This window comes from Schistocerca americana, chromosome 3 (genome assembly GCF_021461395.2).
Source record: "Schistocerca americana isolate TAMUIC-IGC-003095 chromosome 3, iqSchAmer2.1, whole genome shotgun sequence".
NCBI classification, from domain to species: domain Eukaryota; kingdom Metazoa; phylum Arthropoda; class Insecta; order Orthoptera; family Acrididae; genus Schistocerca; species Schistocerca americana.
The window spans coordinates 722,569,656-723,723,088 of NC_060121.1; the positions used below are offsets into that span (position 1 = coordinate 722,569,656).

The 1,153,433-nt window shown below is 43.2% G+C and overlaps 1 protein-coding gene, 1 long non-coding RNA gene and 1 pseudogene across 2 annotated transcripts in view; 2 read left to right on the forward strand and 1 right to left on the reverse strand.

The window, feature by feature from the left end:
* Positions 1–30,288: 30,288 nt before the first annotated feature.
* LOC124605608 lies at positions 30,289–586,884 on the forward strand. Its single transcript, XR_006978664.1, has 3 exons — positions 30,289–30,397; positions 195,733–195,879; positions 586,803–586,884. It is a non-coding gene; the product is annotated as an uncharacterized LOC124605608 (long non-coding RNA).
* LOC124607688 lies at positions 280,872–280,989 on the reverse strand (annotated as a pseudogene).
* A 328,263-nt stretch (positions 586,885–915,147) lies between the features above and the next one.
* LOC124606343 (calmodulin-binding transcription activator 1) overlaps positions 915,148–1,153,433 on the forward strand; it is a 943,657-nt gene continuing 705,371 nt past the window's right edge. The window contains exons 1-2 of the mRNA XM_047138326.1: positions 915,148–915,166; positions 915,267–915,500. Of these exons, the coding sequence (XP_046994282.1) occupies positions 915,148–915,166; positions 915,267–915,500 (253 nt within the window). The remainder of the gene's footprint in view (positions 915,167–915,266; positions 915,501–1,153,433) is intronic.

Here is a 1,153,433-nt window from a genome sequence, read left to right on the forward strand (position 1 = left end):
AAGTTAGATGAAAGAGGTATCACCGACTCTCGAATGTAGGCTCGTATCAACTGTGGAAGACCACTATGACCTCGCCTATCTCTTACGCCAGGTCGTAAGAGAAGAGATACGGCATTTTGTGGTAGCCAGAACTGTCAGACCGCGTAAGCAAGAGACAGCAGTCATTCCACACTTCAGAGGATAATAGAGAATGTTGAAGCAGATGTGTACCGATCTATATCACCAATCTCCGCCGCCAGCCGAACGCACCAGTGAGAATGGACTCACCTAACTGGGATTTATGCTATAGCCGTCAAACGACAACCTAACATTCGAGCAATGCAGGTACATCTAGTTCCAAGCCCCACAGAAGAAAATATATTTGGAGAAAAAACGACAACACCACACGCCGGTATGTGAGCTTCCTGGACGTGTTGCACGCTACTGTAGAAAAAGGAAATATGTTTTCCTCGGCAAACTGCGTGGCCACACGTCACCCATTATAACAGTGCTGTTCACTCCAGTCAACTGCAGACGATTAAAGTCGACCTGTGCGACAAAGCTCGTTGACGTACCCTACACAAGCCGTCTTCTAAGTGGGGGGTGCGCCCCCCTTGTGGAGTGCAAAGAGTAATAGAGGGGGGGGGGGGGGGGGGTGCCGGCTTTCATTGAAATACATTGATGAGCCAAAGCATTATGACCACCTGCTTAATAGCTTCTTTGTCCATCTTTGGAACGAAATACAGTACATCACTGATTCTGCATGTCACGAATCCGACAGTTTGTTGGTAGGTTTGTACAGGTATGCAGAAACAGATGTCTACGCACAGATCATGTAACTGGCGTAAATAACGGACCGCAGATTTCCGTACGCGCTGATAGCATCCGCTACTGACCCAGATGAGTTCCATAGGCTTTAATCAGACGAAATTGGTCGCCGAGGCAGCAACGTGAGTTCACTACAACGCTCCTCAAACCACTGTAGCACCATTCTGAGAATTATGGTGCTGAAAGTACACTGTCAGGGAAGACATCAAAGGGATGTAAGTGGTTCGCAGCTGTCAACGTGTCTCTGAATAATACCACGGGACCCATGCAAGTGCAGAGCATAATACTGCTCCCATCAGCCTACGTCCGCGGCGCACTGCACGTTTCGAGCCGCTGTTCACATCGATGACGGCGTTTTTGGAAAAGACCATTGACCTAGTGCAGCAAAATGTGATTCACCCGAAGAGCCGACAGGTTTCTATTGATCGACGGTCGTATCCTGACGGTCTCATGCTGATGTCGTTGGCTCACCATGTGGTGGTCTGCCACAGAGCTCCACGTTCAACAAGGTACGATGAATGGTGTGCTCTGAAACACTTGTGCGTGCACCAGCATTGTGCTCTTTTGGCAGTGATGCCACAGATCACTATCTATTCTACTTTACAGAGCACACAAGTCTCCGAAAAGTCGTGGACGTCGAACCATTTCGCGCCTAGTGATTGTTTCACTGTCCTACCTCTTTCCGTAGATGCTCACGACAGTAGCACATGGACATTCGACCAGCTTTGTCATTTTATAAATACTCTGTCACAAACTTTGCTTAGTAACAATATTTCCTATGACAAAGTCGCTTATCTCAATGGGTTTCCCCATTTGCAGCCCATATCTTCGCTGGGTGATCCTCCATCTGTCTCTGCTGCTCCTACATACTTTTCATAGCGCATCACGTGCCCACGTCACCAGGCGGCATCCAATCTTGCAGTGGGCAGTGGTCATAAAGTTTTGGCTTATCGGTGTATTTATATTTCATATTATCTAAGAAAAAGATTTCCGGTGAACAAATATTGCTAGTGTCAGACACCCATTTCCATGAGCCAAGTTAGGAAGCTTGGCATCGTTAATTTTCTGTCTTATATCACAAGAAGCAGGAGCGCTGAGAAAAGTCGCGAATAATACAGTGTGTGCCAAAAAGAATCATCCGATTTGGCACGTCTATATTTTTGAAACTACTACTATACAGGGTGTTACAAAAAGGTACGGCCAAACTTTCAGGAAACATTCCTCACACACAAAGAAAGAAAATATGTTATGTGGACATGTGTCCGGAAGCGCTTACTTTCCATGTTAGAGCTCATTTTATTACTTCTCATCAAATCACATTAATCATGGAATGTAAACACACAGCAACAGAACGTACCAGCGTGACTTCAAACACTTTGTTACAGGAAATGTTCAAAATGTCCTCCGTTAGCGAGGATACATGCATCCACCCTCCGTCGCATGGAATCCCTGATGCGCTGATGCAGCCCTGGAGAATGGCGTATTGTATCACAGCCGTCCACAATACGAGCACGAAGAGTCTCTACATTTGGTACCGGGGTTGCGTAGACAAGAGCTTTCAAATGCCCCCATAAATGAAAGTCAAGAGGGTTGAGGTCAGGAGAGCGTGGAGGCCATGGAATTGGTCCGCCTCTACCAATCCATCGGTCACCGAATCTGTTGTTGAGAAGTGTACGAACACTTTGACTGAAGTGTGCAGGAGCTCCATCGTGCATGAACCACATGTCGTGTCGTACTTGTAAAGGCACATATTCTAGCAGCACAGGTAGAGTATCCCGTATGAAATCATGATAACGTGCTTCATTGAGCGTAGGTGGAAGAAACTAAAATGAGCTCTAACATGGAAATTAAGCGTTTCCGGACACATGTCCACATAACATCTTTTCTTTATTTGTGTGTGAGGAATGTTTCCTGAAAGTTTGGCCGTACATTTTTGTAACACCATATATATATATAACGAATTTTGGTTTTTGACTATCGGGAAACTCAAAAAGTTTTTTTCATACTTTCTCATAAGTATTCAATATGGCCCCCTTGAGATCATGGCATATGTCAATGCGCTATTCAAATTGTTCCAACACTGCAGCGAGCATGTCTTGAGTTCCAGCTTCCACAGCTGCTGTTATCCGATGTCTCAGTTCATTCATTGTTCTTGGTAATTGATGCACATAAACGGAGTCTTTTTTTAAACCCCCACAAGAAATAATCACATACAGTCAGGTCCGGTGACCTTGGGGGCCAATAATGTAAGGCTGAATCATTTGGTGCAGTGCGACCGATCCATCGTTCAGTAATTCTTTGATTTAAAAATTCCCGGACTTCCTCATGCCAGTCTTGTTGCGCCCCATCCTCTTGGTAAATGAAGTCGTTCAAATCAGTCTCCAACTGTGGGGAAAAAAGTTCTCAAGCATATCAAGATACCTGCTTCCTGTAACAGTGTTCTCGGCAAAGAAAAATGGACTATACACCTTTTCCCATGAAACTGCTCAAAACACATTAAATTTTGGAGAGTCCCTGTCTTGTTGTGCAACTTCATCTGGTTGTTCCGTATTCCATATTCTCACATTATGACGGTTCACCTTTCCATTTAAATGGAATGTTGCCTGGTCACTAAACACTAAGAGTGGAAGAAAACCGACCTCCCCCATCTTGCCAAGAACAAAAAAAATGTGTGTGAAATCTTATGGGACTTAACTGCTAAGGTCATCAGTCCCTATTGCCAAGAACGAAATTACGGAATTTCACGCATTGTTGTTTGTCACCTTCACGAAGAGCTTGCAGTAGCTGAATTTTGTATGTTTTCATTGGTAAACGTCGACGCAACACACGCCAGACTGACATCGGAGGCATGTTGAGCTGTCGAGCTGCATGGTGAACACATTTCTGCGGACTTGTGAAACGGTGGCGGATAAGTTCGGCGTCTGTGTCTAACACTTGGAGATGGCCCGGCGATTTGCCTTTACACTAACAACCTGTTTCTCGGAATTGTTCATGCCATCGTTTAATGCTCTGCGCTGCAGGAGGATCTACACCATACATAGCACGAAAGTATGTTGATCAGTTATTACTGATCTACAGAGCGCAAAACGTAGAACACAAAAAGCTTTCTGTTGTCCCGACACTATTTTTACTAGAACTGAAGAGAACGCATACTGCTGCTACCTAGTGGCAACCATCTAAAGCTCGAGAGTTTGCTCTTCCCAACAGTACGTTGTTCACACACAAGTCTCAAATATCACAATAGTTAAGATTATTTTTAAATTGCGTGATTCTTTTTGATACACCCTGTATTACATAGCACTGCCCCTGTCACTGATCACACGCTGGGTTAGTTACTTGCCGAAGATTTGACAACCACTGATGACAATGAGTCGCTTGACAACGTGGCCGCAACTTTCTTGCAACTTTTATTACAAGAATATATTGTTATTCACAGCCATTTTGATTATCCACCCGATTTTAAACAGGTTTCCGGAGTCAGCTCAAAGGCAGTGAGATAGCTAGAAGTTGAATTCTAGTGGGTGTTGAGTGGACGTAGTTAACCAAATTTAAAACCAAGCGATGCAAGCTCCGCCCTTCCCATTCATTCGCAGTGGAGACAAGAGATCCCATGGAAGTGATTTACCGAGTCTCTCTTCTCCTTAGAAACTGCGTCTTCCTATAACGAAAAGATTAGAAACTAATCAAGGCACATTGGTTATTGGCATCTGCCTCTGTTCCTACCAGCGACGTTAGTTCTAAATGCAAAAGCAAAGTGCATAAATACAAGGTTGATTATCTGATATCAGGCTTTACCAGCATTCTTTTGAATAATTTTTTTTCAAGATTTTTAGGTAATGGTAGCTTGAAGCCTATAAAACTAAAGAGACACCTGCAAACAAAACGTCCAGACTATGCACATAAACCCACCGAATTTTTTAAGCGTCAAGCGCAACAACTAAAAGGAAATGTCATATTCCTCAAAAAACAGGTATCAGTTTATAAGAAAGCCCTCAGAGCATCGCTAGAGATATCCTACTTAACTGTAAAATGCAAATCACCACATTTTATTGGCGAGACATTACTCCTCTAGCAACCGTCAAAATGTGCAAAGCTATGCAAGGAGAAAGGTTTGACAAGAGTCTGAAGTCGATATCACTTTCATATACTATCGTGTCACATTGCTGCAGTAGTCATTGTCATGAAAAATAATTTGCTGCCACGTCTTCGTGAGCTCAAAATTCGCTGTGCAACTTAATGACAGTACTGATATCGGAAATCTTTCACAGGTTCTTATATCTGTACGCTACTGTCATGAAAATGAAATGCACGGGGTCTCCTCTCTGCATGGGAAGACTACAGGCGAAGGTGTTTTTCATTGTGATCTCCTTTTTTGTTGACAACAATCTGTCATGGACAAACTGTGTTGATGAACTCGTATGTACCGATGGGGTGGCAGCATTTACTGGAACTTGACAGGGATTCATGACAAGAATATGTGCTGTTTCGCATTTTGTAAACTTCACACGTTGAATAATACATACGGAGGCATTGGCTTCTAAAGTGATAGAATCGGAAGTCAAGGAAGTGCTGAATGATGGAGTCAGAGTCGTAAACATTGCAACAGCACGACCTTTAAAGAGTACGCTATTTTCAGTTCTCTGCTTGAAGATAGGTTCAGCTCATGACTTTTTTCTATTGCACTTTGTAGTACGCTGACTGCCTCGTTGCGTTGTGGAGTTGAAGATTAAACTTCGTCTTTTCTAACTGAACAGCAGTCCCACACTTGCGCCTCAGTTTCTGGATGAAAAATATCTTCTGTTATTCTGCTACATGACCGACGTTTTATTTAAACAGAACGATCTTAACATATCACTGCAAGGCCGAAATCGTAGCATCATCATTCTAAGCACGAAACTCTTGTGTTTAAGAGAAAACTTGGGCAGATGGAGAAGGATAACAGCGAGGTGTCTTCTTGTCTGAATGATTTGGTGAAGGAAAATGAGTTGGTCATTGGTAAAAATAATAGAATTGGCGTAGCACATCTCGAAAACCTTCGTCAACAGTTAGAAAATAAATTTCCAAAACCTTCATCTGAACATGACTGGATCCACGATCTGCTCGGTACAATCATAACAGATCACTTCACAACAATAGAACAGGAGGATTTAATAGAACTCTCAAGTGACATATCACGTCGAAACGAATTTAAATCGAACTCTCTTTAGAATTCTTGGGTCCAGACTCGAAACGACTATCTCAATTTAACAAAAAGGGCAGCAAGTGTGTAATTACCCGTCGCATCAACTTACTGGTATGAGTCAGCATTTTCCGCAGTGACATTAACCAAGCAGTAAGGGGCTCTGCGAGTTGCTGTTCAAATATCTTCATATGAAAAAGCATACTAAATGTGCAAATGTGAAAAAGTTCCCGAATTCTGAACAGTGTCCATTTTTACTCTTGTTTATCTCCTTGTTTGGATAATCAGTTTGAATATAACAGTTTTTAAATTGGCGTTTACTACGACTATGATGTCACAAGAATAACATAATATATATTACATTTGTATAATGCATTATGCTGATGTGAACTTATTCGTATCTTAACGGTCTGTCTCTCATGTGTCCAATTGTCAAGGCGTTTGCACTGAACACAGAAGAATTTTTTGAAACAATCAGCAACCAGCAGCACACAAGACATGCTGATTAGCTCCAGTTCTGGCATGATGTCTGTACTTGTCGTTTGACTTCCCTATGCCATTTTTGTACAGGTACTATAAGCCACATGACCACAGCATATGTTGCATGCATCTTATCTCTGACACTTGCAAACAATGTGACAGTTATAACCTTCTGAAGAAAGGCACCAGGTGCCTGAAACCAGTTAAGGAAATAAAATTTCTTTTTTGTGCAACTGGTTGTCGATTATTTCAATAAATACAACTACAGTTGCTGAAGACGGATGAAATACTAAAGAAGAATTTAACAGGCCTGTTTGCTGGAAAAAGAAATCTCACAGCTTTCTGCACCGAGAATGGAAACACATTATAATGGAGGAGTGTATGACTGCAGACATGACTGCGAAAAATAACGGCAGTGCGACGGAATGGCAAGAAGACGCACTGCGTGACTGGCCCCACCAACAACCATATGCTGGTATCGTATACCCTAGTTAAAATATCTATCCAGCCTCCCAGCACGCAGTTAGCATTTGCTAATGCAGTAAGTATTCATAAACCTACAGTTATTTTTATTGTGTTTGTATGAAGCAACAATGGCTCTAACCTGACTGTGCATCGAGTTGTCACGTGCTCGGCCGTATCACGACCACGAATGCAATTTTACAACGTTTGCTCTACTTTGAGCCTCAACAACTGATACAGCAACGGTAATGCTCTACGCAGAACTGGAATTCACCTGAATGGACAACGTGATGCCACTTGTGATGGACAAAAACGAGAAAAAATGCGTCATGTAACAGAGGTGTCGCAAGACCTTGTGTACCGAGATATATTAGGTCAAATACATAAGAAAACTTTTGATGTAGACTGATTTCTTTGATGGTTGGCTTCTGCGAGTATAGTAACTCAACATGTTTACAATAAGCTACGATATCAGTGGGATGATGAGGCCCTGACCACAATTTTGATATCAAATTGATGCGCAAATTAATTAAATTCGTCAATTAATGAGCCCCACCACACACTCCCACCCCAGGTGTTTTCAACAGCTGGCATGTGGTTCCTCACTCCCTCTGCCTCCCCCACCTAACTTACTGCCAGGAATTTCGAATTTTGGCAGGAATTTCAAAACAATGGTGGGAATTTCAAAATGCTGGGAATTTCTTTGACCCAGAGCTGTGCTGATCTCCCACCCAACCCTCCACCTGGAAATTGATGGGAGATTCAAAATGGTGGCGGCCTTTCTGGGATCTGAACCCCAGTCCTTCTGAACAGAAAGCCCAATACACCCCATCATACCGCCCCGCCCCCCCCCCCCCCCCCCCCCTCCCATCACATGGAAACTGTGTAGATGCAGGAGAGAAAGGTTAGGTTAGCGTACTTTATTTATTTAGGTTGGGAAAATTAAGTAAAGATCGGACCTAATCAGGTAATTAATCATAAAGATTGGTCTTAATTATACATCAATATGCACAGCACTACAAAGCAGCACCTAAAATCGCAATAAGCCTAAAAAATTGACGATGTCAAACGACTGGTGTTACACTGCTGGGGAAAAAATCACATAGCACTCGAAACCAATGGCAGACATACTCAAACTCTTCATAGAATGATCCCTTCACCTACAAGCTGGCAGGAAAAATACTGGAGTGGAAGGTACGATCTTTATTTTTGGCGCCAATTGTGTTCATATTATGAGATAGTGGTGTTGGACAGAGAGGACTTTAATAAGAGTATTACCTGGAAACATACAGCTGAGAACTGTGTCTATCGCTGTTTGGCGTCAGAGTTCGCTACAGACGCCTCCTGCTCCATAGCTCGACAGTCATCCTGGAGGCCCATGTAATCGAAATTCAGGAATGCCAATACATGCTACCACAACTGATGGAAATTCTTCGCTGTTCTAATTAAACATTGGAATTTTCGTGAAAGGAAGCAGCACTCATAAATAATGTGTCATAATGTAACACATGTACTAGGAATTGGGGAAACACGTCATCCCAAAAGATTGCACCAGGAGAGAGAGGCAGCTGCTGCACCTGAGTTCTCCTCCATTTACAGTCAACAAAGAACCAACTTAGAGCCACTCATACCTTCCCTCATCTCTCCCTCTGCCTGCCTCTCCCCACCATAGGTAGGGACACAGGCCAGTTCTGTCTCGTCGCTGATGGTCAACAAAGAGACCCTTTTGGTGGTAGTGATATATTGTTTGCGGTCTGCGCAACTCAGACACAGATGGACGCCTCCTGCAATCTGTTAAACGTATTTTTCGGAAAGACTGGAATAACAACGAAATTCTGGAGAACTCTCCAGATCGCTTTTCTCAATGGACAGACACTACCACTTCAGCATGCGTGCATGCATCCAACAGACAGCGCCTTCGACCAGTGGCCGGGTGGTCCAGGCAGTTGGTCAGCAGTTGTTTGGTTTTATACGAGGATATTTGCATGTATTATACACCAGCCTGCTAAAAAATCCTAGGAATTCCAATGATCTACATGCACGCATTTTAGATACGACGATCACGAAGTCCAGCCATTGTGGCCGAAAGGTTCTAGGCGCTTCAGTCCGGAACGACGCTGCTGCTTTGGTCGAAGGTTCGAATGCTGCCTCGGGCATGGATGTGTGTGATGTCCTTAGGTTAAATGGCTCTGAGCACTATGGGACTTAACATCTGAGGTCATAAGTCCCCTAGAACTTAGAACTACTTAAGCCTAACCAACCTAAGAACATCACACACATCCATGCCCGAGGCAGGATTCGAAACTGCGACCGTAGCAGTCGCGCGGTTCCGGACTGAAGCGCCTAGAACAGCTCGGCCACATCGGCCGGCGAGGATTGCTCTCAAAGATACTAAATGACTGTGTAGATGCTGATCTGTATAGGTATTTCATATGTCTGAAATGAATGTAATGCCCTCGTGCAGGTCAATTTGTAATTTGAACACGCATTATGTTCTCAAACTATACTGTTTTTGCTAATAAAACTAACAGAAAGAGACTGTATCTATTCTCATAGAATCATGGCTGGTTTTATTATTACCATTATGATTGCATGTTTAAAAATACGTGCTACTATAAGTCAAGTGTTTTTTCGTACTTCATAACCTCTAATTCGAAGCGCAAGTCGCCGAAGTGGCCTCAAATCGAAATATTTTAATTATAAAGTAGATACCACTTCAATTATACGAGGGCTATCCACAAAGTACATTACGTTTCGGAATTAAAAATAAACAAAATATTGGAAAAAAATTTTATTATATAAAGATGAAAGCCACACTTAAATACTAATTTTCTACATAGTTGCCATTTAAATTAAGGCACTTATCGTAGCGATGGACGAGCTTGGGAATTCCTTCGTCGTAAAATTCGGCCGCCTGCGCCTTCAACCACGTGGTTACCTCTTCTTTTGGGACAGAAAAGGTGTGATTTTTGTGGATTTCCTGGAAAGAGGCACTACAATAAACTCTCAAAGGTATTGCCAAACTCTGCACAACCTCAGAAGAGCAATACAAAACAAGCGCAGGGGAAAGTTGGGCTCCAAGATCTTGCTGATTCACGACAACGCCCGGGCCCACACGGCCAATGCCACTCGTGAAGTTCTCGAATCTTTTAAGTGGGAGTTGTTTCCTCATCCTACAGTCCCGACCTGGCACCGAGCGACTTCCACTTATTCCCAGAAATGAAGAAGTGGTTGGCTATGCAGCGTTTTGATGACGACGCACAGCTTCAAGAAGAGGTAACCACGTGGTTGAAGGCGCAGGCGGCCGAATTTTACGACGAAGGAATTTCCAAGCTCGTCCATCGCTACGATAAGTGCCTTAATTTAAATGGCAACTATGTAGAAAAGTAGTATTTAAGTGTGACTTTCATCTGTATATAATAAAAAAACTTCCAATACTTTATTTATTTTTAATTCCAAAACGTAATGTACTTTGCGGATAGCCCTCGTAGCTTGTTGTGGAAATTAGAAATGATAATGTTTTTGCCAACATATTGTAATTTGACATGTCTGAAATGTTTGTAATACACATGTGTGTGACAGTTTATTTACATCTCATCTCAACTGGAAGATGAACTAGTGAAATACTGCCTTGCAATCGAAGAGCGATTTTATGCTTTTAAATGTAAGGACATACGAAGCATGGCCTTACAGTTAGCTGTCAGGAATAGGCTCAAGAATCCCTTCAATTCAGAAAAGGCTTCAGCAGGAAAGAAACAGCTCCGAGCTTTCCTTAAGAGACATCCCATTTTATCAATGAGAATTCTCAGGTTCTTTTAGCAGCAAGAGTGAAAGCTTTCACTCCAGAAAATGTGGGGAGATTTTTTGATATTTACGAATCTGTGCTATCTTAAGTGAACCATAACCTGCATCGAGTCTTCAATGTTGACGAAACTGGGGTGACGTCTGTGCAGCACAAACACAGCAAGGTTATTGCTATGAAATAGAAGAGACAAGTTGCTGCCTTGACTTCAGCAGTGAAGCAGGAATTGATGGACGGTGCACCTGCAGGATCAATATCAGCTTGTCATCCAAGTGGCTGGATACAAACTCACATTTTTACTCAGTGGTTTGATCATTTTGTGAGTCATGTAAAGCCATTTTCAAATGACCCTGTCATTTTGATTCTTGATGGGCATTATTCCCACACAAAGAATCTCCATGTGTTAGATAAAGCACGTGAAAACAATGTTCATATTGTATGTTTGCCACCTCACTCAACGCATAAAATGCAGCCACTTGACGTTGGATTTATGGGGACTTTAAAAACCTGCTATGCCCAAGAGAGAGAAACGTGGTTAACAAGTAACCCAGGTCATGTTATAACCCCATTATTAATAGCCAGGTTATTTGGGGCAGCTTACAACCGAGCAGGAACAATGGAAGTATCTGTGAATGCCTTCAGAAAAACAGGTCTCATCCCACGCAACAGAAACAGCTTTACGGAAGATGAATTTTCAATTCATCGCCATGCTGGCGCCCTTCAAGAAAGAGATGCCAAAAACGAAAATGAAACTACTGATGGCGATGGTCAAGCTGTCAGCCCGGCAGACACCAGACCTCTCCCACACATCGCAAAACCACCTGGAGATAGTCAAGTAGGTCAAACATCGCGTTCGTGCTCTGTTGCGTTACTACCTCCAACTCCTTATGCGAAGCAATTCCAAGAATCTAAACAGAAGAAATCAGAGACTGAAGCTAAGAAAGCAGCCAGAAAGTTATTTGGGGAGAAGAGTGGAAAATCTTCAAATCGTAGACCTAAAGCAGAAGAATCGTCTAGTGACTCGGCATCTGATCTCCATCTTGAGGACAGTGGGGATTCAGACAGCAGTGATGACGATGACGCAGCGTGTCTGTTCTCTACTGGGCGCTTTTCTGAAGACAAACACCAGGAGACATGTGCTCAGTGCACGTAATGTTATCGCTGGGCTCATGAAGATTGCGGTGTCACAGAAGACAATTTTATTTGCCACGGATGTCGTAAATATAAACCTAAGTAGTGTGAAATGAGTGAAGGATAACAGAAATGAATGAACATGTAAAAATTGTATATTCATATGCCATTATTCTGTAATAAAATAATTAAAGCAATATATTATTAGTTTCATATTAGGAAACCCCTGATCTCATTTCTACGAAATGCCTTGTTTGTGAAGATTTAATTACTACTCTGAAACATGGTTTATTATTGCAAATACGATAATTGTATGATAAAATTAAATAATGCAAGATATTATTACCATCATAAAAAATACAATTGCACTTACTTTTAGGTCCTTTAAATGGGGTTACAGAAGTGTGTCTCATATTAGGCACCTTCCCTCTACTGAATGCTTTCTCAGAAACAAGTAGTTCATGAGCCTACTCGAAGCGTAAATGGTTGCGAAAGCATACTTGACCTCTTAGCAACAAATAATCCTTGACAAATAGGGAGTACCATGACGAATACAGGGATTAGCGACCACAAGGCAGTTGCTGCTAGGTTGAATACCGTAACACCCACAACCATCAAAAAGAAATGCAAAGTACATCTATTTAAAAAGGCTGATAAAAATGATCTTAACGCCTTTTAAGAGACAGTCTCAATTCCTTCCGATCTGATTACGTAAACGTAGAAAAGATGTGGAATGATTTCAAAGAGATAGAATCGGCAGCAATTGAGAGATATACACAACATAAATTAATAAGTGATGGTACTGATCCCCCATGGTACACAAAACGGGAGAGATTGCTGTTGCAGAAGCAGCGAAAAAAGCATGCCAAATTTAAAAGAATGCAAAATCTCCAAGACTGGTAAAGTTTTGCAGAAGTTCGAAATATAGCGCGTACTTCAATGCAAGATGCTTTTAATAATTTCCTCAACGAAATTCTGTGTCGAAATCTGGCAGAAAATTCAAATAGATTCTGGTCATACATAAAACACATCAGTGGCAACACTCAATCAGTACCTTCAATGCGCGATAACAACGGTGAAGTCACTGATAACAGTGCCACTAAAGCAGAGTTACTAAACACGATTTTCCGAAACTCCTTCACCAAAGAGGACGAACTAAATATTCTCGAATTCCAATCAAGAACAATTGCGAAGATGAGAAACATAGAGAAGTAGATATCCTCGGTGTAACAAAGCAGCTTAAATCACTTAACAAAGCCAAGGCCTCCGGTTCAGATGGTATACTAGTCAGGTTCCTCTCAGAGTATGCTGATACAATAGCTCCTTATTTAGCTATTATATACAACCGCTCGCTCACAGAAAGTTCCGTACCTAAAGACTGGAAAGTTGCTCAAGTCACACCAAAACCCGAAAAGGGAAATAGGAGTAATCCGCTGACTTACAGGCCCATATCACTAACTTCGATTTGCAGTAGGTTTCTGGAACATATACTGTATTCGAACATTATGAAGTACCTCGAAGAAAACGATTTACTGACACATAGTCAGCACGGATGTAGAAAATATCGTTCTTGTGGAACACAACTAGCTCTTTATACTCATAAAGTAATGAGTGCTATCGACAGGTGATGCCAAATTGACTCCATATTTTTTAGATTTCCAGAAGGCTTTCGACACCGTTCTTCACAAGCGTCTTCTAACCAAACTGTGTGCCTGTGGAATATCGCCCCAGTTGTACGACTGGATTCGTGATTTCCTGTGAGAAAGGTCACAGTTCATAGTAATAGATGGAAAGTCATCGAGTAAAACAGAAGTAATATCCGACGTTCCCCAAGGAAGTGTTATCGGCCCTCTATTGTTCCTCATCTATATTAACGACATAGGAGACAAAATGAGTAGCCCTCTTATTACTTGCAGATGATGCTGTCATTTAACATCTTGTAAAGCCATTCGATGACCAAAATGAATTGCAAAATGATTTAGCTAAGATATCTGTGTTGTGCGAAAAGTGACAATTGACCCTGAATAAAGAAAAGTATGAAGTTATTCACATGAGTATTAAAAGAAAACTGCTAAATTTCGATGACGCGGTAAGTCACTCAAATCTGAAGGCTGTAAATTCAACTAAATACTTACGGATTGCAAATACAAATAAGCTAAATTGGAACTATCACATAGATAATGTTGTGGGTAGAGAAAACCAACGACTGCGATTCAGTGGCAGAACACTTAGAAGGTGCAACAGATCTAGTAAAAAGACTGCTTACACTACACTTGTCTACCCTACTCTGAAGTATTGCTGTGCGGTGTGGAATCCGTATCAGGTGGTACTGACGGATGATATTGCAAAAGTTCGAAGGAGGGTGGCTTGTTTTGTATTATCGCGAAATAGGGGAGGTAGTGCCACATGCATGATACATGAATTGGAGTGGCAATCATTATAACAAAGCCGTTTTTCGTTGCGACGGGATTTTCCCATGAAATTTCAATCACCAGTTTTCTCCTCAGATTGCGAAAATATTCTGTTGGCCCCCAACTACATAGGGAGAAATGATCATCACGATGAAATAAGAGAAATCAGGGCTCGCACAGAAAAATTTAAGTGCTTGTTTTTCCCGCGCGCCGTTCGAGAGTGCTGCTAGGCACTCAGTTGTGAATAGCACAGTAATCACGTAGTTGTAGATGTAGATGACGGTCTTCCCTTTCGCTAATGCCACATGGCCGTCCGGAGTCCGGTCTTTTTGCGACCGTACATCCCCGTGACCACCGCTGAAAGCTACCACGTATAGCGCCTACATTCCTGCCAAGTCTTTCTGCAGTGTTACGGCTCCTCGTAGCTCTATTACGCGACCTCGCTCAAACTCCGTGAGGTGTTGATAATGGCGTCTTTGTCGCCTTATTGGCATTTTTCACTAACGTCAACTCACCACGCCAAGTCGCAAAGGTAACTAACGCTCACGATCTTTACAGCGTCTATTTAACGCAAACCTGATTCGCATCCTCATAGTGGCGCTATTAGCTATGAAAATGGCAGGGTGTGCTCCCGAGAAATATGGGCGGTTGTCGACGCCGTCACCCGGCTCAGTCTCCTTATGTTATTTGAACAATGCATACGCCCGGAGAAACTAAGGTCTCACATTGAATAGGCATCATTTTTCAGATGTAGAAACGAGCCTATCTAATTTCGTTTACGTCGCACAACTTCTTCTTGGTGTTCCGATTTTTTTCCGTCATCTTATGTTTTGCCCAGACATCATATCTATTGCTAATTAATATGAAAATTGTATTATAATAGTACAGAAATTTACGAGTGATACAGGAGCATCCAGCTTGTCTGAAAAGAGAAACGATGAACTCTGCTTAAGTACGTGACATAGATGCTACTGAATGCTCACTGCATCGGAGTTGGTCGCTAGGAAGACAACTGACGGCCGTTACGTGCAATCGAGCGTTGCTGAAAAGCACAAGTAATGCTGTTCCCCCTGGTTATTTGTAGTTCGCACTCAAGATCAGATTTTTTTCAGAAGGACACTTGAGTTTTGATATTGGTAGTGGTCGGCAGAGCATGGTAATCTAACTGGTAAAAGAGAAAAATTTTCCTTGGAGTTTGGCTGGGTATATCTTGCTGTATTCACTAACTGAGTTGCCAAAAACCTAGTTTAGGAAATAATGGACGAAACATTTACCTATAACATAGTAACTTTCAATGCAGTTAATAGAACACTATGTTGAGAAAGAAGTACTTCTCGTTAGCTGATCGCGAAGTACATTATATCTGGAGCGGGTTTGGAGACTCGTTTAAAGCAAAGTTATTACATCTGAAACCCTATTGATCGTTATCCGGAATTCGCAGCTAATCCATAGGCGGCATCTTGTCTAAACAGAACGATGAATGTTTTTCGTTATTGCTGCATTAGTTTGTTATTCTGAGTGTTAAAAGTGACTCAGAAGTTCTTGCACGCTGAAATGGATGCTACCATTAATGTCTCCCGCCTAGGTCGAATTATTGGAGAACGTTTGTTACGTTGAACCCTTCATGGAAAACTTCTTTCTTCGGTTACTCGATTTGCCAGTGGATAGGATTAAACTACAGGAAGCAAGGAACAGCAATATTTACTACTTAAAGAACCAGCTGCTTCGAGTATTCATCACTTTTTGTAACCAATTATTTGGGACAATCACGACTTGTGAGATGCCAGTCCTGGTGTTGACGAGTATCTGCCTCAGTGTTTAAGGAACAGGTAAAAGTGGCGGTGTAAACTAGTTTTTGTTTATTTTTGTTTTTAGGAAAAGCCAAGAAAATTTTATGGTGTGCCATACTGTGGTGCTCGAACACAGCAAATACACTCCTGGAAATGGAAAAAAGAACACATTGACACCGGTGTGTCAGACACACCATACTTGCTCCGGACACTGCGAGAGGGCTGTACCAGCAATGATCACACGCACGGCACAGCGGACACACCAGGAACCGCGGTGTTGGCCGTCGAATGGTGCTAGCTGCGCAGCATTTGTACACCGCCGCCGTCAGTGTCAGCCAGTTTGCCGTGGCATACGGAGCTCCATCGCAGTCTTTAACACTGGTAGCATGCCGCGACAGCGTGGACGTGAACCGTATGTGCAGTTGACGGACTTTGAGCGAGGGCATATAGTGGGCATGCGGGAGGCCGGGTGGACGTACCGCCGAATTGCTCAACACGTGGGGCGTGAGGTCTCCACAGTACATCGATGTTGTCGCCAGTGGTCGGCGGAAGCTGCACGTGCCCGTCGACCTGGGACTGGAGCACAGCGACGCACGGATGCACGCCAAGACCGTAGGATCCTACGCAGTGCCGTAGGGGACCGCACCGCCACTTCCCAGCAAATTAGGGACACTGTTGCTCCTGGGGTATCAGCGAGGACCATTCGCAACCGTCTCCATGAAGCTGGGCTACGGTCCCGCACACCGTTAGGCCGTCTTCTGCTCACGCCCCAACATCGTGCAGCCCGCCTCCAGTGGTGTCGCGACAGGCGTGAATGGAGGGACGAATGGAGACGTGACGTCTTCAGCGATGAGAGTCGCTTCGGCCATGGTGCCAATGATGGTCGTATTCGTGTTTGGCGCCGTGCAGGTGAGCGCCACAATCAGGACTGCATACGACCGAGACACACAGGGCCAACACCCGGCATCATGGTGTGGGGAGCGATCTCCTACACTGGCCATACACCACTGGTGATCGTCGAGGGGACACTGAATAGTGCACGGTACATACAAACCGTCATCGAACCCATCGTTCTACCATTCCTAGACCGGCAAGGGAACTTGCTGTTCCAACAGGACAATGCACGTCCGCATGTATCCCGTGCCACCCAACGTGCTCTAGAAGGTGTAAGTCAACTACCCTGGCCAGCAAGATCTCCGGATCTGTCCCCCATTGAGCATGTTTGGGACTGGATGAAGCGTCGTCTCACGCGGTCTGCACGTCCAGCACGAACGCTGGTCCAACTGAGGCGCCAGGTGGAAATGGCATGGCAAGCCGTTCCACAGGACTACATCCAGCATCTCTACGATCGTCTCCATGGGAGAATAGCAGCCTGCATTGCTGCGAAAGGTGGATATACACTGTACTAGTGCCGAAATTGTGCATGCTCTGTTGCCTGTGTATATGTGCCTGTGGTTCTGTCAGTGTGATCATGTGATGTATCTGACCCCAGGAATGTGTCAATAAAGTTTCCCCTTCCTGGGACAATGAATTCACGGTGTTCTTATTTCAATTTCCAGGAGTGTATATGCGCGACAGAAAGCAGCATAAATCACTATTTCGCTATTTATCTTAAAAGTGGATTTGCTATTAGGCAATAACATTACGTGCCCCTCGTTGCCATCTGTTAAAAACTTGGTTTCGACATCTTGAACTGTTCACAAAATACAGGGTGAGTAAAGAAGGACTTTACAACTTTGGGTTGATACAGAAATTTGTTGAATTAACACAGAATCTGTAGATGTGTCATTTTGTAGTAAACAACCTCAAGTTTCACATAAAAACATCAAGTGTCATTTTGGATCGATGTGATGTGGCATTTGTGATGTGGTTAACATTCCACCGGTAACCAATTTCTTCCCACAGGCGTTGCAGCAAATCGAGTGTAACTATTGCAAAAGCAGCGTAAATTCAATTTGTTTGTAGGGGAGAAACATACACATGCTCTTTAATGAATATCCAGTGAAATAAATCCAATGGTGACAACTCTGTAGTTCGAGGTGGCCATGCGATTGGCCCTTCACGTCCAGCTTGTTAGTGATAGTGTTGACCATTCAATTTCTATCAGGTGCCTCCCCAATACCTGAAATGAACCTACGTTAGCTTAAAAGCACCTATAGAAGAGAAAAGCTTTATAATAAAGGAATAAAAATAAATGTTAGTGCATGATGGCGTAAGGGTTCTTATACATCAATCGTAAATAACTACAGCAGTACCGCTAGGAAAAAAACTTCGTAACAAATAATTAAGGATAAGTAAAATATGAACTGCCCGTCACAAACTAAAGTCTTTTGAACCCAAACGTGGCGTTTACACGTGGAAAGATGAACGGATTCCTTCCCCCACCACTCCTCCTTCGGTGCTGGTAGTAATATCATTCCATTTCTCTTCTTTGTGATCTGTGCCTCTAAATTAAATTTATTCTGCTTTATGTATAACCTGTTGAAACCTTAACGTCCCTGGTGCGGTATCACAGGCCGCTAATGTTTATTTGTTACTCTGTTGCTAATGAGTAGGGCTGGGATAGGTGATTACAGCGTTGTCTAGTTGTTCTTTCCTGAAGCCGTCGTGGTTTCCTTTCTCAGTAGAAACTTCAGCGTGACGTAGGTCGATGCCCTCACTGCTTCTTTCGTGCTAGTAGTCTCTGAGACCGCACCTGGAACTTCGCGTTCTGAATTCTGTAGGCAGGTCTTCGTCTACTGTTCGTGTTACAGGCCCTCACTCGAGAGTACTGTTCTAAAATGGATTGAGAACAGATTAGGAAGTAATGATGGAGCAGATAGTGTCAACCAACTGTGGTTTGTGTCGCTAATGTAGGCCTACTAGCTATTAACCGCGGCTGCGCTCGCATATCACTATTTTTAATATGATTAATGATGGTGAGCAAGTAAGCTAGTAATGTATAAATGTCTCTACGTATACTGGTGTAAAGACGTATGTATAAAAATTGTGTAGTGCCGGTATGTAGGTACATAATGAATGTGTTTAGGTTATTTTGTTGAATGTCGGATCTAAAAGCATGCATTATATTTTCCAATTATATTTAAAAGATGTTTCAATTCATTACATTCGTACAGATGTACAATTTATAGGGGTTCTACTGGCTCACCTACTTCTGGATGTGAAATTTTGCCACCAGAGCATCACATACCAACCGTTTATTGCTTCCATTTCAATGCATTATAGTGCCTACGTTTTTTTATCCATCCCCCTAAGATGATTAATTTATGATTGTCATAAACAATTAATATATCATAATCAAATCAAGCCTCACCAAATGGCTACCACACTCCACAGGTAAAGATTCGACGGCTCTGTGTTTGTCGAACAGTCTTTAAATGACCGTCGTTGTGAGTTCAAGTGTCCCAAAAGCTATACGACATGCGTGACACTCAGCGTCTAAAATGCAACAGGTTTGTGACTGAAGTTAATATGTCTGGATTAAACACGAAGTGGACTGTATAAGCATTGTATTTATCGCGATGAATCGTATTATGTAGAATATATGTAGAAGGATGTAGGCTGCAGTACGTACTGGGAGATGAAGAAGCTTGCACAGGATAGAGTAGCATGGAGAGCTGCATCAAACCAGTCTCAGGACTGAAGACCACAACAACAACACGTGTAGCAATAAACGCATTTTCACAAATATATTAGTAATTAAATTCAAAAGTCAAAGAGTAAATAACTTTTTCAAAGAGTTATTATTGTTCCGTACTTCAGCCATAAACAAATAAATATGTTGTACTACACTCTTTCTACAGTAGCCTCTGTTCTTTCTCGGCATTCAAGCTATCTCAGTACCAAATTTTAGTCCTGACAAAGTAACTTTCGCATTTATAATATTAGTATGGATACATGGTGTGGTTGTTAGAAACATAATTATGCCATTTGCCACACACAACTTATTTTTATCTATAGACTTCACACAACAGTTATCGTTCCTGTTGTGCGCTGTTCAGTAAAAATAACAACGTTTGTGTTAAAGGCTAATATTTGTACATTCACCTGAATGTATCCAGTGATTAGTGGTATAATGTGAAAAGGCTTTCACACAGTGACGTGACTTATTTTCATTAGGCTACATTGCGAATCAAAAGAAAGTTTTGTTCAAGATGATCCACGCAGACGCAGATATAAATCAGGATAAACCTTCGGTATGTGAAGATGTACGTTCAACGTCACGGGGTAAACTAGACGTTGTGTGTGAGCTCTCTAATGAATTTGGAACTAATCCAGCACACTCTAGCTACCGCACATTAAGTTACTTAGTTGATTCAGACAATGCAAAATGGCCTACAACACAGATGATTTTGTTATGACAACCTTACTCAAAAGAGCCCCTCCGGAACAAATAACTGAATTTGCCAGTTGCCCTAAAGCTGATTCTAATCGACGCCTTACTTACAAAAATTACAGTAACAGTTCATGCAATGGTGACATTGTTCAGAGAAAATGGTTAGTTTATTTAAAAACTGCATATACTGTTTATTGTTTGTGCTGCAAACTCTTTTCCAATTTTAAAATATCACTCACTTCAGGTGGTTACAGTAACTGGCGGCACATTTCTGAGACATCAGGCCAGGTCCCAAGTGCACTTAGAATCGAACGAAGAGTGAGCGGATCTCTTCACAAGATTAAAATCTGGAGAAGCTATCGATGCAGGAATTCCGCAGATATTAAATGCGGAAACCTGGCACTGGAAGGGTGTAATCGAACGCCTTATAGCAATTATTCATTTATTGGCTAGACAGTGTCTTTCTTTAGAAGGAACTTCAGACGAACCGTTTGCTCACAACAATGGGATTTTTTTTAAGTTCGTCGAAATATTTAGAAAATTTGATTCAGCTCTAGGAGAATGTATAAAGAGGGTACTCGTGCTGAAAATAAGTGTCGTCATTATCAGGGGAAAAACATACAAAATGAAATAATTCACGTTCTCCAACAAAAAATTAAAAATAAAATATCGTCTTTAATGAAAGCTGTTGAATATTATAGTATAATTTCGCACTACATGCCATTTATTTCTGGTGTTCAGCAAATGACAATGATAACGCGTTTCATTAATGTGAATCCTACTGATGTTAATACTTGTGAAATAAATATTAGTGAACGTTTTCTTGGCTTTGTACCTGTAAGAGACACATCTGAATGGGGCTTACAGAGGTAGTTTTAAAACAGTTAAAGAAAATGAAAATAGCTTTGGAGGACGTGAGGGGGCAAGGCTATGAAGACAAGGATGTAGGACTGTCATGGCAGATTTTAGATAAAAATCCTAAACATTTTATGTTCCCTGCAGTAATCATTCCCTAAATGGAGTTGTGAAAGATGATGCAAAGGTATCAGAATATGCAGTTTCATTCTTTTGTTAAGTGACAAAAATTTGTGATTTCCGTTCTGCATCTACACGATGCTGGGAAATTTTGCACGACATTATATATCTACCCTAACGTTGAAGCTAAGTGAGTACAACAAGATGGGAAAGAAGGGTTGATGCAGTCGCTCCTCTTAAGTCTATGATGCGCTGGTTGAAATAAGCGAAGACGGAAATACGGTCAGAATGGTTACAGATAAAGGCCTATCGAACGCTATTGAATTACTGGAAAAGATAACAAGAGTATTTCACAAACTGCGGGAAGGACCTCAAATTCCCAGATTACCTACTACACTCTTTGAGGTTTCCCTAATTGTTGTGCTGCTATTCATGGGAAATGTATAAGGATACGTTGTCCTGAAAAAAGTGGTTCTCTTTTTTGGAAATGCAAAGGCTACTTCTCCATAGTACTTTTGGCATTGGTTAATGCGAACTCTAAATTCGTTGCGAAAGTCGTCGGTTCACATCGGAAGCGAAAAGAAAATGGCGTATTTAAAGATACAGGCTACTTTTTCCGGCTCAATATTATGTTAAAATCAACACCTATTTCTTTCAAGCACTGTTTCTAATGTATCTGTTTTACAGATTTTATGTTAATACCAGGTAATGCAGTACACTTTCTAAACAAATTAGAAGTATTTTGCATATTTTTTAACCTCCTTAGAGCTATTAAAAAATTACAAAGAAATTGATGCAATTTTTTGTTTCCAAAATGCTTCCTCAAGGAGACCAAATTTTTACCAGATATGCACGACATGATGGCTGAAGTACTACATCTATTTAATTCCACCTATAATGTATATTACAAGGATAAAAAATATCACATCTTACATTTTAATTTTTATAATTTTTCCCTCATAAAAATGTTATATTTTCTATAATTTAGTTGATTTTGCAATAAAGCTTAGGTCTATTAGATTAGTATGTTCTATTGCAAGGTATAGAAAAAATTAGAGTAATGCTTTATAAACTTTATGAAATACCTGTACCTGAATTCTGAAAAATACGACTTGTGGAAAACTGAAAATGAAGATATGGGTCAAATTAAAATGTGCCTTAGAACATTCCTGAAGCATAGTATTCATACTGCAGCATTTCTTCATCTTCAAGCTTCCTCTTGACAATCTTTTAGCAATTCTTGCTTTTTTGGTAACATGAAGAGCGAATCTTTCAGCTTCATTCACCCATTGTCTGTCACAAATATGCAAATTGATCTTCCGTATTAGAGCCACATTTTACCCCCAAATTTCTCAGGACTTGCACCCTTCCTATCACTCCATCATTGAAACATATCGCTGCATCTAGTACACCAATTTTTAATGTATTTAGTCCTACAAAAACATTATTGGATAACCTTTCCTATATGCAATGGTTGAAACTTTCATTTGTATTCTGAGAGTCCCTATCAAGTCATTTACTAAGCAAAACAGGCTCACTCAGTTCTCTAAAAATTGGTTTATTTCATTCATAACAGGCTCAGGAAGAGAATGCTTATGACGGTATATTTGATCACTTTCTTTTGCTTTTTGGTAACCACACGATGAATCTGCTCCTTTAGGGCAAAGTCTGTGCACAGGGTGGTCATCTGTGGACAAATTATGAAAGTAGGTAGCCCATACAGCTTTTCTCATTGCTGTAACATCATTCAGAGATGCAGTTCGCCTAATGGCCAGGCATAATAACTCTGAAGAAGGTCTATTTCAGTTTCTGTCAATCTGCCTCGGGCAGACAGAGATTTTCCATCAGATAGCAACTTTCCTTTCATTACTCTTCATAGCTTCCTCAATAAAGCCCCCATCATCTTCTGCACATGTCCACAACACTCCAGTATTGTTAAAAAAGTATCACCATAAACATTGAACTCATTAATTTTATTGAAAGCTTTAGAGTCCCCAACGCCTAGCTACTTTGTATATCTAACGTTATAAATGGGCACCGACCTCTGAAATATTTTTGGAGCTCCATAACACTCCATACCTCCACTGTAACCATCATAATTCTTAGAACACTGCTGTTCAATATGTCCTTCAGTGTTACGATGGCAGGTGTGGTAGTACTTAGATAAGCACTCAAAGCCAACAACATTTCCATTCTCCAGAGAATTAGCACTTACACCATTCAAGGAACGATGTCCTCTATGTTCCCATGTCCCATCAAGTGCAACAGCAATGTCCCTGGTTCCACTAATATTTACAGTTTCTTCTACTGTACGTTTCATAGATGCTTTAGACACAACCGTCAAGGCACCTAACAGTATTTTTATGTACTTGCTGAACCTATTTAGAGGAGGAGAAAGGTCCAGCAAACCACAAAACGTTTGAGCAGCGTTTTTTCCTTTTCCTATTGAACCCATTGCGTACTCTAACTTCCAATTCACATCATGTGAATTATGCCCAGTGTTCGAAGCCATTTTCGAGGTAGATTTATTGCAAGATTCATACAGAACAACTAATTTTGACACTAAACCCATCCTGCTAGTTTGTTGCTTAGTTATTTCTAGACAGCCTACACCATCACACTGTTTACATTTCGCCACTTCCTTTATCAAAGAAGATAAGATGCCCACATCAATAAAAACAATTCCACTACAAACAGCGTCATTGTTAACACAAAAATTTGAATCACCAGGAGGCGTGCCATGTGGGAGTTTGTTCCCTAACGAACTGATACATAGTTTACTTTCAACAGTATGCCTTGCTTTGTTTGTGAACTGGTTACCATGGAATTCCCTTTTATTGAATTTCTTGATGTGTGGCATAGTTCGTATTTATTGCACACTAAAGGATACGTACTTCCAGAAATATATGTAGCACTTGGGCAACAAACATTTAGCAACACGTGAACAAACTGCTTCAGTGAAACAAAAGTAAATATAGCAAACATAATCATTTACAGACACTAGAAACTTGCACTGTTACCAACATATACAATGTATCATACGTATAATAGCTGGAAACAGAAAGTTCACAGTTCTTTTCGATATATATATATATATATATATATATATATATATATATATATATATATATATATGTCATTTTTCATTTGAAACCCTATAATGTATGTATCAATGTAATCAGGAAAGACTGTAGAATTTAATAAAATCATTAAAAAATTCGATTTTTCCACCATTTATAAGTACCCTGTATCCTTAATAAGACAGCAATGGGGAAAATGATGATGAGCAGAGTCGTATCTCCAGCAGATGAAGAGCTTCCACTGACTGAAATCAAGATGGCGTTTGTTATAGTTGACGACGAGGAATTCCGCTTGCGAAAGCAAAGTAATAGGCAACGCGACTCAATAAGATAGTTCCTGTATTTACCTGAAAAATGGCTCTGAGCACTATGGGACTTACCATCTGAGGTCATCAGTCCCCTAGAACTTAGAACTACTTAAACCTAACTAACCTAAGGACATCACACACATCCATGTCCGAGGCAGGATTCGAACCTGCGACCGTAGCGGTCGCGCGGTTCCAGACTGAAGCGCCTAGAACCGCCTGTATTTACCTGACAGTCAGAGTAAGACGTTAGTGGGAACTGAGGAATGGATGCTAATTTCATTTACAGGGTGTACATAAAGTCCGGGTACACTGTCAATTATTTATTGCACAAGAACCAAACATTGTACAGATATCATACATCTGATATTTTGAAGAAAAACCCTGAAAGTTTTATTTTTTTCATGTATACCGCCACAGCGTAGTTTGGTAATTTGGCGATAGTCAGCGCTAGTCGCAAACAAGGCGAGTTCAGGTGCGGAGTGAGCTTTTTGCGTGCTAGAGATCGACAAAAACAAGTGTGCTACAGCTGTTCAATGGATGTTTAGAGCCAAGTACGGTAAGAAGCCACCAACAAGGAAGGCTATTTACCACTGGCACAACAAATACATTACGACGGGTTGCTTGTGCTCAGCAAAGATAAGCGGATGTCCCAGCATGAGTGATGTGAATGTGGAGCACCTACGAGAGACATTCATAAGGAGTCCAAAGAAATCGGTGCGTCGTGCATCACGGGAACTCGAAATGGCTCCAGTGACTCTCTGGAAAGTCCTACAATAGAAGTTGTCTACGAAACCATTCAAATTGGAGATAATGAAGAAGCTCAATGACGACGACAAAGACAAGCGTTTTGAGTTTTGTTCGAAGTTACAACAATTGAATGAGGATGGGGATGGCATTTTTGATCTCTTAATTTATAGCGACGAAGCCACTTTTCACACTAATGGGAAAGTGAACTGGCATAATTGTCGCATCTGGAGTACAAAGCATCTACACGAATGCACTGAATCTGAGCGTGACTCCCTCAATGTAAATATTTTTTGCGCCTTGTCACGTCGAAAACTGTATGGGCTTCTCTTCTTCGCCGAGAGCACAGTCACTGGATATTGCTACTTGGACATATTGCAGCAATGACTGATGCCTCAAATGCAATCGGACCCTCCGTCCATCTTTCAGTAGGATGGGGCTCCACACCGTTTTCAGCGTGAAGTTCGTGGGTACCTGAACACGGAGGTGCCGCATCGATGGATCGGTCGTGCTACAGAAGGGGACAGCTGTTTCATGAATTGGCCTCCCCAATCACCAGATCTCACTCCGTGTGACTTTTTTCTGTGGAGACACATTAAAGATCTGGTGTATGTACAGCCTCTACCACGTGATGTAGCAGAGCTCCGGGAGAGAATACGGGAAGCGACTGCCACAGTCGACGATGCCGTGCTGGGACGGGTATGCCAATAATTCGATTGCCTAGTTGACGTCAAAAAAACTTTCAGAGTTTCATTAACCCATACAAAAATTCAGATGCGGTGTAAATATCAATCTAGACAAAAGTTCAAATGCTGTGAGCATCACAGTTCGCGAAACATTGAAATCTCTGTGCAGACACTTGGTACCTATCTTCATGCCTCCACGATCTCTAGAATCTTTCCGGAAAAGTGTATATTATGATTGATAATCATTTGAAAGTGGAGATCAGTTCAAAAAGAGTTTCATTAAACAAAATTCTAGTCACTTAATTTTTTCTTGGAGTTCTACTGGTAACAGAAAATTGTGCATGCCTCAGTGTTTTTTTTATATAAAATATTATTTGGAAATGTGTGAATGTTTTACCAAACAATCACTGTACATTTAAAAATGCCCCAGATGTTCCTAAACAGGTCATACACACGAAAACAACATTTTTCACAGACGTCAGCAGCTTTGTTCAAAATATGCTAGTCATGTTTTATATGCTATGCACGAAATTAATTACAGTTATGTGTTCTTACATGTTTTTGCCTTAATTCCACATAAACAACTATATATGTTTTCTCCGTTGCCTAACATCTTTCAATTATGTACCTCAACACAACTTCTCACAATATCGATACAGGAGAGAGCTGCTAAACTGTATCATTTTCGATATTTTATTTATTACTGCCTAAACAATAAGCTACAAAATTGTTTGAACAGTGCCATCGTCAACTGCAAGATATTCTTGGTGTGTTATTTATAGACTGGAAATTCCGAGAAAAATAAACGTTACACTTGATTTTCTAAACTTCTGCAAGTGGTACAAATTAGGAAACTCAATGCACCAGTGGGAGCATAAATTGTACCATCCTCACAAACTATGTCCCTGAGCTTAAAGAAATGTATTAGTCTTAGTTTAAGAAAATGTTCCGTAACACTTCTTTGCAACACTATTTGCAGGCATTGCAGTATCGCTTTTTCCCTCCTTTCCTTACCCCTGCAGGAATCCACGTTTTACATTTCATGTATCTGATCATTTCTTACACTCGATCTTCCTCATACAACTTGCCATACCATTCCTCGGTTTTATTTTATCTTGTTTTATTCCTTACTGCTCCTCGGCTCACAGGCTCCTTGGCTAGCCCTTGGAAGTTTTGTTTGGAGCTTTCGTCATGTCCGCATTCACCAATATCTCACATTCACGCCTATAGCCCACTTTTTGCCTGCTATGACTTTTTGTGCACTGAAATAATGTTGCAATCCGTTTTTTTTTTGTGCAATGTCGAACGCAAGTTTTCTCACGTTCGATATCCTTAAACTGAACATCATCTCTTCAAATGTAAGGGTATGCTCTTCTAATTCGTTTTCAACTTCGTTGGAAAACACTTCACTGAGACCACAAATGTTTATATACCAGTTTGCATGTTCGTTTTTATTTTCAGCATGCCTCTTAATTGTTGGCTTTGTATGTGTGCGTTCATTTAATCCATGATCCCCTTTTAGACATACTGTTACAGCTAAATGTTATTCGGCAGTGTTCCACTTTCCATAACGCATTTCTGTTACCATAATTAAACACAAAATAATTATTTGATTAATAATTTAGGATAAACAACACGTTAGAAAATTTACATCATTTCTAAACATTGTATTGCACTAATAATGCTAAACACATATTTAAAGCTCACTATACGAGTAAGTTTCTCAAATTTAGCGGTGCAATATCGGAAACTTACAGCGTTAGACCTACATTATAGGCAACGTCGCCATTTCCTCTTTGTCAGTTTCCTGCAAGTGAGTCACGACAAATACCGATTCATGACTGTTTGAAAACTAAGGTTATTTCATGCATATTCATTCATAAATAAAAGACACGTAGCCACTTACCTTATAATAGCAGTTCTCTTCACCACAAACGCAAAACCTGAGATGAAAACTACAACAAAATCAACGCTGTCCTCTGATGATCTCTTCCTCAACATACAGAGCTCATAGCTCCCATTAAGCCTCCAAAAAACAAATAGTTCACGCTGACCTGGCGGTTAGCACAAGAGCTACGAAATTTATAGCAGTGTTACAAATTAGTACCCCGTGCAATATAGCCAGCTCTCCCCTATATATTTGCTTTACAGCTTTACGAAAGACGTATGTCTCAGTCACATTAGAGAGAAATAAGTGAATAGGTTTGCTTGCCTCACCCCAAAGAAAAATCGTTGGATGTAATTGCTTTTCCCCCTCTTCTCCCCTCCCACCACTGCTCCACACACACAAACATTCACTAAAAATAGCTGAAACGCTACTATGTGTCAGCGTCGATGATGCGAACTACGATTACCACTAATAGCAACTATTGTGTCGTGGTAGTTTCATAGGCCAAGGATACTTTCACTTTCCAGTCAAATGATAAAACTTCTTTCGATCAGGTTGTCAACCGTATGGTCCCTGGACCAAGAAAATTTATTTGTTCCTCGATCAGCCATCCAAAAAAACTATTCGCTTTCGATAAATGTTTTCTATATGGTCACTCATCAGTGAGACAGTTAATATCATGTAGCAATAAGTACCAATGAACTATGGACTCTCATCGAAACAGCCTGGGAAGTAATACCGCAGAAACATGCCAGCTATACCTTTCAGTGTCATGACGTTATTTCATCACGTTTAGCCTACACAAAATTCAAGACGAGCAAAACATTGGATTCATATTCGGATAAGTATAGGAAGATTGACATCCCGTCCGCCCACCCTAAAGGGGTCTTAAAACATTTCAGTAGCATCCTTGTCCATCTGAGTTAGTAGTCTGTAAAAATAGTTAAATTCTGACTCTCCTTCCTTTCGCAAATTAGAGATTTTGGGCAGTGACCTCGTTTGTAACGCAATCGTTTACTAGCATTACTAACTATCCACTACGAGGGAAAATTTCATTCCAGATCCCTCTCTTTCACTGCCATCCTGAAACGATTTCTTAATGGGAATGCATCATTTTTAGTTATAGTGTTCATAAATAATACTTATCGTGCCTAATTGAGCATCTTAATTTCAGGCGGATCGAAAATCTAATCACTTGTCTTTTGCAGTGTTCATAGCTTTACCTTCCGGTATTTGCTCTGGCGATAGCGCATGTCTATCCAGATATGCGTAAATTATTCCTTTAAAAAATTACAACAAAGTATGTAAAATGTGTGTAAGCTGTTGTAAACTATGTCGAAGCAGTACCTTTCACTGAAGCAAGTAGCGTATTTTTAAATAATAAAAGTAACATACCAGAAAGGTATAAAAAGATAAAAGTAAACTGGCGTCTGCCCATGCTGCAGGAGGAGTGAAGCTTTTGTTCGTCGAGGCACTGGAACGGAGAGAGTGGTTTGGCGTAGCGTTCCAGCTGCCTTTTTTCCCCAGGGAAAGATCCCCGGAACGGAATTCGATAACAGGCGGTGTGGGCCTGGGGCCGCCGTGGAGAGACTGGAACGTAGAAAAATCCGTGCTTCCACTTGGGACTGAACCCCTGACATCCAAGGCCGGACACTAGCACTCTACCCGCTAGGCCTCTATGGCCACTTCACCAAAAATGTGTCGTTTTATAAAATGAAATATTAGTTGGGGACACTTTTATCTACAACTGTCATATGACAAAACGGAGTTTGTGTTAGAATAAAGTTACAGGTGTGTTTCGCATGTACCCGAAAGAAATCTGCTGACATTCTTTACAATGTAAATTAATTAATTTGATGAACACCTGCTAAAGTCTTTAAACTTCTAAGATTTTTTCAACAATTTTCAGAGGAATTGTAAGTACGGTTTCATTTTTTTTTAAATAAATGGCAGACTGGTAGTGACCTCAAAACTATCAGGAATGATGCTCAATTTAAAGAACCCGCACGCCGTACCGAGAAAAGCGTCTGCTTGCGCATGCGCAGTGGACGAATGTTCGGTTTGTCAAGTCGAGAGCTTGCTAGCAAAGAATACGTGAAGTATTGTTTGTTAATGTTACTGGTCGCAATTGCTATGCACATTAGAAAACTTGTCTATCGAATGTTAGTTATATATTCTCTGTAAATAGTCTTTAACGGAGTGCAGAGGACAAGGATTGGTCTTCGAATGTCTCTTTGACAGTGCATTGTGGGAACTATTCCGGTGTATTCTGCAAGTATCTGTTGGTGCTACGATTTCATGGATTTAAAGAAATTTCGGTCAGTAAACAATCTGTTTCAATGACACCGTGGCAGTATTTTTACTCTGTTCGTTTGCACATTGTAGTAACCTGTGGCACTTTAAGTTTCTTACCATAGTGACGCTTTATAGTGAAACGTCATTGTTGTTCTGTAGCTGTGTTTGGTTACATCTCTGTAAATTTGTGTATTTTGGTTCATACCATCTGTTGATATCGCATGAAGGTGCTAGGTAATGGTATGTCCACTTTAATTATTCTTCAATTTGTTTGCTAGCGTCCGCGAAGACATGCTGTTTCGATGATCGAAACGCGATTCGATGTGGAGCAAGGTGTTATCTGCTGAAATACATATAACCTTGTCATATAATATAATTTTGTTAGTTATCAATTTCCGTAAATGTAATCACAAGAGAGTTCATTGTGTTAGTCGTTCATTCGTTAGTATGAAACAGCGCGTGTAAAATGCTACGATATTCCAGTATCAAGTGAGCATGCGTAACCGTCTCATAACTGTTCACATTGCAAACATACTCGAACCTTGTATGTGTGACAAAACGCTAATGTGTATCAAACGACATTTAATTACGTGTTCCATTAATGACTTTTTGTCATTGCAGTCTGAAAGTTTCAGCGTCTCGTTAGAATCTTTTTGTAGATAGCTGTGACCGCGCCTAGTAATTTTTTGGCAGAAGTAATTCAGTTATGAGCGAACTATAATAAAGGTTTCACGTAATCGTTTTATATGTTATCTGCTTCAGCTACTTCTATGCGCCAATGGCAGTTGCCCAAATTCATTTACGTGCAAAAGTATGAAATGAAAGTAAGCCACACTGTGGCTGTATGTTTGACAGTTTCTTGAGTGACATCTATTCCGAAATTTCGGCATACATATTTTTAATATTTTATGTGTGAGAATTCAAAATTCAGTAGTTTGACTTGCATGATAATCCAGTTTGAATTTGCATCTGCTTGGTGCTCTCCAGCACATGTTTGCAACATCTAAAGCTTCTTAATCAGAAAATAATTCATGTCCCTTCTGATGGTTTCCCAAAATGTTGTAAGGAATATCATCATCCAACGAAGTAGCCAGTTTCTGTTATTTTAATTCCAGTATTGGCCTGCGTAACAAGAAAAATTCTGAATGAGGTTAGAATACAGATTGCTGTTTTATAACACATGTAGGCTACATCAGAATTAATGATCATGTTAGAGATTGTGTTTTGGTGTTCTATGTTCCTGATGCTAAGAAATTTTCGGTAATTTGGAAAAGATATATTTGTGCAGGTGGTCTGTCTGCACTTCCCTAATCAATCCGTAATTAAAATCATATGCTACATACTTGCTTATCCTTAATGAGCTATGTTTGCAGGACATAGGTTTTCAGATTCCTGTTACACTTGCCATCAAATATATGATGCTCATAGATGGTAGGCCTTTATACTTCTGTCAGTAAAGTTATTAACTTACACATTTTTCCATAACATTTAAACCTAAGTATCGCCCAAGATCTAATCTAAAACTCCAGTTCTGTCTAACCTTGATAGAAAATTACTTTGGCAATGTTGAAAAGTTATCAGAATTTGCCTGTAAACAATGCAATAGATACATAGTTTAAGTTGTTGGCCAACTTTCAGTGCAGCTGTCAATAACATTTCATCATTTGTCTGACATCATATTGCTTTTAGCTGCATACTGTTTTACAAACAGAACTACTGTGAATCTGTCACCTTTTTTATTTGCATGCTTAAGTTTTCTCAGTACTGGCCATGCGTTTTAGTATCACTTTTGTTTACAAAAGTGAGAAAGTTGGTAGTTTTCTTTGCTGGAGATGCTATTCCATTTACTGTATGATTTTTTTTCTGTTTTTCTTCCATTGTCTTTGAGTTTTAAACATACCCTTAACATTTGTGACAGTATTAGCTACTGGCCTTCATATGTTCAGATACTGTTGTATTTCAGAAGCAACTTAAAAGTTCTGTCATGTTTATGAACACACAAACATTAGTTCGCATTATATGCAATTTACCATTGTTCAGGGATGCAGTGTACTTGTAGAGGATTTTGCCTTCCAAACTTTTTCTAATTAGTGTTCCACTTACGTTAGTCTAGCAAAATATTCGAGAGATGGTTTCTTTGTTTACACCACAATCATACTCCTTCCATTCATTATGATGTTGGGGTGGCAGAAAGATATTCGGATAAGATTTGGCAAGTCATTAATAATAAAGTCTTCTCAGGTTACTATTAATTTGTTGCTATCAAAAGTGTTTCTTAATTCTGTATCTGTCTCAACAACAGAGCTGGTAGAAGAAATGTACCACTTATTTCATGCATTTTAGAGGCATTCTATGTGACTTTCTACTACTTCAGTATGCCACGTTTGACATGTGGTAATTTGGAAGGCACACTGATTCATTAAATTGTGAAAAATAATTTTATAAATGAAGACTGTAGTGTGTGGTATTAGCAGCACTAGCTGGAAGTACATGTATCCCAAGTCAACTGAACCTAAAACTAGATTAAACTCAGCCCGAACAGGCCATGAAGGCCAAACTGTACCAGTCAACTGAACCTACCAATATTAAATGTTGACTTTGTCACATAACATAATGATAATATTGCGTGTCACAGCATATGTGCACAAATAGTGAGAAAACGGAACACTGATAATGTTTCAACTGTGTTTGATTTTGTAATATAGGTTGTGGTGACAAGGCTGATCAGTAACTAGGTCTGTAGTTTAGGTTAGGTTGAAAGGTGCCACTTTGGTTGTGAGTTAGTGAAGCAGTATTGATTGGATGCTTCAGTTAATCTCAGTATTTAGCAAGAGGAAAGGAGGAACAGAAAAAAAAACATTATTTTGTAAGTTAATGAAATGTATGGAACTATTATGTTGTACTGAGTTTTTCCCCGGTTCAATTAGATGAATGCGACAGTAGTTACTTCCTCTGTCACTGCTTAATGTGAGCTCTAACTAGTACCTTGTTCAGTATTGCTTTAGAAACCAAAAAAGCTAGAATCAACTGATTTGTTATTGAAAGCTCTGGGCATTACCATTCCAGTTATAAGTCTGTTGCCCTTCCCCTTTTTCTCCTCTGTTCAGATTTATTGAACAGTGGATTGTTTCGTAGGTGATGAAAAGAGAGGCAATTTTACTTTGATCTTTTTTGAGCAGTATTTGCATACATATAGAATTTTTTCAAGGGAAACGTCTGATTTTAGTATCAGCTTCATTTCAATCACAACAATTACAGGCTTGAATATAGGGCATTTTTAAGTGGAATATTTCATGCTTACATCTACCTAAAAACAAAAATTAAAAATCCTCTTACATACATAGATATTCAGCCTATAGTTAGCACAGATGAAGCAGTGGAATCCATAATACACAATCTTCAAGTGTGTCGGCAGATCAATGTAATGCTCTGTACACATTCGTTGCAAAGACAGAGTTGGTGTGCACTAAACTGACTGATGTATACACTTGCATATAATACATCATTTCTTTTAGAGGTTTTTTTTTTTTTTTTAGTTGTGTTGCTATTTTTTATGTGGAGAATTGATATTATGTACAATCCATTGTAACTTGTGGATGTCACAAACTTCCTTAGCTTTACTGCGTGGATTATGCAAGTTTACAAAATTATTGGTTGTGTTGACATTGTTGATGAACAGAATAAAACACACAATTACCTCTGTCAATTCTGTTGGCTATGTTTATAAATTCAGTTGAACAAACACTATTCAAATGGTGATTGCTGTTTACCATCTTAAATATTAACTGCTATTCTTTTTTCACTCTCTTAGATGGCTGTTAAATTTTTGGAATAACTTTGCAGTACTGGATAATATAGTAGGTGAACAGAGATTAGTAGTCTGTCATTTTAAGGGCTCTCTAACTCTTTCACCTAAAGTTCTATCAACTCCAGGTGTTACTTTTCCACTAAAATCAGTGAGAAAGATGGCACAGTGTTAAAGGTACCGCACGTCTTTTCGAGGTACTGAGGCACGAAGTGCCCACTAACCGACCAGATTTTTGTTGTATATCGTGTCTCAAAATTACTTCCAGTAACTGCTGGGATACCTCATTTGCAACATCATGGCTAGTTTTCATGCTTGTCCTGATTCATATAAGCTAGTGCTCTATTTCTAACTACTGCATTGTGCATTGTCAAAGGATGCGAAAATCTAATTTTTTATGTCTCCGCTCACTGCACTGAAAAATTCTCTCTCTCTCTCTCTCTCTCTCTCTCTCTCTCTCTCTCTCGCTCCCCCTCCCTCCCAGTGATTAGTGTTGTGTTCAAATTTGTTTCCATGTTTCATAGTTTTCAGTATTAAAACTGTTTCCCCTTTACATTTTGTGACTGGTTTTGCCTATGAACTGTGATGCCATTCTTCATAATTAAGAAGTGCACTTAACAGTGAAGTAATTTATCATGGTACAGCAACTTTTACTTCACTTACTAGTTTTGCCAATGTGGTATAGGTTAAATAAACAAAACATTTTGTGGAAACCTAGTATCTGCTTGTTGCCTTGTGCATTTTCTTCTACATGGAACTACTATACTTCCTATAAAAACAAACAATACATTCATGACCAGCATCAGGAACACACACATTTCAGTTGTGCGATTATCAGAATTAAGAAGTGTAAGCCTGTTTCACTTAAATCTTCTGGGCTGAGAACACATGTCAATGTGTAGATCTGTTTAATAATGTTTTGTCCCCATCTGTCGGACACAGCTTCAGAGATGAATCAGCAACTTCATCAAAAGATCAAGAGGTCTCAAATTTATAGGTGGTTTATAAGCTGTACAGTGTTCCCTACCATTTGTCACATTTTGCCAAATGTGTGATTATCTGTTCCCCAAGACATCATCCTTCATTGAAAGTAATCAATTCTTACTATTGGGTGCAAAATCAGGCCCTATATTTTAACTCCCAATTCTTTTCTTTTTCAATTATGGGATTGATTATAAATTGCTATTTCCTCTGTGTATGAGGTTATTGATCACACAGCATAAATTTTGCTCAAGCATGAAATTCAACGAATGATTGTTAAGGATACCAGGAAAATATTAAAGAATGCCTGAAAACTGCAAAAGATGTATGTCATCCACTGTTGACAGCTCGTATGTATTAAATTCTGTGTAGTTGTAGCCAAGTATATATTGGAACCACAAAAAGATATGTTAACAGTTAGCCAGTCAACAGTTAAGCATAAAAGCAACTTTGGTTTTAATAAACTGGCGAATTGGCTATAGCAAAATACCCTTTTTAAAGTATTGTAGAGAGGATCACTTATACGGAGATGCAATCGAAATTTGTAAACTTCATGATAATTTTAACAGCAAAGAAGAGGGAGCTAAAAAAATATGGATGCGAACTTTGGATCGATAGAATGATAGTTGATTATTTGCTATATGCATTTGCAAGGTTGACGAATTGCTAGGTTGAGTGTTTTCGTAATTCAGAAACGATTCCGGACCTTAATTATTATCAATTTTAAAAAAATCATCAAAATCATTTAACATTTCCTGAGTTACCTGAACCTCCTCGTACTGAAACATCGTGAAACTTCCATGAACATAAAGAGGGAACTCAGTGAAATTCATGGACTGACAGATAATTTGCATTCCTGTTATTAAATTGCTTGTAACATTTTAAGTTCGAGTGAGTAAAAAAAGTGACTATTGAAATAGCACTTACAATTTATTTTTTTAAAATTAGTTATTAAAATTCTAAAATTCTTATCAAACAAGATAGAATGTGTCGGGAAAATCTTTTCTACTTGGTACTTCACAGCTAGTAAGAATGTGTTAAAAGGGTATCTTACTGTACACCATGAGTTGCCTGTAAAGTATTTAACTGGGAGACTGGTATTCAAGCACAGAGCCTATTGTCGTTGTCATTGGCATACATTGTGAACATCCACTTATATTTTGACTTAAAAAAAGAGTTTATAAATAACATGCATGTCGTTTGACATGAGTGTACACAACATTTGCCATTGGTGATGGGCTATATGCTCAAATACTAGGCTTTACGATTAAATATATTACATGCAGCTCATGGTGTAGTAAGATGTCTTTCATCAAAGCATGTTGGATGTATTAAACATGATGGAGGTATTTATCACTCCCTTATAGTGGACAGGCTGTCAGCATCGGGAGCGTTGATGCCTCCATAAAAGAAATGGGTGCACAGGTAATGTGGTCTTAACATAGATCGCATCTCGATCCTTTTAAAAACTCTGTTACTTCAAGGAAATAAAGTTCTGATTGTATGTCCTCAATTTCCATATTGATGTTAAAGACAGTATTATCTACTGCTTGCTTACCGTATTTCAAGAATAATATCGTTGTTTCATTGTAAATATGATACGTTCGATCATTGCTCTGTGGAAGACAAAAGTGTTATGCATTAGGTATTGTGTAAGTAAAGTAAAACTGCCCAAAACTAAGAGGTTGGTTTGATCACCATAGTGTAGTATTTGGCATTGGTGTGTTCAGGCAGTATATCATTGCTGAACTCCAAATTATGAACGGACAGCCCTTGCTAATTGTTGGGAGAGCTGCAATTTAACATAGACTCCAAAGTACGTTGTAGTTTGGAATTTTTCCTCTGTGAAAGTCATTGTCAGAGGCGAAAGTAGTATTAAATGGTAGAATAGACTGAAATGAACAGGGATTGAACCACAAACCTTTGTACTTGTAGTCTGACGTCCTCATTTAGCCTCTGAACTGCAACATTATTTCATAAGCTGTAGCTGAAAATGTGTACATAGATGAATGTTGAACTGAATGGAGACAGAGAAACGCAGGTTTTGTTCTGTTTTTTGTTCCCTTTCCACATCATATCTTTGCTTTTGTTTGACCTGCACTCTAGTGCATTTGTAGCATATTAATGCAATTATTGTGACAGGGTAGCAACGAACGCACACAACAGTTACAGTTGTTGACCCATTACTAGATACCGTCAACAAATGACAGATTTAACTTCAATCACAACACCAACAGCTATCTTTATACTGTTAAAGCTTATTTAGTGTGAACCTTGGTGTTAATTGGAATTTGCATCCGCAAATCCAAATATTCTGACAAATAATAGGAGTAGAGGAAAATAAAGAACTTACTTGCTTTGTTTTTGAGAATGATTATTTCCTTGATAGATTAGAGTGTGGCAATTCTTCTGGAAAACCTGTAATTCTCAGGTAATTAAATTTTACCTGGAAATATCAGGGAAATCTCAGGATACTCATAAAATCACAGGGACTTCTACATTTTAAAACTAGCTCTGAAATCGAATTTTATTGAGTCTTATAAATCACAACTTTTAAAATACTTAATATTTCAAAGTGTGTTAATTGTATTAATATTATTATATATAAATTATCATTGTTTAAAAATTGCAGTTAAACTACTGCTGGTGGCTGATACATAGCTCAGCTGAGAAGAAAGGAAAGTCTTTATTCTGTATGCTGTCCACAGCCCCCACCCTGCTCACCATTAATTTCCATTAATTTATCAGAATGTCTTGACACCATCTTCACCCTCACGCCTGAAATCCTCAGGGATTTTGTGTTCTAGCTACCCTGTGTTAGCTTTACTTTCTCCCATTAAACTGAAATCAACCATTCACCTTCCCTACTACTGACCTTGCATGCTCGTTCCATTTCCTATTGTTTTGCAGCTTGACTCCTAGATATTTAATTGACATGACTGTCAAGCAGTGCACCACTAATACTGTATTCGAACATTAAAGGATTATTTTTCCTATTCATCTGCATTAGTTTAATTTTTTTTCTACATTAAGAGCAAGCTTTTGTTCCCCAAACCAAATAGAAATTCTGTCTAAATCGTCCTTTATCCTCAACTCCTGAAAGCCTCGCTCAGGCTGCCCAAGGGCTACTACTGCAGTGGATGACTGCTACCTACGGATTATGGCTTGGAGGAACCCTGACCGCAGTGCCACCATGTTGAATAATGCTTTTCTTGCAGCCACAGATTGTCGTGTTATGGCTCAAACTGTGCACAATAGGCTGCGTGAATGCGCAACTTCACTCCCGGTGTCCATGGCGAGGTCCATCTTTGCAAGCACGGCATCATGCAATGCAGTACAGATGAGCCGAACAACATGCTGAATGGGCCACTCAGGATTGGCATCACATTCTCTTCACTGATGAGTGTCACATATGCCTTCAACCAATCATCGGAGACATGTTTGGAGGCAACCCAGTCAGGCTGAATGCCTTAGACACACTGTCCAGCGAGTGCAGCAAGGTGAAGGTTCACTGCTGTTTTGGGGTGGCATTATGTGGGGCCAATGTACTCCACTAGTGGTCATGGAAGGTGCCATAACGGCTGTACGATACATGAATGCTTTCCTCTGACCAATAGTGCAACCATATCAGCAGCGCATTGGCAATGCATTTGTCTTCATGGATGACAATTTGTGCCCCTCTCGCGCACATCTTGTGAATGACCTCCTTCAGGATAACGACATCGCTTGACTAGTGGCCAGCATGTTCTCCAGGTATGAACCCTATTGAATATGTCTGTGATGGATTGAAAAAGGCTGTTTATGGACGACATGACCCACCAACCACTCTGAGGTATCTACGTCAAATCACCATTGAGGAGTGGGACAATCTGGACTAACATTGCCTTGATGAACTGTGGACAGTATGCCATGATGAATCCAGGCATGCATCAATGTAAGAGGACGTGCTACTGGATATTAGAGGTACTGGTGTGTACAGCAATCTGGACCACTACCTCTGAAGGTCTAGTTGTTTGGTGGTACAACATGAAGTGTGTGGTTTTCTTGAGCAATAAAATGGCCGGAAATGATTTTTATGATCTCCATTCCAATCTTCTGTACAGGTTCCAAAACTCTCGGATCCAAAGTGATGCAAAGCTTTTTTGTGTGTGTATTACTTAAGAAGTCTTTAAGTCACACACATATCCGAGAACCTATTCTGTATGCTCTGCAGTTGGGCATTGTGTCAGACGCTCTCCAAAAATCTAGGAATACACAGTCTGTCTGTCGCTCATCATCCATGGTTCACAGGATATTATGTGGTATTGGGTCTCAGTGACTTTCAGCTCCATCCCAGGGTGGTTTTTGCCAAGGCTATTCTACAGCTAACTATTCTGTCTGTCTGGAGTCAGCCAACCAGTCAACTTTTTCCCACATTAACACATTATTGCTGTCTTCTTCGACTTGCAAAAGGCTTATGACACCACATGCCATCAACACATCCTCTTTATCCTACATGAATGGGATCTCTGGAGCATGTCCCCAATTTGTCTGAAATCTTGTGGTTTCAAGTTGGAACTTCCTGCGTCCCCCCCCCCCCCCCTCCCCGCCCACCCACCAAATGTACAAGAGAAATGGCGTCCTGCAGGGCTGAGTATGGAGTGTCCCCCTTTTTCTAGTCGCTGTCAATGGTCTAGCTGTAGCTGTGGGGTCGACAATGTCACCTTTCTTGGATGCTGATGATTTGTGCATTTACTATTGCTCCTCCCTCTAGGATGCTGTATGAAAGGTGCAGTCCTGCACTCTCACCCAAGGCTTTTGGTTTTTGGCCACCAAGGCACGTTGTACTGTCATCCAAAACCCGAACTCTACCTCAGTGACCAGTTGTTCAGTACGGTGAAGTCTTACCACTTCCTGGGACTGGTCAACGAAGCCTTCTTGACGTGGGCAACTTAAGCATATGTGTTGGTGCTGATCCCATCTTAGTACTCTTCACTGCCTCTGTAACAAAAGTTGGGGTGCAGACCGCTTTACAGCTTTGTGGCTTTACAAAGCTCTGATATTGTCCTGTCTTGACAGTGGGAGTCTAGCATATGACCCAACATTGCCTTCAACCTTGAAGATTCTGGACTTGATACTCCTTTGTGGGGTCCAACTTGTGACAGATGCTTTTTGGACCAGTCCTGTGAACAGTCTACTCATGGAGGCTGGGGCCCCTCCACCACAGATCAGGTGCCAACAAATGCTGCTTAACTACATGATGCATATTTGTTGCTCCCATGAGCATCTGAACTATCACAGCACTTTTCCTGGTTGGGAGATCCACCTCCCACAACAGTGTCCCAGGACTAGATCATGATCACAGTTCACATACATTGTCTGAGCTCTGTGCTCAAACTTCCCCCACTTTCACCTCTTGTCAGGTAGCAATCATGTACGCTCCATGGGGTGTACCCCTTCCTTGGATCTGCCTTGACTTTTTCCTTTGGACCAAAGGGCCATTAACCCTGTAGTTTTTCACTGCCTGTTCCTGGCCATCCTTGGTGCATTTCTAGGTTAGGAAGTGGTATACACTAATGGCTCTGTGGTTGACGGATGAACCAGTGTTCCCTACACACATGCATGGTGCAGTGAACAGCACTCCCTGCCAAAAGGATACAGTGTATTCACTGCAGACTTGGAGGGCATTGATAAAGCCCTTAGTCACATTCGTTCTTGCACCATCAAAACAGCCTTTATTGGCAGGCTTCAGGCTACTGACCAGCGATACCCACAACACTCACTGGTCATATCTATTCAGGATCTCCTTTGACCTCTGTCAAACTGGATGGTCAGTCAATCTTTATCTGGACTCCAGGTCACTTTGGGATCCCAGGGAGTGAACCTGCTGACCCGTTGGTGAAGTTGGTTGCAAGGACACCGACTGGGGGGACCGAAAATGGACTTTCAGTTGACTCTGTGCAGTCAGTTGTTGGAGGCATGGAACATGGATTGGTGTATGTTGGTTTCTCTGAACAAACTGCGAGCAATAAAGGGGACCACGACGAAGTAACAGTCTTTCCTTTGTGCTTCTCACAGGGAATCTACCATTGTGTCAGCTTCACATTGACCACATGACAACATACTACAATGTTGGGATCCACCCCATTGTTGGTGTGGGGCCTGTCTGATGGTGACCCACATCCTGCTGGACTGATCTAATTTGGCCACCTAACAGCGAAATTTTAACTTACTGACACACTGCTTCTGGTGCTAGTGGCCAACACCAAAGTGGCTGATTTGGTTCTATGTTTTTACCTATGAAGTTGGTAGGGCACTTTGGCCTTGTCAGCTGCTTGAGGGATTGCAGAGAAATGCCCCATCTCCTGCTCCAATCCAGGGGACCCATGACCGACTTTGCTCGGTAGCTTGGCTCTTGATCTTCCCACCTCTTAAATTTTTCTTCTTCTTTTACGTCTTTCTCATTGTCATTGTTTTCCATCCTGGGGTTTTATCAACTTGTCTTCATTGCTGGTTTTCTTGCGGTAATGAAGGGTGAGGAAACATCAGTTTGATGCAGAATGGGGGTCTCTCATTGTGTAACGTGTCCTGGGGGGCTGCAGCTGCTTTCATCTCGCATACCTTCACTCTCTTATCCCTCTTTCAGATCTGCTTGCTTCTATCTCATGGTTTTGTTGATTGACGGTTACAGTTGGGCTCCTCAGGATTTGTCTTCTGTGTCCTTCTCTCTGATGACTCTTCTTGACTTGATGCATGTAAGTTTAAGGGACTGATGACTTTGTAGTTTGGCCCCTTTAACACCATGAATCCAATACAGTCAGCTAGCTACTTTGATTTGGGAGATTATGGGACCAAATCAGTACCATCCAAAAATATCCCACAGTAAAACCAGACTCTGTAGCACCCTCTGTAGCATCCTCAATATGAGGATAGTGAATTCGAGTTCTGGTCGTGGAAAAAGTTTTTGCTGCCAGTATTGTCCAGAAAGCAGTCAGTGGTGGTGTATAAATTGTCAGGATATCCTGGCTTAAATTCCAACCACTCCATTGTGTCTCATGGAAAGAAGGCATGTGGTACTGTTAATGATGATATGTCTGTTGAAAGGAGACGTTAAGCTTGGCAGCTTCATTTATGCTATTCAAGATTAGTGTGCTGTGTTTCTGAATCTGGTTTCACTGTTTTGTTTTTTCATTACCGTCAACAATGCGCTCATCGCACGCACTAAAATGCAGCACTCATGTTACGTAGAGCAGAGACGCCCAATATGTGGGAAAAGAGAAAGTCTTTCCAATTAATACAACAGAACCCCCAGTGGAAATTACAGCCAGATTCAGAAGTTGATTTACTGGTGTACATCTCTGTGACACCAGGGGAGAAACAATCGAAAATGGTTTTCATGTTTGCAATTTGTTGAGTGATATTATGATTAAATGATTGTGGAAAAGAACCTGCATCCATTCTCTAGTGGTGTGGAAGTAAGAAGGCAGATGTGTGATGCATTCTGCACAGATAGAGGTGAAGAATATTTAGTAGAGTCGCTGGAATGCTCTCCAAGTGTGTCTCACACCACACACTCCAACCCTTGTCTACCCTGGAATGCTCTCCATGTGTGTCCCACACAATACACTCAAGCCAGTTTCCTATCCTGGTAACTGGTAACACCGAGGTAAGTGCTACATCGGACCACTGTTTCTGCTTCTGACTGTCTCTTAAATTATCTGTGTGCTCAGAAGACTATAGCTGTCACTTTTTAACATAATACTTGTGATGTTTGCATTATGCAATCCATAAAGAACACAACAGTGGTTTAATGGCTTCAACGCACCTAAATTCACAATAAGACCATTGTTAAATGTTCTGTGGACACCCCATACTCCACACTATGGACAAGTCCAACAGAATGTTATTGGCTGGAGGGTTGTACTACACTGCGAGATGCCAGTTTGCATTGCCCCATCAACTGCCTTCTTGCATGCTCACCACTGCAGCAGCAGTTTACCATAGGTCACTGGAGTAATTAAGAGAACTAAACAGTTCGAAAAAAAATGCACGTCATTACCATTTTCAAGAAGGGTCATCAGACAAATGTGCATAATTATAAGTTTATAACAATTACTTCAGCTTCTTGTAGAATTTTGGAACACATTTTATGCTTATGTGTGAGAGCGATTCAGAACTTAATTAATATGCAAATGAAGCGATACAGAAAAATTACAACCATATCATTTTTTGACATAGTCCCTAAGGGTAATGCATGCATTACATCTCTTTGGAATGAATGAATACCTCATGAGGATAGTTCTTTTGTTTGTAAATGCAGCTACTCATGCACTGCAGTTTTCACCTCTTCATTGTTTGTGAAATGAATGCCTCTCAGCCCTTCTTTGAGCTTGTCTGAACAGGAGTCACAAGGGGAAAGGTCAAGTAAGGTGGGTTTTCAAGGCATTCATATTTTGTGTTGTTGTTACAGTTGAACAGGTAGAGTGGGAAAGAGCATTGTGACTTTGCAATAAAACAACTGCAGTCAGAAGTCCTCATTGTTACTGCTTATTGCAGTGTGAAGGTGATTTCGTAGCAGATTTGAATATGAATTACAGGTCACTGTTAATCCTCTTTCCATGTAACGCTCCAAAATTATCCCTTTCACATCCCAAAAGAGAGAGGATGACTTTTCCTGCCAGTGGTGGAGTGTGGAATTTTTTTGATTTCAGCAAAGACCTGGGGCATGATTTGTACCCCGATAGTTTCATTTCAGTTGCTGATGGCACAGCCAGTATTAATCTCCTGTAACTGTTCTGCCCAGGATCCCATCACCTTTGGGCTGGAACCAAGTTCCTCATGGACATTCATGGGACATTCTCTCAATTCAGCATCCAGTTGATACGCCACCCATCTCAAAGCATATAATGGACAATATGGTGTGCTGGAAAAACACTAGTTCTCAAAGTTGCCTGTTTCACAGATCACTGCTCCAGTGCAGTAAAAGTCCACCATGGGGTGGCCGTATTTGCACTGACACCGCTTCATTTTTGTGATGCGACAATAGGGTGCTGACTGTTGGCCATTTGACAAAGCACAAGGATAACTCCCACCAACTTCCAGGTTGATAGTACACCTGTTCAGGAATTTTATTGCACTTTTAAGGTTTTCATTTTACAACTCCACAAAGGTCCCATTCTTCAAGTTTTGATTATAGATGACTGACTATCAGAGCAGCAGCACCATTGGCATTGTTAGTGGCAAACCCAATCTACCATCGTTGAATCAGGCTAGTGGTAAGTACCTTGTAGACAACGTTCTTGTACAGGCAGGAATTTCCTCTTCATAAATCAGATGCTACAAATTGTTCCTCAACTATGCCTTACATGTCTAACACCATCCAGAAGATCTGAATTGACACCTTCTCTCTCCTATTTGAAATGTACAGCTTTCATTAAGGCAGCCTTGGTGTGGAATTTCATTATCTTACCATTTACCCCATCCAAGTGCTGATTACTTGTTCTGAATTATTTTATTACATAACATCTGTGGTGCATGCCATACCCACAAACTCCCGGGATCTTTCCCTGTGCCCAAAGGTCGTGATAGATCCCTTGGTTTTCTGTCAGTCGTTCCTCTCAGTACTTTGTGAGTACCCCAGTTCAGGTGTTATTTATATGGATGGCTCAAGAGTTGAAGGCCAAAAAGACTGTGTTTTTACATGCACCAGAAGCACCAAACAACACTCCTTACCTAATGGATGTTGCATCTTAACTGTGGTATTGGTGAAAACATGCGAGCACTTCACAGCATCTGATCCAATCACATGAGCCTTACCTAATCTGCAGTGACTCCGTAAGCAACCTAAACACTGTAATTCCCAGCACCCCATTTGTAATGGATATTCAGCATGTCCTCTTAGATCTCCGTTTCAATGCCAGAATAGTAATATTTCTTGATCCTCAGTTACATTCAGATCATGGGCAATGAATTCGTGGATTAGGTCACCAAGGAGGCAACCAGAGGGATGTTCTGAAAATGAAGATACTGCGATCTGACATGTGGATGGCATTATATAACCAACTCTTAGTGACAATGAACAGAGAACTGGTTGTCATGGCCACAACCAAAAGTTAGGAACTATAGAAGATTCTACAACTGTTACGGTCTTCTCTTCAACCATCTTGCCGTGAATCCACTATCGTCTGTTACCTCTCTGTTGGTCACAACAATCTTACCCATGGATACATCCTTCGAGAAGCTGCCCCCTTCCCATTGTAATGGTAACACTCCACTGATGGTTGCCCATATTTTGTTGGTGAGCTGCACTGTGGCTGCTACACTGCAAGCTTTGCAGCTGGCTGAATCACACTCTGAAAATCATTGTTGCTGAAGTCCAAGTGGCAAATCAGCTTTTAAATTTTATCAGTCAGTGGCTCGTATACTTTAATCTGAAGCCTTCCTTGTTATCGTCTTGTTGGTTCCTCAACAGGGTAGTTGATTGTATCCCACCACAGTCTTACACTGGGGGGGGGGGGGGGGGGGGGGGGAGCTGCCTCTGGTTTGGCCATTGAAATATCTTCTTCTCAGTTTTAAGGGCAAGAGGACAAGTACACAAACAGACAGTACAATGATTTGGTAATGCAAACATTGTTGCAGCTTATCTTGATGCATCAGCAGAGAGAGAGAGAGAGAGAGAGAGAGAGAGAGAGAGAGAGAGGGGGGGGGGGGGGCTACCTAACTGTGGTGGGCCCGTGACAACACGACAACACTAGATATGGGAGTGGTGCCGCACTGGCTTTTCCCCTCAGGGGGCCCATGACATTTTGATGAGTATGTGCATGGCAAGCACGAGAGCCTAAGCTATTATAGCATGTAGCTACGTCCGTGTACTGTCACTAACCTCCAGCTATCCTTACTTCTCACACTTAATTTCTCATCATGGCAGCCTTCCAGGTTTCCCCTAGATTCTGCTTTCCTTTCTTGACATATTCTCTCATTTATTTTACAAATATATCACCTTTTGACTGAATAAATTTTTGGGTCCCTTCTGAGTTTTACCTCCATTCTCAAAATTTTTTTCTGTTGTATAGGGAAGAATGCCATAAATAGCACTGTTTGCAGTGTTAAAGATAATTTGTGCACAATAACTGTGTAAACTCAGATATGTGCTTAAAAGCCAGTGTGATAGGCAATCGGACTTTGTTGTGTCATTATGTACCTTTTTGGTAGAGCCGCCTGACAACATAGGGATCATTTTGCAGATGTCTGAGCTGCTAGCTCCAAGCTCTTGCCAAGGAGTAGATTCTTGTCTTCCAGGGGCATCAGGGTTCCAGGCTAGGGCCGTCATGTCATTTGACCTTTGCTGTGGCTTAGTGGCACCAGGGGGAAGATCCCATGATCGGAGTGGGTGGCACTAGGACAGCTGGTTCGCACATGAAATATAACAAATTCAACCAGTACAATGGCCATTTTGACCTGGCTATCGTGTCCGATAGGTCTAGACATTTCAACGCAGCCAGTTACTATCCCACTACTTGCCCTATCCTGGCTACCCTGTAGGCAGAGGGACAACCCAGATGTTTGGGAGCGAAACAATTTATCTAATACCAGGTATGAACTCGAACAGATGGCGATACTTTTACTGTAAGAAAAACTCTATTTTTTGTGGAACACATTGATAAATTTGGAAAAGTTCAGTCATTGCTTTACACATGTGAATAACTAGTTGACATACTAATGACCATTGCCCCCACATAAAGCTGTGAATGTGGTCTGCAGAATTATCTTTCACAGAGCCCTTACATTCCAGATAGACAAGGAGCTGTGGACTAATCTTTTGAATGGCATTATGTATATTTTGTATGATGTGTACAAAAAGGTCTCTGTTGGGATCCATTACCCTGGAAACCCACTGATTAGAGGCATGACACCAGCCAGTGGCTGAAGGAGCCATAGTTTGTGGCTCTCAGGGCTACATGCTTTTCACCCATCTCCATGCCCTTCACATATAGGGCCTTACAAGAATCTCAGCCACCAAACGTTGCAAAGGAGGAGGAGGATCAGAATGCCAGTGACAGCGTGTGGCCCTGTGGTGTGACCAGTCCTGGCCCCTTCCTGCCTAACCTAGGTAACCATAAGATGATTATTCAGTGGAACTGTGACATGTCACTGATAACCATTCCCCAATGCTCTGTGGTTATTGGGCTTTCTGTTGGAACTGTGCTGACCCTGAGATGGCATCTGGTGGGATCAGTATGTTGGTTTGCACACGATCTTGTCAGTGAGTGGATTTCCCTTTGTATCACATTGGACACAGTAATGGCACAGTTGAAAATAACTCCTATGATCAGCATTTGTAACGTTCATTTACCCGCAGGTAGCTCACTTAATTGTATTGAGATGACCATCTTAATCCAACCACTCCTTCCCCTTCCCCGCTTTCTCCTACTTGCAGATTTAAATGCTCACCACCTCCTCTCAGGGAGTACCTCTTCATTGGTAGGAGACTTCTGATTGACCAGCTTCTTTACTGTCCATGATCTACCTCTCCTCAGTGGTGGTACTCCTGCCTGCTTCTTTGCCACTGAAAGGCACCTTTCCAGCTATCAACCTTATGATCTTTTTGCTCAGTATCATGTCTTCACTACATTGTTCACAACACGATAATCTTTGTGACAGTCACTACTTTCCAGTAATCCTTTCATTTTCTTACCACTGCCCAATAGATTGATGATCATATTGGGTTCTTCAAAGAGCCAACTGACAGTTGTATACCTCTGCACCACTGGAACTGCTTTTCCCCTTTGTACAGGTCCCCTCCATCGTCAGCCAGTGCCACGGCGGACCAATGACATTGCCATAGCTGTTGAGGATTGCTGAAGATTCTGCAAAGTTTCAAGTGACATTCTCCGTAGACAATCCTTTTAATTAACTTAGTGCTAAGCCTGAATATCTAATTAAAGCTAAAGGAATGTTGGGAGCACTACATCTCCTCCCTAGGAACACATGCCCCTTAGTCGCAGGCAGGGGCCAAGCTCCATAGTCTTTTGAGCTTCCAAGTACGCACTACTGTACTGGGTGCCTTTCTGCAGAGTCATCTTTGTACCAATGCATTGGTTCTTGCTGAACACCATGCTATCCACCCTGTGACATCATCTGCTTCTGTTTCTTATGTCCTCTTCTCCTTCACTACTCACCACACTGAGTTATGTAATGAAACTTTCTCTGATTGGGCGTTGATAACCTTGCTGTTGAGTGCCCACAAGCTCAAAACTGACTGGGATTTGCTTCAGGCTCTTGCTTTCTCTTACAATACTGCCCCGGTCCCTCATTCCATTCACAATCAGATGATCCAAAATATGAATGTTACTCAATGCCTCCATCTTGATCATATTTGGCTTGAAGGTGTCTTTCCTTCTCAGTGGCGAAATAGCATCGGCATACTAATCCTTAAGCTAGGTGAAAACCATATGTAGTTTATGGGAGGCACGATCCAGAATCAACGAAATTGTTATGGTGGAAACAGCAATCTGGCTGGCTTTTTCTAAACACCAACACCTCATTGCAGTTTTTTTACCTACGTAAGAAACCAGCTGGTACCATCAAATTTTATGTATCCTCATGATGGGTTTTGAGACTCCCCACTGACTTTTATGTATCAGTTTTTATCTCCCCAGTTTTCCAGGTTAGAGTTGATGCTAAAATCCGCTCTCCACGGGTATGAGAGAACAGCAGCCCACAGCGCTCTATGTTCAGTGTTACTCATCCTCATAGCCATCAATGGGAATAACCCCTGTCACTGTATGTCGATGACTTATTGCAATTGGTAATACTCCAACTCTGTAGCCGTGGCTAAACACTAACTCCAACTCACCATCCATTGGGCTCTGCTTGGACTCTTCCCTATGGTTTCCAGTTCTTTCCTGCAAAAATGCACATCATGCATTTCTGTCATGGTATGATAGACCATCCTGACCCTGAACTCCACTTGGATACCTAACACTTGGATGTTGTTGCACAGTCCCAATTTTGGCCTGCCTCTGTGCAAAAAGCTGACTTTTCAATTTCTACTGGATTCTGTTCCAATCTTGCTTAGACTATGGTTGGGCAGTGCTTGCAAGCTTTGCTGTTATTAGACCCAATCCATCGTCATGAAGTTTGACTGGCCACTTGTGCCTTCCAGACTGCTCCCCCAGACAGACTCCTTGCCAAAGCAGGATCTTCCGTCTTCAGTTCCAATAGTACCAACTGTTGCTCACTTACACTTTTTTTTCCTCCATACAAGGGGCACTGACTTGCTGACAACTGTCCTCCGGTGAGATTTTGGAATGTGCATTGCAGATCTCTGCCAGGTCCTTCACCTTCCCACCTTAGAATGTATTCCCCTTAGTTGATACCCAGGCCATGAATTAGGACCAATCTATTCCATAGTCCTAAAGCTTCAGTCACCTCAATGGTCTTTCAGCATTTGTTCCTTTCAGTTCTCAGAGAGCGTCATTTACACTGATGACACCAAAACCATGGAAAGGACATCTCCCACCAGCCAGTAACAACATTTGTTGCTGGGAGCATACTCTGTTTTTATGGAGGAGCTGAAGCCATTGAAAGAGCCAGACATCTTTTTTTTTAAACAAGCCTCCCTTGACTTTTTTAATATGCAGTGACTCAATGAGCAGTTCCCAGGCCATTGATCGATGTTACTTTTGTCATCGTGTGATTTCTGCCATTCATGACCTCCTCTCTCACTTAGTCAGACTGATTATCGGTTGTCTTTCTCTGGGTCCCTGGTCTTATGGGTATCCCAGGGAATGAATCGCCAGGTTTTGGCTAGAGAAGCAGTTGCTCAACCCTGCTCACTTTGACAGTCCCAAGTATGGATTTATGGGTGCGAATAAGACCTCTGCTGACCGAGGGATGGAACATCCTGCATTTTTAATGCAAATTTGAGTAAGTAATTCCTACCCATCACCTTTTACGCATTACAAAAAATGTAAATTCTTCTGTGGCATTGTAGTGACTTGGGGTGGGTGGGGCTGCTACAGAGTAGAGGTACTTATGTATTGATGTGGTGGTGCAGGCCAGTGGTGGCTCAGAAAACTTGGCCTGGGTGCTGACTGAAGTGCTGCAACACTTCAACACAACCCCTGCAAGTGTGGAGTGTTGGATGTGTGACATCCATGTTCAGCTTTGATGGCTCTGTTTGTTTAACCTGAGAGTTCATGCCCCAGTTAGCACTGTGCAGCCATGTGCGAGAAGTCCAGGGATGTGATCGTCTGCATGGATTCAAGTAGAGGCTCACTGCTACCGGAAGAGAAGCTACTAGCCACAGCCCAGGTAGGTGGTGGTCATACCATCAAAGGGGTTTATGCTGATTAATGGCAAGTTTGATATTCTGATACATTGCTTCCAGACACGTACAGATCGACACCTTGGTGGCCCAATGGTGTGAAAACACTCCTCAGTCCAGTTTGTAATTCCACTGCTTTTCTGCAACATCGCCAAGATCGCATGGCTTGTCCAGATCTCCTAGTGGTAGGTAAACAGGCTTGTTCATGAAATTGCATACTGGCATATCTGCATCTGCCTGCTCTCCTGCCATACTGCTGCAGTGGAGCTGCTTTTCTCACAGTGACCCCCAAAATTAGTGATGATCTTACATTCCTCCCCTCCCTGGGAAGACCCATACCATGGGTCTGAACCCTTAACTGGTCTGCTACAAAAGATTTCACATACATAGAAATGACATATGTGATTAACAGTTTCCCTTTTAACATTAAGCAGCTTGAACTACAAAGCTTAGAGACCCTGCATTTGCACTACAATTCGTAGTCCATCAGCTCATCCATCCTTCTAAATATTACTACATAAAACCTTTGCCCTTGTTTGTATTACCCACTAAGTGTTAATCCCTCTAAAACATTTAACAATTACTAACATCAATATGCACGTATCACTATATTTGTCTTGTTGTGCACATCATACTTTCCGGGTGACTTTTCCGAACTCTCTCCCTTTCCTAAACTTCACCAGCCCTTTTCCTTTACCGTTCTTCCTTCCACATGAACCCTAATGTCAGAAGAAGCAGTTTGCAAATTTAAACACCTTTTTGTGTGTAACCTTGCCAGTGCTTGGTGAGTAGATATTTTATCTATCCAATTATGTTAAATATATTATATCATTGGATAAGTTATCGAAAACTTTTGTGGTAGCATTGTGCACCAGTTTTTGTGCCAAAGACAGTCTTAATGTGGAATAATGAGTGTCATTTATTCTCCTGGTATTGTAATTATCCAAATCACTGTATTTTTGAACTGTGGTTAGTAATCTGCAATAACTTCATGAAGGAATAATGTAGCAATAATCAGAATGCCTAGTTCCTTCAACAGATGTCTGCAAGATGATTGTGAGTGAGTACCACGTTACTCGTACATCATTTTTTAGCCATTGAAACCTTTTCTTTCTTAAAGATGAGTTGCCTGTGATGAACATTATTCCATATGACTTTGTTGAGTGGAAATATGTGAAATATATTAACTGATTTCTGTCCCACAAGGTGTGCAATGATTTGAATTGTAGATGCGGCTGATCTGATTTGTTTTAGGATTTTGAAAACTTTTTTTTTTTCCCCACAGTAAATTTCATCTATATTAACACCTAAAAATTTTGAAGTTCACGCAGTAGTTGTTTTTTCTTCACCATAAGCTACACTTGTCATTCACATAGTACTTCAAGATGTGCAGAACTGAATATGTTGTATCTTTTTGAAATTGAGAGTGAGAATCTTTTCCAAAAAGCCACTCAATGATACTTTGAAGAACATTATTTAACATTTCTTCATTTACTGTATGTGGTTTGGATTGATTTCAATACTAGTGGCATCTGCAAAAAAAAAAAAAAAAGTGAGAAACAATAGTGCACCCAAGGTGGGGCCTTGGGAAATCCAGTAAGTGATTTACTCCCCTTCAGAAGAATACTGCCTGCTTACATTGGGTAAATTATTAAATACAATTTTCTGCATTCTTTTAGTTAGATATGACATAATTCATTGGTTGACAATACCATCAGTTCCATAAAATCTCAGTTTACCTGGAAGAATAACGTGAAGTGAAATGCGTTGGATATTTACAGAAAATAACAACTGGTGCTTTTTTGTGGTTTCATGCTTTTAAAATTTGGCATGTGAGGATGTAAATGGCATTATAGTTGAGCAACTCATCTACAATCTTTTGGGAAGGGATGGGTGTGAAATTGTGACATCCAGTTGCACAGGGCATTATGGTAATGCATGCAATGGCAAAAGTTGAAAATTCGTGACAGACGAGGACTCGAACCCTGATTTACCGCTTCTCATGAGCAGTTGCCTTAACCACCTCTGCCTTTCAGATGCAGTCTGGTGACTGACTCAAATTTCCAGCTGTTGCATTGCAACGTCCGTCGTCCACTAACCACCTACTCGCAAATTATTGATTCCCATAGAAGTTCGGACAATACTGCACTGAAACCAACAACATGGACCTATCACACTCTTACAGAACTCTCTCTCTCTCTCTCTCTCTCTCTCTCTCTCTCTCTCTCTCTCTCTCTCTCTCTGTGTGTGTGTGTGTGTGTGTGTGTGTGTGTGTGTGTGTGTGTGTGTGTGTGTTTTCTGTTGGATGTGTTCAACAACACACAAACACTCACATAAATAAGTTCATCTGAAAGACATACTCTGATTTACTAAGAATGTTATTGTTGATCAAGTGGGATAATATTCTGGAATACACCACCTTATGAAAAATTTTGGTTGGGTTGGTTTGGTTTGTGGGTTTGAAGGGACCAGACTACAAAGCCCATCGGTCAAAAATTTTGGAAAATGGCAGTAGTGAAATGGTCTGGTAGTGATTGACATATCTATCACCTTTCATATAGAGGGATTCTATAATTTCATATTTTAATCTCTCTGGAAAAGTACCCCAAGTTAGTGATGCATCACAAATTCCACAAAATACCCTGCATATTATATGGAACAAGTCTGTAGTACCACACCACACACCGGCAGGTGGCTTGCGGAGTGTGGATGTAGATGTACCCTGTTGGAAACACCATCAAATCCAGATGAGTTTTTATTGTTGAGAAAATTCATAGTTTTCTTAATTTTTAAAGCAGTTGGTAGGACAACCATATGGTAGAATGTTATGTGCATTGTGTTTTCAACATACTACTTTCATTTTTCTCTTGAACTGCTTGTCCCTATATTTTCTACTACATTTAACAAATGATTGTTCAACATACTTGCTACCTGTGACCGTTTACAGCCCTTCTGTTTAAATCAATAGCAATGTTACCATGTTCTGTGGCCTGTCTTTTGCTTCATTACATACCACATAGACTTGTTGGAATTACGTGCTTTCTGATATAATGCACATAAGTCGTGGTTTTTAATAACTTTTCTTAGTTATTTTGAGTAATTTTTCTATGTGCAATTACTGCAGGAGCTTTACTTTCTCGTGCCTACAGATACATTTCACATTTCCTTTCACAAGATACTTTAATACCTCTAGTGATCCATGGTTTTTTGCATGTTTGTTCAATGATCTCCCTGATAAGTTAATGAGGAAAGCTATTTTCGAATAATGATATGAATTTATCATGAAATATATTAAATACTATCTCAGCAGTTGGTTCATTATAAATTTCACATCAGGACATCTCTTGTAGTCTGTTTTTAAAATATTTGCCCTGGATTTGTTAATTATTCTGATTTTCAGTGAGAGTAACACAATCTGTAAGGTACTGTCTTATTTACCCTAACTAATTGTCCATCATGATCAAAGAGAGGGTTTACAGCTATTTTCTTGCTTAGAGCTTCATCAACACATTGTCAGTTAGGGTGGAAATCTGTATACAGTTACAGTTGAAAGTGAACTAAATTTCAGTATTCATAAGCCAACCTCAACAGCATTCACATGTTTCATTATTTGCAGACTTGTTTTTTAATATATGTTATTTTATTTATTTGTAGTTACTGTATATTTAGCCTGCCCAGATTAGGGCCTTTAAGGCCCTCTCTTCCATTTGACCAGGTACAACATATACCAAAGATATTACAAAACTTTCCCAATATAATAGTAGTAGTAGTAGTAGTAGTAGTAGTATATGGCATTTAGGGTGATATAGATGAGCTTAGCACATTTGAAACCATGTTTATTATTATCAGAAGTGGTTATTTTTTGAAGTTTAGAAGGAATTTAATTTCTCTGATATTTTGAGAAAAATTGTTCGAGGTCAGGTTCTTGATACAGAAAATGATTTAGAGAAGATAGGACTGCTATTTATTGGTAAAGAGAGAATTGTACTTTGTTCAGGTCAAGGATTTCTGCCGTTATGCTTAGGTAATAATGTAAGAGTTGAAGACAAATGAGAGGGAGTGCAGTGATTGAGAAGGGAATAGAGCAAACACAGAGTATGATAGTCTGTGCTTATTGGTACATAGCCATGAGAATTGTTCATAGCTGGCTTGACATGGTCGAATGTATCACATGCAAGCATTTTGTGGGGCTCTTCTGTTATTTAATTTCTCCCACAACAGTGTGTTTCAATTGTGACTAACCTAAAAAGGGTACATGTCTGACGTGAGTAACCACAGAGATCTTGCTTTGTTTCACTAGCTGCTGGTGACATCACTGTAGTATAAATCCAGTCATCACTTTAGTAGACCTAAGAAATTAACTGATCAACACAGGTGAACTCTAATATGTTGTCTACGAACTAGTTGTCAGATGTCCTCGTCATCTATTACAAAGAATTCCACTAACTTCAGCTAAAGTAATCAGTGATGCAAAAATCCATGAAGGTGCGGTAGAACTTGGTTTTCATGGTGTTGTCTTGTGGAGTGATACGTCACAGCTCACAATCTATCACTCAGACGGCAATGTGTGATCCTGTTGGACTCACGAAAAATAGCAGTTGATTGTCTTGTGTTGTTGTGCCAGTAAAATTCGGTGTAGTTATCGTCACAATTGTGGCTACTTTACTTGACTTGAGCTCGAACAGATAATATTGGTCTGTGTCAAAAATGAACCTAGATTTTTGTAGACATTAGCGAGCTACACACAGCTGCACGTTTTCTGTGTCAGCTTGGTAATGGACCTTTCTACAAAGCAAGTACCTTGGATCGTAGCTCGAGGAAAACTGGTCAGATTTGCTGGACTGCCCTGTTCACTATCTTGACCAGTCCGTCATTCAATATCTGCGGGATGACTAGCTTGATTTGTTAATAAACTTATCAAAACTTATGCTTCAACAAGAGTAGAAAAACACTGCACATTCCGTATACCAGAACTACCATCAAAATGAAACACTTAATACAAGCAAAAAGAACTTAATGCCTAGTCGCACGCCAAGTACTTTCTATCCCATGCTAATTTCACTTTATGTATGAGCTTTTACTTTCTTTATTCAGTCATTGTGACTCTCGTAGTGATTTGCGTTCTTAATTTACGTCATCCGTGGTGTTCTTAAAGTAAGAGATGATCCCTGAGCAGTTTATGCGGTTCTTCGGAAATACTCTGATCACACCTTCCCTGATCCGTGCGGCACGACCGTGCCTATCGACCTCTCGCCGACAGGTCGTTAACCTCGAATAGGAGGAAAATTACTCGTTAATGTGAGAAATAAGCAAAATATAATAGGCCGTGCTACACGCAAGGGTAATGGCCTGTATATCTGAAGAAAGGAAGGTCGACACTGAGGAGAGACGAAAGGAAAGTGACGACCAAACCCAATGAGATTCGCATTACGATTCTTTACTATCTCCAACTTAAGATTTTTAATCAATCTCTGTTCTTACGTCTCTAGTCTAGTGGCTGTATTTCTTCACACCTTGAGAGACATTCCAAACGATTGCATTTATCCTGTTTCAAAACGTGATACACATACTGCACGAGGTACAGACAGGTGGATGTAAATTTCATTTCCTTTTCCATTCACGTGGCCGGAAACGAGGACTGTGAGGAAACATGAAACCGTAACATACGGTATGCAAGGACGGTGATCCATGTTCTCCCATGTCATTTTACTGAAAACGAACTCTTGAACAAGAGGCAAGTGCTGTTCTTTCGGTGTTCGGAAAGTGAACAGCTGTGACCATTGCAGTGTCCTATATGGCGTAGGTGAAAAAAATGCAGGTGATACTTGAGAAACCGAATATTCAAGGACATACCGCTGAGAGACTTGCAGAAAAGTGAAAAACATTTTTAACCTATTGTTTTACTTTCAGGCGACCAAACTCATTCACAGGAGTACTCTATAAGTTTTTCTGCAACACGCAAGAGAGAGAGAGAGAGAGAGAGAGAGAGAGAGAATGAATGAATGAATATTGTCAGATGCATTGTCACACTTCCAAGAAAGACGCTCTATTACAGCCTCCATTTTAATCAGTTGTTGCAAATTTCGAGGATGTGTGGCAATTGAAAGGTGTGTATGATATGGCTGGTTTTAACGCTGTCCAGGGCCCGTATCATTGACGAGCTACGGAGCCCCTATAGAGTTGTACATATTTTTTAACATTATACATTACTTCCGTATAACATGGAAAGGCAACGTCAAATAAAATTGTTTTTCACTAATTTATGTACTAACAGGTACTTACAGCTTGATTTTTGAACCATTATCTGAGCAAACCGTTCAGTATTATTCAAGACACTAAAACTACTCATTAGAGTTAATTTATATTAGCTTCGTTCAAAAAGCAAGGAATAATAATTGTTTACGCATGAATCTTCTCATGATAAAAGGAAAAGAAATTATTGGATGTACGATGTCCACACCGAAACTCATCACGTAGCCGGGCGCCCTTATTCTTGTTTTCAATAAGTTTTAACCCTTGTTAAAGATTTTTCCCATCGCTCCATTACCAGCAAGCAGACCTGACGATTTCGCGATGACTTAAGCAAACTAACTGTCTCAAAACTAATTATAAATTATTACAAGTATGCGTCGCATTGTATCTTTTTGAAGTTTAGATATCTGCAAAGAAGAAAACTTCGGGACACATTGCATAGCTCTGTGCAACGCAGTAAAACGTCGCGATACACTGGTTGGGAGAGCTTAATCTACATTGTGCTTAAAGGTGAGAACTGTATAGCTAACACTGCAACATTCAGCGGCAGAGAATGAGAACACTAACGTATCTGTGTGGGCTAACCATTAAAAGTAAGCATGAAAACTGTACAGAAAGGCGTTAAAACGTAGTACACAAACAGTGTAAAGGCACTCTATACCCGACAAGGACATAGAATAGGATCATAAAAAGCGCTAAATGTAATAAGAGCCTCAACTTTATCCAGAGTGTTATTTTTCATCGAAATATCACGTTATAGACAGATGAAATGCATACAAACTAGGCAAAACAGGGCCTCCAATTTGTTCGCCGTATCCATTTGACCCAAAGGGTAATGGAGTGGGTACCAGAACCTTCATTTTGGCTTTCAAAGGGAATGTATTACCTGAAAAGGTAAAAATAATGACTTACTGCAGTTATGTAAAGCCATACTTCCCACTTCGAATGAGATTTTAGATAAAGTTTTATTTTTGACACAATCTCTTTCTTTTGTATCAAAAGAATAAAGAAAACTTCATCATAAGTCAGTCACTGGTCTCGTTAAACGGAATGTCGTTTTCCGAAAGGTTTTACTTGTTTGCATTTTAGACACATCTTGGCATGCCGCACCAATACCTCCTGATCAGAAACTATGGCTAGGCCCAATAGGAGAACGCTATGAATTTCCAACTGCCAGTATGTGCCAACAGCGAGGAGCCACATTCCCCTCGTTCTTTGAACTGTCTCGTCGAAAGGAAGAAAACCAGATACAGGAACGATGTTTTGTATTATGAGGTAAACAAAAACATGAATGCCTACATCAAATGTATATGACCATATGCTTTGGAAACATGTTAACTATCTCCCATCTGTAGCAAAGGTGAAGTCACATACTTTTTCGCCGGCCAGTGTGGCCGAGCGGTTCTAGGCGCTTCAGTCTGTAACCGCGCGACCGCTACGGTCACAGGTTCGAGTCCTGCCTCGGGGATGGATGTGTGTGATGTCCTTAGGTTAGTTAGGTTTAAGTAGTTCTAAGTTCTAGGGGGCTGATGACCTCCGATGTTAAGTCCCATAGTGCTCAGAGCCATTTGAACATACTTTTTCCTCAATGGCAGCTGCTGGCGGCTGCCTGAATTAAGCTGTATGAGAGAAGTGGTCTCAGAAACCCATTTCCCTCTGTCCCTGCTATTCTCACATCCGTGACCTCAGTTCCCCACCTATTCCCAGGCGAGAATCCTATTCATCCGCCATCCCCAGTGGAGAAGCACCTTCCGCAGAGACATGGGCTATGGGCTGCAAGAAAGCTTGTTCATTCTCCTCCCTGATACACAAGCAAATAGTCCTGAGAGTTAAAACTCCTCATAGAGAAAAAAGATAAAAAGAAGAAAGAGGACAATAAAAAAGTAAAATGTTGAACATGGCGGCTTTAACTGCATCACACCTCCGTCCCCTCATCCTTCTCTCCCCCCCCCCCCCCCCCTACTAACACCAACACCAGTGATAGTAAAATTATGCATGTTGGTGCCATTCGCCATTCCAACGCAATGGGTAACGCAGGCAAGGGCGAAACAAGAACCAATTTCTGGTCGTCTTCCCACAACCTCTGTGTAATCCTACAACTGTCTACCAGTGTACTGTAATGGTTTCACCACATAGCTGAGCTCGGATACATACTTTTCATGTATCCAGCAGTGTTTATAGCCCTTCAGGAAACTCAGTTCTTGCTCTCTGTAGTGCCTGCCTCCCTCCAGACAGAGGGCTGACAAATCAGGAGCTAGTTGGCCTGATTTTCGGCTAACTCCACCTTCTTTTCTCTTGGCGATTTAAATGGCCATAACCCATTTTGGGGTGGTAACTGAACATCTGATTGAGGTACTGTAATGGAGAAAGCGATATCAGACTTGTACTTACTTTTACTAAATATTAGCACAGCAATTCATGTTAGTGTGGTGCATGAAGAATATATAGCCATCAGTCTCTCAGTTTGTGGCCCCAGCGTGCCACATTCAAACCAGTGGAGGATACACAGTGGCCCCAGCGATAGTGATCATTACCCAGTTATTCTGACCCACACCATTACTTAACAAGCGTCCTAGAAGAGATGGATCCTCAAGTATGCTGATTGGCATAGTTTCAATGGTTTCCTGCCATCTGGCCCAACTCTGCAGGTGAATATCAACAAGTCAATAGGGGATACAGCTACTTCAAAGCTAAAAGCAGCAGAGTTGATGATTATCGTTTCTTCAGTGCTGTCTCATTGAAAACCAGTCCCAGCGTGAGCAACAGAAATTGTGAAGGCAATCTAAGATCTCAAGCAGGCACTCCACTAACATCAGTGTCACTTGTAAGTGGAAAAACTTATTGCCTTCAAAAATCTCCATACCTGTACCTGCTACATCATAAAACACCAGAAGAAAGAATGTTGGAAAAGGCATGTTGCTGCCCTAGCGACTCTTCTCTTTTTCACAAGTGTGAGCCAGTTTATATTGTATGTAGTTACCAGCCCACAACCAGTATTTCCAGTGTCATCTTAGACAACAGTATTCCTTCCCAAAATACTGTGTGGCCCACTATTGGATGCCAAGGAGGTATTGGGTTCTATGACAGAGACGAAAAAAACAAGATGCACATGTAGTATTTGATAAACTTCTTTTACTTAACTTGATTTGAAAATGCAAGTCCGAAGCAATTGCCAGTGCAAGTCCATGAGACAGGCCGAGTCAGACATCCACAAACTGAGTAACAATGCCTAGACTAGACAAACAGAGCTGAACTGACAGACAGACTAGAGTAGACTAGGACGAGACGTCAGTGCGATGTCCTTTAAAGAGGGCAGCACTGGCCTCACGGGCTGAGGAGAGAGTGCCTTAGAGCTGGTCACAGATTGACAGCGTGATCACATGATCGCTGCCGACTTCTAAATACCTTATTTCTTTTCCCCACCCACACCCACTCTCTCCCCCCCCCCCCCTCCCTCCCCCCTAGAACTCCCAACGTTATGTACAGGTACTGCTAGAAACGACGACAGGAATGGGGGGTGGGAGTTGTGGGTGGAGGTGCCACTGAGGAAGTAGGGATGGATGACAAGCTCCTCGTCGCACCAGGATATTTATTTTGCAAATGACAGAAAACATCGACTGAAACATCAGACATAGGGTGTGCATCCACACCCAGGAAAGAATGGTCCTGATCTTCCACACCTAGGGCCACTGGTGCTGTGGTGATAGTGATGGTACTGCATTGACATCAATTGGTTCCCCGTCCCTCACCAGAGGCATGGGATCCGGGAGAGTCGAAGGTGACTGAGACTGTGGGGTGGTCCAAGGCATTGACTGTAAATGAAAACCGCACGGCAGGCTCACACATCCTGCACAAACACAGCTGATATTGATGCCGCTTCCACAGCCCAATGGTACCCTGTACAGCTTATGAGTGGCCCAAGATTTTAGTGATTGCCTGGCTGAGAATGGTAGGATGAGAGCGAGCATTACAGATTCCCTGCATATGAGAAATGTGTAACTTGTTCATGTGTTGCTTGAAAGTCCTGACAGAGCACTTCACTTCACCATTGGGTTGAGGGTAGTACAGTGCAGTCGTTACATACTTTGATGCTGTTGGCGCCACAAAACTACTGAAATTCTGCTGGTTTGAACTGCAGTCCATTATCTCATACCAACACTTGTAATAAACATTCAGTGCAACAAAAAACTGAGATGAAGAATGTTGATGGTGTTAGCTGTTGTGTCTGAGTGCTCGGGCACCACAAACACAAACTTGCTAATAGTGTCTATCACAATTTGCCAAAATAAATTACAATGAGGGCTGCAAAGTCAATATGCAAACGTTGCCAAGGGGCAATGGGCTTTGACCAGTCAAACATGAGTGTCCGTGCCGACCATGTGCAATGGTATCAGGCGAGCTGCTTAGTACATACAACGCCCCAGTGGCTTTGGTGGAGAAGGTGAAGATTTTCCTTCTGAAGCAGATGTGGCACAACCAAATGGGACTGATAATGTTAGAGGATGACACCCTGGCGGACTGATAAATTGCGCCAAAGCGCATAATTATGTTGTATGACTAAATTGCTAATATGCGTAATTGAATGTAGCCAACCGTTGCAGAGGTACTGCTTAAGAGTCTTGAGACTGGGTTCTGCAGTCGTTGCCTGAGCAATCCGTTGGTGCTTGATGGGAAAACCATTAAGCGTTTCATTGTCCTGGACGTAAAGAACCTTCTGTGTTGTTTTAACACCGAATCAGTACCCCCTGGTAGGTGAGAAAGTGTCTGCATTCCAATGGATTAATCACTGGCCTGTACACAATTTCATACTGATAATTGGAGAGAGGCCAAAACCAACGCTGCAACTTTTAGGCTTTGCGCAGAGGAAGTGTCTTTGAAGAACTGAAAAAGGAGGTGAGAGGCTTGTGGTCCACCACAAAGTAGAACTTTTTGCCGTAAAAGTACTGGTAAAATTTGGTCACCCTATATCTAATAGCAAGAGCTTCCCTCTCAATCTACAAACAGTTGCATTATACTTTGTTGAAGAGTTTGGATGCGAAAGCAGTTGGCTTGTCCAATGATCCAACAATATGTGAAACAGCGCTAATTTCATAAGAGAATGCATCAACCGCCAGTTCATCTGGCTTAGTGGGATCAGAGTGTACCAAACATTGATTACTCAGTAAAGAATCTGTCAGTCTCTGAAAAACGGCTTGACATTCACTAGTCCACTCAAACAAAACATTCGGTCATCGAAGATGATGCAGTGGAGCTGCAATCTGTGCAGTGTATGTGATGTATCAGAGTAATAAGTGAGCCGCGCGGAATTAGCCGAGCGGTCTGGAGCGCTGCAGTCATGGACTGTGTGGCTGGTCCCGGCGGAGGTTCGAGTCCTCCCTCGGGCGTGTGTGTGTGTGTGTGTGTGTGTGTGTGTGTGTGTGTGTGTGTGTGTTTTTCCTTAGGATAATTTAGGTTAAGTAGTGTGTAAGCTTAGGGACAGATGACCTTAGCAGTTAAGTCCCATAAGATTTCACACACGTTACAGTAATAAGTGAATTTGATGAAGACATTCTGGAGTTCACTGATGTTCCGAGGAGCTAGGAAGTCCTGTAAGTATAAATGCAAAAGGTAGATACCCTGACTGATGATGATGATGTGTGTCAAATATTCAGTGTCAGTCTCACAGAAGATGCACATGGCTTCAGCCCAGCACCTGAGAGCACTTGAAACAATTTCATGAGATGGGAAAGATATTCGTTGGTAGTACAACAGAAACTATTTTCATCCAAATAGTTCAATCAAGAAGGAACTGGAGCAGTCAGCTATGATAAGCAGGGCTGAAAAATTGCAGGTGCGGATCCGGTGCCAAAGTGCAACTGCAAGAACTTAAATAATCCCAAGTGGTTGTTAATCACAAACCCCGTTGGGGCTCTACATTCAAGGCAAGCTGCAAAGAGCAGTATTGGAAAAGAAGCGATCTGCACCAAGTTTGTCTACGACTTCCTCAAACCATGGCGAAGGAAAACAGTTACTGTCTGTGGATTTACCATGACCTTGAAATCTGCACGTAAGCGTAATTTGCCAGAAGGTACATTGAGTTGCAAATATCCAGTACAGAATTGCGCATTGTCATTCGTGGTAATCAGAGCTTCAAAATTATTAGCTTTGCTTTGGCCATCGTGCACAGTTGTCACTAAATTCTCCACGAAGTTCAGCTACTCGTTCTGCAGGCACAGAGGGAGTTCACAGAGAGAACATTGTTTTGGATGTGCAAACCAAAAAGATCAAAAGAGTCCTTACCAAAAACATCTTCCGCACAAGCACAAAACTGGGAACAAAACTGTTTTTGTAGTGTTTTGAAATGTGACAGGTTGGTTGCAAATACCCAGTACAGAAATGTTATGTCCACTGTATTGGGTTGCCTACACAAATGAAAGAATTTATAATGTGCCGCCGCCGCACTAATTAGTTCAGCACAGTACTTGTCTAGTGCAGCATTTGGTAATTTGTAAGGAACGCTCAGGGCGGGTAATGGCAAAAAGTTTGGAGGTTAACCAGTACACTGACACTCCCAAAGTTTTCAGAAAATATGGTTGCCTGGCCCTACCTTCAGTGTAACGCGCCGTGTTGGATTGTGCATGGAACTCGAATCGTTTGTCTTGTTGAGAATTGTGCGTGAAACGGTGGTACGGAAATAGGCGCTGTTAGCTGTGGCAGTGCTGCGGGTATTGGGGCTATGCCACTTTGTTGGCTTGGGTAGCGGGCTCTGTAGTCTTTATTTCCATTAAATGTTGCATCTGCAATGCCTGAAATGAACAATCTAAGTTACTGACAGTTCTCAGAATAACACTAGAACAAAAGTAGAGAGCAACCAGCAAGCTATGCCAAAAGAAATTGCAAATTAAAGTCACTATAAATATCAGCCTCTGAAAAGCAAAAGAAAGAAGTCAGTTGTAGGGCGAATTTTCTGAAACGCACAAAAGCCGAAATAATTTGACGGGCAAGCACGGCTCATGTCCACAATTCTCCTAGTAATATACTCAATAAATTTCGTTGCCAGTTGTCTGTATGGCGATCGAGAAAATGCAGTTGAACAGCCATGAGAAACTGCTTTGTCGCCAGTTGTTTATATAGCGAGAAGTAGAAGCAAGTAACAACCATAGTTGTTCCTCCTCACCAGTTGTTTATTTGTTTTACTGTTTGATGCCAAGGAGTTAGTGGATTCTGTGATAGAGAGAGCAAAATAAGATGCATGGACAGCGTTTCATAAACTTCTTTTACTTAACTTACTTTCCAAGTCCAAAACAATATCCAATACAAGTCTATAAGATGGGCAGAGTCTGATATCCGCAGTAGTACAGAGGCTGAGTGACAATGCTTAAACTAGACGGCAAGAGCTGAACTGACAGACGGACTAAATTAGACTAGACTAGAAGTTGTTGCTGTGTCTTTAAGTCGGCTCCAGGGCTGGGGAGATTGTGTCCTGGAGCTGGCTGCAGATTGGCGGCGGAATCACATTTTCGCTGCCAACTTCTAAACGTGGACTAGCGTGGCGAAGTATCGATAGTGCACATTACCACAATAACTACTACTCAGCCTTCTGTCTACGGAAAAGACACGTGGAGGATAAGGACCAGTCCTTCATTACTCAACGTCTGGAACCATACAACTCTCCTTTCAGTGGATGGGAACACCTCAGCACCCTTCTGCTTGGCCATGACACGGCGCTGGAACGTGATGGAATTTACAGTCAATTGCCGCGCGGGATTAGCACAGTGGTCTAGGGCGCTGCAGTCATGGACTGTGCGGCTGGTCGGCGGAGATTCGAGTCCTCACTCGGGCATGGGTGTGTGTGTTTGCCCTTAGGGTAATTTAGGTTAAGTAGTGTGTAAGCTTAGGGACTGATGAGCTTAGCAGTTAAGTCCCATAAGATTTCACACACATTTGAACATTTTTCCACAGTCAATTGCTGCAACATCTAACCGTGGATTGCCGACACCACATACTTGCAACCTGTAATCGTGTGTGGTATAGGGGGGTTTATATCCCAGTCGAATGAAACCACGGTTGTGTGAAATAGCTGTAGACTGGTCATCCCCACGAATGTGTGTGTTAAGTTGCTTGAACGAAGGATGAACTGCCAGCATTATCGGTCTCCAGAGATGGGGGCCTTTTGCCAACAGCCAATGTGGATTTAGGGAAGGCCGATCCACAATGGACCACTTAATTCAACTGTAGTGTGGTGCAACAACAGCTTTTGCCAGTCGCCAATACCTCACTACTGTCTTTAACTTAATATAGTCCTATGACACGTCATGGCGCATCTCACTACAATGGAAGTTAAGAGGTCCCCTCTCGATATTCATCCAGGATTCTCTCTCTTTCTCTACAGTTGAGTCGTGTCCACATTGGGACATCCTATAGTACATGAGAATGGTGCCCCACAGAGGTCCATGTTGAGTGACCCTTTTTCTTTTATTAATAGGTGGATCTCTGGTTTCACCATTCCTGTATGTGGACGATTTCTATATTTATTACAGTTCTTCAACCACAAATGACGCTGCACGACAGCTGCAAGGTGCAATCAGAAAAGCATAATTCTGGGCACTCAGTCGTGGCTTACCAGTATACTGGTTAACTTGCAAAATTTTGCCATTACCCGCCCTGTGTCTTCCTTACAAATTACCAATTGCTGCACTAGACAAGTACTGGCTTCTAGTTTTCCGTTGTGAAGACACATTGTGTTATACGCTCCTGCCAACATAGAACTGTTCATGCACATCCAGAACTTTACTTTCACGATAAACATACCAACATACCACCGTGTCATGCATTTAATTCTCAACAAGACAAGTTCCACGCACAGTCCAACTAACACTTCACAGCGCGTTTCCCTGAAGGTAGGGACAGACAATCATATTTTCTGAAAACAGTGGGAGTGTCAGTGAACTGGTTGCTCTCTACTTTTTTTATAGTATTATTTTGTACTGATCATGGCCATTCCGTCCTAAGAACTGTCAGTAACTTAGATTGTCTATTTTAGGCATAGCAGATGCAACATTTAATGGAAATAATGACAAACAGCGCTCGCTGCCCCAGCCAACACAGTGGCGTCGCCCCAGCACCCGAAGTACTGCCACAGCTAGCAGCGCATTATAAATTCTTTCATTTGTGTAGGCAACCCAATCAGACACATAAGCAGTGAGTGATGGCAACCCTTTCTGTTTACAGTGGACATAACATTTCTGTACTGTACCTTCCTTCATACTTATAAAGTGATAGTACTGTTCTAATTGAATAAAGAGTGTCAGCAGCCGTTTTGACGTTACAGCTACTGGACTGGACTCAGTTCACCAGTGTGGGATCTGGCTTGTGATTAATGCCTTTCAGACGAGCTCTGCGGACAACCTTCTGGTAGAAAATGGGATTCCTCCTGTGTTGATGAGAGGTAACTACTAAATCATGCAATGCTTGCTTGCAGCTATGCTTAACTCCCAGATCAGCCATGGGAGCCCCCCTCCACTTACAATAGTTTGGGACGGGGAGGGCTCAGATGTGGTGGTATGGAGTATTTTTATACACTCCTGGAAATTGAAATAAGAACACCGTGAATTCATTGTCCCAGGAAGGGGAAACTTTATTGACACATTCCTGGGGTCAGATACATCACATGATCACACTGACAGAACCACAGGCACATAGACACAGGCAACAGAGCATGCACAATGTCAGCACTAGTACAGTGTATACACACCTTTCGCAGCAATGCAGGCTGCTATTCTCCCATGGAGACGATCGTAGAGATGCTGGATGTAGTCCTGTGGAACGGCTTGCCATGCCATTTCCACCTGGCGCCTCAGTTGGACCAGCGTTCGTGCTGGACGTGCAGACCGCGTGAGACGACGCTTCATCCAGTCCCAAACATGCTCAATGGGGGACAGATCCGGAGATCTTGCTGGCCAGGGTAGTTGACTTACACCTTCTAGAGCACGTTGGGTGGCACGGGATACATGCGGACGTGCATTGTCCTGTTGGAACAGCAAGTTCCCTTGCCGGTCTAGGAATGGTAGAACGATGGGTTCGATGACGGTTTGTATGTACCGTGCACTATTCAGTGTCCCCTCGACGATCACCAGTGGTGTATGGCCAGTGTAGGAGATCGCTCCCCACACCATGATGCCGGGTGTTGGCCCTGTGTGCCTCGGTCGTATGCAGTCCTGATTGTGGCGCTCACCTGCACGGCGCCAAACACGAATACGACCATCATTGGCACCAAGGCAGAAGCGACTCTCATCGCTGAAGACGACACGTCTCCATTCGTCCCTCCATTCACGCCTGTCGCGACACCACTGGAGGCAGGCTGCACGATGTTGGGGCGTGAGCGGAAGACGGCCTAACGGTGTGCGGGACCGTAGCCCAGCTTCATGGAGACGGTTGCGAATGGTCCTCGCCGATACCCCAGGAGCAACAGTGTCCCTAATTTGCTGGGAAGTGGCGGTGCGGTCCCCTACGGCACTGCGTAGGATCCTACGGTCTTGGCGTGCATCCGTGCGTCGCTGCGGTCCGGTCCCAGGTCGACGGGCACGTGCACCTTCCGCCGACCACTGGCGACAACATCGATGTACTGTGGAGACCTCACGCCCCACGTGTTGAGCAATTCGGCGGTACGTCCACCCGGCCTCCCGCATGCCCACTATACGCCCTCGCTCAAAGTCCGTCAACTGCACATACGGTTCACGTCCACGCTGTCGCGGCATGCTACCAGTGTTAAAGACTGCGATGGAGCTCCGTATGCCACGGCAAACTGGCTGACACTGACGGCGGCGGTGCACAAATGCTGCGCAGCTAGCGCCATTCGACGGCCAACACCGCGGTTCCTGGTGTGTCCGCTGTGCCGTGCGTGTGATCATTGCTTGTACAGCCCTCTCGCAGTGTCCGGAGCAAGTATGGTGGGTCTGACACACCGGTGTCAATGTGTTCTTTTTTCCATTTCCAGGAGTGTATTTTAGAAGACGAATGGCGATTTGTAAGTAGCCATAAAACAGTTCCAGTTCCAACCCGTTTAAAAATGTGCATAATACCAACTTTTAAATCACGTTCTTTAAGAAAAATAATTTGAGTACACTATATTTTTTCCAGCCTAAGAGGTAGGGGGTGGAGTGCGGCCTTGATAGCACCACATATTTGCCAGCAGGGGGATTCGTCTCGTACAGGGGCGACACAGGTCTGGTGTACCAGCAGCGGTTCATCTAGAGTCTCTTTGCTCTGATCTCCATATCTCTCCATTGAACCTTTTCAGTGCGTTGCCTCTGCAGATCCCTCCATTGTGTGTACTGCTGGACCTGACCATTGGACGAAAGGAAATGGTAGACCATTGTGTATTTCGTCGTTTTTTTATTTTTTTTTTCTCCTCAGTTCTTGGCGAGTTACCTGGTTGAACAGTCATCTGTACTGACTGCCTGAAAAGGTCGACAATCATATTAGCTATGCCTTGACATGTTCTGGTGGCTATGAGGAGCACTCATTTCCATGTGAATGCCATACACATACTCACGAAAATATTCTAATTTATAGTGACTCTAAAGAGCTTGCAGGCTGTAAGCCAGTGCTATCCTCAGAACCTGTTGCTTTTGACTCTACACGACATTCCTTCTTGCTTCCTCGATACTAGGAGCTCAGTTGTATTCCTCCATAACGCAAGTTACGTAGAGATTCTGAGAAACGATCATGTAGACTGATTAGCAAAGGAAACTACCGATATGGAAATCCCTGGAGACTTATGGTCGACACTATGTCTTCAGCGTATGGTGGCTTGGAGCAAGGAATGGCCCACTGTGGCCGCTACGAACAAGCGAAACCATAAAAACGCCGCCCTTCTTGGATGGAATCTACTGTCCTTTGCCGACTACGTATCAATCATGCCTAGCTGACTCGTGGTTGCATTTTCAGGCGAAAGGACCCATCCTTTTGTGATGCCCCTCTGTCGATGGCCCGTGTCCTATTAAGAGGGTCTCAACTTCGCTGCTTCACGGCGAACACTGTAACTTCTCTCTCTACTGCAACAACGTCGAAGTTACGGATCTGGTTTTACATTTTATTTGAGAGAGTGGTTTATATACACTCATTTAAAGTTGGTCAACATGGTCTCATGTCCTTTGCTACCATTTTGTGTCCTGCACTTCCAGGTAATGTTCTATAGTGAATGGTGGACTTCCAGGCCGGTGCAGGAATGGAACATCCCGCTGAAGGTCTCGACCCAGGGAAGAAGCAGCTATTTCTGACTGGCGCACCTCACCCACATCAGTGCATTTCACCTTTTTTTTTTTTTTTTTTTTTTTTTTTTTTTTTTTTTTTTTTTTTCAATGTTATTTTACCTTTTTTCTGGCGGACTGCCCGTCGTGCGGAAGTTACCCTCCTGCCGCGAACTAGATCCGGGAGTGGCGTGTGTTCTCTGGCTGCTTCAGATCAGCACACCTCTCCTGCGTCATTGCCGTTCCTTACCTTTTGGCGTTTTCTTTCCTACCCTCTGCATTTTACTGTAGGTCTCTCTCATATGTTGCTGCAAAGATCAAATAGGCAGTACATCTTTTTCTTATCCTGGAAACTTTAGGTTTATATTGTTAAAAGAAAAGTGGACTTATGACTAGCTTTCTCTTATTAACAGAAAAATGGACTGATGGCCTGGATTTTTAGTTCCTTTCAACCTCGATAAAATTCCTTTCTGCTGAGAAGATTCTGGCCCAGCGCAGCGGACGTATATTGCCGTAGTCGTTCGGCATTTCGAACACTTGGTGACATAAATGGATATTTCTGGTCGTTTTTATGACCACTTTCTTTTGTTACAATCAAAAAACAGTCGTAAGCTGCACAGTGCTGTTTATTAATTCGAGAATGACGCGTTTCGCCCGGATAGGGCATCATTAGGTTCACTGAAAATGTAAGGGGATGATGACATTGCAATAAATCCTGTGTGATCCTATCCTGGACTAATATAAAAGCAAAGTAAGCTTCAAAGCCGACCGAAGAAAATTATATAGAGAAATGTAATGTAGCTGACGTTTAAAATTTTGAAATTTTCTGCCAAAAAACACCTGTCAAGAAGGCATGATACTGCACTTCCGTTAGTGATCTCTTTTTCGTTGCTGTTGTTCGTAATGTAATTTTACAATGTAAGTGTGTGTGTGTCTAGAAATTAAATTGATATTTTTTGCTACGAAAATGTGTATCAGTTTCCTGTTTTCCAAATTCCTCCCATTTGTCGTATTCGAATTTCTGTTCATGCTGTTGTAGAAATAACAACAGAACTTCTGCTGCAGTTAAGTCATAAATCATCCTTAGATATCACGCCATTTACCTTCCAGTGGATTGGTTGGTTCAACCACATGTAGCCAAATACGATTAATATCAGGTTAATTTAAAACCTCTCAGCTCTTCCGAACTGCTAAGTCAAGCTGTAGCGCCCCATCAGCCGGTCGTGTGAGTCCCTTATGGTTACACGAACTTTCACATAAAACCGCAATCGCTTTCTTTGTTCAAAACTATAAATTGTCTGAAACTTCGTGTCAAAGTTAAGACTGTGAAACGCAATTGCGTTCGTCTTTTTGAGTGCTACAGTAGTAAGTAGCAGCATAAATTTTGTGGCATACTGCAAGAATAACCAATGTAAATACATTTTATTTATGGGAATGGAGCATTGAAATTTAGTAAAAAGTTTAACTTTTGTTAATACTGTTAACTTTATTCTGCAGTTCCACTTATGGCACTAATAAACATGATTATAAATGTTATTATTTTCACTATCTAAAAGTTATTTAGCACGATTCGTATAGTTTTTCTGACATTGGTTATTTTTGTAGCGAATTAGTGTCAGTAACTTTTAGCGTCTTTGCAGTTTAGCGGATACAATTAAATAAGGTACTTGTGTAACTAAAATTTGTGCATTTTCTACATTTCACTCTTATTATCACTGATTCTAGGTGGAACCATCAACTAAATTTTATCACCTTTTTCAACTTTTATTGCTCCTTTAGGAAGAAAATAAGTTATTTATAATAAGCTTAAATTAAACTAGCAGTGTTTAAGATAAAAATGAATTACGACCAATCATTATGTTTTGATCGGAATATAAGTGTTGCGTAACAACGTGTCACCAAAGAACTTTCTTCATCGACTAAACGATGTTGAAGCTTTGCATTAGAACTTATCGGAAATCCCTAAATAAGTACATATTCCGGGATAAGACAAAGTGTTCAGGCTTTTATATAGTGATGTCCAGGACATAACTTATAAACATCGGAAATTGCAACATCCATAGAATGCCTCGTACCTAAGTAAAGGTTTTGAAGTGTAAGATGAAGAAGCATCAGGATCTCTCGACAATATTTACCATTGTTTTGGCGGTTGGCGTGTTCGCTGGGAAGTATTTGAAGGAATTCAGTCTAAGGTTAACTTTCCACACCGCAAGTTCCTGATGCATACGACCACTAGTTGAATTGTCTTAGGACCTTCAGCAAACAGGGTTTAGGAACAGTGAGAGATCGTCTTCTGTAGTATTTTTTTAAGCATGTACCTCTAAAAGAGAGCTCTGCTGTTTTTCAGTCCAAATCCTGTAATCCATTGTGAATGCTTTAAAAAACCTTTCAATAATAGAACTTCGTTTCATAATTACGTCTGCAGAATTATTGGGTAAGTTCACAAACGTTTTCAAAGCCAAACACCTGTGATTCACTAGATCCACACAGAAATATAAAAATACTTCAAAACTTTTTGGCCTCTGTTTTGAAGCTTTCTCATTGGAGAAAGATAGTGTGTTCTTCATAATGAACTCTTTAGATTGGAAAATCTGCCTCCTCTTGAACAATACTTGTTAGCGGGCAAGTAACGGAGGAGCTTAGTAAACTGGAAGAACTTTACTAGTTGTGGTTCTAAAGAGTACGAGAAACATTTCATTGCAACTTGCAGATATGTGATGGAACAGACGTGCTTATCAAGTGCTAAATACTTTTAGGTTTTTAGGCCACAAAGACGGTATAAATAGCAGAAGCTGTAGTGAGGTATTAAATATTGCAAAAAACATGCTGTTCGATGCCGAGCAAACTTCCTTACCAGACGAGTGGAAGGTTGTGCAGTTCGAAAAAGAAGGCCAGCTTTAGATAACAATGGTATTGACAATTACTGGCAGCAGCTCATCTCAAAAAGAGACTCTTAATCCTTAGAATAAGTGTCCATTTGTTTCAAAACTTTTTAACATTGTCCCATGGAAATGCCAGCATAGAGATGAGACATTCCATTGCGAAGCACACAGTAGGAGAAGACAAACCAGTGATGACTGAAATATTCTTAAATAGTATAAAATTGTACTGCTTGTAAGAGAGAACGTAAATCGAATGAAAACTTGAATTGGAATAAAAGTAAACGGGGGAAAAAGCCAAAGGCAGCGTGGATTGGAGAGCAAAAGGTTAAGCAACATGAAAATTCTATTTATCATGAGACACCTGCTTTGAAAGAAAAGAAAAGAAAAAAATACACCAACTATCTAAGGAGGCGCGAAAAGAATTTCTCTGTCAAGCTTCTGCTAAATCGAAGAAAGCGGACTATGTTTGAGGATGAACAAATCATGAAAATAGAGAAAAGAGTGGAAGAAAGGGAGCTGGAAACCATTCAGAAAAATCTCGAGAAAATGAAATCTAATATGGTTACTTCATAATTTTTTTGCTACTAATCCTACGAAACAGTAATACAAAAATGTTTTATTGATCTTTTTCCAGTATTTGAGTGTAGAAAGTCATAAGTTGTAAAAATGGTATGTAGATTTTGTTTGTAAATTACGAGTAGCACTATCGAATTACCAGTGTTCCTGCATATATTAATAACTTTGAGTGAAGGTAGAAAATGGCCATACCCCGTCCAGAATAACAACAGAGAAATTTATTATGGTCATAACCGAGCATTTTGGTCGTAGATTCGCCTTTTAATAACTATTTAAAATATTTTGTCACTTTTTGTAAGTGTTGCCATGACTCCTCATATGTATCAGTTCGTAGTAGAGAAAGACGAAGCAGCTCTTTAAAATTCAAATAAAATGTAATTTTCAGGCTGTAACGTTTATCATCACTTTAGTCTTGTAAGTACTCAACGATGTCTCCTGTACGTCCTGTTAACAGATTCTGCTAAAATATTATACTCTGTGGACATGAAAAGGCATTTACAACTGTAGGTCGTTGACCTTTTGGGCAGATAATCATATATGCGTCGTGTGAGTGGGTTACATGTTATGCATTACCTGTGTTTAACATCTTGAACATCTCTTGTGGACTGAAGGAAAATGTATAATATACGTTCACAGATCAAGTACGCTTGTATTGCCACAATATTATCGTCAGCCAAGGAAATGACTCGCAGGTAGCTTTGCTTTCTATGAACTTAACATAGTCTAAGTAGTTCACTGATTTTTTTAAAGTTCTATTCCACTCGACTACATTTATAGGTGGTTTCCTAGGAATTAATGTGACCAAAGTGCCACCTCCGTAGTGTATCAATTTTGCAGTTGTAATAATTTTTTTCCGACAACTTCATGACTGGAGTCGGCCCCCATATGGATATGAGGGTATGACCAGAATCTAGGATCGTATGATCAATAACCTACAACTTTAGTGTTTTTCCTCGTGAAATATATTCATGATTACTGAGAAATTAATATTTCTTTTCTGGCCTCTGGAGGAGTCACTGAACATATTGACTTCAATGACTTCTTCGGGTAATGATGGCATGTGCTTGCGAATACAATAAGTTGTTTCATTTCCTCAACGGCCAGCAATAGTTTCACTGCACATATAACGCTGAGGGGGATTTGTTAATTGTTGGTTACAGACTACACAGTTATATTGATAGTCCACAGCGATGGTTTATAGAAAGGTATCAGGTATCACATTACATAAAAGGTGTGTTCGTAACCTCTTTCGCAAATCAAAGCATAGGAAATAGATGCATTGATCTTCCCTACTTTTCACTGTGCCTCTCTTCTGCCGCTCGTCCATAGATTCTGCTAAATTTAATTTAACTTTCCTTCTCTGTTTTAGCTTCTTCTTCCTTGTTATCAGTTATTTCTAGCCGAAGTTCATAGATGTTGTATTTCTCACCACGTATCGTTCTTGGCCGATTGATGGGAATCTAAAGTTTTCAAAAAATATTTTATGATCAATAGCTTACTCCTCTTGCTGTGAACACGGTTCGCCGGCCGCTGTGGCCGAGCGGTTCTAGGCGCTTCAGTGCGGATCAACGCGGCTGCTACGGTCGCAGGTTCGATTCCTGCCTCGGACTTGGATGTGCGTGATGTCCTTAGGTTAGTTAGGTTTTAAGTAGTTCTATGTCTAGGGGACTGATGACCTCAGATGATAAGTCCCGAAGTGCTTAGAGCCATTTGAACCATTTTGAATACGGTTCTTCACAATTTGTCTTCCATAATCTGTACATCGTAGATCAGAATTTAAGTATTTGTTTTCTGTGCGTGACCTTGAATAATGACTACAGTAAGAAGGAAAAATGGCTATGTCAACCATAATTCTTTGTTTTGCTTCTTTTCGGCATATGTTTTGTCTCCCATGTCATCATTTATGGTTTTCATTAGAAATGCCAAGATTACTTGTGTCAGTCTTTTCAACAGTGACTCGAATTTTTGTTAAGATCAAAGCGAGTGTGTTTAGGTACATTGCTAGCATACCTGGATTGTTTCCATGCTAGATTTTTGCCAGAAGTACTTTCTTGAAAAGTGACATCTGCTAGTACCAACAATATTCCTTTCCCCCAGGCAAACAGTTTTCTTGGGGATTTCCGGTACAGGTCATGCTGTTTGTTGATCCTGTGCCTCGTTGTATAGAGTGGCGTGGCAAAATGCATGCATCTAGCTTGCAACTTCAGGTGGAACACATGCAGTGTAATGGAGCATCGCCTACCGAACTGCGACGTAACTGACAAAGGAAACACTCCATCGCTGTCCCCTCCCCCTCCCTCCCTCAGATTAAGTGGTAAGATGGGCCAGTGGACAGCCCGTCAAAAGCTGAACAAAGATAAGACATGAAAACAAGAAGTTGTAATGAACAGTGAGAAAATAAGCAGAATAGAAAAAGAGGACGCTCCGAATCATAATTATGCAACATCGAGCTAAAGCTAAGGTGAAAAGCCATAGCGTCGTGGTTATGTGGTCGCGGTGTTGGACTGTAAAATGGGAGATCTGTGTTCAAATCTCCCTTGTGCCCCATTTTTTTTCCACAAAATTATGAACTGTCCATCCGGTCATTGACGTGTCTGTTCGCTATATTTAAATTTGTGTCTGTGCCGTGGTGTAACGCCCGTTTGCAAAATCGAGGTGTTAAGGAAGGGACCACCAGACGTACGTACCTCCTATTTGTTCTACACATGTACCACATTTTATGACTCTTGCGTCCCGTTTTGCAAGTTTTCTCTCTTGAATTCCTTTGTTGCGACATAGTTCACACCCATTTCTTTGTTTCCATTTCTGTGAGAGGTCATGCAGCATCTCACCTGCTCTCACTTTTTATCGTTTTACTTGCCACGGTAATAAACCTATTCTTACCACGTGACTCATATTCTATAATCAGTGTGTAGTATGACAATTGTCAAGACTACAAAAGGAGAACACACACGTTAATAATCGAACGGGAAGTTCATAATTTTATGATAAAAATATATTTGTATTATGAGGAAGTTTTGAAACACAGATCTCCCGCTTTCCAGTACAACACCGTGCCCACACAACCACGACGCCATGGCTATTCAGCTTCGCTCAACGTTGCTTGCGGCCGTACTCCCCTATGTAAACTGATAAAAATAATCCATCTGCATCTAAAAAAGCTAATAAGCCTGTGGACTGGAATTATAAAACGTTGCTTCAGATTTAGCAAGAGCTTAAAGTCCGGTTTGCTTTCCATAGGAACCTACAAAGACAAGGCAATAGATTCCATACTTTCTAATAGCAGATAGTTGTTTTCTTCCAGAGTTATTGACTTCGTGTTCATAAATATTCGGGCTGCAGTCGTTGTCATATTACCTTCAACGTACCTTCCATAATTCTTCGAATGATAGTGTTTCTTCAGAAAAAATAAAAGCAAAGCAGGGTACATATTCAACTGTTTAAACACCTGAAGGCTGATGATGGGAACCCACTATACGTCGTTCGCTGTCTGACGCAGTGCAAACTTCAAACAGTGAAGGAAGAATGAAAAAAAGACACACTTACATGCCGATACCCAATAACTTTCGAGAAAATGACCGTCAAAGTTTCAACGCCACTTCGTCAGGCCGCTTACTCATAGACATATGAGTCGGTTAGCGTAGTGTGTTGGAGTGTCATTTGGAATTTCTGCTTCTTGTGTCCGAATCCAATCTTATGTTTGTTTTTTCCTTATTTTTTTGTTTCATGGAAGTATGTAAAAATTCTAGTATTTCAATTTTTGCTTTGATTTTTACTTTTTACTGCAAGAGGAGCACCAGGGCATTCTCCTTGGCGGTACCTATCACAGAAACATTCAAAGCATAAAATTACGGATCAGCACGAGCAACGTGCTAAGGCATGTAAGGCGCAGTCACATTTTTTAGTGTGAATGTCATTAACAGGTTCGGTGTCCCCGTCCCGCCAAGCGTGGTAGCTCTGGGAACGGCACGTGCATATTCTGAGTATCGGCCATGTCTAGTTTGCAGTATGCTTTGTTTACTGTGTGCATCGGATTTGCTCGGTTCGTGCCTGGGCACTCTGCAGTGAACTTCAGATTTAGCTGTTGGTTTATCTTCCTGCTATTCCGTGGTGAAACTCGTGCAGGCAAGTGCATTTGTTTTCAGTTTATCGTTCGTTATCTGTAAAATAATTACTTTAAGAATAATCACACACAAATTTTATTTGTATAGAAATGTCTCAAAACAGACGTGGACGTAAGAGGAAATAATTTCCTGTTGAAGACATTGTGTGTGTAATTAGGCGGAAAATAATTATTTTATAGATAAAAAACGGTAAATTGAAAACAAATACACTTACCTGCTCAAATTTCACCACATAATGGTAGAAAGATAAACCAACAGCGAAATCGCAACCGACGTTCACTTCAGAGTGCCCGGGCACGGAATGACGCAAATCCGACCCACACAGTAATCAAAACACAAACTTGACGGCACCGATAGCCAGAACGCACTAGAAGTGGCGTCGGCCGCCGTTAGGGATTCCATCGGTCTGTTCAATTTCAGTAATTTCAGCCGTTTCTCAACACAACTGAGACTAAAACGAATATCACTCGTTTTTGCAACGGCGTGAGAATTAAACTGGGGCGATACTTTTTTGTCTTCCTTCTTACAGGAACGTTCGGAAACGGAGTTCAGTATTTCTAATTTTCATTCGCTGCTCTCAGTTTCAGCTCCAGTAATACAGAACTGTTTCTTGTCTTACATTATTCAATTTCCTTGTCGTTCTTGAGTAGACACTAACTTTGGTACCACTAACGCTTTTTACAAGTATGTTCTCAAGTCCACACAAAATGATTAATTCATTCAGGCACATTTTAAAATCAAATTCTTCAAATGGAGCAGTTTTTTTCAGAGTTTCTTTGCTAGCCAGGAACCTCAGTTCTGTGCAGTAAAAGCTGTGAAATTTTTCCATGGTGGTGTTTTCTAAATTTCTGTCAATTAGTTGCATATACCATAGGTGGAGCGAGTCAGTTTACAGGGTATGTAGACATCGTCACTGTTGTCATTAATAAACATAATTATTTTAGCCGTCATCGTGCAACTACACTTACAAGCTAGATTTTAATTTTTTTACGGGATTTCAGTTTTTAAATAAAAGTTCGTTAATGGAATAGAAGGACTTGTGCAGGAGAAATGATTTTAAGTTAGATTGAAAACTTTCTTTGTTACCTGTCAGACATTTTATGTTCTTGTGCAAATGATGAAAATTTTTTGTTGCTTTATATTGAAAAACTTTGAGCCATTTACAGCTTCATTCTGAGACTTCTAGGCAGATTAAAACTGGGTTCCGGAACGAGACTAGAACTCGGGACCTTTGCTTGTGCGGAAGTGCTCTGCTGACTGAACTACACAATCGCGACCCACGACCCGTCGTCATAGCGTTTCTTGCGCCATTACCTCATCTCCTATCTTCCAAATTTGAGAGATGGTATCTTGTGAAACTTGCAGAACTAGCACTCCTGGAACGAAAGATATTGTGGAGACGTGGCTAAGCCATGTTTCACAAGGCAGCTGGGGGATGTTTCCAGAATGGGGTACTGGCGGAAGTAAAGCTTTGAGGACAGGTCCTGAGTCGTGCTTCGGTAGCTAATTTGGTAAAGCACTTGCGCGCGAAGGACAGAGGTCCCGAGTTCGAGTCTCGGTCCGGCACACAGTTTTAATATGCCAGGAAGTTTCATATCGGCGCACACTCCGCTGCAGAGTGAAAATTCCGTTCCAGCTTTATAATAGGTAGCTATGGATGTCATCCTTTTCAAATTGTGTTGTGTTATTTGTGACGAATTTCATTAGCGAATATATACATATTGTGATGCTGCTTTTAAAATGCCTAACTCCTTGAAGAGGTGCCCACACGTCGACTGCGGGTGACCACCACATATTATTCTTACTGTTCGGTTTTGTGCAATCAATAATTTTTTTCTGCGTGATGAGTTGCATCAGAAAATTATTCCATAAAGCATTATTTATTATTATTCACATATGGGCCCAATAGGACCACGCGAAGTACAATCAGTCAACGTCACTTTTGATGGTTGACCTTCCTTTGTGTCCAAATTTGTTTCATCCTTTGAGAATGAAGTCACTTTCTTTCATCATATCGCTGTTTCAGTCCGTTTTCTAATTTCCCTCTGACCAACTTTCCAAATGGTTCAAATGGCTCTGAGCACTATGGGACTCAACTTCTGAGGTCATTAGTCCCCTAGAACTTAGAACTAGTTAAACCTAACTAACCTAAGGACGTCACAAACATCCATGCCCGAGGCAGGATTCGAACCTGCGACCGTAGCGGTCTTGCGGTTCCAGACTGCAGCGCCTTTAACCGCACGGCCACTTCGGCCGGCTCAACTTTCCAATCAAATATCTTTTGTCTGAATGTGTTTTTTTTTTTTTTACGAGGGTTGACTGGAAAGTAATGCCTCCACCTTCGTAACTCTTCAACAGTTGGCAGCATTGGTATGTAGCAGGTATTGGCTTGTTCCATTGCCTCTTCTCTACAGCTCCAGTTGGCGGGAAGCCTTAGCATTGAACGGTTGTGTTGTTGCAGTGTGAAGTATGGAACCCTGCGTAGACGGTCAGTCAATGTGATTTAAGCAACATGCAGTCATTGAATTATTGACAGCAGAAGGTGTCACCCCAAAGGAGATTCATCAGAGAATGAAAGCAGTTTATGGTGATTGTGTTGATGTGAGTCCTGTGCGTCGTTGGGCGAGTAAGTTTAGAAATGTTGAGGCGGGAACATCTGACACTTCTCGTGCCACCACAGCAGAACTTCAGAGACTGAATCTCACCACCGTACGGCATCCTCCATACAGTCCAGATTTAGCACCGGCTGATTTCCATCTGTTCCCGATAATGAAAGACGATCTGCGGTCATGTCACCATATATGTCTGTGTATTTTTCTATTTCCTTATTACTTCTTAGCCTATAAGTTTCTCCATCAGTAATTTTGGGACCTAATATTTTCCTAATAATCTTACTTTATTTTGAATTTTTTTCAATATCCCTTTTTGTATTAAAATTGAAGTTTCTCCTCCGTGAAGACATTAAAGTTTGATTATTACAGCGGCGTAATGCCTAAGTTTACTGAATTAGTTGCCATTTTTTGACAGCGAACCTCGTTTGCAGCTTTTTCCTGACCGTTTTCTTCTATGATTTCTCTCTGGTATTTAAATTGAGAAACCCTTTTTATTTTTCCATATTTCGTGTCCAAAAACTGGTGCTTGTTTGTTGCATGTTATATATTCAGTTGTTTCGAACGACATTTGTAGTCATACTTTTTCCGCAACTTCTTTAAGAATTTCAATTTGTTTTTGACTTACGGTAATATCCCTAGTTAAAATTTCCAGATCGTCTGCAAAGGCGAGGCAATCTTCTCTAATGTTACTTCTACCTAACTTGATTGATTGATTGATCCATATTTTGACTCGACTTTTGCGCTCGCCATTCTGTAATTACCCTTTCCAAAACACAGTTAAATAGTTATGGCAGTGTCCGTCCCCATGTTTAACACCAGTTTTTATATAAAACGGTTCAGAGAATTTCTCCCGTGGGTTTAACTGTAGAGCAAGTGGCGGTTAACGTTTCCTTGATCAGTCAGTGTTAGAGTTTTATTTCTAGCCCTTGTTCCTTTAAAATTTGGAAAAGAGATTCACGATCAGTTGAGTCGTAGGCCTTTTTAAAATCCACAGATGTACATACAATAGTGTTACTAAAAATCCTTCGGTGCCTAAGGATTAGTTCTAAATTAAGAATTTGATCCAAAGCCTGCTTGGTATTCACTAACTTTAAGTTTTAACTGTTCTTGTGCTCGATCAAGTAAACATTACGAAAGAATTTTGTATGTGACCGGAAGAAGAGTCATCGTTCTGTCCCCTTTTTTATGCACTGGATGAATCAGGGTAGTTTTCCAATCCTCATGTATTTTCTGAGTTTGCCAGATATGTCCTATTTGTTGAGTGATCTCTTTTATAGTGTTAGGGCCAGCTGATTTTAGTAGTTCTGCAATTGTACCGTCTTCTCCGGATGATTTATTCTTTTTAAATCTCTTAATTTGTCACCTACTTCGATTGCGACAGGTTCTTTAGCGTTAGGGTTGGTGTTATTAGTTTGCTGTGGTTGGAATTTATTCGCTGGTTGAGGAAAATTTGTTTTTCAAACTAGGTAGCAAGTACCTTACAATTTTTCTTGATGTTAAGAGCCAAACTGCCATATTAATTTTTGAAGCAGACTTTGTGGTTGGTAACCGGTTAGTTTCATTTTGAATGTTTGAAGTTTCTTGTATTGTTCTATTGGAAGTCTTTTTCGATTTCTAAAAGTTGGGTATTTTCGTAGTGTCTTTTAGTCTGTCGGATTAATTTAGATTTTTTTTTTCTTACAGTTGGAAAGGTGCTGTACGTATTTTCAGTTTTGTTACTATTCCAATTTCTGACTGCTTCATGCCTAGACGTAACTACTGCTTTACGATCCGCGTTCCACCGTGGGTGTTTTAGTTTCTTTCGAAGCGGAATTAAATGTATTGCTGTTTTGGTGAACTTCTCTCTTAGGCTTTGCCAATTGTTGGATTGTTTTTTGTCAAGTTCGCTTACTAGAGTTTGAGTTAGTTTAGCTGTTTCAATTTTTGGGATAATTTTTTTTGTTTTTTAAGAGTTTTTGAGGTTGAAGTTTTACATTTATTCGCGTTAAATGTCGAAATCAATGTTAGCTCCTTTTCTAACTTGGACATAAGGTTTCTTTGTAGTTCGGGTATGAAATTGCTACATGATGGTTTTGAAATTCCCCAATAAGTGTATTGGGTGGCCGCCAAGTTTTTTTTTTTTTTAAGGGTTCTTTTTAAAGGTGTTGACATGATTTTGAGGTTAAAATTTTTACATGACTTTGAGGTTAAAAGTTTTGCACGTTTCAACAAGTCTTTGGACATTTTGGTTTGTCCATTTACGCGCTGGATATTCACCCAACGTTTTCGTTCATTTTTCTCTTTGTGTAATGGAGCATTAAAATCACCCATTAAAATTTTAACATGGTTTGAAAGAATTTTCGAGATGATGCTTTCTAACGTTTTTAAAGCTTCTTTATCTTTCTCAGGTTCTATAGGGTTATCCTCATTGAATGGCATATGGGCAGTAATTAAAGTGTATGTTTTATTTGGGTATTTAAGAGAAATTATCATTAGTCTATTATTAATGAGTTTCACGTCCGTTATTAAATTTAAAATATTTTTTGAGACTGCAAAAGAGAATTCCATTGTACAATTAACTATTCTTTTTTCATTTTTACTTTTAAAAAGGCGATAATTGCCGAAATGCATGGTGTTATTGTCTGTCATTCGTGTTTCTTGAAGTGCCAAAATTTGAACCTTCTGTCCTGTTAATGATCTCCAAATTTATGAAGTTTACTTGGTTGCAAAAGTGTATGTTAAGTGTTGCAAAAAATGTATTTGTTTTGGCTTTAAGGCGGCCAGAGGACTCCGACTTCCTCTGTTGAATCACGTTGCATTAACCTGGCCGCCATAGAATCCGAAAGACCAGTTGCGCCCGTAAGACTGGCGGTGGCTTGACCTCTTGGGTTAATATTGTGATTATCAAAAAATGTTCAAATGTGTGTGAATTCCTAAAGGACCAAACTGCTGACGTTAGCGGCCTCTTGACTTACACACCACTTAAACTAACCTACGCTAAGGACAACACACACACACACACACACACACACACACACACACACACACACACACACACACACACTAGGGAGGACTCGAACCTCCGGCTGGAGGGGCCGCGCAATTCGTGACGTGGCGCCCTAAACCACGCGGCTTGTGATTATCAAAATTCTCCATGATGATTCTACCTGGAAGAAGGTGGGGTTGAGTAGATTCATTGAGTGAACCCAGAGTGTTAAGACTGGAAGGGCTAGTTCCAGAATATAAATTTCAGCCGCACCGCTGGTAAACAGACGCTGACCACTTTGCTGCTTGTTAAAAGATAGACGCAAAGTGGATTTGGTTATGTTTTGCGTTGACCCGGGATTTCTTATTCTGTATTCGCAGTTGCCCACCATATCTGATAGAATGTTCACTATCCCGCCACCTGTGATCCATCCAGTACCCTAGGCAAGGTCAGCTTCTTAGACTTTTAGTTACAAAGTCTTGATGCCATAAGGTGTTATTGAATGGAAAAACGCAAAACATGTCAGGAGGCTTATTCCTTTCTTTCCAAGACTAGCGTTTATACAAAGAACAAAAGTAACTGAACTTATAACTGACTACTGTTCATATGTTACATCAGTTGTTTATGTGTGTCTGTTTGTTGTACAGAATTGAACAAGTCTGGTCCATTTTTTTTTACGACACAAATATTGTCTGCAGAAAGTATCAATTCTGCTTGATGACTATCAAGTGGAAGGTAATTCACATATATAGTGTGTCCCAGGAGGAATTACACAGGTCTGCATAACAAAATTTTTTGTCACCTGCATGAGATATCTTTACTGAATTATATGTTTTAGGATGCGCTGATTTCAGAAGTGATGTCCATTTTTTTTATCACAAAGTATTATTGCAAATTCAAACACAAAAAACTGGTAAAAGCACTCGTTTATTCAAAATTATCAAACATAATATTTTTTTACAACCAATGTAACATTATTTTGAGACATATAGTAACAATATTATAGTTATTCATGGTTTTTATGAAACCTTTTCTTCTTTTCCTTGATACTTCGCCGAGTCCTTTCCCGATTTCCATTTTAAGTTTCCCGCTTAAGCATCCAACAGTAGACAGCAAGCATAGTGACATCCCATCTTCCTTGGTACTGTCTCTCGATATCACGGTCATCCTGGTGAAACCGTTCCCCCTGTTCTTCGCTGTAAGCTCCCAGGTTTTCAGGAAAACTTTCTATGTGGGAATGTGTTAAATGGACCTTCAAACTCATCTTGCAGCCCTGAGCTTCGTATGCTGCTAGCATCTGTTAAACAATGGTTTTGTAGTCAGGATCCTTAGTATATCCAAGAAACTTTCGCACTACATCCTTGAACGATACCCAAGCTTCTTTTTCCTTCTCATTCACACTTTCCACAAAGAGGGTACCGATTAAAAGTTTTCTTATGTCGGGACCAGTGAAAACTCCCTCTTTCAACTTTGCTTCTGCCAGCTTCGAGACTTTTGTACATAGATATTTAAAACAATCCACATCCTTTTGCAGCGATTTTACAAATTTTTTTTCATCAACCCAAATTTGATATGGAGAGGTGGCATCAAAACCTTTTCTGGTGGTACCAAAGCAGTACTGATAACATTTTTCTCTCCTGGTTTTAAAGTTTCTCGGGGCGGCCAATCACTTTTAGTCCAGTGCTGTTCTCTGGCTATACTATCTCACAAGCATAAGAAGCATGGGTATTCAGTATAGCCTGCCTGCTGACCCAAAAGCATCTTGAGTATTTTGAAGTCCCCACAAACCATCCATTGATGGCCCATAAATTTGATTTTTTCCAGGATAATGGCCAAATCGTTATAGTTTTTGTCCATATGCACAGAATGTCCCATCGGAAGCGATGCAAATTTATTCCCACCCGGCAATAATACTACTTTAAGACTAGTTTTGGGAATAGGCGCCATTCAGGTGGGTCATACTGCATATCAAAGCAATGCATGAGTCCTTTCACATCAATGCAAAAAACTAAATTTCCTTCTTTTGAGAAAAACTGGGTAAATTATTATTTTCGGTGTCTGTACCATGAAAATGAGGTGCCAAATGATAAAAGGTTTTTATTTTTTAATCTGGAATCTAACAGTTGGCTGCATCTTTTGAAAGGCCTAAATCTCGTACTAGATCATTGAGCTCACTTTGACAAAATTGTTGAGACCTTTCATCTTCGTCTGAAGAAAAATCTGAGCTTGATTCACCCTGAGGAGGTAACGTAACTTCGTCCTCGAACTCACTCAGGTATTCATCCAAACTGGAAGATGGCTGTGGGATAGGTATTTCAGAGCTATGCGGCACTGGACGTGTAGCTGTGTCAAGATTAGGATAACACACGCTTTTGTTTTTTGAACTGAATCCCTTTATGCCAGCTGAACAAAAGTAGCAATCAGTGGCATGGTTTTCCTGCTCACGCCATTTCATAGGAATTCCAAATCGAAATGCATTTTTCTTACCCTTAAAACACAAACGAAGATGTTCTTCACATCTTCTACACACCTTATGCGGGGCCCATGGTTTATCTTGATCACGAAGTTTTAATTTAAAGTAAGCAAAATAAACTTTCCTCACAAAATCACCTATGTTTCTCTGTTGACTTTTAATAGCATGTTCACCACAGATATAACAAAAACTGTTTGGAGAAATAACACAACCTCTTGTAGCCATGACTAGACAGAAACAACAGCACTTTTCACTTGAATAGCAATATGTCTACTGAAAGTTTCTCTTCATTACATGCGAGATAGAAATCGTCATTTGACTTGTCGCAACACGATAAAACTGAACAATAAGATGGTTTGAATTTGCTTCTGGCGCCCAGGAGTTCACGGTAAAACCTGCAAGTGGTAACAAAGAATAGTTAACATTGTAATTTTTTAAATTTAAGTGTATTTTATCAATTATAATTGATATAATTTTAATTATTATTAAAAAATCACATAGGTTTATTATTAATGAACATAAATACTGCAATATACATAAAAACCTATGTGATAGAATTTTTTGAATATTTTTCCTGTTTTTGGGAGGTCAGAATCTATAAGAAAATGTCAAAAAATCCTATGCAGTTTTTTAGTCGCAGACCTGTGCTATCAGTATTCAGGGATATGACAGGAATGTTCTTTCGAAGCAAAGAAGCCTAGTAAACAAGTGCTCAAAAATGAGCACTTCCTCAGTAGAAGAAACGTGTTTCATAGTACTGAAGATGAACAACTACGTATATTATTACGAAGACCATTATTTATCAAGTTAGTACAACTTTTCGTAATTCTGTTCGAAATTCAGTCAACACAGTGCGAGTTTTTGTTTTTTTTATTATCTATACATGAAACGTATAGGCGCAGTGGTTAGCACAGTGGACTGGCATTCGCGAGAACTACGGTTCAAACCCGGCCATCCTGATTAAGGTTTTCCTTTTTTCCCTAAATCGCTTCAGGCAGATGCCTGGATAGTTCCTTCTCCACCTTCCCTAATGCGATGGGACCGATGACCTCGCTGCTTGGTCCGCCCTCAAATAAGTCAGCCAGCCAAGAGCCATGAAACATATTCGCAGTTGCGATTATGGACAACTATCAACTGTATAATGGAATGACGACAATGAAAATTTGTGCCAGGCCGAGACTTGAACCTGAATTTCCCGCCTTACCATTAAGCTATCCGAGAACGCCTCGCGTCCAGACCCAAACTCCCGTATGTCAGCCGGCCGCGGTGGCCGAGTGGTTCTAGGCGCTACAGTCCGGAACCGCGCGACTGCTACGGTCGCAGGTTCGAATCCTGCCTCGGGCATGGATGTGTGTGATGTCCTTAGGTTAGTTAGGTTTAAGTAGTTCTAAGTTCTAGGAGACTGATGACCTCAGATGTTAAGTCCTATAGTGCTCAGAGCCATTTGAACCATTTCCCATATGTCGTCAGCCACATGTCTATAACCTCCACTCGTACATCGATTATGAATATTCGCATACAGATGAGACATTTCAGTTGAAAGTCGCTTGCTCGATGTCGGCCGATAAATTCGATATTGCAGTGCTTGTGTTGTTCAGAAGTGCGATGCAGTGTTCCATCACAGGCGTTAACTTATACAACATTTTCTTGCACCTTCTGAATGGCTATCACTCGTGCTACGTTCACATTGTGGGTAAAATTAATGACGTTAACAGTAAGTTGTCATGGCTTGACGCGAAGGTATTTTCCATGATCACATCTCGTGTTCACTCTTCGCACACGCACTGCGAGGTAACAACAGACGTTTGAATTGGGATGTGAATGCACCTCATCAAGATACCAAGTTAGTACCCATTTCGGCCGTGTAACCAGTTTACCTTGCCGATGGGGCTTTCAAAAAAATAAAATGATGGTGTGATGGTGTTTGGTGGCCCTCAACTACGTGCCCTATGACCCAGAGTTGCAATATTAAATGTTTTGGCTGGTTTCTTTGTCTAGGGGCTGGGATACATAGTTGCCACATTACTGTCCAAATACTGCCGTCTACAGTATACGATAAGAATACACACATTAATCGAATGGTTGAAGGTTTCTATCACTCGGAAATTCCGAATTATGAGTTAAATGAAAGTTGCAATTAAATAAAATCTGCAGGTACTATCTTAACGACTTTAAATGATGAGTACGATAGTAGAAGTACTTTTGAGAATGCGGTGTATTTCTGCAAAGCACTTATTGGTGTCGATGGTCCAGCAATTAAATAAAATATAAGTTGAATAACAGGGAAACAATAGATTCCTACTTTACGAAACTAGTTATGAACAAGAACATAGCTCGCGAGATATTCACTACTGAACGTATACTACGTCTTCACTGCAGAAGCCACGGAAATCACACAAGAGCACATGTCGGCACTCCGAAATATTTTTGTCCTCCGCGACCACGCGCAAACTGCTCCACAGTCCAAGTCTTTCTGCCGACTCTGCGTCCGTCGCGTCGTCGCGTCCAGCATTCCCCGTGTCCTCTGCCGTACTCCTCTGGCGCCGCCCTGTTCATAACCCCCTCGTGCCCTCTCCGGAAACGATGCTCCTCCCCGACCTCCATACATCTCTCTTAGTAACGTGCGTTGTGATTGGCTACAGCGCACCCTCCATGTTTCCAAACCAACGTACACTCACAAACATATTGAAACGCATAGGAAATTCTGGATTTTCATTTAAATGAGTTGAAATTAAATAAATATTCCTACGGCTGGACCATAAACACGCTCTAACACACGTTATTAAATACATAAACAAATCAAATAAACATATATCAAAAGAATAGAAACAAAAGGTAGGCCAGCAGCCTAATGTCTCAGCGCTTTCTACAACACAGCAAATAATTGACCAAATTCTTCATCCCCCCAGGGGGTCCACAACTCTTTCGTGGATACGTGCGTGGCGAGCACGGGGCCCCGAGCCATTGCAGCCTTCTTTCTCTCCCGGGCTGCATTTCCTTTCCCTTCCCCTCCTTTCCCCTCCATACCCCTTTCCCCTCGCCCTCTCCTCTCCCTCTATTGGTGTCCTTGCTTATGTTGGCCCCCGCTATCATCCTGGTTCTGTTGGTTTTACACTCTGGCTTTGTTGCGTAATCATCTCCTCCTTTTGGCATTCCTTGGTCCCCCTCTGGGGTTTGACCTCCATTCCAAAATTTCTCTCCCGTAGTGTGAGCCATTTGGGGAAGAGCACCTTACCTAGTGTCTCCGACGTGTGCCCTCCTAGTATATTCCACCTTTTCTTCTACGTCGTTGTCTGATGCTAGGGTGCATAGCCAGCACGGTAGCCAGCCCGTGTGGTGGGGTCGCTATGTACCCTTTTGGTTGAGCCCCCTGAACACACAGGGATCACACTTCTGATACCTGAGCTGTGACCTCCTCATGCATGCCTTGGAGTGGTTGCTCGTCCTCCTGGAGCATCGGAACTCCCGGCAATGGCCGCCGTGCCAGACGGCCCTTGCTGTGGCTGGGTGGCGCCCGTGAGGAGAGCCCCTGATCGGAGTGGGTGGTATCAGGGCGGACGCTATGCAGATGAAACGCATAAGGGTCCAAACCTCTGGCCGCTCTTCTGCGGCCGTCTCTCTGCGTGGTACTGATTCCTCAAGTGCTGCTTCTCTTGCCCCTTCGGCCTTCCCTTCCGTGGCTACCCCCTGGGAGGAGGGTCAGGCCCGTCGTCTAGGGGCAAAACCTTTCCCCCGTTATCTAGTTTGCACCAGGACTGATGGAGATACTTTCACCAGTGTCAAACCTTTATTCTTTGTGGAACACATTGAAGACAAGTTCGGCGAAGTGGACTCCCTGAGCAAGATGCGGTCGGGTTCATTACTGATAAAAACTGCTTCGGCTGCCCAATCTGCGGCCCTTCGTGCCTGTACCCATCTTGGCACAATTCCCGTGTCCATTACCCCTCACCAGTCTCTAAATATGGTACAAGGTGTGATTTTTCACAGAGACCTCATCCTTCAAACTGATGAGGAACTTCGGGACAATCTCGGACGGCGGGGTGTTCACTTTGTTCGGCGTGTTCAGAAGGGTCCTAAAGATAATCGTATTGATACTGGTGCCTTTATCCTGGCCTTTGAAGGGGATACCCTTCCTGAGAAAGTTAAGATTATGGTCTATCGCTGTGATGTGAAGCCGTACATCCCACCTCCTATGCGGTGTTTTAAGTGCTTGCGTTTTGGCCACATGTCTTCTCGCTGTACCCAGGACCCTCTCTGTGGTGACTGTGGACGTCCACTCCATGAGGGGAGTCCCTGTGTTCCCCCTCCTGTATGTGTAAATTGTCATGGTAGTCATTCTCCACGTTCAGCAGATTGCCCAGTCTATAAGAAAGAAAAAAAGATACAGGAGTATAAGTCTCTTGATCGTTTAAGCTACACAGAGGCCCGTAAGAAATATGCACGATTGCACCCTGTGTCCATGACATCTAGTTACGCCTTGGTTACATCTTCATCCCTTCCTCCCCCTTCCTTACCCCCCTCCCGGACCCCTCTCCTTCCCCCCTCCCCTGCGGCTCCCACACCTTCTCCTCTGGGCGCCGCTCCCCCTCCCCAGCCGGAGAAGTGTCCCACTCCTTCGGCGTCTGCCGGTCAAGGGCGCCTCTCCCGGGATGCCCCTTCCCGGCACCTTCCAGGTCAAAGGTCTGCTGCAGCGCGGCGACCGCGAGAGCCGCGGTCTATCGGCCCCCAGGTCGCCCGGTCTCTTTCTGTTCCTGATCTTGCTGCAGCTGGCTCCATTATGCCACACAGCCCTCCTCGATCTCAGCCTGAAAAGAAGAAGAAACATAAGTCCCGGGACAAAGAGCCTCTGGTGTCACCGGAGGTCCCTTCCCCGGCTTCACAACCGGATTCTGACCTGTCGTTTATGGATGTCGCCCCCTCCTTGTCGGTGACGGGTGGGGACCCGGCGGTATGACTGGATTTAGCGTGTTCAGCCCTCATTTAAACCATCGTTCTGTGGTTCTCCAATGGAATTGTAATGGCTACTATCGTCACCTTCCGGAATTGAAATCCCTTCTTTCGTCCTACTCAGCAGCTTGTGTGGTTCTCCAGGAATCTCATTTTACTGATGCTCACTCACCGACCCTCCGTGGGTTCCGTGTTTTCTGTCGAAATCGGGTCGGACCCTTGCGGGCTTCTGGTGGCGTTTGTACGTTGGTCCGTACAGACATTGCTAGCACGTGGATTCCTCTCCAAACTACATTGGAAGCAGTTGCTGTTAGGGTCCACTTAGACTCTGCAGTCACAGTATGCAATCTTTATCTCCCTCCTGACAGGACTCTTACACCTGCTGCCTTAACCACCCTTCTTCAGCAACTTCCTCCTCCCTTCCTCCTCCTTGGGGATTTTAATGCTCATCATCCTTTGTGGGGCAGTGCCTTTCCATCTAGACGAGGTCTTCTTATCGACCAATTTATTGCAGACCACGACCTGTGCCTTCTTAATGATGGCTCCCCTACTCATTTCAGTGCTGGTCATGGTACTTTTTCTGCCATTGATCTTTCTCTTTCTTCTCCCTCTCTCCTCCCTTCATTACACTGGTCGCCACACGACGACCTTTGTGATAGTGACCATTTCCCGTTGATTATCACGCTCCCTTCCCGCTCCCCGATGGAGAGGTTACCTCGTTGGTCTTTCCACCGCGCCGATTGGCCTCTATATACTGCACAGGTCGAGTTTTCTCCCTCTTTGTCGGGTTGTATTGATGACGTCCTACGTGACGTGTCTGACGCGATTGTTCGCGCTGCTAACCTTGCTGTCCCGCGCTCATCTGGACAATTTCGTTGTCGGCAAGTCCCGTGGTGGAGTACGGCCATTGCCATTGCCATCCGTGATCGCCGTCGAGCTTTGCAACAGTTTAAGAGGCACCCATCTGTAGCCAGCCTTTCTACCTTTAAGCGCCTTCGCGCTAAAGCCCGTTATTTAATCAAACAGAGCAAGCGGATATGTTGGGAACGATTCGTTTCTTCCCTTGGTTCCACTGTCCCTCTGTCACGGGTATGGGCTACACTTCGCTCTCTCCAAGGTTGCCATCGGCAGTCCACCCTCCCAGGCCTTCACCTCCCAGATGGCATTTGTACGGACCCATTAGTTCTCGCAGAACATCTTGCGACCCATTTTGCAGTGGCATCAGCGTCGGCCTCCTATCCAGCTGCTTTCCTTCATCAAAAACAGCAGGCTGAAGCTGTCACCTTATGTTTCACCACTTGTGAGTCAGAATCTTACAACGAACCTTTCACTGAATGGGAATTTCTTTCTGCTCTATCTGCTTCTCATGATACAGCTCCTGGCCCAGATTCCATTCATAACCAGCTGCTTCAACATCTCAGTGCTCCACAACGGCACCATCTTATTCGGGTGTTTAACCGTATCTGGCTCCAGGGTGACTTCCCTTCTCAGTGGAGGGATAGCATTGTGGTTCCTGTCCTTAAGCCTGGTCAGAACCCCCTATCTGTTGACAGCTATCGGCCAATTAGTTTGACCAATGTTGGTTGTAAGTTACTTGAACGGCTGGTAGCCCGTCGGCTCACTTGGGTCCTCGAATCTCGGGATCTATTGTCCCCTTACCAGTGTGGCTATCGAGAGGGACGATCTCCAATCGATCATTTGCTTCGCTTGGAATCCGCAGTTCGGCAGGCTTTTTCCCAGCGCCGCCATTTGGTTGCAGTGTTTTTTGACCTTCGCAAGGCCTATGACACGGCCTGGCGCCATCACATCTTACTAACCCTTCATCAGTGGGGTCTTCGGGGCCCACTCCCGATTTTTATCCGCCAGTTCCTGATCCATCGGTCATTCAGAGTTCGAGTTGGTACTGCTTTTAGTTCTCCACGGACCCAGGAGACGGGCATCCCACAGGGTTCTGTCTTGAGTGTCCTTCTTTTCCTCATTGCTATCGATGGACTTGTGGCCTCTGTCGGTCCCTTGGTCGCCCCTGCCCTGTATGTGGATGATTTCTGCATTTGGGTTAGTTCCTCCTCGATGCCATCTGCAGAACGGCAGCTCCAGGTGGCTATACGGCGTGCCTCTGCATGGACCCTCTCCCACGGGTTTCAATTCTCTCCTTTAAAATCGCGGGTGGTCCACTTCTGTCGCCGTACTACGGTCCACCCTAATCCAGAGCTCTATCTCGCTGCACAAAGATTGCCTGTGGTTCCACAGTTTCGTTTCCTAGGTCTTCTTTTCGACAACAAGCTCACTTGGCTGCCCCATATCAGACTCCTGAAGGTAGGATGTTTCCGTAAACTCAATGTCCTTCGCTTCCTTGCCCACTCCTCCTGGGGTGCGGACCGTTCCCTCCTCCTCCGTCTTTATCGTGCTCTAGTTCTGTCACGTTTGGACTATGGTTGTCAAGTTTATGGTTCAGCTGCTCCTTCCACGCTGCACGTGCTGGATCCAGTCCACCATCGTGGTATCCGTTTGGCCACCGGTGCCTTCCCTACTAGCCCTGTTGATAGTCTCCTGGTTGAAGCTGGGATCCCCCCCCCCCCCTTTCTGTTCGGCGGTCCCAGCTTCTGGTGTCTTATGCCCTTACTATCCGTTCTTCTTCCGCTCATCCTTCCTATTCTATCCTATTCCCAGACCATGGACGTCGCCCGCCTGACTCCCGCCCTCGGGCGGGTTTACCGGTTGGGCTGCGCCTTGCGTCTCTTACCCGTGATTTTCGGCTTCCTTCTTTGTCCTGTCTTCCTCGCTCCCTCCCCTCCACCCCTCCTTGGTTAGTTCCTCGGCCTCGAATTCGGATGGATCTCCGCCGCGGTCCGAAAGATTCCATCCCCCCGGTGGTGTTCCGTTCCTTTTTCCGCCAAATTTTATGGGAGTTTCGGGATGCTGTTGTTTTTTACACTGATGGCTCTAAATCTGCTGATCATGTTGGGTATGCCTTCACGTCCTTTGTTGGAACGGAAAATCATCTACTGCCACCCTCATGTGGGGTGTTTACTGCGGAATTGATGGCAATTTCCCGGGCCCTTACCTTTATTAAACAATCCCAACACAACCGCGTTTTGTTATGTACGGACTCGATGAGTGGCCTTCTTGCTATTGACCGGTGTTTTTCGCGCCATCCCTTGGTCTCTGCCATCCATGACCATCTCGCTGATCTTCACCGTGCTGCTTGTTCCATTGACTTCCTATGGGTCCCGGGCCATGTGGGTATCCCGGGTAATGAGCTCGCTGATCGTTTGGCTGGGGGAGCAGTTACTTACCCCCCGTTTTCTGTAACCCCTCCTGCAGCGGATTTACGGCTTCACATCAAATCCCACTTTGCACAGTCATGGGCCAATTCTTGGGAGGCTACTCCGCTGTCTAATAAACTTCGTGCCATTAAGGTGAATACAGGCCCATGGCGTTCTTCCTTTAGCCTCTCCCGCAAGGACTCGACCACACTGTGTCGTCTCCGCATTGGCCATACCAGGCTGACCCATGGTTTCCTTTTGCGTGATGAGCCACCCCCGCTATGTGGTTGTGGAGCCTTCCAGTCAGTGGCCCACATTTTGGTTGAATGCCCCCTTCTTTTGGCTCTGCGTGCTAAGTACAGACTCCCCCACACTTTACCTTTGATGTTGGCTGACGATTCCCGGATGGTCTCTCTGGTTCTAGGTTTCCTCCGGGAGAGTGGTTTTTATTCTCAGTTTTAAAGTTTTTAATCTCCCTCTGGTGTTGGGGCAGGGCGGTGAGTGTTTGGGTGTCTCCCACTGTAGGCAGTGTTCAGAGATTCCCGATTCACCTCCCTGACCGGAATCCTCTTTTCTTTCCCTTTTACTCTGTTTTTACCCCTCCTTTTTAAGGCTTGGTTAGTTTTTCTATTCCCATACGTACTTTCTGCATTATAGCAGTTGTACCTTTTAAGTCACAGGTGGTCTTGCCTATGCTGTTTCAGCATAGTGTTGGGTTCGTTCTCTTGCCAACTTCCCTCATTTGTTTTTACTAATGACAACGTGACTGCCCTTTTACGTTTCCCCTTTATCCGTTTTATTTTTTCTGACTGTACTGAGATGTCCCGTTAGCAGAATGGAGTCTATTTGAAACAAGGGACTGATGACCTTGCTGTTTGGTCCCTTTAACCTCAAACAACCAACCAACCAAATTCTTCATGAATAGTATATATCGGATATAAACAAAGACATAGATGAATAAATATATTTATAACCATGCTGATACCGTTTTTTCTTGTCACTGTGGAGTACTTACGGCCTGATGCGATCGATAGTAATTGGTCACTTTGACCTCCAATAACAAATGTACTATTAAAGTTACATGCCTGTAATTCATACCAATTAAGGTTTACACTAATAGCTTTCTAAAGATACGTAGATCGACGAAATCGGAGAAACCGTTTAGATTTTAAAAATTCGTTGCTTGGTGTTACTTGTATAATTTCCCGTCAGATACTAAACTTTAAACTAATAAGGATACTGACAATCTGATTAAACCATCAGAACCGTCGTGCAAATAATATTAATGTACATGTTTCTTTTTGAGGTATCATGATTCATCTGGCTACTATTGATTTCTATACGAACTGTGAAATGTCTGCTATTATGGTTTCACAAAGTCCGCCATCTTTGGCACTGCCGGCATAGACATCTCCTTCATCGACGCAGAGCACCGTCCTCGTCACAGCGTCAACATGTAATTCCCAGCCACGCGATCGGGCTGGACCCCTCTTGCTTCGGCCAACGTCCGGCACCACGTGGTCGGCCCGCGCCTGCCGAGCGGCCCGTGCGGCCACGCCAACTCCGGGGCGCCACAACTCGCCCGTTACCTCACACCGAGTAATAAATACACTTATTTGTTCATAATATAATGGGATGAGCTGCCAGGGTAGACGAATGCTCGACTTTGTGTTATCGGAGAATTTTGGAAAAGTTAATCTCACCCATACAGGAGACGGCGTATAGAATGGTAGTGCGATCCGTTCTTGAGTACTGTTAAGAGTGTTCGGGTTCCCCACTAGGTCGGATTAAATGAAGACATAGAAACAGTTCATAGGTGGGCTGCTGGATTTGTTACTGATAGGCTCGATCAACACACAACTATTGCGGAAATGCTTCGCGAACTCAAATGGGAATCCCTCGAGAGAAGACGATGCTCTTTCCGCAAGACAGTATTGCGTAGATTTAGAGAACCGGCGTTTGAAGCCGACTGCAGAGCTATTCTATTGCCGCCACCGTACATTTCACGTAAAGGCCGTGAAGATGTGAGAAATTAGGGGTCCTACAGAGGCTTTTAGGCAGTGGTTTTTCTCTCGCACTATCTGCAAGTGAAATAGGAGGGGAAATGACTAATAGTGGTACAAGGTGCCCTCCGCCATGCACCGCACGGTGACTTGCGGAGTATGTATGTAGAGGAAGCAAGACGTAATTTACACAAGTTCCTGAAGATGGCCTTGCACGCTCGAAACTACTTACTGACCGTTAAATTGTCCACTCGACGAAATTGTGACACGTTGCTGTGTTCATTCCGTCTTCATAATAGCCCCATAGTTTTCTAGCCGTTCGACGATAAAATAAATTTCCCCGTGTGGATACTTGGTTTATAGCCGACATGCCAGTATCTGGGTGGGCAAGTGTTTTCGCTCCGGCTGCGGCGTGCGCGGCTTTTGTGGGCGGCAGAGACAGCTGTTTCCCGGCGCTTCACGGGCTGGCAGCTGTCAGCGCCTTGTAGGCCGCTAGGAGCAATGCACCTCCCTCCACGGGCCGCCCACCACGGCCACGTGCTGTGTGGCCGCTGTCGGCGTAGCCCAGGTGGCCGGCGCTGTCTCCGATTCAGCCGCATCGCTTCACTCCACTCTTCACTCGGTCCGGCTGTGCTACGAGCCGTAGTAGAATTCGTCGTTCCCATTGTAAAGCAAGTAGCTATGACGTTCGATGTTTTCTGAATGTCAGTTGTGAAATCTATGAATATAACAGCGTTCTGGAAACTGTGCATTGAGCAACGAAGGAGAACTGTGGAAAGGGAATAAAAGTTCAGGAAAAAGAAATGAAGACTTAGATTTTTGCCAATGACATTGTAATCCTGTAAGAGACGACAAAGGACTTCGATTGAAAGGAATGGACAGTGTCTTGAAATGTTCTTATCAGATGAACATAAAAACAGCAAAGCTAGGGTAATTGAATGTAGTTGAATTAAATCAGGCGATGCCGAGGAAATTAGAGGAAATAAAACATTAAAATTAAGAGACGAGTTTTGCTATTTCAGTAGCAAAATGACTGATAACGGGCGGAGTAGTGAGGATATAAAATGCAGACTGGAATAGCAAGAAAAGCATTGTTAGAAAAGAAAAATTTGTTTGCACTGTATATAAATTTAAGTGTTGGATAATGGAACATCGACCGTAAACAGCTCAGACAAGAAACGAATAGAACTTTCGAAACGTAATGGTGCAGAACAGTGCCGAAGATCAGATGGCCAGATGGAATAACTAATGAAGAGGTACTGACACGAATTCTAGAGAAATGAAATTTATGGCACAACTTGGCTGAGAGAGAAGATCGTTTGAGGGACACTTCCTTAGGCATCAAGGAATCGTTAATTTGGTAATAGAAGGAAGTGTGTGGGGCAAAAATATCAGACAGTGGAGGGAAACCAAGGCTCGAATACACTAAAAAAAATTCAAATTGATGTAGGTTACAAAGTAACGCTGAGATAAAGAGGCTTGCTGGGATATACGTGCGAGCTTGGAGACATGAATCAAAAACAAAGCAAAATATAATCTCCAGGATTTCCGTCGAGAGAAAATCATGTCTGACTGACCTACTATGAAAGTGTAAGAATGTAGTTCCTGCATCTACAGGATTTATCCAACACTGTATAACCAGTGCGTGACGTGGTTGAAGTATGAAGCTTCTGGAAGCAAGTTCGAAACATGTCGTGGTACCATTAAGAAAATAGCAATTTTAAGTGACAGGCAAAAATGTTACGTATTGTCTATGAGGAAGAAAGTCGCGGGCATTCTCAAAACCATAGTACGCCGAAGGCTATCCAGAAAGTAGCGTCCGTTTTCATGTAGTATGGTAAATAGTGTGGAGAAAGGAAGAAGAACTGCCACACTGACTCAGCAGTACGTCAGAGTGCTTCTACTCGTGGCTACGATAGCGGGGAAGCAACTTAGCTTCTTGTTTGTGTGCAACAGTGGTGGTCAACCTTGTCCCTACCGCCTACTAGTGGGCATTCCAGCGTCCATGGTGGGCGGTAGGTAACAATGGTTTTGAAAATATTATCATTACGTTTTCAGAAAATTTTCACATGAAGTATTTGGTAAGAAATTATTATGTTCTTTAACTTGATGTAACCCTGTTTTATAAATTTTATAAAGTTACTTCCCTTCCTACACCATTACTGTGGAACCGGTCAGCACGTTTTAGTACTAGTAGAGGTGGAAACCCCCCACCCCTTACGAACCATACACCTTGGGGAGGGTAGTGTGCTTCAGCGATACAGATAGCCGTACCATAGGTGCAATCACAACGGAGGAGTATCTGTTGGGAGGCCAGCCAGATGTGTGGTTCCTGAAGAGAGCAGCAACCTTTTCAGTAGTTGCAGGGCCAACAGTCTGTACGATTGATTGATCTGGCCTTGTAATATCAACCAAAATGGCCTTCCTGCGCTGGCACTGTGAACGGATGAAAGCATGGGGAAACTTAAGCCATTGTTTTTCCCCGAGGGCACGAAGCCATACTGTATGGTTAAATGATGATGGAATCTTCTTCGGTAAAATATCCCAGAGGTAAAATAGTCCCCCATTCTGAACTCCGGGAGGGAACTACTCAGGAGGATGTTGTCAGAAGAAACAAAACTGGCGTTTTGTGGATCGGAGCGTGGAATGTCAGATTCCTTAATTGTGCAGGTAGGTTAGAAAATTTAAAACAGGAAAATGAATTGGATAAAGTTAGAGGTTGTGGGAATTAGCGAAGTTCGTTGGCAGGAGAAGCAGGATTTCTGGTAAGGGGAGTAGAGGGTTATAAATAGAAAATCAATTAGGTTTAACAATCTATAAGAAAATAGGAACGCGAGTAAGCTACTAAAGACAGCGTAGTGAACGCAGTATTATAGCCAAGATAGACACGCAGCCCACACCCACCACAGTAGTACAAGTTTATCTGCCAACTAGCTCGTCAGGTGATGAAAAGATGAAACATAAGTATTACGAGATAAAATAAATTATTCGAATAGTTAAAGGAGACGAAAATGTAACTGTGATGAGGGACTGGAATTCGATTGTTGGAAAATGAAGAGGCGGAAAAGTAGGTGGTGAACATGGACCCGGGGGGGGGGGGGGGGTGGTAAGGAATGAATGAAAAAGCCGCCTGGTAGAATTTTGCACAGAACATAACTTAACCATGACTAATACTTGGTTTAAAAATAATGAAAGAAGATTGTGTACGTGGAAGAGGCCTGGAGACACTGGATGGTTTCAGATAGATTATGTAATGGTAAGACAGAGATTTAGGATCCAGGTTTTAAATTTTAAGACATTTCCAGGGGCATACGTGGACTCTGATCTCAGTTTATTGGTTATGAACTGTAGATTAAAACAGGAAAATGCGAAAAGGTAGGAATTTAAGGACATGGGACCTGGATAAACTGAAAGAACCAGAGGTTGTAGAGTGACTCAGAGACGTCATTAGCGACCGGTTGACAAGATCAGGGGAAAGAAATATAGAAGAAAAATGGTTAGCGTTGAGAGATGAAACAGTGAAGGCAGCAGAGGATCAAGTAAGTAAAAAGACGAGGGCTAGTAGAAATCCTTCAGTAACAGAAGAGATATTGAATTTAATTGATGAAAGGAGAAAATATAAAAATGCAGTAAATAAAGCAAGCGTAAAGGAATACATACGTCTCAAAAATGAGATCGACAGGAAGTCCAAAATGGCTAAGGTGGGTTGGCTGGAGAACAAATGTAAGGATGTAGATGCATGTATCACTAGGAGTAAGATAGATACTGCCTACAGGAAAATTAAAGAGCCCTTTGGAGAAAAGAGAACCGCCTGTATAAATATCAAGAACTTAGATGGAAAACCAGTCCTAAGTAGAGAAGGGAAAGCAGAAAGATAGAAAGAGTATATAGAGGGCCTATACAAGGGCGATGCACTCGAGGGCAATTTATGGAAATGGAAGAGGAGATAGATGAAGATGAAATGAGAGATATGATACTGCGAGAAGAATTTGACAAAGCGCTGAAAGACCTTAGTCGAAACAAGGCCTCGAGAGTGGGCAACATTCCGTTAGACTTACTGATAGCCTTGGAAGAGCGTCATGACAAAACTCTTGCATCTAGTGAGCTAGATGTACAGGGCAGGCGAAATACCCTCAGACTTCAAGAAGAATGTAATAATTCCAATCCCAAAGAAAGCAGGTGCCGATAGTTATGAATTTTATCGAAATATCAGATTAATAAGTCATGGTTGCCAAATACTAACAGATTTCTTTATAGAAGAATGGAAAAACTGGTAGAAGCCGACGTCGAGGAAGACTAGTTTGAATTCAAGAGAAATGTAGGCACACGGGAGGCAGTACTGACCCTACTACTTCTCTTAGAAGATACTTTAAGGAAAGGCAAACCTACATTTATAGCATTTGTAGACTTAGAGAAAGCTTTTGACAATGTTGACTGGAATACTCCATTTGAAATTTTGAGGGTAGCAGTGGCAAAATACAGGGAACGGAAACTGTTTACAATTTATTCATAAATCAGACGGCAGTTGTAAGAGTCGATGAGCATGAAAGGGAGGCAGTGGTTGAGAAGGGAGTGAGACAGGGTTGTAGCCTATCCCCTACGTTATTCAATCTGTACATCGAGCAAGCGGTAAAGGAAACGAAAGAAAAATATAGAGTGGGACTTAAAGTTCAGGGAAAAGAAATACAGACTTTGAGCTTTGTCGATGATACAGATTCCAGGCTTCGAGTTTCATACAGGAGCTGTAAAACTGTATTCTTGGCCATAAGTCTCTACATTTCTCACACACTGTAAACAACTGGTGATGCGTTATATAGAAACTGACATGCACCATACACTGAGCTCTCATCATGGATAGTTAACTTCCTTCCTGAGAAGGAGTTGTAGGTATAAGTGGCAGTGCATTGCGAGTTACTTCATCGTGCTATAAAAAAAAAGTTGTTACAAATAAGCAGTACCAATTGTCTCAGTGACTCTTCAACTCGTGGTTAAACGAAGCATAGACAACAACTAAGTATCATTTCCCTTTCGTCAATTTAAAAGTAAAAGTGTTCGCAGAAGACTCTTTATCATCCTAAAGTATAGTTGGGCGCTGATGTTTGGGGTGGAGGTGGGGGGTACTAGCTAATATTTACAACTCAGGGATAACGATCTCAGAGAGATCGGGAGGCACTGTGCTAGGGGAATTCTCGCAGCGACCACATTAGTATACTGAGGTGACAAAAGTCACGGAGTAGCGACATGCACATATACAGACAGCTGTAGTATCGCATAAAAGGGCAGTGCATTAGCGGAGCCGTCGTTCGCACTCAGGTGATTCATGTCATAAGATTTCCGAAGAAATTACAGCCGCACGAGGGGAATTAACATATTTTGAACGCGGAATGGTAGTTAGAGCTAGACACACGGGACATCCCATTTCGGAAATCGTTAGGGAATTCAATATCCACGGTGTTAAGTGTGTGCCGAGAATACCAAATTTTAGGCATTACCTCTCACCACGGATAACGCAGTAGCCGCCTGCCTTCACTTAACTACCGAGAGGAACGGCGTTTGTGTAGTATTGTCAGTGCTAACAGATAAGCAGCACTACATGAAATAATCAATATGGGGGACGTATGACGAACGTATTCGTTAGGACAGTGCGGCGAAATTTGGCGTTAATGGGCTATGGCAGCAGACGACCGACGCGAGTATCTATGCTGTCAGTATGATGTCACCTGTATCTCCTGGGCTCGTGACCATATCGGTTGTTCACTAGACTACTGGAAAACCGTGACTGGTCAGATGAGTCCCGATTGCAGATGATAAATGGTGATGGATGGTAGGGTTCGAGTGTGGCGTCGAGCCCACGAAACCATGTACCCAAGTTGTCAACAAGGCACTGGGCAAGCTGGTGGCGGCTACGTAAAGGTGTGGGCTGTGTTTACATGGAATGGACTGGGTCTTCGTTACGTTCGGCCACGTGGAGACCATTTGCGGCCATTCGTGGACTTCTTCACCCCAAACAACGTTGGAGTTTTTATGGATGACAATTCGCTATTACACCGGGCCCCAATTGTTTGCGATTGGTTTGAAGAATATTACGGACAATCCGATCGAAAGATCTGGCCACCCAGATCGCCCAACATGAATCCCATCGAACATTTACTGGACATAATCGAGAGGCCAGTTCGTGCACAAAATCCTGCACCGCAACATTTTCGCAAGCATGGGCGGCTATAGAGGCAACATAGCTCAGTATGTCTGGATGTAATTTCCAGTCACTTGTTGAGGCAATGCCACGTCGAGTTGCTGCACTACGCTGGACAAAAGGAGGCCTGACACAATATTAAGAGGTATACCATGACTCTTATCACCCCAGTGTATGCCTGTTATATGCGATGCGGCTGTCGGCCACGGCGCTACCAGTGGATCGCCCGATGGCCACGCACCGACCTCTGGGAGACTTGGGCCGGCATGCCGGGGCCTTCAGAGTCGCATCGCGGGCGGCCGCGGCTCTCGGGGCTAATCGCGCCGGCGAGGCGAGCCGCGCCGTTTATTCCTGTGACGCGGTATTCCCAGACCGCACCACCCGGCTGGTCGGTCGCGCTCCGCGCCCTGATCGCCTATATATAGACCTCCGGCTTGGGTCCGGCTGCTGCCACAATGCGACAAACGCCACTAAGCTCAGGTGAGGGCGAGCACGCGGCCACTGTCCACGCCTCAGCAGTCCACCTTCCTAAAAGACCATAGCTTCACTCAGGCTACGAGCAAGACACTCTATTCTCGGTATCAAAAGACGTAGAAATCCAGCGAATCAAAGAGGTAACGTGTGGCCGATTTGACAGCAAAGTACAATATTTAGTAGGCACCTGTGTTCCGGAGCACACCGTTCACTGCACATTGCTAAACATTGGTTCCAGACGACCCCTGCCTGTTTCCATATGACACATCATCATCTTCAGTTGGATTCCAGTGAGCACGGGATCGTCGACACTGAATCGTGGATCAATGTAAACGATATGCCTGAAATGAAGTTCCTTATTACACCAGCTCAGCGATCATTTCCGTATACTCCGTCGTCATCGGGACGAACGGACACTCGAAACATGCATCGCAACACGGGCGCAGGCGGAGGAAGAGGAGCGATATATGTTACGGCAGACATTCACCTGGGCTTCCATGAGACCTGTGATGGTAATCGAAGGCACAACGACAGCTGGGGACGTTCTTGCGCACCTTCTACGTGCCTTTACGGTTGACGTCACTGATTCAGAAACGTACAGTGAATGGAGGGCAACCGGAAGATTCGTAAGAGCACAGATATGAGAGAGAGGCTTGAACACTTGTCGTGGACGACTGGACGACGAGAGTTCATCAGGGGTGTCTTAGCTAAGTGCGATAGGAAGATAGGAGAGAGAGTGGGAGAGAGAGAGAGAGAGAGAGAGAGAGAGAGAGAGAGAGCGTTCCTATCACACTTCGTTGGGGCACTCCTGATTATATAATACACGGACTATCATAGAGCAAACCTTGACCAACACGACTTCCAAAGTAAAGTTCTGTGGGGAACTATCAGAGCCCTTTGAAATTCGCACAGGTGTCCGACAAGGCAATGGTCTCTCACCTCTCCTTTTCAATCTAGTGTTAGATAAGGTAATAAAAGACTGGGAAATATCACAATAGGGGAGATAACCTTAGGAAACTTACAGATTAAATGCCTGGCTTTTGCTGCGATTTGGCGATTGTCACGAAAGGGATAAACGAAACAAAAGAAGCTATTGAAAACTACACGAAATCGTTTCCAAAACTGGACTACAGATCACTTACGAAAAAGACACAGTTTATGAGCACAAAGAAACTTTCATCTCTGAACACAAAGTACGGCATGAATTACAAAACGGCAAACTTCAAATACCTCGATGAAACACTACAAGTGAGAGGACATAACAGAGACTCAAACGAAGAAAGAAAAACTAAACTGGACAAGGCATACAAAGTAGTGTGGAATCATTACAACAAGAAGTCTATCTGACGAAAAGCCAAATTACGCCAATACAACACGGTGGTGCTCCCCGAAGCACTGTATGCAGCAGAGACCACACTAATCCTAGGACATACACGTATCAGACAACTAGAAAAAGTAGAACCGAAAATACCTCTACAATGCCATTCACGATAAGGACAAGGAATCATAGCAAAATAAATGAGCAGGAGAGTGTTTCAGCCTGAAACCCAGATGCAGGTGGTTATAAAAAATGAAGTGACACTATTTCAGAAACTTTACTGGTCTCATACAGATATGATTCTACGTATATAGATTGAAGCGGCGAGTGAAAATTTGTACCAAGGCCGCGAATCGAAACCGAGTCGAGGGAGGAGGCGTGCCTGAGTACTCCGTGCAGTTTGGCGAACTGCTGTGCCAAGGTGACTTAGTGGCTAGCGTACCTGCCTAGTAAGCAGAAGACCCGGATGCTATTCCAGGCATTGGTACAAATTTTTACTCTCCGCTTCAGTCTGTGTACATAAAATCGTATATGTATCTCTGAAATTGTGTCATTTCATTTGTCAGTTGGGAATCCGTGAAGAAAGGATGATGATCTATTCGCGAAACACTATGGAGAAAATGTAGAGAAGCGAAATTTGCGGCTGACTTTAGAAAGATTCTGCTGCCGGCAATATACGAGGGCGGTTCAGAAAGTAACCTCCGATTGGTCACAGTGCGGGTTGTGGGGGGAGTAGCGATGCCATCTGTGCGTTCACGCACTCAACAGGTCAGTCGGCATCAAGCCGTGGTCGAGTGAACGTCGTACCTGCGCTAGTTTAGTTTTTGTGGCAGTTTGAAATGTGTGCTGCAATAGGAAACCACGCCAAATGTGAAGTGCGTGCTGTCATAAGGTTTTTTACAGCCAAAGGATATTCTGCAGCAGCTATTCATCGTGAGCTTTGTGCCGTGTACGGACCAAGAGTTATGAGTGAAGGAGTTGTCCGTGAATGGGTACGTTTATTTAAAAGTGGACGAGAAAACGTTCATGATGAAGAGAGGAGTGGTAGACCATCATTGGTGACTGACGAACTCGTTCAGACAGTTGATGCAAAAGTTCGTGAAAATCGACGTTTCTCAATGTCGGAGTTGTCTACTGGTTTTCCACAGATTTCTAAGACTCTCTTGTACGAGATAGTGACAGCAAGATTGGGTTACCGTAAGTTCTGTGCACGATGGGTGCCCAAAATTCTTACCGACCACCACAAAACTTAAAGAATGGCCTCTGCATTAGACTTTCTGTCACGTTATGAGGACGAAGGAGAACCATTGTTAAACAGAATCGTGACCGGTGACGAAACCTGGATTAAGTACGTGAACCCTGAGACAAAAGAACAATCAAAGATGTGGGCACATTCAAATTCGCCTACCAAACCAAGAAAAGCCTCGCAAGATTTTTCTGCCAGAAAACTGATGGCAACGGTGTTTTGGGATGCCAAAGGGGTGTTGTTGGTTGAATTCATGGAACGTGGTACGACCATTAATCAAGACGTGTACTGTGAAACAATAAAAAAGTTACGACGGGCTATACAGAACAAACGCCGTGGTATGCTGACTTCCGGTATCGTTTTTTTGCACGATAACGCCCGTCCTCACTCTGCTCGCAGAACAACGGCCCTTCTTGAGTCCTTCAAGTGGGACGTTATCAACCATCCACCTTACAGCCCAGACCTGGCGCCAAGTGATTATCACCTCTTCATGCATTTGAAGAAACGGCTCGGGTGACAGCGGTTTGATGGCGACGAAGAGCTCAAAGATGCGGTCACAGGCTGGCTCCAGGCACAAGCGGGTGATTTTTATGCAGAAGGAATTTCAAAGCTTGTGAAGAGATACGATAAGTGCCTCAATCGCTATGGAGACTATGTAGAAAAATAGTGCAAAGACGTAGTTATAAGATGTATATATTAAAATATTTTTATTTAACTTAGTGTATTTTTTTAAATCAACCGGAGGTTACTTTCTGAACGGCCCTCGTACATATCGCACAAGGACTACGAAGACAAGATAGAGGACTCATATGGAGGCATATAGGCTGTCGTTTTTCCCTCCCTCCATTTGCTAGTGGAACGAGAAGAGGAATTACTACTAGTGGTGTACCGGTACAAAGTACCCTTCGCCATTTACCATATGGTTCCGGAGTACATAGTATGTAGATGTAGATGTCCTCCTAGATGACTATAGCCTGTTCCAGCAGGCCAGGTCTACTTGTCGCAAGGCCAGAATGATGCTGCTGTTAAGGCTAAGTAGTCTGTTCTCTGTTATTTGACAGTCGTATGGTACAAAATATGTGTGACCAGATTTGGGTTAAATTCAGTATCTCTTTGTTTCATTTTCCCATAGACATTGGTTTTCGTAATCTACAGGGTGTTTCCGTAACAGCGTGCAAAAATGTAACAGGACATAGAGAACGCTCCACTGAACAGTTTGAGCTAGGGAACCAGGGGTTGGAGAAGCCAGCTATATGGAAGTAAACTTGTCTGCCGCTTTCTCTAGCATTACTGTTTTCTAGCTTCTTTACTATTAACACGCGTACAAGTTTACACGTAATGTGCTGATTATTAACTTGTGCATTATTTCCTGCAAGGAAACAAGAAGAACGAGCTTGATTACCAGGAAGTCATGATGCAGGTTTTGCTTAATTCACTTGCTCATGAGGTGGCTCTGCTGTATCGTATTTACATAGTCCCTTGACAGGATATATTATGAATCAACGACAGGTCCATTCATTATTCAATGCTTTTCAGTGACGTACAGTACAATACGATGGACCAGTACCGGTATAGTATTCGTGGTCGCTAGATTGGAAGGGGACGTCCTATTCCATGGCCAAGTCAGGGTGCGTCGGAATCTTGTTCGCCGATATGACGTTTGCATTCAGTTGATGGCCGTCAGTTTCAGCACATTTTGTAAAATGCAGTACAAATGGTTTGCTCATTGTGCCAGTGATGACAATTGCAGTTAACTAATGTAAATAAAAAAGTACACAGTAATGTTGTTTTATTCCTATTATATCCTTAAGCTAGCTTCTCTGAACCAGGCTCTCTACCTCAAATTGTTCAGTGAAGCATTCTACATTTTTGCACGCTCTTACGGAAACACCCCGTATAGAATGTAGACGAGTAGTTGTGTGTGTGATGTAGACGAAGTTGCTAACGTTGCTGCAAGTCCAGGATACACCTAAGTTCTAGAACGTTGAAAACTTACGCATGTTACACAGCTGAGTCGGCAACAATTGTGATATTACAAAAAGCGGAGTGCAGTGTTATGGATGGCGAAGTATTTCGTCGTCCACAATTTCCCTCACGTTGTTACTCGTGGGTTTCCACAGCTCATGACAGATTAATGTACCATGGTTAACCCAGAAGGTCGTTATTTGCGATAGTACGCAAACAGTGGAACAGTGGAGTATATTCTGCCGTCGACATCGAATGTGGACTGATGCACTATGATTTGAACCGTGCAAAAGTGTACGGACATCTGGCTGAAAATGACTTAAAAGTTCGTGGCGTCCTTCATCGGTAATGCTCGAATTCAGTATGGTGTTGGCCCACCCTCAGCCTTGATGACATCTTCCACTCTCACAGGCATACGTTCAGTCAGGTGCTGGAAGGTTTCTTGCGGAATGGCAGCCCATTCTCGCGAAGTGATGCACTGAGGAGAGGTATCGATGTCGGTCGGTGAGGTCTGGCACGAAGTCGGCGTTCCAAAACATCACAAAGATGTTCTATAGGATTCAGGTCAGGACTCTGTGCAGGCTAGTCCATTACAGGGATGTTATTGTCGTGTAACCACTCCGCCACAGGCCGTGCATTATGAACACGTCCTCAATCGTGTTGAAAGATGCTGTCGCCATCCCCGAATTGCTCTTCAACAGTGGGAAGCAAGAAGATGCTTAAAACATCAAAGCAGGCCTGTGCTGTGATAGTGTCAAGCAAAATAACAAGTGGTGCAAGTCCCCTCCATGAAAAACGCGACGACATCACAACAACACCGCCTCCCAATTTCACTGTTGGCACTACACACGTTGATAGATGACGTTCACCGGGCATTCGCCATACCCACACCCTGACATCGGATCGCCACTTTGTGTACCGTGATTCGTCACTCCACACTACGTTTTTCCACTGATCAATCGTCCAATGTTTACGATCCTTACACCAAGCGAGGCGTCGTTTGGCATTTACCGGCGTGATGTGTGGTTTATGAGCAGCTGCTCGACCATGAAATCCAAGTTTTCTCATCTCCCACCTGTCATTGTACTTGCAGTGGATACTGACGCAATTTGGAATTCCTGTGAGATGGTCTGGATAGATATCTGCCTATTACACATTACGAGCCTCTTCAACTGTCGGCTGTGTCTGTCAGTCAACGGACGAGGTCGGACTGTACGCTTTTGTGCTGTTCGTGTCCCTTCACGTTTCCACTTCCTATCACATGGGAAATAGTGGCCTAGGGATGTTTAGGAGTATGGAAATCTCCCTTACAGACGTATGACACAAGTGACACCCAATCACCTGACCACGTTCGAAGTCCGTGAGTTCCGTGGAGCGTCCCATTCTGCTCTCTCACGATGTCTGATGACTACCGAGGTCACTGATACGGAGTACCTGGCATTAGGTGGCAGCATAATGCACCTCATATGAAAAACGTATGTTTTTGGGGGTGTCCGGATATTTTCGATCACGCAATGTATGTGCACCTCTCATTCGTTACTTACGATTTCAGTAGGTACAGGATCATAGTGATTGGACTATACAACGGTGTAAACAAGTCACGTTGCCAGATGAATCACAACGCATCTTAAAGTAGAAAGCTCCAGCACAGTCAGATTGTGGAAGACTGGGCCTCGCTGGGGCGTGTAATTTTTACGTAGGGTAAAGCTGAGGATTACTTAAGTATAATAACTAATCTCTTTGTAACTGATGGTCACCACCACCACATCGTCTATGCCAGAAGGCTGAAGAAATAGCTCTACGGTTGTTATAAGGAATATAAAGATGAAATCGATTTGATGTTGTGGCACGTAATTTCTCCAGATACTAACGTCATCAAACATCACTGGCATGTTATCGAGCGGCAACTCATGTCACCAGTCATCGTCTCCTTGTAGTCGTCGTTGTTGTTGCTATTATCGTCATCGTCAGTCCTTAGACAGGGTTGATGGGGAGCCCTCCATGCTAGTCTCTCCTGAGCAAGCCTTTTCATCTGTACATCAATCTGAGCCTGCTCTCTGTTTTCAAGTCTCCTTCTACAGTCTACAATTTCTAAAACAAACAAACAAACACAAACACACACACACACACACACACACACACACACACACACACACAGCGCAGCCCGTAGTCTAGTGGTTAGCATTGCTGCCCCTCGATCACAGAGTCATGGATTCGATTCCCGGCTGGGTCGTGGATTTTCTTCGCTCGGGGAATGGGTGTTTGTGTTGTCCTCATCATTTCATCATAATTCGGGCGATGACAGCCGCGTCGTTGAGCGCCACACGAACGAATAATCATCATCATCATCGTCCCTCATCATCATCCCTAAATAATCAAATTGACGGTCCTTGATGTCTTAGAATGTGTCCTATCCTCCGATTCCTTCTGTTAGAAAAGTCCTGCCACACGTTTATTTTTTCCCCCTGTTCGATTTTACACCTGCTCATTAGCTATCCATCTAATTTTCAACATTCTTCTGTAAAACCATATTTCAAAAGCTTGTATTTTCCTCTTATCTGAACTCTCACTTGTCCACGATTAACTGCCTCGAGGCTACACTCCTGATAAATACCTTCGAAGAAGACTTCCTAACACTTAAATTTATGCTAAATGGTGACAAATTTTTCTGTTTCAGATATGCTTTTGTTGCTTTTTGAAAAATTGCATTTTATATCTTCCTTTTAAGTACAGTGACTTTGAATTGCGTCTTTATATTCGTGATACCTTGTACCTCATATCATGTACGAAGGATTTGGTGAAACATGTGACAAGTTACAGACAATCTGTGTAGCACAAGTAGACCAACATGCTTTACCGTGGTCGCCAAGGATTACTGCTCCTTACGATAACGCGCGTCTCCATATCACAAACGTAGTGACGAAGAAGTTGTGTCAACTAAAGTGGGAGACACTCGAGTACCCGCTCTATAGTCCTGATCTCTCCCCATGCGGTTTATTACGCCATCTGTCTCTTCAGAAAGGCCGTGAAGTGTCGACGATTCCTGTCGAACAAGAATGTGCAGTAGGCAGTTAAGGACTTCTTCATGCAGCATGGCAGGGTGTTTTACCTAACGGGTATCTTCAACCTGCTGCATCGGTAGGATGATTGCCTCGTTGCTTACGGCGATTTTGCCTGGTTGGCATACCGATTCTTCACATACAGCCTACGAACAGACACTTTTTGATCGCCCCCTTATATCTATTTGTGAACCGTCCAATTGGTTTTCAGTGTGTTTCAAGGGGAATAGTAAATATTTTCGAAGGAGATATCAAATACTTGTTGGTTACAGAGTTATAGATGGCCATAGAGATGTTTCCATTTCGCGTGTTAGTACTCTAGTTGCTATGGGTTTATCTATCGATAGTCATTTTGCTTTTGATGTTACCTGAGTTTTACATAATTGAATTGTGCAATTGTGAGTATGATTTTATGGCCAGTTTTGTTTTATCGTTAAAGTACGCTGCACGTTTTTACAAATGCCGGGCATCCCGATGTGGTACTTGGGTACGGGTTCAAAAATGGCTCTGAGCACTATGGGACTCAACTTCTGAGGTCATTAGTCCCCTAGAACCTAAAACTAGTTAAACCTAAGTAATCTAAGGACATCACACACATCCATGCCCGAGGCAGGATTCGAACCTGCGACCGTAGCGGTCACGCGGTTCCAGACCGCAGTGCCTAGAACCGCACGGCCACTTCGGCCGGCTTGGGTACGGTTTTCGAAATGAAAACGCTGTTGCTGTTATTATATAGAATACCGAACAAGGGTGAGGAGTGTTCAGTAATGATTTCAGTTATTTGCTTGAGACTGGTGCAGTACGCGGCAGCCATACTTCATCTGAAGATGCAAATGAACATAGTGAGGATGAGGTGGAACAGATTACTCATTTCGTAGAACTTAGTCCTGGAACAAGCAAATTCAGAATTTCTGCGCATATTGGAATTCAACAAACAAGGATATTGTAGACATTAAGTATGTACCATTTCCAGAGGATTCAACACCTTTCAGAGGAGATTGAGATAGGCCACTGGAGTTTTGTCGTTGGCTAATTTCAAACTGCCGAGCTTCCGCATTGACACTGTTTACGATGAAGCCACTTCCACTCGTGACAGCGTCAAAAAATACTGGTAACTCGCATCGCTGGTTCGACAAAATCCACCTGCCTTCGTGATGGCAAATTTTCAAGAACGCTTTTCTGTAAATGTGTGGTCTGGAATGATAGATAACGTGTTGAGTTATAACATCGTCTTACAGGTCCCCGTTGTCGCCAGTGTCTTGAAAAAGAGCTTCCATCATTATTGGAAGTGGTTGTTTCGGATACAAGGATGCACATGTTCTTCCAGCATGACGAGGCTCCTCCACATTATAGTCAGCAGGTGACACATAATCTAAACCTAACATTCCTCGGAAGATGAATTGGTGGGAACTATCACATTTCTTGGTCACCAATGTCCCCGGACCTTAGAGAATTGTTTCTCTTAATTTCAAGTCTGTCAAGAAACAGGCGTAAGAAGATGCAGTGCGAAACTCAAGCAATCGGAATACACTGACGCGAAAAAAGTCATGTGATAGCAACAGGCACATATACAGATGACAGTAATATCGCGTACAGAAGACATAAAAGAGCAGTGCACTAGCAGAACTGTCATGTTCACTCAGGTGTAAACGCGGAATGTTGGTTAATCTAGCTGCATGGGACATAGTGTTTCGGAAATTGTTAGGTAATTCAATATTCCGAGATCCACAGTGTCAAGAGTGTGCCGAGAATACTAAATTTCGAGCAATGTCTCTCGCCAGTGACAACGCAGTGGCCAACGGCCTTTTGTTAATGACCGAGAGCATCGGAGTTTGCGTACAATTGTCAGTGATAACTGAGAAGCATCACTGCATGAAATAAAATCGAAAGTCTATGAGAGACATACAACGAACGTATCCTTTAGGACAGTGCGGCGAAATTTAGCGTTACTGGGTTAACAGTACGACGTCGCCTGCAGCGCGTCTCCTGGGCTCGTGACCATATTGGTTGAACCCTAAATGAGTAGAAACCGTGTTCGTGTCAGTGTCCTGGTCAGATGAGTCCCGATTTCAGTTGGTAAATGCTGGTGGTAGGGTTCGAGTGTGACGCAAACCCCAGGAAGCTGTGTACCCATGTTGTCAACAAGACATTGTGCAAGCTGATGGTGGTTCTGTAATGGTGTGATCTGTGTTTACATGGAATGGACTGGGTCCTCTAGTCCAACTGAACCAATCATGACTGTAAATGAGTTTGGAGACCAATTGCAGTCATTCATGGACTTCACGTTCGCAAACAACGATAGAATTTTTATGGATGACAATGCTCCACGTCCACCGGGCCAAAATTGTTCGCGTTTGGTTTAAAGAACATTGGCATAATTCTAGGGAATGATTTGACCAGCCAGGTCGCCCGATATGCATTCGGAAGGACGACGGTTCAATCCCGCGTCCGGCCATCTTGATTTAGGTTTTCCGTGATTTCCCTATATGACTTCAGGCAAATGCCGGGATGGTTCCTTTGAAAGGGCACGGCCGATTTCCTTCCCCATCCTTCCCTAACTCGAGCTTGTGCTCCGTCTCTAATGACCTCGTTGTCGATGGGACGTTAAACACTAATCTCCTCCTCCTCCTCCTCCTCCTCGCCCGATATGAATCCCATCAGACATTTACGGGACATAATCGAGAGGTCAGTTCGTGTACACAATCCTGCACTGGCAATAATTTCACAATTATGGAATGCTATAGGGCAGCCTGGCTCAGTATTTCTGGAGGTAACGTCCAGCGACTTGTTGAGCCCATGCCGCGTCGAGTTACTGCATTACGGCGGACAAAAGGAAGTCAGACACGATATTAGTTCCATGATTTTGTCACCTCATTGTACGTTTTCATTGCGTACATATGTGGGTAAAGTTATCTGCTGTCAATTTCTTCCTATTAACCTTCATCGGAAACTTCCCGATTGCATTATATTGCGTGACTTTACAGTATTAAGCACTGTTAGTTAAAATTTCGGTACGTGCATCCGAGTTCTGTATGAAATGTAAATGATTGAAATTACAGAATGATAGCACTTGCGTCATTTGAGCTAGCGCCGGCCGAAGTGGCCGTGCGGTTAAAGGCGCTGCAGTCTGGAACCGCAAGACCGCTACGGTCGCAGGTTCGAATCCTGCCTCGGGCATGGATGTTTGTGATGTCCTTAGGTTAGTTAGGTTTAACTAGTTCTAAGTTCTAGGGGACTAATGACCTCAGCAGTTGAGTCCCATAGTGCTCAGAGCCATTTGAACCATTTGAGCTAGCATAATGGTGACGATCGAGTTAGGCTGATAGACGCACTTTGAAAGTTGTACTTCTTTGCCTGCTGTGGTCCTACATGTTACCAGAGAGCGAACCATTTCTTTCCAATACCAGAAATATGTGTATGACATAGTTGTGGGGATGAAGTGTGGACAAGGTCTCCAACTTCATGATTGTAGTGTTACAATAAGAGCGCAAAATGTAAACTGAGCGCCACGTTGGTTGTTAACGATTCAGCAGGTCAATAATTGTCACCGTTCAATAGGAGACATAAAGGATAGTGGCAGTGTGTCCAGGGACCTCTCATCGTGCACAAGAAATGGATGTTTCGACACCCGTTGTTCACGGATTAAAATGGACAAGATGTTAATGTCGATGTTGTGGACAGGAATAATCTTGTTTCCCGATTTAGTTGATAGGCCCAATTGCCGCATTTGGCGCTCTAATAAATTCACAAATGATTGATGAGGAATAAAATCTGTTCCCACCATGTCACTGTGGTGTACAGTGTGGTCTGGAGAAGTCATTGGACCATTTTTCTTTGAAGACAAGGCAGGTAATGTATTAACGGTAAATAGTGAATGTTATTGCAGCTTGATAACCCAGTCCTTTGTGCCTCAACTGAAGATTCGTGGATTCCGCAGAACGGTCCTTATTGACATATCACGCGTGGAATATTGACGGTTTAGCGCGAATCTTTTCATGGTGGTTTTAGTGACCAGAAATGGCCGCCACGACCAGTGGACTTTATTCTGTGGGGGTTGTCTGATGTCTTAGGCCATCAGTAGGCCCACGACCATCGAACCCAGACCGAAGTTGAACGCTGTATCAACGAAATACCACGACACTTAAGTAAATTCGTTACTGAATATTTTGCTTGAGGAGGACGCGTGTAGTCCGCAGCTCGTGGTCGTGCGGTAGCGTTCTCGCTTCCCACGCCCGGGGTCCCTGTTTCGATTCCCGGAGGGTCAGGGATTTTCTGTGCCTCGTGATGACTTGGTGTTGTGTGATGTCCTTAGGTTAGTTAGGTTTAAGTAGTTCTAAGTTCTATGGGACTGATGACCATAGCTGTTAAGTCCCATAGTGCTCAGAGCCATTTGAACCATTTTTTTGAGGACGCGTGTACCAGAAAAGTCGTGGCAGCGTTTTACCGGATGTATTTTCAGTACGTAAGTCCCAAATGACTACATTACAAATTCATAAATATTACAATGCTTTGTTACAGAAACCATATTTTATTTGACATTCATATGTTCCGCCCTTATTGTAATACCTTTTGTTTCGACGTATCCTGTAACAGCATACAAGACACGTAATACAGCTAAGTAATGAGTGTGCAGAAGACGTGAATGATTAAAAATCTTAAAAGTGATAAAGACGAAATGGTCGTCATGCCTGTCGTTAGAACTGGGCGACAGACAACAATCCACGGGGCAACGAAGGTTCATACATCTTCTAGACCACGGTTTCCCAAACAGTGTTTTTCTCATTAAAAACAATACATTAATCTTGAAAATAAACAAGGCATTCCATCGAAGTACCAGGATTCTCAAAGTGTTCTGTAACACGACAATTTTGGGAACCCCTCTTCTGGACCAGTGATAGGTTTCATGGTGTACAGTACGCAGTAGGGGCGTTATAAACATTTTCATTGGGTGTTCGTAAAATTTTGTTTTACGGTATTTTGTAAGTGATTATTGTTGTATGTTTTAACTTCCTGTAACTCTGCTTTGTACATTTTATAGAGTAAAGTTACTTCTGTAGATTATAAATTACCTTTGCTATGTAACTGGTGGGCGGTCAGAAAATTTTAGTATTAACAGAGATAAAAAAAAGTGGTTGGTAGGTAAAACAAAATTGACTGTCTCAGTGTAGAAGGTTGTTGTTACAACGTGAGAGTATTACTGCAGCTGTTCAAGTGTCATCTTTCACTGTTCAACACCGTTGTATTTTCAGGAAGTGGTGCCGCACGGTTCTTATATATTTGAAAAATGTCATGTCATACTGGATCAGTGTGTAATTCCTGATTTTATCACCGGACGATAATGATTTTATATTTCGTCTAACACGGTGCTGTAAATGTTTTTATGAACTTGATGATAGTTAGATGACTGAAACTGGAGTGGAAGTGTAGTAGTTTGCCAGCACCTCAAGACGGTAATATGACATTTTTCAAACAGTCAGTTACATATAGGATTGTTTATGTCAGGGTACGTTTAACACTGAACCAAAGTTGCTCGTGAGTACAGAAAATAACTTGCCCTCCCACAACTTTTTACGATATGTTTGCTTCATAAACTAGGGGGGGAGGAGACAGCAGGATGCAATTGCGCCCTGTTGGAATCTGAGTACAAGTTAAGAACACTCATGCACTTCTACAAGCGATTTCCCGTGATCTCCTAAGCCACTCATTCAGTCAGTTGTAGCACTACGTACCTGACCGCAGTTCTTGTGGCGTTACACTTGTCGAAACTGATCAACTCTACTCAAAAATGACAGTTTGAGTCTTTCCCACTTCCTGTATAAATTCCTGCGGACGCAATGATTGTGTTCGTGAGAGTTCGATCGCGGCGTGTCGTCTGAGTACTTGGCAATGTTGAAGGTGGCTGGCAGCATCCGGCAGGCTTCTACAATGCTACTGTACGATAAAGTTGCTCCTGAAGACGCCGTCACAAGTATTCGTCCAAGGCAATGAACAGAGAAACTGCACCGATACTTTAGGCGGCAAACGGCTGGAGCCGAACGCGACAGCCGTTGGCCTCTTCCGCGCGCATCATCTAACTGCAACTGCTGATGTACGAACAAGAAGTAGTAGAACGAGACGGCGGCTTTTCGGAGATCGTCGTTGTGACTTGTCCTAAAAATACAGGCATCCTGCCAGCTGCTGAAAGAGGCAGTGGACAAGTTCCACACGCTGAGATATAGAAAGTATATGTCTTCTTACTTCAGAGTTTTCCTGACCTGTCTATGCACCGACAGAAGCAAGGGATGATTTTCTGTATCACGACGTCTTTGTGAAGGGGAAGGAGTCTTCAAAATTTTCAAGAAAGTCTGACAATTGTCGCCGTTTTGGAGAATTACGAAGTTCTTTTATGATGATGATATCATAGATCAGATTCGAACATTACTGTTTTACAGTGTGTAAAGAACCTGGCTACGACTGTGTCTTAACCCTCCGATTTTTCTTTGAGTGAAAATGTACATATAAAGTTACACAGACATCGAAATACAGTCAATATTAAAAGTGAATTAGTCCAGAGTGTTAGTTTTAGGAACGGGATCAGTATTACATTAGGAATAAAAATATGATGGAAATTAATACGGCCTTCTTTCTTTGTTGGTTTGACATCGCGCAAAAGCTCACGTTTGCATCTCGGCACGTGGAGGCTGGCGTCTGTTTCAGCGTCACAACTTCATCAGGAAGTGTAGTACACCTATGGAGGAGGAAGCTTACAAGACGCGCGTTCGAATGACGCATAAGTACTGTTCCTGACTTGGGACACTTGACAGGGTAGGGTTAACAGGAGAGAGAGAGAGAGAGAGAGAGAGAGAGAGAGAGAGAGAGACCCTCGTGTTTCGTCATGGATTCATTTAGTGAGTTAACCTGCCATCTCTCATCTCTCCTGATGCAGGCGAAAGACCCCCGATTTTCCACTTTTTCTTCCGTCTCGGTTATTCCATTATTTCTCGCAATTTTTAGGTAATTATCGGCAAACCTGATACATTGGCTTTGAAAACCGTCCATTTCATTTGTTTTGGCCAATGGTGGGAAGTACATCGCTCAGTAATAGTTTTTAATCGATGTATATATCGAGTGAAGTTGCTTAATATTGAATAATCGTTACAATTTTTAGAGTGAATGATTAAGAGTGTTATTTTGTTACCTGAATCCTGAAAGGCTTTATTTTTGTGTAAGCGGGTATTTCACATATATCCGTCACATTCTTACCATTTTGGTTCGGTTTTTTGATTCTCGTTACGGTAACGAGCTATAAAGCTGTTTTCTTGAAGCAATATTCGGAACAGTTTCCGTACATTTTCGGGTCTAGGAAAGGTCAGTCATTTGCAGTTTATACGCATTGCCGATGCGACATTAGTGGATGGTGGAAAAAACGTTGTTTCAAAGCACGCGGAAACAAAAAAGCACCGAGTAAATGTTTAGTGTGTAAATTACAACAAAAAACTGGACCGTATGTGTAACCCGGCCGCTGTAGGTAAGTGGTTGCACTTCCCATACTTAACGAATCAACATTTCGGGTAGTGCTAGTGTTTTCATTTGCGTTTTTATACCCCAATAAAAGCTTAGTGAAGCAAAAGGTGTTGTGTACGACTTCGTACACAATGATAAGAAGAGGTGGGCTACAGAGTGATGCGGCAGTTGTCATCGTAGGAAAGCTGAACAGGAACAGAGATGATTAGTGGCCTAGTAAAACAGCAAACAGAAGATTTACTTAACTTGTATTTCTCGTTACGAATGATGCAACAAGAAATAGTCCAGTTATCAATGCCACAAGGTAGAGGCTAGAACGAAGGTGTTGAAGTGAAATAGCTCAAAGCGCAAATTGGCTAAGCGGCTACCGCTGGTCGTCCTATAATGTGACGGCAGAGGGCGTCCGCTGGAGGCCTGGCCCAGTGGGCGTGCTCTATTGGGTCCGCCAGATCCCGCACGACCGGTATCGGCGTTGGACGGCAACTTGAAATTCCTTTACTAACTGTGATACGCCGATAGGGTGGTATCTATACGTGATACCACAATAGGGAAAGCTTTACATCAGTTGTCTCGAGGTTACACTGAAATTGAAATTCGTCATTCGTACCTGCCGATTTTTAGAACTGAATTTCGCTATTTTTGTTTTTCGGAAATTAACAGGTATGTGAGTGAGAGAGCCGTGGATAGATGCGCATCAAGGTCAAGTGGCAGACGCTCCAAGTGAGACGTTGTGCAGTACGGTTTGTATTGGCTGCGGCCCAACATTCACGAATGTTGGATCGGCGCGGCTGCTCTTCGGGAAAGGTGTAGCGCCTGCTGCTGCTGGTCCGGCCGGCCAGCCGTGTCCGACAGCGCGCGACCCGGCGCCCGCGCCACGCTGCCGGGGTCACGCAGCATCGATCCCCGCCGTACCCGTGTCCGGCACACGCACAGCCGTTCGCGCCTTCCGCCGGGCGCGCCTTTGAAGGCTACCTGCTGTCCGCCAACACCGGTCGTCCCACACACTAGTGCCTGGGGCCGCTTTTTCACGGCAAAAGCGACGTCGCTGGCTCCTACAGAGCGCCAACCGTGCCACATTGTAGCTGCAGCTAGTAAGGAAAGTGGCAGCGCTGGGTGGATGTTACACGTCGTTCGGATTCTCAGATTCCTGCATTCGTTGAAATTGGAATAATTATATTATAGTATTATATTATTATATTCTTCTTGAAATCTGAAGGTATTTTGCTTGTCTCATACATCTTGCACACCAGAAGGACGAGTTTTGTCATCGCTGGCTCTCCCAAGCCTATCAGTTGTTTTTACTGAATGTCGTCTACTGTAGCAGCCGATATCTAAGGTTTTCTACCAGGCCTTACCTTTTTAACTATTTGAGCCTCTGCTACCTTCACTATTTCATCTCTCAAACCTACCATCTCGTCTTCTGCTGTATTCTTTTCTAGCCAATCGCTGCGTAATGCTGCCACCGACCGAGGTAGCGCGGGGGTTAGCCGTCCAGTTTTAGGATCGCTTAAATCATTTTAGACAAATGCCGGGATGATTCCTTCGGAAGGGCACGTCCGATTTTCATCGGCATCCTTCACTAACCCCGCTTGTGCTCCGTCGCTGACGATCTCGTTGTCGATGGGACTTCAAACACGAATCTCCTCATGCTCCCTGGGATATTGGTAACGACCTTTCTTTCCTTCAGCTTAACCAGGTCCCCTCTCCTTAATTTCATACCTTTTTGCAATTTCTTCAGTTTTAATGTGCAGTTCATAATCGATAAATTGTAGTTAGGGTCCACATAAGCCCCTGGAAATGTCTTACAATTTTTAATCTGGTTTCGCAATCTCTGTTTTACCCTTATGTAATCAGTCCGAAACCTTCCTGTATCCCCAGGTGCCATCTACATACACAACCTTCTGTCATGATTTACCAGCCATGTGTTAGCGATAATTAAATTATGCCCCACGCAAAATTCTACCTGGCGGCTTCCTCTTCCATTCCTTCCCACCAGTCCATATTCACCTACTATTTTTCCTTCTCTTCCTTTACTGCTATCGAATTCCAATCCCTCATCACAATTAGATTTTCGTCTCCCTTAATTGTCTGAGTAATTTATTTTATCTGTCACACATTTCTTCAATCGCTTCATCATCTGTGGTGCTAGTAGGCATATAAACTTGTAGTACTGTGGTGGGTGTAGGGTTGGTGTCTATGTTGGTCGCAATAATGCATTCAATATGTTTACCCACATTCCTATTTTCTTATTCATTATTAAACCTACTCCTGCAGTACACCTGTTTGATTGTGTATTTATAACCTTGTATTCATGTGACCCAGAAGTCCTGTTCCTAGTGCCACTGAACTTCGTTAATTCCCATTATACCTAACTTTAACCTATACATTTCCCTTTTTATATTTTCTAACCTACCTAGCCCGTCAAGGAATCTTTACATTCCATGCTTCAACCAGTAGAACACCAGTTTTGTTTCTCCTGATTGCATCATTATCCTGAGTAGTCCTTGCCTGGAGATCTGAATGGCCAGACGATTTTATCTCAGGGTAGTATACCCAATACGATGCCATAATCATTTAACCATACAGTAGAGTTGCCTGCCCTTGGGAAAAAATAATGGCTGTCGTTTCCCCTTGCTTTCAGCTGTTCACTGTACCAGTGCAGCAAGGCCATTTTGGTTGATGTTAGAAGGCCAGTTTAGGCAGTCGTTCAGACTTTGACCCCTGCAACTATCGAAAAACTGCTGCCCCTCTTCAAGAACCAAACATTTGTCTGGCCTTTCAACAGATACTCCTACAGTATGGATATCTGTACCACAGAGATACGCAAGCCACCCTACCGATGGCATGGTTTGTGGTTCATGATTGTCTAACACTCTCAAAACAACCATGTATTCCATGAGTAGTGGCTGCAGTTTTAGCCAAACAGGCAACCAGCTCTTCTCCAGTGTGTATCAGTGTCTCATACACCAACCGCTTTATCTCCTCCCATAAAAAGAAATCCATAGGAGTGATGTCGGGAGAACATAATGACCAATCCGTCCACTAGCCCCACTGCGAGGGGTAAAAGTGAATGTGTATTTTCAGAGTAGTTCAGCTGAGCACACTTTCTCTCCAGGTGAAAACGGGACAACGCAGTCTGAGCACACTGTATCGTCTGTCAGTGTTACGTGAAGAGCAATTTCAAGCAGTAATATTTTTCGTCCAGGAGAAATGGCAGCACAGGACATTGCCTGCCAGATTGATGTAAGCCACATCGATGTAATTCACACATCAAACAGCAGTCGTGAGAACAGAAAATAGAAGATTTGTTTCATGATTATTTCCCTTGGTCAACGACTAGTGACCATTACCTATCAGTTACAGCTCATAGGTATCTTTAGAAGAGTGCAGAAGAATGTGAGCTACCTTTTTGGAGACAGTTACGATTAGGAGGACAGTCCTGGTCCAGGCAGTATGTAACCATCTCCACATGATAAATTGGGCCTCTAAACCTGCATCAGGAAGATATGCACAAACCCACAAGCAGATAAGTCCGGGGGACATCTTGAATGGAACCTAGATCAACTACAGTTGGGTTCTCTTTACAGAGTGCAGGATGTATCTGATGCCTGATGATTGATATAGAAGTGTGTCGTGTCACCAAGATATCATGCGTACGCCAGACTCACAGTTCCATGGATTGTTTAGGGGTTTTGGACTGTCATCACATATAGTGTCCATTGCCTCTCATCACTTGTCTGGGGTGGCTAGCATTGCTGCCTCTGGATCATGGGGTCCCGAGCTCGATTCCCAGCCGGGTTGGGGATTTTCTCTGCCCAGGGACTGGGTGTTTGTGTTGTCCTCATCATTTCATCGTCATCATCATCATTTTTGGCAGTGACTAGATTGGAATATGAAAAAAATGGAGTGTTTGAAAATTTTAACTTTGTATGGGAGCTGATGACCGAACAGTTGAGCGCCCCACAAACAAAACGTCTTCATCAACACTGTCTGGGGAATTTGAGTGCTTTGGAATATCGGGACAGGATTTTCCAACATATTTTCCATCTCCAAAGTCAAAACATCGTAGACAGATTTGTTTTTCAAGACGATAATGAACTTGCACATCACATGAATCTTGTGAACATCCAGGAACTGAATGGCGTGGTCTGCAGTGTCTTCTGTCATGAACCCGTGTCAGCATGCTTGGGACCAAATGAAGCTCACGATGACATCATCGATGAGTCATTGGATTCCGTCAGCTTTCCGCTTATCTGACTTGCCCTATGTATAAAATAGCTGGAAATTAAAAAAATTATGAAAAATTCAAATTTTGGAACGATTTTCCCTCACTCTTACGGAAGAAGGACAGTTAACCTAAATGTAAGCTGGCGGAAAATTTAAAGTCCAAGATGGCGCATTGTCATGCAGGTTGTCTTGTAATAATTGCGCAGGTTCTGTGATGTCAGAATTCAGGATGACCGATCTGGAATACTTTCAGTGGCTCCACGACGTCAGAATCCAAGTTGAGGAATACTGGCTCTATAGTGTCTGATACCCTGATACAAAGTAAGTTTGTGCAGGTCCAGGTCTATCTGCTGGACAAAGGGTGTCCTATTTAATGTGTTACCCGAAGCTACTATTCACTCAGAGTTGTATGGTCACAGCATACTGCTTTCAGCATATGTCATACAACTTCGTAAGCCTGCTTCTCCTCTAAGTTTAGATCTTTCCACTTTATATCTTTAACACCACACCGTCAGAAGGCAAGGGCTTTCTAGACAAGCTGTCATCTCTGGGAAGCAGTCTATATGCACCGGCCTAGTTGACGTAATATGCGGTCTCAGTTTGAGAGAAAACGACGCACTTCCATAACTGTACTACAGTTACATGATTCATGTGTCCTGACGAAGTTCGACTTCTTGAGCTGACAGCCCGCCGCTACCAACATTGGGACCTTACGTGAGTCTGCCAGCCAGTAGCAGTGTATGATATATCTTTACTCCATGTGCGCTACATAAAAGTTGCAGAGTATGCATTGTCGCATTTGTAAGGCTCGTATCTTAGCGGAAGCAGCGTGAAAGTCTGTAGCTTGGAATAACACGATAATTGAACATGTTTCTTCCTTCACAGTACACAACAGCCCGCCACTTCAAATCAGTTAGGAAGACATAAAATCATGTTTGGAAACAACAAATATAGTACCACAATCATTGAAAATTTGTACATACAAAAGTGTAAAGCCCCCCTCTCCAGGTAATGTCCTATGCTTGCTAGAACGAATATTGAACTGATAACATTGAATCTTGTGTTGAAATCAACTAATGTACTACACCAGGGGTCTCCAAACTACGGCCCGCGGGCCGAAACCGGCCCACGAGGACCGGCAAACCGGCCCGCGTTAGCTGGCCGGACATCCCCGGTATCCGGCCCGCCAAAAATTTGAGGTGGTACCTATACTGCCAATAATTGAGTTTCGAGGCCTATCGCGACCAACACACCGCGACATTGTCGGAGCTCTATATTTACAAAGCGGAAGGTCATGTTTAAACTTGTGGCTATCCACAGTAAACAGACAGACCATTCTCCGTGCGATAGTGAAAAAAAAAAAAGAACGATTAACAGAGTAGTTTGGCGAAAACATTTTAAGTAAAAAAATACTTTGCATTTTATTCTACTCACGAGTCTGGTGCAAGTGTTTCAAATGGACGCCACTTCGGCGACTAGCCTTAGTAATCAATCATTATGGAAGATGCTTCTTAAGCGAGGTTTCACTTTCTTTTGATTATGTTGTAAAATACACATAGCAAGTAAATCGTGTAAAATATTTTTATTTAAAGGCAATTTAAAGAAAACACAATACCTGGTGTACATAATGATATTGGATATTTTCGTTGTAACTGATGTATAAAAATAACTGTAATTAATTTATATCTTGAAAACCCACAGTGTTAGAGTATTCACGTAAAGAAATTTAACATCTTGGTGATAATTAGTGGTCGGCCGCGGTGGCCTCGCGGTTCTAGGCGCGCAGTCCGGAACCGTGCGACTGCTGCGGTCGCAGGTTCGAATCCTGCCTCGGGCATGGATATGTGTGCTGTCCTTAGGTTAGTTCGGTTTAAGTAGTTCTAATTTCTAGGGGACTGATGACCACAGCAGTTGAGTCCCATAGTGCTCAGAGCCATTTGAACCATTTGATAATTAGTGACTTTTATGTAGCTGTAACTTTCCTTTCATAATTACCTCCAGTTGTGGATCAAGTTTACTGGTAGAGATAATCATCAGTGACTTCAAATGCTCATCACTTAATTTTGATCTGTAAATACTTTTTGCGTGTTTCATTTTGGAGAGGAGGTACGTCCACCAATCAAAATTATGTAATTAAATAAAAATCGTAGTTAGTTTCAGTGCTAGCTATTCCCACAACCTTAGATTTTTGCGATTTCATCTTTCCTTTACCCTTACATTACGGTGATCATGGAGTGCTAGGGTGCTTTAATCCCACTAGGTAGATCTTGGCCCTTATGACTTCGTGGAGGAGTCAATGTGGCCCGCAGACTAAAAAGTTTGGAGACCCCTGTACTACACGATAGTCATTTGTGCACGTAAATAGAATTTCCGCATAAAATCAGTCTCCCCCTTACAGTTGAACACTTACATCGAAGAATCAAATGTAATTACCCACCCAGCAAATAACTCATCACAGCAACTATGTAACAGAACTTCACATTTAAGGGTTACATCTCACTGTATTTTACAGTGCATACTTAACATCAGACGTCTCCAAAGAATTTCTAAATGGCGACAGGTGACATACATTCATCAAGTCATTGCATTTCCTCGTCAATTTTATGATGAAATTAGCAAATAACATATCGAAATCAATGAAATTTCCACCTAAATAAAGAGTTAATCTTCTTTCCAGGTGTAGTCTTATGCTTTTAATACGAATATTGTACCGTCAACACTGAATTTTACGTTGAAAACTGTGAATATCCGCAGAATTATCAGGTTAAGGTTAACCTAGATTTTCTCAGTCATTCAATCAGAATGCGTAATAGCCCCAAAAGGTTGGAGCAGAAATTAGAGGAATAGTATCTACGGCATTCTGGATCTTGTGGACGAACAAAGCGAGATGAGTTTCACACACAATCAAAGATTATGGACTGCACGTGGTTATTGTGTCCCCAGAAAGGGTATAAGACGTGTTCCAAAATCGGACAGCCGGCTAGCGCTGGTAATATAGTCCTTGAGGTACGTGCATCAACTCGATGACAGCTCTTGAAAAACTGGGATGCCTGTTTAGTAGTGTTGGCCCACCTCATTTTGTACCCGATAGTGTTGCAGTTCTGTGTTACATGAATTGGACAAGCTTTTTACAGGTTAAAAGGTACTGAACTGTGAAGTTTTTGAATTGGTGGGATGTATGCACACAAGGTGAGAGTGCAGAACACACAGTGCAAACATGCTGATGATAATTTAACGCCACCCAAGAGTCCTTAGGACTATATGCTCATGTAAAATCATTGGTGGGTTTACTTTTCCTTGTAACTTAGAGAATTTCCGTGTCATATCAACCAACCCTACCTTTGCGTGTATATGCTGAAAAATCGAATGTAGTTACCCACTCAGAAAATGACAAATGACAGCAATCATGTAACTGAATTTCACATCTAAGGATTCGCACCTCATCACCCATCACACAGGCATCTCCATATGATGTGTAAATGGTACAGAAAACTGTTGGATGTAGATCGAATAATATGTGGCAGTAGAAATAGTATCCACTGAAGGTGTTCCCATTTTTGCTACAGATCGAAAAACAACAATTAGGAAACTGAGTTTTCCATTCACTTTTGACAAATAGTGGTGCTATTGATATAATGGCTTGTTAATGTTCTCAAAGAAATCTGATTCTTCCATCTGCCTCTTCTGTACTTAATCGTAATTGTTTGACATGTCTTAAGCAATTTCACGTGTTTAGCAGTACTATACTCTCAAGTACATGATTTTCACGTATTTTCCAGGTGATACACCTGTCAGTTCTCTCAGCACTTAAAACAATATGCGGCACTGACGTGAACACGAACAGAACACTAGATCACCATAATCTCTCCCTTCCTCCGTCCGTCCCCCTCTCTCTCCCTCCCTCCGTCCGGCCCCCTGTCCCTCCCTCCCTCCCTCCGTCCGTCCCCCTCTCCCTCCCTCCCTGCTTCCCACCGCTCCCTCCCTCTCTCCCCCTGTCTCTCTCTCTCTCCCTCCCTCTCCCAACCCTATCTGTCATGTGTCCCAAAGTCAGGAACAGTTCTTAAGTGTCTTTCAATGCATGTCTTGTAATCTTCTTCCTTCATAGGTGTACTGTCCTTCCCGATGAATCTCAGACTGGTATATCTTCTGTCATCCATCCAGTACAGGAACATGTGAAATAATAGTCTATACAGACATGTAGGTCGTTGTAGATCAGCTGGTATAATACCAGCAATTGCAGTAGTAGTAGTAGATGATTCAGTAGATGCAAACAGTGTCATGGCGAATTCAGTTTGGAATACTTTCTTAAATAACTATAGGATTCTCAGCCAGCTGTAATGCAGCAATCCTCACACTCTTTTGACGGATGACAGTATTGTTCTCTAACACTGATTCTCGCTGTACGTATGCCTTGGTGTGATGAAAATTTGATACTGATGTAGACAAAACTTTCAACTCCAACCATTCTTCCTATAAACAGAATGTGCTCTCGTGTCTGGGCTAGACTGCATCTTTAAGTGCTTCCTCACACAAACTTTAAGTGTTTTACATTGTACATAGGTTGCCTAACATTTCCCGCAGATTTCTACCCACCACTTACATATAGTGTCCAGGTTTACTAGCCATCAAGAATATATTGGAGAGGCATGCAGCACTATTTTCAGACGAGCTCCGTAATACACATACAGTTGTTTTCAGAGTATGCACTATATCTTTCACCTCTAGCACTAAGTCTGCATGCAGACGAACTCTCAGATTCAACACTCAGTACACCAGAGCAGGACGCTGGAACTGTTTCCAGACATTGAACTCCCACATGTCCAACAGCTGCACCACTCATCCAGTCTCAGCCAAGTCGTTCTGGAGTGCTGTTGTTCAGCTCTACTTATCAGATGACTGTCAATGGATTGAAGCATTCTGACATTGGTATGACACCTGACATAGCCCTAGAAGTTGTAGAAATAGAGAAAGTCTAACAGGGTACAAAGGCGCAGTTCAGTGATATGGAGTAGGGTCAAATGTGCAGCAAACAGAAATATATTGAGGAGTGCATGACACCCGAGTACAAACCATTCCCTTGAGATGCTAGTACCTTTGGCAGCAACAGCACATCCATAGTCAACATGTCTGAGGGTGATACGATGAAGTAACATCTGAAGACCCAGTGTCCAAGTGTCCTGAACCAGTGTGACATGCACAATGCAGGGTTGGTGTAGAAAAAAGAAAATGACAATGTTATTTCAGAAAGTACAAATATATATTAATAATGTTCCAAGGTTGTACCGAAAATATATATAATAATAAATAATATTTTTAAAGCTGTAATATGTTTTATTCTGTCATACACCTTTACCCTGAGACTTAACAGTCCAGCTGTTAGAGAGAGAGAGAGAGAGAGAGAGAGAGAGAGAGAGAGAGAGAGAGAGAATTGATAGTTCATAAATTTGCTGATGCTATACCACAAAACGTAGCACATTTATGTCCTTTACAGTCACATACTATTCAAATGACAATACATTTGACGCATTAGAACTAGCAACCATTACAGATTCCTTAAGTTTAATATTATACATATCCCTAGCAGTAATTAATACGTCCTTGTTCTGACATACAGTATCTATAAGAAATTTTTTTCATGGCATTTACACTGTATGACTTCTATGGCATTCATCCGGAAGAGGTGACAAAATTTTGTGACTGGTCTTCAATACACCAATGGAAGTGATTACGATCATGGGACTCCTGTTCCCATGGACCAACATATGTGGCACAATAGGCAAAACACTTAGCAGTTAGAGTGTGTGTGTGTGTGTGTGTGTGTGTGTGTGTGTGTGTGTGTGTGTGTGTGTGTGTGTGCGTGCGTGTGTGCGCGCGCGCATCCAACACAGGAGGTGTCATCATCTTGGACTTGGGAATATATTCTGTGTCTAATAATAATAATGATTATGATAATGATAATAATAATGTGTGGTTTGGAGAAGAAGAATAATGTGAGAGACAGTTTACACATTAATTGCTTGGGATTTTGCCTACCGTGCTGCACATATTGGTCCAAGGAAAAACTGATGCACATAACTAATGGTATACAACGCCAGTGTTAGTCAGCTGTCCAGTTTTAGAACACACATCATTCTAGGGACACAATAACAATATGGATTCCATAAACTTCGATTGTGTGTGGAACTCACCTCACTCGTATTATGTAACTAGATGGTTATGGCCTCTACTGGATATGGCAGTTCAGTTTTCGGTCCTAAAATGTGGTGTACAAATATAATACTGACCGCTACTCTCGTTGAAAGTATAACACTTTCCTGTCGTATGTATTTGCTGCATTGTGATGGATACAATTCGATTTGGAAATTAGTATAACCACGTTTCATTATCAAATTTTTTGCTATGTGGCTAATACATATAAGTTTGTGTGTGTGACTGCTCTGTAATGACTTGTTTGTTACTGCCGATTAAACAGCCATTGTCCATTCCACACAAGTTTTTTGTGGTGTATATTACAAGCATAGTAAACGAACTTTTTTTCCCTTTAGAGTCATTGCCTGCACGACGAATGATTTTTCCAATTTCCGGTTCGAACATATCTGTGGAATATAGGTTATTGTCAACTTGCATGACTTTTGACTCACTGTCATTTGGGTTAAAGTACAACTGTGCTTCCTGCCTTCTCATTTTTCCCATTATTTTAACTTGGGTCTTGTGGGCTTTGGCTGCAGTGCTGTCATAACTCCTACTGGCATTGGGAATCGGAGCTTCTGTACTCTACTTTGCATGTGCACTTCATATGTTATGACTCTAGCTTTTGCAGCACACCACTAATCAGGCTGCAGGGTCATAACGCAGTGATTTGCCTACATTGCAGAGGTCTCTTTCCATGCAACACCATGTGTCGCATGTTCGCTATCAGATCCAGCCTCCCATAGGTGGCAGGTCCACATAGACTGCTCCCAGAGATGGCAGCGTGTCTGGAGAGCCCTTTTCCTCCCGGAGGTGGTGCTAAAGGTATAAAGTGGGACTATCTAAACTTAGAGGAGAAGCAGGTGTTGGATGACATATGTGTTTAGAAGCAATATGGTGTGACCGTACACCTCTGAATGAATAGTGGCTTTGGGAAACACGTCAAGTAAGGCATCCTTTGTCCATTGGACAAGTTTGGACCTGCACAAACATCTTTTGTCTTAAAAAATCAGAAATAATAGTGCCAGTATTCCAGAACATGGATTGTGACACCATAGAGCCAGCGCCAGTATTCCATGTCATCCATCTCGGACATCATAAAGCATGTGACAGAATTACAGGTCAGCAAGTATGACAGTGAATCATCTTGGATTTTTGAATTTGTACATCTACATACATACTGCACAAGCCAACATACAGTGTTTGGCGAAGGTTACCCTCTATCACTACTAGTCACTTCCTTTCCTGTTCCACTCGCAAATGAAGCAGGAGATAAACTACTGTCTGCATGCCTCCATATGAGCGATAATTTCTCATACTCGTATCTTTTCTTCGTGATCCTTACGCGCAATGTATGTTGGCGGCAGTAGAACCGTTTGGCAGTCAGCTTCAAATGCCGATTCCTAAATTTTATCAATAGTTTCTCTCAAAAAGAAGGTCGCCTTTCCTTCAGGATTCCCATTTCAGTTGCTGAAGCATCTCCGTAACACTTGTTGTTCGACCCTACCAATATCAAATCTAACAGCCCGCCTCTGAATTGGTTCGATGTCTACCTTCAATCCGACATTGTATGGATCCCAAACACTTGAGCAGTACTCAAGAATTGGTCGCAACAGTGTCCTGGTCTCCTTTACAAGTGAACCACTCTATCCTAAAATTCTCCCAACTACCCAAAATCGACCATTCGCCTTCCCTACTACAGTTCTCACATGCTCTTCTGCATTATACTGCTTTGCAACGTTATGCCCAGATTTTAAACAACTAGACGATGTCCTGCAGGACACTAGTAATACTGTATCCGAACATTACAGGTTTGATCTTTGTACTAAACTGCATTAACTTACATTTTTCCACATTTAGGGCTTGCTGCTGTTCATCATACCAACTGGAAATTTTGTCTAAATCGTCTTCTACAGTCACTCAACTTCGACCTGTTACCATACACGACAGCATCTTCAGCCAAAACATCTTCTCATTAATCAATACATGGTCCCCACTGTTTGGTTTAACCTGCCAGCACTTTTCCAAATTTTTCAGAAGTGCGGAACTTGGAGGGAAGGTCGCTCAATGTGCTGTATGTTCCACTCCTTTGTGCCTTCCTTTCTATAAGGTAGTATGTCAGTTTGTTTGGGGGGGGGGGAGAGGGGACGGGAGATCGTCAAGTACCTGCACAGTGGTAGTCCCCTGACCATGTAGGAATACACAGTTGGTGCCTGAGCTGGAAACTCCCCATGTATTCCAAGGAAAGTTTGCCAATCATGACTGGGACATCAGAAATGGATTACTGGCCAAGTACCCATTGCTGAAGCTGGGTGGGGCCCATGGGGAAAGTCCCCATTCAGAGTGGGCCACACCATGGCAGATGACTTGCATATGAAGCAGATGTAGCTTTCTTCCACTGACGCCCATACGGCCGCAGCAGTCTCTTGAGAAGGAAAGAACTCGTTCAACACAGAGAGATATGACACCAAAATATTTCCTTCCCTAGCTGTGCTGTGGGAGGCACATAGAGTTAAGCGAAACACTCCCTCCAATACCTGGTTATCCAAGGTCTGATGATTCTTTTTCGACCTCAAATCCCTTATTGTTTGTAGAGAATATAGAGGAGAAATTAGGGGAAATTGCAGCCACCTCCAAAATGAAGAGTTAGTCGTTTTGATTAAAAAGCATCACCTGCTCAGTCACAGGCTTTGCCTGGTTGTGACAATGTGGCTGTCATTTCAGTGACCATTACTCCCCATAATAGCGTAAATATGGTCCTTTTGCAGTCTGATGAACTATGCTCCAACTTGGAGCGACAGCATATACACTTCATGTGTTGTGTCCATTGGGGGGGGGGGGGGCAAAAGAAAATGGGGTTGCTATCCAGGTCTTCATCTTGGCCTCTGAGGGCGTTTTGTTGCCTGTGAAAAGGTCAAGGCGATGGTATACCAAAGTGACATGTAACAGTATTTCCACCACTCATGCGGTGCTTCAAATGCATTAAATTCGAGCACAGCTTTGAGACGCAGTGCCAGCCCTTCTCTAAAGGATTGGGGCCAACCATTGCACATGAACTTTTCTTGTGCACCTCCCCCATCTGTGTCAACAGAGGGACCGATGGCCTTTGTAGTCTGATCCCTTTAACCCCCACAAACCAACCAACCAGTATACCGACAGCATGATTCTCCAGTGGAACTGACAGCTGTTATTTTCACCACCTGGCTAAACTATGAGGTCCCTTAAGCCCCCCTCCCCCACCATTTCCTGCATTGCCCTTCAACTTGATTTCCAACAATGCAGACCCCTACCCTTCGTGGCTACTGGGGACATTGAAGAATTGCGCTATGATAGGCTGTCGGGTGGAGTTTGCACATATGTTCTAGGCTCTGTATATAGCAAGCGTGCGCCTGTTGATACAACTTTGGAGGCCATGGCTGTTTGGGTAAGGGCATATTAGGAATTCATCGTTTGTAATGTTTATCTCCCTCCCGATCGTGAAGTGCCTCAGAAAGTATTGTCTGCATTGGTTTCTCAGCTCCCCTCACCTTTTCTAATCGTGGGCGACTTCAGTGTCCAGTCCATAACCCAGGAGACTTCAATGTCCATAACCCTTTGTAGAGTGGAACCACGATCAGCGGTCACAGTAAAAACATCGAAAACTTACGCAACAGCCCTCGACCTTTGTCTCTTGAATACTGGTGCCACCATAGTCTTCATTGTGGCAGATGGAACTTACTCGGCCATTGATCTTTCCATTTGCAGAATTGGTCTTCTCCCAACCATCCACTGGAGAGTACACGATGACTTGTGTGGTAGTGATCACTTCCCCATCTTTCTGTCCCTCCCTTAGTGTAACTTCCCTGGGCGCCCACATAGATGAGTTCTCAACAATGCAGACCGGGATGCTTTCACCTCCACTGTCATCCTTAGCTCTCTGCTACATGGAGGTATTGATCCGACTGTCCAGAGCACGATAGCAGCCATTCTGTCAGCAGCTGACTTAGCGATCCTGTATTCTTCATGATCCTCCTGTCGGAAGATAGTACCTTGGTGGACCTCTGGAATTGCCGAGGACATTATAGATCACAGGTGGGCTCTCGAATGCCTTTAGCAGCATCCAACCGTCTATGGAGCACGTCATTGCCTTTAAATGGTCCTGTGCCCGGGTTCGGCGCATAATAAAAGGAAGAATGCTTGGAACGGTAAGTCTCAACCATTGGACCACATACCCTTCCTCTGCAGGTTCCAGGTTTGTGGGAAGATCAGATGCCTCTATGGATACCAGCCCCCTGCAGATGTACATTCTATTTCCTTGAATGGTGCTGTATTCACTGACTCAGACGTTGTCGCCAAACATTTTACATTATGCTCAAGCCTCTGCTTCTGAGAACTGTCAGCCTGCCTTTCATGTCCTCAAACAGCAGATGGAGAGAATTCACTTATCCTTCACTACACACTATCTTGAGCCATATAATGCTCCATTTAGTAGGTTGGAATTCTTCAGCGCCCTAATCCTTTGCCCTGATACAGTCCCAAGGCCAGACCGCATCCACAACCAAATGCTCAAATACCTATTGGTGGATTGTCAGAGTCATCTCCTTACCATCTTCAACTGTAAACCGTGTAATTGCTCCCTAGAGATGGACAGCTATTGCCGAATTAATCTCAGGAGTGTTCTCTGTAAGTTGCTCAAATGCATGGCTATCAGACAGCTGTGTTTGCTCCATGAGTCTCGAGGCCTTCTGCCTTAGTCCCAGGGCGGTTTTCGCCAATGCTGATAATTTGGTTTGCCTAGAGTTTGCCATCCGGAAAGCTTTTTACTGTCGTCAATACCTTATTGCTGTATTCTTCGACCTGCAACAGGATTATGATATCACTCGGCAACACCACAACCTCGATACCTTACATGAGAGGGGTCTCCAGGGCCTGCTTCGGATTTTTGTTCAGAACTTCTTGTCACACTGTACTTTCCAGGTTCAGGTCGGTGCTCTCGACAGTAACCCCCATATGCAGGAGAGTGGGATCCCACAGAGCTCTACACTGAGTGTAGCGACCCCCCCCCCCCCCCCTTCTGTAGCGACCATCAGCTGTCTTAACAGCAGCTGTGGGGTCCTCAGTATCGCCCTCCTGATAGGCAAACGTTTTTAGCTTTTACTGTTGCTCCTTTATTGTGGGTTCTGATGAATGCCGAATGCAGGGCGCCATTCGAAAGGGGCGTTCATGGGCCCTCACCCGCGGCTTTGGGGCTACAGCCGCCAAGACACGCGTCATGTCGATGTCGTGTTGTTCATCCACAACAGCTTCAAACGTCTGATTACTTTACAAATTAATTAATGTGTTGAATATTAGGCGATAAGCCTCATAAGCAAGAGAAAGTTTAGAACACTTTAGAAATTATGTGCGGTTTTTTGTAGCAAGTTGTCCTTAAATACAGGAAGAATGTAATCTGGGTATATTAGCGGGAAGTGAGTTACACTGCCCCGAATCATACGCACAGTTTCTAATTGTAATACTTGCCTCATTGTGCTAAACCTTTAACATAAGATTATACTTCTTAATTAGTGTATTATGACAGCACTGTAACATTTAAATTTGGTCAGTAATAACGCGAAATATTGAAAAACAAATTTTTATTGCCCCCGGAAGCCGTTAAGTGGACAACAGGGACAGCTGTTTAATAACGTAGTGGTAAGATAAAAAGGGTCACACCAGTAGCAAGCCTGTGTATAAAGGCAGTGCTGTCAATCACACTTCAGTGAGCATTTGATAGTGATAGGGCATTATTTAGGCGAAAGATAGTGGGCTCTGAAACACTTGACGTGGCTGTATTGCGCAAAAATCAAAACAAATCGTATCACCGCGAGACTATACGTCCCAGGCGAATATCTTAATCGTTTCTTCAACAAAGTTAGTCCTTTTGCCTGCCCACTTCTCGTTCAATTAAGCCAGCGTTCCGTCGTGATATACCACACAAACGAAGGGACATTATTTCTCACAACAAAACAGTATTGGCTTATATCGTTTGCTGACAAGTGGAGGGCGATTGGCGGTTTGGTGCTATGTTCTTTGATTTCATAAAGCGCTTAATATAGTTTTGCACTATCGCTAGCAAACGAAGTACAAGCTGGATTCAAGACTGCCTTGCAAATGAAACTCTACTAGAGTAGGAGAAATGGTTAGAAACGAAAATAACTTCGAATGTTCTCCATGGAATGCCATAGGATCATTGCTGTTTAATGTGAATTCGAGTAATTTACTGAAACCGCTTGTGGACGATGATGTGTATACAAGGAAGTCACAGAAATCAGAAGCGACATGCAGGCAGACCTGCAGATGATCGGTGCCTGGTGCTGGGCTGGCAGGCGCTTGGTTACCGAGGGTCAGAGGAGGGCAGCCGCTCCCACCCCCTCCAAAAACCTTTGCTGTCCGATCTTGCATCCGACCCCGTCAGACCGACGTATCAGTTCAGTTTCAAGACAGCCAGAACACTAGTGGATATCGTCTTTTGCCGGCCTCTGTGGCCGAGCGGTTCTAGGCGCTACAGTCAGGAACCGCGCGGCCGCTACGGTCGCAGGTTCGAATCCTGCCTCGGGCATGGATGTGTGTGATGTCCTTAGGTTAGTTAGGTTTAAGTAGTTCTAAGTCTAGGGGACTGATGACCTCTGAAGTCAAGTCCCATAGGGCTCAGAGCCATTTGAACCATATCGTCTTTTGTCAGGCATTCCCAGAGCCATTGGTCGTAAAATCTCAAAACTATTTCCCGCACTCACCGTGAGGCTAGCATAAGTTGCTTGTTCTCTTCCCACCTCCCTTCGCCATCACCTCTTTGTCTCAGATTCTGGGTGCCCTCTAGGGTTCAAAATGGTTCAAATGGCGCTGAGCACTGTGGGACTGAATATCTGAGGTCATCAGTGCCCTAGAACTTAGAACTTCTTAAACCTAACTAACCTAAGGACATCACACACATCCATGCCCGAGGCAGGATTCGAACCTGCGACCGCAGCGGCCACGCGCTTCCAGACTGAAGCGCCTAGAACCGCACGGCCACAACGGCCGGCGCGCTCTAGAGGATTGGCAGTTAACACAACATAAACAGATATTACGTATCACCCGTAAATATGTGGATACATCTATTAGTGTTCCCGTACATGGCTGACATTCATAATAAAATTACTATGATGTACTACATCCATTTAGGGAATAGCTCTAAAAACGCTCCTTGAACTAATCTACATCATACTCCGCAAGCCACCTAATAGTGTGTGGCCGAGAGTACTTCTGGTAGCACTAACTGATCCCCGCTACACTGTTCTACTCGCGAACGGCGCATGGGAAGAATGACTGCCGGTAATCGCCTATATTGGCTCTAATTTCTCGAATTTTCTCGTCGTAGTCATTACAAAAGATGTATGTGGGAGGAAGTAATATATTGTCCGACTCTTCCTGGGAAGTGCTCTCTCGAAATTTCAATAGCACAACTCTCTGTGATGCACGACGCTTCTCTCGGTACGTCTATTGTGTAACGCTCTCGCGCTGACTCCTTTCCACTACTAAGCGACTCTAGTTGCTTTTCTACTCCGCGAACGATTACCTCAATACCAGCCATTTCGGCGTTAGTACTACGATTGAAAGCAGGGACCGTATTACGATCTTCTGCAGTAAATAATTTCGAGCAGTTAGTTCATGAGCCCTTGCGAATAGTAAACGGCTGTGAAAACACACTTGACCTCTTGGCAACAAAAACTCCTGAGTCAATAAGGAGCATCATAACGGATATAGGGGTTAGTGAACACAAGGTTGTCGTATCGAGACTGAATATTGTAACCACCAAATCCTCCAAAAATAAACGAAAAATATACCTATTCAGAATACAGATAAAAATTCACGTGATGCCTTCCTGAGAGACAATCTCCAATGTAAGTGTAGGCCACATGTGGCTTGAATTCAAAGAAATAGTATAGGCAGCAATTGAGAGATTTATACCAAATAACTTAACAAACGACAGAGCTCTTCCTCCTTGGTACACAAAACGGGTCAGAACACTGTTGCAGAAACAACGAAAAAAACATGCCAAATTTAAACAGACGCAAAATCTGATTTAAACAGACGCTAAATCTGCAAGATTGGCAATCTTTTACAGAAACTCGAAATTTAGCGTGGACTTCAATGAGAGATGCTTATAATAGTTTCCACAACGAAGCTTTGTCTCGAAACCTGGCAGAAAGAGATTCTGATCGTATGTGAAGTCTGCTAGCGGTAAGACACAATCAATGCCTTCTCTGCGCGATAGCAGTGGAGATACTATCGAAGACAGTGCTGCCAAAGCAGAGTTACTAAACACAGCCTTTCGAAATTCCTTCATCAAAGAAGTCGAAGTAAATATTTCAGAATTCGAATCGAGAACAGCTGGCAACATGAGTAACGTAGACGCATATATCCTCGGATTAGTGAAGCAGCGTAATTCACTTAATAAAAGCAAGTCTTCTGGTTCAGACTGTATACCAATTAGGTTCCTTTCAGAGTATGCTGATGCGTTAGCTCCATACTTAACAATCATATACAACCGTTCGCTCGACGAAATATCCGTACCCAAAGACTGGAAAGTTGCACAGGTCACACCAATATTCAAGAAAGGTAGTAGGAGTAATCCACTAAATTACAGACATGCAGCAGGATTTTGGAATATAAATTGTGTTCGGACATTATGAATTACCTCGACGAAAACGGTTTATTGACACGTAGTCAACGCGGATTTGGAAAAGATCGTTCTTGTGAAACACAACTACCTCTTTACTCGCACGAACTGTTGAGTGCTATTGACAAGGGATTTCAAATGGATTCCGTATTTCTCGATTTCCGGAGGGCTTTTGACAGTGTACCACACAAGCGACTTGTAGTGAAATTGCGTGCTTATGGAATATCGCCTCAGTTATGTGATTGGATTCGTGATTTCCTGCCAGAGAGGTCACGGTTCGTAGTAACTGACGGAAAGTCGTCGAGTAAAACAGAAGTGATTTGTGGCGTTCCGCAAGGTAGTGTTATAGGCCCTTATCTATATAAACGATTTGGGAGACAATCTGAGCAGCCGTCTTAGATTGTTTGCAGATGACGCTGTCATTTATCGACTGGTAAAGTCATCAGAAGATCAAAACAAATTGCAAAACGATTTATAAAAGGTATCCGTATGGTGCGAAAATCGGCAATTGACCCTAAATAACGAGAAGTGTGAGGTCATCCACATGAGTGCTAAAAGGAATCCGTTAAATTCGGTTACACGATAAATCAGTCAAATCTAAACTATATACCTAGGAATTACAATTACAAATAACTTAAATTGGAAGGAACACATAGAAAATATTGTGGGGAAGGCTAACCAAAGACTGCGTTTTATTGGCGGTGCATTTAAAAAATGTAACAGATTTACTAAGGAGACTGCCTACACTACGCTTGTCCGTCCTCTTTTAGAATAGAATACTGCTGCGCGGTGCGGGATCCTTACCAATAGGATTGACTGAGTAGGTCGAAAAAGTTCAAGGACGGGCAGCACGTTTTGTATTATCGCGAAATAGGGGAGTGTGTCACTGAAATGATACAGGATTTGGGATAGACGTCACAGAATCAAAGACGTTTTTCGTTGCAGAGGAATCTTCTCACGAAATTCCAATCACCAACTTTCTATTTTGAATGTGAAAATATATTGTTGACGCCGAGCTACATAGGGAGAAACGATCACCATGATAAAATAAGTGAAATCAGAGCTCGCACGGAAAGATACAGGTGTTCATTCCATCCGCGCTCTATACGAGATTGGAATAATATCTGTTATCTTCCATTTCGGTGCCAGTATGGTCTCTTGAGTGACTGAATAGGTGATTTCGATCCGATTACAGCCTTTTACGTAACACCAAAACCTCTTAGGATTTTTAGTCAGATCGGGTGACAATTTTTTTCTTTCAGAGTCACTAAATGCTTCTTCCTTAAGCTCATTTTCTCTTCGTTCATTTTTTGTTTGTCAGCTAGGTTTTGACTTTTCTTGAATTTTTACGAAGCAGTTTTGTAACACGGCTATTAACCCTTTCATGGATAAAATTCATTTTTTACAGATTTTTAAAATATTAAGGTGATGACAGTTTCTTTTCAGTCCCATGATTATATTTTCACCACCAAAATATTTTTTAAGTTCTCCATTTTTTCACAACAGGAAGTGGGACACACATGTCCCATGAACCAACGCAAGATACCTTTTCTGCTGACTAACTGATTTTGTAATTTTATTTTTTTAGCCATAAACAGGATTTTGCAGAGAATAAAATAACTATAAATTATACATGCATGTAATCTTTTTATTTGTGTAGAGCCAGTGTAAAAAATATTCATTACATTTCAGTTTTCATGATACATGATCAATACTTACAAAACTTTACATGCCATGAAACTTGGAAAAAGATGGTGTGGCACAAAGTGGTACACCACAAGCAGTGCAAACAACTTTTGTTCTCTTCTCTTTAGATTTTGTGCTGCAGAATCTGCATCGCTTCCTAGTGCCACTGTCTTTCGGTACATGTTTGCCTACGTTCACGAGCCGGACGTCATCTGGCACACTAGAGACTCTTTGCTGGGAAGAAAGTGGGCATTGATCCCCCCTTTTTCCTGGATGAATTCCCATTAATCAATTGTCTTGCTAATCTTTACAAATAATGTCTGCTGGGACACATGTGTGCCACTAACTTTATTTCGATTATAAGGTAGTACAGTCGCTGAGAAGTACATTCCACGCTGTATTTGTACTAAAAATGATTATTAAGTTAATAATAAGATGAATTACTTACTTCAGACATCGCTGGAAAGTGAGAAATGATGAAAACTGAAGAATGACACAAATAGGTGGCGTTGCAGCGGCCATATATACACGCCAGTCGACAAAAGTTGTCACCGCTTCTCTATTGCCTTTGCAGTGCAGTCCTGATTTTTTTCATAGGTTCAGTACAGTCGTCCATACATGACAGCACCGTGCAGAGCTGGGTAACATATATGCCGACACTCGAACTGGCGCTCAAAGTTAGTGGGACATATATGACCCATCAACCACGAAAGGGTTAAACCACCGTGGAGCTTTCCCACCCCCATTTTCCGTAAGATCTTGCTCGGAACATGTTTGTCTTAGGCATTTTGAATGATGCTTTTGGATTTTTTTCATTTGTGCTCCACATCTTCGTCCTCAGCACTGAATATCTGATTTTGACTACATAGTTACTCTGCAGTTTGTATACTGTCGGTCGTGCTAAACAAAAATGTCTTCCCACCTTTCTTAACATTCCTAGTAAAATACATAGTCATAATTGCAGTCCCATTAACACCCTCCTTTGCGTTCACTGATCCGATAAGTTCAGGTCTGTTTGTTACTAGGAGATCTAAGACGTTCGCTTCACTAATTTTGAAGTATTGATCTTCAGTGTGGGACCGTCGAAGATAAAAAATTCAAAGAAGAGCTGCACGCCCCGTCACATGTTTGTTTAGTTACGGTGAGAGCGTCACAGAGATGCTCACCCAACCCCAGAGGCAGACAATACATAAAGTGAGGTGACGGGAACCCCGCAGGGGACACCATTTTAAGCTTGGAAGAGTGAAGGTTTCAGGAGGATTGAAACGACATATTTCTTTCTCTGAGACACTTCTCGAGAAATGAGCATGGGTTTAAAATTACTAATTCGAGCATATGCCGTGGATTACACACTGTCTTTTTCTTGCACGCCTTTCATGACTGGAACAAGAACGGCATGGGAGTAGAGATTAGGAAGGGTTAAAATAACAATAGTAAGCGACGTACCAGCTGACACACAGCGTAGGGTAGCTTGCGAAATATAAAATGTATATGATGTTTCACCTGCCCCTACCGATGTCGTTTTATACAACCCACAATGTTATGTCTGCCCTTCAAAAACGACGCGCTAGATTTTTTATCGCTCGTTGTGGGCGAACTATTAGTCCTACAGAAAAAATGAACTGGAACTTTTCGTAGGAAATTTAATGTTGTTAAATTTTGTGCTGGGATACGTTTTCACTGTAGGCCATGGTTTCCGAATATTTTGGAGAAAAACATAAATGACCTTCATATACCTCTCCACCCCTACACTCATCCCTCACCAAACAGGATGCTGTCTCCTACCAGTGTAAAAAAGTTTCCCACTACGTGAGCTATTCTCAACATTCGACTATTTTTTGTCCCTATTGTTTGGGCTATTGCCCTACCAGCATAGTAGGCTATTTCGTTGACGTTATTAATTTGAATGTGACCGTGAGGGTAATGGAAGAAAAATGCGTTTTTGTAAACGCTACACTGAAACTAGTTACGTCGACAATTCCATCCAGACTTATACAGGGTGTTACAAAAAGGTACGGCCAAACTTTTAGGAAACATTCCTCACACACAAATAAAGAAAAGATGTTATGTGGACATGTGTCCGGAAACGCTTAATTTCCATGTTAGAGCTCTTTTTAGTTTCGTCAGTATGTACTGTACTTCCTCGATTCACCGCCATGATTTCATACAGGATACTCTACCTGTGCTGCTAGAACATGTGCCTTTACAAGTACGACACAACATGTGGTTCATGCACGATGGAGCCCCTGCACATTTCAGTCGAAGTGTTCGTACGCTTCTCAACAAGAGATTCGGTGACCGATAGATTGGTAGAGGCGGACCAATTCCATAGCCTCCACGCTCTCCTGACCTCAACCCTCTTGACTTTCATTTATGGGGGCATTTGAAAGCTCTTGTCTACGTAACCCCGGTACCAAATGTAGAGACTCTTCGTGTTCGTATTGTGGACGGCTGTGATACAATATGCCATTCTCCAGGGCTGCATCAGCGCATCAGGGATTCCATGCGACGGAGGGTGGATGCATGTATCCTCGCTAACGGAGGACATTTTGAACATTTCCTGTAACAAAGTGTTTGAAGTCACGCTGGTACGTTCTGTTGCTGTGTGTTTCCATTCCATGATTAATGTGATTTGAAGAGAAGTAATATAATGAGCTCTAACATGGAAAGTAAGCGTTTCCGGACACATGTCCACATAACATATTTTCTTTCTTTGTGTGTGAGGAATGTTTCCTAAAAGTTTGGCCGTAACTTTTTGTAACACCCCGTATATTATAAGCACAGTAGTTTCGTTATCAGAAGATCTGATGAATACAACGACGGAATTGTTCATTGTATGCTGTTACAATTCACAGACTTGTTACGTAAAATTTACACAGACACAGTAGACAAAAAAAGGTGGAATATGGGAAATAATTCGTACAATCACAAATTTTTGTGCGGTGGTAGGAGGGAGTTCCACGAATAACACAATAGAAATAGTGACCGGTGGGGTATGAATATGGGAGTAGGAGTGCGTATGAAGGTCTCTTTTGTCCGTTTTTCGTGAGCAATTCGAAAACTACGGCCTCTAGCGAAAACCTATCCCAGATCAAAATTTAACTGTATGAAATTTCCTTGAAAAAGGTCCTGTTCATTTTTTCTGTGGAACTAGTAGTTTGCGTGTAGTGAGGGAGAAAATATGAAAATCTGGCGCATGGTTTTTGAAGGGCAGAGTAATATTACGGATTGCAGAAAATGATGTCGGTAGGGGGAGCTGAATCACTACGCATGTGAGTACAGTTAAATCACATACAGCCGTACATACGGGAGAAGGAAAGATTATGGTTCATCCACCCGTACTTGGTGAGCTGCAAATGGAATACAAGTTCGGACCGAACAAGAAAGGGCTCATAAAATGGGAACCATCCGGACATTCTCCCTAAGAAATTTAGAGTAACTGGGGGAAACATTGTGCTGTGGGCGAACCGTCGAGGATTTCAAGTCTTTCGATTGTGATCCAGTGTGACAGCCTTTCGGTAGCGTGTGCTAGGAGAAAGAGACGATGCCACGACGAGACCTGTTGCATGTAGCATTGGTTCCTGCGGAGGCGCGGATGGCCGCTGACGATGACTACGGCGGGCCGTGGGCCCCAGTGTCTGGCCGCCTCGGCGGACGGAGGGAGCCGCAGGTCAGGTATGCAGCCGGCGGCGGCGCCGCGGCGGCAGATCGATGCGGCCCGGTCGGGGCGGGCGAGGCCCCAGCCATCCAGCCAGCCAGCCAAACCCAGCGCCGGCTGCCTGCTGGCTGCTGGCTGGCCCGGGACGAGCTGGCCGCGTGGCACAGGTCGCGGGTCGAGCCGGCCCCTCACGCGCTACCTGCAACTCGCTGTTGTGCCCTTCAGTCCGAAGACTGATCCCCGTGCTAGTCTAGCCTCTTATTTACTGGCAATAGTAGCGGCCGACTCATAAAGTGTTAGGGAAGTTCAATAAGTAACACAACACATTTCCTTTCTGAAAGCGGGTTGGTTTTATTCAGAATTCCAATACAGGGTGTCCACAATGAGACTCCAACATTTGAACTCATAAAATCTGAGAGGAAACACAATTTATTGACGAAAAAATACAGGGAAATCATACAGCAGCTCACAAAGTTTTCATACACTGGTGGACGGTTCAGTACACTTGAACATGGGCGCCTCGGGTGGCGCGAAGAATATCAAGTCTGTAATCGATTTCGTGCCATGTGTTGCGGAGCATCTGTTCTGTGACAAGAGTTGATGACAATTCTTATGCGCTGTTTCAAGTTATACAGGTCCTTTACTGGTGAAGCGTATACCCGGTCTTTCACATAACCCCACAAGAAAAAAATCCAGGGGGATTATATCAGGCGTACGTGGCGGCCAAGGAATTGGACCTCCACGGCCAATCTATCGTTGCGGGAATGTGTCATTGAAAAATTTTCGGACATCAAGGCTCCAATGGGGTGGTGCACCGTCTTGTTGAAACATCACATTTGGCTGCAGGTCTGTTTTCTGTGGCACGGCAAACCTAACAATGCGATTTATCATCAAACCACACCACACATTAACTTTCGGACTGTCGCGCATGTGTTCACTAGGTGCATGTGGATTTTCGGACCCCCAGATGCGCACATTGTGAAGATTGACAGCCCCTGACACGTGACAGGTTGCTTCGTCAGTAAACATCACGCGTCATAAAAATGTCTCGTCCGCGGCAAAGCGATCTAACATGACACATGCAAATTCTTCTCGCTTTGGTCGATCATCAGGCTTGATTTATTGCACAACCTGCACTTTATATGCGTACAGACGTAATCGCTGATGAAGCACTTTGTGCACTGTTGAACGTTTCATACAAAGTTCTCGCGCTGCCTGTCTCACTGACTTCTGTGGACTTTGTTCGAATGACCGCCGCACTTTTTCCACATGATGTTCGCTGATCCCAGGCTTACCACCACCACGCCCTTTCGCAACACTCCCAGTTGCCAAAAACTGATCACACCACTTCTTTATAGCCTTGAACGACGGGGGCGCTTTGTTGTAAACTCGACGAAAGTTTCTTTGCACTTGGGTCGCCCATTTTGTCTCTGCACACCGCCAGACTACTTGTGCAGGCTGCTTCATATCCTCCATTTTCCTAAAACAGTTGATTGCAGCTCCACTACGGCCACTTGGCGTATCAAAGCTGCACACCACGAACTTGTTGAGTTGCTCTGTTTGTCCCTTCAGGATTCACAGGTCCACCATCTGAAATGAGAAAGATATAGGATATTAAAATGTTGGAGTCTCATTGTGGACACCCTGTATATCATATTATTAAGTTCGTTTTCATTTTTTTTTCCGACGAACTCGCGTAAGTCATTTCTTCAATTTCCTGAGGGTAGCACGTTACATTTCAGAGTTGATCGTTGCACCATGAGGGAGGACATCAAACAGAATAACCCCTTCAGAATCCCAGAAGAGCGGCTGTGAGCGGGGCTTTGATTTTTTTTTCCCCCTCCTGAGTAGAGGTGGTATGGTGTCATTTCATGGATTGCCGTTTTGTTTCCGGTTAAAAGGGATGAACCCATGTTTTATCGGCTGTGACGATGTTCGACAAAAAATTGTCACGATCAGCCTCGTAACGCGCAAGCCATTCCGCGCATATGGTCATCCGTAGTTCTTTGTAGTCTTCTGCTAGCCGGCGAGGAACCCAGCGTGAACATACCTCTGAGTGCTCCAACTGGTGGACGAGTCTTTCAGCACTACCTACAGAGACGTGTTTAATTGTGATCCGTCCATCTCGTCCATTGAGAGTGTCCGCACGTTCCGACATGGCTGGAGTTCGCGGCTGTGTGCGGCCAAGCCGGCACGCACGAGATCATACAGGTTTGTGCGACCTTGTTGCGATGATGGCAGACGCCTCGCGCAATGAGTCACCATGCTTTTGTTCACTGCCAGGTCTACGTAGACATTCCGCAAGTGTCTATGATTATTTGCGATGCTCTCGTTTTCCGCCAAAAGAAATTCAGTGGTAGCTCTCTGCTTGGTACGCAACTCCCTTACAGACACTACTTTGAAGGCTACGTATAGTGGCGCCACCTATAGAAACTTTATGAAACTGTAGGGGCTGATGCGGGAATATTCCACGATGCCCCACAACAAATTCCACATTCTTTGAACCAAAATTGGCCGAGAAATAAAATTGTTGCATTACTTATTCAACGTCCCTCGTAGGTCAAACAACGTACTAAAATAGGCAAACAGATGGTGCAAAAACAATAAACAGCAGCCAACGAAAGGCAAACCATAAAGAAAACCTGTGGTCAAACTAGACAATACTTCCGTAACATGCAATAGAACGACACGAGACTTTGGCAGATACATTGAAGAGAGGCTAAAGTTTCATACCACATACGATTAGTTTCTGGCAAGGCCGAACGACTATTACTCAAACTAGCCAAGATAAACACTGAACAGTTTAGATTACGTCTTGTCACACCACTCACTAATCACTGCGCGCTCTTTGAGTCGACATTATATATGTATATGGGCACTCCGCCTGAGCATTGTTACTAACAGAACAGCCGTGAGACGAAGGCATAGGAGTGTATTGTTCAGACTGGGGCTTTCCAGGCCACATCGCTTTAACGTGTGTACGTGATCTTGAGAATCTACACGGCAGACTACACCATCGTGTATTGGGCCGCAGCGTATTGGTTGCAGATGGGAAGACAAGACATCTACCGTAACAAGGGAAGAAATAAGAGACAGACGCCAGTTGAAGAGGTGATGAGATAGCTGGCAGTGGGAACGGAATGGCAATGATGAGGGCCGGAGAGCTCATACCTTATTCCCCAACATCAGGGAACGATTAGTAGCGACAAATTATGACCACAAGCAGAGTCCTGGTCCACTTAACTGACTAGACATGATCTTTACCCATGCATTTACGCCGCATGCATCTTAGTGAAAGGCAAGAATGTACTTATTGGGAGAGAGGTTCCCCAGATCACATCGCAATACACTGCACACTTCTCACACAGCCAGACGACTAAAGCAGACATACGAGGACTTGCTCAACGCGATTAGAGACGAAACAGCGTGGAAAGAAATCGACAATACCAGACTCGATCTCAAAGTCCCTGCAGATTCAGTAAATAAAAGAGCGACAAAAGAGACCTGACGTGAGACCCAGGACATAACAAACAACGTGACAGAGGCAAATAGCGAAATTGACCAGAGCAAAAATACAGACGATGACGACAGCTTCCTTGACCAAATCATCTAGTACATAAGCCGTGGCAGGTTATTGTACCTACGGTCACGAAAACGTGTAGAGGAGATACAGACACATAGCTTAGTAACAAGGACCAACGGTGTCTTTTCGCTGTCCCCCCCCCACCCCCCCTCTCCCCCGCGCTCCCTCTTCCACGCCACTGCCCCTGCAGACCTTTGGTGCCGGGAATCTACAACTCATCTCTAATCATTCGAAGTATCTTTAAACTTACTTAAATTTCAAAAAAACTAGTTTCTTCTGTAGGAACCTCTTGTTTCCATCGCTTAATTCAAATTTTTCTTTGTAGCTCATTATTATTACAGATTACTTCGTAAGTTGGGCACCCACAGGTGTAAAAATCCATTTGAATATATAAATAACCGTAACAGCTGCCGTGAGAAGATTCATTCGTCTCGCGGTTGTGAAGTCATATCCTCGGGTGCCAAACAATTGATATTTCTAGCATGGAATCCGTCTCTCAGTAAAACGTAGATGTCGGCTATCCTCATGCTGACCATAGCGTAAAAACACAACCGTCAAAAAATTTCACAGTGGACTACATGCGAGTTGAAACACAAGCAGCGCTGAGTGGACGTGCGCGGAATTACCGAGTAGTCAGTACGTGGTGTGGACCGAACCGTTCCGCGCACTTTCTCTTACTGCTGTGTTGCATCTCGCATGTAATCCACTGTCAAGTTTTTTGACAGTTGCGTTTTTACGCTATGGGCAGCATGAAAATAGGGAACAACTATATGTTATTGACGGACGGCTTTCATGTCCAAAAAGGTCAGTTTTTTTTTACTCATGTGGGTGTGACTTTATAGTCACGAAACTATATGTGAACCAAGAGGAGATCAGAATCTTCTCAGTGCATCTGTTAAGGCTATTTATTTATTCAGATTATTGTTATTACTTAAATATTTCATTGTTGAAAACAAAATTTGCATGGAATAATAAGCAGTTTATAAAACGTACGACCTCTTTTCAAAATATTGGCCAACATATCCCTAAATATGCAATAAATGAAAAGAAATGAAGTGCTGTGAAAGCCTCTCCATCTTTCTGTAAGTAGACAAGTCAGTTTACAAAGGAGATTGCTTACAAAATCTTAGAATATTGCTCAGTTGTGCGAGACCTGTACCAAATATTTCTAACAGGAAATACTGAACCTATACAAAGATAATGTGAATAGAGCAGTAAAAATCCCTAATAATTGGTACAATAAGTACCGTGTGCCATGCACTTCAGTTATTTGCACAGTTTAAATGTATTTGTAGTACCTACAGTTATTTGAACCGCTCTACAGTGGAAGGGTTGTCATGCTAAAGGAAGCGCCAGTTTTGCATAAATTGTTTTTTCTGCTTCGTTCGTGGTAAGTGAACACGGCTTTTACATACTAAAAGGGATATCTCCAATGATGGCTGATAAAGGTGCTGCGAAGGCCAGTAGATAGTTTGAGAGAGGTAACTCCTACGACTTGTTCATACTAAATAGGGTAAGTGCAGAAAGTGTTACTCGAGTTGGCTGTACTGGAAGTTGTTGAGATTATCCACTTCCGCTTGCTCCTACCGTTTTGTAGCCTGTCTCTTGGGTGTCTTCATTGGCGGTACAATGGATAGTGAAGACAGCACAGGGGCTAACAGAAAACTCATAACTAAAGGAAAGCGTGAGCGTGGGTGAGAAACCATTTTTTTCCAGATGATATGACGAACACCACAGCAACAGCTCGCAATAAGCAACCATTGGAAGGAGGTCAGATGAAAGACAGTTACTTTATGAGTTTTCAGCAAGCAGCTGATATAATCATTAACGCAACTGACTCGTGCATTAAAACCATCGTGCCGGGGTAATTCAGATAAAAAAAAAAAAATTGATGGAACAGAGGAATGGGGAAAGGTGAGACGTTGAGAAAAGGGTGGCAAAGTGAAAATATCAGAACGATAACTTTCATTGAGATCACTGGTGCAAAAGCATTGTATTCAGATAAGGAAAGAGACCTCAAAAGTATTACGGAATACGCACCTGAGGTGCACAAACAGCTTTACTCACAATTGTGCCATTATTGAACAGTGAAATGATCAATAGAGGTAAAAATATGACAGAACATGTTTGGTGGACTTAGCCAGTTTAGCACTACAGTGCAAATTTATTTAGAAAAGCCACTGTTTGTTATGTTTGGATCTTGCCAAGTGATAACTTGCTTACCTAAAGTGAATGAGTGTGTGTTAATACGCAGTTACAGGAGTTACGTTCTTGTTATTTGAATGAAGTTGTTTGTGAATAACCTAGAAAGTATATTTTGTTACTTCACACACACACACACACACACACACACACACACACACACACACACACACGTTCCTCCATTACCAAGTGAACTATAGTACCTAATGTTATCCCCGCGGCACCGCCTGGTTTAATTCGAGCACATTCAGTTATCCTTGCTTTACTTTAGTTGATGTTCATTTACAACCTCTTTTCAAGACACGATCCTTTTCGTTAATATGATCTTCCAAATCTTTTGCTACGTGTAAAAGAATTACAATGCCATCGACAGACCTCAAAGTTGAGCTCTCACCGAGCTGTAATTTCTATCTCAGATTTCTCCTTGGCTTCCTTTACAGCTTCAATATATCGACTGAACAGCGTCAGCGATAGGCTACAAACCTGTCTTACTCTCTTGTCAACTACTGCTTCCCTTTCATGTGCTTTGGCTCGTTAACTGCAGTCTGGTTCCTGTAGCAGTTTAGATAACCTTTCTCTCCCGGTATTTTATGCCTCCTTCCTTTAGCATGTCAAAGAGTGTATTTCAGTTACAATGTCAAATGCTTTCTTTAAGTCTACAGTGTCGTAAACATAGGTTTTCCTTTCTTCAACCTGTCGTCTCGGAGGAGAAGTGGGATCGGTATTGTTCCACGTGTTCCAGCATTTCTGCGGAATGCAAACTGATCCTTCCCGAGGTCGGCGTCTACAAGGCTTTCCATTCTTCTATAAATAAATCTTGTCATTATTTTTCAACTATGACGTACTAATCTATGATACTGACACATCTCAGCACCTGTCATTTTTGAACTATAATTACTGCAATCCTATTAAAGTGTGACAGTATTTCGCTCGTCTCATACATCTTGCAGACCCAGGTGGAATAGTTTTGTAATAGCTGGCTGTCCCAAGGATCTCTGAATTGTGAGGGAATGTCGTCCACTTAAAGGACTTTGTTTCGACTTAGGTATGTTAGTGCTTTGTCAGACTCTTCCCGCAGTTTCGTATGTCTCATATCATTTTCATCTACCATCGTCTCTTGCGACAATACTTGTCAAATTAATTTCCTTTGTATAGTCCTTCTTTGTAATCAGTCTCAGCCTTCTAGCCTGCCTTTGTTTGCTTAGTACCTGCTTGCCCTTTTAGGCGTTGATATTCACACAATTTCTGTGTTTTCTCCAAAGGCTTCTTTAATGTTGTTGTAGGCGGCATCTATCCTTAATCTTAGTCATGCATGCTTCTATAGCTTTGCACCTCCTCTTGATCCCCTTTTTTAAAGACGTCTGGTTTTCCTTTTGCCTGCTTCACTTGCTGTATATTTACATTTGTCCTTTCGTCAGTTAAATTCAGTATCTCGTATGTTATCCGGTTTTCTGTTGGCCTTATGTAGTTTTGGAACTAACGACATTTCGATCGTACCGAAGATTTCAGTGATTGTTCAGATGTTTGTTTTTCAAATTTCCTGCACAATTTCAATAAGATATTACCGGTCACGGCCGCCAACGACCAGGTCACAAGGCGGGTGCGTTAGTTATTCCGACCGCTGTGTGTGTGTAATTGTGCCGGAAGACAACGTATTTTCAAAACAAACCTTCTCTCTTTGCCTACTTGGCCTACTACCACGTTCACTATACCATCTGTGAGCCTTTAGTTTTCTGTTGTACTCCTTTCCTCTGTTCCGGTGAATCGTTGCCTAATATAACTGTGAAACTCTGTACAATGTTTGGTTCTTTCAACATAAATGTTTCATCTCCTGAATTTCGTACGTGTCTGCATTTCTTCAGTATTAATCTACTGTTCACAACCAATAAATTATGGCCATAGTTCACATCTGCCGTAGTTGAAAATGTGGTTTCGGAAGCTCTGTGTTTCCATTCTGTAATCTGCTGAAACCTTCCGGTTTCTCCATGTGTGCAAGCCGTCTTTTGTAATTCTTGAACCAAGTTTCTGCAGTGATTAACTTGTATGCTGTGCAAAATTCTGCCAAGCGGGTTCCTTTTTCACTCCTTTCCCCCAGTCCACATTCTACTATGCATGGGCGTACCCAGTGAGGGGCAGGGGGGGAGGGGGCAGCTGCCCCCCCCCCCCTAGAAGATATTCGCAATTTTTCACTAGTTCATTGTTTTATTTAATAAGAAATGCTGCATGTTTTCTTGGATTGTACAAGTGCATTCTTGTATTTAAAATGTTTATTAAAAGCAGTTCTTCACTGGTTTACTGTTTTATTTAATAAGAAGTGCTGTATGTTGTCTTGAGTCCTTGTTTTCTGAGACTAGTATGACCTGCCCCCCCCCCCCCCCCCAGTTCAGATCCGGGGTACGCCCTTGCTTCTATGTTTTTCCTTCTCTTCCTTTTCCAACTACCGAATTACAGACCCCAATAAAAATTAAAAAAATTATGCCAACGATCTAAGTAGTTACATTTATCTGTTCGTAAAGTACCTTTTCATCACTGGCGGAGCTAGTAGGCAATAAACTTCTACAAGTTGGTGAATGTTGGCTTTGGCTTTGTATCTATCCTATGCAACAGCTAGAACCTGTGAATTAAAATAATAGCAGTTTGTATGTACCGATACGGTTAGATGAAAACAGCTGTGGAAATACGACTGTAAATCTAGGTTCATTGAATCCTAAAAGGATGACACACAGGACTGCACAGCATGTTGTCTGTAGGTCGTCTGTAGATCTTCAGATATCCATGGTGTCCCAATCCTTCAGAGTTCTTATACAGGCCTTAGAGGATTTCAACTTCGAAGTTTTAGATAATGCATCAATTATATGGGAATTGAGTAGCTGAGACAGTATGACGTCTTGAATAGGCAAACAGTGTGAGACAGTTGTTTGTAAACTGCTTGTATTTCGGAACAACACATGCCGCTTCACCGTAGTTGGTAATCCTGCTACTTCCTACAATCTTTCCACTCGCTATTACTTATCACTGACTTACAAATTTCGAGGCATACGTACTTTAGCAGTTGTATCCTTGGAACGTGTCTCCATTTATAGCGATCTGTTGAAAGGATGCCGAACTCCTGATGTTTCCGTGAACCATCAGTTAACTTGTTAATAAAGTTCATCGAGATCCTGCGTGACGCTTCCTCTGGCCTACCGTACATAGAGTTATTTATTCAACAGAATTATATTCATTGAAAGGAAATGATTGACCCGGTGGAAATAAATGAATTGAAATGCAGTGACGTGAAATGATACGACAGAAAACCATTTAGAAATGCTGAACTTTCATTGCAGTGAATATGTGTTGACAAACGAAAATTTGTGCCAGTCTTAAATTTGGTTAGTTATTTGCCACGACCTGTTAATTAAATTGCGAGTACAACATTTCCAGACAGTTTTCACAGATTTCAATATATTTAATTGCGTCTTTATTGATTTCATCCCGATTCACTTTACTAGTTCCATTTCTTTGAAATTAGCTCTGTTGTTAGTGAAACTTAAAACTGCAAGAATGTACAGCATTACCATGTCCATGCAAAACAGATAAAGAGGCTGAACCTTTTGTATGCTTAGAAAAGGAAATGTTAGGAGAGGGGGAAAAAAATTTAATCCCATCATTTCCTTTTCTGCTCGGCATCAAATGGGCTGAATCTGAAGCGGCGCTCGTAGAGCTGCACAGCGCCGGCTAGAGGGCGCTGTCGTCGGTGTCGGTGTCGTAGTGCCAACCATGTAGAGCGCACCTACGTTGTGGCATCGTAGCTGTCGATACCATAGAAACCTTTTAGCGACAGTAATCCTTTGTAATGACTTTGATTCGCTTGTTGTCTTGCGATAATCAGTGGGGAAATAACACATCTTGTTAGCGTACTGATCGTTCAGTGGCCACGGCAAGATGTGGACATTTAGCAAGAATAGTCAACAATTGATTGAGCTCATGCCAACATCTTGTTCGCGAAACATTATGACGATAGCACACGGTCTTTGTACAATCAGACATTTTTCAGTTCAAATAAAAACATGTGAATGGAACAGTGAAACACGGCGTCTCTCTCTCTCTCTCTCTCTCTCTCTCTCTCTCTCTCTCTCTCTCTCTCTCTCTCTCTCTCTCTGTGTGTGTGTGTGTGTGTGTGTGTGTGTGTGTGTGTGTGTGTGTGTGTGTGTGTGTGAACCAGGCAATACTTACTTTCAGCTCGTTTTCAGATATTAGCTTGAGACGTCGTCGTTACGGCGTCATTGGCCAAGTTATATTTTGAGTAATTAAAATTCAGCTGAAGGTCAGTTTTCTACAGGAGTAATAGCATCATAATAGAAATGGAAGTTTCTAACGGAGTGGTAGTATTTTTTTCGCGAAGCTAGTGTATAATTTGTTAATTGAACCGAGATGGGATAGGGATAAAAGGGCTAAAAGCATACGAAACCGAATTTTAACTATAAACGTGTTACAATAAAACTTGAATACAATGATGTTGTTAGGTATTTCAAGCGATTGCATTTGATTTTGGGAGTACAAATCAGAAATCAGGTTGTTTCAAAGCAATGGATTTTAAAAGTTATTGATATATTCTTATCACTATTTAGAATAATATTAATGAAAACTAGTTTTTTAAGTGAAATTAATTTTCTGAGTCGTATTTCGACGTCTTGCTTCTATTGAGACAGCTCAGTTATTTGAAGCTTGGTTAGTGAGATAAGCCCATCCAAACAATCTCCCACAAAACCTACTATCTCCCAGTGATCAAATAGAAGATGTTTCTGCCTTCCAGTAGATGTTTGCTGTGTTAGACATAATTTCCAAAACCGAACCAAAAGTAAGAAACTATAATCACGCGATGACAACTGATGAGAATAATAATAAGTAAATGACTGATATGAAAAAAAATCACAGATAAATTCAGTTAGTTTTATGTTGTAGCCGAAAGTGTTTGTTGTACATCAGAACCAGTTTTTATTACCTGCAAATTTGGGTTACGGTGAACAAAGAGCTTTTCGTCTGAAGCAGTCGATTAGGTGACATTTGAATGCTTACAGTAACTCTTTTGAATTATAGCACGGGTGGTACAATCGTTTCCGCGATTCCAAAGAAGTGGAATTGCAGGCACCTGACAAATAATAATATTGAAGAACTCGTTAGGTAGCACAAACATAAGGAAACCTTTACGCTGTTAGCCTGAATTTTGTAATAACCGTTGGAGATTATGTGTGTACATTTGAAAAAGAAAAAGAAAGTCAGTGATTAAATTGTTGTGTACAACCCGTCGAATGATGACATTCGTAGCCTCGCAATCTAGCTTCAGTCAAAAACATAATGAAGTGAGATTTCCCGGTAGTTACACACATGCGGGCGTCTGTCAGTGCAACTTGTGACAGGCGATTAAGTGTGCAGGCATTGGTCCAAAATAATTCTGTCGCGCATGTTGACACACTTGTTGAATCTTGCACGTCACGTCATTCAGTAAGTACGGCAGGTGTTAGCCAGCGCGCTGTGTCGGACGCTTGGTGACCTTCGCAGCGCCTCGAATATCGCGCAGGACGGTTTGCGGGCTTCCCGAACAGCGGCCGACACTAGGAGGTCGCCGCAACACCTGGCTTCAGCAGCTTCTCACGACACGAGGCCGATTCCTGCAACCGAACAGAGACTCAAGCAGAGATAAGTTGTGCACAGAAATTCACGTCCTTCTCAAGTGTAAAAGGTATAAGGCGCCAAAACTATACAGATGGTACATCTCGGTGTGCTTGACAAAAAAGTCTAATGGCATTTTCTTGTATCATGTACTTTTTTTTGTATTATTAAAACCTAATGTTCGTAGGATAGATAGTATACGCATTTCTGTTTACGTAGTCAACCGACAGTACACGGCGTACCGAGCTTATTGCCTACAATGACGGGCGGCCAGAGAACGGCAACGAGCCGACCAGAGGACTGAAATAATTAGACGTGTACAACGGCGTGGTGTGGTAATCAGGTGGTACCGAAAAAAGGAATGTAAACGGTTTTTGGGTTGTCAAGAATGTGTAATTCGCTGTACGTGAATTGAAAGCAACCAGTCTGTTTTTCAACAAGTCTATAACGAAGGTCGTAGTAGTAATGACAAGCTAATATCAAACACAATGTATTTCCATTAGTACAGATTCAATCTATCACCAAGTAGATAGTTGTGCATTAATTACAATCAACTGTTTCACCTTTTTACGGCAATGCCATAACGAATACTAAATTCACATTATTTTCCTTCTGTACAGCATCGCAACGAAAAGAAAACCCATTACTTCGTTTCCTCTTACACTAATCCTACAATAAATGTTCGAAATGACCACCATTCGCTTCTACACATGCTTCATTACGGCGAACCCAGTTTCGTCGCACTCGTTCACACACATGCACATTGGCCTTTATGGTATTGGCAGCATCTAAAATCTTCTGCGTCAATTCGTCCACATTATTTACTGGCTCAGCATAAACAGGTTCCTTCATATGGCCCCAAAAGTAAAAATCCAGTGGATTTAAATCAGGGCTGCGTGCTGACCATCGACGTGGACCCGAACGCCCGATCCATCGTCCTGGAAATAGACTATCCAAAAATCTGCGTACTCTGTGACCAATGTGGGGTGGAGCACCATCGTGGATGAACAACATGTTATGACGAATGCCTAACGGAATGTCTTCTAACAATGTTCGTAACAATGTTTCCTCTAGAAAAGTTCGGTAGTAGTTACCAGTCAAACGTGCAGGTAAAACATAGGGCCCAATAATGTAATTATCGAGCATACCCGCCCACACATTTACGGAAAATCGTCGCTGAAAATGTGTTGGCACTACGGTGGCGAGGATTGTATACACTCCACGTGTGCATGTTATGGAAATTAATTATTCCGTCGCGAGTGAAACACGCTTCATCTGTGACGAGTATTTTGTTGACTAAATCATGCTGCGCACTGTGTAACAAAAACCACTCTGAGAATTCACGTCGTGGAGGGAAATCTTGTTCTCCCAATGCTTGTACGCGTTGAATGTGGTAAGGCCCCATACGCTTCTCTTGCAAAGTGCGGTGAACGAAAGTTTGCGATACACCCACGTTGCGGGTGATGCTTCTAGTACTCTGAGAAGGATCCTCCTGGATGCGGTCCAGAATTCTTTCCTCAGCTTCCAATGTACGATCGGAGCCTTGTGGGCCTCTGCCTTCTGCGCGGGGCAGTAAAGAGCCAGTATCTCTCAATCTAAGGAAATTAAATACGTACTCGTCAGTTGTATTCTGTCATGATGTAACAAAAACGGAAAGCATTTCAGAACAGCAGATACGTTTCGCATACGGACGAAAATTTACAAAGGTGCAGATAACTACTATACTTTATTAAGATGTAAATGCATAATAATCGCATACAAGTAGAGAATTACAATGACACAAACCTTTGGTGCACAGCAGCAAGTGTCTTCCGTGCAGGAAGTCGTCGTTGTGGAAACCTTCCGGTACAGCTGCCCTCGCACCACCTTTTGCCTCGCCATAAATTAAATGCGTATCGCATAGTTCAGCTATAGTAACAGTTAACAGAGTTGCAATAACATCTGCACAGGTTACTCGCCTACTGTCGTCGCTCGGTGTATTACAATGACGCAGCCACTCAGGCCGCAGTTGCCTATGTGTTTACGATTTACGCTCGCGATGTCAATACGCGCAGCGGGCAATAACAGGAACCGATTGCTTACGTACGTGCACAGCCAAATATCTACTTCTCCAAAACCATTATCCTGAGACGAACTGTTTTTTTTCTGGGACAACCGAAGGAAATACGCAAACATGTTACTAGACTTTTTTGTCAAGCATTGCGAGATGTGCCATCTGTATCATTTTGGCGCCTTATACCGTTTACACCCTGTATTTCCGTGCAAAGTTTTTTATGCTGTTGTTGTTGTGGTCTTCAGTCCTGAGACTGGTTTGATGCAGCTCTCCATGCTACCCCATCCTGTGCAAGCTTCTTCATCTCCCAGTACTTACTGCAGCCTACATCCTTCTGAATCTGCTTAGTGTATTCATCTCTTGGTCTCCCTCTATGATTTTTGCCCTCCACGCTGCCCTCCAATGCTAAATTTGTGATCCCTTGATGCCTCAGAACATGTCCTACTAACCGGTCCCTTCTTTTTGTCAAGTTGTGCCACATACTCCTCTTCTCCCCAATTCTATTCAATACTTCATCATTAGTTATGTGATCTACCCATCTAATCTTCAGCATTCTTCTGTAGCACCACATTTCGAAAGCTTCTATTCTATTCTTGTCCAAACTATTTATCGTCCATGTTTCACTTCCATACATGGCTACACTCCATACAAATACTTTCAGAAACGACTTCCTGACACTTAAATCTATACTCGATGTTAACAAATTTCTCTTCTTCAGAAACGCTTTCCTTGCCATTGCCAGTCTACATTTTATATCTTCTCTACTTCGACCATCATCAGTTATTTTGCTCCCTAAATAGCAAAACTCCATTACTACTTTAAGTGTCTCATTTCCTAATCTGATTCCCTCACCATCACCCGGCTTAATTCGACTACATTCCATTATCCTCGTTTTGCTTTTGTTGATGTTCATCTTATATCCTCCTTTCAAGACACTGTCCATTCCGTTCAACTGCTCTTCCAAGTCATTTGCTGTCTCTGATAGAATTACGATGTCATCGGCGAGCCTCAAAGTTTTTACTTCTTCTCCGTGGATTTTAATACCTACTCCGAATCTTTCATTTGTTTCCCTTACTGCTTGCTCGATATACAGATTGAATAACATCGGGGATAGGCTACAACCCTGTCTCACTCCCTTCCCAACCACTGCTTCCCTTTCATGCCCCTCGACTCTTATAACTGCCATCTGTTTTCTGTACAAATTGTAAATAGCCTTTCGCTCCCTGTATTTTACCCCTGCCACCTTTAGAATTTGAAAGAGAGTATTCCAGTCAACATTGTCAAAAGCTTTCTCTAAGTCCACAAATGCTAGAAACGTAGGTTTGCCATTCCTTAATCTTTCTTCTAAGATAAGTCGTAAGGTCAGTATTGCCTCACGTGTTCCAATATTTCTACGGAATCCAAACTGATCTTATGCTTTTATTCTAGTCGACTGAAATCTAAAATTTAATGTTCTACTGTGATTACGTTACGCACCTTTCAGAGCGAGTCCGCAACTAATACATGACGTCCACCATTAGTTTAGTCATCCTCTCCATAGAATACACAGTAAAAAGTTTCTCCGGAGTTCGTTATGCATCGTATCTTGGAGCCCGTTACTGTTGAAACAGTGTTGGTTGAGTATCAGTTGCTATTTCTGCCTCCTCCAACATTCGGCAATGCTTTTTCATCGAATTTTGGGCAGTATTACAATCGTCCAGTAAAAAACAACCACAGGTAATGAGCTTTTCCAGGTTAGTATTATTTATGACTTTGGCAAATAATTAAGTTCATCGTATTCTTCTTCGTCTTTCTGTTTGTAACGTACCTTTTCTAGAAACGTTTCTAGTTTCTTAACGGCATGTATCCTATTCATAGTTTTTAGCACCACTATGCAAGTAAAGATTATAGTGCGTTGTCTTTCTATATCGCTTTTTGTAGTAGATTGGTACCGTGGATCACCTGAAACTCTCCACAGTAACGATAGTTACGCATGTCTGTTCCAACTGCGACAGGAAAATTTTCTGACATTGTTACGGTAGTTATTGCTTTACTTACTACTAAAGCTTGGACAGTGGCGAAAGTATGAATTAAATACTTAGAAGTCTTTGAAATGTGGTGATAAAGAAGAATGTTGAAGACCTGGTGGCTTGATCTATTAAAGAATGAAGACAAGGAACCAACGAGAATAAAATTAGTAATAAACAACATAATAAATCGGAGAGAGAGAATGGTCAGTTACATACTATGATAGGAGTCGTTGATCACTGTAAAGTGTAACTGAATGGGTGGGGAGCTAAAGAATATATATACAGGGTGTTACAAAAAGGTACGGTCAAACTTTCAGGAAACATTCCTCACACGCAAATAAAGAAAAGATGTTATGTGGACATGTGCCCGGAAACGCTTAATTTCCATGTTAGAGCTCAACGGAGCACGTTATCATGATTTCATACGGGATACTCTATCTGTGCTGGTAGAACATGTGCCTTTACAAGTACCACAGAACATGTGGTTCATGCACGATGGAGCTCCTGCACATTTCAGTCGAAGTGTTCGTACGCTTCTCAACAAGAGATTCGGTGACCGATGGATTGGTAGAGGCGGATCAATTCCATGGCCTCCACGCTCTCCTGACCTCAACCCTCTTGACTTTCATTTGTGGGGGCATTTGTCTACGCAACCTCCGTACCAAATGTAGAGACTCTTCGTGTTCGTATTGTGGACGGCTGTGATACGCCATTCTCCAGGGCTGCATCTGCGCATCAGGGATTCCATGCGACGGAGGGTGGATGCATGTATCCTCGCTAACGGAGGACATTTTGAACATTTCCTGTAACAAAGTGTTTGAAGTCACGCTGGTAAGTTCTGTTGCTGTGTGTTTCCATTCCATGATTAATGTGATTTGAAGAGAAGTAATACAATGAGCTCTATCATGGAAAGTAAGCGTTTCCGGACACATGTCCACATAACATATTTTCTTTCTTTGTGTGTGAGGAATGTTTCCTAAAAGTTTGGCCGTACCTTTTTGTAACACCCTATATATATATATAATATATATATAATTTTAGGTGCTGGCGTCTGTAAATGTGTGTATATACAGGGTAATTCCACCAGTATATTATAAACTTTCTGGGACGAACGAGAAGGGTAATTCTGTCAGTTGGACGTAATGTACCCCGGTCCGGAAATGACCGAGTCGAAAGTTACAAGCGAAAATCATTCTGATATCTTTGACAGTAGAATACGTATATCAGTACGGTCGTTGCTAAGATTGTAGGTAAGAAACTTCCAGAGGTGATAGTATGGACCAAAACAAGAAAAAATGGGCTCCAAGTTGCATACCTTAAGAGCTATGAGCACTTGTTTAATAGAGGAGATGTGTTTCACACTAGCGAAAATGAAAAGGTGCTCATAGCTCGTAAGGTGTCCTCATGTTTATTAGACATTTCTTCTTGCCCTGGGCATACTACCATCTCTGAACGTTGCGTACCCTAAATTCTTAGCAACAACAATACCGGTACATGTATTCAATTGTCAGAGGTACAGGGTGGGGCAAATAAAAGTGTCCCGGAGAACAGAGCTTGGAGACTAGAAAGAAACACAGCAGAGGAAAAGAAATTCCTTACTAACTTCACTGTATAGCAGATGTTGAAAGTGACCACCAGCCGTCTCTTGGCACTTTTGCGCCCTGGTCAGCAAGATGCTGAGGCGAAACGAAAGTGAACTGCTGGAATTGCTGCAGTCTCATCCGAAATGTTCTACTTCAGTTCTTGAAGACTTTGAGGGTTGTTGGGATACACCTTAGACTTGTGGCCTGACCACACAAAGTAATCAATCGCTCATTGATAGATCAGATGACCTGGCTGACCAGTTAGGGCGGCGACCAAGTTGACCTCTGCTAACAACTCTGCCAGACATGAAGATTCGGCGGGCAGTATGGGCAGTTTCTCCATCCTGCTGAAAGTAACTGTAGATTTCTTCCTCCTCCGTTAATGCTGCCACAAATGGTTTCAAACTGTTGGCAATGTAACGCGCCGAAGCCAGCGTCTGCTGAAAGAAAGTGGGACCAATAATGCTGCGTGCAGACACTGCACACCAAACCGCAACCATCTGAACAAGCAGTGGTGTTTCATGGAAGTTATGCGGATTCTCCGCTGCCCAGAACCTGTGATTCTATGACTTGACGTAGGCACTCATGTGAAACCAGGCTTCATCAGCCATAGAGAACAGATCCATGTTGAAGTAGTTCATTGTTATCTAAGTGAACAGCCGCTCACAAAAATGGAGGCGCCGAGCAGCTCTGCTGGTTTTAATGCATGAACAACAGACACTCGGTCCACGTGTATTCGATCGCATGATCGACGCAATATGCGGTCTCTTGCGAGAAGCGTTGGGTTGACTTGCTAGGACTCGGAAGCATTTTCTGGTGAATTGTAGCCACATTTTCTGGTGTGCGGTCACGTTTCGGAATGTTTTTTGACCTGGTCAAAACAAATCCTGTCTGACGCCATTTATTTTGGACTAAGTGTTGCATTGCACTCTTTGCTGGCAATTTGACAACATTAAAGTTATCAGCAAACAACTGACCACATCATTTCCACGCCGTTTTTGTCACGTAACTTTCCACAACGAACAGTCGCTGGTCCACTGTGACTACCACCATCCCCTTGGCACTGTTCCACGCACACTGACAGCGCGCTACGATATGAACCGTTGTTGATCACGTAGCGGGCATACACGTGGTGTGCGCGTCGCGGGGTGTGGGTATATGCATACATTCTCTTCCAATAGTATGCACTCGTACGGGCCACTTTTATGTGCCTCTGAATGTGTATCAGAATGTTTTTCGCTCTCAACTTTCGACTCTTTCTTTTCCGAACCTCGGACCCTTATCTCAGAGTGATGCGCTTATCCGTCTCCATCATCCTTGAAAGCTTGTAACGATAGCACGATATCACCCTGTATATACATACATTTACAGCCGCCGCCGCCGCCTGTAACTTAGACGCTCTGATATAACTTAACGCTCTGAGCGTCGTTGGATGACGTTACCGGACATGGTTTCCTATGTAGAACTTGATCTGATATGTCCCCTCTACAACCTCTAGAAGTGTGTAACATGAATTGTGAAACAACCTGTATATGAAGAGGATAACTGACAAGTTACAAGAATATAGAACAGGATAGATGACGTAAGCGAGACACACCTCCTACCCTCTGACATAGGTGTGCGTATTGTGGTTTATGTGTTGTAATGAGGGTGCTCCTACGCCCAAATCAATAACTGTTGTATCGTATAAAATCAGCGGCCTTTTGAAGGACTAGGCCTGAACTCCGTGCATTTGGTATGTAGTACACAGTCGGTTTTGTTTCGTATAAAATCAGCGGCCTTTTGAAGGACTAGGCCTGAACTCCGTGCATTTGGTGTGTAGTACACAGTCGGTTGCGGGCCAGATCCATTCACCCGAAAACGAGGACACAACTTTTCATCTTACATCGGGAGGAATGGAAAGAAATTCGGCAATTATTGTATCAGAACCATAGAAAGTCCGTTCTGGCATGCTCTCTACAGTGATTACACCATATTCCGCAAGCCACCTTATGACGCATAGCGGAGGTTACCTTGCATCACTACTAGTCATTTCCTTACCTGTTCCACTCTCGAATAGAGCGAGGGAAAAACGACTATCTATATGCCTCCGTACGAGCCCTGATTTCTCTTACCTTATTTTTGTGGTTGTTAAGCGAAATGTACGTTGGTGACAGAACATTCCGTAGTCAATTTCAAATGCCGGGTCTCTAAATTTTCTCAATGGTGTTTCGTGAAAAGAACGTCGTTTTCCCTCCAGCAATCCCCATTTGAGTTCACGAGGCATCCCGGTAACACTAGCGCGGTAATCGAACCTACTGGTAACAAATTAAGCAGCCCATCTTTAAACTGCTTCAATGTCTTCCTCCTTCCTTTTATCGGACGTGGTGGGGATCCCAAACACTCAAGTAGTACTCAATAATGGGTTGCTGTAATGTTCTAGAGGCTGTCTCCTTTACACGTGGACCACACTTTCCTAAAATTCTCGCAATAAAGTGAAGTTGACCATTCGTCTATCCTATTACTTCCCTTACGTGCTCGTTCCATTTCAAATCGTTTTGCAACGTTATGCCTAGATATTTAATCGATGTGACTGTCAAGCAGCGCATTACCAATGCTGTATTCGAACTTCAGGGGTTTACTTTTCCTACTTATCCGTTCTGGGTTACATTTTTCTTCATTTAGAGCTAGCTTCCATTCATCTCACAACTTGAAATTTTGTGTAAGTCATCTTGTATCCTCCTTCAGTCACTTAACGTTGACACCTTCCCGTACACCACAGCTTCATCAGCAAAAAGCCAGAGATAGCTGCTTACCCTCTCAGTGATATCATTTATGAATATAGAGAATAAGAGCCGTCAGAGCAGCTAGCTCTACTCGCACGAAGTAATGGCCGCTATCGACAGGGGATCTCAAGTTGATTCCGTATTTCTAGATTTCCGGAAAGCTTTTGACATCGTTCCTCACAAGCGACTTCTAATCAAGCTGCGGGCCTGTGGGGTATCGACTGAGTTGTGCGACTGGATTAATGATTTCCTGTCAGAAAGGTCGCAGTTCGTAGTAATAGACGGAAAATCATCGAGTAAAACTGAAGTTATATCAGGTGTTCCCCAGGGAAGCGTCCTGGGACCTCTGCTGTTCCTGATCTATATAAATGACCTGGGTGACAATCTGAGCTGTTCTCTTAGGTTGTTCGCAGATAATGCCGTAATTTACCGTCTAGTAAGGTCATCCGAAGACCAGTATGAGTTGCAAAGCGATTTAGAAATGATTGCTGTATGGTGTGGCAGGTGGCAGTTGACGCTAAATAACGAAAAGTGTGAGGTGATCCACATGAGTTCCAAAAGAAATCCGTTGGAATTCGATTACTCGATGAATAGTACAATTCTCAAGGCTGTCAATTGGCAGGACACTTAGAAGATGCAACAAGTCCACTAAAGAGACAACTTACACTACACTCGTTCGTCCTGTTAGAATATTGCTGCGCGGTGTGGGATCCTTACCAGGTGGGATTGACGGAGGACATCGAAAGGGTGCAAAAAAGGGCAGCTCGTTTTGTATTATCACGTAATAGGGGAGAGAGTGTGGCAGATATGATACGCGAGTTGGGATGGAAGTCATTAAAGCAAAGACGTTTTTCGTCGCGGCGAGATCTATTTACGAAATTTCAGTCACCATCTTTCTCTTCCGAATGCGAAAATATTTTGTTGAGCCCAACCTACATAGGTAGGAATGATCATCAAAATAAAATAAGAGAAATCAGAGCTCGAACAGAAAGGTTTAGGTGTTCGTTTTTCCCGCGCGCTGTTCGGGAGTGGAATGGTAGAGAGACAGTATGATTGTGGTTCGATGAACCCTCTGCCAAGCACTTAAATGTGAATTGCAGAGTAATCAAGTAGATGTAGATGTAGATCACACTTTCCTAGGACACTTCTGTAGATACCCTTGTCTCTGATGAACACTTGCGTATAGAACTGCGTACTGGCTTCTATTACTTGCGAAGTCTTCGAGTCACATATCTGGGAACCTATTCCGTATGCTTAACCTCCGTAGGCCAACGTGTCAAATGCTTTTCGGAAATCTAGTGATATGAAATTTGCCTATTGTCCTTCGCCTATAGTTCGCAAGATGTCATCCGAGGAAACGCCAAGCAGAGTTCCGCGCGAGGTGTGCTTTCTAAATCAGTGCTGGTTTGTGGACAGAAGCTTTTCGGTGTCAGCGGTATTTATTATATTCGAACTCAGAACGTGTTCGAGAATTCTGCAGCAAACCGATGTTGAGGATATTGATCTGAAACTATGCGGGTCCGTTCTTATATTCTTCTTGTATATAGGACTTAGCTGCGGATTGATATTTTGTTTTATTTTTTGGGCTCTCGGCGAGATTTTTTGCTAAGGTATGACAGTTTTAGTTGTTGTATCCATCTTCTTACACACACACACACACACACACACGCACACACACACACACACACACACACACACACACACACACACACACACACACACACACAGCCGGCCGGAGTGGCCGTGCGGTTCTGGGCGCTGCAGTCTGGAGCCGAGCGACCGCTCCGGTCGCAGGTTCCAATCCTGCCTCGGGCATGGATGTGTGTGATGTCCTTAGGTTAGTTAGGTTCAATTAGTTCTAAGTTCTAGGCGACTGATGATCTCAGAAGTTAAGTCGCATAGTGCTCAGAGCCAATTTGAACACACACGCACACACACACACACACACACACAAACACACAATCTCTGCCAACCATTCCCTGCCGCCATTTTCGCGTTCGTTTTGGGGCTGAGTTCATATTCCGAATTTTATTATTAAACCACGGTGGGTCTTACCCATCCTTATACCATTTGCTCGGCACATACTTCTCCAGAGGTTATTTACATTCCTTTTAAACTTTGCCCATAATTCATTTGCAGCCATCGTATTGGAGCTAATTGACGTCCGTTCATTGTCTAAGGGGGATACTAACAACTGCTTATCTGCTCTTTCTAGCAAAAATATTCTCCTAGCTTTCTTGGTGGATTTGTTTAATAACTTCAGAAAGCATAGTCGCTCTGATGTCATGATGACTAGTCCCTGTCTGTACTGTCACCGCCAATAAGGCCAGGCCTATTTGTAGCTACAAGGTCTAAAATACTTCTGTTGGGTGTGGACTGTCGAATTAGAGGCTGAAGACAGTTTCCGAAAAACGTGTTCGAAAGTACTCCTCAAAAAGACTGTCTGTGCGTACCATCTGAAATGAATCTACGCTCGGTACGGTAAAATCGCCTCCAAGTAACGTTGCGTGATCTGGGTGTATCCGCGCGTTGTATTGCATCACCATCGGCTTATCAGCTGATGTCACAAAAGCACTTCCGTCGTAACAACGTCAACATGAGGTAAAAGATGGGTAACTAAAGTAATAAACAAGAAAAAAATTAGGTAAAACATCCCCTAAATCCCAGGATTTATTTGAACTTCACAGTGCTTTGCTAGGCTTTATGCTGTTCGATGTACAATGTCTTTGTCTTCCGTCTATTTGAGAGCCTGCTACTAGCCGTTTGCTGGGAAACCTAACGTCTAACTTAAAATCCCAATCACATTGCAACTTTACTTCACCTGCACAAATGACTGAAAAAGGCTGAAGTCATGGTAAAGAAAGAGATCCCAGGACCCTACTGGGACTGAAACTTGGGCCTGTAAATTTTTACATCATCACAAAAGTTTATGTGGTTGCATCTTACTTTGTTCTGTGTAGTTTTACTATAAATTCGTTGTCACTGAATGTTGAAACTAAAACTATTTGGAAACAGCCGTACAGCTTTCTGGTAACCTTGTCCAGCCTTACACTATAACTTGTCATTTTCCTTAAGTTTCAAGAAATAAACCCGTACATAAGTGGGGATTGGCCCTTCAGTCACGACCAACTGTCACAGCTACTCAGCGTTGCTGGCACTGTGCGTCTGCCCTCATCAGCAAATAAACGCCCGTCAGAGCCAGAGATTTACATTACCGCCAGCTGTTTCCTGGTGCACGCGAAGTTAATAGCAGAGGCTACAGTTTGTAGTGGTTGTCACTATCTGAAACTCTTGTTTATTGACCTGAGAAACTCGGGCAATGTTTGTATGCTTCAGAAGGTGGTGGCTAAGATCTGGGTAACCGATGAATCAAGCACATTTATCATGGTTGTGTCTTTTCCTCTCTTATGACACGTTTGTAAGCTAAATTTATGAGTATTCATGTCGTTTGTACGTGAAATATTGCCTTACTTGAAACTGTTTATGTAAGAAGAAGAAGAAGAAGAAGAAAAGGAAGAAGGAGGACTCGGCAGATTTATCCCGGTACAGAGCATGTAAACATTCCTCGGCGCCCGAAGTGGCAGTGATGCAGTGGTAGCCAGCAGGAAGTTCCAAATTTGAATCCAAATGATGGAGATTATTTTCCTATTCTATGTACTTAAGGGGACAAGAAATAATGTACATTTTCAGCTTACCTGTTAACAACCAGCCGGCCGAAGTGGCCGTGCGGTTAAAGGCGCTGCAGTCTGGAACCGCAAGACCGCTACGGTCGCAGGTTCGAATCCTGCCTCGGGCATGGATGTTTGTGATGTCCTTAGGTTAGTTAGGTTTAACTAGTTCTAAGTTCTAGGGGACTAATGACCTCAGCAGTTGAGTCCCATAGTGCTCGGAGCCATTTGAACCATTTTTTTGTTAACAACTTCAGAACACAATTTATCCCTTAATACGGCTCTGCTGCACTTCGACGTGGTAAACACATTTAATATTTACCGGGTGTAGCGGTGTGAAATGAGCGTTTTTTTTGTGAAAATGAAACACTAATTTTGCATTAAAAAGTAAAAACATTTTATTCAAAATACTGACCATTGCTTTCTATACATTTTGACCACCTTTCTGGCAATTTGTGGACACCACGCCAATAGAAATGTTCGTCTTTTGAAGCAAACCAATCAGACGCCCAATTTTCGACTTCTTCGTAGGAATCGAAGTGTTCCTCAGCCAATGGATGTCCCATTGATGAAAACAAATGGTAGTCGGAAGGGGCCAAGTCTGGTGAATACGGCGGGTGGGGTAGCAGCTCCCAGCCAACTGCTTTGGCTCAAATGGTTCAAATGGCTCTGAGCACTATGGGACTCAACCGCTGAGGTCACTAGTCCCCTAGAACTTAGAACTAATTAAACCTATCTAACCTAAGGACATCACAAACATCCATGCCCGAGGCAGGATTCGAACCTGCGACCGTAGCGGTCTTGCGGTTCCAGACTGCAGCGCCTTCAACCGCACGGCCACTTCGGCCGTCCAAGTGTTTTGATTGTATCCTGAACCAGTTTTACTTTGTGTGCAGGTGCATTGTCGTGTAAGAAATTTACTTTGCCATGTCTTCTGGCCCATTCTGGTCTTTTTTCGATCAGTGCATAGTTCAAATTGATCATTTGTTGTCTGTAGCGATTAGTATTTACAGTTTCATTGGGTTTTAGAAGCTCATGATACACCACACCTTTCTGATCTCACCAAACACAGAGCATTGTCTTCTTGCCGAATCGATCTAGTTTTGCAGTCGATGTTGATGGTTGTCCCGGATTAATCCATGGTTTTTTCCCATTTAGGATTCTTAAAATAAATCCATTTTTCATCGCCATTAACAATTCGAGCCAAATTAATTTTCTTTCATGTCTTTGAAGCAAAATTTGACAAATTGTTTTTCGGTTTTCCATCTGTCTTTCATTCAATTCATGTGGCATCCATTTTCTACACTTTTGGATCTTTCCCATAGCTTTCAAACGGTCAGAAATTGTTTATTGTGCAACATTTAGCATTGCTGCCATTTGCTTCTGACTCAAAGTATCATCTTCATCCAATATTGCTTGCAATTCGGCGTCTTCGAACTTTTTTGATGGTCTTCCACGTTCTTCATTTCTTACATCAAAATCATTATTTCTGAACCGTTGAAACCATCTTTTGCATGTTGCTTCTGATAGAGCATGTTCACCATATGCCTCGACAAGCATTCGATGCGACTCTGCAGCACTTTTTTTCAAATGAAAACAAAAAATTAATGCTTTCGGCAAATCATCACTTTCTGGTATAAAATTCGACCGACATTGTTAACACGATGGAAATATATGATGTTTGTTCCATGACTTGATGTATACTAAATATCTTTGACAGATGTCATACCAACCAAACAAAAAAAATTAAGGCTCGTTCACAACAAATGTTCCCTTTCGACACATTTGTATCTTAACGCTCATTTCATACCGGTACACCTGGTATTCTTAATCCACTCATCGTCGTAGTAAACATTAATTTTATACTTACATTTAAAACATTTTTTTAAATGTTCTGCGATTTTTTTCAGCCCCTCAGACGCGGAAACCATCAGTCCTAGAGAAAAAAATGAACGGAACCTTATTTGTAGGAAAATCAACGTAATTTAATTTTGTACGGGGAAACATTTTCTCTACAGGCCCGATTTTCGAGTTTGAAACTTTTAAACATTTTTTCTTGTAAGACATATTCGTGTTTGCCAGATTCATGGGGACAGAGGGACGGATAACCAGCTAGTTGTGCCCCATCATATCACCACACCATACTCGTCACTGTCCATTCGCATTCCTTGCTGCTGGTTTAACTGTTGCATTATCCCATGTCATAACGCTTCTTAGTGTTACCTCTACGTATTTAAACAGTATGACGGCTTCTGTAAGTTAACCACTTATATTATTATTGGAGAGTTTCCGTTTTTGTGGACATTACTATGGATTTGTCCGCATTTGAAAGATGATTGCAATTCATTATTTTGATGGGGAATTTTTCCTTACAGTAGGTCATCCAACGATGACAATTTTCTGTAAACAACAGCAACATCAAATTTGGAAATTTGTGATAAGGTCTTATGGGACCAAACTGCTGAGGTCATCGGTTCCTAAGCTTACGGACTACTTAATCTAACTTAAACTAACTTACGCTAAGGAGGACACACACACACACACACACACACACACACACACACACACACACACACACACACACAGACAGACATGTCTGAGGGAGGACTCGATCCTCAGACGAGGGGAGCCGCGCGGACCGTGACAAGGTGCCCCAGACTGCGCGACCACCCCGCGCGGCAGCAACGTCAAGCGAACAATCTTAAAGTGCTGTTACGCATAGATTATAAATCTTTGATATATATTGAGAACATTCTTTGCCTTTCGCAAATCAATGAAGATACTCCGTATGATGGTATCTTGGCTGTCAGTGCATTAAAAACCAACTTCAAAATGTCGTGCGTGAATAAAGCTTAAGATAGTTATCATGTGTCCGTAAGGAATGAGCTTCGAATTGCCGGCCATCCATCCACCATTCCATTTCTGGAATGAAACCGTTGCCAATTTCTTTCCTTATCCTTTGACAGCTGACCTCATGTTTTCTCTTGAATGATCTCGAATCTGACGGGTCGTTAAAACACAACCTCCTCCTCGTCACATCTACTGTGTAGTTTAACATATAACATAACAGTCACTGATCGTGTGAATCCAACGGAAACCTTGTCCACTACCATAACGATGGTGCTGTCGGGCGCAGTGATTAAGTTGGTGGACTCACATTCGGGCGGCGCGAGGTTCAAATCCCGTTTCGCTCGACCAGATAGTTCCCCCAGGGGGTCCACAACTCTTTCGTGGATACGTGCGTGGCGAGCACGGGGCCCCGAGCCATTGCAGCCTTCTTTCTCTCCCGGGCTGCATTTCCTTTCCCTTCCCCTCCTTTCCCCTCCATACCCCTTTCCCCTCGCCCTCTCCTCTCCCTCTATTGGTGTCCTTGCTTATGTTGGCCCCCGCTATCCTCCTGGTTCTGTTGGTTTTACACTCTGGCTTTGTTGCGTAATCATCTCCTCCTTTTGGCATTCCTTGGTCCCCCTCTGGGGTTTGACCTCCATTCCAAAATTTCTCTTCCGTAGTGTGAGCCATTTGGGGAAGAGCACCTTACCTAGTGTCTCCGACGTGTGCCCTCCTAGTATATTCCACCTTCTCTTCTACGTCGTTGTCTGATGCTAGGGTGCATAGCCAGCACGGTAGCCAGCCCGTGTGGTGGGGTCGCTATGTACCCTTTTGGTTGAGCCCCCTGAACACACAGGGATCACACTTCTGATACCTGAGCTGTGACCTCCTCATGCATGCCTTGGAGTGGTTGCTCGTCATCCTGGAGCATCGGAACTCCCGGCAATGGCCGCCGTGCCAGACGGCCCTTGCTGTGGCTGGGTGGCGCCCGTGAGGAGAGCCCCTGATCGGAGTGGGTGGTATCAGGGCGGACACTATGCAGATGAAACGCATAAGGGTCCAAACCTCTGGCCGCTCTTCTGCGGCCGTCTCTCTGCGTGGTACTGATTCCTCAAGTGCTGCTTCTCTTGCCCCTTCGGCCTTCCCTTCCGTGGCTACTCCCTGGGAGGAGGGTCAGGCCCGTCGTCTAGGGGCAAAACCTTTCCCCCGTTATCTAGTTTGCACCAGGACTGATGGAGATACTTTCACCAGTGTCAAACCTTTATTCTTTGTGGAACACATTGAAGACAAGTTCGGCGAAGTGGACTCCCTGAGCAAGATGCGGTCGGGTTCATTACTGATAAAAACTGCTTCGGCTGCCCAATCTGCGGCCCTTCGTGCCTGTACCCATCTTGGCACAATTCCCGTGTCCATTACCCCTCACCAGTCTCTAAATATGGTACAAGGTGTGATTTTTCACAGAGACCTCATCCTTCAAACTGATGAGGAACTTCGAGACAATCTCGGACGGCGGGGTGTTCACTTTGTTCGGCGTGTTCAGAAGGGTCCTAAAGATAATCGTATTGATACTGGTGCCTTTATCCTGGCCTTTGAAGGGGATACCCTTCCTGAGAAAGTTAAGATTATGGTCTATCGCTGTGATGTGAAGCCGTACATCCCACCTCCTATGCGGTGTTTTAAGTGCTTGCGTTTTGGCCACATGTCTTCTCGCTGTACCCAGGACCCTCTCTGTGGTGACTGTGGACGTCCACTCCATGAGGGGAGTCCCTGTGTTCCCCCTCCTGTATGTGTAAATTGTCATGGTAGTCATTCTCCACGTTCAGCAGATTGCCCAGTCTATAAGAAAGAAAAAAAGATACAGGAGTATAAGTCTCTTGATCGTTTAAGCTACACAGAGGCCCGTAAGAAATATGCACGATTGCACCCTGTGTCCATGACATCTAGTTACGCCTTGGTTACATCTTCATCCCTTCCTCCCCCTTCCTTACCCCCCTCCCGGACCCCTCTCCTTCCCCCCTCCCCTGCGGCTCCCACACCTTCTCCTCTGGGCGCCGCTCCCCCTCCCCAGCCGGAGAAGTGTCCCACTCCTTCGGCGTCTGCCGGTCAAGGGCGCCTCTCCCGGGATGCCCCTTCCCGGCACCTTCCAGGTCAAAGGTCTGCTGCAGCGCGGCGACCGCGAGAGCCGCGGTCTATCGGCCCCCAGGTCGCCCGGTCTCTTTCTGTTCCTGATCTTGCTGCAGCTGGCTCCATTATGCCACACAGCCCTCCTCGATCTCAGCCTGAAAAGAAGAAGAAACATAAGTCCCGGGACAAAGAGCCTCTGGTGTCACCGGAGGTCCCTTCCCCGGCTTCACAACCGGATTCTGACCTGTCGTTTATGGATGTCGCCCCCTCCTTGTCGGTGACGGATGGGGACCCGGCGGTATGACTGGATTTACCGTGTTCAGCCCTCATTTAAACCATCGTTCTGTGGTTCTCCAATGGAATTGTAATGGCTACTATCGTCACCTTCCGGAATTGAAATCCCTTCTTTCGTCCTACTCAGCAGCTTGTGTGGTTCTCCAGGAATCTCATTTTACTGATGCTCACTCACCGACCCTCCGTTGGTTCCGTGTTTTCTGTCGAAATCGGGCCGGACCCTTGCGGGCTTCTGGTGGCGTTTGTACGTTGGTCCGTACAGACATTGCTAGCACGTGGATTCCTCTCCAAACTACATTGGAAGCAGTTGCTGTTAGGGTCCACTTAGACTCTGCAGTCACAGTATGCAATCTTTATCTCCCTCCTGACAGGACTTTTACACCTGCTGCCTTAACCACCCTTCTTCAGCAACTTCCTCCTCCCTTCCTCCTCCTTGGGGATTTTAATGCTCATCATCCTTTGTGGGGCAGTGCCTTTCCATCTAGACGAGGTCTTCTTATCGACCAATTTATTGCAGACCACGACCTGTGCCTTCTTAATGATGGCTCCCCTACTCATTTCAGTGCTGGTCATGGTACCTTTTCTGCCATTGATCTTTCTCTTTCTTCTCCCTCTCTCCTCCCTTCATTACACTGGTCGCCACACGACGACCTTTGTGATAGTGACCATTTCCCGTTGATTATCACGCTCCCTTCCCGCTCCCCGATGGAGAGGTTACCTCGTTGGTCTTTCCACCGCGCCGATTGGCCTCTATATACTGCACAGGTCGAGTTTTCTCCCTCTTTGTCGGGTTGTATTGATGACGTCCTACGTGACGTGTCTGACGCGATTGTTCGCGCTGCTAACCTTGCTGTCCCGCGCTCATCTGGACAATTTCGTCGTCGGCAAGTCCCGTGGTGGAGTACGGCCATTGCCATTGCCATCCGTGATCGCTGTCGAGCTTTGCAACACTTTAAGAGGCACCCATCTGTAGCCAGCCTTTCTACCTTTAAGCGCCTTCGCGCTAAAGCCCGTTATTTAATCAAACAGAGCAAGCGGATATGTTGGGAACGATTCGTTTCTTCCCTTGGTTCCACTGTCCCTCTGTCACGGGTATGGGCTACACTTCGCTCTCTCCAAGGTTGCCATCGGCAGTCCACCCTCCCAGGCCTTCACCTCCCAGATGGCATTTGTACGGACCCATTAGTTCTCGCAGAACATCTTGCGACCCATTTTGCAGTGGCATCAGCGTCGGCCTCCTATCCAGCTGCTTTCCTTCATCAAAAACAGCAGGCTGAAGCTGTCACCTTATGTTTCACCACTTGTGAGTCAGAATCTTACAACGAACCTTTCACTGAATGGGAATTTCTTTCTGCTCTATCTGCTTCTCATGATACGGCTCCTGGCCCAGATTCCATTCATAACCAGCTGCTTCAACATCTCAGTGCTCCACAACGGCACCATCTTCTGCGGGTGTTTAACCGTATCTGGCTCCAGGGTGACTTCCCTTCTCAGTGGAGGGATAGCATTGTGGTTCCTGTCCTTAAGCCTGGTCAGAACCCCCTATCTGTTGACAGCTATCGGCCAATTAGTTTGACCAATGTTGGTTGTAAGTTACTTGAACGGCTGGTAGCCCGTCGGCTCACTTGGGTCCTCGAATCTCGGGATCTATTGTCCCCTTACCAGTGTGGCTTTCGAGAGGGACGATCTCCAATCGATCATTTACTTCGCTTGGAATCCGCAGTTCGGCAGGCTTTTTCCCAGCGCCGCCATTTGGTTGCAGTGTTTTTTGACCTTCGCAAGGCCTATGACACGGCCTGGCGCCATCACATCTTACTAACCCTTCATCAGTGGGGTCTTCGGGGCCCACTCCCGATTTTTATCCGCCAGTTCCTGATCCATCGGTCATTCAGAGTTCGAGTTGGTACTGCTTTTAGTTCTCCATGGACCCAGGAGACGGGCATCCCACAGGGTTCTGTCTTGAGTGTCCTTCTTTTCCTCATTGCTATCGATGGACTTGTGGCCTCTGTCGGTCCCTTGGTCGCCCCTGCCCTGTATGTGGATGATTTCTGCATTTGGGTTAGTTCCTCCTCGATGCCATCTGCAGAACGGCAGCTCCAGGTGGCTATACGGCGTGCCTCTGCATGGACCCTCTCCCACGGGTTTCAATTCTCTCCTTTAAAATCGCGGGTGGTCCACTTCTGTCGCCGTACTACGGTCCACCCTGATCCAGAGCTCTATCTCGCTGCACAAAGATTGCCTGTGGTTCCACAGTTTCGTTTCCTAGGTCTTCTTTTCGACAACAAGCTCACTTGGCTGCCCCATATCAGACTCCTGAAGGTAGGATGTTTCCGTAAACTCAATGTCCTTCGCTTCCTTGCCCACTCCTCCTGGGGTGCGGACCGTTCCCTCCTCCTCCGTCTTTATCGTGCTCTAGTTCTGTCACGTTTGGACTATGGTTGTCAAGTTTATGGTTCAGCTGCTCCTTCCACGCTGCACGTGCTGGATCCAGTCCACCATCGTGGTATCCGTTTGGCCACCGGTGCCTTCCCTACTAGCCCTGTTGATAGTCTCCTGGTTGAAGCTGGGATCCCCCCCCTTTCAGTTCGGCGGTCCCAGCTTCTGGTGTCTTACGCCCTTACTATCCGTTCTTCTCCCGCTCATCCTTCCTATTCTATCCTATTCCCAGACCATGGACGTCGCCCGCCTGACTCCCGCCCTCGGGCGGGTTTACCGGTTGGGCTGCGCCTTGCGTCTCTTTGCCGTGATTTTCGGCTTCCTTCTTTGTCCTGTCTTCCTCGCTCCCTCCCCTCCACCCCTCCTTGGTTAGTTCCTCGGCCTCGAATTCGGATGGATCTCCGCCGCGGTCCGAAAGATTCCATCCCCCCGGTGGTGTTCCGTTCCTTTTTCCGCCAAATTTTATGGGAGTTTCGGGATGCTGTTGTTTTTTACACTGATGGCTCTAAATCTGCTGATCATGTTGGGTATGCCTTCACGTCCTTTGTTGGAACGGAAAATCATCTACTGCCACCCTCATGTGGGGTGTTTACTGCGGAATTGATGGCAGTTTCCCGGGCCCTTACCTTTATTAAACAATCCCAACACAACCGCGTTTTGTTATGTACGGACTCGTTGAGTGGCCTTGTTGCTATTGACCGGTGTTTTTCGCGCCATCCCTTGGTCTCTGCCATCCATGACCATCTCGCTGATCTTCACCGTGCTGCTTGTTCCATTGATTTCCTATGGGTCCCGGGCCATGTGGGTATCCCGGGTAATGAGCTCGCTGATCGTTTGGCTGGGGGAGCAGTTACTTACCCCCCGTTTTCTGTAACCCCTCCTGCAGCGGATTTACGGCTTCACATCAAATCCCACTTTGCACAGTCATGGGCCAATTCTTGGGAGGCTACTCCACTGTCTAATAAACTTCGTGCCATTAAGGTGAATCCAGGCCCATGGCGTTCTTCCTTTAGCCTCTCCCGCAAGGACTCGACCACACTGTGTCGTCTCCGCATTGGCCATACCAGGCTGACCCATGGTTTCCTTTTGCGTGATGAGCCACCCCCGCTATGTGGTTGTGGAGCCTTCCAGTCAGTGGCCCACATTTTGGTTGAATGCCCCCTTCTTTTGGCTCTGCGTGCTAAGTACAGACTCCCCCACACTTTACCTTTGATGTTGGCTGACGATTCCCGGATGGTCTCTCTGGTTCTAGGTTTCCTCCGGGAGAGTGGTTTTTATTCTCAGTTTTAAAGTTTTTAATCTCCCTCTGGTGTTGGGGCGGGGCGGTGAGTGTTTGGGTGTCTCCCACTGTAGGCAGTGTTCAGAGATTCCCGATTCACCTCCCTGACCGGAATCCTCTTTTCTTTCCCTTTTACTCTGTTTTTACCCCTTCTTTTTAAGGCTTGGTTAGTTTTTCTATTCCCATCCGTACTTTCTGCATTATAGCAGTTGTACCTTTTAAGACACAGGTGGTCTTGCCTATGCTGCTTCAGCATAGTGTTGGGTCCGTTCTCTTGCCAACTTCCTTCATTTGTTTTTACTAATGACAACGTGACTGCCCTTTTACGTTTCCCCTTTTTCTGTTTTATTTTTCTGACTACTGAGATGTCCCGTTAGCAGAATGGAGTCTATTTGAAACAAGGGACTGATGACCTTGCTGTTTGGTCCCTTTAACCTCAAACAACCAACCAACCATCGACCAGATAGTAATTGTCCGCCGTTTCCCCAAGTCATTGGAACCGAATGCTTTAATGTGTTACATTGTAAACATTTTCCTTCGTAAGCAAGGGAAACGACAATTACGGTACGATCCACATCTCCATCTCAATTGCTCTGACTTTCGTGAGGCCTTTACATCCCAATAAAACATTTGATGTCAAACTACTACAGCCATTAATAGACCGGAAGTACCAAAACCTAGGTACTAGCTACTAGAGGTGTAAAAAATCTTCTAAGAAATTGTATCTCTTTCTCGTAGGGAATACGGAAATGTCCGTTGAAAGAATCTGAGATTTTTGAGCAACACCAATGTGAGAGACACGCTTCATAAAATTTTCCTGTACTTATTTCGTTGATATTCACTAGATTTGTCGATTCAATCCCGTAAATACACTGAACACTAAGTAAAGACTGTGCTTCTTTGTATTTTTGGGAAGGTGGGCAAGTTTTGGACGTTGTTGTAATACACATGTCGCGTGTTTCTGTATGCGCCTCGCAGGCACGGTTCTGTCCTCAGTTTATTCTTCCTAGGTCCTTTTATACCTCCATGCTAGACAGTCCCTGTTCTGATTTTTGAATTATTTCCGTGCTGGATTTTCACTGTCGGAATATGTTACTGGTTGCGATTACATACAGATGAAACATAAAAATATTAGCAAACATACAACATTACAGCAGCTACACGTAGGAGCAGCTTGTGCTTGTTTGTGAACTAAGTGGATTCCTGGATAAAATGAGAACGTAGGGAAATTCTAGCTGGAGACAGAAACCCGGCCGTGTACAGAACAGTCACAGGAAAAAAGGCATAAAGTAATCCAAATGGAAATAACTTTCCGCTGTAATATCATGCAGTGCATTACAGATATGTATCACTCAAAAATGGCGTCGCCGGTAAATCACCCTCTCCTGTTTTTCGACTTTATTAGCTATTCATGTAACTTTTAGTTCGACGCTCATGATGTTGAGTAGCCGACCAATCGATTTCTTGGAACTTTCTTGTATTACAGGCACGTAGTACTGCACTTAAATTTATTAATTACGTTCTTCTGTCCGTGACGTTACTTTCAGACTAACACTTCTTCTCCTAGCTGGACCTGCGCCAAATTCGTGGGCCACTGCGCGCGAGTGCGATGTGATGTCAGCAATCTACCCGTTCTTTGCCCTGGGGGAGCGCGTTACTTAGCCAAGTTGGTTTTATAGCATTGAAGAACACGTTTGGCCCGATATCTGGCATAAATCTGTGGGAATCAGACTACTCCAGTACTTTTGAGTAAAATATTTTGGTTTGATTATTTTCTGATATTGGTTTTTACACAACCGTGAGATACTTTACTATATATTAGGCTCATGTCAGTATTGCTTTCGAGCACGAGAATTACACACGTCATCACTACATGTAAAAAAAATCACTTTATTCGGTAACTGATCTTGTAACTTCTTAATCAACAACAGGCGTCTTGATTTAGTGTCACCCACTATAAACACTGTGATCATAAGAGACCAGACGTGCACTGACACGCATATCATCATAAAATCTTGTTTTGTGAGTGCTCCGCAGTTTGTATCTATGTCACGAAGGACATAGTTTTAAGCGCTTTGTGCTTCACTTCAAAAGAAATCGTTTGCCAGACCGATATTCGGGTATCATCATCTGTGGCATCTGATTAAAAGGATAAACAGGTCTATAAATGGTTTTTTAAGTATTGATGGGGCTCTATGTCTTCTGGATGCACATCATTTTTAACCATTATAGAGATTTTATCCTTGACAGATACGTAATTTGAAGTAGAAATGCACATTGTGTAAATAATATTTCTCTGTTTTTTAGCATATACAAAATGTGCTTGTGTTATCAACATCGATATGCGTACGTTTTTTGTTTATCCTCTGGATCAGATGCCTTTGCTGATGATATATATGCCCAAATACCGATCTGACAGCTCATGATCTACAATAAGAATTCATTTATCAAATCATTATAAGGTTATTAACATAGTGCTTGAAAGACGGAATTGACTATTGGTTACATTGTCACGTGTCGCATTGCGTTTGTTACGCACATCTGCTACTACACAGCCGTATGGATGTACCGAGAGAGGTGGCGCAGTGGTTAGGCACTGGACTCGCATTCGGGAGGACTACGGTTCAATCCCGCGTCCGACCATCCTGATTTAGGTTTTCCGTTCAAATGGCTCTGAGCACTATGGGACTTAACTTCTGAGGTCATCAGTCTAGGTTTTCCGTGATTTCCCTAAATCGCTCCAGGCAAATGCCGGGATGGTTCCTTTCAAAGGGCACGGCCGACTTCCTTCCCCATGCTTCCCTAATCCGATGAGACCGATGACCTCGCTGTCTGGTCTCCTTCCCCAAAAACAACAACAACAACAGCAACGCATGGGTGCGTAATAATTTCTGATCCATTCTTTATTCATTCGATCGTCTTGTACTTAGGGATTTTACGAAACATATTGGTGGATGCCTGAAATATGATAAGTCGTGTTGAGGGCCACATCCTTCCAGTACTGTGAACGTCAATTGTGGGGAATTAAATTACTCTGCAGTTTGATTGGATGTGTGGAAGAAATTAACTTGACGTCAGTGACCAAAATTGGAGATCTCTAGGATGTTTGACGAGCATTGATATTGAATCGCAGGTAACTAGTATATTGAAGAAATTGTGTGTGTGTGTGTGTGTGTGTGTGTGTGTGTGTGTGTGTGTGTTGTACTGAGAGCAAAAGGATCATACCAAATGCAACAATATGGCACGGTACCTTCGCCGATGAAATTAATGGAGGAAGCCAATCGTAGTAATTGGAATCACCAATGATTGAGCCTCGTTGTTACAACGAATCTTACAGATAATGCTTCACATATAAACGCAGGAGCACGTTCCCTTACGTTCAGCGTCGTGAGCTGCAAAAACTGAATAACCGCGATGACGATGTAATGCCTTCATCGTCGCTAGGAATACGTCCAAAGTAAGGCTGTTAACAACCTGGAGGTCGGTTCTTGAGTAGTTTCCGTCTCTCATTCCCTCGCGAGGCATCAATTGCGAGAGGCTCGGTAAGCAATAGATTATCGGTTTTACATTTTGAGAATTATCAAAGTAGTGTAAATGTCGGTGTGCTGCTTTCTGCGTTTAAAGTATGAAGGTATCTCCGTGAAATTGTTGGCTTCGCTTTGATAGCATTACATTGTTTTTGTTGCTACTCTGCAAGGACGAATTAGTCCCAGGATAATGACGACATTTTAGATGAGCAGCTGCGCAGTGGGAGAAGTGTTGCTCACTAACATGAATGCCGTGTGCCAAAATGACCATGGCGTAATACAGATAGGCTACATCTGTGGTGGTGACTCTAATGTTATCGCGAGTCTGTGATCGGCTTAGAGCAGAGAAATCCGTTTTTGAAGAGTACTGTTAATGTAAAGGATATATAAATTTTAAATATCAACACATTTACTGAATTCTCTCGCGACAAATATGTCTGCCATAGTATTAGTTTTCTAATTATTATGCAACCATTCTGTCGTGAAATGCAGCTCATGAAACGCAACTGTACGAAGACGATCTAACGTCGTATTTCTCATCTTCCAGAATTGTTTCCATTATTTTAATACAGCCTTTAGCAGTGGCTTTGGCTGAATTTTATCACTTTCATGGAATCGGGTGAGGAGGTGCATAGGGTAAGACGGTGGAGGACCGGATTACCAAATTCCCGTTACAAGACGCAAGAGTATTTGCAGAAAAAAATAATTCAAGAACCACACGTCAGTAGCATGAAACGCTTACAACTCTATCAGACTCGCCAGCTCTGTGACGAGTGAAATTGGTGTCTCAACTGCTACTATTCATTTGCGACTGACAGTTGATACACTATCATTGGAGTAGAATAACGCAGTCTTTGACAACTGAATGTTGACGGTTCGCCGTTAACCCGTGGACCAATATGACTGCGTAAGCAATAATTTGCGAGGAATTTCGACATGCTATACTAAATACGTTCACACGTTCCCGGTTTACAAGCAGTAGTGATTTCTGTTGCCACTTGAGGTCGCCGTCCTCAACTGACTATGCTTACCAGTATCTGAGTTAGTAGTGATAGAGTGGGATACGTACGGAGTGAACATTCAGATGCGCAGAACAGGATTTTTGGCGTCAACTGTCATGTCCTGAGAGATCACGTGGCTACGGCTTTTAAGGTTGATCCATAAGCATTTTACATAGTTCGAATATAGTTACATCACCTCTGTCATATGTATGTGCCGTCAGAAACAAGCCGTGGATATTGTACAAATGTTTTCATTGGCACGTGAACAATTTGCATTATTTATATATTGGCTTACAGCTTTGCCGACAGATATGCAAGGGCTCCCCCCCATGAACCATGGACCTTGCCGTTGGTGGGGAGGCTTGCGTGCCTCAGCGATACAGATGGCCGTACCGTAGGTGCAACCACAACGGAGGGGTATCTGTTGAGAGGCCAGACAACCATGTGGTTCCTGAAGAGGGGCAGCAGCCTTTTCAGTAGTTGCAGGGGCAACAGTCTGGATGATTGACTGATCTGGCCTTGTAACATTAACCAAAACGGCCTTGCTGTGCTGGTACTGCGAACGGCTGAAAGCAAGGGGAAACTACAGCCGTAATTTTTCCCGAGGACATGCAGCTTTACTGTATGATTAAATGATGATGGCGTCCTCTTGGGTAAAATATTCCGGAGGTAAAATAGTCCCCCATTCGGATCTCCGGGCGGGGACTACTCAAGAGAACGTCATTATCAGGAGAAAGAAAACTGGCATTCTACGGATCGGAGCGTGGAATGTCAGATCCCTTAATCGGGCAGGTAGGTTAGAAAATTTAAAAAGGGAAATGGATAGGTTAAAGTTAGATATAGTGGGAATTAGTGAAGTTCGGTGGCAGGAGGAACAAGACTTTTGGTCAGGTGATTACAGGGTTATAAATACAAAATCAAATAGGGGTAATGCAGGAGTAGGTTTAATAATGAATAAAAAAATAGGAGTGCGGGTTAGCTACTACAAACAGCATAGTGAACGCATTATTGTGGCCAAGATAGACACAAAGCCCATGCCTACTACAGTAGTACAAGTTTATATGCCAACTAGCTCTGCAGATGAAGAAATAGATGAAATGTCTGACCAGATAAAAGAAATTATTCAGGTAGTGAAGGGAGACGAAAATTTAATAGTCATGGGTGACTGGAATTCGTCAGTAGGAAAAGGGAGAGAAGGAAACATAGTAGGTGAATATGGATTGGGGGGAAAGAATGAGAGAGGAAGCCGCCTTGTAGAATTTTGCACAGAGCATAACTTAATCATAGCTAACACTTGGTTCAAGAATCATAAAAGAAGGTTGTATACCTGGAAGAATCCTGGAGATCTGAAAGGTATCAGATAGATTATATAATGGTAAGACAGAGATTTAGGAACCAGGTTTTAAATTGTAAGACATTTCCTGGGGCAGATGTGGATTCTGACCACAATCTATTGGTTATGAACTGCAGATTGAAACTGAAGAAACTGCAAAAAGGTGGGAATTTAAGGAGATGGGACCTGGATAAACTGAAAGAACCAGAGGTTGTACAGAGTTTCAGGGAGAGCATAAGGGAACAATTGATAGGACTGGGGGAAAGAAATACAGTAGAAGAAGAATGGCTAGCTTTGAGGGATGAAGTAGTGAAGGCAGCAGAGGATCAAGTAGGTAAAAAGACGAGGGCTTATAGAAATCCTTGGGTAACAGAAGAAATATTGAATTTAATTGATGAAAGGAGAAAATATAAAAATGCAGTAAATGAAACAGGCAAAAAGGAATACAAACGTCTCAAAAATGATATCGACAGGAAGTGCAAAATGGCTAAGCAGGGATGGCTAGAGGACAAATTTAAGGATGTAGAGGCTTGTCTCACTAGGGGTAAGATAGATACTGCCTACAGGAAAATTAAAGAGACCTTTGGAGAGAAGAGAACCACTTGTATGAATATCAAGAGCTCAGATGCAAACCCAGTTCTAAGCAAAGAAGGGAAGGCAGAAAGGTGGAAGGAGTCTATAGAGGGTTTATACAAGGGCGATGTACTTGAGGACAATATTATGGAAATGGAAGAGGATGTAGATGAAGACGAAATGGGAGATAAGATACTGCGTGAAGAGTTTGACAGAGCACTGAAAGACCTGAATCGAAACAAGGCCCCCGGAGTAGACAACATTCCATTAGAACTACTGATGGCCTCGGGAGAGCCAGTCATGACAAAACTTTACCATATGGTGAGCAAGATGTATGAGACAGGCGAAGTACCCTCAGACTTCAAGAAGAATATAATAATTCAAATCCCAAAGAAAGCAGGTGTTGACAGATGTGAAAATTACCGAACTATCAGTTTAATAAGTCACAGCTGCAAAATACTAACGCGAATTCTTTACAGACGAATGGAAAAACTGGTAGAAGCCGACCTCGGGGAAGATCAGTTTGGATTCCGTAGAAATGTTGGAACACGTGAGGCAATACTGACCTTACGACTTATCTTAGAAGAAAGATTAAGAAAAGGCAAACCTACATTTCTAGCATTTGTAGACTTAGAGAAAGCTTTTGACAATGTTAACTGGAATACTCTCTTTCAAATTCTGAAGGTGGCAGGGGTAAAATACAGGGAGCGAAATGCTATTTACAATTTGTACAGAAACCAGATGGCAGTTATAAGAGTCGAGGAGCATGAAAGGGAAGCAGTTGTTGGGAAAGGAGTGAGACAGGGTTGTAGCCTTTCCCCGACGTTATTCAATATGTGTATTGAGCAAGCAGTAAAGGAAACAAAAGAAAAATTCGGAGTAGGTATTAAAATTCATGGAGAAGAAGTAAAAACTTCGAGGTTCGCCGATGACATTGTAATTCTCTCAGAGACAGCAAAGGACTTGGAAGAGCAGTTGAACGGAATGGACAGTGTCTTGAAAGGAGGATATAAGATGAACATCAACAAAAGCAAAACGAGGATAATGGAATGTAGTCAAATTAAGTCAGGTGATGCTGAGGGAATTAGATTAGGAAATGAGACACTTAAAGTAGTAAAGGAGTTTTGCTATTTAGGGAGTAAAATAACCGATGATGGTCGAAGCAGAGAGGATATAAAATGTAGACTGGCAATGTCAAGGAAAGCGTTTCTCAAGAAGAGAAATTTGTTAACATCGAGCATAGATTTAAGTGTCAGGAAGTCGTTTCTGAAAGTATTTGTATGGAGTGTAGCCATGTATGGAAGTGAAACATGGACGATAACTAGTTTGGACAAGAAGAGAATAGAAGCTTTCGAAATGTGGTGCTACAGAAGATTGCTGAAGATAAGGTGGGTAGATCACGTAATTAATGAGGAGGTATTGAGTAGGATTGGGGAGAAGAGGAGTTTGTGGCACAACTTGACTAGAAGAAGGGATCGGTTGGTAGGACATGTTTTGAGGCATCGAGGGATCACAAATTTAGCATTGGAGGGCAGCGTGGAGGGTAAAAATCGTAGAGGGAGACCAAGAGATGAATACACTAAGCAGATTCAGAAGGATGTGGGTTGCAGTAGGTACTGGGAGATGAAGAAGCTTGCACAGGATAGAGTAGCATGGAGAGCTGAATCAAACCAGTCTCAGGACTGAAGACCACAACAACAACAACATGCAAGGGCTTCCATCTCAGATGTCTATACTTTTCCAACGTTATAGAAAAAGAAGGAATAACTACTCTTATGTTTTATGTTTGCACTGACATTGACTGTATTACCCAGTTTTTGTTTTAAAAAAATGCTGTAGTGGACGTGCCCGACGGTTTCATAGCACGCCAGTGTCACTGCAAGTGCTATCACATGCTGGAAATCAGTGATTTTGACCTGTGTATTACTTTCGTAGATTTTTATTCATTTTTCTCTTTACAATAGACAAACCGATAATAATATTTTACATTTTACCACATATATCTGGCGCATTTTAAGGACAAGCCTGTATTACATTTAAGATCAACTAACATGGAAATAATTGCAAATTTAACTTCCCTTGAACATTGTTCGAAATATGTGTACTGGTACATTCATTCAACGGAGGATGTCCCGTAAATATAGGGCGGTCAGAAATGGTCTGAAAAGCTAGTAAGGGTGTTGTAGGGTAGGTTGTCCCGAAAAATAATTGTTCAGAAAAAAATTGGATGCATTGCGTCATTTTCGAGTTGATTAGCACTGAAGTAAGCCTATCAGGCCGTTGCGCGCGCTGATTGAAGCGGCTCGGCAGATACAATTCGTGTTAGTTGCTCTCATAGCGTAGACGATAACACGAGACTGCTCAGACTTTGCCTCGGGTTCGATTCTTGCTGCCGTCCCATGTCCAATGTTTGTATTGCTCGTTTGTTCGGGTTTAGGAAACCAAACAAGGAACACGCTTGGCAACATAGTTTCTGGTGGACTGTTTGAATTTTCCGCGCACAACGGCCTGATTGGCTAATTTCAATGGTAATTAACTCGGAAACGACGCAACGTATCGAATTTTTTTCTTAATTATTGTTTATCAGCACAACCTTACCTACAACATGCTTCCAAATTTTCCGACTCTTTCTGGCACCCTGTATATGACTAGATACTCTCTTAAGCTAGCCCTACGATGTTGGTGATACGCACAAGGTCGGGATTAATTTAAGGAAAACGCGTGGAAGCGTGGCCCAACTTGATGCATCAATTATTTCCAAGCAAATATTTTTATGTAATAACAATTCTATTATAAGCCAACTAATAGTTACGAAGATTCTTATCAAATACATATATGTTGTTAATGGTACTCAAAAAACATGTTAAGTGTGGAATACAATGGTGGCCCGATTACAAACAGGTAACTGGTTAAATAAACCTGCGGCGGCACTCTGTCCGCCCGACTATCATCTCAACTGTGGGCTAATCCCACAACAGGACTTGAATATAAGTCAACAAAATAAAAGACATTAAAATGCATCCATGTCGTCCCGTTATTCTGCTCTCACATAGACAAGATACGGCCAATCTGTCCAAACTCTACCCACGTAGTACTTCACTGATTGGTCACAAGGATTTTACACGTAAGTCAAGTTAAGTACTTACATAAACTACCGGGTCCCGCCAACAGCTAGGTCTCGTGCGATGATGGGAAAGCCGCCGAAGCAGAAGGAAAACGCGTCTCTTTCCAGGGCCAGTAGAGCATCATCGTGTCAACCGCTGCCGATACAAAGTTGTCAACATATACCAAAAACAAACGACATAGAAGTTTGATAGAAATTAACATACAGAGAAATACTTAAACGGCCAATTAAAGATTGTTTTCAAGGAAACAAACTACTGAAACCTTGGTATACGACCGCCCCGCTAATAGACATTGTAGGTCGACCTTCCTAACAATAACAAGAAAAATGAACAAAGCCGTTTAAAAAATAATTACATAATTCAAATGAGATTATATAAGTCAAGGTATACCTTTACTGGGGGCCTCTTAGGGATTAAAAGACAATGTAATTAGGATACGCACCAAGTGGCAGATGGCCGGTTAAGATGTACACTTGTACCCCGAAGGGCTCCCCAACACGGAGTAAGAGAGTGTGCTAATACAAGCACGCGCACACACACACACACACACACACACACACACACACACACAATATAACCTGCTGACCCACACGTGCGTACCTTTAGGCTGAGTGCACACAACTTTAGTTATATGCCAAATCCAATAACTCGCCCCAGGAAGAAATTACAAATACTCGATGATAACAAACAATGAATTCAAGTATCAGATTAAAAATTGCGAAATACTAGCTTGGCGCTTAGGGAAACCTCCAGATTGACACACACAGCCCCAAAAGGGGTTACTGAAAGGGCACAAAGGAACCAGATTCCTGGCCAGCTCACACCGGGGCAGGAATAACAGTCTTCAAGAACAGTAGTTAATCAACAGACTTCATACATATATATTTTTTTAAAAATGCCAAGAAGGCCAATAGCTTCAGGACTCCAGGTAGGCGCCGGATAACAATGCCTTCCGGCTCGTAGCTGCTAAGAAGTTGTCCAATACATCTCGGTGTATTTAGCACAATACAGTTGACTGATGCACTTCGTAACCAGGTTGCACGCGACTAGCGCCGCTCCTTGCCCCCCAACTCGCCGGTAACAACAGTGAACGCTGCAGGAAAAACGCGCCATATTACCCGCTCGAGGCCCGACTGCGGCCGGCCGCTCCGTCGTGTTGGCCGTACCGCTGGTTGTGCCGGCAACGGAGTGCGCGAACCGCAATGGGCCGTCGAGGCCGGCGGCTCGTCGGGTACCCGGTCAAGCCTGGGTGTCGACAGGACTCGGTGCAGCCGGGAAACAGGCAGCGCTGGGAAGGCGGGACTGACTGACCACACACGTGCAGAGTGCCGAAGTGCTTTCCGGGTCGTGTGCACTCTTTTGAGAATCGTGAAGGTTTGATGTGCCAGGTTCAAAATGGTTCCAATGGCTCTGAGCACTATGCGGCTTTAACTTCTGAGGTCATCAGTCGCCTAGAGCTTAGAACTACTTAAACATAACTAACCTAAGGACATCACACACATCCATGCCCGAGGCAGGATTCGAACCTGCGACCGTAGCGGTCGCGCGGTTCCAGACTGTAGCGCCTAGAACCGCACGGCCACACCGGCCGGCGATGTGCCAGGAACAAGGCGTTCTTGATCCTTTGCAAACAAAACTAATGCGTAATGTAAAATGATGGATGTAACACAAAGAACTACTTACTGTAACACGGACGTAATTGAATTAAAGAAAATGGTTTAATTGCCCTAATGTTTTTATAAGCTTTACATTTCACTTGTACCACATCAAAAGGGCTGATGAAGATTTTGCACAATGGCTATGTCTCGTATGCAATATTAAAATATTTTACACTTTTCTGTTAATCTAAAAGTTTTCATTATGAAACTGGGTGGCTCAACCCTCCCTCGGAATTCGTTGAGGAGGATCTGACTGCTTTCCATGTGATATAACTTTGAAATCGGGAACCACAGAAGGTAAGGACAGTTTTACTTCCGCTGTGAAGCTTGTTTCTGGACCTATTTTTTATAAGCGCGTAAGAAGGAAAAGCCTTTTCGCACAGATATGTGGACGAGACAGGTAATAAACTTGTTACCGCTTTCTTTGATAGCATTGGAAACTCCGTCTCTAAAATTAACCAGAAACTTATCAGTGACAAAGATTCCAAAATTACTGTCTTTTCCAAGCGATTGCGGATCCAGCTGTTATTACTAGATAGAGCAAGGGAATAGTGCTAGAATTTTTTCCAAATCTCTTCAACTCTTTCTTAATTTTGTTCTTGACGTTTTCGTCCGAACTAAGATGAATTTCTACTAGTAAATCGTGAAGGGTATCGAAGCTCTTAGTTTCATTAGAATTTAGACAGAGTTCCTAAACTGCAAGGTTTGTAATCAACGATTCATTGGTCTTGCACATTACACAGGCTTATGTTTCGTCCGTGAAGTAATAAATTTCAGCTGTTCATTTTTTAACAAAATTTCTGCGAAATAAGCTACAGTCGGAAGCCAGATGTTTGCCTATTGAAAGATGTACCTGGTGAGCAAAAGATAAACGTAATGCAGTATGAGAAAAGTTCTGTTGTGATGTAACCATCTTACATCCCTGTTAGTCAATAAAAGCTTTTAGATACTTACGTTAGTATTACAAGAATTCCCTCATTGGTAGTTGACCATTAATAAAGTTAACTATTTTCACTGCATCGTAAGGTTCAGAGGTTTTTCGCATGCACCTAACAATAAGTGGATTTAATAATTACAAGCAACTGTGGATTTTAAGTGACCATCTTGTTGCTGATGTTACAGCCATAAGTTAGTTTAGTATAAGATCGGAGGTGAAGTACGGCGTCGGTAAATATCGTGCGATGTAAAAATCTGCTTGCTAACGGACCCCAGAGATTTCGCTTCGCGCCCGCAACAGTGTCATGGCTGTAGGGCGCGCGACTCAACGAGAAGCCGAGCCGCACGAGTGTCCGGGCGGACTCATCTGACGGGGCACCGCACCGCCCGGCGGGCCTGAGTGCGGCTCGACCGGCTGGCCGGGCAGCTCGAGTCGAGGCTACGGTCCCGGTCCCCAGCGCAGGTTCGGTACGTGCCTCCACCCCCCCCCCCCCCCCCATAACCCAACCCAACGGTTAACGACTTCAACTCCTGCAATCGTGAAGACGCAGAGTGCTCAGTCACTCCCGCCCAGCTCCCTGTCCCACATACCATTCACCACCATACAGCCCCAGAGGGAACACGAAACCAAGCAAAGATGATACGACGAGGGCCAGAGTCGATGCAATGTACGCACAGGTGGCGCCAGTAGGATCGCGCGTGCGAACTCACGGGAACCGCCAAGGCTCAGTTAGAAATTTGTGGTATTTACCTGTGAAAAGAAAAGTTTACTCTGTGACGTAATCCGATTTGCACCGTTAGCAACAACACTTATCCACAGATAGGAGCCGGCCGGGGTGACCGAGCGGTTCTAGGCGCTACAGTCTGGAACCGTGCGACCGCTACAGTCGCAGGTTCGAATCCTTCCTCGGGCATGAATGTGTGTGATGTCCTTAGGTTAGTTAGGTTTAAGTAGTTCTAAGTTCTAGTGGACTGCTGACCTTAGAAGTTAAGTCCCATAGTGCTCAGAGTCATTTGAACCACAGATAGGATAACCAATAAATAAATGTGTAAAAACACGACAAATACTGTAAAGTTAGTTTTCGTCCTAGAGTAAAATGTAAACCGCCTTAACTGAAGTCATTTGACTATCTCAACTTGACGTTGGTGACATGTGCAGGACGCTATGCTCACTCTAAGGATACGAGGACGTCCTGAAAAATAACGCCTCCGAATTTTTTATGTCATAATTCGTAAAAGTTTTTAAATACAACAAACGTTGTTAACACTCTACATCTTTATTCTTCATGTCTACGTATTCATTTCTCAACCTAGTCGCCCTGGGGAAAACACATTTCTGCCAACGATCGACCAGTTTGTTGATACCATCGCTGTATAATGACTTCTTTGACGAAGTCATAACTTCACCTCAGCTTGCAACGCTTCATCGCTATGAAAGAGAAGTCCTCGAAGGCGTTCAGCGCTTCATCATTATCAAAGTAAACTCTTCGAAGGTATTCTTTAAGTTTTGGAAACATAAAATCCGGATGGGGCCAAAAGGCGTCTGATTGTTGCAGATGTCGAAGCGATCGTGTGTGATCTGGCATCGTCATGATGAAGGAGAGGATGCTCCATTCGTGGACAACTCCTCAAATTCGAAACTCGATTACAGCACGCTGTTTCTCGCCGGCCACGGTGGTCTAGCGGTTCTAGGCGCTCAGTCCGACTGCTACGGTCGCAGGTTCGAATCCTGCCTCGGGCATGGATGTGTGTGATGTCCTTAGGTTAGTTAGGTTTAAGTAGTTCTAAGTTCTAGGGGACTGTTGACCACAGATGTTAAGTCCCATAGTGCTCAGAGCCATTTGTTTTGAACGCTGTTTCTCACGCACCTATACAGGGTGTTACAAACAGGTACGGCCAAACTTTCACGAAACATTCCTAACATACAAATAAAGAAAAGATGTTATGTGGACATGTGTCCGGAAACGCTTAATTTCCATGTTAGAGCTCTTTTTAGTTTCGTCAGTATGTACTGTACTTCCTCGATTCACCGCCATGATTTCATACGGGATACTCTACCTGTGCTGCTAGAACATGTGCCTTTACAAGTACGACACAACATGTGGTTCATGCACAATGGAGCCCCTGCACATTTCAGTCGAAGTGTTCGTACGCTTCTCAACAAGAGATTCGGTGACCGATAGATTGGTAGAGGCGGACCAATTCCATAGCCTCCACGCTCTGCTGACCTCAACCCTCTTGACTTTCATTTATGGGGGCATTTGAAAGCTCTTGTCTACGTAACCCCGGTACCAAATGTAGAGACTCTTCGTGTTCGTATTGTGGACGGCTGTGATACAATATGCCATTCTCCAGGGCTGCATCAGCGCATCAGGGATTCCATGCGACGGAGGGTGGATGCATGTATCCTCGCTAACGGAGGACATTTTGAACATTTCCTGTAACAAAGTGTTTGAAGTCACGCTGGTACGTTCTGTTGCTGTGTGTTTCCATTCCATGATTAATGTGATTTGAAGAGAAGTAATAAAATGAGCTCTAACATGGAAAGTAAGCGTTTCCGGACACATGTCCACATAACATATTTTCTTTCTTCGTGTGTGAGGAATGTTTCCTGAAAGTTTGGCAGTACCTTTTTGTAACACCCTGGATAGCTACGTTACCAACCGCCATGTTACACGCTACAGTTCGGAGCCCTCTAGCGGCAGAGAGTTGCAAACATGTTGACATGAAGAATAAAGATCTAATAAAGTTCGTTTTATTTAAAAACTTTCACATAAAAAAATTCAGGCATTGCTTTTCAGCGCGCTCTCGTCTTTATACTGTGTTAGCGGGCAATATGACAACGATTAACAGAAGACAGTGTAAAATTAATACTCTGACAAGATTTTGTTTCTTAGCTGCCCTGTAAACAGTTAGCAGTTAGTCAATATGTTGCTGTGATCATGTCATAATTCAAAAGCGGCTCCTTTAGCAGCACACCGTTTACACCACCACTGCCGTGATGGATCTGAGTTACTTTTGCCATAAGGCGTTAAATAATGTTAGAAAACGAGTGAAACATAAACTGTTGTCTTGAAACTGGTTAACTGCACCAAACGGCGGACGGCATCGCCTTCACGTACCGCAGCGTAAACATCAACCTTCTACATCCAGAAAAAGTGGTAGCTAGGCATCTCACATGCAACCAAGTCGAAATTTGGGTACGAAGCAGATGTTGATAGCATTTGTATACCCGTTTTAAGTAAGGGTTCACACAGCCTAATAATACGTTCAGTAAATAAATATTTCAAACTTTTTGTCGAATCATATTTTCACGAAACAGTTTTAGACGCAATAGCTATATACACCATGCGCGATTCCATTGTTGAGTTTTCAGTGTACGGTAAAGGTAATCATTTAATTATTTGTTCTCTGTTGATTTTTTTCTGTTAATGAATGCTTCTATATATTATTTGCCTGCAAACGAACATGGTCGTTAAAGCGCACTGGGTATAGAATATATATAAAATCACTTAATAATAAATTTCCTAAATGATGAAACACTTCATCGCCCTCGCGTGTACATCTCCGTTCAACGCCGCCGCAACTATATCCACTCTTCATACACAGTTAGTAGAAGGAATAATGCTTTGTGTTGACGCATGGAACTCCAATTCTGTTTCGCGATAACTTCTGCTACGAGCGTCGTTACCTAACCGTGAAAGGTGCCATTGTATGTTAGACGTCTATCCTGACGTCTGATAGGCTTATCAGTTGCAGACGCAGGTCTCTCAGCAGTTAATGTCGCAAATGACATACAGATGGCTTTAGGAGATAACGCACAGTTTTTCCGCCCCTGTAGATATTATTATCGCGATCAGAGCGTGGCAGTACAGAGAGTTGACAGTTGCACAAGCTGTTGTGTTATGTCGCGATAACAACGACGTCATATATTTCAGGGTCTGAAGAGTGGAAGGGGGAACTCCGTGAACAGAGATAAACGTTCAGATGTCAGAGTGTGAGTAAGCGACGTAGATACCAAGTGGTAACGGGGTCATACTATAACGTAAGATAAGTAAGACGAGAATCTCTGTTACTGACCATGTTTTGTTAACTATAATTTTCATGCATACGTAAAGTTGCAAGCGTTAAAATTGCTAAATATTGAAAAACTGTCAACAGAAAGCATTGTCTCTCATAAATTCTAATATCTACAAGATTAAAACTTATCTACGATTTCGTTCTGCCATTATTTTTGTTGCATTCTTTAAAAAATTAGCTAATGCTTCTTCTTTGTTTGTTCAAATTTAGGCGTTGACTTGATAATTTATTTATATTTTGTCAATTGTGTTTTTTGTCGTGAATAAGCATAGTAATTTTTTGTTCGCTCAAAAACCATAGCGTCATACCTAACCAGCCAAAGAGATGTAGTGTATTGAATCTTTCACGTATTACTTTAGAAATGAAATCACCCAGAAGTGGACCGTAAGGATATCGTTTGTCAGGATTAAACTTTCAGCACAGTTTACCATACCACGGTTCAAATTTCCCATATAATTTTTTTAAAAAAAGTTAAAAACATAAGAAGCTCTATCAACGTGAGTATTTGAGTTAGTCTTCAAGCTTTTCATAAAGGTATTTACGGATGTAAACTGCACTAAATGTGTTTAAATAAATAGGCAGTTTTTGTGTTCAGCGCGACCTAAGTCCTCAGTGATTGGTTGGTTGGTTTTTTGGGGGAAGAGACCAAACAGCGAGGTCATCGGTCTCATCGGATTAGGGAAGGACAGGGAAGGAAGTCGGCCGTGCCCTTTCAAAGGAACCATCCCGGCATTTGCCTGGAGCGATTTAGGGAAATCACGGAAAACCTAAATCAGGATGGCCGGACGCGGGATTGAACCGTCGTCCTCCCGAATGCGAGTCCAGTGTGTTAACCACTGCGCCACCTCGCTCGGTCCTCAGTGATTGTGTTTCGTTGGAAGGCTTACAATGCGGATTTGTAACCCACTTTTGGACAGAATAAACGCAAACCAGTGGAGGTCAGTTCTCGGGGTTGGTTTGAACCCTTCAGTGCTTTACTAGGTATGGTCCTATTGTATATAATATTGTCCTGACTTCCTCAAACGTGTGAACTGAATTATACACGTCGGACAGTTCTGGGGGGGGATATAACGTAAGCGTTAGTAGTTCAGCATTTGCTCACAGAGCCATTGATCCCCAACTAAATAGATGTACTTAGCATGCGATGTGGCGCAGTGATTAGAATCTTGCGTTTATTGTAGAAGAGCCAATCCATATTTAGTTTCCAGATGTACTTAGCATGCGATGTGGCGCAGTGATTAGAATCTTGCGTTTATTGTAGAAGAGCCAATCCATATTTAGTTTCCTGTGTGTTCCCTAGGTAACAGTGCAAATGCCACTTGTGACAAGCTAGAGTATAAAGACGGTTGGTTGCTGCAATTTAAGTTGTGTTAGATTCCTGTCTGACCTCACTCTCGGAAATCTCTACGTATTCAGACAAAATTGTGACTTATTTGTGGCAAGAAAAAGTATAAATGTCACTTCAGTTGTTTCACGCACTGGAATTTCATGTTTCATGTCTTAAACATATGGAACTCACGAAATCGATGAAACTCGTTACTGAGAAAGCGCGCTTTAACGTGTAAATACCAACGAGTATTTCAGAAAAAATGCTTAACTTTGATGATTAACGAAGTCTCGAATGTGCTACAAACACGAAGAGGAAAAAAATTTTGGTATCACGCGGTATGGGAACCTACGACCTTCGAGCCAACTTCGCTATTACAATTCGCATACCTTAGGTGCTTTATTCCACGAACACTCCAGAAAGAGGCAGGCTGACTTTATTGCCGAATGATGCGGGCGTGAGTCGTAAATACACGAAATTTTGGAGGGTTTCCTCTATCAGGCTGTAGAAAATTCCTTTGGATTGTTACTTAAAAGTTTTCGATGATTAATAAGGAAACCATTTGCAGAGAAAAGTACGTGAAGTCATTAATAATTTCAGCTGACACTCATGTGATATACGTAAGCAGAGCTGACCTTTTGAAAGTAAATGACTTTAACAACAGTACAAACCATATTTCTAACAAAGGAAAATAGTCTATTATGAATTCATTTTCCAACCAGGTATGTCCTGGTGATTCTTTAGTAACACAATCACTAAATTCAAAGTTAAAACCTCTCAGTATGTTTAAAATAACAAATGCTGGGTGTAAATAAATCAGACCGAACCGAACGAGAGAGCCATGCCGAAATCAAAAACCTATAGGTACAACTGTCGAAAAATCGGCAGTTGGACCGCTCAGTAACAGGTTCAAAATAGCTCTGAGCGCTATGGGACTTAACTACTGAGGTCATCAGTCTCCTAGAACTTAGAACTACTTAAACCTAACTAACCTAAGGACGTCACACACATCCATGCCCGAGGCAGGATTCGAACCTGCGACCGTAGCGGTCACGCGGTTCCAGACTGTAGCGCCTAGAACCGCTCGGCCACACCGGCCGGCTCAGTAACAGGTCTCAGAAGCTAACTGAATGGGCTCTTCGGATAAAGAACCGAAAATGACGTCACTACCAAGGTTAAACTACGAGGTGCATTCAAGTTCTAAGGCCTCCGATTTTTTTTTCTAATTAACTACTCACCCGAAATCGATGAAACTGGCGTTACTTCTCGACGTAATCGCCCTGCAAACGGACACGTTTTTCACAACGCTGACGCCATGATTCCATGGCAGCGGCGAAGGCTTCTTTAGGAGTCTGTTTTGACCACTGGAAAATCGCTGAGGCAATAGCAGCACGGCTGGTGAATGTGCGGCCACGGAGAGTGTCTTTCATTGTTGGAAAAAACCAAAAGTCACTAGGAGCCAGGTCAGGTGAGTAGGGAGCATGAGAAATCACTTCAAAGTTGTTATCACGAAGAAACTGTTTCGTAACGTTAGCTCGATGTGCGGGTGCGTTGTCTTGGTGAAACAGCACACGCGCAGCCCTTCCCGGACGTTTTTGTTGCAGTGCAGGAAGGAATTTGTTCTTCAAAACGTTTTCGTAGGATGCACCTGTTACCGTAGTGCCCTTTGGAACGCAATGGGTAAGAATTACGCCCTCGCTGTCCCAGAACATGGACACCATCATTTTTTCCAGCACTGGCGGTTACCCGAAATTTTTTTGGTGGCGGCGAATCTGTGTGCTTCCATTGAGCTGACTGGCGCTTTGTTTCTGGATTGAAAAATGGCATCCACGTCTCATCCATTGTCACAACCGACGAAAAGAAAGTCCCATTCATGCTGTCGTTGCGCGTCAACATTGCTTGGCAACATGCCACACGGGCAGCCATGTGGTCGTCCGTCAGAATTCGTGGCACCCACCTGGATGACACTTTTCGCATTTTCAGGTCGTCATGCAGGACTGTGTGCACAGAACCCACAGAAATGCCAACTCTGGAGGCGATATGTTCAACAGCCATTCGGCGATCCCCCAAAACAATTCTCTCCACTTTCTCGATCATGTCGTCAGACCGGCTTGTGCGAGCCTGAGGTTGTTTCAGTTTGTTGTCACACGATGTTCTGCCTTCATTAAACTGTCACACCCACGAACGCACTTTCGACGCATCCATAACTCCATCACCACATGTCTCCTTCAACTGTCGATGAATTTCAGTTGGTTTCACACCACGCAAATTCAGAAAACGAATGACTGCACGCTGTTCAAGTAAGGAAAATGTCGCCATTTTAAGTACACTCCTGGAAATGGAAAAAAGAACATATTGACACCGGTGTGTCAGACCCACCATACTTGCTCCGGACACTGCGAGAGGGCTGTACAAGCAATGATCACACGCACGGCACAGCGGACACACCAGGAACCGCGGTGTTGGCCGTCGAATGGCGCTAGCTGCGCAGCATTTGTGCACCGCCGCCGTCAGTGTCAGCCAGTTTGCCGTGGCATACGGAGCTCCATCGCAGTCTTTAACACTGGTAGCATGCCGCGACAGCGTGGACGTTAACCGTATGTGCAGTTGACGGACTTTGAGCGAGGGCGTATAGTGGGCATACGGGAGGCCGGGTGGACGTACCGCCGAATTGCTCAACACGTGGGGCGTGAGGTCTCCACAGTACATCGATGTTGTCGCCAGTGGTCGGCGGAAGGTGCACGTGCCCGTCGACCTGGGACCGGACCGCAGCGACGCACGGATGCACGCCAAGACCGTAGGATCCTACGCAGTGCCGTAGGGGACCGCACCGCCACTTCCCAGCAAATTAGGGACACTGTTGCTCCTGGGGTATCGGCGAGGACCATTCGCAACCGTCTCCATGAAGCTGGGCTACGGTCCCGCACACCGTTAGGCCGTCTTCCGCTCACGCCCCAACATCGTGCAGCCCGCCTCCAGTGGTGTCGCGACAGGCGTGAATGGAGGGACGAATGGAGACGTGTCGTCTTCAGCGATGAGAGTCGCTTCTGCCTTGGTGCCAATGATGGTCGTATGCGTGTTTGGCGCCGTGCAGGTGAGCGCCACAATCAGGACTGCATACGACCGAGGCACACAGGGCCAACACCCGGCATCATGGTGTGGGGAGCGAACTCCTACACTGGCCGTACACCACTGGTGATCGTCGAGGGGACACTGAATAGTGCACGGTACATCCAAACCGTCATCGAACCCATCGTTCTACCATTCCTAGACCGGCAAGGGAACTTGCTGTTCCAACAGGACAATGCACGTCCGCATGTATCCTGTGCCACCCAACGTGCTCTAGAAGGTGCAAGTCAACTACCCTGGCCAGCAAGATCTCCGGATCTGTCCCCCATTGAGCATGTTTGGGACTGGATGAAGCGTCGTCTCACGCGGTCTGCACGTCCAGCACGAACGCTGGTCCAACTGAGGCGCCAGGTGGAAATGGCATGGCAAGCCGTTCCACAGGACTACATCCAGCATCTCTACGATCGTCTCCATGGGAGAATAGCAGCCTGCATTGCTGCGAAAGGTGGATATACACTGTACTAGTGCCGACATTGTGCATGCTCTGTTGCCTGTGTCTATGTGCCTGTGGTTCTGTCAGTGTGATCATGTGATGTATCTGACCCCAGGAATGTGTCAATAAAGTTTCCCCTTCCTGGGACAATGAATCCACGGTGTTCTTATTTCAATTTGCAGGGGTGTATTTAAAACAGTTCTAATTCTCGCCGCTGGCGGTAAAATTCCATCTGCCGTACGGTGCTGCCATCTCTGGGACGTATTGACAATGAACGCGGCCTCATTTTAAAACAATGCGCATGTTTCTATCTCTTTCCAGTCCGGAGAAAAAAAATCGGAGGCCTTAGAACTTGAATGCACCTCGTACTGCACCGATCGGTATGAACGATACAAAACAGAGCCCCTGGTGTAAGCTCTGACACATGGCATAATGCAGGAAGATGTGTACTGTGCGCTATGTGCAGCACAGCTATGCATACCGGTTTAGAAGCCCTCGGCCATTAAATGTGGAAATGTGAATCAACTCTGTGTAACTTTGAGATGCAACCACTATTTTCAAAACCTGTTCACAAATGAATTTTTCAGAACAGTTAATTCATGGCATATGAATAGGCCCTGCACGTACTCAGGAAACACATTACTGCCAACTTCTAATATTTCACTTTCTTAGAACAGTGTTAATGCCCAGTCGTGCCTCGTGGTTTATACATTCTATAGATAAAAACATTGAATTTGTTCATGTTCTCAGAGGCCATAAGATGATGATTACTTTTATCTCCTAGATACCACAAACGGTAGGTACCTTTTTTTTTTGGGAGGAGGCGAGGGAGTTGTGTGAACGAAGGAAGAATCTTGCCCTACAGTGAGACCATGTATCTTCACAAACTCGGAAAGTACCGAAATTACGTATGTCCTGTTGTGATCTCATCTTGATGACTGACCGTGGAACAGGTCTTGACTGCTGGTAGCGATCAAATTAGGCATTTGTTGCTGTTACTGTTGTGACTTACGACCTTTTAAGGTGAATTACCTTTTGAAAGTTGGCCAGTGCGTAGTTTGTGCCTTTTGCTGAAGTAATCCTCCTGGTAGTTCTTGTTTAGCTTAGGTGCCTTTACGAGGGTTTGTGTTTTTAATTCCAGATATCGGAAGGCGTTATCAGCGTTATCTGGCGGCCGGCTGCGCGCACCGGAACCCTTGCGATAAGCGGCCCGCAGATCCCCGTCGCGAGGCGCCGCGCAGCTCTGCCAGCACACGTCGCGGCTCTGCGCATTCCTCGGCCCGGCCCGGTGAGTCCGCGCAGTGTTTCGCTGCAACAAATGAATAGCTGCTGTTGCGCAAGTAACTGGAGGCGCTCAGCGTCTGCCGCAGACTTCTTGCTCTGAGTTAGTCGAAAGTGTCAGAAGGGCAAATTCTAATTTATGTCATAATATCGTCAGTGGTTTGTGACAGAAAGGGCGGGGTTCAGTGGAAGGGGGAAAGGGAGAGAGTGGGGGAGGCGCAAAGATAAATAATGCAAGAGGAGAAGGTCGTCTCAAAAACACTAGCACATGCGACCTGTCGGCAAAAGCTGTCACAAAACATTTATTCTTCTTCTCCTCCTCCTCCTCCTCCTCTTCTTCGTCCTCTTCCTCCTCCTCCATTGGATGTCGTCTCTTACTGGCGCTTGACAACTATTGTGGAATAGATTTTACCTTCCCGAATAGTCTACATTATTTCTTTATTTTATCGATTACAAATGGTTTGTAAATGCCTGCGATTGTAAAAAAACAATGGGTTTGTTAATGACATAACTTTTATTGCTGCCAGTCACAATTTTTTTTTAATTTTATTTCCGCCACGACGAGTTTCCGGAAATGATTCCCATTCTCATGTGCGTTTTTCCTTGTATTGTGGCATTTATGCATGGTGTTATAGATGTGTGAGGTGCGACATTATTCTGCTGCCTTTACTGCGATATGTAAACAAGCGCTGTTGTGTTATTTTGTAATTAATGCTGGAACTGTAATATGCAGCGGCGAGTTTGAAAAAAAAAAATACATTTTGCTTAAGGTTTTCTTATAGTCTACGCTCGCAGAAGCTCTCACATATTAAGTCACCCACACAGTTTACAGTGCACAGTACACGATGAAAACAACAAATGTTCTGGTGATATATTCGCATCACAAACTATATGAAGACGAAATATTGAATGGAAAACGGAAAGCGACTTGGCGAAATTCTTCAAATTACAAACGTAAAATACTCTCTGCACGAAATAATACTGCCTGTATTCTGTGGGCGTTCAGTGGCGTTATCTGTGTTGACTGTTAGTAAAATATTTTTGTGACTCTTTAATATTTTTCATTTGCTTCTTTCAACGTGTACTGGCCACTGTAAATTGTATGAGTGATATTTAATGTCATACGAGTAACAAGGAAACAGTACGTAGATTTTTTTTCCAGATTCGCCATTAACTATATAGGATGGTCACAAACAATTTGAAAAGCTTGTAAGGTGTTGGTAGGTTATGCTCAGAAATAATTTCAAGAAAAAAATCCGATACGCTGCGTTTCCGACTTCATTAGCATTGAAATTAGCCAGTCAGGCCGTCGACCGCGAAAATTCAAGCCGCCCGTCAGATACAGTTAGTGTCACTTGTCGTCATGGCATAAATGATAGTGCACGAGACTGCTCAGCCTTTTGCTCTGGTGTGATCATTACTACCGCCTCATCTCCAATGTTCGTATCGCTCTCTTGTTCCGTTTTAGGCAACCAAACGAAGAACGAGTTTGGCAACATAGACTCTAGTGGGCCGCTTGAATTTGCGTGCACAACGGCCTGATTGGCTAACTTCAATTCTGATTAACTCTGAAAAGGCGCGATATATCGAATTGTTTTTCTTAACAATTATTTCTCAGCACAACCTACCCTGCAACACCCATACGAGTTTTTTAGACTGTTTCTGACCACCCTGTATATAAAAAAAGCTCCATTATTATACACTCCAAAAGAAATGCACACTATTTTTGTAAAAATACAGTTTTCATTCTTCATGTGTGAAAGTTTCACAGTGTGTAGATCCATCCTTCCCGCTTGTTCTCAAACGTAGTTCAACCTGTTCCCGTGAGTGGCGCCGTCACAGCATGTCTTCAAGATGGCTGATACACTTGACATTCGTCAGAAGCAACGTGCTGTCATAGAATTCCTGTGCTGTGAAAACGACAGTGGGAAACATCCGCAAGAGGTTGAAAAAGGTGTATGGAGATGCTGCTGTCGATAGCGGTACCGTTAGTCGGTGGGCAAGCAGATTACGTGATGAAAGCGGGCACGGCAATATTGAGGATAGTCCTCGCAGCGGCAGGCCTCGTATTGTACACACTCCAGACAATGTGCAGAGAGTTAAAGAATTGGTGACTACTGACAGACGCATCACAGTGAACGTATTGTCACGCTACGTTGAGATAGGGGAAGGAAGTGTTTGCAGAATGCCGAAAGTGTTGGCGTTAAAAAAGGTTTGTGCCAGGTGGGTTCCCAGGACGTTGACAGTGGCTCACAAAGAAACAAGAAAAACGGTATGCAGCGAGCTTTTGGAACAGTACGAGAATGGTGGAGATGAATTTCTTGGAAGAATTGTGACAGGTGATGAAACATGGCTCCATCGTTTTTCACCAGAATCGAAGAGGTAATTAATTGAGTGGCATCATGCAAATTCATCCAAGAAAAAAAAAAAAATCAAAACCACACCTTCTGCTGGGAAAGTTATGGCTACGGTGTTTTTCGATTCCGAAGGACTCTTGCTTGTGGGCATCATGCCAATTGGAACCACCATAAATTCTGATGCATATGTGACGACACTGAAGAAACTTCAAGCTCGACTCAATCGTGTTCGACCACATCGGCAAAAGCAGGAGATTTTGCTGTTGCACGACAATGCACGTCCACATGTCAGTCAAAAAACGTGGGAGCGGTCACAAAGCTCGCATGGACAACACTGCAACACCCGCCTTACTGTCCTGACCTGGCTCCATGTGATTATCCTCTTTGGGAAACTGAATGACTCTCCTCGTGGAACAAGGTTTGAAGATGATGACTCCCTTGTGCACGCTGCCAAACAGTGGCTGCAACAGGTTGGTCCAGAATTTTACCGTGCGGGTATCCAGGCGCTTGTTCCAAGATGGCGTAAGGCAGTTGGGAGGCATGGATATTGTGTGAGAAATGAAAATATTGGCCCTAAAGGATGAATCTACACACTGTAAAACTTTCAGACATGTAGAATAAAAGATTGATTAAAAAAATAGTATGCCTTTCTTTTGCCCGCATCTCGTGGTCGTGCGGTAGCGTTCTCGCTTCCCACGCCCGGGTTCCCGGGTTCGATTCCCGGCGGGGTCAGGGATTTTCTCTGCCTCGTGATGGCTGGGTGTTGTGTGATGTCATTAGGTTAGTTAGGTTTACGTAGTTCTAAGTTCTAGGGGACTGATGACCATAGATGTTAAGTCCCATAGTGCTCAGAGCCATTTGAACCATGCCTTTCTTTTGGAGTGACCCTCGTACAATCAAAGTGGCATTGTCACGAGAGGAGATTCTGCGACCGTGAATCAGTACCGTAGTTAGGTATGTGTTTCCTCTCGACCTTCCTTCGATGATAAAAATGCGACAAAATACGCGTCTTTCCTGATTATATGGTGAAAGGACTAAGAGCTTTTCCGACGCCTTGACGTACTTAATTACTGGAAACATGGTAGAGCCATAAAATTATGCTTCACGTAGTACATGTCCATTGTACTCGCCGTCATCCTGTCCATCAGCGACATGGTGAGTGAATGTCCACGCTTAGACTCCACACAGCGGTACCGACAACGCACAAAATTTCGCTAGTAACTTGTGTGACTTACGCAGATCACGATTACATGTAAGATGTTCGAGCAACTGACATGGTGAGTTTGCTGTGCCGATTCTTATTTTCTCTTATCAGTCATCCTTAGTATACTTTCTTGTGAAATGGTTTTCGGTTTACGAGGCAATCGCCAAACAGCAAATGGCTTCATCATCAATGACATGGAATTAGTCAACAATATAATCTATATGAATATAACACCTATGAATAGTGCGGGTGCCAAACTCAGAGTAAAAAATCGTATTCGATAGTGCAATCATGGCAGAGTAAAAACCATCAAAACTAAGCATCGAATAAATATAACAGGAAAGCTGACGGGAGTAGCACAAGATGCGTGAAATTAGATTATAGGCTATAATCGTGCTAAAACTAAATTGCAGGTTTATATGAAAATTGAAAATATGCGTAACAGCAAAGTAAATGTACATACGGTAAAACAGCAAATTGTCAAGAAATTCGGAATACACTGAAAAATCACGAAAAATATACAAGTAAATGAAGTGGATGAGTATAGTGCGTCAGACAAATGGAAGTTGCCAGTGAACTTCTGATTTGTGATTTTATTCCGTTATATTTGGTCTTCAAGTAATCTTAAAGAAGTACAGCAACTTTGTAAGTGGTGACAGATTCTGTGCGTATTCCTTAACACGGAAGCAATCTACTCTGTGTTTTACAAAAGCAGTAGTACTTGTTTTAAGACATATTTGCCAATATCGACAATCGACTTGAAAAAGCTACATTTCTTTTTTTCTTTTGATTGCTAGACGCCGACATTCGCAGGATGTGAGAGTTCTGTTTTCTGGAGGGAATTGTGTGTTATGGTTTCTACATGTTTTATAAACTGTCGTTTTATTACTAATACTGTTGCATGTGTTTCAGTTTGTGCGTTTCTGCAACTCACACGGTAAATCCTACAGCTGCTTATCGATTGCTGTGTGACGGAGAGAGCATTTAGCAAACTGAGTACGGGGTGAATAACTCTATTCAGTAGAATCATCATTACATGTTTCAGTCGACATTTTGCTCGTATTTAGAAACTTCAGAAATGGCCTCATTACAGCAACACGATTTCAGACTATTTCCGAAATGTGCACTCGTTAACGAAGTACCATTGGTCAGATCATAATTGCGTTAGTATGAATGACGAACGGGCATCACAGGTTGTGTAAACTGACGGAAATTGGTTTTATTTGGCGCGTTGGCGGTGATGAAGCCAGGTCATTGCATTAGAGGCGCGGAATATCACGGCAGGGCGCGCCGGATCGCGTTTCGGCCGCGCGGCGCGGCCCATCGTCAGCGCGCCGTGGCGTGCCGCTTAATCACCCGCGTCGCCGGGACGCGGCTCTCCGTTTCATTATTTAACAGGCCGGCCTGTCGTGCTGGAAAATTGCCGCAATACCGCTCCTGAATGCAGCGAGGCCGCAAGCACCCCGGGCAATTGCCCCTTAATCATCACGTCGCGTGCGGCCGTATCAGCGGCCGGCCGATGGGTATTTAAAGCTCACCAGAGACTGGCTGTTCGGGAGGCTCACTGATAACAATCGCCTTGTGTTCGTTCGAGCATTGTTGACTCAAGATACTTCTTCAAGTCGGCGCAATCTCCTTGCTGAAATAGTATGTTGTTGTCAAACGGTAAATGCTACCACCAGCAGTTACGGGTCATGTCATGAAATCAAAATGTTTTACCTCTGTTGATGAAGTCCTAATCACCGTGGTTTGCTAGTAACAGAATTGGCTGCAGGTACGGAGACAATTACTGTGGCTCCTTTTGGGGTTACGATATGAAGGTTGATTTTTAAATTTATTAAAAGTAGCAATTATTATTTTTGTTGAAACAAAATTTCAGTCTCCCGATCTTTCGCCTTGAGTTAGTCCATTTCGGATAAGAAAATTGAAATTTTCTAATTCCCCATAGGTAAATTAGTTCCTAATTAGTCTTGAAATTCGTTTACACCTTAGCAACTTCATCATTTCTTCCCTCAATTTTTTTAAAGCTTAGGTAACAGAAAAAGGTGCCGGGTCCCAAAGCTGGGCACAAGATCGTCGACGAAGTATTTCAAGGCACAGCTCCTCCAGTTGCAACAGCCAATGGGTGAGCCGGCAAATTGTCTTCCTTCGAACGTTAATCTCGCTTACTTCCCGCTTCAACTTACACAGACAGCTCTATAAGTTTGCGCAGTAATTGCTACAAACACATAAATAAAGTTTACGGCACTTATCCCATCGACTAAGTATAATTCAATGCCGGCCGCTGTGCCCGTGCGGTTCTAGACGCTTCAGTCCGGAACCGCGGGACTGCTACGGTCGCAGGTTCGAATCCTGCCTCGGGCATGGATGTGTGTGGTGTCCTTAGGTTAGTTAGGTTCATGTAGTTCTAAGTTTTAGGGGACTGATGACCTAAGATGTTAAGTCCCATAGTGCTCAGAGCCATTTGAACCATTTTTTATAATTCAATGCATTTTCTTAATTCTTATCGTCTATTTTGTCTGTAAATTTATTTTTTGTGAATCTACTTTCACCTGCAGGTGCATATGTATGTCGGTAAGGTCTTCCAAACATATATTTTTTTTTCCAAAGCAACAAAGGAGGTACCCAGACGCGTCAGCTTCTTTACATGCAGAATTCATGAAAGATGAACAAGTTCACCCGAAATACGCTCTATCTTGTTAGCAACTTGCTGAATCTTAATACGACAGTCCTATGTTATAATGTAATATATTTTATGACCCTTTTCTACAGATAGAACATCCGTAACAACAGGAGGTGAAGGGGCGCCATGGACGTCCATCGATTTAGTTTCTATGTAAATTAGACTCCATAATCAATTGCACAACACTCCTCCTTGCCCATTTCTACAAACCATGTGACTAATCACTTAATATAACAGCCAACAATTTCTTGTTATATTTGAGAGTTTGAACAAAACCGCTACACTTGTGAATATTGACTTCATTTAACAATATTTCGCGCTGTTTGCGGAGACTTTCTTAGACCTTATCAATCCAATGTCGCAATGGATGAGTTGCATAAAACCTGAGAACTTAGATTTCGATTGCTATAAATCCAGAAAATTACAAGACCACATGTCAGTAACACAAATTTTATCGTAACACCTACGAAAATTGTGAATTTGTAGTTTGAACATTTTATGTTACGGACCGAGGGTACTGTGAGATAAAGTTTTACTGCCAAGGTATAGAGTGTCAACTTGGATTTTCTGAAATAGAAGTGCATCACATTTTTCATCGCATCTGAAATATTTTTCGTATTTAGCTTTTTTGTTTTTGGTCGAACAACTATGTTTTTATCGAATGGTGTAAACGTGTTCGTATGAAGGTCAGATGAGCGACATGTCCCGTTCAGCAAAGATGAGAAACGACTGGAGGTTACGTTATGAGGTTAAGGCTACATTCATAATGTGGACCTTTTGTACTGCCTACTGCTGAGAAGTATCCAAGTGACATGGGTGAGGCAGAGAGCTGGGTATGCATTGTTACATGTTTGGCTCTAAAAAACATCATTAATGTGTGTCAACATTATATGACTGACTTGTTTACACAAAAGCGGCGCGAATATATTAAGTCATAACAGCTTTCCTGTTTACTGATACCCCCGGAATATTATAATTGTTTATTTATGTGGCTGTGGTATTGGTAGCTGCTGGATAAATAGTTCATTAATGTTAGAACTGCTAAAATTCGTTTTTCGTCAGGCCACATGTCTCGTTAGACTTTGTGAACGGTGTGGTTTTTCGTCTGTTTCATGCTTACAATGAGGCCATGCAAAATGCATAATATGCTACCACACTATTATTTGCTGAAAAAGCATTCATTGTGACGCCCGTAAATCACAAGCAACATATACGACATGATACCCTTGCGTCCCAATGAGATAGCATTTCATTTCTAGTCGTAAGTCGAAGTGAGGACAAATGTATCTGTGGTTCTCGATGGATTGCTGACGTTTTCGGTCGACAACACCAATTATTCGAGTCCCTTACACCTCTAAGCGCAAGAGAGAAATTAGAAGAAAATATAGCGACCAAGACTTATGCTTTCCAACGGAAATTAGACCTCTAGAAAATCAAATTGATATTCATTTCGGGGCGTGGTCAGTTTTCCAGAACTCGTGGCAGACTGTTGAGTAGCAGGACTTTATTACCGCAAGAGCAATATACATGTTTGCACAGTCAAGCTGTTAGTATTATTTCAAAGTATGGTTAACTTGTGTAAGCCGGCGTTTATTGCCATTATATTTTTATGGAATTGATTATTCCCGTTATCGTTGAGGATTAAATAATCTCAGCCCGCATACGTCTTTGTTCAACATGTATTATGTATTGCAAAATACAAATATGTGTTAACTAACGAACATCACAGTTCAGTGCTAAATGCCTGCATGTAGCGTGTTTTGTTTAACAATTGAGATACGTAATTCTACTCATAACTTAATCATTATCTACTGTTATTCCTAAACTAAGACACAAATCCTTAGTATCTGACTTCTAGGAATATTGTCATTCTTTGATAAACACGTCTTCCGCTCTTTCCCATTTGCCACGGCCTTCTCGTATAGCCGCTTCACATAAACATCCTCTGAATAGTGCAGGCAAACTGCAGCTGTGCTCCTGCAATGCAGGTTTGGTCGTGTCGAGGTGAGACAAGAACATGAAAGAACGTACTCGAAACTAGCAGCCGGCCGAAGTGGCCGAGCGGTTCTAGGCGCTACAGTCTGGAACCGCGCGACCGCTACGGTCGCAGGTTCGAATCCTGCCTCGGGCATGGATGTGTGTGATGTCCTTGGGTTAGTTAGGTTTAAGTAGTTCTAAGTTCTAGGGGACTGATGACCTCAGATGTTAAGTCCCATAGTGCTCAGAGCCATTTGAACCATTTTTTCGAAACTAGCACTGCGGGCATGCTCACACTTACGTTGAAATTTAATATAAATATCTGTCGTACACCGGTAGGCAAACCCAACGCAGTAAAATACCTGCAAATTTTCCGAGCAAATGTTGTATTGCCCTCGACCCTGTGTGGTATTTTTTTCGTAAAAAAAAGATGATAATGTTGCCACCAGTAGACGACGTGGAACTTACTTATGGTAATGTGATGATCTTCTCTTCTTTCAAAAACTTCGTCGTGCTTTCAGAGATGATCTTCTTCTGTTCGTACCATCTTATATCTTTGAGTCAGCGAATGGAGATTTTTAATCTGTAGGTTGTCGGAAATTTCCCTTTCTGTGAACGCACCCAAAAATTTTTAATTTTTTCTTTTTGCGAAAAAAAATTTTTCTGTGCTTCTGTTAATTCTTTATTCTTCGAGCTCCTCCAGTTAATAACATTGTTCTTTTGCCATCACAAAATATTCCCACGTGTTTTCCTTTCTTTTCAGTTCTTCTAGTTCAGTGTAAGACATTCAGAGCCATGTGGTACCTTTGATTTAATTGCTATTGCGGAAAATATTATCTTTGCTTTGAAAGAGAGAGGTTGTTCTTCACATCGAACTTCTTTCTTAAGATTCGATTCACCTGGTGAAGTACCTTCTGCAGGTCGCCTACATTTCTGTCCAAGAAGACAATGCGATCTGCAAAGGGGATCGTTTCGAAGCATTTTTCATTAATTATTGTTCATTACTCTTTGTTTCGGAGAATTCATGCATTGCATTCTCTGTGTACAAATTAAATACAGTGGATGCGAGACGCGTCACTGCCTTACTCCCTTTGATACAGCAACCTGTTCTTCATCCTTCACTCTGATAGTGAACTGAGTCGTCTTTAGCTGCAGGATTATTCTTTCGTCCCCGAAATCTTACCCTACAAGAAACCAATGGGAATTCGTGAAAGACCGCCGCCTTCTCTAACTCCAGTTTCAGTTCGTAAGAGTTCATGACTGTCAGCCTCTTGTTCAGCCAATTTACTTGTCTTTCGTCTGTTCCTATTTCTTTTAATGTAAGGAATCACGCAGGGCGATCTGTCGAATCATAGGCCATTTTAAAATTAATGAAGGTGAAAGCTCCATTGAGGTTACGTATTGCGTAATTCTGGGTACCAGATTTTCAGGTTGAAAATTTGTTCTGGATGTGATTTGCTTTACTACCTGAATTCCCCCCCCCCCCCCCTCCCCTTGATATTCGCCAGTTGTCCGTTCTGGCGTTTCTTCTGTCTTTTTCAGCACTTGTGAAAGAACAGTGTTGGTGAGTGCTTACTTTAAATAGTTCGGTACTTTTCCGTTTTCCTGGCATTCTTCGGTAATTCGGTGTCCGCCTCCATAGCTGAGTGGTCAGCACGGCAGAATGCCATGTGAGGGCTCGGGTTCGATTCCGACCCGGTCGCAGATTTTCTCCGCTCTTGGACATAGTGTTGTGTTGCCTTAACCATCATTTCATCCTCACCAACACACAAGTCGCCTAAGTGGCGTCAACTAAAAGGATTTGTGCTGGACTACCGTCTAGCTGACGGGAGGCCGTCATTTCATTTTTTAGTTTCCAGTGCACCTAAATTCCACACAGATATAATATGCTGTCTTCCCCTGAGGACTCTACGTATTTCTGAACTGATATACTAAACAAATGGAATACTTTGCCTTCTCGACTTTGACCAGTTCGAGCTTGTACTCCTCTAATGAAATCGTTGTCGACGGGACTCAGGCGCGAGTTTCCTGCCTTCCATGCGTCAGAAATTTCATCGATTCCATAGCTGACCATGTTTGTGATCGCTATTGTCGAAATTGGGTTTTATATCTGCCTGAGAGTTCAGTGTTACAGCTTGATTCCCTGTTCTGTGTAGTATCTGAAATTTACGTTTGGTCTCAAGACTTAATGGCCGAACAGTAAACAGCGATAATGATGCACCTTTCAGCTGCACTCGTCACACGCTGTGTCGCCATTTAGAACGCTAACGTTAATGAATACTTTCACCAAGACGTTAATTCTTTTTGTACGTTCATAATAAGAGGGTGAACGTGTTGGACTAGTCTACTTTCCTTTCAGAGGCATATAATTTAAGGCATTGTAGTTGCTTCTGTGGACAGGTCAGTGGTAAGTTCAGAAGACGACTAATGCTAGGAAGGATTTAGAAAACACTGTGTTTGCATAAATAGTTGCTAAAAGGAAAGGACTCTACATTTGTTCCATTTACATGATCTGTAATATTTCAAATGGCTCTGAGTACTATGGGACTTAACATCTGAGGTCATCAGTCCCCTAGAACTTAGAACTATTTAAACCTAACTTACCTAAGGACGTCACACACGTCCATGCCCGAGGCAGGATTCGAACCTGCGACCGTAGCAGTCGTGCGGTTCCGGACTGAAGCCCCTAAAATCGCTCGGCCACAGCGGCGGGCGCTGTAATATTTCCTAGTTTGTTTTTTCAATAAATAAACATAAAAGATGAAACAAAATAATTAAGTACATGTCATTGAGTGGAATAAAATAGTAAAATATACGGGAACTACATATTTTGCCCATCAGCTGCATGTAAATATCGAATTTTGCTTGATTGGTATACGAATATGCTGTGATAACTACACAAACTACTCATCTTGCTGCCTACTTGCCATTAGACTCAAAGATTCAAGGATTGTTGTTTCGTACGAGGTGTCACTGTGATTGAGATGCTAGACTAGTATTCGGGAGGAACTGAGGTCGAATCCCCAACCTGCCACCGGGGTTAAAGTTTTTCTTGGTTTCTCTGATCTTCAGTCCTTTCAAAGACAACTGGCGCGCAAGTGGTTTACTTTGGCCATTGCTTACGACTTCATTTGTGTTTTTTTGTGCAAATTATGTTACTTTATACCGGAAACTGAGCTAAAGTGAAACTTACTGTTCTTGTAAAAATCTAAGCAGGCTAACTGAAGTAGCGGTTGCCTCTATCAGTGACGACCGTGCCGTATTTTTTGATGTACTTGTGTCTTTAAGATAAATATGAGGGAGTGCTGAAAAGTAATATATCTGAACTTTTTATGTGAAAATCCTTAAAGCTTTTTAAGTAAAACAACCAACAATTATAACTTTCTAGATATTTATTCTTCAGGTCTACATATTTATTCCCTAGGAAAAACACATTTCTACCAATGAGAGACCAATTTGTTGATACCTTCACTGTAGAATGTTTGACTTTGTTGACGGCGCCACAACTCACCTCTGCTTGCACCGCTTCATCAGTCAAAGTGAAATCTTCGGAGGTGTTTCTTCAGTTCTGGATGCAGGTGCAACTCGGATGGAGCCAAGTCGGGACTATGTGGTGGATGGTCGATGTCAGTGAACCCAAGGCGTCGGGTTATTGCAGATGTTGCAGCGCTCGAGTATGGTCTGGCGTTCTCATGTAGAAGGAGAGGCTGCTCTATGTGTGTACGGACTCTTCAAATTCTAAACTCGAGTACAGGACGCTGTTTCTCACGCACCGACATGGTAACGTTACACTCCCGCCTTGTTACACGCAACAGTTCAGCCCCCAATAGCACCAGAAGATTGCCAATATGTGTACATGAAGAATAAATACGTAGAATGTTAATAACGTTTGTTTTCACGTAAAAAGTTTGTAGGCACTATTTTTCAGCACGACCTCGTAATTGAACCGTGCAACCGCGTCTCATCAGGAAACTAATTACTTCTACACTAAAATCTTTCACGATTGTGATGATGGAACTCGCGTTCTGGGTAGCAAACTGAAACTGAGATTTACGCATGCGAAAAACGTATTGAAATTAAAACAGGCGGAAGAACGGACGGCCCTGCTGTCATGCACAGCCTGTGACCGAATCGCTTCATTGTTCTCTTTTTCCGGGTATGCAGCATACTGCCCTGTACTTCCGGGTAAGCAACATATTGCGATTTACGCATTTCATGTCTGCCCATGCGAGGGAGGCCCCTTATTTTCTTGTGTTTCCTTGAAAAAATTAACAAATGGATCTAAATGTTCCGCATGAATGGACCCTTTGTCATATTGCGAACACGTTATTAAAACTCGTTTATTCTGTATGTGCAGCGTCCGTGCAAGTCATATTGGTTTGTAACTCTCTACAGAACTCTGGGCCGATTCGCTTCTAAGAGTTCCGGGATCTGATTTACCTTATTTCCTTGAAACTAGCAGTGTCATTCGTGTACGATATGACGATAAATTCATTCCATGGACGCTGCTGGAAATTATATTGTACTCATTATATGGCCTGGGGCATTGTTTTCTATGGATGCTTGAGTGCAAAACGGCAAACTGGATGAGAAGAAACGCTAACACTTTTAAAATGTGTGGCTGCAGAATGGTATTTCAAATTCAGCGAATAGTGAAAGGGGAAATATATTAGGAAGAATAGGCAAGGAAAGAATTGAAAGGAAAAATTGTACTGGAATAAGCGAAAGAACAGTGATACATGCACTATGGTGTGCAGGAAGAGAGAATTTGTTACCTGAAAGGGAATATCAAGAATGAAAATATTGAAGCACACCACTGCGAAAGACTCCAAGGACACATTTCATCATAGTCTTATCACTCCTTGACCACTTTACTTCTTTCAATTTCTTTTTTAATTTTCATCTCCTGTCCCTAATTTAATACTCCCCTACAGTTTCTCTGAAGATTTTTCCCCTTTATCTTATTGAGTTCTTCCAACTACTTTATCTTATTCCGAAAAAAGATTTTCCTAGCCCCGCAGTCCGTCAGATTCTGCTACTTTACAGTGTGGTATCGCCCGTTTATTGCCTTATGCCTCTTTCACTGTAGAGCGGTTCCATCTTTGTGGCTCTACTGTCTTGTCATTTATGCAGTGTACGCCACTGGATCCGTGCTGCCACGTATCACAGATGTTTTGAATATCTTTCTGTACTTCATAAACACAACTCTACTTCTTCTTCCTAAACTAAGTACATTCCATTCGTTCATATTACAGCCGTTTCCCCGGTAGCTTTGCGCTATCGTTAAGGCGCTGGACTAAGAGAAAAATATTGCCAACGAATTTATACTGTTGTATTACACGCCCATCCTTTCTTCCCAGCCGACGTTTCTACCACTTGCAAAAATATTTCATAAAGTTTCTTGCACATATGCGATTTGGGCCTAGAAGGATCGGCTAATTTCTCCTACTTGTGCGACTGCAGTTTTAAATTCAGAGATATTTGTGATTTCTACTAAGATCTCGAATTTCACGACCAAATTGGCAAAGCAGCTTTCCAGAATTTGTATCCCTGTTGCCGACTTAAAGAGACCTGCCTTCCATTAGAAAAGCCCGAATCATATAATGTAGGCAATTATATGTGCAAGGATATTTTATATTTTACTTCGATATCCGAACACGCGAATGAAAAGAGTGTGGATAAAGTGTAAAATATTATTGAGTTAGTTGAAAATAGTCCTTGAAGAATCACATGCAAAATTTCCACACGTATCAGTGTTCAGAATACAAGAATAAGGCGGATACTACGTATGCATGGCCTCTATCCTAATCATTTATATCTGATTCAACACCTTTTAGAACGATATGACTGTGGACGATTGAAATTTTGTCGTTGTCTTATTGAAAGTGGCCTAGTAATCCAATTGAAACTGTTTACGGTGAAGTCACTTTCGCTCGTGATGGTATCGATAATACTCGTAGCTCGCATCTGTGGTCCGCAAAAATCACATGTATTTGTGAAGACACATTTTAAGAACGTATATTACTATAGGTTATTACCACGAGAGCAAGTCCCCTATAATGTTACTCCTTCGACAGGGATTTGAGGTTGAACCTGATCGTGTACTAATGGGAAGCAATTGGATTTCGTTTCGTCACCTGACAGATTACTTATTAAAATAGAGGAGCCGTTACATTAGCGGGAACCAAACCAATGGCGGAAGTAAACCTGTGAAGACTGGGTGTGAGACTTGTTTGGATCGCTCAGTCAGTAGAGCACTTGGCCGCGAAAGTTCGTCATTCGAGGCACCAGCAGAGACCACACACAGATACATAACTAAACTCATTTTTCCCACAATTTTGCCTATTTTTTCACATTTTTGTGTTTTTTCCATTATTTCCAAAATTTTATGTATTTTACACATTTTTCGTATTTCATCCAATTACGCGAGTTCTGTCCCAGTGCAAACAACGTTTCGTCAAAATCTGTTGCGCCGTGTTGACGTCATGATGTTCTCAGCCAATCATAATGTAGCATGTGGCCAAAAATATCAGAAATATTTGTCATTGCAAAGCGACCATCATATTACCAGTGTGTGTGTGTGTGTGTGTGTGTGTGTGTGTGTGTGTGTGTGTGTGTGTATGTGTATGTGTGTGTGTGTGTGTGTGTGTGTGTGTGTGTGAAGAATTTTGCAGTTTTACCAAAAAGTAAATTCTGACTCTTCCAACCAAAGATACTGCGTGTATAAGAATTAGCACATCACGACAAAATACGCACCTAAAGAGGTGACCAGTTAACTTCAGCGAAAAGTGTCACGCTGTAGGATAGACCACCCTTCCATTGCTGACGTGTGGAGTATCGCTTCTAAGGCCCACGAGAAACAGAGGCAACGGCGCGTACGTCACGAAGGTAGGCCTGAACTCGCTCGCTTGCTCAGCTCTGCAGATAAAATGCATTTCTAAACCTGTTAACTCAAAGCTGGTTGTGTACGTACTAACGAGAATTGCATTTTCTACTGGGATCTGCTATTATGAAGTCGTACTGAGTAAAAGTACTACAACAAAATTTAAGATCAATACTCGATATAAATGGTGTAACGGGTTGTTTATAGCATTTAGTCTCTTCTGCTTAACAGTCCCCACTTCATACAAAATGTTCCTTATGCAACTGATAATCATTTTGGCATGATTTTAATTTTGTTGTACCCCAGTACAGCCGTAACAAATTATTAGTAGGCCTATGGACTTCCAATCATTGTAGGACTAATAACAGGAAGGCTCCACAATGGCGGATTCCAGTAAGAGATACAATTCTTATTTGTACGTACACACCTAGTTACGCGTTAACAGGTGTAGAAACACAGTTTGTCTGCTGAGTTCACCGAGCGAGCGAGCTCCGGCCTACATCTCTCGTAGGCCTCGTATCGCCTCGACCATGAACACCACACCAATGCAGCAATGACCAAGAAATTTGCAGTATTTCTTAGGCTTAAACATCATCAACCTGGTCGCTGGTGTGAAAAGACACTGCTGCTATATCAAGCGAGGGGCCACCCACCCATAGTAGAATAACGGCGAATAGTTCCCAGCATGCATGGCAGATAAGCAATAGGCACTCCCCTCTGCCCCCCCCCCTCCTCTCTCTCTCTCTCTCTCTCTCTCTCTCTCTCTCTCTCTCTCTCTCTACCAGTCATAATCTTGCTCGCAAAACTCGCACCTATGTGTGTGGAAGATGTCAGTCTCCAGCCTCGGTCAGCTAGAGCTCTCAGGCAGAATAATATCCATTTTATATGATGTGAAATATTGCATTGTTGTTATTATTATTATTATTATTATTATTAGAGAGTGTTTGACATTTCTAGAAGAAATGTGAATAACTACGGGAAAAAATCGTGCAGTAGAGCTTCCAGTTCTTCATTGTCTATCACATTGGTAAGGTTAGTCTGAAGTTTCCTTCAAACGTGGGCAGTAGTGACGCAAGTGCTATATCCCCTGTTCCCCCTACATGTGAACCATACTGGATATATCGGAAAAATTTTAGTAAAAAAAAAAAAAAAAAAAAAAAAACGGTCCTGCAAGCACACTGATGGTGAACGAGATCTGTCAGTGCTCTCAGATAGAATAAAAAGACATGTAACACAAAATAAACTCACGCAGTATGAATGTGCAATTTCATTATGAGACTTGTAAATAGACACAGCAATAATCCGAAGTACACAGTATGTACACGTCCCCACCACACGAACGAGAATGAGCAGTGGCCACAGTGCATCAATAATAAATTAATTCTACATACAAAGTCAACGATTCGCAGAGGTCACAGCACATTTCTCGTATACGATGAAATGCGACCGTAGAAAGGTGCAGATTTCACACACTATCTGCCGATAAGTGGAAGACGCACACGTAAGTACAATTTATCGTCCACAAACAGGAATTAACTTGCGAACAACACGTGCGCAATGACTGCTGGAAAAGCGGTTTTCGCGTACCTGATGACGCCGTCAATGAATAATACCACTACAGCTGCTAGTCTCCAGCTAGCTCAGAGGAATACAGCTGTCAAAGAAAAGTCACTCCTCACGTAAATTCCTAGCCATAGGGAGTACCAACAGTTCATTGGCTCCATTAACCCTAGAAAATCCTCTTACACACCAGAGAACTACCGCCCTGCGTGTCGTTTATTCCCCCACCCATGATCGCAGCGTCTAGAACAGAGGGGCCGCTCTACGACCAGTAAAGAAACAGGAGCTGAGTAGCGGTCACACACTGGCGGCAACTCCGAAAGCCGGTGCTTGATAAAATAGTCAGCGTGTTACGTGTCAAAGCCGTGTGGCAGGCAGCGGACGCAGGCAGCTGTAAAACGATCTAAACAAAAGTTACTGTTATGCGTCTCATTAACAGTAACGACATATTGCTAACTGTAGCAGGGTTTTCCCGTGCACCAGGAATTTGATTAAGTCTGTCGTACTAAGAAAAAAACATTCGGAGAGAAATATGCAGTAACTTCTGTCATGTTGAACACGTTCGATGTATCACAAGCTGGGTCCACACTCTGCTTCCTCCGAAGAAGGAAAAATTCTTGTCGTCTTAAGGTTGCTGGACACACTTCGTAGCAGGGAAGCTTTCTTTACTTGTTACATGCTGTCATACACCCGTTACTAACTAGACCACTTTTCTGAAAACCGATAACGTAATGTTGGACTTGGTATCAGCAGGTTCGATCAGTACGCTGGTATTATGTGAATTAAAACTGGGAAACGCTCATCTTGTGAAAACACTATTGAAGACTCACATTCGTAGCCAGCATACACTTCGCATAAGATAATAGAAATTAGGACTCATATATACATTTCCTCTCTAGCTTCGTTTTTGGGCGTGGCATAAGGTACTATACGTAGTATGTGCCTGTGTTCCAAAAATATTTGGAAAGAGGGACGTCATGATCGCGTCATCCTCTTGTAAGCAATAAGCGACCTAGAGTTTGGACAAGTATAAAAAAAACATGATGGCCTTGGGCAAGTACAGAAAGGGCAACAGCCTCAACGGGTGCGGGGCAAAGTCAGGACATGCGGGGACCAAGCAGCAATCGGTATTGTAATTGTCAACTGTCGAAGCTGCGTTGGTAAAGTACCGGAACTTCAAGCGCTGATAGAAAGCACCGAAGCTGAAATCGTTATAGGTACAGAAAGCTGGCTTAAGCCAGAGATAAATTCTGCCGAAATTTTTACAAAGGTACAGACGGTGTTTAGAAAGGATAGATTGCATGCAACCGGTGGTGGAGTGTTCGTCGCTGTTAGTAGTAGTTTATCCTGTAGTGAAGTAGAAGTGGATAGTTCCTGTGAATTATTATGGGTGGAGGTTACACTAAACAACCGAACTAGGTTAATAATTGGCTCCTTTTACCGACCTCCCGACTCAGCAGCATTAGTGGCAGAACAACTGAGAGAAAATTTGGAATACATTTCACATAAATTTTCTCAGCATGTTATAGTCTTAGGTGGAGATTTCAATTTACCAGATATAGACTGGGACACTCAGATGTTTAGGACGGGTGGTAGGGACAGAGCATCGAGTGACATTATACTGAGTGCACTATCCGAAAATTACCTCGAGCAATTAAACAGAGAACCGACTCGTGGAGATAACATCTTGGACCTACTGATAACAAACAGACCCGAACTTTTCGACTCTGTATGTACAGAACAGGGAATCAGTGATCATGAGGCCGTTGCAGCATCCCTGAATATGGAAGTTAATAGGAATATAAAAAAAGGGAGGAAGGTTTATCTGTTTAGCAAGAGTAATAGAAGGCAGATTTCAGACTACCTAACAGATCAAAACGAAAATTTCTGTTCCGACACTGACAATGTTGAGTGTTTATGGAAAAAGTTCAAGGCAATCGTAAAATGCGTTTTAGACAGGTACGTGCCGAGTAAAACTGTGAGGGACGGGAAAAACCCACCGTGGTACAACAACAAAGTTAGGAAACTACTGCGAAAGCAAAGAGAGCTCCACTCCAAGTTTAAACGCAGCCAAAACCTCTCAGACAAACAGAAGCTAAACGATGTCAAAGTTAGCGTAAGGAGGGCTATGCGTGAAGCGTTCATTGAATTCGAAAGTAAAATTCTATGTACCGACTTGACAGAAAATCCTAGGAAGTTCTGGTCTTACGTTAAATCAGTAAGTGGCTCGAAACAGCATATCCAGACACTACGGGATGATGATGGCATTGAAACAGAGGAAGACACGCGTAAAGCTGAAATACTAAACACCTTTTTCCAAAGCTGTTTCACAGAGGAAGACCGCACTGCAGTTCCTTCTCTAAATCCTCGCACAAATGAAAAACTGGCTGACATCGAAATAAGTGTCCAAGGAATAGAAAAACAACTGGAATCACTCAATAGACGAAAGTCCACTTGACCTGACGGGATACCAATTCGATTCTACACAGAGTACGCGAAAGAACTTGCCCCCCTTCTAACAGCCGTGTACCGCAAGTCTCTAGAGGAACGGAGGGTTCCAAATGATTGGAAAAGAGCACAGATAGTCCCAGTCTTCAAGAAGGGTCGTCGAGCAGATGCGCAAAACTATAGACCTATATCTCTTACGTCGATCTCTTGTAGAATTTTAGAACATGTTTTTCTGGAAACCCAGAATCTACTATGTAGGAATCAACATGGATTCCGGAAACAGCGATCGTGTGAGACCCAACTCGCCTTATTTGTTCATGAGACCCAGAAAATATTAGATACAGGCTCCCAGGTAGATGCTATTTTTCTTGACTTCCGGAAGGCGTTCGATACAGTTCCGCACTGTCGCCTGATAAACAAAGTAAGAGCCTACGGAATATCAGACCAGCTGTGTGGCTGGATTGAAGAGTTTTTAGCAAACAGAACACAGCATGTTGTTATCAATGGATAGACGTCTACAGACGTTAAAGTAACCTCTGGCGTGCCACAGGGAAGTGTTATGGGACCATTGCTTTTCACAATATATATAAATGACTTAGTAGATAGTGTCGGAAGTTCCATGCGGCTTTTCGCGGATGATGCTGTAGTATACAGAGAAGTTGCAGCATTAGAAAATTGTAGCGAAATGCAGGAAGATCTGCAGCGGATAGGCACTTGGTGCAGGGAGTGGCAACTGACCCTTAACATAGACAAATGTAATGTATTGCGAATACATAGAAAGAAGGATCCTTTATTGTATGATTATATGATAGCGGAACAAACACTGGTAGCAGTTACTTCTGTAAAATATCTGGGAGTATGCGTGCGGAACGATTTGAAGTGGAATGATCATATAAAATTAATTGTTGGTAAGGCGGGTACCAGGTTGAGATTCATTGGGAGAGTCCTTAGAAAATGTAGTCCATCAACAAAGGAAGTGGCTTACAAAACGCTCGTTCGGCCTATACATGAGTATTGCTCATCAGTGTGGGATCCGTACCAGATCGGTCTGACGGAGGAGATAGAGAAGATCCAAAGAAGAGCGGCGCGTTTCGTCACAGGGTTATTTGGTAACCGTGATAGCGTTACGGAGATGTTTAATAAACTCAAGTGGCAGACTCTGCAAGAGAGGCGTTCTGCATCGCGGTGTAGCTTGCTCGCCAGGTTTCGAGAGGGTGCGTTTCTGGATGCGGTATCGAATATATTGCTTCCCCCTACTTATACCTCCCGAGGAGATCACGAATGTAAAATTAGAGAGATTAGAGCGCGCACGGAGGCTTTCAGACAGTCGTTCTTCCCGCGAACCATACGCGACTGGAACAGGAAAGGGAGGTAATGACAGTGGCACGTAAAGTGCCCTCCGCTACACACCGTTGGGTGGCTTGCGGAGTATCAATGTAGATGTAGATGAACGTTTGTCTACTGTTCTTTCACAAATATTCACATGCAAACACTGGACAGGCAGTAAAACAGACTTCTGTGGAAGAGCTTAATATGTTTCTAGTGATAATTATAGCCCATATCTATTAATCCAATATGGTGGGTGTCTCAGACCGACGAGAAAATCCCCCATTTTGTCGTAAGATACCATAAAAATCCTAACCGTGTTACGCATGTGATAAATAATTACAAAATGGTTCAAATGGCACTGAGCACTATGCGACTTAACTTCTGAGGTCATCAGTCGCCTAGAACTTAGAACTAATTAAACCTAACTAACCTAAGGACACCACACACATCCATGCCCGAGTCAGGATTCGAACCTGCGACCGCAGCGGTCGCTCGGTTCCAGACTGTAGCGCCCAGAACCGCACGGCCACTCCGGCCGGCTATAAATAATTACAGATTCGGTGGGTAATCGTAGGTATTTATTTACACCACCACATTGTTATTAGTGCTGTTTGTTGAAGCTGTATCATGTCTGGCAAGGTTATGTTTCTGCCAGTCATAGATGCAAGTGAGAAAGAACTCTAGGTTCTATGGGAAGTACCAGATGTCAGTAACGTACCTGACGAATTGATTTCAGTCATCCAGCAGAGTAACGTTCAAGTCCGCCATTAGATCGTCTGCACAATAACTATCAGTAACACTGCTTGTTCGAAAGTTTTCCACATTAAAACATTTAAGACTATAGGCAAACAGTGCATAATTTTATAATCCATTATAGGTCCTGATGATCGTACTTTTGTAAGTAGAGTATTGACTTCTGTTATTGCATCCTTCGGTTACAGAATGTAATATTAAAACTAGAGTCTTCCACAATCTGTACACATCCAGCTGAAAATATAACACTTACATGTTCTAATTTTATCAGTCATAACCATAAAAGATGTCGTGATCTTTATCATCTGGTCTAATATTACATCTCAGCAAACAAATTGCAGAACGACATTAGGACTACATATCCGAAAACTTTAATAGATATTGGTCAAGTCTGCTTGGAAAATTGCCTCCTTTACATATCAGGAGGCTGTAGTTTGTTCTGTATCTTTACCGACAAGAAAGTAAGCTCCTCTAGAGATGTGTAGCTGTTCTTTGCATTCTTAGACTTAGTATTACTACAGTTTTCCATCTTAACATTAGCAAAAAACAACTAGGAAGCTACTGTATCCCATACTGATTTGGAATATGTTTTGCTTACGATGAATAGAAAGTCATCCATGTACTCAACATAGAATACCACCACGATATAGTTTACAATCGAACTGTCAGCATTGGTTCAAATGACTCTAAGCACTATGGGACTTAACATCTGAGGTCATCAGTCCCCTAGAACTTAGAACTACTTAAACCTAACCTAAGGACATCACTCACATCCATGCCCTAGGCAGGATTCGAACCTGCGACCGTAGCGGTCGCGCGGTTCCAGACTGAAGAGCCTATAACCGCTCGGCCACACCGGCCGGCTTGTCAGCATTGCGTTTGGTAGTTTGTGTAATCGATTTCCACGTTAAATACTTAAAACTACAGACGTACAGAGCATAGTTTTGTAACCAATTATAGGTCTTTATTATCTGGATGTGTGTACCACTCACGTAAGTGAACAGTGTGTACTTTAATGCTCTGGAAGATGCTGGTTTAGATCCCACATCAGTTTGTCTTAGTATTTGTATTGTGTGGGGCAAACACTGGAATGTGTTTTAGCATAGCAACATTATCTCAATGCTTTATACTGATGATTTTACTGGCGATTATTTATGCTAATAGCAAAACTCTTCAGCTAAAGATAATGATGACAACATTTCCAGTCACGTGATCCTCTGGTGAAACCGTCTAAATGTGACTGGACTTGCAAGCCAATTACACTATTTTGTGCTTGCTGCAACATGGATACCCCAGGACTGTGACGTGGGGCATGGGTCCAACAATGACAAGTAACATGCATGTGTTTTGTTTGTATGCATAGTGTTACTCTGCACACCAAAAACGCATACTCATAAGTTACAGACATATATGTTTTATCAACATATCAGTCCTGATGTCTATAAAAAATTGCAAGATTCCATTACAAGGCTGATAACTGCATGGAAGAATGTGATAATGCTACGCTAGCATGGAGGGTCTTCTTAATGTATGGGCGACTTTGAGATCATTTTAAGTAGAACTAAGATGTGTATTTGGTAAAATAATGTGTGCCACCTAGACTTGAGACATCGGCCCAGTGCTTATGCAACTTCCATAGTTGTAAACATCTCAGACTACATTATTTTAGACACAGACCAGTCACATTAATGTGTCCACGACCTATGTTAGATTTCAGCATGCAGTAACCACTCACACGGCAGTTGGCAGCACTAGCATATCAGGGGGACATGGAAAACAGTGCATTCGTTGTTGTAATGTGGAAACATAGAAAAGTTTCTAACATCCATAAGGGTGTGATTATTGGCTTTCAGGCATTTCTGAAATAGCTAACTTGGCAAACAGTTCACGTGCCGCCATGGCTAAAATACACCATGTGTGGCAATATGGCACTATCCAAAACCGGCGCTGAGGCAGCTATGGTGCACCATAGTCCATAGATGACAGGGCTGACCGCCCAGATGAACCAAGGGGCTACCAACAGTGTCTCCTCAATGGCAGTTGCCATGTATGGGCCTCCTCAGCAGGTATCTGGCTCATGCACTCATGCTAACTGCTGTTCGTCGGCGACAAAGGCTAGAATTTGCACACCGAAACCACACTGGACCTCCACTGATTTTTCATGTGAATCATGTTTTATGCTACATTGGACAGATGGCCATTGGTGTGTCCAGTGTGAAACTTCTGAAAGTACAACGTGAAACATCTGAGAGCAAATACCCTGCAGTGATTATCAGCCAGAGGAGGAAGTGTTGGAAATGTTTTTATAGCATTCCCCGGATGATCATGTCTTCTGGAATGTACAGTGAATCAACACGAGAATGCAACTATCCTTCGGGACCATGTTCACCCACACGTGCAGATCATTTTTCCTCAGCACAAATGCATCACTAGGAGGACAACACAATGCGTCACACTGCTAGCGCACGGTTGAAAGAACACCAGGATAAGTTTACTGTACTCCCCTGGTCCCCAAACTCACTAAATTTAAACTCATTCGAGAACCACCTCGATCGGGCTGTTCACACCATGGATCCTCAATGGAGAAACATAGCACAGCTGGCCACGGCACTGAATTAGCATGTCTGTCCCTTCCAGAACCTCATTGGCCCTCTTCCTGTGTACCTTGCTGTGGTCTGCACTGCAAAAGGTGATTATTCTGGCTTTTGACAGTTGTTCACATTAATGTGATTGGACATTATATGAGCACAACATCATGAGTTTGCGTAATCGACACCTGAAACAATTAAAATTATAGAAAATAAATATGAGGCTGAAGACTCAAGATGAAAGCACTGACCCTCATACCCTCTAAATATGGATGTAATTACACACAGTTATTGTGTGTGGAAGGGGGGGGGGCGGCATACGCGCATGCGTTGTGACATGGATACCCAAGGCCAGGTATAAGGTGGGTGTGATGTTTTTTCTGTATGCATGATGTTACTCAACCTACCAGTACGCATACCAGTGGAGGGAATTCGCTTTAAAATCATCCAGGTCCACTTATGGGAAGAGTAATAAAATTAAACTGACAGATGGTACTTTGAACAACCTTTATGAATCATCAGAACTGGGTATTACCTTCCACACAGTTACAATGAAATATGTGTGGTGTTTGTGCTGGCTGTGTCTTCGACTGTCTCTCTCCAGTACATGTTCACTGTCCTCCAAAAAAGGCCAATTGTATATATGTCGAAAGCAGTAAATTACTTATAACTAATACTGCCCAAGAGAACAATCGAAAAACTGGTTAAATGTAGCATAAATGCTTTCAAAAATTAGACAAATATGATCAATAGTATTAGCGCCAGTCTAAGGCATGTACATAAGAAGTATACTGTCCATGTTGTGTACAGAGTCCCTTTTATCTTCTCTCAGCAAACTACTTGTTATTTTGTCTTTGTAACTAATATCAGTATGCAATCCAAATGGTGCTGGACTCACACCATTCTACATTGCATCCAAATATTATTACGATTCCAAATACGCGTGACTTGCAACTCGCGCGTGTTGGGAGAGAGTACCACAACATTGAGAGTAAAGTGACGTTATCGTTTCCTCATGCACGCAGAAAAAGTGGGCGTATGATATTTTTGTCTTGCCACCATGTCTCTATAGAATGCAACGCCTTTCCACTATTAAAGCGTATGTGGTGTCATTCCCTCTTTTATATCTAATCGTAACAGCCCCTCTCTACCGAATAGACCATCTGTGTTATGCTTTTTCTATTTCTGAGCGTATGTATAACGTCGTGTCTCTCTATCCCTCCCTCTGTATAAACAATAAATCTCGAAGGATCTGATGTAATGTTTATGCTACAAAAAATTTCCGCATCTTCCGCAAAATTTCCGGATCAAGTATAGATATAGATGTCCTATATGACTACATCAATCCGGATTTTACTTCCTGAATGAATGCAGCGTGTTGTGGGTCCACCATGGACAGTATTCCATACCTGATGCAGGCAGATACATCTTTCAGATGATACACATACCCACCCGGGACACTGCCCCCACCATTACCCCCCCCCCCCCCCCCCCGGCCGCCCTCTACGCCGCCTCTGGCGCCTCAGCGTCCGGATGGAGAGGACTAGGTGCTCCATGTGGGGAGCCGACACACAATATAGCATTACTGAAGTATGTATGTGTGTGTGTGTAATAACGTATTCACTCTACCTCCACAGCAATCCAAACACGTGCATGCGTTTTAGCGTTAGCTTCGTCCCTTAATGTTTGTTGTGTGTTTTCACATTTGGAAGAAGTGTGGTTTGTAGATAACCTTGCTGGCTTGGGATAATGTATCACAGTTGGATGGTAGAAAAAATTGTAGCCTTTACCTGGTAATGTAAGCAGTAAGAAAATATAAAGTAAACACTCGTACATTTATATGTAGAATATGGAAAACTGACATCTTGGGTTGTCGGGTGTTCTGCCGGATATCAGCGTCGTACTTGCACGATATTTCGGTCACGTAGCTCCTAACCTTCATCAGGTGCGACGTGAGACTGCTCCTCGATTGGACCTGGTGCAATATTTATGCCTATGGCCTCTCCCCTCCACCAACGGCTGCAGGCGCTTCCTCTGTGGTCCGCGCGCATTCCCTGCGACCTGCTGGAGCGTTGCTGCTCCGTTTTCCGTCCGCTGCGATTCTAGGTGTTCCCTCTGCGGTCCGCGCCCACCAAGCCAGCTCCTGGGGGTTTCATCTACGGTCTGGGGTGCCAAGCGTTCCCCCTGCGGTCCGCGCCCGCTCACCACGACCTGTTGGAGCGTTGCCGCTCCGTTTTTCGTCCGCTGCGGCTCTGGATGTTCCCTCTGCGGTCCGCGCCCACCAGTCCCACTTCTGGGTGTTCCAGCTTCGGTCTGGTGCGCCTGGCAGTCCGCCAGGGCCTCGTTTTCCATCGCCATGTCTCTGGTTCTTCTGTTTGTGTAGTGTTGCAGCTGGCCCCGTTGCTCCTTTAACAATTCCAGAGCCGGATCCCAGGCTCTGCTTAGCTGGTACCCTGTGTCACGGTTCATAAGATCGTCAGCCATTTTAATTTCTATCGATTCTCTTATAACACTGTCCCAAAATCTGGGTGTTTGTGCTAGAATCTTGGTATCCTCATACTTCAAGGCATGATCTAGTTCTAGACAGTGTTCAGCAATGGCTGACTTAGTCACCTATCTTAATCTAGTGTGCCTCTGATGTTCTTTGCGCCTGATCTCCACAGTGCTTGTCGTCTGGCCACTGTAGGACATGCCACATTGACAAGGTATATTGTAAATCCCTGGTTTTTGTAACCCCAGGGTCGTCTTTGACCCTCCCCAGCAGTCCCCCGATCTTGTTGGATGGACAGAAAATCTCATTGGGACAGGGAGAGGGAAGGGGGTTCCCCTGGATGACTTTGATCAATTCTCTGTGGTTCCCCCGAGGGGGGAGGGGAGTGCGTGTGGCCTTGATTATAAGTTGCCAGATACTTAACCTGATACCGGGGTTATAAGCGACCTTGAGAAAAGATCAGGATCAGACCCCGAACCCACCCTGATATACTGCCGCTTATCATTTACAGCGTCATCGTATCACCGAACGTGTGATTTGTCTATCCCCTTGCCCCTGGACTTAAATTAACCCTGCTATCCTGTTTACGCATACAGTGTGTGACGTGAAATGAAGTTATCACATGGACTCGGTTTTTTTACTCCACCGGAAGGGTGGCGCGGGCTCACGGAGGGCTTATTGCCGCTTTGGAGCCTTAGCTTATTCTTACTTTTTGCTGTGGTGGCACCGTTTATTTTGTTACATAAGGAATAGGTTCTATTTTGGTTTTAGGTTTCTATCTAAAATTTTTGTTCTTTTTCTTTTTTGGTTTGTTATCTTTTTGCACTTTTTTGTGAATAGGGCCTATGCCAGTCATCAATTTATAGGCTGATTCGTCAATTTTTAGGTAAATTCGCCTGTGAGAGAGACGGCTTACAAAATATTTGTATATCACATAATGGAATAGTGCCTGAGTACGAGTATGCGGAATCCTATGTGCAGCCGGATTAACCGGCTCACAACAAGTCTATAAAAAGAAGGCTCGTCCGAGTGGTCGGAGGCGTGTTTGTAATGTGCAGTGAAGTGTAAATGAAGTGATGAAGAAAAGCGCCATCTATCTCATTGAAGTGTGCTTACCAATATTCCAAGAACGAACTTTCAGGGTGGAATTACGAATATATCTTCCAGATAGAATTTGAAGATATAATCAGCCTAATGACAACTCACACGTAGATCTATAACAACATACCTTCCAATACGCGCTTTGTGAAAGAGGCGGAAAGCTTACTGGCGTTACAATGAAGAGTAAGCCTGCCACGCACGGTACCTTATTTACAGAGTATAAATTTAGATGGAAATATCGAAAGTAAGAGGATCCATTTTTTTTTTTTTTTTTTTTTTTGTAAATTTGTGCTATCTCTTTCAGCGTAAGTACACCAAGCTCTTTTTTTAATCGAAATTCTGTGGAGAGGCAGCTTGCTCTGTGAAGTTGGAGGGGCGGGGGCGGGGGGGCTCTATGTAAATAGCGAGTGATCTGTTAACTTCATGACTGAAATTGTTCTGCAAGCAACAGTGTGAAACTAATAGTAAGCCTAAAGTAATTTTAGGAAGCATTGTAATAAAGTTAAGCAAAGCTTGTTTAACATCGTATTCTTGATAGTAGCACATTTTTCGTCCGTCGATTTCAAAGAATCCTATTTAAACTTTTCACTCAACGAAAACTTCACAAGACTCTCCAGGAAACGATTTTAATTGTAGTATATGACTTCAGTATATTCGAATATCGGGTTAAAAAGTCAAATGAAGATTTGCCAGTGCTGTGGGGATAGTTTACCTGTGGTGCAGCTTGCTCGGAACGGCGGGAGTACGATCTGTTAGCGTACATGTCGTTAGCCTGACAGGATTATCTGGCTAATTGTGAGCAGGGATAATTTTGCACGGGGGACCCTAATAGCTGCTTCTGCCCTTCACGGGAACCTGCGGTAACCGTGAATGAGAGCCCTGTGGGGAAATCTGGGACAACCGGGAATTCACACGGTGAGTAGTGGTTCCGTTCCGCACCCCTGATTAGTTCGCTCTTGAAACCCGGCGTCGGTCTTCCGTTCTCAGTGCTTCTAAACGTAGCCAAGAGGCCACTGTGTTTGGCGTAGAACCTCGCGAAAGACAGACAGACAAAGCAGTTTTTCGCACGGATACATAATGTTTCTCATTTTATAGTACTCGGTTGTTTGAAGGCAGCACAATCAAGAGTCCACTTCTATTTACTCCCAGTTTCACTGTGCTCTCGACATATCATCTATCCGTCGAAGAGGAATTACGAACATGTTTCCACAAATGTCTGAACTGATCTAACACACTTCTCTAGATCGATAGCGCTCTTAATAATTCTATAACTTAAGTTCCAATCTTCCACTCCGAATTAGAACGTTGCAACAAGTCATATGTTTACATTTTTCCCTGAGACATTCAAGTCTCTTCTTTATCTACGATACTGACTGGAGCAGGAGAAATGAATTAAAATTTGTGCTGCGACCCGGACTCGAACCCGTGTCTTCTTGTCGTTGAAGGATTTCAGTCAGGACTTCCATTAGGTCAACGTTCAGACCTGTTCCGACCGCTTCGTATGCTACATGTTGGCACTGGATTTTGATCTGAAACACAATTACCTGGAAAGGATAAGTTTTCATTACTGCTCGCAGTCTCCGCGTTCGTGGGTAAAAGGTTGCGTTATTATTGTTTGTGTTGTATTGTGCGTAAATGAAAATTTCTACTGATGTTTACAAGTTCTTGATGGCTTATTGTACTCTAATAGACTTAACTGACATGCATCTCATTTATGGGGAGGCACGATGTAATAGTTGAGCAGCAAGGTACCTGTAGGCAGAACGATTTCCAGGGAGGAAATCGCCAAATCATGTCACATTTCAGAGACTTGACGGCCATCTTCGTTAAGCAGACCCGGGTTTGAGTCTCGGCTGCTGCAGAAATTTTAATTCATTTCTTCTGCTTCAATCATTATCGCTGCAACATGTGTCCAAAACACATCATTTCGGTTGTATATGGATTAGCAACGTTATGCAGCTTCTCAAGTGAAGTATAATTCTTTGGTAGAATTAAGCACTGTTTTCAGTCCTGTTTGTGCAAATGGCTTTAGTTTAGTAGATTTCACTTTTAGTCGCATCCTTACATATAGTCTAACGAAAGTGATCATTACCTTTCACGTCTATGTATCTATTATTCTTATGTGTCATTCCCTACTTTCGTTACATGGCAAAAGTTACCAGCTACGATTGCATCGTATTTTGTGTTGTCTTTTGTAGACTAAAGGAAGCGACTTCACCAACACTTAGAACGAATGCTCAGCGTGGATCGCAAATATATTCCAATATCTCATAGACTACTAGCTTAGCGCTCGCTCCTTCCCTCGTGTTGCCTGTATTTTCTGCAAAGATGTTTATTAGTTTTATTTAATCTAATTTGTATGTTGTTCGCAAATTGCATATCTTGTAAACTTTTCACGCTATTAACGCTATAGAAGCATGGTCGTTACCGAATATGCTTCTGACCGAAAAAGATTCTGGTAGCTGGAGCCTAAGGTTTCTGCTGATCGTGCCGTTTGCGTTCTTGTGGTGATATTTCCATAGAAATTTCATCCATTAACACTTATTTCTTTATATTAAAAATTTTCATCCCCAATTTCACCCCCTTATGGATGTTCAGTTTTGCCCTCAACAACACCCTGAGGAGGGTAACATGTGAAAGTGCAGTACTCACCATAGGAAAAAAGATAAATGTCGCTGGCTTTTGCAGATGATATTGTGCTAATAGGAAAGAACATGGAAGACCTGGAGAAAACGGGGACTGTGCTAATGGAAGAAGCTAAAAAAGTAGGTCTAAGTATAAATGAAAGTAAAACCAAAGTTCATCGTAGTAGGAAGAAGCGCTCATTTACAACCAGACCATCTAAAAATCGGAAATCTAACAATGCAGAAGGCAGACACATTCACGTACCTCAGTGTCAACATCAACGAGCAAAGCCTTATATAACAAGAGGTAGTAACAAGAATTTAAGCTGGAGGAAGATGTCTAGGAGCTATGCGCAACATCATAAGATCGAAGTTACTATCTAGGTAGGCAAAAATAAGAATATATCAGACCATCATCAAGCCAGTAGTGTGCCATGCAAGTGAGACATTAGCCCTGACAAAGAAAACAGAGAAAAAACGCATCACTTTTGAAAATAAAGTACTGAGAAAAATGTATGGACCAGTGAAAGAAAATTAACTGTGGAGAGTAAGAAAAAAACAGAGAACTCAATTATACACCCTGCCTGACGTCGTAGCGAGTGTGAAAATTTGAGACTAAGATGGTACAGACCTGTGAGGAGGACAGAGGAGAACACGGTAATAAAGGCTGTAATGGATGGAGAAGCTGAAGGAAAGAGACCACTGGGACGGCCGAGGATGAGATGGAAGGATAATATCGTAGGAGACATGCAGATACTGGGTCTGGGAGATGAAGACGCACATGACAGAAAAGTTTGGAAGATTGGACTGAGTGAGGCCAAGGACCGGCTGCGGTTTGTGTGTCCAGTATAAATATAAGTAAGTATGGATGGAATTTCAAAAAATCCCTCCGTAAACGACGCCTATAGTAAAATCAACACCCTCTGCAAATTTCAAATTCTTTCCTTAGGGGTTTGGCCTGGTTGATGACGAGTCAGTAAGGGAGTGATTGAGTCAGTCAGTCAGTACATTGTCTTTAATAAATAGAGATTACGCATTTCGGCTGTCGCTATCATCTGAGTCACAATTAATTTAATAGATAAAAAGTAATACGTCAGTAGTAATACTTCTTTGTGTTGTCCATTTAAAGAGTGATTCATTTCTCCACGAGGGACTAGATTTCTAGGCACGCGAAGTTATGGCGATCATTGAAATATTTTGACCGTTCCATGACAAGGAAAATTCTTTCTCTTCAGATTCGACTTCAGACCGTCCACGCTTACCCAGATTTCTTGTTGATGACGTGTAGCACTTGCTTAATTCTCGTACGGTCGGAGAACCATGGTAATACAACTGATAGGACGCAATATTTTTATATAAGGAGGCATATATTCTACAACGGCCAAGACTACGTAACGTGGGGTCCTTCTGAATGAGTTATTCTGTGGTTTGCGTTGTTTATTTCATCTGAATACTACGATTACACCCTAACGTGGTCTGCGATCGATTTTTCCCTCAGGTCTTGCCCATTTGGGGTGGCGCTCGATGAGCTGATATCGATGAGCCGTTAGTAAATTTTATACGTACTTTGTTCAGCAGGAAAGAAATTCTCAATAACCCGTAACGAGAATTTCCTATTTGATAAAAGGGGGAAGGTTTTGTCTTCGTAAATGTGTTGCGCCTCACTGGGAGTCTGAGCTCCCTAGATATGAGTGGCAACAATTGTTCTCCGTAAAATAACCAACACATGTGTGGCGACTTGTCTTCTCACCTTACTCAAATAGGCTATTCCTTATTGGCCCTGGGAGTAAGGAGGTTGTTGAAATTTTGTTTAGTATCAGGACTCGTCACTAAACTGTTACAGCGTAGTATGTTACGTGTATCACAATAATTGGCTCTTCCCCAATTTTTATACTAGTGGTCAGCCAACCACAATCTGTCTGAAAGGCAGTTTAATACTTTTAGTCTGTAATTGGATAATAATAATGAGCGTATGGCATTGATGGCCGGAGATCCCTCGCGGGGCGGTTCGGCCGCCGCTCCACAAGTTCTTTAATACCACTACGGTGACTTGCGACTGAATGAGGATGAAATGATGATGAAAGACACACAACACCCTGGTATCTCGAGGCAGAGAAAATCCCTGACCCGCCGGGAATCGAACCCGGGACTCCGTGCGCGGGAAGCGAGAACGCTATCGCAAGGCCACAAGCCGCGGACGTAATTGGATGATGAACTGTGAAGTACCTTGTCTTAGAATTATTGCTGCTGTTTTAAAATATTGAAAGGAATGGTTTTATAAATTTTAGGCGCACTCGCCCAACAAGAGATTTGTATAGATGCTCTTAATACGAGGATTGCCCGGAAAGCAATGCATCGAATTTTTGTTCTCAGCCAAAAATAATGCTACGAATGCGAAACGTTACGTATGTATTATTTGAAATCTCCGGAGTGAGCGCGCCAAATTTCGGCACTTCCGACAGATAGCGCAGATGCAGAATAATTTCAAAATGGCGTCTGTGGGTGACAACATTCCGTCATGGAATTTCTCAATGCAGAGAAACAAACTGTGTTGAATATTCACAAACGCTTGTGCTTAGTTTATGGAGCATCTGCTGTCGACAGAAAGTACTGTTAGTCACTGGGCATGGAGGGTGAGGTCATCAGAAGCCGGTTGCAACGCCCGGGGAGACCCTCCACGGCTGTCACACCTGACATGTTGCAGCGAACTGATGTTGTCATTCGCGAGAACAGACGCATTACGACTCGGCAGCTGGCGCTGCATCTGTCAGTCAGCAAAGGAAGTGTGGATGCAATTATCCGCAATCTTGGGTATTCAAAAGTGTCTACAAGATGGGTCCCGCGGTGTCTAACGGTAGATCACAAGTCGCACAGAAAAAACAATCGTCTTGATTTGTTGCAGCATTTTGAAGCTGAGTGGGAGGCCTTCTGGTCGGTGATTGTGACAGGTGACGAAACCTAGGTTCACCATTTTGATCCAGAAACAAAACGATAGTCGATGGAATTGCGCCGTTCCCACTCCCCAATGAAGAAAAAATTCAAAGCACCTGTTTCCGCCGGTAAGGCCATGATCACCGTGTTCGGGGGCGGTGAATGTGTGCTTTTCATTGATGTGATGCCAAGAGACGGTACCATTAATTCAGAAGCATCTGTCAACACATTAACAAAACTCAAGATGCGCTTCCGGCGATTTTGGCGTCACAGCAAGCCAAAAGATGTTTTGCTGCAACACGATAACTCTCATCCCCACACAAGTCTCAGGACTGCTGAATACATCGCAAAACAAGTTTGGAGAGTGTTAACCCATCCACCCTATAGCCCTGACCTAGCCCCTTCGGACTTCCACTTCTGTAGGCTTGTGTAGGCCATTAAAGGATTCCATTCGTGCAAGACATTTTAAGGGGGATGAGGAGGTGATTCACACAGCGAAGCACTGGCTCCGCCACCGGGGCAACGATTGGTACCGAAAGGGCATACACGACTTTTTTCGCACTGGAGTAAGGCCATAGAACGGGATCGATATTACGTGGAAAAATAGGGTGTGTGAATAAATCACCATTCTTTCGTGTGGGTAATTCTCATTGTGTTCAATAAAGAATTATTGAAGGAAAAAAATGTGATGCATTACTTTCTGGGCAACCCTCGTATAAACCCAGATTCGTAGACGTGTTAAGGAAAGTTATTATTACGTCTCCATAATTCTTTTTAATTTTTTTGTAAAACATGACACTTGTAAGCACTCAACCGTTAAAGATGGGTGATCTATTTGGCACTTACTGAAGTGAACATATAGCGTTCTGAAGAAACTGAGAAAGTACTTTGAGCAGGATTTCTTTGACTTCTAGAGCGCCAGTTTTAGCTTATTTATTCGTATTTACATGTATCTGCTTGTCTTCGTCATATATTTTATCAGGCATAGCTACGATTGACATGAATTTGAGATTCATATTTGGTTCCTATTTTATAAAGACCATGTTGTCATTTACGCATGACGTCATACAGAAAGAAGTCGATCTTGTTATAGTGATATTTTTTAATTTTTGCTAGCGTTTTTTCCGTTGATTTGCTGTTATAGAGTTTTGAGTAATTTCTCAAATGTAAAATACTGTACGTACACGTAATGGTAGAATTTTGTCATATGTTTGCGTCTTCTCGTTATATTCATACACTACAGTCCTCCCCCGCTCTGGAATATGTTCACCTGTTCTGGTTTTCTACGGTTGTTCCGTGTCAGTCAAATATCGTTCATTCTTCAGATGCCGGAAATTCGGCGTTCAGTTCCCATCTTGCCCTGGATCCTAAGTGGAATAAAGTGCTTTGTGTCGACGTGTTCTTCGTCACAATACTTCGTAAGTCGCGTTTTATGTGTCGTTGTGAATTGTTATTTGCGTGTTCAGCTAAGATTTTATGGTCTTCGCTACTGCCAGAACAGCAGCATACCCAAGCCATGCTTTCCTCCAGTAGACCTATTTTGCTAACTACTGCATGCGTAGTTTAATATTTATGAAAGACTGTAGCGCGTGCCGTACTCACATCTGACCACCAAACATGTAAAAACTTGAGAGCTCGCATCTGAGATAGCTTAGTTTTAAGAAGAACAGATTGCCTCATAGCAAACTGGACTCTGGATTAGAACGGGTGGTTAGAGAACATCATGACCGAACGTTATATATTTGCACTATGTAGCAGTGTATGATTTTAGGACTCGGTAATTCCATACATTTTTCTGGAGAGTGGGCTTGTATTTCTGAAAAGAAGGTAAGGCGGAGAAAATTATCCGGTAACGAGGCAGTAATGTTACCTCGGCCTAGATATGGAGCATTTGAAAGTTGTACATTTTGTGCAACTGAATTTGACGTAGCATCCCCATACACACCGATGATGATAGCGCCGCGCGTGGCATGGACTCACTGAAAAACGTTAAATCGTTGAGCAGCCAACTGATCCATGACTGTTCTAGCGTTGGTCATAAATGATGGAGACAGGTCGCATCCAACCCCGCAGCGCGCGCGTTTCTCTTGATGGCGATCCAGATGTGTTCCATAGGATTGAGGTCAGGTGACCTGGGGAATGTCACAAGCACCATTACGTCCTAGCTGTGTTCCTCAAACCATTCCAACACAATTTGAATTGACTGTTTTGCTGATGATATAGGACGCCTACGAGTGCCACAAGCGAGCAAATGGATCCAAATGTTTGGACTGTAGGTTTCTGTATTTTTCACCGGAGATCGACGATGGCCGACTTATCAGGACCTTATTTCATCGTATGTATGCATACCCCACGCTAGAATGCCTCCACCATCTGCTTGAAACATCGTCTTTTATGAAGTGAAAATCTGCAGTTATATTTTACAACGTGTTAAAGTTTGTCGATTTACAACTTTCTGGCGTCATGCAAATACATTCTAAGCCAAACAGAAACGACTCACTACGAATAAATTGTCCAAATGGGAAGGAAATAGGTAGATGTGCTGTACATATACAGATAAACAAATGACTAGAGTTTCAGAAAAACTGGTTGATTTGTTCAAGAGAAAGAGCGTCACAGATTGAGCAAGCGAGTAACACGTTGGTCCACATCTGACCCTTATGCAAGCAGTTATTTGGCTTGAGATTGATTGATAGAGCTATTGGATGCCCTACTGAGGGATGTCGTACTAAATTCTGCCCAACTGGCGCGTTAGATCGAGCTGTTTAGAGGGCTGTACGCATAATGCTCCGAAAGTTCTCAGTCTGGATGAGATCCGGTGACATAGCTGGCGAAGGCAGGATTGGGCAAGCACGATGTCAAGTGGTAGAAACTCACGTATTGTGTAGGCGGGCGTTATAGTGCTGAAATGTAAGCGCGGGATGGCTTGCCATGAAGGGCAACTAAATGCGGCGTAGAATATCGTCAGCGTCCCGCTGTACTGTAAGGGCGCCCCACTGTACTGTAAGGGCGCCGCGGATGACAACCAAAGGGGTCCGTGCTTTGGAAAGAAACGGCTCCCCCAGATCATCATTCCTGAAAAAAATGGTTCAAATGGCTCCTAGCACTATGGGACTCAAGTGCTGTGGTCATAAGTCCCCTAGAACTTAGAACTACTTAAACCTAACTAACCTAAGGACATCACACACATCCATGCCCGAGGCAGGATTCGAACCTGCAACCGTAGCGGTCGTGCGGTTCCAGACTGTAGCGCCTTTAACCGCTCGGCCACTCTGGCCGGCCATCATTCCTCACTGTCGCGTTGTACGGCGGGCGACAATCCGTTTGGTATCCCACCGCTGTCCGAAGCGTCTCCAAACACGTCTTCGCTGCTCATCGGGGCTCAGTTCGAAGCAGGACCCATCACTGAATACAATTCTATTCCTATCAGTGAGATTGCAAGCGTGCAACCTGGAGCGATGGACTGGTTTGCCAATTTTTTAAATTTTTTTTTTTTTGTAGCAGGACGTCTTTGACAGCAGGGTCGGCGGATAATCACTTGTTTATATGTACATGTACATCATACTTACCGATTTCTGCCCTATGCGGATTATTCTAACTTGTCATGCAATGACAATAATCGAGATTGGATTCTAGTAAGCACTTTCCTTCCTGCTAAAAACTTAAAAAAGAAGAAAAGACTTCCGCGGTGAACGGAGTTCTCCCAGGATACGTTCTATCTGTCCGCAGGCGCTTGGATTGCTACCAAATGCCATCTTTCAGATGGTGTATTCTGATCAGCGACACATAGGGACCCTTACGTACACTGTCTCCTGGAATGGAAACCAAATGTGCCTTTTCACAAATAAGGAATGCTGTATTTTCATATGTTCTTCTTGTACAGTAACGAATCTTGCTTGTAGATATGCTATTGCAGACTCTTAACAGATCGTTAAACTTTCTGAATTCAAAAATTATCAAAATGGCTGACTGTAACAGTGCAGAAATTAAACTCAGACAATAACTGAGTAACACGTCTATTCGGTCGAAGTACTAGCACCAGAGACCATTCAAGTAGCTTGCTATCATTCACTAGCAAAATATAGATAGAAGCGCTGCGCAGCAGAGAGCACATAGCTTGTCTCTCGCAGTCAGAAAGCAGGGACTGACACCATTATGAACAAAAAATTAGTTATATTTGCACGTGAAGTCACGCGGGTTCCACTGGAAACACTCGCAGTTTCGGTATCAGAATTGAGGTGTTGACTGAATCTCATACGTCAAATTTAATGAGATAGATAGGAAGCGCAAAACGGCAAAACATAACTGGCTGGATGACAGATGTAAGGATTTAGAAGCATGCTTCTTTAGGGGTGTGATAGGTACCGCTTACAGGAAAATTAAAGAGACATTTCGAGAAAAGAGAACGACCTGTATGAATATCAAGAGCTCAGATGGAAAACCACTCCTAAGCAAAGGAAGGAAAGCTGAAAGGTGGAAGGAGTATATACTAGGGAAATACACTTAAGGGCAATAATATGGAAACGGAAGAGAATGTAGATGAAGATGACATGCGACGTACGATACTGCGTAAGAATTTGACAGAACACTGAAAGATCTAAGGCGATACAAAGCCTCCGGAGCAGACAACATTTCGTTAGGACGACTGATGGCCTTGGGAGAGCCAGCAGTGACAAAGCTCTTCCATCTGGTGAGCAAGATATATGAGACAAGTGAAATACCCTCAGACTTGAAGAAGAATATAATAATTCCAATTCCAAAGAAAGCGGTGTTGACTAACTATCGGTTTAATAAGTCATGAATGCAAAACATTAACACGAATTCCATACAGAAGAATGGGCAAACTGGTGGTAGCCGACCTCGGGAAAGATCAATTTTGATTCCGGAGAAATGTAGGAACACTTGAGGCAGCACTGGCCCTACGACTTCTCATAGAAGATACCGTAGGATAAGGAAAGGCAAACCTATGTACATTGCATTTGTAGACTTACAGAAAGTTTTTGACAATGTTGACTGGAATACTCTGAAATTCTGAGGGTACCACGGGTAAAATACTGGGAGCGAAAGACTATTTACAACTTGCACAGAAACCGACAGCAGTTGTGAGAGTCGAGGGGCACGAAAGGGAAGCAGTGGTTGAGGAGGAGGTGAGACAGGGATGTAACCTATCCCCGATGCTATTCAATTTGTACATTGAGGAAGCAGTAGAGGAAACAAAAGAAAAATTTGGATTAAGAATTAAAGTACATGGGAAAGAAATAAAAGCTTGCCAATGATATTGAAATTCTGTCAGAGACAGCAAATGACTTGGAAGAACAGTTGAACGGAATGGACATTGCCTCGAAAAGAGGATGTGAGATAAAAATCAACAAAAGCAAAACGAAGATAATGCAATGTAGTCGAATTAAATCAGGTGACGCTGATGAATTAGATTAGGAAACGAGTCGCTTAAAATAGTAGTTGAGCTATGCTATTCGGGCAGCAAAATAACTGATGATGCTCGAAGTAGAGAGGATATAGAATGTAGACTGGAAATGGCAAGAAAAGCGTTTCTGAAGAAGAGAAATTTGTTAACATCGTGTATACAGATTTAAGTGTCAGGAAATCTTTCCTGAAAGTATTTTATGGAGTTTAGCCACGTATGGAAGAGAAACTTGGAAGACAGATAGTTTAGACATGACGAGAATAGAAGCTTTAGAAAGGTGGTGAGCAACAGAAGAATTTCAAAGATTAGATGGGTAGATCACGTAACTAATGAAGAGGTATTGAATAGAATTGGAGAGAAAAGAAATTTGTGTCACAACATGACAGGAAGAAGGTGTCGCTTGGTGGGTCATATTCTGAGACATCAAGGGGTCAATAATTTAGTTTTGGAGGGAAGTTTGGGGGAGTAAAAACCGCAGAGGGAGAAAAAGAGATGAATGTACAGATTCAGAAGGATGTAGGTTGCAATAGTTACTCGGAGATTAAAAGACTTGTACAGGATAAAGGAGCATGGAGAGCTGCATGAAATCAGTCCTTGGACTGAGGACGACAGCACAACAGGTTAAATTTGTAATTCGGTGTGTGTACTTTAATTCTGTGAGAACAGCTCTTCACGTGCTCATATTTGTTGGGAATCCGACGAAATGGTAATCATCAGAAAAGGAAAAAAGCGTTTTTGATGGGGAAGTAACAAAAAACCTCCTGCTTAGTCGCTTTCTCTAAGTAATTTTCAGCAGCAGGAACGCGACCCTTCAGAGAACTGAGTAGCATCTCCAGCTTCAAAAGACAGCTAATGACGTATATATTGAAACAGCAATAATGTTCACCTTTACTTCTTTCGTCTCCCCTTAACGCCACTACTTCTGTATACCGTTCTTTCCTATCAAACCTTCCTCGTCTTCTCGTACTGAGGCACTCTACCTATAGTCCGATTAAAATTGATTTATAGTTGACGTCTGTCACTTGGCGCTACAGTGTTGCCACATCGGCTGCAGCTCGGTTAAAGGCGACACGCGTACAGAAGTGCTGTTCATGTAATGCGGAGCAGCTTTGGAATCGGCTTCCGTCAGACATGGCGGGAACTAGTGATGCTCTGTCCACAGCCCATTTTAATTGACCAATAACTGAACTGCGGCAGTCGACCCTCTCTGTAGTCCTGAATTTACACTCATGTTCTAACTTAATCACAGCTCCGTAATGTGCAATGTATCCGAGAAAACGGCAGCAGAATTATTAATCACGCTCGCTTTGTCTACGGCGATTAAAGCCGAACTCAGCGAGCACACTCAGAAGAGAGAAATTACAGTTTCAGCACTAAAAGCGAACTGTCTCGCTTTCGTCGGTTACTTGAAGCTGCCCTCACACTGGCTACACAAGCTGACGCGATACCAACCGATGAGCAGACCTGGCTGGCACTCGGTTACATTTTATGGGCGACAAAGGTAGATTCGAAATGAAAAATGAATGATACGGAGAAAAAATAGGAGAAAATAAAAAATCAGTACAGTGATGAAAATGAGGTGACAAAAGATTAAAAATAAAAATAAATTTAAAACAATTAATTGTAAATAATAAAACCAGGGTTATTTTGGTAAACATTTAGAAATAAAAAAGTGTGCCTCAAGACGAGATTCGAACACACGACCTTTTGCATGTCAAGATTCTACCTAAACCACTGTGCTACAGCATCACATCATGCTATGAGTGTTAAATTTGTTCCTGTATAAAACCGGTTGCAACGATGATTTACTGCCTTCAGAGAGTTCTGCCTTCATGAAGTGTCGTAGGAAGCTTGTGTGCTGTAGGCCGATCTCGGTGATGGTGGTAAATTGAATATGTGACGCCGAACCGTTCTTCTGCGAAAGGATCCAGTAGTGTTTGGCTAGTGCTGTACGTGATACGTGTCAATTTCGTTACCATCGTTGTGTGTGTGTGTGTGTGTGTGTGTGTGTGTGTGTGTGTGTGTGTCTGTGTTGTTTCTGGTACGGTTATCAAGTATGATGAAATACGAAATAAAAGAGCCAGATCTAGGATTCGGGGTCCAAACATATCAAGTAAAGAAGCCTGACACGAAATTGGAAGTGAACTGACCATTAACTGTCAGTTTGGCAGCGGCGAACGGTTTGGGCGTGATGCTGTGTGCTCTGATTGGTGGAAGGCAGCTCCAACACGTGAAGTGTCAAGTATTAAGTAATTTTAATCGGACTATAAATTTATATCCTTCAGAACTCGCCATTTTAGAAAATATCGCTTCTGTACACATATTGTTACATTTTATACCTGTTACTATCGTCATCGCCAACAGCGGTGCCGTTAGTATTTCTTAGTTCTTGAATTAGATACATTGAGACATGGTTTCAAATTACTTTTAGTTCTACTGATATTTTTATCAAGTAACTTAAGTTGTAAAGTGTTCTGTATATTTAAAATCTTGCGCTGAGCGAGAAAGAGTATGATGACCCTGAACTGATCAACTTAAATAAATGTCAAGTTAAATAAATGGTGCAAATGGCTCTGAGCACTATGCGACTTAACTTCTGAGGTCATCAGTCGCCTAGAACTTAGAACTACTTAAACCTAACTAACCTAAGGACATCACACACATCCATGCCCGAGGCAGGATTCGAACCTGCGACCGTAGCGGTCACGCGGTTCCAGACTGAAGCGCCTTTAACCGCACGGCCACACCGGCCGGCCAGTTAAATAAATATGAGCTGGCAAGTATCTGGTTGAAAATCAACGCCGGCCGGAGTGGCCGAGCGGTTCTAGGCGCTACAGTCTGGAACCGCGCTACCGCTACGGTCGCAGATTCGAATCCTGCCTCGGGCATGGATGTGTGTGATGTCCTTAGGTTAGTTAGGTTTAAGTAGTTCTAAGTTCTAGGGGACTGACGACCTTAGAAGTTAAGTCCCATAGTGCTCAGAGCCATTTGAACCATGTTTGAAAGTCAACATTTTTGCAGCAGCTAAAATATAACAACATTAATGTTGCTAAGGCCAGGAAACCAGAAACGTACCATTACTGTTAGTATGTTTCGGCACGAGCGCAGACATGATGTGGGTTAATAGTTTCGTCGTTGCAGCCGGCGCTCGGCGCTCCGTTGTGACTTGGTTGCCGCGCGACCCGCGGTTGTGCGAGGCCACCGCCGGCTTTGCTTACGTGGGCGGCGTGGCTGCTCGCGACTGGCACAGGGTTTCCCCTCGGCTGGCTTGGGCCACTATCGATTTCTCGATATTACTCGATCGTTGAGCGTCGTTTCCAGTCAATTAGTCTAAACGGTTGCCCGGACCTCCAGGAAGATGAAGTCGTCAGGAAAGATGAAGTCCAATATAAATACTTGGCAAATGCAGTTCTCTGTAGGGCTGCAGTGCGCAGTAAATTAGTATAGTGACTCTCAAAGCGACGTCTACATGCTGCAAATTGCTTTGTAAAACCGTGACTACACCTATTCGCTGCACTTCCGCAGCGGGAGTGGAAAACGAGGGCCCACGTGGCACAGATGTAGGGCGATGCCAGCGCTCATTAAAAGTTCTTAACGAGCTGCGTTCAGAATGGAAGGTAAACGCGAGCCACCACCCTTCTAATTACACTTGCACTGCAATTCGGTTTCCGACGCCGCTCTGTCCCAGGCAGGTGCCAGCTCGTGAAAGGACTGTGCACCGCGAGGTATCGCAGATCTTAATCTGAGGAAAAGGCTGTTGTCATGCTGTTGCTCGGCAGGTCAGAAATAGAGGTGTATTTTCAGAACAAACGTTGTCGCTCTCGCTATAGGTCTTTTACTGTACGCTAGAGTGGGCAGGTTCAGAGTTCAAATCATAGTAAACACGTCAGATTTTTCCTTGTTTAGAATAGTTGCAGTGGTCTACACTAAACCACGTACTACCAACTGCTGTAATAATCTGCGACATTGACAGGGTTAAAGTCCACCAGCTTGCACTAGACTGTAATCCAAGCGAATTAAAATGATAACAGTTTTCCCTGTCGTGCAAATAAAGTCTCCTCCTCCTCCCCCGATATCTCATATACATACACCGGCTGATCAAAAAGTCAGTATAAATTTGAAAACTGAATAAATCACGGAATAATGTTGATAGAGAGGTACAAATTGACACACATGCTTGGAATGACATAGGGTTTTACTATAACGTAAAAAAATACAGAAGTTCAAAAAATGTCCGACAGATGGCGCTTCATCTAATCAGAATAGCAATAATTAGCATAACAAAGTAAGACAAAACAAAGATGATGATCTTTACAGGAAATGCACATTATGTCCACCATAATTCCTCAACAATAGCTGTAGTCGAGGAATAATGTTGTGAACAGCACTGTAAAGCATGTCCGGAGTTATGGTGAGGCATTGGCGTCTGATGTTGTCTTTCAGCATCCCTAGAGATGTCGGTCGATCTCGATATACTTGCGACTTCAGGTAACCCCAAAGCCAATAATCGCAGGGACTGAAGTCTGGGGACCTGGGAGACCAAGCATGAAGAAAATGGCGGCTGAGCACACGATCATCAGCAAACGACGCGCGCAAGAGATCTTTCACGCATCTGGCAATATGGCGTGGTTCTAATAAAACCCCATGTCATTTCAAGCATATGTGTCAATTTTTACCTCTCTATCTACATTATTCCGTGGTTTATTAAGTTTTCAAATTTATACTGACTTTTTGATCACCCGGTATAATCTCAAAATATTTCCCACTCAGTGCGTACGCGTGCGAGTATTACGAGGCTCGGCTTGGTCAACATTCCGTAATACCTTAAGTCAAGTGTCTAGTTTTTCTGCGGTTTCGTACATCAGCTTCATTAAAGTAATCGTGTTGTGTTGTTTCATTCATACGGATGATCTGAAAGTATGTTGCCCTCAAGAAATGCTGTGTTCGCCAAAAGTTTCTGTAGGTTAGCAAGTTCCTTCATTCGAAACGATTAAGAAACTGTCGGTTGAATCAAATCGTGGCCATTTTTTCACGTAGATGATGTACTTCAAGTGCGCCCCAAAACTGCTATCAGTGTTAGAAACATCGACACTATTGCACAGTAGATTATCGCCGACTAATGGGTTATGCAATTTCTCATGTCATAATATTAGTTACAACAGTTTTAATGAAAAACTGTATGTGGAAAGCTCTGAACGAAATAGGTATCGCATTGAACGAGATAGGTATTGCATTTGTTGAATGCTGACCAAATTTATATGGAAAAACTAGTATATCATAATTTTGTACATAAACCATCTGATTTTGGGCACCTGCTTATTATTGCGGCTGAAGATGAAATCTGTTTCCTATTCCAGAAATGTTGCAGACAGTGTTCCTGACATATAACGCAGAATGAGATTTTTCACTCTTCAGCGGAGTGCACGCTGATATGAAATTTCCTGACAGATTAAAACTGTGTGCCGGACCGAGACTCGAACTTGGAAATATCCCCCAGGCTGTGGCTAAGCCATGTCTCCGCAATATCCTTTCTTCCAGGTGTGCTAGTTCTGCAAGGTTCGCAGAAGAGCTTCTATGAAGTTTGGAAGGTAGGAGACCCGAGGTACTGGCAGAATTGAAGCTGCGAGCGCGGGTCGTGAGTCGTAGCTCAGATGGTAGAGCACTTACCCGCGAAAGGCATAGTTCCCGAGTTCGAGTCTCGGTCCGGCACACAGTTTTAATCTGCCAGAAAGTTTAATATGACGCAGTTTTGCAACAGTAAAATAATGAGTAGTCAATACTACGCAAGTCTTCCGAATAAATGGAATGAAAAACTCCATGAGAAGATGCCTTGGTTAAAAAAAAAAAAAATAAAAAATAAAAAGTCGTCTTCTATGAGAGAAATGCTTTGTTATGAGCTTTTCTGGTTGAAAAAAGTAACATATTTGAAGTAGGAATCATTGGAACATTCGCCCTATTCACCACATCTCCCACACTCTTCGAACTAGCTCCTCATCAAAAGAAATTTATCGCTGAAGAGACCTTTTAACCGATCGATCATATTACACCACCTGAAGATCGGTATTTTGCAGACGTCCTTGAATCGCACTTCAGGGTTAGAATGTAATCATTGGGCAAATGAGTGATTAACTCCACTAACCTGAGGGAGAGATACATCGAAAAATAAACAGGCCTATGCCATATCTTTTTGTCAAGATCTTTGTTACAAGCAACAGTTGTGTAGCGCATGCTGGATGCTGGCAAAGTTTCGCTGTCAGAGTGTAAATTAATAGAGTTTGTGTGAAAGTGCGTGTAGTGATATAACAACTGGACATCAAAACGAAGGGAGACAGATGGACACAAACTGAAAAAAGCAGCCCATATTATCGCAGTAAGTAAAAAACTAAATTTATATCCATATCAACAGATAAGCAATAATCATGGCGATACGTTAAGGCGTGTTCCATCCTTTTTTCATAGGGTCAGCATGCAGCATTGCGCTATAAATAATGATGTAACTTGCAGAAACCATATGAAGATGAACCTGAAAAGGTTAGAAAACCGGTTCATGGAATAAAACATAATTATTCAAAAAAGTGACTGGTTGACCGGCCGATGTGGCCGAGCAGTTCTAGGCGCTTCAGTCTGGAACCGCGCGACCGCTACGGTCGCAGGTTCGAATCCTGCCTCGGGCATGGATGTGTGTGATGTCCTCAGGTTAGTTAGGTTTAAGTAGCTCTAAGTTATAGGGGACTGATGACCTCAGCTGTTAAGTCCCATAGCGCTCAGAGCCATTTGAACCATTTTTTTTTGACTGGTTGTAGTTTTATATAACTTATTTACATTAAATTAACAGTCACGGTTCTAAAATATCCGTAATGGATAAGCATAATATCAGAATATTTCGTACGACTAACCTAATTTCTACAATTACACTGGTTTTTATCCCCCTTATTCGCAGTTGGACTATTCCTTTACGTTCTTTCGTTAATGAATGTATACGAAGATAAAGATTTTCTCCACGAACTTATACACTGAGGTAACTGACTATATGGGGTGGCAATATGCATATATACAGGTGACAGTAGTATCGCGTACACAGGGTATAAAAAGGAAGTACATTGGCGGAGCTGGTAGTTGTATTCAGGTGATTCGTGTGAAAAGGTGACGTGATTAGGCCGTACTATGGGATCAAATTTTAAACAATATATACTCTAATTTGATTAAAAACTAGTTTTGATGTTGCATGTAATTTAGAACGTCATGAATGAAGCATGATGACGAGTACGTTATAGCAGTGTCCACAAGGGCCAATATTAAATTAGAAAAAATTAATATGGAAAAGCAAAACATTTTAAAAACAATTCGGGAATTAGTATGGCTTTCAGGTGGTTAAATGGTACCACACAATTAAAAAAGACTGAAATTTAAAAATAAAACTTTGCGGATTTGGTTGTGGCACATTTAGTGGCGAGTGTCCCAAAAGCCTTCAATCAGTGCCATACTTAATGTTATTTCGCAGGACTCACGTAGGGCTGTGTTAATCAAGCTGGTGGTTGTCACATTGACCTCGCAATACATATTCACTCTTGTGAGATTTGTTGTTGACAAAATTAAATGGTAGGAAAAGAACAGCAACATTTCATTGAGTGAACACATGCTCGCTATCTTCACTCGAACCAGACTGTGAAGTATTGTTGGTGTCGCGCCACTATTTGTAGGGAAGTTGGACGCCCTTTGATACTCATTTGTCACTGATACCGCATTTCCATATACTGTGATAAAAAAGAATCAACGACTCAGATGAACGTCCGACAGCACACCATTAAAATTTCTGACGTCTTTATCTGATCAATCCAGTCACCCAATTTGGTTTGGGTTTTCATTGGTTTTGTCAAATTATTCCAAATGCCTGTCAGGATAGTCCCCACAGTAAGGCCAAGAACAACTTCCTCCATTTTCCTTACTGTTCACTGAGGCTTGCAAAATTAACTGAACTCATGTGCTTTATATTTATTTTAGTTCTAATTATTTCTTGTGTTTTTTGTTGTTTTGATACAGGAATTAGAAAAATTCAAAATTTTATCATCCTATTTTCTCTTATAAAGTACCATACTTTATTTATCAGTAACTCTAAAATAATTCATGGTCAAGAGCGCAAAAAGTACTTCACACTAAAACTAAAGTCATGGAACCAGTTGAGGCATGTTTGTAGCTAGATTAATTGAAGAAGACTGGATGTATAGCAAATGAAACAAATAGTAGAGGAAAAAGTGGCCGGAAGTTCCTTTGCTAAGCTAATCTAACTTTTCAGAACTAAACTTCAGACTTGTTTAAAACGGGAAGTTTATCATCCATGCGTAGTACCAGTTCCGACGTGTAGCAGTGATGCGCACAAGTTTTAATGCGGAAATCAGTTCATAACTGGCGGTCGCTCGGAGGCAGCGGAGGTGTCCACGTTGGGAATTGCCAAGAGAGACAGGAAAGAAAATAAGTGGATCATGGGACAGATTGAAATGGAACGCCTAATCAGGACTGTAATGGACAGGACATTTAGCCAGGCGAACGACTGGTAGGTGGTCTAGGTTCATTGCTGAAGTTCACGAGGTAACAGTAAGCTGAGTTACCAGCAGTATGTAACGTCGGTAGGCAGGAGCATCATGGGGGCACATACCTCAATACTGTATTTCATAAAAAATTCCAGAGATTGACTTTATCCAGCAAATATAGTCAAATTGCTGTTGCTGCTGCTGATGATGATGGCGATAATGACTTGTTCTGTGATTTTCTGATTAACGCGGCGACCCCCCGGAATAAAAATGAAATGAGTAAAAATAAGCGCTTTCGAAGGAATAACTTAATTTTTCTAATTAATAATTTAGTGGAACGTAAGATGACCTGATATATTAGTGAACAGACTTCGATAGTGAAAATTAGCCCCAAAATGCTGTAAAGGCGTAACAAGTTTACAAAATTAGCCTTTTGTCTGCTAGAGTCCTTGCAAGTTTGCACGGAGCGTTGCCACTGTTAAAGAATACAGACATGCGTAACCGTCTTTCCAGTTGTTCCCTTGCACTGAACTTCAACCTCCAGACAAAGGATAACTACATCGGTGCGAACTTAAAGGATCTGGAAGCAAAATCATTATGAATTTCAGCGATATGTGCTTTTGCAAGTGGTTAACAGTGAAAGAGAAGAAACAAATCAGGTGAGAGATGAACTCCAACCTGTTACAAGAACAGTGTATACACGAACATAAGAATACTGATCCGTAATTTATGGAGCAAAATAGAAATCTGCGCCGCTGTTGCAATATTGCAGTCTGTCGTTGCTGAAATGGTCGATTACATAGACGAGAGTAAATAACAAAATAAAATAAAGCGAAGGAATAGAAGAAACAAATTGTAAAAATGTATTTTTTTTAAGAGTTGATTATATGAACACTAGTTTGAGATTTCCTTCTTCGGCTGTAATGAAGATCACGATAGAATTTCTGGTTCCGTCCTTTTCGTTATTCTGGTCGCCAAGCGTAGCTAAGTTCAGAGAAAACTACGGTAAAACTGGTTAGGACCTGTTAACTGATGTGTTGTGTCTGGTTTTTCGCAGAATACAAATTGTGTATATGAATATTATTGGCGCACTCTCGTGAAGTATCCGAAATGTGCTGGAAGAAAGAAAGTGAAGATATGGCAGCCATAAGTTTGGTTTGAATGCCAGAGTACTTCACTACACATTATCTTCATGGAAGTAGTTGTTCCTGTATATGTGTTAACTTTGTCAATTTGCACTGATTGTAGCCGCGTGGTCTGAGGCGCCTTGTCATGGTCCGCGCGGCTCCCACCTGTCGGAGGTTCGAGTCCTCCCTAGGGTATGGGTGTGTGTGTGTTGTCCTTAGCGTAAGTTAGTTCAAGTTAGATTAAGTAGCGCGTAAGCTTAGGGACCGATGACCCGAGCAGTTTGGTCCCATAATACCTTACCACAAATTTCCATTTTTACTGATTGTACTACAAATCGCATTCAACACCACCCGACGACGAGCGGAAGAGGACGGAAAGTGAACTTGAACTTACTTCCGGGATTGTATGCGAAAATGTTTTGACTTGATAGTATTGATTGCACTCGAATCTTTTGCGACGATGGCTGCGACGTAAATGGATATAGTTAGTTCCGTGCTTTGCACTAACATTTACAGTTTTTCGACTTTACCCATAGTGCTACCTGTTAGTAGCTTGCTTGAGCGTCTATATCTCTGCTGCCGCCTCAGTTTCGATTGTCATCAAAAGAGGTAGAGACAGGCAGAAACCCAACGCCTTTTAAGAATTTATATAACAATTAAACGAGTAATTTCGAAAAAGCAAATAAGAAGGCGAGTTAAATAAATTCTTCGAACTCGCCTACATACGTTCATGGCAACATTTACTATTTCACTCCAATTTTACTGGACCTAAATTTTCAGTGCAGCAGCATAGGTTTGGTATGTCTGCCTAACGAAACTAAAGAAGCCACAGGAGGAAGGAAAAGTAATTTACGTTAATGAGCGCCACGGCCACTCGAAAGAGGCAACAGATATTAAAACAAGCAGATATTGTAGAAGTTCAGTTAGGGAAATATTTTTTTTTTAGTTTGTGGTAAGATCCTATGGGACCAAACTGCTGAGGTCATCGGTCCCTAAGCTTACACACTACTTAATCTAACTTCAACTAACTTACGCAAAGTTAACACACCCATGTCCGAGGGAGCACTCGAACCTCCGACAGAGGGGAAAATATTTCTCAAGTAGTGCTGATACCTCTGTGATTAAATCGCAACTTTTTGTAAAGTGGCCAGTCTCGTTATGACTCTGGAACAATCGTTTTGTTCAGGACAGTTTGTCTGCTGTGAACCGGCCTCCATTTCATGGGACGTTGCCGTGACGTGATATTTCGTTAAGATCCTGCGTGAACGCACCATTAAGGCTGATTCACACGAGGCGTAAACAGAACGAAATGAAATGGAACTCGGCGTCACCGTCAAATGGTGGTCTGTTGACGCTAGAAACTTAAACACAGTGTCACTTCACGTAACCCAGTAGCGAACATTAAAAGTGAGGTTATAACATCCGTGATACAAAAAGTCTGAATATAGTATCCGAATTAAGGAACTTGCAATGATGGAGTTTATTAATGGCCAAAGGAAAATTCTTAACAAACTTTCTCGACTAAATTTCTGTGGTAAACTACTGGTAACTTAAACTGGAGGAAAAGTATCGTCCAAACATTTCAAAACACAGACGTCTATTTTCTAGAGAAAATATATACGAGGGGCGTTCGGTAAGTAATACAACACTTTTTTTTCTTGGGCAACGTTTGTTGAAAAATTTCGGAATTTGTCGTGAGACATAGTGGACTAGTCCCGCGCTTCAGTTCCTATAGTTTCCTCAAGTTCCGATGGGTGGCGGCACTATACTTAGCCTTCAAAATGACGTATGGAACGGAGGTGCGTTCCAAGCAGAGAGTTGTCATTGATTTTCTTTTGACAGAAAACCAGAGCATCGCAGATACTCATAGGCGCTTGCAGAATGTCTTGCGGAGAACTGCCAGTGAACAAAAGCACGATGAGTCTTTGGGCGAGGCGTCTGTCATCATCGCAGCGTGGCCGCCCAGACTTGGCCGATCTCCCGCATGCTGGGTGGGGGCACTCAGCTGTGACTCCTGCAGTGTTGGACACTCTCATTCGAGGTTATCGACGGTTCACAGTGAAACACCTCGCTTCACAACTGGACGTCTCTGTTGGTAGTGCTAACGCACTAGTGCACCAGCTGTGGCACTCAAAAGTTTGTGCGCCTGCTGGATTCCTCGCTGCCTTACAGAAGACCATAAAGAGTGACGAAGGACGATCTGTTTGGCCAGTGAAGGATGTAGTCTGCAGGAAGCAGTACATGGATGAAGGGGAGGCTATTGATGCAGCATGACGTCGACCAATAGAGTGGTACCATGCGACCATACAGGCCCTCCTAGTACGGTGACGTAAGGCCGTCACATTGAACGGAGATTATATTGAAAAACAAGGTTTTCTAATCGGAAGAGTGGGGAATAATATGTACTGGAATCCTGATAAAACTAACCTGCTTTCAGAAAAAATGTTTTGCATTACTTATTGAAGGTTCCTCGTACATACTACCCGACTGCTATGATACTGTAATTGGTCTTCTGTGCCCTTTATCGGGAACACGCGGTGACAGTGAACAAGTACAGTGGTGGCTAAGGAAAATGCATCGCATTGTGAATGATTTCAAGACGGTTGTAGATAGACTACCAAGTGGTTCGGCGTATCCTCGTGAAATATCACGATAAACCGACCGAAGTGTCCTCACAAATGCAATAATATTGTGGTCCGACCGAAGTGCTCTCACTTCCAAATGCAATAATATTATGGTCGAGTAATAGAAACAGAGCAGTTAATATTTACATTGGAATAGGTAGTATTTTAATTTTATCCATAATGTTTTCTTTTTCTTCTGAGAACCAAACCACCTCAAAAATAATTGACTCCTCCAATAGAGCCGACTTCGTAGTTGCTGGAAATGGAAATACCGTGTGGCTAGGGCCTCCCGTCCGGTAGACCGTTCACCTGGTGCAAGTCTTTCAAGTTGACGCCACTTCCGCGACTTGCATGTCGATGGGGATGAAATGATGATGATGAGGACAACACAATAGACAGTGCCTGAACGGAGAAGATCTCCGACCCAGCCGTAAATCGAACCCGCGCCGTTAGGTATGACATTCTGTCGCGCTGACCACTCAGCTACCTGGGGCGACTTCGTAGTTGCTAACAAACGGTTCTTTAATGAGAATTATTTCATCAGTTTGTTTTATTTATGCACAGTGCTATTTTATTCTTTGTCTAGGTATTGTAAAACGTAAATCATTTGTCGCTGTAGATATCTGACTTATTTTGTGGAAGAATAGTGAACTCAGCATGGAATGTTTGCAATGTGTCACTTAAACAAAGTAATCAACAAAGTAAATAATAAAAAAACTGGTGAGGTGCGAGTAGGAGTCGCGCACTGAGGGTCACATAGTAGTAACTTAATTATGTATTTACACATGCATTCATTCCTGGAATCGAGGATGTCGACGATTTTTGTCTGTCATCGACATTGATACTGGCAAGATACCTGTCCCATGAATCGCAAGACTTTCGAGAATATTTTAATTTCCAGTTTGATGTTGGATCGCAAATGACAAAAGAAGTACTGTTCTATAATTACAGATAAACTATTTTCAGAATTTTCGTTTACTTGCACTGTTGCTGCTTTCTGCCATATTTCATGAGTGCAGGTCAACGAGAAGTACCCTATAGGTTTTGATGAGTGAGTCGGCGAGTGTCAAAATATCTTATGTAAATGGTCGTATATTTTGGTTTCGTTGACGTAGAAACTAATTTTTTACACCACCAAGAGGCTGTAGACCTTAGTATGTGACAAACTTCAACGTAATGTGTTTACCCGTTCGTGAGAAAAATGGTTTGTAACTGTCAGACGGACCGGGGATGACAGACGGACATATGGACAGGCAGGCAGGCAGACAGATAAATAACAAAGTGATCCTATAAGGTTTCCTTTTTTACCAACTGGGGTACGGAACCCTAAAAAGCAGAAAAGCACGAAACACGCCACTATAACATGATGAATGAGCGCACTGTAAAGAGGGTAATTTTCAGTCGACGCAGCGTAGTCTCTTGCCCCCCCTCCCTCCCCCCCTCCCCCAACTCTCTCTCTCTCTCTCTCTCTCTCTCTCTCTCTCTCTCTCTCTCTCTCTCTCTCGACGCAGCGTAGTCTCTTGCCCCCCCCCCCCCCCCCAACTCTCTCTCTCTCTCTCTCTCTCTCTCTCTCTCTCCAGTCAGCGTCAACACTTTTTTTCCTGAGAAACGTTGACGTGCTATTCGGTTGACGGCCTGTGTGAATATCGCCATTTGAAATGAACTGTGGGATGTTTTGACGTTCCGTTCTGTCAAATGTGGCTCGACTTCTACTCACAAGGGAACCTCCCCATCGCACCCCCCTCAGATTTAGTTATAAGTTGGCACAGTGGATAGGCCTTGAAAAACTGAACACAGATCAATCGAGAAAACAGGAAGAAGTTGTGTGGAACTATGAAAAAAATAAGCAAAATATACAAACCGAGTAGTCCATGTGCAAGATAGGCAACATCAGGGATAGTGTGAGTTCAGGAGCGCCGTGGTCCCGTGGTTAGCGTGAGCAGCTGCGGAACGAGAGGTCCTTGGTTCAAGTCTTCCCTCGAGTGAAATGTTTACTTTCTTTATTTTCACAAAGTTATGATCTGTCCGTTCGTTAATTGACGTCTCTGTTCACTGTAATAAGTTTAGTGTCTGTGTTTTGCGACCGCACCCCAAAATCATGCGATTAGTAGACGAAAGGACGTGCCTCTCCAACGGGAACCGAAAATATTTGATCGCAAGGTCATAGGTCAACCGATTCCTCCACAGGAAAACATGTCTGATATATTCTATACGACACTGGTGACGGCATGTGCGTCACGTGACAGGAATATGTTGGCGACCCACCTAATTTGTACACTTGGCGAATGGGTAAAAAGAATCTTCTGCCTTGCCCGATTTAGGTTTTCTTGTGGAAGTGACAATCACTCCCAAAAAAGTGATGAAAACCTAAGAGTTTGTCACATAAACTGCAACAAACCAATGCAACAGTTTCACAGTCGCCCAGTTTTCCCTGTGCTCTGTCAAAACGTATGTTTTGTTTCGATGTTTGTTTAGGTGTAGCGTCCCCATACTACGGCGCAGTTACCTCGCATCGTACGGACGGACGGACAGATAATAATTGTCTGAAAATAAAAAATTAAACTTTTCACTCGAGGGAAGACTTTTTTTTTCGTTGTTGATCGTTGTGTTTGGTCGTTGCGGACGTCACATGACATCCGTTAGAGTTCGTTTGTTGATCCTTCCACTCAGTTTTTTGTTACAGAGGCCAACCGGCTCTCTGACCGAACACGCTGAGATACCGTGCCGGCTGACTTGAACCAAGGACCTCTCGTTCCGCAGCTGCTCACACTAACCACGGGACCACGGCGTTCCTGAGCTCACACTATCCTTGATGTTGCCTGTCTTGCGCATGGACTACTCAGTTTGTATATTTTGCTTTTTTTTTCATAGTTCCACACAACTTCTTCCTGTTTTCTCGATTGATCTGTGTTCAGTTTTTCAAGGCCTATCCACTGTGCCAACTTATAACTAAATCTGAGGGGGGTGCGATGGGGAGGTTCCCTTGTCAGCCAGTCTTGACACCTACACCTGAGCCGCGTAGCAACGAAAGGGGGCAGTGGATCAAAAACTGCAGCCGCTTTATGTCAGCTGTGTGGACGTAGACCCCCTATAGTGTAAGAGGGAGACGGTGCGCTGACAAGGAAATGAGTGCGCCAAAAATAACTCGCCGGCAGCAGCAGCCGCCGCCGCCGCCCTGAGCCCAGACAAAGGCTGGAGCGCCGGGCCCCTGGTCCTCCGGGCGGCTCGCGGCAGCCCCGGATTAGTCGACGGACGTCCGCTCCTCCCCTGTCACGCCAGCCGGCTTGGCGGCAGCTGGACACAGTAGCTCGTAACACCTGCTTCCTCGTCGCAGTCTAGTTACCTACACACGCACCACGCAGCAGCGTCTTTTTCTGATCTCCGGGAACCAGAGCGCCTCTCCACATTCAATATGGCCTCCACTTTCAAGCATGTTCTCAATAACGAATAAGCTCGACTTCATTTACTTAAGCACATATACACATATGAGCCAAAACATAATGACCACTTGCTTAATAGCTTGTATGTCCATCTTTGGAACGAAATACGTAACTGATTCTGCGTGTCAGGGATACGACAGTTTGTTGGTAGGTTTGTGGAGGTGTCTGTCACTAGATGTCTAGGCACAAGTCATGTAATTCGCGTACATAACGGGCCGCTGCTTTCCGTACGCAGTGATGGCGCCCGATAGCGACACTGACGCGTTCCGTAGGATTTGCATCAGACGAACATAGTCGTCGAGACATCAACGTTAGCTCACTATCATTCTCCTCAAACCACGGTAGCACAATTCTGTCTCCGAGGCACAGACGGTTATACTGCTGAAAGATGACATCACCGTCGAGGAAGACATCAAACATGGAGGAGTGAAGGTGGTTCACAGCTGTCAGTGTATCTTCGATTACTACCACAGGTCCCATGCAAGCTGCTCCCACCAGCCGGCGCCCGTTGCGCCCTGCACGTTTCGAGTCGCCGTTCACCTCGTTCACCGACACGTTTCCATTGATCGACGGTCTAATGCGGGTGGTCCCGTGCCAACTGCAATCGTAGTTGAAAATGTCGTTTGGTCAACATGTGAACACGTAGGGGTAGTCTGCTGCAGAGCTCCGTGTTCAACAACTTACCACGAACGGTGTGCTCCGAATCACTTGTGCGTGCACCAACATTGTGCTCTTTTAGCAGAGATGTCACAGATCACTATCTATCCTATTTTATAGAACACACAAGCCTCCGAACCCGACGCTCTGTGAAGAGTCGTACATGTCCAACCATCTATCACCTAATGGTAGTTTCACTGTCGTTCTACTTCTTTCCGTAGATGCTTACGACAGTAGCACGTGAACATTCGACCAGCACCGCCTTTTTCGAGAATCTCGTCCACAGACTCTGCGTAAAAATAATTTACCCTTTGTCAGAGTCGCTTATCTCAATGATTTCCCCATGACATCTTTGCTAGCGTGATCCCCCGTCCGTGTCTGCTCCGCTAACGTACTTTCGTTTCCGCGTCACGTGCACGCAACGCCACCAGGCGGCATCCAAAGCCGCGGTGGACAGTGGTCATAACATTTTAGCTTATCAGTATATTTGATTGTTTAACTAATCGCTATTGATTATTTTAAGATTACTTGCGTCCATAGTCCTGCAATGTTTTACAAATGAAAACATTTTCCGCGATGACTTTCATTAAATGTCCTAGTGTTGGATAAAACGGCATGCATGCTGTCTACAGGTTGAAAAGTATTTAAACCGACAAACTCTGGGAGGTTGTAGGGGACATCAAAACAGATATTTTTCTCTAATGTCATTTTTTCCTATGAGGATTATTTAAACCGGTGGAGGCCGTATTACGCTCTTCAATTGTTAGAGGTCGTCTTACGATCTTCAGTTGTTAGAGGGCGTATTACGCTCTTCAGTTGTAGGCAACTGCTGTCCACCAGTGTAGTAGTGCATTGTCTCTTTTTACTAATATAGCGATACACCCGGAGTGAGTACACTGATATGGTTGGTGCGTACTATGTAGCGCACCACAACGGACGAGCTGCACAGCGGGCTTATCCGCAACAATATCCTAATCGCCGTATCCCGCGTCATACGACCTTTGCTGCTGTGTACCAACGTCTGCATGAGACCGGGTCATTTAGCAGATTACCTGGACAGAGACGCCGTCGCCTTCGATCAAGATTCGTAAAATTGCACGTAACTTGGGGACGAATCAGACGAATGTAAGAACAGTCCTTCGAGAGCAATTGTTACGTCCATTTCACTTACAGCGTGCCCACAACCTGGAACCAGTTGATTATCCGCCCAGAGCCCAGTTTTCGCAGTGGTACCTGGAACAGTGTGAAATGCATCCTACATTTCCATCCTCTGTGTTGTTTACCGATGAAGCAACGTTCGGGCGTGATGGAGTCTTCAACATTCACAATTCGCATGTTTGGAGTGGGGATAACCCACATGCCACAGTTGCTAGCGCTCATCAAGTGCGATTCTTCGTTAATGTGTGGGTCGGTGTTGCTGGGGACTGTTTAATTGGGCCGTATCTGCTACGTAGGCCATTAAATGGCAGGCACTATTACAATTTTCTCGCCAGAGCATCGCCAGAATTTCTGGAAGACATCCCGCTCCCTACAAGACAGCGCATGTGGTTCCAGCATGTCGGGGCGCCGGCACATTTCAGCCGTCGTTTGCGTCGATTCCCTGACCGACGGTTCCCAGAAACATGGATTGGCAGAGGTGGTCCTGTACCATAGCCTGCTCGATCCCCAGATATGTCCCCTCTGGACTTTTTTGTGTGGGGAGAGATGCGCAACCTTGTTTTTGCAACTCCTGTTGCATCAGAAGAGGATCTGGTTGCTCGGATAGCAGCAGCAGCAGCAGGAACAATTCAGGATACTCGTGGGGTTTTTGCCTGTGTCAGACAGAACATGATCCGACGGCGTAACCTTTGTTTACGTGTCAATGGAGGCATTTTTGAAAATCTACTGTAACTGAAACTGGGTTGTGTTAATCTGTTATCTCTTGGTCATAAAAAAAAATGGAAAAGTGTTTGTTGGTTTAATTGATTTTCCGCCAGAGAAATCCTCCTCTACTGGTTTAAATACTCCTCATAGAAAAAAATGACATTAGGGAAAAATATTTGTTTTGAGGTCCCCTACAACATCCCTGAGTTTGTCGGTTTAAATACTTTTCGCCCTGTATAACTGACACTAGAAAGTCAATTGATGTAGTGCAGTACTGTGCGGCTGGTCCCGGCGGAGGTTCGAGTCCTCCCTCGGGCATGGGTGTGTGTGTGTTTGTCCTTAGGATAATTTAGGTTAAGTAGTGTGTAAGCTTAGGGACTGATGACCTTAGCAGTTGAGTCCCATAACATTTCACACACAATTGAACATTTTGATGTAGTGCAGTGATCGGCAACGGCTGTGTTCGAGTCAGTCCCGGTGCGTTCTGTCTGACAGTGCGGCAGGCCGTTTCAAGCGCCATAACAGTATGTTTAGGAACCACGAACAACATGTAGGGATCAAGATTGAAGTAGCACGTGAGCGGAGCGCACAGCAGTGTTTTCAGGAACTGCGTGAGGCATTTGGTGATGCAGCATTGGCATATCGTACGGTGGCTAGAAGGGTGGAAGTGTTCAGGGATGGCAGGGATTTTATGTATTTATTTCATTAACAGTACAGAGTAACCCACCGCCTTGAAATGTAAGGTGGGTCGGATGCTTCTAAATCCAACAGCAAACACTTCTCAGTATTACATTGTTATTGGTATACAGTTGTTAATGCTTTTTTAAATAATGTAAAGAACATAATATAAAAATTTCTCTAAGGTTACAGCGAAATGAGTGCTGAACAGTTGTTAAAATGGTTCTATACAATTTGTTTCTGCCTAGCTGATGAGAATATAATTTAGACATGCAAATGTCAAAGAGAAATAAAAAGAAAAATGTAATACAATGAGTGTGGTGGAAATAATTTGCAATATGTAGAGGGAAGTGATATACTGTATCTGGATGTGTAATATAGCCTATGTAGCATGTTGGAACAAGCCTGGAGATACTGACAGGTTTCAGATAGATTATATAATGGTAAGACAGAGATTTAGGAACCAGGTTTCAAATTGTAAGACATTTCCAGGGGCAGATGTGGACTCTGACCACAATCTATTGGTTATGACCTGTAGATTAAAACTGAAGAAACTGCAAAAAGGTGGGAATTTAGGGAGATGGGACCTGGATAAACTGAAAGAACCAGAGGTTGTACAGAGTTTCAGGGAGAGCATAACGGAACAATTGACAGAAATGGGGGAAAGAAATACAGTAGAAGAAGAATAGCTAGCTTTGAGGGATGAAGTAGTGAAGGCAGCAGAGGATCAAGTAGGTAAAAAGACGAGGGCTACTAGAAATCCTTGGGTAACAGAAGAAATATTGAATTTAATTGATGAAAGGAGAAAATATAAAAATGCAGTAAATGAAGCAGGCAAAAAGGAATACAAACGTCTCAAAAATGAGATCGACAGGAAGTCCAAAATGGCTAAGCAGGGATGGCTAGAGGACAAATGTAAGGATGTAGAGGCTTGTCTCACTAGGGGTACGATAGATACTGCCTACAGGAAAATTAAAGAGACCTTTGGAGAAAAGAGAACCGCTTGTATGAATATCAAGAGCTCAGATGGAAACCCAGTTCTAAGCAAAGAAGGGAAAGCAGAAAGGTGGAAGGAGTATATAGAGGGTCTGTACAAGGGCGATATACTTGAGGACAATATTATGGAAATGGAAGAGGATGTAGATGAAGATGAAGTGGGAGGTACGATACTGCGTGAAGAGTTTGACAGAGCACTGAAAGACTTGTGTCGAAACAAGGCCCCGGGCGTAGACATCATTCCATTAGAACTACTGACAGCCTTGGGAGAGCCAGTCCTGACAAAACTCTACCCTCTGGTGAGCAAGATATATGAGACAGGCGAAATACCCTCAGACTTCAAGAAGAATATAATAAGAAAGCAGGTGTTAACAGATGCGAAAATTATCGAACTATCAGTTTAATAAGTCACGGCTGCAAAATACTAACGCGAATTCTTTACAGACGAATGGAAAAACTGGTAGAAACCGACCTCGGGGAAGATCAGTTTGGATTCCGTAGAAATATTGGAACACGTGAGGCAATACTGACCCTACGACTTATCTTAGAAGCTAGATTAAGGAAAGGCAAACCTACGTTTCTAGCATTTGTAGACTTAGAGAAAGCTTTTATCAATGTTGACTGGAATACTCTCTTTCAAATTCTGAAGGTGGCAGGGGTAAAATACAGGGAGCGAAAGGCTATTTACAATTTGTACAGAAACCAGATGGCAGTTATAAGAGTCGAGGGGTATGAAAGGGAAGCAGTGGTTGGGAAGGGAGTGAGACAGGGTTGTATATTGAGCAAGCAGTGAAGGAAACAAAAGAAAAATTCGGAGTAGGTATTAAAATCCATGGAGAAGAAATAAAAACTTTGAGGTTCGCCGATGACATTGTAATTCTGTCAGAGACAGCAACGGACTTGGAAGAGCAGTTGAACGGAATGGATAGTGTCTTGAAAGGAGGATATAAGATGAACATCAACAAAAGCAAAACGAGGATAATGGAATGTCGTCTAATTAAGTCGGGTGATGCTCAGGGAATTAGACTAAGAAATGAGACACCTAAAGTAGTAAAGGAGTTTTGATATTTGGGGAACAAAATAACTGATGATGGTCGAAGTAGAGAGGATATAAAATGTAGACTGGCAATGGCAAGGAAGGCAGTTCTGAAGAAGAGAAATTTGTTAACATCGAGTATAGATTTAAGTGTCAGGAGATCGTTTCTGAAAGTATTTGTATGGAGTGCAGCCATGTATGGATGTGAAACATGGACGATAAATAGTTTGGACAAGAAGAGAATAGAAGCTTTTGAGATGTGGTGCTACAGAAGAGTGCTGAAGATTAGATGGGTAGATCACATAACTAATGTGGAGGCACTGAATAGGGTTGGGGAGAATAGAAGTTTGTGGCACAACTTGACTAGAAGAAGGGGTCGGTGGGTAGGACATGTTCTGAGGCATCAATGGTTCACCAATTTAGTATTGGAGGGCAGCGTGGAGGGTAAAAATCGTAGAGGGAGACCAAGAGATGAATACACTAAGCAGATTCAGAAGGATGTATGTTGCAGTCGTTACTGGGAGATGAAGAAGCTTGCACAGGATAGAGTAGCATGGAGAGCTGCATCAAACCAGTCTCAGGACTGAAGACCACAACAACAACAACAACAGCATGTTGGTTGGTAATGGCCTATTTCTACCTATTTTAGGTGAGAAGCTCTCGGTAGAACGTCGAGCTATTGTCGTCTGAAAGGGTTTGTGCTTGTGTATGTTTACTGTGTTTGTGTGTATTGGTATACAGGGTGAGCACAAAGTCCTGATTATAAAATTTTGTAACAGAATAACTGTTTGACATAATAAATTACATTTGATGCCGTTACATAAGTTAGTGTTACTAGTTGTTGTGACCAATAGATGGCGCTAGTACTCCACAACACGGACGCGGTCTGTTAGGTCACGTTAGTTGCTGGCGAAATGGCGTTGAAGCAGGAGAAAGCGCAATGTGTGCTTTGGTTTCACGAAACGAAATCGCCCATCAGTGTTCAGCATAAATTTCGGGCTTCTTATGGACGCAGCCCAACTGACGTTAAATCAGTAAAGCAATGGTATGCAAACTTTTACGAAACAGACAGGGTTGAAGATCGTCATCGAAGTGGTAGGCCTCGTGTGGGTGACGCAACTGTTGATCGTGTTCGGCAATCGTTTCACCGGAGTCCGTCTAAATCAACTCGTCAAGCATCATGTGAACTTCAAATACCGCAAGCAAGTGTGGTGAAGATTCTTCATCAAAGGCTTAGGTTGCATGTTTACAAAGTGAAAATCGTGCAGGCCTTGTAGCCAATGATTTGCTGACACCTGCTGAATATGCAACTGAGTTTCTCAACTGGATTGATGGCGCTAACGATTACTTAAATCGCGTATGCCTTACCGATGAATCCACCTTTCATGTCATTGGAATGGTAAATAGGCATTATGTCCATTTATGGGGTTCAGAGTCTCCACATGCTACTGTACAGTTGCAGCGAGACAGCGAAAAAGTGAATGTTTGGTGCGGCCTCATGCATAACAAGGTTTTTGGACCGTTTTTTTCGCGGAAAAATCCATTACCGCTAACATTTACTTAGACGTTTTGCACCACCACCACCACCACCACCACGCTATTTATTGTGTTACAATCATCGGGATTACGTATTATTCTGGTGATGTCACTGTCGTTCTGTATAGGTCTCACTTGTGCAAGCGTGTTGCATAGCAGTGTGACATGCTCTGGTGTCCCAGTCTCTCCGCAAACGCATATTTCATCGTTAGTTAGTCCCGTGCGGAATGGCCCGTGGCCTGTCAGGAAATGGACCATCCCCCGGCTTGAGTCGACATGTTTCAGTTGTAATATTTCGCGTACATCAGGTAAGAAAGGTGTACTCGGCGACCCTCGTCGGATGCGTCCCACTCTCTCTGCCATGTTTGAATCCGCCATTGTTTCATTTGCGTTTTGTTCATAGTATTGGTTACTGTAATTGCGGTGACCTTATCAAGCCTCCCTGCAATATGTGGATCGCCGATGGATTGCATCCCATCATCCGTCATGATTATGCACGATCCCACATGGCGAACTCCTTGCAGGAGATCCTGCGTATGTGGTAGTGGGAGATGCTGGAGCATACACCGTATTCACCTGGATGGGTCCTTGCGGTGACGACCTGTTTGTCAAAATGAAGGAAACTCTTCGTTTCATGGGCTACAACACAAAAGACGACATAATCCGTGCCATAGGACGGTCCTTGCGAGACGTCGACAGAGATGGGCGCACTGACGTTGTACGACGCCTTCCATCTGCTTCGTGGAAGGTAATCGAGATGCAGGGCGATTGTATTGAGCATATGTAATTAGGTGAACGTCTGTCAATGAAGTCTTGTCTAAATTATAACACTGTTTCCACGACGTTTTGTCCAAACCATATGTTCATGCATCATTGTGATACCGGCCTACTATGACATTCCTATGTGACAAGCAACAACTATACTACGTAAACAGAATTTTAGAGTGTTCATACGAGATAAAGTAAACTCTTGCTTATGTGACAAAATGACACAGGTGCGTCATTTGCTTGCTAGGGGCCCATGAAAGTTTTTACGCTAGTCATATCCAGAACGATATTCAGACTACTGTGTGATCAATGTCATTGTAGAGATGTTACTGATAAAATTGTCGTTTCACATTAATGCACATTTGCGTGCTAATGGTTGTCTACCACACTCAGAATGACCAGGTACGGGGGAGCATTTCATAAAAAATGCACAGGCTGGTGTTACTGTGGACTGTTTGATGCAATAACAATGAAAATTATGTCAAATGTAGTTGGGAGCTCGAAGAGAAAGCATGTGTTTTTGTTTTTTCGCTCTGTACTGTAACATAAAGTTGCCAAGAGGTAGAAATGGGTCCTGCAGGAGTCTCGGACACTGTGACTGTTGAAGACCATAGATCGCACGCCAAGATCTAAACTTTACACGGCAAAAACCCGACAGAAATCCACAGTGCGTTAAGTGAAGTTTGTGGTGAATTTACAGTGGAACTTAGCACAGTTTCACATTGGGTTAATCGTTTTCGTGTTGGTCGTATGAGCGTCGATATATAATTCAAGACCCAAAAGGCCAAAAACGCCAACAGATGAACAAAGTGTGAAGCTTGTGGCAGATTCCCATGAAGAAGAACGCAGTGCGGCATGTGATGAGCTCTCTGAAGTCACGGGGATGCCTCCAGCGTCGGTATTCCGTATTCTAACAAATGATTTGATGGAGAGAAAAAATTCTGCTACATGGTCACCATATTATTTGACTACTGAAGAGAAGCAGAAACGCCTGGACATTGCAATCTTGCTCAAACAACGATTCGACTGTGAAGGTCAAGGATTCTTGTGATGGATTGTCGCTTATGATGAAACCTGGATTAGAGGCTTTGAACCAGTGTTGAAATCACAGTCCAGTCAATGGATAGTTTCTGATTACGTTGTAGCCCAAAAACTGCGCAAATACGTATTGTAAGTGTTGCCGCATCCTCCTTACAGCCCGGACGTGAACCGAGCCGTTCGACGATGAACAGAAGTCGTGTCCTGAATGGAATAATAAACCTTCCGAGATGTTGGGATTCAGTCACAGAGAAGCAGGGAGGCTGTATTGAAGCTCTCTAAACAGATATTGAGAAAAAGTGTAAGAAAAAAGTTAGTGTGCGTTATTTATGAAATGTCCCTCATATTTCACAAATAATGGCCTCATTATCAGCCAAACGAGCAATCAGCTCTTCTGGAGTATCTGTCGGTGTCTTGTATACCAAACGCTTGATTCCCTCCAACAAAAAGAAATCGGTAGGAGTGAATTCTGGAGAACGGGATGGTCACGGTACTGGCCCAACTCTCCCAACCCAACAGTTGGGGAAAGCATTGTCTAAACGTTCTCGTGACATCAACGCCAAGAGTGATGGGGGCCCTGTCTTGCTTAGCCGTAATCGGTTCCTGACTGCTGGCGAGATGCTGTCGAACAATTCCCGTCAGTATTTTACCAAGGAAGATATGGTTAAAAAAAGTCATAGTTCCGACTTGCGGCACATAAAACGTAATTTTAAAGGCACTTCAACACTTATTTAACATTAACAAAAAATGAAGTCTAATTGTGCGCTTCCGGGTGTTCAGCCGAGCTGTATAATAACAAGAAACAGCTTCAACACGGCGGAGTCTTCAAGGAGCCTGCAGTGAGATGAGGTTGTTAGGCAAAAGATACGGCCCAATCAGGTGGTCGTGAACAATACCGTCCCACACATTTATCGTAAATCTCTGTTGATAGTTTAGGACTTTTTCATATTGTGTATCATTGCACTCGTAATTTGGCCACTGCACGCAATTGGAACACAATCACACTAAAAAACATCAGCTTAGATTACATCTAGTCACATCTGTTAATAAGCGCCGCCTACCCCTGACAGAATTTATACAAAATAAGGTTCACAAATGGAAGTCAATTTCACACTTACCAGCGTTTTATCCAGTTTTAAAAACCGACATGAAATATTACTGCAGTGTTACTCTTAAAAGCAAAACCTCTGAAAACTAACAAGAAAAACTGAAGCTAATTACGTGGCACTTTGATTAAAATCGTTAGCACAAGTGAAAGAAGAAAATGTAATAGTTCCTCGCCAAGCCAGCTCGCATTTTCAATTAACAAGAGAGACGATGCGATGAACTCCACATTCGGTGCACAGATGAATAAGTGAAGTGCGAGTTGCTCAGAATACGGATGCTGAAATGTCACAAACACCTCATGCGGTCTGCAATTCTAGAAAACACAACACTTACGTCTTCAGATGCCATAATCACTGCGGCACGAAAGCCAGGAAGCGAGTTCACGCAAAATTCCCTGTACCGTGTACTGAGCGGAACATAAAGCCCGAACTCTTTTTGGAGGAGCGACAGCATGCATGTTGCCAATTTGACAACGTGAATGAATCTTGAATTTTAAAATTGAGGGGGACACTGCAAAAATTTCTCTGAAGTGGCGTACAAATACAGATTTTACGCTTAATGGTGTTGGTACCGTGTCTGAACGGTGTTTTGCTGTTGGCGACATACTACACACTGTGTCTAGCAGGAGGGGCGATATACTGGATTGGACGGACAGAAATACTGTGGGGATGATGAAACTTCTCATTCTGCAAGGGTATCAGAAAGACGACATGCTTGTTGATATCCACGCTGAATAGGTACTTGGCACAACTGAAGTGGGCACCAAGAGCTGTACATAGAGATTTGACCAGGGGTGTCTCCCAGTCGCCGTCTTTTCTTTGCGAAAGCTCTTTTACTGCAGATGGACAGTAAACACGGATATGCCGGAATATGCTTCCTTACGTGAGAACCTTCAACCATGTTTGTACTGCCTGCATTTATATAAGAAATAAATGTAACTGAACTGATACAGTATCTTTAATCGGTATATGCCAGTCATGTTACAAACTGTACAAAGATATATACTTAGTTTTTTTTCACTTTCGGAATACGTTCTATTCTCGAAACGTTTTATAAAAAAAGATTGTTTAAAAAATATAGCTCACTACGAAATACATCAGTGCTTAATTGTTCCTTGTAAGAGGACACCATTCTCATGTCAACGATGTCTACATATTCTGTATGCTTAGTGAGACAGGAATCTTCGTCTATTATATAAAAGAGCGTAGCGCTTCACAGCTGGTGGACGCACAGTGAAAACCAAATGCGCAGATGATAGGAAATGGATGGTAATTGTTACAGTAAGTAACTTGTTTATGATACAGTGAGTGAATTCGTGCTTGACACCTGATTTGACAAAAAGTTCTCGTTTTAATGAAGTGCTACATATATACGCCTATGGAACAGGTAATACGGTTGACACGAGAACAGTGTGTTCTGGAAAGGAACGATTATGCTTTGACGCGCTACATTTTGAGTTACGGAGAGCTATAATTTTTTTTAAAGTAATTTTGTTTCATCATACAGTTTGGGGATACATTGTATTCTTAAGTTGAACTGATCTTTTAGCGGCATATGCAGTTACTGCTGTCACTTGAGTATGGCAGTAGGCCTAAATCGCGATTGTGAATAAAAGAATGTAGTAACAGTCCAGGCGAAAAATGTTGTCTTTTAATCAGTCGTGGTCAGTGATTAAGAAACAGATCAAAATGAATTTCTGCTACCTTTTTAAAGACAAGACAATTGGAGTTAGACTAACATAATAAATTATATTAATACAATTAATTAAGAAAATTCTTGGAATTATTTATTGTCTCTGTGTCTCAAGCACACATTGAATGTATTTAATCCAACGTTTACCAGTGGGTACTGTGCGAAGCCACGTTTATAGGTCGACTACTTACAAGGAACCCCTTCAGTGCGAACCGCAAGTTCAGTCTTTCATAAGGCTCATTTGAAAGTATTGTGTTAACATTAGGACAAGAAAAATATTAGCTGCTGATGACTCACCACTTGCATCGGGAAGGCTATAGAAAATGAGTGTGCGGGAGGTGCTGAGATCAGCCTTTATGGGATGTATGTTACTTCACAAAATAGACATCGTCGACATTCAAGGAATATTCAAAACAAACAATTAACTTGCAGCGTGAACACCGAATGAAAAATGGCGCGTCACAGTGATCACCAAGGTTTGCACCATCAACATCGAAGGCGAATCCTTGAATGTTACAAATCGTGCATGACGCTCAGCTGGGTATCCACTCTTAAAGATTGCATGTAGAATCATATTGGCGTAAAGTAGTGATGAGAACTAATGGAATGTGATGGCATGCAAGCGAAAGCGAACAGTCTGTCGTGGAGCTTATAGTGAAACTGACTATCCTTTAAGGCGTAACTACAGGTAGTAAGATACTATGTTTTATAGGCGTGGATAACAAACATCCAGAGACTGAATTTGTCAAGTGGTTCCAGGTGGTATGAACTGCTATGTTACACGCTTTCTAGTAGGGATAATCCTAAAATTCCGTTCGATCGGAGCTGAAAATAAAATTCCTTACTGAATGATGGGATAAGTTTGTTGATCTCACCTACAGTTTTTCGGGCCGATTCCGTGGTTTGCTTTGCATCGTCAAGTTGACACTTTGTTACCTTACATCTTTCAATTCTATAGCCCTGTTGGAAGTTATGCAACCATCCACTGCTTTCCTTAAAACCACTGTGATCTATATCGGACGCAATTTGATGTTCATGATGTAGTAGGTAACTATCATGCATATCCTGTAAATTGTATCGAGCATCCTTGAAACGCGCAAAAACCACGTAAGTGCCCCAGTAAGCCCTTAAGTTTTATCTTTCTCCCTACTGATTCCTTGAAATTTTGTTTTTCTTAATTTATTTCATGTAATTTGTTTTCTCTTGGTCCATCTGGTTTTGGTGATTGTCCTTCACAAACACGTTTCTGTAGAGTCTAACTTCCACTTATCTTATGCACTCATTGCGCATCTCTGAGTTCCATAGAATAGCATTCTGCGGACCAAAGATGTAGCTGAGGCCGTTCTTATCTCGGAGGTGTGGATTACTCCATAAAGAAACGTGTATTTTTCTAGAATGTACAGTAAGTAGGGATTACCAGTTTTCAATTTCCGTAGCGCATTTGTTTTGTTTAAAATGGATGTTCCCTAATTTAAAAAAAACCTTCTTAATCTGTTCTGTTTATGGTCTCCCAAGTATCACGCTCAGGGTGATCTGTTAACTACTCTAGCCTATCACTAACGGTAACGTGATTAAGCAGAGAAATCAGCAATTACCAAACAGAGAACGCGGTTTTCCGTAGCACATCGCTGACTCTCAGAACCACTGTTACCGCCCATTGGGCACTGTATCTCATACAGTGCAGTCTTACTGACAATTGTTTTGTGTATGCTTGGGCTTTCTTACGACTGGCGTTGGTTTGTCGCTCAGCCCTCAATCTTCTCCCGCTGTCGCACCGAGGTACTTAAATCCTAGCACATTCTTCATTATTGTTATCATTCTGTGGACAGGACCTTCTGTAAAGCTTTATTTTTGGTTTGAAAGGTTCGGGGAATAATTTCGAAGTACCGAGTTGTTCTAATTGAAGTGAAGCTAATCACAGAGTTCCAGTGTGGGCTGTAATTATAGCATGACAGCAAAACGTGATAGATATGCTAATGCGTTAATGCAGAACCGATTTACTACGGAAAAAGATTAGTTTCAGTTTTGGCCACCAGGTGCAATTCCTGCGCTGTACACTCTTTATTCCGTCATTTAACTAGCCATAACGTGAGTGAAAACTATGGCTAGGTGTAATAGTTGTTTCTCGGGTCTTCCTCACCTCCACTTCACCCTTTCTCTGTAGCTGAGTTTATAAGGAAAGTTAAAATAAGTGCTAACAACTGCGTAATTCCCGTAAAAATTATAAAAAAATTGTTACAAGGCGTATGCTCATCAGACGTTCATTCGCCTGACAAGATTTCTGACATTCCTTATAAATGAACCAAACGTGTATGTGCGTGTGCGTACGTATAGCGAAGTTTCCCCACAGGTGGAAGCGTATGGAACATTGTTCTGTCTTCGTAGCTGCTACAGTAAAGAAAATTAGTGTCGCACGAGTCATCAAAGTGTTACGAAATCGAAATACCTGCAGCAGAATTTGAACCATACGACATACACGGAATTTACGTGACTCAAAACGGAAGTGCTCGCCACAGCAGCCAAAGCGTGAGGTGCTTCCTGTTCGTAGTTGCCGTTCCAGCTCGGCAGATAGCAGCAGCTGTCGGCCCGTGGCAACGGTCCCCTCGAACAGCTTTAAAGGTTCAAAGCAGTGATTCTCAATTATTCTCCGTTGGTATAACCAGGTATAATACGCTGAAATGAAACAATAGTACGTCTTAGATGCAGTGTCAGACAGTATAATATTTTAAAATTTGTACGTGAACGTGAACTTCACAGAAAGAGTCCTTCACGAACAAAACAATTATGTACTTTGCCTGTTTTTGTAAACAGTACTTCCGTTTTTCGAAAACTGTTGTCTCTTAAATAATAAAGTTTATCACTTTTTAATCCCGGTGTCCTTAATAGGATATCGGTTAACCACTTCTGAAATAAAAATAACAATGAAGTAGTACCGCATCTCATCTTATTTTACAGTAGTGTTAAAACTGAAGTTAGTACAGCTCTATTTGTAATATTGGCTCTGGTGGTGGTCAAGAAACTTGGTGAAAGGCGAATTCAGCAGCCGATCGATAACTCGCAGGCTGACAAAGTTGAAACTTAGGCGATAGCATGTTTCAAATAAATATAAACTTCGTAAAGGTGAAGCCTACATGAATATTTTAGTTTCTTTCATTATTTTGTTTTGTTCGTTATATTTACTAAAAAGCGTCATTACATTCAAATATTGCACGTACGTCTTTTAGAAAATAAATGCATCAGTGTATCTTTGCCCGATTGCTGTAAAGCCCGGTCCACACGCAACGATCTGTCTGCGCAGACATGGGCGCAGATGTATGTACATGCAAAAGATCGCTGCAAATGTGGTGTGTTCACACGACACAAACCCCAATCTACTACTCGCCTGCCATCTGTCGATGTAGAAAAGAAATATCAGTGGCAAGCGACTACGCTCCCCGTAAACGTCAAAAATTTAATTCAGTTATTTTGAAATATAGAAATGGACGAAGTTCTGTTGTGGTCTGTGTTCGCAACTTGTGTTGCAAAAAAGCATTCAGACCAACCGCCGGAAACAGAGAAAGCGGTCAAAATAGTGTAGACAGTGGCTGCTAAAGTGAAAGTAGTTTCCTCACGTAAATTTACTGCGAGAGTTGCAGGGCAAACCTAACGACTGGCGACATTATTTGCGGATGGATGTCGAAACTTATAATTATCTCTTAAAGCTTGTAAGCCCTCATATTATCAGAAAAAAATACTTGTATGAGAAGGGCAATTTCTCCTCATGTACGGCTGGCGGTAACATTAAGATTCCTAGCAACAGGAAGGAGCTATAAGGATTTGGAATTTTCAACTGCAATATCGAAACAAGCTTTGAGTGAAATAATACCCAACACATGTGAAGCTATTTACGCTCTCTTAAAGGATGAGTTCTTTTTATAACAGTAGTTAATTTTCTGTTATGTTTTCACACAAACATATTCTTTTGAATAAACTTTTGATAAACGTTTGTGAAATATATTGTTTTACATTGTCTCGTGTTCCATTTCCTCCCACATTGACACTCCAATTTCATCTTCAATTGTACTCCTGGTTGGTCTTGGCGTTTCTTGATCACTAAGAAAGCCAAGCAGATCAAAATACCATAACGTTGGCTGGTCTACTTGATCTACTCCTACACCAGATCTTCTAGATTTCTGAACTTCGGATAACTCTTTTCGGTAAACAGTTCGCAACGAATTTTTTTTATTACTGTTTCTCTGTTTGCCGAGGCGTCAATTGCCCGCAATTTTTCAATTAGAGCATTCTATGCTGCTGTCTTTTTGTCTCGGTCACTATTTTCTATACTTTTAATCTTCCACAAACATGGGTAGTTTCTATATATTTCAATGAATTCACTTACAAACTCTCGAGAACACTGACGAGTATCAGTCACTTCAACGCCCTGTGCGCACAAATACAAACACTAGACTGAGCAAACTGCTGTTTCGCGCCAGATTTGCGGCGATCTCCTGTCCACGCGCTCCATCTTGTCTGCGCAGATGTGATTTGAACCCACAGATTTGAGAGATTTCGCTCAAACCTCCAACTCCAACTTCCAGGTTTGCACACACCTCAGGTTGGTGCAAATCTTCTGTCCACACGCAACGATCTGTCTGCGCAGATGTGATGTGCGCAGACAGATCGTTGCGTGTCGACGGGCCTTAAGAGAACATGTTTCGACCATCGATTGTTGCGGATGTGACGGCATGAGTTTCGTGTGTGAGGACACGGTTAAAAAATTTAAATTAATCCGTGCACGGTATCAATATGAAAGTGCAGATAGCGATTATTGTTGAGTAAACTGTGAATTGTTCGCTCACTCAGACAGCTGCAACAATGCGGGAGTCTTGTCATTATCTTGAACAGATGTGTTACGAATCTAGAGACTTTATTTTCAAAGCAGAATCGAGAAACATCGTCACCGCTGGGCATCGTCACCTCATTGTGTGGGAATCCTGAAACGAAGTGAAGATTTCAATATCTATCCCTACAATTTTCCATTTAATAGTACTTATACGTGCTCCCATTTTATTGAGAGCATTTACCATGTTAAGCATTTTCTGATTTCTCCCGTAGTAAAGAATTCAAGTTGTAAATCGCGCAGATTGTCAATATTCCCAAACACATTATAAGTGTGCTGTCCTGATTGATAGTTCGAGAATAGCAGTAGTCGCAGCATTCATATCTGATTGATGATTGGTTTGTGGGCTGGTTTGCTTACAATATTAAACTTGCTGCATGTGCTTGGTATGTTAGTGTATTTGAAGTGAAAGTGTGCATTTCTGGGTTCATGCATACTTCTTAATCTACAACATTGCTACTATATACTTGTGAGAACTATATTTAATGTCATAGAATGATGTATATTTAATTTTCTTGTGTGTGCTTGGGTAGAAGCACAAGGCAAGTACATGACTAGCGCTCTGTTGATTTTGAATGGGACAGTAAATTAAATTTGATTCATTTAATCTCAAAATCCCACATGTGAAACTAATCACTTTTGACTCTTCAGTACAACATAACGCGAATACGTCTGTACTTGATTAATCAGTCATTTACATTATTTAAATTTATGTTGGTCATCCCATTGTGTTAGAACTTCTCACCAGCAGCTGACCTACCTGCAGCTATCAATTTTTATTCTGAAAACGGTGTAGATGATAGAGAGCAGAAGGTTTGTTATAGAAAGGCTGTTCCATAGTATCACGGTATATGTATGAAAACACCGATTCGTAAAAGCACATCTGGAAAATTAGTAAAATAGGAAATAATTCCCACTCACTCTTCCGGTATGGCGACTAATGTGAACTCATTTTATAATGTTACCATTAGTGGTTATGCCACTAAATATTTATCAGCACATGGGTAACTATTAGAATTTTTTGTTCACATGTACCTCAAGGCTAATTACTTTCCGCTTAACGCCTCTATTAGCAGCGAGCTACGCTACCTCTGTTGTTCCATAACTAATCATTTTTAGCGCCAATACTGATTACGCTTTCACATAAATTCGTGCGTGACCCACCAGTTGCGCAAGAATAACACGCAGTAGCAGTAGGGAATCGACGTTATATTTCTTGTGGTGACAAGGTGACAATTGGAGTGCTTAAAAAATAACAGTCTGAAGTTGTTGAGGATGAGTGGATTCATAATTGCCCAGAAAAGGTTGTGAAAGTTCGATCACCAGAGCTGTAATGTATATCTAAAGTTAGGTACAATAGTCCAGCCTTGCCATTGATATTTATCGCTGTATTCAGTGGGTTAGCAGTTGCCTCAAAGGAAGTTCACACTTCACTGTTTAAAATGAATTTATATTATGCTATTGTGAGCTGTGAAGTCTTATAAATCGAGATTAAATGCATGTCTTATAATTTGTTCATAAAATAAACTGCCTCACAAAAAAATGTGAAGCGTCCAGATGACGTCTTCGTGTGTCAGTGTAACTTTTATACGGACACATCATCGGTGGGTATGTAACCGATTAGAGTTGCAATTCTTTGCGACATGCCAGCAAAGTGCATTAAAGTTTTTCGTGGTTTTTGTTGTTACCAGGACAGGTAGGGTATAAAAAGGGCGTCTGATTTTGAGTGATCATTACGAAGAACGTGAACGTACTGTGTATTCGTATGAGACAACGTTATCTGTACCTAGCAGAGTTTGGGAGCTTGTGTGTGTGTGTGTGTGTGTGTGTGTGTGTGTGTGTGTGTGTCCATTTGGATGGCTGGTCGAATCGTGCAATTTCTAGATTTGTGGGGCACATTCAGATGTGACAGTCGCCCAATGTTAGACTCTGTGGGTACGTGAGGGCAGGCATACATACTTCTCGTCGAAGTTTCGATCAGCCACGTGTGGCCACCACAAAGGAGCATCGCGAAATTGTGCTTCAAACAGATCGTAACCCCTTCGCAACTGCGCCTACCATCCAAGAATAAGAAATGGACGCTCAGCTGTGTCAATCGCACCATTGGTTGGAACCTAGTAGCAGCCGGACTAGGGAATTATCGTCCTATACATAGGCTGGCCTTATCAACACGACACAAACGGCTATGTTTGGAATGGTGCCGTGACTGGGAAGCATGTACTGTTGATGGATGACGTCACATTGTGTTCAGCAATGAATCACTATTCAGCACTACTCCAGACGGTCGTCATCTGCGAGTATGGGGGCGACCTAGGGAGAGGTATATGTTCTCTCTCAAGCGACAATGTCGTGATGCTATTTTGCAACTGCACAGTACTCCTCCATATATAGCTTGTGTCCCCGTGTACTGTCTACGTGATGCTGAAGTACTCCTCTGGTCAGCAAGATCTACAGATATGTCCCCAAAACAACGTATGTGGGACTAGCTCGGTCGTAAACTCCATCCCAATATTGGTATCCAGTGCAAAGACTGGTAACCTCAGTTGTGGCCATCTTGCTTCTGGAGAGGACACAACCGGATTTATGACACCCTTCCCGAATCGTTGCACACGTCTAGGCCGAGGGGGGGGGGGGGGGAGGCATTTGTAAATTTGACTCTGTTTTGTAATAACTGAATTACCATCTTTCATTTCGTTTCTTCTGTCAGGCAGTGTAGTGCTCAATTTTCCAGTGTAAGGTCACACACACACACACACACACACACACACACACACACACACACATACACATTTTGACGACTTTCTGATCTTAAAGGCCTCTTAGAAATAGAACTTTAGCGTGGTGGTACGAAAAACTAAAAATATTTAAGTCTTATTTTTGCATATTTTCCGTTACTGTTTATACCTGCATGCAATATTTATCTTAAAAAATTGTATTCACGTGTGCAAACTGTGTAGTATTAGTCTTTGTATAAAGAGTAGGTAGAGATAGCTAGTATTCGTGGGATAGAATCGTTTGTATATTTTGCATATAATAAGTTCCATCTAACTTACGGGTGTATATCTTCAGTCCAGAAAAGATTCGAGACTTGATTAATAAGAAATAGAGAAAAGTTAAGATGGTGATTTTAATGCTTCATATGTCTCGCTCTCTTCAGTAAAACGCACAGAACGTTCATACAAGCATGTGAAACGGCCAGAACAGTCCTATTTTGGGATGCTGTTCAGCTCGCGTGATACATTGGCTTGAATGTCTGTTATGTCGTTGAAGCAGCGATCTTTCCTGCGAATTTCTGCACTTTGTCGATTTGTGGGGATTCGTTTCATCATACGCAATGATTTGATCCAGAAAAGAATTGCCTACGTTTTGCATTTCAATAAAATATCACGGCAGACGATATTTTTTAGTCGGGAGTCAAGTTGTCTGGAATAAACATCGCACACAGTTTTCTCTTCCTCACAACATTCTGGAAAGTGTTTTAAACACTTGATTTAGAGATGTTGCTCCACTGTGATTTGTAACTCGGCGACTTTACACACTACGCTCGCACGTCCCCTACACGACACTGAGATACATATTCTGGTCAGCTAGAACGTTATGTCCACCACCTACTATCACTGTGAACTCGTGCGACAGCAGTGTCACCTGGCAAGGAATGACTGCTAGTCAGACACACGCACGATGTACAGGGTTATTACAAATGATTGAAGCGATTTCACAGCTCTACAATAACTTTATTATTTGAGATATTTTCACAATGCTTTGCACACACATACAAAAACTCAAAAAGTTTTTTTACGCATTCACAAATGTTCGATATGTGCCTCTTTAGTGATTCGGCAGACATCAAGCCGATAATCAAGTTCCTCCCACACTCGGCGCAGCATGTCCCCATCAATGAGTTCGAAAGCATCGTTGATGCGAGCTCGCAGTTCTGGCACGTTTCTTGGTAGAGGAGGTTTAAACACTGAATCTTTCACATAACCCCACAGAAAGAAATCGCATGGGGTTAAGTCGGGAGAGCGTGGAGGCCATGACATGAATTGCTGATCATGATCTCCACCACGACCGATCCATCGGTTTTCCAATCTCCTGTTTAAAAAATGCCGAACATCATGATAGAAGTGCGGTGGAGCACCATCCTGTTGAAAGATGAAAATAGCTCCCTGCTTGCTTTATTCGTCGACTTCCGCGGGCTACGCGTGAAACTTGCCCGCACGCGTTCAACCGTTTCTTCGCTCACTGCAGGCCGACCCGTTGATTTCCCCTTACAGAGGCATCCAGAAGCTTTAAACTGCGCATACCATCGCCGAATGGAGTTAGCAGTTGGTGGATCTTTGTTGAACTTCGTCCTCAAGTGTCGTTGCACTGTTATGTCTGACTGATGTGAGTGCATTTCAAGCACGACATACGCTTTCTCAGCTCCTGTCGCCATTTTGTCTCACTGTGCTCTCGAGCGCTCTGGCGGCAGAAACCTGAAGTGCGGCTTCAGCCGAACAAAACTTTATGAGTTTTTCTACGTATCTGTAGTGTGTCGTGGCCATATGTCAATGAATGGAGCTACAGTGAATTTATGAAATCGCTTCAATCATTTGTAATAGCCCTGTGTGTAGTATCAGTGAGCGTGCTGTCCGTGTGTATATGAGGAAGGCGCGATCTGTCTCGTGTTTGACCGAAGGCAGATTGTTATGACCCAGAGGCTCGGCACGAGCGTTTCGGAAACTGCAATACTTGTCAGGTGTTCGAGCAGTGCTGTGTTGAATGCCTTCGACACGTGGCGAAACCAGGGTGAACAACATCCAGACGTAGTGGGGTTTGGCGGCCACCCCTCAGTACTGATGCCAGACGTTGGCTGGGAAGACCCAAACAGGACAGGCGGCCAACTGTGGCGGAACTAACATCAGACTTCAATGCTCGGCAGAGTACAAGTGTGTCTGAACATACAGTGCACCGAACACTCCTAACCATGGGCCTCCGCAGCCGACGACCCATGCATGTGCCGAAGCCAATACCACGACCTCAGCAACTACGACTAAAATGTGCATATGACCATCGGCACTGGACGTTGGCGCAGTGGCATGGCGTTCAATGTTCTGATGAATCCCGATACCTTCTTCATCATGTCGATGGGTGGGCGCGAATACGTCGTCTTCTAGGGCAACAGGTCGTTGACATCTGTACTGCTTGACGGAGACAAGCTGGCGGCAGCTCCATGATCTGGGGAACATTCACTTGGACATCCGTGGGTCAGGTGAAGCTCGTACAAATACAAGACACCATGACGACCAAGAAGTATCCTACACTGGTCACAAACCACGTACACTCCTTCATGACGGTCATGTTTTCCGATGGCAGTGGCATTTTACAACAAGATCATGCGCGATGTCACAAGGCCAGGAGTGTGATTGAGTGGTTCGAGGAACACAGTGGCAGATTTCGAATTGATCTGCTGGTCCCCGAACTAGGATGCGATCGAGCGTGGCGTCAGAGCTCATTGCCCCCTTCCCGGAATTTACGGGAATTAGGTGAGTTGTATGTGCAGGTGTGGTGCCAACCCCCTCCAGCGACTCACCAAGGCCTCATTGCGTCCATGCCACGACGCGTCCCCGTTGTTATTAGTGCCAAAGGTGGAGATATCGGCTATTACGTAGGTGGTCAAAATGTTCTGGCTGATAAGTGTAGATGTACTGCACTATCCCACCATTGTATATAAAATATCGTTGTCAAGTGGATCACGTAATGCTATATAACGACGATCGGTGTTACATTTATGTATGATGAGGTAAATGGAACTGTCCATACTAAACGCATCCTAAATACAAATTACGTGGCTTGTGAAACTGGGCAATGGCCCAAACTACACTCCTGGAAATTGAAATAAGAACACCGTGAATTCATTGTCCCAGGAAGGGGAAACTTTATTGACACATTCCTGGCGTCAGATACATCACATGATCACACTGACAGAACCACAGGCACATAGACACAGGCAACAGAGCATGCACAATGTCGGCACTAGTACAGTGTATATCCACCTTTCGCAGCAATGCAGGCTGCTATTCTCCCATGGAGACGATCGTAGAGATGCTGGATGTAGTCCTGTGGAACGGCTTGCCATGCCATTTCCACCTGGCGCCTCAGTTGGACCAGCGTTCGTGCTGGACGTGCAGACCGCGTGAGACGACGCTTCATCCAGTCCCAAACATGCTCAATGGGGGACAGATCCGGAGATCTTGCTGGCCAGGGTAGTTGACTTACACCTTCTAGAGTACGTTGGGTGGCACGGGATACATGCGGACGTGCATTGTCCTGTTGGAACAGCAAGTTCCCTTGCCGGTCTAGGAATGGTAGAACGATGGGTTCGATGACGGTTTGGATGTACCGTGCACTATTCAGTGTCCCCTCGACGATCACCAGTGGTGTATGGCCAGTGTAGGAGATCGCTCCCCACACCATGATGCCGGGTGTTGGCCCTGTGTGCCTCGGTCGTATGCAGTCCTGATTGTGGCGCTCACCTGCACGGTGCCAAACACGCATACGACCATCATTGGCACCAAGGCAGAAGCGACTCTCATCGCTGAAGACGACACGTCTCCATTCGTCCCTCCATTCACGCCTGTCGCGACACCACTGGAGGTGGGCTGCACGATGTTGGGGCGTGAGCGGAAGACGGCCTAACGGTGTGCGGGACCGTAGCCCAGCTTCATGGAGACGGTTGCGAATGGTCCTCGCCGATACCCCAGGAGCAAGTGTCCCTAATTTGCTGGGAAGTGGCGGTGCGGTCCCCTACGGCACTGCGTAGGATCCTACGGTCTTGGCGTGCATCCGTGCGTCGCTGCGGTCCGGTCCCAGGTCGACGGGCACGTGCACCTTCCGCCGACCACTGGCGACAACATCGATGTACTGTGGAGACCTCACGCCCCACGTGTTGAGCAATTCGGCGGTACGTCCACCCGGCCTCCAGCATGCCCACTATACGCCCTCGCTCAAAGTCCGTCAACTGCACATACGGTTCACGTCCACGCTGTCGCGGCATGCTACCAGTGTTAAAGACTGCGATGGAGCTCCGTATGCCACGGCAAACTGGCTGACACTGACGGCGGCGGTGCACAAATGCTGCGCAGCTAGCGCCATTCGACGGCCAACACCGCGGTTCCTGGTGTGTCCGCTGTGCCGTGCGTGTGATCATTGCTTGTACAGCCCTCTCGCAGTGTCCGGAGCAAGTATGGTGGGTCTGACACACCGGTGTCAATGTGTTCTTTTTTCCATTTCCAGGAGTGTAGTTAGCAAATGAATAATCAGCAGTTTTGGTGTAAACTTTTAAAAATGTCTTTCTCTTCAATATGTCAGAACTGCAAGGCGAAACACACTGAAAACTTTCATTATATTTGAGCTTTCAATATGCTGTAGCAAAGGAAGGAAGATTAAGAGTTTAACGTCCCGTCGACAAGAAGGTCATTATAGTACAGGCTCAGATTGGGGAAAGGCGGGAGGGGAAATCGGTCGTGCCCTTTCCGAACGGACCAACCCGGAATTTGCTTGGAGCGATTTAGGGAAATCACGCTAAACGTAAATCTGGATGGCCGGACGGATATTTGAACCGTCGTCCTTCTGAATGCGCGTCCAGTGTGCTGACCACTGCGGCACTTTGTTTTGTAACATGCTGTAGGATCGAGCAGCAGATGTACGTCACCAATATTGGTCCGTAATTTTATACATCCGAAAAAAATGGTTCAAATGGCTGTAAGCACTATGGGTCTTAACATCTGAGGTCATCAGTCTCCTAGAACTAAGAACTACTAACCTAAGGACATCACACACATCCGTGCCCGAGGCAGGATTCGAACCTGCGACCGCAGCAGCAGCGCGGTTCCGGACGGAAGCGCGTAGAACCGCTCGTCCACAGCAGCCGGCTATACATCCGAGCTTTTACTCTATTTTATAAACAAGAGCAACCATCGCTTTCTTTCAGTCACGTCAGTCACACGAGGAAGTATGTAAATGATTTACTGAGTGTATTATCATTGCCGAAGTGAGAGTCCAATCCAGTGTAGATTGCTTTCTCAAATTCTGGAAAACGATATCGGAATGAAGTAGCGATGCCATGAAGATGAAAGACGTCGGTCAGCGGATCGGCAGCCATCGTTTTGTCTCCTCCGTTTTGCCACTGGATGGTTCCTGCGAGGCAGCTTGAAAAAGCGACATCGTGTTCTGCCTGTGACCTGAGTGGCATCAATTGAAGTTTATGATGCCGCTCCACAAAATAAGACGTATCTTTCCGCGAAGAATTTTCGTTTTTCCGGCCCATTTCAAAGTTAGTGATATCTCCCGGAAGAATTTGTGCCCAACATAGGGAATAAAAAAGACTGACTACTATATGGAGAAATTGTCTCGTTTATTTTACGGACACTATCACGCGTCGATCGTTGTCGATATTGTTCGGGCGCCTCTCTTGGGCCCGCGAGCCCTGGCAATGGGGTAGTGTTATTGTGGGGGAGGAATCGACGTCCGCTCCGAGGTCAGTCGGCACGCCGGTCGTAGTTCCGGGGCGCCGCCAGCAGATGGCAGCGACGAACGGGTTGGGCCTGCTGCGTGCGCCGGATCAACCCCTCGCAAATAGACGGCCGTAATATTTACGGCGCCCATAGCACTACCTAGTGCGTCCTCGCCATTCATAACCGTAAACATCCGCGTCACGGAAAGGCGCTCTCTTTCCAAAGATACCGAAGCGCACGACCCGTCCTCCCAGGCGTCTTCATTCGCCGTCGCTAAAAAGGACTCACGAATTGAAATACGACCGGGATTTTCGGGCCGATCGAAGGAGAATTACAAAGTATTTGGAAATGCGCAGTGAATAAATGTGAGCCGCTCTGCCTAATTATGTCATCACCAGTCGGAGTCGGATTTGAAAGCCAGATTGTTTCTCCATCTGGCGTTTGGACATCACTTGTATTGCGATGTAGGAGATACGCATCTTACTTCATTATTTAAGACTATCCATTATTCCTCGCGATAAAACTATTTGCATGTGCGGACTGCGCGGCCCCTCCCGCCGGAGATTCGAGTCCTCCCCCGGCATGGATGTGTGTGTTGCTCTTAGCATAGGTTAGTTTAAGTAGTGTGTAAGTCTAGGGACCGATGACCTAAGCAGTTTGGTCCTTTAGGAATTCACACACATTTGAACATTTTCGAAAACTGTTTGTTTTCTAAATGGACACCATATAAAAAGGAGTGCATTTCTCACTTTGTAGCGGACAGTGCGCTGTTTGAAAGATCCTGTTAGATTGGGACTCAGACCCGGAACGTTACCATGGTAGGTCTGAGAGAGGTGCTAGCTGAAGTAAAGCTGTGAAGCTCAGTCGTGAGTTAAGCCTAGATAGCTCATTCACAAAGGAAGGGTTGCGGGTTGGAGTTCCGGGCCGACACGCAACTTTAATCCGCCAGGATGTTTCACCCTGTATTCTGACGCGCGGCATATTTCAGTAGCAGTATCTAAAGTATTCGCAGTACTAGATACCAGTAAAGAATTCAGGGCATCATGCGCACAGAAAGCATAGAAATAGACGCGTTCCCATGGCAGGAATTGAAGCCACGACACTTCGATTACTGTCGAACTGTGTTAATGAACTTCGCTGACTGAACCTCGGTTCTATATTTCAGAGGAAATAAATCTCATATAATTGAAAACTGGAGTCTAGTAACAAAATCGTATTTTAACCTTCATGGAATCACTCTAAACTTGACAGCGCATATTAGTCAAAAATCTGTAGTAGCGTCGTTGTTTAAATGCCCAATTCCTTGTCGTTGGCTTAGTTACAAACAGAAACACGAGACATTCAAGTTTTTATTTCTGTTGTTTTTTTAGCTTATTTTTTTCGTCAGTACAGAAAACCAGCTTATAACAACATTGTCACACAGTGCCTGTATCCTTCGGGGTGGGGTCCACATTTAGGTGGTAGGTGGAAAACATCTTTTCGTAAAGAGTTCTCCTAGTTTCTCAAATACAGCATTGTAACATACCAGTGATCTCCCGATTATGTAAAGCGTCGAACTCACATGTATGAAACAGCTTCATACTTCTGACAACTTTACAAATGAGTCAATTTATTAAATGTTTGACGCTAAGCATCTGAACGAGAAGAAAAAGTTTAGAAAAGGTTCGGAATTGTGTTTAAAGTTTGTTGGAAGTTTCTAAGTGCTCTGTCTCATTCTGAAATATTAGATGAGTATAGTCTGGGTATTTGCGCCCCCATGAGTCATGCTGCAGATCCTAACTGAAATACTTGTCTTGCAGTGTTAAACTTACAACGTAAAATTATACGTCTTAACGAGTACATTATGACAGCATTTTAAAGTTTTAAATTCGGTCAATAATAGCATGAAATATTGAAAATCCACTTTTTTACCCCTCCAAGCCCGTAGGTAGGCAAATTGGGACCATGCACCATGGGCCTGGTTCGCTGTTTAGTAGAGGGTTCCAAATTGTTGCATGTAACATGGTAGTGTGTAACGTAACTATGTCGGTGCGTGAGAGACAGCCTGCTGTAAACGAGTTTCGTACTCCAGTAGTTCGTCCATACACGGAGCACCGTCTCCTTCAGCATGATAATGCCAGACCACTCACGAGCGCTGCAACATTTGCAACAATCCGACGCCTTGAGTTCACTGTCATCGAGTCCTCCATATAGCCCCAACTTGGCGCCATCCCATTTTCATCCGTTTCAGAAACTTGAACACAGTCGAGGATTTTACTTTTAGCATGATGAAGCGATGCAAGCATACGTGAGGTCGTGACTGTTAAGAGAGTCAAACATTCTCCACTGACGGTATCAACAAACATGTCTCTCGTTGGGACAAATGTATTCGTCGCCAAGGTCACTGTACTGAGAAATAAATATGTAGACTTGAAGAATAAAGATATAGAGTGTTAATAACCATTGTTTTATTTAAGAAGCTTTAGGAGAGTCACAAAAAATTCGGAAGCATTACTTTTAAGAACGCCCTCATAGATGAAGCAGAACAGAACTTAATGGTTTGTATAAAGAATGGTATAATGTTTCATCTATAAGCAGTCGCATCTGAGATATAGAAATGACTACTGAGATATAGAAATGACATCGAATCACATGCAAAGAAACAAGACATTTAGAAAACGAAGTTTTCTTACAAATAAAGTAATAAAGAATTATACTGCTTAGTGAAATATTTCAGTACTGTGTTAATTACTGATTATCAAGTGATTACATAACTGTGTAATTCTTCAATTGGAAATTACGAGGGTAATCCCAAAAGTTCAAAAAATGGTTCAAATGGCTCTTAGCACTATGGGACTTAACAGCTGAGGTCATCAGTCCCCTAGAACTTAGAATTAAACCTAACTAACCTAAGGACATCACACACATCCATACCCGAGGCAGGATTCGAACCTGCGACCATAGCGGTCGCGCGTTTCCAGACTGAAGCGCCTAGAACCGTTCGGGCAATACCAAAAGTAAGGTCTCCTATTTTTTTTATAAGTACATAGACCTGTTTATTTCTACAATGGTTTACATCAGTTTACAGCGTGAGAATGTAGCTATTTTCCGACATAATCACCATTTCTGTCGATATTTTTGTAGACGCTGTGGCAGCTTTTGTATGCCCATGTCATACCAGCTCGAGGCCATGCTGTTCAGAAAGCTATGAACCTCTTCTTTCACCTCGTCGTCGGAGCTGAATCGCTGGGACCACAAATAACGGAGACAGGTACTGTGAGAATGAAGAAACTCAAACGGGTAATTCAGAACCGGAGAAGAGGAATGTTGAGCAAGGGCGTACACATTCTCCATGACAACGCTCGCCCACACATCGCTCGGCAAACCGTTGCTCTCCTGCATCAGTTTCACTGGAACACAATCACCCACCCACCCTATAGTCCTGACTTGGCGCCCATTGACTGTCACCTGTTCCCTAGATTAAAAGAACATTTGGCCGGAAAGCGATTCAGCTCCGACGACGAGGTGAAAGAAGAGGTTCATAACTTTCTGAACAGCATGGCGGCGAGCTGGTATGACATGGGCATACAAAAGCTGCCACAGCGTCTACAAAAATGCAACGACAGAAATGGCGATTATGTCGAAAAATAGCTAAATGTTCAAGCTGTAAACTGATGTAAACCATTGTAGAAATAAACAGGTCTATGTACTTATAAAAATAGGAGACCTTTCTTTTGGGATTACCCTCGTAGAAGAATTAGGTTTTTTACCATTAGGCACTCGTAGCAGATAACGATAACATACGCTTTTGCGGTGGCACTCGACTGTGGTGTTGAACTTTCGAACGGGAAGCAAAGTTCAGTGACGTACTTGGCCAACGAGGGGAACAGAGAAGAAAGCATCGAATTACAGCTCATGAGAGCAGTGTCCTGCGTTAGGGTTCAAATCTCAGCACAGCGGCTCACATAGTGAGGGCATGTGACACCCCTGATGGTGGTCAGTTTGTCGAATGGAGACGTTTAAGTTTGGGTCGCCTTCGTACTATTGGATAGGTGTAGGGTGACCTCTGGTACCGGCTTTCTCCCTCTGCCGTCTTCTATCGCCACCACCATCGTCGTATCATCAGCTAATATTCATTGCCATCATCGTCGTCATCAACTAATCATCGTTACTATCATCAGCATCATCAACCATATAAACTCGATACTACACTATGTATGTATTCTTTATAGTGTCCGACACGGGAGAGTTAAACTTCATTTTACACACTTGGTAAGAAGGCAAGGAGGAGGAGGAGGAAAAGAAGAAGTCAACGAAAAAAGCTTGCAACAGGCAGTGAACATCGGAGTTCATCACTGCGAGGTAATATTATTTTAAGAAGTCTCACACTGTAATCGAATTTTCTTTTGCGAATTGAGAACTGAAGCCGGTTGTAGTTCAGTAGTAGTCAATGGGCTGCAGAAGTATCGCTGACACGGTACTGACATCAGTAATGTTAATACTAATATGATTACTACCTATATAAACAGTGGAAGTTGTATAACTTTAGACCGCTCCGTTCGCACCATCAACAGAATAGGCTCTGCTAACGGTATACTAAGTCTTCCACATCGCTTGCAACGGGTTCTACACAACGCTGGTGACTACTTTGAACGACAGTAATAGGTGCAAACATGTAACTCATTTGTATCGGTTGTGAATAAATAGTTGCCGCTATTTAAGTTCCAACCCTCGTATATTCAGTGACGTAATGACTGTGACTTTCCATTTCATTACTTTGTCGCGAATACACGGATAAAAATCAATTTCCAGCACTCCCATACTTGAGAATTAGTTATTGTAAGGTTCGCTAATCCACTTAATTATGAGAGACTGCTGAAAAGTTACAACTTTTGTACAGTCCTGACGCATTCTGATAGCGCTGAGGTAGACTCGTGTTTGACCAAAGAAGCTGTAACAAAATACCGCGAACAGTCTCCACTTAACCTCCAAATTAGTTTCCTTGCCATGTCTTCGGAATCTCAGGAAAATACAGTTGCGAAACAACAGTCCAAAAATACGAAAGTCAGTCTCACATAATCAAACATGGAAGTTGCAGAAAGAATATGGTATAATCTTTTTACGTCAATTCTTGTAAGAGATTGTTACAAAAATTTTAGCTGTTTAATATGAAATGAAAATTAAAACACCTTCAGCCGTCACTTTTGCATTTAATTTATTTGCGTAATCAGTTTCGGTGTTCCATTACACCATCTTCATGTTTCTTGACCAACCTAAATTGGGAGGAATCCAATTTCGCGTGCAGCCATAAATGGAGCCAGTATTAAATAACCGGTGTGTCGTTTAACATTGGCTCCAGTTGTGAGATTGGATTCCTCACAATCTACGTTGTTCGAGGAGCCTGAAGATGGTATAACGGAACACCGAAATTAATTGCGTAAATAAATTAAACGCAAAAGAGACGACTGCAGATGTTTTATTTTCATTGATTATCGTTTACATCCATTTTAACAATCATTGTAGCCTTAAATTAATTCACTCCTCCGTCATTCCCATCTACTTCCAGTAGTTTCGCTGTCTCATCCATTAACTGCGCTTCCTGCTCAATGTTGCCTGTTGGTGGGATCACTCATGTAAAATTTGACCATCCAGTGTTCAGGAAAACTTCCCTGATGTCTGGGATAACCACTTCGGCTAGCCCGGAAATCTCTTGAAAGAGTGCTCTGCCAGGACTTTCAATCGTCTGAAGGAAGCTCTATACTTAGATTACAAAAATTCGTAACGCCAGCTGCTTGTCTTCTGGATGGAAAAATCATCCCCGAGTATGTCATTCTCATGCTACACGATTCATATGTGTAAAACCACTCCCCAAATGAAAATCCTCTTCAAAAAAATCATCACCATGAAAACCCTTACGTTCAGACTTTGGAAGTTTCATCAAATGAAGTCTCCCGTACCCTTTCGTGTACAACAGGAGACTTCTAATTTTGAAAAAAAAAAAAAAAAAAAAGGCACTCCGTCTTCAGGCCTACCGGGACCATCTGACCGCCGTGTCATCCTCAGTGGAGGATGCGGATAGGAGGGGCGTGGGGTCAGCGCACCGCTCTCCCGGTCGCTATGGTGGTATTCTTGACCGAAGCCGCTACTAATCGGTTGAGTAGCTCCTCAGTTGGCATCACGAGGCTGAGTGCACCGCGAAAAATGGCAACAGCGCATGGCGGCCTGGATGGTCACCCATCCAAGTCCCGACCAAACCCGACAGCACTTAACTTCGGTGATCTCACGTGAACCGGTGTATCCACTGCGGCAAGGCCGTTGCCCCTAATTTTGAAGGATGTTTGATTGATTATGAATACGAGGCAAACTCAGCATTGATCCTCTACCACAGACCAACCTAGAAACAGTAGCTTTGTTCTTTGAAAGCAACATTCTTACAGTTTAGTGATTCGATTACACCCTACATTTCGGATAAGCCCGTTTCAGAGTGAATTTATCGATCCAGGACCAACTTCACAAGCTATGGCATGGCAGTTTTACGCCATATTTTTTCCTCTTGAAGGTGTCAGTCCAGTAAGGTAAACTAAATAAACTGTGCTGAGTTGGAAAAAAAAAATTCAGTGTGGTATGGGCGTATTGAGTCTTTAAGTCAGCAGATGGTAAGTTTTGTGCTGCCTCACACGCTCTGTTGCAGACGAGCTGTTTATTCTGGAACGCAGGCTTGCCATCCAATTCTCTGTGTGGAATAGGAATCGCGACACAACACAGTGTTCTCGCGTGCAGGTCGCTTTGTTACTGTTTGTCTTCACGTGTCGTTATGCAGGGAGGCAGCTTTCGTATGCCATCCTTCCCTGTGCATCTCTGCTATTGTTCGCGGTTGCCACGTATGCTCATCATATGGCCATGAAACGTATGTGATTGTCACACAAGGATTACTACAAATCCATTGCAACGGGTCTAAAGTCCACGCTGATGCCCCATCATTGGCAAATGATCGATTTACTAGCCATACATCCGACTGCCCAGTAAACGTATTTCTGCCTGTGGAACAACTTCACCAGGATCCTATTATGTCTTATCCCAATAGAGTGCTGAAACGAACTGTATTTTCATTTTCCTTCTAAATATTTTCTCTAGTACACTGAATTGGGTAACATTTTACTTCTACTTATTCCGTTCTCAAAGTTATCCGGAAACGTTGTGGCCAGTGCTTTTTTTAATGAAGAAGGTTTCTTTTTATTGGTTTCGATTCAAAGCTTAAAAGAATAATCCAGTACGTGATGAATATATTGCACAAGTCATCTGTACCAACTGGATTAAGAAAAAAATCTACAGTACGAATGAGAAAAATAAATTTTCTGAACGGCACAAGTGTCAACAAAGGCACCATGACAGTCTGACAACCTAGGGACTTGGAAGAACGAACTGTTAGTGCATCCACTCTCTTCACCAAATTTTGCAACATCCGGTTTTCATTTGTTACCACAACTAAAGAACTTTTTGGTTGGAAAACATTATGACTCGAATAAAATACCGTAGCCTTGCAAGACTAGTGTAATTCCTCGTGGGATGATGGAATCTACTCATTGCGGAAGCGTCAGACAAAATATATTGATGTAAAAAAAGACAGCGTCGAAAAATAAGGGGGGAATTTCTCTACCCAGGTAGGAAATTCTCACTACGCTAAGGTAATTATCTTAACCTGAGGGCAGGAACAATTTTAATAGTTATAGAACATTTAGGAAGAAACAAGGTTGGAACGTTACACGATGCTATGTGGCTACTGCTAGATAATCTGGGCGCTAAATAATCTGGCAATGCGCTTGATTCCACTCAGTATTGTTCAATTTTAATCGAAGTAAAAGTCACAAAAAAAACGAGATAATCTCTCTAAGGTGCGATACCACTGAGTTGTTACATGCGAATATATTCAAAGTTTGTCGAAGTATTAAAAGCTAAATAAGTGTACTTGTGCTCATAGGCAAAGCGTTAAAAGATGATAGTGACAAAACGTGCAACTTCGTACGGAAGTTAATGTTAATCTTTCATTGATGAGACAAGAAGAGGATAACGGAATCCGTCCACAGGATGTTCCAATGAAATTGTGCCAGGGGTCTTTGTATCGAAGATTTGTCCTTGCTACTAGATTCATTGGTACAAATTATGTAGAATTACATTAATTAAAGCGTGAATGAAACAGTAGTGGGTAATCTGATAGAAATAGCTGTGGCATGGCGTAGGTGCGTATCACTTCGACATTCAAGTGCAATTTATCAGCTTTAAGCGGACCCTCTTGAGTACCAGACTGCTTTACTATTCTTGGACTTATTGAAGGCACTACCATATCTTCCTCCTGCCTCTGAATGGATTACTCCGCTAATGAGATCTCCAGTTAAACTTTCGTTCTGAAGCAAGCAACAGGTTGGGATTTTCTGTTGTTATCTCCAGTCCGGATACTGGCTTCATCCAGCTCTCCATGCTAGTTAGTCCTGTGTAAGCCTCTTCATCTCCGCGTAGCTACTGAAGCCTACATCCACTTGAACCTGTTTACTGCACCCAAAATCAGATGTTCAAATGTGTGTGAATTCCTGTGGCACCAAACTGCTGAGGTCATGGGTCCCTAGATTTGCACACTACTTTAACTTACGCTAAGGACAACACACACACACACACACACACACACACACACACACACACACACACCCATGCCCGAGGGAGAACTCGTACCTCCGGCGGGAGTGACCGCCCGATTCGTGACATGGCGCCTCTAACCGCGCGGCTCTACTGCATCCATCTTGTGGTCTACCTCTACAATCTCCCCCTCTCCACACACACACACACACACACACACACACACACACTTCCCTCCAAAACCAACTGGCGATCCCTTGATGTCTTAGGCTGTGTCTTTTGAACTGATCTCGTCTTTTAGTCAAGTTGTGGCACATTTTTTTCTTCTCATTTATATCCAGCACCTCCTCATTAGTTACACGTTCTATCCTTGAAATCTTCAGCATTCTTTTGTAGCACCACATTTAAAAAGCTTCTGTTCTCTTCTTGTCTGAACTGCGTATCGCCCACGTTTCGTTTCTGTACAAGACTACACTCCAGGCAAAGGCCTTCAGAAAAGACTTCCTAACACTTAAATTTATATTCAATGTCAACAAATTTTTCTTCTTCAGAAAAGCTTTTTTTGCCATTGCCAGTTTGCTTTTTATATTCTCTATACTTCGGCCGTCATCAGTTACTTTACAGTCCAAATAGTAAAACTCATACACTACCTTTAGTATCTTGTTTTCTAATCTAAGTCCTACAGTTTCTTTCTTCTTCATAAACTTTAATTTCTTCTCCAAATGCAGAGATTGTATAACTTTTAGAGTATGCTACAACCTTGTCTTGCTCCTTTCTCAACCACTGTTCCCTTTTCTCTTGCACAAAGCGTTACTGGCAGTGAAAGTTCACTAGTCAGGTACACCCCTAGGTCCAAATCCAGGACGCACTGCTGCTTCGTATTACTAACACTTATCCAAATGAGCTCGCCCACTACACGTGAAAAAAGAACGACGTTTTTCCACTAGAGTGTGTATAATTTTTTTTTATAATTTTTTATTTTTCGCAGTACTGATTTCGGGCGTAGCCCATTCTCAAGTGAAAATACAGTAAAACATTGTAGCAGAAGAACATGTAAACACAAATTGTGTAACTATTTGGACGTACCATTACACTGAGATAATATCTACCTGTAGTAACATTTGTGGCTACATTGTCATCATTAATTTAAAAATCGCGTGCCATGCATATTTGTGGAAAGCACAGTCATCAGACGTCCTCATCTAATATACACAGAAACGCCAAAGTAACTGGTATAGGCGTGCCTATTCAAATACAGAGATATGTAAACATTCAAAATACGGCGCTGCGGTCGGCAACGCGTATATAAGGCAAATGTATGGCGCAGTTGTTAGATCGGGTACTGCTGCTACAATGGCAGGTTATCAAGATTTAAGTGAATCTGACGTTGTGTTATAGTCGGCGCATGAGCGATGGGACACAGCATCCCCGATGTAACGATGAAGTGGGGATTTTCCCGTACGACCATTTCACGAGTGTACCGTGAATAAAAGGAATCCGGTAAAACATCAAATCTCCGACATCCCTGCTGCCGAAAAAAGATCCTGGAAGATCGGGACCAACGACGACTGAAGTGAATCGTTCAACGTGATAGAAGTGCAACTATTTCTCAAACTACTGCAGATTTCAGTGCTGGGCCATCAGCAAGTGTCAGCGTGCGAACCATTCAACGAAACATCGTCGATATGGGCTTTCGGAGTCGAAGGCCCACTTGTTTACCCTTGATGACTGCTCGCCGCAAAGTTGTACGCCCCGCCTGAGCCCGTCAACAACGACAATGGACTGTTGGTGACTGGAAACATGTTGCCTGGTCGGACGAGCCTCGTTTCAAATTGTATCGAGCGGATGGGCGTGTACGGGTATGGAGACAACCTCATGAATCCATGGATCCTGCATATCAGCAGGGGACTGTTAAAGCTGGTGGAGGCTCTGTAATGGTGTGGGGCGTGTGTAGTTGGAGTGACATGGGACCCCAGATACGTCTAGGCACGAGTCTGACAGGTGACACATACGTAAGCACCTTGTCTGATCACCTGCATTCATTCATGTCCATTGTGTATTCCGACGGACTGGGGCAATTCCAGCAGGACAGTGCGACAGCCCACACGTCCAGAATTGCTACAGAGTTGCTCCAGGAACACTCTTCTGAGCTTAAACACTTCCGCTGGCTACCAGGCTCCCCAGACATGTACATTATTAACCATATCTGGGATGCGTTGCAACGTGCTGTTCAGAAGAGATCTCCACCCCCTCGTACTCTTACGGATTTATGGGCAGCCCTGCAGGGTTCATGGTGTCAGTTGCCTCCAGCACTACTTCACACATTATTCGAGTCTATGCCACATCGTGTTGTGGCACTTCTGCGTGCTCGCGAGGGGCATACACGATGTTAGCAGGTGTACCAGTTTCGTTGGCTGTTCAGTGTATAAAGGTCCATGACATGAATGAGCTTATGAAAAAAAGAACTGTTACCACGTTATTTGAGTGTCTCATCCAGCCAGAAGCACTAAGAAAACAACTGTTGCAATATTTCATACGAAACACATTGTATACATTCACTCAGAAAACTGTCACGTGTGAAATTTGCCTGGGAAATTTGGAGCTGTCAGAGAATAAAAATACAAGAATCTTTCTTCTTTCAATACGATTTCAAAAATATATCTCTCTCTTTGTAACAGTTATGTGAAAGACGTATTATTTAAATAAAGCGGTGCCGCACATAAGCTCCGTTAAAGAATGTTTAGTATATAAGTCGAGACATATTACATAGATTGAACAAAAACTATTTACATCGTGTGTATTCAGTGTAATATTGTTAATCAATTTAATATAGCGAATCACAAAGGCAGTATCTTGGTACGTAAAATAGAAAATTGTGTGAAAATATGTCCACATCTTTATTGTAACGCAAGGTGTTCACAATTACAGCAGGTAACAAACATGGAGAAACGACGTTAGGGAATCAATTTTGGACAAAACAAACTTTGTTAGGTGTCATAAATAACCGTTCCCATACAGAGAATAATTAAGATAAAATATTAACAGCAGATGAACGGTGGAAACAATTAACATTAAGACATCAGTCTGTATACGAAGTTGTAAATGAAATTAATCTTTTAGTGCACATGTGTCTGTGGGCTTGTGTGTAGCTAGTCATGGTTGCTGATGGCACAGTATAACCATGTAATCATATATGTTACTAGAGGTAAATATTATCTTTGTGTAATAGTCCCTCCAATTATTTACACAATTCGTGTGTAACTGCTCTTTTGCTAAGGTAGTTTTGCTATGTATTCACACATACTTGGGGATGGAAAATGCCCGAAACCGGTAGTGTGAGAAATAAAAAATAAAAAAAATGTGCACAGTCTGGTGGAAAAACGTCGTTCTTCAAATTTATTGAGGCTGTGAGGCGCACGCAGAAGAAAACGACATGTAAAAGAGTTGATAAAAATGGACGTTGTCAGATATTATTATACAAGATTATTAGGGCGAAACCGGTAATTATAGTCATAAACCCTGATCTGACTATGTTTTTTTATGAGATTATAAAACAAAATCACTGTTGTCTCCTGCGACATAATGTCGACTTACTGCGAACAAAACCAGTACTCCGTCTTTCGGGCGTGCACTTAGGATGGTATTATTTCTTCGTCAGATTTTTCGTGTGATAACCTTACAGCCATTTTCAAGATGAATCGCTGGCAAAATTTAAACCATTGGACCAATACTACGGAGTGAACGCGCGATCGCCAGATATAACTCTGTCAACAACAGGAGAGTCAGTCGTAGATAAAACTTAAGCGTCAGTCGTAGAAAAAACTTCAGGCGTGTAAGAGTATAAGCAGGCGTAGAGTCAGCAAATAAACAGTGCTTAGGAATTACGTGGTTGATTATGAAGTCGTCATAATTCATAAGCACTGTGAACTCTCTGCCTTTGCTCTTTCTTTTACTCTTAGACGCCTGAAGTTTTACTTATGACTGAAACTCCTGTTGCTGACAGAGTTTATCTCTGACGTACGCTCCTTTACTCCACAGTGCTGTGTCGAGTGATTTAAGTTCTGTCACCGATACACCGTGCAGATGGCTGTAATGTTATCACTCAGGAAATCTAAAGAAGAAATAATAGTATCCAGACGCACGCCTGAAGGATGACGTAATATTCTGTGACCTTTACTGTTTGCATTGTAATTTGTTGTATTTCCTTGCCTGTCAGCCTGCAGCGAAGTAGTATCATTGGCACTCTGAGCGTAGTAACTTGCACTTGTGTTTTTAACAAATCCTTGTCGAAAAGACAAAAGGGCTCGTTTTTATTTTTTAGCAATGTTTTCATTCGAATTTTAGTAATAGGGTGGACAGGAAGAATGACTGCTGTGTGCGGTAGCAATGGGAGCTGGCCACAGTTGGCGGTGATAATACCTGAAAGGTTGTAAACCGGTTGCGTCGCTGGAGGTGGTGAGTGAATGGGGTGACTGGGCGTCTGACCAAGTGGCCGTTCCTTCAGCAGGGTACGAACAGGAACACGATTTTTTTTTTTTGGGGGGGGGGGGTTCCTCGTCACCGGGAGGTTCTTTGGTAAGCGTGTTATGAAGCCCCTTCCGGAAATAGCGTCTAAATCTGGAAAGAAGTTCATGTGTGCTCGGTATATCGGTTGGGGGACTTTACCCGAGACGTGAAGGAAGCAGCGACTCGGGTAGCACACTTCTTGTGGAGCACAAATTTTTTTTTTTTTTCCCTAAGCGATAGTTTGAGTTCCTCTGATGCGCATAGAGTGAAATTGGATGGCATACAAAGGAAAGACATTTCGAATGTCAGTATGTTAACAGTAAACTACCGAAGCCTTCATAACAAAGCCCCTGAATTCGCCGCTATCGAGGAAAGCAGTCACGCTCGAATTATACTCAGAGCGCAGAGCTAGATCAAATCCGAAGTAAAAAGTTCCGATTTATTTAACGAGGCATGCAAAGTTTGTCGGAAGCATAGGTTAGATGTCATGGGAGGGGAGGTGTTTGCAGTAGATAAAAATATATTATATTTATCGAGATTGAAATCTAGTCTGACTGCAAAGTTACCTGACCTGGACACGTGTAACCGGCCCATGTGAAGTTAATCAGCACTCGATTTCGCCGAAGCAGTTGTAGAATAATTCAAAGAGCTAAAGAGAGTCTTGTAAAGGTATTTCTAAACACATTTTGCGAAAACTATCTCGAGCAGCTAGTTCAACAACCTACACCCAACGGAAATACTTCACAACTTGTTGCTACAGACAGACCTGACCTTGTCGACAATGTCATTATGGAGTTATGGACTACTAACCATGTCATCATAGGGATGATGGTTAATGAAGTCAGTAAATCCGTCAAGAAGGCTAGGAGAATTTTTTTACTGGAAACAACGGATAAACAGTTGCTAGAATCCTACTTCAATAAAGAATGGAATCGTTTAGTTCCAATATCACGGACGTAAAGGGATTAAGACCATGTTTGAACTGATTATATTTTGTAAATTGCGCGGAGGAGGAGTACGTGCCGCGTATGTAGATCAAAGTTGGAGGAGACCCACCGTGCTATGATAACAAAATAGAAAAATGCTGAGGAAGCAGAGAAAGAAACGCAGAAAAGTCAGTAGGTAGAAGTTAATTGAAATTCGTGCGTCTAGAAAAAGAGCGATGTGTGAAGCATACAAATTGCACTGTCATACTTCAGCGAAATATCGTGCCGAAAACCCGAGAAAATTCTGGTCCTGCGTAAAATCGCTAAGCGAGTCGAAGGCTTGTATCCAGTCACTCATTGACCAGTCTGGTGTGACAACAGTGGATAGCTAAAGGAAAGCGGTTGTTTTAAATTTCGCGTTTAAGGAATCATTCACGCAGGAGGATCGTACGAACACGACCGTCGCGATTCCGGTATAGAGGACGCAGTAATATGCGTTCCTGGAGTAGAGAAGCAACTGAAAGATTTGAAAACAAATAAGTCGTCAGGTCCGGATGGAATCCCAATTCGGTTCTACAGAAAGTACTCTGCGGCACTGGTTCTTTCGTTAGCTTGCGTTTGCCGCGAGTCTCTCGCCCAGCGCAAGTCCCAAGCGACTAGGAAAAAGGCGCAGGTGATTCCTGTTTACAAGAAGGATAAAAGAATGAACCAGCAAAATTACAGGCCAGACTTTAACGTCGGTTTACTGCGTGGTTCCTGAGCTTGTTCTACTTTCAGATATAATACATTTTCTTGGGACAAAAAACTTCCGTCCACAAATGGGCACGGATTTACAAAGCGACACTCAAGTTACCCTTTCCTCGCACGATGACCTGCGGACAGTGGGTGTTGCTAGAATTCCGGAAGCCGTTTGACACAGAGCCCGACGGCATGACATGCGGTATAGGTTCTCAGATACAAGTATGTGAGTGATTCCAAGACTTTTTAAGTAGCAGGAACGAATATGTTGTCCTGGACTACGAATGTTCGTCAGAGATAAGCGTATCGTCAGGAGTGCCCCAAGAAAGTGTCATAAGACCGTTTTGGTTTTGTATGTACCTGTAGATAAACGATCTGACGGATATGGTGTGGCAGGAATCTGCGACTATTTGCTGGTGACGCTGTAGTGTGTGGGAAAGTGTCGTCGCTGAGTGACTGCAGGAGGATAAAGGATGACTTGGAGAGAATTTCTCTTTTGTGTGACTAATGGCAGCTTGCTCTAAATAGAGAAAAATGTCAGTTAACTCGGATGAGAACGAAAAACAATCCCCTTATCGTTCGAATACAGTTTTAGTGGAGTTGGTAGTAAAGAAATGACCCGTAAATTGCTTCATTTATGGTTATTTATCACTAGCAGCCCTCACAAGTCAGTCTGTAATTGACAAAATAGCGATCAATAATTTTTATAGTGCAAAAATAACTACTACGTTAGGTGCTTACTGCTAGGCGGAAGCAAATGAACCAGAAAGACTCTTGATACGATATTTTTGCACATGTGACTTGATGACACCTATACGACCGGAAAAGGATCTCCAAGAGTAGCGCCGTCTCAACATTGAATGTCGCAATCAAGTTTCAGGATTATGATAATTTAATAACATCTCCAGTTTTTCTTGCCACAGAAGAAGTGGTTGTTGAAGCGGCAGAGCATCTAAATCGATAAGACACAGCCCTGGGCTCGTTGCCAAATACCGACGGAGTTTTTCTTACGCAGTATTCTCTCCAGATGGCTGTCAACGACTGTGCATATGAGCCAGCACCAGTTTGGCATCTCACACGGGCGAAGAGTAACTTTTTCCACGTTACTTTCATTTTTATAAGCGTGACACGGCAGAATACCGTTCCTCACTTCTGGTGTTTCTTCGCTTTTTATCTCTAGAAAATATTAGAAACCATTTTAGGAATACATAAAAACTTGATTTTCTTCTTCACCGCGGCACCGAATATTGTAACTGAAGCCGCTGGAATTCGTACCTGCGTGTCTGAGCATTTTCTTATTTAGATTCAGAGCACATAGAATGTACTGGAACAAACCCGCGTTCTCTTCTCTAAAAGATAACGATGGACAGACAGATTTGTCTGTAAGATACATGGGTCAGTCTAATCTTGTACTGACTCACGTCTGTACTTCAGGAAAACTTTGTGGTAGGAAGAGGTGAGTAGGTGACTCGATAAGACACGTGGTAATTATTTGTCGTCGATTTCGCTACTCTTTACTATTGTCCACAGAAAAAGGTGACGCATTTGTAAAACACTGCACTCGCACTGAGTGGGACTGCTGCTGTTTTGTAAGACTTCATCTGAAATTTGTGCACGGATTGAGCAGACGCTACCGGCAAGCCACTCTGAACTGCTAAATGGTGCAACGATTTTCTCGGACCTCTTACCAGGGATACTCGTGTAGTTTATTTCTCGGTTAAAACCTGTATGCCACCTGCTATATGTCCAAGCAACGGGTCGGAGTGTCATGCAGTGATCACAGCCGGTTGTTGGGGGGAGGACGCGGCTACTAGGGTAGCAGAATACGTGTGGTGTGCACACGGAGCCTTTTTAGGGTACAGAACCCCTCCCTTGGGATCAAAGACGATTTGTCTGTTAAATCAGCCACAGTGACCACAGAGAATCTTGGTCCTCGCAGATCAAAGATAGAACAGATTAATATGATTTTAGTAAACTGCAGGAGCATCCAAGGAAAGGTCCCAGAATTAGTGTCGCTTACTGAAGGTTATAATGCACAGATTTAATGGGGAATAGAAAGCTGGTTGAAACCAAACGTCAATGATAACGAAATCCTAAGTTCAGATTGGAATGTTTATCGTAAGGATAGGTTAGTCGCCAGTGGTGGCGGCGTGTTTATTGCAGTAAAAAATTAGATAAAATCTATCAAGGTTATCAAGGATTCCGAATGTGAATTAATCAGGGTGTAATTGAGTACCAAAGAACGGTCAAAAATGGTGATTGGATGCTTTTATAGACCACCTGGGTTAGGATATGTACTTGTAGAGCGCTTCAGACAGAACTTGCAGAATATCACTAGTAATTTTCCTGATCATGCCGTTGTAATAGGGGTTGACTTCAACTTGCCAGGTATATATTGAGAGTGTTATGCCATCAGAACTAATGCCAGAGACAGGGATTCGTGTGACATTGTTCTGGATGTCTTGTCCGAAAATTACCATGAGCAGATAGTTAGAGAACCAATTCGTGAGGGTAACGTCGTAGACGTCCTGACGACAAACAGTCCTGAACTTATCGAATCAGTTAACGTAGAGAAATCAGATGATGTTCAGTTTGACTGGTTTGTGGAATGCTGTTTGCGTTGTTTTAACACGATTTTATTAGGTCGCATTCTCGTCTGTTTGACACATATTTTGTAATTCACTGGAAACTACCTTCTCGATGAGGTAGAGACGCGAAACTTTCAGCATGGCTCAGAACTGGTTGACAATGCAATATTAACTCGCTTTCTTGTCTGGTGTGTGGCGGAGAGTACTTTGTGTACAACTACTGTTTCCTTGTTTTTCCTGTTCGAGTCATGAATGTTTCGCAGTGAGAACGATTGTTGGTAAGCCTCAGTGTGACTTCGATTTCTCTCATTTTTATCTTCACGGTCTTTTCGCGAGAATACGTAGGAGGAAATAATATGTTGATTGACTCAGGTGAAAAGAAACTGAAATAAACCTGAAATTTTCCATATGTCTGTTGCAATATCATCAAAATATTTGAAATCGATTGAAAAATTTCACACACAAGACAGAAAAGCAGAAAAGAATTATTTCAATAAAATATCATTTTAATATAAAACGTTTTTAAAAAAACACAATGAAGTATAATTTTTCGTTGGCACATATAGATTTCTAATCCCGTAGGGAGAGTCCCGAAAATTCGTGGTTGTGAATTTTTAACAGCTGTGATAATACTTACAAAAAAAATCAGTGAAAAAATACAGGACGCATGCAGTTGATAAAAAGGGGTTTGGAAAGTGGCTGACGTTGAGAAAAACTCTCAACAGTTGATGTCATTTACAGTGCAGTAAAATTGTTAGTGCCTCACGTGAACCATTAATGCATTGTATTTGCCCCACGTTTTTCGTTATAAATTTTGCAAGTGTCGTCATAGCTAGTAATAGTTCAGAAGCACAAATTTCCATGACTATCTGTAAGGGGTTATAAATCTGTATGAGAGTGGGAGAAATTATTTTATACTTTTTAGTCCCTTTTAAAAACGTGTTACATTAAAAAAACATTTTATTCAAAAATTGTTTGTCTTTATATTTAGAAATGAGTTCTTACTCAGAAGTGATAACCTTTTTTACTAGTTTTAATTCTGATTCTGTTGTAGTGAAGTTCATTCTCGTAAACAAACATTGACATACAAAGTTCTCAATAGCAGCACCGTATTTTCTTGTCACGGATGCGAGAGAGACATTAGAGAAGAATGACCGTGGGATGGCGTACCCTCGCTGATGCTCGAATAATATATGCGATCGTTCTACACCAAGACAAAATGAACGATCTTGGTATTGACGCATATGCAATGTTTCATATCCATAAGCAGCAGATTAAGGTTGAACGTAATGGGTTTTCACGCGGGTTTTCGACCGATCGACAGTTAGCAACATGCTGAGTGTCTCAACACTCACGAACGGATGCTAGGACGTAAATTTGATGTTAAATTAATGCAGAACACAGTTACTACATTCAGTAGCAGAGGCCAGTTCCAAGTTCGTTTTATTAATTCGTCCACATTTATTTTATTCTACACAAGGAGCACGTGAAATGCGCGAAAGACGCACACAGTCTGTCAACTAGTGTTTGTTTCAAATTCAGTCTACTGTTTAAAATTTTAGTGTCTCCTTAATGCAGCCCTGAAAAATAAATCACCATTCGATACAATTCAGCATTAACACAGTTCGCAATTTTTATCAGAAATTGTTACTTATTAAACTGTCACCTCCTACATAGTTCACATTCACGAGCGTAATCTGTTAATAATCTTCGTAGTTAACACAGCAGTAACTTCAATTTTCATAATAATGCGACTTACAAAATGGCCATTCCACATCGTCTTCACTTAGCCAAGATTAACCAGAGGGTACTCTGTGGAACCACTTAAATTAAAATGCCCACATATCGCGTTTGCAAGATTAGCACGCGGTTTCCTCCCGACACAGCCACCCACACTCTCAAGTTTCAACAGCAAAATCCCCTCAATATCGACAACATTTTACAAAGGTAAAATGTATCCTTACCTGGGCCATTGCATTAACTCGCATCGATAATAATATTTTCAACTAATTTTATAATTGCAGCTTAGACAGTATTTACAAATGCGCAAAACAATTAATTTTCTCACAAGACATAAGTAAAAACATGGCGATATTTTACACAAGGAAGGTGGTTGTAGGTATAGATCGATACGTATATGGTGATTAAAAAATATCCGTTTCATCATGTGTGCACGGAGCAGACGGATCAAAGTACAGGGTCTTAGGTACAATCATGGGAAAAGTATTCATACACCGTTGTTCATGTAGAATACAATCATTTTTTTAGAACTAAAAATCACAACCAGACATGCTACTTTGTAAAGTAACTGTATAGTGTTCCTTTCTAATCCATACATATAAAAGATTTAACGAAATTAGCCTTCAGCAAGAACTAAATAAAATTATGTACCAGGTGGCGTCATGCAGTGGGGAAAGGTATTGGGGAAAGGTATTCATATCTGCAAAAAAAAAAAAAAAATAAATAAATAAATAAATAAAAATAAAAAAATGCAAAATACGTAAAGATAATAACAGTGTTAATGCTTTGTAGGCATTCCTCTTCTTTTTATCACCGAAACCTATCCACGTTCGCTTCAACAAAAAATAGATGCCCAACACCTGCTGTAGCCACAGTCCCCATATTATAATTCCACCACCACCGCACTTTAATATGGGCCGAATGCGTTAGGGATCCAGCTCAGCATTTGGTCGTCTGCACATCAAAATTCTGCGATCATTACAAATGTGTAAAAATTTACTTTCGTATATGAGCAGTATCTTGTCCCAGTAATTTGTGTTCTTGTTTATATACGCTCGAGGAAATTCAAGTCTCAACTTCTTGTTCTTCTTGCTGATGTATGGTCTTTTTCTACGTACTCCACCTCCAAGATCTGCACTGCTTAAAATATAGCGAACAGCTCTTGGTATTCCTTCTCGAACTGTTTATTAACATGCGCAGACAATGCAGATGCTATCAATTTAGAATCTTTTTTGACCGTCCTTGTTAACATACTTCGTTCTCTTTGCTTTCGCTACTGTGGTCGACCTCTTCTGTCACTATTAATGACAGTCTTTCTTTCTCTAAATAGCAATATTATGGACTGCATTGTTGCCCGGCTTCTTCCAATAATATCAGGTATTTCTGAAAATGATTTTCCCTTTTTATGTTGGGAGATAACTATTTAGCTTTCCTCGGTAGTTGTTTCCTTTCCTCTGCGGCCCATTTAGCTGTTGCACGGCATTCACTGGGTATCTGAACGAGGTGCAGCTTGCTGCAAGCGATTCATTACTCGTTTCTGTGGTAACATTTCTAATAGTTTATGAAAACTTTTTCCTGCACTATGTGAAGCCAGGCGGCACAGATTTTTTGTTTCCTTTTTTATGCGTACAGATTAGGAAGGAAACCCCGTATTGTTACTTTACCAAATAACGTCCCTGGTTGTGACATTTAGTTCTAATAAATGAAGTTATTCAACATGAACATGGTGTATGAATACTTTTTCCATGACTCTACATCCAGAAATCAGTTTTCCAGCACAGCGAGGTGACTGGGATAAAAAATGGCGGAGGGTAGCAAACGATACTAATACGAAGCACCATTTTGTCGTACGCTGTATTGTACTTCGTAAAGTGTATTCGTATATGTATACCAGCGTTGGAAGCCGCCGTTTCCATGCATGAGAGCTGATGCCTCGTCCTGGGAAGAGGCTGTTTTTAGAGGCAGTGAGTATGGTGTGCCGTAAGTGTCGGCGGTTGCTAGGCGGCAGCGTGTTGTATATGGCGTATCGCATCGCGTGCGGCGCTAGCGGCGTCTACGGCGGCGCTGTTCGTGTGGAAGCGGGCCAAGGATCGAAATTAATATGCCAAGTGGCGGCAGGCCACGCCGTGCCACGCGCCGCCGCATTCGCCCGCCGCCAGCCGCCGGCCGCGCCGCTCCTGTCGCCAGGTTCAAGTGAGCTGTCCGTCCCGCGTCACGGCCCGACGGCAGTTTCGGCGGTGCGCATGCGCGCCCGACGCGTCACTGGGCTGACAAATGCCACGCGCCGGGCCAGCTGATGGCTGCTCGCGTCATCCCACACAGCACCGCTAGCCGGTAGTGGAGCTGGGCAGTGTCTCTGGCGTATTTACGAACAACACGAAACAATGTCGAGGCTTAAAATACGGGATATACCTCTTATGACAAAGGCATCCTCGCAATTCGCACGGGATTTGCACCGGCATTAGTTAGATTTAAATTAGGTGGAATTTGACTGCTAATGGGTTGGACTGTTGCCGCTAGTGATATACACTGGTAGCATGCTGGTGTTGCCGGCTGTCACTGAGTTGCTACTTTCGCTGCCCAAAGCATTGTTCGTGGCCGTATTTCACGCAAAATTTCGCCCATTTCAAGAAAACACAAATCCCAATTAAAAGTAATAACATTATTTTACGCCCTTGGAGAGACTGCAGACCTACAACACTGGGAATTTCAGATTTTTGTTAGAGGTCGAGACTCTAAACTTCAAAAATTTTACGAGTTAAGTACACACGGCGACCATATTCACTGCCATTGCCACTACAAGCAACCTCTTCCCAGGACGAGGCATCAGGCTCTAATGCTTGGAAATGGCAGCTTCCAACGCTGTAATACATATATGATTAAGTTCATATTCTACAAATGGCAATACACAGTACTAAAATCGCCATTATCCGAAGCTTGTACCTAGCAAAAGCAGTGCTGTTCGAAACTTTCGAAAGATCCGTTCACGAGCGAGTTACTTTGATAACCAGTGAAACATCAACCTCATCGAAATGAGTTCTGTAGTTTTCGAGATATGGTGCGATAAGTTTGAACTGTTATTCCTGTGGAAACTTCTTCCACATAAAAAAAAAATAACGGAACTGCGACCCTAATTTACATTAAAAAATACATTCGAAATGGTTACACACACTTTAGACATCTACGCTGAAGAGCCAAACAAAACCGTACACCTGCCTAATATCGTGTAGGGCCCCCGCGAGCACGCAGAAATGCCGCAGCACGATGTGGCATGTACTCGACTAATGTCTGAAGTAGTTCTGTAGGGAATTGACACCATGAATCCTGCAGGGCTGTCCACAAATCTGTAAGAGTTCGAGGGGATGGAGATGTCTTCTGAACACCGTATTTGCAAGGCATCCCAGATAGTCTCAATAATGTTCATGTCTCGGGAGTTTGATGGCCAGCGGAAGTGTTTAAACTCAGAAGAGTGTTCGTGGAGCCACTGTGTAGCAGTTCTGGACGTGTTGGGTGTTGCGCTGTCCTGCTGGAATTGCCCATGTCCGTCGGAATCCACAATGGACATGAATGGATTCAGATAATCAGACAGGGTGCTTACGTACGAGTTGTATCAGGGGTCCCACGTCACTCCAACTGCACACGTCCTATACCATTACAGAGCCTCCAGCAGCTTGAACAGTCGCCTACTGACATGCAGAGACCATTGATTCATGAGGTTATCTTCATACCCGTACACGTCATCCGCTCGATAAAATTTGAAACGAGACTCGTCCGACTAGGCAACATGCTTCCAGTCACCAACACCCAAATGTCGTTGTTGATGGGTCCAGGCGACGGTAAAGCTTTCTGTCGTGCATTCATCAAGGGTAAACGAGTAGGCCTTCGGCTCCGAAAGCCCGTATCGATGAAGTTTCGTTGAATGGTTCGCACGCTGACACATGTTGACGGGCTAGCATTGAAATCTGGAGCAATTTGAGGAAGGATTACACTTCTGTCACGTTGATCGATTCTCGTCAGTCGTCGTTGGTCCCGTCCTTGCAGGATCTTTTTCTGCCCGCAGCGATGTCGGAAATTTGATGTTTTATCGGATTCATGATATTCACGGTGCATTCATGAAATAGTCGTACGGGAAAATCGCCACCGCAGAGATGCTGTGTCAAAAAAAAATGGTTCAAATGGCTCTGAGCACTATGGGACTTAACAGCTGTGGTCATCAGTCCCCTAGAACTTAGAACTACTTAAACCTAACTAACCTAAGGACATCACACACATCCATGCCCGAGGCAGGATTCGAACCTGCGACCGTAGCAGTCGCGCGGTTCCGGACTGCGCGCCTAGAACCGCGAGACCACCGCGGCCGGCGATGCTGTGTCCCATCGCTGTAACACCATGTTCAAACTCACTTAAATCTTGATAACCTGCCATTGCAGCAGCAGTAACCGATCTGACAACTGCGCCAGACACTTGTTGTCTTACACAGGCGTTGCCGTCCGCAGCGCCATATTCTGCCTATTTACTATCTCTGATTTGAATGCGCATGCGTATACCAGTTTCTTCGGCGCTTCAGTGTATATCGAACGTGAATGTCAGATCTTTAACGTTACACTTGTAGGCGGTAGAGACTTTAGTTCGATTTTCTATCGCGGCAGAGTCGGGAGCGCTGTGGTGGCCCTCTGAAGACAGTATTCGTCGTGACAATGTAGCAACTTATGACATTAAGCGTCAGATGCCAGTGAATTTAAATCACAATGCAGTTCTCTTGTTAGCAACCGCTCGACAGCTCGGCGCGTATTCTCTTTTTTTTTGGGCATAAACCAAGACGCAGTGCGACTAAATTAAGCCTACTTTATTGACAGCAGATGCTCAGAATGACGGTCCTCTGCGGCAAAAACAGGCTGACATCATCTGTATTTGTATTCATACAGGTGTTTTTTGTCCTAAGGTCTCTTTAATTTTCCTATAGGCGGAATCTATCTTACTCGTAGTGATACATGCTTCTACATTCTTATATTTGTCCTCTAGCCATTCCTGCTTAGTCATTTTGCACTTTCTGTGAATCTCATTTTTTAAGCGTTTATATTCCCTTTCACGCGCTTCATTGCTGCATTTTTAAACTTTCTCATTTCATGAATTAAATTCAATAGATCCTAGGATTTATATTAGGCCTGGCCTCTTTACCCATCTGATCTTCTGCTGCCTTCATTATTTCATCTCTTAAAGCTACCTATTCGTCTTTCAATGTGTTCCTTTCCCTTTTCCTAATCATCCGTTGCCTAACGCTCCCTCCGGAGCTTTCGACAACCTCTGGTTCTTTCAACTTATCTAGATCCCATCTCTTTATTTTCCTACCTTTTTTCAATTTCCTCAGTTTTAATCTGCAGTTCTTAACCAATAAATTGTGGTCATATTCCACACCTGCCCATCGAAATGTCCTACAGTTTAAAATCTGGTTCCGAAATCTCTGTCTTGCTATTATATAATCAGTCTGAAACCTTCCGGTGTCTCTAGGTCTCATCCACTTGTACAGCCTTCTTTCGTCATTATTAAACCAAGTGTTTGCGATTATTTAGTTATGCTCTGTTTGTCATACTGTAATATGTGAACTATACATAATATTACAGCAGATTGTGTATATCGTGTTATTCTGTCTTGTTGGTTTCAAAGCGTGTGTTTTAGCGAGTCCATGTATGTTTAGCAGTAGGTACAATTATTGAAACTGAACATGTTAGGAAGGTACTCCGACCAAACAATTAAGCGTTTCATACTGACATGTGTCATCTGTACTTTAGCTACTGATATGCGATAGGAAACACAGTGCGTATATGGCATAGATTGGCCCTGCTCTCATCGCGGCAGTCTTTGTGGTGAGCAGAGTTTGCTTCTTCTGTACACCGCTCGCTATTCTGTAACTGAAATTTCGATAGATAGTCGCGTAACGCTTTATCTTTCTAGACTGCTCACAGTTTTCTAGAGATCGCATACAACAATTTCACTGCCAAAGTACGGAGGAAAATGTGTTGTTATGAAAGGGACTGAAACACCCGGAAGTAAATGTAAGCACGCGTGTGAAGCAGAACGATAAATAGCCTCGTTTGATGATAGGATAAATAACAAGCATCGGTTTATTGAATGCATACTGGGAAACTGCAGTTTCTGAAGGCTTTCATGACCGGTTGTTTTTGGTTGCTGGTGAATCTACCAGTTCTTGTTGCCCTGGTCCATGAAATATTTTTGTTCCTGACGTTTCGTCGAGGACTGCTTTGTACATCTTCAGATGTGATCCTTATTCGGCTGGGTATTGCTGACTGACAGGCCGGACGTAGGAGAGCGACATGTATACCGTGAAACTATTATCTACAGCTTTATCGAGAAACATCGAAATACATAAACGTGGGGAAAATTTTAACAGAAAAGAAGAAGCCCTGAAACTTGGTAATATATGGACAGTGCCTCTACAGAATCGATAGATAAGTTTTTTCTATGACTAGAATTATCTCTGCGAATCACATTTCCATTCAAGGTATTGATTTCACGCCCTAACTTCCAACCCTCCCGTCGGCAAAACTCAGCAGAACCAGGAGCAGCTGCGAAGATGCCGACTGCAGCTCTGGACGAAACGTCAGGTAAAAAAAAAAAAAAAAAAAAACGTTGTGCGGACTAAAACCATAAAATCTGTAAGATTCGCCCACAATCTGTGTAACAGAGGTTGTTTACAAGTCGCTAGTAACGTTCAATACCGTTTTCAACTGTGTGGCATTAGTAGAATACTCGTAATGTGCACGAGGTACTTTTGCGAGAATGGTCAGAGATTTTGAATGCGGGGCAGAGTGTAACAGAAACGCTGAAAATGTCAAGTGGCAGGCACTCTCCGAAAGAAGGGAAAATCGCATCAGGACCTATCTGTGAATTTCAGGGACTAATTTTACGAGCAGATTCTAAGAATTTCATATACGTTTCTATTATTGGCTTCCATACCAAAATGAGACAACTAACAGCCTGGAGAGATGCATACAAACAATCGTGCCTCCTCTGAATATAACTGTCGAAAAGCGTGATACATTGAGATGACAAAAGTGATGGGAAACCAGCTAATATAGTGCCGGACCTGCTCCTATCCGGCGTAATGTAGCAGCCTGACGTAGCATTGACTCAACAAGTCGTTGGAAGCTCCCTGCAGAAATATTAAGCCATGTTGCCTCTATAGCCGTCCATAATTACGAAAGTGTTACCGGTGTATGATTTTGTGCATGAACTCACCCCTCGATTACGCCCCATGTATGTTCGGTGGTATTCAGATCGGACGACCTGGGTCGACAAAGCATTTGTTCGAATTGTCCAGAATTTTCTTGAATCAATCTCAAACAATTTTGCGCCGGTGACATGGCGCGTTGTCATCCGTGTAAATTCCATCGTTGTTTGAGGACATGAAGTCCATGAATGGATGCGGATAGCCTCAAGTAGCCGAACATAAGCAACCTTTGCCATTCAATGATCAGTTTAGGTGGACTAGAGGACCCAGTCCATTCCATATAAACACAGCCCACGCCATTATGGAGTTACAGTACCTTACTGACAACTTGGGTCCATGGCTTCATGGAGTCTGCACCACACTCTAACCCTACCTTCAGCTCTTACCTAATGAAATCGGGACTCATCTGACCAGCCACAGTTTTCCGGTCATCTACGGTTCAACCGATATGGTCACGAGCCCAGGAGATGTGCTACAGGCTGGGTCGTGCTGCTAGCAAAGGCACTCGCGTCGGTCGTCCGCTGCCACAGCCCATTAGTGCCAAATTTCGCCGCAGTGTCCTAACGGATACGTTCGTCGTACGTCCCACATTGATTTGTGACGTTATTTCACGCAGTGTTGCTCGTCTGTTAGCACTGACAACTCTGTGCATACGCCGCTGCTCCCGGTCGTTAAATGAAGGCCGTTGGCTACTGCGTTGTCCGTGGTGAGAGGTAATGCCTTAAATTTGGTATTCTGGGCACTCTCTTGACACTGTGGATCTCGGAATACTGAATTCCGTAATGATTTCCGAAATGGAATGTCCCATGCGTCTCGCTCGAACTACTGTTTCGCTTTCGAAGTCTATTAATTCCCGTCGTGCGACGATAATCACGTCGGAATCCTTTTCACACGAGTCACCTGAGCACAAAAGAGATCTCCGCCTATGCACTGCCGCCATCAGCATATGTGCATATCGCTATCCCGGAACAATGAGTTTGCCGCGCAGTTGACAGTCATTTCCAGAGTGCAGATGTAGGCGTAGAACTGAAGGAAGTTGTGGGTGCGAGTGATGTGGCTGGCTGGGACGGCGGTCGTGTGTGACCGGGCATAATGTCGCCGGCTGGTTTCCGGCTGCCGCGCGCAGTCCTGCCTCATTACCGCCGCCAGGCGTCGCGTCGCGGCTTTGCAGGTTTTTCCGGCGGTTCTAATTTACAGCCGGCTTGCGGTGGCAGCAGCAGCGGTGGCGTCCTGGCCTGGCCTGGCCTGCTAACAATGCCGTAGCTCCGGCTCTGCCTAGCGCGGGACTTAACCACAAAACCTTGCGGCTTTTTGCGGATCTGCGCGCCACCGGGGAACGGGGAAGCACGTCGCTGGAAAACGCCGCCTTTGTTTCCATAACTTTCCGTAATTGTTTTCTTACTAATCCGTGAAGTGCCACCGAACATACGGACCTTACACGGAGGCTGCTGTTAACTCAGTAACTCTTTTTAAATTTCAAGTAGTTCCTCAGAGAAGCGTAATGCACTTATTTAGAGACCTGTTATGTTGCAGCTTACCTCAGGAGATATGCTGAAGCAAGGCAGCCCGACATTTTTAGCATTTGTTGATATAGAAAAAGTCTTTTGGCGGTGTTGACTGGGATACACCCTAAGAAATTCTGAAGTTGTTCAACTTGTTTTTCTTGTGCCTTTCTCCCACATCTTATTGGGTCACCCTGGCTAGTCTGAGATTTTGCATGGTTAATTTAAGGGATGGTAGTGTCATTCACGTGAAAATGTGCAAGCATTTGCCAAATGTTTGTAGATCGTCTATCTAAGGTGGTACTTGGGTACCAACCTGGTATTATCCTTGTCGTATGCGGAGAACCGCCTAAAACGACATCCAGACTGGCCGGCACATCAGTCAACGTGGTTAAACCATCGGGTGGATTCCATCCGGAACCGGGGCGCCTGGTCAAATCGGCGTTCCTTCACGCACGGCTACCTGTGCGCATGTACGTAATTCTGAAGTTACGACGAATAAAATACAGCGAGTTACAGGTTATCTACAACTTCTCAAAAAACCGGACTGGAGGTAACAAGAGACGAAGGAAAAGAAAGGGAAGCAGTAGTTATGAATGAGTTGAGACAGTGTTGTAGCCTATTCCTAATGTTATTCAGTCTGTACATGGAGGATGCAGTGAGGGAAACCAAGGTCAAATTTGCGATGATTCAGGGAGAAGAAATAATGAGTTTCGACGTTTGAGGACGATATTCTTACTTGGAAGGTCAGATGAACGAAATTGATGTCTTGGAAAGAGACAGTAAATGTGAACTTCGATAAAATCAAGATACGGGCAATTTAGTGCCGATGAGTTAAGATGACAATAGGGGAATCGGATTAAAAAGAACGTGCGAGAAGAGTTGTATTGTTCGAGTAGCGAAATAACTGATTCTGCCAGATATCAAGAGCATAAAAAGTTGCAGACTAGCAATAGCACGACAAGCTTTAGTGAGATAGAGAAATTTGTATACAGCGAAAAAGAAAATGTAACTGCCAGGAATTGAATTTTGAAGGTATTTGACACGGGAGTGTAGCCTCATATAAACATGAAACCTGCAAGATAAACAGCACAGAAAGACGAGACAAATTTATGAAATATTTTGCTGCACTAGAATGCTGAAGAGTAGTGGGATGGTTTTCAAACGTCAGTATGCTTAAAACCGAAATAAGAACAAAAAAATAGACAATATTTCGACAGGAAGGTTCTATAAGACCCCTGTTACGTTTCTAAGTAGTAGAATATTTGAAATCGAATACACTGTCTGAGTCACCTCAGTGGAAAAACATTTGGAAACTTGTGGTAAGGTCTTATGGGACCAAACTGCTGAGGTCATAGGTCCCTAAGCTTACGTACTACTTAATATGACTTAAACTAACTTACGCCAAGGACAAAGGACAACACACACCCATGCCCAAGGAGGACTCGAAATACGGGTGGGGGGGTTGGAGCCGCGCGGACCGTGACTGATAGGTAGCAAAGCAATCATTGTCTCTCGACCCCTGCACCACTACCTGATTCAATCACTGTCTCTCGACCCCTGCACCACTACCTGATTCAGCGTAGTTTTTGTAGATAAATAATAATAAAAACACTGATTCTACTTGTGGTATCGTCCGAAGATCGCGGTGCCACACCACAGTCGGCAACGCGCATCGATCCACAGGCAATAAGCGACCTCTCGCTGCAATCTGCAACGACGACTGGCCTAGGCTAAAGAAGACTCGCCCTCTCTCCCAGCACAGCAGAGCCCTCACAGACAGGTAAATGTAGAGCAGAGCATGGAAGCACTCTGCCCAGTTCGTGGCCTCAGCTAAAGCAATCAACATCATCCAGTAGCACTAAAGAGATATTTAGGTCTCATATGGTAATGTGTTTTTGTAAATGTTGAACATTGTACTTGAAGACAAGAGTTTGTTAATTAGTGCATGAAGTGATGCTTTAATAGTCAGTGACAGTTATAAATTAGCGAGCAATCCCGTGTCCAACGATTGTTTCAAGTTAATCTTTTTATCATTGACGTAATAAAGTGAAGTAATATTTCACATGTTGTTGTTCAGATGATCCTTCTCCCAGAACGACTGAAGAATCGACAGTTATGGCCGGGCGATTGTAGTTTCGTCTGGTCATACCACCACCAACGATTTCAGCCATCTTGAATTTTTTAAATAACACACGTGAGCTAATATATGCCATGTTATATTGGGGTAAGGGATAGGGGGAGGGGGAAGAGTCAGGCAATTATGACACTGACATAGGCGAAATCGTATTGGCTGCAGCAGAAACTGCCTCCACGTTAATGAGGAACAAGTTCAACAAATAAAGCGCAGCCTCGCATATAGTACAAGTTGTTCATGCCACAGAAACGGAAATTAATGTTGCTCATCAGACTATGAATGAGGCAGTACCAAATGATCCATTGTTACCTTTAGGCACTTTATCAGCCCGTCAGATTATCCTGAAGTGTTATTTTATCTTTCATGTCCTCTTAGCTTTATCATCTTTTATTGTGAATGTAATGTATTTAGAATCCGATTTTTGTATTCTTGCCAGTTGTTATTTCAAGTAGAATTCGAGGTTTTCTACTGTACGAAGTGAATATTCTTTTCACTTTGGGATAAACTAGGCTGAAAAGTTAGAAACTGGAAAAAAAAAAAACAAGCTCTTGTGTAATTTAAGAATCAATGGACTGTCGTTAATTTGATCCCCAATCACAAATGATACATTTTTAGTTAGTGACAACATTCATTTATAAAGTCGACACTCGGCTAAAAATGTTATCTTCTTGAATTTTTAGAAGTACTCCTTCTGATTCCATGCAAATACATGTCGATTTCCTAGTACTGTTCATTACACACAGACGGTCGCATTGCACCGAGAGCATCACCTGAACAAATCCAGTGTAGAAAATTATTTCTAGAATTAGTATGGACTGAAGGTGAAGAAATCGTAAGACTGAAGAAGGAAACAGAACTGATTTTGTGCTTGCAGATGTCACTGTTACATTCACATAGTGTTGTTTGAGAGCAGAATGCAGAAGTGCATAGACATTTCAAATTGTGCTAGTATTAAAAAAATAACGCGATTTTTCGTTCTTTCGAAATCATTTTATGTATTCGCCTACATCAGTGTTATGCATTCAAAATATCCCCTGTTAAATGTTATACTCTTACGCCAACATTGTTTTCAATCCATGAAACATGTCTGGAAGTTGAACTTGGAAATAACTGTTAACTCTTCCCGCATTCCGTCTTTAATTTCATCTGTGCTTTGCAAAGCGACGGTCCTTTGAGGTTTTCTTTATTGTTGGGGGATGGGGCAAGAGTGTAGTATTATGTTTGGCCAAGAATTCAGGAACACGCAACGAAGTGTAAGCAGGTGAATTATACTGATGCATGAATTATTTCGCCACAAACCTGGCCGTTTTTTTTTTTTCGATTTGCTTCACGCAAAAAGCGCAAGTATTTATAAGTAGTACTTCTTATTGGTCGTTGGTGATTGTGTCAAGATATCATGGTTCACTATGGCGTTAAAATCAAAGAACGCAATGAGCACAACCTTCGTTCACAGTTGACCACACACACTCTTCGATTTTCCTTCGATCTTGGCGAGCAAGATGCTTCCAATTGGAATGGAACCTTAGTTTCGACATCATAACTGGAAAGCCTTTTTTCGTCACCTGTTACGACACGTTTCAGTAATATTCTGTTTGAAACTTTCCCGATGTTATAACTACTTGATAGATTCACAGGCGTCACGTCGGATAATGTTGTGACAGCTGCTCCTTATGTTTAGCTGCTTACTGATGTGTTGCTGCAGTGGCTCGCCAATATATTTGCTGACTCGCTGAAACAGCGCAGGCGCCAATGGGTGGGCTATAACGTCATCGCAGACGAGTCATAGAGCACGGCGACCTGTGGTGGATACGCTACAACTTCGAGGAGCTAAGTTGAGGAGAACATCTGACATCTATTCAAACTTTTACTTACCTCGACGTACTTTTAATTTAATGAACAGTATTTTGAGCAAACAGGCGGTGTTGCTATGGATAGCCCTTTGTCTCCTAGTAGATAATCTTTTTATGGAAGTCTTCGAGGAAAAAGCACTTCAGTCGGCGGTGTTGAAACCTAAATGTTTCTGGAGATATTTGGTCTACGCCTTTGTGTCGACAACACATGGGACACAAATGGGACAGCAACGCTTCCTGCATTTGTAGAAAACCTTAACTCCCTCCATCCGAGCATTTGCTTCACCATAGAAGTGAAGGAAAATGCAGACCCTAGATGTCTTGGTCCGCAGAAAAGAAGATGGTTCCTTGGATCACAGCGTGTTGCTTAAACCAACTCGTACGGGCCTATATCTACTAGCTACGAGCTGCCATCGCCCGTCTCAACTCGGTGGCATATTAGGGACTCTCATTCACAGGACTAATCTCAGATGCAGGGAGCTTATCAGCAGAGCTTAGCCATCTTTGCTCTACGTTTGTACGAACGGGTTCTCTGATAAACAGATTTGTAATGCTTTCCAAACTGCACGCACTAAACCTCAAGAACAGTAAGAAGAAACGAAGAACTCCATGAGGATAGTTTTTCTATCTTACTTTTATGGAGTGTCCTTTAAGATCTGCGGGCTGTTTGAGAAACATCAGATAAAATGTATCTACCGCCCTCCAGAGCGAGTACAAACGATGTTGGGTTTTGTCTAAGACAACCTATGTCTAAGGAGACCAGGGAAATATAAAATCCCGTGCCAGTGTGGGAAATCATACATTAGCCAGACGCGTCGCACTATTAAAGGTAGATGCGCTGAACATGTACGTCACGCCAGATTGAGTCAGCCAGAAAAGTCGGCTGTTGCTGTACACTGTCTTGACACGGGACTTAGCATTAACTTCGAAGAGACGAAGATCTTTGTCCGCCTCCACGTATTGGGACTCGATCATTAAAGAAGTAGTCGAAACGCGTTTGAGTCACGACCTGATTAATAGAGACACGGGATTTCAACTCAGTAACGCGTGGCATGAAGACATCGTCGGTCGCAGACGAACGAATCGAAGTCTACATAGACGGGGTTCTAAGCCCGCACACTTAAACTAGGCGCCAACTCACTGGCCGCGCGCGCACTGGGCCGTGATTTGCGGCCGCTTTCTTTCTGCGTCGCGCTTGGCATGACCGTTGCCCGTTTCTTTGGCAGGGGGCACTGGATGTCGCCGTGCTCTATGATTCGTCTACAATGACGTTATAGCACCACCTCTTGGTGCCTGCGCTTTCAGAACAACATCCGACGCGACGCCCGTGAACCAATGAAGCACGTATCAGCACTTCTCCGTCGATGTTGACATCATATGGCGACTCCTGATCAACTTGCATTCGCCGCTGTGTTTATTTTAAATTCAACAACCTTGGAAAAGATTTTGCTGCCACATGTTTCATTCACGAAATATCTGATAAAAAGTTCATGGCACGAGGCTGTTTACATGACGTCATCACCAGCGGCATTGCTTGGCCGTGAATCGGGCATCATTCATAATCATTTCTTTCTTTTTTTCACTATTACATCGGTGAATGATGTGCTGAGGCGTTCAGGGAGCTCGTCGTCTTCACCATATTCACGACCTCCTTCGAGACTCGCTTGTAACAATTGTAAAGCCTTGTTTGCTCATAGCATACTCACCAATATGTAACATTCGTAAAATTTTGATGCACTTAATGCTGTTCTTATAGGCCATATTTAATACAAATTCTCTGATCTATTTTTATACGAATTAAATAACCGCCGATACTATCAACACTCTTATTACCTTTTTGAACAACTGAGAACAGATGAATATCCGACATGGCTGACACTGTCAAGTTACTTTTCAGACAATTTTAAAATCACACCGACGAAAAAAACGCGACTCGGGATGAAAGACACCTCGTATATCCGAGTTATTTCGTTGTCTTTCCTCAACGTAATAAAGTAACTGGAAACCGAAGGCTCCGTTTTCAGGTTAATTCCCGTACACGCAAACTTACAATTTGTCGTTTGTCTGGTTTCGTGTTTAAGCCCTCAGAATTTCAGTTTTAGCACACAATTAATTCTGTCAAGTTTTAGTTTGCGATATTTCGTAGGTTCGTGATTTCTGTAAGCGATTTCGCTTGCAGCACCTTTTAAATTTCTCACGGGATAGCTTATCGTCTAAATGAGAATTGTCGGGAATTTCGAAGTCATTTAGAGTTCGCTATGCGATTTTGGAAATAATATTTTCAAATCATGAGCTGTCAGGAAACTCGACCATTAATGATATGAAACTCATTCTGTTTCATGTCCTCTTCTTCGAAACAAATAGTTTTCATTAAATAGATGCCAATCATCTGGCCTGTGGCGGGACCCGTGTCACTTACGCCGAACGAACACTGAATCATGCTTTAGTCTGCTGTCTTTTATTTCTTCCATTTCCTGCCATGCTGCTAATTGGTGAATTTTTCCTTCTTCTTAAGTGTTAACTGTGATAGGTGCGCCTCTTCCTCTGATATGGATAATTTGGGGACCAGGTAAACTGCAATAATTGTCATCAATTCTCCTTTTCCCAGTTGTTCTCATTCATTCGTTTTGATATTTTCTTTCCTCCTTTTCCTCTGTTCTGCACCTTTTTCGTTTTTTAATGGGAATTCTTGAAATATTTATGAAATTTATAATTCAATTTTTCAATGTGTCCCCTCCTTTAACCGTATCTGGTGGCATAACTAAGGTTGCATTTTCTATTCTTTTAAACGTTATTCGAAATTCATAGGTCCACTGTTGCTCAACCTCCATAAATGACAAAAGAACATTACTAGCCTCTTTTCTTATAGCATTGGATGTGTTTACTTTTCCTATGTATTGTTTTAGAGAATTATCAGTTATCCTATATCTGAACTCACCTTCTTTTTCCTACAGACCCTTACGCTTTTCTGAAAATTACGGGTTTTGTCTTTCCTGTTATCTCTGATGTTATTGGAAAAAAAAGCTTCCTGCACCATAAAAATTTTTGCTAGTTTGAGTGATGTTAGAAATTTTTGTTGTTCCTGTAATCATTAGTCAACTAGTTTTCTGCATCCTGATTTTTACATTCTTGTGTTTTTGACTTCTTCGTGTGATCCATTAATTTGTATAATTTCATCAAAACATTTAATCATCTTTGCAGGCGTATCTGTATTCCGTTACGAAAGATTTAGTTGTGGTTCGTAGTCGTGTGCTTATTTTGAGTTTGGTTTACTCAAGAAATGACTAAAGTTGCGCTGTGGTGCTGTCGGTGATTTCACCTAATTTCCCGTAATATAGCAGAAGCCAAGCAATGTATGTCTACCCGTCTGCCCGTGGCACATACTAACAGGTAAGATGCATGATCAAACTCACTTCTCGTTTCCTTTCTCTTTGCGTCATGCCACTTTCTTTCCCCTTATATTCAACAACTGTCTTATATTTACCTATCTCCTGAACCCCTTTCGCTTATGGCCATTACTGTTAGCGCACATCGTTAAAAATGCACCTTCTGTAACTTCTAATGGTTCTGTACTTGTAATGTATGAATATAAACTGTGTGCTGGTGTTTTTTATCTGCACTATGGCATTTTTACTCTCTGAACGTAGTGTAACAGCATTAGGGAAGACCACCTGTCTGAAGCCTGAATAACGACGTCTTGCATTGGGAGACGTGCAGGAAGAGAATCATCGAGGCTTTGGAAGGTACCGACAGGGATGTGGAGCCGCGCCGACTCCAATGCCGTGGCTAGCTACGCTACGTTTCTCATTTGATGATCCAAGGCGCCAGTAACCCGATCGCGGTGCTCCCAGAGATTTTCGACTAGATTTAATAAATCCGAGCAATTTGGTGTCCAAGGGCGCACGATAAACTCATCTTGGTTCTCTTCGAACCATGCACATGCACTGCGAGCTGCGTGACACGTTGCGTTGGCCTGCTGGTAGATGCATCGTCTCCAGGAAAAACAAACTGCATATACACTACTGGCCATTAAAATTGCTACACCACGAAGATGATGTGCTACAGACGCGAAATTTAACCGACAGGAAGAAGATGCTGTGATATGCAAATGATTAGCTTTTCAGAGCATTCACACAATGTTGGCGCCGGTGGCGACACCTACAACCTGCTGACATGAGGAAAGTTTCCAACCGATTTCTCAAACACAAACAGCAGTTGACCGGCGTTGTCTGATGAAACGTTGTTGTGATGCATCATGTAAGGAGGAGAAATGCGTACCATCACGTTTCCGACTTTGATAAAGATCGGATTGTAGCCTATCGCGACTGCGGGTTATCGTATCGCGACACTGCTGCTCGCTTTGGTCGAGATCCAATGACTGTTAGCGGAATATGGAATCTGTGGGTTCAGGAGGGTAATACGGTACGCCGTGCTGGATCCCTACGGCCTCGTATCACTAGCAGTCGAGATGACAGGCATCTTATCTGCATGGCTGTAACGGATCGTGCAGCCACGTCTCGATCCTTGAGTCAACAGATGGGGACGTATGCAAGACAACAAATATCTGCACGAACAGTTCGACGACGTTTGCAGCAGCATGGACTATCAACTCGGAGACCATGGCTGCGATTACCCTTGACGCTGCATCACAGACAGGAGCGCCTGCGATGGTGTACTCAACGACGAACCTGGGTGCACGAATGGCAAAACGTCATTTTTTCGGATGAATCCAGGTTCTGTTTACAGCATCATGGGGGTGCACGAATGGCAAAACGTCATTTTTTCGGATGAATCCAGGTTCTGTTTACAGCATCATGATGGTCGCATCCTCGTTTGGCGACATCGCGGTGAACGCACATTGGAAGTGTGTATTCGTCATCGCCATACTGGCATATCACCCGGCGTGATGGCATGGGTGCCATTGGTAACACGTTTCGGTCACCTCTTGTTTGCATTGACGGCATTTTGAACAGTGGACTCTATATTTAATATGTGTTACGACCAGTGGCTCTACCCTTCATTCGATCCCTGCGAAACCCTACTTTCAGCAGGATAATTCACAATTGCATGTTGCAGGTCCTGTACGGGCTTTTCTGGAAACAGAAAATGTTCGACTGCTGCCCTGGCCAGCACATTCTTCAGATCTCTCACCAAATTAAAATGTCTGGTCAATGGTGTCCAAGCAACTGGCTCGTCACAATACGCCAGTCACTATTGTTGATGAACTGTGGTATCGTGTTGAAGCTGCATGGGCAGCTGTACCTGTACACGCCATCCAAGCTCTGTTTGACTCAATGCCCAGGCTTATCAAGGCCGTTATTACGGTCAGAGGTGGTTGTTCTGGGTACTGATTTCTCAGGATCTATGCACGTAAACTGCTTGAAAATGTAATCACATGTCAGTTCTAGTATAATATATTTGTCCAATGAATACCCGTTTATCATCTGCATTTCTTATTGGTGTAGCAATTTTAATGGCCAGTAGTGTAGGAGTGGACATGGTCCCCGAGGGTAGATGCTTACTTGTGTTGAATGCCACGAAAACATTCCACAGACCATAACGATCCCTCCTCCGACCTAGAACCTTCCCGACAATTTTTGCAGAGCCGTCCTTGGCAACGACCGTATGTCCGATGGGGCATAAAACATGATCCGTCTGGAAAGGCCACCTGTCGCCACTTAGTGCACGTCCAGTTGCGGTATTGGCGTTCTAATTCCAGCCTTCGTCGCCGATGAACAGCAGTCAGCATAGGCTATTGAACCAGGCGCCTGCTGCGGAAGCCCGTACGCATCAACGTTCGCTGAAAGGTCGTTGAAGAGACACTGTTGGTAGCCATGTGGTTCATCTGGATGGTCACTGTGGTGTCACCGCCAGACACCACGCTTGCTAGGTGGTAGCCTTTAAATCGGCCGCGGTCCGGTAGTATACGTCGGAACCGCGTGTCGCCACTGTCAGTGGTTGCAGACCGAGCGCCGCCACACGGCAGGTCTAGAGAGACGTCCTAGCACTCGCCCCAGTTGTACAGACGACTTTGCTAGCGATGCTACACTGACAGATACGCTCTCATTTGCCGAGACGATAGTTAGCGTAGCCTTCAGCTACGTCATTTGCTACGACCTAGCAAGGCGCCATTACCAGTTAATATTGAGATTGTAAAACATGTACCGTCAAGAGCGATGTACACCAATTATGGATTAAAGTTAAGTATTCCGGAAGCTATGTATTATTTTTGGCTACTTAATTACTTACCTTGTTCCAGACCTCAAGCCAGTCTGCGTGAGCTTAAACGCGTGCCTTTCGGCTTCCTCCAAACCCCGTGAATTGGCTCCTGCCAATTCACAACAGTCAGTTGCGTAACGGTTGCTCGTCTATTCACCCGCACACATCTCCGCAGCCGTCATTGAGCCGTATCATCCTATGGCTCGTGGCGCACCACAGGCGCAGGTGTTGATAGCGCAATTTTTCCGTGCACTGTATACCTTAAACACGATAGCCTGTGAACAGTTTACAAACATAGCTCTTTAGGAAGTGATTCCACCCTAGCCATTTTGGACGTTAGATAAATCATTCCCTTTCCGCATTATGGCACCTACTGCACTGTTTTCTGCGTTCCCCCCGACAAGCTTTGCACACCCTTCCACTCCTAGTGCTGCAACCTGTCGTCTGTGAGTGGTTATTGCATGTTGACGTCGAACCTAGGCGGTGATCAAATTAATGTGACACGACTGTGTATATGTAATGGAAGATATGTAGAATACCTATTTAGATGTAACAGAGTGTCTGACAACCCTAATCTTGCCAGATTAATAAATCAAGAAATAAATAAATGAATACAATTTTTTATTACTGTCGTCCATGCAGCATCTTCAAAACGTTGGTTTGTAGTAGTAAATAGTGACTGATTGTATTAATGCCGTGCATGTTTACTGCTTCATACTCAGTGATCCTCTATATCTGCCAGCCGAAAACGTTTCCATATGTTTCGTTTGATGATTGTTTGCAGACCGCGTGTAACTGTAGTTTCGAAACAGTATAGAACACAGAGAATAAATTCAGTTCCATGAAGTATAGGCGGGACGGAATCAAAAATTACTGACTCAAACGATGCATATTAAGATTCAGATTTCTCATCTGGAGAATATGGAATCACATTTAAGCTGTGACTGAAATACAGAGCCACACAGTGAGGAAAAAAGAAACAGTTTGCACCCAAATGTTCGGGAACTGCTATATGCATTGCTGTATCCTACTCAGCGACGTTGCATTTTTTTTAAATTTATGAAGTGGATTTCACTACTTCCCTATATTGGAAAATAGTTGCGCTTGTTACTGAAATTAAAGAACTGAGAATTATAATTTTTTCTTATACTGTCTAAAGATTTCTGTTAATTTACTTGTACTATATGTACGTTACAATGAGAGATAAGCCAAAATTAAACAAGAGGCAGTCGTACCTGAACTGCTCCTGTGGAAGGAATTTGTGTGATCTTAGTAAACTGTAGTAAGTGGAACCTCTCTTATCCGGACTATGGATCATATGTTATCCGAATTACAGAAAATTCGAACAACCCGAAAATTTAAAATATTAATAATAATAATAATAATAATAATACAATGATCTTGGTTGAAAGACATGAACTTACTAGTCATATTTATTTTCACGTTAACACGCAGGATATATTATTTTCGCATAAATTTTAAGCAGATATTGAAAAACGATAAGTTTTATGCAGCTGAACTGCTAAAATTATTTTGAGCGAGATTTCTATGTAACATGCAGCACGATCACGGAAGCGAAGTGTCGATCTGCTTTAGTTCGGCCGAAGTTGTTTCCGCCTGGCGTTCTGAATGAATTATCATATAGCCCAGCTGTGCTGCAGCCTATGTGTGTGTCGCAAAGCCTTCATATTGAGCGCCTACTTCGTCAGTTAATTCGCCGTCACTATCGTCATTGTCTGCCGACGAAAGAACGACGGAAATTTCGTTCTCGTAAATATTGTACATTGTCATTTGACAGCCAGTCATTTACACCATTAATACCTATGCTTGAGCATCCTGGAATGTTTCAGAATGCTTCCAAGAACTCGGACGGATTGACATTATCACCAATTTCTTTACTCAGTGTGCGTCAGTGGACTCACAAATGACTGGTCATAGGTTATTCTTCCAATTCGACATCGTTGAAGTTCCAACATTAACATCACCAGTGATGTTTTTGCAACAAATGTGGACAGTACGATACTGTAGAACTCAATGTTAACTTGTCAAATGACATCATGTCAGGATCCGTGAATAGCTGTAGGTTGAATTGAAATATAGTGAGTTTACTGTTGTTGCTTCAGAAGTATCTAATATTGACAGTTATTGTAAAAAAAAAAGAAAAATTGCCCATGAGGATGAACCGGAAATCCGGATCAATGAGTACAGGACAGACGAAGAAATGCACATTTCGGAAGTTTTCGTCCGAACAGAGTGCGTTTCATGGTGACGAGTCAGCTTCTTAACAGGTGAAAATCAGCATGCAGAATTAAGTATGAAAAATATGTTGCCTTCTGTGCCATATACTCAGTAATATTACCAACTCACCAAGTCATGAAAGAACTGGAGCGTACCCTCGTAGGTGCAGCATAACATTCACAATTGGCTTGACACTTAGAGCTGGCGTCCTTAATAAAAGTGAGAATCATGTATATAAGTCAACTGTCAGTAGTTTTCTCATAAATACTCTCAAATTTCTGCTTTCCTCCTGATCTGGAAACCTATCCCATCTTGAATTACTTGCTTTACTTCTCTTATTCTTTCGAAAAACTGCTAGTCGTTTGCAAATGTGGTTCAATTTTAATTATCATGTATTTAGGATAGAATTTGATTTATGCCTTTCGCAGCCTTGTTACCTCAAAATTCATCGCCATAGTCGTCAAGTAGTAGAGACCTTTGTGGCTAATCCCCCTGAAAATTGTTAAAGTCAGTTCGTTAACGGAGGTCTAGCATTTCTCTGTCCTATTGAGTTATACAGTATTCCAGATTTAGTTACCTTGTTATTAGACATTCCGTTGTCAATGATCTTTACAGTTCAATCTGTATGTTTCCTTTGTAGCTGTAATGTGCTCTACATTTAGTTTTTGTATAATATCGGTGATTCTTTTGGTTCAGTAATGGATATCCCGCTACAAAGGGGAGGAACCTCATCTCCGATGATTTCATTTCTCGTAATTGATCCGATGTTAGGGTTCAACATTAGCCACCGTATAGGATTAAAGGAAAAGGCAAAGTTTAATTAATGTTTCTTTCCGTACGTTATGTATTAATTTGCGTTGTATGTTTCCACAGAAATGTCTGCATTATATGACTTGGGAAGGTTTCCTTATTTTTTGATTTTTGACGAAGATTTCATTTTACGATGTTACCAATATCGTACAAATACCAGATATTGGTACGCGTGTCACTACTTTGTTTATGTTATGGTAGCTCCATAATTAGTCTTGTATAACCCACGACGAAATATTTCGTGGAGCCATGTCGGCACACCAGAAACTTCCACAACCTAAGATCTGCAGCTTATTGTTCCCGACTTTGTTTTCGAACCGTCGACTGTTTACGCCATTGTTTGGTTTGGACGTAGGGACTCTTTGCTGATTTTTACAGGAGGGATCGATTTTGATAATGCATGCTGGAAACAAAATATAGTGAACAAATCGTCATTTACCTGCCTGAAAAAGTCGTTTCCATGAATTTAGTTTTAAAGTTGAAGTTTTTCATCGGTAGTTCTAAATATAATTCCTCCTCAAGCGTTTGATGACAAATCTCATCGCACGTTATGCGATAGAGCTAGTTGGCGCTTAACAGCGCCTGGAACTTTAACAGAGAATTGTGGCACACTACTAGCTCAATAGGGAAATGTGCTTTTATGATTGTGGTATAATGTTTGTTGTCAATGGACGCGGATTAGTTTGGCTTTGTTTCGCATGTTACCTTCGTGCAAATTCACGCTATGGTAGCTAATTAACAGAGTTTCACGAAGGTTCGAGAGCAATAGTTTGTCAAGCACACTTTATGATTAAAACCACTTGGGTACCACATGATAAAAGAGTTCAGGAAATTATGAAGTCATTCACCACTTAAATAGTGCATATACCATCCGGAGATGCAGATGTGTGCAAGGCACTAGAAAAGACCTTTGCGAGGAACTCACACATTTCCATTTTGTCATATGACGGGTTTCGTGGCATAATTCGTTGCACCCTACTGTAGTGCTGATTACATACTGGATTGGAAACATAAAATTATATATTCAGCCCAATGTTACCAAACGAAATAGCTCAATGGTTAAGGCACAGGCTGGTGTTTTTGAAGATTGTGGTTGAAATCGCCTTCAGGCCACTTTGATTAGGTTTTCATAAATTGCTTAGAACGGGTTCTGCCAATTTTCTTCCCCATGCTGGTCTTATCCAAGCTTGTGCTTTGTCTCCTGATGACTCATCTTAAACGGAAGGTTAACCAACACTCCCTTTCTACCCCAAAGTTATCAACCGAATATACATTGTGGCCCCTTGAGAACGCCAAACTTTGTGCGCAGCAGGCGCTGATGTTTCAAAACAACATTGTCAGTCTTTGCTCTCAGTATTAGAACTGCACGGGGTAAGAATTGTATTCCTGAGCAACATTTTGTAAACCATACAATGCAGACAAGCGCTACTTCTTTTGATGGGAAGATTACACTGATCCGTGTAACAGTAAAAAGATACTTTGTGCAGAAGTAAATTGGGATACAAAGAATGCAGTTGCGAAAGAACAGCAAAAATGTGGATGGTACGTAGCATGCAGCATCTAGGGCCTTTGGTAGTGTCCACTGAAATTTTCAGTTACGACATGTTTCTCGTGGAGAGAGATTATAGTTGGGCCATGATAGATAGTTGAAAGGAGGTTACAAGCCCCTGCTTGTTGATTACGTGGTTTGAGTTGAATTATACACAGAAAGAGACACACAGATTATCTTGTAAGCTCTTTACTATCGAAGAGTTGGTTATATTAGTTTACCTTGGAATAATTCACCGGAAAAGATGTATAGATTATCGACTGATCTTATCACAGTCATGATAACAACCTGTTACTGAATATCAGTAATGATGCTGTGAGACGCTAGCATAACGCTTTTGTATGACGAGGAGAGGTGAGCACACTTCACCAATATACGCCACACATACGCTGTCATCGATTGAGGCTCTTTAGGGAACAATGAAACTTCCTCCACAAAAGCGTAATGCATCTGATTAGCCGCATGCTTGTGAGCAGAGACTGCGTTGAAGTATCGACCACCACCCGGAAAAAAAACTGAACTCTGATGAAATTTTAAACTGAAATTTTAGATAGGGATACAGACACTTTCAGTTGTGCAGGGTGGTCAGACACAGTCTGAAAAGCCTATAAGACTGTTGCAGGGTAGGTTGCCCTGAGAAATAATTCTCAAGAAAAAAATTCGATACGTTGCTCCATTTCTGAGTTAATTAGCGTTGAACGTAGCCAATCAGGCCGTTGCGCTCATATTCAAGCGGCCCACTAGAGGCGGTGTCGCCAAACGTGTGCTTTGTTTAGTGTTCTAGAAACGAACAAGACAGCGATACAAAATTCGACTTGGGACGGTAGTGAGTATGGAACGCGAGCCAAAGGCTACGGTAGTCTCGTGCACTAATACCTACGCTGTGAGAACAACTGACGAATCTGCGCGCACAATGGCCTGATTGGCTAACTTCAATGGTAATTAACTGAGAAACGGCGCAACGTATGGATTTTTTTTAACTATAATTTCTCAGAACATCCTACCCTTACAAGCTTTTCAGAATGTTTCTGACCACCCTGTATAGTGTGACTATCGATTCGAGTTGAGGTCGACCAACATCGGTATGCTGTACTGTCTTGCGACGCGGAGTGTAACATTTAATAGCGACCATAGTAAATACCAATAAGGACTACTTAACGGAAAGCTGGTGTACTAATTTTGTATAATACTTAGGACAATTAGTTCCCGCTACTCGTACACTTGTATCCAGCACATGTAAAATAAAGCTGTCATCAACTTGCAAGTTGGTTTGATCATCATAGTTCTTTACTGGATATGGTTCTATTTGGAGATATTATGGCATCAACTTCATTGGAACTGTCTTACCCAGACAGCTTTAGGCGACCTACTCTTTATCGTGAACTCCGAACCACTGTGGAACTCTGAATTTCTTATTTAACAAACTTTATCGTAGATGAAAGAAATGATGACACATAGAAAGCTCTAGGACTCGCCGGGAACCCGAACTTCAGACTTCCGGATCCGTACTCTGGTACTTCAGCATAACGCCTAGAGCCTGACAAAGCACAAAAATGAATAAATTCAGTAGGTAGAAATTGATGAAATACGAGTCTGCCAATGAGTATTAAAAGGCCAAAGTCTTTCCGCTCTGCAGGAATACGTTTATTATTCATAACTGTTTCATATGAGCGATGACGGCAGTTTCCGCTGTGGTCGCAGCACGGAACGAGTGTGAGCTCTTGTGTGCGCGCGTGGCGTGCCATTACGCCGGCGGTCTGCGGCTTAATGAGAAGCACTCGCAATAAATCGATGCTTATCGACTTAGATCCGCGACACGTGCTGGTCGCACGGCCCCGCCCGCAGCTGTGTAACTGTTCAGTGAATAAAGGCCGTGTTCAGAACATTAGGTAGAATTTGTTATCGAACCGCGGATTCGCGCGTAAATATGGAAATCGAGCTTGACATTTATGACACGCTGTACGCGTTTAGATAAGGCATTAGTAGAAAAAAAAAGCCTGCCGAGAGCGCTGTGGTCCATGCGGCCGCGGCCGGCGCGAGTGGGAGGCGAGGATAGTTGAATTTCTGGATTACGGCGCGCGGAGGTGTTCAGATCGCGCCGAGGCCCAAAGAGGCATTTACCTTTCACATTAACGGCCGTTAATGCACCGTACTCCATTAACGTTATTCCATACGTCATAACATGTCACGTATCAATTCGCTATCCCGCTTTGCTTCTAATGGCGATTGCCTGACGTGCACTATTCGATTCGATAATGTAATGGCATTTCATTTGGAAATGTGTGGACAGCCGTAATGAATTTATAAAACTGGAGGCAGCCAGCCAGACAGAGTCGAAACGATCAGCAACTTCATCTACATCCACATGAATACTCGGCAACTCACACTTAAAGTGTCTGGCAGGGGGTTCATCGAACAACTTCCCTACCGTGCCACTCTCTAAGAGCGCAGGAAAAACCAACACTTAAATCTTTCCGTTCGAGCTCTGATTTCTCTTCTTTTTTTACATTTATCGTTGCTCTCAGTGTTGGGTGATGCCAAGAAAATATTTTCGCATTCGGAGGAGAACGCTGCAGATTGAAATTTAGCGAAAAGATCTCACAGCAGCGAAAAACAACAATTTCTCCATAATAGAAAACGATCCGCCCTTCTTCGAACTTTTGTCACGGTCCGCGTGGCTCCCCCCGACGGAGGTTCGAGTCCTCCCTCGGGCATGGATGTGTGTGTTGCCTATAGCGTTCGATCCCGTAAACCTTACCACAAATTTCCGAAATTTTTTGTCGACAGGAAATCACGAATCCGATCCCATAACTAAAGCTATACTCCATACGCACGCAGCCCGATTATAACCCGCTTGTGAGGAAAGGTGTCTTAGGTATTTGGTGATGGTTCAGCTTAGTTTAAATGAGAGCTGATGGGAACTTGGGAACTAATTCCTTCGCAGAGGTTGCGTGAAAAGCCAGTTTCTATTTATTGCCTGTCATAAAACGCAGCAAAATACTGAACAGTATTTGAAATAATAATTCAAAAGCACATATTTTTCATATGTTTCTGTTAAAAGGACGATGTGCATACAGGACTAAGTCACTGGCTTCGTGAGAATTTTTGTAGGAGAAAATGAATCTCCTTTCTGTCATCAGAATACAGTATCGAGCGATTAAACATAATAAATCATCAGATGTGGCAAAAGAAAGCGATATGCATTATACAGCCATGCATTACTTTGTATTTAAATATAACTTCTTGTCATTTGTTCGATACAAAGTATTTTATAAATTTGTGGAACATTATTATACATGTTGATACAGACATTGTTTCTAAAACCATTTTTAAAAAATATAAAAATAGTAGCTTCACTCAGCCACGTGTTGCCGTGACTCAGTCTGGTCAGATGGAAAGGAAACACACTTTTCTAATATTATTATGAACTGGATGTACCACCTAATCTCCTCCACCCTTCCCCCTACTCTCTGTCCATCTCCTCTTCCTCCCCTCCTTCTCTGTCCATCAACTCCTCCTCCAACCTCTCTGTCCGTCTCCTCCCCACACTCTGACGATGAGTCTATTTTATTGTTATTGCAAATTCGGATTATGTAGTAGTATTCTAACCATTAAGCCGATAAACCACAAATATAACTTTCCTGTTTCTGTGAAATCCATCTGCGAGAAAAAAAAAACAGCACATTATTGTGTATACAGTTTAGGTTTAAAAATATGTATAATGAGAACAGTACATACAAGAGAACCAATTTCTCAAATGGTTTAAATGTCCCACTATTATAACTGAAACTGGCTGCAACAATGGGAAAAAATCTGAACTTTTTTCGAACAGAACATATTATTTCTCGCAATCGTTTTTAACCGCAAAACTATACAGGGCTGTTTTAAAAATATTGTCCTCTATGTCCATCTGAATGTTTAATAGAGAACCGTTTAGAATTTGAAGTAAACCGGTCAAGAACTTTTCGAATTTTTTGCTAACAACGTTTCACAAGTTTATAAAAGTAATGTAAACACAAGTGTATTCCAGTTGCAAAGTTGTCAAAATTTCAAGGCAATTGATCGACTACTTTTTGAGTTTTACGATCGAAAACGTACACAAGCTGAATTTTTATAAACAGGGTGAACATCAATAAAACCGACAAACTACAGAGACGGACTCTTGACTGGAAAGGGATGAAAAATGGCCCCATGAACATGTGTCCGAAATGGACGCTGTGCGTGCAACGACAATAAATCATCCAGGAACACAGTACAAAGCTGCATCGGATTCACGTCAGAACAGATTTTCAAAGTGGCCTCCATGGGATGCAACGCAATCGTTCACACGTCGCATCTTGGACTGCCGCATTCTTTCGCACGTTCCGGCCCCTCTCCGATTACCGTCACCGGCGTTGTGAACACGCTGTTGAAGGGTCTGCACACCAGGAACCGATTCAGCATAGACAACGCTTTACAGATGCCTCTATGGGTAAAAATCCGGGCGGTTTTAAGACTGGTGATTTAGCAAGCCGTGCTACAGGACCTCCGCGTCCTATCCAAGATCCGGGAAAGATATTCAGGTGTCGGCGAACCGTAATGTGGAAGTGGGATGGTGCTCTGTCATGCAGAAAACCAAAGACACATTGTCAAGCATCCCAGCCAGAGTATTTCGCGGGAAGTCCAGGTACGGTCCTGCTTCGAGGCGTTGTGGAGTAATGACCGGTCCACACACTGATGCTGAACCGATGCTGATGAGACGCGTGAACCATTCCCCGAGGAATGTCTTTAGCCGACAGATGGGGATTATGCAGATTGATGATGCCAGTTCTGGTAAACGATGCTTCGTCGGTAAAGAGGACTGATGACAAATCCTTCCCGTAGAGGGAAATCCGCTGCTGATAATCCTTGCACTTGCAGCAGATAGGGATAGTAGCAGTTGTCATGCAGTAAACACACAATCGTACTCTGGCTTACGCCATATTGGCGGGCCAGTTGGCTGGAGCTTGTACGAGGGTTCGTCACAGTATCCTGTAGAACACGGTCCTCTAAATCTGGTGTACGTACAATCCGCCGCCTTCCGGTACGTTCGCCTGTCTGAAAGGACCCATGGTCACACAAATGCCCAAAAAGGGCTTGAAATGTGTGAAGTGGTTGGTGTCCGTGAGGGTACTGGTTGTGGTATAGCCGTGCTGCATCTCGACCGTTTCCATCTGCTGTGCCTACACAAACACCATGTCGGCTTGTTCCCGCCGGCCGGTGTGGCCGAGCGGTTCTAGGCGCTTCAGTCTGGAACTGTGCGACCTCTACGGTCGCAGGTTTGAATCCTGCCTCGGGCATGGATGTGTGTGATGTCCTTAGTTTGGGTTAAGTGGTTCTAAGGGACTGATGACCTCAGATGTTAAGTCCCATAGTGCGCAGAGCCATTTGAACCATTTTTTGGCTTGTTCCCGACACGAATACCGGACCATTCTGCTGCTTACAATACGCTGCGTCTATCACAGCCTGCAACAAACAAGGAACACATGGCGCGTGGTCAGAGGAACTGTCATTCGTCAGCGTCATCTATCTTGGCAATGATGCATTTCCGGACCTTTTTTCCTCCATTTCCAGTCCGGAATCCGACCGTGCAATTTGTCCGGTTTATTAATGTTCACCCTGTATAAAGAAGACTTTAGCCTAGACGGCATAAAAAGTTACCTGACAGAACGGCGCGCTTTTGCCAGCTTTCAACTGTCAAGCTGTCAAGCGCTAACGGCTGCAGCCGAAAACAGTAGCCGTCTACAGATCTGGTACAATACTGAGACGTTGACGTAGAAGTGTTTACAAAATCGTGTTGCGTTATTGGTTGCGGTAGGTCCGCGAAGCTGCTATGCCCAACCCACCGCACCTGTCAGGGATCAACTTACACACACTCAGGTATAGAGACATATGATGTTAAATGCAAAATAGTGACAGGAAAGGTGTAAGAAAAGTAGGACGTCCGTTTTAGGTTGAAAAAGTTGCTAAATGCGAAAATTTGTTTTGGAGTGCATACACGGACTGTATCAAAATTCATAGCAAAAAACTGCGACAGGTGAAAGTATACGATAGTAGAAACCAAAAAGCTTTAGTTAACTTGGATCCGCAGACGAGCCGTTTGCTGTAATTGTGAACGTGTGGTTACGAGCCGCCACCGGTTTCGCGGTGAAATATTGCCCTATCTCGTACAACGTAATGTCCCTATCTAACAAGGAACCCTTTGAGTGAGTGCGAGGTCGCACGTTTAGTCTTTAGTAAGGCACATTTGAAAGTGTTGTGTTTAGAATTATGACAAGAAAAACGTTATCTGCTAATGACTGACCCTGTGCATCATGAAGGCGTCAGAAAATGAATGTCTGGAAGGTGCAGAGATCAACCTTTGGGATTTATGCATTATACTTTACAAAATGGACATCGTCGACTTGGGAGTTACAAATCCCGTGCAGGACGTTCAGCAAGGTATCCACTCGTAATGAATGCATGTAAAATCATATCGGTGTAACAGGGTGATGAGAACTGAAGGAACGTGATGACACAACTGAATTCGAAACAGTCAGTTATGTAGCTTACCGTCAAACTGACTATCCTTTATAGCGTAGCTGCAAATATTGCGATTATACGTTTTAGAGGCACGGAAAGAACAAACATCCAGAGGCTGAATTTGTCCAGTGGTTCCAGGTAGTATGAATTGTAGTGTCCCACTTTTCAGGAGGGATAGTTTGCTCTAAAAGAGTATGATTTTTATACGTAGACCAGAAACCGAGCAAAAGCACGTTTTTTTGACCAGCTATTGGCCAAAGCAGTGCTCATACCATAGTTGTAGTTCTCTTACGCCCATTTCCATACTCGCTGTGTGGTAAATAATTCCTACTGCCCATGCAAGATCACGCACACGAGAAAGAATCTTGTGTGGAAGAGCACTTCCAACTTCTCGCTCCAAACTAACAGTCGGCATAATTGTATACGAATGTGTGAAGATACTGATATTAGCTGATCTTGATGCAATTCTCTTGGTACCTCTAATTTCCAGGGTTCCTTTCATATGCATCTCCTCCTCAAATCCCGAGTTGAAAACAAATTCCGTACTGAATGATGGGATAAGTTTGTTTATCTCATTTACAAATTTTCGAGCCGATTCCGCTGTTTGCTTTACATCGTCAAGTTGACGCTTTGTTTGAAATTTCCTTATCTTGGGAATGTTCCCTTGCAAGTAGAAAAACTTCACTCTTAATATGATTTTGGATTAGCCTCGTACAGCATTCGGAATGTTCCTTTGCGAGTAGAAAATCTTCACTTTTAATGCGTTTTTTCATTAGGCTCGAATACTTGATTCGGGCTGCATGCGGACCGCGCCCCGCTGTTTAACGGCCACCGCGCTAAACTGTTGAAGAAACATGCATGTTCGGTGGTTTCATCTAGAAGGAGGGTGCTGAGACGTTTTGTAACTGCTTACCACTTAACAGTTTTAAAAATTTGGACGTAACACTATCGATAGCATGTTTACTTTGAAACGTACCCTGAGGTACGGGAGGGGGAGGGATGCGGAAGGTTGCGTGACCAGATACCATGTTTACTTTGAAACGAACCCTGAGGTGCGGAAGGAGGAGGGACGCGGAAGGTTCAGTTCAAATGGTTCAAATTGCTACTGTGGTCATCAGTCCCCTAGAACTTAGAACTACTTAAAGCTAACTAACCTAAGGACATCACAACATCCATGCCCGAGGCAGGATTCGAACCTGCGACCGTAGCAGTCGCGCGGTTCCGGACTGCGCGCCTAGAACCGCTAGACCACCGCGGCTGGCGAAGGTTAAGTGACGATTGTTGCATTGAGGAACGGTACCGCGAGGGAGGGAGGGGGGGGGGGGGGGTGACTCTCACCATCTTTCTCAGTGCTGACAACACACATACGATTTTTGCGTCGTGCCGATCAACTACTATGTATGATACGAACGTGACAGGTACACGTAATAAGGCTTCGTTGAAGCACTTTTTTACAGAGTCGTTCATGTTTACGTGTAGTAGTTGTTCGTAGCAAATAATATGAAATTAAATTAAGCCGGTTCTGAGGCAAATATTCAATGAGTCAGAGAGTAATGACATTTAAAACATTTTTTAAACTCTTACAGTGAGGTGTTTGCTTAAGTTTTTTAACTGCACGCTTAGAGATGGAGATTCGTAGCTTAAAAATTGCTTCATGGTTAACTTAAAACAAACTCGCATATAAGCTACACAATCAAGTTTAACTTCACAATTACAGTAAAATATTTCTCATGTATTCTTTTGCCTGTTCAGAACCTCATATCAGAGTACTGTATTTTCTGAAATATGCTCTGAGTAGTGTGCACTCTGATATATTAGGTTCTGAACAGACGAAACGGGTCGCCGACGCAACTAATTGATCTGAATACAATCCAGAGTGATCAAAACATGTCATATAATTAAAAATTTGTAACTGAGACTGAAGAATAAGTGAGATTTATCTTAAGTATCAGTAGAGTTGCTGATTCTCTCGAGAGGATTATGTCGGCCATAGTGACAAGAAAGAAACATAAGATTTAATTTAAGAGTATATATGAAAGTGAAATACAAGATATGAGAATTTAAATCCCTGAAAGTACCATACACACAATGAATGTACGATACTTATTGTCAAACCCAGTTATAATTTTATAGTTAATATAACGCCCTTGTACCTCCTAACTTGATAACAGACATTCGTATAGTAAACTTCTATGAACGTGGCTAGATAAACGAAAATAAAATAAAGACAGTAATCAGGTTTCAAACATGGGGCGCGAAAGTGTGAAACTGCAACGCTAGCCGCTGTGCCTCGACTTTGGTTGAACTTATCGTGCACGACAAGACATCGAAATTATGTCGAAAACTTCGACCGTCGTTTTCTCAGAAAGTGTCGCGCAACTACAGATAATTCGAATCACCTGTTCAGTCCTTTTCACCCGTCTTCGATTGAGCGAAGTTTCTGGGAAACGGCACTTGCCCTGTTCTCTTCGTTAGGGCAAGTGTACCTTAACGTCATAGGAAAATTTGGATTTTTCGCCCACTAGCATAATTCGCGGTCAGTGGCAGCTTGTGTAAAGGCAACGTGGAACAGCAGCACAACTTACGTCCACCAAACATTATAACATTTAATATGAGTTCTTTTGTCGTTAATGATTTTCTTTAAACTTGTACAATACGAGGGTCGTTCAGTAAGTAATCCCCTACATTTTTTAAAAACCTTTAATATACATAGACAAACGTCCTTGTTGGTGCTCCACATTTGATGTTTTTTTCTGTGCGCTGGTGGAATTTCGAACAGTTCTGGCAGATTGCAGAGCCGTAGTACAGCGTCAAAATGGCGTCTACATACGACTCACGTTACAAGCGGCGTGCTGTTATTGAATTCTTGTCTGCAGAAAAAGAAACCGTGGTGAACATCCATAAACGTTTGTGTGCAGTGTATGGTGATGGTGCAGTTAATAGGAGTACAGTTGGGGTGTGGGTAAAGAAAGTTACAGCCTAGGAAATGCAGAAACAGAGCTTTATGATCAGCCACGCTCGGGACGTCCTGTCACAGCCACTGCTCCAGACATGCTGAATCGTGCCGATGCCATTATTCGTGCCGACCGGCGCATCGCAACTTAACAATTGGCTCTACAGTTGTCGGTCAGCATTGAAAGTGCGTCTGCAGTTATCGAGACTCTCGAATATTCAAAGAGGTGCTCCACGAATGCTCACAGCGGACCACAAGATTCAAAGAAAGGCGACTTCATTTGAATTGTTGGAGAGGCCTTTCTGTCACGGATCGTTCCCTGAGGTTGAAAGCTGGGTGCACCACTTTGCTCCGGAAACAAAAAGGCAGCCTATAGAGTGGCATCATCCTCTTTCATTACAAAAGAAGAAATTGAAGACAACCCCCTCTGCCGGAAAAATCATAGTGATAATCTTCTGGGATTGTGATGGCATCATTCTCGTGGATGTGATGCCAAGAGAGTCAACCATCAATTCAGAGGCATACGTAAAGATTCTGAATACACCCAAGAATCGTTTCCGACGTGTTCAATCAGACAAGAATCCAGCAGAAATCTTGCTCCAACACAATAATTCACGCCCACACACACGTCTCAGAACCCGGGAACACATCGCCAAATTGGTTGGACATCGTTGCCTCATCCACCGTACAATCGTTCTGGCATCCTCGGACTTCCATCTCTTTTTTGGGCCGCTTAAAGATTCTCTACGGGGAACTCACTTCGAAGATGACGAGAGTGTCAGCCATGCAGAGAAAACATGGCCACGCCTACAGGACAAGAGCTTTTACGAACAGGGAATACATGCTCTTCCACAACGTTGGCGTGCGGCCATAGAACGTGACGGTGACTACGTAGAAAAATGGGACGTGGACAAGACATGTTGATGTATAATGTCACCGAATTCTGACTCTTTAACAAGAAATATGTACTGAGAAAAGATGTGGGGCATTACTTGTTGAACGACCCTCGTATATGATACTTCGTGTCAGTAGCCATCCCTCAGTTACGAAAAAGATGCGAAAGTCCAGTCTTTGTGTGGAAATGTGCCTTCACAATTCCAGGGGCGTGGTATTTGGCTGTTGGACGCATTAAATGTATGAGTTGCACGCGAGGCTGCGAGTGAGAGAACCAGCCATGTCCACTGCCGACCTTGGCCTACTCCGCCAGCGTTGTGCGTACAAATCATGTGTCATGTTTTTGAATGTGACAGTGTACAAATAGATTGTTATCCTGTTTCCAGCTACTCTTTTTCTTCTTTCTTCGATTTTGTCCACCCACGGACCACCAGAATTAACTTCCTCATGATGTCTTCTTTTGTGTTTATCAATTTCCCTGTATTTCTTCATTGTTTTACTATGATCTCTATTTCTTTCATCTGTCCAAGTATTCTGTTTGTTTCATATCTTCGGTTCTTTGGTTGTTACGTACCGAAGAAATAATTTCAGTCACTGTTAAGGGAACCGCAAAAGCTTAGGTTTTCACACGTGTCTCTCCAGGAGAAAGCTACAATGAAGAATAGAGGTCGTTCAGAATCTGATATTCTAATATCTCTAACAGGCATCAGCAACAACAGGATGTATATTCATTACTTTAATGCTGAATGGTATCAATCCGAAAATTGGCAGTGTGGCTGTGAAGCGAAAAATGCACAGTTATGTTTTTCGTGTTTGCTATTTGGAGGTGATGCAACTTATTCGACGAAAGATGGTTTTAGCAAAACATGAGAAATCAAAGAAACACGTTGATAATGCAGTGTCACTGTTACTTGTAGGAACCCAGAAAGGCATACTTGCTTTTAATCAGCGAGCTTAATATAAATATTGAAAATAACCATGAAATTTTGTCAAAAATAATAGACAGCATTTTTTTCTTTTTTTTGTGGAAACTTCTAAACTTGATACGTGACTGCCTGCTACAAATATACCACTGCGTGATAAGGACAGAAATTTGTAGCTATCATGGCTGATGACAGTTGATGTTTCGAACACACTCAAATGGTCGGTGTTTCACTGTAGGGATAAGAGGAGAAATATTTTAGCTTTTTAAGGAATTCTTTATTCCAGAAGTGGAAATATGTTGGAAACTCTTATGAATACCTCCTTTATAACGATATTGTTTTAAGACTAGACTTTTTCAAAACAGTGTATCCTGAAGGTGCTCAAATCCAGATTTTAGTGATTCCAGGGCTGTAAGATTCAAATTGAGCCAACTTGGAGCGTTAGTACATCAGCACTCTTCTGCACTGGAATCTGCAGCGTTGGTGCCGTCCACGTGGTAAGCTCTGATTGCTCAACTGGAAGAACTGTGGATTAGTATGCAGGAACAGAGTTTAGTTCTTGGTTCAGCACATAGCCAAAGTCACTCGGCTGCTAACCAGCGTACGTAGCATTCATGGTGTGGAAGAATCTATTCACAAAACTGCAGTTAGTTGTCAACCTAGTTCTGTATGACGATTGATGTAAACAGAGGCAGGAAATAAGAAAGTATCCACTTTAAATGGTTATTTTTTCATTACATTCTCCAATGAAAATAAATCCTTACTCTTCTTAGTTTTGTTTTGCTAGATGTAGTTAGCTGTAAGCCTATGTTTGGTTTAGGCTCTGCGCCTGGGACATACAAATAATGTTGATACATATTCTTTGTTAGCTTTTGTTTTCATTTCCCTTCGTGAATAAACACTGACTTAAGATAACGTATGTAGACTTACATCTGCTTCCACTAAACTTGTTGTATAATGAAGCTTACGCGGTTTGTAGCAGAATGACGTCCTTCTTCCCACATTTATTGTTAAAAGCTGCTGCAAAGGACAGCACATTTGCGTCAGAAGGCAGCTATACCATTTTCTTTGTAACGTAGCCTGGACTCTGAACGATATTCCGAGGAAAGGGGCTCGAGAAATCGGATTTCCGTCCTCGAGAGAAACAGCAAAGCGGCTGCCGTTGCTGTCGCACAGAAACGTTGGTGAGGGAAGCCGAGTGGAGACCCGTGCCTAGGTGCTGTGAATAAGTTTAGATATAACTGTGACAGTTTCTGAAGCGTATCTATCTGTGAGATGAAGATTTAGTCACAAAAAGGTACGGCCAAACTTTCAGGAAACATTCCTCACACACAAATAAAGAAAATATGTTATGTGAACATGTGTCCGGAAACGCTTACTTTCCATGTTAGAGCTCATTTTATTACTTCTCTTCAAATCACATTAATCATGGAATGGAAACACACAGCAACAGAACGTACCGGCGTGACTTCAAACACTTTGTTACAGGAAATGTTCAAAATGTCCTCCGTTAGCGAGGATACATGCATCCACCCTCCGTCGCATGGAATCCCTGATGCGCTGATGCAGCCCTGGAGAACGGCGTATTGTATCACAGCCGTCCACAATACGAGCACGAAGAGTCTCTACATTTGGTACCGGGGTTGCGTAGACAAGAGCTTTCAAATGCCCCCATAAACGAAAGTCAAGAGGGTTGAGGTCAGGAGAACGTGGAGGCAATGGAATTGGTCCGCCTCTACTAATCCATCGGTCGCCCGCATCTCGTGGTCGTGCGGTAGCGTTCTCGCTTCCCACGCCCGGGTTCCCGGGTTCGATTCCCGGCGGGGTCAGGGATTTTCTCTGCCTCGTGATGGCTGGGTGTTGTGTGCTGTCTTTAGGTTAGTTAGGTTTAAGTAGTTCTAAGTTCTAGGCGACTTATGACCACAGCAGTTGCGTCCCATAGTTCTCAGAGCCAATCCATCGGTCACCGAATCTGTTGTTGAAGAGCGTACGAACACTTCGACTGAGATGTGCAGGAGCTCCATCGTGCACGAACCACATGTTGTGTCGTACTTGTAAAGCCACATGTTCCAGCAGCACAGGTAGAGTATCCCGAATGCGGGCCCGGGTTCCCGGGTTCGATTCCCGGCGGGGTCAGGGATTTTCTCTGCCTCGTGATGACTGGGTGTTGTGTGATGTCGTTAGGTTGGTTAGGTTTAAGTAGTTCTAAGTTCTAGGGGACTGATGACCATAGATGTTAAGTCCCATAGTGTTCAGAGCCATTTGAACCATTTTTTTAACCCGTATGAAATCATGATAACGTGCTCCATTGAGCATAGGTGGAAGAACATGGGGCCGAATCAAGACATCACCAACAATGCCTGCCCAAACGTTCACAGAAAATCTGTGTTGATGACTTGATTGCACAATTGCGTGCGGATTCTCGTCAGCCCACACATGTTGATTGTGAAAATTTACAATTTGATCACGTTGGAATGAAGCCTCATCCGTAAAGAGAACATTTGCACTGAAATGAGGATTGACACAGTGTTGGATGAACCATTCGCAGAAGTGTACCCGTGGAGGCCAATCAGCTGCTGATAGTGCCTGCACACGCTGTACATGGTACGGAAACAACTGGTTCTCCCGTAGCACTCTCCATACAGTGACGTGGTCAACGTTACCTTGTACAGCAGCAACTTCCCTGACGCTGACATTAGGGGTATCGTCAACTGCACGAAGAATTGCCTCGTCCATTGCAGGTGTCCTCGTCGTTGTAGGTCTTCCCCAGTCGCGAGTCATAGGCTGGAATGTTCCGTGCTCCCTAAGACGCCGATCAATTGCTTCGAACGTCTTCCTGTCGGGACACCTTCGTTCTGGAAATCTGCCTCGATACAAACGTACCGCGCCACGGCTATTGCCCAGTGCTAATCCATACATCAAATGGGCATCTGCCAACTCCGCATTTGTAAGCACTGCATTGACTGCAAAACCACGTTCGTGATGAACACTAACCTGTTGATGCTACGTACCGATGTGCTTGATGCTAGTACTGTAGAGCAATGAGTCGCATGTCAACACAAGCACCGAAGTCAACATTACCTTCCTTCAATTGGGCCAACTGGCGGTCACGAGAGTAATGTCACAGCGTACATCGAGGGTGATGAGAAGATGTCAACGGAGTGCTGCTTGATTTTTAACACCAGAGAACTTTTGGCGTGATTCTCGTTGTATTTAGATTTACGTGGCCACTTGCGTTTCACGTGGGCGACGAGTATTCTGTAACACCAGTTTTTACACATACATTCCGTAAACGTTTCCACGGTCTTCGTTACGTAGGTAACACATCTTGTTGTGGCTTCGGCAGATGATTCGCTTACCCCACACCAGCATTAACAGAGACTGTGCATGTTGTGCTTTGCCGTTCGAGATGTCGTCACTATGTTACGTTATAACTTAGGAAGATGACCACTGTATTCCACACCTTTGTGTCTAGAATAATGTTTATCATGTTGGGATTGTTAGCTTAGTTTGCAATTATGACTCTGTTCCTACATTGTGAGTCCGCGTGAGAAGATCGAGCACAGTATTAACCGATTATCGTCATTTCAGTGGGTGAAGCTGACACATTTTTTGCCCACATTGATGGATAACGCGTTTCCTCCAAAAATAAAAACTTTTTCTCGGCAAAAATTATTCCTGTGTTACTTGATTTCGTTGCAGAACCACTCACCATTGATGCCACTTTGAGGCTGAAACTGAGGGCATAGCTTGATAGTGGTTCAACTGATTGGATGGCAATTCACTAATCGAAGGAAGTCTTGTTCAGTTGCAAGTTTTTCTAACGTTTCAAGCAAAATTTTTAAACTTTTATGTAACATGCTTGTGACTAGGGTCAGACATGGGTCGCGTTCACCCTGTCGTGTGTTCGGTGACTAACTTTTAAGTAAGAAGTTTTTAGCTGCTAGAGAAAAACAAACGCCATAAAACAAGAGTTTTACAGTACGTATCCTTAAGCTAGAAATTTATATAAGCGTTGACCATTTTCGCTGCTGCTCGGTTCTTAAGTTCCGTGTCGTAGATGTTGACTTAGATTGTAGCCAGGTCACGTGAAATTTTCGGTCAGGCCGTATTTTTTTTTATTTTTTTATTTTTTTTTTTTTTGCGTATTTGCGCAGCTCGCTTCGCCCCTCGCACGAAGCACGCGAGTAAGCACGACTAATGTACCTTTTGTGTCGCCAAATAATCATGGTGTTTCCATTGATCACGCGTGCGTGGCTATCTTCCTGTTTCGATAAGAACCGTCCTTCGAGGAAATAGCACGCGCAAAACTCTAAAGAACAGCCACTGTTTATTCATTCAGCATATAATGCCTCTTAAGAGAAATCCCGCGAAACTTCAGCGAGTCAGAGGAGTGATAACTTACGATTAAGTTTTTTCTTGAAGCAGGCAAATACAATAGCCGAAATGTTTGTCGTTTTATAATTATTCATGTTACGCTACATGTAGAAGAGGGGCAGGTGGGGGGGTTAATGTTCGCCGAATGCGTGATCGTTTCTGTAGATCACTGCGCTATGCTTTTTACACTGTGATCACGTTAGGGAACTAAGCCAGCCTGGCTGGGTGCGAGTATGCCGCACTTGCTGTTCCTGAGGTGGAGGCTGGTAAACGCCGCCATTCCTCTGCTACCGTAAAATCTGGGCATGCTTGAGCAACAACAGTGATGCATGATGTTGGTAACTTCTGCGAGCAGTGCGCCTATTGGGTATGTGGCTGCTGAGGTTAAACATCCGTCAACGCAGAACATATGGCGCATCTGCTGCACCTCGATTATATGAGGCGGATCCCGAAAAGCTGGTCTCTGTCTGGGTAGACACGGATTCCCCTAGCCTCTAGTGGGATCGCGAATGCATCATAAAACAAAAATCCTCTTAACGGCTTTGATGGGCCTCTAGGGAGCAGAAACGTCCACGTAAAAATAAGGGTTTGACAACCCAGTTCTCCAGAAAATAGTGCAGTAAGGAGAAAGTGAAACGACTGTGACCGAACACAAGAGTGCCATAATATTTATTCAGAGACAGCGAGAGAACGGTGGTCGGCCGGCCGAAGTGGCCGTGCGGTTAAAGGCGCTGCAGTCTGGAACCGCAAGACCGCTACGGTCGCAGGTTCGAATCCTGCCTCGGGCATGGATGTTTGTGATGTCCTTAGGTTAGTTAGGTTTAACTAGTTCTAAGTTCTAGGGGACTAATGACCTCAGCAGTTGAGTCCCATAGTGCTCAGAGCCATTTGAACCATTTTTTGAACGGTGGTCGTTTGAGATGTATACATTTCCTGTGTGCATAAAACTTTGGAAAACGTTATGGACAGTTTGAAATCTATGAAACTGTTACGTAATAGCATCCTATTGGTGAAACCTGTTACATATCGTCTGGTGGCCAGGCTTTTACAGACGTAAACTCTGGATCAATACCCATAATGAAAAAGCGATTAGCAAATCACAGAAAATGTGTACTTTCATGTTAACACTCAGTCCACCACTACTTTTTAAATACATCAAAACTACATTTATCCATTTGAAAGTAAGACCTTATGTATCTAATCCAATCTGATGACAAATTACAGCCGAAAAAAACAATAGTAAAACTATCAATCAGACGATTACGAGTTCATTTGCATGATTTGGTCAGGGATCTTGACATACAAGCAGTTAGACTGACAAGTCGCCTATATCTCCATCTCCTCTCCAAAGCACTTCACTCAAAAAGGTCGACAGAGCATAGGAGAGCTTTTTCAAGAGCGGAATGCTTACACGATCATTTTGTTGTCTGTCTCTCTGTCCGTCCGACTGCTAAAAATCCTTTTTATCAGGAACGGATAGACATATTAGGTTGAAATTTATGTCACATACTGAAGTCAGCGGTTCCTTGGTGGTTTAAAAGACTCATGCTTTTAAATCATTGCAATCAGAAGAAACGGCCATTTATGACTCGGATTTTGATACTGTCAAACTCACTCATCGAAACCTATAGGCTACATCCGTTGACATAGAATCCTGAACTGTGGCTGGAAGCAGTGTTTCACAGTACAAGTAAAGGGAAAAACTAGAAAACTGTTAATTTGTAATTTTACCACACAGTAAAGATATTTCTTTTGTCGTTTGTTATCCGACTTTAAGAAAGTCTTGGAATCCCCGGGAGCAATGTCTTGCCAGTATGTGTGTCGATGACAGGCAAAAATCTTCGAGAGTCTCGATTCCATGAATGGATTAACTGCCCATATATATAATTAAATGTGTACGGAACCTCAGAGCGTGAGTCCGTCTCGCACCTGGCCAGTTTTGTATCAGTGGCTGAAATGTGTCACTGAATTGTGAGTGTTTTTGAAACTCTTCGAGGAAGTAAACCTACTGACAGAAGCGACGCACTTCACCTATGCTTACAGAAAACTCATTTAAGAGCCTGAAACTTGTTTACGAAATTCGGACCCGAGAATAATACGCTAAATCACGAATAGAGGCAGCCGTCATCCCCTTCGTGAATGCAAAAAGAAAAAAAGGGGGGGGGGGGTAGTAGGCTGTCGAAATTTGGCTGTCATCTGCTGTACCGGGAAGTCTCTTAAGCGCGTGATTAACTTCCGCCGGTAATCCCTGGTAGTTACTACGCCATGCCCAGAGTGGATTCGGGAAGCATCGCTCAGTACTCAACAGCCTTCGCTGCTGGAGAATGCTACACAGTAGGGCTTTGTAAGGAGGCAAAATTTAATAGTTTTATATTAAAAAGAGCTGTGATACAATTTAGTCGTATAACTTCCACTGGCAAGTACAAAAATGGGGTTTTCATGGTTGCTTCTCAGTTATATTGCAATCATCATTGCGTAGCTTTCTATCGGCACACAGCATTTGTGCACAAACATACGGTTTTTGATTAAAACTTCTACACTCTGTCCGAATGATACTTAGTATGGCATTCACATCAGTCAGTGCTTCGTTGAAATGTTGGTAGAATGGCTGGTAATTAACTTTAGACTGTATATTCGCTTTGACTGCCCCAACTGAAGACCTAGACATAACATATCCAATAGGTGTTTGTTGTGATTTCCAGTTTTCATTATTATCCAAATAAAATACAGAGATTCAACTTCCAAATCGACCCTTTTTTTTTTTTTTCAACGCAAATATCTATCAGCAAAGGCTGTTGTTAGGTTCTTCAATCAAGTACAGATAACTTTTTTTGCACGAATACGCTTTGTCCATTGATTGCTTTATGTTCTTGGAACAATGTATTTCACGAAAGTAACAGTCACCGGATTCACAAATTCCTTTAAGAAGATTTTTCATTTAGTGGTTTACGTATTGCGCTGACTGTTTGACCAGCTGAAGCAATTTCATTATGCCTTACAACACACACACACACACACACACACACACACACACACACACAGTCGATTAGTGTCTCTTTCCACATTTTCAAAATTATGCTTTTCCCTGGCCACCGACAGCAAACTGAACACACTGAATATTAGAGCACTTCGTCCCTAAAAGTTGCGTGCAACACTTGGATTGCCCCTTCGTCCCTTTTGCAGTTTTATTGCCAGACGCTGTTCCGTAATCGCGCCCGCGACGGTAATTTCCTCACGCAACTCCGTAAAACGCCAGAAATCGTAGTTGCTGATGATGGGTACAGTAACACTGTTAACAAACAGTATCCAAACTTAACTCCGTATTATTTGTGTTGGGCGGCGATACTTCGTAATTTGACACATGCAGTGGTAATGCACAAGGTACAAAGTGTATAAGCCGTCTTCTTACAAGTAGAAGATTACGTTTCACAATACAGCAATTTTCAATGGTAGTACAGGAGTGGTCGTCAAACGTTTTGGCTCAAGAGCCAGTACTGACGCTATGGGCCTTCATCTCCGGCCGCATAAATACTGATCTTATCATTAATTGGTAACCTTTGTAAATTAGTATGAAATTAGTCCCCAACAGACACTCTGTAAGAAAGGGCTCAATAAGCTTGCTTGGCGGCATTCAAATACTGATCGTTAAGAGTCGGCACCATTCGGAACACTTCGTGGTGACCATTCTCTGTTTCAGAGAGCTGCCACCTTCAGTGACCCCAAGTTTCGCGCCTTTAATTCCCTGACGAAGTTGTATTGTGGTGTCTCTGCGAGCAGATGATTATCTGTTAAATATGAGTAACTGCACTTATATTTGAATGCAGTGGCGTAACTAAGGTTTTAAATCCAGATTGCATGAGCTGCAGAGAGCTCGTAAAAACGTTCCTCACTTTATGGGTGCGTTTTGAGGTCACCTTTGGATAAATGGTCCAAACTTTCGCTTGTAATATCACTTCTTTTACTGCCGCTTCAAAATTATTTCTTGACTAGATTGTTTCTTGTAGTCTGAAGAAGTTAAGCATTCTCTATATCAACATTAATGACTTTAGTGGTGGTTTGGAAACTAGGTTAATATTTTCCAAAACCGTACATTGAAATGCGTGGGCGAGGTTAAAATCAAAAGTTTCCATATTTTGATCAGATTAGATGATTTTTCATCTCCTCTCTGTTTTCTTCTTACTTTTTAAAATGGTACTTCATAAGCACAATAAAATTTGTATGAAATTCTGTTTATTGATGGCAATGAACCAGATCTAGAACACCATTTAGTTGGGCACAGTTTCTTCAGAGTCGTTGTAACACGTCTGACAGTTGCAACAGTTCCATTTATTTGTTGCCATCGAAGCATGAAATGTGCAGTTCCATTATACTCATGACGGAATCATTTAGTACCATATTTAAATTGTGCTTTACATAATGTATAAATTCAGCATTTGGGATCCATGCTTTAATTCTTGCCTACAAACCTAAGTATTTGTCACTTACAGAAGCAGCGTCATCGCATCCATGATCACTGAAGCTATTCAGTTATGTATTAATCTTTTCTAAATCAGTTATTCTTTTTCAAAACACTCAATATCAAGACCTCTTTCCTCAAGAAATCCTAAAAACTATTCCTTTTCTTCGAACTGCTTTCTAAGTGCAAAAATCTTGCACAAAACTAAGTTCGTCCTTTCTTGATGCGGTGGGGTTTGCATCTGCAATAAGTGAAAAGAATCGCTGCAGATTAATTGCACCTATGATCCACTCCAAAACACAATCATTTAACAGTTGTTTCATCTCGTTTTCAATGTGTTGGCTCAAATGTTTAGTTCTAATTTTTTTCATTTGAAAGGCGTGCCCTCTGAAGAGAATCATATATGGAGAGGAGCTCTATTATATTCTTCAGTTTCACTTTCATTACTAATTTTAGTACATATCTATTCTAGCATAACAACAAACAATAAACAATCCTCTGTCACATTCTCTAACCCCGCAATGGCCGCGTTACTTACCTCTCTACCGCTGAGGTAAGTGAGCGGCCAACTTTACGTAATTCATGATAAAATTCACCTCCGTCAATTGAAATTAAGCACGTCTTAAAATATTACTGTCTCTGTAAGTATTTCTATTTGTTACTGAGCAGGAAAACTACGCTCTTAAGATGGGCTTAACAACGTTAGTTGACGTTTTTCTATTCGGCAGTTAGTTTCCAGATACATTATGTAGTATCCGGACACCCCCAAAGACATAACGTTTTTCATATTAGGTGCATTGTGCCGCCACCTACTGCCGGGTACTCCATATCAACGACCTAAGTAGTCATTAGACATCGTCAGGGAGCAGAATGTTGCGCTCCGCACTCACGGACTTCGAACGCGGTCAGGTGATTGGGTGTCACTTGTGTCATACGTCTGTACGCGAGATTTCCACACTCCTAAACATCTCTAGGTCCTCTGTATCCGGTGTGATAGTGAAGTGGAAACGTGAAGGGACACGTACAGCAGAAAAGCGTACAGGCCGATCTCGCCTGTTACCTGACAGAGACCGCCAACAGTTGAAAGGGTCGTAGGCAAACATCTCTCCAGACCATCACACAGGAATTCCAAACTCAATCAGGATCGACTGCAAGTACTATGACAGTTTGGCGGGAGCTGAGAAAACTTGGATCTCATTGTCGAGCGGCTGCTCATAAGCCACTCTTCACGCCGGTAAATGCCAAACGACGCCTCGCTTCGTGTAAAGAGCGCAAACATTGGACAATTGAACTGCGGAAAAACGTAGTGTGGAGTGACGAATCACGGTACACAATGTGGCGATCCGATGGCAGGGTGTGGGTATGGCGAATGCCCGGTGAACGTCATCTGCCTGCGTGTGTAGTGCCAACAGTAAAATTCGGAGGCGGTTGGGTTATGTTGTGGTCGTGTTTTTCATGGAGGGGGCTTGCACACCTTGTTGTTTTGCGTGGCACTATCACACCACAGTGCTACATTGATGTTTTAAGCACCTTCTTGCTTCTCACTGTTGAAGAGCAATTCGGGGATCGCGATTGCTCTCTCAACACGATCGAGCACCTATTTATAATGCACGATCTGTAGCGGAGTGGTTACACGACAAGAACATCCCTATTCTGACCTGAATCCTATGAAACACCTTTGGGATGTTTTGGAGCCCCGACTTCGTGCCAGGCCTCACCAACCGATATCGATACCTCTCATCAGTGCAGCACTCCGTGAAGAACGGGCAGCCATTTCCCAAGAAACCTTTTGAACGTATGCCTGCGAGAGTGGAAGCCGTCATCAAGGCTGAGGGAGGACCAACACCATATTGAATTCCAGCATTACCGATGGAGGGCGCCACGAACTTGTAGGTCATTTTGAGGCAGTTGGCCGGCCTCTGTGGCCGAGCGGTTCTAGGCGCTTCTGTCTGGAAGCGCGCGACCGCTACGTCGCAGGTTCGAATCCAGCCTCGGGTATGGATGTGTGTGATGTCCTTAGGTTAGTTAGGTTTCAGTAATTCTAAGTTCTAGGGGACTCGTGACCTCAGATGTTAAGTCCCATAGCGCTTAGAGCCATTTGAACCATTTTTAAATCCTTGGAAATTGGAAATTTGTGGTAAGATCTTATGAGACCAAACTGCAGATTGTCATCGGTCCCTAAACTTGCATACTATTTAGTCTAACTTAAACTAACTTACACTAAGGAAGACACACACACCCATGCCCGAGGGAGGACTCGAACCTTCGACGGAGGGAGCCACGCGGACCGTGAGAAGACGCCTCAGACCGCGCGGGCACCCCGCGGAACTAACTAAATCCTTATAAGCACGTTAGTTTCGTAGTAAGAATGTCTGACAAACAAAACAACTAATTGTTAATTTTATGCTGCCAAAATTCGCAAAATTGTGTGGTAAAATTTACACTTATGTCCAATTCACAATTTAAAAGAGTGTGATTAAGTTGGTGACATAGTAGCGCAGTCAGTGAAGACCAAAGAAGGCCGAATATGGGAAATCATTCCTTTAGTTGCACCGTTTTATACACTGGTAGGAGCAAGTGTCATCAACAACGTACTAGAAATTCTGACTGGTGTGCGATGAGTCATGGGATGGTTGTGCATTTGAAAATAACTTTCTTTTGCACGTTTTTTCTTGGATAACGTGAAAAAAGCGGCCTCTAGCGAAAACGTGTCCCGGCACGTACAAAAAAAGGCCCTGTCCGTTTCACTTCTAGGATTATTAGTTAATGCAAACAGAGCAAAGTATATTGAAAATCCCACGTGACGCGCACGGGCTGTAGCTTAGGTAATTTTTGTAGGCCAATCTGAGGTCGTTTCCAGAATTGAGGAGAAACTACACGCGTTAGTAAGATATGCGAATCCATGGTCTATAGTACTTTTTTTGCAGCTTGAGGAACGTTTCCTTCAGCATGTGACGTGGGGGGCTGTTGCAGCAGCCTGCCGCGGTAGCATCGTTGGCTCAGTAATGTCTCAAGAGAGCTATTTCGGAACAGAAGAGCCAATGGCCCTTTTTTCCGAGTCACCAGTCACTCACTTCTTAGAAGGATCTGGCTCTTTGAAGCAGTTCAGGAGCGAATCGCCCAAATCTAGTATATATACCGTCCGTCCAAAAGCTCCAAGACTTGATTTCATTCGTGGCGTATCAACGACTTCAGTGCACTAATTACGGTGACAGCTGGAACTAACAAATGTAAACAAAAGACGTTTTTTCGCCCACTCAGTTGTTAAAAGGCAGTGTTAAGTAGTGGACATGCGACCGTGGAGCAACATCTCAATTAAGTGTTCAAAACATTCTCCATAATTTTTTTGAAGAAAATATGTCCGAAGTTTGTCCCCCACATCTTGACTCCTGAACAAAAACAACGATGCACGGCCTGCCAGGAATGGATTGAAATGCAAAAAGCGGACAGTTCTCCTCCAGAAGAAATCAACCTCAAAACAACAAAGTGCGGAAATTCACATGAAACGCCAACGCATTGACGATATAACAGGCATTCAAACCAATATGAGACATACGTTGAACAACATCCCAAGAATGACTTTTCTGATAGTTTCACGTGGTTGTATGATGGTTCTGTGCATTGTACTCAAGTGGTGGGAAACTATGTAGAACATCCGAATCATTAAAAACGTCATCTAAACGTTTCTTCGTTTTTTTATTAATCCATTCATGACGCAGCGTAACACACAGCACGAAAACACTAGTTAACAAATTTAAACTTTTTTCTGCATCTGGTTTGTAAGTGGGTGGAATTACCTCATTTTTGGGCGCTGAATACATTGGTAAAATCAGTTTTTGTTTATCACATCACATTTCCTAGATACACAGCAGAATAAAAAATGGTAATAGCCAAAATTGACACGATTAAGTCAAACAAAAATATACATTCAGAATGTTTGAAATCAATACTATTTTGTATGTATATATGGGCATAATGCCGATAAAAGGTCCACATTAGTTCAGAAGATATTTTCACCTTTAATCGTCTTTGGTTCTTGAAAAATGCGACGACAGAGCTCTTCTTCTGTTTGCCGTTTCAGCACTCCCCCTAACAAATCCCCAGCAGTAGTCACCCATCATCGAAGGGTTCCAATGGCCTTGGTAACGGTGTTCCATGGTAAGGATGTCTTGGTGAAAGCGTTCACCTTGCTCATCGCTTACGGCTCTAAAATTTTCCGGGAAGAAATCAAGGTGAGAATGTAAAAAGTGAATTTTAAGCGACATTCTACATCCAGTGTTCTTATAGTTGTCCAACAGATCATTCACAATGGTAACGTAGTATTTGTCTTTCCTGTTACCCAGAAAGCCCTTCACAATTGCTTTAAAAGAAGACCAAGCAGCTAATTGGATATCTGTGAGTTTGGTATGAAAGGGTGGATTTTTCAGCAATTTTCTTATTTGTGGTCCAACAAATATATACCCTCTTTTAGCTTTGCCTCACTTAATTTGGGAAACTTTTCTTTGAAGTGATTGAAGGCCTCACCTTCTTTATCCAGAGCTTTTACAAAGTTCTTGATAAGGCCCAACTTGATATGAAGGGGATGCAAAATGATTTTATTGAGCTCAACCAATGGGGTATCGTTCACATTTACGTTTCCAGGAACATATATGACTTCCTCATAGGCCATTCCTTGTGTGTATAGTGGTTCTTGGTGTCCCAAAGTTACAAAAAGCAGCAGTATTTCGTGAATCCAGCCTGTAAACCTGTAAGGAGTGCAACAAATTTTAAATCACAGCAAAGCTGCCATTCATGATCCTTATATTTGATTGCCTTTAACAGCAAAGACATGGTTTCATAAGTTTCTTCCATGTCTACTGCGTAAGCCAAAGGTACCGATGGAAATGCATTGCATTATGCAGTAGTACTGCTTTCAAGCTGATTTTACTGGAGTCAATAAATAGTCGCCACTCCTGTGGATTATGTTACACACCTAGCTGCATCATCAGACCGTTGACATCTCTACATACACACATTGAATTCTGCATATCGAAATACTGAGCGAAGGAAGCACCTCTTGAACTGAAACAGGAAATTTTTGTCCCTGGAGCTAGAAGGTTACGTTGTTGCAGTCTCGACCCCAAGAGTTCAGCTTGCTGTTTCGAAAGTTGTAGATCGCGAACCAGATCGTTCAGTTCCTTTTGATTAAAGATCTGAACCGAAGTGTCATGAAGTTGAGGGCAGTACTCTTCTGTATGTTCAGTACTTTCTGATTCACTTGACATGGTGTCTTGTTCCGTGACTTTCAATTTACAGACAGGAACATGCAACCCCTTATCATAGGGCACAGGCAAATGCATTGAAGATACATTTGGATACTTTATGTTATGTCTAGTTTTGCTTGAATGTCACAAAAAATTTGTAAGACAGAAGTAACAGTCTTTAAGCTCACACCATACCATCGGAATAGCGAATGGCATGGCTCGGCGGTTTCCTTTCAACCACTCGGTTAAGGTTGTAGTAGGGGCTATGCAGGGAATATAAGGTGCAACATTTTTATCTTGATCACCAACAGGACAGTCAAAATACAATTTATTTGCCTTCTTAACCAAATCAGTGATTGGTTTTCTTTGGGCTTTTGAAGTGAATTTCCCACACACATAACAAAAGTTGTCGGGGTGGTTTAGACAGGAACGAGATTCGATAGTTGCCATTTTTCTTAGTATAAGTTTTAAACACAAAACGTTTGCCTGTCTTTCACAGGAAACATTCACTGAGGATCTCCTTTACACCACTAGATTACCAGACCAACCATTTACTGACGATTTGTAGACCTTCTAGCTCTCCTCTGAAAATCAGAAAGAAACAATTAAACTTCAAAACAGACGAACAGCAAAAAGCAAAATAGTGAATTCGAAAAATAAAAAACCTTTAAAAACTCAAAAATGGTACGGGCTAGAACATTTTGAAAGATATATTCGGATTCTATACACCACAATACACACTATTTGATGCACCACATCCCAGATGCAAAATGATTGTTGTTCAAAATGTTCAAATGTGTGTGAAATCTTATGGGACTTAACTGCTAGGGTCATCAGTCCCTAAGCTTACACACTACTGAGCCTAAATTATCCTAAGGACAAACACACACACCCATGCCCGAGGGTGGACTCGAACGTCTGCCGTGACCAGCCGCACAGTCCATGACTGCAGCGCCTGAGACCGCTCGGCTAATCCCGCGCGGCAATGACTGTTGACAGGTGAAACTATCCAAACAATATTCACCCTGCATTTGTAAATGAGAGCGCTTAACGACTTCCAACAAACTTTTTTTTTTTTTTTTTTTTGGAAATTTTGCTCGATGACCACCCTTAAATTATGTATAATATTTGTTAAAAATTAATGAATAGAACATGTAGAGGGATAGTATGTGCAGTATTTACATGACAGCAGCGTTTTTAGATAACCGAATGAATGACTGCTACACGCAGTGTGCTCGCTGCTGTCCGATAGCTCACAGTTTTTGCATATTTTCCAAGTTAGGGAGAATGATTGAACGAGCGTGGTGCAGTGTGGCGCGCTTGTATATTATTGGCCCAGTTTGTGTGACACACTATTAGTCGTATAGCATTGTTAACTAAAAAGTGATAATTTATCATTGTATCAGGTGATTGTAAGTGAAGTGCAGCCACTCATGGAGGTCCAATGTGGGCTGTAATTATCGTATGGAAGCAAAACCTGTTGGATACACTAATGCGATAATGCGGAACCGATTTAAGCTGGAAAAAATTAGTTCAAATGTTGGCCACTAGGTGCAAATCTGGCATTATATAGCATCTCGTCGACGTCTCCGTTGCTCGTGCTAAACAAATTATGTATGAAGCGGTTAATAATAAGATCAACATTGCGCCTTTCTTGTTTTTGTTTCACTTTTTCTACCCACGTCCCGTTCGTAATCCATTACATAGTCTATAGAAATATTTCTATACTTCTTTCTTGCATTAACAGTGCTAGATTTGCACCTGGTGGCCAAAAATAGAACTAATTTTTTCCGGCGTAAATCGGTTCCGTAGTCACGTATTAGAATATCTACCAAGTTTCGCTGCCATACGATAAATACAGCCCACACTGGACCTGTGTGAGTAGCTGCACTTCAGTTATAAACCATCCGGTATGTAACTCATTCAGTGACACAATTATATAATTTTTCTGCTAAAATATTAAGTCGTGCAACACATACACACAAGAAATTAGTAAAAAGATCCCACAAAGCGAGCTACGGTCGCAGGTTCGAATCCTGCCTCGGGCATGGATGTGTGTGATGTCCTTAGGTTAGTTAGGTTTAAGTAGTTCTAAGTTCTAGGGGAGTGATGACCTTAGAAGTTAAGTCCCATAGTGCTCAGAGCCATTTGAACCATTTTGAACCACAAAGCGAATGTGAAAGGATGCCACAAAAACTCGACGAAAGAAAGTGCTTGCTGTACTTTTCATATGCAGGTAGACAAAGTCTGTAGTGTAATATGTATTGCGAACAATGTCATAGATTACTGTTTCACAAAATCAAAATAACATATAATATCATACAACCACAATATTTCTACCTATTTTAGTTTCGGCTTCAGTAACTTCAAATGATAGATGGACGAAACTGCTTCTGAAGTTAGGCACCAAAAGACCTACGCATGGGAAAGCGTGTTATTATAAGAAACTTTATTCTGACAAACAACCGAATACTTCAATTATAAGCCAGTGATCCGAGTAATAAATTCAGAATTTCCAGACTTGGTTCTCCATGAGAACAGCATTCTTAAAGTGAGAACGTGTTGGTGACTCCGTACGGGAAGAAAGTACATTGCAATTACATTCAAGTTTTTGAACTAGAGCGGTGTGTCTTGACAGTTGTTGGACGGTCATGGTAACTGTAAACATGCTGGAGGACTGGGCCTGAAGATGATGAAGTGCGTGCGCTGAGAATGCGTAATTTATCTTTGTCTGTAGCTTCAGGAGCCCAGGAGATTTACGTTCTCCAGATGCACATCACTTTTAGCGACCGACCGTCTGCACCTGCTTTTAAATTCAAATCACGCTGTTTACTTCGCTGTTGCCTGTATTCCGTTTCTAGGCTCGATCCTGAGTTTCACATATGTCATCATTATGATAATAACTACTTTGCGGGTCGACACCCCTTTTGCATAGGGTCCTTCCGTGTCAGATTTCTCATAGCAAGCCGCTTACCTCTCAGCAACGTCTCGTGTGTGTCTCAAACGTTTGGCAGTGTTTATAGAAATTCTACAAAATTCCACGAAATTTAAGCAAAATATTGAAAAAATAGGACACATTCTCTGATATCTCAGGAGAGTAAAAAAGAAAGCCGATTCATTGCGTGCCGCTTCTAGAATGCATGTAACATTGGAATTGAATTTATACGTCAGACGGATAATTGTACTGTTACCAGACTGAAATTCTATTAAAAATAATAGTATGTATGATTGGTTACATGCTCCTTAGAAAATTTGCAGTATTATCGTGATGATGTGGAACAAGACAATTTACGCTATACGTAACGTTAAGTCATTTTTATTTATGAGTGCAGTCAGTGACAGAATTCGCGAGACCCTCGCCTTTTCGTTATCCGAAGAGCCAAATCTTACTGCCTGTTGCACCGCAGTACCGGCTAGGGGAGACAATGATATCAACATACTGCCAGGACACACTTGTTTCTAGCTTTTCTTACAGGTAACTGATCTCTAATTTTCAGTTTTCTCACGGCTATTTAAGCTCTTCACGACTGACACATGAGTTTCTACGTACCTATCATCGTAGGTTCAGTGAATGGAAACGACAATGCGATTTCAGATGCTGCAGTTCAGACACATTACCTGACATTTCTGACGCACTGAATTAAAACGGTGCATACATCACATGGAATTCCGTGAATTAGAAAGGGCAACAAACCGTTGACAAAAGCTAAAGCCGATAATGACGACTTCAGAGAAGAACGAGACAAAAACCTAAGCATATTAACGTGATTTTTTGACTGTATGTGAACCAGGCTGTCTGACGGGAGTCCTCATAGTTGTACTAAGATAAATTTTTCCTGTTTCTCGTAAAAGCAGCTAACCAGATGGGTCAGTGCCGCTGCTGCTACTATTGGTTCTAGGAGCTTTTGTTATTCTTCTTTAACTGATTACCGTCGTCAAAGAGCAATTTCTTCTCCTTTAGTGTTCAGCCTTGAGGTTGGTTTGCAGCAGTACGTCATTCCACTCATCTGTCTGCCTTCCTCTTCATTTACGCATACGTAGCGCATCAAAGACCATTCACAATCTGTTTCGCGTATGACACACTTAGTCGTTCCCGGCGATTCTTTCCCTCAATAGCTCCCATTGCTGTTGTTCCAATTCTGTTATTGTGTCTTAAGATATATGCTACGAGTTTCTCTCTTCTTGTTTCGAAGTGCCTCCAGAGAATTGCGTTAAAATGCAACAAGTGGCTGAATAACAACAAATATGTAGTAATCGACTAACGCTCTCTCACTCAAGGCAAAATGCACGTATCATTACAACTAATTAAAATCAAAACAAGGCAATAGGCCCCAAAATACTAACAATATTATCAGAAAACTATTAACATAATAAAATTAAACTGGAGCAACCTAATGCATGTTTAAAAACAAATACCAGATTCAAAACTAAATTAACTGCTCTCGGGTCGGAACACCAAATACAATCTTACATTTGTATGAATAACTGCACCCACAGTCTCCAACAAATAACACAGTGACAGCAAATTAGAATATAACAAGGCGTAAGGAATTACTTTAAAATTCAAAATTACGAAAAGATGAGAAAACATTTTCAGATAATCAAATTGAAGGAAGGCAACTTCTCAACGAAGATCGCATCTTTAAAATATTTGTTTACGATGACCATTTGCGGTAAAACAATTACTATTATCGGAACTGTGAATAGTCTACGTAAAGTGTAAAGATTGTTAGACCATGAAAATGCTTTACAATCTCGTCTAGTAGGTTTCTACTGTATTGTCAATAAATGTTATTGTGTAATTATTTTGTCTTGTATTTAACGTTGTACATAGATAGAAGTTTGATATATGACGTAGGTTGCACTCTTAACGACATGTTTTTTTTCGACTTATTGTTTAACCTCTCTGTGGTTACATATGGTCTCTCTGTTTCTAGAAAATACTTAAGCTTTTGTCTGTGTGCGTCCTCGCCTCTACAGCCCTTGAAGGGCCTTGGCCTGCATCACAATAGCCTGTCAATTCTATCCGGTCCGTGGCTTTCCGTCTCCATCGTCTGACACCCAGCCTTTTCATATCTTCTTCAATTCCGTTCACCCATATCTTTTTGGGACATCCCTTCCGTCGTCTGCTTTTAGCTTTTACTTGCTACAAAAAGCCGTACAGTTGTTTACCAGGTACTACATTTTTACTAAAATTATGTATTTATATTTGCAATTGACGATGACATGAATACACAAGCGTCCTCTAACAGAAATAAATTTCAACATTTTCTCTAGTAAAATGTCAGTTCAGCAGCAATCATGTATCAGTGACATAATATGTGACTTGTAAGATGCACTTGGCGAAACATACTGTAAATACTGGTTTATAACTTTGACACGCCAAACCATCTTACGTCAGCTATCCGGCACATTAAGATATGGAGTATCTAATTGTATTAATCTTTACCGAGATATGAGAAATAATAATTCACTCTCTGTATTATATTTATGAATTTGTACGCTATTTTTCATAATTTAATATGCTTCACACTTTATGTGCACTATTTACAGGTCTAATGATTGTAATTCTGTTTTATCCAAACTGATAATCGTAAATAAAGTTTTTACAAATGTGATCTTAGTTGAGAAGTTATCTTGCCTCAGGTTCAATATTTACAGTATCGCCAAAATTCCAAACAACTTCCCATAATAGTTTTAGGCCTTATATTCAAAAGCGACGCTATGTGAAACAACAATAACAAGAATATGCAACTTTCATATACCACTGATCGCAAAAGTCACCACACTATGTCGTCGGCTTGCTGTGCGTACATCATCTGGCAAAAAGTACAATAACACAATCCTGTGGTTCACTGAGTACTGCTGCACAACCAGCCAACGTGCAAGTTCTCAGCATTAGGGGTAATACACGCTAAGGTTACAAAATTCATGGAAAACCTCCTAATGTCGAGTCAGACCCTCTTGTGTACGCCGTAGTGTAGCAGCTCGACATGGCATGGACTCAGCAAGTCATTGGAAGTCCCCTGCAGAAATATTGAGTCATGCTGCTTCTATAGTTGCGAAAGTGTTGCCTATGTAGGATGTTGTGCACGAACTGACCTCTCGATCATGTCCTATAAATGTTTGATGGGTTTCATGTCCGGCGATGTTGGTGCCCAAATCATTCGCTCGAATTGTCCGGAATGCACTTCAAACCAGTCGTGCCACGGTGACGTAGCGCATTGTCATCCATAAAAATGCCATCATTGCTTGGGAAAATGACACCCATGAATGGCTGCAAATGGTCTCCAAGTAGCGGAACATCCAAACGACCCAGTCCATTCCATGCAAACACAGCCCACACCATTATGGAGCCACCACCAGCTTGCAAAGTACTTTGTTGACAACTTGGGTACATGACTTCGTGGGGCCTGCGCTATACTCGAACATTACCATCAGCTCTTACCAACTGAAATCTGCCCATGTCATGTTTTCCACTACACAAACTCTGCTGCTCTCGGTCGTTAAGTGAAGGCCGTGGGCTAATGAGCGTCGTCCGTGGTGAGAGGTAATGCCTGAAATGTGTTATTCTCGGCACACTCTTGACGCTTGAGATCGGAGAATACTGAATTCCTTAGCGATTTCCGAAATGGAATGTGCCATGCGTCCAACTCCAACTACCATTCCGCGTTCAGAGTGTGTTAATTGCCGTCGTGAGGCCATAATCGCACCGGAAGCCTTTTCAAATGAATCATCTGAGTACAAATGACAGCTCTGTCAGTGCACTGTCCGTTTACACCTTGAGCTGCCATCTGTTTAAACGCGTGCTCTTTCATACGAGCACAATACCGGTCGTATAAGTAAGAGAGTTAACAAAAACTTGCACCAGAAGTGAGTGAAGCGCTATATGATTGCACATTCACAAAATTCCAGGCTCTGCCCCAATTCGTGCTTTTCAGGAACCACCAGAAAGAGACTGTTCTGTAGAAAGCAGCAGCAAGCATGCTATACTTCCACTGTTCGGACAGTACACCCTTCGTATTGGCCGCCGACTAGACCACGGCTACCAGGCGTCCAGTCAAATCCGTCCTGTTGGGTTGCTCGGTGGCGCTGCAGGATTCCCTCTCATGTTGCTCGCGCGAGCGCTGGTGTAGCGGCGGATTCGGTGACAGCGCCTCCATGGATTCGCGCTGCCGCAACCACGACTCTGTTCACCGGCTTTCCAGACTGCCACAGCCTTAGAGGGCTAACCCTAGTAACGACACAGGAAAACTGCTATGTGCTATTTAGCAATACGAAGGCTGCCCAAAGGCCCACGGTTTACACAACCCTTACGTTACAGAAAACCAAGCTGTTGCCACATTAAAGATCTTGGTTTTAATAAAACACAGCCATTAAATAGTCAAGATCATAGCAGAACACGTTCACAAGAGTAAAAGTACAAAAATAGTTCTTTGGTTCGATCCTAGTAACATTAAGAAAGGTTCCTCCTTTGATGCGTCTTAGTCTGGGAGATAATGGACACAATGACTGCGTGCCTAATGCTGTCACGACGATGTTGCGTCTTTGATTTCCTGTGTCGGGGTGGTGTTCCCTGGATTATGAAATATTTGACGGTTGAACATTTTTATCACAATTAGGCAAAGAATGTTGAGTAATCTACTTATCGCATGAACTAAATTATGAAATAAACCTGTATCCATGAAGATGTGGCTCTAATGCTGCAAACTTACACTGACAGAAAAAAAATCACAATACCACGAAGCAGTTGTGCGATGTAAACGAAATTTGGTAGGCGGGTTGTTACATCTGAAAAATGGTGTCTATTCAGATTTCGCACCAGTCGCATAATAGTGGCGCTGGTAGCACCATTATGAGGATGCACACCAGGTTTACTTTAAATACACGCAGTAACGGTGGTGAGCGATAGTTATCTTTGAGATTCGACGTGGTGAGATTACGTCAATCAAAAATGCCTTTAAGGCGACAAAGACGCCATTATCAGCACCTCACTGAGTTTCGGCGAGGTCTTGTAATTTGAGTACAAGAAGCTGGAAGTCACTTCTGCGATACTGCAGAAAGACCTGGCAGGAATGTAGCCACTGTACGTGATTACTGGCAGCATTGGTCACGAGAATGTACGATCGCAAAAAGGCCAGGCTTCGAGTCCTGTAGCGTACATTCCACTGACTCAAAAGCACCGCTATTTGCGACTTCAGTGGTGTCAAGCGTGAGCTCAGTGGATTGCTGGTTAGGGATCTGTTGTGTTTTATGACGAAAACTGTTGTCGCCTCGGTGCCAGTGATGGCCGTGCGTTGGTTATAAGGAGAGCTGTAACCAGCCTGGCTACATGCGAGACACACTGCACCTACACCTGGAGTTATGGTATGGGGTACCAATTTGTATGACAGCAAGCGCCTTCTCGTGGTTATCCTACACACCGTTACTGCAAATTTGTACGACAGTCTCGTAATTCGACCGGTTGTGCTGCCATTCATAAACAACATTCCTGGGGGTGTTTTCCAACAGTATAACGCTCGCTCACATACCGCCGTTGTAACCCAACGTGCTCCACGGAGAGTCGACATGGTGCCTTGGCCTGTTCGGTCACCAGACTTGTCTCCAGTCGAGCACATATAGGACATCATAGGACGCCAACTCCAGCGTCATCCACAACCAACACTAACCGTCCCTATATTGACCAAACAAGTGCAATAGAAGGGAGCTCCATCCCATATACTAACACCCAGATCTGTACAACACTATGCGTGCACGCGTTCATACTTGCATTGAACATTCTGGCGGTTACACCGGCTATTAATGTACCATAATTTCACATCTAGCGCTTCCATTAACTTGTGTGATCTTGCAATGTTATTCACTTAAATATGCTACTTAGAAAAATGTATTTCCGAAATTTCATTACTCTACATTAGTTATTGTTTGGTGTTCCGTTAGTGTAGGTGGATCATAAATAAATATTTATCATACAGCTGAAGCTGTCTTTTTTATCGTGATACATTTAACAGCTGTGGATGCTCGCAATACAAAATTTGCTGCATATATATTTTTTCATTGTATTGTGCAGTATTATAAGTACTGATAATACAAGCGAACGGCTGTATAATAAAAGAACCCAACTTTGAATAACTACTTCACACATAATTATTAATTTATTTTTAACTGGTGGTAATGTTGCTGTCGCTTGTTCTGTACAAGAATAATTCATTTTTATAAACATTCACTGCTCGCAACATAGATGAAGCAATGATTTTGTAGCGTGTTTACAGTTACTAATAATAATGTTCTCTTCAGCTGTGAACTGTCTCTTTTATTTGTCTCTAGACTACACGTTTCGGACAATTATACTTGATGATGAGGGTCTTGGAAATTGAAAGCTATACGGGAACTTATTTGCAGATGTAACTGTGTGCCAGATCGGGACTTTCACCCGGAACATTACTGAGTGAGCTCTCCAGTCAGTATTCACGACACGGCCGTAAAGTTTCTTTTCTGCAAGGCCCTCTGTGCCACTTTCCAAAGTTGTCAGAACTGAAGCTGTAATGGCGGGGCGAGATGCGTACTCAGTAAGAGGGTTACCCTTGTAAGGTAAGGTTCTGGTTTCGAGTCTCCCTCCAGCACACAGCTATAATCTACTGAGAAGTTTCAAAGCAGCGCGCACTCAGTTGCAGAGTGAAAGATTCATTATGAAGTTATACGGACGTACAAGAAAGGATCCGTTGTTTGACGAACAGTCTTACGCAAACAGAAAAAATGTTGCAACTACGAAGAAAGCAAAAGAAGAGAAGCTCAGTCGAATTATGCAGCTATTAAAAAGACTGCATGAGTTTCAGTTAAACTATAATAGAAAACGATTGAATTAAATAAAATTATTCACAAGCGTCTTCGAGAAATGATGGTGGTACACTCACAATTATTTATGTTTCTTGTTCATAAGGTACAGTTAGGCATTCAAAGTGTTCTGGCGTAACCACAAGCGCCGGAACGAAGAAAAAGAACGCAAGAGAAGACAAGGCGGTGAAACGACGTCGGCCAATGGTGCGCTGATCAGGACATCACCACGACAGGAGCGGCCTCTGCAATAGGAGAATAAGCGCCGCTCCTGCCAGTCTCGGACGTTCAATATTGGGACAGTATTCGCACAATTGTAGACCAGCACTCGCAGAACAGTTATTATTGATCCTTATCCATTGCTTGTTTGGACATTGTCTATAGCGAAGAACATTACTGATTGCATGTCGCCCATCGCTTGCGACACTTGTTGTAAATACAAGTTAAATATTGTCATTTTTCATTTTTGTAACGAAAACTATTAATGTGATTTTGCCTGAATTGTTGTATAGCATTCCGAGAACGCAGCATCCTTTACGCACCCTATATGAGATGATTGGCCACGACCTCACACAAAGATTCTATTCAAATATTAAGTCGCAATGTACAGGTACATACCAGTACTTTGGGAAACAAGAAAGGGAAATCACTTCCCAAAGAAAACATCATGGCTACAGAGAGCACATTGTTTGTTGTGGATTCGTGTAATGTATGTTGTAAATAAACAACAAATACTATTGGCAAAAATCTGATCTCAATAACGAAGAAAAATGTTTCAGTGCGAGTACATTAAATTGCAGTTCGCAAAGGCAGTTGAAAAAGCTCCATTTTAAACATCAGCCAGTCCGTTTTATTAGGATGACAGATACGGTCTGATGCCACTGTGATACACGACAGATTTTTCCAAGAATTAATGATAGCGACCGACAATGCTATAACTTTGTGACGACACCAGCCGTGTTACAAAACGATCCGCAAGGGCTCTAGCATTCTGTACAATCTGACAGGCGCAACTTCGAAAGCACTCTCGCAGACATTACACATGGATTCACTGTGCATGTCGTAAAGGTTGAATCGTACCTGATACAGATCGGACAGCCTTAACTGTAATATTCACTAGCATAATAAGTGCAACCGAAGCAGTACGCTCTTGTACCTTTTATCTTCTTTGTTCTTATTTTTTAAATATTTCATGATTGATACCAGATCTACTTTCAAAGCTAGTTTTACATCCAGATGTTTGTCGCTGTCTACGCAATTTGACATCCCAAATTTGTGAAGGACACTACTTCTTCCGGAATCATGCTCTCAACTGTTCTTTAGTTCACATTGGATCTTTTTTCGGCAAAGTATCTTACTGCTGTATATTGCTTATATTCATTGACTTTTTGTATGTGGTATTGTAATGACGGGGATAATAGCGTGACGAGTAGAAATAGTAGTTGCAGTAGTAGTAGTCATTCAAATGTGTAATTGCGAAATTATAACATCGACCCGAAGTCTGCAGTTTTGCCAGGCCTGCAGTAATTGTGAAAACCATGTTAATCATTTTGTTATTAATAACATAAAATATTCTTTGTCTTGATCAGATGATAGTGCTCGAGAGAGCGGAATTTATGACGGTAAAACATCACTGAAGTTGAATACCGCGTGTAATGCTACAGATTCCCTTTGCGTGAGAGCTTACAGGCGATGTTTCGATCCTCAGATTCGTATCAGCAACACCGTTTCGTCGCGGGCGTGTCGAGTGCACAGATAAGAACTATACGCGGGGTGCGATGTACATTCTGAAGAACTACAGTAATTAACAATATCGCTCTGCTACCTTCACCATGGGCTTCCATGTAACTTTGTGCACAGAAAGGTGTCCGCAGCAGCACTTAGAGAACTATACACCGTGCCATTGTGACATGCGGCTTCCATCTCGTAACACGAGATACCTGTATAGTAAATGGTAAAAATTCTTGTTCCATACGCCTGGAAGTTTAGAGTTTAGTGGTGTCTAATACAAGGTTGACGCACCTTTTGCCTTTATGAAGTCATTCACTTCAGAAGACATAGTTGTAATTGATAATGAGGGGTTTCAGCTTTATGAATGGAAAGCTGCCAATGATTTTTTAATGACTAAATAGTGGTCCTGCTTGCCATAGTCCTTAACAATACGCAGCACGCAAGTCGATAAGAACGCCGTCGTCATATTCACTATTACTTGGCATGTAGAGTGACAAGAGTTCTTAGTCCAGTTCACAAGGGACACGTGCACCCAGAACGATTTCATCTGGTCCAGGGTCAACGGTAACACGCATGCTAAACACAAAGCGGCGTTCGCCGGCCGCGGTGGTCTCGCGGTTCTAGGCGCGCAGTCGGGAACCGCGCGACTGATACGGTCGCAGGTTCGAATCCTGCCTCGGGCATGGATGTGTGTGATGTCCTTAGGTTAGTTAGGTTTAAGTAGGTCTAAGTTCTAGGGGACTGATGACCACAGCTGTTAAGTCCCATAGTGCTCAGAGCCATTTGAACCATTTGAACAAAGCGGCGTTCGGCATTTCACCTTCGAATAGTTGGCATATAAATAAATGTCAGCACCTCATGTAGAACATCGTGATATACGGGTATCGTAAAATACGGCAAAATCTCATAGGGAAGTAGCCACTATTCGTACGCAATCAATAATTAAAGGCATTACGACCTGCTTAATTGTCCCCTGCTGCAATCTTTTTTTTAAGCTCTCCTATGTAGGAGGTAATATGAAACTGGATCCCCACATAGGATTTGTAATACTCCTAGTACATGAAACACTTTATATGAAGAGTTTTTTACACGCTGAAGAATTAGAACTACAGCTCCATCTTACTCTCAGGGACGCTTACGCTGCTACGCTACAGAATGAACACTATCTTGAAGAAAGTCACTTGATAGAACCAGAGAGTCTACTGTATTTTAGTAAGTTTCAGTAAAGGTCAACTATTAAAAACTATGCGAGGGTTTCCAGTAGCGCTCTCTGCACTTTATTCAATAGATGTCACCCATGAAGCTGAAACATAGCAAAACACAGCACAGCGTACCATGTTATATCGCAAATCTTTTTTATGACTGCAAATCGGGTATGTGTTCAATCAGTGTGTTATACAAATGCATCTCGTATTTCAGGACTAATTCTCTTCTGTATCCTGTGCTTCGTTCAACATACATGAGCTGTCGTCATTCTTATGTAAGGAGTGACTTTCGCAAAGGTAATGGATTGTGGTATCGTTCCAGTATATTAAAAGAGAGAACGTGTCCAGTGCCTTTGAGTTACGGCTGTTGGAATAAACATGGAAATACCAAAAACGTAATACATTACCATGCCTAATACGTTGTAAGAAACTCGTTCGCGTTCAAAACAGCTTCCAGTCGTCTCGAAATGGAGAAATACAAGTCCTGTATGGTTTGTACGGTAATGTTATATCATTCTTCTTCCAAAATAGTGGCAAGTTTAGGTGACTATGATAGAGGTGGTTTGTTATCACGCACCCTTCTCCCTAAATTACTCCATAAAGGCTGAAGAATACTGATATCTGACGACTGTGATGGCCAGGGCAGATGCGAAAATTTATCCTCGTACTTACAAAACCAGTCCTGGACGATGCGAGCTGTGTGAAGAGGGGTCCTGTCGTCTTGGAGCACATGATCATAATTGGGGCACAAACGTTGTACCATGGGATGGACCACACAGCCAGAATGGTACCATAATCCCTAGCAGTAATGCGACATTGAAGAGTAACCAAGGGGCCCAATGGAATAGCACGATATGGCTGCCCAAATCAGCGCCGAGCCTCCGCCATGTTTCACTCTTCTGAGGTAAACACGACCACAAGTTGTAAACAGTGTCAAAAAAAGAACATTAGAGCAAATGACATTGTTCCATTGCTCCACAAGTCCACGTTTAATTGCTTCGATGGCATGTTTTCCTGTTATGGGCATTTGCATCACTAATGAGTTGTTCTCGAATCCCGGACTGCTCTGCAGTTCCCTTCTTAAGGCACTCCCTTCGTGTAGTTTTGGTACTGACAGGGTTCGCGAGTGCGACATTTAGTTCTGCAATGACTTTTGCAGCTGTCGCCCCATATTTTTCGTCACAATCCTCATCAACGACCGGTTGTCACGACGTATCAACATATACTTGCTTCCGCATTGTGACTTAGCGGATGATGTTTTTCGGCTTTCCTTGCATGCGATATAAATCTTTGGTGATGTGACTCTTGATAAACCAAACACTTCGGCTGTCTTGGTTACGAAAATACCCACCATACGAATTCAGTTAGCTCCAGAACAGTGTTCCGACGACAACCGACACTTGCAATGTATTGAGGACATCGCACAGGTCCAGTTCTCGGTTAAATAAAGCAGCGCAACCTGTAGACTTGGTTAGCATCTGCACTTACGTTAAATCACGCATTTCTCGCGGTGTTTCCATATTTCTGTCGAGCCACTGTACCGTAAGTCACTGCACAGAGAAAATATGGTGCATCTCCTGAATGGTTTCGTCATGATTAGTGTATTCTGTTTTAAACAGGTCTTTTACTACTGTAGTGGGCGCAGACACTATGTAGGCGTCTCGGAATAATGCCTACTGGGATACCGGCGCTTATACAAATCCCATTCCAATTCATTTCACTCTCGAAGGTTCAACATAAAATTAATTCAATAGCAGTGCGTTAATAACGTAAAGGACTGGTACATTGTTATCAGTAGGGTTGTGCGAAACTTGTTCTTGTGCACAGAGTGTTTTCATGGCCCAAGGTAAAGACGAATAATACATACTGAACACAGGGAGATCACACAAATGGAACACGATACGAAGGGCGCACAACAACTACTGAGATATTAGTTCGCAAAGCTAAAGTCACACTTCTGGCGACTGACTGAAATGCAATAGTGTGCTGCTTCCACTTCCTTGCAACGGATTTAATGTGCGGGAGAATAAAAAGAGCTGTATGACGACCTATTGCCAGCCCAGACTTAGGCGACGAAATACTGGCTGAATAGGCCAAGAGCAGCAAAATCAATAGCCTTGTTGCACGAACTATAAAACCATTACTCTCACTCAGTTTCAGGAATTCAGGAAAAAGCACAATCAATACTGCAATTCGAATAAAGCTTCTGCTCAATTAAATATTAATTTGTTTCACTTGTACTTGTTAAAGATGTTCTTCGTGTACCAAGATGACAGTTTCCAGCAGGAACTCGTAACTAGCCCACTGTAACTAAATCACAACTAGCGTCCTCCCGTGTTCGTGACTTCTGTCAGACGTACGAGAAGCATCTGCAAGGCAAATGGGAAACTGGAGATTTCTGAGGCAGTGGATCTCACCTCTGAAATGATCGCTCTCTAAAGTATCGGATAACTCGCTCTTGAGTATTGACTGGCTGCCTGAGTGCCTTACAAAGTCAAAACGATTGAATAAATGCAGGGCGTCTAAAAGAGAACTGTGTGAGTCAAAGGAACTGCAAAAATATGAGAAAGAAGAAGACTGCAGCACAACTCCTGGAAACCATATACGTCTCGGGCAGCTTGCAGAAACTACTCGTAGCTATGTGGAGTAAAAATAAGCTTAGACGAAAATTTTAACATGCAGTATCGAAAATGCAAATAAACACAATATCAAAAAAATCAAATCTGACAAAATTAAATTTCGAAACTTAACTTTTCAGGATGCAGTACATGTATCAGATGGTTAACAATGCGTGGTTCAGAAGCACCCAACCCCGATCCATTAAGAAATCGAACTCACATGTATAAAATAGCTTCAAAGGTCTGATTACTTTTCGGGTGACTTAATATGTAGAGCATTTGACGTTAAGCATGTAAGCGAGAAAAAGCTTAGAAAAGGTTTGAGATTATGTTTACAGTCTATAGGAAGTAAGTAAGTGCTCCCACTGTCAAACACTGGATGAATACAGTCTGCGTAGTTCGTGCATCATGAGCTATGCTGCCTCCAGACATACACACAGGTTCTAACTATAGTACTTGTCTTACTGTGTTAAAACTTTAACATAAGGTTATAGTTCTTAATGAGTAGATAATGATAGAATTTTAAAATCGGCCAGTAGTTACACAGGATGGCTAAAAGAATACAAATTGAAATTCAAGGTTTTTCAAGGTTCAGTTTTCCTTTTTCAGGATTTCTCAATCTGTTATACTATGTAGGCCTAAATGATACTTCTTTCTAGTCTACTTACTATCGAAGTGTTCGAAAGTATTCTAATTTTCTAAAATAAAAAGTATCTGCCAATATTATGCATTAAAACTGAAAATAATGACGCGACAAATAATGCACGATACTGTTTTTATTTCGTTAAGCTGAGTTTCTCGATGTATGCAAGTATTCCTGCAAAAGTTTGCGAAATGATTTCAGGACACAAATAACGCTAAGATCACACAGTAAACACGAACGTGTTCCTCCTCTAAGACTTTAAAAATATTAAGAGAAAAAAGGTTATCTTATGAAACCTAAAGAAACACAAGTTCTTCATTTGCTTTTCCGCAGCTGTGAGATTGATTCTTCTATTTCAGCAACATCAGCTAAACATCTCATTTTTTTTTTAATTTCCAATTTTTTGATTTGACTTTCTTTTCTCTATCGTTGCGTAGCTTAACCAAATATTCCTTATACCTAGAATATGCGTTACGCATTGCAAGTATGAAACTTTTATTGTTATACATTCCGCTCCTGCAGCTTCGAGAATTACAAATTCGTCGATGTACCATTTGGGTTTCTTCGTGTTGATTTTCCAATAAGCAGCAAAACCAGGCTTGATGCTTGCACTGCATGTGACAACAATCTTTTAACAAAATCCTTAAAATTTTCATAAGGTTTTTGTGAACTGCAGATTAAATCCATCCACAATTAATCGAGATTACTTTCAGACCTGTTGAAGGTTCTAAGAACATACTTTACGTCCAACTGAAATTTGTTTTGTACGGTCAGCCTTAATGCAGGAGAGAGTAGCATTAGAAACTAGAATTTCTAAACATGATGATAATCGTTTTTCAGCCGAAGAAAAGTGGTAACAACTGATGGAGCTAAATACGAAGTCCCCTGTGTGGGCTTGTGCTTTAGAGGAGAACAATGTCCTATTTTGTCAAATGGTTCAAATGGCTCTGAGCACTATGGGACTTAACATCTGAGGTCATCAGTCTCCTATAACTCAGAACTACTTAAACCTAACTAACCTAAGGACATCACACACATCCATGCCCGAGGCAGGATTCGAATCTGCGACCATAGCGGTCGCGCGGTTCCGGACCAAAGCGCCTAGAAACGCTCGGCCTCTCCGGCCGGCTCCTATTTTGTCCAATATTCCTAAAATGCATGTTTGTATTTCTTGATTTAGATGTAGAATGTCCAACTCTGATGGACTATTCACTTTCTTTAATAGTTGCTTAGCACTACAATTTCCTTGCAGTATCTAAATTGTCTTTATCCGAACGGTTTGTTTTCCAAAAAGGGAAGGCGTAGATTCTAATGCAATGGAACTGATTACACGCCGCATCATGAATTCATGAAATACTGAAAATAAAGTTTTTATTGCCCCGGGAGGCCGTGAAAGATGTAACCTGGAACTGGGAACGGACGACCATGCCTGAGATAGCCGTATCGTAATACAGATTAACTGAATTCCTATTGTTCCGAATTCTTAGTAATATGCTCATCTGCTGCAGACGTCAGCCATTAGCAATTTTCGACAAGTCGTTATATTACATCCATCAAGTGTCTCAAACAGTCAGACAGGAAAACTCACGTAATAAAGATTTCATACTGATTGCCTGAAGGAAGAGTTTTGACATTGGATTGTTTGGAGGAAGAGACCAAACATCGAGGTCATCGGTCTCATCGGATTAGGGAAGGACGGGGAAGGAAGTCGGCCGTGCCCTTTCAAAGGAACCATCCCGGTATTTGCCTGGAGCGATTTAGGGAAATCACGGAAAACCTAAATCAGGATGGCCGGACGCGGGATTGAACCGTCGTCCTCCCGAATGCGAGTCCAGTGTGTTACCCACTACGCCACAGAGTTTTGACAAATGCTTACCTGTGTCAGATCAGAAAAACCTCTGCGATTTTATGTAAATTAGCAACGATGAGAATAACGCCAAATAATCCTTGCATAAATTTAATTGCTTAGTTCAGATGCAGTTGTTGAAACTTTTAACACTTGGAAGTTGCCATTCACTGTTGGAAATTTCCGGTAGACCAAACTGCTGAGGTCATCGGTCCCTAAGCTTTCACACTACTTAAACTAACTTACGCTAAGGACAACACACATACCCATGCCCGAGGGAGGACTCGAACCTCCAACGAGGGAGCCGCGCGAACGGTTTAGATCGCACAGCTACCCTGCGCGGCCATTCGCTGTTGCATTCCACGTTATCAAGCCTCTTGACGGACCTAACTTTGCAACCGTCAATCGACATTTCAGCTCAACAAATCCCATTCCGTCAAGGATGAAAACACGAAGACGGAAAGATAAGTTTTGCTGTAGGTTAGAACTACTTCTTTGGTTCTGTATGTAGATATGTGCACTGAACTGAATATTACCTTCGATAACTATTTAGAAAGTAACGGAAAGGAAGTATTCTTCATTACTTTAACACCACTGGCAACCAAAACTACCATAACATTTATTAAGATGTAGACACGTGCTTCCAATGGATGAGACCGCATGGCGAGAAACAGGGGACGATGTTACCACGGATACTACAATTCTAGTAGCCGTGGATATTAGCATTATAATGGGCTTCTTCCCTGTTTCAGAATCATTGACGTTAATGTGGAGTTACATTTCCGTGTACTACCTGTTACATTTACATACCGTGAACAGACTGTGATTAAATTTATCCGAATCGTTTCTGGAAACTACATGACCTATGCGGGATTAGGGTACAATCATAGAAGAACCAAATGGAAACACCGGACGTTCAAAATATCTCCAAATTAAAACACACCACGAAGCAGTGGACACAATCACATAGGTGAAATCGGCTTAACTTTAACCTTCACAGAAGCTCAAAAATTGGAAACGATCAGTCAGAAAAACCGGACTTCATCAAGAAAGCTGGTAATCCGCAATTACAAGAAGAGTCAGGCACGGAGATTCCGTATCAACAAAACTATTCTCAGTAGTCCCAGGAGGAGGAGGATATTAGTGTTTAACGTCCCGTCGACAACGAGGTCATTAGAGACGGAGCGCAAGCTCCGGGTTAGGGAAGGATGGAGAAGGAAATCGGCCGTGCCCTTTCAAAGGAACCATCCCGGCATTTGCCTGAAGCGATTTAGGGAAATCACGGAAAACCTAAATCAGGATGGCCGGAGACGGGATTGAACCGTCGTCCTCCCGAATGCGAGTCCAGTGTGCTAACCACTGTGCCACCTCGCTCGGTATCAGTAGTCCCAGAAGGAGCCTTAAGTGGTACACCAAGAATGAATGTATGAATAACTGAATCACCTTTTCTGGCTGAAATAATTATACACATCGCACATTAACAACCAGTGGAAGACCATACTACAGCAAGTTGGAAAGTAAGACAGAAACTAATTATAAAAACGCAAAAATAAAGTATAAACAACATATCGAAATAAAATGTTACACATTAACAAGGAAGTCATAGAACCAGTTGTTGTATTCTTTTGTATTTACGTAAAAATAATGACTGGATCGACAACAAAAGAAATAAAAGAGAAAAACGGGCCTAATCTGCTTGTGGTAAACTATACACGGTTTTAAAAACTAAGCGTCAGATGTGTTTGAGACGAAAAGTGTACATTGATTGTACAGGGCAATTTAAAAAGAAAATAGCTTTTACAAACTTCTGTAACTGCTGCAAAAAGATACGTCGATAAGAATTACTGAGAATGTAGTCGAAAGTTCAAAATTTGACTCTTGCACAAGCGTAGTGATTCGGTTCACATTTTTAAATCAGCATCGTCCAAACAATTTTAGCGGTCTTACTGGACATGACGTCGCTGTGTTCCGCTCTTGGCCAACCAGGAACCCGGACCTGACACCAATGGATTTCCTTTAGCGTAAACATTTACGGAACACGAACTTGCTCGCGTCGGTGACCCCTCATATGCATCAGTATGTGTGGCATGAAATGTATTATCGCTTAGATGTTGTCCTGTGACCAAGGGGAGTCATATAGAACAACTATAAAGAATTTAATTTTTTTTTAAACTTTCTTTTACATTCGCTGTAATTATCGATATGTCGCTATGTATAAAATAGTTACCGTTGTATTAGTTTTGAAATATCCTGTGTATTAGCAGTACGTAGACATGACGTTTTCATGTGAAAGTCATTAAAACACTGTACGCTGGTCAGAGAGCAACGCAGAGATGGATGTTGGGATTTAGTTGACGAGAGGAAAACAAGCAGATTGGCCAAGGAACAGAGTGGAGTGCAAGACGTAGTTACTCCTAAATGAAAATGGAATGGAGGTAGACGGGAGATGTCGCTATACGAAAAGGCGATGAATGGCCATTGTAATTCTTTGTTGGGTTCCGAGAGCTAAGAAAACGCCGAGAAGATGGTCTGGTGGTTAGAAAACATGCAGGATCTGTATGAACCTTACCGCTAAAGACTTCAATGCCTAGGAAAGTCTAGAGGAGGGCCTTTCCTAGCAGTGGATGTCAGATGGCTTCTGCTCAAGCCGATGATGAAGAACGAAATAGCTTTGAAACGTAATTATCAGCGATCTGGACCGGGGCAGTAAATAGATTCCGTGAAGCATACAGTCGATGAACTGTTATTAGTGCAAAGAATGCGGATGCTGCTTGCTTGGTGTGGTATTTTTGTTTCATGTAGTATATGAGTGGGGCATACCAGGTGCTCTGTATGTAAATGAAGCGTTACCTTCGGTGTTCAACTCTTTCGTAACATTCCGCCCTATCACGTTTAGTACCTGTAAAAATAAACTGCTAAATTTTCAAGAAAACTTCCTTAGCCCTTTAAACATGCAGTATCTCTTCGTAGAGAAATATAATAAGGTAACTTAAATGTACCGGTACCTTGACCTATTTACTTGTGTTAACGTTCAGCTTCGTTATACGAAGTCAAAAGGTTAAGGACCTTCATAACTTTTGTACTTTCAGTTGCCGTACTTGTCGAAGATCTAGTCTCTCTTAGTTGCATGTTCAAATATATTTGTATCGATTTCGTTATGTTTCTGCATAATGTTTTCTGTGATTTCTTTCCTTCATGTTCAATTCTTTTGTTACAGGTAAGACGGATTCGTGTTCTGCAGCGGTGCGGCGCGTCCTCCCAAATTCCTTGCGAATCTTAACTATCTAAAACCAAGTTAGTGGAATTAGTATTCCTCATAGACTTTAGTGGTTTTATGTTTTTCTATGGAGCGTCCTTAGCTGTATATTACCATTTTGCAATCTATTCTTTACTCTTAGACTGTTGGAAATGAAGACTACATGTTGTGAAGGCGTATTTAAAGGAAAAGTGAGGAGGGCGGACAGATACTACTTCATAGCTAAGTACAAACTACTGAATAACTAGGTATGAACAATGTAGATGAAAAGTAATTACGATCACGTCGTTTTCTTCCTGTCCCCACCACATCTCCCCAACCTTCACGTCCGCTCCAACAGACGTGATTTACATCTACCGTTATTTATGGTTACAATGTCTGCGTCTATACAGCGTTTGTATCTCCAAATGGTTGCCTGCTTGAAGGACGTTGTACTCAGAAGATATAGAACTGCATGAACGCAGACATTGTAACCATCTGTTATGTACCCATGGCTCGACATGCTAAAGTGACGATGTAATGTTTAATACATGAAGAAAGAAACATCAGACTTTTAGCTGCATTGAGACGTTGAGCGATTTCAACAGTGATATGAAAATTTGAGCCGGACCGGGAGTCCAACGCGGATGCTCCGCTTCTCTAAAACGGTTGCCTCAACCATCTTGCTCATTTACAGATTTACCATGTTGGCAGGCCACTTGCCTGGAGCTTGTACTAGGGCTGATTTCAATATACTGCAGAACCCCGTCCACCAAATCTGATGTACACTCAATCCACCGCCTCCCTGCGTCTGATCGGACCCATGATCACACAAACGCCCAAAAAGGGCTTGAGATGTTGTGTGATGGGGTTGGTATCTCTGGGGGTACTTGTTTTGATATATCAGTGCTGCTTCTCAACCGTTTCCATCTGCTTGGCTGTACACAAACACCCAATCGCACAGCCTGCAACGTACAAAGAACCTGCAACGTACAAAGAACACACGGCACATGATCAGAAGATCTTTAATTCGTCAGCGCCATCTACCACGGCGACGATGCGTTTCCGAGCGAGCACATGTTCATAGGACCTTTTTTTCGTCAGTTTCCAGTCAGGAATCCGTCCCTGAAGATTGTTGGTTTTATTAATGCTCACCCTGTGTACGAATGGTGTCTGTTCTTTCAGACATGCATGTCCGAAGGAAAAGACAACACCCATATAAAAGATGAAGTATTTGTCTCGCTGTGCAGGTGTCACGAATTGTGCGGCTAAGGATTTTGGCTACGTGACATGAGGTAGTGTAAATCCCTCGTGGAGGCGTGTTCGGTTACCCGAAGCGCAAACTGTGGGTTCGAGTCCCCGGTCCGTCACAAATTTTGATGTGTCTGAAACAGCTGACGTTACTGCATAGTTGCATAACGTGAAACTATTTCGTAATTATGTCTAACGGTTGGCTGTGGTTATTGTGATCACACAGTCCTTCAAACTAAAATGGAGCATTGTCATGTGCTTTGTTTGATAGTATACACCTACTTTAATGATATAAACAAATATGTTACACAGTAAAACAGAACAAAAACCATCATCGTTAATACAGTCAAGCAGACATAAATTTCAGCATAGATTTCGAAGATATTAGTCAGTAAATTTGTTCTACCCAACATCGCGACATTAGCTTTTCTTAAATACAGGTTTCCTTGCATCTCTAACAAAACTGCTTGTGCACCCTCACTGTCCCCCCACCCTCACTCCCTCTCCTCTCTTTCTCTCTCTCTCTCTCTCTCTCTCTGTGTGTGTGTGTGTGTGTGTGTGTGTGTGTGTGTGTGTGTGTCTCGCGACGTGTGGCATTCGGGCTGTTTGCTGCTGCAGCAGCAGCTTCGCCTTTCGCTCACGATTTTCCGGCCGGGAGCGTTCGTCTGGAGAAGAGACTCGGATTTTTCTCCACCTCCGCCCCGAAGGGTACTGAGTGTCAAATGTTGTTCCGCCTGACGCGAATACCTACACCTGCTACTGCGACTCTCCTCCGCGAAACTTGAAATTACCTGCGCACGGAACCGTGGTGTGATGATTGCACCTGTGCTGCGGATTTTCATTTAGATTTGCATTTTATGTTGTGGCTGTTGTTCATTTTAACGTTGAAAAATAATGAAATATCACACGGTGACGTTGGTTAGATTTGTTAAGGTCCGTAATCCAACAATTAGTAAATGCATTAGTACCGAGTGTGAAGTTTTCTTTATACAATTTTTTCCTGGTGAACGAGGAGATGCTGTGCATGGTAAAAAAAAGAGGACCCACAGTGCATTGTCGGATGTCAGTGACTCTTCGCACACGTACGCACCATCAGCGGCTTTGTAAATGATTAACGCTACAATTATGTGCGACAGGTAAAAAGGCCACAAGACTGTATTTGTGTTGTCACCAGGAATAATAATGTGTGTAAGAGGTGCCAACAGCCTCAGATGTTGAGTGATCATTGTGGAGGAGACGAAGACTCCTCGTATACGTGAAAGACGGCGTAATCAGCACCTGTCAGAGTTTGAAATCGGCCTTATTGTGATTATCCTTTTGGCCAGCTGATGGAATCGTGCGATACCCATATTTGTGTAGCATTAGAATGTGATAGCAGCCTGATGTTAATTACATGGAAACTTCTTGGCTGGCAATGTCATTTTGAAGATTCCAGTCGACCGCGTCTAATCACCACAAGAGGGAATCGCCGTACTGAGTACCAGACACGTTGTAACCCCATCACATTTGCATCTGCCATCGGAGAACAAGTAGTGGCCTTCCTGCAACATTCTGTGTCATTCTATATCGTAGGTTAGGGACCAGCAACAGCCAGATAGAGAATTACTGTCCCACACGTAAGAAGCCGTCGCAACTATGTTCAGCGTTGAATCAAGACTCTGAACCATGGTGGATATCCATCGTCGGGAAGTATGGCGGCAACCTGGAGAGAGACGCCATACTTAGAATATGTTCAGAGGCTCGGCGATGTTACCCTTGGCATAAGAACGTGGGGGGCCATCGGGTAGGCTAGTACTGACTGAGAGAACTTTGACGATACAGCGGTGCGTCGCGGACATCCTGCCTCCTTATGTGTTACATCTCGCGCGAAAGTATCGTGATGCCATTTTCCAATAGGGCATTTCTCGACAACATGATAAATGTCTCCATGAAGTGTATGTTTGGTGTTGAAGAATTCCTTTGAGCAGCAACATCCCTAGATACGTTCCCGATAGAAACTATGTAGGTCCAGCTCGGACGTCAACTTCGTCCCTGAGACTGTATCCAGAATATCAAGGTCTCGTTACATCAGTAGTCGGACAGCATGCCTCAGTGGAGCGTACGAGGGGCGTTCAACAAGTAATACAACACTTTTTTTGTGAAAGCAGTTTGGTTTTAAACACGATATTCCAATACACCATGTTATATCTTTCCCCCCCCCCCCCCCCCCGCCCCCAAATTCTCTTTCGGATACAAAACCCTGTATCTCAACATACTCCCCATTCAGTGCGACGGCATTACGCCATCTTTCTGGGAGGACTTGTATGCCCGTATGGTACCACTCTACCGATCGACTTCGGAGCCTACATCTTGCTACATCAATTACCCCCCCCCCCCCCCCCCAATCATTCATCATTCACATACTGCTTCCCGCGGAGTGCATCTTTCATAGGGCCAAACAGATGGAAGTTTTCTGTTAGGTGGCTAGGAACGCAGTGGGTAAGCCCCATTGAGTACCCCAAATGGTGGACGAGTCTGTCAGCACTACCGATAGAGACCTCCAAGTGAGCAGCGAGGTGTTTGATTGTGATCCGTCAACCACCTCGAAAGGGAGTGTCCGCACGTACCAACATTGCAGGAGTCACAGCTGTGTGCAGCCGACCGGCACATGGGAGATCGCGATCTTGTTGCGATGATGACAAGCCTCATCCAACGACGCACCGTGCTTTTTATTCACTGTGAGGACTCCGTAGACAATTGCAAGCGCCTATGAATATCTGTGATGCCCTGGTTTTCCGCCAAATGAGCCATTTTGAAGGCTACTTATAGCGTCGCCACGTATCGGAACTCTGTGAAACTACAGGGGCTGAAGCGAGAATATTCCACGGTGTTGCACAAAAATATTCCGCTTTTTTTTCAGCCGAAATCGGCTGAGGAAAAAAAATTGTTACATTACTTACCGAATGCCTTCTTACAACGGCTTTATGGCACCCTTCACAACCGAATCAGTGCGTACGTCCAGGACAGAGGTGGTGCAACAACATTCTGATGAGTGGACACATACTGCCAAGTTCTTTGTAAATTTGACTCGATTTTGTAATTTACGGGTGGGCAACCGAAGGCCCGCGGGACGGATCCGTGCTATGACTGGTTTCAGTCCGGTGGGGTGATCATAAAATTAATGTACTCTCAAAAAAGCGTGTTTTGTGTTATCTGTTGGCGTGTCGCGCCGGGAAAGACGTGCCTTTCATATCGGTGCGTTACGCCATAAACCTTAATGTCACGGACGCTATAATTTTGATTTCCATGCTCTACGAGCGCTGCTGTCTCGTCACGTGATGAGGTGGTCCGAGATCTTAAGTATGTGAGTGAGGCCTGCGGGTCGTTAGAGGTTGCCAATGCTGTTGAAATCATTGCAGTAACATGACATACCGCCGCAGCCTGTGAAGTTTTATTTCGTTTCCTCCTCCCCTTGTGATTGCTTCACTTTTTATGTCAGGCGTTGTATTATATTACTATTCCCAGCTCCTGGGAATATCTTAGTTGTTTATGGGTATTTTTTCATAAATTTGCGCAAGACATGATCTGTACTGCTGTTTTGACCACGCTATGGAAAGTTAACAAAATGCGACATAGAAGATAAAGGAGGAGGATAGGACAGGATCGAGAGAATTCTCTATTATGATCAGCCTTTTGTTCTTAATTTACTTATAAAAGTCTTTGCTATTCTAAGCTGATTCTATATCAAAATAAAATAGGAACTGTATCATTCTGCTTTGTCGTCGCTTCACTGTTGTATTTATGTGGATAACAGTATTCACAGCCTCGTAAATATTTTACATGTGCTTCACGTCGTATCCATTTTTCATTCGCACATTGAATGATATTCACGTATACCAATTAGGTTCCTGCCGACTGTTAGCTCAGTGTTTAAGAATTATGTACGACCGCTTGCGTGGCAGAAGATCGACACCTAAAGCCTGGAAACTTGCGTGGGCCACTCCCTTACACAAGACAGGAAATGGAAGCAATCCATGAATGTGTTGTAGGATTGTGGAACGTATATTGTGTTCCAACATTATGACATATAGTGAAGGAAACCCACTATTGACACATAACACGGATTCAGGAAATATCGTTCTCGTGGAAGACTAATGGCTGTCTTTTCACTCTAAGTCGACAGGGGATCGCAAGTTGATTCTTTATTTCTAGATTTCCAGAAGTCTTTTAACACATTCTTTAAAAGCGGCTTCTAATCATTTAGCGTTCGTATAGACCATCGACTTCGTTGCGCGGCTGGATGCATGACCTCCTATCAGAAAGGTCTCAGTTCATAGTAACTGACAAGTCATCTAGTGAAACAGAAGCGTTGCCTCAGGTTCCTCAAGGAATTGTCATACACCTTCTGACTTTTTAATTGATCCAAACTGTTTAGGAGACAATCTGAACAGTCCAATTATATTGTTTGTAGGTGATTTTGTAAATGTTGCGGGGAGCGCGAAACAAAGACTACGTTTTATTGGCATAATATTTAGAAGATGCAAATAGTCTACTGAAGGGACTGCCTACACTGCGCTTGTCAGCTCTCTTTTGGTATAATGCTGCGCGGTATGGCGTCCTTACTACATAGGATTCGCTGAGTACATCTAGAAATTTCAAAGAAGGGCAGCTCGTTTATGTTGTCACGAAGTTAGGGAAAGAATGTCACGGATATGTTGACCGAGTTGGTGTGGCAGCCATTAAAACAAAAGGATTGCAGCGAGTGTTATAGTCGGTTTCGATCTGCATCTTGTGCAGTTATTAACAGATTGCAGGAAAATTGCGTCGGGACTTTTTTTATCGCTGTAAAGAACCAGTCATTATTGTAAAACAGTAGCAACGTGAAGCCAGCTAAATTTTTAGCAAACGTTGGAGAAATGGCAACTAGAGAAAGAACAGTATTTTCTGAAGAATCGAGTGACCGCTATAAATTTTATAATGCATGGAAATCCGAGAGACGATAAAACTGTGGCAGATGCGTTAAAACGAGGTGCAGGTTTCGTACTTGTTCCAGTATTCATTTTAATTTTTTTATAGTATTCTGCTTATTTATTCATAGCTTTAGGGACGAGGAAGGAGGAGAAAGAGACGTTGCCTTAGTTTGTATCAATCCCTTGTGCGGTTGGCTTACACACAAATAAGCATTTTCGTGACTGCACAGCAGAATACACATGTAAATTTTATACCGTTGACACGTCTGGTACCAAGTATGGCACTTTTCTTCCAATTGTAGTCCCACGTACTCAGCGTTCGTTGTCCGAATAAATATCACTGAGTGTGAATAAGTCATATTACCCTTGGATGAGAGCAGTAATGGATAGCGAGATGATGAGTTTGGGGTCCCTCTTCCTTTGTGTAAGATGCTTCTTACCTGTACTGACATGTACCTCATGTTCGATTTGGCACGTCACTAGAAGCTTACTTGTCCGTAAAATAGGGTTAAAACAAACCCGATGGGATAGGATAGATTATTGTACTATTTCAGTGTCTTCTGATCTTTCAGCAGTGGTTCGGTTACCGTGAGAGACTATGAAGTGTTTACCCGCGCAAATCTATATCTTTCTTCGTTGTTAAAAAGAGTGAAATTCATCGCATCTTATACTTGGCAGTGAAGTAATAAACTACATTACTGAGCGTTTCATTCACAGCACCAGATATTACCACTCGCCTTGTTCGTCTTGGAATATATCTACGAAAAGAATTTTACGATCAAAAAGGCGTCGAATTTCATATTACTTTCCCTGACACGTTTGACACTTAAGCTTACAACGAGGGGAAAAGAAAGAAAACAGAATACCGAGGAGATAGGTCGTATAGGTGGGCTTTATGAAAGACACGCAGCAGGGTAGCACGTAACACACGAGTAATTGCAGACATCTACGTGCAGGAGCAAGCTGCAGCAAGGGTGGCCCGTGTGATGAAGTGAGGAGAGCCATTAGTGAGATGAAAACAGGAACGGCCGCGGGCCGGGCCAGTATACCGCCGGAGATACTGAAGCTTTTAAGAGAAGAGCCAGTGAAAGAACTTGACCCTTAGCCGAGCGAGGTTTATGACGCAGAGGAATGGCCACCGCAGTTTTTCGGAACTGTGATGACCTCGTTGCATACGAAGATTAATACGACGTAGTAAAGTTATCTTCGTGGACAGAGCGAAAGAAATTACGAGAATTATGGCAAAGAAGCGAAAAACATAACAAGGAATATGAGTCCGGATTTATAACACGAGGGCGGCAGAGGAATTCAGTAGTCGGTTAATCGGCGTCATAGAAGCAAGAACAACACACGAGAAGGAGTTTAATACCGGCAAATCGTGGAAGTTTAGAATTCTTTAATTACTAAAAGGCGATGAGATCTGTGAATATATTCACTGTATGATTATGCGATACATACAGACTGTCAGTGGTTGCCAAAATTTACAGACATGCTATATCCAGAGCATAGAATTGACATTACAGTTGTGAGCAGACACTACAGCTAGCAAATCCACATGAAAACTAGGAGGCGCACTCACTCCGATCAGTAATATTTACGTCATGAAGAACGTAACACTGTGGAGGAGGAGATCACTTAAGGTACGGGGCAGGCCTGTTTGGGTATGTTTCTTCAGAGGAATAGTTATAAGTAGTTTGTAACAGTAAATGGTACTGTCATGTGTGGTTCGCTCAAAATCGGAAAAACAAAATTAAGCGTCTCATTGATCATGCAGTCATCATCTGTTGTCACAGTCTCAGTGTCTGTAGCCGTCGGTCAGCTACTGAATCTGAGACCCACCAGACGCATAGAAACCAGAAGCAGAAGACAGGCGGAACATATTATACAAGTGGTACCTTACTCTTATTTCTGGCACCTGTAACAGAACGAGAAAGTGCCTGAGGATATTGATGTATATAGTGAAAATATGTAACCTTTGACGGAGAAAGTAGGTAATAACTTCCTGAATTTTCAGGAAATCTCGGTTACCATGAAATAGGTCGGTTAAACTATTGGTACATCGCCTTGGCTCCGGATTTAAAACACTGGACTCGCATTCGGGAGGACGACGGTTCAATCCCGCGTCCGGCCATCCTGATTTAGGTTTTCCGTGATTTCCCTAAATCGCTCCAGGCAAATGCAGGGATGGTTCCTCTGAAAGGGCACGGCCGACTTCCTTCCCCATCCTCCCCTAATTCGATGAGACCGATGACCACGCTGTCTGGTCTCTTTCGACAACCAACCAACCAACCAACCGGATTTAAACGACAGGATGGCTTCGTTTGATCCCGGTACTGTTTGTAACAGTGACCCTTTTCAGCGTTTTCCCGAAAATACTCGAGATTAAAGCGTATATAAAACTCACAGAAGCCTTTATTTGGTGTGTCTCACACTGGTTCTCTTACTGGACTAAGTGCAACCTATGTTCGCGATTCTAGTTACATTGTGGTGCAGTAAGTGGGCTGTATCTGCATATTACACATACGTAGAAAGTTAGGCTTGGCTACACTGAAACCTCATATTGCGATTTTTCTGGTAACCAGATCCCAAAAGTTAGTTAGTTGGAAGGTTTTGGCATAAGAAGTGGGACAAACGTGCTCGCAGGGTAAATTTCGGAAGTGAACAGTGGACGTACTGCACGAATGTCCGCTTCAGCTGGCTCTGAGAGTGAAGTTCGTTTTCAGAAACGAGTTCTGGTGTTGTTTGGAACGTCACTGTTAGCAGATGCTGCTCAGTAGTATCTAATTATGTTTCTAAGTCGGGAATTAAAAACTTATTGTTTGTAACGCGTATTGGTAGTGAAATCAAATTCTTCGTCTGTGATGTGGATAGCCTGGTTTTATTCACTTCATCAGTGCATTTAGTTATCTGAAGTGCAGCTTATGGAATAGTTAATCTGTATCACTACTCTGCAATTCAGACTTAAGTGGCTGTCAGAGGATTCTTCGAACCACCTTCTGACTACCGTTCCACTCTCTAACAACGCATGGGAAAAACGAACACTTAAATCCTTCTGTACGAGCTCTGATTCCTCTTATTTTATTATGATTATCATTTATCCCTATGTAGGTTGGTGCTATAAAAATATTTTCACATCCAGAGGAGATGATTGGTGATATAAATTTCGTGAAAAGCTCTCGCCGCGACGAAAACGTCTCTGTTTTAATGATAGCCGTCCTAACTCGCTTATCATATCGGTGACATTCTCTCCCATTTCGCGATAATACAAAACGGACTGCCCTTCTTTGAACATTTTCGATGTCTCCGTCAAACCTATCTGATAAGGATCTCACGCAACACAGCAATATTCTAGCAGAGGACGATAGGCCTAGTGGATAATCGCGTCTTCGTACATGTTTTTTTTTGCCATGAGTGACAGCTTGCAAACATGTTTTGTCGCGATAGATGTAGATTGAGACAATTATTCGCTTATGCACTTCGAGGTGTGTCGTAAAACATTTTGTTTTAGTCATCTAGCTGGTACTAACATTCCAAAGTCAAAGTGATACATTGGCTCGTGATAATAAGAAGTATGTTTGAAACCATGCAGCGAACTCTGACTGGGAGGTTTTTGTACGGATCAATTTTTCCTTTTGTAAACACAGGGCGACACAAAAGAACCGGAAGTTTTGCGATGGCGATTAATGGACAGGCACAGTTACTTGTCACATATTTATTTATGTCAATGTGTAGTACAGAGTACACGATCATTGTATGTCACAAGCATTTTTATTCCTTGAATATCCGATAGATGAGCTCCGCCTTGCCGCACACACTCCTGCAGCCTGAGAGGAACGTTAAGTAGGGTTCGACCTATAGATTCTTGGAGATTTCCTCTCGGCTTTACATTCTTCGGTGGTAGCAGGTCGGGTACGGTAAACCGCGCTTTTAAGGTGACCCCACAAGGGAAAAAAAAATCACAGACTGCCAGGTTAGGGATCTTGGGGGCCACGCAGAGTAACCATGCCATGAAATGACACGCTTACCAAACAATCGTTGAGTAGCTCCCATCTAGACCCGTGCTGTATGTGCTGTTGCTCCGTCATTTTAAAATCAACTGCTGGCGGGAAAATGGGGCAGTTCATGCTCAACAAAACTTTCCATCGTGGCAACATACCGAACAGATGTTACAGTGATTGCACAACCATCATTATCTTCAAAAACATAGGGACCTATCACGCCACTCGATGACATGGCGTGCCACACAGTAACCTTGCTGCCGTGCAATGAATGCTCGTGTAGCTGACGTGGATTTTGCCGGGACAAGTAGCAAAACTTCTCTCTGATGACGAAGCCACTGAGATGGAAGTGAGCTTTGTCCGACATCGACAGGTTACTAACGAAACTGTCGTCGTCGTGCACTTTTGCCAACGTAGGTCTAGCTCATTGTTTCACATTAGTAGATCGTTACGTTGCAGTTGCTGAACGATTTGCAGCTTGTACAGATGGAACTTTAAATCCACTTCCAGTATTCGTTGAACGCCCGGATGATGCAACTGCAGAGATTCTTCGTGACGTCGAACAGAGCGCTGTGGGCCTGTTACGAAAGTGGTTCTTAAGCCTCGATATTGCCTTCCGTATGAGCGGTTCGGAATCTCCCTGTAAATTGCTTCTTCAGTACAGAACCAATTGCTTCAAAATTGCGGACACAAGTGTTGGCTGCGTGCGCTGAGAGAACGCGACCGTGCCGTCCGATGTTGAAATGACACTGACCCGCGGCCTCCACACTTCCATTCTTGTAACAGGCTCTTACCGCAAAGGCACGCTGCACACTGTTCCATTGCTCCATGTTTACTGTGTACTAAGTGGCGAGGTATGTGCGAGGAGCATTTCACATGTTATGCGGCGCCACCTACGTCGTAGTGTTGCCGCAACACGTTCCAAAATTTGGCTATTTTGTTTTGTTTTTAAGTAACCCTTCACGTACCCATGGGTGTGAGTTCTAATGCTGAGTTTTTATTCTGATCCCAACCGAATTCTTGACGATAGAACAAAGTGCACAAATCTTGTAGTCTCGCTGCTTATGCGTCGGGCTCACTGTAGCATAAAATGAAAAATAGATCACAGCTTGTGTTTAAACACAGGGATTTGCGTTCTTAACGTGGACGCTGATATTGTCCAGAAACTAGACGTGCTATCCGCATGTAGGAGGCATTCCAGGCGGGACGACTGGTGAAGGCGTTTCTGCTGTAGCACGCTGTAGATGTTTATGCAGATGATTGCGTTTGCCGGCTGGTATAGAGCCGTTTACAATCTCTGCAAGCAGCCCCTCAATACTGGTTATCGAAGTCCGGCCGCTTTGCTTGCTGGCAGAGGCACACGGAAGCCACTCGCCCACTTGGGACGCGGTGCGCGGGCCGAGTAGCTGTTTAATGAAGCTAATCGGTGGCTGATTAATTCTCTCTCAGCGCTAATGGTAGGGTATTGGGTGCCAGTAATTACCTCCTTATCGCGCGGCGGTCAATTTATAAGCGCGTGCGGTATTAGTTGTCTGCTTAGCCGGAACCGGGGACGGGCGCGGTGATTTGCGCCGCGGGCGCGCTCGTCCGTCCGCGTTAAGACCGGCCCGCCTCAGAACCGACGGTGCTTGCCCTGTGAGCAGAACAAGGTCGCCCGCTACATTCTAATCTACTCCGCGACTTACTACTCTAGTTCAGCACCACCTAATGCTGTGAATTATTAAGAAATGTCGACAGCGTCTTGTCAACATCTGTGATGCACGCTGAGGGAAATTTACGTGTTTACTTAGCAACCACATCTAGGTCATTACATACCGATTACAAAACTGTTTGGACACGGATTGGCCAGGATTCGGGCAGTTGCCTTTGAAAGAAAGCATTCCAAGATTCGCCTTGCACCATGCAAAACCTATAGTCTGGGTGAGCTAGCAACGCCACTCTTCATGAATCGTAGTTCCATATGTTCATGAACATAGAACAAGTCTCGGTAAGGTCTGATGCGTTGCGGAGAATGTTGTCCTTTGGTATGTTTCTCGGACTTTCCCCTCTAGCCAGCCCTGTAATAGAAATTTAATATAATTTCTTATTACATTTCTAATAATGGCATTCGCTTTTTATGTGATGTAATCTTCTTCTGAAATTACAAAAAATGGTTCAAAATACTCTGAGCACTGTGCAACTTAACTTCTGAGGTCATCAGTCGCCTAGAACTTAGAACTAATTAAACCTAACTAACCTAAGGACATCACACACATCCATGCCCGAGGCAGTATTCGAACCTGCAACCGTAGCGGTCGCTCGGCTCCAGACTGTAGCGCCTAGAACCGCACGGCCGCTCCGGCCGGCCTGAAATTACAAAAGTTACCCCGAAAAATAAGGTTTTTCCAAATGTGAAGAATCGTTCCAACCTACAACTTGATCACGTACTGGGAAATAGACATGCGACTCAAAAGCGTTGCAATCGAGAGAATCTTGTCAGTACTGTATTTAACAGTCTGTGTCTTACATTATTACTCTACTACACAAGTGAATTCAGATTAAGCGTAAGTATTGCACTCTAAGACACACACAAAAAAGAAAAACAACAAATATGTACGTCGCACCAAGAAGGAATTATCCGAATGCGACGGAAATCGACAGATGTGATGTACATATACAGGCAAACAAATAGTTCCTGTTTCAAAAAAATTGGGTGATTTGTTCAGGAGAAAGAACTTCACAAATTGAGCAAGTCAGTGACGCGTTGATCGACCTCTGGCCCTTACGCAACCAGAAACTCGACTTGACATTGATAGAATTGTTCGTTGCCCTCCTGAGGGATATCGTCCCAAATTCTGTTCAATTGGTGCATTATGTTGTCAAAATGCACAGCTGGTTGGAGGGCCCTGCCCTTAACGCTCCGAACGTTCTCATCTGAGGAGAGATCCGGCGATCTTGCTGGCCAAGAAACAGCTTGGAAACCACAAAGACAAGTTGTAGAAACTGTAGCCATGCGTGGGCTGGCATTATCTTCCAGAAATGTAAGCCTAGGATGGCTTGCCTTGAAGGACAACAAACGGGCCTCAGAATATCGCCGACATATCGCTCTGCTATGAGGGTGCCGTAGATTATAACCGAAGGGGTCCTACTATAAAAACAAATGGCACCCGAGACCGTCACTCATGGTGCTTGGGCCGTATAGCGGGCGTCAGTCTTGTTTGTACACCTCGCTGTCAGTGGCGTCTCCAGAAATGTCTTCACTGGTCATCAGGGCTCATTTTGAAGCGGGACTCATGACTGAAGACAGTTCTACTCCTGTCAATGAGATTCCAGGCGGAATGTGTGTCTGCAGACGCCCCGTTAGCGGTGGGGTACCACTCTGAGTGTCGACCGCCTTACAGCCCAAAAAGATCTATTTGGTTGTCATTCGCTCAATTTGTGAAGCTCTTTGTCTTGAATAAATCATCAGCTCTCTCTCTTGAATAAATCTTCATGTTTTTCTGAATTTTAATCATTTGTGTGTCTGTACATGTACGTACATATACCGGTTTCCGGCCCATTTGGTAAATTCCTTCGTGGTGAGTCGTATTTTTTTCTAATTAAAATTTTTTGGAAAATGTTCCAGGACAACAACGACCAAGTAATGTTATAACTTATTTACTAAACATAGTTGTGGTGCCATTTAAGTTGTTAATTTTTATTTTAAGATGGCTGGCTCCACGCCGGCCGCTGTGGTCGAGCGGTTCTTGGCGCTTCAGTCTGGAATCGCGCGACCGTTACGGTCGCAGGTTCGAATCGTGCCACGGGCATGGATGTGTGTGATGTCCTCAGGTTAGTTAGGTTTAAGTAGTTCTAAGTCTAGGGGACTGATGACCTCAGATGTTAAGTCCCATAGTGCTCAGAGCCATTTGAACCATTTCCACACCGGCACGGACGGACCTGCTCCACGCCAGCGATTCCTGCTGTCATCAAGGAGTGATCATGTCTTTAGCAGATCGAAACCGGTCATCTTTATATAAAAATTAACAACTGAAATGGGGTCACGACTGTGTTTACTAAATAAGTATTTTTTTCTGTCTTAAGAGTGTACCAAAAACCTGATAAATACACTTTGAAATAGATGCTATTGGAAATTAACACGAATTTCTATTTTCAAGAAAGATGGAATTGTTAAGACATTAACGAAACTCACTAAGTCTGTAAGTATCATATGTACCATGGTAAAAGACCTCCTTCTGTTACATGCTGCACGACTGATGAAGTATGGCTTAACTGTCCGCATGTTATATAAACAGTTCCAAAATATCTAGCATTTTACTCCCATAAAATTCTGTCCCTGAAGAATTAACACTATGTTCCAAGTTACTTTATGTAATACAGCACTTAGACGTGCCACGAGCTGCATGGATAGAGGATCGTTAAAATGTGACGAAGCTATGTGGACGATAATATGCTTCCGTACCAGTAACTATAACCTAATTAAAGCCGATATTCGAGGAAAGCTCGCTGTTTTATCCGATAAATTATCCCACGAAAGTCGCTCTTAATGTTCACGGATGCGATATTTGCTCGTGACCCGCCGTAAGTTCTCATTCGCATCGTAAGAGCTCACAAAAACATCGAACGGACGTCTACAGTATGTAGTGTGGGGACAAAATGTCGTGCCGTCTTGCGGGCAGTTTTAAGAGAATTAAGGCGAGCGCTGTTCCGTGCGGCTTTACTGATGCGGAGGGAAGCGCAGTTGTGTGTATAGTAAACAGTTTCCGCGAGGCGGGAGGTTGCCGGTATCGGCCGACTGGCGGATGCAGTTACTTAGCGCTCTATCCTGGCAAATAGCGTCCCGGTCCCTGGTGACCCAGTTGCCGGGGATGGGATCCATAACGAACGGAGCGGAGCAGAAGCCGTGCCAGCGCGGTGGGGCGGCGTTGACGTGTGCCAAGTGTCCCTCGCCTATTAGCCCGGCCCCCGGCCCCTGGGGCGATGCGCCGGCGCCGCGCCCGCGCCCGCCTTTGTCTCTAAATGCGGGAAGACGAATTATTGTTTGCAGCGACTGTTTCTTTCTGGGCGAAAGGCCCACTTTTTTCGCCTGTTTTTGGTAGCGCGCGGGAAGTTGGCAGTAACTGTTTTTCGGACGGCGCGACTGAAGGATGAATGAGAATTAGTGGGCGGCCGGGGCGGCGCGAACGAAACATAACGCTTTTACGGGCCGCGTGAGATATGGCCCTGTTACTGCGCCACGAGCCGCCGCGCCGGGCGCCCTGTCCCACAGCCATCCGCCCGAGTGCCACAGCCTGCCGCGCAGGCAGCGCGCGAGGCCTGTGCGCCACCACGGACTCGCACCCTGTCGCTCATAGTGATTGTTCAGGGTGGCGACAGCCAATTTCAGTTGTCCATTGCATCAGACGGCTTGTGATGTGACCGTGATGAGGTGTGTTACTGTGTGCACTGCATGGCGCGTAGTCAAAGATGGAACGTTACTCGTCACGAGAGGTGACAGACATGCATTTAATGCACACTGCGGCTGGACAGAGAACGATTTTCCACTAAATGGCTCAAATGGCTCTGAGCACTATGGGACTCATTATCTGAGGTCATCAGTCCCCTAGAACTTAGAACTACTTAAACCTAACTAACCTAAGGACATCACACACATACATGCCCGAGGCAGGATTCGAACCTGTGACCGTAGCAGTCACGCGGTTCCGGACTGAAGTGCCTAGAACCGCACGGTCACTGCGGCCGGCTGATTTTTTCCACCAGGCGTCATCCTAAATAGGAGAAAATTTATCTCCGTGCACGCGAGCTTACGAGAGACGGGGCCGTTGACGTCACATAGAACTGGCCGAGGTTGCCGCCAAAGACATGTCCTACGTCAGACTTTGAGAAGATGTTGTCAGATCGTGTGGCCGACCGTCCAGCAGTACCCGTCAACTTGACAGTGAAACGCACACTTCGAAGGGTACATTGTGAAGAGTACTGGTGGGACGGGTATTACACCCCTATCATAAAGAATGGGTGCAAGCACTGGGACAATGAATTTTGAACCCCGCTTTCACTTCTTTCAATGGATTATCCACCGCAAAGCTGTAGTGTCGAATTTCTTACAGTTCATATTTTTCACGGATGAAGCCTCATTCACCAGTGAAGGTGTTCTCAACAACCGCAACAGCCACGTCAGGGGTGAGGACAAATTCCTTCGCCACCCACATCGTCAACGCATGGACCGGCATTGTCCAAGATCATCTAATAAGATTTTATTTGCTGCCTTCCAGTTTGACTGTTGTTCCTGCGAGATGTGCTGCCGCTGTTATTGGAGACTGTACTTTAGTTTTCCGCGAAAGGATGTGGTTTCGGCACAGCCCACTTCGCTAGCACCTGAACAACACGTACCTTCATGTTTGGCCTGGAAGGGGAGGTCCCCATGGCCAGCGCTATCGCCGGATCTCTGGACTTTTTCCTCGAGGATACGGCAAGACGTTGGAATATGAAACCCCCGTAGATATGGATGAAGACCTGCTTGCTGGACGTCCTCGTCCCATAGGAATCGTCGACCCATCAAAGCCTTTTTTAAGGGACCGAGGGTGTGATGATCGCACTAAGAGAGAGATTAGGACTATAGGGCGGGTGCTCGAGTATCTCTCACTTGAGTTGCCGTAAGTTCTGCGTTGCCACAATTGCGATATCGGGACGTGCGTTATCATGAAGCGGCAACACCCATGTCGCATTTTCTCTGAACTTTTCTCCCACACGTATTCTTTAACCTCCAATGGATGTTACCGGTGTTTGTCCTAAACATTTGATAATACTGTGACCATAGTTCCCGTATCCGCATTTACTGCAAGCACATCTTAAAGACACGAATGCCATATTAATACCTTACCTACATGTCCGTGCTTATATAACCGCATTAGAGTGGCGCTACGCTGCATATACGCTGCAGCGAAGCCCTAAAACGGAAACTTTTTTATCACTCCTTATACGAGGGGCGTTCAATAAGTAATGCAATACATTCTTATATATATATATATATATATATATATATATATATATATATATATATATATATATATATATAGCGCCCTCAACTATCGGAATTTCATGAAACTACGACGGTTGAAGCGGGAATATTCCACGACAAATTTCGCATTTTTTCAACCGAAACTCGCCGAGAAAAAGAATGTATTGCATTACTTATTGAACGCCCCTCGTATAAGGAGTGATAAAAATGTTTCCGTTTTAGGGCTTCGCTGCAGGTATATGTAGCGTAGCGCCACTCTAATGCGGTTATATAAGCACGGACATGTAGGTAAGGTATTAATATGGCATTCGTATATATATATATATATATATATATCCTTCAAAATGGCGTCTATAAAGGAGGTGCGTTCCAAGCAGAAGCTGTCATTGCGTTCCTTTTAGCGAAAAGCTAGAGCATCGCAGATATTCGTAGACCCTTGCCGAATGTGTGCTCCAAAACACGTATCTGAAATAAAAACCGAAATAATCACTTTACGGATTTGATATCTTTCAGTGCCTGTGTGTGCCAGATGATACCATTATGCATTGGTTGGCTAGTTTTCGCATTTTCACTAATATTTACATGGCTTTTGAAGCAGTGCATATGGTCCAATGTAAGGTTTTAATGCCTCCTTTTATTCTGAGACGCTGTTGCTGGGGTCCAGCCAGACTCCTCGAACTAAGGTCACCTTGGCAACCTCCAGAATAATGTAATAATATACGGCTACGTACATCTAATGCCCTATGAAGTTTCTTAGAAGACAGACTGAAGAAAGCCAAATTTACGGTTATAGCTGCTGTAAGTTTAGAAGAAACTTTAAACAGTGTTCTTTGGACTACACTTAGAAATCCTGAAGATAGTAGGGATAAAATGCATGGAGCGAAAGGCGATCTACAACTTGTACAGTAACCATACTGCAGATATAAAAGTCGAAGTACAAGAGAGTAAAGCAGTAGTTGAGAAGAGAGCGAGCCAGGGTTATAACCTATTGCACATGTTATTCAGTCTATGAATTGAGAAAGCACTGACGAAACCAAGGAGAAATTTGTAAACGAAATTAACAAAAAAAAATGGCTCTGAGCACTATGGGACTTAACTTCTAAGGTCATCAGTCCCCTAGAACTTAGAACTACTTAAACCTAACTAACCTAAGGACATCACACACATCCATGCCCGAGGCAGGATTCGAACCTGCGACCGTAGCGGCCACGCGGTTCCGGACTGAAGTGCCTAGAACCGCTTGGCCACCGCGGCCGGCGAAATTAACAAGTAGAAGAAATAAAACTTTGAAGTTTACCGATGACATAATTCTGTTAGAGATGGCAAAAACGTAGGAAGATCTATAACTTTTGGCAGATTAAAACTGTGTGCCGGACCAGAACCCGAACCCGAGACGTTTTCATTACCTGGGTAAGTGCTCTCATGGCTGAGCTACCCAGGCGCGACTCACGACCTGTCCTGGTAGTTCTACTTCCCAGCTTCCAAACTTCACGAAGTTCTCTTGCATAACTAGCGGGATTAGCACTCCTGGAAGAAAGGGTATTGCGAATACATGGCTTAGCCACATTCTGAGTGGTTTTCTCCAGAATGAATTTTGACTCTGCAGCGATCCGGCGCACTATTTTAATCTGTCAGGAAGTTTCATTTCAACGCGCACTCCTCTCCAGAGTGAAAATTCATTCAGACATCGAAAATCTGTCGAATAGAATAGACAGTGCCTTGCAAAGAGATCATAGTATCAATATAAACAAACATAAAACAAGGGTAATGGAACGTGCTCGAATTAAATTAGGCTGTGGTGAGAGAATTAGACTAGAAAATGAGGCACTAAAATTAGTATTATTAGTTTTGCTATATTTGGGCAGCCAAACAACTGATAATGGCCGATGTAGACAGGATACCAAACCAGACTGGCAATAGCAGGAAAAGAATTTCTGTGTTAGAGAAATTTGCTAACATTGAATATAAATTAAAATGTTGGTAAGTCTTTTCGAAGGCATTTGTCGTGATCTTTGACTTATGTGGAAGTGAAACGTGGTTAGTAAACGGTTCAAACTAGAAGAGAATGGAGGCTCCTGAAATTAGGCTCTAGCGCTACAGTAGAACGCAGAAAATTAGATGGGTGGATCGCATAACTACTGAAGAGGTTCTAACGTATATGCAACAAATTTGCAGCAGCATCGGTTAAATCTAACCTTCATAACACTGTATGTGTCGTATGAGTGTCTGTTTCAATGTCATTTAAGCCCTCAACAGATCGTTACATGAAAATCTTAAAACTAACATTTGGATAAGCGATCTGACTGCGTATTTGAATAAGAATTTTCAAGTGATACGGAACCTGACTTATGCAACGGAATCTACTGGACTAGAGTACATGACACGTAGGGGTGTGTCAGTGTCATTGTTTTGGCCCTAAATTTTGCACTCACCTCTTTAGATGACTGCCTTTTTCCATGTGGTTTGCAGCAACAGCATGCAGCAGCAGCGGCTAAAGCTTATTGTTACTAAGAATGAATTCAATAAAAATAAGTTTGCTTTGGTCCTGTTAACTACTAAATAACTTTTGAGAAGGGATTTCATTAATTTAGTCTATTTAAAACTTAAGAATCATCATGAACAAATATTAATGATGACAATGACAAATGACATATGTGTCAGTAATGGCTGAGTGCTAGATTAAAAAATTATTTCAGTTTCAAAACTGCATTAACATTTAGTAACCACAGCATATTATTTAGATGTGGAGAATAGTAATTATTATTTGGAGGATTCTTTCGCTGACAAGCAAAACATGGGATTATTGCAAACTCGGAGTAACAACCACAAGCCTAACCTTGCAGTTGCTTTTGCGGTATGCTTGCGAATTTTACCTTGAATTCGATCTTCAAGCGTAATTAAGCCATCTAAAATTCTGCTGGCTATCTAAATAAAATAAGGCCTTGAGTGGGGTAATATCTGACATCACCGACGTGAGGGCAGCGTGATACGTCTTCTGTCTCCGAGCTCTCGACCGACAGTACTACCTCCACTCTCGCAGACAGACCCAGTGTTGCCAACTCTAAAAAACCCGAGTCGCTAGATTCAATATCAAAAGCCGCTAGAAAGTCGCTAAAACTGATTTTACTAGGGGTGTACTGAAAACTTCGTGCTGTGAATGGTGCAATAAGCCAGTTGGGGGGGGGGGGGGGGGGGGGGAGGTTAATAAAATATTAATAAAAATTGTCTCATACATAATTGCTATATTGTCTTAATTAAATGACGCATCGCTTGCAACAACATACATATAAAATACGCTAATGTTTAATTAAACATGTTATCATAATTGACGCAACACATAAATTGTTTTTTCAATCACAGTAGTCAAATATACTAGAAATATACAACTACATTTGTAACAAAAGAAAGCAAGAACGCAAATTAGGTTACAAAATATATACATACCGGTATGTGAGCTATTCATCGTCGTCACTCAGAAGATCGAATAACTCTTCTGTTTCATGCTCTGACAGAACTGTATTTGATGTAGAGGGTTGAACGTCGCTCGAAAGATGATGTTGCAGTTCTACTGGTTTGGTCGCAAAGGAGTAACTTTTGTTCATTCCAATAAGCTCCAATACGTCTGACGGTATGTCAAAAGATGCACAATCTTTATTTTGTTTCTTCAGCTGGTCTCTCAATATGATCAAAGCATTAATTGTCTTTAATTGTCTTAGGTTGTTTAGTTTTTATAATGTTCATAGAACTGAATATTCTTTCCACTTCTGCATTTGAATGCGGTAGGCATAGAACAGTCATTGCTAGCTGTGAAATCAAAGAAAAAGGATTCTCCCCTGCGGAATTTTTATACTGCAAAACCTCACTCCAAAATCGAACAGTGTTAGTAGTGTTATTCTACCTAATGAAGTTGATATTATGCCATTCTTGCAGCATACCGTCTATGAAATCGCCACTAAAACCCAATTCTTTGGCTACATCAGCTACAGCATTATTTTTATTCACTTTTAGTGTTTCTTCAACATTCAGCATTGACATTTTTTTCAGGATCGTAACGTTACTTGGCAGTCTTTGTTGAATTTCTTTTATGAGTTTCAGACTAAACTGAATGCATCTCTTCTTCAAATAAACTTTATTTTCTTCAGAGAATTTCTGTTCAAACATAAAGCCAAGGTTCGGATTTGCGTACATACATTTGCTTGGAACTGGTGTTATCATCAAATCAAGGGGGGGTTCAAAGGGTTCTGAGCACTATGGGACTTAACTTCTAAGGTCATCAGTCCCCTAGAACATAGAACTACTTAAACCTAACTAACCTAAGGACATGACACACATCCATGCCCGAGGCAGGATTCGAACCTGCGACCGTAGCAGTCGCGCGGTTCCGGACTGAGCGCCTAGAACCGCTAGACCACCGCGGCCGGCAACAAATCAACAGTTGGAAAAACTATGTTTTGTCCGAGTGACTGCATGAGAAATACAAGTGTAACTAGTAATTTAGTGGGGTCATTGTCTTCTCCTTCAAAAGCTTTCATTGTTATTTGTACGTCTTTTAAAGCATGTTTAAGGTAAAACATGTAAAGATGATTTGAGTCGTCACAATACATCGTGTACAAAAGATCAGCAGTGTAACAATTGTCTTGAACCATGGCAAGTGAAAAATGTAGCTTTAGTTCTTCCCACTGCTCCAGAATTCTTCGTATTGCTGGTTCACTTGAAAGCCAACATGTTGCACAGACCTTCAAAATTTTTAGTGGATGTTTTCCACAATTTATTGTCTCATAAACCTTTTTATAATCCTCCTGTCTTTTGGGTGAAATGGAGAACCAATTGTAGATTTCCCGTACAAGAAACTATGTTTGTAGGTATGGTATTCACTGAGGCGTGCAAAATTGCAAGCTGAAGAGAGTGACAAATGCAACGGATCAATACCAAATGCTTCAAACCATATTCTCTCTTGAGTTATTCGAAAAGCCCATTGCTTATTCCATCCATTGCAGAAGCATTATCTGTGCCAATTCCTACCATATTAGCGATTGGAAGTTTGAGATCTTTCAAAGAATACACAAGAACAGCAGCCAGATTTCTTGCATCTGCAGTTTGTACTACAGCGAATTTGAGAAATGTTGATCTAATGGTTTGATTGTTTACCCTATAGTTATGTATAACGATACCTAGCATTTTAAATATTGATACATCTGTGGATTCATTTATTGGTACACTGTATTTTTGGTTACCCATATTCTCAACCAATGATTGTGCAAAATATGGAGCCAAAACTTCAGTTATAATGTGAGTGCACTTTGTACGATGTAATGCATGTTTCTAGCGCCCTCATTACCGGAAAACACCTTCTTGCACAGTATTCCTAAATGATCTACAGCTACAATAGAACAATGTTCAGCAATAAATAAAGAAAGGCCGCCTTCCGCTCTGCTTACTATTCTAACTGCAGTTTTCGGAAGAATTTTCACAGGTAAGGTGGTTTGTGTTTTTTTAAAATCAATTCTTTGTTTATGCTTAATAGTTTTCGAATGCTTTCTAATATCACACAATTTAGCATAAAACTCTGTTGCACATACTTGACATCTTGCCTTGGATAAGTCTCCAATGACTGGTTTCAGCTACCCATTGAATTCAGGTTCTGCTTCCCACACATCCCGATATTTTTGAGCGTACTGCTTCTTCTTCCGCGGTAAATCCATTATGTAAGCCACCACAACATAAGTTTCACCAATTTATACTCACTGAAAATACATTAAAACTCAGGTGAACTAGAGGTCATGAAACAATCTACTCACTCGGTAACTCGATGTCAGTCCTATTGTTCATTGTTTAAAACGTAATAATGTCTGAGATACCCCCACCGAATTCTTCTTGCGTTACCACTGTGCATGTGGTAATAATTTGACTGCGACTTAACATTTCGAAAAATTAGAGGTTGCTGGACAGAAATGTATTTTATTATACTTAATATTACGTACGTTTTTTGTCAGTTCAAAAGTTGAAGAATTATAGATCGATACGCTATCGACGATAACAGGCTAGTGGGTAATGAATAATGAATTGTTCTATAGTCATGGGTTTCTTACTCTGTAGGCAATTCCCATATTCAGATTTACTATATGCTGAATAATGCTACATGATCTGCTAAGAACTTAATTTAGCTTAGTAAATCTAGAACAGAGTCAGTGGTAGGACCCATTCTACAGCTAAAATCTTAGTTTTCTTAATGAAAATACTGGCCCAAAATAGTTTTGATTTGTACTTCAAAAGTCGTCAGTACTACAACAGTCGCCAGATAAGTCGCTAAATAATTTTTGTCGCTAAAAAGTTTTTTTTGTCGCTAAGACGAAGGCAAAAGTCGCCATTTCTAGCGACAAAGTCGCTAAATTGGCAACACTGGACAGACCTCGTCTCACAACAATGCTTAGAATTGCGCTCCAGTGCTTCCCCCTCATATTGTCACTATCAATATCTGAGTGCTTACACGATGAAGAGAATAGCGTTAAGTTGGACCATTGTTTTATGTAATAGAGAGTTCTGACACACTCCTTACAAGATACTGGAGTGAAATGAAGAGAAAGGAAGTTTTGCGAGCAGTTTGACCAAAAGAAGGGATCGATGCTCACAAGCATCAAGGAGTCTTCAGTTTGATAATGGAAGTGTGTGTGAGTGGGGGGGGGGGGGGGGGGCTAATAACTGCAGAGTGGGACCATGCTTTATAAGGTGCCTATACTCGGTCAACAAAAAGGTTCTTTGTGATACGTGTACCAAATGTTCCGTAGCTAATGGAATCAAAGCAACAAATCCTAAGATAAATGTTTACCGATAGAATACAGACTGTTACAACTTGATCGTTGTCCCAGGGGGCTGGGTGTTTGTGTTGTCATCATCATTTCAACATCATAATCATTCGTAACAGTGGCTAGATTGGAATTTGTGAAAAATTGGGACTTTATGCGGGCGCTGGTGACCGCGCAGTTGAGCGCCCCACAAACCAAACATCGTCATTGATCGTTGTCGCCCGAGTGTTTAGGCCTACTGTGTACAACAACGATCGATATATAAAAAAAATTGGAGTAAGCTAAAGTTTCAGTGAAATTAGCTTTAATATTGTGTACCTAAAATTGTTTCAATGAATTTAGGTTGCAGAAAGAAAACGGTCCCAGATTCAAAACGAGCAAAAGATAAATATGGTAAATGTCTCTAGTGACTCTGAAATCACGCAGATACTGAACAAGAATGATAATCGGCATCTGAACAAAATGCACTCGCACAAGTTTCGCAAGAACTTCAATTCTTAGCAACAACGGTTTATCAATGCTAATGCCACGTAGACATATGCACATAATATCATTTACGGAACACAACATAAAATTACCTTGACTACAGTACTTTCGTCATAGAAAAGCATGTCAGTAACTTATAGTTGTAACTGAGTCTGCAGTAGTGGTATAGGTAGTTACTACTGCTTTTTGTTACAATAATTACTGGATAAAAAATCAGCCGTAAATGTAATTGAATCTGTTTTTATTTAACTGTTCCTTTCTCTCATGAAAGGATAAGAGGATAATACCCTGATGATGGTTAATGACTTGGGTCAGTAATGTTTCACTCGCAATGTTTGACTAAACACACTCAGATTTTCCAAAGAAGTTACTGTTGCGCTGGCATGCCTATTGCACAGCTATAGAAATACTGGCTGGATCTTACTTTGCAATAAGTTGTTTGTGGTGCGATGTAATGCTTATTATGAAATTCATTATTGGCTATAGGTTTTTTTTTTTTTTAAATTGGTGAACAGCCCGAATAAATTTGAACCACACAGTATTCTTCATTAATTTAAAAGCTTCAGCCGGCCGCGGTGGTCTAGCGGTTCTAGGCGCTCAGTCCGGAACCGCGCGACTGCTACGGTCGCAGGTTCGAATCCTGCCTCGGGCATGGATGTGTGTGATGTCCTTAGGTTAGTTAGGTTTAAGTAGTTCTAAGTTCTAGGGGACTGATGACCACAGATGTTAAGTCCCATAGTGCTCAGAGCCATTTTTTTTAAAAGCTTCTTGCGATAATGTACCGTGTCCGTGCACGTGCTCGCTCACTTATATTTTGCCTTGCCACATATTATAACATCATTTCCTGCACAATCTCCAGTTGGCATAGTTGCGCCAACACACACTTCCGTATCATACCACAGATGCTTCACAACTCCTCTCTGCCCCCACTTCTATAAATGCGCGCGTTTGCCCTAACGATATTACTGTTACATGAAGTATATTTTTTGTGTATCGTACAAAGTGTGTTTTCCTGAGTTTGCCAGAGTGTTTACTACAACGATTTGATATGATTATTTCTTAATTAGTCTTCCAGCATTCATTGCATTTTCGTAAACACTAATTACTGACAGAATTCATAAATACATACAGTTACAAAAAATGGTTTTAAACTCATGAAATTAACTAGCTAAAAAATACGTGATGCTCTGGGTTGTAGTGTGTAAGGCTTGACTACAGTAACGAAGTTCAAAGGGATAAGGATTGTAGCAGTTATGGAGATACTTCTCAGGGTGAGCTGGCTCAAAGGGGCCTTCGGACTGACGATTACAAATACAACATTAAGAATCAAAAAAGCTACCGCACAAACAAATTGAGTTAGATCGATGGAGTTATTATATCAACAAAATTGGAACTCGACGAGTAAGGTGGCCCAGTTGTGAGTCCACTGGACATGTATTCTGAAGATACGGTTTTCACATTGGTACCAGACCATCCAAGTTTACCTTTTCTCTAGTTTACTCAGATCACCCGAGGTAAACACCGGAGTAGTTGCTTTGGTTCATTTTCTTATCCTCCATCCGCAGAATTAGGGTTCCTTGTCCAGTGACCTTAAAGCGGGCATCTCAGACAATTAACTGAAACTTAATATACGCCCTGCAACTAGATTGCGATCCGCAGTTAAGTGATTGGCCCTAATTTCGTATTAATATTACTGTTGTTAGAAAGATACACGTTAGTGACACGACGTGTCAGAGTTTAATATAACAAACAGAGGAATCCGAAAGATGTTTGGCCTCGTCCCTTCAAATTCTTACTTTAAACAGTGACGAGAATGGGGCTGTAAACCAAAAGCCAACTCGTTATAGAAATTCTATGTGAAGATTCACAGTTTTCATTTATTATTATTCTAAATGGAATTAGTCTCCTGAGAAACGACAGAAGTCTCGATTACTGAATGATTCTGATATGTTTAGGCACTAGTAGTGTCCTTCACAAGTGAATGATGCACCTAGTGTCATTACAGGAATTCATCATGAAAATTTGTCAGATTTTATCATCATATTATTGACTTTTCGATTGTATGTCCGTTTTCCAGCACAGGTGCCAAAAACCTAGTTACTAATTCGGTGGCGCTGCATTCCTAATTCTGCATTCCATTATATTCTATGTGATGTCTAGTTATCCGTTCAATAGTTCTGTATCCCCTCCTGTAACGCTTCCACTTATACGCGATCCGATAATTACACCAAAACGTCGTAACGTTGGTCTATACCGGAAGTAATGGACATTGTGAGTTCAGTTACCACCTTGTTATTTAGCAAAATATATTCCCTTCGAAACCTCTGACGGACGAAATGAATTTTTCGTTAGTTGGGAATCTGTCTTAATGATTCTCCGAACCTATACTCGGGGTCATCAATGAATGTCGATTTACAGATATGGTGCTCTGAGGTGTAAAACCTATAGGCCTCTAATAAATTTTGTATACTTGTTGTAGCTGTCACCTAATAGCAATGTGCCCAGTACATTTTGCGTGTCATAGACACTCTGTTCTTCTGTCAGAATGAAACAGAAAGTTAAGATCTTTATTTAAAATGTAGAAGTGTGCCGCATTAAAGCATAAGTCGCTTGTTTCACGTAAAAAATGAAAAGATATTTAAGAAAGCTAGGAACTGATTTTGGGTTCAGCGATTTCAAATGTCAGAATGAAAAGAGCACAGATATGATAAATTATTTCTCCCTTAAGAACATCACAACGTAGCACAAAATATCTTTATTCAGAATTTGTGCCGCGACGCTCAAGGAACAGAAGAGCAATAATTTTAGGTATCCTTTTAAATATCGTGTTCAGTGCACTATATGCTGTGAGCACGTTTACTGAAAAGGTTCCCGTACCTAGGGTGTCGTTATTCGCTGTACGAGGAAACTGCATTAATCTGAAAGTTCTAGTGAGATACGGGATCTGTAGGGGCTGGCAACTGCACTTACGTGCACGAAGCTATTTGAAACTCTTACTGCGGTAATTTTTGTGGAGAATCTCGGGTTCGCTGGGTGTTGTGTGCTGTCCGTAGGTTAGTTAGGTTTAGGTAGTTCTAAGTTCTAGGGGACTGATGACCATAGATGTTACGTCCCATAGTGCTCAGAGCCATTTGAAGCAATCTCGGGTTCCGTAAGTGCCATATTGCTCATCTGGCCGTTTTACGGTCTTAGCACTAGCCACGTCACTCGCATCTAACTGCCTCATGACGTCCAAAACAAAACCGAGAGGCTGGCGTCGCTCTTTTCGTCCCGGACTGCCTGTTAAGGTATATTTTAGAACGCCTGACTACTGTCTCTGTACCTGTTTTACGTGTTTTAATACGTGTTTATGTTCCGGTGTTTCTTTCCGTCTTCCCCGAATTCTATCCAAATACAGTGAAGAGAACGACCTTGATGGTTATTGAGCGTACATTTCAGAAATACTTGACGCATGACAACTTGCAGGATACACAGAAACGCACCAATCTGTGTTTCCTGGAATACCATCAGTGACACGTGCAACCATATTTGTGACTATTGAAGAATGTTAAGAATAGTTATAGAGACGCATGATCTTGCGTATCTATGTAATTCGCCGAATGTTGGTGTTTGACTGAAAAAAATTACCACACGATTAAGGTGTTATCCTCACAAGTTAATTTTCTATATCCAACTCCGTACAAGATGGATTCAATTGACTCGTCTGAAAGTAGAGGATACTAATCGATACGCCGCGGAAAAGCAGCGCGTAGTTTCCAGAAAGCGTAATAATATTGCATAGGCAGCCAGGAGCCATATGATACGGTTTCTCTTTTGAGACGTCTTCCATAACTTCCCCGACAACACGTGGCTTTTTTACACTGGCGGTATTCATATTATTAATCGCTATATTTTTACGGGTAGTCTTTAAAGGAAAATCTCAAAGCGCCGCTACCGAGACGGGGAGATGTGCGGCCGGAGCGTTTTGGCGGCCAGCCTGGATGTGGCTTTTAGACGCTTTCCCATGTCCCACTAGATGAATATCGAGCTAGTACCCAAGTCCCGCCTCAGTTAATCGATTCACAAATGTTTTAAAAACTTTCGCTCACATTCACATGAATACTTCCAGGGGAAACAGATCTGTAGAATTATTTTGGTATAGTAATGTCGAAGATCCGGGCGTTGGATACTTCAATAAATTGTGACATGAATAAACTCGATGTGATATTTCAACCTATTTACTTTTTTCATAACCGTATACGGACTTATGATGGTGAATATTCTAAGTCAACCTTACAGCAGAATATGAACCAGCCTACTGAAAATTCCCATCAAGAGCGAGAAAACCAACAGCGAGCTACAAAAAATGCTATAGAATTGAGTAATCCGTTCTGTACTTTTTTCGTAGGCCCATTAGATCGTTGTCTTATCAGAACAAAGTATGTACTGTATAGCTGCAGGGCAAAAGGATTTGACATTAAAGTAGATCCAGCGAATAATTGTAAAGATTTGCATACATGCTTTTGGAAAACCATGCTAAGCAGTTCTGTTTAGTTCTGTACCTTCGTTCTCTTCGTCAAAGTAAATGAATTTTTATTTACTGCATGCGTGTATGATATTTCACTTGGAATCCTTTCCAAAGTTTCATTTGGAGCGTTCCTGTTGCTTTATTCAGCACTGCTGTGATCACAAATACGTGGATATTTTTCCACTAGACCAACAGAAATGAATATTGAACTGAGGATAGTTTCTCATTTTCCTGGGTACAGAGACAATCGCACAGCCAAAGCAGAAACGTTGTTTTTGGATTCTGATATTGTTTGCAAAGAAACTGTACACAGTTAGCTTATAAAGAGTAATATTGCCTATTGAATAGTGAGGCTTCCTTCAAATCAATTCCACAATTTTGTGGCTCCCAAAGGTAAGATTATCGGCGACCTCTGTTATGGACGAGTAACTTCGGTTTTATTACCATGGCGAGGTCGTTGTAATGCACTGTGCGATGGCTCAGACAATGTGATCCATGTTGCGGCCGAACTCCTATTTCCAGTCGGTCATTTTTGGAGGTGCCGAGGCCCCTGATTTGAAGGCTAAGAACCGTGCGACCCGACTGTCGACTGCAGGCAGTCGCTGAAGCATTACGCGAAGCAGATCCAGTTCATCGGAGATGACAGTCATCTCAATGTGCGTCATCCGCAACGTCGTCACCATCTCCATGGGTCACTGTTGGTTTTAACAGATTTAAAGAATGCGCTAGCCAGAGGAATCTGTAGATTGCTTATTCATATTTTTAACCAAGTTTGATATTTTTAACGTTTTATTGATAGTAATAGGCTTTTCAAGTACCGGGTGGTTCTAATTGAAGTGCAACTATTCACAGAATTCCAGTGTACGCTGTAATTATTGTATGCAACGAAACTTGGTAAATTTGCTAATCCATCAGTAAAGAACCAATTTACGCTGGAAAACAAATTAGTTCCAATAGTCGCTACCAGGTTGGCGCTGTGCGTTGTTACTATGACAGTATGACATCCACGCTGTTATTTGAGAACGTGAGTGAACAGTATGGCTGTCGAGAAGAGAGACCATGCACTGTCAGTGAAACTGCTTTATATGAAGGCAGTAATTACGGTGCTGCATTGAGGGAGTATGGCCGACCAAATGTCTGAGGAGAGGCCCGGTATCATTAAATGGTTCAAATGGCTCTGAGCACTATGGGACTTAACTTCTGAGGTCATCAGTCCCATAGAACTTAGAACTACTTAAACATAACTAACCTAAGGACATCACAAACATTCATGCCCGAGGCAGGATTCGAACCTGCGACCGTAGCGGTCGCGCAGTCCCAGACTGTAGCGCCTAGAACCGCTCGGCCACCCCGGCCGGCTCATTAAATGGTTTAAAGAAGAAGATGAGGAAGATAATGAAATTGTTGTGTCACCTGGAAGAGGGAGGCGTCTTATCGCATTGGAAGTTCTGACGGGGTTGCTGTTGCTGTAACTGATCATGCAGCATATGCTTCGGGTAGAGCCAGTGCTCGTGCAGTGTCACAAGCACTGTCCATCCCATGGTCAACACTACGAAAAGTTTTGCTGTCTAGTTTATACTGGTACTTGTACAAGATCCACACGGTGTACCGACTGAAACGTCATGATCCGCAGTGACCTTCCGAATTTGTTGTTCGGTTTCAGACGTGGAGTGACAAGGCATATTTTGCACTACAGGGCGCAGTGAATACTGCTCAATTTGAGGCACTGCTGAAACACGCGTCGTATACGGAGAGCCATTGCACTCGCCGTATGTGATTGTGCTATGTGTCTTCACAAGCACGTCTGTCCTCAGTCCGTTGTTTTTTGAAGATACCACATACAGAGGGCCTGTCAGGTGTAACTTGATGTCTGCACATTGTCGAGACCTGTTTCTACAGTATGTAATTCTTGTTTCGGAAGAACGGAACTGTATGGAAACAACTGTTTTCATACAAGATTGGGCGACACCAGCTCGCCCAATGAAAGTTCTGCTTAATACAACCTTCAAAGAAAATATTATCTCCAGAGGTTTTCAAGGTCGATACCCTCCAAGATCACCTGACCTGAATCCATATGACTTTCAGCTCGGGGGATATCTAAAAGAACCTGTTTACCGAGGAAACGTTCAGTCTCCACCTGATATGAAGGCCAATATACAGGAACACGTTGCTCAGATTCCGTCGGAACTACTATGAGCAACGGTTGATCACGTCGCTTTTTGGATGCAGCATCTCGTCGATGTCTTTGGTGCTCGTGTTCAACAAATTGTGTAAACGGCTTTTAATAATAAATTCAACATTAAGCTTTTCTCACTTTATTAACGAGATCCAAATTCCGTCTGTCACTGATTTAACTGTGGCATCCTAAAGGTGTACTTGTTGCCACGCAGGTGAAAGAAACGATTAGCAATAGTCCTTACGGTGATAAAAGAACTCTAACATGGTCCCGGCGGAGGTTCGAGTCCTCCCTCGGGCATGGGTGTGTGTGTTTGTCGTTAGGATAATTTAGGTTAAGTAGTGTGTAAGCTTAGGGACTGATGACGTTAACACTTAAGTCCCATAAGATCTCACACACATTTGAACATTTTCTGTTTTTAGCTCTAACAGTGGAAGTGGACATGGCGCCATTGATTCTCGCGTGTGTCACAGTCCACCAGGTAACTCGGTTTTGTATACGTGACTGTGGCAGCACCTCACTGTTGACATGTCCATATGGACGGCTGTTACGAGGGTTATTCGGAAAGTTAGGTCCGCTCAGTTGCGGAATGGGGAACACTGTGAAAATCAAAAATGTTTTATTTGCAACCGATCGCTACATCTTCCAGCTGCTTCTCTACTTAATCGCCATTCCGACTTCGACATTTGTCATAGCGTTGTACGAACTTTACAGTACCCTCGTCATGGAAGGCAGCCGCCTGTGCTTTCTGCCAATTCTATATGCTGGTGTGCAGCTCGTTGTCTGAACCAAAATGTTGTCTTCATAGCCAGCTGTTATATGTAAGCAAACATGAAACTCGGAGGAAGCCAATTACGGGCTTTATTGTCTCTCTATCAAAAACGCTGCGGGAACATCCTCAATGCCCCTGCAGAATGCGGCCGTGAACATTGTCATGAAGTAGGAAATGCTTGACAGTTCTGTTACCTGGGGTGCATGACGTCAGGCGAAAACTCTCATCAGGCATTCATACTTGGCGGTAGACACTAGTTATCTAGGCGTCTTTACATGCTCATTGTGCGCTTAGAACTGAAAAGAGCGACGTGACGCGATCGACGTGCATACTGGTGACACTTCCCAATACATCTGTGCAAAGCTGCATCGGATTTTCACTGTGGTTTCTATTTCGCGCCAGATGGGACCTTGCTTTCCGAATAGCCCTTGTATTTTCAGTCACGTAGCTTTGATGGTGCCAACAGCCTTTTGCTCCTCGCAGTTGAAAGCTGACAATAACACCGCCTGCTATTAAGTGCTCTTCTCATTTGCCGCACGGGATTCAGTAACGGCCAAGTACTTCGATTTCATTCCATCGCGCGTAGCTGCTGTGTTTGTGCTGCAAGTACCACGTAGTCTGGACAGTAGCGCCAGTTATGATAATGGGCAAACAGCGTGCAATTGTTGAGCGTGTGCGGATCCCGTAGCTGCACCGGCAACCGCCGTACCACACACCACACGCAGCAGGAAGGCGAGCAGAGCTGGCTGGGGGAGCCCGCCAGCGGCCACCGCCTTCCCAGCCCGGCTCCTGGCCGCAGCTACCACCACAGCCGCCGCCGGTTTTGCCGTTTCGCTTTGTTTATTGCCGTTGGGAACTGTGCCCGTGGCACGGACGGCACAGCTCGTATTTATAGATTTCCGCGGACCAAATTTTCGCCTCGCATTGTTTGAGAATAAAGAAGCACCGCTCTCAGCTGGGTCGGCTTGCCTGCCGAGAGCTTCAGATTAAGAGGCTTGTGTGGATGTGACTGCCGAATACGGGCCGCGAGGGGAATCCTCTGTCATTTGTTGTGGCTCTAGTTGACAAATTATAGTGCTCATTATTTACTGTCATTTTGTGATTGTGAGCCGGCCGGAGTGGCCGAGCGGTTCTAGGCGCTTCAGTGTGGAACCGCGCGACCGCTACGGTCACAGGTTCGAATCCTGCCTAGGGCCTGCATGTCTGTGATGTCCTTAAGTTAGTTAGGTTTAAGTAGTTCTAAGTTCTACGGGACTGATGACCTCAAAAGTTAAGTCCCATAGTGCTCAGAGCCATTTGAACCATTTTTCTGTGATGGTGAAGGGTGTTGTAATCGGAAACAGTGGCCTAACCCTCGTGTGGCCATTAGTCTATGTTGTGTGAGGGGCTGGCCGTTGTGGCCAAGCGGTTCTAGGCGCTTCAGTCCGGAACCGCGCTGCTGCTGCGGTCGCAGTTTCAAATCCTGCCTCGGGCATGGATGTGTGTGATGTCCTTAGGTTAGTTAGATTTAAGTAGTTCTAAGTCTTGAGGACTGATGACCTCAGATGTTAAGTCCTATAGTGCTTAGAGCCATTTGAACAATTTGTGTGAGGGAAATCATTGCTTATACAATTTATGAATACATGCCAACAAGCAACGCAAGGTCCAATATCCACTTTCAAATATTGATTCTGACTCATATAATGTTATAGTTCACCGTTCCATGAAGAGGCCAAGAGATGCCGCAAATCGTAAGCGGATCGTCCGTACCCTTCTGTACATCCCATAACTGGACAAGATGACTGTGGTAACTTTATTGGTGAACACAAATCCGCGATCAGACCCAAGACAACGGAAGGTAAAAGTTTAATGTCACGTCGACGATGGCGTCGATGGAGATGAAGTGCAAGATCAGATTGGGGGACGAGTGGGAAACGAAACCAGCCGTATCCCTTTCAACGGCATCCTTACGTCATTTGTCTTAAGCAATTTAGAGAAACCACCGAAAACCTTAACCTGGGCAGCCGGATGAGAATTTGAACCACGGTCTTCTAGAACGCGAGTCGTCATCAGTGTTGGACCACTGCACCACCCACCTTCGTGAGAGGTCCAGGAGACGTTCAAGCGAGGCTATTCACCTAGCGCTGCCTTAGGAGTCATTAGATGCCAGTGTCCAACAGGAATGTTCTGGTCGCATCGTTCTGAGAGGCTATTAATGTCGGCTGTCGAAACCGAAGTCGAGCCAAGTGACGCATTTGTTACGGTATTAGTTTCATTCGGGATGAATGGGCTTCAAATTCCTGTCCGGAGAATATTTTCCTTTGTTTGGAGAAGAAGTTAATTACGAAAATACATTCATTGAGAACGACACGCATTGTTTCTTCTTTGTGAAATTTCCTAGTAGTCATTACACGACTGAATGGACCTCTTTCCAGGACACAGGGTACTTTTCGAATGACGTAAAAATCCATGTATTTTTTATTAGTTTATTTTTTTATTTTGGGTTTAGAATGAAAAATGGCCGCTAGATACTAAATTTTCAAGTCACAATCGTTTACACTACAATGCACCCCTTATTTAAATAATGGGAAACTTTCAGTATTTCGCAAAACAAATGGAAATTCTTTGATCCCAGTGCTTGTGTTTGTTGGTAACACTGCTGGTTTTCAGCATCTGTAACTGATTATCTTTGCTCCTGTTTATCTCCGTTTTGTTACAATATTTTATGTCCTACAGAAAGGTTTTTGCCTACGCGGTGCAGATATTTGTGATTCGAAATGTTCGTTAGTATACCTGCCGCACATCAAGAAATTCGATAAACGAAATTTCAGGGGTACCCAATTTACAAAAAAAGCCTTCCACATTATTCATAAAATCTCTGTATCAATTCTTCAAGGAGTGATACCAATCTTCGTGTTAAAATAGTGATGCTGTTCGTAGTGGATCCTAAATCCTACTAGTTTGTTGTGCAGTTAGTTTCAGGCAGTCTGCACCATCACATTATTTACATTTCACGTCCTTTATCAAAAATCATGCTTCGATAATCAGTCATTCATTATATCATCCAGTTTACCAATAATAATGAATTAAATGTAGAATTCTGTTGATTGGCAGATATAATTTTTTTAAACAATTGTTTATTCATGTACGTTAAATGTATTTATCTCCCCAGATATATTATGCAACTACATGGATTTCATAGTTATTTGTACGAAAATATGTGAACACCAAGTTAATTAGTATATATTCACTAGTGAAGTAATAAGTGCTAAAAAGAATGCCGAGAGGAAGCTTGAAGATGAAGGAATGCAGCAGGAAGAATATTATGCTTTAGTAATGTTTCGAGGCACATTTTAATATGAATCAAATCGTAATTCGCAATTTCCCACAAGTTGTACTTTTCAGAATTTAGATACAGATATCTCCTTAAGTTTTGTTGCAGTAAGTTTTTTTCTGTACTCGCTATTTTCGATACCTACCTAGAGTGGCCGTCGCCAAATTAGACACTCGAGGTCACAACCATTCCCTGCAATCCGTAGGCCCTAAGCGCTGTGATTCGTCTGCCACATAGCTTTGTTGCCGCACGTTCGCTTTAACAATGCATTAGGTCAGCACCAACTGAATGGTGTGTTTGCGTATTTCAGCCTTCGGTTGAAGGATGCATTGATGTGTGTGTGTGGTAGTGAGTAATATGCAGGAGGAAGGGCCGACGTGTATGCTACTCCCGTCGGTGTGTTAAAAGGCGCAAAGACATTCGAAAACAATGTAAAACTAAGCCAGGAATAATGTAAATTTTTCGCAAGTTCATATTTCCGGATCGACTGAATATGCGTATTAACAACGTAGTAATGTTGACCGCATATAATCCTGGCGGAGGCACACAAGTTTTCGCGCACGAAGTCTCTCGTAAATAAAATGCGTTCGTACATGACACGGTACCATAATGATTTCTCAGATATTATCAAAATTATTTTCATAGTTTTCTTTACAACGTTCACGCTGGATGTTTCTACAAGGTAAACAGAACGCAAATTCACCAGCGACGACATTTTCCGTTACACAAGCGAAACAGTTCTTTTTGAAAAAATGATGAAAGTATAGGAGCACACGAAGAATCATGTAAATGTTTACTTCAAAAAGAATAGTTTTACTTGCGAATGTTCTTTTTTTATTGGAATAATTCGCTCTGTAAATATCTGTACTAATACCTCCCAATTCTGAAGCCTTAAAATTCTGTTTTTATGAACTTCTGAAGCAAAAATCCATATCACCGTCCTTTCTGAATTTCGTCGATCAGGAGATCAGTATCACGTCTTTCTCACTTTTGGTACTCATTTTTACGATGCACCATACTTCCTGTATGCCCTCACTGCGACGGAAATGCGTGCTTAAGGGGGAGGGGGGGGGGGGCGGGGTTTGTAATAGATTTTCGTCCAAAAAATCGATTTTTCAAAAATATTATTTTCGTGATCTACACAGTTTAATCAATGTTGTATGTGAATTTTACCTTGATAGCAGCTTTAAAATGCCTTTAAATTGTTAAACTGATTAACTCTGCACTGACAGCCACTCCCAGCTTTTCCGACATTTGGGAAAACTGCTTGCTTCAGCGGAATTTTTGTCAGTGTGAAAGCTATTTTCTTTCGATATCCCTGGCTGACATCTGTATCTTTGCCTGAAAACTTTCTTGTTGTGGTTTATTTACATTTTGACAATACTAACACATATTAGTAGGTGGAAGGTTGAATTTGAAAATCTTTACGTGGAAGATTTATACATAATCAGTGGCATAAAAACTGTGTTTAGGAAACGGAGGTTTCATGGAAATCGGTTTACCAAAGAAAAGAGGAAGCAGCTCGAAATAATGAACATGCGCTCTCAGCTTCAGCATCGAAACTTGGCACAGGAGATTTGTACAGGTGCGTGAATGATGTTGATATGGATTCCATTGGATTCAGACATTGATTTAGAGCTTCTCTGCCAGGCTATAAAGTTTTCATGTTTATGTGTTAGCTGTAAAAATACGGAATGCATGAGTGTTGTTGAAGGAAGAAGAGTGGTAATAGCTTGTGGTTTTAAATTAATTTGTAATTCGTATGGGTATGAATTTTCATTTTCCTCCAACAAAAAAAACTGACACTGGTACCTTTGAAAGGAATTTTAGGTTCGCATATGCTCTGAGATGCCTTATTGTGTAGTTTTCTGAACATGCCTCCAACTTGTGCAAGGTTTGAAAAAATAAATAAAGAAATGTCTGATGCTGTATGCGATACTGCCAAAGTTTCTATGAAGAAATCAGTAGAGGAATTGGTGGAAATAGACCAAAAAGAAATAGATCCTGGGGTAGATATTCATGACAGTGAATCTCCTACAAATGTTACTGGCCTGCGTGTGCATGTAGATGGGTCCTGAATGAAAAGGGGTCACACTTAGCTGTATGGAGTTGCGTCTTTACCTGAGTCAACACAGATAAAGTTTTAGATGTAGAAATTATGTATAAATACTGCCACCAATGTACAACAAGGCTAATGTCCAACAATGAAGACAGTGAGAAACTGTGGCAAGAAAAGTATGCAGTAGCATGCTCTAAAAATTATAGTGGCTCAAGTGGGGGCATGGAGGCTGCTGCAGTTGTGAGGATGTTCTCCAGATCAGAGGACCAGAATGGTGTTAGATGTACTAAATATCTTGGTGATTCGATCACCTCTTCGTTCAAAACTGTAACAGATAAAAATCCGTACAGTATAATAATAGAAAAGCTGGAAGTGTAACAGATAAAAATCCGTACGATACAATAATAGAAAAGTTGGAATGTGTTGGCCACATCCAAAAGAGGCTTGGTGGTAGGCTTCGTCGCTTGCTGATAGAGAAGAAACGTGAAGTATTTGAGGATGGAAAACCACTAGGAGGAAAAGGCAGGCTTACTCTGAAAGAAATTGACTCTCTTCAGTTATTTTATGGGAGCGCTATCAGAAAAAACACATAATTTAGAGGCAATGAGGCGTGCAGTGTTGGCAGTTTTTTCCCACAAACTATCCACTGACTAAACACCTATGTACAATCTGTGTCCGAAAGACGATTGATGTAAATTCAACAACAGAAATGAGACGTATTCAAATAAATACTCATTACCATAACCTGTTATGAATGCAATTAAGTCCACATTCAGGTGTCTTGCAAACCCTGATTCATTGAGGAAGTGTCTTCACGGAAAGACACAAAGTGCAAATGAAAGACTCAATAATTTAATTTGGATTAGATGCTCAAAAAGCATCTGTGGACTTGCAAGTATTCAAAATATGTGCCTATGATGCAGTTTTATGTTACAATAACGGAAATAATGCCAGAATTGAAGTGCTGAAGAGAGTTGGTATAGATCCTGGTGTGTTTACAACAAAAGCATTTTACGCCATTGACGAGAGCAGGATCAGTGTCTTGCCTGCAAATACAGACCAGGCAGATTCGAAGAGGAGAGAAGAGAAACGCGGAGGACGAGGAGTTTCAGTAGGGAGGATTTTAAAATTGAGGTAAGCTTATTACATGTAGAAGTATGACAAGAAAATCTTTTAACCTCATTTTCTCTGTTTTACATTTTTTAGTTATTAGAAGCCTTTTCTCAAAACGTATATGCGCAAATGCTATGAAATTTTCAGGAACTATTCGCAACACGTTGCTGTCTGCCTGTAATTAAAAAATTCTGATTGTTAGATGATTGTATGTAGAAAAAAAGTTAATTTTGGATATGCAAAATTGAAAACTGTTAGTGATACAATTTGTACTATAAATTAATAACTGTAGTTCAGTGGTCTTATAACCTTCTCAGGACACTACAACAAAATTTTGAGATTAATTACATGATTAGAATTTGAGTTATGGCTTTTTACAAAAAACACAATAAAAAATTAAAAATTCGTATTTCTGGAAAAATATTAACCCTGCATATTTTGTTATATTTTTCCGTTAAAACACAGCTCTTTTAGATTTGTACAGTTATAAATATGGCTTTAATGATTTTTAAATAAATGTTCACATTTTCAGTTACGTCCCCCCTTAACAGAATTGCATACAGTAACTATACACATTTCAGACATCGCGCTTACGCAGCAATTTCGAATAGCTTTCCAAACCGCGCGTCGCTGCACAGTAATGTGCGTTCATATGAATAATTTTAGCCAATAACGGTTTATCTGCGCAGCATTGTCTCGTTGTGAACCTAGCTGAAGGATTCAATCGCCTCAGTCAGCCTATAATATAACCGATTTTTTCGATTTTTTTAAAAGTAATGAAGCAATCGACGTAACTCTCTATGCACATTATTTATGGATTCTTGGCCAAAATTTGCTGTTTTGTAAGGAAATCCTGTAATCATTAAGCTCCCCATCCAAGGAGCTGAAGTTTCTGTGCCCAAAATGAGATGTGTCCATGACGGAAGTCCTGCAATTTGCAAATCTTATCTGAAATAAAAAAAACAAACAATTTTCTTCATCTATCGGATACTGCGAATGGAGTAATGGCACAGCTTTTTTAAAACATTGGGAAAAAAGTAAAATGGGGTACGTTTGAAACAATTATGTAATTTTGTCGTGTGTTTTTGGTCACTTTTTGCAATAAGTAATAAATAAATAAAAATAAAAATAATTAGTTTATTACTCCTTCGGCTTGAGATACAGTGGATCTCAAGCTGACGGAATGGAGTGCGGGTACACTAATAAAAATATCTTTATGAAATTTGGCTGAATTACTCGTCGGGCATGCCTATAGGGAATAATAGGCTATTTTTTATTTTAATTTAGTCATTATTTATTGCAAAAAAAGTGACCAAAAACATATGATAGAACTACATCTTTGTTTCAGACGTCCTCCATTTTATTATTTTTTCAAAAGTCAAAAACTATGCTACGGCTCCGTGTGCAATATCCTTTAGATTAAGAAAATTGTTTTTCTACTATTACAGAAAACATTTGCAAACTGCAGGACTTACGTGATGGACGCGCTTCATTTTGGACAGAGCACATTTAACTCCTAGAATGGGAGGGGGGGGGGGGGGGTAATAATCTGTGGATTTCTTTAAAAAATCAAAAAATGTTGTCCAAGAATGAATGAATAGCTTGAAATAACATTTACGTTGATTGTTTCATTGCTTTTTCCAAAAAAACCATAAACAGTCGGTTATCTTATAGGGTGACTGAGTAGAATGGACCCGTAAGTCAATATCCCACTTAGTGCGCTGCTTATATTAGAATCTTGCAAATGTGCTAGATAAACAGATGAGGGCAGCAATCGACAGTATCAAAGTACAACAGTTATCCTAACCTCAGGAACCTTTCACGTTGTTTAAATACGTGAGAGTAAGAGTACGAAGATGGCTGGAATGGAACGAAGGTATAAAATTAATCAAATCAAGGCGAAAGGAAGACATTTGTTGTAGACAACTGCTCCAAAGCTTGGTGCCCTTATGAAGTAGGTATGACAGTAGATGCCGACGGAATTAACCCTTGGTTTACCAATGGTTACTGTGCGAAGACACCGGTTTAAGACGACTAACTAGTTTGCCACTGGTGTGACACCGGGACCTTGACCGTTACTACAGCTACCGACCTCTAGCGGCCAGCAAACAGAGAACTTCATTATAGCTGATGATAAGTGTTGATGTTTGTAATTAAGTGTTGTGTGCCACAAGTTATTACTGTTCGTACTAAACAAACTGTTATACTAAAAATCAAAGGATATCAGTCTCGATCGCATTTTCGGATTTTTATTCGTTAGCAGCCGGTTTCAGTCCTTCCTCAGACAATCTTCAGGCTTTTCCCCGCCTATATGGCTGCTGGTGGCGGCTAACTAAGCGAGATCCGTAGAAGTAAGGATGGCACTGCTCCTCACTCCTACGGATCTCACTCTGTCTGCCGACACCGACACCCATGATGCCGGGGAAAAGCCTGAAGATGGTGTAAGGAAAGGTCTAAAACCAATTGCTAATGAATAAAAATCTGAAAATGCGATCGAGACTTTCTATTTGATTTTTAGCATTTTATGTCGATCGCTGCTTTGCTCCAATTACAGAATGCTTTCAAAAATTTTAAAGTTTTTAGAAGAAATTGAGAGATGCAATAAATTCTGAGATCGGCCGCGATTGGGCATTGAAATGAGTTCAACGGCGACAAATGAAAATTTGTGCCGTACCGGTACTTGAATCCGGATTTACCGCTTTACGCGAGCTGCCACGTTAACTGCTTCGGCTATCCGAGCACGATTTCCGTCCCACCCAAATTCGCAACTTGTCGTACACTACTTACGTGTCCCCCCTGACCATCATACTCATTGGTCGCCGCATCATGCTGGATTTCCGCATGAATTCAGAAAAGAGAGTGCATACGCACTGAAATGATCTTAATGGCCGTGAAGCCATTGATCAGCCAGAACATTATGACCACCGACCTACGATCGATGTAAATCCGTCCAGGCGATAACAGCGTCACTTGGCGAGGAATGACTGCTAGTCAGACACACGCACGGTGCATGTAGTACCAGTACGCGGGCCGACCGTGTAGAACGGGGAATGCGCGAGCCATTCGAATTTGACCGAGAGCAGATTGTGGTGGCCCGGAGGTCGGCACGAGTATTTTGCAAACTGTACGACTCGTCGGGTATTCGAGGAGTGCTGTGGTGTCTTCAAAACGTTGCGAAACCAAGGTAAAACTACATCCAGACGTCGAGGGGTTGGGCGGCCACTCCTCATTACAGATGTCGGACGTCGCAGGCTGGGCAGACTGGTAAAACAGGACAGGCAGCGAATTATGGGCGGACCTAACGCCAGATTTTAATGCGGGGCAGAGAATAAGTGTGTCTGAGCACACAGTGCACCGAACACTCCTAAATATGGGCCTCCGCAGCCGATGACCCACGTATGTGCCAATGTTAACACCGCTACAGTGGCAACTACGACTGGGCACATGACTATCAGCCAGGAGTGTGATGGGGTGGTCGGAAGAACGCAGTGGCGATTTCCATTTGATGTGCTGGCCCCCCCACCTCGTCAGATTTGAATCCGATTGAACACATCTGGGATGTGATTGAACGTGGCGTCAGAGTTCATCGACCCGCTCACCAGAATTTACAGGAATGAGGTGAGTTGTGTGTGCAGATGTGCTGCCAGCACCCTGCAGCAACCAACCAAGGCTTCATTGCTTCCATGTCGCGACTCGTCGCCGCTGTTATCCGTACCAAAGATGAATATACCGGCATTAGTTAGGTGGTCATAACGTTCTGTATTTATACGAGTATATACTGAGGTGACGGAAGTCGTAGGTTAGTGATATGCCATATATATACATATCGCGGTAGTATCGGTACAAAAGGTGTAAAGGGGCACTGCATTGCAGAGCTGTCATTTGTACTCGGGTGATTAGTATGAAAAGATTTCCGACGTGATTATAGCCCCATGACTGGACGTAACAGATTTTGAACATGGAATGGAAGTTGGAGCAAAGCGCATAGGACATTACATTTATGAAATCGTTAGGGAGTTCAATATTACGAGGTCCAAAGTGCCAAGAGTGTGATGAGAATACCAAATTTCAGGCATTATCTCTCACCACAGACTGCACTTGCCGACAGCCTTCACTTAACGATCGAGAGCAACGGCTTTTCCATAGCCTTGCCAGTGCTAACAGACAAGCAACACTGCGCGAAATAACCGCAGAAATCCATGTGGGACGTACGACGAACGTATCCGTTAGGGCAGTGCAGCGTAATCTGGCGTTAATAGATTATAGCAACAGACGACCGACGCGAGTGCCTTTGTTAACAGCCCGACATCACCTGCAGCCCCCCTCCTGTGCTCGTGACCATATCAGTTGTACCCTAGACTAGTGGCCTGGTCCGATGAGTTCCGAGTTCAGCTGGTAAGAGCTGATGGTAGGGCTTGTGAGTGTCGCACCCCTCACGAAGCCAAGCTCCCAGGTTTTCAACAAGGCAGGGTGCAAGCTGGTGGTGACTCCATAATGGTGTGGGCTGTGCTTGCATGTCCAACGGCCTTGCCGCAGTGGTAACATCGGTTCCTGTCAGATCTCTGTTGGGCTTGGCTAGCACTTCGATGTGTCACTGTCCGTGTCTGCCGTGTACTGTTGGCAAGTGGGGTGCACTCAGCCCTTGTGAGGCCAGTTGAGGAGCTACTTGATTGAGAAATAGTGGCACCAATCATGAAAACTGACGACGGCCAGAAGAGCGGTGTGCTGACCACATGCCCCTCCGTATCCGCATCTGATGACGCGGCGGCCGGTCGGTATCGTTCGGGCTTCAAGGCCTGTTCGGATAGTGTTCCTTTTTCTGCGTTTATATGGATTGTATGGATTGGAATGTGTTGTCTGGTCCAACTGAATCTATCATTGACTGGAAATGGTTACGTTCAGCTACTTGGAGAAAATTTGCGACAAAAAAAAAAAAGAGGGAATATTTACGGATGGCTATGCGCTGTGTCACTAGGACACTGTTTTGTTCGCGATTGGATTGAAGAACGATCTAGACAATTCGAGCGAATGATTTGGCCATCCAGAACGCTCGACATGAATCTCATTGCCGGACGGGGTGGCTGAGCGGTTCTAGGCGCTACAGTCTGGAACCGCGCGACCGCTACGGTCGCAGGTTCGAATCCTGCCTCGGGCATGGATGTGTGTGATGTCGTTATGCTAGTTAGCTTTAAGTAGTTCTAAGTTCTAGGGGACTGATGACCTCAGCAGTTAAGTCCCATAGTGCTCAGAGCCATTTGAGCCATTTTTTTGAATCTCATTAAAAAATAGTGGCACCAATCATGAAAACTGACGACGGCCAGAAGAGCGGGGCCGGCCTGTTTGGCGGTTCTAGACGCTTCAGTCTGGAACCGCGCGACCGCTACGGTCGCAAGTTCGAATCCTGCCTCGGGTATGGATGTTTGTGATGTCCTTAGGTTAGTTAGGTTCAAGTAGTTCTAAGTTCTAGGGGACTGATGACCTCAGATGTTAAGTCCGATAGTGCTCAGAGCCATTTGAACCTTTTTTTTGCGTATGCGGTGTTGCGCACTATATCGAACCAGATAGGTTCCATAGGTTTTATATGAGGTGAATTTGGTCGCGGAGACATCTACGTTACGCTTGCTGCATTGTACTCCACAAATCCAACGCCTCTCTCTCTCACTCTCTCTCTCTCTCTCTCTCTCTCTCTCTCTCTCTCTCTCTCTCTCTCTCTGTGTGTGTCACACACACACACACACACACACACACTGTATTTATCTCTGTCTCTCTCTGTCTTTTAATACGTAACGTTTCCAAGAACGGGTACGTGACACAGCTAAATTCATAAAGCACTTGCAAAGTAAAATTATATTTCAATAGAATCGCGGATAGAAGACGAGTCTCAATTCCAAATAGAAGATATATTTTTCCCTTCATTAATAGGAAACATTAAATAAGTGCAGTCCCTGTAATGTAGAAGACAACCATCTTCATAAAGAAACCATTCAAAGAACGTTAAACATTTGCAGACGTAACTTGTCATACTTTTCACTTTTTTGCAACATAAACAAAATTATAGTTAGTGATTCATTGCTGATCAACAATAACGCGTTCCGGATTTAATTGGCTGCGGCGATTTGTTAGTACCATGCCGGGTTTACTAAAGCATCTTTCACTAGGTGCGCTTGTTGCTGGGATACATAAAATACGTCTTGCAACTGCAGCCAGGCCTGGCAGTTCTGTTTCATGTCTGCTCCACCACTTTAAGATGTCACCGTCATCTCCGGGGTGCATTAAAATGTAGAGACCTACTTCATCTGCTGCGGATGATCTGTTGTTCCTCCATTCCTTGAAACGATCTCTCTTTCTGGGTGGTGATGACACAGTACTTGAAGGATCTATGATAATAAGCTAAAGAGACAAGTAATACAGAACTGATGTGGAAATAATCGAAACATTGGCGAAAAAACGAAGTGTTTTACGTTAATGAAATATTATACGAATTTTAACATTCCCGTTTCTCTATAATACACTACCCACTAACTATGCAAAAACGATTATGTTAATGGTTGCATGTTGTTCCTGCGTAAATAGCACACATTTGTCGTACTTTGCTAAGAATTTCCTGCTTTTTATTTGTTTCAAGCATATTAAGATCACGGGAAGACGGCCAAAGAAACGTAGCAATTTTATGTCTGGAAGTGATCACAATCTTCTCACAAATGAAATTCAAGGCTCGATTTTTAATCCTTTGTACGTTCTGTTAAAAAATACATATTATTTAGTACACATTAATTATGCTAGTTAATTATAAATCTATCGCACATCATGAAACAGTGCTTTTAATTGCAGCAATTACCCACCTGACACTCATTGTCATTGACACTGCAAATTTGTTGCAGTTTGTGAACCCAAAGAACAACTAACTGGACTGTCGGTTCTTTTTCGCCTTCTAATTCAGCTATAGCCTCATTAAATGGTCTCAGAAAATGCACAATTTTCCCTGCAAGCTCATTATCATATCTTTGCAATCTGTAAGCGGAGTCCTTTTCCGTCAGCAAAGCAGCAACTTCGTTATGCTGGGTGTGTAAGTATTCCAGCATAGTGTTGAAGCTGTTCCAGCGTGTACAGACCTTGTGTTTCAACGATGATTTCAAAGGCGAGCAGAGGTCACTTTTCTTATTGTACCTTACAATGCATTTTGCAGTATTTATTGTTGATGCGATGTTCGGCCATGATTTAACAAGAAGTTATCTTCATCGAAAGTATGGTTAAGTGCTGTGTTTATACAATGAGCAGCACAAGGAATCCTTCTGTGATTTTCCAAAGCCTTACTTGACACCCTGGTCGGAGACAAAAACAAAACTGTGCAACATGTCCGGCGAAGTGTCCCAATCAGCCATCCTCTGTTCAATTTATTTCATAATAATTTAGTCCCGTCTTCTTAACGTCCGGGAATTTTGTTGTAAATAAAACATTGTTCACAAGAGACCAATCTGTGTTAATGTAATGTGTTGTAAGCGTCAAATAGTGAACCTGAGTATGCGAATCAGTACACATATCAACTGTCGCAGCACATGTTTTATTAATAACTTCCGCAATAACGGAAGGCATTATGCTGTTTCGTTTTGCATCAGCTTGTTCTTTGACATGTCTGCTTATAGTAGAGGGATGTGGTGCGACATCTGCCACGTGAACTCCTCCATAATTCGCACCTAGATGTATTAATTCTTGGCCTGGTTCTCTTAAACCTTCACCGGAAACAGCATTAAAAGGTCTCATATCTTCAGCATACACTGCAACACACTTTGCTGTAATACTATTTTTTATTACTGCGGGTATCCCTAAAGGAGCTGTATCTTTGTGACTTTTCTTGCAACTGTGTTTCTTTAAATGAGTGGTTCCCGACTGGAAACACAATAATGTGGAGCAGTTTATGCACGATACGTACCAAGTAGACGCACTGTTTTCGTCTACAACCAACAGAAATGTACTCCGTACTTGGCTTTTTAGATCTTCCCGTTTCTCCAATGTGTAAACATTGGTTTCAATCTTATGTCTTACTGCACTGGCTTCCTCGCGCTGCATGATTACAGAGAGAGACACACATCACAAATGAGAAGCCCGTACTGGCTGCAGTCTCACACGGATAATGACACGTGGAGTGTGTTTGAAGTTACGTGCTACGTATTCGGTTACTAGAACTAGTGCGGGCAGCCTATCCAGTTAGGGTGTGCTCGCCCTATCTCGTATTTTGCGCTCACTGACTCGGTCATGCAGGACTCTAGTGAGTTCACTATAATGCTCCTCAAACCACTTTAGCACGGTTCTAGCTCCGAGACACGGACAATTATACTGCTGAAAGGTGACATCGCCGTCGGGGAAGACATTAAACATGAAGGGATCGAAGCGGTTCGCAGCTTTCAGCGTTTCTTCGGTCACTACCACAGGTACCATGCTGGTGCAGAACATAATACTGCTCCCGCCAGCCTGCGTCCATGTGCGCGCTGCATGTTTCGGGCCGCCGTTCACCTCGATGACGTCGTTTGTGGAGATGACCATCGATCGAATGTAGCAAAAATGTGATTCGCCCGAAGAGCCGACACTTTGTGAACGCGAAGGGCTGCTCTGCTGCGAGCTCCATGTTCAACAATGTACGATGAACGGTGTGCTCCGAAACACTTATGCGTGCACCGCATTGTGCTCTTTCAGCAGAGATGCTACAGATACCCGTATATCCTACGAGGGTGTGTCAAATGAAAACCTTTAATATTTTTTAAAAATATTTTTTATTGTGCATAAGTGGTACAAAGCTGTATCACTTTTCAACATAATCTCACCCACACTCAATGCAAGTCCTCCAGCGCTTACAAAGTGCATAAATTCCTTTAGAAAAATGTTCTTTTGGTAGTCCGTGCAACCACTCATGCACCATGTGGCGTACCTCTTCAGAACGGAACTTCTTTCCTCCCATTGTGTCTTTGAGTTGTCCAAACATATGGAAATCACTTGGGGCAAGGTCTGGTGAGTATGGTGGATGAGGAAGACACTCAAAATGAAGGTCTGCGATTGCTGCAACTGTTGTACGGGCAGTGTGCTTTGCGTTGTCACGTTGCAAAAGGACACCTGCTGACAGCATTCCACGTCGCGTTGATTTGATTGCAGGCCGCAGATCATTTTTTAGGAGATCTGGGTATGATGCACTGGTGACAGTCGTCCCTCTAGGCATGTAATGCTCCAAAATGACGCCTTTTTTGTCCCAAAAGAGAGTCAGCATAACCTTCCCTGCTGATGGTTCTAGTCGAAACGTCTTTAGTTTTGGTGATGAGGAATGGCGCCATTTCTTGCTCGCTCTCTTCGTTTCCGGTTGGTGGAAGTGAACCCATGTTTCATCCCCAGTAACGATTCTTGCAAGGAAGCTATCACCTTCTCGTTCAAAGTGCCGAAGAAGTTCTTCACAAGCATCAACCCGTCGTTCTCTCATTTCAGGAGTCAGGTGCCGTGGCACCCATCTTGCAGACACTTTTTGAATCTGGAGCACATCATGCACAATGTGGTGTGCTGACCCATGACTGATCTGTAAACATGGTGCAATATCATTCAGTGTCACTCGGCGGTTTTCCTTCACTATGGCTTCAACTGCTGCAATGTTCTGTGGAGTCACAATTCGTTGTGCCTGACCTGGACGAGGAGCATCTTCCACTGAAGTCACATCATTTGCGAACTTCCTACTCCATACGTAGACTTGCTGGTGTGACAAACATGCATCGCCGTACTGAACCTTCATTCGTCGATGAATTTCAACAGGTTTCACAGCTTCACTATGCAAAAACCGAATAACAGAACGCTGTTCTTCCTTGGTACAAGTCGCAAGTGAGGCGGCCATCTTTATACTGATACTGCAACGGTATGTGTGAATCTGCACTATGCTGCCACCTACAGGCCATTCTGCACGCTGTTTGTAGCACGCTTACCAACTTACAGGATAACGGCGCGGAATTTCGATTTGTTATTACAAATTTAAGGTTTTCGTTTGACTCACCCTCGTATTTTACAGAGCAGACGAGCCCCCGAACCCCACATTCTGTAAAGAGTCGTGGACGTCCAACTGTTTATCGCGTGGTGGTTGTTTCACCGTCGTACTTCTGTCTGTAGTTGCTCACGACTGTAGCACGTGAACATTCGAGCAGCTTCGCCGTTTTCGAGATTCTCATTCACAGGCTCAACGTATAATAATCTGCTCTTTGTCGAAAGTCGCTTGTCTCAGTGGATTTGCCCATTTTTTGCCCGCATATTCGCTAGGGTGATCCTCCGTCCGTGTGTGCTCCGCTTGCATACTTTTGATACCGCATCACGTGCTCCCCAACGCCACCTGGCGGCATCCAACGTCGCGGTGGGCAGTGATCATAATATTTTGGCTTAGCAGTGTACTGCTTAGGGACTACGAGGATAAGATAATAGAAAGTAGATCGTGGACTGGATGTCAAAAGTTGTGGGATAGGAAAAACTCAGTTGTGGTGTATGACAAAGAGTCGTTGGTACGAAGAAGGGTCCGCTGCGGACCGTACGGTGGTTTACGGAGAACGTGTATATAGACACAGACGGGAGACGCTTGTCACACTATGCAGTGAGCAAAGCTGCGCAGCGCGCCGGAGTTGCAGTGTGCATTCTTGTGCAGCTGGGGTTGGTGCCTGCGGCTGCAGGCGCCGCCGGTCACCTCGGGTTCGTTAGGCTAAGCGCCGGGCAGGGCAGACGTCCGCCGTAATTGGGGGCCGCTGTTTACTGCCGCGCTGCTATACGGCGGCTCGAGTTTGCGGCCGCGCAGCGCCGAGCAGCTGCACCTCCCGTGCGGAACGTCTGTTCCGTCGAGGCTCCGCGGAACGCTCTGCTCATCAACTCCCCAAAGCAGTTCCCACAGCACGGCTCCCCGTACTGCCGGTGGCACCAGGTGCGGCGATGAAACCGAGGCGCCAGATTCCTTCAAGTGAAATTCACGACCCCGCAAAGGGGGAGACAACCCTCTGCTCGGAACTAGTTCGTGTCCTGACGGTAGAAACAGCACCACAACATGAGGCAGTACCCTTTTTCCTTACTGCGGTTTGGTTCCAGACTGCGTAGCTTGAAGATGTCAACACTATCATTCTAACGGGGAAGTCTTTCGCGTCAGATTTGTTGTATTAATTGTTCTCGGTGTACTTGTCGCGTTAATTATCTGTGAAACTACTGGACAGTACCCGCCGTTGTATTCGTCGTGAAAGCAACTTGCTTTTGAAGACGTAACGAAAATGCACACTTTTGTATACGCAGACACAGACTATAGCACACACTTCAAATCATTCGGCCTCCTGTAATTTGCCCCGGGACCATGGTTTTGAGCGTGGCCTCAACTCTGCCCTGGTATGACTGTTGACCCACACTGCACGAGATAACCTGATGATGCCCTACCTGGGGTAAACGCGTCGCTTTTGAGCCAGTAAACAGCTTTCGACGACATAGAACTGTCTTTTAATATTCATCAAATTACTAAAACTCGGTCATCAAAGAAACTGTGGAAATTAGTACATGTGTCGACAGTTATAACTGAGATATGAGATTTGCATTCGGCAATGCGTGGATGGCCACTTGACACAGAGAGGCCGGGTAACGGTGTTTTTATGAGGTGCATTGGAAAAGAAACGACCCGGAGGCTGTAAAATCAAAACCGTTGTAAAGATCGTAATACCATTGCATACGGAAGAAGGCGTTGTCTCTATAAGAATGCTGATGCCCCAACCGCTAGAAGAACACCAACACATACACACGTGACAACAGGCGTCGACTGTTCATTGCACTCAAAAAATGGTTCAAATGGCTTTAAGCACTATGGGACTTAACATCTGAGGTCATCAGTCCCCTAGACTTAGAACTACTTAAACCTAACTAACCTAAGGACATCACATACACCCATGTCCGAGGCATGATTCGAACCTGCGACCCGTTGCAGCAGCGCGGTTCCGGACTGAAGCGCCTAGAACCGCTCGGTCACAACGTCCGGCCCCATTGCATTCAGTAGTGCTGCCAACAGAAGTGGAGGCTTCAAAAGAGGAGCCAAGGGACGTAACTCGTTTCCTCAAAGCGCAACGTCTGCAGGGAACTGAAAAATGGCACAAGTGCACGAACAGCACTGCGAGTCCGTTGCAGGGCCAAGAAGTGGCAAAAGCGATTCACGGAAGGACCGATACTGTAGACCGATGACTCGCATTTTGGAACCCCTCAGCGCATTACCGGTACCATTGTCCAGCAGGCGTATGCCCTCATATTGGAGGACCGGCGAGTTACATTGGCAGTTTGCTCCCAGAGAGCGCATTGAGCGTCGAAATTGCGACGGACATGCTTTGCTCTTCGTACACTTGTACCGTTCTTCGATGAATTTCCATTTCACGCACTCCTTCAGGTTACAGTAAACGCGCTACACCTCTCTGCTCTTTTTCTGAAGCGTCTATTTCTGTTTTCAGCACGACGAGGGAAGTGGTTGGTCGACGCGTGGACGTCGTGCTTGCTCTGTCGTCACATGAGTATGCGCCCATGGAGCTCTAGCGGCCTGAGCGCTCTTATAAGGACCACACCTTCTTGACATTTTACAGCCTCCGTCTGGTTTCTCTTTGAATGCACTTCTACTTTTCATTCTGTACTCCAAGAAATAGAGCGAAATGTTCTGTTTGAAATCCGGTCTATTGTAGACTCGCTCTTCTTTTTAGATAATTATCAGGAGTGCGGGTAATTGGGCGGAAGAGTTCCTAATTGCGAAAAATGCGGCGAGATTACCATTTTCGGACTCTGATTTACACCCAAAGGAAACCTCCCAAATACTTAACAGCTTTTTTTTTTCAGCTAATGAGAGTAGCGGGCTGTTGTAAAACTTCTGTCTTTTCTGCCAACTATCGCAGCAGGACTGGGAGTGGGGCAGAAGGAATCCAAATTTTGAATGTTTGGTAGGAGATTTCCAGTCCGACATTCGTCTGATGATCAAGGGAAGCGTGCTTGTGTGTGTGTGTGTGTGTGTGTGTGTGTGTGTGTGTGTGTCGGAACTGTAGGTTATTTTGTATTTTGCGTTATTTACTCCAAACAGCAGAGCTGCCTGTTTGAGATACAGCCCATTAAAGAGTCATGGTTCTTTTCAGCAAAATCTCCCATCAGTCTGAGAGTGGGCAGACGGTATCACAATTGGGAGTATTTGAATGGGGCTTCCAATTCCGGCATTCGCATTATAACGAATGGAGGAAACGTCCCAAAAAAACGTGGTCTGAGATTGGGAACTGTTTTCAGTTGAATTCTGGGACGAACTGTTTCAGATTTTTTAAAAAAACGTACTTTCTGTGAACGTATGCTTGTTCATGTGTACACTGAGTAAAGTAGATGACTTGCGCGACATGTTAAGCGTAAATGGCCTTATGCATCGTGATGCAAACAAGGATGGTGCGCGTGAGATTTCATCTTTGGCGCGAAAGTAATCTGTGATCACAGTGGACAATACAGATCAGTATATCTGTCAATTTGGTTACTTCTTCCACCGTCAGTTATCGTTCTGACGAAGACAGGGATGGATTCTGTTGAAATCTAAAATTTTCATCGAGAATAACTTAACAACTACATCAATAATGTCACATGTTTGTGATTCCGCTATTTCAACATCATTTGATTTTCTGGAGAGAATTAACGCGACAAATACACCAAGAGCAGTTAACGAACATCACAATTAGCATTCATTTCGACATACGATTTTCATCCGTTTTCTTAACGTTCTTAATTCGTATTGCAATACTTTCGTTTCTTGGGTTAGGCATTGAATCCCAGTACTTTTCTCATATTATCATTCCTTAATAAATAAAAATTATTGGTCTTTATTTTGAATAGCGGTTTACTCCACACACAAAGCTCAATACTACTACTTGAATCTGCAGTTTCTCTCTGCGTTTTAATACATATGTCACATTCCTGCTAACGCAGCCACCGCTTTATAAAGTTTGTGTTTCCTTTACGCACTCCATACCCTGCGTTCTGGTGTTGTACTAAAAATTATAGAAAAGACCTGAATGTCTCGTATTTGTAAATGAGGTCCGAAGACTATGGATTCAAACTCAGAGAGATTGGAGCTACAGCCACCTGGCGACCGCCTATCTTACTTCAAGATTCCCATTTATTGGACAAGCAGTCGTGACTATAGTTTATGGCCTTGAAGAGGTAATTATGTTTAAAAAATCGGGATACTTATTAAAACATGAAAACACTGCGGAAGATACCAATAAAAATTAACTTTTAAACAGTTTATAATTAAGTTTCGGTAATTATTACAGTGACGATAATTACTACACTGATTTTACTTGAAGCACTGTTGAAGTCCAACTGATTAATTCTACTTAAATCCTTCGTTTCTGCTGCCTGAAATTCAGCCACATTTCTAAGAAAATCATAACTATTATTTTCTGAGTAATTAATCTGTCGATGTGGTCAGAAATATAGCTTCGGTAGGAGCGAGACTCTAATCCTCGTGTAATTACAGTGATATGGGGTTTCCGTGTTTCACCCGAGGCACAATACGCCAATGTCGGCATGGTTTCTTTTTCTTTTTATTGTTGTTTATGTTGTCGTATTCAGTCTAAAGACTGATTTCATGCAGCTCTCCACACTAGTGTAAACTATTGAAGCCTCTTCCTCTGTGCATAACTACTGCCACTTACATCCATTCGAATCTGGTTACTGTAGTCAAACCTTGGTCTCCGTCAGCAGTTTTAACCCCGCCCTACCCATCTAATACCAAATTGACGATCCCTTGATGTGTCAGGAAATGAGCTGTCGTCATTTTAATCGAATACTGCCATAAATTCATGTTCTCTCCAATTCGCTTGGTGACCTGCTCATTAATTATTCGATCTACCCATTTAAACTTCAGAATTCTTCTGTAGCAGACCGATTCAAAGGCTTCTATCCTCTTCTCGTATGAACTGCTTATCGTCCAAGTTTCACTTACGTTCAAAGTTTCGCTCCAGACAAATATTTTGAGAAAAGACGTACTGAAACACAATTTTATATTGATATTACACAACAAAATCGAATTAAGTTGTGATATTTGCCCTCATGTGCGGCATTTGATAACTTAAGAAATTCGACATTTCTGCCCTTTTCCGAATACATCTCATGTATACACGGTAGGGCAAATAATGAAATCCTATTATTTTATTAATAGGATTTTTTCCGTATTTATTTTAGCGCGGGTATGTAAAGACCCGTGTTCAAAACTGAGTGGTAAATGTTGTATTTTTAATGTTATTAAAAGCTGAATTTGATAACAAATATCACATCTTGATTTATTTGTTGTGTAATAATGATTGTAACAACTAGTTTCGACGTACATTCGTAAGTGCCATGCAGTATATCAAGTCTTTTCACATTGTATGGGCAGGGTTAGTGGCCTTTCCTATATCTATTTTTATCGAGTATTAAGTACTATCCCGGATACATTGTGCCTTTAACAGTAAATTTAATAATGATGTATAGTACTTTGGATTATTTTTATGTTACATGCTGAAACAGGAAGTTACTGAAGGGCAGACATTCCGTATTTACTATTAAAGCAGGCATAGCGAATGCTGATTGATACTGATGACATATACGATGGAGAAGGTCAGCTGATGCATGCTGTATTGAAGGCACGCCACCAGTGACATTATCACACACATCACTCGCACCGCTGCTACTGTTACCTTCATTTAGCCAGTATTATTCGTACGGAACCCTAGTGGCGTATCGGCTATACGTCTGGAGAAGACTTTAGTTTATTAATGTTTTTGAAATGGGGGAAGGGTAGATCAAGGTGTAACGTTCTGATAGCATTAGACCCGGAGCACAAACTTGAATTGAACAGAAATGGGGCAAGAAATCGACCTTTCGCTATAAGTCATGTAGGGAAAGGGCTATGAACTTGACGTAGATGGGTTCCAGATATGGACCCATGCTTTCACCACTACACTAGATCGTTTGGGCGTTTTCAAATCACTTTAGCTAATACACGGTCCAGACATGTTAATGTGGCCACCACGAATGTTAGATGTCATCTGCAATAAGCATTAACAGACGGCATGCGGACAGCACGAACAGTGGAAGGTATATAAAGCGTGTCGGGGGACGTGGAAAACAGTGCGTCGTCGTTATAAAGCGGAAACGGAGCGACGTGTCTAACTTCCAAAAGGGTATGATCACTGTCTTGAGGACCAAGGGTGGAAGCGTTTCTGAAACGGCTAAGTTTGCAAGCTGTTCTCGTGCCACCGTGGTTAAAATATACTATGCATCGCAAAATGGCGGTATCCCAAACCGGTGCCGAAGCAACTGTGGTGCACATATATAACAGGCGTGAACGACGGCTGCAGAACCAAGCTGCTACCAACAGTGTCTCCTCAAGGTTGTAGAAAAATATGGTTGGGCAGTAAGCGTTCCGTGCTGCCATTGGCTGACGCTGTGACTACACTACGGAACAGCGTCTGCCTCGGGAACAGCGCTATAACATGCGGGCCGCATATTTATGCGACGTTTTTGTGCTATTTTAGTCTGTACTGGAATAATGAAATGTAAATTGCTATTCTCGTACTGCTACAACGTTATTGCTATGTTCTGCAACTTATCCAGATTTTAAACATTCTCTGCTGACTCAAAAAAATTTCAAGCCTCTATCGAATCGAAACATCCGAAAATAAGTGCAAAGTATAATCCGTTTTTGAAGTTCTTTGTCAAAGTAAATCCAATTTTCTAAGTTGTCTCAAAGAAAAGTTTTAACTAATAAACAAAATATATGTAAGTAACGCTCATTTTCATTTTGTATGCATGACAAGTTCAAAATAACTTCAACTAACGGGTAGACACTGTCCTTTTCACTCAAGAAATTATGCAAGTGCTTCATTTGTGGAAAGCATTCGAATTAAGTAATCTAACTGCCGCGCGCACACACTTTTAATTTTGGTCATATCACTAATCTTAGCATTTTTTAATCAAGTGGGAAGAGAATGTTGATTCCAGTTGCTCAAATTAACTCATATAAAAGTACATTAGATCGAGAACTGCAAAATACGATTGACAGGAAACATAAGAAAGTTCACGTATCGTACCTGCCGTTCAGCAAAGCTGGGATGTAGTATGGAAGACACTAAGTCAGACCTTGGCACCATCAGTCTTGGAATCATGCTAGATCGTTGTCAAACAAACTCTGTGAGGACCTTCAGTTCTGTCACTAATCTAGGTTCCTACATATCTTAATTTCCGCAAATATTGTTAATTTGTACCCTAAAACGATGACAAGTGCCACTTTCTTGCTTTACAGTGGTGAGCTACCTCTGCCTTCTTTGCTTTATCTTTTGATGACAGCCAGCCTAGTCGAATAAATGTTCTCGTTCTGGCGTAAATTTTTGTTACTTCTGGGTGAACAGTGGGGAAACGTTCGGTAAGTATAGCACACAGGTTTTCAATGATACCAGTTTCCCTGATCAAATTGTCGTGTCCACGGATCTGGGCAAAAATTAATTCAAATTTGTTAGCTGTTTCAAGCCACTTTTCTGAGGGCACAAGCAAACCCCCGCGAGGAATCATGCCCAGCCATCCACTTGATGCATCTTCCGGCATTGTCAATGATTCGCCAGTGGGCGTGGTCAGTGATCAGTCGTACTGTCTGCACCTGTGTGCTACATATGCTACCAGATACTTGAATCCTTCAACGCTGCTGCCAGAAGCCAATAACACTGATGAAACATCGGTATCTGCTTCTGCGTGGTCTAGGTCTTCGATCTCCTTCTTTCCTTCAAACATTGCGAACGCCTCAGCCACATCTGGCAGGATGCTACCAAACACCGTTGCAGTCACAAATCTTTGTTCTTCACCTGCCTCACAGACGATATGTTTGAAAGAGGAATATCGTGGGCGTTTGCTCCCAACAACAATAGTCTTATCTCGCCCTTTACCTCGACTGACGATGGATGATCATAAAAATGCCCAAGGCCTCTTTTAAAGGAAAAAGTTTCTCCAGGCAGTCTTCATTTAGTCTTGCCCTGAGAACGTATTCAATGTTATAAGCCCCTAAGTCACTGAGCAGGCCCAAAAGTGTCAGTACAGTTTTCAGAAATCCGTTTTGAAATGGCGGAAGATGTTGTCAGGAGCCGATGCGCATGTTCCCACAGCACTTATAAAATTTACGTAGGCATTTCTCTTGGGCTTGAAATGAATACCGCATCCACAGGCTAGTGGTTTGTTACTTGCGCGAGTCCTTGAATTGAGCACATCGAAGATCTCACCCACCATCTGTGTGAAATTACTGACGTGCCATATTTCACGCATTAAATAGCGAATCGCCTGTGCAGTTGTGTGAGATAGTAACTGAATTGCTGAACGCAACTACTGTCGTTTTCTGCCCTTCACTGTAATGTGTTGATGAGGTAACTTTAAGGGCATTTTTATCTCGCCACTGTCCAGAATTAACAGTTTCTCGAGCATGGCTTTCTTAACTGTCTTGTTTTCCAACATAATGGCTTTCTCGAGAAAGTGGTTTCTCAAAAGTTTTAGCAAATGTGGGACGTGAACGAACTTTTCAGAGGCTCACTTGGGTGCGGAAAACAAGTTTTTTTTGTGGGTAACGCCAAACTCGTTCCAGTCAGAAGTGTACTTCTTACCCGTGTCTGCTACTGCAGCCGCGACATTAAAACAAATACTAGCCAATGTAACGATTATTTCTGCTAGGAGTGCAGCTGTCATTTGAATGTCAAAATTGCTTCCCAGCTGCAAACAATCCTCGCACCATAACGGCGAGGACATTGCTGTGAGGTCCAAGTATTCTGTCACTTGCTGATCATAACAAATTCTGCTATTAGTGTTCATTTCGTCAAATGACAAACCACAAATACGTCCCCTGTCAGTATTCCAGCCCGAAATTGCATCATGACTAAAACATCCGGCAAAATACCTGGGTGCCAACTGAAACAGCGGTTTATCCGAGAGCAAAAGATTGATACTGCAGGTAAAGGACTTCCGAGATTTTTCTTGAGAATATTGTACCTTTTCTGCGAAACGTCAGGTGCCCTCTCCGTCCGTTGAACCCGTTTTGGGGGAGTGATGACCTCAGATGTTGAGTCCCATAGTGCTGAGAGCCATTTGAACCATTTTTTTAAACCCGTTTTGTCCCATGTATTACACTTCTGATTCGATTGGGTGAAAATATTTGGCCCAGTATTCGATGAATTTCACGAAACACAAGTGCATTTTTAATTCTTTCTTCATCATGCAGACGTCGTTTCGTTGATCGCAAGTGACTTCGAAGATCTTTATTACGTGTTGGGAATTTATTGCACCAGTTTCCTGAGAAGCATTTCTCGTCTGTAATGACGCAACGGAATTCAGAGAACTGACTTCCTCCAGCTCATTACAAACAATTTCGTCTGTAACTGTGCATTTATCTACACACTTTTTTCGCAGTGAAAGCTGTTATAATCTCTATGCTTGTTGAAACGTTCATTCCTTTGTTCTGTTGCACGTGAAGAGCTATCATTGGCGCTACTAATACAGGGCAAATTACACGATGGGAATGCTTCACTCTTCAGCAAGCGTTTCCGCAGTAAATTTTGTAGTTCCGAACGCAAATCTCTGTCATAATCAGTGTGTTTGAAATGACGAGAATATATTCTAGCATTTGCCACATTCACATCGTCTTTTCTGCAGCATTTCGACAGCCAATTCTTTTGCAGACTTGCATCGCTTGTGAAAGCATAAAGCACAACTTCAGTTCCTTTTGTGTTGCGTTTGTGAGAATTACAGCAAACAGCATCACAACTTGGCATTGCTTGCACATACTAAAAAGGCTCACTACACAGAAGTAATAACACAAACGACAGCACTCACGAAAAAGCACGGTCTCCAACATACAAGTCTGGGCGCGAAGTGTTCCACGGTGACGTATTGCGCAAATTGGCAGAACAGCGTTTGCTTCTGCGCAGCGCTTAGTGCGCCCTCTGTCTGTCCTCAGTGAACGTTCAGAGAACGAACTGTGTATGGGCCTCCTCTGCAGGTGCCTGGTTCATGCACCCATGCTGACTACTTCTCATCGGCAACAAAGGGTGGAATTTACACACGAATACCTCAATTGGACGTACGCTGAGTGTTAATACGTGGCTTTTTCTAATGCATCACATTTTATGCTCCATCAGACAGATGGCCGTTATCGTTCACGGCATGAAACGTCTGAAAGCAAACACTAGCAACAATCGTCGGAATGGGCCAGGTCGCTGGAGGGAGCGTTATGGTGTGGGTAATGTTTTCGTTGACCAACCCAAGTATGCATCTTTCCTTTGGGATCATGTGCACCCTACATGCAGTTTTTTTTATCCTTGACGTGATGGCATCTACCAGCAGCAAATGCACCGTGTCGTGCAGCTCGAAGTGTACGAGCGTGGTTCGAAGAGCATCAGTATTTCAGGATGTGAATCGAAGAGCATCAGGATGAATCTGCCGTACTGCCCTGGCCACCAAACTCTCCGGATTTAAACCCAGTCGAGAATACGTGGGACCGCATCGAACGGGCTGTCCGCGTCATGGGTCCTAATCCGAGAAACCTAAGGCAGCCAGCCACGGCACTGGAGTGGGAATGACCCCACATCCCTGTCAGAACCTCATTGACCCACTTCCTGCGCTTCTCGCAGCGGTCTGCGCTGCAAAAAGGTGGTTATTCAGGCTTTTGACAGGTGGTTACTTTACCGTGACTGGACAGTATAATATAGTAGAAGAGTCCGCGAATAAGCCTACGGCCGACATCCGCAAAAGAGTTGGTGTAGTAGATAAGACATTGCACTCTTAGCGGCCAGTAGATCTTAGCTAGGTTTCTTTTTCTTGGAGTTTCGTGGAGGATAAAGCTTTCGGTTGTTCCTCCCCTTTTTGAATCGTCCTTTATTTCTTTTTATCAGTCGCTGTTATATTCGTCCTCTGTGTTTTCTTTCGTTCTGGTTCTTCCTTGCCGACATTTCTTTAAGTACGCAACAGGTCTGGTCAACGTGTACTGCGTACCAGCGTCTGGATGTGTTTGTTGCGGGATTCTTCTGTCCTCTCGAAGAAGACTCGCGACGTTTTTCGGGAGTGATCCAGTAAGTGAGAGACGCCCGCCATTTGGTGAACCACTTCCATTGGACAGTCTGGAGGTACGTGCAGCGACAGCTTAAGGGCCGGGAGTTTCGGACACGCTGCAGCCAATTGACGTGTTGCCCCCGGCATTGCCCCAGATGACAGGTGGGTAATCAGTGAGCGGCCGGAGGAGCATTTTGTAAATGATGATACAACATATAGTGGCAATGTTGATCGTGGATTGAGAATCGTATAGAACTGGCGCAAGCGTCCCACAGCGAGACGGCAGCAAAAGTTTGCGACGTGATCACGCCATTTGAGACGAGTTTATAGCCTGACGCCAAAGTACTTGATTTTCATTGTTACGGTACTATGCCCAAGAAACAAGAGTTCATATCGCCGGCGGGTGATCCAGATTTATCTTTTTTATTGTTTCCCCTGTGTCAGGTAGTGGTGATCCCTGTGGAAAGACAATGGCTATACATCTTTACTCCGTTTTTTCGCCATCCTTGTTCACCGAAAATAATCCTCCGTACTCTAATGACCTCGTTTTCCGAGGACGTAATGTCCTAGTAATCGTAGATGGCACAATCAGATTCGTTCCATCAGACAATTTATTAAGTCACCCATATCTGGTTGAGCTATACCATTTTTCTTACGCCGTCGACGATGCCTTACACTGGAGTTGCCCTTTTCTGAAGTGAAGTGATCTTTCGTTCACCAAGAAGCCCTGAAGGCGAGACGAGCTGGGAGCGATGACCACACTAGACTTACGCTCATCTGACCTTCCTGCTTGTGCCAGAAGTCAGACGCAGGGCCGAAGTCGCATACTAGTGCATCTTACCTTACACTGCAGCAGTCTTCCTGCAATCCGAGATACTCGTACCTGTAAACATACCTTGTTACTTTAATACAGGAATACTTCCGATAGCTTGTTCTGCTTGATACAGATGTAGTACATCGAGAACCCGTATAAAATAGGCCAGAGAAAGTGTTTGTTAAGCCTGAACCAAGTACGTTATAAAAACAAGTTATTATCGAGAAGCGGTGGCTTCTAATACGTTTTCTTAACACATTTTGCAGATTCGACGTGGAGTATGCTTTTCGCAATATGGCAAAAAGCCATCACGGAGAACCATTAAGTTAGAACATGGCTTCCATAAATCTTCTACGCAATTTTATGAATCGTATTATCTTTATAGCAGCGGGCATCAAATAACGTTCACTAAAATGTAGCACTGTAAAGACATGTTCATTCACTGGGATCTTGAATCAAAACTAATTCAGAACGCTACACCTAGCGTAAATTTCACAAAGGTACAGTAATATTACGCTCCCACTATACACATTGCAACGCAACCTTGTGGTCAAAACGATATAACACGTTGAGAAACAAGCGTTGTGAACAAAGCGCATGGCGGAGGCGTAGGCTGCTTACTTTGTTTTTCAGAGAAGCTTTATTATTTACTGTTGAGAGTTCATTCAGAAGCAAGCAAACTTCCGGAAGATACCTAAATTCTGACGGCTGCTTGTAATATCAATAATCGATAGGTTTGTGTAAGTTCTCTGTTGACATTGTACAATAGTGTATCTCAGGGTCTTTGGTTGTGTAAATATGTAATATTTGTGTTAATTATTTTCGCGTTTTAAGAAATTATATTGTAACTGTACCTCCGGTGTTATATGTAATACTCTGTGAATGTAATAATTTGTAAAAAAAAAAAGTCTGTATATTTAATGGTTCATAAGCGGGGAAGCTAAATGTAGAACCTTTAGTAAAGCCCCTCTGCTACGGAAGTAGATTGGTGGGACTGGTAAAGGTGAACTTGGCGCGCGAGGCTTTGATTCCTTTGTGTTGAGTGGCGAATACGAGTTCTGACTGTGATACTGTAATGTTGATGCATTAAGTTGTTCTGAAAGCGGTGCTGATATTCAAGACAATAAAAGCGGGTTAAAAGCTGTGAGCTATCTGGGGAAGTTAACCTTGCATTACTGAGCAACTGTTTCACCAGGTATCTAGTCTAGCTTACCAAATTCCCAACCAGACTAACATTAATCTTTTAATAGTCATCTTACGACAGCCGGTGATATATATATATATATATATATATATATATATATATATATATATATATATATATATATAAAGAGAATTTAAATAAAAAGAAATAAACCAGTTTATATTTGGACATTTATTTTAACATTGATCATTGTTCCGTTAAAATTTCAGCATATTATATTTGATTCATAACTAAACTGGTGCCTTATTTAGGATTGTAAAAATGTGAGTTTGTAGTCTTACGGAACACATTAAATATGGAGCAAAGATTGGGAGACTGCATACAACACTGCATTCATAAAATAACACACGAAGAACGTTGAAACATATGCAAGAGGAAATTAACCACAACCAACCGATTCAATTTTCACCCAAAGAAGTTACGTTCGTAGCGCAATCCTGACCACCATGAAATTACCACACACTGGTATACTAAATTCATACTAACTCTCTGTGAAATCTTACCGAAAAGAAAAACTGAGGGCTACTTTGATGATTACACCACATGCTTCACGTGGTCTACTTGGTTTACACAAAGAGTGTAACTCCACAATAATTTTGATAACTAAAATAAATTACATCGAAACGCAATGTACAAAAGAAAAACCTCAAACTGGTTACTATCGTCTTACTGTTAACCTGATGGGTCAAACAATTGTATAATCACGTGGTACTGGACTCACAAAGTACACTCCACGTGGGTTGAACATAAAGAAAAGTTGCTATATTGAAAAATATTGTCACGACGAGACGTTATAATCTCACGCACATTCGCATTTAAGATTGATGATCTTAGTTAGAGTTACGGATCATCCACTTGTGGTTCCACTTTACTCACAAAGTAGTGACAAAGCAACTACTGTAAGATATTCTGAACTTCACTCTCGAATTACACTGCATTGCAATCTAAGATAACATTAGATATTTTAGAGCTAAACCTGAAATAAAGGTGATTAAATTTTCAGTTAGGCTGAACTTAAGCAATCCATTGCCCTACGGACTTAGCAGAGACGCGCTTAGCCAGAGATCTTACTACTTCAGACGCTCGCTGTGGACAGACTGGGCCCCTACTGAGGGTGCCTCACAGATACAATCGGAAGTAACCAGAGAGGCAGCTTCCTATACCAACATGACAAGGGACGGACAGGACCATACTAAGAATAGAAACCTCTTTGCTTTTAGAAAGCGTAGCAACCTGTTCCAACGTTGGTCCTACTGTTCTCTAGCAGACAGGCTTGTCTGCTACCATCAAGCATGCAACTAGAAATATATTTGCTCATTCATCCTTTCACACTGAAGGGAAGGGGGATGACAGTATCTTATCATATACGCTGTATAAAAGAAAGCGCATGTAGGTTCCATATGAGACTGTGTGACATGAATTACATATAAACTGTGTTTTAAAGTGTAGTGGTGTGACAGATCGTTCTTGTTTATGCGTAAAGGTAAGACGTTCCACTGCTCAGTCTCCTCCCAGATAGAGTCAGAAACACCACAGTAAATTTAGAAGTGGAATTTATGCCGTAAATGACAACAGATTTAAGAAATTAACATGAAAGGAATCCTTTCTATACTTAGTGGTCAGTAGCAACCTTGGTCCGCTATTGTGGTATAAACCGAGGTAAGAATAGCTTGCGAGCTTCTAAAGTAGCCACGGATGGAGTGTAAAGTTGCCTATCGACCATGGTATCATTATTGGCCCTGTTTGGTTAGATTTAGGACGCCAAGAAGAGTAATATCAGGCCGTGGCTAACATCAGGAACCATGGTTGCTTTACCGCCAATTTTATAGCCATTGTAATTTGCAAAGCCTTACAGATTTTCATTAAATAAGAAGCTGCCATTAAAATAATCAATGGCAGGAATATAAAGTGTTTATAGCTGTCTGTAAGTAAACCTGCGACCATCCACCGCCCTTCTATACCTTGTGTACGCGATACTACCGGCATCTGTTTGTGTACGTATCGCTGTCCCGTGACTTTTGTCGCCTAAGTGTATTGTGAGGTGGCACGCTTCAAGGCTGTTAGTGATCGCGCGGTAGAAGACGGTCACGGCGGAAGAGCACAGGTCAGTGACTGCCTGCATTCCACACCTTACAGCCTTCAACGGGCTCTCGCGACAGCGGAAGACGGCGACAGCGCGACCTGGCTGGCGGGCCTTCCGGCGCTCATTACCGGGCCCGGCCCCCGGCTGGCTCGGCCCGATTCGCTTCGCGAGGCGCGCCAAATCGACCGGAATGAACCCCGATGAGGCATTCATCCCGCTTAGGGCCTGGAGCGCCCCAGCCTATTACGTTTTACGTCCGCGGTCAATTCTTAAATCCTGAACGGGCCACGTGACTGCGGCCCGCGAGGAGACGGAACGGGAAATAGCGTCCTCGCTCCTCGCAGGAAATTAATTGCGGTCCGCGGGGGCGGGGCACGGGCTCCGCCGCCGTTCCTTCCGGCAGTCGACAGGCGCGCTTTCTTCACTCTGTTTCCTTTTCTTGACGTCTTTAAAAATACCGATGGACTAGCTACTACGTCCGCTGTGTCGATGTCATAAACGAGATAGCTCTCGTCACACTTCACTTTTTTTTTCTTTGTACTATTTCCTTTACTTTGAGAACAGCATCGTGGAACCAGCAAAAACTGTTGTAACGTGTATTTACTCACAGTGCGACGGCTTATTTGTTTTTTGGGTGTAACCTTCCTCTACAAATGTTATCAGTGTGCCCACTGCACTGGCCCCTGTCTGACGGTGTCACAGTTAGAGCTTAACGCATCAGAGAAGATAGCAAAGTTCTTTGAATTTTACTGATCTGACGTCTTCGCTTCAAGTACTCGTTCCAACGCAGTTAAAGGATAGGCGTCGATTGTTGATCACATACTGTTGGCTGAAATGCTGCTTACCGCTCTGAGGGACTGGTATGTTCAAGCTCAGACGGGCTGTTAATTACTTAATCAAAATTTCAAAAAGGTCAGTTATTTTATTCACGTTGTTAGCGTTGACTAAGCCAACGAAACCGCAGTCCTCACAAATTCCTGTTCTCACATCCATACGCGATCTACAATTCACACGCCGGCCGGAGTGGCCGCGCGGTTCTAGGCGCTACAGTGTGGAACCGAGCGACCGCTACGGCCGCAGGTTCTAATCCTGCCTCGGGCATGGATGTGTGTGATGTCCTTAGGTTAGTTAGGTTTAATTAGTTCTAAGTTCTAGGCGACTGATGACCTCAGAAGTTAAGTCGCATAGTGCTCAGAGACATTTGAACCATTTTACAATTCACACGCAAACTAATCCACACATATGATTAATATAGTTTTCATACACAAATCAGCAATATATAAAACTTTATTAACATTTAATTGATCTGCATTGCTCGCCGATTCGCTGATGGAATACAGCATGCTTATAATTAAACTTTCCGTGCTTTAGAGGGCCCTCATGAAAAAGACTAATCGTATGACAGTGAGACTTTGTGGAAACATTTGTAAGGACATGTGGAAGAGAAATAGCAAATAAACTATTGAAAAATTCACATTTCAATTTCCACATGGGAAGTAACATTTGTTAACTGCGTCTAATGTTTCCGTTGCAGGTTACAAACGTTGCTCATTGTGAATCCCTCTGCATCCACGACAGCCTGGAACCGCACAAGAGATACTGCTTGACAATTGCTCGCAGCACGTATCAAACGGTAGACCATGGAATGTTCAGCTGTCGTGACACAGCTCGTGCACTGTTTGAAGATCGCACATTGCCTCCAGCATACTCACCATGGCAACAGTAACTTTATAAAGTTGTGGTACAATTGGCCGTCGGCATCTCCCAGCAGCAATTCCCAAATCGCCAGCTAATTCATACTTCCGAATCATGTTCTTCAACGCCTTCGTGTTCCTCTAATGCGTTGATACCCGTAAAGAGCAACAGCGCTATTGTCATTGGTTTGATAAAACGTCTTTACAAGTAAAGCCCTACTCTCCTTGTCCAGACCCATGTTGACTGCAATGCACACTGACGCTTCTGATTCATCCCTACGTCACCATGCCAGTACCGGTGCCTAAGGCAAGTCATGACACTAACACTACTAACAACGCAAGTCCTGCAGCGCGCAGTCTGAACATTATTTCTTTAAAGAGGGTACCTTTACGGTAAACCGTTTGCCGTCTACGCTGGCTCAAGTAGCGAAAGTTTAATTATAACCACACTGTACAACTTCACTGACCGCTGGCAAGACTAAACCTCGACTCACAGCGAGCTTGTTTCACTGTCGTGGGACATCATCTGTGTGTTCGTGTGAACACGGTAAGGGACGGAGTGATTGGGCTGTTCATTTTTCCGAGCGGTCTAAGGCGCTGCAGTCATGGACTGTGTGGCTGGTCCCGGCGGAGGTTCGAGTCCTCCCTGGGCATGGATGTGTGTGTTTGTCCTGTGGGTAATTTAGGTTAAGTGGTGTGTAAGCTTAGGGACTGATGACCTTAGCAGTAAAGTCCCATAAGATTTCGCACACGTTTTCTTTTGTTCATTTCTTTTCTTGCGCGTCAAGATTATTGTACGAGGGTCACTCCAAAAGAAATGCACACTATTTTTGTAAAAATATAGTTTTCATTCTGCATGTGTGAAAGCTCTACAGTTTGTTGATACATCCTTCCCGCTTGTTTTCAAACTTAGTTCAACCTGTTCCCGTGAGTGACGCCGCCACAGCATGTCTTCAAGATGGCTGCTACATTTGACGTTCGTCAGAAGCAACGTGCTGTCATAGAATTCCTGTGCTGTGAAAACGAGACAGTGGGAAACATCCACAAGAGGTTGAAAAAGGTGTATGGAGATGCTGCTGTCGATCTCACTACAGTTAGTCAGTGGGCAAGCAGGTTACGTGATGAAAGGGGGCACGGCAATATTGAGGATTGTCCTCGCAACGGCATGCCTCGTACTGCACACGCTCCAGACAATGTGCAGAGAGTTAACGAATTGGTGACTGCTGACAGACGCATCACAGTGAACGAATTGTCACGCTACGTTGGGATAGGGGAAGGAAGTGTTTGCAGATTACTGAAAGTTTTGGCGTTAAAAAGGTTTGTGCCAGGTGGGTTCCCAGGATGTTGACAGTGGCTCACAAAGAAACAAGAAAAACGGTATGCAGGATGTTTTGCTGTTGCACGACAATGCACAGCCACATATCAATCAAAAAGCCATGGAGGCGATCACAAAACTCGGATGGACAACACTGCAACACCCGCCTTACAGTCCTGACCTGGCTCCATGTGACTATTCTCTTTGGGAAACTGAAAGACTCTCTTCGTGGAACAAGGTTTGAAGATGATGACTCCCTTGTGCACGCTGCCAAACAGTGGCTCCAGTTGGTCCAGAATTTTACCGTGCGGGTATACAGGCGCTGGTTCCAAGATGGCGTAAGGCAGTTGAGAGGGACGGAAATTACGTGGAGAAATGGGAATATTGTTCCTAAAGGATGTATCTACACACTGTAAAACTTTCAAACATATAAAATAAAAGATGGATTTAAAAAAATAGTGTGCATTTCTTTTGGAGTGACCCTCGTATTATGTTCATTCGTGCTTTCCAATGCCTACATAGATAAGAGACCCTTTGCACTTGTTCAGATTGTTATTTGACTTCATGTTTATGAAATAATAAATAATGACGTTTCGAGTTTTGGCGCGCACGCTGCACCCCAGTAGCCAACCAGAGCATGGGATTTCTCCATTGATGCCACATCAGCTAAATAAGGGAGTACAGGACGACGTCAAAGTGCGTTTCAAACACTTGAAAATGCGCACATTCATAATGAATAATAAGTATAGGTAGAGAGGCGAAAATTGACACACCCGCCTGCCGCCTGAAATGGCATGGGGTTTTATGGAAATGAAAAACGGTGCTAAAACTGGCCAACAGATGGCGCTGGACGACAACACGTCATTGGCACCGCATGAGAGTCGTATACGAAACGAGCTCTAGCTAGAGCGTGTCTGATGCGCCAGCGGCCGCGGTATGTTGATTTTACCAGAAAAGGCACTATTAGTGAAGCTTTACTATCAGAATGGAGAACCCGCTACTGGAGCTTTACGATCCCATCGCCGCCATAAGAAGGGTATTCGAAAAGGTAAAGATCCTCCGACAAGTGGTTTTGTGCCGAAAATAGTCACGAAGTTTGAAGCCACGGGTGGTCTAGACGATGGGCCGCGTAGTAAACTATCAGACACAAGTGCTACAGGATAAAATGGAGACTTCAACGTGTTTATTTCTGTACGATGAAGTCAGCCCTCGTGAAGTCGCACGTCGCTTCTGCATTCCACGCGCTATTGTTTGAAGAGTACGAAGGTGTACCCGTTACTGGTGTCGGCAGCAAATCCGTCATCATGAACTGTTAGCCACCGACGTTGTGGCGCGGAGAGCGGTTGCAATGAGTGCACTTAAAAAAATGGGGGAAGATGACGATGTCTAACTTGTTGTGGACCGGCGAAGCCCATTTGACACTTCGAGGGTCTGTTACTTACAGAATTTGGGCCACCGAAGATCCTAGAACTGTCGTGGAAACCCATTGCATGACGAGAAAGTCACAGTGTCGTGTGGATTTCCCACATCATTCGTGGCTGGACCTTCTTTCTTCGAGGAAATGCGGGTTGCTGCTTAAACTGTCAGCGTGACGGGTGCGAGGTACGTTGATATGTTACAAAATCGCATCATCCCTAGCCTGGCTGATAAACACATCCTGGGAGGTACAAATTATATGCAGGATGGCGCTCCACCCCATGTTGCTACGTGTGTGTAAGATCTCTCGCGCACATCGGTCGGTGACGATCGCGAGCTGAGTCGCCACTTCCGTCATGCTTGGCCTCCCTGATTCCCAGACATCAGCGAGTGTGATTATTGGTCGTGGGGTTACCTGAAGTCGTAAGTCTACCGCGATCGTCTTTCATCATTTTACTGCTTAACAAGGTTTCGGTGGGTGGGACTAAACATGGTGTGTATCACCGAACGAGATAGAGCTGTGGTTAGCGCACTAGCTCGCATTGGACAGAACGCCGGTTCAAATCCCCGTCCGGCCATCCATATTTAGGCTGGGGTGTTTCCTTCGGAGAGAATACGACCTATATCCTTCCTGCAAGCTAATCGTGTGCTCAGCCTCTTACGACCTAATCGTCGACGGGTCATTCAGCTCTAATCCTCCTTCCATTGTGCTAGGATCTGAGAAGCTAACTAATTTGATTGTTATTTTTCGTGGAATAGTCTGCGATAACGCTCTTGTACACACACACACACACACACACACACACACACACACACACACACACACACACACACCTTTCTGCTGCGAAGATATGTCTGCAAACGACGTAAAGGTTTGAGAAAGAAGTCTCTTCAGTACTGGTTGTTACAGGAAATGTGTACATCTGACACAAGACACTTAATGTCTGGCAGCGCTGTTGCCCTTTTATAGGCCTCTACTGGAGCATTTTCCGTATTTTTGTCCATTTCTTGCCAAATTTGTAGCTTTCCCTTCAAAGCTACAAAGCAACTTTGCAAACCATGCTCTATATCTTTACCACTAAAGTTCTGCAGCAGTAATTTTTGTAGATGTCCGATTCTTTATAGCTGAGTTGTATTGAGTCTTAGTGACGTTTCATTTAACAAATGACCGATAAAAGGTATGAGCACTGACAGATAGCAGTACTCTTCTGCTAACCGCATCTGAAAATTTGGACTGTTGGTTTGCCGGCCGGAGTGGCCGAGCGGTTCTAGGCGCTACAGTCTGGAACCGCGCGACCACTATGGTCGCAGGTTAGAGTCCTGCCTCGGGTATGGATGTGTGTGACCTCTTTAGGTTAGTTAGATTTAAGTAGTTCTAAGTTCTAGGAGACTGATGACCTCAGAAGTTAAGTCCCATAGTGCTCAGAGCCATTTTGAACCATTTCTGTTGGTCTGTTGAAAGCATAGCTGTACCTTGCTACGTAAATAATGTCCCACCTGTAAGCATTTCCGAAAGTTCTCCATCGATTAGTAATAGTGTCTATTTATTTCTATATTCAAATACCTTTTACTCACGGCTTCGTTCGTGTGTCAGTAGTAGTATTGTTATTGTCCGAAAGTTTCGGAGAAACACAACTCGCGATGTGCACCGTACACTCCTCTGCCCCATCGCACGTAGTTACTTATTATACAGCAAATTTAACGTGTTTGTGTGACCACAGTGTCACAGCTCCTACACGAAAGCATCGATTTCAAGGCATTTTTTTTTATTTGAAAGCTAGTTTAATCAGAATTGTCGTGATATACGTTTTATGAAAGTTTGTTCACCCGTGTGAAGTTAGTTTGCTATGTAAAGCTTTTGCCGGCGGCAACACGCTAACTAATCAATGTGCGTTATGTAATTTGATGTCATGCTACAATATAGATCTCAAAAATACATACAAAAACTCCACAATAACATATGTTATCTTTTTTGACTCACCCACGATAACCATTTTTGTGATGTCTTCCGCATACGCTGCGCCAAGTGCAATCAAAAGACAAAAATAGCGATTACGGGTGAATCGTACAAGATAAGCATATCCCCTCGTGGACTTTTGTGTAGCTCGTTTTGAAATCTACAGTTTCTTACTTCCAGTTTGATGTAGCTCTTATCGCCTGCGCAAAGTACTGTAAAAGAATACATTGCTAACAAACTTTTTGCTGTCTTGATTCACTGTTATCGACTATTATCACCTCTACCTACTGATTTAATTTCTCTAAGTAGCCATGTTATTCCCCAAGGTTCAAGCTATCTTCATACCAAACTTCATCAAACGTGATTCAGTGGTTCAGGCCTGAAAAGGTGACAGATAGACAGAGCTACTTTCACATTTATAATATTGATACCTTGTGGATTACTTACTTGGCCTTTCAGCAAGATGTGAGGTCTGTATCATGGCTGTTTTACGCTGGTTCCTAATAAAAACACCAAAGAGGACAGAGGTATTATTTGTCAACAAGAGGACTTTGACGAAATGTCAAGGCGCATGGAACAACAAATTTATCACTTCAAATACAGCTGTTTATAATAACTGGTGGCTGTAATACACTGTGTGGTCAAAAGTACCCGGACACCTGGCTGAAAATGACTTACAAGTTCGTGGCGCCCTCCATCGGTAATGCTGGAATTCAATATGGTGTTGTCCCTTCCTTAGCGTTGATGAGAGCTTCCACTCTCGCAGTCATACGTTCAATCAGATGCTGGAAGGTTTCTTGCGGAATGGCAGCCCATTTTTCACGGAGTGCTCCACTGAGGCGAGGTATAGATGGTCGGTGAGGCCTGGCACGAAGTCGGCGCTCCGAAACATCCCAAAGGTGTTCTATAGAAATCAGGTCAGGACTCTGTGCAGGCCAGTCCATTAAGGGGCTATTAATATCGTGTAACCACTCCGCCATTATGAATAGGTGCTCGATCGTGATGAAAGATGCAATCGCCATCCCCGAATTGTTCTTCAACAATGGGAAGCAAGAAGACGCTTAAAACATCAATGTGGGCCTATGCTGTGATAGTGCCACTTAAAATAACAAGGGGTGCATGCCCCACCATGAAAAACACGACCACATCATAACAACACCGCCTCCGAATTTTACTATTGGCACTTCACATGCTGGCAGATAACGTTCACCGGACACTCGCCATACCCACACCCTGACATCGGATCGCCACATTGTGTACCGTGATTCGTAACTGCACACAACGTTTTTCCACCGCTCAGTCGTCCAGTGTTTACGCTCCTTACACGAAGCGAGGCGTCGTTTGGCATTTACCGGCGTGATGTGGGCTTATGAGAAGCCGCTCGACCATGAAATCTAAGTTTTCTCACCTCCCGCCAAACTATCATAGTACTTGCCGTGGATCCTGTTGCAGTTTGGAATTCCTGTGTGATGGTCTGGATAGATGTCTGCCTGTTACATATTACGACCCTCTTCAACTGTTGGCCGTCTCTGTCAGTCAGCAGACGAGGTCTCCCTGTACGCTTTTGTGCTGTACGTGTTCTTTCACGTTTCCATTTCACTGTCACAACGGGAACAGTGGACCTAGGGATGCTTAGAAGTGTGAAAATCTCGCGTACACACGTATGACACAAGTGACACCCAATCACCTGATCGCGTTCGAAGTCCGTGAGTTCCACGGAGCTCCCCATTCTGCTCTTTCACGATGTCTAATGACAACTGAACTCGCTGATATGGAGTACCTGACAATAGGCGGCAGCACAATGCACCTAATATGAAAAACGTTTGTTTTTGGGGGTGACCGGATACTTTTGATCGCATAGTGTATTTCTTACTCACTGGGAAAAGAATCCGGAGAGCTCAAATATTTACTGAAAATATCTGGATGTGTTAGCCTGAACTCAGCCCTAGAAATTTACAACTTTTCAAAAAGTAAAAGATTGGTTGGTTGGTTGGTTTTGGGGAAGGAGACCAGACAGCGTGGTCATCGGTCTCATCGGATTAGGGAAGGATGGGGAAGGAAGTCGGCCGTGCCCTTTCAGAGGAACCATCCCGGCATTTGCCTGGAGTGATTTAGGGAAATCACGGAAAAGTAAAAGATTCAACTTTACTCGCATGGCGAGTAAAACCCATATAATAGCTCATTTACCAGCTACGCAATACTAAACGATAAAACATAACATGTTTTACTGTACTTTTATTGTAAGTTCTGACAAGAGAGAAACAAGAAGCAACGAAATGAAGGCATAACACAAGAAGTTACTCTTACGTTCCATTAACTACAGCCGGCCATGGTGGCCGGGCGGTTCTAGGCGCTACAGTCTGGAACCGCGCGACCGCTACGGTCGCAAGCTCGAATCCTGCCTCGGGCATGGATGTTTGTGATGTCCTTAGGTTAGTTAGGTTTAAGTAGTTCTAAGTTCTAGGGGACTGATGACCTCAGAAGCTAAGTCCCATAGTGCTCAGAGCCATTTGAACCATCCATTAACTACAGGCTTTCTGCCTTTTTTAACCTCGCATGCTGCTCTCAAGTAAAAATTGTGCTTATGTCGAGATTCTCCCTCTCCCCCCCCCCTCTCTGGTCTCTCTCTCTCTCTCTCTCTCTCTCTCTCTCTCTCTCTCTCTCTCTCTCTCTCTCCATCTTGGACTGTCTGAGAGAGAGAGAGAGAGAGAGAGAGAGAGAGAGAGAGAGAGAGAGAGAGGGGGGGGGGGGACGCACCCCCCGACTCGCCCCCCCATTTCTTCCCTGAACACTTCCTTGAATATCTGTATAGCAGAATCTTTAGAAGCACTATGTTGATTTTGTATCTCGATCAGTATTGTTTTCTTTGTTTCAGCTCACGTAATAAGACGAATTATACGTCAGACACAAGTAGCACAACACTGATCTGCCTCAGTACTTTTTGATATCTTACTATTGCTATGTTTGTCATTTATTTGAAAATTCATCACTTCAGTTCAAAAACAGTGGTTGTAAATAATGTTTCAGTAAATTCGTCGTGAAGATGTAGTAAGTTTTTCAAAATTACTTTATTGCTTTCTCTCATACTCGTGTTTCCCGGCTGAAGACGACGACGACAACAACAACATAACTGCTGTAGTACGTTTTTCAAAATCATTTCGTTGCTGTTTTTCATACTTGTCTTTTCGGACTGAAGACAACGTCAACCACTACTACATAAGAGACGAATCACCATGAGCGCAGTGTGTCACTTATTTTCACTTCATGATACACTGCAGAAGAGGTTACTTATAATCTCGAACAAAACTCTTCTAAACGATTGCAAGTGATGGAACTTTTCCTCCATCGCTTTGATTCAAATCGCCTACAGCCAGACAGATTGCAAGTATGCTACTGTGCGTTAACGATCTCTCAGATGTAAGCTGGTATCGTGAGAGTTATGTCATGTCAATCGGGGACCTAGAAACGACCGAGATGCTCCGTCCCCGCCGCAGCCGCAGTGGTCCGCAACCCCACGACGACTACCGCTATCCATTTCACCCCTCCGCCGCTCCACACCGAACCCAGGGTTATTGTGCGGTTCGGCCCCGGTGGACCCCCCCAGGGAACGTCTCACACCAGACGAGTGTAGCCCCTATGTTTGCGTGGTAGAGTAATGGTGGTGTAGGCGTACGTGGAGAACTAGTTTGCACAGCAATCGCTGGCATAACGTAGCTGAGGCGGAATAAGGGGAACCAGCGGAGGCAGATGGAAAACCGCCTAAAAACCATCCACAGACTGGCCGGCTCACCGGACCTCGACACAAGTCCGCCGGGCGAATTCGTGCCGGGGACCGGCGCTCCTTCCCGCCCGGAAAGCCGTGCGTTAGACCGCGGGCATCGTGAGAGTTACTCAGTGCCCTGCATAGCCCTGAGCTATATACTGCTCGATGTAAGGAAGTGGACCTACATTTTCGCAAGGGCGTTCCGTAAGGTAGCGTCGTAGGCAGCCCGCTACGCACTAGCAAATAAAACCTGCGCCAATGCAACAAAAATGAGATTGTTTAGCATATTCGAAACGGCCGGCGATCATGACCGTAGGATTCCGTATTACTGTCGAAGTCTCTGTACAAATATGGAGGTGCTCACTTCTGATTTACTATAATTTTGTTAGCATTATGCTCTCACAAATTAGTTGGTAATGTTCGAAGTGAGATCAATTATGTATTGAGAAGAAAACACGTGAAGCACTGTATGCAGAAATGATTGAAATGATGTTTAATGATTGAAATGATGTTTAATGATTGAAATGATGTTTAATGATTGAAATGTTATTAGACAATGCTAGAGGGAATATTCCTACAGCTGCTAATCTCGTAACTTGAAGCACTTGAAGAGGACTAATAACTTCTCTGCTCTACATTCTTATAATTACTTTCATAAAAACACGCTGTAGGGGATTTTGATTTACAACACATTCAGATAAACTGCAATAGATCCGTATAGCCGGCCGAAGTGGCCGTGCGGTTAAAGGTGCTGCAGTCTGGAACCGCAAGACCGCTACGGTCGCAGCTTCGAATCCTGCCTCGGGCATGGATGTTTGTGACGTCCTTAGGTTAGTTAGGTTTAACTAGTTCTAAGTTCTAGGGGACTAATGACCTCAGCAGTTGAGTCCCATAGTGCTCAGAGCCATTTGAACTATTTGATCCGTATAGTTCCTGAAACAAAATTGTTCTGCAGTGCACCGTCACCCGTTTAATTTTAAGCGACTCATCTTTTTCGGGAAACACACCATATTTCTAAGAACGACATATTTTCTTTTAAGTAACAGTTTTTTGCTGCACTGTTCATTGCTGCACTGTTCGTTTACTCGTAGTGATACAAGTTACACGTCGAGCTCATTTCAGCGTTTTGCCATTGTCAAGTGTAGGTGTGAAGATACTAGGTACACTACTGGCCATTAAAATTGCTACACCACGAAGATGACGTGCTACAGACGCGAAATTTAACCGACAGGAAGAAGGTGCTGTGATATGCAAATGATGAGTCTTTCCGGAGCATTCACAAAAGGTTGGCGCCGGTGGCGACACCTACAACGTGCTGACATGAGGAAAGTTTCCAACAGATTTCTCGTACACCAACAGCAGTTGACCGGCGTTGCCTGGTGAAACGTTGCTGTGATGCCTCGTGTAAGGAGGAGAAATGCGTACCATCACGTTTCCGACTTTGATAAAGGTCGGATTGTAGCCTATCGCGATTGCGGCTTATCGTATCGCGACGTTGCTGCTCGCGTTGGTCGAGATCCAACGACTGTTAGCAGAAAATGGAATCGGTGGGTTCAGCACGGTAATAAGGAACGCCGTGCTGGCTCCCAAAGGCCTCTTATCACTAGCAGTCGAGATGACAGGCATCTTATCCGCATGGCTGTAATGGATGGTGCAGCCACGTCTCGTTTCCTGAGTCAACAGATGGGGACGTTTGCAAGACAACAACCATCTGCACGAATAGTTTGACGACGTTTGCAGCAGCATGGACTATCAGCTCGGAGTTCATGGCTGCGGTTACCCTTGACGCTGCATCACAGACAGGAGCGCCTGCGATGGTGTACTCAACGACGAACCTGGGTGTACGAATAGCAAAACGTCATTTTTTGGGATGAATCCAGGTTCTGTTTACAGCATCATGATGGTCGCATCCGTGTTTGGCGACATCTTGGTGAACGCACATTGGAAGCGGGTATTCGTCATCGCCATACTGGCTTATCACCCGGCGTGATGGTATGGGGTGCCATTGGGAACACCTCTTGTTCGCACTGACGGCACTTTGAACGGTGGACGTTACAATTCAGATGTGTTTCGACCCGTGGCTCTACCCTTCATTCGATCCCTGCGAAACCCTACATTTCAGCAGGAAAATGCGCGACCGCATGTTGCAGGTGCTGTACGGGCCTTTCTCGATACAGAAAATGTTCGACTGCTGCCCTGGCCAGCACATTCTCCAATTCTCTCACCAATTGAAAACGTGTGGTCACTACTCTTGATGAACTGTGGTATGGTGCTGCATGGGCAGCTGTACCTGTACACGCCATCCAAGCTGCACTGCAGGAGCCTCCACGAAGATTGCGTTCACCACTCGAACAACAAGCAATCGGGCGTCCCCTGGAAACGACCTAGTCGGCCAATCCTGCAAACACCGGAGCACCAAAACCAAGATGACAAAACAACTCTCCGAAGAGACTCAAAAAAGGCCTTTATCAAGACCATCACTAGTGACAACTTCCTCCAATATTGAAGGCTTATCTGTAAATAAAGAAATTTTATTATCTGACATGTGCAAACGAAACAACTGTGATGTTTTAGTGTTACAAGAAACACACAGAGCACCAACTAGCCATAGACCAAAATTACAGGGCATGAAATTAGTTCTTGAGAGACCACACGAAAGGTACGGAAGTGCTATATTTGTGAAACCGAACTTAGACGTACGCTCCTGTGCTCTGACCTGCGAAGAAAACATAGAAATTTTAACTATTGAGCTACATTCATGTACTGTAATATCCGTGTACAAACCACCCGGTGCGAGGTTCAAATTTACGGAGCCTGGAAATTTCCATTCAAAAAACATGAAAGTTGTACTAGGAGATTTTAACTGTCACGGTCTCGCATGGGGTTATAAAGAGACAAATGACGATGGCGAAATGCTGGAGACCTGGGCAGACCAGACTAAACTGAAATTGATACATGACCCAAAGTTGCCTGCATCATTTAACAGCGGAAGATGGAAACGAGGATATAATCCAGATAACATCTTTGTCTCCGAAAAGGTATCCCTGCAAACTGTAAAGCAAATCGAGGACCCAATTCCAAGATCGCAACACAGAGCAATAACTTGCTGCATTACTGCAGTAATCAAATCAGATGTAATGCCCTTCAAGAGACGCTTCAATTTCAAAAAAGCTCATTGGGAACTTTTCACAGAGGACCTTGATAAGGAGATCCTGGAAATTAAACCAGAGATACAAACATATGAAACTTTTATAGACCTTGTCAAGAAAATCTCTCGTCGGCGCGTACCTAGAGGGTGCCGCACCCAGTATATCGCTGGACTCAATGGTAGCAGCAAGGAAGCTCTGAAAAAGTATGAAGAACTGTACAATAAGGACCCCTTCTCGGAGGAAACGATCCAGGCAGGTGAGGTACTGATGTCTGGTATCTCCGAAGCGAGAAAGGAAAAGTGGTGCAACCTCCTACAAGAGACGGACATGAAGCACAGCAGTAGGAAGGCATGGAAACTGGTCAAAAGCCTCAACAACGTCCCAACAGAACCACAACCAAATTACAGTGAAGTTACACCTGATCAGATAGCTCACCAACTACTCATGAACGGAAAAACTAAAAGGAAGATCAGGAATGGCAAAATTAAAAGAAAATTGAACGAGGAGATTAGCTTCCTAGCTCACCCGCTCTCCATTCAGGAGCTACAAGATGCCATCAAAGATTTGAAAAACAATAAGGCCGCTGGCCTCGACGATCTGAGATCTGAGCAAATTAAACATTTTGGACCGGGAGTACAAGCATGGATCCTAGAGCTAATGAATAACTGTATTACAACAATGCAAATTCCTAAACTGTGGAGGAAAGCCCGGGTTATTGCATTACTAAAACCAGGGAAAGACCCAGCTGAAGCTAAAAATTTGCGGCCTGTCTCACTGCTTTGTCATTTATTTAAAGTGCTGGAGCGAATGACCCTCAAACGCATAGCTGATTATGTGGACAAAGTCCTCATTAACGACCAGGAAAATTATGCTGTGGCCAAATCCTGAATCTCACACAGTACATCGAAGACGGCTATCAGAGAGAAGAAGTAACTGGGGTCGCATTCCTGGATCTCAGTGCTGCATATGACACAGTTAACCATAAGTTGTTGCTTACCCAGAAAGTGTATAATGTCACTAAGGACTACACTTTCTATGTTCGTGCAATGTATGCTACAGAACAGACGCTACTATGTAACCTTACAATCTAAAAACAGCCGATGGAGGACACAGAAAAATGGACTTGCACAGGGCAGTGTTTTGGCTCCAATATTATTTAACATCTATACCAATGATCTTCCCATCAGCCACCAGACACGAATGTTCATATATGCTGATTATGCAGCAGTGGCCACACAGGATAAAACCTTTGAACAAGTGGAGGAGAATCTCACAGGAGCCTTAACAGAACTTGCTACCTATTACGACGGCAATAATCTCAAACCAAACCCCGGTAAATCACAAGTATCCGCCTTCCATCTTAGGAGCAAACAAGCCAAACGGAAACTCCGAGTCATGTGGCAAGGGGAAGAGCTGAAACATACAAACAGCCCAAAATACCTGGGAGTAACATTGGACAGAGCACTTACTTTTAAGCAGCACTGTCACAACACTAAAAAAAAGGTCTGTGCCAGGAACAACATACTACGGAAGCTAACAGGTTCATCGTGGGGAGCTCAACCACATGTTTTGCGCACCACAGGTCTGGTGCTGAGTATCTCAGCTGCGGAATATGCGGCGCCAGTTTGGAGGAACTCTGCCCACGCTAAGCAAGTTGACGTCGCCGTAAACGAAACTGTACGTATTGCCACAGGATGCCTCAAACCAACTCCTACAGACATCATTTACCCCATCATAGGCATAGCACCACCCACTATCCGCAGACAAGTAGCCGCCGAGATCGAAAGATCAAAACAAAAGAATGATCCTCGACACCCGATGTATATGCACCGAAAACAACGTGTCCGGCTGAAATCCCGCAGGAGTTTCATGGAAACTACTGAAGAGCTCGCCACCAAGCCCGTCGCAAGGCGATTATCTCTCTGGGAAGAAATGGTGCCACACTCCACAATGGAACTACTTGAGGAGGGATCTGCAGGATTTCAACTACCTTTTACAACTTGGAGGTCATTAAACCGGCTGCGCACTGGAGTAACTGGGTGCAAATCAAACCTATTTAAATGGGGTTACAGTGATAGCGATAGGTGTGAATGCGGAGCAATACAGGACTTGGACCACCTACTGATCTGCCCAGACATGTCTATGACATGCACTAAAGATGATATTTTGAAAGTCAATGACAAAGCAATCTACGTTGCTAATTACTGGGAAGGGAAGATATAATTGGTGCATCCGGACACGGAAGAAGAAATCCAAGCTCTATTTGACTCAATGCCCAGGCTTATCAAGGCCGTTATTACGGCCAGAGGTGGTTGTTCTGGGTATTGATTTCTCAGGATCTATGCACCCAAATTGCGTGAAAATGTAATCACATGTCAGTTCTAGTATAATTTTAATGGCCAGTAGTGTATAATAGTGGCCGTGGTAGTCTATGTCTACATATGGCATCTTATGCTTACGTCTTAGTTGGTACGACGTAGTCCATATGACATCTTGAAGTGTGTCGGTTGTCTTCCTGTTACGATATGATCACGTTTTTTATATATTTACTTATATTTTCGCGACAAGTCAGTTATCACGTGTAATTCAAATGGTTCAAATGGCTCTAAGCACTAAGGGACATAACATCTGATGTCATGAGTCCCCTAGACTTAGAACTACTTAAAGCTAAGGATATCATACACATCCATGCCCGAGGCAGGATTCGAACCTGCGACCGCAGCAGCAGCGCGGTTTCGGACTTAAGCGCCTAGAACCGCTCGTCCACAGCGGCCGGCCACGTGTAGTTTCTCAGAGATAGTATTTTCGTGGTTTTTACGTAAATTATAGGTTTTCTATTGTTTTGTGTCTGTCACGATAATTTAGCCTTTTCTTTTATAATGTTAATAAAATTTTCGATAAATTTCTTATTTGTAAAATCTATTTGTTCGTTGAGGATTTCTTCCGGGTATTTTTCTATATGACTAAATTTCCATTTCCTCCAAAACGTTCATTGATTGTCCTTTAGGTACTTTGTGTAGAATTTTTAGGCATCTTCAATATTTTCTGCTTTATGTTCTTGGCTTTTTAAGAATTTTTGAACATTTTCAATATTTTCTGCTTTATGTTCTTGGCTTTTTAAATGCAAATGAAATGTGAATTGGCTGCTCTCGCAGTTTTGTGCGTGTCCATTGAATCCGATTCCGAAATTCCTGCCTGTTTCATAAAATTTATTGCAGTTGCCTCAAGACATTGTGTATGTGCCACGACATGAAAAAGTGGAAATATTATTTTCCGTAGATCTCATTTTGCCCTTCGTTTTTATTGGTACGAAACCGTTCGCTTCCCAACCGCTTCAAATGACATCGCAGCCGCTCACCTATCTGGTGGCTGCACGCATTCGCGACAGTCTCTTCCGCCCAGGCAGGAGGTGCTCAGACATGCTGTATGTACGATTTGGCACTATTATTTACTACTGGTATGCATGTAGGGCTGGTAACTAGAAAGTGAAGGAGACCTCTCTTTTCCTAGTTTATAATAAGTATTATTCTATTATTTCATTTGCAGAGAAAAGACGTTTTTCCTAATCACTACAATTTGACGCTGTCCGGAGCAGAAATAAGAGCACTGCATAAGCCGGCTCTGGGCAGGGCGCTGGAGTGGCCTTTGGTTTTCCTGTCATGTCTTTGACGGTACGAGAGAATTAAATTTCGTAGCTGGAATGTAGTTAACTGTCTTAACTTGAAACGCGCCGCGGATACCGGGACGTGTTCACAGATAGTTTCTGTGGATGTAGCCTGACAAGAACTGCGCAGATTGAATTTCCGTAACCTGATTACAACCTGCAAGACACTGGCAATCGACAAGAACGCGTTAAGGGGCGACACAAATGCTGTCAACATCATGGAGCTTGGGGCGGTGATAACTGGAATGGAGTTACGTATTAGAGTGAGTGACCTATCTTGTTTTCGAACAGCAGATAAAGTGAATAAAGTATTGAGCTCCTCTGTGTGAATGTGAGTGACAGCGGGACAGTGGATGAGAGTTGAATTAGGAAACACAAATGTTTGAACTCTGTATGGAGTTTAATTTTTGGTATTTGGGTACGGATTTACAGTCTCACTCAGTTGTCACCTAATGCTCTTGAAACAGAGCCAATAATAATACCTTGGGTGTGTAGGCCAGACAAAAATTTTTTTGAATAGTGATCAGTACCACGTTTGTGCGGGAAAAGAATCTTCTGTTTTGTTACGAATTTCGTCGCATGTCAGAAATCGTTATTTGGTTATGTGATTTTCTTGTAAAGAATTGTGAACGTTAAAGAGTCGAGACTCACTGGTATGCATAGATATCGATCCAATAGTAACCGTATGTGTGAAAAAACAGAACACGGCCTTTCCTAAACAATTGAAGAGCACCTTCTCTATTACGTAATGGCGTCAAACAACCTAATGAATTAAAAATAAATTAGGAATTATTAAATTATACGCAATAAGAAGGAATAAAAATATAATATTTAAAAAAAAGCGGAAATTTCAGGTGAGTCACGAAGTTATTCTGCTTGTGCTGGACACTGGCGGGAAGGCTTACAGTTGGATGTGACGATGCAGTAATGCAGTGAGAATGCCGAAAGGACTCCCCGCCGCGCCGTCAGGAGTCTGATGGCGATCACAGTTGCGGAGTGGGCAAGGGCGACCCAAACAGACTCACACCAAAAGGCTACTTGCCCTGGCCATCACTCTGCAGTCTCCCCTCCAACACACACACACACACACACACACACACACACACACACACGTTGCTGATCTGCAGCCGCCGTCCCACGGGCCACCTTATGGCCCCTGTGTTATATGTCAGGCCACTTCAGCGCCGGAACGTGCATTAAGAATTAACGAGCTCTTTCGATGTTATCGACGTTTGATTGGTTAACTGAAATTTATAAGCCGTGCAAATGGAAAGAGCAATAAACAGCCTTGTCTGGTGCTCGTTGCTGCGTGAGAGGGGACAGGAAGGAAAAAAAATCGAAGAGCCGTTGCTGCAACGCTCCCCCTAACTTTAAAGAGCTCTGAAATTGTGATCGCTATAAATCCAGTGATTAATGGAAATGTAGTCATCACCAGTGATAGCTCTTATAATACCTCCACTATTTCCCGATGTTTGACAAATACGTGTTTCCGATAATCGAATCATCACTGCCTGTTTCATTTCTGCATGTATTCTTTATGCGCTCGCTTATATATACATATAATCACGGACAAATGACATTGTATAAGGAGAGGAAAATTCTAGTCTGCACTGGCTTGGCTCACAGAACTCGTAATATTGTATGCAGTTTTACGTTCAGATGCCATACACAGGTGGAGCGTTTGCAGCAGAAGTCACTCAGTGAGAGACATTAAAATTCTATCCATCTTTTAGCTAGCTCAAATATTCATGACTCATTCTCGATTTAAAAACTAAATTACTAGATCCTGGTCTGTTCAGTGCACGTTCAAGAGAGCGATCATTTTTAACACGTTTTTATTACGTCGCTTTCTTGTCTGTCTGTCTGTCTGTCTGTCTGTTCGGTACAAATTTTCCAATTGATTTTAAGCTAGCTTCTCGATTAAGTAGAGACATTAAACATTCATCGTAGCTCGAACTGCATGACAACGTAATATTAATTCTCCGTCTTGTCTTGCGTATAGTGGAGGGAACTCGGTGTACCGCTGCTATTTCCCCTTTTCGTGTTCCAGTGGAGAACGTTTCGCAGTAAGAACGATTGCTTGTAAGCCTCCGTGTGAGCTCGATTCTCTCTCATTTTTACCTTCACGCAGGAGCAAGCAATACAATGGTTGGCTCATGTCTAGAGAAACTGAAGTAAACGTGAAATGTACCACATGCCCGTCGTAATCTCATTAAAATCCTTGAAATCGTTTCAGAAATTTCACACGTACAAGAGTAAAAAGCGGAAAATTATTATTTAAATGAAAATCTTTTTAATATGTTATGTTTTTAAAATTGACTACTATAAAGTATAAAATAATATTGCTTTGCCCCATACAGTTTCCTAAATCCATGCACATAGACCTGAAAATTATTGCTTCGGAATTTTTAGTAGCTATGACAATAGCATGCAGCTCTACTTTATGGACCGGCTTGTAGTCTACTCCCGATATTATTCAACCTGTACATTAAGCAAACAATAAAGAAAACAAAAGAAAAATTTGGAGTTGGGTTGGGTTGTTTGGGAAGGAGACCAGACAGCGAGGTCATCGGTCTCATCGGATTAAAGAAGGACGGGGAAGGAAGTCGACCGTGCCCTTTGAAAGGAACCATCCCGGCATTTGCCTGGAGCGATTTAGGGAGATCACGGAAAACCTAAATCAGGATGGCAGGACGCGTGATTGAACCGTCGTCCTCCCGAATGCGAGTCCAGTGTCTAACCACTGCGCCACCTCGCTCGGTTAAAAATTTGGAGTAGGAATTAAAGTCTAGGGAGAAGAAATAAACACTTTCGGGTTTGGCGATGACAGTGTGATTCTGTCAGAGACAGCAAAGGACTTGAAAGAGCAGCTGAACAGAGTGGACATTGTCTTGAAAGGAGGATATAAGACGTAAATCAACGAAAGCAAAACAACGTTAATGGAATGTAGTCGAATTAAATCCGGTGAAGCTGATGTAATTGGATTAGGAAATGAGATTCTAAAAGTAGTAGACGAGTTTTGCTATTTTGGCAGCAAAATAACTGATGATGGCTGAAGTAGAGAGGATATAAAACGTAGACTGGCAATGGCAAGAAAAGCATTTCTGAAGAAGAGAAATTTGTTGACATCGAGTGAGTTTTAACTGCCAGGAAGTCTCTTTGAAACTATTCCGTGGAGTGTAGCCACGTATGGAAGTGAAACGTGGATGATAAACAGTTTAGACAAGAAGAGAATAGAAGCTTCTGAAATGTAGTGCAACAGAAGAATGCTGAAGATTAGATGGGTAGATCATGCAATTAAGGAGAAAATATTGAACAGAATTGAAGAGGAAAGAAATTTGTGGCACAAGATGACTAGAAGAAGGGATCGATTGGTAGGACACAGTTCTGAGACATCAAGGTATCATCAGTTTAGCACTAGAAGGAAGCGTGGGGGTAAAAATCGTAAAAGGAGAAAAGACATAAATACAGTAAGCAGATTCAGAGGGATGTAGGTAGCAGTAGTTACTCGGAGATGAAGAGGCTTGCACAGGATAGAGAAGCACGGAGAGCTGCTTCAAACCAGTTTTCGAGCTGAAGACAACAACAACAGCATGACGATACTTGTAAAATTTGAAATGAAAAGCGTGTGATACATGCGATCGATAATATTAAGGAGTGTAGAGAGTAGCTGTCGTTGATAACAGTAACAACTGTTCGTATCATTTGCAACGGAATAAAACTGTTAGTGACTTAGGTGAACTATTCATGCATCAGCTATTTTTTGCATGCACCGACGTTCTTAGTTTTAATTTTTATAAGCATTGTCGTAGCTAGAAAAAATTCGCATTCATAAATTTCCAGGGTTGTCACTGTGGGGGGTTGGAGATTTGAGAAATTAATGTATACTGATGAAGTCTTCTTGGGTTATGAGCTGAGCTGAAGATGAGGAGTGGGAAACCTGTCGAAACGTTGCCGCAAAACAACGCCTTTACTCGGCTGATAACCGAGTACGCTTCGTCATCAAAATTCGCCGAGAAAGCCTCCATTGTCATAGTGGATACTACTAAGTCCGCTTTAAAATCGTGTTATAGTAAAAAGTTCTTTATTTAAATACTTATTACAGTGCTGCAGTGAGGAAGTTTGCACAGCTGCGCACTCTGCTGCATTCACAGTGGTTTATCTTTTCGTTGCTTCGCTGGTGTCATAGGAACATAGACGTGAAAGTCCCTACTTCAGTCGCACAGTTGTGGTTCTCACTGTAATTTCCATGTATTGGGGACTACAGAAAACTAGAAACATCGGAAGTTTTCAATGGACTCCTGTGGTACGGAAACCTCATTGGGAATACCAGATTGATTTGCATCCAAGACCATTCGACGGTTAAAAAAAAATTATAATTTTTCGGAATAGTTAATAATGTTCGATTATACTTCACAACGGCCGAAGACACGGATTGACGGTAGTAAGACAAAAGTACCTGAAAATACTGCAGAAATAACATCCCACTTAACATATACGCTTCGATATGATACGGTAAGGTATTGTGATATGACGCTACAGTGGATGTGGCTACAAATATCCTATGCAGTGTGGGGTTCATTCGTCGATGAAGTACAGATATGAAAGTAGTAAGGATTAAACTCTGTCAAGGGAGGCAGAACTGAAGCTACAATCAATCCGTAGTACTATATGTGCTTACGCCAGGTAAATGTAGCCTAGTAAATTAGAGGGAAAGCCACTACTTCTGGGAAGCAGCATCCTTTTTTTTCAGTTGTACTGAATAGCTGCCATTTATCTCCTGTAATACTGGAGTGCACTTGGCGCGGCGAAGCGTAGCACCAAGGGGAAGTGTACCACGTGACGCCCAGCCAGTTGTTTAATTTTGACGTGTCTGTCTAGAGTTGCGCGTGCAACTATCGAGTTGATTTTCATGTCAATTTAGATATGCTAAAAATGGTTATCCACTATAGTGTTTACTATGGGTGGCATAAAGCAGACACGCCAAGTGGCAGCATAGGTGTCTGAACATAAAAAGTTTTCTAGGTAGCTTCAGAAGCAGGAAAAGTTACCCCTCGTGGCACTTACCGTAGCGTTGCCGGTTACCAGGATGAACAACGGCTGAGTAATGTTCAGTGCGACTGAGGGCGCTCAATAGTGACTGTTCTCCATCCCCGAACTGTTCTCCATATCCCCCCCCCCCCACCACCTCGCTCTCTCTCTCTCTCTCTCTCTCTCTCTCTCTCTCTCTCTCTCTTCCTCCCTCCTTCCCTCCCCCCTCCCGTCCCCCTCCCTGCGCAGAACGCTTCACATACAGTCTTAGTTGTACACCAGTATAGCACTGAATATTTACTTGATAACACTGATATTTTTCAAAGAAAATGCTTACCTACATTCGTAACAACAGAGGCATGCTTGCAGTGAACACTGCTACGTAGCATATAACTAAAAGAAACCATCACTCCTTGAATGTAGATAATTTTCAAGAGTGCTCAGTGACGTATTTTGTAAAATTTTCTACTGAACTGATTTCGAATTTACTGCATTATGTTAGATGCGCATTTGTCGAACATACATTTAAAAGCAAAATGACAAACTGAGCGTTTTAAATAATTATTAATGTCTATTTGTGGTACAAGTCTTTTTTGCTTATGTAAAGCTGCATAATATGAAGTTTACTGAAATTAACTGTCTCCCTTGAACCATTTGTAGCCCTGTTTGGGTATTATCTGAGCATTGCGTGGTAAGGTTGAGTTTGGACCTCTGATTATTATTCTTGTGGCATCAGCAAACATCAAAGTTCCCAGAATGAGATTTTCACTCTGCAGAGGAGTGTACGCTGATATGAAACTTCCTGGCAGATTAAAACTGTGTGCCCGACCGAGACTCGAACTCGGGACCTTTGCCTTTCGCGGGCAAGTGCTCTACCATCTGAGCTACCGAAGCGCGACTCACGCCCGGTCCTCACAGCTTTACTTCTGCCAGTATCTCATCTCCTACCTTCCCAACTGTACAGAAGTTCTCCCGAGTTCGATTCTCGATCGGGCGTACAGTTTTAATCTGCCAGGAAGTTTAACATCAAAGTTGTTTAACCATCTATACCAGTCACTCGATGACCATTCACACAACTTAATAACAACTACCTGCCAAGTATTGGTCCTTCTGGGGCTCTTTATATTATGTTGCCCCTTTCTGATCTAAGTCTCTGATCTGTGAGGCAATCTCACAAAATAATCCCATGCTTTTTGTTTGAGGTAAAGACTGTCCATGGAAGAGGAATGTCAACAATGTTATAACACATCAGTTGTGAAGCACAATTTTGTGGTTCATACAGTCAAAGGCTTTGACGAGGTAACAGAGTATATCGGCTTTCTTTAATCATGATGTTGACATATTTGGGATACTCTTCCTGTATCCGTTATTAACAATTCCTAAGTGAACTTCGTTTTGTTACTTAAGCAACACATGTAAGAGACAAAAAATATTATAATAATTATTCTTAGTAACTTTTTCTCTCACACCAGACTTCATAGATACGTTGATTGTAGTAATATTACTGTATCATCACTTATCAAGAACAGTGTCGCAGACAGAAAGGGGCACACCTATAGTATGTTGCTTTTACTTGGCTATATTAACCTTCGCTCGTTTAGTATTTAAACGGCAGCTATACATTACATTGATCTTTTGCCTGAAATGGTCGTTAGAAATCCCTTTTGGACAAACAACATGATCTTAGGAATAGTTGCAATAGACTTTTTTCAACAGAAAGACATATGTCTGGACCCTTTTGGACAGACAACATGATCTTAGGAATAGTTGCAATAGACTTTTTTAAACAGAAAGACATATGTCTGGATGGCCAACTGTTTACAATGGACCATTAGTTGTAAATCTTTGTGCTTTTCTTATTTTCTTTCACTATCTGACGTGACAACTATTATCCAAACCATCTAATCTTATTTATCATAACGTCTGGACGAATAATAAATAATTTGCTTAGAGCTTAAAGATGGTTTTCAACGCTGTCATTGAGAATTATAACCTCACTTTCAGATTTTCAGTACGTATAGTTACATACTTTAATTACACAATGGGTGTGGTGTACGAGATCGGTTTCTGTGCGCCTACCATTGGACTGAATTGGCCATTGTAGCTTGTCCTTAGTCAATGTGTATCTACAGGGTGAAAAGTATTTAAACCGACAAACTCTGGGATGTTGTAGGGGACATCAAAACAAATATTTTTCCCTAATGTCATTTTCTCCTATGAGGAGTATATCAACCGGTAAAGGAAGATTTATCTGGCGGCAAAGTAATTAAACCAACAAACACTTTTCCATTTTTTATGACCAAGAGACAACACATTAACGCAACCCAATTTCAATTACCGTTGATTTTCAAAAATGCCTCCATTGACACGTAAACAAAGGTTACACCGTCGGATCATGTTATGTCTGACACGGGCAAAAACCCCAGGAGTATCGTGAATTTTTCCTGCTGCTGCTACTATCCGGGCAACCAGATCCTCTTCTGACGCAACAGGAGTTGCAAAAACAAGGTTGCGCATCTCTCCGCACACAAATAAGTCCAGAGGGGACATATCTGGGGATCGAGCAGGCCACGGTACACGACCACCTCTGCCAATCCACGTTTCTGGGAACCGTCGGTCCAGGGATCGACGCACACGACGACTGAAATGTGCCGGCACCCCGTCATTTTGGAACCACATGTGTTGTCTTGTAGGGAGCGGGACGTCTTCCAGCAATTCTGGCAATGCCCTGGCGAGACAATTGTAATAGTGCCTGCCATTTAATGACCTAGGTAGCAGATACGGCCCAATTAAACAGTCCCCAACAACACTGACCCACACATTAACGAAGAACCGCACTTGATGAGCGCTAGTAACTGTGGCATGTGGGTCATCCTCACTCCAAACATGCGAATTGTGCTTGTTGAAGACTCCATCACGCCCGAACGTTGCTTCATCGGTAAACAACACAGAGGATGGAAATGTAGGATGCATTTCAGACCGTTCCAGGTAACACTGAGAAAACTGTGGTCTGGGTGGATAATCAACTGGTTCCAGGTTGTGGACACTCTGTAAGTGAAATGGACATAACAATTGTTCTCAAAGGACTGTTCTTACATTCGTCTGATTCGTCCCCATGTCACGTGCAATTGCACGAGTGCTGATTGAAGGATCCAGCTCCACATGCTGCAAGACAGCTTCCTCAAATTGCAGCGTTCTTACAGTGCGACGGCGTTCCTGTCCAGGTAATCTGCTAAATGACCTGGTCTCACGCAGACGTTGGTACACAGCAGCAAAGGTAGTATGATGCGGGATACGGCGATTAGGATATTGTTGTTGATAAACCCGCTGTGCAGCTCGTCCGTTGTGGTGTGCCACGTAGTACGCACCAAACATATCAGTGTACTCACTCCAGGTGTATCGATCCATTAGTAAACAGAGATAATGCTCTACTACACTGGTGGACAGCAATTGCCTACAACTGAAGAGCGTAATACGGCCTCTAACAACTGAAGATCGTAATACGGCCTCTAACAACTGAAGAGCGTGATACGGTCTCCACCGGTTTAAATAATCCTCATAGGAAAAAATGACATTAGGGAAAAATATTTGTTTTGATGCCCCCTACAATCTCCCAGAGTTTGTCGGTTTAAATACTTTTCACCCTGTAGAATCATTTTACTTCCCTTAATGTTCTCCTATGTGACTGGATCTGTGGAACACTATAAATGAGGGATATAACGATTACGTCCTTGAAGGAGGTGATAGGTATTGTGGAGACACCTCTTGTTCACATCTTATCCAGCTTCCGACTGTGTGCCGCTGCTCGTGTAGTGCTGTCCAAGCTGGCGTGACGCTGAGAAGAAATGTTGAAAGCCTGTCGTGTAGGAGTTTACCAACGCACTGTGTATGCCGGCCTAGTCGCAGTTGGCGTTGTCGGCGCCGGCCTCGTTAGCGCCCCCCACCCCGCCCCGTCGCCACCCACTACCCTACTGGGCAGCGCTTCTTTATCCGCGCCGTTAGCAGTTAATCACCGGGAGACGGCGCCGCGGCCGGCCAGTCGCCGGAGACAGTTAATGGCGAGGCGGCCGTAATGCGCGGTCGCAATTAGCGAGCTGGCCGGTCGCAGCCTCGGCTCCGGCCCCGGCTCCAGCTCCGCGATCGGCGCCCCCAGGGACGAGATGGGCCGGAAGCCGCGGGCCGCTTCATTGCTTCCATTAACGCGGCCTGCGCCCGCGGCGCCGACTTTACGAGCGCAGCCTCTGCGCCGCTTCCCACCGGCATTCCTACGTGCCCGGCCCAGATGCCCCTTCCGGACAATCAGAGCCAGCAAGGGCCGAGTGCAAGCAATTAGTCTCAGGCGCCGAGCGACTCTCATCGCCCAGCGTTTCCAAGCACTGAATCGCCCACCTTGAAGAGCTGCTACTTTATATACCTCTCTCTTTCCATCTCTGCCTCTCATTCTTCCTTTTCCATGTGCCCACTACCCCTCTACACCTTCCACCGACCTAACGCATCAACCCCTCTTCCCTCTCTGTTGATTTCCTGCTCCTACCCATTCTCTCCACCCACCCTCTATCCATCTCAACCTCTCCTAAGCCCTGCTCATTGGCATGTTTAGCACCTGCAGTAATGTTCAGTAAAGCAGGCCAATACTAATCCCACAACATGTCTGTCATGCGCAGGGTCCACAACAAGGGTTCGAAAATCATTTATTTGCCTCTGAAACTCAGGACCCAATGTGAAGTAGGTCGATAAATCAGGCCAATAGTACTTCAACACAATATGCCTATCCTGCAAGGCAGCCTACATGTCAGGGTCCTGAAAAACTATTTCTTGCCCCTGACATGTGGGCTGCCCTCCAAAGCAGGTTGAGATGGCAGGCCGCTACTGCTCCAACACAACATGCCTGTCTTGCAGGGCAGCCTCACGTCAGTGTCTGGAAAAAAAACACTTTTCTTTTCCCCATATCTCCCTCCACTCCATTTGGAGATAGGTTATAAACCCCACAGTGTCGATACTCATGAAGCCTGATGACACACAAACACACACACACACAAATATATATATATATATATCGTTTCAGAATGTGTAGGAACATTCGAAATTGAATTTGGGTAGCTACATCAAGAGTTGTGCACAAGAATACCTCATCAGTGCTGTATCTTCTGATCTTTACCACCACCGCTGTTGTAGTCAAGCAGTTCAGAGGAAATATTGAACATGTCTCCATATCACCCGTTTCATTTAACCTAAGGCGTTAACAAAGCGGGGGCATAACTTACTAATCGAAATCATGTAAACGACAGATAGGCGCTGTAACAGAAATTGGAGTCCAACTTATTCTGTTTACATCACGTTTGTTGGCTCCAAAGACTTACAACCAGCTGTGACGTTTCAACTTGACCTATAGCTGTGTCCCTGTAAGAAAGTGGTTGACGGGCAGTGCACAGTGGCAAGTGGAAGTCTACCACTTCACACTCAAGCCAATAGCATTATTCTGCTGTATCTGTGTGTGGCATGCGCGTAGAGGTACCCATAGAACCTTTAACGTCGATTTTCGTGTTAGTTCAGGTATGGTGAGAGTACTTAGCCACTGTCGTATCCATTATCGATAGCATAAAGTAAACTAGTAGTTTTACGTTATGAAGTGACAGCCTTAGTTTTCCGAGTATGTAAATTGTTTTAGGGAGAGTCTGAAGCAGAAACAGTGGCCCACCTCTAACTGCACGACACACCTGCTTTCTTACCTCCACACCACTCTAGGTCCAGGCTATGCTACAGAACACAACTGCGATTCCGTATTCACATGTCTAAGTTTTATCCGCCCACAACCATACTTATCATCTTCCGTCCTAACTGTGACCTCAGTAACGCTACATATCAGTCTGTCAGTCACAACCACCATTCCAAAACCTAATATAGAAGCAAAATAAACATTTTCGGTGCTATACAGTATACTCTGTCTGTTTGCTAACGTATGACGTTACATAGAACACACCAACATCTTTGCATCGAACATCAAAGGAGAAATCTGATACTGATAGGGTTGATCCGCACGTTTATGACTGTAGGAAATTTTCTTCATCACCAAACATTGGTGGATATGCTGGTATTTTCCAGTAGATTCTCTCGCATGTTTCAGCACTGACAGAACTCGGCCATTGTTACCGGACTGAGGAGTGTTACGCAGTTCCTCGTGTTGCCACGAAGTCTTTATGGTCGTTAGTACACAAATTATAGTCTGTAGAAATATTAGGGGGAAGCACTAGACGCACAAGTGCAGTGAAATGTATAACAGGCACAATCAGTAGGCAAAAGTCAGTGCAGATTCTCCGAAAGGCCTAAAGTTTAACAGTTTGCTAGTCATTCCGGACCTGTCATCTCAGAGATTTGATCGCTTATTCTCGCAGAACGGAGAACTCGAGCTCTGACGGATGTAGAGCGGAAGTCTTCATTTTCGGCTCTACATCATTGTGTTCCTTACGGATCCGCAAAGTTAGATTTTAAGTGCGGAGAATAATTGCTTATATTTTTGGTGGTGCAAAGTAATAGAACCAAATCGGATCAAAATCTGAGCCTCTCGTTGTTAAAATGATGGAAACATAGCCAACCATACAAACACCCAATGAAAGGCTCATCATTTCCATCTACCACAAGGCAAAAGTTCTACGGAGCGGGATCAGCTTGTGAGAAACATCTAATATTCAGAATCAAAACGATACATTTTGCGAATCAGTAACAGTGAAAAGAGTGCCAGTACTAAATCCTGACGTTTGTTTCCTTTTCCCACTTCCTATTTTCGGAGGTTGGTAACTCCTGCAAACGGAAGTGTACTGTAGCACGAATACTTCCTAAAATGAATAGCGTTATTTGCAGTTGAAACGACTTTGAAGGTAGTCAGTAACCAAAACTCAAAAAATCAGCAATATCTTGAACTTAAAGGAACTGACATGCTAGGTAATTACGTTGTTACAGTAGTTACGTTGCACGGAAATACCATTCTCAAATCGGCAAGCTAAAATCCCCTTTTAAGTTCAGACAATTGCATCTTTGAGACTGGGATAACAGTTAATGTAGTGCGATTGTGAGAAGACTAGTGGAATACTTCAGTGCTGAGCTAACGGCAATCGGGGACCAATTGTAGATTGAAAACAGGTGACCATTCAGTCGCATGTCTTTCCGATGTCAACAGTTTCTTAGAACAAGTTGAACATCCAGAAGGTTTGGTTAAAGAGGACCGTTTCAGACAACAGCTTAACGGTATGTATCTGTGACTATATAATAACCACAAAGTAAAAGCGACATACTCTATGTGTGGCTCTTGCAGTTCACGACACAGTTTGTGTAGATTGATGAAAATATAATTATTCCCAGCGTGCCTCTGCAGTCTGGCGTCAGAGCAAAAGTTAATAAGAGTTTTATATGTTATACTTATGTGTTACCCTATTAAACAATAACGCAATTCCGTTAGGAGTTCTTAATAGTGATATGAGATGGGTATAAGAAATACGTCAGCATCATGATTGCAAAAAAACAGCGTGAAGTATTGACAAATGAGGATTGAAAAAAAGGTAGAGAAGACTACAGTAACGTATAAAGACATTTTATTTAATGAAAAATGAAACAGCTGTTTCATTTCTATGTTCAGTTTCTTTGGCTGTGTAAACGAAATCAAGTAAAAATATCGTAAATCCGAAGATGGACATAATACTATTGCAAGTGCTGCCGGCTTACTGCATCATCATTGGTAGTATCGCTGTATGTATTCGGATGCTTCACCTTAAATAGGGTTACTTTACTCTCCTCCACGCGGATTCTTTGCATTGCCTTCTTCATTCTAGCTGTAGAAGTTATACAAATGTCGAAAGTGATTTACTTTCGGGTGCTAGTGGTGGCATCAGACGTACCTGTAGTGGGTACCCGTTGTACCGTAGGATACGTGGACCTGGCGAAGCTCAGAACGGTTCTCCCCAGGTACAGGCGGGCAGCATGTCTTGAAATCCCAAGTCTACATGAGGAACGAGACAAATAGGAGACGAGAATACCCGCGCCGGGCAGAGTGAGGGTCTGAACGTGAGAGGGCGAGCGGTGTTGTAAACTTTATTGCACTACATCCCACATCAGCAGCAAGTGCTTGCAGATCCTGGGGAGAGATAGCAGAGTAATGGAATATGGCTGAGGCGTTTTTAGGGGGTACTGTTTTACGAGCAAATGTGGAGTGAGAGCAGAAGCGCCGGCCGCTGTGGCCGAGCAGTTCTAGGCACTTCAGTCCGGAACCTCGCTGCTGCTACGGTTGCGGGTTCGAATCCTGCCTCGGGCATGGATGTGTGCGATGTCCTTAGGTTAGTTAGGTTTAAGTAGTTCTAAGTCTAGGGGACTGATTACCTCAGACGTTAAGTCCCATAGTGCTCAGAGCCATTTGAACCATTTCGAGAGCAGAAGCGTGTCGCCTAACGTGACGGTTGTTTACAACAAATGATTCAATTGGTGATCAGAAAACGAAAAGCTGGCCAATTGAATAAGATACACTCACTGTGTAAGACTTGCTGTATTTGCATGAGACGTACGCTTCTGGTTGAGACTTCTTGTTGGAGACTTCGGCCTTAGTCTCCTGTGAAGATATTTCTGTAATAGACCTTTAGTCGAACGGTTCAGCTTGAGAAACAGGTCACGTGTTTGCTCGCGGTTGCCGACGAATTGCGAAGCCCCTGTGTCCTGTGCGTGGCCGCTTGTAAAGATGTCAGCTGCCGCGGACACTATAGCCCGTGCTGTCAACATTTGTCCATTTCCAAACTAACAACGTGACGGCTGAAGTGTGCCCCTAAGTCCTGGCTAACCGTGTAGCGCATGCGCACGGGGCACTTTACTCTCACAGCGGACATACTATGACGCGAACATAATATTGCGCCGACCGGTCGTGACTTCTTCGAGGAACCTTGGTTTAACACCTAGAAAAAGCTTTGCTGTGCTCGTCAATAAAACAGGCAACGGTTTTATTATATGCCAATTTATTTTTAGCAGTTAAAAGTTCTTGCATATTGTTTTGTAAAAATGGTGTGTGTAACTGTGGTTCAAATCGTTCAAATGGCTCTGAGCACTATGGGACTTAACATCTGTGGTCATCAGCCCCCTAGAACTTAGAACTACTTAAACCTAACTAACCTAAGGACATCACACATATCCATGTCCGAGGCAGGATTCGAACCTGCGACCGTAGCAGTAACAGTGTGGATCTGCGACGTTGATGCCATAATAAAATCAACAGTGATATGAAGTCAGTGATTCATTTGAAACAAGAAGTTATTACAAATTGTCCTTATCCCATCCTGCAGTTGATGCACCTAATCCTTTTCTTGACATTTAACCACAAATATGTGCATACATTTAATTTTAATTAAAATAAGTTGGTTAAAGAATTACCAGTAATTCGAACAGCTAATATGTATGTGTTGTTGTTCATGTTTTTGGTGGTGGTGTTGTGACCTACAGTAGCGAACACTGGTTTGCTGCACCTCTCCGCTCTAATCTGTCCCCTGCAAGGCTTTTCACGTCTGCATAACTACTGCAACCAGTTGAACTTGCAGACTGTCGTCGACCCTCAGTCTCCCGTTAGAATTGTTACCGCCCACACTTCCCTCCATTAGTAAACTAACTGTTAGTTTGATGTCTCATGGTGTGTCCTATCAACACTTTCTTTCTTTTTGTCAATTTGAGCTTTAAATTTCTTTTCTCCCCAATTCGATTCAGTATCTCCTCATCAGTTATTCAATTTATTGGGGATGCCAATAGTAAATTTCCTGAAGTCGCACGCATTATTGCATCTTTAGTTGTAAAGGTTGTGATAGAATTGGACGAAGAGTGTGGAGACGATATTATTATTGATTGGTTAAGTCAAAGGACATTCCTGGACAGCGTTTTCAATTTAAGCCCCTCTAAGGACTGGAATGTTGCACAGGTCGTTGCTAATACTTACGAAAGAAAATAGAAGTATAATCCGATGAATTACAGACCCATATCACTGACGTCGATTTGCAGTAGGATTTTGGAACATGCAATGTGTTCAAACGTCATGAATTATCTCGAAGAAAACTGTAAGTTGGCACATATTCGTCATGGATTCAGAAAATATTGTTTTAGTGAAAAACAACCAGCTCTAAAATGATTTTTTGTTTGCAGATATCCAGAAGACTTTTGACACTGTCCCTCTCCAAGAGGCTTCTAATCATAATCTGAGCAGCCCTCTTAGACTGTCTGCAGATGACGATGTCATTTAACTTTTAGTAATTTCATCAGAAAATCAAAACCTATTGCAAAATGACTTAGACATGATATCTGTATTGTGCGAAAAGTTGACTCTAAATAATGAAAAATGTGAAGTTAACCAAGTGAGCACTAAAAATAATCCGGTAAATTGCGGGCACCTGATAAATCACACAGGTGTAAAGGCTGTAAACTCAACTAAATACTTTGGGATTGCAGTTACGAACAACTTAAGTTGGTCCCACCATATAGGAAATGTTCTGTGGAAATCTAACCAAAGCATTTTATTGGCAGAATACACAGGTGTACACTACGCGTATCCATGTTTTTTTAATAGTATTGCTATGCTGTAGGGGATCCTTACGAGATAGGACCGACAGAAGACATCGAAAAAGTTCAATGAACGGCAGATGGTTTTGTATTATCGCGAAATAGGGAAGAGCATGGGGTGACAATCATTAAAACAAACGCGTTTTTCATTGCGACGATATCTTTTCACGAAGTTTGAATCACCAGCTATTTCCTCTGAATGTGAAAATATGTTAATGTCGCCATTCTACACAAGGAGGAATGAGCATTATAAAAAAATAAGAGAAATCAGAGCTCGCACGGAATATTGAGATGTTCATTTGTACTACGCGCTCTTAGAGAGTGGAACAGTGGGGGAATAGTGTGAAGGTGGTTCGATGAACCCTCTGCCAGGTACTTAAGTGTGAATTGCAGAGTGTTGTTTTAGATATAGAGTACTGAATTTCCGAAGGATAAAGGAAGCCAAGAGTGAAAATTAGAAGATCCGGAATGGGATGCATAACTTGCATTTTAAACGGAGTTGACTGTAGACTGCCTTCAGTAAGACATTGCAAGATGAGAAGCAACTTATTTCTGATTTCATGGCGAAAGTGGATACATTTAAAAAGAAAGTGGCATTCTGGATGGGACGACTTCTGAAAAGGAATACCATCCATGTCCCTAAACTCAATGGCGTTGAAACAATTGCAGGAATAGTTTTCTAAACGTATGAGGACGCTGTGGATGTCATATCTATTTCTATAGCAAATTTGCAGTACTCTACTGTTTTCTAGACGGTTTGCCATTTCAGTTGAAAGTGTCCCTGTGCATCTGCAGATGGAACTAGGCGATCTGCAACGTGAACTACACTTGAAAAGACAGATTTTTTTCCGTTCAAATTGTCGAGGAGTTCTTCGTTGTTTTCCTCGGGAAAAGTTTCCATGTATCCATAATGAGGTTTCAAACATAATATCAATGTTTCGATTAACATATTTGCATGAACGGCTTTTTTAGATTATGAAACTAAATGATTCACAATCACGCGGTAATTTGAGTCACGAAAATATGCGAAACAGTCAGTTCGTATGCCGACAATTTGTGCCAGATATAAATTTTATTATGTCTTCAGTGCGGCAGAAACTCTTAAACAATATAAAAAATTGTTTTGTTTTGTGATCCATGCTGTAGAGAAGTATAAAAAAGAAACAAAGTCGGATGCCGCACTTTCGTAGTTTCCGCTCTTTTCCCCCTTTTCCCCTAAGACAGTGTGGCGTGGTAGAGCAGGAAGTGTGCGCTCAAGCGATACGAGTCGAATTCTTAGCCGTTTGTGCACGAGGGCAATCGTTGAGAAGTCTTATGAGTAAACACTCTATAAAAAGAGAAGAGCTAGGAGTAGTCATAGTGGTGTGCAGAAAAGAGGGCGGCAGCGTGACGCGATCTGCGGAGAGGTGAACGGAGAGTACTATAAGGCGTCACCAGAGTGCTTCTCCTCTCTCTCTCTCTCTCTCTCTCTCTCTCTCTTTCTCTCTCTCTGTCTCCCCCCCCCCCCCCTCTCCCTGTTCCATGGCTCAACGGCAGCCGCCGCCACTATTCCAGCTTCAGACCCTTCCTAGTAAAAGTTACATGCTCGAAAAACTATCGCTTCTTAACATGATACGTGTTGTGTTTGCTTTGTCACTCACAATGACTATTATCAATGACTACATATTCTCGCCATACCTAAACTAACATGAAAATGAACGCTAAATGTTCTACGCGCACGCCGAAGCGCATGCCACAGGCAGACGGGGAGGAATGATGCTATTTGTTGTTCCTTACCACTGCACATCGCCCCACTATAGGGTATTGTTGAGCCAAACTTTTACTCGTTAACAAGTCGTTGGCATTACAGATATTAGAAGCAAAGAACAAGCTGAACTGAACAAGACGTAGTAAAATAATTTGCTGTGGACTTTGTGATGAAGCTATTTTGGAACAAACATGAAAACGATTCAGGGAACCCAAAGAGAACTCTGTTCTTGGTGAAACCGAATCTAGCGTTTTTTACAGCTCGTCCTCGCATTTCGAGAAGTTGAAGAGTGTAAATTTATCATCACTGAGAAACAATGAAGAAGTAAGTGTCATTTAAGCGATAAGTTATTTTCGGATATAAGTACGAAACAACTAAATCACTTGGAAAGGAAAGTATTAAGAACAAGAACGATTTTGCTCTGAGACAAGAAAATATTTTACTCTTCTCCGAAATGTATTTGAAAATGAACTTTCGTAAGCATTATTTGATTATTGTCCTGCTCGCTCATAATTAGCACATTAGCAGTGGCTTTATAGTGACCGGTATATCGCTAGTCTAAGGTGTTTTTGTGTGTTCTGACAGGTTTTAATTTGACGCAGACGGAAATTTTTATACTTATTTTTGCTAGTTTCGATATCGGCAAAACACTGATAACTAAAGGTTAAAGCTATCCTCTACTCGAAGGTTGGTGTGAACATGACATGCTTCCATTGGGCGACGTATGCCTTTGCCTCCCTGCAGGCTTTGAATTGACTTACTCAGCCCTTCCATAGACCTGTGACAGATACGAAATCGTAGGACAAGCTGAGGATTGAATCGTGAACCTGCGGATTCGTTGTCTGACATATACACACTTAGTCGCGCTACTGGTCTAATTTGATGGAAAACATAACTTTTCAGTGTACACATGATTAACAGGATATCGTCTCTTACGAAAATTACTCTAAAGAGCCAAAGAAACTGGTACACCTGCGTAATATCGTGTAGAGCCCCTGCGAGCACAAAGAAGTGCAGCAACACGGCGTGGCATGGACTCAACTAATGTCTGAAGTAGTGCTGGAGGGAATTACACTGTGAATTCTGCAGGGCTGTCCATAAAGAGGTCCACGAAGGGGTGGAGATCTCTTCCGAACAGCACATTGCAAGGCATCCAAGGTATGCTCAATAATGTTCATTTCTGGGGAGTTTGGTGGTCAGCGGAAGTGTTTAATCTCAGAAGAGTGTTCCTGGAGCCACTCTGTAGCAATTCCGGACGTGCGGTCCTACTTGAATTGCCCAAGTCCGTCGGAATGCACAATGGACATAAATCGATGCAGGTGATCAGAGAGGATGCGTACGTACGTGTCACCTGTCAGAATCGTATCTAGATGTATCAGGGGTCCCATATCACTCGAACTGCACACGTCCCACACCATTACAGAGCCTCCACCGGCTTGAACAGTCCCCTGCTGGTATGCAGGATCCATGGATTCATGAGGTTGTGTCCATACCGATACACGTCCATCCGCTCGTTACAATTTGAATAGAGACTCGTCCGACCAGGCAACATGTTTCCAGTCATCAACAGTCCCGTGTCGGCGTTGAAGGGCCCAGGTGAGGGGTGAAGCCATGTGTCGTGCAGTCATCATGGGTACACGAGCAGGCCTTCGGCTCCGAAAGCCCATGTCGTTAATGTGTCGTTGAATGGTTCGCACGCTGACACTTGCTGATGGCCCAACACTGAAATCTGCAGCAGTTTGCGGAAGGGTTGCACTTCTGTCACGTTGAACGATTCTCCTCAGTCGTCTTTTTCCGGCAGCAGCGATGTCGGAGATTTGATGTTTTACTGGATTCCTGATATTCACGGTACACTTGTGAAATGGTCGTACGGGAAAACCCCCCCAAAAAATGATTCAAATGGCTCTGAGCACTATGGGACTTAACATCTGAGGTCATCAGTCCCCTAGAACTTAGAACTACTTAAACCTAACTAACCTAAGGACATCACAAACATCCACGCCCGAGGCAGGATTCGAACCTGCGACCGTAGCGGTCTTGCGGTTCCAGACTGCAGCGCCTTTAACCGCACGGCCACTTCGGCCGGCGAAAACCCCCACTTAATCGCTACCCCGGAGATGCTGTGTGCCATCGCTCGTGCGCTGACTATAACACCACGTTCAAACTCACTTAAATCTTGACACCCTGCCATTGTAGCAGCAGTAACCGATCTAACAACTGCGCCAGACACTTGTTGTCTCATATAGGCGTTGCCGACCTGAGCGCCGTGTTCTACCTGTTTACATGCCTGTGTCTCTGTATTTGAATAGTCTTGCCAATAACAGTTTCTTTGGCGCTTCAGTGTATAATGACAACAGAACGGGATTCCGCTTTTCTTTGAAACATGAAAGCTTGGATATTACGTTAATGGTATTGTCTCATCATAATCATTTAGAGTACTGAGGATCCTGTTGGTAAAATATCTGAAAAAATTTCAAGTGTAAGGAAAGTTGATTGCCGTTGTTCGTCAGGCATCAATAGAGGCGATATATAAAGCGGGCCAAAAGTTATTTATCATTTTTTTTGTGTGTGTGTGTGTGTGTGTGTGTGTGTGTGTATTGTACCGGGGATCTAGAAACGACGGAGAGGCTTCGTCCTTCCGTAGCTCTCAGTGGTACATAACAGGCCACAGCAGTCCACCCACCCTACCGCCGCCCCAAATGTTAGACCGGGCGGCTAGCCGGATGGGCTATTTATCATTAATTTTCATTCGTATTCCACAGACCAAGGATGTTCAACTTCCCGTCCTTCCTTTGTCAGAATCCGAAATAAAAGAAAAGAAAAAAGTATATAAAAACATTATTCTCTCTCTTTCATGGAGAGAGAGAGAGAGAGAGAGAGAGAGAGAGAGAAATGGAGTCGCATGTCTGGAAAACGCTAGGTCAATCAGTTCTTTCATCATTGTACGTTAAAAAATCTTATAGGAATTTTTAATTTATGTGTGTCAAGAAGCATACCCAGCAAGATTTCGTTATCAGGAGAAACAAAACTAGCGTTCTACGGATCAGAGCTTGAAATGTCACATATCTTAATCGGGCATGTAGGTCAGAAAATTTAAAAAGGCAAATGGATGGATTAAAGTTAGATATAGTGTGAATTAGTGAAATTCGGTGGAAGGAGGAAGAGGACTCCTGGTGACGTGAATGCAGGAGTATAAATAGAAAATCAAATAGGGGTAATGCAGCAGCAGGTTTAACAATGAATAAAAAAAGTATGAACGCGAGTAAGCTGCCACGAAAAGGATAGTGAACGCATTTATGTAGCCAAGATAGACAGGAAGCCCACGTCTGCGACAGTAGTACAAGTTTATACGCTAACTAGCTCCGCAGATTATGAAGAGATTGAAGAAATGTATGATGAGATAAAAGAAATTATTCAGATACTTAAGGGAGACGAAAATTTGGTAGTCATGGGGGACTGTAATTCAAAAGTAGGAAAAAGAAGAGAAGGAAAAATGGTAGGGATCATGGATTGGGGGTTAGGAAGCCTCCTGGTAAAACATTGCACAGAGCATAACTTAATCATAGCTAACGCTTGTTTAAGAATCATGATAGAAGGTTTTATACCTGTACGAGACCACGAGACACTGGAAGGTTTCAGATTGATTATATAATAGTAAGACAGAGATTTAGAAACAAGGTTTTAAATTGCAAGACATTTCCAGGGGCAGAAGTGGACTCTGATCACAATGTAATGGTTGTGAACTGTAGATTAAAACTGAAGAGACTGCGGAAAGGTAGGAATTGAAGGAGATGGGACCTGGATAAACTGAAAGAACCAAAAGTTGTAGAGAGTTTCAGAGGGGGCATTAGGGAATGATTGACAATAACAGGGGAAAGGAATACAATAGAATAAGAATGGGTAGCTTTGAGAGATGAAATAGTGAAGGCATAAGAGGATCAACTAGGTAAAAAGACGAGGGGAGTAGAGATCCTTGGGTAACACAAGAGATAGAAAATTTAATTGATCAAAGGCGGAAATATAAAAATGCAGTAAATGAAGCAGGCGAAAAGGAATACAAACGCCTCAAAAATGAGATCGATAGGAAGTGCAAAATGGCTGAGCAGGAATGGCTAGAGGACAAATGTAAGGACGTAGAAGCATATATCACTAGGGGTAAGATAGATGCCGCATACAGGAAATTAAAGAGATCTTTAGAGAAAGGAAAACCACCTGTACGAATATCAAGAGCTCAGGTGGGAAACCAGTCCTAAGCAAAGAAGGGAAAACAGAAGGGTGGAAGGAATATATCAGTTTAATAAGTCACGATTGCAAAAATTCTAACACGCATTCTTTACAGACGAATGGAAGAACTGGTAGAAGCCGACCTCGGGGAGGATGAGTTTGGATTCCGTAGAAATGTAGGAACACGCTAGGCAATGCTGACCCTACGCCTTATCGTAGAAGATAGGTTAAGGAAAGGCAAACCTACATTTATAGCATTTGTAGACTTAGCAAAATCTTTTGACAATGTTGAATAGAATAATCTCCTTGAAATTCTGAGAGCAGCAGAACTAAAATTCAAGGAGCAAAAGGCTATTTACAATTTGAACAGAAACCAGATGGGAAATATAAGTGTCGGCGGACATGAAAGGAAGCAATGGTTGAGAAGGGAATGATGCAGTGTTGTAGTCTATCACATATGTTATTCAGTTTGTTCACTGAGCTAACAGAAGAATGCTGAAGAGTAGATGTGTAGATCAAGTAACTAATGAAGTGGTACTGAATAGAATTGGAGAGAAAAGAAATTTGTCGCACAATCTGACTAGAAGAAGAGTTCAGTTGGTAGGACACATTCTGAGTCAATAAGGGATCACCAATTTTGACTCGGGGGGGGGGGGGGGGAGGGAGGAATGGAGGGGTAAAAATCGTAGAGGGAGACCAAGAAGTGGATAAAGAAAGCAGATTCAGAAGGATGTAAGTTGCAGTAATTACTCGGAGATGAAGAGGCTTGCATAGGATAGAGTAGCCTGGAGAGCTGCATGAAACCACCTTTGGACTGAAGACCACTACAACAGTAACAACAAGAACGAGAAGCATACCTCAGGTAATAAATCCTCCTCAGGCAGCTGCAAGTTATTGTATACGGAAGACTCATTTGTAAAGCTGATATTCGGGCTCCGATTTAAATAACTGTGTGTCATTATTCATAATTTACTCGACACCAAATCTGTGAAATCTGTTTATGCGATTGATTGTTGAATACCAGAGAACACCGGACACAGTATGAGGATTATAACTGATATGAGTTCTAGTTTAAATGTAAATCATACATTAATTGCACGTGCGGTGAAAAACAGATATCGGGTTCTCGAAGTCTTATTTTTAGGTCTGCTATTGTTCCTCATAAATGTGAACCATCTTCCGTCTAATTAAACCAAGCTCATTTCGTTCTTTTTTTCGGATGACAGTAGTATTTTAATCCAAAAATACATAAGGCAACTGAAGAAGTCGTAAAAATGTTGTTAAAAATATAATTTCTGCCAATAGTCTCGCTTTCAATTTTTCTAAAGACACAATATATTGACTTCTGAACATCTAGACGTACTACGCCAGTGACAAGTGTGAAATATGTTGAGGAAATAGTGGTAACTACGGTGGAAAACAAAATTTTAGATATACACATCGATGAGAATTTAAAGCACGTTTTGGAACTCCTGAAACAACTTAGTTCAGCCACATTTGGACTTAGAGACGTTACAAATCTTGGAGAGATACATATTAGTTAGTTGACATATTTTGCGTATTTTCATTCAGTAACGTCATGTGGAATAATGTTGTGGGGTGACATTTATGACGTGAATGTAAACTTACTCGTTCCACATAAATACAATGTATCGTTCAAATGATTCATGGAACGTGAAACTGGCCTAACTAGGTGGCACAGAGGAAAGACACAGGACCCGTATCCGGAAGGATGGCGGTTGAGATCCTCATCTATCTATCTATCTTCGTGTTTCTCGTAGTTTTCCTAAACCGCTTGCAGCAAACGCCGGAATATTTTCTTTGCAAAGAAGACTGCCGATTTTCTTCCTCGCCTTTCTTCAATCCAACCCTGAGCTACGTCTGTAATGACATCGTAGTCGCCGGCACGTTAAACCTTATTCCTCCCTCCATCCTTCCTTCCTCGAGTCCTTCGTAATGATTTTCTAAAGCGAAATATTGTTTTATCCGTTTGATCGTGACTCTCATTTTTGCCTTTAAGTTGATTTTACTTTTATTTGAACGGAACAGATAGTGTCGTGAAAAGACGAACATCAACAGAATAGAAATTTTTGAAATATGATGGTACAGGAGAATGCTGGGAAGGATTTTCTGAAAGTAAGTATCTGGAGAGTAGGTTTGTACGGGAGTAAAACGTGAACGATAAGCATTCATTCAAGAAGAGAATAGAAAGCTTTTGAAATGTTATACTGTAGAGAATGCTAAGATTAGATGGGTAGACAGTTTAGTGGCCGGCGCCTATTGCATCGCGAGCGTCTTACCCGCAGAGCTTTACTACGTTGCATGTTGCAGCAGACGCGCTTGAGGGAATTCTGGTTTGCTGTTTGTATTTTCTTAATCCTCTGTGAATGAAGATCGTAACGCCTATTTTAGCATACAAACAATGTAAAATATCACCATCTTTGGTAATGTTATAGGTGAGTGTATTGAGGCGGTTCTTTCAAACGGCAGCTTAATAGTTAGTTTCCGAAACCATTTTAAATTCCTCGACAGAAAAGAGAGGCGGAATGTACGAGCAAATAAATATTACTAATGCAGCTGACAGGAATAGAAATAGCAGCAAGACGAATCTTCGAGCGTATGTTCGTTTCAAGTCAAAGAAAATTGCCAGATGCGATATGAAATGGTCAAATAATTCTGTGCTTGAACTAAAGAGAAATAAGGCACAGCATTAGGAAGGTTCCGTTACTACGATTCCTGTTGACAGGGTAGCGGTGTATAGATGATGCAGTTTTAATTAGTTGACGGGGATGTGTGACTTACCTTGAATTAGGAAACAGAATCGATTGTATGACGCAGGCTTTGAATGTTTATAATAGTTACTGTTTAAGATAGGCATTTTAACAACGTTCCTAATTGATCTGCCTCTAATATTACATCAACGTTTACATCGACGTTTATTTTAAATCCTAAGTGTATAGTGAAATAATTTATACTTTTTATTTATTCTTCCTGTCTAAATTATATCTGACTTGTATTCAGTATCGTCGTAGTAAAGCTATTATGAATGTTACATGTTCATAATTTGCCATGGCTCCCATAGCAAAATATTCACGTGGTAAACAGCTGCGCAGACCGTGTCTTACCAGGAAAGTACTTGGGCTCGAACAAACACAAATACACCAAAATCGTGTGAGAAATAATGTAAAGGTCTCTTATGGCACTAGTGACACTCCCGCATCTGCAAAACTCTGCAGTCGTCCGTTAGAGGCCTCTGCGTATGCCATGCCGCATTGCACACTGACCTGCCGGTACGGCAGTCGGGACCAGTAGGGACGGTGCAGTGTGCCTCTGAAGTTGCGTTTTGTGACGTTATTTGTGTATTGAAGGGTCAGATGGCTCGGCGATTGGTAATCAATCCTGCTAATGTATGGCGATTGGTTGAGATGAAATTACGAAGAACCCTTCTTCGTGAAGATGGTAATGGTGTAGAAGATGAATCATTCGCATGTTTTCTGGTATCTATTATAGTGCAGAAATATGAGCATAAGTTAGATACAGATACTGTTGTAACACTAACACATAATGATGATGTTAATGACGAACAACCCATTGCAAACGGTAGTGCTAGTGCAAGTGCGGGAAGAGGCGATGGAAACAGTGACAGTGAATACCAGCCGTCTCCCAAGAAGAAGGTTGAAGTTGCTAGTATCATCACGGCGTTTGATGACAACACACTGCAGAAATGTACGATGATTATTACGTAAGAGGTTTCGACACATACGACAAGCTTCTGAAAAGATACCCTAAACTGAAGTCTAAAAGCATTATTAAAAACATACTGGATTTCGTGGCAAAGAAAAGAGAAGGAAATTCAGTTTTCAAAGGAAATCGTACACTACTGTTCAAGACCACCAAGGAGCGTGTTATGGCGAAATTCGATGAAGCGCGAGAATGCGGTTCCGCCGTTCCTTATTCGCATTTACAACATTGGGCATTGGACGTAGCCAGAAATCTAGGGTGTACAAACTTTACAGCTTCACTAGGATTTATTACTAATTTGAAAAAGGAATTTAGGATAACATCACGCCGTATCACTATGCTCCAAGCACGAAAAGATAAGGATGACGAAGAAGAGGTGATTGAAAGAGCTCAAACGTTTGTTGCTGACGACAATGAGCATATCACGAGAGAAAACATCGATATTAGTTCTGTATGGAACTGTGATCAGAGTCAGTTCAACTATGAACTTTCTTGTGACAGAACACTATACGTGAAAGGGGAGAGAAACACTGTCGCAATGTTGCAATCAGTTAACTGTGCAACACATAGTTACACGATCGATGTTGCTATATCAGTGGACGGACGATTGGCAGACAAACTCTATATTTGCTTCCAAGAATCCAGTGGAAAGTTTGGACCCCGCGTGTCAAGGGAAATAGAAACGCGGTGCCCTCCAAATGTCGTCGTCGATGCAAGTGTGAGTGGGAAGATGACGAAAGAACATCTGAAGACGATTTTTCTGTCAGTTTTGAATCCACATTTGTCGAGAAAGTCATTAGTACTTTGTGACTCCTGGTCTGGGCATAAGGATGAACGAGTACTACTGGAAGCATCTGGCGGAAAACATGTAGATTTAAAAATCATTCCGCCTAAAACTACAAAATATGCACAACCTCTGGATGTGTATTTCTTCAGGCAATATAAAATGTATGCCAAGAGAATAACAGACTTTATTAAACTATGTTCCAGTAATATGAAGCCGAAATTGCACGACAGATTCTTTATCATGAATATGCATTCTGTCATTTTCAATCAGTTATTTGCTGGAGTATACAGACCAATGCTTCGTTACGCGTGGCAGAACGCTGGCTACGATACTGGTGAACCAGTGAACAACTTCAAAAGTGTCATTGACGTGGCGTTCAACACTGATATTATAGAATGTGGAAATACGGCATGCGATCAACTTGCATTTCTTCACTGTGCGTTTTGCAGTCATTCGTACTGCTCGGAGCATTTTATTGACATGCCGCATTTACATTTATAGCTAAGATTGCTGCATTGCGTATGGCGTCTACAATTACATCTACAGTGATATCTAGAGCATGACTGCAGAGTTTTGCAGAAAATCGACACCCACCAGCACATTCAGAGCTACATAATGGTCCTGTAACCAAACGTTCGTACAGATCTGTTTGTTCGAGCCCAAGTACTTTCCTGGCTAGAGGAAAACAGCGACTGCCTTTTGACTCCCCTGTTCAATTCCAAATTTTTTCAGTATCTTATTATTTCGTTGAGCCCTGCCAGCGGTGTTCTTTATCGCAGTGCACTGTCCCTGTATGTTCCAAAAAGCTGCGCGCAAAAATGTGATTTTTTAGGGGATCATATGTCGGGGCTCTATTAACCATAGAGATAAGGGCTGAAGTGTTTTAGATAGACCTTGGCATAGCGACCATTTGTTTACCTACGGGAAGAAAGGTAATACTTGAGCTATTCTACAGTACAGAGTCATAATTTAAACAGTAATCACTTCGCCCTGGCAAATTGAGCTAATCGGTTGATTATTTTGCGTTAGGTGAGGTCTAGGGTGGGCCTTAGATGACTTGTAAAAGCACCATTTGCTCATGGGTGGTGCCCGAGAAAACCACCAAAATTAGATTTTTTGCCCCGTGGGCTGTAATTATCTAAACGCATAGTTAACCATAGCACATGGCTCAAATTTTGACGATATGTTACTTTGACATTTATTTAGAAAGTACAGTTTCCTGTTGGCGAAAATCTTTAAACTTTATCAAGAAACAGCCAAAAAACCATGATTTTTGGATATCCAAAGCACCGCTTGTTGGGATGGCCACTTCTGCAGTTCTTTTTCATGGCAGATCGTCGCAATTTTTGCCATTTGTCCTGGAGATGATTATCTCGGAATGCCTTGAAACATTTTTGATATCACAGAGATCCAGATGTTAAAAGGTAGCGTACTGTGAACACACAGCAAGGATTCTGGCGTCATCGCGAGGGTGCTGAGGTCACCAAAGTATGTTTTAGTCAGCATTTTTTCACCAATAAAGCTTTACGACGCACTGTCTCTGTATAACAGGCACTTAATATCTATACAGGCTGTTTTGATCTGTAAATTATTCGGTGATGCTACCTGGCGAAGTAAGCACCTTACAGAAAATTATTTTGTCATACGAAGAGCTCGAAAAATTTTACATGCTTTTTATGGAACAGGTTTGAAAATGGTAGGTGCCGTACTAGTATGCTTTTTAAAATTAGTCGTACATTCAGACGAATGCTAAATGGAGTTAACTATTTTAAAGCACATTTTTAATTATGTCTGATGTCTGTGCCATTTCAGATATGCTCCCAATCGTAATAATGGACGTAACTGAGCCGATCGTTGCTTGAAATTTTCATCACATGCTGATATTTTGTCATCGTAAATCTTGAAGGTATTCAAATATGCCCAAAGTGGTACTGCATTGACATAAAAAGGGGCTAAAAGGTGTGTTAACACGCCTGAATCGAACTTTTGACTGGCAAAAATTATTTAAAATTGCAAATTCAGTAAAGTATTTCTAATTACGGTACATTTTTACTCTATCAGATTACTGTAACGTAGCAAATTATTACGAGTTGTCGTTTTGCATTGAAAGTGTAGCTTGCCGTGGAGCGGGGAGGAGAGCTGATTTTGGTTGTAACGCTGGCACAGCTGAAGCTGGCACAGCTGAAGCTGGCTACTGGGCCGAGCCGTGTACTTGCTTAACGCTGCGTGCAACACGTTACACACACTCGCTGTGAAGCTGAAGAGGTAGTATTTAATATTAATCGATCTTTTTCATACTTAGTATACCAAACTCTATGGATAACACAACCATACTCTTAAAATTTCAAATCAGTAACTTCAGTACTTTCGGAGATATACATTTTTACCTAAAACACATAATAACCGTGCTAACACTGTGAAACTGAGTTAGGGACTGTAGTGAATTCATCTATAGTATCAATTGAAACTACAACCAAGAGGAGAGGATAGGTTCATATAATTTAATTACTTGTAATCTGTAGTGTCGTTAACGCAAATTTCTGACGTAATTAGAAGTACTTTAGAAAATTATATTTCATCGTGTTGTGGTCGTGTGAGTGTTTTGGGCAGACTGAGAGAATGAATGAAGGACATACGTAAAGTGAGAATGTGATATTTTATGAAAGCTATGTAAATGTACGCCTGAGAAAGTTGTTGTGCAATAGGGGAATTTGTGACGTACGTCTGAGTGAGCTTGATTTTGTAAAAGGCAGCCAGATGGGACGTGAAGTATTGAATTTATTAGTAATTTATTTTGTGGAAAGTAATCGTATTTTGTATTCATTAAATTTTATTTAGTTTGTGAATTACGAGATTTCTAGTCTAAGTTACATGTGATAATCTGATTGGCTGACATTAGAAATACCGCGACTGTAGAAGTGCTCTAGATGATCTTATTGGCTGCTCAACATACTAGCCAATAGGAATTCAGCATTTCTCGCGCGTTTGAATAGGGCTTTGTGCCTTAGATCTATGAGTCGAGATAATCGCTCGGGAGCTGTCTTCTTAGAAAACACCTATGTTAAACCGCAGTGATCAGATTTGTACCAAAATGAAGAAATTCGCATGTTTGATCCGTTCTCGTGTCGTAGACGAAAACCAACTGCAGTACTGAGTATTTCGTGAAAGTTTGAACGTTGCGAGTGGTTTATTTTAGGAGATATTCGCATGTGAACATTTCATGTCGTACATAAACTTCGCTTGGTGTGTTTCGTCCAGATTACGATACGTTATGGCGAGCGCTTCTTTACAAGAAGCCTACCAAACGACTAGCTGTGTTAACTCGCTTGTATTCGTGGGTCAGTGACTGTACAGGACGTTCAAAATATCGGGTCGGTCTAAATATCTTCCGGCTGCTTTTGGATGTGAACTTGTAGCAGAGACAGTCAGTAACATTGCATAGTTGCTGTTGGGATATTAAATGCGGACTTGGTAGTCATTTTCCGTTTATTAAAGGCAATAAACCAATTGAAAGGAAATTTTAGACATTTTTTCAAATGATTTGCGCAAAAATCTCGAACACTCGATAGTTTAACTAACTTTCAGCTACTGACCCATCGACTGGAGTTGTGTGGCCTTTGCGTGGTAGATATCTAGTCGAATTTTCGTCAGCGCTGCTTTTCTCAGCGAAGCCATTATCTATTAGTGAAGTGGCACACAACCTGAAATCTATGCAGGTAGGTGGACCAGTTGTTGAAAGGATAGCGAGAGACTTGACCGCCCCCGCCCCGCCACAACACAAATCAAAAGCTGGGAGTTTTCCATACGATACGATGCGATCGATGAGCAAAGTATTTAGAAAACATGTAAAGCAGACGTTTTTGTGTTAACCTTACACTATGCGTACTTATTAAACAATTATATGTGTCAAAGTATATAAATTTGTCCGAGTATATAAATAAACTGTCACAACTTTACTGACTTATAGAATTAGTGTTATTTAAATTACATGCCCTTTTGTAGCAAAAAATGTTCATCTTTGAGAGACTCTGAAAGAAAAATGGGAAACCAGTTGCCTCAGTCCCCATGTCGCCTACCTCACCAACAATTTTGGCATGTGGACATATTCGTACTTTTTTGTGCTGAAAGAAAGTAGTAGAGGGACAGTGACGGTGGAAGAGAGAGGAGACAGTCATGGTGGGGGAGGGGGAAGGAGAGAGAGAGAGAGAGAGAGAGAGAGAGAGAGAGAGAGAGAGAGAGAGAGAGAGAGAGAGAGAGAGAGAGAGATGGATGAAACCTGTAGCAGTGCGAGTCAAAGAGAGGGGACGTCTTGAATTTTGGACCGAAATTTGAAACACTTGGGCGTAGGGGAAAAGATAAGTTGGATCTCCCAGAATTTTTGAGTTGCTCAGTTATGGTGGTGACGGGGCAGTGGGGAAACGAAATGAGACAATGTAAGTGAGAGAGGAGACAGTGATAGTGGGATATACTGTAAATCAATGGAAGAAAAAGGACACAGTGGGAGACAGACGTACAGTATATAGACAGTGGCATTGAGATGGAGATAGTGAGTATGAGGATTTAACGACAGGGAAAGACTGGATAAAAGGATATAGAATACTCTGTGTTAAAAGAGTACGAATACGTTCGCATGCCAAAATTTTTGATGAGGAAGGCGGAATGAGGATTTTAGCCAGTTGGTTCCCCACTTTACTGTCAGAGTCTTCCCCTTTTTTGCGCTCCGACAGGAGCATTTTTAGTTGGTTTACAGTAGATACATGGATAGTTACCACATACCTCCATAAGTTAACACGCTGTTGAATATAGAAACAGTTTGTTTTTCATTCCTATTTCAGCTTCCAGAGTATGTTGTGTGTAAATAATAAACTTTAGAAGTTAACAATTTGTTTTAGTGTGATTCACAGCGAGAAGATATTTATATTGGAAAGCCTGTAGACATACAGTTAGCCAAACTGTACAGCAAGTCACACATCTGTCGCTGTATCCAGATAGGATGTTTATTCTCTTTCGCTTGTCAGTGACTAAGCGAGTAGTTTTACTTCGCGCGTCGTTGGAACCGCGGCGCTGGTGTCCAGGATTAATGGCACGTCGTCCGTTAATAAAGACCGCGAAGGTCTGCGAACAGCTGTAGGGAAGCGCGTGCCGTCTGCATTATTCCTCTCCGAGTTTTTACGACTCGGCAGACAAAATTTTATAATCCGCTTTATGACAGGTGCCGTCTGATTAATGTGTACTTGCCGTGGTTCGTGAGGGAGGCGAGGGGTAAAAGGGGCAAGGCGTAGGGGAGTGGGAGGGGGGGGGGCACGGCTTTCGCAGTCGTAGTCTACAGCAGCTCTGCATCTGCGGGAGGGAGTCCCTTGATTCCTCCCATCAGAACTGCAACTGGAATATCGGCTCTTGTGTGTTCCAAGTTCTGAGCCTCGGCGATGCCCAAGTTATTAGTGGCGAGTCGTCGGGCTCAGATTCGATGCGGATTAAGGAACGAGTGCCTCCCAGCTTCGATCGAGCTGCAATTCATTATTCACCAGCGCTAGTTTGCAGAAACTGTCGTAAAACTTCTTCCGCTAGGGGCACCTTGGCTGTACCTTTTTGACTACTCGGAGTGTATCGCTGCGTGGGTTTCGCGCACAGATGCAACCATCCTAATGTCGGAAGACACATTCCAAGTCAAATTGTTCTTACGACATTATTGTATGTAGGAATCAGGTGGATGATAGTAAGGAAATGCAAATCGACATAGGTGGTGATTCCACTTGTAGCATCGAATTGCAACTCCTGTTTAAATCAGGACGAACGAAAGATAATGCCCATAAACATGAGAATGAAAACCTTCTACATCGTATCATATCAATTAAATACCAATGTGTAATGCTGCGAAGCGCTATGAAATGGAAAATACACATATATCACTATCATGTTACGATCTTGGAAGATTTGGTATGAGGATTCTGGGACAGTTCAGAGCTCGTGTTAACGGAACTACCAATGCGATCTATTCAGGAGTACTGATCTCGTGTTGTAATTTCTTCAAACTCTGTGATCAGACGAGTTTGATAAGGAACACAGAGAAGAGTAGCTAGGATTGTAATTCCTACCCGAGATACAGTGCTTAATAATTCTACTATGTCTGTCGTACATCATAGGCATCGCGAGAATAAGAGAAATGAGGGAGTACACCGATCCATACAGTCGTTCACTTCGTACTCAGTCCAGATATAATTGGAAAAGGAGAATAAGTGATGCAACTGGTACGAAACAACTCTTAGTCAAACACGGTAAAGTGCTACGTAGACTTCAGAAAAATGTATAGAAACGTGTGTTCATCCGTGCCCGTTAAATCACTAATTTGTTATTGAATGACACAAAAATTGTGCTGCAATAAATTTTGCTACTCGTCAATCAGCAAATGTTACATGAATCACATACGCAATAGTTCTTTTCCTCATAACTAACGCATTCTTAATAAGTTTCTGTAACTGCTAAATCAGGCGATGCTGATGGAGCTGGATTAGAAAATGAGTCACTAAAAGTAATGGATCAGTTTTCGTATCTGGGTACCAAAATAACTGATATCGTCGCAGCCGATCGAGAAGAAAATGTAGGTTGGCTGTAGCAAGGAAAGCATTTTTGGAAAAAGAAAGGAATTTGTAACATCCAATATACAGGGTGAGTCACTAACTATTGCCACCGAAAGTATGATAGGAGCTGAAAACATTGTGGGACAAAAGTTGCATAACACAACGGGGGCCATAATATGACGTTGGTTTTTTGCTGCTAGGTGGGGTCACTTCAGAGATATGAAGATCAGCTTTGTTTTTTTAATGGGATGCTATAGTTTGGTACTTATTTTTTGATAGCGGTTATCGAGACTAATCCAATGATGTGTAACAGTAAGGTCTGTGAAGGTCAACGAAGGTCACAAAGGTGGGATGAACGTCCATTTACAGAAGGTGTTCGAAGTGATGACCATTGGTATCAGTGCAGTGCAGCAATCTCCTTATCATGGATTGAGTGGTATTCCTTATCACATCGGCACCCGAAGAACGTACTCTGACAGTTATCTCTCGCATATCTTCAGGTGTAGTTGGAACGTCTTTATGAACAATGTCGTTTACGAATCCCCACAAAAAAAAAAAAAAAAAAATCCAGAGGCGTCAAGTGTGACGAACGAGCCGGCCACGTCACATCTCCTCCGCGTCCAATCCAACGATTTGGGAATTCTCTCTGCAACTCATTTCTAACCATCAGCGAAAAGTGTGCCGGACACCTATCGTGTTGATACCACATTCTGTTCCTTGTTCCTAAAGGTATTTCTTCCAATAACAGACCTAATGTTTCTTGCAGGAATGTGGTGTACTTCCTACCATTAAGATTTCCTTCGATGAAATTGGGGCCTATAATTCTGTCCTCCAGAATCCCACACCATACTTTCACCGACCACGGATTTTTGTGTGCAACTTGCGGCAGCCAACATGTGTTTTTAGGTAACCCAATAATGCATGTAATACAGATTAACATTTCCATGGTTCGTGAATGTAGCGTCGTCAGTAAATAAAATCAAATTAATAAATGTCTCATCTCTCTGAATCTGAAGATGAGCCCATCGGCAGGATTAAATGCGACGCATACATTCCTTACCGGTTAATTCTTGGTGGAGACTGATATAGTAGGGATGATATTTATCGCGATGCAGAACACGAACAACACTACCCTGGCTCATGCCAGATTCCCTTGCAACCACGCATTTAAGGACTTCTAATATCTTACTATTACATCATTATCTTTTCTAGATAATAGCATGGTAATCTACATAGAAGCGCCAAATAAACCCGTATAGGCATGCGTATTCAAATACAGAGATATTTAAACAGCCAGAATACGGTGCTGCGGCCGGCAACGCCTATATAAGACAACAAGTGTCTGGCGCAGTTGATAGATCGGTTACTGCAGCTGCAATGGCAGGTTATAAAGATTTAAGTGAGTTTGAACGCGTTGTTATAGTCGGCGCACGAGCGATAGGACACAGCATCTCCGAGGTAGCGACGAAGTGGGGATTTTCCCTTATGACCATTTCGCGAGTATACCGTGAATATCAGGAATCCCGTAAAATATCAAACCTCAGACATCGCTGCGGCCGGAAAAAGATCCTGTAAGAACGGGACCAACGACGACTAACGAGAATCGTTCAACATGACAGAAGTGCAACCCTTCCGCAAATTGCTGCGGATGGACGTGTACCGTATGGAGGCAACCTCATTAATCCATGTACCCTGCATGTCTGCAGGGGACTGTTCAAGCTGGTGGAGGCTCTGTAATGGTGTGGGGCTTGTGTAGTTGGAGTGATATGGGACCCATGATACCTCTAGATACGACTCTGACAGGTGATACGCACATGAGCATCCTGTCTGATCACTTGCATCCATTCATGTCCATTGTGCGTTCCGACGGACTTGGGCAATTCCAGAAGGACAATGAGACATCCCAACACGTCCAGAATTGCTACAGAGTGGCTCCAGGAACACTCTCCTGAGGTGATCTCCACCCGCTTGTATGCTTACAGATTTATGGACAACTCTGTAGGATTCATGGTGTCAGTTTTCTCCAGCACTCCTTCATATATAAGTCGAGTCCATGCCACGTCCTGTTGCGACACTGGTGCGTGCTCGCGGGGGCCCTACAGTCTCTTTGACTCATCAGTATAGATAAAGGTGTTGTGAACGTAAAACAAAGTCTCATGGTTCCTATAAGGCACATGAGCTCACAATTTTTTGTAATGTCGAAATCTATCCGTATTGGTTGCCTCTATCGGGCTCTTAATTTTGATACACTGACTGAATTATTTACCAATCATCCATACTTACATGACTTTCATCACTATTACTGTGGTGAAATGTACAGGAACATAGCAAGTATGGCCATATATTGGAGCCTGATAAGTTATTACAGTATGTACACAATAAACCCAGCTGTGAACTACTAAGAAAATGATAGTGTCGCATAGACTGTTGACATACATTGGTACTTCGGAGGTACAGCGTAAAATAGGATGATTTGTAAATGCTCGTTATACATTTGGCATGGTAGCACATAGACACCCTTTTCAGTAATATGCCGTCTAAATATAAGCAAGAACTATGTTAATAGACGATGTTAATTACTAGTTATGATTATTAAACTATGTGTCAGATCTGGATACGTACCCATGAGGAAAGAAAAAAAGGTATATTTTATTTGACAGTACATGTCATGACGGTCTTATCCCTATGAGTAGTTCCTGTATTACTATCAGAGTTACTTCGACTGAAGTGTGTCTATCCGTGTTTCCACTAATGTTATATAGTAACCATAAAATACAACTGAATTATTAATGTTGTAACACATGCGTTTTGATTTTGTTATTGTGAGTAATGTTAACTTCGGTGAGATATTGATAATCGATCTATTCAATAGTTGGTACGTCTTTGCATTTCCTTGAATGCTTCATTGCATAATGTTTAATCTACTTTGTTTAGTGCGTGAGTATATGACACAAATACTTCTGTGGGGTTAAATAGACATGATGTTAAATGTATACAGCTAATATCAGTGATGGAGCAACGTAGTTGAGACGCCCTGCTAAACCCGCAGGGCAGGACAAGTAATAGGAATTGTGGAAGGGGGCCAGAATGAGCGGCTGTCAGTTACACTCCAAAAATAACACTTTATTTAGTTGTACAAACGTTACAACGCAACTTCTAAGCTTGACTATCGACAAAAAAGTCTTTAATTCCAAAAGCGGCTGAAGGCCCATAAACTTAACGTACTAAAATAACCTTTCAATAGGCAGAAGGCCCAAGCTTTTGCTCAATAAGAAACCTTACTTCAAAACGGCTGAAGGCCTTTGTTTAAAGAAAACTGCAACCAATTTTCCAAGGCAGAAGGCCCAAAGCCTTTAACCTTAAATAGTATTCAATCCCAAGTGATGTAAGACTTGATAAGTAAGAATCCAAAATTTTAAATCGGCTGAAGGCCCATCATTTTAAGAACAACACAACTACAATAAAGTTTCAACAGGCAGAAGGCCCACAGCTTTATTTTGAAAGAAAGTAATACTTGATAAGTAAGAACCGTAAAACTTGAAGCGGCTGAAGGCCAATGTTTTTAAAAACAAAACACGACTATAAATTTTCAACAGGCAGAAATCCCACAGCTTTATCTTCCAAAAGGTAAGACCTGCCGAATTTAGAAAACTTATTTTTAAAACGGCTGAAGGCCTTTGATTTTAAAAACACAATTACAAGCATACAAATCACAACAATCGGCTATGAGCCATTCAAAATACACAATTAAGCTCCAGTAAGAAAGGCAGTATAGGCAACGGCACTCAGAAGTTTCCAGGGGCCTCGGTCTGCCCTTGAAATCTTAACGTTCGCTTAGCTGAGACAAGAAGTCGGACCAACTATACTCGACCCGCCGGCAACACAACCAAGAGGTAGTCAGGGAACCACCGAAAAGACGACTTGGTAACCACCGACCAGTATACGAGAATTCCAAAGCCAAAACGTTACAGACATAGCCGCCCACAACCAAAAATACATTAAGCTGTCAAAACTACAAACCATGTTGGACAGCGACAGCAGGTGAGGAAAGCACACTGCCTGAATTTACGTCAGCGACCAGGGCAGGTAACCGGAACACTTACGGCCACAAGGCAGAAAATTCCGCTGGTGCACTTGAATTTCATACCGACAAATATAGTTAATTCCACCACACGGCGGCTAATTCTTCACCAACTAGAACAATCGCTATTGATCAGTTGACTGCGTAGCAGCGAGGAGAGCTCCGCCTACCATCCTAAGGGAGCCATGGGTCTGATGATGGTTTTGTAAAAAGAACCGAAACCGGTTACCTATATCATTAAAACATAAATGGTGTGATCAAGACTGAACTTTAGTCAAAATATAACAATCGCTATTGTTCCCAGGAATACCGCCAACAGCGAACCACCAACCAAGGGGACAACGTGAACCGACGTGGCTTCGGTAATTAAATCACCACTCAACTTTCATGTCCTGGGTCGATGAGCCACGATCCTCGTAGCAATCGGAACAGCCCCCGCACGCTCCGACACTGCATAGAGACCACCAGCGGGCCCGGCCGAGTTCGCCGCGGAGAGACTTGCTTGCTGATCCGCTCCAACCGACCGATTCACTGCCAATACGCCGACAACATTTAAAACAAGTTGTCCGTGGAAATGTCACCAATTACACACCCAGTTTGACAAACACTTGCACGAAGGCTTGAACGACACTCAGCAATGGCTGTGCAATTACGAAGACAAATCGGGAGTCGATACACCCACACACAGTCAACCCATAAACGATCGGCGAGCCAATTCACGTCGTCCTGTAGGACGACCGACCGACGATCCACGAAGATCGTCCCCGGTTCAAGTGATGCGTGGCGGCAACGGTCGGGCCAGCCATGGACATCCAGGCCTCACTGCTGCTCCAACCCGACTGAACTAGTGCCGCGTTCCAACTCAACGCTTGGCAGGTTCGAACTGCCCTCCCGGCACGTTCCAACTGACTCCACGAGAGACGACAGCCGGGAAGTAATAGCAGTGCAGCAAAGATAACACGTGAGGACTATATTGAGGACTATATTGACGGGCAGACAAAGCAGCTACTCAGTGACAACAGAAATTGAAACTGACATAACGAGGTGGCAACACGAAGAAACAGGATGTACGAGGGTCAGTCAAAAAGTAATGCCTCCTATTTTTTTTTCTACGTTTAATTGTCAGGAAATTTAAATGCAATTACATAGGTTGAAAACCACAACATTGAGGATCATTTTGTCATTTTTCAATGTAATCTCCGCCCATCTCTACAGTTTTGGTCCATCTTTGAACAAGGGCATGTATCCCAGCACGGTAAAAATCACAGCTCTGCTTCCTAAGCCATTGACGCACGGATGTTTTGACGGCCTCCTCATCTTCAAAATGAATCCCACGATGAGCTTCTTTTAGTGGCCCGAACAGATGGAAGTCTGATGGTGCCAGGTCAGGGCTGTATGGGGGATGAGGCAAAACTTCCCATCCAATTTTGACAATCTCGTCAGAGGTGTGACGACTGGTGTGTGGTCTTGCATTGTCATGCAAAAGAAGAACATCTGCCATTGATTTTGTTGGGCGAACTCGCTGAAGACGTGCTTTAAGTTTGTTGAGGGTTGTGACGTATTGACCAGAATTTATTGTGCATCCCTGCTCCAAAAAATCAACCAGAATCACACCCTCTGTATCCCAGAAAACTGTTGCCATAACTTTCCCTGCCGATCGCACAGTTTTGAATTTTTTCTTCCTCGGCGAGCTTGTGTGACGCCACTCCATTGACTGCCTCTTTGATTCGAGTTCAAAAAAATGCACCCATGTTTCGTCCCCGGTCACAATCTTTTTCAGAAACTCATCTCCCTCCAAACGGAAGCGCTGCAAGTGTTGGGAGGCTATTGTTTTCGTTGCCTCTTTATTCTGATCGGTTAACATTCTTGGAACCCACCGTGCACAAACTTTTGAGTACCCCAATTGTTTAATAATCGTGATCACACTGCCTTTACTAAGAGAAATAATGCGACACACTTCATCTGCAGTCACCCGACGGTCACCACGAATGATGTCATCAACTTGCTGAATGTTGTGTGGAGTCACTGCACTCACCGGCCTGCCGCTCCGCTTTTCGTCAGTCAACGGTGTTTGCCCTTCAGCTTCCTTACAACGACGAACCCATCGTCTAACAGTGCTGACATCCACTGTCACAACACCATACACCTTCTTCAGTCTTTCATGAATGCGTATGGGCGTTTCACCTTCTGCATTCAAGAATTCAATCACACAACGCTGTCTCAAACGAACATCGATGTCGGCCATCTTACAAACTTCTGCTGTGCTGCCACCTGTTGACACAGAAAGTTACTACTGCAGTGGATTGCAGAAGAAGGTTTGAGGAATGGCGCCAAATTCAAATTTTTCACTTAACTTAATTTCTTTAAGTAGAAAAAAAATGGGAGGCATTACTTATTGACCGACCCTCGTAAAATAAGAGATGGCACGAGCGCGAGCCACGCACGGCTCAGTAGTAGTAGTAGTAGTAGTAGTAGTAGTAGTAGGTTCTAAGGGACTCGAAGCTCCCGTGCCGATCTCACATGATTCCTCCAGATGCTCCTGTCTTGTGCTGCCTCTTGCCAGTTATTTATTCCCAATCTTTCGCATATGCAATGAATTTCATTGCGCCAAGTACTTCTGGGTCTCCCTCTTGGTCTTTTGCCATCTGGCTTCTCCCTGAATGTTATTAACACAATTCGGTTTTCTTTCATTCTCATGCGATGTCAAGCCCATTACAGTCTTCTAGCATTTATTATGTTTTCTATCGTTGGTTTTTGTGATAGCTCATGGCTTTCTATGTTGTGTCTTCTCTTCCACCATTATGATTCATTTTCATAATGTGGACCAAAGAGTTTTCTATAAACTTTATTCTGAAACGCTTGTAAATGGTGGTGTTCTGCTTTCGTTAGGCTCCAGGTTTCTGCTCCGTAGATGATTTTGTTATATAACTTTATTTTAGTTTTCCTAGGTAGCAGATTGGACCCGCAGAGATTTTGTATTGCATAATAGGCTCGGTTAGCATTTTGCAGTCTCGCTTTTATTTCTACCTGCCTCTGATTTTGTTCATCTATCATTGATCCCAGAAATTTGAACTGTTCGACACACTCGAATTTGTGTTCACCAACCATTAGATGTGATTGGTTATCCCATTGAACTCTACATCTTTGAACTATCATGTATTTCTTTTTCTCGTCATTTACTTTCAGGCCAGGTCTTGATGCTTGTGTTACAAGCTCCACAAATAATTGCCTAATCTCTATTCACTGTTTCCAATGAGCACGGTGTCATCTGCGTATGCTAACACGTTAATTTCGCTTTCTTGGAGAATCCCAGCAGGTACCAGTTTGAGTTTCCTCTTAACTCTTTCTGAGGCTATATTGAGGAGAAGGCGGGACAAAGCATCTCCTTGTCTTAACCCAGTTATATTTTTAAAATGGTCAGACTTTAATCCATTTAGTAAAATCCTGCTTGTATTTTCATCCATGCATACTTTGCAGAGATTTATCAATTTAATTGGGATACCGAATTCAGTCACTACATTCCACAAGCTTTGTCTGTGGATGGAGTCATTAGCTTTCATGAAATCGATGAACAGATAATGTATTTTTTGTTTATATTCCCAATTTCTTTTCATTTATTGACTTGACTGCAAATATGTTGTCAGTGGTGGATGTTTTTACGGAATCCGTTTTGATAATCCCCAGTTATATTTTCTGCATTTGGTTTTAAGCGGCATAGCAATAAACAAGATAAGATCTTATAACCTATATTGACTAATGATATTCCTCTATAGTTTCTGAGATTTTCCCTGTCTCCTTTTTTTATGTATGGGGACTGTTAATGATTCTCTCCACTCTGTTGGAATCCTCTCTGTTTTCCAGATTATCTGATTAGATGAAATAAACGTCTGTGCAATGCTTCTCCTCCATATTTTAATATCTCAGCTGGGATGCTGTAACTGCCAGTTGCTTTACCATTTTTAGGCCTTTGATACATTCTACCACCTCCTCATATGTGCGTTCTGGAATTCGCACACTGTTTTTACTGCTGCTAGAACTAGTACTTGGTGCTTCTGGATCAGAACAATTCAGTATGTTGTAAAAATACTCCTTGCTTGTCGCTAAAATTTTTCTTGGTTCAATCATCATATTGCCATTTAATCCATCATCATCTTGGTTTTGTAGTTAAAACCTTTTCTAATTTTGTTGATTGTACCATACATTTTCCGGATATTGTTATTTTGATGATATTCATGAATAGATTCAATCTGTTGTTTTAGGAATTGTTTCTTTTTCTTCCGGTTAGTTTTGTTTGCCTGCGTTTGAGCCTGCCGATAAGCAAGTTCTGTTTCAGGATTCTTATTTGTTTGCAACCATTTTGTACGTAGTTTCATAACCTTGTCTTCAGCTTCGTCACACTCTTCATCGATCCATTTCTTCCTGCCCTTCGTAGCTCTCTGCAGGTTATTATTTGCAGCTGTGAGGATGACTTCTTTTACATTTTTCCAGTATTCATCCCTGGTCATTTCAAGGCTCTCTTCTATATTACTTAAGGCCTCGGCCAGGTTTGAAACTTCAACTTTGTACTTCATTATTCCTTCTGTCCCTATCACATTTTGCAAATCAAATGTTTTCATATTTTCCGGTCTAGATTTCAATTTTGGTGCTGCCTTCAGCTTGATTTTCATTGTGCTTATTACTAGATTATAATGTGACCCCGTTTCAGCTCCTCGGAAGGATCGTACGTTACTAATTGTTTTTCTGTGTTACCGAATGGCATTGTCATTACTTTCCTCATGCAGACTTTCTTTTCCAAGAGTTGGTCTGAAAATATCCTCTTTTCCTATTTTTGCACTAAAATCGCCCATTAATATCTCGATATCATGTTTTGGTAGTTTGTTCCAGAGGTCTGATAAGTTTTCTTAGAAGTTATCCTTCATTACATCATCTTTGTCACTAGCTGGTGCGTGACAGTATATTAGTGACAAGTTGAACCATTTGAACCTGATTCTAAGATAGCATAGTCTTTCATCAATGGCTTCAAACTTTATTACTGTAGGTGGAATTTCATTTAGTACACACAAGGCCGTTCCAAGTTCGTGATAACCATTTTCTTTACCACTGTTGAATATTGTGTACTTACATCTTGTATATTCCGACCTAAGAGTCGTGTTTTCTGTATTGCTACATTGTTAATGTGTAGTTGTTTGCAGGGCCTTCAGAAGGATCCTGTTTTAAACAGACTCCGTACATTCCATGTTCCAACTCTTATGTTTGATTTCCATTGCAAGGTCGTCATATTTTGGGGTCAATTTTTCATCCGAGGCATGTGTGAGACATTCGTAGTATTAAGAGTTTTCCGTAGCTGGATTATTGGCCCTACGTACAACCCCCAACTTGGAGGACCGGGTCTTTTTCTGTAGGGGTGTCCCTCCCTTAGCCTTTGTAGATTCCTCTACCTACTAGAAAGCAGCCGTGCTGATTTTGGTCCACCCCGAGTATTCTACTTCCTCGGTACCCATCGTATCTGATGAACTTTCCCCTATCCGCCGCCTGGGGAGGCGCCCGATGGGAGACCAGCAAACTCCACACGGGATGGATCAACGTACATCTGACTATTGTTATTCCAATGACGCAAACGTATAGCTCAGATAGTTTTGTATGTACGTCGTTACTGAAATGTAAGAAGTGATGTATTTAATGTTTTTGTCACGTACAGCTGCGTATTTTAATGCCGAACACTTCGTTAAATATGTTTTTGTGCTTCTCTCGTACAGTGGACGCGATGTTGGTCTGGTCCTGGACAAAAAGCAATCGTCCCTAATAAAGTATACCGTTACAGCTGTGTATTGCATAATGCAGTTCTTAACATTCATCAAAGCTGTACAACACCACTTCCATATAATATATATTTGAGTGTTAGGGAGATTTTTCTGAATGTATTTGTCTAGCTTGCTGCCCTGTAAGATAGTGAAACGTTGGACGATAGATAGCTAAGACACGAAGAGAATAGAAGCTTTTGAAATGTTGGCTATGAAAGTATTCTGAAGATTAAATAGGTAGGGCGAATAACTGATGAGGAGGTCCTGAATCGAATTAGGAAAAAAAAAAGAAATTTGTAGAACAACTTGACTAAAAGAAGCGATTGATTGATAGGACACATCTAGGAATCGTTAGTTTGGTAATGGAGGGGACCGTGGAGGCAAAAATTGTAGAGACAGATCAATTCTTGAGTACAGTAAGTAGGTTCAACTGCATGTCGTTACAGTAGTTACACAGAAACGAAGTATACGATAGAGTAGCGTGGAGAAGTATGTCAGGCCAGTCTTCGGACTGGAGACCACCCCACCACCACCACCACCACCACCACCACAAACAACAACAACAACAACAACAACAACAAAGATAAAAGTTGGATGGTAACAACGGCGGACACAAAAATAAGCTTTTAGCCTGTTTAATATTAAATAGTAGTGTTTTCGGTATGAGACTCGTGTTTCCGCATCACTTTTCTGCAAAACTCGTTGTTTATTCTTCACACGTGTAAATGTAAACAAACATGCAAAGTCGCTCGATTGCACGGGAGAAGTAACTCCGTCGTTGGTGGCAGTCACACAGGGCAGAAGGAATGAAGAAGGGCTTCTTACCCATACGAACTGTTTTATATCCGAGCTAAGCGAGCTCTAAGAATGGCTGCATGGTTCACTAAATGGCAAATAAAGTAAAAAGGGCAAGGCACTACCGAGTTTGAAAACCTGCAGTGAATGTACCTTTCTTTTGGTTTTCATCACTTCCAGTTTCTGCAGTGGTTAGAAATAGAATTTGGATCTTTTCCCCATAATACCCATCATTACGATTTCTAAACGTAGAGACCATTAATGACACACTAAGCTACTTTTATTTCACCAAAAAACTAAGAGTCTGCACCCTGAAAAAAAATCGGACCATATGTGATCGGTGTAGAAAACTGGTTAAGAAATGTCATCTGTTCATAAATAAAAAGGGCAACAGTATGGATGTTCTGCTGTATTAGTTTGCTTGGCCGGCCGGAGTGGCCGTGCGGTTCTAGGCGCTACAGTCTGGAGCCGCGTGACCGCTACGGTCGCAGGTTCGAATCCTGACTCGGGCATGAATGTGTGTGGTGTCCTTAGGTTAGTTAGGTTTAAGTAGTTCTAAGTTCTAGGAGACTGATGACCTCAGAAGTTAAGTCCCCTAGTGCTCAGAGCCATTTGAACCATTTTTTGTCAGTTCAGTTTCAGGTTATTCTATTGTTTTATTATGTGTGGATCTTCTCTTCTGTTGAGTGTAATTCTCTGCTTATGTTGTTCTCTTTCACCTCATCTTTGTACATATATACAACACTGTTTTTTCGCTCTTACTATGTTCTGGTATGTTCCCTTTACTTTTGTTTAGTCCTTAGCGTTAGTATTTTCGGTTCTTTTACAGTTGTGGAAGGTGACATTTACTGTGTTATTGCATCTCACTTTCCATGTGAATACCTCTTCAAAGTTGGCCACAAATATTTTAGAGTCAGTTAACATAAATGGCGTCAATAATACGCTATCCCGATGAGAGCGATATCCGAAAGTGACCGAAACTTTGGTCAGTGTTACAACCTGTCAATGTGGTTATATATGCGAAAACCGTTTTTTACATACATCGTGAGAATTGTCTGCTGCAGAATTTCAAAGCCATCGATGTACAACAGTTCGTGGTCACATAATTATGAACCTCGTTCACATTGTCATGAAACTGAATGGCTTACGAACTACTTTGTGTGGAGATATACCGACGATGTTTCTCTGATAGGGCAATTTTCGCAAGCACTTGCTGTCAAAAATAAGTATCAGTTAAAATTCTATTCTACTGCTAATGCTGAACAATTGCCACACAAAGCTCATAAATTCAAAGGTTGTCTGTGTACTGATGCAAATCAACCCTCTGGTGAGGTGCTTTTCAGGACTAAACAGCTATAATTCGCCTTCTGTGATGCTGAATATATACCACAGTGTTGTTTCGTGCCTTTTCTTTTGAACACCCCTCATAATTAATGCTTTTGTGCATTGTACTTTACCTGAGATTACATTGTGTGTTTCTGTGACTTTCTATCCATTTACGCCGCAGATCTGTGATAAATGCGGCATTATGAACGTCACAATCACAAAACAACGACGATACAACACTGATCGTTCTACACATCTTGAGTTCTAGGAACATAGAAAATTGATAGCAGGAGGCTATTTAGAGCTAGCCAGAATATTTATTTTGGACTTCCTTTAACTCGACAGCGGTTAAGATGTGCTTGCTGAAAGATCTTGAATGAAGTTTCGACGTAGCAGATGTATTGTTTATCCCGAAATAAATATGTAAATTATGCGGTATCAGACAATTTACAGTCTTAATCTTGGCATATCTAACAACAAGATCTACAGTGCGGTACATGACCTCACTTATCTTCAGGTGGACTAATTAATCCTCTTTCATCTTAATTTACTTGATCCTATTACTCATCAATACAAAATGAGACTGATCATTTCATTACTTCCAGATCAAAATAGTCGATAACGTCCATCCTTTCCGATTGTTGAATCTCTCTCTCTCTCTTTCTTTCTCTTTGCACCATATGGAAAGGTTTATTCTCGTTTCTTTTTCGAATGAGATGTGGGGAAAAGGATTACTTTAAGACCTGTGAGTGAGCTATCAATAATTAATGTTATCAGTCATGTGATTGTTGAAGGCTGTACGCATGTCGTTTGTAGTACCTTTTGCATGCGAGCTGTCTCCAAAATATCCCATGAGACGAGTCGCAGTGTTGGCGTATAACTCTCACGGTACGGGTAAACTGTGTGGTATGTCGAGTCCACGTAATGGAAATTCCATTAGCAAAGAAGAACTGGTGTTGGAGCCAGCTGGACAGCAGAGCTGTGAAACCGAACATGCCTGGCAAAGCACCCAGCCGATTCTGCGCAGCCCGAAACGCTACATGGGCCACGGGTTTTCTGCCGGTGAAGCCAGTCCCAGTCAGCACAAGCACCTCTCTGTCTCCGTCATGTCTTAACGTACTCGAAATAAAAAAAAATGCTATCTATGAAGTTGCTTTCTAAGACATCGTAAACGATTCCTCACCCCTTACGAAATTGCGAGGAAATAACTCTCTAGTGAACGAGAGCATCCTGACCCCTTAGTTCCTCTTCCGTGGAAAACTTAATTTCGCATGAAATTGATTTAGTTCATCAGGCGCGCTATGAGACCTGACAAATATTTGCTGCTCACCTAAAAAACCGAATACGCAACCAGATAGGCGTGCGTCTGCTGGTTCGTAATAGACATAGACGAGGCTAATATGCAGAGCATTTTGAAATGTTGGCAACCGGAATGAAATAATAATTGGATCCTTTTACCGATCTCCCAATTCAGATGATACAATTGCTGAATGGTTAAAAAGAAACTCGAGTTAATGTCAAACACGTACGTAACACATACAATTATAGTTGGTGATGACTTTAATTTATCCTCGATATGTTCGCGAAAATACATGTTTAATTCCGGAGATACACATAAAACATCATCCGGAGTTGTGCTAAACGCATTCTCCGAAAATTATTTCGAGCAGTAAGTTCATCATCGAATAGTAAACGGCTTTGAAAATATACTTGACGTCTTAGCAACAATTAATCCTGAGTTAATAACGAGCATCAAAACGGATACAGGGATTAGTGAACACAGGGTTGTCGTAGCAAGAATGAATATTGTAACCCCCAAATCCTCCAACATGAACGAAAAATATACCTATTCGAAAAAGCAGACACAAATTCACGTTGCGCCTTCCTGAGAGACAATCTCCACTCCTTCCAAATTAACAATGTAAGTGTTGACCAGATGTGGCTTAAATTCAGAGAAATAGTATCGGCAGCAATTGATTTATACCAGGTCAGTTAACAAACGACGGAGCTGATCCTCCTTGGTACGCAAAACGACTCAGAACACTGTTGCAGAAACAACGGGAAAAAGTGCCAAATTTAAACAGAAGAAAAATCTCCAAGATTGGCGATCTTTTACAGAAGCTCGAAATTTAGCGCGGACTTTAATGCGAGATATTTATAATAGTTTCCACAACGAAACTTCGTCTAGAAACCTGGCAGAAAATCCAAAGAGATTCTGGTCGTATGTGAAGTATGCTAGCGGTAAGACACGATCAATGGCTTCTCTGCGCGATAGCAATGGAGATACTATCGAAGACGGTGCTGCCAAAGAAGAGTTATTAAACACAGCCTTCTGAAATGCCTTCACAAAAGAAGACGAATTATATATTCCAGAATTCGAATCAAGAACAGCTGCCAACATGAGTAATGCAGAAGTAGATATCGTCGTAGTAGTGAAGGAACTTGAATCACTTAATAAAAGCAAGTCTTTTGGTCCAGACTGTATATGAATTAGGTTCCTTTCAGAGTATGCTGATACATTAGCTCCGTACTTAATAATGATATATATCCGTTCACTCGATGAAATATCCGTACCCAAAGACTGGAAAGTTGCACAGATCACACCAATATTCAAGAAAGGTTGTAGGAGTAATCCACTAAATTACAGGCCCATATCATTAACGTTGATATGCAGAAGGATTTTGGAACATATTTTGTGTTCGAAAATTATGAATTACCTAGAAGAAACCGGTCTATTGACAAACAGTCAACAGTGATTTAGAAAACATCGTTCTGGTGAAGCACAACTAGCTGTTTACATGCACAAAGTGTTGAGTGGTATCGACAAAGGATTTCAAATTGGTTCCGGATTTCCAGAAGGCTTTTGACACTGTACCACACAAGCGGCTTGTAGTGAAATTGCGTGCCTATGGAATATCGTCTCAGGTATGTGACTGGATTCGTGATTTCCTGTCAGCGATGTCACAGTTCGTAGTAAAAAATGGTTCAAATGGCTCTGAGCACTATGGGACTTAACATCTGTGGTCATCAGTCCCCTAGAACTTAGAACTACTTAAACCTAACTAACCTAAGGACATCACACACATCCATGCCCGAGGCAGGATTCGAACCTGCGACCGTAGCAGTTCGTAGTAAATGATGGAAAGTCATCGAGTCAAACAGAAGTGATTACTGGTGTTCACCAAGGTAGTGTTATTGGCCCTTTGCTGTTCCTTATCCTTATATAAACGATTTGGGAGACAATCTGAGCAGCCGCCTTAGGTTGTTTGTAGATGAGTCGTTTATCGACTAGTTAAGTCATCAGAAGATCAAAACAAATTGGGAAACGATTTAGTAAAGATATATGCATGGTGCGAAAATAGGCAATTAACCCTAAATTAAGAAAAGTGTGAGGTCATCCACGTGAGTGCTAAGAGGTATCAAACTTCGGTTGCACTATTGACGGAGTACATCGAAAAGATTCAAGGAAGGGCAGCACGTTTTGTGCTATCGCGAAACAGGGGAGAGAGTGTCACTGAAATGACATAGCATTTGGGATGGAAATCTTTAAAACAAAGGTGTTTTTCGTTGCGAAGGAATCTTCTCACGAAATTCCAATCACCAACTTTCTCCTCCGAATGCGAAAATATTTTGTTGACGCCGACCTACATAGGGAGAAATGATCACCATGATAAAATAAGGGAAATCAGAGCTCGTACGGAAAGATATAGGTGTTCGTTCTTTCCGCGCGCTATACGAGATTGGAATAATAGAGCATTGTGAAGGCGGTTCGATGAACCCTCTGCCAGGCACTTAAATGTGATTTGCAAAGTATTCATGTAGATGTAGATTTGGACCCCGATGATCACTCTCTGAAATTGTAGTACTACATTCAAGTGTGTTGTAGTTGGCGGGATGGTTTTGCCGGAAGTATGAAAGGATTTAACAATTTGTTGTACTCGCCGGACCTGGGAAGTTCTACTTCACTTTCTTTCCGAAATACCTGTAGAAAGTGCGTCCATTTGACAAAACGTTAAGCACCAATAAACCTTTAGCCAGTGTGAAAACAATATTATGAAGTGTTCCGTGCAGACATATTCCAAACACATATTCTGATTTATAGATGTGTTTGCCTACAGTTCTTGGATCACATTGTGGAATTGCACCTTTGTAGCAAGAGAGACAACGGGGACACCTGTTCTGGAGCAACGTGCTTGCCTTAAATAACTACCAGCGAGGTCGTCCTTACAGTAAGACCACTATAGATTTCTTTCCCTATTCCTGTGAACCGGGACTTATCCTTCTTCGCAAATGTCCTAAAAGTCAACGGGACTTTAACCTTCGGTCTTTCAATATTTCTTTTGGCAACACAAGTGTTCGTAAATCACAGCGCACTGTGCATTGTACTACGCCATGTAGTGTCACTAGATTTGTAGCTATTGTTAGTTTTTGAGTTTCGCGTGGATACAGATGTCCACGTGAAGAAAAAAAAAATTATCGCGTCGTCCTGTAAAGTAACACAGCACATTTCACTGGCATCAGAAACTTGTAGGTGTCCAGTCGCACAGAGATTCCAGACATACCGTGTTGCCAAGCGAGTTCCGTGGCCGATAGCATCTTCGGCGTCTGGCGCCGTTTCCCAGAAAACCCATGCATATATAATAGCGTAACGTTATGCATATGTCGCTAGTTACTTGTTCATGATGATGTACGAAGAAACGAGAAAGAAACTCTGAGTGCCACAATCTGTGAAAATTTGATATGCATATCAGTATAGAGGTTTCTTTTCTTTAGGAATTACGCTCCGAGCAACAAAGCGAGACTTGTTTTTGTTAGCTAAAAACGAACAGTAGGAATCGATGTATTGTACATTGAGGATATAGCTAATATAGAAAATTAGCTATGTAAAACCATAACGATAAGAGAGACCTCTGCGCCAAACAGGCCAGAGAATGGTTACAGCCTTCCGATACGTATTGATACAGTTCTTCATTGCTTCTGCCAATCTCTCCGGTTGAGTACGAAAGCTTTGAGGTCGGTTGTTAACTTATTTCGAGGTTACCAAGGAACTTGTCTTTATATCTCCAGCTGATTATTTCGGTACCTTGGAAGTAATTTTAAACAAAAATTTAAGGGGCATGCCGCTTTTACTTTCACGTACAGTAGTTAGAGTGAAGTTAAGGTAAGTGCTCGAAATTTCCATGAGTAAGTAATTTAACAATTGTTCTTCTGTTATATGTCGTTTTTTGGCATCCCACTACGTTGTTTCTCAAATATTTTGAGGCTTTCTATTTATTTATTTTGCACAGGAATGTAGTAACACGATACATTATACAAGTTCAGAAACGTATCGGCAAAAGTTTTTTTCGTAAAAAGGTCTTATTGGCCTGTCTACCCTCTCCGTTTTTTTCTTCCACCATCTTAAGTCTAATGCCTCAATTTTTGCCTCCCTCACGTACATGTGTTGTATACACTGACAGGAAAAACTACACTCGGAAGAAACCAACGTAAGAAACTTTAAATTTATGCCGTACAGACAAGTGGCAAATAACTGGCTAAAGATTACAACGGAAACTACTACAATATTGACAAAATCAGATATTCCGTAGTTCTTACTTCACTTCGTTGAGAGCCTCTTCAGTTGTGAGGTGATGGTTCATATATTTCTGGGCTATTGTCCGTGTTGCTATTTCGTAAGTGTTTGGTGGATACTTCTATTGATGTCTTCAGTACACTTTTACGTCAGTTCAGAGTTGCAATACCCTAGATGTTTGTTAAGGATGAAATGCTAGCACAGCAGAGAAATCATGAATATGTCGTACAACTGTAGAAAACTTCCACAAACTGGAGAAAGTGATCTTTTCTTGCCTGGTTGAAATATTGGCCAAGAAGTACGCTATATAGAGGTTTTAGCTTTGTGTGTCTCAACAACCTAGACGTAGAAAATGCGGTTGAAAGTACCCTAGATTCGTTAAAGCTAAAATTACCGATGAGATCTGACGAACACCTCGTCGTAATCATTAACCTTATTACAGTGTTGCCCGTAAAGCTCAGTTTCCTGAATACTTGAGGTAGTACATCTCTTCCCATTGGCTTTCTATGCTGAAATATTGTTGTAGTTGCTACAGCTCTAGATATTTTAATTAGCATAGCTCTGCAAACTTCTCTAACTTCAGGCTACAGCACAAGATCATCTCCCTCATCCTCATTAGCATCTTTCTTCTCCTTCATATTGCTCCGAGACTTGTTCTGTCTCTCGTAAAGGCTTTTTGGAGTTCGCTTTTCATTCGGTGCTTTTTCTCCACGCATCTTTCTCATATTACCAAGTAGGCTAATCTGTCCTAAGCACTCTTTCATTTAATTCTTTGTAATGTCAGTATCCCTTAGCCGTACCACCTCTAGGCACGGCCGCAGCGCTCTCTCTCGCACACCTCCACTTCCGGCAGCGTGCGGCAGACAGACTCTCAAGAGATGCCCAGAGGTGCCTCACACGGAGAACGTACCTGGGTGCCCCTGAGAGCTGCAACACCAAGAAGAATCGCTTCTCGGCTTTTGGCGGGTTCAATGTGTGCTTCTATATTTAAAAAAAAAAAATCAAACGGGAGATAAGGAAAGGATAGGTACTTTATTTCAGTTTCTATAATAAAATGTTAGCTCACCTGTCACTTTAATTTTTTCACATCTTCCTTGTCCTTTAAACCATACCGACACGGACTCAGTCTCATTTATTTTACGATGATTCCTTGTCCTCACAACAAATGGCGTATTTGCCGTGAAAAATGACGTACCAGTGTCCCTGCTGAACACCTCGCCTACTTGAAAGGTGCGATAATCAGTAACATCTCTGCAGTTAAATGCCTCCAGTCCTGCGACGTTCTTCACTGTATCTCCTGTATTACGCACAGCTGCAGCAGTCATCCAACCATTACCAAGTTGATTTCTGCTCCGGTGTAAAGTTAAGAACACATCCGCAAAGCCGGCCGCGGTGGCCGAGCGATTCTAGGCGCTTCAGTCCGGAACTGCGCGACTGCTTCGGTCGCAGGTTCGAATCCTGCCTCGGGCATGGATGTGTGTGTTGTCCTTAGGTTAGTTTTTAGGTTTAAGTAGTTCTAAGTTCTAGCGGACTGATGACCTCAATGTTAAGTCCCATAGTGCTCAGAGCCATTTGAACATCCGCAAATTGGTACGTGAGACCTGCAGCACATGAGCCAGTGACGATAACTAGTACGCCACATTGCATGCGCCAGAGCTCATTGCTTCCTCTCCCGGAAAAGCAACGACCTGCCGTTTCAGAAATTGTCGCTGGGGCCTTCTACAGTACCCAGGATCTAGATCTCGTCAGTGGTCCTCTGTATGGCGACGCTGCCGGCTCTTCGTGTTCTGGTCGTTTTGTCAGCTCCTCTTCACTATAATGCTCGTCGAAAGTAGCCTCTCCCGTCGAAGATTCGCGATCGTTGACTGGGACTTCATTTTCCTTGACTCTCCCGACGTCGGTCTGCGCCTCTTGACTGTAGGGCTTCGTGCGAGGACACTGACGACGTTTCTGTGGTTTTGTCTTATTGATGAAAGGTCATACTCCTCGACTTCTTATGTGACGTCCGACAAGCGACGAGGATACAATATGTCCCACTGTAGCGCTTTAGTAACATTTCCGATATTCCTGCTTTCCGCACAGGCGTAAAAGTGCACAACAAGCCTCCCGGGCTTTATCTCACTGGCTGGTGCTCGGCGTTATAGCGCTCTCGATATTTCTCCTGGACGTCCGTAACCCCTGTGTTAGCTGCCCTGCTTCGTCGGGCCTGATAATGAGGTATTTCACTTACCCATTCTTGGTATCGTATGTTTGAAACAGGAACATTGTTCCCATTGGCGTTCTGTCTTGCGACCGTGGAGCGAAAAGAATGGTGTGAAGCCTGTTGTGTCTTTCTTCGCCAGGTTGTATACGAATGTGACGACGAGCATACCGAGCATACTGCATACCGATCTCTCAGTTCTAAGTCATTGTACATCGCAAGTATATCTGTGGAAGTCATATCAAAGCGTTCTGTGAGACCATTCGTCTGTGTATGGTAGACAGTTGTCATAATGTGGATGCTGTCGCAATGTGAAATTACCTCTGATACTAGTCTGGGCTAGAAACTTTTCCATGATCAGAGGTCATCACACGTGGTGTTTTGCATTGCTAAATGATCTCTTCTACAAGGGACTTTGTAATTTCCGGCACTTTGGCAGTCGGCAAAGATTTGGTGACAGCATAGCGGGTGATATAGTCAGTGCAGACTGTTATCCATCGATTCCCGTTTGTCGACTTCGGAAACCTCAGTAAAAGAGCGATATTAGTTAGTTGGAATGGCGCTGCTGCTTGTGGGATTGGTACCAGATGCCCGAAAGGTACTGGGGCACCAGCTTCCGTCGTTAGCATTTCTTATAGTGACTCACATCGATTCCCGTTTGTCGACTTCGGAAACCTCAGTAAAAGAGCGATATTAGTTAGTTGGAATGGCGCTGCTGCTTGTGGGATTGGTACCAGATGCCCGAAAGGTACTGGGGCACCAGCTTCCGTCGTTAGCATTTCTTATAGTGACTCACATAGTGCCTAACCGTAACGGATAGGTAGAGGGCCGACCAGTGACACATGTGTCTGATTCTGTAGAGCCTTCATGAATTGTCATTTACTGCACCGATCCACGCTGTCGTATTCTTCCAAAGGATCCCTTGAAAGACAGTCGGCATCCTTGTGCTTGTGTCCCCTTTTGTTTACCACTGTGACGTTGTACGAGTGTTCCTTAAGTGACAGTACCAACAGCGCCAGTCGACCTTTCGGATCTTCCAGGTTAGTTAGCCAGCATAGAGAATGGTGATCCATCACAGTGGTGAATGTTTCGCCAAATAAATATGGTCGGAACTTGTTGTTGACCCAAACAACAGCGAGGCACTCTTTCTTGGTCATAGAGAACTTCATCTCGGATTTAGAGATTGATCTGGAAGCATAAACTATCATCTTTTCAGTATCTTCCTAAATTTGCCCTAGAACTGTACAGAGTCCATAACCCCTAGCGTCGGTGTGAAGTTCTGCCTCGGCATTCTCGTCATACACTGCTAGGACTGAAGATGATATTAGCGCCTCCATAAGAATAAGGGAAGATCTTACTTGCGCCTCTTTCCAGAAAGGAACGTATCTTTGTAAGAAAGTCCTTTATGAATCACCAGTAGTAGTGTGAGCACATTCCGAGAAAACTTCTCCATCACAAATGTGCCAAGAGTTGGAAAACCTGTCACTACTATTACTTCCTCTGGATCGGGACAGACATTGTCGCCATTCACTAGGTGCCCCAAGATTTTTATTCCGTGGGCGGCGAAGAGGAAACTTTATCGGAATCACGTTGAGACCTGCAGTCTGAACACACTTTACTTGTCGGGTGGCGTAGATGTTCTTCACATGCCTTCGAGAAGACGACAATGTTATCCAGATAGCAAAGATATGTTGTACAATTTAGGTGTCAAGAGAAGCTTCACAGTTTGACTGACAAGGGAACCTCCCCATCGCACCCCCTTCAGACTTAGTTATAAGTTGGTACAGTGGATAGGCTTTGAAAAACTGAACACAGATCAATCGAGAAAACAGGAAGAAGTTGTGTGGAACTATGAAAAAAATTAGCAAAATATGCAAACTAAATAGTCCATGACCAAGATAGTTAACATCAAAGATAATGTGAGCTCAGGAGCGCTGTGGTCCCGTGGTTAGCGCGAGCAGCTGCGGAACGAGAGGTCCTTGGTTCAAGTCTACCCCTCGAGTGAAAAGTTTAATTTTTTATTTTCAGACAATTATCAAAGTTCAGGCACTCACACATAATCAACTTCGCTCTCCAAAATTCCAGGACATGTTCAGATTTCCTTGGACATATGCAGGATTTGACGGTCTACACACGGAAAAATTTGAAAACGTTAAAAACGTATGTTTTGACAGAGCACAGGGAAAACTGTGCGATTGTGAAACTGTTACATTCATTTGTTACAGTTTATGTAACAAACTCTTATGTTTTCATCACTTTTTTGGGAGTAATTGTCACATCCACAAGAAAACGTAAATCGGGCAAGGTAGAAGAATCTTTTTACCTATTCGCCAAGAGTACAAGTTAGGTGGGTCGACAACATATTCCTGTCATGTGACGCACATGCTGTCACCAGTGTCGTATAGAATATATCAGACGTGTTTTCCTGTGGAGGAATCGGTTGACCTAAGACCTTGCGGTCAAATGTTTTCGGTTCCCATTGGAGAAGCACGTCCTTTCGTCTACTAATCGCACGGTTTTGCGGTGCGGTCGCAAAACACAGACACTAAATTTATTACAGTGAACAGAGACATCATTGAACCAACGGACAGATCATAACTTTGCGAAAATAAAGACATTAAATTTTTCACTCGAGGGAAGACCTGAACCAAGGACCTCTCGTTCCACAGCTGCTCACGCTAACCACGGGACCACGGCGCTCCTGAGCTTACATTATCTTTGATGTTGCTTATCTTAGGCAAGGACTACTCAGTTTGTATATTTTGCTTTTTTTTCATAGTTCCACACAGCTTCTTCCTGTTTTCTCGATTTGTCTGTGTTCAGTTTTTCAAGGCCTATCCAATGTGCCAACTTATAACTAAATCTGAGGGGGGTGCGATGGGGAGGTTCCCTTGTGAGTATCTCAACTGACTACGGAACTCGCCTCATTGATGCTGGTGGGATAACATGTCTTCAACAACAAACAACCAACCAACCAGAACAAACTGTTTTGTTATGGGTGATCGTTGGAATAACGTCGTCAGCCTGGATCTGTGATCTTCCACAACCTGTGACTGCTTGTGACGCCTGAAAGAACTCCCGTTCCGAGAATAACATTATGATTACATTCTGCTAAAACGTCAAATTCGGAGGCCTGTATGCTGTCATTTACAGTTATTTTTGTAATACATGTTCCTGTCGGCTGGACGTGTTACCCATTTACAACTTACAGCATTGTCGCTTTCGTATTGCAGAACATAGTCCTCTTTAGCTGACAACGACAAGCGTCAGATATCACAGAAAAGGTAATCCCTGTGTGGACTAGCGCCCGGTCAGATTGGTCGTCGACGATTGCATCAATCAGATTTTCTGAATCTTGGTTATTGTCGTCCATGAAGCGTTTTCACACGTGGTGGTCTCAGCTTGATAGACGGCCGCCCCACTTAGTATTCCTGAATTCGGCGGTTAGGCGAGCGACTGGTAGCTCTGTGCGGCGACGGGGAACGGCTACGGAGTGTTGGGGAGCGACCTTCCTTCAGGGTACGGCGATGGGCTTCGTCCCACAAGTTGACTTTAATCGTCTGCAGTTGGCTGGCGTGACTCGAACTGTTTGATGGCTGATGTCTGACGGCGTTATAGTCTTCGAAAACTCTGCTTCCTTTCTCTGCAGAAGCATACAACGTGTCCAAGGGGTCCACAGTGAAAACGCACGGGCGCGTGTCGTCCTTTGTTCTCATTTGTATGTTCTTCTACGGGGCAGTATACTTGGCATAGGATTTGGTTGAACATGCGTTGGTAGCATGCTGGTTTGTTGTTTGATGAAGGCTGCGGCGTAAATCCGAGCTGTCAAAGTACATTCTTCCTTGCGCATTTGGCTGGTGGCGGAGACTGGTGATAAAGACCGATACACACCCGCTTCAAAGCACTCTATTACCGTCTGACGTGTGGGGTCGACATTCATGACTGTTCCCTCTTGCTTACTTGGGTCGACAGTTCTTGCTGCCGCAAAGTGCTATATCTCTTTTCTTACAAACTGCCATGTAAGAGAGACGAGGTCGTTGTGGTATTCCACAACTGCCATAGGGACAACATCCGAGAGTCTGTCGCACTTCTTCCGTCCAATTATTTTTCATTTCCATTTTCTTGGTGAGTTGGCACTTCTTGTTGAATTCCACTTTGTTATTACATCCTTTGCCGGAAGAGCTTTGTACATGTCCTCTGCAACTTTTCTCATCAAGTGTGAGATTTTGTCAGCTTCTGTCGTATTGGGATTCACAACTTAGTATAGAGGTGAAACATTCTGTATGTAGGACTGTGTAGTTTCCCCACAACGCTGAGCCCTGTTCTTCAATTGTTCTTCTGCTAAGAGGACTTTCCGCTAATTGTCAAAAGTTTTGTTCAGTTTGTCGCGGAATCTATCCCAACTATTGAGCCTCTCTTCATTTGTTCTCCAACCACTGCTGGGCCGTGCAGTTCAAGTACACATGCGTCACACTTTCTGTAGTATTTGACGGCTCGGTCGAATATTTCCAACCATTTGATCAGGGTATGATCAACGTTTCCGGAAAACACTGTTAGATGTCTAATGTACAGCTGACTTACTGGTGTTTTGGAATCCATTGGTCTCCTGAATATGCAGTTCTCGAGAAGGGTGTACTGCTTGTATTGTAGTTTCTGCCTGCGTAAGCAACTGCTTTTACGTTGCTTGATTGGAGCCGCGATGATGTAGATATACTGAAGTACCAGGCGTGTCTACGAAAAAGTGTCACGTTGTAACCACGCTCAAGTCCAAATCCGAAAACAGGGACGTCAATGAAATACAACCTTAGCACTGGAAGAAAGTTTATTAGGTACACCAATGTACAGCCAGGACTGAACTCATGCACGGAAAGTGCGACTATTTATACCAACAGCGAATATTCCAGAATGCCGGTATTTACACAAACGTCGGATATTCCAGAATTTTAAAATATAAGATCTCCAAGGAATTTACACAAACGAAAAGTAACGAGTGACAAATAACTCCTTGTGACTGACGAAAATTCGTCGAGTAAAACAGAAATGATATCTGGCAGTCTCCAAGGAAGTGTTACAGGCCCTCTGCTGTGCCTTATCTACGTAAGCGATAGGAGACAATTTAAGCAGCCATCTTAGATTTTTTATAGATGGTGCTTTCATTTACAGTCGCGTAAAGTCAAAAAATGGTTCAAATGGCTCTGAGCAGTATGCGACTTAACTACTTAAACCTAACTAACCTAAGGACATCACACACATCCATGCCCGAGGCACGATTCGAACCTGCGACCGTAGCGGTTGCACGGTTCCAGACTGAAGCTCCTAGAACCGCTCGGCCACATCGGCCGGCCCGCATCTCGTGGTCGTGCGGTAGCGTTCTCGCTTCCCACGCCCGGGTTCGATTCCCGGCGGGGTCAGGGATTTTCTCTGCCTCGTGATGGCTGGGTGTTGTGTGATGTCCTTAGGTTAGTTAGGTTTAAGTAGTTCTAAGTTCTAGGGGACTGATGACCATAGCTGTTAAGTCCCATAGTGCTCAGAGCCATTTGAACCATTTTTTTGAACATCGGCCGGCACGTAAAGTCAACAGATGATCAAAAACAACTGCAAAATTGTTTAGACGAGATGTCTGTATTGTGCAGAAAGTGTCAATTGACTCTAAATAATGAAAAATGTGACGTCATCCACATGGACACTAAAAGATATCTATTAAATTTTATGTTGGCAGAAAATGTAGAGAATGTAACAAGTCCATTGAGCGGATTGCTTACGCTAGTCGTGTCCGCTCTCTTCTGGAATATTGCTGTTCGGTGTATAGCAGTTGAAAGACTCGTCTAGGTGAACAAGATATTATTTGAAGCATACTCGCGCGCAACTGACTGTGAGAAAGCAGCATTATCGCTAACGCTCTTCCTGTTTCTTGAACTAAGAGAGCTTTGGTCCGATGTTAACTAGTTTGAAAAGATATAGTCTAGCTTCTGATCTTAATGAGTATGGACGAATGTATTACGGCTGAAGAGAGAAGGCATTGTTACGAGACCGCCATCTTTAATAGAATGACATTTTCTGATTTTGTACGAGAATAATAAGCGAATAAACAAACTTCTCGGCAACACAAACAAGATGTGTATTGCGCAAATTATCTTATCGTTTCACATTTTCAAATATTTGTGCATGCCTACGAGACATTTCTTTGGACGGTTCTCGCTGCAACAAGAACTTCTAATGAAACGTGAACCACCAACTTTCTCGGAAGAGGTTGAAAAATCAGCCAATCAGTAGAAAATAAAAGTTTATAAGCTAAGGGCTTATAAACTTTTATTTGCAATTGGTTGGCTGATTCTCCAATCTCTTCAGATTTACACAGTTGCTATTTCGCAGCCATGTTTAAGATTTTGACCGACTTTTTCCTCAGAGTGTGAAAATATTCTGTTGGCGCCCATCTACATGATCATCATAATAAAATAAGAGAAATCAGAGCTCGGGCGGAAACATTTAAGTATTCGTTGTCCTCGCGCGCTGTTCGAGGGTGGAAAGGTAGAGAAGTGGCTTGAAGGTGGCTTGATGAACCCTTTGCAGCGTAATCATGTAGCTGTAGATGCTGATGTAGATATATGTAATCGGGCTTGGACTGGCGACCTCCAGCATGTCACCCAGCGACACTAACCGCTACCCCACACTGCATGCATTAGAGCTTGCGACAATATTCATTGCTGTTCCTGCCAGTGTGTAGATTTGCTGACGTTACGCTGACGACGAAAGCTATTTATTTTCTCCTTTCATTTTGTAGGAGGCGAGGGCAGGAGGCGGATTGTACGTTGCGGCCGGTGAAGCAGAGGGCCCAATAATTGATGAAGGCGTTGACGAACTGCAGTGCTTCTTTATTTGCAACGTATACGAGTGCAATGGATAGCCGTTGATTCCACAGGGCCGGGTGCGCTGGCTCCTGTCTGCTCACCATGCGCTCGCGGCGGCTGCTGTTGTTGCTTTGCCGAAGGCCCGTAGTGCTGGCTCGCACCACAGGCGGCTGTGAGGACTGGCTGCGCCACGCTCCGAGGCCTGGAGCACAGGAGACCCGTGTTGTGTTGCCGATGAGGTTAGGGCAGGTCGGAACTCGTCTTTTACCATCTGCCGGTGGCGGGGCGGCTCGCGGCTCTCTGGGCAGGCACTCAGGCGACGGGCAGGGGTTTGGAGCCCGGCGGTTGCACCATCTGCATGGGAGGAGAGTCACTGACCGATCGTCTATCAAGGTCCACGACGGCTGACAAATCGCGAACGAGGGCGGGATCGAGCTTAAATGTGATGCCTCCAGCTGATGGTGCGATGGTGGCGTCTTTAGTGTGTCACGCCGAAGCCTCATGTTCTGACCATATTTCGCAAGGTATTTGTGTCTTCCCGAAGGCGGCCGGGTGGCGTAACTGGCAGTAGATCCGTTTCATTTGTCCGGGTGCGGTCTGATGTAACAGCTTACTCGGTAGGGCGATGGCCGGCGCGAAGTGTTCCCGTTTCCGCTCCCAGCGGTTTCTTCTGCTCCAGTCTGTTCTGAGTCTCGACTTTCTGCATTTTTATTACTCTAATGTCTGACATATCTAATAATTAGTATCCACTTCACTACTTTGAACAGTCTACATTCTGGTTTTACTTCTGTATTAAGACAGAAGTACCTGTTATTACTTATGAAAAGTACTTTACAGTTATTTTCATAGCGTGTAGGGTGTTTGTTTCCTGGAAATTGTCTTAAATGATTAATTATGCCATTTATGCTCTCAACATGTATTTTTTCCTCCTGAATTTCAGTATTCTACTATAAAAACGGAAATGAAATTAAAATAATGTGAAAATCCGCTAAAATGCTCCAGTCGAGTCATGTGATGCCTGTGACGTCATTGGCTAGCTCGATGCTCCCACTGCCATAAAGCTAATTCACAGTGACGCCGGCCGGTGTGGCCGTGCGGTTCTAGGCGCTTCACTATGGAACCGCGTGACCGCTACGGTCGCAGGTTCGACTCCTGCCTCGGGCATGGATCTGTGTGATGTCCTTAGGTTAGTTACGTTTAAGTAGTTCTAAGTTCTAGGGGACTGATGACCTCAGATGTTGAGTCCCATAGTGCTCAGAGCCATTCTAGGCGACTGATGACCTCAGAAGTTAAGTGGCATAGTGCTCAGAGCCATTTGAACCATTCGAACCACAATGACGTCTTGTTTCGGAAAATGGAGTACAAATAGTAGGTAGTACCACACTGTACAGATACATCAGTAAAAACTCCTAAAAAGTTTTTTTGAGTGTTCCAGAAAATGAGAAGATACGTAGAATGTGGTTGCACCGTACCGGCAAATTGCCTCCTCGTCGACGTACGAGTTCACTAACTTCATTAAAAAGTGTTGCACTGTGAAGTTACAGTAATTTACCTCCGAGATATCCTTTTCCACTCTTATAAGGAAGGATAGCCTCATGTAACGAAATTAAACTCTTAGTGAAAATTGTCGTTTCACCCATATTCAGATAAGTTATTCGGCAGCTCAGTTGCTCAGTCTGCCTTCGGCGGTGCTGCTGCACGGACGTCTGTTTACGTCCCTGCCGTGAAAGTTCGGGCCCGCACGGTTGTTTACCTACTCGGCGTACTCGCACGTTTCGACGACTCGATAGAGAATGGCACACGCATACCGAAAGTCGACTCTCAAGATTAGTTTTTCGAATGAATATGCGAGACCGAACGCCTATGAAATCGAAAGGTTCCTACGAGACGAAGTTAAACTTTACTACAATGAACTTATTGGAATACACCTCTCCATAGTGAGCAGTGTCGTTTACGTCAAACTGATTAACGATGCAGTGTGACAGAATCATTCGAGATACTGAACATGGACTAAAAGTAACTATTGATCACGCAGGAATGGGCGTACGAAGCATACGTATTTTCGAACTTCCCTTCGAGGTTCCGTCTGACTTGGTGATTGACGCCTTACACCCGTATGGAAGAGTGCTTAGTCACATGGTGGAAAAATGGTCCAACCTCACGACCTGCCCCGTGACTTGGTGATTGATGCCATACGCCCATGCGGAAAAGTGCTTAGCCACGTACAAGAAAAATGGTCCAACTTCACGACCTACCCCGTTCTCAATGGAGTGCGTCAAATCGGAATAGAACTGAAACAACATGTACCCTCATGCTTGTTCATCGGCGGATGCAGAGCAGTAGTCATCTACGGTGGACAACGCAAAACATGCTCTGGATGCGGGAAAGAGGGCCACGTCCGTCCCGAATGTATGCAGCGGAGGATTGTGCAAGTTCCAAATGGCGAACCCGTGCCTACGTCCACGTTGACGCCGCTGAAACTAACGTATGCGGACGCGTTTCGAACAGATCCCATCCCGAAGAATGACCAGCACCAACATTCTGACAGTTTACGGCAACCAACTGCAGCAGAGACTGCCACCTGTGACGAAACGACGTTCACTGCTGCCACTCCTGCGCCGACGAAACCGTTAACTGACCGGAAAGGATCGGTAGGATGTATGGAAATTGATCCTACGCTTGTGCCGACAGCTGCTTTCGTCCCTGAGCACCGGGAGTCACTTCCTCACTCCGACACGGAGGCGCACACGCGCAAACAACCATCGCCGAAGCGCCACAAGAAACGACGGCTAGCGCTGTCAGATATCCGCTTAATGCATTCCACGTCAGACGGACTTGCGTGTAACGATACAGTGCATCCGGATGCGCAACGGGAGGTTCTACCTCCCACACAACAGTACGACGCGAATCACACTAGACAGGGGTTGAATACAGACCCACCGGACGGAGAGCCGCCGGAAGGAGTCGCTCCACCCACCGCGGCAACACCTCCGCCTTCGGTCAGCCCGGCCGGAGAAACACGACGGGATCTGGACCTCCAGCACAGGAACTGGGCCGACGAATCCGATACCGACCCACCGGATGCGGCGTCCACCGGATGTTAATCACGCAGAAGATTGAGACTCCCGCACAGACAACATGTCGCCGAGCGACAGCACACAACATAGGCATTCATGGGCGCTTTACGTACTGAGGAACAGCGGCAGGCGTATCTAACAGCCTCTATTAATATTAATACAATTTGAACGTCGACATCGTCCTTCTTCAGGAAGTATGTGTTGAGAGCTTCCCCGACCTCGATGAGTACGGTGCATACATTACACCCACTACAGACGGCGGCAGTGGAACAGCAACACTTCTACGTGGCGGCATAGTCGCCGAGGACGTGGTGTACCTGCCGTCAGCGCGAGGACTGGCGCTCACAGAGTTCTAGGAGTACGGATCGTTAACATCTACGCACCGTCGGGGTTTAACATCTACGCACCGTCGGGGTCCGACAGACGGCGCGATCGAGCCCGATTTTATGGAGAGGAGATTGCACCACTTTTCGTAGGGCTGTATGAACATGTCTTATTTGGAGGCGACTTCAACTGCGTCTTCGCACTGAAAGATCAACACCCACGCTATAATTCATGCCCGGAGCTACGGCAACTGATACAGGACATGAATATCATCGATACCTGGATGACGATACATGGCGACAGAGGCGGATACACCTACGTCACAAGTCACTCTGCAAGTCGTCTCGATCTAATTTACGTAACACGTCGTCTCGGATCTGCGATCCTCGATTCGGAATTGTGGCCCGTCGCCATTTCAGATCACATAGCATATATATGCATGGTCTCTCTAAGTCGTCAGCGAGTGTAGAGGAGTCGCAATGTTTGAAAATTGAATACAGCACACTTCAGGGAACCTGAGTGCAGACGCTTAGTCGAAGACACTGGGCACATATGTGAACGACGCGTCTCGACATATCCGACGACGTTGCAGTGGTGGCTGGAATGCGTTAAGCGTGCATTGCGCCGAGCGTTAAATGCATACGGAAGAGAGCAAATGATGTGGAGGCGGCGTCGTGACACGACGGAATTTCGTTTCACGATGCTCCGCGAACTTTTTGTACAAGCGCCTCCACAGGATCAAAAATGGTTCATAATGGCTCTGAGCACTATGGGACTTAACTTCTGAGGTCATCAGTCCCCTAGAACTTAGAACTACTTAAACCTAACTAACCTAAGGACATCACACACATCCATGCCCGAGGCAGGATTCGAACCTGCGACCGTAGTGGTCGCGCGGTTCCAGACTGTAGCGCCCAGAACCGCTCGGCCACCCCGGCCGGCTCCACAGGATCGGAGTGCTGCTATAAAACGAGGGCAGGCACAAATAATTTCCAAATCGCGCCGCCGTCTGGAGGGTGTTGCAGTCCGTGCAAGGGCCTTTGAACGAGTCCGTGGAGAATCACCGTCGATGTATCACGTCATCAGAGAAAAACAACGTAACCGCAGAACCTTAATACAGACGGTCTTACTGCCGGATGGTCGCCGTATGACAACGCAAAAAGTCATCGCCAACGCCTTTGTGGAACAATACGGTCATCTCTATGAAGAAGCGGAACATGATCAGGCAGCCTTTCATGAGGTCCGACGAACGCTATCCGCGTGTCTCGACGAGACGGCCAACCGGGAGTTAATAGGGGAAGTCTCAGTTGACGACGTAATGGAAGCGCTTGATAAGGAGCGTCGCTCAAGTCGTCGCGGCCCGACCGGTTTCCGTTAGAGTTTTATCGTACATTTAAGGTTCTCATGACTCCGCGATGAACTGCCATGTACTGCGAATTGATGTCTCCCAGTGTGTCTCTTCCACCCTGCTTCGTGGAAGGAATGATCATCCCTATCCACGAACCATCTGGTGTCACAGGGATACTGGCCTACCGGCCACTGACCCTTCTTAATTGCAACTACAAGATCTACACCAGGATACTTGCAGCTCGCTTTAAACGCATACTACGCCAATTGATATCACTCAACCAAACCCAGCTAGGAGAGGATAGCAATATACAAACGGCACTCAGCGACTACCGCGATGTTATCGCACCGGCAGCAACATGTCGTCTCCGGGGTGCACTGGTATCGATAGACTTCGATTGCGCCTTTGACAGGGTGAGCCATGCCTATCTCACGGAAGTGATGACGCAAATGAAGTTTCCAGAAAGTTTCGTCACCGTCATTATGAGTCTACTCCACGGCGCCTCATCCAGAGTGGTCATCAATGGACGCATGGTGGGGCTCATCAGCATCTCACCATCGGTCAGACAAGGGTGCCCCGCTGCCGACGATATTGTATGCCATCGCTGTCGAGCCGCTGCTCTGCGGGCTCCGGAATCGACTCCAAGGAATTACGATAAGGCACAACAAGTTTATATGCAGAACATGCGCGGATGACGTAGTGTTTTTAGCACGGTCAGGCAGCGAGGCAAGAGCGGCCCTGCATTGGATTAATTAGTAAGGTATGGCTACGGGAAGTCGTATGAACATGGCAAAGTCGGGAGCGATGAATATCGGGAGAGGAGTCCCAACGGGAAGTGTAGCACCATTACAGACGATCAGCAAGATGAAATGCCTACGATTTATCTTCACTACAGACGTTCGACGCACGGCGGCACTGAGCTACAGACATCTTCTGCAAATAATTCGTGCGAGCTAACTTTTTATACCTGGGATTCACAGTCATGGAGAACTTTATAAAAGACATCATATTTACGCCAGTGACTGTAACACTTTCTTTATTTCGCAGTATGTAACAGTGCCACGAATGTATTTAATAGTAATGACGACATATAAATGTGTCAGCTCATTTTAAGTTGACGTGGCTTAAAGTCACAAAAATTTGCACTTAATAATGGCCTAAAGCCGAAATTGCAATCGTGAAATAAAGAAAGTGTTACCGTCACTGGCTTCAATATGATGTCCTTTATATAATTCGTGCGAGTGTTCGAAGTCACTGGTTAAGGGCACTGGATATGATACAACGGGTCACCTTTGCCAACATTTATCTAGCTTCTCGCATCCCCCACCTGGCACAAGTTCTTCCAATGCCGGTGGTGTTGGCGCGCCGAATCCTGGCGGTATTAGGATATTTTGTAAGCACAGGTCTGCTTTTTACAGTCCGATACGAAACCCTCACCCTTCCTAGTAGTCGTCGAGGTCCTGGACTAGTCCACGTACGCGACCGTGCAGTGGCTATTTACGTAAGCACGATGATAAAGATGTGGACACGACGCTGGACAAGTCTGACGGGCACCTCGATAGACGAACTAGCTCCACCTTCTCGTGTGGCGCTGGTAGCGGTGGCTCACATCTCACCATCGATTGCCCATATGCGAACCTTTTTTGTGGAACACAGTTATGTACATATGGAACTACCGACTACCAGGACGGCAAAGGCACGTGATATATATCGCATATTGACTCGACGACGGCCGAATAATGCCGTAGACAACCAGCAATTACCTGGTCATTGGTATGGCGTACAGTGCACCACACACACATTGATACGGGAACGCTCGCACTGTGGTATCAGGTGGTAAATGGAAAATGCGTGACTAATTCCAGGTTGCATACAATTGATATGGCGGATGAGCCATTGTGTCCACAGTGCAATGTTGTAGACGCAGAAGAACATCGCCTGATATGCGGGCCTTTGGTGGGCATGTGGTGTTTGGTCCAAAAAATGATCGCCTTCCTCCTTCGGGTGGTGCCGGAAGCAATAGAATCACGGACACTACTTCTCCCAGACATGACATGTTATCCCCGAACGAAGACAAAAGGGCCGGCCGAAGTGGCCGTGCGGTTAAAGGCGCTGCAGTCTGGAACCGCAAGACCGCTACGGTCGCAGGTTCGAATCCTGCCTCGGGCATGGATGTTTGTGATGTCTTTAGGTTAGTTAGGTTTAACTAGTTCTAAGTTCTAGGGGACTAATGACCTCAGCAGTTGAGTCCCATAGTGCTCAGAGCCATTTGAACCATTTTGAAGACAAAAGCAGTGACTTGGATTCGAAGTTTGACTGTGCTTTACCTTTTCCGAGACGGCAGTAAGAATGTAGGTACTCGACTTTTGGGCCTTACTAGAAGAACATCACCCACAGCTTATGAGACATCCGAGATATCGAACATATTACGCTAATTTTTTAGGGAGTGCCTTGCTTGATCCCCCACCCAGTTGGGTTGACCCGGGTAGGAGAATGTAATTATTGCTTATAAGTATTCAGAACAAGAAAGGACCAGGACAGTGGAGAGGATCCACCACCATACGTGAAGACGAACCCGGCACCAACGCGAGGGACAGCGGCATTAGCAAGGAACGTGCTCAAGAAGAGGGACGTGGTCCGTTATTGTTTTGTACTGACAGAAGCAGTTTTTTTATTGTTACACCATTATGTAAAAAAAGTCCGCTTCTTTACGTTTTCCAGAAATATTTTATTTTATAAAGGACATCGTCTTATATACAAAAAACTGATTGAAGCAGTTTATGTCTGTTATTGTTACACCATTATCTAAAAAAAAAGGAGTTGTTAGGGTGGCAGACCGTCGTATTCGGCAAGATGATGGGAATAGATTGCTGGTTCGAATCCAACCCGAACGAATAGTTTAAATTATTTGTAAAACAGCTAGACATTCCTCTCCTATGAAAAACAAATCACAATTACAAAACTTCACCACCCAATCAGAAACACACTATTATTGTGTTTACATGCGCTTATATTTTGCAATCACCGTTCACACACGTCACATTCAAGAAGATATTTTGTAGTTAATGTGACCACACACTTTTTACTTCATTAGAAACTTTTTTTTAAAATCTTTATACTGGACAATTAGGATTCCTATTGTTCAAACTTTTGGAGTTTCACCATCTTACATAAAGATGAAATAAGTCCGTTTCAGACACTGGCCTTAGTTTACACTTATAAACATCACAGACCTTATTTTTGTGTTACCTGGGTGTTGTACCCACTTTATATGTCTTCATATAGAAAACCTCATCGCCACACATCTCTTTGTACTGTGGGCGTATGGTGATATCTTCACTACTAGGAATGATTTCCAAAAAAAAGTCAATTGTTTGTTCGGAAAATAAATGAATTTATCCTCCGTTGTTCATTTCTCAGATTAAGACTAATGTGAAGCTGTATGCATTACATTCCACCATCGAAACAACTACTACAATCTGTTCTTGCTAACGCTATTTTCGTATTTAGTGTAAAACTTTTGAAAATGTGTGACCCTTCAGGTTTCGAACATTTTAACTATTATCCGTATTCAGATGCGCTATCCCTTGCACCACTAACCGCACCGTCAGACCACCCTGCTGGGTGTCTTCTATAAATCAGCACTAAGATTTGCCAAGAATAATTTGATTGTGCTTCGGGTCGTAGCTCATGACTGATAGTCGATAGTCTAGTTATAATATAGTGACCTATTTGCATAAATTATGCAATTCCGTAGTTTTGAGAGAGTTTAATGATGTTGCAGGGAGCAAAGTAACGACAGTCCGTCGTTGCACATATCGCCACTCTAAATGGGTGGAGCATAAGCACATCAACTTCCGCATGGTTTCGTAATTGCGTTTTCCATCACTAAATAGCTAAACTGTTTGCAGAAAAAGTACCTAAAAACCTCGTAACTTCGGCTAACACTCCTCTAACACAGGTGAAGCTTCGTCTTACTCCTAGTCTGTGACTTCACTAGAGCGCTAGCCTATAACAGGGCGTTTTCGATCACGCGACCAAATCTCGATATTTAATGATTTTTGAGCTTTAATTACATAAAAATAACAGGCATTTTGTGAGAATATTGACAGCAGATGCTATTTGAATATTATAATCAATCACAATAACAGCAATCCGAACCATATTTTTAACACAAGAAAATAGCCTATATTAATCCGTAATGAATAACATCATCTCGTTTTTCAAGACCGTCAATTAGAATAAAAAACTCCAGTCCCTCGTGGTTATCTCCGCTATCGTCCTCATGAGTAAAAACACCTGACTGCCGGGACTGGAATGGCTTTTTTAAAATTTCTTTATTCTTAATCTTTTATTATACACAATACCCCACTACATCATGCAATTAGTGGGTCCTAAAATTATTACAATGGTTTTTGGAAAGTTCTTCGGCCGGTGTCATCGGCTTCCCATGCTTCCTGCCACAGCTCTAAACCCCTTCTCTTGATCGCACCCTCATCCTCAGCCTGAATGTCCAGAATATCTCCGGTTTTCCCAATCTCTCCCTTCTTCGCCCCGAACCATGCTGCCTGTTCCCTAATTTTGGTATCAAGAGGGCGAAGCCCCATTATTACCAACAAGGCACCCCCCGGAGATGTCCTGTAGACCCCAACTGACTTTAATAACATATTTCGCTGTACCCTTCTCACTGTCATGGCAGGCACCACCCTCGTGAACCTGTGTGCCCAGACTCCCGCGCTGTAATTCACTATTGATGTTAGTATACTGTTGTATCATAACTTTATTAATTGGGGGGGGGGGGATGGAATCTTTTGGGGCCAATACATTTGAGGTTATTAAGTACTTCTAAAGCCCTTTGGGTTACGGTTTCAATGTGCCTTGCGAAGTTCCACCTTTCATCAATGATAACTACCAGGTAAAGCGCCTCTCGTCGCCGGAGAACTGGTGGGCCCTCGATTCTAACTGTTGGGTTCCTAATTAGTTGCCCTTTCAAGAGTAGATAGGTTGACTTATTTGCTGATATTTTCATTTTAGTGTTTTGGCACCATTGTTGTAATACATGCATAGCACTCTCAACCTTTGGCTCAACGTCTTCGCGGCTACGGCCGCCCACCAACAGGAGGAGGTAGTCGGCGTGGGCTATCACCTCTAGCACACCTTCATTCTGTTGCATGCTGTCCGGTAATGTTTCCATGTGGATGTCCCAAAACAAGGGGCCCAACACAGAACCCTGGCGGCATCCCTTTGTTATTGATTTTCTAACTCTCCCGCTAGGGGATGATAGCCGGACCTCCCGATCCTCTCAATAACTCCCCAGACAACAGTATAGCGGCTCTGAGCAGTCATTCTTTCGTAAACAGGAGAAGAGCGAGGGCCACCACAGGAGGTCAAAGGCGCCACTCATGTCCACCGTGATGCCGACTATGTACGGGGCTGAGTCACAGACCTCGGCCGCCAGGGCGATTGCGTCAGCCGCCGACCGCCCAGGCCTGAAGCTGAACTGTCTGTCACTCATCCCTCACAGCACTCGATGTACAGCCAGTCTATCAGTCAGCAATTTCTCGAATAGTTCTCTGAAGGGATCTAACAAACATATCGTTCTATATATCTTGGTCTCAGTTGAGTCTTTTTCTGGTCGCTTCTTTATTATGACCACGTTTGCTGTTTCCCAGATTGTGGGAAATTTTTGCAATCTGAGGCACTCGTTATATAGTTTGGTAAGTGGTGTTACCAACTGAGGGGCGAGGAACTGCACTAACTCCGCAACAATGCCGTCTGGCCCAGGAGCTTTTCCTCTCTTTAAAGATTTTGTTTGGGCAGTCACCTCCTCTTCAGAGAAGGGATATACTACCCGGTCATTTGTATATCTTACAAGATCAGTTGTTCTTATTTGGCGCTGGCCCTTCACTTCCCCTTCCTTACTGTCGTCAAGCAACAGGGACCGGAGGAGGACCTCACCGGTTTCCTGCCAGGATTCAGTCATCCTGTCCCCATGCGTGACTGTGGATAACACCATTGGAGAGCAGATCTTTTGTCTCACCAACTTATAGGGCACTCCCCATGGGTCAGTAGTTAGTTGATTTATGACATACCTCTCCCAACTTCGAACTCTAACAGCCCGAAGCTCCTTCTGGAATGTTTCCTTTAATTCCCTATATTGGTGCAACCATCGTTGCTTTTCGCACCAGATGACACTGCGCTGGTAGTGCCTCCTTACTCTTCTGATAGACTGGCGCATATGCTCCAGTTCGACAGATCATGGTCCTCCCCCTGGTTGTTACAGCTGCCTGCACTGCTCCGGTAATCGCCCTCACCACCTCTTCGGCGTACCTATCCTCATTTATATTTTGGTATTGGTCACCTTTTGGCAATGCACGAATGTCGCACTCCGTTGCTAGACGCTCTCAGTCTGTTCTGTTGTAATTCAGTTGCACCTCCCACCTGATGTCCCAGTGGCACACTCTGTCGCTTAACGTAAATGTGATCAGATTCTGGTCACTTGTGGTGGCCTTATCTTCTGCTTTCCAGTTTCTCACGATATTTACAGCATTAGGTGTGGTGAGTGTTGCATCGAGATATAGGTGGGAGGGTTACCAGGCTTGTTGGCCACCACAAGTTGCAAAGCCATAATTTTTTCTTCCGCCTTATGCCCCTGAACCACAGGGGGAATTTTGCATGTATGTCAGCCGTCACTATCACATTTCGGCCCCACTACGCCATAATTACCCGAGTGTGATTGTTGAGAGGCTGTTCAATGTCTCGCCATACTGAAAGTACATATTGACGGGATATAGTACTCCCGCAGGAGATTGTATCTCCACGACGTTGCAGTGACTGACAGCTGCCAGAGAATTGTTAATCGTAATGCTCCGTTCGTTATTATTATCGCCGCTCTCGGCTCATCTCCGCTACTGACTAGCCGCCATGTCGCCCAGCGTGGGAGTACGGCTCCTGCAGACAGAGCACATCTAGTCTCTTCCCCTCCACCACCATGCGCAGCTCCTGCATCACGAGCCTGCTATTGTGTGTATTTAGCTGTCTAATAGTTACTGTAGTCGTTATGGAAAGTAGGTATGTATATGACTTTCTGGCCAGTTCTTTCGCCAGTCGAACGCAATGCACCCATTTGCCAATACTGATCGTATATAAATTTCATCTAGATCAAATTCTTCACCTCTTCTTTCGAATACTTTCTTGACCAGATCTCGCAGGGCTCGGAAGTCGGTGGGGAGATTCCTTGACTTAAGCTGCAGTCTGGCAACAGCCTCCATTACCGAGAAGGTGACTTTCCTACCATATTTATGTCTCATCCGGACCACACGTCGCAACGCAGTGATCAGGGTAATCGGCTGCTCCAGCCTTGCTAGTTGCATGGCGTGTTCAAGGTTTGGGTATAGTCTAATAGGATCTACGGGTGTTATCCAACAGGAGAGGATTTCTGCACAGGTGGAAGCACACTAGTGCTTATTCTTGTATTTTCCTGGATTGCATACTGTCCCTCTCTGCGCGTTTCGCTCCTCGGCTTAGCCACTGGTCGGGCCACTATTACAGGATCCCCTTGCCGCCCTTGGTCTTCAGTCGGCCAATGTCCGCGGCTTTGGGAGGAGGAAGATTCAGCCAGTGTGGGCAGCTACGTTTGTATTCCAGTGTCAACCATTTCCGTTTTCTGGGTGCCTCAAAGCATCCTCAAAAATTCTTTGAATTTGCTCTCTGTTCAAGCATTCTGTACGTAGGGCTGTACCGCTCAGTGACACCGCAAGATCTTTTGTCCCTTTTTCTGCGTGGGATGCATACCCTTACTGCACTGCTGGTATGGTTTACCGCTTATATAGAGAGGATTGCAGCTTCTACCACTTGTCAGACGCGGCTTGAAAACTGAGAAAATTTTATTGAAAAATGCCGCCGCGAAAGTCTCCAAGGATACATTAGTCCGGAATATTTGAATGTATCTACAGCTGCAGCTATACTTTGTGATTCACTACCAAGTGCTAGCGTAAGTACTGTTAAGTGTTGCTTTCTATTAAGATTTTTTCTTGTTTTGTTCGTGTGCGGAGAAGAATGAGTTTATGTATGTGTATGTGTGTCATGTTGTTATTCTTCGCGTATCGTCAAAATCGCACTGCAGGCAAGCGATATGTAGCGAGCAATCAGTATTCGAAGATTCCGCCTTGATACCAGTTCTTTTAATCTTATTACGTGTACACGGTATATTAGGCTTCTTCTTCTTCTTCTTCTTCTTCTTCTGAGAGAGAAAGAGGGGGAGAGGGAGAGGGAGAGGGAGGGGGCGGGGAAGGGAACGAGCGAGAGTGAGTGAGTGAGTTTGCCACTTGAAATTTCACAACATGTCCATGACACTCTTGCGCAATGTACTAGACCTCACGCTGGATTGTTTGCTTGTTTTCCCCAAAACTTTGTCTTTTTTATGCAGCAATTGAGCCAGCTGAAACTGCTTTCTTCCTTATAGAAAAATTAAGAAAACATACGTTTGTCATCATTCTTATGATTTTTTCGTATCAAATCGTATAAACGACGTTAGAACCCTCACCCATGGCAAGAGCGCGTAAAAAGGAAGGAAACCGTGACTCAACTCACAAACTCAAGTTTGCGAAAAAGTGGCGCTTCCCAGAGACCACTGAATACGACCAGTTAACGTTTGGTATATATGCTCATGTCTTCCGTGATTTAGATGTGATAATTATCCGACATGCTTGAACCTTATTATTGTGGGCTGTAGAGGTAGCAGTGTGTTTCGTAAGTGAACTGCAGTTTTCCTTTTTATTGTCAGTAATTTGGAACCCACCATATGCTTTGCTTATGCCTGAGCGTCTGCTATCGTTTACCGCTGATTCCTCTTGTAATCAAAGAATGCTACCATTCTACATTTTGTGCTGTGGAGAAATTCACATTTTTGTACACTGAAGACAGTGCAGGGCGTTCGTTAATTTGTCCAAATGTGACTGAATCTTATAACATTAATTCTTATTGGATAACACTTCCTTAAACGTACAACTATCCTCTGTAGGGGTTCCGAGCGGAAACACACCTTCGTCGTGAGGATGGTACTGTGGAACCTGCAGAGCATTTCGCGGCGCTAGTAAAACGTGATTACAAAGTTAATATTTATTCGTTCAGACTGACAGTTCTGTGTCTTCTCGTCAGCTTACCTGACGCGGCGTGCAGTGACACTGAGGAATTACGGTGACTCCAGTTGTCGACCCGCCTGGCTTTCCATTTCGTCAGGGGCACAGCACCAGCAATTCGGCCGAAGTCTCGCGGGCTGCCGTCTTAAGCCGTAGCGTGAGATTATGCTCCCACCCTGCGTTAGAGCATCCTTGATCCTTCTCAGGTAGATGACGATGACACGCGGTGACCCATGGGGATGCTGTGCGCTCTCGGATACTGTATAGTCGGCTGATCCTGGCCCCACCGGATAGGTAGGCCATTGCACCCTAAAGTGCCTGTAACGATGATCAGGAACAGAGGCACGGTATGACCCTCTCACCCAGCAGTGACGATGATGCTAGTGCGACAAGCACCGCGAGATGTACCGGTGTTGGAAGATCCTCAGTCTTCCCATCAGCGATATGGTACACTGCGGCCAGTGAGAGACCCCATGAGTGGCAGTTCGTTGTTACTTGGATGCTGTCATCTCAGGCACGGCAAGCAGCGTGTACACAAGAAGTACTGTGTGCACGAGAAGTACTGTAGCATCTAATACCGTAATAATAATTGGATCGAGTGCTTTGATACGAACGCCATCGATCCTCATGGCCATCTAAAGTCAGAGCTGGAGAATTGCCGTACTCATGGAGGCAATGACTTGAGGCTCTGTTCATTATGACCGAACGTGGCCCACAACTTTACTTGTTGTCAGCGGTCCTCGTTCCACTGTGTTTTCTTAACAGTGTGTTACAGGCTATGAACTGCACTCTGAAGTGTCCGATAGGTGTTGTTGCGTTAGAGGTATAGCTTCTTGCTCCAAGTAACAAGAGTTAACGAATCTCTCTCTCTCTCTCTCTCTCTCTCTCTCTCTCTCTCTCTCCTGTGTGTGTGTGTGTGTGTGTGTGTGTGTGTGTGTGTGTGTGTGTGTGTGGGTGGGTGGGTGGGTGGGTTGGTGGGTGTGGACGTTTTGCTGTATGCGTAGCTCGCGCCTGACGAGGATTGGTGCCGATGCAGCAGTGTGTGTCCGTGACCGACTTAACACTATTGATTGTTTCTTTCTGCTGAATAGTTATTTCACCACCTCTTCCTGGTGTCGAGCCGGCCGCGGTGGTCTCGCGGTTCTAGGCGCTCAGTCCGGAACCGCGCGACTGCTGCGGTCGCAGGTTCGAATCCTGCCTCGGGCATGGATGAGTGTGATGTCCTTAGGTTAGTTAGGTTTAAGTAGTTCTAAGTTCTAGGGGACTGATGACCACAGATGTTAAGTCCCACAGTGCTCAGAGCCATTTGAACCATTTTTGAACCTGGTGTCGACTGTGACTGTGTTAGCGTGAACTTAAGAAAAATTGTAATTTTTCCCATTTTCTGCTCTTCGGTTATGCCGTAACTCTCTGCAAAGAGACTTTACGTATAATGCATCAGTTTAGGCCAACCACTGGCACAGTTGCCTTGACTTACCATCTTCTCACCTGGAAGCTGAATACCATTTTTGCACAGATAATGAGATTGTAAACGCGCCATTTCTTGCTCTGTCGACGGAAAACAAATTGTTTTTATTAGTATTTTCGGGGCACTAGTTAAATAATTAGTACCAACCTAAGTGGTGTCGGTCGCCACTGTACAGAAGGGCTAGGGTGCAATTCGGCACCTTATTAATGTCCGGATGCGCAGCACGAGGGCGGATGAAGCACGTTTTAATATCGTTTGGCGGGCAGTTTTAATCTGTTAAGTGCAGCGTATCGGCAGTGTGGGCCTCCTTGGCGAACTTTGGCGCGCTAATGCCAGCGCTCGGAGATTGGCATCGACCGCCTGGCCGGCGGCCATTTACATGAATTAGCGGCGGTGGCGGCGCCTGACGACGTGACCAAAGGTGACTGCCGGAACGCACTCCGGCCGAGCGCCCAGGCTTCGACTCAAGGTACCTGCTGTTGGAACGCGCTGCAGAGCTTTTCATCAAACGGATATGGTGTCGGCCGTATCTCGGTAGCGCACTGTGAAAATTTTTGATGTTTTTGCACGAAGACACAATTTTATTACTATGATAGCAAATACTTCGTGATATAAAATGTTCCGTGGCTCTGCCGGGATGGTTCCTGTGAAAGGGCACGGCCGATTTCCTTCCTCATCCTTCCCTAACCCGAGCTTGTGCTCCGTCTCTAATGACCTCGTTGTCGATGGGACGTTAAACACTAATCTCTCCTGTTCCGTGGCTCACTACGTTTTCTTTCATTCTTGATGATTATCCAAACATAGAATACTTCCGACGCTGTTAAAGAAAAATGTCTGCTGCTACCTGCAGGAAGTGGCAATTATACAAACTGAAGTTCATAAACTGGCATAAATGAGTACTGTTGGTCTGTAAAATTGCAAACCTTTTAAACCACGGCATGCAACAGGCGTGAAATCGGCACGGTTTGCGTAAATGTTAACATTTCACCACAACCGCACAAAGGACTTGTAGTATTCATGCCAAGCAGAATGTCTGTTGTATTAGGTTTGAAAAGGAGAACAACACGCTATTAAACAGGTGGTCATAATGTTTTGGATCATCGGTGTACATCTTCTAGGCACTGGAAACCGACAGCGACCGGATCGTAGCCTATCGAGACTGTCCACTTCTGCTACTCGCATTATTCAGTGTTTCACGACTATCCTGCGAATATGGACTCAATGGGTTCATGAGGGCCATACTTCATGCCGTGAAGGATTTCAACAACCCCTTGCAACTAGCGTCGAGAGGACAGAGACATTATACTCTTGGCAGAGCAGGATCGTACAGCCACGTCTCGTACGTTGAGTCAGGTAAAGAGCTTGTTTGCTGTGAGACAAGTATCTACATGGACGAAAGAAGACTTGTGGAGCAGGATGACTGTCAGCACGATGAACATTGTAGTTGCTGACCTTGATTCGACAACAGAGTGCGGCGAAGCGATAGTAGTGGACCACATCAGCTTTACAGACGAGTCCCGGTTCTGCCTGCATCACGATGGACATATTCGTAGGTGAAAGCTCCGAGAACAACGACGTTGCCAGATTACATTCTACGTCATCAGGGCGCATCATCTAGCGCAAAGGTGTGGATTGCCAGTGGGTGCACAACACGATCATATCTGGTTCGCGTATGGCCCTTGCTGTGTGCACTGTCGTAGAGATCAACGTGACGTTATCCCAAGACCGCAGTTTCCCGCTTGTTCTGAACAACCTTGATGCGGTGTAAGCTCGACTTTTGTTCTGGCCGGCGCGCTCTCCAGATTCTCACCCACTGAAAGTCGCGTCTTGTGTTGCCGGAAGAGTGCCTCTCCACCACTTGCCAGCCAGTAAAAACAATGAATACTGACATAGAACTGAGCACCACCGAATGACATACCCATGCGTGTCATCCAAGTTCAATTCGACTCGTTGCCCACTCGGGCTAGTGCCATTGTCGCTGCCAGTGATGATAGTACTGTATACCAAGTTTTGCACGCCGCATGTCACCTATAAGTAAAATCATGTAGTCTTCCTGCTACTCTGTGTATGCACAATAAGTAAAATGACGCATGTTCCTGGTGTTGCAATTTTAGTGGCCAGCAGTGCATATTGTCACAGATAGGAAGAGTGAATCGTTTATTTAGTGCTGACTGCTATCTGTGAGCCCGCACCTCGTGGTCGTGCGGTAGCGTTCTCGCTTCCCACGCCCGGGTTCCTGGGTTCGATTCCCGGCGGGGTCAGGGATTTTCTCTGCCTCTTGATGGCTGGGTGTTGTGTGCTGTCCTTAGGTTAGTTAGGTTTAAGTAGTTCTAAGTTCTAGGGGACTGATGACCATAGATGTTAAGTCCCATAGTGCTCAGAGCCATTTTTTTTGCTATCTGTGACATACTGAAAGTTGCTTGGAATTGAAAGGAAGCACATCTGCGGAAGGTAACAGGGGGACAGCATTTCACTGATACGTTTCTTCGAAAATAGTAATTACCTTTGATACTTACTAATGTCGTTGTCCGCCCCCGGTAACTGAGTGGTCAGCGCGAAAGAATGTCAATCCTAAGGGCCCGGGTTCGATTCCCGGCTGGGTCGGAGATTTTCTCCGCACAGGGACTGGGTGTTATGTTATCCTAATCATCATCATTTCATCGCCATCGAAGCGCAAGTTGCCGAAGTGGCGTCAAATCGAAAGACTTGCACCCGGCGAACGGTCTACCCTACGGGAGGCCCTAGTCACACGACTACAACAACTAATGTCGTTCGTTGTCAAGCAGTCGAATAAGGTTTTAACTTTCCCATCCTCTTGTCATCTCGATTGTTGACCAGTCGTTTTGAGAAGTAGGAAGCATTAGAACGTAATTTGTGACATTTTCTAGGCTCACAACGGTGACAAGAGATTTATCCGGAGGGCTCCTCCCGTTTCTAACTACGCGATGTCCCTGTGGAGGGACGTAGGGTCAGCACACCACTATCCCGGCCGTTACCGACTTTTCAGACATTGGTTTTGCTGCTTCTCATTCATATAGCTCCTCAGTTGGCTAAAAACGCTGAATGCACCATTTTCCAACCCCCAAGCATGGAAAATCCTTGGCAGCATCGGGATTTGAATCCAGGTTCTCCACATGAGTTTTAGGTGCGCTGACCTCTCTGCTACGGTGTCGCACTATGGGCCTTGTCGACATTTCATTAAATAACTTTGTGCTGGTAAACGGCTAATAATCATTTATACAAGTAAGCTGACAAAACTGGAGGAAATATCCGACTCAGATTCTTTTGTTTAGAAGTGATGTACTAATGTGGTCTCACGATAAACTTCGTGTATGCATTGTACTTTTCGTTGTGGTAATACACTTGCCTGATACTATGGGGAACTGAATTCTGCTCTGGTTGTCCGTATGTAGTCGTGCCGGCTTTTCGTAAAATATTATTGGTAAGACGTGTACTTCGATATGATGTTAGTTATTCCCTCTTCCATTCTGATGAAAATAGTTTTATAGCTTTTTGTCTCGCTATAATGCTGTCGTCAGAAAGTATAAGCCTAACTCCTACCTACCCCCCCCCCCCCCCCCCCCCCCCCCCCGCCACCACACCTCCACACTTCCGTCGCTCTCCCCACCATCCTTTCTCTCTCAATCTCTTGGAATGTGAACCTGGAGAATAATGAGAGGTGAGAAATGGACAGTTGACAGTAAGAAATGAGGTTGTGTCACAGATGATGAGCGAGAAAAGTCAAGTCCTGGAAAGAATTAAGAGGAAGAAAAAACCTTGATTACACAACGTTTTCAACAGCCGTGTCTCGACACATTGGTGTGCCGCGAGATTTTTGATGTCCTCTGATCTTCTGCAGAGAAATTATCTGGAACATAAAGCATCTGTGACCAAGTAGTTTTCTGAGTAATAAATTTAAAACTTTCTGTCTCGTAGTCGCTTCATAATTTTAAAGCAAAGCATTCTATGTACTTTATGTGTTTGCTTTTTTTGCATCCAGGAAAAAATCACATGTGGGGGGTGGGGGGGTCTCGCGAAAGTTTGAAACATGCTTAGGGGTGCTACAAAGGAAAAAAAAGGGCTGAGAAACCTGGGGCTGCGACAGTGGATGAGAAGGGGCTGCATAATAACGAATGTACTCGAATGATTGGGAAGAGAACCACAAGTAGGAGGAGATATACCACTTAACTGACTACATAAATACACTCCTGGAAATTAAAATAAGAACACCGTGAATTCATTGTCCCAGGAAGGGGAAACTTTATTGACACATTCCTGGGGTCAGATACATCACATGATCACACTGACAGAACCACAGGCACATAGATACAGGCAACAGAGCATGCACAATGTCGGCACTAGTACAGTGTATATCCACCTTTCGCAGCAATGCAGGCTGCTATTCTCCCATGGAGACGATCGTAGAGATGCTGGATGTAGTCCTGTGGAACGGCTTGCCATGCCATTTCCACCTGGCGCCTCAGTTGGACCAGCGTTCGTGCTGGACGTGCAGACCGCGTGAGACGACGCTTCATCCAGTCCCAAACATGCTCAATGGGGGACAGATCCGGAGATCTTGCTGGCCAGGGTAGTTGACTTACACCTTCTAGAGCACGTTGGGTGGCACGGGATACATGCGGACGTGCATTGTCCTGTTGGAACAGCAAGTTCCCTTGCCGGTCTAGGAATGGTAGAACGATGGGTTCGATGACGGTTTGGATGTACCGTGCACTATTCAGTGTCCCCTCGACGATCACCAGTGGTGTACGGCCAGTGTAGGAGATCGCTCCCCACACCATGATGCCGGGTGTTGGCTCTGTGTGCCTCGGTCGTATGCAGTCCTGATTGTGTCGCTCACCTGCACGGCGCCAAACACGCATACGACCATCATTGGCACCAAGGCAGAAGCGACTCTCATCGCTGAAGACGACACGCCTCCATTCGTCCCTCAATTCACGCCTGTCGCGACACCACTGGAGGCGGGCTGCACGATGTTGGGGCGTGAGCGGAAGACGGCCTAACGGTGTGCGGGACCGTAGCCCAGCTTCATGGAGACGGTTGCGAATGGTCCTCGCCGATACCCCAGGGGCTACAGTGTCCCTAATTTGCTGGGAAGTGGCGGTGCGGTCCCCTACGGCACTGCGTAGGATCCGACGGTCTTGGCGTGCATCCGTGCGTCGCTGCGGTCCGGTCCCAGGTCGACGGGCACGTGCACCTTCCGCCGACCACTGGCGACAACATCGATGTACTATGGAGACCTCACGCCCCACGTGTTGAGCAATTCGGCGGTACGTCCACGCGGCCTCCCGCATGCCCACTATACGCCCTCGCTCAAAGTCCGTCAACTGCACATACGGTTCACGTCCACGCTGTCGCGGCATGCTACCAGTGTTAAAGACTGCGATGGAGCTCCGTATGCCACGGCAAACTGGCTGACACTGACGGCGGCGGTGCACAAATGCTGCGCAGCTAGCGCCATTCGACGGCCAACACCGCGGTTCCTGGTGTGTCCGCTGTGCCGTGCGTGTGATCATTGCTTGTACAGCCCTCTCGCAGTGTCCGGAGCAAGTATGGTGGGTCTGACACACCTATGGTGGGTCTGACACACCGGTGTCAATGTGTTATTTTTTTCCGTTTCCAGGAGTGTATAAACGCCTCACCCACGGCTGCGAAAAGGATGGCGGAAAATCAGGAGGACTGGATAATACTGAACGGACAGTTAGAGATGTACTTAATGGGGAGAACATATCATCATCGTCATCAAGGTGTATTTTGCTAATCCGGTGCATTTGTTGCACTCATAACTGGACTGAGCTGTAAATACGTACATGTCTCAAAATGCCTACAAAATTGTGAACTAAGTATCGTCTCTCGCTTTTATTCAAGCTGTGATAGAAGCGAAGTCAGTATTCCGCCCCGCAGGCAGTAATCATGTTGTGATTTTCTTTCTCAGGCAAAGCACGTGAATGGTATGCATCAGCAAAACGCTCTGCTTCGCTAGCTGGTGCCTGTCTCGTTCATCTGTACTGAGCGAAGCAGAGGTCTCGAGCGAGTGACGACATAGCACGGCTGTGAAACGCAGGGTTTATGGTAGGGATGAGACGCGTTCTGCCCCCGCCGGCGTAACCTAACTTTAGTTTTCCGAGCGCTCTGTAAATCGTTCCAGGCAAAGGCCGCGGCAGTTCTTTGAAACAGCACATTGATTTCTCCATTCATGACCTCAACCCACGCTGCTAAGTTCGTATTAATGTCTTTATCAACTTGACGCCGAATTCTGAGAAAGGAAGGCGAAGGACAGGAAGAAGAATTCTTGTCACAGCGCCATACCTATCAAGGACTTTATGTTAGTGTTCAGTATTAAGAATATTTAAATCAGTTTGGGTTGTAAATTTTCCTTTTATGCGCCCTCTGTCAACAAAATATTTCACTTATTGTGAAGTAATCAGTGGGCACTACTGTAAACACTGAGCCAACTATCCATAAGTTATACAGTGTGTTAGTTACCGACTGCAACATTCCTAACACTATTGTGTAATGTTTTAAAGAGCCATGACACGGTGGGTGCATGAGTTGCCTTCGTTCTCAGAATAATACACCCGTATTTAAGCTACGGTTGTTGCTAGATGCATGGGCCGTCTTTCATATTCCCGATACTCTTTTTCAGGTCTGAATTTGTTGATCTAAAGAAAATCCGTGATCCCGAAATACCTGGTGCAAACGCAATACAGTTTGAAAATGTAAAAACATTATCTCCTTCAAAAGTCTCGTCTCTAGTTGAAAGGGCCTGAATACTGTGCGAAGCATGGCAATGGAGACTTTGTTGACTTTTAACAGTCGTTGGACTTTTTTTGCGATATGTTACCCGGAGATCATTGTGCAGCCACTTTCTGCCTCCAGTCCGGTGCTTTAAACTGATTACAAGTGCATAAATACGATAACCTTAAGTTAGGGCAAAAGAAAACGAAATTCTGGGCAACCACATTCTCCCTGTTCACTAAGATATCCAGGCTCCCTTGGCTAAGTGTCTTTGATGAAGACATCAAAACCTCGCTAATGAACAGATACCTACGAAGAAATAATCTTAGGCCTATTGATTCTTGTAAACTAGCGGGCACATCGCTCTTCTCCAAATGGAGTGGACCAGCATTCGGGGGCAGCGGGATTCATACACCCGTCCGTGCGTCCAGCTACAGATATTTCAACGTTTAACTAGTCCGATTACGGCAAATGGCGTAACGAATATTTTGAAAACTACAATACCCCTCATCTTTCCTATCCATATCCAATCAGCTTTTGTGCTCCTTATTGGCTATCGTCATTTTCCTTCTTCCTTCGTTCTTAGCGGCTAGTTTATACCGTGTATTACTGTAACCTTTCAGGGCTTGGAATACTGTGAGGGATATGGCCGCAAGTGGACAGCGTAAGAACTTGACATGTGAATCAACGACTATGCTCCATAATTGGCGAAAATTATCTTCAATCATTGCTACTGAACTGCGGAGAACCGAGTACACAACATATTATTAAGGGGGGACGTTGATGGAAAAACACACACTATTTCAAAACTGCACCAAATCAGCAATTTAGGAGATATGGCAATGACATTTTGTACCACGATTTACATGAAAGTAACACGTTTACATATAAAAATCCTTGATTATATATATTCAACTTTTTTAATGAAATTTGAAGGTTTATTTTCAAAAAATAGTGTATGATCCTCATTCGCAGAAAGTATTCAAGAGATTTCTACAAAACAAATTCTTTGTTTCATCTCTTTATATGTTGTAAGCTTCTCGCATGAGGTTTTTGGAATAGTTCAAATAGGAGAATTTTCATAATGTTTTAATTATAATTCCACAAGTACAATTTTAAATTCATGCAAAATTCCAAGCACTTTACCCCATATCTCAGCTTGCAATCAGAATTTCAAAATTTGCTCTTGTGGCAATGTTTATTAGGTTTACAGAAATATGTGTACAAAATTTCATAATTCTAGTATTCATAGAATATGAGGAAAAGGTACATAAACTTTAAAAAACAAATTTTTCAGGAAACGCAATTTAAAGTTCAAACTGACTTTTTTCCTTATGTCACTTCTTCAGAAGGCACCACATTTGTACTCTGTGTCGTCTTTCCCTTCAAGGCCTCTCTTCTGGTTTCTTGTTGTCTGTCTGTCTTTCCTTTATCAGGTCTTCAACTGACTTTTCAGCTGCAGAGACGCGCTGTAAATCTTTTTTTCTCAGGCTGTCTTGAGTAAAATTTCCTATCTTGAAGCCCATTCTTTCTAATACCTTCATCCTCCCTACGTTCGTATCATTAAAAACAATAACTGCATCATAAGTTGCAATTCTGACAACTGTAGCAGATGCAAATGTGTTTTTAGGGCATCGTTTCCATATGAGTGAATTTAGAAACTCATTTGGATTTTGGGTTTTGCCATGAATACACTTTTTGAGAAGTGCAGGATCGGCCAGAAACCTGTAAGTGGCCTTGACAAGATCCAGGATAGGATGGAAGCCTCTCCTTGTGAATGTTGGGTTTGTTCACTGAGCTGGTATTGAAGTGTTACTTCAAAACGTGGGCGTGGCAGGGAGGCCTCGTCACACTTTTAATTAATTTTCAGGCACTTCGGATGCGGTTTCAACATTGAAACTTTGGAAACTTATTGTCCATGAGATGTACTAACAAATAAAAAATAAATCGAAAATTGACAGTTTTGGTCAGTTTCATCAACGCCCTTAAAGAGACCTTTTTAAGAAAATATATTTCTGCTCCTGCTTACTTTCTGATTGCGAATGAGACTTCTGGTAATTATATTTAAACTTAAACTTACACTTAAAAAATATTATTTTTGTAACGTAGTCGCTACGTAGTCTAATCTAAAAGCCGTAAATTCAACGAAATACCTAGGTATTACAATAACGAACAACTTAAATTGGAAGGAACACACAGAAAATGTTGTGGGGAAGGCTAACCAAAGACTGAGTTTTATTGGCAGGACACTTAGAAAATGTAACAGACCTACTAAGGAGACTGCCTACACTATGCTTGTCCGTCTTCTTTTTAGGATACTGCAGCGCGGTGTGGGATCCTTACCAGATAGGACTGACGGAGTACATCGAAAAAGTTCAAAGAAAGGCCTCACGTTTTGTATTATCGCGAAATATGGGAGAGAGTGTCACAGAAATGATACAGGATTTGGGCTGGACATCATTAAAACAAAGGCGTTTTTCGTTGCGACGGAATCTTCTAACGAAATTTCAATCACCAACTTTCTCCTCTGAATGGGAAAATATTTTGTTGACACCGCCCTACATAGGGAGGAACGATCACCAAGATCAAATCAGGGAAATCGGAGCTCGTACGGACAGATATAGGTGTTCATTCTTTCCGCGCGCTATACGAGATTGGAATAATAGAGAATTGTGTAGATGGTTCGATGAACCCTCTGCCAAGCACTTAAATGTGATTTGCGGAGTATCCATGTAGATATAATTTTTGAATCTTGCTGCAGTCACCATAGAATAAATAGTATAGAAAATTGCATCAACACGTCATAATTAAAGTTGTTACAGTACAGTCGATGAAAGATGATCGGTAGCTGGCAGCGATGTTGTCGGCTTTCAGCTGAGAAGCACAAACGGCTGCTGGCGAAAACAACGTCGTCTACGTAGCTGTAACAACACTGAGGCGCTGCCGCAACATATACAGAAACGCGGTGTGTCACTGGTTGAGATAGATGCGCGAAGTAGCCGCACTGCAACTTCCAGGACTTTTCTCTCCCGACTCAGCTGTAGTCAATTTTCGTAAGCTTATATACAGTGATGGAAAAAATCGCAACACTAAAAAGGAGTTGTGCGTCATAAAGGAACGTTGGTAGGCGTTTTTCTACATCTGAAAAATTTTGTCTATTCAAACATCGCGCCAGTCGCATAAGAGTGGCGATAGTAGCGCCACTGTGAGGATGCAAATCAGGTTTGCTTTAAATTATAACGGTCGTGAGCGTCAGTTGCCTTTGAGATTGGATGCAGTGATTTGATGTTAGTCACGAATGCGTTCAGGCGACGCAGACGCCATTATCAACACCTCACTGAGTGTGAATGAGGTCGTGTAATAGGGGTTCAAGAAGCTGGATGTTCCTTCCCTTTTGCGATACTGGAGAAAGGCGTGGCAGGAATGTAGCCACTGATTGCTGGCAGCGATGGTCACGACACAGTACGGTCGCAAGAAGAGCGGGCTCCTGACGGCCACTTGGCACTACCGTGTTCGATATATGGCTCTGACGCATCTGCAGCAGCAATTTGAGGAGCAGTTGGCACCACAGTGGCACAACGAACCGTTACAAATCGATTACTTCAATGACAGCTTCGAGCCAAACGCCTTGTAGCGTACATTCCACTAACCCCAAACGTCGGCCATCTGCGACTTCAGTGATGTTAAGCGGGAACTCATTAGAGGACAGAGTGGAGGTCTGATGAAAGCCGGGTCTGCCTCGGTGCCAGTGGTGGCCATTTGTTGGTTAGGAGGAGGCCCGTTGAGGGCCTGCAACCGACCTGTCTGCGTGCTAGAGCCACTGGGCCTACTCCTGGCGGTATGGTCTGGGTTGCGATTTCATATGACAGCAGGGGCACTTCCGTGGTTATTCCACACACCCTGACTGTAGATTTGTACGTCAATCTGGTGATTCGATCTGCTGTGCAGCTATTCATGAACTGCATTCCAAGGAGTGTTTTCGACAATGTAACGCTCTCCCAAATAACGCTGTTGTAACCCAACATGCTCTACAGTGTGTCGACATGTTGCCTCGGCCTGCTCGATCACCAGATCTATGTCCAGTCGACAGCATATGGGACATCATCGGGTGACAAGTCTAGCGTTATCCATAAACAGCATTAATCGTCCAGTTGTAGTAAAAACTGTCATCTGGCACATATACGACACAATGTATGCACGTCTGCGTGCTTGCAGTCAACGTTCTGGCGATTACACCTGTTGTTAATGTACCAGTATTTCACATTTGCAATGGCGTTTCTCGGGCTTTCATTAACCTGTGCTACTGCAATGTTAATCTCTTAAATATGTTACCTCCACAAAAGTATTCCTGAAATTTCATTACTGTACATTATTTTCTGGTATTGTGGTTTTTCCGTTAGTATATTTAAAAACAGAGACCGACTTTAATAAAAGCGAAGGGATAACAGAGGAAGAGGTTTCGGTTTCAATATTACCTTCACGATGGGTTGCCGTCAAATGCTTAACGAACAGCAGCATGGTAGAACATTACAGTGATGCTACACATCATCTGAGTGAACTGTTTAACATGTTAGTGCGCCATATGCAAGCCAAAATAAAACTGTTTGCTGTGACTTAATTGCGGCAGCGTGTTGGTAGTTCTCCATAAAGTAACTGCCGCTGGAAATTGCACCAAATTATCTGAAAACTGCCTCAATAAAGACCCAAAACAGCTATTTAAGTGACGAAAATTATTTTTAAAGATTGAAAATACACTGCCGGGGGGGGGGGGGGGGGGGGGGGAAGTTGGTACGCCCTTTTGGAGGTTTACAGTTCACTCAAGACACCGAGCGAGGTGGCGCAGTGGTTAGCACACTGGACTCGCATTCGGGAGGACGATGGTTCAATCCCGCATCCGCCCATCCTGATTTAGGTTTTCCGTGATTTCCCTAAATCGCTCCAGGCAAATGCCGGGATCGTTCCTCTGAAAGGGCACGGCCGGCTTCCTTCCCCGTCCTTCCCTAATCCGATGAGACCGATGACCTCGATGTTTGGTCTCTTCCTCCTAACAACCCAACCCTCACTCAAGATTGATTGTTGCAACAGTTCATATGAAGTACGTGAAATGATTACATTACAGATCAGCAGCATAAGGGGTTCTGATGTACCAGGCATCGACCCATTCTGAAACAAACCATATTAGTACGTGGTGTAGCCGCCACTGGCGGCAATACAGTCGCTGTCTCTGACATCAAGTCGATCGTACTGATGGCGGATACTGTCCTGGAATAAAATATTCCACGCGAACTCAACCTGTTCATGGAGTTCTGTAAGAATTGTTGGTCGATGAGTTGCCAGAGTCACTTCTCGTCCCATCACATCCCACACCTGGCCGATTGGAGACAAGTCCGGAGATTGTGCTGGCCAGGGAAGTTGCTGCACATCTTACAGAGCACGTTGAGTTTCACAGGCATTATGAGGGCGAGCATTATTCAATTGGAACAGCAAATCTTCTTCTCGTTGCAAGAACGGCAAAACAACGGGTCTAACAAGGTTCTGCACGTACGAAGTGCTGGCTGAAAGACACATGAAAGGAGAGCGAGAGGTGTAGCGTATTGTACTCGATACCATAAGGCCTGGGGTTGAGCCAGCGTGTCTTGGACGAATGCACCATACAAGGCAATGCTCACCAGATCTACGTCGTAGGCGCAAACGACAATCACTTGCGTGCAGGCAGTATCTGCTGTCATCGCTGCAGAACACGGCGCGCCATTCCATTTTTTAAGTGATCATCTGTCTGATGGCACCAGTCGAGCCGTGCACGTCGATGCTGTGACGTGAGTGTAAGACGTGCTAGAGATGTGCGTGCGCGTAGTCCCACTGCTAATAACAGGTTCGCAACAGTGTGTGTAGATACGTCTCGACTCACAAACCCTCTTATCTGTGTTGTGGTAACTGTGCGGACTGCTTCTGCTGCCCTTACAATATGACGATCCTGGTGGGCGTCTGTGCTGCATGGACGTCCAGAATCTCGTGTGTGGATATGAGAATGTTCACATGACCACTGATGCCAGCATCGTTGCACAACTGACGCAGCATTTCCAACTTGTTTGGCAGTTCTGCGAAGGAACCATCCCGTCACACGGAAGGCCACAATTTAACCCCTTTGAAATTCGCTCAGTTACATGTAGGAAGCACGAATGTGTCTCGGGGGCATCTTTGCCTGCTTGCTTCACACATTTGCACCACACTGAGCCTTCTGGCTGTTAGCATTCCCTATTAAAAGATTGACAGAGGTAGGTATGCCATTTCGCTGTTTGTTGGCGGACGACGTTGAAATCATTATCAATACATCAACATCAGGTGGCATATGTCACCATCGGATCAAAATCGATGTCGTCGTTCCAGATGTACTATCTTTTTCCGACAGTGTATTTTTATCGCTGACATGAACAGCCTACATCGATAAATCTCAGTAGGTCTCACTATTCATAAAATCAGGAAACTAAAGTAGAGAGACATTACTGACAAGTAGATTTGAAGAAGTCTCTCGTGTTTCATGTTCAACACAATGATACAGTCTTCGTTTGTGGGCGTGACCTGTCGCTGACCTTGAACTTGCGTAATTTATCACCTGAAACACAGCCCGTACATTCTCACTCGTCAACATCCTCTTGTGTTCACAGACGGGAGAGACGTAGTGCGAGTACCTACGACCGCTTGGTAATTTCGTGGCCAATAGAGCTACTGTTTAGGAGAAACAAAGGGGTATTGACGTACAAGTTTATTTGCACGCCAGCCGCCCGCGGACGACCCGAGTAATGACATACGCGACGCGCGCTTTCGGAAGCAATCGACGCAGCCAGACTGCCATGCGAGCAGGGCGCACGACAGATTACAGGCCGTGGGTCACGTTTGATGGGCGCTGTTGTCGTCGCTGTTAGGGCAGATTGTTTAGATAAAACGTATCGCTCGCAGCGGCTCTCGCGGCCATTGTGCAGTTAATGCGGTCGCCGTTATTCGCCGTGTTATTTCATATGCGGCTTGTTTAGTGCGCGGGCGCACAAAACGGTGTCCAGTATGGCAGGGGCCTTCCTCCCCCACGGTCCAGTGTCGTTGTGCACTTGCGCGTGTCTGTTGCGGTTTTGCACAGACATTTTAATTACAACCGCTAGTATTTAATTCGTGCTAAATTGAAGCGTCGGAATTTTCCATATTACTACGTTCGTTTATCTCGGTGGAGCAGCGGTTCATTTGATTCACACCACCCTATACTACCAACGTTTTGCGCTAGTTTAATTGCAGAAAAATGGCATGAAACCCGGTGATATACGGTCTTTACGCTACATATACCGTAAACATTGCGTGTACGAATGTACAAACGCGTTTGCTTGTCTCCACTCTCATAAGAGGGCAATTAATTGCTGATGATAATGGGGAAAGCTATAAAGCTATCCCTCTCGGATAAAATCATAACAACAAAAACGTTTTCTACGTAACCTCTAAAAGCTCAGTTCTCTTCATGTACCATTTTATACTCTTACCGCTGTATATTCTGCTGCGAATCAGGTCCAGATATTTATCGTTACGCGCCACGCAACCATTGTCAGGCCTGCACCAGCTGACGATTACTATTTCGTGTAGAGTTTAATACAGGCAGGCGCTGTGCTTCGTTTGTGGTGCCCACTGGAAGCACACTCACGAGGAGAACACGGCAAGTGCCATCACTCTATTTACCAGGAACTTCGTTCAGTGGAAGAGGAGTCGAAGGCGCTGCAGTCATGGACTGTGTGGCTAGTCCCGGCGGAGATTCGATTCCTCCACCGGGCATGGGTGTGTGTGTTTCTCCTTAGGATAATTTAGGTTAAGTAGTGTGTAAGCTTAGGGACTGATGACCTTAGCAGTTAAGTCCCATAAGATTTCACACACATTTCAACATTTGAAGAGCAGTCAGAATAATCGGACACGTGTCTCCGCTTATCCGTAGATACTCGACCGTTTCTCAAAAAACGATAGTCAAAGTTTTCGCGGTATTTTTGAGGTACTGCATATGCCTATTCCCGCGCGATTCCCTCAGACGAAGTGGTGGCTCGTGATTAGCGTCGCGGCTTGTTGATTTTGCGCCCTCGGTTATTTATTTTATTTTAATTTTATTGTTTTCATTTATCTATACATGTCCATAGAAGGTTTCTTATCAAAATAGGGAATACAAGGGCGGTACATTAATGCTAAAATTATTACTGGATTTCGTAATAAGTGTCATACCTTTATTATATAATATATTTGTGTACGATACGTTGAGGGGTTATAATCTTCTTAAATTCTCAAATTCCTCAGGAAGATTTGGTCCATTCCCTTGCATGATACCGATCGTAGATACATTCGAATCACAGATACTACAAGCGTCGCGCGAAGGCGGGTTGCCACAGTGACATTTCTTTGTATGAATCTCAGTCGGGAAGAAACATCGTTAAAGTGTTGAAGATTTCGCACTTTGGCAATAATTTCACGGCAATCAATGCTTATAGGATCACTTTTCCAAAAACTGGTGCCTACAATTGATTATGAATAAGCGTACATTATAGGAATTTCAACGATAGCAGTTTCAAATTATTCTCTCTCTCTCTCTCTCTCTCATCTCTCTCTCTCTCTCTCTCTCTCTCTCTCTCTCTCTCTCTCTCTCTCTCTCTCTCTCTCTCTCTCTGACATACAATAGTAGACGAATAAAATAGGACAACGTTATACCAATATACGCTGGAAAACATTCTTATAGTAATCTTCTACATGAGTATATAAATGAAAAACAAAAATAAAAGTAATAATCGGGTTTCGAACATGGTGCGCAAAATTAAGAAGCAGTCGCGCTAATCAGTGTGCCACCATTTGGTCTGAGGATATCTTGCGGTAAAAAAACACAGTAAGTATCTTGAAAATTTCGACCGTCGTTTTCTTTCAGAAACGGTCGACTATCTGCAGTTAAGCCGAGACACACTTTGGCTTACTTTGAGCTCTCTTCCACCGAGCAAAGTTTCTGGAAATCGGCGTATGGCAGTTGCCGAGTTCTCTTCGTTAGTATCCTGTATGAATGGTACTCACCAGAATATGAAAGCCCAGCTCGTCCCGTCCTACCCATAAATGACACCGTGGAAATACGGGGCGACTGCCGTGGTCAGAACTCCTTTAAGTACCAACCAGAGGACAGAAACATGTTAGTTTCGGGTTCAAACTTCATTTGTAACTCTGCTGGAAACTCACTGAAGCGGGCAGTGTTTAGCCGCGGCCTCTGGCGTGGCCGATGACGATGTCGTGTGCCTGCTCTGGGCGATGGACAGCAACTTCTGCATGGGGCAGTGATGGATGGGCAGCTGAATGGCCCACACTCGAACCAGACGGTGCGAAGGAGCCAAACAGACTTCATACAGACTCGGCTCAGGCAGAGGCCTGCAGCTACTGGCAGCAAAGTCTGACGGCGGTGTCTGGCTGCTTCATCTAGGACTGCAAGCGGTCTACTTCCCGTGACTAGCGGCTGTGGTTGATTGGGTATCTAGACTTATTGGGCACAGCTGAACACGACTGAGCGCAACTGAGGGTCTAATTAGGTGGTATACACAGTCATTGGATACCTCCTAATTTCCTGTCGGACCTACTTTTGCCCAGCGTAGTGCAGCAACTCAACGTGACATGGACTCAACAAGTCTGGAAGACCCTTACAGAAAAAAAGTGGCGTTATGCCTTTAGAGCTGTCCAGAATTGCGAAGGTGATTTTGTTCACGAACTGACCTCTCGATTACGTCCCATAAATGTTCGATGGGATTCATGTCGGGAGATGTGAGTGGCCAGACCATTCTCCTAAATTGTCCAGAAAGCTCTTCAAACTAATCGCGAACGATTGTGGGCCTGTGACAGCACATTGTCATGTATAAAAAATCCATTGTTGTTTTAGAACATGAAGTCCACGAATGGCTGCAAATGGTGATTTCCAGTCAATGATCGGTTCGTCTGGGCTAGATGGTATGATGAGAAAGTGCCGCCGTATATTGCCTTTTAGCGTCTCTAATGAGGTCCGACGATCGCGGTAGACTTGCGACTTCAGGTAACCCCACAACCAATAATCAAACTTATTGTGGGTTGAGGTCCGCGAAGGCCAGGCATGAGCGACAAGGCGGCTCAGCACGCGATTCTTAGCAAACGATGTACGCAAGATTTCTTTCCCACGTGCAGCCGTTTGGGTGGGGCGTCATCCTGCATAAAAGTCGTACCTTCCAGTAGGTGTTCATCAGCCGGGCTTCTCTTTAAATCAGTTCATTTAAGACACGATTCTCACGCGGCGTCATTCACGTGTTGATGTCCAGCGCTATCTGTTGGCCCGTTTTTGCACTCGTTTTTTTCTTTCAATAAAACCCCATGTCATTTCAGTCATGTGTGTCAATTTTCACCCCTCTGCCTACATTATTCCTTGAATTAGCGCATTTTCAGATGTTAATGGACTTCGGGTAACCCTGAATGCGAGTAGGGCTGGTTACCGTTACTCAAACGTCAGCACTCTGGGCGTGTAAGTTACAGCAGGCTGGGGCGACCATATGTAATACTAAGGGAAATATGACTTCATTTGCTCTGATTTTCCTGCCCACTCATCTCCTCCAATACCCTCCAGAAGCGCTGTTGGAGATGTGACGGGTCACAATTTCGATTTTTAGAGAAGCTGGTTGGCGTCTTCTGCCTCATCAGCGTACTGAATATATGTTCTTGCATACGGAATATGCGCTGTTGTGCCATGGCATCTAGCTATCGAGTTGACGCGCGCTTCCCTCCTCATGACATCGTCCTGTTGAATCGACGCAATGAGCGGTTTGTTACAGCGGGCGAAGCTGGGATGCAACATCCCATGTGGTTTACAAAGTATTACCTGTATAACTCCTTTCGGTTTTAGTTCTTACAGCAACTGAAAACAAAATTTTATCATTAATCTGCCTAGGGACTCAAAATAGCTGAGTATTGCCTTCCTGTTAAGTGTAAGTTCCACATACAGTAAAGTAGTGAACTCAGCAAGTGTCCAGCTCCATAGTAAGAGACTGGTATGCACTCAGTTCTGTTCTCTAGAACCCATTCAGTTTCAAAATGTGGAGTTAATTGCAGTATCTTGATTGTCAGGTCGCAGGCGGATCGTACTCCTTTATAGTGGTCCGAATAATATAACTACTGATAATCTTGAATTAATAAAGGGCGAGGAGTTTTACATCTTTGCAAACGAACATTGATTACAAAACTATGGTAGTGGGTCTTATGTAGTTGTAGGTGACTCTATGGAATGAGAAGGATGATTATTCAGTTATTCAATAAATCCCACATTGACAAATGGTGGTCCCATAATACAAATAAATAAATCAGCGACTAAGACGATATATAATCAGATTCAGTTAATTTCTGTCAGATATCCAGTCAGTCCTAATAATTAGAAACAAGCGCAAGTGGATTCCCCAAAATGAACGTGAAGGCGCACTATTCCGTACTAGTTCCGATGCGCATTTGCTCATCGAACGTTGTCATCAAAAGTGTCGTAAATTATTTTTCTGTGACTACATTAACAGTAGACACTCATGAAAAGTTTCGCGAACACTAACGCTGAAAAATTGCCTAGTTTAGTTCACAAGAACAGAGAAAAGAGCTGAAGCAAACAACACATCACGAAAGCAAATCAACGACAAAACACAACACGGCCATGACGACCCTTCAGTATCCTAGGTTGCGCCCCCTTCCTTTGCAGAATAAACCGTTTTTACAGTAAACTGGAAAATGGCACATCAACCAAAATATACAAAAATTAATCTTACAAAAAGCGTTTCACAAAAAGCGCCTTACTTTCAAACCTCGGATTGTAACCTAAGTTCGGTGTCCCAGTTACTACTATTAATAACATAAATTACGTAATAACCAGTTGCTTAGCACGTTAAGCAATAAAAATACGTTGACAAACTATTATATAATTTGTTGTCGTTTACACATTAAAAGCCTCTCTCCGTATTCTGTTATTGATACTTCAAGACTTACCATTTCTCACACCAGTTAATAATTACTGACAATTAAATGTAAAACTGAGTTGTGTGGAATTTACGCTCAGCAGGCTTACGATAAGGGCAAGGGGTTCTCTTGGGCCTTCAAAATCTAAAAATCCATCAACTCCGCCAAATAAACTTATCTGATTGAAAGTGACCTGACATCCACGTGTAATGCAGAATTTACCGCTAGGTGTGACGAGAAGCGATCTCACCAGTACAAATCGAGGCTCTGGAAATTGTGTTGTCAGCAGAGAGGGAGTAAAGGTAGAATGGTTCGCTCAGTTTAACACGGCATCTCTATTCACGACTGGAACTCATCTCGTTATTGATGGCGTAATAGCAACGCCTTGAATGGCAAACAAACGGCCAGAGCTATCTCTTATGTGCGGTTGTTGGAATAGGTTCATCAGTCTGGAGCTCTTCCTTTCGACGGTCCATGACTGCGTGTGATGCCTGCTAGAAGTGCCACCGACAATAACATCATGACTACTTCTTGTTCAAACGACGAATTCTGAGGACCGTACTCTGTCATTGATAGTAGCTCTTGCAGTACAGTTCCTGTCAGCTGGATTATTTCCCATTAGCGACCTTTGACATAGTCACTTTCATATCACGTTTAACTGACAACGATAAGCGTCCTATATTCCAGAAAAGTAAGTCTCTGGGTCGACTATCTCCCGGACAGGTTGGCCGTCGATGGTTACAACAATCAGATTTCCTGACGTCTTGGCAACTGTCGTCCATGGAGGATTTTCATCTGTGGCGGCCTCGTCTCCATAGAGGATTGCCTTGCTTGGCTTCCCTGCAGCCGGTGGCTAGGCGAGCGGCTGCTGGCTGTGTACGGCAAAGGGAACCGCCACGACGTGTTGGGGAGCGACCTTGTCCAGGGATTGGCGATGAGGTTCGGCCTACAGGTCGACTCTAATCGTCTGCAGTTGACTGCCGTGAATAGGACTGGCGCACAACGTGTTCAAGGCGCCCGTAGTGAAAACAGATGGGCTTATTGTCCTCCGTCCATCAAATTCTGTTTTTTTTTTTTTTTTTGCGGGAAGAGTTGATTGTTCTTGCATTGATCGGATGCTTGTCTGTCGTTGGACGGGGGCGGCGTAAGTCCGAGTTGGCAGAACCCATTCTTCATGGCCGTTCTATTGGTGGTGGAAATTGGTGCCCACTTCTTCTTCAACATTCTCTACTACCTCCTGATGTTAATAGCCGCCATCTCTTATGTACTCGGATCGACAATTCGGTGTGCCATAAAGGGTTTATATTTCTTCTTTCACAACCTGGCGTGTGAGAGAGACCAGGTCATGGTGGTCTTCCACAACTGTTGCAGGGACCACATTCGGGAGTCGACCATACCTTTCGTCCGACACTATTTCTGTTGCATTTCCTCGGTCCGCTGTTACCACTTGATGAGCTCTTCTGTTGTGACATCCGTCACCAGAAGAGCTTGAAACATGTCTTCTACGACTCCTTTCATCAATATGCGGTTTTATCGGCTAGTCTCATAGTCGGATTCACAACTTTGCGAAGGGTCAAAACAGTCGGCCCTGTTCTTCGGTTGTTCTTTTGCTAATGGAGTTACAATTCATTGTTACCAATATTTTTTTCCAGTTAAGCCTAGAATTTGTCACAGCTGTTGAACTTCTCTTTGTTTTCGAACCACTCCTGGGCAGTGACGTCCAAGTGGAAATACAGATTTGCGAAACTCATCATGTCTCCCCCCACCCCAATCACATTTGTACCCTTTCAGCCATTTCACGGTCTTGATCAGCATGTCCAAAAAACATTCATGGGTGCCTGATTTGCAGCTGAGTTACTGCTGTTTTGGAATCTACTGGTCTCATGAATATACGGACCTTGGAAACGATTCCTGTTCCTGCCCTTGAAGGCGACGGCCTGTACGTTCCCTAGTTGCGGTCGCCGGGATGTAGATGTTTTGAAGTTACAGGCATCTCCACCAAACGACCACAAAATAAATTTTATATATAAAAACATTTGAAAATAATTCTCTCCTAATTCAATGCTGAGTACGCACATTTCGTCCGTTTAAGTTGCTGTCGTTCAGATCTTTCTTACAGTTTTTCCTCAGGACAACTTGCCGACTTAGCAACGTCCGGTTCAAGTAAGTGTTGAATCGCAGTTACTTGATTTCGAACAAGCTTCACGAACATCGACTCATAAATCTATCCATCGCGATAGATAAAAAGAAAATTGGCCACGTGCGCGTAGGACTCGCGCACTGAGTGTTCCGTGCGAACTTAATTATGTAACTATACATAATTAATACATTAATATGTGACATAAATGGCTGTATTTTGGTGTGTGACATGAATTTCAACGTGAATGTGTATCCGTTCCTGTGAAAAATGGTTTTTAATATTCGGACACACAGATATCAGTCAGACAGACAACACAGTGATCGTGTAAGTGTTCCGTTTTCACCGGTTGAGGTACGGCACCCTAAAAAGAGGAAAGGGTGTCAACCAGTAATAATACCCACGCTTGCTGCTGCCTTTGATACAGTGTAGAATTAGTGACTGGGAAGTACAGAGTGGCTGCAATTAAATTTTCGCTAATTGAGCCAGTGTAGACAAAAAACTTTTTGTATGGGTACGCATTTTCTTAGGAATCGTGTTCAGACTGTGCGCTGCAGGATATGCGTTGTTAGTAGTATTAGTATCGTTACTTGCCGTTAGGTGCCAGGTCTGTTACAGAGGACGTAGGGTTGAAACACTGATTACATTACAGTTGCAGTCAGTCAACAGGGGTCTGGACAAGGCGAGCACGGCTTTACTCGAAAAGCAGTTTTATCTAAACAGCAGCAATATTGCTGGTGCTCCTATCGAGTTTCGACGGATTAAAGGAATGCAGAGAGGTCCTCTTTCCGTACCAAGTTCGAATTAACTGACGACTTGGAAATTGCTCCTGGTGGACACCGACGACCAATTGCGTCACAAATTATTGAAGAAGTTACTGTTGCCGTGGCTGAGAATGCTGGACTCAGTATGCGATTTCGATTCCCGGCTGGGTCGGGGATTTTCTCCGCTCAGGATTGGGTGTTGTGTTGTACTTATGGTCATCCTTTCATCCCCATCGACACAGAAGTCGCCGAAGTGGCGTCAACTCGAAAGACTTGCACCAGGCGAACGGTCTACCCGACGGCGGGCACTAGCCACACGGCATTTCCATTTCCAAGCGGTTCGCGAGCTGTGTCACGACAGCTGAACATTCCATTGTCCATCTTTGTTTCGGGCAGCAGGAGAGCAAGAGTGCGGTTCCGAGCTGTCGTGGATGCAGATGGTGGTCACACTGAGGAACGTTTGTAGCCTGGAGCGTCAACGTCGTACGCAATTAACAAATGTTACTCTTTCGCGTGGAAGTTTAAATGTGTTTCTTTCAGTATTTTATTCGTTAATTTTCTTCCGCGTGTTCTTACAAACGTTTCCACAAAGTTTCATTGTCCTAAAATCACTCGTTTGTCATGGGGGCCCTCTCGAGCTGTGTAAGTTCAATTTTAACCACCCTGTACTTTACATTTTAAGAGGTACAATCGAAGCGCAAGATCAACATAGCTAATATTTTGGAGTCAACAGATGTTCTGTTCACAGGTCCCGAGATAATCTCAAAGAGAAAAAGGCCACTGAAATCAAGAACCAAATTAACTATAAAAAATATTTACTGCTACCATTCATTGGGACGCTAAGTTCTTATCGATAGTAACGGTTGAAAGACTTTGTGTGATGGTTTCAAATTGTACTGAGTAACTTCTTGCGGTGCCTCCAAATTGCAGTAAGCGACCAGAAATGAGCAGCCTACAGCAATGTCTGTGATGTAATATGTATGTATGTATGTCACTGAGGGAGACTTCATTGCTATGGTAAAGCGTTGCGTTGGTTATTGACACAGTAGCATCAAATCTGGATATTTATAGAGGTGTATGTGTTGTGTTTGTTGAATTATTGTGGAAGAAGACATCTTGTATTTAAATTTATTATTTTTTTATTTCACACTTCTAGTTTCGTTAGGACCAAATTGAGGAGCAGATCTGCAAGGTCACGGACGGTGTCAGTACATGAAATTACAACATAAAAGTAATAACATATAAAATAAAATGTTTATGAACCCAAAAAAGACAAGTCATAAGTTTATATAAAGGCAATCAACAATATAACACAGCAATCAGTTTAATTTTTCAAGGAACTCCTCGACAGAATAGGAGTGACCCATGAGCAAACTATTCAGCTTCAGTTTAAAAGCGCGTGGATTACTGCAAAGATTTTTGAATTGTGGTAGCTTATTGAAAATAGATGCAGCAGTATACTGCACACCTATCTGCACAAGAGTCAAGGAAGTGCGTTCCAAATGCAGATTGGATTTCTGCCTAGTATTAACTGAGAAATCTGCATACATATGTTGAGAGGCCATTGTCAGAATATATAGACTAATGAACAGGGGCGACAAGAGATTCGCGAACTTACACCACTTATTGTCCGAACCGCCCGTTTCTGAGCCAAAAATATCCTTTGAGAATCGAAGAGTTATCCCAAAATATAATACCATAGGTCATAAGCGAATGAAAATAAGCAAAGTAGACAACTTCTCATGTCGAACTGTCACTTACTTCAGATACCGTTCGAATAGTAAAAATGACAGCAAGTCTTCGAACAAGATCCTGAACGTGGGCTTTCCTCGACAGTTTACTATCTATCTAAACACCTAGAAATTTAAACCGTTCAGTTTCACTAATCATGTGGCCATTCTGTGAAATTAAAACGTGTGTGTTAGAAACTGTAAAAATAAGTCATACTGTGATTTAGCTTATTTTCTACCAGCCATGAACTTCGGTTATGTACTGCACTATTTGAAACAATGCCAATGTTGCACACAACGTCCCTTACTACCAAGCTAGTGTTATCAACAAACAAATATTTTAGAGTTACCTGTAATACTAGAGGGCATATAATTTACATAAATGGGGAACAGGAGTGGCCCCAGCACTGGTCCCTGGGGCGCCCCCATTGCTCCACTTAGACCCCACATCATAGCTATTCTCACCACTGTGGGTAAATGACCTTTTGCTGTCACTTGAAGTAAGCGGTGAACCAATTGTGAGCTACTCCATGTATTCCGTAATGGTCCAACTTCTGTAGCAATATTTTGTGATCAACGCAATCAAACGCCTTTGTTAAATAAAAAAAAAAAATGCCTAGCGTTCGAAACTTTGCGTTTAATCCATCCAGTAACTCACAGAGAAAAGAATATAGCATCTTCAGTTGTTCAACCACTTCTAAAACCGAACTGTATATTGAAAGCAAATTACGTGAAATAAAAGGATCAATTATCTTTCCATGCTCAGCCTTTTCAGTAACTTTAGCAAACACTGATGGCATAGAAATAGGTCTAAAATTGTCTACATTATCACTTTCTCCCTTCCTATAAATCTGCTTTACTACCGAATACTTTAATCGTACAGGAAACAGATCATTCTTAAAGGAAAATGTGGCTAAGTACAGGGATAACATGTGCAGCACAGTACTTTAATATTCTGCTAGGCGCTACATCATACCCATGAGAGTAATTAATTATTGACTCAATCTCCTCCTTGTCAGTACCGAGCGAGGTGGCGCAGTGGTTAGACACTGGACTCGTATTCGGGAAGACGACAGTTCAATCCCGCGTCCGGCCATCCTGATTTAGGTTTTCCGTGATTTCCCTAAATCACTCCAGGCAAATGCCGGGATGGTTCCTCTGAAAGGGCACGGCCGACTTCCTTCCCCATCCTTCCCTAATCCGAAGCGACCGATGACTTTGCTGTCTGGTCTCCTTCCCCAAAACAACTCAACAACCTTGTCAATATCAAAGAGGATTATTTCAGATATCAATCTTGGAAAGACATTTTCCAAGTGAGTTATGTGATTCCCTGTAGAAACTAAGTTTTTATTTAATTCACCAGCAGTGCATAACATATGGAACCATCCTCAAAAGTGATTTCGAGGAAAAATGGGCTGTAGAAGCAGAGCTGAGTATAAAATTTAAAAAAATTCAGCACATGTGGTCACAAATAGATACTAATATACTCCGTACTGGGTTTTAGTAAAGAAAAGTCAATGAACTCACGTATCATGTCAATTTGTTTTGAATACTTGATGTTGTTTGATATACTTTAACAGAGCAGCGTCCTTGAAAGGATTATAGGAAATGTTTAAGAGTTAATTGCGATCTTTTTTCACGAAGCAACATCTCAGAGTATCTTCCTTAAGGGCAGTCTGTCATGCAAGGCGGAGAGCGAAGGCCGCTTATTGCCTTCAAGTATTTGTGGTGCGTTTCAAAGAGCCGATTGTTTTGATGTAGACAGCTTGATGTATTCAGATTTTCTACCGCTTTATCATATCAAGTTAAATTTAAATCGTGTTGAAATTATTACTTCAGCTGCTCGCTGAACGTAAGGGACGCTCTGGAAAGTCCCTGCACGTGGTGAGTTTGACACCTCCCGACCTTCCGATCATGTCACGTCACTCACTTGTCAAATTGCTCTCGCCCGCCTACAGTAGGGTTATGCGTGCCTACTCTACTGACTCGACCTCCAACTCGTCCATCTACGCCAACCAACAGCCGAATGTGGGCATTAACTTACAAGTAGTTATTCCCCGTATTCTGTGGATCATATATGCGATATTTCACAGTGATATTTTACAAATTAGTTGGTTTGCAAATATAACATATTTTCTCAAAGAAAATGTGGCTACATGATGACCGTTTACATGGTTAACCTCACATTAGTCTTAGTCAATATTTAACTCTGTAATGCACATGTCCACTGCAGTGGAAAGTCGTTAATGATCGCTTCGTTGGCGTTTTCAGTCAATACTGAGGCTGAAAATTTACATAGAACACAATGGGATGTGTCGTCGTAACTGCCGTCTGCTTCACATCTGCTGTGCAGCAAGCTACGTTAATTTAAGTATGAACTGTATTTTTCTTACTTGTCACTTCTTCTTCCGTGTGTTTTTGCTTTTAGGAAGCTTTAATTTTCGACTACTAGTAATAGTGTTCCATAGATTTCGTGTTTGTTTTGAATACAGTCAGAGAGATTCCCTTTAGTCAACTGTAGTGCCAGTAGTGCTAGTGTTCGTTTTGAATACAGTCCAGAGACAGGTAGTGCTTATTTTCATTGTTTTCAACAAGAAGTGTCTGGCAATTATATCAAAACGTTAGAAACAGTCAAAATCTAAATGCAGCAGCCCATTACAGACAGTATTGTAAGGTGCTTAAAAATGTTATTAGGAAGGCAAAAAGTATGTGGTATGCAGATAGAATAGCTAAGACTTAGGATAAAATTAAAACCATATGGTCAGTCGTAAAGGAAGTTGCTGGTCTGCAGAGACAGGTCGAGGATATAGAATCAGTGCGTAGTGGGAATGTCCGTGTTACTGATAAGTCCCATATATGTACAGTATTTAATAATCACTTTCTGAATATAGCAGGTGAACTAAATAGAAACCTAGTCCCAACAGGGAATCATATAGCGCTCTTAGAAAAAAGTGTTCCGAGGCTGTTACCTGAAAAGCTCCTCCATGATACTGACAAGAGGGAGATTGAGTTAATAATTAAATCACTAAAGACCAAGAACTCTCATGGATATGACGGGGTATCTAGCAGAATACTGAAGTATTGTTCTATGTATGTTAGCCCAGTACTTGGCCATATCTGTAACTTTTCCTTTAGGAGTGGTCGGTTTCCTGACCGATTAAAGTACTCGGTAGTGAAGCCACTTTATAAAAAGGGAGACAGGGATAATATTGATAATTATAGACGTATTTCTATGTCATCGGTGTTTGCTAAAGTTATCGAGAAGGTTGTATATACAAGGTTACTGGAGCATTTAAATTCACATAATTTGCTGTCAGATGTTCAGTTTGGTTTTAGAAATAGTTTAACAACTGAAAATGCTATATTCTCTTTTCTCTGTGAGGTTTTGGACGGATTAAATAAAAGGTTGCGAACGCTAGGTCTTTTCTTTGATTTAACGAAGGCTTTTGACTGTGTTGACCTCAAAATATTACTGCAGAAGTTGGACCATTATGGAGTAAGGGGAGTAGCCTACAATTGGTTCGCCTCTTACTTTACGAACAGAAAGCAGAGGGTAATTCTCCGCAATATGGAGAGTGGTAGTGATGTTCATTCCCAATGGGGCACTGTTAAGTGGGGCGTTCCCCAAGGGTCGGTGCTGGGGCCACTGCTGTTTCTTATTTATATAAATGATATGCCTTCTAGTATTACAGGTGATTCAAAAATATTTCTGTTTGCTGATGACGCCAGCTTGATAGTGAAGGATCTTGTGTGTAATATTGAAGCAGTATCAAATAATGTAGTTCATGAAATAAGTTCGTGGCTTGTGGAAAATAATTTGATGCTAAATCACAGTAAGACTCAGTTTTTACAGTTTCTAACTCACAATTCAACAAGAACCGATATTTTGATCAGACAGAATGGGCATATTATAAGCGAGACGGAACAGTTCAAGTTCCTAGGCGTTCGGATAGATAGTAAGCTGTTGTGGAAAGCCCATGTCCAGGATCTTGTTCAGAAACTAAATGCTGCTTAATTTACCATTAGAACAGTATCTGAAATAAGTGACACTTCAACACGAAAAGTAGTATACTTCGCATATTTTCATACGCTTATGTCGTATGGTATTATTTTTTGGGGTAATTCTTCTGATTCAAAAAGGGTATTTTTGGCTCAAAAACGGGCTGTTCGAGCTATATGTGGTGTAAGTTCGAGAACCTCTTGTCGACCCCTATTCAATAGTCTGGGAATTCTGACATTGCCCTCACAGTAAATATTTTCTTTAATGTCGTTTGTTGTCAGCAATATTAGCCTATTCCCAAGAGTTAGCAGAAATACTAGGCAGAAATCCAATCTGCATGTGGAATACACTTCCTTGACTCTTGTGCAGAAAGGAGTGCAGTATTCTGCTGCATCCATTTTCAATAAGCTACCACAAGAACTCAAAAATCTTAGCAGTAGCCCAAACACTTTTAAGTCTAAACTGAAGAGTTTCCTCATGGCTCACTCCTTCTATTCTGTCGAGGAGCTCCTGGAAGAGCTAAAAAATTAAGCAAATTCCAGTGTTACATCGTTGATTTTCTTTATTTAAACTTACGACTTGTCGCCTGAATATGTTTCTGGTATTTCATTTTATCTGTTTCTAATATCGTGTTATAATTTCATGTATTGACTCGTTCCATGACCATGGAGACTTCTCCTTAATTTGGTCCCACGGAACAATAAATAAATAAATAAAGTAACCACAGTTTAGTCAGCTATCAGCCGCCTTTAGTGAATTAGCAGTGTAGTTAAAAGTTTATTAACTCTCTACAGTAAATTGTTGATTTCTTAGGATGGATAGAGGATGTGTGACTGTTGTGTACGGACGCAGGAGGAGCTGGCCACTGTTCAAGAACAGCTGAACGTGTTGATGGCCGCGGTCAGCCGTCTTCAGGCTGCTGCCTCGGAGTGTAGTGGCAGTGGGGAGTTTGGTGGGTCGCATGGTACACCCTAGGTGTTACATGCTTCACCAACGGTCCCTGCTGCTGAGACATCTTCGCGGGTACCGAGCGCGGTTAGGCCACGATCTCCCCAAGGGTAGTGGCGGGTTCAGCGGCGCACGAGGCGGAGGGTCAATGTGGAGGCTGGCCATGTGGCATCGTCCGCTCTGCCTGTGAGTGGACATGTGGCCGCTCCTTCAGCAAGGTCCGAGCAGGCACACGGGGGGAGGGATTTATTAGTGATTGGAAGCTCCAACGATATGCGGGTGATGGAGCCCATAAGGGAAATAGCGGAAAGGTCGGGGAAGCAGGCCAGTGTTCACTCTGTCACCTTGCCGGGGGGGTCTCATCCGAGATGTGGAGGAGTCCCTGCCGGCGGCGATAGAGAGCACTGGGTGCACCCGACTGCAAAATTGTTGCTCATGTTGGCACCAATGACTCCTGCCGTCTGGGTTCAGAGGTCATCCTCAGTTCATACAGGCGGTTGGCGGAGTTGGTGAAGGCGGAAAGCCTCGCTCGCGGGGTGGAATCTGAGCTAACTATTTGTAGTATCTTTGCCAGAACCGATCGCGGTCCTCTGGTTTGGAGCCGAGTGGAGGCTTAAACCAGAGGCTCAGACGATTCTGCGGAGATCTGGGCTGCATATTTCTCGACCTCCCTATCGGGTGGAGAAATGTAGGGTCCCCCTGAATAGGTCAGGCGTGCACTACACGCAGGAAGCGGCTACAAGGGTAGCAGAGTACGCGTGGAGTGCACATGTGGGTTTTTTAGGTTAGGGAATTCCCTCCCTAGGCCCGACAACACGCCTCCTGAGACGCGACAAGGTAGCAGTAGGCAAAACGCAACAGGGAATAACAATATTAATGTGGTAATAGTAAACTGCAGGAGCGTCTATAGAAAGGTCCCAGAACTGCTCTCATTAATAAACGGTGATAATGCCCTCGTAGTACTAGGGACAGAAAGTTGGCTGAAACCAGATGTAAACAGTAATGAAATCCTAAACTCAGATTGGAATGTATACCGCAGAAACAGGCTGGACAGCGAAGGGGGAGGCGTGTTTATAGCTATAAGAAGTGCAATAGTATCGAAGGAAATTGACGGAGATCCGAAATGTGAAATGATTTGGGTGAAGGTCACGGTTAAAGCCGGCTCAGACATGGTAATTGGATGTCTCTATAGGCCCCCTGGCTCAGCAGCTGTTGTGGCTGAGCACCTGAAGGATAATTTGGAAAATATTTCGAGTAGATTTCCCCACCATGTTATAGTTCTGAGTGGAGATTTTAATTTGCCGGATATAGACTGGGAGACTCAAACGTTCTTAACGGGTGGCAGGGACAAAGAATCCAGTGAAATTTTTTAAAGTGCTTTATCTGAAAACTACCTAGAGGAGTTAAACAGAGAACTGACTCGTGGCGATAACATATTAGACCTTCTGGTGACAAACAGACCCGAACTATTTGAAAAAGTTAACGCAGAACAGGGAATCAGCGATCATAAAGCGGTTACTGCATCGATGATTTCAGCCGTAAATAGAAATATTAAAAAAGGTAGGAAGATTTTTCTGTTTAGCAAAAGTGACAAAAAGCAGATTTCAGAGCACTTGACGGCTCAACACAAAAGTTTTGTCTCAAGTACAGATAGTATTGAGGTTCAGTGGAGTTAGAAAACTGCTGCGGAAGCAAAGGGAACTTCACAGCAAACATAAACATAGCCAAAGCCTTGCAGACAAACAAAATTTACGCCAAGCGAAATGTAGTGTGAGGAGGGCTATGCGAGAGGCGTTCAATGAATTTGAATATAAAGTTCTATGTACTGACTTGGCAGAAAATCCTAAGAAATTTTGGTCTTATGTCAAAGCGGTAGATGGATCAAAACAAAATGTCCAGGCACTCTGTGATCAAAATGGTACTGAAACGGACGATGACAGACTATAGGCCGAAATACTAAATGTCTTTTTCCAAAGCTGTTTCACAGAGGAAGACTGCACTGTAGTTCCTTCTCTGGATTGTCGCACAGATGACGGAATGTTACAAATGGAAATAGATGACAGAGGGATAGAAAAACAATTAAAATCGCTCAAAACAGGAAAGGCCGCTGGACCTGATGGGATACCAGTTCCATTTCACACAGAGTACGCGAAGAAACTTGCCCCCTACTTGCAGCGGTGTACCGTAGGTCTCTAGAAGAGCGTAGCATTCCAAAAGATTGGAAAAGGGCACAGGTCATCCCCGTTTTCAAGAAGGGACGTCGAACAGATGTGCACAACTATAGACCTATATCTCTAACGTCGATCAGTTGTAGAATTTTAGAACACGTATTATGTTCGAATATTATGACTTTTCTGGAGACTAGTAATCTACTCTGTAGGAATCAGCATGGGTTTCGAAAAAGACGGTCGTGTGAAACCCAGCTCGCGCTATTCGTCCACGAGACTCAGAGGGCCATAGACAATGGTTCCCAGGTAGATGCCGTGTTTCTTGACTTCCGCAAGGTTGGTTCAAATGGCTCTGAGCACTATGGGACTCAACTTCTGAGGTTATTAGTCCCCTAGAACTTAGAACTAGTTAAACCTAACTAACCTAAGGACATCACACACATCCATGCCCGAGGCAGGATTCGAACCTGCGACCATAGCGGTCTCGTGGTTCCAGACTGCAGCGCCTAGAACCGCACGGCCACTTCGGCCGGCACTTCCGCAAGGCGTCCGATACAGTTCCCCATGGTCGTTTAATGAACAAAGTAAGAAGATATGGACTATCAGACCAATTGTGTGATTGGATTGAAGAGTTCCTAGATAAGAGAACGCAACATGTCATTCTCAATGGAGAGAAGTCTTCCGAAGTAAGAGTGATTTCAGGTGTGCCGCAGGGGAGTGTCGTAGGACAGTTGCTATTCACAATATACATAAATGACCTTGTGTACAAGACCGGAGGTTCACTGAGGTTTTTTGCGCATGATGCTGTAGTATATCGAGAGGTTGTAATCATGGAAAATTGTACTGAAATGCAGGAGGATCTGCAACGAATTGACGCATAGTGCAGGGAATGGCAATTGAATCTCAATGCAGACAAGTGTAATGTGCCGCGAATACATAGAAAGAAAGATCCTTTATCATTTAGCTACAATATAGCAGGTCAGCGACTGGAAGCAGTTAATTCCATAAATTGTCTGGGAGTAGGCATTAGGAGTGATTTAAAATGGAATGATCATAAAAGCAGATGCCAGACTGAGATTCATTGGAAGAATCCTGAGGAAATGCAATCCGAAAACAAAGGAAGTAGGTTACAGTACACTTGTTCGCCCACTGCTTGAATATTGCTCACCAGTGGGGGATACGTACGAGATAGGGTTGATAGAAGAGATAGAGAAGATCCAATTGAGAGCAGCGCCCTTCGTTACAGGATCATTTAGTAATCGCGAAAGCGTTACGGAGATCATAGGTAAGTCCAGTGGAAGACTCTGCAGGAGAGACGCTCAGTAACTCGGTACGGGCTTTTGTTGAAGTTTCGAGAACATACCTTCACCGAGGAGACAAGCAATATATTGCTCCCTCCTACGTATATCTCGCGAAGAGACCATGAGGATAAAATCAGAGAGATTAGAGCCCACACAGAGGCATACCGACAATCTTTCTTTCCACGAACAATACGAGACTGGAATAGAAGGGAGAACCGATAGAGGTACTTAAAGTACCCTCCGCTACACAACGTCAGGTGGCTTGCGGAGTATGGATGTAGATGTAGATGTAGAATGGGGACGACGGAAACCCTTCTGAAATTCAGCGTGTAAACTATAATTGTTTACAACCTACCACCCTGGTGAGGGGAAGTCGAGATAAAAATTTAATTTAGGACTCTTGTGGTCTATTAAGCCGGGAAACAACATCAAGATGACCTACAAAACCACATGTGAGCTACACCGCATGCGCACCGAGTAAACCTTTAGATTATCTCTCTCACCCTGTTACGTCATCGGCTTAGTCGGAGTTAATTATTTCTCTTCCTCGTTAAAATTTTCACTGATTATTAACGCACCTTGCTACTTTACTTATCGGGCTAAATCGGCGTCGTAAAGGGCTCTCGCACGGCGCTTAGTCTGCGTTTGTAGGCAAATTTCGGGTTGAGTCCCTTTCCATTCACCACTGTGGTACGTTGTAAACACTTATCGATACACTCTGCCTATCTGTGCATTGGAGTAATTCTCATACCAAACTGATATGAAAATGTTTTAAAGCTTATTTTATTGCCTGTTCATACATTCAGTGCCAGCCGGTGTGGCCTAGCGGTTCTAGGCGCTTCAGTCTGGAACCGCGCGACCGCTACGGTCGCAGGTTCGAAGCCTGCCTCGGGCATGGATGTTTGTGATGTCCTTAGGTTAGTTAGGTTTAAGTAGTTCTAAGTTCTAGGGACTGATGACCTCAGCTGTTAGGTCCCATAGTGCTCAGAGCCATTTTGAGCCATACGTTCAATACAAAGCATGTTGGTCCAATATTGTTATGGTGCCATAACTTTACACGAGTAAAATATACGCAAAAAACACAGACATTTCCGTTTGCGATGAAATAAATATTTGTATATGATTCTTAAACAATGCCGATCCTCTAGTGAGCGTGTAACGACATACTCAGGTGCTAAAAGTCGTGGAATACGTCCTAATATCGTGTTGGGCTCCCTTTTGCCCGGCGTAGTGCTGCAACTCGACGTGGCATGGACTCAACAAGTCGTTGGAAGTCTCCTGCAGAAATGATGAGCCATGCTGCCTCTATAGCTGTCCATAATTGCGAAGGAGTTGTCGGTGCAGGATGTTGTACACGAACTGATTTCTCGATTATGTCCCATAAATGTTCAATGAGTTTCATGTCGGACGAGCTGGGTGTCAAATCATTCACTCGACTTGTCCAGAATGTTTTTCAAACCAATCGCGAACAATTCCGGCCCGGTAACATGACGCATTGTCACACATAAAAATTCCATCTTTGTTTGAGAACATGAATTCCATGAATGGGAGTAGATGGTCTCCAAGTAGGCGAATACAATCATTTCCAGGCAGTGATCGTTTCAGTTGGACCAGAGGACCCAGTCCATTCCTTGTAAAAAAGGCCCACACCGTTATGGAGTCACTACCATCTTGCACACTGCCGTGTTGACAACGTGGGTGCTTACCTTCGTGAGCTGTGCGCCACTCACGAATCCTACCATCAGCTCTTATCAACTGAAGTCGGGACTCATCTGACCAGGTCACAGTTTTCCAGTCGTCTAGGGTCACACCGACATGGTTACGAGCCCAGGAGGAGCATTGCAGACGTTGTCGTACGGTTAGCAGATGCTCTTGTTTTGGTCGTCTGCTGCCAAGCTCATTAACGCCAAATTTCGCCACACTGTCCTAAAGGATACGTTCGTCGCACGTCCCACATTGATTTCTGCGGTTATTTCACACAGTGTTGCTTGTTTGTCAGACTGACAACTCTATGCAAACTCGGCTGTTCTCGGTCGTTAAGTGAAGGCCGTGGACCTCTGTGTTATGCGTGGTGGGAGGAATGCCTGAAATTTGGTATTCTTGGCACACTCTTGACACTATGGATCTCGATTTACGAAATGGTATGTCTGACGCTTCTAGGTCCAATTATCATTCCGCGTGCGACCATACTAACGTCGTAAACCTTTTCACGTGTATCAGCTGAGTACAAATGACAGCTCCGCCAATATAATGCCTGTTTATAATTTGTGTACACATGGCGGTAGTATAGCGTACACAAGATATAAACAGGCATTACATTAGCGGAGCTGTCATTTGTACCCAGCTAATTGTATGTCACTATTCCATGACTTTTGTCACATTGGTGTAAGTTGGATAAGAAACAAGTCCGGTATGTGTAGTCACTATTCTGATATAATGAAAGGGAAAGGCACATAGCTGAATCTCTTGCCTAGAAACTCAGTTACTTCATCAGTAAGAGTGAGAGGATTACCCAGGGCATCTACAGGGTGGAGAAAAATTGTGTCATGAAATTTTAAGCCTAGATATCTGATGCCAGTAGGAAACAAAATTACTGATGTTGTGTAGGTCGACAACGCACAATTTGTAAAATACGGAAACTTGGCGCCATTGCTCCGATTGACAGCGGAAACCATATCGCTGCCCGTCAACCGACGAACGGCAACAGGGAAATTCCACGGCCAATCGGAGCACGTGGCGCCAAATTTCTGTAGTTTAAAAATGGCGCCTTGTCGACGTACACAACATTAATAATTTTGGTTCCTACTGGCATCAGCTATCCAGGTTTAAAATTTCGTGACACAGTTTTTCTCCACCCTGTATACAAGATAAAAGTGATAGACTTACTAAAAGATGATTAATCGTACGACAAAGTAGAAACCTTAGGCCATTTAATGTTACAAGTTTAACAATTTAGAAACACCTGAGAGCAGTCGTTTGAGACACTAACCATTCTGAACATCAGGGTACGAAAAAGAGTTATAACACTACTGCAAACTTAGAATCTCGCGGCACATTCTACCTCGCATGCGGGAGGATGACAGTTCAAATTTGCATCGGGGCCATCCTGTTTCAGTTTTCTATGATTTCCGTAGATCGCCTAAGGCAGAAGCTAGGATCACTTGTTTAAAAAGTATTCGATTCATATCCATTTGTTCTCCGTCTCTTAATGACCTTGTCGTCGGTGAGTTGTTGAATCCTAATCTTCTCTCCTTTTTCGTATAAACGGCAATTTGTTACAATGTTCTCGATAGCATTGTTATGACAGGAGCAATAGAACATCTTGTAACACCACAGCTCTTATGCTGTATGGATTCATTTTGCTTTATTTAATGTTACATTGTTGATCGCCTGTGATTGTGTTCAAATCGATAGCATAAAATTGTGTATTCTTTTCTTTGTCAAACCTTTGATGTCGTGATTTGATTCTATGCAAGGTAGTGTATCTGCAATTTGTATTCTTTGTCCCATTTGGAGGGAACAGAACTTATTGTATGTAATTGTAATTTTGTGTGAATAATTTTTTGTAGAAGTGTCAATATGAGAAAATGTTCTGTTGTATTTAATGTATTTGTTTGCTGTTATGTAAATTGCTGATCCTCACTTAGGGTTCTTAGTTAGTTTGTATGTAAATGGTGTAGTGGTTCCCCTCTGGAACGGAAATGCGTAGCACGCGCAAATTGTGGTTGGCATAGGTGGAAAAGGTGGAACTGATAGTCAGTCGGAGACGAGCCACCAGTCGGAAAGGAGCTACCAGTCTGTGCACTGTCAATGTAAAGGTGCATATCATGCTGATTCAGAGAGAGGCTTTTACTGCTTCTTTCCAATGCCTCGGATGGGTGGATAAATAGCTGGATCTATTCTGGAATTTGTATGAATCATCGCCATGAAGATGCGATAAAGTCCGGCAATTCTACCTGTAATTCCACCTACCAACATGCAGTTGCCACCACATTGCGCAATCACTGTAACGTAATACTATATTGATGTACAGTGAAGGATCAGCCTAATGGATGTGTTAGTGTGCTGAAATATAAGGTAATTCATATCGGAATTTATTTACCTACCTTGATTTTACTCCTCATCATAACACCTCTCAGGGTCCTCTCCGTTTGAAGTAAAGTGATTACCGAGTGTCCTTACTGAAAGTACGTTGAAGCCTAGAGCTTTGTTAAATAATGCCTCTTGAACTTATTAGAAAGATAGTTAAAGCTAATGTGGTAACAGCGTGAGTTAAGACAAATGTTATTTGTCCAATAATAATTTTCCTATTGAAATTGTTATTTAAAGTGCTGTTACCAACTTCAAACTTTAGGCTGAGTCTTATAAAGTAAATGATCACGTTATTGTCTGTAGTAAATTCTAAAAAGGAGAGTCAGTTCCTTGCAATTTTGTCAACATTGTGTTTCGTTGTAGTTAAAGTGAGAAAGCTGCAGTTGTGAAACGTTACATTCTCATGTATGCCAAGTGTTTGTCTCTCTTGTGTGCATATTAACAGTATAAAGACCACTCAGTTTGTGTAAACCCTGAAAGTGATAGTGTTTTTCTGTACCTGTTATAATTTTGAAAATAGTTCCTGCTGCTCTAACTGTTAGCTTCAATCTTAAAACATATGTGTGTTAGAGTTCATTGCACTCGCGTGTTGCTAAGTCTAGGTTGTGTCTGTTGTGTTGTCCATTATAGTTACTTATACCTACTTTCATAAACGAGAATGTTAATCTTTCTCTTGCCTAATTAGGCTGGCGACCGTTTCCCTTATTCTATAAACAGTATAGCTAGGCAAAATTTTGTTTGACACTATTCCAATATTAACGTAATTCTGACTTTCATTTCCGATAAGCCACTTCCATTAGGAACAATACGGTCAACTTAACAAAATTCCTCTCAGAGGGTAACACTGCTCTGTTGCTTTGTGCCATAGTTACTTTTACAAAATTGTTTTATGTTACAACCTGCTTCTGGCATTGAGGTTATGGTACAGTAGTTAGCAGACGGGGAGTGTTATAATCTGAACTTTAGTCGATTATTCTTTATTTCAAATTTAATGCATTCTGAACATTTAAGAGTATTATAATGCTGTTTTCCATCACAAAGTGTGTTTTTTGGAACATATGATGATAACATTTTACTTGATTTGCATTGTCCTTTACGAAATTTAATTGTTCTTTGTAACTCATAACTTAGTAAAGTGAGCATATTCTGAGCGTCAGTGAATGCCATAACTTCATCGCGTATTAGATGAGAAGTAGAGAGTCGAGTCGTGGGCCTCTTCCGTGACGGTATGGTCTTTCCATTGTAGTGTATTATGATCTTTATTTACGTCCATATTTACTACGCAGTACGGACGCTAATGAGCGGTGCAGCTCTCTGGTGCTGTAACCAAGTGTTCTTTGAGTGCTGCCGCCGCTTATGTTGGAAGCTCCTGGGCGCTTTGTACCGGGCAAGCTGCTCTGTGCTGTATGATGTCATGAATTATAATCACGTGTCACATTACTGGAAACAAACGGCCGCCTAGCAGTCACGACCGTTGATAGCGGACGTTGAGACTGATGATGCACGGTTTCCGTACAGTGTGTAATCTGAGAGCGCTGTGCCAAGACAAAGCGTTTATAATTAGGAACACTGTTGCTATCTACCCTCATAAGTTTCACAACTATATAAAACCCATTAGGTAACATTTCCTTGTTGCTGATAAAAAAAAACACTTCTTCTTTGAGATAATAGTGTATCTATCCTTAAATTATTGAACGCTCAGTTCAAATGTGCGACTGAAAGGTTTATGAATGGGCTCATATTATCCCGATTGTGTCATGTCATTTAAAGTGTCTACATTCATAACTTTCCGAAGATTTACGTTTTGTCAAAAATTGCAACACCCAGAAAGAATGGTCCAAACACATGCAAATTCTAAAGATGCGTAGAACAACGCGCCAACAGTAAATACTAGAAAAGAACCATATTTGTGACATCAGCTGTAAAATTGTAACAACAGAAAACGTTAGAGAATAAACATACAATCATCTTCACAGGAGAAAACTGCAAGGTATTAAAAAGGTAAATATACACTACTGGCCATTAAAATTGCTACAGCACGAAGATGACGTGCTACAGACGCGAAATTTAACCGACTGGAAGAAGATGCTGTGATATGCAAATAATTAGCTTTTCAGAGCATTCACACAAGGTTGGTGCCGCTGGCGACACCTACAACGTGCTGACATGAGGAAAGTTTCCAACCTATTCTCATACACAGACAGCAGTTGACCGGCGTTGCCTGGTGAAACGTTGTTGTGATGCCTCGTGTAAGGAGGAGAAATGCGTACCATCACGTTTGCGACTCGGATATAAGTCGGATTGTAGCCTATCGCGATTGCGGTTTATAGTATCGCGACATTGCTGCTCGTGTTGGTCGAGATCCAGTGAGTGTTGGCAGAATATGGAATCGGTGGGTTCGGGAGGGTAATACGGAACTCCGTGCCGGATTCCAAAGGCCTCGTATCACTAGCAGTCGAGACGACAGGTATCTTATCCGCATGGCTGTCACGGATCGTGCAGCCACGTCTCGATCCCTGAGTGAACAGACGGGGACGTTTGCAAGACAACAACCATCTGCACGAACAGTTCGACGACGTTTGCAGCAGCATGGACTATCAGCTGGGAGACCATGGCTGCGGTTACCCGTGACGCTGCATCACAGACAGGAGCGTCTGCGATGGTGTACTCAACGACGTACGTAGGTGCACGAATGGCAAAACGTCATTTTTTCGGATGTATCCAGGTTGTGCTTACAGCATCATGATGGTCGCATCCGTGTTTGGCGGTGAACGCACATTGGATGCGTGAGTTCGTCATCACCATACTGGCGTATCACCCGCCGTGATGGTATGGGGTGCCATTGTTTACACGTTTCGGTCACCTCTTCTTCGCATTGACGGCACTTTGGACAGCGGACGTTACATTTCAGATGTTTTACGACCCGTGGATCTATCCTTCATCCGATCCCTGCGAAACCCTACATTTCCGCAGGATAATGCACGACCGCATGTTGCAGGTCCTGTACGGGCCTTTCTGGATACAGAAAATGTTCGACAGCTGCCCTGGCCAGCACATTCTCCAGATCTCTCACCAATTGAAAACGTCTGGTCAATGGTGGCCGAGCAACTGGCTAGTCACAATACGCCAGTCACTACTCTTGATGAACTGTGGTATCGTGTTGAAGCTGCATGGGCAGCTGTACCTGTACACGCCATCCAAGCTCTGTTTGACTGAATGCCCAGGCGTATCGAGGCCGTTATTGCGGCCAGAGGTGGTTGTTCTGGGTACTGATTTCTCAGGATCTATGCACCCAAATTGCGTGAAAATGTAATGATATGTCAGTTCTAGTATAATATATTTGTCCAATGAATACCCGTTTATCATCTGCATTTCGTCTTGGTGTAGCAATTTTAATGGCCAGAACATACGCAACATCATAGATAATGGAGGAATTAAAAGGAGGTCATTTTAAAACAATAGTACTTACACAATGTAAGAAATAAGACATATGTTTTCATTAGATACGTCCCAACCAGATGTAAAATCTACATAATTGTCATATTGGTCCGTCTTAACACACTCCGTATAAAAGCACTGTGCTTTGGCACAATTACAGTTGTGCACTCTTCGTGATAAATCCATTCTTAATAATTGCCACATTATAAGTGTCAAATGTAAAAATACTACGTGGTCGTCAAAGAGATCAATCTGAAACGCAAAACACATACAAAGTATGAGTATCTAAAAGGTTACAAATGTCCATTGATCTTTTCAACGTTAACAGAAATAACACGCGTCCTTTCTCTGAATAACAACATAAATACATAAGTTATTATAATGTGGTGTATCGAATTGAGTATTGAGAAATTAAGAATACGGCATTTATCTGAACTAAATACTGCGAAAGAAGTGAATTTAAAGGACTGCAACGGAGTAGAACAATAAAAAGTGTTACACTATGTGATAATTGCAGATGAAGTTATTACGTACAGAGAACAGCAAAAGCAATATAAGTATGAAAGGCGTTGAAACCAGGCGTAGAAACCTGCTGTCTGTAATAACCTTCAAAATGTGTAAAGTGACCACCAATCTTATTGAAGTACTATTTGGACCTTCTGGGAACCATTAGTTGGCAGTAAAAGCTGTACAGAACGATCTCAGTTTAGAACATGTAGACAAGTGGTCGAAAAGCTCTCGCAAATGTTGATCCACTTTTATTCTTTCGTCACCTGGGCGATAATCATTTGTTTACTGTTACCATGACCAATTTCGACTGTTGATCTACAGTCATCCTCAGATTTGTAAATGGTAAAACAAAACTAAAAATGTTGAATGACATTATAGAAGGAAAAGATTACAAGTGACCTGCTGGTACCATTGTTACGTTGTCTTACTGCTTAGTGTAACATGTAAAGGAGTTTATACACATAAGTACAACAGATTAGTGTGTGACAGAAGGATGCTAAATTAAGAAGTGAACCATAACTGCTGTAAAGTATATTTCCGTATGGGCAGGTAAAAGAGAGGGAAATATTAATTTAATAAAAAATATGCTAGTTATTTCTGCCGGTCGTTCGCGACTTTCCTGCACGATATTTCAACTGCGTGACTCGCAAACTTCTTCAGGTGCTGTTTGATACTGATTCCAGTGTGGACCGATTCCAGTTTTTATGCCTATGTTGTGCTATACGTTCCGTCTGCGGGCCGCGCCGCGTCCGGTACTCTTGTCGGTGGTGTGCGCCGACCAATAGCAACGGCTGTAGCGTTTTGTTCTGGCCGCAGCTGTTCCGAACGCTGTGCGCATACTTTGTGGTTATTATCTGTTGTCAGTATTGCTGAATTAGGTTCTGAACGACGTCCACGCCGTGCTAGACGTTTTGTCGTCATTTGAGACTTACTGTGAATTAGGACGTTCTTTTACCGTGGTGTGCTGTATTAGGCGTTCCATCCGAAGTCCTTGCCCCCACCCCCCGAGCGGCTGCAGTGTTATTTTCACGCCGATAGTGTTCAAATTGCCGCTCGAGATCCGAAGAACAGATACTGTATGCGGTGCCTGAGGCACCATCTCACGTACGTCCATTGTTACATGTACTGGGCTGTTATCTCTAATTCCATATTCATACTGGTGTGTCTTGGGGTGTGGAAGTCGCCTCCGTTGCACCTTCAGAAGATCGAGCATTGGGTTCCAAGCAGAGCTCACTGGAAACCGGTGTCCCGGTTAATGAGATTCTCCGCGACCTTAATCTCAATAGATTGCTTGACGACGCTGTCCCGGTATCTAGATGTTTGTGTTAAAATCTTGGCATCATTATACTTCAAGAATGATTGAGTTCTGATCAGTGCTCGGCAATCGCTGACTTGGTTGCCTCTCCCGGTCTGGTGTGCTCTGTGCATGTGATGTCAACGGTTCTGATCGTCTGGCCGATGTATGCCATAACACATTCACATGGTACATGGTAAATGGTAAATGTCCGGTTTCTGTAGACGCAGATGGTCCTTCACACTCCCTAGCAGACCGTTAATATTGGTGAGTGGATGGAATACGCTTTTAGTGTTGTGGTTGAGGAGAATTCTGCCGATTTTGGCAGGTATCGGTCCAGTATACGGCAAATATGCAATATTCTGCTCAGTTCTCTCTGTTTCCTGCTGCGATGCCGAGAAGTCGACGTGGTTTCAGTATTTGCTAGAATTAAACATGAAATCAGTTCCAACAGATTTAAACATCGAGCTACTTTTAAACAGACAGTGCAGTTTTACAAGACATGATGAGAGTGGTACCACTAACCCTACGAGGCAATGGTGCCAAGGACGTAGCCAGGATTTTGTAAAAAGGGGGGTCCGATTTGTTAAAGAGGACCTTAAAAAGGTTCATCGTCCTCATTGATACTTTATTTGGCGGTTGATAACGTCACTCTATCGCCAAACGAATTAAAATACAGTCTGCGATGGTAATAAACTCCTCGACGATATACAGCGTACTTTGTCGTTTATATAATGTTTATTTGCAAATACATTAGAGTTGTGTTGTTGGGAGTCATAGTTCCAAGGATATCACGAATAAGACATTTCACAGTAGAACATCGTTCTTGTAGAAATACTTGAAGACATGATACATCGCCGTATAACTAGTGAGCCATCTTTATGCACTGATAAATTAATAGTACGTAGTGACGTTCGGTAGCCACCTTCCACTATAAATATCACTGAAGTACGCATATTGTCTAAATCCTGCAAAAAGTAACATTAAAATTAAATAGTGTGTTCCTGAGTAATAATTAACTGATCCCCAAATCAAGGTAAATACTGCTATAAAAGCAACGAAAAACTGATTTTTATATTTTTGTTTGTGGACTAAAAACAGTACAGTGCGAAGAGAGCAATACAACATCTGAAAAAGAATAACTACTAAACGAAAGACCAAGAGTCAAACTAATTATTTTGAATATTTTTTATACAGATAAGATAAATATTTAATACATAGTTCAGTCACTCAAATCGTTATGTGAATGTCTTGTATATCAATTATCTTTACATGATAGCAACAGGCGAACTACGAGTATAAATTGAGTTAACCAGTTTAGCTAAAAAAGCACTCGAAGAAAGAAGAAGAAGAAGAAGAAGAAAAAAAGACACACCACGAAGGAATTTTCCGAATGGGACGGAAATCGGTAGATGTGATGTACATGTACAGACAAACAAATGATTACAGTTTCAGAAAAACTGGATGATTTATTCAAGTGAAACAGCTTCACAAATTGAGCAGTTCAATAATGCGTTGGTCCATCTGTTGCCTATGTGCAAGCAGTTATTCGGCATGGCATTGATTGACAATGTTGCTAGGTGTTCTCCTCAGGGGTATCGTGTCAAAGTCTGTCCACTTAGCGCAATAGAACGTCAAAATCCCGAGCTAATTGGAGGACCCTGCCCGTAATGCTTCAAGCGTTCTCACTTGGGAGGGAGATCCGGCGACTTTGCTGGCCAAGGTAGAGTTCGGCAAGCATGGCGACAAGCAGTACAACTGTCGCCGTGTGCCATAGGGTGTTATATTGCTGAAGTGTAAGCCCAGGATGGCTTGCCATGAAGGACAACAAAAAAGGGCGTTGAATGTCGTCGACTTACGGCTACCATGTAACGGCTACCATGTAACGAAAGGGGCACTGCTTTGAAAAGAAGGGGCACCACAGGCCATCGCTTCTGGTTGTTAGGCCTTATGGCTGTCCGGGACGTCTCCAGACACTGGTCATCGGGGCACAATTCGAAACGGGACTCATTACCGAATAAAATTCTCTCCATTCAATGAGATTCCAGTCCGAGAACGTGTCTGGAGACTTCATGAAGTATGGAGTTCCCATGACGAACGATAAACCATTTTACTCGACAATAATCTCGGAGTTATCACCAAGCAGAAGTATCATCTCAGTACTTAGGAGTGCTGTATTTTGGCAAACCACTGAGAAGCAGTCATGCTCCAATCTCCCTTCAACCTCCAAGGCCGTTTCACACTAAGTGGTCAGGAATGGATGAGCGCAGAACGTTTGAACTTCGTCATTATTACCTATAGGGCTAGTCGAATAAACAGATCTGATAGCGTTCTGTTCGACAAAGAAGCCAGAACAATTTCTGATGGCGAAAATGCAAGAAATCTGGAATTTCTCAGCTTTATACTATTCCAAATTCCTTCGTTTAAGCATGCATATTTCACTTCTTGCTATGCAAAATGTTCCGGCAGATAAACGCATGACCATAAATAAGGAGAATGTGTGTTATTATTTAGTTATCGTATGGATTTTAGTGTTGGGAGTCTCCAAGAGGTGTTCGGCTCACCTTTGATACAGCTCTTTTCGTTTAAGCTGGGAAGCTGCATCTTTAACGGAACTCGATTCTCTCAGGGAAGAAGGGAATTCGGAAGGAATTGGCTGTAGCCCATTGTAAAGGACCAATCTCAGCATCTTTCTAAATTGAAAACGAGAAAGAAACGACTGAAAACCATTGTCAAGATTGTCGGCGGATGGATTCGAATCAACTCGCCTCTCAAATCCACGGATTCGCCCCAACTCAACACGGCACGTTAATGCGCAGAGCTTCCCCGGTGGGTGAAAAATTTAGAAAACTGGTAGTCACACATTTTTTAAAAATAAAATAAAACAAAATACGTCACAACAAATGATTGAATTTTGACATTCCAAAGTTTTTTCTCTAATTATGCATGCATTCAAGGACAATCACATGATTAAGCATGCACATTTTAAGATTTAATTGTGCATAGAATTCCTGGCTCAGTTAATATAGTATTACAAGAGCGTAATTATAATTTGGACGAAAGGTGTGGTGGTAGTGGAATATAGAGTGCAGACGACTCTGACGAATTCAAAAAGCCCGCTGAAAAAATCTTTCAGAAACGAGCGAAATATAGAACGTGCTGTCATAATACCCTTTTCGCTCTGCACAAACTCCTCCCCCGGAACTCGTGTTCGTAACCGTGTACCACCCACGCGACCACATAGAGCGATATTTTGCAATTTGGGATACTAATGATAGAATTTCGAGCAATTTTTTTAAAAGAAATACAACCATCGCCGTTTGGGCGATATTTTATTGGCCGAAGCTATTTTTGGGCGACATAGGCAAATCTAAATCTATTTTGACGCACTGATTTCAATTCAGTATTATTTCTAATGATGTTTACCGCTCCGCTTCCTGCCTCGGGCATGGATGTGTGATGTCCTTAGGTTAGTTAGGTTTAAGTAGTTCTAAGTTCTAGGGGACTGATGACCTCAGAAGTTTAGTCCCATAGTGCTCAGAGCCATTTGAATCATTTGAACCGCTCCGCTACCTTGGAAATACTAAAATATTGCAACCGCAAACTTTTATCAGTCTCCAAACAAAAACTCGAGTGCTAACAAAGAAGCTTTAATTATGCTGTTATAGTACTGCGTACAAATTCTTCACTTGCTGTAACGGTGATGTTCGGATCAAAATCGGTTTGCTTGTTACAAACTTATCGATAATTAGAAATTATCGGAAGAGCACACAGCACGTAAACTATAAACAGCACATCTTACATTAAAGTCAACTGAACTGGTCGATGGGCTTATCCCGTTTTCATCTTATGACTGAAAATCAAAATATCTTTCAATTTCGCTACACCCCCACCCCCTTTGACTATGTTCTTGACGTTGTTTGGGAATGTTCCTGACAGCTATAAAGGTGACCAATCAATTTTCATTGGCCACAATGAAGCTAAGAACATTTGTGACCTATGTGCTTTTAGAAACAAAATACAAATTCACTCCTCAGTATCTCATCTTAGCCGAGAATTATTCAGTGTTTCCTCGAGGCGATAAAGTATTATCTACATAACATAGCGGGAAATTTTGGTGCCACGCCGGAAATTAGTGTACGGTCACAGAGTTCTGCAATATTTTATACTATCAAGCCAAGTCATAACTATGGTTACAGCCCTTTAGAACACATTTCCACAGCCGTAATGTCAGCGCAGGCGGACTCCCGGAGATTAGAAGAGGAGCCCAGCTATCTCGCCTGTGAACAAAGGCTTCCCAAGTATACTGTATATGCAGTGGATCGAAATTAGTCATTCTTCCATTTTTCGGAAACTTTTTTGTTCGTTGAGTGTTTTATCGATTGCACCTGATCCTTAATTCAATCTGTTTCTGGAATATTTCATTGGGGAACACCATTTCCTAAGTAGTAATAATAATGATTATAATAATATCCCATAACAACTATTTTGCCAGTAATGGTTACCTTCTTGCTGCAACGTGACGTTTCGGGCAAATAATTTGGAAGTTGATACTACTGCGGCAAAATAAGTAATCGTCTTAAGCTGATACTGACAAACACATAAGTCGTTTGACTTTTCTAATAAATTTTGCCCGTGACGGAATATTGAGGTCCGTATCTTGTATGAGTAATTTATGTCGAAAATTTGGAACATATTATCACCGTGTACGCGGATGGAAATGTTTGGGTTCCACGTTACAGCTAATAAGATTTGTGAGGTTTATTTGTATGAAACGAAAATAATTTTAATTCTCTTATGGAAAACTATCAAAAGTAAACCACTAGAAATTCCTGGTATTCAGATTTCAGTAGAAAAGGGCTTCAATATAAAAGCCTAAACCGTTCGTGGAGTAAAATACACAGGAGCAACAATGCTCTCTTAAATGTGGGAAAACTAATAAAAATAGGAAGAATAATTTTTCATGTTTACTACGCTCATCAAACTGAAGACCAATATTAACTGAAATCATGCACACCGTGCTATGTTTCTTCTGTCAGCGAATTACGCATCTTCATAATACCGCAAACTCCTCCGCGATTCATTTATACGATTGTTAAGATGTTAGGATTGTACGATGTCATGGCTAGTTTCTTCACATATCTAACTGTAACAGCGATACTGCCACGCCTGTATTTACCTCGCTTCTAACGAAACCCTATATGCTTCAAAAAAATTTAAAAAAAAATTTTAATGTGAAAATTTATGGTATGGCTGACCGTTATAGTAGTGAAACTACAAATTTTTGTAACCAGTCACCATTTATCATCATCTCCAGGAGATTTACACAATCATCAGGTGGATTTATGCCAGTTAATAAGACATGTATACACTATAAATAGGGCCTTTTGGGTAACGTGTGTCACTGTCTGACAGCAGAAGTCATTTATTCCTTCGCCTTTTTGTCTTCTTCCGCCAGACAATGCCACTGGTTACCCAAAAATCGTACATACAATGCGTATATGCCTTATTAATTGACATTGATTCTGTGCATCTCCGAAATGCGGAGTGGAAATAACAACAAATTGTGACAGGTTACAAGAATTTGCAAGTTCCGTTGAAGCAAAATATCTTCACTTATTTAACTCTCCTTTTCGTCAAAGTTACCTTTCTGTTGTAGATGCTTGGCATGCCAGTACACGAGATTTCACCACACTAACGTGGCAAATTGGGCCGCACCGGAGAGCTGGTCGAGTCCGCAATTTGCTATGTGATGAACTTGGCTAATTAGTTCTCGCGCTCGGCGCTCTGTTTCTGTTGCACATGGGCGCGCACCCTGCGTTCGATTCCGCCGCATGCTACTGTGGAGCAACTGCTCGGTAGTTTAGTTTCATCCTGCAGATGTGGCCTGTTATCTGATTTGTTTGGCCTTCATTATTCTGCTCGCACACTGCTCTCTCCCCGCCTTCCTGGCACCATTTCATCTCTTTCTATGTCCTGCGCCAACTTCTACCGCTCAACATTCTCGTACACCCTCTCTGCCTCTTCTCGAGTATCATGCATACACGGAAGAAGACAATATATGTGGCATGGAGAAAGGAACATTGCTGTAGTTCAGTGGCAGTCGCCAAGGCCATTTGTGTCATGCATTTCTTACTGTTAAAGAACACAAAGCGTACAGAAAGAAAACAGGAAGATATATATCTTAATTTAAAGTTTTATCTAAAATCGCCTGCATCAGATGTTAAATCATCACGGTATAGCAAATATAAGAACAAATAGACGGCGCTGTTAGTTTCGTAGTACACCAAAAAATAAATAGAAGCGCTGTTAGTTTTTTTTAACTCATTGACATGTATCTTCGGATGCTTGCACTAGTGACAGAATTAAGCGCCACAATCGTGTCTTTAGGAATACAAACTAACACTAAATTTATTTGGCTAGGGAATACGGGTTTCATGATTTCGCATTGCGTATTAAAAACTTAACTACATTGCTTTGCTTCTTTCGATCGGTTTTACTTACATTTTTCGCCAGGGGAAACGGATCTATTAAGTTTGTTTTGTGATTTGGGTACCTAATCATTACAATTTGACTTCGTTTTGTTTATGAATAAAAGTTTCTAGCAAACGGTCGAGTGTTATTATTACACCAGAACACATAAAGACGGAGGACAGTGCGGCGTCAAGGATTTAATAAAGATCATGATGCGAGACCTGCTGCAGCTGGAGAATATCATGTTTTAATCCCGTCTTTGGAACTCACTCCGAAAGCAAGGGGTGACGTGACGTAACTCGTAATCGACAGTATCGTGTATTATCTTGCCTCTCAGAAGGCTTCACTCACAGAAGCTTAAAGTTACTTCTCTCCAACGTAACATCACAGAATCGGAAATTTTAACGGAAAGTCGTGCAAAAGAAAGAGAGAGAGTTTTTATACCTGAATGCCACGTAATCTGTTCCTAGCAGTTCACTATTTCGCTTTCAACGTGAACAATTCCCAAAAGTGTACAATTCGAAGTGACCTTATGTTATGCCGCGACCATAAACGAAGCACAAGGCAGGGATGGACCTTAGTATCAACTTCTTTTCGCGTGGACAACTCTACGTGGTTCTCCCCCTTAGTGGAGCGAACAAGCTCATATGCTCAATCACTTCAGACGTTGTACACAAAGAAGCATTATAGGTCAAAAATAAATTTTATGAGCACGAAGTCTCAGGCACAGCAATAGATAGATACCGGGGCAAGACCGGGTTTCACAGCTAGTTGTAGATACGTTTCATTCCAAACCACGGACGATGTTTTAAATCAGTGGTTGTCAACCTGGTCCCTACCGCCCACTAATGGGCGTTCCAGCTTTCGTGGTGGGCGGCAGGTGGTAGGGATATTAAAAACATATTCATTAGTTTTCACAAAATTTTGGCATGAAGTCCACGGCAATTATTATCATACACTATAGCTTGCTATAACTTTGATTCATAAATACACTACTGGCCATTAAAATTGCTACATCACGAAGATGTGCTGCAGACGCGAAATTTAACCGACAGGAAGAAGATGCTGTGATATGCAAATGATTAGCTTTTCAGAGCATTCACACAAGGTTGGCGCCGGTGGCGACACCTACAACGTGCTGACATGAGGAAAGTTTCCAATCGATTTCTCATGCACACACAGCAGTTGACCAGCGCTGCCTGGTGAAACGTTGTTGTGATGTCTCGTGTAAGGAGGACAAATGCGTACCATCACGTTTCCGACTTTGATAAATGTCGGATTGTAGCCTATCGCGATTGCGGTTTATCGTATCGCGACATTGCTGCTCGTGTTGGTCGAGATCCAATGACTGTTAGCAGAATATGGAATCGGTGGGTTCATGGGGGTAATACAGAACGCCGTGCTGGATCCCAAAGGTCTCGTATCACTATTAGTCGAGATGTAACGGTTCGTGCAGCCACGTCTCGATCCCTGAGTCAACAGATGGGATCGTTGCAAAACAACCACCATCTGCACGAACAGTTCGACGACGTTTGCAGCAGCATGGACTATCAGCTCGGAGACCGTGGCTGCATTTACCCTTGATGCTGCATCACAGACAGGAGCGTCTGCGATGGTGTACTCAACGACGATACTGGGTGCACGAATGGCAAAACGTCATTTTTTCGGATAAATCCAGGTTCTGTTTACAGCATCATGATGGTCGCATCCGTGTTTGGCGACATCACGGTGAACGCACATTGGAAGCGGGTATTCGTCATCGCCATACTGCCGTATCACCCGGCGTGATGGTATGGGGTGCCATTGGTTACTCGTCTCGGTCACCTCTTGTTCGCATTGGCGGCACTTTGAACAGTGGACATTGCATTTCAGATGTGTTACGACCCGTGGATCTACCCTTCATTCGATCCCTGCGTAACCCTACATTTCAGCAGGATAATGCACGACCGCATGTTGCAGGTCCTGTACGGGCCTTTGTGGATACAGAAAATGTTCGACTGCTGCCCTGGCCATCACATTCTCCAGATCTCTCACCAATTGAAAAAGTCTGGTCAATGGTGGCCGATCAACTGGCTCGTCACAATACGCCAGTCACTACTCTCGATGAACTGTGGTATCTTGTTGAAGCTGCATGGGCAGCTGTACCTGTACACGCCATCCAAGCTCTGTTTGACTCAGTGCCCAGGCGTATCAAGGCCGTTATTACGGCCAGAGGTGGTTGTTCTGGGTACTGATTTCTCAGGGTCTATGCACCCAAATTGCGTGAAAATGTAATCACATGTCAGTTCTAGTATAATATATTTGTCCAATGAATACCAGTTTATCATCTGCATTTCTTCTTAGTGTAGCAATTTTATGGCTAGTAGTGTGGTATAAAGTTATTTCCCAACTTCATAAACCACTATTACTGTGGAAGCAGTGGGCCGTTAGAAAATTTTAACTGCTAACAGAGGTAAAAAAGGGGCGAAAGTTAAAAAAAGGCGTACGTTACATAAATACCCTTTTTTAGAAGTTGCGAAGACAGATTTTAAATACGTTCAGTAATTGTAAAGCAGCTCCAGAAAGTGGCCCACAAACGAAGAAAGTAAATGGATATAATTATTTATTGCATCTCTAACCATATATCTTCCAATTCCACTAACGTAAAAGGCAACTTGGACTGCGCTCCCGTAAATGAAATTTTCTAACTCTCCTGCCTGTACGTTGTGCGAAATAAATTTCCAGCATCTTGTTCCAATCTGACTTACCGCGCCACATCTTGTATTTGCTTTTTCAGTCTGCGGAGATGTGTGACGTGATTCATTAAGCACTCACTAGACTCAAATTGGGGGGGGGGGGGGCGGCTGTTCCAGTCTCCAACCGGCTATGCAGATCGCGATTTCTCTAAATCACTTAAGGCGAACGCCAGGATGGTACCTTTGAGAAGGACGCGACCACTTTCCTTTCACAATGTGAGGTTGTGCTCCACCTCTAATGACCTCGTCGTCCGCTGTATGTTAAACCGTACTCTTCCTGTCTTCTTTCATTCAGTATATGTTAGTGCAAGCAAATGCATCACCTTTCTCTTCCCGCTGCTTTCTTGTTCGATTGGTACTTGTCATGGAGTTCCGGCAATTAAGACGTAACTATTTCTTTGCGATGTGAGCAGTGGTGTCACTATGTTAGTCATCTTTACACCGTTGTTAAATTCGTTATTCTTTAATTAAGGTCTGGAAATTCAGCATAGTCAACATATGACATTGTCCACAAGCAACTGCATATGTCACCTGAATTTAGCGAGTTTGTGTTACTACTGGGTGCTGTAGTTTCAACGCGTCTGTAGTTTTCTCCAGAGTTCTGATTTCCGTAGTAAATGAATTGGAAAACGTGATACGATCACAAATCTGTCACGATTTCGAAATATTTCCAGCGTTCGGAATTGTGTGGCTGAGGAAGCGGCTGTCATTACCAACACGTTTCTCTTCCGATAATTCGTTTCGAAACGCTCATTAAAGAAGCAAAGCAGAGGTGACGGCCTTGAAGTATTCTCGCTATTTTCCGACCTTCGTTGAGTTTAATCCAGTCTGGTGCCCATTACTTCAGGAGAGGGCGAGGGAGAAATGGGTCACGCGATTCCGTTTAGAACGCTTCAGCTGTGTTGAGGCATTCGAATAAAATCTCATTTTCTGACCCGTGAATTATCAGCAAGACTGGAAAGCTGGAAGAATTAAATTGCGCCCTCGTGTGCTCTGTACGTTGTTGGTGTATGCTAGTCTCAGCCTTGTCGCCTGGAGTGAAAATGATAAATTTCGTTTTAAAGGCTGAACTACTTGTTAAAACGCAGAGTATTTCTTTGAATAATTTAGTACTTAATCAGCGTTTCGCTGTATGGTAAGTATGTTACCAAAAGCGGTCGTTACAGTGGCATTTTTGAAGGCAAAGTACACTCATTATCTTTTCTGATAATTGCAGCACCAATATTGTAATATGAATTTCGTACGATACATTCCATGTATAAGAATACACGTATTATGAAGCATATTGAAAGACAATAACAAACATTTTCCCGATTAAGACATAAAGATTGTTAAGTTCCACAGGTCACTTAAGTACACAAGAAAGGGAACAAGTAATCTGCAGAATTATTGACACATGTCGTTAACATCGATTTGTAATAGGATTTTTGGCACGTATACTGTTTTATAACATTATGAGATGCCTAGAAGACAACATAGCCAGCACGAATTCAGAAGCCGGCCGTAGTGGCCGAGCGGTTCTAGGCGCTACAGTCTGGAACCACGAGACCGCTACGGTCGCAGGTTCGAATCCTGCCTCGGGCATGGCTGTGTGTGATGTCCTTAGGTTAGTTAGGTTTAAGTAGTTCTAAGTTCTAGGGGACTGATGACCTCAGAATTTAAGTCCCATAGTGCTCAGAGCCATTTGAACCATTTGAACAAATTCAGAAAATATCATTGTCGTGAAAAACAGTTGGCTTTTTACTCATATTCAGTAACGAGTGCCGTGGACGGGGGACCTCAGATTGATTCGTTACGTCTAGATTTCCAGAAGGCTTTTGACACCTTTTTTTTACAGGCGGATTCTAATCAGTTTGCATGCCTGTATAGTACCGTCTCAGTTGGGCGAATGGATTCGTGATTTTCTGACAGACAGGTCATACTTTGTATTAACTGATCAGGAAGGATCTGATAAAATAGTGATACCTGGGGTTTCCGAATGAAGTGTTATAGGCCTTCTACTATTCTTATTTTATAAAAACGATTTAGGAGACAGATGAGATATCTGCATTTGATTGCGAGAAATAAAAAAAGTTTTAGGTCAACGTCATGAGTTTTAAAAAATGTCATTAACTTTTGATTACACGCTAAATGAAACAACTTAGAGGTACTAAAGTGCGCGTCATTTATGTTGGCGGCCGAGTTTAGGTTCGTTCTGCGCATCTGACGTCACAAAACACAGTCAGCCAATGAACAGAGAACGACGTTGCCAGATCTGGACTGCAGTGCAGAGCATGGATGAGTGTCTTCAGTTTTAGAAACGTTCAGTCATAAATAAAGTAATAGAACAAAAGCAATGTCTTGATAGCAGACTTTCTTTTATAGAAAGTTTGGAAAAAGTATTCTTTATATCAATTGCTTCATATTCTATTAATTAATTAAATCAAACAATCAATAAGACTCCTAATTCTGGCGATAGCAAGGAAAGGTGTTTGTATCAATCTCACGAACCGCTTTTTCGCAATAAAGAACAGCGGTAATTGTTTATTTCCCATTGCACTTCGACAAAGTGTGAGTAATTCATAGTCATACCAACAGTGTTTGTCAATATTTTGCGTGATGTGTTAGAGTCCTCATGGCGTTCGGTAGTCAGACGAGCTGCGTTAGCGTAACGGCTAAAGTGTATCTGTCACTTTATTTATGTCATTTCATTGTAGCCATTTTTGTTACTGTTTTTGGTGAATAAAAAAAAAAGTGTTGGGCTTCTACGCGGAAGATTATGAGTTCAAACCTGGTGTGGTGCTTAATATTTTAATTATTTAAAAACAATATCGAAGTGCTTTACTTCACGAATTATATTCGTTTGAATGCAATTTTTTGAAATTTCTAGTGCTTTGTGTCTTCATTAACCCTTTCGCTGCTGCAGACACGTGCTCCCCGCATTGCGCGCTGTGCGCGATTTTGTCATCACTGCACTGCTCGCCTGTGCAGACACATGGTGTTCCCACTTCTTTGACACACTTATCATTCGATTTCACAAAAACTATTTGGCCCAAAAATTTGATTTTTACATGTCTTCTTGACTGATACCTTCCCCCCCATAAATGACTTAATTTTGTCTCGATGTTCAACGCAGTTATTATGCAGCATTAAATGTAGTAAACCATTGCACGAAATTTTGAAGAGTTTGCAGAGGTAGAAGTCCATAGCGTATACTTTCCGTATGGTCGATTTTGGTTGCCACAATGTTGAGAATGAAATGTGGACAAGGTACCTAAATTTCATATAAAATTTACTGTATAACAATATCTCATTTGCCCGCATCTCGTGGTCGTGCGGTAGCGTTCTCGCTTCACACGCCCGGGTTCCCGGGTTCGATTCCCGGCGGGGTCAGGGATTTTCTCTGCCTCGTGATGGCTGGGTGGTGTGTGATGTCCTTAGGTTAGTTAGATTTAAGTAGTTCTAAGTTCTAGGGGACTATAGATGTTAAGTCCCATAGTGCTCAGAGCCAATATCTCATTTAAGTACCACATGGGTGTCGTATGTAATATTGAGAAATATTCCGTCTTTCGCGACTGTAACAAAAGTTTTATTTACACCGGACGCGTTTGGCTTTATTTTAAAGCACTTCAATCAATGAAAGGTATGGCACATACACAATGGTACTCATGTTCTCTTTCTTGTTTTTGTTCCACAGTCGCAGTTTTACCAATGGTACTGAAATATATTCCTCTTCTGCAACTGTAATATGCGACTTATTTAGACCAGACGCGTTTCTCTCTTTTGAAGCATCTTCAGTGGACAGTATTTTGTCTCCTCCATTGCCAAGTCATCTTTCGTAGTTTTCTGCTGCGGTAACACAATATTCAACGTTTATGTTGGCTGATCAGTGTTTTAGCAAATAAATGATGTTTGTGTGTGCCACACATAAAAATTATATTTGACATAGCTCAGAGCACTTCAGTGATAGACGGTATATTCAAGTCCTAATGTTTTTGTAAGTCCACAGTTTTGTTTAATGTATTTTGTCTACTTCCTTTTGATTGATTGAAATGCTTTAAAATAAAGCCAAACGTGCTCAGTGTAAATAAAACTTTTGTTACAGTCGCGAAAGACGGAATATTTCTCAATATTACATACGACACGTATGTGGTACTTTAATGAGATATTGTTATACAGTAAATTTTATATGAAATTTGGGTATCTTGTTCACATTTCATTCTCAACATTGTGGCATCTAAAATCGACCATACGGAAAGTATACGCTATGGACTTTTACCTCTGCAAACTCTTCAAAATTTCGTGCAGTGGTTTACTATATTTAATGCATAATAACTGCGTTGAACATCGAAACAAAATTAAGTCATCAGTCAAGAAGATGTGTAAAAATCTAATTTTTGGGCCAAATAGTTTTTGTGGAATCGAATGATAAAGAGTGTCAAAGCAGTCGGAACACGATGTGTCTGCACAGGCGAGCAGTGCAGTGATAAAATCGCGCACAGCGCGGAATGCAGGGAGCACGTCTTTGTAGCAGCGAAAGGGTTAATGCGGCCGTGGTGGCTCTACTTCATGAACTGCGCGCTCCCCCCTAAACGTAAGCTTGCATACTATGCTATACTATGGCGCTGCTTCTATTGGCGCGTGCGTCGTGTGCAACTGGCAACGCAGCAATCTCCCGCGTCTGGGCGGGCATGCGCAAGCCGCCAAGATAAAAGAATTGAACTATAGTAAATACCTAGGCATTATGATTACGAAAAACTTAAATTGGACCCACTGCGTAGGCTGTGTTGAATGGAAATGTAACAAATACTGCATTACATTATCAGAATACTTAGAAGATGTAACATCTTCCAAAGAGACCGTCTACACTATCCATATATATATGTTCGTTTGGAGTATTGCTACTCGGTATGCGGTCTTTACCAGACAGGATTGACGGAAGATATCGAACAAGTTCGAAGAAAAGCTGCTCGTTGCAACGAACTAGAGGCGAGAGTTTCATCGATATGATAACCGATTTGAGGTCTCAATCATTAACACAACAGCGTCTTTCGTTGCGGCGAGACCTTTCAGGAAATGTCAATCACCAACTTTCTTCTCCGAATGCGAAAATATTTTGTTGACTCCCACCTATGTAGGGAGAAATGACCATCGTAATAAAAAACAAAAGAAAACAGAGCTCGCACGAAAAGATTTAGGTGCTCAGTTTTCACGTGCTATTCGAGAGAGGAATGGCAAGAAATAGTCTAAAAAGATTGTATGAACCCTTTGTGAATATGAATTGCAGAGTAGACCTGTAGACGTAGACGCATGTGTATATGACATGTTCAGTATACGATATGTCGGGCGAACGCTCAGACTAAGGAAGCCGTTGCTCTTAGATGAAGAGTTGCTTGTGCGCAGGAACTGACCGTGTTGAAGTATGCCGTGTGATCTTGCTTGAAAGAGCGGCTCTTGCTAGATTTCTAAATTTGCTCTGTACAGGCTACTATCTGTATACAGGGGCTGAGATCGTGTTTTGTATCGAAATATGCCACTGAACAATATAGTCTGAAAGATTTCCATCACCACGGTAGCATATAAACCCATCAGTGTAACAACGGCTTTAACAGTACTCGATGGAAACACCACATCTTCATGTCGATTTGATTATTTGGTTTCTAGATCAAGAAAGCAGACACAACAGCAGGGAAGCCTCTAGTCCAGACCGCAGCAGACGGCGTCAAACTGACGACGCAAAGACACTCAATGCTGCTCAGTGACCTGTGCTGAGCCTACACAGTGGATAATTTGTAATGCTTGAGCTGTATGGACCACATGGCGATTATCCTGTGCTATGATGTCATCACGCGTTCCTATACTCCTTCATCCTTGCGTACGACGGTCTCCTATTTCACTAGTTTCATACAAGCATTACTGTCGTAGCATATGTCTAATGCGAGCCGAAGTCGGTGTGGGAGCCCTACTATTCTGTCCCATTTGAACTCATTCACTTGCTTAGATAGGGGTATTACACTCTTTTTTCGGATCTTTCACTTTTTGTCTTCCCTTTGTATTTTATTGAACTGGGAACCTAGAAACGACGGAGAGGCTTCGTCCCCGCCGTAGCCCTCAGTGGTACTAAACAGGCTACAACAGTCCACTCACCCCACCGCCGCCCCACACCGAACCCAGGGCTATTGTGCGGTTCGGGCCCCAGTGCACCCCCGGGAACGTCTCATTCCAAGCGAGTGTAACCCAATGTTTGCGTCACCACGTACGTGGAGACATTGTTTGCGCAGCAATCGCCGACATAGTGTAGAACCAGCCCGCTTTCGCCGAGGCAGTTGGAAAACCGCCTTAAAAACCATTCACGGACTGGCCGGCAAACCTGACCTCGACACTCATCCGCCGGTCTTCCCGCCCGGAAAGCAGTGCGTTAGACCTCACGGCTAACCGGACGGGCTTGTCTTCCCTCACTCAGATTTATGTAAATTTGGAAATTTGTGGTAAGGTCCTTAGGGACTAAACTGCTGAGGTCATCGGCCCCTAAGCTTACACACTACGTAATGTAACTTAAACTATCTTACGCTAAGGACAATACGCACCCCACGGCCGAGGGAGGACGCGAACCTCCGATGGGGGCAGCCGCCCGGACCGTGACAAGACGCCTTAGACGGCTACCCCGCGCAGCTCGTTTTTTTGTGGCTAGCCTGGTTTCCTTGTCGGCTCGCGAGCCATGTTGGACTTTTTGTTGGCACCTAATACGCTCAGCCTGTGCGTAAGCGCTTTCACCTGTGTGGAATGTTCTCCACAGGTGATCAGGCCGAGAGTCCATCAAGGTGATCAGGCCCTGAAGACCTGTGTTAAACGTAGATTGTAAGTTCTACAATTGCTTCCCATTTTCGAGACATAATTTCCACGTTAGTTTATTCTCCAAATGTTAGGTGTTAAATTTCGAAATCGATTTATGTAAAAATGTAAACGCTCCTCCTCTTTATTTACTGACAGTTTTTAAAGTGTCATGAATCCCCTCCACCCTTCGATCCGCGACTGCTCTCTGCTATCTTAATTATTACTGGAGTACTGTTCAACAAAGACCCCGAGTTTGAGTGTAATCCAACCTAGTGAGAAACAAAAATCCTGACGCATTTGATGCGGTATTCCCAGTTTGATTCTTGGTAAGGGTTACGATGAAACGTCAGACATCATCGTGCTATAATGACGACGATCATACACAAGGACAGCGAAAGCGCTCACTTTTCGATTGTCCTTGTAGCCACAATTGCCTCGTAGGTCGTACTTGTTAGATTTCGTACCATTTGGTTTCTCATTTTTCGAGACTCTCATTGCCTCAGCGACTTGGTGTTTTTTTTTTCGGGTTTCGGTAATTACTTTTCCGAGAGGATAATTAGCGTGTTGACCTTAAGAGATACCAAATTTAAAAAAATTTGGAACACCTCTAAAAAATAGTTCCTTCTTGTTGTTTTAAATCGTAGTTAAAGGGTAAACCACAGAAAATACAGTGTGCACGTCGAACTGGAGAAACGCACAGAGCCATATTTCCCGCTTTGCGGACGGTCCGCCGTCCGCCGTGGTGGCGCCGGCAGGGGTCGCAGGTGTGCACCAGTTCGGCCCGTCCCGGAGGACGCGACCGGCGGGAGCTCCATTTCCATGCTACTGGTTCTCCTTTAACCGGAGGGGGCGCCCAGCCCCGCTGACGTAGCTGCCTAACATAGGTATCGATATCCGCCCAGCTGCCGCCTTTCGGCCGTTTGTATCCACCGGAGCCGTGGCTTACGTTTCTTTACGGAAATACACGAGCCGATGGCCTACGGCAGGCTGAAGAGCCTCAGCTATCGAAAAACCAGACAGAGTGTACAGGCGTCTAATTTATTTATTATTTTATATCGTGTTAATACAAAGGTATTATGAGGTTGGCCAAAAAATGATTTGTTTTTTTGATTGGTTTTTGTCGTAGATTTCAGCTAGCCACAAGCAGTAAAGAGAAAATAGAAGAGAACTGTCTAGTTTGTTCGTAAGCATATTACACATCATAACTGTGATGTTAACTGGCAGTTTATGCTGAATGAAACTCTAAGCCCGATAGCTTATAGCTTTAAATCTTTTCTTCCTTGTACGTAGCAGCCAACTTGCTTTTCTGAGGTATCTTTCTTGTGGCATTCAAAAAAGTTCAGGCACGCAGACACGTCGAGAATCGCACATTTCTAACAACTTTCGTCTCTCGCGATAATGGATTTTGATAAGGATCGCAGGCTTATCAGTAGAAGTCAACAGCGGGTAAATATAAATACTTATGATAGAAATTGCCAAGAACTGCAAAAGATGAAATGAGTAATATTGGGAATAGGAGGAAAAACTCCAGGGGGTCGGGTAACTGATCATTTCAATAAAAGTTACGTGCATATTAATCTCGAATGTGTATATGAAGGGCGTTAGTGATGGTTGTTTCGCCGAAGCAATCAGTAGTCTTTCTGTGGTATGTGTACTGGTTTGAAACGTACCGAGAGATTAAAACTTTGGGCTGGAAGGGGCCTAAACGCTCAACATTTTTGGTGAAGTGAAGCGCTAAAGTCGGGTCGTCAGTGGTACCTATATAGTTTAGTCGGTAAGAGCATTGCCCAAGAAAAGCAAGGTTCCAAGTCCCGGTCTGGCTCACGGTTTCAAATTTGCCCATTAAAATGTTCGTGCTTCAAAACGTATTAGGAGATGGTGAATATACGATATGCAGAAACTTAACTTCATTCATCTCATGAAATATAAAGACGATATATATTTAAATAACTGAGGGTGTCTCGATACTGCTTCTACACTTTTCCGGTGCTGATGATGATGATGAAACCCTCCATTCTGTGTATCTTCTCCTTGATTTTGGATTAAAATAATGCGTCCTGTATCTTCCTGTATCTCGTACTCGTAATAACTTGGCTTAAGAAAAAGTTGGTTTCCTCAAAATCGAATTCAAGAAAGTGGGAAAACTGCTTCGTTTTGTTTCTGCGGCGGTGAAGGGTGTGTCCAGTCGCTCTGGTAGCTGCGCGGCCAGCGCGGCGGATTGCTAGCAAAGGAGCCCGGGTTCGATTCCCGGCGGGGTCGGAGACGTCTCCGCTCAGGGACTGGGGGTTGTATTATTCGTACGTTCGTACCGTCATAACTGACATTACACCATTCGGTTGGCTGTATAGCCACGCCCCGAAAGCCAATCAACAAAAAAATAAAAAGAGCGTGTCCACCGCGCACACAGTTTCACAAAATCCATACATGGAGTGAGTCTTGCGTGCCGCAGTAGTCGCGTATTGCTCAAATTTTGCAGGAGTGTGTGGCAGCTATAAATTACGTTGTAACAGATATTATTACATTTTTCTGTCAATCGTCGATGACATTAATGCAGTCTTTCTCATTCAAATGACTCTATGTATGTATTCCGTGCCCCATTGGAAAGGACAAAGACTTTCTCCTTAGCCATCGTGTGTCCATTGTCGTAAGTCTGCGTTTGTCTTTCGCCACAACACACACTAAAATGACATTGGAACATCTATCGTCACCAAGAGTAGACTGGCAGCGGAGCTGAGTTTGAGCGATAAGACTGACGTGCATCTACATGTACAGACTTGTCGGCAATCTTGCATGTACACAAAGCTCCAGCCCATTAGTCTTTTGCAACTTTGTCAAACTTCATGCAGTTCATGCAAGAGCGTCAAACTTCCGTCCACACGTAACGTTTTATTTTGAGAAATCTGGCATGATCATGCAAGACTGACGAGCAAACGTTACATGTAGAGCAGTCTTCAGATCGCCGAGGTTGCTAGCAGCCGTCGCGTAAGGATGTGAAATGTTGCGACTGGTGCCAGTATGTAACGAGCAGTGTTTCTGAGGCCTATGGCTAACTTTTCATGAAGTAAATGATGCATAGAGAAAAGTGTACCTACTTCACACAGTCTAACAGAGTCATTTTCGGTAGTTACGAGTTGTGAAGAATATGAGATTAACCGGTTCTCGTTCTTTCTCAATTGAAACTTTGACATTGACAATAACGACATTTGAAGTTAGGTGGCGTTCAAAACACTAATACTCGTATTAAAACGAATCCAAGAAAAAATCAAATTACCTGAAATAAAGTATTTTCACTTACTTTTTTTTCTCGTAAATTATAGGAAGCAATAGCCCGGAATAATGTACAATTCATTATTGTAAAGTACTGCTGGCAACCGTAACCAAAGCTGTCATTGTACCTTCGATTAGTACCACAGGCCCCATGGAAGCCCAAGTGAATGTAAGAACGTTCAATGTACCTCACACCACAGTAGTACCCCACCGACCTGCGTCTGTGGCGTAATGCCTGTTTCGATCAGCCGTTGGCCTGCATGACGGCGTATCCGGACACGACCACGCACATACGGCACGTTGTCACTGATTCTTGGTCCAGTATGGATGATACCGGACCCACTACAATCGTACCTGACGACGTCGTCGTTATCGACATGGGAACAAAGCGTTGTCTACTGTGCAGCCCGATGTTCAACAATTTGCGCTGAACACTGTACTACGAAACACCTGTGATTGCACCAGCACTGTAGTCTGTCGCCAGACCTGCCGCGTATCTTGCTTTCCAGAGCGGGCAAAGCTCTCGCCTCCACTCTCTGCGATGAGGCGTAGACGTGCGACACCTTCTCGCGTACTCATGGTTTCACCGTCCTTCAACCACTTTCCTTAAGCCCTCGCCACACGGACCGTGCTGTCGAACTTCAACGTGCTGCAGAACGCTCAGGAACGATGGGACTTGTGCGCACGGTACGTATGCCTCAATGAGATACACGCGATGGCAGCGCTCTGCAGCGGTAGTTATCGGCTGTAACTGGCTGTTTACGAAACGCACGGTCGTAAAATTCTTACGTTCGCTCTATTAAAACGCACATTTCCTCCCTTGTCCGTGCGCTAGTCGTTTTGTTCTGCCTGTAGTATTCATAAATGAAAATTTCAGTAACAATGACCATGTCCAGGCACTAAGGACATCGACTTATAAAAGTTCAATTACAAATAGTGCGATGCAAATTTACAATAGTTCTCCGCATAAGATAAAAGTTACTTCATTAGTCTCAATTTTGGGTTAAACCCTAGCGTCATTCTTACGTATAACTGTTCCCACTCAATAGCAGAACCTGTACAACATGTAAAATAGAAAACTTGAAACAAGAAAGTGCAAAATATCGTACACAAATAGTGCAATCTGTCTTGTAGATAAAGTCAATCGAACAAACTCACTCCTCAGAAAGAGCGACTTATATTTACGTATTATCGAAAATGGTATGGTATTCTTCTATTAACCTAGTTTTGAATATGAAGTTTAGTATAAAAACGTTTTTTAAAAAGGTGTTTCGTTAGCGTTTAGCAGTTTCACACAATAACATCACATTCAGAAAACGAATTCATTTTAAAAATAATTATATGCTCTATAACACATTCACATTTCAGTCTCTAGTGCGGAAGTCTGCAATAAACTGTCCATTGAATTGTTTCTTAGATGACAGCTTTGTGGAAATAACATTACATTTTTTGCATTAGATTGTATGTCAAAATTTTATCATAAGTTATACATATTGGAATCCTGAGGAAATTTGCATACTTAATTCTGTATTTAGGATGACGAGATACTTTCCCGTGTTCATCCCGTAAGTATGTCAGATATTGTAAGGTGTCCAGTAGGATGCGAACGAGCAACACATCACGTGTCATATTACAAATCTGCGTCTCTACCCATTACGATACGCCGACTACAAATGATTTATAACTATTCTTTGCATCTTAGTGTCCCCTGAAAGCTTTAATCGTAGATATGTCATTAACTGACATTTAATTATAACCAAACCAAAGATAATGCGTTATTGATGAATCCTCAATATTCAGTTCCCTTGAAAAGTAATACTTTCCTAATACGAAAGTTACAATAATTCTTTTACCAGCAATGACGTTTCCCGTCATTTAATTACAACGGATGGTACAATTAACAACAGGTTTTCGAGGGATCCGCATTTTCTGGTACTTAGAAGGCGCATTTATGCATAAAGGCTTCAATTGAAAGCCAAAATGGCGTCTCGCGACTCTGTACTAAAGAGAGAAGGCGTCATCTGACTTAGGTGGCGTTCTTCCATCTCATTGGACCACGTTCGAATGCACGTTCAGAATATCTGACACGCTAGACATTGTTCTGCACGCTCATAAAGACTTCGCAACGTCCTTTTTCCACGAGATAACGTCAGAGACTCTGTACGCTCAACGTTCAAATGTACAGTTCGAGTCCCGAGTGCTTTAGTTAGGTACGTATCACACGAATAGCAGAGCAGCTTCGCCATTTTCGATTTTTTTTTTTTTTTCAGGTATCGGACTATAGCAATCTGCCCTTTTTCAAAGTGGATTATATTTGGATTTTTCACATTTGCGGCCCATAGCGTCGCTAGAATGATTCGACTGGTCGGAAAGCCAAATCTATGGTCTATGATCTATGATCTATTATCTATGATCTATGGAACAAGTACTAATCTAATCTAATCCAATCTAATCTAATCTAACGAAGTTAAAACACTGAATGAAAATTTTACTGAAATATTTCACTTGAAACAATAAGAAACGTAAGCAGCTGAAAACTAAAGCACGAAATTTACTTAACGACTTCAATGCACGGAAAACTCTTAAAAAAAACACAGTGAGCGAACGTTTCCGAAAGTTTATTAAATCGTTATTTCGTCACAAACAGCACGAAACACCACTGAAAACTGTTAAATTGAATAACTATATAACAGAGCACAAATAACTTTGTCAGTACTTAGCTTTATTACCGCTACAGCCGCAACTGCACGCCGCAAAATGTAAACACACTACTGAGGCGTGAGGCTTGGACGAACGATGTAAACTCACTCGCGAATAACAGACCACTCGAGTCAATACCACAGGAAGAAATACTGAGATTAATGAAAATCCACTAATAAGCAACTGAAGACTAAAACGTTATAAAATATTGACGAGCAATTTCAGCAGCAATCCTGCACACGTGACGTCACACCACATTGCGTGGTCGGACGAGTCTCGTTTCAAATTGTATCGAGGGGGGAAGACAGCCTCTTGAATCCAAGGACCCTGCATGTCAGCAGGGGACTGTTTAACCTGGTGGAGGCTCTATAATGGTGTGGGGCGTGTGCAGTTGGAGTGATACGGGACCCGTGATACATCTAGAAACGACTCTGACAGGTGACACGTACGTAAGCAGCCTGTCTGATCACTTGCATCCATTCGTGTCCATTGGATTCCGACTGACTTGGGCAATTCCAGGAGGACAATGCGACACCCTACACGTCCAGAATTGCTACAGAATGGCTCCAGGAACACTCTTCTGAGTTTAAACACTTCCGCTGGCCACTAGACCCCCAGACATGTACATTACTGAGGATGTCTGGGATGCCTTGCAAAGTGCTGTTCAGAAAAGATCTCCATCCCCTCGTGCTCATATGGATTTATGGACAGCCCTGCAGGATTCAAGGTGTCAGTTCGCTCCAGACTATTTCAGACATTAGCCGAGTTCATGCTACGCCGTGTTGCGGCAGTTTTGCGAGCTCTCGGGGGCCCTACACGATATTATGCAGGTGTACCAGTTTCTTTGGTTCTTCAGTGTAGTTCTGCCGCAGATTGTTGAACGCCGTTTTTCTCGGACACATACATTGTACATCACGCGGTTATGGTTATGTTGGGATCTCAGTTTAAATTCGGAGCTAGAAAACCCGTCGTCTGCCGCTGTTTAGATTACAGTCGTTTTCAACGAAAGGAATTCTGAACAGGAAACAAAATAGCTTCATACATTGAAAATACTGCTGAGCTTAAACTTTTTTAAACATGCACATTAGAAAAGATAAATATTCCCCTCTTGCAACTGAAGGGAGAAACTTTATAAGATAAAAAATTTTATTTGATAAAACAAGTATCTCTCTTTTGCCTCGTCTTCTGTCCCCCACCCCCTCCCCCAACGTGTGCAATCGCAAGATATTTCATTAACATTCAATGCTCCTCACCCCATAGTCAACCAAAATACCTAAAGAAGAGCACCAATATATTCACAGTGTCTTGTAAAAGCAACCCAGTACAAACGTAACTTCCTCAGATTTACAAATAAAGTAAAGAAGCACGAATTCTGTTGGTGCTGGACCATGAAGTTGTTTTTGTATGTCAGTCCTTAAAACAGGTGGAAATTTAAGTTCCGGCGTACACTATTTGTTAAGAAGTGTAATGAATTGCACAATTAATTGATTGCAGAACAATGTGTGTTGGTCAACTACCGCCAATAGTTTCACATTTTCCTATATCAGGGAGAGAGACACCACCATTATGAGTATGCCTGCAACAGAGCTGGCGTTCGCCGTGCCTAGCGGACGTGACGTCACGAACAAGCGCCGAGGCCTTCCTTTGAGTCGGTGTTGTTATTACTCGTACTACGTCGTCCATACGGGACTTGGTTCGATGGTCAAACGATTGTACGTTTGTACGATTCTCCTGCGTGAACAGTTTCATGGACGTGAAATTTGAAGAAAGAAAAACTAGGTGATGATGACTATGACTAAGCGTCGTTAAGTTTCCTCACCTCTGTGCTGTGACCTCCACAGTTACAGAACGTCAACGCGGCTTTTAAGAACTGCCTCATGTAGTGCGAGGGGTGAGGAAGTGCGGTCGCGGCCCGTAATCCTAGGTACACCAGCCGGTGAGAATAAGGCGATGTGTTAGCGTCGGAATGTGTCCTGGGGGAGTGGGCGGCTGGCAGTGAGCGGTGGCCCGCCGCCCCCCTGCGCTCGCCGGTATTCCAGTGGCGCGCCGGCCGCTCCGGCACACGTCAGCGGCGCTAAGTTAGCGCGCTCGCGTGACGACGCTGCGCCGAGAAATATCGGCGCGCCACGCGCTCATCTGAATTGTTAAGTCGCGGGGCTTCGCGAAAACGGCGCAATCCAGAATGTAAACCTTGACGGGCTACTGTTCACCAGCCCGCAGCACGGAGTGTCTCTCCTTCTTGTATGAAATACGTTTTCCAATTTATCATTCACTCTAGCCACCAGTATTTGATATCATTTTCATTTGCTTTGTACTGAGTACTAATATTTTCACCGACCAGTCATGCTTTGCGAATCGTCTTCCATAAACGTGGATAAACTACTTTCTTTTGGCAATATTATACTTCTACTCTCATCACTGCCGTACTAGTTTCTCTTCGCCTCTGTCGTATCATTGCTACCTTCCATTCCTTCTCCGCCAATTTAATTTTCAGCATTTGCTGTCGCAGCAAGGCTTAGAAGTGTGAAAGCGGAACCCTTATAGGATTACTTTCTTTTCCTTCTGTTAAAATAGTTTTTCTCAGGAACGGGTAAGCGTATCAAGTTGAAATTTGTCCCATACTAAGGTCTATACTCGCTTGGTGAGCAAGATATATGAGACAGGCGAAATTCCCTCAGACTTCAAGAAGAATATAATAATTCCAATCCCAAAGAAAGCAGGTGTTGACAGATGTGAAAATTACCGAGCTATCAGTTTAATAAGTCACAGTTGCAAAATACCAACGCGAATTCGGTTGGTAGGACATGTTCTGAGGCATCGAAGGATCACCAGTTTAGTATTGGAGGGCAGCGTGGAGGGTAAAAATCGTAGAGGGAGACCAAGAGATGAATACACTAAGCAGATTCAGAAGGATGTAGGTTGCAGTAGGTACTGGGAGATGAAGAAGCTTGCACAGGATAGAGTAGCATGAAGAGCTGCATTAAACCAGTCTCAGGACTGAAGACTACAACAACAACAAATGAAGCATGCGTTACCACTTATGCCTCTACTCGTTAAGGTTTGAGCCGTTTATAAACATTTAATTCAGGTAATACACTTCAACATTTAGATGAGTTCAACATATGTAACCTGGTAACAAGCAAAATATCAGCCGGTATTCAGTCTCTTGCCACACTTCTGCAACATGTGTGGTGTGATTGTGGCAGTGGAATCTCTGAAGCGTCGTTGCAGTGTCACAATATCAGGAACTGCTGCTTTGTACTAATTTCTTTCACATACCCGCAAAGAAAGAAATCTATGGGGGTAATGTCAGGTGATCTCTGCGACCGTGGAACTGGGCCGTCTATGCCAAGTCACCTGTTGGGATATGTTTCATTCGGAAGATTGCAGACTTCTAGAGCCCAATAATGGGGAGTGTCATATTGCTGAAAGATGATAGCGTCTTGCATGTCCTGTAGCTGGGGAAGGCATAATTCACCAACATGACTAGATAAACATACTCACTTACATTGCTTTCGAGGAAGAAAAATGCGTCAACCAGTCGATCATACCGTAACCTCACCACACCTTATCCTGTAGACTGTCCCGAATGTATTCCCGTACGATACGAGAATCGTGTGATCCCCAGATCCGGACATTATGGCGGTTAAGTGAGCCACAAACATGAAATGTAAGCTCATCGGAAAAACACTCACGCTTCAAAAAATCGTTGTCCTCGTCCAAACGGTTCAGCACGTCCACTGCAAAATGCTCACGTATAGGTGATTTGGTAGTAATGCCTGAACAATTTGGATCTTGTACGCATACAATTCAAGACGTTTGCGAAACGCTTCATGCACTGCACACTTTGGCACTTGAAGCTTCGGCGAAGCTTGTGTAATCGATATCTGTGGCGGCCCCGTGAATGCGGTATGAACTACCTGCGCGTTGTGAAATAGTGCTCTACCGCTGCTTGTCCTTTTCTGAACCCACACCGTTGCTAAAAAAGTTTCCGTCGAAGTTCCGATTAACGAGACATCAGGTGCTTTCTTGCCATAATAGATTGCACTTTCGCTGCACAGCAATCGGTGATTTGGTTTCTGTTAGTCACACAGCACACTGAGTTTCTCGGGTGGGGGTGGGGGGGGGTGCCATTTTTACAATACAGCTCACACAGCGCTCCATGTGACGAAAGTTCTGAATGAGACACAGCTGTACGGAAACTTTATAATTTTCCTAGTAGTCCTGTAACAAAAACAAACGGTACCACGACAAATATAATTAATATTTAATCTTGAAATCAGGATAAACTTTTATAGATACACTGTACTACTGGCTAATTTTTGCCGCTAAGCTCGGTTCCAGACATTGACTACGCTGAATGTTAGTTCCTGAATATTGATCACGGTCTCCTGGCTATAAAAAGAAGGTTTTTCTAAAGACGTTTCGCTGCGCAAGCGATAGCCATTACCCACGATCGCCCAATCAGCAAGGTTGACACATCGTTCTCTCGTAGAGATTTTGTATGTGTGCTGATGTGTTTGCAAACAGGAAGAGGTGGCGATGTGTGGCCTGTAATTTTCAGTGTGTCTTGTTCTCCCTTCCAGGCTATCTGTGACGATGACGGGCGCTCGGGCGCAGCTGGTCACGTGACTGTCGGATGGCGTCCTCTGCAGTCTTCTGCCTCAGCCTGCAGATAAGTAAGTACACACAAACACCATCTTCTCTCTGTGGTAAGTGGCAAAAATAGCCTTTTGAAACTTGTTATGAGGATCAAAGGACAAACTTCATATTTCTGACTAATTTTCACTCGCAAAATAATATGAAATACTATAGATAGGCCTATTTGTATTATAAAATCAATAGGAGAAATTACTTTCGCGGACTTGAGCCAGTGTCTTAAAGTTAGGTTCACGTGGGGAGCAGCATATGCGAATAATGTCTTCAAGGTGGGCGGCCGATAATCTTGAACGATACTTGTTCTTAAAAAAAAATTAATTTTTGAAAATGAATTCACAGATACTTGAGGAGCCAAACATAGTAGCCAGGTACATGGCTAATTTTTTGCAATTTTCATATTTTTCTGGGACGTGTTTACTGCAAAATTCCTCAGCAGATGCAGGTTTATACGTTTGCAAGAAAATGTCTTGCTGCAAGTGTATTAGCTCCATTTGGAGAAAAGGCTTTGAAAGGCAAAACAACTTCGCAGCCAAGTCCGTCCATTCTGCCGCTGGAGAAACTTCAAAAGGAGATTTTAAGAATCGTGACAGCTTATCTATCTCTGAAAAGTCTTACGTTAGAACCTTGCCGCAAATCCCTTCTTAAGATGTGATATAAAATTTGAGAATACTGAAATGTCAATTTCAGAATTTTTGTACTTTCAACGTTGCAGCCCAGTCAGCAATCGTGATAATCTAATATATAAGAAAAAATCAGCCTCGAGTGCGGTAATGAAACCAACTGAGGTTATATATAGTTTCTTATATATTATTTCAGAATTATTTATGTATTGAAAAATTGTTGGAAAGTGAACAAATTCGTGACTTCCCATGTCTTTTTCAAAGATACCCAGCTTTCGACGGAAAGAAGACACATTTTGCATCAGATCACATATTAATTTCCCATTTCCTTGTAACTCGGTATTGAGCGCATTTAAATGTTTCAGAATGTCTTTCAAAAAAGCCGCAGCTAGCATACTGCGTTCGTTTACTAGGAACTCCAAAAGGTTTCTTGCTTGTTGTGAATCCAAGTTTTCTAAGAAGGATGTTACTACTTCTTTTATTTCCCTAAAGCGTTCAATCACTTGACCTTCTTTTAGCCAACGAACGTTATTGTACTGCACTAAGTCAGAATGCGCCGAATCACACTCAGTAAGAAACTCTTTGAACTGTCTGTGCTGAAGAACACGAAGAGACCTTATAAAACTAATCAACATGATGAACCTGTCGATTTTTTCTTTCTTAGTCAGTTTTCCACAAAGGGCTGCTTAGTAAATTATGCACTGATAAGATAGTAGCCCAGCATTCTTATTTTTGATTCACTTTACTAGTCGCTTTTCTTTGCCGATCATCGCTGCAGCCCCGTCAGTTGAAAGAGACACCATTCTATTATAACTAATGTTCGATTTTGTCATGAAGTCATCGAAAACCTTAATAAATATTCTCCGCGCGTCTTGCCTTTCAAAGGCAATATTGTTAGCAGTTTTTCCCTAAATTCTTTACTTTCAGTTTCCAAAAATGTCAGGAAAATGGACATTTGTTCTTCATCAACAACGTCGCATGATTCACCTAGTGCTATGTCGTAGCAAGGCGTCTTCGGCAGATGTTCGAGCAGACTGTCTTTACTGGCACCTGCCAATTTTTCGGTTCTCCTTGTATTACTTCTTGCCGACAATGGAATGCGGAATACCTTGAACTGCGGCAGAAACATCCTTCTTCTCTTCAAAAAGTGCCATGGCCACTTCCAGCGTATGTTTTTTGTACTATCTCAGAGTTTGAAAATGGCTTGTGGTGTTTATTAAGCGTCCAGCACACACGCATCGCTGCTTCTGCAGAGTTTTCTTGTTCGCTCGTAGAGCGAACTAGGAAGGCCGTACTTTTTTTTATAAGAAGCTCGAGATATGCCTGGAGTTTTTCTTGACGAGCATTACTACCTAGAGGAAATTTGTTACGGAACTGCTGATGAGTTGTTTTGTAGTGTCGCTTTATATTGGCACTTTTAACAAGAGCGACAGGTCTGTTGCATATGAGGCAAATTGGAAAAGGTCCACGTCTATCAGGCAGCGTAAAACAATATCGTTCACTCCACTCAGTCAGAAACTTCCTATTTTCACTACCAACTTTACGCTTTTCAGGATCCATATCGGCGCAAAAGGAACGTTATAAGCCACGATAATAACGAAACGCTCCGTGCGAAAACGCAGCTACTGACGAAGTGTCATAAAGTAGCTCTAGGCTGTCGTTCTAGTTACGAGCACAGAAAATGGTTTTTAAATGAATACGCCTTCTCTGATTTAATAGAGGTTTCAGAGGTTGCCAGTGTATAAAATCGATTTTTAAAATTTCCTTGTTCAGTGAATAAAATTCTCGTGTTGCATTAGTATGTGCAGAACTTTTACGTGGACCGACACACACACTGCGCCGGCCGGCCAGCCTGCTCTCTTCCTCCCCTGCTTTTCAGCGCACGTCCTGCGCTGCACAGCATAGCAACCATGCATTTAATCTACCTGTAACTAACCATTACGAATTCTAATTACTCAGCCGTTAATTTTAGACTTCTGGGAAATATTACAACAGTGGTGCTCAAATGATTTGTTATCTATAGAAAAATATTTTTAAACAATTTGAGTTCGTGATTTATACTTTAAAAATATTTTAGGCGGGCCAGTTTCTGACTTTCCGCGCTCCGGACATGGACCACTGTCCGCGAGTTGCCGACCACTGTCCTAGACGAAGTTGAGCAATATAACTGACACTTTGGCTTATATCATCAAGTTACTTTTTCTGAAGCTTGCTGCCAAACTTAAAGCTAAAAACTCAACTGTCTTATAAAACTAACCACACGTGAATTTGTACTGAGCGTATGTGGTTACCGAACATCTAGTGGTCCAGTTCCTTTCTTCAGAAATACGAGACAGTATTAGTTCGCATGTTGTGATGTAGGACAACTTCCTCAAAAAAATAAAAGGAAAAGTTGTAAGGTTACAATTACAAGAACTACAAAAGTTAAAAGAAAAGATATTTACAGTGTAACCTAAACGTGAATTTCTAATGAGAATAACCACCAGACCAGTCTAACGATCAATATTGTGATGGCAGGTACACAGTTCGCAGTTGTGTACTACAGTACAAACTCACTACAGAATCTGTTTAGCAGGGTTGCAGGCACTTTTTTTTCCAACAACTCTCTCTCTCTCTCTCTCTCTCTCTCTCTCTCTCTCTCTCTCTCTCTCTCCCCTCCCCCTCTCTTCTTTGGCCAACCAGGGGGTAAGTGAGAAATTAAACTCCTCATTTATTCGTTTGGTTCTCTGGAGTGTTCTGTCACCTTTTCACCATATCTCTCTTTCTATTTCCTGAGACCACTTCACACCTATGAATCCTCTGGCTTCTACCGTACCGGGCGAGGCGGCGCAGCAGTGGTTAGCACAATGGACTCCCATTCGGGAGGACGACGATTGCAATCCCCCGTCCGGCCACCCAGATTTAGATTTTCCGTGATATCGATAAATCGTTCCAAACAAATGCTGGGATGGTTCCTTTGGAAACAGCACGGCCGATATCCTTCAGCATCCTTTACTAATCCCAGCTTGTGCTAGGTCTCTAAATGACCGCGCTGTCGATGCGACGTTAAACTCTAATCTTCCTTCGTTTCTTTCTTTCTGCTTTTGCCTTGAAATCATTCTAAATTTAACACACTTCTGCAAATGTCTTGCTGCTCCTTCTGCTTTTATGTCGTATATTTCTAAATCTTTTTTGTACTTCTGGAACAGCTTGTTATTAATTTCTGTTCCTAGAAATGCTGAAAGATTTGTTTTGTCAGCTTATTGTCATTCATCTTGAATAAACGACCCAAAATATTAGTCTTCTTCACCTTATTGTTTCCAATATTTTTTCCTATACCTTCATATACAACATTATTCATAAGTACCTCCATGGCTTGAGAAGGTGACTAGGACATCTCTCTGCCGCGCGGGATTAGCCGAGCGGTCTGCGTGCTGCAGTCATGGACTGAGCGGCTGATCCCGGCGGAGGTTCGAGTCCTCCCTCGGGCATGGGTGTGTGTGTTTGTCCTTAGTATAATTGAGGTTAAGTAGTGTGTAAGCTTAGGGACTGATGACCTTAGGAGTTAAGTCTCATAAGATTTCACACACATTTGAACTTTTTTTTTTTTTTTTTTTTTAGGACATCTCTCAAAGTTTTGATTCGTAGCACGCGACGTGGCGTAGTTGCACTAGGGGGTAGACGTTTCAGACCGTGTAGACAAATCATTCGCTCGGTATTGTCTCATCGAATTAGTTCGCTTCTGCAGATAGCCAACCCGGTGAACAGATTTTCAAAGCGGGCTACTGTCGCACCTTCCCAGGCAATCCGTGTCAGCGGCTTTAGTGAACTGTGGCTAGTATTGACATTTGCTGCATAACAAACAGTGTCCACATAAAGGCATCTGTAATTTGAATCAAAAAGCTTGAGAGATACTCTGTCCACTGATATGTGTCTGTTTCCTGCGTAATTTGTAATGTTCATATAGTCGTCGTCCGATATCTGTGAGGTACAGTGTGGTTACGATTCAACTTCCGCTACTTTAAAGGGCCCCGATGAAAAACGAGTGATCGTAGGACAATGAAACTTTTTGGAAACATTTATAAGGACCTACGGAAGAGAAATAACGAATAAACCATTGGAAGAAACACAATTTCCACATGAGACGATAACATTTGTCAATTGCGTCGTTACCTACCATGTTTACGTTCCACCGTACAAACATTTCTCAGTGCGATGACCACCTGTATTCACGACAGCGTGGAGCCGCACCAGGGATTGCTCTGCTGCTCCTCGAGACATCTCAGGTGGGACGTGCAACCTCGAATGTTCAGCTGTCGTAACATAGCTCGTGCACTGCGTGAAGATAGCACATACGTACAACATTCTTATGTATAGCAACAGTAACTTCAACCATTTATGGCGCAACTGACCATGGGGCCCACCCAGGAGCACTTCCCAAATAGCCAATTAGTTCGATCTTCCGAACCATGCTCTTCAACCAATATCCAGAAAGAGGACCTCTCCTTAATCATTTAATGCAGCGATACTTGTGAAGAACAGCAGCACTATTGATGTTGTTTTCACAAAACAGCTATAAGAGTAAAGCCCTGCTCACCATGTGGAGACCCATGTTGACTGTTTGCAAACTAGTACCGGCGCCTAACGGCAGGCCGTGCCACTAACACTTCTAACAACGCAAATCCTGCAGCGCGCAATCTGAACATCATTCCTATAAAGTTGGGTGCCCATACGGTAAATAATTTTCCGTCTGCACTAGCTCAAGTAGCGAAATTTTAAATATAAGCACTTTGTACTCATGACTAACTCTGTATTTCATCAATACTTCCTATTTTCTAAGCTACTTTGATTTTTATTCGGTCTAAAATTTTCCTTATGATTCAAAAATGGTTCAAATTGCTCTACGCACTATGGGACTTAACATCTGAGGGCATCAGACCCCTAGACTTAGAACTACTTAAACCTAACTAACCTAAGGACATCACACACATCCATGCCCAAGGCAGGATCCAAACCTGCGACCGTAGCAGCCACGCGGTTCCGGACTGAAGCGCCTAGAACCGCTCGGCCACATCGGCCGGCTTCCTTATGATTCTTCGGTCTAATTCAGTGCTAGGCATTCAGTTGTGTAGAGTCTTTGTAGTTTCGCTTCTGCGTTGCAATGCATTACTTTTTCGTTTCTTGAGATGCATTTTTTTATTGTAAACATGTTTTCTTACAATACATGTCCTTCCCATTGTAACCTTTAATTTGCGACAGAATTTTCTAACCGATTTTCTTCAACTATCTTTCGAAAATACTTGAGCTTTTTGATCTTTTCTGTTTGACTTTAGTACGTGTGTAAGAATTTTACTACAGTTTCTGTTAGTGATAAACATGGTTCTTTTTGCAAAGGATTCTTAAACCGTTTTTAATCCAATCCCTCTATTTTTACGATTGAGTCTCTCAGTTTAATGTTTCATTCATTAAACCTCATCTCTCTCTAGACAATATTAGCGGTAAATACGATTAATTTTTTTCTCTGAGAACTGTGATTTATTTATTCGTTTTGAATTTACAATGCGAATTTTAAGTAAGAGATTACACCATAAAATAAGACACATTCACCGGTACATAATACAAAATTTTACACAATGAGGCTTATTTTGTAAGTTAGTCAATGGGATTGTCAGTCAGTTTAGGTATGTCCTCAGGTTCACCACTTAAGCCACGCACAGTGCAGTCGATCATGTGGCCCATCAATTGGTTGAGTCCACATTCGTATTAAGGGTCGTTCGAAGCACCTCATATTGTCATCATCTCCCGACATCTTCCGACCTTTAGGGTAGTCCGTATTCTTCTCGGCAGATTAAAGCCCTCTATTGGAATGTTTGGATCACCAGCCAGGCTTCTATTCTTGACACTGGTTCTGCTCCACAACCTTTTCCATTCCTTTCCTGGATCGTAAGGAAACACCCCTTCATCTGTTCGCCATAGGCGTGACTCTGATTTCAAGTGGTTTTTTTTTTGTCAGGTCCTGATTTATAGGAAGATTTGAATTCGACTGTTTTTTTTAAATATATTCTCAGTATAGTAACTGATTGCCTCTGATTTCAGGTGGTGCTGTATTAGTTAGAGTGCGTAACCAGTCAGTAGACGTAGGTCAGAGCGTTCCATATATTATTCTCATTGTTGCTGTTAGTTGAGCATCGATTTTTGATACGTGTGGACTTCTGGCCCACACAAGTGCACAACACTCGGCCACGCTGTATACCAATACCAAGGCTGAAGTTCGCAAGATATTTGCACCTCACTACGAGGTTATCCCAGTGAGTTTGGAAAGAATAGATTTCAGTTTTTATGTTGTATCATCTTTATGGGCTCTGTACGTTGGAGTCCGATGAAGCTTTACTCTAAGGTACCGTTTAATGGTTTGGTTATTCATGCAAGTGTTCGAATTTCTTTTGAGTTCTCTGTTATTAAGATGCATGCTTTCACTGAGTGGCTTGTGTGGATTGGATTGTAGATGCAATTTGGTGTAATACGGGTGCGGCTGGTTGAGATCGTCGTTCCATTTCTGTAATATATTTTACGCAATGGGGAATGAGCCTAACGTTTCCATATATGGTATGGAAAACAACGTAAATGTGTCACCGGCGTTCACCGTCTCCTTGCACAATACGTTTGGAGTCTGCTCAACGGTGATTACATTGAAGGGCAGTGTAGTTACATGCTGCCCTACGGTGCAGTTTGCTGACGTGGAACTACAGCTCAAAAAACTGCCCCGGAGGTTTTGTACAACGCAGGTTCTACGAGCGTAATGCGGGGCCCCGGATGTTCGATGAGCCGGAGTGAAACTTGTGCGGCTGGAGAGCGGCACTGAGTAGGATGCTGAGGCGGGACAATGGACTTTTATTACACAGTAAAGCCGATTTATCAGCCAAGTTGCGGATGGGAACACACCTCCGGCGTCCGTCCCCAGGATAGCCGCCGGGCAAACAGCGTGCGCGCCGCGAGTAAATTAAAATGGCACCGAGTCCGCGCAGCGCGCCAACCCACGAGAAGTGGTCGCACGCCGGTCTCATTAAGTTTACCGACACGTGTGTGCAGTACATTATTACGTGCCATCATGCGAGTCTGGAGGTATACTCTTCTGCGGGCTGTTATATATATGCGTTCATGTATGAGCGACAAGGCTTTGGACATTTACAGACAATCTGATTTCGTTTTCCCCTTTTCGCAATAGTAAGCACTCGTCAGCAGGTAAACCAACAGCTTCCATTAGCAACACTAAAACAATGTCATTAGTGAAATGCACAAAAAAGTCACTAGTGAAATGGTTGCTATATACAAATTTTTTGTCTGTATATCTTCCACTTAGAATCGTGTCGCTATAGTTTTCAGTATGTCAGGCAACTGAATAGACAGAAACCATGTCAGCCTCTCACGATCGCACGAAATCTTGTAATAAATAGTAAGTGTCAACATGGGATTTTGGAGATACAGTGGATTAAAGTTTGCAATTGATCCACAAATGCGAATAATTTTTATCTAACATACATTTTGTTCTAGATGGCTGTTAACATCTATATTCTTCCATACAGCCGTAAAAACAACAAGGAAGAGACTAGAATAAATCCAATATAAAAAAATAAACACATTCGTGTAGTGGAGACACCATTACGTTATCCGAATCACATATTTAGTATTTTTTCCCTCTTCAGCAACTGTAGTATAAGCAACCAGTTGGCTTCTGAGGAAAGATTAAATTGCTTATATGCAATTGGTTGCTTAATATTTCATTATCGAAGCACATACGCTAACAACAAAACATAATGATACATAATTATGTGAGAACATTTACTCAGACTAACTAGAGGACTTAACTGTATAGCTCGTTTGCTTGAAAGTACTTAATCACTCACTACTCACATACCAGATGTATCCATTGTTTTGCTTGTACCGACAAGAAAAAAAAAAGGTTCAAATGGCTCTGAGCACTATAGGACTTAACATCTGAGGTCATCAGTCCCCTAGAACTTAGAACTGCGTAAACCTAACTAACCTAAGGACATCACACACAGCCATGCCCGAGGCAGGATTCGAACCTGCGACCGAAGCAGTCGCGCGGTTCCGGACTGAAGCGCCTAGAACCGCTCGGCCACAAAGGCCGGCCGACAAGAAAAATCCACGATGGTCGGGAGGGATGTAATCTCACTGTTTCTCAGTGAGTCCGGGTCCGTTGTATTTAATCAAAGAGTAAGACCTGAGTTTTGCCTCGCACATTTCCTGAAACTTAACTTTGCGCCGGATATTACGACTTAATATCTCGCAGGTAAATAAAGATGATTAGTATTCTGAAGTCATCTTCCACCTGCAGACATGCCTTAGAACATCAAAGTCACCAATTTCCCGTATTGTTTTGAAATTTTGCCTCCATTCCTTTCACCTACTTTTTCAAAACGTTTAAGAGGACACTGGTAGCCTTCTTATATCTACAGTTTTTCTTGACTGAAAAACATTCTCGCTGCCTGTACCACACCTCCTCAGCCTAAACTTCCGTTGTGAGGTTTACCTAAACCTTTTCCGGGGAGATCTATTCTTCTGTTCTTCTGTGTATGCCCCCGCAGCAAGCAGCCACTGGCGTTTATCATGGAGTATCGCCCTGACATATGTTCAATGAAATTTGAACTTTTTCCTGATATACTGTGTTGCTCTTAGGTGGCATCGATTGCCGATTAACTCAAAATATACGACAGTGGGGCTTACCGTTGTGTTCCCCCGAGCCCTTCAATTGTGAATCATCCTGCGGAGAATTTGAATAAAGTGTGTGGAACAGGTATGAGACTAGTTATATTTTGATGGCATTTTTCAAGATTCAAGTGGCTTATTATTTTTCATGTACATAAATATATTGTACAACTGAAAAGATTAAGGAATAAACGCGGATTCGACATTGTCAGTGTTTCACATGGAACATGCTTTAAATGAGTTTTGGTGAGGTACTCACCACAAACTTGATTTAGACAGTCAGCAATTCTGCTCTGAAGCATGGTATACAATTCATCAACTATCTCTTATCTCGGTGACGCTAATTTGCTTTGAGAATTTCTGACACGAGGCGGTCGAGCGCTGTTCAACCCGTTGCAAAGCAATACAAGAACGATAATTTTAAATCGTTTTGTAAATAAAAACTGCTGTTTCCTTGTTGCAGTGTATTTTATTTGTTCCACACATGTTTCGCCTTTTTATTTAAGGCATGTTCATCGGAGTCTAGAATGACACAGTTTTGATTTGATACGCAATATTTGTGTATTATAAAATAATTCACGTCTCGTTTTCTACGTAAATAAATGGTTACATACAGTTATTTGAGTGTTCGGCTGGCATCTTTGTTTTCCCTCATCTGGTCTCGTGCTGGGGATCGCACTATAAAATCAAATGGCTCTGAGCACTGTGGGACTCAACTGCTGAGGTCATTAGTCCCCTAGAACTTAGAACTAGTTAAACCTAACTAACCTAAGGACATCACAAACATCCATGCCCGAGGCAGGATTCGAACCTGCGACCGTAGCGGTCTTGCGGTTCCAGACTGCAGCGCCTTTAACCGCACGGCCACTTCGGCCGGCGATCGCACTATAATGTCAATTATTCACTAACGTGAAAATGAACTTATTTCGTAAGTGAAATAATAGTGCGACCTCCAGCATGTGGCTATATTACAGGAAACGCAGATGCCAGCCAAAACCTCGAATAATTGTAAGTAAATACTCATTTGCGTACGAAAACAGGAACTGAATTCCTTTATAATCCACAAATAGCACATGTCAAAACGAAACTGTATCATTGTAGGTTCTACTGAAGAAACCTTAAAGTAAAGACGAAACGCGTCTGGCACAAATAAAATACATATCAACCAAAAAAGGTGGTTTTCATTTACATAAAGAATATTTCTGAGCTTGCTGCGGATGATAGCCACCCAAACAAATTTGTTATAATTCTTCAGATGTACAAAACAATTACGCTATGATTTATTATTCGAGAACTGTTATTTAGGAACAAAAAGAAAGAAAACATAGTTACATTTAAATAAATAATTGGCGACTTTAACCTCGTTGCTAAGAAGGTTTCGAAAGCAAATTGGAGATTTATTTTATAATTGGCTTATGATTACTACTCAAGGTGAAAACAGATTTCGAAGATGCCCACTGCCAACTAAAATTGCATGCTTGTATATGCAAGTGATTAGTATTTCAGCGCAATTATATTATAAATATAATTTTTATTTTGGGTGGAGCCACAGTCATGATAATTTTTTTGAATTATGCTGCCGCCATTTGATTGTAAACGAGAACATCTGTAAAACGCATAAAAATATTGCAGACTTTCATTTTTGGACCTTATAGGACAGCTGTTATATGATACTGCTAACCTGTAATCAGGTATGCGCCACACTGTTGTGTTTGAACAACTCAACTGCAGAAAATATTTCTCAACTCCAGTACAGTAATGGCGTGCTGCAAAAGAGTTAATTATTTTTATGCTAACCGAAAACGAGTGCGCTTGTCTGGCTTGCAACACACAAAAGCTGTTAGTGCTCAGGAAGACAGTGTAATAGTGCAATGAGCATAGACGCCCGCTATCAGGATGTTTTTATAGTATAATAGTAATCTGGAAGAAAGAAACAGGGTTAAGTAAGGTTTTTTTGGTGGTGTTAGAAGAGTAATCTATTAATTTGCTTTGTTATTTCGAAACCCGGCACTGAAGATAAAAGTTATTAATTTCGCAGGCTATGAAAATGGTTTGTTTTCGCCCTTTGTGAACCATGAAGTCGCTTCGGGCTCACATAGGTACCTGTGACGTTCATGCCACATCACTGTTAAATCGCTCTGTAGGCACGCAGACTCTTCGAAGGCTCTACGTGTGTAATGGATAATCTACTGTAGTACAGTCTCTTTCTCATTAGCTCGTTCGTCGAACTTACTTCACTACATACAGCCGGGAAAAAAATTACGTTCATAAATTTGTGGAGTTACTAGACGAAGTGAGAAGGAACACTTTGGTTATGTAACGCAAATGTCACAGGTGCACAATTTTCCCGTTTGGGGTGCGAAGCTAAACTTCCTTAGGCCAACAGTGGCAGTTGTTTTATTATGACGACGACGAACGAATCGTCGCCAATGTGAATGACTGGTAGCCAAAACATACAAATCTCTTCTTTGCATATACAACAGGTTTGTCAGTGAAGTCGATAAGGAGCTGGCTGCATGGTCTGGGTCTACAACGACTAAAATAATTAAATGTCGTTGGTAAAAAATAATATATTGTACTTTACTGGTGGTACAGGAGTCTTCATAGTCAGGAGAAAGGCCATACTTTAACTAAGCGCCTTGTTAGAGGTTGCTTCCTATCAGCTAAAGGCTATACTACTTTCCTACTTGACGTCCCGAGCAAGAGTGGCCGAGCGCACGGTAGAGAGTTGTTGCAAGCGGCGCTAGTCTCGACTCGCGGGTCCAGCGATACCAGTACGGACCGCGGTCGATAACTGCAACCCCTAACAAGTGTGGTATCGAACGTCGATGCCACAGTTTTGACTGCTTTGTATGCAGCAAATTGACGTTAGAATGTGACTTTAAGCACGATTACATTTTACTGATTGGGAGGATAAGTTCTGTAAATAATCCTGTGTTTTGTTTTCTGAGGAGGCTGCCTTCAAAGGGAAGGAAAATTCAACAGCTACAATAGCCATGTCCGGGAGTTGGAAAATCCGTAGGCAACTCATGTATTCCACCATCAACAGAGATTTTCCATAACCGTGTGGATGTATTGTTCATTGTCGTCTGACTGGTCCGTATCTTCTTCCTAACAAGCGCGGTGGAGGAAATTATGCTTTCTTTCTCCGTGAAGTACTACCTGAAATATTGAAGAATGTCCCGCTAGCAATCAGGCAACGTTTATGGTTCCAGCACGACGGGCCGCTCAACACTTTGGCGTTGATGAGAATATTTTGGCAACGTTTTCCCCAGTTGTTAGCTTGGAAGCGGTGTGCCGGTAGTGTGACCTCAGCGGTCTCTGGGCCTCGCTCCTATGGGTTTTGTGTGTGTGTGTGTGTGTGTGTGTGTGTGTGTGTGTGTGTTTGGGCAGGGGGGGAGGGGGAGGAGGCGAGAGAGAGAAAGCGTTTGGCCTACGAGACACCGACGGACACTCCAGAAGAGCTGATTGCCCATTTGATGGGAGCTGCAGCCATTATTCGTGGAGCACTTGATTGTTTTGAGCTTGGCAGACGGTCATTAGAACGCAGACGCCGGTTGTGCATTAATTTAAATGCATAACATTTTCATCGGAATGTCGAAATGAATATTCATCACACTTCAGTTGAAACATAGTCTTTGGACGTCAACTAGCGTTAAAACCATCATGGACTCCTAGCGGGGAAACGGACACCTGTATAAGAAATATTCCTTTTCATCTCCTTCTCTAAATAGACTAAAATTTTGTGTACGTAGGTTTTTTTACAGGTTTTATTTTCCATTTTCGAAATGCGCTGCGTACGGCGCTACTGTCATCTATACAGTGTGTTATTAAGCATCTCGCTTTGGTACTGTTTTTAAGGTTTCATTGACAAACAGATAGTGTTGTCTCAAGTAGGCAATAACTGGAGAAGGAATTTTGTATTAAATTTAAATAAAACCTTTTGTTTGACTGCTAGAGTGCTGTTGAATGTCGTGTTTGAGTGCTGTGCCATTATCTTCGTCGGACTTGAAAATAAACTTAATGAACGCACTACGGTGTAGCCTGCATCTCAAGATTAAGCAGATTTTACACATACATGAATGATATGGAGTTAATAGATACGAAAAAGAAAATACATTCATCTGAAATCTGAATTCATTATTAGGATTAATTGCGTGGCAGCTTACTAACTAAAAACTATAGAGCAGCAAGGGAGAGTTACGTGTGTAAGACTGAAGATTAATTGGACCAGTTGGTTTAACTCCCAGTGAAATGTTATGTAAACTCATGATTACGACGGAACATCGTGTTCGTGCCCCACCGCCCTTAACACAAGAAGCACAGATGTTGTTGAGTGAAATGGAATATTGCTGGCGTTTAGTTAATCAGTGGCTGCAGAGGGCTGGGGGGGGGGGGGGGGGGAGAGTTAAAGAGAGGATGCAGCCATATGAAGCGAGTAAACGTGCCGTACCTGCAGAGAAGAGAAATCCGAGCGGATTGAGAAGCACAAGAAGGCGGCTGGCAGAGTGAGAGGAAGTGTTTGAGAGCTGGGAAGCTGGGGCTCTAATTAAGGCAGAGGCCGAGCCACAAAGAGGCTGGCACAAGAGCCTCCAGCCGGCCTGCCTGCCCGCACCGCGACGTGCATTTGGGTCCAGCGGCAGCTGCGAGGCTCACCTCTAGCGTGGCCCACACCTGGCTGTTCCCACACGGGGGTAAGTAGCTGCTGTAAACGTGCCAGTACCTGCAGGGCTCCTGACGGCTTGGTGCTCTCTCTTTGAGATTGCCACTCACCTATGTGACGCTGTGGTTAAGGCTGAGCAGTTGTAATTGCGAGACGCAGCGTTCAAATCTCATTCCAGATCTACATCTACATCCACACTCCGCAAGCCACCTGACGGTGTGTGGCGGAGGGTACCTTGAGTACCTCTATCGGTTCTTCCTTCTGTTCCAGTCTCGTATTGTTCGTGGAAAGAAGGGTTGTCGGTATGCCTCTGTGTGGGCTCTAATCTCCCTGATTTTATCCTCATGGTCTCTTCGCGAGATATACGTAGGAGGGAGCAGTACACTGCTTGACTCCTCGGTGAAGGTATGTTCTCGAAACTTCAACAAAAGCCCGTACCGAGCTACTGAACGTCTCTCCTGCAGAGTCTTCCACTGGAGTTTATCTATCATCTCTGTAACGCTTTCGCGATTACTAAATATTCCTGTAACAGAGCGCGCTGCTCTCCGTTGGATCTTCTCTATCTCTTCTATCAACCCTATCTGGTACGGATCCCACACTGCTGAGCAGTATTCAAGCAGTGGGCGAACAAGCGTACTGTAACCTACTTCCTTTGTTTTCAGATTGCATTTCCTTAGGATTCTTCCAATGAATCTCAGTCTGGCATCTGCTTTACCGACGATCAACTTTATATGATCATTCCATTTTAAATCACTCCTAATGCGTACTCCCAGATAATTTATGGTATTAACTGCTTCCAGTTGCTGACCTGCTATTTTGTAGCTAAATGATAAAGGATCTATCTTTCTGTGTATTCGCAGCACATTACACTTGTCTACATTGAGATTCAATTGCCATTCCCTGCACCATGCGTCTATTCGCTGCAGATCCTCCTGCATTTCAGTACAATTTTCCATTGTTACAACCTCTCGATACACCACAGCATCATCTGCAAAAAACCTCAGTGAACTTCCGATGTCATCCACAAGGTCATGTATGTATATTGTGAATAGCAACGGTCCTATGACACTCCCCTGCGGCACACCTGAAATCACTCTTACTTCGGAAGACTTCTCTCCATTGAGAATGACATGCTGCGTTCTGTTATCTAGGAACTCTTGAATCCAATCACACAATTGGTCTGACAGTCCATATGCTCTTACTTTGTTCATTAAACGACTGTGGGGAACTGTATCGAACGCCTTGCGGAAGTCAAGAAACACGGCATCTACCTGGGAACCCGTGTCTATGGCCCTCTGAGTCTCGTGGACTAATAGCGCGAGCCGGGTTTCACACGAGCGTCTTTTTCGAAACCCATGCTGATTCCTACAGAGTAGATTTCTAGTGTCCAGAAAAGTCATTATACTCGAACATAATACGTGTTCCAAAATTCTACAATTGATAGACGTTAGAGATATAGGTCTATTGCAATTTTGTCATATGATGACATGATGGAGACTGTGGCTGTTGTTTCAAGACAAATTTTGATAGTGCTAGGACAGCAACCAGCCGCAAATTTACTTTCAGTTCCTTCATTCAAAGGAAACCGTTACCGGTTTCGAATCGTTGTGATTCATCCTCAGACGGTTTACACGCTTTCTTTATGACATGACTGCCAGTATCGTATCCACTTAATCACGTGCCTCGTTTTCTCGGTCCTTGTGCAATGCAGGTTTGAGATAAATTTTGTGGTAGGCATTGGACTTTCAAGAAATTAATTAGATGTATGGGATCAGTATGTTTAAAAAAAACATCAGTTCTAACAATCGAACTTCACCGTTTATTCAAAAGACGCTTCATCGGACTGTTCTCTCTAGTAAAGACGTGTGAAACGCTAAACTTGGGGAGGGGGGTTGGGGTGCGACGAGCACTTGTCTCCCTCCCACTCCAAAGGCTTGGGTGCAGGGGGGGGGGGGGGGAGATATTGTTCCCGGCCGCCCCCATTCCCCGCAAATTCAATTAGAGACGGACAGCATTTTGTCGCATCCTTCAAGCTACTGTCTGTTAGACAACGTTAAACGTCTTATAACTCCAACCAAATTTTGTACTGTCTTGTCAGACGTTCCTGCGAAGGAATGGAAGATCTTATAAATCGGAATGGTTTCTGTCTCATACGTGGCTACATCGTAAAGAAAAAAGTGACAAGGTTCCCTGCTATGACTTCATTAGGTCTATCCACACATCTACACCTACACTCCACAAGCCACCTGTTTGTGTATGGCGGAGGGTTCTTTGTGTATCATTGCCCATCTCCTCTTTTCGTGTACCAATCGTGGATGGCTATCAGGAAGAACAACTGCTGGCTAGTGTCCCTGTGAGCTCGAATCTCTCTAATTTTATCTAGGAAGCAGTATATTGATTGTTCTAGGAACGCACGCTCTCGGAACTTGGACAGTGAACCACATTGTGGTACAGAACGCCTCTCATGTAGCGTCTCAGTCGAATTGACTGAGCATGTCCATGGCGATTGTACTTACTAAACGGTCGTCGGACGAAACTTGCTCCTCTTTTTTGGGTCTTCTATATTTCCTCTGCCAATCTTTTCTGGTACAAATAGCGGGCTGAGAAGCAATATTCAATTATTTTTCGAACGCGACGTTTGTAAGCTATGTACTACATTTCCTGCAAACTCTTCCCAGTGTGGCATCTGCCTTACCAGCAGTTAGTTTTTTGTGATCGTTCCCCTTTAAATCGCTCTGTGCACACATTCTTAGATATTTTATGAATGTGAGCAATAAAAGACCACGTATTGGCGGTTCTTAAAATGACGTTTCTGCAACTGGAAAAGTCACTGTTGCGCCAACAATCACAAACCAGAATTCGCAACCTGTCGAGGGGCATTCACGCGAGCTGCCTACGAAATCCAGCCGCTGGGCGCCAGGGGCCCATTTCTTTATCTGTCCGCCATTTTTACGCGAGCGCACCGAACGGTTTTGTTTTTGAAGGACAGCTCCAACATTATTCTGTAAGCATTTCGGAATTGATGCCGAACGCTTCTAGCGAATCGAGACGCTGTTGTCAGTTTTCCTCGCGCCAACCAATCAAAAACAATCTGCTTCGGAGTCGCGCATACACACTCAGTGCCACAGAAGCACGAACCTGAAGCGACAAGCAGCTGACACAGGCACGCTGTTATTGTACAGTACCGAAAAGAGTGGTTAGAGTACGTAATACTGTTCAAATTTCGCCGACCACGTTGTTCCACGATACGATAGAACTGTGTTCTGAAAACTGTCGTAAATGTCACATTGTGTCATTTTGTTCTCATTCACATCGACGCCTTGTTTTGGATTTTACGTTTCGGAATATGAGTTAGGAATGGAGTGTAGTACCTCATTGTACGAAGGCATGTATAGAAATACCCGAAAAATTCGTCATTTTTCTGTTTTCCGTCGTTCCTTAGTTGATTCATAACGTCCATAAACCCCAAAAATTGTTTAAGAGAGTGTCAAAGAATAAGAAGATGCATAGAGTGGGGTTGTAACTCGCTCCTAGAGATCCAAATGATGAAGTAGCCTACTTCCCTATTTGATACATCAACGATTTGGTTCTTAAAAGCAAAATGAAAAAAAAAAAAAAACGCTTAATCCAGAGGCGAGGGCACTATTGAAGTTCGTAGTTTATAATATGCATGTGATGAATCACAATGTTTCACATATGGTGGTGTAATCCAAAAATATTATGGCGGGGATCTTTCATCTCTCTCTGCTATTGCTAACGATTCGATCGCAGATAAATACTTGTGACAAGCAGGAGTATAAAGACGATTGGTGCTAGTTTCATTCGCAGTAATTTAAGTTCTGCTCTTAGATTCCTGTCTGACCACACATTCGGAAATTGCTACATATTCAGAAATTATTTATGACAAGAAAAAAAGTAAATGTAAATTGCAGTTGTTTTGTATGCAAAAAAGGCATTTTCTTTGAAACAACTGCAATTTATATACAACTGCTGCGCAAATGGCCGCTACAAGAAACGTATTAAACGTAAATGTCATTGTCAGGTGTTTCACCACTGCAATCTTTCCTTTCTTAAAGATATGGAAGTCACGAAATCGAAGATATTCGTTACTGAGAAAGCGCGGTCTTACGTGTAAACAACAACGAATATTTCAGAAAAATACTGAACTTTGACGATTAACTAACTCGCAGAAGGTGTTACAAACACGAAGAAGAAGAAGAAAAAAAATTCGTATCCAGCAGTATGCGAACCTATCGCCTTGGACATTGCAGTTCATTGCCTTAGCCGCTTGGCTACTACAATTCGCATGTACTCAGCGCCTTATTTCACATCATTCCAGTCGAGAGAGATGCAGGCTGACTTCGTTGCCGAATGATGTGGGCTTATGCCGTAAGTGCATGAAATTTCGGAAGGTTTCCTCTATCAGGCTTCACAAAATTCCTTTCCATTGTTACTTAAGAAGTTTTAAATGCATTTCTATAATTAATAAGTAAACCATGTGCGGAAAAAAGTACGCGAAGTCACTAGTAATTTCAGATAACACTCATGTGATATATGTAAGCAGAGCCGACTTTTTGTAATTTAATGATTTTTAAGCTCTTAATTACGTAGAAATAACAGCTATTTTGTGAGAATATTGACCGAAACTGTTTTTTTGTCTGTTATAATCATTCCCAGTAACAACAATACAAACCATATTTCTAACTAAGGAAAACAGTCATTATGAACTCACTTTCCTCGCAGATGCGTCCTGGTGGTTCTTCAGTGACACAATCACTAAATCCAAAGCTAAAACCGCTCAGTATGTCTAAAATAACAAATTCTAGATGTAAATAAATCACATCGAACCGAACGAGTGGACCATACCGGAACCTAAAACCTCTTGGTACAGTTGTCGAAAAATCGGCGGGAGGACGATCGGTAACTGGTCTCAGAAGCTTACAGAGTAGCAACTAAGGATAAAGAACCGAAAATGATGTCACTGCTGAGGGTAACCTACTGCACCGATCGGTATGAACTATACAGAATAGGGCCCCTGAATACTGCTGCCGTTGCATTGCGCAGTACGGCAGTTTGCCATAGCGATGGGCTGGATCTCCACATGCCATGGCACAACGCTGCACTTCTGTAGCCACCTACGTGATGGGAGGTGGGCTGCTGTTACAACATAGCTGGTCTCAGCAACTGTAAATGGTCGCTGCCCTACCATTAGTAGCACTTGTATTTCGACCGGTTCCTTAACTTACGACTGCAGGCCACATCATGACAGTTTCCACACCAGCTGTCGGTCCAATATGGGCTGAGCAACTTCAACCTCGCCAAGCACTATAATCAGCTAACTACTGCTCTACGAGCCACCACTATACCTGATCGTTACGGGTCTCAAGGCGGTACTACCGAATTTACACGACCTCTAGTCGTCTTCGCCCAGCACTCTGGGCGCCTCCAAAGGTCCTGGGTTCGGTACAGGACGTCTGCGCGTCCGACCTGCTTTTCAAAGTTGGCACAGTGCGAAATTGCTGGCACTGCCTGTTGTACACTCCAGCTGTCGCAAGGCCTAGCACGCCACTGGAAGTTACTCTGAGGTAGCATTCCGCTGCCTGGATGACCACACGTAACACCCTGTTGTATGGAAACCAACAACTTCTTGTATAAGTCATATTGAATGAAGAATGTTTGTACGGAATGAGCTCCCCCGACACCGCGCTCGCCGTGGTATTGGCAGAAAGTAAAAATGGTTCAAATGGCTCTGAGCACTATGGGACTCAACTGCTGTGGTCATAAGTCCCCTAGAACTTAGAACTACTTAAACCTAACTAACCTAAGGACATCACACACATCCATGCCCGAGGCAGGATTCGAACCTGCGACCGTAGCGGTCGTGCGGTTCCAGACTGTAGCGCCTTTAACCGCTCGGCCACTCCGGCCGGCGGCAGAAAGTAGCCCAAAGGTCTCGCACACGTCATTCTGGGGCAGAATTTCCCTGGCTTTAGAGGTGTCTGCATCGCCGATCTCATTACACCACAGAAAAGTTCAAAATACACGGCAGTAGTCTTTTTCATCGAGAGTCTGTCGCAATTTTAGAGCAATGAGAAAATAGTACACATGTGATCGGCCGACTCGCACGACATTTGCTGGCGAATGAGTAGAAAGTTATAAATGTTTAACTAGTATTTCTCAGTTAACTCAAGTTCCTGTATCGAACAAGAAACCCACTTAGAGGTCATGAAACGATCACTGGAAACCTCGTGACATTTCTCAATGAGAGGAAGAAGGGCGTGCCAAAACTGAAGATCTGGCTGTAGCGCCGCGACACTGGTTGGCGCCGCCAGCAATACAAAACGAAATACCCGAAATTATGACTCCTGTAATCTGGCGAGACGTTGTGCAGCAAATAAAAATTCTCCAGCAAATAAAAATTCTCCACTTTACGAAATTATGGCAGACTGGACGACGGACTTGGCAGTATTGTAACAAGGCCCGTCCCATTCCAAAATACCGTTATCCATGATGGCGGCCATGACGTCAGAGTCATTATGAAATGTTTTCATAACACCGTCACCATTCCAAAGCATCGTTAGTCGACAACAACAAGGTCGCACGCAGTGTATCCGGCACGTGTTGACTCTCTAGTCTTTATTACCATAGCGGGTTGTGACATAGAGAGAGAGTTTAGCGTTCAAACGGCGCCCACCACACAGGACACTCAGTCTTTAGAGGAGGAGGAGACCAACCTGCCTGACCCGTTTGAGGAGGAGATCAACCTACCTGAGTGGTTTGAGGATACCGCTAGCCATAAGGAAATTACTATTATTACTGTTGCTACAACTAGGAGTCCACCCGACAGATGAATGGGCTGGTGATGGGTGATCGTAATCATCATCATTTGCGGGGAGAGGTATACGTCTCGGAACGCATACCTTGCGTGGGCGGCGGCGGCGAGCTGCTGCTTCTAGAGGAGGAGGGGGTGACAGCCGGTTTGAAGGGCCAGGCTGCGGCGACGGCAGACGGGCTGCACAGCCAAACGGTTGCGACAGCGCTGGGGGGAGGAGCTGGCGCGTGTTCTGCATCCGCCTCCCGCGAAGCCCTTATAGGGGCTACGCAAGGCGCGGCGTGTCTTTGCGGTTCGGTGTGCCCGAGTCCCGCCCCCGCAACATCCGCTCTAGGAACACGGCCTACGCCGTGTGATATATCTGTAAGATAAATAAGGAAAAAAATTAATTTAGTGATTTATATTTAAAAGAGCGATAAATAATAACAGTAAGAGTAGATAATGGTGGTTATGTGAAGGAATGTTAATGTTCAAAATTATTCACCTTCTCCGCTCTGACTCCATGGTTTGAGCAACTCATTGCCAAAATCAAGTAGATCCTCAAACCACTCAGGTAGGTTGATCTCCTCCTCAAACGGGTCAGGCAGGTTGGTCTCCTCCTCCTCTAAAGACTGAGTGTCCTGTGTGGCGGGCGCCATTTGAACGCTAAACTCTCTCTCTATGTCACAACCCGCTACGGTAATAAAGACTAGAGAGTCAACACGTGCCGGATACACTGCGTGCGACCTTGTTGTTGTCGACTAACGATGCTTTGGAATGGTGACGGTGTTATGAAAACATTTCATAATGACTCTGACGTCATGGCCGCCATAATGGATAACGGTATTTTGGAATGGGACCGGCCTTGTTACAATACTCTTGGCTGTCCAGGAGCAGTTCACAGTAAGCGTACGTTGCGTCATCAGCTCTGGGAAGTTCTAAGTAAACGAACTTTTTCTGAGTATATACAGCCAGCCGAACTCCAGGGCACCAACACTGGCATCTGTCATCAAATGTGTGTGTGAAATCTTATGGGACTTAACTGCTAAGGTCGTCAAAATGTTCAAATGTGTGTGAAATCTTACGGGAGTTAACTGCTAAGAGCCGGCCGCGGTGGCCGTGCGGTTCTGGCGCTGCAGTCCGGAACCGCGGGACTGCTACGGTCGCAGGTTCAAATCCTGCCTCGGGCATGGGTGTGTGTGATGTCCTTAGGTTAGTTAGGTCTAAGTAGTTCTAAGTTCTAGGGGACTTATGACCTAAGATGTTGAGTCCCATAGTGCTCAGAGCCATTTGAACCATTTGAACTGCTAAGATCATCAGTCCCTAAGCTTACACACTACTTCACCTAAATTATCCTAAGGACAAACACACACACCCATGCCCGAGGGAGGACTAGAACCTCCGCCGGGACCAGCCGCACAGTCCATGACTGCAGCGCCTGAGACCGCTCGGCTAATCCCGCGCGGCTTCTGTCATCAAATACGTCCATCTAAAACTTGTTAGGAATAGATGATGCAGCTTCTTCAAGACCAGATAAAGTGCTGTTACATCCACTTTAGTAATCATTCTTTGGAACTTGCACTACAGGACGTTTTATGAAGCTGAGATCCATTTTGGGATGTGTTTGTAACTGTGAAAGTGATCTCAAATATATTTCTCGAATCCGTAAAAACGCATTTGTTAAGCTCTAGTGTGGTGTCGAAAAGACGGTTCCAAACCCGAAAGTTCAACGGCTGATACTAATGTGTTCAAACCGATGAACTGTAAGGGTACCATTTTTTAAACGTATCAGAGATAATTATTACCGGGTTCAGAAGACAAGACGGTGTCCGAAGTACTGAATGCACAGTGCTCAATTAGAGACGAGAGACGCTCAGTTCCGTGGGGTTTTGATAGCGTCTCTGAATGTTGGAGAATACTTTTCATTTGACAGCTGCTTTTGAAGTGTTTGGACTATACAAAGAATTGACCAAATCCCTTACGAACCCAAATTTTAAAGCAACCGGAGTTAAATGTTCTGTAGACGTTCTAAAAGCAACTTCTGCGAATATTAGGACTGCGAAAGTGTGTGATGTGCTGTTAGAGAACGCCAATGATGATTCCAAGAACCTAATCTGAAAGGCCCAAATATCTTACGGGCAAGAAAAATACCAGCGAGACTGAAACAAACAGAAACCTCGTCTATTCCTGATGAATTGTCAAATGAACGATGGTTTATGAAAGGTGTGTTTGAAATCATTGATCTTTTTCTGAATGAGAATGATCGAAGGTTCAACTAAGAGGATCTAAAGCGACTGTCCCATCTTGGTCAGATTCATGTTAGGTCCTTCCAAATAAATCGTCCGTCTACACGACAGTGGAAAGAGTTATTTAGAGCATATGTAGTAGACTTTTACTTGGACGGTTTTCATGCGCAGCTCGAAAGTCTATGAACGATAACGAGATTGCATTTCCAGAGGTGGGTTCATCGGTGTATTTAAACATGTTACAGCATCCGATATTGATGTTAACTGACGCAGTATCCTAAGTTCACTGATACCATGTTCTGTATAAAACAGTGTAACACATGTTTGTTCCGTATATCGCACCAATTGTGAATGTACGATATTATTCCGTTTGATGTTAATACTGGACAGTGTTACATGTCGATATATTCAAGACGTGGACCTGACAAATGAATACATGCAACATTATTCTGTAAAACCGCGTGATGAGGTTAAAGAAAATGAAGTTAGCTAATCGTCAATGGAATAAGGGTGTTTACTTCAAATAAAAATACACCGAGATGTAGGAAATGTAACACAGTTCAAGAAATATAATGTGGCTCTGAAGCACTAAAAGAGAATCGAAGTAGGCTTTGGAAACTTCTATTGCATATATCATACTATATCCCGTGTATGAGTCACGTGAATGAGAGAAGATGGATTAGGGCGTGTAAAATAGAAACAAAATTGTTCACCCGTGCTTCGTACGTGAAACGAATAGGGCGAGGGATAACTAACAATAGTGCAAAGTACCATCCAGCATTCACTGTACAGCGTCTTACGGGATTGCATACAGGTAGTTGTATATCTCCTTTGAACAGGTGGGAGCACGTTCACATAATAGTAGGTAATAGAAAGTAACAGTTACTTGCGACTGGTTGTTGTTCGACACCATCAAAACAGCAGATCTAATAATAAGCAGTATGGGAATACTAGGGAAGGCTTCGGCAAACGAGCAACTCCCGCTCTAGTAGCTGCGTGAAGAGCAGTTGGATGTAGTTTGGGGCAGTGATAAAAGTTTTAAGTAGGGTCGGGGGGCGGGTGACAGTTTGGCCGGCCGAGTCACGCCAGCGGTCGGCTCGACGTCGCCGTGTTTCGGGAAGCAATATAACAAGTTGGTCGCCAGACGTCAGGCAATAAGGCAGGCGGGGTCCCGCGCATGCGCACTAGGAGCGCCCGCTCTGCGTTAGACGGCGCTCGGTCACATCGCAGAGATTCTGCGGGCCGCATACTATGCATGCGCTAGAACGTACTGTTTAGCACACATACGGGTTATTCCGTAACAGCTGATGTTGGTATTTATAATGCCTTAGAATTTGCCTTATTCACTCCGTGCCATCATTGTTTGACCGAAGTTATTTTACTTATGAATGTAGAAATGAGTGTAACTATTATTACAACACTGAATTATCTATTGTATAATTCCTTCCTATTTACCGGTTGTTGGGAAGTATTTGTCTGTCTTTACCGCCAGTGGAGCTATGTGTGAGGATCTTTGAGAATATTTGTGTATTCTATCGTCAAAACGGATTCGGTGCTATAAGAATCGTTTGTGGCATTCTAGCTGCCTTACTTTGAGTTTTCGCCAATTTAGATTTTTCGCTGTTTGCATAGGTGGGCCTATTACTAGAAGGAAGCAGCACGTGTCAGGGGGCAAGATAACCAGAGCATATTATTGCGCGATTTGTGCGATTTTTTATAATGTAAAGAACTCTACACAGTGGGCTTCCGTCGTGAAATGGGTTCCGTATGTGGTGAGAACTGTATTTCAAGCTAAACTGTGTTCTGTTGAATACGGGAATTGATGAAAGAACGAAAAAGATTCATAAGCATGGAGCATCCTACTCGTCTTTCAGAGTTTTCCGATGTTGCCACATTACATCAGTGAAGTCCGTCATGTGACAGTGCCTTAGTTAGTTCTCGCGTAACCATCAGTCATAAGCAGTTACATTTTAAAATTATGCACGTTGGGTCGTCCTCCGGTTGAGTCCAGAGCACGAAAGCAAAGGAATGGATGCGTCCAAGCAGCACATCGTGCGTCGCAGTGAAGGAGTTGATTTGCTTACGCGGATCAGTACAGGGGACGAGCTATGGTTTTACAACTGCCAAATTGAGTCAAATGGTCGTCCATGGAATGGAAAAATCTCTTGTCCCATCAAAACAAATAAATAAAATATTTAAAAAGTGAAGGTGATTCCTTCGGCACACTTTGGGACATATGCTTTCATAATGCCGTAATTACGTCTGCTTGTTGAAAAGTGTGTACGACATTTTTGGTCGGGAGTCCCTCTTGCGGAGTTCGGCACTTCGGCGACTTGCGCGTCGATGATGATGATGGTGATGATGATGACACATAGTCCCGACCGATGAAAATCCCGACCCGGTCAGGAACCGAACCGAAGACCCCCGTATCGGGCGACCGTCCTGTAGGCATCTAACGCTGGAGTGTTGCCCACCGATGTGAACCATTATGTATCAGTGTTGCAGAAAACTGCCTATTATGCGTAGGCAGTAGTCTGGCAAGGTTTGTAGATCTTGCAGTTTGGTCCAGAGCTTATCAGTTCACACATGGTAATAAGCTTTTTCTGTGTCTAAAAATATGGCTACTGTATAATTGAAAATATTTGTATTATATGGCTGTTGGTTGAGTCGGGGGAGGGGTCCAAACAGCGAGGTCATCGGTCCTATCGGATGAGGGAACGATGGGGAAAGAAATTGACTGTGTTCTTTCAAAGGAACAATCCCTGCTTTTGCCTGAAATGATTTAGGGAAGTGACGGGAAACCTAAATCAGGATGGCCGGAGCGGGTTTGAATCGTTGTCCTTCCGAATGCATGTCCAGTGTGCTAACCACTGCGCTACCTCAATTGGTATTTATTACTGTAGTCGATGTACTCTTTGATTCACCGTACTTGAATTTCAGCTGAAAGCAAAGGCTGTAATGCAAAATGATCTGGCCTAATGATGTCTTGATCGTGGATAAATGATCTCATGTGGCGCAAAATGAGGCGTTACAGCAATTTCGATAAGGTGGAAAGTAGGCTAATAGGATGGTAGTTGGTAGACTAAGCTCTTTGTCAAGATTTGGGATTGGTGCGATTCGTGCGACCTTCCATGCACTGAAAAAAGCCCAGCCTCATAAAACTTATAAACCCCTGTGAGCGACACTAAGGGCTTGTGTGAAAGATAGTTTAGGCGTTCATTTGTAATGCCATCCGGTTCGGGGATAGAGTAGGTTCCCAGATGGCGGATTAAAATCTTTACCTCAGCTACTGTGGTCAACGCCTGTTCAAAGTGTCGAGTGGACACTCTTATATTCTGAGCTCTGCCACGTAATCCGTCAATATTGTCATCGTCGACCAAGTCATCAGTGGTGTTTTGGGCCTCGTAAGCCTCTCTGAAAATTTCGGCCTTGGCCAGCGGATCGTATGTTATTTCTCGCAGGCCCTGGAGCGGCCGTTTCGGCGGTCGTGGTTGCCGAAAGTGGTCGCGCGTCTGGAGGGAAAAGGGGGTAATTTTGTCTTCCCACATTTCCTCGCGGTGTTCCGTAACTCGAAGGTGCAGTTCTCTGGAGAGCCCTCATCATCTCTCTGTGGTCATCCGGATTCCTATATCGATGCTAGCGCCGTCGTGCCCTGTTCTTGAGATATTTCAGTCCATGCAGCAATGGAGAGAACGTGTTTTGATGGGAGACAAGATATACCATGGTAACAGAAGCCCTTCAGAAGGAAAGCTTGATCTTCCCTGTCAAATTGCAGATGGCTTTATCGATGTTGTCACTGGCTGACACGTCGTCAATGGGGCGGACGTTATTATTGAGCCATCGCGAAAATTACTCCCAATATGTAGTGGAAGACAATGGTGTTGACAAGCAGTCCAGGGCCTCAGGCAGGACACCAAGCATGGGCTGGTGGCCAGATGTAAGATCATTGATTGCACGTAATTGAAAAGCTTGTTGTAGATTCTGGAGAATTACGGTGTCCAGGACATCCGGGCTGTGGATTAGATTTGCTGGAATGTGCGTTGGGTCTTCTGGTCCAAAGACTGTAGCCTCCAGGCGCTCCTCCACGTTGTAAAGACGTATTCTACGTGGATTGGTACGTCGAGAATTCCAGGGGAATATTTGGCATTCAAGTCGCCACCTGACAACACCTCGGGGAATCGGTCGAAAATGAGCTGTAAATCGTTCTGCTCGAAGGTCTTCTGATAAGCAGCTCGGAAGGTAATAATCACATAGGAAGTGGAAACCGTAATTGCAGCGGCCTCCAGTGTCTCCAATGAGGGCAGAGCAGTGTGTGCATGGGTGATAGAGTTTTTTATAAAAATGGCTGTCCCACCCCCAGGGACATTTGCCCGGTCTGTCCTGTAGTCTGCCATGTTTTTTTGTTTAAATGTCGACTTTGATGGAGATGTGTTTCAGTTACTAGTAGAATGTCGATCCTATGCCAGTGTATAAATTCTTCCAGCTCCAATTTTTGACGAAAAATTCAAGTAATGTTAAAAACGCATTGTGAGATGTCTCTGGTCTGGACGACTTCACGGGCCATGATTGGGGGCAAACAGAAACATGGCGCCCTCAAAGCGGACCAAGAGAGTCATGAGGATATTTGGTGCATCCTTGAATTTCTGTAGAGTATCATTTGTGGTGGTGAAGTTGTCCTTTTGTTGCAAGGAAGCAATAAAGTCTGTGACATATTTGAAAAGTCCTTGAAGGTCAGAGTCATCCATGGAGGTTTGGACACTTGCAGCTGGTTGGCGGCCTTGCGGGATTCGAATGGAGGTAGATGATGTCCAAGTTGGAGGCTATCATTGTCCCCAATGAGGGAATGTCTTGTGTCAAAAATCGCCAATGTTGTTGGAGTTTGGTAACTAGCTGCTCCTGTGCCCAGATAGTCAGACCCTCGGCCATATATGTGTTCAGGGCGTGTTGGAACGTAGGACAGCGTCTGTAGGTAGCTGTAAGTTCGCCATCACAGTTTGCACACTTTGGCTTTTGAGTTCGTGTTTTAGTACAGCACTGCGATTGGTCGTTGTCCGCACACCGAATGCATCTGGCAGGTAGCTCATAATAATCAACTGTGTGAAAAAATTTGGGTCAGTACTTGGGTTGTAGAGGCTGTCCCGAGCTCGGTATGTTCCACCTTGATTCGCATATCGACTGTATGACGAAGGTCGCAGATCGAGTCACTTGTTGCTCCTGCAGGCAGGGAGAGACAATAAACAAGCTAAGCCACCAACTGAGTAGTTTTTTCACCTCTAGACATGAATTGGTTGGCATAGACTTTTGGCAAGCCTGTGGCGTGCAGTTCTTTTTCCCTTCTTTGGCTGTAATATCCGTCGGTAGATATTTGATGACCAGTTTTAGAGATTTTTCCGTGGGTGGCTGGTGGGTGAAAAACGGAAGTTTGGTTTGCTGAAAGAAGCAGAGCGCCTCACGTTGTCCTCCATAGTCTCAAAATGGTATTTAATCATTTCCCCCTTAAAAATATGGCCTTTATCGGGCCGCAGACCTGTCTCTCTGCCGGGGGGTGTGGCCGAGCGGTTCTAGGGGCTACAGTCTGGAACCGCGCGACTGCTACGGTCGCAGGTTCGAATCCTACCTTGGGCATGGATGTGTATGATGTCCTTAGGTTAGTTAGGTTTAAGTAGTTCTAAGTTCTAGGGGACTGATGACGTCAGATGTTAAGGCCCATAGTGCTCAGAGCCATTTGAACCATTTTTTAGACCTGTCTCTCTATCTATGTATTCAGGGAAAGGTATTTGTCCACATACTCTATCGTGGTATCTTTCCTGGCGGCGCTTTCGGCGGCTGTGGTTGGTCAGAGTGGACGGTGGAGGCAGTTTTCTATGCAGCTGGTTACGTCATCTCTTCCATCTGCTCACCCTCTACTGGTTTGATGTAGGAATCGGGTGTTGGTGCCTGTTGGAATGTTCAAGTTCTTGTGATTTTTTTTTCACTCTTTACCAGTTCGTTTGTGGCGAACTGTTTGAAACAGTTGTGCATCGCCTTCGTCGTCAGACGACTCTGCGGAGTCGGTTTCCGACGCTGGGGGAGGGCCGCGCCTGCTGTCCTCATCTGATGAGTTATTATTATATGCTTCAGATTTTTTCAATCCACGCCTGGCGGCAATGTCCTTCGCTTGTTGTTTGCGCCTCCTGCGATCATCTTTGGTGATTTGCAGATCGTCCGCAGTCGTGAGAGGGTAAATTTTGTCATCAGGTAGAGTGTAAGGTTCTAAACTGACTGTCCTGCCCGCATTGTGTTGTCTGGTTCCCGATCTGGATTTTGGTCTAGGAGGTCACGGCTGGGGGCCAGGCCCTCCGATGTTCGCGTCGTACCATATCGTGCCGTGTCCTTAGCCTGAATCGTCGTTGTAAAATCTCTGTCTTCCATGGCCAGAGGCCGTGGGCGGGCCAGGCCCCTCCATACGGCGATTAGCCAACCCCTGGAGCTGAGGGAGTTCCTCGACTGCCCTCTGTTTTTTTTTCCTTTATTGTAATTTCATTCCTTTGCCACATATGAGCAGGGGAGGACAGGCAGCGGCACAATCTGCCGCTCTTCAGCGGAGTGACATGACAGCTAATAAAAGGAGAAAATTATACATATAAAGGCGATACAAAGGGGACATAAAAACAGGGTAAGGGGAGACAATGGAGGGAAAATATACACTGACATGGAGACGTTCATGGGGACAATTAAAAAAGTCTACATAAAGTTAAAAAACAAAGTTGGCGATTCGTAGAGCACAAAAAACACACTGAAGTTACACACACTGGTTAAAAATTGGCCACAGTATTAAAACACTCCAGAACAAAGACACATTAAACCACTTTAAGAGAGAAAGAATAAAACCTGCTGAGGGAGAGACCTTTGGGGATGCAAAAAGAGGGGAGAGCAAGGTGCAGCGGGGAAATGGTTGAGATGAAAGGAATAGGGGAGTCAGGGGGTGTACCAGGAGACAGGTGGGGTTGGAGATGAAGACGGAAGACAAGGCAGGAGGGAGGGCAGAGACACTGAAAGGGAGCACAGGAGAGATAGGGGGTGTAGGATGGGAAAGCCGCGCAGGAGAAGGGAGGGGGGAAAGGGATCCCTGAGGAGGAGGCAGGAAGAAGGTGGGATTAGAGTTGGTAGGAGGGGTAGACGTCAGGGTGAAGTTCATCATCCAGGAGGGGTAGGTGCTGGCTGGAAGTTGTGTTGGGAAAGGAGGTGGAGGGTGTGGTGATGGGGAGAGGGTGGGACACAACGGTAAAAGTGCGGCAACGGGCTGGGGGTGGAGAGGAAGGGGGACACCTGCGGACTGGGGGGGGGGGGGGAAGAGTCGGCGGGCGATATACAGGGTGCTGATGTTTTCAAGGAAAAGGAGAAGGTGGGGGAAGGGGATGAGGTCATAGAGGATGTACATGGGGGATGGAAGGCGGATACCGAAGGCGAGGGCGGAGTGCATGGCGCTCGAGGATTTGGAGGACGTTATAGAACCTGGGAGCGGCGGAAATCCAAGCAGTGCTGGCATAACAAAGGATGGGGCCGCCCTCTGTCGCTACAGTTCATTTTATACACGATTCTCCCACGACGCCACTGACATGTTGTTGTCCAGCGCGATCTGTTGGCCGGTTTTTGCACTCGTTTTCAATTACATCCGAACCCCTTGTCATTTCAGGCGTGTATGTCAAGGTTTACCTCTCTTAACTAGGATATTCTATGAATTAGTGCATTTTCAAACTTTGATGAACTTTTGGGTCACCCTGAATAACGATCCTACCGTTTTGTCTGGATGAAGGCCTCATTCGCCATTCAGATTATTGCTCTGACATCAGCGGCTGCTCCTCTGTCTTCAAGAACTACACTCGCGAAGTCTGAGACTCGCTAACCTTTTCAACATCGTTATTCTTCATTCTCAGCCTTCTCGTATCTCGTGTATTGATTTAACCCAGCTATAGCCATTATGAAGGACAAAGAGAGATTTTCATAACAACTAAACTACGAGTATTTAGAACAAACTTGAAAGCATTGCTGCTATACTGATGTGAGTCTTGGATGGTTCCTCAGTAGATGTCTCAGGAAAATTGTTAAAGCCATTTGGACAAATGTGATATCGATAGAAGATCTTTGGAACAGTACTAGAGAAGAACTTGCCGCCATCCAAATCAAGAGAAGGAAGTAGAGCTGGATCCGTTATAAACTCCGAAAAAGCCAGAAAGCTGTAGAGAGACCAGCTGTCTGCTGCAACCCATGGGGGAAAAGGAAACGAGAAAGACCAAAGACATCATGGAGGACAGCGCACAAAGAGGCCAAGGAGGAGGAAAACATTTGCAGAGTTCAAAAGATCGTCGCACTAAATCGAGTGCGCTGGCGGAGGTTCGTCGAAGCCATATGCTCTGCTTAAGAGCCACAGGAAATACCGAAAGTATGTTTGGGTTTCGGTGAAATTAACAGAGATAAATGTGAGAATATTGTCATTTGTGACTACACAACGGCTCCTCCCATCCCAAATGAAAAATGAGGCTTGTTTTATGTTATCGTCCTCGTATTCGACGCCAAAGAACATGTAAAAAATATTGGCGTCGATATGTTATCACACATGTTTTGTACTTATTATGTACTAGCTAAGCGCCTGCTACTTCCTCGCATGGACTCGATGGTTTGCACAGCTTTTTGTTTGTTTGTTTTACTTTAATCGAATTTTTGTGTTGTTCACGAACTGCAACGCTTTCTAAACGTTTCACTCTAATTGAGGTCATGGTGTTTACCTGTTGTACTTCTGACCAAAAAAGCGATTCTGGTAGCTGCAGCCCAAAGTTTTTGTTAATCATGCCTTTTGCGTTCTTGTGGTGGTTTGCATACAATCTTTCATCAACTAACACATATTTCTGTATGTCTAACTCAGAAGCCAAATACCAATTTTCATAGATGTAGCTTTAAAAATACTTTGGCTGTTCTTTGATAATGATTTTCTTTCAGTTTAACTTTCACCCATAGGGTCACATTTCCAGAGATGCTGAAACGTGTATTTCTTTAATTCTAACCGAGAAAACAAATATCAATTTTTGTACGTGTAACTTCGAAATCCTTTAATAGCGACATATTTTCAAAAAGACCTATCACCGCTTGTTTAACTGCCTTAGGTGTGGAAATTTCGAAAAATACCCTTCTAACCGACACCTACAGTATACGATCAACGTTCTCTCTGTCCTCAGCATATTGGATTGGGCGATGAAGAGTCAGTGTATATACGTATGTAGATTTACATAACCATTCCGTTAACATCAGGAAGGTAGTAAGTTCAAATGGCTGTGAGCACTATGGGACTTAATATCTGAGGTCATCAGTCCCCTAGACTTAGAACTACATAAACCTAACTAACCTAAGGACATCACACACATCCATGCCCGAGGCAGGATTCGAACCTGCGACCGTAGCAGCCACGCGGTTCCGGACTGAAGCGCCTAGAACCGCTCGGCCACAGCGGCCGGCGAAGGTAGTAATAGTTTATAAACAATAGGGGCTGAACAATATTTCTGGCTTATTTATGGCAGTTATAGGCAGTTGTTTATTCGTTCTTTATTCGGCGATTACTGCTGCGCTCGTAGTGCCGCCTCGACTTCCATTTGCCGAGACGGCTAAACAATCTCAGAATGGATGTTTGCGCCTCTGTGGGTCTGAGTGAGCTGCTTGGCGGGTAGTGCGCCCTCGCGTCGCGTCGACCCATTTAGCTCGCGGCCGCCCTAACTCTGCCTCCGAGGAGAGATTGACCCCATGCTGCGGAAGAGGGACGCGGCCGTATTTCGCGTGGGCGGCAGGCGAGCCGCCCGGCTCCTTACAACTTAGTTTCCGCAGTTGATGTAATGTTTTCCTTTACGCCCCAGAGATCTTAATGTAGTTATCCCGCAGTCGTCCTGGCTCTGCCTTAAATCGCCGTGGAGCGTTTAAACCGCCTAAAACTCGGGCTGTTATTTTTGTCACACGACGGATCGCCCACAAGTGTACTTGTTTACGACTCGGAGTGTATCTTCCGACTTCGGAGGGGGAGGAGGGGGAAGGGGCCCCGGAGCCGGAGCCACGATGGCTGAACCAATGACACCTTAGAATGACAACCTCTCCAGTTACTGAGGGCTGCAGAATTCTGTTTAATCGTTTTGGGCGCCACCAGCGCCACTGTTGGCTGACGGCTCAGAGTTCTGAATTAACTTCCAAGTTTCCGTCTAATTTTACAGGATTTACTGACCGTTTCAAAATTCGTGTACTTGCCAGATTTATACAAACGCCAGAAGAGCGCTATTTTAGTCTCTATGATAGTTAATTCTCAGGTTAGAAGTAAGAATCCTGAATTAAATGATGCAAAGTACCTTGGTTATGAGAAGAACTGAATCAGTTTGTTTGGCAGTACCCCTCTACAAGATGCATAATTTTGAAGTTACTGTGTCTTGTACAACGGTAGTATTTTGCCATCGGAACTCGATTTCGCCGCCGGTCTTGTTCGTACAGAGCGTAAAATAAACAGTACACCCATCGTACTAAATAAAGTTCATCTACAAAAATGAAAAGCAGGGAGGCCAATCACTTGAAACGTAAACAAACTAAAAATTGTTAGAAGTGACTCAACCACACAACTCTTCGCAGTTATTGCTAGATTCCAACACTTCACTATCACGTAGCTACAATTATGAAATGCCACGAACTAGAAAGTGCCTCCTCTACCGGAGACGAGCATCCGTTTTCCTTCGTGATGACTGTTCGATGCGTCGAGGGTAACACATCACATTCGGATTCAGCTGCTAGTCGAATTTCTGTTTAATGATGGACACTGTGTTTCGTTATCGTGCTATTTAAGGTGAAAACTCGGAACATAACCGTTCCTCCTGGAAAATTTTCGGGTGTGCTGCACAGATCAACGATAGGAGAACATTTGTCCTCGGTACATCACTTCCACATATTTCAAAATTTTAACCATGGCTGAAGCAGCAACTGTAGAAAATCTTCACGGTAAATGATAACAGCCGAGCAGTTCCAGGATAAAGATTTATTGAAATCCTTGACCACGGTTTCGGTATATCTAAATATACCTTCATCACAAGCAAAAGTACACTAAAATCACATCCTGCAGTGGAGATACATAAAACAATCGTGCCAAAGGCGTCGTCAGTAGTTAAAATTAAAATATCACCCCCATCGATACAGCATAATTATGAAGAGCCGGTCGATGCGATGAAGGTGTTCGCATCGTGGCCAAGGATTTCAATAAATCTTTATCTTGCAACTGCTCGGCTGTTATCATTTACAGTCAAGACTACCACATACTCTACTCAGAGTAAACTTACCGAAAAAGGAAGAAAGATTTAAGAGTTCAGCGGCGTCATTAGAAATGAAGTATACGCTTGGAATCGAGAAAGACGAGGAATAATATCAGCCATTCGCTTTTAAAGGAAACATCGCGGCCTTCTCCGTTAGCGATGTAGGGTAATAATGGAAAACATAGATTTGTAAGTCCGGAGAGGAATTTGAACCGCAGCCCCTTCGAATACAAGTCCAGTGACTGGACTTACTAGTGCGCCAGCTCGTCACATAAAACTGGGGGATCACGGGAACAGTGGCAACACGGCAGTGTAACGACGTATTGTATGACACGACCTGAAGACGGAGAATAATCTCACATTTATATTTATCGGAAGCACCGGGAAGGTTTCAACGTTACAATCCATATCCCTTACCGTAAGCAGAGAATTTACATCTCCTCTGCTGAATTGATGCAGAAATTCGAAATAACCAAATTCGGCCTCATACTTTTCGTAAGAAGCCGGTGTCAGTACTTCTTCCCTATGTGAACTTTCTTTCTTTGATTACAATGACACTAAACAATACGGTACACAGGTGTACATCTGCATTTACTCTCTGCATGTCACTGCACAAACCGTGGAAGAAGGTGTTTCGCACTTCAATTAATTGTACCTCTTTCTGTACCGTTCACTTAATGCGTCCAAGAAATCTCGTTTATGCCTAAATACACGAGCCGAAGTATCTATTCTTCTGGCCCTCGTGCGAAATATACACGAAGGTAGTTTGTCTTTCTTCCAGCGAATTCCACTTGGTTCTCTTAATCTCTGCCAACACTGTTCTGTTGACTAAATTGGTTTGCCATAACCATCACAGGAAATCTCCTAATTCTTTCGATCTCTTTACCCGCATGGAATAAGCTCCCAAATAGCAAAACAGTGTAAGCTGACGAGAACGTGCCGTTTCTTTAGCATGTTAGCTGCAGTTTACGCAGCTGCGCTGCCAAGCAGAGTATTCTTTTCGCCCTCCCTGTACGTGATTTAATGTATTCGTTGTATTTCATATCGCTTGGAAAAATTCAGAGGTTTAATCGATGCAGCAAAGTCCAGAGACTTATTCTTCACATTTTAATGAGTACTGCTGAAACTTTCTCCTGATCAAGAGCATTGTATTGTATTTAGCCTCATTTTAGGCGAGCTGTGATATGGATCGCCAATGTAAAACTTGAATAATCTGGTTCACATTATCTTGTTGATCGTCGATTTACCTTGATAATAAGTCGATGCGGATCATTCGCCCGAGGCAGGTAATAGTGTGCTTATGACAAACAAGACTACATATTGGGATCCATCTATTAAGAAGTGCTCTAGCCAACGGCGAACTGGGAAATATACGGCGACTGAATTTCCGTAAGTATTACGAGTCTTGAGACATAATAGAATGCGCTCGACTGAAGCCTCATTACGGAGATGATACTTTAGTTATTTGGATGTCCGGTGGTTAATAATAGCGGTCCGTCGCTGTGATGTGGAGTAGGTCATTTACAAATATAGTACACGAAGGTATTCATGAATGCTGACCATTCACACGATTGTATAAACTACTATTTTATTACTGTGATTCATACTTAACAAGCTACACATTCAAAACTTCTTCCATGTAGTGGAAGTAGTTGTCAAGCAGATGTGATTTGAGTTTTTGTTTGAAGTTTATTTTATTATCTGTTGGACTGTTTGCATCATTGAGTAAGAGATGAAATATTTATGTGGATAAATGCTTCACTACTTTCTGCCTAACACTAAGGCTAACTGAGGGATAATGAATGTCATTTCGCCATTTAGTATTACATGTATTTCTGAATGTTAATAGTATCTGAGACAGAGAACGTTGTTGGGAGACACAGCTTGCGTTATGTTAACTGATGTATTTGCTCTTCTGCCTTCGGAACCTGACATCACTCTTGGTCGTGCTTCGTCCACATAGAGAGAAAGAAAGAGAGAGAGAGAACACGAAAAGACGTGCAAGAACTTGAGTGTGGTCCATTTATTTACATAATTGTGCAATTCCTGAAAGTCTCTCCCTGCGTTTCGTACTGCATCACTCTATTTTGATCAGTGCCTACACAACGAACACAAATCACCGTTATGCACCCGCTTTCCCACCGGCGATTATGTGATTATTCTTCGTTCGCCTCAGCGAACAGGTATAATTAGGATGGACTTGTTGAGTGTCAGTTCTTTAAAATGTATGGTTAATGAGATTGTGTATAAAGCTCAGTTAAATTTAGCATGAAAGTTTACCAATAAAGGATAGCCGTCATTCTCCGCTGCAGGGTTTCCCAGGATAGTTCACGGTAGAGCTCCAGCTAATGCGTGTGGGCTGACCACCTTATGGATTCATTCGTCGCTGTATTTGTGTTGCACGCCTCTGAGGCGTAGAGCAAATGTTGCGCTGAATCGTTGCTGACAAGCTGTCTTTTCCACGAGCAGAGGAAAACGACTGTTACAGGCGCCAGTAGTATTCGTGACAGGTCTTGAGATGCCATCTCACTGAATTTCCGCTGTGTCTCTTGTCGCGTGTCGCACGGCAAGCATCGCCCGCGCGAAAAGCGCCCTGCACAATGTTTCTGTGCTTCCAGTTGCTTACGATAATGCTTCTGAAAAGGCTGTTCTGTAATGCTCCTCATAACCAATCGAATAGAAATTTGTGAGAAAAATCTTTTGGAATCCAGGATTTACTCCCAGTTGACCATTAGGACGAAAATGAGGGTCAGACTTCCATCAACAGTGAACATAACTTCATAAATTTAATATCGTCTAAAAGAGACAAGTTTGTTTAATTCTCAAAGGCTGTGGTCAAATGGCAGCTTAATTTCGTTATTTCAGTGCCCAGATAAGGTTAGATCCTGGATACTGGGAGACCTTACTGGCACATTGAATAATGGTACTGTCGTTCTTAAATTGTGAGCGGTTGTTACTAACTGATAAGTGTGAGGCATTGTCGAGTGTGTGGTGGTTTAAATAGCCGCCACAGAGCGAAATGGTGCAGTGGTTAGCATACTGAACACGTATTCGGAAGAACAGAGATCCAAATCTCCGTCCAGACTCCCAGATCTTACTTTCCCGTGGTTTCCCTAAAACGCTTAAGCCAAATGCCTGGATGGTTCTTTTGATGTGTAGAGGCCCATCCTTCTCCCCAACCGTCTCAGATGACTTCGTTGTTGTCTTTTTTTAAATAGGCCTATTTGTGTATAGGAAATTTGAGGGTCTGCATCAGGCATAGTTCTAATCCTATGGTTTTGCGCAATGTCAAGTTTGTGTCTTAATGTAAAATTGTCCAGAATATTGCTTCACGTGACATTAACGGATGGGTATATAAAGTAAGCTAATTTTTACATGTGCAACAATAAAATTTTCGCAGGTGATGCAAATGTCTATAATGAAGTACCGTCTGTAAAAGCTTGCATATCTGCTCTGTGAGATATTGATGTATACATTGGCATCTTGCTTCAAATGTTCAGAAATGTAAAATTATGAGCTTCACAAAACGGAAAAAAAGAAAAAGAAGTCGCTAGGCATCCTACCACTACGGTATAAGTTAGTCGCAATTGGAGTCCGTCAACTCTTGGAAATAGCTGGATAGGTACGTAAAATGGGACGAACACATAAGCCCGGTCGGTAATAAATTAGGTTGTTCATATTGATAGATTGGGGAAATGAAATCAGTCAACAAAGGAGATTAGCGTTATGTGAGGAGTCTAGGGACTCTACTACATCCCCCTACGTATCGCTCCTGATTCCGAGGATAACATTAGACTAATTACAGCGCGCACAGACGCGTTTCGGTAATCATTGTTCCCACGATGGAAAAGTGACTGGAATGGAAAAAAGCTCAAAAAAGTGGCACAGTAAAAACTGCCCTCTGCGATGCATTCCTCAATGCTTTGCAGAGCATAGATGTTCATAATGTTGATGCAGGTTTATATTAGGGTACAGTTACTCGTACATCATCAAAAACTTACATGACACACACATCCACTTGTAAAGTTAAACAATTACAACGATTTACAATGTTTGATATATAGTTACAGTGTGGAACATTACTGTTTACGTTTTTCTCTTTATGCAGGGCTATTCAAAAAGAAGGAACAGATTTCAGACACCTCTTGCTCCCAAACTACCAAAGGTAGAAACACAATCCTAACGTTCCTGGAAAGAGAAAGGTTCAAATTTTTGTGCATTCAATATGAGCACTATGTGTTTCACGAGAAATATCAAATCGTGATAAAAGTCACAAGGTGTGAGGTCTGGAGACCTGGGACGCCGCCGGCGATCAAGTTCATCTGTTGCTTCTCCTCTGCCAATCAAATGCCTGGAATGCTGTCATTCAGGTAACGTCGGGCGTTAGAGAAGCACGTCCGACTTTGCCTGAATGACGTCGGACCTGCTTAGAGTATCATTTCCAATTTATTTGAGGAAGACAAACAAGGTCAGTTGTATCTAGCAAGAACAGTAGTGAACGCCATATCGAATCCTGTAGCGAGCAACTAGTGATTCGTATACTCTCTATTAAAAAAAATAAAATAAAAAATAAAAAAAACCCATTACTTTTTATGAAACCTGATGGAACTGCTGTACGGGACCCCTGTGACAGTTAGCTTCAGAAGTAGTGACTTATTATTACATATGTATACAAACTAAGATGGAAAATAAGCAATTAGCTCTACAGATGTAAAATAGGAACTGTGCGTAGAAAAAAAAAATATTGTTGATGAACAGGTTAATTTGCATGAATACATTCGTTTCGTTCAGTCATGGATATATAGGAAAGAAAATATTTTAAAGGCAGCAATAGCGATGGAAGACAAGAACGGTTGTCTGCTGTAGCAAGAGACAGAACGCCAAAAGTGTAGCTCTTGAATGGTACTGCTTAAGATTACGTAGCATGTGCAATCATTTCCAGTGCGCATGCTTTCTTTCATTGTCTCCGAGAAAGGGTCACGGGAAGGACAAAAAGCCATGGGCAGGCCGATAACTCCTCTTCGCAGGTCACCCGACTTTAGTAGCCTGCCCACAGACTTCGCGGCTCCTGTTTTACGGGAACAGTACCTTCGTTCTCCGTCTGTCCGGCTTGTGCAAACAGCGCCTTTTCCAGATATCGGTCGCGCCGTGGGTTGCTGGAGAACCTCGGAGGATATTGCGCGGGGGCGGCGGGACAGGTGACACGTGGCCAATAACATCGACCGGCGACGCGCGAGAATCGACCTCGCCGTCGACCGCGATGGTTGCACTGTCGAAGCTGTGTGCCAGTTTTACCAGTTTCCTCAGTGCCTGTCTGCCCACGACTTAAATTCACTGACGCCATTGCCGATTACAGTTTCTGTAAGAGTACCTGCCCGGTGTGAATACTGCTGCAAATCGCGCGGCATTTGTCGTGTGGTATTTTCGTCAGTTTCCCTGAAATAATTTATTATGTATGTAACAGACAGTGTAGCCAGGACAGAAAGTGTTACGTACCATTTTGAATCAAGTGACACATCAGGTTACAGATACCCTAATTACTCTTATTTAGCATTTATTAGAGAAGAAGAGACGGCTCTTGACTGCATTGAGGTGTCAAAAAGCGTGAGACATTGTGACTGAAACACAGTTAATTGTGTTTACTTCACCATTTGTATCAAAGAGACTGATGGCCTCTGAGTTTGATTATGAGAGCAGCCAGTTTGTTACGAAGGTGTCTTTTATTAGTAATAGCTTGGTGTGGTTACCTCATTTACATTTAAATTTAGAGTACTGGGGAGTCATGCGATCGTTGGCATTGTTACGTTCCGGTGTTACAACGCAATAAAACGTTGCTTGTGATTTGTGTCATATTCCTGTCTTTTAATAATGCTTTTATTGTGCGTTTTAACTTCTGTCGCCGGCCGGAGTGGTCGAGCGGTTCTAGGCGCTACAGTCTGGAACCGCGAGACCGCTACGGTCGCAGGTTCGAATCCTGCCTCGGGCGTGGATGTGTGTGATGTCCTTAGGTTAGTTAGGTTTAAGTAGTTCTAAGTTCTAGGGGACTGATGACCTCAGAATTTAAGTCCCATAGTGCTCAGAGCCATTTGAACCATTAACTTCTGTCGTGTAGGAACATCATGTGGTACAGTTGCAGCACTATAAAAGGCGCGGCGTAAGTGTTTACCCGCAAATTGAACGGCCCAAGGTCGTACGGCATCAGACGTATTGAGCACCTGTGCATGATCCTTCGAAGCCGCTAAATGTTATTGAAGGAACCTATATTGATTAGAATCCAAAGAGAGTTATTTCATTTTCTGGACAACTATGGAAAAACCTTGGTGCATTTGTGATGAACACACATAAAATTTTGCTTTTTTGTATCAGGGCGAGAGGGAACAAGTGACTTCAAGTGTTCTGTACCGTAGCGCTCCAAAACACAAGTGTCAATGCTTTCTGAGAAGACAGAAACATATTAAACGCGTAATAATGTAGAACAGAAGAGTAGCCATACACGGATTGAAGAACTGCTTGTGTCCCGTCTTTGTCGAAAAATGCTTGACTAAGACCTTTCTGAATGCACAGTCGATGACGTGACGGGGCCTTCGCGCCACACGACCAAACGTTCATGCATCAGATGGTTGAAAACATACCGGATGTCTGTCACGCATAAGACATAATTATACGTGTAATTGTGAGAGCTTTGATTACAGTTTTTAATGTCGGAAACATGCCTGCTCCACAACATTACTCGTCTGTGTGCTCTCATAATTGGAGAACTCGTACCAGATTGACCGAGGAGGCGTTCTATTAAGGCACTGGGATGTTATTCGGAAATCGTGAGGTTCAAATCCACGAACAACTCCCCTAGTTTTGATTTTGTGTAATTTTCATGTACCACTATAGACCAATACTAAGGTTTTTTCAACAAATCTGTTGTTCATCTCCTACTTCAACCTTGTTGTTTCCTGATGTCTGTGATGTCGACGAGACGACGAATCTCATCTGCCTTCCTACCTCGCCGGGCGAAGTGACCGTGCGGTTAAAGACGCTGCAGTCTGGAACCGCAAGACCGCTACGGTCGCAGGTTCGATTCCTGCCTCGGGCATGGATGTTTGTGATGTCCTTAGGTTAGTTAGGTTTAACTAGTTCTAAGTTCTAGGGGACTAATGACCTCAGAAGTTGAGTCCCATAGTGCTCAGAGCCATTTGAACCATTTTTGAACCTTCCTACCTCCTCTCGCAACTTGGGTGACATCTCGGAAAATACTGATGTAACACACATAAACAGTAAATTTGCTATTAAGAAATAATGAAGTTGAATGGTGGATAGGAAAAGCGGTTTTAGAAGTGAGGTAAGATATTAAGCTTCCACCAATTTTATTAAGTTTCAGAAGATCACGCATATTTAACATGAGCGGACCATCCCACAGTGTGGTTGAAAGACAGGGTATTTAGAATTTCTATGAATCTATCGCAACATGGAGATTGAAATTCTGTGCGAACAGGGACAGAAAGTAACTGCAGGGTGTAATGGAGAACGCCAAGAAAACTTCGTGACAATCGACAGGCGGTACCTTGCTCATGGTGTACTGTATGTGTCGTATCTAAAGTAGAACAGGACGATTTTTTTTAGAAATTGCTGTGATTTTTCTCTCAGGATGTACCTTATACACCGAGTGAATTAAAATGTTCTCAGTTGATTCTCTGCGCTGTTCTGTCTTCGAAATAATCAAATCTCAGTCAAGTTACATGGCGGTAATTTGTTTGAATCCTGTTGATGGTAAAAGCTTCTTCATAAGAATTTTGGCCACACGTGGAAGAGAAGGTGTTTGTTACGTACATGTGGGACACTCAGTGAGCTAGTTTGTAGATCGGCATTGTCAGCAGTGTCTTGACTAAATGAGGCAGACTCCGCTGTGATTTTTGAGAGGAGATGGTTGTCTCTGGTTTGTGTTTCGCTCTGTGCTTTTTTCCTGTATTATTTATGACAGTAATAATGGAACGTCAGTTTGGTCCAACGTTGCATTTATATACTTTTCATATTGTTCAAAGTTTAAAGAAAGATAATTGAAACTCAGTTTCACGAAGACAGTGACCGGGACAGAAATGCGGAATTCACGTATTGGCCTAACGTTACACATGTGAAAACGGTGTGCATCGGCGGGCGAAAAATAATAATGTCAACATTAACTGAATTTTCCTTCGGTGGTTGGCAGACCATGATAATAATACTAAAAAGGAAAACACTTCTTAATGTTCTGCAAATTTATATTTATTTGGTCACGATCCGGTTTTCGGCTTCTCAGGCCATCTTCAGGTGACAACTGAATGTCGCAAACACAGATAGAAATGAAAGGTATTATTTTTGTAGAAGATACAAAAATGACACAAGGTTTACACAGGAAAACATTCAATAATTACTTTAAATAAGAAATAGGTGAACAAACGTTTTTTATGTGGAGATACATTTAACAAATGATGAGAAATAAGATTAATTTACACTTTGAATCTGGCATTGGGAGCGAAAATTTAATTTAATAAGGAGAAAATGGAAACTGAGTCTAATCGTTTAATACTAGGCTGGCATTCTGTGTCATGTGATTATTTCTAGTATTTCCCCTAGGGTCACCTTTCTGCTTTTTTGCTAAAAAATTATCAGCAAAGGACGAATAGTTCTTCCTTAATAGCTAGCTTCTATCATGTTCACGTAGCCTAGTTGCTATTGCTCTGCCTGACTGACCAGCATACACTTTTGCACATTGCTTGCAAGTTATTTTATACACACTATACTGTGCCAAGGATTGCAGTTTGACGCTACTGTTGAATAAAAATTTTGATATTGTATTGATATTATAAAATTGCAGGTCTTTAGTTGCTAGACTTTAGTTGAAGAAGTCGAAAGCCGGTTAGTGATCAAAGAAATAAAGAGTTTGCAGAACGTTATGAAGTGTTTTCCTTTTTAGTATTATTGTAATATTGTCTTTTCGACAAATCGTCACCGCTCGTGACTCCAGAGTATTGCCAGTTTAACGTTTTCGTGCAAACGTGTTTATCTTTTGTAGTATTCGTACTGTACAATGTAATTTTTTCTACAGCTTTCTCGTCTTGTAAATCCTTGTCAAAACTGCGATGGGTTGCTGGTGTTGTATCGTCATTTGAATGGGAATATTGAGAAATCCTACATGTTTTTGTTTGCTATGATTTCTTTACTTTAAGCATATAGCCCGATCATGACAAAGAGATGTGTTCATTTTCTGTGTTGTTATGCAGCCGTTGTATGACCTAAACTGAAGGGAAACCCCATGTTTACAAAACACTTGCGCTTTCTCGAAATTTTAAGTTGCCAGCACTGTTAACTATCAGTTTTATTTGAAAATTTTCCACCAGCGCTTTAATTTAAAATTTAGGCAACCACGTGTGGACACGTGTTGCACATGTGAAGAGCTCTGTGTAACATCGGAAGTCCATCTCTGAATGACGCTGCTAAAAGGGCAACAAGAAATGAGTTAATAGGCACCAGAGGCCCACTGATAAATTCTTCAGAAAATTACATGCAGTTAAAGGGAAAAGTGAAACAGACTCTATTATTGCTGGGTCTCTCGTTTGATTTGATGCAGAACCCGCAGTTGCCTCAGATACTAATACAAGGCATGTTTTATTTGTGTCAGCTTTTAGTAAATATTTAACGTGCGTGACGTGCGGAGAGCAAGAGTTTTACCTGTATCATGAAGGAATAGCATTGAAAAGCCCTGATGAAGTCTGTTCATTTCTTTTTGAATGCTGGACTACATATTAAACACCTTCACTTTTTCTCCAGTTCTCGTGGAGGCCAAAATGAAAACCATGCTAAGGTGAGATGTTGTTTAATGCTTATGGGACATGGAAGATTTCATTTCATAGCCCATTACTTTTCAATAAGAGGCCACTCTTATCTACCGTATGATAGAGATTTCAGCATGATAAAAAGGAAAATAAGAACGGGCGATAGAATATATTTGCTGAAAAAATAACTGAGTCCAGCAAAATATGAATTTTGAAGTGATAACACAAAAACAGACGAGGTGCTAAATTTCAAGGAATGGTGGCCAATTTTCTACCAGAAGAATGCTATTGTCGTTGAAACTCAAGGAAGGGCTGTACAAAGGAATAAAAAACAGCACTGTTCGCTTGAACGTGTTGGTGTTGTTGAAGTTGTTCCAGCGTAACGAAAAATTCCGGCACGAAGATCAAGAACGCATGAGCAGAGAAGGCTGCGAGACGACGTCAGCCAATAGCACGCTGACAAGGACGCTTCGACCATAGATACTAGTAGACTGGCCTTGCTGTGCAGAAGCTGTAGGGCTGGTGTGGCTCCAACATGAACCACGTGACTGTTGGCAAAACGTGGCGGGATTTCAAATCAGCGGTTTGCCATCCTATGTTTGTATCGTATTTTACCCACATTTCTCAATTGACTGCCAAACGCTTCCAACAAAAATTACTTTTTTATTTGCGAAAAATTATGTCAGAACTATATTTGACCTGGATTTGTTTACAGTACCATTTATAAAATCTAACAAATACATCGAACGCCCCTCTGGTGGGCGGCGGGACGAAATTTACTATAAACTATCAATTAAAGTAAAATGTCGTTAAAATTATTTAACAGTAAGAGTGGGCTCGTGTCAAAACTTTGAATATTGGATTTGCCGCGTTTTGAGCTCTAGTCACTTATAAAAGAAAATGGGATACGGGAATTATGTCAACTATAGGTTATGTCAACTATAGGTGCCAAAATTGTCGACTTTAGGAGCAGGTCTATTTTAGAGTATCAACTTTAGTTGCACTTCAAAGCTTCAGTTCCAACTATTTTTACAAAAACTATCAGTTTAAAAAAAATGATATTTTAGATGAAAGGTGAGACTTTGAAGTTTCAGAAAATAATTTTGGAGCCTACATTTATTTAATAGTATTAGAAGGTAGAAAAAAATTATCTTCGTTTGTCGACTATAGGTGCTCTTACCTTATTAAAATCTCACTTATATATACAAAAAGGCGCGTATGTGCAGATGGCTTACAGTTTTTCCATTTCAGGGCCTGTATCCAAAGCTGCCTTCGGTTTTCATCCTTAGTGAACCTATGAGTAGGAACGAGAAACAGTTATACTTACTTCTGTAACAGAATTATCACAGATACTTTCCAAAATGTAATATGAATCTGAATTTACAGGTATCACTTTCAACACTTTAATTTACGTGATACTCTATTTCAAGTGTAAAAAACATATAAAAGTCACTTCATCAGATTTCAATAAACGCATCTGCACTATCATAGGAACACAAGTGAAATGTAATGCCATTTCCCCCGACAAAACGCTGAGTACAGCCATAAGCGCAACCCGAAACAATCGTGTTTTGCCAACTTTCACGTGACCTTAGCCCAGAGATGTTGGAGCCACGAAAATGACGTCAGGGCCAGTCTATTATATTTATGGTCGAAGCTAGGACGTCACGACGACAGGAGCGGCCTCTACTAGAAGAGAATATAAGCGCCGCTCCTGCCAGCCTCGGCAGGTATTGCACAACCGACAATTGCTACGGAACAATGGACCATTGGTAGTAAAGAGAAATTTAGGGGAAAGAACATGTCACGTATCTCATGAAAATTTTAGTTTTTTGAACATGCCGGGTTTCTCAATATTCCATTCATGTGTGTTTTCGGAACAGTCGCAGGACTTCCATTTGACAGATGATTGGCCCAACTTCGTAACAAACTCTCCAGTTCTCTTGACCGCATCAGCGAGGCGGTTTGTTTGAGGCAACGACACATACAGTACACACAATCTGTCGAATTGTTTTCAAAGTAGTCCCGCGAAATTGAACGAATAGTTGGCGTTTGCCTGCACTGTGTTCGGCGTGCCGTCCACGAGACGCCCTTCGTGATCCGCTTCGGCACTGGATAATTGCGCGGCCGACTGCCGTTGCGATAGTCGCCTTTGTTGCCCCCAGGTCGGCGTGCGTGCCACTTTTTTTCTAGTTTTTTGTATTTTTATTTCGTCCCGAGACAGCGCGCTCGCCACCCCCTTATTGTACTGTAACACGCGAACTGCTCACTGCCCCAAACTGCAATCGTTTGAACCCACTTACGCGAGCGGCGTCGTCGATTCCTTTTCGCATCAGTGTTTCAATCCGTCGGCGAGTCGACGCACGTTTTGCCTCGTTCCGAAGCCATCGCGGCCCTCGGGGTAGTTATTTTTGATGGCGCGCTCAGCTGTTCGGTGTGGCGCTCCCCCACGATTGTTCTGGCCAGCGGCGCGTCTAGCGCGCCGTTCTGATTGACGCGAGTGAGTTAGGAGAGGCGGCGGCGCGCTGATTGCAGCTATTGACGCGTGAGTCACAGGCGGCGGCGGCGGCCCGCTGAATGGCTGCAGGAAGTGCCACTGTCGCCGTTTGAATGCCGACGAGCAGCGCCAATTTCCAATAGGCGCCGCCCGCCGCGTCGCATCGCGTCGCGCGCCGGCCTTATTTTTGCTGTTGGTCACCGAGGTGCGGTGTAGCCGGCTAATGCTTTAATTGTTACCTGTTAATGGCCGGATGATTTTCTCCATTGTCTGTAAAAAGTTACTTTATCGAGATAATGGTGTGAAAATTGATACTCATATAGTGATAACGACGTAGAGTACCCTTCCACCCCGACCCAGCCCAGGTTTTAATGACCTTTTCAAATAATCTTGCACTCCTGTGCCTAAATATTTGCCAGTGGAATGCGGGGCGACATTAGCGTGCCGAATAGAGCAGCGAGTATTCCTAATTCGTAAAGTCTTAATAAATGTGTTCATTAAAGCTATTCTTGGAGTCATTTCGAATTCTGTTTGGTGATTGATTTCCACGATCAAAATGTTGACGACGATGAGGTCCCACACTCAGAGGACCGTAGGAGACGATGCAGGAGACCCGCACCTCTGTACTGGGCAAGGTCCTGATGGAGGTGGTTTGCCATTGCCTTCCTCTGACCGTAATGGGGATGAATAATGATGATGATGAAGACGACACAACACCCAGTCATCCCCGCCGGGAATCGAAACCGGGACCCCGTGCGCGGGAAGCGAGAACGCTACCGCAAGACCACGAGCTGCGGAATAAATTCATTAACAGTCGATACTGCAGTGCCTGTATTGCTCTTCTTAACAACACAGGCACTGCAATATCGTATCTGTCTGCCGATAGCAAGTAGCGACTTTCAATTATAATGTCTTCCCCTTAACGGGAATTCCATAACGTGTGTACGAGTGCTGCTTGTGACGCAGGAATGACGACATATGGAAGTTTGGGTCTGGCCGTGAGTCGCTCACGGATAGCCAAATCGGTTAAGGCGACCGCTGGTGTAAAGCGGGAAATCCAGGTTCGAGTCCTGGACCGGTGCAAATTTACATTGTCGTCATTCACTTTTACAGTTGACGGGTGTATTATATAGTCTTCTCATAGAACGGACATACGACTGCAAAATGAAGAGAAGATTTGCTACGCTAGCGAGCGTCAGAGGCAGAACAACTTTGAGTAGTGTCCCAGACAGGTGCACCTCCCGTTGTTGTTGAATCAATCAGTGCTCTACAAAATCTTTACAACTAAAACAATCGACCGACAGAGTCCGAGCCTAATTTTGTCGCAAGAGTTCTAACTGTAGCTAAACCGAATGAAATACGAGGGTGACTCAAATGAAAACCTTAAATATTTTTTTAAAATATTATTTACTGTGCAGAAGTGGTATAAAGCTGAATCACTTTTCAACATAATCTCCCCCACGCTCAATGCAAGTCCTCCAGCGCTTACGAAGTGCATAAATTCCTTTAGAAAAACTTCTTTTGGTAGTCCGCGCAAGCACTCATGCACCGCGTGGCGTACCTCTTCATCAGAACGAACTTCTTTCCTCCCATTGCGTATCTGAGTGGTACAAACATATGTAAATCACTTAGGGCAAGGTCTGGTGAGTATGATGGATGAGGAAGACACTCAAAATGCAGGTCTGTGATTGTTCTAACTGTTGTATGGGCAGTGTAGGGCCTTGCATTGTCCTGTCATGCCAGCCGGAGTGGCCGTGCGGTTCTAGGCGCTACAGTCTGGAGCCGAGCGACAGCTACGGTCGCAGGTTCGAATCCTGCCTCGGGCACGGATGTGTGTGATGTCCTTAGGTTAGTTAGGTTTAATTAGTTCTAAGTTCTAGGCGACTGATGACCTCAGCAGTTAAGTTGCTTAGTGCTCAGAGCCATTTGTCCTGTCATCCTGTGTCAAACATGTATCACCGTACTGAACCTTCATTCGTCGATGAATTTCAATTAGGTTTCACACCTTCACCACGCAAAACCCGAATAACAGAACGCTGTTCTTCCCCAGTGCAAGTCGCAAGTGGGGCGGCCATCTTTATACTGATACTGCGACGGTATGTGTACATCTGCACTGTGCTGCCACCTACAGGCCATTCTGCACGCTGTTTGTAGCACGCTTACCAATTACAGGATAACGGCGCGAAATTTCGATTTGTTATTACAAATTTAAGGTTTTCATTTGACTCACCCTCGTACGTTCGAATGGGAGACATGTTTCAACGATCTCTGTATACTTAACTACCGAACCGGGCAATGCTCACAATTGCTAAATATTTATGGGAATTGGATGCGCGACCTAATCTCCTCCTCCTCCGTCTCCCTGCCCACCTCCTCCTCTCCCTCTCTTCGCCCATCACCTCCTACTCCTCCCTTCCTCTCCCTCCATTTGCTCCGCCCTCCTCTCTGTCCACCACCTCCTTCCCCTATCTCTGTCCTTGAGCAGTGTTTATTGTTACTGCAAATTCGAATTCCGTAATAGTATTCTAATAATAAGCCTGTAAGCCTCTACATGACTTTTCTATTTTCTGTGAAAAGAGACAGCGAGGAAGAAAAGAGAACAACACATTTTGTGTGTGTGTGTGTGTGTGAGAAATAATTTGACTAATGGTTTAATTGTCAGTCATAGTTAAAACGGATTGCGAGGAAGAAAACAGACTGTACATTTTCACAGCAGAGCACATCAGTTTGTTTCTCGCAGTCGGTTTTTAAAACGTTTGCCTCTTGCAAAACACTGTTTACTTTTTCGTCGCCTAGACAACTTTTGCCACCGTTCTGCTTCGTTAAATATAAAAATCTCTCGTTATTCCTTTCTACTGTAGTTTAGAAGGTACAGTACAAGCTCCTGTCAGTACTCTGTAACTATATGACTTTTGACGACTGTTAGTTGAAATAATGTAGGCAGTGTAATTAATTATTTGACTTACTTTTTATTCGTTCTCAAACAGTTACAAAATGCTAATGCACTCCTCATTTTGCATCCGCTCGATACCACAGTTACTAGACAAGTCAGAGAGCAATCTTCTTCTTTCGTTCGTGACAGTGAAAAATATTCACGCATACATATTCCTTTGCTTAACTGCGCACTTAATCTATAGCAAAGCAGATTAATAAAAAGTGTAAAGAATTGCGCTGCTACGAAACTAAACGGATTGAATTGTGTCGCGAAGCAAACGAATGGCGAGAACAACAAAACTACTTATTTTGCACGGGTTGAATCCAGTCGCTGAATACCTCGATATTTTCTGAGACAAATGTCGTAGAAACAGTTACCAGCCAGCTGGTTCGCTAAAAAGCCGACAGAACGCCGTGAATAATTTTACAGAGCAGGAGAGGCAGCGAGTCTCGGATGGTGCTGCGCTAAGCTCCAGACGGGGACTCCTCCAACAGAGGACTCTCGGGCGCGGCACACAATGGCGTGTCAACGCTCTCACTCGATGAGGGCGCGTGATCGGCAATCGATGACCCAGTCGCCGATCCGCAGTCACCTGCATAGGAGCGTCGCCGATAATTAGCGGCCAACCTGCTGCTGGTGCCGCCGATGACAAAGCCACGGTGTTTGCGTTCGTGCGCGCTGTCCGGATCCGCCGGAGTTCACTACGGAGCGCTACAGTAAAAGCGATGACGCACGGCACCCGTGCCGTGTCCAATGCTATGCTAAAACGTATTGTGTCCCTCAGCAACGCCGCACGTGCTGGTAACATGTCGCGTATCAGCCTGAGGTCTGCTATTTACTGCCCTCTGTATCTCATGAACGAACAGAGCGAGCTGGGTTTCAGACAGCTGGGTGTTTACAGAAACCTTATTGAATCCTATACGCGACTATTTCCGTCTAATGGAAGAACATCATACACGAGTGAAAAAGTAATACGTAATTACACAATCTATTCTGGTCAGTGAAGTATGTCTATAGTTTAGCGCATCTGTCCTCCACCCTCCTAATGGGTAACTAAAGACCGACTTATTTTCCAGTTACATTTCACGTTTTGCTATTCCAGTGACCCACATAAACCTTCGACAGAAATGGAGTCGGTTTTTCCGCATTTGCGACATAGATTGTAATGTGTACCCATCAGATCCAGTGCCCTTTCATCTCGTAACTTATGATTCAAGTCACCCTCGGGTTTTTTTCTCTGTTTTTCATTTTTGCAAATGTGCGACGGATCTTGTTTTGGCGCCACAAAGATCAACGAGCATCTGGACAGTTGACGTTATTTGATTGTCTGATGTCACATAGGACCAAAAGCCTTTTCCCCGACAGTGCAACAGGCGACATCTGGCCCACGAATTCGTTAAACGATTATTATCAAGGAATCCTTACACCTGTATTGCTTGGGTTCAGCCGAGGCCTACGAGAAAGACAGGCCGCGGCGCGTACGTCACGAAGGTAGTCCTGCGCTCGCTCGCTCGCCCGCTCAAATCAGCAGACAAACTACGTTTCTGCACCTGTTAACTCTTAACTAGGCGTGTCCGTACAAACGAAAACTGAATCATCTACTGGAATCCCCCTACTTATAATTTTTTACTGCTGTAGTGGCGTACAATAAAATAAAATCATGCTAAAATGATTATCAGCTGCATTAGGCACCATTTCCAGAATGTAACGAGTACTGTTAAGCAGAAGAGACTAAATGCTATAAAGACGCCGTTATACAATTTATATCGAGTATTTATGTTAAATTAAATTTTGTTGTAGTACTGTTAATCAGTAAGACTTCATAATAGCAGATTCCAGTGGAAGATTCAATTCTCGTTAGTACTTACACTCCCAGCTGCGAGTTAATAGGTTCAGATACGCATTTTGTCTGTTGAGCTGAGCGAGCGAGTGAGTTCAGGACTACCTTCGTGACGTACGCGACGCGGCCTGTCTTTCTCGTGGGCCTCGGTTCAGCTTTTACTTGTCAGCAAGAATTTGGCTAAGTTTGACTCTAATCAGCATCCCTTACTGCTTTTCTAGTAACTTTGTAATGTTGACACTAAACAATGATAAGTCCTTCGTATGCTCATTTATGTAGGTAGCACCAATTCATCTGGCACATGGCGCCTGAGTTTGCGCCAAAATCTTATACGTTCTCCTGCCTGGAGGTGAATACTTATGTTTACTACTCGGTTAGTTTCTTATCTTTCTCTGCTCGCGTCTGTTCAGCAATAACAGCCTTCAAACATTTATTCTCTTTGTATTCAACACAAGTGGTGGATGTTGTGGTCGCTAATTCCTAGCTTTTCATTTATCTAATAGAAAAGTTGAAAAGTTTCCCAAACTGCTGGATAGTCTCCTGATAGGTTTGACGCGGCCCGCCACGAATTCCTGTCCTGTTCCAGCCTCTTCATCTCATAGCTGCACTAGCAGCCTACCTCATCAAATTTGCTGGGTGTATTCCAATCTGTGTCTTCCTCTACAGTCTTTACCCTCTATAGTTCTATTACGTCGGAAATTGTTCCCTGATACCTTTTCGTGGGGATTTGCTGATCCCGAGATGCGGACATTGTGTGTGTATCGACATTTCCATTTAGGAGAAATGTTGATTAATTACTGAAGGCGACGTGATATAGAAAATCTTCATCGTCATGGAGCAACATTTTGTTTACAAAGTTGTCACATAAACGATGGTGTGTAGGCTGTAGAGTTTGTAATAATTACAAACGATAAGTACGTCGTTGTAAGCGTCTCCTTAAAAGTTTCCATACAGACGCCACTGGAACTGCTAGCTGAGGACTAGCGTTCCGAAATGAGTTCTTGGGGCTACGCCTGAAAGAATCTCACATACGTTCAGCACGTTCTTCACTCGCCCTTGGTCATTCCACACTCTTCTCTTTGCGCGTAGGTATGTAAAGAAAACACTTTGAGTTTCTATTTCATCTATAACTGCAAGCTGAATGTAATAAATGTTACAAAGCCTTGAAACACGTATATTCATTTTGAAAAACTATATATAATCTGACTTCAGAGATCATATGTTCCGAATCGAAAAATATTTGTTTTGTTGTTGCGCACCTCCTTTATTAATTTGAGCGAATACTTTCGGAACTCCCTGTATATATATATAAAATAACTTTTCTCGGGAGACTGTACAATGAACACTAGTGGAGGGTCTTCTGAAGCAATTTTAGCGATTTACTGCCCTAATGCATAGCGAATTGAATAAGGAAAATTACTGCTCATGTACGCTTCCTTATCATTATTATCTAATTCTTAACGATTCCTATCTGAGACATATGGTGATGCAACAGAATTGTTGCACTCTCATACTCGAGTACCGGTTCTTTAAATTTGCCAAACTGGGTGTTCCGCTAGAAGAGAGGCGTCTTTCTTGCTAAGACTGCCATTGAAGTTCCCATAGCATCGATTTTTCATGTCACTTGGAATAAGTAGTTCGATTTCGTACTGTGATCGCCGACCCCACATGACGCGGGAAAAGGCTGAGATGATGATGATATTTCGTACGCTCCTCAGAGCCACAACCACCCTGTATTCTACGTTTGTGTGTTTCCTCATGGTGATGTCTATCAATTCAAAGAATGGTTTTAATACTGCACAGTAATAATCCAATAACGCCAATGAAATACGACAAAATGGAAAAGTTTCTCAGGGCATTCTTGAAGCACTACATGATGACAGAGGAAAGCTCCTAAACATAATCGAGAACTAGTTATTGGTTGGCAGCATCATCCTTTTACGTATATTGACTATATCTATAGTGACAACAATTGCAGTTTCTACGATTTCTCGCTGTATGGGAAACATCTTGTAACTGCTCTACGGACACAGAGAGGCAGCAGTTGTGCTCCCACGTGTTGTATAAGCTGAAGTGAGCGGGAATTTCATTCTGTACGCCAAAGACCGGCTGCAGCAAGCGTTACTTTTCATCTAGTCGTAATATGTCTCGTATGAAATAGGTCTTAGGCACTTACTAGACTGTCGAAAGTTCTTTGACAAATCTTTTTTAAAATCTGGAACCTCGCTCTAACTTTTATGAAAGATACAGTACCCCACCAAATCGTCAAAGATGTTATAAAACATATTTTATAAAATATATTTCACAACATTCTTTTACAGTGTGATACAGGCGTAAGGAATGTGCGGATCAGTCTAAAGGAAAGCGCTGTGGACCGAGACGCTGTATTCTCCCAAGGGAAACTAGCTTGTTTACAATAACACTGCCATTGGAGTGCTAGATGAGTCAGTAACTGCTGCCGAAACTGGAATTCCACTCAGCTTTGTGATTCTTTCTGTTTTGGAGGTACGTCCATCACCAGCGGTTGAGAAATATGGCACCATTAAAGTCCGTCGAATGGAGAAATATTAATTGATATATAGGATACACGCGTCGGTTAAATGTCTGTTAGTAATTGATAAAGTTACAGAACTAGCCAAATATGTCAGCGGCTGGAATTCGTATGCTTCCGAGCATAGTGTAGCAGCCCTTCTAATTCATCGTTTCTCTTTCCGTTTGAGTTTAGGTTTTTCTTTCCCTTCAACTCACAGAGACACTAAGAAGAAGCCGCCCAAACTCCAAAATCAAGAGTCGTCCTTTTCAGAGCACTTTTTCGCCCGTTAAGGTGATTCTTATCAGTAGAAGACATAAATTCCATAGAAGGCGCGACGCGGCGCTACTTCAGCACGAGATAAATCTGAGAGATTGCACCGCGGCGGCTCTCGGCGGCAACCGAAAGGAAGGGCAGCCCAGCCCCGCCCTGAGGGCTTAGAGGGTTTACTCAGTTGCCAACTAGATCCATAGGTCGCAACACAAATTTTCTAATCGAAATTTAGAGCGATGATCTGCACTACAATCGCTTTTATGCTTACTGAATTACACAGCAAGAAATTCAGCTTTCCGAGGATTTTGCTAGATAGCTCTCGTCGTTCCGTTCATTCTGCTCATGTACCCTGCTTAAAGATAGGTCACTTCAGGTGCGATTTGCGATCATATTCATTTGACTTTCTCTCAGTTTCAAATCTGTCGAAAATTTCAGTGTCGCAAGACAGTGTCAATTTTCACATTATAAAGCAGGAGAGACGGTCTTTCTGACTGCAGACAGCGTTGAAAACAGGTTCCAGTTTCATTCCGGCTACTTTGATGTTTTGCCGCGTCTTCCCGAAGCTAATGTTAGTAAATATCGGGATGCATCCTAGATAATCCAGTTGTTGGATATCCACAATGTGAATCCTAACCCACCTTCGCATTTTCAATGCAGTCTTCTTGCTATGGCTACCCTTCAGATACTGTGGTACAGAGTTACTTAATACTGCATGTAAGTATTAAGATAATGTACTTACAGATAAAGATCCTGTTTACAGTCGTGGATGTAACTTCCGTTTGTTCCTTAATATACGTTAACATCATTAGCGCTAATCACGGTCAATGGTACGGCACTGACTGGAAACGGTTGTTCTTCTAAATTTTTAGAATTTATTCTGAAATATTATTCTTTCTTATCGAACACCCTGCTAAAACAGAATAAGTAACTCATTTATATCACGTGTTTACTTTCGCCTTTTCTTGTTTGTCTCTACGCCTCGCGCTTTATGCAGGACGAGCCCAGAATATATTTTCTAAAAACTCTAGTTTTGATGTACAAAAAGACAGGCTTTGTTTGCGTAGTCAGGGAAGCTGGTAACATACGAAGTACTAAATCAATTTTCAAGTAAGATGGAATGAATTGAAATTAACAAACGTGGCTTCATTTGAGAAAACAAATGCACACGGTATATCGAGATTAAGGTTCGAAAAAGTTGAACAGGAAATACCGCGTTAAATTTTACTATCATCCATCCATACACTGTATTGCTGCTAGAGCTTAACTCGCGCGTAAAACATTCTATAGGGATCTGCTCGTGGGGAACGTAAGCCCTCTAGTAATCTCTCAAGATGGCACAATATTCAGCTTCTAAATTTTTGGCCAACAATCTATTGAAGAGGTATGCATTGACCATGTTTTCATAAATGAAGCTTTCACAAGACGTGGATACAGAAAGGTGAATTTGCACGTAGAAAGGGAGATGTCTTCAATTTAGTACGGCAACAGTACTGTCTTTAAGTTATTTTTACCACATTTCCGAAGAAATTTAAAGATGCCTTAGGGTTTGAAATTAGCTTTAGATTCATGGAACAGAAGGAAGCAGAGCCAAAGCCACAGAGATGCTGCTTCATTAACACCTGAGCGTTTATTACGCAAGCTAACAGATTAAACATTTTACAAATTTATGCTATTGCCACGGAACAATGGTGTTATTAACACAAGCGTGCGAGTGAACCGCAGCGTGAAATTTCTCGTAATGACCTAATCGTACATCCTTGGCTGCAGCCGCCTGCTTTCGGATGGTATATATGTACCCTTTTATTCCACGATATTAATACTATGAATTGTGAGGAATTCAAGATTTTGCTATGCTGAAATGCGGAGACATTCTCTTAAATTTGCATTTATTAGTATTTCCGTTTCATGCTAAAAGGAGGTTATAAATAAAAGCCTTCATCGCTCATGACTTCAGAAGCTATGCGCTGTCAGCGAACAAATGTTACCAAGGAATCCAATTTCTCCAACCCCTCGACAACATCTGATCAATCCTTGGCAGAGTGCTACTTCGAAACTTTGAGAACGACTGCGATGATACCCAATAATACAGCTTACTCGTTATAGCTTAACAGAAGCATGTGTTTCACTCACGAACTGCTGACAAAAATAACATTGATCATTTCGGGCAAACATTGGTAACTGCGTAGCAGTTAGCAGGTTCATCCTATCTTCGAATTAATCATGGCGCGTGAATGCAGACTTCTTGCGGTTAAGTACCTCTCACAGCTTATAAAAAAAGGGAAGAAAGTAGACGAAAAATAGTATAATATTGCATATCGCGTAAAAGTGTTTGCACCAAGGAACTGCTTCAGTAATTAAGAGAGACATTATCCCTTTGTCTGTTCGGTAACCGGGTATATTGCTGATAGTTTTATATATGTGCTGTAGGTTGATTCGTCTCGGGAAATTTGTTCACTGTTCCCTGTATTCAAATGGTTCAAATGGCTCTGAGGACTATGGGACTTAACATCTGAGGTCGTCAGTCCCCTAGAACTAAGAACTACTTAAACCTAACTAACCTAAGGACATCACACACATCCATGCCCGAGGCAGGATTCGAACCTGCGACCGTAGCAGTCGCGCGGCTCCGGACTGAGCGCCTAGAACCGCTAGACCACCGCGGCCGGCTTTCCTGTATTACCGTGTTGAATGTGCAAATTGCTGCATTTCATAGCCCTTACCTCGTGAGGATTTATTTTCTAACGTATTCTATGAGGTGCCGTCTCTGGGACCGCTAAGTGTAAACAGAGATTTAAGGTTCAAAAATGGTTCAGATGGTTCTGAGCACTATGGGACTTAACATCTATGGTCATCAGTCCTCTAAAACTTAGAACTACTTAAACCTAACTAACCTAAGGACATCACACAACACCCAGTCATCACGAGGCAGAGAAAATCCCTGACCCCACCGGGAATCGCACCCGGGAACCCGGGCGCGGGAAGCGAGAACGCTACCGCACGACCACGAGTTGCGGACAGACATTTTAGGCGTAAATCATACGAAAATTATAAATCAAGCCATATAACATTTATATTTACAATTATTTAAGTATTGTTTAAATACTCCTTGTTGATTTTGTTGCACTAAATAAAGCCTGCTCAGTACTGCTTCCTGTCACATAAAATCTCGCACTTTTACAGGTTTTTTTAAGTACTGCACATAAACGAACTTTTACAGAGCTGAATGCTGTATTCTGAAATACTGTAGTATCTCTACAGCGATTGTTTTCCAGGTTTTAAACATGCACATAAAATTGCTCTCAGCAGGTACAAAAAGAAGGTCTGAAAAATTTACATTCAGTGCTGAGATCTACATTTTTCTTTACTATCAGTCAGAATACACTGGATTTCTACTAAGACTAAGTATTTTATTGGGACGTTGAAAAATCGAGTGCTTCGAAAATTTTACTGAATGCTGAAGTCATTGATATTTTACACCTGAAGCTGTGGATCACATTTTTCACACACTTTCTGGGAACACTCAATACAAATAGAAATCTTTTACATTTTACACAAGAACGCCGTTTTCCTCCTTTTATTTAGATCACCGTCTTCACTCTTGTTCATCTGCTGAATCCACTGGTACAGTTTCTGTACCTGCTCCCAAAACTCCCCCAATCCAAACCTTATTCAGAGAATAACGTGTTTTGGAGCCTACTAGGCTCTGAATTTTTATTCCGTATCTACAAGATTACTTGGGCAAGTAGACCTTGTTGTACACTTCTCTCTGAAGGACATTAACGTTGCATTGGCGTAGCACACGCATCAATAGCGTATGCCGTCTGGAAATTTTTTACAAATTTTGGAAAAATATCGGATATAGCTGCCGATGGTTCAACTGCGACTCGTTCACTGTCATTGAAGCGGAAGTTCGAAAGGAGGATGTCAGATCTGACATAACAAAAATGTCTCTTCCTGTCCCGTCCGTTGCCCAAATAGTGGAGTGGCCTTATGGTTAAACTTAAAAATAGATTTACAAATGACGTCAAAGAATGCTTTGATTTCTGTCATATGCTCATTTCTCATATCTGTGGCATTTGCACTTTTCCACTGTACTAGTTCACGTTCAACTTTGAGGTTTGTTAATCTAAGTATTCTCTCCAACTCTGCATCATCTGTCAGTAAATTCCAGATTTCTTCAGGCCCCAAGTGACACCCTAGAGGTCTGGTTGCAGGACGACGACCAGCAAGATGCAAGACATTATTGTGCCTCAATGTTCTTGAAAATCGACTTCGGCAAGGATCCCTTGGCCACCATTCATCAGTTCGAAACGGGACTCATCACTAAAGACAATCCCATTCCAGTCAGTGGGATTCTATTCCCCAATGACTAGCGAAGAAATGTCTGGATACGCCCCAGCAGCTTTGGGATACCAACCTGACTGTCGCCCACCATGCAGACCGACAGCCAAGAGTGATGATCAGGGATACGATTTCTTTTCATGACAGGACTCCTTGGTTGCCGTCCAGAGCACCCTTGCAGCACAGCGTTTTGTTGCCCTGTATGTCACATCCTGGGCTTATATTTGAGCCTGCACACGGCAAGAATTTATGCTGCTTGTCTTTGTACTTACCAAGCCCTCCCTTTGTAAGCAAGGCCGCCGGATCTCTCCCCAACTGAAAACGTTCGGATCATTATCGGCAGGACCTTCCAACCAGCTCTGGATTTGGGCGATGTAACTCGCCAGTTGGATAGAACATAGCAAAATATCGCGCAGGAGGACATCCAACAATTCTAGTAATGAGTGCCAAACTGAATAGCTGCTTGCATAAGGACCAGAAGTAGACCAACGCGTTATTGACTTGTTCAGTTTGTGAAGCTCTTGGTCTTGAATAAATCATCCAGTTTTTCTGAAATTATCATTTATTTGTGTCTACATGTACGTCACATATATTGATTTTCGTTGCATTTGGATATTTCCTTGGTGGTGCGTCTTGTTTTATATCAGAGTGTATTACTACATCAGCAGCAACGCGGTGCAGATTTTCATAAAAATAGTTTATAAAGGACATGTAACATTAGTAGTGTCTCAACTTTTTCAAAAATCATTCTGGCCCAAAATTAAAAAAAGTAACATTGTTTCGAAATTGGACAATAATCTTTGCGTATAAGATATTTAAGAAAATTCAAAAACAGAATAAAGCAGAAAATGTTACTAAAAGTCATAGTATTTACTGGTAAGAAAAATAGAATTTTTATAATTTTTATGAGGCATATATACGAGAAAACCATACAATCCTTGAAAAGAACCAAGATTTATCATTTGCTTGCTATATATTGTGTCACATACAGTGATTTTATTGAGAATCGTGGTATTTGGTTGCATCTTCACAGTTTTGACATTCAGTTGTGATCACGTTAGAGTGATCTGCGCACACGAAACAATGACAGGCACAATGTTTTATGGGTGTAAATTTGATCTTAGCTCTTCCACGAATCAAACATCTTCCTCTTTCCCTTGCTGACGAAGCTTCTTGTAGTTCTTCGTCTTGTGGCTTATACCTCCTCAAAAATACCTTCCCATTTAGAAGCAGTGACACAATAGTGATCTAATACTTGGGTATGGTTTCATCATCTAAAGAATCAAATTGTTGAAAAGTGTTCTTCTCCTGACTGGTTCGTTTTGATTATTTACTTTGCAAAGTATGAAGGCATTTATTGTTGCTGTGTTGAATAATGCATAAAACAAAGCCAGTGGTCATCTCCTTGTCGCTCGGGAAACGTTATATGCGCCACATAACAGGTCAACTGGGTCTACTCATCCTTTCGTCGTATTATAATCTAAAATTATCGTGGGCTTTCCTCTCTCTTCGTCTACAGCTCCATCATCTTGCGTGGTTGAAATCAGCAACACAAGTTTGTTCTTTTTAGGAACATTGGAGACAAGATTTACGGGTTTTTGAAACCCAGACATGTTAAAAGCAACTGTACGATTTTTGTGTGGTACGAACTGTTTAGGCACTTTTCTTTTATTCTTACTCATTGTACCAGTAGAATGAGTAATCGGCGTACCAATTATCGGCAGTCACATTTCTATTTGACTCTGAAACGGGCTCTATCAGTCTGTTTACAACATCAGTGGGCTTTTAGAATTAAATATTCACTTTGCAGCGGAGTGTGCACTGATATGAAACTTTCTGGCCGATTAAGACTGTGTGCCGGACCGAGACTCGAACTCGGGACGTTTGCCTTTCGCGGGCAAGTGCTCTGCCAACAGATACCCCAGCACGACTTATGACCTGTCCTCATAGGTTTACTTCCGCAAGTACCTCGTCTCCTACTTCCAAACTGTCTCAGCAATATCTTTTCTACCAGGAGTGATAGTTCTGTAAGTTTCGCAGGAGAGCTTCGGTGAAGTTTGGAAGGGAGGAGACGAGGTACTGACGGAAGTAAAGCCGTGAGGACGGTTCGATGACGATGTTTGGTTTGTGGGGCGCTCAACTGCACGGTCATCAGCGCCCGTACAAAGTCCCAATTCTTTCACACTCCAATTTTTTACACAGTCCAGTCTAGCCACTATCATGACTGATGATGATGATGATGATATGATGAGGACACAAACACCCAGTCCCCGTACAGAGAAAATCCCCGAACCGGCAGGGAATCGAACCCGGGATCCTGTGATCCAGGGGCAGCAACGCTATTCACTAGACCACGAGCTGTGGACGTGAGAACCGGTCGGATTGCTTGGGTTGCCCAGTTGGTAGAGCACTTGCCCGCGAAAGGCAAAGGTCCTGAGTTCGAGTCTTGGTCCGGCACACTTTTAATCGTCCAGGAAGTTTCATCAGTGGGCTTGTATGGTAGACAGAACGGCCGATCTGATTGTTTCCCATGGTAAAATTGTAAATTGTAAATGAAGGAAGTTTTAGCATCACAAACAGCATAAATTTTCGTACCGTACTTGACAGCTTTATTTGGAAGCTGCATCTGCCTCGAAATGGTCCTAGCTTTTCGTCAATTTACATATTCGCTATGGTTCTAGTAACATTAACAGTTTTGTGTAAAAAAAATCAAATATATTTCTTATGGCTGCTAGCATATCTTTTTTGCGAGTAGCATCTCAGTTATTGTGACAACAATGAGTGTTAAAAAAACACCGGTAACATATTTGCATCAGCGCTGCCGCCTTAGTGTAAAAAATGGTTAAAGCGATGATCAATTCAGGGAAATATCTAAGGTAAAAGGAAAACAAACGCAGTGTCTGAAAATTGTATCTCCTTTACTTTTAATACCATGTAGACATTTGGGAAATTACTGATATCAGCGATGAAACATTCACATACTTCTTACATAGGCTTCATCATTTTTAGGTTGATCTGTACTAGATTTTATTTATTTCTGTAACTCTAATTAACGCCGATAATGCTTCTTCATTATAATTAATAATCTTAACCAAATAATCTGCGAGGACTCATTGGCCTTCAGGTTTTTAATATATTACTTATGAATATATTACTAACGTGCTCACCAAGTGCCGCCCATGGCATCTGAAGATGGCTACTGTGGGTCGAAATCGGTTGTGACTGTGTCATAAAGAAGTGATCGTGGAACAGAAAGTTTTTATACCTGGAAGTTTGTGGTGCTACGTGAAAAATAAATAAAAATGTTTATTAACTAAGATATTAATCGATGTCAGTGGTAACGATACCCGATTATGACTGGAACCCATCCTGTAATCTGATGACAAGGTCTCTTTACGGCCCTTAACATGTTAATTATTAACCCTGCTGTTCTGTTCGGGATTATATGACCCGAAATAGTTATAAATTTCGTTTATTATTATTTAAATATCAAAGTATCTCTATTAAATTTGTGACTTTGTCTAAAAATTCAAGGGCAGTACGTGGTTAAAAAAGTTTTAAAATATTTTAAGTCATCTGGTCATAAGATGTCAAGCACAGTCTCTGATTGGTTGTCTTCTTTTTGGCGCGCAATTCAAACTACGTTGGAGCAACACGCTACCTAGTATTACTAGGAGCGTGTTGCTGGAAAACTCACTTCCGGTGCGATTGCGTAAGCTGATAAGAGTCCACATCCGCTGCGTGCGCCAGGACTGATGCTATAAATAGCACACTGTTCTGTCTAGCGCATTCACTCGGTTTGAGTGAATAGCCACTGAGGCACTGCTTCTTGCAATGATGCGTAAACGTTGTTTTCGTCGTCGCCGGCGAATGCTGGTTTACAAATCACTTATCAATGGAAATGGAAATGTCGTGTGGCTAGGGCCTCCCGTCGGGTAGACCGTTCGCCTGGTGGAGGTCTTTCGATTTGACGCCACTTCGGCGACCTGTGCGTCGATGGGGATGAAATGATGATGATTAGGACAACACAACACCCAGTCCCTGAGCGGAGAAAATTTCCGACCCAGCCGGGAATCGAACCCGGGCCCTTAGGATTGACAGTCTGTCACGCTGACCACTCAGCTACCGGGGCGGACATCACTTATCAATGTGGACGGCACTCTCGGTGCTTCGACATCTTCTGCGAAGGGTAAAAAGAATGAAGTAAGGGGAGTGAATAGCCACTGAGGCACTGCTTCTTACAATGATGCGTAAACGTTGTTTTCGTCGTCGTCGCCGGCGAATGCTGGTTTAGAAATCACTTATCAATGTGGACGGCACTCTCGGTGCTTCGACATCTTCTGCGAAGGGTAAAAAGAATGAAGTAAGGGGAGTAGGTAAAACTACTCAATTTGTACTTATTCATGGACCTACTTTATTTTGTGGTGCGAAGTTAAATTTTTCTTTAATGAAAGTTTCTTCTTCTTCCAGTTTGGGTAACGGATGGATAACAGTTGCTTTCGTTGCTTGTAACAATGCAGGGAGAGCCGGTTTGGAATCCTTTGAAACTCGTGAAATCTTGGCTTACCCGACATTAATATGATTAGTCTAAAGCCAAATACTCTCTGGTTGCCTCATGTTTTATCGTAGTAATGACTTTCATTGTTCATACTTACTCTCAACATTCAAATCAACACAAAGGCGCTGCGTTTACAGCAATGGACTTGTCATTATGACTTGTCAATTGTTCGATTTATCCATTGTTTCTGCTAAGTTTGTGTTCTCCATCGTTTGTGATCAGTCTGAATTGTAGCATCATTACGGTTACATCATTGAGTGACGCTGACTTGGAAGAATTAGTAGGTAAATAGCTCAACAGACGAAGGATCATTTTCCGAGTTCGAAGATCATGTCAGTAATGAATCTGAAAGCGAGTGTTCTGATGACATTGACGACAGTCCACAGCCTGTTCAAAATCGTGTACAGACCTCTATTTCTAGAAACGGGAACATAGAACGCCAATTGCAACCATGAACACTACACGGTCGCCTACCTGCTTCTAACGTCATCAGGAGTACCCCGGGAGTTACCAAGTATGCAAGCAGCACAATAAGTGATTTAAAAAGTTCATCTGAAATATTATTTGCTATAGCACTTCAGAATGAAATAATAGAGATGCCAAATATTGAGGGGCAACGAGTTTGTGGTAAACAATGGACAAACATTGATGATTCTCTTTTTCACGCATACTTTGAACTCCTATTCCTTGCGTGTGTATATCACTCACATGGGGAATCTACAAAAAGTTTGTGGGATAAGGATTCTTGGCGGGACATATTTCGAGCAACCATGTCCCAAGAAACATTCTGTAAAATATCGCACATCTTGTGATTTAATAAGAAATCCACAAGAGAGGAAAGACGACGTACTGATAAACTAGCCGCAAATCGCAGTATCTGGGGATGTAGTTAGAAATTCTTCCTAAACTGTGTAATCCAGGGGAAAATATGACCGTTGACGAGCATCTGGTAGCATTTAGAGGCCGCTGCCCATTCAAGTAGTACATCCCAAGCGAGCCGGCAAAATATGGGATCAATATGTGGACTCTGAGTGACAGAAAATCTTCATATTTACTGAAAGCCCAAATTTATACAGGAAAGGAGAGTGGAGCGGCACCAGAAAAAAATCACGAAATGAGAGTAGCTGCTGATCTTACCTCTGATTTGCGAGGTTACGCCATACAATTTGGGATAGCTGCCCCTGAAAAGGAAACTAACACTGTCAGGAACTATATGTAAAAATAAGCTAGAGTTTCCACAAAATATGACCAACAAGGAGGTTCGTAGCTCTTCATTTTACTTCACAAATGAACCTACGTTGGTCAATTATATTTCGGAGATAAATAAGAATATTGTGCTAATGAGCACTCTCCACTGTGGTGGGGAAGTGACAGCGCTGATACGAAGCCAAAAATGATTTTAGATAAGAATTCAACCGAAGGGACGGTAGAAACACACTATCAGGTAACAGGTAAATATATATGCAAACGAGACCCATGATAGATTTCTACAATATTCCTGATGTCGATGCTTGTAATGCATATGTCTTGTGGACTTCGATTGACCCTAACTGGAATGCAAGAAAATTGACTAGAAGGAAAATATTTTTTGAGGAACTTAGAGGAAGTCACTGGTTGCAGAGCACAGTCCGAGAAGTGTTTTTCAGGAACAGAAGATTCTTTCAGAATGGTCAGGGGCATCCAAGACCCTGAAGGAGTGGCAGATGTGGCTAAATCAATAACAACAAAAGAATTTACTAAACGTGCATGCTGTAAGATCTGTCCTTCAAGCAATGACAATAAAACAAACAGGTTGTGCGAAAAGTGTAATAAACATGTATGTAAAACACACGTCACCTACTTGAGTCCAAACTGCAGTGAGGAAGAAGGAAAGAAAGTGATGTGGGCAGACAGAAAGATGGTTATTGAGAAAGAGAGTGACTTTTTGGTGGAAATGTCTGTTGTTCCTAATGCACCCTGCATAAACATTAAAATAATAATTTTTCTTTAGTGAAGTTCTGTGTATTATTATTATCGCTATGATCATTATCAACATATTGTAATATAACAATAATGTCGATGGCTTACAACTGTACGAAAAATACGTGAGAGTAGAAGTTTCGTACAGCATTTTATTGTGTCAGGTCATATTTACTCGAACAGTACATTTGTATAGTAAAAGTGAACAGAACAGCAGCGTTAAAAACGCAGTCGCGCAGCTCTTGACCCGTGCATACATACATATCCATAGGCTATTAAGCATGCGGAAACGAGCTCGCGTTTCACTGTTACGTGTAATTCAACAATACTACTTCCAGCAACAATCGCGCTGCATACCTATTCTTGCGTAATCATATGCGTCCGCAAGTCTCTGTGGCGCATATCTCTGGACACCGCTTAAACTATCACTCACTCTACTAGCGGTCGAGAAAGAGCTCACAAATAGTGCTGCTAGAATTCAAACGGAGTATTTTCACAAAAGGCTGCTATTCCTTCAAGATAAGCAGCGGCATAGAAGGTATTGCGGAAAGGTTTATTTGTCAGTCAAATATGGTTTGTAAATCTAGAAAATTCCTAGTAATCATTCATGCGTAATGCTGTGGAATATTTTATTTCAGTTTTCTATTTTAAATCCTTAACACTACAGGCGCTGTAAACCAATCAAATTTTGATATAAAGCGACAGCATGCAAGTATGTCTTAGTATATGCCAGCGAAACTAATAGTTCTGTAAGGTTCTTTATTCTGTTAACTGTGAGATACGGTATGTTATGAAACTTATGTGCTGCAATTAGAACCCAAATGTAATTTATTTTCATTGTTTCACTGATCTCAAAGTTGGCGACATTGCACGAAAAGTGGGCATTTTGAAATAAAAACAACAATCGACAGAGAAGCAGCTCCTTTTAGTTCTGTTTGGAATCTGGACCGTTATGTGATTATCACGTTAATGTTCGAAACAGTATCTTGGTGTTAAATCAGGGTAAACTCCTACATTTGGTTTTGTAAGAACTGATTTATTTACGTCGTTAATTTATTTCCCAGTGGTACTCATACTAAACAGAAACTTTCACGGACGCATGTCACACGATTATTTGAATGAATGTACCCTTTTGAAACACTTGGTAGAAAATTCGATTTGATAAGTTGTTCACAATTTTGGCATATGAAGTTTAGTGGGTACTGCCATATTTTAATAATCTTTTTGAGGCAGTTATTTGTATTTTTCAGCGTTGGTATCGCTGTTAAATTTTGATGGATGTATCGCCGATCATTCAGGTGTACGTCGTAAAAGCTGAATGACGAAAATGCACTGTGTACAGCACGTAGCGTACACGACAGGCAGCGACGGTGAAATTTGTCGTTTGTAGCCGTAGAGTAGGCCCTTCTAATGAGAGCCGTGAGAAACTTTTAACGCCTGCCACTCGTAGCGCGGAGTGTTGTGCCGTAGTCGCGAGTTTCGCGCTCCCCGCCTTTTACGCTCCCGCACGCCTTTGCGGTTGTCCGAAGAACAGCTCGGCGCTAAACGGCACCATCGTCTGAGCAGTGTGAGGGGCGAGGAGCGCCTGGGTTGTCGGCCGGAGTCAGGTGGCTGGGGGAGGGGAGACCCAGCTGCCACCCCTGTCTACAGCTCTGCCTAAGAACAGGCGCTATAAGGAGGCCCTCACCGCTTCCACGGTGCCGCACTATGTGTCCAAGGCACGCGAATCAACAGCTTTCATTTGTTATTGTCAATAATTCTGATGAGACAGGAGAATGGATGTACGCGGAAATTCTAGCTGTTGTTCGCTTTGGTTTCATAAGAATATGAAGCCAGAGAAGTCAGGCATTGGAATTTGATTTTACTGGTATCTACATATTAGAGACGAAACGTCATTCTGTAAAATGTCTGTAGTTGTTTCTAGTTGTCAATAATCAAAACATATGCGCTGCATATTCTCCAAAGTGCTCGATTTTGCAAATGGAGTGGGTGGTTGCCACCTGCAGCTGTTAAGTTGACTGATCAGTCGTCAATGTTTCCGCTACTGCCGTGGGCCTTGGGGGACGATATGACATTGTACCTTTAATTGGGGCGCAAAGATTAAGTAGGAAATTGCGACCACGTAACTGAATGAATAATTGAATGTAAGGGCTTAATAAAATATATGTCCGACTTTATACTCCGTAGACGTTGTTTGTATGTAGGGAGCGGTAATGCAGCTCTCGCAGCCAGCCGCTGTGGCCGAGCAGTTCTAGGCGCTTCAGTCTGGAACCGCGCTGCTGCTACGGTCGCAGGTTCGAATCCTGCCTCGGGCATGGATGCGCGTGATGTCCTTAGCTTAGTTAGGTTTAAGTAGTTCTAAGTCTAGGGGACTGATGACCTCAGATGTTAAGTCCCACAGTGCTCAGAGCCATTTGAACCATTTTGAGCAGCTCTCGCGTCGCTCGATTACTGTGTGTTATTCCCTGACCAAACGAACTGTATACAGGGTGTTACAAAAAGGTACGCCCAAACTTTCAGGAAACATTCCTCACACACAAATAAAGAAAAGATGTTATGTGGACATTTGTCCGAAAACGCTTAATTTCCATGTTAGAGCTCATTTTAGTTTGGTCTTCCACCTACGCTCAATGGAGCACGTTATCTTGATTTCATACGGGATACTCTACCTGTGCTGCTAGAACATGTGCCTTTACAAGTACGACACAACATGTGGTTCATGCACGATGGAGCTCCTGCACATTTCAGTTGAAGTGTTCGTACGCTTCTCAACAACAGATTCAGTGACCGATGGATTGGTAGAGGCGGACCAATTCCATGGCCTCCACGCTCTCCTGACCTCAACCCTCTTGACTTTCATTTATGGGGGCATTTGAAAGCTCTTGTCTACGTAACCCCGGTACCAAATGTAGAGACTCTTCGTGCTCTGTGGACGGCTGTGATACAATACGCCATTCTCCAGGGCTGCATCAGCGCATCAGGGATTCCATGCGACGGAGGGTGGATGCATGTATCCTCGCTAACGGAGGACATTTTGAACATTCCCTGTAACAAAGTGTTTGAAGTCACGCTGGTACGTTCTGTTGCTGTGTGTTTCCATTCCATGATTAATGTGATTTGAAGAGAAGTAATAAAATGAGCTCTAACATGGAAAGTAAGCGTTTCCGGACACGTGTCCACATAACATATTTTCTTTCTTTGTGTGTGAGGAATGTTTCCTGAAAGTTTGGCCGTACATTTTTGTAACACCCTGTATTTCATACGTTCTTACGTGTTGTAAATGCAACGACAGATTGATATGTTTCCCCTTTCATCTAGTTCAGCCGTCGATACCTTATGAGAATAATTTAAATTTCTCTTCTGTCGCGGTGTCCCGTAAAATAATCCCAAGTGCGTGAAACTGATGGTCAAATTGTTACGAGTCCGCAAGAGCATACCTTGAGTTCAACTAATGAGGGTCGGCTCACATTAGTTATTCGGTGAATGACGAGATATGGAGAGATTTCTACATCTACATCTACATCTACATTTACATTGATACTCCGCAAGCCACCCAACGGTGTGTGGCGGAGGGCACTTTACGTGCCACTGTCATTACCTCCCTTTCCTGTTCCAGTCGCGTATGGTTCGCGGGAAGAACGACTGTCTGAAAGCCTCCGTGCGCGCTCTAATCTCTCTAATTTTACATTCGTGATCTCCTCGGGAGGTATAAGTAGGGGGAAGCAATATATTCGATACCTCATCCAGAAACGCACCGTCTCGAAACCTGGCGAGCAAGCTACACCGCGATGCAGAGCGCCTCTCTTGCAGAGTCTGCCACTTGAGTTTATTAAACATCTCCGTAACGCTATCACGGTTACCAAATAACCCTGTGACGAAACGCGCCACTCTTCTTTGGATCTTCTCTATCTCCTCCGTCAGACCGAGCTGGTACGGATCCCACACTGATGAGCAATACTCAAGTGTAGGTCGAACGAGTGTTTTGTAAGCCACCTCCTTTGTTGATGGACTACATTTTCTAAGCACTCTCCCAATGAATCTCAACCTGGTACCCGCCTTACCAACAATTAATTTTATATGATCATTCCACTTCAAATCGTTCCGCACGCATACTCCCAGATATTTTACAGAAGTAACTGCTACCAGTGTTTGTTCCGCTATCATATAATCATACAATAAAGGATCCTTCTTTCTATGTATTCGCAATACATTACATTTGTCTATGTTAAGGGTCAGTTGCCACTCCCTGCACCAAGTGCCTATCCGCTGCAGATCTTCCTGCATTTCGCTACAATTTTCTAATGCTGCAACTTCTCTGTATACTACAGCATCATCCGCGAAAAGCCGCATGGAACTTCCGACACTATCTGCTAGGTCATTTATATATATTGTGAAAAGCAATGGTCCCATAACACTCCCCTGTGGCACGCCAGAGGTTACTTTAACGTCTGTAGACGTCTCTCCATTGATAACAACATGCTGTGTTCTGTTTGCTAAAAACTCTTCAATCCAGCCACACAGCTGGTCTGATATTCCGTAGGCTCTTACTTTGTTTATCAGGCGACAGTGCGGAACTGTATCGAACGCCTTCCGGAAGTCAAGAAAAATAGCATCTACCTGGGAGCCTGTATCTAATATTTTCTGGGTCATGGCGAATGGCACTAGGTTCACTTGCTACAAGTCAGCATTCATTACAAGTGCTGGCTTCCTTCAAGCTGATACTGAACTGATGCATCTTTGTCTGGTGGGACAGGATTTGAGTCGGTTGACGAAGATAATTTTTGACCAAGTCTTGAACGCCACGCTACTCTTCAGAGTAAGCCTGCAAAATCTACTCAAAAAAACATTTGTCTCCGTCAAAATTTATGTCTTCCGATGACGCTGCTCATGCTTTGTTATCATCTCATAAGGCATTTTAAAGTTATTAAATTTTTAAGAGCTGCGCGAAATCTACATTTTTCGTCTCTGCTGCTTAAGACAGAATTTCACTTAGAGAATGGGTATTTAAATTGCTTCTTCGCCTCGTTTTCTTGTTTCATATAGTTCTGTCGGTTACTGAGTAGCGATATTAGTACTGGTTTTACCGCCGCGGCGGTCGTGAAGTAAATGGCGGTCCTCGGCTTTTCCGCCTTCTTGGCCGCTCACGCCATACACCGCCTTGAAACGTCCACTTGCCCGGCGAGTCCGTTTGCAGTTACCTGTTACTTATCTGTTGCCCTCGCGACAGCCCCGGTTTACTTCGTGGTCGGCACATCCCGCCAAGCCCTGGCTCGCATGGGTGCGGATTAGCGCCGTCTGTCAAAACTGCGCGCGTCAGCTGCATCTGTCATGTTACAGAATTCAAGACCAGGTTTCCCGTTCTGTTCTCGTTCTTCCCTGCCTGTCCTCCTCTTATTCTCCCTCTCTCTCATTCCTCCTGCTTCCACTCCATCCCTCCCATCCTCCCTCTCCTCACTACACTCTCCTTTTCACTGCGCCCTCTGTGCGTTCATCCCTGTCTTCACTCGCTCCCTGCCTCTTGTTCTAGTTCCCGACCTTTCCTCCCATGCTCCCAGTCGTTCCTCTAGTGGCGGTCACGAACCTTCCACACCATTTCAGTGAGAGACTCCGACTTGATTCATTTAGTCATGGAAAAAGTTCGACTGGAAATTTAATGCAGTCTGTTTTTGTAAGAAGTGTTTGGTACATTTGTTGCAAAAATCTTTATAAAACTTCATTTTCGTTTGTTTACGAGGGATAAGATGTGCGGGAAAGAACAATTTTTAAAAAGTCACTATTTTTTTAATGCATGAGGATATAACGTCCTAATTCATAGCAGTGAATTATGTATAAACTATCTTTGTATTTTGGTGTTTAAGTAGATTTTGTTTCCTGGAAGGATGAAAGTGAAGGGTATGTACACTGAGGTGACAAAAGTCATGGGACACGTCCTAATATTGGGCCGGGCCTCCTCTCGCCCGGCGTAGTGCAGAAAATCGACGTGGCATGGACACAACAAGTCGTTGCAAGTCCCCTTTACAGATGTTAGATGTGATTCATGTCGGCCGTTCTGAGTGGCCAGATCACACGCTCTAACTGTCCATTATGTTCTTCAAAACAATCGCGAACAATTGTGGCCTGGTGACATGACATCATTGTTTGGGAACATGAATGGCTTCAGATGGTCTCCAAGTAGCCGAACATAATCATTTCCAGGCAATGATTGATTCAGTTGGACCAAAGGACCCAGTAAACACAGCCCGCACCATTATAGAGCCACCGCCAGCTTGCACCTTGCATCGTTGACAACCTGGATCCATGGCTTCGTGAGGTCTGCGGCACAATCGAAACCTACCATCATCTCTTACCAGCTGAAATCTGGGCTCATCCGACGACGAAACCTTTTTACATGAATCACCAGAGTACAGATGACATTTCCGCCAATGCGCTGCCCTTGTATACCTTGTGTACGCACTACTACCACCATCTGCATATGTTGTTACTGCTATCCTATGACCTCTACCACCTCACTGTGAAGGTTCGAAGATCGCCTTTGAATGTAAAGTAATATGAATAACCTTCATTTCTGGACAAGAAAAAAAAAATTGCTTCTCCGCTTCTTAAAACTACTGTTTCACATCTGATCGTAGTTTTGACATATAATGTAAAGCTGTCCTCATTGCAGAGTTCGGTTTCATCAGAGTGAAGTGTTTTATTACTCTTGCTCCTGTTGCCTCCGGTATGCGCTTTCCTCCTTCCGACCGTTGAATCGAAATACTTTTGAATGCTCCGTATTACTTGTGCAACTTGGCATTTTCCAACTTAAAAGATCATTGCCAGAGGTGGAAGAAAAGCTAAATGACAGTGAAAAATCCCGGGGTCAACATGGGATCGAACCCTAAATCTTTAGAGTTGAAACTTTGGACCTGACAGCTAAGCCACAGAAAGAACACCGCTTGCCTAGATCCAAACATAATATGTTACGTGATTACAAACTCAGCAATGTTCTCATACAAAACTCTATTGTATGTTATACGTAGTGTGTACCACAGCATACAGTGCGGAAGTCCATTTGTTCTTATTCGTGAAATGAGATCCACCATTTTTACGTTTTGTTCATTGATACCCGTTCGGAACGCACTAAACCACTAACCGGCTATGCTCCGTCTGATCCGGCTGCAATCGTAGCCTCTCAAGGTAATGGCGCACGTAGCCGGTGGGAACGCAGTAGTCACAAACTCCGAGCTGCCAGCACATTAGCTGGATCCGCCTCCCTCGATTCCTTTCGTCTTTCCCTGTGTCATGCCCTCCTCCCTCGATTCCATTCTTTACCAGTCTTCTCCCTCTCGATCCCGTCGTTTCCTTTTCTTGACCCCCTCCCCCCTTTTCTCCTGTTCATATCCACTCAGGACAATGCAAATTCTTTATAAACCACTCTAGCCAATTGTTACATGGTAGGCTGAATAACGTAGATATCTCAAATTCAAATAGAATGTGGACTATGGTGGATAAACCTATAACGGTGCTACACGAAAGCATCAAATATAATATCTACACATTTGTTGACTTAATCGTAAATATTTTACAATACTCGAAGTTTCCAAATAGAGATCTAATTAGTTTCCTACCAAAGAAAAGTGTCTGCACTACTGCCGAAGAATGTGCCTACAGGTATCACGGCACCTACGCTCATAAGGTTTACTGTAGCACGCGTGCAATATTGTATGTGCTTAATGAAAAATAATTTGGTAAAGTGTTTCAGTAATAGGCGATATCGAAGACCGACGTGATTATAGATCACAGCTTTCCAGCTGCTGCCTCAGACCTCTTACTTTTGTGTGTTGTGGAAAGCGTAATGCTCTTGTTGAATCAGAATAGTGTAGTGATTATGTATGATGACCGTCCACTATACACGTCAAAGCTGAAGTGAATGAAGCAAAATATCCACAGATATACTCATCAGCTTATCGTGTTCATAAACGTGGAATTATGTAATGAAGAATTTGGTATCACTGGAAGGATTTGGTATCACTGAAAATTCGAGGATATGGTAAGATATTAGGTTGCTAGCATACGCTAGCGCACTGGCTCTCGGCCTGTGAGTAACTAGTTCGTATTTTACTGGCTGAAAAGTGATTGTACCCTTGTGTCTTAGGGGTAAACTGTTAAAGTGTCTGGTGGGGCGAGAAATGCAGCATCAGCTGATCTTACGATCGGAATTCATTTTTTGTATGTTTTTTGGCACGGAGAGCGGTCTCAGTAGTCTTCCATCCTTTTTTCCGTTCTCTTCCTTAAAAAAATACCGTACTACGTTACACGAACCCTAATTGCAGTCAACAGTGCGACGGAGATAAACGCTTGACACACTACGCTGATAAAGGAAGAAAGACATAGTTCAGTTTTTGTTTGTCCCACGAACACCGGAGTTAATGAGTCAGAAAGTTAAGAGTTCGATCAAATGAATGGATGGTACGTTTGCATACAGAATATCTCGCTATCAGTACAATTGAAATCGAGAGTATATTTGTTTGTAATTATCACTGTCTTGAGATTTTCTTCCTCGCGGCAGACCGTAGCTTTCACTATTTTGTCTAAAAGAGTATTAGTGCAACGCTTGTTTTTGATCTTACCTGTAGGTGATTCGAGACAATGAAAGGATGAGTTTCATCAACAAATGTTATGTACGGGTGTTGCTCAGATTTAGCAGGAGCCGAATGACAAAGGAGCAATCTTCTTGAAGGATTTTCTTTTGTAGGCAACCTGCCGGTAGTTACGGAAACAGGGAAAATGCTGACTGGGACCTGATGCGGAAGTGTTGAACTTTTTTTTTTCTCGTAGTGATAGAGGAAGCTTTTTGTGGAAGTGTGTATGAAATAAAATGCTTTAATGGTCTTGGCACATTATTATTTATGGTCTTCTGCATAATAGAATGGGACATTGCCAAGCGCCGTACGCCATATATCAATAGAAATAAGGTCACCTACTCCATAAAAATAAGCTTCTCTTCTTATACATTCGATTTGTCGTTTATACAAGTAGAATGGACGCGAAAGCAGTACAAATTCATTATTACGCAAGTAACGGAAGAAGGATTTCTGAAGACATGTAAATATACGGAAATTGGTTGTAATACCTGATCTCGCATTAACATCTATGGACGAAACAGTTTAAGGTCAGTCAGTCTACAACAGTTCCATAGTTCTAATCTTTTGCTGTGGCAAGTTTTCACAGGCACCAAACCGTGTCGGTAAACATTAATTGTTGCCTTGCGAGGTGCATATCGGAATAAAACCGGCTTCGTCGGTGTGTGCGTGCAATCTCCTACCTGGCTGTTCATCATATACGTCCACATGGCCTTCCACAAGCGACACACGCTAACGCAGAAACACCAATGTGCTGGGCAACCTTTGTCGTAACCTCTGCTTAACTCACGACATATGTGAAATATAGTTTGATGGAAAAGTGTACAGGCTGAAATATTACAGTTCACAGTTACACATTCACTTCGTGTGAGCGCTTTTATTAAACTTGGTTAAGTACTGCGCGCGCCGGTTTCTAGTCGGGAGAGGAGTCAACGATGTTTCGCCATTTTGATGAAAGATACTACGGCCTTATGTGAAATTTTCCTTAAAATACCATAGGCAGAGTTTCCATTATGATATCCGTTCAATACAGTATCAGTTATCGAATTTATACAAGGAGGACGTATTGACAAGTATTTATTAAAGGAACTTCTAAAGCATTAGTTTTGCTCATAGCTATAAGTTATTTTCTAAATGTAGAAAATCCGTTCTGATTTTAGGAGAGACATTGGAAGGCGTGATAAATTAATGTTTAACCTCCCATTTACGACGGGGTCAGTAGATATTACGCGTCAGAAGCTCGGAATGGAGAGTGAAGGGAGGGAAATGTGATGCACCGTTTCAAAGGAACTGTTCCAGAAATTAGCTCAAGCGAATTAGGGAAATCGCAAAAAATCTGAATCTGGATGGAGATTGGGAGCAGTTCAAGTGGGCAATTGCTCCTGCATATTGTAGCTCATCTGCTAGAAAATCACGAAGATTATACCGAATACGATTACGAGTTTTTAGTAAATACTATATAATACATCTAGTTTGAACTGATGAAACCAAATGAAAGTAAGTAACCGAGCCACATCTATAGACCATGTTACTAAGATACGAATAAAAAATATAAAACCGCTGCCTGTCGTACTCTGCTTTTACGGTTAAGAGTTACGCTCTGAATAATCGTAGACTCTTCGACATAGCAAGGCATCTGTTATCTGTATCACTCCGTCATATTAAATACTTGAGTTTCGTTTTTGGAATCTGATTCCTGGTTCATACGCATAGCCAGAAACTGCCAACTGAAATTCGGTCCCTAAGCATGCAACGAATTACGTCTGATGTAGTTACTGGAAACTACAACTGTTAGTTCACGAGACATCAACGTTCGCCAACGGCGGCGACCGGACATACGAGAGGCAGTCAAATGAAAACCGAACATCCACCTCAATATGACCATGGAATGGTTCCATCCAAAAGTGATCACCACACATGTTAAGACATTTAGCGCAATGGGAGGAAGGACGATCAACCCCTGTTTCGTAGAAAGCGGTCAGCTGCTGGCGGATCCACAACCGCACCCACCCCTTCGTCCGAGTGAAACCGACTTCTACGCTTGTCTTTGTTCAGGTCGCCCATCACACGGTGAAAGATTCCGGCTGTACGAAGGATGTTGCAGTGGTACCCAACGAAACTACTGAAGTGTAGCCTTCGTCCGCTTGGCAGTTTGGGGGCAGCCATTACAGTGCAACTCGTGCAACAGGATGATTGCGTCCACAGAATTCTGACAGCCCGAGGGCAAACAGTAAAGCCAGCAGTGGAAACATTCCACATCTTCCCCCCACCCCCTCCCATAAAAAAAAGGAAAACTGTTAACACAAGTTCCGGCAAGGTCATGATGACCTCCTCCTTTTGACTGCAGTGACCCTCTGCTCGTCGGGTTCCTTTAACTAGAAACCACAATCAGTGCGCAGCTCTATTAAGATTCTTAAGATTCTTTGCAGAAATTGCGGCGCGCAATGAAGTCAAAATGTCGAGGAATGCTGTCGGGTGGAATCATACTGTTGCGAGATAAACCCCAACCCATTGCCAATCAGATGAAGGCTACGTTTCATCCATTTGGTTGGGAAACACTGCAGCATCCTCTGTACAGCCCGGATCTTTCAGCGTGTAATTTTCACATCGTTGGCGACCTGAAGGAAGACATGAGTGAACGTCGGTTTCAGTTGGACAAGGAAGTGCAAAAGTCGGTTTGCTTGTGGATCCATCAGCGGCCGACCGCGTTCTTCGAAACAGAAATTGATCGTCTCGTCTCCCAATGGGATAAATGTCTAAACGCGTGTGGTGGTTGCTTTTGAAACGAACCATTCCATGGTCCCGTTGTGGCGGGTGTTCGGTTTTCATTTGACTGCCCCTTATACTACTCTTCGTACCAGTTGAGATTTTGACCCAACAAAAAATAAAACTGCACTTGCACACGACAATATGGTTCTCTAGGACGCTTGTATGGCTTTCGAAGAATGCGAAGCGCAGTGTGTACTTGTATGGTGTGAGTCAGCTGTTGCTTTAGTGAGGAGATCGCATACAGATGCAGCCTTGTAAAACTGTCCGCCACTGACACAATGTGACAACTTCCATTTCGCCAGCTGGTCAGTATTGAACGTTCTTCAGAGAAAACCGTGGAGGATTTGCATCATTTACTGGAGACTCCTCCTTCCGAAGCTCGTGTTTTCGAAAGGCGTACCGTGTGACTCGTTTGGCGGAAATGGCATTGAGGACCTGCCAGCAGCTTTTGCTGCACTTGGTGAGCCGTAGCCACGTGCCCTTTGAGAGGGCGCACAGGGCCGCAGGCCATCGGACTGCATTACCGCAACCCGCCTCCGATTCACTTCAGACGATCCCGTCTGTCTCGGCGCTGTCCCGCGGGAGCCTAGATTGCCCCCGAACACATGTCTGCACGTTGCTCCACTTGGACGACACTCGTGGGGAAGACGGTGTCGTCTGTCTGTCCGAGTGAATCTCTGGTCGAAGGGCAAGTCCTCTGTCCCTTCTGCCGTACTACCGTTACGGGGCCGATGAGGGATGAAACACACTAACCGATGAGAAAGCGTGAAGAACCAGTATTTTGTAGCTCCAAGATATTAGCTTAGAACGTTATTGGATAGCTAAATGCAGAGAGTTATTTGCAGTCGATTTCGAAGTCTCTTACTGTTTCATCTTCAGACACTTAACGTATCAGTATAAAGAAAGTTGCAATCATCAATATAGCCTTTAAGATGTAAAGAAAAAAGAAACGATGTACAGGGTGATTCAACTGTCTCTAATGATGTCGTTTTATGTAACCCGCAGTGTTATATCTGGACCTTAAAAATCACACTCGACATCTTCATATTCTCTCGCTCGCTACCCGCCAACTATTAGTCTTACAGAAAGAATGAACAGGACCTTTTTGTAGAAAATTTAGTGTAGTTAAATTTTGTACTGAGATACGTTTTCATGGGAGGCCATAGTTTTTGAGTCATTCAAGAAAGACATAAGAAAAGTGACCTTCAAACGCAACCCGCTTCCACACTCACCCCTCTCCGGTCAGGATTTCTGGTACGTTATTCTTGGCACTCCCTCCTACCACTGCACAAAAATTTGCGACTGTATGAATTATTTCCCACGTTCGACCGTATTTGCTCTTCATTGAATGTCCTTATTACACCACCAGCTTAGTAGAGCACTTAAAAATTGTAAAATTGATGTTAGTGTAAATTTTATCCAACAGTTATGTGGATTTGAACATCATGAAATAAATTACGTCGTTGTGTTCGTCAGACCTTCTGACTACGAAACTTCTTTGCTTGAATCGAATTACCAACGCAGCTAGTTTCATTATCCTCAAACGACGTTTAAATTGGCAATGTTAACGAAATAGCCGAGTACGCTGGTTCAGTAGAGACCAAAAAAAGGTCGAATATCGGGAATACTTCACGCAGTCGGAAAGTTTTGTACAGTGGTAGAAGGGAGTGCCACGAACAACTTACTAGAAATCCTGAATGGTGAGAGACAAGTGTAGGGAAGCTGCATCTGAAGGTCACTTTTGTACGTTTTTCTTTGGCAGCTCGAAAACAGTGGCGTCCAACGAAAACGTATTCCTGTATAAAATGTAATACATCAAATTTACTACAAAAGGTCTAGTTAATTATTTCTGTATGACTAATAGTTTGCACGTAGCACCAGAGAGAATAAGAAAACCTCGCGCATGCTATTTGAAGGCCAAGTATGACGTTGCGGGTTGCATAAAACGATATCGGTAGGGGGAACTGACTCGACACATAGCATAAGTCTAAACTGAGTATTTGAAATTGTCACATCGTAAAAATGGATTATTTAATAGGAATATATTAAAATACTGATGTAAAACTGATGTAGAACGATAGAAGAATGCGATGAGGGAGTAATAAGGAAACATTGCAATGCCAGCATCACCACCTCTCTTACAGAAACGGGGAGACTCATAATGAGTATAGCATCTCCCGCTGAACTGGCGCTAACTGTATGCGAGAGATGCGATACAATAATGCTTACTACATCTAAGCATTGATTATGGTTATAGTCACATTGGTAAAACATCGTATACGTAGAAACGAAGATGATGGTAATATTTAGAGACGGTAAGGTAAGAGACAGCATCTGACTTATTTATGGGGATTGGAGTATGTATTCCACGAAACGTGTCGCGGTATAACATTAGCAATTTATCTATTTAGCTTATGGCGTAACACACTACATTGGAAACAGCATAAAAGAGAATATACATTGTTAAAATATAGGATACAAACATAATAAAATAATGTAAATTGAACATTGGCACATAACAATAAATGTATAACTACATTACAAAACATATAGTTCAGATTGAGTATTTTCAGCAATCACAATTCCACACTTAGAATCTGCAGCCACTCCACAGCTTGTGGCGTTGCCCTCAGGAAGTCGTCATCAGTGCCGGCGAACGCCCTCAGTGGACACTCGCTGATGATGTGGTGAATGGTTTGTTCTTTGGCACCACAGTCGCACCCAGCGTCAGGTCTCAAGTTCCATCTGTACATCGAGGATTCGCATCGGCCATGGCCTGTCCGTATTCTGTTCAGTGTTACCCAGGTTTTCCTTGGGAGATGAAAGCCCGTTGGATGGTTGGGAGTCTCAAATAAATTATGCCATCTTGGATTGGCTCTGTTTCTCCAGTCCATTCGGCAGATTTCAACGTCATTGCAGTTTTGGCTCAGAAGTTGCAGCGCAGTCTTCGCAGGAGGATTTCTGAGTTTGAGTCTACTAAATATAGTAAGGTCCTGGTGGACTGGCAGGGCTGTATTACTGGAGATCTTTTTAAACTCTCTTATGAGTATGTTGCACCGTCGTATATAAGGCGGTTCGATGTTACTGAGGTTTGGTAGTCAGTAGAGTGGAGTGGTTTCGATAGCTCCAGCAATTATTCGCATGTCTGATTTAGCACCACATCCACTTTTCCAACTTGCGGGCTGTTCAGCCACACAGATGCGCAGTATTCAGCTGTTGAATAGACCAAGCTTAGAGCGGTGGTACGGAGTGTCTCTGGAATTTGTGGAAGATATTGTTTCGGGATTTCAGTTTTGCGGCCAGTTTTGATAGGTGTTTTTTATAAGAGAGAGTGCACTCCAATGTTAAGCCCAGATATTTTGGATGGCTACTGTAAGGAAGCGTAAGACCAATCACAGATATCTATACAAGTGTTCCAGCCAGCCTATTTTTTAGGTGGAAGCATGAGGTCTCCGTTTTAAGTGCGCTTGGGATTAGTCGCCATTTCCTGAAGTATTCGCCATCAAATCCAGATCTTGGGTCAGGGACTGTTCAAGAGCAGTCATATTAGTATGATGGCATGCAAGAGTGATGTCATCTGCGTAAATAAGTTTTATGGATGCGGTAGTTGGTAGGTCAGCTACATAGAGATTGAACAGCAGAGACGCAAGCACTGATCCTTGCGGGAGACCATTGCTTAGGAGTTTCGATTTGCTGAAAGAGCCACCCATTGAGATTTGCAAGACTCTATGTGACATGTTCCTTAAAAGAGACATCATCGTTTTACATCTAGTAGCTTTTAGGAACTTATATGTTAGACCCTCTCTCCAGATAGTATCATATGCTGCTGACAAATCGAGAAAAACCGCACCAGTTTTCCGAGCGTTGTTCGTAGCCCCGCTGAATGAACGTTGTCAATGCGAGGGCCTGTAGCCGGCTTGGTTGACAGGCAGAGATTCCAGTATGATTGGATTCAGTCTGTTGTAAAGGAGACGCTCAAGCAGTTACTGCGCTACACTTAAGAGAGCGATGGGTCGGTATCAGAGCACAGTAATCAGGCAAAAATAACTGTTACGTCACTCGCATGGGTGACACGACGCCAGTTATTACCGGAAATATTATTTGATGAAACGAGTGCTCATTATGCGAAAATATCGTAAATCACCTAGAAGTTACTTCAGGTTTTTCATGTTTATGTTTAGGAGGGCGGGAGGGGGGATCAGGAAACTCGATGGTGCACATAAAAGTTACGAGTCTCGTGTTACCGGATGGTTGGAACAACGGTAGATAAAGTTACTTTAGTGGAATGTTAATGGGCTATTTCTCTGAGCACTATGGGACTTAACTTCTGAGGTCATCAGTCCCCTAGAACTTAGAACTACTTAAACCTAACTAACGTAAAGACATCACACACATACATGCCCGAGGCAGGATTCGAACCTGCGACCGTAGCGGTCGTGCGGTTCCAGACTGAAGCGCCTGGAACCGCTCGGCCACCCCGGCCGGCGAATGTTAATGGGTTTTGGAAGTTTTCTGTATTGATGGTTTGGAGAGAAGTAGTCGGCGAATTCTTCAGCTCTATTAATGAAGTGACGCTGTTTATGCCAAGTGTTTAAATCCCTTACAACCTTGTAAAATGTACAAACGGGCCAGATAGACGATCTTAATAGGAATCCACCCCTTCTGATGAACTATTTTCCACATATGCTGGGTGAATAAGCGATACTAATTTACAGTGACTTAATACCCATTACATGATATTATGATACACACATCAAAAAAAGCTTTGTATCACGCCGATTCCCAGAACTCCTGAAGATAGACGTTGGCTGTGGATATCGTATCACAGACACAGTCCCTTTGACTGTTCAGAGATGTCACTAAACCTGCCCAGAGATGTAAAGAACCATGCATGAGCAGCGCCTACTAGACGGAAGGGGTGCGACAGCCGGTCAGTTCCAGTCATTCGACCAGGAAGCAGGTACACAGCTCGTGTTGTCTGTTGTTCAACCATGCCTAGACGATCAATACCGCGGTTAGATCGCGTTCGCGTTGTTGCTTTGTGCCAGGAAGGGCTCTCAACAAGGGAAGTGTCCAGGCATCTCGGGAGTGAGCCAAAGCGATGTTGTTCGGACATCGAGGAGATACAGAGAGACAGGAACTGTCGATGACATGCTTCGCTCAGCCTGCCCAAGGGCTGCTACTGCAGTGGATGACCGCTAACTACGGATTATGGCTCGGAGGAACCCTCACAGCAACGCCACCATGTTGAATAATGCTTTTCATGCAGCCACAGGACGTCGTGCTACGACTCAAACTGTGCGCAACAGGCTGCATCATGCGCAACTTCACTCCCGACGACCATGGTGAGGTCCATCTTTGCAACACGACACCATGCAGCGCGGTACAGATCGGCCCCACATCATGCCGAATGGACCGCTCAGAATTAGCATCACGTTCTCTTCACCGATAAGTGTCGCATATGCCTTCAACCAGACAATCGTCGGAGACGTGTCTGGAGGCAACCCGGTCGGGCTGAACGCCTTAGACACACTGTCCAGCGATTGCAACAAGTGGAGGTTCCCTGCTGTTTTTGGGTGGCATTATGTGGGGCCGACGTACGCCGCTAGTTGTCATGGAAGGCGCCGTAACGACTGTACGATACATCCTTCGACCTACAGTGCAACCATGTCGGCAGCATATTGGCGAGGCATTCGTCTTCAATTCGCACCACTCTGAGGGATTTACGCCGAATCGCCTTTGAGGAATGGGAGAATCTGGACCAACAGTGCGTAGATGAACTTGTGAGTAGTGTGCCACGACGAATACAGGCATGCATCAGTGCAAGAGAACGTGCTACTGGGTACTAGAGGTACCGGTGTGTACAGCAATCTGGACCACCACCTCTGAAGGTATCGCTGTATGGTGGTACAACATGCAATGTGTGGTTTTCATGAGCAATATAAAGGGCGGAAATGATGTTAATGTTGATCTCTATTCCAATTTTCTGTACAGGTTCCGGAACTCTCGGAAGCGAGATGACGCAAAACTTTTTTTGATGTGTGTATAATCCAGTGCTAACTTTAACGTCGTTCTCGACACTAAAAACCGCAAAGTACCATCAAAATTAACAAGATGTGTGGTCCACACAAAATACAGTGGGCGAAGAGAGCAAGCAAGCGACTGTTAGTAATGTAAGCCCAGTCAATACCGCAACACGAAACCAATAAACAAATACAGTTCCTTACAAAAGTCCTGGTCTAAGCAAGGTTGATACTGGTAATAAACGAATGTCGGCTGAGAAATGCTTCATGAAAGTGTAACGATTGCCGACCTGTCGCTGTGCCTTCGCTTCCATTTCGTGAAGCGGCCTGGTGGTTCTACATGTGATACCTGCTTTCCGAAATCCTTTGCTTGTGCACGCCGTTAACAAAACTAGAAGCCATGCAAATATAATCTTTGTTGCCCTAACTAGAGGGCGTCTCAGTATCACGGCATGGCCATGATACGAAGCTAAAAGCTGTTTAGTCGATGACTTGATTTTGCAGTTGAATACATTTCGCTTGTGGCCTGATACTGGCCATTCAAAATACCTTGCTAGTTAATTACATACGTAATATATAGCAATCGCAGTTAAGTTACTGTGTTTCTTTCATCCAGAAGACTCAGATATATGGACAGTATTATTTTACATATTCAACTTTTGGATCTGCGACTCTCGTCCTTTCTTTCCGCATTTCCAGTAAAAAAAAAGGCGGATCCCATATCCCATAATTATTTTACATATTAGCTCCTGCTAGAAGGGAACTCCTCGTCAGTGGACGTATTCAGCTATTTGACACATCATCTGTCCGGCACCCTCTACACGCGTGACCAATTTTGAGAGATAATTTCGAAACATTTTACTAGCCTGTGACGCTTTGTCGATCATACTGGATGAAATTATCGAACTCAGCAAACTGGGTTATGGCATGAAACATAATTCTGAGTCAGTCATGTTCCACTAGTTCTGTTTTCTAGTATACATCATCATCATCATCATCATCATCACCACCATCCATCCAGAACTAGGCCTCCAGATTGTTTCGATTTCATGATCTGGGACTGTTTATAAATCCCCAATTTCAAACTTACTAATACATGCTAGTCCTCTCCCGATTGGTTAGTCAAGTGTGGGCTCCCATCTTAACACCATAAGATCATTTGATTTTCTGTTTGGATTTTCTCTCTTATGGGGGAGGTGGCTACGCTTTATGTCTCGTAAAACGACAGGATGTTGTAACTGTGTCGCTCTAGGCTTGTAGGGAAGAATATTCGGAGAAATAATTATCCATGTTGGATGTTATTTTGGGTAGGGATTTCACATTCATAGTGATAGATGATCTTAGCCACCAGCGAGGCAAGAGCCAGCGTCCAACATGGTTTTTACGGGATGTTTCCAGGGCACGTGAGCTGCGGATGCTCGCCTTTGTTTGCAGCTAGGAATGAATAGGCTGTTCCTCTCTTTGATTCACCGTAAATGGGATGTCGGAGGCATTCAGAATGCATGCTGAATTCCCTGGTCCGATGTAACTAGGATCACTTACATTGGAAGTCATGGGACAGCGAGAAATATGCACACATGACTGTAGTACGGCGTACACAAGGTATACGAGGACAGCGCATGGGCGGAAATGTCATTTGTACTCAGGTTATTCATGTGAAAAGGTTTCCGATGTGATGATGGCCGCTTGGCGGGAATTAACGGACTTTGAACGCGGAATGGTAGCTGGAGCTAGACGCATGGGAAATTCAGTGTCGGAAATCGTTAGGAAATCCAATATTCCGAGATCCGCAGTGTCAAGTACGTGCCGAGAACGCCAGATTTAAATCATTACCTCTCACCGCGGACAACGCAGCGGTCGAAGGCCTTCACTTAACGACCGATAGCAGCGGCGTTTGTGTAGAATTGTCATGCTAACAGACTAGAAACACCGCGTGAAATAACCGCAGAAATCAGTGTGAGACATACGACGAACGTATCCGTCAGGACAGTGCGGCGAAATTTGGCGTTAAGGCCTGGCCAGACAGAATGCGGCCTGGCCGTCCGGCCTATGGCCTTGAACCGCAGCCGGCAGGCCGCACTGTTGAATCGCTCGTTATTGTATGGCGGCGGTCACACAGAGTGCGGCTCTGACGCACCGGCAGCCGGCCTGCCGCACCGGCCGCCGCCGGGTTGTCACAGATTACAGATTCGCCGCAAGCCGGCGGTCACACTGGAAGCAGCGGCGTGAGGCGGTTTTTGTCTTTCAGCTCGTAGTGCATGCATGATGGACACAGAAAGACTTATAGAGGAGGTGAGACAATACAACCTTTTGTATGATACATGCGATCCTGATTTGGAGGTTAATACTTTTGTCCTCGATATACTCTTGATAGAAAGCTGAATTCTCAGAAATAGTGTTGTCACTGTGACGTCCATAATTTCCAATATCAACTATTGTAAACTCGTAGTATGGATCAACGATCACCAGGAGAAGCAGTGAAAAGAATTGTTTGTTACAGAAGAATTGGGATCCACTATCCTTCGGGCATTTTAACAATCTTTTCCGTCTATGCTTCCAAGGCAGTTCGGAAACCCCCTAAGTTCTAGAAATCGTTCTTCAGATTTCTTCCACATCTCTGTTGTAGGAGTAGGTAAACACTTGGGTTGTAGAACAGTCCATATTGCCTGGCACACTTGTTCCACAATTTCTGAGACTGTTGAACGTCCTAACCGAAAAGAAAAAGGTATGGTCTGGTGGCTGTCGCCTGTAGTCAGGGTATCTAGAAAAGATTAAGATGAATTATGCCGATAGAACGAATAGATAAGTTAACGACCAAAGATATGTTTGTTTAAATTCAATGACAATGTTATGAATACAATGAAACAAAACAATCTATTAAGTAGAAAGTTCTCTCTAGCTCGACATACGGATGCTAGATGTTACTATCGTTTGCTGCATTCGTAAACACTGCAGATAAATTTATCACTCCACTCGCAACTACGTTGTGGGATAGCACTTTCTTCCGCCAAACCTTTCATATAATACTGCAAAACTGAAATGGAATAAATTATACGACTTCTGTTTGAAGCACAAAGAGGCCACAAATGGTAAAACTTACCTCAAACAAATGACTAGTCTCTGCCTTGTATCAATTGGCTTTCTCCGGTTCGTTGTGCACTCCTCGGTGCTACCTTTTTATCAGGCGATGCAGTTCCTCGAAACATTCTCAAAAATTTTCAAATGTGTGTGAAATCTTATCGGACTTAACTGCAAAAGTCATCAGTCCCTAAGCGTACACACTACTTAACCTAAATTATCCTAAGGACAAACACACTCACCCATGCCAGAGGGAAGACTCGAACCTTCGCCGGGACCAGTCGCATAGTCCCTGAATGCAGCGCCTTAGACCGGAAACATTCTCGCGACATACGAAAATATTTGAAGAACCTATCTTCGTCAGACTCTAGATCAATACACAGCCGATGGTATTCTCCTGAGCTTTCTCTCTTGCTATTAATGTCGTGCACCCAACATCTCCTCTTCTTGGTGCCATTTCGTATCGCTAGTGCGAGCTTACTCATTTCTGCACTTTAAGCTTAATAAAGGGGTTCGGCGCTTTCCACAGTGCAACAGCTGACGCATCAAGAGTCGCTGCGGCCGGCCGTTGCCTGTGTGGCGTCCCTGGCCGCTGACTGGCCCGGCCTGCCGCTGCGCCGTCCGTCTCAGCGGCAGGCCAGATTCTGTCTGGCCAGGCCTTTAGTGGGCTATAGTGGCAGACGACCGAGGCGAGTGCCTATGCAAATAGCACATCGCTTGCAGCACCTCTCCTGGGGCCCTATTCTGTATCGTTGGTACCGATCGGTGCAGTAGGTTAGCCTCGGTAGTGACGTCATTTTCGGTTCTTTGTCCGAAGTTACTACTCTGTAAGCTTCTGAGACCTGTTACCGATTTTTCGACAACTGTACTGAGAGGTTTCGGATTTTTCTCTCGTTCGGTTCGATGTGCTATATTTATACCTAGAATTTGTTATTTTAAACATATTGAGCAATTTTAGCTTCGGATTTAGTGATTGTGTTACTGAAGAATCACCAGGACACATCCGGGTGGAAAGTGAGTTCATAATAGACTGGTTTCCTTTGTTAGAAATATGGTTTGTATTGTTGTTACTGTGAATGATTACAACGTAAAAAATAATTTCAGTCAGTATTCTCACAAGTTTAAAAATCACTAAATTTCAAAAGGTCGGCTCTGCTTACGTATATCACGTGAGTGTTAGCTGAAATAACTGGTAACTTCGTGTACTTTTTTCCGCAAATGGTTTGATTATTTATTATCAAAACGCGCTTAAAACTTTTAAGAACCAATGCAAAGGAATTTTGTGAATTCTGATAGGGGGAACCTTGAATTCTGATAGGGAAAACCTTCTAAAATTTCATGCATTTATGGCTTACGCCCGCATCACTCGGCGTTTCAGTCTGCGTTTCTCTCTACTGTAATTACGTGAAACAAAGTGCAAAATGCAAGCGAGTTGTAGTAGTACAGTAGATAAGGCAACGAACTGCCATATGAAAGGTTGTAGGTTCGTATACTGCTGTGTATCAAAATATTTTTTTTCCTCTTCGTGTTTGTAACACATTCTGATACTTCGTTAATCGTAAAAGTTAAGCATTTTTCTGATATATTCGTTGTTATTTACAGATAAGAGCGCACTTTCTCAGTAATGAATATCTTCGATTTCGTGAGTTCCATATGTTTAAGAAATGAAAGATGAAAGTGCTGTGCGTGAAACATCTGACAGTGACATTTATGCTTTTCTTGTCACAAATAATTCACCATTTTTCTGAATACGTAGCGATTTCCAGACAGACAGGAATCTAAGAGCACAACTTAAATTACTGCGAATCAAACTAGCACCAGTCGTCTTCATACTTCGGCTTGTCACAAGTATTTATCTGCGATCGAATCCTTAACAACTATATACGGAGACGAAAGATTCGCGCCATAATATTTTTAGACTATACCAACAAAAAAATGGCTCTGAGCACTGTGGGACTTAACTTCTGAGATCATCAGTCCGCTAGAACTTAGAACTACTTTTACCTAACTAACCTAAGGACAACACACACATCCATGCCCTAGGCAGGATTCGAACCTGCGACCGTAGTGGTCGCGCGGTTCCAGACTGGAGCGCCTAGAACCGCTCGACCACCACGGCCGGCGACTATACTAACATATGTGAAGCATTTTGATTCATCAGATGCATGTTATAAACTACAACGAACGTCTATAGTTGCACTCGCCACAGGCTTTCGAAAAGGCAAAACTTTGTTAGAGTCTATTCTTCAACTAACACTGATTGTTGATGTAGCTGGGCTTTGATTCTGTAGAAATTTGTCGATAGTTATATCCGAGCAGATCCTAACTGCACTGTATGGATACTGTAGCGGTCCAAGTTTTGCACACAATACAATGTCATCTCCCTGTTACATTGATTGATTGCAGAAACTCATGATAGGTTTATGGAGGTATGTGGCATCAAGAATTCATTGAATTTTCATTCTATTCTGGTTCAGGGTTTGAGATTTTCCAATATTCCAACAGAATGGATGGTACCCTCAAAGATATCATTTCCAAGTTAGACAGCTTGCAAGCTAACAGGTCATTTTGTAGTGTTACTGAACACGTTAGAACTCACAACGTGAATGTGGCGATGATTTGACGCAATCCTACTGTTCTTCAGTCCATATTTTAAACTAAAATCAGCCAGAGAGTACCGCATTGGTCTGCTGGTGCTGTGTAGACACCAGATGTTATGCTCACAACATAGATGGAGCTACTTGTCAGAGAACACTTCCAAGTAACTACATATGTCGTTGTTTCTAGATAAAATTTTGAAGTGGCATCGTTGAGAATGATTACCTGTAAGACTTGCCTTCTCAGTTAATGAAATTACATCTGTTTGTATAGAAAAATATCATTCAGTGTGTAGAAATACTGCCAGTATTACTGCGTTCCACATGCTGGTCAAGCATATTAGGGAAGTTGTAATACAGCAGATTCCAGAGGGATGTTTCTCACAAAGTATAACGACAGAAAACTACTGAACCAAGAGGGATGAGGTACGAGGAAATGTGGAAGAACTAAATATCTGGAGAGTATCTGGGAATAATGCAATAATTTCACATGTTTAGTGGTACTTCATCTCAACTACAATGTGTTCATGTATTTTGTTGATAATATACCTTTCAAATCTTTGGATGTTTGGAGAATAGCGTTTCGTCGTAGCTACACAGTGTTTACTTATTTCAAACATGCTTGTGGTTTTAACAAATGCTTACAGTGAGATGCATTGTGTCTCAGTTCGTTATCATTTGTACTTAGACAAATAGGTTGTAAGGTGGAGCAATGTCATAGAATTTAACAAGGGGCGTTTGTTACAATTTTGCTGTAACATGTCTACGTGGGGTAGTGTCAATACAGTCCACGAAATGAAAGTACAACTTGCCATAATTAATACCTGCATTTATTAGTTTCTCAACACAGTCCCACATTCTGAGTCATTTTTAGTTTAAATGGCTACTGATCAATACAAAATTATTCAGTTTCCCACATTACATAAAAAATCCAAAGTCCTAAATTCGTCTGAAGTACTGCAGAGTAGCATTCATAAAATCAACCCTTGACCTTGAATAACTTGTAAGCTTGATGGTTGTCAGAAATATTTCAAAGATCTCCTACAATCAGACATACTTCAAATCCCCACAGCCTATCAAATTTGCCAAATTTCTCCACGTTCGATGCCTGGCTTTGTCAATGCTCATCTCCCATCAGTTGCTATCATGACAGCCCACAAACTAATACAGCACAAGGTTTCACACAAATACCCTTGTTGAAGGAACGACAATTGCATTTGTCAGAAACTATTAAGAAATCCTGTAGAATGTCTGATGTCTATACCACGCGTATAGATGCTCTCCAGCAGACTGGTAAAGCTGTTCCTTTTCAGTTCGAGCTGCATTCGCCATAAATGAATTAGAAAATCTGTGGAAATGTCTGATGTCATATGTACAAAGTAAAACACGCAGTGATGCAAGAATCCATACATGTAATTGTTCTGTGCCTTGATTGCTGTCAATTACTCTTGTCACTTGGTTGACAGTTATTGCGAAACATGGATCGTTGTGAAGTAATTTCCTGTTCTGTTCTTGTTCGTAATGTTAGTTCAGTATCAGCAGCAAACTGTTGAGTTCAGACATGAAATGCTTTTGCCCTGCACGTGTCTGTTTCTCCCAAAGAACTTGCTTTCATCACATTGGCCAGTGAGATGACTGTTGATATTAGTTTGCTTTTATAAGTATAGCCGATAACAAACTGTGACAAATGACAAAATGGAAAGTCACTGAAGGCATTGGTTAAAGCCAAAAACATATTCTAAATATATAAACACTGTGCAGTTGAGATGAATTACAACTGACACGTGAAATTACAGCATTATTTCCAGTCACTGTCCTAAATATCAGTTCTTCCACACTTCCGTATATATCACCCCACCTAGGACAGCCGATGTCTGACATCGCTTTGTTGTTAAACTATGTATAAAAAAATATGATGCCATGTACCTCTGGAAACCTGGAAGAATCCACTGTAGTACAGCTTTGCTACATGCGTGATCTGCTGACATCCAGGGTGGCTAATCAAACTTGGAAAAAAAGTCCTGAGAATTCCAGGTGTGAGGAGGAAGATGGTGTCATCAAGAAGCTCCTGATAAATTAGGGGGGGGGGGCATACCACAATAATGACTATTCTATCCTCTCAGCTGAGATGTAGTAGCCATAAACAGTAGTTTAACTGCGGGTTTTAAACTTTGATAATTGTTATGGAATAATATTCAAATAATTAACACAATTTGTGATTTATAAAACCCAACAGCCGGCCGCGGTGGTCTAGCGGTTCTAGGCGCTCAGTCCGGAACCGCGCGACTGCTACGGTCACAGGTTCGAATCCTGCCTCGGGCATGGATGTGTGTGATGTCCTTAGGTTAGTTAGGTTTAAGTAGTTCTAAGTTCTAGGGGACTGATGACCACAGATGTTAAGTTCCATAGTGCTCAGAGCCATTTTTATAAAACCCAACAAAATTAATTGCTAGATTAAAAACATAGTTTTCCCTGATTTTTACAGATAATTGTAATTCCCTGAGAATTCCAGGTTTTCCATAAGAATCACCACCCTGTCACCATCTGGAGTGCAGTGTTAAGTAAAGTGGTAGTAGTTCTGGTATTTCTCCATATAAATGAATATAATTCATAAACTGGGAATGTAACTGTTACGCGTACAGATTCTTACTATGGCATTTCGCAATGGTATCTAGGAAGGACGCCATATGGAGTTCAGTAAGTGTTCTCTGCCTAGTAGCTCCATCTGTGTTGTGAGGAAAACGTCTGTTGCCTACGCAACAGTTATATATGCGTTTTTACTTTAAAACACGGACTAAAGAGCAACGAGATTGTGTTAAATGAGCTCCACGTTGACCTTGCGAGTTTTGACACACGTTCAGTGCCGCAACAAAACGATCTCTTAGCTCGCATGTCATCTTACTCGGAACCATTCTCTTTGAGGTTACCCTGCATCCTGTCGGAAAGATGGAAAATCGCCATTGCTGAAGCTGAATCGGACATAAAAAGTTGATGCTAGGAAACTGGCCAAAAGTTTGTCAAATCCATGCTGTACTGCATGCGCCGGCCGCTGTGTCGAGCGGTTCTAGGCGCTTCAGTACGAAACCACGTGGCTGCTACGGTCGCAGGTTCGAATCCTGCCTCGGGCATGGATGTGTGTAATATCCTTAGGTTAGTTGGGTTTAAGTAGTTCTAAGTCTAGGGGACTGATGACCTCAGATGTTAAGTCCCATAGTGCTTAGAGTCATTTGAACCATTTTTATTGCATGCATAAGTCGTAACCATACAGTGCTATTAGAAATCTACTTGGATATGATTATTGAAAAATTTCTGCCCCACCAAAACCTGCGTATGATACAAATTAGTGTTAGTTACAGAATGATACTGGCATCTAAAAAATGGCCCTGAGCACTATGGGACTTAACATCTGTGGTCATCAGTCCACTAGAACTTAGAACTACTTAAACATAACTAACCTAAGGACATCACACACATCCATGCCCGAGGCAGGATTCGAACCTGCGACCGTAGCGGTCACGCGGTTCCAGACTGAGGCGCCTAGAACCGCAAGGCCACACCGGCCGGCGATACTGGCATCTATCACGGGGGATATATATACTTTCACTGTATCGAATCTGTCTGTGGCGTTATCTGTAAATTTTATTAACCACACTCCAACAAAGATCGGAAATTGCACTGGAATATGGCATCATACAGCCATAAGGTTGCTGAATATCTTAGGAGCTAAGTGGGCATCTCTTGTGTTGGGATGTTTAGAAATGTTTAGAAATGTTCAGAATATCCCAACTTGTCAAAGATTGACATCATAGTGACGCTGCACGGGGTGAAATCGGTCTGACGTGACTGCTTGGGAGCATGAAGCTGGAAGTGGATTGTGGGCTGCACACCTTTTTGCGGGTAGACAGCGAGAGTAGCCCCCTCAAGTACTGTTCACTTATGTCTCAATTGCTGCAGTGGACGAATCAGTGCGAGCGTGGTAGATATCCTGGAGGTATGTATGTTACTGACCCGGCATTGCAAGCATGTGGTGTACACAGGTCGCAGAGTGATAGGTGCAGGATCATGCAGTGGATGTTACCTCTGGTAGTGGACCTGGCCCTAGAAGCACAGTGGCAGTGGATGTTGTGTAGGAGCATGAGATGGATTTCTGTAAACGAAGATCCAGTTGGCGTTTATCTGGTAATAAATATGCAACCAGTCGTAAATCGTAGAAAAAGGAACTGGTTGCATATTTATTACCATATAAACGCCAATTCAAATCACAGTCGCAGTTCGTCATCCACAATGGACATACTGAAGAGCCCGCATCTCGTGGTCGTGCGGTAGCGTTCTCGCTTCCCACGCCCGGGTTCCCGGGTTCGATTCCCGGCGGGGTCAGGGATTTTCTCCGCCTCGTGATGGCTGGGTGTTGTGTGATGTCCTTAGGTTAGTTAGGTTTAAGTAATTCTAAGTTCTAGGGGACTGATGACCATAGATGTTAAGTCCCATAGCGCTCAGAGCCATTTGAACATACTGAAGATGCAATTGTTCGTCTCCTACCGAACAACACACACACAGACACACACACACACACACACACACACACACACACTGTAAATGTTTAAACAGCTGCTGAGATACATAATTTTAAGCTTACGGTAACTTGAGGGTCGAGGGAAGTCATTTGTTAGTATTAACTTGTGGATTTAAGCATACAGATGGGCCGTATGAACTTCTACACACCAGTCTGGTTAATATTGACAGGTTATGTAGAGTACGACAAGGACTTCAACATATTTAAACAGGAGGGTGCAACTCTCAACCTTTTTCGAGAAAATCAAGTTTGAAAATTTTAGGCGTGCTTGTATTCTTCGTACGGTCGTTAGTAATCTTAGTATTCCGTAGCCGAGCGCAATCTTTGTGAATCGAGTCTAAATACCGGTAATCTGCTTCCTCCTTTTTTTCGTTCCCACGTGGCGGGAATATATGAGGACAGGCGTGCTTCGCCACAAAATTGTGTGATGACTGAGAACCGTTTACGATTTAAACCAAGTTGGTTTTTCAATAATCACATCGATAAAACCATGTACATGCGAAAATTCGGAGTTCATTGCAAGTGCTGCAAGTGACAGTAATAATTTTTCCATGCATCATCTTGATTCGTGCTATGCTCCATATGCTACACATTACATATGTTACAAATGTAAATACAATAATATAAATAAAATGACTATACTGATCTGATTGAAAGTCTTTATGTATCCATTTTTTTATTTCAAATCCCCGTACAAAAAGTTTTCTCATTTTTTTCAGCATTGAAGATTATGAAAATAATAAATGAATCATTCGTTATTGATAATTTGCACAGCTACAATAAATCTGTTTTTAGAATTACATGGGAATAAAACAAAAGAAGTGCTGACAGGGAGTTTCAGAAACTAACCGCTGACATCCTTGATTCTAGCGATCATACAAAATACAGGGTGAAGAAAAATTCGCGCACTCGGACATCGCAGCACGCTTCCTCACATACCAGAAATACAAAAATGTCTTTCACAAAATTTCGTCCTGCGCATATATTTTACTCACCCTGTATATCAGTACATGTAAAATTTCCAAACTCGGAAGCCGGCCGTTGTGGCCGAGCGGTTCTAGCGCTTCAGTCTGGAACCGCGCGACCGCTACGGTCACAGGTACGAATCCTGCCTCGGACATGGATGTGTGTGATGTCCTTATGTGAGTTAGGTTTAAGTAGTTGTAAGTTCTAGGGGACTGATGACCTCAGATGTTAACCCTTTCATGGATAAAATTCATTTTTTACAGATTTTTAAAATGTTAAGGTGATAACGTTTTCTTTTCAGTCCCATTATTAAATTTTCTCCACCAAAATATTTTTCAAGTTCTCCATTTTTTCACAACAGGAAGTGGGACGCATATGTCCCATGAACCAACGCGAGATACCTTTTCTGCTGACTGACTGATTTTTTAATTTTTTTTTTTTAGCCATAAACTGGATTTTGTGGAGAATAAAATAACTACAAATTATACATGCATGTAATCTTTTTATTTGTGTAGAGCCAGTGCAAAAAATATTCATTACATTTCAGTTTTCATGATACATGACCAATACTTACAAAACCTTACATTCCATGAAACTTGGAAAAACATGGCGTGGCACAAAGTGGTACACCACAAGGAGTGCAAACAACTTTTGTTCTCAGAATGAGATTTTCACTCTGCAGCGGAGTGTGCGCTGATATGAAACTTCCTGGCAGATTAAAACTGTGTGCCGGACCGAGACTCGAACTCGGGACCTTTGACTTTCGCGGGCAAGTGCTCTACCAACTGAGCTACCCAAGCACGACTCACGCCCCATCCCCACAGCGTTACTTTGCCAGTATCTCGTCTCCTACCTTCCAAACTTTACAGAAGCTCTTCTGCGAACCTTGCAGAACTAGCACTCCTGCCTTTGCAGTGCAGTCCCAATTTTTTCTCAGGTTCAGTACAGTCGTCCCTAGATGGCAGCACCGTGCAGAGCTGGGTAACATATATCCCAGCATTCGATCTGGCGCTCAAAGTTAGTGGGACATATATAATCCATCAACCACGAAAGGGTTAAGTCCCATAGTACTCCGAGCCATTTAAATCATTTTTTAACCAAATTCGATGTTTTTGAAAACAGTTGAAAGTTGTTTCTTCCTTTTACGTATGTTGAAGCCGTAGTCGTTCCCGAAGCATCCTGTCACTATGGATCAAATCAGTGAGTGTAAGTTCATAGCTGTCCTTGTTAGAGCAAATGAATTTTTGAATTTCACACATTTTTATACTCGAGACAGGATTCTAAAGTTAGAACACATGAAATCTGACAGCTATCTTCAATTCTATACTTAGCACATGTGACCTAGCAACTGTGCAGGTTGTACTTAGGTCCGCCATCATGAATTCTGGCATCACAGAAAACCGAGTTGGACGACTATCTTTGGAACGTCATCTTGGATTTTAGCAGTGGGCAAGTGAACTGGTAACTATGTACGCTGTCCTCAGGCCCCCCATCTTGGATTCTGTGACCTGAAAACCATGCACGTTGTCCTCACGTACGCCATCTCGGATTTTTTTTAGTATGCCACCAATAGTGCAATTGGCCATCGTGAAATATTTGAATTTCCCGCAAATTTATAGATAGAGCAATTGCCGTAGGTCCTCTTTGATGTCAGTGTGGTGGGGGAGGAGTGAGGAAGAAATCCTTCAATGCGGCGTGGTAACTCTTTGAATGTCATCAGAAGTCTGGCAACTATGCGACGTTTCCTCGAAAGTGTTTAGACCCACCACTAGTGCCTACCACGAATATACTTGTTTTGCGCCGAGACATATACAGTTTCAAGCCAAGTTGGATAGATCGGTCTCATCGGATTAGGAAAGGATAGGGAAGGAAGTCGGCCGTGTCCTGTCAGAGGAGCCATCCCGGCATTTGCCTGAAGCGATTTAGGGAAATCACGGAAAACCTAAATCAGGATGGTCGTCCTCCCGAATGCGGGACCAGTGTGGTAACCACTGCGTCACCTCGTTCGGTCGAAAGTATGGTATGGTGTGTGGGAGCAACAACAATTGATTTTCGTTTTTCCCAGAGTTCCGGATAGTATATACACGCAATATTTATGTTATACTGAAAGAACTTAATAAGCTGCATATGGAACATAAGGTAAAGCTACTTATAAATAAAGCACTTTTCTCAGACGTAGTTTGTCAGCTTTCTTCCTATAGCTTGTTTTTGATTGGGGAAAGTGCATAAGGTGAACCGAATTCAAAGAGGTCTACTTTTACGTTTTAATTAGACTACATTCGAGGCAAAGAAAGTCGGACAACAAAATTCGTTAAGTTAACACCTCTATTTATTTTGTTTAAGTGCTTAGACTGCAAACAGAGGATGCAGACCTCTCCGCTTTTTCTGTCATGTAACTGGTTCTTAGGGCGAGAGAAGTCAGAATAATACCCGCGTGTTGATTCCTGTGAAGTTGGCGAGCATGTGCTAGGACGGATCTTGTCCTTCTGCCGCGGCTCCGAAAAGTTTGCACGTCTTTATTACCTTACACCTGGGCGCATGTAACGGCTGCGGCTGGGTACAGAAAGAGCAAGTACGTCCGTCTGGCAAGTTTCTGAGCTGAGCGCAGGCGAGCAAGTTCCTCACACCGCATTCCATAGAGCGCCTCTCTCCTCTCAAATTAACGCCTGCACTTCGCAGCGTTTGACGCGCACGTAAAACGTTATCTACGAGCATGCAGTACAGCCCACTACATGTATCTACTGCTCGTTCTTTATTCGTAACACGAGCTGCTACCTGTTTTGAGAGATAGTTTTCAAGCTTCAAGCTTTACAATAGGGAAATTAAAAGAGAACGTTCCCCGAGAGAGTAATTTACACAGAGGCTATATTTTCAAAACTGAATATGTACGTCATCTATTATAAATGCAAAAAAACGTTCATGATAATGGTGGTAGAAAATATGGATCCTTTCATTTCGTAAAAGCAGACCCAGAATGTCAATGCTATCAAAGTAAGATCATCTGAATTGTTGTATATCTGGCTTGACTTCACATGATATTTAGTTTTCACAGCAGATTTCAGATTGGCTTTCAGAACTGTTTACTGGAGAATTCATCGCTTGTTTAGAGGCGCTGTCGGATGAATATCCTCTTTCTGTAATAGCTGGTAGTCTAATACGAGCTAGAATCGATTGCAAGAATATCGAGCTAAATCCCATCTGCAACATAGTGATAATGTAACAACAATGATGTTATAACATACTTTCGTGTATACCCACGACTAGATCTGCCAATAGTTCAAGGAAGTTTTAAATTTTTACTCCATTTAACTAGACTTCCACCTCGAACGGTGCCTTGTGAATAATGTAGAAATGAATTTCCACCGTCATTACTCTAATACCGCATTAAATTTCTTTTAACTGAGTGAATGAGCCAGTTCTCAGGTCGAAAGAAGGCTAGGACATAACACCTCAAATATGAACTGTCGGGGTAAAACACTAGTATTCAAAATGGTTCAAATGGCTCTGAGCAGTATGGGACTAAACTGCTGTGGTCATCAGTCCCCTAGAACTTAGAATTACTTAAACCTAACTAACCTAAGGACATCACAAACATCCATGCCCGAAGCAGGATTCGAACCTGCGACCGTAGCGGTCGCGCGGTTCCAGACTGTAGCGCCTAGAAGCGCTCGGTCACTCCGGCCGGCACTAGTATTCAAATCCACCCTCCATTTACTTTTTCTATTTTAGACGTTGTTCTTTTTTCTTTCTTAAGTAATCATATCTACCGATTTTACGCCCGATTGAAATAGTTCGCATGTGCTACGTTCCCACACAGACTGAAACGCAACATAGTTTCATTGTGACGGGTAAGTTTTGTACTTAGTGGATTAAAAAAGTTCAGTTACGACTTTAACCTTTAATGAAGTATAACCCAGGCTGCCTCCATGACAAATATATTTTTTTTAATTTTCTAAAACAACAGGCACTCTCGGTAACTTTCTCCCTTTCTGAGGCGATGGCGTCGGCCGGTGTGGCCGAGCGGTTCTAGGCGCTACAGTCTGGAACCGCGCGATCGCTACGGTCGCAGGTTCGAATCCTGCTTCTGGCGTGGATGTGTGTGATGTCCTTAGGTTAGTTAGGTTTAAGTAGTTCTAAGTTCTAGGGGACTGATGACAGAGCAGTTAAGTCCCATAGTGCTCAGAGCCATTTGAACCATTTTTTAAGCGATTGCTACTTTATAGCAGATAATATCATATTTCGCATTTGTATCCTGTTATTCCATCGTCAAGTGACCATATTTGCTAACTGCAACATTCATGTTGCTAGGATCATTCTGTACGTTTTTAAGTACGACGATTACTGTACAGTATATCGGTTGTAAGCGGCAGGACATTAAGGTGAAATAATTAATGTTCAAAAACGAAACTGTTCTTATCGTTTGTAATTCAGCAAGTTTGTTAGACAACTGTCGCCATCAGCAAGAGGAACAGAACGAATTTGTAGAAAACAGTATAACTATCTGGTCCTATAAGTCAGTGTTCCGCAGCTTTTTATAGCTTACGGTAGGTGCTTTCAGACGGGCCCAGTCTCAACAAGGCACATCAAAATGTCTGTCGCCTCAAAATCGTGTGAATTTTAGTGAAATTACGAATTATTATGTCATTATGTAATGTATTATTATTATTGCTATTCCAAAGACCCGTGCTTTTATTAACAACTCATTAACTTTAGTTTTGACACGAATTTTAAAGTAAATATTTCTTCTCGTACCTTCAGTGTGATATTTGACCTCGTTAGCTGCGCACAGTCGGCTGATTCGTGGTGGAATCGTTGTCAAAGCATGTCTCATTTTTTGAGTCTCTCTTTGATGTTTGAATTTCAGCGTCGAGAAGCCCAGTTAAAACATACACGTCGTTGAAAAAATGTCAATAACATACGAACTGCTGTCTCGGAGATTATCATATATTAAGTGCTTATTGACAACCAAAAAGTATCCAGAGGCACTTCGAAAAATTCTGATTGTAATGTTCTGTCTGCTTACAAATCTGACAGTTTCTCTTGTAAGCCTAAACCTAAATTCTTTGGAAGATGTTTCGAATCCATGAATGGCTCAGGAACACAGTCAAAATCTTCAATATTCTCCGCAAAATAGTTTTGGGAATATTGCTGCTAATATGCTAAATGTTCTTTAATTTGGTCCATTGACACCGTATTATCGTCATTAAGAGGCCACACAGTTGGGAACATCTCACTTCAATTGTGTCTATCCTCAAATTTGGCTTATTAATAAAGCCTTGAACATTACCTGTACTAGTCAGAATATTTTCTTTTCTCCGTTGCATATTTTTTGTTTTTGTTTAGTACATTTAGCCCATAATTACAGACGTGAATTAGGGCCACGTAACAACAGACATGGAGTCCCATTGATTCCGTGTATTCCGTTTGCCTTTTGCTTTCTAATCTCTCTACGTTCTTTATTTTTTTTGTCTTTTGCTTTCTAATCTCTCTACTTTCTTTATTTTGTTTATAATTAGGGAAGGTTAGAAGAAGTAGGGAAGGAAATTACCATATTCAGTTAATGAAAGTCATATTTAAGACAAAAGTATTTCTAAAACATAAACCACATTTCTTGAATTAGAACATTACTCAGTTTTCAGAGAGGAATTGAAGTACTGACTTATTCATGGCTTAGAAATTAATGAATATTCTTCTCTACAACGTCAGATATAACTAATATAAAATAGCACTCTCTTTTAGAAAAAAATGTGTAAAATCAAATTGTGATACACAACTGATGAGCACTGCCAATAGATTAGACGATTACAACATTTGCGTATTGCGGAGGTTTTCCTTTCCAGTTTTTTGGGACAAATAGAGTAATATTTTATAGCTGCCAGCTTATCTCCACCAGATACAGTTCACTTCCCATCATTACCAAAACCCTTCCTGATTGATGGTCTCACTTCCTCGCGAATGTAAGGTTTAAAGGGGTTTTGTTGCGATTAAATAATTAATATCTTTTCCCAAGTTCATAAATTACGGCATGAGGCTTAACAATTTTTTCTCACGCAGTCACAGATGTGGAGTCAGACAGACACCTTAAAGAGTACCTCTAAATTCAGCAACAAATAAATCACTAAGAAACAGATGCCAGGTCTCGACGCTGCCCATGGAGAGTGAGGAAAGATTAGTTTGAAGATACTCATAGTGCGGTGTGGTTAACGTACGTGCAACAATGTGAAACCGCTGATTATCCAACAGTGTGGAGTCTGTCTGACTCCCGTCCGTAGTTACGGGTTCATCATCAGTGTTCTGCCTAAAGGCAGGTTTTCACATGGTAGTTCTCCAGGCTGTCCAGTCTTCTGCCATCCTCTTCAGGTCTGCATAATTTCCTCTTCCCTTTATGTCGTCTATCACCTTGTGTCTCCTTCTTCCTCTCAGTCTTCTCCCACAAACCAATCCTTCCACAGCATCTACTAGCAAGCACTGCCTTCTCAGTGAATGTCCCAACCAGTTATTTTTCCTTTCTCTTATCACCTTCAGCAGACATCTTCTCCCACTAACCCTTTCCAATACTCTTTCATTACTCACTATTTCCATCCAGCTTATTCTCTCCATTCTCCTCCACATCCATATCTCAAGGGTTAAGGGTACGAAAATATCGGAAAGATATACGGCTTTATATTCCCAATCATCACATGGAAATAAATCCGCATGCTCATGCTTCTCGAGTAGTCAAAAATCCAAGTACATCATCTTTACGTTCAAACATCGGCGTTAACTCTTTACCTCGAGGTAACCATCATATTGCTGTATGTAGCGGAGGTGTAGTGTGCAGTGATCCCATTTCGTGACACAAAACGTTAAAAAAAAGCTCCTCATTAGAGGCCGCAGTGTAATGTAGTTTACGCCTTTTACCACTTCGTCCATCATAATTTTCAGGGGAGATGGCAAAGACTCAACAACAATTGCTTCGCGGTGAATGAGACATTGGTCGGTTGGTAATTTAGGATTTACTTCGCGTACTTCACCCACGAAACCTTTCACTCGGCCTCTGATGGAAGCTGCTTTGTCTGTAGAAATACTATTGCAATCGTCACACGTTAAGTCATTACCGACCAAATATTCGTTAGCGGCACGAAATATTCCTTCACCGACTGCTCGTTCGGGTAGTTCTTTACATTAAAAGAAATTACTTGCAATTACATCCCCATCAACATACCTTATGTAGGAAAGAACATGTGCGTGATCTCTAATATACATGTGTTCATCGATCTGAAGGGAGAACTTACGACTGCTCTTTATTTTTTCCTTGAAAATGTCTACGATGTCACTGGACAGGCCACTTACTCGTCGGCTGATTGTTTCAACTAAGGAAGGAGTTCATGAAATTGCAGTAGCAGCTTCTGAACCAAAGACTATTTTTACCATTTTTTTACATGTAACCATTAACAACGTTTCTGCTAAAAGTGTGGTTTTTTGTCCTTCTTGCGAAACGCATACCGACGTAGTCACGAGCTTCACTTTTTTCTGCTTTGTACCAACAATAGACGAAACTAATCCACATCTTCAATTAACGAAAAGGAATGTCTTGCTGACAAGCGTCGTTTCAATTTACTGGGAACCACGGCAGCATTTCTGAGCTCTTTACCACAAACAACACATTCGGTGATTGTGCCTGTTTTGTTATCACGCCAAAAAACCGGTAGTAGGAGGAGGAGAAATTCAGTGTTTATATTCCCGCCCACAACAAGGCGATCATTGGAGACGGAGCACAATCGTGGATTAGGGAAGGATGGGGAAGGAAATCGGCCGTGCTCTTTCACAGGAAACAACTCAGCATTCGCCCGAAGTGATTTAGGGAAATGACAAAACCTAAACCAGAACGGGGCTGGCTACGGGTTTGAACCGTCGTCCAATGCGCAAGCCACTGCGCGGTAAAAAAAAAGAGGAAAAAATTGTTCTAAGGTAATATAGTGATAATTATTTTAAAAAACTGGAGATTAATAATCATCACTATATTGCCTTTGAACAATTTGTTTTGGGGCGGACCACTCAGTGCTATGAAGTTATCCATGTCCAAACAAAGGTGTAAAAACAATGTAATAGAAAATACTTGTGTAGCATTCACAATTTCACACTGCTGCGGAGCACATCTGTGACACACTGAACTACTCCAACACTGGAAACCCCAGGATGGAATAACAAAAATATAGTTGAACTGAAATATGTATTGTTGTCTGGCAATGGGTGAGGGGCCTTTGGCGGCGAACGAAAATAGCAAAAAAGTTTAAGAAGCGGCTACAAATTGGAACATATACCGAAAGAAGGCAATAAAAACAATAAGTGAGGGACGTTTTTGCTAATCCTCGTAATTTTAGGGAGAGCGTGTCTAGCCAACCGTACACAAAATACAGGTTGTTACAAAGTACTCTCACCCTACCAGCGTATTCGCTGCAGTGGTACAGAAAAGAATACAATTAAGATAATTTAGGTTGTGGACTATAAGACGCTACGGACTATAAGACGCACCTTAATTCTTAGGCAGTTTTTTAAAATAATATTTTTACCATTTTATTATTGGATTGCAAAGCCAGACTAAAAATAATTCTTAGTTTATAAAACTCAACTGACCTGTAAAATCCCTGAAAATCGTCATATGAACTTCCTTCTTCTTCTCCTTCTTCTTCGTCCTCGTCGTCGTCATCGTTGTCTTCTTCATATATAATATGGTCTTCATCACTGCCATCGAGAGCTTTACTTATGCTGCACTTTTTGAAACATTTACGTCTTCTCTCATTCTAGACCACGACTGTTTTATCCACTGACACACCTGTGTGATTGTATTCTGACAGTACTATTTAAAAGAACCAAACAAAATTATGTGCTTTTGTATGATAAATAGTAAAATACTACAGGCTTTGTTTAGTGCAATAAAATAAACTAGAAGCATTTAAACAACACTAAAATAATTGTAAAAATAAATATTATATAGCACAAATTAAAAATTTCAAATGATTTTTGCCTTAAATGTCGGTTTAAACATAGGGATCGCAGAGACCGCACGTTGCAGAAAACTCACCTCGCGAGTTAAGGGTTAAAAAATTAGTTTATCGAGACATCAAGAAGTTGCATTTGTGAAGCACGTCCTCCCGGAATAAATGCAAGCTCTGTATTTCCTTGTCTCAATTTATCTTTCGCAGAACTTTTCAAATGATTACTAAACTGGTCGAGCACAAGAAGAGAACTCTTCTTCAATAATGCACCTTTCCTCCTCTCCCACACTGTTAGTTCATAATTTGATCCCAGCTTCGTTCATTCAACCCTTGTCATGTACGTGAACAGCAACACTTGGCGGTATTTCAGAAGATTTTGGCATTGTTTTGCGCTTGAAAATGATCACTGGATTCTGTTTAGTATCGTCAGCGCAACATGAAAAGACTACATTGTAGAGCATCTTTTTCATGTCTCTTGTTTTTATAGTAACCGTTTTAACAGATTTCATGGCAACAACTCTGTTATTCGGTACATCAAATGTCAGAGGAGTTTTGCCCACATTCGCAATTTGGCTTAGTTCCACTCTGATTTTCTTTTGATATTGAATAATAAAGCGATGGAAAAATAATGTTTTCTCTTCATAATCCTTGGGCATTTTCAGAGATATTTTGGTTTTGGTTCGCATGCTAAACCTATGATGCTTCATAAACTTGTAGCACCAACAAACTCCATCCTTAAAACATGTGTAAAGTTTCACTGTAGCGCTAACTGACGAGCAAGTATTTGAATCATATTTGTATTAATTCTACTGCCATTTTGACGGTGTTCTTGAATCCATTTCAATACGTCATCTTCTAGTTTCAGACATTTTGCGTTCAGTCTTCTATTTGCACATTTAAATTTCCTAAGATTTTTCACCTTGTTTTTACTAGCCCGTCAACCGCGAATGGTTTTTTTCTGTCGATGGAGGGCCGAAATGCCGCTCAGCTGCTCTGTTTCCATGTTCTTCTGCAGATGCTATTACTTTTAATTTAGCGCCTGCATCATACACCTTTTAGTTTTTTATGAAACTAGCTGCTAACAAAAATATTGTACTGTTATACCGATAATACTTTCAATTCAAGCTCATTGGCACCGTAGACTGCAGTGACGCATCATAGGCTAGAGAGTGTTCTGGGTTTGTGATGGCGGGATGGGTGGGAGACAGTGTTAGCAAGCGTGTGAATCCCCGCAACTCATGTTCCTCGCATAGGCGCACTGCTGCTGCCAGTTAAATCCAGTGTTGCCAAATAGAGATAGGATTCCCGCCGCATCGAATATGTGGTCATTTTTAAGACTGGCGGGAATTTTAACCCAAAGGCTGGACATTTTTATATAATTTCGGGAAGAAGATGCACCTAAATTTTGTAGGCAATTTTTCGAAGAAAAAAGTGCGTTTTATAGTTCGTATAATACGGTAATCGAAGTATAACAACAGTACTGAGTAAATAAATTACGTTTAATTTCTACGAAAATATAAAAAAGTCATAGGATACCTCCTAACACCTGCCGGACCTCCTTTTGCTTGCCATAGTGCAGCAACTCGATATGGCATGCACTCAACAAGTCGTTGGAAACCCTCGTAAATATTCAACCATTTTTTGCATCTATAGCCGTCCATAATTGCGAAAGTATTGCTAGTGCAGAATTTTGTCCACGAACTGACGTCTCGATTGTGACGCGTAAATGTTCGATGGTAGTCATTCGGACGATCTGGTTAGCCAAACCATGCGCTCGAATTGTCCAGAATCTTCTTCAAACTAGTCGCGAACAGTTGTGGCCGGGTGACATGGTGCAGTGTCATCCATAAAAATTGCATCGTTCTTTGGTAATATGACGTCCGTGAATGCCTGCAAATGGTCTCCCAGTAGCCGAACATGTAGCGGACACAGCACACACCATTATGGAACCACCACCAGCTAGCACAGAGCCTGGTTGACAGATTGGGTTCAAATGGCTCTGAGCACTATGGGACTTAAAATCTATGGTCATCAGTCCCCTAGAACTTAGAACTACTTAAACCTAACTAACCTAAGGACGAGGCAGAGAAAATCCCTGACCCCGCCGGGAATCGAACCCGGAAACCCGGGCGTGGTGACGGGTTGGGTCCATGGCTTCGTAGAGTCTGCGCCACACTCGAACCATCCCATCAGGTATTTCTAACTGACATCGGGTCTCATCTGACGAGGCCACGAGTTTTTCAGGCCTCAGTCGCATCGGAATCCTTTTCACGTGGATCAACAGAGTATAAATGACAGCTCCGCTAATGCATTGCCCTTTTCAACCTTCTGTACGCGACACTACCGCCATCTGTATATGTACATATCGCTGTCCCATAACGTTTTGTCACCTCAGTATAGAATGACATGGAAAGCCGAATCAAGCCAGTCTTCGGACTGAAGACCGTAACAACAACAAGAACTAATCTACTTCAATACTAACTCCTCAAGTCACAGTACAGTGCATGGCGGAGGGTTGTTGTAACTTCGCCAGGACACTTTTTTTACTGATTACAATACGTTATTTTGCAAATAATTATTAAATAATCAAAGAATAAACTATCACTTTCTTACTTAAAATCGAAGCAAATAAATTAAATTTAGTTTCTTTAAAAAATAAACATTCGCGGTATGTCTAAAATCGCAATCCCTTCATTTCTTACAGTTATACTAAAATGTTGGTGTCACATCCTTAACTTCGCGGCACAGCTGTTGCGCAACACTTCCGTCAGCGAGTGTCGCACCTCCGTGAGCGAGTGTCGCATCAGCCAGTATCTGAAACTGTTGTCAACTAGTACTAAGATTCCACATTGAACTGTGTTTTATACGTTTTCTTTGAGAGGTACTTGTCACACCAGAAGAAGAAGAAGGAAGGGACATGATACCTGAGAAATGTAAGCATACATGTATTTTTCACCTCCACGATTCGGTGATGACTAGTTTATTGATGTTTCTAACACACATGCATTTTTCACCTCCACGGTTCGGGTGATGACTAGTTTATTGAGGTATCTAATACATACAGCATAGGAGATATTGTCAGATATTAAATAATTTTAGCGAGATATTGTATTATCTTGATAAGAGAGAAAAGTCACTTGTCCGATATGCCGAGCACATGACCGTAGAGTCGATGTTGAGTGTGTTGTCCAAAGATTTTGTTAAGCGTGCGTTATCTCATGTCAAACTTTCACCTACCAGCTAAAAGGCGTCGCACTATCTCTAAACATATGTAGTTGATAAACACTGTAGCTTCTACTGATACTCACTACGTCAGGTTCGTAATCAGGAAACTAACAAACCAATATCCAATCTACAGCGCTTCCTACTACACATAGCGATCAAAGCTAAGTATTCGATCCCGGGTAGGGTTGTGAAATGTTCTTAAATGAAGTCATAGTTATGTAGTTTGAAGATAGCGAGGATCACCTTCAACCAGATCCCATCTTTTGGCTACTCCTCGGATATTTATCAATAGATGGACGTTCCACTGTATAGTCATCTTAGCTCTCTTGACCTTCTCTTCCGATGTAGAAAAGAAGGGCATGCGCTGTTTTATGCGATTCGGCCAGGCCGTGCAAGACGGACAACATACCATCTCTGTCGGTACGATGCCTGTTGTGGATGTCCTCAGGCCACCAGTTCATCGACTGGAGCACAGCATTGCCTATCAACCTATTTCAGATAGTTATTTAGCATCGGATATTCACCCTGAGCATTCTGTGAGAGTTTACCTGGTAACGTGATAAGAATTTTTCATTTGTCTTTATCGTTTAGCAACTTATTGCAGTCTTTAGTTCGAAGTTGAACCTCTGCGTACATGCAGCATTCGAACACTATGTTGTCAGGTGTCCCTCTCTCTTGTACCCCAATCCCATTCGACGTTCGGCCTACGCGAGGTAACTAACTTTGGAAGATCTGAATTTCATTTTCAATATGCCTCTTTTTTAATATTAGTGTCAAAGCTAAAAACCCACTTGCCCGTTTCAGCTGTGTTTCATTCTTTCTGTCATTTCGCAAGGATTCGGTTTTTCATCGTCCCGATTGTTAAATATTTGCTACCCATTATTTTTATTTGTCCTTCTTTTTCAGCTAGTAAATGACTTTACTGTGGCAAAATATTAGATCGAGCGGACATACCCCAGTTTCAATTAATAAACCACTAGACGATGATGTGCCGAACGCACCAGTACGCATCAGTATATTTCTTTGTACCCTTCTTACTCCCTAGGATGACTTCATCAAGCTTAAATCTATGGGTACAACACTCGACCCTGATCCGACCATTGACACTGTTAAAGTGTTATGATACAGTCTGATGACTTTATCCAACACTTCACCTATGAGCATCAACGCTCCGTTACTTAATTTTCTGTTGCAGGCGATTGATCAAGTTCTGGCAAGGTGGTTATCCAAGTATGTCGCCACAATTTTACACCTTAAATTTTGTTCTATTACATTTATAGTTCCACCTCTAGCTTTCTTTTACCGTATATGTCGCTTGATTTGTTAAACCTCGCTTTTTATTGTATACCTACATAGCCAGCCGCATCCAGAACGACTGCCTTTCTTGCACTGTGTACAGCAGCAACCGAAAAAACTGGGCCACATTCCGACCGTTCAGAGCAAATCATACTGAACTTCTTAGAAGATTTGTAGCTGCACGAAGTTTGACAGCTTTATATCATTATAAATCTGTGAGAGGTTGACTATTTAATACGATGAGAGCTAACACTGGCCAGCAAACTTGACACTAAGCCAGACTCTGAACTACACGCTTCAGACTAACAATAATGTAGCTGATATTCCATACAATTTGAAGGTGCCAGCTTTTACGTTTCCTGTCACTATCCACGTAGTAAGTGGATAGCTAGCTAGTAAATAGACGTCCATTGTAACGTCCTGGCTTCCGGCTCTTTCCGAAGATAGATGAACAGTTTACATCCGAAATATTAGCAGCAGACAACGTTTGGTTACAGCAGAAATCCCGCAGATTTATAGATCAAGATGAAAACTGTGTGCCTGAGTGGGACTGGAATCCGGAACTTAGCCGGTATGCAAGACAACTACTGTGAAGTTTGAGTGGTAGGGAAGAGGTACAACCCGACGACGGGGTGGGGGTCAAAATCCTCGGGGCGGAGCCTTACGGTGAGTGGGGAAGGTGGGGCGGGGGGGGGGGGGGGGGAGGGGGAGTCTCGCAAGGGTTCGGATCCGCCTGGGTGCTCAGGAGGCAAGTATCAGACTGCTACTGTAAAATAAACTTTTTATTGTGTTTTAAAGAAAAGAACGTTTATACAACGCCAGCATAGTCAGTCTAGCTCTTGCTTTCCACTTCAGTTTATAACTTTTATTATTCTTACAGTCCAGATGCATACAATTCTGTTTCATGTTCAATCCCGAATAGATCGAGTAAGTCAGCGGAGTGCAGTATGTGGTATAGCTATTAGCAGCCCCATCAGTCAAACAAATCAGTAACAGCTTGCACTGTACATGTTTGAGCATTGTCCTGCAAAATGATGATCAGGTCCTACATAAAGAGTCAACACTTCTGTCTCTAAGCTGGTCGTAGCATGAACAGCATAGAGAAAGAAGCGATGACACTTTCTGCAGGACCTGACCATCATTTTGCAGGACAATGCTCAAGCACGTACAGTGCAAGCTGTTATTGATTTGTTTCACTGATAAGGCTGCTAAGTGCTATACCACCTACTGCACTCCCGTGGCTTAAGCCCTCGTGAGTTCAACTCGATTTCTAAACTGAAGGTAACACTCCACGGCATTCGCTTCAGAACTGCTACAAATTCGTCGGGCAATATACCGCACCGTTCGAACTGTCAACACAACTGGCACTGCTAAGGGTATCCTACGAGTTCCGCATCGCTGGCAACGGGTTATACACAATGCTGGTGACTACTCTGAAGGTCAGTAAAACGTTGAAATATGTATCTATTTTGTACGAGCTGTAAATAAATAGTTGCCACTATTAAAGTTCCAACCCTCGTACAGTGAAAATTGCAAGTATAGTTATAAATATTATTTAAATTTGTATCTAGCGCAATCTGTTCCTATTCTGATAGAAAATGTACGTGGAAAATAAAAATGAGAATGCAAAAAAAATATGCTCGGAAAAAATTACCTGCTGGAGGTAGGAAAATTAACTTTTAGCGTCAGTTCTGTAATTAGGAAACCTGTCTTTCGCACTTTCCTTGAAAAACGATCTTACTTACTTTAATACCAGAAAGTAAGTGAACAAATTTCAGAGAAGATAACAAACTAACTTCAGTAATTCGTTGTTTGCGTGGTAAGAACAAGAGCTGAAACAAAAACATCTGAAATCTGAGTGATGAACTTGGCTTTCGTATAGAAAACGGAGCACATGCTGACGCTGTATTATTGATAAATATTGTTCATGTTTATGTCCTGTACATCAGAAAATTACGAACAGTCGGGCTGATACACCTATCTACAAACTTTCTGCTCTCCCAGAACACTTCACGCGGTTTCATCTGAGGGATTTTCTTCCTAAATAGGAAGTCTTTATAATTTCCTCGAATGTTCACAGGCTCTGTGACAGAGGACAAAACTGCATCCAACATGCAACTGAACTCTGTGTAGTTAATAGTGTCGCGATGGTACACGTGTCTATACGACCGTGTGGTCTGATTCTATGTATTGCTCCATGAGTAACTGTTAGTTCGCTCGAATTCCGCCGGCATATGTATAGGACAGTTGTATGAACTGCGTTTGTGAAGATATGCTCGGTGTTTAATAAGAAATTGTATTTATTCTCTATTTGATCCCAAAGAGTATTTTTGTGTTTCTCCAATATTCCTTGAGCTGTGTTACGTCTGTATCATGTTCAAACTTCTTTAATACTAGATTACTAAATCCTCGTGAAATCTATGACTGCAGTTGGTACCAATTTGCGGTTCCCGCCAATCTGGTATTGTCAATAGACGATGTAAAACAGGACGATTTGTACTTATTTAATGTGTGACATACCATTGGGTTGGTTCAAATGACTCTGAGCACTATGGGACTTAACTTCTGATGTCATCAGTCCCGTAGAACTATTTATTTATTTATTTATTTATTGTTCCGTGGGACCAAATTAAGGAGAAGTCTCCATGGTCATGGAACGAGTCAATACATGAAATTATAACACGATATTAGAAACAGATAAAATGAAATATAAAAAAACATATTCAGGTGACAAGTCGTAAGTTTAAATGAAGAAAATCAACAATGTAACACTGGAATTTGCTTAATTTTTTAGCTCTTCCAGGAGCTCCTCGACAGAATAGGAGTGAGCCATGAGGAAACTCTTCAGTTTAGACTTAAAAGAGTTTGGGCTACTGCTAAGATTTTTGAGTTCTTGTGGTAGCTTATTGAAAATGGATGCAGCAGAATACTGCACTCCTTTCTGCGCAAGAGTCAAGGAAGTGTATTCCACATGCAGATTGGATTTCTGCCTAGTATTAACTGAGTGAAAGCTGTTAACTCTTGGGAATAGGCTAATATTGCTAACAACAAACGACATTAAAGAAAATATATACTGTGAGGGCAATGTCAGAATTCCCAGATTTTTGAATAGGGGTCGACAAGAGGTTCTCGAACTTACACCACATATAGCTCGAACAGCCTGTTTTTGAGCCAAAAATACCCTTTTTGAATCAGAAGAATTACCCCAAAAAAGAATACCATACGACATAAGCGTATGAAAATATGCGAAGTAGGCTACTTTTCGTGTTGAAGTGTCACTTATTTCGGATACTGTTCTAATGGTAAATAAAGCAGCATTTGGCTTCTGAACAAGATCCTGGACATGGGCTTTCCACAACAGCTTACTATCTATCCGAACGCCTAGGAACTTGAACTGTTCCGTCTCGCTTATAATATGCCCATTCTGTCTGATCAAAATATCGGTTCTTGTTGAATTGTGAGTTAGAAACTGTAAAAACTGAGTCTTACTGTGATTTAGCATCAAATTATTTTCCACAAGCCACGAACGTATTTCATGAACTACATTATTTGTTACTGTTTCAATATTACACACAAGATCCTTCACTATCAAGCTGGTGTCATCAGCAAACAGAAATATTTTTGAATCACCTGTAATACTAGAAGGTATATCATTTATATAAATAAGAAACAGCAGTGGCCCCAGCACCGACCCTTGGGGAACGCCCCACTTAACAGTGCCCCATTGGGAATGAACATCACTACCACTCTCCATATTGCGGAGAATTACCCTCTGCTTTCAGTTCTGAAAGTAAGAGGCGAACCAATTGTAAGCTACTCCCCTTACTCCATAATGGTCCAACTTCTGCAGTAATATTTTGTGGTCAACACAGTCAAAAGCCTTCGTTAAATCAAAGAAAACACCTAGCGTTCGCAACCTTTTATTTAATCCGTCCAAAACCTCACAGAGAAAAGAGAATATAGCATTTTCACTTGTTAAACCATTTCTAAAACCAAACTGAACATTTGACAGCAAATTATGTGAATTTAAATGCTCCAGTAACCTTGTATATACAACCTTCTCGATAACTTTAGCAAACACCGATGGCATAGAAATAGGTCTAAAATTGTCAACATTATCAATGTCTCCCTTTTTATAAAGTGGCTTCACTACCGAGTACTTTAATCGGACAGGAAACCGACCACTCCTAAAGGAAAAGTTACAGATATGGCCAAGTACTGGGCTAACATACATAGAACAATACTTCAGTATTCTGCTAGATACCCCGTCATATCCATGAGAGTTCTTGGTCTTTAGTGATTTAATTATTAACTCAATCTCCCTCTTGTCAGTATCATGGAGGAGCATTTCAGGTAACAGTCTCGGAACACTTTTTTCTAAGAGCGCTATATGATTCCCTGTTGGGACTAGGTTTCTATTTAGTTCACCTGCTATATTCAGAAAGTGATTATTAAATACTGTACATATATGGGACTTATCAGTAACACGGACATTCCCACTACGCACTGATTCTATATCCTCGACCTGTCTCTGCAGACCAGCAACTTCCTTTACGACTGACCATATGGTTTTAATTTTATGCTGAGACTTAGCTATTCTATCTGCATACCACATACTTTTTGCCTTCCTAATAACATTTTTAAGCACCTTACAATACTGTTTGTAATGGGCTGCTGCATTTAGATTTTGACTGTTTCTGACGTTTTGATATAATTGCCACTTTGTTCTACAAGATATTCTTATCCCTCTAGTCAGCCACCCAGGCTGCCTGTTTGTGCTAGTACCCTGTTTTAAACGTTCTAACGGAAAGCAACTTTCAAAGAGCATGAGAAAAGTCTTGAGAAAAGCATTATATTTATCGTCTACTGTATCAGCGCTATAAACATCTTGCCACTCTTGTTCCTTTATAAGGTTTACAAAGGTCTCTACAGCAACTGGATCAGCTTTCCTGAACAGCTATATTTAACACGTGTTGCAGCACAAAAATCTTTTAAAGTTAAAATTTGTGCATCATGATCTGAAAGGCCATTCACCTTTTTGCTAACAGAATGCCCTTCTAGTAATGAGGAATGAACAAAAATGTTGTCTATGGTTGTTCTACTGTCCCCTTGCACTCTCGTTTGAAAGAATACGGTTTGCATAAGATTATATGAATTAAAGAAGTCTACCAGCATCCTCTTCCTTGCAAATCACTTATGCAATTAATATTGAAGTCACCACATATAACTAACTTTTTGTATTTCCTATAAAGTGAACCAAGAACCTCCTCTAGCTGTAGCAAAAATGTTGTGAAATCGGAGTCTGGGGATCTATAAATGACAACAGTTAGAAGTTTAGCTCCGTTAAATTTAACCACACCTGCACAACATTCAAACACCTTTTCAGTGCAGTACTTTCAAACATCAATTGACTCAAATGCGATACCGTTTTTCACATACATGGCTACTCCCCCACACCGCAAAGAGTTCCTCGAAAAGATGCCAGCCAACCTGTATCCTGGTAAAGGAAGCCTCTGAATTATCTCCTTATTTAAGAAGTGTTCAGATATACCAATAATTTCAGAGTCAACATCTATAAGCAGTTCACTAACTTTATCTCTAATACCTTGAATATTTTGATGAAATATACTAATTCCCTCATTACTCGGATACCTAAGCTTTGTCAAAAGTGATTCCCTTGTTAGAGAGACTTCCCTTAACTATTTAAACCTAACTAACCTAAGGACATCACACACATCCATGCCCGAGGCAGGATTCGAACCTGCGACCGTAGCGGTCGCGTTGTTCCAGACCGTAGCGCCTAGAACCGCTCGGCCACCCTGGCCGGCCATACCATTGGGAACCCCCATAATTGTAATTTACTAATGCATGAACTATAAAATTATGACTCCCTTTGGATGAAATATGGAGTATTAAAATTTAAGATGGTTTAGAAACCCAATGTAACATTTCCCCTGGGGGGGGGGGGGTAGTATTCTAGTGTTCATATATTTATAAAACTGGATTTCTGTATTTGGAGATGGTTTAGTAACAATGTAACATTTCCCCTCTATGGGTTGTGTTCTAGGGTTCAAATATTTATAAAATTGGATTTCTGTATTTGGTAACAATGTAACATTTCCCCTCTATGGGTTGTGTTCTAGGGTTCAAATATTTATAAAATTGGATTTCTGTATTTGGAGATTGTGCCCAATCTCACATCCTGTTCCGGGCGAAGTCCTGGCTCTGAGCGGCTCCGCAGACGTGCTGACGGGACGTGAAACCTTGTCGGCCGGTTGTAACCCGTGGGTGGATGGCTCAGTCGGTAAGAGCATTGCTCGCAGGATAGGGCTGCTGGAACCTCGTCGGGACACACTGAGATGGGAGTGTACAAATGAAGTAAAAAATTTATTTAAAATACTTACTTTTATTTAGAGAACAATTACATGGGACTTTTTTCGGCATAAGTAGTTGGTGCACCAAATTTTTCGGAATATTTCACCTTTTTCAGCTAGTCTTTTTTCGCTTTGACGTGTTTATAAAACTCCATGCTAGTCAGCCTGTAATTGAACTGGCACTCTAAGATTGATTCTGTCGTTCCTGGCAGCAGTCGATGCCTTTCATCAGTCCACTGGGCCAATGCCAGCGAAAATACTCTTTCCACAGTGGCGTTGTGTGCGAGAATAGAAAACAAATACTCGCATAATTTTAGCAGTTGGCATTTGCGTTAAAAATTTTGGGTTTCCTTAAGTAAGTGAATGCATCTTTCTTCCACGGAGTGTTTAGACTCCCGTTCTTCCAAGTCGCGCTAAGTTTCTAAGACGCTCTTCAGATACGTACATTCCTGAAAGCCATTGTCGCCTGAAATTTTCACACCATTTTTAGTCTGGTATGTAATAGTGTTTCCAGTCATCACCCAATCTGAGATTTCAGGTACCGCCATCCAGTCAAATACTTGATATTTGTTAATTATTATTTATTTCACTAAATGATGAAATGCTATGGTTATGGAAAGCAATTCTCTCTTCTTCAAATTTCGAAATCAATTATTTGTTTTATTATTGTTTAATTTGTTCAAATTGATTTTGGTTTGCATGAGAATAAAACCTGCAGTCTTTCTTTCATTCAGACATCTTTGAGTGTCGATTAATATATTTCTTATTTCTTCTTCACAAAGCCAAGTTTGACTGCAAAACATGAAGTAAATTTCACTGATCGTTCTACTGAAAAAAAAAGATTATTTTAGGTCAAAAAATTGTTTCGATGGAATTCAAAACTTAAGAATTGTCTCAGCTGCAGGCATTAACGACAGCTATCTTATTTTTGAATGAGATAGAAGAATTTGACGATTGACATTTCTTGTCCTTAACGTGCATATTAAAAAAAAAATAATGAAATGTTTTCATGACGATTATTTCAATGTCGATAGTTAAGACTCCAGCAGCGCTTGATACAGTATTCTGGAGAATACGGGCAGTACATCCAATTCCTTCTACATTTTTCCAAGTTCTTCTTTAATTTGGTGAAACACATTCCGCTGGCCGTGCCCTCTGAAGTTGTCATTGGTACTGTCACCACGAAAAGTGATTAATTCATGTAATGGAATTTGCAGTTGTCTTAAATTATCTATACAGAACTTTGCAATTCTCTCCGATGTTTCGTAATTCAGCGAGTCAAACTTCAACAGCTTCTGTTGGATTCCGTCAGTTTCAGTCAAGTATTGAACAACTAAAGGAAACAAGTTTTCAACCTTTTGGTTCGACATATCAGTGCCTGGGCCGTAAAATGAAACTTTTGCAATTGTTTTATGCTCTGGAACACGGAGTGTAGTGCGAGAATATTTTTAACACTCGCTGTAGCTTTGGTCCTGGCTGTAGACTGCTTTGCGACGACTTTGGTGTCAGGATACATTGCGGCGTTCAGTTTTACGGTACAGTCAAGAGACCTGAAGAATTGATGATGCTTCAGGAACAACGAGGGAATCTTCCTGGGTATCTTCGTTAATCATGAATGTAGATGCTACCGCGAATCTATTTTATGTTTATTAGCAGAAATGCGATGTCTCACATCTGCCTTACCCCCGTGAGTTACTGAGATGAAACAGCTACAAATCTACCATGCTTCTTGATCTGTATGTCCTTTATTGACAAGAGACCACTCTTTAGTGCAGTCATCCGAAAAGTGACACTTTCTGTCATTAGGCATTTCGTAAGCTATGATAAGTTCATTAAATTAATGCAGATGAATAGAACAAAGAATCCCGTAATGTTTGAATACTCCATTAGTAGTGTAGCGCTTGATACAGTCACGTCGATTAAATATTTGGGCTTAACATTGCCGAGCGATATGAAGTGGGACAAGCATGTAATGGCAGTTGTGGGGAAGGCGGATAGTCGTCTTCGGTTCATTGGTAGGATTTTGGGAAGACGTGGTTCATCCGTAAAGGAGACCGCTTATAAAACAGTAATACGACCTATTCTTGAGTACTGCTCGAGCGTTTGGGATCACTGTCAGGTCGGATTGAGGGAGGACATAGGAACAATTCAGAGGCGGGCTGCTAGATTTGTTACTGGTAGGTTTGATCATCACGCGAGTGTTACGGAAATGCTTCAGGAACTCGGGTGGGAGTCTCTAGAGGAAAGGAGGCGTTCTTTTCGTGAATCGCTACTGAGAAAATTTAGAGAACCAGCATTTGAGGCTGATTGCAGTATAATTTTACTGCCGCCAACTTACATTTCGCGGAAAGACCACAAAGATAAGATAAGAGAGATTAGGGCTCGTACAGAGGCATATAGGCAGTCATTTTTCCCTCGTTCTGTTTGAGAGTGGAACAGGGAGAGAAGATGCTAGTTTTGGTACGAGGTACCCTCCGCCACGCACCGTATGGTGGATTGCGGAGTATGTGTATAGATGTAGATGTAGACGGTAAACAGTCCACAAATACAATTTAGTCTTCGAAGTACACGTCACTATACGCTTCACGCCATATATACCCGCAGTAAACACTTCAGACATTACTAATTTGCACTCATTGTTCGTATTACGTTGAGAAAGAATGGTCTTATCAGATTGCTATTGAAATGGGGACTACCCGATTCTTCCGCGTGGCGCTGCTCCCAGACCCGTACTACTGGAAAAGGCTGGCATTTTCTCGAAAGGTGGCGCTAAGTGGAAGGTGCTGGCAACGTCGATAAAGTATACGCAACATGCAGCACCATCTGTGAGAGTTCATTGTCAACATAAACTTGTTGACGTACGTAAAACTAACTGAGGCTGCTTTAGATTTTGCGCTAACAGATGGCGTCACTTCAGTGTTTGAGCCAAGGTCGTAACAGTATTTTGCAAAATCGGGACAAAATTGGGTCGTGTCGGCACAAGAAGGACCATAACGGTGACGGTCCCGATATATCGGTACCGATGGCAACCCTACGGCAGGAGTTAGGCTCCGGTTTCAGTCCCAGTTCGTCATAAAAATTTTAGTCCACCAGGACATTTCAGAACAGTGTGCACTCCGCTGCAGAGTGACAGTTTCCTTCGGGTGTTCCACTGCTTTACACGGAGGGAGAGGACACTGACGGTCTTGAATTTAGTAGGTTCATTTTGGATTTTGCTCTCCAAATAATGGATTGTAATTGTTGTGGCGATAATGGTTGATGAGGTATTAACTCCTGACGACTGTGTACAAGTGAATTTGCAGTTAACTTTGTCTGTTTAAATACCGTGTAGACTGCCTTGCACGAGGTTTCATGTCTGGGACGACCCAAGTTTCCCTGTGGAGTATGTGGCCCCGGCGCGTTTAGTTCCGCGGATTAACCTAGCGTGGCTATTAACGCCGCAGCCGCGGAACACTAAGCTACTAGATAACTGCGAATTGTTTCTCTATGTACCGTAGTCCCTTAATTCTTCATTAGCACTACGGAGAGCCAGCGCGGAGGCTTATTGCTCGCAGTAAGTGCTGCGTGTTTGCACTTGGCTGCGTCCTGGCGAGGCGCGGCCCCGCTCGGCCCGGCCCTGCTCGCTGTTTGTTGGCCAAACTTTATGTTCCAGTTAATCCCGTGTTCGCCGGGTGCAGATACATTTATTCCTAACATGCGTCTCTTGGCAGGGTTTCAGCGGAGCGTCTAGCGGCCGCGGGACGTAAACATGCCGCGCGCTATTTTTCCGGCGGTCGATGTGCGAGTGGCGTCCGGCGGCGTTCGTGCGCCCCGCCCGTATCCACGGCCCGCCGTGGCAGCTCTCCGTTTTAGATCGGCCCGGCCCACGCCGCTCGCCGCGATATTGCTCCCCATATCTGATGGCCAGGGAATCGGCGCTCTGCGGCCACAGTAAATGTGCCCTTGTTTCCCGCCGCGTAATGTTTAGAGCGGCGAATAATTTTCATAAAAGTAAACTGGGCTGCTTCGAGTAAGGGAACCGATTCCTGTCGCTATAAAAGTATGAGACACAGGCAGATTTTATCTTCACCAAACTAGGTAGAATTCAGACATTGATTTGTACACTACTGGCCATTAAAATTGCTACACCACGAAGATCACGCGCGTACTACAGACGCAAAATTTAACCGACAGGAAGACGATGCTGTGATATGCAAATGATTAGCTTTTCAGAGCATTCACACAAGGTTGGCGCCGGTGCCGACACCTACAACGTGCTGACATGAGGAAAATTTCCAACCGATTTCTCTTACACAAACAGCAGATGACCGGCGTTGCCCGGTGAAACGTTGTTATGATGCCTCGTGTAAGGAGGACAAATGCGTACCATCACGTTTTCGACTTTGATAAAGGCCGGATTGTAGCCTATCGCGATTGCGGTTTATAGTATCGCGACATTGCTGCTCGCGTTGGTCGAGATCCAATGACTGTTAGCAGAATATGGAATCGGTGGGTTCAGGAGGGTAATACGGAACGCCGTGCTGGATCCCAACGGCCTCGTATCACTAGCAGTCGAGATGACAGGCATCTTATCCGCATGGCTGTAACGGATCGTGCAGCCACGTCTCGATCCCTGAGTCAACAGATGGGGGCGTTTGCAAGACAACAACCATCTGCACGAACAGTTCGACGACGTTTGCAGCAGCATGTACTATCAGCTGGGAGACCATGGCTGCGGTTACCCGTGACGCTGCATCACAGACAGGAGCGTCTGCGATGGTGTACTCAACGACGTACGTAGGTGCACGAATGGCAAAACGTCATTTTTTCGGATGAATCCAGGTTGTGCTTACAGCATCATGATGGTCGCATCCGTGTTTGGCTGTGAACGCACATTGGAAGCGTGTATTCGTCATCACCATACTGGCGTATCACCCGCCGTGATGGTATGGGGTGCCATTGTTTACACGTTTCGGTCACCTCTTCTTCGCATTGACGGCACTTTAGACAGCGGACGTTACATTTCAGATGTTTTACGACCTGTGAATCTACCCTTCCTTCGATCCCTGCGAAACCCTACATTTCCGCAGGATAATGCACGACCGCATGTTGCAGATCCTGCACGAGCCTTCTGGATACAGAAAATGTTCGACAGCTGCCCTGGCCAGCACATTCTCCAGATCTCTCACCAATTGAAAACGTCTGGTCAATGGTGGCCGAGCAACTGGCTAGTCACAATACGCCAGTCACTACTCTTGATGAACTGTGGTATCGTGTTGAAGCTGCATGGGCAGCTGTACCTGTACGCGCCATCCAAGCTCTGTTTGACTGAATGCCCAGGCGTATCGAGGCCGTTATTACGGCCAGAGGTGGTTGTTTTGGGTACAGATTTCTCAGGATCTATGCACCCAAATTGCGTGAAAATATAATGATATGTCAGTTCTAGTATAATATATTTGTCCAATGAATACCCGTTTATCATCTGCATTTCTTCTTGGTGTAGCAATTGTAATGGCCAGTAGTGTACATTGAAAATGCGAAACGATGTCAATGAAGTATACTTTGTTTTGAGGCTTTCATCGATTTGTTCCGTTTCGCACCGTTAGATCGTAGTGCAGCTCAAAGAGGGGTGACATCTGCCTCTTGTTCGTGAGCTAGCAGCAGTATTTTACTTGGGTGATTGAAATCAATTTTTTGCTATTCGCAACGTTAACGTATTGAAATCTGTGAAAAATGAGTGTTCTGTTGAAGTTACAAGAAATCTCAGCAATGCATCATACTGTGACGTTCGGGGCAAGTATCTTGATGTACATTTGTTCTTCTTGTCTGTCCGAGGACTATTTTGATTCAGCTCTCCAGTCCGTTCTACACCGAGGTAACAAAAGTCATGGGAAAGCGATATGCACATATACAGATGGCGGTAGTATCGCGAACACAAGGTGTAAAAGGACAGTTGATTGGCAGAGGTGTCATTTGTACTCAGGTGATTCATGTGAAAAGGTTACCGGTTTGATTATGTACGCACGACGGGAATTGACAGACTCTGAACGCGGAATGGTACTTGCAGCTAGAAGCATGGGACATTTTTTCTCAGAAATCGTTGTGGAATTCAGCATACCGAGATCCATAGTCTCAATAGTGTGTGGAGAAATCCACCTTTCAGGCATTACCTCTCACCACGAACAACGCAGTGGCCGATGGCCTCACTTAATGACCCAGAGAGGGCGTTTGCGTAGAGTTGTCAGTGCTAACAAACAAAGACACACTGCGCCAAATAACGGCAGAAATCAATGTGGGACGTACGGCAGTCGTCTCATTTAAGACACTGCGGCGACGTTTGGCGTTAAAAGGCTATGGCAACAGACGACCGACGCGAGTACCTTTGCTATCAGTACATCACATGCAGCGCCTCTTCTGGACTCGCGACCATTTCGGTTACCCTAGACGACTGGGAAACGGTGGCGTGGTCGGTTGAGCCCGACTTCAGTTGGTAAGCGCTGACGGTAGGGTTCGATTGCGGCGCAGACCCCACGAAGCCACGGATGCAAGTTGTCAACAAAACACTGTGCAAGCTGGTGGTGGCTCCATAATGGTGTGGACTATGTGTGCATGGAATGGACTGGGTCCTCGGGTCAAACCGAACCGATCGTTGACTGTAAATGGTTATGTTCGGCTACTTGGAGACTGTTTGCAGCCATAAATGGACTTCATGTTCCCAGTCAACTTTGGAATTTTTCTTCATGCCACGATTGGTTTGAAGAATATTCTGGACGGTTCGAGCGAATAATTTGGCGTCCGACATGGATCCCATCGAACATTTACTGGGAATAGTCGAGATGTCAGGTCGTGCACAAAATCCTGCACAGGTAACACTCTCGAAATTATGCACGGCTATAGAGGTAGTAGCATGGCTCAATATTTGTACAGGTGACGTCCAACGACATGTTGAGTCCATGCTACGAGAAGTTGCTGCTACGCCGTGCAAAAGAAGGTGGGACACGGTATTAGGAGGAATCCCACGACTTTTATTGCCTCAGTGTGTCCTGGGCAAGCCACATCATCTCTGTATCCATTTGAACCTGTTTACTGTAATCAAGCCTTGGTCTTCCTCTACAATTTATACCCACAGACTTATCTCCCTATTTATCTCTTCAGTACCTTCATTGTACGGTGTGTTACCACATTTTTATAAGAAAGATAGGAAGATTAAGATGTAAAGCACAACAAGGTCAAAGAGAAGACTGCACAAACTCGGACTGAACAGTGAAGGGAGAGTACAGGAGGGGGTGGGCCGCACACATAGTCGACAAATTTTAACATTGTCACTTCATTCCTGAAATATAAGTTTTCAAAGTTTACACATAAGTAGGATGGTCCTTGTAAATGAACGTCACTCCGTCACGTGAATAATATGCGCTACATTGTAGCGGACAACTTTGCGAAGACTAGTACACATAGTCCTTACACTACTTTGCCTCAAAAGTCTTCATTTATCTCGTTGTTCAGTTTCAGTATCCGGGCACGCATTTCCGTAATATTCTGTGGTCTCAAAGGGAACAGCTTGTGTTTCAAATATCACCACAAAAAATCACTTGCATTTAAATCTGGTCTTGATGGAAGCTAAAGTAATTCCTGACGACGACGCTGCTGGTAGTGATGGCATACCGTATGATTGCCAAATATTTCCTGTAGAAAATCAAGTACAGTATTAGTTGTATGAGGTGTTGCGCCATCTTGCATAAACCACTGTTGTCACTTTAAGATTGGTGGCGAGAAGATGTGACACAAAGTCATTTTCCAACATTATCTTGTCTTGGTTAGCATTAACAGTTTCATTGAAAAGCACTGTTCCTTTAGGCTATGATAGGATGGAGATGCCTGCGCTGTCACTCTTTCCCTATGCGTCCTTTTTCCATGAACTGTAACATTTTGCGGTTTTTCCTTACTTCAGAATCGGGTCATTTTGTTTGTTCACTGTTCCATTGAGGTAGAAATAATCTTCGTCAGAGGATAATGTCGGGAGCATTATTTCACCTTTTTCCTTCTCCTCTGTTCGTTCTGCTCAGTCAGCTTCTGTAAAACAGCCATTTTGTAAGGGAAGAGCTTGAAATCACTCTGTAAAATTCTTTGTACAGAACGACGAGCTATCCGTGTTTTCCGTGCTGCTTGCCGGTATGACTTGTTTGGGTTTGGTTGAACGGCGACCCGCAGCGCTGCGATGTTTTCCGGAGCACGGTGCCCATTGTCGTTTCCCTCCCGAGAAACTGCCTTCTTCAGATTTTCTCATTAATCGGAGTATTGTGTTCCATGACGGAGTGTATGGAATATTGCTGTAAATCTTCAATGCGGTGCTGTGATATTATTCAATTCGATGTAAAGAACTGCCTCGAACAGATAAACGTCGATGCTCGAATGGCGAAACACAGACTGCGAAACAAGGCACTGGGGACACTGCAGCAACCCGGTCTCTACCGACATTTCCGTGAACCAAAACACGTTGGAGCGAAATTTGAATGAAATATAAGTAGAGGTACAGTTTTTATTTAGTGTTGGAATGGGTCAACTATTTGTGTGCCACCTTGTGTATCATTCCGTCAGAAGCGGTCTAGGATAACACAGAAGACACACAATTTAATACCCAGACGGGGATTTCATTACTGCTCCTTCCGAACGCGAATCAGAGTTTTAATCATAGCACACCACCACTTGAACCCACATCCTTGTGTGGGGAAAAAAGGCCTATATATAGCTTGAAACTAAGCACAGTCAGTGTTTCAGTGTATGTAATATGTACGTAATTAGGTGAACTCAATAACAAAATGAAACGGACGCGCCGCGCGGGATTAGCCGAGCGGTCTCAGGCGCTGCAGGCATGGACTGTGCGGCTGATCCCGGCGGAGGTTCGAGTCCTCCCTCGGGCATGGGGGTGTGTGTTTGTCCTTAGGATAATTTAGGTTAAGTAGTGTGTAAGCTTAGGGACTGATGACCTTAGCAGTTAAGTCCCATAAGATTTCACACACATTCGAACATTTGGAAGGGACGCTAGGAACAAAATATCTTTATTAGCCTCCAAATTAAGTTACCGTGCGCTTATGGCAACGTTCAGGAAGAAGCCGAAAATTGTCACCGAAAGCTATTTTATACTGATCACGGAATTTATGGCATATCCGTGTGAATGTCCATCGAAATTTGATGAAGACAGCTATGCTGCTGTGTTGAACGAATTTACTTGATTTTATATTCCATCATTACGTATACAAATCTCTATTGTTTTGGTGTTCGTGCGACTATTGTGAGAGCGAAACAGTATCGTCACACTGAATTAGAGAAACTTACCTTTACCGATGAATACTGACGAATCTTGTTCCCTGCATGCTGTGGAATCTTGTAATCAGTAAAGCGCGACAGGATGTTATCGCTCCAGAATGTGTTGACAAGTTTAAAGCACATTTCATGGAAATGAGAGTCTTTTCCTCACTTCCGAGGCTACTAGATGTGAGTCCTTTTGGGCATATCTGGGTCACTGGCGAGATGAATGTGATCGCTTTATGGCCTGGTGCCACCATTCCCAATGAGTTGTGGAGACTATCGAGCGGTCATGTATAAGCGATCCTCTCAAACGCGTCTGGCGTCTGCCACCTCGTGCAATGAACACCACGAGCAGTTACAGCATGTGGAGGGTTTTTTAATGAATGACACGCATGCGAAAAGCGAGAGTGTGAAACTGGTGTATACATATCAGCTAGGAAGGCGCAGAACTTAACGTCACCATGCGAAAACGGACCACATTTCGGAGAGAATTTGCATTTACCCCAAGAGAATAGCTAAAGTTTCATTACTGAAGCCCTACGTCATTGCCTCTCCTTCTCCTGCCCCCTAAATGAAAACTATTTCCACGACCGGCATTTGAACCTGATACCTCTGGATCGAAAATCTTTGTGCCAACAGACGTCGGTGACTTCGGTTACGAAGACAAATAATAACTCAAAAAGCCGGCCGAAGTGGCCGTGCGGTTAAAGGCGCTGCAGTCTTGAACCGCAAGACCGCTACGGTCGCAGGTTAGAATCCTGCCTCGGGCATGGATGTTTGTGATGTCCTTAGGTTAGTTAGGTTTAACTAGTTCTAAGTTCTAGGGGACTAATGACCTCAGCAGTTGAGTCCCATAGTGCTCAGAGCCATTTGAACCATTTTTTTAAATAACTCAAAAGTGTAATATGCTGGATAATATTACAAGATCCGCTACGCAAAAAAGGTTACGTATTCTTGCGTGACAATGGTTCTTCCTGCACGCAAAGTAATGTCATTGTTTTGTTGCCGAATGCCATTGTTTTGTTGCCGAGTGCCGCCTACATAGAGGAAGTGCACTACCTACTTCCGGAATCAACATACAGTAAGATCGGTGAAGACCTAACAGTCCGTGTTTAAAGGGAAGCTGTTTTGTCTCTGAACTCCAGTTCTCTACCCAGTGCGTTTTCCAACAGATTGAAATACGCGGACTTCCCAGGGTCAACAAAGTTAAACAGAAATAAAAATGTGTGTCACAAGAAAATGATAATCATTAACTATGCGTGGATGAGATCATAGAGTTGATATTTTTAAACAAATAATGTGCAATACAGACGTACCTCGTTTTGGAGGACTACGTATTTAGTTTAAAAAAATGGTTCAGATGGCTCCGAGCACTATGGGACTTAACTGCTGAGGTCATCAGCCCCCTAGAACTTAGAACTACTTAAACCTAACTAATCTAAGGACATCAAACACATCCATGCCCGAGGCAGGATTCGAACCTGCGACCGTAGCGGCAGCGCGGTTCCAGACTGTAGCGCCTAGAACCGCTCGGCCACTTCGGCCGGCTGTGTTTAGTTTAGTTGGCGGTAAAATCTTCTGTGTTGTTAGGTCGCATCATACTTCCCTCGGCATTTCTACTAGTTTGTTGGAACTTGCAGGGTTCTGTTGAAGTCACCAGGTGACTGAACGCTGTCGAAAGTGTCGCGACCACTTGTACTCGTATATTTAGTTTCGTTATGCCTTGCCTGGGGAAATGTGAACGGTAAATCCGTAATTCAAACTGAAAACGTTGATGCTCTGATGTATTAGCTAGCCTTCATTTTGTTTTATTGTGTGTGTACTGAAGTTCTTGCTGTTAATCCTTCATCACTGATTGGCACCAGGGTTAGGAGAACATAACTGCATTATTTAAAAATGCGCCGACTTCCACTTTTAGTCGATAACCAGTGTTTTGAACAAATTGATGTTGTCAACATGGATAGCCATCTCTCACACTGGTGTTTAATTTATTCACGGAAGGTTTTGAAAAATAAGCACTCTATTCTGCAATTTTGTAGATACGTTGACGATGCATTTATCGTGTGGCCCAACAGTGAGAACGAGTTGATGCGTTTTTGGAATAAATGAATTCTGTTCATGAAAACGTAGTAGTGTGTACAGATTTGGGATATACTGGTTCGATGTAAGGAGGATTGGTTTTTATGGCAATGCGTGGACCGCTGTCACCATCCGTCGCAAACAATGGACATACTTAAAGTCGTAAGTTCACACGTACGGGTAGTGCTTTACGGTGTCAGGCTCTAAAATGAAGTGGAACATGTGGAGCAGTATTCAGAAAAAGTGGATGTACACAATAGCGAAATACCAGACTAACGACAGGAAGAGGAAAAGGAAATAGATTTAGTCTTGCGCATGTTGGAAATATTTCTACAAAAATGGACTGCATCTTAAAGAAGCATAAGGCAAAGGTGATCTTCCCGCCGGCGGCCAAGAAGGCAGCTCTTCTGAAATATGCGAAATTTGATCTGGTTTTACTGAAGGCGGGTATCTAGGAAATCTCTTGCCAGTGTGTAAGCTATGTAGGACAAACATGTGGTTTACATGGGGTGTGCGGGAACGGCGCGTCAAACAACAGTGGTCGCCCAACAAATCTGCACTGGCTAAACCTTTTATTTTCTCTTGCCACCTCATGGACTGCGAAAAAATCGAGGTACTGTCGACAGCTTCATTCTATTGATTCAGGGACTTCATTCTATTGATTCACGGGTAGAGAAGCTGTGGAAATATAGCTGCCCGACAACCTGATAAACCGAAACAAGCGCCTCCATCTGAATAATTCATGAAAACTTCAGTTTCATTTCTTCGCACACCAAGGAAATTTTGTTCTAAATCTTCGCTTCCTGGCGTTACGACCAAATTTAATGGTTAACCACTTGATTTAAAAGTACTGTGGATATTTAGCTACTCTGGGTAGATTCGGCGCTTGCAACATTTCCATCGTTGATGCATATGTCTAACCTGTGACAGGCGTTGTGCGTACTTACGTTATCCGCAGGGCCGCTGAGAGCCAGGACTGGGGCCAGTGAAGGTTCAAATGGCTCTAAGCACTATGGGACTTAACAGCTGAGGTCATCAGTCCCCTAGACTTAGAACTACTTAAACCTAACTAGCGTAAGGACATCACACACTTCCATGCCCCAGGCAGGATTCGAACCTGCGACCGCAGCAGTATTGCGACTAGAAACGCTCGGAGCCAGTGCAGTATGTGTGATTGGGCAGCATCTCCGAATATAGCAAACCAATTGTTGTTTTAAACACGATTTGACGTAATTTAAATATAACACAATTCGGGGGATATTGGAAATACACTAATTATACTGACTGGGTTGGAATATATAATAAATATAATTTCTTATTAAACACTAAACGTATGTTCATACTGCAGTACTATACGTTGCATGAGATACTACCAGCGAAATTTAACCGAACTAACAGTTGTTCAAGGTGCAGTAGGTTGAATCAGAGCGCGCTGTAGTTTACACACGTGTATCATCGAGCCACTATTAACTTCATTATTATTGGCTTCCACTGTTAACCGGTATAATGCCTCCTGATCTACGTAGATGTACTGCCCTTATGAGAGAATTCCACGATATCTCCAGGAATTCTAACCTACCCGTGCATAGCGACCTGCCACTTTTAAATCGTAAGAGACTGAAATCACACCACCCAACTCTATGTGATGCTGCTGACATGTTTGCTAAGGATTTCAAACCTCTTGAAGAATGGAAAGGTCGGTGGGAAGCAGGACAGATGTGCACCTGCATAACATCTTCTCAGGTGCTAAACTTCCAAGTGGATTCGACCTACCACGCAAGACCTGGACTACTCTCAACAGAATCCGTACCGGCCATGGCCGATGCAGGGATGCTCTCTTTAAGTGGAAGAATCTGCCTGATCCAGCCTGTGACTGCGGGGCTCCATGCCAGACTGTTCACCACATTGTCAATGAATGCAGGATTCGAGCCTATCACGGTGCCAAAGAGGACTTCCTGCTAGCAACTCCAGATGCAGTGCACTGGATTGAAGGACTGGATATTCAGTTGTAAAGACAAACTTAAGTTTCTTGTGTGTCAATATGTACATATGTATATGTAATTTAATTTCATGATATGTCTGTATTAGCCATACGCTAAATAATAGTAATATTTACGGCATTGAGTTCGGTTGCATGTTGGATGCAGTGTTGTCTTGTAGTGCAGGGCCGGTAAACATTTGAGGAAATTGTACGAACTGCGACATTCATTGCACTGTATTTAGAAAACAGATGTCCTCGAAGAAATAGCGCAAATTTTTGCAAAGCAGAGCAGAAAATTTATATAAAAGTGTATCAGAGTAACTGTTCCTTATTTTCTGATGTCGTAGAGACAATGAACGTAAACATTACTTATCAGTAATACAGTGTCTGCAAATGCTTCATTTTATGTACAAAAGCCAGTACTTATCTTTCAGATTTTAGATGCTTTTGTTTCAGTTCTTATTCTTGCCATGGAAACAATGAATTGCTGAAGTTAGTTTGTTAATGTAAGTAACAGAATTTTTTTTTGCGAAATTTGTTAACTTAGTTTCGGGTATTAAAATCCGTAATATTGTTTTGTTACGAAAGTGCGGAAAGACAAGTTTGCTAATTACAGAACTGACATAGAAACTTAAATTTCCTGTCTCTGGCAGGGAATTTTTTCCGAGCACATTTCTTGCGTTCACATTTCTAATTTCCACGCACATTTTCCGTCAGAACCAGAATGTATTGCGGTAGCTAAATTTTTTTAAATTCTCAATATATTTGCAATTTTCGTTATATTTAATTATAAAAATTTCGCACAAAGGAAGCCACTGAGTCGTTAAGGACGATGCGTTCTGGTTTCTGTGGCTCAAGTGTTGAAGATTAATAATTGCTTGTGCATTGTAATTCTGCTATAAGAGGTTTCATCTAAATTTTAGTAATTTTCATGGGAAAATTTCCAGAATGGCACTAGAGTATAAGAAGCATAAGAGTGTAAGGAGCAGTCAGATGGAAACGGGCCAGATGGAAAAAATTAAACTGATTATTACGCACCACAACTGTTTTTAGGAAAAAAGTAAGCTGTTTGAAATAATAAAAATAATCGGCACAAATATTCATACCTTTACCCATTGTGAGACAAGACAGTCAATGCCTTCGTGGAACAATGTCTGCAATGTGACAGGTCTTCCCAGCGAACCCTCTGTAGCGTAGTCGAGATGACGTTGGCAGCCTGTGGGCTGGCGTACCAGGTGCCGAGAAGCCCTTACATATCCCCCATATAGACACGATCTCTCCCGCATCTTCCCTATTTTTGAAGCTCTGGAGAAAGACAGTTGTGTCTTAGGACGAAGAGGTGCACGCGTGGGCACAGTCACGATTGCTTTGCCAACCGCGAACATTTTTCCAAAAAGTCATTGACCGTCTTGTCTCACAGTCGGATAAATGCATGAACATTTATGACAATTACTTTCGAAATAATAAAGAGTACTTCCTTTCAATCTGTCTTGTTTTTATTTGACTGCCCCTTATGCTAATGTAAAACAGTTAAGGTTGTGAGTCCTCACAGAAGCTAATTAGGGTTGAATTTTTTGTGTAATAGACAGTGACCCTAATTACAAATGCTCTTTCTTAATTACTGAATATATACCACTCACATCCCATTATTTATTAAAATGAATTTGAAACCGGGATATGGGATTGTTACAAGGTACACGGTTTCAACTCTTAACCTCTCGCCCGCATCTCGTGGTCGTGCGGTAGCGTTCTCGCTTCCCACGCCCGGGTTCCCGGGTTCGATTCCCGGCGGGGTCAGGGATTTTCTCTGCCTCGTGATGGCTTGGTGTTGTGTGCTGTCCTTAGGTTAGTTAGGTTTAAGTAGTTCTAAGTTCTAGGGGACTGATGACCATCGATGTTAAGTCCCATAGTGCTCAGAGCCATTTGAACCATTTTTTTCTTAACCTCTCATTGTCTATGAGTATGTTCTTCCTCACCTCCAGTTAATAACTTCCGATACTCTTTAATTACATCTGAGATCTATGGCATTCATTGAAATATCGTAGAGAAGGAGTGAAAGCCTTACAGAACTCAGCCACCGACTCGCCTTGAAGATGGCTGGAAAGTTCACTGCCGAAATATAGCATGAGAAAGTGTTGTACCCACGAAAATCTATGGAGTATACTGAATAATACTCGCCGCATTATGACGCGATACACACTTGGCTGCCCAGCTAACAGAATAAAAGTTAGTTTGATGTCTGAAAGTAAGTACGTGCAGTACATTGGACAGTGCAAGAAGGTATACAGACGAAAAAAATCGCAACACGTAAACAATTAATGTAGAGTAATGAAACTTCGGGAATACATTTGTCTAGCTAACGTATTTAAGTGATTAACATTGCAAGATCACAGGTTAATAAAGGCGCGAGTTAGATCATTACTAATGTGAAGTGCTGGTACGTTGGTAGCAGATGTAACGGCCAGTATGTTGAATGCAAGCACGCAAACGTGCGATCATTGTGGTGTGCAGGTCCCGGATGTCAGTTTGTGGAATGGATTTCCATACCTGTTTCATTTGGTTCGTCAGTACAGGAACGGTTTATGCTGGTTGTGGATGAAGCTGGCGTTGTCATCCGATGACGTCTGATATGTGCTCGATTGGAGACAGATCTGGTGGTCGACCAGGCCAAGGCAACATGTTGCACACTGTGCAGTATGTTGGCTTACAGTGATATGTGGGCGAGTGTTATCCCATTGGAAAACACCCGCTGGAATGCTGTTCATGAACGGCAGCACAATAGGTCGAATCACAGGTTGACGTACAAATTTGCGATCAGGATGCGTGGCATAACCACGAGAATGCTCCTGATGTCATACGAAATCGCACTCGAGACCGTAGCTCCAGGTGTGTCAAGCATGCAGACAGGTTGGCTGCAGGCTCTCAACTGGCCTCTTTATAACCAACACACAGCCATTACTGGCGCCGAGGTAGCACCAGCTTTCAACAGAAAACACAACGGACTTTCACCCTGTCCTGCAATGGACTCTCACTGGAAACCACTTAAGTCGCAGATGGCGGTGGTTTGGGTCAGCAGAATGCACGCTATAGGGCATGTGGTTCGGAGCTTTTCTTGAAGTAACCGATTTGTAACAGTTCGTTGTGTCACTGTGGTGCCAACTGCTGCTCAGATTGTTGCTGCAACTGCAGTACGATGCGTCATAACAGAATTGCCAAACACTATAGTCTTCCCTCTTGGTAGTACCACGCGGCCGTCCAGAGTCTGGTCTTCTTGCGACCGTGCATTCTTGTGACCACCGCTGCCATCAGTCACATACAGTGGCTTCATTCCGGCCAAATCTTTCTGAACTATCGCAGAACGAACATCCAGCTTCTTGTAGCTCTGTTACAGGACTCCATTCAAAATCAGTAAGGGGTTGATAATGGCGTCTTTGTCACTTTAAAGGCATTCTTGACTAACATCAACTCACCACGTCCAATCTTAAAGGTAACTAACGCTCACGACCGTTACAACGTGTATTTAAAGCAAACCTGATCTGCATCCTCATAGTGGCGCTGCTAGCGTCTCTCTTAAGCGAATGGCTCGAAATTTCAATAGACATCATCTTTTAGATGTAGAAATATACGTACCTACTTTCCTTTGTATTGCAGAACTCCTCCTTGTTGTTGAGATTTTTTTCCGTCGGTTTATTTAGGACTCAAAGTTCATTGTATTAATATTTCTTTTTCACGGAGGAGGAGGAACTCATTCCAGTGTATGAGGTGCTGACATGTCGGTGTGCAGTGCCTCTTATGCACGTACGGTAGCGTTTAGTTTGCTGTTGTCTGTGGAGCTGAGGCGCCGAGTTTCCATGCCATTTGTTAGGCGGGGCCTTTGTGCTGGCTGCTGGGGGTCGCTCCACCCCCTTTAATGAGTTCGGTCCCGGCGGTGTCGTAATATCGGGGCCACCCGTCAAAGCTAACGAACTGCGCCGGCGAGGAGGGCGCGGGCGGGGCCGGGCGAGGCGTTCGCCACACGCGCGCGCACCGAGGGCCGAACAGCGCTCTGCAGGGCCATCCTCACACGGCGCTGTCCGAATAATCAGGCGTCAATTAGTCGTCGCATTATGTGAGTGTAGCGCGCGTCAACGGAGGACAATATACTCGAAAATTATGACGGAAGTTTCCTTGTCTGGCGTCGATGTCAGTGAAATGAAGGGACATTAGACTGCAACGTCCCGTCTACACTGAGACGAGTAGAGACGGACTATAATAAATTTCGTAGGAAATGTAGAGGGAAAGTGGCCGCTACCTATTTAAAACAATTAACCGAAAGGTGGAAGAAGGCGCTTCGATAATGCTTCGGAATTACAAACTCGTACTTGACTTCAGCTGTTGAACGCTGAACTTCTACTTTCAGATCGTCTCTCATTTCCTCTCCGTCCATTAATAGCTCATGGAACATATACTGAGGTGACAAAAGCCGTGGCATAGCGATAAGCACATATAAAGATGACGGTGGTATCGCGTACGCAAGGTATAAGGTGCATTGGCGAAACTGTCATTTGTACTCAGGTGATTCGTGTGAAAAGGTTACCGGTTTGATTATGTACGCACTACGGGAATCAACAGGCCTTAGAACTCGCAATGGCAGTTGGAGCTAGACAAAATGGGACATTCCATTTCGGAAATAGTTAGGGACTTCAGTATTCCGAGATCCACAGTGTCAAGAGTGTACCGAGAAATGTCAGGCATTACCTCTCACCACGGACACGAAGTGTCCGACAGCTGTCGCGTAACGACCGAGAGAGCGGCGTTTGCGTAGTGCTGTCAGTGCTAACAGACAAGCAACACTACCTGAAATAACCGCAGAAATCAACGTGGGACCCGTTAGGTCAGTATGGCGAAATTTTGCGTTAAGGGTTATGGCAGCAGATGACAGACGTGAGTGCCTTTGCCGGCCTGGGTGGCCGAGCGGTTCTAGGCGCTAGAGTCCGGAACCGCGCGACCGCTACGGTCGCAGGTTCGAATCCTGCCTCGGGCATGAATGTGTGTGATGTCCTTAGGTTAGTTAGGTTTAAGTAGTTCTAAGTTCTAGGGGACTAATGACCTCAGCAGTTGAGTCCCATAGTGCTCAGAGCCATTTGAACCGTTTGAACCTGTCTGGTTTGTTTATGTACATGTTGCCAATCTGCAGAATTATATGCTGAAAACTAATGTTTGTTTATTTTTGTTCTCTTTATATCTGTATGTATGTGTGGCTAGCCAGTGATAATTATAGAAAGTTGAAAGTAAATCCAGTAGTTGTCAGACAGTGGTTGAAAGATTTGGTGTTCAGCTGATTTCAGTTTTGGTTTAAATGTTTTGTGGAGGAGTGCATGGAAGAGTAAATTCACTGCTTACAGTAATAGATAAAATAGTACAATAGCATTTCAACAGATGATTATTATCAGAATACTATCACCCAATCCCTTTGTCCTCACTCTTTGACGCCCCATAATACATCCTGTCAACTAAACCCTATTGTTGTCAAGGTTGTGCCGTAATTTCCTCTTCCTCCTTTATTTAATTCCGTACTTCTTCTTTAGTCACACGATCCTCGTATCTAATCATCAGCGTTCTTATTGATCACCACGTTTTGAAAGTGTCCATTGTCTTCTTGACAGAACTGTTTATCGTCCACATTTCACTTACATACAAGGCTGCACTCCACACAAATACCTTTGTAAAATAGTATCCAACCATTAGAATTTATATTCGATGTGAACAAATTTTCTTTTTCAGAACGCTTTTTTTGCTATTGACAGTCTTCAGTCAGGTTTGCGTCTGCACCAGAAAATACCTTACAATTTAAAATCTGGTTTCGAAAACTCTGTTCCAAATTATATTATTCTTTCGTGATTCTTAAGCAAGGTGCTGGCGATGATTACATTATGCTCTGTGGAAAATTCTATCAGGTGGCTTCCACTTTCATCCCTTCCACCTAGCCTTTGTGTTCTTACTGTTTTCGTGTACCTGCTACCGTATCACATTTTAAATTTTTGTCTTGCTTAACTATCTGAATAATCTCTTTTATCGTACATTGTTTCAATATGTTAGGGGATAGTGAACAATCATGAACGGTAGTCATGACATCTGTTTATGTTGAAATGAGAAAACATGAATAATGAAATATGTGAAAGGGTACATTGTACAGAAAATGAAAAATTGGTATGTCTTCACCCAACTTCGTCTTTCCTTCATGTAGGTGTAAGATATCGTTATTCAAACACACCGGTCGTTTCGGTGGGTCCCAGCCCGTACCTCAGTGGCTGTCCGTCATTGGCTACCGCTAGCGTCTGCCGCTTCCAGGTGGGAACGCCAATTCCGCGAGCCGCCGCGTCAACGCGGAAAACGCTTGCCGCTGCCGTTGCCGCACGCCGCGCTGCCGCGCTCTAGTGGGAACCGGCCTTTAGTCTACTTTAGATAGCGAATACTTCGTCAGGAAGACGGCATAGCGAGGAACGTCTATTTTCCGACTCCAGTTGCTCGTGGGGGATCCTATCGGAAGGTTATCAAGCAGTTAAAATCACGTCTTTCCCTTCTGTACAGGAATATGCGTAATACACCTAAATCAAGAGATAAATGTGCAACAAATTTAAACACTCGTGAGTGGCGTTTTCTAAATTTCCGTGGATTACACCAGGCAGATCACACAATGTTTCGTTCGTTACGTCTTGTCTAAAGTGGATGGTGTGTGCTTACCCGATACAACAATGTACAAAGTGTTCTGTTTTTAATGTTTCCTGCTTGTAAATTTTCGTATTATTTGTGTTTTATTCCACAACAGAGAGAAGAAGGTACTTGCATAATGTACGCAGACACTGGCATCTCTTCTGAAATCTCTGTGTCGTTTGCGACAATACTTTTGAAAAACTCGGTATCTGGAATGCGACAACCTTGTCATAAGTACTACAGCTACCAGAGTCTTGCTATCTTGCTGTTCCCCTGATAAATCACTCCTTAAACTTTTTTGGGACATGGGCGGTCAGTCACTCGTTCATCACGGACGTGTAGGAAGTAGTGTCGTCGCTTTGTGGACGCGCGTACAAATAATGTGTAGAAAACTCTTCTGGAAGCATTTCCATTGCGTAATGGACATATAGAGGCTCTGACTACAGTACGTGAGAGTTAAGACAATTCTGAAATCTCATAGTCAGAGATAATGTCCAGCTCTATACCCGACTGTTACCTATTCTGTGATATGATGTTCGTTCCAGTTATATGTCTTCTTTCTGGCGTTTGCAATTTCTTCAAATGTCAGTGCTTGTGGATCATTTGAGGTGCTTATTCCACAGCATAGTGAGAATATCTAGGTTCTGTATTAAAACCAGCTGAAGAAGGTTGCGATTGGGCTTATATGGCCTCGGTGACACGAACAGTTGGTTTTTTGTGTCGCGCTAAATTTCCAGTATTGCATGTGCAAAATTAAGTGCTATAATTCTGTCAATTTTGTGTTTAACAGTAGAGCTGTGTATCGATTACAACATCCGTCTGGGTCGCCTCCATGCCGCTAGGACGTAGAGATTCAATTACACCAACGGTTTTCTTGTGCTATTTTCCAGCCTCTGTAGATATAGCACCTGTAATCTGAAGCACGACAGGGCGCTGATGGGGATGCAGTGGGAGCGCAGGTGACCTTTTCTCACGAGCTCTTAACCAGCCGTGATCCCAATTCCCGATATCTTTCCCGACGTCGTTGGCCCACAGACTGAATTTGTATGTAGAGCATGCAGTCGATTGTATCGCTTGGATAATTCGCGGTCCCTGTACGGCTGGCCTTGGCGTGTCGCTCGTATCTGCTAGCAACGCTATCTCACGCTCGCACGTGCGGACGCGCAAGACCACTGAAACACCAGAAGGATGGCAGGCAGTCGCCTCGTAACGATCGCGTCGCGTCTTGGCTGCCGCGCCGTGCCACACCTGCCTCACGAGACGTCGCAGGTGGCACACCACGCGAGCTGACGCCTATACCGGAGATTTGCGGATGAATTCCATTTCCCGCGATCGACCGCAAGTCGTCAGGTGGCGCTGGAAATTGGGCTATTCATCAACCAATCAGCGAGGTCCCTCCGCCACCAGCCGCTCCTCGTCGCCCTGCTCCCGCCATACCGATCCAGAGGAATCGTCCTTTCAGACACGTCCAGTTTTACTAATCATGAGCGCACATCTCAGCCTCTCACAAGCAGAACTTAAAGGTTGTCAACAATTGGATGTTGTGGAAGCTGCTTGAAAGCGCTTACCCTTTTAAGATGACTGCACAATATTTTTATGTTTGTAGTTGCAGTTGAGGATGGACAAAAAAAAAAAGGGCAGCAGTATGAAATTTGAAATTTGTTATGTAGTCTTTGTACTGTGGGTGCAACTGCAACTGCAGAAGAAGGATTGGAAGCCACTTTCAGCTACCATGGATCAGTGGAGCGGGCAGCATCGTGATTTCGCCATAAAATTATTTTACAATGGCACTAACAGTTTGGAAGGTGGACTGATGGAGCTACAATGCTGCTTCTACGCACGGGGGCAGGGTGGAATCAGCTGTATCTATAGGTTGGTTTGAAAAGTAAGGCCACAAGTCGTCTGCAAGACGAAACTCATTCAGGAGAGAAGAGATAAATAATGGAACTGAGATACTACTGGATATTACTTTACCAAATAGCCACTAATGTTGTCTAAGCATTTATCCCACGGGTAAACCAATCCGTAAAAACCGACATAAAACAGATCAGGGTCCAGGTCTTGGGGCCACTTAACATCAGCCCCCTAATCGCTGCCATCTGTTCTGAAGTGACGACCGGGTAGGTGTTTCTTTATCCGTCCGAAAACGTGAAAACCGCTTGGTGCGAGACACAAGCCCTGTCAGACGCACACTCCATCTGAAACGCCAGACCAAATCACGCGTAACCGAGGCCGTGTTGCGGCTGGCCGTTGTGCTGTAGCACGAAACCTTTCGAAAGCAATCCCGGTCACTTCTAGTTCTCTGCAACCATTCCAGCGTGGGATACAGTAACTGATAGCATTCATCGTCTTTCCATCGATGACAAAATAATTCAACAGCATACACTGCCTTTCCCAGAAGACTGTGGCCATAACTTTCTTCGTAATTACCGTTGTTTTGCAATGATGGAAGTCTCCATGGCATTGATGGTTTCTTCGCTCAGTCGTGACATGATACATCCACGTTTCCTCCTCAGTGACAATATGATGCAGGAATGACACACTGGAGGGGCAACGCCATTCATTTGGTTTTTGTCTTCTTGAGAGTTGCCGCGGTACTCCGTGAGAACACGTCTTACGGTAGTCCATATCCACTGTGTTGGGCACGATACCCTCTTCACTGGCATTGGAGGTGTTCAGTTCGTGTATAATCTGTCTCACAAGAACGCAACGATCTACTTGAATCGGCCCATTGACACGGCACACGTCATCTGAGGTGGATGTGATTAGCCGACAATGACTTCGCTCGCCTTGACATCTGTTCTGTCTTTATTACATGAATAGCACTAAAACCACTCATGTTATCATAAAATTGCATTCCGTCCGTAAATTTCCACTATTTTCGATGACTTGCAACTACAGTCGCCTTCTTTAATACTAAATACACTTCGTACATCAGTCGCCGTCCATGTATCCGTAAACATCTCCATCTTGAATGTAATGTGCACAACGTGTTTATACATCCGAGAGAGCGCTTGTTATCCTACTTATTGACTCATCTGTCGTAGTTCAGTCTCACGGAGGTCACGGCAGTAGAGCTGTAGGTAAGGGCCAGTCTCTCTCTCCATAAAGAAGTTTTGCCTAATCTTCTTCGTTGTAGAATCGATGTTTATCATGATATCAGATGTACTTCATTTTAACTTAGTGGCTGGATGATGATAATGATGATGATCGGTGTGTGGTAACGCTCAACTGCGGGGTCATCAGCGCCCGTACAAAGTCCCAATTTTGACACAATCCAGTTTTTACACAGTCAAATCTAGCCCTTGTCACAAATGATGATTATGATGATGATGATGATGATGATGAAATGATGAGGACAACACAAGCACCCAGTCCCCGGGTAGAAACAAATCCCCAACCCGGCCGGGAATCGAACCCGGGACTCCGTGATGCAGAGACAGCAATGCTAGCCACTAGACAATGAACTGCGGACTTAGTGGCTGGATACCATCCCTTTTGCCACAATTGACACTTAAGATAAGGTAGACGTTTGCTCCGTGTGTCAGTGAATCGTGTAAATTTGTTCGGAGAACTACAGAATTTAAATGTTCGTTCATAGCTTTGTCTGAGATTCTCCTCCATGTTTCGCAGGCCATTGCGCTGCATGTTAGGCATTCTGCCTTCAGGTAAAGCAGATAATGGATTCTTAACAACCTACACATTTAAATGAAATGAAGTACGTGAACAATTAGAACTACGTATCGTCGCTTTTGTGCCAGTAACGTAGTATTATTTTTAATGACGTCTTGTTTCGAAGTTATGGCGTGACGTTGTTTGCTGTGAGAAATCAATTGTACCTGTGCGACAACTATTTGGTAACTGCGTTCTATCAAGGCTCAAATGTGTGTGTGAATTCTTAAGGGACCAAACTGATTAGGTCATCGGTCCGTAGACTTACACACTACTTAAACTAACTTATGCTAAGAACAACACACACACCCGTGCCCGAAGGAGGACTCGAACCTCCGGCGGGAGGGGCCGCGCAGTTCGTGACATGACGCCTTAGACCGCGCGGCCACTCCGTATGAAGGTTCGGCAACATCCCATTATTCCCAAGAGACTTTGTATATAATATTGGAACGAATATCCATTAAGAGTAGAACTTCTATGACTCAGCCTAGACACGCGATAAATAATTGAAACTAGGCGTTCAAGGAATTTCCTTATATCCAAGCTGAGATGATGCAGTTAGATACTTAAAACCTTGCTAGTCTATATATCTAAATCATACTCCGCAAGCCACGTAATGGTGTGTGACATAGGATATTTCTGATCTCGCTAACTGATCTCTTCTCCCCTGTTCCACTCGCAAATGGCGCGTGAGAAGAATGACGGTCGGTAACCCACTGTATTGGCTGTAGTTCCTCGAATTTTTTTTCTTCGTGGTCATTAGGGGGGGGGGGGGTGTATGTGGGAGGATGTAATATGTTGTCCGACTATTTCCGGAAAGTAATCTGTGGAAATTTCAACTGTTAACCGTGATGCACAGCGTCTCTTGTAACGTCCGCCCATGAAATTTTGTTCATCTCTGTAACGCTCTCACAACAAATAAACGATCCCGTGACGAATCGCGCCGCTCATCGTTGGATCTTCTCTATCTCGTCTATCAGTCCTGCATGGTAAGGATCCTAGGTTGATGAACAGTACTCAAGAATCGGTCGAACAAGAGCCTTATAAGTCACTTCCTTCGTGGATGAGTTACATTTCCTTAAAATTCTTCCTATGGATTTCAGTCTGGAATCTGCTTTTCCTTCTATTTGTTTTATATTGAGTAGACGAATCCATACTTGGAGAACGCCATCTGCGATACGTAATTTTTGAACGATTAAATGGTAGATATCTCTTTATTGATGAAAGAGATGCAATTACACCAATAAAATTTTGTTCATGATTTAAGATTTTTATTTACACCATGTGCGAGTGAATATAAAAGATAAGCTGGATGCATTTCCTAATCGCAAAAGACTAACCAGTAGCACACATTAAGAGCTATAAATTTTTCATTGCTTTCTATCGAACACGATGATGTAGTTTTTAACGTCCTGGACTTTTGTTCGATAGGTTAGTGACCCATTTCGTCTCGTGCATGCATCCCCCACACGGTACTACCTCTCAAATATTCCTGAATCGTATCCTGTTAGCAAACCGTCTGCACCAACTGTGCTTTTTGAAGCACTTATATCCTGCCAGTGACATTTACGAGGGGTAGTCAAAGTTTTTACATTGAGACTGGACATTACATGAAATAGCCCGTGACCACACTGTGTTTGTACTGATTCTGGATTTTTGGTTACAGACCTTCTATAGCATGTTGCATAATTTAATCTCCTACAGTGATATTAAGAAGCTATATTACTTGAGACATTAGCAAAGAAGGTAACTGGGAGACTTAGGCTTGTTGGGAAGAGTTGTTGAAAAGTGCGGTGTATCTGTAGAGGCAGCCGAATACAAGATGCCTCCGAAATTGGTACTGAAGTACTGCGCAAGATCCTTACCAAATTAGCACATCACCAGGCGCCGAGATGCGCTGCGGTAGTCGTAACAGATTAGTGTAGGAACCGGTAGAGGAAACTTGACCCTGTTCTTACGGATTCCTTTTGTGGATCTTTAGAGAACCAGTATTAGAGGATAACTGTGGAACAACCTACGTCGTATATCGGTCTTAGGGAACGCGAGAACAACATGAGAAAAGGGCAATAAGCGTACAGAGTCATGATGACAGCCAGTTCTTCCCCGCTCCGCAGACGAGTGGAATAAACGCCCTGATTCTGTGTGTACTCGAAATGCGTAAGTAGTACAAACGAAACTAAAATATATACAGAAACAGCTGATATAAAGATTCTTGGTAGGTGTGATCGTTGTATATATGTTACAAGCGATGTGTGACGCTCTACAACACTAATATCATGCTGCAGGTTGTCAAATAATTGTATACTCAGCGCTTCCATTCACAGTTAACCAGTACAGCAAACAAACTGGACGAGAAGAAAAGACGTGATTCCCGACGAGTTTGAATGGAATGTTATTTCCAGAAACGTTGCATTGTTCTTCACACAGTAACCGGAATCAGTGTACAATAAAGCATTCAGATCATTTTCATAAAATAACGGGTTATGTACTCAGCCCGAACGGCCCACAACAAAGCTCTGTTGGCGGTTTATTTTGCATACTGCACGGTGCTTTATTCGCACAGTGGTTTATCAAAAGGAGCGTTTGTACAAGGCTTCGTTGTTGACTGACCGCAGTCATTCTGCGTGCGGTAGCTGAATGCTGATTAAAGTCAGTGTCCATTAGGGAATAAATTTAGGAATATTATTGTAGATCAACGTCGTTCGTGGCGGTGGTAACATATGTTTTCGATGACAATGGAACAGAACAAAAAATAGCAAAGTAATATGTCAGCGTCGGCTAACGCTCAGAGGAACTAGCACCATGTGTCCTTCTTGTTCTTGCCTCTTTTTATTGTCGTGTGCGAAGAGTACCACTCGCCCTAGTTTTTGTCTCTATTCTATTTCCGTGAACAAATTTTCTTACTGTTTTCACAACACTGCTTTTTGTTAAGAGCGGACAGTGTATAGTGTATTACCTCTGTCCGTTATTTATGTGTGCTCTTTCGGAACAGATGAGGAATCAGTCAGGAATTTGCAAAGACGGACGTGGAAATCGTGTAAAAATATTACTCAGCTTCACCTATGTGCCAGATTAACGGTCAGAAACATAGTGCAGAGATTCGATTCGTACAAACTAACGACTAACGGATTCAGCCACTTCATCAGCAAGTTATCTTTCTTTGTGAGTTTGGAATCTGTCGTTCGAGAAATTCTAAAGTGGTGTCCTAAGTGTAGCACTGCTTACTTTTCGATAAGTGTGCAATCAATTTTATGTTTGTTGATTGGTGAGAAGAAAACTATGTATTTTAGATAACAGCTGATAATTGAAACGTAAGCTGCTTCAGAAGATGACTTGATAAGTGTTTGAAAAGCTTGGCAATGCAGGTCTTTCGCAAAAGCAAAAACGAAACTATTCAGTATTCTCTCCACCGGGCTTAATGCATTTAGTTAGTTGAAACTGTAATATTTACTCCCCCCAAAACAAAAATTATTCCTGTTTTCCATGCTAGTTCACAAAAAAAGATGAATTCCTTAATAGATGATATTATGTTCTATCTTTTTATAATTTTAGTGAGGAAAAAAATATGGGAATAGAACTGGTAAACTGGGAGCAAGAGTATCGCCGTGGTGCAAGTACACTTTCACGCTTCTGCTTCAACCTACGGTCCAGTGAAGCTACGTGATGAGAGTAGTAATGTACTTTTTCAAATAATCGTTAGAGTTCCCTGTGAGTCCAGTAAACAGTTGCCATTGATTTTTTCGTCTACAAAACTTTTAGTTTTTTCTGTTGGTTTTTCACCTCTGTCAACACACTAATTTGACAGCAGGTCTTTCTCCGTTCTGTAATGACGGAACCAAAATCAACATTCAGTCAGAACGACGGTAGAAATCATTCGGAATTTGAAATAGTCTTGGTATGGAGTGAACAAAACTGTTACCCATCGATTAGCCAATTTATTCTCATGCTGAATTTTAAGTAAAATATTATATAAGGGTTCATATGACATGGATATTAACAAGCTTAAAAGGAACGGTCTCATATTGCGAAAAGTAGATTTATCGACCATTTCTTCAGAAGATACCCAAATCGAAAGTTCGCGATGTGGTAGATGGGCAGCTGTGGTACAATCTTGTTCAAGTGTAAAAACTTCCGAATACTGTTAAAGAATCTTCTTGAGTTTCCTTCGCGTCAGCTGCTATCAGGACAGTTGGCACCTGTTTCGAATAAGACATATTTTCACTCCACAATACTGGTCTTAATCCATTATATGAAACATCCGACATCCATCATTTTGATGCCTAGTAACCAACAAGTGTGCATTACATCTATTTTAAATTTCGAACCAAATCGATATTTGCCAGCAGTCGTGATGAGTAATAACCTTTTTTGCTGTTTTATACCACAAATCGTTCAGGATTTTCCCTGTATCTTTAACCGAAAAGCGATGCCATATTTCAGTACTACACATAGTTTCACTTTTAATTTCAAATGGTAATGAATGTGATGAATGTGCCATAATTCCAAATGCAGAGCCAATTAGTAACACTAAAAGGAAAGCAAAAAGAGGTCCTTGACGAACTAAATGGAACATGTAATGTACTCCTTGTAAATGTATGTGCATGTAACTGCAAAATAACGCAACATTCGTCGAGTTAGTAAGGTCTGCTGGAAATTGTAGGGACACTTGTGGAAAAAGGGAAGGTCGGTAAAAAGAGTAGTGCAAAACTGTGAAAGCAGTTGCGGTGCATAGAAAACGGAGAGAGAAATCCATTAAGTGTGCTTATTCGCTCTAACGACTCAGAAATGAAAAGCTGCAGTCTGCGACGAAAATGAGCCTTGAGGGACTGGTTTGTACACAAGCTACAAGCGCCCTTCAAACTTCTGAGGATTTTGCAAATTAGTGGAACTACTACAGTGAGACGTGCTTAGAACGCTCTTATTTCGTTGTTGTTAGTGAACTGTTGTTTTCCCTCTGCATGCCTTATATTAAGTACCTAGATGCGTTCAAGTTATAAGCAGAATTTCATTTATTTCAGATTCATGTGCATTGTGAGAGAATTTTTGGACGGGAACTCGGTAGCGGTATTTTACTATAATTGTACAGTAGTTACGGATTGATTTGGTTTAAAAAAATTATAGATTGCTCAGGGTTCCGTCAAATGCCACCCTGGTTTACTTAAAAGAACCAAGTATTTACAAAAGTTGAGACTAAAAATACTGACATTTCCTCAGTGGCTATCTGTTGCCTGTCAAGATCAACTTCGATCTCGGCTAGAGTCGCAGTGTTCCGGATAGTTTGTTTAAGTCCCAGAAACAAACGGAGACGTACAGTCTATCGTTATTCCCGCGCCACAGTCGCGAGTATCATGAAACGGGGGAAATGGTCGAGCTGCACGTAGTACGTTCCACCACAGTTCGTGAAGTGAGTTGCAGATTATGAATGTATGTGAAGAAAGAGCTGCGAACTAGCTTCGCTGACGTATCGTTACAAGCAGACCTCTATCGCGTGTAGCTGATCACTGCAATGAGCGACAAATTTCCACGGCAATACATTTACGTTTGGTTTTCGCTGCAGCTAACGACATTTCGCTGGCGATGTTTGCACAGTTATTTTGTTTGCTTATGTTCGGCAACGGCAACAATCAGGCGGGCTAATGCACTCCGTCCGCAGCTCGTGGTCGTGTGGTAGCGTTCTCGCTTCCCACGCCCGAGTTCCCGGGTTCGATTCCCGGCGGGGTCAGGGATTTTCTCTGCCTCGTGATGACTGGGTGTTGTGTGCTGTCCTAGGTTAGTTAGGTTTAAGTAGTTCTAAGTTCTAGGGGACTGATCACCTCAGATGTTAAGTCCCATAGTGTTCAGAGCCATTTTTAATCCACTCCCGGATGCTGCTGAAGACGGACGTGCGGTGGTCTGTCACTGCTGTATCTTCATCATCATCATCATCATCATCATCATCATCGTCTTTCACAATATGAGACGTGCAATAATCACAACAGATACTTTCAACATAATCACCTAATGAACCGTAGCTGTAGCGAACGCAACAGTTGCTAATTTGTATTTCATTTCTTCACTTGAGCCGATCACTATTGTCTTTTTTATTCTAGTAACTAACATTAATTACTGTTACGACCGAAATTAAACTTACCTTAACCAGACAGGAAGTGCACGTACTTAGAGAAAGAAGGATAATGAAGAAAGTCAGCCACACCCCTTCAAAAAGCGTTGAAGTTAAGCGATTTATGGAAATCACGGAAACATCTGAATGTCCGGACGGGTTCCCTTAATGCCGGAATCGCTCCTCTGAATCGACAAAGCCAACTTCCTCTCACAGTCCGCGCGTCCCTATTGACTTCTACGCCTACAGGACGTTAATGCTTAATCTTGTGTATATATTTTTTTCTTTTTTTTTCGCAGCGATCAAATGGCACTACGTGCGACATTCTGTTCTGAGGCCAATTCGCACAGACTGTGGTCGGCCTTTAAGCTGACGGTCACCCGTCCTCATGTCATGCAGATGTGTTAGCTGTACCATTCTGCTTGTCTACGATTCCAATGCTGTGCATCAGATGGATTCACCATATAGTGAGAACCACTGTACCCAATACCTCTTTTTGCACATGCTATTGGAGGCAGTACTTTATTTGCTGCACACAGTTCCGCCACATTTACTGCGCACAATATTGCGGCGAGATAATGCTAACTCGTTAATCCATAAGCACTTCTAATGTCGTTACGTGCACCGTATCCCAGCCGCGCGCTCTGAGGCATATTTTCACGGTCCGCGCAGCTCCCTCCGTCGGAGGTTCGAGTCCTCCCTGCGGCATGTGTGTGTGTGTGTGTGTGTGTGTGTGTGTGTGTGTGTGTGTGTGTGTCGTCGTTAGCGTAAGTTAGTTTAAGATAGATTAAGTAAGGTGTAAGCTTAGGGACCGATGACCTCAGCAGTTTGGTCCCATAAGACCTTACCTCAAATTTCCAAAAATTGCAGCATTTCCCCGTTAGCGAATTGATGCGAAATGCAGAAAGAGCTACAGATAATTCTGAGGAAAACATGTGGTATTCTGATATTCACTGGAAGAGTGCTGCTGTTATTGTTATTATAGTCTTCGGTCCGAAGACTGGTTTGTCGCAGCTCTCCAGGGTACCGTATCTTGTGCAATCTCTGCTTGGCTACTGGAATCTACGTCCATTTGAACCTCCTTCTGTATTTATCCCTTGAACTCCCTTTGAAATTTTCACCATCTTCACTTCCTGCCATTAGCAAACCCACTATTCCATAATGCTTCAGGATGTGTCCTATCAACCGGTCTCTTTTTTTAATCGAGTTGTGCCACAAATTTCTTTTTTCACATTTCGATTCAGTACTTTCTCATAGGTATTCGATGTGTGGATCTTATCATTAACAGCCTTCCTTATCACCGTATTTCGAAAGCATCTATTCCCTTCTTGTGTAAAATGCTTATCGTCCATATTTCAGTTTCGTAAAAAAATAACTCTCCAGATAAATATCTACAGAAACGACTTCGTAAGACTTAAATTTACGGGGTTATTTAAAAGTGTCTCCAGGGTTTCAGAAGACGACAGTTCGAAAACTGCTCATACTACTGGATAGATCATCCCTATATGTTGTTAACTCAAGTGACCGATGTTCAATTCGGCAACTGTTTGTAATGCGGCAAACGTCAGTACGTGCGTGCAACTAATTGAATAACACCACCTGCCGCCCGGCGAGTCGCAACGACAGCAGCCCATTTTGGAAATCTGTTCATGGGTTTTCCTGTCTGCAGGTGCAAATTAATTCGATGCTAAATGTGGAGCAGATGATTTGTCTTGATGTTTTGACACGTTTGCTCGTGTTGCAACTATGAGGTTCGTGCGTAAGTTTGTAGCTTTTTTTTCTTTTGCATGTTGGTATTCCGGTTGCTATGGGTTTATTTATCGATTGTAATTTGTTATTTGTAGTTCACTGTTGCTCTTTGAGTTTACATTTTGTTATTTTGTCATTTGGATATAGAGAGTGTCGCCGAGGACGGTAGAAAATCGAAATATTCTTTTGTGTGAGTTCAGTAGAGCGGTGACAGCAGCAGAGGCAGCCAGAAACATCTGCGCCGCGTTTGGGGATAACGTCACTGGGCAAAGCACGACAGTAAAATGGTTTTCTCGTTTCAAGGAGGATCCTTTTGACATTAGTGACTCTTCACGTTCTGGGAAAGATTCGCGATGTGATGGCGATCGTTTAATCGCAGTAATCCACAATGATCCACGTCAGCGTACTCGAGAACCGGTAAATGTGATGAACTGTAATCATTCCGCCATCGTGCGACATTTTTATGGTGAAGGTTCAAGAATCGTGTGTATGGGTACCGGCTGCTGTAAGCAAAAATCACAAAAATCAGTGTGGGTGACCCGATGTGCATCGGTGCTTACTCGTCATCAACATCGACCATTTGTATCCTATACCGTTATTGGTGACGAGAAATGGTGTCTTTATGCTAAAATAAGGAAAAGAAAGGAATGGTTGGACCACACAAACTACCAACTCCCCTTACGAATACCTGCGCTCATCCATCAAAGATAATGTTACGCCTCTGGTGGAACAGCATCTGTGTGGAGCACTACCAATTGCTTCGAGATGTCACCGTCACTGCTAACATTTATTGTCAACTGAGATATCTTGCAGACGCACTCCGAGAGCAACGACGAGGAAGACAGCGTGAAGTGATGCTACTCCACGATAACTCCCGCCCACTACTCCACGATAACTCACGCCCACATTCTGTTAGACTGACAAAAAACACCATGTAGGATTTGCGTTGGGAAGTTATTCCTCACCCACTTCATTCACGTGAACTTGCGCCCTCAAGTTTTCACCTTTTTCGCTCTATATGGAACAACGTTTAAGGAACCTCCTTTCCCGATGAACATACGTCGAACATGGCTCGATGAATTCTTCGTCTCAAAACCACGTGATTTCTGCAGTCGTGGAATCGATAAGTTACCCCAGCGTTGGCAGGCTCTTGTAAATTATGAAGGAAAACATGTTATTGATAATTATTGATAACTGAAGTCTCTATTATATGCGTCTGTTCTGTTTATCAACTGATGATGAACGCCTCGAACTAAGGCACCAAATCAATACGTTTTATTTTTTTATATGTCTCGCAGTTTTCACGCAGTCGTCCTCTGAAACTCCAGAGGTTCTTACGAATGTGTTTTTCATGTTAACAAATTCCTATTTTCCTGGAACGTTTTATTTGTAGTTGCTACTCTGCAGTTAACATCCTCACATCATCTGCCATCGTCACTTATTTTCTTGCTAAAGTAGCGGAACAAGTCTACTGCTTTAAATGTCTTATTTCCTAATCTAATTCCCTCAGCGTTAACTGATTTAATTCGACTCCATTCCATTAACCTTATTTTACTTTTGTTGATATTCATGAAGTAATCTGTTTTCAAGACACTATTGATTCAGTACAACTGCTGTTGCAAGTCTTATGCCGTCCCTGGCAGACTTGCAATTCCATTTCTTCTCCCTGACTTCAGTTCTCTTTCTAAATTTGTCCTTGGTTTCTTTTACTGCTTGCTCAATGTACAGATTGAATAGCTTCGGGAAGGGCTACAGCCCTGTCACACTCCCTTCTCAGCCACTGCTTTCCTTTCACGTCAGTTTGACTTGTCTGGTTTCTATTCAAGTTGTAAATAATCATTCGCACGCTGTATTAAATGTCTGCCACCTCCCGATTGTCAGTGAGTGTATTTCAACATTGTCAAAAACTATCTTTAGGATCAGTATTGTCTCACGTTCATACATTATTCCGTAACATGGAAGAGTATTATGAGTGTAATTCGCGTGCATACGAGGTCGCTTGAAATTCATTCGTCTTGCCTGTTACTGAATATTCTTCGTTGTGGACCTTACCGAGCTGGATGAAACAGACTGAGGATTCAGAGAAAAGTTGCGCAAATGTTAGCTTTCTTTGCCTAAATATTTACTTCGTCAGCCTTACAGTGTGTTGTCGAGTTACATTATGACATTGTGTACCACTATACACTTCCCATGTCCTATCTGCGGATGGTACGCGTGAAGGAAGGGTGTTCGTAACCCTCTGTGTAGCCTGCGTTTATATTATTTTTACTGCTGTGATCACAACGTGCAATATGTGTTAGAGTGCGACCCACGTGGGCTGGACGAATACTGAGACAAAGGGTCTCGGCTGTCGTAATAAGGTTACTTGACAGTGGATACCTCTTATCTAGGAGTGCTGTTCTCTCGTAGTCATATGGAAAATCATACTCGAGGTTGATAGAAGAGGCTGTACAGATCCTGAGGTAGCTCCTATAAATCATTTTATGAGATGTACCTTGAGTGGCTTAGTTTACTTCAGAGAACACTACACATGACAGGTAGAGGTACGAGTTCGGTTCCTGCTTTTGCTCATTTAAAAAAAAAAACTCTGTTGCGAATGATCCACCAATGTGATAACTTTCGTCTTACGCCTCATGTTTGTAATATGCTGGTTTCCCAGCATCACTCACTTTCTGGTTCTCAGAAAAAAGTTCGTTATCTCTCGGTAAATGATATGGCTAAATCTCTCTGTATCGTAGGTTAACGCTCTGTCCCTTCGAAAAGGACTTTAAATAGGGCACCGACGGTAACAGCTGTGGTCTGTTACGGTGCAGGCAGGTCGTCTTTAACAGTTTACGCTCTTGGGCACGTCATCTCGAGGGTGAAATGAATTTTTGAGTTTGATATCGTATATTGATGCCTGGGAGGCCAAAATAGCGTTGCTTCTGGCTGAGAGGAAGGCCCCGCGCGCCAGGGTAATCTGAGACGGCAAATATTGAAGGCTGGCGGCTCGCCGCCTGCTGCGCCCCCATCTTCTACTCCCGCCCAGTCCTTCGCGATTCGCTGGCTGGTTTGCTCCCTCGCGCCCCTAAGGAAGCCATTATAAATCCAGAGATGCGCTGCGGAGACACATCTTAATTCTCGTTAGGAATTGCTCTCTTAGCGCTCTGTGTTTTAGGAGTTTGGAACTACGGATCTACGGACGTGTCCGTCCTATCGAATTTCTTTTCTTCTGTTGGGACTAGGGGGCTCAAATCCTGTTCCTGGTATAAATTTTCTGTGCTTCTGAGCAAGCTAATGTCAGGATGGTTGCTTTGTGCTGTTTCCTCCTCTTTCCGTTATGCTTAAACGACCTCTTTCAGATTCTCCAGACGCTTAAATGTGATTTGCAGAGTATCCATGTAGATGTAGATGTAGAATATACTAGCATGCGATTTCGCTACGTGACGTGATTCCCGCACCGTCGACACAGTCCCTAACAACGATGTTTGTTGTTGAGATCCTTCACGCTTATTGAATCCCAATACCAAGTTTCATAGATCGCTGTATATGCTGTAGCAGGTTTGGCTAGATGGAAATTTTGATTGAAAGCTGCCAAACTCCCTGTACTTACCTTTCACTCTCGTATCACAGCTACTCGTTACAACCTCATCGTCATGCAGCGCCGATTGGAAGTGTTTGATGCTAATTCGAACAGGAACTGTACAATGAATTGATAGATGCAGTTTTTTATCATGTTGAGCCCACAGCTGACATTCATGATGAATTAAAACCACCTCAGCTGTATTTTTACACATTTTGTGTTACGACTGCTTTCGTTTCTTTGAACATCTTCAAGTTGCTGAATTGTGCTGAAGTCAAGACATAGATGGTGTAGTTGTCATTTGTAATGTTTACTCTGTGCCTGGGCTGCGCCGCTACCGGTTTCTACCCGTGAAATTATTCCCGTGCCTCGCGGCGCTTTCTTGCAGTGTTGCGTATTATGCCACGATTCGGTGCTCATTCCTCAAATCAAGTGATTGTTGTGATTGTAAGTTGTCAACAGTTCGAAGCTTTTGGCAGCAAGAATGTGTGCCAAGAAAATAAGCAGGTTAGAATTGACTTATTTTGACTGTCTCACGAAGTTTTTTTTTCTGGAGGAGTGAACACATACACAATGCTTCTCGTAAAACAGAGGCTTCAAGAATTTCATAATACATTTCAGAATTGCGTTTCTGAACTATGCCTTGTAGGAATAACATCGCGAACGACGAATAGAAATCTCATTTTTGGTTGGCAACCATCCGTGCACAGTCAGTCGTTGTTTCGGTGTACCGACATGTGACCCTACAACCTATTCGGCATATTTGTTTGTCTCATTAATTATTGATGTTAGCAACCTATCGTCAAAAACTCTGAACACACTTTGTACAGCCTCGGCAGACCCGAGCGCCGTGTGTCGAGCACGCAGCGCAGCTCCGCCAGGCAACCCGAACTCTGTTCGTTAAGCACGGTCGAGTGGTTAACTATCCAAGAACGCTGATCGTTAACATTCTGCCGACCACTTGCCTGAAATATAGCGAGCCGATACGGCATGGACTCCACAGAGGCCAAGTACTACGTTTACATGTTTACCTCTGACGAGGAGCGGCCCCGTCTAGGCAGTGTGCTACCCGACCACGGTATTACTGCACTTGGCCTCCCGTGGTCGTCATCGTAACACGCGGTGACGTTATATACAGTGCACAAGTACAGTGATGACTAAGGAAAACGCATCGCATCGTGAATGACTTCACCACAGTTGTGCATCTATTGTCAAGTGGTTCAGCGTCTCCTGGTGAAATATCACGATAAAAGCTCACGATATGCCGACCGAAGCACACTCACTCCTAGGTGCAATAATATTGTGGTCGACTGTTCGCAGCATGCCATATCGGCTCACCAACTCCCGCCAAGCGGTCTGTAGAATGTTTACATTCAGTGTTCTTGAATGTGGCCTTTAACATTACTTACGCCAATCAGTCCATCTATGTTTTCACTTCAGCACAACTCAGCAACCTGAAGATGTTAAAAAAAACTGGTCGTGACACAATAAGTGTGTAAAAATAGAGCTGAAGTGGTTTTCATTACTCATTCACAGATGCAGTTCCATTAACTTCTTTTATTATTCGGTAAAATACATTCATTAACCCACTTTCAAGCCTGCTGCCTACATTTGTTTGAGTTAAGTTGAAGATAAAGCGGTATCTGAAATTAAGGGCCGGGCGCTGTGACCGAGCGGTTCTAGGCGCTTCAGTCCCGAACCGCGCTGCTGCTGCTACAGTCGAAGGTTCGAATTCTGCCTCGGGAATGGATGTATGTGATGTTCTTAGGTTAGTTAGGTTTAAGTAGTTCTAAGTCTAGGGGACTGATGACCTCAGATGCTAAGTCCCATAGTGCTTAGAGCCATTTGATCCATTTTGAAATTAAGGATTCATAGTGTAAGGGAATCAGCGTGACGGAGTAGCATTGATACGCCAGTGAACCAAAACATTATGACCACTCGTAATAGCGTGTTGGTTCAGCTTACATTTGGAACACAGTAGAGCAGCAATTGTGCATGACACGAGTTCAAGCCCTGTTAGCTTGCCGGGGAATGTACCATACGTCTACATCTACATCTACATCTATATTCCGCGAGCCACCTTACGGTGTGAGGCGGAGGGTACTTATTGTACCACTATCTGATCCCCCCTTCCCTGTTCCATTCACGAATTGTGCGTGGGAAGAACGACTGCTTGTAAGTCTCCGTATTTGCTCTAATTTCTCGGATCTTTTCGTTGTGATCATTACGCGAGATATATGTGGGCGGTAGTAATATGTTGCCCATCTCTTCCCGGAATGTGCTCTCTCGTAATTTCGATAATAAACCTCTCCGTATTGCGTAACGCCTTTCTTGAAGTGTCCGCCACTGGAGCTTGTTCAGCATCTCCGTAACGCTCTCGCGCTGACTAAATGTCCCCATAACGAATCGCGCTGCTTTTCGCTGGATCATGTCTATCTCTTCTATTAATCCAACCTGGTAAGGGTCCTATACTGATGAGCAATACTCAAGAATCGGACGAACAAGCGTTTTGTAAGCTACTTCTTTCGTCGATGAGTCACATTTTCTTAGAATTCTTCCTATGAATCTCAACCTGGCGCCTGCTTTTCCCACTATTTGTTTTATGTGATCATTCCACTTCAGATCGCTCCGGATAGTAACTCCTAAGTATTTTACGGTCGTTACCGCTTCCAATGATTTACCACCTATGGCATAATCGTACTGGAATGGATTTCTACCCCTATGTATGCGCATTATATTACATTTATCTACGTTTAGGGAAAGCTGCCAGCTGTCGCACCATGCATTAATCCTCTGCAGGTCCTCCTGGAGTACGTACGAGTCTTCTGATGTTGCTACTTTCTTGTAGACAACCGTGTCATCTGCAAATAGCCTCACGGAGCTACCGATGTTGTCAACTAAGTCATTTATGTATATTGTAAACAATAAAGGTCCTATCACGCTTCCCTGCGGTACTCCCGAAATTACCTCTACATCTGCAGATTTTGAACCGTTAAGAATGACATGTTGTGTTCTTTCTTCTAGGAAATCCTGAATCCAATCACAAACCTGGTCCGATATTCCGTAAGCTCGTATTTTTTTCACTAAACGTAAGTGCGGAACCGTATCAAATGCCTTCCTGAAGTCCAGGAATACGGCATCAATCTGCTCGCCAGTGTCTACGGCACTGTGAATTTCTTGGGCAAATAGGGCGAGCTGAGTTTCACATGATCTCTGTTTGCGGAATCCATGTTGGTTATGATGAAGGAGATTTGTATTATCTAAGAACGTCATAATACGAGAACACAAAACATGTTCCATTATTCTACAACAGATTGACGTAAGCGAAATAGGCCTATAATTATTCGCATCTGATTTATGACCCTTCTTGAAAATGGGAACGACCTGCGCTTTCTTCCAGTCGCTAGGTACTTTACGTTCTTCCAGCGATCTACGATAAATTGCTGATAGAAAGGGGGCAAGTTCTTTAGCATAATCACTGTAGAATCTTAAGGGTATCTCGTCTGGTCCGGATGCTTTTCCGCTACTAAGTGATAGCAGTTGTTTTTCAATTCCGATATCGTTTATTTCAATATTTTCCATTTTGGCGTCCGTGCGACGGCTGAAGTCAGGGACCGTGTTACGATTTTCCGCAGTGAAACAGTTTCGGAACACTGAATTCAGTATTTCGCCTTTCTTCGGTCGTCCTCTGTTTCGGTGCCATCGTGGTCAACGAGTGACTGAATAGGGGATTTAGATCCGCTTACCGATTTTACATATGACCAAAACTTTTTAGGGTTCTTGTTTAGATTGTTTGCCAATGTTTTATGTTCGAATTCGTTGAATGCTTCTCTCATTGCTCTCTTTACGCTCTTTTTCGCTTCGTTCAGCTTTTCCTTATCAGCTATGATTCGACTACTCTTAAACCTATGATGAAGCTTTCTTTGTTTCCGTAGTACCTTTCGTACATGATTGTTATACCACGGTGGATCTTTCCCCTCGCTTTGGACCTTAGTCGGTACGAACTTATCTAAGGCGTACTGGACGATGTTTCTGAATTTTTTCCATTTTTGTTCCACATCCTCTTCCTCAGAAATGAACGTTTGATGGTGGTCACTCAGATATTCTGCGATTTGTGCCCTATCACTCTTGTTAAGCAAATATATTTTCCTTCCTTTCTTGGCATTTCTTATTACACTTGTAGTCATTGATGCAACCACTGACTTATGATCACTGATACCCTCTTCTACATTCACGGAGTCGAAAAGTTCCGGTCTATTTGTTGCTATGAGGTCTAAAACGTTAGCTTCACGAGTTGGTTCTCTAACTATCTGCTCGAAGTAATTCTCGGACAAGGCAGTCAGGATAATGTCACAAGAGTCTCTGTCCCTGGCTCCAGTTCTGATTGTGTGACTATCCCATTCTATACCTGGTAGATTGAAGTCTCCCCCTATTACAATAGTATGATCACGAAACTTCTTCACGACGTTCTGCAGGTTCTCTCTGAGGCGCTCAACTACTACGGTTGCTGATGCAGGTGGTCTATAGAAGCATCCGACTATCATATCTGACCCACCTTTGATACTTAACTTAACCCAGATTATTTCACATTCGCATTCGCTAATAACTTCACTGGATATTATTGAATTCTTTACTGCTATAAATACTCCTCCACCATTGGCGTTTATCCTATCCTTGCGGTATATATTCCATTCTGTGTCTAGGATTTCGTTACTGTTCACTTCCGGTTTTAACCAACTTTCCGTTCCTAATACTATATGCGCACTATTTCCTTCAATAAGAGATACTAATTCAGGAACCTTGCCCTGGATACTCCTGCAGTTTACCAATATTACGTTAACTTTTCCTGTTTTTGGTCTCTGAGGACGGACGTTCTTTATCAACGATGATAATGTCCTCTCTGGTAAGCCGTCAGGTATTTTATCGTTTCGCCCAAGGGGGGTCCCTCTAACCTAAAAAACCCCCGTGTGCACGCCACACGTACTCTGCTACCCTAGTAGCTGCTTCCGGTGTGTAGTGCACGCCTGACCTGTCTAGGGGGGCCCTACAGTTCTCCACCCAATAACGGAGGTCGATGAATTTGCAACCATTATAGTCGCAGAGTCGTCTGAGCCTCTGGTTTAGACCCTCCACACGGCTCCAAACCAGAGGACCGCGATCGACTCTGGGCACTATGCAGCAGATATTAAGCTCAGCTTGCACTCCGCGTGCGATGCTGGTTGTCTTCACCAAATCAGCCAGCCGCCGGAAGGAACCAAGGATGGCCTCAGAACCCAAGCGGCAGGCGTCATTCGTTCCGACATGTGCTACTATCTGCAGCCGGTCACACCCAGTGCGTTCAATAGCTGCCGGAAGGGCCTCCTCCACATTACGGACGAGACCCCCCGGCAAGCACACCGAGTGCACACTGGCATTCTTCCCCGACCTACCCGCTATTTTCCTGAGGGGCTCCATAACCCGCCTAACGTTGGAGCTCCCTATAACTAATAGGCCCGTCCTCTGTGACTGTCGGGACCTTGCCGGAGAATCGGCCACTGGCCCAACAGGCGAGGCATCCTGTGGTGGCTCGGAAACGATGTCATCACCACTAGGAAGCACCCCGTACCTGTTGGAAAGGGGTAAGGCAGCTGCCACGCGGCCAGATCCCACCTTTGCCTTTCGGCCAGGCACGCGCGAGCCCACCACTGTCCGCCATTCACCCTGGAGTGATGGCTGACCGGTAAGATGCTCACTGCCGGAAGACGCAGCAACATCAGGGGTTCCATGTGATTCCAAGGCCACCGAAGTAGGCATAGGTCTCACCACAGTTGCCCCAACGCCACTACGAGCCGACGCCTGCGCCTCGAGCTCGATGAGCCTAACAGACAAAGCCTCCACCTGCCCCAGAAGAGTGGCCAATTCTCCTTGCGTCCGCTCACAACAACCACAGTCCCTACACATGACTATGTTTACCCTACTCTATACGGTGACAAATTCCCAAGATAATCTTCTGATGAGCTACTCTGATAATCAAGAAACACTCACTGAAATACGAGACGCGAAAACTACGCTAGGTTTTCCCAGAAAAACTATTTAAAAGCTAAGCGCAGCAAATAAATACAAAAACGCTTTATACAAACAGTACTCGCTGCTGCTGGTGCTCTCGCTCTGGCTGTCACAAGACAACTGCTGATTCAAGTGACTAGTGGCTAACGGCCGCGAAACAAACAAAAGACGGTTTTAGGGCGCTTTCTGTTCTAAACGATCAAGAAAACACTAAGAAATCTAACACGAAAACTACGTAAAGTTTTATCAAGAACTGTTAGTTACTATGCAGAGCAGATAAACACAAATAGAATCCCTTCCTTAGTGGATGGTCGTAAACAAAATGCAAAATAAACGCTTTATACAAACAGTACTCGCTGCTGCTGGTGCTCTCGCTCTGGCTGTCACAAGGCAACTGCTGATTCAAGTGACTAGTGGCTAACGGCAGCGAAACAAACAAAAGACGGTTTTAGGGCGCTTTCTGTTCTAAACGATCAAGAAAACACTAAGAAATCTAACTACGCACAGGTCACGCACTACCGTAAATACTGGCCGCTGGTTTGTGGGTGCAGGGCTGGAACCCGACGGCGTGCCATATGGGTTTCATCGACTATGTATCAGGCGAATTTTCTGGCTAACACATAAACATGAGTTCACTGTAATGCTCCTCAAACGACTGTAGCAAGAGTCTTACCTAGTGGCGCGGACACTTATGCAGCTGGAAGATGCTGTCGCCGTGAAGGAAGACATCAAGCTTGAAGAGACGCAGGGGGTCCGCAGTAATCTGCACGTAGTCCACAGCTGTAATGGTGCCCAATATTACTACCGCAGGTCCCGCAGAAGCCCAGTTGAATGCCCCCGTAGCATAAATCTGCCCCCACCAGCCTATGTGGCGAAATGTATGTTTCGAGCAGCCGTTCGCCTAGATCATACAGTATGCCTAGATGAAACAGTATCCAGACACGGCTACCGACTTGATTCGTCCGACCAGGCGACACATTTCCAATGATAAACGGTCCAGTCTCGACGATCCCGTACCTACTACAGTACAATTGACGATATCATTGGTTTAACATAGGGGACACGTATGGGTCATCTGCTGCGGAGGCCGACATTAATCAATTTGCGCTGAACGGTTGTCTCCGAACCACTTGATCATGCACCAGCATTGTGCTCTATCATCAGATCTGTCACAGATCGCTGCCTTATCCTGCTTTACAGTGCCGGGAAGCCTCCGACATCTACGTTGATGATTAGGCGTGGACGTCCAACACTTCGTCAACCACTCCCCATAGTTGCTCACGACAGCAGCGCGCAGACTAGCTTTGCCGTTTTGGAGATCCTCAGCTTACGTCAGTGTGTTTCACCACTTGGAGCCTGTATCATATGACAGTGATTCGTCTTTTGTTCCGCTTATAAATTTTTCTTATCACGCCATGTGCAGGCAACGCTACCAGGCGGAATTCAGTCTTGCAGCGAGCAGTGGCCATAATTTTTTGGCTCGTCATTGTACGAGGGGTGCTCAATAAGTAAAGCAACACCGCTTTTTCTCTGAAGGTTGATTTTATTGAGGATTCCAATATAGCATATTATTTGCCACTATTTTGGCTACAAAACCCTATCTTTCAGCATAATCACCGTTCATTGGGATGGCCTTACGCCACTTTACTGGCAGAGCCTATATGGCCGCATGGTACAACTCTCCTGGTTTACGTCGGAGCTAATGTCTTGCTCGATCAATAACTTCTACTCATCCACGTACTGCTTCCCGCGAAGTGCATCCTTCATTGGGCCAAACAGATGGAGTCGGATGGTGCGAGATCCGGGCTGTAGGGTGGATGACAAAGAACAGTCCAGTGAAATTTTGTGAGGTCCTGTCCAACAGAGACGCACAGTTGGGCAGCGAGGTGTTTGATTGTGATCCGTTGATCACATCGAATGAGAGTGTCCGCACGTTCCAGCATGGCAGGAGGGAGAGCTGTGTGCTGCCCCGCCGGCGCGCGGAAGATCTGACAGATTTGCTCGATCTTGTTGCGATGATGACAAACGCCTCGCTCAAGGACTCACCGTGCTTTTGTTCACTGCCAGGCCGCCGTAGACGTTCTTCAAGCGCCTATGAATATCTGTAATGCTCTGGTTTTCCACCAAAAGAAACTCAGTGATAACTCTCTGCTTGGAACATACCTCCGTTACAGACGCCGTTTTGAAGGCTACATATAGCGCCGCCACCTATCGGAGTTTCATGAAACTAAAGTGGCTGTAGCAGGAATGTTCTAACGATGCCCCACAACAAATTCCGCATTTTTTTCAACTGAAATTGGCCGAGGAAAAAAGTGTTGGGTTACTTATTGAATGTCCTTCGTATTTACAAGATTAGTACTAGCGATTCTGCTACAAATATATAAGCACCGTATAAATGACACTACAATTAATTTCTCTAAGGGTAATGATGTCTCCGAATCTAGGACGTTCGCTGATAAATTCAGTAATCCTTAAACTGGATATTGGTTACATTTTTTGACATTTTTATTTATTCCTGGTGACCGAGTACACTTAAACCGACTGCAGTAATGTAGTAGGACCCACATGATATCAGGCACCAGTCAGCTGTATATAACAACAAAAAAAATGGCTCTGAGCACTATGGGACTTAACTTCTAAGGTCATCAGTCCCCTAGAACTTAGAACTACTTAAACCTAACTAACCCAAGGACATCACACACATTCATGCCCGAGGCAGGATTCGAACCTGCGACCGTAGCGGCCGCGCGGTTCCAGACTATATAACAACAGCTTGAACGTATCGGTATAGGTTATGTGCGGAGTTACTCACTGTCATTCCATATTAGCAGAGTCGTGAGGAATGAAAAGTATGGTGTGCTGTTACAAAACAGCTGGCGACGTGGCGCTTGTGTGCTTGGGTGGTTCCATTTGGTTCGCATTACGCCCGCTCAGAGGACCGCTGAGCCGGAGACTGGAGGCGCCGGCGCGTTGTCCGGATCGGTGCCGGTGGGTCGCCAGGTCGCGGCTGTCGGCCGCCCGCTGCGGGCCGCTCCTTCCGCCCCCGGCGGCAATCAATACGGGCCGCACGATTGGCTGCCCGGTTGGTCCAGATGACGCCCCCGCACACTCGGCCCGCGGCCGCGTGCCCGCGCTCTGCACGTGCTCCCTGTTGCGTGGCCGGCGCGTCTGGGTAACGTCGCACCTCCTGATCACAGTCAGAGGAGGCGGCGATCGAGGTTTAATCGTTAGCGTCGCTGCCCACCAACTTACAGGGTCGATCCCTGATGACCTACTCTTGGGTAGGAAGGTCTGATTTGCAGCAGCTTGAGGAAATTAGCAGCACAGCGAACAAGCAACGACAGAATGAGTGACTTGCATCAGGCTGGGAGCCGTACGTCAATAATTTATTTTTCTTTAGCAAGAAATGGATGATAGTAATAACGGTGATTACTTAAACATTTTCCATTAATGATGATGCCAAATAGAAAATATTCTTATCATACCGACTCCAGTAGGTGGGCATATGTGGCCACAAATACAATTAGTCGAAGGTTATACACAGTTTGTTCAGAAACTGATATTAGAAGGCACGAAGGGCATGAAAGAGAACCCATAATTAAGAAATGGGGAATGTAGACTATCCCCGATGTTACTCAATCGGTAATTGAGCAGGCTCTGCAGGAGACCAAAGAAAACTTCGGAAACGAAACTTATGTTAAGGGAAGGGGGAGGGGGGGGGGTTTGTCGAAGGTATTTTGATTGTTAGAAGGACAAAGGACTTTTGGAGCAGCTGTTGAACGGAACTGACAGTGTCTTGAAAAGAGGTGTGCTGACATCAGCAACAGTAAAACGAGGGTTATGGTAATATACACAACTGGCCATTAAAATTGCTACACCAACAATAAATGCAGATGATAAACGGGTATTCATTGGACAAATATATTATACTAGAACTGACATGTGATTACATTTTCACGCAATTTGGGTGCATAGATCCTGAGAAATCAGTACCCAGAACAACCACCTCTGGCCGTAATAACTACCTTGATACGCCTGGGCATTGAGTCAAACATGGCGTGTACAGGTATAGCTGCCCATGCAGCTTCAACACGATACCACAGTTCATCAAGAGTAGTGACTGGCGTATTGTGACGAGCCAGTTGCTCGGCCCCCATTGACCAGACGTTTTCAATTGGTGAGAGATCTGGAGAACGTGCTGGCCATGGCAGCAGTCGAACATTTTCTGTATCCAGAAAGGCCCGTACAGGACCGGCAACATGCGGTCGTGCATTATCCTGCTGAAATGTAGGGTTTCGCAGGGATCGAAAGAAGGGTAGAACCACGGGTCGTAACACATCTGAAATGTAATGTCCACTGTTCAAAGTGCCGTCAATGCGAACAAGAGGTGACCGAGACGAGTAACCAATGGCACCCCATACCATCACGCCGGGTGATACGCCAGTATGGCGATGACGAATACACGCTTCCAATGTGCGTTCACCGCGATGTCGCCAAACACGGATGCGACCATCATGATGCTGTAAACAGAACTTGGATTCATCCGAAAAAATGACGTTTTGCCATTCGTGCACCCAGGTTCGTCGGGTAGTACACCATCGCAGGCGCTCCTGTCTGTGATGCAGCGTCAAGGGTAACCGCAGCCATGGTCTCCGAGCTGATAGTCCATGCTGCTGCAAACGTCGTCGAACTGTTCGTGCAGATGGTTGTTGTCTTGCGAACGTCCCCATCTGTTGACTCAGGGATCGAGACGTGGCTGCACGATCCGTTACAGCCATGCGGATAAGATGCCTGTCATCTCGACTGCTAGTGATACGAGGTCATTGGGATCCATCACGGCGTTCCGTATTACCCTCCTGAACCCACCGATTTCATATTCTGCTAACAGTCATTGGATCTCGACCAACGCGTGCAGCACTGTCGCGATACGATAAACCGCAATCGCTATAGGCTTCAATCCGACGTTTATCAAAGTCGGAAACGTGATGGTACGTATTTCTCCTCCTTACACGAGGCATCACAACAACGTTTCACCAGGCAACGCCGGTCAACTACTGTTTGTGTATGAGAAATCGGTTGGAAACTTTCCTCATGTCAGCACGTTGTAGGTGTCGCCACCGGCGCCAACCTTGTGTGACTGCTGTGAAAAGGTAATCATTTGCATGTCACAGCTTTTTCTTCCTGTCGATTAAATTTCGCGTCTGTAGCACGTCATCTTCGTGCTGTAGCAATTTTAATGGCCAGTAGTGTAGAAGAATACTGAAGCTCATACGGGTAGATCGGAACGCTAATACGTTGATACTGAATCGAATTTGGGAGGAAACAAATTTATGGGTTAACTTGACTATAAAAGAGGTAGGTAGACAGGCCACGAACTGAGGCATCAAGGAATTGCCACTTTGGTAATGGAAGAAAGTGTGATGAGTAAAAATTGTAGAACTGACTATAGCTTGACTACAGTAACCAGATTCAAAGAGTTGTAGATTGCAGTAGTTAGGTAGAGATGGTGGAAGGATGTACAGTGTAGGCAGCGTGGAAAATTGCACCAAATCAATTTTCGGACTGAACAACAAAACAGTAACACGTGGACATAGAATCAAGGAAATTTAATTGTCTTACTTGATTAAAACTCACGTTTCTTATCTTTCTTTTCCTTTCCTAGTCGATGTTGGTAGTTCGTATCGCCTTGTACTCATTTGGCAGATACGTTAGGTACTTTTGCAAACATTATCGAAAATGTGCTCATTATTTCAGAGGCTAGAAAGACAATTGTCTTTCTCACAGATTTGATTCTCCTAGAAAAATTACTTCATCTGCTTTATCCAATGGGCATTTCTTTCCGCAGTTACGATATTTTTCAGTAAAATGTGCTATCAGTCTGTGTGATGCCGATTCGCAGTAGCGGAGCTGAAGTTTGTTGCGTAACGTTTTCTACAGGCGCCGCGCCACCACTGTTGTCTTTGTATTACCGCATAATAATAATGACATCATCTGATTACTTCAGCGGTCACGTAAGCGCGTTCCCGGCAGTCTACTCAGCATCGTTCATGGCGATGTTAAACGACAGCACCTTGAGAGATTTGTTGAATTAGATTTTTGGCCTCTCTCAAGCGGCACTCAGCTGATACCATTACCTGAACGTCCAGTAATAGCTTATTTTTTTATGAATGTGTGGACAGTCTTTTACGACCTTCTCCTGCCGAAGATTTTATGCTACGGAGATACCGCTGTTTCCTATCGACTTTGCTGTTAACAACGTTACGGCTTAAGCTTGTCTCGTCGATGAGTTACTGGTAGCGATAACCGCACACCTCTCAACTTTACCTGTAGAAGCACACTGTCTGAAAGAGCTCGATTAAAATTTTAGGAGCTGACTTAAGTTTTAGAAACAAAATTTTATGTCCTATTCGTTTTTGTTCACCCATTCCCTTCAGGCTCATTATCTTGGCATCTGCTTGTGATCTCGTCTGAACCTGGCTCTAAATATTGTGAATATATCCTGTTAAAAGAACGTAAATGTATGGCATTGTTGGCTCTTACGCCCCACGGGGTGGGCTCAGCCTCTTGTCGGAAGAGGGAAGAGTTGTCCGTCCTTCGCGCACTTTGGCCGCTGCTTTTTGCGGATATGTGAGAGTTGTATCATATTTGTGGTCGCCGAGTGTAGGTGACCGTAGTGGATACGTATATAGTGAAGTGTTACGTTCATATGAGGATGAGAGTAGGGAGAGGGTGAAAACTCTGTGACGACACAGAGACTACTACTCTCGAATAGCACATAGAGGACCACCGAGCTTAACTTCGCCATACAAGAAAGACTTACCATCATCAAAAGTGTCACATTCGTTCATTTAATGAGACGCTGCGGAGAGGTTTGGAATTTAACCCAGGACATTGGCGCAAAGACTGATGATCAGAAGCTTAACGCCATCGCCTCTCCTCCCCTAGCCGGCCAAACACTGGCAGTCAAAATTTCATCTGCTATCAGGATTCGAACCGGCTTACCTTCAAGACGAGCGCTAGCGGTTTCGGCTACGGATGCAGGTGTATGCTCTACTCTTTATCTGTGACCTGACGAGGATTTCTGACAGATTTTGTGCACTTTTTGTGTTAGTGCTTCCATCTATTGTGAAATCTTCGGAAGCGATTACGCCAATTATTGTAATTGGGTTCAAGTTACATTGATAGTACTGAGGCCAATGTTTGCTGTAATGTGTTGTAGTGCATATATTTTACGTTTGTAGACTTATTTACTTTCTGGTTTTTAAAAAGATTTTCGGGTATCCTTATACGCAGCTGTTACTTCTGCATTGATCTTAAAACGTTTTCGAAACGCGTTTTCTTTTTTTTGTATTTGAGAAAAATTAAGTCACGCGTTGTCGTGTCTCGTGAAGACGATTGACGTTCCATGAACTATTACCTCAGTAACTATTATCTCAAGTCCTTCCCTTTTCTTATTGCATAAAGATTTGAATGGACATAATGAATTTACCATGCCGTGCTCCTTTTTTCCAATATGCGTATGGCTTCAGTTATTTCAAATGTATTCAAGTGCGGATTGTCCAATACTGTTCTACGCATATTTGCGATGTTTTCACGCGTGGTTGGCTTTGGGACGTCCTTGAGGCGAATCGTATTCAAGAGAAAAATGGTTCAAATGGCTCTGAGCACTGTGGGACTTTACATCAGAGGTCATCAGTCCCCTAGAACTTAGAACTACTTAAACCTGACTAACCTAAGGACATCACACACAGTCATGCCCGGGGCAGGATTCGAACGTGCGACCGTAGCTGTCACGTGGTTCCGGACTGAAGCGTATAGAACCGCTCCGCCACCAGGGCCGGCTACTGAAGAGAAATACGACCACATTTCTCCTCAGAATGTCGTTCCTTACAGCGTATTTAAAATGAAGGACCCGACTCCTTTATAAACCTTCACCAATTGTGTATGAAGTTCATGGCGTTAAACAGTTAATAGGAAAAAAAACTGATGACGGCATGGTTTTCAGTTTTATCTGTTTGAGTGAACGACATTGTTCCTTAGATCAAGGTGACACTAATCTAAGTGAAGTGCCGCAAAAAAAAATTAAAAAAATCTCTGTTGCCGCCGCCCGTCTCTGTGCTACTTCGAGAATTTTTAATCTTGTTCGCGTATTCTCGAGGAAAAACAGTCGCCTGTTGTTCACGTCATTGTACGCGGCGGTGTGGCGTGGTGACCGGTGAAATCCGACCGTCATTGCTTCCGCTAAGAGCGGCTCTATTTGAGTGCAGTGCAGCAGAGGCAGGCGGTGATGGTGCCGGCTCTGGCAACCAGTCGTTCGCCGGAAGCCCAGCGGCTGCTCGCACTAAACGTGTGGGCGACCGCGTGGCGGAAATCGCTAGCGGTAACGGCAGCGGCAGCGGCAGAGGCAGAGAGAGGCGATACCCGGCGCGGCTTAGTGGCGCTGCGGGCCCGAGAGCTCGCGCTGTCGCCGCCCTCAGCCGTTAGCTCGCTTCCTGCAGCGCGCGGGATCGCCTAGGCGTCATTTGCTTCTGCCAACGGCACGATGTTAATATTTGTTGCATTCTGCCTCAGTTGCTGCTTCCGTTAAGTTTGGCATGTAGATAAATTGCAGACGACATTCTTTTTTTTATTTATAAGATAAACGTAATAAGTTATATACATTATTCACATTTCTGAGCCATACTGAAACACGCGATGTACAGCAGAAGGCATTTTCAGGATTTTATTTAGCTTTGCTGTGTGTCCATATTACTTTCATTCTTTCCTATCGTCAGACCAAATAGTTCCACTCTCTTCGGGTTTTGCCGCCAGGCCAATAGACCAGTCGTGAATTTTCTGCCTAAAATTTCTTCTATCTGTTATATCAGTTTGTGTTGTTCTTGCTTCCTTCTTGACATGTTTTGGTGCACCGATCCATGTTGCTGTTTAAATTTTATCTTTATTCAAAAAATGGCTCTGAGCACTATGGGACTTAACATCTATGGTCATCAGTCCCCTAGAACTTAGAACTACTTAAACCTAACTAACCTAAGGACAGCACACACATCCATGCCCGAGGCAGGATTCGAACCTGCGACCGTAGCAGTCGCGCGGCTCCGGACTGAGCGCCTAGATTATCTTTATTGCCACGTGTGTATAATTCCGCAACCTGGCTAATTACTAATTAATTCGGTTGGTTTCATTCTTTTAATATGTTCTCAGACTTTTTCTCCTGTGTTTTTTCATGCCTTAATAAATGTTACCATATTTTCAATTTCCTTATTTCCTCTTGAAATGAGTCTTCAAAAAAATGGTTCAAATGGCTCTGAGCGCTATGGGAATTAACTTCTGAGGTCATCAGTCCCCTAGAACTTAGAACTACTTAAACCTAACCAACCTAAGAACATCACATCCATGCCCGAGGCAGGATTCGAACCTGCGACCGTAGCAGTCGCGCGGTTCCGAACTGAAGCGCCTAGAACCGCACGGCCACTCCGGCCGGCGAAATGAGTCTTCATACTTCAGTATAACTTGAGCATTAAAATGACAAATTCTCGTTCTCTCTTTTGGAGTTTTTAACGCCTCTCTTGCTGTTTAAATGAGTGTTCGTATAAAATCTCCAAACCTCTTTACCTCTCCAAATATCTTCTGTCTGCTATCTTTCCTGCATAACCTCCACAATTCCTGCATTCCAGTCCGTCCTTCGTGTACATCTTTTCCCATCTTTCTGGGTGTCTCCATGACTACACTTCATTCATACGCCACGTTTGGCCATACCATTACTGTTGTTCAATCTGTTTCTGACGTTCGCCTAAGGTCTTTACTCTATCCGTTATTGTGATTTTATACCACCTTCTCCAAACATCATTTCCATTGTGTGAAACCTTCGTTTCATTATATTTGTCAGTGATCACATATCGACAGTGTAACAGTTCTCTCCACAAAACACTTGTACAATCGCTTCCCTCCAGCTTTATAGTTGCTTATTTATGGCCTTTACTTTCATTATTTTGTTCTGTACCTCTTGAATATTCATTCTACTTATAAGCTGCCAATGTGACGCTCAAGTCGTATATGAGATTGCGTTCTTTTTAAATAATTCCCTGTTTGCTTTCCACGTTACAGCTTTCCGCTACTGTAACCATATTCTGCGTCTTTCCAACTTTGTCTTCATAATCTGCTCCTCTTAATCCTCCGTTAATTTTCTAAACATGTAGCTTACAACTTCGTCATCCTCGACTGTTGCTCACACACAAACAGTTGACTATGCGATTCTCATCCCTACTAGCAGACAATTTCTTTTGAGATTTCCACTTCTAGTTTTTAAAGAGCTTATCAATATATATATCTCTGAAACAAAGTAAGATAAATAGAACGATATTCACAATCTCTTCCTAACTGTAAACTCTTTCGATACACAGTTAGCTATTTTGGCTCAGTAAGTTATTTTACTTTTTAATTTCCTCTCCATTCTGAGCATCTGTTATCGTATTCGGCCACAGATATTTTTTCTCACTTGTTTTTAGGATGTGTACACATTTTTTGGCGTATTTCTGAAGTTCTTAAGGTTCCTCCACTGTATCTTCACGTATGTAAGCAAGCAAAGTTACGAAGCGTCAGACGAGAGCTGTTGGAAGGGTACTTAAAACTGTAAAGGTCTCTCTCTCTCTCTCTCTCTCTCTCTCTCTCTCTCTCTCTCTCTCTCTCTCCCCCTCCGTCTCTCCCTCCCTCCCTCCCCCGCCACACCTCTCCCCCCACCCGTTCAGCTCTCTCTCTCCCTCCCCCCTTCCCCCCTCCCTCACTCCATCCACTCGTTCAGCACAGGGAAGAACTGTCTGTTGTTTGGAAGTAGCAGCTGCATTGCAGTTTTACTAGGCACCTCCACTATCTATCGCTCAGTAGGCATCCAGTTAACATGTTTGCCAACAATACCTAAGCGAATGCAGCAAAAACGAAGCAGTGCTATTTACTTGGCAGTCAGTGGAGGGAGGCGGCATTTGAGAAGGGCGGTGAGGCAAAGTTGCAGCCTTTCCGACCTGTTATTCTAGCTAGGAAGGAAACCAATGCCAAATATAAATGACAGTTATAGTTCACGGTGCAGAAATTAAAAAATTGACGTTTGCGGATGACATGACAAAGAACTTGGAAGATAAGTTGAACAGAATGGGTAATGTCTTGGAATGGGTTATAAGATAAAACATCAACAAAAGCAAAAAAGGGTAATGGAATGTAGTCGAATTACCTAGGCGATCCTGAGGAAATTAGATAAGGGAAAGAGGCAATAAATGTGGTAGATGAGTTTTGTTATTGTCACGGTTCGCGAGGCTCCCACCGTCGGAGTTTCGAATCCTGCCTCGGGCGTGGGTGTGTGTGTGTTGTTCTGAACGTAAGTTAGTTTAAGTTAGATTAAGTAGTGTGTAAGCTTAAGGACCGATGACCTCAGCAGTTTGGTCCCATAGGATCTTACCATAAAAATCTTCTAACGACATGAGAATGGAAATGCTGCAGAAGAATACTGAATGTTATAAAGGGTAGATAGTGATGGAGAAATTTTTTTTTTTTTTTTTTTTTTTTTGGTCATCAGTCTACTGACTGGTTTGATACGGCCCGCCACGATTTCCTTTCCTGTGCTAACCTCTTCATCTCAGAGTAGCACTTGCAACCTACGTCCTCAATTATTTGCTTGACGTATTCCAATCTCTGTCTTCCTCTACAGTTTTTGCCCTCTACAGCTCCCTCTAGCACCATGGAAGTCATTCCCTCATGTCTTAGCAGATGTCCTATCATCCTGTCCCTTCTCCTTATCACTGTTTTCCACATATTCCTTTCCTCTCCGATTCTGCATAGAACCTCCTCATTCCTTACCTTATCAGTCCACCTAATTTTCAAGATTCGTGTATAGCACCACATCTCAAATGCTTCGATTCTCTTCTGTTCCGGTTTTCCCACAGTCCATGTTTCACTACCATACAAAGCTGTACTCCAGACGTACATCTTCAGAAATTTCTTCCTCAAAGTAAGGCCGGTATTTGATATTAGTAGACTTCTCTTGGCCAGAAATGCCTTTTTTGCCATAGCGAGTCTGCTTTTGATGTCCTCCTTGCGCCGGCCACGGTGGTCTAGCGGTTCTAGGCGCGCAGTCCGGAACTGCGTGACTGCTACGGTCGCAGGTTCGAATCCTGCCTCGGGCATGGATGTGTGTGATGTCCTTAGGTTAATTATTTTTAAGTAGTTCTAAGTTCTAGGGGACTGATGACCTCAGAAGCTAAGTCCCATAGTGCTCAGAGCCATTTTCAGCTTGACATTTACATGGAAAGGTTGCAAAAAATCGCCTAAACAGCCACAATGTAAACGAGCAGTGTATCACGCCCATTAACGATCGTTGTTTCTACACATAGTTGCGATCCGCATATGTCGCACCACTCTGTCTTGACAGCCGGCGATCTAAAAGTTGTTGTATAACAACAGGTATAAGAATTCTGAGACGTAACACAAAATAGCTTGCACAAATTTTCGACCGACGTGCTGGAGAGTTCCGAACGTCGACTTCTTTTTTTTTCTCCTTTCTTCTGGGTAGTATTCATTTCATTTCCCTTTGTCATGAACAAGCAAATACCATCTTTACCACATTAGTTTTTCTTCAAGATGCATCATGTGCACTCTTACTTCCGAACTTCGTCCTCTTGCTGTGCTACTCGGTAGGTACATTATAGCTATGAAATCACATTTACTCTCGTATAAAAATATCACATCAGAAGCACCAAATACTTTTCTAAAATTTTCGTTGCTGCACGGAAGGCCAAACGGATACGGTCCTTCGTACATGATGGATGCTTACCGAATTTGCTAATATAATATGCGGATCGTTAGAATTTTGTCTATTCCATGTAAATATGGAATGTGGTTCGCAGGACTTCATTACTACCTTTAAAATCGCCTTATAACTATTAAGTACATATTCAGACTGAATTGACGAATGAAAACTTGTACCAAGGCCGGGATTTGAACATGTCTCCTGCTCACTAGGCAGATGCGCTAACCACAATGCCACCCAGGCACAGTGGCTTTGCACAACTGCACGAATTACCCTACTACGCATTCCTCCTCAATCCAAATTCCCATTCACGCCTCAATACACTTAACATTTCTCTTAAACTTGAACATATGGAAATTTGGACTGAGGAGGGAGGCATACTAGGGTAGTCCCTGCAGTTGTGCAAAGCCACTGTGCCTGGGTGGCATTGTGGTTAGCGCATCTGCCTAATGAGGAGGAGACATGTTCAAATCCCGGCCTTGGTACAAGTTTTCATTCGTCGATTCAGTCTGCATATATGCATCGTGTTATTAGTTCTTCCTGCATGATAATGGTTTTTCCACTGCGGCCATGATCTACAATGACAAAACGCTCTCAATTTCGTATATTTGGAGAGAAATTTTTAAAATAATGTAGTTTTTGAGGGTTCAGTTCTGTGTGTTCAACTATTCTATGGCCACTTTCAGATTTCAAGCACAGCTGGAAGTAACCTGGACCTGCTTGTGGAAGCTCAATGCCTAAATTACTGCTCAAGAACATGGTCCAAACTCTTTGGGATCTGCGCGTTGAAGTATAGCCGGTCGGTTTTTAGTATGTTTTTTACGCCCATCAAGTTGCTCCTCTTTGCCTCTGAACAAAACATGTGTAGAATTAAAACACGAAAAAAGGTGGAAAACCCACAAACAGGTGACATATATATGATTTATCCTTCTGCGTGCAGTTTGATGGTAGTTATCGCATATGGATGCATGAAATGATTGCTTGCATCCAGGATATACGAATGCTCGTTTACTGTGGACGCCGACAACGATACTAACCCATTAAAATTGTAGTGCAAGTTTCCTGTGCACATTGTTGTTTTTGCAGCATTAGTCAACTTTTTGGTCAATTGTTTTTCTTAGAAACAAGAGTTTACGTGTCTGCCCTGTTTGTAAAATATATAAATTATCTAATATTAGTAATTACTCCAGTAACCCATTTGGATTCGTAGACTCACCATTTTTGGGGTTATATACGACGGTTGAATTTTAAATAGTGGCACTATTTATTCACAACCGATACAAAAGAGTTACATGTTCGCACCCGTAACTGTCCTTCAAAGTAGTCTCCAGCGTTCTGTAGAACCCGTTGCCAGCGATGTGGAAGGCTTAGTATACCGTTAGCAAAGACTGTTCTGTTGATGGGGCGAATGGAGCGGTCTGCTGCCTGTCGAATCTCTGGAACAGTTCTGAAGCGAATGCCACGAAGTGGTTCCTTCATCTTCTGAATCAAATCAAAGTCACAAGGACTTAAATCCGGGGCGTATGGTGGCTGGTACAGTACTTCCCAGTCCCATCGACGGAACAGAGTAGTCACAGCGTGCGCTGTATGTGCCCGTGCATTGTCGTGCAAAATGATGGGTGGGTTGCGCAGGAAGTGTCGCCGCTTCGTTCGCAAGGCTGGTCGCAGGTGATGCTCCAAAAACGAACAGTAATACTGCGCACTGACGGTCTGCCGTGGAGGAACTAATGCGTTAGGATAACACCATCACAGTCATACACGAGAATCACCATAACTTTAGACCGCTTCATTCGCACCGTCAACAGAACGGGCTCTGCTAACGGTATACTACGCCTTCCACATCGCTGGCAACTGGTTCTACACAACGCTGGTGACTACTTTGAAGGACAGTAACAGGTGCAAACACTTAACTTTTTGTATCGGTAGTGAATAAATAGTTGCCACTATTTAAGTTCCAACCCTCGTTTATATATATCCCCAAACAACGAGAGCCTCGAAATGAACTGTAACTGCTCTCCTAAGATTTTGCATATTGTGTAGGAAAGCTACAGTTATTGAGTCTACGAATTCAAATGGGTTACCGGAGTAATTACTAATGCTAGATAATATATGTATATATTATTAGAGCGTACTAATAACGGTTAATTTTCGCTACGTCCAGGGCAAAGAGTGTGTGTGCTAAGATCTCCTGAGCTCTCCCCACGAGGCGGATGCGTTCTCCCTTGAAGCTCTGCTTGTACTCAGAACAACGCTTTTGGATGGCTTTCAATTGGAGCTGCGCCCGTTTTGGCTTATTTCTTTATGGCGTTCACCATGGTTTGTCGAAAGTCGGTAGAAAAGGCGACAGAAATATGCGAGGGCGAGGACTGCCAGGGAATTCCTGGACGCGCGAGTGTTTGCCTGTCCTGTGACCGAGGTTGTTACGTTGCGAGAACACGACGTAGTCTGTTAAAATCGTGACAGCTGGAGAATTTTTCATCACGAGAATCTGACAGCAAAGGAAGAAATCGCTTAAGCATGACGCTTATCATCAAGTTGTGGGCCAATATCTGGACTGAATTAAACATATTTCTCCATCTCCGTCAAAAAGTATTACAGGATATTTCTGTTCGCCAGCGTAGCTCATCGGAGCTGTACGCTTTTCCATTTACTAGCTTCTCGCATCCAGTGTATAGTGTTGTTAGTCCATTTTTGATGGTTGCGAGAATCAGTGCACCTTTGCACCATGAAAGCTTCTGTCCGTCTTATGTTTGTTAGTATCGGCATCTGTCGAAAATTAAAGCGTGTGTGATCTTAGAGAACTTTGTTACACGATATAGGATTATTAAGGTGTAAACTGTATCATTCGTACTATTGATCTTAGGGATCAGTCTGACATGCTGAGTTCTGTCTCTGGTTTTTTCTTGCTTGTCCTGTTCCATGAGAAGCTTAATAACCACATGTAAGCTCTGGACAATCACTATTAAGATCGTGTGAAGACCAGATTTGATTGATTGTCGGAAGTCGCAGCGACTAAAAATCCACGGCAAACTCCTGAGATACTATAGTGAATGCTGCAGTGTCTGATGCTTTTTTTGTACGGTACGACTGATTTCTAACTGAATTCTGGGACGTATACCGTGTTCCAACATTAATAAATAACTAGAATAAAATGCTCTATTGACATATAATCAGAACGGTTTCAGGAAATATCGCTCTTGCGAAAGACGACTGGCGCTTTATTCCCAAGAAATAAGGAGGCAACCTTCATAGCCCCTTTAGACTGTTTGCATATGATACTGTCGTTTACAGTCTAGTAATGTCATCAGAACATCAAAACGAATTGTTAAATGATTTGCGTGGTGTGGAAAGTGACTACCGACTAATAATAACAAAAATTGTGAGGTCCTCCACAATAATTCTAAAAAAATTCCATTTAGTTTTGATTGCATGATGAATCACACAACTTGAAGTCGCGTCGGTTCAACTAAATACCTAGGGATTACAACTGCTAGCGACTTAAACGGACCCATCACAGAAAACGTTCTGTGGAAGGCTAGCCAACGACTGCATTTTAGTGGCAGAATACTCAGTACATGCAACGTAGCTTTACCCTTGTCTGTTCTTCAGAAGGAGTGCTACGCGATATATAGGACCCTTACTAGACAGGATTGGCGGAGAACATCGAGAAAGTTCAGAGAAGGGCAGCTAGTTCTGTACGATCCCGAAAAATAGAGGATAGAGTGTCACGGATATGATAAGCGAGTTGGGATGACAATCACTGAAACAAAAGCATATTTCGCTGCGGCGAGATCTTTTCACTAAATTACAGTCACCAACTCACTTCTGCGAATAGTAAAACGTTTTGTTGAGTCCCTCCTACGTAGGGAGAAACGAGCGTAGTGTTAAAATAAGAGAAATCAGATCACGCACGAGTGTAGATTTAGCTGTCAGTTTTTCCTACGTGCTATTCAGGAGTGCAAAGGAGAGGAGAGGGGGGGCAGCCTGAAAATGGTTCTGTGAATCTCCTCCTATCACTCAAGTGTGAACAGCAGAGTAATCATGCAGATGAAGATTGTCTGTGATCACGGCACTCTATGCTTTGAACAGGTGCATGAAACATACTGTTCTTTATAGCAACTGATCTTATATTTAACACTGTAGTAGTAGTAGTAGTAATAATAACATACATGAATATAAATTTGTGAATTTTGATATTCTGTTGCCATGTACATAATTTTAAATTATATGTAGAGGGCTTTTTTTAATGTCGTGAAGGCCTGTCCAAGTCTCGGAGATAATAAACCTCCTGCACATCAGCATGTAGTCAGTTAGTGGCGAACCAATGAGGACTATGGGTTTTTCACGACAGCCTGCTCACAGAACATCCCAGTAGCTAAGATTTCCGCCGGTTGGACTGCTTGAAAACAGTACCGCCGCTTGTTCGTTCATCCGTTGACAAGCGATGGCGACGCACTGCTACTCCTGGACTTGCGTTGGAGCGACACGGCGTCAACAGTAGACTGTAGTGTAACGTCCTTGCAGCGACATCAAGACAGAGTCTGTCAGTAAATCCTTCGAACACGAGGACTCGTTTTTTCTGTACATTTTATTATCTATTTGGTAAACTATTGTTATTAGGATCGAGTGAGCTGGTACGATGACTAGTAAAGAAACGTTGAAGATTTATTAAATACGGCAGATGTTTATATATGTGAAGACAAAGACGTAAGAAGGGTGGCACAATGCAATACAATAAAAAATCGCTGCAACTTAAATTCTACGCCCGAATGGTTATTGTGGTCAACATCAGTGGAGAATATAGAGATTCGATCGTTTCCACTGAGATAAGATGCCCGCTATATTTTCGAAAAGAGCTATAGACAATCACAGCAAATTTAGGTGTCGCCCACTTATTTGAGAGGAACCGAATACTGGTGTAGGAAAGAGAAACACAACGAAGAACATCCATTACTTTACTTACGTTTGAAAGTGCGAGAGAACATAATAGTCACACAACTAGGAAGAATGTTTTAATGGAAAGATTGAGAAATCGTGAAGCGATCGAAGAAAAATAAATAAAAAGGAATTTAGGTTATCCAGTGGGACAAGAAGAATAATAAATCTAAAAAGAGTGTTCATAGTAACGAATATACAAGATACCCATTGTTCTGGGCTTCCTATAATAATCATATTTAATTCCGTGAATAAAATGTTTATAAGTAATGGCGGTTAAATCAGTTGTAGAAGCACTGACGTGAAAAATACACTGAAAAGCTTGGAGATACTGAGCCCGAATGTAACTGATATGCTGTGATTAATGAAAACTAGCGCCTCGTATGTTTGTTTAGGAGTGCAGTTAATAGAAGCAGAAACTGTGAATCAAAATTTAAATCAGGCCGGAAGGCTTGCTGAAATAACCTAATCCCTAATGTTAGAGGGGACTGCTCGCGATACGCAGAAAATCCGACTACGAGTCGCAGTTTGGAACAAATTTTCATTAGTCACGACGTACTCTTTAAATGATTTCACTCGAAGCTACGTGCGGGACTCCGGCTGGCATGCGACGGTATGAGTACGGCTGCTGGCGAGCGGCATATATCTCGGGGGCGAGATCTAGCTCCTGTCGAGAAGTCCTCAGGTAAGGAACGCCACGAGCTATTCCCGCCACGGGCATTGCACGCCACGTGTCGCCTAGGTCTAGGTCTGGGTCAGTGGGTCAATCGCCAGCCATGACGTCACCCGAAGCTTCTAGACGCCACGAGACTCAAGAGACGGAAGCGTTTCTGCACATCGTGCGCTGCGGCTAGATGCGTATTTGACTTGCATAATGTCGCATACTCTCTCCCTCAGTACATTCTCAAAATACCCGCCGTTTACTCTATAAGGCAACGGCTTAGAGATAACATGCTTCACATATTGGCTGCCAATGTCAACACGGGTGGAACTGGCGGTATCCAGTGGTGAGCACAGCATTAGGCTGTGGAGCTTAGTTGAACCGCTTAGTCGACGAGTACAACACTGTACAGTGCTAGTGACATTAATACAGAGCAAAGCAATGGCATAGATAAATAAAGTAAACATTGCATTACATATACAGCAATAGTTGCCGATGTTAACATTTTGTCACAAGGGAATACAAGAAATTTCGCAGAGTGAGGAATAAGTGGCAGATGAAATATTAGCGTTTCTGCAAGATGAGTCAGTGGATTGACTGTGCAAACAATGAAGATGAGGAATACAGTGATGACAATACGTGCTTAACAAGTGAATGTGATATTGATACAGGTGTCGAACCATGTAGTTCATCATTCTTGTCGGACAGGGAGCTACAGATGTCGTCTCCAGTGAAACGCAGTAAAGGACAATCGTTGTCAACTAGCGGGTGCTGAACATAATTACGTACATGGAAGACAATCCGCAGTTTAGTAAAAAAAATGTGAATAGGTTTCGAATAAGTTGGCAGCAGTATGACCGTGTAGTGTGTAAGAAAAACTACGGACAATCAAATTGTGCGCGACATATATTACAGTGATTTCAAGGGAAGTAGTGGATGGTCGTGCTTTAGGGCAAACTATCCCTCCTGAAAATGTGTGATGTTGCATGTCATGGACAAATTCAGCCTCTGGTTGTTTTTTTTTTTTCGTGCCTATAAAACATATTATCGCACTCTCTGCAGTTACGCCTTAAAGGATGACTAGTTTCACTATAAGCTCCACGACAGCCTGTTTCGCATTCGGTTACATGCCATGACGTTCCATCAGTTCTTATCTTCCAATTGCACCAGTGTAGTGCCACACTGAAGAGCCAAAGACACTGGTACATCTGCCTAATATCGTGTAGGGCCACCGCGACCACGCAGAAACGCCGCAACACGACAAGGCATGGACTCGACTAGCGTCTGCTGGAGGCGCCTGACAGAACGTTGCTCAACAGTGTCCATGTCTGGGGAGTTTGGTGGCCAGCGGAAGTGTTTAAGCTCAGTAGTGTGTCCCTGGAGCCTCTCTGTAGCAATTCTGGACATTTGGGGTGTTACATTCTCCTGCTGGAATTAGCCAAGTCCGTCGGAATGCACAATAGATATGAATGGATGCAGGTGATCAGACAAGATGCTTACGTACGGGTCACGTGTCAGACTCGTATCTAGGCGCTACAGTCTGGAACCGAGCGACCGCTACGGTCGCGGGTTCGAATCCTGCCTCGGGCATGGATGTGTGTGATGTCCTTAGGTTAGTTAGGTTTAATTAGTTCTAAGTTCTAGGCGACTGATGACCTCAGAAGTTAAGTTGCATAGTGGTCAGAGCCATTTGAACCATTTGAACTCGTATCTAGACGTATCAGGGGTCCCATATCACTCCAACTGCAGACGCCACACACTATTACAGAGCCTCCACCAGCTTGAACAGTCCCCTACGGAGATGCAAAGCCCATGGGTTCATGAGGTTGTCTTCGTACCCGTACACGTCTATCCGCTCGATACAATTTGAATCGAGACTCGTCCGACCAGGCAACATACTCCCAGTCGTCAACAGTCCAGTGTCGGTGTTGACGGGCCCAGGCAAGGCGTAAAGCTTTGTTTGGTGCAGTCATCAGGGGTACACGAGTGGGTCTTCGGCTCCGGAAGCTCATACTGATGATGTTTCTTTGATGGCCCAGCATTGAACTCTGCAGCAGTTTACGGAAGGGTTGCGCCTCTGCCACGTTGGTCTCGTTCTTGTAGGATCTTTTTCCGGCCACAGCGATGTCGGACATTTGATGTTTTACCGGATTCCTGATATTTACGGTACACTCGTGAAATGGTCGTACGGGAAAATCCCCAGTTCATCGCTACCTCGGAGATCGTGAGTCCCATCGCTCGTGCGCCGACTATAACGCCACGCTCAAACTCACTTAAATCTTGATAACCTGCCATTGTAGCAGCAGTAACCGACCTAACAACTGCGCCAGACATTTATTGTCTTATGTATGCGTGGCCGACCGCAGCGCCTTATTCTGCCTGTTTGCATATCTCTGCATTTGGATACGCATGCCTTAACCATTTTCTTTGGCGCTTCACTGTATATCAAAATTGGCTCTGAGCACCACGGGACCCAACTTCCAAGGTCATCAGTCCCCTAGAACTTAGAACTACTTAAACTTAATTAGCCTAAGGACATCACACACATCCATGCCCGAGGCAGGATTCGAATCTGCGACCGTGGCGGTCGCGCGGTTCCAAACTGTAGCGCCTAGAACCGCTCGGCCACCCCGGCCGGCTCACTGTATATCATGCATTCCTTAAGAATGGATACCTAGCTGACCATCTTGCACAATTTGTAACTCCGAAGGAGATCGCCTTCGATCATGATGATGCGAACCTTTGTATTGATTGTGGAGCGCCGTTTTTCATTCGGTGTTCATGGTGCAAGTTAGTGGTTTGTTTCGAACTTTTCTTGAATATCGACGATGTCCATTTTGTGAAGTGTAATACATACATCCAATAGAAGGTTGGTCTCTGCACTTCCCGGAAACTCATTTTCTGTCGCTCTCCTGATGCACATGGTGAGTCATCAGCAGCTAATTTTTTTCCTGTTACAATTGTTAACACTATCAAATGAGCCTTACTTAAGACTGAACTTGCGACATCGCACAAAAAAAATCTCAAATTCAAGTGTACCATATAGTCTCCAGAATATTCTGAAGAGAAGTATGTGCAAAGTTTGTACCGCACACCTTCAATCCGGAATAATATCAACGACACGTGGACGCTGCCACGATTTGATTGAAATGCGAAACGCTGTCAGTTCTTTCCTGGGAAGAAACATCACTGGTGGCGAGTCTTGGCATTATCAAATGGCTCTGAGCACTATGCGACTTAACTTCTGAGGTCATCAGTCGCCTAGAACTTAGAACTAATTAAACCTAATTAGCCTAAGGACATCACACACATCCATGCCCGAGGCAGGATTCGTACCTGCGACCGTAGCGGTCACGCGGTTCCAGACTGAAGCGCCTAGAACCGCACGGCCACACCGGCCGGCTTGGCATTGTCAACCTGCCACAGAACGAGAAAGTGCAGAAATTCGCGTGAATGGTCAACGCTTTGTCGGCATAACCGACATTTACGCCAATCATTACAAACAAGGACTTTTCTGGCAGCTTCACATGGTTGTCTGAAAGGTCTATCTAGAACATCTGAAGCGTTAAAATCATCATCTTAACGGTTCTATGTTTTGCATTAATACAGTCTCGAAAGTTTTTGGTCGACGAGGGTAGTCATTGTGTCCCCGTGTTGCTTATGCACAGGGGAACATTTACAATCGTAGTTCAATTTTGTTACGTGCTATCACCCGGTACTGCTAGCCGGTAAGGTATATGGGAGCGTTTCTGTGGACTTCGAAAAGTGGGAGAGAGGTACTGGCAGAGTGGAAGCTGTGAGGACGAGTTGTCAGTCGTTCCTGGGCAGCTCAGTCCACAAAAGCAAGCCCACGAAATGCAAGGGCCAGGGTTCCATCCATCTGTGGCACACAGATTTAGATTATCAAGAGGTGTAACTATAGCGCACACTGCAGAGTGAAACACATTCTGGCAGATGTTCATTATTTAAAAGTTATTCTAGTTCACTGAACTGAGCCATCATTTAACTATGTCCACTGATTGTGAGAACGTGTTATGGAAAAAGGTTGTGTTTTGGTACTGCTCACAGCCTTTCGCACTTTATTTGAGGTGTCAGGGACTTTCTCTGCCACATTTTAGAGTAATCGGGTGAGAACCGTTGCGAACTGTGTGGCGAGCAAGACCATCACAACTGAATGCGAATTTATAGTATATGGAAGTGACGCTATTGTAAAGGATTAATAGCATTAGCTAAATGCTGACTCGATTCAGTGACACTTCCTGACAAATTTAAACGTTGCGCCTCAGCGGGTCTTGAACCCAGACTCCTGCTCTCCGCGTGCGCTGCTCTTACCGGCCGAGCCGCCCAGCTCGTCCTGACAGTTTCACTTCTAGATATGAGTGGTCCGACAGAACACACACCACTCGTGATGAAGCAGCTAGATTGTATATATAAATAGTTGGGCTGAAGGGGACGGAAAGGAAACGGAATGGTAAACAGATAGGAAGGAAATAATGGCTACCAACCGCACGGGGCACTGCGGCAATGCAACAGCGATAGTAGAAAGTTTGTACCGGCTCGGTCTCGAACCTGGATGCTCCACTTGTCTAGAACGGTTGCCTTAAAAAGACCTCGGCCATTTGGACACACTTTCCGTCAGACTCAATCTCCCGGCTTCCCTCGGGCGGAACGGACACCACTCATCTCTATAATTCTTTAGGCGCAACGGCTGCTTGATGAAAAAGTTTCAGTGCGGATGCGCAACCAAACTTCGAACTCCTGCGAGGATCAGAAATCTGCGAGTAGGGGGTTAATGGGCGGAGGTCATCACGGTGCGGTGATCAAGAAGTTGGGAATTTGGATCTGATGGAAAGCGTATACGGATGGCGAAGCTGGTTAAGGCACCTGTTAAGAGTCCCAGTCCAGCACAAATTTTCGGCTCGTGCCGTTGTAGTACCTCAATGTCCTGTGCGGCTGGAAATCATTATTTCCTTCTTTCCTCTTTCCCATTTCGTTTCTTTTCCGTTCCTTTGACCCCAATTATTCAGTTTTGCTTCTGGTAATACCTCTTTTCTACTTCCCAAGCTCCACAGAAACTCTCACCCTCCCAGTACCTCGAGTCCTTGAAGAAATGGGACGCACTTCGCTTGAAAGGAAGACATTCATTCTCGGAATATAATGTCTGGCGTATAGTGGCAGGCTAGTCAGTTATGCCTCTCAGTCGGCCAGAAAACCGGTGGCTTATTGCACTGAATGGACTATACACCACCAGTTGAGCCTGAGTTGGTAGGCACTCTAGATCATTCATCATCGCGTACCCCAGTGATGAAGATGCGCTCTCAGTTATCCCTGTACCTTTTCTAATTTTTATCAGTAGCTACTTCACAAATTGTTAATTCACTGTAGTTAGAACTGACTATTTCGCACAAGTTCGTTCATTTCTCTTCCGTTTTTACACCAGTCGGGCGTATGCAACAGCCTTCAGCACTCGATTGTGATATTCGAGCGGATTCAATTCCCTCACGCAACATTAACTTTGGTGTAAGCTGATAAACTCTGTCAGACACTGGTTTTCTTTCTCCTGTGAGACTGTTAGAGAGCTAGTGGAATGGCCACACTAAGTATAGCGATTCAGTGGTAAAGTCGTAGTGAAAACCAGAAACCGGCCTGCCTTCTCCCCCCCCCCCCCAGTCAGACTCCGGCGCACCCGCACGTCCTCCGGTCCGGCCGATGGACGAGGGAGTCCGCCATATCAGGCGCACCTGACAGTCCGCTAGGATCCCACTTATGTTCTGGCCGCCTGTCTCCAGTTCATGACGCGTGTGGCCACCTGGCCACCTACACAGTTATTGGTCAAGCTAAGTGAGAGCGAGCCATGTAGAGTGGACGTCTGGCCTAAGTGTCGACAGGCGCATTATCTGTTCTTTTTACACCAGATGTTTGCAGCACATATTACTTATCACGTAAGTCTTGCGACGCTGAATGTTGACGGAAATGTCGATACTCTTCTCAGTAAAAACATACATAATCTTTTATCCTCACGAGGGGAACGCTGCAAAGGTCTCTCTCTGACACAAGCGAAACTTAGGAGGGTGAAAGTAAAGGAACAGCTATTTTAGCTTTGGTGCCAACACTCTGTTTCTGACGAAATGGCGGTGAAAGTTTCAACGCTGATTTAACAGTGTACTAGGCAATATCGGAGTAAACCAGTCGGTAGTACAGCGGTTAGGGGCACATGTTCGCATTTTTACGTTGTTTCTTTTTTTCCTTTTCTTTATCTTTTGTTGTTGCGGATACATCAATATTTTTTGTGATACCGTAAAACCATATTTCTTGGGATACCGTAAAACCAATGGAATTATTGACAAGAGAAGTAAGTTTTTCAAATCTTATTGAAATAGATTATGATCAGAAAACTACTACCCTCTTGGTTCAATTAACAGTAACTGAAAATGAAAAACACATAAATTCCAATAATTCAATTCTTACTTGCATTTGTTCTTTTCTATATGAAGAAAACCACTGAATTATTCACCACGACGACATCAAACAGAAAAATGTTCAAAGCGTAAAAATTTGGATAACCACAAGCAAAGTTCGAAGGCACATGTGCCGCAGTCACATTTTATAGTGCGAATATCATTAGGAAAAGCAACGTCGTAAACGTTGGTAAATACTTCGCTATCTGGCGATAATTTCCTGACAAACCACCATGCACCTCGAAGCATTTTCTCGAAAGTTGGAGCCTGCAACTGATGATGGATCAAAGCGTGTATTTTAATTGCATCGCTCCTCCTTGTGGTTTCCCTTTGCTGTGCGATGAGATAGGGCATTTATTACAAGGAAATGTATTTCTTCACCTGTCTGGAAGATGTGTACGTCGCACCGTTGACAGAAGGGCGTACACTGTAGCAGAATTACTTTTAATTAATACGTCAATATTCAGATTTCGTCGACAAACAAACCATCGTATAGGAAATCGACATCTATAATTGATGTGTTTCCCTAATTATTGTTAGTAAAATAAAGTTATATATTCCATTATTTATTTGTTTCTTCGATAAAAAATATTGATGACACTTACTTCCACAATAACAAAAGATGGATAAAAACAGTATAAAACCTGATTTGAACAAGGTCACATAAAATCGAACATGCACTGATAAGCACAACACTGTCACCACATACACATCTTGCGTTCGTAAGGAGACTGATCAACTCGCGTCGAAATTTTAACTTTTTTTTTTCGGAAACTATTAAGTGTTGGCACCTAATCCAAAATAGGAAACCCTTTATCCCATCCCTTTTTTCCACCCAACGAGCGGGCCTCTGTGACCGAGCGGGTTCTAGGCGCTTCAGTCCGGAACCGCGCGCCTGCTACGGTCGCAGGTTCGAATCCTGTCTCGGACATGGATGTGTGTGATGTCCTTAGGTTAGTTACGTTTAAGTAATTCTAAGTCTAGGGGACTGATGACCTCAGATGTTAAGTCCCATAGTGCTTAGTGCCATTTGAACCCTCACCCAACGAAGTTTCGTCTGCCTCAGAGAACGACTTAGGGGGGGATTCCCCTTGTCACTGGAGTTTTATATGCCAAGTAGCGCCGCTTCACTGTCGTCTGTTCTTCCTGTTTTGCTGTCCACGTTAAAACACTCGTTAAACCGAATATCGCACCCGACAAATTTTTGACCGCACTATCGAATAGGCACTTCAAATTCCAGTATAAAAGAAATTCTGTTAGTATCGCGACACACATCGTATTTCTTTTTGTTAACAATGGGCGTTGCATGAAGCACGATAGACCTAAGCGATATTTGTTTAGGCTGACTGTCTGCACATCGCAAACATGAAACTGCAAATATCTGCTGAAGCAACAGAGAAAATGTGCGTGATACACCTACAAATATTTGGCCCTTCAGGTTGACTGTGTGTGGGTGCAATATAATATTCTCACCGGTCACTTTTATGCAGTCTACTCTTTCTTCCTAAATCAAATTTAACGCCAAAAATTATGTATCGCACGAGACATTAATGTATGGGAATATGCAAAATATATGAACATGTTGTTTTGTTAGTTTTCAAAAGACAGCAAGTTGCCAAATTTAGATGTTTAAATCGCTGTGTAATATGTTATTTTCAGTGCAACTTCTCATTAATACATGGATAAAAAATTGGCCTCATTCTACTCTAATAAATGACACATGTTCATTTGCTCCGTTAATTGTTGGCGTTATTCAGTTTGTTCAATGGAAATCAGTATACTGTTTGTATTTCGAAATTTAGGGGGACTGCATTTATGGAGAACCTCTTAGTATTTCTTTGATAACATTACTAAAAATCCGCCCTGTCTAATCATTTTGGCACAATTGATTGTAATATTTACAATGTCTGCAGAAAGTACAACGTGTTTTTCTTGCAGTACATGTGGTAAACAACATCGTCCGACCTATAACGCACCAAACGTAAACTGGCCAGCGACTATATTTTTTACTGGAAACTTTTCAAAATATTCTCTGTGTTTTAATTAATTTCAGAGTATTACAATAACTATGGACAACAGCTAAAAGAAAACCAGTTCATTATCAAGCTGCGATATCAGCCTACAAGATGCAAAAAAGAAAAAAAAGAATTTTTTTACCGAGTAGTTTCGTCAATACTGAATGAGAAAGACTGTATAGCGGAGAACGCGCGCGAATCGCGAAGTTTTTATTTTTAATATTTACACGAAATGTAAAAATGTTACTGAGAAATCTTATACAGAAGCAGAAGTAGCATTGCTTCATATAGATAAAACAATTTTTTTATGGCACTACCAGCCACCACGCTGTGTTGCACTGGAGATACGACAGAGGATTATCTCAGTGTTCCATCGCTGTCGTCGCAGAATGGACCGGCTGGCCTAGTCAACCAAGACCAAAAAGATCGATTAGGGGGGGCGGGGGGGAAATTGTGTGGTTCCAAATTCTTGCACAGTCACACAAGAATACTACAGCTGCCGTACAGGAAGACTAAGAATCAGTTTCTCTCATAGCAGTACAGGACAGTGTGCAAAGATTTACATACTGTAGAATCTGTCCATGCGCATTACCCGCCTAGCGTTATTACTAACTGCATTCAGTGTAGTATTAACGCATTTTGTGCAAAATAGACTCTTCCCAGGCATGACTGCGCGCTGCGTCGCCAGTGATTCATATGGCGCATTGTAGAAGGCACGTATAAATTTCGGAAACAGCCTTTGGGTGCTACTCCTGACTTACATAGTGGGAGGAATCACGTGCTCGACCTTCAGTTCGCAGATCCATGAAGGAGGGAAGTGTATGAGTACAAACAAGCAACCTACCCTCCCTTGCGGGCCTGCCCCCCCCCCTCCCCCCTCCCCCCATCCTATTTCACCTCCACAGCACAATGTATCCTTTAATACGGCTCTACGGGGCATACACATTTAATATTAGTTTTTAACCCACTTAATTAAAGATAAACGTTAATTTTACACCGTTAGAACACCTTTTTAATAATGTCGGATTTTTTCCATCCTCTGAGCGCGAAATCTTTTAGTCCTGGAGAAAAAAAAGTGAATAGGACCTTTTTTGTAGGAAATTTAATGTAGTTTAATTTTGTGCTGGGAAACATTTTCGCTACATGCCCCGAATTTCGAGTTATTCTAGAAAAAACATAAAAAAGTGACCTTTAAACCCACCCCCACCTCAACGATCACACCATTCAAATCAGGATTTTTAGTATGTTGTTCAGGACACTCCATCCTAGCACTGTGCAAAATTTCACAGCGAAAGGAGTTTTTCCCCTTTCCCTTCTCTGACTGGACTAAAGTTGCTTCAACTAAATTTGTTTACGGCCCGCCAATGCGGGTTGCTTCTGCGTCATATCGCAAGTGGCATCACGTTTCGTATCGCCTCATTGAGAACCGCGCCTGTTCCCGATTTTCTCACCTTAGAACGTAGTTTCAAGTATCCATCATCATTATTTGCGTTGGCTTGAACATCATTAATTTCATAAAACGAAAGATTTCATAAGACATTGTCAAGATGTACACAGTCAGACGTTTCTTACAGGTCACAAAATGCCAGTTGGTGATATTTTAATGCTGCAATATTTGGGACAACTTGACAGGAAGTTGAGAACAACTTTGTATTATTCATTACGTAAATGACGCGCACACACAGCACTACAGTAAAATGTATTAAATACATTGTCTCAAATTTTCGTATCGAGTGCTAGGAGGAAAACTGATTAGAATACCGATGCTTTATGCCCGATTCGGATTTTGAGCAGTTTACAGAATAATTATAAATTTCGTGTAGAGTTTTATTTTCTCTTATTCTGATAGTTCGTGTCCTTTAAATTCGACGTCGTGAGTAATGCAAGCAACAGAGCTTACTTTCTAAAACTGATTTACTATAATTGTGAAACAATTTCGTTGCAGATGTTTGCCCCTTGCCTGTGGCCAATATGAGTGATCCCCGGTGGTGCAATAATTTCGTATTATTAGAAATAAATCTCTCTTTTCAGCTCTCACATTAACAAAAACGGCTAATAACGGTTCCTGGTCTGAATATAATAACGTCGCAATTAGCTGAAGTGCTTTTGTGCGGCGGAAGGTAATTACGCCTCGTGAGTATGCAGTGCTCGTTTCCCGTTATTGCATTAGGATAATTAATTGGAGTTAATCACGATTTCTGTCCCTTGTCTGTCAGCAGCCGCAAAATCAGTTTTGAATTTATTGTGTGTAATAATCACGGCGTGCAGTTGTTTGCGGTTTCGTGTAGCTGGTTTCGCACCATATTCTGTGAAGAAAGATAGGCGAACAATTTGGCTACATCGCTGGGAATGCAGTGTTGTGTTAACGGTGTGCGCTCGCAACCCAATATAACGCGCTGGTTCCCTACCTCAGCCCGCTCGTGGTGCATCGCTTAATGCCCAGTCAAAAACATTTTACTCCTATTGTGCTGTAACTGCAACCTGGCTTTTGTCGCTTACTTCCAATTTTGTCGTGAAATTAATGTTGTCTTTATTTGCCCATTTTCAGTCGCTCTGCATAGCATAGCTGCAGGATGTTCCGAATTTCGTTACAGACTTGTAGGACTTCTGAAGGGAAGTGATTACATAATATTCTGAATATGAACCCCCGTCCGGGTTTCCATTCTACGACGGTTCAGGTTAAGAGGCTTAACTCATTCACTTCTGCTTGAGGAACTGAGTTAGAATCGACGCATTGTAATTACTAGGTAACAGTTCGAAAAGAAACATAACGAAACATCCATTTATCACTTAAGTGACTCGATGTGGCGACCACCACCGTTAATACAGACATCGTACCTACGAAACATGTTTTGGTACACAGTCTCCATCGCACTTGGTGTCTCATCAGATTCCAGTACAGCGGTCAGAACTCGCGCCAGCAGATCTTCCTCTGTCTGTACAGGAGTCTAGTAAATTAAACTTTGCCTATGACTCCACTAGAATTAGCCCATAGGAGTTAAGTCCGGCGATCGCGGCGGCCACGCAGTTGGACCCCTTCGGCCTATGCGTCATCCACCATATCGTTTGCTGAGATGTCTCCGTAACGGACGTGAGAAGTGAGGTGGTGCACCATCGTGCTGAAACCATATTTCCTGGCGGACGTTCAATGGCACAGCTTCCAAGAACGGGCCCAATATGCTTTATAGGATGGTCAGTATGCAGGTCTAGTTGGCTTGAGTGGAAGGAGTTATGACCCAGTCACTCGATCGTCCAGGTCTCGCAGTGAGGCAGGCTAACGAGTGACATCCGGTGACCGTATGACGTCGTACACGTCATCCTGTCTACCCTCTTACATACCAGGACAAGAAACTCTGAAATCTTTTTCTTTCCCTCAGCAGGCATGGATGCGTTAAACGTCTGAATTGAAACCTTCGTAGAACGGAAGCGGTACGTTTCCGGACAAGGGTTCTTATTCAAAATGTTATGTACTCTGTCCTCTCTACAAGTCCCAGTAGTCCTTGAAGCATTCTAAAAAATGGTTCAAATGGCTCTGAGCACTATGGGACTCAACATCTCAGGTCATAAGTCCCCTAGAACTTAGAACTACTTAAACCTAACTAACCTAAGGACATCACACACACCCATGCCCGAGGCAGGATTCGAACCTGCGACCGTAGCAGTCCCGCGGTTCCGGACTGCAGCGCCAGAACCGCTTTGAAGCATTCTCTGGAACGACAACTTAACTGGTAATCTTACATATTGCACTATAACGACATATATTGTGAAACAACAATATTTAATTTATATTTGTTTCAAATTTACGTCATGTATGAGAATTTCAAATGAATAAAAACAGTATTTAAAATGTCTGATGCTTTGTATCTCGAACTCTATATATTTCGCTTCAGTCGCTTCATAGAACGCCTCAATTGTGGCAGTAGGCCCTGAGTTTGGCCACATGTCCACCTTTCCATTAAATCTCCTTCTCCATTTCCTTCCTCCCCCGTCCCCCTTCTTTTACGAAAATGATGTAGTTGGTTCATTGCGTTATCATACTTTTTATGACCAACTTACAGTAATTTTATGATTCTATTACGAAATGTATTAAATACAGAGCGTAGTATGTTAAATACAGTGTCTTTCAGCACGCAAATGCTGAAGAGAGGTATTGGGCTGAGAATTAAAGCCTGATGAAACAACGTAGATCACCTATATTTCTACCCGACTAAGGGACTAACGATATACCAACGTGTTTTACTGTCATTAACTGTTTATTTTGAGAAACCAGTCTTGCATCACGTTTGTCAAATTTTGCTCATCCAGGGTCCTTTCGTAATTATCACTTAGGAACTAAAATCTGGTATTGACGGCAGGTATCTGTTAGGTGAGAAGTTTCTGTACGATTGGCAGCAGTCTCTCCCGTAATTGTTGTTTTGTCACTGCCATGACAATTTTTTTTTGATCAGTTTGGCGGTCAGACAGGCTTGAATAAACGTTTCTACTCTGGTAATGAAGAGTGTTACTCAAACGACAAAGCGTTAGCACGTCCTCTAGTATTAACGGATTCTGCACCTAACGAAGAGCATTTAGATTAGTTTATCGGTATGTGAGATTGATGACAACAGAAAACTGTTGTAGGAAATCTCGAAATATTACACTGAATGTTTATCTCTTCATTTTTCATCGCGAGGACCATTTTGTGATCGAAATATGAATACATACGAACAGGTTGATCCCTCCCTCTCTTTCACAGACTGTTGACAGAGATTAAAATATGATATGTGAACTATATGCCTTTCACATTTTTGGTACATGTAAATAATTTATCGCACAGGCTGAACAGCATGCCAAGACTATTCGCGGACATAAAACATCGCCCTTTGATAAGTCTTACGAAATACAGAACAATTTAGAACAAATTTTCATCGGGGTAGAGAATTACAGTTTATGTCAGAGTCGGATAAATACAAGATAATGGAGATAAACTGAAGGTAATAGTACTCTTTATATTGGATAATACAGTTAGTGATGTAGAGCGAAACCAGACCTATTCTAGCAGTAATGTAACTAATCCGTTTACTCTATACAAAAGCTTTACGAAGATAGCTAGGAAAAATTAATGGGAATCCTTGGAGGGAAATACCTCTTGTGGAACGCTGTTGAGTTATTAGAGAAGCATTATGTCGTGTATTTTAAGGCGTATTATGTTTGGTTTCGAACGACCGAAAGAGGAAGATGAGAGCTCGTCATTGTTCCAAGCGAGTGGAAGGGAAGCGACTGGTAACGGTACAAGCTACCCCTTGCATACTGTGTAGACTCATAAGAGCGACCTCAAAATAACTTGTGCTTTACTTTCACATATGTAGTTTCTTACGCACATGTACGTAGTCCACGATTTAGTATTGTTTGCTTAAAAAAACTAGCGGTAATGAAGGAACCTGAAGGCCCACATTCTCGGAATTTTCACACCTCTTTAGTGGCTAAAATGCAACACAAATAACTAATTCACGTAATTAATTATGTAATAACTAAAATTCAACTCCAGAGAGTATAATGTAGAAAAAGGTAAACGAGTGTTTCAGTTGTTAAGGAAAGCGCATAGATGAATTAATTCTTTCATTTCTCTGCGCCTCTGATAGTTTGTTCTGGCTTCTACTGGGATGAGGAACAGAAGAGCTGAACAAAAGTACATTCACTGTCGCATCAGTACTGCACGAAGAGCAGATGTTCTAGTTAGACCGAACATTTTCCATAAATCAGATACTTCAGTAAGTAAATGTCAGGCCCATCACAGAGTGTACAGCAACGATATGGGGTTCCTACCCTGTTGTAATTGTAAGAACAAAGAACTACTCGGTGTCTGGTTTATGTTCTGAAGATAGTTTAGAAAGCCTCTACCAGGAATCTGAACTGACACAGCGATCTATTAAAGAAGAGTACCACTGGGAAATATTAGTCCGATATGGTTTACGATCTGGCACAATGACTAATCTCCCTAAGTTAATCTCCCTTGCAGTCATAGCGGATACTCTTTTCTCATTACTACATCGGTTACACAAGCGCAAACAGCTAAAGAGCAATAAATCACTTAGGGAATACCCTGTATGATAGATACACAGGCTGTGCCACTTGGCATTGACTCCTTCCTTCGTATTTCCTTCAGAAAGGGCATAGAGAGCTCTATGAAAACTGAATGGACAACTCTTTTGAGAACAGCGATGTGCAGTGTTAAACAAGAAAATGGGAAGGAAGACTGAAGGCGAATCCCATTGTTCAAAATTATTTGAACCAAAGATACAGTTCTCTTTAAAGGGAGCGTTTCGCGACTGCAATTCATAAACACTATTTCCAGGGACTGAGATGTTACACGTTGGTAACATTGAATTTTTGGTAAGTTATTCCCCATGGATTTTAGAAGACATTGTTTCAGTGTGACGTCAGCAGATTTCTTATTTCGAAAGGGAAATGATGATGAATGTTTCAGGAAGCATTGCCAGCATCTCGCTCAGAATCTGCACGCGATACAATACACGAATTAGAGCCCTGACACTCAAATTCCTGATGTATGAGAGTATGTAATTTTTCTTCAGTTGAAACTTCCGGGCTGAGAGGCCGTGGTCGATGTATAAAATTTCCACCTGACGTTTCGTCTCCATCTGCGGCAGACATCATCTGAGGTCGTCCGGCTACTGCCACTGAGGCTCCAGGTAACCTCGCATTTATAGAGCGCATAGAGGGCACCACCATTCGTCACGTGATGCCGACGGTATGCCTATCTTTGGAAGGCGTCATCATTCTCGATTAAGAGTAATCGATTGTCATTCTGCTGGCGCAACGTCGACATCCATATTTTGTCCAACTTTAAAACTACCTCTTTTCTATTAAAATTGTTATGGTGTTTGTGAATTTCTATTGCTTCTCTATACATGCGCGCATGATAATGGGATGTTCGTGCTAGAACGCTTGTCTCATTACATTTAATTTCGTGATTCCCACCTCGAAAAACATGCTCAGCTACGGCTGATTTTTCAATGTGTCCTAAGCGACAGTTTCTTTTATGTTCGGCAAAGCGGGTGTTTACACTTCTTTTCGTTGTTCCAATATATACTTGTCCACAACTGCATGGAATTTTGTATACCCCAGGTGTTGCTAGGGGATGTCGGCCGTCTTTTGCAGTTCTTAAATATTCCGTAATCTTCTTGGTGGGCCTGAAGATTGTTTCGATCCCATACTTGGCCAGAACTATCCCGACACGGTCCGTGACCTTATTAATAAACGGTAGGAAAACTTTTCCAGTAGGTGACCGTTGTTGCTCTGAACTACTGGCTTTTTTTCTTCTTTGAGAAGATCGCGCAAGCTGTCACGTTTGTTTACTATGAGAGAGCCCCCGTCCATGCATTATATTATGCGAGAGAAGCAGCGGTGTCGGAGAAAGCTGATCAACGCCCGCGACATGCCAAATGGTCGTCGATTGGCGTCCCAGAATAACGTCCTAAAAGCCTTTGTGTAACGACTGATGTCCTCCGTTCCTTGACAGGTACCCTTGACAAGGCTGCTGCGGACATTCTCACAGCGACAATTACGGCTGATGACGTCGCTGATGCTCATCATAAGGGTGTGGCGAACAAAGCCCCAGGTCCCGACGGGTATCCGCTGGAGTTTTACCACACATTCCACGACATCTTGGGTTCACGCTCGACTGCGATGTATGGAGAACTGATGAACCCTGACTTTCCCCTCCCGCCCGAATTCGTAGAAGGCTTGCTTATCCCGGTCCCCAAGCCATCGGGAGGTCGGGGAGTTGGACATTATCGGCCGTTGACCATGTTAAATTGTGACTTCAAGATTTTTACCCGGATTCTTGCCGCTCGCCTTCGGCACGTAATCCCTCAAGTCATTTCTCTGGCTCAAACGTACTTTGGTGGTGACAGTAACATTCAAACGGCACTTAGCGATTGCGGTGACGTCAGAGCCATGGCCACGACCTCCCACAGTCGCGGTGCCTTAGTGACAGTGGACTTCGACTACGCCTTTGATAGAGTGAGTCATGACTTTCTAGAAAACGTACTCCGACGGATGGCTTTTCCCCCACAGGTTTATACACATCGTCTTGCGGCTCCTCCGAGGTGCCACGTCGCGAGTGCTGGTCAACGGCCGTGTGGCGGGCCCTATTTTTAATGTCATGAGGTTGGTCCGTCAAGGATGTCCGCTGTCGATGCTGCTTTTCGCCATCGCCCTTAAGCCACTGTTACACGGGTTGAGGAGCCGGCTGACAGGAATAACAATGAGGGGGCATGCTTTCATCTGCGGTGTCTATGCAGATGACATGGTATTCTTCGTTCTATCGGAGGATGAAGTGCGAGAGGCACTGGCATGGATCAACCAGTACGGGACTGCTGCGGGCAGCCGTGTGAATGTGACGAAACCTAGTGCTATGTCCGTCGGTAGAGGTCTTCCAGCAGAGAGTGTGGCTCCAATGCCGTTAGTGGAAAAGCTCAAATGTTTGGGGATCACCTCCACGCGTGGTATACAGCACACGATCTCATTTAACTATAAGCGCCTGCTTCAAGATACCCGCACGAACGTTTGTGGCAACCTCCTGAGAGCATTGGACATGTTACAAAAGGTGGAGTTTGTTAACACTCATCTAGTCTCGCGTCTACCCCATTTAACACAGATTTTACCGATGCCAAAGGCAATAGCACACAGATTTCAGGTGGCGTTCGGCAACTTTCTTAGCGCGGGTCTTATCTTCAAGGTGCACTACGACACGCTGACACTTCCTCCTCGAGATGGCGCCGTCGACCTTGTCAACGTCCAAGCGACAGCAGCTGCCCTTTATGTAAGTACGATGGTTAAGTCGTGGACCCGCCGCCGAACCGGATTATCGGGAAGCCTAATTGACGACCTACCCCTCCCCCCCCCCCCCCCCCCCCCCTTAGAGTGGCGCCTGTTGAAGTAGCTCATATTTCTTCCTCTCTCTCATATGTCAGGACCTTTTTCATCGAATACATGCCGACTTGCCTGGTACAAGGAACCCTACGGCATGTGATGTTTACCGCCTCATGATGGGAAATCTTACCCGTGATGTTATGAAAAACCGATATCCTACGATCGCATGGCCCGTGGTTTGGCGCTCTGTGCACCATGTCCTCCTCGACACGAGCGCCCGTGTGATGTGGTACCTGGTCGTTAATGGAAAATACATGACACTACTTCGTCTACATGCCATGAGAATGACAGATTCGCCGCTGTGTCCTCGTTGTCACACGCTTGATACGGACGAACATCGACTGATGTGTGGATCTTCTGCAGAGGTGTGATAGCTGATTCAGAAGATGCTTGCCTTTCTTCTACGTACGGCTTCCCATGCCATTACACAGAAATCTCTTCCGTTCCCAGATAGACATACTTCTCTTGTACGAAGACCAACGCTTTGATCTGGATAAAAGGCCTCTGGATCTCTTATTTGTTGCATGAAGGTGATAAGTGTGTTCTCGATTTTTGGACATTCCTGAAAGGTAGCTTTACTTTTTCTCGTGCACCATACGCGATACCGCCAGTACTATGCCAAATTTCTCTGTAGTGCCGTCTTCGATTCCCCGTGCAGCTGGGGTGTCCCAGATATGAAATGCTGATTTCAGTGAGATTGTGTAAGACCAGGACTCGGTCCAATGTACAGGCAAAATGCGATATTCTTCGTGAAGACGTGCCTGGAAAATGCCTGACTGCCTTGGGATTTAGTGTGCGTCTACCCACAAGTTGACGGGACGCGGATGCTATTTTGTTTTGTTCTGGCAGAAGGGCGTTTTCTTTAATTCCCTTTATATTTTGTTTGTTATCGATGGTAATTACACATCACTATTTCTCGCCTGGAGGGCGTCCTGTGTGGTCTCAACAAATATAAAAAATAAAAATAAATTGGTATGATACATGATCTGAAAAAAACCTGATATCGAAAAAGTATTCTTATTTACATTTTCAAGAAATATTTTTTTATTTTATGAAGAAGGCTGTCATTTATTTTAGAACACCAGAGATTTTTATTTGGTTTCGCATTATCTAAGACATTAAAAAAATAGAAAAACAAAGCTCAAATCCATCCACCTCCCATTAATTTTGTTTTGTATTTCTTATTTCTGTAGAGTTCTTGAAACTTCTCATGTAGGAGAACGCATAACAAAATGGATAGGGCAATGACCTGATATACAGAAGATTCTGGGTTCTAATCTTGTCAGGTGCCTTAATTATTTGTTTTCAAATCCCTATTGTAATGCTTCTGTTCATTATTGTTATTAAATTAATTGGTTTCATTGTAATTTTTTATTTCTATTCGTTTGTCTTATTATCGTATCATCTTTTGTCATTTGCTGTCATTTTTCTTTCTGTCATTGTTTTTCCACTTGGAATATTTGTTAATATTAATTTAATTAACTTTATCTATTAATTTCGATTTAATTCCTTTCATTTTACCATCCTGTATTTTTATCCATGTTATTCCACTGTTTCTATTACTCATTTTGCTTGAATATCTTCTTACTTACAATGCCTCCTTTCGTTTAAATCTTCGTCTCCGTTATTTTATTTACACTGTAGAAGGAATTTGTGTTTTAAATGTTTGTGTGACGATTGTCATCAAAAAACATGCATATCTTGTAATGAAAAATACATTTTGACAACATTGCACAGTCAACATATATTATGTAGTCTTTATTGGTTAATCGTTAGATCGGCATTTAAATGTTATAATATTATATCAGCTACATAAGTATAATTATATTCATATTCGCAAAAATTCCGAGTGGAAAAATAATGGTAGGAAGAAAAATGAGAGCAAACGAAAGGGTTGATGCGATGATTAAAATAATATGACGAAGGAATAGAAATAACAATTACCTTTAAACCAATTAATTGAATAAAAGTAATGATCAGAATCATCATGATGAAGATTTGAATACAAAAAAATTTGAAGCACCTAACATGATTAGAACCACAACGTTCTACATGTCAGACAATTACCTTATCGATTGTACCACACAACCACTCCGCACAAGATCGGTGTTTTAAAGCTGTGAAGCGACAAGCGAAATTCCGAATTTTTTTCGCTCGTTACTAGCAACAAGGATGAATGACTGAAGGGTGTGATACCTGGGAACCTTTCAAAAAGCCAGCGACACCGCTGGGGACCTCTCGTGACGTGAGACAGACACAGACAGCCAGTCAGACAGAGCTGAACTGACAAGATGAGACTGCAAAGATGACGTGATGCGTGTTCCCAGTGTGCTCCGTGGCAGCCGCAGATAGGCGGTGCAGTCATATGGTTGCTGCCAACTTGTAGACGTGACATCGATAGCACACGATACGAAATTTTAAAAAAATCATCTAAGTGAAAAGTCAGATTTTTAATTTGAAAATGAAAATAATAATAATCTTCTTCTGGCTCACCAGGTTTAGGTAGCGGCGTTTTTGTGCTGTGTAAGGAGAGCACTGGGTATGCAGCCATTATCAGAAAAAAACATCTAGGACAAGATTTATCGGAAAGAACGTGTTGCGAATGTAGGATACAGGGAACTGTAATAAGGGTAGTAATAGTGATGATGATGATGTAAATTTAAGCAGAGATTATTATTGTTATTATTACTTTCATTTTACAGATCTTAATAATGAGCAAGAAAAAAGGGCAACGTATTGCTTGTGTTCTCACATAATACACACAAATAGCAACACAATAAACGGAAGACAGAGTTGAACAACGTTTCTGTGGCTGATGTTGCTGTACTATAATATTTCTTCCCCAGCAAGATATTAGAAATACTGTTATTTAGCCCCACATTGTTCACGCCTGTTATGGCGGTGGACTACGTAAAAGATTTTGTGGTCGCCGTTACTTATCTATAGTAACTGTTTGATTTTACCGAGATTGTTATACCGTGACGCCGCAGACTCATTTCTCGAAGATGTTAACCCTTAACCAGCTGTAAATCTCAAACACCCGTAACCACAAAATAAACCCAGGTGTATGTCTTTCACCTCCGTTATATACTTTGCATACTACATTTTAATACCGCATACGACTTTAACAAAGTTCGCAATACACTTAGCCTTTATCGTTTGCACTCCGTACGTTCTCTCTGAGTTCCTCTTGACAAGTCATGTTCTAATGTTATGACGACTTGAAGTGTGAGTGTGGGTGTGGGTTATACTGATTTATTTCCTCAAACCACGTTCCGCTTCTTTACGAGGTGACTTACTTGGAATTTTTGCAGCCCCTCTTCTTTACAGGATAGTCGGTTGCTGGAAGATCTCTTGACTTCTTCTCCGTCGAATAGCCCTAGCTACAGGAACTTTTAAGCCTCTTTCTACTTATAAAATGAGTAGACATACCAACTTTCCTTTTCGTCAGTTAACGATCTATTTGACTTTCATGCACAATATAATTCACACTTTCATCATACATATTTAACTTTCTGTAAGTACCTCGTACCGTCGAACATTAGAAACAAAATGAGTTACATTCTAAAGAAAATCTGGTTAGACACCATGACTTTCAAAACAAGAGACTGAAAAAACGTCTTGCCTCTCACAAGGTTGAGTCAAGAGTCCACAAGAGCAATTTTTCAACTGTTGTTGTTTTACATAACAATAGTCAGTGACGCAATGAGCACAGAGCGGCATAAAAACTCTATGGTTCTTCCTTACACACGCACTAAAACCTCTATGGATTGCCCGAGAGGTACTTGTCGGTGCCGTTCGACCGCCGCCTCTATTTTCTTCCCGCGACTGATTTTAAACCTGCACACACAAACATGCGACGGGCAGTAGGTAGGATTCTACCACCCACACTCATATCTATAATATCGTGTGTTCGAGACGGCAGAAGGCTGAGTGGTTCTAGAATTTACACAGAAAGTCTCGAATCACTACCATGTCACGAAAATCGTCATACTCGGCGAAATTCCTTGGTCCGAAACAAATCTCCGACGTGGGACGTCGTTTCCATGGAATGACTGCCCCGACAAGTAAGTGTCTCCCTGTGCAGGAATCGAGGTGTCCATCGACCCTGGATTGTATGATAGATACTGGGTCCACTTTTGGTCTCACGACAAGCACTAAAGAAACAGAAAACTTCCCGCACGATATGTGGTCCAAAAACAAACTCTTACTCACTAAAATAACAAGATGCTCGCTCAGGGTCACGACCATCCTCCGTCGGTTACAGACGTAGAGGGAATAACACGTCACTTTGTCCAAATCGATATGTTACCCATAATACACATTTGATTTTTATTTTCAGAAGGCCTTGTTTTGTCCCAGTGTGTATCTAGAAATTTAAAGCCCGTAGAGGAGAGGAGTTTTTTCCAGCTGACTTTAGGAACTGACAATTACTACCGTGGGGAACTATGCGAGGATGGTGCCATCGAATCATGCGTGAGTAATTGAGGATTCAGCACCTGAATGAAGCAGATCCGGCCATTGTCCAGCGCAGAGTACCCAAGGTTCGGAGCCAGTTTTCATGAAACACATGGTATTCATTGTATAGCACTCTTGTTTCCAGGATTAGCGCACAGGTACGCACTCTCTGTCTCTCTCTCTCTCTCTCTCTCTCTCTCTCTCACACACACACACACACACACACACACACACACACACACAGTCAGATTTTTGTGGTGTTGGAGGTGGGGGATGAGAGGAATAGTGTATGTTCACAGCTTTTTGTAGTTTGATGTTACTTTATAAGCCAAATACCGACTGTACGAACTGCTGCTCCAAATACCGCCTGTACGAACTGCTGCTGCAAACTCTTTTTGTTATATGTTACGTTGTTGTTAACTGCGTGGTGACACTGAGAGTTTACTGTGCAGTGGTCCGGTGTTTCCACTGGCGAGGGCGGGGCACGTGGCTGTAACTTTCGCAGTTATTGCTGCTCGCGTCAATGGTGTCGCGCTTCTAATTTGTGAAATGAACAAACGAACGCGCGTGTGCCGGCAGCAGCAGCAGCAGGTGAGGCGGACACCGATACCTGGCGACCGGCGCAACCGCTCCCACTGCCTCTGTGCGGCCTCGTGCAGCTCGTTGCGTTGCGCGCCCACCTTTTCGCTTCATAGGTACTAACGCATGATTTATGGCCGCCGGAGGGACCTGCGATGCGCCTCATCCCCGCGACCCTCGGCGTCAGCGGCTCCCGGAGCGTGAAATTGTCGCCGCTGCCCTGTAACTGCTGCATAAATATTCAGTTCCTCGCGTTCGCTCTCACGGGCGCGCGCGCGCGCGCGGCCGCTCACTCGTCGTATTCACTTGAGCCTGTCCGTGATTTACATTTAATTGCACGTGACTTATGAGTCCAAGTGACATTTAGCCGTTAGCGGAATTATTCTGGGACGATTACGGCAAAAATGGATTGCCGTCGTCTGTGCCTTCGGCGTTCTATTTTTTTCTCCTCAGTGTTTGACACAACTATATTTTGCCCGTACATATCGTACTTTAATTATACCGAAGGCAATCACGACTCGGTAAAGGTATAAAATGTAACATGGCTGCCACTTAGTCCACGACTTTCTTGGGCATGATACTTGGTGTGTATCTCGCGTCTTATCTAGCACGAGTAACCTTTGGTAGAGTTTCAATAGTCAGTGAGAATCCAGCTCTTAATTTTTCAACGTTGCTTTTGCTTTTATAGTAGCACAGCAGGTAAGCTGAGTTTCCTTTTAATGGAAAATAGATTTTTCCTCTTTTTTAAATTCCCTGTCAATGTTTCTCGTAATCCTATTGCCTGACGGTACAGTGTTTGGGGACGATGGCTTTTAATATGCAACAACTCCTCATACTGACTATAGCAATAAAAGAAACAGAAGCTGTAGGCATAGAAACTGTCGAGTCTTGTTATTTTGTGAACACTAATTAACAAAAGTGCCCCCAAGATCTAAGCTGGAGGGGGAGGGGACACAGTAACTCAAATAACTTTTGTGGGAGGGGAGATAGAGGTGGACGACACAAGAACTATTTCTTAGAAATTAAAACGGTAAACTATTGAAAAGCTATGTTTATCAGTCACCAGATGCACTAATGCTACAACATTATAATATACACTAAGGTGACAAAAGTCATTGGATACCTCCTAACAGCCGGCCGGAGTGGCCGACCGGTTCTAGGCGCTTCAGTCTGAAACCGCGCGACCGCTACGGTCGCAGGTTCAAATCCTGCCTCGGGCATGGATGTGTGTGATGTCCTTAGGTTAGTTAGGTTTAAGTAGTTCTAAGTTCTAGGGGACTGATGACCTCCGCTGTTAAGTCCCATACCGCTCAGAAGGATTTGAACCATTTACACACAATATTTTTGGATAATAACTTACTTTCGGAAAAGTTGTCCGTGGTGAGAGGTAATACCTGAAATTTTTCAGCCACTGCGTTGTCCGTGGTGAGAGGTAATGCCTGAAATTTTGTATTCTCGGCGGCACACTCTTGGCACTGTGGATCTCGGAGTATTGAATTCCTTAACGATTTCCGAAATGGTATGTCCCATGCGTCTAGCTCCAACTACCATTCCACGTTCAAAGTCTGTTAATTCCCGTCGTGCAGCCATAATCACGTCGGATACCTTTTCACTTGAATCACGTAATTACAAGTCACAGCTCCAGCAATGGGCTGTCCTCTTGCACCTTGCGTAAATGATACAGCCGCCATCTGTATAAGAGCATGCCGAATCCCCGTAACTTTTCTAACCTCAGTGTATACCTCGTTCATTTTCGTACTGGCCACAGCGAGTAAGTGCGGGAATATAGTTTATATTCTCGCAGAAGCTGAGTAGCACAGGCATCGCGTCGTAGTGGTTATGATACTAGACTGTTGCATGGAGGGTCGTGAGTTCAAAACTCAACTGAATTGTAAAATTTTAATTTCTGTATTCGGCTCGAGTACATTCTAGAAGTATCCACAAATGTCAATAATCATTGTACTGGAATGTTCTGTAACTGCATATATACCATATGTGTTCTGGCCGGAGGCAGTTCGCTCCGCGCTCTTGTATGTGCAAGTGCTGAATAAACATTCGTTAAGTGAAGTTCGTCATTCATCTAATTATACCTTCTTCTACGTGACATTATTCTGGTGGAGACGCTGGGTATTGGAGCTTGTGATAGCGCACATTATTTACGACACATAGGCTCCCATCAGGGCACGACAGAGCCGCCGTTTACGTGGCGAGAAACCCGAGTTCGAGCCATATTTAACAGATCGCAATCTATCGGAGACAGAAGAAGAAGAAGAAGAAGAAGAAGAAGAAGAAGAAGCTGTGTGCCACCACATGAGACATCCTTCCGGGTTCTCTGATGACGATGGCCAAGATCCAAACAAGTGACTGAAGGTATATGAGCGTATAGCCAAATTTAACAAATGGGATGACACCTTGTGTTTGGCTAACGTATTTTTCTACTTGGTGGGCAATGCCAAGCAATGGTATGAGAACAACGTCGAGAAGTTCACAAGCTGGGAAGTATTCCAGGCGGAACTGTGCACGTATTTCGGCGACACACGACAGAAGTGCAAGGCTGAAGAGAAATTAAAGTGCAGGGCACAGCGTCCAGGAGAAACTACAACATCCTACATTCAAGACGTCTTGGAGCTGTGCTCTTCGTCAGATAGTGAGAGAGGAAGTTCAGAAGGCACTTAGATTGCACGGCGAACAAAAAACTGAGACGCTTCAATACTTCATAAGGGAGGAAGTGGAACAGACATTGAACCCAATCCTTCGTGAATCCTAGAATGAAAGAGTAAGATAAGGTTGCACATCTCATTAAGGGTGTTGCTGAGGACGTATCAAGCCCTACTCCTGAAGCAGGTTTCGACAGCAGACGACTTCATAAAATGGTGCCAGTATATCGAGACAATGCATCAAAAAAGAGTTACACGCAATAAGTTTTAACGGCTTCCAAACGTCGTATCGATGTCTGTTGTGATGGAGAAAGGAACTGATTTCACAAGTGCTCTTCGTCAGATAGTGAGAGAGGAAGTTCAGAAGGCACTTGGATTGCACGGCGAACAAAAAACCGAGATGCTTCAATAGGTCATAAGGGAGGAAGTGGAACAGACATTGAACCCAATCCTTCGTCCTTAATTTCCCTTTAAAACGGTTTAAAAGTCGAGACCCAGGCGAAGTTACGTTTCTATAATGCCGCATGAGGAACCTGTTTGGGCACCAAGGAAGACTGACGTCTGGGGGACCCAGAATAACCAACCAGTATGTTTCCACTGCTGCCACCGGGACATGTGGTGCGCTGTTGTCGAGAAAGGCGGCGGAAATTTGATGACGCCCGCGCCAGAAGACAGCAGACCGATCTTAGCCGACGCCAACTCCGGGACGATGAAGATGAACAAGAAAATGTGGGTGCAGGACGACGTAGGTCACTATTGCCTCAAGCTAGCCGCTGGAGAGGACGCTCCCCAACACGCCGATCAAGATCTTCATCACCGTTTAGAAGCTCCAGCCGATCACCAACCGCCGCAACCTGGAAAACTAAAGGGTGCGATCTTCCTTGGAGGTGAGGCCACCGAAGCGAAAAATCCTCCGCCGTCGATCACTACAAAAATGATAGGAAACTACGTCGATATCCTCATACATGGAGGATCAGCCCAAGCTCTTGTGGACTCTAAATAGAGTATTATATTCAGTCATTTCGGAGAAGTACCGTCGCCAGTTACAGAAAACGGTATTCGTCGACAACAAAACATCTCTGCTGAAGGTGGCTAATGGGAAATCTGTAAAACCTACAGGAAGATATACCATTCGTGTGGGTATAAGTGGCCATAAACAGCCCTTAGAATTCATCGTCTTACAAGAGTGTAGTCAAGACATCATTTTCGAATGAGACTTTTTGAAAGCTTCTCAGGCAGTTAAAGATTGTGGTCGCTCGAAGATTATGCTGGACGAGATGAGATACCGTGGACAGGAAGATGCGCATCCGAGTGTGTGGAGACTATGTATGCTGGATGGAGTGATGATTCCTGCAGTCAGCGCTAGAAAGGTAACTGTCATGTGTCATGCCATGCATCAACCTATGGATCTTGTAGTGGATTGTAAGAGAAGCATACTACTGAAGCAAAACGTCATCCCAGCCTCTGTCTTCTCGTTTAAAAACAGATTCGTTGAATTGTGGATAGTTAACTGTCGCCGATAACCGCAGATCCTTCCAAGACGCATGTGCGTAGCAAACGCTGAGCCGTTAATTGCCGAACAGCTGAGCGTCATGGAAACCTCCCATGTTGAGTCTTTGGGTGAAATTAGCGCTACCACTACGAGACAAGATCTTCTAGCTCGAATATCATCAGATCTCACTAAGGAACAACAGAAGAAGCTGCCTGCCATTCTTCAAGATTTCTCTGAATGCGTCAATCCACAGGTGAAGAGCACATTAGACTAATCGACGGTGAAGCACCGGATTAGCACTGGAAATCATCGACCAATAAGCCAAAGAGCATACTGTGTGTCAGCAACGGAACGTCGAATAATTCGCGACAAGGTAGGGAAAACGATGAAGAATGACATCATTCATCATTCGCAGAGCCCATGGTCGTCACCAGCGGTTCTCGTCAGGAAGAAGTTTGGCAGTTGGCCCTTTTGTGTTGATTGCAGGAAGCTTAATAAGATAACTTAAAAGGACGTTTACCGCCTTCCACGAATTGACGATACACTAGATTGTCTGAAGGGGGATAAGTTTTTTTCAACTATGGACAAGTACTCGGGATACTGGCATATGGAAGTAGATGAGGCTGATCGTGAGATAACTGCATTCATCACTCCTGAGGGCCTGTATGAGTTTGAGGTAATGCCGTTTGGTTTGTGTAATGCACCAGCAACTTTTGAACGGATGATGGATAATCTTCTAAGTCACCTGAAGTGGATAATATGTTTTTTTTATTTAGATGACATTATAGTGTTCTCAGAGACATTTGATGAACACCAAAAAAGACTGAGGGCCGTTCTTCAGTGTCTCCAACAAGGCGGACTGAAACTTAATTCTAGAAAGTGTCTCTTTGGAGCAAAATAAATCAAAATACCTGGACACCTTGTGTCAAACAAAAATGTGCGGTCAGACCCAGAAAAGGTTACATCTATAACGGAGTTTCCTATTCCTAAAAGTATTAGAGATGTGAGAAGCTTCCTCGGATTATGTTCTTATTACCGTCGTTTTATCAAAGACTTTTATATCAAAGCCAGGCCACTTCAAGAGTTGTTGAAAGCCGGTGCTAAATTTACCTGGGGTGGCGCTCAACAAGATTCTTTCGATGTGCTGCGAAAAGCTCTAACGCCTGACCTTGTACTTGGTCTGTATGATGAGAGAGCACCTACAGAGCTACACACAGACGCCAGTGGGTATGGGATCGGTGCTGTTCTGGTGCAAATTTCGGATGGAAAAGAGGAGGCTATAGCCTATGCTTCTAGGACGCTTACAAAAGCCGAGAGAAACTACTCAACTATAGAAAGAGAATGTCTTGCTGTGATCTGGGCCATGTGCAAATTTCGACAGTACCTCTATGGAAGGCCATTCACAGTTGTTACAGACCATCATTCACTTTGTTGGTTGACAGGTCTTAAGGATCCAACAGGACGACTCGCCAGGTGGGCACTATGTCTTCAAGAGTGTGACATTACCATAGTGTACAAAAGTGGAAGAAAACACAAAGATGCTGACTGTCTCTCAAAAAACCGTGTGCAAGACCATCAAGACTTTGATGAAGATAGTGACTGTCTCGCTGCACTGCAGGATCTCTCTGCTGAGCAGAAGGAGGACGCCAAGATACCTCAAATTATGCTTGCCTTAAATCGGTCAGAGGATGTGAAAGGACAATTTAAGGTAGTTAATGGATTACTTTGCAAGAAAAACTTTGATCCGTTAAGAAAGAGGTAGCTACCAGTGATTCCTAAACACATGCGCTTAGATCTTCTACAGAAATTCCATGACACACCTGAGGCTGTACATTTAGAATTTATTAAGACATACGATAGGATCCGCAAGTGATTTCTCTGGCCAGCTTTATTTACGAGTGTCCGTCACTGTGTGTCGCACTGTCGAGAGTGCCAGAGGAGAAAGGCAGTTCCTCAGAAATCACTTGGCCGACTCATACCAATTCCACCAGCCGAAACGCCTTTCCAGCGTGTTGGGATTGACCGCCACGGACGATTTCCAACGTCTGCTAGTGGCAATAGATGGATTATTGTTTGCACTGATTATCTGACACGCTATGCCATTTCAAAAGCCGTGAAAACATCCAAAGCATTCCAGGTAGGCAGCCTGGTGACCTCGTCCGGATCTTCACTCCTGTTCGGAAGGTTGGTCTCTCTGAGGAGCTCCTCAGGCACTACGTTGGACCTTATAAAGTTGTAAAACAATTGTGTGATGTTACTTATGAAGTTGAAGATTTCCACCCCGACGCAAGACGACGAAATTTCAGAGATACGGTCTACGTCCTTCGAATGAAGCTCTATAAGGATCCTGCAACCCAGGGTAAATTTGAAGCTCCAGCGACAGGCAACAAGCGGAAAGGTGACGCAGAGCGTAGCGGCAAAGGAAGTTCTATGAAGATCACCGCCAGGGCGAACATCGGTCATCGGGTGTCGGAGGAAGCAGGACCGATGACTCGTTCCCGGACGAGGATGTAACACCGAGACGCTGTTCTCTTAATGAGGTAGCAATCGCAGAAGAATCACGGTTTCCGTGGTGTAGTGGTTGTGATATTAGACTGTTGCATAAAGGGTCGTGAGTTCAAAACTCACCTGAACTGTAAAATTTTAATTTCTATATTCGGTTCGAGTACATTCTAGAAATATTCTCAAATGTCAAGAATCATTGTACTGGAATGTTCTGTAACTGTATATTTATACCGTTTGTGTTGTGGGCAGAGGCAGTTCGCTTCGCGCTCTTGTATGTGCAAGTGCTGAATAAACCTTCGTTAAGTGAAGTTAGTGTTCGTCATTCAAATGGTTCAAATGGCTCTGAGCACTATGGGACTCAACTGCTGAGGTTATTAGTCCCCTTGAACTTAGAACTAGTTAAACCTAACTAACCTAAGGACATCACAAACATCCATGCCCGAGGCAGGATTCGAACCTGCGACCGTAGCGGTCTTGCGGTTCCAGACTGCAGCGCCTTTAACCGCACGGCCACTTCAGCCGGCGTATTCGTCATTCATCTAATTACATGTTCTTCTACTTGACAATGAGATTTGTACAGGTAACAGTTGAACTAAATGAGTAACTTCTGAACGGTTTGCGTTAGGGCGTTCAAATTGCACGGTTGGTCGCAGGGCACGATGGGAATTAGTATGCGCAGTATGGTTCGGTTTAGCGGTAAAGTCCACTTTCGTTTGGATGGGCTCGTCAATAAGCAGAACTGGTTCATTTGGGGGACAAAGAATCCGCATTTCGCGATGAAGAAGTCTCTTCACCCTCAACGGGTGACTGTGTGGTGTGCAATGTCCACTCACGGAACAATCGGTGCCATACTCCTTGATGGCATGGTGACTACCCAACGGTGCGTTTTGGAAGATGATTTCTTTCCCATTATCCAAAGTGACCCTGATTTCGACAAGATGTGGGTCATGCAAGACGGAGCTTGACACCATCGAAGCAGGAGTGTGTTTGATGTCCTGGAGGAGCACACTGGGGATCACATTCTGGCTATGGGGTACTCAAGAGGCCACTGTCATGGACATCGATTGGCCGCCATATTCTCCGAATCTGAACACATGCGACTCATTTTCGTGGGGCTGCTTAAAGACAAATTGTACAGCAATAACCCCAAAACCATTGCGGAGCTGAAATGTACCGACACTTCAGCGGGTCATGCAGAATTTCGCTGTTCGTCAGCGCCACATAATCGCTAATGATGGTAGGCATATCGAACGCGTCATAATCTAAATCCGAATATCTGCAGTGACGTCTGTATGTTGAATAAAGTGTCTGCACGCCATAGTTTGTAACTGATTTACGTATTCTTTCATATAGTTCAATAATTGTTACCCTCTACATACTTAGTATTTTGCTCAGTTACAGGTGAGTATCTTTTGTCTTTACATTAAAGTGTTTTTTTTTTTTTACCTTGTAACAAGAGATAGACATTGACAGACGAAGCTACAACCCCACTAGAAGCTTTTAGAACCCTGAGCCATCCGACATTTTCAGTTGCAAGAAGAATAGCGGCGAATAGCGAGTCAATTCTGAGATTTCACGACAAATGGCTGTGGGTGCACTTCCTACAGTACCTATTACCCTTTTTTTCTGGAAGGGGGTTGGGGGAGTGTAGATTGCCTCCTCGGTGTGTACTCCCTTGCTGTTTGAGTGCTTTTACTGAACAAGGCGTTGCAGTTATTTAGGCACTAGATTTGTGTTCGAGAGAAACGGTTCGCAAGTTACCATCCAGCCATATAGATTTTAACTTGTCGCGGTTGGCACCTAATGCCCGAACAGTTTCTGCGAAAAGCAGACGACTGGTTTCCTTCACTATCCATGGCCAGTCCGATCTTGCGTACTAATCTGTTTTTATTGAACAGTTTTGTCTGAACTAATAAGCAGGCACATCGAACCAAAGGCGCTGGCGTGGCGGCACCTCGGGAAAACTGGCATCAACATGTATTAGTCTAATGCGTGCTATTCAGTAACGTTTGGTTCTTCTCGTTATCAGAAGTTTAATTTCTGTATGAAATTTAACAAGGTTAGTAGAGGAGCATACCATGTCCACGTACTGCACAAACGTTCTCAATGTATGCAGTTGTTACGAGGCAACTGTTTCAACCACTTTATGCGGTCATCTTCAGGTCACGAAATACCTGCAACAAAAACTCATCACATTTGTCTGTAACATGTAGTGTGGCAGGTTGTGGTTTGGAATCTGTGACGAGCTGCTGCATTAACCATTGTATAGCCTGAAGGTTACCGCATAATTCGGTTGAAACCGGTCTCCTTGTAATAAAGATAGTGATCTAGACTTATTAACAAGTTTTAAGCATTCATTTCTGCGCTCTATATTATGCTTAAAGTTGATTTTGTGGGCACCAAATATTCACTTCAGTGAAGTTTTATAAAAGTGTGCTCTTTTTTCCAGATTGGTAATATATTTGGTATGTTATGAACGGTAGAAATAATGTTGGGTTATCTGTGAAAATTTACGCCATCAGTAAGTGGGCACGGAGCGCAAGTGCAGAAGAAGGAAATTACGATTTTTGAAAGATGCAGCTTATAATTCGGCCGGGAAACGGTGTGGTGACCGCGTGCTCCTCTATACTGCAGCCAAATGACGCCATTGGCAGCGGATGACACTGAAGCCTATCATTACTGAATGGTGTCCGACGGGTCCAGTAGATGGACCTTTGGTTTTATCAGTTTGTGATTCTGGTCGACAGATTTCATAAAAGTAACGTCAGATTGCAATAAGTTTCAGAATTAAAATACTTTTTTACTTTCTTTTAATCGTGATATACATTTAGATACCAACCTTGCCACTGAATTCCAACATTGTCAGTCTGAGTCCTTCCGACGTAGTAACTGCTTCATCGGTTCACGGGCGTTACCTGGGATGATGTGGAAGTTGCACAATATTGAGCAAGGTGTCTTGAAACTTCCGAGTGAGACTGCTGAAGAAATAAGGCGAGAGGTTTGTAGGGCCATAACCAGGATGCCCGCACCGAAGCAGAACATCAACATGCAGAACGGAAAGATTCCCGTTCCTTAAGAGAAGACACAGAAATAGTGATATTACCCACGGACAAGGGAAACGCTACTGTTCTTTTACCTGCAACATCTTATTTCGGCAAGATGACGGATTTACTGCAGGACTCAGCATATCGTCGTCTCCAGAAACATGCAACTGACGCAGTACAACGAAAGACATCCGCGCTCCTCAAAGTCAGCCAGTTTCCTGAACATCTTAAAAAGAGCTTAAGAGTACAAGCGCCAGTTGCACTAAGACTTTATGGGATGCATAAGATCTATAAGGAAGGGGTTCCGCTTCGCCCCATCATGAGCATTGTAGGAGCTCCAACATATTATCTAGCTAAAGATCTGCTTTGTTTTCCAAGCTCACTGGTAGGAAAATGTGAACATCACGTTCAAAACTCATGAGATTTTATACAACGACTGAAAACTTTGCATCTCGACCCAGCTGACATACACTGAAGTGCCGGAGAAACTGATACAGCCATGCGTATTCATATACAGATATAAAGGTATGTAAACAGACAGAATACGGCGTTGCGGTCGGCAACGTCTATATAAGAAAACAAGTGTTCAGCGCAGTTGTTAGATCGGTTGCTGCTGCTACAATGGCAGGTTGTCAAGATGTGAGTGAGTTTGAATGTGGTGTTATAATCGGCGCACGAGCGATGGGACACAGCATCTCTGAGGTAGCGATGAAGTGGGGATTTTCCCGTACAATCATTTCACGATTGCACCCTGAATATCAGGAATCCGGTAAAACATCAAATCTCTGTCATCACTGTGGCCGGAAAAAATCCTGCAAGAACGAGACCAACGACGACAGAAGAGAATTTTTATACGTTGACAGAGATGCAACCGTTCCGCAAATTGCTACAGATTTCAGTGCTGGGCCATCAACAAGTGTCAGCGTGCGAAGCACTGAACGAAACATCATCGATATGGCTTTCGGAGCCGAAGGCCCACTCGTTGATCCTTGATGACTCCACGACACAAGACTTTACGCTTCGCCTGGGCCCGTCAACACCGACATTGGACTGTTGACGACTGGATACATGTTGCCTGGACGGACGAGCCTCGTTTCAAATTGTATCGAGTGGATGGACGTGTACGGGTGTGGAACAACCTCGTAAATCCATGGACCCTGCATGTCAGCATCGTGTCTCATCACCTGCATACATTTTTGTCCATTGTGCATTCTGACGGACTTGGGCAACTGCAGCAGAGGAATGCAGCACACCACAAGTCCAGAAATGCTACAGAGTGGCTCTTCTGAGTTTAAACACTTAAAGTGGCCACCAACTCCCCAGACCCGAACATTATCGAGCATATCTTGGATGCCTTGCAACGTGCTGTTTAAAAGGGATCTTCAGCCCCTCGTACTCCTACGGATTTATGGACAGCCCTGCAGGATTCATGGTGTCAGTTCCCTCCAGCACTGCTTCAGACACGCCACGTCGTGTTGCGGCACTTGTGCGTGCGTGCCGGGGCCCTACACGATATTAGGCAGGTATACCAGTTTCTTTGGCTCTTCAGTGTACTAGTGAGGTTCGATGCGGTTTCGTTGTTAACAGGAGTACGTATGGTGGATTCATTACAGCTTACAGCAACTAAATTGGAGGAGGACATCTTACATCTGTTCAGACATGTGCTTAGCTTTGCTTACTTTTTATTTATTGAACAATATTTTGAGCAGACTGGCGGTGTTGCTGTGGGTAGCCCTTCGTCTCCCGTAGTTGCTAACCTTGTTATGGAAGACCTCGAGGAAAAAGCACGCCAGTCAGCGGTGTTGATACCTAAAGGTTTCTGGAGATCTGTCGACAACACTTTCCTAGTTTGGCCACATGGAGCAGCAACGCTTCCTGCATTTCTGGAACACCTTACTTCCCTCCAGCCGAGCATTTGCTTCACCATGGAAGTGGAGAAAAATGAAGACCTCCCGTTCTTAGAAGTCTTCGTCCGCAGAAAAGAAGATGGTTCCTTGGGTCACAGTCTGTTTCGTAAACCGACTCATACTGACCTATATCTAGGAGCTACGAGCTGCCATCTCTCATCTCAACGCAGTGGCGTGTTACGAACTCTCGTTCATAGGGCTACAGTCATCTCAGGTGCAGGAAGCTTATTAGCAGAGCTTAGCCATTTCGGTCTGTGTTTGTACAAAATGGGTACTCTGATAAACAGATCCGTAATGTATTTAAACCTGCACTCACTAAAGCTCAAGAACAGCAAGAAGAAGCGGAGAACTTCACGGGGATGGTTTTTCTGTCTTACGTTAGTGGCGTGTCCTTTAAGATTATCTGGGTGTTCAAAAAAACATCAAATAAAATGTCTTCCGCCCTTCAACGCGAGTGCAAATTGTCCTGGGTTCTGTTGAAGATGACGTAGATCTAAGGAAACCAGTGATATACAAAATTCCATGCCAGTATGGGAAATCGAACATTAGTGAGACGTGTCACACTGTTAAGGATAGATGTGTTGAACATAGGCGTCACACCAGACTGGGTCAGCCAGAAAAGTTTGTTGTAGCTGAACACTGTCTTGAGGACACAGTGTGAACTACGGAGAGACGAAGATCCTTTCGTCCTCCTTCACGTACTGGGGCTCCATCATTAAAGAATACGTATAAGTAACGACCTGATCAATAGAGATACGGGATTTTGACTCAGCAAGGCGTGGGACCGTTCATTACCTACTAAGGCATCGTCGGGCCGCAGACGAACGAATCCGAATCAACACAGACGGGGAATCAGAGTCCACACACTTAAAACTGGTCGCCAACACTGCCCGCGCGCGTACTGGGCAGCTATTTGCGGCCGCGCTTTTCCCGCGTCGCGAATGCGAAGACCGTGGCTCGTTTCTCCGGCAGGGGGCACTGGATGTCGCCGTGCTCTGTGATTCGTTTACGATGACATCATACCCCCACCCCTTGGCACCTACGCTTTTTAGCGAGTCTATATATTGGCGAGCCACTGCAACAGCACGTCAGTAAGCAACTTAAGATGACGAGCAGCTGTCTCACTGAAATATTGTCCAGTTTCCAGAACATTACCCGACGCGGCGCCCGTGAACCAGTGAAGCACGAACATTGTTAGTTTGTAATCCTGATTGAAAGATTTCACGAATGTAACGTTAGATCACAGTAAGTTTTAGAACTAAACAACAGTTTTTATACGTTTAAATCGTGATATATTTTGGTACCAACCTACCCATTAAACACCAATCTCGCCACTAGATTAACTCCTATCTCTATTGGACGAAGTTTAGTGAAGAGCGAAGGAAGAGTTAAATGTGCTTTTGGCATAGAGCTCTCATTGGGATCGATGTTATTAGTGACAGAAGGCTAATCCAGTTGGGTAGTGACCCAAAGAAAAAGAAATACTGGCATTAGCCTTGTAGTTGCGACTCCAGTTGTGCATCGTTTGATAGTGGAAGATAGGCCCCTAAGCGTCTGACTATTTTCTGTATAATCAACCACCGAACTTAGTCGTAGTGATGTCTCGCTTCTTGTAGCGATGATGGACTATTCATAGCGAGAGGTCCAGGAAGCTCAGTGCACTATTTTAGCTGATCCATTAGAATGCTGTTACATCTGCGCATAAACTATTTCTCCAGCACTGGGAAAAGTTTGCCAAACTATTACATGCACAAACGATGCACGAACGTAACTATTAACTCACCAAATTAGCCTTTTGCAGTACAAATGTGAGTGGTCCTCTGGGCACACGACACACGTCCAAGCAGTAGTCAAGCTCGTTCCATTACTTATGTGGCAACATCCTATGAGTGGTCATCACAGCAGGATTGATACGTTATCTGACCTGTTCCAATGTTTTGCAGTGGGGTACGTAAACACGGTACTTAACGTAGGCTCTGAGCACTATGGGACTCAACTTCTGAGGTCATTAGTCCCCTAGAACTTAGAACTAGTTAAACCTAACTAACCTAAGGACATCACGCACATCCATGCCTGAGGCAGGATTCGAACCTGCGACCGTAGCGGTCTCGCGGTTCCAGACTGCAGCGCCTAGAACCGCACGGCCACTTCGGCCGGCACTTAATGTGGGTCTCTCCCTCAAAGGAAAAGTCACTAGGCGATATGTCAGGTGATCTGGGGGCCCAAGGAGCAGTCACATCTTAACCATTACGCACAAACCAGTTATGCGGAAGATCTATCTACTACATCTACATCTATACTCCGCGAGCCACCTTACGGTGTGTGGCGGAGGGTACTTATTGTACCACTATCTGATCCCCCCTTCCCTGTTCCATTCACGAATTGTGCGTGGGAAGAACGACTGCTTGTAAGTCTCCGTATTTGCTCTAATTTCTCGGATCTTTTCGTTGTGATCATTACGTGAGATATATGTGGGCGGTAGTAATATGTTGCCCATCTCTTCCCGGAATGTGCTCTCTCGTAATTTCGATAATAAACCTCTCCGTATTGCGTAACGCCTTTCTTGAAGTGTCCGCCACTGGAGCTTGTTCAGCATCTCCGTAACGCTCTCGCGCTGACTAAATGTCCCCATGACGAATCGCGCTGCTTTTCGCTGGATCATGTCTATCTCTTCTATTAATCCAACCTGGTAAGGGTCCCATACTGATGAGCAATACTCAAGAATCGGACGAACAAGCGTTTTGTAAGCTACTTCTTTCGTCGATGAGTCACATTTTCTTAGAATGCTTCCTATGAATCTCAACCTGGCGCCTGCTTTTCCCACTATTTGTTTTATGTGATCATTCCACTTCAGATCGCTCCGGATAGTAACTCCTAAGTATTTTACGGTCGTTACCGCTTCCAATGATTTACCACCTATGGCATAATCGTACTGGAATGGATTTCTGCCCCTATGTATGCGCATTATATTACATTTATCTACGTTTAGGGAAAGCTGCCAGCTGTCGCACCATGCATTAATCCTCTGCAGGTCCTCCTGGAGTACGTACGAGTCTTCTGATGTTGCTACTTTCTTGTAGACAACCGTGTCATCTGCAAATAGCCTCACGGAGCTACCGATGTTGTCAACTAAGTCATTTATGTATATTGTAAACAATAAAGGTCCTATCACGCTTCCCTGCGGTACTCCCGAAATTACCTCTACATCTGCAGATTTTGAACCGTTAAGAATGACATGTTGTGTTCTTTCTTCTAGGAAATCCTGAATCCAATCACAAACCTGGTCCGATATTCCTCGTCGTTTAGGTAGCGGCGAACTTCGATGCTGCAATGAGAGGGTGCCTCGTTTCGTTGCAATATGAAATTCTCGAAATAAGCAGTCAGTTGTAGAAACAATAACAACAAACACAAGAACGTGTGACGTTACAGTCACATATATTTGATTATTTTCTATTTCTTTATTTTTATTAACTACGATTGAGCAGAGTACGCGGCTTGTTAGCTCAGCAATAAGCTTCAGATTGTCCTGAAGGAGACTAGCAAATCCAGGTGTGCATTTCTGTTCTTGGTGGCCGGTTTGCAGTGGACTCTGTGTACGAAAGCCGCGCGGAGTGGCCGTACGGTTTGAGGCGTCATGTCACGGATAGCGCGGCCCCTCCCGCCGGAGGTTCGAGTCCTCGCTCGGGCATGGGTGTGTGTGTTGTTTTTAGCATAAGTTAGTTTACTAGTGTGTAACTCTAGGGACCGGTGACGTCACCAGTTTGGTCCCTTAGGAATTCAGACACGTTTGAACATTTGTGTACGAAAATAGCTTCCCAAGGGAGCGGTTTTCAGAAGTTGACAACGCCAGGCCAACTGTGTGCTTTTGTCAACACACGGGGCGTTCTCCTGTGCTCAGTCTGTGCCTAAGCCGCTTCGAGACCCTGAGAGAATTACTGAGCGTGACTAAAGGCACCTTCCTGATAGCCGATGTAAGTACTCGCCGCCACAGTAATTCCATGCACCGCGAGAGAATTGGTGCCTTTCATTCCAGACGTTGTCATCAAGTCAAATAAGTCGGTATGCCTGTGCGCCTTAGTGCGGGGGGAGGAGGGGGACATGACGAATGAGTGGGATACTGCTAATAGCCAGTACCAACCTCGCACATGTTGAGTCATATTATGTAAGCTATGGATGGGAAAATTCGGCAGGGTTCCTCTGCAGTTAAGTGAATTTAGGGACATTCTCACTGGACACTGTGATAAAAATTGGGTGTTCTTCCCTACATGCAATGTTTGTCTTTTGGATAGAAAAGGAACGAAGTTTTAAGGGCACATTTGGTGTGACCGAGGCGGATTCGTTTCACTAATAACGGATTATCAGTCTCTTCGTTGTGGTTCATGTCCAACTTTGCGTCAGTAAATCAGTATTGTTAAATGCAGGCTTGATTCACATTTCCAAAGCTAATCGTCCTACAGCTGACCCTGATTAAGCGACCCTTAAATAATAAATATAATTAGTCATATGCTCATCTATTTTGACACAGCGAAGGTGTTTCCGTTGCAGAACAGGTGTCCACACTCCAAACGTTCAGGTTTACTGGCACAGATTAAAATTAATTTGTTTGATTTATGTCTAACGAGCATTCCACTCGTTCATACAGCATCTCAATGTTGAGTTCGCAAACCGATTTATTTGCGGGAGTCATTATTAATTGGTTTGTTTAATGTCTAACGAGCATTGCACTCATTCGTATAGTATCTCAATGTTGAGTTCGTAAGTATGAAAGCCAGGCAGCATACTCAGCTGGCCAGCCACAGCACAACACGAAGCATAAACATTTAATGCTCTTTTGTTGCTTTGTCGCCGCCTTGTGAAGGTACTGCATTCGTAACATTAACCGGTGGGCACACTGCAAACTCGGTGAGGTTACGATTCTAGTAATGCATCAGTCATATTTGTACATGTAATACTTTGTAAACTACAGAGCTTTGAAAAGGAATCAGTCATGTATAATACCCACATATATTGAATGTCACCAGATGTGCGAACTCCTATCAGGTTAGACCATCTCATAATCCTGATGTTGCTCCCGCCACTTGCAAAATTCCATTTTGGCAACATTTTCACAACAGCGAAAAGATGCAGACTGTTGTCACACACCGGTTCCAGTCCCAAGCTACAGAAGTCTAGTACAAATTAACACAAAAGCTGACCCCACGTTTAACAAGTTTATCAGTTTCGGTAATGAATGTTTTGAGATATAACGTAGGGTTATTTTGAATCCTATCAGGTAACTAGTATCCTTCCTGTTGACGGCCTCGACTTATTTTTCGTACGAGCCTAGCGATGATCAGTATAGGGTGTTCACGTGGCGTGTTTGAGGATTGTCGCACGAAGTGCAGCTGCGTCTGTTGCTCTCTTTGCTGCGGAGCGAAGATAAGCTGGGCGTCGGAGGCGGGGGCGAAGGCGTGGGCAGGCCAGGCCCCAGCTGCGCCGTCGCTACGGCCCCCGGGGGGCGCGCCGCCCCCGGACTTATTCATGGCTCGCGCCGCCGCCGCCTTCTTAAATGCGAACCTTGCGCGGCACGCAGAGTCGCTGCAGCGTATCGGAAATACTAAAGCTGTGCCCGAACGAAGGCGAGCGACTTCTAGCACGTGGCCTTGTCAGAACATGCACATTTGTCGTGTTCTTAACAGATTTACGGGTTATCCCTCGTCATAATGTGCAGTCAGTGTAGTACCCATCACGTGAGTAATGTAGCGCAGTTCTAAGAGCACTGGCCCCGCAGTCAGGAAAGTGTCCGTCAGTAGGAGTTAGGTAGGGTCCCTAATTTACTTCAGGTGAATACGGCGATGATCCATTTGGAAAGGCCAGGACCAAATTAATACCTAATCGTTGACCATTCCGAGTTTGTGCGCTGTCTCTACGTTGGCGTCACGATGTTCACCCTAATATTCTTCCTTCTTTAGCCCAGTACACATGTATACTGCCGACTACAGAACTGCAAGACCGGAAACTATACCTTAGCACATGAAGTAATACATTTGGTAGCGATGCTTCAAGGAATTTTCCATTGTTCAAGATTGATGTTAATAAGATATTCAAGGGAGAGACCACGTTAATTCCCCGTGTACATTTTAAAGTTTTTGTAGTTACGCCATTATTTTCTTGCAAAATATTAGCCTGTTTGATAGATACATACATGGATGTAAACGAGTGCAACCAGTAGATCTCTTCCTTATAAGACTACACACTAGACAAATACACTACGTGATCAAAAGTACCCGGACACCTGACTGAAAATGACTAGTTCGTGGCGCCCTCCATCGGTAATGCTGGAATTCAGTATGGTGTTGGCGCACCCTTAGTCTTGATGACAGCTTCCACTCTCGCAGTTATACGTTCAGTCAGATGCAAGAAGTTTCCTGGGGAATGGCAGCCCAATCCTCACGGAGTGTTGCACTTAGGAGAGGTATCGATGTCCGTCGGTGAGGCCTGGCACGAAGTCGGCGTTCCAAAACATCCCAAAGATGTGTAGTAGGATTCAGGTCAGGACTCTGTGCAGGCCAGTCCATTACAGGGATGTTATTGTCGTGTAACCCCTCCGCCACAGGCCGTACATTATGAGCAGGTGCTCGATCGTGTTGAAAGATGCAATCGCCATCCCCGAATTGCTCTTCAACAATGGGAAGCAAGAAGGTGCTTAAAACATCAATGTAGGCCTGTGCTGCGATAGCGCCACCCAAAACAACAAGGGGTGCAAGCCCTCTCCATGAAAAACACGAGCACACCATAATACCACCGCCTCCGAATTTTACTGTTGGCACTACACACGCTGGGAGACGACGTTCACTGGGCATTCGCCACACCCTCACCCTGCCATCGGACCGTAACACTGTGTATCGTGATTCGTCACTCCAGACAACGTTTCTCCACTGTTCAATCGCACAATGTTTACGCTCCTTACACCAAGCGAGGCGTCGTTTGGCATTTACCGGCGTGATGTGCGGCTTATGAGCAGCCGCTCTACCACGAAATCAAAGTATTCTCACCTTCCGCCTAACTGTCATAGTACTTGCAGTGGATCCTGATGCAGTTTGGAATTTGTGTGTGTTGGTCTGGATAGATGTCTGGCTATTACACATTACGACCCTCTTCAACTGTCTAAAAGAGACGGCAGACAGTTGAAGAGGCCTCTTTTAGTCAGCAGACGAGGTCGGCTTGTACGCTTTTGTGCTGTACGTGTCCCTTCACGTTTCCACTTCAATATAACATCGGAAACAGTGGACCTGGGGATGTTTGGGAGTGTGGAAATCTCGCGTACAGACGTATGACACAAGTGACACCTAGTCACCTGATCTCGTTCGAAGCCCGTAGTTCAGCGGAGCACCCCACTCTGCTCTCTCACGACGTCTAATGACTACTGAGGTCGCTGATATGGAGTACCTGCAGTAGGTGGCAGCACAATGCACCTAATATGTAAAACATATGTTTTTGGGGGTGTCCGGATACTTTTGATCATATAGTGTACTTTCAGAAAAGACTTCGTAACATTTAAATTTATGTTGGAAATTAACTAATTTCGTTCAGAAATACTTTTCTTCTACTGTCATTCTGCATTTAATATGCCCTGTACTTTGCGCATATTCATCTTTGCTGCCGAAATAAAAAAAGAGATTTACTACTTTTAATCTCTCATTTCTTGATCTCATTCCCTAATCCTCGACTGATTTAATTCTGCTGCATCCCATTTAAGGGCAACACTGGCCTAGGAGTTGGTTTTCCCAATTCAGACTGGTTGTAACAGCTCCGCGTAGTTTTAGCGACGATGCCGCATTAATCATCCTCTCCGTTTCTCGATTATTATTTCGCAATTGCTCAGGCGTAATTAAGAATTCCAGGTGATTAATTTAGTGCAATAAAGACTTAGGATTGATGTTTGTATATATCATAATGGCTGTAATTGGCAACAAGTAATTGTGAATCATAAATGTATCATTTATTCTTTGCAGTTGTCCTTTGCACAAGATATTCGAGCTAAACTTTGTTTCAGAGAAATCCGATAGGTACAGTGCATAATGAATAGCTTTAACCTCAAAACTAAGAAGCATTGTCTACGACTTGGTCGTAATGGTAAGGAAAAGTAGGCTACAGAATGATGCAGCAACTGTCGTCGTAGGAAGGCTGGATAGAAGCAGAAACGATTAGTGAACAAGGAACACAACAAACAAAAGGTTGACTTACCTTTTATTTTTTCAAATTTACGAAGACTCATTACAAATGATGCAACAAGAAATAGAGTCCAGCTATCTCAGTGTCCACAAGGAAAAGTCTCTCGGTACTGAAGCAGGAACGATGAAGAAGTGCCGGCCGGGGTGGCCGAGCGGTTCTAGGCGCTACAGTTTGGAACCGCGCGACCGCTGCGGTCGCAGGTTCGAATCCTGCCTCGGGCATGGATGTGTGTGATGTCCCTAGGTTAGTTATGTGTTCAGAAAGGATTCAGAACTGTAATGCTGTGTTTGCTGTACCAACCCTCTCCGACATGTAAAACCTGCCCTCTTTGAGACATGTTTTAATGCGAGAGTCAACACACTGAGAAACATTAATCGTGCTTTGACACCTTTCCCACAGCTTTTCTGATGTTTCTACTTTGACGACGCCTTGTAATTTGATGAGCATATCGCGCTGGTAATCATTCACCTGCCATCTAATTGAAAATAACCTCCCAACAACACGGCTTCTAAATGTTAGAACTTTGTTTCGTCTTGAATACCTTTCCGTTTTTTGATGATTAGATAGATTAAGTTGAATCACGTATTCAGCGGTCAGCATTGTGTACGCTAAAGCTGCGTTCTCCAAGGAGCAGGTGTTTTGCGCGGCATCCGTACTAAGTTATACGCCCTGCGCAGTGCGTCGTCTCATCAGGAGTGACAAAATGACGTGTTTTCCGACAGAACGCAAGGCGTAGTGCGCCAGCGGTTTGCGTTAGGTGTGAGACGCGAACTGGAGGAGTCTGATGGGTTGTACGCTACGTTCTGGTGAACTAATTGCTGCAAGTCAGATACAAAGCGTTCTAAAAAGCTACAAGTGCGTTTCACTTCCGAGGAATATAATTGTTCGTAGATGTAGTGTCGAAAACAGATTGCTGTTTCTCTGCGTTTCGCGTAAGTATGGAGTAAATTATCCTCCTAATCATAATATGTAGGCTTTCACTACAGGCGTCTTCATTAATTAAAACTTCCGGGCTAAGAGACCGTGCTCGAACAGTAGAAATTCTCCCTCCTGACGTATCGTTGCCAACTGCGGGCAACATCTTCCGAGGTGAGTCAACGACTGGCTGCTGGGCCGTGGAGGTCCCGTTTGTATAGAGTGCATAGTGAGCGCCACCACTCGTCACGTGCTGCGGACAGTAAAACTCTAATGACTAACGTCATTGCTCTCAATCAAAGATAATCGATTGTCACACCGTTGGTACAAAGCCGACCGCCATATCGTATCTAATTTTAAGCCGGCTTCTTTTCTGTTAAAATTATTGTGGTGTTTATAAATCTGTACGGTTCTCTGTACATACGTGCATAATAATGCCATGTCTTAGCTAGAACGCATGTCTCACAAAATTTCATTTCATGATCACCGTGTTCAAAAACATGTGCTGCTACAGCCGATTCGTCGATGTGTTCCAGACGACAGTTCCTTTTGTGTTCAATTAGGCGCGAATTAACACTTCTTTTCGTTGTTCCACTATAAACCTTACCACAGCTGCACGGAAAATCTGATCATAATATTAAAAATTCTATTCACTTTATCAAAAAATTGAAGGATATTACTGTTAGCCCAGTGATATCCTTGTCAGTTTTAATATGGTGTCTCCTTTCACCATGGTTTGGATTATCAAAGCTCCTTCTTACACAGCTAATTGTTTCCCACTGATGTAGTAGCTTTGTTTCGACACTGCCATCCAAGACTTATTTTCAGTACAATAATGACTTCTGTGAACAAATTCAATCATTTGTGAAGATCGTTTAAGAAAAATGGATACACCGATAATGAGATAGATAGAGCTCTCCATCCCAGAAGAAAAGTGTCAGAAAACATGCAATAACAACAACGACGACAGCAGCCGTCGGCTGGGAAAGGTTTTCTTCCGTTTGTCCACAATATTACGGACCGTATTGTAAAAGTTCTGGCCAAGTTTCGAGTTGAAACAATCTTTAGACCCACCAAGACGATCAGTGAATGTTTAAGAAGGGCGAAAGACGCACGACACCCTTTTGCAATCCCTGGGACGTATAAAATTCCGTGCAGCTATGGCAAGGTTTATTTTGGAACACAGAAAAGAGTGTTAATACCCGCCTAACTGAACACAAAAGGAAGTGCCGTCTGTGGGACACACCCCAAATCGGCTGTAGCGGAACACATTTTTGAAGGTGGTGATCATGAAATAACATTTTGTGAGACAAGCGTGCTAGCTAAGACATTTATTTTATGTTTGTAAAATTGTGCTGTACACATTTTGCAAGAATTATAAGCAATTTCATATTTTTCTATAAAAGTGTGCTGTACATTTACAATAACGAAAACAACATAGGCAACAATCAGATTTCAGTACTTTTTAGCGTATTATTTATTGTTAGTAAGATAAAAATATTCACAATTTCTAGAATACTGAAGGGGCTAAGTTACTCTATTGAGTACGTGCTGTATAATCTGTTTGAGTATTTGCAAATGTGTTCATGTAATTGTGGTAAAACGTTCTAATAGATTCAGTTGCGTCATAAAGCTGTGGAAAGATATGGCTGGTGCGTTTTAAAAATATCTGATGAATCCCACTAAGATAAATTACTTCATCAATTTCACCATTATTGTGAAAGTTATATTTCCTTAGATGTGAAGCAGGCGGGAAGTAGCCCATATAAGGATGTTGTGTAGTTCTTCTGTAGTCCCGTCTTAGCATTGTCTGTTGTCTCTGTTACATGTCTTTCCTGTTGAGTGGTGTGGAAAATGATCCTTAGACGCGGCGTCAACACTTAGCGAATAATATATTGCCAAGCTTATTTGTCCAAGCGTGTCGTATTTTCTGCGGCTCGCTGTTTCTACAGCGAGTTTTCTTTGAAATAAAATGTACGGCGAATGCGTGGGCGCATTTTTATTACTGCGACATCATCTCCTGCTTTCGCCGCATTAAAGTCCCATGTTATTTTCCTCTCCGTCGTTTGAACATTACATCCAGTGCTGGGAGAAACACCTTGTAGCTGTTACCACGGCATTTACTCTGATTACGTTTTATGGATGGTATATTTTGTCCACCTTACAGTGATATTGCGCGTTTTAACGCTCTTTCCAACTTAAGATGCATGACACTTACGAGAAAGAACCGGCAACTTTTACTGCTCGTTGGGCTACCATACCGGCGGAAGTTACCGCGATTAAATCTTATTCAGTGAAGATTATAGGATGGTTTTCTGGCGATTACTTAACAAGTCATAAAGTGTTTACGGTTGGGGACGCGCGCGGGCCGTTAAAGTAGTCGGTGTTTATGAGAGAGTGCTTAAGGGCTGCCAGCAGGTTACCGGTTTAAGACGCCGCCGCCGCTGCCGCCGCCGTCGCGGACCATCGCCGGGCGCGTTATGGCGGCTCGGGCCGCAAATCAAAAGCCGGCCGCGACGCCGCCTGCCCCGCCCCCGCCACCGCCGCCTCCGCCACGGCGCCGCGCAGATGGCAGCCGGCGAGGCCAAGTTGGTCCTCCAACTTGCGTCCAAAGTGCCCGCCGACCCCAACTCCCGCTCGTGCGGTCCCCCGGCCTTGCCTGCTCCTCGCCTGATACGCTCCACTTGCCAGTCTCAGCCTCTTTCAGCGCTGCCAACTTTTGTACGGACGTGTGTTCGTGTTCAGCTTGCTACTTCACGTCTTCTGTAATCACATATCTACTCTTTATTTATCCAGAGGCGAATGGAAAAAAGTTATTTCTTTCTGTTTCATTGGCCCTCACGATACAGTTACCGAAAGGAAAGCTCACCTGAGCCAAAAATATTTAGCGCTACGTTTCTTAGTGAGTTATAGTTTATAGTGCCTGGAAAATTAAGGCCTGTCTCGCGTCTTCTGCCGTTGGAGACGGCATCAGTGGCTGCGGGGATAAAGGTTTAAGTTCTGCGATGTTATCTACTTCCAAAACTGTACCACTAGCAGTGGAAGAGCAACAAAACTGTTTCGTCGTATCCATCCTACGGTTATCGCGTCGAAATGTCGTCGGAATACCGACAAACCGTGGTTGAAGAGGGCGCTAACTTTTTTTGGCTATGAATGAACAGTAGGTGCTTCATTTGTGCAGATATGGCTTTATACTTTAGTTGTCCTTGCTACAACAGTACTAATATAAAGATCAACTTAAGTATGCATTCGCGTCCACACCAGTAAAGCAAGTAGTGCTCATTCATAGGCTAGAACGGTGGTTCCCAACGCGGGGTAATTACCCCATGAGAGGTAAAATGAACTCTTTTGAGCGGTAAAAACTAAACGATTTGATTCTGTTTTAGTCACGAAACTAAATTATTTTGAAAACATTATTACTATTATCACAATTTATGAGACTCTAATATTGATTATATAAATTATCAATAATTACTTTTTCTCAGTTGATAGCATTAATGCGATAGAGATTATAGGTTCCTCACATTTTCCACCCACTACACACAAATCCTGTGCTTTGTCCCGTACGTCGCTGGTGATACAAGTGAGACACATACCTAACAAACGACAAATATCTCAAGAAAATGTCTTCTCCGAACTGTAGATAGTACCTGCAGTAGTCCAGGAATTGCTTCATTACTCGCTTCGAAATAGATTAATGAATTAATTGGTAGCACGACACAGAGTTAACTACGTAGGGGCTGCTATAGTGCTTTACACAGTAATATTATTATTGTTATTATTATTACTAGAGTGGTTAGACACAAATAATAACAGCCAGAAGGCGTCCAATTTATGCCATTTCAGAAGTAAGGAGTGCAGCAATGAAGTGATTTACGAACGGTAAATATAGTGCGCACATATGAAACTGTTTGATTTTAAATAGGGTTGCAGTCTGCAGGTGGATCAAGTGCCGCAATGGAGAGGAGTAATGTGTACCCTCACTGTGGATAGTTAGCTTTCTTTCCTGAAGAGGAGTTGTGAGTAGCACTTGCGATGCACCACAAATTCCCTCGTCATTCGTTCTAAAACACACACACACACACACACACACACACACACACACACACACACACACACACACAAACTAAGTATCAGTCATGTGAATCTTCAGGTTTTGGCGGCGCAAAGACTGTTCCATTAAGTTTCGGTCACAGTAATTGATAATGGTCACAGTATGTTGTATGACAACGTCGAAATTTTTGCAACTACATCGTCATTTTGGGACTCGATAGTAAAGGAGGCAATTGAAATTCGCTTGACGACGAACTTAATTAATAGAGATAGTGGTTTCAATCTTGATAAATCCTGGAATCCGGCACTTGCTGTAATAAACTCGCAAAGACGTCGTCACAGTGCAGCTCACAATGCTATATCGATATGCCAATAAAGATCAACTGCGGAGTCATAGATACAACTCGCGCATTATGCACGTCTCTGCCGCCGACCAACGTCTCTGGCGCATTTGCATCTGTGGCCGCATGCGCAGTCGCGCGGTACAACAGTATAAAGAGACGAAGCAAGCACTGGAGCGGCAGTCTTTCGGCTCACTCTGAAGATGGCTGAACGTTTTACAGCCGAAATATTAGAAGAAGAAGGAGATTTCTTGCGGCTGCACACCCGAAACTTAATGGAACAAGTATCAGCCATCTTTCATCATTCCAAACAATCGAAAATTGTTCCAAGATAAATGTTTCATCCTGCAGTTTAGTTTGCTGCTAAAGGGGGGGATGGAGGGTCAAGAGACTGCTAGTGGGGGGGGGGGGGGGGATGGGAGAGTACTAGCTATATCTGATTGCACTCATGGGTAATGAATGGTCTAAGAAAGGCTGGGAACCACTGAGCTAACTGAACTTTGCGGCCTGTGTTCTCGTCCTGTTGCTGTTGTGTACACCAGAGCCAATTCCGGTTTCTACGAGAAAGCTTTCACTACCAGAATGAGATTTTCACCCTGCAGCGGAGTGTGCGCTGATATGAAACTTCCTGGCAGATTAAAACTGTGTGCCCGACCGAGACTCGAACTCGGGACCTTTGCCTTTCGCGGGCAAGTGCTCGGTCCCGAGTTCGAGTCTCGGTCGGGCACACAGTTTTAATCTGCCAGGAAGTTTTAAGCTTTCACTATTCTGGATGTGACTGGCTGGTCTGTACCTGATGCTCCTAGATTGCTTGTGGTGGAGGTCTATGATGTTGGCTCAAGGGCAAGTAATTTTTCCCAGGGTGGCAGCTGTTTTTTCAGCTTCTTTCTTCTCCCTCTATCTTGGAAGATAGCGTGTTTATAAGGGAATAACGTCTCTTCGAATAAGGGACAGTCAAACGAAAACAAGACAGATGGAAAAAAGCAAGTAAATTTTTTATTATTTCAAAAGTAATCGCCACAATTGTTAAGAAATCTGTCCCACTGTGAGACAAGACGGTCAATGCCTTCGTAGAAAAATCTTCGTGGTTGCCTAAGGAAACATTGTACCCACACGTGCTCCTTTTCGTCCGAAGTGAATCGTCTGGCCGGCCGAAGTGGCCGTGCGGTTAAAGGCGCTGCAGTCTGGAACCGCAAGACCGCTACGGTCGCAGGTTCGAATCCTGCCTCGGGCATGGATGTTTGTGATGTCCTTAGATTAGTTAGGTTTAACTAGTTCTAAGTTCTAGGGGACTAATGACCTCAGCAGTTGAGTCCCATAGTGCTCAGAGCCATTTGAACCATTTTTTTTTGAATCGTCGGCTACGAATTCTTCAGATTTCCAAAAATAGTGAAATCGCATTGGGAGAGATCGGAACTGTATATGTGTAAGGGCTTGCCAACGAAACTTGAGCTGCGTAGTCGAAACAACCTTGGCAACATGTGGACGGTCATTATCCTGCATCAGAATGATACCGTCCGTCAACATTCCTGTGCCTCTGCGCTTGATGCCGCGCTTCAATTTTTCCAATGTGTTCACCTACCATTATGCGTTAATTACGGTGTCGTGTTCCAGAAATTCAATGACCAGTGAGCCATTGACTTCAAAGAAAAAGGTAGTCATGAGTTTCCCGTCCTGTATACCACGCTGCGTATGGGAATCCCATACACATCGCCCGTACAGTTCCGGTATCTCCCTATGCGATTTCAGTATTTTTGGAGCCCTGAAGAAAGACATTCATGGCCGTCGATTTGGTTCGGACAAAGAGGGGCACGCCTGGTTACACTCATGCTTCCATAGGCAACCGCAAACTTTTCTCCGTAATATCATTGGCCGTCGTGTCTCACAGTGGGATAAATGATCAGCAGTTAGGGTGATTGCTTTCGAGATAAGTTTCCTTTAATTTACGTCTAACTTTTTGTTAACAGATTACCGGTTTCAGTCTATAATGACCATCGTCAGATCTGTTTTATAAAACCAAAGTCCTAATGTATTTTCGAAATATTAAACAGTTTACTTAATGTTTTCCGATCAGCCTCGTTTTCATTTGACTGCCCCTTGTAGAATACGACCAGTTCAGCGAATTCAAGCACTGCTCGTGATTCGAACTTACAGGATAATAGCGGGGCCAGCAGGATACCGTCAAACTTCGTGATCACCACCACACGCCGAGCGGGGTAGGGCGCTTTGTCACGGTTCGCGCGGCTCCGCCCGTCGGAGGTTCGAGTCCTCCCTCGGGCATGGCTGTGTGTGTGTGTTGTCCTTAGCGTAAGTTAGATTAAGTAGTGTGTAAGCTTAGGGACCGATGACCTCAGCAGTTTGGTCTCGTAAGACCTTACCAAAAATTTCCCAAAATTTTTCCATCACCACACAGTTGACCAGTAATTACCGCAGTGGCTGTCGTAATTTGATTTAGAATATTCTTTTGTTTTGTCTTTTTCGCTGTGTGCAGTTTCAGTCAGCAATGTGGCTACGTTCTGTCAGACAGACGTAGATCATACATTGTTAAAATGCAGTTAGGCGGCCAAACCTTAAAATAAACGCGATATATCGTGCTTTTTTAGTGCAACGTACCATTTGCAAGTGCCATATTGTTTATTTTAAAGAGATATGTTTCGTTCAAGAAGCTGTTAGTGTCATGTTGTTTATTTTGACGTCCGGCCACACAACAGCTTATTGGCTACCACTATTTCTTGAGCAGCAGGCTACGTACCAGAACCAGGTTTCACCCTCGTCCCTTCCCTTTGTCCATAACAACGCAAATATGACTGGCCATTTTTTACACTACTGTACATTTAAAATGAGGCATGGACATTATTTTTTTACTATCATACAAGGAGAGAGAGCTCGTCTGGTAAGTGTTTATCACTGAATAGTGAAGTCACTCATATTTGTTGAGTTGCATGTGGTGCAGCCGCTAAGATTGGCGGAAGAAAATTTAAAACCTGTGTAAAAATATTGGATAAAAAACCAGTGTAGTTGCAGTACACCGTTAATGCCGAAGATAATCCTTCTAAATGAGCAATGTACTCACTAAAAATGTCTGCAGTTATCAACATTTCCGACACACAAGTCCCTGCGCATGGTTCCTCACTTCCACTCCTCTCGTAGATTCATAGACTGTGCAGCTAGGTTGCAACACTGCTGCTGGTAATTATTCGTCAGACGAACTGTACGCATTCTTGACTGGCACTCTTGCCTCAGGCACAAAGGAATTAGAGACATTGGCGGTGAGTGGGCATTGATTTAAATCAATGGGGAAGTTTTAAAATTTGTGCCGGAATGGGAGTCGAACCCGGCTCTCCTGCTTGCTAGGCAGGTGCAAAGACCACTAAGCGATCCGGACACAGTGGTCATTGCACCTGCACGGACTACCCTAGCACGCCTCCCATTAGACCCAATTCTCAACTTGGCACACACTAACAATGTAGTGCCCCTTGCAGGAGCAGGCTTGAACTCCTCGGGAATCGGCGACATGCCACGACTAATTATGATAATGGTCAAGGGGCGCTGGATTAGTAATGTGTGGATAAGTTGAGAATTTGGGTCTGACGGAAGGCGTGCTGGAGTAGTCCGTGAAGTTGCCATGACCACTGTGTTTGGATGGCTTAGTGGTCAGAGCATCGCCCAGTAAGCTGGAGACCAGAGTTTCGAATCCCAGTCGGCACAAATTTTCAACCTTCCCCATTGATTAAATCGACACCTATTCCCACCCAATGTCTATAATTCCTTAGTGTCTTAATTCATAATGGGTGCTGGAGTACATTGGTTTCTGTTCTTCCGGACCACAGATACTTCGGACATGTTCGAAAGAACAGACACTACAATTTCTGTTCTTTTGGGTAAGTCCGAAAGAACAGACACACATATATAAAACAAAACAGTGAACCTCCCGCTTCGAACCATAGATATCAAGAGACGATGGTTGTAAGGAAAAGAAACCTGAAAATTCCCTCCAATATAGTTCCAAATTGAAGCCTTTTTGCCCAGTCCGAATTAGCTAAGATCTGGATATACGTAATAGCATGGTCTTTCCGTTGTGTTAGGGAACGAAATTCATCTGCTTCGCAGGTCATATTCGCTGAAGGCACACACACACACACACATATACAGACGTGTCTCGATTGCTAACCTCTAGTCTACAGGAGACCAAACAGCAGCCCATACAGTTAAACCCGGTTTGCATCAAGCCTCTGGTGAGCAACTAGAGTAAATGCTATCGAGGAACCGATATTCCTCTATGCGCGGCTGCATTCGCTTGATTCCCTGACTTTCGTTGATTCCGACGTCTTCAGGACGAACACAGTCAGCACATTCCGTGCTTGCATAGCACCGCCTGGCGTTACTGCGGTTCTCGATTTTCGGCCCTTTTAATTTTCGGTTTACGTAATGACTGTTTGTCGAGTAAGTAAATAACGCTTCCCGACCGCGGGACGAATGGCTTTACGAGTAAAATGGATGCTGAATTGTGGAGGCTAGGCGCTCACTGGCAAAATTCGGAATTGCGTACCCTTCAGTCCGTGGGCGCGTACTCAGCATATTTCCCGCACCTCAATTGCCGGTTGAGCCGCAATCTCGTATCCAAACAACATCCCTTTCCGGCGGCGCATAACTTTGTTTCCGCGATGAGCCGAGTGCAGCTTAAAAGGCAGGCGGAGCGCGCGGGCCCTGGCGTTCTCTTGTTTTTCTGCCTCTTTCTGCCCTTCCTTCCCTTCCTGGTCAAACTCCGCCTCTATGCAAAGTAGTGGCCGATATTTTTTTTTTTTTTATCTTTTAATACTGGAAAGAGTTTTGCTGAATACAAAAGTACATCAGTTAACATAAGACATTGAACCACTTCAGTTTTTACATACACTTTGCAAGCTCTCCTTCCTCCATAGTGTTTTAGTATGTACGACACGTAAAACATTATCCTGATTCTTCAATATTTTCTTCCTTTTTGTTATTTCTTCATTATACTTATCAGGAGTTTTATCCATTCTTGGTGCAGTAAACTTTATTACAACAGCAATTAATGTACGATCAGAAAGTATAATTTAGACCAAACACCTCCATTTGTTTGGTCTGTTGCCATTACAGCTCTTCTCCTTCTTCTTTCACTTCCCTTTTTGGCAGACCACAGCCACTTACAGAAATTCTATGTTTGAAAAAGGCATAGCTATAGCTCTGGAGTCCTGTCATAAAATACCGCATGTGCTGTATTGAAACCGAGACCCCACAATGAGGGCAGTGTGTTAATCATCAAGGTACCTCACCCTAAGGAAAAGCAAAGAAAGGCATATTCAGTCGAACGGTGTCTGATAAAATTTATCTGTTAAAACGAATTTTCAGATGATTACCGATAACCGGTGAATTTCCCAACGTACTTGTATGCTTAAAGTTTTTTTATTTTTTAAGGGGAGCTGGAGGTGGTCAAATCCAAAAATTTACGATTTTTTTTTTTTTTGCTACCGAAAATTAATTGGAACATTCCTCTTTAATGTAAACTTTGAATTATTGTTCTACTCGCCCTAGAAGTGGAGTTATTACCATTTTCCCCCAAGCCTGCAGAGGAAATGGGCGGCCGCTGAATGTATCTAACACCCTCTCGTGACTTCCTGGCGAACTGCTTGGGATTTTCTCGGCCTGTTACGCATACAGCGCCTTATGTTACGCATACAGCGAGTGTGCAAGGGTTGGCTACATTGTTTTCTGTGACAAATGAAGCGCTAAGAGCGCGGAACATCGTCTCTTTGCTGTTTACCATTTCGAATTAGTTCAGTGTTGCGCCTGTTGTTGGTAGTATTATACTTCTTGTGTAAAGCGTTGTTCTGGTTACGATGCCACGTTTTAGTAACCGTGTATATAAGAAGAGGAAGAACGTAGGGAAAAGAAAATTAACACTAATACCAAGTTGCGATACTACAATTACTGAAACAGTGCATTCTTCTGCTAAGCAACACATGGCCGGCCATAGCTCTGTGACATCTTCTAGCAAGAAGCTGACTGGTGGAAGTGACAGATTTCGTGAATCTGTTAGTGACAGTGATGATATTAACGAAGTACTGAATATTGGATTATTATCTTCTGTGCTGAAAGAAAGTGTTCTGTACAAAATGTGTTCAAGTGTAGGAGTGGGACTAGAGAAAGCAAAGCACTTTGGTTTAGCTTGTGAGATGAAGATAATCTGTGCATGTTGCAAGTATCAAGTGACTTTCTACAATTCACATGCCAGTCTCTTTGGTGAAAATGGACGATCTAGAGTGTTTGATGTGAATGTTCGACTTGTGTATGGTCTTCGATCCATTGGAAAAGGGTCTGCTGCTGGTAAACTGTTTTGTGCTATTATGAACTTGCCATCGCCTCCAAGCAAATTTGGGTACTACTGTGAACTGGTAGGATCCTCTGTTGAAGATGTGGCTTTGAAAACCATGAAGGAAGCAGTGGAGGAATCTGTAGAAATGAACGGTGGTTCTAGGGATTTGGTAGTGGCTTTAGATGGTTCCTGGCAAAAGAGGGGTCATAAATCCCTGAATGGGGTTGTAACTGCTACTTGTGGTGATAGTGCAAAAGTGATAGATGTTGCAATATTATCATAACATTGTAGGTGCAAAAATAAAATCAAAGGAGAGCACAGTGGAACCTGTGAGGCAAATTTTAGTGGATCAAGTAGAGCAATGGAAGTGGATGGAGTGAAACAAATTTTTGAACGTTCAGTTCCCAGATACAACGTTAGGTACAAATACTACCTTGGGGATGGTGACTCCAAAGGTTTCAAGACAATAGAGGAACTGAAACCATATGGAAATGAATTTGTAGTTGAAAAGTTGGAATGCATTGGGCATGTGCAAAAGCGTATGGGTGCACGGCTTCGAAGGCTCAAACAAACTTTGGGTTCAAGTAAGCTCAGTGATGGAAAGACAATAGGAGGAAGAGGCAGGCTTACTGATGAGGTGATTGAACGTCTACAGAGATACTATGGGTATGCTATAAGGCAAAATACTAGTAATGTTAGTGACATGCGAAAAGCAGTGTGGGCATTGTTCCTTCATACTGCCTCTTCCAATGAATACCCTCAACACAGCCTGTGCCCAAAAGATTCCTGGTGCAAATATAATGCAAAAAAGGACTATTATCACAAACATGGTTTGCCATCAGCTGTGATAAATGCAATAAAACCAATTTTTCATGACTTAGCACAGCCAGAATTGTTACACAAATGTCTACAGGGAAAGATGCAGAATCCTAATGAGAGCGTAAACAATTTGATTTGGAAAGTGATTTCTAAAAGGGTGTTTGTAACCATAAAATCACTGCACTTTGGCGTTTATGATGCAATAGCAACCTACAACCAAGGGAACAGTGTGAAGTGTGAAGTTCTGAAGGCATTAGGCTTTACAGCTGGGGTGAACACTCTACGAGCACTATGAAATATTGACAGAGAAAGGATAAGAGGAGCAGAAAGAAGAGAAAGGCATATGAAGTATGATGGAACAACAGGCCAGAAAAGAAGACAGAAGAGGAAGCTTTTGGAGGATGAAGAAGAAGACCCTGATAACCCATCCTATAGTGCAGGAATGTATTGAGAAACTTTGATAGCCATTTCCCGTAAATTAGAATTTTTCGAATATAAGGAACATTTTCTCAAAATCCACTCAAGCTAGAGAGATGAAATTTTTATACAGCACTCCTAGTGGTCAAACTTACATTGTAACACAGCCATTTGGCAATATGTTCAGTAGTTTCATTTCAATTTAATTATAAAGCAATTATTTGTAAAAATTTGGGTCATTAATAAAAAAAATAATTGGAAGGAAACTAGAAAAGATACTCTAAAATCCCTCTGTCATAACTGCAATACTAAACCACTCTATATGTAAGAAAAAATTCAAATTTTTCTATTTGGTAGTTTATTCATAAATGTTCCTCAAACTTAGTGATTTTAACATGGGCAGCATAGGCACCTCCGGCTCCCCTTAAAGAACTAGGGTTGTACTTTTCGTGAAATAAAACAGAAAAAGAGGTGCCCTATACATATGAAATACACGTAATGACCGTAAAATAGTCATTTCTGACATCTGCACTTCAATTACTTCTTGAATGTTGAAAGTGTAATATCTTTCACAAACGTAGTCGCTGCTAACAGTTAATAGCTTTCCACATAGACTTTCCTTATGTTCACTTTAAAGGTAAATTTGGAGAGCGTTTCAAAACCAGGATTATTATATTTTGATAATCATAAGTCTTAGGCAGTGTTTCAGCAGTTCGGTTGCTGGTTTTAAATCAGACCTGGTGGTTTGTATGTTTCGGGACAAGTCCAGAAAGTTGTAGTGGCGTGCGCGCTTGCTGGAGAGAGAGAGAGAGAGAGAGAGAGAGAGAGAGAGAGAGAGAGGTGGGTCAACATTAATCAAACATGCACTGAGATTAGGAACTTGTTGGTGTGTAAAGCAGAAGAACGATCCTACTCCTTTGTCAATGATATTTGGTTTGTTTTCATTTCATTCTTTGCTGGGAAAATACTCTTTCATCATCTCCAACCAACAGCCTGCTTCGTGCCAGTCGCAGATCAGTGTGATCTAACTAGAAGGAGCCGTGAATACTAAAACAGCACAAACAGGTGCGTGTCGAGCAGTTAGACGGGGCTGGAGGAATGTGTACTTTCCTCATGTATTTTTTTTTCCTGATTCAATCATTGAAATTTGATCACTTGAGTTTGTTAAGGCTAACACTGGCTGTGCTCGGAGATATTTTAATTTAATTTTTTTATTTGATGTGTAAGGTCTCATCTACTTCCTCGTCGTCCTGTGCTTACAATCGCAGTAGATTAAAACATTTTATTTAGTTGACATATTCCAGATCGGAAAGGAACCTTGTCGTCTGGTTGGAGGAGGGGCATCAGCAAAATAGGACATGGTTACTACTGACAGCTTTCACGCTGATTGCAAGTTCTCTAATACAGAATTTATTTGTACATAACACCACAGACTTTGACAGATATACAAACCAAATGAAATGCACCGTGTGCGATTAATGTAATAGCCTTTGGAATTAGATTCTAATATAAACGATGCACGTGACGAGCGCACAGGCACGTATGTGAGTTATCGATGCGAAAGCGAACTCGCCACTCACTCCTTGTGTGTGTGTGTGTGTGTCTTATACACTTGCAGCCGCTACCGGGATGCATGTTGTTAGACCTAACAATGTGATATACCACACAGACGGTGTTGTCACAACAGTAAACAGAAAATAGAGGTACACTGGTCTGTTCCAACAAAGATTTTCGGGCGTAATTATAAAATATTTATTCAAACTGAAGTTTTCGCGTCTCACAGCTCCTGATCAGATTTGTGCATTCTTCAAACTGGTGATCTGGCAGAGAAGAACGAGGCCTGACATGTCCATTTTGGGGAGATTGGTAATGCGCTAATAACAGATTTGATTAAAGAGGCTTCATAGCGGGAGAGACGTATTACATACACCTGACGTACCAATTAAGCGAGTGATTCATGCACCTGGTGTTTCACGTACATGTGTGACACTGTTACATTTTCGGTGTGGATAGAGGCTGTTGCAGACTTTCTGCTGGACTGAATTCCCACATCTTGCGTATGTAATGTGTCAGATGGTAGCCTATAGAGTTCATAGAGTGTACTGTCGTGCCCGGGAGGGCTGACAGTAGCTGTCGAAATTAGCCGACCGATACATCTCAATCAGTAGCGTCGTGTGCCCTCAGTCCACTAGGCAGAAATGTGTGATTTAACACAAAGGCGCAAATGTGCTGGTCAAGAATTGAACGCTACCAACTGCGGTAACGGATGAGGTGGATTTATTGGACTAACAGATGATCCGATAATGACTACTGCGATGAAATGAGTTCTCATGTAATTTTGATTGGCTGCTTCCCTGTAGTCTTCATCGTGTGTCTGCCATTATGTTTCGTTAAATGAAGTATCGTTCACCCTTTATTTTTATCAATAACAAACGCACAAGGCATAGTTCAGTAAGTGTTGGTAGGAGAAATGTTGAACGTTGAAGGGAAGGAAATTGGGAAGCGCCGCCTTGGAGTGCCCGGGCACGTGCTAGCCACTCGCCGGGCTGAGGGATGGCGCGACTTTTACGGCAAACGCAGGTGTTAACGAGGCGGGCCGCAGCAGTCATTACGTTTACGAGCGCCGAATCTGTCCGCAGGCGACGTAAACGAGCGCCCGATAACCGGCCGCGGCCGGCCTAAGCACCTGCCCGCCAGATAACGCCTCTGCCGCGAAACATGGGCCTGGCCAGGTACAACCGCCGTGTCCACACCACGCCCGGCGGGGCAACCGCTTTTTAATTATGTCTCGTATGTGCGATCTGATTGGCTGAAGCCAGTAGAGTAGGTTGTCCTGAAGTGATCGGTACGCCACTACCTCAGGGATTCGTCGATTTGCAGTAGGATTTTCGAACATAAACTGAGTTAGGACATAATGAATTAGTTCGATGAAAACGAACTGTTGACACACAGCCATCATGGTTTGCGAAAGTATGTTTTTTTATTCATACGAAGTAATGAATGCTGTCGACAGGTGATCTCAAATTCATTTCATTTTCCTAAATTTCCAAAAGGCTTTTGATACCGTTCCTCACAAGCAAATTCTAATCAAATTGCATGCCTATAAAGTATTGTCTTAATGGTGCCACCGGATATGATTTTTTGTCAGGAAGGACACAGTAACTGACGGAAAGTCATCGAGTAGAACAGAAGTAATATCTGGCGTCCCCCAAGGAAGTATAATAGGCCATCTGCTATGCCGGCCGATGTGGCCGAGCGGTTCTAGGCGCTTCAGTCTGGAACCGCGCGACCGCTACGGTCGCGGGTTCGAATCCTGCCTCGGGCATGGATGTGTGTGATGTCCTTAGGTTAGTTAGGTTTAAGTAGTTCTAAGTTCTAGGGGACTGATGACCTCAGCTGTTAAGTCCCTTAGTGCTCAGAGCCATTTTTTCTTCGCCAAAACCAAAAAATTGCGTCATCAGCGCTCGAAAGGAAAAGACATGCTCGCTCTCTTCTGTCATGCTAAAGGGGTGGTTTTTGAGCAATATGTGGAGAGTAGATTAAGTGTAAACAGTAATTCACAACTCATGCTCATATTTGCACCGAGATCACCTTCGCCCTGCAATCAGGACTATACGAAGATGATCTCTGACTTGAGTCGTTCTGTGGCAATACTGCAATGTTCGTCTCTGTGCTGCCCGTTCAACCGTAGCAGCAATACGAAATATGAAAACTGTATGCCTGCAACACCCACGAGAGACGCCCCGAGTGACTTTGATGTATTCGGACGATTCAAAGCTATACTGGGTTGGGAGAGGGGTGGGTGGAGGTGAGGGGAGGAGGGGCGGGGTGGCGGCGAGCATTTCAGAAGTAATGAGCAGGTGAAAGCTGCGATGCTGGAACGGCTGCTTTCGCAACTAAAAGAATTCTTTCCATGATATATCCAAGCCCCCCTGAAGTGGTGGGATGCATGCATTACACTTCGTAGGGATGACACCGGATAAGATATATCTGTAATTTTTCTCTATTAGTTCAGTTACATAGAAATAAATAAGTACGGTTTTCATTTGAATCACCTTCCTATTTTTGTTTTATTTAACCTTAAACCTTATAATTATGTATTCATAATCATCATCAGCAGGAGCATCCAGTGCTGGATAAAGGCTGTCTCCAGATCTATCCATGCGCTACGATCATCAGCTGAAGCATCCATGCTGCCCGTGCGTGGCATTCGTCACGTTCACTTCAGTCGTCGTTGAATATTTTCTTATGTCTTGGAACCAGTAAAGGCCTTTCTTGGTCCGTCTACCATCCATTGGGCCGCCAGTAGGGATTCCTCTTGAAAACTCCGCAATTATTAAAAAACTCAGGTTAGTTTGTGAAAAGCAGTCGACTTTATTCCTCAATTTCTATTGATAGCCATCCATTCGTCATATTCTACTGTCGTGAATAAAAGAACTCATCAATTGGTTCTCTTATATCATTGATAATTTGTAAAGTTTTCTGATGGTTTTGATTACAGATTATTTAAAGCTCACTATAACTTATTTGAAGGCTGCATGGGAGCTTAATTAAATATAATGCAAATAATTTTAATTTTTAGTAGCTGTTTGTCCGGTTACGAAGTCTCGTAACCGGTTGGCCCTGAGTAGTATTAGTACGCAATCTGACTGCATAGAATAACAACAAAGAATGAAAGGAAATTTCCATTAACACAATTAATTAATTAAGTCCCCAGCAACTATAAAAGCTACGAAACAACAAAGCACAAGTGTAACTGTTCTGTGTGTGGAAGTGTGATTCAACGTACACATCTGGCACAGTTCTTCCTCAATACGACAAGATGCTTTAAACGCCATCTACAATGAAGTAATTAAAAGAAACCAGAAATACTATGATTGCACAAAGAAATCAGAATTACACTCTTATACATGAACACAAGCCAGATGCTTTGTTGACTGAACCTGTGACCAAGAAGCATTGTTATTTAGGAAATTTGAAATACAAAAAAAAATTTTTACCTTCATATATATTGACGAAAAATACACTCTGATCATTACAACATCCCCATTCGAACAGCATCGGCTGTCTAGCCCATCAGAACAACTGCACACGACATGCTCACAACTAGTACTGCTATCAACATCCTCTCAGCAAGCACTGCCCACGGCAACCTCAGAACTACTACTGCCCACGGCAACTTCTCAACTACGACTGCCAGTGGAGGCGGCTGAATAATACTCTTTGGCGCAATCTCTGGCGCTGTGGCTCAGTGTAGCCACCTTTCAAGGCTTATTTGAAACTTGCTGTAATCAGAAGTAAGGTCGTTGTTGAAGTTCTTCTGGACTACAGTCAAACAATACACTGTTATTCGCTAAAAGAATACGATACAAATACGTCAGTTAGCACATATTCCTGTATTGTTTTGCCAGTTTATGAATCTAAAAGCTTAATTCTTATAAAGTGTGGTAAATGCTTTGAATTTTAGTCTCAGCCAGCTGAAAATTCTCTGGAGTTCAGAATTTTGCGCACATAGAAGATACCTTTCTTAACGTCGCATGTTGTGTTCCGTACTAAAATTCGGCGCAGGTGGAGTTAATGGCTTGCGTTGGATTCACTGTAATGAGCTCGGCCGATTTACTTTAGTCTGTGGTTGGATGACTGGATGTGTTTTATGAAAATCTGTTATTTTTGCTAGGTTGTCCAGGTCAAGACCTGAACCACATACCACTCCCTATGCGCCATGTTTGTAATTTACGCCGTGTTGCGTAACTTTTTTTTTATACCTATTACATCCTCTTTTTCTGCATGCGTTATAGAATACGAGACAGATGAAATGAAAATCTCCGTCGTTGATCTTCATGGCTGTATAATGCGCCTAGAAATAACTCCAAAGTTCGATGCTGATAATTCGGTTAGCGACTCACCTGCTGGGTCCCAAAAGCGAGCTCGGTAGGAACTAAGTTATCGGAAAAAAATATGCGTAGGAAATTCACATTAATAACATTTGCAGCATTTTTAAGAATCAATGGAATTTACAGTGTTGGCCAGGAATGGGTGAAAACGGATAAATTTCATAATGTGAAATTTTATACTCTTCAAACAGTGATGCCATGAACTGCATGGCGAGGTGGACAATTAATGCAAATTCTATTTCCACCTGGGTGAATTTGCCAGCAAAAGACGGCTGATGCTCGGGAGTTATTAAGAAGCTTCATTAACAAGAATGGGTGCAAGGTTTCGGCTCCAATTTTCCCAGGCACTCAGTATATCTCGTAACAGTTGTTCTTTTTGTTGATGGCCTTCATAGTATTAAGTACTAATTTCTATAAGTTTGAATTTCTGTAATGTTCCTACTAATTAATTCAAATATGCAAGACTGTACTGTAGTCAGATACTCGCGCATCCTTATCATTTATGACCAATGATAAACTTACCTAACCGACAGATGGAACAGTGTCTCCTTTCCGTTTGTAAAACACATTAGGTCAAGTATAATATTTGCCCCTAGGGGCGGTGCAGGGTAAATGTATCTAGCACGCTGTGATGTTTCGGTGAACAATGTTGAGACATCTCCGTATTTTATTGAATTACCTTGACGCAAGAAAAGAAGTAAGGAGGGCTCTCTTTCTTTCCCCTGTCAACTGGACGGCCTATTCAAATTCGGTGGTGATTCGAGCACCCATATCGTGGAATTCCTTGTGTTCCATGCTTACTCTGCAAGGTCGTATTACTGCCAAGGACTATACGAACATTTTGGCTGATCAAGACAACCCATGGTATAATGTTGGGTCCTGAATGGTGATGCTGTGTTGCAAGACTATAGGGCCTTTGTTCACACAGCTGGCATCATCCAGGACCGGTTTTGTGACCACGTGAATGAATTGTAGCCTCTCCACTGGCCAGTACACTCACCACATCACAATGTCATTGAGGCTACGTTACCTAAACTTGCCACTTTTGTGCAGGACGAATGGTATAAGGTTCCCTCCAAAACCATTCAGAATGTATATTTATCCTATTGAGACGACTGGAAGCCGTTTTGAAAGCCAACGTGTTTCCGGCACCCTATTAGACAAGCTTATGTGTTGTGTTTTTGGTGATTCTATATTGTTGTCCAGCCTCTTTAGTTTTAATATTTTTACCTCCATTACTAATTTCTATCAGGTCGTGCATGTTACTAGACATTTTAATGACTTTCCTTAAAGCATAAAAATATTTTTTAGTGAATGCTAATTATGTTGTATCCTGAATTATTCTGGCCTTTTACTTTTGCATGGCATTTTAATCCCCTTTGTTCTCCACAGCTTGCTTTTTTCTTAGTGCACTTTCTGGATAAGTTCTTAGGAACGCTAATTTCAATTATTGACACAAATGTACTATGGAATGTATTGAATTTCCCATCATCATCTCTTTACGTATATACCACCCCATTTCAATTCATGTAACATATTCTTGAAACATTGCATCCTGTTATTATTAAAAAGCGTCACTGTTTTATATGAACATGCCTCAGAGCTATAACATTCTTTATTTCTATTAATTGTGCGTAATGGGCTGGCCGAAGTGGCCGTGCGGTTAAAGGCGCTGCAGTCTGGAACCGCAAGACCGCTACGGTCGCAGGTTCGAATCCTGCCTCGGGCATGGATGTTTGTGATGTCCTTAGGTTAGTTAGGATTAACTAGTTCTAAGTTCTAGGGGACTAATGACCTCAGCAGTTGAGTCCCATAGTGCTCAGAGCCATTTGAACCATTTTTTTGTGCGTAATGACCAAATAGCCAATTAACAAATGATTTACACGTTAATGGTTTCAGGCTTAGCACTGTCTACAAAAACTGTTATCAGTTAGAGTTGTGTGAGCGAGTCTAGAAATTTACCACTGATATCAAATCGAAAGAGGCAAATGGTGAGTCCAGTTAATTTTTTAAAAATCTTTTAAGAAATGTACGATGAAATGTCCACGAACCACCTACTGTTTCTTCTTCTCACATAGGTAGCTCAGTAATACATTTAGATTTCTCATAAGTATCTGAAAGGTTCCTAGAGGGAATCTATAGACTGTTAAATTTAGAAGAGAAGTATTCTGCAGTATCAATTCACAAGCAGATGCTTCTAGTTTCTGATAGCCGAAAAAAACGGCTTGTAACAATATTGTTGACGTTGTGTCCGACTTTACAGATGCTGAATGGGACCGATGACCTCACTGTTTGGTCCTGTCTTTCGGATCAACCAACCAACCGTTGCTGCAACTCCGCCTTTTTCCACACTCAGTTTACACGATAATCACGCTCTGAACATCAGTCACTTCAGTGTTTTCCCCATCTTCTAGACATACAAGAAGCTCATCTACCTTGATTTCCAAACCCGTAATGAAACAAAATAGTTCTACTTTTCTGGAAACTGTTGCGTCTGTTTTCGTCCTGTTCTGTTCTTCACAGTTCAGTCTGAGTTTGTGATCAGTCACCAATGATCTCGTAATTCACAGGGCACTAACCCCTATTATTGCTTTCTTGCTATCTGAAACATATAGTAGAGACTACTGTTATTTTTTATATTGGTCCCGTTTCATTGATTTAGCTGTCACACTGATATTTTTAGCTCTGTTATGCCGTGATTGGACTGTGCGGCTGGTCCCGGCGGAGGTTCGAGTCCTCCCTCGGGCGTGGGTGTGTGTGTTTGTCCTTAGGATAATTTAGGTTAAGTAGTGTGTAAGCTTAGGGACTGATGACCTTAGCAGTTAGCCGGCCGCGGTGGTCTAGCGGTTCTGGCGCTGCAGTCCGGAACCGCGGGACTGCTACGGTCGCAGGTTCGAATCCTGCCTCGGGCATGGGTGTGTGTGATGTCCTTAGGTTAGTTAGGTTTAAGTAGTTCTAAGTTCTAGGGGACTTATGACCTAAGATGTTGAGTCCCATAGTGCTCAGAGCCATTTTTGAGCCTTAGCAGTTAAGTCCCATAAGATTTCACACACATTTGAACATTTTTCTTTTTTTTATGCCGTGACTCATCGGTTCTTCACTCATCATCTTGAGGTGGAGCCGTGGTTTCGACGGTACTGGCAACACTTAGCTATTGTTGTTAAAAGTAAATGTAATAAGATTAACGATCCCGGCGCTTAACGCCTAGGCCTACAACCACGAAAGAGACTAGTAATAAGGAAGTTTGGCCATAAACGATAAGCATGAGCCAGCCTCGTGATACTTAGTGCGGAGCGCACGTAAACAAAACGAGCGTGGCCCTTGGTACGTCAGCCGGAACAAGCGACAACAACACGAGTCTGACTCGTTGTTCAAGAGTTCTCGTTAGTCTCTTACTTCAGTTTCGTGTACTCCTTCGTTGCGTTTACACGTGGCAGCTGTAATTCCCTGGGAGAATTAAACAACCCATTTACCTATCATGTCAGTAAAAAGAACATTTAATACTGATGATAGTGGTGATAAGTGTGTTTTGATTGCAGATATACCAATGAAATTACCCGCTCAATATTGGGGTCAATTTCCGAAACATATAGATCCCACAACAGTGAAAAATCGCCTAACAAATGCGTGCAAAGTATGTACAAGAAATAAGAAACGGAGTGTGACTGTAAAAACTGTCGATGTGTTATATGGGTCTCATTGTTTCGAAAAATATAACACGGCTGAAGATTGTTAATTGTCTACGAGTGCTCTCAAAACATAATTAATTTACACTAAGTATTAATTTACAATTTGTTACTGACAGATTATCCATTTGCATTGTTCAATGATGAATTGATCAGATTTACTTCCCAGACATCTTAAAATTAACGTTGTGCCCAAACATTGTTTATATTCCACAATTCCTTACATTGCGCCGAATATACATGTCATATGATGCATACATTTTGCGCAGGTTCGAGCACCCGGCTAAACAGCTCAGCAGCTCGATGCGCGACCTTCCTTCTTGCTTACTGTGGTGCGAGTAGTTGGGAGACAGAAGTACGCCAAGGGGGTTAACGTTGACTTTTATACTTACACGTTTCTCTGCCTCTAATGCATGAAGTAGGATACCCGTAGACATCGTGTAATGGTGTGACAAAGTTTCCGATAGAATACCTGGGATGTAACGAGCGTGATGTTAGAGGCGATGGGGGATCAACGCGCACCCTCGAAGCTTCGTGGCCTAGAGTCGCCGCCGCCACAGCGATCGATTTGCTGAGCCGTTAATCGTAACTATAGCTGTCGCCATTGTCCTCAATTAGCCGTGAGGACGGAGGCGCTTCGCGTTTGACGGAGTGCCGCTAGAGGAGCACCCGTCACGGAGCGGGGGAGGAGACTTCACCGACCCAGGAACCGGAACCCAAGGTGATACCGACTACCGTTTCTTATTCGTAGATGAGTTCTCACATGTGGCCGTGAATCAGCTGACGCGACTGGTAAAAATTATAACAGTTATGCTGACCTGGTATCTATTTCCGAAGCTTTACAAAGACAAAATTAGGAATTTGGAAAAAATAACGTGGTGTGTCTTTGAAAGGGCACGGGCGACTTCTTTCCCCATCCTTCCCTAATCCGATGGGACCGATGACCTCGCCGTTTGGTCCCCTCCCTCAAATGAATCAACCAACCAACCAATCATACTAATTTTACATTTTTGTCCTATAATATAACAGAATATATACTTTTTTCTTCTCTGCCTCGTGATGACTGGGTGTTGTGTGATGTCCTTAGGTTAGTTAGGTTTAAGTAGTTCTCAGTTCTAGGGGACTGATGACCATAGATGTTAAGTCCCATAGTGCTCAGAGCCATTTGAACCATTTTTATACTTTTTTCTCGTTTGCTAAAGCTTTTAATTGCACACAATAGCCGTCTGGAGTGGCCGAGTGGTTCTAGGCGCTACAGTCTGGAACCGCGCGACCGCTACGGTCGCAGGTTCGAATCCTGCCTCGGGCATGGATGTCTGTGATGTCCTTAGGTTAGTTAGGTTTAAGTAGTTCTACGTTCTAGGGGACTGATGACATCACGAATTAAGTCCCATAGTGCTCAGAGCCATTTGAACCATTTTTGAAGCGCCTAGAACCGCTTGGCCACAACGGCCGGCTGATTTGACTGGTTGCGCCAAACAGCAAGACAGCAATGGAACGCGTCTACAGCTAAGATGTATATTATTTCAAAGATTCGTGTTCTTAGCCTAGGTCGTAATGGAAGCTATGCATTTAATGTTTAAAAATCATCTAGTGTATGTGACAGAGTTGGTTTGGAGGGGATGGGATAACCCAGCTAAAGTGTTGTTTGTTACCGTTATGGAGCTGTCATTAGTATTATATTTTGTTTTAATGATGCTGTAAAGCTTTTTGATGATGGAAAATTTATAACCATTATTGTGTGCTGCCATTTTCATCGTCTAATGTTCTTGTAATTTTTCTTCGGCTTAATGAATATTCCGTTATATGACAAAAACGTAAACTTTTCTATGAGAGATATTCGATGTTGTCTGACTATAGAACTAGTTACGGTGAAACAAATCATTTTTTCAAGCAGTGTAGGTGGTGGCTTCAACTTTTCCACAGTGATCATACAATCATCATGGAGAAAATAATGTAATGCAATAAATGAATTTTGTTACAAGGCGGTTGCTATGACAGTACGTGTAGTCGGTGCAAATTCGTAATTAACTTCATACACAGTGAAAATGAGAGTCCACATGTACTCCCCGATAGTGTTCTTTCCGCGGTCGTGCCGCCTCGACTTTCATCACAGCTATCATTCCAGTAATCGCGTGCCACCTTGATGCCAGTAAAAGGTCTTAATTTAGCGTTAGTGTTCCGATGTAGACATACTGCCTCGGGGGAATAAATTGCTGATCTGCAGATACGATTAATCGCGAGTTGTGAAATGTCAATAATCATTGTACAGCTTATGCCTGAGTTCTTTTGTAAAAATTTTTTACTTGTCACAATTAGTGATTAATCACATCTGTAGATGATAATTAAGTAATCGAAGCTAGTTAGCATTTCTGGTAACTGAGATTGATGTAATACGTATCTTTCAAGTCAAAAGCAGTAACCATTCGATTTGTGCGACCAGATGCTGAAAAATATATAAAAATTCCTCAGCACCTAGTATTATCCTTTTTTAATTTTTACATTTGAGGTATTACGAAGTAATATTGTTTTAATCACTTTCATTTTGTCTCATGCATATGCCACAAAATTTGACATTGCTAATATATTACCCAATTGAACGAAATTAATGCCGTAAAAAGTAGTAAAACTTACTTAGGATAGTCATTTGCTGTAGTAACTGCAGGCATATTCGTTTACCAACAAAATGTGTTGTGCAAAAGGCAGTCTGTTTATAAACGAATAGTATAAATATTATTTTGCAACATCCACAAATATACGAATGACTTTGTCATTAGAAACAACAAACTGTGAGCAGGCATTTGATTCATCCTGTACATTAAACAATGTCAACGTTTCTGGCGTGAATACAAATATGGGAGTTTTTCAACTATGTGACCACAAAAATTCAGTGGCAGAACCATCTGATGTCCTTCACGCATTTTCCATTACATATTGCTTGTGATGTTTTCTTTTGTCATCAGTCTATTGAAGAACCTCGTTGGTTCAACCATCATCCATTTCCTGGCCACACAGATTCGTTTTGGAAACTCTGATTAGTTTATCTGAAGCACGCTGACACATTTACTCTACTTTTTACTTCTTTTGGTGTCAATTGGGGAGGACGTTTCACCATCGTAGGTCTAGTTTTCCCATTTGTGCAGTCGATACCGGAAAACAAGACCTCATTTCTTTATCGTAAGCAGTTTACTAAAGTCTGCTTTCCCTTCAGGAGCACCCCAGAGTCTTATACGGAGCTTCATTCGAGGATCAAGGGCTTTTTCTGCACTAGGCTGACTTCAGCAGAAGACAATGAATGGCTCAATTAATTGTCAGTATTTGATTGTATAATTGTAAATAAGATGTACATTTAGTTAGAGTAATCTCTGGACGACGTGTATTATCTTTGATAATAATTAGTATACACACAGAGTTTAGCTTTGGTAACTACCGCTGAAACTTCACAACAACGGAGTCGCGACAATTGGGGAACTTTCTTACTACCAGATATGAACTGTCTCTTAACTAGTAATACTGCAGTAGCCGATTGTCGTGCTACATTTCATTTGCATCGTATTGATTAAACTGGAAATTCTTCATAGTCACCTGCAGAAGTCTCAGATCCCCCAGAAGGCCCGACATTTTGTTTTGCAAATTGTAGGTAGCTTCGTCTTGAAGCAGCTACAAGATAGAAAAGTGTTGGTGAGTGAAGGATAACATACGTCTATTTTTTGAAACACTATTTCGTTTAATAATGTTTTGTTGTATAGTCAATGTCCGTTTTCTTTTGTAACAGTATTAGTGTTCAAGTTAGGTCATATATTTCATGGATTTCCTTCATAATTACTAGGTTTTTACTCATTCCTTCCTACCAAAGATTTTAGGTGTTACGTGTTAAAAGTGTGAGTGTAAACTCAGTGCTGGCAGTTTCTGAACTAACAAAATTAGCTATGGCCGTGCAGTACAGCAGTTAAATGAAGCCGGCCGGAGTGGCCGTGCGGTTCTAGGCGCTACAGTCTGGAACCGAGCGACCGCTACGATCGCAGGTTCGAATCCTGTCTCGTTAGGTTGGTTAGGTTTAATTAGTTCTAAGTTCTAGGCGACTGATGACCTCAAAAGTTAAGTCGCGTAGTGCTCAGAGCCATTTGAACCAAGTTAAATGAATTAAAAGTATTATTGTAATTAATCAGTCGTACATAGTTTTTGTTGATTTCGTTAACTATCTGGATGTGAAAAGTAATAAACTTTCGATGTTCAGGAAGAATGTTAATTACATGTTTGACGTCAGTAACGAACATAAATGGTTTTGCATTCTTGAAGGGTGCTGTATATAGAAGACAGCTAAATGTGCGTGACAATTCTTATTGTTTGTTTGGGAAAAGAGAACAACTAAATGGCTCTGGGCACTATGCGTCTTAACCTCTAAGGTCACCAGCCCCCTAGAACTTAGAAATACTTAAACCTAACTAACCTAAGGACATCACACACATCCTTGCCCGAGGCAGGATTCGAACCTGCGACCGTAACGGTCTCGCGGTTCCAGACTGTAGCGCCTTTAAACGCTTGGCCACTCCGGCCGGCAGAGAACAACTATTGCATCTATTAAACGCTAACAAAATCTCCACGGTTTCATGGTGCTGGCTTTCATTAGCAACGTCATCTGATCCGCTTTGTTCCTGTGACTGATATATTAACGGTTGTGTTGTTTCCCTGAACTTTTAATTGCTTTCTAAGTTGTACAGGTATAGAATGCCTTAGGTAACTACAGAGCCAAGCTGGTAACGGCTATGCGAAACGACTTATGGGTAGAATAATGGGATGCCAACCATCGCCTATCGCCAAGATTTCGAAGTTCACAAAACAAACTGCAGCATAAAATCGCTTCTATAAAGTTCCCATTGCCCTAAAGTATTTGTCTTTGTCACGTTAATGCTTTCCGAATAGCCCTATGTATGTTTCCATTTTTCATTCAGTTTCTTGTGTATGGTATGTTTATGGCTGTAAATTCTGATTTTTGCGTGAAACTTGGACGACACTGAGTACAGTGAGTAGTAACGGATGGTCGTGGTAGCACTAGGCGAAGCTTCAGGTTTTTCGCTTCTCTCTTCACGTGTGTGGCGTTTCCCTTCGAGAATATCAACAGCACTGTGGACAAACAGCCACATGTATTGACGATATTTTACAAGCGTATCCCGTGTAAGTTGGTCGATGTTGAGTCATCTTCATTTTATGTTTAGCTAATTCTTTTTATGCCTCAGTACATCTATATCTGGTACGGATCCCAGACTGACGAACTGTATTAAAATATGGGTCGAACGAGGGTTTTGTAAGGTACTTACTTTCTTGATGGACTACTTTTCCTAAGGATTCTTCCACTAAATATCAGTCTTACAGCTGCCTTACTCGATATTAATTTTCTGTGGGCACATACTTCTAGTTATTTTATGGGAGGAACTTTCTGTCCATGTATTCGCTGTACGTTCCATTTGTGTATGTTGAGGATCAGTTGCCACTACCTGCATCAAGCGTCGATCCTCTGCTGGTGGTACTGCATTTCACTCTGCTTTTCTAGCATAATCACTTCTCCGTATACAGTGGCATCACCCGCGAAAAGCCTCGTGGTACTTCCGACGTTATCTACCAGCTCAGATATTGCGGAAATGGAAAGTGCTACTGATGAGCCGTTTTCACAGAGAGGGTTGCTGGTCAGGACTCCTGCTGGTAGCCAATAAACAGGTTGTAATAATTCTTAGAAAGTGTAATTTTTTGTGCAAACATGCACTTTTAAAATGGAACAAGCATATTGACACTAGCAGACTAAAAATATCGTAAAAAGGAATGTCGGTGGCGTCTGTTGCAGTAGTCTAGTGTGATTCGTTTACGAGATGTCTTATTTTGAAAAGTTCCCACGCCGTCAGTTCTTTATGCCATTCAACCTGCGTACTTGCTAAGTACGATGTTGTTAGGTTTTCTTACAATGTGCTTGTGTGGTTCTTGAGTGTATTGCGACGTACGATTCAGTTAGTGTGTGACAGTCCAGGCTGTAGCCGTAAGTGGACGATTGGATTTACCAGTGCAGAAAAAGCCGACGTATGTATAGAGAGTATAGGAAGAATGCAGCTCGTTCTTGCACAATGTATGCGCAAGCATATCCCAATAGAAGTCAGACATCTCGGCAATTACATCCATGCTCGGAAAAACAACACTTTGAACGACTAGAGATAGGACGTTCATATTCACAGGACATCTACATTAGTATGTTCTGCAGAAATGATTATCACTTGAACCATGTCGACCCTGCGGATGCAAGGACAACATCGATACCGCGGCGCAACACTTCCGGTAAAATGTGCCTGCGGCTCTTGTTGTCGCTGTAAACCGAAGTTACTGGATCAGTGTGTCTTGAGCACAGTGCCGGATGCGTCACTGTCATACGCGCGGACCCGAGGCCCACGAGAAAGACAGGCCGCGGCGCGTACGTTACGAAGGTAGGCCTGAACACGCTCGTTCGCTCAGTTCAGCAGACAAAATGCGTTTCTAGAACTGTTAACTCGCAGCAATATTCGACATTCAGAAATGGTGTAACAGCTTGTTCATAGCATTTACTCTCTTCTGCTTAACAGTCCTCATATCATACAAGAAGTGGTGCCTTATGCAAGTGATGATCATTTTGGCATGATTTTGTTTTATTGTACCCCAGTACAGCCGTAACAAATTATAAGCAGCCCTATGGACTTCCGATCACTGTAGGACTAACAACAGTAATACTCTATGATTGCAGATTCCAGTAGAACATGCAATTCTCGTTTGCAAGTATACACCTAATTACGAGTTAACAGGTGTAGAAACGTGGTCTGCTGAGATTAATGAACGAGCGAGCGCAGGCCTACCTTCGTGACGTACGCGCCGCGGCCTGTATTTCTCGTAGGCCTCCCGCGAACCGTACCGTCAAATCAGTGAGTCTGAAAGAGGGCGCGTTATTGGAATGAGCGAATGTGATGCAGCCACCCAGGGAACTGCTGCTCGTATTCGGCAGCGCAACGGGTATGTGCAGAATGGTTCACGGAAGGCTGTAGAACACTACGAGATGGGTCAGGCCGCACCACCCAGACCAACCCCCGAGAAGATCGACACCTCGCTCGAATGGCATTGCAGGACAGATTTACGTCCTCCTCGACGCTGGCGCAATAGTGGAACAGAGTAACACATCGTACAATATCAGGAGTGACAGTCCGTCACCATTTATTACAGCGTGGGCTACGTGCGCGTAATCCACTTCTCCGCCTGTTGTTGACGAATGTGCAGAAACATGCTAGGCGGCAATGGTGTATGGTACGACGTCACTGGGGACAGGAATGGTATCAGATACTGCTTCCGGACGAATCCAGGTTCTGTTTGTTTGAAAATCATGGTCACATTTTGGTTCGCCGCAGTCAGGGGGAGCGGCATCAAGTGACTGCAATCGCACAAGCCATATAGCGCCAAATCACAGCCTTAAGGTGTGGGGTGCTACTGGGTACAACCGCAAATCACAGGTATAGGTGCGTGTCCAGGGCACTGTGACCAGCGTGGCCTACGTGAATGACATCCTACGATCCGTAGACATACCCTTTCTGCACAACACCCCAGACAATGCACGACCACATGTTGCTGCACGAACACGTGCCTTCTTGGCGTCACAGGGTGTCAGTCTTTTGCCCTGGCCCGTCAGATCACCAGACTTGCCGCCAATAGAAAATGGTGTAGGATATGGCGAAACGGCGGATGCGCCGTTGTGACCCAATGCCAATCACCACAGATGAGCTTTGGCACCAGGTGAACGCAGCATGGATGGCTGTACCACAGGACGCCATTCGCGACTTACACGCGTCAGTGCCATCACGCAGGGAACAAGTAATCAGCCACATGCTGAAACGAGGTGACTGAAATGCTAATCATTTCTGCAGAACATACTGATGTGCATGTCCTATGGATATGAACATCTATCTCTACTCGTTCAAGGTGTTCTGTCTTTTCTGAACATGAGTGTATTTATCAACCTCTTCAACCAGTTAGTTGAAAGTGATAGTGTAACACCTAGACAACGCACAAAAGAAAACTGGTGGCGATAGAAGAGGCGGAAATTAGTGTTCTTGCTGCTGCTGTTGCAGTTGATCCGCACGTTAGCTCCCCGCGCTATCGCCATAAGGAAGTGGCATAAGTTAGGTAAGTGGTAAGGTGGTGGATTGCTTAGCAGGGCAAAAATGGTTCAAATGGCTCTGAGCACTATGGGACTTAACAGCTGTGGTCATCAGTCCCCTAGAACTTAGAACTACTTAAACCTAACTAACCTAAGGACATCACACACATCCATGCCCGAGGCAGGATTCGAACCTGCGACCGTAGCGGTCACGCGGTTCCAGACTGAAGCGCCTAGAACCGCCCGGCCACACCGGCCGGCTCCGCATGGCACATGGGCTGCTGGAGTGGGGTGCTGACCCCATTTGAGGATACGAAAGTTTATTTTCAAAACGTTAGCTAAACAGAGCACTGGTAACAACACAAGGATTAATTATTATTTGCAAATTGCGGTGATCTACACCGATTATTCAATTGTATGAAGACAATGAGAATAATTCATAGAATTTTAAAAGAAAAACAGCCTTATGGCCCCAACTTTAAATTAATATAAAATAACTGTACACAAATATACCCTTAATATAACTACAGATATGAGCTCACTCGTCAGTTATCTGGCCTCGGGAACATGAAAATTAACAATTTGTGAAAGCTACTAGGTTTCAAAAAATACTCAAATAGCAAGATCTCATAAATACGTGAATTACTATTATGGAAACCATTCGGCACTATGATGTTATGATAGCCTGAAAGACCTACACAGCAATCAGCACATTCTCGACATCGGCCGCGCGTCAGAGATTCCGTGCTCGAGAGCGCAAGTGACAACGGGCAGGAGGGCCTGCGCACATTAATAACGGCTTCTAGAACACACAAATCCAGTATTAATGCACTGCTCACTGAAATACTGAAACCAACAGCCAAACACTGGGTAGCACCAAATGCAGGAAGAGATGTTAAACGTCTGATTTGACCCATTCTAGCCGGCCGGAGTGGCCGAGCGGTTCTAGGCGCTACAGTCTGGAGCCGCGCGACCGCTACGGTCGCAGGTTCGAATCCTGCCTCGGGCATGGATGTGTGTGATGTCATTAGGTTAGTTAGGTTTAAGTAGTTCTAAGTTCTAGGGGACTGATGACCACAGTAGTTAAGTCCAATAGTGCTCAGAGCCATTTTTTTGATCAATTCTAAGTGGTTTTTGAAAGCCTGAGACTTGAAAACACTAGGTTTGTTTATAAATAAATCGTCTGCTACCAGTCACGATTTTTTATTTACTTTTCGCACGATGCATTTTGGGAAATGATTCCCATTTTCAAGTGCGGTTTTTTGTGTGCATTAAGCCATTTCTATTGATGTTGTCAATGTGTGAGAGTCTGCTTCATTTCGTTGACTTTTACTGCAATATATAAGATACACGAGATTTTTTAGAGGGTTATCGATTCTTTTGGTGAAGTTAGTGGCGAAATTTAGAAGAATCTGTACTTACAGTTTTCTAATGGTCCATTTGTGCAGAGTCACACACACACTAATCATCACACACTACTTGTTGTACACTTTACACATCGAAAATATCTTACATAAACAAAACAGTTACAAAAATTTCCTTACAAGTAGTCCACAGAGATAACATATAGGTCTTCCACAGATTATGATATGTTTGGCACAGAGGCTATTTATCTTAACAGTTTGGCTCATAAATTACTTATATCGATTTTACAATTGCTCTTATTTCTATGTTTTACTATTTTTTATTTAAGTATACTATCGAAACATTTGAAGAAATTCACTTTCAAGCTTTTCGTTTAATATTTTATCTTCACATTTTCTGCAATGTGAGTATATCTCTAGTTCATGTAGCAAATCCATTTTATGTCCTTTATTTAGTCGGTGGAGTATTTAGAGCAAAATGTCAATTTTTCCAAATAGGTGTCCTGTATTATGTGTGTTGCTATTGTTGAAGTAGTGTGTTTGTTGTGTGTGAAGGTTTTAATGTGCTGTGTGCACCTGGTGTTGAAATTTCGGCGTGTCTGTCCTAGGTAGAACATTGAGCATTCCTGGGATGATACCTTGTATATTCTAGAGTCTGAATATGGGTCATGATAACACTTTACATTATGTATTAGATTTTGTTGTAGTTTATTAGATTGGAAAACTCAATTTTTATTTTGGGATTTTTGAAAATATTTGCTATCTTCTGTGATACATAGCCTATGTATGGGATACTAGATATACATTTGTTTTTCTCTTTTTCTTCTGTGGTGCAGTCTGCACCTGTGTCTTTATTCGTTTTGTCTAGGATTGTGTCAACCATGGAAACATTGTAACCATTGGCAACTGCGATATTTTTCACTGTGTTTATTTCTTGTTGCATATTTTCTTGGTTCAGTGGTATTTTTGTTGCCCTGTGTAGCATTGACCTATATGCTGTCTGTTTTTGGACATTTGGGTGACATGAGGTTGCAGGGATTGTGGTGTCAGTCGTTGTGTTTTTCCTATAAATTTTGAATGTACATGTGTTGTTGTTGTCTTGTATTATTTAGGTCCTGAAAATTAATGCTTTTATTTTGCTCATGGCCCACTGTAAATTTGATTTTCTCATGTAGATTACTGAAATAATTTAGAATGCCTGTGATGTCTTTGGTATCCCCTTTCTCTAACAGTAGTATGTCATGTACATATCTCCTATAAAATCCTATTTTCTTTAGGCAAGGTTAAAAGTTATAGTGTGACAACCGCAGTTGTTAAAGCAATAGTTCATTACACAATCTCCAATGACGTAAAATTTCACTTGATAAATTTATAAATCACAACTGGTTCAAGGTGATAATGACCAGACAATCCGCACATAACCTTAAATACCAAAGCACCGTTTGACGGCGCAAAATTGTTACTATTATAGTTGTCAACAAAAAGGAAGTTGGCAATTCCAGTTTAAATTGACGGCTGAAGTTTTATACAAAGAATAAACTTTGATTCATAAAATTGACCGCTTAACATATTAACAATAATAACCAAAAAAGGAATTGCCGAATATTGGCCACACTTGCAATGCTACAAAACCAGGGCACAACGCAGTTGCATGGACTTGCAATACGAAGTATCCCGGACGCACGTCCAAGTGGTTTAAGGAACGACTAGCAAAAATCAAAGCGGCTACACGGAGCAATGACATCCAAAATTCCACCACAGAATGGCTCACCATTTAAAGCTAGTCCAGGAGCTCGCCGTTAACATGCACGCCAGGGCAAACTCCCGCGCTCTCCTCAGGATTCGAGATAGACACTACTTTTAAACAGAGCCTATGTTGACTGGCGATAGTTTCCGCACTCCAGTTCCGCTCGCCGCCAGACCCAGACTCCGCAATGTCAACACCGTGCGTCCTCGCAGTACACCAAGCGCCGGCTGAGTACTCGCGATGTTCCGTGCGCTGTCCTCCCTCCGTCACTGCCCCGACCGAGGCTCCTCAAGCTCGCGAGCCGCGGCCGTCTTAAATAGAGGGCGCTAGCCAACCAGGACGCCGCAAAGCGCGTAACTTAGACAGAGAGCTATCCTGCCAATAGCATCGCAGGAAGTCACGGCTCAGTAAGTATCCTACGTAATCTAGCTGCATGGAAACGATTATGAGAATCGTGTTAACATCTGTACTTCGGCATTAAGACAGGATACTCCAGATGTATCATGTATGTTGTTTAGTGATGAAGCCACATTTACCAGTAATGGCCAGGTAAACCGCCGAAACATGCACTATTGGTCTGTTGGACAATCCCCGCTGGTTTCGTCAGGTGGAACTTCAGCGACCATGGATTGTGAACGTGTGGTGTGGAATAGTGAACCATCAGCTCATAGGCCCGTTTTTCGTAGACGGAACCCTGAACGCGCACAATTATCACAACATCCTAGCAGACTTCTACGGATGCTAGAAAACGTCCCTCTGCAGATTTGGAGGAACCTGTGGTGTCGGATGATTTACTGTTAAAAGTCAGTGTTTATAGCCACAGTTCGTTTCGAAGGTTTAAACCTCCATCATCACGTGTATTTACTTGTCTTAATGTGACATATTTGTGTTTTGTGTTACGACTTTGGGCTAACTTGTGGTACTGTCTCCAGTGGTTACGCGCTCCTTTCACTGTCGTTACGCATCACATATTTTGTCAACAAGACCATTTTGTGAACAAGACCATCTTTAGAGTGAGATTTTAACTCTGCAGCGGAGTTTGCGCTGATATGAGACTTCCTGGCAGATTAAAACTGTGTGCCGGACCGAGACTCGAACTCGGGACCTTTGCCTTTCGCGGGCAAGTGGTCTACCAACTGAGCTGCCCAAGCACGACTCACGCCCCGTCCTCACAGCTTTACTTCCGCCAGTACCTCGTCTCCTACTTTCCAAACTTCACAGAAGCTCTCCTGCGAACCTTGCAGAACTAGCACTCCTGGAAGAAAGGATATTGCGGAGACATGGCGTAGCCATACTGGGGGATGTTTCCAGAATGAGATTTTCACTCTGCAGCGGAGTGTGCGCTGATTTTTAAAACAATCTTTGTTTACAAAATATGACAGTTTATATGTGATATATTACGATGGTGAAAGGAGCCCGTGACCACTGAGGACAGTGCCGTAAGTTACTCGGAAGTCGTAACACAATACATAAATGTGTCCCATCAAAACATGTAAAAACACCAGATGATGGAAGTTTAAACCTTCGAAACGCGCTGTGGATATAAATAAACGCTGACTTGTAACAGTAAACGTGTTGTTTCATTTGATACCAATAATACTTAAGATAATTCCTAACCTAAAACGTTCGCACTTAAAGGAACCTGTGGTACCAATATGATGGGTGTCCAACCCATAGTGCACGAAGTACTACAGCATATCTTCACGAATTGTTTCCATATCGTTAGACTCTGTACCTTGGCCGGCCCGTTCCCCAGATTTGACACATGTAGACTTCTTTCCTGTGGGGAAAGCTGGATGCGCTGTCTACAATGAAATATCAAGTACACCCGGTGATACGCAACGACGTTTTACTGCAGCCTGCCCGGTAATCTCCACTGAAATACTAGCACGTGTGCAGGAGTCGTAATATACCAGACTGGAAGCGTGTTTGTCTTGTTACTGGTCAGAATCCGCGTATCTAGTGTACTAACTAGTGTATGCACTTGTGCTTTTCTTTAGTGTGTGCTACTACAGGTATTGTAGAAGGGTCGGTTGTGGAACTTTTCAAAATGCAATATCTCGTAAACGACTAGCGCTAGAATCCTGCAACAAACAGTACTGATATTCTAATTTACTCTACTTTTAGTTTTGTAATGTCAGTAAGCATTGTTTCGTTTAAAAAGTGTACACTTGCACAAAAAATACTCTTTCGAAGTATTATTACAATCTGTTTATTCTCTAACAACATGAGCCACTGACTACCAGTCCATTCCGCGAAAACCACACATCAGTAGCACTTTCCATTTGCGCAATATTTGCGGCACAAGTTTTGGGTGACTCACCCTGTATATTTGTTGTTAAAAGTAATGATCCTACAACACTGCCCTGAATCACGTCCGAAGTTACTTCTATGTCTGAAAACTTCTCACCATTGAGAACGACATTTTGTGTTGTTTGCTATAAACTCTTCAATCAGACAGTTGGTCTGATATTGCGTACGCTCCTATTTTGTTCGTTAGGCGGCAGTGCGCAGCGGTATCGAATGCCTTCCGGAAGTCAAGGAACACGGCATCTACCTACTTTCTGGGTCTCGTGGACGAACGGACCTAACTGGCTTTCAGACGATCATTGTTTACGGAACCGACGTTTTTCCCTACGCCTGTTAGAAGATTCTTCGTGAAAACTGGGATGACCTGTGCTTTTTTTCTAATCTTAAGGAACACTTCGCTACTCAAAAGACCTACGGTATACTGCAGCTAGAAGAGGGACAAGTTATATCGCAATGGCGTTGATATCCCGCCAGGTCCAATTGCCTATTCTTCTATTGAGAGATTTTTAGTTGCTTTTGTATCTATTGGTCACTTATTTCAATATCTCTCATTTTATTGTTCGTGCGACGATTTAAAGGAGGAATTACGCTGCGATATTGCTCTGTGAAACAGTTTTGGAAAAAGACGTTTAGAATTTTGACCTTTTTTGTTCAAAATGTTCAAATGTGTGTGAAATCTTATGGGACTTAACTGCTAAGGTCATCAGTTCCTAAGCTTACACACTACTTAACCTATATTATCCTAAAGACAAACACACACACCCACGCCCGAGGGAGGACTCGAACCTCCGCCGTCACCAGCTGCACAGTCCCTGACTGACGCGCCTAAGACCGCTCGGCCAATTCCGCGCGGCGACCTTTTTTGTGTCATTCTCTGTAACACTGCCATTATGGTCACAGTCTGTCTGGGAACATGGATTCGATCGGTTCCAAAAAAAGTGACTTCAGTATACTGTCGATGTGTACTCGTTCCGTCTAGTGTGAAGGCAACGAGGAAATAGCTCTTATCGCTAAAACTTGAAAATATATAGTGGAGATGCACTTTAAACTTTGTAAGTGCAGCTCATTTTGTTGCAATAATGTTGTTGCGTTTATTATGACATTTGTGGCTCTTAGTTATTTCACGAGTATCGAGATATATAAATGAATTTATCAATGAACGCTGGGTTTGTGGCACAAAATAATGTTTCGGATTCGCACGCTGTATGAGTGCACTGAATATAACAGCAGCAGTCCGCAGCTCGTGGTCGTGCGGTAGCGTTCTCGCTTCCCATGCCCGGGTTCCCGGGTTCGATTCCCGGCGGGGTCAGGGATTTTCTCTGTCTCGTGATGACTGGGTGTTGTGTGATGTCCTTAGATTAGTTAGGTTTAAGTAGTTCTAAGTTCTAGGAGACTGATGACCATAGATATTAAGTCCCATAGTGCTCAGAGCCATTTGAACCATTTATAACAGCAGCATATTATTGAATTGAGCGAGAAGCACTGATTTTCGTGATGAAAAACTCTCGGGTTTCCAGCAGAGTAGATCGTTAATTGGTATATTTTTATCTTTAAAACTGAAGAACTAATAATTAATGCAAGTTATTCCAAAAGGTCTTTTTTTTAATTGATCTGCACGAATAGCAATCGTATGTTCGGCCACTAATATAAGACAACAGGAAACAGTATGACAACATTTTGAAATCGTATTTAATTATAATCAGAGATTTATACAGTGTACACTTCTGCTAACTATTATTTGGTTAACTTATGGAAGGTAACCGGTGCGTAGTACAGGTGTTCAAGTGGTCGGTGTGGATTGGCTTTCGGTTTATGAGAGTTAGGGCGTGTAATTCCGCAATTTATATTCGAACGCGACCGCGCTACTGCTATTGCAATCATTTTTATGCACGTTTCGTTTTTCTGAACGTAGGATATCGGGATTGTGGTTTTAATTTTTTGTTTTTGCACTTTCGTTTAAAAAGTGTCTTTGAGCCTGATTTATGTACATGTAATACTCCAGCGAATCCGGCAAAGATTTGAAGTTGTTAAATATGTATGGGAATTGGATATATACCCTAATCTTCTCTCCCTTCCGCCCCTTTCTCTGTCAGTCTCTTCCTCCCCATCTCTTTGTCGATCTCTTCTTCCTTCCTCCGCCTCTCTCTTCATCACCTCCTCCCCCCCCCCCCTATCTGTGTCCATCTCCTCTTCACCCTCCCACTGACGTTATTCTCACTGCCAAATTCAGATTCTGTAGTAGTTTTCTAATTAAAGACCTATAAGCCTTAAATACAACTTTCATGTTTTCTGTGAAAGCCGACTGCGAAGAAGAAAATAAAACACGCCATTGTTGTGTATAAAATCATTGATTTAAACAAAATTGTGAATGAGAAAGAAAATAGGAAAAACAGTTTGTGTAATGGTTTAAATGCTCTTCTGTCGTAGCTGAATGTATTTAGTTACATTTGTTTTCGACACATGTTTTTGACATTCTTCTATGCTCTGGTGTCGCATCAAAGCTTTATGGTCCGTGTAGGACTTTTTAAAGTTCCCATGTTTTTCTACATATTGTAAGCCATGATAATAGCGTTACAAAACGTACGATTTTCCTGTATTTTTTATGCGAAAGGGTGGCAGTCAGAAGCAACACATGTAACACTCACGATATATCTCTGACACAGGAAACGAAAACTGAAGTTGACTAGTCTACTGATTTGTATTGAAGTAAACAATAACACGTTGTGCTACTGAACAGTTTACGTTCATAAACATGTATTGGGAAGCAGATCCGCTACGTTCGCAGGTTCGAGTCCTGCCTCGGGCATGGATGTGTGTGCTGTCCTTAGGTTAGTTAGGTTTAAGTAGTTCTAAGTTCTAGGGGACTGATGACCTCAGATGTTAAGTCCCATTGTGCTCAGAGCCATTTGAACCATTTTGAAGCAGATGTTACACAGGGATCACAAAACGAAGTAACTGTAGACGAATTTTAACAAGAAATAGAGACAAGTTTCTTTGCTTCAGGTAGGTACTTGTTATTATGCAAGATGTGACGGAAGCTTCGGATGAGTAGCAGAAAATCTAAGAACGGGTACAATGATGGTATTAGAAGCTTGAAGTATCAAAAACATCCATTAGTTTTGGACTTTCAGAGAAGATCTGTAAAATTACAGCCCTATATGAAGGTATAGAAAGTCTGAGATTGATGAAAACAACAAACTTCAAAACCCCAAGGTAGTCGTAAATGACGTCACGCACACATTCACTGAAAAAGTTCTGTTAGAAAATTACACAAAAAAGTCATGTATCCTGCACTCCTCACTAATGACAATTCTGCTCCAGTGAATGAGATTCCAGGCCGAAGACGTGTCCAGAGACTCCACAGGTAGCGGTGGGATACCAGTCTGATTGTTGCCCTCCGTACGGCCCGACAAGCAAGAGTGATGGCCTAGGGTTCCAGTTCATTTCACAACAGGACCCCTTTGACTGCCATCCGCAACACCCTTACAGCACAGCGGTACGACGACGACATTCTACGCTTCGTCTTGTTGCCCTTCATATCAAGTCATCCTGGGCTTACATTTCAGCAAGAAAATACCTGCCCCCACAGGTCAAGAGTCTCTGCTGCTTGTCTTCGTGGCTGCAAAACCCTACCTTTGGCAGCAAACTCGCCAGATGTCTCTCCGATTGAGAACGTTTCTAGCATTATGTGCAGGGCTTCAACTATCTCTGGATTTTAACGATCTGGCAGGCCATTAGGACAGATTCTGGTACGATATCCGTAGTAGGACATCTAAGAACTCTGACCATCAATGCCAAGGTGGGCCAAGGCGCTACTGAGTTCCTGGATTTGAAAAGTTCTTCTCTTGAATGAATCATCCATTTTTTCTGAAATTATAGTTTGTCTTTACTTGTGCGTCACATCTACCGATTTCCGTACCATTCTGATTCGTGGTGCGTACTTTTTTTCCCTAGAGTGACTTGCCACTGACCACTGTGTGATGTATTTTTTATAATGTTCTGTCGTGTATTCCGTTGTGTGAGTTAACAGCGATGAAATAAGAGGAAACTTCATTAGCGGGATCCGAAAACGTTTTTATGGTAGGCATGATAACCGCAGCTCCAAGGAAAAACGTCTCGTAAATTGAGGACTTGAGCGGATTGCCGTTCCTTTCTGTGCCTCCTGTTCGGAATAACCGATGTCATCGTTTTCATTTTTCCAACTAATAACGAATTTGTGTCTAAACCAAAACCCACAGTCTGTTGCTACTATTTGATGAGATCTGTTGATTTTCTGCTCTCATAACTTCAGAGCGACATATTCTCACACTGTTACTAACATTTATTTTCAATTAAAACTAGGCCACATTGGTCGCCACGGCTCTTTGTCTGAAGCGAAACGTTTCAGGCACACTTGTTATTACTTCATGTCATCGTTTGCTGAACAAAACAATTCGTAGTATTAAATGTGAATATTTTGAATCTGATATTTATTGAAGTTGCACAAACGAGCAATTCCTGTTCCATTAATTGATTCATGAGTATGATGACCATAACGAAGATCGTATCTGTTCGATACCAACTAGATTACATACATGTTTTCAGATGTTTGACATCAGTCACTTTCCAGATACCAGAATAGCCTGTGGGTGAAGTCTGATAAGCCGCCATTATCCGGCAGCAGATCTGTGTGTAGGATAAGGTCATGTAATATAGCCGCTCCACAGTCTTACTTTCCATCAGTCTTCGAAGCACTCGCTCTCAGTCGTAGGGAATACTGTTGAGTGCTGTTCAAAACACAATTTAACAGATGCAGTACTGAAACTTGTCGACTTTGGTCTCACAATAGGTGTAGGTGTACACAGGCTCCTAAATACTGTTGCTGTCTAAGCTATATTTTTAACTTTCTGCCGACTAAATATACACTTTACACTGCTTTAAATGGCGGTATGAATTTAACGTTAGGTAAGAGAAACGCGAGAGATCTCATAATGTCGAGATGTTCTTCAGATGCTAGCCATGTGTTAGTCTGAAGTGACAGCGGACGAAATAGTCCATATTATGCGCGAGTTTGATGCTGCTGGTGAGAGAGAGGCTGCTTATTAACGGCAGGTGAGGAGATACGTCAACTTTAGACGTAAGTGTCTTGGTAACATGGCTTCATTTGGTAATGTTACACAGCTTCTTGTGTCAGTAAGAGAAAATCAGAAGCAAGGAGGAGTAATTAGTGAAGCGAACACTGCCTCTCATGCCTATTAATATGTTAGTCTGTGGGAGCGTGTCAACCTGACCTGCAACATATTACACCATGGTAGATTCCTTATGTTGGCCACAGTCGTTTGCACTGATGGTGAGGAGAAGGCAGGGGAGACGAGCACTTGCCTTTCTCCTCCTCTTGAAATTTGCAGTACTGACCTTACGCGCATTGCTGTATTCTCATAAATTTGTAGGCCTGATTATCTGAACTCTAGTATGCAGCAGATTATCATTTCGTTTCAGAGCGTGATCGGAAACACTGAGGCTTTAGTAATAGACATGTTATTTAGATTTGTTTGGTTGTGATTCTGTTTGCAGTAAAATATGCCGCTTCCTATGGCTCTGAAATGCTCTGGTGCTGTGTCATATCAAAAGAGATGCGGTCCTTTGCAGAGTGTGCCAAAATGGAATCCCCAGACTGTTCTCTGTCGCACGATCCATCACGAAGCTGATTATTGATATTTACTCAAAACTGCTCTATTATAGCCGGTCTGGGTGTCTGAGCGGTTCTAGGCGCCACAGTCTGGAACCGCGCGACCGCTACGGTCGCAAGTTCGAATCCTGCCTCGGGCATGGATTTGTGTGATGTCCTTAGGTTAGTTAGGTTTAAGTAGTTCTAAGTTCTATGGGACTGATGACCTCAGAAGTTAAGTCTCATAGTGCTCAGAGCCTTTTCAACCATTTTTTTCTCTATTATAAATTTATTTTGCAAATAAACATGATTAACAGATTCGTTTAATATGAGAGACATGTAAACACTTTCGATTTTAAAGTTTAATTCTGCCTTCCTTTAAGTTCAGTTAAAATTAGTGGCATTTTCAGGGGTTTTACGAATACTAAAGCTCAGAAAGTATATATCCTGTAAATGTTTTTAATTTTTAAATTTGAATGCGCATATGTCTGAGAGTTGTAGGTGTGACAACAAATGAAGATTCTACAAAATGTGTTTCTGCGTAACTACTAAAGCACTCTGTCTTCAGTCCACAAGCAGCCCATCGGGACCATCGACCGCCGTGTCATCCTCAGCTGAGGATGCGGATAGGAGGGGCGTGTGGCTAGCACACCGCTCTCCCGGTCATTATGACGGTTTTCTTTGACCGGAGCCGCTACTATTCGGTCAAGTAGCTCCTCAGTTGGCATCATGAGGCTGGGTGCACCCGAAAAATGGCAACAACGCATGGCGGCCCGGATGGTCACCCATCCAATTGTCGGCCACGTCCAACAGGGCCTAACTTCGGTGATCTGACGGGAACCGGTGTATCCACTGCGGCAAGGCCGTTGCCACGTAACTACTAAAACAAAATTAATATCCCATACATCATCTAGGGATGCGAAGACTGCTCCAACGCTGGCGATCGGTAGTGAAGGGCGGTCTCTGTGGAAGAACCTATATGGTTCAAATGGCTCTGAGCACTATGGGACTCAACTGCTGTGGTCATCAGACCCCTAGAACTTAGAACTACTTAAACCTAAGTAACCTAAGGACACCACACACAAGCATGCCCGAGGCAGGATTCGAACCTGCGACCGTAGCAGTCGCACGGTTCCTGACTGCGCGCCTAGAACCGCGAGACCACCGCGGCCGGGGAAGAACCTATATGTGCCTATCAGACAGTCGCCTACATTTCCAGCACATATGTTGAAACGGAAAGCAGTTGTAGCGTACTATCTGCTCTACAATTCCGTATCACTTGGCATCTTCATAATTATCTTTTGTTGGTCGAGTGTCACATAAAATAAATCACGTCTCTTCCATACATTTTAAACTAATTTGATCTAAGAAAGATACCGAGAACTATATTAGAGTAAAAAAAAAAAGTGTGATTGTGCGATGTTAATACTTCTCGGGGGGGGGGGGGGGGGGGGACACATCAAACATTTCCACTGATTAGACGGGAGAATCGTTAAAAAACAACCAGATTAAAAGATTTTATGAATCACTAACATCACTCTTCAAAGAGTAGTTCTTTATTATTGTTTTATTTAATTATTACAGAGCTCCACAGCGACGTACTGATAACATTCTAGTCAGTTTGATTTGGGAAAAGAACATGAAAAGTTGTGTAATTTTTCTGTGGGGGATCTATATAGTATTATTGTTTTGAAGTCAAAGACTAGAAGAATCTGTGAGTTAGGACTATGCAGTTTATTATAAACATTAAATTTCATTACTATTCCGTGCTAGACGGTTAATCCCGCCTTTATTAAGATCTTTTAATAGAAGTGAATTGTTTAGTTTCGTGTATTGTAAAATGTGGTACCCAATTCGATACAGCTGCGCAACTCGTTCCGAGAATCGTGAGCTACTGCCCAAACGCACTGAACAGCCCAAAAAAGAAAAAATAATAGCTTATAGTAACACACAAAAATTCAGAAGGTGCTATTTGGTGGATATTACCTCTAGGCGCGCAGTCCGGAACCGTGCGACTGTTACGGTCGCAGGTTCGAATCCTGTCTTGGGCATGGATGTGTGTGATGTCCTTAGGTTAGTTAGGTTTAAGTAGTTCTAAGTTCTAGGGGACTGATGACCACAGCAGTTGAGTCCCATAGTGCTCAGAGCCATTTGAACCATTTGATATTACCTGTCGCTGCGGTACATGGGTGTTTACGCGCCATATGAAATGAGTTACGCTGCAAGACTTGCGCGTACTCACTTTTAAACTGCGAGCAGTGATTTGTTATTGTACTCCCTTGGCAACATCCAATGCTGATGAAGATATACATCAACCACCGTTAACGTCAGTCAGTAATTGAGCCATATATTTTGTTATGGCAGCTTCATTACCCCCATTAACGAAGGCATTGACTTTTATTTTGGAGTATAATTACCACGCCAAACAGCACGTGTTTTGTTGGTGAGAGAATGGCTTTGTTAAAAAATGTCAGAGGAATTATTAGCATTATAGTTGGTGTGTGGAAATTCAAATAAGCCTAAAGCTAAGGCCAATGAATTCTGATTAGAATTTTATTATGCATGTAATCGATTTATTATCCGCGTACGTCTCAAGGCAGCCCTCAGGAATTTTTCTTCACACAAAAAATTCCCTGTTTCTGAAGTGTAGGGGTTTAAAAAATCACTCCACACTCTTAAGCAGTTGTGCTAAACTATTCTTAAGATCTTCTGATGGGTCCAAAATCCAAAAGTTTGAAATTTTCGATCTATGTTGGGCAATTCCGAAACTCTCGATGACACCTTCCGTTTTCGTCCAGAGCTTTAACATCTAAAATTTGTTCTTGTGAACGTTTCTTTGTGTGCGCAGTATGGCCTTTGATAGTAATTGATACTATCAATTTCTGTTAAGTATTTACACTTCAATAATGTAAGTCTACTACTTATTCCTAAAACGTCTTGCATCACTGTCTCGATTTTGTGTGTGCAGTGTCCTAATCCACAATTTTCATGTGTCACGTGACCATGTGACGAATACTTTAAAAACGTGATTTGGTGGCCTGAATTTTACTTACGAAGTTAAGTACGTGTGTATAGTTAATTGATTTCAATTTGAAATAACCATATAAATATTAAATGTTCTGCCTAAAACAACAGTGTAAGCATCTTAGATTACTTTGAATTCAACTTAAGGAAGTATTAAAGTTCGTGTATCGTCGATAAGCGCTAAAATGTCGAAATAAAGTGACTTGTCTCAGTTTAGGAGCTACAATGAGAGTGTTACTGCGATAACCAATAACAAGCTGAAATGTATTCGTATTTTGATAAACTGAAAGATAAATCTGCGAAAGTAATGACAAATTGAATGGAAATTAAATAACTTGAAGATGTATACATACCTGGACAAAGTCAAAAGGTGCCACCAAAACTGTCTTTTCTTTCACTTTACATAATCTCCCTTGACAACCTAACTATTGGTAAGTGAGAGCACTCCCTGACGTCTTATTAACAGAAGTACTATACAGTCGTTACAGTGAAATAGTATGTAATTTCATTTCAGTGCTTGGACTCCATGCAATAAGAATCTCTTTGCTAGACTCAGTGTTATGCGAAGTGTCACTGGTTTCTTGCCACTGGTTATTTTGTGTTAACAAGCAGTACTATTTTTGTTTCATTGTTTGTTTCTGTAATATGCAATCATTGACATAAATATTCTAACATCAAGAAGCATTTTGTATCACTTTTGTTTTCCTGTCTCCAAGCGATGCACTGCAACTTTTAAGACAATGGTTTCACATTGAGACCACTATACAACCAACTTTGGCCGAGGCCCGAAATGTAATAATTCATTTTTATGCTTATATCGCAATTGTATTTTCGTCTGTTGGTTACATTGATATCCGACAATATCGTATTGCTTTGTTCTGTATGAAAATAATGTCATTAATTGTTTGTCATATTGCGTTGTGGACTTCTGTCCAAAGTAGATGAGATATCTGAAAAAGTGTTGTTTTCCCGGTTGCAACTGAAGAATGATGGAATACTGTACTGGTAAACAGCGCCTTTGCTATACGCCTGTCTATGGAGACAGCATTTGTATGCCAGATGTTAACGGTGATTTATACAAGTGGCCGTCCCAATACATCTGAGCATCTTTGTCTTTCCTCATTATCGGTGTTCTGTTTGATAAGTCACTACTGTAGAATTCTGTAGTCTCCAGTGTTTCATCTTGCAGGTCTTTAATGTGATAGTAGCTACTCCATTCTCAACCTGAGAAATTGCTTGCTTCTTTGTTCATACAGATAAAATCCAGTGTTGACTTTTAGTAGAGCTCCGCTACTTTCCTGATACCAACACTGTATGCGTATGCCATTTCACTCTTAGACCTTTTGATTAGGTCTCGCATCATTCTTCCCTTCTTTTCCTATTTCAGCCTTTCCAGCCCTATCAGTATGTTAGTATCCACTCACCCAAATACGGGGTGAATCAGCTGACACTCCTGATGGGTTTTGTGCAAGTTGCAATGCATTAAAAAACTATACGCGGAATTTTCATATTCTTTCGCTCGCTGCGCACAAACTATTAATCCTACAGAAAAGATGAACAGTACTTTTTTTTAGGAAATTTAATGTAGTTATATTTACTACTGGGATATGTTTTCACTGGAGGGCACGGTTTTCGGGTTATTCAAGAAGAAGGCGTTTGAAGGTAACTTTTGTACTTTTTTTTTTCCAAAACTATGGCCTCTAACAAAAACGTATGCCAGTCAAAATTTAACCACATTAAATTTCCAACAAAAATGCCCTGTTAATTTTGTGTATACTACTAATAGTTAGCGCATAGTGAGCGAGAGAATATGAGAATCTTGCACGTCGTATTTGAAGTCGTTGCAGATTGCGTAGGGACAGCTGAATCACCCTGTGTAGCTTCAGCATCAGGATGAAAAAGTTCGTGAAACTGGGACTTGTCCATGGAGCATCTGCGATTGCATCAGCAAGAGGGTCGTAGGATCCGCGTGCGTCAGTTGTTCTCTGTCAGATACTTAATCTGTGGCTTGTGGAATACAATCGCATCGATTAACAAATGCCGACCCCGACTGCCGTTATTTCGGGAAACTTGGAGATTCGTACTGGTTAAAGTTGCTTTTTTCAATTAAGATTTAATTTTGACAAGTGAAATAAATTTTCGTCCTTTATGTAGGTTGTCTGACCACTCGAGTGAGTTGCTGATTCCAACTGTTCCATTACCGTCTCAAAAATTTGTTTTATGTTCAGTTTATCTGCGGTTCATGCCAATGGCACGCAGAACAGTCTGCAAGCGATGGTAAGCTTTGTGCCTCTAAAACTGAAAAACATTGTCTACCTCGAGAACTGAAACGGTTGTTATTATTTTGCTTGCACGAAATGTAACGTAGACAAAATTGTAGTTCAGAAGAGCAATATGAAAAATTTTATCAGTATTCAGGGAAATTTTTGCTTGGGCGGCCCCGTTAGGGCATTGAAATTAATCAGTGACGTGAGTTGAAAATTTGTGACGGGCCAGGATTCAAACCCAGATGCTCTGCTTCTTTAGAGCGCTTGCCTTAACCGCCTCGGCCCTCTGGACACGCTTTCCTGTAGCCCGCATTTCCATCTCGTCGCATGCCAATGCGACGTCCCTATCCAAGTACCCCTCGCTCACGACTTGACCTGCGTTCCTGCGAGGGGAAACGAAATCTGATGTGAATCCGCACTGAAGTGATCATATTTGGCTGCAAGTCTATAGAAATGAAATGAAATGAGTATGTGGCATCGTTGGCCGGGAGGCCCCATCCCGGTTCGGCCGCCAATCTATAGAAATATTACATATGTATTGAATAAAGAAATTTTTTATGCGAAATATTTATTTATTCATAGTCGTCCATATTCTCTAGGTGTTTTTGCGCCTTACATATTTTATTGTCGTTCGTTCTGTGTGAAGTAACTTAATACTGGTTGTGATGCTACTCTCAGCATCTTAAATTTGACTGAAAGTCTTGGCAGAGGTGTGCGACCATTATTATCACAAAAATTATTTTAAAAAAACCTTAAGTCCTCCCGCACAGGCCATGAAGGCCCAAAGGTACCGACCGGCCGCCATGTCATCCTCAACCACAGGCGTCACTGGATGCGGATATGGAGGGGCATGTGGTCAGCACACCGCTCTCCCGGCCGTATGTCAGTTTCCGAGGGCGGAGCCGCTACTTCTCAATCAAGTGGCTTCTCAGTTTGCCTCACAAGGGATGAGTGCACTCCGCTTGCCAACAACACTCGGCAGACCGGATGGTCACCCATGCAAGTCCTAGCCCTGCCCGACAGCGCTTAACTTCGATGATCTGACGGGAACCGGTGCTACCACTGCGCCAAGGGCGTTGGCGTCACAAAAATTACAAGGAATTTAAAGAGAAGCTGGATGATCGCGGAGAAACAGGTACTAAATGTTTTTGCACCGATTTATTTTATTCCTCATTAGGCATTTCGGGCGCTGCCCATCTTCAGACAACCTGATGAAAATACAGCGACAAATGTAAAGCTACATAGTTTAAATGAAACACACGTTTCTTAAATAAGCAATGTAGGCGCAACATATTTGCACAACAATTATTTTTGACGGTCGAATACATACCACTTTACACAAGTGTTAAATATAACTTTGGCAATTACTCAAAAATCGTCAGTAAAACGATGAAGTTCGACAAAATAGCAGCAGTTAGTACCGGGTGATCAAAAAGTTAGTATAAATTTGAAAACTGCATAAATCACGGAATAATGTAGACAGAGAGGTACAAATTGACGCACATGCTTGGAATGACATGGGGTTTTATTAGAGCCAAAAAAATACAAAAGTTCAAAAACTGCCCGACAGATGGCTTCATCTGATAAGAATAGCAATAATTAGCATAACAAAGTAAGAAAAGCAAAGATGATGTTCTTTACAGGAAATGCTCAATATGTCCACCATCATTCCTCAACAATAGCTGTAGTCGAGGAATAATGTTGTGAACAGCACTGTAAAGCATGTCCGGAGTTATGGTTAGGCGTTGGCGTCGGATGTTGTCTTTCAGCATCACTAGAGATGTCGGTCGATCACGATACACTTGCGACTTCAGGTAACCCCAAAGCCAATATTGTACGGACTGAGGTCTGGGGACCTGGGAGGCCAAGCATGAGGAAAGTGGCGGCTGAGCACACGATCATCACCAAACGACGCGCGCAAGATATCTTTCACGCGTCTAGCAATATGGGGTGGTTCTAATAAAACCCCGTGTCATTCCAAGCATGTGTCAATTTTTACCTCTCTATCTACATTATTCCGTGGTTTATAACGTTTTCAAATTTGTACTGACTTTTTGATCACCCGGTGAATACGGTGATGTTAATATGAACAAAACTTAGAGTGGAATGACTAGATTGAGTTGCTGTCATAGCACTGTAAGTTGCTACTCTCAACCTCAGACACACACTTCGCTTGGGCTTGCTGACGTTTCAGATTGGCGAGAGTTCATAACTGTAAAACAGTCGTTCCTCCAATCACATACGCTTGGCGCATCCGTTAACTCTCTTGATATACAGCGGCGAAACGGTCTCCCAGTGGCAATACACTTCCTGCTGCCGTATGCTGTCCGAAGGCGGAATACATCTGTCCGGGGAACAGCTGAGCACGTGCGCACGTCGCTCCGGCGGCAGTCGGCCTGACAAGTGTGAGAGGCTTTATGAGGGATCCCGGAGTCCGGAAGCTGCACGCGCCGGAGTCCCGCGACTGGCGCGATGCCCGGCCGCGGCCGCGAGCTGCACCCGGGGCGGAGCGCCGGCCGGAGCCGCTCGATATCTGCCGGGCCAGGCCTTGACCTCGCTAATGGTCGCGCGTGCGGCGGGGGCGGAACTGGGTTACCGGCGTGCGGACCGGGCGCGGGCGCGGGCGCGGGGGCGGCTGTTGCTCGCTCCGGGGGAGCCCCCACTCACCCCCACCCCCACCCCGACCCCTGGCTCTCCCCTCGGTCACTGACACGCACTGCCCACCCGACGCCAAACTCTACTGCGTAACTGCTCCATCTCCTTACGTAGCGGAGGTAGTTAACACAAGCCAGTGCGGTGCCATTCTGTCCGAAGGCAGACGACTGCAATCGTGGATGTCGAAGAAAATATAGTCACCAGTAGTCCATCGTCAGGGGCATCAGGGGTGTCCAGTATATAGTAGCAGATCAGGTTCCGTATTTGTCCGTTGAAGGTAATGCGCCAATGGGCAGGGAACAGTTGGCTTGTGAACAATTAGGATGTCATTCGAGAGGAATACTCTGTGTCCCATCTTAGGATTTCACCTGTAAGGGTGCAGATGTCGATCCTATAATGTAGAGATGGGAAAACCCTACCAGTTAAAACTGGTACCAGTGTTTTAGTCCTAAGTAAGCAGTATTTTTCGGTATTTGTTACTCTAGGCTGTAACAGTTGTTTTTATTTTTTGCAAAGACCAGGGTAAAAAACCCGAAATATCAGTTAGCCATAGCGGCAGTGCTAAAATGTTTGTTTTTAAATGAACTTTCTTAAAGAACGAGTAAATTTATTCGTAAAATTTGCGTTGCTTTGACATATTGCGCTATTGCAGATTATGGGGGAAAGAGACCACTGCTATTTTCATAACAATGCCGACAAACGAACAACAAATACATGGCATAAGAAGTAGCACAGCATTGCTGAGACAATTTTGTTACTGTTACCACGTGGCGTGGCCTATTCGACCGTCTGCGTGTACATGCAGTGTGCAAGACTTGCCTAATCTCGTCTATATGGTAGTTTCTCGCTGTCGTCGTCGGACATCAGTTGTATTACAGAATGGCACCATCTCTAGTCTGCAAGTATTTTACGAAGTACGGTATCAGTGAAGAAGTATGCTCCATTTGCTTTAAAAGATGAAAAACGAGAGGAACCACAACAAATTATCGACATAATATAAGAAGAAAACTTAAAACTTAACAGTACATAGCGACGCGGGGTAGCCGAACCGCTTAGGGCGCTTTGTCACGGTTCGTGCGGCTCCCTCCGTTGGAGGTTCGAATCCTTCCTCGGGCATGGGTCCGTATGTTGCCCATGACGTAAGTTAGTTTGCGTTCGATTAAGTAGTGTGTAGGTTTAGGGACCGGTGACCTCAGCAGTATGGTCCCATATAACCTTACCACAAATTTTAAAATTTAACAGTACATTCATAGTTTACAATAGGAATAGAAAGCAGCTGATCTGCTGCCTGCGTCTACACTGCACGCCTTTGTCTGCTTTTAGCCCTTTAAAACTGACAAATTAACACGAAAAACACAGTTCTTGAACCTCAGTTTTCGCCCTTTAGTACTAACTACTCGTAATGACCGCCGGCCGGTGTGACCGTGCGGTTCTAGGCGCTGCAGTCTGGAACCGCCTGACCGCTACGGTCGCAGGTTCGAATCCTGCCTCGGGCATGGATGTGTGTGCTGTCCTTAGGTTAGTTAGGTTTAAGTAGTTCTAAATTCTAGGGGACTGATGACCACAGATGTTAAGTCCCATAGTGCTCAGAGCCATTCGTAATGACCAAACAGTGGCATGATTCCCTATTACAACACGATTTCTGAGCAGAGTTTCAAAAAATGCGAATCAGTAGGAGAACACTGGTGATTTTTTATGGTACTCAACGACTTGTCACTATTCCAGAGAAGTAGCAAATGGTGCACAGACTAAGTTATCTTTTATTTGACTATGTAACTTAATATTTTGATTCTGTGTCTCTTGAAACTGAGAGAGTCAAACTTTTTCAGTCTTTGTTCGATTTCTGCGTTCATTACAGGAACTAATAGGAATAAAAAAACCGAAAATCCGTTATTTCAGAAACTGGTCATTTGAACTGTTTTAATTGTCCAGTTAAACTGGCGTTGATAAAAACCGATGTAACCGATAACCGGTCGCTTAAGCGATAACCGCCGTCCCTACTATACTGGAAGGATCGAATCTGCCTTTACGCTCATCTGCTACAGCGCAGCAGCATCGCTGATGGGGATGCCTCCTCGTAGTTCTAGCAGGGAGAGAGTGACGCCTGGAGATCTTTGGCGCGAAGGAGTGAGTCAGTCGAGTCTGAGCAAGGCTGCAGGGAGTTCGTGCTCTGCACTTCGCGAGTAAAAAGTGAATTACTTTTGTGTTCTTGTGGAATGTTTTCAGTCGAGCCGGAGCATGCTTACAGGGCAGATCCCGAGTGCCTACGCTTCTCGCGATCGCAGATTAAAGGTAAAAGATTTTACTGATAGTTGCACCAGCGTTAAAAAGTGAGTAGAACTCTTATGTATGTGAGCGAAGTTAGGATTTTGAGGCTTATTAATGTCCGTTGACTAATTTTTTTAACCAGCCAGGGTACACCAAGTATTGATCACCTATATTCATGTAAAAGAACAATGAAATAGTAGGGGAGGCAGACGGGCCTTACACACCCCCGTGTTGTTCGTGCGAGTAGATTGCTGTATGGATGGTGCCATGAAAAGGTTTTTCAGAGACCGCTGCCAGTCACAAATTTTCGTTGATTTACTTGAATTATTTAACAAAGCGGCACGTTTCGAGGCACAAACCTCATCTTCTGGCTACAATGTTAACACCAAAACTTTTAACGTAAGTATGCAGAGATACTAACGTTGCCATGTGCAGTGGCCATCGTACGGAGAAAGAGAAGGATAACCTACTATGCGGAATATTTCTTTGTTAGACTGCTGTTCACATATTTAATAAAAATAGTCACATTGTTCATTGTTTACCGACATTTTTTGTGTGAACAGCATACTAACAAACGAAATTAATATGCCCTAATATTAGATTGTACTTACCTTCCTCCGCAGAATGACCACATGACAAGACTCCACAGAACAGCTTTAATACCTGTGTGTTTTTGTATTGCTACTCTGTCCTGCAGATGAGGTTCGTGCCTGGGAACATGTTGGTTTATTAAACAATTTAAGTGAATGAACACACATTTGTGACTGGTAGGCGGTCTCTCAAAAATATGAAAATATTTTTCCAGGTAGTCACGGTCGATTAAAAGCGAACATGTCTTTAAAGGGATGCCATAACAACGAAACAATAAGCGCCGGCCGAAGTGGCCGTGCGGTTAAAGGCGCTGCAGTCTGGAACCGCAGGACCGCTACGGTCGCAGGTTCGAATCCTGCCTCGGGCATGGATGTGTGTGATGTCCTTAGGTTAGTTAGGTTTAAGTAGTTCTAAGTTCTAGGGGACTAATGACCTCAGCAGTTGAGTCCCATAGTGCTCAGAGCCATTTGAACCATTTGAAACAATAAGCTGTGCCGCATCACTGATCGTACCTGATTATTCCACTGGCCGCGTTAAAGGCCTGTCCGCGTATTGTTCCTCGTGTTTCTGTCACTCTTCGTTCTCTTATTGGCCACACAGGGCTAGAAGCGTACTCAAAGAGATTGACAAACAGTGATCTGAGACATGCGGTGGTTGGTTCCCATTTGAGCTGATCATATAATGAGATCATAAGGTACTTACAAGATTTCTCCCGTAGAACGATAAGGAAAGTCAATAGCATGCACTTCACAAACCGAAGGGTGTCTGTCAGACTTCCCCGCACTAGGTATACCAGAAGTTGCCAGAAAAGCACTGCTTATTCATTTGTTGTCGCTGCTGTCACATCAGAATACTTAGTGAAATGATGAAAACTCGCAGGAAAAAATAAGGAAAAATATTATTTTTGATTCATCTTCACAGAATATTGGAATTGACGCAACCAAGGGCACACTTGCTGTAGTAAGGTATTTTATTTACAGTGAGCAAATACGGCTCTGCGGATCGGATTAAAAGCGGTTGTAATGACTATCTAATACTTTGGTATTTTCATCTTATTTCTCTGATTGAAACATAAAACTCGATAACAGATTAGCAAACTGATGCGATCAAATTTGTCGTATGCTGCCTCGATTAAAAATAGTGAAAAATGGTCTCTCTGTATATATAGTTTTCCTTGCAAAAGTAAAACTGTGAGAAAGTGTGACAGATCGAAGAGATTAGTTTGTAATTTTTATCTTCACTTGCGACTCCAGATCTGCAGCGACAGAACTTCACGTTTGTCAACTATTTTAGGTGGAAATTAACTTTTATTACGGGTATTTGTGCTCGAACACACTGAGAACAGTGCTTTGAATTTTTCCTCCACCATCAGCTAAAGGTCCTCGTGCACGCCGTATATGCACGCCAACGTACTGAGAAACAGTGTGTAAGGTTTGCAGCTTTCAGACTGTGTGTGTGTGTGTGTCTGTGTGTGGAGAGAGAGAGGGGAGATGTAATTCCCTCTTCGGTCGGCGAAACGGTGTGGTTTTGCTTCGATTCCTGGCGTCACGCTAACACTGGGTCAGACGTACGTGGTTTTCGCTATCGCACCTTACTTGTTGTCGACGCTGTGAAGTAAGAGTCGCCCATTTTGAACATCCTTTTCTGTCATCCTGGTTTCGTTTTTCTAGGCTCCCATAAATACAAAGTTAGCACACTGGACTCGCATTCGGGAGGACGATGGTTCAAACCTGGGTCCGGCCATCCAAATTTAGGTTTTGCGTGATTTCCCTAAATCGCTACATGCAAAGGCGTGGATGGTTCCTTGGAAAGGGCACGGCCGATTTCCATCCCCATCCTTGACATAATTCAAGCTCGTGTTCCGACTCTAATGACCTCCATATCGACGGGACGTTAAACTCAATCTTTCTTGCTAAACATGAATGTTAAATATTCTGCCCGCATCTCGTGGTCGTGCGGTAGCGTTCTCATTTCCCACGCCCGGGTTCCCGGGTTCGATTCCCGGCGGGGTCAGGGATTTTCTCTGCCTCGTGATGGCTGGGTGTTGTGTGCTGTCCTTAGGTTAGTTAGGTTTAAGTAGTTCTAAGTTCTAGGGGACTTATGACCACAGCAGTTGAGTCCCATAGTGCTCAGAGCCATTTGAACCATTTTTTTGTGAAATATTCTATAATAGTCCACAGTCTGTTCTGTTCCCATTCTTCTCCACCAAGTTTAGCGTTCGTGTCCAATGATCGACGAGACGTTACAGTTTATACGACTTTTAAAAAGCCTCATCGCCCTCGTTCATTAGAGAGGCAGTTCTAAGTAGTTGCTATTCATTTTAAAGAAGTCGTCTTCATCCTCCATACAAAAGAACTTGTCTCGCCATATTTACCTTGATCGAAAGGGGTCGGAAGACTTGTGTGGAGCAACAGTTCTACGGAGAGACGTGTCTGCGGAGACGAGGGCTATTGACGGGATAAGCTGCTTTCAGCAGATACTGGCACACGAATAAGTCTAGCAGTATAGCACAGCGTGCCATCGTTTATGACACATATTACTAGGAATTTGTTTAAACATACACTGAGGCAGGTTGGCGATAAGCGATCTGTGAATGTTAGAACTTACTGGATTCTTATAATGAATCCTTTACTAGTTCAGATCGAAAAAAATATGTGTAATCCTTGACAAACTAGTTTCGGCTCAAACAGCTAGCCATCATCAGATCACGTAATCCCCAGGCCGTTAGGAGAAACATATTCGTAGCTCAACCTTTTTGTACATGTGTAGCTCGACGAACATTTATGTAAGTATTAACCAAATATATGAGATCGTCTTAAACGTTGTACAATAGCATTGTATCACCTAGTATCCAATTACTGCGTTTTATTGGCAGAACACTTGGAAGACACAGCAGGTCAACTAAAGAGACTGCCTACGGTATGCTTGTTCGTCCTCTTTTAGAATATTGCTGTGCGGTATGGCATCCTGACCAGGTAGGATTGACGGAGGACACCGAAAAAGTCCAGAGAAGAGCAGTTCGTTTTGTATTATCGCTAAATAGTGGAGAAAGCGTCAAGGATATGATAAGCGAGTGGAGGAGGCAGTCGTTAAAACAAAGGCGTTTTACGTTGCGGCGAGATTTTTCGACGAAATTTCAGTCATCAACTTTCTCCTCTGAGTGTGAGAACATTATACTACGTAATAATCATCGTCGTAAAATAAATCAGAGCTCTCACAGAAAGATTGAAGTGTTCTTCTTCCCCACGCGCTGATATAAGTGTGGAACGGTAGGGAAATAGTATGAAGATGGTTCGAAGAATGCTCTTCCGGGTACTTCAATGTGAACTACACACTAGAGATGTACGAGGGTCGTTCAATAATCAATGCCCCACATTTTTTTTTTAAAAAAAGAGATTAATATACATTGACAAACGTCCTTGTTGGTGCTTCACATTTGACGTTTGTTCTGTGCGCCGGTGAAGTTTCGAACAGTTCTGGCAGATGGCAGAGCCGTAGTACAGCGTTCAAACGGCGTCTACATACGACTCACGGTACAAGCAGCTTGCTGTTATTGATTTCCTGTATGCAGAAAAAGAAACCGTAGTGAACATGATAAACGTTTGTGTGCAGTGTATGGCGATGCTGTAGTTAGGAGTACAGTTGGGCGATGGGTAAAGAAAGTTACAGCCTCAGGAAATGTAGAAACAGAGCACCCTGATCAGCCACGCTAGGGACGACCTGTCACAGCCACTGCCCCAGACATGCTGAATCGTGCAGATGCCATTATTCGTGCCGACCGGCGCATCACATCTCGACAACTGGCTCTACAGTTGTCGGTCAGCATTGGAAGGGCTTCTGCAATGATCGAGACTCAGATATTCAAAGAGGTGCTCGCGATGGGTTCCACGAATGCCCACAGCGGACCACAAGATTCAAAGAAATTCCATTTCATCCGAATTGTTGAACCGTTTTGTGACCGACAGAGAGGCCTATCTGTCACTTTCAAGATGTCCAGAGTGTCAGTCGTTCAGTGAAAACATGGCAACGCGTACACGACAAGAGATTTTACCAGCAGGAAAAGCATGCTCTTCCACAACGTTGGCGTATGGCCATAAAACAATATGGAGACTACGTAGAAAAACAGGGCATGGACAAGACACGTTCTGTCTCTTAACAATAAATGTTGTTGTTGTGATCTTCAGTCCAGAGACTGGTTTGATGCAGCTCTTCATGCTACTTTATCCTCTGCAAGCATCTTCATCTCCCAGTACCTACTGCAACCTACATCCTTCTGAATATGTTTAGTGTATTCATGGCTTGGTCTCACTCTACTATTTGTACCCTCCACGATTTCCTCCAATACTAAATTGATGATCCCTTGACGCCTCGGAACGTGTCCTATCAACAGATCCCTTCTTCTAGTCAAGTTGTACCACAAATTACTCTTCTCCCCAATTCTATTCAGTACCTCCTCATTAGTTACGTGATCTACCCATCTAATCTTCGGCATTCTTCTGTAGCACCACATTTCGAAAGCTTCTATTCTCTTCTTGTCTAAACTATTTATCGTCCATGTTTCAGTTACGGACAAGGCTACTCTCCATACAAATACTTTCAGAAAAGACTTCCTGACGCTTAAATCTATACTCGATGTTAACAAATTTCTCTTCTTCAGAAACGCTTTCCTTGCCATTGCCAGTCTACATTTTATATCCTCTCTACTTCGACAATCATAAGTTATTTTGCTCCCCAACCAGCAAAACTCGTCTACTACTTTAAGTATCTAATTTCCTCAGCATCAGCTGATTTTTTTCCACTACATTCCATTATCCTCGTTTTGCTTTTGTTGATGTTCACCTTATATCCTATTTTCAAGACACTGTCTATTCCGTTCAACTGCTCTACCAGGCCCTTTGCTGTCTCTGACAGAGTTACTATGTCGTAGGCAAATCTCAAAGTTTTTATTTCTTCTCCATGGATTTTAATTCCTATTCCAAATTTTTCTTTTGTTTCCTTTACTGCTCGCTAAACATCGGAGATAGGCTACAACCCTGTCTCACTCCCTTCTCAACCACTGCTTCCCTTTCGTGCCCCTCGACTCTTATAATTGCCATCTGTTTTCTGTATTTGACCCCTGCCATCTTCAGAATTTGAAAGAGAGAATTCCACTCAACAATGTCAAAAGCTTTCTCTAAGTCCACAAATGCTAGAAAAGTAGGTTAGTCTTTCGTTAATCTATCTTCTAAGATAAGTCATAGGGTCAGTATTTCCTCACGTGTTCTAACATTTCTACGGAATGGAAAGTGATCTTTCCCGACGTCGGCTTCTACCAGTTTTTCCATTCGTCTGTAAAGAATTCGTGTTAGTATTTTGCAGTCGTGACTTATTAAACTGATAGTTCGGTAATTTTCACAGCTGTCAGCCTTTGCTTTATTTGGGATTGGGATTATTATATTCTTCTTGAAGTCTGAGGGTATTTCGCCTGTCTCATACATCTTACTCACCAGATAGTAAAGTTTTGTCAGGACTGGCTCTCCCAAAGCTATCAGTAGTTCTAATGGAATGTTGCCTAATTCATGGGCTTTGTTTCGACTTAGGTCTTTCAGTGCTCTGTCAAACACTTCACGCAGTATCGTATCTCCCCTTTCATCTTCATCTACGTCCTCTTCCATTTCCATAATATCGCCCTCAACTACATTGCCCTTGTATAACCCTCTATATACTTCCTCTACCTTCCTGCCTTCCCCAGGTTGCTTAGAACTGGTTTTCCATATGAGCTCTTGATATTCATAAAAGTGGTGCTTTTCTCTCCAAAGGTCTCTCTATCTCAGTATCTGTCGTGCCCCTAGTGATATTTGCCTCTACATCCTTACATTTGCCCTGTAGCCATCCCTGCTTAGCTATTTTGTACTTCCTGTGGATCTCATTTTTGAGACGTTTGTATTCCTTTTTGCCTGCTTCATTTACTGCATTTTTATGTTTCCTCCTTTCATCAGTTAAATTCTGCTGTCTTCACTATTTCATCTCTCAAAGCTACCCATTCTTTTTCTACTGTATTTCTTTCCCCCATTCTTGTCAATCGTTCCTTAATGTTCTCTTTTAAACTCTCTACAACCTCTGGTTCTTTCAGTTTATCTAGATCCCATCTCCTTAAGCTCCCACATTTTTGCAGTTTTTTCATTTTTGATCTACAGTTCATAACCATTAGATTGTGGTCAGAGTCCTCACCTGCCTCTGGAAAGTCTTACAATTTAAAACCTGCTCCCTAAATCTTAGTCTTACCATTATACACGTTGAGGCAGCTAAGTCATAACACCACTTGTATCTCCCCAACCGTAATATATACAAAGATGCCGTTTGGACAGTGAATTGCAGGGACACGGGCTACTTGAATACATCACATTTCATGTTTGTGCTATTTTTTATTACAAAGATATGAGGCCATCTTTGGTTTTTTAAATGGGACCCTATGTTAAATTTTAGCGTAACATGGTGGGATTAAAGAGACGGTTTCAGATATGTGGATATCATAATATTTAGGCGAAAATATTTACTATTGATCACAATACGAAGCAAATACACAATGGTTCAAAAGGCTCTAAGCACTATGGGACTTAACATCTGAGGTCGTCAGTCCCCTAGACTTAGAACTACTTAAACCTAACTAACCTAAGGACATCACAGACATCCATGCCCGAGGCAGGAGTCGAACCTGCGACCGTAGCAGCAGTGCGGTACCGGATTGAAGCGCCTAGAACCGCTTGGCCACAGCGGCCGGCGCAAATAGACACAAAGATGCAAAATACATACTGTACATGATACAAAACTTTACTGAAGCATGTGCTCAAAATGCTTCCACTCTGCTGCAATGCACATTTGTAGTCGCCGTTAGAATGATTTGTGAACGGCTGCGAGGGTGTCACGTGAGATATCAGCGCACGCTTCGATGATACGTTGCTCATATCGTCTGGCGTATTTGGTATTTGAGCATACACTTTATGTTTGATTGCTCCCCACAGAAAAAAATCAATAGGGGTCAAATCAGGAGACTGGGCTGGCCACGCTAGAGGGCCCTCTTCATATACAACGCCAGTTGCAGTTTTCTGCCTTGTGCTATGTATGGCGTTCCAAGATCCCGATTCAGGTAGTTTCTTGCAAATACGTGCAAGAAGCTGGCGCGTAGGACGCTCGCGATAAGGATACAGCCCTCCAAATCGCTTTATTGCTCTAACAGCATTTCTTCTGCTTTCACCATACACTAGAAGCATATCTAACTTTTCTTCGTTGGTGTGCATGTCTGCTCCAAGAAACTGTGACGGAAATGAGATGTCTCATTACCCCAGCAGTGGGTCAACAGGAAAGGTCGCATTGGACAACGCCGCTTCGAAGGACGAACACGATACGAGAACATATGTCTCAAAAACTATTCGCCTGAATATACACATACTTGAAACCGCCTACTTAAGCCCATCACGTTACGATAAAATTTAACATAGGGTTCAATTTAAAAAAATAAAAATGGCCTCATATCTTTGTAATAAAGAATAGGACAAACATGAAATGTGATGTATTCAAGTAGCCCCTGTCCCTGCAATTCACTGCCCAAACGGCAACTTTGTATCTAATACGGTTGGGGAGATACAAGGGTATGACTTAGCTGCCTCACCCTTTATAATCTGTCTAAAACCTTTCAGTTTCTCCAGGCCTCTTCCAGGTATACAACCTTCTTTCATGATTCTTAAACCAAGTGTTAGGTATGATTAACTTCTGCTCTGTGCAAAACTCTACCAGGCGGTTCCTCTTTCATTCCGTACCCCCATTCCTTATTCACCTGCTACTTTTCCTTCTCTTCCTTTTCCTACTATCGAATTCCAGTCTCCCATGAGTATTAAATTTTCGTCTCCCTTGGCAATATGAATAATTTCTTTTATTTCATCGTAAATTTCTTCAATCTCTTCGTATCTGCGGAGCTAGTTGGCATATAAACTTGTACTATTGTGGTAGGCGTGGGCTTCGTGTCTATCTTTGCTACAATAATGCGGTCACTATCCCGTTCGTAATAGTTTACCCGCGCTCCTATCTTTTTATTCATTATTAAACCTACTCCTGCATTACCCCTATTTGATGTTTTATTTATAACCCTGTATTCACCTGACCAGAAGTCTTGTTCCTCCTGCCACCGAACTGTACTAATTCCCACTATATCTAGCTTTAATCTATCCATTTACCTTTTTAAATTTTCTAACCTACCTGCCCGGTTAAGGAATCTGACATTCCACACTGTGATCTGTAGAACGCCAGTTTTCTTTCTCCTAATAACGACGTCCTCCTGAGTAGTCCCCGCCCGGAGATCCGAATGGGGGGACTATTTTACCTTCGGAATATTTTACACAAGAGGACGCCATCATCATTTAATCATACAGTAAAGCTGCATGTCCTCGGGAAAAATTACGGCTGTAGTTTCCCCTTGCTTTCAGCCGTTCGCAGTACCAGCACAGCAAGGCCGTTTTGGTTAATGTTACAAGGCCAGATCAGCCAATCATTCACGTCTGTCTGGCCTCTCAACAGATACCCCTCCGTTGTGGTTGCACCTCCGGTATGGCTGTCTGTATCGCTGAGGCACGCAAGCCTCCCCACCAACGGCAAGGTCCATGGTTAATGGGAGGTAACAATAAATATGTTCTGAGAAAAAAAAGTGGGACATTACTTATTGAACGACTGTCGTAGATGTTCTTTACTTAAATAAGGCGTTAAAATATGTTTTAAGATGGAAAAAATGTAAAATCAATAACTGCAAAAAAAATGGTTCAGATGGCTCTGAGCACTATGGGACTCAACTGCTGAGGTCATTAGTCCCCTAGAACTTAGAACTAGTTTAACCTAACTAACCTAAGGACATCACAAACATCCATGCCCGAGGCAGGATTCGAACCTGCGACCGTAGCGGTCGTGCGGTTCCAGACTGCAGCGCCTTTAACCGCACGGCCACTTCGGCCGGCAATAACTGCAAAACATCATCTGCTTCTTTGTGTAGCTGGTTGTAACGATGCTTGCGCTGCTTCCATGATATTACGTACAAAGACCGGGGCGTTGATGCGCTATTATGCGGACGTTGAGTTTGATCTGCTGCCCGCTGTGTCTGTTTCTGTAGTTCCCCATGGCACGTTGCTGTCGCCCACCTACGCCCGTTCCACATACAGAACAAACACACGCATGTCCTGTTTACACAGCATCACCATTGTAGTCTTCGTCTGCCGATTGCTTTTCTGCTGTGTCAGCCATTTAAAAATTACGTATTTGCCACATAACGTACCTGTTGTGTGGGGCGGTGCCTGTTTTCAAATGAAGTTCCAGTTCGATGAAAGCAGTGGTGGATTTCCGCAGTGTCCGTGCACTCTGGGCGGAAACCGAAACGATGGTGTGTGGGTGGGTGCGCTGCCCGTTCGTACGCCCCCGGACAGCGTAAACAGAGATGTGTGCGCCAACGTCGCGTCAACAGCCAGAGAATTACGGATATCAGTGACGGAGCAGAGCTCGCGCCCGCTTTCTCTTCATTCGTACGCATGCGTGCACGTTCAAAGCGCACCTGGATTAGCAATACTCAGCACAGTCAACTAGTGACTGCTAACTGCGAACGTTACTGAATGGCAGCAATAATGAACCGAGAGACGGTCCCATTTCATCTGTAGATTAAATTTGTACACAGCAGTCAGGATGGTGCCGAAGTGCCAATCGCAAAGTGAATTTTATAATAAATAAAAAATTTTCTCATAGTGTGGGATATTTGAAAGAAATTAAATTTAACTAAGCTACTGATGTTAACCTGCAAAGAAGACCTACCGACTGGAATTACAGGAAAATTGTAGCTAGGAGTCAGTCCATGAGGCGCGCACATATGGTGCGACTACGTGCAAAAGGCGTCAAAGTGCTTTCTAATCGCCGGCCGCGGTGGTCTCGCGGTTCTGGCGCTACAGTCCGGAACCGCGCGACTGCTACGGTCGCAGGTTCGAATCCTGCCTCGGGCATGGATGTGTGTGATGTCCTTAGGTTAGTTAGGTTTAACTAGTTCTAAGTTCTAGGGGACTGATGACCACAGAAGTTAAGTCCCATAGTGCTCAGAGCCATTTTTGCTTTCTAATCTCCGTGTGGGACAATGTTTAAACTTGCTGCAAATATTCATCACAGTATATATCCCACTAAAAGTAGAACTACGCCATTTCAGTGAACCAAATAATTCGGTCTGAAAAAAATAAATAAACAGGAAACTGTTGTGTAAATTTAAATGCCGGCCGAAGTGGCCGCGCGGTTCTGGCGCTGCAGTCTGGAACCGCGAGACCTCTACGGTCGCAGGTTCGAATCCTGCCTCGGGCATGGATGTGTGTGATGTCCTTAGGTTAGTTAGGTTTAACTAGTTCTAAGTTCTAGGGGACTAATGACCTCAGCAGTTGAGTCCCATAGTGCTCAGAGCCATTTGAACCATTTTTGTAAATTTAAATGCGTCTACAAATTGTTTCTAAGCTAGTTTGTATGTTAGTCGTAGCTGCGACAACGTCCCTGAGTTTACTAGTGTAGTCAGCAACTAAACATTTGTAGTCTACGAGTGCCGTAAACGCGAGACAACGAATAACATTGACCTTCATATTCACACCCTACCATGTCCGGGAGTGTGTTAACAAATTCAGATGCTTGGATTATATACTTCGCTTTTAATTAGGAAGATAGTACCGAACGCGTCATACACTAAACCGACACTCAATGAAAATTACCGTTGTAGGTGTATACAATCCGCAGCGTCGTCAGACATTTTTTCATTGCATGGATCGCCAGAGCACTGTGGCCTCTTTACATAACGTACAAGGTGATTCTTATTAGCTTTTTAAAAACCCACGAAGCGACGTAGGTAAGGGAAACCCCAAAAGTGGATGACGAATATTGAACATTCGACGTCACCAGATTACGTTCATCACCACACATGCAGCAGCTGGGATTGTCGATTCTACGCTAGACAGTAGGGGACAGTGCTGCACAGTGCACCGCTCAGCTACTCTTTTTTTCGAACACCTTTTGTAAATGTGGATGTTGCAAAATAATTATCCTCGCTGTAACTAAGCAAAACCTCTTCTTATTTTGTGTTTTTTCCTTTTGTCCCTTCGCTTTTTGTTATGAACTTTTTTAGCAAAGAAAACGTAGACGCAGTTCGGCAGCTTATAGTCATCTACTTCTGATGCAATACACTATGTTTTTGTTGTGTAAACACACAGTGGAAAAAAATACTGCCTGCCATACGCAAGACTCGAACCCTGAGCCCCGCGCTCTAAAGACGCGCACGTAGTCCCACGGCCACACCGTCGTCAATACTGGACTGGGGTCGGGATGATTAGATGCGAAAGACCGATAGCCTCAATCGCTGCACGTGCGACAAGGTACGCCGTCTGGTGACGTCACGTGTTCAACATTTGTCATTCACTTTTGGGATATTTCCCGACATTTGCCGCCCCAAGTGTCTTATATTAAATTACGTGTCCCATCGTCATCTGCGACGCTTCTGCGGTTACTAAACGTTAATAAGAACTATCCTGTACATCATTGACAGTGAGAAAGGACTTAAATTGACTGTTGTTAAGTAACCAGGTTCACTATTGCCTAAGAAGGCATGACGTATACGCCTTACTCATGTGAAAAACTGCAAGGCAGCCCCGTCTGGCGGGTTGCCGTACTGTTAAGTTGTAGGCGTACTGATTCAGTTGCCGAGCGGTGCATTGTTTAGTAAAACATGATGACCACTCACATAATAACTTTGTTAATAAAACTTTGTCGTATGAACTACGTTCAGTTTTTCACATCACGGATTCTGCAAGTTCTTTACATGCGACCAGAGGTAGATGGCATCGTCTGTCCCGGTAAAGATCCGCTTTTCCTGTGAGTTAACAGAAGATGCCTTGCGAACGCGTAGAAAACACTGTGTGCGCTTAGACGACTGCATCCCATATTTGTCCGAAGTATTTAATTGTAGGAAATAGGAAATAAGAACGTCAACCTAACTGTTCAGTTCTGCAGTTGTCTTGAAATTTAAAATTTATCTTTATTTTCTGTCTTGTTATTAGTGTATCAATCCTGTTTTGCAGCATGTCCAAATACGACTTTCCTTCGCGTAACTTAATTTTTTTTTAAAACATTAAAAAAATGGTCCAAACAAGAATAGTGGTGACATTTCGCAGTGTATCATAAAATGAAACAGATTCATTTCCAACTCGTGCACACAATGGGGATTTTTATCAGACAAAAGGACCACATTCGTTCTCTATGAACTCCAATGCGTAGCACATTCATCAGAAAAAAAAAGAAACACTCTTGGACGAGAGAGAGAATTTAGAAATTGTGTCAGCAATGCATGGGAGGCTGCATTTCACTAATCTGGATTATTTATAGGTAATTCATTCAGAAACGTCGGTGCACAGCCTCTCATTTTGAGTTTTTTTTTTTTAAATGGTGTGCAGTCAACCACTGCAGTACCTGAAATTCAGTGGCCCTTTTTCGAATGTACTTCGGTGGAGACTGCTCCATTGATTGAGTATTTGTCATATCTGAAACGAAAGTGTGTTTCTCCTAATCGAGTCGGCATGCTGCACGAGTTGGGACCATGCCAAAGCGTACTCATTTCCTCTGCAATTGTTTTCCCTGTGTGTGAACGTTCGTACACACACACACACACACACACACACACACACACACACACACACACACACACTAACTACGAATCAAACGTCAACAGTGTAATTTGGCCGATCACATAAGTTACGCCTTCACAACTGAAACGAAATATACTTGCACAAAAACAGTAAAATAAAGACAGCAATGCCTATCGTCAGCTTCAAAGCAAGGAAACTACAAGAATAAAACAACTATTTATTTTCGCTGTTGTACAGATTCAAGAAGAGTACAGCGACTTATCGGATGCACTGTACATTGGGAAACTTACAGAAAGTTAACCAGAGCGCGAGTGGCGACTGTAACGTAATCACAGGATGGGTTAGTCGCCTGAAGTAGCTCGGCGGCGTCCTGGGTCGGCAACTGGGCCATCACCCGGCCTCCGAGGTCGTAAAGACTGGGCGCCCGACCCACTACGTAATCTGTGTGGACGCCCCGTGCCTCCATTAGGCCTCGGGCCGCCGTAATTCTAATGGCGCGATAACAGACGTGGGGACGACGTGTTTGTCAGCAGCGCCAGCGCCAGCGTCGCGGTCCCACTGCCCGCCTGCCATCGCTACATTGTCATCCGGGTCCGATTTTATTGCTCGCCCCTAATGAATCTCGTCAGCCAACGCCACCGGCCGGAGCGAATCCGTGTATGCCAGAGTGCACAACGCCCCGCCGTGATGCAGAATAATGAATGCGAGCGGGCGTTTCATTTCGTGTCGCCGGTGTTTCGGAATGCGAGCTGGCCCGCTAGTCGGCGCCTCGTTATCGTTCCTGACGCTGTATTCGTTTAAGTGTAGTTGGATTACGAACCTGATCTGGGAGCCGTTTCGACATAATGACAGGTACTTTCGTTGATTGTGCGAATATGTGCTCTCGCGTGATTTGCTCTCTCCACTTGGTAGTGCATCGACGGTTTTCATTCAGTTTTATTAGCTTTGTTATTAAATACCTGATGTGCTGCAGCATTGCAACTTTTTCTTGTTTTGATTCTGAGACTATTTAGTTCGACAGATGCGCTAGATTCGTCATTGCTCTCTGCAGGTACAGGATACGCTGTAAAGCTCCCCGAAATACCCAATTTCCTGAACCGGCGTGTTCCTAATGCTCTTTGCGCTTGATGAATTTTCCCTGTGTCACACCTTACATTCCAAACGTCCACGGGAAGACACCAGAGATGCAGCGGAGCGGCACTTAGCTACACGCTTGTCAAAGTCTCTTCACAGGTACATTTTTAAATTACTCAACAAAGATGCGCGGATGGCATCGATGGTGATGCTGAACTGGGGGTCACAGAGGGACCCTTTGCCATTTTATTCACGCACGTGTCAATGTTACCACTCCCCCCACCATCCACCCCACCGGCACGATGTCCTTAGAGAAGGGATGTGTCGGCCGGGGCGGGGGGGGGGGGGGGGGGTTTCAGCAGTGTCGAACTTTGGTAAGAACGTTGTCTAGTTGCTCATCATACTGCAGTCTGTCGTTTCCGACCGCGAAATGTGTGGGAATTCACGCCCACCGGAAGGGATGGTTTCATTGATGCTTCTTACTCCAATTCCTGAGGGCTTTCGTGTGTATTATAAGCGGCAGTCAGTCTGTTTTCCTAGTCCACCCATAAGATAAACACGTGGTTTCAACGTTAGGCGTAGTGGTTCTGACCTAGGGTGTGGCGACCTTCGTATAGTGTGACATGTCGCGGTGGCGTTGAGCAGAATTGTGGTACCACCGTGACATCATTTACTTATCTTATGCCATACGTTAATATCCTACTTCCGGCCGTTTTTCGCGTGTTTCGATACTTCGCTGTTTGAAGTGGCGCCGAGCCGAAGGGCGATGTTGTATGGCTCCTTCTTTTGCACTATTACAGAGGAAGGTTGCAGGCACTTTTGGCCCAAATTGCAAACTTCTGCGCCGCAACGGGAAACAATGACGCGATTTTAAAAACGTGAGCCTCTAATTGAGTTGCGCCTTGTAAATAACTTCTACTGGTGTTTTCTTCTCACGAATGGAACTGAAACAAATATACGAAAGAAGAAGGCTGAATTCTGTTGCTGCCATATAATTCACCAGCTACAAGGTGGCCACCGATCTTAACTTTCTCCATGCGCTGTTGCTGGTTGGTACGCATAATGGCAAGGGCGCACGCTACGAGGATGTGCTGAAAAGTAATGTCTCCGTATTTTTATGTGAAAACTCTTGAACCTTTGAAAATAACACAAATGCAGTTAACGTTCTCCACCTTTATTCTTCATGTATACATATTTATTTCCCTACATTGTAACCCTAACGACGAACGCATTTCACCCAAGAAGAGAGCAGTTTGTTGATACCGTCACTAGAGAATGAGTCAGCCACAACCTCGCCTCTGCTAGCACCGCTTCATCACTATCAAAATGAAGTCCTCGAAGGTCATCTTTATGTTCTGTAAACTGATGAAGGTCGGATGAAGTCAAGTCGAGACGGTATGGAGAATGATGGGTGATTGTGAACCCAAGGTGTCGCATTGTTGCACATGTCGCGGCGCTCCTGTGTGGTCTCGCATATTGTTGTGCTGAAGGAGAGGGTTCTCCATGTGTGGATGAACTCGACAAATTCGAAACTCGATTACACCACGTTGTTTTTTACGCACTGACGTACTCGTAGTTACACTCAACACCGCCATGTTACACGCTACAATTCGGAGCCCTCTAGCGACAGATGGCTGCAAAAATGTAGATATGAAGATTAAAGACGTAAAATGTTAATAACGTTTATTTTATTTAAAAAGCTTTAAGATTTATCACATAAAAGATTCGGAGGCATTACTTTTCTGCACGCCATCGCATCTATGAATGTGCGCGTATTGCAAGGTGAGAAACGAGACTGAGATGCGACAGAACCAGATTTTGAAGCTGAAGTTTCCTTAAAACCTTGTGATAAAATCCACGTATTAGAGAGAGTGTGTGTGATACCAAAAATAACTGGTTCGTATTGTGAAACCAGGATTCATCTCTTAACTAATCTCTCTATCGGTAATTATCGTGTTCATACAAAATATCTAACAAATTGTGATTGATTTGTTAAATAAAAGTGATATCGGGCAAATAACGCTAAAGAATGGGGAATAAACCTGATTTCTTACTAATGAAACGAGTAAAAGTCAGTTGTATTCAACAAGCTGGCTGCCACGAGGCGCCGGCGGCCACAGCAGAACCTCACGCCGTGCATTGGCCGGGCCTGGCCGTGAAACACCATCACTATGCATGAGGCAGTCAAAGTCTTAGTAGTGCTGGAGGACTACAAATATTTATAAAATTTGTCTGTACCCAGAATTTTCTATATAGTTACCTCACTTGTAGTGAATAATGATTAATATTCCTGAACACAGCTGTCAAGTTCCGTCAATGGCTCAGGGAATACTGCAACTCCTAAGTTGTTGTGTACAAAAAAACTGTACCCAGCACGAACCTATCCACTTTAAGCCTTTCTCTCTGTCTTAGCTCTCTACCTATGAAAATCTAGCTGCTCTGCTGTGATTGGTCAAATTTAACTGTTTTAACGGCGCCCACTTGACGACGTACATGTTTCAGTAACGCTTACAATAAAAATATTGCATAATCACCCGGAAATACAAAAGGGAGAGCTAAACATTATTATTATCAATTTATATACGTGTTTTTCTTGTGTCATTGTCCACATCAGCGCAGGGTTGACATGATTGTTTACGGATTGAGCAAGATTAGTTTAAGGGGTGGCTGGATGCCGCTCCAATCACCACGCCGTTTCCCTCCCGCCCTCCGTCTTCCCCCGTCCTGAGCATGGTAAAATGGCGCTATCCAATGCAAGTGTTTTCCACCATGGACCGTGAACGACACTGGTGAACGACTGCTGCGGAGATGTGTACCGGCGAATAGACGTGCAACTGTCGAGCAAGTTACCGCCCAGATGAATCAAGGGGCTACCATCAGAGTCTCCTCAACGACCATTCAGCGAACGTTGCTGCTTATGGAGGTCAGCTACAGGCGCCTAGTTCAGGCACCCAAACTGACTTCTGTTCGACGACGAGGAAGGCTGGAAATGGCAAGGCACTACCGCAACTGAACGTCCATTGACCACAGGTAGACTTTTGAGATGAATCAGGTTTTATGCTCCATCGGACGAATCGCCGTTGGCGTGTACGGCGTAAGACGTTTGAAAGCAAGCACCCAGCAACAATCGTTGGAAGTGTCCAGGCCGTTGGGCATTCCCTGAATGATCGTTTTTCTGGAAGGTACAATGGGTCAACACACGTGTGCAGCTATCCTTGGCGACCATGTCCACCCCTACGTGCAGCTTATTTTTCCTCTCCACGATGGCATCTATCAGTAGGACAGTGCAACATGTCGCGCAGCTCGCAATGCACGTGCGTGGTTCGAAGAGCACCACGACAAATTTAACGTAGTCTCCTGGCCACCAGACTCCAAGGATCCAAACCCAGTCGAGAATATGTAGATCACCTCAGTCGCACTATTCGCGCCATGGATCCTGAACCGTGAAACATAGTGCAGCTGGCAACATTCGTGACGGTATTTATTTATTTATTTACACGTCAAGTTCCGTAGTACCAAATCGAGGAGCAAATATCCAAGGTCATGGAACATGTCAGTACATGAAATTACAACATAGAAAGTAATAACAGAGAAAAATAAATTGTTTATGAACCCGAAAAATGTCAATCCATATGTTTCAGTAAACGCAATCTACAATACAACAAGGATTTTTCAACGAACTCCTCGACAGAATAGAAGGACTGACCCATCAGGAAACTCTTCAGTTTCGATTTGAAAGTGCGTGGATTACTGCTGAGATTTTTTAATTCGAGCGGTAGTTTATTGAAAATGGATGCAGCAGTATACTGCACACCTCTCTGCACACGAGTTAAGGAAGTCCGATCCAAATGCAGGTTTGATTTCTGCCGGGTATTAACTGAGCGAAAGCTGCTTATTCTTGGGAATAAGCTAATATTGTTATCAAGAAATGACAGTAAGGAATATATGTATTGAGAGGCCAATGTCAAAATACCCAGACTCGTGAACAGGGGTCGATAAGAGGTTCGTGAACACTTGCACCACTTATTGGCCGAACCGCCCGTTTCTGAGCCAAAAATATCCCTTTAGGATGAGAAGTTACCCCAAAATATAATACCATATGATATAAGTGATGAAAATAAGCAAAGTACACTAATTTTCGTGTCGAAAGATCACTTATTCAGATATCGTTCGAACAGTAAAAATGGCAGCATTAACCCGTTGAATAAGATCCTGAAAGTGGGCTTTCAACGACAGTTTACCATCTATCTGGACGCTTAGAAATCTGCACTGTTCAGTTTCACTAATCATGTGCCCATTCTGTGAAATTAAAACGTCAAGTTTTGTTGAACTGTGTGTTAGAAACTGTAAAAAAATGAGTCTTACTGTGATGTAGCATTAGTTTATTTTCTACAAGCCATGAACTTATGTGATGAACTGCTCTATTTGAAACCGAGCCAATGTTGCACACTATATCCTTTACTTCCAAACTAGTGTCATCAGCAAACAGAAATATTTTGTATAAATATGGAACAGGAATGGCCCCAACACTGATCCCTGGGCCACCCCCCACTTGACCGTACCCCACTCAGACCACACATCACAGCCATTCTCAGCGTTGTGAATAATGATCCTTGGTGTCTCTTACTAAAGTAAGAGGTGAACCAATTGTGAGCTACTCCCAATATTCCATAATGATCTAACTTCTGGAGCAATATTTTGTGATCAACACAATCAAACGACTTAGTTAAATAAAAAGAAATATGCCTAGCGTTCGAAAACTTTCGTTTAATTTATCCAGTACCTCACAGAGAAAAAGGAATATAGCATTTTCAGGTGTTAAACGACTTCTAAAGCCGAACTGTACATGTGAAAGCAAATCGTGTGATATAAAATGATAAATTATCCTTACATACACAGCCTTTTCAATAACTTCAGCAAACCCTGATGGCATAGATATAGGTCTAAAATTGTCTACATTATCCCTTACTCCCTTTTTATACAGTGGCTTTACTTCTGAGTACGTTAATCGCTCAGGAAACTGACCATTCGTAAAGGAAAAATTACAGATATGGCTAAATACAGTGCTAACATGTGCAGCACGATTCTTTCATATTCTGCTAGGCATTCCGTCATATCCATGAGAATCCTTAGTCTTCAGGATTTTAATTATTGACTCAATCTCCCCCTTTTCTGTATCACAGAGTAGTTGTCAAGAAAGTTATATGATTCCCTGTAGGGACTAAATTTTTATTTAATTCACAGTAATGCTCAGAAAATGATCGTTAAATATTGTACATATATCTGATTTATCAGTAACAGAAATATTTTTATTACGAACTGACTTTATATCGTCGACCTTGTGCTGCTGACCAGACACTTCCTTCACAACTGACCATATGGTTTTAATTTTATCCTGTGAATTAGCTATTCTGTTTGCATACCACATACTCTATGCTTTCCTAATAACATTTTTAAGCACCTTATGCTGTTTGTAATGAACTACTGTAGCTTGATTGCGACTACTTCTAACATTTTGATATAATTCCCCCTTTGTTCTACATGATATCCTCATCCCACTAGTCAGCCACCTGGGCTGCCTATTACTGCTAGTACCCCATTTAGAACGTTCTAATGGAAATAGACTCTCAAAGAGCATGAGAAATGTGTTAAGGAAAGCATTATATTTATTATCCATGTTATCGGCACCGAAAACATCCTGCCACTCTTGTTCCTCGACAAGATTTAAAAAACTCTCTATTATGTAATTATATGCGACACTTGTTTGAATACAAAAGCCTTTTAGTGTTAAAATTTGTGCATCATGGTCTGAAAGGCCATTTACCTTTTTACTAACAGAATGCCCATCAAGTAATGAAGAATGAATGAAAATATTGTCTATGGCTATGCTACTGTTCCCCTGCACCCTAGTTGGACAAAACATGGTCTGCATCGTATCATATGAATTTAGGAGGTCTATCAACATCCTTTTTCTTGCACCATCATACACAATATTTATACTGAAGTTACTACAAATTTCTGGTATTTCCTACAAAGTGAATCAAGAACCCTCTCTATCTTCAGCAGAAATGCTCTGAAGTCTGAGTTAGGGGACCTATAAACAACAAAAATTAGAAGTTTAGTTTCACTAAATTCAACTGTCCCTGCACAACATTCAAATATCTGTTCAGTGCTGTGCCGTGATACGTCTATGGACTCAAATGGAATGCTGTTTTTTACGTACATAGCCACTCCCCCACCCCACAAGGAACTCCTTGAAAAACAGACAGTTAGTCTGTATCCTGGTAAAGGAACCTCTGAATTGTCAAATTATTTAAGTGGTGCTATTATATACCAATAGTTTCAGAGTCAACATCTATAAGCAGTTCACTAACTTTATATCTGATACCTCTTATATTTTGATGAAATATGCTAATTCCTTCTCTACTTGGAAACATAACGTCCTCTGAAAGTGATCCCTTAGTTGGAGGGACTTCCTTTAAGCAGGTATACGTTTCAGCTGACTTCAATCTAAAAAATACCAACTACTACACGAATTTTTCAATGAGTGAAACCACCACCACTGTCACCTTTAAGCTTTGCCAGCCTCCCCTTCCCATACCTATTGAGGTGCAGGCCATGCCTTGTGAAAACCAATATACTGATATACCCAACTGTGACCTATGCCCTTTGCCATCCGTGCCTTCTCCAGCCCCATGTTAACGCGCCCAACAGCCATATTAAGATGAGGCCGATAATGACGTTGAAACAGTTACGCGAACTGCACATTAGTGCCATCAGTTTGAGTTGCTATCTTTACCAGGTCACCTCCTACATCATACCTTCCAGAACCTCACTGACTTCCTTTCTGCACGTCCATGGTGCAAGCTTTTACCAGGTGCTCACATTAAAGTGGCGGGATCGTGAGTAAGTCGATACATTCGACTTTGGTAGACGGCATTCCCGTAGGAATGTTAATATAATTGAGAGATCCAACCATGAGAAAACTGGCTTGAGACAGGCGAAATACACATGGTCGTTCCGTGTTGCGGCAGCCCAAAGAGAACTATCGGCCTAAAGTGGAGTTATACCACCGAAGCTAACCATATGTGTGCACGATAAGTTTACAACGCCCAAAACTAGGTCACCACTTGGGGATTTAAACCCCTGTCTTCCATAATGTGCATATAGAGTCTTACGCAGTGCGCTACCTCAGTCGTATACTGTAATTTAATAGTTCACTGGTGTGTTGCTTATTGTGTGTCACACAGTGGTTGAGGGCGACGTTCATACACGGTGGGATGTCACTTTCCGGGTATAATTGTACATGATGTTGCAGGAGTAGTAGTAAATATTGTATGAGGTAGTTGTGTAGACTGAGTCGAATAAAACGTTACGGTACGTCTTTTTTTGATTGGTTGAGAGATTCAGCTGTTAGAATGTTACCCAAATAAACACTCACGATGCAAAGGAAAATGATTAAGATCAACGTTGATTTTCATAAATTCCGCCTTCGACTTAATGCACTTTCGAACTCTCTTAACAACACTTATGTGCGTGGGAATGTTGGAAAAAATGTACCTATCCTTGTACTCAAAGGGACCTCTTGAGAAACTGTTGTAGGTTCTTTTCCAAGAAAGTGAAGGTAATGGGCATCCTATAAGACGATGAGATAACACAGCACGTAAGTTGATTATCGTGCCAGACCAAACTCTTACAGAAAAGCGTTCCTAGAAATGTGTCTCCACAAAGGCAGATGGGTTTTCGACGAACCGCCAATATGAATTACGAGTGTTGTTGATTCCGTCACGAGTGAAGTTTGCTTCGGCGGTTTTAATTGGATTAGTCGTGGAATTACTCGGCCATCTGCAATCAGGAAATGAAGCTGCAATCGTCCACCGTTATCTCCTCTCGAAGGTGTTAAATCCGCTTTAAATGATGAGGGTAAAAGTCGCACAAACGTAGTGCCCGCCATGTTCTTGCGTATGAAATTTGCGAGCGAGTGATTGTTGAAGGACTAATCTTAACGAACTGAGTAACATGTTCTATTTCATGCACAATCTGTTTATTTGCGTATTTAGATGAAATATAGCTGCTGGCCACGGTTCCAGTCTCACACAGTTTAGCGGAAACACGAGTATAGGCGCTTGATGTGGTCCTCTGCGTTCACCGTATTCCCTAAAAGCAGAAGCGTTTCCGTTACAAAACTCGTACACAAACGCCGTTTCGGCATACTTAGATTTTGCAAATATGTGCAGCATGTTTAAAGGATACATTCGAATTGGCCAATAGATAACACTCACGGTCGGAAAATTCTGTTCTTTAAACACAATGACGGCTTCGAACTTCATCTTACAGACAAATAAGACAATCGACAAATAAACCCTTAGCAACTGGCGTACCAAAGCACGAAATCAAAACGTATCTCTGTAACAAGCTGTATTTGTTTCACCAATGAATATTAGACACATGTTATATGGAATATTTTATATTAATCGTACTACTACCTTACAAAATGTTTAGTATTCCTTCTCAAACACCCTGTAGAAAGCCACAGTGGTTGAAGACTGGCAATTTTAGGCTGTCGATAGTTTTCCTCTCGGTTTTTGGTGAGAAATAATTGTGTATTTTGTAAGAAATGAAGCTATACTTACATCGTCCTGCGTGAAGATGCTACATATTCAATCCAGTTTAAGTGTGCGTCGTACATTGCAGCAACTGCAGGGGATTTCCGTCTTACGTACAAACAAAGCTTGGAAGGATTTCGTGCAAATGTACGCTGATATTTCTTTGACGAGTTGCGAGGAAGGCTTGCGGTCCAGCACAAATCCTAAGGGTGCAGGCAAGTAAGTAATTTTCTGTGACGCTGAAGACGAGGCATGCAAATATACTGTGTTTGATCAAAACGTAAAGGCTATTTATTTTTTAAGTTTCACGAGCTTTATACATCCGATTCTCAGAGTTTTTATGCTGTTCGTACAAACGTTCCTGATGTATGTATCCTTTTTGAGCTATTTTAAATTATTGTTGATAGTCGAAAAGGTTAGTCTTTTCGAGTACTTTACCAATTTCTACTTTCGAAAATGATGGATCATAGAATTTGTGTTAAATTTTGCTTGAAAATGGAATAAAATGCAGGACCACATTCGAAATGTTGACTGTGGGTTTTGGCGAATCTGCTAGGAGTAAAACAAGAGTTAATGAGTGGTATAAACGTTTCACAGAGGGTCGAGAAGATGCTGAAGGCGACTTCCGCCGTGGACTCCCTAACACACAAATTTTTGACGACAATATGAAACAAGTAAAGAAAATTGTTCTGAAAAGTCCCCGAATCACAATGAGAGATGTTGCCGATGATGTGCCGACATATCCTTTGGCTCATGCCAAGCAATTTTCCAGATGTTTTTGATATGAAAAGTGTAGCAGCAAAGTTTGTTCAGAAATTGCTGAATTTCGACCGAAAACGACGTAGCGTAGACACCTCTCAGGAATCGCTTATTGAAGTCGATAGCCTTCCAGAACTTCTAAAGAAGATTGTAACAGGTAATGAAACATGGGTATACGGGTGTGACGTTGAAACCAAAGCCCGATAGAAACGGCCTGAAGAAAACAAGACCGAAAAAAAATTCGACAAGTTCGACCATATGGCAAAGTTCTTTCCACTGTTCTCTTCAATTACAGTGGGAGAGTACCTCATGAGTTCCTGTCCGATGCTCGAACGGTCTATACGGAATACTACGAGCTAGTTATGCGCCTTTTGCGTGAAGCAGTCCGATGATTTTTTGGCAAAAAATAAAGCCAGTATATTTCCTCAGCCACTGTGTTCGCCTAACGTGACCCCTGCAACTTCTTTCTATTCCCGAAAGTGAAGAGAACTGTGAAAGGACGTCGTTTTGTCATTGTTGACGAGAAAAAAAGAATCGCTTTAGGAGCTGAACACCATAACGAAATACGAGTTCCGGAAGCAATTCGTAAGTTGGTAAAAGCCCTGGAACAAATTTATTGTTTCTGAGGGACATTACTTTCAGGTGGACAAAGTTAGTGTTGACGAATAAATAAAGATTCTTTGGGGAAAATAAAAATTCCCGTTACTTTTTGATCACACGTCGTACACGTGATTGGTTACTATATCTCCCATCAAGTTATCACACAGTGACAGCTGTAGGGTAATAGATCTTACACCTTATAACGCAGCTGCCACTGGGGACCGTTGGCACATAGCAACATCTTTGTCCGTGCCGTCGCGCAGCTCTGAAGCATTGTCCGCTTTTAAAGGTTCGCTGGCGCCAGATTAATGCTCATCTGGTGAAGCGTATCGCAGCGGTGCGGCGACGCGAACAAAGCTGGGCTGACCGCATACCGGCGATAGCGTGCCGGCACCCGCCGTGCCGCATCGCGCCGCGCCGTCTGCAGCGGATGCCACGAGCAACAATACTCATTATGAGCGAGCGCGGTAAATCAGGAGGCGTATCGGCCGGCCATCGCGTGCCGGCCCTCTGGAGGCTGCTCCCGTCAGCCGACCCCCGCTGGGACGACCCACCCTGTGGTGCGACATGTCCTCAAGAAACTGCCCTTCCTCCACCGAAGCGGAAGACACCGTCACTTCTCCGAGGCAGCGCGTTCCTTCCTACTCCGCTTGCCTTTACGAAGCCTTTTCCTCGGCTCCTAAATCTAACCACAAGCTTTTGCTACACTTTCATCCCCCCTCCCCAGGTCACCGCCCACAAAGCGTAAAAAAAGAAATAGTCACTATCAAACAGACGGCTAGCAGTATACACTCAGCTGACAAACGTCATGGGACAGCGATAAGCAGATGGCGGTAATATTGCGTACACAAGGTATAAAAGGAAGTGCATTGGACGAAATGTCATCGATTCATCTGAAAAGGTTTTCTACATGATTATAGCCGCAAGACGGGAATTAACTTACTTTAAATGGGGAATGGTAGTTTGAGGTAGATGAATGAGACATTCCATTTCGAATGTCGTTACGCAATTCAATGTCCAGAGATCTACAGAATCAAGAGCGTGCGAAGAATACCAAATTTCAAGCATTACCCCATTAACTCTCATGGCGGACAACGCAGTTGCCCTCGCTTAACGATCGAGAGCAGTGGCGTGTGCGTAGAATTGTCAGTGCTAATAGACAAGCAGCACTTCGTGAAATAACCGGAGATATCAATCTGGGAGGTAACCGTACATATATCTTAGGACAGTGCAGCGAAATTTGACCTTAATGGGCTGTGGCAGCAGACGACCGACGCGAATGACCTTCCTTACAGCACATGCAGCGCCTCTCCTGGGCTCGTGACCATATCGGTTGGAGCCTAAACGATAGGAAAACCGCGGCCTGGTCAGATGAGTCGCGATTTCAGTTTGTAAGAGCTGATGGTAGGGTTCAAGTATAAGTTGTCAACAAGGCAGTGGTGGTGGCTCCACAATGGTGTCGGCTGTGTACATGGAATGGATTGGGTCATCTGGACCAGCTGAAACGATCAGTGACTGTAAATGGTTATGTTCGGCTACTTGGAGTTCATTTGCAACTATCCATGGACTTAATGTCCGCAAACAACGATTCGCCGTATCACCGGGCCACAATTGTTTGTGATTTGTTTGAAGAATATTCTGAACAATTAGGGCGAATGATTTGCCACCCACATCGCCTGACATGAATCCCATCGAACATTTACGGGACATAGTCGAGAAGTCAGTTCACGTATAAAATTCTCCACTGATAGCACCTTCGCAATTATGGACAGCTGCAGAGACAGCATGGCTGAACATTTTTGCAGAGGACTTCCAACGACTTGTTGAGTCTATTCCACGTCGAACTGCTGCATCAGTCGGGCAAAAAGACGTTCAGCACGATATTGGAGGAGATATCCCATGACTTTTGTCACCTTGGTCTACTTTTTCTATGTATATGTCTGCATTCATATTCTGCAAACCACTGTCAAGTGCATGGCAAAGGGTACTCAGCATGGCATTCCATGTTAGGGTTTCTCGCCGTCCAACCGCGTATGGGGTGCATGAAGAACGACAGCGTAAATGCCTCTTAGCGTGGTAGTTAATCTAAAATGCGTACATCACTATGTGAAAAAGTCCAATACTTCCAGCCAGAAGCGACCAGGACAATGACGTATCTGAAGGACTGTGGGGATGTATTCTGCTCTTTCGTCGTAGATCTTAGTTACGATAGTGTAAACTTTCCTTTGCAATACAGCAGCAGCTCGGACTGATGGTATTGTCACGTGGAAATTACTGAAAAAGAACAGTGACTCCGATTGTTTCCCTACATGCAGGCTAGTTCAGTGTTTTCCCTCAAAAAACGTCTACAACAGTGAGCTTCCCTCACTGTCATTCAAATCGCACACCCGTCAAAAGTGACGGAGTAATTGCAAGTTATCTCTGTAAAATTCATTTAACGGCTCGCCTTAATTTCTGTCATTGTAAACGTAAAGTTCAATTAAAATTCTTTAATATGAAAAGAATCCACTCGCCACGCGGTGGTATATGGTGAGCTTACAGCACAGAAAGTTTATAATATCAACAATAGTTCAGTTACTGCGCAAAATTTTAGAGTCTGAAATCGAGTAGATTCTACCTAAGTCCGCCGTCTAACATGACGATGTATCTTCTAAGGTCACACACTACATGGTTTACAAGGCAGGACGCAGACCAGCGGAGTGACGCGTTCACAACTTTCCTCCGTCCGATGAGAGGCGCAGCTTTCATCTGACAAAACGGATGGCGGTCGGGACATGTGCCTTCAACTGGCTAGTGGCTGCTTTCACCCCGAGCAAATGTTGTCCACCTGACCAACTATATCGCTCGTAGAGGACCCGTTTGGACCTCTGCTCTGATTTGATTATTTTTTGATATTCGGGAATTTTTTAGTGGGTGAAATCCGGTGAAAAGTATCAGCCTAGTTTGCAAAATAAAGATAAAGGAATTTTTTTAAACATGCTAAATGGTCGGCTGTGGGTTCTGAACTTCATTTCGTCTGTAATAATGACTTGACACTGCTTTAAAAGCACACATCTCTACGAATTCCTGTGTTATATAAGGTATGGAAATATCTATACTGAAGGTTTGAAACGAGGTATAGAATATTGAATGATATTTCTATATGGGCAATTATGCTTGATGTATATGAAACACACATTACTTCTGAATTACAACTCTCTAGTGGTCATAAGCCCGTCGAAAGAACACAAAAATCTCCAAAAGTGTGTATTTCATTTTGAAGAAAATTTGGAAACATTCTTACTTGCTGCGCTCTACCGACTAACAAATTTACATTTATTGGATAAAATTTCTTTAGCGGCTCTAAAATGAGTGCACAACAGGCGGCGACGTCACTGCTAGGCTCACGGTGCGGACGACGCACAAAGTCATTCGCTGTGTGTCTTAAAAACTGGTGGCACTTTGCACAAATATAAAGTTGTCGCACGCAGACGAAGGGAACCCAATCAGGGTCAACAATATCGGAGTCTCGACTGATCCTGTCGCTCTCATGTTTACTATTGACGTCAAGGGTAAGCTATGATAACAAATATACTTACTTTAAATGACGAAGACATCATCACTTCAGTGTCAAAAGACAACAAATTCAACTTAGTCACACTGTGAAATCTGTAGAAAAAACAAACTCTAAATTAACCCTGACGAAACCACAGCGATATACGTCAGCAATAATGTCCGTACCTGTAAAGAAATATAAATATCCAATCCACATCTGGAGCAAGATTATCGAATACTTGAGAGCAGCATTAGACAACCAATTATTTTTCCATTGGCATGTATAAGACCTAAAAAATAAAGCATGTTGAATGGCGAGGGAACTTACGCCATTGTTCCAAAGTCAAGAATTCAACGTCACAAGGAAGTAATACTCCATACAACAGTTCTAGCGAAAATTCCTTATGGGAGTACCTCATGTGGCCGAGCTAGAAATACCCAAATTCAAAATATGCAAGTCTTACAAAACAAGAACTTCCGATTGATACTGAGGGCGTCAAGATATACGAGAATGCAACAGTGCACAAGAAACCAAATATAAAAGCTATTATAGAAACAAGCAAACTCAGTCGACAAAAATACACGAGAAGCTGGACCAACAAAACATGACCTCAGACACATTCGCGAATTAGGTACAACCAAAGAAGAAACGTGGCAATAGTACAGAGCCCCGAAGGCTTTTTTAGAACAGGATACCTGAAATGTTACAGTGCAAATAATAAATTAAAACAACCACCGGAGCAGAGAATTAGAGATGTGAGGGTTCTTACAAGCCCTCCCCATGAGTTCAAATGAAGAGTAACTTGAAACCTTACTCTGCCGCCGAGTAGCGGAGATCACCGAAAAAGGGCTTCGGAAAAAGGACACAAATAACAGACGCTATAATGAGCGGAATAAGCGCAAGTGGCTGAGAAGAATACACACAAGGAACAGATCATAAGGAACAATAACAGGGGAAAGTGCCCTATTATCGAGTACTGTTTCTAAATTGAAGATTACCAGTAAATTAGCAGTGTTTAAATTACGGAAAATGTGCTGTACTGTTGCTAGAGAATACTGAAATATTACCGTTGCAAGAAATCTTCTGAATATGTTCTCATTCTGTAATAGCAGGACAAATAATTAAAAACGTGTCTTTTTACCTCCGCAAAATACGGTTCCCAATTTCTGTTTCCTAATTATGTGTTGTACATAAACACCAAAATTTAATGAATTAGTAACATCGTCATAAGTCGTACCAAATGTTTGTTTCAGAAGTAAAGAGTGCTGCATAATTGTCTGTTTCTCTGCAGACTTTTCAGCCATAACGAGAAAAATGTTAAATTTTGGTGGTTTTTGATGCAGAATTACTTCTGAAATCTTTCCAAGCATCATCGTCGACGGAGCTCATTAACACCAACGAAAACAACCGATGCACTTGATTACAGCAAATGCATCCTTAGTCCTCTTCGTATGCAAATGATGAGTCATTCAACATGGTTTCATCAGCGCTGAAGTCGGAGTCTTCCTCACCATGATCCTCCTGTTTTGTGACTCTCGATTATTTCTTACGATGAGCTTTCTTTTGTTAGCCCCATAAGTTGAAGGTCTTGTCAGATGCTTCACATGAAGCTACTGGAGTAGGTTTTGTTGAAGGTTGTATCTTTCTTGTAGTCTTGCTACTTGGTTTATTTCTCCTTTTAGTCAGGGACTGCCTTTTGCGAAAGGAGATGACGTTGAGACTGCTCTTGGTGTTGGGAAGCAGAAGAGTGAACTGATTTCAAAAGTAGAAACAACTGTGATGTCAAAAGCTTCTTCCATTCCAGTAACTGGAGTCGACAATGGCCCTACTGTTGCTTCTGAAGTCTTACCAGCATATGCTGCAGATTGCTGAGGAGGAAAATCCATAGACGTAAAAGCCAGGTATCACAAGGATAGGTACCACATTTTTTAAAAAACGTTCACAGCCACTTCTGTTGCTCGCCTCTGCAGTATGCCCAACCCGTGAATGACCCAACATCTCTTAAAATCTGGAAAGATGAAATTCAGAACATTTGTTTGTATAAACTGATGACAAATTTCGGGTACCCGAAATAGAGCGACCCATCTATTCCGGACCAGCCGTTACTTCTGTTCAGGCACAATCTAGCCCTTAAGTGAGCGGTAGACGACACTTTCCTTAATTACATAAGAAAGATCATGCTTCAGACTGCTGTCTGATATGAAATACTATGAAAGTAAGTCTTGTCTGGATTGAGGAAGGCCTAATAACTATAATCTGCAGAAAATGTTTATCTTGACCACAGTCCAAAAATAACTGAAGAATGAAATGTAAACAGCACCGGTACGAAACTCACAATAGCCTTTCAGAATAACCTTCGCGACTTGTTTTCGGAGGGAGCTACGTAGTGCTGCACCAAGCAAGAAAGATACCCAGTTGCTGGGAAGTAGACAACTACCCGAAATATGGCCACTTTACTCTACCATTACTACAAATGATATACACTGACGGAAGAAAATCCCAACACCAAAAAAGGTTTTGCGACTTGAAAGAAAGTTGGTAAACTGTTTCTACTCTGAAAGGCGATGTATATTCTAATTTCGCGTCAGTCGCATAAGAATGGCTCTTGTAGCGCGACTATGAGAATGTAAATCATGTTTACTTTAAATAGACGCTGGAAGTATCGTGAGCCTTAGTTGTCTTTGCGATAGGACGTGGTGAGTTGATATTAGCCACGAATGCCTTTTAGACGACGAAGACACCAATATCAACGTCTTCTCACTGAGATTGAATGGAGTCATGTGATAGGGCGACGAAAAGATGGATGTTCCTTCTGCAGTACTGTAGAAAGACTTGGCAGGAATGTAGCCACTGTACATGTGTTGTGTACGTAGTTCCGCGTAATCAGCGCATACACAACTTTCCCACTAGAGCGCGCCCCGCTAAGCACAACAGCGCAGGCGCAGCGCTCGTCCGTCTCCGCACTACGAGATGACGCTGCCTTAGAGGCGGACCAAATTCTGCTTCCGCCAATCCGCGTATTAATATGTAACGCAGCCAATGAGATTGCTGCTAACGTAGAACCTTTTCTCCTCGCGGATCACACTCGCGCAGTGATACCTGAACGCGCGAGGTATTATAACTAGTGTACAGACCTCCGATTAGTCAGTCTGTACCAGTCCGCATTAGTCTGTACCAGTCTATAGTCAAGTTTCAGTCTGCGCCTAATAAGATTACCATATTCCTGAACACAGCCATGAAGATAAATGTATAGACACTTTGTCAAGTGTCAGAGATATGTGAGAATAAGATTAACGTACCAAGACCAAAGGAACTTCAGATTGTCAGTTGTAAACAGCATCCAGAATCAAGTTACGTAATGTCTATGCTTTTTATTATTTTAATAAATGCGTGTGAAAATTAATCAAGCTCTGTTTAAAGTTGGTCACCGTCAATCTACTACTCTAAGCGTGCAAGTGGCATTTCTATCGTCTTACCTAACGACGGAAGATAAACACGCCACGATGAGACCACGAGACATATTGCTGACACTCGCCTACTTCGTTAGAGCGACAAGTCAAATAATCTGATGGTGTGTGTACGGAAGGTCGTACAGTACGCACACCACAACATGATTGCTGGCAGCGATGGTCACGAGGATGTACGGCCACAAGAAGACCGGGTTTCGGACGACCACGTGGCACTACCGATAGGGAAGACCGTCGATTTCGGCATATGGTTCTGGTGCATCGTACTGCATTTGCAGCAGTAATCTGAGTATCAATTGGCACCGCAGTGGCACAACGAACTGTTACAAATCGAGTCTTTCAGTGACAGCTCCGAGCTGGACGCCCTGTAACATGCATTCCACTGATCCCAAACCACCGCCATGTGCGACTTCAGTGCTGTCGAGTGAGAGCTCATTGGAGGCCAGGATGGAGGTCTGTTGTGTTTTCTGATGAAAGCTGGTTCTGCCTCGGTGCCAGTGATGGCCGTGTGTTGGTTAGGAGGAAGCCAGTTGAGGACCTGCAACCAACCTGTCTGCGTGCTAGACACACTGGATTTACGGTCTAGGGATGCGATTTTGTACGACAGCAGCAGCGCTGTTGTGGTTATCTCACGCACCCTGACCACAAATTTGTACGTCAGTCTGCTAATTTTACCTGTTGTGCTGCCATTCGTGAACAGAATTCCAACACGCTCTACAGAGTGTCACCATGTTGCTTTGACCTGCTACATCACCAGATCTGTCTCCAATCGAGCACATATGGGGAATCATCCGACGACAACTACAGCGCCTTCCACATTCAGCACCAACCGTCCGTGTGTTGACTGACCAAATGCAACAGGTATGGAACTCGACCCCACAAACTGTTGTCCGGCACCTGTCCAACACAGTGCATGCACGTTTGAATTTTTACGTTCTACATTGCGGCAGTTAAAAAATGGTTCAAATGGCTCTGAGCACTATGGGACTTAACATCTGTGGTCATCAGTCCCCTAGAACTTAGAACTACTTAAACCTAACTAACCTAAGGACATCACACACATCCATGCCCGAGGCAGGATTCGAACCTGCGACCGTAGCAGTCGCGCGGTTCCAGACGGTTCTAGGCGCTCAGTCCGGAGCCGCGCGGCTGCTACGGTCGCAGGTTCGAATCCTGCCTCGGGCATGGATGTGTGTGATGTCCTTAGGTTAGTTAGGTTTAAGTAGTTCTAAGTTCTAGGGGACTGATGACCACAGATGTTAAGTCCCATAGTGCTCAGAGCCATTTGAACCATTTTTTTATTCCCGACAATTCATTACTGTACATTAATTATTTTTTGGTCTTGCGATATTTTTCTGTTGGTTTATAATTCCTGTTTGAGCAAAGAAACGACACCAAAATCATATAGAAAGAGGAAAATAATAATGCTGAGAAAACCAGACAAACCGTAAGTGAAAATTAACTCATATAGCTCAATAACACTGCTGAAGATTATCGGGAAGACGTTCGAAAGAAAACTGATATATCACTTAAGCAAATACGAACAAGTCAACTAATTCCCAACTTAAAAGCATGGTTTACGAAGAATCACACTACCAATGGTCCACTCCTGAGACTTTCCAGTGACATCATGAATGCCTTTAATCACACTTATTCCTGGACATTGAACGAGCGGTGGATAAGATATGACACAGTGGTCTCCTGATGAAACTCGTAAACATGGGTATACCCTTGAAAATGATAAGGATATCAGGATAAATTAATGAGAGACGATCCAAGGACCATGTAGGAAACGAACCATCAGAGTGCTTCACTCCTCAGGGCGGGGTATCACAGAGAGGTTTCCATCTCCACTGCTGCCTCCTTTATCTTGTGCCCTTGTCGCAGGGTTGGCGTGGTTATTTATGGATTTGGCATAGTTCGTTCAAGAGGTGGTCGGATGCCCTTCCTGTCGCCAACCCGTTCGTATTTCCGTTATTTTCGTGTAAATGTCAGATTTACTTACCTATTATCAGCGTTCGTAATGCCTTAACCCTATTGTGATTTTAGAAATATGATGAAACACAAAGCCGAATGGCGAGACTTCCAAAAATTGGGAGGGATCTGCGGTACAGTACTTCTAGTCAGAGGTCGGCAAAGTGAAAACGACGTTTTATGTGAATCAGTTTTTATCTTCAAGTTGAAGTAGGTCTCGCACATTAACAAGTTGCGAAGGAGATCGCCTGCGCAAAATCCGTCGTAATTTTCCCGATCACACTAGCGTGCACGACGGTGCACGGTACCAGTATGTTCCAAAAAGGCGCGCGCGAAAATGTGATTTTTCTTGGGTCGCATGTCGGGTTCTATTGATCACAGAGATAAGGGGTCAAATGTTTGGATAACCATAGGCCTAGCCATCATGTGTATACCTATCGGAAGAACGAGCATGCTGTAGCTATCCTACAGTACGGGATCCAAATTTAAACGTTACGCACCTCCTCCAGTGCAAACAAATTGCGCAAATCGGTTTGTTCATTTGCATCTCTTATGATCCAAGATCGGCCTTAAGCAGTTTATAAAAGAAACATTTGTTCAAGAGCGGTTCCTGAGGAAAGCCCGAAAACTATGATTTTCGAGTACGAATAGTGCCATTAATCAATGAAATGGCGGACACAAAACTCTACCATCTGGTGAGAAAGATGTATGAGACAGGCGAAATACCCTCAGACTTCAAGAAGAATGTAATAATTCCAATCCCAAAGAAAGCAGGTGTTGACAGATGCGAAAATTACCGAACTATCAGTTTAATATGTCATAGCTGCAAAATACTAACGCGAATTCTTTACAGACGAATGGAAAAACTGGTAGAAGCCGACCTCGGGGAAGATCAGTTTGGATTCTGTAGAAATATTGGAGCACGTGAGGCAATACTGACCTTACGACTTATCTTAGAAGAAAGATTAAGGAAAGGCAAACCTACGTTTGTAGCATTTGTAGACTTAGAGAAATGCTTTTGACAATGTTGACTGGAATACTCTCTTTCAAATTATAAAGGTGGCAGGGGTAAAATACAGGGAGCGGAAGGCTATTTACAATTTGTACAGAAGCCAGATGGCAGTTATTAAGAGTCGAGGGACATGAAAGGGAAGCAGTGGTGGGGAAGGGAGTGAGACAGGGTTGTAGCCTCTCCCCGATGTTATTCAATCGGTATATTGAGCAAGCATTAAAAGAAACAAAAGAAAAATTCGGAGTAGGTATTAAAATCCATGGAGAAGAAATAAAATCTTTGAGGTTTGCTGATGACATTGTAATTCTGTCAGACACAGCAAAGAACTTGGAAGAGAAGTTGAACAGAGTGGACAGTGTCTTGAAAGGAGGATATAAGGTGAACGTCAACAAAAGCAAAACGAGGATAATGGAATGTAGTCGAATTAAGTCGCGTGATGCTGAGGGAATTAGATTAGGAAATGAGGCACTTAAAGTAGTAAAGGAGTTTTGCCATTTGGAGAGCAAAATAACTGATGATGGTGGAAGTAGAGAGGATATAAAATGTAGACTGGCAATGGCAAGGAAAGCGTTTCTGAAGAAGAGAAATTTGTTAACATCGAGTATAGATTTAAGTGTCAGGAAGTCGTTTCTGAAAGTATTTGTATGGAGTGTAGCCATGTATGGAAGTGAAACATGGACGATAAATAGTTTGGACAAGAATAGAATAGAAGCTTTCGAAATGTGGTACTACAGAAGAATGCTGAAGATTAGATGGGTAGATCACATAACTAATGAGGAGGTATTGAATAAAATTAGGGAGAAGAGGAGTTTGTGGCACAACTTGACAAGAAAAAGGGATCGGTTGGTAGGACATGGTCTGAGGCATCAAGGGATCACAAATTTAGCATTGGAGGGCAGCGTGGAGGGTAAAAATCGTAGGGGGAGACCAAGAGATGAATACACTAAGCAGATTCAGAAGGATGTAGGATGCAGTAAGTACTGGGAGACGAAGAAGCTTGCACAGGATAGGGTAGCATGGAGAGCTGCAGCAAACCAGTCTCAGGACTGAAGACCACAACAACAACAACAACAACAACAACAACAACGCTAGGAAAATACAATTGTCGCCGGCCGGGGTGGCCGAGCGGTTCTAGGCGCTTCAGTCTGGAACCGCACGACCGCTACGGTCGCAGGTTCGAATCCTGCCTCGGGCATGTATGTGTGTGATGTCTTTAGGTTAGTTAGGTTTAAGTAGTTCTAAGTTCTGGGGGACGGATGACCTCAGCGGTTAAGTCCCATAGTGCTCAGAGCCATTTGAGCCATTTGAACCATTTGAACCAAAATACAAATGAGTACTCGAGCTAGGAGCACTAGCCCACTAAAGTTAACAACTGAAAGTCAATTAAGTGCCCTTGCTCACTTGAATTAAGAAATTTGAAAGGCAATTCTCAAAGCAGCAACTTGTAATCAATAAAAATCATGGACCTAGTCCGCCGCAATTAATTATGGAGGTTTAATAGGTAACAGCAACCAGATTTGGTACTACTAGAAGAAAGCATTAGGCGTTGAAGCCACGTGGCCTAGCCCGCTGAAACTGGCAAACAGAAAAATGACAATTTTAAACACAGTAAGCTCAGATATATAGAATAGCGTACGAAGTCCTTAGCAACAAATTAGGCCACTCTGGCAGGTAACACCAGCCACATTTAGTAGTAACAAAATATTTAAATAGCTGCCCAAGCTAATGGCGATAGCCCACTAAGATGAAAAATTAAAAATAACGCATTTTGAAGGCAAACAGTAAGTACAAAGGAAGAGCACTAGCTTGCGTAAATTAACCAAGCCAAGAGACAGATGGCAGATAGTGACATGTAACAAAGATAATAGTGCACGTAGGCCTTAACCACTAGTTACAGCAATCTGACAAGTAATTTTACGCCGTTTTGCTGTAGCAAAATTTTTAAACAGTTTCGCAGACAAAGGGCACTAGCCGATTGAATTTAACAAATTGAAATAACAATTTTTTTTCTTTTTAAACAGTGATAAATTAGTTACTGCCGGACTTAGTACTAAACAACTAACAAGACAATCTTGGCAACAAATACCTTAACCAGAAATAACGACAAAATCCGTCGTGCTGAACCAATAGTTCGCAGCAAATAAACGTTGCAATAAGCATATTCCTCACGTGCCGAGGGTTCTGAGACTGGATGCATCGCCTTATTACATTAAGTACACTGAACTGACAGCTTACTGCACCATCAGGCACACCGAGCGGTGGAAATAATAAACGGCGGTTAGATAAGCATTCTGGCATAGGCAGAGCAATGAGCGGCGTGAGCGCATGTTCAATAAAAATTTGATACGTCAGCTAGTACACCGCGACACTCAACTCCAAAACTGATCTTACGCAGCCGTTGAACCGTAGGCTTCTGTAACATAAAGCTAGCTCATTAGTTCACAGAAGTAAAACAAGGTCCCAACGTTCGCAAAGCACGCTCTGAACAAGGTAACTGACAGACAACCAAATCAGCCGGCGAGCACCAATTCGCACACATGAAACGGTTACTAGACAACTCTTCACATGCTCATTTCCCACAGCTCGCTTTGGCCAGTTGCGTCCACATACCCGAGTTCACGCTTTCGCTAGCCTTGGCGCAGCGCAGACTAGAGTGCTGCAACGCTCATTGTTTGACTGGTCGCGACTCGCCTGTTGACGGGGGAACCCAGCCGCTCGTGTCCGGCCCCACACGACTCGGCTCGGTCACGTACTCGCCACATGTCTGATGTCCGGATTCCGGACACGCGGATAACAAAGCATGACGTCTCACCTCGCCTCGCCCGGGCTCACTGCACTGTACTCTACAAATCCAACGCCTCTCTCTCTCTCTCTCTCTCTCTCTCTCACACACACACACACACACACACACACACACACACACATACATACATACATACAATGTATTTATCTCCATCTGTCTGTCTGTCTCTCTCTCTTTTAATACAAAAGTAACGTTTCCAAGAACGGGTACGTGACAGCTAAATTCATAAAGCACGTGGAAAGTAAAATGATATTTCAATACAATCGCGGATAGAAGACGAGTCTCATTTCCAAACAGAAGATATGTTTTTCCTTTCATTAATAGGAAACATTAAATAAGTGCTGTCCCTGTAATCTAGTAGAAAACCATCTTAATAAAGAAAGCATACAAAGAACATTAAAACATTTACAGACGTAACTTGTCATTCTTTTCACTTTTTTGCAGCAGAAACAAAATTATAGTTGTTGTTGATCATCAGTAAATCACTAACGCGTTCCGGATTTAATTGGCTTGCGACGATTTGTTAGTAACATGCTGGCTTTACTAAAGCTTTTTTCACTAGGAGCGCTTGTTGCTGAGATACATAAAATTCATTTTGCAACTGCAGCCAGGCCTGGCAGATCTGTTTCATGTCTGCTCCACCACTTTAAGATGTCATCGTCATCTCCGTGGTGCATTAAAACGTAGAGATCTACTTCATCTGCTGCGTATGATCTATTGTTCCTCCATTACTTGAAACGACCTCTATTTCAGGGTGGTGATGACACAGTACTTGAAGAATCTATGACAATAAACAAAAGAGACAAGTAATACAGAACTGATGTGGAAATCATCGAAACGTTCCCGTAAAAACGGGAAATATTGTACGAATTATAACATTCCCGTTTCTCTATAATACACTATCCAGTAACTATGCAAAAACGATTATGTTAATGATTGCATGTTGTACCTACATAAGTAGCACACATTTGTTGCACATTGCTAAGAATTTCCTGCTTTTCATTTATTTCAAGCATATTAAGATCACGGAAATACGGCCAAAGAAACGTAGCAATTTTATGTCTGGAAGTGATCATAATCTTATCACAAACGAAAGTGAAGGCTCGATTTTTAATCCTTTGTACCTCCTGTTAAAAAATACGTATCTGTTAGTACACATCATTTACACTAGTTAATTATAAATCTATCGCTTATCATAATGGAATAGTGCTTTTAACTGCAGCAATTACTCACCTGCAGTTTGTGAAACCAAAGAAGAACTATAAATGGTCTCAGAAAATGCGCAATTTTTCGTGCAAACTCATTATCATAACCTTGCATTCTGTAAGCGGAGTCCTTTTTCGTCAGCAAAGCAGCAACTTCGTTATACAAAGTGTGTAAGGATTCCAGCATAGTGTATAAGCTGTTCCAGCGTGTGCAGACCTCTTGTTTCAACGATGATTTCAAAGACGAGCAGAGGCCACTTTTCTTAATGTATCTTACAATGCATTTTGCAGTATTTATTGTTGGTGCGATTTTCGGGGCATGATTTAACAAGAAGTTATCTTTATCGAAAGTGTGGCCAAGTGCTGTGTTTATATAATGAGCAGCACAAGGAATCCTTCCGTGATTTTCCAAAGCCTTACTTGGCACCCTGGTCGGAGACAAAAACAAAACTGTGCAAAATGTCCGGCGAAATGTTCCAATCAGCCATCCTCTCTTCGCCGGCCTGAGTGGCCGAGCGGCTCTAGGCGCTTCAGTCTGGAACCGCGCGACCGCTACGGTCGCAGGTTCGAATCCTGCCTCGGGCATGGATGTGTGTAATGTCCTTAGGTTAGTTATGTTTAAGTAGTTCTAAGTTCTAGGGGACTGATGACCTCAGAAGTTAAGTCCCATAGTACTCAGAGCCATTTGAACCATCCTCTCTTCAATTTCTTTCATAATATTTACTCCCGTCTTCTTAACGACCCGGAATATTGTTGTAAATAAAACATTGTTCACAAGAGACCAATCAGTGTTAATGTAATGTGTTGTAAGCGTGAAATAGTGCACCTGATTATGCGAATCAGTCCACATATCAACTGTCGCAGCACATGTTTTTATTAATAACTTCCGCAACAACAGAAGGCATGGTGCTGTTTCGTATTACATCAGCTTTTTCTTTGACATGTTCTGCTGGTAGTAGAGGGATGTGGAATGACATCTGCCACGTTAACTTCTCCACAATGTGTACCTATATGTATTAATTCTTCGCCTAGTTCTCTGAAACCTTCACCGGAAACAGCATTAAAATGTCTCATATCTCTATCATACATTGCAACAGACTTTACTGTAATACTATTTTTTATTACTGCCGGTATCCCTGAAGGAGCTGTATCTTTGTGAGGTTTCTTGCAACTTTCTTTCCTTAAATGAGTGGTTCCCAACTGGAAACACAATAATGTGGAGCAGCTTATGCACGATACGTACCTAGTAGACGCACTGTTTTCGTCTGCAACCAACAAAAATGTACTCCGTACTTGGCTTTTTAGACCTTCCCGTTTCTCCAATGTGTAAACATTGGTTTCAATGTTAACGTCTTACTGCAATGGCTTCCTCGCGCTGCATGATGACAGAGAGAGACACGCCACAAATGAGAAGCCCGTACTGGCTGCAATCGCACACGGATAATGAGATGTGTAATGTGTTTGAAGTTACGTGCTACGTATTCGGTCACGGCTTCTATGCTCAGTCATTAGAACTAGTGCTCGTCCCCATGTCGTACTTTGTGCTCGCTTGCTCGGTCATGCTGGACTCTACCGCAGACAAACACTTCTCGGACGGACGTGTTCACAGCACATGATTCCGACTAGAGCGCTGTCCACGGTGTCCACTTCTCTCGCCCAAGGCGCGGAGTCGACACACGTGTACCAAAGCCTTCAAACAAATTAAAACTAAAATTTGTAGCAGGGTACAGATGACGAGACCAGTTATTCTGTGAGGGAAAGGTAGTGAGGAGAAAATTTTCTCACTTTACGGTCACAAAGTTCTAGAAGGAAATGCAGGGTCGGTTTAATGGCACCGTCGGGTCGAGACTACTATAGCTCAACCCGATACAAATTTCTTAAGAACTGAGAAGCTTCATAGTGTGTGTTCCCAGTGATGGGCAGGATAGGTCAGCTGCAACCCCCTTCCCTTCCCCTAGAAAAAATTATGATCTGACCAACAGCATCTGAAGATCGCCATTGTAGGCCGAAATCGGTTATGAGAAAACATTCACGTGTATCTGATTGTTACCTGCCTGGCAAAATTGTGTGTAAGAATCAAAAACAAACTATACGAGCATCTTTCCTTAAGTTTTTACAACTGATCACTAAACGCCGCTAATGAAACGTGGTATTACTTTTGTATCATATGCCACTGACATTATTAAAACAGTGTCAGCCCAGAAACTGGCCTGGTGCTTTGTTTATAGTTCGAATTTAAAGAAAGAGTGTTGTGAAAAAATGGACATTACACGTGAAGGTTTTCCTTGGATGATTTCTTTACGATTAGCGCAAAGGGCTAACTCAACAACAGTGCCACGAATCGCTTCGTTCAACTTCGGTTATGAATCACTTGCAGAAAAAGGCAGTTTAGAAGTGATTATCACAATTTCGTCATGGTCGTGCTTACGTGAGCAAAGGATTACGTAAAAATCGACCAAAATCAGTCATTGTTCCAAAACATATCATCGCCGCGTGCAAAATGATTGAACAGGATCTGCGGGTGGCTTATCGTGAGACAAGCATTCATAGGAACACGTAGGCCGCATTAGATTCTACATGGAAGCTGTTTAGCTCAGACAAAGATCTGTTCGCGATGGATTTCACACAATTTTACCGAAGCTCAGAAAGTGTGGCTAGCGGATTTCAGATTCTCAAGAAATGCTGAATCAGTCCAAAACCGTGTTTTTGAGATAACGTCAGAATGGTAAAAAAGTTTCCAGAGTAGGTTTGAAAACATGAAAGTGTGCAAAATTTGAAAACGAAGGTACTGAGAAGCAATAAAATTATTTGTTCCAAGGATTTTTTTGCTCTGTGTGTTTGTAAACACTTGAAAGCGGCACGGTACACACTCTTTTAAGTTAGTGGTATAGCAGGTACCTATTATGTAGTGATAGCAGTCATATGTTTAGAGATTAATAAACACATTTTTAAATTTTTAAATCTTACTTTTAACTAATTGAAGGAACCCCTCTTCCCCCTCCTGCTGTAATCCAAGATACACTCTGGAGTTTTATAAAACTATTCCACTGCACGATATACTTCATTTCTTTTAAGATTTAGTGCCATAGCCCATAGACGAAAGAAATGCAGAAAGGGTGGTGAAATATGAAAGCGGAAGTCAAAACTATCATGAAGAAAGTAAATAGCGTAGTAGAGAAAACAAGAGAATTCGCTTTAAAGCCGTCGGCTCGGAGAGCACTCTCGCTCTTCGACAGTGAAAACAACTTAACGGACGTCGATGATTATATGGACGAAGCAAAAAGCTCCTCCGCTCCCCGTAATGGCAGGTGCACTTCTCCAAGGCAGAGAGAAAGGGGGAGACGAAAAACCTCATTGATAAACGGTTCCCATCCTTCTGAGGAACATGAAAGAATACAGAACTCCCGTTGAAGAGCTTCAAACATATCTCAGGATGGACCATTGGGCGTATGCGTACAGGACACGTGTGATACGAGGCTGTGCCCTATGAAGAAAGAACAATCTACATCTACATCTACATCTACATCCATACTCCGCAAGCCACCTGACGGTGTGTGGCGGAGGGTACCTTGAGTACCTCTATCGGTTCTCCCTTCTATTCCGGTCTCGTATTGTTCGTGGAAAGAAGGATTGTCGGTATGCCTCTGTGTGGGCTCTAATCTCTCTGATTTTATCCTCATGGTCTCTTCGCGAGATATACGTAGGAGGGAGCAATATACTGCTTGACTCTTCGGTGAAGGTATGTTCTCGAAACTTTGACAAAAGCCCGTACCGAGCTACTGAGCGTCTCTCCTGCAGAGTCTTCCACTGGAGTTTATCTATCATCTCCGTAACGCTTTCGCGATTACTAAATGATCCTGTAACGAAGCGCGCTGCTCTCCGTTGGATCTTCTCTATCTCTTCTATCAACCCTGTCTGGTACGGATCCCACACTGCTGAGCAGTATTCAAGCAGTGGGCGAACAAGCGTACTGTAACCTACTTCCTTTGTTTTCGGATTGCATTTCCTTAGGATTCTTCCAATGAATCTCAGTGTGGCATCTGCTTTACCGACGATCAACATTATATGATCATTCCATTTTAAATCACTCCTAATGCGTACTCCCAGATAATTTATGGTATTAACTGCTTCCAGTTGCTGACCTGCTATTTTGTAGCTAAATGATAAAGGATCTATCTTTCTGTGTATTCGCAGCACATTACACTTGTCTACATTGAGATTCAATGGCCATTCCCTGCACCATGCGTCAATTCGCTGCAGATCCTCCTGCATTCAGTACAATTTTCCATTGTTACAACCTCTCGATACACCACAGCATCATCTGCAAAAAGCCTCAGTGAACTTCCGATGTCATCCACAAGGTCATTTATGTATATTGTGAATAGCAACGGTCCTATGACACTCCCCTGCGGCACACCTGAAATCACTCTTACTTCGGAAGACTTCTCTCCATTGAGAATGACATGCTGCGTCCTGTTATGTAGGAACTCCTCAATCCAATCACACAATTGGTCTGATAGTCCATATGCTCTTACTTTGTTCATTAAACGACTGTGGGGAACTGTATCGAACGCCTTGCGAAAGTCAAGAAACACGGCATCTACCTGTGAACCCGTGTCTATGGCCCTCTGAGTCTCGTGGACGAATAGCACGAGCTGGGTTTCACATGACCGTCTTTTTCGAAACCCATGCTGATTCCTACAGAGTAGATTTCTTGTCTCCAGAAAAGTCATTATACTCGAACACAATACGTGTTCCAAAATTCTACAACTGATCGACGTTAGAGATATAGGTCTATAGTTCTGCACATCTGCTCGACGTCCCTTCTTGAAAACGGGGATGACCTGTGCCCTTTTCCAATCCTTTGGAACGCTACGCTCTTCTAGAGACCTACGGTACACCGCTGCAAGAAGGGGGGCCAGTTCCTTCGCGTACTCTGTGTAAAATGGAAATGGTATCCCATCAGGTCCAGAGGCCTTTCCTCTTTTGAGCGTTTTTAATTGTTTCTCTATCCCTCTGTCGTCTATTTCGATATCTACCATTTTGTCATCTGTGCGACAATCTAGAGAAGGAACTACAGTGCAATCTTCCTCTGTGAAACAACTTTGGAAAAAGACATTTAGTATTTCGGCCTTTAGTCCGTCATCCTCTGTTTCAGTACCATTTTGGTCACAGAGTGTCTGGACATTTTGTTTTGACCCACCTACCGCTTTGACATAAGACCAAAATTTCTTAGGATTTTCTGCCAAGTCAGTACATAGAACTTTACTTTCAAATTCATTGAACGCCTCTCGCATAGCCCTCCTCACACTACATTTCGCTTCGCGTAATTTTTGTTTGTCTGCAAGGCTTTGGCTATGTTTATGTTTGCTGTGAAGTTCCCTTTGCTTCCGCAGCAGTTTTCTAACTCGGTTGTTGTACCACGGTGGCTCTTTTCCATCTCTTACGATCTTGCTTGGCACATACTCATCTAACGCATTATGTACGACGGTTTTGAACTTTGTCCACTGATCCTCAACACTATCTGTACTTGAGACAAAACTTTTGTGTTGAGCCAGCAGGTACTCTGAAATCTGCTTTTTGTCACTTTTTCTAAACAGAAAAATCTTCCTACCCTTTTTAATATTCCTATTTACGGCTGAAATCATCGATGCCGTAACCGCTTTATGATCGCTGATTCCCTATTCTGCATTAACTTTTTCAAATAGTTCGGGTCTGTTTGTCACCAGAAGGTCTAATATGTTATCGCCACGAGTCGGTTCTCTGTTTAACTGCTCAAGGTAGTTTTCAGATAAAGCACTTAAAAAAATGTCACTGGATTCTTTGTCCCTGCCACCCGTTATGAACGTCTGAGTCTCCCAGTCTTGGTGGTAGAACAAAGAGACGTGCCACTTTAGCCCTAACATCCTTTAAGGTTACTGTTGTCGCAGCTCGCTCGGTTTACGATATTAAGGGTACGGACCTTTCAAGGAAATAGCGTCATGAAGCTACGAGAACACCAAAATATGCCTTTCTAGACGCAAGAGTGAATTTTGTGCGCGTCGTGTTGGAATGCATTCAGTGGGATTTTGCTTCTAGCTGCAGTCGTGAAGGGATGTTAAGATACGTACTGATGCGAAATTTTTGTTTCGTGTATAGAAATGAGAATTGATTTCATGATTGAGAAGAAGTCTCACAAATTCATGGGCCAAGGCAGAGAAAGGACGATTTTGATAGGTAGTTCACTTAAATGTTGTGGGATATATAAAAAATGCACTTTTGTCGTTTGCGAAGGAGGACCAACATATTTTAATATTTCTGGCTTTGCAGCCATCATATTAAGGTACAAGAAGCTGATCTTGGAACAGTTGAGAAGGCAGCAGTGGGAAGATGACGCGATGTGGAGTGAGATACCGATGACGATTGTTTGTTCGGTATGGGTGTCGTGAGGAAGATCGCCTAAATTGTGGTCCTGCTCCGCGATTGGCTGCTGCGTTCGGAAGGTACGCGCCAAAATGATAATCTTCTGTTATTAATATTAGAAAAACTAAAGCCGGCCGCTGTGGCCGAGCGGTTCTATGCGCTTCAGTCCGGAACTGCGATGCTGCTATGGTCGCAGGTTCGAATCTTGACTCGGGCATGGATGTGTGTGATGTCCTTGGGTTAGTTAAGTTTAAGTAGATCTGAGTTCTAGGGGACTGATGACCTCAGATGTTAAGTCCCATAGTGCTCAAAGCCATTTGACCCATTTTTTGAAAAACTAAACAGCGTATTTACTCACTTTTCATATTGAAGCATCTCTCAGTAGCGTGCTATCATTCCGCTATTTCACAAGTATTAACAACCAGCAGAACAAAAAATAACTGCTAAACGAAAAGGCAGACGAAGCACTTCGGTGGTTTTCGGTTCGCGCCTAACATGGATGGCGGGCGAAGTGGTTCGGCTGTAAGATCAGAGCTAGTTCGGCAGTGTCGGAGGACAGAAATGTTGTCTACAGCGGTCGTTATCAGTTATACTTTATTTAGTAATGTCTAGTTTGCAAATGTGAGAGCTGTAGTTACGGAAATACGCAGTTCATTATTTTGTTGAAGAATGGAAATTATTTGTGACTCCAAAGTGGAATGTAACTGTGCACTTTCTTGTGTTCTGCTAATAAAAAGTGAGTGGCATCCCGTATAAACAAACTAATGCATAATTTAAGTGTTCACATAATATCAGTTCCTCGCTGAGAGAGTCTTACAGTCTCAAGATAACGGATTCACGACCTACGCGCTGTTCTCTGCGCAGGGCACAACGACTGTAGAAGACTGCAGGGTGGTGAACATAAATTAGAACTTACGCATCCACTCAGGCCGGTGGAAGCAAATAGGCACATCGCCTGTACTGCACTCTTAGTACAAATGAGATCAGTTACAGGTCATCTATGGTAATACAGAGGAGGTATGAAGAAGTGAAATTTTCGAAGGAAGGGGTTTATCTCTCTTTTTCAAGTTTCCATAGTATTAACAATAAATTCGGTAGCATGTTGTGAATTTATATTCCGTTAATGGAGTTCATCTTCAAGCACTGCGTTTCCTGAATTACGAGAAATTAGCTGGGAGGAGGAAAGATTTAAATTGTAAGCAAGAACAGCTAGGAGCTTTCCATCCCTCACCACCCACTTACGGCTCTTATTGTAGATATTGCAGCGCCGCGCCTAAGACCACAGTATTCCAGGTGTGCCTGTCTTCATACGGATCACGTAATAGAGATGCTGTAAGAAACTTATTTATTTGTTTACGGTGATACTGGCGGAAAGCAGCAGCGAATGCATTTCTTTTAGTACTAATTCAGAAACACCCGTAAATTTTCAGTGGCTAAATCTGTTTCGACTGAGGATGTAGGAAGTCACAATTTGTGAATGTTCGTACCAGAATCTCAAGAGAGTTAATTAATAATCACCCTTCTTCGTTCCTCCTCTTCTGGGACTTTAATGCCCAAGTCATCTCTGGGATCCGCTTTCCGGTCGAGTGACCGCTTCCTAATATTTTTGCACCTGTTAGAAACGGCTCTCCTCGAAAGGAAGCCGCCAGAATTGTTACTCACCACAGCGAACTGGACGCTTCAGTCAGCTAGCGTTATTTGAACACCGAGGAAGCACCCATGGCCACATCAGAAGTGTGATTAATTGCGCTGCTGAAGCATGAATCCCACAGACCTCAGGATGGCAACAGCGGAAGCCTGTGCGCTTATTAGAAATGTGAATGCCACTCCTTTATCAGGGACAGATGGATGGCACAGCGAAGGGTCACGTCCAGACCATCAGGAGATAACCTACCATCCTTTCAGATAGCTAGGGCAAATGCTTGGCGAACACTTGAAGAACGTGCAGATAGAGCGTGGCAACGTTATCAGACTTCGGTAAATCGTTCTACTTTGGCCTCAAGAATATGGGAGGCACTCGGGAAAGTTTCTGGAAGAATATATCTACAGTAGTAGCTGTGCTGCGAAATTGTTTTCTTACGACATCAGCATACCTTACTGCGGAGACACTGGCAGATTATTTTTACATTGTAAGATCTAGTGCGAAACAAGACTTCACATCCAAACACCGGAGTACCCGTGAAGAACAGAATTCTGAATTTCGAGTCTGCTATATGACACAGAGACCCAGAACCGCCCATATCCAATGTAAAAGTGGCAATCTGCCTTCTCATAAGCAACGGACACAGCTACTGGCCCTGACACAGCTGAACCGACAGTAAAAAAATCATCCTGAAACATTAAAAAAAAAAAACTGGATAGATGCATAGTTTCCAAAGCTCGCGCATCTCGAAACAGATCTACTGCATAAATTCTTGAATATATGCTTGACAGCAGTGTTTATGTACTCTGAAAAAATCAATCTCATAAATCGCCTCCAGTGTGGATTGATTAGGCCTCATTCTACTGTAGGCAACCTTACAGAACAGGAAGCGGCATTGCACGAGTGTTTGCTACGTTCGCTACATCTTGCATATTTTGTCGGTGTAAAAACTGTTTTGGAAAAACAATTACAGTGATATAACTGTATTTAATGTTGGGACAGAAACTTTTTGCAAAAGTATCCCATAAATGTGCTGATGGACTACAGCGGTGTAAGCTCCACCAAGAGGGGCTGTCATATCAGTCTCCGTTGCTACATGCAGCGAAAAGATCATGCAGCAACACAAAAATGAAACGTATTTCCTCTTGTCTGTACTTTATGCAGCTTAGATACAGGGCCGGCTGAAATTTTTGTAAATGGAACCATATACCAATTTTTAGCATATCAGAAGGGCATTAGGAAAACAGTTTCGAATATAGAGGGTGGTCCATTGATCGTGACCGGACAAAATACCTCACGAAATAAGCGGCAAACGAAGAAACTACAAGAACGAAACTTGTCTAGCTTGAAGGGGGAAACCAGATGGCGCTATGGTTGGCCCGCTAGATGGCGCTGCCGTAGGTCAAACGGATATCAACTGCTTTTTTTAAAAATAGCAACCCTAATTTTTTATTACATGTTCGTGTAGTACGTAAAGAAATATGAATGTTTTAGTTGGACCACTTTTTTCGCTTTATGATAGATGGCGCTGTAATAGTCACAAACATATAAATACGTGGTCTCACGTAACATTCCGCCAGTCGGACGGTATTTGCTTCGTGATACATTACCCGTGTTAAAATGGACCGTTTACCAATTGCGGAAAAGGTCGATATCGTGCTGATGTATGCCTATTGTGATCACAATGCTCGACGGTCGTGTGCTATGTATGCTGCTCGGCATCCTAGACGACATCATCCAAGTGTCCGGACCGTTCGCCGGATAGTTACGTTATTTAAGGAAGCAGGAAGTGTTCAGCCACATGTGAAACGTCAACCACGACCTGCAACAAATGATGATGCCCAAGTAGGTGTTTTAGCAGCTGTCGCGGCTAATCCGCACGTCAGTAGCGGACAAATTGCGCGAGAATCGGGAATCTCAAAAACGTCGGTGTTGAGAAAGCTGAATCAACATAGATTGCACCCGTACCATATTTCTATGCACCAGGAATTGCATGGCGACGACTTTGAACGTTGTGTACAGTTCTGCCACTGGGCCCAAGAGAAATTACGGGACGATGACAGATTTTTTGCACGCGTTCTATTTAGCGACGAAACGTCATTCACCAACAGCGGTAACTTAAACCAGCATAATATGCACTATTGGGCAACGGAAAATCCACGATGGCTGCAACAAGTGGAACATCAGCGACCTTGGCGGGATAATGCATGGTGTGGCATTATGGGAGGAAGGATAATTGGCCCACGTTTTATCGATGGCAATCTAAATGGTGCAATGTATGCTGATTTCCTACGTAATGTTCTACTGATGTTACTACAAGATGTTTCACTGCATGACAGAATGGCGATGTACTGCCAACATGATGGATGTCCGGCACATAGCTCGCGTACGGTTGAAGCGGTATTGAATAGCATATTTCATGACAGGTGGATTGGTCGTCGAAGCACCATACCATGGCACGCACGTTCACCGGATCTGACGTCCCCGGTTTCATTTCTGTGGGGAAAGTTGAAGGATATTTGCTATTGTGATCCACCGACAACACCTGACAACATACGTCAGCGCATTGTCAATGCATGTGCGGACATTACGGAAGGCGAACTACTCGCTGTTGAGAGCAATGTCGTTACACGTATTGCCAAATGCATTGAGGTTGACGGACATCATTTTGAGCATTTATTGCATTAATGTGGTATTTACAGGTAATCACGCTGAAACAGCGTGCGTTCTCAGAAATGATAAGTTCACAAAAGTACATCTATCACATTGGAACAACCGAAATACAATGTTCAAACGTACCTACGTTGTGTATTTTAATTTAAAAACCTACCTGTTACCAACTGTTCGTCTAAAATTGTGAGCCATATGTTTGTGACTATTAGGCCTACAGCGCCATCTATCACAAAGCGAAAAAAGTGGTCCAACTAAAACTTTCATATTTCTTTACGTACTACACGAATATGTAATATAAAATGGGGGTTCCTATTTAAAAAAACGCAGTTGATATCCGTTTGACCTACGGCAGCGCCATCTAGCGGGCCAACCATAGCGCCATCTGGTTTCGCCCTTCAAGCTAGACAAGTTTCGTTCTTCGTAGTTTTTTCGTTTGACGCTTATTTCGTGAGGTTTTTGGCCCGGTCACGATCAATGGACCATCCTGTATATACTTCCTCATTCTTTTAGTGAACAGCTTTCATGAAAATAACTGCAATTTCGTCATATAGATGCTTACATGTCACCGCTGAAATAGAGATGTCTCCCGTCCATGCCTCGTAATGAAAAATACGGAAAATAAAAGTGCTGTATTAAATTCCGAATTTACGAGAAAATTATCAGACTTCTCTTTGCGCAGACGTCCCGAATACTGTTTTTAGGTGACACACCTGTTGTATGACATTTGTTGCTACTCAAAATTATTATTAAATCTAATGGACAAGTGAATGAATGAACTAAACATTTTACTCAGTTTTTTGGTGACTACCCGTCATTTACAAAATAAATATTTTTGTAAACAGAACATATGCTTCTGCTTCACCTAGGCAGGGGGTCAAACTGCTTATCATTGATATGATATGACTGACACAAGTGTCGAATCTTTAATATGGTTGGGAAATCATACCGCGCTTTTACGATTCGTGAAGTGAACAGCTTTGCATTTCATTACAATAAGGCCTAGTTTCCAGTCGTTGCACGAGGTGGATATTGTGCTGAGTGTATCTAGATACTACTGCAGTTTATACTGAATAGATTTTCATCACAGGCAAGTGCATGATCTACGTAAAGCCTAGGATAGCAATTAATACTAATCGTTCTTGTTACTGGTGTTTGTCCTGTTGTCTATAGGTATTACCAGGTTGATAATTATGCTAGTGCCTTTGCTTACGTTAATTTTCAATTTCAGATAAACGTTATGTGCAGTTAGTGGACCGAAACATTACCTGTAGGCAGTCCTCAATGGTTAGTCTTAACTTCAACTGAGTGCGATCCAATTTTTTTGTAGAAGTGGCATAGCCACCAGACTTTTCACGGTCCATCGCATATAAAATCTATAATATTATGGCTGACAGAAGTTAACGTATCTTATCATGGTGTACTGGACACTTGCTGGTGATCACTTGTCAGTTTAACGCTGAGAAGCAACATTATGTAAGCAATCATCTCATCACGAAATATCTTCTCCTTATAGTCGTAAGTCACTGGTATTCCCCACCGGCATAAAACTACCGCTTTTGTTAACATGTTAAGAGGTCATTACTAAATTTATGATTCCTTGATGTCTCAGAATCTGTTCTATCAACCGATCTCCTCTGTTAGCGACTCATTAATTACGCTATATAACTCTCAGGTCTTCAGCATTTTTTTTTTTTTTTTTTTAGCTCCATATTTCAAAAGCTTATATTCCCTTCTTGTCTGAACCGCGCATGCGATGCAATAGAGGCGTGTTGTTCATTTGTATCGTAGCGTACATTTACAGGTTGGCCAGAAACAGTCTGAAAAGCTTGTAACTGGTGTTGCAGGGTAGTTTATTCTGAGAAATAATTGGTGAGAATGGAATTCGTTACGTTGCGCGTTTATTATTGTCAGTTGTTCTCACAACGTAGATGATATCGCACGAGATTGCTCCGCCTTTGGTTCGGGTTCGGTCCTTACTACCTTCCAGTCAAACGAAGAACGCGTTTGGCGACATCGTTTCTAGTGGGCCGCTTGAATTTGCGCGCACTACGTCCTGATTGGCAAAGTACAACGCTAATTAATTCAGAAACGCCGCAACGTATCGAATTTTTTTCGTAACAGTAATTTCTTGACATAGCATACCCTGCAACACCCTTACAAGCTTTCCAGACTGTTTCTAGCCAACCCGTACACCGTACGTCCAACGAATTGCAAGTCATTTCAATTACGTTCATTCTGTTACGTGTTTCTTTACATGACCATGCGTCTCACTATGGAATCTAGACTGCCATTATGAATATGACGTCCTATGAGACTTGAAGCTTCATGAAATAACTTTCCTTCACTTCAGAGTGACTTTTGCTAATATGAGATGCGGAGTGCTTGAATGCTGGAATCCAATTAAGGACGTACGCAGGAAGGTTTCATGTGTTTTCGGATTAAAATGAATAAATACTTGATTGGGTGTAAGATCTTTTTTCAGGTCAAATTTATAAATGCACTCGAACTTTCCTTCCGTAACTACTTTATTGACTTATGCTGGCTTTTAAAGCATTCACATTTAATTCTTCAACCTACTGAAAAATAAATAATCAGCGTACCCTGAGGCTTACAGCCAATTTCCAAAGCTACTACTTGGTAAGCGCACGAAGAGTTCCTTCCACATTGAAACGGTTATCACGACCGTCGTGCAAAGTTCGTGCTACTCATTGCTGTCGCTGAAGATTAATTTCAATTTTGCTGCTTCAAAGGGTCCCGAAGTTGGTGAAGAGAGCGAAACTTCCGCGCCGGTACCAGCATAGTAGAATGTGATAGAGCCTGATCAAGTTATTATATTGAGAGAGATGTTTTGTAGGTAGTACGCGGAATTAATTTCCCTCCATTTTTCGGATTTTCAGTCCTAAAACACTGACAAGAAACCAACTTTTCATAACAAACTGAAGGACTGGTTACTGATATTGCACACTATTTTATTAGGGATAGTATGTGTTGCGTCGAATGTTGGATGTGTTCGACAGTGCGATGACTATTCCTCCTCCTCCTCCTCCTCCTCCTCTTCCTCAATGGGAAATACTAATTATTTCCATGCGCTCTGTTGCTGTTTAGATGTGAACAAGAAGAGTTTTTTCATGCCCTACGGTGCTGTCAGATGAGAACGAGAAGAGTTCAGTGCGATGAGCACAATTTGTTAATTTGCGCAGTCACTGTAGATATACTGTGTGCCTTTATTTTAGTTAGAATTGGTCCATTGTCCACCATTCTTAGTTTAGTTAATTTTTTGGTTGTTCTTCCGATCACCCCGTATTTCTTTCCCGAGGGGTGTTCTTGATACTACGTGGCGCATACGTGTTTCCTTCTCGTTAAATACGTAAGAACGGAAGATTTAGTAGCTGATGTTCCTCTAATAACGCCTCTGCGCTGAAATAGGTATTTTGTTAATTTTTTCGGTGGAAAATGTCCGGAAAAAAATGGCTCTGAGCACTATGGGACTTAACTTCTGAGGTCATCAGTCCTCTAGAACTTAGAACTACTTAAACGTAACTAACCTAAGGACATCACACACATCCATGCCCGAGGCAGGATTCGAACCTGCGACCGTAGCGGTCGCGCGGTTCCAGACTGTAGCGCCTAGAACCGCTCGGCCACTCCGGCCGGCTGTTGAACAGGGTGTTTTATCAGCAAATGCTAACCTCCACTGAAAGATTTCATGTGACAAGTAAACAGTGAAACACATCTTCAACACTGGATCTAAGGTGATTTAGAGACAGTCAGGCAAAGCAAGAGAAAGAAACGTGGAATGAGTTATTCAGCTATAAATGGGGAACCGCTTGGATAAAGCTACAGCAATTGGTGTACCGGCAATCAGAAGTCACATTACTCCACAGCACCATGTTACGAACACTTCACTCCATACGTTAAGTGGAGGTTTGCAACATAAAATTCCTTATAACTCTGTAACCGTGGACGTGGAAGCTGTGTACAAAAATAAAACAGGTAATTTTCGTAGCAAGTGCTGATCCTGTCCGGTAATGCCGACATCCCAGTTTTTAGTTGGAAAGGGAATTTATTTTTGCCTGTGAGTTCTGCCCGCAGTCTTGTCATTCTAATTGTTCGCTGTAACGAGGGAAAGTCCCCATCGCACCTCCCCCCCCCCCCCCCCCCGCCCCCTTCTGATTTAGTGGTGAGATGGCCCAGTGGACAGCCCGTCAAAAAATGAGTACATATCAAGCTTGAAAACTGGAGGAAGGTGTACTGAATCGTGATAGAAGCAGCAAAACAGACACTGAACGGTGCTAGCTCAACATGTGCAACATCGAGCAAATTGCATGAATCACGGCGTCGTGTTTGTGTGGCCACGATGTTGGACTGCGAAGAGGGAGATCCGTGCTCAAATCCCCCACGTGCACCATTTGTTTCTCCTCACAGAATTATGAACACTCCGTTCGGTCACTGACGTGTCTGTTCATTGTATTCATATTTGTGGCTGTGTCGTGGTGTAACGTTCATTTGCAACAGACAGACGTTCCTCCTGTTTGTTCTACACAGGTACCACAAGTTATGACTCATGCCTTCCGTTTTGGTAGTTTTGACTCCTGCATTCCTTTGTTGTAACATAGTTCACACCCATTTATTTGTTGTTTTTATTTCTGTTGAGAGGTCTACGCGGCATCTCGCCTACTCTCACTATTCATCACATTTACTTGCGACGGTAATATATTCTTACTACATAACTCATATTCTGTTACCAGAGTATAGTATGACAACTACCAAGATTACAGAAAGAGAACAGACACGTCATTGATCGTACGGAAAATTTACAATTTTATGGGGGAAAAAATAGGCACGAGGTAGATCTGCACATGGATCTCCCACTTTGCAATCCAACAGCGTGACCACACCACCACGACGCCATGGTCTTTGCATTTCGCTCGATGTTACACAACTTGAGCTTGCACCGATTAGTTTCTGTTTTGCTTCTTTTTTCACAGTTCAGTGCACCTACTTCCTGTTTTCGTACTTAATCTGTGATCAGTTTTTGTCGGGCTGGGCAATTGAGTGATCTCGATCGGTATCGACTGCTTCCTCGGTTCAGCCAGCCTGATAAACGTAAACTAGCCCACGAAACTACTACAAAGAGTATGTTCTCTGCGTATGATCACATTCAGAAGCCAACGTTTATAGGAAAGTAACACAGCTACGACAATGGGTGTTAGCAAACAATATTGAAACCGCATCAGAGTCTTGTTACAATGAACGAGTAAGACTTGTCATATGCACTGATCTTCTGTCAGTCTATACTACTCATTGTGTAGGAGACACAATAAATTGGCAATCTGATTCACTATTTAGTGCAAATGCAAGGAATTAATCTGTAAAGGAACGGTAGTTGAATGTGAGTTGACAGAAATGCTGCACGGGGAAAATGTATTGGTCTCTTAGCATGGAATCTATGCATTTTTCAACGTATGTTTATTAGACTTTATTTATTCCTTAACTTCTCTGGAATTGTCTCTGGCAGGTCGCCCCAACTGTTCAAGATAAATCGGTGTAAAGAGCCTAAATTCAGTAACAGTGTTGAGTTATTTCACTCATATTTACCACTCCTAGCGGCATGTAGTGCTGAATTTCAGCAACTGGCCAGGCAAATCAGTCCAGTATAATCAGCTAATTATTTCCGTCAACAAAGCTGTTTTTCTCGTAACGTCACAGGCAGTTTGTGAACAATTGTTCCATCTTCTTAAGTCGTACTACGTAGCAGCAGACTGCTCGTTTCCAACAGGCGGAAGAGCGGGTCTACTAAAAAATGCAAATCTTTATCACCAATGTGACATAATGGTTGCATGCTATGAATGTCAGTAACCTTCTTCCACATATGGCGGATGCATCGGTTCAGATGGTTTGCGGCCATCATGCTATGTTGACTCGCAGATGACGATTGTAGATGCCGTTTTTGGAATGTACCAATATCGTATACAGGACGCTGCTTGATATAAATAAAGCTTCATGTAGAATGTAAACTATTAATTGAGGACATACCGTATCTCTACTGACGTTAAAGTGTCCCAAGGCGTCCTCTCATGGGATGTGAAAGCGTTCGTAGACGTGGAGCTGATTGAGTTTTTTGGCGTCACAGTGTAGAGTTTCACGTCCACTACACTGCAAAGTGTGAAAGGAACCATCTGCAAAGTCAGATGTTTGCCTTGTGGAGAAGAACACAGCCTGTGGGATGAAACATGTCAGAGGCAGAACTTTAAAAGATTAAGTATACAGAGCTGAACTCCGTATTTGGTGGTTTTTATAATAAGGCCTTTATGCTATGAATATAAGCTGCATCAGAGCATCAGCATACTGAAGATCTCTCGAGTATGTGTCGTCTTTGGTACGATATGTTATAAAAAAATCAGTAGTTAACAATAGTGGATCAAGGGCATCGCCAATGCATTTGTTCTTGCAGGTTGCCTACATCAGGGGCAGGTATGCACCTAGGGGCAAATCTATTCTCCTTTGACTGACAGGTACTTAACCTATTGTTCTGCTAAAAGGATCCTCCCTTTTGATTGACATGCTGTTAACCTGTCTCCCCCCCCCCCCCCTCCCCTCTCTCAGGAAACTTTCCCCCTCACTGCTACAGGTACACTTTTAGGAGTAGCCCCTCTCACTCTTATCAATTTGATTGACTACTTAATTAAATTGATCAATTAATTACCTCTCCCTTCCGGTAGACGCCCTCTCCTCCCACCCACCCTCCCGGAAATTGACAGGGAAAAGACTCAGTTGATCAGTCATTTGGAGGGAATTCAGTTGCAGTGTGTGGAATATTGTTTAAACACTTCTAACAATTTAGGGGATTCAAGGCAGTGTATGGAATGTATGGAAATTGGTGGCTCTGAAGGATTTCATAACAGGAAAGTCAAGGGTATATTGTTTATTTATAAAAAAACTCAGTTTGTGGGGGTTGGATTTCTCTTGCTCATCATTCTCTGCTGTTTGGAAACATGTAGGCCTTGTAAGAAGTAATTACATGGGGCGAACGTGTTGCATAACCTAATGTTTGGCACTGTACTCTGGGTAACTTAACATAAGGTTTCGGGCGCTTTACAGATATAGAAGATAACTGCGAGGGCATGAGAGAGATTTTTACATGGGAAATTATGTGCTCTATAGATACTGAGATTCGTTCCAGAACCACAGCCATCAAGAGGAGACATTCTCTTCACATCGATTGGTGTCAGACTGCAGCAGCAATCGTTATATTTAATGGTAGTTAACTGGTAAATATGTTCCTGGTTCCCAATATTCTTGTGAGTCTTGTGAGTATTTGATGATCTGTAGACAACTTTTGTGGGGTTTATCAATGGAAAGTTCTGAGTGTAAGGTGATGTATTCTTTGTACATGTGTTCAAAGACAAGTTGAAGCAGACCATCCATCTCTGGCGTGATGCTGTCCCTCATCCGACATTATAGTATTAGGACATTTCCAGACTAGTAGCTGTAAGACCCCGAAAATTCCAGCCACACTACGCACACACCTTGTGGAGACGCACCAGCCTCGCTAGATAAACACATGTTTGCGGCCGACGTGTCTCGCATGTCCCATTAGGATCGAATATTTCCAGACCAGTAGCTGTAAGACCCCGAAAATTCCAGCCACACTACGCACGCAGCTTGTGGCAATGCACCAGCCTCACTAGATAAACACAAGCTTGCGGCCGACATGTCTCGCATGTCCCACTAGGATCGACAGAAATGATGCACCCTGTGCTATTCTGGGAAGCATTGGAACAGATTTCTATAGCGCTGGACCTGCACCGCAGCTATGCATCATCACACCAGCAGTTGTCCCTAGGTGAACATGTATTTCATCAGGAATTTCTCAGGTGTCAAGCATGAAAGGGATGCCGCTGCCTCATGCTTGCGGGACCCGAATGGACACCTGTACATGGCTCAGCTGGTGACGGCCGCGTCATCACTTCGCGGGGCCACCGGTGCACCCCAACTTCTGGGGCACATGCGGAGCCAGCGGCGTCGGCCTTTGGGTTTCCGGATGTGTTTTTATTAGTGACTTTTGTTTAAACTATATTCCATCGATTTCACCGACTGATAGGATGCTATGAATTGAAAACACTATCCCATACATGTGAAAAATATCGATTTAATTAATTTGCATAATTTTTTTGTATCAACATGGTGTTAGCAGTACAATAGTTAAAGGGAGGGTGTGCATGAGTGGGTGACATGGAGCAGAACAGCAGGTTAAGTGCAGAACACTAGGTTAATTTGCATAATTTTTATTTAAACACAGTACAATAGTTTAAGGGGGTGGGTGACAAAGAAGAATGCGCCAGAAATGGCGTTCAAAAGCATGTGAAATTCGAAAAGTGTACCAGAAAACGGTGGGAGGATATAACTAATTACTTAATTTCGTATCAAAGGCGGTACAATAGTTTATGGAAATGGGGGTGACATGGAAAACCACTTAAGAGAACAACAGGTTAAGTGCCGACAAAGGGCCGAACATTAGGTTAAGGTACCCAGAGTACAGTGCCAAACATTAGGTTATGCAACACGTTCGCCCCATGTAATTACTTCTTACAAGGCCTACATGTTTCCAAACAGCAGAGAATGATGAGAAAGAGAAATCCAACCCCCACAAACTGAGTTTTTTTTTATAAATAAACGATATACCCTTGAATTTCCTGTTATGAAATCCTTCAGAGCCACCAATTTCCATATATTCCATACACTGCCTTGAATCCCCTAAATTGTTAGAAGTGTTTAAACAATATTCCACACACTGCAACTGAATTCCCTCCAAATGACTGATCAACTGAGTCTTTTCCCTGCCAATTTCCGGGAGGGTGGGTGGGAGGAGAGGGCGTCTACTGGAAGGGAGAGGTAATTAATTGATCGATTTAATTAAGTAGTCAATCAAACTGATTAGAGTGAGAGGGGCTACTCCTAAAAGTGTACCTGTAGCAGTAAGGGGGAAGTTTCGTGAGAGGGGGGAGGTGGGAGACAGGTTAACAGCATGTCAATCAAAAGGGAGGTTCAAATGGCTCTGAGCACTATGGGACTTAACTTCTGTGGTCATCAGTCCCCTAGAACTTAGAACTACTTAAACCGAACTAACCTAAGGACATCACACACATCCATGCCCGAGGCAGGATTCGAACCTGCGACCGTAGCAGTCGCGCGGTTCCGGACTGAGCGCCTTAACCGCGAGTCCACCGCGGCCGGCTCAAATGGGAGGATCCTTTTAGCAGAACAATAGGTTAAGTACCTGTCAGTCAAAGGAGAACAATAGGTTTGCCCCTGAGTGGATACCTGCTCCTAATGTAGACAACCCACACTACCGTCTTCTCGTATTTGCTGCTTTTTTTATTATATCTTGCATGCTATGAAAGTATGCAGTTACAGTGCTATAGCGCATTGTTGATTTAACAAAAGTGTTTCGTTTTTGATATGCTTTGTTACCGGTAAATGGTAAATAATAACATCTTTGATTACAACCCTCAGACGTTTGTGTAGATTGTATACGGTAATTCAGACATTCGTGACATGTTAGAACTGTTGATAGAGTCGTGGACAACGAAAGGAACAGTAGCAGGTTCGTGTCCAACTATATGTTCTGTTTTACACCTTATTTTTTCTGAAAGATTCTAGGGTTTCTTATTAATTTAATAGAAGTGTGATATAGAATTATATAATAAAATAATAAGCAACCAGTTTCATATTAAAAATATAAATTCTTGACCGGTTTCTTCAGAAGGCGAAAATCTGGAAAAAAATATTTACAGTGTTCTGCCTTTGGAACCCACACGTTTATTGCTATCAGTATCATACTATTTTGCAAGAAATCAAATTTGTTACATGTAACTGGTTACTTATTGTTTCATTATATGCGACTACAGTTGCTGGAGGTGGACAAAACTCTAAATATAGATTCCCTTGCAGTTCAGCACAGGTTAAACTACAAAGCGAACAACATTACTAGCGTGTGGTCCTGGAAATAAATATGCGACTTAATAGACTCAAAGAGGGAACTGTGGTTATATAACCTTAAAAAATAAGAATTATTACAGAAAACATTGTTGCACCGAGGCACAGAGTGAAACGCATCAGGCCTACTTGAAAGGAATGCCAAACAAAATTTTTAAATATGGAGAGCTTGTGCCACATGGAAAGTAGAAAATCTGAAGAGAGCAGAGCAGTGGAGGCGAGGAAGAAAATTAAGTATCTTAGTATTAATAGCGTATTTAATTCTATAATTTTTACCAGAAAGTAATTTTTAGTCATTGTCATCTGCAGCATACTCTGAGGTGACAAAAGTCACGGGAAAGCGATATGCCCATATACAGGTGGCGTTCACATCACGCACACAAGCTATAAAAGAGCGTTATTTTGTCGCAGCTGTCATTTGTACTCGGGCGATTCATGCACACATACAGATGGCTGTAGTATCGCGTATACAAGGTATAAAAGAGAGTTACACTGTTGGATCTGTCATTTGTACTCAGGTGACTCATGTGAAAAGGTTACCGACGTGATTATCGCCGCATGACGGGAGTTAACAGACGTTTAACGCGGAATTTCAGTTGGCGCTAGGAACATGGGACACTCCATTTAGAACATTGTTCGGGAATCAGTATTCCGAGATACACAGTGCAAGTGTGTGCCGAGAATATCAAGTTTCAGGCGTTACCTCTCACCACGGACATCGCAGTGGCCGACAGCGTACAATTACCGACAGAGAGCAGCGGCGTTTGCGTAGAGTTGTCTGTGGTAACAGACAAGCAGCACTGCGTGAAATAACCGCAGAAATTAATGTGGGACGTACGACGAACGACTCCGTTAGGGCAGTGCGGCGAAATTTGGCGTTAATGGGTTATGACAGCAGACGACCGACGCGAGAGCCTCTGCTAATGGCATGACGTCGCCTGCGGCGCCTCTCCTGGTCTATGGACCATATCGGCTGGTATCGGTTGGACCTCAGATGAGTGCAAACCGCGGCCTGCTCAGATGAGTCCAGATTTCAGTTGGTAAGAGCTGATCGTAGGGTTCGAGTGTGGCGCGGACTCCTCGAAGCCATGGACCTAAGTTGTCAACAAGGCACTGTGCAAGTTGGTGGTGGCTCCATAATGGCGTGGGTTGTGTTTACACAGGATGTACTTGGTCCCTAACTGAGGATGGTTATCTGCAGCCATTCATGGACTTCATGTTCCCAAACAACAATGGAATTTTTATGGATAAAATGTGCCATGTCATTGGCCCACAGTCGTTCGCTCGCCGGCCAGGGTGGCCGAGCGGTTCTAGGCGCTACTGTCTGGAGCCGCGCGACCGCTACGGTCGCAGGTTCGAATCCTGCCTCGGGCATGGATGTGTGTGATGTCCTTAGGTTAGTTAGGTTTAAGTGGTTCTAAGTTCTAGGGGATTGATGACCGTCCTTAGGTTAGTTAGGTTTAAGTGGTTCTAAGTTCTAGGGGATTGATGACCTCAGAAGTTAAGTCCCATAGTGCTCAGAGCCATTTGAACAGTCGTTCGTGATTGGTTTGAGGAACATTGTGGATAGATCCAGAATGAGATTTTCACTCTGCAGCGGAGTGTGCGCTGATATGAAACTTCCTGGCAGATTAAAACTGTGTGCCGGAACGAGACTCGAACTCGGGACATTTGCCCGCGAAAGGCAAAGGTCCCGAGTTCGAGTCTCGGTCCGGCACTCAGTTTTAATCTGCCAGCAAGTTTCTTAACGCTATTACTTTACGCTCGCCTACTTTTTGTAAACATACTGTGTGTCATTTGCGCCAAGATGCAGCCGACAACTGCCGCTGGTGAGCGTAGTGGTCGCATATCATGACGAGTAGTAAGTTGTGTTAAGTGCAGCAGGTCGTTTCAGAGCGTGCAGCAACCACGGCAGAAACTACGTCCAGCGTCCTGTGCGATTAAAAACATGTCCCGTGTGAGGACGGGTATCTACTTAAGGATCTTATCTTTTCTTTTATCTCCAGCGCTTTTGTCTCTCTGTTTTACGTCGGGATTGTATTGATGATTTGTTTGGTGATGTTGCAGGAGTTGGCAGCGACGGTGTGGGCGAGCTGGTGGGCACGGGTGGGACCGAGGCGGGGGCGGCGGGCAGCGTGTTCCTGGTGAGCACGCGCCGCCCCCAGCCCGTGGCGGCAACCTCCGCCGCCATTGCCGCCGTCACCGCTGTTCAGGCCCCGGGGGCCGTAGCAGCCGCCGCCCCTTCAACTCGTGCTATCACGTCCGCCGCTGCCGCCGCCACGCAGGTCGACGCCGTTACAGGTCAGTCCCTCTGCTCTCTATCTCCGTGTCTCTTTGGTTCGCAGGATGTCTCTCGCTACAGACCACAGCTGTCACTAGGAGCCTTCATGAGGATGATAAGCCTGGACGAAATCTCGAAGCTGTTCCGTGCTAACTAAAAGTTTGGGAAAGCTAGATGGTAGATACTAGAAAGACACTTAGAAAAACATCAGCGAGACACAGAGTGTAAAACCTGGACATAAAAAGTAAATTATTTACGTCAAGAGGAGAACCAATAGAGTAAAAGAAACAGCTACACAACAGAACTCCTCGCTCGAAAGGAGGATATCTGATGACGATTGCGGCGAGACAACGATAAAGAAATACTCGTCGTTCTTATATCACAAAACGACCTGTTATGTCAGTACACAATCGCTGAAATTGATGCAAGATATGTGTAACACAGTACGAACTATTAGATAAAATGGTTGGTAAGTTCATCAACCGACAGAATTTCGCTTTTTATTCAGTGTTAATCTGATGTAATTACATTTCTCTGGAGACTCATTGAGTCTCAACTATATCTTTGATAAGGATAGAAGCTGAAGTAATGAATTAAAATTTGTGCCAAGGGTGGAACATGAACCCGATCTGCTACTTAATAGCCAGATGTGCTATCCACTACATCACCCTGGCATTGTGGCTAACACAGCTGCACTGAGTACCCTAGCCCAATGCTCTCCCTGACACAGACTTCAATTCACACCTCAGCCCATCTTGATTTTTCCCTTTTTAAATCTTCTTTATTGCCAAGGACATCCTTCCAGCTTTGTACATAATGGGGAAATCTTGCCTGTACATCAGATGCAGGTGAACTATTGATGTGATGGAATTACATTTTACTTTAGGCATATGAGTCTCTCGGCCGTAACACAAATTTTAATTGATTGCTTCAGCTTCTATCCTTATCGAAGATATTCAGTGTTAATCATAGAAGATTTTCAAGCAAGGAACTCGTGGTATGGTGGCAGGTAAGTAATTCCATATCACTCATCTCTCCCTCCGTAGTCTGATTATACAACTGTATTGTATTGATAGGGCATTTGTTTCGTTGACGAAACTTAACAACATTTTTAAATGCAGTTGCAATATAAATGGCTCAGGTGCACAGATTCACCAGTATTTAATGAGAGATGTATTGGTCTTCAAAGTACTGTGTCAAGTGTGAACCGGTAACCACATATGGCTCCGACTGAATATTTTAGGTAGTTCCATGTCCTGAGCTTATTTTGAGAGAATAATATTAAATACCAGCTGTCATAAGTCTATTCATATGGAATAATGTGAATTACTTATGCGCCTAATCGCAAAGGAAAAAACTGATAAAATGAGTATCATTACAACGAAAACGATTGGGCGCTTTGAACTCAGCGTCACTCTGCTTAATATTCTACTGGAAGGTAAGTCACAGAACTAAACTTCCTTTTTGAAAAGTACGTATGTACGGAGAGAAGCGCATTCGTCTTTCGGTACTCACTTTGGTTATCATGCCACTTTAACTTTATATCTGTCTGAAGGTTTATATGAAGCCATGTATAACACACAAAAAGTATTTCATCGTGTATTGTCAAAGAGGGCAAAAAAGTTTTTTTTGTCATTTACTGTCGAATGAAGTGTGCCGTTTGTCCATATATATTTTCGCGAAAGAAATCATATAATTCCGCGCAGATTTCCGTGTAAAATGCTGTACATTATTTTCTGTGTCTTCGTCGTGTAACTTAGCAGACGATCAAAAGAAAACTTGTTCTGATGTTTGTGTAATATGTTGTTGTGTTAGTTATTCGGTACAGTTTTTTCATTACTTGAATTTATTACAGTTTTTGGTAATTTATGCATCTATATTCTCTGGTAGCTATGCGGCTGGTTTGATTTCGGTGTAACGTGCTATTTGGCTTTAAATTCGTATGCCCTGAGATAATATTGAAGGCAGCAAGCTTCACGTACTGAAAAATTGTGCCGTGTTTTACTGCGTTCAGGTACCTGAATGCCCTCAGAATGTCACAAGTATGAATGGGTAGCGTCACACGTGATTTGTAAATAGTCAAAAGTCATTATCTGAAAAAGTCAGCTGATGCACCGAATTGCGTGTATTGTTGATCGCCCTGCTTTTATGAAAACATGGGCATCTTATGCTTCATATTGTGAGATTTGGACGACTTTCCTTCAGCACGATACTCTCCCGCGCCAAAAACGACGATGTTAGTATCCAATCAGTGTATTTCGTTTAGAGGTTATGTTTACCTTCTGGAAGGAGCCATAATATGTCACTTGGCCAGCAAACTATTTCTACAGATCAAGATTTAGAGAGGGGGTAAGAGCAAAAACAGCTTTGTTGGTAAAAATAAGTTTTGTGTAGTTTTTATGTTGATAATTTCTTTCAGGAGAACAGACGTTCTTGTAACTCTGGTCCTAGGAAGGAGGAATATCTGAAGAAATAGTTTGAGGCATCTATTAAATGTCATTGAAATACACATTGATTAAAAAGTCTTTGCTTTACTCAGTCCTTCCGGATATTTCTAGAATATGGATTCCCTCATTTTTTCTATTGGAGAGCATGTTTTCAACCGTAATTACATAATCGGAGACAGAAATGACCCACGTTTATGTCCTTTCATCCTGTTTCGCGTATTCTACAAGAATGAGCAGCGTTTTGCAAACAAAGCTTGAAATCGAAGAAAATGCCTCTTAAAACAGAGTACATTGCCTGTTCTTACTGAGCCTTATCGATGTAAGGTTTCATGGTTGGAAGGAAAGTCAACTTGATGAGCATTTCGTTCCGATCCACAACCAGCATCTCCGAGTTGCAGTGCGGCTCGTGGATGGTGGCACAGAGGCCAGTAGCGGCAGGGTTTTGCCGTCGCTCGGCCACTTGATGCCGGCCACCCGGCCAGTTAACCTAATCACTGAGCGGCTGCTTCTGCTGGTACGCCAAATGCGGTTACCGGCCGTTCCATTAGGCGGCAGCTTTCTGCGCCGTGCATATTACAGCACACTGTATTCCCCTTCCCGGGTCAAGTGTGCACGATGCTGCCGGCTGCAGAATCACGGCTACGTGTTAACTGCCATTTCGGAGGTATTCTGAACTGTCAGCAATCATTTAAAATTTGCTGTGCAGTGGATCGCATTATGACCTTCGTTACATTTGTCGTTGTTGTTTGGCTGTAGTTACACTGTGTGCACTGTGTGCAGATGTACGGCTGATTATTAAAGATTTATTCGCAGAAGCTGTGAAGCGAGCGAAGAGTCCGTAAGAGCATAGACCGCAAAAGGCCACGTCCGGGTTCGAGTCTCGTGCCAGCACAGATGTAACCGTGAAGAGGCTTAACATTTGTTACTCATGAAAATATGCCACTCTTTTCAGTTCTCAAACTGCTAATAACGTGTAACGCAGGCGCATTTCAGGAATTCTAGACGTCTCGTGGAAAGTGTTGGTGCTGTCACAGGGTGGCAAGCTCTTTGCTTTCAATATTTAGGGAGGAGATAGTGTGTCTAAAACAAGAAAATGTTATCTAGTAAACATGGGCTCAAAATTACTTATTGAGAGCTATGAACACACGTTCAGTAGAAGACATGGGTTGCACAGTAGCCAAGGCGGACAAGTGCTCATAGCTTTTAAGGTATGCACTTTACAATCCATTTCAATTAGACATTTTTTCCTTGTTTTGGTCCACACTACCACGTCTCAAAATATGGAAAGCAACGAGCTTGCAGCAGAAGAGATTTGTTCCACAGTATCGGAGATAAGAACTACTCGTGGCTTTCAAATTATGCGTTTTAGAGCCCATGTTTACTAGACTTTTTTGCTTCGAATGATGGTTTCTGTCGTGAACAGATTATCTGTTTGCTTGAGAAAAGTAATTATTATGCAGTTTGGGTGCTAACAAAACGCCAACACTATTTCTGCGGATATTATACAGCCTGGTGATCGTTCAACGTGTACCCTTCTCTGTATAATAAGATAAAAAATATACTTCTAATAAAATGCTAACGGAAATTGAGACAAATGGGCGCTTCGTACAAGAAACAGCTTGAGCTTTTCAGTGTTGACTGTACTTGGTGGGGGAAGATGCACTGGATAACCATAGCTGAAACAAACTAGAAGCATTTCCTTGTGAGTTGTTACTCCAGAATACCTCCAGTAACTGTAACGGTCTCTAGATATCCATGAGGTAACTTCCAGCTATTTATGAGCTGCATAGAAGTGCCATTGAGCTACCTGTCAGACAAGAAGAAAGGATTAGTAGTTTGTGGAGATGTAAATATACATTTCTTAAAAGATTCTGACAGGAAAAATGAACTCTTTATTTATTTGCCTGTTTCAAACTGATTTCAGTAGTGATTTTTCCGTCTCACGTGTAGCAAAATTACAGAATCTTGTTTCATAACATTCTTGTGGATAGTGCTCAGGCTGAAGCAGTTAAAACGTAGCATCAGTGATAGGATTAGATGGTTTAGTTGAAGAAACAAAAGAATATATTATAAACATCATTCCACAAAACCTTAAATCAACTAGAAATAGTGCCATCATTATTAATTGAAATTATGAGAATTGTAAAAATGCTAAAAAAGGAAATGTCTGTTGATGTTGGTGGAATTTCAGACAGAGTCCTGAAGACTTGTTCTAATTTAAAAAGAAATGTTCTTAGAAATAAAGTAATATGTTACTGGTAAAGGGAATGTTTTCATATATATTAAATGTGCCATTTTAAAACCTCTTTGTAAGAAAGGTGATAAACAACAGTTAAATAATTAACATACAGTTTCCACTTCTATTCTCTGTATATGTGCATTACATTCTACTTCACATTCCTTTCTCAGAATTATAAATTTTAGCAGATGATATTAGAGTTATAATAAATCTCATTAGAAGAAAGCAACAGAAAAATTGTTAATTATATGTTTTAAAGAGATATAAAGTGGTTGTCTGAAAACAGGCTTTAATTCTGAGAAATTACACTATATACAGTTTCATGCTAGAGACAGAATATTCCAACAATTGATGTAACACATGAACATGAGATATTAATTAATGTGGAATAGTTCATATTTTAGTATTTGCATACTGATGAAAACTTGAAGTAGAAGAAACATAACACTGAGCTGTTCGAACAATTATTTCTGTTACATCTGCTCTTCCTATAACTGGTAATCTTGGAAACGAATGAATTAACCTCATGACATAGTTTGTACATTTCCACCCAATAATGTCTCATGAAATAATTTTTGGGTTCACTCATCACTTTGAACTGCACTTTCACAAGAGCGGAGATGCTGAGTTGCAGATAGGCACAACAAAAACGCTGTCAGAAAGTGAGATTTCAGCCAACAAGCCTTTCGTCAGAAATAGACATCACACACACACACACACACACACACACACACACACACACACACACACACACACTCATGCACATGCAAATGCAACTCACACACTGGCAGTTGGGCCTCAGCAGCCAGAGACAGCAAGCAAGTGTGTGCAAGTTGTGTCTGTGTGTGTGTGTGTGTGTGTGTGTGTGTGTGTTTTGCCTATTTCTGATGAAGGGCCTGTTGGTTGAAAGGTTAATTTGTGACAGTCTTTTTGTTGTCCCTATCTGTGACTCAGCATCTATGCTATGTGGTGACTAGCAACTATCCTTATATATATATATATATATATATATATATATATATTCTCTAATGAAATTCATCATAAATAATCCATCACAATTTGAGAAAAATACAACACTAGATGAAAAAATGACCTCTATTGCTCTTTATTACACCCATATCTCAGAAAGGAACTGAATGTGTATAAACAACCATTTACCATTTTTACAATAACAAAGTGTGTCTGATAAGCTTCAAATCTAAACTGACATCAGTTCTTCTCGTCAATTGCTGTTATGTAGACAAATTTTTATTTAAAAACTGGTAGGCTATAAAACCCAATTTTAGCTAAAGTTGTATGAGTAGAACTGAGGAATATTTTGTTCATTAATGTTAAATTTAGGGTAGTGTGCCATTGAGCAACATATAATTGACCAGCACATAGCCATTCACTGAAAGTAATCGTGTATGCATACCATGTGAACTCACAAGTTCCTTATCATTTCAATAAAAAATTGTTTAAATGATATCCACATATGTAACTAATTAATTAATCAACAACACAGAACATCATCATTACATATAACCAGTAATATATACTTTCACAACTGTGAAGCAATAATCAGTGAATTACTATGCAAAAATGATAATTAGTGTAAAATTTAAATTTCTTACAAACAGCCTTTGTATCATATGAACTTGATATGTATAATAATTAATTGTTTATTTTTACAAGAATAAAAAAACATTTGTATGTAAAAATTATAATTTTGGGATAAATTTTTGTTGTATATTGTGTATTGTGAACTGTGCAAAATTACAAATGTACCTTGTAAAAATAAATGCCAGCTGTCCATATGGTATCCTACAGTGTTTTGCTAGCACGCCAGCTTACGCTCTTTATTGACATGGTGTGTCATTTATTTTCAATATAGCTGTTAATTTTTAAGTTACAGTTGTTATTGTAATAAACTATTGATTCTGTAATAAAGTACTGATTTTTATGCAGTGGTGCAGCAGTGACCATTATTACATATTTCTTGCATTTTGCCACTGTTTGTGGTTGTAAACAATTCAGAATATCAGAAAGCGATCAGACATATTGCGATTGATTTTTGTTATGTTTTAAGTTGAGGTTTGTCCTAAAAAATGTAATGTAGGTATGTATAACGACACAAAGATCATAGTTGTAGCTTGTCACAGTTAGTCAGTGTTGCAACAAGTGTAACTGATACACTAACTGTCAGTAATTAGTAATTTGCTTGTAATCATAGAGGGAACACAGTGGTGTATCTATAAGAGATTTTGTACAGGCCAATAATTTCATCCAATTAATAAGAGTAAAAACCGGTTTGTAAAGGCCGTCAGACTACAGGTTCATGAAAGACCTCTTACAAAACATGAAATACACGATTTTTAAAAATTATTGGTTAAGTGTTGGCGTAGGTAGTGTGGGAAGAGAATAGGTAGGAGAACAATTTTCAAAATCCTCAACAAAATTGAAATGAATTTTGAACTGACATTTCCAGAAAAATCCACATCAGTAGGAGTAGTCAATAATCAAACGGATAACTGTAGGCATTTAAAGTTCTTCACAATATATAAAGGTGTTAGTTTTACCGGAAGGTAGTATAAATCAGAATTCCTAAACTTTTAATTCTTTTAACAAAAAAAAATGCAGCGAGATGGGAAGATACTAACCAATGCTAAAAAGTCGTCAAATGACAGTATTAAATGTACCAAATAAACACAAAGCAACCTGGTCATTACACAGGGAAAAGTAAATAGAAATAGAAAGAGTTGCAGCTAAGGAACAGGGATAAGCCAAGGAATGATCCATAGGAACTAACGTATTACAGGACTTTATATTTTTCCGTTTCTGCTGAGAAAATTCTCACTGTAGCTTCTGTACAGAACAATATGCAGTAAGTAAAATGCAGGTGTTATCCGCTACAGAACATGAAGTCTGCTAAATAGAACAAAAGAATTAAAAACCAGCTGGCATATATCAAGTGCCAGTCTGTACACTGACGAAAGGTATGTACAGCACTGTAACTTGCTTAACTGAAAGTAAATAAATATTTGAACTCTGATAAATTTAAGGCATATTGGAAGCAGAAGTGTCTACTATCTGCTAAAGGAAAGTAATGTAGGGAAATTGCAGGACTGGCTCCCTGCTGTCATTGGTTTAAAAAAATAGAGTATTCCAGATGATATCTTCTTAGACGACTATTGTTTCTGATAAATATGAGTGTCTTTCTAGACATTGGTGACATGGGTTAAAATTCTTTGCTGATGGCAGTAACATTCTAATCAAAGATAAAACTGAAGAAGTCATGGTATTGAAAGGTATTGAAACTGTCAGTTATGTTCATAATTTATCAACAAACATGCTACACCCTAATATTGATCTTAAAGGTAACAAACACCATCAGCTTTAGCTTAAAGACAGAAAAATAATGGTGCAAAATTAAATGTAGATGATAATTTCATACTTTTTTGTAACAAACACAAAACTTCTAAGGATTAAATTAAGTTCAATTTGGTATCTGAATGTCATCAGCGTACTACAACCTTTCGTCAGTGTAAAGCAGCAATTGAAATAAAACTGTGTGAGATGCGTACTTTCAATTAGTTATTAGCTGTTTAATTTTTTGCGAGCAAATACATAAAATAATGACGTATTTTCCAAATTGCAAAAAAGTACCATAAGAGCAGTCACTTAAAATGATGTTCAGGATCATTGAAAAAAACTTTTTTGGTGAGTATATCTGCAATCATTATACACATTAAAAATATTAGTATGAATTGCACTAACTTTCCTGTCTAAAAATAATGGAAGAGAACCAGACTTAACTTGTTAGGAACAATAGTTAAAAGCTAAAACTAAATTTTTAATTTGTATCAAAGAACAAAACTATACAAAAGTATTACCGAGGGGTCAGAGAGATAACTGATAGAAACATATTTAGAAAGCCATTTAAAGAAGACGACTCCAGTACTGAAGAAGATTAGTTAGTTAACAGAAGGAATGAGGTTTATAAAAGTAATACAAATTAATAATATTTCTCGCACTCGCATTACACTTAACATGTAGAAAATGTTATCATAAGTTCTCTGATGCATAGTATTTAGCTTTTCGCATCTTCCTGAGATCAGAATTTCATTCATTGTGGAGTGATGCTGAGTTAGATTTTTGCGGAGACAAATGGGAAAATATTTGAATTTAATGTATAGCAAGGGTTTTATCACAGTCTGCTGTCAGTTTGTGCGTGACGAGTGCATGCCTGTATACAATGTGTGCACTGACTAGCGATTTGGATGAATAGTATCTCCTCAGTTTGGGCATTAACAACTAATTTGTTTGTAAATATTATTTATACTTGGGAAAATATATAGCTAGTTGTGTGACTGTATGTTCTCAAAATTATATCAGTCGGTATTCGTCATTTTCTCATTGTTTGTTTGTTCTTTAGCTTGAGATGGGGATATGTTTAATGTTTTGTCATAGTTGTGGTTATTTCAAAACTGGTACTATTTCAGATTAATAATTTCTGATCCCTAGCAGTGCAACAGGACTCACTTAAAGTTGTGGGTGCATTTTTCAGCAATATATTAAGCATGAACAGCTGACAATATGAAAGGAGTTGCTGAAAGGCACGCAGTCCATCTGTGATCAAACGGTCTCAATTTCAGAAAAGGATATACATGGGAAAATGAGGATGAACTACAAAGTGTTGTAGCGTCAACATGACGCGACGTCCGAAGGGAACAAGAGTTACGAAGTTCGTACAGTCTGTGAATGTTAAGACTGCCGCTGCCGTTTCCGTTTTACTTTAGACAAAGAACTAAGTGCAACACTCATTTCACTTTAAACTGGTCGGGTACTGATTGACGTCTCATTCATGTGAGCATGCACTGCATCTTCCAAGTTAGGAATGTGTATAGGTATGTCGCCTTCGTTCGTTTTTTCCGGTACCATTTCTCGTTTCCCTAAATCATTTGAAGAATCATGCGAACAGGTCGTGCTTTGAATGTCTCCTACTTGGGCATTTGACAGGATACATCGTATCTGCTAACTCCGCAAGCGGGTTAACGCCATTTTTCTAGCGCAGTTCGACAGTACACGTCAGCTTGTAAACAGTTTTCCAGGCATTTAGATCGGGGTTGAACGTGTCAGCGTAGACATCACGGTATGTGCAATGCATTAGTGAACATTAATGTCCCTTGTCCGTAATGATTACACCTATCTGACAAAACGCAATTTTATCGATGTGAAGGTGAGTGGATATCCACTCTAAATACATTTACATGTATACTCTGCAATCCTCATTACTGTGTGTGCTACCACTGTCATTTACATTTGCGAATGATGCGCGGGAAGTATGACAGTCGGTTAACCACCATAGGAGCTCTGATATCTGTGATTTTCCCCTCGTGGTCGTTTCTCGAGATGTCTGTTGTAGAAAGTAAAATTGTGCCGTTGTTTTCTTTGAACGCTCTCCTAATGGTGCCGTGACAATAATACTCTCCGTGACACACAACTCGTCCCCTGTAGCGCCTCCACTGATATTAATTGATCATCTCCATAACACACTCCCCCTCACAAAAAGAACCCGTGATGCACGTTTGTATTGTGGTCTTGTGTATTTCACTCTATTGTTGTTGATCATACATGATAAGGGTCCGCCGGCCGCTGGTGGCCGAGCGGTTCTGGCGCTACAGTCTGGAACCGCGCGACTGCTACGGTCGCAGGTTCGAATCCTGCCTCGGGCATGGATGTGTGTGTTGTCCTTAGGTTAGTTAGGTTTAAGTAGTTCTGAGTTCTAGGGGACTTATGACCTCAGCAGTTGAGTCCCATAGTGCTCAGAGCCATTTGAACCATTTGATAAGGGTCCAATGCTGAAGAGCAGAATTCGAGAATTCGTCGAACGAGTAATTCATCTTTCACTGTGTGTAAAAGTGCAACCGTTTTCCCAGCTGCATGGCTTGGAAACAAGCACCTAGTGTCTCACTCCCTGCCCTGATCGTGCTAAAGCATCCATTTCATCTCCTACTACAGGCGAGATTCATCCTTGTCCTCATAGTACCAGTAGAGTGGATCAGGCGAGGCGATAGATTAAGGATGGAAGGGAGCAGCACAACTCTGCTTAAATAAGGGTCGACTACAGACTCATTTAAATGTGTACATTTTCGTGAATACCCACAAGCGCATTTACAGTGAAGCTCACAGACTGATGAAGGCAAAAGGCCACTAAAATTGGTGGGAAAAATGCCTGGATACAAAAACGTTGTTACTGGAACAGATACATAACGCTCAGTCAATCAAGGAAGTGCCATGCACTTAAGTAATCAGTAACACAAAATTAAAAAATAAGCATGTAATTGAGGGCAAACGAGAGAGATACTGTCGAATGATGGCGCATGGCCTGAAAACATGGCAAGTTACATAGCGGCTGCATGGAGAGTCGGAGTACCGGATGCGATCGCAGTTACGAGTTGACATCGTAATTGGGGATGATGTGCAATTAGCGACCAGTTAGATCATGAACCGTTTCTCCGCTTGACGGACTTCTTTATCGACCCTTCAGATGTTTGTAGCACTGACAATAAGGTGTCTCAACGTGGCGCCTAAACGGTAGGTCCATGTGGTTTGGAGACTTATTGTACTAACCACGCTAACACATGTTGACAAGTTGGGTTGCAGTGAGGGCTGCTTAACTCCTCGGATTTGGAAAAAAAAAAAACGGCTGATTGCGCAGAGGGCAGTACGTTTGATAGCCAACTTAATTTTGCTCATTTCCACAGTTTTGGGCAACCTGATTAGATGCGTTAGATCGCCAAACACATGAAAGCTTCTAGCGGCCAGAACCGTTCCTCTGGTACCTCTTTGGTGTATTGATGCTCGAAAGACCGTTAAAACTTGGCGCAAAGGGCACGCTTATAACGTAAATGACTAATTTTTGAATTGACGGCCGCGGTGGTCTCGCGGTTCTAGGCGCGCAGTCCGGAACCGCGCGACTGCTACGGTCGCAGGTTCGAATCCTGCCTCGGGCATAGATGTGTGTGATGTCCTTAGGTTAGTTAGGTTTAAGTAGTTCTAAGTTCTAGGGGACTGATGACCACAGCTGTTAAGTCCCATAGTGCTCAGAGCCAGCCATTTTTTGAATTAATTGCAATTACGAACAGCAACAATTATGGACCATATTTCTATACCGAGGCATCATTACTGTTTGATATCACTCATTTGCTCTCCAATACAAATTATACTCAAAATTCATTAATATCATTGCTATCCCAAAGGCTTGTTAATCTAATTAACCTAATAATTACGAGGCGGTAATTAGTTGCCACTCTCGGAGAGTGTATCATCACAACTTCTTCTGTATATTCGTTCTAAATATCGTAAACAGTAATGGTTCTTTAACACTCTCTTCGTGTACACCCGTAATTCCTTTTTCATCTGACAGTTTCAGCCCTTTGAGGACAACATGTTGAGTTTGTCTTCCAGGAAGAGCCAGTCACGAAGCGAGTTCGATATGCGGTAAGTTGGTATGCTGTTTCCTAACCGATAGTGTGGAATTGTTTCGAATGGTTTGCAGAAGTCAAAGAAGAAGGTATCAGCCTACACACAATTATCTGCGGTCCTCCGGATCTCTCTTGCGGAACTCATGTTTCTTTTTAAGGACACGTCATAATGCATGAGCGTGTGAAGTGTTTAGTGATTCCGAAACTGATTACATCCATCGATGTCGCTTTCTGAAAGCGTAAATGACTGACACCTTTTTCTAGTCGCTTGAAAACTTTCATTGTTCCACCCAGCTACGATAAACTGTCGCTAGAAAGGGAGCAACAACTTTTTCGCATAATATTTATTAAACCGTTAAAGTATCTTTTCGGGTATGGAAGTCTTTGCTCTGCAACGCGATTTTAGTTCATTTTTTTCATCCCGCCACTGTTTATTCCAATATCCCCTGTTTATCATAATATATACCATATTGTTGATCGTGCAATGTTTTGTAAAAAGGGCCAGTATTGCGATCTTTGGCAGTGAAGCAATTTTAGGAGACCCAGTTCAGTATTTCGGCCTTCTCTCTACCGTTTCTTATTTCGCTATCAGTGCTATTACTGTGAGACTGATTAGATGATTTTGACCCATTTAATAAATTTACGCTAGACCAAACTTACGTAGTGTCTCGTATGGTCTGTTAACAAAATTTTATTTTCAAATTCATTGAAACCTTCTCGCAATGCACTTATTAGCTCATTTCGACTTCTTTCGATTTTAGTTTGTCGGTAAGAATTTTTCTTCTCTTTAATTCTGAGAGGATTCTCTCCTGATTATCTTGCCAATTAATGGCTTTTATATAGAAAAAGACAGAAAGCAAAACTGAAGGGTTGGTGTTTTTATAACAGCTAAGGTTTTTCTAGTTGTCACTATCGCCCTTGCTAGCAGTGGCGTGTTTAAAAGCTTTCCAGGAGCTTCATGCAAAATTTTATCTTAAACCCTGGTGTGGTTATATTTATGCAATTCTTTACTTATGACTTACGCGTTTCATTACTTTCTGTGGACATTCTATCGCTTAAGAGTACCGCCTGACTGAAGGTCCTCATCTTGTAAAATTGCGCAGCTGCTGTTTTTCACTTATCGAACTTCAGAGGGCGTCGACTGTTACTCTTTATCGAAGAGCTACATCGTTGCCGAGCAGCCGTATCGATATCGGGCGCCGAATTTTAATATCGGCGCACCGTTCCGTGGCGCCTTATGGAAATTCACGGCGCTATCACAGCGTGCCGTGTTATTTATGCCCGTAATTACAGAGCCGGATCGCATTTCAAGGCACTGGCTGGGTCACGTGACTATGGCGGGCGGGCGAGGCTGGTGTGTTAGCGTGATCTGTCGCGGTGTCTTGCGCTCCCGTATTACCTGGATTGAAAGATCGGGCGCCGGGAACTGTACGTGTTCGCTGTCGCCGACACGACTGACTGTTCCTTATAAGAGCCATGGCCGTTAGCAGTAAGACCACGAGCACACGGCATCTGGAAGTTAGATATACAGTATAGGCTGTGTTCATCTTTGCGGAGCCGTACGTGCATGTAAATGACTAGTACCTCCCGTGCAATGTGTTACGAAGACAAAGGGAACACTTTTATTTCACATGTAACTACGAAAAATCTGTGACTCTTTCTTTTTTCTTTTTTGTTTTCGCTGGTACGTGATTTCTCGTTAACATTTTCCTGCAATGATAGTTGTATGAATGCACCTTTAATGTACATTTTAGTGACGTTAGAGAGCTCTTGATGAACGGGAAACATTTACTTAATGACTTAAAATTTGCCGGTAAACTTTTCACAAAAAGCTTATAAATTAAGTGGATGAACGGGACAAAGTTGTCGGCCCATTTAATAGAAGTAAGCGAGGCAATATAGGCAAAACTGCGTTATGTTGGCCTACTTGTATAAGGGGCGAACAAGAAATTTCTGTTTGAGGGTGTTGCTGCAGCATATATGAAACGTAGCTCGACTTCGACGCGGATATATAAGCACTAACATGTAGGTAATGGACTAATGTGGCATTCGTGTGCTTGCGACGTGTGTGCGGTAAATGGGTAACGTGAACTCTCACGACTTTACCAAATGCATCCAAATTTGAATTTACTTGTGAAATTAAATTTTATAACTTGGCTTTCGTGATCAAAGTTCTTGTGCGCGAAACTATCGAATTTGAATAGTTTCAAGTATGTCTTACGACAAAGTAAATGTATTTGTAGGTTTTTTTTTTAGAAGTACGCCAATTGTAAAAAGGTAAAGCTATGTCAATTCTTTGAAAGATATTTCTGTTATGGATTCCGAAAATTCTGTTATGTTTACCGCGTGTAGCGGATGATTTTAACGTACATGGGGATCATCAGACATGTTAATCAGAGATCGTCATAATTTTCAGAAATGTTATATAGGGAGCCGTCCTGAGTACCTGGTTAGCGGCTTTTCATGCGACGGCCCCTCGTTTCCGAGGAAATGCGTGTTGAAGTTACATGCTCGCGTCCGATATCTGTAACGTTAGTCACATTTCGCCCAGCGAGGTTAGTGCAGTGGCGAAAGTACACGGCTACGAAGCTAATGCTTGGGATTCAAATCCTGCCAGGGTACTTTTTTCAATTTCATCACACAGAATACCATTAAATATTACATGGGATGCAAAATTATTGAAAAATAGACGCTAATAAATCAGTAATTACAGAAAACTTATTTATTCCGTTTGTTACAGGATAAATTACGCCTAATAAATCATTCACAATGATGTTTCGCCTTTCGACCAATAGATCCTCTACTACGCTGGAGATTGCGTCTCCAGTTGGAATGAAAGTATCGGAAATCATGTTTTTGATGGTTTATTTGTAAGAAGATTCAAATCGTGGAGCAATCTTTCGTTGTATCTGATGGCGTTAGCGAGTTTATCCTTCTATTTCTCACCACACGCTTCTACTTCTGAAGGATTTTTCACTGGCTGTTCTTCCGTAGAAGCGCTTGCTTCTCCGATTGCACTGTATTGTTATGACACACACTTCACTGAGGCGACTTGCAAACAACTGATACTGGCGAAAAATGCCAGCTGGCTGTTTTCAGGGCCTGTGAATTCCTTAACGATCCGTGAGAGAGAGGAGACAGGAGGCAAGGTCACGTCTAAGTAACGCAGGAAACGAACCTTGTCCAAATATTTGGAATTTTAACTACGAACCACAAACTGAATACACATAGGAAGAAAGTTTGTCGTAATTATTGATTTATTAATGAATTTCCTATGGCGGAATTGAGTTTCCGAATAATTTTGCATAATATATACTATTTAGTGATAATTTGTACGATAAAATTGGAAAAAAATTGACAGTTAGAATTTGAAACCGGACCACCAAGGGTCTTAGCCTCTGCACTCAGCTCACTGACCAAAACGTATCTAAAGTTACAAGTTTAGGAGGTAAGCACAAAATTTCAACTTTGATTGTCTCGGAAACTACGCGCCGACGCCTAAAAGGCCGTTAAGCAAGAACTCAGGACGGGCCCCTCTACAACACACTTGAGACTCATTTAAACCCGCGATTAACATGTCTGATGATCCACTTGTAGCCCGCATCTCGTGGTCGTGCGGTAGCGTTCTCGCTTCCCGCGCCCGGGTTCCCGGGTTCGATTCCCGGCGGGGTCAGGTATTTTCTCTGCCTCGTGATGGCTGGGTGTTGTGTGTTGTCCTTAGGTTAGTTAGGTTTAAGTAGTTCTAAGTTCTAGGGGACTGATGACCATAGATGTTAAGTCCCATAGTGCTCAGAGCCACTTCAACCATTTTTTGATCCACTTGTAAGAGATTTCATGGTAGTGCTGTGAATGTACTCACATAACAATAGAGACTTCATTGCTGGAACGTGATTTCTTGCACTACATTGAGACCGCTATCATATCTCAGAAAACCGTAACGTGTACTGGCAAAGCTACATTTCTGCCCAGTTGTAATATTACTCCTGCCACATATAACCTCTACACAAAAATCTCCTTGATATGGATTCTCGCGTGGCGCCTTGGAACCTCGGTGCACAGACGTGGTATAGTAACTGAAAGGTTTTTGGCTTCTGGAAACAGTTTTGTACATTAAATTACATTGACAGAATATATTATTGTCTTCCAATGTAGTTCGTGTTAGTTTCAATGAATAATTTTTTTCAGAAATATAATAATGAATGCCTATGCAAAAGAAAACTGTTATCTTTGCATCTCATTTTCGACTTTCCCCAAATACACTCAGCAACGGACCTTTCATTACACTACGCATAAACTGTTCAGATACAGAAAAAGAAATACAACTGCCTTTCCACACACGTAATATACGCTGTTTCAGGTGGACACATTCAAAGGGCCAGTGGATGAAATTTTCTTTGCAAAAAAGTCTTTTGATTCTTTTGATAACCGTTTGGCGTGTAAACGTAGATTCATTGCGACAAATTTTAGTCTGTTGTTGTTGCACACGCGATCGGATTCGCATTAGGAAGCTGGTTGTCCAATCTTGTGTATTTGGACACATTATCTGGAAGTAGTCGCTTTGTCCTTATTATGTTATACGTATTGCTTCCAGTCTCTAACATTCAGATCTTTTTAGTGATAGCCTTTTATATTAATAGATGTGAAATGTAAAAATTTTCGAAATATACGATTGATTTTCACCTTTTTGCACCCCCCCCCCCCCCCAATCCCTTGCTCTGCTGACTGAAAGTTAAAAATGTATGAGTTGGATACGTTTGATGTCCTAGTTGGTACACATTCTAAAACTTACTTTGCGTTCAGTTTCTCACATTCCTAGTTGAAGAAAACTTCGGATCTTGTATATGGAATGTCAGTGAAATACAAATTACATAAGAAGGAGCTGTATTGCCAGAAAGTACCATAAGTGATCAAATACTGTAAGTTACACAAGCATCAAGTTTCTTTGTGTCTTAAATCATAGCAGTTTTTTTCTGATTTGCCTACATTGTACATACACTTGAGCACACCGATGGTAGGGAGTTTAGTTTTTTTTTTTTACAGAACAATCTGAATTCACATTTGCGTTTGACAATAAAATGTTGATTCCATTTCATTTTTGTAAAAGTCCTGGTCGTCGGGAGCGCCATCGAGCATTGTTTTCTGGCCGCTTGTTTGGTTATTTGTCATGCGTTATTGGACGACCCGTTGTTGACCGCTGGTCCGCTCCCGCTGGTATACTGTGCCCCGCGATGTCCAGCCCGCAGCATTGTGAAAACACGCCGTAACATCCGATCGCTTTCATATTTCATTGCTTTTACATTTCATCGCTTTTACGTTTCATTGCTTATATAAGAGAACAGGCGCAGGCGCGCGGAAACAGCATCCGGCTGCGTGCTCCTCTGTGGGGTCGATAGCTACTATTCGCGTGTAAAAGCTACCGCCTACGCAGTTAAATGTTGTAGCTTTTGTCGGCTGTAACCTATCTACGATCTATGGGTTGGTGATGTATGTGACGCGGTGCACCGCTTTTGAGTGACCGTTCGTAGTTTGTATTAAACCGTGTGTCGCTCTCCCCATATGCGCCCTCTTTCGAAGTTCCGCGTATTAATCTCTAAACAAAAATCCCGAATGCGCTACTCTGGTAATCAAACACCACACACGCTGTTTTCCGTCTCCTACGACCTTTGATTCTTCCATGGTTCACAAAGCTTTGTAATATAAGGGACGTTCAAAAAGAAACGAACAGAGGCCAATACACGTATGTTAGAATAATTTTCCCTGGCTGTTGAGACACTGGTCCCCCTGTGGCACAAGGTGGTGTATGGCTATCTCATAAAATTCCCGGGGCTGCGATGTTAATCAGTTCCGCACTTACAGCTGGACGTCGTCGTCCGAGGTGAATCGTTTGCCTCTACGCTGGCGTTCTTCTTTGACCAAGATGGCCCCCTTCTGATTCACTTCCTGCAGCATGGGACAACAGTGAATGCCCAGCGTTACTCGCAAACCTTGACCACCCACTGCCAAACTATCAAATCAAAATGACCAGGCAATCTCACCCGTGGGGTCATTCTGCTCCACGACAATGCAAAGCCTCATACAGCCAACACAGTCGCGGCGCCCCTGCAGAAATTCAAATGGGAGGTTCTCGGCCACCCTCCGTACAGTCCGGACCTCTCTCCCTGTGATTACGCCATTTTTGGTCCCCTTAAAAAGGCTCTGAGGGGCAAATGGTCCACCTGGGACGACGACGTGCAGCTGTATGTATGGAACTGGTTAACATCGTAGCCTCGGGAATTTTATGAGACAGCCATTCACCCCCATGTGTCACAGAGGGACAAGTGTCTCAGCAGCCAGGGTCAGTACTTCTAACATACAGCTACTGGTTTCTGTAATTATGTCTCCGGTTCGTTTCTTTTTGAACGCCCCCTATATAAGTCAGTATATGCCAGGTAGTGGCATGATTCGAACACTACTTTAAATTGTCGGTCTCTCTGTAACTAAATAAGTTTCTTCATAGGCCCTACGAATGCAGAGCAGACTATAGTAATCAATCAGTGATCCACGCAACAGAAATACACATGTGTGACCCACTGCATAAATAAAATAGTATTTTAGTATATCTGATGAATACAAATGAAAATGCCATTATTTTATCCACTTTGGTTAGAGAACAACACAGCTGTTTTCGTACTTTACACTGTAGGATATACTGCAACCAGCCACTTGAATAGATCAGAACGTTCAGAAATAAATTAATTCCCAGTTTTACTGCCTCTGTTAGGCGATGAAGGTAAGTCGGTGTATTTTGATCTTTTTGAAATAAACATTTTCCACATTTCCTTAAAGGGAGTGATGGGACCAAGAAAGTATGAACCGCTTTGAAAACTGGAAACCGGGTTCCTTCGGTATAGAAGCACAAATAGCAATAACCAGTTGCGATAATATGGTATGTAAGTGCATGATTATTGCACTACCGACAGAGCTTTCATGTTACCGTTTGCAAAGAGACTGTAACATTCAGCTCGACCTTTTCACCGTTCAGCGGAGTATGCGGTGTTGACGAACTTCCTGACAGATGAAATCTGTCTTTCGGATTGGGACACGAAATTAGGTCTTGCCTTGGGTGGGGAATGAACTGTCCGGGCAAGACTCTCGCTCTATCTTCACTGGTTCAGTCTTACCAGTATATGTCTACTCCTTTCTAAATTTCACTTTGCTGGACTAACATGCATAACAGAAAGGACGTACGTTTGACTCCAGGGTGGGTATACAGGTTTTAATTCGTAAAGAAGTTCCAGGCTAAAACATAATTGTAATTAAATGGTACGAATTTTAGTGAGAGGATAAACGAAATTTCAGAATAGGGGCATTGTTTTGTTAATGAGAGACGAAACTGAGACACGAAGAAAATATTACGTTTCCGAATCGAGCTGCTGTACAGTGTCAATCAGTGTGAAGATAAACTGAACTAATGGTAGCTATAAATGAAAATAAAACGAAGTGGAGATTGTAAGTCAGTCAAAATTATCATTTAAAAGCTGCCATGACTTATTATTTTTATTTGAATGCTTACGTTATTGGTATGGACTTTTGTAATTTTGCAACAACAGTTAATGAGTACCGTCGGTTGAATTTATGTTGTTCTGAGCACAGAAAAGAAAAAGGTGAAACTCGCCAATATAAAGCATACTCCTGTGGAATAACATCTAGGAGACAACACAGTGTGACGTCCACACAAAGACGGGTCAGAGATCTCGACTACAGAGACGGGAGAGGCGTTGTTGTGCGGAAATCTGAAGAAATACTGATTTTTGACTGTAATTCGGTTGCTAACTAAATGCCAGTACCGGAAATTTTCCTTATATTTAATAGTGAAACATATGCTTTTCAGAAAAATCTTTTCGTGCTAATAACACAATGCTTCAGTCCATAAGGACGTTTGCTGTGACAAGAGACCCATCAAAGCTTTGCAAACAGTGCGTGTTAGCGACGAAGCTAATAGTGGTGGATGATGTATAAGGTGTGTGAACAGAGCGAACATTTGTGAAGCACGCTTGTAAGCTCTAACCGCTACTTAGGTACGACATAACCCCCAGTGCCTCGTCAACCACATTTATCACACTACTATTAGCTGAGACCCTTCTACGGAAACATCACCGTGTTATTAATGACACAGTCTAGACTGTCATCACAAGTTTATACATTCTGCGAGCAACTCTTGGATAATAACTGATGACTGTAATTCATCTGTGCACACGTACATGGAAGAGACAAAGTGTTAAATTTTCCTTCTATCATCTTTGAGGCCGGTGAGCTAAAATCGAATTAGTACCCTATCATTCTTGATTTTCCAATATCGTTGTGTAATCTGGTGATAAATGTGTAATTGTAGGCCGTGATTGCAACCAAAATTCGTATCCCGGCGACCAATCTTTCGCTCTAATTTTTCTAGCAGCCGAAGCCAGGTCCCACCTCATAAAATCAGTAAATTGAATATTCATGCAGAGTTCGTGGTTTCGAGTCTGAGGCAGCGCAGAATTGTATTCACTATGCGGCGTAGTGCCTGGAAGACTTAGTTATGTTTTACGATGGGCTGTTCATGTAGTGGTTATAACGAACTCATGATTATTATTTTCGTTATTTGTTTTTGATGCAGGTGGACGAATGAGACGAGAAGTATGGGAGATGAATGTTTCTGTGACCAAAGAAGTCAGTTTTCTGTACCTTGCAGAATTATAAATACAGTTGTTCGTGTACATTTCGCATTGAGACACACGGTCAATGCCGGCTGATGCTTGGCTCGTAAGGCTATCCAGATAACTGGATGAGGACCTCTCTAGGAGTCTCCTATTCGTCCTCATCTAAGCAAATTGGCGAAATTTCAACTCTACTTCAGTTCACGAAATATGAGAAAATCGCTTGCAGAAAAGCAAGCCAGTGCGATTCGATGACAAAAATTCAGTAGACCAGGAAGGACGGGTATAGTTCTTCTGTTCAGCAATAACGTTATTACACGAATTAAAAAAGGTCGGCGCGAGGGTTCTACCGTGGAGTTGTTAAAGGAACTGTCTGTGATTAATTTAAGGAATCCATGGAAGGTCTGTCCCAAGATCTCCAGATGACTGATGAAGACATTCCGCAGTAATTAAAGTCCACTCTATTAGCTATTGCCGGTGCGGAAAAAAAAAATTTGGATTCCTTGATAGAGAATGATTGAAGCGTGGTCTGCCCGTCGTAGCACGGAGCGGCACGTGAAGTTAAAAATATTTGAGTAATAAGGATGTCATCATTTGGGGGTGCGTGTGCCCGTGTGCCATGTTACAGTGCAAACGATGCTTCCAGTGCACAATTTAAAACAATTCAGGCGTGTTATAAAGTTACACTACTGTGTGGAGAAAGTGAAATACCAAGACCGAGAGATTTGATCACAGTGAAATTATTTGACACTACACGAATGATTAGCATTACAGACCTGTACATGCAGTGTGACTGGAAACTCAATACGTAGTAGCGCCACTACTTGCTGCAATCACAAGCCGTTAGACGTCGTGGCATGCAATCAAAGAGCGCCTTAAATGTGCTGCTGGGAAATACCCTGCAACGTGGTTTGTAGGTGCATCCACAGTCATCGACTATGGCCGCAGGAGGACCTGAACGAACAAGTGCCGAGCAACCATACCCCAAACATGTTCGTTGCGTGACATGTCAGGCGAACGGGCGGGCCAGGGAAGCAGTGGTACTCGTCGTTCTTCGAAGAAGGCTTGCACATTCCTCGCCACATACGGCAGGGCGTTGTCTCGCTGAAATACGGCATGTAGAACGGCCTGTAGGAGGGGCAGTGCTTCGGGCTGTAAAACACTCCTGATATAGCGGTAGCTATTGAGATTGCTCTCAAGACGTAGGAGACGAGATCGCGTGTTACAGGCAATGGCGCCCCAAACCATCACACTTGGCGGTTGTCCGCTAAGCCGCTCAACAATGCAATCTGCTTGATTGCGTTCACCACGGCGGCGTCGGACGCGCATGCCGCCATCACTGTAGGACATGTTGAAGCGGGACTCGTCCGGAAACACTGCAATTTGCCACTCAGCATGCCAGTGTCGGCGTTCAGGCGCCACTTGAAGTCTGCAGCATTGGTCGGTTCTGCCAGTGGAAGCCGACGCAATGGCATGCTTGCCACGAGTCCATCGCCCAGAAGACGGTATCGAACCGTCGTCGTAGACATGCTCAAGCCCGTTTGCAGTGCTCTAGAGGCACACCAACACAGTGGACGCTGCTCTTCTGTCCGTAACGGCCACGCGGCCAAGATGGCGGCCATCTCGCGCTGTGGTCACGTTCCGCCATCCAGTACCCTGTCAGCCCTCTTCTCTCAGCTTGTTCCATGTACACGTCTCTGTTGAAGCAGCGTGCCCAGTACGAGCTGTAATGACACGGAGCGACAGACACACCTTCCACCAAACACTTAGCCCCGTTCGAAATGCACTGATATGACGATATTTTACCCTGTGATGGCAGCGGTGCATGGTGTGATGGCACCGGTGCATGGTGGCACTTGATTACACGTTTCCAGTTCGTATGACAGCGCCGCACCGACTGAGCATTGCGTAACACTGTGCTGTTCGTTAATACGAAAGTGAGTGCTGTCGGGCCTACGTGCACATCACCTCTCTTCCGTTTACATCACTTATTATAATACCGGTACCACTGTTCTGCACGTCCTCCTATAGTGCAGTGTTGCAGGTCATTGCTTCTGAGCGTTTCAGTTTTCGCAAACTGTAATTTATATTTGGAAATTTGTGGTAAGTTCTTGTGGGACCAAACTGCTGAGGTCATCGGTCCCTAGGCTTACACACTACTTAATCTAACTTAAACTAACTTCCGCTATGGACAACACACACACACCCATGTCCGAGGGTGATGTCCGAGGGAGAACTCGAACCTCCGACGCATACATCTGCCGTGCCACGTTTACTGTATGTGGAAGGTCTTGATAATTCGAAAACCCATCGATAGACTTGCGTGGTTTGGCGGTGAAAGACACTCACGGAAATCTGTCACCATCTGATGGGATCACTGCCAGCTCTTGTATATGATGCGCGTGTAAGCAGACGATGGTTATTCAGGATTCTACTGTGTCGTAATAAAAGTTCGATAGTGCGTGTCTATTTTTTTACGCAGATCTCACAATAGAGCTGATGTTACAAGAGATGTGTTAATTTTTCTTATAGTTGTACCCATTCCCTCCGTGTCGAACTCTGATATTGTTTTGGAACATTCCAACACTACGACAAACGAGAAACGACAAGGAGGAAAGAGCAGCCTGTGCTGAAGCATGAGGTAGGGGTACTGGACACGGTCGTACGTGGGCTATTCGGAAAGTAAGGTCCGATCGGTCGCGAAATGGAAACCGCAGTAAAAATTAAAAATGTTTTATTTGCAACAGTGAGCTACATCCTCCAGCTACTTCTCTACATAGTTGCCGCCCCGACTTAGACATTTGTCGTAGCGTTGTTCCAACTTTCCAAAACCCTCGTCACAGAAGGCAGCCGCCTTTGCTTTCCGCCAATTGTCTGCGCAGCTCTGGAACTCGTCGTCGGTGCCAAAATGATGTTTTCATAGTCAGCGCTTCATGTGAGTAGAAATGAAACTCAGGGGGAGCCAACTACGAGCTGTATCGTTGGTAACCAAACACTTCCCATGGAAAACTGCAGGAACGTCCTCATCGCCCCTGCAGAGTGTGGCGGAGACTGTTGTCATGAGGAAGGAAACGCCTGGCAGTTATGTTATGTGGGCTGCATGACATCAGGTGAAAGCTCTGATCAGGTCCTTACAGTTTGCGGGAGACACTATTTTCTAGGCGTTTTTACGTGCTCACTGTGCGCTCAGAACTGAAAAGAGCGACGTGACGCAGTCGAAGAGCACACTGGAGACGCTGCCCAACACATGGTGCAAAGCTTCATGTTGTTCCCATTTCGCATCAGATCGAACCTTAATAAACGAATACCTCTTGTAAAACAGACTTTCCTATCACCTGACAAAGTATAGCAAAAACCTATTAAACCATCCGGGTCGTTTACGGACATTATGTACTGTCCTCGATTAAATGCATTACGTAAATGCTGCATTTCAAATGGTTCAAATGACTCTGAGCACTATGGGACCTAACTTCTGAGGTCATCAGTCCCCTAGAACGTAGAACTACTTAAACCTAACTAACCTAAGGACATCACACACATCCATGCCCGAGGCAGGATCGAACCTGCGACCGTAGCGGTCGCACCGTTCCAGACTGTAGCGCCTAGAACCGCTCGGCCACCCCGGGCGGCGTTGCATGTTCGCACGATAACATTCTACGGTGAAGATTTTCGTATGTATAGTAATTTCCTGTGCTGAAGCTGACTGCACGTTGAAACAAATCATGGTAACGTTTTGGCTCAGCAATAACTGATGCTGACCTTTCTTGAAATGTAAATCACATGTACTTCGGCTTAAAAATTTCGACGGAGTGCTTTATTTCCGTTTTGGAAGCTACGGGACAATGTTTAATGTGAAAAACTTGAGGTCTGTGCTTTGCAATGCTAACTGGTTGGAGAAAGAGGGGGCGGGGGTGAATTTGAAGGCTTGGTGACATGATAGGTCGAAAATTCCCGCTCCTAGTGTAGGCTTCCCTCATCCAGTTTGACTTATTATTCTGTACATAACGTCGACGTTTTTGTTAGAGTTGTTAAAGTTTTTAAATGAGTGTCTTTGGCGCGGTGAAATGTTGCGATGAGAGAGAAAGTTGTTGAACGCATCGTGGACCGGAGCTTCCACCCTGTTCCTGTAGCCGTGGGCCGCGGTCTTGTAACGAGGTAAGGCGCCTGCGGCCGCGGCCAGTGCCATTGTCGAGCTCCGCCCCCTCGCCCTCGCCACGCCTTTTAATTGCCGGGCCCGCTGACGTCACGGCAGGCCCCGCGGGCGCCCGGCGTTGGGGTGCGCCCTGCCGCGGCAGTACGCGACGCCCGACTGACCGCCAAAAAGCGAAAAACGCCTCATATCTTTTCGGAACTGATCCGTTCTCTAAATGGTCAACTTATCAAAGAAAAACACTTCTATACGCGTTGGTTATACACTGCAATGACTTAAGTCGTGGAATAGCGATATGCACTTATACAGATGGGGGTACTATCGCATGCAAAACATATAAAAGGACAATGCATTGGCGGAGCTGTCGTTTGTACTCGCATGATTCATGTGAAAAGGTGTCTGACGTAATTACGGCCGCACGATGACAATTAACGCGGAATGGTAGTTGGAGCTAGACGCATGGGACATTCCGTTTCGGAAATCGTTGGAGAATTCAATATTTCGAGATCCACAGTGTTAAGAGTGTGCCGAGAATATGAAGTTTCAGGCATTACCTCTCACCGCTGACAACGCAGCAGTGGCGTTCACTTAACGACCGAGAGCAGCAGCGTTTGCGTTCTGTTGTCAATCCTTCTAGACAAGCAACCGCAGAAATCAGTGTGTGACGTACGACGAACGTATCCGTTACGACAGTGTGGCGATATTTGGCGTTAATGGACTGTGTCAGCAGAGTGACGCGAGTGCCTTTGCTAACAGCACGACATCGCTTACAGTTACTCTTCTGAGCTAGCAACCGATCGGTTGGACCCTAAACGACTGAAAACCGTGGCCTGGTCAGAAGAGTCCCGATTTTAGTTGGTAAGAGCTTGTGTGATTGTAGGATCCGAGTGTGTTGCATACCCCACTCAAGTTGTCAACAAGGCAAGGTGCAAACAGATGATGGATCCATAATGGTATGCATTGTGTTTACAAGGAATGGACTGGGTCCTGTGGTCCGTCTAAACGGATTAGTGACTGGTAATGGTTAAGTTCGGCTACTGGATCATCTCTGGTCTATCTGAACGGATCATTGACTGGTAATTGTTACGTTCGCCTTCCTAGAGACCATTTGCAGCCATTCATGGACGTCATGTTTCCAAACAACGATGGAATTTTTGTGGATGACATTTGCCATGTCACTGGGTCACAATTGTTCGCGATTGGTTTGAAGAACATCGTGGCCAGTTCGAGCGAATGATTTGGCCACCCACATCGCCCGACGTGGGACATAATCAAGAGGTCAGTTCGTGCAACACTTTCGCAATTATGGACGGCTATAGAGACAGCATGGCTTAATATTTGTATAGGGGACTTCCAACGACTTGGGAAGTCCATACTACGTCGAATTGCTGTATTACGCCGAACAAAATGATGTGCGGCGCGATATTAGGAGGTAACCCATGACTTTTGTCACCTCAGTGTATGTCGTTGTTAGGAAAAGTAAACTCTCATACTCCGTTTACAACAAATGGCAGGCAACGATACACAAAATTCAGCGCTGCCGTACTACAACATTTGTTAAAATGCCAACACACAGAGAAAACGGCCTAAAATGCACAAAAAATAAGCGATAGCAACAGCAGAGGTACGTTGTTGGATGAGTGGTCTTCAGCACCTCTAACCTGGCCGTCAATATCGTGCGCGATTTACTGTCACTGGGACAAGTTACGTTGTAGCGATCGAGGTACCAGGAGACCATCCTGTCCCCTCAGATAAAGATGTATTCTCGATTGTCTACTCACAACGGTAGACGCTCGCCAGGTAATGCCGCGCTATGTTGAACAATGTGAATAGTAGAAAATCGGTAACATCCAGGCTGTGTTACATTGATCGTTGACAGTACCAGTTGAGATACTGTAGAAACAGGTACAACGATGGAATTGGAATTTCTAATTTAAAAGGGCTAAGTGATCCGACGTTGACTATGGGGATATTCTTCTTTTGAGATTGTTAGTTATCTTGCTATGAAACTAATGTCTGTCAAACGAAAACTGATACAGTGAGTCGTGAGTTATCAATACGTGGTTCTTCTCAAAGTAATAATCTAAAATTATATATCTGCGATGCACTAACTTAATTCCCCGCCAAATGTAATATACAGCTAATTGGTCATTAATTCACAAGTACCTAAAAATAGAGTCACACAAAACAGCATACAGTAGGATTAACAAATCATAATAATTCGTATTTACATTAATAGATTTGCAATGTATGTGTGTGTCCGGTACAGTTACTGCGTACTGAAGCGTTATGAATCTGATTGTTGTAATTACGGGTAAAGCGTGTGAGGTACAGGAATTACGAGCGCACTACCAGAACGGCAATGTGAAAATCTTTGGGAATGCCGTAACTTTATGACTGTCCACAGTTAATTATAAGTAGGTTTACTTCATTGCACCAAATGTAAGCTACATGAGAACTTATTAATAAATGAAATTAATTTCCTCTATTTGCCGGTGATCAGTGGGAACCTTTTATGTGTAAAACAGTCTACATCATTTATTAAAATTTCTTCATTTATTTGACGCTTCTGGTATGGCCATCATCATATATCAAAAAATTAAGAACTTATAAAAGAAGATTGGGTGTCAGCATTGACACAGAATTTCTTTTATAAGTGCTCTAAGCTTTTTGACATCCCATGATGACATTAGCCGGAACATCTCAATAAATAAAGAAATTTTAATAAGCGACGTAGACGGTTTCATTCCTAAAAGAGACGAGAACTCGTGGTTAAGCATTTACTGGAATATTGTATATGAAAAAATTATTTTCTTGGTACAGTGTCTACCGGCAAGTCAGTATATACTTTCGGTGTATTTAGATTTGATGTGCGTAATACATACTGCGCAACACAATTAAAGTTAATTTTTTCCAAACACCGTAACTGACTCCCATTGAGACGCAGAAGTTTGAAATTTGGCTCAAAGGTGCCTCTGCAAGGGTGCAAAATAGTGGCACCCTACGTCTTCACCGTCAGGCTCAGCGACGCTTCAGACAGCAAGGAGTCGACACAGGGAGAGCTCAGAAGTTCATGTACGGTGTAAGGTGGGTGAATGACGTTACATTGGCAACAAATTTCACCGCAGTTCTGCCCAGGACCACCGTGGTCATGTGACACGATAGGTAGTTCGTCACAGTACCTATTACCCAAATTTCACTCCTTTTCTTGACGCCTCTGCGACGATGGTAAGAACCGCGACGCCCAGTGTTGAAATCACACAGTTTTCTTTTTGGGTGAACGAGAAAAACGTTTCAGAAATACAGACACTCAAAATCGACACAGAAAGGTATCAGGGAGTGGCATAAAAGTCCGTTCCCTTGTGGCGTTGATTCCCTCCACTTCGAGGTCGGAAACGGCAGTTCGCAGCGCGATCAGCAACTGGAGGACGTTCTCGACGACCTTTGTCACTGCTGGCAACCCCGAACGATTCAACTCTTCTCTAATGACACCGTGGACCTGCAACCCCATTTAACGCGGAATGTAGCGTGACTGTAGTTATTGCTGTAGTGTACAGGATAGAACCACTAGTGACCCATAAAAACCATTCGACAAAATCTGAAGGTGATCCGAACCAGGAAAGGGTGTTTATACTTCTTCAGACCTCCTATTTTGTGCCCGTCTGTGGAGTGATCACTAGGGTGTGCGACATTGACACATGAGTGAATCAAACGGCAAAGGGTTCAAAATGGCTCTGAGCACTATGTGATTTAACATCTGAGGTCATCAGTCCCCTAGAACTTAGAACTACTTAAACCTAACTAACCTAGGGACATCACACACATCCATGCCCAAGGCAGGGTTCGAACCTGCGACCGTAGCGGTCGCACGATTCCAGACTGAAGCGCCTAGAACCCCTCGGCCACTCCGGCAAAGGGGCTCTCTAAGACACACCTCCAACCCCCCCTCCCCCTTTTTCGGAATTACCCATCGTGCCACCTTTGTTAGGCACTTAAATGACGTCCCTGTACAGAGACAGCAACTCACTATTTTGTAGGTGGCGGAATTGTCACCTGCTGGCGGAATGCGCCGTCTAAGAGGTGTCAAAACGGATGTCTTTTACGCCAGCGCCTAGGAATCAGTGAAAGGCTGTCTCTTTACAGGGACTACCTCAGAAAGGTGCGCAGGTGGCGCCGAAGTTTTTGCCGAACTGGGAGGGTCTTGGGGGACCTTTTCCCGATTCACGCATGTGTCCGTGTCGCAACCCGACACCCCTCCCCCCGCCACCCAAATTGTGATCACGCCACAGGAGGACGCGAAATAGGAGGGCTGGGGCAGAAAAAGCATAAACATCTTTGCTACTTTGGATCACATTCAGATTTTGTAGAATGGTTTCGAACAGCTCCTAGTGGTTCCACCGGAACAAAACGGACAGACTACAGTCCCAAGCGGTGCAATTACATTCAGAGGAGTTGTAGGCCCACGATGCCCTTAGAGAAGTGTTGACTCGTCTGAGAGAGTGTCATCAGTGTCAATGGTTGTCAGGAACGTCGTCCTGTTACTCATCTCACTGCTAGTGTCATTTCCGACCGCGAAATAAACACCACAAAGGAAGGTGTGGTTTCATTATCCACCTTTATTCCATCTCCTGAGGCCTTTTCGACTCGATTTTGAGCGGCGATGTGTCTGAAATGTTTTCCTCGGCTACCCATAAGAAAACCGCGTGATTTCAACGCTGGCCGTCACGGTTCTGATATCGATCGCAGGGGCATCAAGAGAATGGGTGAAACGTGGGTAACAGGAGGTGTGACGACGTTGCCGCGGTGTGTCACGTCCACGATGGCGTTGGGCAGAACTGCGGTGAAATCTGGTGCCAACGTGACATCATAAACCCAGTTCACCAGTCACATGAATTTCCGAGGTCTGGCTTTTTTTCACATGTGCCATGTGTTGCTGTTTGAAGCATCGCTGAGCCCTAGGGCGATGTCGCAGGGCACCACGCATTTGCCCCAGTATAAAGGAATGTTACAGGCACCTTCGAGCCAAATTTCAAACTTCAGCGTCGCAGTGGGAGACCAAGTGACCCTTTAATTGTGTTTCGGAGCGTAGTTTAAATGTACAGAAATACTTGCATAATGATACAGTGCGAGGGTTGAGCGGGACGTTAAATAGTGTGAATAGCGCCTGGTTGCCTGGAGGAATACAGTACAGACCGATCTTCTGAGTGTAATAAAGAGGAACTTATGTTAGTGTTGGCAGCAGTAAAACTTTACCTGGTAAGCAGAACCATGAAATCTTTTGTTGACTGTAAAGACATTTTAGTCAAAAAGTGTTTCCTGTAATTCGTGAAATTGAGCGAGAAAGTCACATGACTGATAGAATTTGCTGCAGTTCGCAGCAGTTTCTTGTATCGTATAGATTTGAAATATGTTAGTGGACATGCTGGATATCGTTGAAAAACTGATTGCGTTGAACGTTAATTTGGAATTTGTGAAGCTGAGTCTGAGAACATTACTGCTGCACTTTTACGCAGTCGAACTTATAACTGTTTGTCGCTGTGCCCACAATTAAACACTCAGCATTTGTAATTTACGAACTTGTGTCGTCTGGAAACACTGTCATATTGGAGTTAAATGTGATATGATTCACCTGAATTCAGTTCAACAACGGCCTGTGTTTCCATAACTTTAACTACGTTTTACGTAGCAGAAGATAGTGAATTTCAGGAACATCTTGCGACGGTGTGTGGTCATCTCTTGACAGTCTGTGTGTCACAGCTAATCACATTGACTGTGAAGTTCTCCACTAATTTCTTGGCAAATTGTCAGATAATTGAATGGTAAAAGCCGTAAGGTACTAGTATATTTAGACCGTGTCGCCATATTGTTTGCTGTCCTTTCTTGTTGACAGTATCAGCTTATTCCCAAGAATTAGCAGTTTTCACTCGGTTAATACCAGGCAGAAATCCAATCTACATTTCGATCGCACTTTCTTGACTCTTGTGCAGGAAGGTGTGCAGTATACTGCTGCATCAATTTTCAGTAAGCTACCACCCGAATTCAAAAATCTTATCAGTAATCCACGTGTTTTCAAATCGAAACTGAAGAGTTTCCTCATGGATCACTCCTTCTATTCTGTCGAGGAGTTCCTTAAAAAATTAAGCTGATTCTTGTTGTATTGTTGATTGCGTTTACTTAAACTTATGGACTGACTGTCTTCGGGTTTATAAACATTTTATTTTATGTGTTATTACTTTTATGTTGTAATTTCATGTGAGGAAACGTTCCATGAGTTTGGAGATTTGCTTCTCAGTTTGGTCCTACGGAACTTGACGTGTAAAATAAAATAAATTAATAAATATTGTGGGTGTCACACCATGTTCTTTCGGTAAAGAGCAGACAAATGAGGTGTAAACGTGAAATTAACTCCTAGGATGCCTCTTCAAAGTCAGAGGGAGCAGTACATGTATGTGAAGGATTTGTAACTGGTCGGAAGAGGTATTTTACGTGGAACGTAGTATACTGCTATCACAGTGGCTGTAACCACACATTGTGACCACAGTACAGGATGATCACCATGTGACCACGTCGCCGGTCGTGAATCTTTCGGCGTCGAGGATTGGACGCCGTCTCCAGCGGGCTGGACTGCTGCCAAGCATGTCATCTCATTGAATTTCCCTGTACACAAGCCACAAACGCCTCAGGCTGTGTAGTTATTAGATGTTAGTTTGGTGATCGCAAACTGTGTGCTTTATTTTACGACGTAGGGGACAATCCCAAATGTTGTAGTTTGGTGTGCCACAAGATGCGACATGCAATCTGAACTCTTGTAGTGACGGCAAGCTGGGCAGAAGCTGCTAGATAGCAAAGATTTTAGAGCTCTAGTTTGTCTGTCTCCTTCGAACAACAGAGGGTTCCGTATTTTAGAAGAACGTCAGATCACATAAATTCCAGCACTGTTGAACCAAAACTCGAGTGATTACGGGAAAACACGTGACAAATGCGAGAAACAGCTCCCATTTTTGTTGCCAACAACAAGACCATGCGCCAAGCCTTTCCTCCAATAAGAGAAGACCAAATTGATCATGCGCAGCTCTGTTCTGGCCACACTTCAATAACGTAAGATGCCCTCGTTTTGCACTACGTGTAATGATTGTGTCGAATGCCTTCCAATCAAACATGTATTAGCTGATCTGTTTACGACTTTGACTGAAGAGCGGCATTTGATTCAAATTAGCCCTTACCAACTTTAATCGCGTGTTTTTCAAACTTCTGTGTATCGCGAGAACATCTACCTAAAATAGTAGATATGGTTGGTAATCAGTAGCAGGGTTTATGGTTGCATGGACAACCGCCAACGCACTTCTGCGCTTTTACATTTTACTCGTTGTCTTCGTGGGAAAAGTTGGCCAACCTCGAAACACTGACAAATGTACTATTAGAGGTAGTGTTTTGAGTAAAGCAAATTAGTGTTTTTTTTTTTTACTATTTCTGTAACATACCTACCGCATTGGCCCGAAAATAAACAGCACTTTTCCCCGAAGTTAGATCACGGGAAATTAGGGCGTTATGTTTTTGCATCATAGAAATTTCATCTGTAGTGACCGTTCTTTTGTTGCAGACGGAGCAACAATATCGCCAGCATCCCTGTTTTTTTCCTAAGCGTAGGACTTTGCTCAACGATTGTTTCCTAATGCTTCAGTCAGTCCCTGCCAAGAAACGGCTGCATGACAACAGAAATAAGGACGGACTGGCTAACTACACTTTGGAATCATAGACTTTGGCTCGCTGCTCAATAAGAGATCTATGCTACTGTAGGATGGCGTTAGAGATAACCTCACACTTGAAGTAAAGAATAAAATTACAGCACTGAACGCTGACCTGGTCGTTGTACACTCTCCTGTCTCATTAATGTAACTACCAGCCAAAAGTCTAAATAACCATCTTTTGCAGCGCGGACTGCAACGAGGCGTGCAGGAAGAGAGATTCATTGAGGCTCTGGAAGGTACCGACAGGGAAGTGGAGTCATGCCGACTCTAGTACTGTCGCCAACTGCGCTAGATTTTTCGGTTGAGGATCCATGGCACGAACATCCGATCGACGTAATCCCACAGATTCTCGATTGGATTTACTTCCGGCGAGCTTGGTGGTTAGTGGGGTACGGTAAACTCATCGTGGTGCTCTTCGAACCACGCACGTGCGCTGCTAGACGTGTGGCGCATTGCATCGTCCTGCCCCTTAAAGTCAGTTGAGCAGCGGAAAATCAAACACTGATTTGGGGTGGACGTGGCCCCCCAAGGATACATGCACACTTATGTTGATCCGTAGTCTCTTCGAGCCCAGGGAATACCACGAAGGTTTGCCCAGACCATAACGCTCCCTCCTTGTTTGCTTTTAGACGTTTTACGTCGTAAACGTCAATGGCCATCTGGACGATGCAGTATAAAACGTGGTTTATATGAAAGGCTACCTGTCGCCGCTGATTGGACGCCCAGTTGCGATATTGGCTTACAATTCCCGCCTTCGTCGCCGACGCGTGAACAAGGCGCCTGCTGCGGACGCCCGGACGCAGCGACGTTGATTGAACGGTTGTTGAGAAGACACTGTTGGTAGCACCTAGGCTGATGTGAGCGACCAGTTGCTCAACAGTTGCACGTCTATTCGCCCGTACACATCTCCACAGCCGTCGTTCACCCCTGTGATTTACGGCCGTGGTGCACCACAGTTGCCTAGTCGCCGGTTTTGGATAGCCCATTTTGCCATTCACAGTATACTTTAACCACCGCGGCATGAGAACAGTTTACAAATGCAGCCGTTTCGGAAATGTTTCCACCCTTACCCCAAGCGACAACAAACAAGTCTTTCTGGACGTGAGGTAAATCGCGGTTTTCCCTATTACGACAACGACTGCACTATTTTACGCATCCCTGTGAAACGCTTTATATATCCTCCACCTGATGTTTGTGAGTGGTTATTGCACATTGACATCGAATATATACTACTGGCCATTAAAATTGCTACACCAAGTAGAAATGCAGATGATAAACGGGTATTCATTGTACAAATATATTATACTAGAACTGACATGTGATTACATTTTCACGCAATTTCGGTGCATAGATCCTGAGAAATCAGTACCCACAACAACCACCTCTGGTCGTAATAACGGCCTTGATGCGCCTGGGCATTGAGTCAAACAGAGCTTGGATGGCGTGTACAGGTACAGCTGCCCATGCAGCTTCAACACGATACCACAGTTCATCAAGAGTAGTGACTGGCGTATTGTGACAAGCCAGTTGCCAGCCGTTTTCAGTTGGTGAGAGATCTGGAGAATGTGCTGGCCAGGGCAGCAATCGAACATTTTCTGTATCCAGAAAGACCGGTACAGCACCTGCATCATGCGGTCGTGCATTATCCTGTAGGGTTTCGCGGGAATCGAATGAAAGGTAGAGCCACGGGTCGTAACACATCTGAAATGTAACGTCCACTGTTCAAAGTGCCGTCAATGCGAACAAGAGGTGACCGAGACGCGTAGCCAATGGCACCCCATACCATCACGCCGGGTGATACGCCGGTATGGTGATGACGAATACACCCTTCCAATGTGCGTTCACCAAGATGTCGCCAAACACGGATGCGACCATCATGATGCTGTAAACAGAACCTGGATTCATCCGAAAAAATGACGTTTTGCTATTCGTGCACCCAGGTTCGTCGTTGAGTACACCATCGCAGGCGCTCCTGTCTGTGGTGCAGCGTCAAGGGTAACCGCAGCCATGGTCTCCGAGCTGATAGTCCATGCTGCTGCAAACGTCGTCGAACTGTTCGTGCAGATGGTTATTGTCTTGCAAACGTCCCCATCTGTTGACTCAGGGATCGAGACGTGGGTGCACGATCCATTACAGCCATGCGGATAAGATGCCTGTTATCTCGACTGTTAGTGATACGAGGCCGTTGGGATCCAGCACGGCGTTCCATATTAACCTCCTGAACCCACCGATTCCATATTCTGCTAACGGTCATTGGATCTCGACCAACGCGAGCATCAACGTCGCGATACGATAAACCGCAATCTCGATAGGCTACAATACGACCTTTATCAAAGTCGGAAACGTGATGGTACGTATTTCTCCTCCTTACACGAGGCATCACAACAACGTTTCACCAGGCAACGCCGGTCAATTGCTGTTTATGTATGAGGAATCGGTTGGAAACTTTCCTCATGTTAGCACGTTGTATGTGTTGCCACCGGCGCCAACCTTGTGTGAATGCTCTGAAAAGCTAATCATTTGCATATCACAGCATCTTCTTCCTGTCGGTTAAATTTGGTGTCTGTAGCACGTCGTCGTCGTGGTGTAGCAATTTTAATGGCCAGTAATGTGGACTGTGGTCCGATTAATGTGACTGGACTAGGTACCTGGAGGTGTAAGTTCAAAATTGTAGGTGGTTTATGTTGTCGTCAAGAAGCCTTCTAAAGACGATTTCCGAAAACTCGATTCCTATTAGCTTCTACAAGTGGACTGCACAGTCACTTCGTTGTGGCAAGATTAAAATGCCATCAGTCAACCTCACGTAAGAATGCATTGCTTCTTCATGGCGCACAATTCACCAGATTCTGTCGTCAAAAGGTTGAAGAAGTGCTGTGTATGCAGTGCCCTGGATGGCAGCATGGATATTGTACTTAGGAAAATACTGACAGTGATGAAACAAATACCTTTAGTGACGTTAAAACTGACATCAGTCATGACTTTGATATGAAGAATGGTACTTCTGTGTAATTCATCTAATTACAAGATGAAAAAAATGTGATTAAGAGGTACGATATTGTGAACATAAATTTTTCTCCACATAATTTCTCTCTTACCCCACCCATCGCTCCGTCTCCATCAAGATTGAGACTGCGCCTGAAATGTAGGCGCGGCTAATATTCGGGCCAATGCGATGTTATTTCAGCCAAGCTCGTCAATAAATTTGGAATGGACACTGATGAGCGGCACAAGACGCAACAACGTTGTAACACCCCACCCATCACTTCGGCATGTGTTCACCCCAGCTAATTGACTAACAGATCAACAGAGAGTGCAAAACTACCGCAATATCGGATAACGCAAAGAAAGTAATAAGGCCCTGTAATTCCTGATTGAACTGCGGTGGCAGTGTTGACATTAATTGATTTAGAATTGATCCCTTTTAATTAAAAGGGGTCCTCATTGATTTTATATTCAGCTATTGAACACCAGATGCAAATGTTGAACATAAAATTAATTAAGAAAGTGACTTGGGATTTCAACTACTTGATTGAAAAGAGATGCAGTCGATAGCGAAAATTTATTTTAACTCACGACCTTCAGTCGTCACAATATATGACTGTCCTAACAAGCGTCCACAGCTCGTGGTCGTGCGGTAGCGTTCTCGCTTCCCACGCCCGGGTTCGATTCCCGGCGGGGTCAGGTATTTTCTCTGTCCCGTGATGACTGGGTGTTGTGTGATGTCCTTAGGTTAGTTAGGTTTAAGTAGTTCTAAATTCTAGGGGACTGATGACCATAGATGTTAAGTCCCATAGTGCTCAGAGCCATTTTTTTCCTAACAAGCAGTGGGAATAAATTGCGTTTACGTGGAGTAAAGCACGATAAATCAAAATTAATTCCTATCGACTGACCCAGGCGTAATGCTAAGTGCGAGAAGAATTCTACAATACACGGCCTATGAAACCCTCGTGGAAACTTTGCCGACGTGATCCAACAAATTAATCAGTCGCCGAACTCGAGCCGGAGCAGGCACTATATCACCGAATTCAGCGTGACGGTGCGGCGTCCTTGTGCGGACGTCGGCCGGCCTCGTGGTTCTGCAAGGCTGCGCTCATCTATTCACTCCTAGCTATCTTGCTCAGTAAATAGCTGAACGAAAACTTTCTACCTCCAAGCTCAATCGTTCCGTTTGCTAAGTCCTAAACTGCAGAGATGCTGACTCTCTCTCAGGCAAGCTGAGTAAAGAACGCCACATCCGCACTGTAAGCAAGCTGGGAACGGAAGACCTCTACGGAGACTTCTGTCAGTCAGCTCTTCGCCTTGGTTTCCCCTCCAGCAAAATCACTTACCCCAATTGCAGCGCAAGTCGCGTTAATTATGCGCCACTTCCCAGCGCCGACCAATGCTTGCTCTGGGAAGAGAACAGATTCCCAAAAAATTTCCCTTCCTCTCAACTTCTGCTATTTAGCTCCTCCCAGGCCATCCATCAAGGTTAGCATCTGCGTAAAACACCAATTTTTCCGAAATTCTGACTGCCAGGAGAGTACTTCAAATTCCTTGGTCGTACGTTCCCATCGGAGGCTGGCATATTTCATTCTGTCGCTCTTCGCCTGATTTACTTCAGACTCTGCAGACCGTGAATTCAGCGTGAAGTTGCTGTAGTCACGAACATGCATATTTCAGCCTCTGTTGACTGCTTCAACGCGGCTTTCTCGCATGTTTCACTGAAAACGGGACGACTGGCATTTATCAACAGGCATACAAGTTCTCCGTCTACTTCCCGGTGCACCAGCATGGAGTCAACCACCCCCTCACTGTCACTCATCTTAAGGCAGCTGGAGGCCGCTCCCCGTTACTGCTTTCTCAGAGTTTGAGCCGCCCTAAGGTGCCTATTGTCGCTTCCCTTCGCCGCTCCCCAGCCGAGCGCGCCCCCGGCTGCGGTCAACTCTGAATACATCCCTGGGATAAACTAGCCTCCAGTAAATTGACGCGTTTCGATAAAGTTTTCATGTCGCGTGAATTACTCTAAAACCATCACCCAACATTAATTATTCCAATACGTCCATACTATACCCTCTACAAGATGCATTGTGCCTTGTCAGTCATTTTTGTTCAACCCTAGTGTTCGCTCAGTGTGAGTTGGTGATCTTTAATGACTTCATGTAAGGGGCATAGTTCTTGCCATCGTACAACGTAAATGAGCTCCGGTTGGTTCATTACACGTGCTGGCCCCCACACTTAGGTCGTGTGACTGGGTGACAGGGTGCGACAGGCGTGCGGTCGCGGAGTGTGAGAGACAGTGGCACGTGTTGACAGGTGTGCCTGAGCAGTAGCAGCGACCGGGAGGAGATGCCTTATCGGGCGGATGGAAATGAGCCACCGCTGATGGACGGCGCCGCGCAGCGCCCATCGCCTGCCCCGGTGCAGGGCGCTCACAGGGCAGGGCAGGGCCGGGCCTAAGTGCTCCATTAGCGGCGGAAGCAGCCGCCGTTTTCTCCCGCGTCTGCTATTGACACATCATAGTGAAAGCTGACGGATGTACCTGCGACCGAAAATGGCTATTTGCTCGTCGGCGGTAGCTCGTATCACTCGTACAGACCGTTCAGCTTGTGACGTGCAAGGAGTGTTACAAGCCCTTGTACAATAGCTTCAGCAGTTCCGCGCCGTGTAATAACCTAGCCCTAAGACTGTTAACGTTAATAAGACCAGTAACCCCACTCCCAGTTCCTTAAAGGATCGAACTCCCATGTATAAAACAGCTTCAAACGTGTATTTTACAGATGAGTTAAAATGTTAAGACATAGAATTGTAAAACTACCGTAGGCTACCATCAGTAAACGTCGACTGCAGTAGCTTTCCTAGTAACTTTGGTCACTTAAGATCGTATCCGCCTTACCTGTACGTTTGGTGTTTTGCAAACCTCTCGCACGTTACCTCATTTCAACCGCTTTGCTTGCGTATGCGATCAGCCTCTTACTCGGTTCCCCTAGAAATCGGCAGCAGTGAATCGTCTAAAACAGGTATGCCCGACTGTTAAATTACGTGGGCCACATTGGAAGGGACAAGTATTTTTGGGGCGCACAGAATTTACTTGATACTACTAACAGTACTAACAGCCAAGCGAGAGAGATGGAGAGAGAGAGAGGGAGAGAGTGAGTGAGAGTGAGAGTGAGAGTGAGAGAGAGAGAGAGAGAATAGGCCCGTGTGGCGGGAGTTTCAGATTGCAAACATTCCAGTTTATCATAACTGTACATAATCAGAATTTTATGGATAATTTCTTTTCCTTTTATCGATTCTTTGGCGGATCCACACTTCTTCGGCCGCATGCAGTCCGCGACATGGACAACCTTAGTCTACAGCATGACCGAGGACGTATAAAGAGCCGCGTAACCTACGGAACATTTTGGTTGTGTATAGTTATCCTCCTGTCTGTTGCTTAAAAATAAGCAGTATTTGTAGCAAAATTGAAACTGTCAGTGTTTAATTCTGGTTTTATTCGAAAATTGTGAAACAGTGGGCTGTTGAAAAAAAAAAACGGATTTATCACGTAGCGCTAATAAACGCAGTTTTCTGTCAATCATGGAATGGAAATGAGCGTTTGGCGTCATTGGCCGAGAGGCCCCTGATGGGGCAGGTCCGGCCGCCTTGGTGCAGGTCTTATTACATTCGACGCTACGTTGGGCGACCTGCCGGCCGGATGGGGATGAAATACTGATAACACAACACCCAGTCCCTGAGCGGAGAAAATCCCCGACCCAGCCGGGAATCGAACCCGGGCCTGTAGCGGCAATCCGTCACGCTGACCACTCAGCTATGGGGGCGGTCTCTGTTAATCATAAACGACTTACACTTATCAGTAATAACAGGAAATCCTTACCTTTGATCATGATGAAGAACGGTCGATGGAGTCCAAAATAACAACAGTAATTACATAGAGTTTTTTATGTTTGTGCATGTAAACTGCACTTCAATAATTGCTTTGGTGGCATAAAAGCGCAAAAGTTAAGAGAGCAACTAATTTTTATTACTTATAAAATCGAATTTCTGTTTTGTAAGGATGTAAAATACTTAGTGGACTAACATTGAACGATGTGCGGTTCTAATTATATACAAAATAAACAGAAAACCAAGAGAGTCATCGGTTCGCACTTTATATCTCATACATTCATGTATGTTTCTTTCCCTACGAATGGTATCGGTAATCGTAACATTTAATACGTCATTTTTGTACAGTACCAAAACTACCGAACCGTAGTTTTTGGTAGAGAGCAACCCTAGTTAAATACTTAGGTTGGAACTTAAATAGTGGCAACACTGCTTTGGAGACACTATGCAATGGAATCTACTATTGTCGCTGATAGCACACGTTGTTGACATTACTTCCGAGCAAATGGACTCGCCCGTCCCACGTCACCGGCGTGCACACAATCGAGGGAAACACAGCCATTCGTGAGCGAGCGGTCTAACGTAACGGTGTCACTATGTTTTCGAAACAAGAACAACGGAGTGGGATCAAGATTGAATGTCGTACAGCACGACAGTGTCATCAACGTCTTCAAGAGGCGTGCGGGGAATCGACATTGTCCTACAGAACAGTGGCTCGTTGGGTAAAAGCCTTAAACGAAGGTCGGCAAACTGTGGCAGACATGCATCGGGCATGTCGTCCTAGCGTTTCTGAAGTGTATGCTGTTGGCGCGTTAGTGGACAGTGATCGACGCCATACGATTCTTGAGCTCGCCCTCGAAACCGCATTAGCGCATACGACTGTGCTTCGCATCCTGAAAGAACGCCAGGGAATGCAAAAAACTGCATCACGATGGGTTCCACATGACTTGACGGAAATGCAGAAATATATGCGTTACGACGCTGCTCAGACGCACTTGGAGCACTATACCGTGAAGGAGAGGCTTTCTTACACTGGATGAGACATGGGCCACATCGTACGAGCCAAAACTGAAACGCCAGTCCAACGAATGGCGTCATTATGGGTCGCTGCGAAAGTCGAAAGTGCGTCAGAGCCCCAGTATGGTGAAAGTTATGGTGATTCTCGTGTACGACTGTGATGGTGTTATCCTAATTCATTACGTTCCTCCACGGTAGACCGTCAAGGCACAGTATTACTGTTCGTTTTTGGAGAATCACCTGCGACCAGCCTTGCGAAAGAAGCGGCGACACTTTCTGCGCAACCCACCCATCATTTTGCACGACAATGCGCAGGCGCATACAGTGCAAGCTGTTGCTGCTCTCTTCGGTCGATGGCACTGGGAAGTACTGTACCATCCACCATACTCCCCGGACTTAAGTCCTTGTGAATTTGATTCGATTCCGAAGATGAAGGAACCACTTCGTGGCATTCGCTTTAGAACTGTTCCAGAGATTCGACAGGCAGTAGACCGCTCCATTCGCACCATCAACAGCACAAGCTCCGCTAGCGGTATACTACGTCTTCCACATCGCTGGCAACAGGTTGTACACAATGCCGGTGACTACTTTGAAGGACAGTAATAGGTGCAACCATGTAACTCTTTTGTAACTGTTGTGAATAAATAGTTTCCACTATTTAAGTTCCAACCGTCGTACGATACGTTAAGAATGTGAAACGTTTTCCATGAAGCGGGTGATGTTTAGCCATTTTGTAATACAGTAAATCAAAAAACTGATAACTTATGTATACGTCACGTAAGATCTTTTTTGCAAATAGTGCATACCTTCCCACATATCTCAAAGTTTATGACGTCATATTTCAAGAACTCTGTGTCGTACAATGATATAATTTTGCAGGTACTTTATCACATATTCTCCTGGACATGGCGACAGTTGTCCTCAGCTTATTTGAAAAGTATTTTATGTAGCTGTTAAACAGAAGATGGTGGAAAGAAATTCAAGAATTTTCACGAGTGTCCATTACAATGGACACTCGTTCTTGGTGACGTATAAATGAGCATTAAAAAGAAAGTGATAAATGTAAAGGAAAGAAATACTTTATTGGTAGGTTACTTAACAAAATAAAGACTTATTTGACCGATATCACTTGTATCATCCACTGATTATAAATTTAAAAAAGACACAAATTGTGATAGTCTTATTATTGATGATTCTCAGAGAAACAGTTGTTCTCTGATGATACACCAGCTGAACAACCATGGTACTTCATTTTGGTTTTCTCCTTGTAGGCCAGTGCTGTTAGACCTCGTGCCATTTTTCAATCCGCTTCTGTGGCAAATGGAGTACAGCAGGTGGGCGTGATTGTGAGGGCAATAGTATTTGCCTTTCAGGAAGTGAGTCCTCATCCTCTTCTTCAGAATGTTGTTTATCTTGGCCACTGAACACAGATTTCAAGATACTGCAGGATACTGTTGTTTGGCTCGTCATTCTTAATTCGGCTGATCTTGCACTGAATCCAGCTGTTTACATATCCCACAGCTATGAAGTGAAAAATCTGTCCACATTCTGATTCTGGTGCACATCCTGTAATAACTCATTTTACTGTCAATTAGACCCTGCCACCCATATTTATGTTGTAGAAGCCGATAACTACTGGACGGGGAACCTGAATATATCTCCCATCATTGTTCAACCATCTTTTACACTGATCCATAGTCTGCTTCCCAATCCTGGTTGATGAAGCTAGGGCTGGCTATTGATCACACCGTTTTACAATAGAATTTTATTTGTCTTCTCTCAGTATCCTCTTTCGTAAACGTAATTAAAGAAACACGCAGTACTGCCAAAACTATTTTCACACCAAAGCCTGTAAAAACACTTACGGATATTGCTCACAAAAGTATATATTTTCTTGAAATAAGTTTCGAAAAATACACAGTAGAGAATGAGTTCTCATGTACCCTGGTAACAAATCGTCAACAGAGCATAAAATGTAGAATCTTTGATAGCAGGAGAAAAACTCTGTGTCCATTATAACGGCCATCGGCTCTCAGGAGGATATGTGAATGGGTTACGAACAGTGTTAGCAGTAAAGAATTAGTAAATTAAAATGTCATGCATGAACAGTGAAAATATAGTAATGTATAAACTTTTTTCCATTCATTACTTTATTTGGAGGGGGAAGGAGGTGTCAGACAGCAAAAATTTCGAAAAGATTTGTAATTATGTGTAAAGTTTGTTGGAAGACTAAGTAGTCGTAGTCTCATGTAGTGGCTGAACATTTGGTAATTTGTGCGGCGTGACTCAAGACACAGTAACTTCAATACTTGACTTAGTGTGTTAAACATTCAGCGTATGTTTATACCTCTTAATGAATACATTATGACAGCAAATTTTTAAATTGGGCCAGTAATTTTATGGAACACTGAAAATCAAATTTTTGTTGTTCCTGAAAACCGATAGGCAATGTACAACTGGATGCACGAGGCAAGTCCAATGAATCACATGTTCGCCTCAATCTGTGCTGGGGTGGATTTCAACGTCTGAAATTTAATATTGTCTGCATGACACAAGTAATGAACAGTTAGTACCACTGTACATGTCTCCGCTTTTTGATGAGTAAAACAGTTGTGTTTAGATAGCGGTTAAGCAGGAACGAACTTAATAACTCATACAGATTGCGAGATCTGTGCGATGAAGTGCAGCACAGTACACATTCGAATTTTTGTTGTGACACAATAGATCAAATGTGAATAGGTTTCCGTGGAGGCTTTGTGTAAGGATGTCTACAGTGATGAACACGATTATCCGAACTGTCACAGTTTTTGGGATGTGGAGATTTACAGTTGTAGTTTGATTATTGCACCTACGATAAACATCCCTTACATTGTGACTACGAAGGCTTTCCCGGCGTGATAATTGATAATATTCTTCTCGGGTATGCAGCCGGATCGTAACGTCTTCGCCGGCCGTGGTGGTCTAGCGGTTCTAGGCGCTCAGTCCAGAACCGCGCGACTGCTACGGTCGCAGGTTCGAATCCTGCCTCGGGCATGGATGTGTGTGATGTCCTTAGGTTAGTTAGGTTTAAGTAGTTTTGAAGTTCTAGGAGACTGATGACCACAGATGTTAAGTCCCATAGTGCTCAGAGCCATTTGAACCATTTGAACCATAACGTCTTCATGACACAATATTTCCACGGTCCAACTGGGCGCCATCTTCAGGTGAGAGTGCTAGTGCACGATCTCGCTGGAACTGCGAGATCGTGCACCTGCACTCTCACCTGATGATGGCGCCCAGTTGGACCGCGGAAATATTGTGTCATGAAGGCGTTATGATCCGGCTGCATACACGAGAAGAATATTATCATCCCTTACATTACGAAAAAAATGTTCAAATGTGTGTGAAATCTTATGGGACTTCACTGCTAAGGTCATCAGTCCCTAAGCTTACACACTACTTAACCTAAATTATCTTAAGGACAAACACACACACCCATGCCCGAGGGAGGACTCGAACCTCCGCCGGGACCTTACATTACGAATTAACTTTTTACACACTCATCCCTTTTCGCTACTCGGGTGAATTCTTTCAAGTAGTGCGTGCAGACATTGTATCAGTATGCCCGCAAGTACGTTCAACTACTTCGCTGGAGCACATACTAAAATTACGTCACACCTACGATCAATAGGCTTCACGAATATTGAAGCTGGCGGTGATAATGGTACCAAGCAATAATGTAAATCTTGCATGTGATCAAGATGCTTTCGGGCAGTAGTTACGTCTCTGTGCTTGACCTAATTTCATGAACAACTGTATTGGTTTCACCTTCCTAATAGCACGTATCTCGCACTTTCGCCGTGGTGGTAGTGGCGACGTTTCATGGCTTTTATTCCATGAGACGCGAAAAGAGTTAGCAACTGATTTTCAGTCATAACCTATTAGCCAACGCCCACAAACTCATGGAAATCGGGGTCTCGCTCTCGATAGATGGTTCAGTAAGACGTGGCTCTGAGCACCGTAGGAGTTAACTGCTGAGGTCATCAGTCGTTCAGTAAGACGTACTTTGGGAGGGGGGGAGGGGTGTCTGGCACAATAATATTCTCTTATCGACAGATAGTGCGTGAGACCAGTGCCACAAATTCGGAACCGATGCCGATGGATTGGTACGTTGTCGTGCCAAAGATACAGGTCTCCTGCGATTACTGTAGGCAAAGAAATGGATGCACATGAACGAAGGGTAGATTGCTGTACAGTTTGCCAGATAGAGACGATGGCACATGCGTCGGGAGTCCCACGCCATTGCATATATTAGCAAATGGGATTCAGCGAATCACATATTTTTCAACTTACTCTCACCCTGCCATCGATGTGCACAAAATGTGCTTTGCTACTCACCAGTCCAAGCATCATTTTTCCAAGCTTTTAGTGTACGGTACCCATTTTCTGCCATCCAAACTAATTTCCATGCAATCACAGCCTGCCCAACTTTATCACATATGAATTCCTTAGTTAGGGGGTAGTGCCGCTGTCTTACTAAGAGAATAAAAATCCTGCCTCGGGCGTGGATTAGGATTTCACGTGACTTCTTACTCCGTATGCCCTCAGAGTACACCAAAAAGTTCTTATGTTCGAGACTAACGTATTTTGTTTCACATAAATGTAGTCCTTAGAATATATGGCTGAGACTGCAAAAAATAACTAATGGGCTCTGAGCACTATGGGACTTAACTTCTGAGGTCATCAGTCCCCCAGAACTTAGAACTACTTAAACCTAACTAACCTAAGGACATCACACACATCCATGCCCGTGGTAGGATTCGAACCTGCGACCGTAGCAGTCGCGCGGTTCTAGACTGTAGCGCCTAGAACCGCCTGGCCACTCCGGCCGGCTAAACTAATGGGCTACTTGAATGTCAAAGCTGCCAAATGAATTTTTAAATCAGAAAACAATTTTTAAAACCCATGGACGAGATAAGTGAGGTGCACATGTTATACGTGGTATTACACTGTTGTGCTGCGTCATTAGCCAATGCACGTGTGTGTGATAATGGTTTGATTCTTGCAAAACTGAGCGAGTTACGCACGTGATATGATTGTTTTAACATAATCAGATGAACGAAGTGACTACGTAATTAATCCTTGTCGAAACTACTTATTCAGTGCAACTGTGTTGTATAGAACTTAACATTAGAAATTTACTATCACTCAGTACATAGGGTTAACAGCGTAATTCCACCCTGAGGATAAAAGAACATTTTCTGGTAAGAAAATTTCGTTATGAAGATGTGCGTCATCGACTCTACTTCGAGGAGACAGGACAACCAGCAAGGTATCATAGCTGACGGGAAGTAAATTTACGCATCAATTATCCCGAAAGACCGTTGCAGACATCACGTGGCGCCAGTTTGAGTGTTATCTCGCCAAAATCTCTCCCACTGGGCCTTGGTAGCACAAGACGACTTGCTCGCAAATTGTGCCTCCCCGCGCCGACCCGACGGCATAATTTTCTCGCATGATAGTGGGCCATAAAGAACGGCCCGCTAAAATTGTCCTCGGAACACTTTCGGCGTGTGCGCTCTGCCACCAGCTCGTCCAGACGTAGCGGCGAGGCTCGGTTGGTTCGGAGGGGATTTCTTTATCCGACTGTGTATCCCTACAACAGCCGTCCAGTTACGAGAGAAGAACAAATGTTTGCAATAATTTTTTTAGCAGCTCCGACGCATTTTCACATTCGCATGTACAGCATTGGTGAACAGTTTGCTACACTGTCTACATTCTGTGCACTTGTTTTCTGCTACCTGATATCTTTCGGACAGGACAGCGAATTTTAAGAAGGTACACGTGCCAGTTGGATCTGACGTAGTAATTTAATTTTTAGTTGCATATAAGTTTTTCATGACAACGTGTGCAGTTCTCTTGTGATTCGTTATGGGAGAATTGCATGCAAATTTCCTCAACACGGAATAGCTTTTCAAAAATGAAGCACGTCTGCTGGAAGATGAAGCTAAAACCTCCTGCTGGCGATGACCGGTGTATTCTGGAAGATGCCTCCTTCACCGCCAGTCGTGAGACGTGCGCAGCCGCAGCATGGAGATACGAGATACGACTCTTTGTGTTCTTATCCCTCCAATTCTAACGCTGTAGACTTTACGCAGTGTATGAAGCGGGAACAATTTGTGTTCCTTCACTCCAGAGAGAACCCAAATTCTAAGAATTTTAATTAATGACGAACGACTTATTTGTTGTTTTTCTGTTCCGCTGTTTAGTTTATTTGTTGTTCTTTTGTTCCGCTGTTTAGTAGGAATTCCGGGCACGTTAGCCAGTCATCAGTTGCGCAACCCTTCTACGACATTTCCGCTTTATGCAAAAATATTGCTTGAGAAGAGTTGCAGACAGAAGAGGCGAACTTTTCCAACATGGCCCTCGCAACTGTCCTGTAAACTACGTGGCTACGTAACTGAAAACGAAAGAAAAGCGACAAACTGAAAACGATTTATCACCAGATATACTGTCAATTAAATTGTTACCTTCTGAAACTATATGTTGTCGCGCAATATCCTAAATATCAATGAAACGTTAAGACGAAAACCAATGCAAAAGAAAGCCAAGCAGTCATACGATTGGACTCAGTGGGGCGAAACGAGTATTATGGCGGGATGACGGTCTGTCCGGACATGCACATCCCATTCCTGGAATCGGGTGCTGCCTCTCGAATACATAAGTTGTCTCATCGCTGGAGGCTAGTTCCCACTCTCGAACCTTACGTGAAGAAATACAGCGAATAGCCACTTTTTATGTGGGACTGTCTACATTATGCGCCGGGCTCATCAAATATCTGCCAACATGTTCTTTTTCCGCAAATTACTTAAACGTTTAGAAGTTATTTACGGTCCTCCAACACCTTTCGAGATAACCTTCCGGTTTGATGAGGATTTAAACTTTGTGGCGTACTTGGTGCTGTAAGAGAGGGGTAGGGTATATTCTGACACAGGGTTTCACCATTTCACTTCGCTTTACCCAGTGCTAAAACTTACTGTTCAGAATGTTCACAAGTCGTCCTTAAGACACAAATTCACAATTCGAAGTAAATCGGAGGAAGGCAACAGCAAAGATTACCATCGGAACCTGCCAATGAAGAACTCTTATCCTCTACAGAACTTTAGGTTTGAATGAGACACTGATCAGGGCTTATTATATAAAATAATTTCACTTTCTTAAACACTTTTCTGGTACCATAAGCACATGAAAGTCAATTTTAAATAGCTGCACAAGTTTCTGCAACTTGGAGTTGCATTTTAAGTGGGAGGCTACGCCAGAACAATATATCTTCGTTTTTCCCTTCCAGGTTCAGGATCGACAAATGCGTATGTTACCGAAAAATCTATTGTACAGTGATACAACATGACCTTGACTGTTAAGATCATAAGCGTACGGTGACTGTGTCGGAAAAATGGAATTATTATGAAGACAAATACGACAATTGCAATGTATGGCTTACTCGTTGAACAGATATAAAGGAAATAATTAGATGTACTCAGAGAAGTCATTACTGACATTACCTTTGAAAAAGTCCTCCTGAGGGGGGGAGAGGGGATATGAATTATCTGCTTTCAGCATCGACTAAGATTTTTCGACTGTTCGCTGCCTCGCAGTTGTAAACTTCACTAATTTGCGATGTTTTACATTATGAACGAAAGTAAACGAATAGAAAAGGCAAAAAGTTAGGCGCGAAAAGGAGATAGTAACTGAAAAACCAAGGCGAATTCAAAATACCCACCGAGCGAGGTGGCGCAGTGGTTAGACACTGGACTCGCATTCGGGAGGACGACGGTTCAATCCCGCGTCCGGCCATCCTGATTTAGGTTTTCCGTGATTTCCCTAAATCGCTCCAGGCAAATGCCGGGATGGTTCGTTTCAAAGGGCACGGCCGACTTCCTTCCCCGTCCTTCCCTAATCCGATGAGACCGATGACCTCGCTGTCTGGTCTCCTTCCCTAAAAACCAACCAACCAAAATACCCTCTGAAGCGAATACATCTAGGCGCAATTACAAGAACCTTAATTATCAGCAGGAACTATGAATTTACAGCGACATCATTAGTAGACAGTAAATTTCTCTTATGGCATGAAATGAATGTATCGAAGTACTCATATGATTTTTGAACAACAAGACTTTTCGCAGTGTAATAAGACGGATACTGCTTGCCTCCGACTTCACTAAGATGCAAGTGGCGGACGTGATAACACACTCTGTAGTCCGCCTTTGCACTGAGTGATAAAGGCCAAATGAAAAGAAGCAACGTATGTAGGAATAATGAAGATTTAGTTCTTTTAACATTTCCCAATGAAAAACGTATTAAGACATCATTAATTTTTTGGTCATTTCAGTCCATGCGCTTAACAGTAGCCAGGGAACGATGCACACAAATAAGAAAAAGTTCCATAAATTGGCTCCATTGGCAAACTCACAATGCGTAGATAAACTGAACTATTGTACAGTGGCAGCTCTAACTCTGATACTCTCCAGAGCGTCGATATAATTGCTAAAATGTGTCCTAGCACCTGAAAGGATTTATTTTATCAGTGCGGACAGTATAATATTTCTGAATATTAACATTGAATTTTCTGCACGGTGTGTTACGATTAAATTCAAAACAGAAGAGAGCAAATGCATGCGTGTTGTCGAGGAGACTCGTAGTCCTGCGGCGCTCTGCACCTTGCACCGAACGCTCCGACCGTGCAGCGCTTTGTGCTTCATTTCCCTCCCCGGAAATTATTTTTCCTCTCACAGGCTGCACACGAAACTTTGTTCCACCAGCTAGCCTCCCCAACTTCATTTATCGCAGCTTACGTCAAAAATACGCTCGGAGGTGCCATAGTACTTCTTCTAGAGACGCCGATATTACCAGTGTCTAGCAGTGTCTGTCTGAGAGGTCTGCGTGCGCCTTAATGACAGCGGAAGAGCATTTTCCGAACAAGTTTAGCTCTCAGCCGTAGCCTCGAGACCCAGTGAAATGTTGAGATGTGAATGCCCGTGCTTTCTGCGCAGCCGTTACTGGGTGCTGTCTGTGTTCGCTTAGGTGTCCGTTAGGCGTGTTAGATCAGTGTCTTACATCGGTATTGTAAAGGAAAACGGATGACTTTTTAAACATGCCTTTATTAGGCTTATATTTTTGTCCGTTGGCCTGTTCGGTACAAATTTTGCAATTTATTTCAAATTAACTTCCCTCTGAGCTAGAGACCTGAAACTTTCAATATGACTTTGAACTGGATGACAAAGTAATAACAACTGTCTTTCTCGTCTGGTGTGTGACGGAAGGTCCTTTGTGTATTACTGCTATTTACTCCTTTTACTGTTCCAAGTCGCGAATATTTCGCGGTAAGAACGATTCCTGATAAGTCTTTGTGTGAGCTCTAACCCCTTTAATTTTTACCTCCACGGTCTTTTCTCGGAGGAGGAAGCAATTTATTGGTTGACTCAGGTGAAGAGAAATTGAAATATAACTGAAATTTTCCGCATATTTGTGTTGTAATCTCATCAAAAAGTTAGAAATTAATGTAAAAATTCACACACATATAAAAGATAGAAAGGCAGAAAATAATTATTTAAATAAAAAAACTTTTTAATATAACACATTTTTCAAACTAATTAAAAAGCATAAAATAATTTGTTGTAGCGTCCTGCAGGTTACTAAACCGGTATAGAGTGATCAACCAGAACATATGACCACCTGCCTAGTAGTCGGTATGTCCACCTTTGCCACGGATAACAGCGGCTACGCGTCGTGGCTTGGCAGCAGTTAGGCCTTAGTTGGTCGGTGGAGGGAGTTGGCACCACATCTAAACACACAACTCACATAATGCCGGGGGGGGGGGGGGGGGGGGCATGAGTCCTGAGGCCAAATTCAATCACATCCCAGATGTGTTCGATAGGGCTCAGATCTGGCAAGTTAGGGGGCCATCACAACTGGAACCACTCCATTACACTCCCGGTCTTGGGACATGGCGCATTATCTTTTTGAAAAATGCCGCCGCCGTCGGGAAACATGGTCGTCATAAGGGGCTGTACGTGGTCTGCAACCAGAGTACGATACTCCTAGGCCGACAAGGTGCCTTGTCTCTGCCCCACAGAACAGCTGTCAAGGAGCTGTTGCCCTGGAAGACGACGGATTCGCGCGCTCCCATCGGCATGATGAAGAAGGTACCGTAATTCATCAGACAATGCAACGCTCTGCCACTGCCTCAACGTCCATTGCCGTTGGTCACGTGCCCATTTCAGTCGTAATTGCAATTGTCATGTTGTTAACATTCGCACAGGCACGGGTCGTCAGCTGCGATGGCCCATGGTTAGGAGTGTTCGGGGCACTGTGTGTTCAGACATAATTGTGCTCTGTTCAGCATTAAAGTCTGATGTTAGCTCCGCCACAGTTCGCCGCCTATCATGTTTTACCAGTCTGACCAGCCTACGACGTCCGAAATCTGCATTGACGGGTGGCCGCCCAACCCACGATATCTGGACGTAGCTTCACCTTGGTTCCGCCACGTTTTAAAAAGAGTCTCCACAGCACCCTTTGAGATCCTTACAAGTCGCACATATTCCGAAATACTCGTACTGAGCCTCCGGGCCATCATAATCTTCCCTCAGCCAAACTCAGATAGACCGCGCGCCTTCCTCATTCTTCACAGGCACAACATGCTCACTGATACTACATGCAAGCTGCGTGTGTCCGACAAGCAGTCATTCCTCATCAGGTAAAGCTGCTGTCGTCTGGACGGATTTATATCGGTATAGGTCGGCGATCACAATGTCCTCGCTGATGAGTGTCGATGGCACTGAAAATTTGTGATTGTGAATTTTTAATGGCTTGTAAAATCCAAAATGAAAAAACGTGCGGAACATGCTACAGATAATGGTGAGGAATGTGGAGAGTAGCAGTCGTTGAGAAAAATCACACATTTTATATCAATTGCAGGGCAATGAAATTGTTGGTTACTTTGGCGAACTGCTAATGCGTCAGTTATCTATTGCATGCTCTTCACCTTTTTAATTTTGCCCGCAGCTCGTTTTCTAGTGGCTAGCGTTGCTACCTTGGGATCACAGGGTCCCCTGTTCGATTCCCGGCCGGGTTGGCGATTTTCTCTGCCTCGGGATTGGGTGTTTGTGTTGTCCCTTCTTTTCACCAGCATCATCATCATCATCATCATTCGTGACAGTGGCTGGATTGGACTGTGTAAAAATTGAGACTTTGTACAGGCGCTGATGACCGTGCAGTTGAGCGTCCCACAAACCTAACATCATCATCATCATCACCGTTTTAATTTTTAATATTGCAAGTATCGTCATCGATAGGCGCAAATGTTCGGGAATTTTCTTATGGGGTTAGAAATCTGTATGGACCTAAGAGAAATTATTGTATATGTTTTAGTCCGTCTTAAAAACATGTTATATTAAAAAAATATTTATTGTTTTTTATAAAAAAAATATTAAGAGAGGAAATAAGCTTCCTTTTGTATCTTGAAACAGTTTGAGTACCACCTGAGTTCTAAGTTCACTCCGGGTGTAGAGCTTGTGGAGTAGTGGTTACAACAGAAGCTACACTGCTTCCCTCCTCTAATACTATAGAGCATGTCCCAAACCCCTAGTGTCAAAATTATAGAATTGCTAGGAAAACTAAATTGGGTGTTTTCAGATAAGGAAACAGTGAATGGAAATGAATATTTCTGACGGTAGAATTAGTTGAATGAGCGTTGCGTGTGATATGCGTGTTTGTTTCTGCAATGAAAAATGAAAGTGGTGTCTGTGATACTTCCATGATGGCTTCCGCTCCCCCCCCCCCCCCCCTCTCCTCCCGTGGGTTTATAATAAGTCGTTGGTGTTGATATAGCAGTAAAACGTGAATAGGAACTAAGTGATAAGGGTCCAAGCTGCCGGTTTCATTGTTCAACAGGAAATGGTTCAAATGGCTCTGAGCACTATGTGACTTAACATCTGTGGTCATCAGTCCCCTAGAACTTAGAACTACTTAAACCTAACTAACCTAAGGACATCACACACATCCATGCCCGAGGCAGGATTCGAACCTGCGACCGTAGCAGTCGCGCGGCTCCGGACTGAGCGCCTAGAACCGCTAGACCACCGCGGCCGGCTCAACAGGAAATAAGTGTATTTCAAAGAGTGTGGAAAACTTTTCTGCGCGGTTTTAAAGCATTCATTGAGGTTGGCGGTCATCATTTTAAATAGTTGATATGAGGCTGAATTGTTCTTATAAGATATAAATTATTTATGCCAATAAAAATTGTACTCCCTGATCTCAAAGTGGTACTGGGACAGCCTATAAACGAACACACCACTATGTAATTACACCAACACTTTCATTCATTCAGTCCTTAAATACTCTCTGTTTTGGAGTTAAATTCTTTTTATAATTGAATAAACTGTATGGCAGGCGTCCGCTCGCATCTCCAGGCAGTAGAGATAAGGTAAATTTTCGCCTTGAATGAGGCCCTAATAGAGTTAGTCTCCTTGTTACTCTACTCTGGCCTCTTATTAATGTTCAGACAAGTGTTAGTTACGGATCTGCAGGTTAACTCATAGTCCATGGCCAGACTTATAGAGATTTACGCCCTCTTTTTTAATTCGTGTCCTTCCAGTCATTGAACTGGTTTTCCTGTCTAATAACTCGATGGATACAGTACATTCTTTTCCTCACTGCCCTGTTAAACAAAGCGCTTTAGCGTTGAAACATATATTACTTCCTACCATACAGTTAGTGACGTTCAGTCTGTGGCTTCCCTAGGTCACTTCAAACAGCCGAATGATTCCTCAAAATATGTGTAGTAAGTTCCGATCCACCCCGGCACAAATCCATGAGTTTTTGCTACTGGCAAGGCACCTTTCGTTGCCATCAAGTAACATGGCACAGTATTATTAAGGCAGTGCACTTGCATTAGAGTCATGCAGGCTTCACATCCGGAATTAACTTTTCCGTGGCTTTCGCCAAATGGTTAAGGAAAATGGCGTAATGTAGCCTTGGAAAACAAAGCGGCCAATTTCCTCCCCAATCCACGTCCTACTCGAGCTTGGGCTCAGTAACAAACGAAATCGTTGTCAGTCGGACGCAAACTCTAGTATTCCTGCCTTGTTTATGTTGTCCCTATGAAATATAATAATAATAATAATTATTATTATTATTAAATGAAGACTTCTACTCACTCATTTCTGTTCTGTGTCGATCGTAGACCTTGCGCAATATTTGGCAGTAATTGTTTTACATTTTGATTTGTAGTTGTGATTTAACGATGTACTCTAGTTTCCTCCGCAGTGTGAAATCGACACACGAAATCATTTTTATTCTTTTTAAAACGTCCCAAACATTACTGAGAAATTCGTTTCGCATTTGCATTTGATCAATACTGAGCACAATATTTCTGATAGAAACATAACTTCTTCTCTTCTTGTATGCCCATGACATCCGTTTCACACATCTTTGTTCGCCCATCGTTCAATACCATATTGTTCTTTTCTCTGGTGCTGTACTTTCGGAACGTACTGAAACGAGCAGCCATGTTGGAATGAGGCCACTATTTCCTAAATTAAGTATCGACTTTCGTCTAAACTTTGAGTGGATGTATGTTGGTGATGAAATTCCAAAGCGAAGGGGTTAGTTGTGGTATGGCACTCTGCAGGGTGATCTCGAACTCCACCAACAAGCTTTTGTACGTTGTTCACGGCTATTTTCCGAGGATTTTGGCATTAGGGGACCCGCGGTCTTCGGTCGCTCGTTACGGAGCATTAATGTAATTATGGTTTATTCTGTTTGTTACCACAGTTGTTTCGTGTCTATGAAAATATCTTCACAACAGTGGAATAACGAGTAATATGTGGTCACCACGATATGATAAGATCTGGTTTCTCGTAGTCGCTATGTACAGATGCGTAAGTAGTGTGATGCTTTTGGTGTCGCTGTGGGGACAGCTCGGCTTCATTGTGCTGTTTTTCCATCATATTTGTTGAACCCATGCTCAAGATGCATACGACTATAAGCCCACTCATCGTCAGTAGACCTATCCACACTGCTGTGTACTGATGTTATCGTGCAATTAACACTGCCGGAAAGCGAAGGCAGGAGAGAACCGAGCAATACTACAGGCAAGCTTGCGGACGAAGACTAAAATGGGCGTTATTGTTGTCAACATTAACTGCCGTTAGTGAATGGAACTAGATTGTTTCCAAACTCGACACGGAGCTCGTACCGTCGATATATTTTCAGTAAAACACGGATACACATAAAAGTGAGGACGAAGATCAAACCGAGTGCAATTATTCTTTAACGAACCATCAGAGACCACTGGTAGCTGATACCCAGGCACTCGGAAGGTATCCCCGAACAATCTCCGAAATTTTGGCGGCGAAGTTCTTGTTAATCCTGTATTTCAGCCTCTTGGACAGAAACACAAACGACGTGATTACTTTATGAAGCCATATAAACAAAAACATTCCGCATGTAAAACAAATACGCGATTTACGTTATTGCACAACATCTAAGACATGAGAGAATCAAAATTCCGTTGATGTCGACGCGATCATCGTGCCAATGCGGTAAATTTTCATTTTATCCTTGTAACTGTGCATGTACAATAAGCTTCGATACAATGGAACATCTTCTCTACTCTACCTTCCGTTTTCTGTATTTGTTCCACAGCAAATGCCGGTTGGCTACAGTATCCACGCTCGAAATTAGCCAAGAGTTTAAATGAGACGAGGCAACCGGCAACTACTTGTACCTCAAGATACGGTTATCGAAGAAAGAGACCGGCTTCGATCGAGAAAACCATCCATCAAAAAAAATGTTCAAATGTGTGTGGAATCTTATGGGTCATCTAAGGTCATCAGTCCCTAAGCTTACACACTACTTAACCTAAATTATCCTAAGGACAAACATACACACCCATGCCCGAGGGAGGACTCGAACCTCCGCCAGGACCAGCCACACAGTCCATGACTGCAGCGCCTGAGACCGCTCGGCTAATCCCGCGCGGCAAAAACCATCCATGAAAGCAGCCATGGAACTGCACACCTCTCAGTTCAGCGACTCAATGGGAAAGAGACTGGACAGGGGCTTGTCCTCCACATTTCCAAGAAGAGTCTTGGCCTGTATAAGAATAAAATCCCCTGCCTTCAACAAACCGCACAGAATATGGACAACAGAATGGCAGAAGCGCGGACTCTCTTTGTAGATGGTGTAAATGTTCCATTCCCAAAATGCGGCTGCGTTCGCCATATTGTTATAGAACAGTGGTTCCCAACCTTTCTTAGTAGTGATTTTGTGAAAATAATTTAGTTTTTACTTCTCCAAAAATTTCATTTTAGCCCTCAGGGGGAAATTACCTCCAGTTTGGAAACCACTGTTATAGAATGTCGCTGCAGGGCGTGTCGTGGAACTTCCAACGATTTCCTGATGGCAACGAAAGACGCAATTGATTTTATCTAAAGTTAAATGTCTGCCTGTAAATAACATGTGATAATGTTTGTATTTTTTAAATATTGTCTTCAAAAACCACACATCAAATAAACATTAGCTAGGAGTATGCGTCAATCGAATCTTGAACACAACGAGGTAGCAAGAGCATAGCAGATCGTAGCAACCGTGCTGTGTTTCCAGTCCCCGCTAATGTATGCGGCCCTTTAGTAAGGGCGAGCAGTCAGCGGGAGGACCGAGCGGCGGAGTTTTGGGGTCGCGTGGAATGCGCCGCGCCGCCGCTGCCGCGATACCTATCTGCACGCGGGGGCCGGCTTCGTGGTACACGCGAAAACAATCTGGCTGTATCCAGCGGCGGTAAACGCTTTCCGCTATCTGGGGCGCACGCCGCCGCCCGCTCCTGTCTAGACGTATCAATCAATGGCAACTGGCCTACGTCGCCAAATAGCCGACTCTCTGTTTGTCGTGCAGGCCGGAATCGATTAGTACCGGGATGTTTTCCCCTCAGGTATTTCAGCTTCTTTAAGGTGTCCAGTGTAACCTGTCCCGTTCAGCCTTACGAAGAGGAGAATCGTTATCGTCATCAAATTAATAGCATTCTGACGGGTGGCATTTAAAATCTCTTTCTGTGGTACTTCAAAAAAAATGTTCAAATGTGTGTGAAATCTTATGGGACTTAACTGCTAAGGTCATCAGTCCCTAAGCTTACACACTACTTAACTTAAATTATCCTAAGGACAAACACACACACACACCCATGCCCGAGGGAGGACTCGAACCTCCGCCGGGACCAGCCGCACAGTCCATGACTGCATCGCCTGAGACCGCTCGGCTAATCCCGCGCGGCTCTGTGGTACTTCAACTTCAGGTAAGTCAAACTCACTACATGAAATAACATGTTGGTACTGAGTTGGACTTTGGCTTCCGTCTTCCTTTAAATACGCTCCTGGCTACAAGAGTCCAGAACTGTGTGTGTGTGTGTGTGTGTGTGCGCGTGTGTTTCATATTGGTCGTAGGCGACATTGAGGATACAGCCAGAAATAGTTGCGTATTTACATGCTTAAAATAAACACCGAGTTCAAGCTACCTGACAAACGCACCTCAGCGTGGTGAGTAGGACAATATACCGAGCAGATTTAATTACACTCGTGATTATACTACGCGCAAGCCCATTCGTAGAAGATTTCATATGGAGTATCTTATTCGAGATGGTTTGAGTCTTCATAATATAAATGTATTTGTGTATTATATAATGTCGTAATTTAAGGCAAGTTATAAAGCTTATTCCAACAACTGGGCTGTCATCACAAGATTACTTGAATGAATTCAACTTGTAGAACGAAATTTTAATATATTAACCCATCTCTTATAAGTATTCTGCTGTCATATTGTACTTATTTACATCAAATATACTGTGTACAATAGGAAAATAATCTAGTAGGTATAGGAAAAGCTATTGGAACCTGTTTCCTGTACAGTACTTCTCGTGTGTCCTTGTGTATGTCAGTACTATATGACTGAGATCCGCGTGATCAGTTTGAGTCTCATCTCAGCTTCTAGAGACTATTATAACTTTTGTTATATGTAAATCTTAAGAGAACAACAGAGTGTTCAGCCGGCCGAAGTGGCCTTGCGGTTAAAGGCGCTGCAGTCTGGAACCGCAAGACCGCTACGGTCGCAGGTTCGAATCCTGCCTCGGGCATGGATGTGTGTGATGTCCTTAGGTTAGTTAGGTTTAACTAGTTCTAAGTTCTAGGGGACTAATGACCTCAGCAGTTGAGTCCCATAGTGCTCAGAGTCAACAGAGTGTTCGTGTGACTCGCCCGTGACGCTTAGTCAACACCTGACGGATGGTTACTGGTAGTTGTATTTCCGGTGCTGCGTGTGTTTATTAATACTTGCTTTAGGTAATGAAATAGTAGGACTTAAACAACTCGTGTATCTTTCAAATATAAATTTGAATGCGATTGCAAGACATTGAAACCGAGTAGAGACATCACGAATGGCAAATATAAAGTAGTGAAAGTGTTGTAGGATCCTAGTTGAAATTTGCTCATGGATCCATTTTTTTACCGCGATGATTACTCCGTTAGTAGTCGACATTACGAGAGATACTTGCGATAGGTGATTGAAAAGCTTTCTTGGAAGTGTAAAACTGCTTCAGTCGGACCGTTGTTGGTATTTGTAGTCCTGCATAAAAATAGCGACCTCAGAATTAATATAATTTATCAGTCAAGCTTAAATCGGCAATCTGAGTTAGTCCTTCAACTACTACATTACTTTATTTGTGTTAGACATTTGCAGTTTAGAGGACCTAGAGAACTTAGCCATCTCCTGTCAACTAGCGCCCCCTCTCCCCCTTCCCCCTCCGGCTTATAATTTCCACATTTGGATGCCGTTCTTCAGACACTTCGTAACCCTACTTCATCCTTTGAAAAACTAGGTAGTCGTGACTGCACAAAGTACTACAACTTCCAGCTGATTAACATGCCTGTTCGGTCGATCCTTAGCATTATGTGTCGGATGGTTCAAATGGTTCAAATGGCTCTGAGCACTATGCGACTTAACTTCTGAGGTCATCAGTCGCCTAGAACTTAGAACTAATTAAACCTAACTAAGCTAAGGACACACACACATCCATGCCCGAGGCAGGATTCGAACCTGCGACCGTAGCAGTTGCGCGGTTCCGGACTGAAGCGCCTAGAACCGCTCAGCCACCCCGGCCGGCAATTCATCCGTAGCATACGATAAAAAGAGAAAGTAGCTGATTTGCTGCCTGTGTCTACATAATTTGCCTTTATCTTCTTGTAGCTCTTGAAAACGGACAAACTAACATGAAAAATAGAGTTCTTCAGCCTCGATTTTCACCCTTTACCACTGACTATTAATAACACACAAATAGTGGTATAATCCCCGATTACATAATCCCCGATTACAATCTGATTTTTGATCAGAGTTTGAAAAAATTACAATCAAAAGGAGAATACTTGTGATCTTTGTAGTATTCAACCACTTATCAGTTTTCCCGAGGAGTAGCCAGATGAAATCAGATTCATAAAATGAAGTTTCATGTTATTTGCCTGCTTGATTTAATATGTTGATGCTATGTATCTTGAAACTGAGGGAGTCAAAATTTTTCGTTCTTAGTTCGATTTCAAATTTTTTTTACCTGAAATAAAAGGAACAAATCCAAAAATCGGTCATTTCGTAAACCGGTTATTTTGAGTGGTATGAACAGTCAAGTTAAACTGGCGTGGAGAATAATCAGTATTACCTAAAACTTGTTGTTTCAGCGGTAACCGCCATCTGTAATGGGGACGTGGGGGGCGCCGTGGCAGCGCCGGAGACGTACGAGAGAGGGCGCTGGTGGCGAGCGCTCCGCCCGGTCGCGCCGTCCCATGTGATTTATGCCAGGTCACCGGCGCCGCCGAATCATAATACTGCCGACCTGATTTACGAGATGTAGTTCTTGCTCGTGATCCACTGCCCGGCTGATTCTCTTGCTTTCTCAACCTCCACTCTTGTATAGGCACCGTAAAAGAAAATCGAACGACGACCCTTTCTTGCGTTGCAACGATCTAGGTAACCCGGGTGTAAAGGATATTTTCGGCAGGCCTACCTTTCTGTGAACATCAGATATGGCTGCTTGTTTGCTGCCCGATTAAAAATTGCCTTGCGTGACTCAGCCAAAATGTGGATAAAGGAAAGGGACTGCGTGTACTACACTCATGCTCATAAATTAAGGATAATTGCAGAATATAGTGCCACACAATGTGGCGCTACACAAAACGGTCGCTAATAGCATAGTCACATAGGGAACACACAGGACACAGATCTGTAAGTCCACGGTGTTGGTGATAAGTTGAGAAGACCGTCCCGAAACACATGCGCTACAAAACACCACTGTTTCCTGCCCATGTACCCCGACATCAATATTGGATATGATCACCATGCACACGTACATAGGCTGCACAACGGGTTGACATACTCTGGATCAGGTGGTCGAGCAGCTGCTGGAGTATAGGTTCAAATGGTTCAAATGGCTCTGAGCACTATGGGACTCAACTGCTGTGGTCATTAGTCCCCTAGAACTTAGAACTAGTTAAACCTAACTAACCTAAGGACATCACAAACATCCATGCCCGAGGCAGGATTCGAACCTGCGACCGTAGCGGTCTTGCTGTTCCAGACTGCAGCGCCTTTAACCGCACGGCCACTTCGGCCGGCTGCTGGAGTATAGCCTCCCATTCTTGCACCTGTGCCTGTCGTAACTACTGAAGTGTCGTAGGGGTCTGAAGACGTGCAGCGATACGTCGACCGAGAGCATCCCAGACGTGCTCGATGGCGTTTAGGTCTGGAGAACAGGCAAGTCACTCCATTCGCCTGATATCTTCTGTTTCAAGGTACTCCTCCATGATGGCAGCTCGGTGGGGCCGTGCGTTATCCATCAGGAGGAAGGTGCGACCCACTGCACCCCTGAAGAGGCGGACATACTGGTGCAAAATGACGTCCCGACACATCTGACCTGTTACAGTTCCTCTGTCAAAGACATGCAGGGGTGCACCAATCATAATCCCACCCCACACCATCAAACCACGACCTCCATACAGGTCCCTTTCAAGGACACTAAGGGGTTGGTATCTGGTTTCGGGTTCACGCCAGATGAAAACCCGGCGAGAATCACTGTTCAGACTGTACCTGGACTCATGTGTGAACATAACCTGGGACCACTGTTCCAATGACCATGAACTGTGGTCTTGACACCAGGCGTTACGGGCTCTCCTGTGACCAGGGGTCAGTGGAATACACCTTGTTGGTCGCCGGGTGAATAAACCTTGTCTGTTCAGTTGCCTGTAGACTGTGTGTCTGGACACACTGTTCCAGTGTGTACCTGCAGTACTCCGTGGTCGTCTGCGGGCACTGATGGTGAGATATCGGTCTTCTTGTGGTGTTGTACACTGTGGACATCCCGTACTGTAGCGCCTGGACACGTTTCCTGTCTGCTGGAATCGTTACCATAATCTTGAGATCACACTTTGTAGCACACACAGGGCCCGTGCTACAACCTGCTGTGTTTGACCAGCCTCCAGTCGCCGTAGTAACGTAATCAATATGTGTTCTTTGAGCCATTTTCAACACACAGTCTCCATTAGCACGTCTGAAAACGTCTGCACTCTTACTCGCTGCACCGTACTCTGACGTACACTAACACACCTCTGCGTATGTGGACTGCTGCCAGCGCCACCGTGCGACGACCGCAGGTCAAATGCACCGCATGATCATACCCCGAGGTGATTTAAATCCGCAAACTGCCCACCAGAGCGTTGTTTCACGATGTATCAGCATTATCCTTAATTTATGAGCATGAGTGTATTTAAGGTCTCGGACCGCGACGTGTATGAAACATTTATTGTCAACCAGTAGTCATTATTGACGTTTCCGATCTTATCGACTGCTTGATTTAGTTACTTTTCATGGGTTATCTAGTATCAAATTGATAGATACTGTTAATTCACTAAATCTACCGTGGTTAAGCGATACGCAACCTCACTGGCAAGCAGTATTCCTCTCTCTACAGAATACGCGAAGATTTTACGTTTGAGCTGATGGGTGCTGTTAGCAATATCTTGTTGTGACAACTTCTGTGGCGTAATAACCTCCTAAGTTGTCATCTTGGAAAATCGTGTTTTCTGCCGTTAATCTGAGCCGTACATGCGAAACTCGGAGTCTTCATCAGGCTGCGCGGTGGAAATATCGTGCAAGTACGACGCGGATTATCGGCAGAAAACACGATTTTCCAAGATAAAAACGCCTCACTTGGAAAGCCCGAAGACCTACAACTCCTAAATTTTTTTCTGTCAGTGTTCGTGACAGTGATAGTGACTGACCAAAAGGCTTCGCATCCGCTCCGTCATCTTTAAGCGACTCTGATTTCTGGAAAGTTTTACTTTCATAGAGGTTCGTTCTTTCCATTTCCTACCATTGATTTCGTCTAGTGGGAAGAGCATTTGCCAAATCGAGCTTGGGAATTCGCCTAAAAACCTCAGGCTGGCCGATGCTCCAGTCCGCGATTGTTAAATCGGCCACGTGGGTTCAATATAGGTCTGGTTCACCTCACTCTCTCGTCCATTAGAGGGCGCTGCGTGTTACGCTATACGAGGGGGTTTTGCTTTCATTGACACACTTTCAAAAACGTGGTAAGCATCCAGCATAGTTTATCGCGTCATATTCTTGTGTTTAAATTGGTATTTAATCAGTTTTTATTTTCTTGCCTTTTTTTCTTTTAACCCAAAGAAACCAGAACACCTTTTCTGGGCAACAATGAATGATTGTAGGAGAAGGAAACAGAACCAGTCTTTCAGTTGGAGGTCGTAAAAGTTGGGCTATTCTTTTAAAGAGATCGCGCATGTATGCGGAAACGAGGGTTTGGGGGTGGAGGAATAGTTCAGCGATTTTCAAGGCATATGACGTACCTGTTGCAGGTAGTGTGAAGTGTTGAAATAAAGTGAACGCGTGAGGAATCAGTGGTGAAGTTCCGAAGCAAATAAAATCAACTGGTTCCACAAGGACCAGATCGCAGCAATGTGAGCCCTATCAGAGTTGTGCTCCCTCCTTCAAGTTAATACGTCAGCCAGTGTTGTACCTCGAAATCTTGAGTATTATTTTATAATATGATGAACGGATTCTACATGTCAAACTTCCTTTCGTAACATCCTTTAATGTTGTGTACCGAAAGTCAACGGTAATTTTGCGCTTTGGAGCACTGTCCTTGCAATGCAAATGCGTTTGGAACAGCATCACTACCAAGTTCCTACGGGACAATCGTAGTAACCTTTATGCTGTTTGTTTTTTTTTTTACTTAGAAATTTCCTGCTTCCGTTGAACCAGTTTTCTGATACCCGTTCTCTGAAGGTACAGGAACCATATGCAGTTCATACAGCTCATGTCATTTTCTACCATTTGTTATTTAACATCTTTCTTTAATGTTACTCCCATCCCATCAAGAGCTAGTTAATTCCTATGATTGTATCTCTTTCACTTATCTTACGTGATTTTACGAAAGAATTTAAGCTCTCTAATAAAAAACGCTAATTTTCGTATGAGATTGAACGCAGTATAATTCCAGGAATTCTGAGTCCTACAACTGAATTTTCTGTGAATGGAAGATTAAACAGTCGCCATGTTGAAGTTTACCATTGAATCCAGTCGAAGAATGGTGCGCGGGATGCATATGTTGTAGGGTTCTAGTGCCTTAATTCCTGCAATCGGGCTTTAATCTCCAGAAACATACAGCACATTGAATTGAAAATAGTCATTTCATCTAGAGATGACTTATTAGTTCATGGGAATATTTGAGTTTCCATATTGATCGTCACTTGTTATAAGTGATTTAGTGTAGTTTTAGAATAGTGCGCTGCATTTATGTCTGAACTACGCGAGATATTCGCTGTGTTCCAAACATTCGCTTATCGTCATAAACAGTCAGTGACGCAATATTTTCTATTACGGTTTCGCGGAATATGATTCCCGTTTGATACTAAATTTTGTATGGGATGGTGAACGATACAATCGCGTTGAGGACAGGGTGAAGTAGATGATCCGTGAGCCCCGGCTCTGATACATTTGCTTTCTCCAGACGAACAAGAAACATTATGCGTGGAAACGACTTAACAGAGATATTTTGTACATATTAACTGATTCATTCTGCTTCATTTACGGAACTTTATACTGCATTTAAACGCGAATGTTTTGTTTCGCGTAATTATCTGTAATTACGGTTCTGTTACGCCTTAATTAATTATTTCATAGCCAAGGGAAATTAATTTTGTGGTTCAACCGTTATATTCCCATATATGAATGACCAGGCCACTGTACAAAATCGATTGTATGTGCCTTTCCGTTTTTTATTTCGTTATTTCAATGTCGTTTAATGTGAGCGCATGGATTGTGGTCCTCTTGTAGTGGTAGGTTGTGCCAAACATGAATTGAAAACAGCTGCTGTGCTCACGAAGTCCGGCGGATTGAGTGGCCCTTCAAAATGATACTGCATCAACTTTTAGGCACGTAGTGCTCTCCTTCTATTTCACAAGTACATGGTAACAAACAGCTACGCTTCCACGTAGAATCACTTTCATTTTTGCTGCATCCAAAACCAGTTATACTTATGTGAGAGTACTGGTTATATAATAGCATGGTATACTTCCGTTTACGAGTCAAAAGACACATTCAGAATATACGCATAGTATTTGTTAGTAAAATTCGTCAAATTTTATTCTGTTATGAATGTACTTGCATTTTCACTCCTTTTCCTGCAATTTTGGTGGGTATAAGATATTGACGTCACGTGGATGTTGAGATAATCAAGTGATGGAGGCCGTATTGATGATAAAAATAGCTTTAAACAGTTCAAAGGTGGCTCACGTCAACAATGTAGACAGGCAGAAAATTCTGAGAGTTTCATTTTACTTGTGGCAACGGGCGTGCATTGTAATCCATATTATCGTTACTTAGTACAACAACTAATGTAAGTGAAAATACAAACGCTGGCACAACGAGGAAGTTTACTACTTATTTCGCAGGAATTCAAATGGTTCAAATCGCTCTAAGCACTATGGGACTTAACTTCTGAGGTCATCAGTCCCCTAGACTTAAAACTGTTTAAACCTAACTAACCTAAGGACATTACACGCATCCATGCCCGAGGCAGGATTCGAACCTGCGACCGTAGCAGCCACGTGGTTCCGGACTGGGGCGCTAGAACCGCTCGGCCACATCGACCGGCTTCGCAGGAATGATTTCATATTTGTTTTAATTGACTTTGGCGCTTTAATAGTTTGAGGACAAACATTTCATTGAATTAATGGATGTTATAGCACACCAACACACATGTTGCCTGTCCTTAGTCTCGTATACTGTGTCAGTACCGCCAGAAAAATTTCTTGTGAGAGAGTATAGCAAAATTTTGGCCAACCAAGTCTTCGCAGTTTGTCAAGAATTCCTAAGTCTTCAGATTAATCGCCTTCGATCAAGACTCCAATCTCCAGTAATAGCAGAATACTGAGGCGAGGTTGGAAGGAGTCGAGGGCAGTTCAGTCACTCCAGTATGCTACATAACACTCTTGGTCCTCTGGGCTTTGATCAACCTCAGACGATATTGTCCCAGCCGAACGTGCTAAAAATTAATAATTAACATGAAGTGTTGTATAATCACCTTTCTGAATAAAATTTATTCAGTTCAGAACAGAGAGTCTTGTATTAAGCATATAAGAAAAAGTATTAAAAAACAAATAGCTGCAATTGAGAGACCTGATAAATTGATGGCTTTGAAGCAACACATGTTGAAAAGTGGGGTTTTATTGCATGAAATAATATTAGGATCGCAATTAAATAATAACTTGGCTCTATTACAGACAGTTATTTCTACATCTACGTACATACAAACTCACCAAGCCACCGTAAGGTGTGTGGCGGAGGGTGCGCTGTACCACTACTAGTCATTTCCCTTCCTGTTCCTCTTAAACAAAGCGAGAAACAACTATCTATATGCCTCCTTTTGAGCCCTAATTTCTCTTATCTTATGTTCATGGCCCGTAAGCGAAATGTGTATTGAGGGCAGTAGAATAGTTCTGCAATAAGCTTCAAACGCCGGTTCTCTAAATTTTCTCAACAGCGTTCCCCGAAAGAAACGTCGTGTTCCTTCCAGGGATCACCATTTGAGTTCTGAGGCATCTCTATAATATTTCAGTTGCTCGAACCCATTGGTAACAAATCTAGCAACACGCCTTCTAGCTGTTTCGATGTCTTCCTGTAACGCAGCCTAGTAGGGATCAGAAACACCCGAGCAGTACTGAAGGATGGGTCGCATGTTCTTTATGCGGTCTCTCCCTATACACCGAAGTCGACCATTCGCCTTTCCCACTACAGTCCGTACATGCTCGTTCCATTTCATACATCGAACGAGGTGGCGCAATGGTTAGGACACTAGACTCGCATTCGGGAGGACGACGGTTCAAACACGCGTCCGCCCATCCTGATTGCTGATTTAGGTTTTCCGTGGTTTCCCTAAATCGCTTCAGGTGAATGCCGGGGTGGTTCCCTTGAAAGGGCGCGGCTGATTTCCTTTCCCATCCTTCCTCCGATGGGACCGATGACCCTGCTGTTTGGTCCCTTCCCCCCAAAGGGAACAACCAACCATTTCATATCGTGTTGCAATATACACCTAGATATTTAATGGACCTGACTGTGTCGAGTATTTCATACAGTAAACAAATTACTGTGATTGTAATAGCCCCAAGGAAGAAAACGGAATTGTCTTTTAATAAATTTGTGGCTGCGGCACCCGAAAGAAAAAAACTTTTCACTTACGCGTAACCGCACATACAGCAGCTTCCGATTCACTGCACCTGTGTAACGTCTGAGATTTTGAACTTTGGTTTACATTCGCTGTAAATCTTGTCGATATATTGCTGTAGACTTTAATAGTTACAGCCTTTTGAAATCGCTATATTCATTTTGCATTGGCCTGTACTGTAGCGGTCAATCTATGAGCAGCAGTGCCATACGCCCAAAACTGTGGGCGCTGGGAAGCTGGTCGTTCTATCCCTATACAGTCTTTTAGGGAAGCCAGTCTGGTACGGACGAAGATAAAGTGTAAGCTGTCTTTCACGACGTCTCCCAAGCAGAATCCGTCGTGTTCTAGACTGCCTCGCTGCAGGGAGCGCCAGTTTTCACGTGATAGCTGTGGTGATATTTCCCTTGTAGCCTTCTGTGAATGATAGCTACACTGGCCTACCAGGAGCCCTTTTTGAACTGAAAGGCGACGACCCACCGTGAGTGAGACCACTGTAGGAAGGCGCTTGGTTGTAACGTAATCGCGAAGAGCCTTTTAAAGTATCTGTCATGACTGTGACTATCCGTCAGAAGCCGGAATAACTAGCTTTTACACTGCGGGCTTGAACGAAGAAAGTCAGTGAGATTATGGGTGGTACCGACAGGGATGTGGAGCCGTGCTGATTCAAGTACCATCGCTAGGTGCACTAAGTTTCTTGGTTGAAGAACCGTGACACGAACAGCCCTATCGAGATGGGCCCACAGATTCTCGACTGGGTTCAGATCCGGGAAGTTTGGTGGTTACAGGAGTACGGTAAAGTCATCCTGGTGCTCTTGTAACGACGTACGAACATTGCGAACTGTGTGACAAGTTACGCTGGCCTGGTGGTAGGTGCCATCGTGCTGAGGAGAAAGAAACTGCATATACGGGTGGCAGTGGTCGCCAGTGATAGATCCACGCTTGTGTTGATCCAGTGTACCTTCGAGAATGACGAGATTACTCAGGGAATGCCACGAAAAGATTCCCGAGACCATAACACATGCAGGGTGTTTGCTTTCAGACGTTTCACGTTGCGCACGCCAACGACCACAGTGTACCTTCGAGAATGACGAGATTACTCAGAGACTGCCACGAAAAGATTCCCGAGACCATAACACATGCAGGGTGTTTGCTTTCAGACGTTTCACGTTGCACACGCCAACGACCATTTGTGCGATGGAGCATAAGACGTGATTCATCTAAAGACCACATGTCAACAATCAGTGGACGTCCAGTCACGGTACTGGCGTGTAAATTTCAGCCTTCGTTGTCAGTTAACAGCAGTCAGCATGGGTACATGAACTAGATTCCTGGTACGGAGGCCCATACGCAGCAAACTTCGCTGAACGGCCGTTTAGGAGGCACTTCGTCTGTATGAGACAGGCTTCGCCAAAGGACTGTATAGGGATAGAACAACCAGCTTTCCAGCGGCCGAAGTTCTGGGCCCATGGCACTGCTGCTTATAGATTGACTGTTGGTAGCTTCCTGATTCATCTGGACTGTCAGTTGTCCAACAGTTCCACGCCTACTTGCCCGTACACATCTCCTCAGCTGTCGTTCACCCCTTCCACTATGATCTGTGGTTCCCCACAGTTACCTTGGCCCCATTTTGTCATGCTCATGTATTTCAATCGCGGCGACACGTGAACAGTTCACAAGCTTAGGCGTTTCGGAAACCCTTCCACTCTTGGCTCTAAAGCCCGATGGTGATGCCCATGTGCACTTCAGGTAAATTAACAACTGCATTGTTTTCCGCGTCCTCCCCGCCACAACCCCTCCACTGCTAGAACTTCCACCTGCTGGCTGTTGTAAGTGACGTCGAATGGGCAGTGGTGACATGAATGTGACTGAACCTTGTACTTACCGCGTAAGTCCCCAGAATGGAGCAGAAAATTTATTTTGTCTTAATTGATGCATGTCATTCACATATGCTGAGAAAACTTACAGTTATTGTAATAGACATGTGTACGTGAAGTGTACATTTTGCCACGACGCAACTTATAGCAGACCTCACAGCTTACGCCTTGTCATACTTTGGGGTGCGTGCTAGCCCTCCCTACTTCCTGCTAGTCAGCAGCCAAGTACTTTACCTAGCAAACGTCGGGGAATCTTACTCCGTGTGAGACAGGCTTAAGAAAGGAGTAGACCGTCCTGTGCAGGCTGTGCGTAGCGGCGCCCTGGCGGCGATATCGCGAGCGGCTGTGTTCCGTGCTGGCGCGGTGGGGTGTCTGCGCGGGCCGAATACCGGAGCAGAGTGCGGGGCAGCGGCAGAGGTGACGTGCCGGGCGAGTTTTATCAGGCGGTCGCGCCAAGGCCGCAGCCGCTCCACGGCTGGCCATGCTAATGAAGGCGGCCGCTAGTTAGCCGCCTTTCGTGAGGAGTGCCGGGCGCGCCGCCGCCGCCCCCGCCGCCTCACTCCGTGATTGCCCCTCGGCACGCTTTTTCGGGCTATTACCGTACAAATCATATCGCATGCCGGCCCGGGCCCAGACCCCGGCACCGCTGCTTCTTTTTCGATCCTTCCTCTTCTTCCTTACGTCGGCCTTTCGCGCTCCCGCTCCCACCGAGCTCGAAAAAATAGTAATAGTAATAATAACGGCGACCGCGCCGGTAATAATAATAACGCCGGAATCGCGCTCCCAAAATAAAGCCAGCCCGACTGGAACCAGTGCTCGTCCTGATAGCGCCCCATTCCTCACCGTGCACTACTTTCTGCTGTACACTAGCGGCTGTGCCGTGCTTCCCCACTTCGTCACTGCTTTGGAGGCCTCGCTCTGCTTTTGTTACGGGACAGTTTTACGTGAGACTTTTTCACGCTGCTCAGTTGCACGCAAGTTCGTGTTTATCAGTAAGTGTCTAGTCTCATAAGCGTAAATAGCGTCTAAAATGTTTTGAGTGGGCCGGCCGCGGTGGTCTAGCGGTTCTGGCGCTGCAGTCTGGAACCGCGGGACTGCTACGGTCGCAGGTTCGAATCCTGCCTCGGGCATGGGTGTGTGTGATGTCCTTAGGTTAGTTAGGTTTAAGTAGTTCTAAGTTCTAGGGGACTTATGACCTAAGATGTTGAGTCCCATAGTGCTCAGAGCCATTTGAACCATTTTGTTTTGAGTGGCGCTTCGTGTGTCAGTGAGAATATGTTTGTGCGTGTAACAATTACTCCCAGCCACTTGGACTTAAGTGGCCCAATTGTGACGTACAGACTCGGTGCCCCATGAGGATCAACATAAGTGAGTTTACACACTCTAACTCTAGTATTGACAGTGGTACAGACATGCTTATTTTTAACTCCCTACCGTATACGTGCGTCGTGTGGGAATAGTATCGACCTGCCAGGGAGGGCAGTCTACACGTCAGGGGCAAGAAACGATTTTCCATCCTCCGATGTGTAGGCTGCCTAGCACAACAGGAGTGTAGTGTTGGAGTTGTACTGGGCTGCCTTACGTGGCAACCCATACATCACGGGAAAAAAGGCTATCCAAGTCCTTGAGACATAGGCTGCGCTGCATGTGAGGTGTGTTGTGGGAGTAATACCAGCTCGCTTTATGGACCTCTTTTGCAAGAGATGCACATACATGGGCATGCCAGGGGCAAGGCTGAGATGGACATGGGAGGAGATCGGGAAGAGGGAGGGCAGGAGGGTATGTGTAGGGAGAGAGGGGCAGAAGTGGATGTGGAGGAAGAGAGGGTGCAGGAGGGGATGTTCAGACTGGGAGGGGGGGGGGTGAGGTGGGAATGGACAGACAGAAGAGGTGGAGAAAATTGATAGAAAGAGGGGAGGGCAGAGGATATGGGCTGTGAAGTTGGAGGAGGAGATGGGCAGATACACAAGGAGGTGATGGGCAGAGAGGGTCGAGGAGGTGATAAACAGACAGGGAGGGGAGAAGGTGATGCGCATCAAACCAGCACGAATGGAGCTCCACAAGGTGGGAATTGCAGGGCGAGCTAGGATTCCAAAACTACTCATCATTGATGCAAATGCCTGTAACAGCAAAACGTGGTGCCAAAGCCATAAATCGGGACTATCAAGCAATGGAAGAAGATAATTTGGTCTGGTGATTTTCGTTTCACACCGTTTTCAACTTCTAACCGAGTTAATATCCCAAGAGTGAAGAGTGGCAAGGGCTCGGTGGTGATTTGGGCGGCCACATCATGGTAGCCCATGTGCCACGTGTTTACTGTGCAAAGTCCCTTTGGCGCCAAGGATTATGTGACCATCCCACGGTACAATGTTAGTTCTCCATTGCTGATGTTATGTTCCAAGACGACAGGGCCCCTGTTCTCACAGCTCGCATCGTCCAGTACTGTTTTTGCGAGCACGAGGACGAATTGTCGCATCTCCCTCGACCACTACAGTCACGAGATCTCAGTACTACTGGGCCGATGCGGTCTACTTTGGAGAGAAATGTGCGTGATCGCTATCTACTTCCATCATAGTTCTCTGAACGTGTCACTGTTTTGTAGGAAAAATGGTAAAAGAGTCCCGTAAAAACGATGCGGAACCTATATTTATTAATTCCGAGACGACTGGAAGCTGTTAACAAATGTCGACGAGTTTCCTACACCGTATTAGCCAAGGTAATTTCTTGTTGTGATTTTGATGTACAAATGACGTACAATTTGAGAAAAAAAAAGACTTCCTTAATATCCCTAGGAATGGGTTGAGATGCGCAATAATAATCGAAAACGTAATAGATTAATGTCGAACCCATAATTTTTGGAGTTTCTGAGGTAATTTGTTGCAGTCCCTACTACATTTAGTCCTTGAGCTAGGGAATAGTTTTATCATGCAAAAATAATTCTGCGACGCTCGAATCAATTTTAATCAAACTTGGTCAAGCAGTAGAAGTTGTGATACAAAAATCCCCACAGGAAAGGCTATAAATTAATGCTATAAATTAAATAATTTGCTTGTATGTTTCGTGTTACCCACTTTTACCTCAGCTCGTTCCAGAGCGACCGTTCCCTAAACCGACTGTTGTTGAAGCAACTGTATTGTGGCTGCACACGAAGTGTGTAGCAGGATGTGGCCGTCGTTGCCTGAGCCAGATTTCGCACGCGGTCCGCCGCACTGCACGTCGCTCAATGTTGCATGCGCCCATCTGCATTCCGGCCACTTTATGGCTCCGTCTCCCTGCTTAAAAACTAATGGCCGCCCGCTGCCTTCGCACCTGCCACTCGATTGGCCGTCTTGCGACTGCTACTTCCTCTCGTCTCTTTATACGTCCACCACAGCCTCTGTTTATTTGGTTACGGCTCGGTGCCATCGTAAACCTGTCGTTCTATCGTTACATGCGTGCAAAATGAATTTCCCAATCGGTCGTAAAAATGAAAATAAATCCCCAGCGATCGCAACTACTGGAGAACTTCTCAACTTCTTTTGCCGCAGCGGGATGTCACTATAAACGTTCTCGGGTTTCTAACTAGTTACGGCACGTGCGATGTCTACCATATGATAGTACAGGCCAGAGCATCCCCTCCTGCGTATACGCCCGAGGAAAAAATAAAACGTGGAGATATCATATGTGATATTCGACCGTATTATATTCCGGGAAACATCGTTCTTCTGTAGTCAGATGGTGCCGGAACATACTTGAAGTGTAATGTGTACGTGATGAAGGTAAACGTTTAAATTTAAACTTCTGAAACTGTCATACTGCAACCACTTTCGTTGTGTAACGTTGCTTGATCTATTGTGCTGGAGAATCAGGCTTCGACAGTCGTCAGAGTTGAGCTGTTGCTGTGAAGGTGACCCGATTTCTGATTCGGCTGCCACACTTGATAACATTTTGTCGTTTACGCATTGACACCGTTTGTTTAATGCGCACACCATACGAAGTGGACCATTGACAATATACTGGATTGCGTTCAGGAAGATGATGTTTCTGATCTCCGATGGCCTTCCAAATCTGGGCCGGCCGAGATGGCCGAGCGGTTCTAGGCGCTACAGTCTGGAACTGCGCGACCGCTACGGTCCCAGGTTCGAATCCTGCCTCGGACATGGATGTGTGTGATGTTCTTAGGTTGGTTAGGTTTAAGTGGTTCTAAGTTCTAGGGGACTGATGACCTCAGCAGTTGAGTCCCATAGTGCTCATACCCATTTGAACCATTTTCCAAATCAGAATTCTACATGACTTCCCTACGCCACTGAAGCAAATACCAGGATGATTGTCTTAAAAAGGACACGGCTCATTCACTTTCCGTATCCGAGATTGTGCTATGTCTCTGATAATATTGTCGTTGACCCACTTTTTTTTTTTTTTTTTTTTTTGCGGGAGCCTGTAGTTTGGCACGTTGACGTTAGCGATAAGTCTACAAGTTCATTTTAATTGGTATAGCGGGTTGTGTTGGTAGTTTAGCAGTGGGCGGGGAACAGTTGTTAATCATGCACACTTCAGACTGCTATTTTTTGCAGGTCGTTCTGTGTGACCCGTGTGATCCGTGTACAGTCATGTAGACGATCACGTATCAGAGCTCAGAATGATCTTGGATGGACGTAAGTTGTCGAAACGTGCATTTCATTCGACATTTTCTCAGAGTTAGTAACGTACTGAAAGGGATTCGAACGGAAGTGGTTTTGGTACGTCGGTAAAATCTTAAGCATTGAATTAGAGCGCTTTCACACGTGCCAGATTGAAAACTCTTTATCTCTTGAGTTCGTTTTGAGTGAAATTTGAATGGATTCGATGATACAGTGAGAAAGAAACAAAATTTTTTGTAATGAAGACTATAATTTTTTACAAAAACTTCACATATGCAGGCTTTCTCGTCAGGAGGAACTTGGCGCAGTTATAGAGTAATACCTGTTTTATTTATATTAATTTTAACATGTACTCTCGTGACATCATTCACTCACCCGCTGTTCAACAGTGGGTGTTCTATTCAGTTTTTATTGCGAGTTACAGTGTAATTTATTCACAGTATGTTATCGATAGGATTATACTACCGGGTGGCTGTACTCGTAATTAAAGTGCAGCTGCTCACAGAGGTCCCGTGAGGGCTGTGATTACCGTAAGACAGCGAAACTTGATAGATATTCTAATGCGTTAATGCGGGACCAGTTTACGCTGGAAAGAAATGAGTTCCAATTTTCGCCACCAGGTGCAAGTCTGGCGCTTTGAATGCAACAAAGACATATAGAAATGTTTCTGTATGTAATGGATTAGGAACAGGACGTGAGCAGAAATGGTCAAACAAGTGAGAAAGGCATGATGTTGATTTTATTATTAACCGCCGCTTACACTGTTCAGTATGAGCACCGAAGACGTCGGCGAGATGCTTTACAGCGTCAGTTTTGTACCTGGTGGCCGGAATTGTAATTGTATCCAGCGTAAATCGGTTCCTTATTAGAAAGTCTACGGCTCAATGTGTTGAAAACGTATTACCTTTCCACAGATTTAAATGACTCTGAAACCATCAGAATCAATGGTATTGACATCGCAACAGCAAGGACCTGGGCTCGACAATTACTGCCGATGGAAATCTCAGTGCAGAAATCTCCAACCGCCTTAGCAGTGCGTGGCTCAAATGGCGTTCCGTTACTGGAATACTATGCGACAAGAAAATTCCAAACAGGCTCAGATCAAAAGTATACCGATCGGTAATCCGTCCAGTTGCACAGTATGGGGCTGAGTGCTGGCTTTCAACAAAGGAAGTAGAGCAAAGACTTGCTGTTATGGAGACGAAAATGCTTAGGTGGACCTCGGGATTAACATTGCATGACCACGTCACAAATAATTAAGTTCGCAGGCTATATGGTGTTGCGCTAATAGTAGACAAAGTGAGAGAAAGCCGCCTACGTTGGTACGGGCATGTCCTTAGAGCAGACGAGACAACAGTGGCAAAGACTAGTTTCAACCTAAGTGTAAATGGGAAACGGCCAGCAAGACGACCAAGGCAGCGATGGCTTGACACGCTGCAGGAAGACCTCAAGATCTCAGGCCTTCGCCCTGATCAGGCTCAAGATCGCAAGAAGTGGCGACTACGAACCAAAACAGCGGACCCCGCCAGCACGCGGGACAAACGTTATGGAAGAAGAAAAAGATGATGAAGATTAGTATATCTACCAAGTTCTGCTGCTATACAACAGTTACAGCCCGTACTGGATCTCTGTGAGTAGCTGCACTTTAATTGTAACTACCTGGTATGTTTGGAGCAAATACATCCATGCCATAAGTGAATTCAGTTCTTCTATCGTACCAAAGGTTTTGCGATGTCCTGCACAAAAATGGGTGTATATAGCCTCGGGAACGTTCAGATGGCTACTTCAGACAGTCACTGGAGACGAAGTAGTTGTAATATTGGTGCTTACTCTCACTGCGTTCCAAACACAGGATAACGTGCATGGTCGTTACTTCTTAGTACGGTCACCTTTCCTTTCCGTGAATCTGTTCAATTTTCACATCACTTCATCGACAAGTGCATCATATTGCTTCTTCAGTGGTCGCTAAGGAGGGGCGTAAAATGCGCATAACATCTGCACGCCTACGTTATCAGTTATTGGAGTAGTATCTCATTTTTGATGTGGAGTCTTCAGCTTCCTCCAAAAATATCAACGGAATGACAGAAGAGAGAGAGGCTAGAATGGCCCCGTCGGCAAATCGTCACCAGACTGAGTACCACCTCTGCTAGACAGAGATGAAAGCAGGAATTCGTCGCGCGGGGTAGCCGTGCGGTCTGAGGCGTCTTGTCACGTTCCGTACGGCTCCCCCCGTCGGAAGTTCGAGTCCTTCGTCTGGCATGGGTGTGTGTGTGTGTGTGTGTGTGTGTGTGTGTGTGTGTGTGTGTGTGTGTGTGTGTGTGTGTGCGTGTGTGTGTGGGGGGGGGGGGTATGTGTGTGTGTTGTCCTTAGCATAAGTTAGTTTAAGTTAGATTAAGTAGTGAGCAGGTTTAGGGACCGATGACCTCAGCAGTTTGGACCCATAAGACGTTACCACCAATTTCCTTTCCAAAGTAGAAATTCGATCGGGACCGTTTTTGTCGAGCCGAGCTGCCTCGGCTTTTTTGTTTTTATGGAATGTGTTATTAGTTTGCCAGAAATTTCTGAGAGAAAAGGACCGTTTATATGATGAGCTGTAATAGTGATATATTAAAGAAAAATGATATATTGAGCAACAAGTTTAGTCTTTTTCATAAAGCGTCATGGCCCTCAAAAAGGAGGGTCTCTGCTGCGGCATGACAAAGAAGCCCTTTTTCTCTAATTCGATCACCGGAATGAGTCCCTCCAGTAGAAACTATTGAGTCCAAAATAGTCACAAATGTGGACAGATTAACGGACTGGACAATGCCTTCTTAACTCCTCATAGTCTCTGAGTTAATAACAAATATTTACTTCCGTAGGAAGCATATAGGGTATAGTGATGAGAATGATCTAACAATAAAACAGAAGAAAAGTAAAAGCAAACTGAAATTTTGAGGCGTGATCTTTGGTGGCCGAGTTGCAACGCTGCTCGCTAAAGGCAGATCCCCATTTTCGTGTGGCAGTCAGTAAACTTGTTACAAACTTGTTAATCTTTATGTGTGTTCCGGTACCTGAGCACACAAGCCCTAACGGCAGTTGAAACGGATTCTTTCGTTACAGTGCACCGACATTGATTTTCTGAGATTTAAAAGTATGTCGAACCCGTTTCGTAGCTGTTTAATTAATGCACGTGACAGTATTAAACGCAACAGTCTTAAGAAAAAGTATATGCTTTCGTTCTGGATTTCAGTATATAAATATCGCAACCGCCACTCTTTGCTGTGTTTCTCCGAGCATTTCATTATATTCTGCATCGTAATTCAGCGTAGGCAGCGGTGGGCGTGGTGTCTTAAACGAGAAATCTTTATGACTTTTTATAACAATGTCTGTTCTTTGCGGACATCACGGAAACTTTCGCGCAAAAAAGAAATTAAGTTGGAAATTGCTTGCCATTCTAAGTTTCGACATATGTTGTAGAATTAGTCCCTTACCCTGCCTACTGTCTTGATTGCTTTCCGTCGCCAACTGTAAAGTTCTTGTGGACAGAATGTGAAGTTTGTCGTCACGGAATGCCTATTACATAGCTTTGGCTGTGTCCTTCTCAACTGGTGAAACAAAGAAAGTAAGTTTGTAGATCCTCTAATTACGTTTTTGTGTCATTGTCTTCGGCGGCATGTTATTAGTTTGCTTAGCGTATTACGCCTCCTGAGTGAAGACTGTTATTTTTGTGTATTTCATGTTTCCGGCCGCGGGCTCCTTCCCGCCAGGGCACTTCTGGGGCGGCTCGAAACTTTGCGCTAAAAGTTTTGACAGAAAGCGTCGCGCCCGCGCTGCCTCTGGTGGTGGTACCTCGAATTATCGCCGGCGGTGCTGCCGCCTGCTGGCCGGCGGCTAACTAGCCGCCGCATTATTTATAGCCGAGTCCACAGACGCCAGCTCCGGCCTGGTTTTTTAGTCCCGCTTCTGGCAGTGGGATTGTTAAGTTTCCCCGGCAGTAACACTCCGTGCCAGGCAGGCTTGCCAACACAACTGCTCTGCCGACGCCAGCGTGTCCTGGTGCTTGTTGGAGCATAGCTTGCGCTGCGTAGCTCCGTCCAGACAAAGAAACGTATCCAATTCACTTCTGTCTTTCGAATTTTTCAGAATGTCTGGGAATTTTTACATTTATCGCACGTTATGCAAATAACTGAAGCATTTGCTATAATGCACATACACCAAATTTAAGTGGAATTCATTCACGATGTAACGTAATTCTTAGAAACTTCTCAGTGTGTAATGCAGTGGCTAGTCTGGTTAGTTAGTTTTTTTTCCATTCGTACCTTTTGATTCAGACGAGCAGGATTAAGACGAATGAACCGTGCCACCCTTACATGTCCGACACTTAATTATGTAACCGACAGCCAGTAAGACAAAAAAATAAGAAAACCTAACCGCGCGTGTTTATTTCCTCTGCAGTGTTTCGTACCGAATCTTTTAAAGACCTTGTTACACTGCAAATTATTGTGATCGTAGTACATTGTACCAGATTTTCACTAACTGACGGGAATCGCCGTGAATAACGTAATTTATGTTACAGTCTTTAAAGAACTGAAGACATTTTATACGCGGAAACTCATCCAGCTTTATGGTAGCGTTGTGGGAAACGGTTAAACCATTCCGTCGCCATACTTTCAAGCGTGGCATTTTCCTCGTAAACTGTGGGAATGATGCCAACTGACTTGAGTGTTTTGATCCTGACTTGACTCAATAAACATTCCTTAATAATTACGACGCCGTCCTCCACAATTGGAAGGTTTAAGAAATTTATTTAAAATGTACAATAATAGCTAACCTATGTAATGGTTCTAGGCAAAAAACAAGTACTATGAAACACGATATTGAGCTGCAGCTTTCTCAATGTGCCAGGAAGGAAATGCAAAATCGGCTACTGATTATAAGTGGTGGTTCAATCGTTGTGTATGTTAAGCATCTTAAAGTGTCATGAGAAGACATTTCATTGCAATTCGAAATCCTATGTCTCGTGGATTTAAGCTAACGTAAACACACAGGAAATCTGTGGTGAGGTATCTTGAGTTTGTTATTAACATTTGCAATTCAGTAGAAAGTGGAGCAATATTTTTAATTCATGTGATTTATTTTCACTAATTAGTAAGTTCGCAGAGTAAGGTTATTCAGAACTCTTATATATTCAACAACATGATACTAGTCCGATTTCAGCTAAAACTAAATCAACTCAGCTTAAAGAATAATAACCTCGTTAGGTATAAAATATTCGGTTTTGCCCCACACGTTGGGTAGTATGGGGGAGGGGGGGTACCAATTTAATTGGGTGGAAAAAATTTTGAAAACAAGGAAAAAGTTTCCTAAGTGTTACTCTAATGTGGCCAAATTCTGAATAATAGGCCCCAATGAAAATCAGAAACGCACGTTATTATGAACAGAAATCGTAAAAATCTTCCTCAGCATTGGAACATTGTTCGTGATTCCAGCCATGGTTCAAATGGCTCTGAGCACTATGGGACTTAACTTCTGAGGTCATCAGTCCCCTAGAACTTAGAACTACTTAAACCTAACTAACCTGAGGACATCACACACATCCATGCCTGAGGCAGGATTCGAACCTGCGACCGTAGCGGTCGCGCGGGTCCAGACTGTAGAGCCTAGAACCGCTCGGCCACTCCGGCCGGCACCAACCAAGACACATACTGGCTCCATCCCTCTTTCCATAACGAGTCCTAATATACTCTATTAAATTGACGCAAGCTTCGTCTGGGTCATTTTCGCCTGATGAAGTCGAAGAATCTCGTGGCTTTTTTTCCCGAGCTAGTGTTTTCTTTTTCGCCTTCTTTACAGCTTGGCCCATATGGTTCTTTCTCATAAAAAGTTTTCGTTTTGAGTTTTTCTTTTCGTCTTTTACTTTCCTGCCTTTTTCGTCAGCTTCTTTTTTGTATAGAGGTGAGGTGAGTGTTAGTATTGTTACCTTTTTACCTGTTGATGATTTTATTTGCACATTCCTTCGAGCCAATCTTTGAAGGAGGCATTCGAAGCTTTGGTGACACAGTGAATGACGATGGCACCCCAGAAGTTCGAGTAACCGCAACCAATCCGCCCAATGTCACGTCCGGAATCCCAGGAACAGCAACCATGTGGTTCTGGAGAATTTTCGGTTGTTAAAGACTGTGAAACTTTATATTTGAGCACATTGGCTTGAGGGGGTCGTCTTCAAATGGCTCAGCTTCTGTTACTGACACTTGTGGTGCTTTGTCTTGTAATTATGTTTATTTCTTTACAGAGCACATCCGGTTTTGCCCCACAGTGCCAAACTGAGCAGAACATTGCGTTCGAAAGTTAGCCTTCACATTACGAGCATGAAACAAACGTTGAAGTACTCAGATAAAGATGCTTAATCAAAATAATCACTTAACCGTTTCTTATCAGGTGATGTTACATTTCCAAACACTCGTCCAAGAATCGCCAACATCGGAGAAAATTTCAGCAAAAACGTTAAGGAACGAGAACAGGCGTCCGCTAATGACAACTATCCAGTAATTCCCGAAGTAGCGTCTGCTAGTAGTTTTGAGTGTTACCAGACCAGTGTCACCACTAGTCAGAGAGATCTTAAAGTACCTGATTTGACCCGCCATCCTGGTTTTACGTAACTCTCCACTAACAGTCTTACGAAACGCTAAGACAAAGAAATCGGTTAAGACATCCGTACAGTTTAAGAAGAAAAATTCCTTTTCAGAACTTGCAAATATTTTAATCGAATTTGTAAGTTCCTAACAGCTTAAGCTGAAACTGACAACCTAATTCACACTCAAGAAACGAACCAGTCTTAGAATCTCTCATACAGCTGTGTCATATCGACAGTAGCACACTCAAAAGAGCTAAGATATGTAGAGTGGGTCTCACAAATCAATGACAACTAGAAAATAAAAACAAAAAAAAAAAAACGTAGTGCGTGGGTAGCTACAATATTGAACACACGAGACCACAAAAATAAAAAATGCAAACGGTTCCAGACATTAACTTCTGTCCGAACTTATCTGAAATGTACGTAATTGTTTCTAATTTTATGTGGCTACTTCTTTATTGTAACTTCGAGTAGCAGTATAGCAAATACAACGAGTTGTTACGATATAAATAATGATTGGTGACCTCCACAGGCAGAGAGAACTGCTATAGGAAAACTGATTCCAGTAAAGTTTGGGTCTTATCAGGAGGACCACTAGCAGCAGTACGTTTCTGAGAGTATCCCGAAGATAGTCTCGAGTTTGCAGGTACTGAGATACGAGCTGACCGTCTCTTGCGCTAAGTTGTTTGCTGTTGAATATGGTCGCCCACCTTTACTGTCGAGCACTGTTATTCTCTAGAATGAAACTGTCATCTGTTGCACAGGCATAAAAACATAAAATATTGCCAAGGATCCTATCTTGGTAGGCCTGTACAATCAATGTTGTTCCAAGTGGAGAGATATGAAGGTTGGCGCGTCAGCCCAGAGATACAGCGTCCCACGCGCAGATATCATCTCGTCGTAAGACATTCCTGTCAAGGAAATCTACCTGATGACATCAGGTCTCGCTTCGTTTCAAAACCAAAACCCGTATGCCTTCGGGACTGCGCAAAGTCTGGTCTGCAGCCCACTTTGCACCTTGGCAAACCTTAGCACATGCTCACGGCTGCGGCGTGCAGTGGTCGTTCCGCACGTGAATGGTCGTCCCCCATACATGCTAAGATCATAAAGATTTTATGTGCGTCGTTCTCGGTGATGAAATCATTCTAGTGGCTGCTGCTGCAGGTTGCCAGTCTGAGGTCATGTCCCTTTGCAGGCGTGCGTTGGGAAGTATAGCCCGAGTTAGAAACTGACTCTCCAGGTGGCCGACATGTATTCCAAAATGTTTACATTTTATGGGACAAATACCACGATGGAACTTCTGCCATCTGACTGCCTCAGTCTGAATTTGACTTACCTTCATTCTACGGATGGCTCTATATCAGAATTTGCTCGGCAAAAGACACACTGGCTGATACGGCTATGCCAACTGTGTTCTGTCACTCATCTGGTGACAACAACCGTCCTTCTGCGAAAGATACAGATGCCTTACGTGAAGACGCAAAGAAAGTGCAGTGTCTCTGAGTTACATGATATTAGTTTCGTTTTCCACCGATGTGGTAACCGTCATCTACACTACACGTGTCAACTGCCTGATATTTTTTCGAATTATTACTTTTCCCTAATTCCTAGAAATCAGTAAACGAACGCATAGACTTAAATTAAGTACCAGAGTTCTAAAACGTGTTGGGGCCTGAGGATATAGATGGCAGATGTAATGCTACCAACTCAAGGAAAAGTAATGAAACTTTATTACTCAGAATAAAACAAAACGTATGGAGCACTTGAAGCTAAAAGAGTACCGGCAGTTATTGAATGTCAGCTTTGCATGTCAATTTTTGTGTGATGCGAGGGTGGCCAAGGGATTTAATAGATAATGATGACACGTTAGTAAAGAAACTTTTTGCCTGAATTTTCTGAGTTGATACGTAGTTGCATTAAAAAGTTACTTATTATTGGCAAGATGGCGACTTTCGTTAAAATCAAATCCTTGTATGAATGCGAACACCTTTACGCGCGGTATTACAGATACAAGGTGAAGTCGGCCATTAGGATCCCGCACTTCTTGGCAACTTAATATCCCAGAGTGGTCCTTTCAAAACTGTTGCAAAAGTTCGTAAAAAATAGTGCCAGTTTGATCTGCCGACTGTTTTTCTTGCGAGCCGGCATTTTAAATAGCACCAAGCTATTGGACGAAGCAGCTAACACACTTTTCCGCGACAGGGGCAGCCTGCCTCCGTTCCACATGTAGCAACAGTTCAGGCGCCATGTTGTAGCAGTGTTCTCATGTGCTGAAGCCTGAGAATTGTAGGGGACGCTACCGGTATTCGACAAGCAAAATTTTTTTAATCATCTATTTGCTCATCGCGACAACTCTGTTCGTAAATGTTACGATGGTAGCTCTCTCTCTCTCTCTCTCTCTCTCTCTCTCTCTCTCTCTCTATCTCTCTCTCTGCAGTTTCAACTCTGAGGTTGGTTTGCAGCCGTACGCCATTTCCCTCTTCTGTCTACCTTCCTCTACATTTCCGCGTATATTGTGCACTCTACATCATTCATAATCTGCTGTATGTATGACATTCTTTATCGTCTCCGGCGATTCCTTTCCTCAACAGCTCCTTCTGCTACTGTTCCAGTGATGTTATTGTGTCTTAAAATGTGTCCTAAGAGTTTCTCTCTTCTTCTTTGGATGTGCCTCCACAGAGATCTGGTATAATACACTCTTCTCAACGCCTCGTCATTGGTAACTCTTTCTCTGCAGCGATAGTAGCTCGAAATAACTGTTGCACCGGTCCTGTGGACCTCTAAAAGCTACTTTTAAGGTAATGCTAAACGTCCTGTTGCCTTTGCAACGTCACTGATAGATCATCTCTATCAGTCGTCTTCATTTTCTCTTGTATTACCATAATTATTGTTTATGATTTCCTCCTTCTGACCGATTAGTTAATGCTAGTCAAATAACCTCTTAAAAGTCGAACATTTTAAGCACGCTTTGTCACTCATTCCGGTGCTGTCACATTAATTGGCCAAGTGAGCTACTTGTATCTGTATCTGAGGATTGACCCAGGCGTGCATTACCTGTGGCTCTCGTTAGGTCCTCTCATCGGACGGCGTGAACCACCGGTCGCACTCGCTCGATTGTACCAATTACGCTACCTGCAATACACTATCGTATGATATATTACCTGTTAGCCAGACCCAAAGAATAGCCAGAGCCGTGAGATATCACATAATTCGTGATTAATTTAGCGGAAAATGATTTTACGTGATCTCTCCTTATTGTAAAAGAATGGAATTAGATCACTTTCAAAATAAGAGGTCAATATAAAATTGTGGCCTAGGTCGTTTGGATAAGATCACCACCCGACGGCGACAAACAGGAAAAGCAGCGCCGCCAGATACAGGAAAGCAGGAATACGCCTGCCGCCCGACAGCGAGAAACACAGTTCTCAGCGTCGGCGTAACCATGTTAATGTACCAGTTTATTGAGTCTATTTTCGACTCTTATTTATACAGCTTCGTACTTGATTTCCATCCGTAGCTTTCTCATAATGACGGTAATGAAGCGAAAAATAGTATTAATTGCGCCTGCAAGTACAAGATGAAGCTGATGCCCTGGTTGAGGGCAGTAAAGGATATGTAAGGAAGGTGCCCAGATTAGAAAGAACCGATAGAAGCTGATGGAGGGCTTTACACAGTGTCTTCATATTTGATGCTTACTACACTGTGAGGAACACTTTAAAGGATATGAACAAGAAATTGTGGTTTAAGCCCTTCGTGTATGAAACTTAGCAACTACGCCCTTTGAAACTACTGTCATGCATGATTTCGAAAATTGCTACTTTGGTACAAGTTACTATTCTAGTTAATGTTTTTCCGAATTCCTCGTGGGCCATAAAGTGTATTCGTTTACACTTTTCTAAATAGATACAAGATCTCGATTATGAACTTCTAATAATTTTATTAGAATTACTCTAGAAATGGAAGCATGAAAAGTCATTATTTTTTCATTTAGTTGTAATACTTTTTGTGAATTCTGAAGTGTCGGCAGAAGTGCCAACACCGTGTTGTTTGAGGAAGCCGAAATGCACGCTATAAGCTCACGCAGGATGGCGTGAGGTCTGAAACAGGATACGTAATGAATGCTATAAAGAAAAGTACGTAGCTGCTGGAATTGTTGTTGTTGTGGCCTTCAGTCCTGAGACTGGTTTGATGCAGCTCTCCATGCTACTCTATCCTAATACTTAACTTTAATCCACAATTGGTGAACTTTGGTCTTGTTACTGTACATGCTTCATTAGATACATAGCAAAGGATAAATGGCGCCTTGCTAGGTCGTAGCAATTGACTTAGCTGAAGGCTATGCTAACTATCTTCTCGGCAAATGAGAGAGTCTTCGTCAGTGTCTGTTGCTAGCTACGTCGGCTGTACAACTGGGGCGAGTGCTTGTACCTCTCTCCAGACCTGCCGTGTGGTGGCGCTCGGTCTGCTATCACTGACAGTGGCGACACGCGGGTCCGACGTATACTACCGGACCGCGGCCGATTTAAAAGCTACCACCTAGCAAGTGTGGTGTCTGGCGGTGACACCACAAATTGTTTCATGCGATCTTAAAATCCACTGTAACTTCCGGTTTCTATTACTTATTAAATATTGTGCTGTAGCCTGAAAGCCCTCGTATATGAGACGTACGAACTGTGCAAAACTTTTCACTATTTTGGTAGCCATGATTACAGAAAGGAAAAGTGTAAGGATTGAGAGCAAATAACGGGACCTTTATTTTGTTTTGCACTATATCTAGAAGTGTATCTTTCACAGATCAATACGATAACACTTACAACCTGTAAAGGTTAATGAGCTATGTCTTTATTGTAGATGTAACGTGCTCTGACAATATGCGTCAGCCGAATACAGTAGTGAGATGCGTTTCTGTGACACGCCAACGCGGTTCCTGACACTGGAAATAATTTTACCTCTACTCCAGCATTCTCGCTCCTTCTTCCCGCTCTGCGTGAGATGTTTGTTGTTCTCTTCGCGCCCACTTTTAAGGCAGGCTATAGCGTTCGTATTGCTTCCATTGCAAACGTTTTTCTGAGAGCTTGCTTGTTATTTGATATTCCAATCGATACCAGGCAGCGGCATAGGAGCGCCGTCGGAATTTTGCAGCTAGTGATGAATTTCTCTGCGAGGAAACATATTTCTTGAGGAGATAATGATACCCATCGCTGGAGGCATTTCATAGGGTTGTCCCTGATCTTCCTCTGTATGTGTGTGTGTGTGTGTGTGTGTGTGTGTGTGTGTGTGTGTGTGTGTGGGTGGGAGAGAGAGAGAGAGGAGAGAGAGAGAGAGAGAGAGAGAGAGAGAGAGTTCATTTACGTCGTTATAGGACACTCTGAATGAGTTTTTCTCCTTTTATTTTTACACATTGAAATCTACAATAATGCATAAAGGGATGTATCACGAAAGGTTAGGGCCCATGTGTACCATCATGTGTCATTTTCTGTTACTGCCTTATTGGCAAAAATACCTCCGAAACAGGTAGGCCTTTGGCAATCACAATTTCAGTTAATTACAACACAGATGGAGCAAGATATGAGATCTCAATAATAGTGCAATTAAAAAAAGGTAGATCTTGGTTAATAAAGAGTTTTAGCTAACCCAAATTACGAAAGAGCTCTTTATTCAATTAAAAGGGAAGAGGCAGGGCTTCAATAATAACAGCATAAGTTAAGTAACATTACCAAATAGAGAGCAGGCAGGCCTCCAATGACAACAGTTTCACTTACGTGAAATTACCAAATAGAAAAGCCGGCCGAAGTGGCCGTGCGGTTAAAGGCGCTGCAGTCTGGAACCGCAAGACCGCTACGGTCGCAGGTTCGAATCCTGCCTCGGGCATGGATGTTTGTGATGTCCTTAGGTTAGTTAGGTTTAACTAGTTCTAAGTTCTAGGGGACTAATACCCTCAGCAGTTGAGTCCCATAGTGCTCAGAGCCATTTGAACCATTTTTGAACCAAATAGAAAACAGGCAGGCCTTCAATAATGACAGCTTCAGTTAAGTAAGACTACCAAATAGAAAACAGATAGGCCTTCGTGAATAACTGCTTCAGTTAAATAACAAAGAGCTTGAATTGCCTCCTCACAAGGGGCGCACCAGAAGGCTCATACGCAAGGAGCACGAGATTACACCAAACAGTAAGGCCAAAAAAGGTTACAACGAGAGGACCGGCCTTCCAAGGCCCTTTTCGTTGGGTGCAGACCGGCAAAAGAAGCATTAACACAGCAAGGTTAATTACATGGAAGCAACAATAACCAGCCAAACTGTATACCTTCGTCACTGCAAGATACAGCCTCTAGAACGACGACAAAACGCCCGAAAGAAAACTAGGCTGCTAGACCCAATTACGTAGCCTCAGCATTTGCAAATTTTGAGACGCAGGAACCTCATAAGCCAATATAGTTAACAGAGCGATAAAGTCTGCAATACCAGAAGGTATCTCGAAAACGCACCCGGCCGTATTACAGGGAAACGTACTTACTTTGTCATCGATGAAGTTTGGCAGGGTCGGCTAAAACTCAACCATCTAGGTATTGTGAGACAACGGGGACGGGGTTCCGGCCACTGCGTAGAAGAAACACAAAACAAATGTGCCCAGCAACCACTCGCCGGACTCCGTGCCTCAGACGCTTCTGCAAGTTCTCGCCTTAGTCGCTGGGCGGACCTCTCACACCACCTTCCTCGCTCCTTTACCACTCCCCAACTCGCCATGCCACAGCACGCCCCGTCCCCCATCAACAACCTCGAGCATTGATCTCAGTGGCCTCGAACCAGAGGGACATCACACGACAGACCGAGCTAATGGAGCCAGCAGCACCGCCACGGCTCACACATCCTTAGGAACGTACATTCGTAAATTCTTTTATAAATAATATTTGACGTGTGGTATACGACTGCCACTTAGTTTCACAGTGAAACTAAAGGACGGATAAGCAAATAATTAAAAATTACAGTGAAAGTATGCTCTGCCTTTAAACCGAGCAACAAAGCGGAGCAGTGGTTAAGGCATTGGACTTAGTAGTCGGCAGGAATGGGATTCAAATATCCATCGAGCTGCCTTGGCTAGGTTTCCAGAGCGGATGTTAGGGTAGGTCTTAAGTCAGATTTAGGTCGATGTTGCATCTTTAATGACTTCAGTGTTATCGGGATTTTTAACTGAAGTGCATCCTTTGCTGTGCGAGAATAAGGCAAAGGACAGAGAGTGTGCTTTAGGTTTGCAGTAATAAAATATTCAGAATAACGAGAAGTGGGGGCTAATGTAAGTGATGCATTAATTTGAAAGTACGATGATCTGACATAAAGACCGACCCAAGAGAATACTCAGCTTTAATCTAAGCTAAGTGCACTGATGTCTCAAGCAGCACTTTGCGTGAAACCGAAGGTCTAACAGTAAGAATTTTAAAAGAAAGATTCCTTGCTCCATGTGGAGACGATTTATGAGTTACTTCAAATCAGTGTATTTTATTTTCCAGACGGAGCCAGTCGTCAGTCTGAGTGTGTCGGTAGATAGTTTCAACTATGAAGTTGGCGGTGCTGTGCTAGAGCTATATGCGAGTATGCTAGAGTGTTAGATAGAGGAAGAACTGTCCCGTACTCCTGGGAGCTGATTCGTACCTCCTTCACTATAAAGAGAGCGCGCGATATAATCGATACGGACAGCTACTGCTCCCGAATAAACGTTCGTACACGCAGAACAGCGCTGTCAGTACTTGCATAGAAGCTTAGAGGAAAATTAAACCTTACCCGAACTCTTCGTCCGGGTATAAGGTGTTTCCAACTGCCCGCATCTCGTGGTCGTGCGGTAGCGTTCTCGCTTCCATCGCCCGGGTTCCCGGGTTCGATTCCCGGCGGGGTCAGGGATTTTCTCTGCCTCGTGATGGCTGGGTGTTGTGTGCTGTCCTTAGGTTAGTTAGGTTTACATACTTCTAAGTTCTAGGGGACTGATGACCATAGCAGTTAAGTCCCATAGTGCTCAGAGCCATTTGAACCATTTTGTTTCCAACTTGCTTATTATTATGTGGCGTGGACATCTTCTTCAGGGGCCTTGGAAGATGAAGTGGTTTTTGTATACGTCAACATGTTTCTTTCTTCCTCACCAATCATCCCTAAAATGTGTTACAGACAATTTCCAGCCAAAAAAGTTAGAAGGAACTTGGTTTAGAATCAATTTGGTAGTGTATGCGAGGCAGATGGTGTATTGTGACCTAGTGATACCAGTCCTTTCTGCCCCTTATTGGAAGACATGAGCAGCCCGTGTTAGAGAGGTAAAACTTGATGAAGTAGCAAGACGAGAGAGAAGAAGGTTAAGGGACAACGTCTAATTCATGTAGTGCGTGTAATTGACGTAATGCTTCGTAACGAAAATATTATCTTTTGATAGCGTACGACAACTCTATTGAATAACATTCAAAAGACAGTGAGTTATACCGTTTAGGAATGAGACCATCTGGTACCGTTTTCTGAAAAATAAATATGGCTTGTCCTGTAGAACGTCTTTCAACGAACTTCCAATGAAATTGTGATTTCTCTTAGAAAACTGTCAGTTTATCCCGCACTTATTATTGGAGACGCGAACCAGGTCTGGTTGTAAGAAAAATCATGAACGTAGGGCTAATAATGGGAGGCATCACGGAGCGACGTCGACGGGGACCTAGTGGTCATGTATCTGTTAGGAGCGATACCTGAGGAGGATACGTGAAATTCCGTTACATAAATCGCCACATTGGGTCACAACTTTGTATGTACTACAGTAGTATTCAAAACACAAGCCTATTTGGGAAAAAGAAGAAAATGGAAAAATAAGCGGTGAGCAGTTACTGCAGAGGGCTGTCAAGAATTCCCCACAAACCATAAGAATTTCACCTGTAAAGGAGAGTAGTATTCCCTAGTTCGGAGAGGCACGTGACCTACGTGAACGAAGGGTACTGCGTTAAACCGGAAAGTTCAGTCGTGTTTGCAATTTCGTTGTTAGTAGGGTGCAGTCTTTTGATCAAGATTACAGTGTCATTTGGACAGTGTTTAGAAGTAGCATGACAGGCCACCTTGAAGCAGGTCAGACACTGATTAATCTCAGCAGTGTTGAACGTATCAAGAAGTCTCATTTCGACGTTATGGCGACCTCTGCAAAGCATTACAAATGTTCACCACAGACTGTAATGTGGTCCACCAAAGTAACCATTCACATGAGGGCCTTACCAGCACAACGAATTTCAATGTCTGCAAGGTAGGTTACGCTGACCTTACTGCTGCTGACTCAGAAGTCGCATTTCTCCAGCACACTTCGTGTCCAAGGCTCCGTACAGGTGGTCTAGTGCGGAGAGGCATTATTTTGGGCAGCGTAATGTGTTTTATGTTTCCTTGTTAGTCGGAGAAATGCTTTTAACGCCCACAGAAGGACCTGATATAAATTTTCTCGTCATGGCAGATATTGCCAGTCCGCTGTGACGATTCTCTTATTTAGTGGGAGCCGTAACAGAGTTCAGTTAACAATTGACCCAAATTCTCATTCTCGACACTTCACATATAATATAGTTCCGGCTAGGGTGAACCGTCCATTAAAAATGTGTCTAACGCACAAAATCCCCGATAATGCGTAACGAATGATGATTTAGAAGTCTTCTTTACCCTAAAATGTACGCTTGACTTCTTACACATTGGTAATTCCGCCCATGGTATGGTTCAAAAGTTAAACATTAACAACTCAATCTTAGAATAATTATCACTCCCCGTGACATCTCTTGCTATAAATGAGAAATTAACTTCAATTTAATTCCGTCTCTCAGACATACCCATCGCTTCACACCTAAGAAAAGAAAAAGTCGACTGCTGGACAAGCAATCTGGATTACGTTCTGAAAAACAAATCTATACGTGCTATGCACCTCGTAATCATTAAGTGTCCTTTAAGTAATTCATCCAGTTGCCATAACAAATCAGTTAATTCTTCTAGACCTGATGCAAGCGATAATATTATGCGCCGACCTTTGTGGCCGAGCGGTTCTAGGCGCTACAGTCCGGAACCGCGCTGCTGCTACAGTCGCAGGCTCGATTCCTGCCTCGGGCATGGAAGTGTGTGCTGTCCTTAGGTTAGTTGGGTTTAAGTAGTTCTAAGTCTAGCGGACTGTTGACCTCAGATGTTAAGTCCCTTAGTGCTTAGAGCCATTTGAACCATTTTTGAACATTACGCCAGTCTCATAAAAATATAAGCCTGTGAGTGACAGATTACAATATAATCCACTTCTTCATTAATCAGCATCGGATTCCGGATGCTACTTGCTGGTCGGACCATTGTCAGGTTGCCGTCACTGCTCATGCTGCTCCGACCAAGTACTCCGTTCCCTGGCTGGTTGAAATACTGTGTGGTGATCCATGACGCACTTCAAACAATTTTACAGACGCGTTAATGGATGGGTTATCTGCCGCTTGTAACTTTAACCCCGCCGCTCAGCAAGTATTTTTACAACATCGCCCTAGCCTCATCAGTTTGTAGGAGGAAACTGGAAAAAAGTTACACTTCCTGCCGATATAGCTTCGAGCAGCTGTCGTGGCAGAGATACTTGCTGGCCATACGCAGAGGTCCGCGAGCTCTCCGGATCTGAATACTTAAGGGCATACTTAGGACGAGTTAGAAAGATGAACTGCAGCCCGGTAGCGCCGCCAAAGACTCGTAGACGTCCGTACAGCTCACTTTCCAGAATGCAGTCAAACAGGAAATACGGGGTACCCCGGGAGGAATTGTCGAAAATAAGGGATCTGACGGGAACAATCATTAGAAACAAAAACTTTGTATGGACCTTTGCCCTATTTCGAATGGTTTCCGAGATAGAGAACATTTAAATGTACATTGTTATTTGTTGTCTCCGTTATTCAGTATATTGTCAGGTTTACGCATCTACACGTGCAAAACAGTTTAAACATTAGAACATGTGTTTTACAAAGTATTTAACACATTCACCTCTGAGCATTATCGTACACATCACGTTACAGCTGTTGTACGTTTCACAATAAATGCTCGATTATCCTACCGTGAACTTCGATGCATTTGTGCACTTTTGGGAGAACATGTTGTGTTGCTCGACTGAGTGCCCTTAAACGTTCCAAAATGAGGGCTGCAGCGTCCATGATGCGAACAAGCAGTTCACCTCGCGTATTCACCTTCTGCTTGTAAACCTCAGACTTCATCCAACTCCAAACGTAAAAATCTAATGGCGTAAGGACTGGCGACCTCGATGGCCAATTACGTGTACTACCACGATCAATGCAGCGATTAGGGTAAGTGCTAATGATATGTTCCCTAGACGTTTTGTAAAATGTGTGGGAGCTCCGTCATGCTGGAAGTACATTGCAGTCCGCGTGGCCAAAGATGTTCAACAAAATAATTTTCCGAAAAATGCACGTAGTTGTGTCCCCGTCACTCGCTTACCAAAAAGACTCGACCTGTCAGCATGTTAGCGATCAAACTTTGATCGAAAAACACATGAGGGAGTTGGTTTCCACTATTGCGTGTGGATTTCCCTGTAACCGTAAATGGTTGTTTCGTGCTTTGTTGATTCCGTTCCGTGTAAATGCGACTTCGTCAGTGAATATTATTAATGGAAGCAAGTGACGCATGTAGTGTAACCAGTGACAAAATTTAAGTCGTGTGGCGTTATCGCCAATGTGAAGATTGTGGGCACGCTGTATGTGAAATGGGTTCAAGTTTTCCGCTTGTAATGTTCGCCATAGACCTGTCCATGGGACATAGGTACGTGCAGAAAGTCACCGTATGCTAGAGATAGGACTATGCTGCACAATATCAACGATGTAAGCCGTTCCTGCGCAGGTTGTTGAACTACAGGTTCAGAAGAGAGATAGGAACTTGGCAGAATACTTGTTTCACGCAGTGTGCTGAAAATTCTGGTAAACGCTCTAAGATCAGGAATTCGACGTGTCGGATACCGCCAACGGTATTCTTCGACAGTAGCAGTAGTATTACCATTGCGGAAGCCGTAAATGTACTCCATATCTACACGTTCTTCATTAATGTAGATATGTGGCATTTTACTGTCTCCGTCCCTTGCAGTACTTCGCTCACAACGTACGGTGCACAACTGCGGTTTCAACGAGCTAGTGTAACGGCAGAAAGGCATCCCGAGTAAATACATTGAAAGCGACGAGGTAGGTTCGGCTAGAACAAAACTTCAACAGAATGCTTGGGTAAGGCACATACGTGCCAGTCACTAGCTCAAAAATCAATGTACATTTAATGTGTTCTATCCCGGAAACCATTCGGAATGGGGCATATGCTCATACGAAGTTTTTTACTTTAAATGAGTGTTCGTGACATATCACTCAATATTGATCATTCCTCTCGGGATACCCTGTAGATATAATGAACCTCCTCCTTATAGTACGCCACGCCACTGTTAAATATATGGGGTTGCTAAGGATAACTACATCCGCTATTGACAGTTTGTTTTCCATATTTTTTTAGGTGAATATCGCAATTTACAGAACTTCTCTAACTTTATGTGTGTTTTGGGTACTGTTGTACGTGAAATTTCTGGTGACAGAGCCTACGTGGTCTGCAAGCCTCTGACATCGTATTCAGAAAATACTGTGTACGGTAGTGTGGGAAATGAGCAAGAGTCTAAGTAACGGGAAATTAGTTTAGAAGGCACTGCTACTGCAGTAAGCATAGCTGTGCTGTTTTTCCCTACAAGCAGATCGTACCATAGGAAAGATGGGCGGTTTGGTAATGTTGACAATTGCAGGCATCCCCGTAACGACGCCTGGTAGCCAGGGGCGGCTGTGGCGGCAGCGACTGCAACGGCGCCGCACGGGCCCTGGAGGAGGGCAGATCTAGTTAACGACCGCAGTGTATTAGGGGCGCTGTCTTTCTCGCTTGGTCAATGTTTAATTAAATCGGCGAAGTTTGCGTTTCGGGTGTGGCGCGCGCGGTGCTAAGGCGTTCACGCGACCGCGCCGCGGGAGACACTGCTGCGCAAACGCCGCCCTGCTCTTCATAAATCATTCCGGCGACGAGTTCCGCGTTTGTCCCGCAACTTTCCAGCGCAACCAGCTGCGCTATTCGCGGCTCGTGAGGCCAATTGTTTCAGTTACGTGCGTATTTCACGACTCCTAAACCTTCGCTCTGCTCTGCGAACTCAAGAGATCATCTGTGTAGTCAACAACAAAACGATATTTATATATGTTTTTGGCACTTTGCGATCTTTACTTGGAACATACGTGAGAGGCTGGCTATTAATTTGGTAAAGCTCGGACTAGAAATATACCGAGTCCTTGTTAGAGTGTCTCTCTGTTTTGTATGTCTAGGTCAAGTTATCCAGTTCGCAATTGAAACCTCCACGCAATGCTAGCTCATTCGATTTCAGAATGGTGTCTGGCTGTCATGGTGGGGGAGCAGCGATACGTTGTCCGTAAATGAATTACGCTGTGTGGTTGAAACGGTTTAAGTTGCTGTACTGTGAGTTCAAAATATGGCCCCACAATGATGCTCACAGCTAGTCTGTATTCGATAATGCTCCGTACTAACAAAGTACGAGCTTATGCACTATACTATCAGCTCTGTTACTACCTTCATAATTACCTGGCAAATCGAACTCAATACATGCCGTCGCATCATTAAGAGCGATAATAGCTAGAAGGCCGGCCGATGTGGCCGTGCGGTTCTAGGCGCTACAGTCTGGAACCGCGCGACCGCTACGGTCGCAGGTTCGAATCCTACCTCGGGCATGGATGTGTGTGATGTCCTTAGGTTAGTTAGGTTTAAGTAGTTCTAAGTTCTAGGGGACTGATGACCTCAGAAGTTAAGTCCCATAGTGCTTAGAGCCATTTTGAACAAAGGGGTTGTACCAGAGGGACCTTCCGCCACACGTAGACCTTCCTTTATGGAGAGGAGATTTTGCTTACTGACACACTCCCACAGTTACTGCTCGTGCGGCGCAAACCGCATTTGCGGGCGACTGTCGTTCACGCCGAGCTGGAATTGGCTCGCATCACTGAATACAGTGTGTCTCCAGTCATGCCTACAGCTGCGCCTTAAGCCGTCCACGGGCCGAGGCAGCTAACGTTGACGTGGACGCGGTTGGCACAGCGGTCCTCGCGAGTCACTGCGCCGTCGGCACGCGGGACTAGATGCTTGGCGTGATTTGCGCTTCGTTACATACGTGCACGTACAATAGCTGCATTAACTCTGTCAGCGATTATCAAAGAAGAGCGGAGAAAATCTCGAACAAGATTCGTGGCTCGTTGGTGGCTTGAACACAGAATTGCTGGTAGAGGAACACTATATAATGCTGTACAACGATCTCAGACAGGTACAAAGTGGAAGTTATTCGCTAACTCTATCGAATTTTCATCCCGTTTCAGCTTTAAATTGAATATAGTTAAGGTATAATGTATAATGTCTGTTCGCGCATACGTAATAACTATAGTCTCCATGCATTGTCTCCAACACTACGAACTTCATCACGTAGATTCCGAGATCGAGATTTGTTTCGTAATTTGATTTGAATGGAAGAGGAGATTTTTTTAAGCAGCTCACTATCATTGGAAACGGTATTTAGCGGCAAGATAAAAATATGAGCCAGTCCATAAATCCAGAGAGAGGTATATACTGGGTTATTATAATCGCTGTAGAAATAACACCACTTGCCAGAATGACATCAAATTGCAACGGAATATTATCGGAGAAGTGGGAAAACGTATGGCAGTACAAAAATAGTTAGTTAGAAAATGTAGCAATAGATGGCGCTGTAAGCATCATCATTTAATAGTGGTCGGCTACAAATGACAAACGAATCATACAACCTTGCCTAATGTGTTCGTTTAACTTTAAACAAATTGTACTACTCGGTGTCCATGGATGTGCAGGTATGATACTCTTAGTTTCGTAAGCCCATCCACCGCGGCAAGGTCATATCACGTCGGATGGGAAAAATCGGTTTTTAATTGTCCTGAGGCCAAAAACCTTATAAAAAGTATCACTCACATCGGTTTTTAATTGTCTTGAGGCCAAAAACCACATAAAAAGCATCAATCACATCGGTTTTTAATTGTCCTGAGGCCAAAAACGCATAAAAAGCATCAATCAAAATCAAGTCGGGCTACTAATTTCCGTATGAATGGCTAAAAACATGTTCAGTACGCTGTCCACCGTTTTCTGCAACAAGTTGAAATCGAGAAACAGCATGCTCCACAACTGATCGAGAACGCTACCACACGACCACGAGCTGCGGGCATGGTCGTATCACTCAGAGATAAATTGCAAGCACAATGGGCATTTCACAAGAACGTTGTGGGTCACATTATTGCTTTGCTTGGCTGTCGGAAGATCTGTGCACGGTGGGTATCCCGGATGCTGATTCCTTAAATGAAATGAAAGCGCACAGACTTGAAATTTGCCGGGAACTCCTCTCGCGTTAGGATAGTGAAGGTGACGCCTTTCTCCATTCAATTGTGAAAGGAGACGAAACGTGGGTGCACCATTACGACCCGGAGATGAAACGTCAGTCTATGGAATATCGACACAAAGACTCGCCCCAGAAAAAGAAATTCAAGACGTAGCCCTCAGCTGGAAAAATCATGACCACAGTGTTCTGGTTCGCAGATGGTGTTATCCATGTTGATTTCTTTGACCGTGGTACAACAATAAATTCAGTGCGTTACATCACAACGCTGCGAACTCGGAAACGACGGCTAACAAGGGTCCGAAAGGAAATGGGAAATGTTTTCCTGCAGCATGATAATGCCAAATCACCCACTTGACGTGCCACCACAGCAGAACTTCAGAGACTGAATCTCACCACCATACGGCATCCTCCATATAATCCAGATTTAGCACCGTCTGACTTCCACCTATTCCCGATCATTAAAGACGATCTGCGGGGACATCGTTACGCTTCTGATGAAGATGTTGAGTGAACTGTGAGACTGTGGTTGCGGAAACAGAGTGTCGACTTCTTTCGTGACGGCTTCAGAAAACTTGTTCATCGATGGCAGAAATGTATCCAATTATCTGGTGATTATGTGGAAAAATGAAAAGTGAAATTTAGTAATTAAAGATCACATTCTAAAGATCATTTCTGCGTTTGATTTATTAAAATATTCCCCTCCAAATCCAATTGACGAAGATGGAGGGATTACTTTTCATTCAACGCTTGTAGTTTCCTGTCATTTTATTACTATACACCATAGCTAGAACAATGCGTTTTCGAGAAATCTTCAATTTGCTGTTGATCTGAAGCAGCTTATTTTCACACCTCGTGCTCTGTGAGAAAGAAACCCCAACAAATACGATATTTAACGCCATTCAGTATGGCGGCTCGTATGCTCTTCATGTGACGTAAAATGATGCCCCGAGGCAAAAATCTGACTTGCCAAATTCTTTATTTCACGTGGCGTAGTGTAATACAACGTGGAATTCCACGCACTAATTTCACCAGATCCTTATCCACGTGAGTTTTCCAGTCCTGTAAGAGGACGGCTTCAGAGTGTATCGCCGGCCGAAGTGGCCGTGCGGTTAAAGGCGCTGCAGTCTGGAACCGCAAGACCGCTACGGTCGCAGGTTCGAATCCTGCCTCGGGCATGGATGTTTGTGGTGTCCTTAGGTTAGTTAGGTTTAACTAGTTCTAAGTTCTAGGGGACTAATGGCCTCAGCAGTTGAGTCCCATAGTGCTCAGAGCCATTTTTTTCAGAGTGTATCATCGAAGGCATTTTGTACGGCAGTGAGACAGGAAGCAGGTACATTTTCGAGCAAAGTGTTCCTGATCCATCATAGCTGAATTTCGTTCTCATTTCCGTTACGATCGCCGAGCGATTAGCAACCTCTGCACAATTGCTGCAGCTGTCCGGTTGTTTAATTCCTGTACCGCCATCACCCGAAAGCAGGACGGCGATTGTGTGCACGTTTCCCACCTGCCACTACCAGTAGTGTTACACAGCTAGCACCTCAACGATAGTATGCTGAGCAGTTATTCGGAAGGAACATTTCGTCTGTTGCAAGTCCACAATATAACTTGGTTGAAATGCAGTTAACTACACGTTAACGGCTGTTCTCCCATGCCTGTAGTGTTTTACCAACCTATTATGATTCCCAAAACGACAAGAACAACGTTTTCATGCTCAGTAAATGGGCGCTGTCCTGTCCATTTTCTCCGCCGCAATGAACCATTGCCTGTACTGCAGTCTATCGCTAACCGAAATGCACTGATCAGCAACAACATTGTGACCACCGATCTACTATCGACATAGCGATAGTAGCGTCACCTGGCGACGAATGATTGCTAGTCAGACACATGCACGGTGCATGTTATATCAGTGAGCGAATCGTCCGTGTGTAGATTGGGGAAGGCACGTGATGTATCTTGAGTTTAACAGGGGGCAGATTAGCCGGCCACGGTGGCCGAGCGGTTCTAGGCGCTCAGTCCGGAACCGCGCGACTGCTGCGGTCGCAGGTTCGAATCCTGCCTCGGGCATGGATGTATGTGATGTCCTTAGGTTAGTTAGGTTTAAGTAGTTCTAAGTTCTAGGGGACTGATGACCACAGATGTTAAGTCCCATAGTGCTCAGAGGCATTTAGAGGGCAGATTATGATGGCCCAGCACGAGCATTTCGGAAACTGCATGACTTTTCGAGTGATCGAGGAGTGCTGCGGAGTGTCTTCGACATGTGGCGAAACCAAGGTGAAACATCCAGACGTCATGGTGTTGGGCGGGCCACCCTCATTACAGGTATCGGACGGCGTAGGCTGGGAAGACTGGTAAAACAGCACAGGCAGCAAAGTGTGGCGGAACTAACATGAGACTTTGATGCTGGTTGGAGTACAGTTGTTTCTGAACACGCAATGCATCGCAGCCTTCTAACGATGGACCTCCGCAGCAGACGACCCATGCATCTGCCAGTGTTAACACCACTTCATAGGCAACTAAAACTGCAATGGACTTATGACCATCGCCACTGGACGGTGCCGCAGTGCCAGAGCGTTGTATGGTCTGATGATTCCCAATACCTTCTTTGTCATGCTGATGGGAGGACGCGATTCCGTCTTCTACCGGGGGAAAAGCCCCTTGATACCTGTTCTGTGGGACGAAGACAAGCGTGCAAGGCACCATGATGGCCAAAGACTATCGTACACTGGGTGCAGACTTCCTTCATGACGATCATGTTTCTCGACGGCAGTGGCATATTTCAACACGATAATGCGCCATGTCACAAGGCCATGAGTGTGATTGATGTGCAGGCCCCCCCAACTCACCAGATCTGAGACATCTGGGATGTGATTGAACGCGGAGTCAGAGCTCATCGCCCCCCTCCCCAGAATTTACGGGAATTAGGTTGCTTGTGCGTGCAGGTGTGGTGCGTACACCCTCCATCGACCTAGCAGGGCTTCATTGCTTCCATGGCACGACGCGTCGCCGGTGTTATCCGTGCCAAAGGTGGACATACCTGGTATTAGGTAGGTGGTTAATGTTCTTACTGATCATCAGTCTTTAAAGGTGTTCTTCCTTCAGCTTTTTCACCAGTATTTTTACATCTGTGCAAGATTCAAAGATTTTTACGAAGCTAATAACTGCGGTTTATTTTCATGAGAACTATAACAGATGACGAAAGCACATTAAAACAGGTGAATGAACAACTGTTTTATTTTATTTTATTTTGTTTTACACGTCTAGTTCAATAGGACCGAATTGAGGAGCAGATGTCCTAGGTCATGGAACATGTAAGTACGTGAAATTACAACATAAAAATAATAAAAGATGAAATAAAATGTTTATGATCCCAAAAAAAAGCACTCCGTTATAAGGCCACATGTGGCCCACCGGGACCATCTGACCGCCGTGTCATCCTCAGCTGAAGATGTGGATAGGAGGGGCGTGTGATCAGCACACCGCTCTCTCGGTCGTTATGATGGTTTTCTTTGGCAGGAACCGCTATTATTCGGTCGAGTAGCTCCTCAATTGGCATGGCGAGGCTGAGTGCACCCCGAAAAATGGCAAAAGCGAATGGCGACCCGGATGCTCACCCATCCAAGTGCCGGCCACGCCCGACAGCGCTTAACTGCGGTGATCTTATGGGAACCGGTGTATCCAACGAAATGAGGGAACTCTTCAATTTGGATTTGAAAGCGCGTGATTTACTGCTGAGATTTTTGAATTCTTGTGGCAGCTTATTGAAAATGGATTCAGCAGTATACTGCATACCTTTCTGCGCAAGAGCCAATGTCAGCTATACACTGTAACTTTTGCACAGTGTCACCTACTCATCACTGCTCGTCATCAGCCACCACTTTGCTGATGACGAACAAGTTCCTGCATGCTGCATGTGTAAAAGTCTGAACGAGGTAAGACCAGCCTTACATCTTTGACGGCAACATCTGAGTTTCGAAAATGTAGACCATATACTCCAGTCTTCATAGGCCCAAACAGATGCAAGTGTGAAGGTGCTAAACCAGGACTGCATGGTGGATGTGATAGGACGGACAACCAAATTTGGCGATGTGTTCCATCCTCCCAAAACAGTTAAGTGGCCTGACGTTACTGGTCTGCAATCGGAACTTTATTTCATTCTCTGGTTTGATTAGAAATTCCGGCATTCAGTGTAGTCATTGCCATCTTGTAACGTTTTTAATTGGGAGTTGCTTTAGTTTGCGAGACAAACAAAAGAACGACAGGCTGCCTATCCCTGAAAGCTGTGCACGTCACATTGCCCACAGATAGCTGAACTTTCTGTTTGTTGGAGAATTCTCATGTTGCCAATCTGTCGACTGTCTTTTTTATTCCGGCTCATAAAGGTCGCATCAGGTTTTGTATCAGGGATGATGGTAATGTTCAAAAAACTCATATTGAGTCTCGTATTGGTCCAGAAGGATGCTATAAAATTCAGTTTGTGTTTGTGTTTGTGTGTGTGTGTGTGTGTGTGTGTGTGTGTGTGTGTGTGTGTGTGTGTGTGTGTGTAAAAAAGCATCCGTGGGGCCCATTTCCCACTAATTTTGGGATAACGAAAGGCGCGTAATATGTTGTATAACACATTACAGTCGACATTCAGCTGTGCGTCCGACACCTTGGTGGTAATCTGCCCATTGTCACGGATAAGCTTATCAAGGCACTATTGTTTATGAGAGATGACAGCTGAACAGGGTCGACCTGGGTGTGGCTTGTCGTGAACGTCTTTCTGACCTCGAGTGCAACGCAGTTCGCACAGCTCGAGTTTACTAACACATGCTGTGACTTCTCCATACGGCTTTAGAAAATATTGGTGGATTTCAGTTGCCACAATCATCATATCACAAAGTAGTGAATTTCGTTGCATTCAATCTCCATAGCTCCCATGGAGCAATCATGCAGCATATATCCTTAGAAACTGTGACACTTACTTGGTTGTTTACGCTCTTCGGAGTCAAACACAACTTTCGACGGCTCCCGCCGCCTGCTATCCTCAACAGCACAACGAAACCAAAAGCGCATTAGCAAGAATGTTCAAAAATTACTACTACACCAAAATTAAATGGCTATGATGCACAAAAAAATAGGCGGCTTTAGTTTCCGAATGACTCCCGTACGAGTGCTATTACGCGGTGATTGTTTTACACATACGAACGAAACGCATTCGTTAATTATGCGGTGATAAGTAGAGATGAAGCGACGACACAACGACAGTGTCCGCCTGTTCGCTCGCTGAAAGAAGGAACTGGTCCAATTAATTAAGCGATTGCGAGTTAAGTGATTAATAAGGCGGCGAGGCCGGGAGCAGATAATTGGCGCCGTTTGTCTGGCGCAGGAAGGTAGTCCGCCGGGGCCGCGACCGGAGGCCGGGGGCGGGCCCAGCGCCGAGTGGGGGCGGGGTGGCGGCGGCGGGATAACGGGGGAGGTCGGGATAACGGAACGCTGGCCGCGCCATCCACTCGTGCATCCAAATTTACTCTCATTGTCCGCCGCCGCCCCTCACAACCAGAATTTATAGAGGAAATTTTCTCCACCAAATTACGGCTGCATTTCCTTTTTCGTTCCTGTTCATCGCTAGTGTGCACGTGCTGCGCCGACATTACTGCAGCCGTGTCCTTCAGTCGACGTAACGCTGTTTCCTTAATGTAACTCTCCTTTTGACATTGCAGTCTCGAGTATTTCACGAAGCTTCAATTTGTGTTAGCTGTTTGTTGTATCAGTAAGTAATGAAGGATAACATGGGATTGCTACGTTGTGTGTTTCTTATACTGGCTGCAGCAAAAGAGATTTCGATATCGGTAAACGAGAATGCGCAGACTGTTTTTGTGAGTTATTGTTTGGCCTCAAGGTCAACGAGGTGAGAATGAAATATTATTTTATACACAAATTTTTAAATTTCTCTTTCACATTTAGTATGTTGAATCCTATGTACGGAAACGGCATATTAAATACCCAAAAATATGGCGAGACGGGAAACGAAACTACTACGTTTAGTTTAGTAGGCAGCAATGGCAGCTCGAGATTACAGAGGCCGCCTATATTAACTGTTGAGACGACCTCTTTTAAAGTAAATTTTCGTCCAGATCTCGTATTATTTTATACGACATCATCGGATAAAGATCATGATATAACTTTTGTAAGTAAGTTCAGCCTCAGTGAGCAGATATATCACCTACCGAAACGGACTGCTAATACCTTTAAAAAAAGTCATATTATTCTTAACCTGACAACGCTACGTTCCCCTCATGACTAGTACCTTTTTCTCCCATCAGTCATCTGTTTAGTTTGATGCGGCCCTCCACGAATTCCTCTCCTGTGCAAACCTCTTCATCTCAGAGTAGCACTTGCAACCTACGTTCTCAATTATTTGCTAGATGTATTCCAGTCTCTGCCTTCCTCTACAGTTTTTGTCCTATACAACTCCCTCTAGTACCATGGAAGTCATTCCCTCATGTCTCAAAACATGTCCTATCATCCTGTCCCTTCTCCTTATCGGGCGCTAATGACCATAGCAGTTTTGCGCCCTAAAACCAAAACCAACCTTCTCCTTATCAGTGTTTTCCACGTATTCCTTTCCTCTCCGATTCTGCGCAGAACTTCCTCATTCCTTACCTTGCCAGTCCACCTAATTTTCAACATTCGTCTGTAGCACCACATCTCAGATGCTTCGATTCTCGTCTGTTCCGATTTTCCGACAGTCCATGTTTCTCTACCATACAATGCTGTACTTCAGACGTACATTCTCAGAAATTTCTTCCTCAAACTAAGGCCAATATTTGATATTAGTAGACTTATCTTGGCCAAGAATGCCCTTTTTGCCAGCGCTAGTCTGCTTTTGATGTCTTCCTTGCTCCGTCCGTCATTGGTTATTTTACTGCCTAGGTAGCAGAATGCCTTAACTTCGTCTACTTAGTGACCATCAATCCTGATGTTAAGTTTCTCGCTGGTCTCATTTCTACTACTTCTCATTACCTTCGTCTTTCTTCTATTTACTCTCAACCCATACTCTGTACTCATTAGACTGTTCGTTCCATTCAGCAGATCATGTAATTCTTCTTCACTTTCGCACAGGATTTATTTTATGGCTGTTAAACATAAGGAATGTTCTTTATTGTTTATATATACGTAAATATTAGTTTTTAAATAGTAATCACAGAGTTTTGAAGAGCACATGAAATTATGTAATCATACCTTCTTATCATATGGTGTGGTTTTATTGCTGTATTACGTTTTTAAATTGTCTGTTTTTCTTTACAGTTTGTCATCTGCAACCATATACAACATAATGTAGACAAAATATTTACGCAAAAATTACAGCATACACACACATAAAACTAAAAATAAATAAATAAACATATATGTATAATTATAATTATAATAATGATAAGTTCTCAAACCTACTCTCCCTCCCTCCCTCCCGTCTCATTTACAAACACAAACACACACACACACACACACACACACACACACACACACACACACACGCACGCACGCACACCCCTACCTCTGAGAGAGAGATTCAAAATAACCGCCAAAGACATCTTCAACTGTTGCACTTTCCGCCATCTTGTTCTTACAGCTGGTAAACAGTGGCAGTGACAACTCAATACACACAACGTGACAATGAAGAAGAGAAAGGGAAAAAGAAAATGTAAGTAAAACATAATGTAAATAGACACACACACACACACACACACACACACACACACACACACACACAAGCGCGCGCGCGCGCGCACAGCCGGCCGGAGTGACCGAGCGGTTCTAGGCGCTACAGTCTGGAACCGCGCGACCGCTGCGGTCGCTGGTTCGAATCCTGCCTTGGGCATGGATGTTTGTGATTTCCTTAGGTTAGTTAGGTTTAAGTAGTTCAAAGTTCTAGGGGACTGATGACCTCAGAAGTTAACCATTTGAACCACACACACACACACACACACACACACACACACACGCACACACACACACACACAACCTTTCACATAAAACTAATTAATTTCAGGTATAGCCATAACAGTTTAGAAATCGCAATTTTTGCGTAAATATTTTGTCTACATTAAGTTGTGTATAGGTGCAGATGACAAACTGTAAAGAAAAACAGACACCGTAAAAACGTAATGCAGCAAGAAAACCACACCATGTGGTAGAAGGTATGATTACATAATTTTCAGTGCTCTTCAAAAATCTGTGATTACGATTTAAAAACTAATATTTACATATATATAAACAGTAAAGAACATTCCTTGTGTTTAACAGCCATAAAATAAAAAACCCAGTGATGATGCTGCAACTGCAGTGAAATATGTCTGGGATAAAAAACAAAATTGTGTTTTGCTGCCGGCCGAAGTAGCCGTGCGGTTAAAGGCGCTGCAGTCTGGAACCGCAAGACCGCTACGGTCGCAGGTTCGAATCCTGCCTCGGGCATGGATGTTTGTGATGTCCTTAGGTTAGTTAGGTTTAACTAGTTCTAAGTTCTAGGGGACTAATGACCTCAGCAGTTGAGTCCCATAGTGCTCAGAACCAACCAACCAGTTGTGTTTTGCTAAAGGCGGTCCCCACCCCAAAAACACAGGTACTGTCAAAGCAAACGCAGGCGAAAGAGCTTCAACCTCAAGATTAACTCTGTATACACTGCTCGAGTTCTCGCGCCATGTGAAAAACTTCCTGATTCAGTTTGGCAGCTCTCTAAGCCACTGCTGGAGAAAATACTGGAGTGTCTCTATCTTCCTAACACTTAAAAAGTATTTTGGGCTGGTGGATAAGTTTGTAGCGTTTTTCCATAAGTTTAATAACGCAACAGATACACGTGACAGAGACTTAAGTCATCGACAATATATTCTCCTTCTGCTGCCAACGCTGGGTAACTTTTCGATTCTGCGACTGTATAAATGACGTGGTTTTGAGGCGAAGAACTCGTCGAGCCATGTTCGGAGCGCATTTCCATCCGGGGAGGAAATCCGTTGAAGGTTGTTCGATAAAGAGTGGAAAAGGTGCAAATCTTAGGACGCAAGATCAGGTGAATAAGCTGGGCTCGGAATGACTTCCTAACCCTCGGGCATGGATTAGGTTAGTTAGGTTGAAGTAGTTCTAAGTCTAGGACACAGATGACCTCAGATGTTAAGGACTAACCTAAGGACATCACACACATCCATGCCTGAGGCAGGATTCGAACCTGCGACCGTAGCAGTCGCGCGGTTCCGGACTGTAGCGCCACTGCGGCCGGAGAAACATTTTTCGGCTGCCGCTTGTGTATTATGAAAAGGAAATAGATAAAAGGTCCGATTATGATAAGGTGGGTCTCAACATTACACAAAAATGTTATTGAAAGTAACAAAAGTTTGAGTTTGCGCCGTACTTCGGCACTCTAAACACTTAAATGAAGTTCGATATACGATGATACCAATTGCCGAAACGTGTGGATTGAAATAAAAATACTCTTGATTGTCTCGCATACCTGATGGCCAGTTTTAGATCAGGGCCAAGCTGTAAACTTAGGCGTTAAAAAAAGGTCTGGGGATGTACGTAATCTCTGTGTAAAATACGTATTATTTCATTCACAAGCACGCTTCTCGGTGGTACAGTCTTCTTAAGAGTAGCTGAGTGGGTGAGTGCAGCAGCGGTGCTACCTGACCGCCATCCCTAGGAGCGGCAGGGCGCAAGCTTTTACATAAGGCGGCGGCGTGGCGCATTTCCGGCGCGGCAGGGCGCCGCCGTTGGCATGCGGCGCCCGGCGCGGCCGGCGCGAGCGAGGCCCGCATCGCGATGAACGGCCGCCTGATTGGCCCGGCGATCGCCCTCCTCTTGTTAGCGCGCCTTCCTGCCTGCCGCGATCGCCTTTTGTTCTGCTCGGACGTGCCCGAAATCGTTCCGGGGCCCGCGCCAGAGCGGAGCGCGACAAATGTCTTTTTGCTCGCCGGTGCAGGAAAAAAGAAAGACAATGCGGCCAGCTCATACGGCAGCGCCTGCACTCGCTTCTTCGCGTGAAATGCGAGTAGGTTCCTTTTAAATGCGGAATGACTAATTACGACAGACGTGACGTGGACTATTCTCATTTTCCGATGTTCATGCAAAATACGAAGGGCGTTCAATAAGTAACGCAACATCTTTTTTCTGAGCCTGTTTCGACTGAAAAAAATGCAGAGTTTGTTATGGAACATCGTGGAATGTTCCCGCTTCAGCCGCTGTAGTTTCATGAAGATCCGATACGTGGCAGCACCATACTATGTAGCCTTCAAAATGGCGTCTGTAACGGAGATGCGTTCCAAGCAGAGAGCTGCCATTGAGTTTCTTTTGGCGGAAAACCAAAGCATCGCAAATATTCATAGGCGCTTGCAGAATGTACGGAGACCTGGCAGTGAGCAATAGCACGGTGAGTCGTTGGGTGAAGTTTCTGTCTTATCGCAACGAGATCGAGCAATCATGTACCATCTCCAGCGTACCGGCCGAGCCCACGCAGTTGTGACTCCATTAGTGCTGGAATACGCGAACACTCTCATTCGAGGTGGTACAAACGAACTCCTCCTTCTCCCCCATGACAATGCAAGTCCTCACACAAGCCTGCGCAGCCGAGAGGAGCTCACTGAACTTCATTGGGCCCGCCCGGTTGGCCGTGCGGTCTAACGCACGGCTTTCCGGGCGGAAGGAGCGCCTGGTCCCCGGCACGAATCCGCCCGGCGGATTTGTGTCGAGGTCCGGTGAACCGGCCAGTCTGTGGATGGTTTTTAGACGGTTCTCCATCTGCCTCGACGAATGCGGGCTGGTTCCCCTTATTCCGACTCAGTTACACTATGTCGGCGATTGCTGCGCAAACAAGTTCTCCACGTACGCGTACACCACCAATACTCTACCACGCAAACATAGGGGTTACACTCGTCTGCCGGCCGGTGTGACCGAGTGGTTCTAGGTGCTTCAGTCTGGAACCGCGCGACCGCTACGGTCGCAGGTTCGAATCCTGCCTCGGGCATGGATGTGTGTGATGTCCTTAGGTTAGTTAGGTTTAAGTAGTTCTACGTTCTAGGGGACTGATGACCACTGCAGTTAAGTCCCATAGTGCTCAGAGCCATTTGAACCATTTTGAACACTCGTCTGGTGTGAGACGTTCCCTGGGGGGTCCACCGGGGACCGAACCGCACAATAACCCTGGGTTCGGTGTGGGGCGGCGGAGGGGTGAAGTGGACTGCAGTAGTTGTCGTGGGGTTGTGGACCACTGCGGGTGCGGCGGGGACGGAGCGTCTCCGTCGTTTGTAGGTCCCCGGTTAACATACAATGCAATACATACACACTTCATTGGATTGTTCTTCCTCATGCGAACTATGGCACGTATCTCACACCTTTCGACTTCCATCTGTTTGCCCCACGAAGGATGCACTCCTCGGGAAGCAGTATGTGGATATGTGGATGATAGGGAGGTTATTGATCTAGCAAGACGTTGGCTCCGAAGTCGACCTGTAGAGTGGTACCATGCGACTGTACAGACCGTCCTTGTAAGATGCCGTAAGGTCGTCGCATTGAACGGTGATTATGTTGGAAAAAGGCGTTTTGTAGCGAAAAGAGTGGAAAATAATATGGTGTATTGGAATCCTCAATAAAACTAACCTGCTTTCAGAAAAAAATGTGTTGCGTTACTTATTGATCGCTCCTCGGCACTACTCTTCTCGAGAAGGCAAAGATCTACAGTATAGAAGCCACCGTGTTTGGTCACCACCTCGCAGCTTGCGCATCTCCAGCAGATGAGAAACGATAGACATCCTAGACAAATGTTGTGTACTGAATCGAACACGGTTAAAAATGCCCCGTGGTGCTGCTCTGAAGCGCTATAAGGATAAGAAGAAATGAGCGAGTCTTAATGTAAGATCGTAATCGCTGGTCAACAACTACTTCAGCTGCTATTTTACGTTTTGTGCAGGAACGTCGGAAATTACAAAATGAGAAACTTCAGCACCCTGCGCTATATACAATCTATGTTATGCCAGGATTAGTTTGCTAAGCCGTCAAATGCATCTGCACATCTGAATTGCCATGTTTTACTAAGTAGATAAAAATTAGTTTATTAAATCTTGTATGTGTACACATATAAAGAGAAGTCCACTGCTGTCTTCTTTTTGTATGTGTGGGCTACTCTGAGGAAGTTTCTCATTTGCGCCGTAATCAGCAGGTGGAAACCAACCTTCACCGAGACAATGATTTAGTTATACCCCTGAGCTAATAGTCTATATTGCATGAGACAGAACTGACTTAATTCTGCATCAGGTTGCCATGTCGAAAACAGCTAGGATACAAAATAATTATCTTAGTTGCTAAATAAATGTTCCAAGTTCCTTGGTTTTTTCGCAGGAAAGATCATTTCGTTCCATGATAACTGCAATTGTTGAAACACAAGTAACTATTTTATATTAAGCGATGTTTAAGGAAGAATGTGAACGGCGCAAGAAGGAAAATTACTTCGATATTTAATATCTTAATCGTCTTAAAACGAAGGTTCGATGTGGGTAATGCAATTTTGTCACATATCATACACGTTGTACATTGTATATGATTATAACCATACAATCGTTCACCTGGAACAATAACAATTTTAGCGTAATCTGTAGCTTCCACGCATTTCTGGACCTACTGATAGAGACATTCATCGTAGATATTAGCTTTGGAGGTAGCACTCAATATTCTTTTCATCTAGTGCCGGAATTGGTATGAAGATTTCCTCTAAATGAAGACGAGACTAAAGGAAATTGGTTTGGCAGTCGCAATGTCCAGGAAAGACTATGACCATCGTAAGGGGCGTGTTAGCTAACGGCAAAAGTGTGTGTGTGTGCGTAGACATTATTTTGCTGGAAGTAGACATTTTTCTGATGTTAAAGTAACGGCAGTGGAGTGGGTTGGTTAATGTTATGTAATACACTAATCAGGCAGAACTTTATAACCACCTAGCTAATAGCCGGTATGTCCACCTTTCGCATGGGTAACAGTGGTGACGCGTCATGGCATGGAAGCAATGAAGCCTTGGTAGGTCGCTGGTGGGAGTTGGCACCATATCTGCACACACAACTCACGTAATTTCGAAATTTTGGAGAATGGGCGATGAGCTTTGACGCCAAGTTCAATTACATCCCAGATATATCCCACTGGTGTCAGATCTGGTATGTTGGGGGGCTAGAACATCAATTGGACCTCGCCACTGTGTTCCACGAACTCCATTGCACTTCTAGTGTTGTGATATGGCGCATTATCTTGTTAAAAAATGCCACTGCCATCGGGAAACATGATGGTCCTAAAGGGGTGTACGTGATCTGCAACCTTGGCCATCATAGTGCCTTGCACGAGCTCCACTGGACCAGTGGATTCCCTCGTGAATGTTCCCCAGAGCATAATGGAGCCGCCGCCATCTTGTCTCTGTCCCACAGTAAAGGTGTCATGGAGATGTTCCCCTGGAAGACCAAGGATTTGCACCCTCCGTTCGGCATGATGAAGAAAGTATCGGCATTCATCAGCCATGCAACGCTCTGCTATTGCACCAACGTCCAGCAACGATGACCACGTGCCCATTTCAGTGTTAATTGCCGATGTCGTTGTGTTAACAGTGGCACTTGCATGGCTCGTCGGCTACAGACGCCCATCTTTAGAAGTGTTTGGTGCACTGTGTGTTCAGACACACTTGTACTCTGCTCAGCATCAAAGTCTCCATGTTAGTTCCTTGACAGTTCACCGCCTGTACTGTATTACCAGTCTCCGCAGCCTCTCTCCCTTGTTTCGCTACGTGTTGAAGACACTCACCACAGCACTCCTCGAACAGTCGACAAGTCGTGCGTTTCGGAAATGGTCGTGCCGAGCCTCCGGGCCAACACAATCTGCCCTCGGTCAAACTCAGATATGTCACGCACTTTCCCCGTTCTACACACGGACAGCACGGTCACTGATACTACGTGCACATTGCGTGTGTCTGACCAGCAGTCATTCCATGCCAGGTGACCTGCTATCGCCTGGACGGTTTTATATCGATAGTAAGTCGATGGTCATAATGTCCTGGCTGATCAGTGTACGCACCTTGTACTACTGAGTGTATCTTCTTCAAGAAGCAGAGGTAAGATTATTGTGGGCGGTGACTTGGCACACCACACTGCTGTGAATTGAACCTGAGATATTCTGCTGGTTCTGTTCTGACCTGGTTGCACTCGCAAACGACCAACACCACAAACAAGAAAGAACCTGATCTCGCGACTAAACGCGCTTTAACATACTTGATCCCTTCCAGTTACATGTTTCCGTACAGCAACGGAGACGGGCTACGCAATAATGACAGAGGAGAACCCCCGCAATTAGCATAATCTGTTCGTAGCCCAACTTCCAACAACTTGGCTCTGATACTCCTAGCGGACACTTAAACAGTTACCGTTGGTCCCTAGGTTCCGTGCGGTTACCGCAATATGAAGAATGGCTGCTTGTGTGATGCGGTATTAATTGGTATGCGTATGCAACATTTTCTAAACAGAGTATTAAAATACAAGACCTATTTCTTATTTTAATTTACATCATCAAGACGAGAACCATTGTAATGGGCAAAATTGAGACTGTAAATTTGTGTATTTATTGACTAACTTTCATTGTTCAACATGACAGGGCAGATTGAGTCGAATACTCAGTACGGCGATGTGACGATTAGTTTAACGTCGTGCAAGAAAGTTACGCATAGTTTATCTGCCAGGACACCCTGGTAAAGGACATGGCCACCAAGTGATGATATTCATTTTTTTTATCTTCACTTGGTCGTTTTAGAAAATGAATTGTTTGGGCTATAAAAGATGTCACCACGAGCAGCAGACTTTGGGCACGTTGTGACATGAAGGAAAGTGCAACGTAGAAAGAAATATAAACGCGACAAAAGCGCTTCGAGTCTATATAGCACTTCACGCACGTGATAGGAGGAGAGAACGAAGCCGATGCTCCACGAAGGGAATCGCCTTTGTCTGAATTTCCCAATACGGTATGGCCGCTCCAGGCTGCCAACCTGGGCTGGGACGAGAACGGAACGCAGCTGTAGCCTCTTGCTGTTAATGATATCACTGCTTGCGTTTCAGAACGGGCAGATCATTTTTTCCACTGTTTCTGATAGGCGAGTTACTAGTACTACGGTCGCTGAATTGCCCATGTTAAATTGGGTGCAGCGTGGCCGAAGTTAGTATTTCTTTTTATCTTATGGGTCTTGCATCTAAATCGACCTGGGATCAGCTAAGTGAGAGAATCCGTCGATGAGCCCATAAGAACTCTCTTCTCTAGAAACAGTCTTTTCAGTAACCTTAGCATCAGTAACTGAAACCCTACTGTGATCAGCCCGCAGCTCGTGGTCGTGCGGTAGCGTTCTCGCTGTCCGCGCCCGGGTTCCCGGGTTCGATTCCCGGCGGGGTCAGGGATTTCCTCTGCCTCGTGGTGGCTGGCTGTTGTGGGATGTCCTTAGATTAGTTAGGTTTAAGTATTTCTAAGTTCTAGGGGACTGATGACCATAGATGTTAAGTCCCATAGTGCTCAGAGCCATTTGAACCTACTAAGATCGTGTGCTAACGTGAAGCACGCTTAAAAGGTCAAGAAAAAGAAATTGCAAAGCTTACTTTTTAGGAAGATTAGTTGCATCAGGTAAGTGCAATTTTACGTGAACGACGGTTCACCTTTTTGGCGCTGTCTTCCTTGTCGGCATTTGAGTACTGAGAGACGCAACCGCCATTACAATATTCGTCCTGTACCTGTGTAGTCAAGATGATCGTGATTGACACCTCACGTCCTACGTGTTGGGCAGTTCTTTGTAAGGACCACCCAGTGTACCTGACACTTGTAATAAGATATTGCTGACTCAGTTAGCTGCGTGCACTGCAATCGCTTAATACGCGATGGCATGCGCATAGTGGTCGCAACAAGAGACCACTGTTCCACGAACTAAATTACAGTTGAAACTTTCTGACAGATTAAAATTGTGTCCCGGACCGAGACTCGAACTCGGGAACTTTGCCTTTCACGGGAAAGTGCTCTACCACAGAGTCTGCCACAAAGTTTCATATCAGCGCACACTCCACTGCAGAGTGAAAATCTCATTCTAAATTACAGTTGTTTGTGCAATCACATTTTCATGCTCAGTACGTAGTTTCCTTCTGCATCTGGGACACTATGCTTTGAGTAATACAAGGGCGTGCTGCAACGTAATGTCCTCGAATTTTTTATGTGAAAGTTCTTAAAGCTTTTTAAATAAAGCGAACTTTTTAAGATTCTGCAACTTTATTTTCATGTCTACATATTTGCAGCCCTCTGCCGCTAGAGGGCTCCGGATTGTTGCGTGTAAAATGGCGGTGTGTAATGTATGTATGTCAGCGCGTGAGAAGCAGCGTGCTGTAATCGAGTTCGAATTAGAAGAGTTTATCCACACATTGGGCACCCTCTCCTTCAGCATGACAATTCCAGGCCACACACGAACTCTGCGAGATCTGCAACAATCCGACGCCTTGGGTTCACTGTTTTCGAACATCCTCCATACGATCCAGACTTGGCGTCATCCGTTATTCATCTGTTTCTAAAATTTATAGAACACCTTCGAGGACTTTACATTGATAGTGATGAAGTGGTGCGAGCAGAAGTGAGGTTGTGGCTCACTCAAGAAGGGCAGATATTTCTACAACGACTGTATCAACAACATTCCTACAGTGACGGTATCAACAAACTGGTCGCTCGTTGGGAGGAATATATTCATCCCCACGGTGACTATGTTGAGAAATAAATATGTATACACGAAGAATAAAGATAAAGAATGTAAATAAAGTTTCTTTTATTTGTAAAGCTTTAAGGGTTTGCACATAAAAATTTGGGAAGCATTACTTGTCAGTACGCCCTCGTAGCTTGTATTGTCCTCTTACCAGAGTCTATGTCAATGAACTGTTTCTGTGTCCCATATTTAGGGGTGTTTATGGGTCAGGTTCCACTAGCGCTTCATGTAGGAGGCCGTTATTTTCAGGGTAGAGATCCGACCAGAAGGAATCTCGAGTGAGTCAGTTCGGTACCATTCTGCCGCAGCCACATAGCAATGAGCCGGACTAAGTGAGGCTGGAGGGTCCGGCGCACATTAGCAGGGGGGGTGGCGACTAACCTTTCTCTGATGGCTGACATTTAAATGTTGCAATCGATGTCGCCGCCACCGCGCTACGCGCCTGCCGCATTGTTGCTGCCTCGCAGCTTGCGTCACCTTTCTCTCAGCCGGCGTATCGCCAGCTAGAAATTTGCTGTTAGTACTCTCAGTTTTTCGACGGAGATTTTCTGTTTATCGGAATCGCGCTGCTCTCCTAGAGGTCGGGACTGATGATAGGCTGTTGGCAGGTTTTGGTGACGTTGAAGTAGTGAAATATAGCATCAAACGTGTGGTGTTATTTTAAAAAAAGTTGTAAGATATGTAATGGAGAACTGTTTAAAGTGGTCCGTTTCGAAGTGCTCGTTATTGGTGGGACGTTAAACCTTCTTGTTTAGTCTCTCTGTTTTTTCCGCTGCCGGAAGAGAATGACCGAAGTTCGTGATGAGTTGCGATTCATACTAATTCACGGAAACCGAGTGAAACGAGCGTAGTAATGACGACTCTAAACTCTTATTCGAAAGACACGAGGGTCAGATTCCAGTCCGACATTCTGATTTAAATCTTCAGTATCATTTGACGCGAATGTCGGGATGGTACTTAAACAAATCTACAGCGAATTTCCTTCACTGTCTTTCTCTGTTCGAAGCTTATGCACCGTCTCTACCGTGATGATGATTGGACATGAAACTAAAATCTTTCTTCTTTCATTAATGGTAAGTGCCATTGCCAACTGTACTCGAACACTTTTCCGTGTGGTCCCTTGTATCTCGCATCTGCTTCACCAAAAGAATCTTTTACCAGCTACACACTTAATTCCCATTTGCTCTCAGGCCTAATAGCAGAGTTCCGTTTGATGACAAGGCACATCGCTGCTGTGTTCAGCATGAGGATTGCCAATAGCATTTCGATGACGATTGTACCTGTAATAATGTAGGTCATATAGAATTTGCTGCATACAGATTTCGTCCAACGGCTTTGTCCTAATCCTGACATGGGTTCCCGTTACGTCAGCGAAGTTACACGCTGTCGGACTTGGCCAGCACTTGGATAGGGTGACCATTCGTATCTGCCGAGAGCTGTTGGCAAGCGCAGTGCACTCAACCCTAGTGAGGCCGATTGAGGAGCTTCTTGATCGAAATATAGCAGCTCCGGTTACGAAAACTGACAACGGCCGAAAGAAGGGTGTGCTGGTCACATGTTCCTCGATATGACCATACAGTGACACCTGTCGGCTGAGGATGGCATGGCGATCGGTCGGAGAGAGAAATGTATCGTTGATTCAGTGGTCCCGCCTCTTCTGTGTTTTACGTAGTCATATTTCTCAGAAGTTAAACAGAGTTCCTCCAATGGGACGTCTGTCATTTTTTACCCTTTACGTTCCCTCGGACTACACATGTTGATGTTTGTTCATTATTTTTCTTTCTCCGTAAGTAGGTTTACTTTTCTGCTTATAGACTAATGCTCCGCGTGTGTGAATCTTCTAGTTCTTGTTTTTAAAATCATGACGCAGCGCCTTGCAAGGTACGATTCGTGTTTTATTTTAGAATTAGTCGTATGCACAAAATGGTCACTTCTACAAGTCGAAAAAGTGTATAAATAATTATTGTGCCTAAATATTAACTGAGAATTTCTGTTGGTTTTTTTCAAACGTTCGCTGACTAGCCTAGGTGTTGAGAACTATTTCTGATTTGTACAAATTTTGTTCGTTACTATGACAACCTATTGCCTGAAGGTCCCCGCACGTGGGCCTCAGGTCATAATGCACATTTGTTAATTTCAATTTGGTCTTCGATAATGGAATACTAAAATTACTGTTATTTCTACACTCTACAGCAATGCATGAAATATTAAGCTGATGAGCAATTAAAACTTTTTTTGATGACAGCAATGCTGAATTATCTGATTGGGAAGGTGATGAATTCTCGTTTTTGACTGAAGATTTTCCTGCTGAGCTTGACGGAACTAATTGGTAAACAAGTACTTAAGATGTGCCAATAGGTAGGAGAAGGGGGTGTCCTTGGACAGTGAATTCCTAGGACAGGGAAGGTGTAGATGATGTAGAAAATATATTGAAAAAGCCAGGGGAAGCTGTGTTGCAACTAGTTTCAGGAGTTAGGTTTTAAAATGTTGGCCAACTACCAAAATTTGTTGAGGCAAGGAAAGCCTCAAAATGCAGGAAAGATAAAACGCAAGATAAGAGACATATGCATCAAATGTGGAATGCACTGATGTACTGTGAAAAGTAATTGTTTTGATGCTTATCATAAAGCGCACCATATGATCCGTTCACGGACAGTAGCAAATTATTACTGCCAGAAATTATTGTATGATTAGTATTTTCTTGCATTTATAAAGTTGTCGTACAGAATGATAAAAAACCTGTATTGGAAATTGTCTGTTTCAAAAATGTTGATATTTAGAATCCAATTTTCTGTGTGCATTAGCGTATACAGTGTACTGTTTCCAATAAAATGTACACATTATTGAATAAAATGTTTTTATTGAAGAAAGGAGAAAGAAGACGTGTACGTTTTCACGATAAGGGAGGCCAAAGGTTCACATATATGGACCTCCATTCATGCTTTAGTGAACCATTATATAATATCATTTGCATTTTTGTTTTGCTTGGTTATTAGTCTGCGGTAAAATATGAAAAGAAAAATTTCCTGTTTATTTTTTGTATCTGAGGAGTGAAAAGATTAAAATAATGAAAGAAACCTCAAAACGTAACCAAACGGTACCATTTTATGTGTCCAGAGGATTTGCAGTTAGAAGTGGGGCTGTCTTGCTGAAGGAGGGAACAAACAACAGCAAATATGATTATTTGCCGGTTATCTGTATTTTATTTTAGGAAAAAGTAATTAGGAGAGAGAGAGAGAGAGAGAGAGAGAGAGAGAGAGAGAGAGAGATATCTGATAGTCGTAGGTACGGCCGTTTCAGTTAATTACATAGTTTAAAGAGAAGAATGAAATTTCTCCTGAATTTCAGTATCGTTCTTCCATTCTGGTTCCTGTGACATCCTGTCCCATAAGTGCAAAGAATATTCGTAATGAAAGACACCGAACAATCGTACGCTCTGAGAATGGAACACAGCCATCACGGAATTGACGAGTGGATGCCCTGGGGTGAAAAACGCACTTCCTTTTGTGAATGTGGAACTGGGCTCGTAACGGTCGAGAGTTTATCGTAACGGTAAGTAATGACTCACATGGTATGTGTCCGATGTGTTTGTGAAAGAAATGATTTGTCCTAGGTATTACGAAAGTGCCTTCGGTGTATTCACGTACTAGTCCAGTCCTCAAGAGCAGAGTAGGGGAATATCACTGTCTGGCAGTTGGGCCCAGCATTTTGCTCCTGCTGCTAGCATATGTTGAGGAGGGATCCTAATTTATTGGCAGTCTCGCATGGCCCGCCGATTCTACGACTAACATATTTCCCTTCTCCACTGTCAGCCCCAACTCAGTCAGTATTTCGACATGTGCTGGTAACTGAACTATAAATGGAGTACAGGCGTATATGGTGATAGTTTGACATCTGCAACGCCATTAATAATACGCAGGCCACTTATAGCGTGCGTTTGTTATAGTATTCCCACTGGATATATGGCATCTGCATCATGGTTTTACAGTCTATCACGGGTTTGGTTTCCTTAGAACGTTGCGCCTTCTTCCGAAGATTTCGATCTAAGATGTTTGAGCATGTCCATCGGATTGTACCTCCCTGTTACAAGCAGCGGCGCACGCTTTAATTCCTCCGTTTCCTTTTATCTGATTCAATCTGACGTGTATGCCAAAGACTCGATCAGTGTTCAAATACGTAAGTGCTCTCTTGCAGAGTTGGATTACACCATCATCGAATTTTCCAAATTAAAGTCGCTAATATTCCTCCCTTCACATTGATTCGGAACATTACAACTACTTTTCTTTTCGAAGTGGGTATCTAGTGGCATACCACTGATGCTGTTCCCAAAAACTATAAGGTTTTCTTTCAACTCATGCCGTTCATGTTGGACTTACCGGCATTTACGCCAAGTCGTCAACCGTAGCAACTGCACATTCTGTCTGGATCTCTCTCTCTCTCTCTCTCTCTCTCTCTCTCTCTATTTCTTAATTTCTTCAGACATTCAAACGCACAATTTAATACAGGAAGCACAACCACGTTAAATTTTTTTTTTCTGTCTTTAGAATTACGTATTATAGTTGATATTCTTATTTTTCATTTCGCATTCTATATCTTACGTGATGTCTGCAGCCAATGTAGAACCCAGTAACAGCACATATAAAACCTTTTAGGTTTACAACTTTGCATCCGCGTTTCTTCAACAAGTTTGAGGCTTTATTGTGAAAACTTACAAGAAATTTGCAATTCGAAGTATTTCTCATCGAAGGCCCTTCCTCCCACCTCACCATTCGAGGATCACACGAATCACACGGCGGAAGGACTGGGCGTCTTTTGAGGTGACTCATGAATCGATCTGTTTTGCACTTGTTCGCATGAGAGGACGTGCTGCTCAGCCAGGCCGTGTGCCATTGATCGAAAAATCTGGTAGTCGGAGGGAGCAATGTCTGGAGAATACGGCGGGTGGGCTAGGATCCATTTAAACGTTTCCAAGTATGTTTTGACGGGTTTTGCTACATGGAGTCGAGCATGCAACCTTTTCATGCCTATCGCCGTATTGTGGCAGTTTGCCTTTCAGTGCTCTGCTCAAACGCATCAATTGCTTTCGATAAAGACCTCAGTAGCTTCGTAAACCTTTTCTCTTCCACCACCATGCTTGTCTTTCACGTCAAAATCACCGTTCTTGATGCGTTGAAACCGTTCTCTGCACGTTGTTTCGTTAATAGGTGCCTCACCACAGGTCTTAGCCAGCATTTTATGAGCCTGAGCCGCAGACTTCTTCCCTTTGAAAGCAGAAAATTGAAACTTTTGGTAAATGACGAGAGTTGGGCTCGCAGGTTGACAATTCAATCGAGAATAACTTTATGATGCAGTCACAAGTCGACTAATATTTTAATGCCCGTCCGGCTCGTCGTGCGGTCTAACGCGCTGCTTCCCGGTCCCCGGCACGAATCCGCCCGGCGGATTAGTGTCGAGGATCAGGTGTGCCTGCCAGCCTATCTATGGTTTTTAAGGCGGTTTTCCGTCTGCCTCTGCGAATGTGGGCTGGTTCCCCTTATTCCGCCTCAGTTACACTATGTCGGCGGTTGCTGCGCAAGCACTGTCTCCACTTACGCGTACACCATCATTACTCTACCACGCAAACATTTGGGGCTAAACTCGTCTGTGAGACGTTCCCGGGAGGTCCACTGGGGGCCGAACCGCACAATAACCCTGGGTAATGTGGGGCGGCGGTGGGGTGAGTAGTCTGCTGTAGCCTGTTGTGGGGTTGTGTACCACTGAGGGTTACGGCGGGGACAAAGCCTCTCCGTCGTTTCTAGGTCCCCAGTTCAGTACGTACATACATACAATATTTTAATCGCGTTATGATTACAAATGCCTAAACTTATTGTATGACACCTGCACCACCAATTGGCGCTACTGCCATCTATTGCAGAAGGGCAGAAGCAAAGCTGTAGAACTACATACCGAGAGGGACTCGCGAAATTCATGTAGAGGTTCAAAAATGGCTCTGAGCACTATGGGACTTAACATCTGTGGTCATCAGTCCCCTAGAACTTAGAACTACTTAAACCTAACTAACCTAAGGACATCACACACATCCATGCCCGAGGCAGGATTCGAACCTGCGACCGTAGCGGTCGCGCGGTTCCGGACTGAGCGCCTAGAACCGCGAGACCACCGCGGCCGGCCCATGTAGAGGATATGCTTGTCAGTACCAATTAGTTGATAACACAACGCAGGCGGCATAGATTGTAATATGCGAATAATTTTTCCATCTATTGTTCGTGAATTCTCCTCTCTGTTGTTCTCCAAACAATATTTCAGTGGAAAACTCTAGGCACACTTCGTTCTCGTATACAAGTATTATGAAATTCTGCGGATTCTGGTGTCGTGTTTTTAATGTCCTGGAGTAATTACACAACTAATGGGTCGGAGAACATCCGAAAAAAAAGTGTCGAGGAGTTGTGGAGAGACGCAAACGGTACCGGGAGTAGGTTGGTGGGCTGCGCGGGAGCAACTGGAGGAGAGCTTAATGACCATCCATTTGTCCGCGGACGGCCGCCTTCTGCTGTTGTCTCCGCCACGCAATTTGCCACCGCGAGACCAGGCGGCGTTCCGTTTCCCCGCCGCTGGTCGCTGTAGCACGGGCTCGTCTCGCATCTGGTACCACTGTTACGTTTTCTCACGGTTATATACAGTATGCTGTGACGTTGATACATTATTTTAAGAGCCATGTAAATATTTTTGGAAACTGGTGATTTGGCACAATAACTGTATGTCATTTGTTAAAACTACCAGTTTCGGTGAAACAATAGACCACTTCCGGGTATAAAAGAACGACATTGATTACAGCACATGCGTTCAGTCATAATCATTTGTACTACATATTGTCTTATCTGTAACTCTGGCACCTTCGTGCGTTCTATAAGCTCGATGCTGTTTGACTTTGTTCTAGATACAAGTGATGACGGTTGGACGCATGAGCTGTAATTAACGTCGTTTTTTATGCTTGGGGTTGGTCTGTTTTTGATAGAAACTGGTACTTTTAATAAAGTGATATACGGCTGTCGTGGCAAATGTACTACCCTGTCTTAAAAGTTGTAAGATTTATTTATTTAATACGGCCACGTAATTTGTTTAGCAGAGTAATTAATGGAGAGAGAGAGGGGGGGGGGCGCCATTTAATAGAAAATTATAAACCTATTGCATTCTGGCATTACCCTTTTGCCAAAATAATGCTTAATATTTCTAAAGTGGAATCGTTACTTTTGGTCGCAATCTCGTGTAGATGAGGTTTCTGATGCCGAATAAAAAATTTGAAAGTTAACTGTACCGTTTGTATTTATGTAAAAGGCGGATAACATTGCCTAAAGATGCAGGCTCGCTTTTAATACCAAAGTCATTCGCGAGAGATTGACTGTAGTTGGATCGCAACGTCATAAGATAAATCGACAAACTAGACTTGAATGAATTGCAAACCACTTGTTTAAAAATCAAAGTAAATGGTGAAAGAATCAGTTATCACAAATACGGGAGGCAAATGTATGAACATTGAATTATTGTTCAAATTATGAATTATAGCGCAGTAAAGAGTGCAATGTGGTGTCAACATGCGCAAATGAAATGTTCCATGTTTACTATCTTGACTGTAGATAAGGAAAGAAAATGTGATGTCTGCATAACGACTATTTAAAAAAATGTAATTTCAAGTAGTAATATACAATGCAGTTTCATAGACAATGTTGTCTCAGATTAGATACTTATTAATGCTGTTGGTTGGCTTGGGGGATTAAAGGGACCAGACTGTATTAATGCTGTAGCTGTAAGTTATGCTACATAGGCTATGTGGATGCTATACAAATCATAATTTTTCAAAAAGTTCATTATTTTATTCTGAGCACATGGAATGACGATATCTTTCACGGCTTCTCTAAGAAGTGTATGTGCTACACACTATTCTACATGAGGTACAACCGCAGCCACAAATAGTCATCTTGAGGGGTAATAACGTCCTGTCCATGTTGCAACCTTAATTTGCCATTTAAATAATTTGTTCTATTTCTCACTATTGATTGCAACTATAATTCGAACACAGTTGTAGCGAACGCTTTTTCTAATTTAACAGATTTATCTTAGTGAGATGACATCCAGGCTATGAAACCGGTCGCTAAATAAATTTACAAGAGCAGCCAAGCGGTTATGATACAAGAAGTGAATCTGTGCTCTACAGTAGCAGGGAGATACGAGGCCTTCAAGGTACAGCATAGCATGTACAACGTTCGAAGTCGCTAATTCGTACTCATGCTGTACACACATGGTGGACCGAATAATTTGTCTTTATCTCGGATACTGGTGATCGTTTTGTACGACTTACAGGCGCTGTAGGTGATCGAGTCATGCTCATCTAGGGCCAGTGTTATGTTCTGCTGAATAGTGTGTGTGACTTTTTTCGTGAAGCTATCGTTTTGCCCTTGTTTTAATAGCGCAGTCGTATAAGATGTGACTGTCACTCTGTGTAATTTTCACATACCTCATGACAAATTTGATTTGCATCTGTGATTTACGCCAGGTGCGAAGTTAAAGATACTCCTAAACCTTAGCACAAATATCTTCTATATGAAATGTTTCTGTACCTCGCTTGTTATCGTGTGAAGGTATATTTTCTTGAAGAAATGGAGCCTGAGGACGGGCAGGTAATTGCCCTTAGGGATAATAGAAACGTTCCTGAGCTACATTTCCTCGCAGTCAGTTACTGAAGATTGCGCCCGCTCTGAGGTGGAGCGGAAAAATTCGCTTGCTTCCGCGCCATAAATTTCGACCAGCTCCATCCGCAGCTGTAGGTAGGTAGGCCCGTCCCACGGTAGCTGCTCGGCGTCCTGTTCGGTCGACGCCTATAAAGAGAAGCCCACGATCCGTTTTCCTACCAGATTGCACAGCACTATTTCCCAAGAACAGCCCCAGCGCATTCTCCCGCTTTCTTCGGTTTCCTGTAATGTTGAAAGTTTTTTGCAAGTAGGCCGTGTTCGTTACGTTAACGGTAGACTTTATAGGCCGTTGAGTAGAGGCGAAAATCGCTGTGCGCTGGTTGGCCTCCAAAGAAGAAAGCTTATGCTTTCAGTCCTTTTAGAACAACCAAATTTCTTTGTGTTCAATTCGGATTCGGCAAGGAGTTGCATGATCTTCGTTGCCCAATGCAGTTGCAGGGCTCGTTGTAAAGTGTAAAGTTTCACTGCCGGAAATATCACAATTAATAAAATGTTCCGGGCTGCTTAACTGTGACCGAATGGATTTCACGTTTAAACCCAACGTTTCGTCCTCATCTGAGGAGCACATTTTCAAAGGGGATCGTAACTTCTTCTTGTGTCCGATTCTCACCCTGGCTCGCTACTGACTGCAGCAAAATTCTGGGAGCACGCGCAAATCGAATTTTGCTGCTGTCAGTAGCGAGCCATGGCGTGAATCGGACACTCGAAGAAGCTACGATCCCCTTTGAAAATGTGCTCCTCAGATGAGGACGAGACGTTGGGTTTAAACGTGAAATCCATTCGGCCACAGCCCGAAACATTTTATTAATTGTGAGTTACACTGCTCATCCAGAGAACCGATTTTTCTGAAGTATTCAGTGCAAGGGTTTAAACTATATTTTAGTGAATACTTCCAGAGCTCGAAAGTGACGTGAACGGCTCTGCCTACAGCAGAAGGAACTCTGTATTCTTGTCCTATGGAGGTGACAGCTCAGTGCAAGTCACCGCAAGTGGTTGTAATGGCGAATCAATAGGACTATGAGTATTGAGAAAGCAGATCATGTTATTACAGAATTTTGAAGCATTTTGCATGGAAGTATTTTAGTACTCCGTCAACCCTTGTTCCTGCCTCGGAAAGTTCGCGAAACAGGCAAGGCGTGATAGGAACTTTTGAAGCAACGAATTTCAATCTCGTGATCGAATGTTACCTCCACTTTTGGTGGCTGGGAGGACTTGGGATAATAATTCAAATGCCCCCAGTTTGGTTCTAAATACTTTTCAGATAGTAAACGTGACTTTCCCATGTGAAATTCTATTAACATGAGAAAAAGAGTTACATTGTGGTGCAGATTCATGTTAACATGTGCTCATCACATCACTGACTGACATACGTGGTTCTCATGTGGAAGACAAAGGCACACCATTTCCATTACAGCGCTAGCGCCTACTTATGTGAAGTTTCATGTAATAACCGGTACTGTTTATAGCTGTTCTCTTATGCCCCGCCATGGCATGCAAGAGCTTGATGTTGGTTGCGATCGAGTAATGGACTGTTAACAGCGTTCTTTTGTCAGATTGTAGTATTAATTTCAGCTGCTCCTGCGGTGTTTTCCAGTTGTGTTATACTTGCTGATTATACAGATACTTTAGTATCCTCATTTCCATTGAGTTACGCCTTATTTTATAGAAGCAGTCTCGATTCATCATGATTAATATGGTTGATATAAGCGTTACTCTCCCCACATCGAGATGCCCCGCCTGATATCACGCGACAGAGAGCTACAAAACCTGTGTTGTACTGTTCAATCGAATCGACATTTAGACGGAGCTAATTAATTAAACTTGAGAGTGGCATCAGTAATGAAATAAAATGTTCGCAGGGGCACCAATTACAGAGAATAAGCTCGGACATATTTCAGCACTAATTTTTAATGCCGTAGTTCCTTTCATTTGTTTGGCATCTGATTAGGAACTCAGCCAGCCATCAAACTATACTCGTACCTTTAATGCAAATTCTCCAGTATACGGACCCAAACCCATTTGAAATATGTACACACACACACACACACACACACACACACACACACATACACACACAATATGTCGACTTAAAAATACAACAGCATCACGTGAAAAGGTGACCTTCAATTATAAATGATTACAGTAGGCGACGTATTATAAGGTCTTTTAGGCATATCATGACGTTGTAGAAGACGCAGCTAAATAAGATGTAGTTGTTATTGACTTGTTGAAAACAGTCGCATAAGAGTGTTCAACCAGCTAGTGTGATGAATGAGTTCCGCGTAGCAACTGTGGTTGAAGATGAGGCGCGTAAGAGTGTTTTCGATTCTTCTGGAACATTGATGATCATCGTGTTAGGCTTTAGAAATTAGTGCCAGGGTTTGTTTTGGTACAAGGTCATCGTATTTGTAGGATTCCTATTCTACATTTCACTTCTTTAGTTACTGCTTTAAGAACATTCGAAACATGTGTACTTCATGTATTCACTTTCTCCGTCATTGTGGCTCCTTTGGGTAGCTTGCGTGCTGCTCCATTTCCGTTAATGCGTCAGTGACTGTTTACCTAGTACTTGGTAACATCCTCATTCCTAGTGTAGTGAGGTTTAATGTAAGGTTCATGACTTGCTTTCAAATGTGGTGATAACTCAGAAAATCAAGCTGTGAATCAGAGAGTAAACCAGTGTGATCAAATACTTCTCCGCGTAGGCCTATAGAAGCACTCGTTGTATAGCTACAGGGTTAATGTGACATCTGTTGTCCAAGTACCCACAACCACGTTCATCTTCGCTGTTCTTTGCCTTGTATTTCAGTGCCTGGAGACTAACTCCCTGCAAAGAGTGTTATTTGAGTATACTTAAAGTCGAATACTAATACAACTTGTGTGTCTAATTTACTGATCTGGGAAGCTTTGTGTAGATAATCTTGTTTTGATAAATGGAGTAGGATATACCGGCTATTACCAGAGGAGAAAGACTTTTGTTGACTCGGAAAGTGTTTGAGATGGACCAGCATGCACTGACAGTGGCAATTTTTATCGGATTTGAAACTGATTTTCATTGAAAAGGCGTGATACTTGTCTCCAGTCTCTGTCGGTTTCTGTACAACCACTTTTCTTTGGCCGAGTTGTGTGGTTGCGATTGGTACACCATTTCTGAAAGATAAGTTGCAGAGTCCGTATTGATATACCAACAGATCTGGTAACTTGATGCAAGGTGTGAGCATAGACATGTCCAAATACGATAGCCCCTTTTGCCTTTCTGTTACGGCCCCACGTCGACCCATCTCACTGCGCTGATTCTATAAAATGGTTCAAATGGCTCTGAGCACTATGGGACTCAACTGCTGTGGTCATCAGTCCCCTAGAACTTAGAAGTAATTAAACCTAACTAACCTAAGGACATCACACGCATCCATGCCCGAGGCAGGATTCGAACCTGCGACCGTAGCAGCAGCGCGGCTCCGGACTGGAGCGCCTAGAACCGCACGACCACCGCAGCCGGCGCTGATTCTATACAATCGACTGGCACCTCCACACCACTCCACTTCCCTTACTTACGTCTGCGATGGAGGATCACATGGGCGGCTGGTACCAGTTTTATGCCACCTACGGAGGTGCAAAGCGACCAGCGTGCTCTTTTAAGAGTGTGTTCCTTATTAAGTTAATTTCATCCAACGACCTACTCCATAAGGTGTGTTCACACGGTTTGGCGCAACTTTGTTTCAGAGAGAACTTGTGGTATCTCGATTCAAAGTGGGCTCTGACTCCAATTTATGTCTTTATGTAGGATGCTGGCAATCAGTGTCATAAACACTTTCAACCTTCAGTTTGTAGGAACCTCGTTTTCTACGTGCTTCTAGGCATTTCTATAGTGTTTCTTAAAAGCAGTCATCCGTAATTTCTTTCGTTCCGTACAACGCTGTTCGGCATCAACACTCTCCTGGTTGACAGTCAAAATAAACGCTGAGGTTGCGCATAGAACTTCGGGTAGCGTTGTGAAACATTAAATTTGTGCCTTTCTTGTTAGATATTCCTCAGTACAGAACTGTTACAGCCTATATTAGAACAGAGCACCTATTGTTTGCAATCTAATTTGTAAGTACACGTAATATTTTTATTCCCACCTGTTAGTTACCAACAATTATAATACTTTGATTATTTCTAAATTGCAGGATTTTGCTTCCCAGACTGGTGATGTCTTGCAGTGTCTCTGCGTCCATACACTTGTCGACTTATAATGGCGGCGATGCTTGCATAAAAAGAAAATCTATCGATGTAGCGAATGGCGGGTTGCGTTCCTTTGAAGTCGCAGCCGTGGGGGGTGTGCAGACATGCCAGCCACGCCAAATTCCCAGGCCGCCGCAGCTGCCTTTGCGATGACTGCGAGCGTGGATCGCACTTTGATCTAAAAATACTGTCCGGCGGGCGGCCGACGCGCCAGGGGCCTCCACGCGCTCGTAACTTCGTTACGTTAAGCGCCTGCGTCCGGCCCAAACAGGCAGCAGGTAACGTCTGACTGGGAAACCAGCGTGCGAATGCACCAACATTTCAGTATGTGGGGAGTGATGCAGGTTTTAGAGGGTTTGCGATTCACTAATTTGTAAAAATTAGCCGGCCGCGGTGGTCTCGCGGTTCTAGGCGCGCAGTCCGGAACCGTGCGACTGTTACGGTCGCAGATTCGAATCCTGCCTCGGGCATGGATGTGTGTGATGTCCTTAGGTTAGTTAGGTTTAAGTAGTTCTAAGTTCTAGGGGACTAATGACCACAGCAGTTGAGTCCCATAGTGCTCAGAGCCATTTGAACCATTTTTTTGTAAAAATTAGCTTTGGTGCCTCCATAGAAACAGAAATTCATCATGTGGTGTAGGGGAGTGATATGTCACATGAGAGTTGCAGTGCTTTAGTAAGGCGGTACCTTCGTGCCCTTACAGCCAAATAACTGTCCAGTCTTTCTGATGTCACACGTGGTTGGCCCTGTCGTGGTCTCCAGGATACAGTTTCGGTCTGTATAGACTGATGCCTCATCCGAGAAACAACAGAACGATTCACATTAAGCCATCGGGAAACATCTCTCTGCGACTCTCTTGCTTCCATTCTTCCTTGACCCGCTATAGCAGAGAACCTGCAGACGACTTCTCTGTGCCATACTGCGCCGTCTGTGACAGTGTGAACAGCGGTTGTGGATGTGGGACTACCCTGCACACACTACCCCGCTGGATAAAGCCCTGACCTCATTGCTGGCGTGATTATCCGTTGATCGAAATGCCACTTTCCGTGCAGAACACGATCGTAAAGACATCTGTCGACAGTGTGTACGATTGTATCGTTAATTAAACACAGGAAGGGGAAATCGCAGTTTGTTACTTTAATTTTGGACAACAGTGTAAGGACAGCTAAGACGTTGTTCACTTAAAGCAGGTGCTCGAACTGACGACCCTCTGACACGACACAAGCTTGCTAACGTCGAAGGGTGTTTTGCCGAACTCTTTCAAAGATTCCTGGCATTGGCCTGAAGTGATTGGCGGGCATGTTGGACTTCGATCCATTAATTCCTCTTCATTGCTAGGCTATTCGCGTCTGGGTGGGTGAACTAGAACCTCGAAGAATCCCCACAGGAAAAAGTCCCGTGGCTTGAGGTCTGGTGATTGCGGGGGCCGTGTCCTACTAGCACCTCTGCCAATTACCTGGACGTTGAAGAGTTCACTTAGACATCCGCGCACAGCACAACTGTTATGTGCGGGCGCCCCATCATGTTGCAACCACATGCGTAGCCGTATGTCCAGAGGAACATCTTACAGTGGGCCGAGTAGAGTTTCTTGCAAAAAGTTAAGGTCATTTTCCCCAGTAAGTCAAGGAGTAGATGGACCAGCCCAATCAGATGGTCACCCACAATGCCTGCCCAAATGTTGGGTGAAAATCGCTCCTGGTATCCGTGGACGTACGTGACATGAGGATTTCCCCTTGCCCAGTAATGAACGTTTTGAGTGTTGCAAAGGCCATCCCGATGGAAGGTTCACTCGTCGGTAAACAACACAATGGCAGGGAAGTTGGGATCTCGTGCAACACGTTGCAGAAACCACCGGCAAAACCCTAGTCTTTGTTCATAGTTAGCCACAGGATTTAAGTCTTGGACAAGGTGGAAACTAAATGGATGCTGGCCGTCATCACTCAAAGCCTCCCACACTAACCGATGAGTGACCCCCATGTCGTGTCCAACTGCTCCATACTTGTCGTAGGTGCTTCCTCGAAGCGCTCGAGAACAGCTCTTCAAATGCTGCGTCCCGTCGTGTTCGCGGTCTCCCAGAATCACCATGATATCCCGCTAACGAGCCTGTTTCGCCAAGTCACCGGTGAATTGCTGTAAACGTTTGCGGCTGTGTGTGGCGTCTTGCTGGGTACCGTTCCTCATAGAACCGTAGAGCTGTATGTGCATTACCATCGGATAGTCCATAAACAAAAACCAAATCTCGTTGCTCTTCAAATGAATACTGTGCCGCCATGCTTACTGTATAACTAAATCGCAGGTGACGTGTGTGTGCTCCGAAGCGAACTTAGGTGTGAATGCCTCTGACGTGCAGTGGAGACAAACAGCAAGACCTATTCGACACGTGTGCGTATCACGTTGGGGCAGTGATGGGGCGAAGGTCGTTTGTAATGTGTGAACCGACAGCCATAGGGCATTCGTCAACCGACGAATGGAAACAGGGCAATCCCAAAGCCAATCTGAGCGCGTGGTGCCAAGTTTCCGTAATTTAAAAATGGTGCATTGTCGACCTACACAACATTAGTAATTTTGGTTCGTACTGTCATCAGCTATCCAGGGTTAAAATTTAGTGACAATTTTTCCTCACGCTGTATAAAAAGCACGATCGTAGAAGCTGCCCTTAACAACATTTCATGCCATCCGAACCAGTATAAAATTGCACACATCAGGACAGTTGTAAATCGAATGTTTTGCCTCCCCCATTATTGAAGCAGACGAAAGTAATGAAATAAGCATATTTAAATCTATAGCTCAAAATAATGGATATAATCCCTCCCTCATAAAAATCCTAGTTAAACGAATAAATAAACTGAAGCAACAGCTTCACCATTGAAGAATAAAAAATATGTGCTAAAATTTGCGTCTTCTATTCTTCTGTAAAGTGTTATGCAGGCTAGTAAATTTTAAATATAAAAATATCGTTCCATACAGGCAACAAACAACAAAATAAAATTCATCACAGTAATTTATCCACAGGATAGTGGCATCATAAGTGCGGCATATGTAGACTTGTTTCGACCAGACTTCAAAAGTAGTGAAATTACAATGAAATGAATACCCTTAGCTGCATACAGGCGTTGATATAAGTCAACGGGGGCAGTTGAAAATGTGTGCACGCCTCCTGTGAGACCCACATTCGCAACTTATTGTCCTGCATGCACTATATTCATAGTGCCTATGCCCATTATACTCATTACACGCTCCTTTACTGCCGATTCCCGTAAGAGTTCGGGCACAGTTTGTGCATCCGCACAGAAAAAGATGGTCAATATATATATATAAGGCTCACCGGCCATTTGACCATGTCCGAAAGAACAGATACCATCTTCATATGTATTCAAAAGATAAGTTCACATTATTATGGCAGGCCAAGTAATTTGTATTGAATGTTGCGAAACAATTCAGAGTGACACAGATACATGGCATTATTTTTCAACAGTCACCAAGTCTCCTTAAAGAAAGGTCAGAACGTTCTAACAATCACTCAATCCCGTGACGATAGAAATCCTCTCCTTTTCCACTGAGCCACTCGACAACAGCTGTGTGAACGTCCTCATCTGAGATTGCTGCGAATTGGTTCCTCAATTACCTGGACATAGTCGCCTGTGGGCGATGTCGATGGCCTTCCTTTCCTATCAGCAGCACCCACTTCTGTCCGGCCTTGGTCAGACTTTTGGCACGATTTCACTATGGCTCAATGCGACATAGCATTTTGTCTATATGCAGTCAGAATTTCACGGTAAATCTGCATGCAATTTAGACGTTTCGCCCACAAGAATCATACTGTCCCGCGTACTTCAACTATGGGGTACGTTTCCAAGTACTTCGCTCGCGCACTGTGGTCCACTGTCAGCCGTTCTGTAGCAGATCTGTGTCTGCGGACAACCAGAACATGTACTCTCTTGTGACGATGGGCCACTGTTGCAGCATCATGGTGTCAGCGGGGAATGATACGTGTGACTTCATTCTGAAGTCCCTGCGCATACAAGACAAACGCGGGGAAACACTGCTACCCGCTACAGAAAGAATGTGCCCTCGGACTCAAGAGCCTGAACAAGTCCTGTCATATGTGGTAAGGATTTCATACCGCGCATCTATAGTCCAAAAGAGTGTAATGTAAGCCGTGTCTTTGGATTTGTGTGTCTTTCTAACTGTTATACCAATAAAATGCACTCTCTCGTTCCACTTCTCCACAATATTTTCTATGTGATGGTTCTTAATTGCAATCCCTAGGTGTTTAGCTGAATCGATGACCTTTAAAATTTAACGGATTTTTTTGGAGGACATTAAATTTTCTTTTTTTATTGTTTGGGATCAATTAACACCTCTGGGACTATAGAGATATCTTGTCTGAGTAATTTTGCTATTAATTTTGAAATTCTGATGACTTTACGATACGGTAAGCGACAGCATCATTGCAAATACTGTCTGTCTGATTGTCTCCTAATTCATGTGAAGTATATGTATTAAGAACAGCAGGGGACCTGTAAGACTTCTTTCTGGAATCCGAGATGTAGCTTCGGTTTCACTAGATGGCTTCCGTCAATTGCTACAACGAACTGTGACCTTTCCTACAGGTAATCGCGGGTATAATAACACAACTGATACGGTATTCCATAGGCACACAATTCAGTTAGAAGCGGCTTGAGAGGAATGATGTCAAATCCATATGGAAACTTAGAAGGCACGTGGTGGCGCTACTTCGTACTGAATTTACACAGTCACAGTGCATGTACAGGCCTGTAATGTTTATCATTTGTGTAGTGTTATGTTCCTAATCTGTTGGATAGTTTTATTGCAATCACATTTCTCGGTCTTGGTGTTTCAGTTTTTCGAAACAATAGTGTATTTGTTAACGCCGCTTGTGGTTTTTTTTCCATTATGCTAGTGAGTGAAAAGCTTCTTAGAGTATTGAACTGGTTTCCGAATCTACTGTAAATTTTTAGTCAGTTAAACTAGAAGTGCGAATGAAAAGTGAAATTCGTCAGAAACGTTCCCTGGTCAGTTTCTCAATATACGCGGAAAGTTAATGTATCCAGTTTTTCTTTCAGAAAATCACTTTAAGGCTGATATTCCACTGTGTATGGAGAATGCTATTTCTGTAGTGTTACACATGCAATGTTATTATCGATTATTATTGTTATGAAAAATAATTATTACATTAACTTCTTCGGACGTTTATTTATAACCTTATAAAACGTCTTCCAGCGCTATAAGTAATGATATAATAACAGAAATGTGTGTAGTAGTAGTACAGCAGTAATGTGAATGGAGTCAGTTAGTCTGAAAAAGAGCGAGAAAGAATAGGGGGAAATGCCATTGAAATGTAATATGGATAAAAGTAGTGAAGATAGAAGAAAAATGAAGAGGAACAACCAGCCGTGAAACACAAACGCCAAGTGAATTTTTGACAATGTGATGGTGATGTTGGTTTGCTTTAGGACTCCTAGAAGATATATGAAATATACTGGAAGGAAAGCAACCCGTCATAAGCAGACAAGCTTCAGTGTCTTCTGTATGATTTTGGACCATAGAATAAGTTGTTCCACAGTTGTATGGGCTACAGTTAGCCATAGTTACAGCCAGTACGCTGGACATCTAGGGATTTGAGTAACTGTTGTGGAGTAAAGGAAGGTATTTGATGTGCATGCAGAGATAGGCGGAATAACTACGTCGATACTCCGCAGTCCACCTTACTGCGCGTGGTGGAGGGTATCCCATACCACTACTAGTCATTTCCTTTCCTGTTACCCTCGCAAATGGAACTAGGGGAAAACGACTGTCTGTGTTCTTCTGTGTGAGCCCTAATTTATCTTATCTTCCTTAAGTGGTCCTTATGCGAAATGTATGTTCGAGACAAGAAAATCATTCTGCAGTCAGCTTCAAATGAGGGTTCTCTGAATTTTGTCAATAACGTCGTCTTCCTTCCAGGGATTCCCATTTGAGTTCAAGAAACATCTGTGTAATATTTGCGCGTTGTTCCAGCCTGCCGGTAACAAAACTAGTAGCCCGCCTATGAATTGTTTCGATATCTTCTTTTAATCGAACCTGGGACGGATCCCAACCATTCGACTAATACTCAAGAATAGGTCGCCCTAGTATCGTGTATGCGGTCTCCCTTACAGATGAACCACACTTTCCTAGAATTCTCCTAGTAAACCGAAGTCGACCATTCGCCTTTCCTACCGCAATCATCACATGCTCGTTTCATTTAAAATAGCTTTGCAACGTTGTGCAACTGTGTCAAGCAGGATACTACTAATGCTGTGTCCGAACGTTACGGGTTTGTTTTTCCTACTCATCCGCATTATGTTACAATTTTCTACATTTAGACCTAGCTGCCATTCATCACACCAACTAGAAATTTTGTCTAACTGATCTTGTATCCTCCTACAGTCAGCTAACTTCGACATCTTACCGTACACCATAGGATCGTCAACAAACAACCGCAGATTGCTTCCCACCCTATCCACCAAATCCAGGAGTAATAGCGGTCTTCTCGCACAGCGACTAAAATCCTGATGAAGAAAATAAAGTGTGTAAGGATCTCGTTGCTGTTGTGTTCTTATTACACTGTCTACTAGAAGGATTAACATGTCATTGGTAGGTCGGGGTGCGTAGAGTCCGTACAATTTGCGCCGTTCTGAGTTGCGTCGCGGAAGTTGAGGTTCGGCAGGACAAACTACTGCATCAGTTTTTATTTCACAGTACTTCGGGTGAAATAGTTCCAGTTTCTTTTTTATGATTGTCGTTTAGAACAGCATGACATAACACCGACTCTTGGGTGTTTCCACTGATTTAAACAAGGATGAATTTGTATTATAATTTACGTGAAAGAGAAAACATCTTTCAGTCTTCTATTATTCTAGAGTGTGTAATGCTACTTGACACTTCAAATGGATCTGATACTGGTAGAGCCAATCGTTGTTAGAGAGAGAGAGAGAGAGAGAGAGAGAGAGAGAGAGAGAGAGAGAAGAAGAAGTGGAATTCATTTATTTACCAGCAGTAACCCTTTGGGCGACTGCCAGGTGGGTGCCTGAACTTCAACGCAAGTTGGGCTTAACACCACTGTAGAAAAAGCATCGGCTTCGCAAAATGTGACGGCGCGCTCGTAAAATGAGTTACTTTCGTCCCGTATCTCTGTACATTTTGTTTCTTCGCTTAATTGAATTTTGCCAGTTCCACTTGCTCGCTTACGTGGGGAGCGCGGATCGGTGGAAGACGCGAAAGGGGCCGTTTGCTTTAGGCGCAAAGTAAATTTAGAAATACGTGTGCAGCATTTCTCTCGACACGAGCAGTCTTGGCATTCGACTCATTACAGAAGCAGAGAATGCTTCTAATGCACTTCTGTTCTACTTCTCCGTATGGTAGATAGCCCGCTGTCGCGAGTGAAATATAAAAGATTGCCCTGGCAGCGTGGCCCTCCATTAGCCTCGCATAACAAGTAAAAGCTTTCTGAGCCATAATACGTGTTAACCAATAAAAATCGTGTCCTCATGGCGCTCACAAAAGGTCACACATGCCACATGTCAGTGCCCGCTATCACACGTAACACATGTTGCAATGTGTGTATTAAATAATTGGGGCTTCTTTCAGTATTCTTTTTACACTGAAACGTAGTGTGCGTATACGATAGACTTCAATGTGTGGATGAAATCATTCGATGCATCAGCATCGGACGCTATCACAGTAAGGACAATTCGGCCGAAATACACTTAAATTACAGATTTTCATAACTAGTTAAGTTTTTATAGTTTATTTGTTTGCTGTAGAACTATGTTCGCTGAAGTGCTGTTAGCACCATACTTTTATTTTTATTTTTGGGATTTCATCGCTTGGATTGTGGCTTGTAAGACAGTGGTTTTGGTCTGTTCCTTAAAATGGCGCAAGATGATTTTGAAAGTCTCGTGGTTTGCTGAATTTTCTGTGGACATTTATATTGCAGTAGTCGATATGTCATCTTTTCTGAATGATGATGCCTGATGGTGGAACGCTTCACTGGGAAATTAATTCGTGCAGAATATGAAGTTCACAGGCGCAGAGAAACAGCCTTCAGCACTGACTGCTGTGTAACAACGCTGTCTCTTGAGGGGCAACGTATATAGACTATCAAGTGAGCTGATGCATCGGATGGCGCATAACAGAGGAATCGTTGCTTCTGTGTTTGCATTGCCCTGTGTAGTCTTCTTGATTTTAGTACGAACATGGCTGGATCACTCGCCAACCGGAGTTTGTATCCACTTTCTCATATAATTAAATTATAATTTTGTTATTGTTACTACATTGAAGGAAACCTGGCACACCAGTCCTTTCCTTCTTTTCCCCACAGTTTTAATCTTTAGAGGAGAGCAAAGGCATAATCTGTGTGTTCGCAAGCCATCATTCATTTGGGGTGTATAGGAACGAATTCATCCTTCAGCTGAGATGAACCATGCGAAGAGTGTATTAGATAGGCTGGATCGCGATATTACTCCGAAAGTGGAACTGAGAGTACTAATGCTGCAGCCCGCCCAGTTAGCCGAGCGAGCGGTTATCGCACGGCTTTCCGGAGTGGGAAGGAGCGCCTGGTCCCCGGCACGAATCCGCCCGGCGGACTTGTGTCGAGGTCCGGTGGGCCGGCCAGTCTGTGGATGGTTTTTAGGCGACTTTCCATCCGCCTCGGCGAATGCGGGATGGTTCCCCTTATTCCGCCTCAGCTACACTATGTCGGCGATTGCTGCGCAAACAAGTTCTCCACGTACGCGTACACCACCATTACTCTACCACGCAAACATAGAGGTTACACTCGTCTGGTGTGAGACGTTCTCTGGGGGGGGGGGGGGGGGGGGGGGTCCACCTGGAGCTGATCCGCACAATAACCCTGGGTTCGGTGTGTGGGACGGCGGAAGGGTGAAGTGCACTGCGGTAGTCGTCGTGGGGTTGTGGACCACTGAGGGCTATGGCGGGGACGGAGCCTCTCCATCGTTTCTAGGTCCCCGGTTAACATACAATACAATACTACTGCTGCAGCGCTTGCCTACTACCGTTTCTCTCAGTATGATTTTTTTTCTGTGCATTTCAGTTTCGCAGAAACGCTGTATCTATAAAACAGATTTCGCAGCTAGGCCCTTATTAGTTATGAGGTTTTTGAGAGAGATGATGCTGAAATAGTGTCACGAGAACTACTTCCCACTTGTGAATTATATATGTCAGTTTAACCAGGGCTTCAACAAAATCACATTTCTTTGAAGACGCCAACTGTTAGAGTTCAGTAACCATACTGCTTTGCACATAGCAGCAGCAGCGACACCACCACCAACATCACCAAGAGATGCGTGCCTCAAGCGATCCACTGGTTGAAAATGACTAAATGTCATTGACTTAATGAATGATAAACAGTTACTGTTGATTTGTTATGAGGGCGTGCTGAAAATTAATGTCTCCGAATTTTGTATGTGAAAATTGTTAAAGCTTTTTAAATAAAAAAAACTTAACATTCTGAGTCTGTATTCTCCATCTCTACGTATTTACATTCCGCTGCTTCTAGAGGGTTCCAAGTTGCAGCGTGTAACACGACGGTGTGTAACGATACTATGTCGATGCCTGAGAAACAGCGTGGTGTAATCCAGTTTGGATATCGAAGAGTTCACCTGAACAAACGGCAGCCCCTCCTTCAGCATGACAATGCCAGACCACACACGAGCGATGCTACATATGCAGTAATCCGACGCCGAGGGTCCACTGTCACCGATCGTCTTCCATACAGTCCCGTCCTGGTCCCATCCGATTTTCATCTATTTTCAAAGCTTCAAGAACACGTTCGAGGACTCCACTTTGATAGTGATGAAGCGGTGCGAACAGAGAGGCTGTGTATCCGTCAACAGCGTCAACTTTCTACAGTAACGGCATCAACGAACTTGTCTCTCATTGGGAGAAATGTGTTCGACGCCAGTGTGACTATGTTGAGAAATAAATATGTGGACATGAAGAATGAAGATGTAGATTGTTAATAACGTTTGTTCTATTTAGAAAGCTGTAACAGTTTTCACATAGAAAATTCTGGGGGGATTATCTTTCAGCATGCTCTCTTATATGTTAAATTTCCTGAATTACTTACATGATATTTAATTGTACTACCGCAATATAATTCTTAGCGAAAGTAGTCTGGACCTTTTCCCCTAACGATCTCTGCGGAAGGGAAAAAGAGAGTTATCTTCAAAACATGCACAAGAACACACAAGACGCTCTTGCTGGTCAGCGACACTCAGCCCTTGGCAGACTTATTTACGTAGTCGCCATATTACTGTCTCTGGAAACAACAAGTTATGTGTGGCACAGAGTCAAGAAAAATCTGAGGACTTAAATGACCATTATCGAAGGCTGTTTCTTTTGTGCTATACGCGTTTCGCTTTTTATGAAGCATCTTCAGTGGCCTATAATACACGTTTGTTTTATGCGTATAATAATTGCCTTATACTCTAATGATATCGTGTGTCACTACATTACAGTCTTTTTTTTTTTAAATAAGAAACATCATAGTATAGCGTAATTTTCGTAAACCTAAATTCCAATTTGTTCTTTAGAATTTGGTGATTTTATTACTGCCATATGTTTCGTTGTGGAGTTTACTTAGTAGGCCTGCGTACGTCGGGATGCCCGATTGTCGATGCTTTCGAACACATTTTAGTCGAATGGGTCACTTTCACTGTGTATTAGCTGTACATTTTTAACAGTTGCCAACTGCCGCTTCCTTATTTTTAATCCGTCTTCTGTTTGTGTTGCGGTCCTTATTCAGTTTCATATTCGTTTGTTTGTTGTGTGTGTGTGCGCGTGTGTTAGTGTCCGTGGTGGCCCTCGCACATTTCCTCTGTTGTCCATATGACAGTCACTTTCTTCTATATGTACATGTTTTAAGATGGAAAGTACCATGCCCAGTCAACAAGGACTCAGGCTTATGTAAGTTCCATTACAAACAGTGTGATACAAATTTACAATAGTTCTCCACATAAGATAAACATTATTTCATCATTCTCACATTTTAGGAAAACCCCACGTCATTCTTATTTGATCACTGTTCCTATTCAGTAGCAGAATCTTTGCAACATGTGAGTTACGAAACGTAAAAGAAAAAGGAGCAAAATATCCGTACACAAGTAGCTCAAGCTTTCGTGAAGCCAACAAACTCACTCCTCAAAAAAAGGTTAACTTCTATTTACATAACATCAAATAGTATAGTATATACTTATATTAAAATCTTAATAAAGCCTCAGAACCTATTAAAAATGCGAATGTTAGGAAACAAACATTAAGACGTGCCGAGACGCGAACTGCTGCCTTATCTCGGATCTCGTTAACAGTTAATAATGATATTCAGTACGCTAAACCGACACCTCATTGCAGCTAGCAAATTTTTATCATGTTGCCACTTGCTAAAAGCGTTAATCGTAGCTATGTTACTAATTGAAATTTAATTGTAACAAATTGTACCAAGAAAAAGGCATTTTTGGTGGATCCTCAGTGTGTTGTTGACTTCAAATGGCACACCCTCATAATATTCAAGTTACAATAATTCTTTTGCCACGAATATGATATTTCTTATTGTTTTATTGCAACGAATCACACAGTTTCACAGCGGTTTTTTGAATAATTCTCAATTTTCTGGTGCTCACAAACGACATATATAGGTATAGGCTTAAAATTAATGCTGGCGTTGTGCCATCTCATTGGTCAACAGTCAGATGCACTCAGAATAGCTGACATGTTAGATATTGCTCAAGACTCCCGAACATGCTATTCCACGCTATGACGTCAGAAACTCGGCACGCTAAACGCTCAACGTTCGGATGCACGGACCGTGTGCTGACGGCTTTAGCCTTAATGACAGCTTCCACTCTCGCAGACTTACGTTCAATCAGGTGCTGGAAGGTGTGGAATGGCAGTCCAATATACACGGAGTGCTGCACTGAAGAGAGTTCTCGATGTCTGTCGGTGAGGCTTGGCACGAAGTCGGCGTTCCAAAACATCCCAAAGGTGTGCTGTAGGATTCAGGCCAGGACTCTGTGCAGGCCAGTCCATTACAGGGATGTTACTGTTCTGTAACCACTCCTCCACAGGCCGTGCATTATGAACAGGTGCTTGATCGTGTGGAAAGATGCAATCGCCATCCGCGAATTGCTCTTCAATAGTGGGAAGCAAGAAGGTGCTTAAAACATCAATGTAGACCTATGCTGTGATTGTGCCACGCAAAACAACAAATGGTGCAAGGCCTGTCCATGAAAAACACTGCCACATCTTAAAACCACCGCCTCCGAATTTTACTGTTGGCACTACACACGCTGGCAGATGACGTTCACCGGGCATTCCCCATACCCACGCCCTGCCATCGGATCGCCACATTGGGTACCGTGATTCGTCACTCCACACAACTTTGTTCCACTGTTCAATCGTCCAATGTTTACGCTCCTTACACCAAGCGAGGCGTCGTTTGGTATTTACCAGCGTGATGTATGGCTTATGAGCAGCCGCTCGACCATGAAAACAAGTTTTCTCACCTCCCACCTAACTGTCAAAGTACTTGCAGTGGATGCTGATGCAGTTTGGAATTCCTGTGTGATGGTCTGGATCGACGTCTGCCTATTACACATTACGACCCTTTTCAACTGTCGGCGGTCTCTGCCAGTCACCAGTCTGTACGTATCCCTTCACGTTTCCACTTCACTATCATATCGGAAGCAGTGGACCTAGGGATGTTCAGGAGTGTGGAAATCTCGCCTCCAGACGTATGACACAAGTGACACCCAATCACCTGATCACGTTCGAAGTCCATGAGTTTCGTGGAGCGCCCCATTCTGCTCTCTCACGATGTCTAATGACTACTGAGTTCGCTGATGGCAGTAGCTGCCAGCAAAATGCACGTAATATGAAAAACGTATGTTTTTGGGGGGTGTCCGGATACTTTTGATCACATAGTGTAGCATGAACATCGACTTCTTATTTATATTGATATGGTCATGTATTACTTCCTTGTTCATTGCAAGGGATTTCGTATGTGAAAATTTTCCTGTAATGTTAGCAGTTTTGTGTTGTAACAGTTCATTCCAGTAATTTTGATATCATGTTCCAAAACTTCTCATTAGTATATTGTATCCAGTTTTAAATTTTTTTCCTGTCATCCCCAAATATGCTGATCTGTAATCTTCACACTCTAACTGGTATACTCGAGCTCTCTGGTACTTGTCTTGTTTTTCTGTTGGTGTTGTAAATGTGATTAGAGTGTGTTTCGTGTTCTGGGTTGCTAGGTGTAATATTTGTGTGTTAAGTATATTTGATATTCCGTGTGTTGATTGACTTTTTTCGTATTAAAATGTATCATTTCTTTTTCTTAGTCATGTCGTGAGTGTTTCTGTTTTATATACTTATGTGTACTGTTGCGTATGTGTTGCTTGTGGAGTTTTATGGTACTTGTGTCTTCTGCTTATTTTCATTATTCTTTAGTTGTTTTTTGGTTTTGTAGTTGTGTCTTTGTATTATGGTAGTGTCATATTCACTCTTTTCTGCTGTGGTATTTCTTATCCTTTTTCAAAGCCTTCTGTACTGAGAGGGATTTTATTCAGTCTGTATTTCATGTGTGCTAGTTTGTGCTTTTGCGTTTGATACGATGTGGCATATATAAAAAGTGTCTGTTGCTGTTCGCTTTCTGTAAAATGTCAATTTGTCCTCATTGCTCTCTCTCTCTCTCTCTCTCTCTCTCTCTCTCTCTCTCTATGTCTGTCTTGTTAGACCCGAGAAGTGTATTTGTTTTTGTGTTTCTTTTTTCGCTAGATGTAGCTGAACATGCCTATATTTCAGAAAGGAGTTACAGTACTGACCAAGATACACACATCAAAAATAGTTTATCATTTCCGCCCTTTTTATTGCTCGTGAAAACCACACATTCAATGTTGCACTACCATAGAGCGAGACTTCAGTGGTAGTGGTCCAGATTGCTGTTCACACCGTTACCTCTAATATCCCGTAGCACGTTCTGTTTCATTGATGCATGCCTGTATTCGTCGTGGCATACTATCCACGAGTTCATCAAGGCACTGTTGTTCCAGACTGTCCCCACTCCTCAACGGGGATTCGGTGTAGATCCGTCAGAGTGGTTGGTGGCTCACGTCGTCCAAAAACAGCCCTTTTCAATCTATCCCAAGCATGTTCGTTAGGGTTCATGTCTGGAGAACACGCTGGCCATTCTAGTCGAGCGATGCCGTTATCCTGAAGGTAGTCATTCGCAAGATGTGCACGATGGGGGCGCGAATTGTTGTCCATGAAGACGAATGCCTCGCCAATATGCAGCCGACATAGTTGCACTATCGATTGGAGGATGACATTCACGTATTCGTACAGCCGTTACGGCGCGTTCCACGGCCACCAGCGGCGTACGTCGGCCCAACATAATGCCACCCCAAAACAGCAGGGAACCTCGTCCTCGCTGCACTCGCTGGACAGTGTGTCTAAGGCGTTTAGCCTGACCGGGTTGCCTCCAAACACGTCTCCTACGATTGTCTTGTTGAAGGCATATGCGACACTCATCGGTGAAGAGAACATGAGGCCAATCCTGAGCGGTCCAGTCGGCATGTTCTTGGGCCCATTTGTAGCGCGCTGCATGGTGTCGTGGTTGCAAAGATGGTCCTCGCCATGGACGTCGGGAGTGAAGATGTGCATCACGCAGCCTATTGTGCACAGTTTGAGTCGTAACACAACGCGCTGTCGCTGCACGAAAAGCATTATTCAGCATGGTGGCGTTGCTGTCAGAGTTCCTCCGCGCCATAATCCGTAGGTAGCGGTCATCTACTGCAGTAGTAGCCCTTGGGCGGCGTGAGCGAGGCATGTCATCGACTGTTCCTGTCTCTCTGTATCTCCTCCATGTCCGAACAACATCGCTTTGGTTCACTCCGAGACGCCTGGACACTTCCCTTGTTGAGAGCCCTTCCTGGCACAAAGTAACAATGCGGACGCGATCGAACCGCGGTATTGACCGTCTAGGCATGGTTGAACTACAGAAAACACGAGCCGTGTACCTCCTTCCTGGTGAGATGACTGGAACTGATCGGCTGTCGAACTCCCTCCGTCTAATAAGGCACTGCTCATGCATGGTTGTTTACATCGTTAGGCGGGTTTGGTGACATCTCTGAACAAAGGGACTGTGTCTGTGATACAATATCCACAGTCAAGAGTTCTGGGAACCGGGGTGATGCAAAACTTTTTTTGATGTGTGTATACATATACGATTTATCAGACAGTGCCAGCAGTATTATAAGATCGTTCGCTGACGTTAGTGTGGTGTAAAGGAAACTGTTGTCGTTTGACGATTGTAAGGAATTGCAGAAAGCCGTGGACAAACCATCCATTTGATGTCCACAGAGTGCATCCTTCATTGGACCAGACAGATGAAAGTCGAAAGGTGCGGGATGCGGACTGTAGAATGGATGAGAAAGAACAGTCCAGTGAAGTTTTGTGAGCTACTCTCGTGTGAGGCCTTGCGTTATCATGAAGTAGGAGAAGTTGGTTTGCACTTTGTGATGACGAACACGCTGAAGACGATTCTTCAATTTCCTAAGGGTAGTACAGTACACTTACGAGTTGATCGTTGCACCGTGAGGGAGGGCATCAAACCGAAAGGCACTTCCAGAGTCCCAGAAATCTGTCATCATGACTATCGGTTGAGGGTGCGGCTTTGAACTGTTTCTTCGGAGGAGAGATGGTGTGGCGCCACTTCAAGGATTGCCGGTTTCTTTCCGGTTCGAAGTGATGAATTCATGTTTCATCGCCGGTGACGATGTTCAGCGAAAAATTTTCACGAACAGCCTCGTAACGCGCAAGCAATTCCACACGGATGGGCCTTCGTTGCTTATTATGTCCTCCTGTTAGGTGGCGAGGACCCCGTGGTCACACACCTGTGAGTACCCCCAATTGGTGGACGTGTGTGTCAGCACTATCGACTGAGACGCCCAGTTAAGCAGCGAGCTGACTGATTGTGATGCTTCGATCACCTTGAATGAGAATGTCCGCGCGTTCTAACATTGCAGGAGTCACAGCTGTGTGCGGCCGGTCGGCACGCGAGACTTCGAACAAGTTTGCGCGACCTAGTTCTGATGATGACGGACGCCTCACCCAACGAATCACCGTGTTTTTATTCACTGCCAGGTCTCCATAGAGACTCTGCAAGTGTCTGTGAATATTAGGATGAATATTAGGATGCTGTGGTTTTCCGACCAAAGAAACTTAATGAGAGGTTGTGCTTGGAAAGCACCTCAATTACAGAAGTCATTGTGAAGGCTACGCACAGCATGGCCACCTATAATCGGAAATTAAGGAATCTATAGCGGCCGAAGCGGGAATATTTCAAGATCTTCCGCAACAAATTTCGCATTTTTTCAGCTCAAACTGGCCGAGAAAAAAATAGTGTTACTTTACTTATTGAATGCCCCTAGTATTCAGCGGTATTACTCAGAAGCGACATGCAATGGGACGATCACGTAAAAATTCTTATTGCCCAAGGCGTATGGAACTGATTATGAACTGGTTCTTTTGGGAAGGGTATCATAAAGTCTTGTGTCTTCTCCTACTGCTAGCTGGCCCACGACTGTTGTAAATGGTTCTTCATGTACTGAATACCGACACCAGGATGGAGTTGACGTCCGAGCTGGTTTCAAACATGTTCTACCGGGGACAGATCTGAGGATTTTGCTGAGCAGGGGAGTATCTCAATGGCACACAGATGTTCATAGAAATGTGCCACGTGTAGACGAGCATTATCCTATTGAAAAAAGCCTCAAAGATACTGTCGCAAGTCGCATGTTGACTGTTTGTTATTGCACGGGTGATTTCTGCATGAGAGGTGACACATGCGGTCGCAGCATGTCCAATTAATACGTTGTACTCCACAACTCACTCTACAGTGGATGGCGAAGCGTGCATTGGTGCTTATCGATCTTTTTTTCCGCTTCATCTGCAAATCGAGCGAGGAAAAAATGACCGTCCGTATACTTCAGTACGTGCCCTAATGCCTCTTGTAATAAAACGTCGCACTGTTCGAGAGAATAATTCGAAGATTCATAATTCGAGTAAGTCAGCGAATTGTCAACATGCCATTTTTGCAATGATATAAACTGTAGGGTCAGCTTCCTCATACAAAAATAAGTGAAAAATGTCTAGTAAAAATGGACTCTAAAATTCATACCTTAAGAGGGTTGAGCATTTCTTCATCATCGCTAATGTGAAACACACTACTTCTACTGAGCAAATGCACGCAGCTCGTAAGGTATACAATACAGAGCCGATGTTCACTAGACATTATTTTTCTTGTTGTGGTCCATATTGCCTCCTCGCAAAATATGAAAATCCAAAGAACTTGCAGTGGAAGGTGTGTGTGTCATAGTATCGAAGATGAAGAAATGCTTATATCTCTTAAGGTACGCGCATCTTGTTTACTAGACATTTTTGTTTTGTTTTGGTGTAACGAAACTGGTGCCCTACAGTTTATCGTCTTTGGGTCGGGCGGGGGATGGGGGGTGGGGGGTGGTAGGGTCACCTCTATGTAAAGTGTATTAGGGTCCTTCGAAGATAGGTCGCCAGAAAAACAACATGCCGAGAGATTTAGATGTCCAGGGAACTTTTCCCGCAAAACACGCATCGCAGTTAGCACTGTGGCTCGGTGTTGCTGAAACCCCGACCGGTGTGGCCGTACGGTTCTAGGCGCTTCAGTCTGGAACCGCATGACCGCTACGGTCGCAGGTTCGAATCCTGCCTCGGGCATGGATGTATGTGATGTCCTTAGGTTAGTTAGGTTTAAATAGTTCTAAGTTCTAGAGGACTGATGACCACAGATGTTAAGTCCCATAGTGCTCAGAGCCATTTGTTGCTGAAACCATACGTCTACAATGTCAACGTTCTCGGAAAGAAAATTCTCAGTATGTGGACAAACCGCTGAGATGTTACTGTTATTGCACGGTTGATTCCTACATGAACAAAAAAGTAAGGACCATTGATCCATTTCTGTCGTCAATGCAGACAAACTGTAACAATATCAAAATGAGCGGGCCGTTTATGAACATCTTTTGTTTTGTTCACGCATTCAGATGAACGTGTTCCTGATCATACCTATGCTTCGTGGAGGAACTTTTCCAGCAGCCTTTCACACGCATTTTGTCTTGCCAGCAAATCGTGTTTACCGATTTCTCTTATGATTCCCAACTTCTGTCTACATCTCCATCTATACTCTGCAAACCACAGTGAAGTGCAATGCAGAGAGTACGTCCGATTGTACCAGTTGTTAGGATTTTTTCCCGTTCCATTCACTATGGAGCACAGGAATAATGATTGTTTTGATGCCTCTGTGCGTGCTGTAACTAATCTAATCTTGTCCTCACGATCTCTGTGTGAGCGATACGTAGGGGTTCGTAATATATTCCCCAAGGTCATCGGTAAAAGCCATTTTCCTTAAACTTTGCAAGTAGGCTTTCTTGGGATAGTTTTACGTCTCTCTTCCAGAGTCTGGCAGTTCAGTTTCATCAGCAAATCTGTGACACTCTCCGACGGGTCAAACAAATCTATGAGTATTCGTGCTGCCCTTCTCTGCGTACGTTCAATATTAGCTGTTAATCCTGTTTGGTACGGCTCCCACAAACTTGAGTAATATTCTAGAACCCGTCGCACGAGTGATTTATAAGCGATCTCCTTTGTATACTAATTACACTTCCCCAGTATTCTACAAATAATCCGAAGTCTACCACCTGCTTTACCCACGAATGAGCCTTTATCAATATGCCATTTCATATCCCTACAAAGTCTCACTCTCAAGTATTTGTACGAATGTGCCGATTCCGACAGCGATTCGTTGATACTATAGTCACTTCGAACTTCGTACACTTTTAGTAGACCAATAATAAGTTAATGTGCACGTATTAAGGTGCATAACCGGAACGGTAGCTGATCGTGTTCGATCAGAGGGCTGGTTGCCCTCTCTAAAAAAAAAAAGACTGAGTAAGGGAACCAACGATCTACTAGAACGGATGTAAAAAAAAAAAGAAAAAAAAAATGGTTAGCATTCGAGCTTCGTGAGACGAACGTATATGAAGCGACGATTCGATTCCCACGCAAATTTAATTTTTGATCTAAATTTTTCATCACTGGTAATATTATTTAATTTATATGACTTTTGAGAGGTAATATAATTGAACGAAACCACGCGTATTTGCATGAAGTTTAGACAATTTACTGTTATTTCACTACTTACTAATTTTAATTAAATTAATTATTAGGACAAGTAGATTTATAACTATCGACAAGTAAATGAAGAAACGCATATAGGTTTCCTGAAAATATATACGCTCCTGGAAATTGAAATAAGAACACCGTGAATTCATTGTCCCAGGAAGGGGAAACTTTATTGACACATTCCTGGGGTCAGATACATCACATGATCACACTGACAGAACCACAGGCACATAGACACAGGCAACAGAGCATGCACAATGTCGGCACTAGTACAGTGTATATCCACCTTTCGCAGTAATGCAGGCTGCTATTCTCCCATGGAGACGATCGTAGAGATGCTGGATGTAGTCCTGTGGAACGGCTTGCCATGCCATTTCCACCTGGCGCCACAGTTGGACCAGCGTTCGTGCTGGACGTGCAGACCGCGTGAGACGACGCTTCATCCAGTCCCAAACATGCTCAATGGGGGACAGATCCGGAGATCTTGCTGGCCAGGGTAGTTGACTTACACCTTCTAGAGCACGTTGGGTGGCACGGGATACATGCGGACGTGCATTGTCCTGTTGGAACAGCAAGTTCCCTTGCCGGTCTAGGAATGGTAGAACGATGGGTTCGATGACGGTTTGGATGTACCGTGTACTATTCAGTGTCCCCTCGACGATCACCAGTGGTGTACGGCCAGTGTAGGAGATCGCTCCCCACACCATGATGCCGGGTGTTGGCCCTGTGTGCCTCGGTCGTATGCAGTCCTGATTGTGGCGCTCACCTGCACGACGCCAAACACGCATACGACCATCATTGGCACCAAGGCAGAAGCGACTCTCATCGCTGAAGACGACGCGTCTCCATTCGTCCCTCCATTCACGCCTGTCGCGACACCACTGGAGGCGGGCTGCACGATGTTGGGGCGTGAGCGGAAGACGGCCTAACGGTGTGCGGGACCGTAGCCCAGCTTCATGGAGACGGTTGCGAATGGTCCTCGCCGATACCCCAGGAGCAACAGTGTCCCTAATTTGCTGGGAAGTGGCGGTGCGGTCCCCTACGGCACTGCGTAGGATCCTACGGTCTTGGCGTACATCCGTGCGTCGCTGCGGTCCGGTCCCAGGTCGACGGGCACGTGCACCTTCCGCCGACCACTGGCGACAACATCGATGTACTGTGGAGACCTCACGCCCCACGTGTTGAGCAATTCGGCGGTACGTCCACCCGGCCTCCCGCATGCCCACTATACGCCCTCGCTCAAAGTCCGTCAACTGCACATACGGTTCACGTCCACGCTGTCGCGGCATGCTACCAGTGTTAAAGACTGCGATGGAGCTCCGTATGCCACGGCAAACTGGCTGACACTGACGGCGGCGGTGCACAAATGCTGCGCAGCTAGCGCCATTCGACGGCCAACACCGCGGTTCCTGGTGTGTCCGCTGTGCCGTGCGTGTGATCATTGCTTGTACAGCCCTCTCACAGTGTCCGGAGCAAGTATGGTGGGTCTGACACACCGGTGTCAATGTGTTCTTTTTTCCATTTCCAGGAGTGTATATACCTGTCGTGATTTACTAAATCCTTTAAACATGCAATCTTGTAAAGTAGCCGGAACTATTTTGCACCTCGACACTTCCAGTTGCAGACACAGAGGCAGGCCACATTTGGCACTTGACTTGCGTAGCGGTGAGAAGTTGACAATGTAGCGAGAATGAATAGTGTAGGTGCAAATTTTTTGAATATCACAGAATTTACACTTGTGCTACAAAAATGAAGGTTTGCGCGGGTTTGGAACCGTCGCCTGATACACGTTCGTCTTAGAAGCTCGAAGGCTAGCCACTTGACCACCCTGAACTCTTAACGTTCGGCATCTACGCACAGATACACCAGTTACGTTACAGGCGCATAAAATTTCTCCTGCGATTTTCTCGGAATTGCCAGAGTAGTGCACCTCACTGCTTGCACATTATGTTATTTTAATGGCCTACTAAAATTGTACAAAATCTAAAGTAAATCCGTGGTCCCAACGTCGTGGCTTCCAGTTGTAAGTTTTTTTATTTTTTGAAGTGCAATGTTTAAAGCAAGTTGCCAAACTTTGATCGTGGTAACGTGATTCTTGTTCTTCGCTTATTTCCAATCGCCACGAAGGTGAACACGTACTAAACAAAATTATTGCCGTCCAGAAATAGAACTTAAAGCGCTTTCACCAAATGCTTGCTGTGCGGCGACAGCAAGCCACCCGTCAGAAAATAGGCGTCTACGCGAAACGCGCATTGCTCATTCGGAATCTATACCGTCGCTACTAACGTAGATGGTAAGCCAATATTGTGACGGACCTCTTCAAATGAAATTAACCACCCACACGGCTTATCACTCCCCCTTCCTGTTGCCCCCATTCAAAACACTGAGCTTCGCATACCCTTGCTGTATAATTAGGATCTGTATGGGATATTATTGTTCCGGCCGTTTGTGGCGCGCAGGTTCCCGGAAGTCAAAGACAGTGGCCTATTTGCGAAGCTCGGCAGTCTGCCGCCGCCCTCCCCTCCTTGCTTCCGCCGGCGTCGCGCCGGGCCTGGCGACGCGTAGTGTCGGAGGCGTCACCTGCGCCGGCCCTCGCGGCACAGTACACACAGCGACGGCGGCTGGGCGCCGCTCATTGATTGCCGGCGCAGCTGTGTGCGTGTGTACGGTGGCGGGGGCGTGGGCCGGAAGGCGCGCTGTGCGCCGGCCCAGGCGCGCGGGGGCGGAGGGGCGGCGGGGGCGGCAGCGGCGGTGGCGGCGGCCCGGACAGTACCGTAGCAGCGCCGGCCGCGGACGCGACGCCCGCCGCGACCACACGCTCCACGCCCCACGCTCCAGGTGACCCGCACCGCTGCTCACGACGCCGACGCCGCCGCCGCCGCGTCTGCGACCGCTGCGTCGCCGCCTCTCCCGCCACGCCTCGGACATCCCAATGAATGGGCTTGCCGGCTCCTCTTCTATGCCCATATCAGTGAACACTCCCTTCTCTCACATTTCTTGCAACTTGTCTACTGCTAGCCAACTTGTTTTGCAGTTAACGCTGTCTCGAGCAGTACCCGTTACGTCGTTTCTTATTCGTCTCTGAGGGCATGTGACGCACGCTGTTTGCTTGGGCTCTTCCCCAGCAACTTTCAGTTGCTTTCTTGACCTGTGAGCAGTAGGTCGCTTCGTTTGTATTTACGACTGTGACAGAAGTCTTTCTTGTCTGTTGTGCCTTGTACCAGTTTCTCGCCAAGTATAATGACGTACACGAGTACGACGCTTGATTATAAAATATTCACCATCTTTTCTGTTTTTCGTAAGACATGGTCAGCTATCGCTGATGTGTCAGATAAGCACTTCACTGACGCTGTCAAGCTTGCTTTACCACGTTTCATTACTCAGTCATTCTACACTGTACTACTTGAACGTCTTAATTTTTGCTGTGATATCATTTTTTGATAAAATTTGTGCAATATACCTGCACAATGTCTTAACTGCTAAATTAGATAGTAATCACCGCGCTATATTGTTCCTCGTATATTTCAGTTTCAGTGACATAAATCCAGGTTGTTCTCTCACCACATTTATCTCGCCTTTGTTATAATGTCCCCGTGATATCCAACGAATTACCGTCATGTAACTTTACTGGTTGCCTTGTTGCACGCTTTGATTCCGGTGCCTGTGTTGTCAAATCTGAAAGCAAAATCGACGCGCCGATGTGATTTAAAACCCGCCCACACGCGCTTCTGACGGCCCCGAAATAAATCGGATATAAATTCAGATTCGCGTGTATTGATTGCTCTTGGTATTGATTGCACCTCTCACGTGCAAGTTAACTGTGTCGCTGATGACGGGTTGACGTGACGGCATCGTCAAGCGTCGCTAATTTTGTAACCTCTATTCTTCGTGTAATTTACGTCTATTTTTCAGTTTCATTTGTCGCGAAGAGGAAGAAAATTCTTACGTTTATGTCGATACTACCATAACTATTAACAGATTGTTGTATTAATTCATTATATATTTAGTACGTGTTGGATAAAGTTCAAGTAGCTTACGAACCTCGTCGTCGTATTTTCGTGATTTGGAAGAGATGTGGTTTGCATTGCATTGTGACCGCGACAAACAGCATTAGTGTAAAAATGGTGTGTCATAATGTAACTCATACGCTAATAGAAAATTTTCATTGCGCTTAAAATTTAGGACATTTGTCGCAGAGAGGAGTTTTTCAGTCGGGCCTTCTGGCGGAAATTGTAAGAGAAATTGGATTCGTGCGGTTCGCCGGTAATGCATACACGCAAATGTACGCGTATAGGCTTGTTTGGCTGTAGTGTGATGCTAAATGGCCGGCAAGTATCTATAGATGGTACACGTTGTTCCGTTAGCTCCTTTCCCCAATAACAGTAGCTGTACTAAACTTTGTAAATGAAGAGTAAAATTTTATATTCATCCGAAGCGGAAGCAAGTTTTCATAACACATGCAGTGGCAGCCGCGCGCACGCGAAATCGGAGGACGGGAGACATGCGCACCTTTGTGGGGTTGCCCTCCACGTTGAGCTGTAATCTCTGGTTATTTGTGGGCGGCGTTTCATGTGACGTCGATGTCTGTCAGCTGTTCCGCCGCGCATGATGTACGACGTTGCTACATCAAGATTTCCCGCCCAAGGCAAACATTTATAGAATCAGACACTCGACTAAACCTGGTTATAAAGGTTTCGGAAGTAACCATTAAATGTCATCCACGTTATTTTTTTTGTATCTTCTCTTATTTCTCTTGCAGCTATTTTCTGATTGCTCCTCAGGAGGAGCTTTGCACTCTCACTTCATATGAACAAAAGTATTCTATGGACTTTCTTCACGTGTCCAGAATGTTAGAGGTTGGCAATTGTATTTCCGTGTTAGCAGGCTCCATCCCTCGCAAACCACTTCTCTCTATGTTTTCACTGTGGGGATCAACTTCAGATTACGTTATTATTTTAGCCGAGCAACAGCATTGTGAATTGACTTCAACAATGCTTGCGGTGGTTTATTTCTGTGAAATTTCTTAAAATTGCGTAGTATATTTGGGGAAATATGTTGTTTTGGTGGGAAATTGTGTCATTTCATGCCCAGCCTCTTTCATAGTGTCAACGAGTGCTCAACAAGACCGTAATATTACTCCAGTTAAGTCCCATAAGATTTCACACACAATTTTGAACTCCAGTTAAACGATTAGGTATGCGATATGCAATGTAGTAATGATTACACAGAACTATGGAACGATTTATTATTGTTACGTTGCGAAGGCATTCTCGGCAAAACTGTCTGTAGTATAACTGGTAGAATAGTGCTTTACGATGACAGAGGGAAGAAGTGACTTACTTGTCATAACATAGCACGAGGCATTGGTATGTGATGTGAACAGCTCTCTTCCGTCGAAGATCTCTGCTATTCGCCAGTGACGGCAGTGGTGCGTATTGTTTCGCGCTGCGAAGTTGGTCCGTAGCTTTCCGGCTGTTTGCGTCCTGGTTTCGGTCGGTTGCTCTCTGCGTTTTCGTTTTTGTCAGCTGCCGGACGGCGAGCCTAGGACAGAACGGTCGCCAGCAGCTTCTGTTTACACGATTTCCGGCACATGCATTTAGAAATTTTGTACGAGGTGCACCACTGTGTTTCCGGTCTTCGCTACACCCCTTCGCATTCAGCTGACTGACAAATTGCAATTTCAAACTGGAGAACTACTATCGGAATTTATCTCTCTGTTCATCGTTCATCGTATCCGCTGTACCGTAGCTTTGTTTTCAACCTTTACGCGGCGGAGTTGTATTTGTCGTTTACCCCCTCTCCTACGAGTGCTAAAATTTTGGTGATCAGAAACATTCCCAATACTGTTTTCATTTTGCGTCACCTTTCCTTTACAATGAACATTTGTTACTGGTGCATCGTGATTGGGAATATGTTAAAGTTGTGATAACTGCAGTTTTTCGGTGTGTTTGATAAACGGTGGTTTTCGGTGCTCATCTGACTTATTCCAAACTTAAGAAAACGATTACCAGCATTACTGATGTGTATTTTCTTTCCCGTTTGTATATTTGTCCATTTTACGATTTCGATGAGATGCGCTTTAATAATTAGATGCGGCAGTGAAAATTTATGGAGAAGCGAACTGATGACGGGCTTACCCGTAATTTTGTGCTATTGTGTTAAACGAGAAAAACGTAAGCTGTTTTCCTCGTTTACTTATTAAAATTTTGAGAACATTGAAAGATTATTTTGCTGTTTTGTCCGTACTAGCATATTATTCAACTGCCTTGGTGTTGAAGTTCCTGTGGTACTGAAAGGCAGCTGTGATTCTTTTTAAGGCATTCGATAGCCCGCAAAAACATGAGTATCGTTATGTGACTCTTGCAGTGGTTCGAACTGAAAGTTTTTGTAAAAACTGTCAAGGAACACGCTACACATGAAAGCGACGAATGCTAAACCAACGCCTTTTCCGTTCCCATTATCTCATGTTTTCATGAGAAGAGTGGCGAAATTAAACTCTACTGACATTTTCGTCTTCACGTTTGGCACATTATCCGCTATTTTTTAAATGGAAAATTGCACTTCAAACCAAAGTAAATGCCACATCATAATACTTCTGTTTACAAGATCTCCCTAATGCTGTTACAATTGTACATTGTTTCACTTAGTAACACCTTAGCTTCTTCATTATTTAAGCAGATTAAAAATAAATACCCTGTAAAATAACCTAAGATTACTTTTCAATATCGACAGGATTTTTGTGTTTGGAGAAAAAAAAGATACAGGCTGTATTCTTCCAGCTGCCTTTACTTTCCTTCGGGTTTCACATTCTCGCTCGGTCAGTTCGTAGAAAGTTTTGTTTTCATAAAAGAGAACGTTTCGGCCATAGCTAATAAGCTCTGGTGTCGTAACAGTAAATCGGTACCGCTGCTTCCGCCACAAGTCTGTCTCGTGAAAGTGGCAGTAAATACCAGAGAAGCGTACAGAACTACTTTCTCAGTAGTAGTGATGAAAACTGATGAGTTCTGTACTGCACCTTCACCTGAATAATAAGTAGTTGTTTTGTATCACTCGTAACTGTGTTGGTTATGTTGCTGAGTGTCACTACCATTAGCAAGGGCAAGCGCGTATCATTACTTGCACTTAACTCAGTAATAACAATTTGATCACAGTTACATCTCATTACCACTTTTGATAGCTTCTCCTTCGTGACTTGGAGTCAGAATTTTGTGAAATCCTGCCCAAGCATTCGTGCCATTCCCGACCCAGTACACCGAGACTAGCAAATCGAGAAGTTTTCATGCCATTTCCTGAACCGACGCCTTCACCAAATACGCTTATTTCAGATTGGGAAACTTCCACCAACTTTTAAATTAGTACGAGCGAGAATAGACCAAAGACTATAGGGAGCTGTCAAGAACACCTGTGCGCGGGATTATATGGCAATGTCTGTGATTAGCATACTGCTTAGAGCACTTGCCTCCTCTCTCTTTCTCTATCATCTCCCCTCACCACCCCCTCTCCTTCCCTCCTCCCTCTCACTCCCCTCTCTCCCTCTACCTCCCCCTAGTCCTCCTGAAAGTCTACAGACCATATGTTCATCAAAGCTTCCAGTAAAGAGCTTATGGTAAAAGCACACTTTCTGTAAAAGTAGAAGGCATATGAAGTGATTATTCCAATTAGTCTCACTTCGCGCTATAGATTCATCTAAAAGGTGTACTTGTGTAAAAGGTTTACTTGCAGCAGACACGCTGCGATTTTATCTGCGATCTCTTATATGTTGACGATGCTGAAACTTATTGTAAAATTAAAGAATTGGTGAAGAACACTGTGGCTTGTCTTTGTCCGATTGAACTTGTAGTGTCTCGGCTTGTTTGCTGCATTCTGTAGTTGGGAACTCCCGTGATGGATTTTGTTTCCAAATGAGTTAAAAGATAAGAAGGTACTGCCGCTTGAGGTAAATTTTCAGTGTTGTCTACCGTAATGTTTACCGGGAATTTGTACCGCATGGTTCGCCTCTTGAATATTCAGAAACAGTTTTGATAACTGACGACTGTAAAAACCCTCAACACTTATTTATTAGAATGTGCCGTATTTTTCTTTCCATTTCATCTTCTCCCTGTTCCTTCATGGAACATTTTTGTCTCTCAATTTTCTTCTCAGGTGACTCAATCTGTCAAATCTGTTTCGGGAAATAAATGATGACTTTATATTTCAGAGTATGGACAATGGTAAAAGCATTTTAAAATTACTGTGCACCATTGTTATTTGTTTTTGTTACATGATCATCACCAGCACTGAGTAACTGAAGCTTCTTCAGCACAGTGTGACAGAAAATACCCACTCATAGTCTGTTGAGATTACTGAAAAATCTTCTTTCAGCAGTCAGCGAAATCGATTTCAGAAGTTATTAATACTGGATTCAGTTAAGAAACAGTTTACATAAACATTAATTTTCTTTTCGGAATTCTTTTCTTTTTTATCACACTAGCTATGTAATTTCATATATCTCTCTCTCTCTCTCTCTCTCTCTCTCTCTCTCTCTCTCTCTCTGTGTGTGTGTGTGTGTGTGTGTGTGTGTGTGTGTGTGTGTGTGTGTGTGTGTTTGTGTTTGTGTTTGTGTTTGTGTGTGTGTGTGTGTGTGTGTGTGTGTGTGTGTGTGTGTGTGTGTGCGCGTGTGCGTGTGTGTTTCCGTCTTGTTTCCTCCAGAAACTTTGTTGCTGTATTGTCTGACCAGTTCAGAATTTTTGATTAAATTTCAAAATGCAAATACATAGTTTTGGACGTGTCCTTTGTGTTTTTTGTCGCGTTTCATCTGCTGCTGTCATGTTTGGTTTGCTTAAATTACAGTGTTCCCATTTGATGCTAGTAATAATTGCATAACGGGACGTTGTAGCAGTATACCAGATGTGTTTAGATATTAACGAGGATTTCATAATTTTGCGTGTCGTGTTAAACCGAATAGCGCCAATTTTGTTGTTTTTGTGCTGGTAAACATTTCTGAAAACAGTGTTAGCCGTATGAGATATTTAGTCTGACGTAAACTTTACTTGTGTTTTGGTAGTATCGACGATTACTTAGTGTGTATAAAACGAACGAGATAAATTGGATTAAATTTAGCTGTAAGTACGCAACAAAATGTAGCAAAGTCTTACAAATGTAAAATCTGCTTTTGGCAGGTCTGCCGTGAATAAAACAAGAGTCTGCGTGTGTTGTAAGCGTTTCGAAATATGCCGTGAAGTTGTTGAGGATGCTGAGCACATTGAAACCGATGAAATCGTTAGAAAGTTAAAGAAATGAGTACAGACTAGCGTGTGGTGTTTGCAGGAATACGTATAGCATTTGTATAGACGACAAGCGTAAAGAGATAATTCGCGTGCTTACAGAACTTTTTTTTTGCTTAAAAATAGTGTTGCGCATCTGGAATACGCAACTTTTTTGAGGGTAACATTACGCTATGGGTTTTTTAGAGAATCTGGGCCTATCCGTGTATCGCAACGGATTTGTGTATAACACTGCCTTTGTACTGGAAAATATCTTGCAAATATGATAAAAGATATATCTTGTGTACATCCCGAAACATCTCGTCGGTTATTTACCGAAGCATATATGCAAACTTTCCTAAACGTTCTAGCTAGTCTATGGGTGATGAATTTATTTGACACTCAAGAGCCAGGAGCGGGTCTTACACTCATTCTACCATTGCATTACGCATCTGAGGCGGTACTGCTGAAGTTGCTCAGTAAACAGCTCCTAACGCGGGAGTCTCTTTGTGAATCGAATAAATTATAAATCGTTGCATAAACGCTATTAGCTATGCAGAATTTACACTAGATGTTCATGCATCTGCTAAGAATCTCATGCAGGGATTCTTTAAATGTAGTTGTTGTTGTCTTCAATCCTAAGACTGTTTTGATGCAGCTCTCCACGTTGCCCTATCCTACGCAAGCCTCTATATCTCCGAATAACTCCTGCAACATACATCCATTTCAACATGCTTACGGTATTCAAACCTTCGTCTACCTCTACAACCCCCCCCCCCCCCCACTACCCCTCCCCCCCACCCTCACACACATACATTCTTCCTTGCTGTCTCAGAATATGTCCTATCAACCGATTCCTTCTTTTAGTCAAGCTGTGCCACGAATTCTATTCAGTACCTCGTCGTTAGTTACGCATTCGTATCTACAGCATTATTCTGTAGCACCACAGTTCGAAACCATCTGGTCTCTCTAATATTGTCGATCTTAAGCGATCCTACATAAAATAGACTTTAAAAGCAACTACGAAAATATAAAAACAAATAAAATTATTCGGACATGAAAACCTCGTCTTCCTTAACTTCGTCGTTTAAAATATTTGTAACGATCTATTCTCTTTTTATTTAAACTGCTAATCACCGCCGGCCGGTGTGACCGAGCGGCTCTAGGCGCTTCAGTCTGGAACCGCGCGACCGCTACGGTCGCAGGTTCGAATCCTGCCTCGGGCATGGATTTGTGTGATGTCCTTAGGTTGGTTAGGTTTAAGTAGTTCTAAGTTCTAGGGGACTGGTGACCTCAGATGTTAAGTCCCATAGTACTCAGAGTCATTTGAACCATTTTTTTGCTAATCTCCCGCCCCTCACATACCTTCAGAAAAGCCTTCCAACTCTCCAATTTGTATTCGATGCTTGCAATTTCTCTTCTTCAGAAACGCGTTATTGGTTATTGCCGGTTTGTTTTTTATATCCTCTCTACTTCGGCCATTGTGAGTTTTTTCCTGCCAAAATAGCAAAGCTTTTATAGTCCCTTTTCCTAATCAAATTCCCTCATCATCGCCTGATTTAATTGTGATAGCTACATTCCATTATTCTTGTTTTGCTTTTGTTGATGTTCACGTGATATCCTCCTTTCAAGACACTGTTCATTCCGGTGAACTGTTCTACCAAGTCATTTGTTGCATCTGACAGAATGACACTGTCATCTGCTTACCTCAAAGTTTTTATTTCTTCTCTCTGACTTGTAATTTCTTCACAAAATTTTTCTTCAGTCTTGTTCAGTTAAAGTTAAAGAGGCAGTTATAAATCTGGTTAACTGTAAAGTACAGACAGATCGGTATTCGCTAGAGAGAATGAGTACCTTCAGTTGCTGCTTCTCACAGCAGTTCTGTACTCGGGCGTTTTTTAGAGCCGTAGTCGTAATCAAAAGCAAAATAAAAGCTATTGTTGTCCTGGTAATTTCAGATCAGACGCTTCCAGAGTGTTTCCAGTGCCACGTTGCGCCAGTTCTATTAACAGTAAGTTGTTGACAAACTGCAACGACGGATTGTTGGCAAACTGTAACGATGCGTTTTCAGTTCATCGTTCTGAGCCTGTTGACGGCCTTCTGTCGCCACGTCGTCGCAACTCACCGCATGCAGGAAGCTAATTCATTGCGGTCACCATTAGGTCGATCTGAACATAAGCGGCGATCAAAAAGTTTTGTTTGGAAGGCCATACAGTCTAGGAGCTGTATGCCAATCAGGAAAAATCGCCCGTAGCATTGAGGCTATCATCGCACGGACGCACCACGTTGAAGACAGCCACTTGGCAAAACACCGTTGCTTGATGTGTGAAGAGGTCCGTAACTGCCTGCTTCACATAGTCGCTCGACAGGAATCGTCGACGCTTCATGGGCCGAAGGCGTGAAAATCGGTTTGGGGGAGATGACGAGTATACGGCTGGTGTTCGAGTATCTCCTTCTTGAGTTGACATAACTTGTGCGTCACAACATTTCGATATGGGGACGTGCGTTGTCATGAAGCACCATTCCATAATGGTTGTTATCTACAGACATACTGTCCCATATATGTTCTTCATTCTCCGATGGGTATCTACCGGCGTTTGACCTTCTGCAACCAAGAAAAGAAAAACAGCACGTTGGCCCTGTCTGGACGCATTTTGTAATAATGGTGCCATAGTCCACGTTTCCGCGTCTACCGCACGCACGTGGGAATGATACGGATGCCGCTAATCCCATGCCTACAGGTCGGTGCTTACATACTCGCATCGGAGAAGCGCTACGTTGCGTATACGCTGCAACAACGCCCTCAAATGAAAATTTTTGAATGCCCCTTATAATATTCTCAAGTACGTATAATCGTACGAGGCGTGTTTTTTAAGTAAGTGCCGTTTTAAAATATTTAAAAAAATGAGCTAAGATATCTCAATAATTTTACTTTTACATGAAAGCCTGTACCTTAATCAACTTTTCTAGATAATCTCGGTCAACATTGAGGCACTTGTCATAACCTTGTACCAGTTTTTGAATACCCTCCTCATAGAAGTCTGCCGCCTGACTTTTTAACCACTGCATCACCACTGTTTTGACTTCGTCATAGTCTTGAAGACCTTGCCCGCCCAGGTGTTTCTTCCAGTGCAAGAACAGATGGTAGTCACTGGGCGCAAGATCGGGGCTGTACGGAGGATGATCTGGAGTTTCCCATCGAAGAGATGTGATGAGCTCTTTGGTCTGATTCGCCACATGCGGACGGGCATTGTCTTGCAGCAAAACGATGCCCTTGCTCAACTTCCATGGACTGTTGCTTTGATTCTGGTGTGACGTAGGCCACCCATGTTTCATTGCCCGTAACAAATTGGCTTAAGAAATCATGACCGTCGTTGTGGTACCGCTCAAGGAAAGTCAATGCACTGTCTAAACGTTTGGTTTTGTGCACATCCGTCAACATTTTCGCTACCCAACGTGCGCACAGTTTTCGGTAATTCAAGTGCTCTGTCACGATTTCTTTCACATAACGATGCTACTAACCTAATTTTTGTTGAAGAGGAGACTAAATCCTGAAGGTACCAATAACAAAATATAAACAAAACTATATATTCTGCTTTTCTGAAGAGCACGTGAGGAATAAATTGTTCCGTAACGGTTGTATTGTATTTTTGTCTCAGATTCTATAACGTTTCCTTTTCTTTCTGAACACCCCGTATGCGTTTAACCTATTCTCTTTATATATAACGCAATTATGCAGGAGTTATAGTTTGTAATGATATATTCTTTTACACGTCGCTTACAAGAGAAAATAAATCTTAAGATATCAGTCCCCGCACCGACACTCTACTTACCACCTTGGCAGGATCGTTCGCTTCACCTGAGAGCCTGTAAACTCGTACTGATATTCATTGAGTGCAGGCAGTGGCATACAAGATGCCATTAGTACCATAATAAACGTGCGAAGCTGGTATTTGTATGGACACCCCAAAATATGTGACCACCACTCAGGTGTTTGTCACTAAGATGGGATGAAAATCAGATAAAATTAACTACTCGTGCGCTGTGTCAGTAGCCTAAGCGCAGACTACTCCTTACTCTTATGAACATTTTCGGAAGGGGGTAAAACGTTCTACAGCGAATACTCATGAATTTGTAAACTTCAGGCTCTCTATGCAGCAATAACGAATCTTCCTCATTTTAAGATTCGCGACTTTGTTAGACCTACGTACGAATTAAGAATATTACTGCATCCAAACTGAAGGTTCGATGCCCACTCCAACTCACTTTCGGGCGAATTTGCTGTGGCCTGACTGAGACAAACTTTGAAGCGTGGGTGCACTTGCTAACAGAAATTTAATAAACGCTGTCGTCACTTCACTATGAAGTCTTTTCTGGGTTCGGTTCGGGAAACATAAGTTTCTGTGGAATGCAAGAAGCTTCTGCGCTAACATATTTGGCGTGTCGGCAAACACTCAGGCAGCGGAACTTCAGAATCTGAGTAAAAGGAAGTTCGTGCGTAATGGAATTCCTGCGAGGCGAGCTGCGAATTACTGAAAACGAGATAGTTATCCCCCTAGAACAGTGGGAGTGGCGTGGTTCATTGAATGGAGTGGTAAAATCTGTCGTGACAATTAATGAATGTCAATGAATGAAATAAAATCATTAAAAGATTTCGCGATCATAATTACAGTAGAAGATCTATATCTCCGCAGTGATCGCTCTTTTGTTGTATAAACATTGCAGTTTTAAGCGTTTCATTAAGCCAGTATCAGAATCAAATTAAGATGGCATGGACTAGTCCATGGTAGTCTTGTACAGTGAAATGTTTGACGAGATGCTGTGTATGGATGTCCTCCTAATATGATTTTAATGGTGGTTTTTAAAGCCGATACGCGAAAAATTGTAAAGTTTATGCGGTAAGATAAACGACCAAGCTGGAGAATTACATTGCAGATAACGAACACAAGGAGCTAGTATCAGAACGAGTCTATAAATTAAGCGTTGACGGCACAAGTAGAAGAGAATAACTTATTCGTTCAGTGTACGTGGTAAATACGACGGAAAAATGATTTCCTTAACTATAATAATGAGTTGCTATTCTCTTGTCATTTGATTGACTTCTTTTTGTGTAGCACCCTGTTTGCTTCCAGGTTTTCGCGGATTACTCGCATGTTTTGTTTTTGGATACTTAATATGTTTGCAACGGCGTTCCTGCGTGAAGGGGAATGTGTGCTATTATTCTGAATGTAGCGTACCCTTGTGGTGTCTTTTTGTTATCCATGTTTGTATTGCGTGTTTTATGAGGCGGGAGTGATAAGCAAGTGCAGCATTTGAGTAAATGAGCGTGACATACCGCTAAATATTAGTATTTAAGGCTGACGATGTTGCACACATCTTCGTTAAATTTGGCTGGTTATTTCGAATTCCGGTACCGAATTTGCCCTCTATTGGCCTTGTAGAGTGAGGCAGCATACGTAAATACCTGTAAAGATGTTTTCGGTTGACGAAGAAACCTACGAATTCTGTGAAACCGCAGCTCAGTAAATCTTCAGTAGCACAGGTGCTGGTTCTTCTACGAGGGCGTACAGAAAAGTAATGCTTCCAATTTTTTTTATGTGAAAACTTTTAACACTTTTTAAATTAACAAACGTTATTAATATTGTAAATATTTATTCTTTACATATACGTATTTATTTCTCAACGAAGTCCTCCTGGCGACGAACACATTTGTCCCACCGAGAGACCAGTTTGTTGATACCGTCACTGTTGAATGTTCATCTTTGTTGGCGGAACCACAGCCTCACCTTTGCTTGCACCGCTTCATCACTATCAAAGTTCTCGAAGGTGCTCTAATGTTCTGGAAAGGGATGAAAATCGGATGAGGCCATGTCGGTACTGTATGGAGGATCACCGATGACAGTGAACCCAAGTCGTCGGATTGTTGCAGATGTCACAAACCTCGTGTGTGGTCTGCCATTGTCATGCTGGAGGAGAAGTTGCTCCATATGTGTACGTTTTCTGTCCTTAGAAACTCGATTACAACACGCTTTTTTCCTACGCACCGACGTAGTTACGTTACACAACGCCATGTTAGACGCTACTGTGGCAGAGGGCAGAGGGCTGCAAATGTGTATCTAACAAGAGTGAATGTGTAGAATGCTAATAACGTTTGTTTTATTTCAAAAGCTTTAAGAGATTTCATATAAAAATACGGAGGCATAACTTCTCAGCGTGCCCTCCTCCACAGAATATAGTAATTCTTAATAATAATTGCCGCAACAGCCGCTTCCATCATCTTTCTTACGTGAAAGTCTGCCAACTCTGGAAAAAGATACGTACATGACTTTTCGATTGTTCAATTTTTTAACTATGGCATTTGTATTATAATGTTATCACATTTTGTGATGGTCTAGCACTAATAGTATTGGGTTGGTACGTAAGTTCGCAGCGTTTTTGCATAAGTTTAAAAAACACAACAGGTACACATAGCAGAGATATATTCGGAGTACGTTCTCATCCGGAAAGGAAGTTACTTGAAGGTTGTTAGATAGAGAGCGCAAAAGGTGAAAATCTGAGGGCGCTGTATCAGGTGATTAAGGTGGGTCCGGAATGACTTCCTAACCCAACTGCTGTAGAGTGTTTTTTGTCAGTTTAGCACAATGCCGGAAGGCGTTATCGTGGAGTAGCATCACTTCGCGCAGTCTGATCGTTGTTCTTGGACTCTGTCTGCAAGACGTCCCAGTTGTTGACAATAAATGTCATCAGTGATGGTACCACCTCGGCGAAGCAATTCCTAGTACACCACACCGTCGCTATTCCACCAGATGCATAACGTTATCTTTCGTAGGTGCGCGCAGGTCTTTGCACGGGGAGTTAGTGCTTTGTTTGGCTTAAACCATTCCTTTCTTTTCCTTTTTTTAGCATGTAGACATCATTTATCGCCACCAGTAACGATACAGGATAAGAATGGTCGGTATCGCTCGCGAGCCAACTGATGACGAGCAAGTAGAGGTGCTGCACCCGTACACCCTATTTTTGAACTTTCCCCATTCCATTCAAATATCGCACGATCGTGGAATGATAACAGTTTATCACATTTGGCAGTTCACGCGTAAACTGACTATCATTGTGGATTAATGCGTTTAAACAATCTTCATCAAACCCCGAAAGTCTTCCTGAACGTGGAGAGTCACTAATGTCAAAATGATCCTCCTTAAAACGAGAAAACCATTTTCTTCCGGTGCTATTTCCAATGGCATACACGACGAAAATGTTTCTGGCTCCCTCCGCTGCTGTCAAGCCACTACTGAACTCAAATAGAAGACTATGTGGAAAATGTTCCGATATCTCCATTTGGCACACCATCTTCTAGCGTCCACAGCTCCACTCACTATCTCCAAATGATAAAATGACAATAAGTAAACTCAAATAGCAATAGTGAACTAAAAATACGAAATGTCAATCGGTAAATAAACCAATAGCAATCGAAATACCAACATACAAAACAAAAACTCTACGAACTTACGCACCAATCTAATATTTGCCGTTAGTTGCGCTTACACGTGACCACTCGATCCCTTCCAAGGGGATAACAGTGTAGTAGAAATTACTTTGCTGTCGCTATAGTCTTCACTCCAAAGGCTGGTTTGATGCATCTATCCACACTAGTATACCCTCTGGAAAGATTTTCATACCTGCGTACCTGATGCATCCGATATGCGTTTGTATCGGCTCACAGTAGTTAAACTTAGCTTTCTCTTTACCAGTTTTACCCGCCACTCTTCAGTCCATTAACAGGCAAACTGGTCCTTAGTGCTTCAGGTTGTGTCCTATCAATCAGTCCGTTATTGTAGTTACGTTGTCGCATGAAGGTCATTTTCCCGATTTATTTCTCTTCATTAATTACTCGATCTACCAATTTAATCCTCGCCATTCTTCTTTTGCACAACATTTCAGAGGCTTCTGTTCTGTTCTCGTCGTAAGATTTTTCGTCCACTTCTCTACTTTTGTAAAAGACTTCCTAACACTTCAAATTTATATATTAACGTATTTTTCTTTTTCAGTAAAACCTCTCTTGCGGTTGATAGTCATGCGTCGTCATGTTTTACAGTTCCAGCCTCTGGATGTGTCTGCTCGGAGTATAAGCTTGTCTATCTTTTCGTGTCCTCCCACCAATCTACACTCTCCACTCTGCCCCAGTCTTCTCCTTTGTTCTTTGCGAATGACGTCACTCTAACGATCCATCTGTCTCTCGGTCTCCTCATAGGTGTCTTGCCTCCAGTGGTCACTCCTTGAGCGTGTCCCTCTATCCTACCAACTCATATACTTCTGACATGTTCATACCTTCGTAATATTTCTTGTGGTGCCTTGCAAGGGCTCTACTTTCACTATATCTGTCATCATTTCACTCCTTGTCCTTTCTAGCTGGTGCTATCCTGCTTCTTTTAAATTTCATCTCCCAATGCTGTGTCCATCTCACCTGCCATTTCTTCATTACCAACGCTCCTGATGCATTTGTTAGTACTGGAGGATAATATTGTCGTGTAACATTTGTCATTTGTTGGATTTTTAGTGGCATCCTTTGTTCCAGAGCGGGCTCCTTATACTCTGTGGGATCACCCGTGCTTGTCTTTCTCTTTCACTAATCTTATAATTCCTCCCTCTGTCTTCTATTATGCTCTCCTGGCAATTGAAACAGTCGATTTTCTTTAGTACTTGTCCCCCAGGATGAAGGTTCAAATGGTTCAAGTGGCTCTGAGCACTATGGGACTTAACATCTGAGGTCATCTGTCCCCTAAAACTTAGAACTACTTAAACCTAACTACCCAAGGACATCACACACATCCATGCCCGAGGCAGGATTCGAACCTGCGACCGTAGCAGTCGCGCGGCTCCGGACTGAAGCGCCTAGAACCGCTCGGCAGGACGAATGGATTTAAAAAACTAAGTTTCCCATGTCGTCCTATGCTAAGAACATTGCGAAGTGAAAACGGCCTTGATTCATTGAGTGTACCAAATCTCGCCATATCACCAAAGCTAAGCAACGTCGAGCGTGTCTGTTACATGGATGAGTACTGCCTGGGTACACCACGTGCTGTTGGTAGCGTTCCTTTTGTCTTTACCTCAAAGTGGAGGGGAGGGTTGGTGACGTAAAGTTCCTGTTAACCAGACTTTGTGTCTTTGTTCTGCATTAAATTCCTAAACTCCCTGCAATGTCTCATGAAGTGACGTCATGTAACATTGTTGATGGTGATCTGTCCATTGGATGAGAACGTTAAACTCTTTGACCCCCTTGGTACTCTTGGAGAAGGTTTGGCTATGTGCTGATACTGGGTTTCACACTCTCTCGTTTATCACCACCAGCCAACACAAAATATGACAGTACACTACACACACCCATTACAGACACCTGCAGTTTCCAGATACACTTTAACGCACAACTTTTACACTTCTCCATGGAAGGTGCCAATGTGCACAAGGGATAGGAAAAACCTTTCCAATTACGTAGCTGAACCTGCCCTTCTGTGTCTCTAAGCCAACTATACGATCCGGCTTAACATTTTACCTACTATTGCAAAGCGAGAATGGCGCGTTGTCAAAAGAGTTGAATGTTCCAGATTTGCTGCAGGAACCGTTCTGCTGTTGTAGGACTGAGAGGCGAATCACAATTGCGAGTGAAATTACGTTCAACTGGAAACATAATCCAAAGTGAAGGACGCCAGACAGTAGTAAGGTTCTTGTAGGCAGAATGTCTAAACTGCACACAGATTCATAGTAAAATTCTGACAATATATGGAGCAAATGCAATTTTACTTCCAGCCATAGTGAAATTGTGCCAACTATTTGGCCAAGACCGTACAGATTTGGTTACTCCTGAACACATCAACATCGACCACAGACGATTATGTCCAGGCGATCGAGGAACTGATTCGCACCAATCTGAGGTTTTCTAACCAAGTGGACGTTCAGCAGCGGTTTTCGAATGGCCCCGTGACCAGTGACCAGATGTGCATCGTCGAGGAATTGAATGATTGGAGAACGTTCGGACCTCTGTTTACGAGACTTCGTGACTGTGTTGAAAAATAGTGTCAGATATCTGTGTCACTTCGAACTGTAGTACAGCATTCAACAAAAGTTATTTGGCCTCCTGTGATAATGTGTAATGTACAGGGCTATTACAAATGATTGAAGCGATTTCATAAATTCACTGTAGCTCCATTCATTGACATATGGTCACGACACACTACAGATACGTAGAAAACTCATAAAGTTTTGTTCGGCTGAAGCCGCACTTCAGGTTTCTGCCGCCAGAGCGTTCGAGAGCGCAGTGAGACAAAATGGCGACAGGAGCCGAGAAAGCGTATGTCGTGCTTGAAATGCACTCACATCAGTCAGTCATAACAGTGCAACGACACTTCAGGACGAAGTTCAACAAAGATCCACCAACTGCTAACTCCATTCGGTGATGGTATGCGCAGTTTAAAGCTTCTGGATGCCTCTGTAAAGGGAACTCAACGGGTCGGCCTGCAGTGAGCGAAGAAACGGTTGAACACGTGCGGGGAAGTTTCACGCGTAGCCCGCGGAAGTCGACGAATAAAGCAAGCAGGGAGCTAAACGTACCACAGCCGACGGTTTGGAAAATCTTACGGAAAAGGCTAAAGCAGAAGCCTTACCGTTTACAATTGCTACAAGCCTGACACCCGATGACAAAGTCAAACGCTTTGAATTTTCGGCGCGGTTGCAACAGCTCATGGAAGAGGATGCGTTCAGTGCGAAACTTGTTTTCAGTAATGAAGCAACATTTTTTCTTAATGGTGAAGTGAACAGACACAATGTGCGAATCTGGGCGGTAGAGAATCCTCACGCATTCGTGCAGAAAATTCGCAATTCGCCAAAAGTTAACGCGTTTTGTGCAATCTCACGGTTTAAAGTTTACGACCCCTTTTTCTTCTGCGAAAAAAACGTTACAGGACACGTGTATCTGGACATGCTGAAAAATTGGCTCGTGCCACAACTGGAGACCGACAGCGCCGAATTCATCTTTCAGCAGGATGGTGCTCCACTGCACTTCCATCATGATGTTCGGCATTTCTTAAACAGGAGATTGGAAAACCGATGGATCGGTCGTGGTGGAGATCATGATCAGCAATTCATGTCATGGCCTCCACACTCTCCCGACTTAACCCCATGCGATTTCTTTCTGTGGGGTTATGTGAAAGATTCAGTGTTTAAACCTCCTCTACCAAGAAACGTGCCAGAACTGCGAGCTAGCATCTACGATGCTTTCGAACTCATTGATGGGGACATGCTGCGCCGAGTGTGGGAGGAACTTGATTATCGGCTTGATGTCTGCCGAATCACTAAACGGGTACATATCGAACATTTGTGAATGCCTAAAAAAACTTTTTGAGTTTTTGTATGTGTGTGCAAAGCATTGTGAAAATATCTCAAATAATGAAGTTATTGTAGAGCTGTGAAATCACTTCAATCATTTGTAATAACCCTGTACTTTTTGAATGATCAATAAAAACCTCCTCAACTGTATTGTTATACATTTGTTGTTTTACGACCGGTTTCGTTTGTTGATATCTTCAGGTTTCCAGTGTTCAACGAACGAAACCGACCGTAACACTATAAATGTGTAATAATATAGCAGAGGTGGTTTTTAGTAATCGTTAACATTGTCAGTTGTGGTACTCAAACTGATACAGGTTATTACTTTTTACTTTTTTAAGTCCTCTCGTATTTATATCCTGCTACACTTCGTCTTACTTCACGTTGTCTCCAGTACTTCACAGTTCTTCGTGTTAAATTTCAATCCATACTTTACCTCCAGTTCCACCCATATACTCGTATTTCACCTTTCTTGTGCCTCTCCTTCATTATTTCCCCACGCCATCAAAACATAAGAAAACAGCATTACTTTCATATTTTCATTTTCTTATCCTGGCTATCGTTGGCTGCCCCAGGCATAGTAATACCAAAGGGAACACATCGGACCACTATTCAGAAGGGGGCAGTATTCACAATCCAGTCGTTCTGACGTACGTTTTCCGCGAAGTTCCTCGTTAATTGAGATGAATGTCGAGTAATTTCTTGAAGTCGCTGACGATTCGATACCTCGTTTTGCCCTACTCAGCTGCTGACCATTTGCAGTAACAGAGTTGTCGATAGCTGACCTTAACAGCCCCGTCTGTCCATTACCTGTGTTATTTGGGGGATCTGTTTGAACTGCGAAGCAACGCCCGTAGTGGTCTGTAATGCCACTCGACACAGAAGTACATCTGCATCTACACAGATGCTCGGCAAGCCATTGTACGTTACGTGGAGGAGGGTACCCTATATCACTGCTAATCATTTCCTTTTCTCTTCACTCGCAAGTAGCACGAGTAGAAACGACTGGCTGTATGCCTCCGTTTGAGCCCTAATTTCTCGTATCTAATCTTCGTGGTCCTTACTCGAAATATACGTTGGCGCATTAGAATCGTTCTGCAGTCAGCTTCTAACGCCGGTTCTCCAAATTTTCTCAATGGTGTCCTCCAAAGGAGCGTCGGCTTCCCTCCATGTATTGCCATTTGAGCTCCCGAAGCATCTCGATAACACGAGCATGTTGCTCGAACCTACCTGTTACAAATCTAGCAGCCCTGCTATGAATTGCTTTGATGTCTTCCATTAATCCGAGCTGGTGCGGATACCTAACACTGGAGCAGTACTTAAGAATAGGTCGTACTAGCATTCTGTATGCGGTTTCCCTTAGAGATGAACCAAACTTTCCCAAAATTCTCCCAGCTTCCCTACCACAGTTCTTACATGCTCCTTCCATTTCATATCGCTTTGCAACGTTACACCCAGATATTTAAACGATGTGACTGTGTCAAGCAGGACACTACTAATGCTGTATCCGAACATTACGGGCTTGTTTTTCCTACTCATCAGCGTCAACTTACATTTTTCCAAATTTAGAGATAGCTGCTACTGATCATACCAACTAGAAATTTTGTCAAAGTGATCTTGTATCCTCCTTCAGTCACTCAACTTCGACACCTTCTCGTGCACCAAGCGTCATCAGCAAATAGCTGCTCATCCTATCCTTCAAATCTTTTATGTGTATGGAAAATAACTGGGGTCCTGTCACTTCCTTGGGGCATTCACGGTCGAGGACAACATACTGGGAATCTGTTCCGTATTCTTGTACCTCCGTTAACAATCTACAGTGAGGTAGCGTGTCAAATACTGTTCGGAAGTATAGAAATGTGGAGTCTTCCTGTTGTCCTTCACGCATAGTTCGCAGTATACCACCTGAAAAGAGGGCAAGCTGTTTCCTTGGTGGCATTCAAGGATATACTCCCGTCGTTATTGGATACACTGACATTTGAATGTGTCAGATGTATCTCATCTTGAAATCTAACATCAGACCAGTGGCCACCAACGGGATATGGTAAAATCGTTGATACCATCGAAGTTGCGTGCAACGTGTACGGCAGAAAACAGTGGCGTAGCACCCTCGAGTACAATCGTGTTTGCACCCCCTCATTCGTCACCATTCCGGTTAGCGCGCAGTTGTATCGATGAGTGATGAAATCATTCGGGACTCGTACGAATATATGTGGGGGCGAGAGTTGCGGTTATTCGGACTCTCCCAAGTCACCGTTTTCGGTGCAGGAAGAGGGAGGTAAATTTCTGCGAACGAGTGACAGGGTGCACGGACGCACAGGGGACGAGGCAGGAATTGGCCATGTCCGAGGGTAGCGCGCGGCGCCATGAATCTGTAAGGCGGGCGGCGCGCCGTAACGTGATTTGGCCGGCGGTCTGCGCTGTCGCGGGCTGTCACCGCGCCGCGGCCAGCCTCCAGGGGCCGCCGGCGCCCGAGTTATGGACCATCGCCAGATCGACACAGATACGCCGCCGCCGGCGCACCCTTCCCCTGGGGCCCCTCCCTAAGCTCTTTACCGTTTCCCCGAGGAGGCCGCTTCTGCCTGCTGCTCGAAATTCTGAAGCCTCAAGCGGTTCCTTTGTACTCGCATAAATCCAGACGGTTGTGCACTGCTGGTCAGAAAAAGTGAAATGTCCTTCAGAGCTCGTGCAGGCACTGTTAATAGCGTACTTACAAAATCACAAGTTGTGACAAAAAACTGAATTGTTTGAAAGACTTATGCAACCAAGAAACTGATTAGATCACAGACCTAGTCGTATTCCTCACTAGTATTTACACAAGCAAGAAACTTCAACGACTTCGTCGTTAATGTTGTGGATCAAAAGCCACAACACGTATCGTACTAAACCGCTGTTTGCTTGTAGCCAGGGGACACAGTCTAGAGATAAGCAGTCAATAAGCCGCCCACCCTAAGCAGATCTCTATGTGTACGTGTACATTGTCCATCACATTAATGTGAGCACCTCTGAGAATCCAGAATAACCGTTTGTAGCGTGGCCCGCTGCCAGACGTGCAGGAAGGGTTTCAGTGAAGTTCTGGAAGGTACCAACAGGTATGTGGAGCCATGCCGACCCCATTGCCGCGGCCAGGTGCACTAGGTTTATCGGTTGAGGATCGGTGGCCTGATTTCTCCATAGATTCTCGGTTGTGGTTCAATCCGGGGTGTTTGGTGCCAGGGGAGTACGGCAAACCCGAGCTTCGAACCACACATGTACAATGAGAGTTGCGTGATAAGTTGCATTGTCGTGCTGGTAGATGCCGTCATGTCTTGGGGGGGGGGGGGGGGGGGGGAACTGCATGTTGGGATGGGCGTGGTACCCGGGGATATGTGCTTACCAGAGTTGATTCTTATGTCTTCCAGAATGGCCGGCCGAAGTGGCCGAGCGGTTCTGGGCTCTACAGTCTGGAACCGCGCGACCGCTACGGTCGCAGGTTCGAATCCTGCCTCGGGCATGGATGTGTGTGATGTCCTTAGGTTAGTTAGGTTTAAGTAGTTCTAAGTTCTAGGGGACTGATGACCTCAGAAGTTAAGTCCCATAGTGCTCAGACCCATTTGAACCATTTTTGACTGGCTGCCACCGTGTACAATACTCGGTAAGTCGCTGTATAATACATTATGGAGGGCGGCCCTGTGTTTCCTAACCCATTCCCGTATTGAGCTAGGGAAAAATGACTATCTGTATGACTCTGTGCACGCAATAATATTTCTCATCTTGTTGTGATGGGTCCTGCGCGGGATATACATTGGTGGCAACATAGTGTTCAAACTATCCTTTTAAAATAGGGGTTCTCTAAATTTAACGTAAGAAGTTTTCGTGATGACTATGTCTAGTGTCTTTCAAAGATTCCCATTTTAGTTCTGTTCCCATGTCTCTTGTCACGTCTGTTATCGTCCGTACTTGGTAAGGACTTTGCTGGAACAGTACTCTAGAACTGGTTGCACTAGCGTCCTTTATGCGATTTCGTTCACAGATACGTTTCATTCTCCCAGAACTTTCTGTCTTCCATTCACCTTCCCCAGTTCTGATTTTAGCTGATCACCTCATTTCATATCGCTTCTTAGTATAATCCGTAGATAATTATAAGATATGAAATGCTCGAGATATTCACCTCTAATTCTGGAAACACTCTATCGTGTCCTTTCTCTTAGTTATACGCATAATCCTACATATATCCTACTTTAAAGAGATCTGTCATTCATTAATGTAGATGGAATTTTGTCAAAGTCTTTCTGCAATTCCAACGGTGGTACTTTCGTATACACAACACCAACAGTCAGTTCTGGTGATCCTATTTCTTAAAGACTCTTCAACCGTTTAGACCGTCCGAAATTTGGCTATGAACTAAAGAATTTAGCAATGACTGGACGTTTAAATTTAAACCTTCCTTAACTTTTTTCTAAGGTTGGTTAACAGTAACTGGACCAAAAGATTAATCAGGCTACGTACGCTCGGGTCTTACAGATAAGTGCCCGCTTTCGGCGCTGAACAATTATTACCCCCACCCCCACTGTGGACTGGCAAGTAGCTGACTTGGTTGATGAATTCAGCGTCGATTCCCAACGTTTCGTCTCCGACTGCGGGAGACATCCTCAAGGGGGTCCGTAGCTCAATGGAAGGTCCAACACACACACTGGCTCGCTACTGACTGCCGCTAAATTCCGTGTCCGCGCGCTCCCGCGCCGCTGCGTGACGTCACGTGTTTTGAAAACGTCAGTGCAATTGGCCGCTGTCCGTCGCCGCCGATCGCCGTTGCCATCACCCAGTAGTGGACGGGTGGTATACATCTTCTTTAACACCGGCATCCATATACCGTTTAATTTCACGCCCTCCTCCTTTCGGTTAAAATACTTTGGGTGTTTGGCGATTTCGATTGCCTCCCTGTAGAGCCTTTCGTAATATCCGCTTGTGGCCGCTAGTACTTGCGTCTCCTCGAAACGAATATTGTGGTTCCCTGGCTGGAAAGCATGCTCCGCAACAGCTGATCGTTCCGTTTCTCCTCTTCTACAATTTCCCTTGTGCTCTTCCAAACGTTTAGAAACAGTTCTTTTAGTGGTACCCACATAAACATCACCACAGGTGCATGGGATCCTATACACTCCAGCTTTTTCCAGTGGTTTGCGAGCGTCCTTGGCGGGCTTAAGGTATTCCTGTATCTTCCTGGTGGGCTTGTAAATTACGGTAATATTCCGCTTCGTCAAGATCCTCCCTATTCTTTCCGTTACATTTTTAACAAACGGCAGGAAAACCTTAGATTTTTCAGTAGCCTGTACGTCAGTATGATTTCTGCGTGGGTGCCTCAACGCACGTTTTATTTCGGCGGACGAATATCCGTTCTTCATTAGTGCATTGTGGAGATGTTCCATCTCAGCGTCGAGCAACTCAGGTTCACAAATATTTCTAGCTCTGTCCGCTAACGTCTTGATAACACCCCGCTTCTGTTGTGGGTGGTGGTTCGAATCCCGGTGCAGATAACGGTCCGTGTGCGTGGGTTTGCGGTATATTGAGTGGCCCAAACTACCATTTTCGTTTCTGAAAACAAGCACATCGAGGAAATGTAACTTGCCGTCTACCTCCTCCTCCATCGTAAACTGAATTCTCGAGTTTATACTGTTCAGCTGTTCGTGGAACCGGCTTAGTTCCTCCCTACCATGTCTCCACAGCACAAACGTGTCATCCACGTATCGTAACCATACATTTGGTTTTTTGCTGGCAGTACCTAAGGCCTGTTCTTAGAATTTCTCCACAAAGAAGTTTGCAATTACGGGACTTAGGGGGTTCCCATAGCCACGCCATTCGTTTGCTCATAAAACTGTTCATTCCACTTGAAGTATGTGGTCGTCAAACAACACTTAAACAGTTCTGAAATATCGGCAGGAAAAATTCGATCCAGCTATTCCATTACATCATTAAGTGGAACCATGGTAAACAGCGATACCACATCGAAGCTGACCAGTATGTCCTCCATTGAAGAGAGTGTACAGAAAGGTCTTTGCAATTCGGTTGCGCTACCACCGAGGCTTTATGGATTGCCCAAAATTAATAAAGAAAATGTGCCGTTAAGACCGATACTAAGTGCCATTGGTTCGCCCACCTACTCGTTAGCCAAATTTTTGACTACGCCGCTAAAACCACACGTGGGCCGTTCGGACTCTTATATAAAGAATTCGACACATTTCATCAGCAGATTGAATGGCATAATGGTCCAGCCGGAGGACATATTGGTCAGCTTCCATGTGGTATCGCTGTTTACCATGGTTCCACTTAATGATGTATTGGAACAGCTGGATCGAATTTTTCCTGCCGATATTTCAGAACTGTTTAAGTGTTGTTTGACGAGCACATACTTCAAGTGGAATGAACAGTTTTATGAGCAAACGGATGGCGTGGCCATGGGAAGCCCACTGAGTCCCGTAATTGCAAACTTCTTTGTGGAGAAATTCGAAGACCAGGCCTTAGGTACTGCCAGCAAAAAACCAAATGTATGGTTCCGATACGTGGATGACACGTTTGTGCTGTGGAGACATGGTAGGGAGGAACTAAGCCGGTACCACGAACATCTGAACAGTATAAACTCGAGAATTCAGTTTACGATGGAGGAGGAGGTAGACGGCAAGTTACATTTCCTCGATGTGCTTGTTTTTAGAAACGAAAATGGTAGTTTGGGCCACTCAGTATACCGCAAACCCACGCACACGGACCGTTATCAGCACCAGGATTCGAACCACCACCCACAACAGAAGTGGGGTGTTATCAAGACGTTAGCGGACAGAGCTAGAAATATTTGTGAACCTGAGTTGCTTGACGCTGAGATGGAACATCTCCACAATGCACTAATGAAGAACGGATATTCGTCCGCCGAAATAAAACGTGCGTTGAGGCACCCACGCAGAAATCATACTGACGTACAGGCTACTGAAAAATCTAAGGTTTTCCTGCCGTTTGTTAAAAATGTAACGGAAAGAATAGGGAGGATCTTGACGAAGCGGAATATTACCGTAGTTTACAAGCCCACCAGGAAGATACAGGAATACCTTAAGCCCGCCAAGGACGCTCGCAAACCACTGGAAAAAGCTGGAGTGTATAGGATCCCATGCAGCTGTGGTGATGTTTATGTGGGTACCACTAAAAAAAATGGCTCTGAGCACTATAGGACTCAACTGCTGAGGTTATTAGTCCCCTAGAACTTAGAACTAGCTAAACCTAACTAACCTAAGGACATCACAAACATCCATGCCCGAGGCAGGATTCGAACCTGCGACCGTACCGGTCTTGCGGTTCCAGACTGCAGCGCCTTTAACCGCACGGCCACTTCGGCCGGCGGTACCACTAAAAGAACTGTTTCTAAACGTTTGGAAGAGCACAAGGGAAATTGTAGAAGAGGAGAAACGGAACGATCAGCTGTTGCGGAGCATGCTTTCCAGCCAGGGAACCACAATATTCGTTTCGAGGAGACGCAAGTACTAGCGGCCACAAGCGGATATTACGAAAGGCTCTACAGGGAGGCAATCGAAATCGCTAAACACCCAAATTATTTTAACCGAAAGGAGGAGGGCGTGAAATTATACGGTATATGGATGCCGGTGTTAAAGAAGATGTGTACCACCCGTCCTCTACTGGGTGATGGCAACGGCGATCGACGGCGACGGACAGCGGCCAATTGCACTGACGTTTTCAAAACACGTGACGTCACGCGGGAGCGCGCGTACACGGAATTTAGCGGCAGTCAGTAGCGAGCCAGTGGGTGTGTTGGACATTCCATCGAGCTACGGATCCCCTTGAAGATATCTCCCGCAGTCGGAGACGAAACGTTGGGAATCGACGCTGAATTCATCAACCGACCACGGCGTAACAGCTCGGATAATTATAACGGACATGATATTTCCGGCTGTGAAAGTCTACATTTTAGTATAAGTAGTTGACTGCCGCAGCCGACAGCTTAGTGAGCCTCTACCCCTTTGACTACTAATTTTATTTCAAGAGCCTCAGTGTATGGATATTTTAATTAGTATATTAACGAAAAGTAACGTATGAAAAGAATATTTCGCGCCGTTTCGTTTTCCAAGAGGGCTGGGGTTAGGCCATACAAGTTTATCCATGAGTGTCTCCAGGGTTTGAAAAGACGACTGCGGAGAAACTACAAGACATACTGAGACAGTTTGTAACTCACACTACAGGTTCCCAATATTGGCTTGGTTTGTGATGTGGCAAACGTCAATTCGTGGGTGCAACTCGTTGACACGATGTGTCCAGGAAGGCGCGAAGGTAATTTGGTTGCCTGTCTCCAAGTGCGATCTAATTCGGTGTGACACGGTTGACGAGGGTTAAGATGAAACTTGAAGAGACTCCAACCTGGTGCAAACTGTAACCATAATAATTCTGCTAACCATTGGTAGGCTTCCCTTTACTAGTGGGACGCTGATACACAGCAATAACAAGAACAAATTTCAGTTGGTTCTCTGATAACCTGTCGTGGGACGCATACGTCTCGCTGGTAGACTAAGGGCTAAATACCGTGCTCCAGCTGGACAGGCCATCCAGATACATCCAGAACGAGTAAATATATCGAGATGTGGTTTTCGTTGAGTTGTAGCGGACAACCCGACGAATTATCTGCCGATAATCACACCGACTTTGATTTGTATTTTTTTAAAGTGGGCTATATACTTTTTCTGTGACACTGGAACGAAAAGAGAATTGCAACGCCTTGACTTCAAACAGTAACAAGATAACCACCCCCCAAATTACAGTCAGGAGACGAGGTCTCAGAAATGTCTGTCGATGTGTATGAAATGGAAGCACGTTGCTCAGACACGTTTCACGTGCCGATTATTATGAGTGTCATATCAGTTCCTCACGTTGTTGACCATAAGAGTTGATACTTGTTGTGAAGCTGTTTCAGAGAGACAATACCGCACAAATTTTGTGTGGCTTGTGCGGCACGGGCCCGTGTTGTACGGAATTGTGTTTAACTGTAAATCTCTGGTATAATTTTCCCCACAGATAAAGTGTCTAGAGATGTTGACTTTGATGGTCATATAAGCATACTCTGTTTTTCCCGAGTGTCTCCTGCAATTATCTCCAAATGTTCATAATTGTCTATGTGGAATGGAAAATTTGGAAATTTGTGGTAAGGTCTTACGGGACCAAGCTGCTGAGGTCATCGGTCCCTAAGCTTACACACTACTTAATCTAACTGAAACGAACTTGCGTTGAGGACAGCACACACACACCAATGCCCAAGGGAGGACTCAAACCTCCGACGGGGGGAGTCGTACGGACCGTTACATGGCGCCTGAGACCGCTCGGCTACCCCGCGCGGTTATGTGGAGTGGGTGGGCCTTGCGCCATATTGGTACCACATGGACTGCCGTACGTCCAGTGGGATATTTTCCAATAAATGCGGCAGCATCTCTGTTAGGAACTGTATATACTTGTGGTTGTTTAGAATCCAGTCAATAGAAAAGAACGCAGAATGCAACTGTCGAAAACTACGCACGATATATTGACAGACCAAAGTCGTTATTTATCCACTCCTACATTGGCGAGTTTCGAGCGCACCGGTAAACATGCGAACCGTTCGTAGATTGTGTGTTTGCTTGTACTTGGTACAGTAGAGCAGACGTACGTGGGTCCTCTTTTGCTGACGACAGGATAGTTGTATGCGGCGTTGGTAGCTCGTTACTGTTTGATCACATACCACACACGAAATGTCGCTGAAATGCTATTCGAAAGCTCTTTCCAGTGTAGAAGCATGGAATTCCATTTAAGGAATAAAATTCAATGTCATAATTCGCCAATTATAAAAGTTACATATTAGTTGCGCTCGTTAGCGTATTCCTCACATTATCCGCTATAATTTAGCGTCAATCGCATTTCCATGTATTTACTTGTTGTGCATATACAAAGTCGTCAGAAACAGTCTGAAAAGCTTGTAAGGGATTTGCAGGGTAGGTTGTGCTGAGAATAATTGTAAAGAAAAAAAAATACACTGCGCCGTTTCCGAGTTAATTAGCATTGAAGTTAGCCATTCAGGCACTTGCGAGTGCAAATTGAAGCCGCCCACCAGAAGCAATTAGTGTCAGTTGTTCTCGTAACGTAGATGATAGCGCACGAGACGCTCAGCCTTTTGCTCGGTTTCGATCCTTATTACCGCCCTGCGTCCAAATTTTGTATCGCTCTCTTGTTCGGTTTTAGGAAAGCAAACGAAGAACACGCATGGCGACACCATCTCTTCCATGTGCCTGAATTTGCGCGCGACGACCTGGTTGGTTAACTCCAGTGCTAATTAAATCAGAAACGGCACAATGTACAGATTTTTTTGTTACCCGTAACTCGTATTCCTCAGCACAATCTACAATGCAACACCCTTACAAGCTTTTCAGACTCTTCCTGACCACCCTGTATATGGAGCTACCACACCCTCTATACACAACTGCTAATGGGGGCAAAACACATTGCACGTAAATCTTTGCCTGTTATTACGGCTATTCCAGTAAAGCTGTTCTTCCAATCGTCTTACCAGTATACCAAATAACATTCTTTAGTTTAAGACTGATACCTACTGTTCCTACTAAATGTTACTCAGTCTGGCAAAGTGTGGCGTCAGATCCACACGACAACTGTGACTCACTGCCTTCTGCGAAACATCTCTGCTTCTTTCTATTGTTCAAATACCAACGAAAGCTAGAGAGTCGAAGAGTACTCGATAACGGAAAATTCCACAAAGCCTCTGTTCAAACAATCTGTTCGTGAGTGAACGGCTTCATTTTTGAGGACAGCTGCTTGGAAAAAATTTATGCATACGTCGTAAGCGGCTCATAGTCCATGATCACTATAGCATATAGTTGCTGTATCTTATCATGAGTGACACCTCTCTTCCAACCATTTATGGGCTGCAGCAAAGTTCAGTGTCCGCCTATTCCAGATGAATGGAAAAAATATTCTTATCAACTTGGAAGGCGGTGCAAGGTGTCAGTACCCCGCAAACACATTGTTCCACACCTTCTGAATGGCGTTGAACGCTTCGTTGCTTAATAATTCAAATCGCCATACAGTACTTTGGAGAAATGGCTTAGAAGAACAATAGGCTGAAGAATATCAGCAGTTATTACTCCGGGAAAGTCTACGTAATAGGCTTAAGTCATCGAATGTAAAGGCAGTTTCGGGAGTACCTCAAAAAAGTATAATGGTGCCCGTATACAGGGTGAATATTAATATAACCATAAAACTGCTGGGACCGATTCCTGACTAGAAATGGAGGAAAATGTCTATAAACATTTGTCTGGAAATGCATCGTTGCCACGGTAGATGGCGCTGACGAATGAAAGTTTCTCTTACGACGTGCCGTGTGTTCCTTATGTGTTGCAGACTGTGTGATTGACGCAGCGTACTGTAAGCAGCACAATGGTCCGGTATTCATGTCGGAAACAAACCAAGAAAGGTGTTTGTGTACGCCCAAGCAGATGGAAAAGATCGAGAGGCAGCACGGCTATACCAAAACAAGTACGCTCACAGACACCAACTACAAGCCCTTTTTGGGCGTTTGTGTGATCATGGGTCCTTTCAGAGAGACAAACTTGCAGCGTGCAGGGAGGCGGCTGACTGTGCGTACGCCAGATATGGAGGACCTGTTCTACAGGATGTTGAGAAGAACACTAGTACAAACTCCAGGCAAGTGGTCCGCCAACATGGTGTATGCCAATGTACGATTATGTGCATCCTGCATGACAGCCGCTGTTATACCTGTCACTTGCAACGAGTGCAAGGATTATCAGCTGCAAATTCCCCTCAGAGGAAGGATTTTGTCAATGGCTTTTGCACCAGACCATCACAAATATTGGATTTCTGTTATCAGTCCTCTTTTACCGGCGAAGCAACCTTTACCAGGACGGGCATCAAAAATCTGCATAATCGTCATCTGTGACTACAGACAATCCTCGGGGAATGTTGAGGCGTCTCATCAGCATCGGTTCAAATGGTTCAAATGGCTCTGAGCACTATGGGACTCAACTTCTGAGGTCATTAGTCCCCTAGAACTTAGAACTACTTAAACCTAACATCCATGCCCGAGACAGGATTTGAACCTGCGACCGTAGCGGTCGCGCGGTTCCAGACTGTAGCGCCTAGAACTGCTCGGCCACTTCGGCCGGCATCAGCATCGGTTCAGCATAAATGTGTGGGCAGGGGATTCTTGGCGTCCACATAATTGGACCGGTTATTATTCCACAACGCCCAGACGGGGGAACGTACCTGGATTTCCTGCGGAATACTCTGCCTGTACTGCTTGAGAACTTGCCTTTGACAATACGACTGGTTATGTGGTTTCTGCGTGACGGAGCACCATCCCACTTCCGCATTACGGCTCGCCGACACCTCAGAAACATCTTCCCCGGTCGCTGGGTAGTATGCGGCGGCCCTTTATCATGTCCTGCTAGACCACCGGACTTCTAAAACCCCTTGATTTTTACCTCTGTGGGCATCTGGAAAGTGTCATGTATTTCTGAACAAGTTCCTGATGTGCAGAACCTTCAACAGCGTGTTCGCGACGCCTGTGGCGCTATGCGGAGAGAGACTGGAACTTGCGAAAGAAGGCGTCAGTCCTTAATGCGACGTATCGCGTGTGTTCATTGCATTCTGTGAAGGCCACTTTGAACATCTGTTGTGACGTGGATGCGGTGCAGGTCTGTGTTGTATTTGTATTCCGGGACGATTTGTAAAGCCGTTGCACCCAGACTATTTCCGGACACGTGTTCGTAGGATGTTTTTTCTTCCATTTCCAGTCACAACTATGCCCCTGCAGTTTGTCGGTTTTATTAATGTTCACATTGTATAAACCTTGTAGATAGCGCGGGAAGCTTCGAAAAGCTGTTAATGGATGGTAATTCCTATGGCAACGCCTGAAAATTGTTGCGAAATGGAGAAAGATATGTAGAGGATAATCATTAGGCAGAACAACTCGCGGTTAGTGCTAAGTATAGTTAAATGTTAAGGATTGTGCATAAATAGGAGGAGATAGCCATTATTATTCGGTTATGCTGTCGACGATAAAAAACAAGAAACAGTGACAACAACAAAAGATGTGGAAGAAGTAATCTGGAACGACCTAAAGCGGGACGAACACACAAAAGGAGGTTTAGAAGGGCCACTGAAAGACTGACACTCATTGGAAGAATCCTCAGAAAGTGTCCAGCCACGAAGGAAGTAACTTACAGAACGCTTGTTCGACCGATACTTCACTACTGCTCGTCAGTCTTGGATGCACAACAGGTGGTGTCAACAGAGAAAATCTGAAAGATACGTAGAAGGTCGCTGGGACTCTACGAAGATGCGTATCAAACTAAGAGAAGACGCTGTGCTTATAGCTTAAGTTCATTTCATGTCTTTATTTATTTATTTTTGGATGCTGACGTCTTCAACTGTAGAATTTTGAGGTAACTACAGTTAGATCAGTTTAGATTCTTCTTTTAATATGCTTTCCTCATATCCCTAGTGGGAGGACGACAACCGAGCCCGTTTCTGATTTCGGACCGATGTCGTGTGGCTCCTAGCGTAGTGCAAGCCTATTGATTTGCCGCTTTCGAGGCTTCTGGATCGTTTTGTCTGCTTATTTAATCAAGCCGCTACTCATTTAGCCTCACGAGGTTTATTGGATCCCATACCAGGCCTACCCACCCTAGAAAAATCTAATGTGGTCCCTTGCTCGGAACCCGGCCCTACGCTTTAGTATCCAGCTACACTAAGCATAAGCCCAGAGAAGCAGCTGTTCTGAAGTCATAGGCTGCCGTCGATAGTCCTTTCTGCGATGCGCTTAGACTTAGTGTCCAATTCACAGTGTACGTGTGGCACCCAACAACTCATACTCAAACCAGCTCCGTTCAGGCCCACCTTGCGACCTTTTACAAGCGCGTCCGACTTCTCAACTGCCTTTTGTGTAGCCGTGGGCTTCAAGCAGTGGTCTCTCTGTCACTTGTAATCCAGTACTGTGATTGCTATTACATTAAGATCATTTAAATATTTACTTTCACACTTCGGATATACCAGATATTTTGTTATTGCTACCTGATTTGTGTGTGTTTTTCTAATCTGATTTTGAAGATACTGTTCTGTATGAGAGTTGTAACGAACTCCTTCTTAGCAAGCAACTCAAAGATGAATTAGTAATGAGTAAGTCTGAACTAGAAAATGTGGTTTGACTAACTTCAAATCAGAATGAGATTTTCACTCTGCAGCGGAGTGTGCGCTGATACGAAACTTCCTGGAAGATTAAAACTGTGTGCCGGACCGAGACTCGAACTCGGTACCTTTGCCTTTCGCGGGCAAGTGCTCTGCCATCTGAGCTACCCAAGCACGACTCACGCCCCGTCCTCACAGCCATGTCTCCGCAATATCCTTTCTTTCAGGAGTGCTAGTTCTGCAAGGTCCACAGGAGAGCTTCTGTAAAGCTAGGAAGGTAGGAGACGAGGTACTGGCAGAAGTAAAGCTGTGAGGACGGGGCGTGAGTCGTGCTTGGGTAGCTCAGATGGTAGAGCACTTGCCCACGAAAGGCAAAGGTCCCGAGTTCGAGTCTCGGTCCGGCACACAGTTTTAATGTGCCAGGAAGTTTCATAACTTCAAATCCTGTGAATGCCAAACGTTCACCTTGAGTATACTTTTCGTCTTGTCTTTCATATTTCTAATGATGGTTATTGGTCTATTACGATTATACGGATTACTTGATTGCTACACAACACGTTTATGTTACAACAGCGACTACAATTTGTCGTTCCATTACTCCCTATCTCAGTAAGATTTAATGTTAGTGATGTGTGCTGTCGGTGTAATGTCGATTTAAACCCTACGAAATGTTATGAAGAGAAACGGTTTGAAAAGACTCCTTGCTTCTCTCATCTATTGCAAAAGCGTCCACATTTCTATGCTCGTCTTATAGTTGTTAAAGCATTTTTCCTTTTGTATTTTCATACAAGAATTCGGCCAAACTACACTACTGGCCATTAAAATTGCTACACCAAGAAGAAATGCAGATGATAAACGGGTATTCACTGGACAAATATATTATACTAGAACTGACATGTGATTACATTTTCACGCAATTTGGGTGCATAGATCCTGAGAAATCAGTACCCCGAACAACCACCTCTGGCCGTAATAACGGCCTTGATACGCCTGGGCATTGAGTCAAACAGAGCTTGGATGGCGTGTACATGTACAGCTGCCCATGCAGCTTCAACACCATACCACAGTTCATCAAGAGTAGTGACTGGCGTATTGTGACGAGCCAGTTGCTCCGCCACCATTGACCAGACGTTTTCAATTGGTGAGAGATCTAGAGAATGTGCTGGCCAGGGCAGCAGTCGAACATTTTCTGTATCCAGAAAGGCCCGTACAGGACCTGCAACATGCGGTCGTGCATTATCCTGCTGAAATGTAGAGTTTCGCAGGGATCGAATGCAGGGTAGAGCCACGGGGCGTAACACATCTGAAATATAAAGCCCACTGTTCAAAGTCCCGTCAATGCGAACAAGAGGTGACCGAGACGTGTAACCAATGGCACCCCATACCATCACGCCGGGTGATACGCCAGTATGGCGATGGCGAATACACGCTTCCAATGTGCGTTCACCGCGATGTCGCCAAACACGGATGCGACCTTCATGATGCTGTAAACAGAACCTGGATTCATCCGAAAAAAATGACTTTTTGCCATTCGTGCACCCAGGTTCGTCGTTGAGTACACCATCGCAGTCGCTCGTGTCTGTGATGCAGCGTCAAGGGTAACCGCAGCCATGGTCTCCGAGCTGATAGTCCATGCTGCTGCAAACGTCGTCCAACTGTTTGTGCAGATGGTTGTTGTCTTGCAAACGTCCCCATCTGTTGACTCAGGTATCGAAACGTGGCTGCACGATCCATTACAGCCACGCGGATAAGATGCCTGTCATCTCGACTGCTTGTGATACGAGGCCGTTGGGATCCAGCACGGCGTTCCGTATCACCCTCCTGAACCCACCGATTCCATATTCTGCTAACAGTCATTGGATCTCGACCAACGCGAGCATCAATGTCGCGATACGATAAACCGCAATCGCGATAGGCTACAATCCGACCTTTATCAAAGTCGGAAACGTGATGCTACGCATTTCTCCTTCTTACACGAGGCATCACAACAACGTTTCACCAGGCTACGCCGGTTAATTGCCGTTTGTGTTTGAGAAATCGGTTGGAAACTTTCCTCATGTCAGCACGTTGTAGGTGTCGCCACCGGCGCCAACCTTGTGTGAATGCTCTGAAAAGCTAATCATTTGCATATCACAGCATCTTCTTCCCGTCGCTTAAATTTCGCGTCTGTAGCACGTCATCTTCGTGGTGTAGCAATTTTAATGGCCAGTAGTGTAGCTTCCAGTCCCAGCCAGCTATTCAGTGTTAGTGATATATGTCTTTTCATTTTTATTCTCATCAATAAAGAATTGCGAGAGACTTGCCACTAGAAAAGGAAAACAGCAACTGAATATCACTATTGACTTTATACTTCAAAGCTATCATATGGTACAGAAAACCATTACATTCATTTCATAAATTAAAACATTGTATTTATGAAACTGACGTCAGAGAAAAGTTACCTTGGCAGTCGAACCGTTCGGTTTGTACTGTTACATTTATACTGATGTGGACATGCGGCTTTGGCCCCAGAGGAATTCGTGTACGTGGCTCTGTACAGTCGAGAAATGAAAGGAATTTTTTCGGTACACGTACTGACACAGCTGACAATAACGAGTTTGATGTGACCGACAAACTAGTTATATGCAGTTTATTGATATATATTTGTGCCCTCCGACAGCACAAAGTGTACATATTTTCGTGGTTCAGAGAAATTGGTTTCCCATAATAACATAGTATTCGTTAATGCACCGCATGGTCGCTGACATTTCTTATAGATGAGGAGGTGAGAGAGAGAGAGAGAGAGAGAGAGAGAGAGAGAGAGAGAGAGGGAGAGGGAGAGAGAGAGAGTGAGAGAGAGAATGTAAGTTGTTATGGGGTGCCGAGATATATAAGATAGTGGTGCCTGTGATTCTGAAAATCCTAATATTGGTATACATAGTTTGAGGCGTTATCAGTCGCTTGATTTCGGTATCATTATTGAGATTATCTGTATCAGTAGCATCCACGTGGCATGCATGGCACTGATGTGTTTATTTTGAAAAATTATTAATGGTGATAGAATTGCTTGACAGATTTTACGACTGAATTACACAGCTACGTTCAAGAACCGAGCAATTGTGTCAGTAAACTATAATAGAGCTTTTTTTAAAGTTATCTTGGCTTCGAAAAACGTCTTCCCTGTGCGAGTGCAGAGGGAATTTTAATCGATGCGAAATATTAACCTGGAAATAAAGTAGTCTCGAAGAGCTTTTGCAGTGTGGCGTTCTGTTAGTTTCATAGACTTAAAGTTACTTCAGTCATGAAACATCTAATCTTCTTTCACGAAAGGCCTTTAGTGCATGCACCCATGTTAAACGTAACGTTCCTTTTTTGTAATGACCCACCGTATTACAGAAAAATGACATATTTTGGGAATCCGTGCATAATTTATTGTTGGATAAATTCAAGAAAAGTCTAATTATTCACATATTCTCAACGTCGCATACTGAAGTTTCTCTGGTTTACAGCTAATCCCACAGATAATGTTTGTTCTAATCATCTTAAACGCCATAGTATGCTAAGTGATTGCGTAAGGGACAAAGAGAGTCCTCGTAGCAGAAGCTGTTCCCGTTAATCGCCTTGTGCCGCACTACCTTGTAAGTAATCAATCATTCTGCTATTCACGTAGACTATCACGGGAAGTTTACAAGGTGCAAACTGACGGCGCAATTGGCTGTCGGAACTCTGGATCCCGCAACAAATGGAGAAAGATACCTTTTCTCCCTTGTGCTGGTCGCATCTCAATGAGATTTACATAGTGGCTTTATGGAGTCAGAACGGATATAAATATATAGTTACTGCACACTCCCATTTCCTTTACAGGAGAATCGCGTCCGTAGTGTGGCAGTGCGAGACATGAATGTGACAGAATGCTTGACGCGAGCATCAGAACAAGCTGCCACTGAACACCATCCGGTACATAGTCCACCATACAACGTGAATAATCTATGTGCAAGAAAATGACAGCGAATATATGGGATTTCTCGGCCGCCAAACAAATGTGAAATGGCGCGCGTTGTGTTGCAGATGTAAGAGAATATCGGATAAGCACCTGCCGCCTGATGGATGGGCGCACGAAATTAAAAACCCGCCACGCTGCACGCCGCTAGCCGCTCTTGTCCGCGGCTGTACGCCATTTTTCAGCCAGGTGCTGCCGCGCGTCTTATGTCTGGCTTCCCGTGAAATATGTGTGCCGCGCGACTCACGAGAACCACTGGGGCAGAAGCAGCTTACCCGCTGTGTTCCCCAGAAATGGTCCTTGACCAGCTTGTGTCTCACTCTTTAACTAGTTGTGATAAAGAAATGTAAGGCAGTGTAGATACCGACGCTCAAGTTGATAATTCTTTTTTTTTTAGTTCCAGATGGCGTTAATACTGTTCCGCACTGCCGCCAAAGAACAAAATACAAGCGTTCGGATTATCAGACCAGCTGTATGACTGGACTGGGGAGTTTCTGTAAACATAACACAACTTATTATTTACAACGGAGAGAAATTTTCAATCATAAAAGTAACTTCGGCCGTTCCCCAAGGGAATGTTATATGGCCATTACTTTTCACAATATATGTACATGACGAGGTGAATAACGTCGGAGTTTCCGTCAGGCCTTTCACGGATGATGATGATGATGACAATATGTATACAGAGTACTCGCAACGCTGGAGGATTGTACCTAAATGCGGGAAGACTTGCAGACGATCGACGTCGGTTAGTTCAGGTATTGGCCTTTGATGTTTAACGTAAATAAATGTAACATATTGCGCATACATGGTGGAAACTCTCATTATTGTTGCAGAGCAGACACTAAAAGCAGCCATACCCGTAAAATAACTAGGAGTATACGGAGGGAACGATTTAAAGTGGAACGACCACATAAAATTAATCGCGAGTAAATATGCTTTGTGGCTGCAATAAAGTTGACAGGAGGTCGTGAAGAGTTTTTGGACTACACCTCGAAGTATTATCTGTAAAAGTCAACGGTGGTAGTACGTTGCCAGTTATGCTATTATCGAATAGTGTTTGCCAAAACATCTAACGTAGTTTAAGTTAGTAAGTTGTGTAAAAAAATGTTGTTCATTAGAATTGGATAAACGATTATTGTAGTGTCCTCGCGCTAATAGAGACGAGTTTGACGTTCTCCTCTGTGATCAAAGGAGAGTAGTTATTTATTATTTGTAGTGAAGCAATATCATCAGAGAGCTCGAAGTATTATTTTGTTTGCTTAACCAACTAATTATTAAACTCGAAGCCCATGAGGTATGGATTGTAAGTGATTATTACCTCACATCAAAGTGGTACAATGATTGTAAGTCACCAAAGGTTTATTGTCACAGTATTATTTCTGCAGAGTCATTTAGCAGATCAAGTGGAAGTCGTTGTCGTTGTTGTTGTTGTTGTTGTTGTTGATGATGTTGATGATGATGATGATGATGATGATGATGATGATGATGTCTTCAGGCCAAATACTGGTTCGATAAAGCTGTCGGCGCTACTATGTGCTGTGCAAGCCTCATCATCCTCGAATAACTATGCAACCAACATCCATGTGAACCTACTTGCTCTATTCATCTCTTATCTCCCTCTATAATTTTAAACCCTCCTACCTCCCCCTCTCACTTCCCTCCAATAATAAATTGGTAACCTTTAGATGTATTTAAATGTGTACTACCACCCGATCCCTTCTTTTAGTCAAGTTATGCCACGAACGTCTTTTCTCCCCAATTCTGTTCAGTACTTTATCGTTATTGTTATTTACTCAATCTATCCGTCTAATCTTCAGCATTCTTCTCTAACACATATTTCAAAAGCTTGTGTCCTCTTCTTCTCTGAACTGTCTATCGTCCACGTTTCACTTCCGTAGAGGGCTACACGCCAGACAAATACCGTCAAAAAAAGACGCCTTTATTCAATGTTAACAAAAATCTCTTTTTCAGGAACGCTGATCTTGCCATTGCCACTTGCTTTGGAGTATAGATGTTGGTAACACTGGTCAAGAAATTCAAAATATTTCTACATTTGGTATCTGTGTATGTGGATGCTGAATTCTGTGTTGCAAACTGTTTTTATCTGTCACGCCTCATTTTGGAGATAAAATAGTAATAAAGTAGTATTAATTTTATTTCCATTATGTGCTGAACGTTAATAAAACGAAGTATGATACACATTACACGAAAAAGTTCAAATATTTACAGAAAACATCAAAGCAAGCATCATGCAAAAAGTCAAATATACCATCAAAACAGTGACTATGAATAGAAATATTAGTCTGCTCCAAAGTGTAATGTCAGTGTATTTGCAGAAATGCGATGAGAATCCTTTTCTTTTCAAAATGGTTCAAATGGCTCTGAGCACTATGGGACTTAACATCTGGTGTCATCAGTCTCCTAGAACTTTGAACTACTTAAACCTAACCAACCTAAGGACATCACACACATCCATGCCCGAGGCAGGATTCGAATCTGCTACCATAGCGGTCGCGCGGTTCCAGACTAAAGCGCCTAGAATCGCTCGGCCACAGCGGCCGGCGCTTTTCTTTTGTAAGAAGTGTCAGTCAAAAACCAACTGTAGCACAGAAACGGTTCAGCGCCCTTGATTGTTATTTACTGTGATGGATGCGTTCTCATTGCTCATCTCTAACACTGTCCAAGTTTTGCGGGAAAATGGCTCTGAGCAATATGGGACTTAACATCTATGGTCATCAGTCCCCTAGAACTTAGAACTACTTAAACCTAACTAACCTAAGGACATCACACACATCCATGCCCGAGGCAGGATTCGAACCTGCGACCGTAGCAGTCGCGCGGCTCCGGACTGAGCGCCTAGAACCGCTAGACCACCGCGGCCGGCTTTGCGGGAAAAAGTCAATATAAGAAGAGTATTTTTAGACATAACTCATTTTTTTTGTAGGTTCCAATAGTTCGGTCAATACAGGAACATAATTCTCTTGTATTCCGATTCCCAAAAAAACCATGAAAAATCGTTTTTAAAGAAGTCCAAAAATGTAACACTCGTCAGTTCAGCATCAAACGTCCACTGATCAATAAATTATTTTCGGATTTTCGGTCCAATGAAAGCACCCTCTTTCAACATGGCCTCACTGGTCTTGGGAAAAACTTCTTTCAGGTGATTGAAAGCCTCACCATCTTTATCAAGAGCCTTTGCGAAGATCTTCATCAGGCCTAACTGCGGAGGGAAAATGATTTTACATGTCACAACTAATTGTTTATTCTTAACGGTTTTCCTTCCTTCGGTATACAATGGTCTCACAGGCAATTCTTTGATTTTGTAGTGTTTTGGAATCTCACCTGTCCTACAAATGTAGAAATAACAGTATTCTGTGAAACCAATCTGTAGATTTGTAAGTAGTGCAATAATTTTTAAATCACAGCTTATCATCTACTCATCGTTTCCCCCTGCTAGTTGGAGACGCTTTTATTTTTCATTCTTATCTGCTGAATTGAGACTCTTTAGACGTTTGAAAGTTCAGCTTTCAGTACAAAATAAACACGTTGTGGCAGATTAAATTCATCTGTCACCTAGCGACTGTTGTAAAACTGACCCTACGTAGCGCAAAGAAATAAAAAAAATATACTGAGGGTTTTAAAATTTTGGATTTTTGTAGAAGTAAAATAATAAAATAGAAAGAAAATGTAGAAAACGCTTAATTTTAAATATTTCAGAACGCTTACGTTATACCACATTCCTAGGGGCACAGTTTGATTTTACAGCTAATATCGCACTCCAGATGCGAAATAGCTGTTGTTTAGTACAATTAAAGACAAGCATTTAAGAGATCAAACCTCTAACTACAGAATCGTTGCTATATTCGATGAGTGTGAGTGATTTAGTCATATCTGATATTTCTATGTAAATACCTGTGCGCAGGCAGTATGGAACTATTGCCAAGGTCACGGTTGTAAATTTATGTGGAAGACACCGTGGAAGTAATGTTGACTCTCCAGGTGTCAGCTGGAGTCCATAATTGAGGGCATTTGTCATGTTGCGTGTTGAACATGACGCTTTTAGTTCATTGTTGACAGTGAAGTTAGTCTTCAAACTCATTCTTGAATGAGAAATGTTTCCAGAAGTGAGCTGGCAGCTGCGAATGTATATTGGTGGTCATGATTACAGTGGTATCTGCTGCTCCGTGGAAACCTGAGTAATCTGTGAGCTACGTCAGTATTAATATTATAAATGCGGAAGAATCTGTCACGTTTTCACGACTAAACCGCTTAACCGATTTCGAATAAATTTGGTATGGAGATATCTCGAGCGCTGAACAAGAACATAGGCTACTTTGGGAAGTAAAAAGCACTAATAAAAATAGGAAACAGAAAATATTTTTACAGCAATTAACATAAACCATGTTAAAAAGTTATTAAATTTGTTGAATAATGTGCTCTTATAACTAATAGCTACTTTATTCAATAGCCCGGTGCATAAATGCGCGCGCCTGCCCACGCCCCTCCGCACGCACCAGCATGCAGCAACATTGTGCGTGCCATCGCGTCGTGCGTAGAGGTAGTTGTGAGAGGGGGCGTGGCGCACATCACGAGTTATGTGCTTACCCGAAGAGAAACGTGAGGGCAGCTGACGTTACTACACGAACAATAGCTTACTTACTCACCTTCACGCATGATGACGAAAGTACTGATCTGCGAGCGCAGCTGCAAGTAACAGCTAGTGGATGTTATAAAGATGTTAATGAGTCGTTGTCAGAGCTGAGTAGAATATATGCGTAGAGTCTGTGTTGCAGGGATTTCAGCGAACTGGTTGTGAAGTGAAATGCGTATCCGCAATATTTATTTCACACATTATGCAAGGAAAACAAGACGTATTTTTAACAATTTTAATGAATTTCCTGGGCGTAGACAATTAAATTTCTTAAGGTCTTAAGTAGTTAGACTGCTTAATGTCAGTTTGTTAATAAAAGAAATAAATTTTATGTATGAGTCCGCCATCATTGTGAATTTTCTCTGAATAAAACCATCTAGATCACTCAATAAATTCCATTATTACGCCATTTCAGGTATTGCTATCATCAGATATCAGCAACTAAGATTAAAGACGCCGGCCGAAGTGGCCGTGCGGTTCTAGGCGCTGCAGTCTGGAACCGCGAGACCGCTACGGTCGCAGGTTCGAATCCTGCCTCGGGCTTGGATGTGTGTGATGTCCTTAGGTTAGTTAGGTTTAACTAGTTCTAAGTTCTAGGGGACTAATGACCTCAGAAGTTGAGTCCCATAGTGCTCAGAGCCATTTGAACCATTTTTTAAGATTAAAGAAATATTAAGAGCGACAGGCGTTTGTCCTATACTATCAAGCTGCAAAAGATGAAAAATTAAAGTTAAAAATATATTTGTAAAAGATCACTCACCATAAAACATAGAACTTGCAAAACAAGATTCACTGTTAGTATTGAAAACCTGTGGCTACATAGAGTGGCAATAAATAGATTGGCTCATAAAATATCCAAAGATGTAAGTTCCAGCCGACAGGAAGCACTAGTGTGGCGGACCTTGCCTTCAAAATTCTATATACACAATTTCCTTTTCTCGTTCCTGCTTATAAAAAGACAGTCTGCAAATTTCAAACACCCAGTCAAACTATGAAAGATAAGTCAAACGAGTATGCAACTATATCGACTTAAATCGTGTTTTGTAATTTGAGTGTTTGTAGTATAAAGACATCCTGTCTTTTTATGCCCCGAATAGGCATAGGTTGACACTGAACCTTGGTTTGCAAGAATGATCTTTTCAAAATATTTTTTAATTTCTTAATTTTTTTCTTTTGTAGCTTGATATTATATAAGAAACACCTGTCGCTCTCTATGTCCCCTGCGTCTTAATTACAGATGTTCGATGATGACAGTAGCTGAAACGGCGTAATAAAGAGAATTATTAAGCGATCTAGACGGTTTTGTTCTCAAAATAAGATCTCCTTGTCTCTGGAAGGAAGTGTAGTGACCAAAAATGGTAGAGGAGCCCTCATCTTGACTACTGCAATCAGGTTCAAGTGAATGTAGACTGGTTAAAGGAAGACGAGCAGGCTTGCACGGTATAAATTTGCGCAAAGAGTTGCAAGAAAACAGTCTTTGGACTGAAGACAACACATGTTTTCAAGAGAGAGAAACTGCACAGCAAAACTCCCTCATTGAAGCCGAGCTGTCGTAAATGTTTCTCTCATGTTGTCTCTAAACGTATTCAGGCTAAGGCCTAATGTACATGTACAGTTTTGTTACAAAAGAGTAAACGAAAAGAAAATTAACACGAACATAGCAATCAACTAGATGAACCATTTGTGGCAGTTATCATGCAGTATGTAGATCCTTGCACGAGGTCTGCTTGGCGGTACCACTTCGGCGATCTGAAGCGGTGTTACCCGGACTACTGTAGTACAGATGTACCTGTTCATGGTGCATGGTTACATTTGCTGTGCAGCAAAAGTTTGATTTTCAGTATTTCATATGCTTTAAAAATTTAAAATGCTTTCATAATGTAGTCTAGAATCTGTACATGTGTCTGAGGCCGCGTAGCTTCGGGCGCGCAAATGCCACGGTTGTATTCATGCAGTATTTGAGAACGAGAGGACTTAGTGACGTGAAACAGTCCGTACATATAACAATGCTTTAAAAAACTTTTTGTCGGTGACACACCCAGAAAATGATGAAACGATAAAATGTTTATCGCTTAGTATACACTCCTGGAAATTGAAATAAGAACACCGTGAATTCATTGTCCCAGGAAGGGGAAACTTTATTGACACATTCCTGGGGTCAGATACATCACATGATCACACTGACAGAACCGCAGGCACATAGACACAGGCAACAGAGCATGCACAATGTCGGCACTAGTACAGTGTATATCCACCTTTCGCAGCAATGCAGGCTGCTATTCTCCCATGGAGACGATCGTAGAGATGCTGGATGTAGTCCTGTGGAACGGCTTGCCATGCCATTTCCACCTGGCGCCTCAGTTGGACCAGCGTTCGTGCTGGACGTGCAGACCGCGTGAGACGACGCTTCATCTAGTCCCAAACATGCTCAATGGGGGACAGATCCGGAGATCTTGCTGGCCAGGGTAGTTGACTTACACCTTCTAGAGCACGTTGGGTGGCACGGGATACATGCGGACGTGCATTGTCCTGTTGGAACAGCAAGTTCCCTTGCCGGTCTAGGAATGGTAGAACGATGGGTTCGATGACGGTTTGGATGTACCGTGCACTATTCAGTGTCCCCTCGACGATCACCAGTGGTGTACGGCCAGTGTAGGAGATCGCTCCCCACACCATGATGCCGGGTGTTGGCCCTGTGTGCCTCGGTCGTATGCAGTCCTGATTGTGGCGCTCACCTGCAAGGCGCCAAACACGCATACGACCATCATTGGCACCAAGGCAGAAGCGACTCTCATCGCTGAAGACGACACGTCTCCATTCGTCCCTCCATTCACGCCTGTCGCGACACCACTGGAGGCGGGCTGCACGATGTTGGGGCGTGAGCGGAAGACGGCCTAACGGTGTGCGGGACCGTAGCCCAGCTTCATGGAGACGGTTGCGAATGGTCCTCGCCGATACCCCAGTAGCAACAGTGTCCCTAATTTGCTGGGAAGTGGCGGTGCGGTCCCCTACGGCACTGCGTAGGATCCTACGGTCTTGGCGTGCATCCGTGCGTCGCTGCGGTCCGGTCCCTGGTCGACGGGCACGTGCACCTTCCGCCGACCACTGGCGACAACATCGATGTACTGTGGAGACCTCACGCCCCACGTGTTGAGCAATTCGGCGGTACGTCCACCCGGCCTCCCGCATGCCCACTATACGCCCTCGCTCAAAGTCCGTCAACTGCACATACGGTTCACGTCCACGCTGTCGCGGCATGCTACCAGTGTTAAAGACTGCGATGGAGCTCCGTATGCCACGGCAAACTGGCTGACACTGACGGCGGCGGTGCACAAATGCTGCGCAGCTAGCGCCATTCGACGGCCAACACCGCGGTTCCTGGTGTGTCCGCTGTGTCGTGCGTGTGATCATTGCTTGTACAGCCCTCTCGCAGTGTCCGGAGCAAGTATGGTGGGTCTGACACACCGGTGTCAATATGTTCTTTTTTCCATTTCCAGGAGTGTATTTTCGCAGTTCAGGCAGTATAGTTTTAGCATCATCCGTAACGTATTAATTTATCACTTAATTACTATTAGCTTGATCCACACCACACTTTGCAGACGGTATACACTGCTGAATGTACCTCCAAAATTGTTTCATTTTACGACTTATAGTTCAGGAGATATGACGCCTTAACATTGAAATGCGTGAAAACCTGGCTTTTGCTTGAATCGGAGCGCAAATTACCCGAACTGTATTCGTCCAGTGTTTCGCAATAAGAGCACCTAGCAACTTCCAACAAACTTCAAACATAATTTCAAATCTTACATGAACTTTTTCGCGCTTACATTCTTAACGTCAAATATTTAACACGTTAGTTGATTTATAAGTTAATCAGAAATCTGGAACTGATTTGATTTTTTAAATAGTCGGGGGTTTACTGGTACTCACTAAGCAGTGTAAACAGTGCCGAGCACTTCCTGCCTTTGGAGTGGTGGTGATATGTATGGACTCTGCCCTAGCACCGCCTGTCTTTAAGAGATTGGAAAGAACTTCGGTCTTGTTACAAGATCTGATGACAGCCACACGTATCGTGGTGCTAGAAAATTCCTGAACATTACCAACAAAATCAATAATAGTGCATACATATCACTTCAGTAACCCTTAAATTCAAAATTTTTTTCTGTCTTGTGAAATTTTTTAGCTTAGCTTATTTCAAATGCTGAGAAGTATTTTTGCTATTTTTGCCTCATACTCCACACATCTCAGAAGACCCGGTTGTTTTTTCTCTTCTAATCCAGCTAGGGCAGATAGAGTTGCTTTACTGAGATAAACTACTTGCCTGCAACAGTTTGTCGCTGGTTATGTTGAAATTCAGAAAAGAAGTCAGACAGTTTTCCGGTTTCACATCTAGTCGAGGTCGAAGGCTTTCAAGTTCGTCGACATAGGCGATTTATGAGACTTTTGCTTCATAATCTACAAATTATCCGTCTCTCCCTTACCCATTTTTTATATTTGTAATATTCTTAATTTCATTTCTGCAGCTTTTCATTATCTTTGGCTTCTGTTTTCTTCTGTACGTTCCTATTTAACTGTGAAAAGGGTGAGCAATACCGTTATGCCTCGAATTTCAAACTGAAAGAACTGACGCAGTGTTTACGACACCGAACACTCTTTAAATTGCCGTTTGCCATACTGATTTAGGTTGTCCATGTTTCCCGTAAAACGCGTAAAGTAGCGATGGTTTTTTTTTTAAGGTCGACTCCCTTTTCCACCCTTGTGCAGTCTTAGCTTGTTGTCTGTCTGAAGTGACTTCGTCGTCGACTAGACGTTAGAGGCTAATTTGCCTGCCTTCCATTTGGAAATTGCCCAATATTTTCACCAGTATTCGAATTTAAATTCCTGTCCTCCACGAATTTCTGCCTCTGTATTGAATAATTATTCAGTATCTTCCTTCACACCCTTTTAAAAATAAGACTTAAACGAAACGGAAGTAGACGGCAACTTGTGTTATTGAGTTGATTATCAGGTGCACATTCCTCTTAATAGTGAGCACTTCAAGTTTATGTAGCACACAGCTTACCTTTTATCTGAGGCGTTGTTGGATAGGCGCAGGGAAGCTAGCAATAGGTGAAACACAAACTACAGATACGAGAAGGAGATGCACTTGGGAGAACGTACCTGGAAGTACTTGGTCTCGCTCGGCACACGGGGCATAATCGGCGGAGCCCTCGAGGGCCCGTGGCGGCGCTCTTTCTGCGGCAGCGGCGCCGCGGAGATAAGGCCGGCCGGATTACATGCAGCCGGCCCACTAACAACGGCCCCCATCCGTTCCTGTCGTTATAACTCTGCTAGCAGCTGCTGCACGCGCTATTCGGGACCAGAAATGGCCCCGCCGTTACACTATCGCCATGCCAGCAACAGCGCACCTGCTGTTATCAAAGCGCGACTTCTGTGCTCGTTTCGTTCCGTCGCATTCGCAGTTATTTCCCAAGACCTGACACTGCGAACCGTCATTTTCTGAGGAATCAGCCGTGTATTTAGGCTCATTTTTATTGCTGTCACATATCCATATATACATGGTCATTCAGCTGCCCTTACCTATGGGTCTAATGCAACCCATAACGCCTTCAAAAACCGTAAGTGAGATTTTCATATTCTCGCGCTCGCTATGCGCAAACCGTTAGTCATACAGAAATAAATGAACAGTACATTTTTGCAATGCGTACTGGAATACATTTTCGCTATCGGCCGTACTTTTCGAATTATTCAAGAAAAATCTACGGAAGTTACCTTCAAACGCATTTTTCTTGAATAACTCGAAAACCATGGCCACCATCCAAAACCTATCCCAATACACAATTTAACTACATTAAATTTCTTACAAAAAAGTCCTTTTCATTTTTTTGTAGGACTAATAGTTTACAGTAGTAAGCGACAAAATATGAAAACCTCGCACGTGGATTTTGAAGGCGTTGCAGGTTGCATAAAATCCATAGCTAGGGACAGCTGAATCAACCTAGAACGACGTGCTATAACTACAGGAAAATAGGAACGTAAGGTAAAGGAATTATACCAGCAGAAGTATTTTACCATTTACTGTTAACTGAAAAGCATTGTTACACTTTCGTAATTTCACTTTCAGTCCTTTTAGTTGACATTTCATGTTTTTGGGATGCATTGTTTACTCTGAAGTGACAAGTAATGGCATAGCGGTATGCACATAAACAGATGGAGGTGGTATCGCGTACACGAGGTGTAAAAGGACAGTGCACTGCCGGAGCTGTCATTTGTACTCATGTGGTTCATGCGAAAAAGCTATGGCCGCACCACGGGAATTAACTGACTTTGAACGCGGTATGGTAGTTGGGAGCGAGACGCAAGGGACATTCCGTTTCTGAAATCGTTTCGGAATTCAGTATTCCGCGATCCATAGTGTCAAGAGTACCAATAGTACCAAATTTCAAGCATTACGTCTCACCATGGACAACGGAGGGCCGACGACATTAACCTAAAAAATCAGTGTGGGACGTACGACGGACATTTCCGTTAGGACAGTGCGGCGAAATATGGCGTTATATAAATAAATGTCGTGTGACTAGGGTCTCCCGTCGGGTAGACCGTTCTCTAGGTGCAAGTCTTTCGGTTTGACGCCACTTCGGCAACTTGCGCGTCGATGGGGGATGAAATGATGATGATTAGGACAACACAACACCCAATCCCTGAGCGGAGAAAATCTCCGACCCAGCCGGGAATCGAACCCGGCCCTTAGGATTGACGTTCTGTCGCGCCGACAACTCAGCTACCGGGGGCGGACAATGTGGCGTCAATGGGCTATGGCAGCAGACGACCGACGCGAGAGCCTTTGCTAACAGCACGACTTCGCCTGCAGCGCCTCTCCTTGGCTGGTGACCATATCAGTTAGACCCTAGACGGCTGGAAAACCGTGGCCTGGTGAGATGAGTCCCGTTTCAGTTGGTAAGACCTGGTGGTAGGATTCGAGTGTGGCGCAGACACCATGAAGCCATGGACCTAGGATGTCAACAAGGCACTGTCAAAATGGTTCAAATGGCTCTGAGCACTATGGGATTCAAGATCTGAGGCAATAAGTCCCCTAGAACTTAGAACTACTTAAACCTAACTAACTTAAGGACATCACACACATCCATGCCCGAGGCAGGATTCGAACCTGCGACCGTAGCGGTTGCGCGGTTCACTGTTGGTGAATTTTATGACATTGACAGTTATACAAAGAATTGCATGTTTTCAGTTGAAATAGCAAAATACAATTTGTCCTCGATAAAGCTGGCTGGCTCTGAGCACTATGGGACTCAACTGCTGAGGTCATTAGTCCCCTAGAACTTAGAACTAGTTAAACCTAACTAACCTAAGGACATCACAAACATCCATGCCCGAGGCAGGATTCGAACCTGCGACCGTAGCGGTCTTGCGGTTCCAGACTGCAGCGCCTTTAACCGCACAGCCACTTCGGCCGGCCTCGATAAAGCAGAGCCAGTGCTCCAGTGAACATATTATCGACGAAAGTTAATCCCTATCAAAATTAATTTTCATCAGTCACACATCTAATGCTTTGCACAAGTTTTTAAATTTGTTTGTGTGTTACATCAAACTATACAGATCAATCGGGGATTATATGTAATGTTACATGTTCTGTGTAGATCCGTTTTGCTAAAAACTAGAAGACTTAATTCTTCTGTTACTGTCTCTTTAGTGAATACATAGAAAACATCCTGTGCTTAATGTGCCTACCGTTGAAACAGGACCTGTTGACAGACTACGAAATTCGAACTGTCACACAATGTCATTTCTGCCAACTGTGTCGTGTTCGCAGCACCTTTTTCGTGGAGAATTCACAATAGTTTTTAACTGCCTGTTGGACTGACTGTAGTTCTGATTTTTTTCTGTTTGTCTAAGAAAATTTCGGGGAGTTCAGTGTCTGGAACACTGTGAATGAATGCATATAACAGAAGAAAAAATTGTCCAAAGCTTACACGTTTGAACGACTGAAACTACAAGGAATAGTGCCCTCATGACAAGTGACAAAGGACAGGGTCTACTGTTCGTCAGTACATTGTGAAATATCTCTGCAGTCACAATGTATTGCAGTGTCTTAAGAGAATCAAAATTAAGAATTAACAGGAGAAACTACTCAGAGATATATTATACCTGTTTCTTGCGAACTGAATAGCTGTTTATTCTGGCGTGTGACGGCATTGGTTGATACAGTCTTTGTTCCGAGGAGGTTTGCGGCTTGCTGACGGCAGACATTTCCGTTTGCAGACTTCCGAAATTCGATCTGTGGCCTACTTGGCACTTTGCTTAACTAATTCGTTTCAGGTAATGGTATTTGTCGGGCGCTCGCATTGCTGGCGGCGATATTTCAGGGGAGGCGTTTGTGCGGTGATGAGATTAATGCCGGCGTCGCGTGCCGCACGCCCCGGCAAAAGTGTGCTCTGCCGACTGCTGCCCCAGTCTGCGCCCGGCGCGGATTGCGTCTGGCAGCGAGGCAGCCGGGGGTTCACCTCAAGCCCCCACCGGTAGTCGGCGTAGTCACTTGCAGTGCTGATCAGTTAGCGAACAACTGCAGCTACTTTCCAAACGTAGCCTAGACACAAAAGTCGTACGAACTTCAGCTGAAAATATCGCAGTTTAAATGCCAGTCCGCCCAGCGGAAGGTGTCTGTGGTATTACACTAAATCTCTTCAGTGGAGCATCGTGATGATCTCCACGTCGAATTCTAGGTTTCCTCTTCCACATTACAGATGAACATTTGCGAATGCTAGTCGTGTTAACTGTTTCTTGTGCAAACGCTTAGTAACACGACAAAAGTTTATCGAGTCTCAGCCTTCAAGAACGCACGAGCATTACAATGTGTCCTAAACATAAGTATCGCCGAAGAGCGTGCCTGCAACATCATCGCTGCATTTTCGGACAGTTTGTTCTGAGCGGTGTTGCCGGCGTGCAGCCAGTGACGATGGGAAAGGCTAGCACTACGATTAGCGGGCCCCTACCACTCGACTTTCTGAATCGTCAAACACAAAGCTATTTTAATCGGAATGCAGAATTCTGTGCACACATCAGAATAAGTCGTAAAGTAATAAGGACTGTGCGCTTCTTTTTAGTTTAACTGTATTATTTTCTCATCTTCAAGACGAATTTGTTCATTATACTTTTGTATTCCTCCTCCGCGATGCATGATAAAACAGGCTGTTCACTTTCAATTTGCCCTGAGTACGATAGTAGTTCCCTCTCTCGCACACATAACACGACAACATAGTGGTGCTGTGATCGCCAGCCACAGTCTTCGATTGACGAAGCTTTATTTGCATTTGAATATACACAATAGCATATGAAAAAAGAAGCAGATATGGCTAATTGGGATTATGAAAATCAGATTTGTGCACCAGATGTGTAAAAACTGACATCATTGTTCCCCCTTTTTTTTTCAGTGGATGATCGACTGCGTGCAGGCAATGTCGCTGTGTATTGTGTGTGTAGGTCTGTAACTCGTAATGTTCGATATGTCTCTTAATTAACCCAGTGACTGAACAACAGCCATGTCCACTTATTTCTTTGCACTTGTGTCTTAAACATTAGAGGACTGAGTCGTCGTACTCCTGCCGTGCCGTCAATATTAGTTGTGACATTACGCTTAGTTGTCCGTCACTAATGTGTAACAAGTTGGCGAATCTTGCTTTGCATCGAGCATCTCGATCGCTTTACAGTGCTGAAATTTAGTATAGGATAAATAATCGTAAGATACTGCCATAGTGTTAATTGTTGATTAACTACTATCTTAGTGATCACGGATACTCCTACCAACAACCTACTGCATCCGCAACTGTTCTGAGCCGCTATGAGGTTTTTAGTTGGCGTTAATCTCTGGAAAAATCTTCAGAGCATCATTGTTTTCTCTTTTGGCAGGTTCGAATCCTGCCTCGGGCATGGGTGTGTGTGACGTCCTTAGGTTAGTTAGGTTTAAGTAATTCTAAGTTCTAGGGGACTGATGACCTCAGATGTTAAGTCCCATCGTGCTCAGAGCCATTTGACCCATCTTTTGGCAGCGGAACAGTGTTTGTACACAATAGCGAATTAACTGCTCCAACTCATTCTTGTTGGACTGTTCTCAAGCAGCAGCTGTGTATCAGAAGCAAGAAGCGATCCAGTGCTTAGGATTTTACATACCGATCAGCAAGAAAATCGTGACCGCCTACCTAATAGCCGGTGTGTCCACCTTTAGCGCGAATAACAGCGGCGACGCGTCATGGCATGGAGGAAATGAAGCCTTGGTAGGTCGCTGGAGGGAGCTGGCACCACTTCTGCACATACAAGTCACGTAACTCCCGTAAATTCCGGGTAGGGGGGCGATGAGCTCTGAGGCCACGTTCAAATCACATCCCAGATGTGTTCGATTGGGTTCAGATCTAGAGAGTTGGCGGTTCAGCACATCAAGTGAAACTTGACACTGTGTTCCTCACACCACTCCATCATACTCCTGGCCTTGCGACATGGCGCATTATCGTATCGAAAAATGCCACTACCGTCGGGAAACAATCGTCATGGAAGGCTGTACGTGGTCTGCAACCAGTGTCCAATAATGTCTTGCCGTCATGATGCATTACACAAGTTTCACTGGACCAATGGACGCCCACGTCAATGTTCCCCAGAGCATAATAGAGCCGCCGCCAGCTTGTCTTCGTCCCGCAGTACTGGTGTCAAGGAGCTGTTCCCCTCGAAGAAGACAGAATCGCGACCTCCCATCGTCTTGATTAAGAAGGTATCGGGACTCATCAGACCGTGCAACGCTCAGTGACTGCGGCAGGAACGCTCTGCTACTACGACAACGTCCAGTGCCGAAGGTCACGTGCCCATTGCAGGTGTAGTTGCCGAAGTCATGGCGTTAACATCGGCACATGCATGGGTCGTCGGCTGCGGAGGCCCATCGTTAGGAGTGTTCGGTGCACTGTGTGTTCAGACTCATTTGTACTTTGCCCAGCATTAAAGTCTGATGATCCTTGCGCCACAGTTCGCCGCCCGTCCTGTTTTACCAGTGTGCCCAGTCTACGATTTCTGACACCTGTAATGAGGGGTAGCCGCCCAAACACCTGACGTCTATACGTGATTTCACCTTCGTTTCGCCTCCGGGACACCACAGTCTGCCCTCGGTCAGACTCAGGCAGATCGCGCGCCGCGTCGGTTCTAAACACGGAAAGCACGCTCACTGATACTGCAGACCCCAAGCTTGTGTCTGACTAGCAATCGTTCTTCGGCAGGAATGCTGTTATCACCTGAACCGGTTCATGTCGATAGTAGGTCGGTCGTCAATTTTTTCCTGGGTGATCAATGTAAATACCTGCAGCGAAAACCACCGCTTAACTTTTGTTAACGGGTTATCAGTGATATTTTGCGTAAAGCGTGTAGGCTGCTTCTCGTTATACGTGTATTACCGTATTCTGAGCATTTCGCGGATAGACATCCACAGATAGATCGCGGTAGAGGAAAGAATGAAGTGACATTGCAATTTTCAAGATTTCATTTGGTTTTGGTTTAGAGGGCATCGGTTGCCATAAAAACGAAGTTTATCTTCGGTCCTTACATTGTTTAAAATCAAGACATTCGGACATTGTGGTATCTAAAATATTTCGCCACAATAAATTCAGGACATCGTATTTTCATTTTCGTAGGAGTCGAACTGTTACTATTTTTTGTTGATTCCTTCAGTTGATGTTCTAGCAGTATTTACCGTTGTCGATTTAAAAATTCTTGCTTTAAACAAACTTAAGGAAAACACTGGGTTATGTCGCATAATAATGGTACAGTTTCAAAGCCTCCAATTTGTATCTCAGTGTTGTTCACGTTCAGAGCTCCGTAGAATTGTCCGTCTTTTTTGGTGACGATAATAACAATATTTGTTATATGTTAGCTGCCCCATTTTTGCTTCTATCAACATTCTTTTGAAACACGATAAATGTTACCGAAAGTCTTTCCTTGCCTGCGTTATGAAAACGAAGTTCGTATTTAACCGAAAAATTTGCCGAGATTTAGCTTTTTAGTGTCATGTCGAATTAGAACCATCACAGAAATTGCTCATGTTTTTCATTCTTTCTAGATTATCTGGAGCTCTTAAGTGAGGTTTTAGTGGTTGCTGTCACCGACGTACAACATTCTTTCTGCATTAATGCGATTTGATCAGCATGAGTGAAAAGATGTCAGAGCTGTAGCATTACAGTAGAGTTTTTACTGAATTTGGTCAGAATTCAGAAGTAGTGAAGGAAGATGCTGTTGTAGAGTTTTATTCCGAGGAACATCTTAGTCGACGTTAGGCGAGCGCCAAATTAACCCACTTTGTGACTTGATGGTTCTCTGGTAAAACGCCAAGTACAGATGCAAATCTGTCACTTGCGACTGCCGGTCAGTCCCGGGATTTTGTAACTGCTTTTCATTACTTTATTCACCTCTGACCTGAAAAATGCGCGTCAAACTATTTGATCACATAACTGGCTGTATCGATCAAGTCAAAGCTCGGAGGAAGGTAACTTCATACCACTTCCAGTTGGACCATGGCTGTAGTGTTCAAACCATTCTTCGGACTGCGATATATTTACCTTTTTTATCCATTATGACCTCATGTACTTTCTGGACCGTTTTTTTAATCGGTGGTGCGTTAGCTTTCGTTTTCCATTCCGCTTCTTTCTCTCCGTGCTACGTAGATCGTTATTCTCTGCGTCTGTGGTTGTGTCACTTTTATATATGTAATACAGCACCTGCGTTCGGTAGAAGTAGAGCTTAGTGCCTCCCATGCATCGCATGACCTCCTAGGTTGCTTGCGTTTTCGTCCAAATCGTACGTGACAAACGACAGATTGTCTAAAGACTCACACCTCATTTCCGACTCCAATCTTATTCAAGCTGATCTCTTCTTTCTTCTTTGATGGCATCGTGCTTTGCGCGTCGTTAAACTGGGATTGTTCTTCGTCCCCCCCCCCCTCCTCCTCCTCCACCTCTTCTGCTTTCGCTCCGATCTCTAAGCATAATTTAATTGGGATTTTTCTTGATCTGCCTCTTTCTTTTTCTTCTTCCTCTTCTTCTTCGCCTCTTCTACTTTCACGTTGTCCCCTAAGCATCATTAAATTGGGATTTTTCTTGATCTGCCTTCTTTTTCTTCTTTTTTCTCTTCTTCTTCACCTCTTCTACTTTCGCGTTGTCCTCTACGCATCGTCAAACTGGGACTTTTCGTTATCCGCCCTCTTCTCCTTCTTCTTCTCCTCCAGCTCTTCTGCTTTCGCTTCTCTATTCGTTTATATATTGTTTTTTCTGATGTGTCATCTTAATTGTGGATTCCAAAGTGCGATCTTGTGGGTAAAGCGCCTCGAAATATCCCTTTCACGTGGCTGGGAAGTGTTTTCCACAAATTTTTGTCGTCGCAACAAGTCGTCTGTGATGAGACACGCGCTACTGCGTTAGCGCCGGCTGCCGGAGACCGGGCGCGTAGCGGCTGGCTGCGGCCGCTCCGCCCTCCCCCCACCGGCAGCAGGCCAGGCAAGACGTGTCGTGGAATATTGATGCAGCCCTTGTCGTTAGGGCCCAGGTGTTCCACGGGCCGGCTTTACGGCCGCCGCGCGCCCCGCCCCTCGCCATTCCCCCTGAAACAACGTCCGTCTCGTTCTTCCGCAGTGGCAGCCGGCTCATCCAGCGACAGCACTGACTGTGATTCTTTTTTATACGACGACCCCGCACCCCGCTCACGACGGCGCGTACGCCGCTCCCCCCGCACGACGGATCGTCTGACGCGGGCGACATTCGGCGCTACCACTCGGTCGGTAACCGGACTCGGCGGGCGCGCTGCTGAGGGCGAGCGGAGCGCGCCGGCCGCGGGCTGGTTCCGCCGGTGAGCAGCGAGTGCCGCGAAGAGCCGGCGGCAGCGGCGACGGCGCCCGGACGCGCAGCGGGCGCGCAGCGAGCGGCGCGCGCGGAGGCGGAGGCGCATGGCGGCGGGGGCGGCGGCCCCGGCCCGCAGGCGACGGCGCGCTCGTAGCGGTGCGCGCTCGTGACGTGGCCCCCGCCCGCCACGGCCACCGCCACCGTCGTGCTCGTGCGGCGGCCGGTCGCCCGGCTGAGGCGCGCGCTGCTCGCCACGTCGCGCTACAAGCTGGAGGGCTTCCAGCGACACTCGCACCACGCCTCCGCCTCGCACCACCACCAGCACCACCAGCCGCCACCGCTGCACCATGTGCTGACCTACCACCACCAGCAGGCGCCGCCGCCGCCGCAGCAGCAGCAGCCGCAGCCGCGCGGCCGCCCGCTCGCCGCGCCGCCCGCACTCAACGCCAGTGAGTACTCCGCCGCCGTGCTCCGTTGCTATGTCCCAAACGGCGAGAGCTGTAGTGAGGGATGGACGTAGGAAACCGGAGGTTTACAAACTCTCCTTCCAGTCTGCCGACCCGCCGCAACCATTAAAGGCAGCTCAGCCTGTCGCAACTGATACAGAAAAGTAAAGTACGCGCAATATTACTTGGCCGCTAGCTGTGCGGAAGGCGTCGTAGGGGAAGGTACGTGATAGTTATGGGGGCTTCCTTGCGAAGGTGACAGCGCGCTAAAGGAAGTATAGTTCTACAGCACAAGCCTTCACACAAAAACATATCTCGCAGAGCTTGAAAGCTACAGCTAGCGAGTCTGCAGACGATCGATCATATTAACAGGTTATGCCAGTACGACAGATAATGCGACGAGTCTACCGTTATTATTAAAGACGAATGGGCACACGATTACGATGAAACTGGATCAGAGAGAGCGATTTATTTTCGCCTGTCTTGAACGCCTTCTATTCTTTCTCTTCTTGCCATGTTGAAATTAGCTTACAATTTAAAACATTATTAGGACCAAAATCATTTAATGGAACAACGTACATCTTTATCTCAATTTTCAATTTAATATTATTCAATAATTTCATATGATTATATCTCCCAAAACACAGCGGCGTTTACACAGTTTCGCCTCACTAAAATGCTAATGCAGTTGCAATTGCGACAGAAACTTGAAACAGTCTACTAATAATCAAACGACTGAAGGCAAATGAAGGTCAATAACTTATGAAAAAAGTATGGTTCCATCAATTATGGTGTTACAAATTTTATACTAATTGTCGTTTGACCACTTTAGATGGCCCTTTGAAGAATTACATTATTTTATTGAAAAAAATCTGTTGTCGTATATTGTAGTAGAAAAGAAAGTTTCGGATGTCAACGATGTGTCAAAATAATCTTTACTTTTCGTGCTATCATTTACCAAAAATTCGTTTCTACATCTCAAAGTGTTTATGGCAAAGTGTTTATGAGATCTGAAAAATGGAATGAACATTTCATTTCCACTCCCGTTCGCGCAGACGATCGAAAGTGAGTGCACTACATACAGTCCATTATCTTCAGATTGGTGACAGATATAGATCTAAAATTCAGTGTTGTGGTGGTAAGTTCCTATGGGACCAAACTGCTGAGGGCATCCGTGCCTAGGCTTCCACACTACTTAATCAAATTTACACTAAGGACAACACACACACCCATGCCCGAGGGGAGGACTCGAACCTCCGGCAGGGGGTTCACACACATTTGAACATTCGAATCTTCCAAGATGCAGCCTCAAGACTAGCTTAGCCACTACCTGTTTGAAAGACGTAACTCAATATCAACAGTTCCAAAATGTTGACTGCTTAAAACCGTATGTAATATATTCTAAATGTTTCTTGATTGTTTGAATCCTATAACATATTATTGAGTAATATTTTAATACGTCTTTGGGAGCGGCACCGCATCAGAACATTTATTTACAAGCCGTAACTGACTGGAAGGGTAATCAGTCTTTTGTCAGCCCGATACGGCAGGCAGCATATCCTCCGTTTATAAAAGTACAGTGACTTCGACCTAATTAATGTAGACGGAACGTCAAAAGACGGTGGTTGGCTAACTCATGATTTTTGCCGGCGACAAGTGATACAAGTACCATCGAGACTACGCCTAAAATACACAAAGGAATGAGAATGATATAAGGGAAATGAGTCTGCAGGATGCCGACAAGGCTCGTCTCTCGTCGATAAACAAGTAGACCCACATACCGTGTTTAACCGTGCGGCCTGTCAGCGAACACGTGACACACTTCCATACTTTACCCTGTTACTCATCCTATTATAAACACGCATCCATCAGAATATTATGATGTGATACTTCAAGATATTAGCACCCTAAAAGAAATTCAAATAAATATATTCATTGTAGTGGCGTGGCAAGACAGCCAAGCCACTCGGAGGTAGCCGAAAGGCACGCGTTAAGCTCACGCAGATTGGCGTGAGGTCTGGAACAAGGTAAAGTAATTATCCTATAAAGAAAAGAACGTAGTTCTTGGAATACTTAACTTTAATCCACAATTGGAGAACATCGCTCTTGTTTAGACATTATTACACTGAATATAAAATGGTAATGGCGCATTGCTAGGTCTGGCGGTGACACCACACTCATATTTAACAGCTTCTTCACGAGGTGAATCTCTGACACGTGACGTTTCTTGAGTCTTCATCTTTTCATTGAGGACTCAGGCAAACTATGTGACTGCCAATGTGACATAATCGCTATTTACTGTGCAAAAACATGTAGCGGATCCCTAAACTGTCGTATATCAGTCCTTAGAGTGCCACGGCGTCTTCCAGATTAGTAACCGTCCTCATGAGGTGCTAAACGTGATTCTTCGTGACATAGCCCTTGGGGCGTTTGGTCACCTCGCTGTGTGGAGTCGAATACTATTTTACTACGAATCCAAGTTTTTTGTTGTTAAGAACGATCTTACACTGTAGAGAAACATTCCGTGTAGCGCACCGCCCATGGTTTACTGTATACTCAGGTCACAAAAGTCATGGAATTCCTCCTAATATTGTGTAGGACCTCCTTTCCCCGGTGTAGTGCAGCAACTCGACGTGGTAGGACTCAACAAGTCGTTGGAAGTTCATTGCTAAAATATTGAGCCTCCGCTTGCACAATGTCTTTGGCTTGATGGGGTCTGCGCCATACTCGAACCGTACCATCAGCTCTTACCAACTGACATCGGGACAAATCTGACCAGGCCAAGGTCTTCAAGTCGCCTATGGTCCAACTGATGTGATCACGAGCCCAGGAGTGACGCTGCAGGCGATATCGTGCTGCTAGCAAAGGCACTCGCGTTTGTCGTCTGCTGCCATTGCTCTTTAACGCCACATTTCGCCACACTGTCCTAACTGATACGTTCGTCGTACGTCCGACATGGATTAATACGGTTATTTCATGCGTTGTTGTTGTTGGTCCGTTAGTACTGACAACTCTACACAAACGTCACTGATCTTGGTCGTTAAGTGAAGGCCGTCGGCGACTGCGTTGTCCGTGGTGACAGGTATTCTCGGCACACTGTTGACACTGTGGTTTTCGGAATATTGAATTCCCGAGTTATTTTCGAAAAGGAATGTCCCATGTGTCTACCTCTAATTACAGTTCCGCGGTTCAAAGTCATTTAATTGCCGTCGTGCGGCCATAATCACTTCACAAACCAGTTTATTTGTAGGTAACTGATAAATAGACGGCAAGTTTTCCCTCCTGGATTTCGGCTCTGTTTCGTGAGTCACCTGAGTACAAGCGACAGCTCCGCCAACGCTCTGCTCTTTTATAACTTAGGTATGCGATACTACCGCCAGCTATATATGAGCATATCGCTACTCTATGGTCTTTGTCACCTCAGTATAAAGCGTCGCACCGGCGGAACGGATGTAGTCGTACTGTTGGCTTACTATTTCGGTTTTTTTTAGTGGTGTTGTAAGTAACATAATGACAGAGAGATAAGCCCTCCTCTGCTAGAGCCCCTGTGCTTATTCGGTTATCCAAATGGTTCCATCTATAATACTTAGCTATGACTAGCGAGTATTAATTTATAGGCTACGTAACCATGTTACGAAAAATATCAGGATAAGTACATAACTTTCAGACCAAGTTTAGTCATAGAGGAATCATTTACATGGTGTGTAATAACGATCTGAGCTATCTTTCGTTGTATTCGAATGTAGCCTCAACTGCAGTACGAGTTAACAGTTGGCGAATGGTGACATGATGAACAATTATTACTTATGCGTGAAGAGCTGTAATGACTTCAGCCACTGGTTTGTGTGTGTGTGTCAAACTAGCGTTAGTAAAACAATTACCAGGCAATTTACAATGCAGATGCTGCTCAGAGTAGTCCCTGGTTTCGAGACTGTCGTCACTTGTCACATTTCGTAAACCATATGCTATAAATTGATAATCCTATACACACAGCTTTCATTCTCGCAGTGCTGTCAATGGTTGCGGTAGGCGGCTTCCTGATGCTGCAGTTACGTTCCCCGTTACTCAATACACCGCGTGAGGCAGTGTCTGGCAATTGTGAGCGTTACGTGTGACATACGTACAGCAGTTCGCTCAAAGAAATCATCGCGACGATTATTCGTTACGCTCTTCTTGCACATCGACACAGTGTGAAACTCTTAGAAGTGTATGGCAGTGATTAATAGCCAGTTTTTTGCGAGGACTTTTTAACACTACATTTTATCTTGTCACATAAGTGACATCGAAAACACGTAACACGTATGGTGCATAATTTTGAGAGGGGCAAGTCTCAAACGTCATGCAAGTGTATATTCGATAGGGTAGATGGAGTGATGGAGAAAGGAACTAGCTACGAAACTCAGGATTACCAAGACAATGATCAGTAGTATCGAAATGAACAGAATCAAAAATTAATTTATCACCAGAGTAGAAGACGGAGCTGAGAACATAAAGTACCAAAGTTACCTGAAAATCCAGAAGTGTACAGGACCAGTTTAATTTAGTTCATTCAACAGAACTGGTGCTCATTTCATTCAATTTCCACCGTAAAATAAAGAAGAAACACGTAGGGTCTACTACGAATAAACACTAGACGTAAAATGTTGAGTAACATTTGCATGAAACATCTCAGTAATTGGGACGGAGAATACCCAACCAAATAGGAATGTCTTGGTTTGCTCCAACTTAAGTTTGAAAAACTCGACGGAAAGAGATGTACGGGTAAAGAACGAGCCTACAATGCCAATTTGTCTGAGCTGTTTGGTTGCTTGGACATTCCTACGTTCAGTGGCAGAAAATGAGACCTTGAAACGGAGCGTTGATTTAAATTTCTCTCTAATACGTCGGGCAACGACAAACTTTGCCTGCATGTTTGTAGAAACAGCTGACAAACCCTGAGGTTTCATATCAGTTGTACCTCTTCTTTATCATACGAAGCGGAAGAATGCGTTGGGTGCAAGCTTGTTTTTTTTCTGTGAATTCTTTGGTGTGTCTGTGTGCCGTGGCCATTCATCTACGGAAGAATTTCGCAGTGGTGACAGCGGCACTCTCCCGATGTTCCTATCCCTTAACAGGACTGCTATAATTCATGTGGTGTCACCGCCAGACACCACACTTGCTAGGTGGTAGCTTTAAATCGGCCGCGGTCCAATAGTACATGTCGGACCCGCGTGTCGCCACTGTGTGATCGCGGACCGAGCGCCACCACAAGGCAGGTCTCGAGATACGGACTAGCACTCGACCCAGTTGTACGACGACTTTGCTAGCGACTACACTGACGAAGCCTTTCTCTCATTTGCCGAGAGACAGTTAGAATAGCCTTCAGCTAAGTTCATGGCTACGACCTAGCAAGGCGCCATTAGCCTTACATAGTTTGATAGTTATCGTATGAAATGTCTCATCAAGAACGATGTATACAACAAGGATGAATTAAAAGTTAAGTAGAATAGCAGCTACGTACTTTTCTTGCTACCATTCATTACGTATCCTGTTTCAGACCTCTCTCTAGATTAACGCGTGCCTTTCGGCTACTTCAGTGTGGCGTAGCTGTCTTGTTACGCCACAACAATTCACTGTACGGAACAGAGTGCAATTAGACCTACAAAATTACATATTTGGGTAATCCTTGTCACAAACATTCTTGCAAATGATAGACGCGTCATTTTGGTGACGATTAACCAACTTTGAAAGAAATCTTTTGGAATATCCCGTAAGGTTTCTTTTCATTTGACGCGCAAAGTTGAAGAATATTTGTTTCGAACTGATTACTGATAATAATGTAGCACAAGTTCTGGATAACTTCTTTGTCGACGTGAATGTGAAGAATGGACTTCCCGTGGCATATATAATTACGCTAATGCAGTGATATCGTGTTATCAAAAATTGTGTGTATGAAGTCTACGTGAATGAAACGGCTTTTACATACCTTTGTGGAAATATCGTTTACTGAAAAAAAACGTAATTTCATAATTTGATCACTTGACTGCCATGAAGAGCGGGCAGCACTTAACTAATAAAATTCTTCGTAGAAAAATAATAAGAAAAGTGCGTAGCAATATGAATTTAAAAATGATTACTTCCCGAGTTACGAAATATCGCGTACTAAGAACGGACGTAATGCTAAACAGAGTTGTAGGAGCGACCTACGAACATTTCTTACGCTGCACTTCGCCTGAATGCTTGGTTGAAATACGAGTGCCAGTAGCATGTCGAAAAATATACTTCAAACGCATTGACGCTACCAGCGTCATCATCATGCTCAATATACCAGTTTATGCCATCCACGCTCGCCTGATACATACATTACACGTTGTCATTGTGAATGTAAGATAAACGGATGGTTGCACAATGATTAAACGAGCTCCGGACACGCTCTAAGACAGTACACAATATCAGATGTGTCCTGTTGCGTCTTGAACTCACTAAGGCGGCGATCTGAAGTCGGTATTCAGTCATATGATTGGAACATTGACAACTTTGCTGAGTCTCTGAATGGTTCATAACAGCTCACACAAATAAGAAGAGGAATAAACAGTTGCTTGAACTGAAGTACTGTTCCTGACAGTCTCATACTAAGTGAGTTAAAACAATAGTCTAGATCACAATAACATTTTATTAATTACCAGCTTCGTCTTCAGATCAGTTTACGATCGTGATATCACGTGAGCAACCAAGTAGTGGCCAGCAGCAGCCAGATGGTGGTAATTTTCTGAAGATGCCTTCTACACGAAGTCGAAACCAGTCATTAATAAAATATTATTGCGACCTAGACTGTTGCTTTAATCCAGATGTATCACCAGATCGTTGTTGCTCCTCTGGACCTTTTGTCCAAATTCGTCATTGAATTCGTTTCTCTCAGATCTGAAGAGGGTAGCAATACCCAGACGGGTCATTTTATCACAGTTACTGATGACAGTTTATCAATCCCCTGATACATGTCAGTTCTTACAAAACTGTCTTATTACGTGAACTTCAAAAATGGTTCAAATGGCTCTGAGCACTATGGGACTTAACTGCTGTGGTCATCAGTCCCCTAGAACTTAGAACTGCTGAAACCTAACTAACCTAAGGACGTCACACACATCCATGCCCGAGGCAGGATTCGAACCTGCGACCGTAGCTGTCGCGCGGTTCTAGACTGTTGCGTCTAGAACCGCTCGGCCACCCTGGCCGGCTTACGTGAGCTATGCGGGTCTTGTCTTTCCTAGCGTTTATCCCATCATACTGAATCCGCTGTTTTTAAGATCTGATAAATATACACTAATGAGAAAGAACATTATGATCATTGCCCACCGGAAGGCTGAATACCGCCTGGAGATGTTAACAGTTGCGTGACGCGATGTAAGCGGAGATGCGACCTTGGTTCATTGAAATCTGTACTCATTACACCACGTCGATAGTCGTGTCAGGATACGCCGTTATACAGTCGAACGGTTACCTGAAACATGAACTGCGGCAAGGACGCTGGCTGGTGGGGACGAGTTGCGCTATGGGGACGTTCATTTGGACTTCTGTGGAATGTAATATAATAAAACTATAATAAAATAGCGCCGGTTGATATTTTCTGCGACCTATCTAAGACATTTGACTGTGTGGATCACAGTATTCTCCTACATAAATTGAAGTTTTGTGGGATTGATGGTACACCCAACCAAAGAGTAATGTCGTATTTAACCAAAAGAATGCAGAAAGTTGTATTTAGTAAGTCAACCATGTCTGAGGACATTAGTCTGACTGGGAAGAAATAGCGTATGGGGCTCTCCAAGGCTTAATCTTAAGTCCACTATTGTTCCTCATAAATGTGAACGATCTTCTATATGATATACAACAAACAGAATTAGTCAATTTTGCATATGACACTAGCATTCTAATCAATTCAAGCTTACATACAGAAACAGAAGAAATGGTATCGATGTTCTTAAAAGTGTCATTGATTGGTTTCCTGCGAATGGTCTTATCCTCAGTTTTTAAAAAGACGTAACATATTCAGTTGTGCACATGTAGAGGTACAAAAAAACCAGTGGTAAATATACCATGTAGTGAAGAAATAATAAATAGAGCGGAAACTTCAAAATTCTTAGGTTTCCATATTGAAGAGAATTTAAACTGGAAAAGCAAATTTTGGAACTGTTAAAACAACTTAGTTCACCCACATTTGCACACACAATCATTGCAAATCTGGGGAAGAGACAAATCAGGACTTTGACATATTTTGCATGTTTTCGTTCAACAATGTCATATGGAATAATATTATGGGGTAACTCATCTTCAGCAAAGAAAGTCATCGTTGCTCGAAAACATGCTGTAAGAATAATATGTGATACTTACCCACGATCATCTTGTAGACATTCGTCTAACGAGCTGGGCATTCTGACTACTACTTAACAGTATATTTATTCCTCCGTGAAGTTTGTTATAAACAATGCACTACAGTTCAAAAGGAACAGTATGTACATAATTTTAATACCAGACGGAAGAACGACATTCATTACTCCACATTAAGGTTGCCTTTAGCACTAAAATTTTTGCGAACTTACCCATTGATATAAAATTTTTGACAGACAGCAAAGTAGAATTTCAAAACAAACTGAAAAAGTTTATCCTTGACAACTCCTATTTCGTAGAACTTTTATTGTCGTTATGTATAAAAGGTAATGGGTAGGATTTACTAACCCATCTCTTCATATTTAAACAAAGAAATAAAAAATAAAAAATACCTTAGAAATGTCTAGCACGTAAACATATAAGGGGCGTTCAAAAAGAAACGAACCGGAGGCATAATTACAGAAACCAGTACCTGCATGTTAGAAGTATTGACCCCAGCAGTTGAGACACTTGCATCCCACTGTGACAGCGGTTGTCTCATAAAATTCCCACGTCTGCGATGTTAACCAGTTCCGCACGTACGGCTGGATGTCGTTGTCCGAGGTGAATCGTTTGCCCCTCAGAGCCTTTTTAAGGGGACCAAAAATGGCGTAATCTCAGGGAGAGGGGTCCGGACTGTATGGAAGGTGACCGAGAACCTCCCATTTGAATTTCTGCAGGGGTGCCGCGACTGTGTTGACCGAATGAGGCTTTGCATTGTCGTGGAGCAGAATGACCCCACGGGCGAGATTGTCCGTCGTTTTGATTTGATCGTTTGGCGGAGGGTGGTCAAGGTTTGCGAGTAACGCTGGGCATCCACTATTGTCCCATGCTGCAGGAAGTGAATGAGAAGGGAACCATTTTGGTCAAAGAAGAACGTCAGCATAACCTTTCCTGCACTCGTGTGGACGATGATGTCCAGCTGTACGTGCGGAACTGATTAACATCGCAGTCCCAAGAACTTTATGAGACAGCCATTCATCGCCTTGTGTCACAGTGGGAGAAGTGTCTCAACAGCCAGGGTCAATACTTCTAACATGCAGGTACTGGTTTCTGAAATTATGCCTCCAGCTCGTTTCTTTTTTAACGCCCCCTATATTAACAAATTAATTTGCGACATGAATCTAAAATGACTCGTTCCACATCATTACAATTCATAGCGCAAAATGATTCATGGATCATGGAGCTAACTTACTTTGGTAGTAATCGAAACCACCATGACAGTGGTAGACTGCATGAACATTATTGCATACCATCTGCATCCCTTCATGCGTGTTGTTGTTGTCGTCGTCATCGTCGTCGTTGTTCCCTGACGCTAATGGTATCTTTCATGGGATAATCGTCCATGTCACAAGGCCAGAATCATGTTATAATTGTTCAGGTGCTTGGTAGTGAACTCAAGTAATGTCTTGGCCCCTATCTGAACCCGGTGAAACACCCGGTGTCAACGAAGCACCGTTCGGTTATTTACGGTAATTGCATGACATGTATCTCTAATCATACCTCCGGATACGTTACAAAGAGTTATCGAATCGGTGTCACGCAGAATCACACCTGTCTTACGTTCTAAACGTGAACGTGGAGCAACACGTTACTAACCTGTAGGTATCGTGCTTCTGCTCGTCAATGTATTTAACTTCGTGGCCACAGTCGTGAGTTACCTTCAGGGACCGAAGATTAGCCGTGCGTTTTGTCGTACTTGTATACTAAGTACTTTTGTATCGTACTTTGTGAGGCGGCAATTGCGGACCAGCTCAGAATTTGCTTAAACGAGCCTGGAAAACCGCCTAGAAACTACACTCAAGCTGACCCGTGTCCCATACTAACGGTTGTTACACCGCTGCGTGGCTTAAACGTGGATCTGACTTATTTCCCAGTCTTCGAAGCTAGTGCGATGCGTTTTAGGTTATACGGGACTAGCATTATGAAAATGAATGAAATAGTCGTAAATGATAAGTTGCTGGTTGCAATTCTTTCTTTTTATCTTGTGTTAAAACTGTCAGTGTGTGTAAGGTAAGTAAACATCTGATCCCTGAGAGTTGATCTCCAATTGCGATACGCTGTGGGTACTTACGCTGTGGGCGTGCAACCAAATGCCAACATTCTATCTTTCCTTATTTACTTTCGCCTTACGCGATGTTCGTGTTTGGCACAGATTGCCACCAGCTATAAACAGCGTATTTCGACAAATTAGTTGATTCCTTCCGGAAGAGGACCCAAGCTGTTGACATGTATCGAAGATAGAGAAGCAAAGACCAGAATTATTTCGAAACACTTTGATATTATATGTGTGTGTGTGTGTGTGTGTGTGTGTGTGTGTGTGTGTGTGTGTGTGTGTGTGTGTGGACTTAGTAAATTGCAGTAATTATGAGGGAGGGACTAACTTGACAAAACAATGAAAGACTGTAGGCTTACCTACTGAAAAGGTACAAAAATGCGTGACAAATGTATGCAGTTAAGACCCGGAAATGCGGTTATGAGTTTCTCCAAAATCATATTCGATCGATTTAGTGCACTGTGTATACTTTAGAAAATTTAACCTGATTTTTAAGCCGTAGGGTGCTAATATGATAGCCATTACATATAACGGATTTGTTATAGTTTCACACTGCAAAAAAACCTACATTATATCAAGAAAAAGTTCTTAAAACATCGAATAGTTGGCTCATTAAGTTATAAACTGAACTTTCAGGCAGCAGAGAGGCCAAGTCTATATGTAGCAAGGGAGTATCATTATGAAACTGAATGAAATATTCGTAAGTGGTAAGTTGCTAGTTGCAATTCTTTCTTATAATCTTGTGTGAAAACTGGTAGTGTATATAAGGTAAGTAAGCATTGTAGAAAAGCAAAGGAAAAAATAAGTAGTTTCCTAAATATATAATAAATTATCTCACGCCCTATTCTCACACAACCAAGGTAGGCATTAGTGCTCACAAAAACAAAATCTGATACTGTCTACATGTAGCTGTAGTGAATTCTTCTTGCCATCTTCACAGTGTGGATTCTTAAATGACAAATGAGTAGACTCTTGTCTATATTGGGTTTTTATTAATTGTCATTATTTATGTCAAAGGGTAATTTCACTGCTAGCACACCAGCTTAGCGCCGGGCGAACTTCACTAGGATGCCAAAGCGACTGAAACATGTATCTTTGCACATGCAAAATGTTTGCTAAGAAGCGGAGGCTTTGCAGTACATGAAAGTGTTAAGTATGAGAAGAAACAACATTGAGATGCCATAAACGAAGAAACATGACACCATTTGCGATCACTTAATTTAGGTGCTATTTCGTCGAGTGGCGATTCGTGATACTTACGACGAAATCGGCCTCCGGAAATTCTTTCCCAAGCACATTGATTTTATGGTGATTTTTTATTGTGATAATAATGCAAAAGATGAACTGCTTGGCGACTTCGAGTTCATTGAACACTATTTCCGTTGTTTGCTGGAAAAATATTTGGAGGTAGATGGTGGTCTAGGCTGTCCAGGCAGGCGTTCCAGCATTCGTTGCAGTGATCTATGGGAGCCACAATGTTCTAGCCACAATGATGTACGGGAGCGACAACAATTGTAAATGAGAGTGGCTCGGACAGGGAATTGACCTTTTACTTTTACAGGGTTGTTCACACATAAGAAGTAATCACAAAATATGAGTAAAATAAGTTATAAAAGGAGAAACATGTCACTCCTAGTTGATCGAGCCTGCCAAAGTAACTAACTACTATAGACTCACTCCAAGAAGACTGTCGGCGATGTGGCTTACGGGAGTAGTTGAATCGATAGCAAGCGAATGGCATTGGCCATCATTGTTTGTTTACCGGTCGTTACCACCTTGAGCTGGAAGAAAAATCTATGTTTTATGCATCTAAAAAGTCAGCAGAGAAGACGTTTTCTAGATGTATTACACAATATTTCAGCGAATCACTTCTGTTCTCGAATGTGGAGATGTAATAAACACAGTATTGTCTGTAATTTGTCAAAATGTGTCTCTCTGGATTACAACGGTTTATTTATTACTTAGAAATGTAGCGTTCGTTGGGTTGTAGCGCCTGCTCCGTTCACAGCCACCATTTACCATCGTGGTGCAAGGTCTGAAGATGGTCTGAAGCAGACCGAAACCGGTAACCTCATATAAAAAAAGTTTATTGCGGTTGTGGATGTTCATATTCATTTACAGTATTGTCTGCTAGGCAGAGTAGCGACCTGGAATCGGTTAATACCGATCCATTAGATTTCTATTGATTCACCCACTCCCATCAGCCACCTCGCCGATTGTATACATTAGTGTGCTCATATATTAAGTGATTCTTCCGCTGACTTTCTAACCGAGGTGGTTGGTCACACATAATTTGAAATGATCTCGAAGCCTTTAGCCTCATCACCCAAAACATTGCGCCAATCACCAGTCAGACAGTGTCCTGCTATCTCATTAGAAAACATGGTTCCCTCTTCCAATGTGTAGTTTAGTCGTACATCACAATCATGATATATGTTCGGTCCTCTCGCGAGGAGCAGTCTATTCGTCATTGAGAAGTGCTCATCCAGAGGCGAAGCAAAAGCATTTCATCTCGTGTCTGTAGCTTTAACGACACTAAGGTTTGATTGGCCACAGGTTTTCGTCCTCCACTTTTCATTGCTCTGACGAACGGCCTTGGGCCCCACCACTGAGCACTGCATTTAGGGATACTTCATATTGTTGTACAATAGGTGCAGCGCAGGCATCCTTCACTGCTGCATTAGCTAGTTCGTCGCTCCGAAATCTCACATGTTTCACTATCCATCAGTATATAACAAAGGCCGCTAGCTGATGTATTTGGAAGAGGCCTTTGTTCTGGTGGTTTGTCTGCTGCGTACATGACTGAGTGGCTTGCAGTGCAGTAAGGGAATCGTACAGATAATCAATTTCGTGACTCGCATGTGTTTCAGCTGCTGCATTGCTTTCAAGATCGCACGTAAATAGACAGTAAATTGGGATAAAGTTGAGATGCTCACATAAAATCGAGACTAGGCTGTCGTATATTGCAGCAAACCGGAAAAAATATGAGTTATTTGCAAGTCTAAGATAACAGTCGGCTCCACCTACGGGCGAAGAATGGATTGTGGTCTAAGCCAAGATTATCTTGCATGAAACCCGATTAACGTTTACATGCTATGTTGAACAATGAGATGAAATGCCTGTGAATAAATTTCAGTTTGGTGATAATAGTGATAATGATGAGGGATAGGTGGCATTTGACTGCGGATTAAGAATGCAAAATGTGTTGCTAAATAATTCTTATAAAGAAACGGTAGAGAAGGACGGTGAGAAGAACTCGTTGCTGAAGTTTCGTAACACTTTATCTTGTCATGTAAATGATTTTACCATTAGAAACAGCATTGACACCAGCCTATTAGGTGACTCGGATATTACAGTCGATCCTAATAGACATTCACCAAGAGAGACATTAACAGTTGTTTCAGCGAACTAGTGAGTCTCTTGGTTTATTCATGTAACGGGGTACTACATGAATAAAATGTAGCACGGAGTCACGAATTAGTAAATAGGACACAACTGTGTAATTATTAGTGTACAGATACGAGATATTAACTTACAGCTGAAGAAATCTCACCATGTTGGACTTTCCAATCTTGTAGTTAAAGTAATCTTACACCTTGCGTTCGTACAATCCTCGAAGACGTGAGTGTATAAACTTCTGCTGCTGGAATAATGTGTGGTCTCCGTCCAACAACTTCTTCCTGCCAACGTTGTTTCAGGGCACGCATATTCTCTAATAAAAATCGTTGTTAAAAGTCCATCGAGGTTCAGACTGATTGTTTGTGTCTAAATGACAGTAGTCTGCAAACACTGATTTCCATTACTCTTTATTACCCTGTTTCCCAAAAGTTACCTGCGTTGCCGTTGACACTACTTGACTTGAGATTTTTAGGAACGCCAGAGATTTGTATGTGAGATAACTTGCGTATGTCGAATTAGTATTAGCCGTTAGCAGAGAGAGTGTGTCTGGTGCGCATTTGTGACCCTGTAGCTTTGAAAGCACAACAGATTTGCCATACGGTATGTCTCGTGTCGTTGTCATCAGGCCTTTAATTTTTCCGTCCTTCGACTTTCTCTCGTAAAAACATTTATTTTTGTCTTACGATTATTGTGGAGGGTAATAGCATTACGGTTTGCGCTGATCGTATTAAGAGAACTTTCGGAGCATATTTAGATCTCGATCATACGAGAATTGAGCTCTGGAATTGAAAGACTAGAGTCAATGCGGTAATGTAACACCGATTTTCCCTACTTGCAAGTGGCACCGATTTTCCCTACTTGCAAGTGCAAACGCTGAATAAGAGGGATTGTATACCGTCTGGAAAACCGGAGCAACCACTTTACATTTGCTTTCACTGAGAACAGAATAGGAAAGAGAGTAAATGAGACTGGTTACTCCCATTTCGTAATAGGCGCCGCCGTACACTGAACAGATACAAAATGTGGCACGTACATGAAGATCCATTGAACAGTATTGTTTGGTACATCGTCTGAAAACACACGGTATTTTTTCGCCTACAAATAATTCAATGTAAAATGGCAGATAATTTGATTACTATCGGTGTACTCTGATATAGTTCTGTAAGCTCATCGCTATTTTCATAAATCAAAGATAGATTGCAAACAGTCGATCTGTTCCATATCAATTGCTTCACATGAATACTCCTTTGTAAAGAAGAACCTAAAATTTTTCGTGATGAAAAGTGGTTCTGGTGTAACATAACAGACCTTCTCGGCCACTGCACAAAACTTCTTTAGTTTATTCGTCCTCTTCCACATTGGTCTTTTTTATTTAATTTGCTTTATCAGGTTTTCTTCGTGTGGTTCAAGTTGGCGTATTTGGTTCTCAGCGTTATTGACAGATATTGGAAATAAAAAAAATCTCTTCGTCGCAGTGACATGATAGGTCTCTTGAGGACTGCTACCAACAATTAACCAAGCAATGCCTGATATGAAAACAATTTTCATATTAATTTTGGCACTTTCTTTAGAAAAGCTTTTTGACGGAATTTATGTATTTTATCCTAATCACGAGGTTACAGTACGTCGATTCCGATAACTAGTTTCACTTAAAAGACAATGTTTTAGTTACTTTTAACTAATTAAAACATCAACAAAGATTCTTTCATTCGCCTAGACAAAACCCAACTTCAGTTTTATAAAGAGGAACAAACTGAATCGTTTGACATACATCATAAGAGCACTGTATTTGAGTTTTATTTTATCACTAATTTTCTAGCCCTTCCACTCCATTTCAAAGTGTTTTAGGCAGTCTGTTGTACTATGTGTATGCTAATAGTTTGTAAGTACCAATGTTATTTGAATGCTCTGAATTACCTGTTTATCTCGCTAACTCGCAATCAGCGTGGCTGAAAACTACATGAAACTTAATATGATTCGTAAGACAGATCGCAATTCTGGGTTTGACTTCAAAAGGTACCAGATTAAAAGCAGCAGGCTCAGCTGAAAGAGAGGGACGGAGTGGCACTTGAGCAGCGGTGGGGCAGTCTTGGGACGCAATCTGCTGATGTAGCAAAGAGACGCTTTGTCATGTAGACAAGTGCGTATATTTTCAGCATGGCGATGCATTGTTCCTGCCTGAACGCAACAATTTTTTTTTCTGAAAGGTTGATTTTATTCAGGATTCCAATACACACATTATTCCTCACTCTTTTGGTTACAAAACTCTATTTTCAACATAATCTCCGTTCAGTGCGACGCCTTAAGCTACATTACTGGGAGGACCTGTACGCCGGCAAGGTACCACTCTATAGGTCGACGCCGGAGCCAAATCTTGCTGCTTCAATTACCTACCCATCACCCACGTACTGTTTCCCGCGGAGTGCATCCTTCATTGGGCCAAACAGATGGATGTCGGAAGGTGCGAAATCCAGTCTGTAGGATGGATGAGGAAGAACAGATAATAGAAATTTTGTAAGCTGCTTCGAGTAAGTAGGCTTTGCGTTTTCATGCAGAAGGAGAAATTCGTTTGCATTTTTGTGGCGACGAACATGTTGTATTCGTTCTTCAGTTTCCTGTGGGTAGCACAATACACTTCAGATTTGATCGAAGCACCGTGAGGAAGGACGTGAAAAAGGCTAACCCCTTCAGAGTCCTAGAAGATCGTCGCCATCACTTCACGAATTGAAGGTGCGGCTTTGACTTTTTCATCGGAGAAGAGCTGGTGTGGCGCTACTCCAGTGGTTACCGTTTTGTTTCACTTCGAAGTGGAAGTGATGAACCCATGTTTCATCGCCTGGGACGATGTTCGAAAAAAAAAATTGTCACGATCAGCCTTGTAAAGCGCAAGCAATTGTCCAGGTTCTCCTTCGTTGCTCTTCATGGTCTTCTGTCAGGCGGCGACGAACCCAGCGGGTCCACACCTTTGAGTATCCCAACTGGTGAACGAGTGTGTCAACATTACCAACAGACGTCCAGTTGTGCAGCTCAAGTGGTGGTTGTGATCACTCGAGCACCTCTAATAAGATTACCCGCACATTCCAACATTGCAGGAGTTACAGCTATTTGCGGTCGGCGCGTGGTAGGAGGGGTTTTGCGTGACTTTGTTGCGATGATGACAGACGCCTCGCCCAACTTCTCACTGTCGTTTTGTTCTGTTCCAGGTCTCCGTAGACATTCTGCAAGCGCCTATGAATATATGAAATGGTCGGGTTTTTCTCCAAAAGAAACTCAGTGACAGCTCTCTCTTGGAACGCACCTGCGTTACAGACGCCTCTTTGAAGGCTGCTTATATTGGCGCTGCGTAGCGGAAATTGATAAAGTCATAGGGGCCCAAGCCGAAATATTCCAACATGTCCCACAAAAATTTATGCATTTCTTCAACCGAAATTGGGTGAGAAACGAACTGTTGCATTACTTATTGAACGCCCCTCGTGCAGGTAGATTTTTGTACACTCGGGGTAGGCATAAGTATATTTTTCAAGTCGGCGTGCGTTGTCTGTCGTCCGTTACAGACCTCTTGACGGGAGTGTGATGGTTCCACAAGAAGACACTAGTGAACCCCCCGCGACTCCCCGCAGACGGGGCGTATTGTTCGCGACGCCGTAAATCGCGGCGTCCGCCTCGCGTTCAGCGGGCGTGAACGATAAGTCATACGCGGCGACAAATCGACACGGCCTGCTCGGCGTTCTTGCGGCCTGGGCCAGCGCGGGCCTGGAATGGCGCCCCGGCAACCCTCCAAACCGAGTCGCGCGTCCCCCTGCTGCTAATATATGGACAGGCCGGGGGCGATAAATCGGCACGCGGGGCGCTGTTTTCGCAGGGGGCGCAGCGGCGCCCGCGAAGAAGTCGGTTGCACGCCGTCTGGCAGCCGCCACCGCCGCTCGGCGCCTGTTGGACACCCGCGGACACCACCGGAGGCGCGCCGCTGACTCGCTTCTCCAGACACCTGCCTCTGCACTTTCGCTGTGGACTCTTCGACGTCGTCGCCCGGGCAGTTCGCACACTCCGAGCCTGTTGGCAGTTTTCCTAGGGGACTGAGGAGGGAGGCGTGCTGGGTTAGTCTGTGCAGTTGTGCAAAGCCACTGTGCCTGGGCAGCATTGTGATTAGCGCATCTGCCTAGAGAATAGGAGACTAGGGTCCGAACCCTGGCCTTTGTACAATTTTTCATTCGTCGTTTCAGTCTGCATATACAGGGTGTTACAAAAAGGTACGGCCAAACTTTCAGGAAACATTCCTCACATACAAAGAAAGAAAATATGTTATGTGGACATGTGTTCAGAAACGCTTACTTTCCATGTTAGAGCTCATTTTATTACTTCTCTTCAAATCACATTAATCATGGAATCGAAACACACAGCAACAGAACGTACCAGCGTGACGTCAAACACTTTGTTACAGGAAATGTTCAAAATGTCCTCCGTTAGCGAGGATACATGCATCCACCCTCCGTCGCATGGAATCCCTGATGGGCTGATGCAGCCCTGGAGAATGGCGTATTGTATCACAGCCGTCCACAATACGAGCACGAAGAGTCTCTACAATTGGTACCGGCGGTGCGTAGACGAGAGCTTTCAAATGCCCCCATAAATGAAAGTCAAGAAGGTTGAGGTCAGGAGAGCGTGGAGGCCATGGAATTGGTCCACCTCTACCAATCCATCGGTCACCGAATCTGTTGTTAAGAAGCGTACGAACACTTCGACTGAAATGTGCAGGAGCTCCATCGTGCATAAACCACATGTTGTGTCGTACTTTTAAAGGCACATCTAGCAGCACAGGTAGAGTATCCCGTATGAAATAATGATAACGTGCTCCATTGAGCGTAGGTGGAAGAACATGGGGCCCAATCAAGACATCACCAACAATGCCTGCCCAAACGTTCACAGAAAATCTGTGTTGATGACGTGATTGCACAATTGCGTGCGGATTCCCGTCAGCCCACACATGTTGATTGTGAAAATTGGGCCAACTGGCGGTGAATTGAGGAAGTACAGTACATACTGACGAAACTAAAATGAGCTCTAACATGGAAATTAAGCGTTTCCGGACACATGTCCACATAACATCTCTTCTTTATTTATGTGTGAGGAATGTTTCCTGAAAGTTTGGCCGTACCTTTTTGTAACACCCTGTATACATCATAGATTTTTGCGACTTGAAAAGGTCTCTGGAACCATATAGTTTCATTTGATGCTTAAACTTACTGAAGCCAGGTAACGTTTCGTGCCCTCATACAATTTAATTCATAAGTACCTCGGAGGTTTTAGAAGACGATTGCGCTGTAACTACAAGACGTACAGAAATCCCGCATATATCAGTGAACAGACCACCTGTCCAAGTTTTCAACTCCCATTACTGGTGTTCAATATGGGCAGAGTATGTGACGCGGCAAACGTAAATACGTGCGCGCAATTCATTGACGTCGTGCTGTTGGGGGAATGTGCAACGCTGCGCTCTTTGGAAATTGTTCATTGGGATGCGTATCTTCAGGCGCAAACTAATTCTATGCGACGAAATGGAACAAATGATTTTTCCGCATATTCTGACGTACCTGCTCCCGAGTGGGGCGATCTGCAACAACGCCACAGCAGATACAGTATGTGGTCAAAAGTATCCGGACACCCCTAAAACAACGTTTTTCATATTAGGTGCATTGTGCTACCACCTACTGCCAGGTACTCCACATTTGTGACCCCAGTAGCCGTTAGACATCGTGAGAGAGCAGAATGGGGCGCTCCGCGGAACTCACGAATTTCGAACGTGGTCAGATGATTGGGTGTCACTTCTGTCATACGCCTGTTCCCGAGATTTCCACACTCCTAAACATCCGTAGGTCCGTTGTTTCCGATGTGATAGTGAAGTGGAAACGTGAAGGGACACGTACAGCACAGAAGCCTACTGGCCGACCTCGTCTGTTGACTGACAGAGATCGCCGACAGTTGAAGAGCGTCGTAATGTGTAATATAGGCAGACATCTATCCAGACCATTACAAAGGAATTCCAAGCTGCATCGGGATCCACTGCAAGCAAGTACTATGACAGTTAGGCGGGAGGTGAGAAAACTTGGCCGGCCGTGGTGGCCGAGCGGTTCTCGGCGTTTCAGTCCGGAGCCGCACGACTGCTACGGTCGCAGGTTCGAATCCTGCCTCGAGCATGGATGTGTGTGATGTCATTAGGTTAGTTAGGTTTAAGTAGTTCTAAGTTCTAGGGGACTGATGACCTCAGATGTTAAGTCCTATAGTGCTCAGAGCCATTTGAACCATTTGAGAAAACTTGGATTTCTTGGTCGAGCGGCTGCTCACAGCCATACACATCATGCCGGCAAATGCCAAACGACGCCTCGCTTGGTGCGTAAACATTGGACGATGGAATAGTGGAAAAACGTTGTGTGGAGTGACGAATCATGGTACACAGTGTGGCGATCCGGTGGTAGGGTGCGGGTATGGCGAATGCACGGTGAACGTCATCTGTTGCTAAATAATCTAGATGTTTAACCACAACTGATGGCACAGAGCCTTTATTTGTATTAGAAAATATTCTTTGGATGAGTTCAGATGACTGTCCGAAAAACGTGCGACGAATAATAAGAGTGCAAACTTGAGAAATGGCAGGAAATCAGCCCTGATTAAGAGTAAATAAAAGGATAAACCAGTGCAGACCGTGATACACAAAGCAAATGCCACCTCGTATCTTTAGCAGGCATACTTAATGTATGTGTTTATAGTGTGTAGTTTGCCAACGGTCGGTGTCTGTTAATCCTTCGTCTTTTGTTTGCGATGTAGTGTGTATATGTGGTTTGATATTTGCTCATTTGTTGTGTGTGTGTTGTTATGTGTGACTGTGTAATTCTTTGTGTGAGTGGAATTAATTTGTGTTTGTATGTGGGTGTGCACGCGTTTATTTTGTTCAGTGCGCTTTCAGTCTGAATAATCTACAGCTACTTTGTATCTTATATTACATCATCTTTTCTGGGACACTATTCACTGGCACGGTCCCATAAATTTCAGCATTTCCTGGCAGTAGCCCACGAGCCGTATGCTAGTTACTAGAGCGGATGAATGTCTGATTGAATGTTCCCGTAGGTGATGAAAAGCGGTTGCTGTATCACATCCAGGTTCTCAACATTTCCTTTTTAGCCGATGAGTCAACATTTTAATTTAAGGTGGTGCTGTGCAACATTTGTTGGAAATTGCAACGGAAGATATTCTGACGCGAATCAGCTTTGATTGAGAATGAACTCGGGTAACACCGCTGCCCACCGCCTGAAAGCTTTCGGGTGACGACCGTAGCTTATAGGAGTGAGGGAGGTGGTAATTCCCCTAGTCGCGCAGCCACCTGCCGCCTCGCCAACAGTTTCCATTAAAATGTTGTGGAACACTAATAGCGAATAACGGGATCATTTAAGGCCGTTACTCTTTCTGTGTGATAGCGTGCGGCCGCCGTTCGCACAAACTTTGGGTATGTCGTTTCGAAGTTAGGGCGTAATTTTCGGTTAGTATTTTAAGTTGCTAATTTCCACGAGAGTTTCGCTTAAATGGCCCTGAAATAGCGTGCATGGTAATAATGAAGTTCGGAGAGCAGAGTGCCCGTAGCAACGCGGAACAATTCAGTCACTTCATAGTCATTTTGTATAGTCTTGCAGTGTTATCATAATGGTCTTCTGTTTCTTAATACATCGAAGCTGATTTCTAGGGTCATTGTACGTAACAGATAAATCGAAGCGAAAGTTCCGTCGTTTCCCATGTGTCCTCTCTCGCGTTTTTTGGATGTGCTGTCTAATTCCTCCGCCCTCGTTCGAATTGTGATGCTCTTCAAATCTAACAGATACACAGACCTTTCCAAAATAAAATATTATGAGGTATTCTGCCAAGTACTTAGTATAATGTAGTGTGTGTATATGTAAACGTTGCATTGTTTTTAGCAGTTGTTGTAACGACATACTCCAGAAATCGTGGTTTTTCCTCTGCCGGCATGGCAAGCTATAGTTTGTTGAAGTACAGATACGGTTTGTTAAGAAGCATAAGACTTTACTAGATTTGTGAAGACTAATGTATTTTTGTACTGTGAAACGAAATTTTATGTCTGTTTGTGTGTCGTACTTATCATTGAAATTACTGGCCCTTCTCAGTAGCATTTGTCTCTTGGGCGCCGTACACGTATGTGCCCAGCGATATAATCAGAGTAGGCTGAAGTTTGTTCTACGATTAGTACACATTAAGAGTACGCATATCGTTAAATGCTACCGTTCAGCCAGCCATCTCATTTATAAATTTTGTGTACCTTATATGAGAAGCATTTAAATTTTAGATTTATTCACAGGGGCGGGAAATGAGATACGAACTTTAATGTAAGATGGAAAGAATACGAAATTTGCGTTGTGCCTTTCACTGATTTAAAAACAGCTTTTTATTCCGAAGATTTTTTTTCGTAATTATTCGGTTACTGCCAGAAATCCCTGTGCGGACCAGACGTATGCAACCGCTAAATTCTAGTGCTGTGACAAACCATTACCGATATTAATGGACGACAGGCAAATAAAATGACCAGATGAGCTGCACCATTTGTTCCAGATTTGTTTAGCCAGATTGATAGCAACACATCACAGGTCAACAGACTCCACAGGGGGACGCTACAAAGTGGGCGCCGCACATCGCCAAGAGCTCACGTTCCAGTACAAGTCAAGAACAGTTGTCAAGAACAGTACCAGTTCCTCCAAATTAAATCTTGTGGAACAACTGAAATTATAAAATGAAAGCAATTCACTCTTAGAGACGAACTGATACTAATTGTTCTTGGATTCCATTCACGAACGGAGTATAGATCGCTGAAAATGGGAATGCTGCATTAAGGACTCTTCGCCACAGAAGTGGCTTGAGGAGCAAAAAACGTAGACGTGCATAAAATCCTCTGCAGCAAGTAGTCGCACAAATAATGAACGCCAAGATGCTGTTGCGGCATGAACATATAGCCGTTGCAGGGGCGTAGTATTGGTCATTTCCAACGCTCCTTCACGGACCGACCCCATACTTCAATCCATAAGTAAGGACCGACTCATTGGCTGACTGTAACATAGAAATAAAGCAATCATCAACCTTAACGATTGTCGCAGCACAGTACTGCCTCACCTAATTTAGTCGTTTTATATGTGATACCCGACACGTCTTTGCCATCGTCAAACCTGTGGATTAGAGTATGCCGACTATTTTTTGGGAGAGGAGGGAGAGAAGGAGGTTTCTGGTTTAACGTTTCGTCATTGACGACAAGTCCTTTAAAACGACTCTTTTCTTTAAAGTGCTTGATCACAAATCTTAAAAAATCAGATAACCAATTTAGTTCAACGAAGAATATCTTCACGGCATATAAAAAGGAGCTCTGAAAAGTAATGTCTCCGAATTTGTTACGTCAAAACTCTTAAAGCTTTTTAAATAAAACAAACGTTATTAACATTCTAAATCTTTATTTTTCTTGTCCACATATTTATTTCACAACATAGTCACCCTGACGACCAACATATTTCTCCCAACGAGATGCTAATTTGTTAATAACGTTACTGTAGAATGTTGGACTTTTTTGACGGAACCGGTACCTCATCTCTACTTGCACGGCTTCATCACTATCAAAATGAAGCCCTCGAAGATGTTCTTCACGATTTGGAAAGAGATGAAAATCAAATGGAGCCAAATCGGTACTGTATAGAGGAAGAGTGATGGCAGTGGACCCAAGGCGTCGGATTGTTGCAGATGTCGCAGATGTCTGGCATTATAATTCTGAAGGAAGAGTGTTCTCCATCTGTCGGCGAACTCTTCGAATTCCAAACTCGCAAGAGAGGGCCGGAGATATGTAGACATGATGAATAGAGATGTAGAATATTAATAATGCTTGTTTTGTTTAAAAAGGTTTCAGAAATAGTTAAATATTCGAAGGCATTACTTTTCAGCACGCCCTCGTATAATGTATTATTATAAAAATATGAAATTTTTAATAGCTAAACGAAATTAATTACTAGGGCTCTTAAAAATCTGTGATCAAATACCTTTAATAAAATGATTAAGTGAGGATTTTTCTCTTTCTGAGTAGAATCCAGTATGCTAACTTCTGTGATACATCCCTCGGTTTGAGGGGGGTAGAAATGGGTGATCCCAACAACGTGTAGTGAAATACGAATCACAAAGCGTCCAACGGGTAAACACCAGAGCTTCGGTTTTTCAGCACGATACTGTCCCATAAAGCCGCACAGCGCGACCAAAAAGAGGAAATGTTATCGTACTGATTGCAGTATAAACAGCGTTTTGAGGGCAATACAAACGTGGTGTATAAACAGTGTTATGAGGGCAATACAAAAGTGGTTCCTGGCTTACCAGTTGTAGAAGGTTTACTTCCTGTGTGGAACGCGTCTTTTGCGTGTGAGATGATAGCCTAAAGAGACGTCGTTTTAATCCAGGCAGCTAGCGGCAGCGGCCGCGGGGCGGGTAGCTGCCAGCTTTGCATGCCCCGTGGCGTGTGGCGTGTGATTAATATACACTCGAGACCGCCTCGTATTCATGATGTGCCGCCGAAAATAACGGCGCCTCGGCACCTGCGACTCTCCTCCTTAACCCGCATTTAAAACTTCGACCTTCCGTCTGATGCTGCCCGTAGTCTGCCGCCGGAGGGAGCTGGCAGTTAAAATTTCTGCTACCGTCTCCAGTGCAGTCCAATCAGCGCCCGAGAACTCTCGTGCAGGCTGATTGCGTAATTACTTACAGTCGAATTCGTAGCGTGGCAGACGTCGTCCGAATGAGGTCACGAGAATGAAAGGGCAGAGAGCGAAAAAAAGAAAAGTGCCTGATTGCCGGTTGAACTGGCACAGCAGAAATAGAAGGGCGTTCGCAATTGTGATGCATCGCGTAGCTATCCTCTACACCGGGAAGAAAGTTAGAGTGAACTGGGGAAGACTACCAAATCTTCTCATCATCTGTGATGTTTTCCTAGAGAAGATCAAATATTTAACTGTCAGTGTATCCCATTCGAAGGAACTGCAATCTAGGAAATGCCAAGCTCATAAATGGATGGTGTATGAACTCTGTTTACAAATTGTGCCTCACAGACTATTATTCAACTGTTTCTACTGGAAATTCTGTTCCATGAGGCATGATGGACAGACTGCTTGTAATGTGATTCGTAAGTGCACGTTGACTCAGAAAAATCGTAGAGAAGGTATACAATATGATTTACTGCAAACAATGGTGTACATTTTTTTAAAATTTAATACTTATTGGTGGATGTATCCGATGAACCGTTGCATATTCCGTCAACATTTCCTTGAGGTAGCAATTGCCACCTGCGGCCCGAATCAAGTATTCGTGTGGTCCACAATTCTCAGCTGTATTTTAGAATACTAATAACCGAATTTAAATGCGCAAAGTAACGTTAAGAGCTTCTTAAGAGGGTAGTTTTCCTAATCAGTAACAAACAAAACTACTTGCGGAGATGGTAATTTTGTACGATGTTTATAGTTTTGATTGACATTGGTGAATTCGGCCGTGAGCTAAAAGAAGTTGGCCGGTTATCGCAGGGGCAGAAGGACAGGCAGAGCGTCGTCCTCTGCGGGGTTAGAGGATGTGAGAGGGGGAGTGTTTTATTGTTTGTGTTCCAGCACTGACAACTCACGGGAGTGCGCGACTCGTACCGATCAGCTACTGGTGTATAAATAATGGTTCAAATGGCTCTGAGCACTATGGGACCTAACTTCTGACGTCATTAGTCCCCTAGAACTTAGAACTAACCTAAGGACATCACACACATCCATGCCCGAGGCAGGATTCGAACCTGCGACCGTAGTGGTCGCGCGGTTCCAGACTGTAGCGCCTAGAACCGCTCGGCCACCCTAGCCGGCTACTGGGGTATAAATTGTAACGCTGTAGTAACATGAATTCGAAAATGCGCGTTACAGAGGCATTCATCTTCATATGTGGTGCATATTTATAACTAGTAATATGAAATTAAATTAAGGTTCTTTTAATACAATGTAATGAGCATAAGAAAAAAAAAACATTCAAAAAGTTTAGTAAACATCTGTGATCATATTTCATTCTGCGTAATGCATTTAAATGTAAGTAAAATTACTGTTATTAATCAATTAATCATCCGCTCACACAGACAACACACCAAAACTTCTTCAGACAGTTACAGTATCATAGCTTTTTGGTCGCTGAGGGTGGCAGCGTTCTGAAACAGAACAGTCGAAACAGAGCGTTTCGAATGGTTAATACTTTGGGGAGGGGAGGGAGGGGGGGTGGCTGGCGGCTAACTTTTCGCGGCCTTACTGCAGCTAGCCTGTTAGCAGCTCTTAGCATATTAATTTAAGTAGCTTACGAATTACTAATCAGATTGGTATAGATGCGGCCGCCCCACAAAGTTAATATTAGCTCTTGAGCTAAACTGTTTCACGACCACTGATGTAGAACCTCAACGTCTCCTGCACGTAATTATCCGTGATTTAGTTCGTGTGTCGGCCTCGAGTATCTCACGACTCATCGCAGCATTTTTCTCCTTTTCCTGTGCTACATTCTCCTCCCCTCCCTCCCCCCCCCCCCCCCTCACGGTTTCTTCGAGCCCCGTCCCTGCTGCGTCCATTAACACTCGTCAACCTCTAAAGACAACGGTGTTATGCTTTCAAGCCAGCCTGGGAATTCCATAATTTCTTACTGTAGGATTGTTCTTTCTGCTCTCAATCACGTATTCGCCAAAATAGTTTTGTTCCCGCTTTTGTGTCTGACTGTCCCCCTCCCCCCCCCCCCCCCCCCCCCCCCCATCACCCATATTTCTACAGTAGTGAGGCATACGAAAGTCAGGTAAGCTATCCTACTATGGGACAATTATTCCAGCCAAAAATCAACTTGACAGCCAGTCCGACGAGGTGAGGTCTTCAGGTGTACTGTCGGTCGTAGCCCCGACACAACAAAATGCTCGCGCGGCTGACGCCTCCCCTTGCAAGCTAAGGAGCTTGGGTAGCTCAGTCGGTAGAGCACTTGCCTGCGAAAGGCAAAGGTCCCGAGTTCGAGTCTCGGTCCGGCACACAGTTCTAATCTGCCAGGAAGTTTCATATCAGCGCACACTCCGCTCTAGAGTGAATATTTCATTCTAGAAACCATGGTCATACTTAGCACATGAAATACATCAAACTTATACCACATAATTGTCAAACTAAATCATGGTATTGTTAGAAATCGAAGCTTCAATGCGGCAACTTATTTAAAAATCCTGCCGTCTTACCACACCTTGGGAATTGGGGCAGGCAGCGATTTAGGGAATCAAGCAACTCTTATGTGCGAGCTCGGATTTATTTTCATTTATAGAGATTAAATAACACTTCTTTGTTTAACTGATAGAGAAACTTAATATTCCAACGTACCCTCAGAATCCGTCTGATTCCTTGTCGCAATTCAGACTACGTCGGAAGTAAGAACGGCTTTGTTCAATAGGATTGACATCATTCGTCGGAACCACTGCAACAGGCGTACACTCTGCACTGGACCAAGAACCGACTGCCAGACCCACGTACCGTCCAAGGGAAAGGCAGCTACCTCCCTTGACGCTACCCATATGGTACCGGTGAACAGTCATCTGCTGGTGAAGTAGAAGACGTTTCACGCAGATCCGGCATCGCAGGAGGAGATAGCGTCCCATAAGACGCCTCCCTCCCGCAAACCATTAAACCAGCTAAGCAGCTCTACTCAAATGCAGTAAAAAACTCACATGTCGGGCAATCGGATGGCCGGGTCATCTTCCATCCGGAAATAAGGTCCTGGGAACCCCAGAAACCTCAAATTCACTAAAGAGAAATGGAGGAAAGGGAAAAGAATGGAGAAAAAAGGAGGTATATGTTAGAAAGTAATAACTCGGTACCGACCAATATACGGTACGTACTCTCCCAGTGGTAGATATGTCAATTAATATAGCCAGTTCGGCTACCCTGCTAATGCCACGACATCAGACAGGGGAACAATCTAACCCTGTTTCATAGTCGTTACAATGGAACACAATACCTAGTTCAACTACCATGCAGCTGTAACGGATGTTATTTTCACCGGACAGAATTAAAGCAAATAACGTCAACCTATCCCTACTTTACAAGAGTCACGGCTGGCGAGCAACATCGTGCCTCAGTTCAACAGTACCACGTGTGTAGTACAAAGCATAAAAGTATGGGAAGGACAGCCGGCGGTGTATGCAAAATGAGCCAAGAAACAACCTACAGTAAACAGGTGTCGTTAAATAACGATTCGAAGCGCTAGCTATTAGAGTTCTTTTAACTAACGTGTTAGCAAACTATAATATGTATCTTCTACCTGACAGATACTTACAATACCAGCATCTTGCAGAGTTGATACGAGAATTGCCCCCACCCTTCATCGCCAGCGACGATTTTAACGCCCACAGTTTCTTGTGTGGCATTGCAACTATGGACAGAGACAGATTGTTGTAAAAATAATTCTTATTTATAATTGGTTACCAATGCATTTTAGCGTTGCCCATGGCAGTTTCTTTTCATCGATCTTATGCTAGGCTTCTCCAACATCAGGTATATAAGATAATGGCACGATCATGACGACTTAGTGGCAACCATTATCCCATAATCCTGTCAATTGCGTACCTCCAGCGTACTGCAAAATTGCCACGTCAGTCCTTGAAAAACGTTGATCGAAACGCGCAAGGCACTGCAAATGTCATTCTAAAAGCAGCAAAGCTACTATACTCCCTCATCTGGATCCCCTAAATTCAGGTCGGTTCCCTTGCCCATGGAATATAGTCGACGCAATTACAGAGAAAAGACGAGCCCTGCAACGACACAGAGGACGCGTCTAGATTTTCCCCTTAATGCTGTGCTAACGAACAAAAGCGAAAGTGCGATGTCTTATCAAGCAACACAAAAAAGACCGTTGGGAACATTGCGTTGCTACAATGACCTCACCTACTCCAATTGAACAAGTGTAGGACTAGTTGAGGTGCGTAAACAGGTACTTCTCCCCATCCACGATCCTTGAAATTATCGCCCTTAGTGTCCTGTACGCTGATCCTCAGTGAACTTATGACGTTTTACCTAGGAATGCCAGCATCAAACGCCTATTCACTAGCATCCATTCGTCGTCGAACTTCACTGGAACGTACTATCCTCTCCTTCAGCACCAAGAACTTTGAAAAGTACAACTCTTATTGTATTGTATGGAATTCAACAGCAGATGAGATACTTCACTAGGACCAGACACAGTACAATGCCATACGATCCTTCACTACAGTAACGGTGGGAAATAAGGTACATTATAATTTTTAACTAGAAATAAGAAGGCTCTGAGCACTATGGGACTCAACATCTTAGGTCAGAAGTCCCCTAGAACTTATAACTACTTAAACCTAACTAACCTAAGGACATCACACACACCCATGCCCGAGGCAGGATTCGAACCTGCGACCGTAGCAGTCCCGCGGTTCCGGACTGCAGCGCCAGAACCGCTAGACCACCGCGGCCGGCTAGAAATAAGAAGTAGGGATTTATGTACCCATTGGAAGGAAAGTATAATTAGGTATAGCAGTTTTGAAAAGCTGGCAAAAATTCCCACCGTGCGGAAGGTTGTCGACCATTTACCTCAATGGCAACACTATGGAAACTGCTGGAATGAGGCCGGCCGGTGTGGCCGTGGGGTTCTAGGCGCGTCAGTCTGGAACCGCGTGGCCGCTACGGTCGCAGGTTCGAAACCTGCCTCGGGCATGGATGTGTGTGATGTCCTTAGGTTAGTTAGGTTTAAGTAGTTCTAAGTTCTAGGGGACTGATGACCACAGATGTTGAGTCCCATAGTGCTCAGAGCCATTTGAACCATTTTTTGCTGGAATGAGACTGTCCTGCTGGCTGGACTCTAGAAATTTTTAACGCGGAATAAGACGAGCCGGATGTACTTTCGATCATCTTCTGCGACTGCAGTACGCTGCCAGAGATGCCCTCGTGCGTCGTTGACGCCTTATCTGAGTATTCCTACCGGTGGCGCAGTGGTTAGCACATTGGACTCGCATTCGGGAGGACGACGGTTCTAAGCCGTCTCCGGCAATCCTGATTTTGGTTTTCCGTGATTTCCCTAAATCGTTTCAGGCAAATGCCGGGATGGTTCCTTTCAAAGGGCACGGCCAATTTCCTTCCCAATCCTTCCCTAATCCGAGCTTATGCCCCGTCTCTAATGACATCGTTGTCGACGGGGCGTTAAACAAGTCTCCTCGTCCTCCTCCTCCTCCTCCTGCGTATTCCTGGGCGAACAAGAGGCTCACGACACCATGTGGGGACGACACATTGTGGCGGGACTGCACGAATGGAGCTTCTTTGTACAAAACGTCTTGTCTCGTGGTTTCCTTCACGTTAGAACTGGATCATAGGAGCATATGTGACAAGAAAGCCGAGTGCCACAAAAGTCTGTTTTAAGCACCAACCTTTTCGCCATTGTAGTAAACGGAATTGTGACCGCTGCCGAACCTAATATACCATCGAGGCTATATGTGGCTGATCTTGCCCCTCTATTACACATCAGCGTCACTCCGATGCAATGAACGTCATCCCAAACCACCTTACACAGGAGGTAGTCATGGGCTAAAAACCGCGGGTACTGTATGTTCTTGGCCTAATCGTAGATTATGTACTTTTTGCGACTCAGATCTGTTCACCTACAATCTAAATTATACTTAAATCATCAATCGCTGGCAGTTGTTGGTAGTGCCCATTCCTTGGGCTTATTGCTCAGTAGTAATGTAACCTGGGTGCTGCTCATCAAGAAACTAAAGACAACTTTTATGCAGAAACTTAAATCATGAACGTACCTTGAAAATACATCCTAGGGGCCGGCCGGTGTGGCCGAGCGGTTCTAGGCGCTTTAGTCCGGACCGCGCGACCTCTACGGTCGCAGGTTCGAATCCTGCCTCTGCCATGGATGTGTGTGATGTCCTTAGGTTAATTAGGTTTAAGTAGTTCTAAATTCTAGAGGACTGATGACCTCAGATGTTAAGACCCATAGCGCTCAGAGCCATTTGATCCATACATCCTAGGGAGCAGATACAACCGTTCTCATAAAATTCTGTAAATCATTTATTTTAACGCGAGTGTATTATGGGAGCATCACAGAGTGTTCGGCAGCCCCTTAGTTAGTAAGCGTTTAAAATAGGGGCCATCGGCTTCGGTACATTTTATCGATGTTTGGCAAGAGTTCTGTTCTACCTGGACACTCGCATTCCTATTTGACAAGTCACGTCATGCCCATTCAGCCCTCTCAATAGTAATGTTAGTTGTGACGATACGAAAGTAAAGGCAACACAACACCAGGCCCCGAGCAGGGTAAATCTCTAACCCGGCCGGGAATTGACCGCGGGCCCCTTCGCTTAGCAATCCATTGTGCTGTCCGCGAGCAGCTACGGTGGCGGAGGACACATGAAGTCCACCGTTCCCTTCCGACAAGAATACAGGCCCAGTAGACAATACCTAGCGATTGTAACTGTTCGACATATTGTCGAATGCGGACACTTACCTGCGACGTGTTGCAGCTAACACAACCCCTACTGCAAATCCTGGCGAATGAAGCTTCTAACCTAAGTATTGAAACATTTACTTACACGAAAGCGGCTACTCTAACGGGATCTGATTTCCTCGCCAGGACTCCCTATCCTATTACCTTCCTCATGTTCTTTACGGCCGTCTTCGACTGCACATTATCCACGGGCTGCGCCCGTGATAATTTGACTCCACTAACGGTGTGCTATGGTACTGCAGCGTGGAGATTTCAGTGTGCACCAGAACTTGAGATGTTCACAACTAAATTCTGATCTTCAAATATTTTGGGTAAGGCTATGTTCAAGTAGGTTACCTTAATGGGATGACTGTTGGTCGCCACGGTGCAAACCCGCATTTGTTACAGTTTTCTCATGCTCATACACCTTTTGATATCTATCAGTATGTAATTGTTTATCTTCCAGTAAATTCTAACACAGCAGCGAATTTGTTGTTTCAGTTGAGAAGTGACCAGAAGACAATTTCGTAATTTTTACAAGTCGTTCAGCTAAATTTTATCATAAGTGTAAAACAGTCAACCATGTTTCTCTGTATCGATAACTTCCAGAGATTAACTTTACCATTAGGTTCCGTAATTACCTCTTGATTCACTATTAAGGCAAGTAAGAGCTGTTATTTCCTTATAACTGACCGAAGAAATTCTTTAACTTCATAAAACGAGACGACTGTTCAACTCCAATAGTAAAAAAAAAATCCGTCTATATTTTAAACCACTTTCTAACGAAAACATAACTCACTTTTCTTCATAATATTTCAGTAACATGTGTCCTAATACATCAATATCAGTCATTGTTTGATGTAAGCCCCAAATGGAATTGTTACTTCTGTCCTCGCTCTATTCTCATTCAATACGACGGCCTGAATAACAATTTGACATCTGAATATAAATATAGTCAATGATGAAAATGTATTTTCACCTCAGCATACATCGTCCTGGTAAACAGATAAAAGTGACGTATATGATACAAAATGTGCTTCTCACATTTAAATGTTCATTCAAGGACATGCACTGCGGAAGTGCTACAAAACATTTTTTCTTCATTTAGTTTCAGTTTACAATAAGACACTAATGTTACCTTGTCATGTGGAAATTAAAGGCGCTGCAGTCACGGACTGTGCGGCTGGTCCCGGCGGAGGTTCGAGTCCTCCCTCGGACATGGGTGTGTGTGTGTCCTTAGGATAATTTAGGTTAGGTAGTGTGTAAGCTTAGGGACTGATGACCTTAGCAGTTAAGTCCCATAAGATTTCACACACATTTGAACATTTTGGAAATTAAAATTTGTTTGTTTCGATAGCACCCTCTCAAGTAGCGAAAGTTTAATCATAACCATCCCGTATTTCAAGATATCTCATGACCGTGTCTTCCATTACGTATATCGTCCGGGTACTGCCTGTCGGCTGGCGTCGTAGAGTGATGTACACTGCCTCTTACCATGTCGGCAGCTCATCACTGGACCACCTTGTCAGGAATTCGTGCACTGCACATGTAACAGAGAGAAAAATTCTCCACATTTTAGTAAAATATTCACAATACCACAGAATACTTAAAAAGTAAATAGCTCCACCTTATATAACGTCGCTCTGGCACAAAAAGACGACTGAGTTTCAGTTATTGAACTTGAAACACTACAGAATGCAGACTTGCGCCTGCAGACTAACAGAAGCTAATCACATTACTTTATTTTTTCGAGGCGTTAATTAAAACTTTACGACTTCCTTCGTCTATCGCTATTACCATCTTTCTAACATGTTTCTGGGGATTGAGGAAGTAATAACCTCGTCGTTAAGTCCCGTTAACCCATATTCATTATTTCATTCAATATAGAGTTGAAAAAAAAAACTATACGGCGTGTGCGGTTAGCACAGAATATATGCAGTGGACTGAATTCGCGGTCTCTTTTAATGTACTCTCCAGTAGGAGGTTTCCCAGCTGCTAAATGTTGATACGGCAAGCTTGCCGTGCTACGGATAAGTTGTAGCGCGATTTTAAAATCGTATTTAATCATGTAGTTCTCGTTACTTTGCACCGATTTCCATTTTCTGTACTAACTTTGCTACCACGTATTTCCGGCACTTTACTACTGCATGATATCTATTTTATTGGGAGTTTGGCGGAGCAAAGATATTGATATCTGAGAATGGTTCCCACGACACGTTTCCAAGTTGTGACACGAGAGGCGTTTCTAACGCGACATAAATCCACTTGCCCAGGGCAAACAAATCATGTACAGGTGATTGTGTTTTCACATGGTAGATCCGTCACCAAAAAGACCGAGAATACTTTCGACGTGGATCTTAGCCCCAGAAACAACCATGGAAAAGTCTTTCAGACGACAAAGCTGTCCGAACCATTTTGTGTTCAAGCGGATGCGTTTCCAGTGTTTTTGTTCTCCAGTATTGTTCGCCAGACGGGCAACCTGACTGTTCATTCTACTAAGTAGAAACTTCACTCATCCACGAATTCTGTTACTTTGTTCCTCCGTCTCTAGGACAATCAAAGTAATAGAGCCTTCAACTTGAGGTAAAGGGGAGGTATGGGTACTGGAAAAGTCCTGTCTTTCTAAAATTACACCACATTACAGCATGAATTCTTTATTCTGAGGTCTAGTTTCCAGTTTCTCCCTTCGTTTGCCCACATAACTCGTCAGTATTCGGCATAACTAGTGCGCCTTGCGAACATCTTGTGGATCGATGTTCGTGAAAATTAAAACGTCAAGGAAGGATCATTTGACTGAAATAAAATTCATACGATGTATTACATGTATGTCAATTCACAATTAATATTGCAGTGCTGTACAAGATTTATGGTTTTATGTCGTGAAGTCTTCACACATTGCAGATAGCCTCTAAATACCGAGACATGAAATCGAAGAGGATCTCCATGTGTTCCCGGAAAACTCTCTCTCGGCGTTTGTACGCTAGTCCGCAATGCACCAACAGTGGTTGCTGGAGGACTGTGATGAACAAATGTGGAACCAGTGATCAGGCAGACGTGTTCTGGAGTGTAGATTGATCAGTCCCTCGTGTAGACTTTAGAAGCAGTTACATCGCATCAATACACTAAACTGTGATAGTCCCGTTGAAATATGTATATGGAGTTTTTTTTTTTAAGGGAGAAGTCTGAGTATTTCCTCGGGTGTTGCTGGTGTGGAAGTAGCAATCGAGATCCCTTGCGGAATCCAAGGTCGTCTTATATGATGACACTTACGCCTGTTCGCTGTTATCCTCGCCAATATGAGCTACAACATGAGGTCGCTACGGTAACCTTAACACAAACCCGCCCGTTGCTGTGATGCAGTGCCGACCGGAGAAAGTGGACCAAATTGTACCGTCATTTACAACCATGCGGACAGACGGTGGTCGCGCCGTGCTGAGATCACATCCTTCGGCCGCGGTGAGGCACCCTGGCTCTGGCTTTCACATTTCCACATGTCTGAGTGCTCCTCTTTGGATGATCTTTGGATTACGCTTATTTTATCGATCATACGATAGACTAGAGAGAGCGATGTTATACATTTGCAATCGCTTATTGCCTGCTTACTATTACTACTCCCTTCTCCTCCCCACTTTCTTTAAAAGTAATCTTAAAATATTAAGGTTAAATATACTTAAAACCTATTAGCTCTTATTCTGTGCTCACAGTAATCATCCGAAACAAACCAGTCAGAATTTACAGGCTAGTTAGAATCTTTCGGTAAGACTTTCTTCAAACCACAATGTTGAAGAAATCATTTCATTCTCATCGGCCTGAGTGTCAGTTACAGAAAAATTAACGCTACTAGAATAAGTGAGCAAGCAGATGAACAATTTAAAATATAAGGCGAAAGAAACTACATGATGAAACACAAAGCGATTTTTCTGCCATTCTTAAAACATTCGAAATTGGTAAGGATGCGGGCGTCTTGTGCCCCCTGAATATATATAAACTGAAGGCAGTCACGTACTGCTACATCAAACAAATACTCTACATGCAAACATAACGCTCACCATTTCATGCACTGAAGTGTTGCTTGTTCTCTGCAATAAAAATCATCAGCTTGTAGCGGGAAGCATCCACAGTTCGCAACTGTTAGCGCCTGGTAGCTCTGTCTGATCCGCACCAATAAAACCTCTATCATCGAACCGAATTGGCCAACCCCCCCAGGTGCACTGTGTAGACAATCAAACGGCAATTGCTTATACATCAGCTACAGCGACGCCGCGCAGCCCGCACTAACTCTTCCCTCCTCTAACCCGACTCGGTGCAAACCCGCATTTGTTACAGCATAGAGCGCGGTCGCCGATCTTTGCCTATAGGTAGCGGACCGGCTCAATTATTTTTGTCCACAGCTGCACTTCTATTTACCGTTTTATTCCTCTCCGTGGTAGAATATTTTTATACTTCGAAAATGTTACAACCAGACTGTATTCTTCGAAGTGCTGCTGAAATCGTTATCTTAGATGCTAGACAGGTTATCTTTGGTATTAAAAGTAAGAACTGTTTATTTCTGCCGTATTATATGATGAGCCGAAACCGTATGAGCACCGCCCTCTCGTTATTGAATGCCGTCTGGTGGCTTTGGGGCTCGTGACGCTGTAAGGAAAGCGCTTTAGCGGTGCATAAGGGCGAATGGAGGAACATTCTAGCGACGAAAGAGGCAGAAAATAGGGAAACCCGTTGATTTAAGCGCCTTTGACGAAGGGCAGATTGTCGTGGTTCGCCGCCT